The sequence below is a fragment of the Balaenoptera acutorostrata genome, chromosome 11, assembly GCF_949987535.1.
Source record: "Balaenoptera acutorostrata chromosome 11, mBalAcu1.1, whole genome shotgun sequence".
NCBI classification, from domain to species: Eukaryota; Metazoa; Chordata; class Mammalia; order Artiodactyla; family Balaenopteridae; genus Balaenoptera; species Balaenoptera acutorostrata.
In genome coordinates this window covers 36,497,634-37,458,889 of record NC_080074.1, presented here as the reverse complement: position 1 = coordinate 37,458,889, position 961,256 = coordinate 36,497,634, and the positions used below count along the sequence as shown (strand labels likewise).

Sequence of the window (961,256 nt, the reverse complement as noted above, 5' to 3'; positions counted from 1 at the left end):
ATCTTTGCATTCCTGGGATAAACCCCACTTGTTCATGGTGTATGATCCTTTTAAAGTGCTTTTGGATTCTGTTTGCTAGTATTTTGTTGATGATTTTTGCATCTATGTTCATTAGTGATATTGGCCTGTAGTTTTCTTTTTTTGTGACATCTTTGCCTGGTTTTGGTATCAGGGTGATGGTGGCCTCGTAGAATGAGTTTGGGAGTGTTCCTCCCTCTGCTATATTTTGGAAGAGTTTGAGAAGGATAGGTGTTAGCTCTTCTCTAAATGTTTGATAGAATTTGCCTGTGAAGCCGACTGGTCCTGGGCTTTTGTTTGTTGGAAGACTTTTAATCACAGTTTCAATTTCAGTGCTTGTGATTGGTCTGTTTATATTTTCTATTTCTTCCTGTTTCAATCTCAGAAGGTTGTGCTTTTCTAAGAATTTGTCCATTTCTTCCAGGTTGTCCATTTTATTGGCATATAGTTGCTTGTAGTGGTCTTTCATGATCCTTTGTATTTCTGCGGTGTCAGTTATTACTTCTCCTTTTTCATTTCTAATTCTGTTAATTTGGGTCTTCTCCCTTTTTTTCCTAAGGAGTCTGGCTAATGGTTTATCAATATTGTTTATGTTCTCAAAGAACAAGCTTCTAGTTTTATTGATCTTTGCTATTGTTTCCTTCATTTCTTTTTCATTTATTTCTAATCTGATCTTTATGATTTCTTTCCTTCTCCTCACTTTGGTCTTCTTTCTCTAATTGCTTTAGGTGTAGGGTTAAGTTGTTTATTTGAGATTTTTCTTCTTTCTTGTGGTAGGATTCTATTGCTATAAACATCCCTCTTAGAACTGCTTTTGCTGCATCCCATAGGTTTGGGGTTGTCATTTTTTCATTGTCATTTGTATCTAGGTGTTTTTTGATTTCCTCTTTGATTCTTCAGTGATCTCTTGGTTGTTTAGTAGCATATTGTTTAGCCTCCTTGTGTTTGTATTTTTCCAGTTTTTTTCCTGAAATTGATATCTAGTTTCATAGCATTGTGGTCACAAAAGATGCTTTATACGATTTCAATTTTCTTAAATTTACTGAGGCTTGATTTGTGACCCTAGATGATGTGATCTATCCTGGAGAATGTGCCATGAGCAATTGAGAAGAAAGTGTATTCTGTTGTTTTCAGATGGAATGTCCTACAAATATCAATTATGTCCACCTGGTCTAATGTGTTATTTAAAGCTTGTGTTTCCTTATTTATTTTCTGTTTGGATGATCTCTCCATTGGTGTAAGTGGGGTGTTAAAGTCACCCACTATTATTGTGTTACTGTTGATTTCCCCGTTTATGGCTGTTAGCATTTGCTTTATGTATTGAGGTGCTCCTATGTTGGGTGCATAGATATTTACAATTGTTACATCTTCTTCTTGGATTGATCTCTTGATCATTGTATAGTGTCCTTCCTTGTCTCTTATAATAGTCTTTATTTTAAAGTCTGTTTTGTCTCATATGAGAATTGCTACTCCAACTTTCTTTTGATTTCCAATTGCATAGAATATCTTTTTCCATCCCCTCACTTCCAGTCATTATGTGTCCCTAGGTCTGAAGTGGGTCTCTTGTAGACAGCATGTACGGGTCTTGTTTTTCTATCCATTCAGCCAGTCTGTGTCTTTTGGTTAGGGCATTTAATCCGTTTACACTTAAGGTAATTATTGATAAGTATGTTCCTATTACCATTTTCTTAATTGTTTTGGGTTTGTTTTTGTAAGTCTTTTCCTTCTCTTGTGTTTCCTGCCAAGAGAAGTTCCTTTAGCATTTGTTGTAAAGCTGGTTTGGTGGTGCTGAATTCTCTTAATTTTTGCTTGTCTGTAAAGCTGTTGATTTCTCCGTTGAATCTGAATGAGATCCTTGCTGGGTAGTGTAATATTGGTTGTAGGTTTTTCCCTTTCATCACTTTAAATATATCTTGCCACTCCCTTCTGGCCTGTAGATTTTCTGATGAAAGACCAGCTGTTAACCTTATAGGGATTCCCTTGTATGTTATTTGTTGCTTTTCCCTTGTTGCTTTTAATATTTTTTCTTTGTATTTAATTTTTGATAGTTTGATTAATATGTGTCTTGGCCTGTTTCTCTTTGGGTTTATCCTGTATGGGACTCTCTGTGCTTCCTGGACTTGATTGACTATTTCCTTTACCATGTTAGGGAAGTTTTTGACTATAATCTCTTCAAATATTTTCTCAGACCCTTTCTTTTTTTCTTCCTCTTCTGGGATGCCTATGATTCGAATGGTGGTGCATCTAATGTTGTCCCAGATGTCCCTGAGACTGTCCTCCATTCCTTTCATTCTTTTTTCTTTATTCTGCTCCCTGGCAGTTATTTCCACCATTTTATCCTCACTTATCCGTTCTTCTGTCTCAGTTATTCTGCTATTGATGCCTTCTAGAGTATTTTTAGTTTCAGTTATTGTGTTGTTCATCACTGTTTGTTGGCTCTTTAGTTCTTCTAGATCTTTGTTAAATGTTTCTTGTATTTTCTCCATTCTGTTTCCGAGATTTTGGATCATCTTTACTATCATTACTCTGAATTCTTTTTCAGGTAGCTTGCCTATTTCATCTTCATTTTTTTGGTCTTGTAGGTTTTTACTTTGCTCCTTCATCAACATATTTTTTTGTCATTTCATTTTTTATTCTTTTGATGGGTTGTGCTATATCCCTGTCTTACTAGTTGTTTGGCCTGAGGCGTCCAGCACTGGAGTTTGCAGACAGTTGGATAGAGCTGGGTCTTGGTGCTGAGTTTAGGACCACTGGGAAGCATCACTCCAATTAATATTCCCTGTGGTGTGAGGTTCTCTGTTAGTCCAGTGGTTTAGACTCAGAGCTCCCACCACAGGAGCTCGGGCCTGACCTCCAGCCTGGGAACCAAGATCCCGCAAGCTGCATGGTGCAACAAAAAAAAAAAAATAAAGAAAGAAAGAAAAAAAGGAGCAGTACAATATCAAAGAATAAAAAACAAAATAAAATTAGAAAGATAAAAAATATATTAGGAAAAATAAAAATATAATTGAAACAACTGCAACAAGGTAAAATAAAACCACAACAGAAAAAAGAAAAAAAAGGGGGAGAGGTGTGGGGGGAACAAGCCAAAAGGAGAGAACAATAACAAAGTATAAAGAATAAAATAAAATTAGAAAAATAAAAGATTTATTAGGAAAAATAAAAATATAAATGAATCAACAACAATGAATCAACAAGGTAAAACAGAATCCCAATCTAAAAGAGGAAAAAAGAAAAAAAAAAAAAGCCTTGGTTATGGGGCCGGAGTTTAGGGGGGGTTGGAACTTAGGCAGGGGCAGGCTTTAGGGTGTTGCATGACCTAGGTGGGTGGGGGGGTGACGTTAGAGCGTGGGGCAGGGCCACGGCTCAGGACCCACACAGCCAGAAAAGGCCTTGGGGTCAGGGCCTAGGCAGGGCAATGTTAAAGTGTGGAGTTGGGCCTCTGCTTAGGACCTGCCCAGGAGGGGAGAGGCAACACATCCAAAGATGGGCCTCTGGAGTGTGGAGTTCTGGAGTTTGGAGGTAAGGCCCTGGGTGAGGGTGTGTGGGTGGGGTTTAGGCCCAGCGCATTGGAGGGGGTCTCCGAGTGTAGAGGTAGGGCCCTGGGTGGTGGTGTAGGGGTGGGGCTTGGGCTCTGCGTGGCAGGAGGGAGGCTCTGAGGGCAGAGGATTAGGCCTGGGAGCCCAACTGGCTCCCTGATGCCTAAGTGGACAGGGAAAACACTGGCTGTGTTCCCTTCCGTTCCTCTGCACCCCTTCCCCACCATCTCCCTCAGGGTCTCCCCCATCCCTGCTGGACCCCTAACCGTGGGTAGGTTCTGCTGGGTGTAGGAACTCCTCCCCTCCCCCAGCCAACCCTCAGGGGTGCTGGTCCTGGAGGTCCGGCCTTTACTTTTGCTCTCCCTTCCCTCCCTCCCACTCCCTCAGGACACACACAGCTGGAGGGGGCCTCAGTGGGCAGAGGATCAGGCCCAGGATTTCAGCAGGCTCCTGGGGACCCAAGAGGGCAGGGGAAAACCTGGCCACACTCCCTTTTGATCCTCTGTCCTCCCAGTGGTCCCCCAATTCCCCCTTCAGTCGTGAGATCCCTTCCCCTTTGCCAGCTGCTGAGAGGGTGTGCAGAAAAGGGAAGCCTCTTGCCCTATTGGTGGGAATGTAAATTGATACAGCCACTATGGAGAACAGTATGGAGGTTCCTTAAAAAACTAAAAATTGAATTACCATATGACCCAGCAATCCCACTCCTGGGCATATACCCTCAGAAAACCTTAATTCAAAAAGAGACATGTACCACAATGTTCATTGCAGCACTATTTATAATAGCCAGGACATGGAAGCAACCTAAATGTCCATCAACAGATGAATGGATAAAGAAGATGTGGCACATATATACAATGGAATATTACTCAGCCATAAAAAGAAACAAAATTGAGTTATTTGTAGTGAGGTGGATGGACCTAGAGTCTGTCATACAGAGTGAAGTAAGTCAGAAAGAGAAAAACAAATACCATATGCTAACACATATATATGGAATCTTAAAAAAAAAATTGGTTCTGATGAACCTAGGGGCAGGACAGGAATAAAGACGGAGATGTAGAGAATTGACTTGAGGACACGGGGAGGTGGAAGGTTAAGGTGGGACAAAGTGAGAGGGTAGCATTGACATATATACACTACCAAATGTAAAATAGATAGCTAGTGGGAAGCAGCTGCATAGCACAGGGAGATCAGCTCTGTACTTTGTGACCCCCTAGAGGGGTGGGATAGGGAGTGTGGGAGAGAGTCACAAGAGGGAGGGCATATGGAGATATATGTATGCATATAGCTGATTCACTTTGTTATACAGCAGAAACTAACACACCATTGTAAAGCAATTATACTCCAATAAAGATGTTTAAAAAACCCCAAGAAACCAAAGCAGTGTGCCAATTGAAGAATAAAGCAAGGAAAGAGAAGAAACCAATAAAAATGGTTTAAAAAATAATAATAATAAAATAAAATAAAAAGGGAAAAAACATAGGACAACAGAAAAGCAAAGTAGAAATGGAAATATAGTAAAAAAAAAAAAAAAAAGAAGAGAAAAGAAAAATATATTATTGAAAAAGAGGAATAAAATATAAGGGAAAAGAATGCAGAACAACAGAAAAGTAAAGTAAAAGTAAAAATGTATAAAAAATAAAATAAAAAATAAAAATATGTTATAAAACATGGAGATCCCAAAATACTAAATAAAGAAAAAAGACTAAAATGACAACAAACAAACAAAAGAAAAAAAGAAAGAAAAAAGAACAAACTAAAGCTCGAACCAACAACAGAATGAATCAAAACATAATAAAATTAATTATAATAATTATGTTTCCCTGGGGTCTCTGCTGTGAGTGTCCTTGCACATGCTGTGAGCCACAGCCCACCTCTGCCTCCGCAAGAGGCTCTCCTCTGCCTCTGCGCTGGTCTCTAGACCTGCTGTGGGCCCTGTGGGGACCACTCACTCTGATCTGGCCCAATTCCTGCGTGTGCTGCCCCCAAGTCCACAGCTGCCAGAGCTAGACCTTTTTCATTTGTGGGAACACTCATTGTCTACTCCGATATTCCGTAGATGCAGGGTCTACCTCGCTGATTGCGGGGACTTAATCTGCAGCTTGTACAGCTGATGGAAAGATTTTAGATCTTCTTCCTTGGTCACCCCATCTCTGGCGTTCAGCTTTGGTTTTATCTCCACCTCTGCATGTGATCCACCCACAGAAGCCTGGTCCTGAGGCTGCCTTGGAGGTCTTGGGTCGCTCCCGTGAGGTCCGGGCGCAGAGGTGGTATGACTGCTTGGTTCACGGGAGTCCCGGTGGTGCCAAATGCAGGGAAGCTGGTGGTCATGGGCACAAGAGGTATGGCCCTAGTGAGGGCCTTTTCTGAGGGGGCTTCTTTTATTGTCGTCAGCACGCGCCAGCATGTGAGGAGAGAGAGGCCACAAGAGTGGCTCCTCTCCCTGCGTGTGACTCAGCAGTAGCGCCCTGCTCGCATGGCAATCCAGTCTCCCTCCACAGGCACTCCCAGCTGCAGATTTCCTCCCTCCTGTTACCCCAGCCCATCTCCCTACACCCAACAGCAGCCCCCGCTCCGGGCCTCTTCTTCAAGCCCCACGCACTAGCTCCCAGCCCTCTTGCACACCTGAGAACACACGTCCCAGTCCAGGGCACGTAGGGCCAAGGTATGGACCATCTGTGTATTTCCCACTCTGTCCCATCTGCCACAGATCGGCTGCTTCACCCTCTTCCAATGGCCTCAAATGCTTCCCTTCTGTCCTAATCGATTTCCCTGTGGAGAGGGTGTTTCCCCAAATTAGGGAATCTCTCCTCTGCTTCAGCTCCCCCACCCCCAGTGTGCAGGTCCTGTCTGGTCCTTATTGATTTTCTGTCATTCTGCCTGGATGATCTGTCCATTGATGTAAGTGGGCTGTTAAACTCCTCTACTATTATTGTGTTATTGCTTTTGATCTCAATTTATCAGTTTTATTCCCTTTTCTATCACAAATTACATAATGACAATTTTAACTGTGGCAATAATTTCAGTAATATATTAGATCTAACTTATTGGAATGTTTACTGTGTGCCAAGCTTTATGATAAGTGACATGTATATAACCACTTTTAATCCTCAAAGACTATGAGACGGGCCTTAGAGAGAAACTGGAAAGCAACCAGTTTCCACTGATAATTGATAGTCAAACAATGGCTTTACTACTGAAACCTCAACTAACTATTGTTGAAGTCTCAGAGCTGAACCAATGATCGCATGATTTTTTTTATATAGACAGTGCCAGATTTTTAGCTTCTGTTTCATTATGCATGAGGTAAAGACTACGGGCTATTCATAAATTTCCATCTCTCTTCTTTGTGGACTCACATGCAGCTAGACTACATTTCTAAGCATTCTTGTGAAGTGTAGCTAAGTGATTAAGTTTTAATACATGGTAAGGGATAGGTGCATCTTCTAGACCCTACCCACAAGCCTCCCCCATGTGCATGCTGCTCCAAGCTCTTTCCTCTTCCACTAGCTGGATGGACACAGTGACAAGGCATAGAAGAAGGTGGACCAGAGAAGGACAGAGCCCAGAGGAGAGTTATTCTGGCTACTTGAGTAGCTGCCCTGGACTGTAACATGAGATTTCAAAACCTATTTGGTACTACAGGCTACTCTACCCTAACTAATTGAACACATTAGAGATTTTACTTTGTATTTTATAATTAATTTTATAAACATATGCAGTTTTTTTCTTGTCCCTAACAATAAATAAGTAATAATACATACTTAATTAATTAAAAGAAATAGGATCATGTCTGGCTGACTGATTTAGAGCAGTTGTGCTCCACAAGCAAGGAAAAAATCTTTTCAACAGACTTCTCTGTAATTCAGCCAGCTATGCGTTTAGAGGAATTCTCTGCTCTAGAAATGAAGACATGTCTTTATGAAGCCACCCATCTTTTCATAAGCCTCAATTCTTACCATTAAAATATTTGTTTTGAGGAGGAGCTGAGTCATATTTTAAATTTCTTCTCAAGAGCAGTATTATTAGCCCCCATTCCACAAATGAGGACACTGTATTCACTTTCTGTTTGTGCTATAAAAAAATTGCCACACACTTAGTGGCTTAAAACAGCAAAAATTTATGATGTTACAGTTCTATGGGTCATACTTCTGATGGGTTTCATCAGGCTATATCAAGGTGTCTCCAGGCTGGCATTCCTTTCTAAAGGCTCCAGGAGAGAATCCATTTCCTTTCCTTTTCCACCTTCTAGAGGCTGCTCACATTCCTTGTCTTGTCAATCTCTTCCTCCATTTTCAAAGCCAGTAATAGCAGCTTTGAAGTCCTTCTTATACAGCATCATCCTGACCTCCTTTCCTGCCTCCCCCTTCCACTTTTAAGAAACCTTGCAATTACATTGGGCCCACATTGATAATCCAAGACAATCTCCCTATTTTAAGGTCAACTGATTAGCAAATTTAATTCCATCTGCAAACTTAATTCCCCTTTGCCATGTAACCTAACATATTTACACGTTGCAAGGATTTGAACTTGGACATCTTTGAGGGGCCACTTCTCTGCGTACCACAGAAACTGAGGCTTACGAATGTCAAGTTGGCACTACCAGTGTTTAGATTCATTCCATAACTATATTTGTATCTTTGCTACCTATCCTTTAGCTCTTCATTGCTGATTAAATTAAATTCATTCTTCTATCTCTTTTCACTAAGATAAATCTTTCGGTTTTGGTGAAGAATGCTTTGTTTTAAAAGAATTTGAATTTTTATTAAAGTCTTCCTATGTGGCTAACCCACCTTTGTGACACAGATTTGATTAGTACACAGATACTGTGAAGCACATTTCTCTAGGCTTTCAGAACTTTTGACCTTTTATTTATTTATTTGTTTGTTTGTTTAATTTTTTGGCTGCACAGCATAAGGGATCCTAGTTCCCCCACCAGGGATCAAACCCATGCCCCCTGCAATGGAAGCCCACAGCCCTAATCACTGGACCACCAGGGAATTCCCATAACTTTTGACATTTTAAACACCTCTTTCCTGAAGTAAAATGAAAGTCTCCATTCCTAATGGGGACACTTTCTCCCCAGTGGCAGAAATAGAAAATATGTACCTATGTCCACTCTCGGCCCCAGATCCAATCTCTGCTCTTGTTTGTCATGCATTGTTTGCACAAGAAGCCAGCCCCTGGGGACTATAAATCCCTGGCTTGCTTACATTTGGCTTCTAAATGTGTTCAACCAATGGGAGGTAAGGGTGGAAAGAGAGAGAGCATAGAGTACTTTTTCCCCTGCACTTTCCCTGCTTTGGCGCTATATTTACATAGGGCTGATTCCACATTCCTCTTTAACCATAGCTTTCACTGGGAGGCCCCTGGTCCATATTTCCTCCTCTTTTCTCTTTGGTACTAAGGGTAATGGTCTCCAGCTGATGTTGGTCTCTGGAGCATCACCGTCCCTTGTTTGTTTCCTTCATTTGCCCATACGTACTTCTATGAGAAGTTTTTCAACAAATCTCTCCATTGGAAATGAATCCTGTTTTCTGCTGGAACTCTGACACAGTATCCCCAGGCAAATGTTTTTAAAGGGCAATTTTATCTTTTGTTAATGGTAAAACAAATAGATCTGTTCAATGGAGCTGAAAGTTCTACTTTGATGATACATAAAAATAGCCATGAAGAAAGGAAAGGAGGTAGCCAGTAGGGTTTTCTGCACTCTCCCTCTTTATGCATTTTGGCTCTCACCCTCATAGTATAAAGTTTCCTCATAGAGATCAGAACCACCCATTCATTCATTATTCAATATTTATTTGGAATAAAACAGTGATTTTATTATACTGGTGTGCAAAACAGACAATGTTGGATCTTATAGCTGAGTAGGAGGAGGTGGAGGGAGACAGTCCTCAAATAATCAAACAAATGTACAACTACAAACTGTCTTACCTGTTTTAAAAGAAAAATAGAGGACACTTTGAGCATGGAAGTAGGGGTGCTACTGACCTTGGAAGGGGCCAGTGGAAGCTTCCTCATGAAGTGATGTATGTGCCAAGGTTTGAAGGAAGGGAATGGTAACTCAGAGCAGAAGTGGGAATAGGTAAAGCATGTAGTGTGGTTGTAGGAAAGTCTCAAGCAAAGCACAAAATGTACAAAGGCCTAGAGGAGACATAGAACTTAACAGTTTTGAGAAATCTAGAAACCATTGAAACTGGATTGTAGAGAGCAAGGAGAATGGTAAAAGATATATGAGGAACACTGGCCAGGATTTTGCATCCAGGGTAAACATTTTGGTCATCATCTCAAGAACCGTTGGAGGCTACTGAATGGTTTTAAACAGATATGTGATGACGAGATGTATGTTTCTGAAAAACTCTGGCTGCCACAGAAAGAAAGAAAGGTTTGTAAGAAAGCAACAGGCATGAAGCTAGCAGGATAGACTGTTTCTCATCTAGGCAAGTGATAATGGTAGCCTGAACCAGGATGGAGATAGTAGAGATAGAGAAAGGGGGACAAATTTGAGAGATGTTTGAAATTGGCAGGAATTTGTGAAAAATAGAATATGAGGATAAGGGAGAGGGAAGTGTCCAGAATGGATCCTCAATTTCCAGATTATGCAACTGTATGAGGCTTTTAATGAGACAGGAACAATTGGAGGAAGTCCAGATTTAGAAAGGGGAACAGCATATGTTTCCTTTAGGACATGCTCCTTCAATATGACCTTTATCATACTGTATTTTTTTCTGTGTGGTAAGAATACTTAAAATGAGGCCTACCCTTTTTATATGTTTTTAAGTGTATATACGCTATATATTCTCTGTTGTGCAGAAAAAGAAAAAAAAAATCCTGAAATTCATATGGAGCCATGAAAGACTGTGAATAGCGAAAGTAATCCTCAGAAAGAAAAACAAAGTTGGGAGTATCACATCCTGATTTCAAGATACGTTACAAAGCTGCAGTAATTGAAAATAGTATGGTATTGACATAAAAACAGCTATACAGGCCCATGGAACAGAATAGAGAGCCCAGAAATAAACCCATGTATATACAGTCAGCTGATATTCAACAAGGGAGCCAAGAATATACATGGGGAAATGGTGTTGAATAGTACACATTGAACAAATGGTATTGGGAAAGCTGGTTATCCACATGCAAAAGAATGGTAAGACTTTTAGACGAGACACCCAACTAGTTGAATCACAAAGTAGAGGTGCACAAAATTCTGCCTCTTTGAAGTGAGATCTAAGCATGAGAAATATAAGGATCTTTAGAGAACAGATAGTGGTGTACATTCTGAGTATGGAGGAGAGAGAATAGAATGAGAATTGAAGATGATTTTTAAGAAGTTTAGAGTTTAGCAAAAGTGGGTATTGTGTTTAATCTGGGAGATACTGGATGAAAGATATCATATGCTTTAGGAAAATTTATTGAAGGTTTTAGTATTCCTTGACTCTCTGTCTCTCAATCTTTCACCTAAGTTGTAGCTATACTACCCTTTTCTAAAAAGAAAATATTCTACTTCTCTTTTTCTGTTCTTTACCTGGTTGAAAGAAAATTAGTCAATATCTGTAATTTTTTCCTCATATTCCAAAGAAAATAAGTATTTCAATTTTCTAGCATTTAATTATTACTTTAGTAATAATAATCCAAATTTTTATTTTCAAGCTTTCAAATGGAGTTTCCTTTGCAGTGGATCTTAATTTTGAGATGTCATGGACCTTTGAGAATCTGATGAAATAGTAAACCCTTGTCTCAAAAGAAAGTGAATATGCCCACCTCTAAAATTTTGTAATCAAATTCATGAGGCTCAGGGATCCCCTGAAGTCCATCATCCAACATAGATTCCCTAGAGATAGAAGATTAAATCCTCCTGCCCTAAGAAACATAGAAAGAGTGTTTTGCTCTTTTTGCCTTAATTTTAATGATACAACAGACTGCTTTGATTTTGGATACATTAGGTATTTTTTTAAGTACTTGAATTCCTGATATTTTACATATGTTTTGTTTCAGAACCCATGGCTTTTAATGATTATATATTCTTTTTTTTTTTTTTTTTTTTTTTTTTTTTTTTTTTTTTTTTTTTTTTTTTTTTTTTTTTTTTTTGAATTATTTCTTTTTTTTTTTTTTTTTCCACACACACACACTGTATTTTATTTTTACAAGAGATAGATAGACTGACACCAAGCATTGTACATGGATGACCACAACAAAAGCAACAATGATTGCAATTACCAAACATGAAACACACTTATACTATGTCATAACATTGACATTCAGTCCAGTAATCCTCCACTGTAACAGCTCCTTTACTTTGCAGTGAAAATTGATTTGTATATTCTTTTCCTCTGAGTCCTTGTGGGATTTTTTTTTTTTTTTAATTCAGACAGAAAGTCACAAAAATTATACTCATCCTCATCAGTTCACTCAGTCCCATGTAATTAATTTCTTTTTTTTCATCTTGATCTTTTGTTAGCACTTTTATGAGTTCATCAGTTTTTCATTAGAGTTCTGAAAATGCTTATTCATTCAGTTCAGCAGTACAGTCAGTTACCAGAAACCTGTACTTGTCAGAGTCTTTTCCATGAATTTCTTGAAGATGAAACTCTTTTATAGGAACATATTTGCAAAATCATCAGAGTACACCCAGAACTGTCTGTAAATGACAAAAGACTTAAAAATGACCATGGTTAAAGATTTGATGAAAGTTCATAATAATGCAGTTGACAATAAAATTAGTTATTTCTGAGATATACATTTTAAAGTAATAACTAGGATTATTACTTATAACATTATACCAGAACATATAAGATTTTTAGACGTTTCCTGTAATGTCTGAAACATTTATATTAACATATTTCCATACATATTTCCATACAAATACAAATATAAGATTTTTAGAAATTTCATGTAATGTCTGAAACATTTATATTAACATATTTCCATACATATTTCCATACAAATACAAATATAAGATTTTTAGAAATTTCATGTAATGTCTGAAACATTTATATTAACATATTTCCATACATATTTCCATACAAATACAAATATAAGATTTTTAGAAATTTCATGTAATGTCTGAAACATTTATATTAACATATTTCCATACATATTTCCATACAAATACAAATATAAGATTTTTAGAAATTTCATGTAATGTCTGAAACATTTATATTAACATATTTCCATACATATTTCCATACAAATACAAATATAAGATTTTTAGAAATTTCATGTAATGTCTGAAACATTTATATTAACATATTTCCATACATATTTCCATACAAATACAAATATAAGATTTTTAGAAATTTCATGTAATGTCTGAAACATTTATATTAACATATCTCCATACATATTTCCATACAAATACAAATATAAGATTTTTAGAAATTTCATGTAATGTCTGAAACATTTATATTAACATATTTCCATACAAATAACCCAATGAAAGTTTAGTATTAGTTGTTTTGTTTGTTTTTTTATACTGCAGGTTCTTATTAGGCATCAGTTTTATACACATCAGTGTATACATGTCAATCCCAATCGCCCAATTCAGCACATCACCATCCCCACCTCATCGCAGTTTTCCCCCCTTGGTGTCCATATGTCCATTCTCTACATCTGTGTCTCAACTTCTGCCCTGCAAACTGGCTCATCTGTACCATTTTTCTACGTTCCACATACATGCATTAACATACGATATTTGTTTTTCTCTTTCTGACTTACTTCACTCTGTATGACAGTCTCTAGATCCATCCACTTCTCAACAAATGACTCAATTTCGTTCCTTTTTATGGCTGAATAATATTCCATCGTATATATGTACCACAACTTCTTTATCCATTCGTCTGTTGATGGGCATTTAGGTTGCTTCCATGACCTGGCTATTGTAAATAGTGCTGCAATGAACATTCGGGTGCACGTGTCTTTTTGAATTACGGTTTTCTCTGGGTATATGCCCAGTAGTGGGATTGCTGGGTCATATGGTAATTCTATTTTTAGTTTTTGAAGGAACCTCCATATTGTTCTCCATAGTGGCTGTATCAATTTACATTCCCACCAACAGTGCAAGAGGGTTCCCTTTTCTCCACACCCTCTCCAGCATTTGTTGTTTGTAGATTTTCTGATGATGCCCATTCTAACAGGAGTGAGGTGATACCTCATTGTAGTTTTGATTTGCATTTCTCTAATAATTAGTGATGTTGAGCATCTTTTCATGTGCTTCGTGGCCGTCTGTATGTCTTCTTTGGAGAAATGTCTATTTAGGTCTTCTGCCCATTTTTGGATTGGGGTGTTTGTTTCTTTGATATTGAGCTGAATGAGCTGTTTATATATTTTGGAGATTAATCCTTTGTCCGTTGATTCATTTGCAAATATTTTCTCCCATTCTGAGGGTTGTCTTTTCGTCTTGTTTATGGTTTCCTTTGCTGTGCAAAAGCTTTGAAGTTTCATTAGGTCCCACTTGTTTATTTTTGTTTTTATTTCCATTACTCTAGGAGGTGGATCGAAAAAGATCTTGCTGTGATTTATGTCAAAGAGTGTTCTTCCTATGTTTTCCTCTAAGAGTTTTATAGTGTCCAGTCTTATATTTAGGTCTCTAATCCATTTTGAGTTTATTTTTGTGTATGGTGTTAGGGAGTATTCTAATTTCATTCTTTTACATGTGGCTGTCCAGTTTTCCCAGCACCACTTATTGAAGAGACTGTCTTTTCTCCATTGTATATCTTTGCCTCCTTTGTCATAGATTAGTTGACCATAGGTGCGTGGGTTAATCTCTGGGCTTTCTATCTTGTTCCATTGATCTATGTTTCTGTTTTTGTGCCAGTACCATATTGTCTTGATTACTGTAGCTTTGTAGTATAGTCTGAAGTCAGGGAGTCTGATTCCTCCAGCTCCATTTTTTTGCCTCAAGACTGCTTTGGCTATTCGGGGTCTTTTGTGTCTCCATACAAATTTTAAGATGATTTGTTCTAGCTCCGTAAAAAATGCCATTGGTAATTTGATAGGGATTGCATTGAATCTGTAGATTGCTTTGGGTAGTATACTCATTTTCACAATGTTGATTCTTCCAATCCAAGAACATGGTATATCTCTCCATCTGTTGGTATCATCTTTAATTTCTTTCATCAGTGTCTTATAGTTTTCTGCATACAGGTCTTTTGTCTCCCTAGGTAGGTTTATTCCTAGGTATTTTATTCTTTTTGTTGCAATGGTAAATGGGAGTGTTTCCATAATTTCTCTTTCAGATTTTTCATCATTAGTGTATAGGAATGCAAGAGATTTCTGTGCATTAATTTTGTAGCCTGCAACTTTACCATATTCATTAATTAGCTCTAGCAGTTTTCTGGTGGCAGTTTTAGGATTCTCTATGTATAGTATCATGTCATCCGCAAACAGTGACAGTTTTACTTCTTCTTTTCCAATTTGTATTCCTTTTATTTCTTTTTCTTCTCTGATTGCCGTGGCTAGGACTTCCAGAACTATGTTGAATAATAGTGGTGAGAGTGGACATCCTTGTCTCGTTCCTGATCTTAGAGGAAATGCTTTCAGTTTTTCACCATTGAGAATGATGTTTGCTGTGGGTTTGTCATATATGGCCTTTATTATGTTGAGGTAGGTTCCCTCTATGCCCACTTTCTGGAGAGTTTTTATCATAAATGGGTGTTGAATTTTGTCAAAAGCTTTTTCTGCATCTATTGAGATGATCATATGGTTTTTATTCTTCAATTTGTTAATATGGTGTATCACATTGATTGATTTGCGTATATTGAAGAATCCTTGCATCCCTGGGATAAATCCCACTTGATCGTGGTGTATGATCCTTTTAATGTGTTGTTGGATTCTGTTTGCTAGTATTTTGTTGAGGATTTTTGCATCTATATTCATCAGTGATATTGGTCTGTAATTTTCTTTTTTTGTAGTGTCTTTGTCTGGTTTTGGTATCAGGGTGATGGTGGCCTCATAGAATGAGTTTGGGAGTGTTCCTTCCTCTGCAATTTTTTGGAAGAGTTTGAGAAGGATGGGTGTTAGCTCTTCTCTAAATGTTTGATAGAATTCACCTGTGAAGCCATCTGGTCCTGGACTTTTGTTTGTTGGAAGATTTTTAATCACAGTTTCAATTTCATTACTTGTGATTGGTCTGTTGATATTTTCTGTTTCTTCCTGGTTCAGTCTTGGAAGGTTATACCTTTCTAAGAATTTGTCCATTTCTTCCAGGTTGTCCATTTTATTGGCATAAAGTTGCTTGTAGTAGTCTCTTAGGATGTTTTGTATTTCTGCGGTGTCTGTTGTAACTTCTCCTTTTTCATTTCTGATTTTATTGATTTGAGTCCTCTCCCTCTTTTTCTTGATGAGTCTGGCTAATGGCTTATCAATTTTGTTTATCTTCTCAAAGAACCAACTTTTAGTTTTATTGATCTTTGCTATTGTTTTCTTTGTTTCTATTTCATTTATTTCTGCTCTGATCTTTATGATTTCTTTCCTTCTGCTAACTTTGGGTTTTGTTTGTTCTTCTTTCTCTAGTTTCTTTAGGTGTAAAGTTGGATTGTTTACTTGAGATTTTTCTTGTTTCTTTAGGTAGGCTTGTATAGCTATAAACTTCCCTCTTAGAACCACTTTTGCTGCATCCCATAGGTTTTGGGTCGTCGTGTTTTCATTGTCATTTGTCTCTAGGTATTTTTTTATTTCCTGTTTGATTTCTTCAGTGATCTCTTGGTTATTTAGTAACGTATTGTTTAGCCTCCATGTGTTTGTCTTTTTTACGTTTTTTTCCCTGTAATTCATTTCTAATCTCATAGCGTTGTGGTCAGAAAAGATGCTTGATATGATTTCAATTTTCTTAAATTTACTGAGGCTTGATTTGTGACCCAAGATGTGATCTATCCTGGAGAATGTTCCGTGTGCACTTGAGAAGAACGTGTAATCTGCCGTTTTTGGATGGAATGTCCTATATATATCAATTAAATCTATCTGGTCTATTGTGTCATTTAAAGCTTCTGTTTCCTTATTTATTTTCATTTTGGATGATCTGTCCATTGGTGTAAGTGAGGTGTTAAAGTCCCCCACTATTATTGTGTTACTGTCGATTTCCTCTTTTATAGCTGTTAGCAGTTGCCTTATGTATTGAGGTGCTCCTATGTTGGGTGCATATATATTTATAATTGTTATATCTTCTTCTTGGATTGATCCCTGGATCATTATGTAGTGTCCTTCCTTGTCTCTTGTAACATTCTTTATTTTAAAGTCTATTTTATCTGATATGAGTATAGCTACTCCAGCTTTCTTTTGATTTCCATTTGCATGGAATATCTTTTTCCATCCCCTCACTTTCAGTCTGTATGTGTCCCTAGGTCTGAAGTGGGTCTCTTGTAGACAGCATATATATGGGTCTTGTTTTTGTATCCATTCAGCCAGTCTATGTCTTTTGGTTGGGGCATTTAATCCATTCACGTTTAAGGTAATTATCGATATGTATGTTCCTATGACCATTTTCTTAATTGTTTTGGGTTTGTTTTTGTAGGTCCTTTTCTTCTCTTGTGTTTCCCACTTAGAGAAGTTCCTTTAGCATTTGTTGTAGAGCTGGTTTGGTGGTGCTGAATTCTCTTAGCTTTTGCTTGTCTGTAAAGCTTTTGATTTCTCCATCAAATCTAAATGAGATCCTTGCTGGGTAGAGTAATCTTGGTTGTAGGTTCTTCCCTTTCATCACTTTAAGTATTTCATGCCACTCCCTTCTGGCTTGCAGAGTTTCTGCTGAGAAATCAGCTGTTAACCTTATGGGGGTTCCCTTGTATGTTATTTGTCGTTTTTCCCTTGCTGCTTTCAATAATTTTTCTTTGTCTTTAATTTTTGCCACTTTGATTACTATGTGTCTCGGCGTGTTTCTCCTTGGGTTTATTCTGTATGGGACTCTCTGCGCTTCCTGGACTTGGGTGGCTATTTCCTTTCCCATGTTAGGGAAGTTTTCGATTATAATCTCTTCAAATATTTTCTCTGGTCCTTTCTCTCTCTCTTCTCCTTCTGGGACCCCTATAATGCGAATGTTGTTGCGTTTAATGTTGTCCCAGAGGTCTCTTAGGCTGTCTTCATTTCTTTTTATTCTTTTTTCTTTAGTCTGTTCCGCAGCAGTGAATTCCACCATTCTGTCTTCCAGGTCACTTATCCGTTCTTCTGCCTCAGTTATTCTGCTATTGATTCCTTCTAGTGTAGTTTTCATTTCAGTTATTGTATTGGTCATCTCTGTTTGTTTGTTCTTTAATTCTTCTAGGTCTTTGTTAATCATTTCTTGCATCTTCTCAATCTTTGCCTCCATTCTTATTCCGAGGTCCTGGATCATCTTCACTATCATTATTCTGAATTCTTTTTCTGGAAGGTTGCCTATCTCCACTTCATTTAGTTGTTTTTCTGGGGTTTTTTCTTGTTCCTTCATCTGGTACATAGCCCTCTGCCTTTTCATCTTCTCTGTCTTTCTGTAACTGTGGTTTTTGGTCCACAGGCTGCAGGATTGTAGTTTTTCTTGCTTCTGTTGTCTGCCCTCTGGTGGTTGAGGCTATCTAAGAGGCTTGATGGGAGGCTCTGGTGGTGGGTAGAGCTGACTGTTGCTGTGGCGGTCAGAGCTCAGTAAAACCTTAATCCACTTGACTGTTGATGGGTGGGGCTGGGTTCCCTCCCTGTTGCTGTGGCGATCAGAGCCCAGTAAAACCTTAATCCACTTGACTGTTGATGGGTGGGGCTGGGTTCCCTCCCTGTTGGTTGTTTTGCCTGAGGCAACCCAACACTGGAGCCTACCCGTGCTCTTTGGTGGGGTTAATGGCAGACTCTGGGAGGGCTCACGCCAAGGAGAACTTCCCAGGACCTCTGCTGCCAGTGTCCTTATCCCCACGGTGAAACAGAGCCACCACTCGCCTCTGCAGGAGACCCCCCAACACCAGCAGGTACGTCTGGTTCAGTCTCCCCCAGGGTCACTGCTCCTTCCCCTGGGTCCCGATGCACACATTACTTTGTGTGTGCCCTCCAAGAGTGGGGTCTCTGTTTCCCCCAGTCCTGTCACAGTCCTGCAATCAATTCCCACTAGACTTCAAAGTCTGATTCTCTAGGAATTCCTCCTCCCTTTGCCGGACCCCCAGGTTGGGAAGCCTGAGGTGGGGCTCAGAACCTTCACTCCAGTGGGTGGACTTCTGTGGTATAAGTGTTCGCCAGTCTGTGAGTCACCCACCCAGCAGTTATGGGATTTGATTTTACTCTGATTGAGCCCCTCCTACCGTCTCACTGTGGCTTCTCCTCTGTCCTTGGACGTGGGGTGTCCTCCTTGGTGAAGTCCAGGGTCTTCCTGTCAATGATTGTCCAGCAGCCAGTTGTGATTCTGGTGCTCTCGCAAGAGGGAGTGAGAGCACGTCCTTCTACTCCGCCATCTTGGTTAATCCAGCAATGATTATATATTCTGATACTTTTCATGACATTGAACTTCTCCACAAATGACAAAATGGAAGATCAAAGAAGTTTTGAAGGAGAAAAAAAGCAAACCTTGATTTCACAAAAACTATCTCTAGAGAATAACTTTCAACCTGATAAATTTTCCCTTTGGCAAGCAAATTATTTGTTCCTTATGCACAAACATATTTATTTGATTTTTTCTTATTCTTTTTCCATGGAGGAGTACACTGAAACTAAGCTGCACACACAGTATGAGAAATATTTTCTAGACCTTTATCTGAAACATAACAGATTGTAAGCACAGTAATGTAAGACATGCAAAATTAATGTCTCTGCTTTTCCCATAATTTTTTAATAGCAACAATTCTTCCTTCTGACAGTCCCTTAACTGAGACTGCAAAGCCACTGGTTTTTATTGTGGTTTTTACTTTTTGGCATCCCATTTTATAGCAATATATTGATGTCTGTTGGCTCTCTAGCTGCAACGTTACTATAGATGTAGAAGATTCTTCAAGATATGCGTGTAGTCAGAAATGTTTTATTCAGGTCTGGACCTGTTCTGACCACTGTTCCCCGGCCCCTGAATAAAGGAGAATTCTATTACCATGACCCATGCCTGGAGCACAGCAAGCTCTCAAGAATTAATTGCTGCCACTAACCAAGCCAAGTGTGGCTTGGTGATGGTCGGAAGTCTGACTCAGGATCACAGCAGCAACCCTGCCCTCTCACAGTTGAAAGGGGTGGGGGGGGCACTCTGAGAAGCATCAGGTTGGTGAGACTGGCATGCTTTATTAAATCATTTCCTTAGAGAGATAGCCTTGTAATTGAAATGAAAATGAAGACCACAAGATTTCCCAGGCTCAGCCTGTACAAAAGGGAGTGGAGGGGCTACCAGAGTTGGCAAGCAGAGAGCTCGCGAGAACAGCAATGGAGGTAGAGATTCATGGGGCTAAAGAGAAAGCAGAACAAGCTGAATGTTGTACTCTTGACCGCCTGCAAAGAATATGCCAACATTTAATTTTCCCACCTAAATATGATAATCCAAATGGAGGTGCAGGCAGAGGACTGCCAAATCTGTCCATATTTTCAATTTTGCTTAAATATGTGTTTTGGGAATCATATAAGAGGAGCATAAACAAACTTCTTTCATTTTTTGAAAACCTTTAGATTCTTCAAGTGCAGCATTAATGCAAATGCCTGTGGTAAGAATTAAATACAGATCCAGCAACATTTTTTTTTTTTTTTTTTTTTTGTGGTTAGCTCTGAGGGCTATGACAAGGTGGTCCCAAGAATTTGAATACTGGGGAATTTCGAGACCAACAGATAGTAGATCCAAGCATAGATATGCAAAGTCACCTAAAGTGGTCCATAAAGTGGTCCATTGTTTCAAGGTACATGTGGAGTGGTGGGGTGGAGGTAGGGGGGAAGATACCTACAGGAAATACTGACTTTATTTTTTTATTTAAAAAAATTTTTGAAGCTTAAAACAGAAATTTATTTTCTCACCATTCTGTAGGCTAGACGTTCAAATTCAAAGTGTTAGCAGGATTGGCTCCTTTTGAGGGGTTGAGAGGGAAAATCTGTTCCATGCCTCTCTCCCAGCTTGGGGTGGTTGCTGGCAATCCTTGGCATTCCTGCATAATTCCAATCTCCTTCTGTCATGGTCATCTTTCTTTTGTGCATCTGTGTCTTCACATGGTATTCTCCTATCTAAATCTCTCTCTCTTTCTCTTTTATAAGGACAGCAGTTATATTGGATAAAGTGTCCATTCTACTCCAGTATGACCTCGTCTTAACTAATTACATCTGCAATGACCTATTTCCAAATAAGTTCACACTCTAAGGTTATGGGAAGGACATGAATTGAGGGGGCAGGAGACACTATTCAATCCAATACACATTCCCTGACTCTCGATTTGAAATAAGGTGCACTATATATATAGTTATGGAGCTGTATCTATAAACATAGTCACGAGTTACTTATTACTGGCCAGTGGTGAGCAAGGCACTTCATTAGACCACGTTTCAAGCATTGTACTCAGTTCCGGGCACATCATCCCTGAGAGGGAATGTAATTGAACCAGGTTGTGAACATGGTTATGAAGATTTTAGAAGTAGTGTTATATGGGAAATAACTGCGGTTGCTCTGTTGGAGAAGAGGTTTGGGAAGTCATCATATCCCTCTGCAGTAGGACCAGCCCTTCAGAGGAGAGGTCGTAAGGAAGATCAGATTGTAAATTACACAGATCACAAGTCCGTTCTCCTGTGTGTGGGAAGCATGGTGCTGCCTTTTGGGCGAGTGGGGCTGGGGGTTATCCTTTTACATTAAACCAGATCCAGCTTCCATCTCTCAAAGGACAGGGGATACTGACTTTAAATAGTAATGTAATTACCGAAAGACTAAGTCAGTCAGGCTATGAAGCCACTGATCAAACTTAGAAGTACAGAAAAAGTAATGAAAAAAGAAGTACAGAAAAAGAGAGAAACTGATCATGTTAATAACAGCTAAAGTGTTGGGAACTGAGTGTGTGCAGCTGCAGTCCTATTTAGTTCTCATAGTCATCCAGTTATTTAAGTACCAAATTATTCCTATTTTATGGATAAGAAGACAGAGGTTTAGTTGCAGCTAAATAACTTGCCCTGGCCACACAACTAAGTGATGGAGTATGAGTTCTAATCCAGACAGTCTGGCTCCAGGATCCATTAGCAGGGCATTCTCAGATAAGGAACAAAGATACCTGCCTTCAAGTGTTCTGTTTTAATGCGTGCCTGCGGTTAGAGTGAGAGAGGTGTTTATTGGGCAATCTCATCCTGGTGCCTCCAGCACATATTTCATTCATCATTTTTTTCCCCCAGTTTTGCCAACTTTATTATTATTTTTTAATTTAAAAAATTCTATAGTGCTTTACAATTTGCAAAAGTTTCACACACATAATTTCATATAATCCCATAATAACTTTTTTCCCCGCTACTGCTACGTTGCCCCTCTCCCCTTCCGTGTCCCCACTGGTAACTGCCAGTTTGTTCTCTGTATCTGTGAGTCTGCTGCTTTTTTGTTTTATTCACTAGTTTGTTGTAGTTTTTAGATTCCACATGTAAGTGATATCATACAGCATTTGTCTTTCTGACCTATTCCACTTAGCATAATGCCCTCCAAATCCATCCATGTGGCTGCACATGGCAAAATTTCATTCTTTTTATGGCTGAGTAGTCTTTCATCGTCTATATATACCACATCTTCTTTATCCATTCATCTGTCGATGGATACTTGGGATGCTTCCATGTCTTGGCAATTGTAAATAATACTGCTATGAACATTGGGGTGCATGCATCTTTTCAAATTAGTGTTTTTGTTTTTTCGAGTATATACTCAGGTGTGAAATTGCTGGGTCGTATGGTAGTTCTATTTCCACTCATCATTTTTTATCTACTAATTGACAAACACTATTGAATAACTTTTATGGGCAAAACTGTGCAAATGATTGGGATACAAAATCATGAGTAAAAACAGATACAATTCTTTCTATCATGGAGCTTACAGATGTAACACGGCAATGGTGACAAACGCTAATGGTGAAAAGGTAAAGGCAAAGGTAAATGGGGCCAGGAGAGCCTAGACCAGGGCAATTTGTCCAAGTCAGTGAGGCCAGTGAAGCATTCCTTGGGGATGCTCTATGTGAACCAAGATCTGAAAAAAACTGTGAAGCAGTGACTCCGTGAAGAAGGGATGGTTGCATGAGGGTGCTAGAGAGGAGGAACCGTGCGTGCCGTGTTGCTGGGGCTTGGGAAGCTACAGCAAATAAGAAACCCAGAAACACCGGGTGGTAGGAGCTGTGGGGCTGGGGCATGTGGAGGAAGATGAAGTTGGAGAGGGGCACTGAGACCAGGTAGAGCCTCAAATGGCATTTAGGAGATTTGTATTATGTGTCCCAATAGCAGTGGGAAATCATTGCTGGAAGGGGCTTGGGGTAGTGATAAATGTTCTAATAAACCATTATAATTATAATATGAAGGATCAATTGGAGAATGGAAACATGGAGATCAGGGAGGCTATTGTAATTGCCCAGGTGAGAGATGAGGGTAATTGAAACACCATTTTGTTGACGGTGATACATTGATGTATAGACGTCGGTGAGATTTTTTTAGAAGCTGGAATCAACAGGACTTCGAAAAGAATAAATTATGAAGGTTGTAAGGGAGAGAATCTTATCCAGCGTGACTCCTGCGATTCTACCTTGTGCAGCCAGATAAAGGCAGTGCCATTCGCTGAGACAGAACCCTAGGAGAGATGGCTTTGAGGGGGAACTTCATGAGTTGGTTTGGGAGATGTGCATATTTTGAGATGCCTTTGAGACATTTAAGGGGAAATGTCAAGCAGGCAGGCAGATAGAGAGGTTGCAACTCGGAGAAGAGGTTGAGGCCAAGATACAAATTTGTGAGTCATCTGCCTCTATTCTGTGATATAAGTTATGTGTGTGGGTGAGATAGCCTGGAGAAAGATACAGAATAAGAAGAGGGCCAGGGAGGAAAGCTGGAGAATGTTCAGCATTTATTCCAACCCCACATCCCTGGTTCCTGCCTTCCAAGCAAACTTCAGATTCAAGGTGAGCTAACTCCAGGGAGAGAAAGCCCTCATCCTGGGGAGATCAAGTGGCTTCAGTCCTGTGCCAGCATTTCCACAACATAAATTCAAATGTTGTTCCTGAGAATGATGTAGATTCTCATGTAAATTTGCACACGAGGGGAGAATGTACAGATTGTGTGAATGAGATGGTTATATTTTGTATTTTAAATTAGTAAATTGGCACTCTGCTGCTGTCTCACTTTTGTGCATTTCAGATACGGTGAGTCAGTCTCTCAGAACCCACAGGAGAGAGTCTCAGAGCCTTGGTCACTTTCAGAGGGACACATCTGACCAAACTCTCCCTCCTATAGACCCCACTTTCAGCTCCCATAATACTTATTTTCACATCCCAACTTTCAGTATCCATGGAGCTGAAAGCAAGATCCTGCTCTCTAGAGATTCTGGAGAGACCCAGACCTTGAGTAAGATGGAAATGCTTGGTTAATAAGCATTATATGAAGTTCTAGGGAATCAACACGAAGTATGAATTAGTAATTGCCTGGCAGTAAAGACCCAGTTTAAGGTACAGATTCTGAATTTGTGGAAAACCTGGATTGCACTATTACATGCGTTTCTTCCAAACCAAGGAAGCAAGCCTTAATTTCTTTATTGTGTTCTCTAGATGTTCTTATTGAGAGAAAAGCAGCTCATTGTTAAATATTTAACAGGGATTAATGTTTATAGTAGGGAAGTATAATGGACAAATCTACAGTATTTTGGTTTATTCTTTTCTTGTCAAAGGCATTTTGTTTAAAAAAGCTCTTCCCTAATTTTGGTCTTTAGAACATGAATGTATGTTCATATCTCCATAATTATGTTCACATTTGACATATTTTGCTTTTAGGCCTTTTGTTTTGGGCCATGCAATCAAATTATGTCTTACAAATAAAAGTATAAATAGAAGCAAATGTAGACAAGGTACTTAATCTCTTTGTACCTCAATTTTCTCATCTCAAACAAGGACAATAATACCTACAGAAAGGGGAAAACAATTTTCTCACTGTCCTCACGTTTCTGCCTAAAATAAAAAATAGAAACTTCTCTGTCTTAGAGATATTGGCTTAAGGCTTTCTGCTCTTCCTTTCACCTTTCTCATTAGCTTGTCCCCACAGGATGAGAAGGAATTTATATAACTGGGGAAATGAAGAGCGTCTGGCATCCACTAGTCAATCCATTGTGCTCTATTGGGCAGGGATAATGTGTTAAAGCTTGGTGTACACATATGGCCTTTCTCTCTCTGCTCCTCTATTTTGGTTAGGGTAAAGCTAGCTGCAGTAACAAACAGACCCCTAATGTGTGCTGTGGCTCAGTTACAATAAAGGTTTATTTCTCTTTCTATAACAGTCCAAGGCAGGTGTTCCTGGTTGCCGGGGTTAGAGGGGAGTGCATTTCCAGCACATCGTGATTCAGAGGTTGAGAATCCTTTCATCTGTGGTCCTGCTGTTCTCTAGCCGTGTTGTTATCTGCATCCCACTGGAAGAAAGTGAAAGACAGTGAGGAGGGACAAAAACCCCTTCTTAGAAGCCTTGGTTCAGAATGGCACACCTCAGAGATTTAGGTACAAATCCAGTAGTTTCTCAGGTTTTCGGCCTTTTGGCCTCTCTGAGCTTGGTGGGCTTTGAGGCAGGTAGTAATTCCCCGGGATGCTCTGGAAGCCCAAATTCATAAAGTGTGAGCCCAAAGATCTACATCTGGACTGTTATATGAGGAGGCCTCTTCTGGATTCAGTGTTAAATTCTCCAGTCCATCTTCACAACATACTGGTTAAGCGCCCTCTCCTGAAGCCAGAGTTTTGGGGTTCAAATACTGGTCTGCTACTTACTATATGTCCCTGTTTCATTCCTTTGTAAAGTCAGTCTCTCTCTCTCTCTCTTTCTCCATTTCCTCCTCTGTGAAATGAGGATAAAAATAGAATATACCTCAAAGCATTATTAGGAGATTAGTTTAATTAATCCCTATAAATCACTAAGTAAATGCTCAATAAAAATGAACACTTGTTATTACTAGTAAAAAGATCTTGTTTCTCTCTGACTTCTGTCTATAATTTCTCATTTGGACTGAATGCAAAAAGAACAGAGTCACATCACTGATCATCTAAAACTTACCTTCAAGTATACCTGGCACTGTGCCTGGTACATGCTAGATATGATAAAAATAGAAAATATTACAGATTTTCTGGTTTTTATCCTCCTCAATTTGGGGCCTTAATTTTTTGTTTGTGTTTCATTCTGTCCTTAGTCATAACACATGGTGTCATTCTACTATCATTTGTAGTCTGTAACTTCCTCTGTCAGAATGCTTAGATTTTTAAATTTGAACTTAATGTGCATAGATTCTTCACAGATGGCTCTTCACTTGGTTTCTGCATATTTCTTAATTGATTTTCAGCCATGCTTGTAGACTATCTCTTGTATCTTTAGTAGTCGGGGATCACTAAACATGATTTCTTTTTTCTTTTTTTTTCCTTGAAGTATAGTTGATTTACAACGTTGTTTTAGTTTCTGGTGTACAGCAAAGTGATTCAGTTATAGATACATATATATATTTAGTTATATATACATATATTTTTCTTTTTCATATTCTTTTCTATTATGGTTCATTACAGGATATTGAATATAATTCCTGTGCTATACAATAGGACCTTGTTGTTTACCCATTCTATATATAATAGTTTGCATCTGTAAACATTATTTTTAATGCTCTTCTTTCTCTGCTGAGTTAACATCTCCTCCACACTTAAGAATCAGACTCCTCTTATTCTGTACACAGACTCTCTTTTGCTGATTTCCTGGGAATAGCCCAATCAGCTCATTGGCTAACTACCAAATATTGATCACCTTGAATGTATAACTTGTGGAGCCGTAATGTTATAGAATGACCTCAGTTTCTTACATTTGTACAGTGCCTCCAACTTCACAAAGTAGTTTATCATCTATGATCTCATTTAATAACCAGACAAACTCTGTGAGAAAGTACCTCAATTTCTGGATAAGCACACTAGGGATCTAGGAGGTTAAGCAACTTTGTCAAGATCACCCACTCTGCAGGAGCTTGGGCGTGATGCAGGAGTCCTAACCCCATGTTAGACGTTTCTTTCCATTTAAATACTCTTCCTTTGAAATTGGTAAGCAGACACAATGTCAGATTTCAGCTCTGCTATTTTATTTATCTTTTCCCTCCAGTTTCTTCAACTCTCAGACAGGATTAATAATATTGATCTCTAAAGATTTCTGTGAGGTTGACCCCTAGCAAGCATTCAATCACTGCATTAAAAGAAAGAAAAAGAAAACAGAAACAGCAGACAGGTTAAGTCCTCAGAGAGAGAGAGAGAAACATAATGATTATGAGAGATTGTGTTTTGTTCTTTATAATTTTCTACCCTTCCCTAGATCTAAGAAGTTATCCAGGGCCTTTGGGCTCCCCTGTCTTAAGGGGAGTTTGTGGGACTAAAAGAAAAGTATCTGAAGACAACTCCCACTTCCTGTCTAAGTAGTAAATTAAAATATGTTGGGACTTCCTTGGTGGTCCAGTGGTAAAGAATCTGCCTTAAAATGCAGGGGATGTGGGTTCAATCCCTGGTCAGGGAACTGAGATCCCACATGTTGTGGGGCAACTAAGCCTGAGAGCCACAACTACTGAGGTTGCGTGCCTCAACTAGAGCCTGTGTGCCGCAAACTACAGAGCCCACGCGCTCTGGACCCTGTGCACCACAGCTACAGAGCCCATGCACCCTGGAGCCTGAGCGCTACAACTAGTGAAGAGATAACCCACATGCCACAACTAGAGAGAAGCCCGCACGCCGCAACAAAAGATCCCGCATGCCTCAATGAAGATCCCGTGTGCCACAACTAAGACTCGATGCAACCAAAAAAATAGAATAAATTAATAATAAATGAATCTTTAAAAAAATAAAAAATTATTTTAAAAATGTTTGCTAAGATTAAAGTCTTATGGGATTAGTGGGGATTCTCAGCCATTTTCAACCCACTCCCTTGCAGTACCTGAAGGAAGTGACAAAATCTTAAAAAAAAAAAAGCATTGTGGATTCTGAAGGTTTGAACATTTGGCTCTGAGATTTGGGCACCAATGAGATTCTTAGGCCCCAAGCATGGCAGAAAGGCTGCTGACCTTCAAGGGCTCACATGGGCTTCAGCAATAAGAATTACCTGCAGCAACCATGACAGGTTGAACATGAAGAGTTCCCCTTCCATTTCAGTCAAACAAATGAGCCACGGGATTCCTCAGAGAGCCCAGGGAAAAGAAGCAGTTGTCCACCAAATGATTGTGTTTTAATCTCCAAACAACCCAGTGCGGTAGGACTCCAGTTAGGTTTCTTTTTTATTTGAATTATTTAAACAAGGTGATGTTCCTTACATACCTTGTTTGGGGAACTAAGATTCTCATCCACCAAAATAGCATTAGAGGGAGAGGTGGGAGGGAAGAGAGATTTATGCCAAATGTGATAGACCACTGGAAGAGGAGCAAAGTCTTCACCTGAGAGAAGGAGAGAATGCCAAAATATGTCTGAAGAGCAGGAGGACTGAGGGGTTAAATGCCAAAGGGCAAAAGTCATGAATTCCCATTAATCCTTTTAACCCTCCTGAGGGGAGTTACCATAACTTCTTCATAATAGTCACCTACTGGACAACAATTGAGCAAGTGTCTATGTTCTTAGAAGACTGGCTTAAGCAGTGGCATCCGTGGCAAACTACCAGAAGGGCAATGATGGCCACCTCATTTTTGCATTCCTTGATGATAGGAACTGTGTTACATCATACTCATCTTTATACCGCTAGCATCATGTGGAAGAATGTACTCAAAACTTCCCTAAGCACACAGTGGGTTGAATTATCTAATGAATCCCACTTTACACAAGAACTTTGGGACATCTCCTACAGATACTTCACTATACATTAAACAATGGTCCAGGATTTGTGTAGCAGAACTAAATGGGCCGAAACTCCCACTATCATTTTATATCCTTGATAATCTGAAGTTGTGTCTTGCTCAGCCTAAGTGATCACTGTTTACAAATCCAAACTCAGAGAATACAGATTAATGTTTATTTGCTTTAAAACAGTCAGCAGGACATAGAACACATAATCACTCTCCATCTGTTTCTTGATGATCACACAAAAAATAACAAGCGTCCTCCTTTTGAGCCATAGTTCTTTTATGTGCATCTGGTGGTAGAGAAAAGGAATGTGTTGCCCTCTGGTTTATGATTCCATTTTAGTAACTGAAAAAAAAATAGGAAGACTGTGTATAAATAAGTAACTACAGCATGTTTCTCTCCACTGTTGGTACTCATCACTTTCTAATAGAGTTAATGATTTAACATATGCTATTATTAGCATATGGACTTTTTCATAGAAGCCAAGTGTTTTAGAAAAAAAATCAATGCTTAAATTGATACTTTATTTTAAACTACCCCTTGTAGAGATAAATGCAGGGAAAGGGTGCAATAATTCAGTCCAGTGAACACTTACTATGTAACCACTGGGTGCCAGCACTATTTTGGGAATTTGCCTTTAACCATAATAAGAGAAGAAAATGTCTGTGTTTTTTTCAGTCTGCTTGGATATTTGCAGGCCGTTTGAATTTTTAAAAACCTTTATGCTCAATGTAGAGGTGGAGGAAAAGGTCAAAAAATATGCATACTTAACTGTGGTCAGAACATGGTTCTTATTTCTTCTCTGTCTGGAAATGGAAAGATAGACAGATTATTTTATTATTTAACGAAAAAAAACCCATAAAGATTATTTTGTGATCAAAATACCTATTTGGCCACAAATTTTTTGGTATTCCTAAAGGCAGGAACCATATATTAGGTAAAACAGCATCATGCTAACAAAAAGTGTTTAATGTACAGCTTTTGTAGTGCTATTTTTATATACACAACACAACTGACCAAAGCGATCAGACGATAGTGTAATCATCAAGAGGAGCCAGTCTGATGACTCTGATTAAAATGTCTGGGAAATCTGGAAAGCTCAAAATAAGTATAACCAGGATGTCTTTTGAAAATTAATAAACAAGTTGTGGTAGCGTGAAGGAATATGTTTAAATAAATGAAGAGCAGTTGGGAATACTTCAAAAGAATTGTTTTATATATATTTATTTATTTGGCAAATCCCTAACTTCTGCACTGGCATTGTAGAGGAGAGTCTCTTTGCTCTCCTGATCACAGCTTCTCACACATCAGACGCAACAGCTGTTTTAACTGTCACGTCAACACAGCCATTCCTGACAGAAAGTGCATTAGGACAGTGAATGTAACTGAAGCTGCAGAATTTAGAGAGACAGCACACCGTTGACCAACTGGGAATGTGGCCAGAATATTGCAGGTAACATTTTTCTTTAGAAAAAGGGGTATATCGCTGCACAAAGCCACCATCAACTCAGCTGAAGTCCTTCTCTCCCAGGCAGTCCTCTGTCTCTCCTCATAATGCCTTGTCATGGCCTAGGATTGTTCAAAAGTGCCCTGCATGATCTATGAATGCCATCTTCTGAAAATGTACGTTTTGCATACAGCCATTTTCATAGTTTATAAAACCAGATGTGTACAGGATACACAGGGAAAGATAAATAACAGAACAGATCAAATAGTTGGGTTATAGTATGCTGAAAGGATTAAATAAAATATTTTTATTTTACAAATTAAAAGTTTAAAACAGATCACTTGATAATTGGACGACTTACAACCTTACTCAAGTGATGAGCATTTATGGAGCAGGTGTTATGCAAAGGACCGGAGCAGGAAAGGAATGAAGCTGTCTTTCAACATTTTTACCTCAAGGGAAATCTTACAGAACAAACAGCAGAGACGGATACTGAGCCAACAGATGACAAGAGGACTTGCTCCATTCTCTGGAAAATATGATGATAAGAAACAGATTTCAGCTGTTCCTGAAGTTTTCCCTCTATTGGACAACAAAGCTGCCAAGAAATGAGGATACACAGATTATGACACACACAAAAACCCTCCACCTGCATCACATCCTGACAAGTCACAGTATGTCTTTGATTCAAGTACGGGAGACCTACCCATGAAGAGAAATCATCTTCTCCTGTGAAATACTGTATTCCGTAGACGAATCAAGCAAAACAAATGAGTCTTTCTGTGGCATTCTTTAGAAAGCAGCTCAAAATGCCTCTTAACATCGGTAATCAGAGGCTCACATAAACACTACTCTAGAAAGTAGCATCCCACTTTCACCTCCACCAACAAAAACAGACAAATAACAACAACCACCAAAGCTAAGAGAAGTTAGGGACAAAGTTCTGTTACTCTATTTTAAGTACATATTATTTTTCAGTTCTTCTGATATAAAATGGAACTTAGGCCTGCCCCTAACATTCGCAGAGCCCAAGGCAAGAGTATAAATGGAGAATAAACAAATACCATCTACCTCTTAAATCAAGCAAACAGTTTTCCTTTTGCGACAAATATACCTTCATATCAACAAAACTGAAAAATATGTGTAAAGTTCTGTTTTTCCATATGACTGAAATTTGGCAAAATACCAAAGCTGAATGAATTTAATTACTATTGTTCACATTGGGCGTTCACAGTGATGTTTTGGTAAGTCATAAAATAAACAATCATAATATACACATTATTATATGTTTTCTATAATATTATTTCCTTGTATTCATGTTTCATCCCAGCAAACTCATTAATTATGTTTTTGAAATCAAGATTTTCATATAATTTGTTTCCTAATAACAGTAATGATCTAAGGAACTAAATATGCAATTATTTTTAAAGTGTACAAAATTTGAATGTATTTTCATCAAAACTATAAATTTATGTAAAAAAATAAATACAAATTATTTTGTTTTCAAAGTAAATGATATTTCTTCTAAAATACTTATAAGGAAAAATACAAATTATAATTAGTAAATATAAATACTTTAAATCAAAATGATTTAAATAAATCTCATTAAATAATTTTATAAAAATCAATCAATTAATAATCCCACCATTCAAGGTTCCTGTGGCTGCCAGTGTAAAGAGTCAGTATCACATTTTATTACTAGACTTCAAATATAAATATAAAAGAAATGAATTGTTTAATATTCCACAACATTCTTTAGCTGCCATGTGCAAGAGTTGAGACAATCACACTAAATTTGTGAGAATGGACAGAATGGCAAATGGAAATATATAAAGAAGCGAGGCGCACTGGGACCTAATCAGCACAGCAAGATTGAAGGTGGTGAAAAAACTGTTACCATGAAACAAAAGTTTCCCCCAGCTGTTGGGTGACTTCATAAGGGGACTCTCTTGTCCAATATACAGAGTCCGAAGATGTTTGATGAACTTGGGCTTGATTCCAGCAGGTACGGTTGTGCGAGGAGACCCAGTCTGCTGAGTGGGAATACAGCCAAAGGAGTCCATAGGCATCAGGCTCTACTAGAAGTCAAGAGAGGGATGGAACTGCGGTTTCACATGATATATAGCAGAACCTCCTTGAGTAGCGGGAGGGTCCAGGTAACAGAGCTCAGTCTCCAAAGACAATCCTGTCAAACCTAGGCAGGATGTCAGGGCTCCAGCCAAGTGGGCTTGGGTGCAGGGAAAAGCTCTACATCCAGATGGGTTTTGAAATGATGAGAGAAAACCGAAACAGATGTCTGGATATATGCATAGATTCAACCAACACAACCAGGGTGAGGGTGAAAGCACTGATTCAGTAGGCAAATAGAAGGGGTGAAATAGGAAGCATGTGGACCCCAGGTCCCCTCCACTTGCTGATGGTGCAGATGTATTTTCTGCCATGGTGAGAATTGTTCCTGGTTTTGGTTGAGGTCGAATCTGAATGGAAAGGGTATTTGTGATTATCATTGAGTGGAGCTCAAGAAGACATTGGCTGAATAATTTTAAAGTAGTGCCACGGCATGGCATACTTTTTTTAAGTGCATATATGTGATTGTTCGGGAAATTATTTATTCTGGTTTTAATATATAGGTCTAATATATTGGTGAAATTTAGTTTATTTTTTATTTTTTTAATTAATTAATTTATTTTTGGCTTCGTTGGGTCTTCATTGCTGCCTGCATACGGGCTTTCTCTAGCTGTGGTGAGCAGGGGCTACTCTTCATTGTGGTGCACAGGCTCCTCGTTGCAGTGGTTTCTCTTGTTGCAGAACATGGGCTCTAGGCACGCAGGCTTCAGTAGTTGTGGCACATGGGTTCAGTAGTTGTGGCGTGCGGGCTCTAGGGTGCGTGGGCTTCGGTAGTTGTGGTTCACAGGCTCTAGAGCGCAGGCTCAGTAGTTGTGGCGCATGGGCTTAGTTGCTCTACAGCATGTGGGATCTTCCCGGACCAGGGATCAAACCCGTGTCCCCTGCATAGGCAGGTGGACGCTTAACCACTGCACCACCAGGGAAGTCCCTGGTGAAGTGTAACTATGATGACAGTTTGACCTGATATTTATGAGTAAATTTCGTATTAAAATATTATACAAGTTTTCATTAATTTAAGTGAATGTATATTATAAAATCAATTTTGTAAAATCTTTATTATACATCTTAAGACTCTTGAAACTGCTTTTCCCTGTGAGTCAATCTGGGGTCTCGTGAGTTTGCAATTTCCTTAACATGGATGGCTTTTTTGACAACGTTGAATGGCTGAAATTGTGTGCTGTGTTTTTAGTACCAACTATAAAAACATATCTCTATTATGAAACTAAGCTGACCCATGGATCAGCTCTGTCCATGAAAATGCAAATTTCTGAATACAAGGTCTTTAAAGAAAGACAAGGTATATCCTTTCATGTCCTGAAAAGTAATTCTAGGTTACATTCTAAAGATGGCTTTCAATTCTGTCAGTAATACTGATGTTATATGAGGTTTCGAAAAGATCTTTGGATTTGGAATTTGGACTTCAAGGGACTGGCAAGGAGAGTGGAGTATTTGCCTGTTCTTACTGACTTTTACATTCCAAAGGCTTTTTTGTTTTTATATGACACAGGAGAAGCATAATCAAGGAGCCAAGTAGCCACTTAGATCTGGAGGCTCGGCACTCTAATAACAAGTGGCAATTAGTGAATCATAGGAAATGGAAGCTACTTTTATTGATGTTTTTCCTGAAAAGGTCCTATCTTAAATAATATTTTAGCTCCACTGACTGATCTGAGATAGGAAATGACCTCTCCTAAAAAACCACTTTGGTGATAGCTCTATCTGATATTCAGGCAAACACTTTGATTTTAACTGTAGTTTCATATTATTTCCTGCTAAATGCATTAGAAGAATAGTAAACAGATTAATCTTCCTCTAAATACATGATCTATTTTGCTGAAATAATTCTGCCAACAGTCAGCTTATTGAAATAAGTGTTGGTATTACAGAGATATGCTGTAATGTGTATTTTAAAAATATATTTAGTAGGGTAACATTAAAAAACATATACAGTGAATAGTAATTCTTAATTCCAATAATATCTGACAACTTGAAATGGCATTAAAAGAGGTACTCTGCAAGTATTCATTAATTATCACTTAAAGTTGATTTCCCAACATCTCTTTTTTTTTTTTTTTTTTTTAAGAAATTCACGTTCTTTTATTTATTTATTTATTTATTTATGACTGTGTTGGGTCTTCGTTTCTGTGCGAGGGCTTTCTCTAGTTGTGGCAAGTGGGGACCACTCTTCATCGCGGTGCGCAGGCCTCTCACCATCGCGGCCTCTCTTGTTGCAGAGCACAGGCTCCAGACGCGCAGGCTCAGTAATTGTGGCTCACGGGCCCAGCTGCTCCGTGGCATGTGGGATCTTCCCAGACCAGGGCTCGAACCCGTGTCCCCTGCACTGGCAGGCAGATTCTCAACCACTGCGCCACCAGGGAAGCCCCATCTCTTTCTTTTTTAAATGTGGTAAAAAACACATAACATGAAATTTACCCTCTTAATAATCTTTAAGTGTAGAGTACAGTATTGTTGATTATATGCACATTGTAAGACAGCAGATCTTCAGAATGTTTTCACCTTGCATAACAAACTATACCCATTGAAAAGGAACTTCCCATTGCCCCCTCCCCCCAGCCCCTGGCAACCACTCTCAGCATCACTTTTCATGAATGATCCTTTATTTAATATTATACAGTTCTAGAATTTTCCAAAAGTATCTATACATATTATTAAGAATTTTTTTTGTTGTTTTGAGTCACTTTTACTGAGTAATTGTTTCCAGAACCTTGAACGCTTTCCAAGGATGGATAGCCAAGTTTTACTTCTTTGTTACCTGGTGTTTCTGTTATAAAAAATATTTTTAAGAGGTGATTTTAATAAGATGAAGAGATAGGGAATGTAATTAGTACATCTTTGTGTATATGTTGTATTCTGTAATGTCTGTATTGGGCCTCAAGGTAAAAGGCTAATTTTTCTCTATCTATGAAAGAGTTTAAATAGGTATTTCTTGATGTCTATCTGTGCAGAGTGACATCCCCTCACTTGGCTCTCAATACTAGATTGAGAGATAAAACTTCCAACAGTGAGAGTTGGTCCATTCTCTGCCTGAAATGGCTTCTTTAAAAAATATCTTGGGAATCCCCTGGCGGTCCAGTGGTTAGGACTGGGCACTTTCTCTGCCATGGCCCAGGTTCAATCCCTGGTCAAGGAACTAAGATCCCGCAAGTGACTCAGCGTGGCCAAAAAAATAAAATTTTTTTTCTCCTAGTTTTTTTGAGACATAAATGACATACAGCACTGTATAAGATTAAGGTGTACAGCATAATGATTTGTCTTACATACATTGTGAGATGATGATCACAATAAGTTTAGTGAACTTCCATCATCTCATATAGATACAAAATTAAAGAAATAGAATTCTCCTTGTGATAAGAACTCTTAGGATTTACTCTCTTAACAGCTTTCATAGATAATATACAGCAGCGTGACTTATATTTATCATGTTGTACACTACATCCCTAGTGCTAATTTATCTTATAACTGGAAGTTTGAACCTTTTGTCTGCCTTCATCCAGTCCCCACTTCCCCAACCATTTGCTTCTGGTAACCACAAATCTGATCTCTTTTTCTATGAGTTGTTTGTTTGGTTTTGAAGTATAATTGATCTACAACACTATGTTAGTTCCTGTTATATAACTTAGTGATTAGATATTTCTATACATTTCAAAATGATCACCACAATAAGTCTAGTTATCATCTGTCACTATACAAAGATATTAGTTACTGACTATATTCCCCACATTGTACATTTTATACCCATGACTCATTTATTTTGCAACTGGAAGTTTGTGCCTCTTAATCTCCCTCACCTATTTTTCTCCTCCCCCCACCGCTCTTCCCTCTGGCAACTACCTGTTTGTTCTCTGAATCTATGACTCTGTTTCTGTTTTGTTATGTTTGTTCATTTGTTTTATTTTTTAGATTCCATGTAAAAGTGAAATTATACTGTACCTGTCTTTCCCTGTCTGACTTATTTCACTTAGCATAATACCCTCTAGGTCCATTCATATTGTCACAAATGGCAAGATTTTATTCTTTTTTTTAATGGCTGAGTAATAGTCCATTCTGTGTGTGTGTGTGTATGTGCACATGTATATACATTCCACTGTGTATATATATACACACAATGTAATATTATTATATTACATTATTATATTATTTATTACATTATTATATTACATTATCACATTGTTATTACATATTTGTGTAATATATGTAATATTCCATCATATGTATAATATATATCTCATTATATTATTACATATATGTGTACATATATACACAATGGAATATGTATATATATAAATATATCTCACATCTTCTTTATCTACTTATCTGTTGATGAGCACTTAGGTTGCTTCCATATCTTGGCTATTGTAAATAATGCTGCAGTGAACAACATAGTGGTACATTTATCTTTTCTAATTAGTGTTTTTGTTTTCTTTGGATAAATACCCAGGAGTGGAATTGCTGGATAGTATGATAGTTCTATTTTTAATTTTTGAGGAATATCCTTACTGTTTTCCATAGTGGCTGTACCAGTTTACATTACCACCAACAGTGCAGACGGTTCCCTTTTCTCCACATCCTTGTCTTTTTGATAATGCCATTCTGACAGGTATGAGGTGATATCTCATTGTGGTTTGATTTGCATTTCCCTAATGATTAATGATGTTGAACATCTTTTCACATGCCTGTTGGCCATCTGTATGTCTTCTTTGGAAAAATGTCTATTCAGATCCTCTGCCCATTTTTAATTGGGTTATTTGGATTTTTGGATGTTGAGTTGTATGAGTTCTTTGTATTTTTGGACATTAGCCCCTTATTGGATATAGCATTTTCAAGAATGAATCTTAGCTTCTTGGTGTTCTCTGTAGGAATTCACTCCCACTAGTGTTTCTATCTTTTATATTCCAAATTCTTCATATCCTGCCCCAAATTCAGTAGCCATCTGGACTTGCCTTCATTTTTTATTTGTGCAAAACCTAAACGTGGTTGTGTTTGCATGGCCCATGAGTCTATCTCCTTTGATTCCATTATTTCACAAAAATCTCAGCAGAGCAAAGAAAACACTTTGAAGTCCTCCCCAAAGATGTTCTTCATCATCTTACAAGGGGCTTAAAGAAAGAGAGAATCTGAAAAAGTCACTTCATTCTGAAGATGGTTTTCAATATTGTTAATAAAATGGACATCGTATACAATTTTAAAAAAATAAAGGCTCTTGGAACAAGACAGACATGGTATAGAATCCTGGGTCGTCATCTACTATTTGTGCCATCATCTAGCGTAAGTTATTTGATATCTTTGACCCTCGGTTTTGTCATTTGTGAAAAGACAATAACAATACCTATCTGGTGAGACAGAGAATTAAGCTACCTGGTATATTTAAAATAGCTGGCATAGTGCCGGTGGACAGTAGATGCTCAACAAATATAAGCACTTTTTTTTTTTCTCTGTCCCTACATCAGAAACCCAGTTTAATTTGGCAGTATGTAAGAGAGACAGTAAGGGAGACGGGGAGGAGGGATAAAGAAAAACAACGTATTCAAGTAAGGTAGAAGCATATGTGCGGGCAGCCGCAGCGCTTGGCTTTTAGTAGTGTTACTTGGGCAGCGGAATTGTCACATGTACCCAGAGCCAGGTTAAAAGATGGGTCAGCCAGGCGGTTGCCCAGTGCTCTGATCCATTAGGGATACAAAATCACAACTGAAATAAATTGGAATGTAATGCATATTTGATTCCTTTCATAACTGGCAAGCTGTAAAGATGATTGATCCCTTGAGTTGCAACTCAAAAATCCCTTTGGGTCAGAATCAGCCTGTCTCGAAATGTGTATTTTTGTAGCCTGCTTCTGTAAGTAGGGGGCCTGGTGCAATAACCCTGAGACTGAGGTCTGTAGATCCTGTCAGCCGAAAGGGTAAAACTGAGTACAAAACATGATATATGCTGTTTGTTCGCAGAGAACCAGTGATTTACAACTAAAGTTTAGACACTGTAAGATGTTTCCAAAGATGTTGTCTTGTTCTGAAACCTCACAAAAGTAAAACTGATGACAGAACAGGAACCACAGAAAAATGGGAAATGTTTTGTTGGCATGAATGCGTGAGGGGGGCAGGGAATTTAAATACTAGGAAAAAAAAACTTGTAACTATATCCATTAAATCACTTATCTCTTGTGAAAGCTGGTGATTAGTGCAATCCAATGACAGTACAGATATGAGTGATAATCCCAGCTACGTTAAAGTGTTGTATCACTTTCAAAGTGCACAATAATTTTTTCATTTGGAACACAGAGAAAAATACATGTTGAACAAATATTTTAAGGATGTTGGTTAGAAGGAGTGATAGCATATCTTTTTTTTTTTTAAGTTTTTAAAAAATTATTTATTTTTATAAATTTATTTATTTTATTTGTTTTTTGGCTGCATTGGGTCTTCATTGCTGCTCACGGGCTTTCTCTAGTTGTGGTGAGCGGGGGCTACTCTTCGTTGCAGTGCGCAGGCTTCTCATTGCGGTGGCTTCTCTTGTTGCGGAGCATGGGCTGTAGGCACGCAGGCTTCAGTAGCTGCAGCACGCGGGCTCAGTAGTTGTGGCATGCAGGCTCCAGAGAGCAGGCTCAGTAGTTGTGGCGCACGGGCTTAGTTGCTCTGTGGCATGTGGGATCTTCCTGGACCAGGGATTGAACCCATGTCCCCTGCATTGGCAGGCAGATTCTCAACCACTGCGCCACCAGGGAAGCCCGATACCTGCATATCTTAATCATGCGCTGCCCATTTTACTAACTGGTATCATAGACCATAAATATTCACTCTACTTCTCATTCAAAGAAACTCACTCAGGAAACAGATACATTTACATACCTAAATGCCCACATATACATAATCACGTATTAACATATAAATATAATTAATAAATAAATCAAGAAGAAGCGAAAGAAAACAAGATCCAAATTATAAGCGTTCATAATAACAAAGGGAAATACAATTAAAAATTTCGTAATTAAATAGAGGTAAGGAACAACTTTGAAAAAGAACAGTTGTAAGAACTACACTACCCAATTTCAAGACTTATATAAAGCTTCAGTACTCAAGACTGTTTGATATTGGAATAAAAATAGACAGAAGGATTGATGGACAGATTATATGTTCAGAAAGAGACCTACATATATGTCAGTTAACAAAGATACAAAGGCAATTCAGTGAGGAAAACAGAATTTTTAACAAACTGTGCTGGAACAATTGGATATCCAAGGACCAAACCAAAAACAAAACCCCAAAACAAAAAAACCCAAAAAACCACCACCAACAAACCAACAAACTTTGAGCCATACCTCACCCCATATATAAAAACTAAGTCAAAATGGATCATTGATCTAATTCTAAAACCACAAATTACAATACTTCTAGAGGAAAACAGGAGAAAATCTTTGTGACCTTGAAATAGGCAAACATTTTTTGGATCCAACACCAAAAACAGGATCTAAAAAAAGAAAAGAAAAGATAAATTCAACTTAATCAAAATTAAGAATTTCTGCTCTTTGAAAGACACTGTTAAGAAAATGAAAAGACAAGCCACAGGCTGAGGGAAAATGTTTGCAAATTACTTACCTTACAAAGAACTTATATTTTGAATAAAGAACTCTCAAAATCCAATAAGAAGAAAACAATGTAATTGTTTTAATGGGGAAAAAAAAAAAAAAAAGCAGAGAGATTTGAAGGATATAAAGGACCCCAAGCACCACTGCTGTTCTCGTGAGAAGGAAGGGGACAGTCTCTAAAAGCTAAGAGGCAGGGAATTCCCTGGCAGTCCAGTGGTTGGGACTCCCTGCTTCCACTGCAGGGGTCATGGGTTCGAACCCTGGTCAGGGAACTAAGATCCCACATGACACGCGGTGAGGCCAAAAAATAAATAAATAAATAAAAATAAAAGCTAAGAGGCAAAGAAATGGGGACCTCAGTCCTACAACTGCAAAGAACTGAATTCTTCCAACAACTGAATGAGTTTGGAAGTGGGTTCTTCTCCAGTGCCTCCAGATGAGAGCTCAGCTGTCTAAACCACTTAATTCCCATCAAATGAGACCTTAAACTGAGAACACAGTTGAGTCATGCTGGACTTCTGACCAGAAAACTGTGAGCTAATAAATTTGTGTTGCTCAAGCAGCTAACAACAATGAAGAAGAAGAGGAGGTGGAGGAGGGGAAGAAGAGGAAATGACTTGAACAGACATATCACCAAAGATGTATGGGTTGAAAATAAGCATATGAAAAGATGCTCAACATCATTAGTATTAGGGAAATACAAATTAAAACTTTAATGAGATACTACTACACACTTAGTTGGATGTCTAAAATTAAAAAGACTGATCCCATCAAGTGTTGTCAAGGATGTGGAATAAATGGAACTCTCTTAAGCTGCTTGTGGGAATGTAAAATGTTATAACTATCTTGGAAAAAGTCTGGCAGTTTCTTAAAATATTAAACACTACCAATCAAAAGACTCAGCCATCCCACTCCTAGGTATTTATCCAAGAGATATGAAAGTATATGTCCAAACAAAGGCTTCTCATAAATGTTCGGTGCAGCTTTGTTTGTAGTAGCCAAAAGCTGGAAACAATTCAAATGTTCATCAACAGATCTATGGATAAACAAATTATGGTATAGCTATACAAATAGAATATTACTCAGAGAAAGAGATGAAAAGAAATGAACTACTAATATGCACAAAACATGGAAGAATTTCAAAATAATTACGCTTAGTGGAAGATAGCAACCCTCACCCCTGAAAAAGTACATAGTGTTATTTCCATTTATGTAAAATTCTAGAAAACGAAAATCCATCTCTCCTGACAGAAAGCAGATCAGTAATTGCCTGTGTCACACGTTTGCAGTATAAATCGGGGGAGACACTTGGCCAATATTATCAGAGGTAGTGGATCATAACCTTCCAGCCTAGCACTGGCATGTGATTAACTTCAGGCAGGAGGTATAGAGAGGAATGAGAAGCTCCTGACCCAGGTTCCCATTGGTGCTCAGCTTGGAAATGATTCATTCAGTGTTGTCATCATTTGTTCATTTCAATGCAAGGACTGCCTCTCTGGAACTGACTACCAAGAAAATAAATGTCTTAACTTCGAATCTACCATTGCAGACAACCTGTTTTCTTATTAGTTTATATATCTCAGGGCAAGATCTTCACATGTGGGAGGGTGACTGTTGTTTTGTGCACTGAGATTTAAATTCTTTCTTTGGAGCAAAATATGCAAAAATGAAAGAATAGAATGAAAAGGACAAAAAGAAAGATGAAAGAGATAAAGAACATTTGGAAAGAAAAATACAGGATGGTGGAAGGCTATATGTAAGGCCATAAATATATTATTTACTTGTAATTATTATTATTATTTTATAATCCCATAATCTTTTTTTTTTAACGTCTTTATTGGAATATAATTGTTTTATAATGGTGTGTTAGTTTCTGCTTTATAACAAAGTGACTCAGTTATACATATACATATGTTCCCATATATCTTCCCTCTTGCATCTCCCTCCCTCCCACCCTCCCTATCCCACCCTCTAGATGGTCACAAAGCACAGAGCTGATCTCCCTGTGCTATGCGGTTGCTTCCCACTAGCTATCGATTTTACGTTTGGTAGTGTATATATGTCCATGCCACTCTCTCACTTTGTCACATCTTACCCTTCCCCCTCCCCATATCCTCAAGTCCATTCTCTAGTAGGTCTGTGTCTTTATTCCCGTCTTGCCACTAGGTTCTTCATGACCTTTTTTTTTTTTTTTTTTGCACATATATACAATGGAATATTACTCAGCCATAAAAAGAAACGAAATTGAGTTATTTGTAGTGAGGTGGATGGAGTTAGAGTCTGTCATACAGAGTGAAGTAAATCAGAAAGAGAAAAACAAATACAGTATGCTAACACATATGTATGGAATCTACTTGTGATTATTAAATAAAGTATTATAAATGTTAAGCTATTTATTCATTCAAATGGGCAAATTAATTAAATCTATTGCAGAAGTTTTAAATGCATTGATTTTCAGTCATTTATTTTTAGATGTATAGGCCAAACTGCAAATAGACTTTCTAATCATTTAATAGGAATAATAAGTGGATTAAACATGCTTTATGATGTGCAAATTTGTAGTGGTGTTTTTAAAATAATAATATTAAGTCACTTTTATAAATGCTTTACTTGGTTTTCCAAATTTTAATTTACATTAATACTTTCATTATTGTGTCGGAGTTTGGGTTATGCTTATCCCAATTATTTTTCTCATAGATGGTGTGGATTATGTTAGGAAAAAGTCTATGCATGCTATGAATACATTTATTCTTAAAAATGTATTGTGTGTGTGTATATTTTATGGGGGAGGGTTTCTATCACAGGTTAGAGTGTAGTGTTTGCAGGTATCTATATCAGATTTGGGGAAAATCAGGCAAAAGTGTAGACAAAGAAAGACTTCCACGGTATTTTATCCTGAATCTTCTGAGGGACAGTAGAGCAGGAAGAATATGAATTTAATCAAAGCACCTTGGTTCTAGCCAGGAATTCCCTTTCCTGAAATAGATCCTAATGGCGATGTGGCCTTTTGAATGGGAGACGACACTGAGTAACAGTTGAAGCATAGACTTTGGAGTTAAAAGACATATATTCAGGGCTTCCCTGGTGGCGCAGTGGTTGAGAATCTGCCTGCCAGTGCAGGGGACATGGGTTCGAGCCCTGGTCTGGGAAGATCCCACATGCCGCGGAGCGACTGGGCCCGTGAGCCACAACTACTGAGCCTGCGCGTCTGGAGCCTGTGCTACGCAACAAGAGAGGCCGCGATACTGAGAGGCCCGCGCACTGCAATGAAGAGTGGTCCCCGCTTGCCGCAACTAGAGAAAGCCCTCGCACAGAAACGAAGACCCAACACAGCCAAAAATAAATAAATAAATATTTAAAAAAAAAAAAGAGAGAGATTATATTAACTCTAATATTAAAAAAAAAAAGACATATATTCAAATGTCAGGTCCATCACTTAGAGACTGTAAGACTACAGACAATTTATCAACCTCTCTGAGCCTCCATTTCCTTATCTGTAAAATATGGTGGTAAAGGTGCCTATCTCCCAGGGCTATTGAGAGGATTAAATGAGATCATGAACATACATTGTGCTCCAAAAAATGCCTAATACCTAAAGAGTGTATTTTATGAAATAGCTGGTAGCTATTTCATAAAAGCACGTCACATGTGGGTGTGGAGGAGAACAGAACAAGAAGTTCCAGGCTAAAGCTTTGACCACTGGGAGGAGTAGGCAACTGGCTTTTAAGTGAACTCATTGTGTTGTCCAATGTAGTAGCCACTAGCCAATGTCGCTATTTACATTTAAATTAATTAAAATTAAACAAAATTTAAAATTCAGTTCCTCAGTCACAGTAGCCGTACTTTACGTGCTCAGTAGCCGCATGTAGCTGATGGCTACCACACTGGGGAGCACAGGTATAAAATCACTTTTGCAGAAAGTTCTACTGGACGATGCTGGCTCTGAAGAGTCCATGTTGGGCTAAGCATTGAGGCAATGTTCATGAATAACTGGTTAAGTTACCTAAGGTCCACCTCAAAACTAGTCTTCTACCTACTCTTTGATTTATCTTTTAGTTTACAGAATCTGAGACTTATCAAAACTCTGTTACCCAAATTCTGTGCCATTTTCAAGCCGTTAGAATATTTTTGATCACTGTTTATACCAGTGCATGTGAATGCATTCAGAGAGATTCTATGAAGGAGGCTGTCCTTGCTTTTCTTGATTGAGTTTCTGAATTCTATCATTAGTCTCATCATCTCTGCAATTATCCATATCTGGTTATCAACATGTTATTTCTACACTCTTCTTCCGCCTCCTCTCCTCCTCCACCTGGACACCCTGTGAATTGGAAGCTGGGAGACTGGGAGATTCTTAAAGTGATCTTTATTTTTGTAGCAGCTGTTTCTTAACAGCCCTGGGTTTGTGGCAGAGGCGACAGGATCTCTTTCCATGGTTGCATCGTCCTAATTATAATCGTTATGGATCGCAAGTTTTGGGATAAAGCGATATTACATTTGTAATGTCTACAGGGTAGCATTTTAAGGTATGCTGGGAAACATCGAAAGGTAACATGTGTAGCCGATGCATTTACTGTCATTAGTTAACCAAGCAGCCCTGGTGCCTCTTTCAGCTCCCTGACCCACATTTCATCCACGCTCTGCTGTTTTTCTCCTGCAGGGTTATTTCCTGAGTAAAGCCCAGAGCTTACAAGTCCCCCAGCAGAGAGCTCTGTTCTGACCTCCCTAAACAGGCAGTTTCACCTGCTGGGCTAGTGCTGTTCTGTTTCCTAGTCAATCTGTTAAGATTTTAGCAGGAGATTCTTGGATACCTTTTCACAAAACATATGGGAGATTGTAATTACTTTGGCCTGGTACATTTTTAGAATTGAGAGAGCAAGGAAGAGGTGCAAATCTTCTGTTCATAAATAACCAAATCTGTGGGCACTTTAAAAGGCATTCTAGGCAGCAGGAGAATTTATGTACCACATTTCACCCTTGGCACACTTTACAAATGAATTGTTCAAAGAGAAATTATATTAGGACAAATAGAAATGACAACCAAGACCAGATGTGGATTTTTAGTTAATATTTATGCAACACCCAAAGGGAAGATAGTATTGCACAATAAACTAAAAATGTCTTAGGCAAATAAGGAAATCTTTACCCCAAGGAACTGGCACTGCAAAGGTATGAACTGTACAACAAAGGGCTGGAAATGCAGAACAAATGCAGGGTAGGTCGGGGCAACTATAAAAAATAATTCACTGAGGAAGTGGTGAGGTAGCAGATGTGTGGAACCTACTTGGGGAAAATAAAGGCTTAGCACTTTTTTGGACAGTCTGGCGTCTAAGGTAGAAAACTCAACTCAGTCAGCCTAATTTCCTTCATCTGTGGAGAGAAACAGTAGCTTTAAATAGAATATATATGCGTGTGTGTGTGTATATATATATATTTTTTTTTAATTAAAAAAAAATATATATATATATTTTCAAAACCCAGGCAGCAATCTCACAATGGGTAAGTATACCTTAATAAATTAAATAGCAATGTCCTCAGGTTTGAAATGATCTGCCAGGAGAGTGATGACATCCTTACATCTTTAATCTGATTCCCCCCCCCCAAAGTTGTTCAAGGAAGGTCAAAAAGGCAGGCATTGGCTGCTTCTCAGCCCTTGGAGAGCAGTGTGAAAGAGACCAAGGCTTAATGCCCTGGAAGAATATTGAGACCCACGTTAAATTATAGTAGGAAAATTTGTTGAAAGCAACTGGATTTCTCAAATACAGCTGGATTTTCAGCCTTCCAGTCATCAGGGATGGCAAGACGTGCCACTTTGCGGCATTTCTCAGTCTCCTGTGCTTCTAGTTCAGAGGAGTTGGGGGGTGGGGGGAGCAGAAAAGGAGGAGGTGAGGGAGCAGTGTAGAAAATATTTCTTGAAATCTGTTGGCTCCTTGAGAAAGAAGACAGCTCCGGAAAATGCTTACAAGCTTGCAGCAGGCTGAACCCACATCTCTCTCAAGCTTTCTTGCCTCTGGGTCCTTCCTCTTAATTACTGAAGGGAGCCGCCTGTGACTTCCCACCGCTCCCACTTTCCTGAAGAGTCAATGCGTTCTTAAGAAGTTTTAACCTACTTCCTCCCTCGCTCCTTTGTTAATACTTTACTATCTTTAACATTGACAGTTAATCCGTTTACCCTATTCTCTCATGATGAAAATTCGTGGATTTTCAGTGGTTCTACAGTTTCTGCTGAGCACATTTACTTGTACATTAACTGTGAACTTTTTTTCCTTCTACCTGTCCAGATGTTTATAGGTGCTGGGCATTACATGGAAAACAAGACTGATAAGGTCCCTGGCCTCTTGGAGCCACAATTCTGGTGGTGATTCCAGATACTAATGTGTACTATGAAGAAAATAATGCAGACTGATGGGATAGAGATTGCTGGGGGAGAGGCTACTTCCTAAAGTGTGGGCTGGGAAAGCCTTCCTGGGATGACCTTTGAACTAAGACTTGAATGCTGAGAAGGAGCTGGAGAAGGTCTGGCTAGAAGGCATTCCACGTTAGGGGGGAAGAAAAGTGTAGATTCCGGAGGAGCAGGACGTCTCTGTGGCTGGAACACAGGAGCACAGTGAGACGGGCGAGAGTCATTGGGCCAGACGAAGGGCTGGCTAGCTGTGGTAAGGATTCGAGTTTTATTTTATGTATAACAGGAAATCATTGAACATTTTCTTTTAGCAGGGAGATCATAGGGTTTCAAAAGAATCCTCTGTCTAATACCTGAAGTTATGACTGGCGAGGGGTGAGAATTGCAGGAGTAGAAGTAAGGAGAGCACTTAGAAAGCTTCTGCATTTGTCTGTGTAGGGAACATGGGTAGCTTGGATTAGGACTGGAGCAGTGTGGATGTGATGGGAGTATGTTTAGGAGGTAAACACCTAGGTGTTAGTTGACAACCTAAAGGATAAGAGGGAGTTGGAGAGAATAATAATAATAGTAGTAGTAGTAGTAATAAATAACAGCTACCACTTCTATTGCATTTAGGACGCTTCTAGGTGCTTTACACATGTTAACTACTTTCATCTTCATAATAATAGTGCCCATAGATAGGTATTATTATCGTCACTGTTTTATAGGTGAGAAAACTGAGGCACAAAGAGGTTAGGTGACTGGCCAAAGGTCACCCAGATGGTAAGCAGCAGAGTGGGGGCGCAAACTCAAGCATCTGATTCTAGAGGAGGGTGCCCTTCTTCCAGTGTCCTAGGATCCAGTATCAACATGTAAGTGCAGTGGAGGGACACAGAGAACCTTGATGGGCCAATTGATATGATCTTAAAAACTTTTTGACAGTGAGCAGAGGTTATGCGGTTAAAAAAAAAAGGTAAAAGATCAGTCCCTGCCTTTAAAGATACAGTTCCCTCTTATGTGCGTTTACTTATGTCTTTCCCAGGGCACAAAAATGGGCCCTTCGTGCATGGCATAATAGGTATAATAAATATTCATCATTTCACCAGTGAATACATAGGTTTCCTTGTGAAATCAGGAAAAGATGTTGCTTTGTTTTGCAGACACCCAAACCACAGTGTTTGCTTTTCAGGCCACTGCCAGACATCCGGGGGGCTCAATTTCTTGCCGCCGTTTTGGAGAGCTTGCTGGTTAGGTGCTGCCTTTGGAGCTATGGCCGAGGTATGGGGGGGAGGGAGGGAGTCAGCCCTCTACAGGTCTGTTTTCCATGCATTGTGGCTGCCATGCAGCAGGGGGCGCTGCAGTAGTGTTCATCGCGGTCCCGGGAGCCACTCGTCCAGCCAGAAAGGGGCCAAGCCGGGAGGAGATGTGGCAGGCAGCCCACGGTCCTCTTTGGTCTTGCAACTTTAGGAACCAGAGCTCGTTCTACACAGACCATTCTTCTACACCATATTTCATCATGTTGGACGTCTTCCATCCAGTCCTGCATCCGGGCGGAAAGGAAAGGGCATTAGCTTCCCGCTTTCCTAGGTGTAAGGATAGCGCTGTACTCGGTTGTACAGGCGTCTCTTCTCCGTGTTCTTGGGGTCAGCCTGACAGCTCCCTTGAAATCACGAAAAGCTCCCGCAGCTGCGGGGTATGGATGTGTGTGCGCTAGTCTTTCTTCCCTCTTCGGGGGTCCTTTTTTTTAATCTGACCGCGGGAATATTTCCCTCCCCACACGTCTCTCCATTGACATTCGGGACAACGGTCGGCTCGGAGCTGAAATCTCTCCCTCCTAATATACCCGTCAAGCTCTCCAACGCCCCCCCCGCCCCCCGCACCGTTTCGGCTCACGCACAGTGAGGGTGTGTGACAGGTCGCGTGTGTGTTTGTGGCAACCAAGTCTGCAGCACTCGCCAAACCTGTTCTTCCTCTCCCGGTCCCCAGAAGTCTCTCCAGCTGACCGGACCTACGCCTGGCAGCGCTTGGCACACGCAGCGCTGGGGTTGAGAGCCAGTCGGTGCTAGGCGCCGCCAGGCAACAGCGGGGCGAGCGACTGCGTCCTCCTCGGTCTCGTTCCTCCTCTAGCTGCCCCGCCCAGGGCGCACTCCAGCTACCTCTTTGGGCTGTCTTCCAGCCGTCGCCCCTGGGTTCCCTGGGCTTTCCAGAGTGAAATCGAAGGTGAAAGAAACAAGAGGAGGGCGGGAGGTGGGGAGGAGGAGCCTCCGGCCGGGGGAGAGAGTGGGAGTGAGCCTTCAGCCCAGGGGGTAGCGTGGGCGGAACCTTAGGGGCGGATCTGGGTGGGGAAAGGGGCTGGGCAAACCCGGTGGAGGGTTGGCCACGCAGGCGCGGGGGGCAGCTCCGAGAACCCCACGCGGGAGCTTCTGGAGTCTCCAGCCACCGCTTCTCACTTCATTGGAGAAGGGGCTGGGGCCGGGAGGGGAGCTAATAAAGAGTGAATGAGCTGCAGCCGCTGTGGCGGCCGGAGAGTGCCCGAGCGGCACCGGAGCGGTGCGACCGGGAGGCGGCGAGGGGAGGCGGTTCGCCTTGTCCCTCCCACCCGCCTTTCTCTCTCTCTCTTCCTCCAGCTGGTCTCAGAGCCCGGCTCGGTCCGGTCCCTCTGTCCCCACCCCGCACTCCTCCACCTCCTCCGAGTCCCACTCCTCACCTAGGGCGCCCTGCACTGCCATGGGTTAGGGTGGGGGCGCGAGCCGCGCGAAGGACTAGCCCTGTGCATCCGCCGGGGGGCGCGGAGCCCGAACGCCGCTCGCCGCTCGTCGGCTCAGGGCATGGGGAGCGCGGTGTGAGCCCGCACCCGGGGAGGACGCAGGAGCTGCGGAGACGGGCGCGAGGAGGAGGAGGAGAACGGTGGATTGGAAGGACCCGAGGGAGGAAGGGAGGGTGGGGAAGCGAGGGAAAAGTGAAGCTGGGAGGAGAAAGCGGCGGAAGGTGGGGATTGATGCTTCTGTTTTTTGTTGCCGCTGTTGCCCTCGCGCTGGTAGCCGAGCCGGAGGGAAGGCGGTGGAGAGATGATTGCAGAGTTGGTGAGCAGCGCTCTGGGGCTCGCTTTGTATCTCAACACCCTGAGTGCGGATTTCTGCTACGATGACAGGTAAGGGGGTGAGAGGAAGGGGTGGCGGGCTGCTTGGGGACTCCGCGATAGCTCTGAAGCTTCCTGCTTTAAGGTTCGAAGTGCGTCTTGGGGGGGACTGGTCCAGCACCTGAAGGTTTAGGAGACGCGTAAACATCAACACCTAAAGCAAACGCCGGGGACGCGGGCGCACTGGACGGGCTGAGGGAGTTTGGGTTCCTAGTCTGCAGCAGGTTCCTCTCCCTTGCTTCTAGGCTGTTGGCAGACGCTTAAGTTTCTTAGCGGAAATCACAGCAATTTGGGAAACTCTTTAATGAACGTATTAAAAAATAATCTTAGGTATTCCATGGTGCAACAAAAGCACATTGAGCGATTTTACGTCTGGTCTGGAAGGAAGCTGCTCCCCGTCCCCTAATAGATCTTCCCTGTAATGTTTCCTTTTATTGATGGGACACTTATTTCCCGAGGTTAAAACATACGTTTGACAGTTGCCAAAATAGTGGAGAAATCGCACTCTGTTTCAACTTTCCCTTTTGACGTATGGTGTACTTTACTTTGAGCCAGGATAATGCTCCTGGTCATCTCTTACGCTCCCCCGCCTCCCTCACCGATCGATGGAGTAGCACTTTATAAAAGCCTGGGTTTTCGTTTCTGTTTGGGAGTTTTACATTAGACGTTAGCGATTCTTTTGTGCTAATTGGGGAAGAAGACGCCCCTAGAGACTGAAGTTGTCTTCTGCGTTTGGGTTAGTTTGGGTGGCTAATGAGACCTGAACTGTGTTGTCAAAGAAACTGCATCGATTTCTGGGAAATGTCACAGTTGTGCTCGTGTCTCTATCTATTTTTTAGACGTTGTTAGTGTTTAGAAACTGATGAAAAGCTCTAATAGCCATTAGGGAAAATTCCAATTTATGCCTTTCCGGTGACTTAATCTGATTACAATTAAAACAGATGCATAATTAAAATATATTAGGGAGAACAGCACGCCTGGCTAAACTTATTAACCGTCCTGGGGTGTTTTCATGCTCCATTGAAATTAAACCATCCAAAAAGTGAGCACAGATTTACTTTGACAGCTTTTCAGCAGCCTCTCTGGGTTATGGAAAGTGAATGGATCCTCAGGGTCAGGGCGAGGCAGTGAGTGAACTTAAGCAAAGTGGTTGATAGTGAGGGGAGAGGAAGGCAAAATTTTCTCCCGGTGGTGCTTAGCCATATTCTGTATCCTCTCGTGTGCCCACTCTACAGCTAAAAGCATGTTCATGGATGTATGCCTTCAGTCAGCGAATCTTGGTTCACACCCACATGTCTGTTATGAAATACCCTGATAATAGGTACAAGAACATCCAGCAAACCCTTCTTAATTCATTTTATGTAGTGTCTATCAGAGACTAGTTGATAGGAAGCCACTGTTACACATAAACTTTTCCTCAACTTTTAAGCAGTGTACACATTTCAGCAGTTTTGCTACGTGCTTCGAGAAGTAAATGCGTCTGTGTGTAAGAGTGAGGTCAGCTGCTTCTGTACCCTCCAATTTTGTGTTACTCTGCACCTGCTATTTCTAGAATATTGGCAGGAAAAGCTCTTGCTTCCAAAGTTGGGTGACTTTTCACTAAAGCGAGCTCAGGGAAGAATCTGGGCAGTTACTGGCACTGTTGGGGACAGTTTGAAGAGTAAGCATTTAAACCAATAATTTAGGGCTTATATAAAAAAGTAACTTACTGTAATACTGTAACTATTGTAGAACACTGTGATAAGTCAAGCAAATAGCATGGTGTGGCTATTCTTTATTGCTGTCCAGTTCTTTAAAAAGTACATGTCAGAACAAACTATCCTAATAAAGATTAAGGCTGGAACTAAACTACATTTGCATGTACATTTCTCTGTAGACTTAATGCTTCTTTTGTGTTCTTTAATCATCAGTCAGAAGTGTTAGTGTTGTAACTCGGCAGAATGGTGTGAGTGTGATGATAAGTTAGTTGTGCTTTGATAGTTGGCAATTGTTATAAGTTCTTTACCTGCTATAGATTGAATGGAGCGTCAAAATTCCTGAGTTATACCTAGCTGCATAGATGAATTTAATGTGATGATTTGCCCGTATCATCTAATTGATAGCATGCCCAATGTATGGCATATAGACAATATATACCATTATGATGTTGAAGACCTGTAAATATACATTACAGTTAGTTACAATTTGAAAAGTGTATTTTACTCTAATTTTCTTGGTAGCAGAACTGCATATGCAATCACATACTCTTGAGAGTATGAAATCTTACAAGTGTCACACTTGGTTTTTATGAATCCTAGAAATTATGAAATATGTATTAGTAGAAGCATGGCACATATTTGGTGTCTGCATAGCATGTTCAGGTGATTCAGTGCCAAGGTTTCTTCTGTCTCACTGCTCTAACTCGCTTGTGTGAGAAGCAGGGAAAATAGCTGGGGAGTCAAGTGTAAACTGTAGGATGATGATAATGTGTTTATTTCCACCACTCCATTTCATACTACAAAGACTCAAGTGTAAAACTTTGTTTAAACTACATCTGTGGCTTCTGCCGAAATACCGCCTACTCCCCTTCACCCCCCTCCCCCCACCCTAGGAACTTTTGTGAAATATGGTTCTTCAAGGAGAGGGCAGTGCTGGGAGTGGAGGAGCAGCTCAAGGAAGGGAGGTGGCTCTTACGCTCGACTTGCTTAACTAAAGCAAGACTCTGCATTTTAGCTGAAGAATCTGCCATTTACTGTAGGAGGGCTTTCTATTGCTTCAGCTTAAACATTACTGCTGTGGTACTTCTCCAAGTTATCATTTCTTTTAAATGTAGTGCTCAGGTTTACTTTATAAACTATATATGTAATTATATTCAGTGTTTGATGTAGCTTGGTTGAGATTAAGTGGTAATCTGAAACCTTCTTCTAGCAAAATCAATTTCCCTATGGTAAAATTGAATATTTTACAAGTGTTTCTGTGCTAAATGTAAGACTATGGCTCTGATGTGATGAAACAAACAGTAGAAGAGTAGAATTCATCGTATCTGATGAAAAAGCATATACAGTTTCAGCTTCTTCCCCTCTCCCCTTGCCTTCAATCTAGTAAAGACTGTATTGAATCTTAAATTGTGGTTAGAGTAAAATTGGAATTATAAACATGCAGTCTTTGCCAAAGTTGAAGTCATGCTGCGTGTGACTTCGTGGACTGTCTCCCTTTCTGGAGAAATTTGATGTTAGGTCAGTGGGAAAAACTTGCTGACCCCGAATTCTCTGCTCTCTTACATATTTGTCGAGGATAACATTGCATCACTTCCCCTGCATCCTCTTTAGAAGTCCTGCTATATTTTGCATAAAGATAGCACTAAAAGAAGAGTCAGTTTACTTCAAAGCAACAAAAGTAAAATATAACTGCTGTTTCGTAGTGTGATTTCATTTGGCACATATCATCTAATTGACGGCATGCCCTTTGTGATAGATAAGTAAGAACATAATGCACCGAATACATCTTTTTAGTCTCATGTGAGTAAAATAATGCATTAGTTTTTTAAAAAAAAGACAATTTGAGTTTTTGAAAGTGGGAAATGCGTTTGTGGCTGCTTTGAAAATTTTTTTCCTTATTGCCCATTCTGCAACTTTTAAACTCACCCATGATCATTAGCATTACCTTTAGGTTCCTTAGTTATTGGTGTGCAGTAATTTTGTGAAACTCGGAGAAGCAACTCCACAGCAGGAATTTCTACTCTTGAAATCAAACCTACTCCAAACTTTCAGTAGCACATCCCTAATTTAGTTATTCATTCAGGTGTAAATGTAAATCTCAGTTTTATAGAAGCATTTGTTAAGGTTTTTTTTCCTTAATGTTATAAAGAGTTTGGTTAACAGTATTTAAAATGAAGGAATAGAGGATTTAAGGTATATTGACAAGCTTTTTAGAAAAAACTTTTTTTTTTTTTCCCTGAAGATATTCAACTATACTTTCTACTTGGTCTTTTAGTGTTATTATCTGTTTGGTTTTTGACCTGGTATAAGAATAGCTTGTGAAATGATCAGTCCCTCTAACGTCTCTCTGAAAAGTTTTCTCTAATAAATTTGCCTTGGACCAATCTGGGTTTGTTATCTTAAAATTCTAGTATGTTCAACCACAGAAGGCATATCTGGTATTTAGTAAAACCATGTTTAGAAAGAATTACTATAAAATTAAAGTAAATAAGGGAGAAGTTTGCTTTGCATCAAAGGTTGTCTATTCAGGTCTTTATTGGAAGAAGCTAATGTGTACAAGAGTGTTATTGTACTCTCATTTCCTTCCCAGTTGATAATGTACTAAAAAAAAGGCCAGTGGGTACAGTTCATAGTTTATGAAATATTATGAAATATTTTATGTGACATTTTATTTTCTAGCTAAGTTTTGATTGTTTAATCAGATCTATGTGGAAAAGGTTCATTCTGCTGTTTGAATAAGTACATCTCTTAACAGTAAATTAAAATTAAAATTCGGTGAAGCAGGTATGGACCACTTTGCCTTACCTCCATCGAGCTTGTCACATGGGGTTTATCCTAGCAAATGACCCAGATAGAAGCACTGAACGGACATGTGCAAATGCCATAGGGGAAATTGCTTGCCAGCCATCTGTCTCTTAGTTTTTCTCATTTATAAATACACTATATTTGGGGGAGGGACTGCATTTATTGCACATTATTAGTTTACATCATCTCATCATCTGCACTTAGTTTTTCAGAGCTAACGTGTCCCTACAGTAACACTGAATTCCCTGCTGCTATAATTCTGAAATAGCTACAACCTTTTGGATTCCAACATGAGTTAAGAGCAGTTTGTCTTCCTAATCTCTTTGTTGCTGTTCAGCGCGCTAAAAGCACTTGTTTAAAATGCCCTTGATGGTGCAGCTGTTTATCATAGGCGAAGGGTACGTTTTCTCTAAAACAGGCACCTTCATAACATTAGGAAAGGACAAAGTTTACCCTTAAGGCACTCCAATAAATCTGTGGCTGACAGACCTACTTTCTTATAACTTCATTATTCTCACCCAACATGCTTTCAACACTAACATTCATCTCTTAAATTTTTTGGTCCTCTCTTGGAAGCTAAGTCTTACATGAGCTTTGGGTCCTTCCTTTAATGGCTTCACAAAAGTGACAAGTGTGGCAGCCTTGATGGAAAGGACAAGTGGGTTGCTGAACGTAAGGACCTTCCCTCTATGAATAGCTGTCCTCATTAAGAGCCTAGTTGAAAAAAGTGGAGAGGCCTATCACCAGGAGCTACATCCTATTTTTCACGGGATGAAAAAGGCATAATGTTTTGAATCATTACAGGTGTAATTATGCACAACGCTAGATGGTTTCTTTGAAGATTTGATTTGTATGTGTTTTTGAGGAATAAAGGACTACATTCATTAATTCACTAATTATGAACACCACTAGACATGGGCTTCCCTTATATATGGTGCATAATACAAACAGCAGCTGTTCCCCATCGTCAGTAAGCATCCCTGTCCGTCCTTTTCTACCTGTACTTTACCAGGTACTACATAGTGTTTGAATCTGGGAATCTGGTGATAGACATAAAAAATGCTGATAGCTTGTCCTTTAGCAGAATTTCACTTGCATTGACTCATATTAATTTTGATTGATACTCGTATTTTTAAACTTTTATTGGGATTCTGTTGGCTTCTTTCCCAGAGCATCTCTGCTGAGGAGCCATGGTCGATGGTTTGAACTGGACTTCTTCTTGATCTGGTGCTCATTGGCACTTTATTCATATCTGTGGAAGCTTTAGAATACCTTTCCCAAATGGCTCCTTCCTAATTGTTCAGGTCAGTTGTTTTCCTTGGAGGTCTGCAGTGGCTGAACTCTTTGAGTTAACTAGATTTGCCTTGACTGGTCATAGAGATTGAAGACTTTTGCCTAGAGATTATTTTGGTTGTATTTTCTAGGCAGTTAATTCCAACAAGATGCAGCACTATCAAATTTCTATTGATCTCTTCTCCTCCACTCTGACCGTTTAGTTTTTCAGTTACATTTGTCAGTTTCTCTGGTACTCAAGGTTTCTTAGAATAAAAGTTATAGATGTTTGTTTCAGTCTTTTAGAAACTTTTGGGAATTACAATTTTGGGTTCAACCGTGAGCTTTTTTCTTTACAGGTAAGTAGGAAAGAATTGAGTAAGCCTATCTATTCAGGAGAAATTTGAAGAAGGCGGGAACACTGAAATGATTTGTTTTCAAGATTCTACATTAAAAGTTTCTGTTGTGTTTTTAAAGTAATTTATTTTATTTAAGGGCACTTCATAAGATACAGTTAGTTTGAGTAACTAGAAATGATTGTTTTAAAGATGAGATGGAGAGAGATTTTGACTTGCTGATGTCTAAAAAATTAATTTGGAAAAGAGATTAGAATTCAAAACCCTAACTCCACCTTTAGATTCCATTTTATCATGGAAATAAGTGAAATTATATATACATTTACTTATTCCAAGGCTATAAACATACCGCGTTGCTTGAGGGCAGTGCTACTGTATCTGTTTTAAAAGTACCTTAGTACGTGGCAGAGGAGATGCTGTTTGCTTATGATAAATTGGTGTAAGCTTTTGTTTCTTGATTTCTTTGCTGGGGCATTTTGTGATATCAGGGTGAGGCAGGGTCTGAAGCGTGGCACGGCATATAGTTATTGTCAAGGAGACTGACTAAATTATGTGATTTGTCAAATGAAACACACATCAGTGCCCTTGGAATAGCAGCTATGTGGTAGGTGCTGTGTCCAAATAAAATGTGTCTTTCCCTTTGTCTTTGATGACTACTCTTTATTTCTGTGGAATTTATTATAATAAATGTGTGATTATTCCTCAGGAGCATGAAGTTAAAAAAAAAACAAAGCAAGTTCACTATAGTCTTAAGATTATGGTTTAACTAGGAAACAATTGTATATTGTCATTATAGAGCCATTTGGGAAAAGATGGGTAAGGCTGGCAGCTGTGTTGTTCCCCTGGGGACCATTCTCCTTGTTTTATAAACTATCTTTTGTGTACCTCTGCCCTCCTATCTTCAGGTTTTTAAAGGTATTATAAATACTGAGCCTGCTGCTTTGGGTTGTAAAAGATGTCTTAAGGTAGCATACTTGGGTCCGAATAGTTTGTCAGGTGTACTTTTAGAATAGGATGTTTCTCTCCTCCTCCAAATAATTAACTACAGGACTGCTATCCCAAAGAAATTGAAAAGAGCTCATTTTGACAAAGCAAGCTTCTAATGGCAAATTTTCCAACTACAAGTTTGCAGAAGAAAAGTTCTCCGATGATGAAGAAGTTTAATCAGGCAAAAAGACATTTTTATTTGCAGAAATAGGCCCTTTAGTGGGAGGCAATTACTTCTAACTGATGTGAAAAACTAGTATACCTGAATTCATTTGGTAAACCTTATTTAAAATAGGAAGGTTATTCTTGTTATTCTATTGAAAGAAAAAAAATGGAGCTGAGTTGTGTCACTGAATTTATATTAAAGAAATAAGGTTTTACAATTTAACCCACTCTTATAGGGATATGTACTGACTTAACCAAAGAAAATGAATTTGAGATTTGAACAAAAATCTATTATAAAGACACCAGTGTCCAGCCTGAAATTACCAACTGTAGTTTGCCACAGATATCTAGTCTTCTATTTAAAATATCCTATTGAAATGATCTCTTTTGGTTTCCTCCACCTTTATATTTTTAAGCGTCTTTGTATTTTTTCTTTTAGAAACAGTGGTGTTTTTGGCTTTCGTTCCATGTTGAACAGAAAATGAAATTTCACTGTTTTAAAACCTCTTGTATGTCATTAACATAAAGTAAACCATTTCTGTGAGAGAGTATTTAGTAGCTTCTTTTAAATTCAGGCCTGATACGATACTGAGGATGCCTGTGGTAGGCCAGGGGGCTTTAGACCTGGTCCTCTCTCATAACCCCCCACCTCCACACCCTACCTTCATCCTTTGATATGGATGATTACCTTTTAGAAAATCTTTTAAAATGCAGTTCAAATTCTCAGTTTCTTTGAACCAGATGGATACTTTGGTACCTCTCCTAAAAGGACATTTTTGAGCTGGGCCTCTTGTTGGATCTCTTTCCATCTATGTATATGTATATATATTTCTAGATCAGCGCTTCCCAAACTTCAATCTGCCTGCCCATCACCCGGGCTTGTTAAAATGCAGATTCTGCCTGGAGTGGGTCTGAGAGTCTGCATTTCTGTCATTCCCAGGTGTGATAGATACGGCTGGTTCATGTAATGTACACATTAGTTCAGTGTGTTTTACAGATATTCGGAAAAGACTGCCTAAATTCCTGTATTAAAAAAGATTTAGGATAATCTTTTATATCTCAAAAGCGTATGAGTTTAGCCATTTTATTTAATCTCTCTGTTTTGTTTTATATTTGTTCAATCATGACATCTTTAAATTGATCTTAAGAGTTTAAGATATTGTGTACATTTTGAAAAGGTAGAGAGCCTGCTAAAATCTAGGAGATGATCTCTATTGAAATATCTTGTCACCAACTTGTATTTACAGTATCATCTTCTTTGTAGTTACTGTGGAGACAGATGTTGGATTCTGAGTTTTACAAATAAACTGATAGGCGGTTGCCTTAGGCTTATGACTTGAATAGATGCTGATGCCTAAACTGAGTCTATAGTCAGTGCCTTGATGAGTTTGTACTTTTGTTGAACAATCCCTTGTAAGGAAACTTGGCTTACACCGAATGAAGATTATAGATGTCAGGCAGGTGGCAAAGTATAGGCATTCGGCAGCTGAGAGTAGGAAAGATAAAGATTTATTAATGATATTCAGGCACTGGGTGATGCTATTGGGTAAAGGTATATCTACATAGTATTAGAAATACTTGGGCCCCTTTGATTTTTTTTTAACCTGGTACACTATACCTCAGCCTTTGGGCGCTTTGGTGGATTTCTGAATAGGTGAATACCATATATATGTGAAGTTTTCCATTCCTACTTAGTAGAAATCTTTTTAAAGAACTTATTCTAAAATAAGTTATAATTCTTTCTTTCTTTTTAAAACACTGTACTCTGTACTACAAGCAGTATTGTGAAAGAACACTGGGCCAAGATAAAAGAGGAGAGGTCTTTAGTCTCGGAAATAACACTTAATTAACTAGTACTTGAGCTACTAAGCCTCTAAAACTTGGTCTTGTAATTGGTCAGGAAGTGCAAATGATGATAACAGCTGCCAACCACCGAGTGAGGACCGAATGGAATAGTCTGATGAATGTTTTCTGTGTGTTTAAAAAGCTGCATGATGTTGCAATTAGATGTAGACAGTGTTGGACCAGAGGATGAATGACTCAGTTATCCCCGTACGTTAGCATCTCACTCTCTTCTCCCCTGAGAACAGAGCTGTGTTCTACTCCATGTCCTGGCTCACTTTTTCACTCAGAGTCAATGGTTGAGTTCCTGTGGTCTCAGCTTCTATTGCCTGCCCCATCTCTGCTTCTAATCTCTGGCCACCCTTTTGGTCAGCTGTCCCTGGTCTCACTGTAGAAGCAGGTTTCCCTCTCCTGTATTTCTTTTCTGCTGCTTTCCCTTTGTTTCTGGTCTCTGTGCTTATTTTGAATAGATATTCTGGCCAATCTGAGCACTTCTTTCCTTCTGCAGGGTGAAAGGACCAATTGCAGTGCATCGGGTGTGAATAATCTTTGGTACTCTGGTTCTGCTTGGCAGGGTATATTGTTACTGGGTACTCATGATCTCTCTCGTCAATGAAACCCCTTTTCTTTTGGGAGTATGTTCAGATTTAGAGCAGTTCTGGCAACCCAGTGACTAGGAAAGATAGATGTCAGATAAGCTGAAGTTTTTCTGCATTGAAGTGTTTGTGTTAATCAGTGGTGTACTGAGAATCTGTAGTAAGTGTGCTTAGCGCATGTACTAGATGGTGACATCTAATATCTAAACCTGGTGATAAATTTTTGTAACTAATTAGAAAATGTTTTTTTTTCCTTTAGACCTTTCTAAGCAACAAGGTGGCAAAAAGTACAAAGACCACAAGAGTTTTGGAACCAGATAAACTAGGGATCTAATCCCAGAACTGTTACTTGCTAATTGTGTAATTTTGATTGTGTTACTAAAACTCTTCTAGCCTCTGTTCCTGTTCTACAGAATGAGGATAGTAATACCTAGAGTTCTTGGGAGAATTTAATAAGTTTTATAAAATGCCTGGTACAGTGGTATCTGAGATACTTATTAAGTATTTCTCTTAATCAAGAAATTATTCATTAACTTTATAGCTGATATTTTAAAATCGTTATAACATCTAAAAATATTGTAGAGCACTTAGGGAATTTTCTTTAAAGCCAATATTCAAAATTTAAACTTATTTCCAATAATATTTAACTTGGTATTGCAGATAGATTTAGTGTCACTGAAAAGTTCGGTGAAGTATATTAAATAATTACTAATTTAAAATTTTAATTTTCATCTTGGGTTATAGGTTTGGAGAAATGATGTTGAAATTTAACCATTATATACACACATATGCGTGCATACACACACACAAATTTTGGCAATAAAATGTTTGTGGTATATACTTGATTAAATGTATAACTGAATCACTTTGCTGTATACCTGAAACTAACACAACATTGTAAGTCAACTATACTCCAATAAAATGAAAACATTAAAAAAAAATTAATTGAACAACCAATTAAAAAAAAAGTACATGCGAAAACCAGAACTCATATCTCCCATCTTCTTCGCTTCAAGTGACTTTCTTCTTTAGATTAGATAATACTTACTGTGTGTAGGAGCATAGGCAAAATTATGATTTCTTAGCATCTTATAAGAATTGCTTCACTCTCTGATGTGTAGCTTAGATTTTTAAGGAAAATCATTGTTTAAGGACATATCTTAAGTTATTCCTTATTAATATTAATAAGAAAAATCTTAATGAAAATATGGAGTTGTTTTCGGTTATGTTGCGAAAGATAATGTTGAGTAGAGAGTTAGCCCAAATCCCAGGAATACTTTTTATACATCTTTTGTTTTACAGTGAGTAAATTGGATAGAAAAGCTCTGTTCTTTGAAGCCTTTTCTGGGAAGCTTTTTACTCTCTAACTTGCTCTCTCACCAGGACCTACATCTCACATTAATTTATTTACAAGTAGTTCTGCCTTTAAGAATATTGATCTCTTTCTTGATTAAAACAGATCTTTCACATGTTTACTTACCATTTGACACTAACATTTCTGGCTTTCTCCCCCACTCCCCCCCCCAAAAAAAAAAGAAAATACTTTCCCCCTCAAAGTCCAAGTAAGCTTAGCATGTTGAAGGTTTACTGTATTGATAACACAGTTTCCTCTTTAAAGTCAGGTGAGGCTCTAATGATCCTCCAGGGTTCTTCCAGCTTAAAGCAGGTCACAGTTACAGGGTTTAGGGTTTGGGCTCATTTGCCTAAGAACTATATATGATATTGGCCATTTGGAGGCAATTGATAATGTTTTCAGTAAAACATTGGGCATTTTGCTACACATGCCAGATCAACTAGGGATCTAATGTTTTACAGTGAAAATGAAAATGAGGCATTAATACAACAAACCATATCAACCACAGATGTTTTTACCTCAGCCATGATCATCATTTTATTTCTCATGTGTTACCTTCTTATTGGTTGGAATGTTTATTATTCTGTTCCTATTAATAACTAAATTCTAACAGCAAGTGGCAAGCTCCTAAAAAGGAGAGCACTTTTGGTTCTTGTTGGATAGCAGCCTAGTTTTCTCTAGTGCACATCTGTTCCTTGGAACATTTTTAGAATGTTCAGGTGAAAATTTCATCCAGTATTTTAATAAACCAGATTCTGTTACTGATGGGTTAAAAAAAGATCCGTCATACTGTTTTAATTTATTAAAGGGAAACGACAAATGGTTTCTGTACGATGGCTCTCAACTCTCTGGGATTAATTTAAATGAGTACAAGAAACCAATAATTCAGTACCTTATTAAACATGCCTCAGCAGTTGATTTTTAAGACTAAAGAAAAGACCAACAGCTGGATTTCTCCAGGGTGAGGAGTTGGATGGAAAGGAGGGGTTATATCTACTATGAAGGAGAAGGTTAAGTTTGACATCCCTATAAATGAACTTGGGTGAAATTGAGAGGAGTTGACTTGAAGAGTATTTTGCCCCTTTCTTGTTTATGATACAGTGCTTTCCTTTTATGGTATAGAGGAGGGATCATTACAGAGAAATTGGGATGACCTTTCTTTGTGAGGGGAAAACAGAGGCACTGCAATGGAAGATGGGTCATTTTGATTGGTACCTCTGTGGATTGGAACAAGAACAGCAACTGATTGACAGCTTCTTGAGGTTAAATCAAGGCAGTTTGTTAGAATGGAAATCCTCTGAATTCAACTGTATTTGTGGAAAGTAGGTCTTTGGTGTTTCAAAAAATTCTGTGGTAGATTTTGTTTGCATGCTGAATTTGGGGTGTGTGTTATAAAATAGCAGCTTGTTTGTATTTTTTTTTTTTTAAAGGCAGTTATCATAATAAATACCCAGATGTTCATCTTTGTGTACTTAGAATTTGCATTCTGAGAATTTATTATTTTGGGGAGGGGATTGGGTTTATTTTTCAAACTAAAGCCTGAGAGAATTAGCAAATTTTATGTTAAATTGGACACTTTATTCATGTACACAAACCTTGTAGATTTAAGGTAGACCATATATGATATTTAAAAGTTAATATTGTTTTCAATACTAAGAATAATCTTAAGTTTAGATTTTCACTTTTATTTCTTTTTATGTCATCATTATTTATGAAAACTGGTTGAAAATGAAGATCAAAGATTTCCTGTAAAACCTAATATATGACAGGAACGTTATTTACTTTAAAGTTTTCTCTAAACCGGAATAAAAACTTACCAGAACTTATCCCGAATGTTTTTTCTTTGAGCATCACTGGGAATCTATATAAAAATAGAGTAAATGCTTTGCATGCAGCTTACCTACTGCATTTGAAGAAAATCTTTTGTGTATGTCTGCAGGCTATTTGTGTGTTCGGAAAGAGTTTACCAGAGTCAACTGAAATTGGTAGAAAGTGGCCAAAGTAACATTGTAGCTATAACTTTATTGAAAACCAGAATGGTATTCTCTGTCATAATCTTGAGTAAATGGAAGCTAATGAGTGATTTCTTTTGTGAAATATTATCAGTTTTCCTTCACTTAAAGGAGATTAATTTTATTTTAAGGATTTTTTTTCCCAAGAAAAATCATATCAGTTCCTGCTAACTTCTATCAACATTGATTTTAGAAAAAAGGAGATGAATAGAAATTAAGAAAGCAGCAAAACTGGTAAAGAGATAATTTCCTTATACACATACCAACCGAAAGATTTAAGGATACTTAGTAATAACATTGTAAATTGTTTTGTGTATTCTGGTCACTTACCTCAGAGACCAGAAACAGCTGTTGTTACTAGAAGTGATGGAGAGAAAGAAAAGGTAAGGGTATGTTTACCATTTAAGTAACCTGATTTCTGCAAATTACAGTATAAAAATACGATAATTCTATTCAAAGTTTGGGAGAAAGATTTGATGTGGTTTATTTTAAATTCAGGAAATCCACTCAAATAGACATGCGCCTTTGATTTAAAAGTGTAAAGTCATTCTTATCTAGAAGTGCGTTATCTCCCAAGAAAGCATCAGTGTGGGATGCTGCTGTCATTCCTGTGTTCCTTTAGCAAGCATTTGTAAATGCTTAGCTGTGTCAGGAACCATGTTTAATATGGGGGGCACTGACCCTGAAGAAGATGTAGTCCATAATCTCAAGGATCTTAGAGTCTGGTGGGGAGACCAAGTAAACAGACAGTTTCCCTAACAGGGAGACATGCTTATGATTGTGAGTACGTGAGAGGGGCACTTGACCCCAGACTGGGAGGGAGGATGAGGGAGGCACTTGTGAGAACTGATTCCTGAAGAACAAATAAGAAATAGCTTAATAAAATGAGAGAGAGGGAGAATTATTTGGGGGAAAAAATGTGCAGAAAGAGAAAGGCATGGTGTCCAAAGAGCAGGGCATAAAGCTAGAGTAAAGGGTAGGGAGCGGGAGGGAAAAGAGATGAATTGGCAAGGTAGGTGAGAGCCAGATCACCGAGGGTCTTGTGTTCCCTGATAAAATTTGGAGAACTGTCTGAAGAAGGGTGAAATCCAAAGCAGAGAGACCAGAAAGGGGTCCATTATAGGATTATATTGGAGGATTTGTATTCCTGTTCGCGATGAGGGCTAAAATAAGGTAGAAACAGAGGTGAAAAAAATTGGGGTGAAATAGAAAGGAAAAGGTGAAGAAAAGTTGACGTCACTTGGTAACAAGCTGAATGTGGAGGGTTGTAGGAGAGGGACTATTCTCAGGTTTCTGTCTGGAGCAAGTGGGTGAAAAAGGAAGCAGACATGTAGATCAGTTTGGGGTGAAAGATGGTGGAGGGATGTGCTTATTTTCCTCAGTGAGTAAGAAGAAGCAGTGAGCTGTCCAGGCATGGAGATGCTGTGGGTGCTTTGGAGTTTGGCATGCCTGTATTGCTGCTTTGAATTGCTGCTAAAACATTGTCATCCGCCCTTTAGTTTTGCTTGCATGGTTTATTTTGATAATAAGGTTTCAAGTGCCCAAAGCCCAGTTCAGAAAAGGCAGAACCTCTTGCTTGTCTGAACCTAAGAGCCCTGATGAGGCCTGAAGACTTCATTTCTTTCTCCATCTCTTGGTCTGGCCATCTTGGTGGTCACTGTGGCCAGTGGCAACCTAAGATCTCTTCCCTAGCTCTCCCAGAATGCTCCAGAGGGGATCTTAGTTATCCTGACTTAGGTTTCAAGCTCATCCATGAAATGTACCTCTGGTCTGGCATCGGAGTGAAGAGGAAGCAGGTTTGCCTAGCCCATGCCATATGCAGTATAGGAAAGAGGGCGTTCATTAGAAGGAAGGAAAAGGGATTCTGCGGAGAGGGGGAGACCACACATGTCCATGGAACCCATGATGTCCACTTCCAGTCTGTTAATACCCTTAACCATTTGAGTAGTACTCTTTGGTGCCAACTCGATCATAAATGCAATCTCAGAAGTCACGTGGCCTTACTTAGTTATGAGGTGGTCACACATATGAGGTAGAACATGCATTCATATGGGTGTGTGTGTGTGTGTGTGTGTGTGTGTATTCTGGACTATCATCTAAATTGGGAGTAGGCACTACAGCCTGTGGGCCAGTGTACCCTGTAGCCTGTTTTTTAAACAGCCACACCCATTTGTGGATTTGTTGTCTCTGACTGCTTTCTCTCTACAATGGCAGAGTTGAGTAGTTCCAACGGGGACCTTGGGGCTCGCAAAGCCTGAAATATTTACTGTCTGGCCCTTAACCAAAAAGGTTGCCACCTCCTGATCTAAATGGATACACATACTTATAAAACTCTTCCAGCAATGATCTTACTGGTCCCTGAGAGCAGGGGACGATCTTACTGGTCCCTGGGCCCTCTCAGGGGTTCCCTGACATTTGATGGGAAACACAGGTCTAAGATACACTTGTTAGGAGTTAAAACTCAAGGTCAGTCTTACAGATGTAAAATGTTACTGACTCCCCTTTCTCTTGGATGACACTATAGTGAGTCCTCACCGGTGATTTTTGGTAGAACTTGGCCAACTGCGGCCTGTTTGTCTAGAATAGCAGTAAGTGACTAGATGGCATGGACGCCACATGTCTGCAGTCGTTTATGGGTTTTGTCCTAACTGGTCCCTGGATCCTGAGTGTGTTCGTTCGTGAGCAGTGGGTTTTCAGGCAACAATATGTCTTTGTGAGCTGGTGCCCCAGCCCCTGCCACGCAGCCTGGCAGTCCCGTTGGGCCTCAAGGAAGCGCCCACTGCTTTCATCTCAGAGCGGCCGCCTGGGGAACGCCGCCGGAGCTATTTGTGAACCTGGCTTCCCTGCCTCTGGAGCGCAAGCCTGCGTTTCCCAGCAGTTGTTGCCCAGCTGTCTGCTGCTTTGTTACATTGTTTCAGGCTTTGCTTCAACCTGTTCTCCAAGTGTTTTGCTTGACCTCCCCCACCGGATGGGGGTCTGGGCCTGGCTTTAGCTCAGCCCTAAGCAGCTGTTTGGTATTCTTCTGGTATCTAGTTCTCATGGGGTCGGCCCACTGGTCCTGATTTTCTGTGATTGAGGTTTTGACACCTACAAAGTGACTGCGTCACTGCTTGGTTGTTGACAGCCTCGTCTTGATGCTTTTTCATTCTCTGGGCTCCCCAAGAGGCACCCTTGATAAAATGTGTTCAGTAATGCGCTGGTTTTTTTCTTATTGGCAAGGAAAAAGGCCGTATGTTTCTGCTTTGAACTGGATTGCCATTTTACACGTTCTTTTAGAGTCTCCACTTGTCAAATGGTTGCGGTTTGGATGTGGTTGTCTTCAGGTAGAAAAATCGGTGTCAGGACCAGGATTGCCTACTGCAGGATTATATCTGATTCTTAAACTTTTCAGGAGTCTTGTTAACTTGTGAGGCTAGAAGTGTAAGATTTACAAAGCAGTCGTACCTGGCTTTTCAAAATTTGTACTTCGAAGGTTGGTTTGCAAACTTAAAATAATAGACAGATTAATCCTTACTGAGTGGAAAATGCTGCCTTTGGTATTATTTTCAATAGTTAATTTGAAGAATAACTAATTATGTTTGCATGTGAAATGAACTTGGGAGACCTGATAAGTAAGTAGAATACATTTTAGCCAGTAGCCACATGTTCTGCTTAAAAACAACACCAAATAACCTGTTCATTTGATTTTCAATAAGGGCCTATTAAAAATTCTTAATTCATAAGCCAGGTAATAAACAGTTTCTGTGAAAGCAGACGTTTAGGTAGAAAGGTTTTGACCTGGAGCTAGTGAAATCAATTAAAAAACATTAAGCTAGAAGAGACACATTAAATCAAACATGTATTGTAATACTTGTTTAATATATTGTATTACTTGTGATACCCTTGTTTAAAGGGTATCACAATATTCTGAGTTTGGGGAAAGTTCAATCCTAATGTTAAATTTTATGAGTAGATATGTAATATATATGCGTTTATATGCAATTCTCTACTTGCCATAAGCCAAAGAAGAAACAATCAATTTACAAATAGCACAGAGGCAGTAAATTTGTTGGCAGCCATTCTAGGCCTGTTGTAATTCTGTAGTTTTTTCAATATGCAAGTGGTGAATTGCTAATGCTGCTCTGAGCCAAAGATATGGTGATATGTGAACGTGTCCAAGCACTTACATTATGTAAAGCTTGGAGGTATTTATATATCAGTGAAATACTTTATGGGAGTAATAGGAAAATGTGTACTGTTGAAATCATATCCATAAAATCAGTGTTTATATTGAAGTTACCCTCCCAACTCACATTTCAGATTTAAGGGTTTGGCTTGGTGCTGTGTGATCAATTGAGACACAGTTCCCTGCTGGCAGGGGTTCATGTCTGAATCTAGACATCTTATTGGCTCTGCTCTAATCACATTGATCATTTTGAGCTACATCAAGGAGAATGTGGCTTCCAGCATGGGTACCCTGTTTTCTTCCACAAAGTTCAAAGTACACTACAGTCTCCCTTTTAGTTGTTCCTCTTTTGATCCGGCTGTCGTAGCTTGGGTTCTTTCTTCTTTTGCTTGGATTCTTGCTTTTGCCAGCATGCTTCTTTCTTTTCTAGGCAGTCCAGTATTTCCATCTCAAGTCATTTCCAGCTCGCCTATTGTGTACTTAACTCAGGATCTGAACGAATCACGATCATTATGAACATAATACCTGAATAATGCATTAAAAAGAGAAATATTTTGAAGTTGTGTATTTAATTCTCCAGGGGAATAAGAAATTGAGAAAATGGGCTAAATATTTCTCTTAATAACGGGAAGAAAAATCAAGTATGATGGATCATTGACTAGTGGGAGTCCTTGAGTTTATTCTTCAATTTTTTACTCTCTGGCAGTGTTACAGGGGGCAAGTCAGTGACTTGTCTGAACCTGGGCTTGCTCATTTATGAAGAAGACAGTAATTCCTGATCTCATAGGCTTGTTATGAGCACGAAATCCAATTCAGCTTCATACACTTTAATTTTCTGTCTAATCCGTCAGGTGCTCTGTTAGTGGAATGGCATGCAAATGGTGAATCAAATGGATTCATGGAGGAAATGTCAGGTTGTTAGAATGATGGAAACTTCAAAACTGTTACTGCAGAGTTTTGCATGTGTCTTCTGCATGGATAATGGTAGATGAAAAACATCAAGCTGCCCAGGATGATGATCAGGAGAGAGTAGGCAGGAGGAAGTAGTGTGACTTCATGTGGGGTTCAAAGATGGACTTATTAGTAGTCTGAAGATGGAAACTAGGGTCAGGGCCATGGTGCTGTAGCTGTTAGCTTCAGATCTTCTGGGGCCATGAGTTCTTTTGAGAAGAAAGTAGGCTCTGATTTTGAGGGTTATGTGGAGAGTGGCATCATACTGGCAGTAAAGTTTTAGAGAATGGTAAAGCTTTGTGGGATATAAATAGTATTTTGAAAAACTCCATAAAGATATTTAGGCATGAAGTAGATTATTATATCTTTTATTTTTAAAATTTTTATTTTTGGCTGTGTTGGGTTTTCGTTGCTGCGCATGGGCTTTCTCTATTTGCGGTGAGCAGGGGCTACTCTTCCTTGTGTTGTGCAGTCTTCTCATTGCAGTGGCTTCTCGTTGTGGAGCACGGGCTCTACACGGGCTCTACGTGCACAGGCTTCAGTAGTTGTGGCAGGCGAGTTCAGTAGTTGTGGCTCACAGGCTCTAGAGCGCAGGCTCAGTAGTTGTGGCACATGGGCTTAATTGCTCCGCGGCATGTGGGATCTTCATGGACCAGGATTGAACCCATGTCCCCTGCATTGGCAGGCGGATTCTTAACTGCTGCACCACCAGGGAAGTCCCTATTATATCTTCTTAATAATTAAATTATGTGCAAAATATCATAGTGAGTTCTTTACATATTTCATTGCAGTTCATCCTCTCAATCCAATAAGGCAGTTATTATAAACATGGACACAGGCTCTGTGAGGTTAAGTAACTTGCCTGAGGTCATTGGCCATTAAATGATGAATCAGATTTGAAACCACACATGTCTGTCTCTGAAGCTCAGGCTCCTGACCCCCTCTATGAAAGCATCGGAATACACAAGAGTTCGGGAGATCTGAAATTGAATCCTGTTTTTCCCCACTAACTGTGTTAGATTGCACTCAAAGAAGTACTTACTTTTTATTACCCCATCTTGTTATTGCAGGGTACACAGATGCATTTGAGTGAATTTTGCTTTCAAAGCAGCTTTTATTTGTGTCGTGGATCCCTTTGTCCATCTGTTGAAACCTATGGACTTCTTCCTAAAAAATTGTATTACTTGCATAAAACAAAACATATAGAAGCCCCCAAATTGAAATATATTTATCAAGATACTAAAATACCAAGTTATTGTATAGTGAAATATATCCTTCTTTATTAATCTATTTAATAACAAAACCAGGTGGTAGATCCATTAACTGCAATAATATCGAAGTGGTGATGAGGGTAAATGATTTTTTGAGAAATTTGCAACAATTGTACTGTGATAGAAAAGCATCTGTGATTCCTACTGGTGATGAAATCACTGCCATGGTTAGTTGCCTTTATTCAGAATTAAAGGCATTGCTAAGTTTCTTTATGACTAGTGAAAGCTAAGATGTACTTTTTTTTACATCCAAGTTCATGGACTCCTTAAATTCTCTTTGTGCATTCCAAGATGAGAACAGGATAAGAAGACACGTATTAAGGTCCTGTGAAGAAACAGTGCAGAAAAGAAGGATCATCAGCAGTATTGAGAGCTCTAAGATTTCTTGGGCTTTCACCTCTCTAACCTTGGAAGAGTTTGGCTGGAGTCAGTAGCTTGAAGCCTGGGAAGGGACATGGAAATTCACAATCAGAATCCACCATCAACTTCCATTAAAACCCCTAAGCTTGTAGTTATCCAATACGGGATCATATAGGCTAACAAAATGTTGAGATTTTGTTTTGTCTTGGGTTTTGATCAATTATATAAATTCAGGGGTCTTAGCACTGAGTAGCTTATGTTTGTTAGAAAATCTGATTGTTAGCTTTGATTTTTGGTTACTAAAATTGAAAGCTGCATTGTGAAAAGACAAAGTTAGGTGTAGAAACTATTTGAAAGCCAGGCCTTGGGTTGAGTGCAGGTGGATATACTTAAAGGGGCCTGTGGAGAAAGTACTGGAAACTGCTGATTTGGATAACCTCTAATACCTCTTTTAACTCTGATTCTTTCACCCAAATATCCTTGATATTTATGGCGTATTGAAATAAGTCTAGTTTTCCATGGATTCTGATGAAAGAAATGAAAAAAATGAAAACAGATGGAGAACCTGAAAAGTAACTCTTGGTTGATTGACAGTTAATGTGGAGAATGCTTTAGAAAGGAAATGAAATGTTGTCTCCAGCAGATGGAAGTGTGTAAATTTTTCCTCCACTTTAGGGCTAGAATCACTGTGAGTGGTAGTGTTTCAGAATCAGAAAAATAGAAAGAAAAATGGTATGGTTATCATCACAGGAAGGGGGAACAGAAAGCGTTCACATTGTTACTAAAGGCTCACGCCCAAAAGAAAAGCCCCCCCTCGGAGATGTGGGTCTTACCCCTTCTTCCTCTTTCTCCTCCAACATCCTTTGTCCTCAGGGAGCATGCTTTACCTTTATCATCTTCCATTTTCCCTCCTCCCTTCCTGTCCTTTCATACCCTATTTCTCTTTCCTCTCCCCATTTCCTCTCTCTGCTTCTCCTCCCTTTCCCACACACCTCCCTCCCTCCTCCATACTTTCCCCACCCCTACCCTTCACCAAAGTCAAGTGATGCTGAACTTGGGCTCAAGAAGAGCCACTTCACTGAGTTGATGGCACTGTGAGAGCTTCTTTTTGAGTATTACCTCATTCAACTCTGGACAGAGAAGGTACCTCCAAATCATGCTTGGTGATTCATGACCGGGAATCTGATTAACAAAGTGATACTTGAGCTGAGCTTTGGGAAAGGCAGATGGCCATCTCGAGGGTGCTGTGAACTGACTAGCTTGCCTGAAGCCCTAAGACTGGCTCACACATTGAGAAAACTGCAGGTTGTTCAGAACGACCAGTACCAAGGGCATATTTAGGAGACTGGCCAGGGATGGAAATACAGAAGTAGGTAGAAATCAGTTTGTGATGGGCCCTGGGTATCACGTTAAGGAGCTCAACTGAAAGCTAGGGGGGCCCTTGAAGGAGAGAGAGATGATCAGACTTGCATATTAAGAAAGAATCCTCTGACAGAAGCAGGATGGATTGGAGGAAAACACCACTGAAGGTAGAGAGAACAGGTAGGAAGCTTTTGCACTAAATCAGGAAAAAAAAAATTGAGAACTGTGACTAAAGCTCAGGGAATGAAGATAAAGAGGCAAATTCAAGGGAGGAAAGAGGACTCTAGAACTTGCTGACTGGATGTGAGAATGGGTAGGAAAGAATGAAAGAATTTGTGGAAGTTTCTGATAACTGTCTGGGTACTCAGAGTGTTCTCTGTGTGAAGAGACTTAGGAGGAAAGCAGTTTTGAAGGGAGAGTTCATTTTTGGACATGTTGAATTTGAGGCTCTGCTGACATAGAATCTGTAGTAGACAGCAAACCGTAGTAGGGTATTAACTACTTTAAGTTAGTGTATTGTGCCTTTGACATGTGCCAGCCAGGGTTCTAAGCACTTTACATGGATTATCTCATTTATTCCTTATAATAGCTCTGTGAGATATAGGTACGATCATTGTGAGGAAAATGAGGCATAGCAAAGTTAAGTGATTTTACATATTTAGAGAGTGATAGAATATTGTGTGATTCCATTCATGTGAAATGCCCAGAAAAGGCAAATGTCTATAGAAAAGAGAAAGTAGATTAGTGGCTTCTTGGGAGTGGGAATGGGATTAATGCAAATAAACATCAGGGATCTTAATAAGATTGTGAAAATATTCTAAAACTGATTTATCATGATGGCTGCCCCACACAGTAAGTTTAATAAAAATCACTGAATTGTACACTTGAAATAGGTGAATATTATGATATAAAGTAAAACTCAATAAAGTTGTAAAAAAAAGTGCTTGGAGTTGGGATCATTATAAATATTTTATTTTAGCTGTTGTTTTCACTGGACTGTAAGAGAAAAGAGCTCTAAGAGGTACCAAGGCACGTCAGAGTGCTTCAGAAACGGCGCCCTGAAAATTGTGCCTGGACTTTAAAAAAAAAAAAAAAAAAAAAGATGTTTTTGTCTTCTTTTTTTTTTAATGCCAGTCTTTCAGCTATTTGCTTGTTTAGGATCTGTGAAGCATTTTCCTGTTGCCTCTTGTAACTTGCTGTTTCTGGTCTCCTTTGGGATAATGTGCAAGATGGCTAAGCTGGCTTCTGCCTCCCCCAGATTCGCCTTTACTCGCTCCCTTCCTTCTATATTCAGGATCTGTGTTAAGGACTAGGAATTAAAAAAAACAAAAAAACAAAAAAAACAGAAAAAGAAAAAGATAATTAAAATATTCTCATAACTGGCATTCTAAAATTAAATATTAAAAATGACTCAGTGGGACTCTGAGTCTTCCCGTAGAGAAACCAGGAAGGATCTTTACAGGATTGCTCCTCTGTTTATTGGTCTTGGTTTGTTTCTTGGCTCATGGGACTTGAACATGAGTAGGACACAACCTTGTTTAGAAAGTTCACATTTTGTTACCATCAATGCAAAGGGTGCCTCGTGACTGTATTAGTGAAGATACCTCTAAAAGATAATGACAACAAAAGCAATTACTTCCTCCTCTCCCCCTCCCCACCCCCTCCCAAATCCGATCACATTAGTATCATATAGTTCTATTTTTGTCATTATGAAAATTAAATTATCCAATATTATGTAAAATTGAATAGAAGAAGGGTAATAGGTGTTTTGGTTCTTTTGCTTTATTTCTTTTGGAAAACTCGGTGTGTAAATCATTTTTCTTTCTTTTTTTTTTTTTTGGTCAAATGAATCCAGTTTTGAATGCAATAGACTTTTCTGGTAAATCTTTGGCAAACCTGGTACATCTTTGGGCAAAATGTCAACTTTTCATTATATTTTATTACACAAAACGTAAATATTGTGTTCTAAGGAACAAGCTTTTACTTTGTAATCATCTATTCTTATTTGCGCCATCAGAGAATGGCACAAATTGCTGGTGGTAGAATTAAAAATGATAATGGTGCTACTATCAGAATTAGTGGACGCTTGTCAAGTTTTAATGGTGCATTCATATTTGGATGCTTTGGAATATTTGGTAAATTGTTTCTGCAAGTGCCAGTTAACTGTGGGGACAGACATATGTCAGGTGCCTGGATTTATCATTGAATCAAGTAGAGTGGTCTTTAAGGCTGTGCAGCACAGTACCCTGTGTTGCATCATTCATTATGTAGAAAATGAGGAGGTTTATATGTAAGACCAAGACTTAGTTATTGAAATGCCCATGAGCCTTTTCTGCTTCTCATATACAAGCATTGTTCTTTACACAATCTGTTGAGAAATTAACATATTCATATTTAATGCATCACAAATGTAAGGGTGGAAGATGAGAGGGTGATTTAGAATGCTGGGGTGTTTGTATCCATGAGGAATTTATCACCCCTACCCTGGTATGTCTGGAAGTTGAGGACCTTAAAGCAATTCAGTGATAAAATTCTTTACCACCTTGTGAACCTGCTCCCAAGGCAAATTTATTATCTGCTGATTTTACTCCTAAGAGTAATAGGTGAAGGGTAATTTTATATTGTGTACTTTAAAAGACTTATTTTAGGCACCTAAATTGAGCAAATAAAAATCGGCTCTTTAAAAAATTAGAAACAATTGGAAAATCCATAGCAGGAAATGAACAACACAAAACACCTTGAAATCTTCAAGGGACCTCGTTTAATTATCCAGAGGGCATTCATTCAGTAAATTGTTTAGCACTGACAATATATCAGGCATTTTGTACATTTCTGAAGTTGTAAATTGGCAGCCTAGTTTTTTGGTTATTCTGAATTGTGTTACAAAAAAATAAAAAGCAAAGGAAAACAGAACAAAACAATAAAAACAGTAAGTAGCCAACATCAAAAAATTAGGACACTTTACTTCCCCGGTGCATATTTACACCTTTCTTAATTTAAAAAAAAATTAAAAAGAATTTGACAACCGTGGGCTCATATTCCTGCATGGAACCAATTATCAGGAGCAAAAGAGTGGCTGTCCCCTCATTACCAGTTTTATAGATGAGACAATTTAAGGAACACTGTTAGGCAGCATACCCAAGACACAAAATGAGCTGTTGTGGAGTTAGATTTCAAACTTCATCTAATCCAGTTAAAAACCAAAAAAGCTCCTCTACTCTTTCATGTTGCAGAGTATTGTGGAAGTTGCAAAGCAAAGCAAGATAGAAACTAATATTCCCTACATGTGGCAGTGCTTTAAATCTATGAAATTTGAGCTTTCCTAGTATATCCCAACAATAAACCTGTAAATCCAGGCCGATGTTTTAATTCCCAGGTTTCAGAATGGGGAACTCTGGAGGCTCAGGGCATAATTTACTTATGGTCACAAGTCTGCTAAGTGACCGTGTTGGATTAGAATCCTGGTCCCCTGGACGCTGGTGCTGGACCTCTTGGTACACAATGAAGGTCAAGAGTTGGCCAACAGTTTGAATATAAAGCCTGAACTCAGAAAATGTGTAATTCTTAAGTGTAGTATGAACCATATGGTAGTGCCATTTTGTCTGTCAAGAATGGTCAAAGATCAGCAATTTCATGTGGTTTAGTGAGTACTTCTAAAGAGATCCACCTATTTACTGTGATTCTTTTTTTTTTTTTTTTTTTTTTGGCTGCGTTCAGTCTTTGTTGCTGCGCGTGGGCTTTCTCTAGTTGCGGCGAGCGGGGGCTACTCTTCGTTGCAGTGAGTGGGTTTCTCACTGCGGTGGCTTCTCTTGTTGTGGAGTACTGGCTCTAGGCGCGTGGGCTTCAGTAGTTGCAGCATGCGGGCTCAGCAGTTGTGGTGCATGTGGCTTAGTTGCTTTGCGGCATGTGGGATCTTCCTGGACCAGGGATTGAACCTGTGCCCCCTGCATTGGCAGGCGGATTCTTTTTTTTTTTTTTTTAACATCTTTATTGGAGTATAATTGCTTTACAATGGTGTGTTAGTTTCTGCTTTATAACAAAGTGAATCAGTTATACATATACATATGTTCCCATATCTCTTCCCTCTTGCATCACCCTCCCTCCCACCCTCCCTATCCCACCCCTCTAGGTGGTCACAAACCACCCAGCTGATCTCCCTGTGCTATGCGGCTGCTTCCCACTAGCTATCTATTTTACGTTTGGTAGTGTATATATGTCCATGCCACTCTCTCACTTTGTCACAGCTTACCCTTCCCCCTCCCCATATCCTCAAGTCCATTCTCTAGTAAGTCTGTGTCTTTATTCCCATCTTACCCCTAGGTTCTTCATGACCTCTTTTTTTTCTTATATTCCATATATATGTGTTAGCATACGGTATTTGTTTTTCTCTTTCTGACTTACTTCACTCTGTATGACAGACTCTAGGTCCACCCACCTCACTACAAATAACTCAATTTCATTTCTTTTTATGGCTGAGTAATATTCCATTGTATATATGTGCCACATCTTCTTTATCCATTCATCTGTTGATGGACACTTAGGTTGCTTCCATGTCCTGGCTATTGTAGATAGAGCTGCAATGAACATTTTGGTACGTGACTCCTTTTGAATTATGGTTTTCTCAGGGTATATGCCCAGTAGTGGGATTGCTGGGTCGTATGGTAGTTCTGTTTTTAGTTTTTTAAGGAACCTCCATACTGTTCTCCATAGTGGCTGTATCAGTTTACATTCCCACCAACAGTGCAAGAGTGCTCCCTTTTCTCCACACCCTCTCCAGCATTTATTGTTTGTAGATTTTTTGATGATGGCCATTCTGACCGGTGTGAGATGATATCTCATTGTAGTTTTGATTTGCAGTTCTTTAATGATTAATGATGTTGAGGATTCTTTCATGTGTTTGTTGGCAATCTGTATATCTTCTTTGGAGAAATGTCTATTTAGGTCTTCTGCCCATTTTTGGATGGGGTTGTTTGTTTTTTTATTATTGAGCTGCATGAGCTGCTTGTAAATTTTGGAGATTAATCCTTTGTCAGTTGCTTCATTTGCAAATATTTTCTTCCATTCTGAGGGTTGTCTTTTGGTCTTGTTTATGGTTTCCTTTGCTGTGCAAAAACTTTTAAGTTTCATTAGGTCCCATTTGTTTATTTTTGTTTTTATTTCCATTTCTCTAGGAGGTGGGTCAAAAAGGATCTTGCTGTGATTTATGTCGTAGAGTGTTCTGCCTATGTTTTCCTCTAAGAGTTTGATATGTCTGGCCTTACATTTAGGTCTTTAATCCATTTTGAGTTTATTTTTGTGTATGGTGTTAGGCAGTGTTCTAATTTCATTCTTTTACATGTACCTGTCCAGTTTTCCCAGCACCACTTATTGAAGAGGCTGTCTTTTCTCCACTGTATATTCTTGCCTCCTTTATCAAAGATAAGGTGGCCATATGTGTGTGGGTTTATCTCTGGGCTTTCTATCCTGTTCCATTGATCTATATTTCTGTTTTTGTGCCAGTGCCATACTGTCTTGATTACTGTAGCTTTGTAGTATAGTCTTAAGTCAGGGAGCCTGATTCCTCCAGCTCCATTTTTCGTTCTCAAGATTGCTTTGGCTATTCGGGGTCTTTTGTGTTTCCATACAAATTGTGAAATATTTTGTTCTAGTTCTGTGAAAAATGCCAGTGGTAGTTTGATAAGGATTGCATTGAATCTGTAGATTGGCAGGCAGATTCTTAACCACTGCACCACGAGGGAAGTCCCTACCATGATTTTTGATATGTTTTCCTTTATGTTTATAGAGATTTAACCTTTCATAGGAAAATGGAAGTAGGAAGTTTGGGGCAAGTTTATTAAGATCCAGTTCGAAGTTGTGGATCCAAATAAGCATACAGACTTAGGATTTAGACCTGCAAATACCACATTCATACCCCTTCTGGATTCTGAAGAGTTTAATCCTGTTGATTACAAATAGGAAGCATCACTTTTCTATTTTGGCATATATATTCAGAATATTGAGTGCTTACTACATCTGTGGCTTTTTGATGATTATATTTGAAATAAGCCTGAATCATAAGATACATTAACAAGATAAATAAACAAAGACTGCAAATGAATAAAATATTCATTTAAGAAGGTTTTACAACCATCTCTCTATTTTGCAGATAGTAGACTCTCAGGAAATATATTTAAAGAATGAATGAATATATCATGTAATACAGATACAATTAACACTGGGTGAATGCTTTTTCCCTTCTTTATACCTAAATTACTCATGTAGTAATTTTCTTTGGGCCTGATAGAGAAAACATGACTCTGTCTCTTTTAATTATGATGTCATAATGTAGGAGAAAGAGCACAGCTTTGGTGTCAGGTAACGCTGGGTACGTGTTCTGGTGCCATTGGTTTTCTAACTGTGTGACCACAGCAACGTATGCTTTCTCTTAGATTCTCATTTAACTGCATCATGGAAATAAAAACATCTGAATGTTAAGAAAGTTTGAGATGAAGTGTGTAAGGTTCCCAGCAAATGGTACATGCTAGATAAATGGTAGTTTTTATTATTATTTTTGTTGTTTGTTCAAAAGATTTTTATAATGAAATTTCTACAATTAAAGTGATTTGAATTTTGAATTACAATAATTAGTTTACCTGATCTCTAAAATTGCATACTTTCTGCTCTTTTTCTTGTTTTTTTTTTTTTTGGCAATAGCTTTATTGAAATTTAATTCACATATCATACAATTCACCCATTTAAATTGTACAAGTCAGTGTTTTTCCCATCTCTGTATTTTTAATAAAAATTGTGTATATTTTAGGTGTATAATATGATGACTTGATACATACATACATAGTGAAATGATTACTATAGTCAAGCCCACTAACATATCTCTTCACATATTACCATTTTTGTGTGTGATGAGTGCACTTGAAATCTACTCTCAACGGTTTTCCAGTGTTCAATACAGTATTAAGTATAGTCATCATGCCTGTACATTTGATATCTACACTTATTTGTTCTACGTAACTGCAACTTTGTACCCTTTGACCAATAAATCCCCATTCTCCCCACTACCGCAGCCCCTGGTAACCACTAATCTACTTTCTGTGTCTGTGGTTGGATTTTTTTCTTTTTTTTTGGATTCCACATAAAAGCAAGATCATACAGTATTTGTCTTTCTCTCTCTAGCTTATTTCACTTAGCATATATTCTCAAGGTCCATCCATGCTGTCACAAAAGGCAGGGTTTCCTTCTTTCTCATGGCTGAATAATATTTCATTTTATACAGATACATATATTTTTCTCTATCCATTCATCTGTTGAAGGGCATTTGGGTTGTTTCCATATCTTGGTTACTGTGAATAATGCTACAATGAACATGGGAGTGCAGATATCTCTTTGAGATCCTGATTTTATTTTCCTTGGGTATATACCCAGAAGAGGGTTTTTTAATATATTCACAGATCTGTGCAACTGTCACCACAATGATTAGAACACTTTAATCACTTCAAAAAGAAACTCCATATCCTTTAGCTATCACCCCCTATGCCCTCATCCCCCTGTCCTATGCAACCATTAATCTTTTTATATAGATTTGCCAGTTCTAGACTAGACATATAAATGGAATTATATAATATGTAATCTTTTGTGGCTGACTTCTTTCACTTAGCAAAATGTTTTCAAGGTTTAACATGTTGTAGCATACACCAGTACTTCATTCCTTTTTTATGGCCAACTAATATTTCACTGTGGATTCCATTGTATGGATACACCAAATTTGTTTAGCCATGCATCAATTGATGGACATTTGGATTGTTTCCACCTTTTGGTGATCGTGAATAGTGCTGCTATGAACATTCCTTTACAAGTTTTTGTTTGAGTACCTATTTTCAGTTCTTTTGGGTATATTCTTAGGAGTGGAGTTGCTGGTAATGTGATAACTCTATGTTTAACCAGTTAAGGAACTGCCAGACTATTTTCCTAAGTGGCTGCACTATTTTACATTCCCACTAGCAGTCTGTGAGTGTTCCATTTTCTCCACACCTCATCAGTACTTGTTATTATCTGTCTTTGTCATTCTTGTCATTGTCGTGAATGTGAAATGATTATCTTGTTGTGGCCTCTTTTTGTATGTCTCCTTATCATTTGATTATGACTTGTGAAGAGAGCAAAAACCTAATTTTTGTCTTGTCTTGTCCACCTCCTAATGGCTGAGGTGAGGGTTGGAGGGGGAGAAGGATTTGTTTGGATCTAGAAAGCTCAGCAAAAGATAATTTAATAAATGTTTCTTACCTCTGCTGTATTTTAGCTGTAAGTAGATCAGGAAAGGAAAGCAAGAATAAAACTAATTGCTCATCAAGAGAGGAGTTAAATATAAGTGGTTCCCATATGCATTTAAATTAGATTACATTTAATGAGAGGTTTTCTAAATGGAGTTAATTTGAAAGGACACACAAGTCATTGGGTTTAATCTGTGTACCTTCCAGCAAAATAGCTAAAATCCCTCCTCTCCCCTCCAGTTTCTGGTGAGTAAAAGTTACTCTTCAGAAGAGCATTTTACTTCCTTGTTTCCCATGCTTTCTGTGAGTGGCAGTGCTGGGTGGGTTCACTAGTATGCCACCCAGTGAGAGAAGAAACTCATGCTTGTTTAGTTTTCATCTGGACCAGAAAACATGGGCATTTTGACTAAGGAGCAGAGAAAGTTAAAAAAAAAAAAAAAAAAGATTTCTGCTTACTTCAGTCTTCATAATAGCTTCAATTATGTTTTTTATTTTCTGTTTTTTATTTTCTGAATTCCACAAATTCTCTTTTGGTACTTTGAGTATTAACATTTAAAGAACTGAGAAATGACTTCTTTATTATAGTTTCCTACTGAATAGAAACTATGTCTACAATTACGCAATGAACCCATTGTCTGAAAAAGACTATGCATCCAACAGTTGACTAGGAGGTAACTTCTAAAAATTGTGAAGAGGACAATTGATTGATTTTAGCAAACTCCTTGGAAAAAAAATTCCAAGTTAATTTTGGTGAGAGTGACAGAAATAGAGATTAAAATATGCAAGCTATTTAAAGATTTATTGAAAAGTCATTGCCTTGCTCTGACTAAATTTCTGAGATTTCTGTGATGATATGTGTGACCATTTATGTAGGATGTAATATTTTTTTCAAAGTGCTTTCCCATCCTCTATAGTGTTTGACTCCTCATGAGAACTGTGTGGTGTAAATAGGCCAGGCAGTTTTTTTTTTTTTTTAAACATCTTTATTGGAGTATAATTGCTTTACAATGGTGTGCTAGTTTCTGCTTTAAAACAAAATGAATCAGCTATACCTGTATCCCCATATCGCCTCCCTCTTGCATCTCCCTCCCACCCTCCCTATCCCACCCCTCTAGGTGGTCACAAAACACCGAGCTGATCTCCCTGTGCTATGCGGCTGCTTCCTGATAGCTATCTATTTTACATTTAGGCCAAGCAGTTTTATCCTCACTTTGGAGATGAAGAAATTGAGGTCTCAAGATGGTAATGACCTACCCAAATCTGTCTTCTGACCTACCCAAATCTGTCTTCTGACCTACCCAAATCTGTCTTCTGACCTACCCAAATCTGTCTTCTGGTTACAGCAAGGATTAGAATCTGGGTCCTCTGACATCATCAGTGCTTCTTCTCACACATTCTGTGGCTGTTTTCACTTCTGCTGGATTGCTGCTGGAAGAACTACAAGGTTTTTTCCTTTGTATATTTTGCAAATTGGTCACCAGCTCTCCCAACTCCTGCCATTATAAAGACTCTCCTAATGAATTATGCATCAGCATTTGACTTAAGAAAGAAAAATCAAAGGACTTGGATTTAAGTAGTATTCTCACATGGAAACATACTACTTCTTACATGTTTTTCTTTTCCCCTAAAATTGTTTGTGAAAGAATGATTTAAATACTAATGTGAAACCTCATATAATGTTGCCACCTCGAGAGGATGTGATTTACTAAGCTGTGGAATAGAGATAGTTTCAAGAAAAATTAACTTCAGTGGCATTAAAAAAGTCTATTCTAGTTCTTTCACCCTGACTTTATCAAGTGTCAATAAAATCCATCCTAAGAAACAAAGCACATTTTGACAAGCATCCCTCACTTTCTGCCTCTTGTTATAATCCTTTGAATTTAACATGTTCCATCTAGCTCATCTATAAGACTGTAGGTTTTTCATGGCATGTGTTTGTTCATTGCATCTTCATAGCACCTACCACAGAGCCTGATACATCGTAGGCAGTCATTAAATACAGGCTGCATGAGTGAATTAGGATTTATAGCCATAGAATTGAAGAGAAATATATAACTGTAGCAATTATGACACCTCAAGTCTTATAATTTGGTGCAAGAGTGGGTTTGAAGCTGAGAGTTAACTGGTACAGTTAACTTACTCAGAAGCGGGATCCTGCTTGTGAGGGGAAAGCTTGTGGCATGGAGGTTTCCATTTGTTTCAATGTAGGAACTCCCACTGCAGTTTTCTGCTCCCTATTAGCTGTGGTTGTGCAAGGCCTTCTGGGAGATAGGATCTAATATGGCCTTTTGTGCCTTACCAAACCAAAGCACAGGCTGGAGTACATTACAAAGCATCCTAGGACTTTTGAAAACACACCTAGCCTGCTCAGTGCACTGAAAGGCAGAGTATAGGCTTTCTTGCCAAGTAACCATTTGAGTGCCAGCCTTTGTTACTTACAGCCCGAGATATTTCAGTTAATTTCTCTGTGGTCTGATTTCCTCATCAGGAAAATGAAGACACAAAGAGCTTCTGGATTTGTTATAAGAATCAATTATTCTTATAATTTGTTAGGAGAATTAGTGATAATCAAGATTAATTGCCCTGGGGAAGGAAAATCTTGTCCAGTTTCCTTCTGATGTAGCTCAGTTTTGAGCATTGAGACATGCAAGCTAGACTGGAAATTCAGAAACAATCATTTATTAATTTTGGAGTCATATGAAAGTGCCATGGTGTGCATTAAGAGTCTATCATTACCTTAATGAGGAGTGAAGGGAGATTGGCTATTTAGTCAGAGCCTCTCATCTGGCAGTCTTAAATAGGAAGGACATAACAATTATGTTACTTGTTAGACTTGAAGGAAATAAAATTGTTGGATGGAGACTTGGAAAGAGACTGATAATCAGTTGTCAGGCTTATATTCCATCATAAATCTTTTAGAGGTAGAACTGTTATGACTCTCTGAGAACATACGGCTATTATTGAGTGACGTTATTGTCTCATATTTTGTTTCTTGTAGATAGCAGTATCCATTTATACTTCCCTAGGAAAAATATTGAGTGACTTCATGACCTTTGATGGTATTATGCTTGTGCAGTAAACATCTCTCTGCTCTTGTTGTTGAGGAGATGATACCTGTGAACCATAGGGAATCAGGAAAGGCAAAGGTCATTATAAGCTAATCGCCTTGAATTTTTGAGAGCTCTTCCTATTAATTATCCAAAATTTCAGAATGTTCTCTTCTAGTGTAGGAGAGCAGGAAGGGAGATTATAAACGAGATTTAGAGCAAGAAGCCTTTTTCTTTTTAAAAATAAATGTTAATAAAATGTCTTTTTTAAAAAACCATCAGTAGAAAATATTTTTGGAATACATCCAGATTTAGAAATGGAGTTAGGGGGAATTATTTTTTCATAAGATCTTGCTAATCTGTGTATTCAAAGTAAGTTTTCTTTTTACCAGTCACTTTTCTAGACTTTTTAATTTTCTGTCAGCTTCCTAATAGCTGGAGGTGTTTTCATTAAGTGTGAATTTATTTGTTCTGAACATTAATTTTCCTTTGATCAGGTTGCTTTAGAAAACTGAAATTATGATTTATGGATTTCATTTTTTCGATGAGTAGTTCACAAGATTTGTCAAGAAAAATAGTTCTGGGTCTCTTTGCCCTTGACTGGAGGTGGTCCCCAGTTGTTTATAGTGCACACAGATTGAGATTAAAAACACAGGGAAAGCCATAGATGACTGAATAGTATGTGTGAAACCTACCTCCCAGATGATGATAATGAGAGGGTAATGACAGTGTGATTCTTTTTCCTAGCAAAAAGCATTGTTTGAGTTTTTCACATGTGCCAGGTATTGGCCCAGGCACTTTACCTAGACTTCCTAATGACCCTGGCGGGAAGGTTGTGTTGTTACCTGTATTTTACAGATAAAGAAACTGAGGCCACCAGATGTAATGTAATTTGCCCAAGGTCACATAGCTAGAAAGTTGCAAAGGCAGGATTTGGGCTCAGATAGTCTACTTTTAACCAATTATACCATACAACCTTTGAATTGCTCTGTATCCTTAGGAAAGTCCCTTTTCTTGACTGATACACAGTTGAGTGACCTGTTAAATAAGGAAAGTCTGATGTTTTCTTTGTTTGCCCTCTAATTCTGATCTTTTATGTTGGCTTTCTTAAGACAATTAAAAAAAAAAAACACTTGTAACATTTATTTTTCCCCAGTCATAATGCTCATTATAAAAAACAAACAAAAAAAGAGGAGTTAAACTGTAATTCTACCACCTCAAGCCTATCATCATTCTTAACCCTCTGTTATATTTTCTTCTAATCCTTTTTATATATGTGTTGGTTTATCTCTTGTACTGAGATTAAACTACACTACTTATTCAGAGCCATTTGCATTCTGTTTGTTGGGCCTTTGAATTTTCCAATTTGATTCTCTTTTATTGGTGTGAATGAATCTTCTCCAGAAATGACTGTCTCATTCTCAACACAGGGGATAATACACAACTTAAAAAAAAATCTAGTTTTAATTCAAGACTTTACCCAGAAATCTGAGGGGTGGGGGAAAAGATCACTCCATAACACAGCTCCACTTGAAAGCACACCAGTGACAGGATAGTCCAACAAGTTAAAAAAAAGAAAAGAAAAGTAAAAAGAGAGAAAGGGAGAGAGGGAGAGAAAAAACAAAGTGGCAGAACAGAATATTAAATTGCCATACAAGTTATAGCTGTTAAACACTTTTATGTTTGTTATTTTGGCGTCTCCTTTTAACACTTGAGGTCGAGTTTTGAGAGCCTAAATCAGGAATGTAGAATACCTCACATAGTGGCAGAGCCACAACTAAGGATGTGGTCTTCGATTTCTTTTGATTCCTGGTGGTACCAGGAAGTCTCCAGCATTTGGAACACACATATCAGAATAACTGGAAATACCAGGCCCTCTTGCCCCCTCGCGGCCACCATTATCACGTAGCTAACTGGAGTGCCTGCTTCTGTGCTGGCCCGCTGGTTGTGAGAACTTTGGTAATAGAGATGGAGTTCCTGCTCAGTTTCCTATTTTGTGTACCCCGGAGCCTCTTAAGCAGTAGGAACATTATTACTTAAAACTGGTTTTGAGATTATTTAACTTTCTTAATTTTTATAACAAGTTTGTTTTTATTAAAGTAATCCTTCTAATTTGAAAAGTCAAAGATACTGTAAGACTTTTAATGAAAAACAGACCCTGCCTCATCCACTCCAGAGCTGGGTTTCCCCCAACCAGCTACTTTCATCTCTTCGAGTTCTTCTCCTGGATGATTATCTGTGTTGGAAAAATAAGAGGGTGGCCCCAGGGCCACTTCTCAGTTATGTGCCCTAGGAAAGAAGTAGTGGTGGGTCCCCAGCCCACAGCTCTGTCCACTTAAACAACATTGTTTCACCAGCGACAGATTTTCGGGTCTCCAGTAAATGCTCTTGACTATTGCCCGTTCTCTTCAACTCATGTCCACTACAGAGATTAACAATCTTAGCCTGTTAATTGTATGGTTTTATATATATCACATAAATATTCTTCAGTGAAACCATTAGTTTAAGAGTGAACTGGTTAAGTAATCTCAGAATCAGAGACAACGGGATGAGAAAAATTTACGGGAGACATCCTGAAAAGGAAGCTGTGACCATACCTCAGTGCCCTTTACATTATTGTAGCCACCCTATCCTGTAGAATTCGAATGGGCACACTTGCAAAGTGAGATCTGCTTGGAAACAGTGGAATAAAATTTTCTAGGGAGGTAAAAAAATGAAGAAGTGTGTTATACAGATATCTATATTGCCTTTCCAAGTATATAAGTTGTTCTGATTAATGTGTTTGCACATGGAAAGCTATTGCATTCAGAGTAGCTCTGCAGCTATTTCTAGTAGCTTGTGGAGAAGCAGACATCTTCAATAAGGTAATTATTTTAAGTGCATCCGTAGCTATGTAATGCGCACATGTGTTTGTAATTACAGTTGGCGAATTTAGAATCAAGTGCCAGAGTTATCACTGTTTATATATTCAACAAATGAAAAAAAAATCTATTGAATATTGGCTGCTACCTTTACAAATGTGCATTGTTTCAGAGTTTGCAAAGCACAGTACTTGATAGTTGTCACCACTTAAATTTGCTGTGTAATGTGTAGCACAGAAGATTGTGTAGGGCAACCTAACAGGCTTATCGCTGAACTGAGCGAATGTGACTTTGTAGGTTGCCAATGTGGGGCTCCAGAGTGTCTGGCCGTGTGGTGGGGAGGCTTGGCATGTAGGAGTTCAGGGTTTTTCCTCATCTTTTTAAGAAAGAAAATTATATGTTAGTGAGTACAGTAATATTTTCAGTAAGGAGAAATAACATGCTGTCAGGATATAATTTGTGAGAAGTATTTAGTAGGTCATATACAAATTTTAGAACAGTGGGGATTTGGGGCTAAAAATTTATAGCTGTGTGTTCTTAAAACTGTAGGCATCAGAAGCCTCTATTTAAATACTTGGTATATGTATTAATTTGTTTACTTATCAATTTGTTGAAAGTTTCAGGCTTGAACTATAAATAATAGGCTTTATTTTTGGCCAAGTCAAGAAAAAGAACAAATGTGGGATTTGGCGAAAGTAATATCTTAGCTATACAGTTTAGTTATGCATGTGTACTGCATTTAGACTGCTGTGTATTCAGGAACTAGTAAACCAAGTTAAGTGTTTAGCTGGCAAGGTTCTATTTTATGAGGAATAGTATGTGTAATAAATGACTAAATGGCTCAGCTTTAGTTCTTGGATCATGCTAATATATGCAAAAACAACATAGAGCCAATTCCTGATTAATAGGAAGTTTAATTTGTAAGTCATGAGGGCTTTCTCTTTTTCTTCCTTGTTCATTGCCTCGCCCCCTTCCCCTCTTATCTTCATGTCAACTGGGAGGTAATGCTTAGAAATGTTTGGGTGGGAGAGCAATGGAAATTTATTTGGTAGCGATTGTGGCTGGTATTTTTGGAAGCTAAGAATTGTTAAAATGTTTTGCTGGTGTTAAATTTCAGGATTTGTTTTTTATGTATTTGAAGGATTATTCAGCCTTCTTTACCAAAGGAAATTTCAAGTTGACTCTGGCTGTGTAATACTGGTTCTGGAAGTTTAAAAATCTCTATCATGCTTTACTATCGATTTTTATACAGATTTTTGTCAGACTAAATGTCTCATTGGGGCTTTAAAAAAAAATTTATTCTGGCTACTGTTTTATTGAAGGGCAGCTATACCCTCTTTGCATGTTGGTTCTCTTGAGCTTAAAGTCTCAGTGAACAATTGAACGTGGTAGTTATTCACAGATAGACGAGCACTAATTTAGGTTTTCAGCTGTGTGGAAGCACAGTTTATCTGTATTTTTGTAGGTCACACAATTAAGTAATTTTATAGTTCTAATTCAGAATATTCCAGCACCTACCTAAAACAGTGTTAGCTGGAGCTTAGGATATGCTAAAACATAGATTCCTCTTGGGTGCCATCCAAAAAAGGTTAATTGCCCTAAGAGGACCTTGTAAGGGAATTTCAAAGCATGGATACTAATACCAGAATCATGATAGTGGGCTGTATTTACATAATTATAGCAATTAAAGGCTTTGACTAATATATTAAAAAAATCTTAAAAACATTTTTTTTTTTTTTTTGGAAAATCACTTTTAAGATAGAATTTATAGTAATGGTCCCTTATATTAAGGAGCTTTGAGCACACTGTTGGTGGGAATGTGAATGGGAACAATGTATTTTCTTTTTTCCTTTTTTTTAAAAAATTTATTTATTTTATTTATTTTATTTTTGGCTGCGTTGGGTCCCCGTCGCTGCACGCGGGGTCCCCCCAGCCGCGGCGAGCGGGGGCCACTCTCCGCTGCTGCGCCCGGGCCTCCCATCGCGGTGGCCTCTCCGGCTGCAGAGCACGGGCTCCAGGTGCGCGGGCTCCAGAGCGCAGGCTCAGCAGTTGCGACGCACAGGGCCCAGCTGCTCCACGGCGTGTGGGATCTTCCCGGACCAGGGCTCAAACCCATGTCCCCTGCATTGGCAGGCAGTCTCCCAACCATCGTGCCACCAGGGAAGCCCCCAGAAGTTTTTGATTTTAATTTTTCTTAGCATCTGTTTAGTTGCTTCACAATACTTTCTACTGGTGAAGCCCTTTCCCTATTCATTATGTTTACGTAAATGCAGTTAAGAAAGCAAGTTGAATAATAGAAATGCAGTTAAGAAAGAGTGAATATTGGAAAATATTTTAAGCCTGCTGAATTATAAATAGTGAATTCATTGCTGTAAGGTGACGGTAGCATATATGTTTAAGGATACCAAAAATCATCACAGAGTTTAGTGCTATTTGAGTTCAATAAACATGTATTGACAACAATTTCACTTCTGGGTATATATTCGAAAACAAAAACAAAAAAACACTAATTTGAAAAGATACATGCACCCTAATGTTCACAGCAGCATTATTTACAATTGCTAAGCTATGGAAGCAACCTAAATGTTCATCAACGGATGGATAAAGCAGATGTGGTATATATATCTATATGTAGATACACACACACACACACACACACACACAATGGAATACTACGCAGCCATAAAAGAAGAATGAAATTTTGCCATTTGCAGCAACATGAATCGACTTGGAGGGCATTATGCTAAGTGAAATAAGTCAGACAGAGAAAGAGAGATACGGTATGATATCACTTATATGTGGAATCTAAACAACATAACAAGAAAGAATCAGACTCACAGATAGAGAGAACAAACTAGTGGTTACCAGTGGGGAGACGGAGGAGGGTTCATAATGGGGTAGGGGAGTGGGAGGTACAAACTATCGAGTGTAAGATAGACTACAAGGATGTATTTTACAACACGGGGAATATAGCCAGTATTTTATAATAACTGTAAATATAGTGTAACCTTTAAAAATTGTATAAAAATAAATGAGATTACACACATTTAAAAAAAACATGTATTGAGTACCTACCATGTTACTAGGTATCATGATAAGTATTTGGGATTAAAAGATGAATACATACACAGTGTTCATGCCAGCTCCCTCCTTTGTGTAGAATTTAGGGTTATGGATGGAAGTCAACATTAAGCAGCTAATTCAGTGATTTGAGTTTTTCTTTTTGTGTGTGTGTGGCTTTACCTTTCTAAGAACTGCTTATGGACAGTCAGTCTAAGTGATTAGGTTTACTTCTTACTTTTTTCTTCTTGTAAATGACATGCCTTTGAACATACTTCTCTTAGAAAATAGAAGTTTTTCTTTTTCTTAATTGAAGTAAACATACAATATTGTGTTAGTTTCAGGTGTACAGTATAGTTATTCAACATTTAAATACAAAATGATCACCACAATAAGTCCAGTAACCCTCTGTCACCATACAAAGTTATTACAATATTATTGACAATATTCCTTATGTTGTATCTTAAATCCCCATGACTTGCGTATTTTATAACTGGATGTTTGTACCTGTTAATCCCCTTCACCTATCTTGCCTCCCACTCCCTCCTCTCCCCTCTGGCAACCACCAGTTTGCTCTCTGTATCTATGAGTCTTTTTGTTTTGTCTGTTTGTTTGGGTTTTTTAGGTTCTACATATAAGTGAGATCATATGGTATTTGTCTTTCTCTGACTTATTTCACTTAGGATAATACCCTCTAGGTCCATCCATGTTGTCAAAAATGGCACGATTTCATTCTTTTTTATGGCTGACTAATATTCCATTGTGTGTGTGTGTGTGTGTGTGTGTGTATGTGTATAAAACATCTTCTTTATTCATTCGTCTATAGATGGACACTTAGGTTGTTTCCATATCTTGGCTATTGTAAATAATGCTGTGATGAATATAGGGGTGACTACATCTTTTTGAATTAGTGTTTTTGTGTTTTTCAGGTGAATACCCAGAAGTGGAATTGCTGGATCATATGGTAGTTCTATTTTTATAGTGGCTGCACCAATTTTTACTCTCGCGAGCAGAGCACAAGGGGAAGGTAGAAGTAGTTTTGAGGGAAGTTTTTTCAGGGATTATGATTTTGGGTGTCACCCTGATGGCAGTGATGAAGCTGGAAGGCAGGGCAATTGGAGTGAAGAGAAATAAGGAACGTGGTGACATTAAGGATATTTTGTCTATCTTCTTTGTGGGAGATACAGTGTAAAAGTCCTTCTATATCTAACCTTGTGTAGTTCTTTATAGATTAAAAAATGAAGGTGAGATTATATCCAAGTAAGTATCCCAAGTTTGCATAGTTGTGGAACTGGTCTTTGAAATGTGTGTTCCTTCAATTACATAACACAGTATAGAATGGCAAAGTTTAGCCCACGAATATGGATTGAGGGCCCATGTTAGATGTAAGTTGCTTCTTTTTCATCATTACTGTCAATACCTTAAATCTTTATTGAAGAACTAGTGTGCGAATTTATTCATCTCTTCAACATCAGCTGTGTGCCTCTAACGTGTCTGGCCTTGAGCAAGTCACACCAGGGTGTGTGGGTTAATCCCTAGGCCTTGATAATGAGGAGCTCAGATGAACAATTATCTAATTGCCATGCTTTGTAATATTATGATGAAGTTGTGCAGGGGTTGATATATAAGTTTTCTATTGCTGCATAAACAATTACTGTAAGTCTTAGCAGTCTCGGCTGTGTTCTCTGCTCACAGTCTAACAAGGGTAGAGCATAGGAATCAACTGGATTTTTATCTGGAGGCTCTGGGGAAGATCTGCTTCCAAGCTCATTCTAGTAGTTGACTGAGTCCAGTTTCTTGTGGTTGTGGGTCTGAGGTTCCTATTTCCTTGCTGGCTGTCAGCTGGGGGCAACGCTCTTCAAAGCCAGCAATGGTGTGTTTAGTCGTTGTGTTTCAAATCTCTCTGACATCCTGTGTCACCAGCTAGAGACACTCATTGCTTCTGAAGGAAGGGCTCATGTGATTATATTAGTCCCACCCATATAATCACCCTTTTGCCGTGATCACGGCAGTGACACCAGGGGGCAAAGATTGTGAGGGTCATCTTAATATTCTGCCTACCACCCTTGTTACTGGAAACAGAAGACGAACACCAAAATCCAATGAGAGAGGTTTAAGAATGGCTGTATGGGGTTGATAATTGCTGAGCCAGAGGAACATGTACTTGGGTTAAAGTCTAGGTCTCTGCTTATTGCCTTTGTCATTATTATCCCACCAATATTTACTGAGGGCCTGTGTTAGGAGAAAGTCACTGTCAGAGACTCGTTTTCCTCAGTCATAAAATGGGAAGAGTTATATTTACCTTGAAGGGTTCTTGTGAGAATTAGAGGTAATGTAAATAAAGTACCTGACAAAGAGGGGTGCTTATAAGCGGAGCTATCAAGAGAGTATATTGGAAAGAGTCTGAGATTTGTTGCAGGTGGCAAGGAAATATTGACATAAGTTAATTCACACATTCTGTCCTTCATTCAACAGTTATTTATTGAATCCTAAACAGCAGGCTGGAACTAGGAGGAAGTGAGGGAGATATTTGCCTCAAGCACAAAATTTTAGGGGCAAGGGGTAGTGCCAAAAGCTCAGTAATAAGGTAAATTATATGCTAATGTAATATTTAAAAAATCAAATTAATGCCAAATCAAAATAATGAACCAAATATCCAAATAAAGGCAGAATCAGTAACCACTTGTGCTGAGCCATATTTCAGTCTGAGGCAAAAGGAGAAGTCAGCAGTGTAATACTGTTACTGAACCAAACTTAGGTCTGCTCACCCATGTGCAGTAAAGCCAATCTACTGACACCAGGTTGTGGTGAAGGAAAGAGCAGCGTTTATCTTAAGGCACCAAACAAGGAGTCTAGGCAGCTGATGCTCAAAAATCCTGAACTCCTGGATGTGTTTCGGGGAAGCATTTTTAAAGGCAAGGTGAGGGAGGGGTGTCACAGGGTGTGTGATCATCTCATGCACAGTTCTCTGCTTGGCTGATGGTGGGGTAATAGCGTGGTGTCATAGGGGTTAACATTATCAATTCTTGGGCTCTAGCAGGTCTGTGGGCTACATGCTCATGGTCATCATGTAGTTAACTTCTTCCATTCGGTAGGAGTTTCAGTATCTGTAAAACAACTCAGGAATGTGTATCAGATACTGTTATCTATGTACTTCAGGGAGGAACTAAAGATTCTGTGATTGCCATATGGAGGATTTACTATTTAAATTGTTACCAGTTCTCCTGGCCCAACTGCTACTTTTGTTACTACCTGTTCATATCCTTTCAGTCATTAATTCTTGAACCAGGCTTTTGTGACTCAGGGAAGGCCTGGGCGACTAGCTTTTCTGCAAAAAGAGACAGGCAGAGGACATAGAGGGGGTCTGTCCTGGGAGGGTCCCATAGGGTCCTGCTCAGTTACAATATTGATCTTGTGTTTATTTAAACTTTTTTTTTTGCATTAACTTGATTTTAAAAATATTGCATTAATTCCTTTATCTTGATTACTGAATTTTAAGTTTTGCACCTGAGATGAAAGCCTTTCTCACCTAACCCTAGCCCAGGCCCTGCTCACTCAGTATAAGTCTTTTCTTTTCCATTAAGTTACCTCGGAAGTGAGTGATAGAACATAAATGGTGAATAAATGGTACTGAAAATTTAATCAAAGTTAAACTTAACTTTAAATATTATTTTGACTACATTTAAATATTATTTTAGGTTAGCATTCTGGCATTCTCAATATTCTTCCATTTCCTCATTTATTAAAATAATTATCAACAATTGTCAAGGTGATTAACTTATTTTTTGGCAAACATGTCCTATGTATACAAACAGAATTTCTTTTGTCTTGGAGTTGCTTTAAACATCTTCCAGTATCAATAAAGTACCATGAGAATGTTCATATAATAAAAAGTCTGCTAGTTTTGACTTTTTTAATTCCTCTTTGATTTCAGTGGCTTTATAATCATCATTGTTTTTAGCTGTTACATTCTATTATGCATGCTTTCCAGTAATATAAATGATGAGGGCAACTGCAACATAATATCAGAATAACTTTTTTATTACAAACCTTTAATCCATTGCGCTTTTCTTCCTTGGCCTTGTCTGAAAAGGCTAACATTTTCTATGGTCTGGGCATTATTCCCATGATGGATATTTAGTCCCATGATTGCTATATTACAGCTAGCATTTTAACATTTCTGAGAAGTACAAACCAAGATTGCCACTTGCTGTTTTGAATGTATTCCAAACAATAGACTTTACCTAAGAATAGACAGTTGGAAAAGGAAAATATTGGTTGCTTTCAGCTAGTCCAAGATGAAATGAAGTCTTTAACTTTAAGGAACGTTCCAGCTACACAGCTTTTAAGATCTAGTAGGGAGATGTATTAATCTCCCTTTTACCTTACAGATGAACAAATGCTCCACTTTTATACACTAATGTATCCGTGATTTGAGACATTCTTAAATCATATGAAATGCAAGCAACTAAAGATTGGTTAGAATTTACGACCATTAAAAGAAAACGTCCAAGGGGAGGTAATATTGATTGATCCATTTAGAAATTGTGCTGAATGGTGATAAGCTTTGAATGACGAATGCCGTGAGTCTTTTCCCTAATAAAATTTTGACTAGAGTTATAAAATTATGGTATTGTTTAATCTCCATCCTTTTGAGAAACTTAAAATCACATTGATGTAATGATAAAGTTGAATAACGGTAAATATAACACTAATTTATCCAAATAATTTCTTCCTATGTTATGTCCAACTGAACAGTCTAACGTGTGTTTTTTTAAAATGTCAGGTCTGAAATGACACTACAGGGAGAGTCAAGTTAATAATTAAAATTGTTATGTGCAGCTCTGTTTAGAAATGAATTTGAACCTACACTCAAAGCATCCACACTGGGAGACTAGACAGTTCTGTTTACTGCTTTAGAGCAACCACTCTGTGGGAAACTTTTAAAAATAGCCATGTGATTAGTATATTTATTTAAAATGGCAGGCAGCTCTGCCTACCCCAGGAAGGGAACAGGAAGTATATGCCACTGTATGCAACATAATAGGCTTGCCTCTAGGCTTTGTTTATATACATATTGCAAATAGTTCAGGAAATAAAAATGGATAAATAGTCAGAAGTTAAAGATTAAAAAAACACAGAACTTTCCAACTACAGATTTGATTGATTGTGAAGAAATTTGAGGTTGATTTAAATCTGTGATGCTCAAGCTTCCTGCGAGTAAGCCACAAGCACCCTATTGAGCTTTTCTGTATGCATTTTAAAGAGGGAATATATTACTCTAAATACCAGCGCCCAAAGGAAGACAATTCCCTGATGTCCTTCAAAGGATCACATTCAAAAGAAAGCCTTTTAGGCAATGGTGTGGAATAATAAATATATGTTGGGAGAAGGGAAGAAAGTGCATTGGTGTGGAAAGCAAGCTTTCAATTCTCAACTTTCCTAATAGTAATTTACAGGAGACATTGAGTTGCTCTGGTATTTTTCTTTTTGCCTCTCTTAGAAGTTTCTAATAGTTCCAAGTTAAATAAAATACTCTAAGTCATTTGATCTAATATAATTTAGTACTTTTTTTTTCTTTTCTATCCATTTGCAAGTTTGCAAAGGACAAATGGCAAAAATGATTGTATTCCCTTAAATTAGTACGCCAGGGACGAACCTATGTCATCTTTAGTGGATAAAGGGGAGTGTCTTCTTTATTCATAAAACTACATCTTTCCCCAGGGTGAGTTGTTGGCCTGGATGTCATGGAGGAACTGATTTTTATCCTATGGTTTTAGCTGCTTTATCAGACTTTCTACCTTTCAGTTAGTTTATGAGAGTATTTCTTGTGACTTTGATTAAGAAGAGTGATCTTTTAAATTTTGTGATCACTTGCTGAATACAGAGACATTTGCATTCCAAATCAACACACTAAGAATTGTTAATAGTTACTTATGTTCTCTCCTAAATAGATATAAGCAACGGGTTGGCTCTTGTGTTCATTTTAGTTTCATAGTATTTTTCAAGTTTTAATGCTGTATGATGAGTTTTATTTAAGACTTGGGAACATTTTCCTCTGACTCACTTGGAATAAATTGTCTTTTGACCTAGTAGGAAAATGTAGGAGTTGAATATGTTCTCATTCATATGGAGTGAGAATTCCAGATCACTCACCACCAAATATTTAAACATTTTGAGGCTATTGTGGCAGAGCAGAACCAACTATTATTGTTAGTTATTTTAATGTCAGTGATAGCTGTTTTGATCAGTGATGAAAAAAATTAGTAAAATGATCCTTAGTAAGTCTTCACTTTAGTTAATTAAAAATGATACATAGAAAGTTGTTTAATAAATGCTTGTTGTGTGAATGACTGTGGCAGTGATTGTAAAAATCATAGTGGCCAGTGTCTTAAACAGTGTCAGTTACGTGTTGAACACTTAAATAAGACACATCTCTGCTCTGTAAGAGCTCAGATTCTCCAGCCTCTTTGTGGGTAGATGTGGCCATATGATTTTGTTCTGGCCAATGGGATGTAAGTAGAAGAGATGTGTGTAACTTGATAGGCCTCATTTTCTTTCCTTTTTCCTGCTGGCTGGAGTGTAGGTGTGGTGGTAGGACCAAGATGGGCCAAAAAGCAGATGTTTTGAGTTGAATATAGCAGAGCAACAAGATAGGATTCTGTACCGGTCCTGTATTATCAGGAATCTGCCGTTTCTAGCACTGGACCATATATTTATGTAGATGGAATGAAATCCCATCTTGTGTGTGTCACTATTATTTTGGAATTTCTATTTATTTTTGCTGAACTTAATCCTATGTTAAATATAATGAGACAAGTTTCTTAAACTATGTATTTTTTAAAATTAATTAATTAATTTATTCTTGGCTGTGTTGGGTCTTCGTTTCTGTGCGAGGGCTTTCTCTAGTTGCGGCAAGCGGGGGCCACTCTTCATCGCGGTATGCGGGCCTCTCACTGTCGCGGCCTCTCTTGTTGCGGAGCACAAGCTCCAGACGCGCAGGCTCAGTAGTTGTGGCTCACGGGCCTAGTTGCTCCGCGGCATGTGGGATCTTCCCAGACCAGGGCTCGAACCCGTGTCCCCTGCATTGGCAGGCGGATTCTCAAACACTGTACCACCAGGGAAGCCCCAGATTTCTTAATCATTAGTCAGGAAGCCACAAAGCCTAAGTCAACTGAATAATGGATGAAAGGGCCATCTGTTAGGAATAACTGGGGTGTAATTAAGGCAAGTGTCCAAGGTTATCTATCTTTAGGAGAGGCTAGATAGGGATCCAGGAGGAATGACTCAGAAAAACTTAAAGGAAAACAGGAGGTGTACTGGAAAGAGTACAAGAGGTGGCTTTTCAAAATGTGTATCATAGAACCAGTATTGCTGCTTACTATTCATTGAGCCCTAGTTCCTTAAACTATGAAAGTGTGATGGATTGATATAAAGATGAAATGGAATATGTGTGGCAACTTGCTTTGTAAATCATTTCCTGGCTAATTAGTATTCTGAACACATATAAGTCATGGGATGAAATCCTAAGGCAAATTTAAGTTGTGCTTCCTACTATCCATTTAAAATGTATTCATGGGACTTCCCTGGTGGTCTAGTGGTTAAGACTTCGCCTTCCAATGCAGGGGGTGCGGGTTCGATCCCTGGTCGGGGAGCTAAGATCCTACATGCCTTGCGGCCAAAAAACCAAAACATAAAACAGAAGCAGTATTGTAACAAATTCAATAAAGACTTCAAAAATGGTCCAGATTCAAGAAGAAAAAAAAATCTTTAAAATGTATTCAAAGGACGAAGTTTATCCCCTGTTATTAATCAAAATTCTAGCAAGTCCTCTGACTTTTCTGGTACTAGAAAGCCTTATAACCCCTTTGACTTGCAATGATAGTCTCGTTTGGGAAATAAATCCTCTGCCTTTGGTGGACTTTGCTATGGAAGGGAATCTGCATTCTGGACAGGGGGAGTGTGATGGGCATTTATTCATTGCACCTACTAGTTCTAGGCTGAGGATGCAGTAAGTAACAAAACAGAGAGGACCCCCTGCTTCTTGGAGCATACTTCTCTCCTTTCTGTTTCTTCTCCTGTCTTCTGTCAAAGACTGTTCTGAAATATAAGAATCGTGTAAAGTGTCCACGGGAAAGTTCTTTCTGTGTGTGTTGTGGATTCACACTGGCTTTGCATACTTGAGACCTAGCAGATACTCAGAGCTGAATCATTTTTTTACGGGTGTGTCTCTGAGTCCATCGGAGCCTTCCCTGCTGGGATCTGCTGACCACAGCTCCCCTGGAGTGTTTTGTGTTTCCCTCTGGCTGACACTTTCCCCTCAGCCTTTGTGTTTTGATGGTCTGTGTCACAGTCTCTACTGGTGACCCTACCATGTGGACTTCTTAAGAAAATTCAAAACCGCTCCAAGCTGCCAGACCTGCTGCTGACCCACAGGGAACGCTTGCCCATCTTTGACCTCCCTTTGGAAAGGGAAACCATCGGTGCTTCCCAGGTACAGCATTGTGGTGCCGCCCCAGGCCACCCGATATTTCTCAGGTTAGGGACACCACTAAATGGTGACTTCCAACCCTGAGACAACATAACAAGCTTTGAATGTGCCCTTGAGGTTCCTCTTTTCTTGAGGTGAAGGAGGTATCACTTTCCCCCTTTTTCTCCTCTCTATTACCCGACACTTTTGTGCCCACTACATCAGGGATGGGTCAGGTACTTCTGTGATGCATACTTTGAAATTTGCATTTTAGTTTGCACCTCCCTGTGTATCTCATATTTATCATCTGGGGCCTCGACTAAAACTTATTTTAATATCCAGTTACACAAGCTTTTCAAAAGTTATTTATTTGTGTTCCCTCAAGAGGGCTTTCCTAGGGGTAGCTTTGATTGTTTTTTTTTTTTTTTTTGAATTTCAATGCATGGTTAAATGACTCAAACTCAGTCCAGATGTGCAGAGAAAATGAGAGCTTTTTTATTACCCTGTTAACTGATCTGGCCTTCCTTGCTTCCTGGATAGTAGGGAAGGGAACCACTACATAGTCAGGTAGAAGAAACTTAGTCCAATGCAATTAAGTCATATCTTTAGGTAAAATGGGAGGCTCTAGGTTTTGCCTTCCTATCTCTCTTCTCGTCTTCAAGAAGTCATTTGGGGGGACTTCCCTGGTGGTCCAGGGGTTAAGAATCCACCTTCCAATGCAGGGGACTCAGGTTTAATCCCTGGTCGGGGAACTAAGATCCCACATGCTGCAGGGCAACTAAGCCCCCGTGCTCTAGAGCCCATGTGCCACAACTAGAGAGAAGCCCGTGCCACAACTAGGGAAGCCCGTGTGCCACAACGAAGAGCCTGCAGGCTGCAACAAAAGATCCCGCATGCTGCAACAAAGATCTCACGTGCCGCATCTAAGACCCAAGGCAGCCAAATAAATAAGTAAATATTAAAAAAAAAAAAAAAAAGTCGTGTGGGTATATGGGAGAGAAAGTGAGACATTGGATAGAGGGAGAGATGCGGTCCTTAGATCTGTATGGAGCCCTTGGAATTCTCATCTGTTTCTGTGATCAGGAAAAGTGATTGCTAAGATGAAAGTGGTTCTGTCTTTCTATTGAGAGAATCTGGACAGATCCCTTTGTTTGGATCCTAGTATTGTTCTTCTAGTCTACATATATTTCTTAGCATTTGCATTTCCCTTCCTGGGTCACATAAAATTCTGGGTCCACTGCATACCACGGGGAGGTCATCATGAGCCTAGTATGGCCAAAGGGGATTGTCATTCCCCCAAATGTTTTGACGCTCCTCCTAAAGCACATCCCTTTCCCACTGAGTGCAGGACCACTGTACTTGACTTTCATGAACTCTTCTGTGCTCTGCATCCTTATGACCCAAATCCTTTAAGATAGAAGCATGCTTTCATTTATTTCCTTCTGGACACTTCACCTATGTCATGTCAGCTTCCTTTATGTCTTCAGCCTCATGACTGAGCCTAAATGACACAAGGCTAAGCTTAAATGAGACAAAGATGTCTTTCAAAAATACTGTGATATCAAATATTTACATTGTATGCCATCACTACATGGTAGATTGGAACATGAAGCAACGGGATAGTCCAAATGAGAAAAAATTAGTTTAGAAATAGACTTCTAAAGAGGATGACTTTCCACTATATCCTGTACGTTCTTCATTCCCTAGATCCAGTCTATTTTTATTACCACCCACTCATCATCCATACCCCGACCATGTGACCACCTTGCCTCTAGTATTTACCCATTCTAGTGTATTGTGCTTGCTTCATATGTAGACAGTTACCTTTCTATGACTATTTTGACTGTCTATACCTTTTCACCATCTTTATTATGAAATCTGGTTTGCAGCTACAATAGTTGCTATGTGGCATTTGGCTGGTTAATTCTTTCTGAGCCTTGGTTTACCCATTGGTGAATAAGGATAATAATACCTGCTTCATACAGTTATTGTGAGGATGAAATGAAAGAGCAGATATATAGCCTTTAGCACCATGCCAGGGAAGGACTACCAGACACTCAGTTAGTGGTAGTTTTTATTATTCCTTTTCATTACTTCCCAACACAAGCCTTCCCTTTCAGCCGGAGTGGTGGTGTTAGTCTCTTAAACATTCCGTGTCCCACTTTGCCTTTAGAATTCATTGCAAGTCTTATTTATTTTACTGGTGCCTTTCTGATAGTTTTATTTCCCAATAATCTGCCCTTTCTTTTAACTACCTTAACACTATAGAAAACATAACTCTCATAGCACCATAGAAGATAGGACTCAGTCACAATGCATTGTGACTTATGTATTTCAAGTATATACTTTGTATTTTTTCTCATTGTTTCCAATTATTTTCCTGTTTTCCATGGTTTTCCTTAGCTGTTTCAACTAGATAGTATGCTCCTGGAGAGAAAAGTTTTGTTGTCTTTTTGCCCTTTTTTTGTAATTAAGCAAGCATATATTAAGTGCTTGGTAACCAATTGTTCCATAATATTTTTTGGAGATTTTGACTTTGACTACTGTTGACCAGCAATAACTATTAAATGACACATGGTAGACTTCCATAACCTTCTTTATGGAATATCTATCAAAAGTAGTATTTGTGTGTTTGAGAGAAATATTAGCAAATATTATGACAACCTTCTGAAGTGTGAACTTTTAGTACTCTCATCAAAGGGAATAAGAGTCAAGTACGGTTTCAGTTTGAAATGCTTTTCTTTGCAAATAATAGGAAACCTGCCTCTGGAGACTTTAAACACATAAGGGGTTTATTTTCCCCAAATAACAAGAGATTCGGAGGCCGGTGTCGGGGTTTGCTCCACACTACATACCAGGGCCAGCCTCTCTCCTCCAGCATCCTTGGCATGTTGCCTTAGATCCTCACCATGTCACTTCATTCTTGCCTGCTGGTTGTTACACTTCTAAGGGTCAGGTTCATATTGTGGGCAGAGAGAAGTGGAGGGAGCAAAGTGCAGGAAAGGACACATCTGCCAGGTATTTAAAATTTTTTTTAGTTTATAGAGGCGTCATAAACTTTTATGGAACTTCCACCTGCAAACCTCTACTTACATTTCCTTGCATGGAATTGTGCCACATGGTGACCCGTCACTGTGGAGGGTGGCTGGGAGCAGGGGGCTGACGGGGTTTGGGGCAGACACCAACAGCACCCCACCCAAATATTAAGCAACAGCTTACGTAGGTATCTTCCCAACTAAAGCCCCATTTTGAAAGTGCCCTCTACTAGGTATCTCTCAGAAAAAATAACTTCAGGCTAATGAAACTATTAATTTAACTTTCTGAAGGGGCGTTTATACCTTTTTTTGGGGGGGGATTCTGATGCTTGTTGGCTTTCTTTTTATTGTCCAAGACTGTCTGCAAAAGATATTGCAGTCTCAGGTTTGGATTGGAGAAATGCTTAGAATATAAATCCAGTTTTATTTCTGGAAGGAAAAAAAAAAACAAACAGTGAGGCATCAGTGAGCATCTTGAAAGACACGACAGGGATTTATTTTCCCTTCTGTTCATGTGTGTGCCCTTTAATTTTTTCATTCCTCAAGCAGAGCTCAGGCAACCCCAAATTAAAGCAGTTCATGCCCTGCCGCACATGATGATTAAATCTGATCTGGCTGTTCTGGAGATGGACAGATAACAGTTGTTGCAGAAAAACCTTTTGTAGAATCTGAAAAGGCGACTGTCACAAAGAATGCTCTAACTCCCCTGTGTTACAAGATAAAGTTAAATTAGATCAGCTGAGGTCCTTTGCAGGTAGCGATCCCTTTAATAGTATTTGATATGTGTCGACTGAACAGAAATCGTGTCCTAAGTGAAGTTTCATTATCCATGGGAGCCTGTTGTAAATACCAAAGTGTTGTGATGTGTGTTTAGCTAATTTCATGTCCTTTTGAAGCCGCTCTTCAATAGCTCGAAATGCTTATTACCAGTAAACATTGTGCATTAGCACACAAGAACCTAGGGAAAACACCACTTGCCCTTTGGTAATGGACAAATAGATAATAGCGGAAGATGGGAATTAATTATCTTTATGCAGATGTCACATCAGCCTGCAAAAGAACAGGATTATTTATGCTTTGGAAAAAATACCATTTTGTTTTCATGAAGATGCAAAGCAGGCAAGTAGGGGCTCAAGAATAAATTATTTGAGTTGATATGAATTCCGTGGCTTATTCAGAGCATCTTGGAATATAGTGCATACTTTTTAACTTTCCCCCTTTTTAAATTTAAGAAATACCGCAAAATGCTTCAGCCTTCTGAACTAGGAACTGTGGCTGAATGACTTGTTTCTTTTGTCCTGCTCTTTCCATGGGCCGTCTGTTTGCTTGTTGGCACTATTCAAGGTGTTGATCCTAAATTGTATTACTTATTGGCCCTGGCTGGAGAGGGCACTACGCTGCTACTGAAAGCATTATGAATCTTTGTAGAGAGGTCTTGCTTTTACATTAGAAGTTTCTTCTGGTGAAACAAAGAGTTTTTATTATAATGTTAGAAAAAGGTATGGGACACTGGAGTTTTGGAAATAACCAGGAATTGTATGTTCATTTTTTTTTAACATCTTTATTGGAGTATACTTGCTTTCCAATGGTGTGTTAGTTTCTGCTTTATAACAGAGTGAATCAGCTATATGTATACATATATCCCCATGTCCCTTCCCCCTTGCGTCTCCCTCCCACCCTCCCTATCCCACCCCTCTAGGTGGTCACAAAGCACCAAGCTGATCTCCCTGTGCTATGCGGCTGCTTCCCACTAGCTATCTGTTTTACATTTGGTAGTGTATATAAGTCCATGCCACTCTCTCACTTCGTCTCAGCTTACCCTTCCCCCTCCCCGTGTCCTCAAGTCCATTCTCTGCGTCTGTGTTTTTATTCCTGTCCTGCCCCTACGTTCTTCAGAACCATTTTTTTTAGATTCCATATATATGTGTTAGCATACCGTATTTGTTTTTCTCTTTCTGACTTACTTCACTCTGTATGACAGACTCTAGGTCCGTCCACCTCACTACAAATAACTCAATTTTATTTCTTTTTATGGCTGAGTAATATTCCATTGTATATATGTGCCACATCTTCTTTATGCATTCATCTGTCGATGGAACTTAGGTTGCTTCCATGTCCAGGCTATTGTAAATAGAGCTGCAATGAACATTGTGGTACATGACTCTTTTTGAATTATGGTTTTCTCAGGGTATATGCGAGGTAGTGGGATTGCTGGGTCATATGGTACTTCTATTTTTAGTTTTTTAAGAAACCTCCATACTGTTCTCCATAGTGGCTGTATCAATTTACATTCCCACCAATAGTGCAAGAGTGTTCCCTTTTCTCCACACCCTCTCTAGCATTTATAGATTGTAGATTTTTTGATGATGGCCATTCTGACTGGTGTGAGGTGATACCTCATTGTAGTTTGGATTTGCATTTCTCTAATGATTAGTGATGTTGAGCATCCTTTCATGAGTTTGTTGGCAATCTGTTTATTTTCTTTGGAGAAATGTCTATTCAGGTCTTCTGCCCATTTTTGGATGGGGTTGTTTGTTTTTTTAATGTTGAGCTGCATGAGCTGCTTGTAAATTTTGGAGATTAATCCTTTGTCAGTTGCTTCATTTGCAAATATTTTCTCCCATTTGAAGGGTTGTCCTTTCGTCTTGTTTATGGTTTCCTTTGCTGTGCAAAAGCTTTTAAGTTTCATTAGGTCCCATTTGTTTATTTTTATTTTTATTTCCGTTTCCCTAGGATGTGGGTCAAAAAGGATCTTGCTGTGATTTATGTCATAGAGTGTTCTGCCTATGTTTTCCTCTAAGAGTTTGATAGTGTCTGGCCTTACATTTAGGGCTTTAATCCATTTTGAGTTTATTTTTGTGTATGGTGCTAGGGAGTGTTCTAATTTCATTCTTTTCCATGTAGCTCTCCAGTTTTCCCAGCACCACTTATTGAAGAGGCAGTCTTTTCTCCATTGTATATTCTTGCCTCCTTTATCAAAAGTAAGGTGACCATATGTGCGTGGGTTTATCTCTGGGCTTTCTATCCTGTTCCATTGATCTATATTTCTGTTTTTGTGCCAGTACCATACTGTCTTGATTACTGTAGCTTTGTAGTGTAGTCTGAAGTCCGGGAGTCTGATTCCTCCAGCTCCATTTTTCTTTCTCAAGATTGCTTTGGCTATTTGGGGTCTTTTGTGTTTCCATACAAATTGTGAAATTTTGTGTTCTAGTTCTGTGAAAAACGCCATTGGTAGTTTGATAGGAATTGCACTGAATCTGTAGATTGCTTTGGGTAGTACAGTCATTTTCACAATGTTGATTCTTCCAATCAAACAACATGGTATATCTCTCCATCTGTTCGTATCATCTTTAATTTCTTTCATCAGTGTCTGATAGTTTTCTGTATACAGGTCCTTTGTCTCCTTAGGTAGGTTTATTCTTCTAGGTATTTTATTCTTTTTGTTGCAATGGTAAATGGGAGTGTTTCCTGAATTTCTCTTTCAGATTTTTCATCATTAGTATGTAGGAATGCAAGAGATTTCTGTGCATTAATTTTGTATCCTGTTACTTTACCAAATTCATTGATTAGCTCTAGTAGTTTTCTGGTAAAATCTTTAGGATTCTCTATGTATAGTATCATGTCATCTGCAAACAGTGACAGCTTTACGTCTTGTTTTTCGATTTGGATTCCTTTTTCTTCTCTGATTGCTGTGGCTAAAATTTCCAAAACTGTGTTGAATAATAGTGTTGAGAGTGGGCTACCTTGTCTTGTTCCCAATCTTAGAAGAAATGGTTTCAGTTTTTCACCATTGAGAACGATGCTGCCTGTGAGTTTGTCATATATGGCCTTTATTATGTTGAGGTAAGTTCCCTCTGTGCCTACTTTCTGGAGGATTTTTATGATAAATGTGTGTTGAATTTTGTTGAAAGCTTTTTCTGCATCTATTGAGATGATCATATGGTTTTTCTCCAGTTTTTTAATATGGTGTATCACATTGGTTGATGTGCATATATTGAAGAATCCTTGCATTCTTGGGATAAACCCCACTTGATCATGGTATATGATCCTTTTAATGTGCTGTTGGATTCTGTTTGCTAGTATTTTGTTGAGGATTTTTACATCTATGTTCATCAGTGATATTGGCCTCTAGTTTTCTTTCTTTGTGACATCTTTGTCTGGTTTTGGTATCAGGGTGATGGTGGCCTCGTAGAATGAGTTTGGGAGTGTCCCTCCCTCTGCTATATTTTGGAAGAGTTTGAGAAGGATAGGTGTTAGCTCTTCTCTAAGTGTCTGATAGAATTTGCTTGTGAATCCATCTGGTCCTGAGCTTTTGTTTGTTGGAAGATTTTTAATCACAGTCTCAATTTCAGTGCTTGTGATTGGTCTGTTTATATTTTCGATTTCTTCCTGGTTCAGTCTCAAAAGCTTGTGCTTTTCTAAGAATTTGTCCATTCCTTCCAGGTTGTCCCTTTATTGGCATATAGTTTCTTGTAGTAATCTCTCATGATCCTTTGTATTTCTGCAGTGTCAGTTGTTACTTCTCCTTTTTCATTTCTACTTCTGTTGATTTAAGTCTTCTCCCTTTCTTTCTTGATGAGTCTGGCTAATGGTTTATCTATTTTGTTTATCTTCTCAAAGAACCAACTTTTAGTTTTATTGATCTTTGTTATTGTTTCCTTCATTTCTTTTTCATTTATTTCTGATCTGATCTTTATGATTTTTTTCCTTCTGGTAACTTTAGTGTTTCTTTGTTCTTCTTTCTCTAAAAGCTTTAGGTGTAAGGTTAGGTTGTTTATTTGAGATTTTTCTTGTTTCTTGAGGTAGGATTGTATTGCTATAAACGTCCCTCTTAGAACTGCTTTTGCTGCATTCCATAGGTTTTGGGTCCTCGTGTTTTCATTGTCATTTGTTTCTAGGTATTTTTTGATATCCTCTTTGATTTCTTCAGTGATCTCTTGGTTATTAAGTAGTGTATTGTTTAGCATCCATGTGTTTGTATTTTTTACAGATTTTTTCCTGTAATTGATATCTAGTCTCATAGCATTGTGGTCAGAAAAGATACTTGATACGATTTCAGTTTTGCTAAATTTACCAAGGCTTGGTTTGTGACCCAATGTATGATCTACCCTGGAGAATGTTCCATGAGCACTTGAGAAGAAAGTGTATTCTGTTGTTTTTGGATGGAATTTCCTATAAATATCAATTAAGTCCATCTTGTTTAATGTATCATATAAAGCTTGTGTTTCCTTATTTATTTTCATTTTGGATGATCTGTCCATTGGTGAAAGTTGGGTGTTAAAATCCCCTACTATGATTGTGTTACTGTCGATTTCCTCTTTTATGGCTGTTAGTATTTGCCTTACATATTGAGGTGCTCCTATGTTGGGTGCATAAATATTTACAATTGTTATATCTTCTTCTTGGATTGATCCCTTGATCATTATGTAGTGTTCTTCTTTGTCTCTTGTGATAGTCTTTATTTTAAAGTCTATTTTGTCTGATATGAGAATTGCTACTTCAGCTTTCTTTTGATTTCCATTTGCATGGAATATCTTTTTCCATCCCCTCACTTTCAGTCTGTATGTGTCCCTAGGTCTGAAGTGGGTCTCTTGTGGACAATATATATATGGGTCTTTTTTTGGTATCCATTCAGCCAGTCTCTGTCTTTTGGTTGGAGCATTTAATCCATTTACATTTAAGGTAATTATCGATATGTATGTTCCTTTTACCATTTTCTTAATTGTTTTGGGTTTGTTATTGTAGGTCTTTTCCTTCTCTTGTGTTTCCCGCCTAGATAAGTTCCTTTAGCATTTGTTGTAAAGGTGTTTTGGTGGTGCTGAATTCTCTTAGCTTTTGCTTGTCTGTTAAGGTTTTAATTTCTCCACTGAATCTGAATGAGATCCTTGCTGGGTAGAGTAATCTTGGGTGTATGCTTTTCCCTTTCATCACTTTAAATATGTCCAGCCACTCCCTTCTGGCTTGTAGAGTTTCTGCTGAAAGATCAGCTGTTAACCTTATGGGGATTCCCTTGTATGTTATTTGTTGTTTTTCCCTTGCTGCTTTTAATATTTTTTCTTTGTGTTTAATTTTTTTTTTGGAATCAAACATGTTCACATGTATATATTCCACACCATCCCTGAAACCATTTGTTTGGAGTTGGGTAGGACCCCTGCCCTTGCTGTGAGGCTGCAGAGGAGTTATTGGGTAGTTTCTTTCAGATTTGACAATGGCAGGGCAGCAGAAACATGTCTTGGAAGTACAGGGTTTTTCAGTCTCCTCAACTTCTGATATTTCTGACCTTTGCACTCTTGAATAACCAGTGGGCAGCATCGTTTACTTTCCCTCCCTCCCTCCCTCCGTCCCTCTGTCCCTCTTTCCCCTGCCTCCTTCCCTCCGTCCCTTTTCTTTTTTTCTTTTGAAGGCCTGCTCTCCTCTTTCCTGTAACCCTCGCCATCTGCACTCTTCCCACAGTAACTGCAGTATGTTTCAGTATTGCACTATGGTCCCTCACTCTCATTGATTCTCATCCTGGCCCTCTGAACTGAATCCCCAGAACTGTTTTTGATAGTTTGATTAATATGTGTCTTGGTGTGTTTCTCCTTGGTTTTATCCTGTGTGGGACTCTCTGTGCTTCCTGGACTTGATTGACTATTTCGTTTCCCATATTAGGGAAGTTTTCAACTATAATCTCTTCAAATATTTTCTCAGTCCCTTTCTTTTTCTCTTCTTCTTCTGGGACCCCTATAATTCGAATATTGGTGCGTTTAATGTTGTCCCAGAGGTGTCTAAGACTGTCCTCAATTCTTTTTATTCCTTTTTCTTTATTCTGCTCTGTGGTAGATATTTCCACTATTTTATCTTTCAGGTCACTTATCCATTCTTCTGCCTCAGTTGTTCTGCTATTGTTTCCTTCTAGAGAATTTTTAATTTCATTTATTGTGTGGTTCGTCATTGTTTGTTTGCTCTTTAGTTCTTCTAGGTCCTTGTTAAATGTTTCTTGTATTTTCTCCATTCTATTTCCAAGATTTTGGATCATCTTTACTATCATTACTCTGAATTCTTTTTCAGGTAGACTGCTTATTTCCTATCATTTGTTTCATCTTGGGTTTTTACCTTGCTCCTTCATCTGTTGTATATTTTTCTGTCTTCTGATTTTGCTTAACTTACTGTGTTTGGGATCTCCTTTTCGCAGGCTTCAGGTTCGTAGTTCCCGTTGTTTTTGGTGTCTACCCTCAGTGGCTAAGGTTGGTTCAGTGGGTTGTGCAGGCTTCCTGGTAGAGGGGACTGGTGCCTGTGTTCTGGTGGATAAGGCTAGATCTTGTCTTTCTGTTGGGCAGGACCACATCCGGTGGTGTGTTTTGGGGTGTCTGTGATCTTATTATGAGTTTAGGCAGTCTCTCTGCTAATGGGTGGGGTTGTGTTCTTGTCTTGCTAGTTGTTTGGCATGGGGTGTCCAGCACTGGAGCTTGCTGGTCATTGAGTGGATCTGGGTCTTAGCGTTGAGATGGACATCTCTGGGAGAGCTTTCGCCGTTTGATATTACATGGAGCTGGGAGGTCTCTGGTGGACCAATGTCCTGAACTCGGGTCTCCCACCTCAGAGGCACAGGCCTGACGCCCGGCCCGAGCACCGAGTCCCTGTCAGCCGCATGGCTCAGAATAAAAGGGAGAAAAAAAGAATGAAAGAAAGAAAAAAATAAAATAAAATAAAATTATTAGAATAAAAAAATTATTAAAAATAAAAAACTTAAAAAGTAATTAAAAAAAGAAAAAAAAAGAAAGAAAGAAGAGAGCAACCAAACCAAAAAACAAATCCACCAATGATCACAAGTGCTAAAAACTATACTAAAAAAAGAAAAAAAAAAAGAAAAGAAAAAACGGACAGACAGAATCCTAGGACAAATGGGAAAAGCAAAGCTATACAGACAAAATCACACAAAGAAGCATACACATACACACTCAAAAAGAGAAAAAGGAAAAAAATTATATATCTTTTGGGAAGGCTGAGGTCTTCTGCCAGTGTTCAGTAAGTGTTCTGTACGAGTTGTTCCACATGTAGATATATTTCTGATGTGTTTGTGGAGAGGAAGGTGATCTCCACATTGTTGTTTCCATTATATCTCCTCCGCCATCTTGAAGGTCTCTGTATGTGCATTTTTAAAATTCTCTTTCCTCATTTGCTCAGTCATTTAGCTTTTTATTCGTATCTGGCATTTTCCTATTGAAACAACTAATACATAATCAACATTTTATCCATCTGGCTAATAAAGTATCTGCTTTGAGGTAGGTACATCACATTTCTGTTTCATCTGAGTGCTAGGGCTCAATTAATGGCAGCATTTAGCACCATGTGTGTTTTTGTCTACAGGGTAGTATTTTGCTGAATTGAACAGATATTTATGGTATGCATCATATTTCAGCACTTATGTGTATAATGGAGATACAAAAAATGACTGTGGCTTCCAGCTTTGTGAAGAGACACACACATGTACATATCAACACACACACATTGTAGTTGGAATTCTAAAGATGGCCCTCCTAGGTTCCCATCCCTTGGCTATTTCTGTAAACCGTGAATCCAGGCACTAGTGTGAAGGGATTTTGCAGATGGAATTAAAGTCCTAAATCAGTTGACCTTAAGATATGGAGATTATCCAGATGGGCCTGACCCTAGAAGGTGAGCCCTTTAAAAGCAGAGAGGGACTTCCCTGGTGGCGCAGTGGTTTAGAATCCGCCTGCCAATGCAGGGGACACAGGTTAGGTCCCTGGTCTGGGAAGATCCCACTTGCTGCGGAGCAGCTAAGCCTGTGTGCCACAACTGCTGAGCCTGCACTCTAGAGCCCGTGAGCCACAACTACTGAGCCCGTGTGCCACAACTAGTGAAGCCCGTGCACCTAGAGCCCGTGCTCTGCAACAAGAGAAGCCACCGCAATGAGAAACCTGCACACCGCAGCAAAGAGTATCCCCCATTCGCTGCAACTGGAGAAAAGCCCACATGCAGCAACAAAGACCCAACGCCGCCAGAAACAAATTAATTAATTAATTAAAAAAAAAAAAAAAAAGCAGAGTGTTTCCTCTGGGAGTGGCAAAGGAGGAAGTCAGAGAGATTCAAAGCCTGAGATAGACTTTACTCACCTGGCCGTTGCTGGTTCGAAGGTGGAAGAGCCATGTGGAAAGAGGTGTGGACAGCCTCTAGAGGCTGAGAGCAGTTCCCAGCTGACAACCAGCAAGGAACTGGTCAGTCTTAGAATAGCCAGGAAACAGAATTTGTCTAACAATCTGAATGAGCACAGAAGTGAATTCTTGCTTAGAACTTCCAGATAAGAGGCCAGTGTAGCCATCACCTTGGTTTTGGCTTTGTGTGAGACTCTAAGCAGAGAACCTAGCTGAGTCATCCTGAACTGCTGACCTACAAAACTGTGAGCTAATATATTGGCTCATTATGAGCCTCTGCATTTGTGGTAATTTATGCAACAATAGAAAACTAATACACATGCAGATAGACAGGGTGGTCCTCTCCTCTGTGCTAGGAGATGTTAGAGATACCGAATTAATTTCAGTTTTCAGGACACCAAAAAAAAAATAGAGTTGGATAACATTATCAGAGTTTTAGATTTACCATCAATATTCTAATTGTACACATGAGAAAATAGAAGTCCAGAGAAGTTATGAGTTTGTCTAAGGTTTTAGAGCTAGCTAGAGGCAGAGCTGGGACAGGCACTCATATCCTGATTCAAGGTTCAATGTTGTTTCCATTATATCTCACTATGGTGCGTAATGAATTCTAGCTTTAAATTGGAACCAAAGTGCAAAGCCAGATAATGGCAATTACTCTGTCATAATGCCAAATGTAAGGAAGGAAAGGAATAGGACAAAAAGGTAATTTCAGGAGACCACTGTTATTTTTTTCCCTAAAGATTCTAAAGCATGGAAAGAAGTATGGTGTACATGCTTGTGACTCGTTTGTAAGCCAGCATGAGAACATTGGCTCATTCAGTGGAGTAGCGTTCCCTTCCAAACTGAGCCATGGCTGAGCTCTCCCAGTGATTCTGCAGTTATTTGATGTATTTTTTTGCTTTAAACACATTTAGCACTTTCTTTTGAACATTCTCAGTGATGGCAGCTGCTTTACCCTTGAGGGTTTATTTGATATTGTTTCCAAATAGCTTTTGGATTGGTTCTAATATGACAAATCAGATTTGGTAATCAGTATGAATAATCTAATGAAAATCAATCTGGGTAATACGTAAGAAAATTGGTCTGGGTAATATAAAAAAGAAAACACTGCTATCGTGTATTAAGATGGGCTTTCCTATTTGTTTCTTAAATCTAACGGACCATGGTTTTAAAGAAAGTTTAAAAGTCGTTTGCAACAATGTTCACATGACTGGGATAAGTACCCAGTTGCTTCTGATAAGTAGTTAAACAGAACATGTGCTTTGGAGAGAGTTGAATCCTGACTTGACAACTTTCTATCTGTAGGATCCTGGGAGAGTTAACCTCTTCAGACCCTGATTTTTTAATATGTAAAATGGAGACAGGAGCATTAACTTTATGTCCATCACATAGGAGATATTCAATAAATGAATGAAATGAGTGGATTAAGTATTAGTTATGTAAAGCTCTTACATAGAAACCTTATGCATAGTTTGTGCTTAAGCATAGTTTGTTTTTCAAAATGTTATTTTTACTGAAAGTTAAATTATATGTTCAGGTTTGATGAGTAAGAGTAGCTTCTTGTTTTACTTGAACCCAAGAAATAGAATTCCCCACTGAATTCCTTTCTTTGTTGATTTGGTGCTGAAGCTGTGTAGAACCTCTTTGGTGGTGGCCTGAGGTGTGTCTGCTCATTATAGGAGGTAGACTGGGCTGTTCTCTGTTTTTGTAACCATGTTTTCCCTCTTTTCCAGTGGACGCATGTTAGTGTGGGATCATTCTGGCTTCTCTTGAGTGTGCCAAACCCGTTTTTTTTTTTTTAAATTGAACTATATTTAACATGCTACATTGTGTAAGTTTAAGATGTACAACATACTGATTTGATGTAGTCATAGTGCAATATGATGGCCATTGTAGCGTTAGCTAACGCCTCTATCACATCACATCATTATCATTTCTTCTAGTGTTGGGAACAATTAAGATTTGCCAAACTCTTTCAACTTGGACTTGCTTCCACTTTAGACACAAATATTCATTCATTTATATTACACAGTGAGAAAATAACATCTTTGTTTTCCTCCTCAACTTACATTCTAGTGAGAGAGACAGATGAAAAACTATTTTTTCTTATCACAATCTACCTGCTCAGCCTTTCTCACCTGAGTCTGAAATGTGGGCACAGCTCCACCTTGTACACCTGGTGCTTTTTTTGTGTATGTATAGCTGCTGAATTCCTGACTTTGAGGCCCGGCCTCAGCACAGAGAACTCAGTGTCTCCGTTCCTTTTGGCCCGTTCTGATGCTTGTGTGGTGTCACACCATGCACTTATTTGAACTTTTGTTTTCCTTCCCTTTAATCATATTTGGTTCAAGTTATGAAGTGCCTCCGAAGTTTTATATCATTGAGCTCTAAAAGTTAAAACCATTTTTTAAACAAAGAATGATGGATGTTAAGTACTTCCTGTAATGCTGACCCAATCAGGCAGGCTTCTGTTAGGGACCAACATGCATGATTGAGATGAAGGAAGGAGACGGCCCTTGACATCCTTTCCTCATGTTTTTGAGAGGTGACCTGACACAGCATGGGGTTTGCCATTTCTTAAAGCACTTAAAAGACCCTCCTGGCAATCATCACCCCATTCTCCCCACCTACCACCCCCAGTGAATAGAGATTATATTAGAAATAATCATGATGTTAATTATTTTATAATAATAGCTGGTATGTATAGAGATTTTTCTTTTTTTAACCTAAGGCTAACTACTTTGTATGAATTAGCTCATTTAATTTTCACAAAAATCCCGTGAGGTAATTATAGCTATCATCAGCCCTGTGAGATAATAATAACTATTATCAATCCTATGACTTTAGAGCCCTCATCTTTTGAGTGTATGCTTGTTTCTGACACCACACAAAGTGCTTTATCTGTATTATTTTTCTAGTTCCTCACCACAGCCCTCTGAGTTATTATTATCCCACCAGTGTATAAGCTCTATGAGGTCAGTGACTTTGTTTTCTTCTTCTGGGCTAAATCCTAGGACAGCAGCTATGATAGTGCCTGGTGTACTTAGTAAGTAGTTATTGAATGAACAAATTTGTAGTTTTTGGACGAGGAAACTGTTAAAGAGAAGTTAAATAACTTGCCCAAGGTCAAGTGGTGAATCTGGGGTTTGCACCCAGGCAAGTATGACTTCAGAGCTGTGATCTTTACCTGTGTTCTATGAGAGTTATTTTTTTGTTGACAGATTTCTGGGATAATGTTAAATTCTGAGGCACAATGTTGCATAATTCCAGGTTTCTGAAATAAAAAGTATAATGTTGTTTTGGAAACTGTGCAAAAATTTATTTTGTAATTGTTGTAAATCATCTCTTAATGGAAAAGCTATGGGTTTAGAAGGACTGATCTGGAAGAAATCATGAAAAATGTGTGTATTGCTTATTTATGGGAAAATAGGAATGTATAGGCATATATTAATATTTATTTGAATGTATATGACTATATCAAGATTCTGTGACACAATAATGTTTTTAGTCCGTTTAAAGAAGGAAAAATTGAAAGTATAGTTTTAGCAAATTTGCCAGTGTTTTGCATAATTAAATATGGATTTTCAAAATTTATTGATTTTAGCACCTACCATTATTCCTAATGCTTTTTTTTTCCTTTTTAGAAAAAATATCTGGAATTATGAACACTTACATTGTATGGAGTGTGAAATATGTTTCTGATACTTACATATTTAGGGCGTCTCCAGACAAGTAGTTTTGTGTTAAAGGGTGAACAGAATTCCAAGGTATTTCAAAAAAAGATTGCGCCAATTTCCACTGCTTCTAGAATATTGTGAACATATACTTTATTCTAACCAATATTATTGGCTATTGGTTTTCAGAATTATTGCAGTTTTTACAGGGGAAAAATGGTATTCCGTTTTAACTTGCAGTCTGTATTTTTGATGAAGTTAAGTATTTTTCCAAATTGTTAACTAAATACACTTCTCCGTAGACTGTCAATTTTTTCATTTATTGGGAGTTCCTTTTTTTTTTTAAACTCTAGTTGGTTATCTTAGTCGACATGAGTAAACATCTAGTATGTAGAACTTTAAAGAAACTAAGCACTACAATAGGGCTTTGCTTTAAATAGGAGCAACGAACTTCATAAATAATAATCTAAGACTTTGGGGAGTAGGTTTAGCAATATATTAAGGTTTATCCCTCTGTCTTCTCTTTATCCCTGTTTGTAGCCGTGCTGTGGGGTAGCACAGCTGGCTCTGAAATCTCCCACATCAGGTGCTACTACTGTCTTGTTGTCATTAGACACCCAGGTTCCAGGCACCTGGATCATTTGTTCCTGCTGTCCTTGAGGGCTGCGATAGTGAGGGTTTCTATCTCCAGGTATTTCCTTCACCTTTCTGAATGAGCTCTGTTCTCTTAAGCCAACAAGTTAGAGCCCTATACCTGGTTGGCCCCCTGGCTTTTCTATTCCAGTAGCCCGCAGCTACCAGATATACAGTTGGCCCTGTAGGCAGCTTATCTTTTCTACTCATTACTCTTGCCCTCCTACCCTCAGGAGCCAAGTAACTCCACAGATTAACTGTGTAGAGTTTTTTTTTTTTAAACAAAATGTACAAGGAGGAAATCACTTATTGGTGCAGTCTTGATATTGTCATGCCAGTTTGCTCACTGAAAACAGAATAGCTCTTTTTTTTTTTTAAAATGAAGGAAAGAGGGGAATTCCCTGGCAGTCCAGTGGTTAGGACTTGGTGCTTTCACTGCTGTGGACGTGTGTTCAATCCCTGGTTGGGGAACTAAGATCCCACAAGCCGAGTGGAGTGGCCAAAAAAAAAAAAAAAAAAAAATTAAAAAAAGAATAAAGGAAAGAAGAAGTTTTGTAAAAGCAAAAAGACCAACCATGTGTAAACATTCTTTAAATGATTTCCTCATTTGTGGCTTTACTGAGTGTAGGGTTAAAGTTTAAAAGTAAATACGATGTTATTATAACAAGTGTTTACGACTAGTTTTATGTATTGGCTACTGTTTTATATATTGAGTGGCTTAGTAATTTTAACTGGAGGAAACTGACTAGGAAAGTAGTCGTTCATTTCTGTTTGCTGAATTGAGAAGAATCTATAAAAAACAGAAACTTCAAGAGCTCATTTCTTTTAAAGAAGGTTTGAAAACTTTACATATAACTTCTGAAATTTAGGTCTCTCACGTGAGACAGCCAAAGGCATAATACATTATCTGTGAGACCCAATTGATTGTGTGTAAAGCTGTTCAAATTTTCAAAGGTCTTCTAAAACGCATTTCTAGTTTTTAGATGCAAAAGTTAATTGATTTCAAATGTCAGCCTGTGTCTTGTGTCGATGAAACTGTTTGGCCCTCCTAGGAAAATATAGGTAAAAATAAATTGTACTACATTAATTAGAAAAGCTTGATGGAATTAGAGCCATCATTGAGCAGATTCTCTCAGGAGTCTTAGTAGGTCATGTTTTTCCGGGCATTGGGACATGCTGGAATCCTACAGTCACGTCTGTGAAAGGGACAAATGGAGATGTCACTAGAATGAGGAGATTGAGATTTATGCCTGGAGTCCACCTGTTTTTCCAGGAGATACCCCGAGAGAATGACATCTGCTCATATTTCCATTATTCTGCCTTTTGTTTATCAGATAAATGGAGAGATGATTGAGAAACTAAGGCATTTCTTTGACAATAATAATCAAGAGTAATTGCATTGTTTTAAATGCACTCCTTTCTTAGTGGCTTCTAGAAACAAATATTCTGTTATTGATTTTCTCACCAGTAGTTTAATTCACTGAGTTCAGAAAACTGTTATAAAACAAAAAACAACCCATGGGGCATTAGGCTTAGCAACTTTGTACTATAAGAAATGGACGGCCTTCAGTTAAAACAATAGATAGGCTTTGCTAATTTATTTGTAGAACAAAGCTTTGTAAATTAAGTATTTGGATTGTACTAGAGATACTTTTAAAAAGTACTTCAGCTGAGTCAGTTCCTGCAATGCTGTATCATTTTGGAATGTAAAAAAGCACTCCTGAATTTATGTGGCCTGGAAGTTGGATTTTCTTGTATTTGATTTTCTCAAAGTACAGTACAATTGCCCTCATCTCCTTGTGAACAGGAATGTTTGAGGATGGGTTAAATGAGCTATAGAAAGCATCCCAGAAAAAAATGTCATGCGAGGCATAATTATTTTCCAAGTACTATCTGTAAGCAGCTTTCACAAATCAAAGCTTCCTCGAAATAAGAGATTACAATCAAAGTTCATCTGTATACTATTGTATTTGGAGTGCCTACCAACATTCCAACTTGCAGTCACTTTGAGGGGAAAATTCTTCAGATTCATCAGTGTTGTAAGCAAATGTAATTGAAATTCTGATTACAGAGGCGTCCTTAGGCAGGTAAGTTGAGCTGCTCAGTGCCTCTGTTTTTCCTTTGTTCTTTTAAGGTTGGAGCAGTGGTTGATTATGGTGGGTATCTATTGTTTGTGCTTCTCCAGCATCAACATCAGTTTCCCTTTCTTCTCCTTATAGTATCTGGAATTTCATTTGGGAAACCTCTCCTCGTATATTCTTTGTAGTTCAAGAGGGGCTACCTGCACCCCTCCCCTTGCTATGATGGACAAGGGACCCATCCACCGCCCACAGAGACTAACTGATGGCTAAGTAACCAATACTGGTCAAGTGAGACTCAATTCTTGGACTTTCTGTTGCAGTTTTTGGAAAGGAGACTTTAACTTTTTCCCCTGGAATTTCTTAGCATGTAGTAAGCAAGATGGTCTGGTGTTGGTGGGAGCTCCCATCATTTCTGAGGGGAAGGCAGAGCTTGAGCTGGAAATACAGACACCTGACAGCCTAGTATGAATATCTTATCAGTTATGTGAGCCAATGAATTCTCTCTCTCTTTTTTTTTTTTTTTGTAAACCAGTTTGAGTTGGGTTTCTGTCACTTGTACCCCAAATAGACCTAATTGATTCACTCTTATTAATTTAATGTTGGATCCACCTTCATCCTCAAAACTAACTTGGTGTATGTATTGTCAACGGAAGAAAAATGCACAACCTTAAAGTTGCAAATTGTGTTTTATTCAGTACCTTACTGAAGACTATAGCCTGGGAGATTGCCTCTTAGATAGCTCTGAGGAACTGTTCCAAAGAGGTAAGGGAGAAGCCAGGATATACAGGAGTTTTTGCTGGGAAAAAAACCCCAAAAAAGCAAAAAACCAAAACAACAAGAAGAACAGAAAAATGTAGTTGAACATCAAAAGATTACTGCTAGTCACAAAAACAGACATCTCAAGTTAATGATTTTATTGCTTTTCTATGTATGCAAGAGTCTGGACTCATTGAAATTATTCCTTAGATATGCATCTTAACTCTCTAGGGCCAGTATACTGGGTTTTTTTTTTTTGGTCAGTAATTTAATTTTTCTTAAAAAATAAAAACGTGTTTTTTTTTATTACAATACAAAAAGTAAATTACTAAAGGTAAAATGGCATAATAGAAAAAACCAAAACTCTTACATTCTTGCTCACAAGTGACATAGGTGGCCTTTGTCTAGTTCGGGAGACAGGGTTACAGTAGCTCATAAAATGAGTGGAGGAAGCATTTCCTCTTCTTCTATTCTGCAAAACAAGTTGTGTAAGAGTGGAATTACCTGTTCTTTGAATGTGTGGTAAAGTTATCTCTAAAACTACCTAGTCACAGCTTTATCATTTCCTTATATTTTCTTTGTTTTTTTTGTCTTATCTTTCTAACTTCTTAGGTTGGGTGCTTGGTATATTTTCTCTATGTACTAATAAAAGTATGTAAGATTGTAAAAAAATTGAACAACCCAGCCCTCTATGTCCCTCCCATCTATAATGATTTACAATTCCAGGACTTTGAGGTATATGAAACACTTCCGAGGACAGAGTAGTCCTTGATTAACAAGAGTAGCTGGGTTGTTCGTCTGTGTCAAAAAGTTAAGGGGAAACCCTGTATTTTCTTTATAGAAGAATAGGTTGGGTGTGCTTGGGAGCAATCATCCTGCGGGTAAAGCTGTGGGAGGATTTCACCTTACTGTTGTGGCCTTGCTGTTTCTGGCAGGTATTACTGCTTCCAGATTTGGTCACAGCATGGGACAAAGGAATATACAGACCTCCTTCCTGCCTTTGAATAATTAGCTCCAGCATAGTAGTATCCTGAACAGTGATGGGATATAAACAAAGCAAGCAGATAGAGAACCTGGAGAGATTTGCCTTTGGAAAATTATTTAGCAATCATCCCCAGCTCCATTGAATGTGGAAGCATTTGTGGATTTTGATAGCATTTTCCTTTGGCCTAACAGCATTTGGTTTATTTGTTGAAGGGAATCAACCACATAGCAGAAGTGATAGCCCTACTGCTTGTACACACAGATGGGCAACTACCAATCCAAATATCACACTGTTACAGGAGGATTCATGCAAATGGCTCTAACTGAGCCCTTTGCCTTCAAGGGCCTTTTCCTTCCTGTGAAGAAAATTTGAATCCTTGTGTTAGCAGTGGTAATAAAAACATTGCTATTTTAGAAGCTTTATTTTACTTAAAACCTCTTGTGTTTTTTAGTCCAGGTTCTTTTCCTAAAACAAACCCTGATTTCCAGGGATAAAAAGAAAATGCATGACAAACCCTAAATATTCGCAGTTTTGTCCTGGCTTACAGTATGTAGATGACCTTAACTTTATCTAATATAGGTATGTTCCTGCAAAGTTGAAAATAAGTCGATCCCATTTTCCACATAGTTGAAGAGCTTGCAGTTTCAATAATTTTACTGGGACTCTATTAGGAAGCCAGTGAGAGCCTCCTCTAGTGAAAGTTGGGACATGCTTAGCAGTCGTTGTCTCTGGGTATCCACTTTGGATTGGTTCTAGGACCCCAGATGCTCAAATCTCTTATATAAAATGATGTAATATTTGCATATAAACTACACACATCTTCCCTTATACTGTATGTTAAATCATCTCTAGATTACTTATAATACCTAATATGATGTAAATGCTATGTCAGTAGTTGCCATTGTGGGGCAAAATCAAGTTTTGCTTTTTAGAACTTTCTGGAATTTTTTTTTTTTTAATATTTTCAATGCACAGTTGGTTGAATCCACAGATGCAGAACCTGCAGATATGGAGGGCTGATTTTATTCCTCTATTATTTGTTATGATGTACTTTGTTCATTTGCTTCCAAGTTGAAATAAACATTGCTTCATTTGTGTAATTGCCTTCTCTGGCAATTTGCTCATGAATACAAATCTCTTTAAAATATTAATATTTGATTAAATGTGCTTGAATGTTTACAGAGTTTTTCATATAAATTGCCTCACCTTCTTTATAGCAACGTTGAGGGGCCAGCGGTTTATTAATGTTTCCATCAGTCAGTTCACTGAAGAGCAATTTGAGGCTCTACAAAGGTTAGGAAATGTACTCAGTGCTAGGAATCCAACTTGTCCGGTGCTTATTATCATAGTTCCTGCAGGAATGAGGTTGCTCTCCAAACCAAGAAAATATTTATTAATGATTTGTTGTTAATAAATGACTCCTTATTCATGGATCCCTCTCTGCTTAATCCTACCAGCATCTCTGCTCTTTGGCGTCAAGTCGATAAGTCTTCTGCTGTCTTCTGTGAACATCTCAAAATCGCATGCAAATGCAATGCAAAATGCACACAAATTAGACATCTTGCAAAGTATTTGGGATTCCATGAAGTCAGTGGAAGTGGCTCAGTAAGATCTGAGTTAACACGTAAACCCGTAGATAAATGGGGGTATAACAGGATTGGATCAGGCAATTATCACTACGGATATGACAAGAGAGACCCCTCAAAAGAGTATGATTGAAATATCAAAGGATTAGTCAGGAGTCTCTAGAAGATCCAAATTCTTGATTATTTTGGCAGAAATAGTGTTTTCTAAGATTTTTCTGTAATGTAAAGTAAGACTTGTATGGTACTGTTGTCACTTTAAAAAATACAAATTTTAATAGGTAAGCAACAAGGATATACTATGTAGCACAGGGAATTATAGCCATTATCTTGTAATAAACCATAATGGAATATAATCTACAAAAACACTGAATCAATATGCTGTATACTTGAAACTAACACAATATTATAAATCAACTATATTTCAATAAAAATACAAATTTTACATCATTTTATACTTACAAAAGAATATAGTAAAATATATTTAATTACTGCACCCAAATCCCATATTTGCCTGGGCTTCTTATTGTGGCGGCTTCTCTTGTTGCAGAGCATGGGCTCTAGGCACGTGGGCTTTCACCAGGAAGAAAACCCCATCCAGAATTTTGTGTTTATTCTTCTGCTGTTTTTTAAAAAGTAGTTTTATTATGTATGTGTATATCTCTCTATTTACATTTTTCTGGTTTTGAGCTTTATAAAAATGATATTGAGCTCTATAAAGCCTTTTGTCATTTGCTTTTTAAAAACTCAATGTAATATTTAAAAAATTCATCCTTGTTGTGATACGTGACTCTCTTAACTGATTTATACTACTGTATAATATTCTGCAATATTACTGACAGTACTAAGATTTGGTATGGATCCGTGGGAATTCATATATTTACAAGTGTGAGTATAAATTGGTATAAAACTTTGAAAAACAATTTAGCATTAACTTATTAAACTATTTGTATAGTTTCCTTCCTAGGTATAGATCCTAGATCTAGAATGATAAATTTGAATTATAAATTTTATAAAATTATCCATGACAGTGTTAATAAGTGTTGTAAGTGTAGTACAGAAGGTTAGATGTGTGACTTATAACTAATATTGTTAATGTGAAAATAAAACTGTGGAATAATTATTTTCTATTCAAACACCAATTTAAACTCAAAGCATATTATCCCTTATAGTAAAAATAGATTTTAACAATAATAAAACACTGAAGATTAAGGTAATTTTGGTTAATTTAGCATTATTTGCTGTAAATATATATCCAGTAGAGCTTCCCATCTGCTAAATATTTACCATGAACTTGACTTGAGAAATGCAAACCGTTGTATAAGATGTCACTGTAGGAGATAGCGTAGCCATAAGGGATGAATCCTGGATTGGGTGTCAAGAATTGGAATCTATACAAGTGCTTCACCTCTGAAGCCGCATCTGATCTTAACCTCTTAACATCAGTTTCATCATTGGTAAAACAAGCATGATGATATCAGACTTGCTTCCATGGCTGTATGTCAATTAAGTGAAATAGAATATGGGAAGATTCCTTTAGTGATAAAGTACTGTGTAAACCACTTACTAGTATTGTTACCATCACTGTTGTTTGAAGAACCCTGCTTTAGGAGGCAAATCCAGATCACGTATTTTGAACATTTATATCAAGAGAATATGTCTCAGTGGCCCGGTGTATATTGAAACAGGCTTGTTTAAAGAATGCCTTGAACCCTGCTTAATACCTAATCTTGCTTTTATTTTGTTACATAAAATGAGCAAGAAGCTGTCTTAAGAATTTAAAGTAACTTTTCCTCCAAATGGATTTTTTAAAACTTATCTTAAAAGAGAGATAAGATTCCACTGTAAAGTTTGAATAATTCTTGCTCTTTAGGGAAAAAAGTCCCAAGGATTATACAAAAACACTTTTATGTAATGAGAATGCACTGTAATATTGAAATCTTGATCCTATGTGTCAGTAGCTATCTCATGTGATTAGTATATAAGCACTGAGTTCTACTAAAGTACTGGGAAAATTTCAGTACTTGATTGATATATTATAAACTCTGTTAATAATAATTTTAAAATCTTGCTGTGTGAAAAGCTGGAAATATAAAAAGTTAAAAAAATTGACAAATTTTCCAAGCTCTGATAACAAATGAGAACCATGCCCTTTTATAGATGACAACCCCAAAACTAGTTTGTAAATTCTAAATGACTTGTAAATGTCAACTCCAGTTAATGCTTGGGTGAATGAATGCCTGTGGGTTGGAAACCTGGGAGTTGATAGATAAAGTGATTTAGATAAATGTGAGGGTGTTTAAACTTTTGGTGCTCCTCTAAGCTAAATGCAAACAGTATTATTTTAACAGATTTTGGGGGTACTTCACTAACCTAATTTTTAGAGAAGTATATCTAAAATAACTATATGGTGAATGGTGATGCCACTGGATTATTTCTTGTGTTTTGTTCTTTCCTAACTCTAATTTCTTCATTATTCAAGTCATTCTATCACTTCTGTCCAAAGTTGGGTCTCAGAATTAGAAAAACAAATTATTAACCAAGTAAATTTGGGACATAACTAATTTATATTTAAAAACCCCCCAAAAAAACCTAGGTTTTCTAGTTATGCTAAAATGTGTAGTCAGCATTTTTGAGGTGTTCTCATTTAGTTGAATCTCTACACAGATATTTGTAGCATCTTCCTAGCAAGATTTCTGACATCATTTGGCATTATCTTTTCATTTGCAGCCAGTGTAAAAAAACACACAAATGCATATTCTCAGATTTTCATTCAATAACTATATTTTCTTAGCTTTAGGAGAATATTAAATCATCTACTAAAATTATTCCACACTGAGCTTTAGCTTGCACTGTGCCCCAGGTTTCTTTGGAGAGCCCTCAATGGCAAATTGGTCGTTTGAAGTCCAGTATTCACCTATAAAAGGGACATCTTAGTTTGAGGATATAGTACAGGGAGCAGTAAGGAACATGGGTTTTTGTCTCAGGAAGATGAGACAACTTGCCACTTAAGCAGCAATGTGATCTTGATCAAGTTTGGTAACTTCTCTGAGTCTCCATTTTCTAACCTCTGACAGAAGGGAATGTATTTTTCACTGTACTAAACGTTAAAGGAGATGCTGATACAAAGTGCTTACCTGTCTGCCTGGCATGTCATGATGCTCGGTAATGGTTCATGAGGCATGCACCTGATCAGGTAGGAGAAATTGCAGAGCAGTGAAGGGTGGGACAGTTATTGTGTTGGCTGAAATGGAGATGGCTCAACAGGGAGAAACGTGCAGTCCAATCTGTGGCCACCCCATTCTCAGATTCAAATAAGTATTAACTTGAATCCCTGTCCAACATAGGTTGGAATTCCCTGTGTACTTACTGTCTGTAGGGATTCATAGAAGGCTCACATTTTCCTAGTTGCTGCCAACTCTAAGTTTCTGCTTTTGCTGCAATCTGGGTCGCATTACACATTGTGTCTCCTACTTGTGTCTCTTTTCCACCCCCTGGCAACCCGCTTAGCTGAAGTGTTCTCTTTATTTCCCAGAGCCCTGCTGATGTTAGTGCTTTGGACCTAGACTTAAATGAAGGTTTGATGTGAGCGAGGGGGTTTACAGTACAACGCAGCAACAACTTAAAACGGACCCTTAGAAATATCAGTCTTTTAAAGCCCCTCAGTGATTACTGCTCTGGGAAGTGTTCATTCATTGCTTCTTTTGGCTGTGTACTCAGGGACTGGCCATCTACCAGATTGCTGACCATCTTCTCTCTCCTGGTGACCTCACTCATCCTCATTCTCCCAAATGCTTGTGCAGGGCTGCTGCAGAGCTCTTCAAGTGTTTTGTCCCAAAGCATCCTGGTCTTCACCCCATACATAACACCAGCCTTATTCCCCAAACACTTACCTTCCCGAGGGGAATGCTGTGGCCGCTTAACCTCTTTATTTCCTTTGATGAGACTTGAGAGATTGAATATAAGGGACAAAGAAGAAAGAGTCAACAGTGAGTACAGAATTTCTAGACTGGGGCACGAGAAGAATAGTATTGCCTGCAATGCAAAGGGATAACTGGTAAAGGAAACTGACATGGTATCTGAATATTCAGGAACTCTTTGCCGTATTTGACATTTTCATCAGGCTAGATTTAGAATACATAATTATCTTTATAAGAAGTAGGCGAAAAATGCAACTTTGGAATGGCAGATAGCTGCAAAACCTATTTGCTGTTCATTGTGGTTCCTCTAGGACGGAAATGAAGTGCAGGAACTAAGTCAAAACAGTATAACGAGAGTGATCAGTCACCGGGCAGATGTCTGTCGGCTCTTCCCGGCTTAAATAAGGATCATCACAGGAATTGGCACTGAGTCGACACCATCTTTTTTCTTTGGGGCTTTTATTTGTTGAAAAACAGGAAGCTGGGAGAGACATAGTAACTTGGTTGGGATTCTTCCCAGCAATAGGAGTGTGTAGTCACAGATAAGAATACACGTTTGTCCGGATGTTCCAGGAAGCCTACAGTGTAAAGTGTGCAGCCCGAAGGCAGAAGGAGGGGGTCGGAGAACATCTGAAGACTCCTCAGCCCTGTGATGTTGGAAACTAGTGGAAGGCTGGAGCATTTTCTGCATCAGCACTGAAAGCCCAGACACAGAGAAACTTCTAAGCCTTCATGATCCAAAGCAGCAAGAGGCTTTTAACTCTAAAGCTGTCACAGAGTCCTGGGCCACCAGAACCCGGGCCAGGACCTGAAGCTCTTTTAGCTTGGCTTCAGTGCTAGTCTGCATCCAAAGGAAACCTCACCCCAAAGAATCCCTGTCTAGTGAGAGCTCAGTGATATTGAGACCCACTGAGTTCGTGAACATTTTACAGTGTTTGCAATTAAAAATCTGAAAAATCTTGTTTGATAATCTCTTTTTTGAGTGCTTTCTTTTTCTAGTTAGATTCTTACTAACTTTTCTTCCATTCTTTTTTTTTTTTTTTTTTGGACAAATACTTTTTGAGCCCCACTGATATGACCAGGATGAGAAAATAGTGACTATGCTGACAGGGTACCTGCTTTAGGAAGCTAATAATCTACCCGGAGGAAGGAGAGAACACCTAACATGCTATCTGACACAGACTAAATTTTAATACATATTTATTGAATGAATGATTAAATACCATGATACAGGAAGGTGCTGTGAGTATGTGGGCGAAGTGTGGTCTTTCAACAGTGTCCTTGAGCATTTATGCCTCTTTACTGTTGTTTCACTGGGGTTTTGTGAGAGAGCAGAGGTAAATAATGTGTTTTCACTTTGCTGTCTTTAACAGCCTCCATTAAAAAAAAAAAATACGTACACACACATCTATTTTTCTACCTTCACGTGTTGATGTAAAAACTATGCTAATAATTTTCCTATAACTAAATGAATATTGCACCTGACACTAAAACCAACAGAAGTACAGGGTGATGTATTAATACATTGCTAGAGTCTGTATGCAAGTGGTTTTTGTATTTGTTTTCATGAGTGAGATCGGACTGTGGTTTTCTTTTTTTAAGCCGTATTTGTCAGGATTATGCTAGCATCATAAAACCATTTGGGAAGTTTTTATGTTCTCTGAAACGTTTAATATGACACGAGTATGTGTCCCTTGGGTTTGTATGCATTTATCTATGTAACCATCTTGGCTTGGTGCTCTTCAGAAGGTATTTCATTGACAGCTTTTTACTGCTTTTGTGGCTATTGATCTGTTCAGTTTTATTTTTCTTCTTTAATCATTCATTTTTTTCTTTTTTTCCTGGAGAGTAATTTATGTCTTTGAGTGTTTAAAATTTATTAGGCTAAAATGGTGAATAGTGTTTTCTTATACCTTGAGATATCCTTGCTGTATTTTTGTCTGTCTCCTTCTTTTTATTGAGTTGTTTTATTATTTTATTTATCTTTAACAAACATGAGCTCTGGGTATAAAACATTTTCTTAATTCTCAAAGGGGTGTCCTCAGACCACAGGTATCAGGACCACTGGAATGCTAGTTTAAAGTGGACAGTCCTGAACACTATCCCTTGCAGGTGAGTCTATATACTTTTAATAATTTCTCCAAGTGATCTGTAGGTGCAGTAAATTTTGAGAACTACTGATTTAGAGGGTTTTCTTTTTCATACTTTTGCTTCATAACACTTACTCGTGGATGTACTAATCAGTTCTACAGTGTTTTTTCTATATTCTAATGAATGTCTGACTTGATTTTTATATGTTAGTTTTTTTCTTGTTATATTTCTAATTTCTGTAGTTGAATGCTTATTTACCTTTTTCTACTTTAAAGTGCTTAGAAATGAAAGTTTTTTTGTTATAAATTTGCCTCTCACTACTACTTGGCAACAAAGCATAGGTGTTAATTTTATCATTATTTTTTAATGTTTTTTATTTTTATTATTTAATAAAGTAATATTTAATTTACAGATTTTTAATTTATACATCTTAAGGCAATTTATAGTTTCAATTCATTGTGATAAAGGAAAGACTTCCTTTTTCAAATGTGCTGATTTTTCTTCTGTTATAATACAAGATTAGTTTTAGAAGTACTCCGTAACAATCAAAGGTGTACCTTTTATAGCATATAGAACTTAATATATATTTGTTAAAGCAACCTTATCAGTTCTAATATTCAGATTATCTGTATATCCATTTCTTTTGCCTGTGTAAATGGAAAAAGAAAGAGGTCCCTTAATATTTCCTTCCCTCCTATGTTTCTATGTTTATTCTCTTTTATTATGTATTTTTTTTTTAAAGTTTAATTTTTATTTATTTATTTATTTATGGCTGTGTTGGGTCTTCGTTTCTGTGCGAGGGCTTTCTCCAGTGTGGCAAGTGGGGGCCACTCTTCATCGCGGTGCGCGGGCCTCTCACTATCACGGAGCACAGGCTCCAGACGCGCAGGCTCAGTAGTTGTGGCTCACGGGCCTAGTTGCTCCGCGGCATGTGGGATCTTCCCAGACCAGGGCTCGAACCCGTGTGCCCTGCATTGGTAGGCAGACTCAACCACTGTGCCACCAGGGAAGCCCTATGTATTTTTTTATACTTTAGTTTTTGCTACGTGAAACCTCTCTCATTTGCAAATTTTTCATTTACATTTACCTACCTTTAGTAGGTAATGCCTACTGCACAGATTTTAGTCATGCTCAGATGTCCTATGTAAACATTCTTGTCAGTCTTTACATTTGTTCAATAGGATAGATTATACATATTTATGTGTCTCCCTTCCTCCTTCTCGTCTTCCTCCGTCTGTACACACACACCCTTATTTACCCATCTGTGTGTATGTGTATCTTCATTTGTATTTTATCTTTTCATTCTAAGAAACTGTCTTTAAATATAGGAGTATAAGTCACATATATTGCCTTGACTAAATCTGTGTCTTTTTTTCTCATGTAGTTCAATGCTCTTGATGGATTATTTTTTAAGTTATTTGAGAGGAATGCTCATCTTTTTTAGTTTCCATAATACCTACCTTAAGTTTTTAAAGCACAGGAACATATATTTTTGTATTCATTATTAATATAAGAAAAGATACATTGGTATCCTCTTTTAAAACTGGCAATATTTACACAAATTTACTCTCTTTTACCACTCTTCTCCCTCTATTTCTTTTTGGCATTTTATTATTCTTTTTATGTTTTCATGTATTTATATTTTTTCTTTAAAATTTTTTGTGTCTTTGCATTCTCTTTTTTTTTTAAATATATTTATTTTATTTATTTTGGCTGCGTTGGGTCTTTGTTGCTGTGCACGGGCTTTCTCTAGTTGCTGTGAGTGGGGGCTACTCTTCGTTGCAGTGCGTAGGCTTCTTATTGTGGAGGCTTCTCTTGTTGCAGAGCATGGGCTCTAGGCACGTGGGCTTCAGTAGTTGCAGCACACAGGCTCAGTAGTTGTGGCTTGCGGGCTCTAGAGCACAGGCTCAGTAGTTGTAGTGCATGGGGCTTAGTTGCTCTGCGGCATGTAGGATCTTCCCAGACCAGGGATCAAACCTGTGTCCCCTGCATTGGCAGGCGGATTCTCAACCACTGTGCCACCAGGGAAGCCCTGCACTCTCTTTCATGACCACATTTACAATAGCTATTTTTTCATCTCTCTCTTGACTCTGTATGTGTATGAATACCACCTTTGTATACAAATATATAAGGGCCTTTGCATATCTGTCACTTTTTTTTTTTTTCCTCATCATGAATGAACAACTTGTGTATGCTAATCTTGAGTTACATACAGTGTTGCTTCCTTGGCTTCTGGGAAAGTTTGAAGCCAGTCTATTTGTAGTTTAAACATTTTTCTGTCTTGATGCTTTTAGGATTCTTTTTTAATTCTTACACCTCAAAGATGAACTAGGATATAGCTAGACCTTGGTTAGTTTTCATTAATCTTGCTGGTGTCGATCATTTCCTTGTCCTGAGTCCTCAGCTTTGTATCAGCCTCTGGAAGTTTCTTCCTCCCAAATGTTTGATATTTTCTTCCTTTTCCTTGGTCTGTCCCTTCAAGGTTACCGGTAGGTTGGTTTCTGGTTTTTTATGCCTTACCCAGCTTTCCCTTCTTCTTCATCTGATTTTTCTTTCTCTTTTCCTTGGGATGGAGAAAGTTTGTTTTCTACTGTTTGATTCTGTTTATTTCATCCTGTGAGGAGTTAAATGCTGGTATGGAATTTTCAGTTTCAGTAAACTGCTTCCTAAAGAAACCCAACCACCTTTAAATCCTGCTGCTTTCCCAGCCGGTCCTATGTAAACTCTCATTCTAGACTCTCAGATCTGGTTCATAGAGACCATGTTTTCTCAAGTGGTATTGAAAATCCAAAGGTGAGTTTAAGAATTTGTTACCTGAAGTAATTCTGTTTCAGAAATAAGTTTTTTTTACATTTTAAAGTTACTTTGTATATATATTTTTCCTGCTACGTTGTCTTTGCAAATGGAGAGGTCTGTTCAGAACCATAGTTTACCTTACTGTCCTGTCCTGTAGGATTTCCATGAGGCTCCTTCTCTGAGAACTTGTGCTGGGGAGCGAGGGGATAAAAATCAACACTGTAGAATGAAGGTTTCAGAAGTTAAAGAAGCAGAGAGGAAGGTGGAGCTCTACATAGTCCAGCAGAGGAATGTTGTGTCTGCTTCTTTCCCTCTGCTGTTTGCTGTGTCTGTAGTGTCCGAAGGCACACTTAGTATCTGTGATTTTGCTTTGACCTCAGAGCCAGGTTTGAACTATGGCTGTGTCTAACCCCCTTTCTGGTACTTCAGCTCTTTATAGAAGGAAAGGCCCTAGGACACTTGTTTGGCTGTGTGAACAGTGGGCCTCCCAGCGCAGCTGCTCTGCGTTACACTGAACAGTGCATGCCCCATCTCCCAGGGCCTGTCCACACTTCCAGCTCCCAACCCTGCAACTTAAGATGCGTCAGTGGAATTCTGCAAAACCTGCTTTGTGTACTTCCTACAGTACTGGCTGGTTTTCTGGTGGTGTGGCCAGTTTTTTAGGTCTTTAATGTCTTTTTAATTAGGTTCCTTATGTGATATTTCCAGAAGAAATTCCTGAAAGTTTCTGGCATCTTGATAGGGGTGCTTCCTTAATTTATAGTGTGGATGCAGGATTTTCTACAGTGGTATATTTATTGGTCATTATGGTTGAGGCTCTGAGAGCCTAAAGTTTTGGGGTTTTTTTAACATCTTTATTGTAGTATAATTGCTTTACAATGTTGTGTTAGTTTCTGCTTTATAACAAAGTGAATCCGCTATACGTATACATATATCCCCATATCTGTTCCCTCTTGCATCTCCCTCCGTCCCACCCTCCCTATCCCACCCCTCTAGGTGGTCACTAAAGTTTTTTGTTTTTGTCTAGAATCAGAACCAATCGAGAGAGAGAGTATGGGAATCAGGTGGGGATCACACTCTGCTTAATTACCGATAAAGCTGTTTGAATGCGGCATAGACTGTGACAATCTGAAGAACTAATACTTTTTCCTTAACAAGGCTTCCACACCCAGCCACAAGCTACATGGGCAATCAGAGACCTTCTTTTCCAAGGACAGATTCTGCCTGGCTGCTGGGTGGCCTAGAGAACATACCAAAATATACAATCTCTGCAGGCAAGTAGATCCCAAAGCAGACCAAGGAAGGACTGACCCACCCATGCCCAGCTCCATCCACAGTTCACCCATCCATCAAAGTCTCTCCATTTCTCTAAGGAGGACCAGTTGAGGGGCCACGAGAGTCTGGCAGTATTACTCCAGTAGCAGCGAGATGTAGCTGTTAAGTAGTTAAGAGCAACTACTGAACAATTATGGTGATGACCTAGAAGTTATATATGTTCAAGCCATCGTCTTCCCTAGATGTTTCTGGAGCGTAAAAGTGAGAAGTGATGTAAGAATATTTATTTTTCATGGGCTAAGTTTTGTTTTCTTTTAACGCAGTCCTTCCAAAATCTGAAGAACCAAGATGCCTATATTCTGATTTTTTATTGAAAATTATCTATGTCACCCCAAGTATAAAATTCTACTACTAGAGTTTAATTTTGTGTGTGGATGTGAATTCCGTTAGCATTTAAGTATCTTTGAGTAATTTATTATCATACCCTTTATAAAATGCATAACTGCAAGCCAGATTGTGACTTTTACTTCAGTTTGCCTGGGAAATAAACCTTCCAGTCTGTGAAATTTAGTATCCCATTTAATACATTATGACTGTAGTAAATGGTTGGGCAATTAAATTTCTTAAAGATATGCATTTGATGAGTTGATTTGCTTCTAGTAGCTCTTGGTCCATTGTTTATAAGGGTATCTGAAAGATTTAGGGTTTCAGATTTTCAGATACCTGTTATGTTTTACTCTGTTATAGGATGTTGGAAGAACTGAGTGCTCTGTTTTAGTTCAGCAGGATTTTTCTGTCCGTTTGAGGGTTCAATAACTTTCCTCCATAGAGTATAGCTTACAAAAGAGGATATGTTATTCCTCAAAGCAAGGTAAATAATCACAACCACTGACCTTTAGAATAGCTACCCCTGAGCCTTCCCTTGAGATAATTTTTTCATTTGTACAAGAAAGGCCAAGGGGGGAGATTGATTTGCCCTAAGCACTTAATCTAAATGGGCCCATCACTCTTTTAATCACTCTGCCCTACTTTAGGTGGAACCTTTATGGTTATCTAAAATTGCCTTATTAATTTGTTTTCTTGTTTATTATCTCTCTGCTCTATCAAAACCTAAATTGTCCTGTTCACCAAACTATTCCTGGCTGGGTGCGCAGTAAAGGGTCTGTTGAATGCAAGAAAGTGAATTTGCCTAGAGCTTATCCCGTAGGGCAGAGATCAGAAATCCATGGCAGGATCTTGCCAGAGGATATTTGTTTGATACATTCAGTATCTTTTTTGTTTTATTTTGTTTCTTCCCCTTTTAATTGAATAAGTTAAACATTTATAAATTTGGTTTTAAATAAACACCTGAGTTTCTGGCTTCCCTTGCAAACTTGAAAGAGCTGGCAAGCCTGGCCTTACATCACCACGTGGCATCACCAGCAGGACTGGGTAATGGCTGTCACATGTTAGACAGAACACCTTTCTTTTTTTCTTAAACCTGCTTGGCCACTGAAGCCTTAGGAGTTCAATACCCTTGCTTTCAAACCAGTCCTTAATTTCATTATAAATAAGAACAAATAATGGTTTGGCTTAAATGCAGCACCTTTGCATTTGACAATACGAATTATATTGACATGGGTAAGACAAAGATAAATAATTGAGTAGGACAGAGAGGTTATAAATAAATAATGAACAATAGAAAGTGATAAGCACTATTTTAGTGGAACTCCATTACCTGCATTTAATTTGCATGAATTCAAATACCTAGAATGGTTGCAGAATAGAGAGAGGGAGGCTGGAAAGGAAGTAGGTAGTTAAGGAAGAAAGGTAGGTAAGCTTAAAAAGGGGAGTAGCAGTAGATAAGGAAAGAGGACGAGCTGCTGTTACATGGGTTCCTCTGTACTGCATTCATGTTTGCACCAGAATACCTGTGATTCTCACATTAGTTTCATTCACATTGTGTCTCTCCCTCTGCTGCTGTCAACTGGATATCTAAATGTGCATTGTTCTTACACTGCGGCCCTTAAATGTAAATCTGCTACTGCATTTGGTGTTTAACAAATCAGGAATGGTGTTGAACAATTGGGAATGTGTTTCCAACTTGGGAGAAAAACTGGCTTAGGAATTACTGGTCTTCTTTGTATATGGGATTCTTAGTCATTTTGATTAAACTAAATTTTTGCCTTATTTGCTGACCTAACCCCATGCAACTTCTCTCTGTATATTTAAATTGTTGTGGCATACCAGAGGAAAGAGGTCTAAGTTCTAGGCTGCAGGATCTGGAAATATTTCATAGAGAAGATAGTGTTTGAGTGGAGACTTGAAAGATGGTGGAAATGGAACTCCATCTGGACTTGTGTTTCCAATATGGTAGCCACTGGCCGAATGTTCCAATTAATTCAAGAAATAAGGAATTCAGTCCTCATTGCACTAGCCACATTTCCAGAGCTCCTTAAACTCACTTGACTAGTGGCTTATACAGTGCAGAACATTTCCATTATTGCAGAACGTTCTACTGATGGTTCTGCTGTCTACTGATGGTAGACATAGGAAGTAGTTTACATCATTGCAGGAGGTAGAAAATTTTGACTTCTGTTAAGGTGAACAGTGAATAATTAATTTGGAGTATTTCCTGTCCCCACCCTCCCTACCCTCAAATAAATTGAATTCTTTTTCCCCTGGAATCAAAAGCTAAGCCAAATAATGCTAATTCCCCAAGAAATTGTGGAATTTTATAAGTATTGAAATTCTCTGCTGGGTCTTTGTTTTCATTAATCATCTGTTGAATTATTCAGCTGTTGAAAGTGATGCTGGGCTAGGTGAGGATATTTCTTTCCTAGGTGTAAAACAAAGAGGCGGGGTAATTACTGATTACTTTAGAAAATTGTCCTTATATTTCTTTATTGACATAGGTTTGAAAGAAGGTGGTTTTTTGTTTTGTTTTGTTTAGTTTTAAATGTAGTTTGGTATGTTGATGTACATGTAGATTATAGTTTTTCTTCATATCATTTATATGCCACGTTGTTTTTTTTTTTTGCTGGAAAAATTGAGCCCAAGTGAAAATGTTAAATGTTGCTTGGTTGTTTCTAAACTCTCTCCCACACGCTTCTCTTCACAGTTATTCCTGAGTTAGTTATATTGGTTGTCACCAGGGACTACCAGCTTCTATGTCTTTTTGGCAGTTTTAGAGTCTTGTTTCAAATTATATACAGTCCAAAGCTTGGCAGTGATCTGTTACTGCTCGACCTAACGTTCTTTTGATTGTATTGCAGTTTGTGATAAAAAATCTGTTGATTTGTGATAAATAATGAATATTGTTTGGACTGTTGGAGTTTCCTAGGTAGTGGTTTATGTGCGGAGGACGAAAGAAGACTTTTCTAGCATGTAATTTATCCACAGCAAAATGAGAAGGGATATTTCTTTAGCTAGAACATTAATGCTTGAGCCCTGAAGTGGCCCCTGGAGACCTTTTTTTTTTCTTTTTCCATTTTCTTAAAGTAGATGTTACCGTTTCTTTTTCCCAGGCAATTTCGGAGATGAGAATTTTAGGGAAGATGTTTCTTGTCAGAATGAAGAGTAATCCCTTGTTGTGCTGTTATACGTAAATGTATTTTTTAAGTGTGAGAATTGCATTTTTTTAGAATTGGTATTGCCCTGCCAATGGTTAGGAAGAATATTTCTTTCATCCAGGATATCTTTACCTTTTTCCTCTCTTATTTTACCTAGAAATGAAGAGACATGAAGAGAACAGTTGATACAGTCATCAGTTTATAGATTGGAGGTGCTATTTTATTTTATTTTAATTTTTTTTAAAAGATCAATTTATTTTTTTTTAATACATTTATTTATTTATTTAATTTTGGCTGTGTTGGGTCTTCATCGCTGCGCGCAGACTTTCTCTAGTTGTGGCGAGCGGGGACTACTCTTCGTTGTGGTGCGTGGGCTTCTCATTGCGGTGGCTTCTCTTGTTGCGGAGCACGGGCTCTAGGCATGCGGGCTCAGTAGTTGTGACATGCCGGCTCAGTAGTTGTGGCTCACGGGCTCTAGAGCACAGGCTCAGTAGTTGTGGCGCACGGGCTTAGTTGCTCCACAGCATGTGGGGTCTTCCCTGACCAGGGCTCGAACCCGTGTCCCCTGCATTGGCAGGTGGATTCTTAACCACTGTGCCACCAGGGAAGTCCCAAAGCTGCTGTTTTTAAAATAAGCTGAAGTAACAGTGACTTCAGGGTGATAGAAGTTTATTTTGCTCTCATATAAAAATTCCTATCGAAGGCTGATAGAACTCCTTCCATCCATCCTCAAGACTGGGCTTTTATCTCATTTCTTAGATGGCTGCCGTGCCCTCCAGCACTGTGTCTCCACTCAAGGCAGTACTGGGGAAGAGGAAGTGGGTGGGACCACTTTCCTCCAAAGGCAGGACCTGGAAATTGTCCTTATCAAGTCTACTGGGTCCCCTTTGCTAGAAATTGATCACATGGGCACAGCTAGCTACCAGGGAGGTTGAGGAATAGTCTTTGAGTCTTCATGTCCTTGGCCCAAACTGGGTGTTCTGTTGTAAAGCAGTAAGGGGAAATATATCAGCAACAGCATGGTGCTTCTGCCACAAACCCCACTACTTGATTTCCATTCAACTTCCAAATAAACTGTGAATATTGCAACTGGTAAGATTGACCCCAGAATGCCATTAATAAATAGGATTTTATTTTAGGGTTGATTTTGCTAGTAATGAAAATATTAATTTAACCATAAGGAAAAAAATTAAAGCGGGGCTGCCTATTTTTTAGGGCCTGAATCGAATAGTTAGAGACAGGATTCCCATACTCAGGAGCCATGGGTGAGGGCCTAGAAGAGTAAACCTTGTGAGAGGTGCAAATGAAGGGAAACTTAAGAGAGAACTTGAGCTGTGATTATAGCTGATTTTAGGTCTCATGAAGTACATGGAGTTCTAGGTAACTAATAATGGTCACTGAACTCTTTTGCAATCTCAAAAAGAAAAATATTTGTACTGGAGAATAAAAATGTTCTGCTTGAGGCCAGCCTTAGTCTCTAGTAGCAGTAAAAGCCTGTGATGTATAATGATGCTCATATTTCTTCCTTTTTTAATAGCACTGTGGTAGGGAATGTAAATGTACCAAGTCATATCTAGTAGAAGGAGACAAAACTCAGCCCTTTTTGCTTTTATGCTTGATTTGATTTTTCTCTGACATATTTATAATCTTTCAGTTTCTTTAGTCTCAAGTTGAGGGCTTGGCAGATTTTTCTTTGAGAGGATCGTGTTCTTTCCTTTTAAGAGGAAACATAATTTAGGAAAAAACTGGAAATGGGTTGTCTGTATGTGTGTGCTTTAAACCCTGTTTCTGGTTTTACCAAGAAAATTAAGTATGTGTATGTATAGAGTATCCCATTGAATTGAACCAGCTTTTATTGAGTTTCCAGTGATACGTACATAAATATCAATATTAGTTAATGTATGTTAGGAATGTCTTGGCTTATTCATGTTAGCCTTTCCTATAGTACCTGTTTTATGTTTAGATTTTTTTTTTTTAAACATATATATGCTGGGGCTTCCCTGGTGGCGCAGTGGTTGAGAATCTGCCTGCCAATGCAGGGGACACCGGTTCGAGCCCTGGTCTGGGAAGATCCCACATGCCATGGAGCAACTAGGCCCGTGAGCCACAATTACTGAGCCTGTGCGTCTGGAGCCTGTGCTCCGCAACAAGGGAGGCCGCGATAATGAGAGGCCCGCGCACCACAATGAAGAGTGGCCCCCACTTGCCGCAACTAGAGAAAGCCCTTGCACAGAAACGAAGACCCAACACAGCCATAAAAAACAAAACAAAAACAAACAAAAACAAACAAAAAAAACCCTGACTCAGTAGAGTCTTTGTAAATTTAACATTAAAAAAAAAAAAAATATATATATATATATATATATGCTAAACATAACATAGCATGGAGCAAAGAGAGGAAAGGGCCAGTGTAGGCCTTCCTGATGGTTCCTGGGCGTTACCAGGTGTGGTTGCTACAAGTCCCCAGGGAATGCTAGCACCGCGTCCTGTTTCCACTCTGGGTGTATCCTAGTTTTGAGGTCACCTGCACATTTTATTTTTGTTTCCTGCTGGGGATTTAGTTTAGATACTAAAATCTGTGGGACAAAGGTGTGTCATGTAAAATAAGCTTTGCAAAGTATACCTTAAACTGTTCTGAAAGTAGGAGCCAGCCAGCATGCTTTGATCTCTTGGTTCCCTCTTCCTCTGTGTGACACAGCTCCAGGGGTGCCACATTCATAGATTTCAGTGTGAATGGTGCCCCATAGGGTTGTGTAACAGGAAGTCTCCCGTCACAGCCTTGAAATTGCTGTGTTCACTGTAGTATCTTCTAGCTAGAAAGACTTTCTCGTTTATTGTCTAAGCTAGATTTTGAGAGTGAAAGGGGACATAATTAATAACTACAGCAGAATAGCAAACACGGACTCAGATTTTTCTAGAAAACCAGGCACTCACGGTTCTCCTGCTTGTAGCAATCAGTATATACCACTTGGTTGGTGATTAAAATAGGTTAAATAAGTTGTTCTGTTTGAAACATTTCTGTTGATAGAATAAGGCAGTGAAACAAAGGAGTCAAAGTGAAATATCCTAAGAATGGGTTCCTCTTTCCATACTATGTAATGTCTAAAAGAAATCTTTAGAGTGTGCATTTATTTTTTTGTTTTGTGGCCATCTTTACAAAGGATGCAGGATGTTCCACTCCTTTATGTGTTTAAGTCCAAGTTTCTCCAGCTGCTAAACTGTTAAATTCATAGTGAATCCTGGTGAGATTTTCCCAATAAAATGTACTGGAGGCTATTATTAAAACGTCTTTCTCAAATTCTTTAAATCTGATGTTGACTTGCTCACAAACTGCCAGTTGCAGACTTATATACTATCTCATTCCAAATGCTTTTTCTTGGCTTTGCATCTCTTTAGGTACTGGTTCCCCAGCTGAATGTTTCGCTCTTGCAGATTCCTCTCTTCACAGTCTCCAAAATTGTTGATGTTCATTCTATTTTCATTGTTTTTCAATGGAAAAGCTTAGCTATTTTCTCCCTTTCCAGATCCTTCCCATTCTCCAAATGGTCCCTTATATCAGGGTCCCTTTCCTCTGTCTGCTTTCTCTATGGGGTTGTACCATGTTGAGAAAGTGAAGTGAGAATGAGTTATATTAGTGTCCTAGAATCATGTCCCAGATCCATCCTAAAAAGAGTTGTATAACCTTTTGACTCATTTTTACTTTCAGTAAGTTGGGTGTACTATAAAATCACTCCTTCATTCAGTTACAAGGATTAAATTTGGTAATATATGGAAATTAACTGTATACATTGTAACATAGTATATACATTTTCATCGTTCTTATTCCCATCCCTTGTTTTTTGGTCAAATTTGTTAGTGTCTACTAATTATTTTATGTACAAGAATCTTACTGCCCCGATGATATTTTACATTGTTTAAAAGCGGAGATGGTATCTTACAATGTTTCATTAGCTCTCAGCCATGCCTAGAGAGCTGTGATAGGCACGTTATTAAATATTGAACATTCTAGGTCTGTCCAAAGTCTTCTCTCTTCTTCAGCTTCATCTTTCTGAAGAAGTTTGAAATAAGGCTTGCTAAGTATTAAACTGGAGAGTTCCTTTTATTGCGGTTGTCGGTCACTTAAGAATTCTTACACTTCAAGGCTGAGTAGCTCTCCGGGCAAGCAGTGTGGCTGAGGACATTCCAGACAGAGAACATAACACGATCAGGCAAAGAATCCTAACATCGTGGCAAAGTGGAAAGTGTAAGGAAGTTGGAAATGGTTGCAGTGCTGCATAATTATGTTGGTAGTGATGGGGGCGAGGTGGGAAAGGTTGGCAAAAACCAGATGCTGATGGGTTTATGGTAACCTTGCCCATGGGGAGATGCTGAAAGATTTAGGCAGGGGATGTAAAATATCAAATAGGATCTATTAAATAGATTATTCTAATGTAATCACTCATAGAAGATAGCAAATAAGAATATTTCACATGATAAGCCTTTCAGTTGTAACTCACATTTATTATAATTGAGAAACAATATTCAGGGCATAGCTGTACATTGTAAAACCTGCCAGGATGAGCTTATGAATATCTCTGTTATTCAGAAAGTATATACTAGCAAGTATAGGTTGTACTGTAATCAAGAATAGTGAAGATGTGACAATAGATGGGATCTTTTAGCAATTTCACTTAGCATAGCAATGAAACAAAATAGCCACATTCTTAGGATGTTACATGCAGTGGTTCTAGCATTAATGGGGTCTCACTGATCACATTTCTCCTCTAGAGTAGGGGTTGTTCCTTCAAAGATGGATGTTTTGTAAGTTCCTTTCTGAACCATTTATCTGTAAATATTTAATGACAGGAAAGATTATTTTGACTAATTATCTGCTCTCCGTCTTTTCTGTTTCCCTTTTAGCACATCCACACCCACTGTAAGATCATTAATGAATCGAGCAAAGCACAATATGAGCATTTGCCAGTATCTGCTTTTTAAACCTTTAAGTGTTTAATGCAAAACTGCTGTTTACTTGTCTGCCTTGAATAATCTTAGAGTGAAGGAGAATATCTTGCTCATTTTCATTAATCTAATGAGTTTAACTGATCATTCTAACATCTAAGAAAAGTAGTTTTCTCTAGCTTCAAAGAGCAATAAAATGACTTTATTTCATTTTTCCCTTTTGTGAAAAATATAGAGTAGATGGCTTTGAGATAAGTCCCCTAAAATATCAGACTCAGTGCTGTTTTTTGACAGCAATCCCTACCTCTTTTATTGAAAGTTCGTATAATGCAGATACTATTGAATACATGGTATAAATTCTATGTATTATACTGATACCTTGTGATATGAATATATAAAAAGCATAAGTAGCATATAAGGGAAGTTCGTAAAGTTAGTTTGCACATTCTTTCACATTCAAATGGAATGACTGAGAACAATTAGGAAATGTACTTTTTAAAAACTATCTTAGAAATGTAAACCAAAAAAATAGTGTTTTCCCCAAGAGAAATTTGAACTAACACTTTTCAGTTTTGTGATAAGAATATATCTGTGTTCTCAGAGAATGCATGGGACACAAAATGTACTTACGTATTTGAATAAAAATGTTCTATCTCATCTTCCTTTTTTGTTGTTGATTTTTCAACATATCAGAAGTTTTTTTTTTTTAAGTAGAATTAATGCACTTCCTGGCTGCAAACACTTGTTCTTAAGTTGCTGTCTAGTTGGAGGAAAAAGTTTCTTAGTAGGGTTGTCTCTCATTTGTTTTTGTTATAAAAACAACTTTCTGTTTTAGAAAGTAGGGCTAGAATAATGAATGACTAATGAATGTTACATTTTATTTTGAGTTTTCTGAACTTCTGTTTCTTTTTGTGTTATCTTGGAAAAATTTTGACTTTGCAGTTATAAATATTTTCTGACCTTAAGTAACTTGATGGCTGATATAAAGTCTATTCTCATTCAGGGCAGCTAAAACTTTCCCCAAGTTGGCTATGAACAAAAGTAGGATTAAAAGAAAAAAAAAAAAAACCCAACAAATCAAAACAGGGCAGGGGATTATGGTTGATGATCAGATCAAAGTTAACAGGGTTCCAAATGCTGAAAATATCTCTCTCAAACTTTCCAAATCAAATTTCTGTAGTTATCTTGCAGTAATTTGAAGAAGGAAGGGTTTTTACTGCTTGGAGAATGAAAAAACCAACAGTCCCATAGTACATTTTGAAAAAGGGGTTCTTTGTCACTTTTGAATAGAGGATGTGTGTGGAGTTTGTTCTTTATTATTTTCTTCAACGGAAAAAAAAAAATCAACAAGTTGGCAGTTAGTTGCACCGATTTCCTCTTTGTGGTAGAAATACTGGGATGTCGTGGGAGAAAACCGCTGCCCATCTTAACACGGATGCTTAATTGTACTCTTTAATTCTTCTTAGTTACCATTGCGATGTTCTTAGCTGCCTTTTTTTTGTTGTTTCTCCCGGACAGAAGTGATTACTAATTATTGCTGCACCGAAGAAGTGGGCCATTTGGTTTTCTTTTCTTTTCTTTCTTTCTTTTTTTCTTTTTTTTTTCTTTTATTTTTTAGGAGACAAAGTGAAAGGAGGATTGGAGATTTTCTGTCCAACTGCTCATCCCCTACATGCCTGGGCTGCTTCCCTAATTTGCATGGGTACCTTGGGCATTGTCCTGTGGGACTGGGGTACCTTGACCTCTTCTTTAGTTTAGTGACCCTTGTCATCTTGCTGTTCATTCGTGGGGCCTGTTTAATGCTAATTAGTCCTTCAACCAGTTGCTGTTTACAACTGTGTGCTTTAGAAAGCAGGGCCCTCTCCAAAGACCACATTGGTGGTCTTAAACTGAACTACTAGGATTGAAGACCACCCGCCCCCACCCCCAGAAGAGCCTCTTAACATTTCTATTTATTTTGAAATACGTAGCAATCACATCATTAACATAAATAAACAAACAGTGAAGAACTGAATTTTTGGCCTCAATGCTTCTTAATTTTGGACAGATGCTCCTTAGGAAGCTGCTTTAATCCTTAATCTTTAACTCTGGGTTCCTAAAAAATATATGATCTCAGCCTTCACATTAACACTGCGGACCATGAATATTGGATAAAGGTATGATAAGAGTGCTGAAAAAGAGAGAGCAGTTCAATGACCTCAGGTTTAGGAAATATTTACAATATGGTTATCTACTGTTTGATGAAACTGATTGAACAAAAAGAAAAAACTCTGTGGACCTCATGCTTGGTGTGTGTTTGACCTTGGTAAATGTAGGCCCCAGAATTTATTACTGGCTTTATTTGAAAGACACTGAATCTGCATTTCAGCTGAGAGTTCTGTGCGCCTTCCTGGTGCTTGGCTAATGGAAGGATCAGGAAAGCGTTACAGACCTCTTTTACCAACACTGCCATTCTCGTCTTACGGACGTGTTGACTGAAGCCAGTGCAAGTCAAAGGCCTCTCCTGCCACCACTTTGGGGTGCTGGTTACAAAGCCACATTTTGAAACAGAACCTCTGAGATCAGTGTTTGGCATAGTCACTGAAGCACACTGTCTCTGAAAAGAGGACAATGGAAAGAAATCTGTGTCCTGTGGCCATTGATATTCTTTATCCTTTCCTGACGAAGTTTAATGTAGATGGCTGTTTAAAGGGTTGGGATTCAAGGCTTGTGTGAAACACAGTACCTTTGAGTTACTTCTGAGTAGCCTCTTTATTCCTAATTTTGATAGTGTGACATATTTATTGCAATGAAATTAACAAAAAATATTGAATGCCCCTTTATGTACATAAAGAGTATGTGGAGTTTAGGGCGGGGGGGGGGATGCTTGCACTTCTTCTTTCATGAGCGCAATAAATCTCATGTTGACAGGCTAGTTGGCTTGATAAGCTTGTTTATGCAATTTCTTTTACAGTGAAGATTGGGTAATGCTTAATTGAGGCATTTTTGATTAGAAATGCTTCAATTAAGGGCAAATGAGATTGGATGCTAAATGGATTTGAGTAACTTCCTGGATTTGGGGGAAACTTAATACACCCTAAAAAGTAAGTGAGGCAGGTCATGTATTAAATAAAAGTCCTTACTTAGTTCATGGCATGAGAAGACAAACCTATTTTCTAGTTGTAGGCCAGGTTTTTGGCTTTTAAGTAATATTTTGGTAGCTCTTTCTACAAGAAGTTGGATGTGTGAGTGTGTGTGTGTGTGTGTGTGTGTGTGTGAGAGAGAGAGAGAGAGAGAGACAGAGAGAGAGAGACAGACACACAGAGACAGAGAAAGAGAAGGAAAGAGGGAGAAAGGGACAGACGGACACTGAGTGGTCCTAAGGCCAATTTAAAGATCCTCCCTTTCCTCTTGCCCCTCGGCTTTGTCTCCTTTTCAAATACAAACATGAAGCGGGTGGATGGAGACAGACCTTCTTTTTCGTTGGCCGTGACCTGACACTAGGATATTTGTAGCTCAGAGAGTAGAAGTGTGTCCCATCTGTGGAATTTTTTTTTTTTTTTCCATCTGTGGAATTCTGATTGTGCACTTCCTTTAGTAGGTCACTGATTTTTTTCTCTACCTAAATTCACATTCTTCTCAGTGACGGACTGACACTCATGATTTTTAATCTGGCTGGAAAAATGGTTATGTTGTTGTGAAAATCTGGGGGCGGAAGGCTCACTACCAAGTTATCATTTCAGGAGGAGTATATTTTACTGTTGTTTTTCCAGCACTTGAAGGATCCTCAAGGAGGTGATTTTTTGTACAAGGGGTACAAACCTCTAGCAGAGGAGTGGAGGAGGAGGCTGGGGAAGAGGACCGAGTTAATCTCACATTGTCCTTCCCATTTCTTGGTTTTCTCAGCTGTTAAAAACTGGGACTGCACCCCATCTACCTGCTACGTCACAGAGCTGAGAGAAGTTGTAATGAGATAACGTTTATAACAGTCCTCTGGAGACTTTAGAATGGAATACACAAGGATGAGGAGAATTCTGACTACAGCCATTTTTGACATTAGTTACCCTCAGCCAACAGGAACATATAGAGTAGGCCTGCCTGTATGCTAGTAGTTATTCTTCCCTTGTTTTGACCAATTTGCTCTACCATTCCAAAAATATTTTGGAACACATGTACACTATAAATATTTGGAAAATACATTATATACATATAATACTGTAGTAATATATCTTGTATATATATGACAAGCCTATAAAAATGGAAACTAAAATAAAGAGATACAGATAGAACCCTCAGTATCTTTCTCCCATACCCCAGTTGATTATCTTGTACCAACTTTCCTCCTTGGGAGTATGAAAACCCCCTTTAAAGGCATTGGTTAGGGCATTGTACCCAGGAGAAGACGGGCTGTGTTGCAGAAGGACTGCATATTTAGAAAGTAGAATGAAGTTGACATGGTACGTTATTGGTAAGTATACCCCCTAGGTGGAGTTGGGTGTTAGGTCTGATGTAATTGCTATGCTCCTGTGGCTTGATAAAATTCATGTTTCCTTCTACCCTGTCAGAAATTAATAGAGGGCCACAATTTGTTCATGTGCCATGGTGTCCTGCTTCACTACCAATGGCCTGGCTGATTTGGTGCACATTAAAAGGAAGCAACACTCTAGCCTTTCCCTCTCTCTCAAGTATCTTAAGGCCACCTCACTTCTTTCTCCCTCCAGCTGTAGACCAAGGCTGACTTCCTTTTGGATTCTATCTGGAAGTTTGAAAGTGGTTAGGAAATGTGAGGTTAGCGTTTTGTCAGGGTAATTCCATGCTTCATTTATTGGTTTTTGGTCTTTAATTTTCCCAGCACATATTCAGCTAGAGTTAACAGCATATTAATTTCCTTAGTGGAGAACATCGGCTTTATTGCAGAATTCTGCCCTGGAGCTTTCTGTGGGTCATCGATTTATCTTGTGTGTGTGTGTGTGTGTGTGTGTGTGTGTGTGTGTGTGTGTTTTGTTCCAGTCACATTAGATTTTTCAGAAAATAACCTAGGTTATAATTTTTATGTCTTCTTTATTTTCCATTTCCATTTGGGAATAAGAGTGAGTAGTCGAAGGCTCTTACCTGGCACAGAAGGGAAGAAATTTACCATACCTTCCTTGTGGTTTTTGTTTCTCTTAAACCTACAGCGATGGAAGATTCATCAAGATACAGGTCAATGGGAAAGGACTTAGTTTTACTTTGCAAGCTCTCCTTAGGGCCTGAAGCTGCTGGAGAATTTCTTGACCACCAAAACATTAGATTGGGAAGGTGTAGAGAACAAATTACATTTTGCTTTGATTTTTGTCAGAATTGGGAAATCTATTGGAAAAGAAATTCCCCTGTCCTGTGCTTAATCCTGAGCCCTCTTCTTCTTTCTCTTTGTATCAGCTATTTTAATTTTTAATCTAAAAGAAAAAATCTAAAAACAAAACAAAACAGAACAAATCAGAGCATGTTCTTCTGCACTGGGATGTGAGAATTTAACTTTTCTTTTCTTTGTGTCTTGTGAATATTAGTTGGTTTACCAAGTCACTGGCAGTAAAGCTCTTTGCTTTCAAACAGGAAAATACATGTTGCAAAAAAAAAAAAAGACTATTTGGTTGAGAGGTGTTTTTTTTTTTCCCCACATGATTGAATTATATGAAAAATATTGTGAAGTGAAGAAATCGTTCCAATATTTTGAAATGTTACTACTTATATTTTATTAATCCTTTTATTAAGAAAAGCTATTGAGTTTGTTCTTATCAGTATCATTTCGAACATGATTTGTCCTTTGATGGAATTTTAAAAACCAATTATTAACTTTGCCAATAAATTTAAACCCATAGAAAACTTATTATTTTCTTGATGGATAGAACTGCCACAGACACTGTTCCTTCTATCTCCCCCATCCCCCTTACTTTTTTCAGGTGGGGGGAGTTGGTTCTTGGATGCAGAATTTAAGTTTTTATAAGAGATATACTTGCAGTTGTTTACATATATGTATGTATGTATATATATGTGTGTGTGTATTTTTTATGTGTATTTGCATACTTACATATAACTATATCTGTTTATTACTAGAGTGCATAGTGTAAGCAGACTTCACAAGATAGAGCAGCAACGGAAGAATGTTTATTACCACATTCATTGTAATATCCCAAATGCCCTAAAGAAAATTGAAGTGACACTGAAGGAAAAAATGACAGTCTCTCACCACTGAATCTGACTTGCAAGCCTAAAGCTTGGTTCTCTTTTTTTTAAAAGAATTATTTAATTTATTTATTTTTGGCTGTGTTGGGTCTTCGTTGCTGCATGCGGGCTTTCTCTAGTTGCGGCAAGTGGGGGCTACTCTTCGTTGCGGTGCGCAGGCTTCTCATTGCAATGACTTCTCTAGAGCATGGGCTCTAGGCGAGCAGGCTTCAGTAGTTGTGGCACATGGGTTCAGTAGTTGTGGATCTCGGGCTCTAGAGCACAGGCTCAGTACTTGTGGCACACGGACTTAGTTGCTCCGTGGCATGTGGAATCTTCCCGGACCAGGGATCAAACCCGTGTCCCCTGCATTGGCAGGCAGATTCTTAACCACTGCACCACCAGGGAAGTCCCGATTGGTTCTCTTTGTTACTTTAAGATTCTCTGGTCTTCAGGATTCTAGAGACTAGGACTCAGAGCTGACCCTTGGCCCTTGAAGGAGCTGGTTCATTTCTGCAGATGTTTGTTCACTCTCTGATAGGTGGAAGGCCCTGGGTAGGAGTTTATGTCTGTGTTTCAATTTGAGATTTAAGTAAATACTAAAATTCTGAGAGAAGGCAAGACTGCTTTTTATTGTATCCTCTATGATTTTTAGATTTCTTTCCAAGTTTTGGTCACTGCAGAGACAGTCTTTAAGGTGTTTCTAAATTTTTTGCCTGTAGAACAATATAGACAATTAAGCTGCCCTGATAACCTGACTGTTGTTTGGCTGATAGCTTCTTCTGATTTCCTTGTGTTCTGTTTGCTGAGGTTTCCTTTCTATTAAGAAGCAATAGATCAGATGGTTCTATATGTTTCTATCTCTATGTGTGCAGAGTGTTAGGAAAAAAAAAATAAGCATCTAAACTTCTACTTTCCTTCTTCAAAGGAATTATGATCTAGTTGAGAAATTATGACATATACACCTGGAAAGGTAATTATCTCCCCCTCCCCAATTTCAATTACAGTATAAGGCAATAATAGAAAGATGTCACAAGGTGTAGTACGCTAGATATTGCCCAATAAATTGTAGTTGTTCTCACAGTTCAGAAGTGAGAATTATTTTATTTCTTTCATTGCCATCATTTTATTCATGTTAACACTGAGATCAGTGGCACTGAATTAATTTCCTTCAATTTGTATTTTGAGAGTCATTTTCACCAGCTGGTATTTCTGATAGGGAAACAGATTTTGGTTACATTTTTGGGGAAAAATGAGCCTCTGTCATTATTTTGAAGTAGTGCCGATGATGAGTGTTGAAATGTGGACTTTTCTGACTCTCATTTACTGGGGATTCCTTGATTAGAATATTGCTTGCTGCATCTCTTCCTTTTGTCTCCAGCAGTGACTTATTCCATCACATTTGAATAAGATGTCTCAGGCCCCTTAGAGCTCTTCCTGAGAGATTTTCCTCTGTCTCTGTGAGGACCTTGGAGAGGGAACAACACCAACTCCAAGGGATCCTGTAGATTTTTTTTATTTCTAAGAACATTTTTACTCTTCAGTTATGCTATAGTTGATTTATGTCTATGGCATTTAAAAATGAATTCCTTGTGCAGTTTTCTTATCCCAAGATGGAGAAAATGGAAAGTGCTTCATTTTTTAATTTGTCTTTATTGTGCTGTAGAAGACTATATAACAATACAGTTTGTGTTTAGCTCTGATGCTGTTTTGTTTGCCCAGTGGTCTTCATCGGGCTGTTTCTTTCTAACATGTGTTACGTCTTGGTTGGATGGTGGGTTTGTACATTTTAATGATTATACCCAATGAAAACCGGTAAAAATGTTTTTCCTTTTTATATTTTCACTATACCAGGAGAAGCAGTTTTTATCATTTTCTTTATCCCTGTGTTTTTTCCTCCCAGAGTTAATTTTAGGTGGTCTGAGTTGGATGGGATGACTAACGGGTATTATTTATGAAATGTCATTGGACTTATCTTCTGAACTGAATTTCCACTTTACGTGTAATACCTTTTTTGCTATTTAACTGTTTCTGAATTGGAAAGGAGATACTATTAAGGAATTGTTTATAATGATGTTTAGACTTTCACTCTAAAAGGGTTCGAATAATACAGAGCTCATCTGTAAATATAAATGAATTTATATTTTTCCCTGTAGTGTTAGGATTTGCTAAACCTTCCAAGACTGCTCTTTGCTAGATTTGCTTCTTAAGGTCTTTATCTTTTACAGTTATCTTTGAGCTAATTTATTTTATCATATCGGTACAGGTTTGTGTGTATATAATTCTCTTAGCTGATTAAAAACAGGCATTGAACATTACATGTTCTTAGAGCAACAGTGGGCTGAACTTGTCTTTCCTCGCTCCCTTCTGATAAAGTATGTTTCCTTTTTTAAGAGAGTAATATGTGCTTTCCCAAAATGGCATTTTGGTGTGAGATAGGAATAGACTTGCCAGTGTCCCAGTAGTGTTCCAGTGATTTCTATACAAAAAGTCTGTCATGGGTTTCCTTAAAAAAAAAAAAAAAAAAGTCAGGTCTGCTTCTGTATTTCAAATATGACTTGATAAAAAAAAAAAACTTCTATTATTATATTATTATGTAACATTTTAGAAACATCTTTTGGGTAAAGTGCTTTTTATTTTGGGAAAGAATAGTTTATAGCAATATTATTCTGGTACAGAGATGACATGACAGGACTTCTTCTGACCCTTTATATAGATATTTGGAATAAGAAAAATAAGTATTTTCCCACAAATTCAATGGAAATATTCAACATTCTTACATCATTGCAGGTACCTGTAGCTACTAGCAAACTTGAGGTTAGATGGCATATATTTACTGAGGACACAATTCTCGGGGTTACGGGGTTTGTTTTTAATAGCAATGTTTGGTAGGCTGGGAACTGCAGGAATGTGCATAGCGGGGTTGCCAGGGTGCAGGATTGGCAATGCTGGGATGGTAAATATGTCCCCTTTCCCCTTTGCAGTCTACCCCCACCCCTCCCACCAGCAGTTCCCCTTCTTACGTGCTCCTTTGTGTTTTGCATATGTCTTTTTACCTTTTTACAGTTTGTTGAATTGCAATCTCCCTAGCATGATGAGAAAAAAAATTACTAGCTTAGCTTGCTTTCCTTTCTTTCCTTCACATCTCTCCCAGAGCCTTTTCATGTTCAAGAACTAATGTCTCCATCTTTTCCAGCCGGCATTTTAGGGACTCTGGAAAATGTATGTTACAATTATGTCCTTAACATCTCACACTGCACTAACCGTGAGCACTTAACTGCTCTTGGGTTCTTGGCCTATTCTGTGTCTCCTTTGCCTAGAATTCTGAAGTTCTAAACCCCTGCAGCTTTTCCCTCTCTTCACTTTCAGAACCAAGGAGCTCTGAATTAACTTTTAAAGGAAAGCCTGTTTCCTATTTCTGTCTGTCACCAGATGTTCCTAACTCACTGAGGGATGCTCTTTTCAGGTGATGAAGCGTTTCCTTGTGCCAAATGGCTTCCTAAAATCTCTAGATTCATTCCTTTTGTCTTTTTGAAACCAGCCACTGAAACATGGGATAAACAAAGTTAAGCGTTTTTTGTTTTTAATCTTCTGAATGGCAGGTGTAGGAAGTAGGGCTTTGCCAAATGATCAAGAGCATCCAAAACAATCTGGGGAGAAGAAGAATTGCATCCTGTAGGCTCTAAATATGCATATGCTGAATTCCAGATGTTGTTATTAAAGAGGGAAGATCCAGTAGGTTTACGTATACTATTTTGGTCAAGAAACATTTGAAATAAGAAATAAACACATGTGGACTCTATAAATAAATATTACTATGGTATATTAATGGCATTAGCAACATCAGCAATGAACAGATTCGTTAAACAAAGTTTGTCTTTCCATCTAATATGAACAGTATTGACTTGAAGTGCAATGCCATACCTGATTCAAAATTATGTAGAAATATTGACTGAGTCAGTCTCTCTACTAAGATATGCAAACAGCTCTGGTTCTTGATCACCTCTGACGAAACAGCAGTGATGAAAGAAGCCAAGGAATCTAAAGAAATTTGTGCTGTTAATACTATAGAAAGAATTCTGACTGGTGGGCATTTGATTCATCTTCCCTTCTTTGAGTGTAACCTTGAGTCTTTTGTGAGATCATGATAGGAATGCATAAGAGTTTGTGATAGATTATGCTTTCTATGTTGCATTGTATTTGCTTTTCACATTTAACCTGTGGAGTAGGCAAGGCAAGTATTATTAGTATTATCCTTTATTTTACAGAGGAGGAAACTGCTCAGAAAAATGAGTGAACTACCCAAGGTCATGCTGTCAGGGCCAGAGTACTGTGCTTATTGACGTTGAGCCCAAGACTTTATCACATTTGTGGAGGGACGGGTTGGGCTGGTAGGAGTTAGTTTTCTCTCTGGCTGTAGTTTCCTGTTCCTGTTTGAAAGATTCAAGATTTGAAATTTCTCTAATATTAGTAGTTTGTTTTGCTTTGGTTTGGAATTGTCATTTGATAACACTTTATTTTTCCCCCTCTCATGGATTCTCTTTAGAAGAAGGGGATGCTGTGTGACTACAGGTAGGTAGTTCTGTTTCCTTTTTCTCTTGCATTTTTCCCCTCTTTCTTGAACCTTCCTTCTTAAGACATTGAAAATTGAAAAAGAAAGGAGAGAAAAAAATCTCAACAAGAATAATTTCGGTAACAAAATGATGTGAGTCACTGGGTGTGGCAGTCCTTTGTACAAATATGAGTAAAGTAAGGAAGTGGAAATTAAGTAAATACCATCCTGTTATCATTTGCTTTATGCTTATTTTTTCTTGAGGCTGTCAGGAAGGGTGAGCATATCATTACGTACATTCTTACGTAGAATGTAATTTATCTTCCTCTCCAAATGGTAGGGGCTCAAGAGAGAGAGATTAGTCTATTCATCCATCTGGCACTCCAGTGAAACAACACCAGAAATTCTACCTTTCAAATGGCGTTGGAGTTTTCAAGTTTTTTTTTTAATAAAATGATAAAATACTAAATGATAAAATACTAAAAAAAAAGAAAAAAAGAAAAAAGAAGAAGGGGATGCTGACATTTGCTGAGGAGAAGTAAATTACTGGACCAGGTTCAGGGTGTTTGAAAAAATTCCTTCTTTTCCTTCCCTCCCTTCCTTCTTTCCTTCTTTAGACAGACAAGTCAGGGGAGGAATATTATCGTATTCATCTTTGATTTTCTAAAGATACAGAGTGCTTGCCATGTAGTATATGTACAATTCATCTTTAAATTATGATAAATTAAAATGGGCTGAGTATCTGAATCAGACCACAAAGCATGGTCTATTTTTTGTCAAGTGAAATTAGTGTATGTTGTGCAGTCCTTGTAATCCTTTTGTGATTTCTGCAAGTGTGCTGTATGTTTATCTTTCCTTTAGCAGGGCGCCTTTTGACTGAACAGATACACACATACATAAATTCACACAACCATTTCACTGTTTAGTTACAGGATAGCTGCATGGGTTAATAATTCTGAACAGTTTCCACGATGTCCTCACTACTTGGTATTTACACAAATCTGACTAATGGTATGTAAAGGATAAAATACTATTTTCTTTTTTAGGATCCCCTCTCTTTCACCTTCTAGGTCTTGGGTTCTTAAGCTCTCAAAATAATATTTAACATTTGTAAAGGACTTTGTATTTTGTGTAGTTCTTTCATTTACATGTCTCACTAATCTTTATCCCAGGATAATAAAGTGATTGACTCAGTCTTTTTTTTTTTTTTTTAATTAAAACACAGCTTCAGTTCTAAATTTAGGCACATATTTACTTTGAAGATAATAACATCTAAGAAGCATTATTTAATTAACGGTGATGGAGTTTTCCAATGAAATGATACAAATTCAATTTATCCTTAATATTTTAGATGCAGAGGAACATGCTTTCATTCTAAATGACTAAATTAGTATCACTGCCTCAAATGACACTTGATTTCCCTTTAAACGTATTCATTGTAATAAGGAATTAACAGCATGAGGATTTGAATTTTTACACGCCTTCTTCCTGCTCCCCTTAGAAATGACTTAGGAGTTAGTAATATGGTGTCGGGGGTGGGCATGGGAGGTTTTCAAGTTGGAACACTGGAGCTCATTAGCATCTTCCAAACCCCAGTGCTGTTTTGTTTCAGATAGATTTATTACACTGTCTTTCTCCCCAATTCACTGCAGTGTGTGAAGGCTCAATGGGAACAAACAAAAGCGATATGTAACCCCTGAACCAATTAGCATCGCTTACGATGTTCTTAATAGGCTTATCTACTGTATATGAGACTTGGGAAAATGACTTGACTTTTATGCTTGCTTGATCTCGCGGGAAGTTTTTCAGCGTTAGCTGCTTTGTAGCCACAATGTAAATTTCACGTGTTTGATTTCCAGCTTTCTGATAGAAAACCTTCTTTACAATTCGATGGCTCCAGGGTGCCATAGTCACTCACCTGCAGCTGTTCACTTATTTGCACAGGGTCTGTTGATGCGTGAGAAGAAGGGACATGTGACTTGGTCCTGGGGCAACTGTCTGCCCTCCGCCGGCCGGCGTGTGGGACAGGGCACAGCCCTGCAATTTGTTCAGCTAGTGCCGACGCCTGGGGCGCACGCCTTCTTTCTAGCTCCTCCCTTTAGCCTTTGTCCTCTCGCTTTTGACTGCTTGTCATGGAGCTGGGGTTCCCCTTTTGTTCCCGAAAGGTATAAATGATTCACGTTTCCCCTCTTCCACTACATCTATCCACTGACACACAAAAAGGGGAAATAAATTGAGGTATATCGTTAGTGACATTTCAGGGAACAGGCCAAGCCCTGCCTTGCCTACCTAGAGAATGTTGATTCCACAGACAAATGGAGGACTGTACCTCCTGTGAATTCAGCTGTTTTACATTTTAAGTAAAAGCGTCTACAGTTTTATTTTGTGTTATGTCAAAAGAGTTACTTGTATTCCTACTTTATATAAAGGATTCTATTATAAACATACGAAGATGATCCTTCAATTACCGTAATATATGATATTCCAATTTGAGAAGGTGAATCTAACCACCTCTTGACAGTATATTTGTTACAAGATTAGAGTTGGAAGACAGACTTGCCTTAGTTACTGACTGGTTGACTTTAGACACACTACTTAACTACTCTTAAGTTTTAGTTTCTCCATCTGCAAAAAAAAAAAAAAAAAAAGACAGTAATCATGGGATTCTTGTGAATATTCATATAAAGCTACTGGTAAGTCTCTGACTTGTAGTAAGCATGCCAGAGAAGGTAACAATAATGCCAATAGAAATCTTTTGGAAAAATAAAGAAAAGGAGCCTAGGGTCCTAAGAAATGTAAGGCAACTTGGAATAGTTCATTAATGAATCTCTTGAAATGGAAGAAGTTGAGAAAATTATACGGTATGGCAGCCTGTTCATTCCATAAATTCTCTCTACAACTCACCCGCATCTTGATATCCTGGTCCCGTATTCAGCCTAGTGTTTGTATCTGTAGGGTCGAGATTGGGTTGCCTTACATGAATGTTGGCTTCTGCAGGTTTATAGCTGGGGAGCATGATTAAATAATTTCCCCTGCTTTCTCCTCTTATGTAGTATCCGTAGATACAGGTTTATGTCAGCGATTTTGTCCTTTCGGAGGTAATAAGATGTGCTAGAATACCAGAGTGTTCTGAGCACCAGAGCAGTGCCAGCCACACAGAAGACACCGAGTGTGTGTATCTGAGATGAGTATGAGAGGCCCCCTATAAGCCTTTTAAGTTGTTGGATTTTAATAAGATAGGGCGGAGAGGGTGGTTGTTGGAAGGAGAGGGTGTCTGTAGCCAAGGTGACCTGGCCAGATTCTTTGCCAGTATTTTCGTGAAAGCATTGAGCATTAGAGAGGGGTAATGCTTACTGAATAGAGCTGGTTACTAAGGTATCTTGAAACAAGGCTGAAGAATGATTTTATTTGCTATTAAAAAAAAGGACTTTTATAATAGACCGATACCAGCTGAAGGGGCTGGTGGTAAATTGAACTCTTTGGCTTCTGGTTTTACTAGGGAAAAAACTTCAGGGAAAGCTAGTGGGATTTACTTTAATACATATAACGACCACTTATTTCCAGTCCTTTACATATATTTTAACTTACTCAATGGCCTCCTTTAACTTTTGGTGAAAAAAATTGATAAAATTAACTTCAGCCTCTTCTAGCAATTTAAGTAGTTGGTCTAAGAATAACTTTGTTGGGATGGTTAGTTTAGGGGGAAAAAATGTATTCTGCATAGCACATTTAATAAAGTTGTATTAAGTGACAGATGTGTTCAATTTAATGTGTCTTTCTGAAGTTAGGCATAATTCTATATATCCTAAAAAACAGTATTTTAAGAAGTGATATTTGTAATCTATGTAACCTCTGGAGAATAGACTTTAAAATAGTAGCTGGCAAAACATCAAGGTCCTAGTGTATAGCACAGGGAACTATATTCAATATCCTGTGATAAATCATGATGGAAAATAATATAAAAAAGAATGCATATATATATACTTACGTTTGTATAACTGAACCACTTTGCTGTACAGCAGAAATTAACACAACATTGTAAATCAACTATACTTCACTTAAAAAAAAGTAGGTGGCAAAGAATTGTAGAAGAGTAGTATACATTTAGTTGATAAGGCAAACTTAATTTTGTGAGGGAAAAGTGGCGAATCTATTTGTGTTTAATTTTGAGTATACATTAGATGCGTGGTTTAGCTTTCATTCTTTATCTTTCTTTACTAGGACCATGTTAATGTAGTATATTTGAATAATACAGTATTATTTGAAAAATATGGCGATTTTATGAGTTAGAGCCAAGGTGATGGGGTGTGCAGGGGTTAATTGAAATCTCACAGCAGTCCAGAGCCATTTCACGTCCCGGGTAATCATTGTGTTCTCTTGGGGTGTGGCACAGTGGTGTAATGAAGTCCAGGTCTGGGTTTAGAGCCTGTGCTTCTTAGTAGCCCTGTGACTCTGAGGAATATGATTAACCTCTGAGAACCTCAGTATACTTATTTGTTAACTGTTCATCATAGTACCTGGCACAAAGACATCACTGGGGGAAAAAAAGTTCCCTCTATTTCTACTGTATTAGATAGTGTATTTGAAAGTGCTTTGCTCAGTATTTAGCATCTAGCCTAACAGATGTAGATACATAGATGTACGTTGAATTCATTTAGTCTCTTACCTTTGCCTGTCATCACTGCCCTCACACACCCTTAATATAGCTAAATACCTATATTAACCAAGAATATGCATTCCACTAGATTGTCAGAGATTTTGTTACCAGAAATAGAAAAACAGCTTTGGAGTCACGGGAGGACTCCTGCCCTGCAGTCCTCTCTTCTGCTCTGTAGTTGGGGTGTCCCTGGCTGACCTCAGGATGATTCCTGTACCTACTGAGGATATGGATACATTTGGGGGTGCCCCACTGTTCAAAGCCATGCTAAGCCCAGAAAGGCCACCCAGGATCAGTCTCAGTATTTTCTTCAGAGACCTTATCTGAGGTTGTAAGTATCATCCTCATCATCCTCTTTGGTGAAACCTTGGTTGAAACTTCTGCCCAAGCCCCTTTCTTTCTAGGCTATGTCTGTTAAGAAGCAATGTGGCCTAAAAATCCAGAGCAAGTTATCTTGGGAGCCTGGGATGTAAGTGCAGGTTCTGCAACTTGCCAGCTACTAGTTATGACCTTGGGCAGGTTACTCTACTCCTCTAGGCCTCAGTTTCCACACCTGTAAAATGGGAATATAAAAGTTTCTGCTTCACAATTCTGTGAAATTCTATTTAAATCATCATCTGGTTAGCTATAATCAGATCACAATAAAAGTTAGCTTTAATAATAAAAAATTATTATTTAAGATATGTCTGTGTAATAGAAGGCTACATGCTGGTTCATGCTGTGATTTAGATCAAAAGAGTATCTGAAACAATCGATTTAGTTGCCTTTCAAACTCAAACTGTTTACACTATACTGTTCATATATTATATTGTTTATTATCTTCCCTGCCTTGTTTTCTGCAATACTGATTGCCGTTTTTCATAACATTAAAGATGTTCTGCAAGTGATTATGGAGTTTTTATTTTTACCGTTGGAAAATGATTTGATGAAATATTACTTCCTGTAAAGCCAAGGTGCTACTGTGAAGTTATGTGTTGCTAAGTATAATTTCAATAAAAGGGGTGGAGGCTGTCTTCTCATTCGTTGCTCTATTCACGAAGGCAATCCTTACACTTCTGTAGCATAATGAAGGAGACAGTCACTCTTATGGACTTAAGAGAAATAGGCCTCCTTAACCAGATAGGTTAACCATCCTAACCGACCTCCTTAATAGGTTGTTAAAGTGAATAGGCTGGCCGAATTTCTTGTAGAAATGACCATGCGGTAGGCTGATACGTGGTTGTTTCAGTATCACTAACTATTTTCTTCAAGCGCCATCATATATATTGGTTGCTGTGTGAAATAAGGTGTACGGAGACAAAAAAAAAAAATGTCATGTCAGAAACTTATGTGAAAACATACCTCAGTACCTTTGTTGTCCACTTCTGTGCATTGGACAGTAAATCCACTTTCTAAGATAATAGGCTGTAGTTCATCAGCCTTTGAAGTATCTGACCATGGCTCGCTGGCTTATTCATATATTTAGTACACGTTTTTGAAGGGTTTTACATAGAACCAGGACAATATTGAGTCATTTTAGGCTCGGTGGGAAGATTGGATCATGTGATTTATATGAAATGCTATGACACTTATAGTTCCTAGGTACTGTGGATATCTCTAAATTTTTGTTGGCAAAGCATTTTTTTCAAGAGTAATTCTTCTTCATATAACCAATCTAATTTTTATTATAAAAGATGTAAAGGTTTTCTACTTAGAGAAACTGTGACTAGTGAACAGCTAGAGGTAAAGAAAATATACATTTGAAACAAATCCAAGCAATGATGATATTTGCAGGCAAAATTTTGTTTTCAAGAGCAATGATCTCTGGTTGAGGCACTCAGAAAAGCCCACATTGCATTCGTAACTCCAGCAAAAAATATCATTCCTCCCCGATATACAACATGAGGTCACTCCCTTCTGCCAGCCTGTGCATCAGTCTAGCTGAAATTCGAGCTTATAAAATATTTCCATGGGAGAATTACTACCAGGTAATTAACTTATCTGTAGTAGCTATCTGTAATTTTGAAACTTACCTAGACTTACTACACTCTTGATAACACTGATGAGAAATACACTCGGTGGTGAAAAATGAACTCAGTCCTGCAAACCAGAGTGCAGATTGGTGCAGGCTGATGATGCAAAGCCTTCCTTGTTCGGGAATCACTTGGCTCTCCCTTCCAGGGTGCCTATTGCAGGAAGAGAGGCTGTGTCCTGCTGTTTCCCAGAGGTGAGAAGTGAATTTAATATACTAAGAGGCATTTCCTAGGGAATACATGCACAGGTAGAATGGAAATATGCCCTCTTATTTGCTACTGTGGCCACATGTCTTTTAAATTTTTGGAAGCGGGGTGGGGGTGTGTATTAGTTTCTTAGGGCTGCCATAACACAGTACCACAAGCTGCGTAATACAGGAAAAAGACACCTAGTTCTAGAAGACTGAAATCAGGCTGTCAGTGTCTAGCATTCCTTGGCTTGTAGAAACATTACTCTGATCTCTGTCTTCATCTTCACATGGCATTCTGTGTGTGTGTGTCTGTGTCCTGATTTTCTTTTTATATAAGAACACCAGTCATATTGGATTAGGGCCTACCCGAATGACTTCATTCGGGTTGTACTTGATTACCCCTGTAAAGACCCTATCTATCTTCAGACTGGGTTGCATTATGAGGCACTAGGGGTTTGAACTCCCCCATATTTTTTGCGGAAGAAAACAGCTCAACCCATAACAGGGGTCTTGCTGGTGAAGCCCTCAGTGTTACTTACTGGGGCGTTGTATCACCGAGGAGCATGAAGGAGCATCATGGCGAAGCTTTAACCAGCACACGTGCCTGCAGTCAGGCTTGTTTTATTGTCAAGAGTCTCAGGTCAAGTCAAGTTCTCTGGCCTTTTATGAGACACACATAGGAATAAGTAATAACATAATAATGATAAAGCAAATAAATATAAACATAAAAACTAATATAATCTGTTTGTAGGTATGAAGCAGAGAGGTTAAGAATTTAACGTGGCAACTACTAGCTGTGTGTCATCTCAGGCAAGCAGTTAACTTCTTGAGCATCAATTTCTTCATCTGTAAACCAAAGGTAGTAATAGTATCTTCCTCACTGTGGATTGCTTGCGGATTGGATCAGATAATACTCTTAAACTCTAGGTACAGTGCCTGGCCTGTAGTATGAGCACACTAAAGGACAGTTCATAAGAAGGCAAACAAAAAGACCCGCGGCCCCTGAGGATGCTGGGAAACAGGCATTTCCCAGAGTGGCAGGAAACATCTGGCTTCTTACCTCGCAGCGCTGCTCACCTGCGTCTACTACAACTCCGACTCTGCCACGGTCTCTGTTCTCTTCAACTGTGTGTCTGGGCACTTGATCTTAGCACTTGGCACCCAGCTGGACAGCAGGCTTCCTTCTTCTCTTTCAAGTTGTTTTCTTTGTTGTGTTTTCAGAGCTCATATTTTTGTCATTAAAGCAGTTTATTGGAGGAAAAGGGGAAAAAAGTATAAACGTCAGAATTCACTTAAGCTCTGAAAATAGTCAAAACTAGTTAACGCTCCCGTCCCCCAAATTTTAGTAGTTTTAGAGTTCCCACACTCGAGGACTTGGAAATGTATGATTCTCATTGATGAAATAATAAAGATGTCATGTCCACACTTTTTGCAGGGGTAAGGAGAAAACAGGGTTTGTCCTTGTTGAATTTTGATTGGTAGAGTCAAATCGTATACAAACACATTTTTCCTGTTAGCATTTACTGGGAAATATGGAATGTGTTTGTGTGTAGCTTAGAGCTGTTCCAGTTGGTTGTAGATCATTTTTAAACAACAAAGAGGGGGTTAAATCATAAACACACGTTGGCATGCTTAGAAAGCAAGTGCACGGAAGTGCTGGGTACCAGGCTATATTTTTGTAAATTTTGTGTATTTTTGTATCACTATATTTATTTTTAAACCTTTTAAAGGGGAAGCAAGGGTTTTGACAACTTTCAAAATATTTGGCCATCATTTTTAAGAATCTCTTATATGCAAGGCTCTATGTGCAGGGCGGGGATGAGGACAGCTTCCAGTGTAATAAAGGACATAAGGCAGTAGGCTGAAGGCACTTGAAGGAGAAGAACTGATTCCCAAGTGGGGAATTCAAAGAAACTTTTAAAGTTTTTCTCCTTGAAGGATGAAACTGATTTTGACGAAGAAAATAGGATGAAAAGGAGGGAATTCCAAGTAAAGTGCATGATGTACAGAAAAGTGAATTGCTTGGTTTGATGAATAAAGGTTAGAGATAATGTTGGAAAGGCAGAATGAGAATGGATTATGGAAGCTTAGAGTGGCAGGTAAGTGGGTTAGACCTTGTGGTAAGGAAATAAGGAGCAACCTCTTTAAGGAGGCCCTGCAGTAGGAAGGCTAGTCTGACAGTGTAGGGTACTTAGAGAAGATCGTCTGGTGATGCGGAAAGCCTTTAAGGAGCTTCTGTAGTATTCCTGGCTTATAGCCATGAGGGCCTGAATGTTGTTAATGGAAGCTGGAACGTAGAGAGAATGGCAAGGTGTGAAATACTGTAGAAGTATTATCAGCAGGACTTGATGCAGGTTAGAATATGAGAGAGAGTGAAAGGTAGCCCCAGTGTTTTGATCCAGGGTGTCTGGGAAGACTGGGTACCATTAGCAAGTGTCAGGAATACAGGAAAAAGATGTTAAATTTTGGATATGTTGAGTTTGAGTGGCCATGATGACATCATGACATCCAGATGCATACACCTAACAGGTTGGAATTGGAAATATGAAAGACACTCTTTTGGTGGAAAAAATATTGGACTCATTCTCATTGACAAGATAAGACCGTTGAGTTCTGTGGGGTGGTAAATCGGAGAAAACAATATAGTTAAAAGCTTTCTGGTTTAAAGGAGGAAGTGGAAACAGAAGAGAAAAGAAAATGAGCTTCTGAGAGCAGAAAGAGGAGTACAGCTTCACAGAATAGTAGAGGAGAGGGTTTTAAAACAAATATGGTAGACAATAGCATTAAATGTTTTTGTGAGATTAAGGAGGTTGGCCACCTTTTAGAAAACAGTTTTGGCCCAGATGAGGGGGGTCCAAGTCGAAGTACATGGAGTTAAGGAGTCTGTAAATGTTAAAAAAAATAAAAACTGCTTATACTGACTTTTTTTCCCTAAAATTTTCAGGAATTTCTTTGGTTGAAAAATCAACCCCTTTCAGTTCAAAACAGAGCCTTAATACATAGGACTGATTGAGAGGTTGTTTGAAGCAAACAGGAATGTGAAGGTAGATCTTCAAATTCTAAATAATTAATAGAAATATTCTAAGATACAAATGTGCTGCCTCACTCAACATACAGTTCTTAAACCTATGAAATATCATGTAAGGAGGTGATTGTGTTCATTGCCAAATGATTTTTCTTTGTATAAAAGGATTCACCCAGGGTTCCTTTAATTAGGTATTTTACCCAGTTCATTTAAGTGTTAGTTTCCAGACCATTAACTCCTTGACAGAAGACTGGAGGGGCAGAGAAGCTTAAACCAGAGTGTTAGGAACAAGCCTCTCAATTGTATTATTCATATGGAGCAAAACAGAGGGATAACTAGTTCCCTTTGGCTCAGTGTCGATTGGTGGGAAAATCTTTCCTTTTCTTATCATGTGTGAGGGCTACCTCTATGAGATAAAGTAGACATAGTTCAGTCTCAGTTTCATCTGTGACATACGCACCAAATGTAGACTTAGATGTGCCAGAAGGGTAATGTGAGGCAAAGCATATTTCTGTGACTCCGTGTAAATAATATTCCATAAATCTGTTCTTGGACCTTAGATAAATAATATATGACTTCTGAATGTGTGGCCAAATTGAATGAGGGTACAGAAGCAGCATCATATGAGGCAAAATCCACCTTCCCTGGAATAACTAACAAACACAAAATATCCAGACTAATTTACTCTAGGAGATCATAAATAGACCAACGACAGAATATTGGTATACTAGGTGTTGGAGTCACCCTAATACACAGACTTATATAGAGATTTAGGCTACAAAGGAATTGTATGAATTGATGTGACTATATGAGTGAGTAAAAGGAAAACTATTTAAAATATAGATGGATGATTAAAAGCAGAATTATCCAGTTTATATGTGTAGCTATCTGAAAGTGAGTAGCCCATTCTTAACTTGTAATGGGCTCTAAGAAATGTCAAGTTTTATTTGATAAAGACTTGGATAAAATTTAATTAGATGTAGAAATTGCCATCTCTAGAGTCAGTCTTCAAGAAATGGTTTGTGGCTTCTTCTCTGGGGATTAAAAGGCAATAGAAATTATTGATATAAATTGAACTAAAATTTTGTTAAAATTCTAGATACCTCAGAGATGATTAACTAAATTACCTAAAACAACATGAACTTTTTTGAAACGCTTCAGAAAAAGAAGTGGATGGTAATATAAGTAGAGTACATATATCCTTTAAATTTTTTTTCCAGAATTTTTGATATTATGCTTGCTTGAAAAATAGTTGGCAATATAATTTTATTTCTACATATAGTAAAATAAGTTAATTACAATAAAGTGACTTTTATTTGTACATTGCTTTGTAGTGTTAAAAGCTCTTTTATGTTTATAATCTTATTTAATCTCTAAAATTCCTAGATAAGGAAGGAATTATTGCTGTTGGTTTGTAGATATGGAAACTGAACTGGAAGATCAAATACATTAATCATCAAGCATTATACACTCTCATTCCTTTCTTTGTTTACTTATTTATTGCTCAGATACTCACTGATCACCCTCTGTGTGCCATGAGGTCCTTTTTAAGTACTGGTGGCAAAGCTTGTACTGAGTCTTTTATCTGGTCCAGTGTTCTTTTCTGCTGCTATTTGCTGCATCTCAAAGGTATTAATAGTTCAATATTATAATTTAAGTAATCCCTTCTTGTCTATTTTGTTCAGATAGTATAACAAACCTTTTTACTAAACAGAGTTTCTAATTAGTTTTATTTTATAATAGATATATTTTTTTCTTTTCTGTTAACACTTTTGCATATAGGTGTTCTATAATCAACTTTTTTTCAAATGTAAATTTGTATAAGTCAAAAGTTTTGTCCATTACAATATCAAATTGTACTTAAGCTTTTATATAATCTCTCTCTCCATTCGGTATTAGCCACCACTTTCAAGATATTTTACTCTCTTTAATCCATTACTCACTGATTTATTTTAATGAAAAAAGAAAGATATCTCGATTGACTTTCTACCCTGAATGAGAGAAAATGATTGACTCCGAAATTATTCATTTATAAATCTGCCAGTATTTAGAAATAGTAAATGAAAGCATCCATGGTGAGAAATAAAGAATATTAACAGCTAGTTATCAGTAATATACAGTGGCATAAATAATATACATTGGAAGAAAATTCCAAATCTGGTTCGATAGATTTTTCTTGAATGTCTACTCTGTATCATGCTAGGGACTTTATAAGATAAATGAAAAGAAAAAGCCTCAGATCTTTCTTTTAATGTCATTATACCCTAGCTGGGAAGAGATTCATTGTATATTATACAGCTAATATTGCAAAGGAGAGTAAAACAAGCGCAGCAAGCTTTTTGACTGCACAGAAGAAGGAATGCTTCAATCCTCTGGGTGCAGTTTTGGTAGGTTTAAGGAGCACGTTGCATTGGAACTCGTTTTCACGGAGGAGATTTTCTGTGGGGGAAATGGACACCTTGAGGTGGTGCCACAGAATGAAAAAAAGCCCAGAAATAGTATAAAGATATAGGCTATAAATGGAAATAGAAATGATTTAAAAATCAGTTTTGTTTTTTTTTTAAGAATTTCACTTATTTATTTATTTATTTATTTATTTATTTATGGCTGTGTTGGGTCTTCGTTTCTGTGCGAGGGCTTTCTCTAGTTGCGGCGAGCGGGGGCCACTCTTCATCGCGGTGCGCGGGCCTCTCACTGTCGCGGCCCCCCTCGTTGCGGAGCACAGGCTCCAGACGCGCAGGCTCGGTAGTTGTGGCTCACGGGCCTAGTTGCTCCGCGGCATGTGGGATCCTCCCAGACCAGGGCTCGAACCCGTGTCCCCTGCATCGGCAGGCAGACTCTCAACCACTGCGCCACCAGGGAAGCCCTAAAAATCAGTTTTATGGGCTTCCCTGGTGGCGCAGTGGTTGAGAGTCTGCCTGCTAATGCAGGAGACACGGGTTCGAGCCCTGATCTGGGAGGATCCCACATGCCGCGGAGCAACTAGGCCCGTGAGCCACAACTACCGAGCCTGCGCGTCTGGAGCCTGTGCTCCGCAACGAGGGGGGCCGCGATAGTGAGAGGCCCGCGCACCGCGATGAAGAGTGGTCCCCGCTCGCCGCAACTGGAGAAAGCCTTCACACAGAAACGGGGACCCAGCACAGCCAAAAATAAATAAATAAATAAAATTAAAGCATGGGAAATTTTATATTTTCCAACAAGACTTTTATAGAATGGAAATCAAATGTTTTTCATTCATTTTATGTAGGGAATATTTATTGAGCACCGACTGAGTACTTCTACACATTGTGGTACAGAAAAATCTGCCCTCATGGAAATTATATTCTAATGAATTAGTGAGGCTTAGTCAATTTCTTTTATATTTATATTTCATAAGAGTGATTTTTTTTTTTTTTTCTTTTGGCCGTGCCATGCGGTATGTGGGATCTTAGTTCCCCTACCAGGGATCAAACCCATACCCCCTACAGTGGAAGCACGGAGTCTTAACCACTGGACCACCAAGGAAAGCCAATATTTCATAAGAATGATATTAATTTGGCTGCTTACTATACATATGTCTTAAGCTAATATTATGTGTAAATTATAATCAGTGTTAGAAACAATACAAATAGGAAAAATCAGTGTAAATGGATATGTTGTAAGGAATACTCAGGGAAAAAATTGTTTAAATTATTATTTTCGAACAAAGGACAGGTCAGGAGTTTCATATGTTTGCAAATTATTTTAGAAACTCAAAATACAGTTTTTAAAATTGCAGTGGTAAGAGCTCATGTACATTTATCTGAATGAAGGAACCATTTATACAATGATATTAGATCCTTGCTATAGGAGAATTACTGAATGTGTTTTTTTTTACTTTTATTTTTATTTATTTATTTTTGGCTGCATTGGGTCTTCGTTGCTGCGCTTGAGCTTTCTCTAGTTGACGCGAGCGGGGTCTACTCTTCGTTGCGGTGCGTGGACTTCTCATTGCGGTGGCTTCTCTTGTTGCGGGGCACGGGCTTCAGTAGTTGTGGCTCGCGGGCTCTAGAGCGCAGGCTCAGTAGTTGTGGTGCATGGGCTTAGTTGCTCCGCAGCATGTGGGATCTTCCTGGACCTGGGATTGAACCCGTGTCCCCTGCATTGGCAGGCAGATTCTTAACCACTGTGCCACCAGGGAAGTCCCACTGAATGGGTTTTGTCGAGGTCTATTTGAAGTTTTCTGTAGCATGCTCTGCTTCCTAAGCTATTTAAACATATCTGAAATTTTAGGAGATTGTTGATGCCTTAATTTTTCTTCCTCAGTGGCTACTATATCTCACTGAAACATACTAGAAACAAAATCAGTTATTGTAGTTGTCTTAGACTCTCTGTTATTGGATGTTATTTTAGCTGCATCTCTCTCATAGTGATTATATGGAGAAAATTGATTCATGAATCCTTAAGTTCCTTGAGAATTAAAGAGAAACTCCATAGGAGGTAAGGAATTACTTTAAAATAATGGCAAAACTGGAAATCTGCATGTATTACAGCTAGTCTGTTTTATGGAAAATGTCAACAGACAACTAATTCTTTTGAATGGAAGGGGCATTTAAAGTGACATCAAATCGATGTGAAATGTAGACAGAACTAAAATCAAGTGGAGTTTTATTAACTTTATTGGATATTTTTCTGTATCATGTGGAATAGCTTTGTCAAAGACAGTTATGGTAAAATTTTTGAGGCTGTCCTTTATATGTGATAAAAAGTCATCTCTAGGCTCATTGAAATCAATGAACACATTAGATTATAAATCCTTCACTGGCTTGGTCTGTTTCCCTCCCTCCCTTTTTTGCTTTCTTTTATTCTTCCTTATTTCTTTTATAAATATCTTGTAAGCCTGTAGAAAAATATTGAGAATTAGGTGTTTCTTTTATGCAAGAAATGTGACTGATTTAGAGCATGATTTTTTATAATTAAAGACAAATTTTAAGAAACAGTGAAATTGCTTATAGCCTCTATCCCTAGAAAAACAGTTTTCATTTTTTATTATTAGATTTAACTGGTATATATAATTTACTTGATTGCAATCGTACTGTATACCCAGTTTTATCATTCTGTGGAAACTCAAAGTTTAACAGACATATCAGACCAGTACATTCATTTATTCTCTAGCCTCAATGTAATAATATTTACTAGTATCTTTTCCTTAAAATGTGTAGGAACTCAACTACATAGTACTTAGGACAATATATATATTTTAAAATTTCCTAGCATTTCTGGCAGATGCTATCTAGTTTCTGCTTGAATGCTTATGTTTATGGAGGACTCACTACTTTGTAATAGTAAGCTGATATATTCCTGGGCATCTTTAATAGTTCTATTTTTATTAAGTCAAAAGATTCTTTCCACTACATTTTTCCTTATTAAGCTTTTCCCTGTGAAGCCACACAGAGGTCAGCTATTCCCTTTTACAAGTGACAGTCTTTCAAATATTTCAAGGCAATGGTCCTATCTGCACTTGAGCTTTTCAATTTCAATTTAAATATTCCATTTCCTTTGTTCAGAAGTTTCTTATTTGGCTTTATTTTTATATCCTTAACCATTCTGATCACCTTTCTCTTGATATATTCCATTTAATCAGTACCACATTTAATTAATATGTGGCCCTAGACTGAGCACTATACCATGAAACTACTACTTCCCTTGATCGATCAACTATGTTTTTGCAGTTTCATAAGTTTTTCTGGCAGCCAGTTTACACTACTGGGCTTGGTAAAATTTTTTCCTACCAGCCCTGCTCTTTTAAGCTATATTTCCTTCTGTTGTCTTATCTATGTGCAGTTGTGTTTTTAACCATCATTTATTGCACTCCTATGTGCCAGGTATTCTAGTAGGTGCTAGGAGGTCATGATGATCAAGATGTAGTACCAACTGTATTTCCTCTGGTGTCACAGTGCACTGATTACACTACCAGAGGGAATGGGGAATGGTGATGATGAGGATGATGATGATGGTTGGCAATTATGGCTACTTCCCAGGTGCTGGTACATTTAGCTCTCACAACAATCCTTAAAATACAGGTATTATTATTATTCCCATTTTACAGATGAAGATACTACGGCTTATAGAGATAAAGTAACTTGCTGATGGTCAGCTAGTGATTGGCAGAGCTAGCTTTAGAATCCAGATGATTCGCCTGCCAAATCCATTGTCTTAACCACTCTTCTATAACTCCTTGTTTCTGTCTTAGCAATTTAAGTAAGGGGAAGATTTTGTTTTTCAGCATGAATGACCAAGGCTTCTTTGAGGAAATTAGCTTTTGAGGGAGATGTTTCTAGCTTAGAAAGTTATCACCAGGTAGAGCTACTAAGATGGGAGAGTACAAAGCATCGAAGGGGATATCCTGTTTATCTAGTTTGGCTATAATGTGACATACGCATAGGCATGTTGAGGACAATAAGATAGAAAAAAGACTAGAGATAGATTGTTGAGGACCCTTCATGTCAAGCCAAAATACGTGTGTTTTGTTGGCAAGTAAAAGGAAATTATGGATGGTTTTTGAACAGGTATGTTCCATAGTCATCTCATACCTTGACAATATAATCTTGATGTAGTATTTAGGGAGGAGTAGAAAGGAAGCATGTAGAAAACAATCAGATGGGAAACAAATTAGGGCTATTTCAGTAATCAGACTAAGAGGTAATGAGAGCCAGAATTACCAGTTATTACTGAAAGGAACAGAAAGTAAAGAACAGATACAGAAGACAGGGCATTGCTTGAATTGTTTGATTTTGAAACCAAATCAAATTGGAGTCAGCAAGAACTGAAAATGAAGATGCTGCTCACAGAACTAGTCATATGTGGTTGAGGAGTATGAGGAGTATTTAAAAATGTTGAGTTTGAAGTACTGCTTGAAATCCAGATGGAAAGATCTAATAGGAAATTTGAGAATCAGTGATATGGAAGAAAAGATAAAAGCGGAGATGTTGTTAATGAAAAAAATTCAATTGAATAAATTTACCGATCCAATTGGCTTTATTCAATGATTCATGAGTTGGGCAGCAGCCCATCTAGAAAGTAGAAAGGTGGTCCTAGGAACTATACAAAATGGAAGGCTTTTAGGGATAGAAGACAGAAGGAGGCTGAAAAAGGAAGTTTCTAACAAAAAGTGGATTGTTTCAGACAAGGTCACTTTCCTTTGGGGGAAGGGCTGGGGTCTGTCATGCAGATTACTTCACTAGTGCTAATCACTTAATTCCAGATTACCTGGTTATAGGTCACATTTCTGGGATGGGCTGAAACTATAATTAGATTAGATATTGTCTTGGTTTGTTGACCTGGGGCTCAGCACAAGTGACTCCATTCGGGACCTGTTATTTCTTTCTTTTTTTTAAACATGTAAACCACTTTTAGATGTAAAGGGGTAGGTGTGAAACAATGTTTGAGGGCATGAAGGAGGGAGGGGACATGGCAGGTGCTCCTAAACTTGAGATGACCAATGGGATTTTCTGAGAGTAGTATGTGACAGGTAACAGCGTGGCCAATTTCTTAAGGACTTTGTATGTAATTTCAATTAAAGCTCTTCGTTCATGCATTTCCTGATTTTTATGCTTCGTTCCATGAGTGGGTCAACCTCAAACACTTCATTACGAAGACCAGATGCTAATTCCATTATCTTTGCCAACGTTTCAGATTTTAGTTTAAATTTAACAACCAGATCCTTGTCTTATTATCATTCCTTTCATCACTTGGCTGAAATTTGTCATGGTTATTTCTCTGAACTCTTAACTTTTGTAACCTGTAAATTCTATCCTCTCTTCTGATTCCATATTCCTAATGTTTCCTTTCTGGTTAGCATCTTGTAGCCCACAGTCCGATGTTTGCTTTACCATCAGGTAGGCTGCGTCTACTGATTTCATTGAGGTTGCTGTACATGTAAAGCATTGTAGGATATCCATATGGCAAAATGTAGCTTGATTTATATTGTTTGGAAATGATTTCTTTGGGGTTTCTTGTGTGATTTTCAGAGTCTTAGAAACCCATGGCCTAACGTGCCTCTGGCAACCAATCAGATTTATACTGATTAGTGGTAAGGTTATTGTATTGGAAAATATTTAAAACCATACTCTTTTAAATACTATGTTTTTACTTTTCCAGTTTTTAAAGACACAATTAAGAATTCCCTTGAGGCTTGATCCAACCTTACATTTAACATTGGAGGGAAAAATGTAGCTCCTCTGACATTTAGGGTCAGGAATTGAATTCTCTATTATCCTTGAATTTTAAAGGGATCATAACAGTCAATCCCCATTGTGGGAAATCTCTCTTTCAAGTTGTATTGATGTTGGCAAGTGTTCTGCTGAAGATAAATACATTGTTGCTTAGTCTAGTCCAGGAAGAAGCAGGAGTGAAAGTCTGGAGGTTAAAACATTTAATTCATTGCACAGTGAAGGTGTGACCCAGCAAATTTGAAGAGCCCCATATGCTTCAGAGTGACATGTTGAATCAATCTGAAGGATAATACTACCCATTCCCAGGAGAGAATATGGGCTCCATTAGCTTCCATTATTCAGGATGATTCTTCTCAGGTGCCTGGGTTGAGGTTGGAGTGGGAGTGGTTTAATTTGAGCAAGTCTTTACCTCCCTTTACTTCCTTTAGGGTCCTAATAGACCTATATTAACTTCATCTCTCTTCCCTCTATAAGGAGATGGTGCTCATCTTTATTTCCATAACTGAGCATAATACTTGATATAGTAGGTATGTATTAAATAATTGTATATATGAATGAACAAATTTTGTCTAAAAGGAAGTTTACCCCTTTAAAAAATTTTGTTGAGTTGAATGTGCTGGTTATGCTTCCTCTAATTCTTCATTTTAGAAGTGAACATGGAAATTTTCCATTCTAGTTGCTAAAAAATGTATAAACCTTAAGACATTAAAACGTTAGGATATCAAGAAAACCTAAATCATTCCAGAATGACCAAACATAGTAGCTTAAATTCTTTTAGTGAAATTAAGCTTTACTCGTGAAGAATTTATTTAAAATTGACAGGCATTTATTTGATGCACATATGCAATCCACATACTCTATTCCCATCACCCTAGAATCAGGGGCTCCTTTAATACTCATTGACTCCTTGAGGGCCACAGAGTTTTTAAGAGTCCACCAGGAAACCTCCAAAAACCTCTTGATTAGATAGTGCCCTGGTGATGGTTTTAAAATGTTGTGACCTCTGAGACCCAGTATGAGTTCGTAATAAGTTAGAGTGTATGTCCGGTACAATAGACTTTCATCTTCCTGCATGTGTGTAGAGAGTGGCTCTGTTACCTCAGGACCACTAAGAATCTGCTGGCTTTACTTCAAATAACATTAGGCTGAGGTTAAGACATGTTTAAAAAATGATTAAAGAAGACCATTTAGGGCTTCCCTGGTGGCGCAGTGGTTGAGAATCTGCCTGCCAATGCAGGGGACAGGGGTTCAAGCCCTGGTCCGGGAAGATCCCACATGCCACGGAGCAACTGAGCCCGTGCGCCACAACTACTGAGCCTGCACTCTAGAACCCACACTCCGCAACAAGAGAAGCCACCGCAATGAGAAGCCTGCACGCTGCAACGAAGAGTAGCCCCCGCTCACCACAACTAGAGAAAGCCCGCATACAGTAACGAAGACCCAATGCAGCCAAAAATAAAATAAATAAAATAAATTTATAAAAAAAAAAAAAGAAGACCATTTAGGTGATACAAACTTTAACACTTCCTGAAGTGGACAGTCTCCTTTCATAGAACTGTAAAATGGGGCAGAAAGTTGGTAGCTTTTATATGGGATAAAGAGCAAAAAAGCAGGAAAACATAGAAAATATCTGATTGGCTGAGGTCACATAGTCAGGCTAGTTTGGGGTGAGAAGGCCCAGAATTGGCCTGGCATTTGGGGATTGGCTGACTGGATATAGCGAATTTCTGGTCAAGCAGAGCATTTACAGGAACACGGAAGTTATCTAAGTTTGGGTTTGCTGATACGGCGCCCTGGGCAGGAGTGGTTCCATCGTGGGCCTAGAAATTGATTTCTACAGATGAGAGGACTGTTTTGCCTGTTTGTTGTTTCTAAGAATGGAAACGGCAGGCTTGCAAGTTAGTAAATTTCCAAGTACTGGAAGTATTTAGTAGAGGTAGGAAACATTAGAGAAGATTCTAATTGGAATCTTCTCTTGGAAGAAAGATTGGATAAGATCTGTCTAGGCAAATAAAACTTGTCTTCTGCTTATTCCAATCCACACTCTAGAAATAGTTTAGGTTGAGTTGTTGAAGTGGACAGAGAACAGTGTATGAACATAGGAACACAAGTTAGAAGAAATAAGAATTTTTCTTTCTTCTATAAAAATCAATTTCCTCCATTTTACCTGGTATCTAAGAAGTTTTCTCCTTTCCCTAAAACCGTCTTGTATTTATTTCACTGTTATATAATATTCTTTTGGGAATTGAGCCTGTAGTTCAATAATTCTGTGTAATATAATTTGGCCTATGTCATGTAATAATTCTTGAATGTGGGTCTCTGTACATGGAATGACAAAAGGCCATTTGTGCTGTTAAAATCTATTTCCCTTGGCAAAGGAAAAAAGAATCACTGTGTGTTTGTGTGTGTGTGTGTGTGTGTGTGTGTGTGTGTGTGTGTGTGTGTGAGTGAGTGTTTACTACCAGTGACTTGTTTCAATCAAATTCTTCACCCTTATTCATTAGGTCATCTGTGTCTTTAGTCATTAAACTTTGTCTTAGTCCTCAATGAGCGTGCACACAGTGAGGTAATAAAAGAAGAAATTGGCACTTCAGTTACTCCATAATAAGGACTCCCTTATTTCCAAATGAACTGAGTCGATTAGATGACTGTGATACTGTTAACTTTTTAAACTCCCGATCAGATAGTTGCCTTTTGCCTTTCTGCAGTAGAGAAGATAGAAATTCGAGTCTAAAATTTTTCAGTATCACAAAGATCAACGTATACATCCAAGAACCACTGGCATGTGCCACCGGGCTTGAGCCTACCAGTGAGAAAATGCAGAGAGGCAAAAGGCAACTGATTCTGGTATTTAAAAAAGTAACAATTACTAGGGTCAACTAATCAATTCAGGCTCATTTGGTAGTAGGGGAGTCCATATTATAGAGAACTGAAGTGTCAGTTTCTTCACTGGTAGGTTCAAGTTTGGTGGCACCTGCCAGCCATTCATGGGTGTGTAGGTTGACCTTTGTGATAATAGAAAATTTTAAGACTCTAATTTCTATCTTCTCTGTCTTTGGTAGCATTTTCTGTATTGTATCAAGCAGCACATTTTACTTACATTTACACTTTAAAGGAAGAAATGAACTGGAGCTTGATTTTAAGATGCAAGTAAAATTGCTAATTTTTCCTTGTGTCTCATCATTCACTACTTGTATCTCATCTTTTCTTCTATTTTCTTCTGAAAATAATTTAGCATTTCTTACAGAGTCTTAAGTTTTGGACTTCCTGGACCTAAGTTTTAATTTTTTACTTTATTCTAGTAATTTTCATAGACCTGCTAACTGGCTCTTTTTTATATTTTAAGTTAATCAATGAAGGAAAGTAGAACTCCAAATACTTCCAGATGATGAATATTATAGAAGAATAATTTCTTTTGTCCGTGTTCATGTTGTGGTCTTTTCTTCTCAATATAAGTTTTCCATAGTAAATCTTTGCAAAATTAAAACTGTTTCTTATTTATGGGAGGTCTAAAAAAATGATGGATGGCTTAACTTTAACGCTTCCATTGTTTTCAAACATGTAACAATATTTTGCCTAACTCTTCCCATGTGCTTGGCCAGATGCCGTAGACCGTGATACAATAGAAAGGTTAATTGCAGGGTTCTCTAGATCACTGGTAACAATGATCACAGATGTAGGTGAGGTATTTCATGTGTAAGTGTATCGAGAGAAGGGCATCCCCTGGTTTGATTGTCAGCATTTTTAGGGTTCTTTGAATCTCTGTAATTCTTAGTATGGCAGTGCTCACTAATATCTGCTTAATGACTATGGTGTTAAATAGTGTTCTAGTATTTTCAGCCATCATTTATTTGCTCTCTCGTGTTCAGCCTCTTAGAATTTTATGATGACAGATCCTGAAAAGAGATCTGTTTTGAACCACATGAACTGCAAGCTAATTTAATTTAATTTAATATGAAAATAAAAAGTGGATCATTTGTTGGCTAAATGTGCAGCCATAGACTTCATCTCAAATCTGAAATAGTTACAGTGGATAAGCTTTCTTACCACTATCATGCATTTTTATTATTTTTCATTGTGCTGTATAAAAATAAACTTACAGACCAAAGTCACAGTAAGCGTAAAAAGTTAAGATCTAACTTTTTCTAAATAATTCATAAGAATTAGTCTAGTGGGCATCCCATAGTGTTTAAGGAGTGTTTTACATAGTTTTTAGGATTACTTATATTTCATTGTAAATGTGAGGAAAATGCTAGAGTTACAGCATCTTCAGTATGACTTAGAGATGGTCACCTAGCCCCTGTTTGAATGCTTTCTTTGAAAGGAAAAAAGGAAGATTACTACTTTAGGATACAATTTTTTCCATTCTTGAACAACTCTAATTATTAAAAAAATTTATTTCAATTCAAAGTTAATTTTCTTCCTCATTACTTTCAACATTAATTTCTCATATGACATGGTGGCTCTTTTATCAGACTTATCTCTCATTTTCTAACCATTTAGATAACATGGTTCCTAGATCCTTTATTCTTCTGTTATTCTTTTAGATAATCTCCAATTTATCATGGTTCCCTTTTTTTCCCTTGTATTTATTAAATGAACTGATTAAAAGTGGGTATATGAGTGTGTATGTGTGCTTACTTATTCATTTATTTATATTTAACTTATATTGTTTCTAGGGATGTAAAAAACACTGGATAACCTCAGTTCTTTTTTCTATTCTGTATTTTTCTCTTTTTTTTTCTTTGCTAACTTTTTTTAGTTCTTTTTTTTTGTCCTTTTAGTAACATTATTGGCTTTTAAGATACTTTTAGTTTTTCTTTTTTCTCTTTAGTATTTGAATTTTTCCTTTATAAACATTCTTACGATATACTATTCTTAAGAGTGGCTAAAATTTAACTAGTTTTCTTCACTCCTTTGTCTCTAGTTTCCTAAATGAATTTAGTAGCGGCTATAGAAGATGAAATTTACCCTGCTTAGCACCCTTCAGAAAAGTAGATATTGCAACCCCCTTTAATAATTCATATCTTTGTTTAACAGTTCTCTCAGTAAAGTTTTCCTCATTTCTTTTTTTTTTCTTCTAGTTTTATTGAGATATAATTGACATACAGCACAGGTTAAGTTTAAGGTGTATAGCATAATGATGTGACTTACATACATCATGAAGTAATGACCACAATAAGTTTGTGAGCATCCATCATCTCATATAGATGTAAAATTGAAGAAATAGAAAAAAATTGTTTCCTTGTGATGAGAACTCTTAGGATTTACTTAACTACTTTCATATGTGACATAGAGCTGTGTTAATTATATTTATCATGTTGTACATTACACCCCTCGTACTTATTATCTTATAACTGGAAGATTGTACCTTTTGACTGCCTTCATCTAATTCTCCCTCTTCCCCATCACCCCCCACCTCTGGTAACTACAAATCTAATCTCTTTTTCTATGAGTTTGGTTTTTTTTAAAGTATAATTGATCTACAACACTGTGTTAGCTCCTGGTACACAAGAAAGTGATTTGATATTATGAAAATCTCCATTTATCATCATTCGTTTTGAAATGTAGTATTCAGAACTAGACACTGCTGATGACCTATTACTAAGAAATATTATTTTTTATATTACATATGTTTTATATTATATTTATTACTATTATATTATATTATTATATTTATATTATATATTACTATTTATTTTTAGTAATTCACCTTATGTATGTAAACAGATTATTTTTGCAAACAGATTATAATATTCTTAATAACCTTGTGAATAATTAAAATACTCATGTTTTCTGCTATTAAACCAGAGCTCCCTTGTCCTTTACTGGTGCATTTGATTTGTGGATCTGGATTCTAGGTTTTTATATTCAAGGACATTAAATATCATTTTGCTTGTTTTGGTCCTTTTTACTAGTCTGTTGAAAACGTTTTGGATCTTGACACAGCAAACAGGAGAGTGAGAGCCTCCTTAAATTTTGTGCCTTAGGTGTCTCACCCTAGTTCTGGCCTTGATTTCCTCTTTCCTTCACTATTTTATTTTCCTGGAACTAAAAGATTCATGACCCCAAATTGAAAATATTGTTTTAGTTAAGTCAATTCATGATAATAGTTGCTATTGCTAATAACTCTTTTAAAGGTATTCTTCTAGTTTTCATATAGCGTTATGAGAGACAGTATTAGCCTCTTTTTACAGGAAATGAAAATGAGGCTTAGCAAGAGTAAGTAACTTCATATGCACATTCATCTAATCAATAATATATTCATTCAGCAATTCATTTACTGGATACCTGTTATGTGATAGGAACATGGAAGTTTTTAAAAAAAGTAGATGTGGACTCTGCCTTGTACCTCTTGCAAGGTGCTATAAAATTTTCATCAGAAGTGCTCTAATACAATGGAATGTTATTCAGTGCTAAAAAGAAATGTGCTATCAGGCCATAAAAAGATATGGAAAAACCTTAAATGCGTAAGTGAAAGAATTTAATCTGAAAAGGCTGTGTGATTCCAAGAATATAACATTCTGGAAACAGCAAAACTCTGGAGGCCATAAAAAGATCAGAGGTTGACAGCGGTTAGGGAGGAAAGAGAGATGAATAGGCACAGCAGAAAGGATTTTTAAGGTAGTGAAACTATTTTATATACTCTAATGGTGGATACATGTCATTTTACATTTGTCAAAACCCATAGAATGTACAACACCAAGAGTGAACCTTGATGTAAACTATGGACTTTAGGCGATAGTGATGTGTCAGTGTAGGTTCATTGACTGTAACAAATGTACCACTCTGGTGCATGATGCTGATGTGGGGGGACAGTAGGTATATGGGAACACTGTACTTTCTGCTCAGTTTTGCTGTGAACTTGAAACTACTGTAAAAAGTAGTATATAGCCTATATTTCTCCCTTTTTTGGGGGGAGGGTCTACAAAGATCATGAAGGATTTATGAAAGACTAAACTAAAGCTCAAATGCCCCCCTGACAATGTATTCCCTGTGTATACAGATCTAACCTTATCAACCTGTAATACCAAGGAAAATGTTCCTGGATTATTTTGTGACAAACTTGATTTCCAGTGAACATCTCCTTCAAATTCCCAGTAGCAAATGGAAAATTTGACAGTGTTACTAAAAATAGGTAACATCTGAAATAGTTTTATTAAAATGCATGTGGCTCTCCTACTGTGGTGTCGCTATTTTGTCCTTTGTATAGCAGAGCACGTTACAGAGTGGGGTGTTTTCATTTTCCATGTGGCGGTCTAGCCGTGACCAAACAAATTAGCCTCATAATCCTTACACAGCCTGAGAGCGAGCCAAAGTCTAGAGGTAGGTGTGGGAGAAAATGCTAGAAAAAGACAAAAAAGAAGGAGGAATGGAGGGAGCATCCTAAAAGCCTTCTTTGAAATGATGTTAAAAGAAAGCCTAGAGTATTCTGAGCATTTTTAACTTTTACTTCAGTGTCCTTTTATGGAACTGAAATTAACCTGTTCATCTACCACGTTGTTGATTTTGGGAAATGATATATTCCATAAATTAATTCTCTTATTAATGTTAGCTTTTTAAATTCTGAAACATTAGCAAATTGGTGGGAAATCCTTACAAAATATATTCCATACTTACCATCATAATTGAAGTATATTGGATTTATTCTTTCACATGACTCAATACCATCATTGTGATCATTGCATATTGTTTTTTGTTTTAATATGTAGACACATTCAGAAACTCGTTATATGTATAGGAAAACTTTTCACTACACAAAGTGACCCCAGACTGTTAGTTTGATTTTGGTATTTAATAGAAAAATCCTTAATATTTTTTCCTTCATAATTATGCTGCCAGCTGTTACTTCTTGCTCTTCGTATGAGTACTATACCAGGCTTTCCACACTTCCTGATTTGTTAAAACCAATTTGCTGTGGAATGAAAAATAAAAGTATTTAGTTAGTATTTTTAAGAGTGAGTGGATAATCAGTAGCATAGATATTTTCCTTGGCTCAAAGAAGGATGGGTAAAAATCTGCAGTGGGAGAATATACAATTATTTGAGGATTTGGACCTTTGATAGTTCTAATGTTGGCTCCCCTTCATTATTTCCACAGAGAAGACCCACGTAGCCCTGGCGCTGAGAAGGGGAATGGGTAGCTATTTCTTCTTTTTCTCTGATGTTCTAGTCCTGAGTATCTTCTTGTACCAAAGAAGATGGGTAGATGTTTCTTATCTTTGCCTGTGTTCCAATCTTGAGTCTCTTCTTCTAATTTCCTTGTTCCTCCACTCTGTTTCTCTCTTCCCCCTGTCCTCCCCCAAAAAAAGAGAGAGAGGAAGAGTAACGTGTAAATATTAAGTGCTGGTCTAGGTACTGGTTGTCATTCCATTTCTTAAATAACGGGTATTCTGTCTGGATCTTACAATTTCTGTTGCAGAGGCTTGACCTTTAAAGAGAGAATACATAATAATTATGCAACAGGCTGAGTACATTAGCAGAGCCCAAGACGTTTTGCTAGTGAGTTTGGTGGCCAGACTAGGTCAGAGTGTTACCTTGATACACTAAAAGTGTACATTATTAATTATAATAATTTGGTTCAAGATTGTTCTATAACTCACCTGTTAAAAGTGTCTAGCACATAGCAAGCACTCAATAAAAATGTATGAATGAATAGCAGTGAAATGCTAGTTAGGTATTTGGGTGAAAATCAACTTCTATCACATCTATCAGTGTCTGCAGAAAAGGAATGCTGCCAGTATTTGATAAAATGAAAAGATACAGAACGGATTACAAAGAAATTCATAGGAATTTCATGCCTGTAAAAATTTGGTAAAATTAAATGGCCTGAGAAATCACTTTTCACTAGGATGTTAGAAATGAATGGCGTAGATCCTATGTTTTGTGATCGTTGAAATTTGCATATGAATTTTAAGTTTTCTAGTTAAGTGAGGGGGAAGCTAATTATTGATGAGATTGTTTTCAGGAAATCTATTAATAATAGATGGGTAATTTAGAAGCCACTGTATGTGTTTCATTATGATTCAACCCTTCCTTTGACAGAAGAGATAGGAAACTAGGAAAACTTTATTTCTTACATTGAGTCAGAGTTGTTTTCTGAAGTTGTTTTATTTGAAAAAATTTTGGATTTATTAATAGCACTGGAAACGGAAGATATTTATAATGGGACAAAGACAGTTGGAAATGTGAGGTGGGTTGTCCTCTTATTTTCCAGCTGAACCTGAATGGGGAGGGCAGGCAGAACTCCCAGATACAGTCAGCCATGGGAGTAGAGACTTGCAGTCAGTGAAGAACCAAGACACATGGGGGAACAATGCTGCTGTTTTTAAAGTAATTTCAATTTCTCAATTCAACTAAGTGTTTTCAATGCTTCACTGTTAGTTTCTCTTGTCACTGGTGCTTCCTTTTCTGCTTTTCACGCATTTTATACATAATTGCTTCCTTTTCTAACCCCGTCTCTTCTGAGAGTCTATCTCTCCAACCTGGTAGGATGAAAAAAACCCTATTATGTATTTTAAAAAGAGCCACCACCACAACAAAAGAACTCTACCAAATAGATGTGTATATTTACATATGCTATGAACACATAGTTATCCAAATCATCAGGATACTCTGAGAAAGACTTAACTTGAAGAAATGGAAGTTTTCCTATAATAAGAAATTTTGTTTATTTTGAGTTTTTATATTTAACTTTCCTTAATAAGTCTTCCAGTTTGTTCACTCTGTAATTAAAAAACCAAGCCGAACCAAACCAAACAAAAAACCCCACCAGGTTGCTGGAGATAACCAGGTTTCTTCAATATTTAGTGAGAGAGTACACATAAATAGATAATAACTAATTGAAAATTTCACCACAGGTTCAAAAAACTTATTTCAGATTGATGTTTGTAGTAAGTTGAAAGGAAGCGGCAGATGATTCTGGTTTGGGGTACATTTACATATATCAAGTTGATCTTCAAACTTCATTTAAAAAAAGATGTTTAAGCAAATTCATTAATCTACCCTGAAATATAATTTGAATGTCTTTTCATCCCGTGAAGGAAATTGGTAAATGAGTACATGTTTCATTGTGGTTTGAGCTTTCATTACAGTACTGTATATCTTATACTCATCCTGGTGTAGCCTTCCTTCTTATGAAAATTATAGATTAAGAGGATAATTATGAAGGAAGGGAGTATACTGACATGCTCTCTGCTTCCGTAGTTAGACCCCTAGAAGACCGTGCTAATGTTGTCCCAATAATGGCTTTACTAAGTATGTAATCTTCTGCTTTTTAACTTTGTACTACCTTTTTATCTTTTTACTCCACGTCTCTAAAGATTTTTCTTGTTCACTGCTAAGTTTTAGAGCACAGAGTATAATTTTAATGGTCTGCTTTAAAAAGGTATTTTAAATTTTGCATTCCATTTCAAATCACTTACTCACATAAAAAGACTTGCAGAAATGGAGAGCCTCAATTATGTTCATATGTAATTATACAACAACATTTGCTTCAAATCATTGCACATCTTTGGTGGGAGTAGAAAGTATTTCTTAATTACTGGATGGACTGATTTTTTTTCCTCTGGTTGAATATACGTGGCCTTCCTGATGAGCTATTTGAAATTCTCTCTTACATGGCCATCTAACATGCAGTCTTGTTTACTGGGGTTTTGAATATCTTTTTGGTGACCAAACCTGTAAGAAGCTTTCAAGCCTAATGCCTAAAGCCCTGTCTGTATTTGTGAAGTATTAGTGCCTGCAATTTGGCCTACTTTTTTCTGAAAATTTACTTATTAGATCAACATATTTCATCTTAAATCTTATGTATCCATGTTAGAGCTAAAGAAGAGTTTAGGGATTCCCAATTCCCTTATTTTACTGATGCAAAGATTCGAGTGTAATGATGCTAAATGATTTGCATAAAGCAATTCTTAAAATTGCTGACATTATGACTTGAATCCAACACTGAAATTTTATTATGTGAAATTATAAAATAGCTAGGTCTAGTAATATATCAATTAATAAATGGTCAAAAGGAATATGAGGAGTGAGATGTAAAATATCAAAGACAGTGGAAGTTAGCTAACCATGATGTCTTAATTAAGGAACAATATTAAGCTGGTTTGTTTTGTATAGAGTTAAAATCTGTAAAGGTGTAATACCTACTTCTTTTCTCTCTTCTGTAGGGAGGAGGGCAAGAAGAAGGTAAGTCCTATTAACTAACCACTTACCCTTTGTCAAGCAGTTGAGGAAATGGTTCTCAGTGAGTTAAGGAAATGGCCCAAGTTCACTCAGTTAGTAAGGGACCAAGCTGAGAGAGATCTCGTGCTTGCTGGCATTCAAACTTTTATTGTTCCTTGCATCAAATGGTATGGCCTTTAAATATAAGAGGGAAATATGTATGCAACTTTTGTGAATTTTGGAGGTATGATTTAGTTTGAATAACCCAGGTTAAATTTTATCCTGTTGTATTATAGGAGAATAGATCAGAGATATAGAGTTTTATGAGAAGGTGAGGAAGTTTCTTATGGGGGCAAGGTCCACTAGTAACCATGCCTATGCCTGATATAGCACAAGGATGAACATCTTAAATGCTTTCAATTTTGAAGGGCCTTGATATACTCCAGGGAAAAATATTCTTTGTAAAATAGGCAAATATTTAAGCATTTATCAATATTATGAGTGATAGACTTTACTAGGTTGTTTAGAGAAAAAAAACATTATAAAGGGTTTTTTCTGTCCTCAAAATGTTTGCAATTTATTTGGGGTACACTATCAGCACCCATAGAACCCTTGGACCATACATGTAGCTCCCAAACAATGCTAAATTAGCTAATGCACATCATGATAGGTGTTTCAACTTGAAAAAAAAATTAGATGTTAAGATAAAACAATCAAGAGACTGAAATTCAGAAAGTTGCTATTTTCAGGGGCAGTCATTTGGGAAGTTGTGTACTGCTTAATATAGTGATGAAAATACATGCAGAAGTATTATCATTTATTGAAAAGCAGTAGTGTTCTCAGTAATCTTCAGGAAAACAAAAATGGGAAAAGTAATCAGAACTTGTTATAGAACCAAATTATAGTCATGTGAGTACTTTGATGAATAAAGTGTTTAATGTGCAGTCCAAGGGTTTATGTTATTTTGACAGTAATATTTTTTAGGTGGCATCAGGATTCTCCAGATAAGGCAGTACTTCTGAAACACTTCATTTCCTGGCTGCGCTATGGTTTCATCAACCTTCTTTAGTTTTTGTTCACAATTGAGAAATCAGAGACCTGATTCAGATAGCCTTTCAGGATCCTCACATAAATCCACAGTCAGAACCAAACCTACTTCCTAGTGTCTGGCTTATTTTCATGATAATATTGTAGAAACATAGAGTGCTAGAATTCGAAGGAGACTCAAAATCAGTTGTCTTGATCCCTTATTTATATAAAGATAAGAAAAGGCCTTTTCCTACACAGCTCGTGAGTAACAGACCAGGGATTATCTGCTGAAGTTTTGTTTATTTGAATTTTGTTTAATGAGTGGCATTTAAAAGAGAATTTACGCCATCCAAGTTTTTGGTTTTTGTGAATATTTTAAAAAGTATTTTACAAGTGAAGAGATCATTCACTTTAAGAAAAGAGGCATCAAAGCAATCCTAGCTTGGTGATAGAAATCAGTACTAATAAGCATGCCATTAGCTAATTATGGCAAATATCACCCCTAATTGATCCATATTAGTTTAAAAAAGTTATACATAGACAACTTAGTGCTGTTTATATATAATTATTATTATTATTTGTTATTCAACCTCTTAAACCTTAAGATTACATGAGTTCTTATTTGTAAAGGTAGAACAGTGCCTGGCACATACCAAGGGATATAAAGGCTTTGTTAAATAAATAAGTAATTCTGGATGTTAACTAGACTTATTGTGGTGATCATTTTGCAGTATATACAAATATAGACTCATTATGTTGTACATCTGAAATTAATATCATGTTATATGTCAATTATACCTCTAAGTAAAAAAATAAATAAATATTAAGTATATAATAGATGGTGTTACGTGATCTATGCTTTCTAGTTCTTTAGGGAGAGGAGATAGGAGAAAAAAATTTAAATCCCAATGTTCTGAAGTGCCAAATTAAAAAGTATAATTTAGAAATAGTAAAGGGTTGATCTTTTATAATGTACATAGTTACCCTTAACCTTTATTCTGCCCTAATTTATTTAAATTCAGTTTATGTCATTTGCAAATAGAATAAGATTAACTGTCAGTAGAAATACAGACTGTGCACATATCAGGACAGAATAATTATAGAGCATTCACGTCTGTGAATGAGAGTATTTGTAAGAGTCATTTTATTTAATGATGATGATTGTCATAATGTTATATTCATGTTTCTGAGAAAGAAAAGACCAGAATGTGTCCTGCAGAATTTGTACTCTATAGAGGTGCCAACGCTGCATTTGAATTTAAAATTGTGTCTTACTTGGCACTTGGTATTGTTTGAGATTTGTTTACTCAGCCAGCATTTACAGAGTGTCTACCGTGTCAAAACCTATGACAGTTTCCCTTGCAGTATTTTTATTGGTTTTGAGAAGTTATTTGAGCACTTAATATGTTTCAAGCACTCTTCCAGGATATAAGAATGTACTGGTGGAAAAACAAAGCATAGTCTCTGCCCTTCCAGCCCGTTTGGTCTAGTGGAGGAGAGAATCATTAAGCAAATAATTATCATTGTGATGGGTGTTATAAATGTAAAACAAAGAGACTTCATCTACTCAGAAATGTTAGGAAGGTTTCTGAAATCAACTTTGAAGCTGAACTTTGAAGGAGGAGAGGGAGTTTGCAAGGTAAAGGTGGATGGGGTTAAGATAGGAGGAAAAGCTTTAGAGGGTCTTTAGAAAGATACCTAGGGCATTATGAACTCTGTAAGAGAAGCGATAAAAGTCTGATGTGACTGAAGGTTTGATATTAAGGGAGAACTGGCCTCAGATGTAGCCGAAAAGGTGAGCAGAGGCCATGTAATCCTGAACTATGTAGACAATGTTAAAGGTTTTCTTTTTTATCCCAAGAGCAATGGGATGCACTTAAAAATATTTTAAAGCATGGAGTTACAGATGAGGTTTGCAGATCTGCTGCAAAAGCAACCTGACAGCTTTTTCTTTTTTCTTTTTTTTCCCCTAAGGGGAATCTGTTTGTTTCCTAAATGTTGAATGCAAGATTGGAAGGTTTGAAACAGCATTTTCACAAGCTAAACTGTATGGTCTCAAATTGAATTCTATTGTGTTTTTATAATTGCACCTTTGTGTCTCTGCCTAGCACAGTGGCCTTAATGTGTTTATCGATCTAGACTTCCCTTAGCCAATATAAATGTCTGCAGCATAGGTGAACTAGCTGTTTAGGGCCTCATTGAGGCACATTATATCTTGTCCTTCAGTGTTGCGAACAGTGTTTTGGTGATACTGACACTAATTTATAAAATAGCTTAGAGATAATGTTAGTAGAACATCAGATAACAGTGGTGCTTTCCTAAAGAACAGTATGTCCAGTAGCCTTTTTTTCTTACCATGCCATTTTACCATGCCCTAATAGTCTCCCAGGATATGTACAGTGTGTTTTCAGGTTTATTTTTTCCCTATCTAGTGCATAATTGGAAGGCTAAGCAATAGCTTTGAGTTTTATGTGTTAAAAAACCATGTCAAGCAAAAAAACTGGAAATTATCTAAATGTCTACCAGTACTCTAGAGTTGTAGAATCTTCATTCACTGAAATACTGTACGTAGTTACAATGAAGAAGTTGTATAGATATGGGGCAAATCTCAGACACCTGTTGGTTGAAAATGTATGTTGCAGAATGAAGCTTAGTTTATAATATATTTCAGTAAGTTTTAAGTGTACACAGAACACCATCTATTTTGCATGGAAAATATTTAAGTGGTAAAAATATAAAAACACAGAAACATGGAGTAAAGAATCATACTGACTTCAAGATGGTGGTAACTTCTGAAAGGGAAGGTAAGGAATAGGCTAGGGATAGGTTAAAAAGTAAACCGTAATTATATCTTTTTGTTCTAAAAGAAAGCCTAATTGAAATAAATAATACAAAAATTGAATGTTAGTTCTAGATGGTGAGAGATATATATGAAATATCGAATAGATAAATAAGGCTATTGTCAGTTGCTTTGACTTTGGTAACCAATAACAGCTGATTAAAAGTGGATTAAACTATAATAAGTTTATTTCTTTCTTTATTAAGAAGTCTGGAGGAAGGTGGTCTCAGGGTTGGCTTGGTGACTTAACCATGATATCAAGGATTCATGGTCTGTCTATCCTCATAGCTCAGCAGTTCCTCTCCTGTTTTTTTTTTTTTAATAAATTTATTTATTTATTTTTGGCTGCATTGGGTCTTCGTTGGTACACGTGGGCTTTCTCTAGTTGCAGCAAGTGGGGGCTACTCTTCATTGCGGTGCGTGGGCTCTAGGTGTCCGGGCTTCAGTAGTTGTGGCTCACGGGCCCAGTAGTTGCAGCACGCGAGCTCTAGAGTGCAGGCTCAGTAGTTGTGGGGCATGGGCTTAGTTGCTCCATGGCATGTGGGATCTTCCCGGACCAGGGCACGAACCTGTGTCCTCTGCATTGGCAGGTGGATTCTTAAACACTGCGCCACCAGGGACGTCCCTCCTCTCCTGTTTTTAAGGTGGTTGCAGCTCCACACATCACGTTCTCATAAGAAGTCACGAACCTGGGAGGGGGAAGGGATGAGGAGTGCTTTTCTCTCTTATCAATGAGAAAATATTTTCCAGAATAGTTTATTATGTCTCGTTGACCAGAGCCTGGGCTAAGTCCTCTCATAGTACAAGGCCTGGTAGATTGTAGGTCCTTAATAAATATTGGTTGAATGGATTTATCTTTAGTAAAGGGCAATGGGATTGTCACAGTAATTCTGTGAGGTGTGGGTTTGTTTCTTATCTTTATCTTCAGGCCAAAGTCTTTATCGATGATGTACTTTTTTTCTGAAATGCTTAGTGTAGAAATGTTCATAGTTTTTTTGTTTGTTTAAATGAGCCAAAAGGGAGTTGAGAGATCACTGGTCTCAAAATTTTTTTTTCCTAGATGAGGGAGTAGATGTTCAAACAGGTTATGGTGGTACTAACACTGAAACTCCTAGCCCTCGATTTCTGCTCCAGTGTGCTCTCTCTATGTCTCCTTCCCTCCCTCTCTGTCTGTCTGTCTGTTTTTCTGTCTCTCTGTCTCTGTCTCTCTCTGTGGACACTCAAAGAATGTAACTGGCACCGTGAATCTCCTAAAGGATCGTACTGAGAACTTTCGGTGAGGCTGAAAGATGTGTTAAGAAAAGTTTTGAGATGTACAGAAGTCCTCTTGGCTCCTTACTATTATTGTGTCATCACTTGCCTAAAATTGAGCTCGTAGCTCAGTGTCGCCTTTATCATTGATAGGAAATGGCTTGTATAGAATATTTTATGTGTGCAGTACCCAACCATTACCATTTTGAAGTGACCTAAAGATACGGGTGAGCTTCTCAGGCTGAATAAGCACGTTAATAACCACTTCTCTTCATGGAATCAAGCTTGCTTGGTGTCTTAATTTTTTTTTTGTACTGGACATCTAGCCAAATTCATTTCAAGTGTGACGTTACAAAGAAAAAAAATCCTAAAATGTAACTTTGCAAGCTGAGTTGTCGCACAGCAAAATTTCTTGCCAAACTTGCTCCATCATTCCTTCTTTTTCACCCTAGCCAGACGTGATGTACGTTTTATTTGAGATAGAGTTGCTGTTTTTAATTATGTGTGCAATTATTTTATAAGTGGAACTTGTGTTACACATTTTCAGGCTGAATAAATAATATACCACTGTGGACTGTTTTAACAGTTATTTTTATTGCAAATGTTATCTTTGTAAGTGGCTTAAAGTACCTCTATGTTTTGTCCTGAGTGATAATTTGTCCTACATTATTGCCTGGGGTATATCGTCTATAATCCCAACAGCATTTCTTTTGCAAAGCAGTGGTGAAGTTTTATTAAACTCTTATTAATTTATGAGGCTTAGACCAAAAAAAAAAAAAAATCTACTGAAAGGCACAAGTCTTCACTACAAATAAATTGCATGCCAGTGGCAGCTACTAATTCAAAGCAGCTTTTGAAGCCTAGCAGAAAGTTTTAAAATTCTCTGAATTATAGCTTTAACTTAATTTGTCATTCAAAGAAATGAAAAAACTTCTTTAAAAGGAGGAAAGAGGGATGGAGGACAGAAAGAGATGTAAAAGGTCTGTCTTAGGAAGCAAATGTTTTAGTTCCAGATTTGCAGTCCCAGTTCCCTGCTGTTTCCACCCCCAGTAGAAATTGAATATAAAGTTTGGGTCATGGTCAAGGAAGGCGCTGTCCAAGAGATTTAATGCCATCCAAGGACTATCCAAGATGGCTTCAGTCTAGCACCAAATTCTGTCTAATTGTAGTTAGACCTGGCTGCTTTCTCTTAGTGGAGGTTTTCCTCTTCCCTTTTTGTCTTCTTTTCCAAAATGTCAATAAACTTTATGGAGTAGAACATATAATGCTGCCATATTTTCTAAAGTGTTTTTTAATGACCAAGTTGTTTATTTTTTAAGGTAGCAAGGTGGAAAATGTTTTGTTCCGCCACAGCATAATAAACCAGGAAAACCAGCTGGACAAACATTTGTCAACTAAAGTAGGTGCTAAAGCTGGGTGAGAATCCCCATTCAAACCTTGATCATGTGTGAAGAGCCTTTTTTTCAGTTTATGGCAGATATTTTCAAAATTGCTAGTGAGGCTACAAAGCAGTGTTAACAAAAAGTAAGTCTACTAAAAGCTTCTGTGTTTTAAAATGTAGGTAGTTTGGGCTCTGAGAAGTGTCTGCTCTTTGTTGAGAGTCTCTCAAGGTAGTTGTGGAAGAAAAGCAGTTAGACACATCTTATTTCTTTTTCTCAAAATGCTTCTTTATTCATTGAGCTGTTTCACTCTCACTAAATGTATGGGATATTGCCAAATAAGTCTGTAAGGAAAGCAAAAATCCCAAACACATATGCCAAATATACAGCTGTTAATCTGTTAGCTAATTGGGATATTGATAAGTTCAATAATGTATTCAAGACTTTTGAGCTCAACTTTAAGAAAAGTTAATGGTGACCAGAGCTCTGTCTTGACACTTAAGGCTGTTGTCCATTATATGAATAACTGGTTTCCAAAATGTGAGGCAAATACAGCCAAGTAAGTAGGAAGCCTGGGAAATGTTTTTCCATTGTCCACTCTTAAACAAAGCAAACAAACACAGTAACAATACCACAACTGTACCAAAATATGATAATTACCCACCAGGTATTTAAAGGGGATTTTCAAGGCTTAGAGATAGGGGGAAAAGTCTCTAAGTAGAAAAATGTATGCACTTTTGTAACTGAGAACTTACAACAGTGTGTTTAAGTCTGGTATGTGTGCTTCTGATTTTAGGAGGTATTCACCTAAACATTTGATTTTAATGTTTATTTTAAGGGTTTTTATTAAAAATATGATTAGCATGTCAGATAGTCCATGGATATTATTGCTAAGAACAATAATATTACTATTCTAATATTAGCCCTCATCTAATATTATTCTATCTTGACCATCTCACCTCTGTTTTTAGACTTCTGTTGATGGAGAACTCACTAACCCCTAAGGTGGAGTGTTCTATCACTAGAGATATATCTAACCGTTCAAGTTCTTCCATGTAGCTCAACATCAAGCTGTTTGTAATTCCATGATCTCTGTCTGTCTTCATAGTAAGTATAGATCAAGTCTAAATTCTTCTTTGGTGTGATGATAATTTGAAGAAATTTATTCTCTCTCTTCTAAGTTGGATAAATAAGCCTTTTCCAAAGGCCTTTTTACTTGGATAAGTGAGTCTTTTCTAAAGTTCTCAAAGTGACATGGTTCCAAGATGCACATGTCATTTTGTTTGCGTCTTTGAATGTTTTCTGGTTTTAAGGTCTCTTCCCAAATTGTTCCCTAAAGTTAGGTAACCTTGGGTAATTGACTTAATCATTCTGAAGATGAGGATATTAATTTCAATCTTACAACATCCTATAAAGTAGATGGTGAATTTGAATACTTCTGTTATAAAGTCTGTCACAAAAACTAATTAGTAAATATCTCTCATCACTAATTTTTTTTCATTTTTTCTTTTAAAAAGCATTTTATTGAGATATAGTTCACACACCATATGACTCACCCATTAAAGTATGCAGTTTAGTGATTTTTAGTTCATCGTTCTTATTTTTATTGTTAGTGTGTATAATAGCAATAGTTAGTAGTAATAGTGATAATAGCTCTCTGTAATATATAATAATACTGAGGTGTTTTGAGTTTATTTTATCCTTATTGTAGGTACCGTAGCTTTTGATTATGTATTGTATTTGTTTTTACTGCCGTCTGAATTTGCATTTGATTTCTTTTTTCTTTGGTGGCCACATTACACTGACTCATTGAGTTTTCCTTTTTTCTAAAATCTCCAACTATTTTTCCATGCATATGTAGCTGACTCACGTCTTTCTATCCTGTAGCTCCTGGCTTTGAGCCCAACTTTAGATCTTAGGATCTAATCCTTATCCCTATTAAACTTCACTTCGTTTATTTCAGTTGGTCATCCATTCTATCAGGATCTGTTTGGATACTACAATCTGTTAATCTAATCATCCCCCTGCTTAAAATAGTATCAACACATTCTTTTTTTTTTAGAATTAGGCAATCTTTTCCATCTGACTTTACTTCCCTCATTAGGAATGGGATGCATACTCATTGTGGCAGTCATTGGCCAACTAAATCAGTTCTGTTGGGACACTAATATTTAGCCAGTTCTCACTGGTTTGACAGTTGCAGTTGGTAAATAGCTATCGCCTCCTGCCCCCCTGAGGCTCTTCTCTTCCTTGACCATCTTGTGCCCTCACCCGAGAGCACCTGGACCTCCCCGAGGACCAACTACTTAAAGTTTAATGGTGAACATAGCAGAGGCCCTATAAAACCCAGTTGCAGTACTGCCCATTCTCTAGTAGTTGATAATATTTTGAATATCATCCCTGGGTATAACATAACATATGTGAAATCCACAGCCATGAACTGACCTTAATTACCTTAATTACAAAGTCTAGTTCTCCAGATTGTATTTGAGGCCCAGGAGGGATTTTAGAGGGAGTTTTGAGTGATGAAAGCTCTGTGGAGCTTTGCTATGAAAATTGTTCCTCTCCTTCAAATCAGGGAAAGCTTTGGGATTTTCTCTGTTCTAACCTATCAACTTATTTTCCACTTTACTTTGTCTTATCAGAGTGTTGCTCCAGCCATCTGTATCATGTTTTCCTTTGGTTAGTATAGAAAGTAAGAAATGATGGTAATTTTTGTTGGTTTGTGTGCACGTATAGACTGTTGACTCTTGCTCCTGTGTGCCTACGGAGACGGGCCTATGGAGATGGAGTACCATGTGTACTTTAGTCAGGAAATAATTTTCGTCACCTTGTTAATATGCTGGGTTAAGCCTAGCTAAGTGGGACACCATGGTAGGCAGAATAAAGGCCTCCCCAACATAGCCACGTCCTCATCCTCAGAACCAGTGAATATGCTGGCAAAAGAGACTGTAAAGATTTTAAAATGGGAGATTATCCTGTGTCATCTGGGTGGGCCTGGTGCGGTCATGAGGGTTCTTGTATTGGAAAGAGGGAGGCAGGAGAGTCAGAGTCAGAGAAGAAAGGATGGAAGCAGAGGTTGTGTGATGGAATTAATTGCTGGCTTTGAGGATGGAGAAAGAGCCCATGAGTCCAGGAATGGCTTCTGTCAGCTGGAAAAGGAACTGGATTCTCTTCTAGAGCCTCTAGAAGGAACACAGTCCTGATGTTGATTTCAGTCAAGGCAACCCCTTTTGGACTTAAGTCCTCTGGAACTGGAAGATGATAAATTTGTGATTTTTTTTGCCCCTAAGTATGTAGTAACAGTAGGAAACTCATGATCACATTACATTACAGTAACAATAGGAACATAATACAGACACCGATACCACCTTTTTTGCCTATCATTAAGGTTATCTAGCTTCAGTTCTTATACTGATAAGTACAAGCCAGAGGACAGAAGAAACAAAACCGTTTGACCTGACTACCTTCCTCCATCATTGTTGAGACGGGAATGCTTGAGATTTTGTGTGGCTGGTGTTCTCTCTCGCAAATCTACTCAAAATTTTCTTCTACTCTGCCATCTTTTTTTTTTTTTTTCTTTTTCTTTTTCCTCCTCTGATTACTTAGTTTCTAATGTGTGTGATATATACATTAGTCAAAAGGGACAACAAATAAGACCCTGTTAGATTAAAAATAAAAATAGAAGTCAGTTTTCAGAAGGATCTTTTCACGAAAACTCTAATACCTATTCTTGAAGCACCCCCCGAGATGTGATTTAGATACTGTCTCCTTGTCACAAAAGCAGCTTTTATTCTTCATGTGAGTTATACTTGGAAGCTAGCTTGCCTTGGGGTAAACCGTCTACAGAGGTCTGCTTGGTGCAAAATAAGTACTAAGGCTGAAGCTCAGGAAATAGGAGGGATTTAAAAATTAAATGACTTGATTCAAGAAATGTACAATAGTGACTTCTCAGAAGAGTTTAAAAATTCAATTAATTTTCATCAAAGTTGAACTCTAGAAGTGGAAAAACTATAAAGAATAGTTTGGCATGATTTTAATAGTCTGTTTTTGAAGTTGTTATTTAAAGACTGGAAGGCTTTTTGGTCGATAGAAAAAATAAATGCAGGACGCTCCATGGTGAAATCCTTTCTGTTCCAGACAGCTTTCTAGTATGTTACACTAATTCAGCATCATTTAGACCTTTTCGTCAGTGCCGTGAGTTGCAAAATAAATGGTGCTGGCCAAAGGGAATTGACTGAAACGCAGTTGTGCTGCTTTATTGTACATTATTATTCTTCAAGTATAACACAAGTTTTTAAAAAATTTTGATTGGTTTTGTGTGTGTGTGTGTGTGTGTGTGTGTGTGTGTGTGTGTGTGTGTGTTTAATTGTAAGTGAAATGGGGGCAAGGGCCTCCCCAGTGCAGAAATTTCATGACTGGAGACATTGGAGTTGCAGAAGTAGCACTTGAACACTAGTCCAAAGATCTGATTTTTTTTCCTAATTCTGCTTCTTCCTCACTATGTGATCTTGGATGAGAGTCTTTATTTTCTTCACTAAAAAGATGGGAAAAGCATTTGTGACATCATGTGATGTATATAAAAATACATTGAAAACTAGAAAGCTCTATACATATGTTAAGTCATGTTGGTTCTTATGTAAACTTCCTCATCATTCGTCTCACCTCCTTTAGCCACTTTGGGGATCCAAAGAGAGTCACAAGCTAAGACAGGCTGGTGCGACCAGTATTGACTTTATTGTGGTGGCAGCATGGATGTCACGATGTCCACACACTTTTGACAACCATGGCTTTGTTTCTCTGTTATTGCATCACTCTCCTAATATCATTTCCACCCTCAAAACTACTAATGCACTGTAATCAATGTAAAAACAGCGTTAGTCCCAGAGTAGTTGTGTATGAGCATAATGTAGATAATGAAACTCTTGTTTGGTTTGAAAATTAGGCTTTTGGTGGAGTGTACTTCCTACCATGATGATCATTTTCAGCATGTGGAGCCCATTAAGCGGTGTTGGAGCTAGATTCACAGTTTAACGTGCTAACACTGCATCTGTTTCTACCCTGATGATAACACCTGGATCAGTTTAAAACTGATGTAGAAGTTTAAGATGTGGTGTAGTTAATTTCTAAAACAACTGTTGATCTTTATACGTGTGAACCCCATGGTCTTTTACATTCCAGACGAATTCACTGCCATTTGAGTTGATACCTGTGTGCGCTTTCAGAATGGGAAATAAAAAACACATGCCTTCCCCTCTAGGAGCTTTATTCTCACTTAAATTCTGAGAGGTGACAATGATGAGATTATTATTTTTTTCCTTTTTTGAGGGGGACGGAGAGGAAGATGCCTTTATGTTGTCCTCTTGTAACCTATTTCAAATGTTCATCCAAAATTAATAGGTGGTGGATGATTTTCCTTTCTGCTTTGTCAAAATGCATGCATACAGATAGTCTAAGACATTGATGATACCATGAGTAAGTCATTGATTCCTCTTGAGAGCCCTGAAATGCACAGGTATTAAAAATTAAAGTAAGGTGATTCTGTTGCTGAGACTGCATGCCTTATCTCTGTGACTGGCTAAAAGCAGAGTGGCAGTTCACTGGAGCTTTGAAAAATGACTTTTCCCAATGACCTATTGCCTTTTAAAGACAGCAGAGTTTGGAGTTCCTTTTTAAAGTGGTAAATGCCCTTGGAGGGTTGTAGTACAGTTATATTCCCATTCGAAAGATTGAACTTCTCTCCAGGATGCCCTCAAAAAAGAAACCATTAGAAGGCAGGACCGATATAGCATTTGGGGATGCCTATTCTATTATCCTCCCCAAGGCAACTTTTAATGTTAGTTTTTCAATGTGAAAATCCATCCGCTCTGAGTGGAGTGACCATGACAGAGTGTGTGACATTGCTTTTTTTCACAAGGTGATTACATTTCTGATCTTAAACTTTTCTAGATTGTCTTCCAGGCCATCACAAATTACAGTCAATTTACTGCCCACCTGCCTAAGATTGGCTTATATGAAGAGGATAAGGAGGACTTTTTCAAATACTATGTTGACTTTTACTTTTTGTTAGCAAAGATATAAATGGTTTAATATATATTGTCCTGCTTTTTAGAAGTTGCTGTCTTTGAAAACATAATGATGTGTGTGTGTGTGTGTGTGTGTGTGTGTGTGTGTGAGTGATTAGAAATGCCTGGAGTAATCCTTTTCTTACTTTGTGCAAGAAAAAATAGGCCTTGGGAAGCTAAAAAAAAAAAAATTCGTGGATCACATTATAGTTTTATTAGAATTGATGATCTTTCTGTCAAAAAGAAATACCCAAGCCTAGCGTCTTTGATGATATATAACTGTTGTCCTTCCTATGAGGCTGCTTCCCAGAATATCCTAATTAGGCTGTGCACTATGACATAGGTCCCCTGACTCTTTTTCTTTCTGTTACGCTTTTTGGTCCCCTCACTTAACCTCGCTGTCATCCTTTCTTCCAGACGAGTTAGACCGCTGTGACCATCATTCTTGCGCTCTTAGTTTGGCTAATTGGCTTAACTTATGATGAATACAGGCACAATTTCAGGTGGCTGTGGTGGGGAAAGAGGAACAAAGGACCTGAAGACTATGCTAAGAGAAAAGATAAACGATACTGAATGCTAGATGGAATGCTGTGTTGTGGAGTGTATGCTATGGGGTCCAGGAAGGCAAGGGAGGTGATTCATTGTGGTAACAGTCATTTGTGAATCAACTACTCTGTGTCAGGAGTTAACCTCCTTATCTTATTTAATTATTATTTTATCTTCACCAGGAACAGCAGTTTATAGATGAGAACACTGAATCATACAGTTAGTATATTCAAGAGGAAGAATTTGAATTGAGATTTGGCTGACTCAAGTGTGTGTGTGTGTGCATTTTATACTGAACATCGATTTTAGGAGTTGCTTCAGATAAAAGATGTAGATTATCTTTTTACAGACTGGAGTGAAAAATTAGATCTGTTATGCTTAGATTCCTCTGATTAAATACTGTCTCCCGTTCTTACACTTAGGTTCTGCTTGTTCGCTTCATTACTTGTGAATTTAATTAGCATGGATACTTACGAGTTGAAAAAAATTTTCTTTTATTGACAATGGACAGGGTGACAGAAACTATGTTTAGTGAAGGCATTGATGGTCAAGATTGAATACAGATTATCCTGTGGTCTGGTTTTGGGATTTCTAATCTTGTGGAGGATTTAGCAGTCTTAAATACAGAGGGCTAAAACAGACCCTTCTCATATCTAATTCTTCCAAGTTTGAGGATTTGGGTGCCAGCAAAAGGGTAAAATATAATACCATGCTTAAGAGTCTTAAAGGGACATGTCGGTGCTTCATAATTTGTCTGTTTATAACACAAGATCTGAGAGAGCTAATAGTTTCATTATTCAGCGTAAGTATTTTGAATGCCTACCATTATGATTTATTTAAAGGGCCACAGAGCAGAAAGTGTCAGGGCTTCCTGAAGTTTGATTTATTTCTTGATAATTAGTCTGGTCAATGAATGACATCTATATTAGAAAGTACTGTATTTTGGAATGCCAATAAATTTTCATGGTGGGGTTAATATCTTTCTCTCCTCCTTCTGGGATGAAATATCTCTTGCCTTCCATGTCAAATTAGAGGCTTGCTGGTGGTTTGTGGACCAAATGTTTGGGTACTTTGTGTAGGCTCATCTGTGTTAGTTTTAAATTAGAGTGTTTTCCCCCTTGCCTATCTGTTTTTCATCAGGGCTCATATATTCTTGTGTCCAAAAAGACTCTCTGATTTAGCTGTGAGGCTGATTTTATTGTAGGGATGTCTGTGTATCCTGTCATCACAGGCAACCCTGGTGAAACTTCCCATGTTGTGTGTGTGTGTTGCTGCAATATGTTTAAAGTTTGATCTTTCTCAGATGTATGTGTGTGTGTATAACTATTTTATGGCTGAAAGGGATGCAGGCAGCAAAATTTCTGCCAGAATATGTTTTCTATTATATTTTGTAATATGAAATTATAGGTTAGTTTTTGGCTTTCATAAAGCTGCCTTTTTCACCCGTCACTGGGAGACAAGTAACACCTTCCTTTGACTCACGTTTTCCAAGACTCCTTAGTGTTAAAAGAAGACTTTCTTTTTGAAATGCAGAAATTAAAAGAATGTGGCACAAAAGCATTTTTTATATTTATTGAGTCTTGAGGGCAGATATATGGATTCCAGACAAAATGCAATAATAGACTAGGATTTTACTTTCAAATCATCTTACAAACACTTCTCGTGGGAGATTTATTGTCCATGTGGAGGAACAGGGCTGCTTTGAAGGTTAAATGGAGTAGTTTGGAGAACAGTGTTCAAGGTCTTTCTCTGCCTCTTATTTTTTTTTAAATAAATTTATTTATATTTATTTATTTTTGGCTGCATTGGGTCTTCGTTGCTGCGCGTGGGCTTTCCTTAGTTGTGGCGAGTAGGGGCTGTTCTTCGTTGCGGTGCGCGGGCTTCTCATTGCGGTGGCTTCTCTTGTTGCAGAGCACAGGCTGTAGGCGCGCGGGCTTCAGTAGTTGTGGCACATGGGCTCAGTAGTTGTGGCTCACGGGCTATAGAGTGCAGGCTCAGTAGTTGTGGTGCATGGGCTTAGTTGCTCCGTGGCATGTGGGATCTTCCCGGACCAGGGATCGAACCCATGTCCCCTGCATTGGCAGGTGGATTCTTAACCACTGTGCCACCAGCGAAGTCCCTCTGCCTCTTATTAAGTATGTGCTCTTCTTTAACTAAAGCCATCCAGCGTAGTTTTCTATTTTATAGCAGTATTGTGAGGATAATATGAGATAACGTGTGTGTGCTTTGTAAGCTTTGTGATCTCAGTGTAAATATGAAGTAGCACTTGTGTTTTATTACGTGTGTATAGTTAGAGTTAATGCCCCATTGGCATGATCAGGATTTTTTTTTCCCTCTGGTAAAGCATGTAGACAAATTCTGGCAGAACTAAGAATAAGATACGTCTTAAAGTCCTATTTATACTCACAAAGCAGTTCAACCCCTGTCATCAAAAACAGAGTACCAGGGGCTTCCCTGGTGGCGCAGTGGTTGAGAATCTGCCTGCCAATGCAGGGGACACGGGTTCGAGCCCTGGTCTGGGAGGACCCCACATGCCGCGGAGCAACTAGACCCGTGAGCCACAATTACTGAGCCTGCGCGTCTGGAGCCTGTGCTCCTCAATAAGAGAGGCCGCGATAATGAGAGGCCCGCGCAGCGCGATGAAGAACGGGCCCCACTTGCCACAACTAGAGAAAGCCCTCGCACAGAAACGAAGACCCAACACAGCCATAAATAAATAAACAAACAAATAAATAAACAAACCCCCCAAAAAAAAGTTTAAAAAAAAAATGTAGTTTTGAAAAAAAAAAAAAAAAAAAAAACAGAGTACCAGACATAGCATTGGACAAATATAGCTTTTGTGTGGAATCTAGTTTCTCTGTAACTCTGAAGGATAAACAGGAGAGTGTATGTAATTATGTACGATGGTCGCTATGGTATAGTAGGGTGTATTTGTTTCTTAGGACAGCCATAACAAAATACCACAGACTAGGTGGCTTAAACAATGGAAATTTATTTTCTCAGAGTTCTGGAGGGTGAAAGTCACGGATCAAGGTGTAAGCAGGTTTGGTTTCCCCTGAGGCCTCTTCTTGGCTTGCAGATGGCCACCTTCTCATTGGTCCGCACATGGTTTTTTTCCTGTGCACGGATGCCTCTTGTGTCTCTTTGTGTGTCCAAATTTCCTCTTCTTATGAGGACACCAGTTAGATTGCATTAGGGCCCAGCCTAAAGGCCTCATTTTAACTTCATTACCTCTTGAAAGCTCCGATTTCCAAATACAGTCACATTCTGAAGCACTTAGAGATTCAACATATGGATTTTAGGGGGACACAGTTCAGCCCGTAACATAGGGAGGGCAGTAGACAAGAAACTGAAGTTTGGATTCCAGCGTGGGCGGCTCTGATCTGTACCGATGCAGATGTCTCACGCAGGACTCCTAACTTGTCACGTCCACATCTGCTTACTCACGGGGCGGTGACAAGGATTCAAGACAGTCGTGAACATGAGCACATTTGGTGAAATATAAAAGCATGATACAAATGCAAGGTGGTATTGTAACATGGATACCTGTGAGGGATACATTGGCAACATGTGGAAAATTTTAAGTAGAAAAGACAAAGGATCATTGCAAATATTTGGCTAAAGAAGCCTCTTGGCTAGTCTGTTTGGCTGAAAGAGAGGAGTGAATAAAGAAAGGTGATTTGGTTAAGACTTAATTCAGAGAAGACAGGAGTTAGGCTTACAGATAAGCCAAACATCTGGATGATGTGGGTGAATATCTTCGCATCTCCCAATGGAGCCTGTTTTCTTAAAGACTGTTAGTTTCTTGGTTTAAAAAATTTCCCCCTACCTTCCATGGTCTAGCAGTGAGAACTCTTAGTGGGTTTCCAAGCAGTATCATAGCCGGAAGGCACTTTGCCTATTTACCTTAAGTGAAGATTCTATGACACCTCCTCAAGGATGTGATTTTTTTTTTTAAGGTAATACTTGAGTAGTTGGGAAAACTTCCATGTACTTTAGGATATCTGTTCTGAAATTTGTACAGCATGTTTATATACATAGGCAAGTATTTTAATTGAAAAGTGTATTCTCAGCTTGCCATGCCTACCTATTTACAACGCATTTGGATTCTTAAGCACAAAGCACATCATCTTCTTTTATTCTGTAAAAACACATAGAACAAGACCATGCACAAAATAGGTGTTCTTGGAATCTCATGGTTACACCTGTGTTCTCTTTCTTGGACTCTGGTGTCCAATAGAGCCCAGTCACTTTTGAAAACTATAATCTCATATTCATTTCTCATCTTAAAAAAAATCAAACATTTGTAGTATTTTAAAAATAGAATTATAAGGAACCAGTCATACTTTAAAACATATCACTAGTGCTCAAGACCCCATCGTAAGGGAAACATAGTATGAAATGTAAGAAAACCAAAATTTTTTAATCACCTTTTTATAGAACTATGAATTTTTGAAAACCTATGAAACTGACTGAAATTCATAAATTATATACAGCAGTGTACTAAAGTGGTTCATAAACTTGGAGTTTATGGAGTGAAAAACTTTTGGGAGTGAAAAAGCTTCATAGTACCTCTTGCAGTGGTTACTAATTTCAAGTCTGGAAAACTAGGAATAAAGATATTTTCATTAAGCTTTTAAGTTGAGACTGATTCCATTTAGTACAGCTGGAAGGAGGTGAATTGTAAGTATAATATTTTATGTTAGGGTGGCATGATATGGACATAGCGAACAAATACTTGTGTGGAAAACATTAATATTGTTTTTCATCATGCAGATTGCAAGGCAATGAAAAATATTTCAAGTTGTTAAGAAGCTAATATTAAGGTAGAGGATTATTTTAATCAGTGAAATTAAATGCTTGGAGTATGGTTTTCATGATTATCTCATGCTGTTAGTTTTTGCTTTAATCTTGTCAAATGCATTTCATATTAATACTTAAAAAAACATTTTTAGTAACAGAAGTTTTAATTGTATAATTTTTTTTAAAAAGTTTTTTGTTTTTTTTGGCCACACCGTGTGGCATGCGGGACCTTAATTCCCCCGCCGGGTACCGAACCCATGCCCCCTGCAGTGGAAGTGTGGAGTCCTAACTACTGGATCGCCAGGGAATTCCCAGACGTTTTAATTTTAAATCATCAGCTTTCTTTTAAATGGATTATTAATTTATTTTCAGGGTTACTTAAAGTTTTTTCTTGACCATTTCCTGTAGAAACTCTGAAAATGGCAGCATTGATTTATTTGGGGAACTAAAGACACTTATTTAGCTAAGGTTCATCCTTTTCATTTTCTCCCACTAAGACAAGAAGAGTATCTGGGCAAACTCTAGACTTGGGAAGCTCTAGAGAGTGAATCCGAATCTCCAGCAGCTTAGTTCAGCTTAGTTCAGCTGCAGCTGGGGCCACGTTTAATCAGAAGGCTTAGTTTTCTTTGTTTGGGGGTGGGGGGGACTGGAGAGAGTTGCTGTGTCAGATGTAGCTCATAAAATTCCTTTATTGGGCTTCCCTGGTGGCGCAGTGGTTGAGAATCTGCCTGCTAATGCAGGAGACACGGGTTCGAGCCCTGGTCTGGGGAGATCCCACATGCCACGGAGCGGCTGGGCCCGTGAGCCACAGCTGCTGAGCCTGCGCGTCTGGAGCCTGTGCCCCGCAACGGGAGGGGCCGCGATGGAGAAAGGCCCGCGCACCGCGATGAAGAGCGGTCCCCGCACCGCGATGAAGAGCGGCCCCCGCTCGCCGCAACTAGAGAAAGCCCTCGCACGAACCGAAGACCCAGCACAGCCAAAAATAAATAAATAAATAAATAAATAAATAATAAATAAAAATTAAAAAAAAAAATTCCTTTATTGCTTACAGGAAAAACTCCTAAAGAGATGGAAGAGGAGTCCGCTAAGAATATTCCTTTAGTTACAAGGCTGAGCATTCTCAGACTTACCTTCTCACAAAGCGAGCAGTTACTCGGGGGCCCTGTTCCTTGGATGTCTGACAGCAGGCTCTTTGTTACTCCTGTGGCCTCTTTTCATTCAACATCTAGACAGTGACAATTCGCATTTTTTAAAAAGTGCCAGTTGCTTAGGAAGTCATCATCTCTACTGTTGAAGGGTTTACAATTTAGTAGGAGGAGATCAAGATGGAAATAAGTTTAGGAATGTGTTACATGTGTAATGATAATTTCATGCGTAAAGCATAGTGCCTTCCATTTCTGCAGGGACCAAGAGAGCTAACACCGAAATTTGCCCTACCTGACATTCCTCTATGAATCTGAAATGCATTGCTTCTCGCCAGACTAAGACAGGCTGTAAGATGTTACAATATATCTCTCATTTCCCTACCCTGGTAGCTAAGTATTTGCATATTTACTGGAGCTTTCTAAATATAATGGCTTATCCCTAAAGAGAGACTCTAATGAAGGGATTACAGGTTAAGTGGGAAATGCGTGCCAAAGACATTTGGGTAAGCCAATTAACCTGATGGTTTTTCTCAGTTAATTATCATTAAGTGAACAGAGTTTAGTGCCCAGAGTGAGTGAACTACTTTTAGATGCAAGTGATAATTCCCTATATACTTAAAACAATGTAGAATTTTTCTAAAAGGTGAGTGCAGCTTATCAATACCAATCATTTCTACTTAGAATTCAGTTCATCAAATATATATTGAATGCCTACTGTGTGCAAGGCTCCAAAAGATAAATAAGATACTGTTCTGTTTCTTAGGAGTTAACAGTGCATTGGGGAGATAAAGCAAGTCCTAACAAGCTGAATCGGACCTGAAGACCATTGCAGAGCTTGATGTCTAGCCACATTGCTCTCCATCCCATGAAGGACAATAGTACAAGACAGAGTAATGCCAGTGATTCCTGCCACTCCATCCCTCAAACTTCACTCCAGCCAAACCAATCTATTGCATTTTTTTCAGGTCCCAAGTTCACCACCTTCTTCTCTCCTGCCTCATGGTCCTTGAAAATATTGCCCATCAGTCTGGCAACATCCCAACTCCCTTACTCCTTTGCTTAACCCCTTCCGTATATGTAGACATGCTTTTCTCCAGGAAGCTCCTGACCCGCTGACTGTCGGGAGTTGTTCTGTTCTCCCAAGGCAATCAGGATTTCGTGTTAGAGTGGTATTTATCATACTGCAGTGAAATTGCCTCTACACATCTTTGCCTCTTCTACTAGGCTGTTTCTCAAAGTCAGTGCATCTGTTTTACTCCCCATTCTATCTGCAGTGCCCTTTATAGTGTCTAGCCCATCACAGAATGAATGAATAAATGAGTGAGTGAATAATTTTCTTAAGACAGAATCAATCCATTTTGTTGAGTTGTGATTTTCAATAGGGTAGAGAAGAGGGACTGTTAAAATGCCCTTATTTCAATGCATATATTTCCTCCTACTCCTTCTGAAATGTCTTCCACATCTCATCCCATTTAAGATCCCTGATGATGGTAGTAAGAAGTCAGTGTTATTAATGGGAATGTGTCAATGAGCAATGTTAAAATCGAGCCGATTTGCAAGAATAACTAGGAGAGACTGGGCCATCACAAACGAGCATTGGCAATTGAAATATATCTGGACAGATGTAAACTGGTCGAAGAACAGCAATCCAGGCAGAGGAAGGGAAAAAAATGATCTGAGCGAAGGCCTAGAAGCTGGGAAGTTCGGTTGACATTAGGATGCATATAGAGAAGTAATGGGAGATTGGCCTAGAAGTCGTAATGGGGTTGGCTCTGAATGCTGGGCTGGGAAGGGTGTTTATTTTGGTAAGAAATAGGATGTGATGAGGGATTCTTGGGAAGCAGAGTGATGGTGTTAGGGTTATACTTCAGGAGTTATATTTCAGGAAGTTTCTCTATCCACAGCATGTATAATAGATCAAAAGGGGAATGAAAGCAGGCAGGGATGACTATTAGTTCAGTTTTACAAATATTTGTTATGTGCCTAATATGTATTGGGCTTTGAAGAAAATATACTCTTTCCATGAGGGGACTTTGAGCCTAATGAAAGAAACAGAATAATAAACAGGCGCTTTTAGTAAGCCTGCTAAGCAATAGAGGTAGGAAATGATGGAAGCCTGAATAGGGGCGGGGGAAGGAGAAAAGAGGAGTTAGAGGTGAATTTAAGGGAAACTTGCGAGTTGGATTTTTCTCTGAGATCCTGACTGGCGTCAACATATCCTTAACCAATTTAAAAGTAGATGTAGGAGCAAAGAGAGAAGGACCCCTCATGCACAACCTCGGTGTCAGTGGTGCAAGAATGATGGTGCTTTATGAGGGGCTTGTATGAAAAAGGAGGTGGTGTGTAAGGAAAATTATTTGGATTCAGTCTTATTCAGCTGAAGATACTGAAAGGGCAACTAACAATATTACTTGATAGTTACACAGTGCTATTTTATTTAACACTCTTCTGGTTGCACATGTCAGAATAACAGTTCAAACTAGTGTACTGGCTTATTGGCTTATTTAGTTATTGGCTTATTTAGCAGTGTTAGCTTCAGGCATGACGGGATCCAGCTGCACTAAGAATTGCCTCTGTCTCCTTGGTCTGGGTTTTTTGTGTTGGCTTCATTCTTAGGCTCTGTCTTCAGGGAATCCTTTAGTAGCCCTAGGATTTCATCTCATTCTTAAAAGAAGATGTCCTTTCCCAGTAGATTGTTGGAGCTGTTTTGACTCCGACCGACCTGGCTGGCTAAGTCAGTTCTTGTGGCCGGAAATGAGGATGGGGGGATATAGTACGCTAACTGGCCAAATCAAATGATAACCTTTCATCAGGAGGTGGGGATAACAGCTTCACTCTATGCACATGGACTGAGGGTGGATGTGGCCTGTTCTCAGAAGGAAGATCAGGACACTGTTAACTAAGAAGAAGGGGTCTGGAAAAACCAGTCCGTGACACCAGGCTAAGTAATTTTTCAAACATTTTAAGTTAACATTGCCTCATTTGATCTTCAACACAACAATTTGTGAGAAGCGTTGTTATCTACCAACTGTAGGCAAAGAAGCTGTGCTTTAGAGAGGTTAACTGGTCAAAGGTAAGACTCTGGTGTTAGTAGAGGAGCCGGGAGTGCATTATTCAGGTGTGGCTGTCACCTGGGGCAGTACAAGTGTAGGCTTGTGAGCCACACCCAGACTGGAGGCGTAGGTGGAGGAAGCATCTCTTGAGTTGCAGGTGTCAAAGATGATGACCACAGAGGTGGAAAGTGTAGAGAGAGGGGAGGTCAGGAGACAGAACCGAGAGAGAAACATCCACATTTGGGAGAAAAATCTGAAAGAGATGCTAGCCAAGGAGAGTTGCAAAGAAGTCAAAAAAGATAGGAGGGGAATGGGAAGAGTAATGTGTTAAAGACCCAAGGTAAGACTTCATAAATGTTTATTATTTTGTGCTGAGAGTGTCATAAAAGCTTAAAGGAATTTTAAGTGAAATAGGACCATGGTACATAGATTTTTGAAGGCTATAAATATGAAGAAAGAGCACTGATTTTGCATTGATGGCTAGCACTAGTTGTTTGGTGTTAATGGTGATAATACTAATAATGACAGCAGCTAACATGTGTTACGTATATTACATATAACAAGGTGCTTTTTGCTTACTAGCTCCTTTACTCCTCAAAATGGTCCTATAAGGCAAGTACAGTTATTATCCTTATTTTGCAGATGAAAAAACTGAGGTACAGAGAGGTGGAGTAACTCCGGTCCAGTTGGCTCCAGACTCAGTTTTCTTAACCACTGCATTTCACTGCCCTTTCTGGGCATAGATAGGTGTGCTTGGGTAGCACTGAAGCAGGGCAGGTTAACAAAGGCCACGCTCTTTCTTCTTTCTCCTGTAGAACAAATTTCAACCCATCACCTAAAAGAAAAAAAAAAAATTTTTTTTTTTAAATATAGAGTTTGGCCTTTACTTACTTTTTAGTAGAACAGTTTGAAAGTACTTGGGAAGAGTGTGCCGTTTGATGTTTGGAGAATCTAAGCATCATTCCTCCTCTGAAGGACTGATGGCCATCATTTTTGTGGGTGCTCATGATTGAAAAGGTCAATGGACAGAAAAAATAGTAGTGAGAGAAACCCACATGAGGACAGTTGGGATGGCGGTGTCATATCATTCAGCCGTTTTATGTTTTACAATAGCGTTGGCCTTTGTCAACATTTTTTAAAGGAAAAATCATAATGCAGCAAAAAACAAAGAGCCACAAATGAACAAAACTGAAAACAGATTAAAACCTCCTTGAAAGCTTGAGGGACTGGATCTTTTTGCTTCAAAAGAGTATCTTGGGCCTGTGTTCTCTGGAGAATTCTGCCTACAATTGTTTCTTTTCCACACCTGCTGCTTCAATGTTCTTCACCTTTCCTGGAGTGGAAAATTTCCCAATTCCTTAGTGTCTTTCTGAATTTTCAATACCCACTCACAGAAGTAACATCAGAAATTATATCAGCATGACATTTTGTTTTGAGTTAAGCCTTTTCATTGACTGAGAAATAGGTTTCCCCTCTTTCAGTTTTGGACTTGCATAAGAAAATGCAAATAGATGAGAATCTATTATGTTGAGTGTTGAGCGACTACCTTTACTTCTCATTTTGCTGGCAGATTATTCAGATTCCATTAAATCCCTTTTGGTCTGTATCTTTCTTAATATGATGTGAGGGATGCATAATGCATCCCTTATCACTGACTTGCATGTGTGACGTGACTTATGTACTAAAGCCCAGTACAATTTAGTCTTATTTCATGTTCTTTTGCCGTAACATTTATCGAGTAAATAAAAACCTGGCTAATAATAAGATAACGCCCGTCAGAGAATTTTATCAGACCGAAGTCTCCCTTAGTGCAGTGTATTTTGAACATGGGTGGGATGTTCCTTTGCTCTTCTATTATTGTTTTATTGACACTGTTTGCCTTTAATTCTTTTTCTACAGTGTAAATTTAGGGCTGTGCCGCATCAAAGGTTTTTCTCACAATGAAATTATGAGATTTGTTAGTTTCGTTCTTTGTTTTGAAATACTTGTTTCATGAGAGTTAGACATAGTATATCTTGTTGGCTGCTGCAGATTACTAGATTTATGGCTACGGATATAAGAAATTCTGGCAGCTTTGAACAGATTTTTAAACGTGTGTTTCTTTTTTTTTTTCCTTTCCCTCAAAAAGTCTTTACAGAGTTAGTTATGGAGCTGAACTAATAGCATGTAGAAAACCTGGTTTAGGGAACATGCGTCTCCATTATATAAGGATCTGCCACTGAAAGGGTGAAGTATTGTCCTAAACAAAATGTGCTTTTCAGCTTTTCTCGCTAAATTAGCCAAGCCTTATCCCACAGTGCTTTGCTGTTGAACTTTCTGCTGCCCCGACTTTGATAGTATGAACGTTTCTGCATTGATATTAGAGAAATTCTCATCAATATCTAGGTTAATGTTTAGTGGAGGCCAGTTGGCTTTTCATTCTCAATGGCTTGAAATCAGCTCTCTCTAACAACACTGGCAGTTTGGCAGTTTTTCATATTTCTTTAAAATTTTAATTATAACCCATCAAGTCTTAAGCAATTACTTCTGGGATAGACTCTTGATGAATGTCATAACAGGGTGTTTTAGTTTAATGGATCCAGAATAACATCTGTTTCTAATATTTTAAAAGCCAATTTATATGGAAATTCATTTATACACAGTCAATACACGGAGCCTTGTAAAAATCAAAATCAAAATGGAAAATCAAACCACTGTGATATAGTAGGTCTTCTGTTAACAAAGGATTTCACTGATGAGTAGATTCAGCTGTGCTAACACCCAAAATATTGCAGCTTAAACAAGATAGCAATTTATTTCTCATACTCAGGTAGTTTGCCAAGGGCTGGTATGGTCTACCATGACAGGGACTCGGTTTCCTTCAGTCTTATTGCTCTGTTGGCATGACTTCTATTCCTAAGGACACCTTATGAGTCACGATGGCCGCTGGAACTCCAGCTATTACATCTGTGCTCCAGCAGGAAGGGGGTAGGGTAGAAGAGAGAAGAATACTAAGCTTTTTCCTTTTAAGGATACTTTTTTCTAGAAGTAGTGCATAGCACTCTGCTTATGTTCCACTGACCAAATATTAGTCACTGGCCAAATACTAGTCACATGACCATATTTAGCAGCAAGGGAAGATAGGAAATGATAACTTTTTGTCCAGAAGACATGTACCCAGCTAAAAACTAAAGGTGTTTTGAGTATGGGAAAATGGAGACTATAGACACTGGAGAACTGTCTGTAACATTGAGTACTTTTTAAAACCTGATTTTAACAGACTTTCTGCCTTTTATTGAGCATCTAGAAAAGTCAGCTCGTTTTCATAAGTAGATAATATACGCAGAAGGACTCGCATAGTGTTTGGCAGAGTAGATAACCAACTACTATTAATATATGTTGATGTCTGTTTTCATTCCAGCCCCCAGGTGCACCTAATTTCAGAGGTTGTGGGTCAAACTGAATTTTATAAGGGACTTTTTGTAGATTAGAATACAGTCTTTGTAGAATAATAATAGCAGCAGCTCACAGGGCCAAGATGCTCTTTGCCCTAGGTCTCCAGAACAGTCATGTATCTGCAAAGCAGTGTTCTTTGCTTTTTTACACAGTAGATAAATGAACAATTACAAGGGTCAGAAATGTGGAATCTCGGCCTCCTCCCCAGGCCTACTGAATTAGAACCTTTACGTGCCTGTTAACGAGATCCCCAGGTGATCTGCGTGTATGGGAAGCATTGCTCTGGGCACAGATGTTCTACCTAAAATTTATTTCTGCTAGCGGGGGGCTAGTCCTTGCTCCAAGTGTATCCCCTGCACCAGTATCACCTGAGACTTTGCTTTCTTAAGAAATGCAGATTCTCAGGCCTCATATCAACCTGGCACCTGAAATCTGGATTTCTAGCCAACATGCCACACACGGGCAGTTGTTTGGCAACTGCTTTATTGAACCTTAAGCGTTAAGCCTTTAACTCTGCATTTATTCTTTAAAGGTATTTGCATTCAAACAAGGAAGAAAGCTTTTGAGGGAGAGAAATACAACCCTAATTGCGGATCTAGTAAGCATTAAGGGGAGGATCTGAATTCAGTCTACCTGTAAAGCCGGCTCCAAGGCTCATTTGCATTAATCATGTATACCTGGAATCCCATCATAAAGCCACGTGATGACAAAGCCACGTGATGACAAAGCTAGGAAGGAAGGCCGTGTTTCAGCAGTATATTTTAACAGTGTACTTTCTTCTTTCTTTCTGTATTTTACATTAGATTTCTGTTTCGACATTTTATTTTTTAGCCGTGCTATCAAGACTAATCAGGACCTTCTCCCAGAAACCCCATGGACCCACATTTTCTACAATGATTTTTGGGGAACGCTGCTAACCCACAGCGGCAGCCACAAGTCCTACCGGCCACTCTGCACTCTTTCCTTCCGCCTGAACCATGCCATCGGAGGGCTGAATCCCTGGAGCTACCATCTCGTCAACGTGCTCCTGCATGCGGCGGTCACTGGCCTCTTCACGAGCTTCTCCAAGATCCTGCTTGGGGATGGGTACTGGACCTTCATGGCTGGCTTGATGTTCGCCTCTCACCCCATCCACACGGAGGCGGTGGCAGGAATCGTGGGCCGGGCCGACGTGGGGGCCAGTCTCTTCTTCCTCCTCTCCTTGCTCTGCTACATGAAACACTGTTCTACAAGAGGCGCCTCGGCCAGGACCTGGGGCTGGTTCCTGGGGACAGGACTGTGTGCTGGATGCAGCATGCTGTGGAAGGAACAAGGAGTGACGGTCCTGGCAGTTTCAGCCGTTTATGACGTCTTTGTCTTTCACAGGCTGAAAATGAAACAGATCTTACCCACCATTTACAAAGTAAGTGATTGTTGGTGCTTGAGCATTGGATTACTGAGTCCTCTCCTTGCTTGGTCCCTTTTCCCCATTTCAAAAGCAAATGTGTTCCTCTTCAAAGAGAATTTAAAGTAAGTTACTTTTTGATCTTCGGGAGGTGGAAGTGTCCTCTCTGACCTTTCCCTACTGACTGGGTGTCGGTCACGGATTATTTTATTTCTCAGGTTTCTTAACTTATTTTCATGATTTCCAAGGGGGTAGAAGGACAATTCTGCCTTGTAAAGAATATGCATCTTTATTATTTACTTACTTTTACTCCTCGATTTCAGCCCTAATTCCCTGTAATCCAATAAATTGCCTCTAAGAGATGTTTGAAAAAAATAACACAGCTGATCGTAGAGCTAGATGCTCGAATCTGTCAAGAGGAAATTCTCTGCTATTTGTTAATACTACTTTTCCTGAGCTGACTTTGGAAAACAACCCTCTCTGCAGTGCACTGGGAACTCACATTCTTAAATCATGAGTCATATTCACCTTTTCCTGATGTAGTGTATAAGAATAGAAGAGTCAAAACAGAAAGTGGTTATTGTAAGTTTTGCCCTGAGGCCAATTAAGACCTTTGCTTCAGGGCTTAATATGTGTTCTTCTGTATTCCCTTAGTGGTTTCAAATGCAATGTCGTCTGAAGGTCACGGAAGCACTTTCGGATCCCACGTACTTAAAGGGAACTGAGCAGTTTTCTGCTGGTGTGTTTGGGTGGACCAACACCTCTTAAGAAACTGCCTCCTTCCCATCTCCCCATCATCCCTCCCAGACAATAAGCTCACCCTTGCTTTAACTTAAGTATAAAGACAACTTCGCCAGTGTTTGCAGACCTCAGCCATTTTCTAAATCATGGACCTCTGCCAGCTCCTCCATCCTTTTGGACACTCTTAAGCAAGGAATTATGGTTTAGGATACTGACCCTGAGAAAGCTGTCAAGTTTTCTAGTTTTTACCACTTTTTTCCTCTCAGTTCTTAATTTTACTTAGGATTCAATTGGGAAGAAATTGAAATAAAGAACAAAATTGAGGGAAATGGAAACATTTATTTATTTTTATTTTATTTTATTTTTAAAATATATTTATTTATTTTTGGCTGCGTTGGGTCTTCGTTGCTGCGCACAGGCTTTCTCTAGTTGCAGCGAGCGGGGGCTACTCTTTGTTCTGGTGCATGGGCTTCTCATTGAGGTGGCTTCTCTTTGTTGGGGAGCATGGGCTCTAGGCGCCCGGGCTTCCGTCGTTATGGCGCACAGGCTCAGTAGTTGTGTCTCGCCGGCTCTAGAGCGCAGACTTAGTAGCTGTGGCACACGGGCTTCGTTGCTCCGCGGCATTTGGGATCTTCCCAGACCAGGGCTTGAACCCATGTCTCCTGCACTGGCAGGTGGATTCTTAACCACTGCGCCACCAGGGAAGTCCTCAGAAACATTTATTTATTTTTAAATGACTTTTTTTTTTTTTTTTTTACGCAGGAGGCAGAGTAATTACTGCTGTGCCTCTGCTCTGCAGGGAACTCCAGTATCAAGTGCTTAATGAAGTTCTTTTATGATTTCAGTTAAACGCTGAAACTTTAAAAGGAAACTCTGATTAGAGTTTGATGCTTTGCAAACAACATATGGTTTGAAAGTCAAGCTTTTAATTTCAAATCGATTTTAATTAGTCTCTCAAGGAAATTTAGGGAAAATAATCTTTTTCTTTCCTTTGAAAACCATGCCATCAACAATAGCCAGTTTTCTTGTTTTACTGGAAATACAAATAGAGTAAGTGTAAGTCATGGTCCTTGTCCTATGCAGGGTGAGAACTATTTGGGGATGCAGACAGGGTGTTTTAAGACCTTGCATTGATAGCCTGTGAAACACCGTGGTTTCTCCTACAGAATTTTCATGTTACCATCTCATGAATTAGGAAATTACCTTGGTATGTCAATTCAGGACTTGCTTTTAGGACCTTTGAGGTTCTCTTTGGAGAAATTTTCAGGTCTGTAAGCCTGTTTTCAAGGATTAAGTTGCTGATTGATCTCCTTACTATAAATGTCCCATGCAGTATTTGGGACATACTTATAATAGATGATTATTCTTTGTTCATCTGAAATTAAAATATAACTGGGCATCTCGTATTTTATTTGGCAGCCTTACTCCTGCAACTGCTGCTTCAGAAAACGAGAAGTGCCACTAGTGCAGGGGACAAAAACTTTTCTCTCCATCTAAGTTCTTTGGCTGGCCTAATAATCAAATTGCCCGAAGACAGATTAACAGGAGAAAAACAAATTTTTAGTTTTGTACATACAGGACCCCCGCAAAGACAGGAGAAGCTCCTCAACAGTTAGGCAGTTGAGGTTTCTATGCCATCCTGAGCTAAGGAAAAGGGGGAGGGGTCTGGAACTTCAGAGGGAGGAAGACGATTCACAGGAAGACAGGACGAGCAAATGTTTGCCACGCCAGACCAAAGAGTCTTCCTTATGTAAAAAAGTTATCTTTGGTAATAACTCTCTTCCTGACACAGGCTAACTAACTAAATTCTTTCAGGCATTTAAGAGGGAAGTAAAAACTTCTTCTTGAGTCTGTTGGGCCTTAATTGTCTTCAGCTCCATATAATCCACATGCCAAAGTGGCACATTCTGCAGCAGCCTGCCCCGAACCCCATCACTGTGAAGGAATTCATAGGAGTAGAGAGTGTGAAGTCTCCCGCACTATGGGAAAGGACTTAATGCTTTGAATGTTCAGTGTCTTGAGAAGTTTTCAAATGGAAACTTGCCCAGGCTGTCTGGCAGCCACTGCTTGCGGGCAAGGGAAGTGGTCAGGGCGGCAAAACCCTTCATCTGATAGTTGCTATCTCAACTTAGCTTTTTCTTTCATTCTTAGGTTTTGGGCCAGTGAGCTTAATGAGGACATTGGGATAACAGACTTTACAGATTTGTAAGGAACCTTGAGACCATCTATGCCAGTCCCCTTGTTTCCAGCTGAGGTGTAGAGAACCAGAGATGTGAAAGTCACCCGGAAAATGGTGGAATCACTAGGACTAGAAGACATATTTGTGACTGTCTAGTGATCTTACACTGTGAAGGTGTGAAGATGGATAAAGAAAGCAGTCAGATGACTCCACAGTAGAGAAGAAAGTTATAGGCATTGACTCTTAACGTGCACTGGCTGAGTCACCTTGGACTAGTTCAATGACCTGTTTCTTCATGTAGAAATAGAGATAATTAATGTTCTCTGCTAGAGATGTTAGGAAGATCATGTGAAACTGTAGAGTGTTTGTTGTGAACTGGGTGCCCAATATTTGGAAGTCACTTAATGCACATTAGTTGAAGGGGGAGAAGAAATATCAGTGGAAATTGTAATTCTTTATCTCAAGAAAGAGAAGGCCAAAAGATAAATTTCTACTAGTCTTTATTAAACATGCAGTGGTTTGAAAGCATATGAATTCGGAATCAACTAAAGCTGAAGCATGAATATTTAAGCAAAAACTTTCATTTAGAATTTCATGACTATGGGACTTATAAACACTGGCATAGATTACATATGGAAGTTATAGAAAAATTCCATATTCTGTCTTTAAAATAAATAGATTTCTATGCCTGGGGTGAGTTAGAAGAGACTCTGAAGGAAGTGGATTAAAAGACTTTTCAACCTTAAATGAATAATCGTCTTAAGTATCTTACTAATTAACTCTGCATCAGAGTTATCATAGTTGGCCAGATGAAATAAACTTCCCTGCCTTATTAAAACATAACTTATATATAAACAGAAAAATCCAGTGCACAAATGTTTACCCCTATTAGGCAAACTAGAGAACCAGCCAAATACTCAAAAATCTAAAGATGGTGGTCCTCCTCAAGCTGGAAATTATTAAAACCAGAGGGGCAAGGCTCTCCATTTTTATAGTTTTGTCCGTAATGTTTTTCTCATAGCAGTCACACTCAGCTTCTCCCTTCACATTTCTTCAGAAATGTCAGAAGTTAGAGGCCTATCAGATCCAGGCCCCAAAGTCAAATGCACACCAGGACCAGGCAGAAGGGACTCTGCTGAACTAGAGGTTATGCTCTCCCACTCGTACTTCTCTCCATCCCATTATTGCAATAAGCAAATACAGGTTTCAGTTTCGTAGAGGTTAATATTTTTCTAAGACAGACAGACAGACACCTGGATTTTCTATGACATCTCCTGTTATTTAATATTGGTTACTAATTTAAGAACAAGTATGCTCTGTTTGGGCCAGACAATATCCTTGGGATGACCGAATTTGGCCAGAAGTCTTGGCTGCCATTTTTTGACTTCTAAGATTCATGCAAGGGATGCCCGTGTCCATATGACACGTAAATTTTTTGTAGTTCTGCAAAAGAAATACGAAAGTTTTTTCTTCGGTGAAGTGTTTGAAAAACAGTAAGTACCCAGAAAATCATAGATATTTTATTTAGTATTTGGTAACCATGCGTAGTGTTTATATCTGCCAGGCACTGTTCTGAATATGTCAAAAATATTAACACATTTAACTTATTTAGTAAATGCTTATCAAGAGAGTAATATGACTTATGAAATAATGTGGTTGAATATAACATGAAATAATATAGTTTTCAATAGTTAGGAAGATTTCTAAGCAAACAATATAAAATCTTCAGGAATGTGTACGAACAAAATTAGAGTTCGTAACTATTTTTTTGAAAATTGTTAAATGTGCTAGATCTTCACTTCAGCATCTATTTAATATGTTTCCTACATTATTCTTGGCATCTAGTGCACCATTTGGCACATAGTAGGTACCCGGTAAATTATTGAATTCACCCCTGTTTAAGCTTGACTTTTGAAAAGGATGTGCCTGCAATGGTAAAGTGAAATCCTATACTCTCCCCTTTGTACAGTGAGGATTTCATGACTGGTTAGTGAGGTCTGGAAGGTGGGATTGGAAGAAATGCGTGTCAGAAAAATGTTGAAAAATGAGTTTTCTTGACCTCTCACCAAATGATTATTTTAGCCTTTCTTAGATGATTTTCACTTACTTTTTGACAACATAAAACTAAGTAAGGGGAGTGGGGAACCCTTGAAACACACTTACACTAGCCTTGCAAATAAATGCTAGACTTTTATCTGCCCACAAAATATTTTACAAGTCTCCCATGACCCCAGGAGGTACATGGGTAATAAAATCAGTAAAGGCAACATTTTTCTTACTTACCCAACATCAGTCATTGCTTACCTAGTGGCCATTTTCTGTGCTTATTTAACATCTGTTAACTGTTTTAGTGTGGAAACATCTTTTTCCCCCCACTTTATTAGCCTCATAATGACTTACTCAGTTACAGGTGGGGAAAAAAAAATTTAAAAAGGAAGGAAATCTGCAAGTGGGTGTAACAATTCTAATTATATCCCAAAATAATTTGGAAAAATGAAGCCCTTTGAGTTTGATCTTTTTTAAGACTTTCTCTAAAGATGACTGCATTAATTTTGCTGTAGTTGCTTCCAAGATGTGCATTATCTGGACAGCCTCCTTCAAATAAAATCTTGAGCTCTATTTCATGTAAACAAGATAAAGAGACTATATTATTAGAGAGGGAAATGGGAGGCATTGCCACTTTCAAAACACAAGTCATCTCTGTCTAGAAATAACTTTATTTTAATGCTAAGCAGGATGTGTTTGATGGAGGTTGCCTTTGTTGAGCAAGTTTACCTTTATCTTGGGTATTATGTAAGCTGGGCTCTACAGCGGGGTGCAGTGATCAGACCCACAGGAACAAACAGTCCCATGTTTCCAAACCATTCACAGGGTTTATCTTGAGAATGGTTTCCGAGGTTTGGGGCTTATGTTCTGTTGAAGGTTTGGGTTTGTCGCAGTCGGAACACTGAAGACATTAAACTCGGTGCTTCTGTATATCAGACTATTTTGTGTGACTCCCTGTGTACAGAAGAGCCAGCGCATAGCCCGCAGGTATTTGCACATTGAATCCACATGTGCTTTTTTTATTTGATTAGCTGCTCGGATGACATTGGTGGAATCTGTTATCATTTATGTCTCTGTCCCTTTTCTTTCTAGACCAGGTTGTGGTTTTACGCAAGATGTGACCCTCCTATCCATTGCCTTGAATGAAATAGGATATGTTTGCTCTTTCTGATTGTCTTTAATCACCATCTGTGCCACTCCAAGTAGTGTCCCTGCTTTCTGAGGATTGTCTTTTCCCGCATTTGCCTTACACTTGACTTTGTGAGAATCCAGATATAGCAAGATGCTCTGATTCCGATCACAGTATTTCCTCGCATTATTGAAACTGGAGGACTGTTTGTCATGCAGTTACAAATGAATCTGGATTTCCTCCAAGTAAACTTGTTGTAGCATTTGATATTCATGACCTGTAGTACTTTAAAACTTCGAACTGCTGCCAAGACCGCTAACCAGATAATACCGCAAATAAAGTCGAGGTTCAGAAATATTTTACAATTCAAAAAGTCTAAGATTAATAGGGTATTTTATTCCTGCAGGTTGGCTTCCTCGCTCAGCTGACTTAAGATGATTCTGTATTCTAGTTGTGGTTTAGGTTCCAGTTACTTAAATTTGGGGAGCTGACTACCCTTGCAGGTTTCTGTGATGCCTGCATTAGAGTGTCAATACCTGGGACAGTGATCTATTCACAAATTATGATTATTTTTTTAAAGATTCATCTTTGTGCAAGGCATTGTGTTAGGTGATGTGGGGAATCAAAGAGGAATCGAAAAAATTCTGCCCTGAAGGACATTTGAGAGTAGTAGGAAGTAGAGAATAGTGCCTGCCAGTGTAGAACTGAAATTCAAGCTGGAGAGTGGTGAGGGCTGGAGGGGAGGCCCTGGGAGCACTAGGGCAGTTTAGAGGAAGGGGAGGTGACTTTCAGCTGAAGTACCTTCAGGAGCAAAGGTGTGTGAGGCGGACCCCGAAGGATTCTTGGGATATGGGCATTTATAATTGGACAGACGAGGAAGAGTGGAGAGTGGAGCCTGAGCCTTACGCAGAGGGCCGCTCAGAGGAATTTACTGCGGAGCACTGAGCAGTCCTTTTGGCAGATACACAGAGCACCGGAACTTAGAGAGGAAAATGGATCAGGAAAGGTAGACTGAGACAGCTACTGTGTCTAATGATGTCGGGGCCTTTTAAGATAGGTTGTCACCCCGACAATGATGGGAAATGATGCATGGCTTTCAAATGTGCTAGCCCTTGGACTGGTCCATGGGAGAAGCCCAAGAATGTATAGGCCAGCTCTTCTTGCCTCTTGGAGAACTTTCGTTTCTGTTCTTCCCCTAAACCTGAGAGAGGGTCCCTTGGGTGATGAGACTAAGGATCAGCCTCAGGAGTAGAAGTTGTATCTCATTCAGTGAGTGTGTCTCCTATCAGTGTTTATCTCGTTCTTTAGCATTTAAAAGAAAAGCAGTTATTTTCTGAAGGCTAATATTGTCGTACTTCTTACTTTGTAATATTTGGCATATTATTATATACTCCTAATGAGAAAAGCAGGGAGTCCTTAAGGGCTCTCTCCTATGTCCGTTTTTCCAGTATTCCTGAAACGTGTTCAGATATTACTGTGAATGGCCACAAATACAAAATCCCTCTTTGTTTTGTACTCTTTCACAAAGGAAGACAGAAAAAACATTTTTTTACAGGACGGAATAAAACACCCTATCAGCACTAAATTTCAACCAGTTAACTGAGTACACTGTCAGTGAAAATGACACGCAAATTGGACCTTGTGATGAATAAATAATGAGTCTCATTGAAATCATCTCTGCTGTTCTCATAACACTGTCTGGGATGCATATTACATCACTTGGCTCAATTTTCGATAACCTGCTGCCTCAGAGGAATCAAATTGACTGACGGGATCTCATGACTATCGGGTTACTCATATTCAGCTGGGTTCTGTCAATTTCACAGAAAATGATGTGGTTTGCACAAATTTGAAATCCATTGTCATTGCCTAGAAGTCAGATTCCTGTCTTAAATGTCTGGAACAATGGAAATGCTAATTTAGTGTTGATTTCTCAAATGAAACTTAAGCTATAGAAAGCCGGATTTCCAGAGTACATTAGAGATTCCTTAAAAGGTGTGAGCAGGGTGTGGGAGGTGGGTTGGATAAAACTGAATATTAAATCAAATTCATTGATCATTAGAATATCTGTGATATATGATACTATGGTAAAGATTGCATGGTGTGATGTTTTATTTTTTATATCCAGTTTCATACCTATTGATCACAGTATTCCTTTCTTCAAAAAGGAAAATAAGAAATCAAAAGGGAAGAACAGCACTTTCTAATAACAAAAGTCTGCAGTGATTTGGTGCTAGGAAGGTCGATGTGCCCTTGCTCTCAGGGTTTGTCTTTACAGCTCTGCAGCACCCAGATGGCTCCTGTATGCTCTGTTGGTCTGATTACAACTCTTGCATCAAGTGAAATAGCATGAATTCAGAATTTAATACATGTTTCCTCAGTAATTATGCCCTGATTAGTGAAGTCAGTGTTTCTGTTCCAGAGGACACTTTCTTTCTTTCTCCACATGTTTATTCATTTCATTTCAGGAAATCAAATAAAATGCAAAGATCATAATGCTTCTCTTTGGCATAATAGGGGAATCTGCAATACCTGCCTTTGGGTATGTGGTTGTCGTTTGCTTATAATTGATATAAGAATCAAAGAAAACAGCAGGGACAACATGAGAAAAATGAAGGACATGTAAAAACAAATAAATGACTCAGCTTTTAGTATATGAAGAAATGGAAGATATATCTAGAATTTCCATTAATGTATTGCTGAAGATAACTACATACCAAGTACATTTAATAGTCTTTGATTATATGCAACATCATTTGTGACTGCTTAAAAATAATTAAATTTTATGTATTTAAAAACAGCAAAAAAGAAAAAACCTTAATATTTTAATTTTATGAATTTTGAGTCATTATACCTGTTAGCAGTACCAGCCCAACCTTTTGAGGGCATTGTCTTAGTTTTTAACATATAAGACACTGAGTCCCTTCCCCCTATAAAAGGGTGTGTGTGTGTGTTTTGTGTGTTCTATCAGAATACATGTTTATGTAATGTAGTCGGATTTTACCTAAGTTATACATGAATGATTTGAGTGTATTTCCATAACTTTTATGAAATGGAAAGCTCCAAATTACATAGGATTATTTTTTCTAATTTGAAGATTCAGGCAAAAATTTGCCAGTTTACGTGTTCCATCGAGTGAAGTTTCATTCTTAAAATCTCATGACATAGTGTGATAAAAAGTTAAACAGAAAACATAAAAACAAGTGATGTTCACTTTGAAGAACGACTTGGTGATTGGCTAGTCTTCTCACGTATAGGTGCAAGTAAGGCTATTTTGGAAAGGCTGTAGGACTGGAACATGCAGATTTAGATTTAAATGGTATGATTTTAGATAAAGTACTAAATGTATTGAACATCAGTTACAGGGTCTGTGAACTAGGAATATAATATTTGCCTTGCCAAGTTATTGCCAGATATGAATATAGTAAGTGTACACTCTTCAGCCAAGTTCCTTTTCTATAGGACGGATCATGATCGTCAGCATTTTACTGCATTTCCACAGCATTTCAATAGTAGTGAACTTTTCATCTGTTGTTTTACAGAGCACTCAGTTAGCATAACTCTGGCTTTTCTAGTGGGATGCAGGGTGAAATATCAATCAACTTGTTTGCTATCCTATTTACCAATGCTGACCATTTAAAGAATATTGAGAAGAAGACCTTTTTTAAGGATAATTTTTCTGAACAGCACGATTTGATCATTTATCTTTTGTTTAATTGAAAATAAGTACACATACTCATTCCTTAATTTTTCTCCGTTGATAATATCTTGCCATCATCTCATACTTTTATAGCCTGATTTTTCCCCTTCAGGCTCAGGATGGTGCTGTTGCTTATATATATGAAAGTGGAGGGGAGCCGGGCCTTTTCTGGTCTGCTCCCCCCCACTACCCTGCTTCCTGTATATTTCCTTTTGGTAAGGTTTATAGTAAGGAAGATTAGTTCAGTAGCTGCAATAGCTTGCAGCGTTCAAGTCTCATTCTTTGGAGAAAGAGGAAGCAGTTATCACCTAAGGGTGAATGTGCATCTCTTTCCTCCTCCTATTCTTCCCCAGCCTGGCAGCCAATATTGTGGCAGCTGATTCCAGAATCTTTTATAACAAACCTTTTCAGGGAAACATTGAGGCTGCTTTTTGCTGTTGTTATTGCTGCTGTTACACAGTTTAGTTTATTTCCCTACCTCCTAGGGAGAGCAGAGAAAGCAAAAAGTTTTATTTTTAAAGCATTACTATTTTCTGGCTGCCAAAAATTTTATGAAATATTTCAGGCGTCTTAATAACATTCAGACCAAATTATTTTTACAGAAACTTAAATCTGGTAACTTGGGCTTGCTGAGAAAAGTCTATAGGTAAAATTAGTTTTTGATTTCAGAAAATTCAGTATTTAAAAATCTGGGTTAATTAACAGGTAATAACAGGGGCGGGTGGGGGATGGTGACTGTTTAAAGATGAGGATACATTATGGGCTTCCAAACTGGGATGATCATCAGCCTCTCCTGGGGAAACTGTTTTAAACCAGAGATTATAGCCCCAAACTGGAAGCTACTGAGTAAGAATATTTTGTTCTGCTTATTTTTAGTTTGTTTTTGAGGTGTTGAGGGGGAGCTGGTGGAGAGGTTGCAGGAAAGAAACTACTATTTCTTATTTATTTATGGCCGCACCTCACGGTTTGCGGTGCACGACCTTCAAGATCTTAGTTCCCCGACCAGGGATTGAACCCAGGCCCATAGCAGTGAAAGCATCGAGTCCTAACTACTGGACCACCAGGAAATTCCCAAGAAACTCCTTTTAAAAAGTTCCTGCTGTTGTTAGCAAACCCAGGTTTGTTTACTTGCCGCTCATAAGCCAATAATTCAAGAGGCAGGTGTCAGTACAAGGCGAAGGTGCTCTAATCAGAAAAACTGGCAATCTGGGGAGAAGGTCGACTCGTGTCCAGAGACCAACTCTGAAGATCCTGCTCAGCCATGGCAGTTTTAATTTATTTATTTATTTTTATTTTTAATTTTTAATTTTTTTAATTTTTTATTTTTTTAATTGTTTTTTAAATTAATTTATTTTTGGCTGCATTGGGTCTCCGTTGCTGCGCACGGGCTTTCTCTAGTTGTGGCTAGTGGGGGCTACTCTTTGTTGTGGTGCGTGGGCTTCTCAATGCAGTGGCTTCTCTTGTTGTGGAGCACAGGCTCTAGGTGCATGGGCTTCAGTAGTTGTGGCACGCGGGCTCAGTAGTTGTGGCTCACGGGCTCTAGAGCGCAGGCTCAGTAGTTGTGGTGCACAGGCTTAGTTGCTCCGCGGCATGTGGGATTTTCCCAGACAAGGGCTCGAACCCGTGTTCCCTGCATTGGCAGGCGGATTCTTAACCACTGTGCCACCAGGGAAGCCCAATGGCAGTTTTTAAAGGGAAAAAATGGGGGAGTGGGGGAGAATCTCAGTGAATCATCAAGGCAGGAGGTTGGGTTCTGCATCATTCTTCATCGCGTGCAGACTGGGTGGCTGTGTCTTCAGATGTTACCTTGCCCGTGTGATCTGTCTGCAGGATTGCTAAGGGGGCTATTACGGGTAGAGAGCTAGTCATTTTTTAACAGCTTACTTCTTCATTCTTCTTCTTAACTAGGAAAAGAATCAACAGGTTAGACAGGGCATGGTGTGCATTCAGGAGAGCGTAAGTCAGGGGTTAGTTTCAATTGCTTACTGATCTCATTCCTATAATTAGATTCTTTTACTGTTAAGAGGGGAACAGAAATGGGCAAACAGGAAAAGGGCAAAAGAGCTGATTTCACTGTGATTTTGATGAATAGCTGGGTTTGGGACCCACTGGTGCACATCGAGAATCTGATACCCCATACAATATTATGAAACATTATAAGATATTCATAAAGACACAAGATTTTGTGGCTGGAGAAGGATATTAGAAATTATCTATCCATATGCTACCCCATCTCTTTTCACAGAGTTTGGGGCCCACAGACATTAGTCACAGGATAAGTCGAGCATAGAGTTGGCACGGTACCTTGTCCTCCAGGTCCAGTGCTCTTACCACTGTGCACATTGCTTCCCTGCCTTTAATTTATAAAAAACTTGTTACTATGGAAATACTTTTCTATTGGCCACTTTAGACTAGAGACTTGTAGTGGACTGCTATGTACCATCCCTCAAGTACGTCATTAATTAAGACTCTGCCCTTCTTATTTCACCCTAGGTTCTTTCTCTTTTGCTGTGCTAATAATTCCAGGGCACCTTTTGAAATTGAGTTGGTTTGTGTTTTGTTATTGTTTGCCAGGCCCATCTTTTTCCTATCCCTGCCCCTTCCTCCCCCACCCCCTGAAGTAGCTTCGCTTAAGGGCTCAAATATTGTGCTGTTGCCATTTTAGGGCTCCAGCTTGATTTAAGCTTGCTTTCAATAGGAACATATACTTTTGTAGCTACCAGAAGCTGAACACGAAGTGACTAAAATCAGAGTATTTTTCTTCCTGATTTGGTGAATTTCCTTTACTAACAGGATATTATGTTTGGAATACGTTACCCCTCAATAGAGGGATCTTCTCTTTGAGGATGCCGAGTCTGAGATTGGTCTCGAGGTGGAGAAGTAATAAATACCGGGGCACCTCTTTTTTGACACCCTCTTCCAACTCTCCAAGGTACCACGGCTCAAACTTGGAGAAGAAAAATTTTAGGCATTAGCAGTAGACTCATCAGCTTGGTGTATCATCATTCACCCTGGCGCTTGCAATTCCAGGAGCGTGGTGGACACCACTCGTGTCTTTAAGATGCTTAAAGTTTCTTCTGACCATATGATATGACTTTAGTTTCTCACTGTTGGGTGGATATTCGAATGAGTGACAACCCTAATGTCAAAGTGAGGATGGTTCCAAAAATGAAGGTAAAATTGCCAGAAAGGAGAAAATGCAGAGGTGCCAATTGAAAAATGGGCAGGCTGAGTGAGAAAAGGGCTGAATTTAAGCTGTCAAAGCAACAGCCGAAAGTTTCTGGTTCTTGGATAGGGTAATTTGTAGTTTGATTCTTTTGCATTCTGCAGTATAATCTTCTCCATGGCTCTGCTGACTTCCATATTCTTTAAAGAGGAAGAGAAATACCCAATTTGAATTCATTAGCCTTCATTTGCATATACACACACAGAGCTGGTGGTAATTACGATAACAACCACCATTGATCAAGGCTTACCGTGGTGTGCTAGCAAAGTGTCCTCTGTGCATTTCTTTGTTCGATTCTATGAGAGTAGGTATTATTAACCTCATTTACAGATAAAGAAACTAAGGTTTATAGGAGTGAAATAATTTGTCCAAGGATTCAGAGAGTGCTTAGGGGAGAAGGAATCTCCTTCCAAAGTTTTGACACCGAAGCTCATGGTCTTTCCATTATACTGTTTTTGTACAAGTTTGGTTAAAATGGAAGATGCAAATAGGATGATGAAAGAATCAACCGCTTTCATATTACTTGGTCTTGGGACCAATGCTGTTTACCTGGAACAGCTTTAAATACAAATAACCTGCACTTCCACATGCAATAGCTGATTTTATGTGTGCTAAAAATACAAAGATGGATAATGTATTATCCCAGTCTCTAGGAAGTATAAGACGTGTACAAATTATATCACTCTGCCTTAATGCTAATAGAATTTCATATAAAGTGCACACGTGTCTGACAAATTTATTTAGTCTGGTGAGGGAAGAGTCTTGAGTGACAGAAAAGCCGTGGCATCTCAGTAGCTCTGCTCATCCAAGATTTTGTTCTGTTTTTAACTATTTTTAGAAACATTTCATGTGGGTGCATTTAACTTGGGTTCAGAGTCAACTTCCATTTTTTTCTCCCTCAATACCTGTCATGTGACTAGAAGTTTGCTAGATGCTTTCTTATTTTTTCATTTTTTGAAAAATAGATACTGAGTGTCTTCTAGGTATGAGGCACCTTTCTAGATGTCGAGGATAAAGCAGTTAAGAAAACAGACAAAATTTCTGTTCTCTTGGAATTTACATTTGTTTTCTAATTTAACTGTCACAGTAACCCTGTGGGGTCATTATTTGTACCCATTTTACAAGAGATGGGAGTGAATTCCCCTGAATTGATTAGCATGCAGTGAAGCTGGATTTCAAAGACAGTGCTAATGGTAAATCCAGTGATCATTTCCAGTGTAGCTCATTATCTTTCAGTTGAGTTCCTTCAAGTAAAATGTGGCCTGATGATTTAAGGTATTATATGAGTAATACTGATTGTGTGTGTGTGTGTGTGTGTGTGTAGTTGGTTTAGAAGCCTCCTTTAGAACAAGGACTGGATACTCTTTTTCTTTTGCATCTTCCTGTCCCAGAAGAGAAATAGTCATTGAGTATTCTGAGCTTGATCATCAACATCCCATTGGCTTGCAAGGGCATAGCATGTCCACCATGGCTTTGTCCTACACTGAACAGATTTAAAAGAGAGGCCTTGTACATACCTTCTTTGAGGTTGGACTGGGTTAGATTTGCTTCTGAAGCTCCTTACAACTCCTCTCCCTCCTCTGAAATGCATGGTGTTTCTCAAAAGCATGCAAAAAAGAATTATCTGGAGTCAGTTCACAGTGAAACATTTGGTTTGGCTCCGAATTTCATATTGCCGCATCACTGCTAATCAACCTTATTAACTTATTTACGTGTATAGGCAATGCATTCCTAATGGCTTTATTAAAAGAAGAGTCTGTGATACAGAGGTTGTTTTATAATTCAGGTTAAAAATTCTTTCCTGTAAATTTCATTAAAATTATAAAACAGCTTAGAATAACTAGCAATGTTGTGATGCCAACAAGTGCCTATGTGTCTTAGTGGGTCCTACCCTGCACAGGATGTCGGGTCTTGTTGGACGGGGATTGTAAAGAGTGTTTTTGGAATCTGAGCTTTCCTCTATTTCTATAAAAAAGGGCTCTAAGTTCCCTGATGCAATACCCATAACCTTTGAGGCCAGATGTAATTCTGTTTTTTAAAAAATTATTTGGAAGTAATGGTGCATAAACTCTGTATTAGATAACACCCCCAACGTGGCAGCATTTCAGAGTAAGAAACTTTTAGTATTTCTGAAGGGAAATATGTGAATATTTACAATAAATGGCATAAAGACTGTAAATAGCCTCATGTCAGTTCAGGTTGGGCTTTTTTTTGTATTTTTTTGACAGTTTTATTGAGATACAATTCGCATATCATAAAATTGGTCTATTTAAAGTGTATAGTTTATGTTGGTTTTGAGCGTATTTACCAAGTTTTTGCAACTATCACCATAATCTTAATTCCATATTTTGAAATTAAGAATGAGGGAGTTTGGAGCTGTAGTTACTGTTTTTAAAAGATGTAGGGTTGTTGTTGTTTTCCCTTTTTTTAAAAAAATTTTTCAAGTTTAATAAGATCTGTAGAAAAAAGTTCTGACCTCAATCCATGTAGTTGGTTCAAGTCTTACTGAGACTCCTGCATGTTTTCACTGGTGTCTTTAATATGCTTGCCTGTCTTATTTACTGTTTAACAAATTGGTTACGGAGTTTGGGTAATCAAGGTATCTTCCTTGGGGTTATATTTAGGTCAGAATGCTTGGATCCTTATTTTGTTTTTTTCAAAATTATGATAAATTGTAGGCCCCTACATAAATGCAATTTTCTGCAGTAAGAATCTGACATCAGTATTTGATTGCTTTCTTGACTGTGTGTTTTGTACATGCAGCCCTTGGTTCTTGAATGAGTAACAACGGCTTATAGTGTAAATAGGAATCTAGGTACTTCTAAGTCTTTTCCATATATTTGCCTCTCAGTGTGTATTACATATGTCTTACACATGCAGAAGTAATTGTGTCCTATTTAAGTGCATGTTATTGACTTTTTTAGCTGTGACCAGGGGTTTTATCAAAGTGTAAAGGTGCTTTTAAAATCTAAGATAGACCCAATTTCCATACCTTTACTTTTTTTAAAAGAGGTAGCATATTTTTAGACAAACTAAACATATTTAAAGATGGAACAGAATTTGGAGTATTTCTTTACCCCTTTAAAGAAATGGCCATCCTAAAATATGTCCCAGCTTATTTCCTAGAGGTAGATTTACTTTTGAGCAGCTTTAAAAGAGAAACAACATCAAGTTAATTATGGGAGAACGATTCTATAAAAATTTAATATGCCATTAAGACATTTGCTGATTTACATCAGACTTACATAAAGGTTGTTTGAAGCTACACCTTTGCATCCTGCTGGGGGCCTTTTTCTGGGTTAATTACACGCGAGCCACTGAAAAATGTTACACATTTGAGAGAAGTTGTGATTTCAGAGAAAAGGGAGCGTGCTGTGAAAAGTATGGCCATGTAGCATAATGACATAAATCCTGCAGTTCTAATCAGGAGGCCTGGGTTCTCACAGTTTCTGCCACTACCTGCTTGTGTAATTGTGGACAAGTCATTTAACCTCTCCAGGGGTTATTTTCCTAATATGGGAGTTTCTGGGGATGCTTCAGGAACCAAATTATATCATACTATTTTTAATCATAATTTAAAACATAATTTTATTGCTAATCTTTTTTTAGTAAAATCATAACTTTCTCTGTCTTTGAAATAATCTGATTGGAAAAATGGAATTATTATGCAGATATTAAGTTCTTCATTCATTGCCAGAACAGAAGATTAGATCCCCAAGTACTTATAATAATATTTTTTGAGGACCAAGCATTTATTGCAAACTGAAGTGGGCTCTATGTTTTGTTTCACCTTTCAGAGGAATCTGTTTGTATTAAAATATCTTCGTATCTCCCTTTTATCATGATGATTTGAAGTTATTTTTTTCATTATCTTCTAAACTCAAATACAGTTAACACTTGGTTTTCTGAAATGGATTCTCCTAGAAGTCCATCATACTTTCTAATTCTTAATTCCCTATTCTCGTCCCCATAATTGTTTCCTTATGTCATTTCACATGAGCAGTACTGTCATTTTAGGCCCGTAATTAGAAATTGGCTTTGATCCTTTTTTCCATGCAAGAAAAAGAGCATGTTTTCTTGAAATACCAAATTGAATTTGCTATTCTCTATAGGGAAATTTTAAAAGAAAAAAAAAAAAAAAACTAAAAAATAATATTGTCAAGTGTCAAACGGTGATCTAGACTGAGAGCTTGCCATATTGTATTCTGTGTCTCAGAGGTCAGCAAACATTCAGTGTCAAGGGCCAGACAGTAAATATTTTCTGTCATTTGGACTCCATGACAACAGTTCAGCTCTGCTGGATTACCGCAAACAACTGGATGTTCTGTGTTTTAGTAAAACTTCATTTGAAAAACAGGTGTGCACTAGATTTGGCCAGTAGGCTCTAGTTTGCTGACTTTATCTAGAACCTTAGCTGATACACACACCCATGTGAGTTAAATCATACAGGCTCTCCAGAGAGACTATTATCCAATTTCAGGATAATATCTTTATAGTAGTATCATTCATTCAATTTCCTACAAGTCACATGCGTTTTAGAAAGGAATTTCACATTCATTTTTATTTTTATCTGGATCTTTAATACTTCTGTCAAGAGGATATTAATCTTCTTCCTTTATAGTGGAGGAAATCTAGAGTGGTGAAGTTTGCCTGAGGTGACCCTGAGAAGACAAATCCTCTCTTTTCCTGTTCTGTATTTTATCCAAGTACCAGAGAGCTCACGGAGCAGATATCTCCTATGCTGCTTTGTGTTAGTGGGCTCTCCTTTACCCTATATTTTGAAAGTAAATTCAAGTCCAAATTTAGCACTCTGGCTATTCTCTGGATACTAAATTCATTCAAAATAATCATGCAAAGTAAACTTTGGTAACAATTCTCCCCTAAAGGAAGCCCAAGTAAGCAGAAGGTGGTTTCCAAGAATAACCAGCTCTAGAAGTTCATAGCAGCTGTAAAAATATATCTTCAGTAGAAATTTAGCTTGTAATATAAGGGTACTTGAATTTTTCTTTTTCTGCATCTTCCTTGATTTTTTTTTTTTTTTTTTTTTTGCAAATTATTTAGAAAGAGATGTTGAGGATATTTATTTATTGCTCTTAATACAAAGGCCAAGCACTTTTATCGTGAAGGGGAGCTGTCACTGGAAAAAAATTGAGAAGTAAATACAGGTTTCATAATCTTTTTTTCTTGGCTGGTGTTGTTACTGGTGGTAGTGGAGTGATGGTGTACGTCTTACTGTGTTTACGTCCCTAGTAGATAAGAAGTTATTTGCTTTGGCAGTGATTTTTTTTTTTTTTAATATCTTGGTGATCGATGTGTTGGTGGCTGTGACATAGTTCAGTTGGGCGGTAGCGGAAAGTTTGACAATGTTATATTTACTGTGTTATAATTCTCCCATCCTGTCTTTTTGAAAACTGGCCATTTCCTTCTGTCTGAATGAGGAACACTTGGGGCAATCAAACATCATTAGAAGTATTGGTTGAGAATTTTAAAAATCCAAGATAACTAAATCTGTAAGGATCCATGTGAATTTGGCATCTCTTTTCTTTTCTTTCAAACTCATCAAGCCAAAATCTCCAGTTCTGAATGTTCTGTAAATACATTCTAATAAGTAACGTTTAATTGTTCTTTTTGAGTGCAACGTTACATTTGGCCCTTTTCAAAGTTATTTCAGATTTTTTAGCGATGATTTGTAATATTTTCGTCCCTATCTTAATGAGGCGGCTGGTTGCATGAGGGAATGAATAAATAAAGCCTGCTGTTTTAATAGTGCCCTGACCGGGACATTATGATTCTGCCTCTTTGTGTCTCAGTACACCTCAAATCTAGGGTTTTTTTGATGATTAAATGAGTTACTATGTAGACATCTCTGAATGCCTAGCACACACTAAGTGCTCCATTAATGTGAGCTGGTTTTATTTTTCTCTGTTTTAAGACGGTTACTCTTCTCTGCAAATTGGCTAATTTTAAAGTATGTGCCATAAGAATGGGTTTTCCTGTTATTTTTTTTAATATATTTTTTTAGAGGTCAGAGTTCATTAGAGAATTGCAGTAAATGTGAATATTCTGATACTATTATCTAACATTGCAAAGATGTTAGTCCATTTTTATATTTATCATTTGCTAAATTTTGTTATTCTCTATGTATGACACTAAACTAGGAAGTGACTGCATTTTCAACAGGAATGTTTAGAAATGAGATTAAAAATAGCTTCCTCCCTAGGACCATAGTCTCCCGTCACTGGGAGGTATGCAGTTACCTAGAAGTTTCTCACATCCCACAATAGCATCCTTTTGAAGGAACTAACATTGCTGTTTCAAGAATATCCATCCCTCATACCTGTAATGTCTTACGTTTGTCCAGTGTTATATTTTTTTTTACAAGCCTTCCTAATACTACAGATCACTTCCTGAAGACCTCAGGAAGGGAAGTGGATATTTTAAGGCTCTTCATTTAGAGGTGATGATGCCCAGAGGTTTTTTTGTAATTTGAATACTGTCATCTTGTTCAGGTGAACTTACAAATCTAATGATTAAAAGTCTTGTCTTCCTGACTCCTTTTCTCCCTGCCTCCTTCTCTCTGTCTCTCCCTCTCCTTTTTTCTTTTCTTTAAGACAGTATATTCTTCTCCTATTCTTCATTGATTAAAAAGAGCCCTAAAGATTTGGAACTTGACCTGGCTTCATGTTTCAAATATATTTAAAAAACAGTTGAACCTTTTTCTACAGTAAGGAAGACAGACCTTATTAGCTACCGGGACCTTTAAATGCTTTACCATTGTTCTGACTCCTGAGTTAATAGAGTACCCACCAGGAAAAATAAACGATTTGTTAAAGAAGGTATGGACAGCGATATAAAATATGTAAGTTAAAGAAATGAGGAGCTGCATTATCACCTAGCCATGTAGACTTCAAAAAATCCCAGGGTAAAGAATCCCCTCTCTGTATTGTCCTTTATAGGTATGTAGACTAGAGAGATCAGATTGGACAGTTCGATCATTGTATCAACATTCTGGTGTATCTAATACTGCGCTCATATCTGCCCTGCAGCTCCCTTCTAGACTGCTGTCTTGGTTCATTGTTCTTTTGTTCATTCAATCAGTCATTTACTCAATCACTCATGTGCCCATTCATCCATCTAGTGTTGAGTGCCTGCCCTGTGCCAGGTGCTGGTCCAGTTGCTATGGAGAGTTTACTTCAGTGAAGAAAACAGACAAATCCCTGTCCTCTAGGAGCCTGTATTCCTGTGGGAGCAGTGAGACTTATTTCTGAAGAGTGTGATAATCATTAAGATTATATATGCTTAGTGTCACTTTGGGCCTTAACAACTTAGACTTGACCTTTACAATATATCTTTCATATATGGTACAAATTTGTAAGAGTAGAGAACTTTGAGAAGTCAGGGATTAATGTAGGCAGGAGAACTTGGGGATGTCTTGTGGAAGAACTGGAATTTAAACTGGAGGTGACAGAGACCATTTAAGATAGTGTAGACATTTAAGACATTAGGTAGATAGATGCAAGTTTGTTTAATGAGACTGATACCTGGGGGAATTTTGAAGTTTTGAACAAGCAAAAAAAGAGATCAGTATTACCTAGGGAGGGAGGAGTCAAGATGGTGGTGTGGGAAGAAGCAGAGTTAGTGTCTCCCCACAACTAGGGCACCTGCCGGCCACTGATGGGGAACTCTGACCCCCAAGGAGACGGGAGGAACCCCAGAGTGAACTGGTAGGACGTAGGGGGACTGAGGGGGGAGGGGAAGTGGAGGCCAGACAAGATCGGTGACCCTGAGGCGGGGGAGATCAGGAGAGGTAGGTGGGAGGGACTCTCCGGGAAGAGTGGGAGAGGGGCGGAGGGCGATTGCCTTGGCCCACTTAGGCCCAGGGAGTGGGAGAGGGGAGGAGGGCGATTGCCTTGGCCCACTTAGGCCCAGGGAGTGGGAGAGGGGCAGAGGGCAATTGCCTTGGCCCACTTAGGCCCAGGGAGGCTGCTGAGCTCCCAGACTGATCCCCTGCCCTTCAAACCCCCCTCTAGGCCACATGGGTCCTTGAGGGCATAGGAGGGAGGCCGGGGAGATCAGGAGGGACAGGCAGGAGGGGCCCTCTGGGAGGAGTGGGAGAGGAACAAAGGGCGATTGCCCCGCTCACTCGGGCACAGGGAGACTGCTGAGCTCCCAGGCCAGTCCCCTGCCCTCCAAGTCCCCTTCTTCCCCGACCCCCCAGCTGCATTGGTCCTGGGAGCATAGGAGGGAGGCCAGGAAGATCAGGAGAGGCAGGCCGGAGGGGCTTTCCCAGACACCAGACTGGAGGAGCAGGAGAGGAGAGGAGGACGTTTGCCTTGCCCACGTGAGCCCAGGAAGCCTGCTGGGCTCCCAGGTGAGGTCCCCTGCCCTCTGAGACCAGGGGTGGGGGGCATGCCGGGGTCCCTTCTGTTCCTTGAGGCTAAGCCGCAACTCCAAAGCCCGCAGGGCCTTTTCCAGCCCTGTGGGTCCTGAGCATTGGCCCCGCCCACCACCCAAACCTCGCCCTTGCTTAGGCCCCGCTCTCCACAGCCAAGGCCTCCCCCCAACCCCCGGCATGCTCTTTTTTTTTTTTTTTCCCCCCACTCCTCTTTTTTTTTTTTTTTAACAAAGGATTTGGGACCAGCTTTTTCTTTTCTTTTTTTTTTTTTTTTTTTTAGAAATTCACGTTCTTTTCCCACTCCTCTTTTTAACTATCGTGCTACTGATGTATCTTCCGGTTGTTGATTCATCTATATTTTTATTTTTACATTCTTTCTAACATATCGGTTAGTTTCCTAGTCTAATTTTATTTTTTACTTTGTTATTATTCTCCCTTTTTTTTTTTGGCCACCCCATGCGGCTTGTGGGATATTGATTTGCTAGCCTAGGGTCGGGCGGAAGCTCCTGCCATGGGATCTCTGAGTCCGAAACACTGGACTAACAGAGAACCTCAGACCCTAGGGAATATTCATCGGAGTGAGGTCTCACAGAGTTCCTCATCTCAGCACCAAGACCCAGCTCTACCCAGTAGCCTACAGACTCCAGTGTTGGAAGCCTCAGGCCACACAACCAGTAAAACAGCAACACAATCCCAATCATTAAGAAAAATAAAAAAATAAAAATGAGATGGCCAAAAAATATGTCACAGATGAAGGAGCAAGGTAAAAACCTACAAGACCAAATAAATGAAGAGAAAATAGGCAATCGACCTGAAAAAGAATTCAGAGTAATGATAGTAAAGATGATCCAAAATCTCAGAAATAGAATGGAAGCACGGATTGAGAAAATACAAGAAATGTTTAACAAAGATCTAGAAGAACTGAAGAACAAACAAACAGAGATGAACAACACAATAACTGAAATGAAAAATACACTAGAAGGAATCAGTAACAGAATAATGGAGGCAGAAGAACGAATAAGTGAGCTGGAAGACAAAATGGTGGAAATAAATGCCGAGGAGCAGAATAAAGAAAAAAGAATGAAGAGAATTGAAGACAATCTCAGAGACCGCTGGGACGACACTAAATGCACCAACATTCGAATTATAGGGATCCCAGAAGAAGAAGAGATAAAGAAAGGGTCTGAGAAAATATTTGAAGAGATTATAGTGGAAAACTTCCCTAACATAGGAAAGGAAATAGTCACCCAAGTCCAGGAAGAACACAGAGTCCCATACAGGATAAATCCTAGGAAAAACACACCAAGACACATATTAATCAAACTAACAAAAATGAAATTCAAAGAAAAAGTATTAAAAGCAGCAAGGGAAAATCAAAAAATAACATACAAAGGAATCCCCATAAGATTATCAGCTGATTTTTTCAGTGGAAACTCTGCAGTCCAGAAGGGAGTGGCAGGATATACTTAAAGTGGTGAAAGGGAAAAACCTACAACCAAGATTCCTCTACCCAGCAAGTATCTCATTCAGATTCGATGGAGAAGTCAAAAGCTTTTCAGACAAACAAAAGCTAAGAGAATTCAGCACCACCAAACCAGGTTTAAACAAATGCCAAAGAAACTTCTCTAAGCAGGAAACACAAGAGAAGAAAAAGACTGACAAAAACAAACCCAAAACAATTAAGAAAATGGTAATAGGAACATACATATCGATAATAACCTTGAATGTAAATGGATTAAATGCCCCAACCAGAAGACACAGACTGGCTGAATGCATTGAAAAACAAGACCCACATATATGCTGTCTACAAGAGACCCACTTCAGACCTAGGAACACATGTAGACTGAAAGTGAAGGGATGGAAAAAGATATTCCATGCAAATGGAAATCAAAAGAAAGCTGGAGTAGCAATACTCATATCAGATAAAATAGACTTTCAAATAAAGACTGTTACAAGAGATAAGGAGGGACACTACGTAATGATCAAAGGATCGATCCAAGAAGAAGATATAACAATTATAAATGTTTATGCACCCAACATAGGAGCACCTCAATACATAAGGCAAATGCTAACAACCATGAAAGGAGAAATCGACAGTAACACAATCATAGTGGGGGATTTTAACACCTCACTTACACCAATGGACAGATCATCCAAACAGAAAATAAATAAGGAAACAGGCTTTAAATGACACAAGAAACCAGGTAGATCTAATTGATATTTATAGAACATTCCACCTGAAAGTGACAGAATACACTTTTTTCTCAAGTGCACATGGAACATTCTCCAGGATGGATCACATCTTGGGTCACAAATCAAGCCTCGAAAAATTTAAGAAACTTGAAATCATATCAAGCATCTTTTCTGACCACAATGCTATGAGACTGGAAATCAATTACAGGAACAAAACTGTAAAAAAACACAAATACATGGAGGCTAAACAGTGCGCTACTAAATACCCAAGAGATCACTGAAAAAATCAAAGAAGAAATACAAAAAATACATAGAAACAAATGACAACAAAAACACGATGACCCAAAACCTATGGGATGCAGCAAAAGCAGTTCTAAGAGGGAAGTTTATAACAATTCCATCTCACCTCAAGAAACAAGAAAAATCTCAAGTAAACAATCTAACCCTACACTTAAAACAACTAGAGAAAGAAGAACAAAGAAAACCCAAAGTCAGTAGAAGGAAAGAAATCATAAAATCAGAGCCAAAATAAATGAAATAGAAATGTAGAAAACAATAGCAAAGATAAACAAAACTAAAAGCTGGTTCTTTGAGAAGATAAAGAAAATTGATAAACCCTTAGCCAGACTCATCAAGAAAAAAAGGGAGAGGACACAAATCAATAAAATTAGAAATGAAAAAGGAGAAATCACAAATGACACTGCAGAAATACAAAGGATTATATGAGACTACTACAGACAACTATATGCCAATAAAATGGACAACCATGAAGAAATGGACAAATTCTTGGAAAGGTACAATTTTCCAAGACTGAACCAAGAAGAGTTAGAAAATATAAACAGACCTATCACAAGGTATGAAATAGAAACCGTAATTAAAAATCTTCCAACAAACAAAAGTCCAGGCAGATGGCTTCACAGGCGAATTCTATCAAACATTTAGAGAAGAGCTAACACCGATCCTTCTCAAACTCTTCCAAAAAATTGCAGAGGGAGAAACACTCCCAAATTCATTTTACAAAGCCACCATCACCCTGATACAAAAACCAGAAAAAAGTATCACAAAAAGAAATTATAGACCAATAATCACTGATGAACATAGATGCAAAAATCCTGAACAAGATACTAGCAAACAGAATCCAACAACACATTAAAAGGATCATACACCATGATCAAGTGGGATTTATCCCAGGGATGCAAGGGTTCTTCAATATACACAAATCAAATCAATGTGATACACCACGTTAACAAATTAAGGAATAAAAACCATATGATCATCTCAATAGATGCAGAAAAAGCTTTTGAGAAAATTCAACACCCATTTATGATAAAAACTCTCCAGAAAATAGGCATAGAGGGAATCTACTTCAACATAATAAAGGCCATATATGACAAACCCACAGCAAGCATCATCCTCAGTGGTGAAAAACTGAAAGCATTTCCACTAGGATCAGGAACAAGGCAAGGATGTCCACTCTCGCCACTCTTATTCAACATAGTTTTGGAAGTCCTAGCCACAGCAGTCAGAGAAGAAAAAGAAACAAAAGGAATCCAAATTGGAAAAGAAGAAGTAAAACTGTCACTATTTGCCAGTGACATGATACTATACATAGAAAATCCTAAAGATGCCACCAGAAAACTACTAGAACTAATCAATGAATTTGGTATGGTTGCAGGATACAAAATTAATGCACAGAAATCTGTGGCGTTCCTATATGCCAACAATGAAAAATCAGAAAGAGAAATTAAGGAAACACTCCTATTTACCATTGCAACAAAAAGAATAAAATACCTAGGAATATACCTGCCTAAGGAAGCGAAAGACTTGTACTCAGAAAACTATAAAACACTGGTGACAGAAATCAAAGATGACATAAACAGATGGAGAAATATACCATGTTCTTGGATTGGAAGAATCAGTATTGTGAAAATGACTATACTACCCAAAGCAATTCAGATTCAGTGCAATCCCTATCAGGCTACCAGTGGCATTCTTCACAGAATTAGAACAAAAAATCTTAAAATTCGTATGGAAACACAAAAGACCCCAAATAGCCAAAGCAATCTTGAGAAAGAAAAACAGAGTTGGCGGAATCAGGCTCCCTGACTTCAGTGTATCCCACAAAGCTACAGTAATCAAGATAGTATGGTACTGGCACAAAAACAGAAATATAGATCAATGTTACAGGATAGAATGCCCAGAGACAAACCCATGCACATATGGGCACCTAATTTATGACAAAGGAGGCAAGAACATACAATGGAGAAAAGACAGCCTCTTCAATAAGTGGTGCTGGGAAAACTGGACAGCTACATGGAAAAGAATGAAATTAGAACACTCCCTAACACCATACACAAAGATACACTCCAAATGGATTAAAGACTTACATGTAAGACCAGCCACTATAAAACTTTTAGAGGAGGGGCTTCCCTGGTGGCGCAGTGGTTGAGAATCTGCCTGCTAATGCAGGAGACACGGGTTCGAGCCCTGGTCTGGGAGGATCCCACATGCCGCGGAGCGGCTGGGCCCGTGAGCCACGGCTGCTGAGCCTGCGCTTCTGGAGCCTGTGCCCCGCGACGGGAGGGGCCGCGATAGTGAAAGGCCCGCGCACCGCGATGAAGAGCGGTCCCCGCACCGCGATGAAGAGTGGCCCCCACTTGCCGCAACTGGAGAAAGCCCTCGCACGAACCAAAGACCCAGCACAGCCAAAAATAAATAAATAAATAAATAAATAAATAAATAAAATTAAAAAAAAAAAAATCTGAGACTCAAATTTAAAAAAAAAAAAAAAAAAAAAAACTTTTAGAGGAAAACATAGGAGAAACACTCTTTGACATAAACCACAGCAGCATCTTTTTTGACCCACCTCCTAGAGTAACAGAAATAAAAACAAAAATAAACAAATGGGACCTAATGAAACTTAAAAGCTTTTGCACAGCAAAGGAAACCATAAACAAGATGAAAAGACAGCCCTCAGAATGGGAGAAAATATTTGCAAATGAAACAACAGACAAAGGATTAATCTGCAAAATATACAAACAGCTCATGGAGCTCAATATCAAAAAAACAAACAATCAAGTTAAAAAATGGGCAGAAGACCTAAATGGACATTTCACCATGGAAGACATACAGATGGCCAAGAGGCACATGAAAAGATGCTCAACATCACTAATTATTAGAGAAGTGGAAATCAAAACTACAATGAGCTATCACCCCAGGCCAGTCAGAATGGCCATTATCAAAAAACCTAGAAACAATAAATGCTGGAAAGGGTGTGGAGAAAAGGGAACCCTCCTGCACTGTTGGTGGGAATGTAAATTGATACAACCACTATGGAAAACAGTATGAAGATTCCTTAAAAAACTAAAAATAGAACTACCATAAGACCCAGTTATCCCACTACTGGGCATATACCCTGAGAAAACCATAATTCAAAAAGAGACATTCACCAGAATGTTTACTGCAGCACTATTTACAATAGCCAGGACATGGAACCAACCTTGATGTCCATCGACACATGAATGGATAAAGAAGATGTGGCACATATATACAATGGAATATTACTCAGCCATAAAAAGAAACGAAATTGAGTTATTTGTAGTGAGGTGGATAGACCTAGCGTCTGTCATACAGAGTGAAGTAAGTCAGAAAGAGAAAAACAAATACCGTATGCTAACACATATATATGGAATCTAAAAAAAAAAAAAAATGGTACTGATGAACCTAGTTGCAAAGCAGGAATAAAGAGGTAGACATAGAAAATGGACTTGAGGACATGGGGTGGGAGGGCGAAGCTGGGGCAAAGTGAGAGAAGCATCGACGTATATACACTACTGAATGTGGAATAGTTGGCTGGTGGGAAGCAGCAGCATAGCACAGGGAGATCGGTTAGGTGCTTTGCAATGACCTAGAGGGGTGGCATAGGGAGGATGGGAGGGAAGCTCAAGAGGGAGGGGATGTGGGGACATGTGTCTGCATATGGCTGATTTCCTTTGTTGTGCAACAGAAAGTAACATGGTATTGTGAAGCAATTATACTCCAGTAGAGATCTATTTAAAAATATATATATTTTACTTAGGTAATTTTGAAGTTTACGTAGTAAAGATGGGCCAAATTTTGGACAGCTTTGAATACTAGGTCCACAACGTTGGAATCTAATTATTCCTGAATTATTATAGTTTCTTGTTACAGAGTAGTGATTAAAAATAGAAACAAAGGGATCAAGTTCCTTGCCACAAACACAAAGGCAGATGAAATTTGTGGTCCTGACCTCAACCAAATAGCTCTCTGTGATTGGGGAACACATTTAAACTCTATGGACGTCCATTTCCTCACTGCAAAAATAAACATCGAGGAGATAATTTCCAAAGTTCTGGGATTTTACAAATAGAGATTTCTGATCTCTAGACCTCTTCTAGCATTTACCCATCTGTGGTTTTATGAGCCTCTCCTGTGGAAGTGATGGTCTTTTATGTTGTATAACACCTGGAGGTTGGAGAGCGTGAGAGCAGGTTAAGGAACCTGGCTGGTGAAGGACTGGAGACGGTGGTTGAAGAGTGGGAACCGTGCGGTTTGGTTGGGGGGAGGGTTAGGCCATAGCACCCTGGACTTTTAAAGGACATAACTTTGAGTCCTAGTTCTTCTACCCATTAGCTCTGGGATTCTGACCAACCCATTTCGTCTCTCGGAGTTCCACCTACCCTTTTTAAAAAAATTTTTATTATTATTATGTTTTTATTTATTTTTGGCTGCGTTGGGTCTTTGTTGCTGTGCGCGGACTTTCTGTAGTTGTGGCGAGTGGCTGCTACTCTTCGTTGTGGTGCGCGGGCTTCTCATTGCGATGGCTTCTCTCGTTGTGGAGCACAAGGCTTCAGGAGTTTTGGCACGTGGGCTCCTAAGCGCAGGCTCAGTAGTTGTGGCGCACGGGCTTAGTTGCTCCACGGCATGTGGGATCTCCCCGGACCAGGGCTCGAACCCGTGTCCCCTGCATTGGCAGGCGGATTCTTAACCACTGCGCCACCAGAGAAGCCCCCACCTACCATTTTGTAAAATACAAATTCACAAAGTTTACAAACAAGGTTTTAGAAAGAATCCCTTGAGATAATATATGTAAAAACATTCTGTAAAATGTTTACTAAACCTTCATAATTAGTGTTACTCCTACTAATAAATGATTTCGCCCCGCATTTCACAGTGAAATATAATGACAAAATAGAATGTTGTTTTCTAGACACTGCTCTCTTCACTAGATGCCGGGGCCTCTTCTGGGAGGGATAAAATAACTTAACAGGTGTTTGAATTCATTAGGCAGTTACCCACAATTCTTTCTTTCCTCATAATATCTGGTCTCTCATGGAAAAATAGAATGGAGCTTAATTTGTACTCACCTTAGCATATCATTTGGATGACCTTCATTTGTTTAGATTATTGAAGGAACAAGATAACGTGGGTTGATTTGATGGTCCAGAATAGAAGAAAAATGGATTTATTGAGAAATATGATCCTCATTGTAAAATTTTTGGGGTGTTTAGGAGTTGTTACGGAACCTGTTCGAGAATGGAATTTCCTGATACTCCTTAAAAGGGAATGCTTGAGTCATAGAGGCTAAGTAAAGACTCAAGCATATCCTGTAATTTTTATTATTTTCTGGCTACCAAAAGTTATAGCACAGTGTTACCATACACTGTGGGTTTTATTAATGTTTTATTTGCCCGTGGCGTGGGTTGCATGAGTTTGTACACTTCTAAGTGTTGCTGGTTCGTTGCTGTATTGAAGGTGCCGAACTGGTCACATTATGCGGGGACAGGGATAAGTAACGTGTTTGAACAAGGGCATGTTAAGTATGGCGCCGGATCAGGTATTTTAACCAGTCCTTTCCACTTCCCCTTTGCTTCGTCCACACTTACTGAGTACCAGTCACACACCTGGAAAAAAGCTTCTTGCTTGTCTCCCAGCAGGGTTCTTGGGGCCAGGAGCCAATCAAAATGATTGACAGTTTAGTCCGGGAGCATCCACTAAACCACAACTATTAAAGCAAGACAGAATTCCCATAAGACGAATTCTTTTTGGATCTAATCCAATGATAATAATCTATTAAACCAAGTTGTCTAATCTTATGAGTTAACTTGAAAAGAGAAGTGGATGCAGGGTGAATTGCAAAATGTTTGCACGTGGAAGTTCAATTTATTTAATTTTAAATAATTAGGGCATGGCAATGATTAGTGCTAATTGGAGCTGTGTTGGGCTGAAAGAATTATCCAAATATGTTTTGAAGACTCATTGAGAGATTTTTGCAGTAAATCTTAACTCTAGGATTTTTTAAAATTGATATTGCTAAAAATCAAAGATCTACATCTTAATAAAAAAAATACCAGATTTTAACCAGATTTGAAATCTAATACTTTAATGATAGCTACAAAGGCTGGATGTGCTTAAAAAGGAAGATTAATGGGGAGAGTTTTAATGGCCCTCAAAATAGGTATTTAATAAATGCAGAATTCTTTTTTTTTTTTAACTAATTTGAAGTAAGATCAAACTTTTGGGTTGTATTGAAATCTTATTCAAGTGGAAGACGAATACTGCAATAGTTACATGGGTTTCACAGTTGTCAAATTCCTTTCTGTTTCAAAATCTTCTTGTGAAGCTGCCTATGAACTTTCTGAAACACCTTAGATCACTTATATAATCTTTAAAAGTTAGTATATGATTAAAATTTAATTTCAAATCTCACAATAAAAGAGGGGAAAAAAAGAAATTAGGTAGATAATATTTACACAAAAATCCTATCTGTTTAGATTGGTAGTCACCACCAATGGGCTCCCAAAATTGCATTTTGCCAAGTTGCTTCTGGCAAGAATACACACTTGGAGAGGCCATCAGAACAGAATCTGAACTGAAAACTTTCTAGTATTTTCGTGTGTTCTCAAACATCTGGCTCATGGCCACTTGGCAGCTATATGAATCATTTCTGTGTCTGCATAACATGAAACATGCAACTAGTTTATTATTCATGGAGTCAGTATAATCGAGGGTCACCCTTTTGATGATTAATTTCAGCTAATAAGAGCATGCATTTAAAAATGCTTCTTTGATGGTACAGATATTACTTGGTGCTCTTAGAAAAGATATCCCACTTCTTTATAATAAGTATTGCCATCTAGGTTTACTGTTTACTTTCCAGAAGAACTTCATTTTCAGAGTAGTAAGATGTATAGACGTTGAGCGATGACTCTTCGTTTCATGAGAACTCAAATTATATTTTTCGTCTTTTCTCACATCACCCATCCCTAGACTCAAATTTTGTTTTTAAGGTATTTTCAAATAACTAGCCTTAGGTTACCACTGATATCACTACTTTGCTACTCCTCACATCTCTTCCTGTATTCAAGGGAACAAACCAAATAGTCCACCCAAAAAAGATTTGAAAGTAGAGGGTTTTTTGGGTTTTTTTTTTTCTGTAGTAGATTCTAGTAACCATAACTTCCCTTCCTACTCTGATCACTTGAAAATCTGGCATGGGCACTTGTTTATTCTGTTTTCAGTTAGGCAAGGATAAAGGGGAGGAGAGGTGATGACCCCCGTTCTCCTTGCTTAGTAAACCCAGAATGTTCTACTCAGGTGTTCTTATTGAGAATTCCAGTTCTGTTTAATTCTGCTCTGAATGACTAATAATTGTAATGCCTAAGTATGTGCCAGAGTGTTGTCTGGGACTTTCTGAATGGTTGTAATCACCAGATATTGAGAGACGAAGTTTAAAAATTGATGGATGTTTTCCCAAGTGAACATTTTCTTTCAAAGACTCTAATTACTCTACCTCAGTTTCCCAATCAAAAAGAAGTGTTATTTTATACATCAGTGGGTATTTTGCAAATATAGACAAAATCCACATGAGAATTATATAGATAAAAGGCTACATTTTTAACCCTGAGAGAAAGTGAATAATCATTCATCCATTTTGACATTGAATTTACTCTTCATATTTAGCAGAAGACAAGTGTAATTATAGAATGGGAACACATTTATTTCTATGTAAAGACATTAAGCATTAAATTTATGCTTATTAACGAACACCTACCTATTAGGTACATATGTTGTTTTATATATATATATATGTGTATATATACATATATATATATATAAAATCTTCCTTTTCTTATTGGTGTCTTTTGTGTCTTCACAGGAAAACTCTCACACTCATTAAATAGCTGTCTATTCTCTTTGAGAGAAGATGGATGTCTCTTGGCCTCCCCACTGAGTGAAGTCTCATTATAATTTGTCTCTTTATGTTTCCAAAATGCTGGACTCACATGCTTACCTCATTAATGAGACTGGAACGCATCTCATAATGGCTGGTTTGTCTCACTAAAGCCACACAGAGTTAAAAGAATGTTGCCGTTTAATCCATTGGTGCAGGAAATGCATTTGCAATGCAGTTGCCCATTTGAGGAGAAATGGATAGAAAAAGAGGTCCTTTTCCAAATTCAATTAATTTTGAGCTCTTTTATTTTGATTTCTCCCCCTATTAGGTGTCATCTTAAAGTATAGGCAAAGGAGCTTATTAATAAGAACCAAAAGTGTTTTGATAAAGAGGTGTCTTCTTTGGTTTAAAGCTTTTTTTGTTTCTTAGGTCACGAAGGCTATTTTCTTCACATATTTTCTTCATAAAGGCTGGATTGTTTCACGGCTAACCTGATTTGACCGTAGCGCACTGCCTGGTGGGAAGTGTTAAACCCCTTATTTTAAGCTAAACAAGATTACTCTGAAGGCTGGCATTCAGAGGCTAGCTTTTAGTACAATGGGGTAGGGGCTGTGGCACACCCCTTGCAGTTTCAGTAATTGAACTCTTTGGGTACTTCAGTTTCTAATAGTTAGCTCTGGAAGCAGCTTGCCATGGGTACACAAGGAATTGCTAACTGCTTGATTTCCCCATGTTAGCTTAATGAGGAAGACTGGGTCACCATGCCAACCAAAACACCCTAGCTATGTGTTTAGAAGCGTGCTTTCCTTGATATTTGCTTCTTGTTTGGGGGTTTCTAGTAAACTACAGAAGCTGTAGAGTGTCAGACAAAACCCAAACAGGATTTGAAATCGGCATATCATCTCTCATACAATCCATATAAACAACTGTGGTCATTTAACCTGAATTAAATGGTCATTTACTTCATTTTGTTGTTCTATGCTTTTAATTTTGAAGACATGTGAAATGTTAATAGGCACTTATGTTGGTGTTAATTGTCAGTTATTAATATTTCTTGGCTTGTAGCTTTCAGATATTGATCTATCAAAGGCCATCTATTTAATTTTGTTTGGTTTCTAGCAACTTTTATTCTAGTAACAACCGTTCTTTAAAATAGACTTTATTTTTTAGAACAGTTTTAGGCTTACAGAAAAATTGAGTAGAACAGAGTTCCCGTATATTTCACATACAGTTTTGCCTATTATTGACAGCTCACACTAGTATAGTATCTGCATTACAATTAATTAACCAATGCTGATATGTTGTTATTAAATAAAGTTCATAGTTATTTCAGATTTCCTTCATTTTTACCTCATGCACTTTTTCTCTTCCAGGATGCCATCTAGGATAGCGTATTACATTTATTTGTCATGTCTCCTTAGGCTCCTCTTAGTTGTGATGGCTTCTCAAACTTTATTTTTGATAACCTTAACAGTTTCGAGGATTCCTAGTCAGATGTTTTGTAAAATGTTCTCTATTAGAATTGGCTTGATGTTTTTTGCATCATTAGACTGGGTTTATGGGTTTTGAGAGGAAGCACACAGATAAAGTGACATTTGCATCATGTAATATCAAGGATGAAAGGTACATGCTATCAACATGACTTATCACTGTTCAGGCTGACCTTGATCATTTGGCTGAGATAGTATTTTTCAGGTTTCTCTACTGTAAAGTTATTCCCTCCTGCTCCCCTTTTTTCATATCGTTTTATTATATCATTTTTTTATCAGTATGGACTCATGGATATTTTATACTTCAGGTTATAACCCAATACTACTTATTTTATTGCTCAAATTGTTCTGGCTTCGGCCAGGGGAGCTCTTTAAGTAAGCGCCTGTGTCCCTTTGGCACTTTGCCATATCCCATGGGTGGGTGCGTGAGTGTGTGGGTGGGTGCGTGAGTGTGTGTGTGTGTGCGCGTGTGTGTGTGTTTTGAGCACTTTCTTACTTTCTAGCACTACAAGATGCTCCAGGATCATCTTGTATATTTCCTGCCCCAGTCCTAAAATCAGTACATTTCTCCAAGGAACCTTGGTTCCTTTTATTGGAAAATGGTATTTGAAATCAAGATGTGAACACTAGGTAACACCTTTTAAGGAATAAATAAAACAAAATTTTAAGTAAAATTAAGGAGGTGTTTCAAGTATGCTTAAATGAAAGAAGAATAGATGGTTGTCTTAGGTTTTGTCTCTTTACATCACATTTAAAAACTATTCTAAATGTCCATTTTTACCAATGTTAGCTAGTATCATATATATGAAGAAATATGAGAAGATTTCAAATAGGCTAATTGTTGTGGTTATAATTGAAATAAGAAAAAAAATCCTGTTGTTTCTGGTGGCTTTTTACTACCAAATGGATCCAAATGTATTTGATTTTAAACTTCAGATAAATATCCTGTGTCATTCCTTATATCAGATACATGAAATACGCTTCAACACTCTTTGGATTTTTATATAACTATACTCTCCCTTGATGAAAACCTTGTTGGGTAAGTTATAATCTGGTCTAAAAAAATCTGTACGTTTTCATCAGTGAATTTCAATCTATAACTGATTTTATTGAGATGCTAAATATTTTTCTGGATATGTGAAATACTTCCTGATAGATGGCCAAACTTAACAAAGTATTATGGTGTATTGTAGAGTCAGCTTGAATAAATGAAAAAATTCCTTATAATCTAAAGTGTTAAGTATCTCCCCAACATACTTTTTTTTTTTTTTTAATAAATTTATTTATTTATTTATTTATTTTTGGATGTGTTGGGTCTTAGCCTCTGTGCAAGGGCTTTCTCCAGTTGCGGAGAGCGGGGGCCACTCTTCATCGCGGTGCGCGGGCCCCTCACCGTCGCGGCCTCTCTTGTTGCGGAGCACAAGCTCCAGACGCACAGGCTCAGCAGTTGTGGCTCACGGGCCCAGCCACTCCGCGGCACGTGGGATCTTCCCGGACCGGGGCACGAACCCGTGTCCCCTGCATTGGCAGGCAGATAGATTCTCAACCACTGTGCCACCACGGAAGCCCCAACATACTTTTTTTAAAATGCCCTTAGTTTTTAAATTCTTTCCTCACCAAGACTGGATATGCCCACCCATTGAACCTCTTTATAGCTTTTGAAATACCAAACATTAAAATTCTTTTATCTTGTCTGTTAGTTGGTATGGAAAAAAGTTTCTGATGTTGTATAGAGGGTAATTATTAACAAGGAAACCCATTTTTCCTTTGAAGGGAAACAGAACTACTTGACAACTTGGTTATGGCAAAACTTTGATTAATCACATGAATATATTCTAGAAAAAATATTTCTAATTATACTTTTAGCCATGCATTCCTTCTTGTCACATATTCAGAAAAATCTGCTTTTTGTATTCATGTTTTAGAGTGAGTCTCCAGTGAGAACTATTTCAGAAAGGAGGACAGCGAGGAGAAATCCTATATTGTTGATAAAGTGAAAGCTTATGACTTCAGTGATGAATGGTGGATACAAAATAGGGAATGCTCGATTTTTGTTATGTCTGGATAGCCTTTTCTCTCAGTTATTCTTATAACTTTCAGATACTGATTTTTATCTACGTTATTATTACAACTCTACTATCATTGCCAAGGGCTTAATTTGGAATTAAATGGGACTTATGCTTAAGTAATTTATTTTCATTAGTTTGCCAAAAAGTGAGTCTCATGATGGTTTTAATACTCTAAGGCAGAATGTTTACATTTTTCTTTCATTGAGTCTAAAATAATCCTTTTCAGTTTCCTTTATGTCTCACAAATTGTGAGAGCAGAAGACAGTATTGAAGTTGCCATCATGAGTGGCAGTTTTCCTTGAATAATAGAGAGGGGAGCTGTTGTAGTTGATTTTTGCTTTTCTCTTGTATTATTTCTTTAGTCAAAGACTCCCCATAGGAGAAAATCACCACAGGGCTTCTATAAAGACATCACCACTAATTAATATGGCAGGGTCTTCTCATCAGCTTTGCCTTCATATTTCAGGTGATGTGTGGGAAAGACTTTTATGTTCTATGATAAATTTCTCATTATTTGCTTAAGCTGTAGCTACATTCTTGTATTTGACTACTGTGTCCAAAGACTAGAGATAAAATTGTCAACCATGAACTTTATATTCTTAGCTGATTTCCATTCTATGATTTACTATGTTTGACAGTTCCATAAAAATCCCTCTAAGATTTTGTGATTAGCAATGTATAATTCTTTAAAATGAAATGGAGATTAGATCTGATTTCCCTTTTTATGTTAAAGAAGAATTTTTAAAAAGATGAATGTATTTGAACTTTTAGAGAAATTAGACTTTCATAAAGCAGATTTATATCATTTTGTAAGTAAATAGTGAATTAAACCATGAAGGAACCCTGTCCATTCAATAATTGACATAGGGGCTTCCCTGGTGGCACAGTGGTTGAGAATCCGCCTGCCAATGCAGGGGACACGGGTTCGAGCCCTGGTCCGGGAAGATCCCACATGCCACGGAGCAACTGGGCCCGTGAGCCACAATTACTGAGCCTGCGCATCTGGAGCCTGTGCTCCGCAACAAGAGAGGCCGCGATAGTGAGAGGTCCGCGCACCGCGGTGAAGAGTGGCCCCCGCTTGCCACAACTAGAGAAAGCCCTCGCACAGAAACGAAGACCCAACACAGCCATAAATAAATAAAATTAAAAAAAAAAAAAAGAACCGTGTGCTCTGACATATCTCAAAATGGTTCCTTTAAAAAAAAAAAATTGACATAAAATGTGTCTGATAAGAATTTTTTTAGGGATGCAATCAATTTCCCATTTCTAATGCTACTTTTGGAATGAAGTTGTAGTCAGAAAAATGTTCCTCCAGAACATATGTCATTGCTTTTGTGTGTACTTTTCATGGAGAAAGATTGAAACAAGCAAAAAGTGTTATGATATAAAGGTGACAAGGCCAAGTTTCTGTATATGATGACAACAAGCTATTTTTAAATAGCCTTGGAGTTGTGCAATATTGTTTAATTTATGAGGCTTCATAAGGGATTAGGAGTGAGGATTTATCATAACAGGATTCAAAATGTGTGAGATGATAGGTATAAACAGACTTTTGGTTTGAGGGTCAGAGTTAGTTTAAGAATAATTTATTTGAATACCTACAAATGTCAGAGTGTGTATTACCTTCTGGGGATTCAAAGATGTGTGATTATACCACAGATATAAAAGAGTGCTTTGGGGTAATATTATCATAATTTTGTACCCCAACTAGGGTGCATTGTGAGCTTAAGAGATTTTCTAGCAAAATTAAGGTAAGGGTCACAAAATAATTATAGATAGATTGAATAGGGACATGGAAAAGTATTTTTTAATTAAGAAACAATTATAAAATTATAGGTACAGTAAATACTAAATATAGAAAATTATAGGAACTAACACATCAGATACTTAAGTGCCTATGACCAGAATTTAGATTTGTTAACATTATTTGCATATTTCAAAAAAAAATTTTTTTTTAAACCCAAGAAATATAAGTTTAAGCACATCAAATTGTCAAACCTTGTTTTTTACAATAAATTTTGGGAGGCTGTGAATAAATACCAACTACTCAGAAATTTGAAGCCCCCTTTGTCTGTTATCCATCAGTCCATCTCCCTGCCCTATCCTGTCCCAGAGATTTCATCATCTCATGTTTGGTGTAATTATTTCTAGACTTGGAAAAAAACAAAAGCTAATGAAAAACCTTTACATATATATGTATGCATTTGTGAAAAATAGATGGTATTTTTTCCTGAATAGCCAATATGGTTTTATGATACGAATATTTTACACAATGATTATTCACTAGTCATGTTACCTTAAAATGATTTGGTTTGTTTGTCTTAATTGCTATATAGCATTTTTCATGTTGGTATATATGTATGCATATATATAAATATTTGTATCTATATATATTATATATAGTTTATATATATGGTCTTCCTTTTAATTACCTTATAGATTAGATTATATGGTTATACCATAATTTATTTTCATATTGCTCTATTGAAATTTTTAGGTATTTCCTTATTTTTGCTTTTATAAATAGTGCTGCATTAGATGACATTGTATTTAGATCTAAGAGGTTTTGGTAGAGAGTATGTAACTAAATCCAGATTACCAAATGATAAGGAATACAAATTATTAATTTTCCTAAACACTTTCAAATTTCCCACCCAAATTGTACAATTTATGTTTTTCACAATGTGTGATAGTTGTCATTTCAACACAATTTCAGGGACTTTAATATCCAATTCTTTTTTTTTTTGTTTTTTCACTTAGGTTCATTTGAAATATATTCTTTTCTCTTCAACTTTCATTTTATTAATCAATGAGATTGAGCATCTTTTCAAATGTTTATTGTTGTCTTTTCTCTGAATTTCCTGTCTGTAGTTTCACATCTGTATTTACTATTGGATTATTTGCTTTTTGTGGTTCATACTTAGAAGTCTCACTTATTTTGTTTCTGAGAACAAACCCTCTGTCTTCTGAATGTCGCAACAAGACTTGAGTATTTCAACTCTGAATTCTACTTATTCCAAAGACCTCAATTCCTTTATAGCCTGACTTTCATTTATTATGCTGAGTTCAATTTGTCCCAGAGACTGAAAGAAAGCATTATTTATGTTTCATTATGGTTTCTTCATTTAGAATGGGGAAAATATGCCTTAGACTGTGAAATGAAAGCCAGAGTCCAACAGTATTTTTAGTGGTAGTAATAAGAATTAGACTTGTGCAAATATGTGATGATTCTCAGCCTTGCCTATGTTACAGTCTCCTATGGAGATTTTAGTCAGACTAGGGTATCAGTATTTTTAAAAGCTCACAATTGATATTGATGGTCCTTTAGGTTTGAAAACTATCATTGAAAACACTAAGATTTTTCTCCTTCCAAAGTATTTTTCTAGGCAGGGTAGAACACGCAAAGCTCCAAGAGCACATGGGCTCTCATTTCTTTTTACAGGTGTATGTCCAACACATAGAAGAAGAGTGTCTGCCACATAAAGCAGCCTTAATGATGTGTTGAATGAACTGATTATGTTTTTGCTATTAAATTTCAATCATTTTCTAATGCTCCCAATCAAAGGTTATACTTAGATCATGTTTAAATTTCCCAGACTTTGGAATTCATCTTCTATATGTGGTTTTTACTAGTTTTGACTTTCAAGTCTGTGGTGGCAGGTCATCAGAACTCTCATGCCTTATCTTGGAAATAACTGTGTTGAATCAATTTGACACACCAAGCCAAGAACAAAACAATGCAGAAATGCTGAGGCTAATTGTATGGTCACTTGGCTTCTAGTTGTAGCTCAATAAAAAATTGTTAATTTGATTTAATCCATAAATCAGAACGTAGGGATTAAAATTAATAAATAAAATCTTTTCATGCTTTTTTTTTTCCACCTTTTAAGGCCATCTCCACAGGAATAGTGAATGTGAGGTTAGAAGAGAGATTTGGTTTTATCAGAATCCCATTTTTATAGGTGATAATTTTAAACAAAATTCTACGAGAAGGCATTAAAGAGACTTGAAAGTTGCAATTTCAAGCTTTGGCTACCACTTTTTTAAAGTATCAACCTATCACAAGGCTTTAGAAACTCTTCTACTTTAAACATTTAAACATCAATTTTCTTTTACCTGTTAGCTCAGTTTTCCTTTAATAGTGTAATTTATTTAGCCCTTGTAGACTTCACCATTGTGGCAGAATGAGTGTACGGAGCATCTCACTTCACAACCTTTATGTCTCTTGATCTTAGTTATTATGTCAGTTGTTTAAATCAGAGACTGTATGTGAAAATGTTTTAAAATGTAAAGTACTTCATGCTAGTATTTTATTTTTATGCTTTTTCATTTTTCTCATTTTCTCAGCACTTAGCCTTCTTATATAGTATTTATCGTTGAATAGTTTTCATTACTCACATTTTTATTCTGTAGTTTAGTATATTTAAATATTCTTCCAGCATTATTAAACTAGAATCATGTTATCATATCTTAAATCTTGTTTTATTTTGATAGTAATATATTAAAATTTAATATAATGATGCTTTTATTAAAAATTAATGAATAAGGTAGTTTTGCCTTATGACATTTCTATCTTTAGGAATCAGATAGAATTATGTAATTATTAAGGCTAACTTCTTCTGGAGTTTCACGCCAGCAAAGAAACCTGATTAATTTCCCTCCCCAAGGTTCTCTTACTCCCTTGCTTTTCTTGCCTGATTACAGCTTGTTTTTGTAATGCCTTCTTCTTTCTGCTCATCTTCTCTGCTTACCCCCACCAGAAGATTCTGTAATAGAATGGCCCTAATTGCACTTAGAACACTTGGTTAATACTTAGTTACAAAATGGACTTTTGGTACAAATTCAAAGTTGAATTGTTTTCCAAGATCTGTCTCCTTTATGATACCTTGATACCTGGCCTCATTTGTCTTTGTCAAATGATGTGTTTCTCTCTTGCATAATCTAAGAATACTCAGTTTCGTGACTGATCCAACAAGTTATGACAACTTTTAACATATGGTTTTATGCGGGGTTTTTTCCCTAAAATCAAGAAATTTTAGGACTTTTGCTAGGTAGAATTTCAGGGGAGCAAAAGAATAGTTTGCAAAAGATATTCTTAGATGAAAATGAGTCTTCAAACATTGCATTTTGATAGGGCAGACCTGAAATTGAAAGCTTGGTGATGAATGAACATATTATTCCCCCAACCATTAAAAATTCCATATAACATTACATGAATTAATTTTGATCAGCAGTCTGCCACAGATGTTTTTAAAACACTGAGGCAGTTAATTCTGTGAATTTAGTGATACTGTGATACTATATTAATTAACAATTTCTATTTCGGGCATCTTGAGTCTGAGGTACCTAAGGTGTCTGTGACTGTGCCCAACAGGCAATTGGATAAATGACCATGGAGATGAAGGAAAGTTAAGGTGGTGTCATTAGTATTTACTAATAAATTTTAAAATCACGATCCTTGCTGAGATTATTCGGTTCAGAGTAGAGATGGAGCAGATGATCCGTGATGAGTTCTGTGGCTTCCAGCAATTAGAGTTGGGGTGAACAAGAGAGAGTCAGAGGAGGAGAGGCCAGTGACAGTTTAATACAGACACTGTTTTAATAGAACTTGTACATGCTCAAAATATATTGTTTTGTGGACTAAGGTTTTTTTTCTTTTTGGGGGGTATAATTGACATTTAACATTGTATTAGATTTAGGTATACTACATGATGATTTGATACATGTATATATTGCAAAATGAGTACCACAGTAAGTTTACTTAACATCCATCTCCACAGACACACAAATTTCTGTTTTTTTTCTTGTGACAACAACATTTAAGATCTATTCTCTTAGCAACTTTCAAATTTGCAATACAGTGTTGTTAACTATAGTCACCGTGCTATACATTACATCCCCACGACTTATTTATCTTATAACTGGATGTTTTTACCTTTTGACCACCTTTATCCCTTCAACCATTTTGCCCATCCCCCCAACCCCTGCCTCTGGCAACCACCAATCTGTTTTTTTTAATCTATGAGCTCAGTTTTTTGCTTTTTAAAAAATATTCCACCATAAATGAGATCATACAATATTTGCCCTTCTCTGTCTGATTTATTTCACTTAGCATAATGCCTTCAGGGTCTATCTGTGTTGTTGCAATTGGCAGGCTTTTCTTTTTTATGGTTGAATAATATTCCATTGTATATATGTGCCACATTTTCTTTATCCATTCATCCATTGATGGACATTTGGGTTGTTTCTATGTCTTGGCTATTGTAAATAATGCTGCAGTGAACAGTGATCATGGGTGTGCAGGTATCTTTTCAAGATAGTGATTTAGTTTTCTTTGGATAAATACCCAGAAATGGAATTACTGAATCATATGGTAGTTCTATTTTTAATTCTTTGAAGAGCCTCAAAAATGTTCTCCATAGTGGCTGCACCACTTTACATTCCCACCAACAGTGCAAAAGTGTTCCTTTTTCATCACTTCCTTGCCAGCACTTGCTATTTCTTGTCTTGTTGACGATAGCCATTCTAACAGGTGTGAGGTGATATCTCATTGTGGTTTTGATTTGCATTTCCCTGAGGATTTGTGATGTTGAGTACCTTTTCCTTTACCTATTGGTCATCTGTATATCTTCCCTGGAAAAATGTCTGTTCAAATCCGCTGTCCATGTTTTAAACAGATTGTTGTTTTTTTCTATTAAGTTGTATGAGTTCTTTATATATTTTGTATATTAACCCCTTACCAGACACATGACCTGCAAGTATTATCTTCCATTCCGTAGGTGGCCTTTTTATTTTGTTTGATGGTTTCCTTTGCTGTGCAGAAGCTTTTTGGTTTGATGTAGTCCCACTTGTTTATTTTTGCTTTTGTTGCCTTTTATAGATTGTTTTTTAAACTAAATATTTGGCATATTCTTTGCATGGTTCCAAGCACATTTCTGAATGTCTTTGAGGAAGATAGTTTTATATAGTGCCAGAATGTGTGCAGTAAGAGATCACATTAGCAGTGGATCGTTAAAGTTGGGATATGGTGTCCATCCTTCCCCCTTCCCCACTGCTTCTTCAGGACTTAAATTATTTGAGGTCACTAAATTCTTATTCAGGTTGAAAGAGTTTGCCAGAAATTTCTCATTAACAGGGATGCCCTTTGGCCTTCCTCTCACAATTTTCTGTCTTTCTCTTGAAATAAGTCCATTATTAAAGTCATCTTATTTTTAAAAAGTTATCATCGAGGGCCTCCCTCATGGTGCAGTGGTTGGGAATCCGCCTGCCAATGCAGGGAACACGGGTTCGATCCCTGGTCCGGGAAGATCCCACATGCCACGGAGCAACTAAGTCCGTGCGCCACAACTACTGAGCCTGCGCTCTAGAGCCCACGAGCCACAACTACGGAGCCCGTGTGCCACAACTACTGAAGCCTGCGTGCCTAGAGCCTGCGCTCTGCAACAAAAGCCACCGCGCACCGCAACGAAGTGTAGCCCCCAGTCGCTGCAACTAGAGAAAGCCCGCGCACAGCAACAAAGACCCAACACTGTCAAAAATAAATAAATTAAATAAATAAATTAAAAAAAAAAAAAGTTATCATCGACATGAAAATTTTAGAATTCACGAGGAGTCTTATTAGATGTTTACTGTCACTGATGTCACTGAGAGCACAGGGTAGCAGATGATAACCCAGTTTATAAATTCTGCAAGGAGATTCAAGACTGTTAAATGGGGACTGGCACAGACACACCATGGTTTTTACTATCCGAAAGTAGATTGTTCCTGTGAAACCTTTTGCAAGCCGAAATGGCTTAAAGCAAATAAGCTATTACCTGAGGGCACATCTTGCTAACGGATGTACCAGATAAATCAAGATAAAGTGCAAATGCTCACAGAAACAGTTTAAAGCTATGGCAGCTTGATGCTGAGTATAGCTCCTGGGGAAGGAGCTTGGAGGTGCCGCTCACTGGGGTACGCACTGCCTCTGTAGATGGCTCCCTGCCAAAACAAATGCTGAACCTATTTTCACTTTTCACCTTTTTTGTAAAAGTGAAAATCCTCTTTGCATGTTTGTCGTTGTTAATGAAAATAGGTGCTAATTTAGGTCTTTTGTAAAAGCAAGGTGGCGTAAAGTGAACTTTTGAAAAGCGGGGATACCTGTAGCTAAATGCGATTGAGCCATGCAGAATCCTGTCATACTCCATATTTTTTGGCATGTCTGCTCTTTGTTTTCGCCAGAATCTAAACTATAAAATGAAAGAAGACATTTATTAGATGTCTACTATATCCCGTATACAGTGCTAAGTACTTCCACTTTGTAGTCTGATTTTGACCTGACACCAGTTTCGGGAGGGAAATGTATTCAACCCGTTTTATAGAGGTCAAGAAATTGAAGCTTTGGTTATTGGTATTTAGAGAGGAACAAGAAGAAAAGATACTCATCAAAAGTTATATGCAGAGTAGAATTCCATAGTCCATTTTTTTTAAGCTTACAGTATCTGTAAGCATGTTTAAAGGAGATGGAAACGAAGTCACGTATTTGAAACTTAATGCTCCGTTTTTAGTTGCCCATTTAAAGTATTTTTCATCTCTAAGTGTTGTATTCCTATGTTGTCTTGATGATGTTCTTAATTTTTTTCCCCCTCTCTTTTGGTTTCAGAGGAAGAACTTGTCTCTTTTTCTCAGCATTAGTTTGTTAACTTTCTGGGGAACTTCCCTTTTGGGTGCCCGTTTATACTGGATGGGAAACAAACCACCAAGCTTTTCCAACTCTGACAACCCAGCTGCTGATTCGGATAGCCTCCTGGCTCGGACACTCACCTTCTTCTACTTGCCAACCAAGAACCTTTGGCTGTTGCTCTGCCCAGATACCCTCAGTTTTGATTGGTCAATGGATGCCGTGCCTCTGCTCAAAACAATTTGTGATTGGAGAAACCTACACACTGTGGCCTTCTATACTGGACTCCTCCTTCTTGCCTACTATGGTTTGAAGAGCCCAAGCGTAGAAGGAGAATGCAACGGGAAATTTGTAACAAATGGCAAGCAGAATGCAAATGGACATAGCTGCCATTCGGAGGTGGAGTACCGGAACTCAGAGATTAAGCCCAGCTTTCCATCCAAAGTAGAAAATGGCATTAAAAATAATGTGTCAGAGAGAACACGGCTTCCTTCTACAGAGAACATTGTTGTTTTGTCTTTATCTTTGTTAATAATACCCTTCGTTCCTGCCACGAACCTGTTTTTCTATGTTGGCTTTGTAATTGCAGAGCGAGTATTGTATATCCCTAGTATGGGCTTCTGCCTCCTCATTACAGTGGGTGCGAGAGCCCTGTATGTCAAAGTCCAAAAGCGGTTTCTCAAGAGCCTGATTTTTTACGCTACAGCTACGTTAATTGTTTTCTATGGACTGAAGACGGCGATCAGGAACGGAGACTGGCAGAATGAGGAAATGCTGTATAGGTCAGGGATAAAAGTAAACCCAGCTAAAGGTAATATTTTATTTTATGCTTTTGCCTGGATGGTGTACATTTTCTGCCTTTTTATATCTTTGCTTCTTGCCTTAAAACACACAGTATTAAGGAAGAAGAGGTTCTTTTACTCAATACTGATAATTTTTGTTCTTTTTAAGCAAGGGAGCAGTACCATTATTTTAGAAACATCCAGCATTCCATATTTGGAACAGGGAAGTGTTTTCCTGTGTTTCTGACTATACTTGTCCAGAGGAATTAGAGCTCCTATTGTGTAAAAATATTGACTATCCTAAGAATTTAGAAAAAGGCTTGGTTTCCACATTCTAAAATACTGATACGGACATCATCTCTTTTCATCATGCAATGAAAGTCACGTTATCCCACGTAAGTATAGTTTAGCTCTTCTGTTTTCCAAGCACCGCCTGAGGAAATACCATGAGACCCACACTGATATCTTTAAAAGATTTGGAGGTAAGGCCACCTCTGAACCTTGACATGGTGTCTATAGGTATCATCAGTGTGTGTGCGTGCAAGTGTGAGTCACCCTTAGCTTTGCAGAGACTAAATAATCTGGGTATTGCCAAGCAGTTCGCATATTCTTATTTGAAAGTCCTTAAGTCACTTAAGGAAATAAACTTTTCACTATACAAGGAGAAGATGGAGCATATTTTTCATTACTGCGTTTTTTTTTTTTAAATGTCAATTTCTTATTAATTTATTTATTTTTATATTAATTTTTGGCTGTGTTGGGTCTTCGTTTCTGTGCGAGGGCTTTCTCTAGTTGTGGCAAGCGGGGGCCACTCTTCATCGCGGTGCGCAGGCCTCTCACTGTCGCGGCCTCTCTTGTTGCGGAGCACGGGCTCCAGACGCGCAGGCTCAGCGGTTGTGGCTCACGGGCCTAGTTGCTCCGCGGCACGTGGGATCTTCCCAGACCAGGGCTTGAACCCGTGTCCCCTGCATTGGCAGGCAGATTCTCAACCACTGCGCCACCAGGGAAGCCCTCATTACTGCTTTTGATTTAAATTATTTTAGTAAATCTCAGAATCTATTGCTTGAGTAGAAAGTAGCCTTTAAAGCACAAATGAATAGTCAAAAGCTGTTAATTCAGTGATCTCTCTGGTTTAGGCAATGAATGATGAGAGAAGCTAGAGAGCAGTTGAATGAAAATAAGTGTACATTTTAAGTGTAGAAATATACCATAGTAAATAGTGCCAAAGAGTCTTGTTCTTCATAAGGCATTTTTTAGTGTTTTATCCTTTAAATTATGGTTGCTTGCATAGCATTTGAACTGGGCTTTTTCCAATTTTTCCAACACATTTCTGTACCAGTTATTCAAATACTGAATGTGTGAAACTGTTCCTAATGAATGGAATGGCCTGCTGATATGTATCAGGATATATATATACCCAAAGATCTAGATGCCCCAGAAACAACTCTGGCATCCCTATCGATTACCAATTAAGTCAAGAGTTCAGTGAACCACTATTCATTTCTTTCAGCCGAGGGACTAATTGTTGGTACTTATAATGCTTAATAGATTGCAGAGATTTTAATGGGAGTAGAAACATTAAAATTGAGCTAATACAGAGCATAGAATTTCTCAGTTCTCTTGGAAAAATCTTTACCATGTGGCGTTTTAGGTAGTGAGTGCTGCACAGTTTATTGAATGCCTGAACCCCAATCTTGCTGTAAAAATTGTTGCAATCAGTTCTCACAGAATGCTTTTCAGCTAGTTTTTCTTCACTGGTACATGTAAATATATAAAACAAGGCTATGTTGCTAGTTTATTTTCCTGCTGTTTGAAAGAGATACATGGTAAGGAATTAAAAGAAAAACCCCAGCATATTAATTTCATCACAGGGTTGTTCTAAGGATTTGTTAAATGTATTGCTTAAGTTTCAGGTTAAGCTACTGTAACAAAGAGCCAAGATAACAGTGGCTTAAATAAGATAGAAGCTTTATTCTTTCATGTAACAATCTAAGCCTGTGCGGTCCAGCGCTGATAAGATGGCGCCGTGGGTTTTCTGGATCCGATCCGTGCTCCTTTGCTTTTGTTCCCTTGCCATCTCAGTAGTGTCACCCTGTCCGAGTGGTCCAAGATGCCTCAGCATCACATCAGCACTTCAGCTAACAGGAAGAGGGAGAGAAAGGGCAAATGGTGGGTGTTCCCATTCTCTTTAAGAGCATATCACAGAAATTGCCACACCATGCTTGCTCCCAGACTGTTGGCCACACCTAGCTACAAGGAAGGCTGAGAAATGTTATCTTTATTTTGGGAAGCTAAGCACCCAGCCAAATTTTATTACTCTTGAAGAAGGGGAGGGCAGATACTGAGATGCTAGTGTAAGTAGCAGTCTCTGTCCCAGAGTAAGCGAAAGCATTTTGTAAACTCCTAGATATTTTCCAGCATTAGCTACTGTCCTGCTGACACTTATGATTCTGATTTTGCTGAAGTTATTTTGGTGACATGGTTAAGATGACTGATCATTTCTTCATTCATCCATTCACTCAGTAAAACAATTATTAAGCATGTCTTTGGTTTCTGATATATTTCCATGTCTCCTTCTTAGTACTTAAGAAGTGCTATAGTATTTAGGTACTCCAAATTTTATTAGTTAAATGAGTACACAGCTGACCAATAGTATAAATCTTTTGAGACATCAGAAATTGAATTCCTGAATAATGCCCCCTCCCCAACCTGCGCTCCAGCCAGCTGCTTTACTTACAGCATTTACCGTCTCAGTTGGTGGCAACTCCATTTTCTCAAAAGCTCTGACCAACACTTAGGAGTCATCCATACCTCCTCTTTTTCTTTTGCACCCTACCTCCATTTCATCAGCAAATCCTCTCTGCTCTGTCTTCAAAAGTACATCCAGAACTTGACCACATTTTACCACCTCCACTGCTAACATCATGGCTAAAGTCACCATCATCTTTCATCAGATTGTTACTAAAAGCCTCTAAAGTAATCTCCTTGCTTCTATCTTCTTGCCTTTTAGCATGCTTTTGTGAAAGTCAGACGTGATGTATCTGGTAGTAGGAACTTAGGTAAATAGGCTTAATGTGAGTTTTAATGTTAATCTGGCTCTGAGTTGGGCGTGGGTTTAATGTTTGCTGTAGCTATAGGTACCAGAGGCATTGTATTTCCCTGGTGTCCTTGTTCTTGTCTTCCCTGTTGTTTTTGGGCTTCCCCAAGAAGTCGGAGTCTGTATTTTGCATCTCTTTCCGCTGTAAATTCACCATTTTTATAATGGAGCCCTGTAAGTGTGTTGGTTAAATGTAGGAGAAGGGAAGTGTCCTCCTATTTGGTGATTAAATCCTAGTGCCTCTGGGCTGTAAGCTTTGTGAGAGTTTCTTGGCTTTCCCTGTGTCTCCTAGTTGGGGCAGGAAGGCCAGAGGGGATGGGGGTGATAGGGAGGACTGTCCCCCACAGCTCTGGGTAAGGCCACCCCCCTGGAGAGTAGACCTTTGCTATGAAGGATCATCAGGGCTTATTTCATAAAATTTATATTTCTCCTCCTCTTGTAGAGCCAGGAAGGCCTGTTTCTTGGCTCTTCAATGTGAGAACGGGGGGTCCCTGGAGGTAAAACCCACAAAAGAGTAGAGGCCCCTAAGTCCGTGGCTTCCAGGAGTTTCTCCCTCTTATTGAAGCTCTTCCACAACTCAGCTTCCAGCAGCTCCTCTCAAAATCGCCAGTTACTTGTTCCTATCAGTTTCTGCTCCAGGTAATCTCATCTCTGCATGACTGGATTTTCCAGTCTCTCTAGATTTCCTGGTGATGGTTTGCCCAGTAACCTCAATTCACTGATGGTTCCAAGAAAAGCCATTGGTTTTGCAGTTCCTTTAGCGTATTCTTTTTTTTTTTTTTAATTTTTATTTTATTTATTTATTTTTTGGCCGTGTTGGGTCTTTGTTGTTGCACGCGGGGTTTCTCTAGTTGCAGCGAACGGGGGCTACTCTTCGTTGTGGTGCATGGGCTTCTCATTGCGGTGGCTTCTCTTGTTGCGGAGCACAGGCTCTAGGCGCGCAGGCTTCAGTAGTTGTGGCACATGGGTTCAGTAGTTGTGGCTTGCAGGCTCTAGAGCACAGGCTCAGTAGTTGTGGCACACAGGCTTAGTTGCTCCGCGGCATGTGTAATCTTCCCGGACCGGGGATCGAACCCGTGTCCCCTGCATTGGCAGGCAGATTCTTAACCACTGCGCCACCAGGGAAGTCCCCAAGAAAAGCCATTGGTTTTGCAGTTCCTTTAGTGTATTCTTGTTGTAAGAATGGGAGTGATGAGTTCCAAGCTTTTTACATGTCTGAGCTGAACTCCTGCTTCCAGTTTTCCATCCTTAGCATCTGCCTGTCATCAGCAGCCCTAATGATTCCTTTGAAACGTAAACCAGAGTATGGTGTTCACTGCCCCCAGTCCTCTACTGGCACCCATTTCTCCCAAAGTCAAAGCACACAATCAGAGACTTGACACTATACATCTCCCAGCCTTGCCTTCACTTGCTTCACTCCAGCCCTACTGGCCCCCTTTGATGTGCCTTCTCTATTCCAGATAAGCCCGTGCCTCAGGGCTTTGGCACTTGTCATTGCTTCTTCTTGGAATGTGTTTCCCAGGAGAGTCTCACCTCTATCTCCCTCACCTCCTCTAGATCTCCAGTCCAGTGTTGCATTATCAGTAAGGTGCTTTATGTAAAACTGTCTACCTTTTGAAAAATTGCAACTACCCCTCTGCTTCTGCCTTGTCTAGCACTCCCTATCCTCTTTCCATACTTTGTTTTTCCCATAACACTTAGGACCATTTGACATACTATATTTTCCACGTTTCTGTGTTTATTGTTTGAATGCATTGTCAGTGTCCATTAAAATGCACGACCCAAGAAGGCAGGGAGTTTCGCATTTTTTTTAATGCTATATATGTAACGACTAGGACAGTGCCTGGTAGAGAGAGGGCATTCAGTAATGAATACACTGACGAATAAACGTTAGTCATAATCCTTCTCCTTAAAGAGTTTAGAGAACCTGTTGAGAGATAAAATGTGCATGCATTAAAGGAAGTGAAAGTGTAAAATATGCTGTTGATATACCAGGTGCTGAGGCATGCTCCATAATAAGAGGGATAGAATTGGGAGTGGAGTTAGTTTTGGACTCCACGAGTGCCTTCTGTGACATATGCTTCCATTTTGATACAAGGCAAAACTTTTAAAATCCAGGTTCCTGATTTTTTTCTGTTTATAACATGCTAATAAATATAGTTCTGACTACAGTGACTTCTTTAGCAATTATGAGACTGGTAGTAATCTTCCTTAAGGTAGATTTTTCTAAGTCGGTGATGTTATTTGAGCCTAGCCAAAGATTAGAAACTCTTTTCTTTCCCTCCTTTGAAAGCCTTTGCAAATTTTGGAGTACTTCAGTCTTCCGTGTACTTTAACAGAATATGATTTTAAGCCTCATGAAGCATTTATACATGAAAGCTGCTGCCTTCAGTAATTGGTCCTGCAGACAGCTGCCAGTCATTAACTGATTGGATGCAAATGATGATGGGTAGAGCCTGTCATAGTGGCTGTGTTGCTAATTTATGGTTTAAATCTGGATAGTGGAGAAAGGATAGCTGATTTGGACTATGTAAACCACAAGTCCTATCTCATTATGTGGTTGATAATGTCAGGAAAATACTAGACATAGTTGATTACCACAGTTTGCTGATTTCACAATAACTCTTTGCATTTTTGTGCTTAGGAAAAAGGAAATTTTCTTTGATGACTGTTTTAATGAGCAAGCCACATAATATTTAAAAGGTTTTTTTTTTGGAGCGTGTGTTTAAAGCACCGTTTTTTATAAACTGTATTGATTAGCATTTGCTTGAAACAAGCATTTCTTAATTCATTACAAGGAGGTTAAATGTATGATCACTTTCCTTCTTGGCCTCTGGCCTTATCTAAATCCCTGTGTGTCTTTGGCTGTTACAGAATTTGGCACCACTGATTTCTGCTCTCTGGCTTTCAAGGCCACTACACAATTTTGACTGTCTCTCATTTTCCACAGCTGTCTCTTGTATGGTTTTGCCTCCTCCCCAAACTGATTCATTCTGCAAGGTTCTGTCCAAAGACTGCCTTCATTTTCCTTTCTGTATAGAATCTAGACCACTACTTGGGTTATAGTACGGGGTCAATATATGTGTCATTGAATTTCTAAGTTACCTTCCCCGTGACTTCCTATCTATGTGGGACTTCTCCACCTGGGTGATTTGTCCACATCTCTAACTCTTCACCAGGCTTTCCTAAAACCATCTACTCACTGACTTCCTTAGTGATTAAGGTCATAAGCAGAGACTAACAAAGTTATTATAGATAAACAGATCAGTAGGCACATATAGATAAAAAAGAATGATAACATATAGGCAGCATAGCTGGTGTGCTAAAAGGCATTTACATTTTTTCAAGTTATAGATGAAAAATCAAATCAGCTCTTTAGAATGGTTGGTTTATTAACTCTATATCAATTTGCTTTAGAGAACATACGACTATGCTTTTTAATTGTTTGGAAACAATTTCTTAAAATAATTAGGAAGCAGCGTTCATCCAAGGAAAACTTAACAAGAAAACATTTATTTTAATGCCTTTTTCTAATGTAAATACGTGAAATGATAGATACAAAAGGTGTGTATATCATGATGCACGTATTTGAAACTCTAAGGGTGATTACTCACACATCCTATATTTGACGCCTCCTTATGCAAATGACAAATATTGCCCATTTAGATATAGAAAAACAGAAACTAAATAGTTGTTTCAGCCATGCAACATTTGACAATTTTTCTTTTTTCCTGGATTTCTGTAAAATTGACACTTCAATTTCAACTTCACATGGTTGCAGATTTCAAGAAACAAGTATGTGGAAGGAATATCATTTTATGAAGGAAAAAATTCATAATTTAAGTGAAATCTAAACCTCTAAGTCATGTGAAACTTGACTAATTCCGTGTGGATTTTATGGTCTAACTTTTTGATTACCTCTAATTGACTGTCTTCTTTAACTGTGGTAAATTGCAATTAACCAGCTAGCTTTGAGATTGTGTAATAAATCTTATTATATTTCTTAGCTAATTTGTCACGTTACTTCTGAAGTAAGATGAAAAATTTTCAAAAGAGGTACAGATTTTTATGAAAAATAACATGAAGCAGTTAAGTCAGGAAGGAAAACCTGTATAATATCTTATCAGATTGGCTGGCCTGAGTTAAAAAGCTGTAAAATGCAGATTTTAATTTTTAACAGATATGGTAGGAGATAGCTAGCAAAAAGCCCCCTAAAAGGCTGATTGAGAGAAAAACAATGCAAAGTGGAATCAGGTTTCCAGAGGGTAAAGAAATTCGGTGTTTCTTCTCAATTAGTCTCTTCTGAGTAGAAAAAAGAAATATAAAATAATGGGACTGACAAGAGTAAAATGAAAATGTCTCATTGGCTCAACCAAAGGATTTAAACAAGTAAATCTGCTAAATTGTTAAGGCCCCTTTTAAGCATTTGATTCTTGAGGAAATCAACTACGGTCATTTCTCAGCTGAGATAGAGTAAGTCACAGTAGTTCAAAAGCATGTGGTTTCCTTGCCTCTAAGAATGGAGTAACACATAAATCTTTTCTTTGGTTCCAGCTCTAATGGCTGCAAGTACAGTTGTGTAGGGAAGAAGAAAACAAACAAACAAAAAAAACAGACCACAACAGACTCAGTGAAAATGGTCCTATGGTGTATTACCAGTGAAGTAGGTGACATACTGCTGTTTCTTTGGGATTATCCGTAACAGAACTTTTAGAATCTTTTTGGGTTTTTGAAAACCCTCAAACCTAAAATTAGTGTTGCCTTAGATTGAATATATTTACCAGTGGTTATATTTCAAAGGAACTGAAACTCACATATAATTAAAATAAGTATAAAGTTACTTTATTCTGATTTCCGTATTAGTTTTGTATTTGATTCTTAAAATGCTCTAACATTTCTTTGCTTTTCTTTTATTAAACATATATGAAATATTTCATTCATTGAGAAATATATACACATACCTCATATTTGAACCACTTAAAGGATACTACTAAAACATGCATTTTACAGATTAAGAGAAAGCTATTACCAGAACAGTTGATGACCTCCCCATACCTCTTCTTATTTCACAGTTTTGTTTCTTTGATTTGTGTTCTCTTATTTTATGCTAGAACCCCCATTACAGTCTCAAACAAGAGTGATGACAGCAGGATTTTTGTCTTATTCTTGTTTAAGAAAGAATGTTTTAAATATTTCACCATTAATTATGTGTATTTTATAGGTTTTTCAGTAGACAGCTTTTATCACTAGAGTTTTCCTCTTATTTCTAGTCTAAAATTTCTTTTTAGGAATTAATGTTGATAATGATAGTGATTTTCTCCACTCAATCTATTTATGTTAATGATTTATATTAATAGATTTTCTAATGTTGAACCTACTTTGCATTCCTGGAATAAGCCCAAAAATTACTTATAATGTTTTATCAAATTTATATTCTTCTAAATTTGTTTTTCACCCATGTCTCTGAGTGAGATTGGCACCTCCCTTCAGGGGGTTTGAGTTTGTTTGGCTTCTCCAATCTGACCTCCCTTTTGAAGCCAACTAAACCCCAAGCCCTGTTCCTCTTAGTTTCACAGGTATACGCAAGGTGAATACCATCTTCAGAACCGTTTAACCTTCTGGATTCCTGCTTTCAAGCAGTTTCTAGGCTTAGGGATTCCCCTTACTTTCCCATCAATTAATGCATTCATTAACAAATATTTGTAATTTCTGTCTAGCATGTGTTCTGTACTAGGAGGCAATCTCTGAACATCGAGTTTCACTGTACTGTCGGAAAGAGAAACACCTAAGAAATATCCTTCAATCTAGCATCTATTAAGGAATGGGTTAGCTACGTTAGAAGTTAGAGTTTGAGAATAGAGTTGTTTGTTTATGACATAGAAGATATTTTTGAAATTTTAAATTCTCCTTCAACAAAAGAGAACCAAATTGCCTAAGTAAGCTAAAAAGTGTATTAGAGCACTGTCTTAAGCAAAATTAAATTACAGGTATTTGACCCTTATAAAACACAGAAGGGTAATGTATATTTGTTTTCTGCTGTAATATAAACTTGCAGATAATGTCACAGATATAGCAGATTTTCAAGAAGACAAACACATGTTTTTTAGTTTTACCCTTATTACACATGCACACCTATTACTGGTGATGGTGGAAGTAAAAGAAAATTCCAATTAAGTCTCAAGGGATTATGGAAAAATCTGAGATGTTCCAAGTTGTATAATTATTGAAAAAGACTTGGATGTAGAAGACAGTTTATATATAACTCTATGGGAGAAACAAAGTGTGAGCCCTATTTTTATGCATATGGGTGTTAAATTAGAAATCTCTCCTCTGTTTAGTTTTAGTTTTTAGTTTAGTGTTAAATTTATTTCTAATTTAATAATAGAAATATTACCATCCAGGGGGATCTAGTGGAAACATGTATGTGCTTACTAAAAAATAAGGACCAAACACTAAAAGATATGGTTTAAAAATGATAATATTATTTACCAAGTAAGACACTACAATCCAACTTGATTAAATAGTAGAGAGAAACAAGCACAAACAAACAAACAAAAAACCTTGCTCGAGGGCTGGATTCTATTAGGGGCTTTGTTGTGCCTTGTATTTAGGAGTCTAAATCCCAATGATGTTAGCTGCCACTCTGAGCATTTATTCAGTCACCTTAAACAGCATAATTCAGTTTCTCTATGTAAAACACCATGGGGTATTATATTAAAATATCAACATGGGGCTTCCCTGGTGGCGCAGTGGTTGAGAATCTGCCTGCTAATGCAGGGGACACGGGTTCGAGCCCTGGTCTGGGAAGATCCCACATGCCGCGGAGCGGCTGGGCCCGTGAGCCACAATTGCTGAGCCTGCGCGTCTGGAGCCTGTGCCCCGCGACGGGAGGGGCCGCGATAGAGAAAGGCCCGCGCACCGCGATGAAGAGCGGTCCCCGCTTGCCGCAACTGGAGAAAGCCCTCGCACGAACCGAAGACCCAACACAGCCAAAAATAAAAATAAATAAATAAATAAATAAATAAGAAAATCCTTAAAAAAAAAAAAAATATCAACATGAACATCTTTTTTGGGGAGTAGTGTAGACATACATTTTAATTAGGAGAACTTTCTCTCTAGGAATTGGAAGTTTAGAAAGAAGGAACTGGATTAGATATGCAATACAATAGCTGAGTCAAATTTTGACAAGAACAGATAACTGAGGTGTCAACGAACTTTTTTTTCAGCTCTTTCCCTGGATGGCAGAGGAAACTTACAGTCTTATAATGTTTGGGGCTCTGCATATTACAACTGGGAGTTTGTATAATAAAGAAATGCGATAAACTTTCTTTCTTCTCTTCCTCTATTTTCTTTCCTTGGGAAAAGAGAGTAAATTTCTCAAATTATATATCACGAGACTACCAGGAAGGACCAGGAGGTCTGAGATATGTTGAGATAATATCTGGTTTTACTTTATCAGTTGGCTTATTCTTTTTGAGTTTTACAAGTAAGCTTTGGTGGTTTGCAAAACTGGTATAAAACACCTCATTTCTCTACTTAGTCTGTTTTCATATTATCTGAATATTTCCCAAGGACAGCTTCAAGTTGTGTTCACTCTAGTGGTTAAAACTGAATGCTGTTGTCCATATTCATGTGAGTGTTGAAAACAATTTTCAAGTAGAGATAAGTTTCTGGGTTTACATAAAGAAAACATGAGCATATTAATTAATGATATTGTACAAATCCATGTGTTGTGCGTTTTTCTTAGCTCCAATCACTATTTGAAATTACTTTTGCTCTTGCAATTCTATTATTAGGAAGCAGTGGCACAAGATTTAAAAAATCTCTTTTGCTCTTACAGTTTAGGACAATGATTTTGAGAAAGTTTTTTCGGGCAGGTGATACAGTCACTAAAGTTCTTTCTGTGCCTGCCATACCTTTGGGCTCTGTGGTGTGATTCTAGAACCAAGAGTCTTAAGTGGTACTTTGATCAGAGGCCTGCCTTGCTTTGATCATGGCTGTTGGTTCCCAGCTCATGTCCAAATTGAGCCTGGAGTAGATATTTACTTTTGAGGTTTTTAAGTTAAAAGTTTAAAGAAGTATATCCTAACCCCGATCCTGATGATTTCATAGGGAAATACAGCTTCTCTGTGGATTTTAATCAACCTAAAATGTAAATCCTCTGAACGTCAACACCACTTAGGACTCCTGGATGGAATATAGGGGTTTATGCCTCTAAAACCACATATCTAGTCATAATTTCTAGTTGGTAATATTTATTAAACACTAATATGTATCCAGTAGATGTGTTTGGTGTAAAAGAGCCTTTAATGGCCTCTGAAAATTCCCTGTTGGGATCCAGTCCAGTTAAGATTAGAGCTTCAGGAAAATGGGCCAGCCTTCCTCTTTCTCATAGTGCTCAACTGATGTGAGAATATCATTTTAGTGCATTCACCCTTCTGGTTCTTCCTATTTATTTTACCCCTCTGTGTACTAGCTTCCTTTCGCTGTTTGGAAGTAGACTTTCTGAGTTGTACGTTTAAGGCTGTTAAATGAATAACATCATCCTTCGTTTCAATATTGTTTCTCAAGTGCTGCAAAAATGCCTCATACAAGTACTGGCTGCACAGCCTTTGAAGAACCCTTATCAATTTGTCCTGTAGCAGCAAAAAAGGCAAAGAAAATTAAGCTCCCTCTTTTTTTCTGTTGTTCGTGGTTAGCTGAAAGTGCAGAAGAAAATACATTAAAATAATAGTTGCCCAAGATTTGTGCATATAGAAAGGTAATAGATATTTTTAGATATGTATTTATTTAATAACTAATTTTCTTCTCATTAGCATTCATAAGTAAATATTTTTCTACTCACATAAATATTTTATTCTTGATATTTGTTTTTACTGATCATTTTTCACTTTTTAAAATGCTGTTTTCTCTAGTTATTGACTCTACTTTTTCCATGTTCAGCACTAGGTGCTGAGTTAAGAGTGACTGTCAAAAATTAATATATTGGACTTCCCTGGTGGCGCAGTGGTTAAGAATTTGCCTGCCACACGGACCAGTACCAGTCAGTGGCCCGGGGGTTGGGGACCCCTGCTATAGTGGACTTTTTGTTTATAACAGCCCCTCCCAACTTTCCCTTCTCCTCAACAAAAAGTTTCCTCTCCTTTCTTTGCTGGACTTGCATGTGGTTTGCTATAGTTGCGTGTCTCGAATTGCAGTTGTTTTCTGCTCCCAAATAAACTTGCTTTTGCTTTGCTGGTATAAAAAAAAAAAAAAGAAAAAAAAAGAATCTGCCCGCCAATGCAGGGGACACAGGTTCGATCCCTGGTGGTCTGGGAAGATCCCACATGCCGAGGAGCAACTAAGTCCGTGTGCCACAACTACTGAGCCCACGTGCTGCAACTACTGAAGCCCGTATGCCTAGAGCCTGTGCTCCGTAACAAGAGAAGCCACTGCAATGAGAAGCCCATGCACCGCAACAAAGAGTAGCCCCCGCTCGCCATAACTAGAGAAAGCCCGCGAGCAGCAATGAAGACCCAACACAGCCAAAAAATAAATTAAAAAAAATTAATATATTGAATATATTAATGTAAAATAGAGTATAACATGGTATCCTGATGGATATTTGAGATACACTGCATGTTTATCTTAGGAACTGATTTTTTTAAAAGAAAATGTAATCTTTGATTTTTATTTTCTCTTAAAACTGGCTTTGAGAGTATTTAATGTTGCTTTGAGATTTGTTTTTCTTGGCCTGGATTTGCTTGGCAATGAAATCCTCAATAGCATGACCATAGATTCTGAATACGGGAGGTATACTGTTAAAGTGTGTATCTAACTGGTTATGCTTTTTATGGATGATGATCTACTAATGACATATTATTCCTTTTCCATAGTAATGTACTTTGCAGAGTTCTATTTTCTTATTTAATTATCTCAGTGATGCTGGAGTTTAACTTGGGCAAGCATTGTTACCCCTGTTTTACAGATGAGAAACTAAAAGAGAGGTAGAATGCTTAGGGAGAAAAGGCATGGTAAGTAGGGCAGATTTTGCAGTAAGGTAGATAGGGGTCCTAATCCTAACCCAGACCATGAATAGCTGTTATCATCGTCCTTAGAGTGTCAGGTGGTTGATCTGTATAGTGGGTATAGCAATACCACTGTGTGGGACAGAGTGTGTGTAGCACCCTAGCCCAGGGTTTGGCCCATGTTACATGTTTACTTACTACTGCTAATAAGAAATAGGAGAGTCCAGTAATTTACTTCAGTGTACCCAGATCGAATTGTTAACAGAACTAGAACTAAAACCTTAGGTTTGGGATATTTTGGTTTATGTTTCCACATCAAATTTCCTTTTAGTGACACATAATAGGAAACTAACCTGGGGCCATTTGATGGCAGGGACCCATCCAAATGATGACAGGATTCGCTGTGAGATAAAGTAGGTTATGAGATTGGATGGTAAAGGAACAAAAGAGAGAACTAAAAAAAAAAAAAAAAAAAAAAATCACTGCTCTGTTTTCCCCCTGGAGTTGTTTAGAATTCCTGAACTCTTGCCTTTTCTAAAGGTTGTTCATCTTTTAGAGCTGAGCCAGACTCAAATGATACCAAATATGTCGGAGACAAACTCTAAGAGATTCTTTGGGTCTATTATGTTCCTTATATGAAATCAGAAGCAACTCAAGTACTTTGTAGAATTTACAGTCAACCTATGGTACTGGTTGAACAGCCTCATAGGCTAAGAGATCAGCCAGATGTGAGGAATTTCTGATGAGTCTTTGCTGAATTGGTATGTCTTTTGTATAAATAGGGTCACTATATACCAGTTTTATATTCACCAAGTGTTTTAGATTGACAGTGTAATAGGCAAAAAAAAAAAAGGGTCTGTTGCTAAGATTTGAGGAGAGCCTCAAAGCTCAGATGCTTCTAAATTCTTCCTCTTTGTCCAGTCATTATATTTGCAAATGCAATTGTATTTACTGTCTTCATGTATAATGCTGTGGGTTAGTTAATCAGAAACTTCACAGAGAGCACATTGCTATCAGAAAGGAACATAAAGAGATTTGTTTTGTTTTGATGGAGAGGCAATGGGAAAAATTTTGAGCACAGATGGGAAATTAAAGAGTGAAGGCTTCCACAGGTGAGACCCAGCTTCACAGACCATGCGTGGTACTGATAGCAGGCACTGAACTGTGGACCTGGGGGTGGCTCATAGTTAGTCAGAATACAGTAGAGATTGCAGATGGTGAAACACTAAGGAATAACCCTAGATATGTTAAAACCAAAAGACCACTGAACTGTATATGTGGATATTATAATATGCACATAGCTAACGTAGTGACTAACAATGCTGTCAAGACAATGTTAACATATCAGTGGAATACTAAATTTTTATTTTTTGTGGAATACTAAATTTTATCTTTTCATTTTTAATACTTTTTTCCCTTATTAGGAATAAACTTATTTTCAGGTCTGTGTGAAGTAACCAAAGGTAGGGAAAAGAGAAATAATTGCATATTATAAAATTGCTCTAATTAGAGTGTAAAAGTGTATAGTATATGTATTCCGGTATCATATGAATCATAATCTTTAAATTATGTGTACTTTTTCCACTTAACATTTTAGCCAGGCAGTTTTTTTTTTTTTACCCACTTAACATTATGTTCGTTTCTGTAATAATCCAAGGTATAATTACTAGGAAAAATAAATTCTTGTAGGCTTATAAGGGCTCTTATTTCCCTGCAGTCACTATCATACAATTAGTAAAAAGCCCAGGCTACAAATGTTGACTCCCTTACACTGTTTGTTAATGGATAGAATGAGAAATCATTCTGGTTAACAAGAAAAAAAACCACATTCACATTAATCTTAGGTTTCATGCAGTTGAGTGGCTCTTTTTTCCCCTCCTTCTACTTTCTTTCTCTTTTTTCCCTTTTCATTGAGATTAGAAATTTTAACATAATTATCCTTTATATTTTAAAATGACATTTATTTAACTTATATCTTTAGTAACACCATTTTTGGAACACATCTGAAGTCCGAGTGTTCCACAGTGATTAAAACAAGGGCTTTGGAACCAAGCAGACATAACTTTTAGCTCTGTTAGCTTTTGAGTGTCACTTTCTCTGAGGCACAGTTTCCTCATCCAGTACAGGTACGTTAGGCACTCCTGTATTTATTTTCTTTTGCTGCTGGCCTGGCTTAGATAACTGGCAAATTTCAATGTTTAACCCTTTTTGGGGGGTAGCATTCTGATTTCAAACAAGTAACTTAGAATTAGAGGAAGCAAAATTTAGGATTTATCACCTTACTTAAAACAGTATTAAATGTTTCAGTTTTGCCAGATCTTTACATAGAACTTGGTGTTGATAGAGGGACTAAAGACATATATTAAAGTTCTAAAATAAAAATAAATTACAGCTGAAGGCAGAAGTCAAAAATCGAGTCCTTGCTGATTTTGGTGGCTGTGTTCGCTGCACCAAAGAAATGGAAATGCTGGTATGATAACCCTGAGGCATGATTGCATTCCTGAATGTTAAGTAGCTAAAATTTGAATATTAAGAGATTCATTCATCTTTTTTTTTAACATCTTTATTGGAGTATAATTGCTTTACAATGGTGTGTTAGTTTCTGCTTTATAATAAAGTGAATCAGCTCTACATATACATATATCCCCATATCTCCTCCCTCTTCCGTCTGCCTCCAACCCTCAATTCATCTTATTAGCTAATTTTTCAAAGAGTAATGCATGCCGTAATCATAAGAAAATTATTTAAACTTTTTTTTATAATCAATGAATATAAATATCTCCAAACTTTTAGTGTAAAGTAAAAATATCCTTGGATGGCTTCCCTGGTGACGCATTGGTTGAGAGTCCGCCTGCCAATGCAGGGGAAAAGGGTTTGAGCCCTGGTCCGGGAAGATCCCACCTGCCGCGGAGCAACTAAGCCCGTGCGCCACAACTACTGAGCCTGCGCTCTAGAGCCCGTGCTCCGCAACAAGAGAGGCCACCGCAGTGAGAAGCCTGCGCATGGCAACAAAGAGTAGCACCCCCCGCCCCAACCAGAGAAAAGCCCGCGTGCAGCAACAAAGACCCAATGCAGCCAAAAATAAAATAAGTAAAATTAAATTAATTAAAAAAATATATATCCTTGAAAAAATTGCTCAAATCTCCCTGCATTGATTTTGTGAACTATATCAAGTGCTATGAAATTGCAGTAGTTACTTTACAGTATGTTTGAATTACTTTATGAACTTAGAACTGCTGTATTTGAATGAGGGCTTTGAAAAAAATTTGGAGAGATTCATAGCTGTAGATCACTTAACATTTCCAGAAGGGGCTCACATTTGATTTTCTCTTTAGAAGAACTTTTGCAAGACGGGAATATTTAATTGTTTTTCTGCCTTTCAAGGAACATAAGATGAACTGTGTCAGATTGTGGACGAAGTACAAGAGAAGCTTTCCTTGTGAATTAAGGTCAAGTTTCTTAGTAAGTGGATACCTTTTAGATGCAGTTAAATACCAGTGTGAAGGGCCCTTGAGATATGAGTTATTCTTGCTTCTTTGCTTCCTGATTTTGTTTAAAAGAAAAATTTCGTTTTCTTTTTGAAAATAAAATAACTTTACAGATGAGATTTCCTAAAGCTTATCCAGTGATACCTAGAAGCATCTGTGCTTTTCCTTAATATAATCATTATATATGCTTAGTCCTAAGAACTAAGTCATGTACTTGTTAATGCTTTTTAAATCTCTGTCACATGTAAGGCATCTTCAGGGCACTTAGGAGTCCTTGATAAATGTACCTAAATCCCCAGTATCTTTGAGCAACAACCATTTATTTACATAGGTAGACTCTGTTCTCTTTCCATTGCATTAACTAGAAAATGTGACATTTAAAATTCCATTCCCAAAGAAATGTAAAACACTTAATATATTGTTTGGCATTAATTTTTCTGTGGTATAGAAAATACATTATGAATTATGGGTACTAGATAGCTTTAGTTTGTTGTTTCTGGAGTATTTTGCCCCTACCAGTTCTGAGGGGATGACTCATTTGGATAATTTATCTTGGTTCTGTATTATACTCTAGTCCCTCAATTAAATATGTGTAAATATTGAGTACTCTAATATGTGATCTACTTTGTATTCCGACTCAGTATTGAGAGGGTGAGATTTTGATGCCTGGAAACAGATCTGGTTCTCTATTGTCATTAACTTTGCAATTTAAAAAGTTAACTGCAGTTTATACATCAATGAAATGGGTATAGTAATGGACCTCAAAGGTTATTTTTGTGTTAAATAAATTCTGGACACTGTCAAGCATATAGTAAACTTTATAAATGAAAGCACTGTTATTTTTATTATCCCAATATACATATATTTTTATTCCTTCTCCACCTCCCCTTCTCCCTTCACCTTTTCCTTCTCTTTTTCTCTACCTAGGCTTGTAGTGGTACACGTTAAGCCCATGAAATGGGACAGTAGTCCCCCAACAAGAGCAGCTTCTTATAGTATAAACTGTGTCAAAAATAGGAATAAAATGAGTACTCTGAATATTTTGAAATGCTGTTTGTTGGGAAAAACTTTCAAAAATTACATTGAGATTTTAGGATAAACTGATTACGTTTTTTTAAAACTTCAAATAATTGCTTTATTATCTCCAGTGCTTTAATTTGTGAATTGGATTCATCTGGGCACACTGTCTATTAAAATACAGACTTTAAAAAACTAGATAGGTTTTTATTAGGCTTCACCCACAATTTCTTGGAAGAATTTCAGGGATTTTATTCCAATCAAACTGTAGTTTTAAAGGTCACTGCAGTGAAATAAATGCATCAATAAAATATATGAGATTAAAAATGTAAAAAGTGTAAATGACATTAAATATTAATGAAAATACAAGATCTTTAAGTCATGTTGGTCCAAAGTATAATTACCAAGTGAAAATTTGAAGATAATCTCAAACATCTGTTTCGAATTGTCTTAGTACAAGAAAAAGTTTAGTGAATGTTAAAACCCTTTATTCCTGAAGTAGGATATAGAATAACCCTATCTCTATTTTAAAAGAATGTGAAGTGTGACCCTCATTTTCCTTTTGTCTCTTCTTTCCTATCCTCCCCTCCCCTCCATTCTCCTTTTCATCCCCTGCTACCCAGCTGCAGAAGTTAATTATATTCCTCAGTTTAAGCCAGTTTTCAGGGTGATCCCTACAAATTTCCTCTCTTTTATTTATGTATTTATTCCCTTTTATCTCTATTCCTAACTTGAATTTCCCTTTGCATCATAGGTAACTGCTCTAATGTACTTGATTTGCATCCTTAGATTTATAATGTACCCTTGTAAAATATGTAGTGATATTTTGGGTGGGAATGAATTTTTAATATTTTTAAAAGAATGCATTAGATATTTTGAATCTTTGTAGGCTTTTCAAGGTCCATTCATGTTACAGTATTTACACAGAATTTGCTGGTCCTCACTGCTGTACAGTAATCCATGAAGTTTATGTCTCACATGATACTCCCATGATGGGCAGGTTGATTATTTCCTACTATCAGCCAACACTAAGAGGCTTGCATTAAACATCCTCTTAATGTTCTCTTAGAATTTCTCTGAGAGTGGGATTGCTCGTCAGGGATTATTCATGACGTAGTCAGTAACATTTGCTGATTTGACAGAGTACTGTCAGATGGCAGAACGCCATGGTTTCCCCAGGCTACAAGGCCCCCCACAGTGCCCAGGGTCCATTCCCACATCCCCACCAGTATTTGGCCTTATCCAGTTTTCTAATTTTTGCCAATCTCAAGTCTCATTGTTATAATTTGCATTTCTCTGGGTTACTAAGGAATTTGAGTATTAGTTCAAATTATTTATTGTATTCTAGAATTTATTTTGGTTTCCCTTTTTGTAGGTTCCTGTTCATATCCTTCGCCCATTTTTTTCCCCTGCTGTTGGATTTCTTATTTTCTTATTGCTTTGTTTGGAGTTCTTTTTATTTCTAAGTACAGTTCCTTATTTGTTTAGATGTTTGAAATATCTTCTGGTGTATTAATGCATGTCCATAGTGTCCTTCGATAAGTAGAAGTCCTTCATTTTGAGATACTCAAATTCATCAATTTTTTTTACTTTTTGAGTTCTATTTGGAGGTCTTTTTTTTTTTTTTTTTTAAACGGCTCTGATGTCCTGCTAGCCATCTTTTTTTTTTTTTTTAATTAATTTATTTATTTTATTTATGGCTGTGTTGGGTCTTCGTTTTCTGTGCGAGGGCTTTCTCCAGTTGCGGCAAGCGGGGGCCACTCTTCATCGCAGTGCGCGGGCCTCTCACTATCGCGGCCTCTCTTGTTGCGGAGCACAGGCTCCAGACGCGCAGGCTCAGCAACTGTGGCTCTGCAGCATGTGGGATCTTCCCAGACCAGGGCTCGAACCCGTGTTCCCTGCATTGGCAGGCGGATTCTCAACCACTGCGCCACCAGGGAAGGCCTGGAGGTCTTTTTAAGAAGCCACTTTCCCTTCCACAGAGATAATCTATATATTCTTCTGTTAGCTTTACTTTTTCACATTTATCTTTTAAAACCATCTGGAGTTTACCTTCGTATATGGTGAATATGCTATAAAGACCCAGTTTCATTTTTCTCTTCTATTATGGTTATTAGAATACATTTTTTTGGAGTTTGTTAATAAATTATGCTAAAATATTGATTGGAATTATATAGAATTTATAGATTAATTTTGGGAGAATTGACATCTTTTTAATGTTAAATTGTCCCATCCGTGAGCCTTGGAATATTTCTCCGTATTTTTTGAGTTTTGGTTTGGATACTTTCAAGTCATCAGACCAGCTAGGTGTAAAAATTGATCTAAAACAGTTGACTTGGTTGATATGATCAAATTTGTCAAGTAATAGAAAAGAAAACCCTAAAGCTACACTGATTAATTCTATAGGTTAATTATATAGATTTGAAATAATCACATTAGCCCTTTTAAGATGTACTTTTTATAGTTTATTTTAATGTATTTTCCTTTAAACTATTAATATATCTGTAAAAGCTAGATTTTAACTGGTTTATATGTCAACAATGTTTTTTTTTTCCTACTTTTTGTTTTATCACTGAAACATGAACAACTTTTGTGAAAAGATTACTATTTAGTTGACTACTAATAGGATTTTTAATTTTAGGTTATATTCTATAGGGTAGCTTTATATTTTTAGAAGTAATCTTTAGGTTAGCATTGGTTTCTGGTAGCACTGAAGCAAAAATCAATAGTATTTAAATTTGAAAGTATGGAATAGTAACAATAAAAAAAAAAGCAGGCAAAAATTTTAGGCTTAGTCTTGTCAGCTCTTACTTAAAAACCTAAGCTCTCTTTTGGTAAACACAGTACTAAAGAGTAATTATCTAAGGAAGAAGGGATTTTGAAGAAGAATTGTTTTCATATTTGAATGTGATGAAATCCTCTATGTCGGTGCCTTTCAGGCAGAGACCAGCAGGAACACACGGGTAGTAAGGAAGTTGGCTTAATTACTCCTTGCACTGAAGGAACACTGCACCATTGGGGTCCTGGGGAATCTCATTATATGTCCTGTCATTGGATTTGGATTTTGGTTGGGTGATTTGGGAAAGGGTCTAAGGAAACAGGGGAGTCCTCTAGATCGGATGCTGGGACAGTTCTATCTATGCCTGGTTAAAGAAGTCATTCGTTTAGCAAGAGAGGGGCTTGTTTGGTATTTTGTGGGTTGTACAATGGCCTTTTTCTTTTTTGTGTTTAGTAAAATTATGAAGTGATCTTGCTTGGTATCATTTACCATGGTCTCAAAGTAACCTTGTCTCCAGCTGGTTTCCTGTTGTGTATGTACAACAGGAGAACAGAATGGCCTGTTGGTGAGTGTCAGATGAGTTCAGGACATCAAAGTCTACCCTTTGTTTCCTCTCTCCCCTACTCCCTCTTTTATCCATAAGCAATTAAAATTGTTTAAAAACTACATACTTAATTTGGGGATTTTCTTCTTTTTGTAGTCACCTAGGGCAATGACTTAATCATAAATATGTGAGTGATTTCTGTTTGGACAAAAGAAACTTAGTAACACGCTGTGGCTTTGCCACAGATAACTTTGCTGATGATTTTTAATTTATAAGCTGTAGTCTTACTGTGAAATAACCATCTCCTCTACTGCCTTTCCCTGCGGAAGGCATCTTAGATTCTTTGCTCTTACTTTTCCCCCTACCTGGAATCGCTGGTCTTTGCAAGACTGCTTCCTTATCCTCAGTTTTTAGAGATCACACCCATTTCCCTATTTCTAAGATATCCCTGTTTAAATTAGCCTCATTCCCTCCATCTTACTTTGTTTTATATTGTTTGTAGCACTTATCACCTGAAGTTAATTCATTTCTTCTATTGTGTGGTCCTCCCATCCCCACTTCACTCCCCACTTCAAACATAAGCTGCGAGTGGGTGAGAACTTGTATGTATGTACAGTTGTGCCAGCCCCCAGTAATGTTTCTGGCACAAAATAGGTGCTTAATAAACCAATACATTTATGAATTAACAAATGAACCACTAACCAAATGAGTAAATGTATATTCTAGACATAATTATGTATTTGTTGACTATTAACTATTAATTGGACTATAAGTACTTGAAAAAATGTCAATCAGTTTCTCTGGAAATATGCCTTAATATTCAAAGTAATTTCCTACTATAATTTTTTTTCATCATCTGTGTTCAAAGACTATGGGTAAGATGGGATAACATTATAATGATGTTTTCCTGGTGCTTAAATTACTAGTTGGATGCATTTCTCTGGAGTGATTCCAGTGTAAATATATTTTCATTTACTAATGCCACAATCAAAGCAAAACTTTGGGAGAGGTGAGGTGGGTTGAAAAACAGCCTGGCTATTAGAAGTTTCCATTGAGCCATACTTTGTTATATTGGTGGTGGGATGGGGGGTTGGATATAAAATACATATGGTGTTTTGCCTATTAAATTTGAAGATAATCATAATTTATTTTACTATATGTTTTTCATACTTTGTATTTTTTTAACTTTTATGTTTCAAAAAGATAAGGATTCAATTTTCTATGGACTCATAGTGCCAAGGCCTAATTCGTAGCGTGTGAATGTTGGTTTGCAGTGAAAGGTGAAACTTGGTGTGAAAATATTTATTGAGTATTTGCCACATGGCGGGCACTGTCTTAAACACCCTACGTATACAAACTCATTTAATCCTTGTCAACAAATCCAGGAGATATTATTCTCCCCCATATTACAGATGAGTAAACAAAGGCACAGAGTTTTAAATTACAGGGCACATAAGCAAATTTGGGATTGAAAGAGACTACACATTTTTATGCATTAAAAAGTGATATCTCAAAACCCCTTTCATTCTTCATATACAGCTATTAATTACCCAAATAAATAGATGTTGGTACCCATGAGCCTTCTCATCCTCATCTTCTAGTTGGGAGGGACTCTGATTTCAGGACCTGACACCCCATCTCCTTATGGGAAAGAAAGAAGACAAGAGAAGCATCCAAGTTTGAGGGATAGGTCTGTTTGAGAGCCATGCTGTGTGGGCAGCTATTAATGGGGTGTCTTATAATATTGAGAAATCATGATTATTTGGAGTGAAACATAAATGGTATACAGAAAATGTAGATTTTTAAGTGTGACTATTTGTGAAAACACTGTTACTGATTTTCCCATGTATGAATTTATTAACAGGAAGGGTATAAAAGAACATTATATGTGAATAAACCATATATACTTAACTGTTTTAAGAAGCAGAGTGTTTACTGATACATTCTGATGACTATTAAGCCTTTTTATAGCTTGGATCTACTTATCTTCTTTTTTATTTCCAGTTCTTCTGTGTCATTTATCAGTGTTTTTGTATTTGAATGAAGTCTTTATTTTAAGATGATTTCTTACAGTTTCTGGTTTAGTAAGTATACAATAATTTCAGTCCACGAAGACCCCTACCAAGATTTGAAAGAGCTTCAAGTCTTTGTAGGTGATCTTAAGATAACATAGTTCTTGGCCTTATGATGGACTGTATGTGTATATCAGCTTTGAGACATATTTTTGTTTTAGGCTTTCATTGTATTAAATCCCCTAGTTTGATGAAATGTTGGAGTATAAAGGAAATAAATTTGCTTTCTTAAAAATGTTTTATGAGAGTTTTTTCTCTCATTGTGGTACTTCCTGACGGCCTGATATTATGTCATATATAATTGGAATGACACTCAGCCTAAATACTTCTTTCTCTTTTGGCAGCATGGGGTAACCTTGGAAATGTTCTCAAGAGTCAGAGCAAAATTTCTGAAGCTGAAAGCGCCTATAGAAACGCTTTGTATTACCGAAGCAACATGGCTGACATGCTTTATAATTTGTGAGTATGCGTTGCTTTCTCTGGTTTGGTTCATCTTTGAAACATGTGGCGAGAGGGGCTATTGATTTAACTGCTGGAAATGGAGATGATGGTAGCTGATACTCTGAAATAGTCTTTTCATGAATCATGCCTCTGAGATTAGTAAATGGATGGCATTTGTGATCTCTCTTTTGGGCCACATCATTGATATTCATGTGTATTGATATAATATGGCTGAGGTTTTTTTTTTGAAGTACTGTGCCATATAACATAAAAATTGGTTTAAATGCTTTTAGCTTTTTTTTTTTTTTTTCACTGTAACAGCTCCTTTACTTTGCAGTGAAAATTGATTTGTATATTCTTTTCCTCTGAGTCCTTGTGGGATTTTTTTTTTTTAATTCAGACAGAAAGTCACAAAAATTATACTCATCCTCATCAGTTCACTCAGTCCCATGTAATTAATTTCTTTTTTTCCATCTTGATCTTTTGTTAGCACTTTTATGAGTTCATCAGTTTTTCATTAGAGTTCTGAAAATGCTTATTCATTCAGTTCAGCAGTACAGTCAGTTACCAGAAACCTGTACTTGTCAGAGTCTTTTCCATGAATTTCTTGAAGATGAAACCCTTTTATAGGAACATATTTGCAAAATCATCAGAGTACACCCAGAACTGTCTGTAAATGACAAAAGACTTAAAAATGACCATGGTTAAAGATTTGATGAAAGTTCATAATAATGCAGTTGACAAGAAAATTAGTTATTTCTGAGATATACATTTTAAAGTAATAACTAGGATTATTACTTATAACATTATACCAGAACATATAAGATTTTTAGACGTTTCCTGTAATGTCTGAAACATTTATATTAACATATTTCCATACAAATACAAATATAAGATTTTTAGAAATTTCATGTAATGTCTGAAACATTTATATTAACATATTTCCATACATATTTCCATACAAATACAAATATAAGATTTTTAGAAATTTCATGTAATGTCTGAAACATTTATATTAACATATTTCCATACAAATACAAATATAAGATTTTTAGAAATTTCATGTAATGTCTGAAACATTTATATTAACATATTTCCATACATATTTCCATACAAATACAAATATAAGATTTTTAGAAATTTCATGTAATGTCTGAAACATTTATATTAACATATTTCCATACAAATACAAATATAAGATTTTTAGAAATTTCATGTAATGTCTGAAACATTTATATTAACATATTTCCATACAAATAACCCAATGAAAGTTTAGTATTAGTTGTTTTGTTTGTTTTTTTATACTGCAGGTTCTTATTAGGCGTCAGTTTTATACACATCAGTGTATACATGTCAATCACAATCGCCCAATTCAGCACACCACCATCCCCACCTCATCGCAGTTTTCCCCCCTTGGTGTCCATATGTCCATTCTCTACATCTGTGTCTCAACTTCTGCCCTGCAAACTGGCTCATCTGTACCATTTTTCTAGGTTCCACATACATGCATTAATATACGATATTTGTTTTTCTCTTTCTGACTTACTTCACTCTGTATGACAGTCTCTAGATCCATCCACTTCTCAACAAATGACTCAATTTCGTTCCTTTTTATGGCTGAGTAATATTCCATTGTATATATGTACCGCCACTTCTTTATCCATTCGTCTGTTGATGGGCATTTAGGTTGCTTCCATGACCTGGCTATTGTAAATAGTGCTGCAATGAACATTCGGGTTCATGTGTCTTTTTGAATTACGGTTTTCTCTGGGTATATGCCCAGTAGTGGGATTGCTGGGTCATATGGTAATTCTATTTTTAGTTTTTTAAGGAACCTCCATATTGTTCTCCATAGTGGCTGTATCAATTTACATTCCCACCAACAGTGCAAGAGGGTTCCCTTTTCTCCACACCCTCTCCAGCATTTGTTGTTTGTAGATTTTCTGATGATGCCCATTCTAACAGGAGTGAGGTGATACCTCATTGTAGTTTTGATTTGCATTTCTCTAATAATTAGTGATGTTGAGCATCTTTTCATGTGCTTCGTGGCCGTCTGTATGTCTTCTTTGGAGAAATGTCTATTTAGGTCTTCTGCCCATTTTTGGATTGGGGTGTTTGTTTCTTTGATATTGAGCTGAATGAGCTGTTTATATATTTTGGAGATTAATCCTTTGTCCGTTGATTCATTTGCAAATATTTTCTCCCATTCTGAGGGTTGTCTTTTCGTCTTGTTTATGGTTTCCTTTGCTGTGCAAAAGCTTTGAAGTTTCATTAGGTCCCACTTGTTTATTTTTGTTTTTATTTCCATTACTCTAGGAGGTGGATCGAAAAAGATCTTGCTGTGATTTATGTCAAAGAGTGTTCTTCCTATGTTTTCCTCTAAGAGTTTTATAGTGGCCAGTCTTATATTTAGGTCTCTAATCCATTTTGAGTTTATTTTTGTGTATGGTGTTAGGGAGTATTCTAATTTCATTCTTTTACATGTGGCTGTCCAGTTTTCCCAGCACCACTTATTGAAGAGACTGTCTTTTCTCCATTGTATATCTTTGCCTCCTTTGTCATAGATTAGTTGACCCTAGGTGCGTGGGTTAATCTCTGGGCTTTCTCTCTTGTTCCATTGATCTATGTTTCTGTTTTTGTGCCAGTACCATATTGTCTTGATTACTGTAGCTTTGTAGTATAGTCTGAAGTCAGGGAGTCTGATTCCTCCAGCTCCATTTTTTTGCCTCAAGACTGCTTTGGCTATTCGGGGTCTTTTGTGTTTCTGTACAAATTTTAAGATGATTTGTTCTAGCTCCATAAAAAATGCCATTGGTAATTTGATAGGGATTGCATTGAATCTGTAGATTGCTTTGGGTAGTATACTCATTTTCACAATGTTGATTCTTCCAATCCAAGAACATGATATATCTCTCCATCTGTTGGTATCATCTTTAATTTCTTTCAGCAGTGTCTTATAGTTTTCTGCATGCAGGTCTTTTGTCTCCCTAGGTAGGTTTATTCCTAGGTATTTTATTCTTTTTGTTGCAATGGTAAATGGGAGTGTTTCCATAATTTCTCTTTCAGATTTTTCATCATTAGTGTATAGGAATGCAAGAGATTTCTGTGCATTAATTTTGTAACCTGCAACTTTACCATATTCATTAATTAGCTCTAGCAGTTTTCTGGTGGCAGTTTTAGGATTCTCTATGTATAGTATCATGTCATCCGCAAACAGCGACAGTTTTACTTCTTCTTTTCCAATTTGTATTCCTTTTATTTCTTTTTCTTCTTTGATTGCCGTGGCTAGGACTTCCAGAACTATGTTGAATAATAGTGGTGAGAGTGGACATCCTTGTCTCGTTCCTGATCTTAGAGGAAATGCTTTCAGTTTTTCACCATTGAGAATGATGTTTGCTGTGGGTTTGTCATATATGGCCTTTATTATGTTGAGGTAGGTTCCCTCTATGCCCACTTTCTGGAGAGTTTTTATCATAACTGGGTGTTGAATTTTGTCAAAAGCTTTTTCTGCATCTATTGAGATGATCATATGGTTTTTCTTCTTCAATTTGTTAATATGGTGTATCACATTGATTGATTTGCGTATATTGAAGAATCCTTGCATCCCTGGGATAAATCCCACTTGATCGTGGTGTATGATCCTTTTAATGTGTTGTTGGATTCTGTTTGCTAGTATTTTGTTGAGGATTTTTGCATCTATATTCATCAGTGATATTGGTCTGTAATTTTCTTTTTTTGTAGTGTCTTTGTCTGGTTTTGGTATCAGGGTGATGGTGGCCTCATAGAATGAGTTTGGGAGAGTTCCTTCCTCTGCAATTTTTTGGAAGAGTTTGAGAAGGATGGGTGTTAGCTCTTCTCTAAATGTTTGATAGAATTCACCTGTGAAGCCATCTGGTCCTGGACTTTTGTTTGTTGGAAGATTTTTAATCACAGTTTCAATTTCATTACTTGTGATTGGTCTGTTGATATTTTCTGTTTCTTCCTGATTCAGTCTTGGAAGGTTATACCTTTCTAAGAATTTGTCCATTTCTTCCAGGTTGTCCATTTTATTGGCATAAAGTTGCTTGTAGTAGTCTCTTAGGATGTTTTGTATTTCTGCGGTGTCTGTTGTAACTTCTCCTTTTTCATTTCTGATTTTATTGATTTGAGTCCTCTCCCTCTTTTTCTTGATGAGTCTGGCTAATGGCTTATCAATTTTGTTTATCTTCTCAAAGAACCAGCTTTTAGTTTTATTGATCTTTGCTATTGTTTTCTTTGTTTCTATTTCATTTATTTCTGCTCTGATCTTTATGATTTCTTTCCTTCTGCTAACTTTGGGTTTTGTTTGTTCTTCTTTCTCTAGTTTCTTTAGGTGTAATGTTAGATTGTTTACTTGAGATTTTTCTTGTTTCTTTAGGTAGGCTTGTATAGCTATAAACTTCCCTCTTAGAACCGCTTTTGCTGCATCCCATAGGTTTTGGGTCGTCGTGTTTTCATTGTCATTTGTCTCTAGGTATTTTTTTATTTCCTGTTTGATTTCTTCAGTGATCTCTTGGTTATTTAGTAACGTATTGTTTAGCCTCCATGTGTTTGTCTTTTTTACGTTTTTTTCCCTGTAATTCATTTCTAATCTCATAGTGTTGTGGTCAGAAAAGATGCTTGATATGATTTCAATTTTCTTAAATTTACTGAGGCTTGATTTGTGACCCAAGATGTGATCTATCCTGGAGAATGTTCCGTGTGCACTTGAGAAGAACGTGTAATCTGCCGTTTTTGGATGGAATGTCCTATATATATCAATTAAATCTATCTGGTCTATTGTGTCATTTAAAGCTTCTGTTTCCTTATTTATTTTCATTTTGGATGATCTGTCCATTGGTGTAAGTGAGGTGTTAAAGTCCCCCACTATTATTGTGTTACTGTCGATTTCCTCTTTTATAGCTGTTAGCAGTTGCCTTATGTATTGAGGTGCTCCTATGTTGGGTGCATATATATTTATAATTGTTATATCTTCTTCTTGGATTGATCCCTGGATCATTATGTAGTGTCCTTCCTTGTCTCTTGTAACATTCTTTATTTTAAAGTCTATTTTATCTGATATGAGTATAGCTACTCCAGCTTTCTTTTGATTTCCATTTGCATGGAATGTCTTTTTCCATCCCCTCACTTTCAGTCTGTATGTGTCCCTAGGTCTGAAGTGGGTCTCTTGTAGACAGCATATATATGGGTCTTGTTTTTGTATCCATTCAGCCAGTCTATGTCTTTTGGTTGGGGCATTTAATCCATTCACGTTTAAGGTAATTATCGATATGTATGTTCCTATGACCATTTTCTTAATTGTTTTGGGTTTGTTTTTGTAGGTCCTTTTCTTCTCTTGTGTTTCCCACTTAGAGAAGTTCCTTTAGCATTTGTTGTAGAGCTGGTTTGGTGGTGCTGGTGCTGAATTCTCTTAGCTTTTGCTTGTCTGTAAAGCTTTTGATTTCTCCATCAAATCTAAATGAGATCCTTGCTGGGTAGAGTAATCTTGGTTGTAGGTTCTTCCCTTTCATCACTTTAAGTATTTCATGCCACTCCCTTCTGGCTTGCAGAGTTTCTGCTGAGAAATCAGCTGTTAACCTTATGGGAGTTCCCTTGTATGTTATTTGTCGTTTTTCCCTTGCTGCTTTCAGTAATTTTTCTTTGTCTTTAATTTTTGCCACTTTGATTACTATGTGTCTCGGCGTGTTTCTCCTTGGGTTTATTCTGTATGGGACTCTCTGCGCTTCCTGGACTTGGGTGGCTATTTCCTTTCCCATGTTAGGGAAGTTTTCGACTATAATCTCTTCAAATATTTTCTCTGGTCCTTTCTCTCTCTCTTCTCCTTCTGGGACCCCTATAATGCGAATGTTGTTGCGTTTAATGTTGTCCCAGAGGTCTCTTAGGCTGTCTTCATTTCTTTTTGTTCTTTTTTCTTTAGTCTGTTCCGCAGCAGTGAATTCCACCATTCTGTCTTCCAGGTCACTTATCCGTTCTTCTGCCTCAGTTATTCTGCTATTGATTCCTTCTAGTGTAGTTTTCATTTCAGTTATTGTATTGGTCATCTCTGTTTGTTTGTTCTTTAATTCTTCTAGGTCTTTGTTAATCATTTCTTGCATCTTCTCAATCTTTGCCTCCATTCTTATTCCGAGGTCCTGGATCATCTTCACTATCATTATTCTGAATTCTTTTTCTGGAAGGTTGCCTATCTCCACTTCATTTAGTTGTTTTTCTGGGGTTTTTTCTTGTTCCTTCATCTGGTACATAGCCCTCTGCCTTTTCATCTTCTCTGTCTTTCTGTAACTGTGGTTTTTGGTCCACAGGCTGCAGGATTGTAGTTTTTCTTGCTTCTGTTGCCTGCCCTCTGGTGGTTGAGGCTATCTAAGAGGCTTGATGGGAGGCTCTGGTGGTGGGTAGAGCTGACTGTTGCTGTGTCGGTCAGAGCTCAGTAAAACCTTAATCCACTTGACTGTTGATGGGTGGGGCTTGGTTCCCTCCCTGTTGCTGTGGCGATCAGAGCTCAGTAAAACCTTAATCCACTTGACTGTTGATGGGTGGGGCTGGGTTCCCTCCCTGTTGGTTGTTTTGCCTGAGGCAACCCAACACTGGAGCCTACCCGTGCTCTTTGGTGGGGTTAATGGCAGACTCTGGGAGGGCTCACGCCAAGGAGAACTTCCCAGGACCTCTGCTGCCAGTGTCCTTATCCCCACGGTGAAACAGAGCCACCACTCGCCTCTGCAGGAGACCCCCCAACACCAGCAGGTACGTCTGGTTCAGTCTCCCCCAGGGTCACTGCTCCTTCCCCTGGGTCCCGATGCACACATTACTTTGTGTGTGCCCTCCAAGAGTGGGGTCTCTGTTTCCCCCAGTCCTGTCACAGTCCTGCAATCAATTCCCACTAGACTTCAAAGTCTGATTCTCTAGGAATTCCTCCTCCCGTTGCTGGACCCCCAGGTTGGGAAGCCTGACGTGGGGCTCAGAACCTTCACTCCAGTGGGTGGACTTCTGTGGTATAAGTGTTCGCCAGTCTGTGAGTCACCCACCCAGCAGTTATGGGATTTGATTTTACTCTGATTGCGCCCCTCCTACCGTCTCACTGTGGCTTCTCCTCTGTCCTTGGACGTGGGGTATCCTCCTTGGTGAAGTCCAGGGTCTTCCTGTCAATGATTGTCCAGCAGCCAGTTGTGATTCTGGTGCTCTCGCAAGAGGGAGTGAGAGCACGTCCTTCTACTCCGCCATCTTGGTTAATCTCCTACCAGCTTTTTTTTTTTTTTAAAGTTCACATCATTAGTACTTGGTTGGGCTCGTAAAATAAGGCTGCTATGTATGATACTCTACGTAATTGATATCTTGATTTTTAATAATAGATTTTATCCTTTGTTAAAGAATTGCTGGTGTCAAAGTATATATAGAACATGTACTAAACCTGGGGAGTTATCAAATAAGATAATGTTTTTCTTTTCTTTTTCCACCCCCTCCTCCAATGGTAGTGACAATTAGGTTGGGATAATGGGATAATTTAGAATGTCTGTGTATGTTGGGTTAGAAAAATCCCAGGGGAAAAATCTGTTCTGTTATTTGAATGGAAAGGCCCAGGGGGTGCAGTTAGATGTGAGTGGATAAATGCAAATTAAACTGAAATCCTTTTTCTGTCTCTTGTATTTATGACACTCTTTTATTTATAAGTAATAGAAACTTAGTCTAAACTTGCTTAAACACAAAAGAGAATTTATTAGCCCCCATAACTGAAAATTCCTGGGGTTGACTAGATGAAGGCACAGTTAGATCCAGGTGTTTTATTATGTTTCGGGTGTTTGTCTCCATTTTGTGTCTTTGGTTTCTTTTGGGTTCACTCCTTTCTCTGTGGGACTCTAAGTTAATGAAATGACTCCTGCACTTTTATGCATATAGACTCTTCTCAGTCTCTGAAGGAGTTGTCTTGGTGTCTCTATTAATCCTGGAAAAAGATCTCTGACTGACCTTTCTGGGATCATGGATCGTTTCTTAAATGAAACTTCGGGCCGTGTGTCCGGGGCTATAAGAGCCCTCCATTGACAGTGCCTCTGGGGTTGGAATGGAAAGGAGGAGGACCAGTTCCCTGTAGGAGGGGACCAGGCATATAAGATGTCTACTGCTTGTGTTTAACGACTGCTATGTAATATTGACAACATTAATTTGTCAGCTTCATTTTTAATGTGCATTTGTGTTCTGGTTATGTCTAATCTTTTGTACTGGCTAAATCTAAAAGAACAGATGTAAAAAATTTTTGTAAAAAAACACCAAAATATCTAGATTTTTAAGGGAAAGCAGACAAGATGAGCTCAGTTTAACTTCCTGTTTGTACATTTACCTTTCTTTAACTTCCTAGACTTTAACCCTGGGGTCTCAGTCTCCTGGCCTATAGTCTAAATTAGGTCAGCATGTGTTTTGTGTTGACCTGCACAGTGTTCAATTTTCTCTTTTTTACCTGGGATGCCTTCAGGGGGAGCACTCCCTCTCCAGTTTACACACCCCTGATAGTCACTCTCTGTTGTGTTTCATACTTCGTCATTTTCCCCGAAGTAATTTGAGATTGCATCTTTTTCTTTATTTGAATGGATATATCTAGATACAACTACAAAGGCTTTCCCCCCATGTCTTCTTCATCTAAATAATGTGATGTTCCTATATTATTGATTAGTATTGATTATTGAATAGTATTTTTATTTCATGAAAAAGAACCTTATCAGTTTGATAAATTTACACAAACATTCTTTTTTTTTTTTTTTTCTTTTTTTTTGCCTCTGAAAATAATGTTGTCAAAGGGACCTCTTGTCTTGCAATGTGGGAATCCAGTTTGCTTCTGGTGCCCATTCTTCATACATTGTCAGGGGAGAAAGTAGCTGAACAACCAGCATCCCTTCTTTGAACTTGTTTTTCTCTCTCTCATCTATAGCCACTGGTTGAAAAGTTACTACCTTCTGGTGTTACTTGTTGGGCAAGGGTTGAAAGAAAAAGGAAATGTGTCCAACCAGGCTTATTCTTTGCTGAGAAGAGAAATGTATTCAATTAGATGAATATACTTTACATGTAATTTAAAAGCTGCATCTTATAACTTACTCTGTGGATGCATATGTAAACTGTGAAAGCATATAGATACATCTCCCTAAACCCCAATGAAAAATTCTTGCTGAAGAAGTGGTTATTAACAAGATTTGGTTTCTTCCCCCCTATTTGTAGGAAAAGGGATATGGCATAATGCCATTTATAGTTTCAAAATAATTTTACTACTGTGACAGGTTTTTTTAACTATACTTAACTGTTAGCTCAAATGGAGAGGCCTAAATTCCACAAGAAATGTCGGCAATAATTTTGAAGGATTACATAACCCATGTGGTTGACAGAATTCTGATACATAACTAATTATGTTTCAAAATAGGTATTATTCAATGATTTTTAATCAAATATTAATAAGACACACCAAGATAGATACTTTACAACCTGTAATATCATAAATATGTCTGGCATCATATGTCCCTAGGAGCAATCTTATTTTTTTTTTCTGTTTATTTACATAGTTAGGAAAAAAGCCAGGTTTTCTCATGAACAGTTAGAGACTATGTGACAAAGTTTTTTTGAGATATATATATGCTATTTTCATCACAATTTTTAAAAATTTATTTATTTTTATTTTTGGCTGCATTGGGTCTTCATTGCTGGGCACGGGCTTTCTCTAGTTGTGGCGAGTGGGGGCTACTCTTCGTTGCGGTGCATGGGCTTCAGTAGTTGTGGCTCGTGGGCTCTAGAGTGCATGCTCAGTAGTTGTGGCACACAGGCTTAGTTGCTCCGCGGCATGTGGGATCTTCCAGGACCAGGGATCGAACCCGTGTCCCCTGCATTGCTGGGCGGATTCTTAACCACTGTGCCAGGGAAGTCCTCATCACATAATTTTTTCTGACATACAGAAATTGCTCCTTGTTCTATTTCAAATCCTGAAAGAAAAGGAGTTTGCTTTGCTCAGTTTTACCAGTAAACTTAACCAAACAACATTCCTTTGTGGTAGCAGCAGGTGTTAATCACATTTCATATTATCAGTTAAAGTTAAAGATGTTTTATAACCAAAACCTGAAACTAATGAAGCTATTGTGTTAGTTAGCATGAAATACCCATATTTATTCATGAGTTTTAGAAGCTGTTGAGAATCATAAACTCCTGTTAGTTCCTCTACTTAACTTTAAATCAGTAACCTAGATTTTTTTGAACACATTCAGTGTTCATAGATCTACGTGCTTTGTAAATTATTGAAAAAAATTCCTATTGCTAGAAAATTTTATTAGCAATATAACTTGGAGACATGCATCATTATGTAACTTCAAAACAATAATTACTAAAGAGAGGTACACTACCACTGGCCAGACACAGGATGATTCTAAGAGGCCAGAGATAATCTTTAAATTAATCCTTGTAATTTTATATTTATGTTTATATTTTAAAAATATAACTAGCACGTCTAAATATTGTTCTAGGAGAGAATAGAGAAAAAAGGAATGATTTGGAAAAATATTAAATAAGTAATAGTACAAATAATATATGGTTATATCTGAAGTTTAGGAAACATTGCATTAAAAGATTTTAAAACTGAGGACATTTTTTTTGCAGCATTAATACCAAGTTATATCCAAGAGGTACATATAAATGGTTATATTTCTTATTTATAAAATGATGGAATAATTTTAACTTTTTTTCTTTGGGAGCAATTACTTGAATTACTTTTATGTGCCAACCACTTTTCTTAGTTCCTTACATATGTTATGACAGTTTATCTTCACATGAAGCCTACAAAATGAGGAAAATGCAGAGGTAATTTGTGTAAGATCACCCAAACAGTAGAGGAGCCAATATTTGAGCTTAAGATGTTCTGACTCTATAACCCTGCAACAATTGTATTTTTGCTCAAGCTGGCAGAAGTAAACCAAGGGTATGGGGACAAAAAATCACAGTATACAGCTGTCAAATTCAGAAAAAAAATTAATTCAAATCACTTTTCATATAGAAATAAAATACTTGGAATTACATCTAACAGAAAATGTAAGTTAATTTTTTTTTTTTATGATAGTTTACTGAACTCATGCTGTAGAATTTTGTTAAAAAGATCATGGGTTTGCACAACTGAGCTAATAGTTGCTTTCAAGAAGAAGATACTGCAGAAATTGTTTTTAATTATCACATTGTTTTGATATCACTTCAATCCATAGTTACAGGTTATAGACATATAATGTGAAATTTAAAACAGTGCTTAGGTTCTACTTTTCTGTGTTGAGGTATAATTGACATACAAGATTTTATTAGTTTCAGATATACAACATAATGATTTGATATTTGTATATATTGCAAAATGATTACTACAGGAAATCTAGTTAACATCTGTCACCATACATTGTTACAAATTTTTTTTCTTGTGATGAGAACTTTTATTTAGCAACTCTCTTTTAGGAACTTTTAAATATGCGGTATGGTGTTATTAACTAGTCACTATGCTGTATGTACGTTACATCTTCAGGACTTATTTATTTTATAACTGAAGTTTCTACCTTTTGACCCCCTTCACCCATTTTGCCTACCTCCCCCCAATTCTACTCTTAATAGCAATAGATGTAGTACATTTATTGCATAGCCTTATATTTAGCCTTTTATTCATATTATCAAATTTATTAAAATTCAGTAGTTCCCACAAGTAATTTTAAGACCAGGTTTAACAGATCTGCCTTATGATGTTGGTTTCTCTTTTCAGGTATAATAAATTTTCAGGGACAAAGCAGACGGACCACCAGTCAATGATTTACACTGTCAAATCTTATAAATACGTAGTCGACTTTCAACCTTTTAACTGCACCACTCACTGCCATTTGAAATACAATTGATTTCTCCTCTGAAAAATGCTCTGTTCTTTCACTGTTATAGATTTGCCCCAGTCAGTCTGTTCCAATTGCCACCGAAACAGGGAGTTCAATAGAGCATTGAATATTTCATTAGGCATTAGATTTCAGAATGCAGATGATAAATGTAATGTGGTTTAATCAATTCTTGATTATCTTATATAATAGAGGGGATTATTTCTGTGGATAATAGAGATTTTGCCACCATAAGTTAGTTGTCATTTTTCTTCTGTAAGCATCTAAGTAATCATCTAATCTGAGAAACTAGGAAAGGAGCAATACAGTAAACTAATAAATTTAAGGCAAGTAAAAAGAAAATGTTAATGAAGTAGAATATGGAGAAACAATGGGAAGTAATGAATAAATGTAAGAGCTTGTTCTGTAAAAGATCAACAATATATGGCAAAGGTAATGGACAAAATAGAAAATCTCAAATATACAATACAATACTGAGAATGAGAAAGGGCCTGCATCCAGATGTATGGAAGCTTAAAATAACAAAATGTTAGTTATGTATATGAAAATCTTAGTAATATGAATGCTTTTCTGGGAAAATATAAATGATTAACATTAGCCCAAGAAGAAGCAGGCAATCTGAGTCAAAAACCTTGGAAAAATTTGAAAACCATATTAAAGAAGTTTCTCTCCAAGGAACCAAGTTAAGGCATTTCACAAGTAAGTTCTATCAAATCATTAATCAAATGGTATTTCTTGCATTAGTTACACTTCTCACTTATTTTTGTGAAGCTAGATAAAACTGATGGCAAAAGGTCTGATGAATACTTAAAACCAAAACACAAAAGAGAATAACAAAAACAAAACTCGAAAAACAAAACAAAAAGCAAACAAGCAAGAACAAATAACAGAACCAAAACAGGCCAATAGACTTATGAATATAAATGTAGACATAGCTTAAAATTAATATACTGGATGCAGCAGCATATTAAAGATTAAAACACCACTATCAGATGGGATTTATTCTAAGTTTTATAGTGGAGTATTCAATACCACAATTCAATTGCTATACTCTTTCAATTTAAAAAGTCAGAAGAGGAAAAAATTTATGATCATTTCTAGAAGTGCCAGGAAGGCTTTCGATCAACATCTGCCTCAGAGAACAAGACATAAATAAACTAGGAATAAATAAATACTTCTATAACATAAAGATTGTCTGTCTAAAGTTATAGAAATACCATATTTAATATTGAAGTACAAAGGTCATTACCATTCATATTCAGCTTCATGAAGTAGTGGCGATTTCTTATTGGTCATTATATCTCTCCATATCTACAGGAGTTCTGACTATATTTGTTGCTTTTATAAATGAATTATGAAATTCATATCAGCAGAGGAGATTCCATATGTCACTGTAAGTGGTAAGATTAGTAATGGGTATTAGCCACATTCTTTGAATTGTGTAAGTATATGTTGATCATTGTCATTAAACAATTCTGGGTTATGACAGCCTTCTTGAATTAGGTGTCTAGAGTTGTTATCTGGAAGGTTCAGAAACAAAGACATGTATGTTAGCGTTGGTTTGTGTATTAGTTTCTGTAACAAAGTACTGCAAATTAGGTGGTTTAAAATAATAGAAATTTATCATGGCACAGTTCTGGAGGCTAGCAGTTCACAATGAAGGTGTCCACAGGGCAAGCTCCCTCTGAAACCTTTAGGGGAATCCTTCCTTGCCTCTTTCCTGTGGTTTGCTGGCATTCTTTGGAGTTCCTTGGCTTGCAGCTGCATGACCCCAGTCTCTGCCTTTGTCATCACATGACGATCTCCCTGTGTAACTTTGCCTTCACATCCTCTTATCTGGATACCAGTCATATTAGATTAGGGGCCCACCCTTGTTATCACATTACATCTGCAGTGATCCTTTTTCCAAGAAAGGACATATTCTAAGGTATTGGGGGTTACAACTTCAACGTACCTTTTTTGGGAGAGACATAATTCAACCAATAGTTGCCTATTGGGAGCTTCATTTTAAGAGGCAGAGTGACACATAGTGGTACCATTCTACCTATCCCCAGTACCAAGCACAATGCCAAGCACATGAGTTTTTAACGGGGGGTAGGGGTTGAGGAAGCTAAAAATTTGCATAGAATTTCAACAAGTTTATATATCTCATGATGCCGAGAACTCTGTCTTCAAAGGAAGTAATTTAGGAGGATAGAGCAGTGAGGGAATGTGGGGTGCAGAGTTGTCACCATAGATCTAGTTCTAATGAGAGATTTTTTTGTTTGTTCAGGACCAGCTTTTGAGGACCCTTGAGAGGTTAGAGGGATCAGAGATTACAGAATGGAAGTGGTGGGACTATCTGATAATGGGGCTGAGCCATTCCTTGAATCCCTGTTGAAAACAAGGCATGAGAAGCCTGTGGAAGTGAGGTCTGTAGAAATGAGGGGGAAAGTAACCCTTGGCCAAAAGGCTAGAGTCCAGGGCAGGGTTTCCTGCCAAGTTCCATGGATGTGTGTATGTGTGTGTATGTGTATAAAGGATGGAGGGAGGTGTTCAAAGGATACCAGGTAAGCAGACTGGTCTCCCAAAGTAGACAATTCAGGAGAGGCTATCAAACAGGAGGGCCAGGAGGTGCTTGCCATGTCTGATATCAAGTGAATGGGACTGAGAGATTTTGGTGAAATTCCATTGGCCTGGGGTCACCAGAGATGTGGATACACAACTCATCTGGCCCTTTAGTGATTCCTGGAAGGAGATGAGACAGCTTGCAGGTACCTACCTACCTGTTCACATGGCAAGAGCAAAGCCTAACACGTATTACACACTTTCATTTTGTTTTAAATGATCATTTTTACCACTTAATTTATACTCAAATAGAATCTTGTGGAAAACATTGAAGCAGTACTGAAGAATAAGGAGTAAAGCATAAAAGTTATTATTGCATTCCTTACACATCTTTTTCCCTCCTCTAGTATATATCTTTTCACTTTTTTCATAAGCATTTCTATATGTGGTTACAACATGTAGTTATACAAGCATACTTTTAACTTTTTCTGCTGTGTATGTGCATCACCAGTGATTTTTTTACTTCTGGATGTATATACAAAGGTGTCATAATTTTCATGACTGTCTCTGCTTTCATTAACATTACATTGTTTCAGTTGGGGCTGTTACATAGACAGCATTAATAAATGTCCAATGAAATGGTTTCAAAACTCTGTTGCTTCAAAACCATGTTTCCGTAATTACCAGTGGAGTTTATTTTGTTTATTAGCTCTTTGTAATTTTCCTGGGAATTAATTGTTCAGGTTTCTTGCCTACTTCTTTATTGAGAAGTTTTTCTTGTTGATTTGTGGTGTTTAAGGTGAAAATGGGTCCCTCTGCCGCACTTACATGTATAACACAAACATCTTTTCTGCAGGTATTTTCTCCTAGTTTTTGCTTGTATTTTTACTTTTCTTATGATAATCGTTATTGTATATAACTTGAATCTCTCTCTCTATATATAAAAAAAAAATCCACAGACCCTTTCCTTTAAAACCTCTGTATTTTGTGTCTCTATGAAAACCATTCATAGGCTAATATTTTTAAAAGTTATTGTCCATTTTTTGAATAGTTTTAGAATTATTTTTGGATTTTTTCTTTAGGTACTTAGCCCACCCTGGATATATTATTTTTTGTATTAAGGTTTGTTTTTTTTTTTCCAAAATGAAAACTAATGTCCCCATGATAATTTATTGAATGCTTCTCACCTAGGCTGTTGGTATGTAACCCTGGAGTCATTGTTACGGGCTTTATTTTGGTCTTTTGGTAACCCACACCAAGAACAATTTGTTTTATTTACTGTAACTTCTAGTATATTTTATATTTTAAGGCAAGTTTCCCATTCTTTTTATTTATTTTCAAGCAATTCTCGATTATTCCTCTGTGTTTTGTCTTTAATATGAACATGATCATAGCCTTGTTAAATTGCATTAGAAGTCTGTTTGGGCTTTTAATTGGTTTTCCAGTGACTATATGTTCAAGGGAGGTAAACTGACATTGTTATAGTCTACAAGTTTCCCTTCTAGATATGTGTATTTCTATATTTATTTCAATTTTTAAATTTCCCATATTGAAAATACTGTATTTTGGTTCAAAAAGGCCTCACATATTTGAGGTTGATTTATTCTTTTTTTTTTTTAACATCTTTATTGGAGTATAATTGCTTTACAGTGTTCTGTTAGTTTCTGCTGTATAACAAAGTGAATCAGCTATGTGCATATGTATATCCCCATATCCCCTCCCTCTTGCGTCTCCCTCCCACCCTCCTTATCCCACCCCTCTAGGTGGTCTCAAAGCACCGAGCTGATCTCCCTGTGCTATGCAGCTGCTTCCCAGTAGCTATCTGTTTTACATTTGGTAGTGTATATATGCCAATGCTACTCTCTCACTTCGTCCCAGCTTACCATTCCCCCACCCCATGTCCTCAAGTCCATTCTCTACGTCTGTGTCTTTATTCCTGTCCTGCCCTTAGGTTTAGCAGAACCATTTAAAAAAATTTTTTTTCAGATTCCATATATATGTGTTAGCATATGGTATTTGTTTTTCTCTTTCTGACTTACTTCACTCTGTATGATGGACTCTAGGTCCATCCACCTCACTACAAATAACTCAATTTTGTTTCTTTTTATGGCTGAGTAATATTCCATTGTATATATGTGCCACATCTTCTTTATCCATTCATCCGTTGATGGACACTTAGGTTGCTTCCATGTCCTGGCTATTGTAGATAGAGCTGCAATGAACATTTTGGTACGTGACTCTTTTTGAATTATGGTTTTCTCAGGGTATATGCCCAGTAGTGGGATTGCTGGGTCGTATGGTAGTTCTATTTTTAGTTTTTTAAGGAACCTCCATACTGTTCTCCATAGTGGCTGTATCAATTTACAATCCCACCAACAGTGCAAGAGTGCTCCCTTTTCTCCACACCCTCTCCAGCATTTATTGTTTGTAGATTTTTTGATGATGGCCATTCTGACCGGTGTGAGATGATATCTCATTGTAGTTTTGATTTGCAGTTCTTTAATGATTAATGATGTTGAGGATTCTTTCATGTGTTTGTTGGCAATCTGTTTATCTTCTTTGGAGAAATGTCTATTTAGGTCTTCTGCCCATTTTTGGATTGGGTTGTTTGTTTTTTTATTATTGTGCTGCATGAGCTGCTTGTAAATTTTCGAGATTAATCCTTTGTCAGTTGCTTCATTTGCAAATATTTTCTCCCATTCTGAGGGTTGTCTTTTGGTCTTGTTTATGGTTTCCTTTGCTGTGCAAAAGCTTTTAAGTTTCATTAGGTCCCATTTGTTTATTTTTGGGTTTTTTTCCATTTCTCTAGGAGGTGGGTCAAAAAGGATCTTGCTGTGATTTATGTATTAGAGTGTTCTGCCTATGTTTTCCTCTGAGAGTTTTACAGTGTCTGGCCTTACATTTAGGTCTTTAATCCATTTCGAGTTTATTTTTGTATATGGTGTTAGGAAGTGTTCTAATTTCATTCTTCTACATGTAGCTGTCTGGTTTTCTCAGCACCACTTATTAAAGAGGCTGTCTTTTCTCCACTGTATTCTCTTGCCTCCTTTATCAAAGATAAGGTGACCATTTGTGTGTGGGTTTATCTCTGGGCTTTCTATCCTGTTCCATTGATCTATATTTCTGTTTTTGTGCCAGTACCATACTGTCTTGATTACTGTAGCTTTGTGGTATAGTTTGAAGTCCAGGAGCCTGATTCTTCCAGCTCCATTTTTCTTTCTCAAGACTGCTTTGGCTATTCGGGGTCTTTTGTGTTTCTGTACAAATTGTGCAATTTTGTTTTCTAGTTCTATGAAAAATGCCATTGGTAGTTTGATAGGGATTGCATTGAATCTGTAGATTCCTTTGGGTAGTATAGTCATTTTCACAATATTTATTCTTCCAACGCAAGAACATGATATATCTCTCCATCTGTTTGTATCATCTTTAATTTCTTTCAGCAGTGTCTTATAGTTTTCTGCATACAGGTCTTTTGTCTCCTTAGGTAGGTTTATTCCTAGGTATTTTATTCTTTTTGTTGCAGTGGTAAATGGGAGTGTTTCCTTAATTTCTCTTTCAGATTTTTCATCATTAGTGTATAGGAATGCAAGAGATTTCTGTGCATTAATTTTGTATCCTGCTACTTTAGCAAATTCATTGATTAGCTCTAGTAGTTTTCTCGTAGCATCTTTAGGATTCTCTATAGATAGTATCATGTCATCTGCAACAGTGACAATTTTACTTCTTCTTTTCCAATTTGCATTCCGTTTATTTCTTTTTCTTCTTTGGTTGCTGTGGCTAAAAATTCCAAAACTGTGTTGAATAATAGTGGTGAGAGTGGGCAACCTTGTCTTGTTCCTGATCTTAGAGGAAATAATTTCAGTTTTTCACCATTGAGAATGATGTTGGCTGTGGCTTTGTCATACATGGCCTTTATTAATGTTGAGGTAGGTTCCCTCTATGCCTACTTTCTGGAGAGTTTTTATCATAAATGGGTGTTGAATTTCTCAAAATTTTTCTGCATCTCTTGAGATGATCATATGCTTTTTATTCTTCAGTTTGTTAATATGGTGTATCACATTGATTTGTGTATTTTGAAGAATCCTTGCATTCCTGGGATAAACCCCACTTGATCATGGTGTATGATCCTTTTAATGTGTTGTTGGATTCTGCTTGCTAGTATTTTGTTGAGGATTTTTGCATCTATATTCATCAGTGATATTGGGCTGTAATTTTCTTTTTTTTTAGTATCTCTGTCTGGTTTTGGTATCAGGATGATGGTGGCTCGTAGAATGAGTTTGGGAGTGTTCCTCCCTCTGCTATATTTTGGAAGAGTTTGAGAAGCATAGGTGTTAGCTCTTCTCTAAATGTTTGATAGAATTCACCTGTGAAGCCATCTGGTCCTGGGCTTTTGTTTGTAGGAAAATTTTTAATCACAGTTTCAATTTCAGTGCTTGTGATTGGTCTGTTTATATTTTCTATTTATTCCTGGTTCAGTCTCTGAAGGTTGTGCATTTCTAAGAATTTGTCCATTTCATCCAGGGATTTCATCCATTGTATTCGCTTATAGTTGCTTGTAGTAGTCTCTCATGATCCTTTGTATTTCTGCTGTATCAGTTGTTACTTCTCCTTTTTCATTTCTAATTCTGTTGATTTGAGTCTTCTCCATTTTTTTCTTGGTGAGTCTGGCTAATGGTTTATCAATTTTGTTTATCTTCTCAAAGAACCAGCTTTTAGTTTTATTGATCTTTGCTATTGTTTCCTTCTTTTTTTATTTCATTTATTTCTGATCTGATCTTTATGATTTCTTTCCTTCTGCTAACTTTGGGGCTTTTTTGTTCTTCTTTCTCTAATTGCTTTAGGTGCAAGGTTAGGTTGTTTATTCGAGATGTTTCCTGTTTCTTCATGTAGGCTTGTATTGCTATAAACTTCTTTCTATAACTGCTTTTGCTGCATTCCGTAGGTTTTGGGTTGTTGTGTTTTCATTGGCATTTGTTTCTAGGTAGTTTTTTATTTCCTCTTTGATTTCTTCAGTGATCTTTTGGTTATTTAGTAGCATATTGTTTAGCCTCCATATATTTGTATTTTTTTTACAGTTTTTTTCCTGTAATTGATATCTAGTCTCATAGCGTTGTGGTCGGAAAAGATACGTGATACGATTTCAATTTTCTTAAATTTACCAAGGCTTGATTTGTGACCCAAGGTATGGTCTATCCTGGAGAATGTTCCATGAGCACTTGAGAAGAAAGTATATTCTGTTGTTTTTGGATGGAATGTCCGATAAATATCAATTAAGTCCATCTTGTTTAATGTGTCATTTAAAGCTTGTGTTTCCTTATTATTTTCATTTTGGATGATTTGTCCATTTGTGAAAGTGGGGTGTTAATGTCCCCTATTATTATTCTGTTACTGACGATTTCCCCTTTTATGGCTGTTAGCCTTTACCTTATGTATTGAGGTGCTCCTATGTTGGGTGCATAAATATTTACAATTGTTATATCTTCCTCTTGGATTGATCCCTTGATCATTATGTAGTGTCCTTCTTTGTCTCTTGTAATAGTCTTTATTTTAAAGTCTATTTTGTCTGTTATGAGAATTGCTACTCCATCTTTCTTTTGATTTCCATTAGCGTGGAATATCTTTCTCCATCCCCTCACTTTCAGTCTGTATGTGTCCCTAGTTCTGAAGTGGGTCTCTTGTGGACAGTATATATACAGGTCTTTTTTTTGTATCCATTCGACCTGTCTATGTCTTTTGGTAGGAGCATTTAATCCATTTACATTTAAGGAAATTATCAATATGTATGTTCCTATTACAATTTTCTTAATTGTTTTGGGTTTGTTTTTGTTGGTCTTCTCCTTCTCTTGTGTTTCCTGCCTAGAGAAGTTCCTTTAGCAATTTGTTGTAAAGGTGGTTTGGTGGTGCTGAATTCTAACTTTTGCTTATCTGTAAAGGTTTTAATTTCTCCATCGAATATGAATGAGATCCTTGCTGGGTAGAGTAATCTTGGTTGTAGGTTTTTCCCTTTCATCACTTTAAATATGTCCTGCCACTCCCTTCTGGCTTGCAGATTTTCTGCTGAAAAATCAGCTGTGACCCTTATGGGGATTCCCTTGTATGTTATTTGTTGCTTTTCCCTTGCTGCTTTTAATATGTTTTCATTGTCTTTATTTTTTGATAGTTTGATTAATATGTGTCTCGATGTGTTTCTGTTTGGGTTTTTCCTGTATGGTACTCTCTGTGCTTCCTGGACTTGATTGACTATTTCCTTTCCCATGTTAGGGAAGTTTTTAACTATAATTTCCTCAAGTATTTTCTCAGACCCTTTCTTTTTCTCTTCTTCTTTTGGGACCCCTATAATTCAAATGTTGGTGTGTTTAATGTTGCCCCAGAGGTCTCTGAGACTGTCCTCAATTCTTTTCATTCTTTTTTCTTTATTCTGCTCTCTGGCAGTTATTTCCACCATTTTATCTTCCAGCTCACTTCTCTGTTCTTCTGCCTCAGTTATTCTTTTATTGACTCCTTCTAGAGTATTTTTAATTTCATTTATTGTGCTGTTCATCATTGTTTGTTTGCTCTTTAGTTCTTCTAGATCCTTGTTTAATGTTTCTTGTAATTTCTCCATTCTGTTTCCGAGATTTTGGATCATCTTTACTATCATTAATCTGAATTCTTTTTCAGGTACGTTGCCTATTTCGTCTTCATTTATTTGGTCTTGTATGTTTTTACCTTGCTCCTTCGTCTGTAACATATTTTTTTTTAATTTATTTTATTTATTTATTTTTGGCTGCACTGGGTCTTTGTTGCTGCGCACGGGTTTTCTCTAGTTGCGGTGGGCGGGGGCTACTGTTCGTTGCGGTGCGCGGGCTTCTCATTGCGGTGGCTTCTCTTGTTACGGGGCACGGGCTCTAGGCACGTGGGCTTCAGTAGTTATGACACGTGAGCTCAGTAGTTGTGGCTCGCGGGCTCTAGAGCGCAGTCTCAGTAGTTGTGGTGCACGGGCTTAGTTGCTCCGCGGTATGTGGGATCTTCCTGGACCAGGGCTTGAACCCATGTCCCCTGCATTGGCAGGCAGATTCTTAACCACTGCGCCACCAAAGAAGCCCTGTAACATATTTTTTTGTCGTTTCTGTTTTTTTTTTTTTAATTGTTGGGGCTGTATTCCTGTCTTACTGGTTGTTTGGCCTGAGACTTCCAGCACTGGAGTTTACAGGCAGTTGGATAGAGCTGGGTCTTGTTGGTGAGATGAGGCCCTCCAGGAGGCCTCACTCTGATTAATATTCCCTGGGGTCTGAGGTTCTCTGTTAATCCAGCAGTTTGGACTCAGAGTCCCCACCACAGGAGCTTGTGCCTGACCTCCAGCCTTGGAGCCAAGATCCCGCAAGATTCGTGGTGCGGTTAAAAAAAAAAAGGAAGAAAGAAATAAAGGAGCAGTACAATATGAAAGAGGAAAAAACAAAATAGAATTAGAAAGATAAAAATTATATTAGGAAAAACAAAAGTATAATTGAAACAACTGCAACAAGGTAAAATAAAACCACAACAGAAAAAAGAAAAAAAAAGTGGTGGTGGGGGGGAACAAGCCATACGCAGAGAACAATATTGAAGTGTAAAGAATAAAATAAAATTAGAAAAATAAAAGATTTATTAGGAAAAATAAAAATATAAAAGGATCCACAAGAAGGAATCAACAAGGTAAAACAGAACCCCAATCTAAAAGTGGAAAAAAGAAGGAAAAAATAAAAAATAAGCCTTGGCTATGGGGGCGGAGTTTAGGCGGGGTGGAATTTAGGCAGGGGCAGGGTTTAGGGAGGGGTGGGACCTAGGCAGGTGTGGGGGTGAGCATGGGGCAGGGCCTTGCCTCAGGACCCAGTAGACAGGAAAAGTCCCTGGGGGCAGGGCCTAGGCTGGGTGACATTCAAGCCTGGGGTGGGCCCTCTGCTTAGGATCTTCGAGGAAGGGGAGAGGCAGCACTTGGAAAGGAGGGCCTCTGGAGTGTAGAGTTCCAGAGTTTGGAGGTAGGGCCTTGAGTGTGTGTGGGTGGGGTTTGGGCCCTGCTTGTTGGAGGGGGTCTCTGAGTGTGTGCGGGTGGGGCCCTGGGTGGGGGTATAAGGGCGGGGCTTGGGTTCTGCATGGCAGGAAGGAGGCTCTGAGGGCAGAGGATTAGGCCTGGGAGCCCAACAGGCTTCCTGGTGCCTAAATGGACAGGGAAAGCCCTGGCCCAGTTCCCTTTGCTCCCCTCCCCCACCATCTCCCCCAGGGTCTCCCCTGGCGCCACTGGACCCCTAACCATGGGTGGGTCCTGCTGGGTGTAGGAACTCCTCCCTTACCCCAGCCACCCCTCAGGTGTGCAGGTCCCTGAGGTCTGGCCTTTACTTTTGCTCCGCCTTCCCTCCCTCCCACTCCCTCAGGACCCACGTGGCTGGAGGGGGCCTTGGTGGGTGGGGGAAACCTGGCCACACTCCCTTTTGATCCTCTGCCCTCCCAATGGTTCCCCAATTTCCCACTGCAGGTGTGGGATCCCTTCCCCTCCCCCAGCCATCCCTCAGGGGCGCCAGTCTCATCCCACCTCCACTTCTCCTCCCCCTTCACTCCCCCCATGCCCCACGTCCTACCTGGTCACTGGGGGTTTCTCCCATCCCTTTAGGCGTCCGCGGTCCCCCTCTGGTGCCTGGTAGGTGCCCTAGTTGTGAGGAGACGCGAATTCTGTGTCCTCCTTGTATGCCAACTTGACTCCTCCCCAAGGTTGATTTATTCTTAATTTTTTCAAAAAAGTATTTTTGCTAATGTGAATTAGATCCTTTTTTTCCCTCATTACACTTTAAACTGGTTGAACCTGATTATTTAGATTTTATTTTTTCTAAAGATGCTTGATTCCAAATTTTGTTGTTGCTCTATCATATATCTGATGTTTAGTCTAAGGTTCTTTCTTGGAATTTTCCTAAATATGTTATATTCTTATTTGCTGGGAGGCCTCTGCACATGCTATTTGTTTTGCCTGCAACATTCTCTACTGTTTTCTCCTCTTATGACCTCTTTATACCCTACTCCCTGTCCTTTTTGCCTAGCCTGATACTTATACATACCTATACACTTCTCTGGGAGGATTTCTCGATACCTTTCCTATTTTCAGAGTTGGAAGAAAAATAGTTGCTCCCAAATGTCACCGTAATACTAATACTAATGTCACCATAAAACTAATACTTGGCTCTTTTTAGTGTGGATCATATTTACATATGTGATCCCCTTAATCACAATGTAATCTCTTTAAGGCCAGGGAATGTTTAGGTACCATTCCATCCCTAGTGCCAAGCACATGAGCTTTAAATTATATATATGATGATTAAGAAAGTAGTAAGTCAGTTAAACTATGATTAATAAATTAATGAATGAGTTAATAAACTATTAAATGAGTTGATTAATGAATTCACTAATGAATGAAAATAAATCAACAAAGTTCAAGTTTGCTGGACAGCATTTCCTGCCCATTATATGTAGCCAATCCACTTCTTTCTCAGCTCATGTTACTGGCCATGTTCACATGTTTGACTCTTCATATTGATTTATTCCACAACTTTTTCCATTATACATATCTATGAAAAAAGTCACTGTCCAAAAAACGTAAGAATAGTAAAATTCCCTCACATCGAACATGGTTATTGTATACATACTGATGTGGGATAAGGATTCTGGAATATATGATCTGGTATCAAGACTTGGGTTCTCCAGTAAGTTTTGAACTCTTGCAGGTCTGATGCCCAAATCAAGCGTGGGAACGTGAACAGTGAGACTGAGTGAAAACACAGCAGTTCTTTGTGTTTCTGTTAGAGAAACACTGGTGGGAGACAGAGGACAAAGGAAGGAGACACAGGACTGGAGTGACCTCAGCTGGGGGCGGGGTTTCACAGAGTTGGGTGCTGCAGAGAGGTAGTCAGCAGGAGCAGGGGCTGTGTACGTCATCAGAGGCATTTTTTTATTTTATTTTATTGTTTTTATTGACGTATAGTTGATTTACAATCTTGTGCCAATCTGCTGTATGGCAAAGTGACTCAGTTATACACATATAGACATTCTTTTTTTATATTCTTTTCCATTACAGTTTATCACAGGATATTGACTCTAGTTCCCTGTGCTGTAGAGTAGGACCTTGTTGTTTATCCCTCCTATATATAATAGTTTACATCTACTAATGCCACACTCCCAGCCCTTCCCTCTCCCACCCCCCTCCTCCTTGGCAACCACAAGTCTGTTCTCTATGTCTGTGAGTCTGTTGCTGTTTCATAAATAGGTTCATTTGTGCCATACTTTAGATTCCACATGTAAGTGGTATCACATGGTATTTGTCTTTCTCTTTCTGACTTACTTCACTTAATAATCTCTAGTTGCATCCATGTTGCTGCAGTCATCAAAGGCATTTTAGAAGAGGCTCTGCTTGCCATAGCTTCTGGCAGCGTTGCTTCCTACAGTGGAAAGAAGAATGTTGTTGATGGGAATTCCCAAAGTTAGGCTAAAGTGGGGGTGAAGTAACTTTCCTAGGTGAAGAGGTGATCTTTTTTTTTTTTTTTGATTTGTATGTGTGTGTTTTATTATATATTAGTCTCTTAAATCAAATAGAAGACAAAAAGTGGAGCTACAAACCAAAGTTACAACAGTACTAGCTTTTCTCGTCGCCCGTCTGTCTACTTTTACCAGAGGTCTTTATTTCTTCATAAGGCTTTGAGCTACTGTCCAGGGTCCTTGACTGCAACCTGAAGAACTCCCTGTGGCAGGCGGGTCTGGTGGTTAAGAACTCTCTCAACTCTTGATTAACTGGGAATGTCTTGATTTCTCCCTCATTTTCAAAGGAAAGTTTTGCTAGATATAGGATTCTTGGTTGACGGTTTCTTTCCTTCAACACTTCAAGTACATTGAGTCATGCCATCTGGCCTCCGAGGCTCCTGATGAGAAATCTGCTCAATGACCTTCCTGGCAAACCTTCTCTCAGCTTCATAGACTTTCATAATGTACCGTATCATGTCTTATGCAACAGAACATTTTGTATAGTATCGTGAAGTCAGTTAAGTTGTAACGTTATTTTGAGACCAGAATTTAAGGAAAAGGAATTGAACATTTCAAGTGTAGACATTATGAGGTCTCTAAAATTATTACACATTTTCAAACTAGAAATAAAAAGGCCACTGAAGTATCCTGCAGATGTTTATTTATAACAAAGTGAATACCAATATCTAATAACACACGTAAAGAAAAATTTCTTTGGGATCCTTTTTCCTAAGTGTAAAGGGGCCTTGAACTCAAAAAGTGAGAAAACCACTGTGGTGTATCCCCAGCGGTGATGGGTCCATTTCTTGCTCTGACCTCAGAGTGCACCATTGTGATGTACTTCACAAAGCCCTATGAAAGAGAAAGGTGGGCCCAGGTTTTTGGTCCTTAGAGCCCAGGAAGCTGCTTTTGGTGACCTGACGGCCTTGGACCTACAGTTAGCTTGTGTTTTCCTTGTTTCTGCCATTTTGTTGATTTTCGTTTGTCTTTTCTCTACTCTTTTTTATTTGTGTCATTGTTCTTTCTACAGTTAGCATAGTGAGTATTGTTGGTATAGTTAATACCTGATTAGCATAGTTAGTGTAGTTAGTACTAGTTAGCGCTGTTGGTACAGTTAGTGTAGTTAGCGTTGTTAGTAGAGACAGCATACTTAGCCCTGTTAGTACAGTTAGCATTGTTAGTTAGGGTAGTTAGCGTTGCTAGGTAGTGCTGTCAGTCAGTGTAGTTAGCAGATCACCATGATGTAGGGCCTCACAGCCAAATCTGCTGGCAAGGAGGCTCATATTGATGACTTCGAGATCCTCCACACCGTTGGTGAAGGCACCTTCGGTAAAGTGAAATTGGCCCGGCACATTCTGACCGGGACACAGGTGGCTGTGAAGGTCATAAAGAAAAGGCGTCAGAGCTTCTCAAGTGTCCAGGCACTTTTCGGGGAAGTGTGCAGTCTGAAGGCTCTGAATCACCCCAATATTGTAAAACTGCTGGGGGTGATTGACACAGAGGAGACATTTTTCGTGGTGATGGAGTACCTCAGTGGGGGGGACATGTACCACTATTTGAAGACCCATGGCCGTATGACAGAGGCGGAGGCCCGAGGCCCGTTCCAGCAGCTGGTCTCCGCCCTGCAGCACTGCCACCAGAGGGGTATCGTGCACCGGGACCTGAAGCCACTGAGCCTCCTCTTTGATTCCAACATGAATATCAAACTTACAGACTTTGGCCTCAGCAACAAGTGTGATGACATTGTCCAACTGGACACGATCTGCGGCACACGCCCTTATGCTGCCCCGGAACTCTTCCTGGGGCAGAGCTACAGCGGCCCTGCGGTGGACGTGTGGAGCTTGGGAGTAGTGCTGTACACCATGGTAACTGGGTCCCAGCCCTTTGTGGGAAAAGACTTCCAGGAGCTGCGGAAGCAAATCCTACAAGGGCAATACCCCATCCCACCTTATCTGTCTTTGAAGATAAGGGATCTGTTACAAAAAATGATTGCCCTCAACCCCAGTGACAGAGGCACCTTACCTGACCTCATGACGCATCCATGGGTCAACGTGGGCCAGAAGGAGCCACTCCAGCCACCCTGTGAAGAGGACCTGGAGGTGACAATGGTGAGGACTCCGGGCTTGACTTGCGACCAGATCCAGGACACTGGGACAGGCAGTGTGAGCTCCAAGAAACCCAAGGTGGAGGTCTCCATCATAACTCTGAAGCCCTTCTCTTGCGGGGACCTCTGTGGCAGTGAGCTTGAGCCTTCTCCAAGCCCTGTGGTGTCCTCCCTGCAAACCAGGTGGCTCTACCACAGAAAAAATGTGCAGCTGCAGGAAGACCAGCAGGCAGGGCAGAAGACCGGTGAGTCTGCCTGTCCCCCACCCAGCCTGGAGGCGAGGACTGCCACCCCCAGCCCAGCCCCCCAGCGTGGCACTGGGACATCCACCTCCAGCAGCAGCAGCAGGATTGGAGCCCCAGAGGGAAGCAGCTGCCCCCTGGGTGTGTCCAACACTGGAAGGTCCTCCCACGCTGGGCAGCCTGAGAGTGTGTCCTCATCCTCTGTCTCTGGCCAGAGCCAGAAAAAGCAAGGGGTGGCTGGGAGAATCTGGAACTTTGTTTTGAAACATCTTTGTTGCAAGCTGCCCAGCATGAGGCGTCATAATAAAGTGAGCCCATGTGAACCCCATGGATGACCGAGGCAGGAAGGTCAGGCCGCCGTGCTCCCTGGGGCCCGGTGCAGGGGAAGAGGAGTGTGTTCTCTGCACGGCCTTCAGAAGCATCGTATCCAAGACCCTGGCCAGCTCAGAGGATGGTCCGGAGCACCCTGGGCAACCGAAAGCGAGGCCACCGTGGCTGCAGGTCTGCCCCTCAACCCCCACCTGGGTGAAACTTGAGAGACTGGACTGTCATTCCTGGGGCACGTCTCCCCTCCCCCACTCTTCTGTCTTCCGTGTTGGTGGGGGAGGGGGATAGTTCTTGTTCCAAGAACTCCTGGGTTCTTCCAATTCTAGTTAATAAACTTGATGCTCCAGAAAAAAAAAAAAAAAGACTTGGGTTCTCTTTCCCTTCTTCCCACCAAACCCAAAATATTTTCTTTGTTACAGACATATTGAAAATTGTTTTTCAGAATGGGTAAGAGAAGATAATGGATGTTACATAATTAGATAACCAGCCAAGGAATGTTTCAGCACAACAAATTCTGATATTTTCATTTGTTAATCAGAAAAAAATTAAATAGTAAATAATGAAGCCTATACTTCTATTCTGATTTATTAAAACTGTGATGTTTCATGTTTCTTAAAATAGTAGTAGTCCCTTTAAAATCCTACTTGAGATGTATAAGTGGCTATGCAACTGATTTCTCTTTATAGAAACACATTACTTAAATGTGTCTTTTACTAATTTTCAATTCTAATTTGTAGACTTCCTGTAACATTAACCATGTCTACAGGAAAAGTGGATGAACTAAGTATATAAGTGTAGCCTTTATTGAGAATATTTTCAAAAGTAAAAATTAGTGATTATTTGAAACTAGGGCAAATTAACCATGCTTAATGATTTCATCAACCATGTATATGCATTTGTACATGTAAATTCTTGAGTATATTTTAGCATTAAATTATCCATCCTTGAGTTTTGGCCATGCTACACTCTATTCAAGAAATTTGGCCAAGCCTGTCTTGTCAAGATGCCAAGATAGATTAAGGCAAGAGAATTAATATATGATGACCTGGACATCTGTAGGATGGTAAAGAGGAAGTCAGAAATAATTTAATTTAATAACACATTCAGGTCAATTAAAAAAGAAAAAAGCACAAGATGAAAGATTTTTTATTGCAGGTTTTATAGTGTAAAGCATCATATGTAATTATTAGTTCAAATTACAAATTATAGGTAACATGAAGGCTCATTTTACAGCATTCAAGTATCTAGTGAGTTTTTGCAAGTAGTTTGAGGGAAGAAACAATCAGTTTAGGTGTGTGGGGTGCTTAGTTGCCTGGGGTGATCAGTCCCAGAGCAACCTACTTATATAATAAAAACACACGGAAGAGTGACAGAGTTCCCCTGTGGTAGTAGTGTTTTCATGGGATTTCCCCCACTGTACTGTCACAGGTACTAGAAGGAATCAGAGTCCAGTCAAATCTGCATGAGAATCATAAGTTTGTTCAGTAAGTATATGTATCCATGTGTTAAAAACATTGTTTATAAGAACATCAGGCTAAAGAGTATTGGATGGATTAATTTATAATGGCATTAGTCTAAGACAGCCTGATGCTATGAAACTTCTTGGCTGAAGCTCTTCCTTCCTTTGAAAGTGCTGGAATAAGTGCTATTGGCATTTGCCTCCGTAAATCCCCATTTACAGACCTTTCTTCCAAGTCACACCACCTCTCTTTCATGCAGACTTTTACATTTTGTACTCAGTAGTTGTGTTAATATAGTTAAACAAGTAAGTGCTTCATACCTGCTAGCTTCATAGCCATCTTCTTTCCACAGTTCATTTTTTGAACACTGGTTCTCTGATTCATTGTGAGTTGATTTTACAGTTTAGCTTTCAAGATGAAATCTGTTTTCTTGCCACTCTAGAATCCCCAATGCTTATAACACCTATGTCAAACATCACTAATTTTCACGCATTTATGAGATGTAATGACCAATTATAAAGTTTGATTAATACTGATTATATTTTCTGAGTACATTTGTATATATGAACACATTTGTAAGTTCGTGTATTGGAAATAAGGATTCATTAATTCATTCAACAAATATTAGTGCCTTCTGAGTGACAGATATTCTATTAGATGGTAGGAATAAGCTGACAAAGAAAGTATAGTTTCTGCCCTCAAGTAGCTTGAAGTTTGGGTTTAAAAATATGTTAAGTAATAAAGTAATATCTCTTCTAAGAGAGAGATGCTTGTATTATTATGAGAAGGCAGGGACTTAACTCAGGCTGGAGAAAAAGGAAGAATAATAAAGAGAAAGACAAGAGGAATCGCACTTGAAAGACAAATGAACAAGGTTGTTTAGGGGGAAAATTGCACAGTTTTGGCTACATAAGTTTCAGATGACTATTGGGCATCCACTAGGCAACTAGAACGTGTTTCTACCACTCATGAGAGCATTCTGAGGTAGAGGATGTGGATTTTAGAGTAATTATCTAAGTGTGTAAATTGAAACTGACTGTCAATAATGTGTGTGTGTGTGTGTGTGTGTGTGTGTGTGTGTGTGTGTATGTAATATGTATAAGGATAAAGGAAAGAAGGACCATGGATGGAATCCTGGGAAATACCAGTATTGAAGGAGCTTGTTAGAGAAAGTGGAACCATAAAGTGTGCTCAAGGAGAAGGAAAGAAGCCCAGAGTACTTTGATGCCATTGAAGCTGATGGATAGGACAGTAAGAAGGGAGAAAATGGCCAAAGATCATGTACTATAGAGAAGTTAAGTATTTCTAGGAGGTTTTTGTGTCCCTGTGGGGGAAAAAAAATAGTGGCATCAATCATGGGTCTAGAAACTTGGAAATATTATTCACTTCTCCTGAATGTAGTAGAGAATAACATTTTGCCATCACAAAGCTACAAGGTATCCTAGAGAATAATTTTATCCTATAAATTCCATGGACACAATGACCAAGGAATTGAAATTCACACTAGGAGCTCCTTAGGGACTGGGGATGTAATTTATTTATGTCTTTATTTCTAGCACATAGTGAAGTCCTTGACACCTTCTTGGTACTAACAAGTGCTTTTGGATAGAATTGAATTAAACCACTTATTATTTCACACTCATTTCTTTTATAGCAATGGAAACTACACATTGTGGTACTGGTGTCTAGGATTGCTTGCTGGAACTAACTGTTAAACTTTGCCCTCCCCATTGCAACCCAAAGTAAAATTGAGGGAAATCAGAATCCTTTTAGAAATTGGAGGCTGGCAAAGAGAAAGAAGGAGATTAAATCATTCCTATGCTTGTTTGTGTTACAGGTTTTCTATTACAAATGTAGTTTTAAAATGGCATTGTATGGGTCATGCTTTTCCATATAGAAATACTCATTCAAAATTAACTGTATAGAGAGAGTTAAACTATTTTCCATGTTGGAAAAGCGATGAAAAGCATTTTTCTGAAATCTCATTAAAATGGCCTTTAATTTTATAGTCATTTTTATCCAGAGCACTGCAGGTAAATTTGAAGACATGTATTAGAAAGCCTATAAAGAGGTTTATAAAGAAATTCATAATTGCATCCTGTTTTAATGCCTTTTGTTTGGTTTAACTTTAAAACTGATTGAAAGTTGCTCAAATGGCCAGAAGCATTTTTGTTGTTGTTCCTAAAATTATGTTCATATGGAAAGTGCAGGCTGATAGGCAGCAGAATTTCAAATAAATTAATTTCAGTTTTCTCAGAAGGAGGTTTTGCACTATGAAGAAAAAAAAAAGTGTCTTTTTTCCTCTACTCCTGAAAAAAATGAACAGATGTAAATTTGTTATTTGAGTAGTTCCAATCAGTCCTCTGCAGATTTCCAATTACTATGACTTAAGAATTATTTCCTAGATACACCAGGAAACACAGTAATATTGTCTTCCATTTAATTTATTTTTTCTCTTACACAAAACCTAACTGATTTTGCCTGTGTTTTGGAGAAGTTGCTTAAAGTATAATTGAAGTTGGAGGCCATCTGGGTATTCAGATGATGATGAATTTTAAAAATTAATATCTTGTCATCTGCTGCTTATTTTTCTCATATATGTTATTCATATAAATATGTACTAAATTATTACTGTGGCTAAATTATATCTCATATCATTCCTTTCAATTCTTTACTCCAAACAATTGCATTGGGTTCCCCAGATGCGCTATTTAAACTGCAGCCCCTCCACTTCTCTCACACTCCTGTTCTCCTTTACTTAATTCCTTTTTTTTACATTACATTTGTCACCTTCTAGTGAACTTTATAATTTCCTATTTAGCTCTATATAATGGTATTAAAATAAATACAATGTCTAGTTTATTTTGTATATTGCTAACATGTAAGCTCCCTGAAGACAGGGTTTATATATATATATATGTCTCCTAAGTGCCTAGCACAGTGCTTAGCTCACAGAAACAAGCTCGATAAATATATGTTGTATGTATATTTATATGTGCTTTCCATGATTTAGGTACATCCATTTTCCTTAAGCTCTTTGTGTGTGAAGAGTGCATCAAGGGTTATTTCAGAGACTTCCCTCCCTGCTTTTTCTTTCTTCCTCTGTCCCTGTTTACCTCTGTAGAATCAGAGACCGAAGGATGCCCTTTCTCTTTACTCCTCCATTGCTTGCAATTACAGTGCCCCTAAGTTGACTTTGCCCCAGGCACCCTTGTAGTTGGAAATGACTAGATAGGGGTTGGATGAATGGCAAGAGGGAGGAGTGATCCCATCTTGCAGTTCTGATAATAAGGAGAACACTGTGAGGAAATGCTCGCCAATCATCTAGAGAAGAACAGCCAGATCCAACCTGGTCAGTGTAACCACATCTCATCATCAGACTCAGAAAATGACAGGCAGACACTTTCTTAGAGAATAGAAATTTCAGGTTAGGGGATTAATCTGAGCTGTCCTGAAGTATAAAGGTAGTCCAGTTTTGAACGCCATTTATATTCTGTGAATAGCCTTTGGTTTTTCATTTTAATGACTCTGTGTGTGTGTGTGTGTGCGTGCATGTGTATCCCCTGTATCTTTGCCTAATTCGTGTAAAATTCTCAGAAAATTCTCTAACTCCTCAAAGACCAGATTTCGGGGTGGGTGCAGACCTGGGCTGCCAAATGAGTACTCAGTCTCCTAAAACTTAGGGTTGAAGAAGAGAGTGGAACTGTAATCAAAAGCAACAACCGACATCGAGGAAAGATGAGCAAGCTGGCCAATTTCTAGACTCTGTTCTAAAAAAAGTAATGGGAAGCATTCAGAGGTGAGAAGTTTCTCTGGGAAGGGCCAGTACCTTTATAAAATATGAAGGTGGAGTCAACAGAAAAGATAAGAAAATAAAAAGCAAGTGGTGCTGAAAGTATTCACCCATTTTTCTCTTCATTGCACACCTCAATCCCCAACTTTCCGTCATTCCGTTCAAATCTTCTGGCGCTCCGCCAGCTCTTTTTCCTTGTCTCCAGCCACTAATTTGCCTCTGGTTCCCACTGCTAGGACCTGTAAATGATGACTCCTGTCACGAATAGATCCTTGCTCTCTTGACCCTTGAGTTGGGTGAAGGGGCATCTCTTCTCAGCACCAAAATTAAACCTGCAAGGGCAGTTTTAGGAACATTGTTATAAATGGTGTTTTCTTTCAATTCTTCAAGTACTGCAGGATAAGCCCGTGAGTGAATTGTTTCTAGGTTGTAAAATCTATTCCAGGCCAAAAGAGATAGGCTAAGACTTTCATTTTTGGAACTGCTCATGCCTGTTCTTAAGTTAGAAACTGCTGGTTTGACCTAACACCTATTCCTGCTGGTCTGTGAGATACATGATACCTTTTCCTCTTTCATAATTTATTGCTTCAACAGCAGACTTTTGTTAGAGCCCCGCTGTTAAGGGACAAAGAAAACACCCACTTTGTTGAACATTTATGTTTAAAGTGAGTTCATTGCACTAAATCACTGTGTGCCTATGGGAACATCTCTAACCCAAATTATAACCATATCTGTGATGGAATCAGGCCCTGATTTTTTTTTCTTTTTTGGTAATATTTTTTTGAGTGTGTTGATTCCTGTGGAATTCACAAATGTTCATTATTTTTTTTTTCCCAGTGCCTGAACAAACTAGTTTTAAGTTAGGTTTCCTTGCTGTGGACTTCCACAGTGCATCAGACTGTATCATGGTACCCTGTACACAACTTTGTTACTTCTTTTTAAATTATCTCTCTTTTCTGCCAGTCATTAAAATCTCTATAATGGCACTTTCAAAATATATTTTGAATGAATGAATGAGCAAATCAAGAGTCTAATTACATTGATTTTTACTGAGCAGGTCAAGCTTTGGCCTACTCCTCTATCCCAGCTTGGGGTTCCTCCACAGTGATTGTACACCATCCAACTGATAAATGTCTCTCCTTCAAAAAATGACATAATAATTAGTCATCAATTTTGGATAGCCCCTGTAAATAGCAAAGAATAAAAGCAAGTGTGTATATAGGTTTAAAGTTCCATCACTGGTGGTCAATGCCTTTAATTTGTGTTAGGTATGCCTTAGTTCTTAATTTTGCTTGTTTTAAATCACAATTCTCTTAGAGAATGAGGAAATATTTGAAAGAGATTTGACTATGGTCCCAGAAAATATATATAGACCTACCTGAATAATATTTGTTTTTGTGGGGAGAAAAGGAGTGGGGAAAAGGGAAAAGTTTCGGTTTTTAAAAAATTTAACTCTCACCTTTGCACCGTGGAGGCAGCTTTGTGAAATATTAAGGGCATGGGTTTTGGCATTAAACAGACTTGGATTCAGATCTCCCACTTATTGGTCCTGCGCTTGGTCAAATTGCTTAATCCTTATTCTTCATCTGCAAAATTGGGCTCTGATATCACCTAGTGTTGTAGCAAGGATTAAATAAAGTTCCTGGAAACTTGATATAATTGTATAATAATAAAAGCTAGAGTTTGTTAGCTGTTAATTTCATTCCGTGTCTAACTGCTCATAGCTCTCTTTTGTGAGGATATTGCTTACACTCACTGGTAAACATTTCCATTAAGAGAAGTGGGTCTTGAGCACAAGAATAACTCAAGGAAACCCCTTTATAAGCTGTATTAATCAGAGTCTCCAGAGAAACAGAACCGATAGTGTGTATATGTGTGTGTGTGTGTGTGTGTGTGTGTATATATATATCTATATATATAATATAGATATATAATATATGTATATAGTAAAGAGATTTATTGTAAGGCATTGATTTATGAAATTACGAAGGTTGAAAAGTCTCATGATCTGCCCTCTGCAAGCTGGAGACCCAGGAAGGATGGTGGTGTGACTCAAAGACCAAGAGCCTGGTGTAAATTCCAGTCTGAGTCTGTAAGCCTGAGAACTAGGATTACTGAGGGCAGATCAGTGTCCCAGCTGAGACAGAGAGAAATCTTCCTATTCTCTTTTTTGTTCTACTCAGACCCTCAACAGATTGGATGATGCCCACGTACAATAGGAAAGGCAATATGCTTTACTCCATCTGCTGAATACAATGCTAATCTTCCTGAAACATCCCCACAGACATACTCAGAAATAATGTTTAACTAGTGTTCTGGGTATCCTATGATCCAATGAAATTGACACATAAAATTAACTATCACACCAAGTATATTGGTTATGATGCATTTCTTGGTGAAGTTGACTTGGCATTGGAGGCTGTAGTTTACCCACCTTTGAAGCAAATCCAGGATGTTTACATATTGGGATGGGCATGTATAAATACAGAAAGAGAGAAGAGAAATTTGTTGATACAGAAATGGAAAAGCACTGGGTATATGAGCAGGAAAGAGAGGCCAATTATAAATGCTTAAACTAAGAACAGGTACATATTCCCAGTGGACCAATATGGGAAAAGACATGGAAAGACATGTGACTTGAAGCCTGGCAGCTCTGAATTTGAGTCTCATCTTAAGACTTTCCAGTTGTGTTATCATGGGCAAGTTGTTTAATTTCTATCTCTGATGTTTTCATATCTCTAAAGTAAAAAGAGTAATAGTATTTTAAATTGCTAATTTTAATTATGAAAAGAAATAATATGGAAAACAGACATCGAGTGTTAATTCTCTTTCTTACTTCCTATTAAGTACTGTTTTTTAACTAGGAAAGTATATTCACACCTATTATTATTGTATGACATGTAGAGGAAAATATAGCCTTAATTATATATTCGGAAGACAGGTATAAAGTGAATTATGCATATATTAATATACATTGTAGTCTGTGTATCCCAGATCCAACAAAAATTAGCTACGTGGATCTGAGTAGCCATTCTAATTTTGGGTCTCCTTATTTGTAAAATGGGGATTATACCTTTATAGGTTTATTGAGAGAATTACATAAGATAATAATTGTGAAGCATTTTGTTCAGGACCTGTGACAGAGTAGAAGTGGACTTACACGGGATAAAGGCTTATTTAGATGTCATAGTCCAGGTTCTAACTCAGAAGAAGTATCTTCGTATTGAATGCTCCATTTAACTGAGTCTTCATCTATTTTTCAGACATGGTACTATAGTGAGGATACATTTCCCTTTCTTTAGACCCTAAGCAAAAACTAATTTTAAAATAAAAAAGTTAATAAAAGCTACAACGTGTTCATTTTCCCCCTAATATGAATTGATGAGGTTTTTAGTAATGTGTTGGAAATATAAAAACAGTTTTTTGATTGGATGTCTACTGCCCCATATTTGATAGGTTAGAATAAAAAATAATCATCTTTATGAAATAGGATGTCATTACTGTACTTTATTCAATTGTCAAAGTCTAAACAAAATCCAATTTAGAACAAATAAACAGTTCTGTGTCAAAAGAAAGATACCAGAGAGGAGGCTTAACTGTATTTTCTGAAACTGTATTACTTGGCAGTTCTGTGACACTTAGAAGTGATACCCAGTGAAACGGGTTTCAGCTTTGGGGAGCTATGTAATAGAATCATGTGTGCGCATCTGTCTAGTTCACGTCACGTGGTTGTTGTCTTTTTCTCCATCTCCATTTCCATTCTTCTTCAGGCAATAAAAGTATGGAGCAGGGAAACAACTTGCTCATTACTCTGCTCAGTGGGATTTAACCTTTTCAAGAAGTGACATCTTCTTATTTTGCTCAGAGTACATACAGTATATAATTATCATGTATAATAACTTAGCAGTAGTTTAAAATTAGTATCCAATTAAATTATGCTTTTTGTAACACACACATTATTATTCTAATAAATTGAAATTGTGTGTTTTAAGTAAAAAGTTAACTGTTTATATTCCCTTTCTCTCTTAGTGCTTTTCTAGTTTAATTAAAAGAAAAGGAGAGAAGGAAAGTTGAGTTTATGATTTGAGAAAAAAAAATATGAGTAGAGAGAATTCTTTTGCATGGTCCTCAAATACAAAATCTATTATCCTAGGGTGACCTGAAAGCCATACATGTGCCGTGTGAGACCAGAAAATTTATATAACTTTGTCTCTGGAATCTCCCATGGAACTCAAATTCAATCACTTATATCTCACTTATATCTTTTTTCTGAGATGAAAATCCTACCTATTTCTATTTCACATGATAATTCCTATGAGTCTGCTTCTTTCTAGTTATTTGAGGATTGAGAAGATTAACTAAAATGCTTTTATATTAAAAAATGCTACTAATGTCATCACTCTTTTGGGCAAAGAGTGATAATTCTGACCACTCTGATGTCTAGACATTTAATTTAAGAGTTCCAATTTCATGCCCCTATTACACTCTAAAATTATATAAGTTTAATTGAATATTTTAATTGCAAATTTCATACTTGACAAATTGCCTCATCTGGTTATCACTCAAAAGTAGACAACGCATACTTTGTATTCATTCAAATATAATTAATAGAAGTTTTCCTTAAAATTCTCTATAAGAGCCATACTTGATATTCCATATTTTAGTTTTTAAAAAAACAAAAGAAAAACTAAAAAAAACAATGCATGTGCTTTTATATATATTTTTTTTTAATTTTTAAATTTTATTTTATTTATTTTTTTATACGGCAGCTTCTTCATAGTTATCCATTTTATACACATCAGTGTATACATGACAATCCCAATCTCCCAATTCATCACACCACCACCCCCCACCACTTTCCACCCCCTTGGTATCCATACGTTTGTTCTCTACATCTGTGTCTCTATTTCTGCCCTGCAAACCGGTTCATCTGTACCATTTTTCTAGGTTCCACATATATGCATTAATATATGATATTTGTTTTTCTCTTTCTGACCTACTTCACTCTGTATGACAGTCTCTAGATCCATGCACATCTCTACAAATGACCCAATGGAATATTACTCAGCCATAAAAAGGAACGAAATTGGGTCATTTACATGTGCTTTTTTATCAGTAGAGAAGAGATAAGAAAGTAAGTGATAAGAAATCCCAAATAACATTAGCTTAAACTAGTTAAAATTGTATTCTCTGTACAGATAAGTCAGAGGTGTGCAGTCCCAGGGTCATGGGAAATTTTTATAAAGGGCTCAGTTTCCTGGCCTCCTTTCAGTTTGCTCTCTACCATCTTCAGAACAGGGCTTTTCTCTACCATCCTCAGAACTGGGCCTCCACCTGTAGTCAGCGGGACAGAGGAAGGGTAAGGGAGGACATGCTCTGTCCTCTTTGAGGACTTTTCCTAGAGGTGCTCTGGCTACTGTGCTTTCATTTCATTGGATAGAATTTAGTCACATGACTGAGACTCCTGTACTGATTGATTCTGGTTCTTTGTACGTATTCAGTAGCTTGTGCATATTAGATACTTAATTTCTAAGCTCTTGTGTCACCCTAAACCTTGGCATTACTGCAGTTGATTCAAGTAGTAGTAATTTATTCATTTTACTTACAGCTTCTGTTTTTAAAAAGGACTTTGAGTTTCATTCCATTTACTGCTGGGATAGTCACTTGAGATTTTTGCCTGATACCTATTTTATCAAGCGAGATTTGGGGGCATTTTTGTGTTATGAGTTTGACATGCTATTAATTATCACTTCTGTCCAATAATAGAGATTAACGATTTATGTTTCCAAATATCCTATTATGAACATAGACTAAAACTAGGCATTAATCTTGGAAAAACAGAAGAAATGCAACTGTAATGCCATTTCACAATTAAATTACATAAAATCTCATTATTAGAGTCATTAGCTAAATTAGCAAAATCAATTATTAAATTTGAATTAATGCAAAGTTTGAATATGATGCCAAGCCAATGCCAATTAATTTCAGTTAGGAAATTTCAGAGGCATGAATACCTTAGGAAAACATTGAACATCTAAAACATATAATGTCTTATCTCTGAGGAAAGAAATCTTAGTTTCAGAGTACCTACATGTGTTAAAGGATAATCAAACAAAATAAAATTTAGAAAAAAAGTCTCAATTTAACATGAACATGATGTTTTTGTTAGTATTTGGACCTTAGGGATTATCAATTATTTTGTGAACCACTGCCTGTAAACATTAAGCTATCTGATTTATTTTGATGACTAAGAATTTTTGCCCAGGGAATAACCAAACAACTTATTACTGAAATATTCTCAATAATATAATCTTAATTTTAAGTTGTTTTAGCTTTTCAGTTTCCAGAAGGCTTCTAACATAGATCGTCATTTAATTTCCATGAAGCTTGTCGTTACTGCTACTGGTAGATTAAAATGCTATCCTCTGTAACTTTGAGTTTTCATAAGCATGGCGGCCTGATCTGCCTGGAACTCCGTTCCCTGCATGCTTACCTTCTCTACAAACCTCACCTGACCTGTCATTGTGGAAAAGTATCCCTTTTGTGGGTTCCCAGAACACTTTATGCTTCATTTACACTGTATTGTGAGTGTTTGATCGTCTGTCTTCACCATGAGATAGTTCATTCAAAAAATATTTACCTATTGTTTGCTAATCTTATTCTCAATGTTTAATATGGTATAGGAGTGCCACAAATGATGCTTTAATGAAATTGAAAAAAGAAAGAAAGCTACTATCCTTTAGAATTTCCCTAGTCTTAACAGCTCGTGGCTCTGTAAACCACATCCTGTCTCATCCATGTTCTGAGTAAATGTCCACTTAGTTTACTGCAATTCATATTCTTGAAAACTATACTTTTCTTCTGTTTACTGCAATACATATTCTTGAAAAGTATACTTCTGCTGATGTGCTTTATTAATACCAATTTTCGAACATGTCGGATTTCAACGATTTTTAAAGACCTTTGTTTGAACCTGAGGCAAAAGGTAGCTTTACTTGAAGATTTGTATGTTTTGACAGTTCTGTATTGAGGGCAACCTTCTACAGAGAGTCACTGACATTTTGTTTGGATGTACTGACAGCAGTGGGGAAGGGCATGCTTTTTAAAATAATTTAGAAAATTTATTTTTTTGCCTTTTTAAATGAAAAGTCAGTAGAAATGATGATAGATTAGATTTTTATTGAAAAAAATAATTTATTCCCTGTAGTTTGCTTTTTTACATTCTATATTCTTTACATAGTTCATGTATGTGGTTGGCAAGGACATGAGGACCTTATGTTCTGAACAAATGTGTTGCAGTTAGTATGTATGAAATGCTAAATGTGGTTTCTTAACCTCAGCGCTATTGACATTGGGGGCCAGATAAATCTTTGCTTTGGGGGGCTGTCTTGTGTCTTCTAACATGTTTACATATTTAATGGCATACCTGGCCTCTACCCACTAGATGCCAATAGCATCCATCCAGTTGTGACAAACATAAATGTCTCCAAACATTGCCCAGTGTCCCCTGGGAGACAAAGTCACCCCTGGTTGAGAAACATTGTACTAAAAAATGCTCCCCTTCTGTCTCTGTCAATATTTAGAATCAGCTAGGGATTTGTATGCCTATTTACACTTAATGTTTGCATTTAACTCTGTCCAATCCACTGTTACCATGGGTTTGACTGGTTTTCATTTATCAAGTATTTGGAGTATTGTGATTTTTTTTTTTTTAAATGGTATTTTAGAGAAAGGGTTGTTAGAGGAGACTGGAGTAAAGATGGGCAAAACTTTTACAAGAAAAAATTCTACACACTTAATGGTAATTCCTAGAAAATGGTCAAAATCAGGTTAAAAAAAAAAAGCTGAAAGGATTTAAGGGAGGGCATTTTGTTGTTTTTTTCTTGAAATAAAGTGGTCTTCTGGAATTTAAGTGTTACAGTGAATAGTACTTTTTGTATCCAGATGTGTTTTCTTCCTTTGACTATAACAAGTATTTATTCTTTCTGGTTCTCCAATTTGTAGTCTTCACTGGCTGCTTTAATTTCAGTGACTGTGGTTCTGAAAGATAAATCACTGGGGGAGAAATATGAGAAGTAAAAGATTTGAATCCATTAAAATACACTATAATATATCCACTTACACACAGATACATAAACGTGACCCAACCATTTATTATTTAGAGGTCAATAACATTTTTTCAATTTCTCCCCCAAAAGACACTTTGAATTCACATTAATGTATAGCATGGGCCAGTTTCCTTAATTGTAAAGCAACTTCACATAATAGGAATAAAACTATTTCTTATTAGATTCTAGCTTGATGGTGTATTAAAATGTGTTGTTGTTTTTAATATACATAGAAACCAGAAGATTTTATTGACATGATCAGCATGTAAACAAACTGTGTCATCAATTTTAAACAGCTGTGGAAAAGCCTTTGGTATGAATGCTCTATTAAAATACAGATCCTCCTTTACAAACGGGTTGCTGGGCTTGAACTGTGGCACACTTCTTGCTAGCTGTGTACCCTCTGGTATGTTGCAGAACTTTTTCTTGCCCCAGATTCATCATCTGTAAAATGAGACTTGTAATAATAACCTACCTCATAAGATTATTGATGAGTCATAAGTTAATATATGTAAATTAAGTTAATATATGTAAACACTGTAAGTGCCAAACAGGTTTAGCTGTTGTTGTTGTTCTTATTATTACAACCACAACTATTACAATGTGAAGGGTTTCTATCCTTCTATCCAGTCTTCAGTAAAATAAAGATTGGGTTCTATAAATGTGGAAAACAGCAGTCGTAGAAGCTTCGTTGTTACAGTGCTAGAATTGACCCAAATTCATCCTGAACTGTCAAAATGGCATTTGGATTCCTTTTCAGAGCATGAATTCAAATTCGTATTATCCAAAATCTGAAGAATTTTAGAGCAAAAGGAAACATAACCTAGTGCATATGCATCTAGACTTGAATTATCTTCTCTCTCCTCTTCTTTTTTTTCTTTTAGAAAGAGCATGGGATTTAGTGTCAGAGAAACTGTGTTGCAGTCCTGGCTTTGCCTCTTATTAACCATAAAACCTAGGGTTAGTTGGTAAATTCTCCGTGGACCTCGCTTTCTTCCTCTGTAACGCGGGGCTGATGATGACACTCTTTACTGCTGGCTAACTGCTGCTTACTTTCAAGCCTCTGCCCAGTGGCACTTGGACTCCGTGAACCTTCCTGTGTCCATTCCTGAGCTAGAGTGGTGTTGCTCCTCTGTGCCCTATCATCGTAATTTTCCACACCATTTATTTTCTTATTTGTCTCCCTCAGTAGATCGTGCATCCACAGGAGAGTGCATCTGTCTTGTTCACATTTGCAGTGTGCGTACTAGAGCATAGTTGATGCTCAGTTAAGTTCTTAGCCATGAGAAATTGGTCACAATAGCCGTCTAACTTGGACTCACTCCATTGCTAACTTTATTCAGATGATACAGGGGATGATGCTGTCTAATTCAAAGAGCCACTTTATATATAATCCTGGAGACTTGGCTGCTCCACCTCTCTGTGTGACTAGTTTCTTCCAAAGAATGAGGCAGGCTGGACAGGATTGTCTAGGTGTGGTTATCATGCTGTATTTTATGAGGTGGAAAATGACAGGACTGTAATACATCAGTATTGGGGAGCCCTTGAGGCTGAATACATCATTTTCAAGGTTTATGGGCTTTAGGTACAGTTTCAAAGATATGCATTCATCTCCTCATGTTCTTTTTGTCTAGCCTAACAGCATATTTGTCCTTTAGAAATGTAATTATGTGCAGACTAATTAGTGGGCGATTGCGGTTATTTAGGTGACAGGAAAGGTAAAAAGGGCTCTGCCAGATCTGTAAAAGTGAACCTTGAGGGACCAGACTAAAGAGCCTTAGAAAATAAAATAAGAATTGGTAGGCTTTGGAGACTTTTTAAACCTGGGATTTTGAGGGTAAGTGAAAAGTCACGAGTGATAACCAGGTTTCTGATTTTAGCAACTGATGTAAAGGATGGTTCTAATTGTTGAGGAAAGATTTTTTTCTTCTTTTATCTCTTTCATTTATCTCTTTATTTTTGAGTGGGAAATATTGCTTTCAATGTTTGGATGTGTTGGTTTTGAAATTCCAGCTAATAAGCACCTAGATTGATGTGGTTGGGTAAGCTGTTGAATTTTCAACAGATCTGGATGTCAGGAGAGGGATTGCTATTTTAGAATTGAGAACAGTCAGCATATGAGCTGCATGTATGCATGTTGTCATGCAGAGACAGTACTTACCAAGAAAAGGAGAAAAAGACAAAGACCTGGGAAATACCAACTTCTTTTAAAGGAATATATGAATAAAGATACACTTTTCTTCATTCTTGGAAGGATAGTCTCAGGGATAGAGAATAAGGAAGACTGGTTTTCCAGAAGCCAAGGAAACACAAGAGTTTCAGGAAGGAAAATGGGTTTAATAATCACAGATGCTACAGTTGAGTAGGTGATTCATATTAGCAAACTATTTGGGGACTTTGATAATTAGTGGAAATTCGATTATGACATTTCAGCAGAATTCTGGGAAAGAGCCTAATCTGGATTTAGGGGTAAATGGGATTTGAGTCACTGGACATGTGCACCACAGACTGTCCTTAAAGGAAATCTGACTTTGAGGGGAAGAACGACAGTAAGAGGTAGTTAAGAGGTGGATGCAGGAATGATAAGGTGGTAGGGTTTTATCTTCCGCTCTCTGCTAAGAGGCACACAAACATTTTTGTAGTCTTAAGGGAAAGGAAATTGCAATGGGGAAAAAGATGGAAGATATTGGATAAAAAGGGGCTCATGGAAGGACTTTAGTTCCTAAGGAAAGTAGAAAGACTCGGATTAAGATGGATTTCTCCTCTGATGACATTGGCCTTGTATCAAAGAAGAAACACCTCTTTATCTGAACCTCAAAGGAAAGTGACAAAGACAATTAAGGTTGTAGATATGTTTCTGAAATGAGATAATGTGTATGAGCTTAGTTAACTGGAAAGCATTTTGTCAAAATTGTTTTTATAAAGAATATTATTCCTTTTTGGAAAGTATGTGAGTGTTCTTTCTCTTTATCAGTTTTGCTTGCTTTTAAAGACAACTGAACTTTTTCACAGACCCTTGAATACCGCAGGAAGCTTTGTTTTTCCTTGTTCCTAGCAACTGAAAAGTACACTTAATAGCAAAGCATATCAATTTCATTATCAAATTGTTGCTCTAAATTTTCTACAGATATGTACATTTCTGTGAATATGTAACTGTTAATGTGGTTTGGAACAGTTTCATTTATTCAAATAGCTCTTTTCACAAATAATAGAAATAACGAGGTTAATATATGCTAATGATACAAGTGAGCAAACTTTAATTTCAAAATGATTTACTTCATTATTTTTCAAGCATGCCCATTAAGTAAAAAAGCTGAGTATTTTAAAATACTCTACAAAATGATAAGTTTTTGTCAGTGGCCTTCTCATTTTGCAAACCTCCATTTTACCGCCTTTTGGAGGCCTCAGGAACTGGCAAATGGAATCTGCAATTTGAGGTTGATGACAGTAGTACCCAGGTCCAAGAGAGGTGCCAAATGTCTGTAAGACACTTGCTGATTATAAGAGAACAGGGATAGGCCAGAAAGCCCTCTGTGAGAACTTTCAGAACTTAGTCCAGTTCCTTGACACTGTGTTTTCACAGACATGATTATAATTGATTCTCACTTGTCATGAGGGCAGGGCCTGGAAATGCTGGGATAATCCATGTGACCACGCACTGCCAAAGGAGCCTCCTAGGGAGGCCCAGAGCCTGAGGGTCTGTAGACAAATGCATGTCTCACAACAGTGAACTGAAATTTGCCCAGTGTTCTGAAATGTAAGCTTATTTGACCAAATCCAAATAATAAGGAAATAACAATGTGGTTGGTCTTCAGTCTTTGATGGAATCTGATAAGATTCTGACTCTATACTATTGATCCAGATTACCTTTTGCCTTTCAAGCAGTCATGGGCCAATATTTCCCAAGCAATATGGCCAGTGGGAGAGGCGTCTCAGGTCTAAATGTACATATGTGTATCAGGGCCTTATACAGGTTTCCTTTCTGAAGTGATGAAAAACTGTGCATGCTACAAGGAGAAATCCAGGTGGTTTGTAATTCTAGTGGGAGAGAAAAGATTGCTGGAAAGGGGAAATTTCAGTCAGGGGTAAAGAGCTTTTTGAAAATACTTCTTAATACTTTCTAATGCAACGTAAATGCAGTTGATCCCTCTCTAGTATTTTCTCTCCTGAGTAATCATTTCCGTCTATTTAGAATTTATTTTTATAGTACCTCATCCTTTTTATGGCCCCATTAACCATTTTTATTTTTGAAATATAAAATGAAAATTTGATTTTATGTATAGTAATACAGTCTTGTCTCCAAATTTCTATTTTGCTCATGCAGAGGGTTACTTCTACAAGAGAACAGCAGGTTTGCAGAAGCACTACATTATTATAAATTGGCAATCGGGAGCAGGCCTACGCTGGCTTGTAAGTAATATTCAAGTCCTTTTAAAGTATCTCTCCCTCCCTCCCTCCCTCCCTCCCTCCCTCCCTTCATGAAAATGGTGACTTAAAGCCTCACAGATTAAAAAACATGGTAACTCTATTTCTGAATACTTGCCAATCAAATTATGAGACTTTTAACAATTACATCTCTCTCAATTTTAATATTTTGGTGCCTGTTTATCATGTTAATATATTAAGATAAATATAACTTTTATTCATCTAGATATCAAGTTCAAAATATTCTGACTCCTTGAAGGCAGAGACTAATATATATATTTTTTTCAGTGATACCTGTACTTCTTACTACACTGTTGTTCTTCTGTATATTTGTTCCCTGGGTATTTATTTCTTGGTTTTCTTTTAAAATCATAAATAATACATACAAACAAAACTGAAATAAAGATAACTTTATTGTTTCCATAGTGTACATCATCTTCTCACATTTGTATTTCCACTTGTCTCCCCTCAGCTGCATATTTAAACACCGGGATTATTCTAATGAACCAAGGAAAGACAGAAGAAGCTCGACGCACGTTCCTGAAGTGTTCTGAGATCCCTGACGAAAACCTAAAGGACCCTCATGCCCATAAGAGCTCGGTCACCAGCTGTCTGTACAACCTGGGGAAACTCTATCATGAGCAGGGACACTATGAGGTCAGGCCAAAACCTCTGTCTTATTCCTCCCCCTTGTTCTGATCTAGTCTCAATGTTTTCTACCTACGATCTCATTGTAGGGACACTGATCATTTAAGAAGCTAATAAGTGTTTTTATTAAAAGAGTTTTATGGTGAAATTCTTTAGGAAAAAAACTCTGCTTAAGCAAAACTTAATGGATTTCTTCACTGTGAATTTCTCAGCGTAATTATGACTCCTCAGGAAAAGGAAATAACATGCATTGCAGCTCAAGCTTATTTGCTCACCATCTCTTTGATTTTAAAATTCAAGACACATTATTTATCTATATCCATTTTTTGATGTTAAAAAATACATTTTTGTACTCTGCGTATTGAGTAAATGATTTGATATAAATCCTACTCGTTTCTTTTCATTCTTTTTAAAACAATAACCCAATGAAAACTGATTTTATTGTGTTTTTGAACTGGGGAGAGGGGAAAGGTGATGGAGACAGGGTCTTGTATGGGAAGTTGGGAGGTTGGCCCAGTCCTGTGTTCCCTGTCTCTCACACGAAGCCTGCCTGCATGGGTTTCTTCTCTTCCATTCAGTATGGCTCCTCCCTCTCTCAAATGACACCCACACACACTCTTACACGATGTATTAAGACTGCAACGTGAGGGTGAAAATAGAATTTTAAAAATAATTGCATTTAATGATCTCAGTAGGTCTGAGTAGCTAGAAGATTCATTAGTTGATATTTTATTTAGATCCTACTTGATCACCTGACTTGAAGTACCTACAGATTTTAGATGACTGTGGGTGACTTCTGGTTATTTTATTGCATAATCTATGGGAACTGAAAAATTTATATTGAGAGAACAATGGTAACATTTGACTGCTTGTTAAACTAATTTTTATATGACCTTCTTCATGGACTGGGTTGAATATTTTTATTCATGAAATGGAGGCAGTATGATATCAAAGGACGGCTTAATTATTTTCCTCTAAATACCATTTAGAAAGAGCAATGGAAGATTTTAATTTTGGAAGGATGTTGTTATTTTATTTTCAGTGCATAGTCCTGTACTTTAGCTCTTTTTCTGTTTCTTAAATTAGGATGCACTTAGTGTATACAAGGAAGCAATTCAGAAAATGCCAAGGCAGTTTGCCCCACAGAGCTTGTACAACATGATGGGTAAGTAAAATAGTAATATTTTAATTGATATTTCAGGGACCTGTGGAAAAATTGAAACCTGTAGTTCTGTTAAATGGAATTCTAATAAATCATATTGTTAATCCTCACTTTAAAAACCCTGTTCACAATTGAGTGTCACATTCAAATTTTTACAAAGCATACTTATTCTAAGAGAAATAAATGTGTTAACATAGTGATTTTCAACAATTGGCTGGATCCCAGAGTTTTTCAAAAGGGGCTCAAAAACTGAAGTGGGTATTGAGTGTTAGCTAGACCCTAGAGATTGAAAATGATGAATAAAGTACATGTAGATTTTAATGAATTTATCAAATTTGTGATAATTTTTGATCATGTTATTTTCTTAATCATAATGTCCTTCTCAAAAATAAACATGCTATGATGTAGAGATTCATGGTTTTGATGCTTATAAAAAAATGTGAGCAGCTGAGCCAACTTGTATGGTTTTCACTGATAAAGGCTTGGATCTCAAGAGGTTTCTTTCAGGGTATTATTTTAGGGTAAAAACAATACTGTGAAGAGTGTAAATATCCTACTACAGTTATTCCTTTTTCTACATTGAATAATTAGCTTAATTTTCTTATTAATCAGAAAGTATGTAAGCTAGGGCATTGATTTTTCTAGGTACAAGAGGTCAAGAACTAGAATTCCTAATAAAATAATCTGCCTATTACCTGCAATTGATCCGTGGCAGCCTTATAGGAAATTGTTACCACAGCTATTTGATGGTGGACACACCTGAAAATTGCCTATTTGGTATGTGATTCTTGAAAAGAATCCCTAAAGTTTAAGATGTTCTGCTGATTGGTTAACTTTGCTGTTTCCTGATAAGGGGTTACTTTTGTCGTCAAATCAAATATTTCTTTTTCTCCGAACAACAAATCGCAAACTCAGATTTTCCTTTTTCATTAAACTTAGTTAACTTGCTTAGTATTTCTAGGCCTTCCTCATGCATATAAACTAAATGTGACTACATGATCTCTAGGATTATTTTATGCTTTTATATTCTGTGATTTGAGACATTTGATAGTAGCTGTACGGCTCTGAGTACACATGTAAAATCCCAAGCCCTCCCAAACTAGAAAATATATGCCTGGCAAGGACACTCACTTCTACTTTTTTTTATTTTTTTTATAAATTTTATTTTAATTTATTTATTTAGTTTTGGCTGTGTTGGGTCTTCATTTCTGTGCGAGGGCTTTCTCTAGTTGCGGCAAGCCGGGGGCCACTCTGCATCGCGGTGCGCGGGCCTCTCACTGTCGCGGCCTCTCTTGTTGTGGAGCACAGGCTCCAGACGCGCAGGCTCAGTAGTTGTGGCTCACAGGCCTAGTTGCTCCGTGGCATGTGGGATCTTCCCAGACCAGGGCTCGAACCCGTGTCCCCTGCATTGGCAGGCAGATTCTCAACCACTGCGCCACCAGGGAAGCCCTACTTTTTTTTAAATAACAGAAAATTCAGAAACAGTTTAGAGCTAGAACAAGGCACAGGTCAGTAAATAGAAAAAAAAAAAAAAAAAGATTTGGGAGAGGTTTATATATTCATTCCCTGTCTCTGGGAATCCTGACAGTTGGCCTGGACAGCAGTAGGGTGATTTAATGCTCATGTTAAAGAGGACACTGGAGTAGTTTTAGTTACTGTTTCTTTTTCTCTTTGGTATAATTACTGAAAGGTAAAATCTCACTTCCTTAAATGTACTTTTGTCTTTATCCTCTTATGAATTAAAACCACGCCTTTTACTATTTAACATTTTACCATCAATCTATCCACTCAGGTGAAATGTACGTGTCCGTAAAGTGTGTACCTAGAGTATGTAGATTTATCAGTTGAATTAACTTTCTGTGTTAGTGCTGGATGGTTCTTCATTTCAAAATGAATACTGAAAGAACTGTGTTCTCTAATTTTCTCTGAGGAGGCACAGTAGTTTTAGTTTATAATTTTATTTTTAACGCTAATGCTTGGGAAGGGCTTTTTCCCAATTTTCCTCAATGATCAGAGAAGATATCTTTCTTTAAATTAGGAAAGGACTCAGATCCATGGCAACAGACTGCATATGGCATCTTTATTGTTAATAGGAAGTGTGGTATTCACTATAGTTAATGATTCGAGAAAATTCATTCAATTATTTTAAGTAAATACATTTGATTGAAAATTCAGCTGGTACCTTGAGATCTGTGTCTCATGTGGTGACACAGATGCTGAGCACACACAGGCAGCAAAAGATAAGTGTATCCCTGGGGTGATTGCTTAGTCCTTTGTCTTATTTTCCATTACAGAAGGAGGGAGCCGCTTTGCCCAGACTCTGCAAAGCCCTCTAACAATTTGCAAGGGGAGAATCCCAATATAATTTATCATTCCAGATTTCTGCCCTAATTATAGTGGCTGCCTTCTGTTTAATTTTATGTGACGGTCTGTCAGCTGACTAGGTTTTGTAGTTTCAGTTGTTCACGAAACTATAATTTTCTCTGAGAATGAGTTCACCTCCTAATCAAATGGGTGAAATCCTCTGAGTGTTGGCTTTAACTCCTAATACATTTTGATTAGCCTCCATTTGACAAGAAAAAAAAATGGCCCAGGAGATAAGCTGCCCTATCAGTTCATCATTTTCATTAGTCTGTCAGCATGTGCTGATTATCCTATCAAGTTTATCAACAGCCTTGAATGTGTTTTCTAATTCTCACATTTGCATATTATTGGTGCCCTTTAGGGATGAGTGATGGATTATAACGTCTGGCTAGATTTAGCCTGCAAGTATTCATTTTTCTCACGGCTCATTCATTTACCCCTTCAAGACCACTACCCCCAAGCACTTGCATGTAATAGTATAAATAATGCAAACATTATTTATTTTCTTTTATTTGGAGGTTAGGAGACATAAAGGAATATGTATGAAAAAATACAATTATATTTGAATGTTATTATTATTTTAATAACTCAATTCATTGCAGCTGCTTAAAAAAAAAACAAAAAAAAAACCCAATACTCCAGCCCTTTGCATTTTCCCTTCCCTTGAACATTTTATGAAAAACATATCACTGTATGCTGCATGCCAGTAGTTGACTTATCCTGAACATCGAATGAGCCTATTTTTCGCATTTGTGTATTAACAGAAAATAACAAGTTTGACTATCGATTATTACGTGCTTCCCAACTTAATTTTTTCTATATTTTATCATAAGACTTAGTTTTTATTGTGACAATTTATAAGTAAACTTAAAAATCTATTTAAAAATACATTCTCATTATTCTCTTTGATTTCATAGGATCAAGGTGATTGAGTAACAATAATTGAGGAGTATCATCCCATCCAAAATTAAGTGAATTTACGAGCATGTACAAATCATATTTTAAAAGACACTATATATCATTTTTATAAACAAAAATTAAAGTTTCACCTAGGTGGCAGTTATAATTAGTAAGGTATGAAAATACATGAAATGTTAAGAGGCCAAATCATACAATAACTGTTAAAATTACTCCTAGCCAGTTGTGGACCTCAGTTTCCTCTTGAGATAATGGGTTGGATTCAGTGGAGATTCAGTATAGTGTGAAGTCAGATAGCCCAGGTTCAAATTATGGCTCTGACACTTAACATCTGAGTGACGTTGGGCAAATTACTTAACTGAAGCCTCAGTTTCCCCATTCATAAGATGCTTGTAATGGTAGTGTCAGTTTGAGGACTGACTGAGATAATGAAGGTAAAGCATATTGGACCAAATGCCCAACCTAGTAAGTGTTTCATAACATTACCTTCCGTTGTAATCATTATCCTTTCTGTGGGCTTTAAACTCCAGAAGTCACTGATTGTATTCTCTCTGGCAGTTCTTTTTGTATTTACCATTGTAAATCTGATTTCTCTATAGATACAGTTTTGACGTACTTGGATGGCCTTGGAGTCACCAACGAGGATTCTGTTTAGTTCTGTCCTGTCTAGAATTGCTGCATTTTCTCTCGAAGTCCATTTCCCCTTATCTCTCAACAACCACAGTCAAAATCCATCTTTTATCATTAACTGCATTAACCAAAAGTGAAACAGCATACTTAGTTAATGCCCAATTAATAATTCCATTAATAGAGTGTTCCCTTTAAATTGAAATCATCATATTTAGTTTAGAGTTTCTTCTCCTTTTCCTGTCATGACATACTTTTCTGCTAGACTTAGTCAAAATTATTCTTTATTCTGACACCTATTATAGGCCTTTATTGAATCTCAATTTCTCCTCTTTTCTTCTCAAATTGTAGGTGATTTTTAGAATCATAGAATGTTAGAGATGGAAGATTCATATCTTTAAAATCCTCCTAACATAATCTTTTATTTTACAAGCTAGAAATTAACACTCAAATAGTTAGGTTGATCTGAGCCTGAACCAAGATGGCGGAGTAGAAGGGCGTGCTTTCACTCCCTCTTGTGAGAACACCAGAATCACAACTAGCTGGTGGACAGTCATCGACAGGAAGACACTGGAACTCACCAAAAAAGATACCCCACATCCAAAGACAAAGGAGAAGCCACAATGAGATGGTAGGAGGGGCGCAATCACAGCAAAATCAAATCCCATAACTGCTGGGTGGGTGACTCACAGACCGGAGAACACTTATACCACAGAAGTCCACCCACTGGAGTGAAGGTTCTGAGCCCCACGTCAGGCTTCCCAACCTGGGGGTCTGGCAATGGGAGGAGGAATTCCTAGAGAATCAGACTTTGAAGGCTAGTGGGATTTGATTGCAGGACTTTGACAGGACTGGGGGAAACAGAGACTCCACTCTTAGAGGGCACACACAAAGTAGTGTGCACATCGGGACCCAGGGGAAGGAGCAGTGACCCCAGGGGAGACTGAACCAGACCTACCTGCTAGTGTTGGAGGGCCTCTTGCGGAGGCGGGGGGTGGCTGTGGCTCACCACGGGGACAAGGACACTGGCAGCAGAAGTTCTGGGAAGTACTGCTTGGCGTGAGCCCTCCCAGAGTCTGTCATTAGCCCCACCAAAGAGCCCAGGTAGGCTCCAGTGTTGGGTCACCTCAGGCCAAAAAACCAACAGGGAGGGAACCCAGCCCCACCCATCAGCAGACAAGCGGATTAAAGTTTTACTGAGCTCTGCTCACCAGAGCAACAGTCAGCTCTACCCACCACCAGAGCCTCCCATCAGGAAACTTGCACAAGCCTCTTAGATAGCCTCATCCACCAGAAGGCAGACAGCAGAAGCAAGAAGAAGAACTACAATCCTGTATGAACCACATTCACAGAAAGATAGACAAGATGAAAAGGCAGAGGGCTATGTACCAGATGAAGGAACAAGATAAAACCCCAGAAAAACAACTAAATAAAGTGGAGATAGGCAACCTTCCAGAACAAGAATTCAGAATAATGATGGTGAAGATGATCCAGGACCTCGGAAAAACAATGGAGGCAAAGATGGAGAAGATGCAAGAAATGTTTAACAAAGACCTAGAAGAATTAAAGAACAAACAAACAGAGATGAACAATACAATAACTGAAATGAAAACTACACTAGAAGGAATCAGTAGCAGAATAACTGAAGCAGAAGAACAGATATGTGACCTGGAAGACAGAATGATGGAATTCACTGCTGCTGAACAGACTAAAGAAAAAAGAATGAAAAGAAATGAAGACAGCCTAAGAGACCTCTGGGACAACATTAAACACAACATTCACATCATAGGGGTCCCAGAAGCAGAAGAGAGAGAGAAAGGACCTGAGAAAATATTTGAAGAGATTATAGTCGAAAACTGCCCTAACATGGGAAAGGAAATAGCCACCCAAGTCCAGGAAGTGCAGGGAGTCCCAGGCAGGATAAACCCAAGGAGAAACACACCGAGACACATAGTAATCAAATTGGCAAAAATTAAAGACAAAGAAAAATTATTGAAAGCAGCAAGGGAAAAACAACAAATAACATACAAGGGAACTCCCAAAAGGTTAACAGCTGATTTCTCAGCAGAAACTCTACAAGCCAGAAGGGAGTGGCATGATATACTTAAAGTGATGAAAGGGAAGAAACTTCAACCAAGATTACTCTACCTAGCAAGGATCTCATTCAGATTCGATGGAGGAATCAAAAGCTTTACAGACAAGCAAAAGCTAAGAGAATTCAGCACCACCAAACCAGCTCTACAACAAATGCTAAAGGAACTTCTCTAAGTGGGAAACTCAAGAGAAGAAAAGGACCTACAAAGAGTTAGGTTGATCTGTTTAGGATTACACAGTTTGTGTTAGAACCAGAAGTGTAGTTTACTGATTTAAATTTAAATGCTTTTTCTATTCAGTCCTTCTGTATTGCCAAAACTGGCACATTCTTCACTATGTCAATATAGCTTATCTTTACCCATTTAAAAACCAGCATATATATCTATATGTAGATATAGATATATAGATATATGGATATAGATATCATTCCTTGTACAAATATATATTAAAAACCTTTTCATTTTAAAAGAATGAAACACCTACAAAATTGTGGTTTCATTACAGAATGCATGAAATGCAGGATATTAAAATTCTTTTAATGTAGGATAATTTTTAACCACCCTCATTTTTTCTCTTCTTTCTCTATAATTGTTTATTTCCCTTACTATGTCTACTTAAGCATTGCTTTTGAATAATCCTAAGAGATTATGGGAAACTAAGATAGGCGGTAACTTTCAGTTTTATCAGTTTGAGCCCTTCCAATCCCAAAGGTCATTTTAAGCCTATTTACTATTTAATATAAAATTACTTGGCTTTCTCAATGCAAAGTGATTGGTTTAATTACAATATATAAGCAATTTAGGCCATTTCATCTTGGTAATATATCTTGAGAACAAAAAGCCACAATGTATTCATGGAGTAAGAGTCTAGAGTTAAGCCTTGTTGCAGTCTGCAATCGCTATGTTTCGAATAACCTCTGTGTGCAAAAAAAAAAAAAATCTTTAAGTCACAGGTCCTGAGTTGGGGGGGTGTATAGTGGTGGTAGGATGAAATGGAAGTAGTCCATATGGTTTCTGCTCTCATAGAACTTTCTAAGGAATTTCACAGTTGGTCTAGTGCTCTTTAGTATCTTTCCTTAATAAGTAAATGCCTATAAATAAAATGGATAATTGTATTACTCTAGCCTCGAGAATATTTTGTTTATAACTAGGTAGGCCTACTATGTTGACTGGACCAAACAAACCAAAACAAACAAAACAAACAAAAATCTCAAGGTTTTTTTTTTTTTTTGATGTGACACTAGTGTCACAATTTGCATATATATTTATATATCCTTGTTCTTTAAAAAATATGTCTATGGGTAACATGCTTTTATCTTAGGGAGAGATTACATTCTTCCAGGGGAATTCCATGATAATGATCATTGATATTTATTACCTCATTTGCCTTTATTTTGATCTTACCATTTTGATTCTCTTATTTCTGATAATTCCTAGATCTTTTTTTATACACATCCCTGTTACTTATGAAATCCTAGCTCAGTATTAGAAAATATATTTTTCCTCCATCAGCCTGCAACTAACAAGTCTTTTACTTACATAGGTTTCAAATTGACAAGATGCTTTTTCCTCACATTCTCTCATAAAAAAGAAGGAATCTTTTGACTTAATTTTCAGTTTTGTGAAAACGGCTCTTCAATTATGAGAGATTTCCCCAATTTCATTGAGCTAGTTAGAGAGAACGGTGAAAGAACCAGTAAATAGGAGACACAGTGAATTTATTATAACAATTTTTGGAGTAAAGAGCTTGTCCAAATTTTAGAATTTGTATTTTTGAGAAAGAAACTTGTGAAATGAAAAAGTTTTGTCATAAATTGTTACCAGGAACCTTTAGATTCCTTACTCTCATTTAGGTAAGAACTGACAAAGAAGATGTCAAATGTACCTCCTGACAACAAAACACAAAAATTCTCACTTGTAAATTTATCCTAACTCTACTCGAAGGGTGTATACTCTATGCTGAATTCAGTTAGTAGGTTGGATGTCAGAGAAGTCTGTTTTTCTCTCAGCCTCTGTATGGTTGGTTTTTTAGATGCATAATTTCTTTTTGTTGGATTTGTCTAGTGTGCACATTTGCGTGTGTGTGTATGTGTTGACCTCACTTTGTTCCAGAATATATTTAGAATAGAAATATTCAGAGTAAATTTTTGACAGGACGGTTCACATGCGTAATGTTTTCTTCTGTGACTGGTGGTTCTTAAGTGGATTGCTGAAGGCATTTAGCATGCTGACTGTGAAAGAAATGGTTTTTAACTGTGTGAGATTTGAACTTCACATCTTTCAAGTGTGGAAGCATTAACACTCCAGTAGTGTTAAGCTTTTTATACCACCTGCTTCCCCTATTTTGAGTTCTGGTGATTTTCCTATGATTGCTTCCATTGGCACTCTTGAAAATCTGTGAGTCAACCCTTCAAATATGATACAACTGTATAACTGGATTAGCCATTGATCTGTGTACCTCTACAAGAATATTAACTTCTAACTTTTAAGATAAATCTTTTCATCGCATTTTCATTTTTCATTCGTCAGAAAGGACAAGACCAGGAGAAAGGATAAGACCAGGGCCAGGAGATTTTAGAAATTCACTCTGTAAGATATGGAGCCAATAAGATAAGGAAATATGAGCTTTGGGCTGTGTATCAAAAAGAATAAATATATGAAATGTATGTACACAATTTGCTCCTAAAAGTTCATTTCTCATTATAAAACTGTAGTGGTTTATTTTTTTTTCTTTTTACCATTCACGCTTGATATAAATTCTACATTATGTACTATGGTTACAGACATTAATTTGCTCGGCATTAGTCTATACACTACAAAGGCCAGCCTCCAGTTCAGCTGCATTAAATAGGTAATATATTTTGTTTAAAGTTTCAATTAAACTCAGGACCAGAAGATATATGGTCCCTATGGGGAGTTTGAACATTTTCATGCCAGTGCTGGGATTGCCTAAGGATCATGCTTAGGTCTAGATGTTGCTTGCTTTCCTGGAAATATGATATGAGACAGTTGATTATATTTCACTGCTATTAAAACCACACGAGCCCACCTGTTACATTAATTCATACTTTTGCCAGTTTAGTGGTAAAGGAGAAGACTGAGGCTTAAAAACTTTATTTTTAAATTGAGTTATAAGGAAATGAATATATTCAAATTAATACCTAATTATATCCTTATTCTCTGATTCCCAAAGAATTTCAATATGTTCTGCTTGAAAAATATGTTTTCTGAGGCTTCAATAGAAATAAATGAGAAAAAAAAGTGTATATTTTACTCTCTTATTGGGCACTATCCACGGAGTGAATCTTTTACTCAGTAATAAATATGGGTTGGATTGTTCTCAGAAAATTAAAGTGATGCTATGTTATACTTGGAAAATTAACTAAATTTCGAATTCTGACATTCTTAAAAGATGCCAATTTTGATGACATTGAGATGAAATGAACATAATCATGGGAAGAAGAAAATCTTGTATGAAGGGTACAATCTTGAAAATCAATGTCAAGAAAATGATAAATTGTTGCACATATTTAGAATAGGCCAGTAATACAAATGAAGTTAAAAATTAAATACATTACTCATTGTACATACTTTGCTTGTGTGTATTTATATTGGCTTTTCCTAATAGGTAGGGAAAAGTTGTTTCCTACATGAAAATCTTATTTAACACCCCTATGAACTGTTACTTAGTTGTGATTTTATTTACACTGAGTGAAGCTATTGTCATATTCAAACTGAATAAAGCATTAAAATAGAACATGCAAAGTTTTGTTCCAGATGACAAGTCTTTTTTTTTGCCAACACGTAACTTATGAGTATGGGGTTCTGTGAGCTGTTGTAGAATCTTATTTTTAAGTATTCATTAAAAATAGAATGAATTTAAAAACTTTTGATATATCTTAGTAATTAACATTAATATAAAAATTTATAGTATAAAATAAATTATTCATTACAAATTATAGAGACATATTGCTTGATCCAGGAATACATATGAAATGTAATCCTAAGAAGATGTGTATAAAACTGAAAATGCTTTTATTATTCTCTTCTGAGGTCTTCCTGCAAATATATATATCCTATTTCTCTGAATACTATTATTTTCATCAATTCTTTCCAAGCTAGTACAACATTTACTCATTCTTTTTTCTTTTTTCTGGTGTAAACTTTGGGTTTTTCTAAACACAATTTAGAAATTCCTTGCATATATTTTTAGTATTCCCTAAATATTTCAGTTGTATTAAGCCGTTTTATTTTATTCCACTGTAATTCTCTTGACGACAGTATTATATTTTTTGGGAGTGGATCATCACCTCCAACATATACAGGGACACACACACACACAGTCTCACTTTCTCTTTTTTTGGAAAATCTGACCATTTTATGGGACGTCTCCAACATTCGTTGATTGATTGCTCTTAGTGATTTATTTCCTTGAAAACATAAAGGAAATTGATTAGCCTAGAGAACTTCAGGATCCCCAATTGCAAAAAGAGACATAATAACATAGGCTCCTGGCTATTTTCCAAGTTAAATTTTGATGGCATGTCAGATGTTTCCGGTATATAACACTAGGTAGTAGGAACCTTTTTAACTTTCACTGAAGTTTAACCTCTTTCTTCATGATTTGTGTTTTTACTTAATGAAACACGTTTTCATTTTTTTCCCCTGCATTTCCTCGCTTTGCTTTACAACTACCCTTTCTGGCTTCAAGGGTTTCCCCTTAAGTTTGGTGCTGTAAGGACTTGCTAAAGGATTACGTACTGAACCTTTTCATAACCTTCAGTTTAAGACTTGGATTATATTTCATTTACTTCCAATCACTCCGCCCCAAAGGAAGAAGTTATAGCTGTTAAAGTCTGTTGTCAGATACTAAGTAGCCCTCCTAATTTCTGTAATCATTTTAATTTTTGTCTTTGTCTTTGCCTGCTCTGTTCACTACCTCTTAAGGATTTCCAATCAGGACTAATATATCCAAGGTAACTGGACTCTGTCATCTTTATGATACCATGAGGCTGAGGAAAATATTAGGATGGAAATACAAAAGATTCACAAAATTTGACAGCCAATAGTTACAGCAAGTTTATGACATAAATAAATAAAGGCCAGACTCCCTAATGTTTCTATGTTAATGCTAATACTGTGAAGTAAAAAGTGAGAATTAAAATCACAGCAAGTTAAACTCTTGACATAATAGGCTCCTGATACCATGTGGTTCTGTCTGACCTATAGATTCTAGAAAAAGAAGTTACTTGGAAATTTTTCTTCAGTGACATACTGGGCAAAAATGTAACATCTAAATCCACGTTGATACATAATGTGATCAATTATTTCTCAGATATTTATCAAGACTCTGTGGAGCCACTTCTGAACTTAGGTTGGAGGACAGATAAAGATGAAATGTTTTCTGTCTGGCTCTACACATCTCATAGTCTAATTTAAGATCAGGAAGATTATAATTGGTGAGGTAAGTCCTATAGATACATTAAAAAGATGGGGGACAGATAGGAGTTGGAATAAATGAAGAATTGAGTATAATCTTAAATAGGAAAAGTCAACTTTGTAAATATTGCCATCTTTAATTGATCCCTGGATTATAATTCAATAGCAATAAACATCTCAAAAATTTATCAAAAATTTGACAAAATGATTCTAAAGGTTATCTGGTAGACTTAACAGGAAAATAGAACCAAGAAGGTTTAGAGAAGAATAATGGGTGAGACTTGCTCTACTTGATATTAAAATATTAGTATCAATAGAAGCTACAGTAATTAGAGCAGTGTTGCCCTGGCATAAAAACAGAAAATCTGACTAGTAGGACAGAATGGAGACCCCAGAAACAGATCAAAATTTACTAAATCTTTATAGATAATAGATGTGGAATTAAATATGATTGAGAGAAGGGAGTTTTTATAAAAACTGATCTGGGAGAATTGATTAACTGTTTGGAAACAATAAAATTAGATATCTGCCTCACACCATATGGTAAAATGTATTTCATGTGGAATAAGTAGCTAATTTTAATAATGAAACTATATAAGTAGAAGAGAATATATGTCCCTCTGATGGAGAATAATTTTGTGCAAAATAGATAGTGATTAAACTACAAAGGAAAAGTCAACTTGATTTGCATATGTAAAAATTAAAATAGTCTGAAATGAAAAGCTATTACCATCTTTTGCCTATTATAAGGAAAAGATAAATGTCTTAATTAAAAAATGGTTTAAAACCATTAAACAGTGACCCACAATTTTAAAAAACTGATGGTTAAAATTTTATTTAAAAAATTTGTGAAAATATATGCATTTTCATTAGTTCAAGAATTCTACTGCTATATATGTATTCTTAGATAATAAGATAAAATTTTTTTAAAAAAGGTAATTACAAAGAAGGATGATAATTGCTGAAGTAGGTGTAGTACCTGCAAAAAAATTGGGAGGGAAATTTGAATACACAAAAAATTGATCTTGAATGAGAAAATATAATTTTGGAAAATTTATCGTATTTTTTAATATAGTTTTAAAATGCTAGAAGGAACCCAAATATTTAAAACTAGCAAAATATTTTACTTATAATTGATTTTTTTCAAAATATAAAATAAATTCTGGAAAAACACCAAAATTTTACCAGTCAGTATCTATGAGTGATGGGATTCATCTGATTTAATAAAATTATCATCTTTCAGATTTTCTACAATGAGTAGATATAATGTTTGTAATTAGATAATAAATATAAATATTAAAAAAATTTTTTAAAGGATTAATCAGGACTTGGGCTAGTCAATCTTGAATCTGATTTAATAAAATTATCATCTTCCAGATTTTCTACAATGAGTAGATATAATGTTTGTAATTAGATAATAAATATAAATATTAAAAAATTTTTTAAAAGATTAATCAGGACTTGGGCTAGTCAATCTTGAGTAGATCATCTAGAAAATCCACGAATATGACAGTTCCTTTTTAAACTAACTAGGATATTGTCAATGGTTTATGAAATGACTATGTAAATTACTGGACAGTGATGAATCTACAAATGATTATATAATTTAGGGGATTAAGGAGTTATTTAGTCTTAGCCCCTCATTTTGTGGATGATAAACTAAGGTCTTGTCAAATAACCTGTTTGTCTATAACCATACAAAGTTTTAATGGAAAAGTAAGAATTAGAAACCCAGCCATCTAATTACTCTTTTGGTATATAATTCATAATTCTGTGCTGCATCATAATTATAAATAATTTCGACAGGTAGATGGACAAACGAAGTTAATCAGTCAATTAATTAAAATGTGTTTATTTCATTTTAAAATTATGTGGCAAAATTAGTTCCTAAGGAAAGAATTAAAAGTAACATATAAAAAAAAAATCGTAAACTTGAAGATGGGTAAAGTGCTCATTAAAAGAAAAATGACCAGCACAGAAAAACACTTCTTATAAAAACCATCAATATAGGACTTCCCTGGTGGCACATTGGTTAAGAATCCGCCTGCCAATGCAGGGGACACGGCTTCAAGCCCTGGTCCAGGAAGATCCCATATGCCGCGGAGCAGCTAAGCCTGTGCGCCACAACTACTGAAGCCCGCGCACCTAGAGCCCGTGCTCTGCAATAAGAGAAGCCACCGCAATGAGAAGACCGCGCACCACAGCGAAGGGTAGACCCCATTCACCGCAACTAGAGAAAGCCGGCGCACAGCAACGAAGACCCATTGCAGCCAAAAAAAAGAAAGAAAACAGAATAAACCTGCTATCTTAAATGTAATAGAAGCATTTCTTAAAAATGAAATGATTACGTTAGTGACCAGCCAAGTCCTTAAGCTGGGAGAGCTTAGAAATTAGACAGATTACCATAGAACGCCTGACCTTCAGGCAAAGTATCCTAAAACACTTGCAATATTGACAATCAGATGCGTTCACCATATCAGCAACAGAAAGCCTGCTAGAAATCATGTAGGGCTATTTTCTGAATGCTCCTATTCTTTACAAACCAGAAAAACGCTATAACCTACGTGAGCCCTTTTACAAAGGTAGCATTTCTCCCCAGTGTGCTGGTGTCGCTGTATTTTACAAACATTCTTCTGAAACTTTTAGAACTTCTCAACTTATAGCTAGGCACATGCAATTCAGTGTTGTTCACACCTTTTGCACTCATGTTCCATTGTTCACTGTGATTTTGCTCATAACCACTTACCATCTGTTTTATTATTTACTTGATATTTTTCTTCATTCTAAAACATATCTATGAAATTACATTTTTAAACACAGATTAAATGAAATTTATAAGTACTAAATTTAAAAAAGTTTTTGTGTTGTTTCATGTGCATCTAAAAATCAAACTTTGGAAAATACTGGTAAATATATTTCTCTCGCAAGATTGTAAGTACCATGAAGGTGGGAATGACTGATACCTCATTAGCCTTTAGGTTTACCATCATATGCACTATCCATGTTGGCTAACCTAAATTGATATGCAAGATATGTATTTAAGATTTTTTTTTTTTTTTGGCTGAGCTGTGTGGCATGCGGGATCTTAGTTCCCTGACCAGGGATCGAACTTGTGCCCCCTGCATTGGGAGCGTGGAGTCTTAACCACTGGACCACCAGAGAAGTCCCTATTTAAGAACTTTTTTTAAAGAGATTTAACAATTACCGTAATAATTGAGAAAGTGGTGGGAATGTAAATTGATACAGCCACTATGGAGAACACTATGGAGGTTCCTTAAAAAACTAAAAATAGAACTACTGTACGACCCAGCAATCCCACTACTGGGCATATACCCTGAGAAAACCATAATTCAAAAAGAGGGCTTCCCTGGTGGCGCAGTGGTTGAGAGTCTGCCTGCCAGTGCAGGGGACACGGGTTCGAGCCCTGGTCTGGGAGGATCCCACATGCCGCGGAGCAACTGGGCCCGTGAGCCACAGTTACTGAGCATGCGCGTCTGGAGCCTGTGCTCCGCAACAAGAGAGGCTGCGATACTTAGAGGCCCGCACACCGCGATGAAGAGTGGCCCCCGCTTGCCGCAACTAGAGAAAGCCCTCGCACAGAAACGAAGACCCAACACAGCTATAAATAATAAAATAAATAAATAAATAAATAGCATTCCCTTTAAAAAAAAAATTAAAAAAAAAAAAAAAAAAAGAGTCATGCACCAAAATGTTCATTGCAGCTCTGTTTACAATAGCCAGGACATGGAAGCAACCTAAGTGTCCATCAACAGATGAATGGATAAAGAAGATGTGGCACATATTTACAATGGAATATTATTCAGCCATAAAAAGAAACAAAATTGAGTTATTTGTAGTGAGGTGGATGGACCTAGAGTCTGTCATACAGAGTGAAGTAAGTCAGAAAGAGAAAAACAAATACCGTATGCTAACACATATATATGGAATCTAAGGGAAAAAAAAAAAAAAGGTCATGAAGAACCTAGTGGCAAGACGGGAATAAAGACACAGACCTACTAGAGAATGGACTTGAGGATATGGGGAGGGGAAGGGTAAGCTGTGACAAAGTGAGAGAATGGCATGGACATATATACACTACCAAACGTAAGATAGATAGCTAGAGGGAAGCAGCTGCATAGCACAGGGAGATCAGCTCGGTGCTTTGTGACCACCTAGAGGGGTGGGATAGGGAGGGTGGGAGGGAGGGAGATGCAAGAGGGAAGAGATATGGGAACATAGGTATATGTATAACTGATTCACTTTGTTATAAAGCAGAAACGAACACACCATTGTAAAGCAATTATACTCCAATAAAGATGTTTAAAAAAAAAAAGAATTGAGAAAGGGGTGATTACTTTTGGTACCTGTGGTCAAAAAAAATTTTTTAAGTTGGGAAGGAGGGATAGATTGGGAGTTTGGGATTGACATGTACACATTGCTTTATTTAAAATAGATAACCAACAAGGACCTACTGTATAGCACAGGGAACTCTGCTCAGTTTTCTGTAATAATCTAAATGGGAAAAGAATTTGAAAAAGAATAGATATATGTATATGTATAGCTGAATCACTTTGCTGTACACCTGAAACTAACACAACATTGTTAATCAACTATACTCCAATATAAAATAAAAAATTTTTAAAAAGGGAATTTGGAGGGTGGAAGAATTGCATAAGTTGGTCAAAAGATACAAACTTCCACTTATAAGACAAAGACGTACTAGGGCTGTAATGTACAACATGATGACTGTAGTTTACACTGCTATATGGTGTATTTGCTTAGGGAGTAGATCCTCAAAGTTCTCATAACAGGGAAAAAAGCATTATTTTGTATCCATATGACATGATGGGTATTAACTAACCTTACTGTGGTAATCATTTCACAATATATATGTCAAGTCATAATGCTGTACACCTTAAACTTTTACAGTGCTGTATGCCACTTATATCTAAATAAAGCTGAAAAAAAAATAGGGAATCTAAACTGAATCTTAACATAGAAATATATTCTCTTGAGCAAGGGCAGGAGAAACAAAAGGTAACACTAGCAGATAGGGGTAATATGTACCCCTACATGCTCTATTCTTTATCTGGTAGCTGGAGCTGTCCAGTAACTTGAAACATGAAAATTAGTGAGATCTGGACTCTTACATCATCAATAATCCAGCATTCTTTCCTTTAAGGAGTTAGTCTTTGCCTGGATTATTTAGATTCAGGGCTTTTTAGGGAGGAAGAGTGACATTATTTGTTCTACATCTGAAACTGGTTTATATCTGCCTGAAGCCAGCCTGGAGACATCGAAATCCCTTTTGTCTGTGAGTGAATTGGAAATAAATCTGGGTGATGAACCTGATCACTACATCATCACACTACAAATCTTGGAATTCTTACGAAAGTACCTCTATTATGTCATTTTTGTGTGTGTGTATGTAGGGTGAGAAAAAAAAATAGTCATCATTGCTTCTTTCCTCCTGGGTAGTATAAACATTTTTTTTCTATTATTGTAAGTTAAGAAGAATTATAGTGCCAGAGAAGATGACTTAACCCTCCTCCCTCCACCCCATTCCCAATCAAGTATCTTCATTCCCTTCCTTATTGAATTTACTGAACTTTCTTTTCCTGTGGCCATTTCCTTTATGGAATTTTTATGATTTTAATATTTTAATCAAGCTTGAAGGATTACATGTATACCATTCTCTCCTAATACTGAATCCACTGATGGCACTTTTTGCAGTTATTTTATCCCTTCTCTAATTATTTTTGTATAGTATTTGGACAGAGTGGAATAGTAGAAAAAAAAAAGAGAGAATCTAATATGAATCCTGAATCTGTCGTTTGCTTGTTTTTGAACACTGAGCAGGTTGGTTAAGCTCAATGACCCATAGTCACTTTGTTTGTAAAATGAGACCAATACTAATTAGAGTGTGGGAATAATGTAAAAAGTATAAAGATAATGGGGGGGGGAGTGGGAGGGAGGCCCAAGAGAGAGGGGATATATGCATACATAGAGCTGATTCACTTCATTGTACAGCAGAAACTAACACAACATTGTAAAGCAACTATACTCCAAAAAAATATATATATATAATACTTTAGTAGGTATTCAATAAGTAATAAACTTTATATAGTAGGTAACTTGATGCATTGGCAAAAAGTATGGGCTTTCGAGGCATTCACACCTTTTAAGATAGGATTATTAACTGTTTAAGTCACTTACTATTCCTGTACCTTCCTCCACATTCACAAATGAGTGTTCTAACCCCTTGTATGAATTAGAAATGAGAAATATGAGGCTCCTACCTTGGCAGTGCCAGGGATATAGCAAGTACTTGGGCTTGTATTGTTTGTTGCCTGAATCTTTATTGAGTTGCCTTTTAAACACATTTAAATTCATCCATGATCATTTTCTTGCATTTTAGGTTTTGCATCTTGATTTTATTACCACTTTTATGGGCTGTTTTGTGTTAAGGTTAACCTTAGAACTTTTTTTTTTTAAATTAATTAATTTATTTATTTTTAATGGCTGTGTTGGGTCTTCGTTTCTGTGCGAGGGCTTTCTCTAGTTGCGGCAAGCGGGGGCCACTCTTCATCGTGGTGCACGGGCCTCTCACTGTCGCAGCCTCTCTTGTTGCGGAGCACAGGCTCCAGACGCGCAGGCTCAGTAATTGTGGCTCACGGGCCTAGTCGCTCCGCGGCATGTGGGATCTTCCCAGACCAGAGCTTGAACCCGTGTCCCCTGCATTGGCAGGCAGATTCTCAACCACTGCGCCACCAGGGAAGCCCTAAAGTACATCTTATATGCTACATATTTCCCTCTTAATAATTGAATAAAGTATGAGGCAGAAACGTTTTTAAAGGTCAACCGTGGATTATTATTGCTCTTCCTTATTCCTTTAATTCAATAGAGAAGCCCAAGGCAAAGTGAAATGAACTTGATGGCCAGTGTATCATAAGCTAGAAAACAATTTTCCGTGAGTGAGGCAGAGTATAATTTTCACCTGAGCTGGAGACTTGGAAAGTTTGTGATTGTTCACTACCAACAGGTTAGCAATGCACTGAGGCCTGGTCATCCTGGGTTTGAATTGCAGTTTTACCACTTTCTACATTTATGGTTTTGTGTGTTTGATTTAGCCACTGTGCTTTTCAATTTTCTTATCTGTGAAATCCAGGTAATTAAGGATGTTCCTTAATTTAAAAAATGAGATACATAAGCAACTAATGTAGAGATTGAAAATATGTTTCATCTCACAAACCTAATTTGAAAAGTTAGTTGGTACTGGCTGAATGAGGATGGTGCATTAAGGCCCCTTGTGGGGCTAAGTGAGAAAACATTCTGTGTGCCCAAAGGTATAGAATGGGAGGAGTGGCTGCATGTAAGTCAGACATTTGCTCCCTATAGCTCGCTACCCTATTTTGTAATAAACATTCAGTGAATGTTATAGTCGTTGTTACTGAGATGCAATGAATGGTTACATGAAGTTTTTCTAAGTTGTAATGAATAGTACCTAAGTAAGCTGGTTATTTACATTTTTCATATACTTGCCAAGATGCATTATGGCATTATATTTCTTATTTGTGGTCCTTTGGTATTTCCCCACCTCACAAGCTTTATAACTTAATAAGTTGCTTATGAGTTCTTCCTGAACAAAATAGTTCAACCTAAGTAGTTAGCAAATTAATAATATTTCATTTCAAAATGGGTTTTAATAATGATAGATTTCTGACTTGGAAAAAAAATAGTGCACTTTCTGAAATGATTTTTTAAAAATCAGACACTTAAATATAAAGATTTGAATCTCAAAAGCACCCTGGAATTGCACTCTCTTTCTGTACAGGTAACTTACCTGTTACTATTCTACAAGTTAGTTGAATTTTTAATAAATAAAAAGTAGAAGCCATATTAAATATAATGATTGTAGAACTTCTAAAAAGTGATCTATGAGCACTTGAAGACCCAAAGTAGAATTTCAGGTCAATTCCAAACAGAACCTATAATGCAGACCCATCTTTCAGCTCTAACTCTGAAATTTTTTTTTTTTTTAGCATCTTTATTGGAGTATAATTGCTTTACAACGGTGTGTGAATTTCTGCTTTATAACAAAGTGAATCAGTTATACATATACATATGTTCCCATATCTCTTCCCTCTTGCATCTCCCTCCCTCCCACCCTCCCTATCCCACCCTTCTAGGTGGTCACAAACCACCCAGCTGATCTCCCTGTGCTATGCAGCTGCTTCCCCCTAGCTATCTATCTTACGTTTGGTAGTGTATATATGTCCATGCCATTCTCTCACTTTGTCACAGCTTACCCTTCCCCCTTCCCATATCCTCAAGTCCATTCTCTAGTAGGTCTGTGTCTTTATTCCCATCTTACCCCTAGGTTCTTCATGACCTTTTTTTTTTTTTCCCCTTAGATTCCATATATATGTGTTAGCATACTGTATTTGCTTTTCTCTTTCTGACTTACTTCACTCTGTATGACAGAATCTAACTCCATCACCTCACTACAAATACCTTCATTTCGTTTCTTTTTAAGGCTGAGTAATATTCCATTGTATATATGTGCCACATCTTCTTTATCCATTCATCCAATGATGGACACTTAGGTTGCTTCCATGTCCTGGCTATTGTAAATAGAGCTGCAATGAACATTTTGGTGCATGACTCTTTTTGAATTATGGTTTTCTCAGGGTATATGCCCAGTAGTGGGATTGCTGGGTCGTATGGTAGTTCTATTTGTAGTTTTTAAGGAACCTCCATACTGTTCTCCATAGTGGCTGTATCAGTTTCCATTCCCAACAACAGTGCAAGAGGGTTCCCTTTTTTCCACACCCTCTCCAGCATTTATTGTTTCTAGATTTTTTGATGATGGCCATTCTGACCGGTGTGAGATGATATCTCATTGTAGTTTTGATTTGCATTTCTCTAATGATTAATGATGTTGAGCATTCTTTCATGTCTCTGTTGGCAATCTGTATATCTTCTTTGGAGAAATGTCTATTTAGGTCTTCTGCCCAGTTTTGGATTGGGTTGTTTGTTTTTTTGTTATTGAGCTGCATGAGCTGCTTGTAAATCTTGGAGATTAATCCTTTGTCAGTTGCTTCATTTTCTCCCATTCTGAGGGTTGCCTTTTGGTCTTGTTTATGGTTTCCTTTGTTGTGCAAAAGCTTTTAAGTTTCATTAGGTCCCATTTGTTTATTTGTGTTTTTATTTCCATTTCTCTAGGAGTTGAGTCAAAAAGGATCTTGCTGTGATTTATGTCATAGAGTGTTCTGCCTATGTTTTCCTCTAAGAGTTTGATAGTGTCTGGCCTTACATTTAGGTCTTTAATCCATTTTGAGTTTATTTTTGTGTATGGTGTTAGGGAGTGTTCTAATTCCATACTTTTACATGTAGCTGTCCAGTTTTCCCAGCACCACTTATTGAAGAGGCTGTCTTTTCTCCACTGTATATGCTTGCCTCCTTTATCAAAGATAAGGTGACCATATGTGCGTGGGTTTATCTCTGGGCTTTCTATCCTGTTCCATTGACCTATGTTTCTGTTTTTGTGCCAGTACCAAACTGTCTTAATTACTGTAGCTTTGTAATATAGTCTGAAGTCAGGGAGCCTGATTCCCCCAGCTCCATTTTTCGTTCTCAAGATTGCTTTGGCTATTCGGGGTCTTTTGTGTTTCCATACAAATTGTGAAATTTTTTGTTCTAGTTCTGTGAAAAATGCCAGTGGTAGTTTGATAGGGATTGCATTGAATCTGTAGATTGCTTTGGGTAGTAGTGTCATTTTCACAATGTTGATTCTTCCAATCCAAGAACATGGTATATCTCTCCATCTATTTGTATCATCTTTAATTTCTTTCATCAGTGTCTTATAATTTTCTGCATACAGGTCGTTTGTCTCCTTAGGTAGGTTTATTCCTAGATATTTTATTCTTTTTGTTGCAGTGGTAAATGGGAGTGTTTCCTTAATTTCACTTTCAGATTTTTCATCATTAGTGTATAGGAATGCAAGAGATTTCTGTGCATTAATTTTGTATCCTGCTACTTTACCAAATTCATTGATTAGCTCTAGGAGTTTTCTGGTAGCATCTTTAGGATTCTCTATGTATAGTATCATGTCATCTGCAAACAGTGACAGCTTTACGTCTTCTTTTCTGATTTGGATTCCTTTTATTTCTTTTTCTTCTCTGATTGCTGTGGCTAACACTTCCAAAACTATGTTGAATAATAGTGGTGAGGGTGGGCAACCTTGTCTTGTTCCTGATCTTAGTGGAAATGGTTTCAGTTTTTCACCATTGAGAACAATGTTGGCTGTGGGTTTGTTGTATATGGCCTTTATTATGTTGAGGAAAGTTCCCTCTATGCCTACTTTCTGCAGGGCTTTTATCATAAATGGGTGTTGAATTTTGTCGAAAGCTTTCTCTGCATCTATTGAGATGATCATATGATTTTTATCCTTCAATTTGTTAATATGATGTATCACGTTGATTGATTTGCGTATATTGAAGAATCCTTGCATTCCTGGAATAAACCCCACTTGATCATGGTGTATGATCCTTTTAATGTGCTGTTGGACTCTGTTTGGTAGTATTTTGTTGAGGATTTTTGCATCTATGTTCATCAGTGATATTGGCCTGTAGTTTTCTTTCTTTGTGACATCTTTGTCTGGTTTTGGTATCAGGGTGATGGTGGCCTCGTAGAATGAGTTGGGGAGTGTTCCTTCTTCTGCAATATTTTGGAAGACTTTGAGAAGGATAGGTGTTAGCTTTTCTCTAAATGTTTGATAGAATTCACCTGTGAAGCCATCTGGTCCTGGGCTTTTGTTTGTTGGAAGATTTTTAATCACAGTTTCAATTTCAGTGCTTGTGATTGGTCTGTTCATATTTTCTATTTCTTCCTGGTTCAGTCTCGGCAGGTTGTGCATTTCTAAGAATTTGTCCATTTCTTCCAGGTTGTCCATTTTATTGGCATAGAGTTGCTTGTAGTAATCTCTCATGATCTTTTGTATTTCTGCAGTTTCAGTTGTTACTTCTCCTTTTTCATTTCTAGTTCTATTGATTTGAATCTTCTCCCTTTTTCTCGTGATGAGTCTGGCTAATGGTTTATCAATTTTGTTTATCCTCTCAAAGAACCAGCTTTTAGTTTTATTGATCTTTGCTATTGTCTCCTTCATTTCTTTTTCATTTATTTCTGCTCTGATCTTTATGATTTCTTTCCTTCTGCTAGCTTTGGGGTTTTTTTGTTCTTCCCTCTCTAATTGCTTTAGGTGCAAGGTTAGGTTGTTTTTTCGAGATGTTTCCTGTTTCTTCATGTAGGCTTCTATTGCTATAAACTTCCCTCTTAGAACTGCTTTTGCTGCATCCCATAGGTTTTGGGTCGTCGTGTCTCCATTGTCATTTGTTTCTAGGTAGTTTTTGATTTCCCCTTTGATTTCTTCAGTGATCACTTCGTTATTAAGTAGTGTATTGTGTAGCCTCCATGTGTTTGTATTTTTTACAGATCTTTTCCTGTAATTGATATCTAGTCTCATAGTGTTGTGGTCAGAAAAGATACTTGATACGATTTCAATTTTCTTAAATTTACCAAAGCTTGATTTGTGACCCAAGATATGATCTATCCTGGAGAATGTTCCATGAGCACTTGAGAAAAATGTGTATTCTGTTGTTTTTGGGTGGAATGTCCTATAAATATCAATTAAGTCAATCTTGTTTAATGTATCATTTAAAGCATGTGTTTCCTTATTTATTTTCATTTTGGATGATCTGTCCATTGGTGAAGGTGGGGTGTTAAAGTCCCCTACTATGATTGTGTTACTGTCGATTTCCCCTTTTATGGCTGTTAGTATTTGCCTGATGTTTTGAGGTGCTCCTATGTTGGGTGCATAAATATTTACAATTGTTATACCTTCTTCTTGGATTGATCGCTTGATCATTATGTAGTGTCCTTCTTTGTCTCTTGTAATACTCTTTATTTTAAAGTCTATTTTGTCTGATATGAGAATTGCTACTCCAGCTTTCTTTTGATTTCCATTTGCATGGAATATCTTTTTCCATCCCCTCACTTTCAGTCTGTATGTGTCCCTAGGTCTGAAGTAGGTGTCTTGTAGACAGTATATATACGGATCTTGTTTTTGTATCCATTCAGCCAGTCTCTGTCTTTTGGTGGGAGCATTTAATCCATTTACATTTAAGGTAATTATTGACATGTATGTTCCTATTACCATTTTCTTAATTATTTTGGGTTTGTTTTTGTAGGTCTTTTCCTTCTCTTGTGTTTCTTGCCTAGAGAAGTTCCTTTAGCATTTGTTGTAAAGCTGGTTTGGTGGTGCTGAACTCTCTCAGCTTTGCTTGTCTGTAAAGGTTTTAATTTCTCCATCAAATCTGAATGAGATCCTTGCTGGGTAGAGTAATCTTGGTTGTAGGTTTTTCTCCTTCATCACTTTAAGTATATCCTGCCACTGCCTTCTGGCTTGCCGAGTTTCTGCTGAAAGATCAGCTGTTAACCGTATGGGGATTCCCTTGTGTGTTATTTGTTGTTCTTCCCTTGCTGCTTTTAATATATTTTCTTTATATTTAATTTTTGATAGTTTGATTGATATGTGTCTTGGTGTGTTTCTCCTTGGATTTATCCTGTATGGGACTCTCTGTGCTTCCAGGACTTGATTAACTATTTCCTTTCCCATATTAGGGAAGTTTTCAACTATAATCTCTTCAAAAATTTTCTCAGTCCCTTTCTTTTTCTCTTCTTCTTCTGGGACCCCTATAATTCGAATGTTGGTGCGTTTAATGTTGTCCCAGAGGTCTCTGAGACTGTCCTCAGTTCTTTTCATTCTTTTTTCTTTATTCTGCTCTGCAGTAGTTATTTCCACCATTTTATCTTCCAGGTCACTTATTCGTTCTTCTGCCTCAGTTATTCTGCTATTGATCCCTTCTAGAGTATTTTTAATTTCATTTATTGTGTTTTTCATCATTGCTTGGTTCCTCTTTAGTTCTTCTACGTCCTTGTTAAATGTTTCTTGCATTTTGTCTATTCTATTTCCAAGATTTTGGATCATCTTTACTATCATTATTCTGACTTCTTTTTCAGGTAGACTGCCTATTTCCTCTTCATTTGTTAGGTCTGGTGTGTTTTGACCCTGCTCCTTCATCTGCTGTGTGTTTTTCTGTGTTCTCATTTTGCTTATCTTACTGTGTTTGGGGTCTCCTTTTCACAGGCTGCAGGTTCATAGTTCCCGTTGTTTTGTTATCTGTCCCCAGTGGCTAAGGTTGGTTCAGTGGGTTGTGTAGGCTTCCTGGTGGAGGGGACTAGTGCCTGTGTTCTGGTGGATGAGGCTGTATCTTGTCTTTCTGGTGGGCACGTCCACGTCTGGTGGTGTGTTTTCGGGTGTCTATGGCCTTATTATGATTTTAGGCAGCCTCTCTACTAATGGATGGGGCTGTGTTTCTGTCTTGCTAGTTGTTTGGCATAGGGTGTCCAGCACTATAGCTTGCTGGTCGTTGAGTGAAGCTGGGTTTTGATGTTGAGATGGATATCTCTGAGAGATTTTTGCCGTTTGGTATTATGTGGAGCTGGGAGTTCTCTTGTGGACCAGTGTCCTGAAGTTGGCTCTCCCACCTCAGAGGCACAGCCCTGATGCCTGGCTGGAGCACCAAGAGCCTTTCATCCACACGGCTCAGAATAAAAGGGAGAAAAAATAGAAAGAGAGAAAGAAAGGCGATAAAATAAAATATAGCTATTATAATAAAATATAAGAAAAAAAATTATTGAGGAAAAAAATTTAATTTAATGAAATATATTTATTAATTTTTTATAATAAAAAATAGAAAAAAATTATTAAGAAAAAATGTATTAAGAAAAAAAATTTAATTTTTTAAAAATAAAAATTAAGAAAAATTTATTGAGAAAAATTTTTAAATTTTTTAAAATAAAAAGTAAGGAAAACAATTATTAAGAAAAAAAAAATTTTTTTAAGTATAAAAAAAACAAAAAAATACGGACGGTCTGAACCCTAGGACAAATGGTGAAAGGAAAGCTATACAGACAAAATCTCACCCAGAAGCATACACATATACACTCACAAAAAAAGGAAAAGGGGAAAAATTAATATATCCTGCTCCCAAAGTCCACCTCCTGAATTTGGGATGATTCGTTGTCTATTCAGGTATTCCACAGATACAGGTACATCAGGTTGTTTGTGGAGCTTTAATCCACTGCTTCTGAGGCTGCTGGGAGAGAGTTCCCTTTCTCTTCTTTCTTTGTACAGCTCCCGGGGTTCAGCTTTGGATTTGGACCCGCCTTTGCGTGTAGGCCGTGTAGGTCACCGGAGGGTGTCTGTTCTTCGCTCACACAGGGCGGGGTTAAAGAGCAGCTGTTTCAGGGGCTCTGGCTCACTCAGGCCGGGGGAGGGAGGGGTATGGAGGAGGCGGGGCGAGCCTGCGGCGGCAGAGGCCGGCGTGACGTTCACCAGCCTGAGGCACGCCGTGCGTTCTCCTGGGAAAGTTGTCCGTGGATCACGGGAGCCTGGCAGTGGCGGGCTGCACAGGCTACCGGGAGGGGCGGTGTGGAGAGTGACCTGTGCTTGCACACAGGCTTCTTGGTGGCAGCAGCAGAAGCCTTAGCGTCTCATGCCTGTCTCTGGGGTCTGCGCTGATAGCCGCGGCTCGCTCCCGTCTCTGGAGCTCCTTTAAGCGGCGCTCTGAATCCCCTCTCCTCGTGCACCAGGAAACACAGAGGCAAGAAAAAGTCTCTTGCCTCTTTGGCAGCTGCAGACTTTTTCCCGCACTCCCTCCCGGCTAGCTGTGGTGCACTAACCCCTTCAGGCTGTGTTTACGCAGCCGACCCCAGTCCTCTCCCTGCGATCCGACCGAAGCCCGAGCCTCAGCTCCCAGCCCCCTCGGCGGGTGAGCAGACAAGCCTCTCGGGCTGGTGAGTGCTGGTCGGCACCGATCCTCTGTGCGGGAGTCTCTCCGCTTTGCCCTCCGCACCCCTGTGGCTGCGCTCTCCTCCGCTGCTCCGAAGCTTCCCCCCTCCGCCACCCGCAGTCTCCACCCGCGAAGGGGCTTCCTAGTGTGTGGAAACCTTTCCTCCTTCACAGCTCCCTCCCACTGGTGCAGGTTCCGTCCCTATTCTTTTGTCTCTGTTATTTCTTTTTTCTTTTGCCCTACCCAGGTACGTGGGGAGTTTCTTGCCTTTTGGGAGGTCTGACGTCTTCTGCCAGCGTTCAGTGGGTGTTCTGTAGGAGCAGTTCCGCGTGTAGATGTATTTCTAATGTATCTGTGGGAAGGAAGTTGATCTCCGCGTCTTACTCTTCCGCCATCTTGCCCAGACCCCCTAACTCTGAAATTAGTATGTGTTTTCTTCTGGCTTTAGAATCCCTTTTAGAGATAAATAGTTGGATTTGGTTTATCATTAATTGCTTTACAATTTTTAATATCCAGGATTGTGCATCTTTTCTGTTATATAAATCATATCTAGTATCGTTTTAGTATGAAGAAGTGGTTCACTCTCCCTAAGGAAAATTACTATTTGTTTTGTTTGGAAATATTTATTAGTTCAACATAGCAAATAGAAAATTGTATGACATGGTTTCACTTATTAGGAGATATTATAATTAAAAAATATAATTATCACAGAAACATGTAAAAAAATTTTTAAATCCATGCCTAATCCTACCACCCTAACAACTATGAATGTTTTATATATTTTATTCTAGTTTTTGGTCTTTGCTTCAGGATTTCTTGCATCTCACCCTGAACATTTGATTAAATCTAACCAAATTCTTCTTAAATACAAACACATTTTAAGCTTTAGGAAAAACATTTTTTTTCGAGCTGTCATTTTTATGATAATATAGTTTATTGACTTTTCTCAGAACTAGAAACACATAGATGTGTGTGAGTGGTACCTACATGTTTATGCATGTTACATATAATTTGTCACCAATATTTTTACTAACCGATCAAGCAAAGGGCACTCAAAAGGTCAGGAGACGCAAATCAATTCAATTCATCAGACATATTTCTATTGACAATGCTGTGCTAATGCAAAAAGAATTTGATTAAAATAAAAGGAAGCTAGCTCTTCCTTTGAAGCAAAGATGTACAACCAGTGTGGGTAACACATTTAGGAAAAGCCTCTGATTATTCCTCTAAATGGAAAAAGCCATCATAATTATGATTAGTTAAGCTATAAAAGTCTGCTTGAAAAATAATGCAGGTCACCAGTCTGTTGCCTGGTCTCAGAAATTAAGTAGCTTCAACATTTGCAGTGTTTATTATAACTATAATATTTAACTTAAATACACACATCATCTTAAAATACACTTTTACCATCAGGGGAATATTCTACCATACTATGAGCATAGAAGGGAGAGGGGGGTGATAATAAGCAGGCAACTGATACACTTTTGGCTTTATTTCCAATTTTTTTCTCTTGCTTGGCTGTTAGTGAAATGCTATTTGGTGGGCAAAATTTGTGTAATTTGAAAGTAACAGCTGATGGGTGAAAGGCCTTAGACTAGCTTTGCACATGGTGATGGGCATGCTAAGTAACTGTCATATATTCACTGGATCTTCCAAAGGAAACAGGTAAATTTTATTTACTTATTAAAATATAAAATGCAAATAATTTCTGAAAAAACTGAAATCTAGCACCAATGCTTAAACCCAAATATTTTTAACTCCTTCATTTAATCTTACTTTCTCAACAAGGTTGTCAACCTTAGAGGGCAGGACCTTGAACTTCTGTTGTCTAGGTGCTGCATAATACTCTCCAATTAGTAGTTATTCTATAAATACTTGCGTGTCTGAAGGAATGAATGAATGTGAATAAAAAAGAACAAATGATTGTACATAAGAAAGACCCAACCTTAAAAAAAAAAAAAAGAAATGATGACAAAGCACATATTCTTGGGAGTTAGATGTTTCTAAGTTAAAAAAAAAATCAAAGCTTTATCATGTACTACATTTTTGACTTTTAGGCATTTCACTTAATTTCTCCAAACACAAGTTTTCTCATCTGTGAAATAGACATGATGGTGAATTTTGGGGAATCAAATGAGGTAACGGATGAGAGTACTTGCCACAGAATCTGAAAATGTGTGGAATATAAACATGATGATGTGATCTGTTGCAAATGTTCTTGGAAAACTGTATCCTCATACTGATTTTCATGATTCTCTTGCCAGGTGAAGCGTACATGCGACTAAGCAAGCTCCCTGAAGCAGAACATTGGTATATGGAATCACTGAGATCCAAGACAGACCACATCCCTGCTCATCTCACCTATGGGAAACTGCTTGCTCTAACAGTGAGTAACTCCCTTTCTCACCCTTTAGAAACTGGTTCTGCCTGTGCAGACTGAGGCAGATAGGGTTTGAGGTACTGGTTCCTGGCCAGTTAACCCAGATTGTTAGGATTTAATGATGATAATACTAAGTTAGAACTCTGTACAGAAAAATATAGAAAAATGCATTCCTTTGGCTATGGGGTTTGCCATAGATAAAATATGATATGTATCCTTGATGTAACTTAATTGAAATGTATAAATGGAGAACTCCAAATGTGTGATTATATAATGAACTTGTCAGAATAACAATATTTGTATAAAGACTATGTTCTCCAAGCCAGTGTTAACCCCAGATTGGCTATAATGTGGAAGTAAGTCTGATTCTTTCCAAAAAGCCAGCGTTATATAAGATACTGCACGTGTGTCCATCACTGTCACCTAGAATTCCTACTAATTGGAAATCATTCTGTAAGAGAAGTGGAGCCATCATTTGGCCACCCACTATGTGACAAGCTCTCTTGGCCACATTTCTGTGAAAGTGGTATTATTTGAAGCATAAGAAATTGTTGATATTCTACCTTTGTGACTTAAAAAAACTGTAATTTTATGTGCCTCAAAGTAGTATTAATGTTTTTATTTTATACAATCGGGGATTGTTCAAAATATTTAAGTAACTTTTCACCCAGCTGATAAATGGTACAACTAGCCTCAATCCTAATCTGAATCTATTATCTGTGTTATTTTAGTTATATCCCTTAATCTCTCTCCAATATTACTAAAGATAAATGAACACTAGCAAAACGTAGAGCAAATGGTCAGGAAAGTGATTGCTAAGTGAATTTGTAGAAGGGTGTCTTATAATTATTTGAAAATAATAACATTTTTATTTCCCACAGAAGATGATAAGCTAAACACTTAAAAGTATTATGTATCCATTCTAAGATATCACTAAAATGTTACTAAAGAGATTATATAGGCAGACTAAGTAACCAGAAAACATCCCACTAAAAAACATCTAGATATGCCTAATAAACTACAACAGATATGCTCTTAATGCATGGCTGAGCTCAAGGTGTAGAAAGAGAATTTCCCAGGGATGGAAATGAAGCAATAACTGAACAACAGAACAGTAAACAGTAGGCTGTTCCTACAGCTGATTTGGGATAGTTTACCAGTTGCAACAACCCATGGGAAGGAGCTTATTGTTTGTTTTCCTTCTTGTTGGAATAATAGACAAAACCTTGGACCAACAGAAGGCCAGGAATTAGATGCCTAAATAAAGCAGGAAAGTTCATATCCTCAGTGAAAGAATAATGTAGAAAAAGTTCACATAGTGATACGAGAGGGCAGCATGAAAGTTTGTCTATCTCAGCATGGAATCTGAAATCTTTGCAGAGAATTTGTCACTATCATCCTCCCTTTACCAGGCTTTGGGTTTTGAATTTACTTTACTTGAATGATCAGGGAATTCCTAGGCCAAGAAATTAAAAGTCAGTCCACTAAAACCTCTAGCTGAAGACGTTACTGAAGGTGTCCTTCGAAAGAACACAGTTAAATCTAGAAGGAGTTACTAAGTGGGGAGCAAAAAGACTGGTGAACAAAGAAATGGTGATTATGTGGGTAAATCAGAATAAACTTTTACTGAATAAAACTATTGAGAAGGAATAACCTCACAGGAACAATCAGAATGGGAGGGGAGATGAAATTTAAGCTGATTTTTTGGAAGCCAGAAAGCAGAAAGAGGTATTACAACTGATTTGTTAGAACAGAGTAAACAACCATCTAAAGGGAGTTTGGAACGGGGTAACAATGAGAAGAAAGCTGGAGAGACTCAAGACGTGGCGGCAGCTGGCATAGAAGAGAGTGAGTTAAGGAGTATGAAATAGGGTAATCAGTTGTAACTTACATATGCGGCAGTCAGGTTTCTCCCCATGTGCACAGCGCTAGCAAGCCGGCACTCACCTCCAAGTGGGGAACGGATGCTCACAGTGGCGGAGCATTTGGGTGAGAGAGCTCCGTGACTCAGGAACAGCTTGCGCAGTCAAAGGTGGAATGCAGAGGGGACTGAAAAGAGGATTGATTGAATGTCTTCCGGTGGAGTACTCAGATTGTCAGTACCGCTCCCCTGCCACACGCAGAACACAAGCTACACAAAGTTCATACCCCCTCAGCAACACATATACACACACCTCACCTCCCAAGAAATGGTTGCATTCTTATCTGGAGAAACTGAATCACTGTAGGGGAAAGATTTCCATATACCTACCTTTGGAGGTCCCTGAAAATGACTAGCTCCCAAACCAGACAAACAAAAGTGACTCCAGTCTAGAAAGCATACTTATGCCTAAGGAGTTCATTCAGCTTTTATTAACTTTTAAATAAAAAGTTTATTTTTTAATGGGCAACCAAGGATCATCAGTCATATTAGGGAAGCCTCAAATGTAAACGATTGGAACTGAAACAAATGATTAGCAAAAGGAAACTGAAGGAAACAAAAGAAAAAAAAATCCTTAGAGATGGTAATATAGCATTTTGTGAAGTGCAGGATGCCATAAAAAATAAATAATGAAAAAACAAGAAAGAGCTTTTAGAAGTTAAAAAAAAAATGATGGTAAAACAATTTTCATTTGAAGGATAAGAAAATAAAGGTGAGTAAATGTTTTCATACATAAACATAAAGATGAAGAAAAAAATATATGAAAGAAGAAATTATGAAATAATATGGGGGCCCAAAAAAAGAAGGAACAGAGAAAGGGAAAGAACATTACTTAGAATTGGAGGGTATAAGTTGCCATTTTGGCCATCTATAAGATCATAATATGTCTAGTTTAATCAGTTAGAAAAAAATTATTTTACCTTATGAAAACCTGTTCCATTTCCTATTCTGATAGGCTGATAATTCACACAGCTCCATATAAAAATAGAATGCATGTATAACTTTGGCCTCAACTACTGTCTTTGAGATGTCCTTATGGAATTCAAATGGAAACATTTTTAATTAGATTGGGAAGTGGCCACCTTCAAAGAATCTAAAAGTTTCAAATGCCTGATTTACCTCCCTGCCAAAAAAAATCATTTAGAAAAAAAAACCTGAATGCTTAAATGTACTTAATTCTGAATATACCTAGATTGTGACACTAGTTTGGATATAGAAACTACGTGTCTTTTAAATTTTTTTTTCCTTCTTCTTTTCACGCCTGAATAATTTGTTTCCTGTACCAAAAATATGATTTTACAGGCTGCTTTATTTTTCAGAAGGTATTTTTAAAAACAAGATTTAGCAGTTTTAATTTACTGAAACATATGGAAGGAAGGGAAGGAAAGACATGTATTACAATCAAATTTTAATCCCCACCCCCACCATCAAGAGAACTTTCGTAGTTTCCAACTTGCTGATTAGATGAAATACAAATCCTATTATGGAATGGCTTAAACTCAAAGTGCCAAAAACTCCACAACCATCCTTAACAGTCTCTTTTTGAATTATGAGATTTGGCAAATTTCTGATCCCAGTGGATTGCTTTTGTCTAATTTTGGGTTTCTTGGCCTGGTAATATGCCATTGACTTAACATGGAATTGGCAAGGTAGAAAATACCACACATTTGACTTCTGAATGCTTTAAATATAAAATATTATAAAATGGAATTGGCTATTACTCTCAAGGGAAGAAGAATAGAAATGGAATTGTGTTTTTACTGTTCCATCAAAACTGACCAAAGGCAAAATATGTAAAACTGACGTGCAACAAAATTAGACTTAGACTATGGAGTAGGACTTCATATAAAGAATTATATTTTTCTGAGACAAATTAGACAAAAAATTGATTATTGGTGCTTTTATTATAGCCAGTGGAATGATTCACTCGAGCATTTTTGTACAAAATTTTCTTTAAGAATTTGTAGTACTTATAGTATTTAGAAAAGTTCAAAAAGATTTGGAATTTCCCAGAATGCTCTGACAAATTCCATAGATCAAATACTTTTTTATTTCTCTGACAAAAATGTCCCTTTCCTCTCTCTACCTGTTCAAATTTTATTTCCTCTGTGAAGTCTTGCCTGAGTCTTTCAAGCAATGATTTTTCCTTTCTCTGTACTTCCATGGCACTGGTTTCAGTATCTCTATAATAGCACATTTTAGATTTAATGGCAGACATAAATCTATCTTTTGACCCTGGACATGGGACAGGGACTAAGTCTTAACTTATCTTTTTATATCTTTAGTATATGGCATTTCAGTATCTTGATAACTATCCCTGTACCCTCCTTTTGCATCTCCCTTGTTAAGTTACATAAGGGCTGGGCATAGGTCATTTATTTCCCCCCAGTTTTATTTAGATATAATGACATATAGTACTGTATAAGTGAAAGGTATACAGGGTGCCTGACTTTTTAATATTTCTGTTTCCCTAGCCTGATTCTCATGTCCTCATTAGTCCCTTCATTTTGCCAACACATGTATTGAGATTTGTTAATCCATGCTAGGGATCACTCTAATTCCCAATGATATATACTGAATAAATGAATAAGAGTGGCATGATTGTAGAGTGGATAGAGTGTAATCTTCCAAGACCCTGGAAGGGGAGGTGGTCACAAGAGGATTGTACATCTCTTGAGTGCCTGTGATTGATATATGTTATTTCATGAAGCTTTACAACGAGTACTGTCCTCTTTTTATAAATGAGAAAACTGAGCTTCAAAGATTTAAGGAATGTCCCCAAGAATAAATAAGCCACTAAATAGTAGAATTGGATACATCCTCAAGGATTTCTGAATTAAACATCATTAATTTTCATTCTATATTAAATAATTTTGTGTGGAGCTTTTTCCCTCCTTTTATACTTGATCAGAGATTCTAAAAGGAAGTTAGTGCTCCTGCCTCCCCATTTTTTTTTTTTTTTAATTAAACTTATTTTTTATTTTTTGACTGCGTTGGGTCTTTGTTGCTGCACGCGGGCTTTCTCTAGTTGTGGCGAGCGGGGGCTACTCCTCATTGCAGTGTGTGGGCTTCTCACTGCCGTGCATGGCCTTCTTATTGCGGTGGCTTCTCTTGTTGCAGAGCACGGGCTCTAGGCACGTGGGCTTCAGTAGTTGTGGTGCGCAGGCTCGGTAGTTGTGGCGCACGGGCTTAGTCGCTCCACGGCATGTGGGATCTTCCCAGGCCAGGGATTGACCCTGTGTCCCCTGTATTGGCAGGCGGATTCTTAACCACTGTGCCACCAGGGAAGTCCCATCCCCGTTTTTTATAACTTATTTTTAGACATTACCTCTAAATGCTAGTTTAGTTTGAATGGGTAAACGCATTTTTATTATTAGGCGTTATAGGTCATTAACTAAGGGTTTTGGCTATTGGCAAAACTTTTAACTTTTAACATTAACTTTTGGCTATTGGCACTTTTGGGTCCTACATTACAACTCAAATACAAATGTTCCAGGGTACCCTAGAGAATAGTTAGTTCTGCTTTAGGGTCACTGGTAACCTCCATGGTTACATATAGTTGGACCTGGGTGACATCTCTTTAGAATATATGGAACTTTCATACCAATGTCATATCCAATTAAAATACTAAACACAAGCTGTCTTTAAAATTGATTTATTCCTTGTTTGAACTTTGTTACCTAGGGCTAATGCCATGAATTTAAAATTGGGCATGCATTAAGAGAGAAAAGAAGGAATAACATTTTCATTATTACGGTGTTTCAGATGGTTTTATAGTTGTTTCTAAACCCGTGTGTGTTCTCTAGTTGTGTGTACATCCTTACTTTGATTTTTTTTTTTCGTCCTGCTTCCTTTTGTCTTTGTTCAATTTATTTCAGCCGAATATTTTGCAGTTTTTGTGAGCCAGTAAAATTAATATTGACTTAAATTGTAGTAAAAGCAACTTGGCTGTTAGCTTATTTTCCAGATTTAGGTTAGTACGAGAGAAGGAAGGATATGGGAGACTCTGACAGTAATTCTTGATACAGCAAACCTTTATTTTGGCTACTGTATGGAAATACTGAGCCAGATTTCTGTGTCTAGCCAAAGTTAATTGGGCTACATAAAACTCCAGTTGTGAAAGTACTTGAAGTTCCATGGAAAAGTTCCATACCCCAGGCTAAAATGGTGTCAGTGTAGTCTATCTGGAGCGCAGCGCTGTGTGTTTCCTTGGGCCTTTTGTTATAATCATTACTGTTTAGAGCTGAGATTATTTTTCCATTTGCTCCTCTTTAAAGCAAAGCTCTTCCCATTTTGCACGTTGACTAACATTTAGGTTCCTTTGTTTTATTATAATCACTGCACAGTCATGTTTAGATTGGAGGGAGCAGGGAACAAAAAATTTTCCTGTGACTCTCACTGAATGATTATTATGGATATATACCATTGAAGTTGCAAATTTATTCTGTGAAAAGAGAAGGCATATATCATATATATCATGCTACTGAAATATTGGATAACATATAGAAGAAAATTTAATTTAATATAGTGCTCAGCTAAACATTTTATATGAAATTGCCTCATCTAAACTTTATGATTTAGCATTCTGGAAGTTACCATTGTATTATTTTTACTCTGAAGCATAATGAATCTGATAGTTCTTTTTTATGCATTTTGATATACAGAATCAATCTTTTTTTTTTAATTGAGGTATCTTTATAGGATCAATCTTGTAATTACGCTATTTGTTGCCACTGAGTGACCTAGGAATCCAAGTATCTCCAAAGTATTCCAGAGTTTTATTCTGCTTTCTTATGTCAGTTACTAAAAGGCATTGTTACAGATATTTTCTTTTGCCAAAAGTAACATTATTCTCAGAAATAATATTCTCAGAATAATAATATTCTCAGAAATAATAAAATCAAAATACTCAAATTCTCAGGCATTGAAGGTCATGTGGAATAATTCTACCTGCTTTATATCTACATATCATGATGCTATGTTTGAAAAGAAATGTTAGCTTTTTACTTAGGGGTAAATAGGATGCTGCTGCTTTGAAACTAACTTAAATTTCATTGTTATTTTGTTTGATTTCTGTGTTTGGTCTGTAGTTAACATTTAGTGCAATTTAAATAGCCCAGCAAAAATAAATAAATAAATAAATAGCCCAGCAGCCTCAGGCCTCAAAATCCCCCAGGACTCTGCTATCCCATGTTATTGGAGGGATGCAGATGGAGAAGCCGTATGCCCTTAAATATAGCTTGGCTTTCTTGCAGGACTCTGAAAAGGCAATCCTTTATAAAAACCTGAATTCAATATACATTTTCTGAACCTGAACGTTGTGTCATGTTCTGTAATAAACAGTGGCGATACAAAGACCAGCAGGGCGTTTCTTTGGTCTCAAGAAGACCTCAGTGTATTCTCTTTAGGGGAAATTATAACAACTGTCTATAGTAGCTTCAGTGGTGGGCTACCATGCTTAAGACTGGTGGAAATGGTTTTTATTTCAGAAAGGACAATTATGTAGGTACCTTAATCTTACTTTCTTTTTAATTTTTATTAGAGGCATGGGATTCCACACCACTTAGTAGATATTTTTCTCCCACTTTGCAGTCCTTTAATTTGTTACATGAGCCCGTTGATACACGAAATGACTTGGCATCACAATTTCCAGCTTGTTATCCTTTCTGCTACATCATGTTGACTCTCCTGTCATGTAATCAAGCATGAACACATTTTAATGTGAGTTAAACTCTGTTTGTAATTTATGTTTTATATTTTCCTAGTTTGATCATTGTTTAATAGAAGGAATTTTGAGTATATTTCCTTGTTAAAACAGCATCCTTGTCTAAGCCCCTGTTTACCTTTGAAAAAGGTGGTACTGACCGCATACATTTTCAAAAGCAAGTATCTTTCCTCCCAAGGGGTTGGATCAACACTTCACAAAAAAAAGTTGCCTATTTTTTCCTGTAGCCTCTGGATGTGTATACATATACTCATACACACACATATACACACACACACAGAGGCATATATATAAAGGAAGCCACGTCTGTTCTAAAATGTGAACGTTTTCATTTTTGCAGCCTCGTAAATAGGTTTATCAGCCCATCCATGAACATGGTTACAAACCCATGACATTTTGGGCATTCCCCCTTATATTCATCTACATTGCACATGAGGCCGTTTGAGCCTCAGCAGCCTGAAGCATGACATCTGCAGACTTGTAGATTTTATCCTTAGTTGTTTATTAAAATTATACTTCTTCCAAACAATAGTTAATTCTGAGTTCAACTTTTTTTTTTTCCCCAAGTCCTGAGCTTCTAGGACCCTCTGAACTTCTCATTCATTTCCTATCTCCCTTGACATCAATCCTCATCTCTTGCTTTCCTACCTAAAAAGAATTAAATACTACCTACAGGGTGGCCCCTGACCCTGCCGCTTCTGTGATCAGATTAATCACAGTACTTCCTGTAGTTAGCTCGTACTCTTTATCATGCTGTAAACTAGACATTGTGAATATGCTATTCTAATATTTCTCACATAACCCCACGATCTAGGTACCTACTCTAGAGATGAGGAAACTGTGGTTCACAGAGGTTCAGACCTGTGTCCAAAGCCTCTTGCATTATACTTGGTTTTTCTGAAGGCTGTACTTAAGTTTCTCTTTAACCTTTTGTTAATTATGATCAAATATGGATATATGGTGCCTTGTGTGCATAATGCCTAAATTCAAAATATGTAAAAATTGATTTTTAAAGAAAATCTTTATTCAGTTTTTAGATTTTCTTATGCAGTTCTGAAGTGAAAAGACAACTTCTATGTATATCATTAAATTAAAGAAGAATTTTAACATGGGTAATTCAAAAAAGGATTTAGGTATCTATATATGTGAAGTAACAAGAAAATAGTAATAGTGAAGTTGAAAGTTGAATTTTTAATTTAAATATGGTTTACATGGTGTACCTTATATGGTGTATAGTTTCTCTTGTATTTTAAGTCTTGAAGGAAACATTATGATATTCCAAACTGAAGGGGAGCACAAGGTCAGATGCCTGAGGGAAGTGACTGCTGACCTTTACCTGGTTAACTTTTAACTGGTAGATAGTGAGTTGAAGCCAGAGCACCTGAGCACATACCGGCCTACAAATTTATTTAATAAATGTATTTATTTCTTCTCACAGTGAAAAGCATAATTCCTTTAAAAGACTTAAAATTGCAGGACTCTTATTTCTGAGGTGTAATTGAGGCTCTTTGTCAAAAGTGACAGGATGGCGTACGTTCTTGAGCTGACACTGTAATTCAGTGTGCATTGTAGTAACAATACTTTAGGTGGAAGATGTTAACATGCAGGAGGATTGACACTTAATATGACCCTTTGGTCCCTTTGACATTAACCATGTGGCACTGGGTTTATGATGGGCACTGGCCATTAAATAATGCCATGTATTATAATGCCATATAATGGAAAAGTAGGTAGTGTAATTGGTAGATGTAATGGTCAGTCTGGGAAATTTTTGTCCCTGAGCAATGGAACTTAAAGATATTATCCACTGTAAAGTTTGTTCTATTTCTCATTTTTGGGGATGAAACAACACTAGCTAGAAGAAGAACAGAATTTCCATCTGCTTGAATCAGAAATTTACTCATTTTAAGCAGAAAATTACTGATCTGGAGTATTTTATTTTAAGGTATCTTTGCATGTCTCAAAGAGATTACCTCAGTAGAGGTAAAGGATTAAGTTGAAATCTATTGCTTTGGCTAAAGGTAGTTTTCCTGAAAGTGTCTGTTTTTCCTCTTTCCACCCAGGATGCGCATTTGCCACAAGTGGTAATTACCTTCTCCACTCTGTTTCCACTTGTGTGGAAGAGGGGTCCTCCATCCTCTCCCCCTCACCACTTCAACAGTTTTCAACCTATTTATATAAATAACTGTGTATACATGGCACTTATTAAATTTGATACCCTTTAATTATAACAAAGCTGATTCAGATAGTAATGCTACATGACAAGGATTGCTTTTACTTGATTATAAGATGGGGAATTTCAAATACGGTGAAGTTTAAGGGTACCAAGAAGATTTTACCACTGCCATTATTGCTTTGATAGTTTCTATTAAAGCAGTATTCCCAGAAGGTACAAAATACATTCCCCAAGTGTATTCCATAGACATTGTTCCTTAGAAAAAATTAAGTAAGCAAATAGTGTGGGAGAAACTGTAATAATTTTCCTAGCTCTGAAGTCTTCTTTGTCTGAAATTAATACTCTAGCTTTCTTTTGATTAGTGTTAGCCTGGTTTATCTATATCTGTCCCTTTGCCTTACCTATCAGAGTCTTTATATTTAAAGTAGATTTCTTGTAGACAACATATAGTTGGGCCCTTTATTATTATCATTATTCACTCTGACAGTCTCTATCTTTTAATTGGTACATTTAGACCATTCATATTTAGAGTGATAATTGATATATTTGAATTAATATCAGCCAGGTTTGTAACTGTTTTCTATTTGTTACCAGAGGCTTCTTCCTTCTCTGGTTTTTTTTTCCACCTTATTTTTTTTATTGTAGTAAAAAAAGAAAACAAAAATTTCTATCATAACCATTTCTAAGTATATAATACAGTAGTGTTAACTATGTGCACATTGTTTTGCAACAGATCTTGCAAAACAACTTTTCGTCTTGTAAAACTGAAACTCATTACCCATCGAACAAGTTTTCAGTTTTTCACTGTTGAATATGATGTTAGCTATAGGTTTTTCACATATGGCCTTTATTATGTTGACATAATTTCCTTCTATTACTAGTTTCTTGAGTGTTTTTTATCATGAAAGTTTATTGAATTTTGTCAAATGCTTTTCCTGTATCAATTGAGATGATCATGTGAATTCCCTCAGTCTTTATTTGTCCAAAAAGTCTTTATTTCTACTTCACTTTCTAAGGAAAATTTTTCTGGATATAAAATTCTAGTTTTGTAGTTTCTTCTCTCAATATTTTCAGTGTTTTACTCTACTGTCTTCTTGCTTGATGGTTTCTGATTAGAAGTCCAATGAAATTCTTAACCTTGTTGCTCCATTGGTAAGGTGTTTTTTTTTCCCCTCTGACTTTAAGATTTTCTCTTTGCCTTTAGTTTTCTACAGTTTTTACATACTCTGCCTAGGCTTATTATTTTTGGAATTTATTTGGCTTAGTGTTCTCTGAGTTTTCTGAATCTATGGTTTGGCGTCTATTGTTAATTTTGGAAAGTTCAACATCATTATTACTTTAAATATTTCTTCTGCCCTCTTCTCTTTCTTCCCCTTCTGATATTCTAGTTACTCATGTTACATGTTTTGAAATTTTCCTATGGTTCTGGGATGTTCTGTACGTTTCATTCATTTTTCTCATTACGTTTCAGTTTGGGAAGTTTATATTGACCTATCTTCAAATTCATTGATTCTTTCCTTGGTCATGCTGAGTCTTCTGATGATCCCATCAAATGCATTCTTCATGTCTGTTATGATTTCTAGCATTTCCTTTTAATTTTTTCTTAGAATTTCTCTCTGCTTACATTACACATCTGTTCTTGAATGTTGTCTACTTTTTCCATTAGAGTCCTTAACATATTAATCATAGGTATTTTAAGTTCCCTGTCAGACAATTCCAACATCTGTTTCATATTCCAACATCTTATTATGGTTCCAATGCTAGCTTTGTCTTTTCAGACTATGTTTTTCTTTCCTTTGGTCATGCCTTGTAATTTTTTTGTTGAATGTTGGATATGTTGAATTCGTAACAGGAATTCAAATTATTAGGCCTCTAATATGAAGATTTATGTTAATCTGGCTGGGATTTCAGCATTGTTTAGTGTTTGTTGTAGCTATTGGTGCTAGCAGCTTCAAATTTCTCTAGTGTCCTTGTTTTTATCTCCATCTTGGTGTTAGGCTTTCCTTAATACTCTTTCTCAGAGAGACTGTGTGTCTTGAAGCTGTTTCAGGTATACTTCAGTATTATCATACTGGAGCCCTGTCATGGGGGTGTTAGGTATGGTGGGGGGGGAGTGTTCTATAATCGTTCAGTTAAATCTCAGTCTTTGATTCAGCCTATGTCTTGTCCCATGACCTTCACACGTTTTTCTGCTTGTAGAGCTACCCCCCCTCACCACCTTAGATGAGACAAGAAGGCTAGAGGAGGACGAAGTCAGAGAGTGCGTTTTTGCCACTGCTCTTTAAAAGGCTCTAGTAAAGTCTTTTTCCTTGGAGAGTCAGGCCTTTGTTATTGAGAAGGCTCTGGATATATTTCACAAGGATTACTCTTCTTCCCTTGCCCTCACCAGGAGGGGATCTTTTTTGGTTCTCCACTATGAGAACCTGGTCGGGTTCTTGGAAATAAAGACCATGGAAGAGTGGGACCCCACCCCCACCCCCTCAAGACTGGCCTTCAGGAATTTCTCACTCTCAAGCTAGTCCACAGTCCGCCTCCAGCAAGTCATCAAAAGTACCAATTAAAGTATGCCTACCTGTTCATGGCTCCATTGGTTTCTGCATTAGATAAGCAGATCTTGACTGTGACTGTCTCTCTATTTCTGTTTCTTTATCTCAATCAACGTCTGAATATACTGGGAATTGCAGGTATTCATGGGACGTGTTGTATATTTTTGTTTTCCTGTGGCTCGAAGAATAATGTATGTAGTAAATGCTCAGTAGTTGTTTTCTTAGTATTTCAAAGGTATAGAAACAGATGTTTAGAAAAATATATTTGATCACATAGCTTGCCTCCCTTCTCCATTAGCACTCCATCACCTTAGAGGGGATGCATCCATAATATATGAACACTGGCTCCAGATTGCCTGGCATGTTCTACCACTTATTAGCTCAGTGATCTTGGTTATGTTATTTAACTTCTATCTTATTCTGCCTGTTTGTATAATGAGGGCAAAAGTATTTCCTTCTTGAGAGGGTCCAGAAGTTAAGTGAGTCTAAATGTATTATAAAAGCATTTAGAATACTGCCAGGTATGTATGTTGTAAGGACTCAATAACTGTTAGCAATTAACAGTAAGAACAAAATTATGATTCTTATTCAGTAAAATCTTTATGTCTTTGTGTGACATGGAACATTGTTTATTATTTGGCCACAGCCTTTCTCATTAAACCTCATCAGCCATTATCCCCCCACAATAGTAAACTTCTAATGGCTCCCTAAGTATGATAAGAAAGAATCTATTCATTCTTTGTCTTTTCCAAGCATGCTGCTTGCTGCCTTGGCCTAGAATATCTTTTTCCTTTATCTCCACTTGGCAAAGCCCTATCCATCCATCCAGTTTCATCTTTAACAATACGTTCCATAAAACAGTGACTGATTCTTCCAGGCAGCCTTCATGCTTCTCTTCCAGGGTTCTTATTGCACGTGAATATCTGTGATAGCTGAATACTAATGTATTACTATTGGTTGCTTTTTTTAGGCAGTGAGAGTAGAGACCCTGTCTCTTCATTACTATTACTAGCTTGGTGCTTGGCACATAGTTATTCAATAAATATTTATTGAATGAATGTAAATGAAATGACTCTGAAGCAGAGATTGGCCCAATTCACATAAAAGTTTTCTGTCAGAGCATAGCACTGATACATCACTACCCTTCCCCACTGACTTGATTCTTCTGTTATCTGTGCTCTCATGGAAGTGACTCCATCACCTTCTGTTACAGTTAGTCATTTTCATGTCTGTCTTCCCCACTAGACTGAGAGCAGCTCGGTCTTACTCATTTTTTTCAGATGCCAAGGGAGGGTCTCGTACAGCAATAACTATTTGCTGGACACATTATTTCAGTGTTGCATGGTGGAAGGAGAGGGTGAGAGAAAGGAACAATAAAAGTTTGAAGGAATAAACGGCAAGGGGGTTATACAAGTAATTAGGAAGGAGAAAAAAAGTGATGTTTTAAGTAAGTTCAAGTAAATAAAAAATATGAGAACTTATTTTTTGTTCTGTTGGTTAAAAATGTCAAAGTCCTCAGCATTAAAAAGGGATTGAAGAGTGAATTTAAAGGGTCAAATAATTGGATAACAACATTTTGGGGAGTGAAATTTCTTTCTTTTTTTTTTGTCTCAGTAAAAATGATATGGTAATCCTACGAATATAGAAATCCTGATTACTATTGAAAGATAGAAATGAAAAAACACAAAATTGAATATATTCCTTTATTTTTTTCTGTTTGGTGACATAGCGAAGCATGATCTTCTGGCTATCTGTTTTGCTCTGATAGCCTTGGAATGTAATCTCAGTAGAGTGCATAATATAAATCATTCATTTCAGGGGACTTTGTAGAATTTCATGAACAGCAATAGTGATGATAATGAATATGTGCTCTTCTGACAGGTACAATAAAATACAGATAATCTTTTGGTTTTGGGGTTTTTTTTTTAACTACTGAGTATCATGTATGGCAGGCAGCAATAATAATATCTTTTATATAAACTCTCATAATATCTATAATTTTACTTGAAGAGTCAGCTTGATACATGAATTTGATTGGGCTGGAGAGCAACATGAAATATTTTCACTGAGAAGTGATTAGGTTGAATTTACACTGATGATGACTATAAAAGAAGCAAGCTTTTCTTTTCGTGGTTTTGCTATAGTTTTGCTGAACTTCATTTGTGATGTTAGAAAGTATTAACACAATCTCACTTACTCAATTTGAAACAAATAGTAAAATAGCTACTGTACTAAAAGACATTTAAGAAATCTTTATTTGGAACTCTGAGGAATTTTTCTTTTCATCATGACATCTCAGATATCCAAATATTTGTGAAATGAATGGATTACTATTATTCTTGTAAGCCGCCCAAACCTAAAACAGTCACTATCCCAGAAAGACTGAATATTTCCTGTTGTATAAAATCTTTCTTAAAGGTAATATGATTTATTTTAAGTGACCCTTGTTTAGGCACTTAGCTTAGTCTCCTTATGCTTTTCTAACTTTATTTGATCATTAATCTAGTAAGTCCAGCAACACCAAAAACTGTCTTTTCTACTCTGTTTCTTGCTTATCCTTCAGTACAAAAGCTATTTGCTGAAAATAATGTCTTCTCTGGGTGTTGTCTGTACCTCCTTTTATTTTCCCTCCATTGCCTATCCAGTACTTCTTATTTCATTATTATGTTTTTAGAAACAAAATAAAAAATATTAATATGATAATATTTGGCATTTACTTTGAAAAAGAAGTGTGAAGAAGGACAGATCTGAATAAAATGATATTTTGATTAACTCAAGTTTTGCTTCCATGAAATACGAGGTATCTGAATATTGCAATAGTGAAGAGTCAGCTATAATTCTTCTACTTTCTTATTGTTCTAAGATTGGTAACAGCTTAAGCCACACTAACTAGTTCAACATGAGCTTGCCAAATCATGTCAAGATTTCAAAGTGAAAATGGACCTTTTGGAAAGTACATATTTCTGAATAAGGGGAAATATATCCTTAAACTGTCACCAGTATTTATATGGGTTTTCCAGTTTGATCAGAAGTGGTCATAAGTACTTTTTACTGTAACTTCAGTTTCGAGCTTTGGTATTTTCCCTGTTTTCTCTTTTCTTCAAATTCTCTGAACTCAAAGGCAATTTTTGCCTGTGATATTCTAAGACATTCAAGAACAAGAGACAATTTGGTTGATAGCAAAGTATTTGGGATCACAAAGTTCTTAACGTGGGTGTGTTACAAGAGTGCTGCTTAAAATACATGAAAAATAGTCATCTACTTCCATGAGCCACCTTTGAGTAAATGGATTTAGGTATAAGAGGTCTAGTTAGGAGGAGAACTTTTTCTTTGCGTGCTAACAATGTGTTGCTGTGCTATGCTTTTAAAAATGTATTTTACTTCATTTAATCCTTTTAAGATATTGCATGAGAGCTACTGCTGCTCCTATTGCACAGTCATCATGACAGTTAACATTTGTTGAGCACTTATTATATGCCATGCGCTGTTGTAAAAGCTTGACATGTACTGTCTCAGTTATAAACCTTATCAGGAGGTATCATCTTATCTGTATAAGGTGCTGAATTTCTGGAGACATTAAACAATTTGCCCAAGTAGCCCGGCTATTTTAGGGATCGTTCTTGAGGAGATGATCAAACTCAGGCCTATCTGCTTCCTAAGCCTGCAATCTTTCCTCTATGCTGTTGCTTCTCTTTTTATAACGTATCTATGCTTATTTAAAAATTAATACCGCTTTAAATGATTTAGTAATTTAATAGCTTATATTTTTCCCCAAGTCTTCAAAGTACCGTGTTTGTGTTTTTCATGGCATGGCACTGTATACCCCAACGTGCACATGTATTCCATTTTTAGAAGTTGAATAGGTCAATATGTTTCTTCCAAAGGCCACTTTGTATTTATAGCAGTCATGCAAGGAGTGTTCCACCACCCTCCCGTAGACCTCCGCATGGCTTTTAAAGATGCTCTTGTGATTGGGAGTGTCAATTCAGCCCCTCTTGAATCTCACAGATAAACCTCTCGACTCAGGTGTCAATTACACAGCAGACTGTGATGAAGACAATTTGGGAGGTTGATGTCTAATGAGTTCTATGCAGCCTTCGTGGCACATTTTTGCTACCAAGGTCAAGAGGGTCTGAGATGTTGACAGTGATAATTTAGCCCTGAGCGGAACCACTATTAAATTTTCTATCTAGAGGCAGAGAAGTTCAGACTTTCTATTTTCCATCTCCATGTCACCTCTGTACTCGATTTTTTCCTGTTAGTGACCCACATCTTCTTGTGACATTATGCATTTTCCCTTACTGTAAGAAAGAGAAAGAGAGAATCTTATTCTGTGATAATGCCAAAACCCAAGTGTGTATGCTTCTTACTTGCACACTATTCTGCTAGGACTTGGGAAAGATCCAGTTCGGCGATATGCTTGTCATATGTATTTATACATACAAACTTGTTCTGCTGGTAATGTGCCAGCCTCTGACCATTTGCTGTGTGTGTTTGTGTGTGTGTGTGCATTTTTCCCATTTTTGCCTAGATTAAAGTTTCCTGTAATTGTATATGTACTACCTCTGGTCACTTCACACTCTAGAAATTAAAGTGAATGAGCATTGCATACTAAACAATGCTGTTTTCAATAGATCTTTCTTTCTTTGTAAGTCACAGATAATTATTATTCACAGAAGGTGGCTCAAGAATCATTATACTGACAGAAAGTAGAAATTTGGTAACTGGAGTTGTTAAATAACCTTATTTTCTCAAATAGATGTGTTTTGAGTTGGTTGATATCAAATGAACCTTTGTAAGCTACAGGGACTTCTAATGTTGTTAAAACAAGGAACATTTTCTCCATTAGACTGACTTTCTAAACAATATTCTTATTTTGGATCTTGTAAAGAGAACTTGTAAGTCACCAGCACTTGGACTTAGCAGGTAGTCTGTTGTCTTGATGCTTGGCCAACTTTTCCTCCATCTGTGAGCCAGCTGAAGTATGCCACCTCTTTTATGAGACCTCCCCGAACTCACTCAGGCACAATAGATGCGTTGGTCTCTGTTTTCTCCTTATGTAGGATGCATATGTCTAACGAGAGCCCTTTCGAGTATGATCTTGCAATTGGTAAACGCCCACTTCCAGAGTTATCGTATTATTCAGTCTAAAGAGCAGCAGTCCTTTCATTATCCAGTGCCTGACACGATGCTAGGCATATGGTAGATGCCCTCTGAATATGTGATGAGGGATGGATGGGTGGGTGCATGAACGTATGGGTGGACCTACTCCATAAAGCTCGTCTTTAAATAACGTAATGATTCCTGGTAGTAAACTTCTGAACCAAGTCGATAAGGCAATACCACAAACTGTGAAGCCAGATTGTCTCTGTTTGAACCCCAGCTCTGCCAAATCAAGCTTCTGTACCTTGGGCAAGGTACTTAACCCCTCTGTCACTCAGTTGCTTATTCTGTAAAATGGATAATAATAATATCTCAGGTGTAATATGAGGATTTAATGTGACCATACGGAGAAAGCTCTTGGAACAGCACCTGGCACATAGTAAGCTGCTTTTATAATGTTTCTGTTCTTATCATATAACCTGTAAAGACAAAGTAAAATTGCAACGTGCTAGGACAACAGACACCCAGAAAAATCTGTTTTGGGGAAGCAGAGATGAATGGAAATTTCATTACTCTTGACAAAGATCACATGGTCTTGTGCTGTGAAAGGATGTCTTTGTTCATGCCTTCTTTGTTAGGAGTGGGGCGGGAATAGAAAGCTGAGATCTCACCGATGCTGCTAATGGAGCCTCCTGGTTTCATCTGCTGGGACATCTCAGCGTCATAAAGCCATTGTTGGACTCATCTGATTTAGGTGAATACTTGTGAGAGGGAAACAAGAATTAGGGTAACTATAGAATATTTGTTCAAACCAGGAAGGGGGTGCTGTTATTTTTCCACTGGAACAGTGGACATAGAATAGTTTCAGGCAAACCAGAATTACTTCCAAGAATTACTTACAAAACCAGAAGCACGGTATACACTTTCAACATGTATGTGGTCTAATTGGCGTAAGAACCTTTCTAGGACATTCTGCCTTTGATAGGCATCTTTACTTTGAAAGCCCTTTCAGAAGAAGATAAATGGATCATTTATTCCAACTTCATTTCGTTTCATTTGTTGGTACATTAAACTACAATTGATTTTAGGTCTCAGCTACTATCCCCAATCTCAGTGTCGGCTGGCTGGATCTGGGGGAAGGCCAATTCCTTTTCTCTGTCGTGAATTGGGAAGGCAATGGAAGCAAAGGAGTATGACATGAATTAAGAGCTTAACTTGCCTTTAATCTGAATTTTTAACCAATGATGACTTCCCTGAATTGAATTCCATTTTTTAAACAGAGAATTGTAACCAGTAGAGTTCAGTTAACCCAGGTCCTTTGATTGGCAAAGGAGAAAAATGAAACCTTTCCAAATTAGGGGTTTTCTTTGGTGGTTCACCTTCTTGGTATCAGAACCAGATTAGAACTCAGGTTTCTGTGACTGAATCCAGTGCTTTATTCAGCACCCTGGTTCAATCATCAAAGAATTTTGCGTCTAAATAAATTAAATAACCCTCTATGTCCTTTACTGCTGAAGATTTCTACCAAAAAAAAGTATAAAATTAGGGAATTATTTACATCTGGCTTTATCCTCTTGTGAGAGCATTTGGATTTGAGAGCCAGTGGCACCCTGCCAGTGACAAATGGAGGCCCGGAGGTTGCCTTCCCATCATCCGCTACCTTGTATGGTGTCGAGGGATTGCTTGCTCTCCTTTGTGACCCAGCTGCAAAGCAGCTGTTGCTGGGGCTCCTGCTTTTCCACTCTCACAGCGCAGCTTTCCTGACTATCCCCATGGGGTTTAAACTTCTGCAGCACGAGTGTCAGCCCTGAGCTCTGTGAGCCAAGGCCAGCTCTGTGGGGACCAATCAGCATAGCCACTTTCCAGGCTGTTGCTAAGCAGTTTGGGCTGGAGTGATCCAGCAAATTCTCATGACAAGCAAGAAGCACCCATTTGCACAAACAGCGCAAGAAAATGGTTGGAGTTGTTGCTAATAGCTAAGATGCAGGGGCTTTCCAATGGCACTGATTCCCTAAATGGTGATCACGTGGACCACTTTATCCATCTAAAGTTTCCTGTTGGAAACTATTTTCTACGAACTTGTGGTGCCGTCTCATGGACCACAGAAGGATGATAAAAATTGTGCCTTCTTCTTTTCCCCTTGTATAGAGGAGGTGTTGACAACAGTGCCAGGGGTGACATTCTGGGTATCACTCGGGCCTCATGATGTAATCAGATTTACCCACTGAAACCTACGCCCTCATTAAGGCAACAGGACTTCCCAATGAGAGCATGCGTTTATGAAGTGCGTTTTGAGTGTTTGCTTTTCCAAGATACTTAACGTTTTCATGCATTTATGACCACCTACTATGCATCTGGCCCTTAGCAAATTGTTGACTAAACAATTCCCATAAAGTGGTTTACAATTAGAAGAGATTACAAGTGGTAATTAGAGTACATATGGTAAGTGTCACAACAAAAGCAGGAATCAAGTGCTGTTAGGGCACCCAGGAGGAAAAGACACAGTTTAAAGAATTCTGGACTGGTTTAAATTTGGCCATGACCATAATTGGAAAGTTACCTAAGAACTCTAGAAATGGAATTTTGAGGTTTTCTCTTCTAATTTTCAATTAAACTAAGGGGAGAAAAAAGCCCTACGCATTAATTTTTATGCCCAGTTGTGATTTATGTTTTGACTTTCTGTTTTCTTTTTCAAAACACTCAATATGTCTCATTCCCTTCTGCTGACATGGTCACTTTCCCTCCCCTTCAGAGCCAGACTATTGACTGAGGGTATCCATTTCCTCGCTCCACTCCCCAAATTCCCCCCCACTTCTTCTGGCTTTAAGACCTATTATGCCATAGAAATACACCTTACTGAACTTACCAGTGATCTCTGTGTCATTAAATCCACTGGATATTTTCAACAATTGACATAATTGACTACTTCTATCTTCTTGAAATACTCTTTTACCTTACCTCAGGCCTCTTGAGTCAACCTAACAAACCACATCTTTGACAGCTCAGATGTCTCAAAGGTACCTCAGTCTCAAAACTGAGCTCATGATCTTCCCCCCTTAATCTGGTCTTTCTTGTTCTATTATTTACCAGCTTTGTCTCAGTTTCAGAATCAGAAACCTAGAGGTCACCTTTGTGACCTCTGTCTCACACCCCATCCCTCTCCTATCCATCATGTAATCCTATCTGTATTACCTAAATATCCCTTCTGTCAGTCCACTAATCTTCATCTCCATTATCAGCCCCATCACTCTCTTTTAAAAGCCTGGATTAATCTGCCTGCATCCCTTCTGTTGCCATTACAACCGTTATCCACACAACCCTCAGAGCGATATTGACAAAGCAGATAAGGACAAATTCCTTCATGTAATCTATTCGCCAGGCGGGCTCTACCCCTCCGACCTTTTCACATGGCCCACCTCTATTCCTTCTCTCTGTCTCCCTCACCCTGGGCTCATGCAGTGTTTTTGCTACAGAGATTTTACCTTTGCTGTGTCTCTACTTCAGATACTTTTTGTCTACCCTCCAACTAGATCATACAACTAGTTAATCATACACAGCTCTCAGATTGTTAGAGCAAGCAGGAGTTCTTTTGGAAACCTTTCCTGAATACTTCAACTAGTTCTAAGTGAAATATACAGTCCTTATTTGTGTTGTACTCCTAACAGCTACAGTTTTGGACTCTTCAGGAGGGCAAGGGTTCTGTCCTTATTCACCATTTTCATCCTAGCGCTTAACACAGTTCCCAATAAATATTTGTTGGATTAAGGAAATCAACGAATAAATTTAATGAACTGCTAAAAATTCATTGTTTTAATTACAAACAGATATTTTTCTATTTAATTTGCGAGTCAAAGATAAATTCTGTGTATTATTCTGAAGTCTAAAAATAGCTGATTTTGATATTTAAAAATGATTTACATAATTTTAAAGTAAATTTTAGGATACATTTATCTGCAATTTAATTATACATTTGATCCAAACAAAATTTCTGCTTACTTCACCGCACCTTCCTTAGACATTTTAATAAAATATCTGAATTCTCTTCTCATAAATTGATACTATAGATGGAGAAGAGTTGTAGTAAGATGTTGGCTTTAACTTGACTTTGACTTTAGTACAGCAATGCAATGTAACAGCCTAAGCAATTTGCCCAGATGGAGCTTAAGATGTGGTTGTAGCCTATCAAATTAATTACCTTCCACTGAAATGTTATTATAGTGTGTGTGGATGACCTCTTTAAGCTTGAAGGGAAAATATACAAGTGAACAGATGTAGAAAGGAAGTAAAAACTTGTTATATAACAAGAAATCTGAATAAGTTAAACACCTTCAGTTATAGAATGTTTCAGAAATTAGCTATTTGTATTTATACCTTAAAATCTAACTTTTAACTCCTAATGTCAAAGCTGTGTAGAAAGCAACATAGAATTTAATTTTTATTAATCAAATATTTTAAATATTTATGGAAAGCAAGCTACTTATTTTAAATAGTTATTTAAAATCTTTTTCTTCTCTTTTATTGAAAACATGAATGAAATAGAAGAGTTTTTTGGTTTTGTTTTTGCCCTTTTTTTGCTTTCCTCTTGGCATTCTTCCAAGTTTCTTTTACTTTCTTCTCAGGGAAGGTACTAGATATCTGGTGTTCTTGCCAAGGCTTGGTCTGTGACCTCCTTTCTGACCAGTCTTTCTAAATTAGTCCTCCATACTCTCCTGCCCTAGCATTTCAATCAAACAGAACATACCCAATCCATCAGTCACCTATCTGCGAGATATTCCGAATCTAACCACATCTCACTGTTTCCGCTTCTTTCACCCTAGTCTTAGCCATGGAGTATTAATAACCTTCTACGTGGTCTCCCTGTTTTCTGTGCCCCCTACAGTCAGTTTTCCAGCCAAGATCTCCAGTGTTTTTGTAAAAATATGTGAGATCATGTTGTACCTCTATTTAAAATCCTCTGTCGTGTTCCTTCCTAGTCAAAAGAAATTCCAGGGCTTGCCTCAGCAGCATGTACACTAAAATTGAAATGACACAGAGAGGATTAGCATGGCCCCCACGCAAGGATGACACACGTTGATGAGGTGTTCCATATTTTGTGCAGTTCCCAGAGGCTGTTTGATGCTTTGCTGGTTAACACCAAGGAAATGATATGAGTCAAAGCAACATGTGGCATCCGATGTTGAAACTGTGATTTTTTTTTTGCTACCAAAAAAGAAAAATTAATTCCCAACTCCTTACCATGCCTACTTTGCTCTACACAGTCTGGTCGCTCCTGTCTCTCACACTCATTTCCTGTGATTCTTTGCGGCATTTACTCCCCTGCTGCCATATTGGTTTTCTTGTTAGTCCCTAAAATTCCAAACATGCCAGATCTTTGCATAGTTCACTCACTCCCTTTACTTAGGTCACTTCTCCAGTGTTACCAGAGGCCTTTCTTGACCACTTTATCAGACATCATCCCACCCCAGTGTGTGTTGCTCTCTTCCCTTAGCCTGTGTTATTTTTTTTTGTACCAACTACTTCAGACAGACAGTCACCTGCTCATGTGTGAACTATCATTTCACCACCAGAATGTGAACTGCAAAAGGGCAGGAACTTCGCCTTGATTACCAGGATCTGGAATACAGCCTGTTACATAGCAGGAGCTTAATCCATTTCTGTGGAGTGAAAGTCACATCTCTGAAGCGTTCTCTTTCCCTTTTCAGTGGACTAAGTTGTTCTGTGTTCTCAGGACACTTAGTTTGACACTAACACAGCACTATTTTTTAACAGTCTAATCTAGAAGTGTACTTCCCTCCCTGTCAGTCTTGAAATACCAAAGGACCAACCCTCTCATTCACCTTTGAAATCCTGCAGTAAAATGAGCCAGTGATACAGGTAGTGCTAGCCTCCTTTTTAAAATATCCTTTTTGTTTTTTAAATGTAATTAGGACATAAACAGAAACTTACAACCTGCTTGTTTCATTTAGCAACAGATCATGGAAATCTCTTGTAGTTTCAATGATTTCTACAAAATCATTTTAGTAGATACATAATATTTCACTGAAATGACATTTGGTTAACCAGGTCTATGCTGGTAGACACTGAATTTGTATAAACAATACTGCAGTGAAAATAAATAGCTACCTCTCGGTATTTACAGATATTTCCTTAGGACAAATGCCTAGAGATAGAACTGTTTGGCCAAGATATACCTATGACTTAAGAGCTTTGATACATATCAGATTGCTCCCAGGAAGATCTTATTATCTTTTACTATATTTTAGCTATGTGTTAGCTGAGTGCTGGTTTTTATGAACCCTCAGGAATACTGAGTTCTATAATATTGGGGCAACTTCACTGATAGATGATTAATAACATCTCAATGTATTAATTTACATTTTAGGTAAACTGAATATTGAGTAAGTTTAATATGTTTTTACAGGGATATCGAACATTATTTTTTGGTATTTGCAAACTGCTTACTTGTGCCTATTGCTCGTGTAACATGTCTGACATTCGAGCCAGAGCCCCAGCTGCATGCGGATGATCCACTTTAACTTCTTTGAGGGAAATTCAGTCTACTGCAGTCTTTCATCCCACTTGGTCCGCCTTTTTATTTCAGCCAGTTTTGTGGCCTCCTCCCCTTCCAAAAGTTCACCTAAATCTGGGAGGCTTAACGGTGTTCAAAAAGCTGGGAAGGAGGCTGCCCTGGGCAGCTTGGTCTGAGCAGATTTCTTCACCTTGAAGTCTGATGGCTCTGCAGTAGGACGCAGGACGGGTTTCAGAGAAGCTTTGCTCAGGTTGGGAGTTGTGGTTCTGGGGTCCAGCCTTGCTCTAGGTGTACCCCAGAGCCATGCCTCCCTGCTGAGGTCTCAACGCCTACTCTGGATGCAGCCCCTGGACACTGAGAGGGCACTCCCTGTCACCACTAGCTGCCCTCAATGTCATTTGACATGCCTTTTCCGTGAGCTTAGGCTTATGACAGTATACTCCAGGTATCTTTCAGGCAGCTTCTGCTTTGGGACGTTTAGGAGAAGAGATCAGGAAAAGACCTGACATTTATAGAAAGTGAAACTTGAGGGACATTTCAGGGAGAAGAAACACAAACTATTATGAGTAAGCTATTTAGCCACATTCATTTTTGTTTATGGTAGCCTTATTCTGTTATATTTTAAAGCTTTCCAGAAGAAATGCTATTCTGTCCCTAAAAAAAAGAATGTCATGGTCAAGTTTTAGGCCCCTGATAATTTGATGGGAAATATTTTAGTAGTATGGAGGTAAAGTATTTCATCATGAAAGTTACCACTGCCCCTGTCCCTTCACTTTGCCTCTAAGGTTATCTCTGGCTGATTATAGCTACTTTATTTATTTATTTATTTTTTTTTTTTTGGCTGTGTTGGGTCTTCGGTTCGTGCGAGGGCTTTCTCTGGTTACGGCAAGTGGGGGCCACTCCTCATCGCGGTGCGGGGACCGCTCTTCATCGCGGTGCGCGGGCCTTTCACCATCGCGGCCCCTCCCGTTGCGGGGCACAGGCTCCAGACGCGCAGGCTCAGCAGTTGTGGCTCACGGGCCCAGCCGCTCCGCGGCATGTGGGATCCTCCCAGACCAGGGCTCGAACCCGTGTCCCCTGCATTAGCAGGCAGATTCTCAACCACTGCGCCACCAGGGAAGCCCTCTGGCTGATTATATATAATGACTTGGAGGGACTTTAGAACTAAATGGTTTGATGTAAATCATCTTGGTTAGTAAGAATTAGTTCAACTGTTAGATTTTTTTTTTAATGATATTTTTCTTGTGATGAGGAAAACCTTTTTTATCCTGAAGACACTTCGCATACAAACACTGTGATGTTAAGATAGACCATGAAACAACACTTCTTCTATTTGTAAATGGTGGCCTTCACAAATTAATTTTTCAAGGCTATTTGATTGCTTTTCCTTTTGCACTCATTAAACTATAATGCAGCTGTAAACAACACATTTACCAAACTACATATAAGCTTTTGGACCCGTTTTATTGGCTGCTTCCCTTTCTTGTTTCTTATCTGTGTAGATACACTCTTGAATGTGAAATGAAGATGTGATTTTCATTTGTTGTGAAAAATGACTGACATTCACCATTGTCAGACTTTCCCCCAAAGTAGACACTACGTATGAGAGTGACTGCTGGATACACAATTGCAGAAGGAGACTCTTTACACTAAACTTACAGCAGCCTCTAAATATGAGTAGGGCCACCTAAGGGAAATCCTCTGGTTTGTTCTTTATATTATTCTAACTGGTGTTCCTACCAATGCTGAAGACACAGGTAGTCCCTTATTAGGATATAAATATTTGGTTGAGAATCAGGCTAGTTCTGAGGAACACTTTTAATAGTTTTATAGACCTTGGTTCATGTGACAGTTTCCAGAAGTAAAGTGTAGAAATCACTGCTTTATTCATAGCTCTGTAGTTTACTGAAAACATGTAACCATGTGAACTAAATAACTAAGGAGTAACTATATGCTATTAAGTTGTATACAAGAAAATAGTGGTAGCCTGTTCATTTGTTGACTGGTAATTATATTTATAGAACACTTGGATGGCTATAGATGAAAAAGTAAAGTCTTATGGGAGTAATCTAGTTTAGAGGACAAGATTAATACACTAATTATATTATATATTTATATATATATTTACAATGCAATGCAACAATGCAAAGTCTTGATGTTTTCAGGTCATTCAATAAAATAGCAGTTCTGAGCTGTGGCATCAAAACACACTGTGTGTAGGGTGGTAGATATAATGAGTGATTTGTTACCAAAAATAGGTACAAAATTTGGTATATGGTTAACTTTTAAAAATAAGACAATTCAAGCTGAAGCCATTAGTAGTATAAAATTTTCTCATGTTTAATATTACCAAGTGCTTCCTTGAGTAGGAGCTCCAGGTTTGGGGTGTGTGTGTGTGTGTAAATATATAAGTATCTGTTTTTATATTTCTTCACTTTGTAGTTGGAAAAAACGTTGATCATCCCTCAGAAGAGAAACTGTTTGCCTTGTATACCCGCTCAGGTGGGCACCTCTTTCTGAACAGGTGCAGTAGCATACAGTTTAATTAGAAAACAAAATAAATGTGCTGAAAACTAATCTTATGCTGTGGAACAGGCTATCTAAACTTTACTGAATATTTATCTTACATGTGTATGTTTTAGTGCTGCCAGTCAGAAGAGGACCTGACCAAGCCTAGTCCTGATTGAGGATGCCTTTTTTCATGAGTTTAAATGATATTAATCTTGAATCTGTTTTTAATATTCAGTAGAGTGCTACAAATATTATACGAATATAAGGATAAGTATACTGATAATCTCAAATCCCTAACCCCTAGTTACTCATGCAGCCCTTGCCAGGAATATGTCTCTGCACTGGTTCCATTCAGTTCTCCTCTTTTCTCATCTTTCTAGCTCTTTCCCTTCATCCCATAGTCATTTATGCTTCTTCAGATCCAACCAGTTAATTCTTCATATCAGCACTAATATGCTAACTGCAGACAATGCCTAATCTAGAATTGTTCAAAGTTCTGATGGTAAAATTTCTAAAGTATTTGCCAAGTATTCCTATAGGTCTGTTTGATATTGACTTTCTAATCTTTTGCACTGTCAGTTGGTCTTTGCTTCCGCATACTGGGTTTTTGCTGGTTTAACTGACTCCTGCGTGAATACACCAAATTGTTATATACAAACTGTAAATACTTTCCGAGAATTACAGTTTGCAAATTTGAAATTCTACTTGCCAACCACCTTAGTTTATAATGAAAGCCCTTGGTCTAGTATTGTAGGGTTCAAGTTGTGTGACTCCAGTGTGATAGGAATGACTCTAAAAAAATAATCATATAAGCACAATTAAAAGAAAAGGGAAATTACTGGGAGTTGGAGCCATCACAGAGGGCTTTATAAAAACGTGGGCTTTCAACCAAGCCTTGAAGCATAAAATATATATGAATGAATGAAAAAAAAAAAAAGAATAACATTACAGACCAGAAGAAATAATTAAGGAAGAACATAGGAGCTACAGTTAAGGTACATAAGGAAATTGGCCTGATATGGTACAGAAATTTATCCAAGAAGATTTGAACTAGATTGTGAAATATTTTGAAAATTAGACTGGTTATTAACTAAAATGAGTGGAAACAGGGTGCTATTAAAATATTTTTGAGCAATGGCATAACATGAAAACAGTTCTGTTTAAGTATTATTAAGCTGGTAAAATGAAGTTCAGTGAGTCAGGAAATCTGAAATCTATTGTAACATTCAAGATGTGAGCCAGAGGCTTCCCTGGTGGTGCAGTGGTTAAGAATCCGCCTGCCAATGCTGGGGACACGGGTTCGAGCCCTGGTCCAGGAAGATCCCACACGCCGCGGAGCAACTAAGCCCGTGCGCCACAGCTACTGAGCCTGCACTCTAGAGCCTGCGTGCCACAACTACTGAAGCCCGTGCGCCTAGAGCCAGTGCTCCGCAACAAGAGAAGCCACCTTGATGAGAAGCCCCCGCACCGCAAAAGAGTAGCCCCCGTTCACCGCAACTAAAGAAAGCCTGCGTGCAGCCACGAAGACCCAAAAATAAAATAAATAAATTTATTTTTTTAAAAAAAGAATATTTAAAAAAAAGATGTGAGCCGGAAGAGCCTTTTATTTGGGGGAGGTGGAAGTATTGCGAATGAGAGACATTTTATAGGAAAATCGTGAAATTTAGTTTCTACCATGGCATAAAATTCTGCAAAGGATTTTTGAATTTTGGTAATTAGGAACCAGACAGTGGCATTCAAGGTGGAAAGAATAAAATTTTTTTGAGGAGATAGATGGAAGAAAAATCAAAGAATGTCAGAGCTCTCTATGCCAGGTCGGAAGCTAGTTATTTCCCTTTGACTTATGATTTTAGCAACCCCTCAAAATTGGTATTATGTTCATTTTTCCAAATGAGGAAGAAGAGACTAAGAGTCACACAGCTAAATAAGTAGAGGCAGCAAGATTCAAACACAGGCTAGTCTGGCTCTGGGCCGGTTCTCTCAATGAGAATTGAAGAAATTCATTGTTAGCCCTCAGTGCTCTATGACTGATCCCCTTGCTTATTGGGTTATTTGTTTGCTATGTGCCTCCTGCAACTAGCACTTGCAAGCGAGCAGTCTGTGTTGTTCAGTTATATGGTTATATCCCCAGTACTTAGAACAGCACAAGGCGTTCGATACAAGTTTTTTAACCTACAAAAACAAGTGAACACGCAAATAAGTCATAGCCCTGGCAGCGGAAACCCAACTTCTCCACTCACATTTCCCTTATTTGTCACAGCTGACCACAGCCCCTTTTTCTTGGTTTTCTCAACCACCACCTGTGTCCAAACATCCCAACCAATATACAAAATGAGTAACGATGCTTGATGTGAGAAGTTCATATAACCAGAGGCTACTCCGTAACACTTGCTTGTAGAAAATGCTGACATAATCTAAAAGACTCCAAGAAAAACCTGCTGAGCCATGATGTTTTTCTTCTCCACTTTCTTAACTGCTACCCCTCTATAACAATAATAGTGAAAAGAGCCTGATTAAACATAGTGTGACCTCCTTACCACCCTTCCTAGGACCCAGTGATGTGTGTGTTTGGTTGGCTTATGCATCTGCTTGAATTAATTTTTTTTTAATGCATTTTTAAATTTTATTTATTTATTTATTTTTGGCTGTGTTGGGTCTTCGTTTCTGTGCGAGGGCTTTCTCCAGTTACGGTGAGTGGGGGCCACTCTTCATCGCGGTGCTCGGGCCTCTCACTGTCGCGGCCTCCCTTGTTGCGGAGCACGGGCTCCAGACGCGCAGGCTCAGTAGTTGTGGCTCATGGGCCTAGTTGTTCCGTGGCATGTGGGATCTTCCCAGACCAGGGCTCGAACCCGTGTCCCCTGCATTGGCAGGCAGGCTCTCAACCACTTTGCCACCAGGGAAGCCCCTTGAATTAATTTTATATAGTGTCCTGAGAATTTTATTTTCCTCATAATTTGGCACTTGACCAAATAGTGGTCAAAGTAGAAAAATGGGTCTTTGCATGATGGTTTGATACTTCCCCCAAAAAAGAATGTTCTGACCTTTGATGTATTTGTTTTGTATCTAGGAGGTGGTGGGACTCACTGTCTTTAATAACCTGGTTCATTTGAGTAACCTGAGACTACTGGCCTTTGAGTTCTGATTTATTTTTTAAAGCTATATACTATTGCTTTGCCAGTGGACTACACATAAGAATTTTACTATGCTGTTTACTGTGACATTGATAAATGAGCCACTTTCTTCTCTTCTGTCCTTAAAACTTAAGTGGAAGAAAGTTCACAGACCCTTTTATATTTTTGCATATAACATTTGTACAGACTCTTTACCAATGATAGTTTTCATTATACATCTTTCTTTTATCATCTTCTGCAAGTTCTTTGTACATTATTTTCCAGTGGTGATTTAAAGGCTAAGCATGTGTTTTGAGGCTGTGTATATAATAAAACATATTCTTTGTCATTCAGAACTCTGCATTCTATTGCATACTATATATGTATATATATGTATATATATATATATATACATATAAATAATAGTTAACATTTATTATAAACTCAGAATATGCCTATGTACTGTAATAGCTACTTCATGTGTATCCTTTCAGATAATTCAGTAATCTTATGAAATAGATTTTATTATCCTCATTAAAAAATAATAGACTTTATTTTTAGAGCAGTTTTAGGTTTACAAAAAATATATTGAGCAGAATGTACAGAAATGGCATATACTCTCCCACCCTCTTATACAGCTTCTCTGGTTGTATCAACTTGAGCTCATGTTGTACATGTTGCAATTAATAAGCCAATACTGATACATTATTATTAATTAAAGGCCATAGTTTACATAGGGGTTCACTCTTTGTGTTGTATATTCTATGGGTTTTGAAAAATGTATAATGACATGTATCTGCCATTACAGTATCATGCAGAATAGTTTCATTGCCCTAAAAATCCTCTGTTCTCCACCTGCCCTCTTTTCTGTAACAGAGAAAATTATAACTAGGAGATGAAATTATTTTCCAAGGTTCACGTAGCTACATAAGTGTGAGAGCTGCTCGGCCTCCTGGCATCTGTGCTCTTAACTGCATGATCATTTAGTGAATCCTAACTGGGTAAGATTCTTGCTAATTCTTACTAACTTCATCAAAGTGTGATATGTGTAGCAAGTATTTTGCCTGTGCTTTCCTTTGAACTTAAAATGCTGTGAGAAATATCGCAGGAGATTTTTAATTTTTAATTATTGGAAATTTGACAAGCCTTGTGAATTAAAGAGGAGTTATTGACTGGAGTAGCATTAGTAAAAGGAAAGAGGGCAACAGAGTGAATTTTTTAAGTGAACGAATAAAAAGGAGAAGTCATATGGAGAAATGAGTCAAAGTTGCATGAAATTTAGAATATTAGCTTAACTATACACCTCTATCTTTGGAAGAATTGTCTCCTTAAAAGTGATTTTAAAAAATATATGTGAAGGGGAAAGAAAAACATCACCTGAAGTTTATGTGGTAGATAGCATTTAAATTAGAAGGAACAGACAGATAAGATTGTTTCTCTTGACTCTAGACCCACAGCTTCTGGATACCACCCCGTGCCTTGCTTCTACCCAGTTAGCATAGATCTTCATTTTAACCTTGCAGGACGAGACAGAACTGTTTTAGGAAAGGTCTTCTTTGGGCTGTTCTCCTACCTTGAGTCACCCCTTTTTGTTACTCTAGAGTCAATTTTGGTGCAGAAGCTATAGCACAGCAAAGAATGTCTAGTTTTAGAATCTGCCTGGATTATGATATTATTTCATGAAAAATCAGTTTATTGCATATAAGCCTTTGCCCCTACTTTTTGCTTATTTTTTTTTTTCTGAGGATTACGGTAATGTTTACTTAAAACTGTGGCTAGGGAGAATATCTAGCTTTAGACTAAATCCTGATTTAGCAGTATTGTAGTCCTCAATGACAGCAGCAAGGATAAGCAGTAGTTGCTTGAGAGTCAACAAATTGTGACTTAGTTTCTTCCTATATAAAGTGAACGTTGAAAATAAATAAATAAATAGAATAAAGTGAACATTAAGACAAAATCATCTCAAAGCTAAAATAGTCGTCATTCCTTATAAGGAAGAATGAATAAATGAATGAAGAGAAACAGATCAAAGGGAGAAAATAAAATAGAAAATGAAAATATGTTTCCCACCATTCCTGAAAACTCTCTTATCCTTTTGGTTTCCGTGAAACCATTTTTTCCCTTTTTTCTCTTGCTTTCCTGGTCTCTTCTCTTTGACGTCTTTAATGAACTCACTCTCACTGTCTCTTCTAATCTTGATGTTTCCCAGGATTCTGACCTCAGTCTTCTCTCTCAACATATTCTCTTTGATCATCCTCGTTTAGATAAAAACAAAACACTGTTTTTTGATGATGATTACTAAGTAGACATTAGTCTACTTCATTTGGGCCCAGGAGGTGAAGAATCCCTCATGATCCGCTGCTGAATCATCCATTTTCTCTGTTTTTCAAGGGTCGTAAGAGTGAGGCTGAAAAATTCTTCTTGAAGGCTATTGAGCTGGACCCCACCAAAGGAAACTGTTACATGCATTATGGTGAGTGGTTGATAGTTTTTTTTCCATGTCCCCCACATTTACAGTGAATGTTGATATGAGATTTAGGTTGTGCTGGCAAAGAACATTTTGAGAGGACATTGACTTTTCTGTTGTAGATGTAGCCTCATGCTATAGTCTTGCCTTCTTGTTCAAAGCAGTCACGTTAACAAGGGCTATGCCTTATGTTTACTTTTAGTAATTTTCATAGGACTTCAGTGGGGCAAGGTATTTTCACAGTTGTTGTTTTTTTTTTTTCAAGTTCAGTTTGGAGTTTAAATGAGGTCTCGTCAGAAAATCATCTTGCTTCTTGCCTGGTGCATGGTATATAATTAAAATATTAGCTCGCTTTTCATTCTAAATGATAATGTATTGCTCACTGAATGTATCATTTTGAAGTTTTAGAGGCTTACATTTTGGCCTCAGAGTCTTGCTTTCTGGAAGGTAAGGAGTTACCCCAGCCTGTACTCTAAATGCCTGAGATTGGGGTCAAGGAAAAACTGTAAAGGCTGTAAAGGATGTGTCTCTCATTTGGTTTATCTTAATCAGTCTGGAATGAAGTTACATAACAACTCTGTCACACTCCATGCTGTCATTAGTAGTGAGTCATGTGTTCAGTGAGGCGAAGTATATAGCTGGTTTGGTGTCGGGTAAGATGTGCTGATTTCTACCATATTTGCATTTGGACTGGCTTTCAAGGAGCCTAAAAGCATTTAGTTTTGCTGATCCCTTGGAAAATAAAAACAAATTTTTGACCACTGTTGGCTTTGATGTGTTTGTTTTATCAAGTAGTAAACTTAAAGATGGATGGAAATGAAAAATCTTGGGAAAATAAAGCTAATATGCTCGTATAATATTAAATTTCTTCTTCCATTACCCAACTAGTAAAAACAGATCAGTGACAGGCTATGATTGTGGAAAATGGAAATAAAAAAATGGAGGATACACTTAACCAACCACCGGTCCATTTGTTTATATTGTGTGTATATGTTTATAAACCTAGGGTTATGATACTTTATCTTTCCAGCATAACATAGCATGTAATTTCACACAACTTATTGCATCACCACTCCTGATTTTGTTTCACAATGCAGTTTTATTGCCATGTTAAAATAGTAGTCAACTAATTTAAGTTTGCTGCAGAATTTAGTTTACTTCTTCAGATTTTCTTATATGAAGTATTTTAAATTAGGATTTTCTCATGCATATTATTTTGGGTGCCCCTACTGAGCTAAAGTAATTCCCTGATTATTTTCTATGAGTGCTAAAGGACCTCTGGTCATTTTATGAAATAGGATTTTTTTATCCTGTCTTGGTGCTTGCATTTTCTGTACCTCAAACTAATCCTACTTACTGCATCCTCTAAGCTTGTTTCCCATAATTTTATTATATGCTTTAGATTTTTCACATTCAATTCCTTTAAACGTCATCATTGCTTCATCTGAAATGCCACTGAAAAAAGTCACTATTTATTAATTTTAAGAGATAGCCCCCTTATTTATTATTCTGACTTGTCTGTCTTTACCCACTTCTATCTTTTTATTTATTATTGTTTTTTATATTACAGTATTCTCCTGAAAATAAATTTTTTTCCAGTGGTAGTAATAGGGAGTATTACTCCAATGAGAAATTTTGGGATTTAGTTTTAACAGAAAGTGAAACAAATTCTTTATTGTGTATGTTATTTGGAAAACAGTGATAGATGTTCTGTAAATGCATGTGTAAAACTGATTCTTCTTAGTACTCTTGGGTTATTTTAATTTTTTGGCATATACCTATTATTAGAAGTACACTTATTTTCTAAGGGAGGAATGAGTGCATAATTCAATATATTTTTATGAAATAGTTTCAATATTTTTTCCCCACTCTGGAATAGGAAATGGAAAGGACTGAAGATGAGGCATCAAAAACTAGTAGTTAAGGCAAAATAACCTACAAACAGACAGGAAGCCCATAGCTGAGGGCCTCATATTCCTATTTCACTGTGCTCAGGTTATTTAAAAATGTACATTTAAAGGAATATTAATGATTTTTATTTGGAAAAATTCTGCTTCAAATGACTAAAATTTAGAACTGAAAAGTTCTTTTAAAAGTATCTAATATAACCCCTGTTGTACAAATAAGTAGATTGAAACCAGGAGAGATAAAGTTGATTAGCCCAAGTTAGCTGTAAGTAACTAAATTTTGGGTCCCTTGATAACCATCATTGCTTTTTCTTCTATAATATGTATTCCATTTCTTTCACAACATTGTAGATAGAGAGACAGACAAGTAGGTAGATAGGTGGCTGGGTAGGTAGATAGATATTTTTGATTAGTCAGCACTTCTGTGCAGTTTTAGAATGTCAAATTCTATAAATCATGACTTAGCTTAAAATTATTAAGGAAGGGTTTTTATTAATTTTAATATGTATAAGATGCAAAGCACTGTTGTATTTTCAGAAAGTGAGTCTGTGCTATGTAGGCAATAAATAGGATGATGTCATTTTTAGAAGGTGATGTGGTGGGCAGTAGAGTACTTCTTGAAACCAAATAGTCAGGTTAAACATCTTTGAGGAGGTGATATATGATAGCTTATGCCAACTCTTTGAAGAGCCAGATAAGAGCATTTCAGACAAAAGAAACAAAGTTCGAAGGTCGCAGGCAAGAACAAGCTTGTGTTCACAACAAAGAAAGAGGCTAATGTGACTGGAGCATATTAAATTAACCTGACAGGAAAGTGGGAGGAGATGAGCTTGGAGAGGAGGCAGGGCTAGAGCCCAGGGGCCTTTGTAACCAAGCTAAGGAGTTCACATTTTATTTTAAGAGCAATGGAAGGGACCATGTGGCAAGACAGGATCAGAGAAAGGTCAGAGTAGAGCAAGGGGAACTCTATTGCTGTCTCACAGGCAAGAAATGGTGGTGGCTTAGGCTAGGGAGTGTTGTGGGAATGCAAATATTTAAAATGAAATTATACACTTACCTTCCTTAGAAAATTCTAAGGTAATTAATAGGGAAGACCTATTTTCCATTTTTACACCCTCAATATCTAGCATATTGTCATGTCACAGTAATGTGCAATAAATGTTGAGCTCAGATATATTCTTAATTTTAGAATTGGATGGAGGTTCCAAAACTGACTAAAAGTTTCTTCCGTTAGAATTTGTTTTGCTCTTTGTCCAAGAAGATGCATACTATGATTTTTATATCAGTTCTTCTCCAACTTACTGGTTATGGATATTCTTAGGGTATTTATGCCCATGGATTGAATGAATAATAACACTTCTTCAGCTTAAAAATAAATGTTTGAATGAAATGTTAATGTTAAATGAATGTTTATGTAATGTAAATGAAATGGTAAATGTTGTTTTGAGTCTTTTTTTTTTTTTAATGCTTTTGCAAATGCCAATGAAAATGCCCGAGTTGGTGAGTTTTGTTCTATTGGAAATTCACTCTGCTGGGTGATTGTGTGCTTTTCATTTGCTTGTTAATGATACAGGTGACTTGGAATATGCCATTCAGTTGGGAATAGACAGGAAATTACAGGAATTTATACTGGCTGCAATGGCAATTAGAAGGCAGTATTTAAAAGTACTCTTAGTTACTTGTGTTTTGAATCCACTAGTTTTATGTCTTGGGAGAAGGGATTGCATTAGAGATTGCCTTTTTTTTCTTCATGTTGGCTTGCAAGAAGGAAAGTGAGGCAGGTTTTTAAAACTGGTTTAATAAGTTGGTTAAATGTAGGCCTCTGTGGTACCTATAGTCTCTGGGATTAAGATTCCCCATCTATAAAGTGAAAGGATTGATGTGGGCTTCCATAATGTTTTCCAACTCATATTTCATGTTGTGTCTAATATATACTTAATTTCTCACTGGTCTTTCATCAAAAATTTTAAGGAATGTATAAAAAATAGGTTTCAAACTATGCTATAATAGTATAATGTTGTATTCATATCTCATCAAGCTTACAGTGTACTCCCATGTCCATAAAAAACAAATCATGTCTATTCTTTACAGAATTTAATTTATAAATGTCAAAGGTGAACATTTGGTGCCCTGATGTCTCATGTGGGCCTGTTATTCAAGGGATTCTCCATGAATTTCCTTTTGGCTCCAGTAGAAAGCTTCTGCCAAAAGAATGAAAGTCAAGACAAGTCCCTCCTTGTCTCTTTGTCTTCTTTTGTTTTTTTTAAAGAATTACTGGAAAAACCATTTTTTCAGAAAGAATATATTATAAATCTTTTCTTTATATGCATAGTAGTAAATTTGATATAGACTGAAACAACTAAAACCAATACATATTTGTTATAAGGTACCTACTATGCATAAATCTGAGCCAGATGGAAAGTCATTAGATATTAACCACCAAAGCATAAAAAGTTAAAAAGGAGCAGGTTGTGACAAATGATAATGAGAAGAAGTACTCTTTTATGTAGACATTGGACTGTTCTTCTTTTCCCATCTACCTCTTAACCATATGCTTCTAAGAGCAAAGACTTTAGTGTCTTTTTCTTCATTATTGATCCTTTCTCTGGGTGATGTTCATTTCCAACAATAGTGACAAGTTCTGATCTTCTTCCTCCAGTTCAATATTTAGCAAGCACTATACTAGATGTAAGTGTTACCAAACTCAGGTCTAGCTGCTCACTGCTCGAAAGCCAATACTCAAGAGGCAAGTATTGGTAGAAAGGAAAAGTTGCTTTAATCAGAAGGCCGGCAATCTGGGGAGAAGGTGGACTCATGTCCCAAAACTAACTCTGAAGATTCTGCTCAGCCTTGCCAGTTTTTAAAGGGAAAAACCTCAGCGAATCATCAAGACAGGAGGTCAAGCTCTGCATCGTTTTCCATTGCGCGCAGGCTGGCTGACCCCTCATGATCTTTCTTCAGATGTTATCTTGCCCATGTGGACTGCCTGCAGGATCACTAAGGGAGCTGCTGGGGTGGAAAGCTAGTCATTCTTTAACTACTTAATTGTTCATTCCTACTTCTTTTAATTTAGGGAAAGAATCAACAGGTTAGGCAAGGTATTGTACGCATTCAGTAGAGCATAAGTCAGGAGTTAGGTTAAATGTTACCTAGTGATCTCGTTTCTATAATTAAGGTTTAAGGGGAACAGAAATAGACAAACAGGAAAGGGGCAAAAGAGCTCTTACAAATCCCCATTTGTCAGACATCATTCCATTTCTATGGGATTAGGGACGAAGGTCCATCTTCTACAACTTCTTCATGCTGACATAGGGCACCATATTCTCAGAGTAGAAGACATGGCTAGTAGAATTAGTTGACATGGCTCTGTAGCATCTCTTTGCTGACAATTTTAGTTGCCTGCTTACATATATGGGCACAGCAAGCTACAATTATTTTGATGCCCACAAAGATATAGATTATTATGAGCAACAGTGTTAATCCCATTCTCTTGAGGCCAGTTCTTGGAATTGTGCTACCCATAGATTCAGTACTGCTCAAGATGGAGCAGCTTATGTCATGGCTACAATCTGGTCATCATGCAGTTAGCTTTTTCCCCTCTGGTAGTAATTATAGTATCTGTAAAACAACTCAAGAATGTGCATCAGACACTGAAAGACTCTGTGACGCTATTGTCCTTATAATTAACTACTTGAGCCTGCTCTTTTGTGACTCAGGGAGGCTTGGGAAGCTTCAGCTTTTCTACAAACAAGAGGCAGGGGACATGGAGGGACCTTTGTACTTGGGTGGGAATTGGGGTGGGGAGCCACAGGATTCTGCTCAGTTTCATAGGGATACCACAGGGAACAAGACAGGCTCCAATGTAGACTGCAAACTGAAGAGGGAGGCACAAATTATAAAAATAATGATTTAATTACAATTACAATTAGTTTTTAAAAGGAGACACAGTATCAACTAAGGGGCCTTGACCCGGGTGGCTGGGGTGCAGGAGAGCTGTGCCTGGTGCATGTAAGCTTTATTTAAATGATGAGTAGGAGTTCTCCAAACAAAAGTGTAGAACTGAGGGGATGCAATAAAGAACACTAAAGCAGAGAAAATGCTTGAGGCAGAAGGCATGGCATGTGTCTGGGGAATAGTTCAAGGACAGAACTAGGACCATAGTTAGATGCTAAGAGAAGATACATAGAATGTACATCCAAATTGAGGAAATCCAAATTATGAGAGCTGATCATTTTTCATCTTGGGCCCACAGAGAAGTGTGGACTGTTTTAAACTATAATTATCTTTATTATTTTTTAGAGGTATTACTATCAACAAGATTAGAATCCTGAAAGCTTCTTACTACGTTTATCAAACAATTTATGATCTAACCCAATGTTTTCAGACCCTGATCTTCTTTGGTCATTATCTAACCCCTGTGAGGTAGGAATGGATCCCAGTACATTTGACTAAGATAATAGAAGTTCAGAATTTTCAAGTGACTTTCCAGATCAGAAATTTTCAACATATATCTGTAGTGGGAGAAGAACTTGAAAATCCAGCTCTTTCAACTTTTTAAGTCCAGAACTTTCTGTTAATGTTGTAGTCTGTTTTTCTCCAGCATGGTTTATATATATTAAATTTCATTTTAAAAAGTAGTTACTGGAGGAAATTGTTAAAATATTGGGTTTGACTTTTCATCAGTGAACACTAAAAGAAGAAGCTTGAAAACTATGTAATGGGTTGAATTGGTGAGAGGCCTATGGTTTTTATTATTTGTAATTAAAATAGAATATGGCAGTGAACTGAGGTTGGTTGTAACATTTCATTTTTAATCACTTCAGAAATTGTAAGAGTAATTTTAAAAAATTAAATAATGACCTTAATTAGTGGTATTTCCTTGATTAAAAATGAAAATATATTTTTGGCCTTTGCAAAAATTATATTGAGATTCCAGTTATATTCAATGCTTAGGATGAAAACATTTTGCTAAAGTATCAGTGCTTTGTGTGCTTTTACTGCTCCAAGGACAGTAGAGGCAGTTTACAGGTGTATAATTAGAACTGGATTTTTCTAAATGTTGTTCCAAACTATTTCACGTCTTGCCTAGGATTTTTTTATTTTTAAATTTTCTCCTATAACAATGTGTTTAGTAATTTAATTTAATCTTCCTACCTGTGTGTATTTTATATGAGATACTTTCCAGAGACTTTTAGAGTTAAAACTTTCCCATGAGTAAAATGGGAAGAAATAGGGAAGGGATTAGCTAAGCTTACAAGCCAAAAATGAAGGGAAAATTAAATGATTAATTTGTTTCAAAAAAGGGATATAGTTAAAGGACAAACAGTAAAGTGATAGGAAATAATTTCCTTAAAAGCAAAAGGTAAAAGATCAGGCTACTTAAGATATGAGAAACTCTATAAAACTACGAGGAAAATAGAATACAAAGACCAAGGGTTACGAACAAACAATTCTCAAAAGAAAAAATATAATAGGTTTTAAACGATAGGTAAACATACAATTTCATTAGAAATCAAAGAAATTCAAATTCAAGTAAAGAATTCAGTGAATTCTTTTCAGCTGCTCTAGCATTTATTCTCAGTAATTCTTCTCTTGGTAATATATCTTAAGAAAATATAATTTTTTTCTATGTTTATCAACAAAGATAGTAATCAGACCACAGCACTGCTATTTATTAGCGGCAAAAATTAAAAAAGCATTTAAATGCCCCAAAAAGGAAAACAATTAAATAAATTATGGTTATCCCCTTTTGAGGAAATATTATAAACCCTAGGTTAAATTTATAAAGAATAATAATAACAGAGGCAACTATCTATGTTATGGTACATGAATAATGATTAAATTATACAAAATAGCTATATCATTAAAAAAGCAAAGTAAAACAAACAAACAGTGTTAAGATGGGATATTTTAGTTTTTTGGACTTTTACAGTCAATTTTTTTTGGGGGGGAACAGGCTTAATGTTTTCTATTTTATGTTTTCTTTAATGAGCACATTAGTTTTGGAAGGACTAAATTCTTTAGCAAAATGTGAAAGTACAAGCATCTTAATCTATTGCTCAGATAGTCTGTAGAAAAGATAGGAAAATTATTATAGTAACCAAATAATTATCCAAAAATTATTTAACAGAACTCAACATGTAAAACTTAAGACAAAAATTAAGTGAGAAAGGAATAAAAAGTAGAGCAAGGCATCTTGTCTGAATTCTCTTTAAATACTGTATTTCCATGATGAATTCATCAAATATAATAACAGTACAAACATTTACTAAGTGCTTTTGTGTCCTGAGAAATTCGCATTTAATCCCCACAAAAGCCAGGTGATGAGGTTACCTGTCTCCATTTTACAATGAGGAAGGTGAGGTCATCAAGCTGTAAGGTAGATTACCTAATATTTCAGTGCCATTTAGTATAGAGGCAGCATTTGAACCAGAACACTCCTGACTGCTGTGTTGCACTGTCATCAACTCTATGTCAGTGTAAGAGATGAACACAGATATTTTACATCCATGGATGCTTTATTGGTGGATGATACAATATGTATCAGATACACTGAAAGTTGGGAATCGCTCACCTTTTATTATCATTCGGGACATTTAGAAGTAGAAGACTATTTCTATTTACCTTGTCAAACATGGACAACTCATTTAAGGTCCAAGCTTCAGTGAATGATGAGGTGGTCTTTGTTCTTCTGTTGTTTTTTACCTTTTTATTCTGAAGCCATAAAAGACTTGAAAATAAGAAGGAGAAGTCTTTATGGAATTCATGCATTTATGATGAATATTCCATTCTTGGTTCTATCTGAATTTTCTTTTGAGGAAGGAGAATAAGTAAGAATTTTGTATACATATAATATTTATTATTTTGAATCTACTACTTATTGGCCTTTTAAATTTCATTTCCAATAACCTTTTATAGAAAGTATAATATAAAATGCTACTTAAAATATGAACACTTTGGGGCTTCCCTGGTGGCGCAGTGGTTGAGAATCTGCCTGCCAATGCAGGGGACACGGGTTCGAGCCCTGGTCTGGGAAGATCCCACATGCCGCAGAGCAACTGGGCCCGTGAGCCACAACTACTGAACCTGCGCGTCTGGAGCCTGTGCTCCGCAACAAGAGAGGCCGCGATAGTGAGAGGCCTGCGCACAGCGATGAAGAGTGGCCCCCGCTTACCACAACTAGAGAAAGCCCTCGCACAGAAATGAAGACCCGACACAGCCATAAATAAATTAATTAATTAATTTAAAAAAAAAGAAAATATGAACACTTTGTATAAAATTTTAGTTTTCATAGTACAACTAAAACTCTTAATATATTAAGTACATAGTATATCAATCTATAACCCCTATGCAGTGTATACTTGAGCTTTATAAGCATTTTTCATAAAACACATTTAAAATACAACTCATTGTGGTGATAGCAATCAGGCATCCCGCAGCCTGGCACCATTGTCATACAAATGGCCCCTTGTTAGTAGTACAGCTGTAAGCAAATGTCTTTACCTCTCAGCGCTCCCATTTCCCCGTATGGAAGATGCTCATAATACCATGCTTCTGAGATTCCAAAATGACAGAGGTCTGGCTCACTGTCTTAGTCCATTCAGGCTGCTGTAACAAAATACCACAGACTGAGTGGCTTATACACAACAGAAATTTATTTCTCACAGTTCTGGAAGCTGGAATTCTGAGATCAGGCTGCCAACATGGTCTGGTGAGGGCCCTCTTCTGGGTTGCAGATTTCCCCTTGTATACTTGCACGGTGGAAGAAATGAGGGAGCTCTCTGAGGCCTCTTTTATGAGAACACAAATCTCAGAGCCCTCATGACCTAATCACCATCCAAAGGCCCTACCTACTAATGCCCTCACCTTGGGAGTTAAGATTTCAACATTTAGACCATAGCGCCCACCAAGTTTTATTATATTTATTATATTTCAAAAAAGAAATGCATACTATTGTTATAAAATATACAAGGATTATAAGATGCTTCACAGTACTAGAATGATTAAATCAATTCAAGTAATATGGCGTGGCCTGACTCCAGAGTTTTCAGAATTTACATAAAGGAAAGTGCTTGGTGTCATGCCAGGCACATATGTATCCATTAATGCTAGTACTCTTATTATGGAATCTCAGTGTCAAACAGTTACATTTCTGACCCAGTGCTGGATGCTTTTATGCACGGTTTGTCACTCCAGTAATCTAACCCTGTTAGATTAAAATAACATTATCCCTGTTTTACAGATGCAAGATTTAAGGTATCAAGAGTGTAAGTGACATATCGAAGGCCCTTACGCAGAGTAACTTGGAAGAGCAAGGATTTGAACCTAGTCTGATCTCCAGCCCATGATATTTTTATGGTTTGCCTGGTGCTTTCAAAGATTCACTCTTAGGAAATATGAGCCTGGTGGGTCTTCAAAGGTGACACAGATCCAGAATGCTGAGATTTTGGAGGACTGCTGGTGGAGAAACCCACGGAGCTCTCATAATCATGTACTTGAAAGCCTCAGGAAGGAAGGGCAGCTTGAGGTCATCAAGGCAGGGAAAGAGCCTGAAAGGGGCAGATGGAGGGAAGGAGCTTAAGTAGAGGGGAGTGAAAAGAAAAGACAGGAGGCAAGGCACCAACCCCCACCCTGGGCAGTTTTGTTCATGCTGCCTTGTTTATTCCTTCTGATAACACAGTGAGGTTATCCTTGTTTAAAAAGTGAGGAACCTGAGGCTCAAAACCAGAGAATCTTGAAAATAACCAGGTGGCCTTTCTCCAGCACTGAACACAATACCTCACATGAAGAAGGTGATCAGTCAATATTTTGTTCAATAAAAGAATGACTAAGGGAGGATAGACTGGCTTTCAGTTGGTTTTACTCTTTCCTTTTCTTATCTCTGCTTCCATTTTTTTGCATGGGAATAGAATCTACCTTGTTTAAATCATTTGTGACTAAATCTTATTTTGCTAAGAAAAAGGTACAGTTAAGTTCTTGTCTTTTTTTTTTTAAATATAAATTTATTTATTTATTTATTTATGGCTGTGTTGGGTCTTCGTTTCTGTGCGAGGGCTTTCTCTAGTTGCGGCAAGCGGGGACCACTCTTCATCGCGGTGCACGGGCCTCTCACTATCGCGGCCTCTCTTGTTGCGGAGCACAGGCTCCAGACGCGCAGGCTCAGTAGTTGTGGCTCACGGGCCTAGTTGCTGCACGGCATGTGGGATCTTCCCAGACCAGGGCTCGAACCCATGTCCCCTGCATTGGCAGGCAGATTCTCAACCACTGCGCCACCAGAGAAGCCCCTAAGTTCTTGTCTTAGTCCACTAGGGCTGCTATAACAAAATACCATAAACTGCATGGCTTATGAACAACAGAAATTTATTCCTCACGGTTCTAGAGGCTGAAAGACCCAAGATCATGCTCAGGTCGATTTGGTGCTGGTGAGGCCCCCTTCCTCATTTACAGCCATCTTCTCTCTGTGTTCTCCTGTGGTGGAAGGGAAAAGGGAGCTCTCTGAGGTCTCTTTTATGTGGGCACTGATCCCATTCATGAGGGTCCCACCCTCACGAGCTAAGCACCTGTCAAAGGCCGCACTTCCACATACCATCACTTTGGGGGTTAGGATTTCAGCATATGAATGGGAGGAAGGCACAGACATTCAGACCATAGCAACAATTTACATATATTCTTTTGAAGATTTTGTGTAGGACTCAAAAAGCTATAAAAGCAAGATGACGAGAACTGAATTAAGTTTTGGATTAGGGCACAGAAAATGCACTGGATTTTGGACGGCAGATCATGGATTTTGGAATGAGGCACACCCAGCCCTACTGCTGAGTATCTCCTTGAGCATGTTCCACCTTCCGCTAGCCTCTCTGCTGCTCAGTTTCTCAATCTGGAGATGATTGCTACTGCCTCAAGTTGTGAGGATTCACTTACAATTTCATAAAATAACTAGCATGTAATAAATGCTCAGTAAGTTGTAATAATGGCCATTTATTCTTTTAAAATTATAGTGGAAACCATACTAATGTCCTGGAATGAATGAATTGTATAGAAAAATTTTTGAATAAGATATATATAAATAAGGGACAGAAATTAGGGGAAGAGGAGACAGAATAAAAACCTAGGAATTAAGAAAAAGAATAAATCCTTACCTGTCAACGTGCAGACAGGACCAGAGAGAAAGGGAATAATTGCTTATAAGAAGAAAGAAGATTATAAGTTACAAGTAATTGGGAACAGGGAAAGAAAGGGTGGGGAGGAAAGAGACAGAGACAGAGACTGTTTTTCCAGTCTTAGCTATTTGATTTAGTGACCGAATGCACTTGGGAGATTCTTGTTTGCATTCTGCCTCTGCTTAATTAAAACAGTTGTTCCCAAAGGTACGTTCGTGTACCCTGCCATTGACTCCTCCATGCCTTCGTGGATGCATCTGTAAGTGAATACCTCCACAAAGCCCTTAGAGATGGTGTGGAGCACAGTGAGAAGACTCTGAGCTCTTCTTAGGAAGAGGATGTAAGCTCTTTGACCACCTCTCTCCATTCTCATTACCGCCTGCCTTAACTTAGTCTCAGAGGCATGTTCCTTTCTGTAGTGACTTCGGTGTCTGCGTTTGAGTCCTCTGTCCGCCCCATCTCTTTCCTTACAGCTGCTTTGTCTCAGGTTACACAATATCCCAGAACAAAGTGAAGCTGCTTACCTCTGTCTTTGATTAGGTTGTACCCCTCATTTAGTTATGTCTTTCTCTTCATCTTTAGGTGATGAAACTCAGATTGTTTCAAGTCTTAGCATGAACGTCTCATTCTTGATGAAGCACACTTGATCTCTATTGAATCTGTGTATTACTTAAACTTATAATGGGATTGGGTTGCTTCCCCCTCCGTGCCCCTTCCCCCGCTCCTCCGCTCTCTCTGAGCTCTTCAACTCCTCCCCAGTCTCCTCTCTTCTCTTCCTTGCTCCCCGCTAATTCCCATTCCCCGTCTGACAGTCTTCATAACTCCATCAGTTTCATAACCCTTCTGGAAAGAGTCAGGGGAGAAATAAATGCAATAAAGCAATGCTAACCTTCCTGACCTCCTTTTCAGGTGAGTACAGAGCCCTGGCCTGCTGTTCTTCTACTCTCCTTTGCACTGGACACCTTTCATGCCACCTGTCCAATTCAGGGCAAATTCTTGGCCTCATCCATGTCCCTGGATCTTACGGACAGATCCAGGGCCTTCCAGCCTCAAAGTGAGCAGTCCAGATTGAGCCACTGGGCGTCCTTTTCCTTGTTTCCCCGGCCCACCTGTTTTTTAGCCAGTAACTGGCACATTTATCACACTGAGTCTGTCTCAGTAAACCAGAGCTTTTATTAACTCAGGCGGCCAACGCACAAAAACATAAAGCTACAAAACTCATAGAAGGGCACGGGGGAGAGATTGGTTTGAAGAGTGAGAGCGTGCCTCACTCAGACATTCAGCAAGCTTCCCTTCCGAGAAGCAAGAGAGAAGATTCTCCTCCATAATTTTACTTCTCCCAGGCATAATGAGCACACATTAACAAGTAGCCTGTCTTCAGCAGACTCTCTTTTCAACAGCTCATCTGAATCCTGACCATTGGGTTATCACCCACGCTGTCTTACCAGGAATGCATTACTCACCTCCCCTAATAGAAACAGCCCATGAAGGGCTCACCTCAGCTCCACTTTACCCACTCTTCTTGTTATCATTAGATGTCACCAAAAGCATCTGCCCAAATCCTTCCACTATGGCTTTTTCCTTGTTCCAGTCATCTGAATCTTTGGGAAAAGCCCTCAGGTATAGATAATTGCTTCTGGATACGACTAATGTTCTTTTTCCTGATCTGGCTTCTGAATATATGACCATAGTCACTTTGTAAAAATTCACTTACTTGTGCCCTTTATGTATATTTAAATTTGATTATAAGTTGAACAAAGCCAAACAATCCACCTCCATCCAGAAATGATGCACTTAGCTTGATACCTTGCACACCTCCCTTTTCAAATTTATATCCGTTTTATAGTTAAACTAATTAAACTATCTCCATAATCTCCTCTTTCCTCTGCTAGATGGGAACTACTCCAAGGATAAATGTTGCATTTATCTTCATATCCCCCATATCTTGTTTATACAAGACACAATGTACATATCTTGGGTTGGATACTTTAACCTACAGTTTCTTCTTTTCCCAAACCGTTCAAGTGATTCCATAGTACAATGGAATATAATAAATTTTAGCCACCTTAGGTAGTTTGAACTGTTCTGGAATTAAGATATCTCTGAAGGTATAATTGATGTCTGGATCATTTGTTGTATTCCGAGGAAAATTCAAAGCTCTAAAACCACGGCCACGGCCACCATGTTGCGCAAGTCCAAGAGACACATTCATAGAGACATCATTGTGAATGGCACCCTTGAGAATTGTGCAGTGCCCAGCATGTGTGGCCATTCACTGCAGCCCTGCCTAAAAATCACTGTGAGATGAGAGGCTATGAATAGGCAAGTGCCTGGTGACCTGGGCTAACTAGGTTCTAGCTTGCTCTGGAAGATGAAGCAATATGATTAGTTAATTCAGTCCTGCTATTGAATATGTATTTATTAAATCCCCACCATGTGCCAGGAAGTAAGAGAGTGAGCCACTGTGATATCTGGGGGAAGAGCATTCCAGGTAGAGGGAATGGCAAGACTGTGGAGCATGGGTCTTTGTTACTCTGGTGTGTTAGATGAACAGCAAGAGGCTAATATAATTAAGTAACCAAGGGGGAGAGTAGTAGAAGGCAAAGGAGATGAGGTCAGAGAACCTCATAGTAGTAGAGACTGGGGGGGAGAGCCCCGTGCTGGTCATATCAGGCAACGTAGTCCAGTGTAATGACTTTCACTTTCCCTGAGTCAACTGTAGAATGACGGGATCTGACAGGATCTCTTTGGCTGCTGTGCTGAGAATACCCTGTAGAACCAAGGGCAGAAGTGTGGAGACCCATTAGGAAGTTATTGCTGTAATCCCGGGGGAGAAGACGGTTTGAGACAGGGTGGTATCAGTAGAAGTAAGACAATTCTGGATACATTTTGCTTTTTTTTTTTTTTTAAAGAAATTCACGTTCTTTTGTTTATTTATTTATGACTGTGTTGAGTCTTCGTTTCTGTGCGAGGGCTTTCTCCAGTTGCGGCGAGTGGGGACCACTCTTCATCGTGGTGCGCGGGCCTCTCACTGTCGCGGCCTCTCTTGTTGCGGAGCACAGGCTCCAGACGAGCAGGCTCAGTAATTGTGGCTCACGGGCCCAGTTGCTCCGTGGCATGTGGGATCTTCCCAGACCGGGGCTCGAACCCGTGTCCCCTGCATTGGCAGGCAGATTCTCAACCACTGCGCCACCAGGGAAGCCCCCATTTTGCTAATCTGATGTCCTCTCTAAGGGGAACTATTTTAATGCAAATGCTATATGTTCTAGCTGTTATTTTATAAACAAGATTTTCATTTGCCTTTGACCATTTTTAAAGCTATATATGAATGATTTTTTACTAAAGAGTATTGGATCATTATGACACTTATTACAGATCATTTTATCTCCTTAATTTAGTAGCATTGATCATAAGAGTGAATTTTTCATAGTATTTTAGTAAGAAATGACAGTTCCACTAAGCTAGGGAGTTTTTATGCAGAACTTTTAAGCAGTATTTGAGCCTACGGCTTAAGGCCAGCTTACAATTTTATGGATTTCTACCTTTCAGACAGCTTTTTAAATCCAGGAATTAATGAAAGATTGATCTTCACAGGCTTGTCATATTGATATGTTGGTAAAAATCTACCAAGTAATTCAAATTGTTCAGTTAGAGAATTGTCCAGAGAAGAAGTGGTATCCCTTTAATGCTGAAACAGTTGAATCCAAAACTGTTGACTGCTTTTCCCCTTTTCCCATGTTAGCCTGTGAGGAGACTTACACTCTTTGTATCTGGACCTCTAGAGAATGCTTTCTCTTTTTATATCCTCTTCTGTTTTTTCCTATTCAAACGTCTTTTTTCTTTCTTTCTTTCTTTACAGTTTCTCATCTTGTTTTTTTCTCCCTTTGATTGGAGAAATGAAATAAGATGATAATAATTAACTTGGGTAAGACAAATTACAAACCAAAGAAATAATGATAAAGTGTGGTAGCACAATACACCCCGGAGAACAAAATGTGTTTTACTTAAATTTTTGTGGTTTCTTTATTTGAAAGTCTACTCAAGTATCAAACACAAAGAATGTGTTTGTCTACTATATCTGAAAGAAAAGTGATGTCTCAGAGATCTAGTCTGCAAATGAGGGATAAAACTCTTAAATCTCCTTATTTCGAGTTTGAGAGAGTAAACGTGTATGTAATGAGTATATCTTATTCATACACATATATATTTCTAGCTACACATGTATGTGTAACCTGGTCATTATGCCTGTAATATGAGGAAGGGCATGCCGCATGCAGTTGATTTCCAGAAAAGTTCAGTCTAACTGGTAGCCAATCCCAGACATGGAGTCCCGAGCATGGTGCAAAACATTTATTTTCTTGTTCCATAAGACAACTGGTTCTCAAACTGTGGGCACTGGCAGCATCCGCTTTAGTTGGAAACTTCTTAAAATTGCAAATTTTAAGGCTCTGCCCCAGACCCGCCGCATCTGAAATTCTAGGGATGGGACCTAGCTCTCTGTTTTATCAAGTCCTCCAGGTGATTGTGATGTGCTCTAAAGCTGGGGAACCACAGGCAAAGGCAACCCTTCAGGTCTTACAGGATCCACCAGTGTGGATGGACTCTCCAAAGTGCCTGCCCTTCTCAAGTTTTCTTGCTTTCCTTTTCTAACACCTTTCACGCCTCGCAGTGTCCTAGCTCCATTGTGTCTCAGACTGAGGTACCCTCAATCTCAGAGCCCCAGTAGCAGCTCCTACCCACAGAACTTCAGGATCTGGCTCTGTCTTGGTGGGTGCAACTGTCGGCCTTTATATTCTTCAGTGAAGAGCGCCTCTGGCTCACTTGCTGGTATTGATCACTTCTCCTAAAACTGATTCAGTGCCTTATTGTGTAAAACAGTTCACTTCACAATAGTGATCAAGACAAGAGGATTGAGATCAACAGCCTGTCACATATGCTGTAAGTGGGGCAGCGGTACTGGGACAATTCTGGTTTATTCCCCCTCGTTCCAGCACAGTTGACAATACCATTCTCTTTCACTCTTTTAAGTACTCTAGTTTAGATGGTAAATCATAGTACAGTGAACTTAAATCATAAGCAGTTCTACCACTATTGGATAGTGGTCAAAGAAGGATTCACCAAGAAGGAACTGTTTTAGGGCATAAAAATGAAAGATGTCCAAGAGGTAGGCAAGACAGGCCTGGAGCTTGGGGTGGGACAAGGCAGAGAAACCTTAGAGGCTGAGGGTTCAGGACAAATAAGGATGTGAAGCAGCAGCTTACACTAAGGGAAGCGGAAGTAGTTCAGAGTCTGGAGCCAGGGTCTGGTGGGAGCAATAATAGAAGAAGCTGGTGGAAGAGGAGCAGTTAAGGTCATCTTTTTGTTTGTTTGTTTGTTTGTTTGTTTCTTATTCCCCCAACAACGTATAGATTTAGGCTCTTTGGATAATTATTTAGAAGAAACCTAGTATGTCTTCGTTTCCTTATTTATGTTGGTTCTATGTATTTGAAATGCTTATTGCCCTATTTTCCATCAATTTTGGGCCCTCTTTCAAACAAATGATTACTATATAAATAGCATAATAATAACGTACTTTCAACTTTGGTTCAGATTTTCAAATTCACTTTAAAAAGAGATACGAAATGATTCGCATTCCATAATGTTTTAGGCTTTATCACAGCAAAACAGTAACCCTGGACTATGGAGATCTATGGCCTGTCGAGAACAGAGTGCAGGGAATTATGCAAATACCTTACTAATATGCTGTGTTATTGTTTTTCTGAATGTTAATATGATTGAATCCTCCTGTTAGAAAATGATCGTTTAGGAATTCTTTCCGTCACCATTTGCAATACTAGAAATTATGTGTTCCGTGTAGTTTTGTGATCTTGGAAGCTGCTTACAAAGTCTGTGTTCTGTGGCAAAGCTTACCTAAAGCATAAGGAAATGTTTTTAAATATTTGAAAAATTGTATATTTGATTTTACACAGTTAGTTAATGTTACTCTTTTTTTTGTTGTTGATGAACACAGAGATGTGTTCGGCATTAATAGACCTTGGAAGGCTTTGCCCTGGACATTGCACGTCAACTGTCCTCTTAGGCCATTGAGTATCATTGTCTTCATCACGTAGACTTCTTGTCAGTGTCCGTCTGTGTTTCTGTGTGGACAGCATAGATTTCATTCCCTTCCTTCTTTCTTTTTTACCAGAGCTAATATTATGTCCTTTTCCCTCTACCATCTGGAGTAATAAATTTTAAGAAAATAACCTTCATTATTCCATTAATTGTTGCATTTTCCTACTATTAATACAGAATACATTTCAGGATTAATAGCTGTCTAGAAAAGGAAAAAGAACAATTATTAAATTCCTACATTATCCTTTGTTTAAATATCACATAAGTAGTATATTTATTAATACATTTAGTTAGGTAGGTAGGCCTTGAGGACAGGTAGCAATTAATATTACGGTTTTTTAAATTCAATTTATTTATTTTTGGCTACGTTGGGTCTCCGTTGCTGCGCACAGGCTTTTCTCTAGTTGTGGCGAGCAGGGGCTACTCTTTGTTGCAGCACACGGTCTTCTCATTGCGGTGTCTTGTTGCAGAGCATGGGCTCTAGGCACGTGGCTGCAGTAGTTGTGGCACTCAGGCTCAGTAGTTGTGGCACACGGGCTTAGTTGCTCCGTGGCATGTGGGATCTTCCCGGACCAGGGATGGAACCCATGTCCCCTGCATTGGCAGGCAGATTCTTAACCACCGTGCCACCAGGGAAGTCCTAATATTATGTTTTAATTTTTTTTTTTAATCTGTAGTAAGTATAGCTAACTGAAATATGGGTTTAGCCTGGTATCCTATACTAAGATATATGTGAGGAGATATTAATTATTCAGTACGCCACAGATTGTCTAATTTTTGTTTTACTTTTTTAAAACCTCGTATACTTTAAATTGTATCTCATATCAACATGTCTGTAGGGTTAGGGTCTACATGAATTTCATAAATAATGTGTGTTTCTGTTTATCAACATAACCATTTACAACTCTGTTTTCTTAATAATTTTCTGACCCAACAATTATGTTTGTTTTGGGAGCTGAGAAAGGCGCCAAATGTTAGGTGAGAAACTAAGAAAGTGATGTAAAACTTTTTGTAGAAAGAACTGAAGGATCTCCAACTCCCGGTCTGAAAGTAGGATTAAAATCCTAGGCCTATCTTTACACACCACTCTTTACCGATTGAAGTTTAGAAACGGTTAAGCAGTGGCTGTGGTTTATTATAAATCCTTAAAACAGAAAACTTCCCCTGTGTTTTAAGAACTGGTCCTTTTAGGTCAGAAGACAATTTGTAATATTTAGTAGATAAACGGTAAGCGAGGGACCCACCATTTTTAAAGTTTTTCAGTTTCCATGTATGCCTTAGGATTTGCAATCATTTTTGTAACTATTTTTCATGTTGTTAAAGTCTTGAACTTTAAGCAAACAGGAATCTGAAAGCAAAGAGAAATAATAAATAGAAAACAATTCTATACGCCTATCAATTGCATGGGTGGTTTCTGCATATCTCTGTCCTCCCTTGATTTGGTTTTCATTTGATTATCTGTATCAGACAAGGCTTAACATCATTACTTTTACTGCTAATAAATCCTTAGCTATGAAAAAGCAGCCTGCTCTCTCTGGTTGCATGTTTACAGCCTTAAAATTGGGCCCCACTTTTATTTTGTTTTCTTTGCCTTTACAGTATGATTCTGGGATAGCATCATATAACAATTCTCGAGATACAGTTTTGAAGAATTGTGTGGCTCTATCTGCAATAATTCTAACCTTGCAAAGCTGACCTGAAAGTAATCTCAGAAATCTGTATTTGTTAATATTCTTCCGTGTTTATTAGTCAATCTATAAGTTAATGCTAAACCAACCTTTCTATGTTCTTCCAATAATTTTAGTGTTACTTAAATATAAGAAATAAATATATCTTAATACGGGTAGCCCTGTTTGTGAATGTGCATCAGAGACAAAAACTGTTTTAAAGGACCAATAATTAAAATCAGTTCAAGTTATATTTGTCATATATCTTTTTTTCCTACAAAGCAACTCTCATCTTAGGATCTCAGAGGTTTATAGCTAATAATTAAATTTTATACTAGTGATGCAACATAATGATTATAGTGACTTATATAGGTGAAACAACTAATGTTTAAACCAGTTGATGGGTGACTTACTGAAATATATTGCACCCGAGCTGTAGATTCAACAGAACTAATATAGGGCCTTAATCCCCAAACTCTTTGACCATCAGAAAGCTAAAATCTCCCCAGTAGTCTTTTTTATATTGCTTTACTTTTTAAAAACATTTTTACATATCTGTAGTATATCTTTAAATTTGTTCATTTTATTCTTACTTCAATAGTCTTTGGAGCATTTTTAAGAAAAAAATTTGTTAGTGTACCAGATTAGGTACATTGCGATGCCCTGCAATTAAGGGAAAGGTATATAAAATATGACTAAATAATGAGCATGTAGATGCACGGTACACATAAATCTTAGCTTTGTATCACCCTTACCACTGTTCTTACGTTTTTCTCTATAGCAGCTTTAGTTGTTTCACAGGATTATTATTTTCCAATTTTCAGCTCACTTGACTTCATGCTTTGCAGGTCAATTTCTTCTGGAAGAAGCTCGCCTCATAGAAGCAGCTGAGATGGCAAAAAAAGCAGCTGAACTGGATAGCACGGAGTTTGATGTGGTCTTCAATGCTGCCCACATGCTCAGGTTAGTTTTTGCTACTGTGCCTGAGAAGACCAACACTGTAGCTTTATTCTTATTAAATTAATATAATATAATTAAATCAATTATACTAATTCCCCTTATATGTCACCTTATTCCATATTCTAAAAGTGAATTATGCTGCTTAACCATGTTAAAATCAGTCAGGACTATTTAATTCATTATAGTTTATGTGCATAGTATATAGGGTATATGAACTTTTAGGACTCTCTGAAAATTATTCAGGCCCCTTTTCTCTTTCCTTCAAAAATTATTGGCCATAAAATACAAAAGGAAAATTGCAAAATTGAAATTTGTAACTGTCTAATTAAATGTTTCCAAGACAAAACATTATGTCAGTTAGTCAACTGCATCTCAATATTTGTGTTTTTGTATTAATTATATTGAATGGGTCATGTGGATACATTTTATTATGCTTGGTAGTAGAGAGGATTATCAAATACAAATATAATTAAGGCCTATCAAATTCTCAAAATGGCCCTATAATTAGCACTGTTGCTGTGTGTTAAAACAATATATGTTTTTAGACCATTAGTGCCTCTGTTTTCAGAAAGACTATTTTGAAGCCTAATTACAATAATAGCAAAACAAAAGGCAGATGAACAGGTTTTTGTGTGAACATAAAATGAAAGCCAATGCATTAAAGGAGGATGTTTTTAAGAAACTCGAATGATTTATACAGTTGTTTAAAAAACATTGTTTGTTCTGTTAGCCATACGTATACCCCTTCGCACATGCTGTTACCTGAATTTCACTCTATTAAATCTCCACGTAAATGCATCCTTGGGTGACATTCACACTATGGGCTCTGAACTTGGCTTCTAGGGGCAAGTTTCTAATTATGTAGATTACTCTTACATGGGAAGAAAAATAGCAGAGAATTGGTCCACATTTGGATGGTTTTAAAGCATGGACTTTTTGAGAAAAGTAGAGGAACATTTAAAAAAAATTTTTTTTGAGATCATTGTACATTTGCATGCAGTTAAGAAATAATACAGAGAGATCCCTGTACCATTTATCCAGTTTCCCAAGTGGTGATATCTTGTAGAACTACCATACAGTATCAAAACCAGTATTTTGACATTGATGCAGTCCACTGGTTTTATTGGGTTTCCCCAGTTTTATTTGTACCCCTGTGTGTGTCTGTGTTTTTAGTTTTGTGCACTTTTATTACATGTATAGGTTTGTGTATCCATCACTCAGTCAGAATACAGACTATTTCCATCACCACAAGCATCCTTCATATTCTCCTTTTATAATCACATACCCTCACCTACCCCTGTCCCCCAGGAACCAATATTTAAAGCAAGTTTTGTAAATTACCTTGGATTTATAATTTGAGATTATTACTGTATCTGTATCTTAGTGGTTTCCTCCTTGGCTTTTAATAAGTTTTAAATAAGAAATTCGAAGTCTGTTTGAGAGGAAAGAGTGTACTGTGAGGTTTCAGTTGAATACCCTCATTCCATATCAATGCTTAGCGTTCCTAAAGCAGGTACCTACAAAGAGAAATCAGGATTCAATAGACTATTGGTATATTTTAAAAATAAACTGTAGCCAGTTCGCAGGAACCTTCAATAGAAGGATAATTTTTTAAAGATACTTTAATTTGCATGACAAGGTTAGGTGCTGTGTTGGGAAGAGGACTTTTTTGTTCTTCAGGAATAAAACACTGTGCTTTTAGTTACAATAAACCATTTAGAATGTGAATGCACAAGTTTCTAGAAACTAATTTATCTTAATCATAATAGATACTTTCATCAACAAGGCATTTTGCTATATATTAAATCAGTATCTGAAATTCAAGGTCTACCAACGGAAACTCGTTATAAGAACATTACAAAAAACGTCCTTGTTAAATATATAGCTTGTAACTTTTCCTTAGTAACCATAGTGCTAGAAACCAGTGGAAAGTTTTTGTTATACATTGGCGACGTGGAAATCTTTAGGATTTATTTTTCAGAACGTTCTCTCTAGTTTTCTAAAGTCTGCATTCCTCATTAAGTTGCATTCAGTCAGCGCCTTCCTATCTTGATTGCGAGTATGACCACAGCAACCTGGTCATATCCTTATTCAACTTGGTGGCAGTCCGTATGAATGTTTTTACTTATTTTTTTAGCTCTGTCAAATTCAACAATTTCTTGAATGCCTATTGTGCAAGCTGAACACCAGCCTCTTTCCTTACTAATCAAGAACATGTAGGACTTTGTTTGCTAAAAAGAATAAAAAAGGTTATTGGTTTTCCCTTGAATGCAGCCTTATCAAAATGGTTAGCTGGCAAGATTTTGCTTATTCAGCGTTACATCTAACATTTCCCTTGGGGCTTCCAAATTGTTGTAAATTGAGTTTGATATTGATTTTTTTCCTTCAAGAGCTCTGTTCTTTCCTAAGATATTTAGGAGACAGAATTGGCAAGGTTTGGTGAGCAGTTCGATGGGAGGGAAAGGGCAGATGTCTCCCTGGCTGTGTCTTGGTTAGCTGGATCAATGGTTGACCTAATATACAAAATCAGCAATTTAGGAAATGTTATGGTTCAAGATATACTTTGAAGCATACTTATTTAACTTCCCTTTCCTTGGGTAATTCCCAACGAATTGACACAAAGAATCTATTAATAAGAAAAAAACTGCTTATCACAAAAGCCAAAAAGAAAAAGGAAAAAAAAAAACCATTCCTCCAGAAGAGACTAGTTTGGAAGAGCCCATCAAGGGGCAAATCTTTAACTTATTAGGACCTTCAAGAGGCTTGAAATTGGAGAAATGTCTAACAGACCCATTTTAATTCTCAGTAATGGATAAAGATCTTTTTCTATAGAATTAGAACATTTCTAATTCCTGTTGTCAAGGTGATTCACAAGAACACTGTGTGGGGTGGAAGTATTAACTCTGTTCACCAAATATATTTGGCCTTCCCACTTCAAGAAACATAATAGGATTGCACTTTCCTGCCTTCTTCCAAGTTGAAGACCTTCCTGGGTCTTATTGGGTCGTTGAATGTGTGTGAACGTGATGTATGTTATTTCTGAGCCCAAATTGTAAGAGTCAGTGCTTTTCCCTTTTTCTGACTTGGAAATTGTGGAAATAGATCCAGAAATAAGCAAAGGGAGACAAACCTCCCTTCTCACCTGCATTGGATAGGATGAATGAATGCAAAATAAATTTTGTCTTAATTCACTGAGATTTAGGATGTGTCTATTATCGCAGTGTAATCTAACCTATCCTAACTGATCAGAATATATCTGTGAAAATAAAATACATAGTTGGAAAGAGGAGCCATATAACATCAGAAAAGATTAAGCAATTAATAGGATCTCTGAGTTTATAACTACAATGGAGGCAATGTAAAATTGATAGATTGAAATTTAAATAGAAATTATAGATATTTCCCAGAACTTAATGAAAAATACTAAAGACATGAAAATGATGACTGAAAGGATAAAAGATTGACAAATAGATTGAGAATAGTACATATACACTAGTAATTTTATTTATATATATATATGTTTGTATAATTATAGTATACAACTATGTATATATAGTTATATATACATGTATAGTATATAGGTATTGTTTATATAATATGTGATACTTTTGTCTCTGTATATATAAATATGTATATATAATTATGCTGTATGTATGTGTATGTAGTTAGATATGGCATATATACATATATAATTTTATTTGTTGTATAAATGTTAATATAAATAGAAAATTTCTGAAGGAGAACATAGCGCAGGTGAGCAATTATCAACAAATAGAAAAAATTTCCAAGATAGGATGGAGGTCTTTAATCATCATATTAAAACCAAAATTAATGAAAATAGATCTACTCCTAAACTTGTGTTCTTGCATGGGTCACCATTTTTAGTTGCAAACTAAAGAATCCACTCTTGCCAGTTTAAGCAGAAACAGGATTTATTGTAGAGAATTCTATAGCCCACAGACTCTCCCATAGGCTTGAGAGTGCTCTACATAGGCAGAAATAATTTCCACCACCTAGCTTTCCTTGGGGCTCAGCAGCTTTTAGAATCCAAAGCTCTGCCACCATCACCCACAAGGAACCAAGAAGAGCAAGCACCACATTCATTAGAAGATGAGTCTTCTGAGTGCAGCTGCCTACCCATTATACTTACTTTTGATTTTGATTCTCTTGAGGTTGCATCTGATTGATGGAACCTGAGTCATGTACTGATACCTTGGCTGGAAGATGAGGGAATTTTTGGCTTCTGCCTTGTTTGGGAAGAGAGGATGCACACTGTGGCTAATTACTAAATATATTTCCAGGGAGGGTGATCACAGATGTTGAAGGCCTCACATAATGAACGGTTGACTACACGTGTTGACATTTTTAGTACTTCAAATAAAATGGAAAAAGTACTGGATGTTTCCAGATGAGAGCATTAAAAAAAAGCAGATTGGTTATCATCAAAGGAAAATATCAAAGGAATTTAAAATACTAAAACTCAGTAGAGTTATGTCTATAGAGTTATAAGAGGAAAGTATTGAATCAATTATTCTGTTAGAAACACTTTGTATGATTGGATTTATTCAGTGTTCTCCCAGACCTGGAAGCTAGAAAGTGCACAAAGGTATTTGACACCTGAGAGGAAGTCTTGAGGCACTGAAAACAAATTTAACTCATTCACAGCATTCATGGGCTCTGGTGGAAAGTTGCTTTTTTCTTTTATTTTCTTTTTTTAAATCCATTTACAGGATAATGAAGGAAAAAAAGTAGCATTTATTCAAATATCTCCTGTCTACCTAGCACCGTATTTTGCATTGTATATGTCACCCTCTTAATTATAATTTCACATATATGAAATAGACACTAATATTCCCGTTTTACAGATGAAGATGCTGAGGCTCAAAGAGAGTCGGTATTTCCCATACTTGGTAAAGCTGGGATTTAAACTTATCATATTCTTGCCAAGTTTAATACTGTTTTCACTGTGTCACATTGGCTCCCTCATACCTTTATAACTGGGTGATTACCTAGAAGCTGTGATTCCTGAATTTATTGATGGAAAAAGGATTTATAGAGAGTAACAGGTTTTCAAATGTGTAAATCCTAAATAGTAAGATCCTTCCAGTATTATTAGATTATCCCTTTGTGGTAAATTTTAGAAAGTAGGTATATAGTCATAGGAGAGAGAGCTCCAAGTTTGTACTCTCAAAGGAACATTAAGTCTTTAGACATACCATCATGGTATATTGTCTGACGAAGGACACACTGCTGAGATAAGTGTGCAGTTTCTTTTTATCTAGGCCTAAGGGCCCAAGTGCTTCCTAAGGTAGTAAGAAAAGCAAAACTGTACTGTACCAACTGGTTCCCATTGCTTCCCTAATTTCTAGAGAGCAGAGTGAATATGTGAGAAAAAATTATCTTTCAATTTTCATTCTCAAATAATTTCACTGGAAATGACATAAAATAGACGTTAAGGAATAAAGGGAAAAAATCAGATTATTTTCTCAAAGCAGATTGTGAATGTACACCCACACACACACAAGCACACATACGTTGGATGTTGGAGATATATATACATATATCCAAGACCTTGTGAGTAATATGCTTTCTTCTTTAACACTTCCCAAATTACCAAAGACCGTTCAAAAAGGTATTGGGTTTTTTACTTATAAATTGTACATTACTGCCAACTTTTGGTCAAGAGGGGCCTATTTCAACTAGGTTATAGTGGGATGTAAGGTCTTTAAAGCAAAGAGGTGTGGCAGATGAGGTTAAAGGTAGGTACCTTCCTACTCTGTACCTTTCCAACATTAATGTTCATGTGAATCACTCAGGGATCTTGTTACATCACATGTTCTGATTTAGAGTGTGTGGGTGGTACCTGAGGTTTTATTCTTCTAACAAGTCACAGGTGTTGCTTATGATGTTGGTTCTTGGACCACTCCTGCAAGGAAGTTCTAGTTTGCCTTTCCTCTTGTCATCCCTCTCAACCCCTGCTCCCCAGCCAAGCATTACAACTTGAACATAAGTAGTAATTTACTATATAGGAATATTATAGTGGACATTACCGATACACATTTCCTTCCTTTTAATTTTTCCAGTACATTTCATTATGTAATCTTTCCAGATATAAGCTTAACCTGTCCTTAGCAGCCCTCAAAGATTTGAGGCCATGAAACGATGGGCTCAAATTCCTACGGGACATCAAGAAATATCTAACTTCAAGGAATCATTTTGTAAAACTTACACCGTCAGCATAGTCTTTTCCTCTGTTATTGCTACATTTCCACTATGCCTCTCTATCCTTTATATTTAGTATTGAGACAGATGCCTACAGGTCATGAAGCCATTTTTTGATGTCTTGGTTGAGAAGTTTTCATTTAAGAAGCCTTGATGATCATAAATAATTTATTCTAGGAGTTTCATTACAAGGTTTTTTTTTCTACTCCATTATTTTTACATATATGTGACTCTCGTTTTGCTATTTTAAGATTTTCCATACATTTTTATGTCCTTGTTTATTTCAGTTCTACTTCTATTACTACTGTACAGTTTATCAACTAGAATTAAAATTTACCTCTGCTTTGAGTAACTTAAAGCTAAGTGTAAGTTTAGCAAGTTGGCAAGAACACAGGAACATCAGCTACTGTTTCACCTTACTTTCATGATACAGGAACAAACAACTCTCTAGTTTAAAAAAAAATCCTCATAAGTTATCCTTGAAAATGATCACCAAGACTTAAATAAAATATTGTCTTTCGTATGAGTCAAACAGTGGTTATCGTCCATATTAAATAATTTTAATTCAAAACGGACAATTCACAACCATTAATAATTGTAGTTAAAGAGAGTCTTCTAAATGCTACTTGAGTTTTTATTTTCTACATTTTTTCAAGGAAGTAATTTATAATTTACCAACCTTTAATTTTATAATTCTCACAGAATACATAAAAATGTAGGTAATTACAAATGATTCTTTTAATCAGAATCTCCTCAAACATTTTATGGGGTATATTAAGTTGTTTCATAACATAATTGATTCCCAAATTTCTTTTATATATCTTTTCTTGTAAGAATATTGGGCCCTAAACCTGTGTTCCAAAAGACACTTTTGTGTCATAAAATAATACCAGAGAGAAGAATTAGCTGTATGAAATATATTTCTGTATTTTTTAACAGATGTAAGTTTCATAGTCCCATGTGCAAAAATGGAATTCTGTAGTAATCAAATGATGACATTTGTTTGTGACTTTTGTTACTATTTGTTTTCGCTCTGAACCTACTTTTTCACTGATGGCAGAAAAACTGAATCTAAAGACTTTAAAAATATAATCAGCGCAACCCAGTGATTTCTTCAGAAGTCAAGGAAGACTTGACTTCATAGTCTAGTTTACAAATACCATCTGGCTTCATAGTCTAGTTTACAAATACCATCTGGCTTTTTCTACCTCCTTACCTTTCGTGGCCCTGAGAGGCCACAGATAATATGCAGAGGGAGAGGGCCTTACATATGTGATGGACAGGAGTTAATAAGAAAGGAGCCACTGTATCAGTCTCCAATTAATGTCTATTGTTGGCATGGTGATTTAATCTTTATTCTCTAGATAAGGGACATAATGTTGACTCAGGGTGACATGTTAGATGAGGGTAGTCACCCATCTGGACCCAGTGTAGTTTCCTGGTAAGAGTAATTTTTCTTACCATCTCATTCCTGGCTTTTGTAAAGTATATTGTGGCCAGAACACAAGGTTGTCCACATACGGCCTGGGAGATCTCTTGGCAGAGCCAACTACTTTCCCCTTTACTCACCTTCTGGGTCTTCTACTTGGACACGTGGGAAACTTACAGTCCCCTTCTCTGTCTAATTGTGACCACTGCCCCCCAAAATAGGAGATTTGGGGGGTAAGAAAGTAAGTATCCAAATACTCTTCTTGCTTTTTCTCATTCCCTATTTCCTTGCCTTTCCCCTGAATTCCTACTCTTCCCCTCCTTTATGGGAGAGGGTGAAGTACATGCGGCAAAATACTATAGTGCATTTCACTATTTGTTCTTAAAACTATCCTCTGCTCAGCTGGGTCTGGTGAAGTTCACTTCTATCAGTTTGGGAGTTAGAATTGGAAGGAAGTAAAACCTGTCATTGCAAATATTCTCCATATTCTCCCCTTTTCTTTTCTTTTTTTTTTCATATTCTCCCCTTTTCAAATCTCATTCCTTACTTTAAATCATCGCTTTTAAGCATAATAATCAAAAAGCATGTTTTATTGCTTTCTTAGTATTTGATGTAAGAATTGTTGTGGTCATCTGCCGCAGAACAATGTACCATATGTCATTCTGATACATCTGGCTCTCACAAAGATAGCAGCTTGATCCTGTGATTCAGATATTTTATTTTAGAGCCCTTGATTCTGAGCTCAACCACTTACCAGCTGCGTTGCCTTGGGGGACTGTCAGCTTCTCTAAGCCTCATTTTAACCATCTTTGAAATGTGGTTAATAATAGCAATAATAGCAATAGATTCATAATATTGTTGAAACTGGAAAATAGCGTAATCAATCCATGGAATTTTGTAAGTGATACATAGAGAATTTACTATCTCAGAAAAGAAATAGTGAACAAAGAAAAGAAATATGGGTATTCAGGAAAAGTATATTTTATCAGCTTCTTTAAATAGTTTGATCCCAATAGTCTTTGGAACCTGAGTCCTGTAATCAATCTCTAACAATCCAGTGGTTGAGGTTCTAGGGTGTTTACTAGAATCCCCTAAGCAACTGGCAGGATATTGCTAATTTCCTCAGTTTTCAAATGTTGACTAATGATTCAATCATTTTTGCATTAAGATTTATTAAGTACTCCCAGGATGCTTCTTGCAGAGGGGGGAGTATGCAGTACAGCTTACACCATAAAGTAGACATTGGACAGCTCCTCATGAGTTTTCTCTATAGAGAGTAAAACAAGGATATACAGGAAGATTCAGTGGGTAGAACTGACATACTCTTTTCCCTACAGTTTTCCATGTGTTGCCATAAGTGCCTAGTAGTCAGTAAAATCCGTTTAATATTAGAAGAAAAGTCCTAGAGGCAAAATTAATTTTCACAGTTATATGACAAATATAATAAATTCTATTTGTATTTTCTTATTTCATTAGAATATCATCAATTCTACTTTTAGCTTAAGAAACTATGTCTTCTAAACTAGATATTTCCTTTGGGAATTAAAAAAGACTGAAGACAGTGAAGACTTGAAAAACTAATAACCTTTTTAGGGGGAAAAAACCTTTTTTCAATTGCACTGATTATTATTTTAAAGGTATTTTACTTAGTGAATTCCTGAGTTTCTCTTCTGATCCTTATCTACCTCATGAATCTGAATGTCCATAAAGATGAATATTAATGGTCACCATACTTTCTATGTTAGACATCTATTGGTTGATCTTGCTTCAAAGTAACTTACTTCTTTGTAGAATTAAGTTACTCTAATTTCCTACTCCATGCCTTTTATTTTCCTCTGGAGAAAACCTTTCCAGGGCATGATCTAATGAATTCTGGTTCAAATTTCCAAATGAATCTGAACCAAAGTGATTCTATAGTTTGGTTTAGGGAACCTTCATTAAATACCCTAGCGAGAGAATTTTTACTGTTTCATACCAGACTGAAGTACTTTTCTTGACATATTGAAATTGAACTTCAACATTTATGAGAATATAAATTGCAACAGCACTTTGTAACATGTCGTAAGTCCAGTAGAGTCTTAAGTCAAGGACTTTTACTTTCTCTATAACCCCATTAAAAATAGCAGTGTTTCTAATTATCTTTCCTTTAAAAATTAGAAAAATATGTCCTGCTCTCCAGAGAAATGTTATCTTCACTTATTCCTGTAGTTTATATGGTTGCATGCCATATGTCTTTATAGTTTTTATGTGGCTTGACCAAAGTGCAAATTCAGTTTTATAGGTATGGCTAGTTTGCCTTCTCTTTTAAAGAGAGAAGTGGTTTTCTAATTGAGAAAGTTAATTTTTGTTTCTCCTCTTTATTCCTGACCTCTTTGCAATCTTCTTGTCTCAAAAGGTTCTTCACATCACAGTTTCAAGAGAAGACTCCATTTTAACTGCAGGACCGCACGGCTTTAACTACTATTGTTCACACTATAGTTGTGCTATACACATCATCTGAAGTTGAATTTGTCCTTTTTCTATAGCATTTCTTTTCTACACAAATATGGTCACCAGAGTACAGTGTAACCTGCAAGAGCTTCTGGCTTTTATTATCTACCATCTTGGAAGGTTTTCAGAAAGCAGCATGGCATGATCAAACAGCATAATGTTTTGATGGCTAATTGGCTGGGCTTCTTCGGGACTCAAGAGATTTGATTTCTTCTGCTAACCAATTGGCTGAACCAAGGAGTTTGCTGTGAACTGCAAGAATAGACAGTGCACAAACTTATCTATAAAGTTTAGTCTGCATCTTATTTGTATAAGTCACCTGTGCCACTCATGGTATTTGGTAGTAATTAAGAAAAACTGACTGTAGTTATTTGAAGGCTGTGGGAACTACAGAATTCACTATAGACTGGAAGACATAGCTTGAACTGGCAGGAAATAAAGTAGCCCCAGACTCTTCCTGCAAAGAAACAGGACATCCAATAGCAGTTCTTTACAGGAAGACTCTGACCAGGATATAGCCCTGTTCCCTCTACCACTGTCACTGTGAGCAAATTCTAGCCATCCTCTCATCTTTCTGTCATTTGCTCAGGAATGAAAGTCCTAAGCAAGAACATCCCATTAGCTGAGGCTACTTCATGTACCCACCCTGGTGGCAAGAGAGCAAAGAGAGGGAGAGGCTGGCCTTTTTTTTTTTTTCCGGGTAAACTACACACAATGGAAAGTTCCCCTCCTGAACTGTAAAGAAAGTAGCTTTCTAGATAGATTTTTTTTTTTCTAAAACCTGAAAATGTTTACTATTTTCATAAAACAAAAGCAACTAAATAGTAATCTTGACAATTTATTTTTAAGAGTTAAGATTTTTCTAGGACATCATATTGAAGCAGGAGAATCCCAACCCTGTGACATACTATCTACATTAGCTTGGAAAAGGAAAATAACATTTCTAATTCCTAATGTGTAAATTTAAAATAATGCCTACTGAGTTGGATTAGGTTGAGATATTATTTACAATGCCTTAAAGATCATGACAAATACATTGTGTGCATTCAATTTTTACTGATCTTTTTCTGCTTAGTCACCTTATTATTTGATTGGCATGATTGTAATTTTTTAAAAGTTAATATTATTTTGCTACATAATGATTCTGTTCACCTATCTGAAATTTTAAAATAAATGATATAGTTTTTGTTTTTGTTTTTGTTTTCTTTAACAGGCAGGCTAGCCTCAATGAAGCAGCCGAGAAGTATTATGATCTGGCAGCCAAGCTGAGGCCTAATGTAAGTACCTTCCTAATGAGAAGCATTATTCAAAGGGATGGACTCACAGCGTGTGAGAGTTTTAGACATAGAAGCCTTGTGATACTGGTATTTTTCTCTCTGATCTCTTGTTTTGAATACGTGTTAAATGGCTCATTCAACCATAAAATATGCCTGTCTCAAGCTTCTTTCTTTTTCCAGAGGTACAAATTGCTATTTATTACCCTGTGTGAAGCACCATACATTTTTATCATTTGAACACAGGTTTTAGCATTATTAGATATTTTGCATTTGGATGACTTTTAAAATGAGTTCTTTGAAAGTATTTTTGCTGTGGTGTTACATACCTTTGGACTTCCTAACAACTCATTGATTCTTACGTGTTGTCAAACCTCAAGCTGTGTGCCTCTTCCCTATTCCACAGTCCTCATTTCTAGTAACTATGCTTTTCAGCTTTATCAAGTATTTTTTATTAGAATTTTTCCTTGGGTAGTCACACTTCCGTAAATTAAATCATTGCTATTGAAATAGAGTAACCATTTACGAGAGAATAAGAACTGGTTTTGTATCGGTCTTCTCAGCACTTTTTTATTCACAGTACATCATTGAATTCCAGGGCATTGCTTTTATTCTCATCCACACTGCTCTGCATCACTCTGCAACACTAAAACCTCTACCCTGCTCTCTAGATCTACGCCGTCTATTGAGAAATGTAATTTTCAAACAGTAATGAAAGTGCACGTGTGATGGGACTACAAATAATGGAATCAGTCCCATTTCTTTACAGTAACTCATCTATTGGACAGATGTCTATAGAGTACCTGCTTTGTGATAGGATACAGAGATTTCATACCCTAAAAGACCACACAATGTAGCAGACAAGACTGAACATAATCAACTAATTGAAATACAGTGTGGAACAAGGGGAGGATTAATGCTTCCTGAAAGCAACCCACACAGGAAGTAGCTTTTTGATCAAGAGACTCAACCACATGTAACCTTAGCCCTTGAATCTAAATGTCCCAGTTTCATTAATTATGAGGTACTTTAAGAATCGGTAAGCTGTTTGCAACAGAAGAAAATAATTTAATAGTTGTAAGAATGATAAGCGCTAAAATTTATTAAACACTTGCTATGTGTCAAGCATCATGCTAAGTACCTCAAGTGAATTCTTGAGAAATGAATTCAGAGAAATGAATAACTCACCCAGTATCACAGCTAATAAGTGGAATCACATTGTAACCCAGGCTGCTGTGTGTATAAGAGAAAGCTTGATGGAAAAAATGCAGTTGTATCTTAGAGAGAAAATGCAAGCCAGAAGTCTAGAAAAACAAAATGATAATGGTCCTCTCATTTATTCATTAAATATTTACTGAGCATCTATTAAGTGCCGGACACTATTCCAGGCACTGGATACACGGCAGTGAACAAAATTGACAAGAGTCTCTGCCCCTTAGGAGCATATAGTCTAGTGGTAAGGAGACAGAGCAGAAGCAGATAAATAAAATATATAGTATGTCTGACAGCAATAAGTGCTTTGGAGAAAAATGGAGCAGGAAGAGGAAATTAGGAGGTGCAGGGGGAGGTATGCAGGAGGCAGAGCTTTGTAAATGCCCGAGTTGGGCATCTTGTGTAGCATTTCTAAGAAAAGGGTTGGACTTGAGACTTTAAACTTATAAGTTCACTGAAGACAGGAATCAGGATTTTTTGTCTGACTGACTGACTTCCTTCCTTTTCCTCCTTTCCTTTCCTTTCCTTACCTTTCCTTTCCTTTCCTTCCTTCCCTTCTTTGATTAATAGAATTGATTGATAGAATCAATAATAGAATGATTAATAGAATGATATAATGCTCTTACTATATATACTAAATGATGGTAAGTTCAACCTTCATTCATCGAGTAGCAGTCCCTTGAGTGTCACTTTTATTTTTGTTAAGTGGTTGATCAGATGGCCGTCTTCAGCACATTGTAATGGATTAGGGAGAAAAGGGCTATCTGAACTCTCTGACCTGACCTCAAAAATGAAAAAGAAAATGAGGCACCGCAAGATTTAAACCTGACTTATAAGATTATTTATTTTAAAGACTGGCCAAATCATAAAATCAATATTTAATCTCCAACTCGAAGCCACTTTTTCTGAAACCCCAAAAAGTTTCTTCATAAACATGCCACAGATTGCTTTTGAAAAATGCATTTATTCAAATGATATTTCTCTTATCTCGTAACAATAAATTAAGTATTTTATAGACTTGGACAAGATATGAAGTCTGTATTTAACAATAAGTAAATGATGTTACAGTTGATAATCAACAGATGTGATCTTTCCCTAATCTGTTTTATGAATTGTGTTTGGTTTTCTGTACATAATTTGGCAAGTAAGATGCCACCAAGACAAGACTGATAAAATATAAACCTTAACAATAACACAGGTTTCTATTCTGAAATGAAGAGACCTATTTAAACAATAGCCCCATGTCATGAATTATTAGCAGTTAGCATGTGATCTAAATTAAAACATCCATCTGACATTTATCTTGCTCATAGCTGTTTATTCCCTTTGTCATAAAAACATTCTTTGTTATTTCTGTACTTAATAAATTTCAGTTACCTGTTTATATGAGAACTTGGGAAACAGACCTCAACTCTTATTCCCTGTTTAAGTAGTTTCACTATCTTTTCTATTTTTCTTGTCTACGTGGTAATCTAATCTTATTCTTATTTTTCATAAAGCATTTTCTTGTGTTGTTTAGTTTCAACTACAACAGTCTGTAGCTGTATGTCGGGGTCCTCTGTGGATTTTTCAGCAGTGCTCATGTCAGATCATGACTATGCGAAGTAAAATTTTTTATTGCAACCCTGTGTACTACCCACTTAGTGTACTAAGAAGATTGCTGATTATCTGTGAGATGAATTCCTCTCTTAGTAAAATACCTATTCCATTTCTTCCGTATGTCCCATGATGAATTGCTTTATATTTTTTTCTTCTACGAAAGTCTTATTTTTCCATACAACTTACTTGAAAATTATTAATTGACTTTTAGGGTTATTCATATTCAAAGAATTCCAGTGACCAAATGATAAAATAAAGAAATCTAAATTAGCAGGCACATATAACTTTATTTTTTTAACATCTTTATTGGAGTATAATTGCTCCACAAGGGTGTTTTAGTTTCTGCTGTATAACAAAGTGAATCAACTATACATATACATATATCCCCATATCTCCTCCCTCTTGCATCTCCCTCCCATCCTCCCTATCCCACCCCTCTAGGGGGTCACAAAGCACCAAGCTGATCTCCCTGTGCTATGTAGCTGCTTCCCACTAGCTATCTATTTTACATTTGGTAGTGTATATATGTCAATGCTAATCTCTCACTTCATCCCAGTTTACCCTTCCCCGTCCCCATGTCCTCAAGTCCATTCTCTACATCTGCGTCTTTATTCCTGTCCTGCCCCTAGGTTCATCAGAACCTTTTTTTTTTTCAGATTCCATAAATATGTGTTAGCATACGATATTTGTTTTTCTCTTTCTGACTTACTTCATTCTGTATGACAGACTCTAGGTCCATCCACCTCACTACAAATAACTCAGTTTCATTTCTTTTTATGGCTGAGTAACATTCCATTGTATATATGTGCCACATCTTCTTCATCCATTCATCTGTCGATGGGCACCTAGGTTGCTTCCATGTCCTGGCTATTGTAAATAGAGCTGCAATGAACATTTTGGTCCATGACTCTTTTTGAATTATGGTTTTCTCAGAGTATATGCCCAGTGGTGGGATTGCTGGGTCATATGGTAGTTCTATTTTTAGTTTTTTAAGGAACCTCCATACTGTTCTCCATAGTGGCTGTATCAATTTACATTCCCACCGACAGTGCAAGAGGGTTCCCTTTTCTCCACACCCTCTCCAGCATTTATTGTTTGTAGATTTTTTGATGATGGCAATTCTGACTGGTGTGAGGTGATACCTCATTGTAGTTTTGATTTACATTTCTCTGATGATTAGTGATGTTGAGCATCCTTTCATGTGTTTGTTGGCAATCTGTATATCTTCTTTGGAGAAATGTCTATTTAGATCTTCTGCCCATATTTGGATTGGGTTGTTTGTTTTTTTGATATTAAGCTGCATGAGATGCTTGTATATTTTGGAGATTAATCCTTTGTCAGTTAGCAGGCACATATAACTTGAAATGTTAGACTCTGATATTGTTTCTTGATCAGGGATATTGAATACATCGTCATTTACTGAAGTGCACATTTAGAGAAACATATTTATTTAAGTGCACATTTAGAGAAACATTTTTGTAGTGGGAAAACTCTTTACCAAAATTGCCATTTTAAGTTTTTCCACTTTCAGTTTTCCATTTTTATAAATAAAATTGATCTTTCTGTGGAGGTTGCTTTAAAAAGACAACACTTTTCTCTGTCTTCTCTTCCATTTATGCACATAAAAAACTGCTGACTCTTGAGGACTAGAGAGAACATTAAAATGAAACGGTTTTGTTCCTCCTGTGGGAAGTGAGCCAAATTCTGCATTAATTTATAGGTTTTTAAATTTTCCGTAAAATGTGAAGAATGGGGAATTTGCATAGTACAAAGTCACCCAGTTCTACTTGGCTTTTAGTAAATTCCAGAGTTAGAAGAGGGTAATTCCTAATAATGAGGAATTATATGTCTTTATATTTTGTATTTTTCTGCATATAATTGTTTTTGGTCTGAATTCATTCAACTTTTTTTTTATTATTATTAACTTCTAACATTGTGTAAAATTCTACGCCAAGTGCAGTAGGATTTCCAAGTTGTGAAAAATTAACCCTGACCTTGAGAAATGTACTGTCTAATGCGGGGGCAAAGTGAGGGAGAGAACCAGAGATCCAAATCCTCATACTTCAAGGCAGTAAAAGATGCTGTATAATAAGTGCTCTGTGAGTGACAGAAGCTAGGTGCTGGAAAAGTGCACAGGAGAAAAAAAATACTTTCAGCTGGACTGATCCTAGAAGACATTGAGTCAGAGTTGACAAACTTAGAGAATCTTGAAATGATTGGAGGTTTATAGGTGAAGTTTTTAGCAGGAAGAGGAGAAAAGAGAGAATTCTGGCAGGTAGAGGCATATGCATGAACAAAGACATGAGCTCAGAAAGCATGTACTATACCCAAGGAACAGTAAGCAGATGTGGTTAATATTGCCCACGGTTGGGGGAAGAGAGGAAGAGTGGGAGAAGATAGAACTGAAAAATAATATAAAACCAGATGAAGGGCATTGAATACCATACGGAGAATGAGGAGTTTGTATTCCAGGATTGTGTTCAGCAGGATGATGTAATGAAAGTTGAAATTTAGGATGGCCATTTATCTGATGTGATGAAGAATGTGTGTTTCATTTGGGAAAGTAGAAATGACAGATGCAGCTTTGAGAAAACCAAATAAAAGGTCATTGAAATAGTATAGGCAGGACTTCCCTGGTGGCGGAGTGGTTAAGAATCCACCTGCCAATGCAGGGGACACAGGTTCGAGCCTTCGTCCAGGAAGATCCCATATGCCGCGGAGCAACTAAGCCCATGCGCCACAACTACCGAGCCTGCGCTCTAGAGCCCACGAGCCACAACTACTGAAGCCCACGCACCTAGAGCCTGTGCTCCATAACAAGAGAAGCCACCACAGTGAGAAGTCCGCTCGCTGCAACTAGAGAAAGCCCACACGCAGCAACAAAGACCCAACGCAGCCAAAAATAAATAAATAAAATTTATTTAAAAAGAACAACAACAACAACTTGCCTTTTCTCTGTAAAAAGAAAAAAAATAGTATAGGGACAAGGCATAACATAGATCCTAAAGTACAGAAACACAGTAGAATGGAAAAGAACATGCAGGGAAAGTAAGCATATTATTTGATAGAATATGACTAGGAAAATTAATTGGCCCAATGAGTGTTACAAAATTTTAAATTTAGGTAACTTGGAAAAAAAGAAATCCCCTAAACAGAAAATAGGGCAGAAAAATGTGTTTATTTCAAGAAGAAAGTGTTAACTTTGAACCGAGCAAATTCTAAGCGAGAGGGAAGATATTCTAATTTTCTACGGGACATTCCTATCAAATGGGCAGTTGGGGGAAAGGCCACCGTTAGGCATAGAGATGCAGGAGTCATTTGCAGAAACGGCATCGTACCAAAGGAGAGGATAAGATCACCGAGGGAGGGAAAATACAAAAGGAGAGAAGAGAGCCCATTTCACAGCCATAGTGGGAAAACTCACTGTATTGGGAATATAGGGTAAGGAAGGCATAAGACAACAATAGGATGTAGAAATCAACATTGGTGAGCAATTTCCACTGCTGTTAAACAGTAAAGAAAAACAAGGACTGAGAAAGTCCTTTGATTTCAAAGGCTAAGATGACGGGCTACCTTCATGAGTTCAGTTTCATGCAAGTGATATGGGTTAAGTATGTGTTTATTAAATATTAAAAATAGGTGTTAAAGGGTATGTGTATGTGTGTGTGTTTAAATATGAGATTTAAAATGTGTCCAAGTAGAGGGGAAAGCAAAGGAAACATGGAAGATCTTAAAGGATTATTTCCTCCTCACGGACTGAAAAAGAAAAAGTAGACTATGAAGATATAAGGAGAAAAAAAAAAATTAGAAATAGAGCATGCGTAGGTAGTAATTTACTACTGTCATCTTTATTTGGCTGTCCGTTGGTCCTGTGGCAAAAAGGGCAGAATTTGAAGCCAAAGGCCTGTGGATAGAGCTGAACATGCCAGGCCAGGCAGTAGATAATATTTGCCATAGGTCTGTACCATCTATATATGATCAGTAAGTGCCAGGAGAAATTCTGGCCTTAAGCCCTTTGTCATCTTGTGATAATTCTCAGTGAAGTTCTGAAATCACTGGTCGATTGCTTCTAGTTTTGATTCAGTTCTCTGACTTTTACACTGATTGTTGTATTCACCCTTTATATTTCTAGTATGTATAATATTTTATAAATGTTTTCCAGTGCACATTCATTGCATATGAATTCAAGGGGAATGTGTTCCAAGGATTGGACTGTCCAATAGAAAATTACATACATGCATTATACCTTTCCTGGGCACGTAGAACATAAATTATTTCAGAGTATTATTATAAAATCAAAGCTGATGTTATGCATTTGGGGCTCTTTGGCAATGATTATATGTCAAAGAGCAAATGAGAAATATGAGATTCAAAGAAATGAGCTTACTGTAAGAGAGTGCCGTTGTGTTATGAGCTAGTACATAGATTCTACAATATATTCCTTTCAACTTGGACTACCCTTTTTATGGTAAATATGGTTGTGGGATAGGGTAGGGAGAGATGGCTATGCAGTAGAAATAACCACTAAGACTAGAATCCGGGGGGAAAGGGTAAGAATTAACTTCTGATGGAAGAATTACCTTCTGATGGAAGAGAGAGAAAATATTCTGAATTATAGTTATTTTCTGATGGGGAAGATATTCCTCAACCCTAATTAGAACAAGAGACCATGAAATTCAGTTAAACAGGACAGATTCAGATTTGACCATATAGGGGATTTTGGTGGGGGAAATTGCTGAGATTGCCATCTCACTGGGGGAAAAAAAAAAAATGGCAGGGTAAATAATAATTTGTCTGGGAAGCAGTTAAACCACATTTCTGCTTGTAAATGGAGGAAAAAACATATGGCCTTTTCCAAAACTTTCCACAGGCTTCTGTGATGTGGGAAAATTACATACTATGTGTCTCTTGACTCTCAGGCATTAATAATATATGGATCCCAGAATCACCAGATTGACTTTATGAGTAAAATGCATTTTAATATTGTAAATATATTTCCCACTCTCACTAGTCATTTCAGTTTCAAATACCTCTATATATTTTACAGTCAAAAATAGAGTAGGTTGACAAACCCAGAATAAATAGGTTTCCATCAAGAGAGAAATTGCCATTAGTTTCCCTCTATATTTTATCTGGTTTTATTAAAAGGTCCCAGATATATCATTGAAACAAAAACTGTTGGTTATTCACACATACCCAATTAAGTCAACAAACCCTAATTCTACTTCAGTTCATAAATAAGCTCAATCCTTTTGATGTTATGGACATTTATGCACACAGCCGTAGAAATCAAGTATCTAATCCTTCATGTCTGAGTTCAGCAAAGTAGATGCTCACTTCTCTGAGAGCTTCAGTTATGCCAGGATCGATTTTAGCCCCAATTTTATTTTATTTTATTTTATTTTATTTTTTTTTTAACATCTATAATTTATAATTATTATAATAAAATATAAAGTTATTCAATATTGCTAGCTATTCTCCTTCCTAAAATATAGCTTTTTAGAGTTTACTTTATTTAACTCTGCCATATTGTTTTCTATAGTGATTCATTTTTTAAGTTTATGTGTGTAGCTTACTATTTTCTGTGTTCCCCATTGTTTCTCCTATCCCATGCCTTCCTTCTTGGCCTACTTTCCTTCTCTATTTAAAGTGCCCCTCTTAAGATTTTTGTGTGTTTATTTGCCTATTTTTCACTAGTAGTGAAATGTGATAGGCAAACTGTCTTCATTTTTTGATGTCTCAAAACGTCTTCATTTTGCCTTTTCTCTTGAGTGAAAGTTTGCCTTGGTATACAATAAAAGTTTGCCACTTCAGTACTGTAAGTATATAATTTCATTCCAGCATCTCTTTCTGCTGAGAAGAAATCAGTTGTCAATCTGATTGCTGTCTACTCTTGCTCTCTCTTTTCTCTCTGTTGACTTCTGAGTTTCTCTCCTACTCTGCGTGTTCCACAGTTGCCTCAGAGTGGACTCTACTTTGAAGCACCCTATTGGTTAGCTCTTATGACTCATGTCTTTCTTTGAGTCTGAAGATGTCTTAGCTCTTTTCAATGATTGTTTCTCTGCTATGACTTCTATTTTCTCTTGAAATCCCTACGAAATGTTTGTTGGATAATACTAACCTATTCTCTATGTCTTTTTTTTTTTTTCCACACACACACACTGTATTTTATTTTTACAAGAGATAGATAGACTGACACCAAGCATTGTACATGGATGACCACAACAAAAGCAACAATGATTGCAATTACCAAACATGAAACACACTTATACTATGTCATAATATTGACATTCAGTCCAGTAATCCTCCACTGTAACAGCTCCTTTACTTTGCAGTGAAAATTGATTTGTATATTCTTTTCCTCTGAGTCCTTGTGGGATTTTTTTTTTTTTTAATTCAGACAGAAAGTCACAAAAATTATACTCATCCTCATCAGTTCACTCAGTCCCATGTAATTAATTTCTTTTTTTTCATCTTGATCTTTTGTTAGCAGTTTTATGAGTTCATCAGTTTTTCATTAGAGTTCTGAAAATGCTTATTCATTCAGTTCAGCAGTACAGTCAGTTACCAGAAACCTGTACTTGTCAGAGTCTTTTCCATGAATTTCTTGAAGATGAAACTCTTTTATAGGAACATATTTGCAAAATCATCAGAGTACACCCAGAACTGTCTGTAAATGACAAAAGACTTAAAAATGACCATGGTTAAAGATTTGATGAAAGTTCATAATAATGCAGTTGACAAGAAAATTAGTTATTTCTGAGATATACATTTTAAAGTAATAACTAGGATTATTACTTATAACATTATACCAGAACATATAAGATTTTTAGACGTTTCCTGTAATGTCTGAAACATTTATATTAACATATTTCCATACATATTTCCATACAAATACAAATATAAGATTTTTAGAAATTTCATGTAATGTCTGAAACATTTATATTAACATATTTCCATACATATTTCCATACAAATACAAGATTTTTAGAAATTTCATGTAATGTCTGAAACATTTATATTAACATATTTCCATACATATTTCCATACAAATACAAATATAAGATTTTTAGAAATTTCATGTAATGTCTGAAACATTTATATTAACATATTTCCATACAAATAACCCAATGAAAGTTTAGTATTAGTTGTTTTGTTTGTTTTTTTATACTGCAGGTTCTTATTAGGCATCAGTTTTATACACATCAGTGTATACATGTCAATCCCAATCGCCCAATTCAGCACATCACCATCCCCACCTCATCGCAGTTTTCCCCCCTTGGTGTCCATATGTCCATTCTCTACATCTGTGTCTCAACTTCTGCCCTGCAAACTGGCTCATCTGTACCATTTTTCTACGTTCCACATACATGCATTAACATACGATATTTGTTTTTCTCTTTCTGACTTACTTCACTCTGTATGACAGTCTCTAGATCCATCCACGTCTCAACAAATGACTCAATTTCGTTCCTTTTTATGGCTGAATAATATTCCATCGTATATATGTACCACAACTTCTTTATCCATTCGTCTGTTGATGGGCATTTAGGTTGCTTCCATGACCTGGCTATTGTAAATAGTGCTGCAATGAACATTCGGGTGCACGTGTCTTTTTGAATTACGGTTTTCTCTGGGTATATGCCCAGTAGTGGGATTGCTGGGTCATATGGTAATTCTATTTTTAGTTTTTTAAGGAACCTCCATATTGTTCTCCATAGTGGCTGTATCAATTTACATTCCCACCAACAGTGCAAGAGGGTTCCCTTTTCTCCACACCCTCTCCAGCATTTGTTGTTTGTAGATTTTCTGATGATGCCCATTCTAACAGGAGTGAGGTGATACCTCATTGTAGTTTTGATTTGCATTTCTCTAATAATTAGTGATGTTGAGCATCTTTTCATGTGCTTCGTGGCCGTCTGTATGTCTTCTTTGGAGAAATGTCTGTTTAGGTCTTCTGCCCATTTTTGGATTGGGGTGTTTGTTTCTTTGATATTGAGCTGCATGAGCTGTTTATATATTTTGGAGATTAATCCTTTGTCCGTTGATTCATTTGCAAATATTTTCTCCCATTCTGAGGGTTGTCTTTTCGTCTTGTTTATGGTTTCCTTTGCTGTGCAAAAGCTTTGAAGTTTCATTAGGTCCCACTTGTTTATTTTTGTTTTTATTTCCATTACTCTAGGAGGTGGATCAAAAAAGATCTTGCTGTGATTTATGTCAAAGAGTGTTCTTCCTATGTTTTCCTCTAAGAGTTTTATAGTGGCCAGTCTTATATTTAGGTCTCTAATCCATTTTGAGTTTATTTTTGTGTATGGTGTTAGGGAGTATTCTAATTTCATTCTTTTACATGTGGCTGTCCAGTTTTCCCAGCACCACTTATTGAAGAGACTGTCTTTTCTCCATTGTATATCTTTGCCTCCTTTGTCATAGATTAGTTGACCATAGGTGCGTGGGTTAATCTCTGGGCTTTCTATCTTGTTCCATTGATCTATGTTTCTGTTTTTGTGCCAGTACCATATTGTCTTGATTACTGTAGCTTTGTAGTATAGTCTGAAGTCAGGGAGTCTGATTCCTCCAGCTCCATTTTTTTGCCTCAAGACTGCTTTGGCTATTCGGGGTCTTTTGTGTCTCCATACAAATTTTAAGATGATTTGTTCTAGCTCCGTAAAAAATGCCATTGGTAATTTGATAGGGATTGCATTGAATCTGTAGATTGCTTTGGGTAGTATACTCATTTTCACAATGTTGATTCTTCCAATCCAAGAACATGGTATATCTCTCCATCTGTTGGTATCATCTTTAATTTCTTTCATCAGTGTCTTATAGTTTTCTGCATACAGGTCTTTTGTCTCCCTAGGTAGGTTTATTCCTAGGTATTTTATTCTTTTTGTTGCAATGGTAAATGGGAGTGTTTCCATAATTTCTCTTTCAGATTTTTCATCATTAGTGTATAGGAATGCAAGAGATTTCTGTGCATTAATTTTGTAACCTGCAACTTTACCATATTCATTAATTAGCTCTAGCAGTTTTCTGGTGGCAGTTTTAGGATTCTCTATGTATAGTATCATGTCATCCGCAAACAGTGACAGTTTTACTTCTTCTTTTCCAATTTGTATTCCTTTTATTTCTTTTTCTTCTCTGATTGCCGTGGCTAGGACTTCCAGGACTATGTTGAATAATAGTGGTGAGAGTGGACATCCTTGTCTCGTTCCTGATCTTAGAGGAAATGCTTTCAGTTTTTCACCATTGAGAATGATGTTTGCTGTGGGTTTGTCATATATGGCCTTTATTATGTTGAGGTAGGTTCCTTCTATGCCCACTTTCTGGAGAGTTTTTATCATAAATGGGTGTTGAATTTTGTCAAAAGCTTTTTCTGCATCTATTGAGATGATCATATGGTTTTTATTCTTCAATTTGTTAATATGGTGTATCACATTGATTGATTTGCGTATATTGAAGAATCCTTGCATCCCTGGGATAAATCCCACTTGATCGTGGTGTATGATCCTTTTAATGTGTTGTTGGATTCTGTTTGCTAGTATTTTGTTGAGGATTTTTGCATCTATATTCATCAGTGATATTGGTCTGTAATTTTCTTTTTTTGTAGTGTCTTTGTCTGGTTTTGGTATCAGGGTGATTGTGGCCTCATAGAATGAGTTTGGGAGAGTTCCTTCCTCTGCAATTTTTTGGAAGAGTTTGAGAAGGATGGGTGTTAGCTCTTCTCTAAATGTTTGATAGAATTCACCTGTGAAGCCATCTGGTCCTGGACTTTTGTTTGTTGGAAGATTTTTAATCACAGTTTCAATTTCATTACTTGTGATTGGTCTGTTGATATTTTCTGTTTCTTCCTGATTCAGTCTTGGAAGGTTATACCTTTCTAAGAATTTGTCCATTTCTTCCAGGTTGTCCATTTTATTGGCATAAAGTTGCTTGTAGTAGTCTCTTAGGATGTTTTGTATTTCTGCGGTGTCTGTTGTAACTTCTCCTTTTTCATTTCTGATTTTATTGATTTGAGTCCTCTCCCTCTTTTTCTTGATGAGTCTGGCTAATGGCTTATCAATTTTGTTTATCTTCTCAAAGAACCAACTTTTAGTTTTATTGATCTTTAGATTTTAGCCCCAATTTTAGATATGAGAAGACACTCATATCTGTCTTCAAACTCCTTTCTACTGTAGATCTTCTTTCCAAATTATTTAGATGTTGCTTTTCTTCTAACAAGTTACAAAGTCGAGTTTTTGGTGCATTCATTTCTCTCTGCTTACATTGTTGTTGCTTTGTGTTATACTTCTGTTTCAAAAATGTTAGATAAACCAGAAAACATGTATTTCTGAAGTGGTTACTGTTTTTGTTTATCATCTGTATAATTCTTCGTGCTTAGAAGACAAAGATCGTTAGTATAATCCACTTGTTTACTAGCTGTTGATGTGGGCTAGTTGTCGCCTAGACTGGGATCAGATATTTGGGCTCAACTGAATTTACAGTTTTTCCATCCTTGGGGTATTGTTATTCATCACAATCCACATGCAATCACGTTTGAGCACTATTTTTTGAAAACGTATGTATGTGTTGTGTGTGTGTTTTAGATTCACAACCAGAAAAGGATAAAGGGGTGTGACATGGGCAGGAACTTACGTGGCTCTTGGCTATAAAGAAAATCAGCCTGAATACTTTAGGGTTGAGAAACATCAAAAACTTTGGGGAATTCCACTTAATTATGTTCTCTGATTCCAAACGTGTTTGTTTTTACTCACATTTCTTTGTGAGGGTATCCTTTGCATCGATTTATAGCTATAATTGTTTGAACTGTGGGACCACACACTAAAATTACTTTTAGTCCCTTTTCTTCCGGAGAAACTAGATTCCTGTTTTGTTTTGTTTTGTTTTGTTTTGAACTCAGCTAATCTAACCACACTGGCCCATGTTCCTACCTGGGAATAGCAACTAGGGTGGACCAGTGGCTGCTACCATGAGAAGGATATGACCTTCCCTCACCCCCAGTCACCACATTCTTCATAATCCCCTTTGGTTATTTCCACAGCTGGCCTGTCTCATTTCTTTTTTTTTTTTTTAATTTTTTTTATTGAAGTATAGTTGATTTACAATGTGTTAATTTCTGCTGTACAGCAAAGTGATTCAGTTCTACACATATAGACTTTCTTTTTTATATTCTTTTCCATTATAGTTTATCACAGGAGTATAGTTTCCTGTGCTATACAGTAGGACCTTGTTGTTTATCCATTCTAAATATAATAGTTTGCATCTGCTAGTCTCAAACTCCCAATTCATCCCTCCTCCGACCCCATCTCCCCTTTGGCAGCCACAAGTCTGTTCTCTATGTCTGGGGGTCTGTTTCTGTTTTGAAGATAAGTTCATTTGTGTCATATTTTAGATTCCACATATGAGTGATATCACATGATATTTGTCTTTCTCTTTCTGACTTACTTCACTTAGTAGGATAATCTCTAGGTCCATCTATGTTGCTTCAAATGGCATTATTTCATTCTTTTTTATGGCTGAGTAGTATTCCATTGTATATAAAATTTCTCCCCCGTTTCTATTTCAGACATTTATGTTTCTCATCCTTGATTGGTCTCATGGGGCCATGTTTTTTGTAAATATAACTGAAACATTAACAAAAAGCCGTGTTTGTGTATGATTCTTTATCCCCTCCCTCTTCTGATTTTCCTGTAACATTCCACTCCTCTTTCTTCTATTTTCTTACCTTTCTTCTACTCCTAACTCTTTGTTATCTACCTGAACTCTCATTTACATCTACAGATAAAATTATATTTTACTTTACCCTAAAGACAAGTAAAAGTTGGGCAGATCCTGAAAAATTAGAAGATTGATAGATTAATTTCTTCTTGAAAGTCCTGTGTCTTTGTTAAAGAAAAAAAAAATTATTCCAATGCTTTTTTAAAAAAATTATTTATTTATTTGGCCACACCACACGGCACGCAAAACTTCCCCACCCAAGGATCGAACCTGTGCCCCCTGCAGTGGAAGCGCAGAGTCTTAACCACTGGACCACCAGGGAAGTCCCCAATGCTTTTAAAAATAGTAATGAATACTTTATTCAGGACTATTGTGATAAGTGTCATGACTATGGAAATAAGGGAGAGAGATCAGGTTCAACCTTGCATACAGCAGAGACAGCAGGGGGTGGCCAGTGGATGGAAAATTACTAAGAAGAGACCTCAAGGGTAGGAGGATTCTTGGTAAACCAACTTACAGAATTCTTGCTGAAGGCAAGCCAGTATGATCAGATAGCGAGGGTGGGGGGATTCTCGCTAAATTAACTTAGCAGAATTCTTGCTACAGCTGGCCTAGGCAGGCCTAAGAAAAGACCCAAGGATGAGGCCTAGTCAAAAAGAGGACTCAGAGGAATGTCTTCTTTTGTCAAGGAGAGTCTGTGTCATTCTGGATGACGTTATTTTCCCAGACTGAGTTGTTATAATGTTAAACTTCTTGTCACTAGATAATGTCAGAATCAGGAGTTTCCCTTTATCAACCTGAGAAGAATTTGCTTAAATATATTGCCATAACATCTTTGCTAACAAACCCTAGAAGAGAGCTGAAAAGAATGACATCTTTAAGAGAGGGAAAAAAATGTGTATGCTACAGAATGTCTCAGTCTTTGTCTTATTATCAACTGTTACTTCCTTAGATACCAAGTGCCAACAAATGACCGCTGTGGTATGGTATTCAGAGTTTTATCAGTTGTCTGAACCTGCGTTGTGATTACAGCAAAAAATAGAACTATAGAGAACTCAATTTTTTGAGACTAGGACCTTTATATTTTACTTACTCTCATTATTTCTGTGTGGTTTTCATCTCCGTTTTGTTGTTCTTGTTGTTGTTTTTGTCACTTTCTTAAATGAGATCTGTAGCGAAATAACTCGCAGAAAGGCAGCTTTACCACATACTATGACCGACTGAGACACTGCCCTTTTGAAGAGTAAATGGCAACTTAAAGAGGGCAAATATGGTGCCATTAAAGGTCTTGTGACAAGAGTTTGAAATGGTCAATTCACTGAACTGGTTTCATCTTAAAAGTAACTTCTTCAGATTAGGAATACTGAATTTTAAAGAGAGAAGCAATTTTGAAAAGATTTGTTAGAATGATTTATGAAATATATATTTATATATTTACATATATGTATATATGCATATACAGTTTATACTAAAGGAAATAATTGCTTAAATTACATGTGGAAATAATCAACTATGTTTTTGATAGTATCATATGATAGAGCTCAACAAGCTCAAGAATGGACAGATGTAGAACATTTACTGCTACTGCTTTCAAACACTTTTTTTCCTTATTCTCCAATCTAAGTTACTGGTATCCTTAACTGTTCTACTTAACGGTTTAATCCTATAAAAGATAGCTGGATCTTCCCCATGGAATCTATATTTGTACTACAGTTTATTTCTTGATTCCACCTGTAATTTTTACTGGTTGTTTATATACAAATCCTAATAAAACTACTAAAACAAATGAATAAAAATCCTCAATATGTATTAATTTAGTTTTCCTACAAGACAAATTATTTTTCTTAAGTATATAGTGCATTTTCCACTATTGGTTTACAGAAACCAATGGTAGTTTTCCCTTTTTCTTAACAAGGTTCAACTATCTTTTCCCAAAGAGTCATACTATTTGTTAAATTTTTATAATCATAGCTTTCATCTGTTTCAACTAGCTGAGCTTTTATTTGTAACCACAAGTATGCTAATGTACATATCTATCAGCAAATCAAAGCTACTATAATAAATAAATCCTTACTATGCACTGATACTTTTCTTCATCCATGATTACATGCATTATTAAAATGATACCAGAGGGCTTCCCTGGTGGCGCAGTGGTTGAGAATCTGCCTGCTAATGCAGGGGACACGGGTTCGAGCCCTGGCCTGGGAAGATCCCACATGCCGCAGAGCGGCTGGGCCCGTGAGCCACAACTGCTGAGCCTGCGCGTCTGGAGCCTGTGCTCCGCAACGAGAGAGGCCCGCGCATCGCGATGAAGAGTGGCCCCCGCTTGCCACAACTGGAGAAAGCCCTCGCACAGAAACGAAGACCCAACACAGCCAAAATCAATCAATCAATCAATCAAACATACGCATCTGATTCAAGATCCTCATTAAAAAAAAAAAAAAAAAAAAAAAAAAAAAAAAAAATGATACCAGAAATTGTGAAAAACTGTATTTGAAAAAGTGTCAATATGAAAATATTGAAAGAACAAAGGATTTTAAAAATGCATTTCTGTAGGTCACTCTACTTAAATGACACACCCCAAACACATGGATATCTGTGCTTATTTTTGAATTTTCTTATGGAGAAAGAGATTCCTATATAGAATTTATAATTTCTCACTTACGTTTAGTTGCTTTTCTCCACTTTAATATCTTCTTTTGATATAGTTTTCTTAGGCTAGCTTTGAGAGCAATAGATTCCATAAATCTGGAAGATGGAATTATTTTGCTGCCGAAGGAAGATTATGTACTTTGATTAGCCTTGGAAATCTTTACTGGATACATGCACATATGCTTATTTTTCCTTTCATTGAGTAATATAACATCATTTTCTTTTCTAGTATGCTGATTGACACAGTAACTCCTAAACATTTCCTACTTGTAGGGAACTTTTATGGTGAACAGATGATGGATTATACCATAAGCACTGTAGTACCATATGATTGCTTTAAATCTGTTATTTACATTTGAATTTGTATAAACTGTGTCTCCATGTTTGGAAGTTAGGAACCTTTTTTATACACACTTAATGATCTAAAAAAGAGAACATTCACCTAAATGGAGGTGATAATATTGAGTGGGTTAAAAGTTGATAAACAACTATTATAGGTCTATATTTCTGCTTGTATCTATTATGAATTATTACCAAAAAAATTTTGTCTCTGTAACTTGTAGAAGAATAAACATGATAATGTTGAGACCAGAAAAACGTCTTTTTTAAAAAATTAGGAAGCGTCAACCTAACAACATCTACACTAGTTAAACATTAAAAGTTAAATTCTACCCCATTTTTACAGATGGAGAAACAGAGTCAGGGTAGTTTGTCTGGGATCTCACAGGTAGTGGTAGAGTCAGAATACAAACCCAGGCAAGCAGAATGCCTATTATATGTCAGTATCTAAAATAAATACCAGGGATATAATGAGAAACAAGGAAGTTGTGATTCCTACTCTCTCAGAGATGTCGCTGATGCAGGCTTAGCATTTAATTGTTTCTTAATTTTTTTCATGAGTGGTTTATATAGTTTATGAGTCTTGAAAGTTTGCATCTTCCATACCTTATACAACAATTCTTAAAAATTCATGAACTCACTGTGTTATCTTCAGAGAATATTCAGGGACTTCAAGAAACGTAGCAAACAAATTACTGTTTTTGTATTGCTTGAAATGTGTTGATTACTTTGTCTTGGGCTGACTCATACAACCGCAGTAAATCTGCTTCTCATTTTTTCATAAAGGTAATTTATTTCCTTTCCTTTAATAAGCTGAAGCAAGCAAAATGATTTAGTGAAATGTTGGTTTAGGATTTGGAAGGCCAGATACTTTGGACAGTAGACTCTTACTTACCTGGCAGTTTCTTTGTGAAGTTTTGCTGTTAACTGAATTTGTGTTCTTTAAATGAGAGTTATGGTAGAATGACGTGCAGGTATCATATCAGCTTTTATTTTATTCCTACTATATGTTTATTACGGTCTAGAGATGTATTTGACAAAAGTTCGTATGTTAAGGTTATTGTGATTTCCAGTCCAATAATGTTTAAATACACAGGAATCTAAAATTCCCCCACATATAAATAAAGTAATATTAACATTCTCCTTTAAAAAAATCCCTAGAAAAGAAAAGAAGAAAAAACTACTTAGAAATATGCTAAATTGATTGTAGGTTTTTAATCTGTTTAATGACGTGTTATGAATAGAGTATTACAGCAAAAAGCTTTTTTTGAGTAATTCGGAATTGATCTTTTAGTCCTTAATTTATCCAATCCTAGTACTTCTCTTACATGTCTAAACTGAAGCTGCTGGATATGGTGAAGATGTTTATGTGAAAGGAACTACAGCATGAAGATATTATATGACTCAATTCTTTTTAAAACTTGGTTTGAATTTTCAACTCTGCTTTAATGGAAATTTATTACCTCCTCAAATATGTGCGTGCTATAGCACTTAAAGTGTGCTAGAATATGCTAGGCTCTGGGAATAACCAAAGTTCTGCCAGATGCGTGTTGGCAATAGCCTCAGAACAAGTCAAGATCCCTAGTGAAGGCAGGAATGGTGACAAAACATGATACACACCATCAATAAAGTTGATAGTCAAAGGGCAATTCATGACTGCAGGTTTTGAAAGCCTATTTTGAACTAAATGTTTTCATAAAATTACAGTGTATAGTGCTAAATGATCCTTGATATAGTGTAGCACCTTCAAATATATATCTAGTTTTTATTTTAACATGTTTTCCAGAACCTATATCTATTCCCACACCACCTGGTCTGGCTTATATATGCTATATCTCAAAAAATGTAGCACTTAATCATGAATATATATTTTGTGTACCTTAATGGCATCAAAACATTTTTAATGTTTAGGGATAAAGTGTATTCCATTCATATGGCAGCAGTGAAAAAAAAGATACCTACTTCCAACATGATATTTCACAAAGAAACTTTGGGTTTTGCTTTCCTGAATGTACAGAGACATGGGTAGCACATAGGGTTTGTCTATTTACTAGATGTTGCTGTAAATAGCATGCTTCAGTGACTTCACTGGTTTGGGAAGAGCAGTCTCTGCAGTGAATTTCCAGTGGAATCATGCCATTTTCACAAGCCCTGGTAGGCAACATAGCTTAGCAGTGTAGGCTCTGGAATTACATGGCTTGGGTGTACTAAACAGGGCTTCACCTGCCTCTGGCTCTGAGATCTTGGGTGTGATCCCTAAGCCTCATTTGCTCACTCTGTAAACGGAGGTAATGATAACTACCTCAGAGGGTTTGTTATGGGAATTCAACAATACATACAGAGCACTTAGAATACTGCTTGGTCCAGAGCTAGTGCTAAATTATTTACATTGCAGGAATTTGTCTATATATTCTTTACACAGAGAGAATAATTTTTAAATAAGTCCATTCCACTTGCCAGGTTACATAAACAACAAACAAATTGGTGTCGCCTGTCACAGACTCAAGCAGGCTCCTTCCTCCGGGCTTTATAATCATACTTTTTCCTCCAGCTGCCGTGCTTTTCCTCCGGATAGCAGCATGGCTAGCTCTGGCACTTTCTTAAATATCTGCTCAAATAGCAACTTGTATCAGTAAGATTTCCCATCCTGCTTCATAGGAAACACCTCTGTACCAGTAACATACCCTACCTCTTTTATCCTGTCCTGCTGTACGTTTTCTCCTTGGTTTTTATCACCATCTACAGCCTATGTATTTTCTTACCTACGTGCATTATCTGTGTCCGCTCTCCAGACCAGGAGCTCTGTGGTGGCAAGGACTTTATTTTCTGTACTTCCGCTTTCCCCAGCACACGCGGCGGTGCCTGGAAGACAGTAGGTGCTCGGTCAGTGTTGTGAAGGGATTCACTGGAAGCTTCTGTCCTCAGGCTGTGTTGGCTTCCTGTCCTTTCCTAGCGTGGACATCTTGCAGCACTGAGTATGGTTCTCGTGTTTGAAACATGTTGTGTTCAACGTGTCCCCTCCCCCAATGAAATTCAGCCTCTAAATGCAAGCCAACCACAACATGGGCTGCTCAGCACAAAACACGTTGATCTTTTACAGTGTTGGAAATAAAACCAAAAGCAACGAGACTGGCTGCCAGGAACACGCTGAGAGGCTGTACTGTAGTTTACTTCAAGAGCCATCCAAGTGATTTTTTAAGAAAGATGTTTAAGAATAATGTTTTTTTTTTTTTTTAACTCTCACTGAATGGAGAACCTTGAAATCTTCTCTGTCTACCGGCAACCTGCACCCACCCTGGGTCTTTTGGTTCTCTCTACCTGAGTCTTAGGAGACGGTGATCACAATGAACTGTGGAACTCTGTCGAATTTTAAATGACTTCGTACTCACAGGAAATGCAGAATCACTCTTTTTTTTTTTTTTTTTTTAAAGAAATTCACGTTCTTTTATTTATTTATTTATTTATGACTGTGTTGAGTCTTCGTTTCTGTGCGAGGGCTTTCTCTAGTTGCGGCAAGTGGGGACCACTCTTCATCGCGGTGCGCGGGCCTCTCACTATCGCGGCCTCTCTTGTTGCGGAGCACAGGCTCCAGACGAGCAGGCTCAGTAATTGTGGCTCACGGGCCCAGTTGCTCCGTGGCATGTGGGATCTTCCCAGACCAGGGCTCGAACCCGTGTCCCCTGCATTGGCAGGCAGATTCTCAACCACTGCGCCACCAGGGAAGCCCCAGAATCACTCTTGATAAGTGTTCATACATTCAGATTCTGAAACTCAGCCTGTGGTAGAAGTGACAGCAGATCTCATAGAATGAATAGCTATAAACCTTTGGAGCAGCTTCTATAGCACTATAATCCAAATAAAGTACATTTATTATTACCTAGAAAAGCAGTATAACCCTTAAACTTCTTTGTTTGACCTAATGGTATGCCTACCTCCTTTACAGGCCTCGCTTTCCTCTGCAAAACACAAAGTAAACCATAAGGTAGAAGCTGATTTTATAAATCCATTCAGACCTTACTGAAAACTGGCCAGTGATTTTCCAAAAAGTAGCCCCTTAAAGGGCATATCTCCCTCTCCACAGGTAATTTACCTTATATAAGATTACCTTTTTAAAAAAACAATGACAAATATTTCGATGCTAAAAATAAGAAGGGTAGGTGAGAAAACTTAGAATAAGAATAATAAGCCAAAAATTTTCCTCCCCATTAGTCAATTTTATGAAGAAAAAAAAAAAAAGACTAGATTTTGTGGTTTATTTCCCTGTGCTGTTGTCTATGGATGACCTATTTTGATATTGGGAGCCACAATAGGAGGAAAATACCAGTGAAAGGGGAAATGACAAGCAAACAAAAAAAAAATGGTGAGGCACCTATACAGAGAGGGCAACAGTGCCAAAACCTAATATGACAAGCCGCAGCCCTGGGAATCAGTGGTTTGTGTCAACCATAAGAATGAGCGAAAGGCCAATTTTTCTCCAAAAGAAAAATTGCCTGCATTTCAAGAAACCTGACTGTGGTTAAGAAATAATTTTAAAGACAAAAATAACAAATTGGCTAAACTAGTATGTGTGCTTTCCAGGGAGAGTATTTTTTTTTTTTCCCCAGACTCTTCCTGCCATCACTGTGTCTAGCCTGGTTGTGAGTCTCTTGGGTCAGGAAGCAAGGGCCAGAGTGTTGACCACATGTCCTATGTCGGGATTTGGTGGTGATATTCTGTTTTTAATAAGGTTATTGAATCAACACTTCATCACTGGAAAAGAGCACTCAGTTTGAGCCCCCTCCACAGTTTACATTTGCTATTAATTCTTCTGTGAGTTCCATCAGTTGAGGAAAAGTCAAATAAGAGTGGAAAACCAAGGAGTACACTTACATTTTTTTTTAACTATGCCTTTGAGTAAAGGTCTTGGTGGGGCCAGTATTTGTCCTCACTTCCCTCAACAGGTAAGGTTTACCAAGCATTATCCTTTTTCTACCTTACCTTTTTCTCATAGCCTTTCTGTTTGCCCTGGAGAGAGGGCATAGTTTGTTTTATTTATTTTTTTAATGGCTGTCCAGAGACAGTTTCCATCATGCTACAAAAACTTTTGCATCCCAGATTTCTTTTTGGGACTTCATTTGTTGTTTGAAATCCCATTCATAAAACAGTAGTAAGATAGTGGTATGTATTCACTTGGATTGAGAGGAATATTTCTTATACCTTGAAAATATTGCCCTCTGTGTCTATCAGAAATAAGTGCCATGAAAAATGGAACCCACAGAATGAAATTAACACTTTAGAAATTAGCCATCTATTTGAGCCCAATTGAAAAAAGATCCTGCAAGGCCTCTCCTAACATGGTATTCCTGGACTGTTTCTGGAAACAATAGAGTGAATTTACTATCCAATTAAAACTGATAAGAGTCAGCTTTGACATCCGTTAAATAAACCCAAGATTCTATATTCACTCTGGGACTCTGTTTTAGGTTATCTATAATGTTTTTGCTTACGATCAGTGTTAATAATTTTCTAACACAGCAAAGGCAATAGTTCTATTATTTATTACTGAGTTTTTAATCTACCTCCTGCCATTGACCTTGAGCCCAAATGTTATTTTCTGAGAATAGAAATAGTAGTCTTGACTTTATGTTGTACAGTGGTTCTCAGCCCTAGCTGCATTAGAATCACCTAAGGAGCTTTTACAACATCCTGAGCCCTGCGTCTCACCAGACACTCTGATTTTAATTGGTCAAAGACAGAACCCCATCATCCTAGTTTTTAAAGCTACCCAGTTGATTCTAATGTGCCATGAGACTGTGGACCCCTAGTTTAAAAGCTAGCATTCTTTTCTCGATTGGCTTTACTCCCATCAGCCAGTTCCAGCTAAACCATTTACTTTGTGACCTCGAGTATGTTACTTAACCTCTCTGTCTTTCAATTTCCTCTTCTGTCAAATGGGGTATTAGTAGCACTTAAATCATAAAATCATCTTGAGAATCCAAGGAGTTAATAGATTTTAAGCATTTAAAATAGTGCCTGAAACATAAGTTCAGCAAAGGTTAGCTGTCATCAGCATTATCATCTGTTTTTAAAAGTAAAATGATAATAATGAGGCTTTGAATTACTTCCTTCTGTATACTTCCTAACTTGGGCTCTTCTGGAACATCTGCTCATTTGTGCTTTCACTATATTATAAAACTGAGTGAAACCTTTGTTTTTATTCTGGTTCAGCCACTTATATGTTGCATTGCCTTATACAGATTAACTCGAATTCCTCATTTTATTTTTTGCATCGAGTTGCTGTGAGAATTAATTTTAAAAAATTGGAGGGTACATCACAAGCATTCAATGAATGCCACTTACTATTATTGTTTTTATTAACTTTATGGTACTGTTGCTATTATTAGCTGTGGTGTTTCAGAAGATAACTAATTCACAATACAGCAGACACATTTTTGTATTTTTTATGTGCTTTTAGCCAAACCAAGTAATCACTTGGGCCCAGTAAGCACTCTGAAACTAAATCAGACAAATAACTATAGCCTGCTCTGTAGCCAGCATGATCCCTATGTCAGAAGTATAAGAACAAACACATAAGCCATAAAATCCTTAAATTTTAAATTCTTAAAATCTTTACAGGCTCGTCGTGAGAATGTCAGTTTGAAGTATGGCATGGTAGTGAGCAAAAGAAGCTCCATTCAACTCCAAATGCTGACCTCTCCTAAGTCATGACCTTTCTGTAACCCCACTCTGGGGGTTTTCAGTGATGCATCTTGACTTGATAAAGGCAGAGCAAGGGGTTGGCTCGATAGTGTAAAAACCACAGGACAGATTTTTATGTTCTTTTTTGTGCTTCTGTGCATGTGCTTTCTGCTTCCTATAGTTTGCAGAATTCAATGCATATACCCTAGGATTACAGTCAACATGGGCTCATGGGCTCAAATTTGAGTTGTGATAGAGGACATGAGAGAAAAAAGCATCTTCCTGTCCCCATGTTTAGCGTTTTTTATGCCTTCCTTTTCACATCAAATCCCTAATAAGTTGGAAAGACTAGGCATAGTCATAATATACTGTAAGATTGTTACCGTGGTTTAGATGTTTTAAGTGCGGCATTAAAATATCTAATTTTCAGAAGCATTAGAAGAGAAAGGTTAGATGTAGATATATTTTCCTGGATTTAGTCTGTGTCTTGAAAATAATTACTTAAATCCACATGCTGAGTGAAGGAGAAAAGAAATGAATTACAGTTGGAGAAATCAAATGAAATATAATCACTAAAGTACTTTATTCTAACATCATATCCTGCTACGAGTGTCATGTCCGTGGCCTTTAGCGAGAAAACTCATTTGCACTAATTTAATATTGAAGGTTCTATTTCCATTGTTATGCATTAAGAGTCATGCAGCTGACATATCACAAGTGTCTGCAAAAAGTTAACTTCTTTGGATAAGATAGTTTTCTGAGATCAGCTTTTACCCCTGAGTTCCCAGAGTATGTGAATGGTGCCCTCATCTGTGCCGACACTGAGCGAGAGGCATAGACAGCAGCAACAAGTCTGCCCTTTTGCTAGGCATTGCATCTCTCATTTCTCAAATCTGTCTTCCCCCCTTTCCATCTCTTCCCAACATTGCCCTTGTACAGGCCCTCAGGATGATCCTACCATTGCATGAGTTGTCTGCTTCCTTCTTAGATCCATTTCCTGGGTTGCTGCCGAGTGATATTTCTAAAATGTAGATCTGTTCCTATTACTCTCCTGAATGAAGTTCACACGTGTTAGGTTCCTCTTACACCCAGCACTCCAAGAGTTCTCCCAGAACTCCAAGAGTTCCTCTTGTGCTCTACTCCATTGAAACATTGGTAGATCAACTAATACATTCAGTCATATCAAGTATAACCCAGATACCCCCAAACCTCAACATAATGTGACTGCCAAATAAAGTCACATTTCCTTTAATATACAGATTTCAATGCTGAACTTAACCATTCATATTATTTTCAGGTTTTCCCCAAAGAACGGCTACATGTTCTATAGAAGTGTCTGGGTGGTTTCCTAGTCACCACAGTAAGCCTTTCTCTGTCCAAACCCACTTTGTTCTAAAGCTCAGCACATCATCTTTGCCCTCCCTTCACTGCTCTTCTCCCAGCATACTTTGCCTCAAATTCCCTTTTTAAACTACCCTTTGGGGGCTTCCCTGGTGGCGCAGTGGTTAAGAATCCGCCTGCTAATACAGGGGACACGGGTTCGAGCCCTGGTCAGGGAAGATCCCACATGCCGCGGAGCAGCTAAGCCCGTGTGCCGCAACTACTGAGCCTGCGCTCTAGAGCCCGCATGCTACAACTACTGAAGCCCGCATGCCTAGAGCCCGTGCTCTGCAACAAGAGAAGCCACTGCAATGAGAAACCTGCGCACCACAACGAAGAGTAGCCCCCACTCGCCGCAACTAGAGAAAGCCGGCGCACAGCAATGAAGACCCAATGTAGCCAAAAATAAATAAATAAAATAAATTTTAAAAACAAACAAACAAAAAACTACCCTTTGCACAGGTGACACTAGTATGTGGCTTTAAACATTTTAAGATGCTAGAGTATAACTGAAGGTCATTTTAAAGAAGAGTAAAACTTCACTAAGGTATTACCATCAGCTTGTCAAATTTTACCCTATTGATGAACGTTTCATTTGCTTCTTTTTTCTCCCTTTCTCTAAATGCTCTTATAAGCAGTGCTGCAATGCTTCTTTTACATAGCTCCTTAAACATTTTGTTTTTACTTCTCTAAGATAAATTCCTAAGAGTATGGTTGCTGAGTCAAAGAAGATGAACATTTTAAATGTTGATAGTTGCTATGCTGCCAGATTATTTTCCAAAAAAGTTACAGTAATTCACATTCCTACGAGCCCAGTGGCCAGATTGGAGTAATAGCCATCTTTTATAATTATTAACAACCTGGAGACTAAAAATTGCTTTTTTCTTGTTTCAAGTTGCATCTTTCTGCCTACTCTTGTGGTAACACAGCTTTTCAAATGTTTTATATATTAATTATTTGTTAAGCATCTTCTGTGAGACTTGCCTATAATATATCTTTTGCCCACTTTTCTACTAGGTTTTCTTGTTACCGAGATGTCTATCTTCTCCACTATGGCATGTGAGTTTACACACACATAGAGGAAGGGGGATGAAAGAATATGTGTGAGAGAATAAGTACCAACATGTATATGTTGGTTTGGATGGAAAGGAAGAAATGGACATTATGAACCTCCTTTGGAAAAGTACATTTGTGTGCCTTTGAGAGCCATGCTTCTGCTCATGGGGCATCCCTAACTGGCCTACTGCCTTCGTGGTTGCCACTGTGTTTTAGAGATGATCTTGCTTTCTCCCGAAGGGTATACTTTTGCAGTATTCTCACCTAGACAGAAGCCAGGCCCAACTCCTCCCAGCCTCCAAGAGAGTCTAAGGGACTCCTCCTTCCATTCTGTTCTGCCATCCCAGAGGGCATTAGCCTCTTCTACATGGTCGCAACTGATTATAGGCATGGCTCTGTCCTCATGTGTTGGAGAACAAAAGAAAGGAACTTCAGGGTAAGGATTTCCTTTTACACAAGTTACACACATCCATTCTGCTTGCATTTCATTGGTGAGAATTTAATTGCATGACCAAGCATGGCCACAAGACAAAGTGGGGAATATTGTTTCTAGCGGGTAGCCCTGTACCCAGAAAGAAGAGAAAACAAGATTGTACTGGGGGAGCAATCAGCAGTCTTCATCATATTATTTATATTGTTTTCATCATGTACTCTTACCTTTCTAAATACACGTCTCTATTTATAATAGGTTGTTTTGCATAGTTCAGTTAAATAAAAATAGCATCCATGTTCTTGCTATCCCCATGATTAAAAATGAACCTTTATCATAGGTCCCCTATCAGGCATCCTCTATCAAGCAGTATCAAGTTGTATTTACTACAACTATAAAGAGACAAGCAAAGCTTGGATGTCCCTTGTCTTGAGAAATAGACAAGTGGCAAAGTTAAATAAAAGCATACTGTGTTCTTCCCCCTACGGTTATGCAAACAGCTATTTGCACATGGGTTTGAAATTTAATGGTGGGAATGTGGAACATTTTTAAGATACGATGTGTTCAGTATTGAAGTACTGTTATGCTTCAGAGATCCCCATACTATCTCTTGGGAGGCATGCAAGGAACTCTGTTGCCTATTCAGGATGTCACTCTGTGTGTGTGTGTGTGTGTGTGTGTGTGTGTGTACACACATTCCTCTATCAGAGTCTATATTACTTTAGCACGTGGAATAGCTCAACAAGATAATGAGTAACAACATTAGAGAGGAAAATCCTTGCAAAGGTAAGATACACAGCTAAATTTCTTGTGATCAAGTCTGTAAGTGATATTTTACATATTTTTATATTTTCTGCCCTGGCTGAACTTCACCAAAAAAAGAAGGAAAGAAAAGGAAAAAGACAGACATCTGCAGACTTTTCCTTTTTCTTTGTGTCTGCGAGTTACAACTGCCAAGTTCAGTGAATGAGACAGGAACTCCAATGAATTCCCAAAGGTATCATATAAAACAGGGAAGAAGAGGCACCAAAATATTTTTTATAACTCTTGCTTCAGACTTTTTTCTGTGTATTAAATAAGTTGTCAGCTTTTTGGGTTTGTTTTTGTGAGAGTCTAGAAGGTAGCGAGGGATTGCAGTAGGTGAGTTTATACTAAGCTTGTACCTGCTCCATCTCTACAGAGGAACCGCCTCTCCTGCCCTTCTTGCCTGAACAAAGGAGGTAAATTGAGGTCTAGGAAGCGAAGAGAACACTAATAAGCTCCCTTAAACTAGGGCAGTGGTAAGTAGGAGAGGGAGAAGAGGCATATTTGAGAAATATTTAGGCGATCAAATGGGCAGCATTTGATGATTCCTTAACAGGGACAAGGAAGTAGGGAGGAGGCAGGAGGCTGTAGCTTGGGTGATCACGTGGATTCTGCCACTTGTTATTTAAATAGGGGATCCTGAAAGATGAGCATTCTGATAGGCAAGACAATGCGTTGACGTTGACTGCTGGATGTCCTTGATGACTATCAGGCAACTGAATGCAAGCCTGAAAATTAGGGGAGAGATCAGGGCTAGAGATACAGGTGTTGAAGTTATTTTAAAAACCCAGAGAGAACAAGTAGAATAAGTGTTTTAAACTTAGAGTCCATGGAAAGATATCAGGAGGTTTTGTGATTCCCAAACTTGACATATTAGTGCCAATTAAAAGTGAAGTTTACAGAGGTGACTAAGAACAAATTCTTGAAGCGGTGGGATGATCGTGGGTGTGTGTATGAGTGTCTGTGTCTGCGTGTACATATGTTTAAGCAGAGCCTACAGTATTGGCTGATGGATTTGATGTACGGTGTGAGAGAGAAAAGTCGAGAAGATTCCATGGTTTTTGGCTTGAGCAACTTTCATAAGGATGGAGTTGCCATATCCTGAGATGGGGAAGACTCCCCAAGGAGCAGGTTGAGTGAGTGAGTGAGTGAGTGAGTGAGTGAAAGAAATAGAGAATGAATGAATTTTAATAGAAAATGCAGCTTTATAACTTTATCACAGTGACTTAACTAATGATAGTGCATTTCTAAGCCTTACTAGACCATTGTAACGAACAAACTAATTTACATTTTGTAGCTTCTCATTTGCATGTAAGCCATGTATTATAAAGTAGTTGGCCTTGCAGGTAGGTTAAATATGCCTCCAGGAAACCCTCTCCACAATATTAATTTGCTTAACAAGCTCTTTCTTCTTAAATATTAGAAATGGAAATTTACACTCAGATGAGGAAGACTGCTCTAGATCTGAAGTCATGACTGATGATTTCTTACTATTATAAAAATTTGACATCATGAGCATGTATGTTATTGAGAGAAAAATCTTACAAATGTCACAGATGCATCCCTTTTAACCAACACAAACCAAGTTGCTTTTATTCAATTCACTTTACAGATACTTTACACATTTTTCAAGTATGCCTTACTGTATATGTGGAAGAGTTAATGGTTTTTAGAGACACTGTTTGGGATAATAAGTTTTCTGCCGCATTCAGGAAGTTTACTATACCTACACCAAAGTATGCACGTTGTTATCAGTGGGAGAAGCTACCACGGAAAGGCAGCATGTGGGAGCCCTTCATTCACTAAGCCCTTAAGGTGGCCTTTAGCCCCTCATGATACGGTCTTGAGTGATCTTTTTAGTCACATCTCACATTTCTCTCTCCTTTGCTCTCTGAGCACTCATCAGCCTGGTTTTCTATCAGGTTCTTACACATGCCGTGCTTCATCCCAACTCAGGAATTTGAACTTCTACCCGTACCTCCCTCATCTGTGAATTTCTGCTCATTCATCTGATCTCAACTTGGCAATCATCATCTAGGGAAACCTCCTCTGAACTGCATTTGCTCCCTACAATTTGCTTCATATTTATAGTTTGTATCATAGTTGATCTTCATTTAGTTGTGTGACGAGTTGGTTGGTCATTCCCCTCACAAGAGTATAGGCTCCATGAGGGCAGAGTCCCACAGTATCTTTCCACGGCGAACACTTAGTAAATAGCTATCAAATAAATAGATGAAGATGGGTGATCTGCCTGAAGTCATACACCTAACTAGTGGTGGAGCCAAGGTTCCAATTCAAGCTACTAGTCATTGAAAGAGAAATCAAGGAGAGGTGAGTTTTAGTTTGTTTCCGTGTCCTGGAAAGGATATAATGAAGTTACTTAAAAGTAATTATTATGGGGATGTCATTCTTTTCAAACACGCACACACACACTCTCTCTCTCTCTCTCTCAATCTCTCTCTCTCTCATACATGCAAACACAAGTAGTAGCTTAGCCTACAAGATATAAATCAATCATTGTACAACTGTTTGTAATCCCTCTAACTGTTTCTCCAGGCTTTCTCTTTCCTCTGGGCTCAAAACTACTTCCGAGCTATTTGCACATAGCTGTGCCACGGGGCACTTCAAGCACACCACTTATTCTTTCATTTACCAAATATGTATTGAATATCTATTCACAATCAGCACTGCCCTAGGCCTTAAGAATGAACAATAACAAGGGAAATACAGTCCCTTTTATTTACAAAAAAGGATTTTTATTCTGGTCGTGGAAAGGACATAAAAACATAAAATATTATTGAATGATGCATGTTATGGAAAAAAAAAGCATAAGCCATAAAAAATATAAGAGTAATTGGCGGGCCACATACTGTAGTTTGGATAATCACTGTTTAGCATATCTAAAAAGTGAGATATAATCTGGGACTGAAATACCAAGGAGCTAGTCATGCAAAAAAGTGGAGACGAACAGCTTGTGTAAAGGCCTGAAGACGAGATGGGAGGAAGCTTGGAGCAGAAGGAAAATCCGTGTGGGCAAGAAGCATATGAGAGAGAGAGAGAGAGAGAGAGAGAGAGAGAGAGAGGGAGGGGCAGGAGCTGAGGTTGGAGAGATAAGTAGGGGTAGGCAGGAATGACTTTGGTTTTAAGTACAGAGGGAAATCTCTTGGGTAATTTAAGCGTGAGGAAAATAATTTTATTTATATGTTACAAAGATGTCTGGCGTTACTGCGTGGAGAATGAATTATAGAGACCAGCTGGAAGCAGAGAGACAGTTAATCAGCCATTGGAAGAGTCTACGCCGTAGATGGTGATGGCTTAGTCCTAGGTAGAGATGGGAAAAATGGACATATTGAGAACAACTGATTCCATCCTTCCATCCCAGCACATCTCTTCCTCATGGATTCTTCACATCAGTTATTACATTTACCCCCACTCAAGTGGCCAAGCTAATAATTTCCAAGTTAGCTTCACCTTTCTTTTCTTTTTCCGCCCCCCTCCCCCAGGAGATCACCAAATTCTATCAGATAACAACCAAAATGGCTCGCTGTAATATCTCTTCTTCATCTCTCTTTTCACTGCCTTAGCTTAGGGTTCCACAATTCCTGGCATGACATTTTCAAGAGGTCTCTAACTGCTCTCTCTCTCTGCCTCAAATCTCAGGTTCCTCAAACTGATCCTCTAATTTAGCCACGAGAACTGCATCTAAAACACATTTCTTTCCAATTACAAATATAAATACTCTCTGACTTCTCATTGCTGATAATAATCTTTTCCCACACTTTTTGGGCAGAAACAAAATCCTTTTTCTAACAAAAGTTTTATCAGAAACCAAAGATGTAAAAGATGAGCTCACCTTAGCAAGTGTGCCCCTACCCAATGCCGGCAACCCCGGTACTACAAGGCACTTCATTTTACTACCTCCCAATCTCCCAGTACCACCACCATCCAAGAACGCAACATGCTGTGAAATTCCATGCACTTTACCCTTTCATTCCCCTGAAGTTCTTCTCCTGCCCATAGGTCCTGCCCTGTTCTTCTCCCTGGCCCCAGGAATTCATCCTTGAAAATCTATATCAAATGCCATCCCTGGGTACTGCAGCATTGTTTCGAAACAGCAAAGAAAGTAGAAACAACCTAAATACCCACTGAGAAGACTTGTTAGATAGATTAGGCTATGTTATACCCTTTTAAGGAATTTAGAGTAAATTAGAGTATGTCATATCTTTTTAAGGAATTCTTTTAATGAATATGCTATACTAAGAGAGAAATCTATCTCTGTTCCTGGAAGAGAGTGATTTTTCTCCATAATCATCAGATTCTCTTAATGCCAGTATCCTCCTATAAAGGTCCAATATTTTTTTCAGGCTCTCCTACTTTGCAAAAGAATGAAATATGATGCCTCCTCCTTCCCCAGCTGTTTCCCAGGGAGCTCCTAATTTCTTGATTAAAAGCTTAATTTCGTTCTTTTTTCTTACACCATAGGTGTTATTCTTTAGCATTTATGGTAAAGATTTATAGCAGGAATGAAATTTTCCAAACTAAATAAAAACAACCCCATAGGCAACCAGATGAGTTCAATTTAATTTTTTTTCTCTAATAAGATTCTTACTGTGCACAACATCCACAGTCCCCTCACACTGGATTTTAAATGTACACTTGTGATTTAGAGCCGAAGTTTAACCATATGCTGCTTTGAATTTCCTTGTGCTACCATTAGTATAGTTTGCTTTTTTCCCAGAGTCCAAATTCCTCCAGCATTAGGAAGGAAATGAAATATACTTGTATATATGCTCTATGCACATACATTTACATCTCCTCAGACGCCTCTTGGGAATAAGCGAGATTAAGAGATTCTCCGAGGCTTATTATTGTTCTTCTTCAACCAAAGAATTTACAAAACAGAATTTTCCTCCACAAATTAAAAGAAGAAAAATGTTGATTTTCTTTCAGTTTGGGGTTGGTTACCTTATCCTTATAACTAATGTATTTTCACCCTTGATCTATTTTTTTTTTTTCTACTAAGACAGTACCATCTGGAAGTTTGCGCATTACCACTGAAATATTACAGCTTTTCTTTTGGTAACATGCTGTAAAATAATATCTAACATTTCTGTAGGGTTTTATAAATTGTTTGTGTACTTACTTTATTATTTGTACCTACTTTATTATTCCTCATAATATCTAATGAGAAAAACAACAGCTATTTTTGCAGGGGGTGTTTTGTTTGTTTTTCATTTAGGAAACTGACTTAGCAATGTTGGGTAATTTTTCCAAAGTCATATAGGTAGAAAATGCTAAAGTACAAATTAAAATTTGGATTTTCCTACTATTAATCCAGAACTGTTCCTACTTGCCATTTTGGAGATATACATACATATATATTGTTTTGGTATATTTGTCTTAAAACATTTCTTTATCATTGGGAAATAAATTTATCAGCACCTTTATAATCTGAGGTCTGTTTGTTATTTTCAGTGAGAATGATCTGTCTGAACAAAATATAATTATGTAGATCAGGCAGCTTGGGAAAAAACCCCATTGTAATGCATCTTAACCTAGATATATACATGGAGCTAATTCTATATTTTACCTATCTAGAACACTATTTTTTTTTCCACTAACAAATACTAGCAAGAATGGCTGCAGTTAAGATGATCTTTCTACTTCTAATACCTAATAAACCCTGAAGTAAGTATTACAAAATCTCTGGAACTTTCTTCCAGAAAGTAAGTATGGCACTACCAGCACATCCTAGATGCTTCTAATTGATTAATAGTTATTTTATTATTGAATTGCTTTGCAGTTTGTGTTTTATAACTAGTTTTCCCTGTACTTTGGTGGCTAGCTAAAAACAATATTGATCATATTTTTAATCAGTCTTCATTGAATAGAACTTGATAAATGAAAATTAAACTTATAAATCAAGTAAATTAAAACAGGCATTTAGCATGATTGCTCGTGACACGATTTTGCATTCAAAGATAAAACTTCAATAGCATATTTGGTGTGATTAAATAATCTTGGACAGCAGTGTTTTGTTTTTAAATATCAAAGCATTATAATTTTAACCCTACTGTTTGTGAGCAGTGGGCCAATTATAAAGATATAAATTTGTCTTTCTTCAAGTAGATAGTGATTTATTTTCACTCTTAGAGTACATGAAGCAAGAAGTAAAGGCTAAATTAAGAATAATTTCATTGACCCCAAATACTGTTTAGTGTGTTTCAGAAAAATCATAGAAAATTCGTGCTGGTGCAGATAGATTCGCTGTCTCTGTCAATACCTGTCTCATTCTCTCCATCTTCCAGTTAGCCTTATGCCCTTAAATTATAGTTACAGGATATTGTCAGTGCAGTCTATCCGAATGTTTGTGACAGACATTGTGAATCACTGCCAGTGTTTACCAAAATGAAAACAATCCCCATATCACCATCACAATAAGTTGGAATAGTAGAGTGGAAATAGAGTGGAGAGAATTGGGTTTTGGACCCAGTAGTACTGATCACTGGCTGTGTTACTTTGAACAACTGAATCCTTCAGGATGAAACCATGTAAGTATATGTGCTTTGAAAAATTTAAAAATAGCAACAAAAAAAAAAAAAAGTAAAGTACCTGTAGTATAAATAATGGAAGACAGACTTTCAGACCCATTAAGACACTAAGACTAAAAAAAAGATCTGGGAGCTTTATATATACAATACCTTTGAACAAAAAATTGCACTGAGGATGAAGATGATTTGTCATGCTTAAAGTGAACAGTGGGCTAATGCTGTTTTCACTAGGGAAATTGTACTAGAAAGCAGGTAACAAATTCATATTACAAAGGTAATTCAAAAACTTGCAGTTGACAGCAAAGCGTATGTGACTAGCTTACGTATTGACATTAGCTCCTTGCAACTGGGTAGACCTTTGCGACTTTCAGGCCGTTAGGGTGCAGATATTCCTGTAAGTGAGTTTGTACCCACATGAGAAAAAGCTTGATTTTGGATAGACAGCAAGAAGAGCAGATACATGAGTCCTTCATCCATCCCGTGAACATCAATCCTAGCAGCATGGAAAGTATGCCACGTCTTACTTTTTCTATAAGTGAAGAAAGGAACAAAATATATTTGGTCACTAGTCTAATTTGCTACTTAATGATGAAAGGAGAGAATAGAGGAAGGAAAGCAAATTTCTTCTCATTTTGTGGGGATGAAATTAGACTTTATCTTGGCAAGAAGTCAAATTGCTCTGCTGACAACACGATATCAAACTGAAATATAAAAGGGTTGTGTCAAAGTGCAGATCAGTCAGTGTTCTTTATAGGAAAAGCATTACATACTTCTGATAAACTGTGGGTTGTGTAGTGGTTCTCAGTAGTAAGCTGAACAAAGTGAAGTACTGCCAAAAGTGGATAACATTCCAGGAGGATGTCAAAGTGTTTAATTAGATGTCTGTGTGCTTTTATTTGTTTATGTTGCTTATCTGTATTTGCCACTTCCTCCCTTCCCTTGAGTTTGAAAACATTTTGAGAGCAAGATCCACTTTCCTTTTTACTCCCCGTTACTTTGAATGGTCTTCACAAGATGCAGACTCCGTAGTTGTTGTTAACTAACTTCATTAATATGACACCTTTGAATTTTGAAGCCAACTCTTAAAATTTCAATGACTTTTATAATCACAAAGACTTCTACTTCAGTCAGTGTAGCAGAGCATAGAGATTCTCTCTGCTGGTAGAGGATAGAATAATGTTCTCCTTCTGAAATGCTGTTGGGCTTTTAAGAGGGAGATGAGAACCACTCTTCCGAAGTGGGGAGGGGTAAAGGAAATAACTGTAAACTGGAGTTGGAGATTAGAGAACTGTGGTTACCAGGAGGGAAGGGTTGGGGGGAGGGATAGTTAGGGAGTTTGGGATTGACATGAACACACTGCTATATTTTTTTTTTATTTTTATTTTTTAGAAAGTTATTCTTTTTTTTAAGTTTGCTGTTTTTTATTTATTTATTTATTTATTTATTTATATTTATGGGTGTGTTGGGTCTTCGTTTCTGTGAGAGGGCTTTCTCTAGTTGTGGCAAGTGGGGGCCACTCTTCATCGCGGTACGCAGGCCTCTCACTATCGCGGCCTCTCTTGTTGCGGAGCATAGGCTCCAGACGCGCAGGCTCAGTAATTGTGGCTCACAGGCCTAGCCGCTCCGTGTCATGTGGGATCTTCCCAGACCAGGGCTCGAACCCGTGTCCCCTGCATTGGCGGGCAGATTCTCAACCACTGCGCCAACAGGGAAGCCCCACACTGCTATATTTAAAATGGATAACCAACAAGGACCTACTGCATAGCACAGGGAACTCTTGCTCAATATTATGTAACAACCTAAATGGGAAGAGAATTCAAAAAAGAATGGATACATGCATATGTATAACTGAATCACTTTAGCTGTACACCTGAAACTAACACAATATTGCTAATCAACTATACTCCAGTATAAAATAAAAAGTTTAAATGAAATAAAATAAAATTTTTAAAAAGGAAAAAAAAAGTTATCCTAACTAATTAATGCCCCTCCTTGCTAGTTATTTGTTAACAAAATTGTTGTGTCATTTTTTTTCCTTGGTACCATGAGGACTAATCTCAGTCATGTTTTCTATCCCTGTTCACAGAAGTCACCCCAAAAGGCCCCGTCCTCACAAGTCATCCCTCTTCCCCAGAATCTAATTCCCATAAGATTCTATTTCCCTCATTTGCCTGCATCACCCATCAATCACTCCCCAACTCTTAAAATACTGTATTAACTTTGGTCTGTCAAGAGAGCCCTCTTAACTAGTTGCTCTTTTCTCTACCTCCACGATCTCATTTCACACAGCCTAGTACCTGCCTACCATCTCTAACTCTGGCACCAATTTCCCAAATGCTTCGGCCACACCCAGGACCTACAGTCCATTGAAATCACAAGTGTTTCAATGTTCTTGACCATTATACCTCACATTCCTCTTTGTTGAGATTACATTTCAACGTCAATCATTATCACTACCTTGCATTGCAACCTCAGCTCCTTTGCTTCTTTTTGCCCATCATACTTTTCGGGCGCAATCAACACCTGGTTAAGTCCATCTCTGCCTGTTCCATATCTGCATCTTGAAGCTAAACGTAGCTCGAGAAGAAGACAACACACTTTAAGCTCAATATCACTACTTCAAGTGAGACCACAGTGCTGGGTGGCAAACCTACTATAATTTTCTAGTCTGTTCTGTGTGACATTTTTCTAGATTACTGTTCACACTTTACTGTCTCACCTGAAATTTCCAGCAGCTCTTCTTGCATCATCACACTCAACTGATGGCCTTGCTTCCTCTTTCACTGAGAATATAGAAGTAATCAGAGAGGACTTCCACAGGATCCCATCACAAAATCTAACCATCTGTTTGCATCTGTGCCTTTAAATGCTACCTTTCCTCCCGTTATTATGGATAAACTGTCCATACGTGTAGCTCAAACCAACCTCTGCTTTTCTTCACTGAATGCCTCTGTTCTTGACTGAAGGATGTGCCCCATCCCTCTTCCTCTGTCTCTCCTCCCTCTCTCTGTTTTTCTGTTTCTGTAGCTCTGACTCTCTCTTATATTAACAAATTTTTTTCTCTCTACCAGGTTTTCTCCATCAGCATTTAAACATGATATTATGTCTCCCAAATTTGAAAAACAAAAAGCCTGTCAAGCCCATTTCTGCCTCTAACTACCACTCAATGTCCCTCCTTCTGTTTATAGCAAAACTTTCTATTTTCATTTGGACCTACTCCATACAGGCTTTTTCCCCAATGATGTCACCAAAACTGCTCCTGTCAAAGTTACTAGAACAGCACAGAACATCATTAAATCTGTTTGTTCTCAGTTTAACGTTATTTGTCGTATTAATCGCGTTTGACACAGATAATTACTCGTTCCTCCTGGAAGCACTTTCTTCACTTGGTTACCAGCACACCCTCTCTCTGCTACCTCCTAAATCTGGTCCGTCTTATCACTCATTCCCTTGGCTGATTCCTTCCCAACCTTCCAGTCTCTTAACCTTGAAGTTCTTCTCTCTTGTTGAACAGCTTCACTCTTCTTTGTATACTCAGTCTGTCAGAGATCCCAACCTCTCTCGTAGCTTTAAATACAGTGACGACTCCCAAATTTATATCTCAGGCTGAGATCACTTCTTTGGACTCCAGACTAATCTATTCAATGTGTACTTAGTATCTCCACTTGCAGGGACCCCCCTCAAGCAACTAGTCCGAAACTGAGCTCCTGATCTTCTTCCCACACCTTCTTCTCACATGGTCTTTCCCACTGCAGTAAATCATCTCATTCTTCTAGTCGCATAAACCAACTTCCACTGCAACTACCCTTGTCAAAGGCAACAACGTCACTACTGACCTATAATACTAAACTTGAGTCCTTCATTAGTCTACTTTCAGCACAACATTCAAAGCATAAGTGAGATCATGTCACTCCTTGAGAAGCTTACACCTTCACCTCCTTCAATTCTTCAGTCAAGTGCCATCTTCTCTTAAGACGTTTCCTGATCTCCCTATTTAATATTGGCAAACTTTGGTTGTAGCAGACCAGATGGTAAATATTTTAGGCTTTGCAGTCATAATGTCTCTGTTTCAACTATTCAGCTCTTTGCCTGCCTTTGCAGCATGGAAGCAGCCATAGACAATACAAAGATGATTGAATGTGGCTATGTTCCAGAAACATTTTATTTATGGGCATTGAAATTTGAATTTTATGTAATTTTCATGTATCATAATATATTATTCTTTCTTTTGAGTGTTTTCAGCCATTTAAAACATGTAAGTTTTTAAATGGGCCAGCAGTGTGCTGGAGATGACCCACAGACTGTAGTTTGTTGACCTCTCTCCTTACATACATTCCTTAAACCCTTTCTTTGTTATATTTTTTTTACCCTATCGTATTTCAATATAACATGCTATATATTTTACTTATTTTTTTGTGTATGTCTTAGAAGTAGCATTTAAGCTTCATGAGGCCTGAGATTTTTGAACTGTTTTGTGAACTGCTGACTCCCCAACATAGGTGCTCAATAATTAGATGAATGAATTAGTGAATGAACAAATTTCATTAAAAAAGAAAGTAAAGAAATTTGGCTATAATGGATGAGATCAATGAAGAACTCAAACGTATTTTAGAAATGATAGTCATAGAACTACGGGAGAGATATTTTAACCATTTGCAGCTTACAAGTCTCCTTCAGTGACTTTCTTCTTGAAATTTTAATTATTTCATTGTTATAAATTTTTTTTTTTTCAACCTCCCTAAACCCCCATTTATTTAGTAAGAGATACTTAATGTAGTGATCTACTTACATTTGGGATGGCCATGCTTCCTGTCCTGCTATGGTTTGTCGACTGAAAAAAATTACACAACCTGAAAGTAGAGAGTTATGTTTTATTCAATGGACGCTCTGAGGACTTCAAGCCTGGGACACAGCATCTCAGATAACAGTGAAAAACCGTTCCCAAAGAGGCAAGGGGGGATCCAGAATATATCAATATATGAGATTTTGCAACAAAAGACCAGGTAGTCTAAACATTTCTTTTATTAACATTAGTGTTAATAAAAGAGAACCAGATATCTCAAGTTAAAAATTCAGCACTTTTCTATGTATAGGAAGATGCAAGAGTCAGGGCTGACTGAAATCATTCCTTTGATATGCACTTCAGCTATCTGGGGCCAGTATCCTGTGTTTTCTCATCCTGAGTTGCCTCGGGGTGCATCGTCAGAGGTGGTTGCAGCAGCTGATTTCTAGATGGGCTTGGCAGTGGGCAGCCCATTTGTCTCCATCCTGAGTTCCCTCAGGGCTCACTCTCCGGGCAGCTGTAATGTGATGGCTTGATGGCTGCAACATTCTTTATTTACTGATATGGCAGGCAATACTTTAGTTCACAGGTTCTTCAAGTTCTGGCATTAAAAAGACCTGTAGATTCACCACATGCCCTCCTGCTTCTCTGCTGGAGGCTGCCCTTTCACGTGGCCGTCATGTTCACTTAGCATCCAGGACTTAATTTTCTAAGAATATTGCCTTCATAATTACCACTTAATTTCTTCTTCTCTTGGATGAACCAAAGAAGGTCACAAAGTTCTAAAACTTCTGTCTTTGACTGAAGTAAATAAAAGTGTTAAATTATAGGCATTAGAGCATAGCTTAATTTCTATGAGCCATTTCAAGATACTGAAATTGGACTTAGTTATTATATGTAATGGACATTAAGCATTTATGAGACAAATGGCCTATAATTTAATTAGATACTTAGTGAAGTATTCATAAGATACTTTAAGACTAGCTAATATGTAATAGCAGAAAAGGATCTTGCCTCTAATTTCTTACATGAAATAATTGAGATGTGCCTCTCTTATACTTCTAGAGAAGTTCTTTTTGTTTTCTTGTTCAGATACAAATCATAGGTAGAGATGAAATGTAGCCAAGTTTTTTCTGTAGTCAAATATCAAATCACTATTCAAGGTTGTTGCATTATCAATACAAAATTATGTTTTTTGAGTAAGTAAAAATGTATTACTTTGTGATTTTGTAGACATATTTGACATGTATCACATATTCATTACAGTTCCCTAACTCAGTATTGAAGATGAGTTTAAAAGAAATCAAAGTTGGCATATGAGAATTAATCACTGGAATAATTTATTTTGTCCTACCTTCCTTTTCAAGTATTTTGGTTGTTATTTGTGAGTATGGGTGAATAAGTATTCAATAAATATATTTGAGATTCTCAGTTGCTTGGACTCTTGGTCTGTGTGGTTGCTTTATTGATTGCTTATTATTTGCTTGCTTGCTCACTTGTTTTATATTAATAGTTTAGACCAAGGAAGGGAGTCAAGAAAATAAGTGATGTAGCATTTTCGAAAATAGAGTTGCTCAGAGAAGAGATAAGATTAGGTCAAGGTGATACAAAATCTGTTTTATTTACAATTTTGGAAGCTATTATGCAGAAAAGTGTCATCAAGCCAGTCTTTAATGCCTTCCTATAATGTGCTGACTATACAGGCTTTAAGTTAGGAGGTTCAGTCTGAATGTGACAATTTCAGGTAACGAACGTTTCAGAAACAAAGGCCAAGTGTGCAATTGAATGCAGAGATCTTGAGGGGGAGATGTGAGCTTAGACTACGTGAGCGGCAGAAGTTCTGCCATTTAGCCTCCCTTGATTTGCCATGAGTGTAGATACACACAAGCCATGTTTATTTTTACATTTTCAGCAGGTGTGACACTTTGGCCAGTATAATGGCTTGGAGTACAGCATGGCTTCACCTTGATTGGTGTGTCCTGATGGAATATTTTCTGAAATGATGTGTGAAGAGCTTGCATCATTATTTTTACAAGCATGTATCAACAAAGTCTAGGCCCTAGGAAAGTGCAAATAGAATGCCATGCAGCAGACAGTGTGTTTACATTTTATTTTTAGTCCCTGGAAAGATTTATAGTTTCGGGAGGAATTGCTTTGCTTCTGCTTGTTACATTTGATCTGGTCATCCTAACTTAGAGCATTCACAAAACTTTCCACTTGCTGTGTGCCGGAATTCTCCCAGGGAAATGTATTTCTTCCTATTCATTCTGCGGATGTACAGTTGCTGCCTTCTAATGTCATGCTGAAATGTGATTGCTGTGAATGACACTGTCGACCTTGCATTAATCCTGCTTGTTCACACCAGGGTCCCCATCTGCTTTGTGAAAGGGAAAAAAAAATGTGTTATCCATCTTTAGAGAGTGTATGCCTAACCTAAATTTCATCTTAATCCACTGTTTTAAGGTCTCTGACATGCTTATTTCCATAATAAAAAAATTAATATTTTCAATTAGTCCCATTCAGGAACAAATCTGTCATTTCCACGACATGCAAACTACTGTCTCTCAGTTGACCTCCATCAGATCAAAGCTATTTATTGCAAACATAGAAGTTAATTATGAGAAGTGATGTACATAGGTTAAAAATAATCTCCTGGATCTGATTGTTGTGGCATCTGTCAAGTCTTTACTCCAGTATAACTTTGATTCTGTCAATGTGGTATGTCCATACCTCTTGCTATATTGTATTTTTTTTGCTCAGATCAATTTACACAGCAAAAAAAAAAAAAAGGCCAGCCGCCGGCACCCCCCCCGCCCGGCAAAAAAAAAGAATTAGCTCTCTGCTTCCATCTTCCATGGCAGTTGAGTTCTTAAATATTATAAGTCTAAATCTCAACTTCCAACATGTCTCTGAAAATACATTTTAATAACAACGTGATTATTCCAGTGACATGTTTCAACTCCTTGGGAGCAGTCATTGTATTAGATATATTCAAACTCATGCTTCACACATACACACTAGGATGGCCTGTACAGCTGGAAATCCTTCTGTGTAATATGACTATGATTGAGGAAGCATGCCCGTGTTCCTGCCTCCCCTTCATGCTAAAAAGAAACAAAGTGTAAAGTGAATTATGTCGCTTAACTCATATTTGGACTAGAAACAGGCAAGGACTTTGGTTCAAAGAAAAGGAGAAGAAGATGCTATGGGCTTTTGTAGCAGCTCTCTAGATTAGTAAGAGAAGACAGCTCTTGGTGTTTGAGAGAAATAATGTTTGCCTACCGTGCAGATCTTTTTCTAAACTTCTTTCCTTCATTGTTTTTAACCTTCAATAAATTCTTCTTACTTTCATCTTTCTAATCTTCATGCACTTTAAGTCATAGTATATTTTCTCACATAGGTAGAAATTTATTTAGTCATTTTCCTTCAAATGATGAACTACGTGCTTGTTGCAAATCAAGATAAAGTGTGCCAATTGCATTTTTTAAATTTATTTATTCATTTATTTAATTTTTGGCTGCATTGGGTCTTCGCTGCTGCACGCGGGCTTTCTCTAGTTGCAGTGGGCGGGGGCTACTCTTTGTTGCGGGGCGCAGGCTTCTCATTGTGGTGGCTTCTCTTGTTGCAGAGCACAGGCTTTAGGCGTGCGGGCTTCAGTAGTTGTGGCACACGGGCTTCAGTAGTTGTGGCTCGCGGGCTCTAGAGCGCAGGCTCAGTAGTTGTGGCGCATGGGCTTAGTTGCTCCGCGGCATGTGGTATCTTCCCAGACCAGGGCTCGAACCCGTGTCCCCTGCATTGGCAGGCAGATTCTTAACCCCTGTGCCACCAGGGAAGCCCCCCAGTTGCATTTTATAAAAGCTGTGAGTGAGGGATAGGGGGAGAAGAGGGTTATTATGGGACTGTATGAAATCATGTGTGTGTGAAACTTTTGAAAACTGTAAAGCACTATAGAATTTAAAGAATTTTTCATTCAATTAAAAAACGTTAAAAAAAAAAAAAAAGCTGTGAGTGAAACTTAGGTGGCCTGGGATCAAGGTTTTCCATTTGGATCATGTGAGAGACTTCCTGTGAAATTAAGGACATAAGGAAAACCTATCTTTGAAATAGGATCATCCTCAGTGAAGAATAATCTCTGAGGTCATATCCTTAATTTAGTAGATGTACTTTAAAATCTGTTAGAAATTGCCACCACCTTTGAAATGACTTTGTTACAGTCACTGTTTGCTATCCCCCAAACCACAGCTGTTGGCATTTTGATTGCTATAGAAATGAATAGCACTCCATATTGTGGCAATCACACCCATCATAAAAGTTAAATGAACATTCTTGTAATACCCGCTGGGATGGGACAGAGGTAGGAGATAAGGATTGAGCACACAGGATAAAATTTGTCACTGACAAATCGAAACTACTGCGTCGTGTCTTGCTTGTCACCTATATCGTTTTGTTTTATTCAAAGCTATTTCAAAAACACAAATACTGTGTTGAAACTGAGGATCAGAATGAATCATTTCTATTATCTGTCAGAATTTGCCTTGCCATTGCTAGACTTCCTGTGTTGCTTTCCCTTGCTGGATGTACAGTTTGATAAATCTTTTTGCAGAGATGCTTTATTCAAAATATGACTGTAGTCAGAATATGACTACAAAGAACTATCATTTCTGAATTGGGAACATTGCACTGGTTGTGGGGTTTTTTTGTCATAAAATTTTGTGAAAGACCTTTCATTTGTTGTATTAATATTTCATTTTTTAATAAATTTTTTTCCATTTTGGTTTGGTCTCAGAAGGGTTAACATCATGGCTGTCACTACTAACATCTGAATCTCCAGACTAATTGAAATGCAGACCCTGCTCTATGAGGGCTTCTCTCCACTGCTGGCTCTGCTCTCCGCAGTTTGCTTTAAAAAGTAACAAACTGATTTTGATATGACACATTCATTTCAAAAGTTTCTGTATCATTCTTGTTTCGGAAGAATAAAAGATTTGAAGCAAACTGATCATTTATCTTGTCTAAAACTTCACACCCATAAGGAAGGAATCTCCCTTTAACCCTTAGCTCGGTCTTCGTATGTCCTTTGTAGACATGTCTGATTCTTCTTTGGCGTAGAAGAATTTGTCATGCCCTGGACTATAAACTCCTTGAGGGCGGTGAAACCTTCTGTACAGTCCCCTATAGTTCTTAAAACAGGGCATGGATATCAGTTTTGCCTACCTCACAAATTTCAGGAGCATAAATGATATATAATAGAATGTACACCTCCTGATAGTTTGTGATAAATGCCAAGTGTGCAATTAAAGTTAGCTCAAGACACATACAGACCAAAAATATATATTGTTCTTTTTCACCACTTATATAGCGTATCTGGCAGCAACCTTGACATATAGTAAGTGCTTAATAAATGTTTGTTAAATTACGCTAAGATTGGACTAGAATTTACCTCTCCTAGGTCACCTCTTTTTGCTAAACCATACAAATTTTCCTTCTTTCAGAAAGCATTCACTGAGAGTTTCTTTCACATGCCAGAGCCTGGCACTAGCACTATAAAAACAAAGTAAATTCACTATCTTACCTTCCAGCATAGAAGGCAGACACAACAAGTAGATATAATTCATTGTGGTAAGTGTTGCAATTAATGTACATATACAGTACTATGGCAACATAGAAAGTAAGCTATGAATAAGAGATTGTTCAGTTCGTTTTTGAAATGAACAGAAGTTTGTAAAAAAGAGAGTGGAAGAAGAGCGTTGTCAGAATAGTAGTCTGATAAGAAATGGATGCTCAAAATAGCACATGGCAGAAAGAGAAGTTTCACGTGGCTCATAAAGAATGTATGTGGAGGGCTTATTTGGGGTGCCAAGTTGTAAAGGGTTTCTTAGTACTGGGATGAAGAGTGGATTCTTTTCTGTCGGCACAGGTTGACACTCTAAAACCCCATTGCGCTTAAGAAAGACAGATGGTCAGGTGGAAGGTATTGGAGTAAGGAAGAAACTGAAAGTGGGGAGAATAGGAGGCTGATACCATCTCATCCCATCCCTAAATGCTATCCCAGGCAGTGCCAGTAGAAATGGAGGGTAGTAAAGAGAGGAAGAATATGAAACATACTGTTCATCTTAAATTTGCATGTTGCCCCTGGGAAAAGGAACTAAGAAGCCAGAAAGCAAGGAATCTGAATAGAGACAGAGAAGCAGGACATAAAGAAAAGTCTGTCCTGCATGCAAGGAGCACCAGCAGAAAGCCATCCTTCTCCCACATACAGTGGTCCAGGCTCCCCGTAGTCACTGGGACACATTTTGGTGACTCCTGCTGTCCCTCTCGCTGCCCAGACTTCTGTTATCCTCCTCTCACCGCATGGAAAGTGCACCTATATCAAGGATTCTCCATTTTGTGTATAACAGATTTTTCACCTTAGAAACAGTGGTTATCTAGTTGTTAGTCTTGAGAAAGTGACTCTGACCAGGAAAACACCAGGCCAGACAGTCTTATTTACCAGCTGTTCTGAGGTGATGGGAGCCCTGAGTAATTACCTTTCAAATATCACCATGTAGTTGACAATCCCTACAGAATGTATTCTGTCCAAATGTTAAAGAACAGGTGGATCGGGCTTCCCTGGTGGCGCAGTGGTTAAAAATCTGCCTGCCAATGCAGGGGACACGGGTTTGAGCCCTGGTCTGGGAAGATCCCACATGCCGTGGAGCAACTGGGCCCGTGAGCCACAACTACTGAGCCTGCGCTCTAGAGCCCACGAGCCACAACTACTGAAGCCCGCGCGCCTAGAGCCTGTGCTCCACAACAACAGAAGCCACCGCAGTGAGAAACCAGCGCCCCGCAACAAAGAGTAGCCCCCACTCGTCGCAACCAGAGAAAGCCCGCGTGCAGCAACAAAGACCCAACACAGCCAAAAATAAATAAATTTTAAAAAAAACAAAAAAAAAAACAGGTGGATCACTGAAGAGGAAATGTGAAAAGCTAGTAAGCTTCTGAAAATATTAATCTCTCTAGTAATCAGGAAAAAAAACTAAGCACAGAATAAGATACTATTTTCCAACTGTCAATTTGCAAAACTTAAAAAGCCAGAGAACACTAAGTGGTATTAAGGATAGGAAACAGAGAGACCCCTGTTACATGTTGATGCTAATGCATTTTGCTACAACCACACAGAAGAGCAATTTGGTGATGTCTGGCAAAGTTGAAGATCCCGCATGTCTAGCAACTCCACTCTTAGAAACTCTCCCATAAGTACATGTGGAGATATTCACAAGAATATTGATGGCAGGGCTTCCCTGGTGGCGCAGTGGTTGAGAATCTGCCTGCTAATGCAGGGGACACGGGTTCGAGCCCTGGTCTGGGAAGATCCCACATGCCGTGGAGCAACTGGGCCCGTGAGCCACAGCTACTGAGCCTGCGCGTCTGGAGCCTGTGCTCCGCAACAAAAGAGGCCGTGATAGTGAGAGGCCCGCGCACCGCGATGAAGAGTGGCCCCCGCTTGCCACAACTAGAGAAAGCCCTCGCACAGAAACGAAGACCCAGCACAGCCAAAAATAAATAAATTAAAAAAAAAAAAAAAAGAATATTGATGGCAACCTCCTTTTTTTTAAGATGAGAGTTTTTTTTTTAATTGAAGTGTAGTTGATTTACAATGTTGTGTTAATTTCTGCTGTACAGCAAAGTGATTCAGTTATACATATATATATATACCCACACACACACACATTCTTTTTTATATTCTTTTTCCTTTATGGTTTATCACAGGATATTGAATATAGTTCCCTGTGCTAGATGGTAGGACCTTGTTGCTTATCCATTCTGTATCTAATAGTTTGCATCTGCTAACCCCAACCTCCCAATTCATTCCTCCCCCATCCTCCTTCTCCTTAGCAACCACAAGTCTGTTCTTTATGTCTGTGAGTCTGTTTCTGTTTCGTAGGTAGGTTCATCTGTGTCATATTTTAGACTCCACATATAAGTGATGTCATATGGTATTTGTCTTTCTCTTTCTGGCTTACTTCACCTAGTATAATAATCTCTAGTTGCATCCATGTTGCTGCAAATGGCATTATCTCATTCTTTTTTATGGCTGAGTAGCATTCCATTGTTTATATGTTCCACATCTTTTTTATCGATTCATCTGTCAATGGACATTTAGGTTGTTTCCATGTCTTGGCTATTATGAATAGTGCTGCTATGAACATAGGATGGCATGTAGCTTTTTGAATTATAGTGTCAGCCTCTTTTAAATAGTCTGTAAGCCCATCCTTCAGAAAATGGGTAGTCATTCAACAGAATTTATGTGAAACAACAAAACCTTACATATATCGACAAGGATAAATCTGAAAAACAAAAAGATGAGCAGAAATTTCAAGTTCCAAGTAAGTGCTTGTCAGGATGGCATCCCATGATGGATAATGACATATGTATAAAATTAAAACTTATAAATGTATAAGATCATACATTTGCTATGGGTACACAAAAAATAAAAGTGTGAAACGTACATGGGAATGATAAATACCAACTTCAGGATAGTGGCTTTCTTGGAAGGAAGGGGGGTTGTTTCACTGAAAGATATTTGGGGGCTTCAATTGTCTTTATAAAGTTTTATTTGTTAGGCAGGTACACAGTTTTTATTGTATTCTCTGAAATTCTTGTGTGACTAAAATATTTACAATAAAGAAAAAACCCTGCATATGGCTTTACTTGTGTGTTCATTCATTTAACCTGTCACCCATCAGTCTTTTCAGCTACCCATTCATTTATTATTCTTTTCTGTCAAAATAATTTTATTTAAACAATCTCAGAAGTTGATCACGGCTTAAACCAAGTTGGGAGAAAGGAGCATAATTATAATTGAAAGACAGATTTAAGGGAGATTTGAGGGTGAAGTTGCCAAGACTAAACAATTGGATGAATGTATATGTGTGCATGTGGGGAAATGTATTCATTCCCCAGGAATCAAGGGTAATGTATTGAGGTTTCTAGCTTGGTATCGGCCCACTGCGCATGCCAGTGGGACCAAAGAGAAGGAGTGATATTGGAACCAAGGGGAATAGGGTATCTAATTTTGTCTCAGTCCATGTCACACTTTTTTTCCATAAACCTGATAATCTTAAAAACTTTAATTTGGTAATTATTTATTAAATATTTGCCATGTACAAGGCACAGTAAATATAAAGAGATCCCTTAAATGTATGCATAAATACTCTTTTTCATGAATATGTTTCTTTAAAGTTTATACCATTCATTTTTAAGCATCATGGTACAGTTACTGCTCCAGTAAATTAAATTGGGTAAGCAATTTCAACTGAATCCAGTTGAATGGCAGTAGGCAGCCTTCATTAAGTTATTGGGTAACTATTTTAAAAAGAGTGAGAATCCATTAAAAACTTCACACTGTGCAAACTCATTTAAGTTTGCAAATTCAGAAGGGAAGTTAAAGGTGGTTATCTTGAAAACATCCCCCAAATGTATAGTGTATTAACTGAATAACAGCTGGGTAGGGCTAACTTTAGACATTCTTTCTTAAAAGTTATTTAGTTCTTACAACAGTAAATGTACAACTATATGGATAATTTCAGCAACACTTTGAGTGAAAATTGATATATTTATAAAACTAGAACTATTGGTCTGTTATCTCTGTCTTCATCTTTTTCATAGCTTCTCTTGCCTGTTGATTTATTTTCAGAAAAGGGAAGTGGTCTCAGGGACTAATGGGATACAGAGAGGCCAGTTACTGTGTGGGTTTACAACTCCAGAACATTTCAACCAAGTCCTTCTTTTCCTTTTCCTAGGCCTCACCCATGTCCTCTGTTCAAAGTTCTATATTTTAGTCCTGTTCCCAGTAGAAACATGGATTCCCAATCTTAAATCCCCTTAAGATCTCACTATTCCTCCTCCATAGATATCTTTCCAAGACTATGTAATAGGCAAAGGCTAGGAAGATGATTTTGTGTTCCAATGCTGTGTGATCAGCTGGGTTCCTTGGGAGCCTCAAGGGCATTAGATTAGAATAAGACCATCATAATCTTACCTTTGCTCTACCCCGCCCCAACATACATCTACATATATATTAATTTTAATTTTGCTTATTTCCTCCAATTTTAGAGAAGTAAGCCAAAGACCACAGTAAAGTAACAATGAAGGCATAATTCCCTAGAGACTTGGAAAAGACATCATTCATAGCCTCATTATGGCTGCTAGTCAGACCCTTTGATGTAAAGCATCTGTCCTCTTCAAGGAAACGAGAAAGGTCTGGTTTTCCTTTCTAGTCTGTGAAGTAGGAGGCGGTGTCATTTGCTGTGAGGAGCCACAAGCCCCATGTTACTGGGTTGCAAGCTGCTTGACTGCCTTTGTTAACATGCTGAAAATTTCATCGGCTGTCTTTAATAAAAGAGGATGTGTGTGAGGGAAGACATCAGCAGATGTGGTCAGGTTTCTGCTCCCCAGTCCATGAGTCATAGCTGGCAGAGAGCAATGACACTACTATGTAATCAGACAGCCAGTCAGTCAGTCACCTGGACTTCTTGCATTTCAGTTATATAGTGAGGTAGTCTTTAAATCTGTTTAGAAACCTTTACATGCTCTTCTTTGGTTATGAGAAGGCTTTTCATTCCCTCTCCTTCTGTCTAACAATATTTAGTCATTTATGGCTTCTGTTAATAAAGTTTCATTTGAACATTTATTACCTTAAATAATTACATGGCCAAGAGAAGAATTCTACTTTATGGAAGGATAGACGTGTGATCTGATACACTTTTGTTCTGTAGGAACTTCATCTTCTTATAGGAAACTTCATCTCAAAAACCCTAAAAGGACGTAATCTAGAATCTGGAAATAACCTCTAGAACCATGCTTCTCCAATTTTAATAAGCATACAAAGCATTGGGAGATCTTGTTGAAATTCAGATTCTGGGTCAGTAGGTGGCAACTGAAATTCTGCATTTCTGTCAAGCTCCCAGGTGATGCCAGTGCTACTCCTTGCAATTTTTGTAGCAAGGCTAGAAGACCTGAAGGCATTCAGTCCAGTGGGCATCCACTAAGCTACCCTAGTCATTGCTGTGGAGGAGAGACATGACAGGCTTAAAAGATAAGGAAGCCCTTGTCTTTGAAGAGAGAAAATAACCATATAAGAAGAAAGTCTTCTATGTCTAGTTTTATTCATAAATGTTTAACAAACACATGAAATTTTTTATCAAAATAATGGTTGATACTATCAAAGCAGTTACCTAAGGCAGTGATACTCTTATGTCACATTTGAGCACACCAGTATGTACATTTCATCAGTTTCTATTTATTCAAATAAGAAGCTATAGTGATCCTTTAAGCATTACATAATGTATGTCCATAGGCTTTTAAAATTTTTTTTAAAAACTTCTTTTTACTCTATTAAAATAGACATATCTAAACCAAAATGTTTCATCTGAATGTAGAAATCTATAGCTGCTTAAAAATATTGAATGATGTTCTTAAATATGCACATTTTTAGTTTATTTGGATTTTGACTCTTTAGGAGACACAGTTAATGAGTATATGTGAGCTTTCAGGAGATCGGTTATCCCACATTAACTTCATAATGTCAATTTTTGATTATTTTTGTTTAATGAGTAACACTAACATGGATAATGCAAAACTAGAATCATTCCAAACACCATTATAATTAGCATTCTGAACTCATTTTGTTAACAGATATAACTTCCTAATTGTGTTTTCTTTGAATAATATTAACTTTTTTTCATCACTTGATAGCAGAAAAGTGACTTCAAAGTAATCTAAGGACAGATGGACCCCAGGCTGCAATTTAGTAACAATAGTAAAGCCTATTTATGTGGCTTGGTATGTACTTCACCACCTGGTTTCACAGCTGTCTTTTCCAGGTTTAACCTAAGAAAGGCTACAAACCTAGTATAGGCAGAGCCAGTTCACAAATCCTCAGCATCTGGACTCAGTGGTCATTCAGGCATATTGACAAGAAGATCCTACTTTGTGTGTTTGAGATGATGAGGAGACAGAAAAGAAGAGGGAAAAGACAGTAATTCTGCATCCTCATGTAATCTCATCAACAACCCTGTGAAGCAAGTACTATTCTCATCCCGTTTCCAGAAGAAGCTGTGGTCTCAGTGCTTCCTAAGTGCACATGTCACTGGAGCAGAAATGGCATTGGAACCTAGGCAGTGTGATTCTGTAACCTCTGAGTGTTTTTAATAATCCCCTTGAGTTGCAATTATAGTTAGGTACAGACTCTGATAATAAAGTGGTTCAAGAAATAACCACTACCCCACAGAGCCATCTGGTTTCTCTCAGCCCCATCACTGGCCCTTTTCTATTTCTGGTTAGTAGGGAATGGTCTCCAGCCGTGGTTCTCCCTCCCCATTTCCTCTCTTCCCACTCAGGATAGCAGGAAGTCTGAACATTTTATCTACTTAGCATCTCCAGTAAGTCAGGCTGTGAACACACTTCGCCTTCAATTTAGTAGCTGTTTTTTGACAGTCATGCTAAGCTCTGGGAGTGGACATAATTCAGAAATGTGTCCTAGCATCAAGAAACTCAGTATAACAATGGGTGGTATGATAACAAAGTTCTTTTAGGAAGACAGAGTAGGTGGTGTTATTTTAGGTTTCCAATGTGGAGTTAGTCACTGCTCATGTAATTTAGAGCTATGTTTATTTGGATTGGTGTTTAAAATTAGAAGTTGACCATCTGTATTTTTCTTGATAAGTATGGAGTCATCCTGACCAAAAGGTTTTCGAAGGTCAGGAATAGCTTATATTTGCAACATTATTTTTGGAAAAGAAAAAAGGATACAGAAGAGTCGGAAAATAATACCCAGCAGTTGAAGACTTAAGACAACTTTGGTATACATCCAAAGAGACATGTTATGTAGCCATTGAAATAAAAATTATAAAGTACGTATAACAACATAAAAATCATAAACATGCATGTGCTAGACCTCAAGCAAAATGAGACAAGAAAAAGTGAACTTGACATTTGTAGAGTGTTTATTATGTGCATGTATCAATACTATGCTACATTTATTTTCTCATTTTATCTTTCTAACAACATGCAAAAAAGTTGATGTTTATTCAGTATTTCATAAATGAAAGAATTGGGACACAGATATGTTAGGGGACCTCACCAAGGTCACAGCCGGTGGTTGAGCAAGAACTCAAATCCAGATCTCTTCAAATCCAAATCTGATCATCTTTTCCCAGCTGATTTACTCTGAGCTATTCAACCCTCCCCCCAACATTGTTTTTGATTCAGAAATAATTGTATTTACAGTAAAGAGTGGAGTCATATGAATTCAGCTGAAAAAAATGCTTGCATTGTGAAAACACTAAACGGTAAAAATAATTGTGAATTATTTTAGGCTGTATCATAGTTGCCAAGATAATTAATAGTTGACACCATCTGTAAAATGAAAACATAATCTTAGCATAAACAATTTTAGTTTTATCTGATGTTTGAAATATACATTTATGTAACTGCCAAGGTATCAGCTGCCCTTTGTTAGCCAGAAAGTTCCAGGGACAAGACAAGAACGGAACAGCCCTTATTCGTAGATAACAAGCAAAGTGGTTTTTCCTTTGGGAAGGCCTTGTTGTTGTTAACTAATGTTTGAGAATTTGGGGATGGAAACCCTTGTATTAAACTAGTGCTACATACTATATTGCTATATTGATTGTAAACATCGACCATTAGAAGTTTAAAAGCTGTTTGACTTAAAAATTAGAACTTTATCTCGTTAAACTACATGAGTTAAATTTGGAAAGCATTTTTAGTGATTGCATTTGAATTTTTTTCAGGGTTTTCACCATGAAAACATCAGTAAAATTTTACAATATATTTTACTTATTTATATATGTTTGCAGAAATGGCCTAGAATATTGCTAAGGAGAGAAAGCAAAGAATGGATAGACATAGATTTGTCAACTTTTCCCACTTAATTTTTTATTTCTTGGCATTGAGTTGAAAGAAAGTTCAATTCTTTCCATCTAAAATTGTATCCCGTTTAACTTTTTTCTCAAGAAAGTACAGTGTGACTAGGTTACTAGGTCTCCATAGGTAACCTATACTTTCTCATTAAAGAAAAAGCTACTTCCCTAACTGCCTGCCCTCTTTAAAGCACAAAGTACACAGCAGCTGTTTGAAAACCTTTTTTTCCCTTCCTGTTTTATCTATTTGTATAAATTGCTACATTGCTTCCATAAAATGCCTCCAGACATAAGGGGATCATTTGCATAAATGGATGAAGATTTTTGTCTTCCATGAAGGAAAGCTTGCCATGGCCTCTTAATCGTTTTCCTTCCTCTCTCTGGTTCCAGTATCCGGCTGCTCTGATGAACTTGGGAGCCATCCTGCACCTCAATGGACGACTCCAGAAGGCCGAGGCCAACTACCTGCGGGCGCTGCAGCTCAAGCCGGATGACATCATCACGCAGTCCAATCTCCGCAAACTCTGGAACATCATGGAAAAGCAAGGCTTGAAGACTTCCAAGACTTGACACAGGAGGGCCATACCTCATCCTCCTCCATATTTGAAAGCAGGCTTCATTAACGAACAGAACTTCCCAGCAGTGCTATGACAAGAGCTAGTTTGGACTTCAAGACCGGGGGGCAGAAGTCACTGAGGTCACTGCCACTTCTGGAAGTATCCACTTTGCTGTGGGCACAGCCGTTAACACCAAAAAGAGAAACATTGGAAACCTCCTGCAGGATGTAATTGTTACCCATAGAACTGTAAACCAGAGCACTTAAAACAGGATCTTTTGGCATTCTTAAAGGGGGGAGGGGAGTCTGAGTTTCAAATTTTGTTCAATTTTGAAAGCTAATTTAGAAATGATACTGTTCCTTAAACACTGTGAGAGGAAGTCAGAATTTCTGTTCAGCCAAGGTAAACTATTACGGTCAAGTGTTCACACGCAGTGATTCAAGTGTCGTGTGAATCCTGGTGAGCTGGCCGGTTGTCCTGACGCTGCTGTCTTCCCTCTTTGGGACAGCCTGCTTATCAATGTCTAAAACTTAGAAAACTTTCTTTTTTTTTTTTTTAATACTGTGTCACGATCTGTCAGAGTCTACATTTGTTTCCTGACTAGTGCACATAACGTTTTATGATTTAGATGTCACCGTCATTTGGGCATCCTTTGCTTTTCATGTTCTGAAAAGGGTTTACAGAACAGAGCAAACCATGTTTCTCACTGGTGTTGTAGGAGGGACTGGGGAGGCCTTATGCGTTCCAGGCAGGCATTTTTTACTTTGACGTCACCGACGTTTTCCCAAAACTGCCTAGGAGGATTCATTGTATTAATTCTTAGGCTTTTGAAATTGCCTTTTAAAATGGCTATTCCTGGTTAACGCTCATGCTAAGGCAGTAAATCAAAAGGAAGCTTAACAAATGGTCTAGTTCCAATAACTAACCAGCAGCTATTAGACAAAAGGGAAGATGCTTTGTGCCTTCCAGATGTTGCTGGGTTAAAAATCAAGTCTGCGTGAGGGTGTATAATGATGGTTGCCAACGATTTTATATTTTGGAAAGAGTTGGTATGAAATGCTAATCACTTTCGAATAGGTACCTAAACAGCAGTGCTGATAAGTTTTTGAGGAATTATTTTTAATCATACTTTGTTCTTCCCAAAAGACATAAAAAATGACTTATTTTAAGCTGCAGTAGACTATAGCATTAGCCCACGTGTTTCTAGGTCTCCTGCCAAGTGCTTTTCACAGTTGAAAACTATTTTTCACTAGCAAATTTGGCATTTTATTTCATTACCTATTAGTAACCACTTCAGTGATAATTTCACAAGTAAAAGACTATAAGGGAAGTAGAGAGAAACATTTACTGAACATTTTTTGACTTGCAGTCAAACTTTGCTACTAAAAATTAACTGTAAAAACAACAATCCACTCTCAACTTCTTCCTAGAGAAAGTAGCTATACAATACCCAACATATTTATTTATTTATTATTCTACCATAGCGAAATAACAAAATTTGATTCATTAAACCAGTTCTTTGCAACTTAAAATTAGCTTTTTTTCTTGTCCTTTCACATTCCGTGTATATATGGTCAGCGTCCCCATTTAAGGGAAGCTGGACATGCAAATAGATCATATTATGTTTTCTTCGTATTTTATATATGTTTTGCTGCATATCCGAATAAGGTGGGATAAAGAATTAAAGTAGTGTTCCTATGGCATTAGTGTTTTGGTGAGAAGGGCAACATAGTGAGAGAGATTTGTTGATGGCATTAAAAGAAGGCCCTCCTAATATGTATATTATTTGGTAAACATTTCATTGAAGGGCCACAAGTTAAATTATAATTAAATCACTGTGTTTTCAGAATGATATTTAATGTTTAACAACAACAAACACGTGGTCAAACCAAAAGCGTGGGTTGAAGTATATTTTTCATCTTCTAGTGCATTGGCAACTGCAAAAAAAAAAAAAATTAATAAAGGAAAAAAGGAATTTAATATAAGGATATAGAGGTGAATTCAGTGTCTAACATTTTTATTTATTTAAATAGTTATTGACCTATGATGACTTCCTCGTCTTAACATTTTGTGTCTTTTTATTGTTATTGTTCTTCTTTTCACACACTCGGTTCTTGGTAGGTTCGCTGATGGCACGGCAGAGGCACTTCATGTTGACCCAATTCCCAAGTAGCATTAATAATTGGGCCTGTGTCATAAAATGCATGGATCGTTAACAACTAAATGTCCCTGACACCTTTCACTACAGGGCTGGGCTTAGTAACTGACCACCTTGGGGGGAGGGTTAAGGGGGTCTATAGAACATGGTCAAAAAATGTCTCCGCTCAGGGATTTATGGTGGATTATTGCAGACAGTGCTAAAAATATAGAGCACAAGTTTACTAAATTAAAATTTTATTTTTTGAGAAACTGTTATTTGTATAAATTATCAAGATTTGTAGGCTTTCCTTTTGTAGAAATAATTGTTTTATGTGCCAGAGAATTTCGATTTTGTTTTCAACAATAAAGCATTGATAACAAATACGTTTATAAGCCTTTTTTTTTTTTTAATTTATTTATTTATGGCTGTGTTAGGTCTTCGTTTCTGTGCGAGGACTTTCTAGTTGCGGCAAGCGGGGGCCACTCTTCATCGCGGTGCGCGGTCCTCTCACTATCGCGGCCTCTCTTGCTGCGGAGCACAGGCTCCAGACGCGCAGGCTCAGTAATTGTGGCTCATGGGCCCAGTTGCTCCGCGGCATGTGGGATCTTCCCAGACCAGGGCTCGAACCCGTGTTCCCTGCATTGGCAGGCAGATTCTCAACCATTGCGCCACCAGGGAAGCCCTATAAGCCTTTTTAAAATCGTCTACAGCAACAACACTTATACTGTCTTGGATTTTAACAGACCGATGAGAAAGCTGGAAATCTCCAGAAACTTTTCCCAAACACCATTTTAGATATTAACTTTGTAGAGTCCTTTAGGTTTTTCTTAATGACCTCATCAAGTTGTCTCACATATTTGGAACTTTCTCATTTGATCCACGATTTACTTGCTAAACAAAAGCTCTTCACTCCACTCTTTGGAAGTAGACAATGAACTAACACAATAACATCAGAGAGCAGTTGTAAGAAGTTGGGGGAATGTTTTGGAAAATTTAGGAGAAAAACTTCACAGAAATTTCAAGTGAACAAGAAGCTTCAAATTCCTGCAGTACCCCAGGGGGCAAAATACATCTCAAATCTCTATGGAATAACAACAACAAGAGGTCAATATGTGGTGAAGTGGCAGAGGGAATGAAAGCCAATTCAAAGTCTTCTCTGATTGCATTCTGCAGGAAGACCACCCAAAATCACACAGGAAGAAGGTTAAAATCCTGGTATGCACCTTTCTCTACTACAAAACTAAGTATAACAGAGTCACCCTGGTTGCATTGCCATTTCAGCTTGTGGCAGTTCCAATGCTTAAGCCAAGTTTTCTAGCAATACCCCTTCATTAAACTGAGTTGAGTGTTAAATAGTAGGAAGCAAATTCTATGGTATTGGAAATAATATTTAAATTAAGTGAAAAATCATATTCCAAAGGTACATAGAAATGAATTGGAATGATTGCAATTCTTAAATTATCCACAGAAACCCAGTTTTTCCCTTGTAAGAGAATAACCAAGCCTTAGATGCATTTCCTTTCTTTGTACTGGAAGTGTATACTATGTGAAAACTGTCATCACTTTCATTTGTGAAAACATCAAATGAAAAGTCATTGCATCCCCAAATCTCAACTTTTTAGAAAGTAATTTTCAAAAATATCATGTTGATCATGAGCAAATAGTAGATGTAATTTTCATTTATGGTCTATTTTATGTTTTTCTACTCCACAGTGTGCCAGACTAGAAAAACAATGTGAGAAAAGAAAGACATGGCCCCTGCCTTCACTGGTTTCAGAGCGTAGTGCCTCAATCCAAGTTAAAACTCTACCCTGATTTTAGAATAGAATCAATTATGCAATTATTTCATATACTAAGACGACTTAATATCTAACATTTCTGTAGCCTGTTGTATAACTGCCACTAACTAGTTTTGGGAACTTGGTTAAAATCACTTACCTTGGGGGCCTTATACTCCGCAGGTGGAAAGTAAATGGCTTTAGTTACATGTTCACTGAAGTCTTGTTTGGCTCTCACAGTCTAAATTGTTCAGATGTTTTTCATGCCTTACCTGTCTTAGTCTGTTTGGACAGCTATAACAAAACACCACAAGCTGGGTAGTTTATAAATAACAGAAATTTGTTTCTTACAGTTCTGAAGGCTGGAAGTCTAAGATTAGGGTACCAGCATAGTCGGGTGAGGGCCCTCTTCTGGGTAGCAGATTTCCTGTGCCCCCCCACATGATGGAAGGGCTGAGAGTTCTCTGGAGCCTCTCTTATAAGGGCATTAGTTCCATTCATGAGGGCTCTGCCCTCATGACCTAATCACCTCCTAATACCATCACCTATGGGCGTTACGTATTCAACATATGAGTTTTGGTGGAATGTAAATATCCAGACCATAGCAACCTCCTTTCATCTTCATGATCAATCTGTAGTAAGAGAGGCAGAGAATGTGATTTGTGGAAGATGGAATAGCTAGAGAAATACCAAAGGGGGCGGGGAAACCACCTCTGGACTCAGGTTCACTGCCTGAGTGCTCTCATGACACAGGACATGTGAGCATAGGGCAGCATGGGGACAGGCTTGCTGCTTGCTAGCTTTGGGACATGGACAGGTTATTTCATACCTCTGAGCCCTGGTTTCCTTAACTGTAAAGCTGGAACATAACCTCACACATCCACAGGGTGTTTGGCATAAAATAAAATCCTTATAGCTAAATTTTATCCTATAATCAAGGAATTAGGCAATATATAATTTTGTTATTATATAAAAATTTTAACAAGATAATCGAATTCTCTGTCAGTTTTTACCTTGTCTATTGTATTTTATGTTCTACTCAACAACAACTCAAGCTTTCCTTATAACTGACTCCTGAATGTGCTGTACCCATGTCTCTCAGCAGAATAGAGTTGTGCTTTCCTCCAGGATCAGAACTAGAGAATCGGGGTCTTCTAAATATGGCCATTTTTACCAGAACGGTGTTTGAAGTAGGGAATTTGGCCCTGCTTGGGATATTAACACTTTTCTATAGTTCACCAATAAAATGAAACTATGTCATCTTTTCTGAACACAGAAAATCTGTTGATATCAGCAACCCTTATTATAACTACTACAAATTAATGATTATTATTGATTATACATTAGCCACATGTACCTACCTCTCTCTCCTACCTCCTTTGGATTTGACAGGAATATCCCTCATTCAAGACAAAGCTATCAGCCATTCTCAAGTCAGATGGAGAGAATAGAGTTCTATATTTCAGTAATAGCTCAAGACTCCTAGAAGCACTTTTTCTAATAATTTTCTATCATGTATCTTTCTTTTCCATCCCAGAAGACTCAAAATAACTCCTCTGAGAACTTTCTCTTGGCAACATCATTGAGCAGCTAGAGACTATAATGAAAGTTTAAAAAACATATTGAGAGAGAAATCAAGCAAAGTAATTTCTTTCCAAAAATACTAAAAATGTCATAAAAGAATTAAAATGCCTTTTGTTTTTTCAGCTGGACACTCCTCTAGTATTGTGTAAAAGATCATTTGTTACCAGAGAATCAGAATTGGTGAGGGAGGAGAGGGGTGAGTTTGTGTGTGAGGAATAGAAACAAGTGATTACCTTTGATTTTTTTTTAATTAATTTATTTATTTTATTTATTTATTTTTGGCTGCGTTGGGTCTTTGTTGCAGCGTGCAGGCTTTCTCTAGTTGTGGAGAGCGGGGGCTACTCTTTGTTGTGGTGCACGTGCTTCTCATTGCGGTGGTTTCTCTTGTTGCAGAGCACAGGCTCTACGCACATGGGCTTCAGTAGTTGCGGCGCACGGGCTCTAGAGCGCAGGCTCAGTAGTTGTGGTGCACGGGCTTAGTTGCTCCACAGCATGTGGGATCTTCCCAGACTAGGGATCGAACCCCTGTCCCCTGCATTGGCAGGCAGATTCTTAACCACTGTGCCACCAGGGAAGTCCCTACCTTTGATTTTAATGTAGGCCCTTTTCTAATCTCATTTAGCAAGTAATGGCCATATTGACTCTGGCGATAATTAGCTTTTTAATTCTGCCGACATCAATTTATTAAATTACATAAAGCCAATTAATAATCTCAGTATGTTTTCATTTTTAGTTCTTTTTGTGTTATTTTTAAAATGTTGTTATGCTTAATGTCTGGATATTTTATGTTTCCTTTGCAATAGACTATTATTCTGTAAATGTTCCTTTGCCTATACTTTGTGATGATGGCTGTTTGGGAAATTTCACTGGAATTATGATATTTTAAAGTATCTTTTTAGAAATCTGTCCTATACCACCAAGTATTTAGCTGTTACTACGTAGTATTCTATTAGATTTCAATTGAATAATTTTGCATTAAATGATATAGAAGGGTACATCAATATTGTTTTATTATATCCCATTGGGTCTATTCTCCCAATTCCCTACTGATGATATTAATAAAATGTGATTATACTGGCAAAGCATATCTCTCTATAATGTGAGTCAAGGAACTTTATCAGTTAATTTTTTGTCACTTCTGTTTATAGAACTAATTTTTGCTTGGACTTGTATTCATTCCAAAATTTTGCTCTGTGAATGATGCTAAACATAAGTTAGTTTGCTACTATTTCTCAAGTGGCCACAAAGTGATATTCATGGAAATCATAACAGCAACCTGAACCCACATGCCACAGAGCAACTAAGCCCACGCGCCACAACTACCGAACCTGTGCTCTAGAGCTCGTGAGCCACAACTACTGAGCCCTCATGCCACAGCTACTGAAGCCCGCGCACCTAGAGCCCATGCTCCGCAACAAGAGAAGCCACCGCAATGAGAAGCCCACCCACTGCAATGAAGAGTAGCCCCCGCTTGCCACAACTAGAGAAAGCCCGCACGCAGCAACAAAGACCCAACGCAGGCAAAAATAAATAAACAAATAAAACAAATAAATTTTTTAAAAAATTCTAATATTCTCTCCTGCTCACTAGCAGGAGAGAATATTAGGTTTGACCTCTGCACTTTGAAATGAAGAAACTGTAGTTTATAGCAGTCAAATGACATAGCTTAGCTTACACATTCACAGGGATCAAACATAGCAGGTAAAGTGTCAAGTCCTAGCTACAGGTTACATCCTACATGGCTCAATGCCAGCCATCTAGAGTTTGTGAAACATCTCTTCTTTGGAGGAGAGGGTAGACACAAAGCTCACCAGCAAAGATTTGCTCATGGATTCTTTATGGATTGCATACGTGGAAGATATTACTAACTGAAACTCCTAATCACTAAACTCAGTGTGGGTCCCTGATTTAAGACATGAACTCTTCATTTTAGGATAAATTTATGAACCATGCCTAACAAAACACAGCTGGTCTAAGTAAAAGTGGTACAGAGAAGCATTAGGGTCGATGAAACCATTTCTAAAGATCCATTCCTGTCATCTGATGACACTGCTTGGTTATTTCTTCTGACCTGGCCATGATGGATCAGTGATCCAAAGTTCATTAGCGATTTCAACAGGCACAATGTGCAAGATTTCAGTAGACATAACCAAACTGGATGTGATCCTTCATGATGAAATTGACTAGGGTTTTTTTTTTTAATTTATTTATTTATTTTTATTTTTGGCTGTGTTGGGTCTTTCTTGCTGCACGCGGGCTTTTCTCTAGTTGTGGCGAGCAGGGGCTACTCTTCGTTGTGGTGCATGGGCTTCTCATTGGGTGGCTTGTTGCAGAGCACGGGCTCTAGGCGTGCGGGCTTCAGTAGTTGTGGCACTCAGGCTCCGTAATTGTGGCTCGCAGGCTCAGTAGTTGTGGCGCACGGGCTTAGTTGCTCCACGGCATGTGGGATCTTCCCAGACCAGGGCTCGAACCCGTGTCCCCTGCATTGGCAGGAGGATTCTTAACCACTGCACCACCAGGGAAGCCCCTGGCTAGCATGTTATCCTTTATTTTACTTGAGGCTCTTCTATTTGGAGTGCACTAGCTAGATGAAAGCTTTTTATAGGCCAGAGAATAATTGTAAAATATGAATAACATGCCATTTCCCTGTTGCAGTGTAACAACAGTAAATACATTTGCTACAAGTTTTTATGATCATTGACTAATCTGTGTGATTCCCTTTCACCAAACTTGTCCACCTTCTCTCTGTTATACACACACACGTGCTTGCACACACGTCCATGTACACACACACACACAGAGTCTCACTCTAACTCACTCACTATGTGGCTGGAAAGTCTACAACTAAACTTGAGTTCAAACATAAGTGTCTGTTCATTTGATCCTCCAGGAGAGGAAGTCATGAGGATTGAGACATACTTTGAAATGTTTTGATTAGCAGAGGAAATACAGTGAGATCAAAGCTTTTGTCCTTCAGTGAGCGATTTAAATCCAGACAAGCAAGCGTCCAAAGGAGATGAGGGCAGGCACTTCTTAAGCTACTGTTGTAAACACCTTGGCATATCTCTTCACACTCTCCTCTGTGCCTGTCAACAACCAAGCTGAATCACTCCTTTATCTAGGGCACTTTCCTGTCCTCATTCTGGAAAAGAAATACCACCCAGATCATGAGAAGACATGGCAAATGTAGATTTGTTGCTCTCCATTTTCAGGATAAGAGAAATTGCCAAAATGACCTTTAAATATCTTAGTTTTAAACGTATTTCATCTTGGAGACATTAACCAAATGATTAAGCAATACGAATTCTCTAATACAGGAAGCAACACACTCAGTAATTCTAAGCACTGCTGAAAATGAGGTGACCACTGGAGCACCCCAATTATATCACCTTTCTCCATTGGCTTTAGCTCCCTGGGTGATGTTATATGCCATACATGGCATTCAACTTGCTCCTTGGAATTGCAGGGCAGTGGGGTCCTTCCCATAGATATAAATCTGAATGAAGAGAGTTAATTATTTCATTTTTTCACTCTCAAGTTTGTGTTCCTGTTGTAATTATCTTTTTTGCATGCAGAGCGTTTTGCAGTTTTCAAAAGGCTTCATATCATTTTTATACTTAGCTCTTGAAAACAATTTAACAAAGTAGACGAGAGAATCATAATTACCCTCAAATCCAAACTCCAGATGAGGATTCAGAAGCTTAGAATGGCCATACGACTCATTCAAGATCACGTTCAGTACAAAAGCAGGTCTTTCTCCTAATTTTATGACTTTAGTCTAAATCCTGGGCAGGCGTTGATGGGTATGGACGCAATCAATACACCATTATTCCCTTAGTCTCTGAGGATCAGATGTGATTGAGGAGTGTTTCCGTCGGAAAGACTTTCACTGAAAACTAGAGACCAATTCCACCTGCATCCCTACACGGTGAGAGGGTAGAAAGAGGAGGAGAGGATCATTCAATTGTACGATGAGAATACATGGGTCACAAAAATAATTTAGCTTTTTTCCAGTCACTTTGTTCTCTTTCTTTACTTGTCAGTAGTGGGGGGTTGGCATGAATTGCTTCTAATCAAAGTGTACCAATTGCAGCTTTCTCCTGCAATTCAGGTGTCAGCTGAGCTCAGCCGATGTTTGGCCTCCCCATCTTCTATGGGATGTTTGGTGCAGTTCCCTAGTTCTTGTGAATACCTGCCTCTCACATCCTGAGGCTCTGAGCCTCGGCTTCCACTCTTCTCTCTTGGCTTTTTCTTCTTACTGCTCTGCCATTCAGAGCAGACTCTTTTCTGATTTCCCCTAAAACCATTTGCATTTGTGTATGTGGCCAGCTTTAAAGGTTTTGGTGGCACAGAGGTTTTAATCAAATAACTTAAAATTGAATATGAACGAACATCCTTGTTTTCTGTATTTCTCTAGCCTCTCCCGGCAAGTGGGATTTCTCACTGGTTACGTCTCTCCGCGGGTTCCACTCCCCTCTCAGGGGGTCCTCTCTCCTGTGCTCATCCTAATCTCAAAACTCCCGTTACCTGCTTATGCAAAGGCCTCCAGACCTGTCCTCCTATAAGGAAAGCTGATTATCTAGGAGTTTTTCGTAAAACAGAGTTTGAAAACTGGCAGCCTATAGGCTGAATTTAGCCTCCACACATGTTTTTTAAAGTGTGAACAAATATTTAGGAATCTAGAGTTTTAAAAAAAACAAAAATAAAAACAAACTTGGGTTTCTGGTTTTCCTTGAAATACAAAATATCTGGTAACTGGGACCACATCTCTGTGGCCTGTTCCATTCAGATAGGACTTTACTCGCAGGTGAGTCACGGTCCCCACCCCACCCCACCCCACCCCCGTTTCTGCTCAGCCTCTAGAGGCATTTGAGTTCAAAACTCCTGCTCTAATCAAAGTCAGTTCCTCCCTTACCAGGTGACTCTGACATCTGCTGTTAATATATTTTTTTCTCCACTACATGATCTTATAAAAGTGTACTCGAAATGGGAGAAGGGGGTGGTGGTGGTGGTGTGATGAATTGGGAGATTGGGACTGACATATATACACTAATATGTATAAAATAGATAACTAATAAGAACCTGCTGTATAACAAATAAGTAAATAAATAAAATTTTTTTTAAAGTGTACTCAAAATGTTCAAAGATGATGGTTTACCTAGAATTTTTTAAATATTTGAAAATTTCTTTAGGACTAGGTTCTATCACACCATTTTTAAAAAACTGAGTTGTTTCCACTTTTTGGATATTATGATTAGTGCTGCTATGAACATTTATGTACAAGCTTTCATGTGAACACGTGTTTTCAATTCTTGTGGATAGATACATAGGAGTAAAACTGTAGGGTCACAGGACCATTCTACATTTAGTTTTTTGAGCAACTGCCAAACTGTCTTCCACAGTGGCTGCCCCACTTTACACTCCCATCAGCAATATATGAGAGTCTAACGTCTCCATGTCCTCATCAATGCTTGATATGTTCTTGTTTTTTCATTATAACATCCTACTGGGTGGGAAGTGATATCTCATTGTGGTATTTATTTGCATTTCCCTGATGGCTAACATCATAGCATTTAAAAAAAATTTTAATTTTAGTAACAATGAAGTTTGCAAACGAATTGAGGAAATAATTGACAATATTATGGAAACTTTTTCCTCTTTTCTCTCAATTCGCTTTAATGTTATTAACTAATTCAGATAATGCCTGGCTTATAAAACTTAACTCTTTGTTGGTGTTTGACTAATGGATTGTTGAAATTCATCATGCCAGAAAAGGACCCCTCCTAATGTACCATATTGCCTCAGAACAGAGTTATTTTTCATATCCCTTATCTTGCAACCTTATCTATTCAGCTACAGTTATTCAAATAGTTTTAAATGCTTCCTACTGCAGAATTTAATTTTGATGGATGGAGACCCAGTCTCAAACCTACAAAGAGTGTGATGCTGAGGGAACCAAAAAAATGAGACAGATGTTTAAGGACAGTCATATTCTGTTTCACCTTTTAACTTTAACTGGAGATAATAAATGAACACCAACAAAAAAGTCCATAGGCAAGAATTTTGCTCTTGAATTTGGCATATTCATTGGGGTTTTTTCGGTTAATATCAAGCGGTAACTTTTGAATCCATAAATACCTGATATATCGAATTTGTAAGTTGATTAAAGTTAGTTTACTTCATCACTTTCTATGCAGAAGTCTCTGCCAAACCCTATTAAAAGTTTCATCAGTTTAGGAATTTCTTATCTGAAGGGTCTGTTTGCCCTCTGTCTCTCCATAATTGTCTTCAATAGAGTGAACATGATTAATGGGCTGTTTCATTTTTCAGGATAAAGCTTTTTCCTTTTCCCAGCAATGCTAGCAAATTACTTGATTAATATCAAAAAGCTCTCATTCACACATAACCTTTGAATAAACAAGTTGTGATACTTTTGGCAACATGTGAAGAGGTATTCCTGTAAGTAGGCTATAAAGGAAATTGCCTTTGTAATTAAATATATAAAGAGGGAGCCTATTTTTTGCTTGTTACAAATCTTTTTTTTTTCTTCTCTCTTATAAGTGGAGAATGTATAATGAGATTGGGCAAAAGCAGAACGCAGGATATCTTTCTCTATGCTAGGTTTCCATTTGTATTTCCCTCACCACTGGAAGCCAGGAAGAAAACTGTGAAACATTTATGAAACTTAAATAGAGTTTCTAGTTCATAAATTTTAGGGCTCTTTAGCTTTCCATTAAAGTGCAGCAACAGGAAGTAATCGATCCCTTGTTGACTGAAAGATAGATACACCCCCCCCCCCAAAAAAAATTTTCCTGATATTAATTCTTTAAAAATCAGAGTCTGGATAACAGCTGTTTTCATGGAGCAGAGAAAAGGCCTTTATGAATAAGAAAGAATTTTAAATGAAAATGGAGGAAAGTGAAAGGAACTAAAATATGTCCTCATCATACAGTAAATACTTTATATACATCCTATTTCATATAGAAAATTAAAGCTACCCTTTATTGCTGCATTGTTAGTTCCCTATCCAGTAGTCATTTCTCTAATAGTTCAACTATGAGAACACCAACTTTGTCATAGATTTTTGCCCAGATCCGGTTGATGGGTTATCATTGGTCCAAGCCAGAGGTCAGCAAACTATGGTCTCCTGGGCCAAATCAGGCCCGCCATCTGTTTTTATATAGCCTGTGAGCTCAGATTGTTTTGTACATTTTTGAATGGTTTACAAAAATCAAAAGAATAATATTTCATCATATGTGAGAGTTATGTCAAATTTCCGTGTCCATAAATAAAGTGCTACTGGAATACAGCAGCACTCAGTCATTTATAGATTGTCTATGGTGGCTAGAATGGCAGGATTGAGTGATTACAGCAGAGACTGTATGGGCTACAAAGCCTAAAATATTTACTATCTGGCCTGTTACAGAAAAAGTTTACCAACCCCTCGTCTAAGCGAATTGTGATAGTACTGTCTCTGGCTTTTCCAGGCTCCAGTCCAGCTGGCAGTGCCCATGTGACAATGAAATGCAAGCAGAGGTCTGCTAGGCAGAATTCTGGAAAGGCTTTGCTTTCTTCATAAAAGGCTGGCATATTAACTGCCCCTTCAGGTCTTGAATAGGAAAGTGAAATCTGAAGGTGAGAGCAGCCGTCTTGCAACCATGGGGTGATGAATATAAAAGCCAAAGCTAGCACCTTAGAGGAAAGGAAAAGACCTGAGTTCCTGATAAAATTGTGAAGCAGCTGAATCAAGGCCAATACCTGCTTATTGCCAGACTTCCTGTTACATGAGAAAAATCACCCGTCTGTAAGGCGGTCTTCACTGGGCATTTAGTCACTAGCAGGCAAATGCCGTTCTGACTGACGTGGCCTCTTTCTTTCCTTTAGGCCTAGAACCTATTTAGTCTCAGTTGTATAAGAAGAGTTGTGGGGGCCAGGAGACCCTTCCTGGCATCCGTTCAATAGGCAGGAAGTAGGTAGCCATCTAATCTTTCCTGAATTCGCTCATCCTAACAAACCAGTGTCCTCAGCAGCATTATCTTGATATTTGGGGAAATGGTTATGAGAACAGTCTACTTCCCTTAGTACAAGTAGCTCACAGCAGAAGGTCGTTTACATTGCTGCTGGTGGTGGCCCCCCCCTCCCTCCCAGTTAGATAGATGTTCCACCCTCTGTCCTCCCATAAGGTTCAGGTTAGAATGTTATTCCACTCATGACACCATATTCTGTGTATTATGTCAGTTTATGTACTCAGCTCCAGGTGCCTCAAGGGCAACATCGTGTCTTATTCGCTCTGTCACCCTAGCCTCTAGCACAGTGCCTCATACATTATATGAAGGGGTGAATGGAAGGAAAGTGGGCAGTACTGTTGCCAGATAAAAGAATGCAATGTGGAATAAAACAAATATATTCTTCAATTTATCAGATATTTATTGAGTCTCTATTATATGCCTTTTTCTGGGTGATGGGAATGGATAAATTGATGAATAAAACCAGCATCATTAGAAAAGCTTAACATTTACAGAGTACTTACTAAACGCCAGATACTGTTCTAAGCACTTTATAAGTGTTGGTTTATTTAATTGTAACAAAAATCCTGGTGAAAAACCTGAGGCACAGAAAGGTTAAGTAACTTGCCTCCAGTCACACAGTTAAAAGTGATTGAGTTAGGACTGGGATTCATGTCCAGTAGGTCTAGTTCCAGGATACTACTTACTTACTTACTACTATACTTTCAAGCTACTTTTCTGATATATTAGGTGTGGAGAATATAGTGTGAAGACTACTGCCCTCCGTTATGGAATTCCAAAACAAAATAATATAAGCTACAGTTTGCATGATAGAGATCTAGGTCCAGCCTGCTGGGTTTCAAGTCCTGGCTGCAGCATGAATTTGGCTGGCCAAAATGTTCGTTCAGGTTTTTCTGTAAGATGTTACAGAGATACCCGAACGAACATTTTGGCCAACCCAATATTTGAGTATGTTAATTAATCTCTCTGTGCCTCGGTTTCCTTATTTGTAAATTCGAATCATAATGATATCTAACTCACAGGTTCGTTGTAGGGATTGCATGAATTAATACATATAAAGTGCTAAAAACAGTGCCTGACATTTTTTTAGGTGTAAAACAACGGTTGGATGTCATTACTGTTGCTGTAGTGGGTACTTTGGTAATTACTACATTGTAATAATACTAACAATAGCTATTGCTATTGTAATACACTCAGGGGACATGTAGTCAGACCGTAAATGATCTCACAAATAATTTTATATAAAGTGACAAGTAGTGATTAAATGTTGAACAGGTATATTAGAGTTCTCCCAAGAAACAGAACTAGAATGAACAGGATATATTGGCTCATGAGGAGAATTGGCTCACAAGATTGTGGAAGCTGAGAAGTCCCAAGATCTTCTGGAGACTTAGGGGAGCTGATAATACCATCAGCTGGAACAATACCGTTCCAGTCCAAGTCCGAGTTCAAGTCCAAGAACCAGGAGTGTGGAAGGTATAAGTTCCAGTCTGAGTCTGGGTCCGAAGGCAGCAGAATAGTTATGTCCCAGCTTGAAGACAGTCAGGCAGAGAAAGCAAATTCTCCCTTACTCAACCTTTTGTTCTATTCAGACACTCAGTGGATTGGATGAAGTTCACCCATGGGAGGGCACTGTGTTTTACTCAGTCTATAATTCAAATGTTAATCTCATGCAGAAACACCCTCAGAGACACATCCAGGGTAATGTTTGTCCAAATGTCTGAACACCCCGTAGCCCAGTCAAGCTGACATGTAAAATTAGCCATCACAAGTTGTACACACACACACACACACACACACACACACAAATATCCATACCAAAATAAGGAGGAAATATTCATGACAGTACAGTCCATGTTTCTGTAACTGGTCACATGGTTGTAGCTGATATTTATGCCTATCTTCTTCTACTACCGATTCTGTATTTTCTTTGCCTTCAGCAAGTACCTCAGCTGGTTGTGATTCTTTACCTGGTGGAGTGACCCAAACCTTCACTCCTGAAGCTTCTGAGCCATTAGTAGTGCTGCCTGGATTAGGTTGTTGACGTTTTCCATTGATCTTAATCACAGAGCATGGTAATAGTAAGAGACGCCCTACAGGGTCTCCTGTATTTTAGACATGCTCTTCCTTACCTCCATTATGGAATAATAATCCAATTTCCCTTGATAGTCAGGGTCAATCACCCCAGCCAACACCATAATTCCCTTCTTTGCCTGTTGATTCAGAGGCATGAGGAGTATAAAGTGGCCAGGTGGCAGTCTTAACTTCCAGTTCAATGGAATTATTGTGTCTCCTGGTAAAAACATTCTTCTCTCTGGATAAGACTTCTAGGCTGGTAGGGCATAGGGTCAAGAGAACAGGAACCAAAAATTTTGCCAGTGGGTCACTAGGAGTAATGATGAGTAGTGAATTTTCCATTTTTACCCTTTGATTCCTGGGCTCATGAATCCTGGCTATTGGAGAGACAGCACCATGTATTGGATGCTGATTCTGAGCATATACAGCCTTCTGGAGAACCTAGCTGCAGTCCTGCAAGGTATTGCCATCTAGCTGTCACTGTAACTCAGTCTTCAAAAGGCCATTCCACCAGTTATTAAACCAGCTGATTCAGGATGACCAGTGAATTACATGAGCATGGGCCCATTGCCAATCTTCACTTGCTGTGAATTGAGTTCCTTGATAAGAAGCAATGTAAAACATGACAGTAGATAAGGCATTCTATAAGTCCACGGATGGTGGTTTTGCAGAAGCATTTCAGGGAAAGTAAATCCATATCCAAAGTAAGTGTGTATTCCAATAAGAAAAAAACGCTGCCCTTATTATGATGCAAGCCATCCAATACGGTCAACCTGCTACAGGCAGCTGGCTGATCACCCTGAGGAATGGTGCCACATGGGGGACTCAGTGTTGGTCTTTTGCGGCTGGCAGATTGGGCACTCAGCAAGGCCACAGCCAGATTGGCTTTGGTGAGTGCAAGTCCATATTGCTTACACCATGCATGACTTTTATCCTTGCCACCATGGCCACTTTGTTCATGAGCCCATTAGGTGATGACAGGGGTGGCTGGGGAAAGAGGGTGACTGGTACCCACAGAATAGGTCATTTTTTTCCACTTAATTATCAAAGTGTTCCTTTGCTAAGTCACCTTTTGGTGAGCATTCACATGGGACACAAATATCTTCACATTTTTGCCCACTCAGAGAGGTCTATCCAAATATTTGTCATCAATTTTCCCCAAATTTCCTTGTCATCAGTTTTCCAATCATATTCCTTCCTGACCATCCAGCCAAACCATTGGCCATAGTCCATGAATTGGTATATAACTGCATGTCTGGCTAATTATCTTTCCAAGCCAAGTGAACATCCGGGTACACTGCCTGAAGCCCTGCCCTCAGCGAGGATTTCCCTTCACCACTGTCCTTCAGGGATGTCCCAGCGAGGAACTGTGATCCTGCAGCGTCCACTTCTAGGAGGTTCCTGCATATTGTGCAGAACCATCTGTAAACCAGGATTCTCTTCCTCTGTCAACTGACTATAGGGAACTCCCCGTGAGGCCATAGATACAGGCTGAGAGAGGAAAGGTTGTATAGCAGGAGTGGGCACCATGAGCATTTGGGAGGTAAGATAGGTGGCACAATACACTTCTACTTCTTTTCCCCTTGAATTGAAGATGATCCCTGGTGCTGTGTGATCAAGTGGTTAGCTATGTCTATTACACCCACATCAAAGTTACTGCTCATATAAAGACTTTCATTTTACTTTATGGCCGCATTCTTTACCAACCTCCTGGATTTTTAAAAATTGTGCTTTGCATTGTGTTAATGTTTACTATGCTGAGGAGACCATATAATGTTGGAAAGACATGGATAAATTCATCACTGCCTTGGGGAAATATGTCTGATGAACAGGGACGAACAGTCTTGGCTTGAACACATTTCCATTGAGCAGAGAGCAGGATTTTGAGACCTGGGGGCTAGGCCAGGAGAGGAATGGATCCTGAAGGAGAAAGGAGAAGAAGGCTCTAGTAGTATGCTTCAGCCAAGGCCTGGGAAAGCTGGGAAGACCCAAGCCTGGACAGTCAGACTTACTCAGCCATCAAGTCCAAGCACTGGAGGTAGAATCGAAAGTCAGCGTAAAGAGCCCTAAATCGGAACCTGGATCCAACCAAGCGGTGGGTGAAAAGTCCTGAGCAAATCAAGGTTGTTCACGCAATTGCTGTAAAAATTCCCAAAGTGTTCCTGGTTACTTCTTGTGGACCTCAGCCTGGCTCTACTTCTCCAGGACATGCAGTAGACTATGATGCTTTAACATATAGAGGAGAGTGAAGTATAGGGCAGAGAGGAGAAGAAGCATCATTTATATTCAAAACATCACATTTTTTAGAGCCCTAAACTATTTCATTTGCTCCTGCATTTTTTTAAAATTTATTTATATTTTTGCCTGTGTTGGGTCTTCGTTTCTGTGCGAGGGCTTTCTCTAGTTATGGCAAGCGGGGGCCACTCTTCATCGCGGTGCACGGACCTCTCACTATCGTGGCCTGTCTTGTTGCGGAGCACAGGCTCCAGACGCGCAGGCTCAGTAGTTGTGGCTCACAGGCCTAGTTGCTCCACGGCATGTGGGATCTTCCCAGACCAGGGCTCGAACCCGTGTCCCCTGCATTGGCAGGCAGATTCTCAACCACTGTGCCACCAGGGAAGCCCTGCTCATGCATTTTTCACTTCTCTATAGGGCTATTTATACTTCATTCATTCATTCCTTACCTATCCCTTAAGTTATGGAGAAGATTTAAAAGGCCCTATGTAACGAAAAGAAATAATACAATGGAATTAGAAGTGGAGAATTATAAAAAAGAAAACATGAACACAAATGGAAAACTGAGACAAAGTAGAAAGACAGGGAACCATGTTTGTGTTTAATTCCTCAATATAGATGAAAACCCTCAAGAAAAATATGATGGAAGCCCATCTCGTAATATCTTAATGGGTGATAAGGTCAAAATGCAGACTAAATTGGGTTTTCAAGAGCCGAGATGTCTCATCCCAGCTCCATCACCCCCTTCCAATCAATGACGAGCCCTAGGTTTCAGTTTCCTCTCACATAAAACAATAATCATTGCTTAGTGAAAAGAGCCAAGGTTAAGAATCAGCAGTGTCTAGATCTTTCTCTGCCACCTGACCTTGGAAAATTTATTAAACCTTTCAGATCCTCAACTTTTTCATCTGTTAAATGGAAATCATGTGGAATTTAGACAATATGTGATGCATTTAGTAGAACATACCATGACATTTGCAAATGTTCTATCACGGTAGCTGTTTAAAAATAAGGTATCGAAGCAAGTGATCTTGAAGGTCTCATATAGTTTCAAATTCAGATTCTTTGAATTAACTCTTTATCATATGAAATTTTAATAACCATTACTCTTTTATCAGTGTTTGCTAGAAAAATTTATCTGTGAATCACATAACCGATTATATTCTTGGCATAACCACTAGGGAACTCAAGAAAAATAAATGCAAACTGACAGCAAAACTGACTATAAACGTTTGTAAATCCTTATAAAAGAACAGGCTGCAGATGAAAAGCTTTCCTTGGTTTCAAATGAAACTAAGTTTGAGACAAAAATTTATAAACCAAAATGCTGCAGTGTAAAGGAAAAGCACATAAGAGCTCTTTAGCTCTTATGGGAGATGATTTCTTCCATCATCTGTTTTGCAAAATACAATAATAATCCTAATAAAGAATTAATTGGAAAGCTACTTTGGATCACAAGAAATTATGACAAAAGGATAACTTTTCCAATGAATGTCATTGAAGTTTATAGGAAGAAAAACCAAACACTTTTTCTAGGGGAGATGCTGGTTTGTGGGGGGATGGGCTGAGGAATACTGGTTCAGAGAGAAGGAGTCTGCAATGAATGGTCCTGATAGCTTCTTGGATGCTGCCAGAAGAATAGAAAAAGAATTGAAGATGGAATAAAGACAGGATATACCATGTATTAAAGACCTATTTAGTGATCAAAACTGCATCAGAAGCTTCACTTTGATTTCTTACTTAAGCCTTACAATATCCTAAAAGGGTAGTTCAGTTCTTTTTAATCTAGTAGGAGGGAATCAAGATTAGAAGAATTACAAGGATTGAGTAACTGCCCAGGATTCAACTGCTGGTAGATAAGCGATAAACCATGATTAGAAAATGAGCTTGTCTGACTATAAAACTTATGCCGTTTCCCCTCTGCCAGGCTGAGAGACGGTTTCTCTTGGGAAGTCAGCTGCAAACCTATTTCAGCCGGGCTGGATTACTATTTATCACCACGACAGTAGCTGCCATCCTCATGATTGGGATACAAAGCATGTAGCTGACCAAGCACAGGGAAGAGTGTACATCTGTTCCTTTATCTCCTTGGGAGGTGCTGAGGAGGGAAGCAGCAGTGGTGAAAACCATCTGAGGCAGGGCACAAGGATGCCCGTGGATGGCATCTTACCATTCCTTTCTCTCAACTTCTCTGCAGAGAGGGGAGAGGTTACTGACAACAATAATGTTAAAAATATCTTTACAAAAACAGTATTTTTATCATTCATAGAGAACGTCTGAATATATATGGAATGTATCCACATTATTATATATATATTTATATATATTATTTATGTACACATTATTTTATTTATATGATATACCTTATTTTATATATGAATATATATAATATATAAATGTTCATATATAAAATAATGTGTATATATTATTCATACACATTATATACACATACGCTATTCTATTCCTCTTCATGGCCATAATTTGTGGTTATGAAGAGGATATGAAAACAGAGAAATCTGAAGTCTAAAGTGCTAGCAAGTGACAGACACAAACACAAACCCAGGTCACCTAACTACCTTCTGTTACAATCCCAGCACTCGCTAGAAGATGTCTGCCTGTTTTAATATAATTTGCCAGTTTCACAGGGCAATTGCAAAGCTGACTTCCTATTTGAAATTAAGATTCTTTACTTCCTCAGAAGAAAGCTTCTATATACAAAATATAATGGCATAGTAATGAGCTCCCCTGAGTGTATCAACCCTCTATGCCCACCCTCAAATATTACCCCTCTTTTGCCTCCTGTAGTGTCCAAAGTAAAAATCAACAGGAACAGTAGGTGGCTGGGAGAGCATAGAAATTGGAAGTTCAAAACAGTTGAATAACATTTAAGAATAAGTCCTTATGAATGGTGGAATCTTGGTTTAGAAATACTTCCTTTTTGGAAGAGATGCTAGGGTGGGGAGAAGGACCCTGTTATTTAGAGACAAACTGGGGACTAGGAACAACCTCTCCTTTTCAGTTTCTTGTCTTTGAAAATGTGTGATCCTGCTAAAATAATTCTCAGCCAATTGAATATCCATTGAACAAAAAACATAGATGACATTTTTTTAGATGAAGCCTCTCTATTTCGTGCTAATTATATCTGACCACCGATATCTTGAGAGCAGTGCAAGGTATTCATGGGAGGTGGATCAGAAGTTTGCTGTAAGAAATAATTTCTATCCACCTTGTATTTGCTGACAACAGATGAGAACGCAAACACAATAGGAAAATTCCTTTGGGGACTCCTGACCAATCATGTAGTAAAATGTGGAATTTGGGTACAATAATTTATTCATCTTTATTTCTTTGTTGAAGAACATTAAACATAAAAAATTGGAACATCAACGCAGTTCATCTTAGATATACAAAATTATAGAAGTGGAGAAAAGAAAACATCTATGGCAATGATTCTGAACTAGTACGGAAACTGAAACATTGCTTGATCTCAAATTACTTCTTTTAAATCAACTTGGGAAATGACATAACCATACTTAATTCCTCCGAGAAGAATTGTTTAGTTCCAACCATCTGCTAAATTAAGCAGCAGTGATTATAATGAACATTTACAACAGACCTGATACAAAAGGGGATAATAACTTTATGCATAAGACAAAGTCCTGGGAGGCTACTGCAATCTCAAAGATGAAGATGGAAATTAGGAGAACAGATTTTACAGTGTACTGGAACTCTAGGAGTGGTGACGGTCAAAGTGCAATATCACATTTCCTTAAATTTTGATTTCATTTTAGGAAAAATGGTCACCAAATTCTATCAAACTACCAGTTTTCCAGATTTTTCTTTTACCACGTCTCATCAGATCACTAGTTTTTCTTTTTCCTGGTGGTAACGGAGATTTTGTTTTCTTGTTTATTGTCCCTTCCTCTGGGCAGGTACAAAAGTTTTCAGCATAACTTCTAACAAATGTAAGAAGACCAAAAAGTTAAAATAGCTGGTCTCCTAAGGACCAATAACCCTGAAAGATGTGTCATTAATGAGTCTAGCAGTTTTCTTCTTTGGTCCTTGAGTGGATGTTCAATGTTTCTGCAATTTTCTGGCAGTGTTTATTTATGCGTGCGGGTCCACACACATTTTCCATGAAACTAGTTGCCTCAGACTAGTATTATTCAGGTGAAATAGTAATAATAATAATAAGTTTTTCGGCCTTGCCTGCCCTAGAATGTTGCCTATGTTTATTCTTCAACCAGAGAAACTGTTTTCATAGCACAGGATCACATTATTAAATATTAGTAGGGACTCCTCATCAAAAAAGAAAAAAAAAATTTGTATTTGCACGTGGCTCCAAGTTCACAGAAAATAAAATGCCTTAGAAGTTCTTTTCCTTCCAAATGCCAACAGAGCTAATATGATAGGGGCACTAAGGCATCTGGGAGAGAGCTAAGTGATGTTTTAGATTTTCAAAGACATAGTTCTGATTGTGTTGCTGCTTCCACCACCGACAGGATTTGAAAGCTTGAGAACAGGGGAACCTCCCTCTCCTTCCTCACGCACACGCCCACTGCCGTGGAAGATATTATTTATGAGTCTTCACACTAGTCTCACTCATGAAATGCCTTCCCTGAACTTTACAGTCTATGGAACAAAGAGGTCTGGAAATTGATTAAAGGCACTAATTATTGTAGTTGCATTTAGAGGTGTGATTGACAGGGCAGATCCCAGGGAAAACACAAATAGTCTCTCCTACTCTAGCAACTGCTCATATGTTAATTTACTAGAATTAAACATGTTCAGATTACATAATGCGAATAATATTCAGTTTAGGAATACTAGTGAGGTTAATAAACACAGAGGTCTTAAAGGGCCTTTCTTTTTTTTATATCACTAATTGTACCTAGCGGAGTCTTTAACAAGGCTTTCTTCTTCTTTCTTAATGCCATTTTGTAGGGATATTGGGATGATTCATTTCAAATAATATTGAACTCTGTGAAACCCAAAGACCCATGAGAAAATGTTTGCCCATCACCCATTCATTTATCCATCCATCCATCCATCCATCCATCCATCCATTTATCCATCCATCTCCTAAACATTTATTCACTCACCATATATTTCTTAAATCACTACCATGTTTCAGGCACATAGTGAGCAAGAAAGATATAGTTTCTGCCCTCATGTGGCTTATATTCAAAATAGAAAAGACAGAATATTGAAAAGAATGATTGATCAGGTATTTTTGACAGACACTGTGTTAGGTTCGGCAAAGAGGCAAAGATTTCCCTCGGATGTCACTCCCAAGGATTTAATATCCTAGGCACATGGCCTCCTAGCCTTTCTAAAGTTTCCCACATTCCAGTAGTGACTCTGAGGCAGAAGTCTCCAGACCCGAGAGACCACATGGGCTAGTCCAGCTTATGTCTCTGTGGTAACCAGGGAGGACAGATGCCCGACTTAATGATGAGCAGGAGTGGCAAGAAGAGGGCAGTGCCCAGTGAAAATGCTGGCAGTGTGCCAAAGCCACACAGATGATCATTATTTTTACAGAAAGATACAGTATGCCTCACGTGAGAAATGTTAAACTGAATACAATTCCACTTGCTTCAATGGCAGGTGACAAGGATTTTTACCTGCTCTTTCAGTGAGGCTAACTAGAGAAGCAGTGAATGCACATCAGCCAAAGAGGAGGAAATAGGTGACACAGTGATTCTGGATCACCCTCACCTCTAGAGGCCACAGCCATCTGGGGGTTTGGCTTCCTCCCTGGGCCGTCACAAGGAAGTGCTTGTAGGATCCACAAACCTTCTATTCATTTCCCAGGCTGTGGGTTCTCTCCCTGCCTCTCCCTGTGGTTGCAAATGCTGCTCTGGAAGACAGCAATACAATTGCAAGTTAACAGGCATGTACAATCTACTTTACTGTTTGTAGACTAAAATTTGTCTTTCTACCTCAGCCTTCCCAATAGGTGTTCCATGTTGAACTAGCTCTTCAATTTTGAGGCAGTATTTGCACTGTCTTGAAGAAGAACCAGGTTCATAGCCGAGTGCATCTTCTGGAAATGAATGCATTCAATGAATTATTTATCGAGACTCTTGGGTATATTACTGCTGCCTTGACAATAGCTTTAGCTTTTGAGTGAATTATGGGGTCTAGGGTACTGGCCCCAGAGAATGTCTTAGGAGGTCAGGAAAGTAATATGTTTTATAACATCACTAGGGTAACTGCAAGAGGTGTGAGAGAACTGGTGGATTTAAAGAGTTGCTTCTTCAGACAGCTTAAGTTTTCATTTTCTATGCCAGGTTTATGTCAAAAATGATATTTTGGCAGTGAAATAACAGAATAACTAAAGCAACTAGCTAAAATGTGGGAATTCAGTCAATTCAGTGACTTAGGATCAGGTAGACAAAATAACTCATTTTTAAAAAATAATATTTGAAGGGAAAGATATTTCTGGATGTTTTATTCAACTCTGCATGTATACATAGCATAAATAAGTATTTTATTAGGATGTAGATAACTTGCAGCAACTGATCAGGTACATACAAAGTTAAAAACAGATGTTTTATTGAAAGCCATAGATTGTTTGCAAACTTGAACTCTCTTTACCTTAGATCTGCCCTTACTTAAAGATCTAACACACTTTATATTTCTGTATTTTAGATAAAACTAAGAGCATAGACCTATGACTTCCAGCTCTGCCACGTCACATAGAATTATGAAAATATTTCACTTATCTAGTCTTCATTTTGTGATCCAGTGACAAAATAATCAGGTGTTTGTGTGATAGAGCAGCAATAATAAGAGTTCTTTGTTTCTATGATTCTGCCCCTACTCACTCTGTGATAAATTGATACCTTCTCACAAGGGCTTGTAAATGTAGAGCTCCTGACTAAGACAGGACATTCTGCCATTCTGGTCACTTCTCTGATCATCCCAATGATGTCTCCTGTCCCTCAAAAGTCTAGTGTTTGGTCCCACATCTGGTTGGTCTTGCTTGTGGCTCAGACCATTGTGTGTCCCATTCTTGTTCCATCCTGCACCAGCTCTCACACCAGATGTGGAAAGTTGACTTAACATCAACCTGAACCACATGTATTCATATGGGCCCCAAGGTCTTGCTGCTTTATGCTGTCAGTATCTCACAGATCTGTGGCAATGTGATTCTCATTTTATTATTATTTTTTAAAATTCCATGCCCCTTGCCCTAGATCTCCACAGCTCTATTGAGGGCTGGGAGCTGATCTGGAGGATTCAGCACACCCTGCCTAACACTGTTTCTCTGACACTTTCATTCTCCAGTGACTATTGCTTGAACATGTATGTGCTTAGCATTGTGCTGGGTGCTGGAAATAGAGTTTTGAGCAAGACAGACACAGTTTCTGTCCTAAGGGGGCTTAGAGTCTAATGGGGGTGACAGGTGCAAACAAGTAAATCAATCAATAAATTATTGTTTAAAGATAGATATTGAAGAAATAATTACAAATGTAAGGGATGTTGCAAAATGGGAAGTAAAGAGTGGTATGAAAGGTTATATTGACGGGAAACTAAACAACCTCAGAGGGTCAGGAAAGGATTCCTGAGGAAGTAACATTTAGGCTGAGATCTGAGAGCAGAGAAGGAATTAAATAAGTAAGTGGCCGTGGGAAAAATTGGAGGAAAAGCAAGGGTGCCTCAGCCATGTTCAAAAATGATATTCTGGCAGTGAAATAATTAACAGAATAACTAAAACAACTAGCTAAAACGTGAGAATTCAGTATATTCAGTGATTTAGGATCAGGAAAATGTGTGAAGACCCTGCATTCCCAGAGATCAAACCCCATTTGAAGAGGTCAAATGAGAGCACTGTGTTTTCTTTAATGAGGCTGGAAAGACCAATGAAAACCAGATCAAGGGGGGCCTTGTAAGTCACAGGAAAAGGCTTGACTTTTATTCTAAGATAATGAGAAACACTGAAAGCTTGATTAAAAATATTTTAAATTATTAAATATTCTAAAAGGACAAAATAATGTAAAAAAAAAAATACATTAGATACCTCTGTAGTCATCATCGAGCCTAGTATTTTGCATTTGCCTCACAGGGTTTGAAGAAATAAAATATTTCACTTCAGCTAAAATCCCGGACTCATGTCACTTCTTCCTCCCTATCTTTCTAGATAACCACTATCCTGAAGTTGGAGTATATCAGTCCTATGTAATGATGTAGTATCTAGTGAAGCTCAAAAAGTGCAATCCCCATGACCTTGCGATTTGTCTTTTAGGTATCTATTTTAGAGACCTCACATATATGCACAAGAGACATTTTCAAGAAACTTAATCACAGCATTTTTTATTGCAATGAAAAAGTGGGACTAACATAATAGTCCTCAGTAGAGGGGTAAATAAAGAAACCCTGGTTTAGTCATACAGTGGAACCCTGTTCATGAGTTGAATAAAAGTGCCTTGGAGCTTATGAATTGTTGAGGATAACATTTAAAAAATAAGATGTTTAGTTAGAAAGGCAAGTTCCAAAGGAATATCTAGTATATAGTTCATGTATAAAAAATTTAAATACATAAATAAAATGGTATCTATTATTTATGGAAGCAAATATATATAGTGAAAATATAAAAAACATTCAAGCTTCTAAGCAGAGAGATATACAGTAGAAATTGCATTTTATAAGCTCAGTCTGGCTACAGTTTTAAGAATGCAATCACAAGGGTATACCAGTAGAGTATATTGCAATATATTACTATATTATAGTCAAGTAGTTGAACAATAACTGGAACTTTGATTAGGGAGCAATGTAGACAGATTCTAGAGCTATTAGAAGGTAGAATTTTTAGGATACGTGTTTGGCTATGAGGGTGTGAAGGGTGGAAAGGAGGCAAGTGACTTATAAGTTTCTGGCTTGAGTAACTTGGTCACTTGTGCTTCTATTTACTGATGCAGGGAACAAGGATTGCATTGACAGCTCTGGGAATGAGCGGAGGTCATAAATCCAGTGTTTGAAAATTGAATTGGGGTTGCTTTCTTCAACTAGAGAAGTCAGGGATAGATGGGAAATGGACCTGATGGTCAATAGAGAATTCCGAAATGGAGATAAAGTTTGAGCATCCTCAGCATATACAATGGGAGGTCATTCAATTTGTAAGAGTAGGTAGAATTGATTAGACACACGGGATGAGAAGAAAAGATGGCCTAGGACTGAGCCCTGAGAGACATTAAAATGTAGTGCTGTCAATGGAGGCTGAGAGGAAGAGGCCATAGAAATACGGGGGGAAAAGAGATGGGAGAGAATATGGAATCAGAGAAGCCAAGGAAGCAAATTATTTCCAGAAAAAGGGAGCAGCTAACAATTTTGAATGCTGATGATACTTCAAGCAAGAGAAGGGATGAAAAGTTGGATTTGGGGATTTGCTCTGTTGGATTTTGCTCTATAGAAGTCATTAGTGATATAAAAGTGAGCATATTCAGGAGAATGGTTGTGCTGAAAGCCATTTGGGGTGGGTTGAGAAGTAAATGGAGGAGTAGAAGTGGAGATAAGCAAGAGGAAGCGACATCTTATATGAGTAGTTTGGGAAGGAAAGGACAACCATGGGTAAGAACTGGGGGACTAGGAAGCTAGGGTGAAAGGAATAATTGTTTTGTTTTTGTACATTTGTTTCTTTAAGATGAGGCAAATTTGAACGTGTTTAAATGCTGCTGGGAAAGATTCAGTAAGGAGGAAGAGACTGAAGATATAGAAAAAGGAGAAGATAACCAATGGGTGAGTTTCCCCAAAGAAGGTGAAATTCAAAGCATTCTACAATGATTTATTGTTGAATTAATTGATGCATGAATAGGAAGAAGGATGTCATTTCTCCAGAAACAGCAGTAAAGCATTAAAAAAATGGCCGTGGTCATCAATAGGTTTACTGATTTGGGTAGCAGTGAGCTGAGGGTTTTGATACCTGATCACTTCTGTTATCTCTCTGAGGTAGGAAGTGAAACCATCTGCCGAGAGAAAGGAGAGGGAGGGGTAGGACTTAGAGGTTTTAGGTGAGCAGAGTTTGCAAAAGTTGTGGAGTGTTGGAATGAATTCTGGATCAGGAAACAACATAGGATTTCTGTCACTTTTTAGTTCCAAGTTGAGGTTGGAAATTGTGAATTCATGGTGGTGCATTGTCCTTGGACCACACTTGTGTATCTACGCTCTATTCCCTTTGGATTAATTCTTTCACAAGAGTCTCCTCATTTCTTCCTACAGACTCCCCTTCCAGGTGTGCCACACATGTCTGAATTTACAGTCAATATAAGGCATAGGTCAGTTTCAAGGAGCCAATGCTGTTTTCTTAAACTATGTCCAGCATATTTGAAAGAACCTTATACAATGGCAATATTCTAAGGCTTAGCTATCTGTAACTGTGTCAGAAGCATTCATGGACTCCCAGATTTGTTGGGTTTTTAAGCCCTGAAGGAAGAATTGGGTATTTAACATTTTAGCTCTCTATAAATGACAATGTGAGAATAAAGAGTTCCATTTTTCACGGACAATTTATATAGTCTGTGACACAGGTTTCATCAACCCTGGACTGGAAATACAGAACCTGTGGTGTGCCTTCTTAAGTGTGGCAATGTTTATGTTATGCAAATTTTTATTGTTGTTGTCATTTGGTCATAGTCTTAGTTTGGGAAAATGTCATAAGTATTCAGAAGTCTGGGAACACTGCAGAATATTCTCATATGGTTACTGTGGTCCGATTGAGTCAGCAGCATATTGACACACATTCGCTTTTCCATAGATTCAAAAGAACCAATGTTTTCTTTTTAAAAGTGACCTCATTTTCCATCGTAAACGTCTCTACTCTAAGGCCTGGTGAGAGAATTCCTTGGAAACCAAAGAACATTTAGTCATTTAATGTGTATATGGGTGTTTTTCTCTTTAATTTATGGAGTCCTTTGAGCGAGTAAATTAAAAAGTGGTGTGTTGGTATTCCACAGTTTGTCATTTTTGAGGCGAGTTTATTTCATAAGCAAGTCTATAATTTAAACAGTGTTCATGATCTTCTATGAAACTTTTAGTTATATCTATGCCATGCAAACTGGTTGAACCGTTTTCACACGATTTTGATCAGAAGGGTATAGAGCAGTAGAATGATCACCAGTTGTGGAATAAGAACTCTTGGGTTCCACTTCTAACTCTGCTACTAACAAATATAATCTCGAGTAACTCTTTATCTGAGCTCCAGTTTCCTGACCTGTGAAAAGAGGAGTTTTATTAGGTGATTCTTAAAATATTTTCTAGATCTTAATCTCAGTTTTAGAAGTTGACACAGCTGTTTGGCAGCATGAAAAAAAAAAGGCTAAACATTGTTAATTCTTATATGGTGCAATTAAAAATGTGCATGTTCAAGCCTGGGGTTTAAGTTCATAGGATTTATTCATTCATGCATATTTTTTTTAAAACATCTTTATTGGAGTATAATTGCTTCACAATGGTGTGTTAGTTTGTGCTTTATAACAAAGTGAATCAGCTATACATATACATATATCCCCATATCTCCTCCCTCTTGCGTCTCCCTCCCTCCCACCCCTCTAGGTGGTCACAAAGCACCGAGCTGATCTCCCTGTGCTATGCGGCTGCGTCCCACTAGCTATTTATTTTACATTTGGTAGTGTATATATGTCCATGCCACTCTCTCACTTCGTCCCAGCTTACCCTTCCCCCTCCCCGTGTCCTCAAGTCCATTCTCTACATCTGCATCTTTATTCCTGTCCTATCCCTAGGTTCTTCATAAACTTTTTTTTTTTTTAGATTCCATATATATGTGCTAACATACAGTATTTGTTTTTCTCTTTCTGACTTACTTCACTCTGTATGACAGACTCTAGGTCCATCCACCTCACTACAAATAACTCAATTTCATTTCTTTTTATGGCTGAGTAATATTCCATTGTATATATGTGCCACATCTTTATCCATTCATCTGTCAATGGATACTTAGGTTGCTTCCGTGTCCTGGCTATTGTAAATAGAGCTGCAATGAACATTGTGGTACATGTCTCTTTTTGCATTACGATTTTCTCAGGGTATATGCCCAGTAGTGGGATTGCTGGGTCGTATGGTAGTTCTATTTTTAGTTTTTTAAGGAACCTCCATACTGTTCTCCATAGTGGCTGTATCAATTTACATTCCCACCAACAGTGCAAGAGAGTTCGCTTTTCTCCACACCCTCTCCAGCATTTAATGTTTGTAGATTTTTTGATGATGACCATTCTGACAGTGTGAGGTGATACCTCATTGTAGTTTTGATTTGCATTTCTCTGATGATTAGTGATGTTGAGCATTCTTTCATTCATGCGTATTTTTATTCAATAATGAGCATCAGAAATTTGCTGGACAATGATGAATAAGAAACGTACCCGTCCGCAGGTGGTTCACATTGATGCATGGTACAGATATGTCAGCAGGTTATTGGAACAAATATGATAAGTGATCCTGCTATAATGTCTACATAATGTTCAGAACTTTCAATTCCCATGGATACCACTCTGGTCCAAGCTACCATTATGTCAATACCTCATCTAGACTGTTGTAAGAACCTCCTTATTGCTCTCCTTACTTCCATTCCTGTCCCATTCCAACTTATTCTCAAAAGGCAGCAAAAAGCAACATATTAAAAATATAAATTTAGTCATGGCACTTCCATTCTTGGATCCTCCACTGACTTCCCATTGTATCTCAAATGAAATACAAGAATTGGCATGATCTGCCCCTCCCTACATCTCCAACCTCATCATGGTGCTTTACCTCTTGGTCCTAAAGTCAGCCATGCTGGGTCAAGTTCTCATTCTTCAGGTTTCAATTCGGAGATCTTCATCTCAGAATGATTTCTGTTACCATCTAAATAGATTGTACATCCTCACTTCTTTTTCTGTTTCACTACCACTTGCTCTTATTTTTCACAGCACTTACAGCAATATTTAACTTGATAATATTTTATTCCCTTATTTATTGTTTAACTCGCCCACTAGAATGACATCTCCATACGGGCAAGGAATTTGTCAGTTTTACTCACTTAGCATCTAGCATAGTCCTTATTGTATAGCTCATTAAATATTACTTGAAAAAAAAACCAGTCCAATTATTATGACTTTTTCTGTTTTGCAACCTGAAAATATCAAGGAAATGGAAACAGAAGACATTCTTTGACATTTGTTATCAATGATGTGTCTAACAGTTACCAATTATGCGAAGATTGGCATGATTACAATAATATTTTGCAATTTGTAGTATTATCACATTCTTTGTTTTTTTAAAACAAGGCATCTATGAAGAACCATGAAAAGAGAAATTCTTTTTTTTTTTAATTTTACACATGTGTGCATGTGTGTGTGTGTGTGTGTGTGTGTGTGTGTTTACATAGTGAATTTTGGGGTGGGGTGATGCTCCGTGGTTTTTGTTTTTTGTTTTTTGTTTTTTAAAGACAGTGAAATAGAGAGAAAGTCTTTTTTATTTATTTATGGCTGTGTTGGGTCTCCGTTTCTGTGCGAGGGCTTTCTCTAGTTGCGGCAAGTGGGGGCCACTCTTCATTGCGGTGCACGGGCTTCTCACCATCGCGGCCTCTCTTGTTGTGGAGCACAGGCTCCAGATGCGCAGGCTCAGCAGTTGTGGCTCACGGGCCCAGTTGCTCCGTGGCATGTGGGATCTTCCCAGACCAGGGCTCAAACCTGTGTCCCCTGCATTGGCAGGCAGACTCTCAACCACTGCGCCACCAGGGAAGCCCCAGAGAAATTCTTAATCGAACTAAGTCAAGTTCTATTTAAGTACTTATTCATACAGCAAGTTTTGGAAGAGTTTTAATTAGTAATGGGCTTAACGACTGTCTAACAATGTTTCACACCATTCAGCGTTCACTCTTATACTGTTAACAAGATAAACAATAATTGTATTATTCCTTCTTATTAATTTTTCACTCATAAAAGCCTAAGTACTAATATGCTGGTAAATAGCATCAATTCTCGTGTGCAATAATTTACTTACTTTTTGGTCTTTCCTATTACATTGTGATCTTATTTATTTTTACATAAGATTGAATATCAGGTCATGATGATAAATCTTATGTTTATAATTAATTAATAAAGGGAAGGAAGGAAATATAAAAATAATAAAGTAATTTTTCACTTATATAGCCATTTGAAATTAATAAAAACTTGTGAGTGATACAAATGAAATTATTATGAAATATGGCTATAGATAGTTCAAATTTTATAGCAAAGTATTTATTTTCCATAGTAGATAATACAATAGGCTACTTAGACTCTATTAATACAGAGCTGTCTCTTTTTTTGTGTTATTCTCACTTCCTGGAATATTCGTAGTTCTCCTTTGAAGACCCACTACGTCTCTAGAATTCTTAGTATATAAGAATCTATCACAAAACAGGTAGCTAATAAAATTTTGTTGACATGAAGTGAAATATTTCTCCAAATTATTAAGTCCTACAGTGCTTATACTCTATGCCATATGAATTATCAAAACAGATCTGAATTCTATTTTGTGTTTTAAAAATAGGATAATCACTAACATTTTGTTATTTACAGTTAAATTTTATTTAGTTTTTGGATAGGTAATATGCACACACAGGTTATGCTTTAAGGGAAATGGAACCACTATTAATAATCTTGACATGCTCTCTTTCTTTTTAGTCTTTTTTCTAGGTATATTTAATTTGTTAAGGTCATACCATAATATAAGGTTTTGTTGTTTGTACTTAATGTGTTGTAAATATTTTCACAGTGCTTTTTAATAGCTACAAAATATTCTGTCTACAGTTATATCTTATTTACTGTTATGCTATTTTAAAGTACCTGGATTATTTCCACTCTATGTTAATATAAACCACGCTGTGACTAATATCTTGTGGTGTATATCTTTGTCTGCATTTTCTTCCCATTGCACCTCATGATAGGGATATTTTTATGCATTTTGAGATGTGTTGAAATAGCATTTAAAAAATTAGACAACTTTTAATAATAGCTAAATTTACTATGAATACTTCAGGCATATTTTCTCATAACTCCCTTTGGGTAGATACTATTATTATTCATCACTTAAAACCATTGGAGAGCTCAAGTAATGCAGCCAAGGCCACATAGCTAGTTTGTGTTAGAACCAGGTCTTCAGCATAGTTTTTTCTGACTATAAGGATATACAATCTGAGTTGGCTTGCTTGGCTACCATAACAAAATACCAGAGACCAGGTGAGTGAACAACAGAAATTTATTTTCTCCCATTTCCGGAGGCTGGAAGCTCAAGGTCAAGGTTTGGTGTTCCAAGTTCTCTCTCCTTGGCTTGCAGCTGGCTGCCTTCTCACTGTGTCCTCACATGGTCTTTCCTCTGTGCATACATGCTGTGTTCTAATCTCTTTTTCTCTTAAGGATACCAGTCGTACTGGATTAGGGCCTTCCCAATAAAACCTCATTTTACCGTAATTACCTCTTTAAAGGCCCTATTTCCAAACACAGTTATATTCTGAGCTACTTGGGATTAGGACTTCAACATACAAGTTTTGGAGGGACACATTTCAGCTCATAACATCATCCTGTATAATAAATAACATTTTCCTAAAGCAACAATCTACCTTACACTCAGTAGTGAAATGTCATTTCTTTTACAGTGTAGAATAAAAGAAAATATTTTATTTTTTAATTAAAAAATGTCTTTTGTTTTTAATTTTTCTGGAACTTCTAGATTAAACAATTTGACATAAAACAACAACAGCAAAAAGAACTATAGCAAACAGGAGGAAACAAAATTACTGTTATATGCAGATGATATGACTATACAACTAGAACTACACCCCACCCAAAATTAACAATAAAGCTCTTCAAATATTGAGGTATTCTTTAAAGTCTTAGGTATACAATATTCAAAACCAATAATTCTTCTATTGTTAATTAAAAGAATGTTGTTCTAACAACAGTAATTGCACTGTAGAAATTTTTTTAATAAAATATACATACAAAAGAGTACATATAACCTGTATATATTGTTTAAAGTATAACAAAACACATACACTCCACATCAGCTTAAGAAATGGAAACAACACACTTCCCTAAATGTCTGTCTGTCCTTTCAGGCTCCAAGATGTAATCAGACTTCTGATGTATTTACCACCTCTTTCCTTTTTAAAAAAAAAAAAGTTTTCTCATATCAGTGTATATCACTAAGCCATATATTTTCTATTTTGACTATTTTAGCACTTTATGTAAGTGGAGTAAGTCTGTGTATCCTCTTCTGTGAGAAGTTTTTTCATTTGACATGTTTTTGAGATTTATCTGTGCTGTTTTCTAAAGCTGTAGTGTATTCATTTTTATTGCAGTCTAGTATTCCATGATATAAAAATACTACCGTTTATTTATCCATTTTCCTATCTAAGGATGTTCAGAGTTGCCACTTTTTTAAGATATAAATAATGCTGCTATGAAGGTTTGTGTTTCTTAGGATACATGTTTAAGAATATTCTAGGGCAGTGGCTTTTAAACTGTTTTGACTCCCAACCTCAGTAAAGAATTCATTTGACATTGTAGTGCAGTACACAGACAAGCACATACAAACACCCACACATGTATATGCACATATAACTAAAACAATATTTTTACAAAATAATAATACATGCAGTGCTCACTGACATTTTCTATTCTATTCTATTTTTAAAATGCTGGTGGTGGACCAAAAAATTGATTTTATGGTACCAAAATATCTCTTTTAAAAGCAGTAAAGAATAATATGGAATTTTACTCCATATTAATAATGTGGAATGCTTCATATTATTCTCCAGGAGAAGGATGGCTTTAAAATTCTACTAATATGGTAAAACTTTCTTTAAATCCATTTTAATCATATCTGTTCTTTTCTCAAAGTCCCTCTTTTTTTAAAAAATTTATTTATTTATTTATTTATTTTTTGCTGCGTTGGGTCTGTTGCTGCGTGCGGGCTTTCTCTGGTTGCAGCGAGGGGGGGCTACTCTTCGTTGCGGTGCGCGGGCTTCTCACTGTGGTGGCTTCTCTTGTTGCGGAGCACGGGCTCTAGGCGTGCGGGATTCAGTAGTGTGGCTCATGGGCTCTCTTAGAGCACAGGCTCAGTACTTGTGGCGCATGGGCTTAGTTGCTCCATGGCATGTGGGATCTTCCCAGACCAGGGCTTGAACCCGTATCCCCTGCATTCGCAGGCGGATTCTTAATGACTGTGCCACCAGGGAAGTCCTCAGTGCCTCTTAATCTCGAAAATATTACATCATCCACTTCCCTCCTCTTGCTCTAATCAGTTTTTCCTGCCTCTTTCTATTTCTAGTGTTGATCCACCAGTCTCCTTGCCCTTTCAAAATCTTTCTCTTTGTGTGTCTCTAATCTTTTTTTTTTAAACATCTTTATTAGAGTATAATTGCCTTACAATGGTGTGTTAGTTTCTGCTTTATAACAAAGTGAATCAGTTATACATATACATATGTCCCCATATCTCTTCCCTCTTGCGTCTCCCTCCCTTCCACCCTCTCTATCCCACCCCTCTAGGTGGTCACAAAGCACTGAGCTGATCTCCTTGTGCTATGCGGCTGCTTCCCACTAGCTATCTATTTTACGTTTGGTAGTGTATATATGTCCGTGCCACTCTCTCACTTTGTCCCAGCTTCCCCCTCCCCATATCCTCAAGTCCATTCTCTAGTAGGTCTGCGTCTTTATTCCCATCTTGCCCCTAGGTTCTTCATGACCATTTTCTTTTTCTTTTTTTTTTTTTTTAGATTCCATATACATGTGTTAGAATACGGTTTTTGTTTTTCTCTTTCTGACTTACTTCACTCTGTATGACAGACTCTAGGTCCATCCACCTCACTACAAATAACTCAATTTCGTTTCTTTTTTTGACTGAGTAATATTCCATTGTATATATGTGCCACATCTTCTTTATCCATTCATCTGTTGATGGACACGTAGGTTGCTTCCATGTCCTGGCTATTGTAAATAGAGCTGCAATGAACATTGTGGTACATGACTCTTTTTGAATTATGGTTTTCTCAGGGTATATGCCCAGTAGTGGGTTGCTGGGTCGTATGGTTGTTCTATTTTTAGTTTTTTAAGGAACCTCCATACTGTTCTCCATAGTGGCTGTATCAATTTACATTCCCACCAACAGTGCAAGAGGGTTCCCTTTTCTCCACACCCTCTCCAGCATTTATTGTTTGTAGATTTTTTGATGATGGCCATTCTGACCGGTGTGAGATGATATCTCATTGTAGTTTTGATTTGCATTTCTCTAATGATTAATGATGTTGAGCATTCTTTCATGTGTTTGTTGGCAATGTGTATATCATCTTTGGAGAAATGTCTATTTAGGTCTTCTGCCCATTTTTGGACTGGGTTGTTTGTTTTTTTGACATTTAGTTGCATGAGCTGATTGTAAATTTTGGAGATTAACCCTTTGTCAGTTGCTTCATTTGCAAATATTTTCTCCCATTCTGAGGGTTGTCTTTTCCTCTTGTTTATGGTTTCCTTTGCTGTGCAAAAGCTTTTAAGTTTCATTACGTCCCATTTGTTTATTTTTGTTTTTATTTCCATTTCTCTAGGAGGTGGGTCAAAAAGGATCTTGCTGTGATTTATGTCATAGAGTGTTCTGCCTATGTTTTCCTCTAAGTGTTTGATAGTGTCTGGCCTTACATTTACGTCTTTAATTCATTTTGAGTTTATTTTTGTGTATGGTGTTAGGGAGTGTTCTAATTTCATTCTTTTACATATAGCTGTCCAGTTTTCCCAGCGCCGCTTATTGAAGAGACTGTTTTTTCTCCATTGTATATTCTTGCCTCCTTTATCAAAGATAAGGTGACCATATGTGCGTTGGTTTATATCTGGGCTTTCTATCCTGTTCCATTCATCTATATTTCTGTTTTTGTGCCAGTACCATACTGTCTTGATTACTGTAGCTTTGTAGTATAGTCTGAAGTCAGGGAGCCTGATTCCTCCAGCTCCGTTTTTCTTTCTCAAGATTGCTTTGGCTATTCAGGGTCTTTTGTGTTTCCATACAAATTGTGAAATTTTTTGTTCTAGTTCTGTGAAAAATGCCAGTGGTAGTTTGATAGGGATTGCACTGAATCTATAGATTGCTTTGGGTAGTATAGTCATTTTCACAATGTTGATTCTTCGCATCCAAGAACCTGGTATATCTCTCCATCTGTTTGTATCATCTTTAATTTCTTTCATCAGTGTCTTATAATTTTCTGCATACAGGTCTTTTGTCTCCTTAGGTAGGTTTATTCCTAGATATTTTTTTCTTTTTGTTGCAGTGGTAAATGGGAGTGTTTTCTTAATTTCACTTTCAGATGTTTCATCATTAGTGTATAGGAATGCAAGAGATTTCTGAGCATTAATTTTGTATCCTGCTACTTTACCAAATTCATTGATTAGCTCTAGTTTTCCGGTATCATCTTTAGGATTCTCTATGTATAGTGTCATGTCATCTGCAAACAGTGACAGCTTTACTTCTTCTTTTCCGATTTGGATTCCTTTTATTTCTTTTTTTCTCTGATTTCTGTGGCTAAAACTTCCAAAACTATGTTGAATAATAGTGGTGAGAGAGGGCAACCTTGTCTTGTTCTTGATCTTAGTGGAAATGGTTTCAGTTTTTTACCATTGAGGATGATGTTGGCTGTGGGTTTGTCAGATATGGCCTTTATTATGTTGAGGAAAATTCCTTCTATGCCTACTCTCTGGAGGGTTTTTATCATAAATGGGTGTTTAATTTTGTCAAAAGCTTTCTCTGCATCTACTGAGATGATTATATGGATTTTCTCCTTCAGTTTGTTAATATGGTATATCACAATGATTGATTTGTGTATATTGAAGAATCCTTGCATTCCTGGAATAAACCCCACTTGATCATGGTGTATGATCCTTTTAATGTGCTGTTGGATTCTGTTTGCTAGTATTTTGTTGAGGATTTTTTTTTTTTTTTTTTTTTTTTTTTGTGTTGAGGATTTTTGCATCTATGTTCATCAGTGATATTGGCCTGTAGTTTTCTTTCTTTGTGACATCTTTGTCTGGTTTTGGTATCAGGGTGATGTTGGCCTTGTAGAATGAGTTTGGGAGTTTTCCTCCCTCTGCTATACTTTGGAAGAGTTTGAGAAGGATAGGTGTTAGCTGTTCTCTAAATGTTTGATAGAATTCGCCTGTGAAGCCATCTGGTCCTGGCCTTTTGTTTGTTGGATGATTTTTTTTTCCCTAATTGTTTATTTATTTATTTATTTTTGGCTGTGTTGGGTCTTCATTTCTGTGCGAGGGCTTTCTCCAGTTGCGGCAAGCAGGCACTGCTCTTCATCGCAGTGTGCGGGCCTCTCACTGTCGTGGCCTCTCTTGTTGCGGAGCACAGGCTCAGTAGTTGTGGCTCACGGGCCTAGTTGCTCCGCGGCATGTGGGATCCTCCCAGACCAGGGCTCGAACCCGCGTCCCCTGCATCGGCAGGCAGATTCTCAACCGCTGCGCCACCAGGGAAGCCCCTGTTGGATGATTTTTAATCACAGTTTCAATTTCAGCACTTGTGATTGGTCTGTTCTTTTTTTCTATTTCTTCCTGGTTCAGTCTCGGCAGGTTGTGCATTTCTAAGTATTTGTCCACCTCTTCCAGGTTGTTCATTTTATTGGCATATAGTTGCTTATAGTAATCTCTCATGATCCTTTGTATGTCTGCAGTGTCAGTTGTTTCTTCTCCTTTTTCATTTCTAATTCTGTTGATTTGAGTCTTCTTCCCTTTTTTCTTGATGAGTCTGGCTAATGGTTTATCAATTTTGTTTATCTTCTCAAAGAGCCAGCTTTTAGTTTTATTGATCTTTGTTATTGTTTCCTTCATTTCTTTTTCATTTATTTCTCATCTGATCTTTATGATTTCTTTCCTTCTGGTAACTATGGGGTTTTTTTGTTCTTCTTTCTCTAATTGCTTTAGGTGTAAGGTTAGGTTGTTTATGTGAGATGTTTCTTGTTTCTTAAGGTAGGATTGTACTGCTATAAACTTTCCTCTTAGAACTGCTTTTGCTGCATCTCATAGGTTTTGGGTTATCTTGTTTTCATTGTCATTTGTTTCTAGCTATTTTTTGGTTTCCTCTTTGATTTCTTCAGTGTTCTCTTGGTTATTAAGTAGTGTATTGTTTACCCTCCATGTGTTTGCTTTTTTTACAGATTTTTCCTGTAACTGATATCTATTCTCATAGCGTTGTGGTCACAAAAGATACTTGATACGATTTCAATTTTCTTAAATTTACCAAGGTTTGATTTGTGACCCAAGATATGATCTATCCTGGAGAATGTTCCATGAGCACTTGAGAAGAATGTGTATTCTGTTATTTTTGGATGGAATGTCCTATAAATATCAATTAAGTCCATCTTGTTTAATGTATCATTTAAAGCTTGTGTTTCCTTATTTATTTTCATTTTGGATGATCTGTCCATTGGTGAAAGTGGGGTGTTAAAGTCCCCTACTATGATTGTGTTACTGTCGATTTCCCATTTTATGGCTGTTAGCATTTGCCTTATGTATTGAGGTGCTCCTACCTTGGGTGCATAAATATTTACAATTTTTATATATTCTTCTTGGATTGATCCCTTGATCATTATATAGTGTCCTTCTTTGTCTCTTGTAATAGTCTTTGTTTTAAAGTCTATTTTGTCTGATATGAGAATTGCTACTCCAGCTTTCTTTTGATTTCCATTTGCATGGAATATCTTTTTCTGTCCCCTCACTTTCAGTCTGTATGTGTCCCTAGGTCTGAAGTGGGTGTCTTGTAGACAGCATATATACGGGTCTTGTTTTTGTATCCATTCAGCCAGTCTATGTCTTTTGGTTGGAGCATTTAATCCATTTACATTTAAGGTAATTATCGATATGTATGTTCCTATGCCCATTTCCTTAATTGTTTTGGGTTTGTTATTGTCGGTCTTTTCCTTTTCTTGTGTTTCCTGCCTAGAGAAGTTCCTTTAGCATTTGTTGTAGAGCTGGTTTGGTGGTGCTGAACTCTCTCAGCTTTTGCTTGCCTGTAAAGGTTTTAATTTCTCCATCAAATCTGAATGAGATCCTTGCTGGGTAGAGTAATCTTGGTTGTAGGTTTTTCTCCTTCATCACTTTAAATATTTCCTGCCACTGCCTTCTGGCTTGCAGGGTTTCTGCTGAAAGATCAGCTGTTAACCTTATGGGGACTCCCTTGTGTGTTATTTGTTGTTTTTCCCTTGCTGCTTTTAATATGTTTTCTTTGTATTTAATTTTTGATAGTTTGATTAATATGTGTCTTGGCGAGTTTCTCTTTGGATTTATCCTGTATGGGACTCTCTGTGCTTCCTGGACTTGATTAACTATTTCCTTTCCTGTATTAGGGAAGTTTTCAACTATAATCTCTTCAAATATTTTCTCAGTCCCTCTCTTTTTCTCTTCTTCTTTGGGACCCCTATAATTTGAATATTGGTGCGTTTAATATTGTTCCAGAGGTCTCTGAGACTCCTCAGTTCTTTTCATTCTTTTTTCTTTATTCTGCTCTGCAGTAGTTATTTCCACTATTTTATCTTCCAGGTCACGTATCCATTCTTCTGCTTCAGTTATTCTGCTACTGATCCCTTCTAGAGAATTTTTAATTTCATTTATTGTGTTGTTCATCATTGTTTGTTTGCTCTTTAGTTCCTCTAGGTCCCTGTTAAACGTTTCTTGTATTTTGTCTATTCTATTTCCAAGATTTTGGATCATCTTTACTATCATTATTCTGCATTCTTTTTCAGTTAGACTGCCCATTTCCTATTCATTTATTAGGTCTGGTGGGTTTTTACCTTGCTCCTTCATCTGCTGTGTGTTTTTTTGTCTTCTCATTTTGCTTATCTTACTGTGTTTGGTGTCTCCTTTTTGCAGGCTGCAGGTTCATAGTTCCCGTTGTTTTTGGTGTCTGTCCCCAGTGGCTAAGATTGGTTCAGTGGGTTGTGTAGGCTTCCTGGTGGAGGGGACTAGTGCCTGTGTCCTGGTGGATGAGGCTGGATCTTGTCTTTCTGTTGGGCAGGTCCACGTCTGGTGGTATGTTTTGGGGTGTCTGTGGCCTTATTATGATTTTAGGCAGCCTCTCTGCTAATGGATGGGTCTGTGTTCCTGTCTTGCTAGTTGTTTGGCATAGGGTGTCCAGCACTGTAGCTTGCTGGTCATTGAGTGAAGCTGGGCCTTGGCGTTGAGATGGAGATCTCTGGGAGATTTTTGCCATTTGATATTATGTGGAGCTGGGAGGTCTCTTGTGGACCAGTGTCCTGAAGTTGGCTCTCCCACCTCAGAGGCACAGCCCTGATGCCTGGCTGGAGCACCAAGGGCCTATCATCCACATGGCTCAGAATAAAAGGGAGAAAAAAAAGAGAGAAGGAAAGAAGAAGATAAAATAAAATAAAATAAGATAAAATAAAATAAAATAAAGTTATTAAAATAAAAAATGAAAAATAATTATTAAATAAAATTTTTTTAAGGAATAAAAAAAAAGAAAGAAGAGAGCAACCAAACCAAAAAACAAATCCACCAATGATAACAAGCACCAAAAATTATACTAAAAAAAAAAACCCCAAAAAACGGACAGACAGAACCCTAGGACAAACGGTAAAAGCAAAGCTATACAGACAAAATGACACACAGAAGCATAGACATACACACTCACAAAAAGAGAAAAAGGGGGAAAAATATATATATCATTGCTCCCAAAGGCCACCTCCTCAATTTGGGATGATTTGTTGTCTATTCAGGTATTCCACAGTTGCAGGGTACATCAAGTTGATTGTGGAGATTTAATCTGCTGCTCCTGAGGCTGCTGGGAGAGATTTATTTCCCTTTCTCTTCTTTGTTTGCACAGCCCCTGGGGTTTAGCTTTGGATTTGGACCCGCCTCTGCCTGAGGGCATCCGTTCTTTGCTCAGACAGGACGGGGGTTAAAGAAGCAGCTGATTAGGGGGCTCTGGCTCACTCAGACCCGGGGTGGGGGGGAGGGGGAAGGGAGGGGCACAGATGCGGGGTGAACCTGCGGCGGCAGAGGCCGGCGTGACGTTGCACCAGCCTGAGGTGTGCAGTGTGTTCTCCCAGGGAAGTTGTCCCTGGATCATGGCAGTGGCGGGCTGCATAGGCTCCCAGGAGGGACGGTGTGGATAGTGACCTGTGCTGCACACAGGCTTCTTGGTGGCTGCAGCAGCCTTAGCGTTTCATGCCCGTCTCTGGGGTCCGTGCTGATCACTGTGGCTCGCGCCCATCTCTGGAGCTCCTTTAAGCGGCGCTCTTAATCCCCTCTCCTCGCGCACCAGGAAACAAAGAGGCAAGAAAAAGTCTCTTGTCTCTTCGGCAGCTCCAGACTTTTTCCTGGACTCCCTCCCGTCTAGCTGTGGCACACTAGCCCCCTTCAGGCTGTATTCACGCCACCAACCCCAGTCCTCTCCCTGCTATCTGACCGAAGCCCGAGCCTCAGCTCCCAGCCCCCACCCGCCCGTGCAGGTGAGCAGACAAGCCTCCCCGGGCTGGTGAGTGCTGCTCGGCGCCGAGCCTCTGTGCGGGAATCTCTCTGCTTTGCCCTCCGCACCCCTGTGGCTGCGCTCTCCTCCGTGGCTCCGAAGCTCCCCCCTCCGACCCCCACAGTCTCTGCCCGCGAAGGGGCTTCCTAGTGTGTGGAAACCTTTCCTCCTTCACAGCTCCCTCCCACTGGTGCAGGTCCCATCCCTATTCTTTTGTCTCCGTTTTTCTTTTTTCTTTTGCCCTACCCAGGTATGTGGGGAGTTTCTTGCCTTTTGGGAGGTCTGAGGTCTTCTGCCAGCGTTCAGTAGGTGTTCTGTAGGGGTTGTTCCACATGTAGATGTATTTCTGATGTTTTTGTGGGGAGGAAGGTGATCTCCAAGTCTTACTCTTCTGCTATCTTGAAGCTCCTCTCTAATCTTTTATTATGTAGAAAAATTTAACTTTAGGATCAATGCACCTTGAAACAGGACGTCTTATGTAACATAGTTTCCAAAAGATAGGTATTTATCAATTAATGAATCCCAAAACCAAGGTGGGTAAGACCACTGTTTTTTCTCTGAACTATAATAGATCAGAAAATAAGTAGGTTTTGTTTTGCAAGACCTTTGCTACAATTGTGTGTGTGTGTGTGTGGACTAGGTTGCAATAATATGTATTTCTTATTTTAGGTATGTAACAAAATATTTTTTCCATCATATTCTTCTTAGTCAACAAAACAAAACACAGTACAATAACAAACAAAAAACAATAACAACAAAAAACAAAACAACTTCTTAATCTTCTTTACACTAAGCTACACTATTTACTGACAACCTCTCCCCCCCTTATCTTTGAAACCTCCAGAGATGTTATAGCAGAAACTGACCCTGTGATTCAGGCAAATCCATTGGTATAAGAATTTCAATGGGTCTGCATGTAATAACTGCCCAGTTTATCTCTTAGCTCTACCTGTGTCTTCAATAGGAATCAGATAGTATTTTTCAGAGTTACTTTCTGACAATGAAATCTGGGAGGATTTCCATCTCCCAAGAGTTGAGCAATATTGGGTTACTTCTTAAACTTTTCCCATCAGCCTTGTGGTCTAGTTCTAAGCGAACAGTACCTGAGCGATCATGATGATCTTGCTTTCATCATACTTCACCACATTTAATGCAGATTCCAGGGCCCAGCCTGGCTCTGAGGAGCCTTTGGAATCGGGTTGGAAATTGACCCTCCTGCCTGGGGGCCTCAGTGGTCAGGAAGCCCACCTCAGGTCTCCAAGGCAGGCCTACAACAGCTTACTGCACTGGTGCTTCACATGATTTTCTTATTCTTTCAGAGTAAACACCTTCTGTTTTTCTCCCTCTTCTTTCTGATTTGGTTTCACTCATCCGTAAGAGCGGTACAGGCTCTGGGGAATCCTAAGCTTTTTCAGTCCCTTGTGCCAATGTGCTGATACATTGTTGATTCTGCCTTGTTCCAGTCATTTCCAGTTCTTTAAACTACAATCCACATAACCTTCAAATCTTGCTACCAGAATCTTTTGATTCTGCATAAACATTCAGGGCAAATCTCTCTCTAAAGTTTACATATGCTTATAAATATAAGAATCTGCACATCTCTCCATCTTTTCTTAAGCTCTTTTGAATGAAATGCAATGTTCTTCTATAGACCTAGAGCTTTGGGGTATTAAGTTCTCATATAATTACAGCACTGAAATCCTCTAAACTCCTAGGTCATCTCTGTTACTTGCCTACCTGTGAGGCTTGATATACTATATAATAACCAGAAGTATGTTCTAATCATGACTCGGAAGGCAACATCCCAAGCATGTGTGTATTTTCACATTTCAGTGTTTTAGGTGTGTAGCATACTAACTATAAATATGTTACATACCTAAAATAAATTTTTGCCTGAGCCCCAGCGTTTCTAGTTAGTCTATACCAGATAATAACATCCCCAGAGATTTCAGTGTTAAAGATCCCTAAATTATTCTACAAAATGAAAGATAAGAGACACCAAAGGGGAAGATTTTTAAATGGCAAAGAGGCTAGTGGATCAGTGTTTTTAAAACTTACTTCATAATATACCCCACAGCTTCTCTTTCCAAGGGATCACTTTTGAGCAGGTGAAGCATAGCAAGGCTGTGAACCAGCGCAAACATGCCTGCCTCAGATCTACTAGTGTGTTAGCACCTGCACCTGTTGACTCAGGAGAGACAATGGTGTGCAATTATTTGTAACCCTGCCTTCAGTGACATCATGTTAGTGACAATATCAATGTTGAACTTGGCCATGGTGGTAGTATTTACACTGCAGAAATTGGCAAATGTATGTTACAAGTGAGTGCTTTTTTTTTTTTTTTAATATACTTTGTTAGCACATTTGCCGGCATACATCAGCTTATACCTGATCTTTCTTTGATTTTCTTTTCCAGGAAATAATATAACTTATTAAGACACATCATGTATGGAAAGGTTGGGTTAAACTGCAATTTTCAGTCTAGAATTTCACATGGATTCCCTTGGATTATTTTATTAGAGTAAGATTTTATAGCATTGTGTTCATTTGCTTTTTCAATGGAAACGGCCAGTCCTGAATACTTCCTTAACTCTCTAACCTGTGAAAAACTGAAAGCATGATTGATGGGTGTTTTCCACTCTCTTAATTTACATTTGATGTGGTCTGTCATCACATCTCTTGTCAGTTCAATATCCACTGACTTGCCCTTCACAGTCATTACAGGGATGCAATGTTGCCTCAATTCTAAGTTGATAATTCAAATTGAGTTGTGGCTGTACTTTCATTTTAGGGTAAATATTCTAGACAGAAACCCTCAAGGGTTAATCTGAATGTAATTGGACTGACTTGGAAACTTCTGCTCTTGTCCTGGGCTGCACTGAGACCAACTTGCTCATCCAAGGAAACAAACAAAGGAGAACATTAACATAAATTAAAACATTACACACATATACCTACTAAACCCTGAAAGCACAGATAACCAGTGTAGACCTTTATCAAAAGGTTTGAGGGCTTCCCTGGTGGCGCAGTGGTTGAGAATCTGCCTGCCAATGCAGGGGACACGGGTTCGAGCCCTGGTCTGGGAAGATCCCACATGCTGTGGAGCAGCTGGGCCCGTGAGCCACAATTGCTGAGGCTGCGCGTCTGGAGCCTGTGCTCCGCAACAAGAGAGGCCGCGATGGTGAGAGGCCCGCGCACCGCAATGAAGAGTGGCCCCCGCTTGCCACAACTAGAGAAAGCCCTCGCACAGAAACGAAGACCCAACACAGCCAAAAATAAATAAATAAATTAATTAATTTAAGAAAAAAAAAAAAAGGTTTGAGATTAGATCAGTGGTTCTCAAGGGAGGGTGATTTTGCCCCCCAGGAGACATTTAGCAATGTCTAGAGACACTTTGGTTGTCACGATTAGGGGAAGAGTGCTACTATCTCTAGGGGTGAGCCCCTGCTGCTCAAGTTAGTAGAATGCATAGGAATGTCCCCACAATGAGGAGCCATCCCGCCCAAATGTCAATATGCTCAGGCCAAGAAACCCTAGGTTGGAGGGATATGGACCTTATAAAATCTATCACTTTATAAAACTTCCTTAAAAATCCATTTTGGAAATTCCCTGGCGGTCCAGTGGTTAGGACTCGGTGCTTTCACTGCCAGAGTCTGGGTTTGATCCCTGGTCGGGGAACTAAGATCCTGCAAGCCATACGGCGTGGCCGGAAAAAAAAAAAAAAATCCATTTTAATTACCTCTGCTCTCTGTCCTTGGCAGCTGTCACATCTATTTCCACAGCTCCAATCTTCTGGCTGACCCACCCTTCCTCTCATAAAATTCACACTTCCATTTCTTTGGAACAATTTAGCAATGGTTTATTTCTCTTCTTGCCTCCTGTCTCCCCTTCATTTTCCAAAATTATCGTTACTTGTCACTCTACTCAGGAGGGCAAATGAGTTTCCCTAAGATCTATTCTCCTTAGAGAGGAAAAGAATTAGGAAGAGTTGTGAATAATAAACGTCGTTTTCCTCTCGCATACACGGGAGAGCTAAGTTAACCTTAGAACGCATGAGTAATATCTCTCTTAACTTTAAATTCACTTTTTCTATTGAAGTTTGACATGCTTTCTACTTTGTTCTTTATTTGGGTAATTAAAAAGTAGTAACTCAGCAGGTGGATTTTTCCCAGCTGTCAGAATTCCTGCTAAAATATGGTTTAGAACACCTTGAATCAAAAACGACCTGACAATTAAAGTGGTCTTTTAAAGAACAGCACAATGAATGTGCGTCTTTGGAAAGTTTATTTTCCATCCATTACTATACTTTGAAGTAGAATTACTGATTGTTATTTAACAATATTTCATTACAGTTAATTGGCTTCCAACATTTGAAAATGATTTTCTCCCACTGTTCCAGAAGTTACTACTAGTAGCCCCTAAATCACAACCTTGATGGGAGAGCTTCATGTTCTTTCCTGATAACATTGTTTTTGCAATTCCAAATTTAACAAGGTGATTATATCCTTGAATTTTTGTACTTTGTGAATTTTTTTAGGAGGAGTGACAGGGTCATGCTAAATGAATCCTATTTTTTTAATTGGAATCTTAAATATTCCTCCCTCCTAAAAGATATTCCCAAATTTTACCATTCAAATGGTCTCTGGGAAAATCCATGCAGAGCTTTACAAGGGCTTTTATACATGACCACATGAGTGGATATAAAAGCACTTCAGAGATAAATTAGCTTCCTCCTAGACGACTTCATCTGCAACTCATGGAAATCAAATGCAGAGTTACGTACTCCAAAATCACTGGAAACTCTGGCGTCTTCTAAGGAAAAATTAAGTAAGCAGACAGTGGAAAACGGAGCAGTTACTATCCTTTGTTAACAGCACAATCAGATTAAGCTATGGTTCTGCTACTGTGTAATCTACAGACAGATCACTTTGCTTTTTGGAACTTCTGTAAAGTTGGAACATAGTGTTTGCCATTACTCTCTCCCAGTGCTGCGTAGATCATTTGGGGAGCTCATTATTCTCTTAATAAATATTTATTTAAAACCAAGCATGTAATAGGCCCTACAGTAGATAAAACAGATGTGGTGATGAGCAAAGATGTCAAGGTCTTTGCTCTTTTGTAGCTTTTACTATCTAGCACTCTGCCATTGAAAGAGCAGTGCATACTATAACATTGGCATGCTCCAGAAGCTTGTTAAAAATCCAGAATCTCAGGCCCTCCTCAAGCCTACTGAATCAGAATGTATATTTCAACAAGATCCCTAGGTGATTCATAGGTACATTAAAGTTTGATGAACATTGATCTGGCAGATATTACAAAAACTAATTCTAAAGTTAGGAAAGTGCTATGCAAATATTTTTAAAAGGCCAGTTACTCCTAAAACTAAATACAAACTATTAAAATTTCAAAGAAATATATGCACATGTGCTTACTTGTCAGATACTTTCTGTTAAAATTATAGATGAAAGATAAATTGTAATTATTATTTATATTATTATTAGACCTTTTAGCACCAAAGCAGTTCAAGAAAAATGTCAGAAAAAATAAATGAGATTTCCGGAGGAAACTATCCATTGAAGTTCACATATAAGAAAATAAGAAGGATGGAACTTCTGGTTCAAATCAGTTGAGCCATGGAATCATCCTTATGTTATTCTTGGAAAACAGTATTTCATAGTACGTGCTCTTTGTGGAATCACAAGGAAAAAACATAAAAGAAAAAATGTCTTTTCTTTTGGGAAAGAAAGTACATTTAAGGCAGAGAGTAAGAAACAGAGAGATGAGTAAGGAAATAACAGAGTTGGCTTGAGACAAGAAATGAGTCTGAAAGGGAAAGAATCAGTTAGAAAGTAATTAGTGTGTCTCCAGACATTAAAAAGAAGAGTAGAATATATTTCAGGGCTTGATATTCCTGAACAATCAGAACAGCCACAAAACTACTGTCAGTAATTTAGCAGAGACGTTATGTCAAGAACAAAATCCACACCCACAACCTCATACTCAACCAAATTGCATGCAATTGCTTATGACAAGTCCTTGCTGGACTCCTCTTATCATGGCAAACATCCTCAGTGTTCTAAACAGTGTCATGAAGGAAGAAAAAAGAAAAAAGTCCGAGACTGGGGCACAGATTTTCTGTGGAAACAAGAAAAAAAATTGAGTGGCTCTACAAGAAACTGTTGTCCATGTGCAAAGATGGTTGTAAATTTTATAGATACTATGCATACAAAATACACGCATTCAAGCATTGTTTCCTAAAAGGTATATAAATAAGTAGACAAAGGTGACTTTTTTTTATTACAGAGCAGTCAATTTCAGTTTAAGGATTGAGAAGATTCCATAACTAACCCTCCTATTACTGATTTTAAGCTTGCTAGAAGAACACAGTACTGGAACACAGCCAAAGGATTGTGCCAACAATGTAGGATTAAACACTTGCCAAATTCTGCTACTCAGGCAGTACACTATTCATTGATGGAGTGCTTAATAACAGAAGAGAATTCAATCCAGTTCACCTGTCCTTGGGAGGTATTTACAGTGTGATACCAATAGAGCTTCAGTCCATTTATTCACCAAATATTAATTAGGCCACTAATATATACCAGTCACAGTGATTTGAGGAAGTTTATAATCAAATTGAAGATATGAAAATGATAGTAGCAACTGAATGAATGTGAATCATCCATGTAGAAACTAACCCCAGACTTATTTTAGTTCTATAACTGGCCTCTGTAATATCTCCATCAATAATGTTATTGCCTAGACGTCACCAGTGGAGAGACCAGTCAATTGTAAGTCTATTGCATGGCTGGAGTATTGTATATACAACACTGATATGGAGTGTGGAGGTGAGAACAATCTCAAATAGGGAAGGCAACAAGTGATTTAATAATATGGACCTTCAAACATTTGGGGGTCAACTGTAACAATAGTCATTACCGTTAATTCATAGAATGATGCAAACTGCAAACTCTTTGACCCCAGAAAAAAGTGATAAGGTAAAAAAAAAAAAAAAAAAAAAGCATTGCACACTATATTCCCTTTAACATACAGCTTGCCACACTTATTGTAGGGTAACTTCCTATTTTATTATTCATCTTCTCAATCGTAAGCTCCCTGAAAGCAGGGATTGTATTTATATTGGTTGCCATTCTATTTGTAGCAAGTAGCATAATGCTTGACATTTATTCATTCTAAACCTTTAGTAAGCATATGTTATGCGACATCATTGTCCTAGCTGTTACCAGAAAACTGGGCTTGGTTCTTGATGAGTGTCAAACCAGTAGGCACAACCAAACCAAAGATAGGGAGAAGGAAGGATTTATTATTACTTGCAGCAAGTAAGGAGAACACTTCCCAAAGCAGTGTCTCCCCAAACAGTGAAATTGGGGAAGTTTTAAGCTAAGGCTACATGCATATTCATGAAGGGGCCTGAGCAGAGGAAAATTCAGCATAGAATTGAGGCAAAGGTTGACAGTGTCCAAGCTTTAGTTGACTGAAGTCAGGGGGGGTCAGAAAATAGACTTTATTTTTTAGAGCAGGTTTAAGTTCACAGAAAAATTGGGCAGAGAGTACCGAGTTCCCATGTACCCACTGCCCCAACATATGCACAACATCCCTCACTATCAACATCTTGAACCAGAGTGGTACATTTCTTACAATCCATGAACAATCTATATTGTTCATACTCACCCAAAGTTCATAGTTTACATTACGGTTTACTCTTGGTGGCATTCATTCTATGTGTTTTGGCAAATGTATAATGACAGGTATCCAGCCTAATATCATACAGAAAAAAGTAGTCTCACTACCTTAAAAATCTTCTGTGCTCTGACTATTCATTCCTCCCTCTCTCACAACCCCTAGAACCACTTGGTTTTTTTTTTAACTGTATCCATAGTTTTGCCTTTTTCAGATGTCATATGGTTGAAATCGTACAGCATATAGCCTTTTCAGATTGGCTTCTTTCACTTAGTAATTGGCATGTGAGATTTCTCCATGTCTTTTCATGGTTTGATAGCTCATTTCTTTTTAGTGCTGAATAATATTCTATTGTCCAGATGTCCTGGGGTCTTTTTATCCATTCACCTACTGAAGGACATCTTGGTTACTTCCAAGTTTTGGCAATTATGAATAAAGCTGCTATAAATATCAGTGCAAGTTTTTGTGTGGACATAGTTTTCAACTCTTTTGGCTAAATACCAAAGAGACTAATTGCTGGATTGTATGGTAAGATGTTTAACTTTTGTAAGAAAGTGCCAAACCCTCTTCTAAAGTGGCTGTATCATTTTACATTCCAGTTCCTGTTGATCCACATCCTCATCAGTTGTTAGTGTTTTGGATTTTGGCCATTCTAATACATATATAATGGTATCTAATTGCTTTAATTTTAACTTCCCTGATGACATATGATGTGGAGCATCTTTTCAAATGCTTATTTGCCTCTATATATCTTCTTTGGTGAGGTGTCTGCTAGTCTTTGGCCCATTTTTTAGACAGGATGTTTGTTTTCTTATTCTTGAGTTTAGGGATCCTTTATATATTTTGCATAACAGTCCTTTATCAGATATATCTTTTGCAAGTTTTTTTTTCCAGTCTATGGCTCATCTGCTCATTACGTTGACAGTGTCTTTTGGAGAGAAGTTTTTAATTGTAATGAAGTCCAGCTTATCAATTATTTCTTCCATTGATCACAACTTTGGTGTTGTATCTAAAAGTCATTGTCATACTCAAGGTCATCTAGATTTTCTCCTACATTATCTTCTAGGGGGTCTTATAGTTTTGTGTTTTACATTAGGTCAGTGGCCCATTTTCAGTTAATTTTTGAGAAGGGTATAAGGTCTGTGTCTGAATTCACTTTTTTGCAATATGGATGTCCAGTTGTTCTAGCACTATTTGTTGAAGATACTATCTTTGCTCCATTATATTGCCTTTGCTTCTTTGTCAGAGATCAGTTAACTATATGTGGATCTATTTCTGAGATTTCTATTCTGTTCCATTGATCTATTTGTCTGTTCTTTCACAAATACCACACTGTCTTGATTACTATAGATTTATTGTAAGTCTTGAAGTCTGGTAGTGTCAGTGCTCGAGTTTATTCTCCATTCATATTGTGTTGGCTACTTAGGTCTTTTACTCTCCATATAAACTTTAAAATCAGTTTGTCAATATCCACAAAATAACTTACTGAGATTTTGATTGGGATTACATTGAATTTATAGATCAAGTTGGGAAGAACTGACATCTTAACAGTACTGAGTTTGCTATACATGAGCATGGAATATCTCTCCATTTATTTAATTCTTTGAGTTTTGTTTTGTTTTGTTTTTTAGCAGAGCTTGATTGTTTTTCACATATAGATCTTATCCATATTTTGTTAGATCCAACAGTATTTTAAAAAATTTAGTCATTCAATTATTTCTAAAAATTTAAAAACTATCTACCTTTCCAGCTAGACTGTTAACTGCATGAGATCAAACCAATGACTGCATTGTTTAATACTATATCTCTAGTGACACACAATAGACACCTAAGATAAGAAGTATTTATTAAATAAATGAAATAATGAATACCATATGTGCTGAAATATGTAGTAAATACTAGAGTTTTCTCCCCAACATCCCTACCCCAAATGAATAGGCTAGCCACATGGTATTAAATTACCCCTTGTCAGTGACTTGTTCCAAAAAGAATATGGCCATTCTGTCTCATGAAATGTTAGAAGTTCTGGAGGATTCTAGGGAAAATATTTCTTACTCTTAAAAGAGGCTTCTTTGTAGGCATGTTGCTGGATCTGGATCCAGCACCTGGAAATTATGCAGCCACCTTACTATAAGCCCTAACACGAAGACAACATGAAGGATGGAACTACAGAAAGGTTGAGAAAAAGATAAATCCCAAACTGAGCCTTGAAAAATGTAATTGTGCTGTTGAGTCAACCAGTCTGGAGTCTGCTTCTCCTCTGGATGCCATGTTATGTGAGATAGTCAATATTCTAGCTGTTTAAGCTAATTTTAGTCTCTAGATTATCAGAAAAAGTTGGACATTTAAAAGTTGTTTTAGTTTGAAATGTACCTATTTGAGGTCTACTTAAGCTAAAAGCAAATATCCCCAATTGGATAGAAGCATAAAGATTCTGACACTTCCTTGTTGACACTATTTGATATATTCACCTTCTTCTCACATCCACTTCCAAGAATACACTATGTGCTTTAGTTCTGCCCTAGGTCATCTTTGTATGTATCTCACTGGATTCTACTAGGTAATTAAGTAGGTATTTTTGTTTATCCAAGTGTAATGTTTATATATATATATATATATATATATATATATATATATATTTTAAATCCAGGATATGATACTCATCACCACCTTAAATTATTGAGGCATAAAAATAATGACCTCAAATTCAACCTTCATAAAAAACATCTTTATAGGGTAAACATCTCCTCACATAGCCTTGTCTTTTTTACTTTTAATTACCAAATCCTCTGCACACACACACACACACACACACACACACACACACACCCCACCATAATCTCTCTCTTTCATAAAAACTCTTTTAAACTCCAACAATTATCTTTGTGCTGCCTGTATAACTTTAAAATGAAGGGTATTTGAACTGGTAAGTGGATTAAAAGGTTAATTGCCTAATCTTAGTTTTCATTCCTGAAAAGACTATTTTGACCTATACAAGTTTCCTGTCTGGAAGCTAGGAATCTTTTGAAACATACTTAAATGAATCAGTCTTATCTCAAAGGTTAACTACTTTTACGTAATTATTCTAGTTTCTTGGCAACTGGTATTTTTCTTGTTATGCTATTATGTTTGGAAAACTAAGATCTCTAACCTTTGTTTCTATTAAATATTTTGAGAAAATATTTTGGAAAATGTCATAAATATTTGAATAAACCTTGTATATTTCCTTCTTTTCAAGATGCTTGCACTCTGAAAATAAATTATCTGAAAAATTAGAGCCATTTCAGAAATTATTCTATTTCTATTTTTATTAAATATTTAGGATGACAAATTGGCCCTTCAAAGGTGTTAGAAAAATATTTCATTTGGAATAGCTTGCATAAGCCATGAAATGTCCCAGTATAGTTCTCAAAAATGCTGGTGAAAAATCGCAGTTATTCTCAGCATACCGTTAACATTTAAGCATCTCACATTCAGTAGTGGGAATTTGAAATGTTTCATGTCTTAAATTTCCCCAATGTGTTATTAGCTTGAATGTTCACACTTTGCTTACATGATAAAAATAAAGCTAGTATTGATTTTATTGGGCTCAGTTCCTTGAGTTTCATCTTAAATGATCATACTTTCATTTTTACACATTTGATATCTTTGATTTGGATTCAAGGATATTTAAAATATACTGTTTCTTAGTGATATTAAAGTACCATGCTGAAGAAGTGACATTTAAGATTTTGGCTATTGATTACACTCCTGTATAATTTTTAGGAACTTATAAAAGTAGAGAAAAACCTGAGGCAGGGCTGTCAGAGTTAATATCCTCATTAAATTATTTTTTTCTTTTACCAGTTCAAAAGACAAGGTCCTTATTAGTTAATGCATTTTAACTCTTCTTTTCTTTCTAAAATAATCTTCATTTAGAAAGAGACCTAAGTCAATGTTTAGACATTTCCATGAAGGAAAAGTAATGGAAAAAGCACTAAATGGGATTGTCAGCAAGGGAAGAAGAAAGCCACAGTGATACAGCCTGAAGGCATAAAGGCAGGGAAAAGTGAAATAATAAGAGAGAAAAGAGAAACATACAAAATCAGAGAATACCTAGATAGCACAAAGAAAAATGCCTGTGTTTTTGATGTAGGAAGTTTGCTAAGCCAGAGGAGCAAATGGGGTTGACTGAGTTAGGCTGGGAATAGTCATTACCTCATGAGAACATTTATGTGGCTTGTCTCTAAAGGCCAATAAACTAACACATGACCTGCCTGCCATGGAGCATGGAGCATAATGGGTCAATACATCACAACAAGTCTAAGTAGAGAATTGTTTCATTTCCAGTATCTTTGGTCTTCTAAAAAAATATGAAATATATAAAAATACAAAAGAGTATATTAAGAGTGCACAGCAATGTTTCTCAAACCTAGTTATGTATTAGAATCACTTGGAAAGCATTTGAACCCAAATACCTCAGGATAAATCAGTCGGTGCCAGGGCATCCGTTTTTGGGTTTTGTTCTTGGTTTTTTAACCTCTTTAGATGAGTCCGAAGTGCAGCCTGGATTGAGAGCCACTAGCAAAAAGAATGACAATAAGATTAATACTCATATATGCATCATAAGCTTAAGAAATATAACATCACCAATTCCTTTGAAGGCCTCTGTGTTTCTCTAACAGAATTACCACCACTGCTCACCCCACATGTACAAAAGCGTACATATCCTACACTTTGTATTAATCATGTCTTGCTTTTCTCTCATGTATCTCCAAATATTTTAATTTTTAGCTTTCTGGCCTTAGAAGTTTTTATAAATGGAGTTATATAAATATACTCTTCTACATAAAGTATTTCAATGATTTAAATTTTCTAGTTGAATCTATTTGATGCATGTAGTTACCGTTCATTCATTTTCACTATTGAATAGTATTCTGTTGTATCAACATAAACCATTTTACTGTAATATCTTGTGGTATCTTCTTAATATTGTCTGTAAACCTGGCCTATGCTTTTTCTTGTCAATTGAACATTAAGGAAATCTTATAAGGCTGTAAGTGTGGGTTAAGGCAGAAGGGGCAATGCAACAGGATTAGTTGCTGCAGACATCTGAGCCATCTGGTCATTCAACTTACTTGTGCCTTTGAAGACTTGCTTTAGCTTGACATCTTTTATACCATTTCCACTTGGTTTTGAGTTGCTGCTTTGCATGACTGAACTAACACTTGCTAAATCAGTTAAAAAAACAGTCCATGACATGTTTCAAGGTCTCTGGATGCTCTCTGGTGGGATATTCAGTCTTTTCCAGGACCTAGTAGCAAGCAGAGTTGTTGTTTGCAGAAGAGGATATGGTTTTACTTCTATTGCTTGGGGGTTTGCAATGTGATTCTCCTATTTGGGTTGGCTAAAGGCTCTGTACAGAGCCCTCCTTGCCCTGGACAGTTTAAATATCATTGGACTTGCTGGGTCATAAAATCCAATTGATAAACACATTTCACTATGGTCAGACTTAATGTAGAGTCTTCTTTTGCTTTAAGCCCCGTAACTCTCAGACTTATGGTTACTTGTTTAATGGATCAGAGAAGAACACTCAAATGTGACTTTTGCCTTCAAAATCCAAAAATGCCTAGTAAACATTATGACTCTTCTTCAGTGCTAAGTGGAGCTGGGTATAACAATTTTTCTTAAAGGGAATTTCCTAGCACTGTGTAGATCATTGAACCTCTAGAAAGTTGACTAAGATGCTGGGCCTCAGAAATGGTATAGAGTTTATTTCCGTCTGGTACTGATAATCTCCCAAGGTGCTAGCTATATCCTACTCAGCAGATCCAATTGGCCTGATGGCCACAACATAGTGAACCAGGGTGGGATGAGAAAGTGAACAAGTTCGCTGTGGGTTGATTATGGTAGAGAATATGAAAATTGAAATAGCTTTGAGGCAATGCAGTGAAGATGCACTAGGCCTAGGACTGGGGTAGGCTATTTGGACGTCCTCCCCTCCACACTGCTGACCCCCAGCCCACACTGAATATTCCAGGAATTCTCTTCTTCCTGTAAGATTTCTCTAGCACCCTGTACCAAGAAAGCTTAAAATCAAGCTCATTTTAAAGGAGAAAATCTTAAAGGAATCTGTTATTGGTTACAATGCATATATTGAAAGGGACATTCAGAGCTAAGAGCTAAGAGGCCATACATGGAAAACTGACACAGTAGGCATTAAACAGCAAAATAGACAAAAAAACTTGATGCCAGCCAACCTCTGTCACCCACCATTCTGCTACTAGCACAGTGGGCTCAGACATGAAATAGCAATGGTGGCCAGGATGGGGTTTGCATGGGCTCCCATTCACCAAGGGTGCCACTGGTGAATGAATGTTTTACCTGCCAGCAAGAGACCATTGTTGTACCTCAGTCTGGCCCCATCCCTGGAGGAGACCAAAGAGTTAATTGGTAGGAAATTGAGTACACCAGATTCCTTACATCGTGGAAGTCAGTGATTTGTCTTGACAGTGATTTGTCTGGAACTGACATGTATTCCATACTCCTGTTTGTTTAACTTGCCTGCAGAGAGCCTTAGGCAGCACCCCTCTATGAGGGTTTATAGTTGTTTGATTCACTAAGAAGATATGTGATATAACGTGCCTCATACTAAGAACCCCTCTAAAGCAGAGGAGTTGTAGCTGTGAGCACATGACTTGATATCCACTGGTCCGATCACCTACCAAACCACCCAGAAATTTTTGGCCTGCTATAGCAATGGAATGGATTTTAAGGGTACGACCTGAGTATTGCCTGGAAGATGGTATTCTACAAGGATAGGGCCCCATCCTCCAGAACACAGCATACACCCTAACTAGCAACCATGAAAAGGTGCTCTGTCCTGAGTAGTTAGAATGCAAGGAACTAGAACCAAGAACTGGAAACAGGAGTGGCCTCAATTACCATCACTCTCGATGATCTTCTTGGGGATTTTATATTAACTGAACCCCCAGTTCTAAGTTTATAGAGAGCCTGGTTCCCAGGGAAGGAATGCTTCCATCAGGGGACACAGATTCCTAAGAACTTTTATTCCATGGTTGCCATCTAATCACTTTGTGTTCCTCATTCCAAGAGACCAGCAGACAAGAAGTCGCTATATTGGCAAGGGTAATTGACTCTAATCCTTAGGCGAAGTTAGAGCTTCTGTTACACGATGAAGGTGGAAGAGACTATATTTACCACCCAAATGATCTAGGTGTGTGTCCTTTGTCATTTCTTTGCCCAGTGTTGATGGTGAATGGATGAGGGCAGCAGCCACGGCTAGAGAAAGGCTTAGTGAACAGATGCTCAGAATAAGTGTTTGTCACCCCACGCATAAAGCACCTAAACCAGTAGATGGGGTAGCCAAGGGCGAATCTGGAATGGTCAGTAGAGTAGAGAGACAATGAAGGTCAATTATATCTCCAGGAACTGTTGCAATCGTGAGGGCTGTAATATGTCCACTAACTTTGTCCTTGCAAATTTACACAGGAATAGAGATAAACAAGAATCCTGGAGTTGTTTCCAGGGAGGTGAACTTATATGAAGCAGGTAGCTCCAAGTGTGGGCAATCGTGGAGGCTATGGGGAACCAGCTTGTGGTGAATCCAGATGCCTCGCTCATTCCCCCAACCACTAGGAATGTTGACTTCTGACAACTCACAGCTGAGGCCCCGCTTGGCGTGGCTGGCAGCCAAAGAGAGCAGCTTTGCCCAAGTTTATGGCTCCTTCGCAGAGGATACTGCATTCAGTGACAGGTGCAACATGGAGGTTAAAATGCCCAGCTTCCTTGCCTCAATTTGGGACATCTTTGAAGAGCCATCCCAGTTCCAAAACTTCTACGGGATTGACTAAGGCCTCTCTTGCAATTGAATTTCAGTTCAATTTCTCCCTCTGTTCAATCATGCTTTGCTTCCTAACAATGTTTTTCTGGAGAGCTCTCACTATTAAATGTCCTGAATGCAAATCTTTTCATCAAAGTCCTTTCTCTGGGGTACCTGAACAAAGACAATGTCCCACAATCTTTTACATTTTTGTATGTGTGTGCTTTCTCATACCTTTTCTTTTTTTTTCTGCTTTGGTTTTTTAAAAACTAATTTCTAGTTCACTAGCACCTAGTTCTAGTCACTGTTTTCAGCTGCGTTCAGTCGGCTGTTCAACTCATTAATTACTTAGCTTCAGATATTTTCTTTTTTCATTTATGGAATGTTCATTTCATTCTCTTTTATAGATTTTAATTCTCTTTTAAATTCTCCACCCTTTGATCTGCTTTGCCTCTCTTTTTCTCTATTGTTTTTTTAACATTAACCACAGGTTTTTGAAAGGCCTTGTTTGCTAACTCCAGTATCTGGCTCATCTCTCCTCTCCTTTGCTCATGAGAGTTGGTCATAGTTTCTCATCTCCACACTTGTAGTAATTTCTTGTTGCATGTTGGACATTGTGCTCTAACTCTTGAGGTTCTACATTATGTTATCTTCCTTTCTTGGTAAATAGAGTGAGGGTTGGAGCACCTGAATCCAATCACACGTTAATTAAAGTTGGGGCTGGGCTTCTGTTTTATGTAAACCCAGCCTGATTCTGCTTTACGCCTGCGCCTGCTTTATGCCTGCTCATCATGTTTGCTCTGCTCCCTCTCTGCCTGCACAGGGTTTTGATTCTAAGTCGGTAAGTCTCTGTCTCCTCCAGTTTGGAAGACTGCAGAAAATTCAACTATATGTCCTTCAGAGATCTCAACCCAGCTCTTCAGTCTTCCAGCTTACCTTGCTTCAAAATACGGCCAATTCCTTGAAGGTAAGACTAGTAGTATATTTGAGTTAGGTTATTTCCACGAGACTTCTGGAGATTTCACTTTGCCTTCAGGAAGCTTTTGGCCTAGTTCTCAGCCTGCTGTATAGCACTAAAACTTAGCAAATGTTCTGTGAGGAGGAGCAGTTGTGAGTTTGAAAACCCCCAGGTTTCTAATTTGTTCCACTACTCCTGCAGAATCACTAAAATTTTTGCTAGTTTCTCTTTTCTGTAGCCAAGGGCCTGACTGATCAAGCCAGAGCCTCCACAAGCACCCAGAGTTAGAAAACGCCTGCAGGAGAAAGAAAGAGAAAAATCCTTGCTCACAAAAAAGAGTTTTTCTTCTTTCTGGAATTTTAGTTTGTTGCTTCTAAAGTTCTCTGATGCTTTTAAAATATGATATTTATAACTTATCTGGTTTTGTGCAGTTTTGCAGCAAAAGTGCTTTCTTGTCCTGACCTATTTTAAAACAGAACGCTTGTCATTAGTTTTTAACTACATCAGTTATACATTGTTAATATTATGGTTTGGTAAAATCAAGCTTTCAATGATTTATTTGAATTGAATTTATTTATTACAACTTAGCTTTTCTTTTGGGTCAATTTCTTTCTTCTTGAAGTACTTTCTTTAGAAGTTCCTTTAAGGAGTGTTTGTTGGTGGTAATATTCTTAGTAAATGTTTGCATAGAAATGTCTTTAATTCACCCTAATTCTTGAAATATGGTTAAATTGGGTATACACTGAATTTTCTCTCTTGAAGATTTAATCCAACTCTTGCCTTCCATTGTTGAGAAATATATTGTTGGTGTAAATGTAAGCTCTTTGTAAGTTGTTCTGTTTTTCTGATGGGCTTTTAAAATCTTCTTTTTACGTTTGGTGTTTTTCAGTTTCCTTGGATGGCTCTGACTATAGATTTGTTTATTTTATTGTGCTTAGGATGTATTTTGCTTCCTGAATCTAGAATAGGAGTCTTTTATCAATTCTGGAAAATTTTATTATGTCTGAATATTCCTTCTGCCCTTTCTCGCTAGGTTTCCTAGAAGTCCAATGAAATGTTTATTATATTGCTTCACTACATGTTCTAAATCTTTTACTCTCATCTGTATTTTGCATCTTTTCCCCCAAGTTTCATTAGGAATAATTTCTTCTGACCTACCCACCAGCTTACTAGTTCTTTGTATAACTATGTCTATTCTGATGTTAAATTGATTCAAAGAGATTTAAATCTTCAGAGTTTCTGTTTGATTCTATTTCCAATCACTAGGGTCAACTTTTATAAACATATTTTAGAACACATGACTATCTTATTTTCTTAACCCTTCTTTTATATTTTATATATTTTTTTCTGTGCTACATTCTAAATATTATTTTTATATCTTTTCAATTCATTTATTCTCTTTTCAGAATTTAATTAGTGTCTAATCTGGAGTTTCTAAATTCAATTATTACATTTTTATTTCTAGAAATCACATTTGGTTCTTTCCAAATCTGCATGGTAAATCTCGAAACTCTGTTACTGTTTAATTACAATTTTAATGTAACAATTAATATAGTATTTTATTAATAGAAACATTTTTATTATCCCTGTGATAATTCTAATAATTGTTGCTTTTGCATTTCTACTTCTGCAGTTTATTTTTTCTGCTCTCTTGTGCATGGTGGCTTGTCTGCTTCTGTGTTTTATTATTTTTATTTGTAAAATAATCCTGGAACTGTATCTTTGAGAATATTTGATCCTAGATTTAAAGTCTGTTTGCAGAGAGAGAATTTGTATTTCATCTGCAACGTACCTGGGGGGCTCTAACAGTTTGAGGCCACTCTGAACTAATTTTTGTTTGGAATCTTTTTATTTTTCCCCCAACACAGCTGTGAGTATTAATTTCAGCATCGTATTCCTATTGAGGGCAGGTATTCCAATTATTTCTCTCTGTGGAGCAAGTTTTTTTTTTTTTCCTGGTTCAGTTATTTTAATAATCAAAATTATTAGACTAAATGTAGTTGGAAGTAAACCCCCAAATTTCAATGGCTTAAGAGAATGAAGGTTTATTTTCCTCATGCCAAGTCTGATGTGGAGTGGGTTGTCCTCTCACATTTTTAAACTGTACTGTGTGGAATACATTACCTCTAGAGGGCCACGTCTGGAAATAGAGAACATCATTTCCACCCGCATCCTACTGGCCAGAATGCTGTCACACAGTCCCCAAAAAACTGCAGGGGAGGGTGGGAAATGGGCCTTCCTCTGTGCCCAGGAAGAGAAAGGATTATGATCAACATATAATACTGTTTCTGTCACATCCAGCAAAGTTGAATGCTTTTCTGGTGTCCAGCATTATGTGGAGGTCTCCATTCTGACTTCCCAACTTTCAGGGGACCTAAACTTTTTTATTAATGCTCCCCTAAGTCAGGCTTATGGTTAATTAAAATCAAATCCTTGGGAATGTCATTTCTAGTGCTTCAGGGCTTTATGGGTTTGTACTTTGTTGACAATTCTGGCTTCAGAGCATTTCCCTTATTTTTCTGCCAGCTCATCAGTGAATATTTTTAAGGGTTTTTGGTTTGTTTGCTTCTTTAATTGGGGTAGAGTTGCTTTACAATGTTGTGTTAGTTTCTGCTGTACAACGAAGTGAATCAGCTATATGTATACGTATATCCCATCCCTCTGACACCTCCCTTCCCAACCCCCCATCCCACCCATCTAGGTCACCACATGTGCACTCTTCTTAGGTATTGTGTACCAGAAGATTTCTTAGGACTAGTCTGACATATTGCTAAAAATGGAAGTCAACCTCAGTCTTTTTGAGAGGTTATTCTGGGCCCAACTGATAGCCATACACTGTGATTTCTCATATGGAAGAAGAAACTGGGTGATTTCTTCATTTTGAAAGTGTATGAAATGTTAGGGCTGCCAGATAGCTGCTTCCTAGTCATACCGCCTCTCTCAATTTTATACTTTATGTGAGAATCCAAGTTATTCCCAGACCAAGTTATTTGAATTGTTTCCAAGGGGCTGCTGTTATCTAGCTTTCATTTAAATCAGTACTGTGTCATCTTTCTCATTATTTTTCTTTCAAGATGTCCTTCAGGGACATTTAATCTGTGGGGAAGAAGAACTAATTTGATAACACAAGATACAGTTGACACTTGAACAACACGGGTTTCAACTGCATAGGTCCACCTATACACTGATTTTTTTTCCATAGTAAATATGACCCAAGTTGGTTGAATCTGAAGATAAGGAGGAACCCTGGATACCAAGAGCTGACCATAATAAGTTATACGAGATTTTCGATTGTTCAGAGGGTCGGCATCCCTAACCCCCAAATTGTTCAAGGGTCAGCTGTAAATTCATAATTACCCACATTCCAATTACAACTAAGTAATATAAATGACATCAAATATTGAATTTATAGTTAGAGTATTAGCATTTCCTTTTTAAAAAAACTTTAAATAAAGCTCCCTTGTAGTAAAAACACACTGAAAACTCAAGAATTAAGATAAGTGGTCCAATCCAAGATTATTTTATTGTGAGTTGTCAGTTATAGATCATGAACTAATTTAAATGTCATGTTTAATTACCTGTAAAGATTATTTTGTATTTTCTTCAAAAAAATGATTACTGTGGCATAGTTGATTTTATTTATGTTAAGTTGTTATTAATCAGGACTATATATTCTCATATAGTGTTAAACAAATTTCTATTGCAAAACATGCTTTAAAATTACTTTTGAAAATTTTTGCAAACCTTAAGAGGCAACATTGGATGAGCTCGATTTAGGATTTTAGATCGAAATTAGCTTTAATTAATTCAGTGTCTTGATAAAGTCTCTTCTGTTTTTGTTATAATATTTCTAAAAGAATTTCAAATCGAAAAAATTACTTTAGCCCCAATTTTCTTTTTTGTTTTTGTAAACTGACTTCAGGAAATCCACCATAAATGTTTGCTAAACAGTAGAATCAGTACTACATAAGGCAAACTTAAAACTTTTTCAAACTCTTTTTCTCAAATTATATCTTTCAGCTTTTCAAATGATATTCCCTGTTAAAAATTGTTTTTCTATATTGCTCCCTTTAAATGTTTTACTTTTCTTTCAATTATCAAGAAAAGTTGATTTTATGAACCTAATTGATTTGAACTTACCTTATTATATTCTCAAATTGTCAAATTCATGACATGTACTCTAATACCATTGTCAGTTTGGTTATAGAAGGTAATTGTTGCTTTTTAAATATTATTCTTGAAACTTTTTCTTGTCTTTAAATTTGATAGATAATATTCCCTTGTTTCACTCATTTCTTTCCATGACAGTATAGATTGTTGCATGAATAAGACACTGCAGCTTATAAACAGTACCTTTAAGTCCAATGAAAAGAGAACATGTATTAGTTAAACAAAATTCAGCTGAGTAAATTTGAAAATCTAATTGGCTTTCTCCAGTGATTCATGAATCTGGCAGCAACCCACCTAGTAAACAGGTGCTCCAAGGAGTTTTGCAAATTGGAAGGCTTTTCTAGATATAGGGTGGGACAAGGAGGTTATTAGCAAAAAACAAAACCAAACCAAAAAAGAATTGTTTCAGGCTGGGTAACCTTTCCTTAGAGGGAAGGGCGGGGAGTCTTATCAAGCAGATTACCTCATTAGTGCTGACAAGGAAATTCCACACTGATTGGTTTAAAATTCCATTCCTGGGAGAGGCTGAAACTGCAGTTGGGTTAGAAACTAAGTCTAGATGAGGTTTAGCAGAAGTGACTCCAGGCTTGTTTCTTTTTAATGTAGTGTTTGCATTAAAAAAAGAAATCCTGTTCTGTAGCCCTTGTGCAGGTTTTCTCTCAAACATTGTTTTGACTTTATTCACGATTCCAGCAAGGTTTCCAACCTGCATCTTATAAGTATTGCAAAGGTGAAGGGATATCTGCTAATGAAAGCTAAACTGGCAATAGCTGGATATGGAGTATAAGCATCAATTGGGCAGCACAAACAGAAGAAAATATATTTGAGGAACGGATGGTCACACTTGAATTGGAGAGTTCAGGAAAGATCCAAGGAGGCGACAGAACTTGAAATAGTCTATTACACTTATTCTTTTTCCTTCTCTATGTTAAGCCCCAAGCTTCTAAACATTTTATGGGTGACTTTTTTCTTTTGTCATGGGACTATTTTACCAGGTTAAGTTGAAAATGGAAACATTTATTCATATATCTAACACCTGGAAAAACACATTCTTCAAGTAGGTAGATTTTTATACCTTAAGGGAAGTCTTGTCAGTAGATCCCATTGAGATTCTTTCACCAGAGAAATTTCTATGTACCCAACATTTTACAAACAATATTTGAGTGTTCTTGGAATTTATGCATTGATCCCAGGCTAAGAATATAATATTTCAGTACCAAATGAATCAAATTTGAAAGTCTTAAGAAGGAAAAAGTAGACTACAATGATAGTGAATGATTCAGCCACTTGACTAGTTTCTACCACTTTTTCTGTGTATTTCTATAGCTTTGTGTCTTTTTGTTATGCAGATTTGAAGTGTTGAAAACTGTACTCCATGTATTACATACCCTAGATGAAATAAAGTATTTAGGGAACCAGGTAGGTTAATGAGTTCATTGAAGAATAGTAAGCCTGGTCTGAAGGGATTAGTTGTCTAAGGAGAGGAACAAGGAGGAGGAGGCTGGAGAAGTTTCCAGGGATCCAGAATAAACAACTTCTGATGAGAACTGTGTATATTAGTCTGTTTGGACTGCCACAATAAAATACCACAAATTGGTTGGTGTCAACTGAAAAAAAAAAAGCAGTGTGCGAGTTGTGAGTTAAGTTTTATTGGGGGCAAAATGAGGACTACAGCCCAGGAGACAGTATTTTAGGTAGCTCTGAGAAACTGCTCCAAAGATGTGGGGGGCGGGGGGGAAGGTCAATATATATGTGATTTTGGTGAAGGGGGAGTACATGCAATCAAGCACGTATTTTTTGCAGAAGTTTTCTGCTAGTCTCATGAAGGTTATTGCTAGTCACAAGGAGCAGATATCACCATGAAGGATTTTAGTGCTTTTCTAGATATGAGGAGATGCAAGAATTGGGCTCATAGAATCTTCTTCTGAAAATATCTATCTGAAAGACCTGTTCTGCCAGTTTTTCCCAGAGCACAGAGTGCCTCATTCCTGATCTCCACCCTGAACTCCTTTCAGGGGGTGTTGGTCAGTAGCTGCAGTGGTTCATAATTTGGTCCTTGTAGAGGTAGATGGCAAGCGCCAATTTGTAGGTGACAGTGGCTTCAAAAAAAGAAATGTATTTTCTCACCGTTCTGGAGGCTAGAAGACCAAGATCTAGGTTCCAGCTGATTCAGTTTCTGGTGAGGACTTTCTTCCTAGCTTACAGACAACCTCCTTTTTGCCATATCCCAAAATGGCCTTTCCTAGGTGCATGTGTGGAGAGAGAGTATGTTTCCTGGTGTCTCTTCTTATAAAGACATTAATCCTATCAGAGCAGGACCCTACACTTATGACCTCATTTAACCTTAATTGCTTCCTTAGAGGCCCCATTTCCAAAGACAGCCACACTGAGAGTTAGGACCTCAACATATAAATTTGGAGGGGAGGGAAACAATTCATTTCATAACCCTGTGTGTCTCATAGTAGGCCGTAAGCCAATAAGGAGTAGCCGAGGACGTTTCTCAAGTTCAGTTTCTGAGCCGTCTCTGTTCAACTCTTCTGACCAAATGCAGATTCAGGGGTTTCTGAATTCACATATTTACTGAAATAAAATCTCTAGGATTGGGGCAAAAATATCAATTTTAAATAAGACCAGGTAATTAATTTGTACATCAAATATTAAGATTCATAGCCTAAAATACTTAAAAAGAGTTGATACTAGGAGAAATCAGTAGTTTCCATCAGAGAGGCTATTTTATTGAGCACTTGTTAGACTTCTACTGTGTATAAATGGAAGTGTTGATGAGGACGACATTTTTTTCTTCCCTTTTAAGTTCTTCTGGCTGGTCTAAGAATTAAATTTACATGAGACAGATTAACAGGCGAAAAAAAATTTAATAATATGTATACATGGGAGAGACCCAGGAAAACTGAGTAACCCCTGAAAATGGCCAAAACCCTCACCTTAAATACCGCCTTCAGTTAAAGACTAAAGAGGATGTTGGGGGTAGGGGTTTGGGACTTCAGAGGGGAGGAAGGCAGATCACACTGAGATGGAAAAGCAAATTTTAGGTAAATGTTTGTTGGGCCCTGCAGAGGCAATAGGACAGAGTGGACTTTGATCTTAGGCCATATTGAATTTCCCTACCATACCTGGATCATATTCTCTATAGAGAGCTCTCTGATAGCTCTTATCTGGAACAGGCCCTTTATCTAAATTCTTTGAGGTAGTTAAGAAGGATATAACAAGAAAAACTTTCTGAGTCATTGTTATGTATTTATTTATTGAAAATTTATTTTTATCTAATTTTTAAAAATTGAAGTATAGTTGACTTATGTTAGTTTCCGATGTACAACATAGTGATTTGATAATTTTATAGATTACACTCCAGAAAAATATAATATTACTGACTCTATTCTCTTTGATGTACATTACATCCTGTGAATTATTTATTTTATAACTAGTAATTTGTACCTCTTAATCCCTTTTACCCATCCCCCAACCCACTTCCCCTTGGCAACCAACTGTTCATTCTCTATACCTATGAGTCTGTTTCTGATTTTTTTTTTTAATTTATTTATTTATTTTTGGCTGTGTTGGGTCTTCGTTTCTATGCGAGGGCTTTCTCTAGTTGTGGCAAGCGGGGGCCACTCTTCATCGCGGTGCACGGGCCTCTCACTATCGTGCCCTCTCTTGTTGCGGAGCACAGGCTCCAGATAAGCAGGCTCAGTAATTGTGGCTCACAGGCCTAGTTGCTCTGCGGCATGTGGGATCTTCCCAGATCAGGGCTCGAACCCGTGTCCCCTGAATTGGCAGGCAGATTCTCAACCACTGCGCCACCAGGGAAGCCCTCTGTTTCTGTTTTATTTGTTCATTTGTTTTGTTTTTTAGATTCCACATATAAGTGAAAACATATAGTATTTGTCTTTCTCTGACTTATTTCACTTAGCATAATGCACTCTAGGTCCATCCATATTATTGCAAATTGCAAAATTTCATTTTTTTTTAATAAAGGGGTTTTTTTTTTAGAAATTCACGTTCTTTTATTTATTTATTTATTTATTTATGACTGTGTTGGGTCTTCGTTTCTGTGTGAGGGCTTTCTCCAGTTGTGGCAAGCGGGGGCCACTCTTCATCACGGTGCGCAGGCCTCTCACCACCGCGGCCTCTCCCGTTGCGGAGCACAGGCTCCAGACGCGCAGGCTCAGTAGTTGTGGCTCACGGGCCCAGCCGCTCCGTGGCATGTGGGATCTTCCCAGACCAGGGCTCGAACCCGTGTCCCCTGCATTGGCAGGCAGACGCTCAACCACTGCGCCACCAGGGAAGCCCCTAGTTTGTGTTTTTAAAAGGTCTCTTTCCCCCTCTTTTTTTATTTGGTTTTAGGTTCTACTGCTTGAGTTAACTGGGCTCAGTCTTAGGAGATTGTGGGCTGTGTTTACATTTCTGATTTTGTATAGATTTGCCAGAGGAAGGTAGTTGCTTCCGTTAACCCTTGAACATTGGCCCCAAGCTTCTACCTTACACTATGTGAGCTCAGGCAAGCCCACTGGTTCCCTTGAGCATTTGTTTAACTAACAAAGATGGAAGGGGGGGATTTACATACTCTTTTTTATAATACCAGGGAGGGGAAATGTTCCCCAGTGAGACATGACACCCATCCTGATAATACAATCATGCAAAAAATAGGCAACCACGTTACATAAAGCCCATTCAAATACTTTCACCTCACTTCCATCAATTCTTATACTTTTAACCATTGGCTTCACTAGGACCCCATCAACAAGTCTTGGTCTTACAACACTAGATAGGGGAAGTGTTACCGGCCAGACAGAACATCCATTCCCATAAAACAGGAAGGCAATGTTGACATAACCTCCTCGAATAACACCCACTTAAATATTCCAACCTTTATAATATTATCAACCCTAATTGTAGCCAGGCCCCACCAATAGATTTTGGTACCAAAGCTCATGGGGTTACTGCATCAAGGAATCCTGGAAACTTCTTTCTATCCCCAGGCCCTTTTACCTACTTTTGTGTAAAAGGCCTTAGGTCCCCAGTGAGGGGTCAAGCCAAGGGACCCAGGTTCTTTTGCCAATCTTTAATTAGATTAATCAGCCTAACTGCTGCCCCAAGCCATTGCTGGTTAGGTTTCTCATTGTAAATTCTGCCTCTTGGATTTTGAAGTTTCTCCAAACTGGGGTAAATAGAGTGCATTTGTTTGGGACCCGTTAGTGTTAGGCGACCAGCAAGGTGTCCCTTTGACCCACCCAACCTTCAGTAGTGCTGTGTTAAAACTTTTGTTTTAACCCCATCAATATCTGTTTTATTCATCCCATTTCTTTTTTTTTTTTTTTTTAATTTATTTTATTTATTTATTTTTGGCTGTGTTGGGTCTTCGTTTCTGTATGAGGGCTTTCTCTAGTTGTGGCAAGCGGGGGCCACTCTTCATCGCGGTGCGTGGGCCTCTCATTATCGCGGCCTCTCTTGTTGCGGAGCACAGGCTCCAGACGCGCAGGCTTAGTAATTGTGGCTCACAGGCCCAGCCGCTCTGCGGCATGTGGGATCTTCCCAGACCAGGGCTCGAACCCGTGTGCCCTGCATTGGCAGGCAGACTCTCAACCACTGCGCCACCAAGGAAGCCCTCATCCCATTTCTTAATAACCATCTAAAAATTTTTACCCTGCTGGGGTGAGTCCCATGATTCTTCCCTTTCTGATTCCTTTTTGTTCTGCCTCTTTGAGTATTTACTTTATTTACCTTATTTCTTAATAACCCTTCAAAAATTTCCAACTTGTTGGGAAGAGTCCCTTGGTTTCCCCTTGGCCTCGTCCCATTCCTTTGTTAATTAACCTGATTAGCATCTGTAAGGCCCATGAGGAGAAGCTGAGAGGCAAATTTGATGAGATTTCCTGAACTGTTTTTTTTTTTTAATCAAGAGAGTTCTTAAGACTAGCTATTCTATTTCTTTGTATCCACCTTTTAATTTGATCTTTTCCTAGGTACCAAGAAAATCAGCTGTTTGTAATGAGAGCTCTCTGAAAAATTTACCAATTTAGAAGTTTTTCCAATTTAAGGGACTCATTGGCCATTGATGAGTAGACTTTTTTTTTTTTAATTAATTAATTAATTTATTTATTTTTGGCTGTGTTGGGTCTTCGTTTCTGTGCGAGGGCTTTCTCTAGTTGCCGCGAGCGGGGGCCACTCTTCATCGCGGTGCGCGAGCCTCTCACTATCGCGGCCCCTCTTGTTGCGGAGCACAGGCTCCAGATGCGCAGGCTCAGTAGTTGTGGCTCACGGGCCTAGTTGCTCCGCGGCATGTGGGATTCTCCCAGACCAGGGCTCGAACCCCTGTCCCCTGCGTTGGCAGGCAGATTCTCAACCACTGCGCCACCAGGGAAGCCCCTAGACTCTTAATAGTGACTCAAATGATAAGCTTTTTTATGGCTTAATCATGGTCACAAGAAGCATCCCCAAAGGAGAGTGCAAAAAGATGCAGCCCTCAGATGGTCCAGAAAGTCCGCTCCCAAGAATAGTTTAACAAAGTTGCACAAGTGTACTCACAAAGCAACAAAGGTTGAGATGACAAAGATCCCTTATGGACTGGGACCCCTTATGACAAACTCCCCTGAGAGTGGGCATGGGTAGACAAACATGCCAGTCGCTTTGTTACCTACTTCTGATCAACTGGCTACAGCAGCTTAGATCCCAGTCTATTCAATTGACCACCAAATGCACGTCAGTACGTGCACCTTCCAGATGGCAGAGACCAGAAAGTATATTCTCACTGGTCATAAAAGTCAAACTCTCAGGATATAGAACAAGACAAAAAACACAACAGAGACAAAGAAAAACAGTGACCATCTCCAGGAGGGAAACGATCAATAAAGCCATAAATTACTCTATGAAATTTACCAGAGTTGCTAAGTCCAAGGAACTAGTTCCACAAATATTTTCTCCTGCTAATCTAATTTTAGAAGAAGAAAAAAGAGTCTTACCACTCATTCTCCTTTCCAACAGGACCTGCAGGCAGAGATCAGGGAGACTGACATGGTAAGAATTCTTACTTTCTGCTGTCCTTTGTCATTTGTCTCAGGATCTCCTCCTGGCTGCAGCAGCCTCAGGGAGAAAAGCTGAACCCTGCCGACTACACCACCTGTTTGCAAGGAAGAAATTTTCCTCTGCTTTGTTAGGTCCTTCTGGCTGATCTAAGAATTAAATTGACATGAGAGAGATTAACAGGAGAAAATTTTAAAAGTTTAAATACGTGTATACGTGGGAGAGACCCAGGAAGACTGGGTAACTTGCCAAAATGGCTGAAAACCTCACTTTAATTACCACCTTCAGGTAAAGGCAAAGGAGGATGCTGTGGGTTGTGGCTTGGGACTTCAAAAGAGAGGAAGAAAATTCACATGGAGGTAATAAAGCAAATGTTTGGTAAACAAATGTATGCTGGGCCATGCAGAGACACAGAGTAGACTCTGATCTCTAGTGCCCGCCACCACACCTAGCCCCATATTCTTGGCAGATAACTCTGGTGATAGCTCTATTCTGGGAACAGGCCTTTTACCTCAATTCTTTTAGGCAGTTAAGAGGGAATTAACAAGAAAAATTCCTGAGTTTTCTGTTTCTTAAAAATAATCAGCCTAAATTAATCCTCATGCCAAAGAGACACATTTTCTGGGTGGTAAATTTTGCTTCCATAGACAAACTTAGTAAGTACTCATTTTAATAAATAATTTTGTTGCACCAAAATAACAAGAATGGTTTTCTTGTCCTTTGATAGTTTGCTATGTTTAGCAACATAGTTAATTTGATGAAGAATCTTGTCATTTGGACCCATTAAAAAAAAAAAAAAAAAAGGCCTTGTTCTTAGGTGTTGTGGTTGGAATAAATTCCAAAGAGTGACTTATTCAAATTCAGTTAAAAAAATTGAGGAAGGTAACAGATTTTCTTATTGTGTAAAAGAATGCCAATGCATGGTTACAAAACAAAATTTTTCTTTGAATTGTAAATATCCATCTGAAATTGCCAAATTTACGGGTGGGGAAGATGAAAGGGAAACCTGTCTTTTATTCGTGGATTGATTATTGCTCTGTCGGATGTCCAGGGGCAAAAATCAAGCAGAAGAAACAAGTTGCTATTTGCAAAGTGTTAAAACAACAGCCAGATTGTTTCTTCTTCACTTACTGTGCACAGTATGCGCTGGCACCCGTGCGGTAGCTTAGAAATCTCAAATGCTGTCAGGAAAAAACAAACGCAGCCCTCCAGGTAGAATAAAAGGGTGGAAAAAACAAGCAAGGAGGAAGACCAAGAATTTATCTGCAGTTAACAAAAGAATGATATATTTGCTAACAGAGTGGTGGAAACTGCTCAGAGAGGAGGGCGTGATCTCAGGAAATGTCTTTCTCCCGTTTTGCTGTCTTTGTTCCTGCGTGTAGCATAGATATTGATTTAATTACCAGTGCATTCTTTTAAGATGTAAAATTTCCTTTATGACCCTAAAGCCTGTATAGCCTGCATGATGGTGTTGACTTGAAGAGTTCATATATTACTTAGATACTTACTGAAAGAGTGTCTTAGGAAGCTTTTTCAGTGAAAACTGAGTGGTAGAAAAGAAAATGAAAAAAAAAAATTTCTTTTGTTACACTAAACTAGTTTTAAGCTATTTACCTGGATTATGTACAAGGCAAACACTTGTGGTAAACAGTCTGTTTCTCTCTCTCTCTCTCCCCATAAGAAATATTAAATTTCTGGAATTTTGGAGTAATTGTAATATCAATCACCGATATTGTATAGACAATTTTAGCATAAACACGGGTTTAAATTGTTAATGATACTCTGGTCACAGTGACTGAAAAGATAAAACTAATTCACTCCAAAAAATGGAGTCCATTAGCCAGTTTTACTGACACTTTGTGTTGTTTGACTGAAATGACCAACTGACCAATTTTATCTTTTCTGTTGTTTGATTGGTTTTCTGCATTTCCTTGTTGTCTTTTCTTACTCAGTATAAATCAGATTTTATCCTGATCATTTTCATAGCGTTTTTAGGGAGGTGGATTGGTGGTAAGAATCTGTCTATTCCTCTAAGAGTGCTCCAAACTGATTTTCACTTGTAGTTTAGCGTGTCATGTGTTTTAACTTAATAACTGGAGGTGGGGAAAGGATTGCTACTACTAAAACACATTAACTATAAATACTAACCTAGACATTTCTTGGTAATGGACTCTTTTGCTAAATAATAAATTCCTCAGGAAGTAAAAGGTACCATGTTAAAAAGTTTTAGCCACAGGATGACTCATCTGGACTATGGGATAATCATTTATACTTGTATATCATTTAGACATTTAGAAAGAGTTCTTTCTAAATCAACTCATAAAAGATGATAGAAAAAATGGGAAAATGATTGTAAAGTTAATGAACTGGTTAACAATACATGTTCATATGCCACTTCGGTTTGTGTTACCACAAGTGTAAGATTCTCAACTTAAGGACTTAGTGAAAGTTGTAATAGATTTCTGTGAATAAATGCACACCCTTTAATCCTTTTCAACCACTAAATCAGGTATCAATAAAGGGAACCAGATCAGAGAAGGGAAGTAACTCAAATTATTTTATTATTTTACCGTGTATGCTTACTTCATTGTTTTAGCACGGTGGTCTTGAAACCTGAGGTTATCAAATGTTTCTGTGTTCATGTTCAACAGACTTTTCCTGATTATGCTTTTGACTAGTAAGTAGATGCTCAAAAAATTGTTCTTGAAATAATGAGTGAATGAATAAATGAAGCCTCTTAAACATCTTATGAAGAAAAAAGTATACATATCATTACATATGTCTGATATGTATTACATTTTATATTATATATGTTTGCTAGTGTCTAGTAATTTGAATTGACTTTATATTTTTGTATCTCTTTACTCATTTACATTCCTGTCATTTATGGACATAAGTCCCTCTGATTACTTATCCCCTTCAGAACTTAAATTCTTATTTGCTTTCCTCTATCCAAGATTCATGCTTCCATTTCTAATTTTTCACACAACTCTTTCTATTGTTCCCATACATGTTTTACCTCTTCACAGAATGCTTCTCGCATCCTTTCTCCTAGTTGACTTAATTTCCTTTGTGCATTGAAGACACTTGGTCTATACAGTCATTTAAACTAAATGCTGCTCGTTCTCCTACATGCCCATGTGTTTTTAGATTTACTATATTTTTTTAGATCAATTAAGCATTCTTTAAATATTTTTTGAGTAATTATAGAGATTATCATTCTTCCATCTCTCTGTAAAAACCCATTCATTATTCCAGACTAATGGAGTCCGGTTATCTCTCCTACTTTTAAACATGGCTCTTTTCTAACATCAATTATCTCCCCCATGTATATTAAGAATTTTGGCGATTTGCCTTAATCTCTCTTGTCATTCCTTCCCCTGGTTCAATATTCCTGTTGCTGGCCCAACTGATGCCTTCAGAGTTTGCTATTCCATTCCAATCCATGTAAGCTATATGCTTCTACTCATTACATGGTCAGACCATAGATTTTTATATCATCTGAAATTCTACAACATCTGAAATTCCAAACTTCTCCAATCTCTTCCATAACTAAATCTTCCAAACACCTCATCAGAATCCTACCTTTCTCATTATATTTTAGCCACTCTTCCTCTTAAAAACTAGCTATATTTTTCCTTAGAACACTTATCACTATGAAGAATTATACTATTTATTTGTTTGCTAAATAACTTTATTTCTCTCTTGAGAATGGAAACTCTTGGAGGATAGGAGTTTTGTCTTGTTCATAATACATGCCCCAGGTTTACAACAATGTACACTGTAGAGTGAGTGTTAGATAATATCTGTTGAATTGATGAGTGAATAAAATAATTCTAATGAATTAGGGAGTCATTTTTTTTTCCTTAAAATATTATTGTATATCAGATTAACTATGTCTTTCAATCATATCTACAAGATGGTTTCCCTGAAACCATCTCAGAAGCATGCACATTTTGGGGTAAATATTTCCTTTAGAGTAAGTTTACAAATAATGAACTATAGTAAATTAGGCACATTATCTTTTATGGTGGAGTGACACTTTTGTAGACCTGCCTACTTACTTTGATCACCCTCTGTAGGAAGACTGCAAACATTAAAGTGCCAAAAGAACAACACATTTAGTTCTTTGTGACCAAAAGTAGGATTTGGGAAGATGTATGTATATATATATATATACACATATATATACATATATATATATATGTGTGTGTATATATATGTATATATATATGTATATATATATATATATATATGAGAAAATTTTGAAACAAAGCCTACATCAATAATATATGAAAACTTCTTTTACATTTTACCCAGAAACAAGAACTCCCTCTAATGCATTTTATTTGGGGCCATCTATATAGGTTGCTTTATTTCCTTCCTTTTGCATGTTAGGATGTAACTCTACTTAAAAGAAAAGAAAGCACAATTGTAAACTGAGAATTAAGCAATGATACAAGCTTTCTATCAGTGCTGCTATTACTTATTTACAAAGTATTATGTAGAATGTAATTGAGAGGGATAACATTGTATTAATCTTTGCATACCTCCAAAAGCAAAACACTGTGTCTAACATTTGGCAGGAAACAGTGCTTGTAAAATGATCAATCAGATTGATTATACTCTTGAAAGCTGGTATTTAATATGAATTTTTATTCATTTTCTGAAAATTAATTTTTGCTTTTTTGTTTGTCTTTTGTCATCATTAAAGCCTATGATAAATTATTATGTAATTATGATCAAATAATACATAGCTGTAAATTCATAGTCTCATACGAAGAACATCTTGAAACCAGAATTTTAGGGCTAGATGGGCCATTAGAGATCAGCCAGTCCAACCATTTTATTTTACAGATGGGCAAAAATGTTCCTGAGAGGTGAGTTGACTTGCCTGGGATTTTACAACTTTTTAAATTGGATTAGAATCTAGGTCACTCAGTGCTGGGCTATTTCCATTTTATTAGATGATTGTGCACCATAAAGCATATTCAGAGAGTAATAAACCTATGTTGTGCAACATTCTCTGTGGCAGTGATTCCCAAACTTTTTTTTTTTTTTTAATTTTACTTATTTATCTATTTATTTTTGGCTGTGTTGGGTCTCCGTTTCTGTGCAAGGGCTTTCTCTAGTTGCCGTGAGCGGGGGCCACTCTTCATCGCGGTGCGCGGGCCTCTCATTATCGCGGCCTCTCTTGTTGCAGAGCACAGGCTCCAGACGCGCAGGCTCAGTAGTTGTGGCTCACGGGCCCAGTTGCTCCACGGCATGTGGGATCTTCCCAGACCAGGACTCGAACCCGTGTCCCCTGCATTGGCAGGCAGATTCTCAACTACTGCACCACCAGGGAAGCCCCCCAAACTTTTTTGATAACACACACTAATGAGCAATTCTGAGAATACTCTTAGTATACCTAAAATTGTTTAATAATAAATTACTTACTAAAGTACAAAATATATAATTTTCATAATAGAAATTTAAAAGAATAATATAGAGTTATAACATTTTAAAATAATTTCATTCATTTTTATTATTAACACAAACATCCTTTTTTGTTTTCATCCAACATTATTATTAAGAACATTGCACAGAATATACTAAGTTTTAATATGCTTTATTATTTTTGAAAATCTTTGTTTAAATATCATTTAAAGTGATTTAAGAGTCAGGTTTTGAATTCAGTTTGATTCTTGGTTTTAATGGCTGTCATAGAAGTTAGACATTTAAATGGAAGAAATAGTGTACAAACTTCCAGTTTTAAAATGAATAAGTTCTGGCAATCTAAACTACAGCATGGTGACTATAGTTAATAATACTGTATTATCTGTTTGAAAGTCTCTAAGAGAATAGATTTAAATGTTTTCATCATACACATACATACACAAAATGGTAATTATGTGAGGTGATGGAGCTGTTAACTAACCCTATTGTGGTAATCATTTTGCAGTATATACATGTATCAAATCATCATGTTGTACACCTTTAACTTACACAATAATATATGCCAATTATATCTCAATAAAGCTCGAAAAAAATTTAAAAACACGTGTAAAGAAAAGGAAGAAATAATTCATTGGCTGCAGCTAATACAACGTGATATTCACTTTTAAACTGCTTTCACTAATTATGCAAAGATTCCTAGATTGAATTCATTTTATAAATTCTAATCTCTCCCGGGAGTCAATAATTCATTCTTGCGAACAAAATATAGATTTCGAACAAATGGCGTAAATATCTAAAACCATTTCTTTGAATGAAAGTGTACAGACATAAACTTTTCTTTTAACATATTGATATGCACACATTTTCACAGTAACTGCACATCAGGAGAGATATTTCCAAAATTTTCTCCAAAACGTTCTCTTCATAACATGAAGTTATTTTGGAAAGTAATTGCTTTCTCACTCATTGTTAAAGTCACAAACACTCTATAAAAATGTTCATTGTAAATAATATATGAATTCACATTTCAAAAGCCTTCTAGATAATTTCAACATTTTGGGCAGCTTCTTGTGTGATTTGATTAGATTATCATTATTTATCTTTCAATGTGGCTGATGAGGAGCTGGTACTAGAGATTAGAAGAAGATTTAGTCTGCCATTCTTTATTCAGTTTTACCTCTTCCCCATATTACCAATCCATGATTTTTTACAAAAATAGTCTGTAGTTTTGTACCCATTTAATGAGGATTAGTTTACTTACAACTGGATAATATAATACACAAATCTCCTTCTTGGTTACCTGGCCACTGAAATATGATACTCTCTGTTGAAAGCAAAAGGATGAGTGGGAACCACTATGTCAAACTCTCCATTGTGGAGCTTCTACTCTTTCTTTGGGATAGAAATCCCACATGACATGAACTTATCTGAATTACGTATCTGATATAGACTGAGTGAGGACATTAATATGAAATCATATTAATAGCTAAGTACCAGTAAATATTGGTTTTTCTCATTCTTTAAATTGAAAGTGTTAAGTAGAGATTCCAATGTTTTTTTTCTGTCATTCTAATAGATCATTTTGCATACACAGATGGGTGCCTTCACCCCTCTTTACAGATAACTATCTTTTGTGAGGCTGTTTACCTGGTTTGCCTAATATTAAAACTGGAATCAAGACTGTAGCAGTCTAGAGAGAATTTACTCTGAGTAGGTACCTATCCAGTTATAACTATGATTATCTCTATTGAAGTTCAGTCTTGAATTCTCTTTGGGAGTTGCCTCTTTTGCTGATGCTTTGAGTGTCTTGCTTTGATTTGTGCTAGGATACTACTTTCTTGAATTGAGATTAAGTTACTATTTACAAAATAATTAAGCTTTTGACATTTGTAATTGCTCAAAGTTTGTTTCATTGATACTTAGAGGCACTTTACACAATATGGTCAGCAAAATACCCATTTCTAGTTGTTTCTTAAGGGATTGCTTTCTTTCTTTGCCATTATTTTGTAGCTAGTCTCTCTGCTGTGAATACTTTGTGAGCTGCTTGAGATTATGTGATCTGAAAGGTGATTAACTCAGATTGAATGAAATGCTAATAATATGACACTCCCTCTGTAGCTCTACTATGTACATGTCATTTAGGATAATTTAAAAAAAATTTAACACTTAAAAATTGCAATATACATATTTTCCATTTTCCCATATGTAAAACTGAAAGTTATTATACCAAACCTTTGGTTAGAAGAGATTTTATGTATAATAATGTAGATCATTTGGGTATCGGCTTCAACTGTCTCATAGTGTATTGCATTAGTATTCCAGAGGGTATATTCCTACCTTGCGACATATACGTACAAATAAATTTAAAACAGGGCACAGACTCAAATGTAAGAGCAAAAACTATAAAATTCTTGGAAAAACAACAGGTGTGAATCTTCATGACCTTGGATTAGGTAATGGTTTTTAAAATATGCAGCTAAATCACTTCTCAGCCTTTTGGTTAAGATCAAGTGTAAAATATGACAGCTAAAACATAAACAATTGAAAAATAGATAAATTGGATTTCCTAAAAATTAAAAACTTTTGTGCTTCAAAGGACATCATTAAGAAAGTGAAAAGAAAACCCACAGAGCGGGAGAAAATAATTTCATATCACATTTCTGACAAGGGTCTTTTACTCAGAATATATGAAAACTTTTACTACTAAATCAAAAAAGCTTAATAAAAATGGACAAACAATCTAAATAGACCTTTTTTCCCCAAATAAGATATACAAATGGCCAATAAGCACATGAAAGGATTCTCAATATCATTATTCATCAGGGACGTGTCTATCAAAACCACCATAAAATATCACTTCACACCCACTAAGATGGCTATAGTTAAAGAAAAAAAAGAAAGGAAATAACAAATATTGGCAAAGGTGTATAGAAATGGGAACTCTTATACATTGCTAGTGAGCATGTAAAATAGTGTAGCACCTTTGGAAAACAGTTTGGCAAATCCTCAGAAAGTTAAGCATAGAGTTATCATTTGACTAAGCAGTTCTCCAAAAGAATCGCCAATAAATGTTCACAGAAATACTAAGACACAAATATTCGTAGTATTATATATGAGAGCCAAAACGTGGAAACAACCCAAATGTTCAACTGATGAATGAATGAACATAATGTGATCTATCCATATACAGTTGACCTGAACAACACAAGGTCAATCCGTGTATTGCTTACAGTTGGCCCTCCATACCACTGTTCCTCTGCATCCGCAGATTCAACCCACCATGGACTGTGTAGTACTATAGTCTTTACTCTCGACAAATACCTGCATATGAGTGGGCCCACACAGTTCAAAGTTCCTGTAATGGAATATTATTCAGCAATAAAAAGGAATGAAATACTGAGACATTCAACAACATGGATAAACCTTGAGAATTGATGAAAACTATCTCTTCTCTCCCCAGAAAAAAAAATTTCCAAATATACAGACACAAAAATTTTACCATACATTTCTGGGCATTTATGAGCCTCCTTAAACACTTCATGAAATCTTAAGGCTCATTGACCCTAAGCTAAGAATCCCTGATTGGCAAGATGCTGGCTGAAACGATATGATCATAAATAATTCTGGCACCTATCTTTATAGTAGTTACAACATTTGAGTGATAATAACAATCAAAACAGCTACAACAATAGCAACCACAAAAGTTGGCATTTATTGATTATTATATTTTGGGCACTGTACTTTATAAGCATTTTCTCATTTAATAATCCCTACTCTCTATCCCACAAGTTAATTGTAAAATATATAATGTGAACAAGGCATTGGAGTAGAAGTGAGGAGTTCCTGGTATCAGTTCAAACTGATTCTGCTATCAATTAACTTATATAACTTGGAGTAGTTACCGAGTTTCTGGATATCAGTCGCTTTATCTATAAAATGAAAGCATGGTTAGCATATTATTCTTTTAATTTCCTTGCAAGCTATTGTACGTTATTCTAATTTAACTTAAATTTGTGTTTGTGTGTGTATATAGTACAAACACACATGATATTTAAAGCAAGGGATTATTATTGTTAAAATACACTTAACAAATATATTATTTTCCAAATCAAATAAGCTGCTTTTCAGAGGATATTTTAGGGGGGGATACTAAAAATACCACACCTGTATGGGCTCCAGGGTCAGAACACTGTGGGGATTAGAGATGGTAGGAGTCCAAGATAAGAAAGTAGCTGCTTTGTAGATCTAGTTTATTCTTCTACGAAAAATGTTTTCCCCAAGGTGGGAAAAAATTAGTGCTAACCCTTTGCTTAAGCACCAGAGGGACTCTACAAAAGGATTAGCTCTAGAAAGTTTCAAAGGAAGCTTAAGTGACTTTTGAATATATTTATAGAATAAAAGCAAAATTTAAACTGGGCTATTCCCATAAAATCTTATTTTGTGAGTGAAAATTTGCCTTGACTAAGACTTTTGTGTCTTCCTTCTCTCTGAAAGCTTCCTAAGTCACATGTTGAGGCAGAGACAAAATATCCAGCTGGAAAACTGGGTCCTCTCTATGGGCCCAGTTGGAGTAAAAGGAGAGTAGAATTCATGCCTAAAGAATAAAAGTCTCCCCGAACTAAATTTATTTCTTCTGACAATTGGACAGAAGTGCTCTGGAGGTCAAGTTGCACCCAATCAGACATTTTGCTACTGAGATAGCAGTTACATGATTAGAAATGGAGAAAGATGTGTCTGGATAATTGAAGAGTAGTTGTCAAGAAAGGGTCCAGAGAAAATTTAATTGAGGAAATGGTGAAGAATATAAAGAGCTGAAGGAAAAAGGAAGAGAGATCAGAGACACTGGTAGTTTTTATTTAGGGAGTAAATTGCATCTTACACAGAGATTGAGGGAATAATATAGTATTATAGAACATTTTAAATAGAAGATCTAATGAGCATAGTCTTTTTCTCTTTTGTTTGCAAAAAAAGTTTTCCAGTTTTAAAGTATTCTTGTTTTTGAAATAAGAAAGTGTAAATGGAAGACCTCTTCCCTCTGCTTGATAAACTACTACTTCAAGTATTTCAAGACCCAACTTGTTTCCCTTTCCCCCGACTTTCCCCTCTCCTACTCCTGTAGGACTGACTGCTGTCCCCTTATGCTTCTATTACAGGTGTATATTTCAACATTCTTGTATATCTCTAGTATGCCATATGTCACATTGTATTAGCAGTCATTTCCTTAACTATAGGTTTCGTCTAACAGAATATGAGCCCCGTGAGAGAGGATCATGCTTGTTTTATGAGCACCTAGCCTGGGTCCTGGTGGAACTGCACAGCTCAGATTGGGATTCAAACCCAATCACACCTCAGTTGGGACTCAAACCCACAATCTCAGGCTTAGGAGGGGACTCGAACCCGCAATCTCCCAGCAGAAACTGCACACCTGGTCACAGGACTTAATGAAGCTCAGGTTCTTTATGTCTCAGTACAGAAGGAGTTCAGCAAAAGGCAAAGTGATAGGTAAGAAGCAGATTTATTAAAAAAGGATGCTTGTGAAGGATACAGGCGGGCAGGCAAGAGGGCTCTGCCCCAAGAGCTGAGTGGGAAAGTAGGTTTATTTAGGGAGATACAAACTCCATAGACAGAGTGTGGGCCATCTCAGAAGGTGAGAGGCCCTGAAATATGGGGTGGTTTGTTTTTATGGGCTGGGTAATTTCATAGGCTAATGAGTGGGAGGGTGACTCCAACTATTTCGGAGAAGGGGTCGGAGATTTCCAGGAATTGGGCCACCGGCCACTTTTTGGCCTTTCATAGTCAGCCTCAGAACTGTCATGGCACCTGTGGTTGTATCACTTAGCATATGCTAATGTATTACAATGAGTGTATAATAAGGCTCAAGGCCAACTGGAAGTCGAATCTTCTGCCATCTTGGGCCTAATCGATTCTAACCAGTTTTTGTCATATCCTCAACAGCTGTGTCATTCTTTTAAAGGTTGTGCACTGCCCCCTTCCCTCCTGTCTCACTGGCACATTACAGTCAGCTAGTTGGTTAGATGGTTTAATGAAAATTCATAACCCATGGTCTTTAAATTTTAGGAACCACAATCTTGATAGTGACCATGATGTGATTTTTGTCATCTCTTTAAAAAAATATCTTTATGTTAATGCTGAGCCTCCCAAAATTGCAGGTCTTCTAGAATTTCATCTTCTTTGGAGGCTGAGGTGGCTATTCTGCTCTTCTAAGAGGCAGCAGAAGCTTATATAGTCTAGAGAATAGAATGTCAAAGAGAAAAAAAAGTATGTATTTCAGAATTTTACAAAAAGATGATTCACACAAAGTAAAGAAACTTAGCGAAGTCTCAGCAAGAGTAGGATGAGGATAGGCTGTGGGGATGAAAGGATATCACACAGATTCTAACTTGGAAATAGCATAACTCTGCTGGACTTGTGTGTTAAAAATGGGTCACCAACTGTCCTTTCCATTCTCACTTTCTTTGCCTGCCTTATGTATCAAGACAAGTGAAGATGCAAGGAAACTTTATAAATAGTCAGAGAAAGATCTGTTGTTGACCTAGGTCATTGTGGTTCTTGTAGATGAGAAATAATAAAATCAAACCATAGGAGAACAGAGGAGAGTTTTCACTTGAAAACTTTAGTGAAAGGGAGAGAGACATAGGAGAGCAGAATGGTTGGGTCAGGAAAACGATTTTCTTACTCATAACTGAGAAAATGCTTTCAAGTTTGAAAGTCCCATGAAGAGACCCATACAGGTAGTAAAAAGTGAGCAGGGAGATAATCAAAACTGAAACTACAGGTTATAAACTACTATGTGAAACTATCATGAAATTCAAAATAGAAATAAAAAGTTTGGAAATTAATTTTTTTTCAGAAAAAATATTATTTATCTTTCTTGTAAGATGAAATAGTCTTTAGTGATAACTAAGACCTATGTCAGTGGTTATCGACTTTACCAGTAGTCATTATGGCTTCCACTTGTTCTTTCCTCCATTGACCTTATATTTTGGGGAAAAAAAAATTGCTAGTTCAATTACATTTATTAATAATCGTTTCTCATTATATATTATAATAAAAGACAGTTGCCAATCAGAGCTTCTCATGAGCAGGAAAAGCAACATCACACCAATTTATTAAGAATTCAACTGAAAACAAAATAAATTTAAATTCTGGTTAGCTTGTGCATTGTGATCTTAGATAACACATATTTTGTTCAACTTTTAAATGTTACTGAAACGTACAGCAGAAACTAACAAAACATTGTAAAGCAATTATACTCCAATAAAGATACAAAAAATAATAATAAATAAATAAATGTTACTGAAAACAGATTACATAGAGGAGCAAAATTTGCCACTCCAAAATGTGTCTCTTTGACATGAGGATTAGTTTAGGCTGATTATTTCTAAGAAACAGAGGACTCAGGAAGTTTTTCTTGATACCTCCCCCTTAACTGCTTAAAAGAATTTTTATAAGGGATCTGTCCCCAGAATAGAGCTATCACAGAGGTATCTACAAAGAATATGGGCAAGATGTGGTAGGGGAAACTGCCAGGACCTAGGGATCAGAGTTCATGCTATGTCCCATTGTCTCTGCATGGTGCAGCAAACATTTGTTTACCAAATACTTGCTTTTCCGTCACCCTGTGAATTGTCTTCCTCCTTTTTAAAGTCCCAAACCACTACCCCTCACATCCTCTTTTGTCTTTAGCCGAAGATGGTATTTAAAGTGAGGGTCTTGGCCCTTTGGTGAGTTACTCAGTTTTCCTGGGCCTCTCTCATGTATACATATTGTTAAACTTTTTTTGATTTTCTCCTGTTAATCTATCTCATGTCAAATTAATTCATAGACAAGATAGAAGAACTTAAAAGGGTAGAGGAAAATTTCTTTCTTTCTTTCTTTCTGACACTTAAAATATCCATTGCTTCCTTTTTGTGAAGTTTCTCAACAATGGAACTATTGATATTCGTGGTCTCAGAATTACTTATCATGGGGGACTGTGCTGTGCATTGTAGGATGTTAAGTGGCATCGCTGGGCTCTACTCAGTAGATGCCAGTAGCGCCCTCTAGTGGTGACAATCAAAAATAACTCCAGGCATTGCCAAATAATCCCTAGGGAGCAAAACTGGCCCCAGTTGAGATTTGACAGAGAGAGGTCTGGGGTCCTGGTTTGAGAACCAGAAACAAATAGCACATAGAACCAAATAGTGCAGCTAAAGGAGGAATAGAGGAGATTGCCAGAGGGAACTGTCCATTTTCTTTCACAGAAAGCCAACCCTGGCTATAAGAAGATTCCCAAGCTGGGCTGTTATCTTTCTGGTATCTGAACTGGAGTGTACTCTGCATAGCATCAATTCACATAAATTCAAAGTAAGATCACACACACTGGAAAGTACGGAGGATACCTCTTTGAGATCCTCCAAACTGATGGCTTAATTCAGAAAGAAGCGATTACAAAGAAAAAAGTAGGCGACTATGGATTCATCAGTTCGGATTGTTTCTAATTTAGTGGAAAGTGCTATCACAGTTTTGCAAAGGCAGAGGACTACTAAGAGTTCCCAAGCTTTACAGTCCTGTTAGGAACAAACTTTAAATTGCTTGATGTGCTGTCCAAATGTAAAAAAAAATAAAAATAAAATAAAGGCTTTTTACAATAATGTGTGTTGGGAATTTTCTTTCATTCTATCACTTTCTGAATTTGAGGGTTGAATTCTAATCAAAATCTTTCTTCCCACATGGTTCTGTTATACAATATAGATATTGTTTAGCAGTTTTTAAGTCTTTAGCTACAATTATGGTGACTGGGCAGACTTAATAGTGGTTGTCAAGGCCCAATTGTATTTTTTCCTACAATTTTCTGCAGAATTAAATATTGAGGCTTGGTCTAAGAAAAGCTATAAGTTAAAACTGAATTTGAAATTTTGTTCATAATCACTATCATTCTATCAGCTGAGGAGTGAATTACTGGGGAGTGTGACCCTAGCTAGGTTTGGACTTGGAGCAGCCCATCTGTCACAAATGGGAAAACTGGCTTAAGCACCACATTACCTGAGACAAAGTAACTAGAAGTGGTCTCAGATTATGTGATTAGGCCATTAGTTTTAAGGTACATTGAGGGAACCTGAATTGTCTAAGAAGAATGAACTCGAGGCTCTGACACCATAATTTCCATATACAAGAATGGGGAAGAGAAGGACGTGGTTAGCTCAGCACCACTGAAGTCCCTTTTTACAGAATAAAGGGAGAGTGCATTCTAGTGTTACTAGCTAAGTAGTTTACTACTAATGCTACTACTATTAACTACTATTGCTACTATTACTGCTACCACTATTATTACTACTAATAACAAGAACAGCAGTAGTTTTAATCAATTTAGAAGCATCTACTCTATGCCAGTGCTTGACATTCAAAATCATTATTTCAGATCCTCCCAAAAAAACTGTAAACTTGCACTATTTCCAATCTCAAGAGGAAGATATTGAATTTTGGAGAAATTACTGTCCTCAAGTCAAATTATGTGGTAGAGCCTGGATTGACCAAGTTTGATTACCTCCAAACTCCATGTTTTTTTTTGTTTTTGTTTCTTTGGTTGCTTTAAATACATTGCACAGAATCTATAACAAAGTTCCTGTGATGAAGACAAGAAAGGAAGCAAGAAGAATGCCAAAGAACTAGCCTGCACCCCTGGCATTTCACAGAGGATCACAAATCTGCTGCTGCTGCAGTCCACCTACCCAGCTGAATACTTGGGTGGAGGAGTTTTTTCTTTCCTTTACTTGTCTCTACTTGTTATATGCCCTTTTTCCTAAGCCCATTCATTCCTGGCAATGAGGTCATACAGATAATTCAACTTTGTGATATTTTGTTTAGGTTTGAGAGACCAACTATTTGCTAGTCCATTGTTCAGTTCCTGTTTACACTTAGAGACTGATATTACTGCATACATTAATGAGAAAGCTTGGAATTTTGAACCTGTTCTATTCAGTTCTAAAAATGAAATTTGGAGTCCCAATGGAAAAATGACAATCATCCTCAACCTCAGTAGGTGCAAATTTCTATTTTTAAATATAATCTTTGCCCCATTACAGCATAGTGAGGGAATAATCATTTTTAAAGAGAATGCGAATCATAAGCACAGTTTTTCTAATAAATGTATTTCTCTCTAAAGCAGAAAGATCATCTAAATGATAAATCCAACTGGTACATGATTTTGGTGAAATTAGCCAAGAATAAAGTCTTCTGAGATAATTGACAATAACTCTTTGTTCTTTTTGCTGCTTTGTATATTTATGCATTATCCTTCTCTGACAATTTTGAAGCCAAGGCCAATTAATATTCATTTAAAAATGTTCAAGCTCATATTTTCTTTAAAAAAAATTTTTTTTTCTATTTCTTTATTTAATTAATTTATTACTTTTTTGGGCTGTGTTGGGTCCTCGTTGCTGCACACGGGCTTTCTCTAGTTGTGGTGGGCGAGCGGGGGGCTACTCTTCATTGCGGTGCGCGGGCTTTCATTGCAATGGCTTCTCTTGTTGTAGGAGCACAGGCTCTAGGGGCGCAGGCTTCAGTAGTTGCAGCACGCAGGCTCAGTAGTTGTGGCTTGTGGGCTCTAGAGCAGAGGCTCAGTAGTTGTGGCACCCAGGCTTAGTTGCTCCGCAGCACGTGGGATCTTCCCGGACCAGGGCACGAACCCGTGTCCCCTGCACTGGCAGGCGGATTCTTAACCAGTGCGCCACCAGGGAAGCCCCAAGCTCATATTTTCTTATATCTACTTTTGTAATATTCAACATTTCTTATTGTGATAAATGTACAACCCTGCATATACATGTATAATTTTATATTTATTTTACTTGTTGATTTTTGTCCATGATAAACATAAAAGGCACTATGTAAAGGTGGAAGGAAGAATATACCAGTAAACTGTCATTTATGTAGCAGTGTCTAGGAGGTGGCTACAATGTCCCCAGCGAGGTGCTGTGAATAGCAACAGCAATCCGATTCCTGCTTTCATGGGACATTGGTTGGGGGAGCAGCATATATGTACATTTCTTTGGATTTGTTTCTTTTACCTCTCTTTCCTGGTCTATCTATGCTTCTGGAATATTCTGAAAGAGCAGAAGTCTCAGAGTCAGATGGAATAGTATTCACCCTAGCTAGTTCTGAGCTTACTCTGAATCTCACTTTTCCCATTTGTAAAATGGGCGTGATGATACCTTCTAATTGTCAGATTACATGCAATACTATATATAAAGAATGCAGCATAGTGCCAGACAGGGAGGCACTTAATATTAGCTTTTATTACCACCATCTCTGTTTCTTTCTAACATCTACCTCCCTGCCATTGCGCGCTATCCTCTGTGGAACTCTTGTCTATGAAGTCTTAAGAGATAAGTACCTGTGGATTCTAGGACTACTGATCCTAGCACTGAGATCCAAGGACTTTGAATTAGGAAACCGAGTGGCTTGGCTCAAAGATCAGAAACAGGGAGATCAGAAGATCATACCTGGGGACTGAGGGTCCTCAGCACGATGAAGCATTTAGGTTTACTACTTTATGGAGGTATAGTTTTCCATCTATGTTTTAAAGATACAGGCATATCTTATGTTAATGCACTTTGCTTTATTGTGCTTCATAGGTCCTGTATGGTTTTTACAAATTGAAGGTTTGTGGCAACGCTGCATCCAGCAAGTGTTAATTTTCCAACAGCATTTGCTCATTTCATGTCTCTGTTTCACATTTTGGTGATTCTTGCAATATTTCAAACTTTTTCATTATTATGATATTTGTTATGGTGATCTGTGATCAGTGATTCTGATGTTATTGTAATTGTTCTGGGGCACCACTAACTGTGCTATATATTGACAAACTTAATTGATAAATGTGTATGTTCCAGTGCTCCACTGACCAGCCCTTCCCAGTCTCTCTCCCTCTCTTCACGCCTCTCTATTCCCTGAGATGCAATAATATTGAAATTAGGTCAGTTGATAATCCTACAATGGCTTCTAAGCGTTCAAGTGAAAGGAAGAGTCGTACATCTCTCACTTTAAATCAAAAGTTAGGAATGATTACGCTTAATGAGGAAGGCATGTCAAAAGCTGAGGTAGGCCAAAAGCTGGACCTCTTGCACCAAACAGTTAGTCAAGTTTGAATGCAAAGGAAAAGTTCTTGAAGGAAATTAAAAGTGCTACTCCAGTGAACACACAAATGATAAGAAAACAAAACAGCATTACTGTGGATGTGGAGAAAGTTGTAGTCATCTGGATAGAAGATCAAACTAACCACAATATTCTCTTAAGGTAAAGCCTAATCCAGAGCAAGGCCCTAACTCTCTTCAATTCCATGAAGGCCAAGAGAAGTGAGGAAGCTGCAGAAGAAGAGTTCGAAGCCTGCAGAGGTTGGCTCATGAGGTTTAAGGAAAGAAGCTGTTTCCATAACATCAAAGTGCAAGGTGAAGTAGCAAGTGCTGGTGTGGAAGCTGCAGCAAGTTATCCAAAAGATCTACCTAAGATCATTAATGAAGGTGGCTGCACTAAACAACAGATTTTCAATGTAGATGAAATGCCTTATATTGGAAGAAGATGCCATCTAGGACTTTCATAGCTAAAGAGAAGTCAATGCCTGGCTTCAAAGCTTCAAAAGACAGGTTAACTCTCTTGTTAGGGCCTAATGCAGCTGGTGACTTTAAGTTGAAACCAGTGCTTATTTACCATTACCCAAACCTAGAGCCTTTAAGAATTTTGCTAAATCTGCTCTGTCTGTGCTCTCTAAATGGAATAATAAAGTCTGAATGACAGCACATCTGTTTACAGCATGGTTTACTGAATATTTTAAACCCACTGTTGAGACCTACTGTTCAGAAAAAAACATTTCTTTCAAAATATTACTGCTCATTGACAATGCACCTGGTCACTTAAGAGCTCTGATAGAAACATATGATGAAATTCATGTTGTTTTCATGCCTGCATTCTGCAGTCCATGGATCAAGGAATAATTTTGACTTTCAAGTCTTGTTATTTAAGGCTAACATTTTCTAAGGCTATAGCTGTTACAGATAGTGACTCCTCTGATGGATCTGACAAAGTAAATTGAAAACCTTCTGGAAAGTAGTCACTGTTCTAGATGCCATTAAGAACTTTTATGATTTATGGAAAGAGGTCAAATATCAACATTAACAGGAATTTGAAAGAAGTTGATTCCAACTCTCATGAGTGACTGAGGGATTCAAGACTTCCATGGAGGAAGGAACTACAGATGTGATAGAAATAGCAGGAGAAGTAGAATTAGAAGTGGAGCCTGAAGATGTGACTGAATTGCTGCAACCTCACGATAAAGCTTTCACAGGTGAGGAGCTGCTTCTTACGGAGGAGCAAAGAAAGTGGTTTCTCGAGATGGGATCTACTCCTGGTGAAGATGCTGTGAAGACTGTTGAGATGACAGCAAAGGATTTAGAATATGACATAAACTTGGTTTATAAAGTAGCAGCAGAGTTTGAGAGGATTGACTCCAATTTTGAAAGATGTTCTGCTGTGGGTAAAATGCTATCCAACAGCATTGCCTGCTACAGGGAAAATGTGAAAGGTCAATCTGTGGGTCAAACTTCATTGTTACCGTATTTTAAGGAATGGCCACTGCCACCCCAGCCTTCAGCAGTCACCACCCTGCTCAGTCAGCACCACCTACATAGAGGCAAGACTCTGCACCAGCAAAAAGACTAGGACTTGCTGAAGGCTCAGATGATGGTCAGCAGTTTTCAGCAATAAAGTATTTTTTTTAGTTAAGGTATGAACATATTTTTCTTTTTACGTAATGCTATTACACACTTAATAAACTAGAGTATAGTGTAAGCATTTCTAAGTACTGGGAAACCAAGAAATTCAAGTGACTCATTTTATTGTGATATTTGCTTTGTTGTGGTAGTCTGGACTCAAACCCACAATATCTGAGGTATGCCTGTATTAGTAAATTGAAGTCATTATTAAGCAAAACATACATAGCTAATGGTAAAAGAAGAACCATTAATCAAAAAAGAAAAAAAAAATTATGTGACTAAATACCTAGCTCTAATAGGACCAAAAGTATTTTTTCCCCCTCAGTTAGTTTTTTGGGTGTTGTAGTAGACATCAGAAAGCCATATATACTTGGCAAACAGTTTATGCTCAATATATATTTACTAAACAAGCAAATGAACAACCAAAAAAAGGAGTGAATGAATAACTCTGCCTTTGATTAAATAAAATTATGAAAGATGCCCTTAGAACAAGTGATTTACAAGAAGTAGGCAAATCAGTTAACAGTTTTGAAGTTTATTGATACTGGTGAAGATTAGAAACGTGTACTAGTTCTGCTTAAGTTAAACCTTTTGAAACATACATGTTGGTTTCCAGAGCTTTCAACCCAAGAGCACAGAGGCAGTAACCCTTCTGTAGAGAAAAAATTTAACTACCTTACTCAGTTAAAATTTTTCAGAGATATACTGTACCAAATACCATATTCTAATCTACAATGACACTGTAATACCTGAATGAACTAACAGGATTTCCTTCTATTAACATGCAGTCCTTGTTGTTTGACAACATTAATCAGAAAAACGTGCTACCTTATAAAAAGAAGCATTATCCTTTGGTTTAGGAAGTTCTCCAAACATGATTAATTCATTAAATCTTTTAAAATGTTATGTTGCTTTGTCATTCAGTTTGTGATATAAAGGTTCTTGTTGAAATTTATTCTGGTTAAAAGTCATTTTCTCATGAAAGATAAATGAGAAATGGCCAATATCCCCTCATTCCATGATCTCATCGAAGTTCAGATTATGTTCAGGTAGTGTTTCGTTTAGTTGGATAATGATTTAGGAAAAAAAAAAAAGCATTTGTGCAAACACATATAAAATTAGAGACTTCTGGGGAACCTACAGAACATCTAGTCCAAACCTGCATTTCAGGAACTAGAATATTGAAAAAGAGGAAGAGTAAGTGCTTGGCTCCAGGTTGTTCACTTTGATTGGCAAAGCAGTGTTTTTAATGGAATCATGATGCTTTATCCTGAGGGTAACTTCTCTTTCAGGTAAACAAGTTTATGTAAGTTTACACATGTTCTTAACCTTGAGGTTGGCATATTTCGTTGTTTTTTTTAAGTGTATTTACTTTCTCTTAATTAATTGGCCTGCCTGTTTTCCCGTGACCTATGAACATCCTTACAAGAAATGTTTTAAAGAAGAAACTGTGAAATAGAGATAGGTATCAAATGTTGGCTCTTCTCCCAAATAACTATCAGTTGATTGTTTTTTTTAGCACTGACCTATGCTTTATTCTACCCCTAGTAACTATTCCTAAGACCCTCCTCTGTTCTTCCCTAAAATACCATGAAAAACTAATGCAATGACAAGATAGCATTGGGTTTTTGTTTTGTTTTGGTTTTTTGGTGCATTTATCCTTTAAAATTCTCCCAATATTTCATCTATACCCAAGGTTTTTTACTTTCCTTAATGGCCGTTGAATAGAAGTATAAATACCTTTTTTTCCTATTGATCCATCAATATAGATATGTGTATAATCTTTCCATATGCAGACCCTCCCTTTAGAGAAACAGCAACATATAGTAGATAAAATAATTTATGTGCCTGATAACCAAAGAAGTCATACAGTGGGAAATTGGGTGATAAACATTAGTAGATACTACCTTACTCAGATAATTGAGCCTCTTTGCCTGTTGCAGTACCTGACAATTTTGTTCACAATGATAATAGATGGAAACTTAGTTTATTTTTGTTAGAAAAAGTCACTTCTCTCAGTAATGTCATTTATGGCAAGTTGTGGTAGAGCAATAAAACAAAATAACAGAAACATTAAATTGTTGCTTGTCTTTATCACAAACAATAAAATCCCATGACAATAATGTTTCTCTTATTCCTTATCACTGCATCTAGAGAGGTCCTATTTTGGCATTTATTTCTTAGGTTTTACTTATGATTTTTTTTTGGAACATTCTTCCTGTTAAAAAAAACTCTATGTAGCATAGTACCTGCCATCTGAATGTTCTTGGCTCCAGGGTCCTCATCTATAAAATTAATGAGATGATATTAAGACTTTTTAAAGGCCATTTCCAATACTAAAAATCAGATTCTATTATTTAGTTACACCACATGAAACAGTTCCTCCCTGTTGAAACATGTATTTGTATGTAAGTGATCAAAAGTCCTATCCACAACGTACCTATTTATTCATTCAAATTTTAGCCAGTGTGTACTACTTGCCTGACAACTTGCGCTCACTGATATAAATCAAGGATTGCAAACCATGGTCCCCAGACTACACGTGACCTGCCACCAATTTTTGTGAATAAATCTTTTTAGAACATAGCCACACCGTATTGGTTGCCTCTGTCTATGGCTGCTTTCATTTTACAGTGCAGAGTTGACTATGAAAGAGTATATTGCCCACAAAACCCCAAATATTTACTAGTAGGCCTTTTACAGAAAAAGTCTGCAAAACAAAACTATTCTTTTATGTATATACTCATTTTATTAACTCTGTTACAGATTTTTACTGATTGAGCTAAAATAAGGATTTTTGTTGTTGGTACTGTTTTCGGGTTTGTGTCTGTATCTGTGTGTGTATTTGGTCTTCCTGACAGTAAATTGCACCTTTGTTTTGTTCATTTTTCAATCTATTACTCCGTTCCATGGGAATATTTCTATCGATTTTACACTAAGTAAACAAATGGTGACTTGTCATTTCACTTAAAGGCTAGTAAAGGATAATGGTCCCTATGCTATTTAAAGGTGACAGAAATAGCTTAAATAGAAATTGTATTTTTGTTCATGAAAACACTGTCAATGAATTGAAGAGCCATTTCCAAGTTCTATGTCACTATAGTCGGTTGCATTGGAATATTTCCTTTTTGTGACGATCAGAAAAGAATATGCAAGTTATAATCTGTCACAGATTACTTTAAATTTGATATTTATAGAATTTTGGGTAGATTGAAAAGTAAATCCCATTTGACAAAATAGAGGATTTTTCAGACTGCTCTTTTCTCTCTAAAATGACCTTTTTATTTAAGGGTCATTTTCGGTTTTCTCCTTGATTTTGTTCTTCCATAAAGCATGGTGGGGAGAGGGGAAGATGGGGAAAAAGAGACAACTGCAGAAGCCATAACAGTCAGAGGCACGTGAAGAAAGGGCCTTGTTTCAGTTAACATTTAGGCCTGATAGTTGTTTAAGCTTCATGGTTCCTCATCATCTCTTCAGGAAATTAGCCTTAATACAATTTTTTACAGTTGACTCTATTGACTCTATTACATGAGAGGATGATTAATGAAGATGACCTTTACCCTGATTGTTGTGCTCTTTAGAAAGATATTCTCCATGAAGAGCTCGCGTTTCTAGGCTCCAGATGGAGAGGACATTCTTTGGGGAAAAAATAGAGTTGAACTCTGTTTCACTAACCACATTTTCACGTACAGATTCCTATCATGGCCTTCTTGTCAGACTCACAGAAGAGAGAGATTTTCTTTGAAGTACAGTACTCATCAGTTTCTGAGCCTTGAATTACATGACCTCCTTCTCTTTTGCTTAAAGTTCATTGAAGATGCTAACATTCTGCCTTAAATTAAACTGAATTGTTTGAAAAATTCCAGGAAACTTTTGTTGGAAAAGCTTCAAAGCTTCCAATTGTGGCTTAAATTGGTGATTCAGAACATGAATATCTAAAAGCAGACAGGGTTTACATCCCATAAATTTACCTTTTGGGTCTCACAAGCAGGAGGACTGTGCAATCTTTCAGGAATTCTGAGATCCTTGTCCTTTGGAAGTGACATTCAGCCATTTTTGCTCATCAGTATCTGCATCAAAAACCTTAGATCTGTTCTGGAGTTATTGGAAGCTAAATGGACAGGAAATAGTGCTAACCTAATTGCTGTATAATTCTGTAGATTCAGAAGGCAACATTGATTTTGTACCAGGGGACAAGGAAAGGGGGAACTTGTCTGAATTTCTTCCCTGGAGAAGCAGATACTCTGGTTGCTGGGCATGGACTAGATTTATTTGTTATTTACTTATTAATTGAGTTTCTCATACACATCAGCCACTGTATTTGTTCTCATGGAACTCAGAGTCTAAGTGAGCCCCAGAGGCATTGTCTGAGCCACTATGTAGGCAGGAGAGATCCACAGGACTGACTTGGAGGCCCTAGACTATGATAGCCAGTAGAATCTAAAAGGTAGTTTTGAGGGAGCAAATCTGAAAATGAAATTTGACGCAGATAGTCCAATGAGGCATCATTCCAAAAGGACAAGGCAGAATCTAGGTATAAGCTCACAGATCTAGACCAGAGTTATCAGGCAGACATGAGAGGCTTTGTGTTGGATGATTTGATGGAGAGCTGGGACAGGGGCTGGGCAGAGGGGCAGGGGGTTTACTCAGAACACTGAGCTATCTAGGCAGAACTCACCTTCTAATTAATGCAGAATAATCCTGGGGAAGAGCCTCTGAAATAAAGAGCAGACACAATCACAGAAAACTTGAAGGAAATGGTTTTATTACTTTTAAGTATGTCTTTGTTGTAGTATCTAGGACATCAAAGTTATTGCCCAACAGTAAACCCTTAGGAGTGGTCTTAAGAATAGATGCCATGGATTTGTAATTAGAACATAATGTGATTTCATATTCTTTATTGCGTCTAACGTACTTTAAAATAGTTTTTCCCTAGTCAGGTAAAATGTTTTTCCTTGCAATTGCATTTAGGCTGTGCTTAGTTAAGCCTTTCTCTATGCGTTGTGAAAAATCAACTTTCTTTCTGTTAGTGCTGTGATTACATGGTCACAAATCTCAGATTTCTAGAGTCCAAAATGAACCTTTCTTAGAAACATTCGTTTGTCACTCTACATTAGGAGAAATGACAACTTTTCCTTTTTCATTCTACTCATTGTTAGTTACATCTGGGAGTTTATCTCACTGGAATGAAAAATTATAAATCAGCAAGAGCCAACGTGTCAAAATAAATTTAGGAAGACCCTACGCTGAGTGTTGCAGGTCTGCTGAGAATATAAAGGGATTCAAAGAAAAGACCTGTCTTCTTAAGGAGGTGAATGAATTTCCTCAAACATATTTTAATATTTCTAGCACCTGGATGAGCCTTTGATTACAGGAGAATGTTGCCAGTCACAATTAAATTTTTTTTTAATCCTTTAAATTTGTCAGTTAATTGATGATGTGCCTTACAGCTGCGGGTGTTTGGGAAATAAGAAAACATGGCTTTTAAGATTCTCTGACGTTCTCATATTTCAGAGGTATCTGCTCTTTTGGATCTATCTAATTTCAGCCATATGTCTGATAAGCTTTCCCTTCTAACCCTAGTAAAATAATACGCTTCTATTCACTTCTTCTTTTGCCCTTTTTAAAAACACTTTTGCTTGGCAACTTTCTCCTTTTACAGTTCCGTTTCCTGTTTCTGACATAAACCATTACCATTTTCCTTAAGCTCTTCAATCCCTCCTTGAGCCTTCACTGTCAAAAGATGACCTTTTGGTCTTGATAGAATAAAATGGGCTTGCTCAAATCTTCTCCAAACTATACCTTTACCAACTTTTACTTCTATTAGTCCTGTCTAAGAAAATGCTCTTTTCATCCGCTCCCATCTCTTTTGTGGCTTTGCCCCATTATTGACTCCCTCTTTCTATAACATCTTCCATTTTCTTCGTATTGATTCCTTCTCTTCAGATTCTTACCATAACTGACTCTCTCATATAACACAAAATTATGCAAAATAAATTTTTTAAAAAAGAAAAAAAAAAACCCTTGACCTACATTTGTTCACAAGTTTACTTTCCTTCTTCTTACCTCTTAAAAATATCAAATTCACCATCACTGTTGCCCACCTCAGTCCCTTAGTCATTCCTCAACGTACAGTAATCTGAATATACCTTTCTGTTGAAATTGCCCTCAGTGGTCAACAACTCTGCTCTGGTTACAACATCTAATGATCTTTTCTTAAAATTTATCCTTTTGACATGTATAGAATTTATAATGATGACTCCCCTCAGGCGACTGCTACTCCTATTTCTCATATTACTTTATTCTCAGCATCCTCAACATACTATTTTGAATCTGTTCTTAATTGTTGGTATTTCCCAGGTTTCCACATCATTCTTCATCTCATTTTGCTTTCTAATTTCCTTCCCACCCAGTACTAACTCAATATATCAAATCAACAGCGAGCCCTCCTAATTCTACCTTAGAATGTCTTTTCCCGATCTATCCTCTTCTTTCCATTCTTATTACCAAATCTTCAGTTCAGTTTCTCATTGCCATAAAAAACATATTTGAATTCCTTAACCTATCCTGTTTCTAACCTGTCCTATTTCAAATCCTATTACAAACTGATCTTTTCAGTGTATTCTCTTGATGCTTTCCCACCATTCTTGCCACTGTGGGTCATATATCATCTTCTGAATAATAATTTAAGGAATAAGATGTTGAAAAGCTTACTACTTGTATGTTTTGATCATTTTCTTTCTTCTGCTTTCAGTGCCTGTCTTTCCTTTATGGCCTGGTAAAATTCTACTCAGTTATAAATCCCTATACATGTGTCCTCTTCTTTGTGAAAACTTCCCTACTTTTGTACTCAGGGAGAAATAATCCCTCCCTTTTCCATATCTCAGCTGTGGCTATTTAGCTTTTAAGTAACAGAAACATAGTCACATTAGATTAAATGGAGACAGATTCCTGGGGAAAGAAAGATAAAATGTTCTTCACATACATTAACCATTTGTATTAGTAATCTATTGCTGTGTAACAAATTAGCCCCAAATATAGTGACTGAAAACAATACATATTTACTATATCACAATTTCTGTGAGAAAAGAAACCTGGGCATGGCCTACCTGGGTCTTCTGCTTCATGGCTTAACGATTAATCTCCAAAATATACAAAGAGCTCATGCAGCTCAATATCAAAGAAAACAAACAACCCAATCAAAAATGGGCAGAAGACCTAAATAGACATTTCTCCAAAGAAGACATACAGATGGCCAATAAACACATGAAAGGATGCTCAACATCACTAATCATTAGAGAAATGCAAATCAAAGCTACAATAAGGTATCCCCTCACACTAGTCAGAATGGCCTTCATCACAAAATCTACAAACAATAAATGCTGCAGAGGCTGTGGAAAAAGGGAACCCTCTTGCACTGTTTGTGGGAATGTAAATTGATACAGCCACTATAGAGAACAGTATGGATGTTCCTTAAAAAACCAAAAACAGAACTACCATATGACCCAGCAATCCCACTCCTGAGCATATACCCAGAGAAAACCATAATTCAAAAAGACACACGCACCCCGATATTCACTATAGCACTATTTACAATAGCCAGGTCATGGAAACAACCTAAATGTCCATCAACAGAGGAATGGATAAAGAAGATGTGGTACATATATACAACGGAATATTACTCAGCTATAAAAAGGAACGAAATTGGGTCATTTGCAGAGATGTGGATGGACCTAGAGATTGTCAAACAGAGTGAAGTAAGTCAGAAAGAGAAAAACAAACCTACCTCCTCCTTGAAGCCTGCAGTTGTCATTCAACATAGATTTATAAAAAGTGTGTTGTATATGAGCCAAAGGGATGGATATTGATGGCACGAAGAATATGGTGGTTTCTGCTCCCCACGAATTCTGTCCACTGGGAAAGACATGTTGGTAAAGAGGTATAAAACATTGGTAGATGTATGGCATATTTATAGGAGAGATAATCAGAAATTATCTCTTTCCTTGAAGGTCTACAGTATATGTTTTTATTAGTTATAGAAATATTTGCCTTAAATTACTTGTTTTAGTTGTTTTTGTATTTGCCTCATTTCTTATATTAAATAAATTCCTAAAGAGCATGTAACTGAATGAGATTGTTTCCTTCAACTCTCAGCTCAAGGATCTTTTTCTAGTATGCTTTCTCACACTTCCCCCTTCATATGCCTCATGTTCCCAAAGCATCTGGCTATATCTCCATTTGCTTCTCTATACTGTAAATATTTTATTGAGCTAAAATTGACATATAACATTATATTAGTTTCAGGTGTACAACAGAAGGATTTAATATTTGTATATATTTCAAAACGATCACCGCAGTAAGTCTAGTGAACATCTGTCACTATACATAGATACAATTTTTTTCTTGTAATGAGAACATTTAAGGTTTATTCTCTTAGCAACTTTCAAATATGCAATATAGCATAATTAACTATCGTCATGATACTGTATATTACATCCCCATGACTTATTTATTTTATAACTGGAAGTTTGAACCCCCCTTTCAACAATTTTGTCCATCCTCTAGTCCCTGTGTCTGGACCACCAATCTGTTCTCTGTATCTATGAGCTTAGTGTTTTTGTTTTTTCACTCCACATATAAATGAGATCATACAGTATTTGTCTTTCTCTGTCTGACTTAATTTCACTTAGCATAATACCCTCTAGGTCCATGCATGTTGTTGCAAATTACAAGATTTTATTTTTTTTTATAGCTGGGTAATGTTCCTGTGTGTGTGTGTGTGTGTGTGTGTGTGTGTGTGTGTGTGTATTTATCCAGTCACCTAATTGATGGATACACTTAGGTTGCTTCCGTATCTTAGCTATTGAAAATAATTTTGAAAGGAACATTGGTGTGCATATCTTGTCTAATTAGTGTTTTTTTCCTTCAGATAAATAGCCAGGAGTGGAATTTCTGGATATGATAGTTCTATTTTTAATCTTTTGAGAAACATCCATACTGTTTTCCATAGTGGCTGCACCAGTTTAAATTCCTACTGACAGTGCACAGGTTCTCCCTTCTCTACATCCTCACCAACACTTGTTATTTCTTGTCTTTTTTTTTTTAGTAGATCTTTATTGAAGTATAATTGCTTCACAATACCATGTTAGTTTCTGTTGCACAGCAAAGCAAATCAGCCATATGCATACACATGACCCCATATCTCCTCCCTCTTGAGCCTCCCTCCCATCCTCCCTATCCCATCCCTCTAGGTCATTGCAAAGCACTGAGCCGATCTACCTGTGTTATGCTGCTGCTTCCCATCAGCCAACTATTTTACATTCGCTAGTGTATATATGTCGATGCTACTCTCACTTCACCCCAGCTTTGCCCTCCCACTCCATGTCATCAAGTCCATTCTCTATGTCTACCTCTTTATTCCTGCCCTGCAACTAGGTTCATCAGTACCATCTTTTTTTCCCCCTGGATTCCATATATATGCGTTAGCATGCGGGATTTGTTTTTCTCTTTCTGACTTACTTCACTCTGTATGACAGACTCTAGGTCCATCCACCTCACTACAAATAACTCAATTTCATTTCTTTTTATGGCTGAGTAATATTCCATTGTATATATTGCCACATCTTCTTTATCCATTCATCTGTTGGTGGACATTTAGGTTGGTTCCATGTCCTGCTATTGTAAATGGTGCTTCAATGAACATTGTGGTGCATGTCTCTTTTTTTTTTTTTTTTTTAATTGAAACACCTGATCCTTGGGTCATTTGCATTCTTAATTTATTTATTTATTTATTTTTGGCTGTGTTGGGTCCCCGTTTCTGTGCTAGGGCTTTCTCTAGTTGCGGCAAGCGGGGGCCACTCTTCATCGCAGTGCGTGGGCCTCTCACTATCGCGTCCTCTCCTGTTGCGGAGCACAGGCTCCAGATGCGCAGGCTCAGTAGTTGTGGCTCACGGGCCCAGTTGCTCCGCGGCATGTGGGATCCTCCCAGACCAGGGCTCGAACCTGCGTCCCCCGCATTGGCAGGGGGATTCTCAACCACTGCGCCACCAGGGAAGCCCGCATGTCTCTTTTTGAATTATGGTTTTCTCAGGGTATATGCCCAGTAGTGGGGTTGCTGGGTCGTATAGTAGTTCTATTTTTAGTTTTTTAAGGAACCTCCATACTGTTTTCCATAGTGGTTGTATCAATTTACATTCCCACCAACAGTGTAGGAGACTTCCCTTTTCACCACACCCCTTCCAGCAATTATTGTTTCTAGCTGTTTTGATAATGGCCGTTCTGACTGGCATGAGGTGATAGCTCATTGTAGTTTTGATTTGCATTTCTCTAATAATTAGTGATGTTGAGCATCTTTTCATGTGCCTCTTGGCCATCTGTATGTCTTCCTTGGTGAAATGTCTAAGTCTTCTGCCCATTTTTTAACTTGATTGTTTGTTTTTTTGATATTGAGCTCCATGAGCTGTTTGTATAGTTTTTAGATTAATCCTTTGTTGTTTCATTTGCAAATATTTTCTCCCACTCTGAGTGTTGTCTTTTTGTCTTGTTTATGGTTTCCTTTGCTGTGCAAAAGCTTTTAAGTTTAATTAAGTCCCATTTGTTTATTTTTGTTTTCATTTCTGTTACTCTAGGAGGTGGGTCAAAAAAGATCTTGCTGTGGTTTATGTCAAAGAGTGCTTTTCCTATGTTTTCCTCTAAAAGTTTTATAGTGTCTGGTCTTACATGTAAGTCTTTAATCCATTTGGAGTTTATTTTTGTGTATGGTGTTAGGTAGTGTTCTAATTTCATTCTTTTACATGTAGCTGTCCAGTTTTCCCACCACCAATTACTGAAGAGGCTGTCCTTTCTCCATTGTATGTTCTTGCCTCCTTTGCCATAAATTAGGTGCCCATATGGGCGTGGGTTTATCTCTGGGCATTCTATCCTGTACCATTGATCTATATTTCTTTTCTTGTGCCAGTACCATACTGTCCTGATTACTGTAACTTTGTGGTATAATTTGAAGTCGGAGAGCCTGATTCCTCCAACTCCTTTTTCTTTCTCAAGATTGCTTTGGCTATTTGGGTTCTGTGTTTCCATATGAATTGTAAGATTTTTTTGTTCTAATTCTGTGAAGAATGCCATTGGTAGTTTGATAGGGGTTGCATTGAATCTGTAGATTGCTTTGAGTAGTATAGTCATTTTAACAATATTGATTCTTCCAATCCAAGAACATGGTATATTTCTCCCTCTCTTTATGTCATCTTTGATTTCTTTCATCAGTGTTTTATAGTTTTCTGAGTACAAGCCTTTCGCCTCCTTAGGCAGGTTTATTCCTAGGTATTTTATTCTTTTTGTTGTAGTGGTAAATGGGAGTGTTTCCTTAATTTCTCTTTCTGATTTTTCGTTGTTGGTGTATAGAAACGCCAGAGATTTCTGTGCATTAATTTTTTTTTTAATTTAAACATCTTTATTGGACTATAATTGCTTTACAATGGTGTGTTAGTCTCTGCTTTAGAACAAAGTGAATCAGCTATACATATCCATATATCCCCATATCTCCTCCCTGTTGCGTCTCCCTCCCGCCCTCCCTATCCCACCCCTCTAAGTGGTCATAAAGCACTGAGCTGATCTCCCTCTTCTATGCAGCTGTTTCCTACTAGCTAGCTATTTTACATTTGGTAGTATATATAAGTCCATGCCACTCTCTCACTTCGTCCCAGCTTACCCTTCCCCCTCCCCATGTCCTCAAGTCCATTCTCTATGTGCATTAATTTTGTATCCTGCAACCTTATGAAATTCATTGATTAGTTCTAGTAGTTTTCTGGTGGCATCTTTAGAATTTTCTATGTATAGTATCATGTCATTGGCAAACAGTGACAGTTTTACTTCTTCTTTTCCAGTTTGTATTCCTTTTATTTCTTTTTCTTCTCTGACTGCTGTGGCTAGAACTTCCAAAACTATGTTGAATAAGAGTGGCAAGAGTGGACATCCTTGTCTTGTTCCTGATCTTCGTGGAAATACTTTCAGTTTTTCCACTGAGTATGATGCTTGCTGTGGGTTTGTCATATATGGCCTTTATTATATTGAGGTAGGTTCCCTCTATGCCCATTTTCTGGAGAGTTTTTATCGTAAATGGGTGTTGAATTTTGTCAAAAGCTTTCTTTGCATCTCCTGAGATGATCATATGGTTTTTATTCCTTAATTTGTTAAAGTGGTGTATCACATTGATCAATTTGCATATATTGAGGAATCCTTGCATCCCTGGGATAAATCCCACTTGATCATGGTGTATGATCCTTTTAATGTGCTGTTGGATTCCGTTTGCTAGTATTTTGTTGAGGATTTTTGCATCTATGTTCATCAGTGATATTGGTCTGTAATTTTCTTTTTTTGTGATATCTTTTTGTGGTTTTGGTATCAGGGTGATGGTGGCTTCATAGAATGAATTTGGGAGTGTTTCTCTCTCTGCAGTTTTTTGGAAGAGTTTGAGAAGGATCAGTGTTAGGTCTTCTCTAAATGTTTGATAGAATTCACCAGTGAAGCCATCTGGTCCTGGACTTCTGTTTGTTGGAAGGTTTTTAATTACGGTTTCTATTTCATAACTTGTGATAGGTCTGTTTATATTTTCTAATTCTTCCTGGTTCAGTCTTGGAAAATTGTACCTTTCCAAGAATTTGTCCATTTCTTCCAGGTTGTCCATTTTATTGGCATATAGTTGTTTGTACTAGTCTCTTATAATCCTTTGTATTTCTGCAGTGTCAGTTGTGATTTCTCCTCTTTCATTTCTAATTTTATTGATTTGCATCCTCTCCCTTTTTTTCTTGATGAGTCTGGCTAAGGGTTTATCAATTTTGTTTATCTTCTCAAAGAACCAGCTTCTAGTTTTATTGATCTTTGCTATTGTTTCTTCGTTTCTGTTTCATTTATTTCTGCTCTGATCTTTATGATTTCTTTCCTTCTACTGACTTTGGGTTTTCTTTGTTCTTCTTTCTCTAGTTGTTTTCATTGTAGGGTTAGATTGTTTATTTGAGATATTTCTTGTTTCTTGGAGTGAGATTGAATTGCTGTAAACTTTCCTCTTAGAACTGCTTTTGCTGGATCCCATAGGTTTTGGGTTGTCGTGTTTTTGTTGTCATTTGTTTCTATGTATTTTTAAATTTCTTCTTTGATTTCTTCAGTGATTTCTTGGTTATTTAGTAGCGCACTGTTTAGCCTCCATGTTTTTGTGTTGTTTACAATTTTTTTACTGTAATGGATTTCCAGTCCCATAGAGTTGTGGTCAGAAAAGATGCTTGATACGACCTCAAATTTTTTAAATTTTCCGAGGCTTCATTTGTGACCCAAGAGGTGATCTATCCTGGAGAATGTTCTGTGTGCACTTGAGAAGAAAGTGTATTCTGCCACTTTTGGGTGGAATGTTCTATAAATATCAGTTAGATCTATCTGATCTGTTGTGTCATTTAAAGCTTGTGTTTCCTTATTTATTTTTTGTTTGGATGATCTGTCCATTGGTATAAGTGGGGTGTTAATGTCGCCTACTATTATTGTGTTACTGTCAATTTCTCCTTTCATGGTTGTTAACATTTTGCCTTATGTATTGAGGTGCTCCTATGTGGGTGCATAAACATTCATAATTGTTATATCTTCTTCTTGTATTGATCCTTTGATCATTATGTAGTGTCCCTCCTTATCTCTTGTAACATTCTTTACTTGAAAGTCTATTTTATCTTATATGAGCATTGCTCCTCCAGCTTTCTTTTGATTTCCATTTGCATGGAATATCTTTTTCCATCTCGTCACTTTCAGTCTGTATGTGTCCCTAGGTCTGAAGTGCATGTCTTGTAGACAGCATATATATGGGTCTTGTTTTTGGATCCTTTCGGCCAGTATGTGTCTTTTGGTTGGGGCATTTAATCCATTTACATTCAAGGTTATTATCGATATGTATGTTCCTATTATCATTTTCTTAATAGTTTCAGGTTTGTTTTTGTGGGTCTTTTTCTTCTTTTGTGTTTCCCACTTAGAGAAGTTTGTTTAGCATTTGTTGCAAAGCTGGTTTTTGTGGTGCTGAATTCTCTTAGCTTTTGCTTGTCTGAAAAGCTTTTGACTTCTCCATAGAATTTGAGTGAGATCCTTGCTGGGTAGAGGAATCTTGGTTGTAGATTTTTCTCTTTCATCACTTTAAGTATATCCTGCCATTCCCTTCTGGCCTGCAGAGTTTCCACTGAAAAATCAGCTGATAACCTTATGGGGATTCCTTTGTATGTTATTTTTTGTTTTTCCCTTGCTGCTTTTAATATTTTTTCTCTGATTTCAATTTTTGTTAGTTTGATTAATATGTGCCTTTGTGTGTTTTTCCTAGGGTTTATCCTGTATGGGACTCTCTGTGCTTCCTGGACTTGACTGTTTCCTTTCCCATGTTAGGGAAGTTTTCCACTATAATCTCTTCAAATATTTTCTTAGTCCCTTTCTTTTTCTCTTCTTCTTCTGGGACCCCTATAATTCGAATGTTGGTACGTTTAGTGTTGTCCCAGAGGTCTCTGGGATTGTCTTCCATTCTTTTCATTCTTTTTTCTTTATTCTGCTCCTCAGCAGTTATTTACACCATTTTGTCTTCCAGCTCACTTATTCGTTCCTCTGCTTCCATTATTCTGTTATTGATTCCTTCTAGTGTATTTTTCATTTCAGTTATTGTGTTGTTCATTTTTGTTTGTTCTTTAGTTCTTCTAGATCCTTGTTAAACATTTCTTATATTTTCTCAATCCGTGCTTCCATTCTATTTCCGAGATTCTGGATCATCTTTGTTATCATTACTCTGAATTCTTTTTCAGGTAGATTGCCTCTCTCCTCTTCATTTATTTGGTCTTGTAGGTTTTTACCTTGCTGCTTCATCATCTGTGACATTTTTTTTTAATATTTGTTTATTTATTTATTTATTTATGACTGTGTTGGGTCTTCGCCTCTGTGTGAGGGCTCTCTCCAGCTGCAGTAAGTGGGAGCCACTCTTCATCGCGGTGCGCGGGCCTCTCATTATCGCGGCCTCTCTTGTTGCGGAGCACAGGCTCCAGACGCGCAGGCTCAGTGATTGTGGCTCATGGGCCTAGTTGCTTCGCGGCATGTGGGATCCTCCCAGACCAGGGCTCGAACCCGTGTCCCCTGCATTGGCAGGCAGACTCTCAACCACTGTGCCACCAGGGAAGCCCCATGACATATTTTCTTGCCATCTCATTTTTTTTTTTTTTTTAATGAGTGGGATTGTGTTTCTGTTTTACTGGTTGTTTGGCCTGAGGCTTCCAACACTGGAGTTTTTAGGCTATTGCGTAGAGCTGGGTCTTGGTGCTTAGATGAGGACCTCTGTGAGACCTCACTCCGATGAATATTCCCTGGGGTCTGAGGTTCTCTGTTAGTCCAGTGGTTTGGACTTAGAGCTCCCACCGCAGGAGCTTCTGCCCGACCCCGGGCTCGCCAACCAGGTTCTTGCAAGCCACCTGGGGTGGCAAAAAAAGAAAAAAAGAACAATAACAAAGTAAAAAATAAAATTAGATTAGGAAACTAACAGGTATGTTAGAAAGAATGTAAAAATAGAAATATAGATGAGTCAACAGTGGAAGATACATCAGTACCACAATAGTAAAAAAGAGGAGGAGGGAAAAGAAAAATAAAAGAAAAAGGGTGGGGGGAAAGGCCTTGGCTGTGGAGAGCGGGGGCCTAAGCAAGGGCAAGGTTTGGGTGGTGGGTGGGGCCTATGCTCAGGACCCACAAGGCTGGAAAAGACCCTTGGGGCTGTGTGGGGTGGGGTTTAGTCTCAAGGAACAGAAGGGGCCCAGCCATGCACCCACGCCTGGTCTCAGAGGGCAGGGGACCTCACCTGGGTGCCCAGCAGCCTTCCTGGGCTCGAGTGGGCAGGGCAAACTCTCTCCTCTCCTCTACTGCTGCTCTGGTCTGGGGTCTGGGAGGGTCCCTCCCACCTGCCTCTCTTGATCTCCCCAGCCTCCCTCCTATGCCCCTAGGAACCACGTGGTTTGGAGGGGGCCTTGAGGGCAGGGGATCGGCCTGGGAGCTCAGCAGATTCCCCAGCCCCAGTGGGCCAGGTGATCGCCCTCCGCCCCTCTCCCACTCTTCCGGGAGAGTCCCTCCAACCTGCCTCTCCTGATCTCCCTGACCTTATGGGCGCTGATCTTGTCAGCCTCCACTTCTCCTCCCCCTCAGTCCCTCTATGTCCTACTGGTTCGCTCTGGGTGCCTCCTGTCTCCTTGGGCGTCAGAGTTCCCTTCTTGTCTTTTTGATAATAGCCATTCTATCAGGTGCGAGGTGATATCACATTGTGGTTTTGATTTGCATTTCCCTGATGATTAGTGATGCTGAGCATGTTTTCATGTACCTATTGGCCATCTGTATGTCTTCTTTGGAAAAATATCTATTCAGGTCCTCTGCCCATTTTATAGTCAGATTGTTTTTTTCACTATTGGTAGTTTTATGAGTTCTTTTATGTATTTTGGATATTAGCCCCTTACCAGATATATTATTTGCAAATATTTTCTCCCATTCAGGAGGTTAACTTTTCATTTTGTTGATGGAGACTATAAATTCTTTATGGAAAAGAATTACATTTCTTATATTTAACCTTAAATCTTTTGGTACTGTACTAGGTCTTGGCTACTGAAAATGTGAGTCTTAGACTGACCACATTGGCATCACCTCTAAGTTTGTTAGGAATACAGGATCTCAGGGCTCACCTTAGATCTATTGAATCAGAATATTTTATCATTTTCTCCTGACGAATGTGTGCACCTAAAATTTAATTAACACATGCTGGGGGATACAGTGTACCATAGCACAAGGTTTCTCAAATGTAATTAAAGGATCATCAGTAGTAGAATCACTGAATTTGGGTTAGGGTGATTGGTAGTGGTGGCAGTAATGGTTGGTGGTGGCTTATGAGTTTGGAAAAATTCACTTTCTTTGGCCTCATCTCAGAATCTGCTAAAAATGATAGCATTCATGTTTCTGTATTTTTAACAAGTTCTTCAAGTGATTCTTTTTTTTAAATTAATTAATTAATTAATTAATTTTTGGCTATGTTGGGTTTTCGTTTCTGTGCGAGGGCTTTCTCTAGTTGCGGCGAGCGGGGGCCACTCTTCATCGCGGTGCGTGTGCCTCTCACTCTCACGGCCTCTCTTGTTGCAGAGCACAGTCTCCAGATGCGCAGGCTCAGTAATTGTGGCTCACGGGCCTAGTTGCTCCGTGGCATGTGGGATCTTCCCAGACCAGGGCTCGAACCCGTGTCCCCTGCATTGGCAGGCAGATTCGCAACCACTGCACCACCAGGGAAGCCCAGTGATTCTTATTCTAATAGAAGTTTGAGAAGAGTCTGGGTGAAGTGTCCAACCTCCTTTATAATATGGGATAATGATAGTACCCATCTATTTGACTTACAGAGCTGCTAGAAGGGTTGCATGAGATCATGTATGCACAGTGCTTAGCACACTCCTTGATGCCTAGTAATCATCTGGTGCTATTAGCTGGTAATAGCTGGAACACATACTTGTTGTTCAATAAATGCATGTCTGCCTTATAAAGTTGCTGGCAATGCAAAGATTATTTTCACTTTCTTTATCATCTTCTTATTTACTCCTTTGCCCAAAATATATTTTGTTATTTTTTCTTCCTCTTTTTCTTCCCTAAGACGTTTCTTTTTCTGTATCCTTTGTAATATCCTCCATAGTGTTTAGTATGAAGAAGTTTCTTGATAAACTTGGTCGCATGATACATTTGCTGACTTTAGTAATAAGAGATACGAAGGAGCAGCAGGGCAGAGAAAGAAAATACTGTGAGCCTGAGAGCAGAAGTGTAAGGAAGACAATATGTAGATAATCAAGAAGCATGCTTTTGTAGCCAGTTTGAAGAGGTAGCCACAAATCAGTAGGCTCTTAGAGTCAAGGTAAAGTGGATGCAGCATTTTTGTAGTCACCTAGTCATGGAAACTAACAGTCTGGACTGAACTTAAAATCTTCTGACTCGAGTGTGCCTCCAACTATATTTTTTCTAAATTATTTTCAAAGGTCATGTATTTTAGGTCCTCAAACTTTCATATCATTAAATGTTTAATTGGTATAAAAGTCAAGGTTTCCACATGGAAAGAAGTTGTGTGCCACAGAGAAGGAAAAGTGCAAGGTATGTTTTAGTAGAAATTGTAAAGTAATTTTATTAGAGCAGAAGGTTCAAAGTTAAGAGTAGTTTGATTTAAAACAGGTTTGTTTGTATCACGTCCTTATCTAAATACATTTGAATAGGTTAATCTTGCGTTTGTAAGAAAATCTGAACTCTCTTCTATCCCAGCAAGGCCTTCTGGATGGGCTTCTGCCTACATTTCCAACCTCATGTCTTAGCACCAATTCCCTAGTTCACTGCTCTAGCCAGATCTCCTTTCCAAGCCTTGGGCAGACCATGTGGAAGTTACTAAATAGATACTTATTAAATTAACTGATTGGATGGATAATAAATGCATGATAAATGGATGAATGTTATGTAAAATGAATGAAGAGTGTTTGCTTTATTTTTTAAATATTTATTTATTTATTTATTGCTGCACCTTGCAGCATGTGAGATCTTAGTTCCCCAACCAGTGATTGAACCCATGCCCCCTGTAGTGGAAGTGTGGAATCCTAACCACTGGACCTCAAGGAAATTCCCTGTTTTGCTTTATTTTTCCTTTAACTAAATCTGTGCCTACAGAATTGAATTTGAATAAAATTGAAAACAAAAGTATTTGCTAGTATAAATAGTGATACTGATAGAATTGGAAAGCTTTGTCTGTACGACTATATCATTTTCCCTGTAACCAAGTCCCCTTTTATGAATCTGAGCTTCGGTTTCTCATTCTATAAAAATAAATCTACTTTATTTAGTTAATCAGTTTCCTTCCAAAAGAAACATTTGCTTGCTTCAGTTATTCCTTGTTATTTTTGATTGAAATTCAGCTAATTTTCAAGAGTATCTTGATCTATACCTAAATGCATTTCAATTGGATATTTTTTATTAATTTGTGTAAAAAGGGGGGAGAAACTTTTTTTCTAACTAAATTCATGGAAGGTTTGAATTGACAATTAGAAAGTTATTTTACCGTTCTTCAGTTATTTTTTTAATTAGCAGCCTCTACACTGGCAACCTCAAAATGTTAAACATGGAGATTTAAGGTGCAAAAAAAGGTCTCGGTTTAGGTTTGAATGAATCCAGAAATATCAACAAAGTATTTTTTTTTTTTTTTACCACAAGCAGATACTTTATCAGAGCCAATTCTATTGGACTGTCCTTTCTTCTTACCTTATAAATTAATTCTTCTGGTAGATGACCTGGTTTGGAAACAAGGTAAATAAAAATAACCTTTATGCTTGTTGGATCAGCTCTTTATAAACAGATGATTATGTAAGCACAACAGGGCATGCATTGCTAAACTTTAAGCTAACTGTGGTAAGTCTCTAGAACTTACTTTGTGCCAAAGGCAGCTGGCCCATGGCAAGGGTATTTTTATCCACAGAGAAGTATATCTACAGAAAATGTTCATGTGTCACTGAAAACTTTTTTTGTGCTGCTGTCCTACAGTTGGACACCACAAATACAAATTAGGAGACTCTGTAAACCAGATGTTCTGACTCTGTGGTAGTATTTAGTGGTCTGTGGATGAATGTTTGAGGGTCCTGGAAACCTCTGCAATTGTATACTAAACTTTGGTATAATTAGAATATGCATTTTCTTGGAAGGGAGTCTATAATTATTATCAGATTCTCCAGTATCTTCAATATCTCTGCAATTGCTTCTGCATCAAATGTGTTTTACTTGACTATGCTCCTCACTAGACTCTAATCACCATCAAACACAAGGCTTATTCATTGTTAAGACCCTGGTGCCAAGCTTAGTACTTAGTACTGAAAAAGGCACTCAGTGTTAATGAATAAGTGAATAAATGACTGTATGGTTGAGAGAACAAACAAACGGACTGTATCATCTGTTGCTAGCATCTAGTGTCTTGTTATGATGGTATGACCTTTCATTCCATTTTTTCCTTGGCTTGGGGAGTGATTATCTTCAGATTGGTTTTACTGTAAGTGTTCCATGCCAGACCATTTAATAGGGTGTTTATGCTCCTAAAATTTCTATAACAGAGCTAAGAATAACTTTTAGCATATTGTATAACAAAACCATTTAAATTTTGTTCTTATGAGAATTAACAAAGCTGATAAAGTTTTCCAAAGATATCTTCCCCCCAAAATTGTTATTATATTTTTTACCATGCAACCCATCATTAAGTTGATATCTGATTTGTTGTTTATTATATCAGTTAAGGTAGTTTACATGTGGGCTATCTTTCAGACTTCTGGGATCTGGTCCTCTCCTCCTCTATGACACATTTGTAAAATACATGATGAAAACGTGTAATATAATTAAAGCAAAATATTCCCAACATTCATTATTTAATTGATACCCCATAAATTTAATGAGGACTTGATAAGGGGACTAACTGGGAACCAAAGTGCATTCTTGTGTTTATCTCTATATTCAACTCAATAAGTATTTGTAAAACAATATTTGATACCAAACTGTTTTGCCAGTTCAACAAAAACTTTGTGAGTCTGATGGGAGAAGGGTATGTGTGTGCAGGGGAAAGGAAGGTGGTTCAGAGTGAATACTTCTGATTAGAACCAGACTCATATCCGGTCTTGGAGGATTTCAGTGGTATATCAATTTCTTTATGGTGAGAAAAGGGAGAACTCATCATCTTTCAAACCTAATTTTGCTGTGTTCTCTTTAGTAGAGACAAGTCACTAGGTTCAGCTCATGCATCAGGATGTGAATACCAGAAGATAGGGATCACTGGGGGCCATTTTAGATGCTGCCTGCCACATTGACCAAATTCCCTTGCTCTCTGCTCTTGTAGATCAGTATAACTCCCCTTGTAGGACTTCAGTGATTGCAATATTACATGAATGGAAAGATGGATTGAGGGAGAGGCACTAGGTTGGGGTCTTGTTCCTGGTGTCCTCCCTTGTATAGTTTTTCATAATGGCTATCTCCTCCCTTGATTATGAGTTCCATGAAGACTAATTTCCAGAACCTCTCAGAGTTAATGGTGCTCACAGGAATATAATATTTAATGAATAAATGATTGTATTGTCCCCAGAAAATATTAGCCTTGAATACAGATCTCTGCTGGAGGCAGAAATCTGTACTAAATCAAAAGCCAAGATAAAGAAAGTTCCATAACCCGTTAGAATTCTTTGGTGCCTTACTTCTTTACACATCAGACAACCCCATGTAGCATATATTTACATACCAAACATTATTATAAGCATGAAATTTATGCTTAAAAAGCAAGCAGACTCTTGGGAGCAAGGATAGACTGCTATTTAATCATTCACCCACTCATCAATCAGTGTAGAAATTTTGAAGATGTTATGTGTTTTGAGGCTTAGTCAACGCTTATGTAGTCTGCAGTTAAATGTGCAAAATGTTCCCTGATGCAAAAGAACTTATCATCTGATCATTGAATTAAGACTAATGTATGAAAAGACAATTAATGTTGGTATACATTTCAAGTGTCAAGTGAATAGGAAGGACAGAAAGGTGAAAGATAAAAGGGAATTTTCCATTGAACTGATTGAGGAAGGCTTTACAGTGGTTCTGGTAGCTTATCCATATCTTTAAGGATGGTGAAGATTTAGATGGCTAAGGAGGGCAGGGGAGCAAGAGCCTTTTTTAAAGAAAATACTGTGAACAGCAAAGGAGCTGACGTAGGAAAGCTTGCTAAATTTTAGAGGAATAATGAGAAAAAGAATGCTTAAAGTACATGCAGTAGCATTAAGGTTCTTCTTACTGGTTCTATTTTGAAAGGCAGAAACTTAATCGTCACGAAAAAAAAAATTTTTTAAAGATCTTTAACTCTGGCCTGTCTCTAAGGTGCAGGGGATAATAAGGCCAACCCTAGGTAAATTTTGGAAGAAGTCCCTATATCCCTAGTATGTTTCTTTCTTTCTTTTTTTTTTTTAAATTAATTTATTTATTTTTGGCTGCGTTGGGTCCTCGTTGCGCACGGGCTTTCTCTAGTTGCGGCAAGGGGGGGCTGCTCTTCGTTGTGCTGAGCAGGCTTCTCATTGCAGTGGCTTCTCTTGCTGCCGAGCACGGGCTCTAGGAGCACGGGCTTCAGTAGTTGCAGCACGCGCACTCAGTAGTTGTGGCGCACGGGCTTAGTTGCTCCGCGGCATGTGGGATCTTCCCGGACCAGGGATCGAACCTGTGTCCCCTGCATTGGCAGGCAGATTCTCAACCACTGCGCCACCAGGGAAGCCCCCTAGTATGTTTCTGAATTAAGATCATGTTAAATTATTCTCCGTATCACCCTACTAAAGATCTTTTGATTCAAAATTATTTTTTTCTCCCTCTTTTCCTCAGATTTCAGTTATTTGAGAAAGCAGATCACAACAAATTCAGACTGAGGTGTGAATGACTGATATTCCTAAAACTTTTCTGAGGTATTTAAATTTTCAAAAAAACAACAAAACATCCCAAGAAGGGGATTATGCCATTTATTGCTTTGGGAAAATGAAAGTTTACCTTGTATTCTGCAGGTTTGGAAAGGAAGCCAATGTGCATGTATCCACCTCTTTTAGATTTTTATTTAGTTTCCTCAAAGGGACCTCATTGCAATTTCTGCCCGGTCCACATATCATACCAGCTCCATTCAGTTGAAACCAACTGTGCTTCCTTCATTGCAACTTTTACAGGCCCCTATCCTGACCCAGAGCCAGGACTGGACTGGTTTGTTTGTTAATGAATTGGGGAACAGCGTCTTGGAGGGTATATTAGTCTGCCAGGACTGCCACAAAAGAAAACACCACAGACTGGGTGACTTAATTTTTTTTCTTAGCGTTCTGGAGGCTGAAAGTCCAAGATCACATTACCAGCAGGATTGGTTTCTCCTGAGGCCTCTCTCCTTGGCTGGCAGACAAGTCCCTTTTCACTCTGTCCTCATGTGGCTTTTTTTCTGTGTGTTTGTATTTTTGGTGTTTCTTCATCTTCTCATGAGGACACCAGTCATATTAGATTAGGGTCCCACCCTCGTGACCTCGCTTAACCTCTATTACCTCTTTAAAGGCCCTACCTCCAAATACAGTCACATTGGGGGTTAGAGTTTCAACATATGAATTTTGGGGAGACACAATTCAGTCCATAGCAGATGGATACCTTTCACTAGGTAACTTCACAAGGAAGAACCTAAAGGTTATACTGTGTAGTAGCGTAAAGAAGTACTGAGACAAGACACAACGTTTTTCAGTTTAATAAATATTTATTGCACACTTTTTGGGGACTGAGTACTAGGCTAGGCCTTAAATATTCAAAGGCAGTGAATACACTCTCATACCCCTTGCTTCCTCAATGTAACAGATGAAATGGAGCTGTAAGTACATAATTACAAGGTGTGATGATTAATTTTATGTGTTAATTTGGCTGGGCCACAGTGCCTAGCTATTTGGTCAGCCATGACTCTGGATGTTTCTGGGAAGGTGTTTTTGTGTGGGTGAGGTTAACACTTAAATCCACAGACTTTGAGTAAAGCAGATTGCCCTCCATAATGTGGGTATGTCTCATCCAGTTAGTTGAGGTCTTAATAGAAGAAAGACTGACCTCCTGAGCAAGAAGGAATTCTGCCAGCAGACAGCCTTCTGACTTGAACTACAACACTGGCTCCTATCCGGGTCTCCAGCCTGCTGCCCCACCTTGTAGATTTTGGACTTGCAGCTTTCATTGGTTGCATAAGCCAATTCCTTAAAGTAAGTCTCTCTCTCTCTCTCTCTCTCTCTCTCTCTCTCTCTCTCTCTCTCTCTCTCTCTCTCCCTCCCTCTCCCTCTCCCTCTCCCTCTCCCTCTCTCCCTCTTTCTCCCTCTCCCTCTCTCTCTCTCCCTCTCCCTCTCTCTCTCTCCCTCTCCCTCCCCCTCCCCACACACACATACACACACAGACACATACACATTCTATTGGTTCTCTTTCTCTGGAAATCCCTGACTAATACACCAGGTAACCTTTAAGAGCAGAGTGTACTCTGTTCCTTCAGTCACCTGCCCTCCCCTCTATGGGCTTCACCTGTTCAGAGTGTGTCTCCTGCGGGATGTTGGCACACAGGCAAGGAGCTAGAATGTCAGTTTAATTGAACTCTCTTCAGACCACTAGCCAGAATGAGCCCATGAGGCCTGGTTTTCATACTGTGTAGTTTGATTTTATGGTTAGGAATTTACAACTTTACAAAAAAACAGAATGAATAGATGATCAAACTATTCTTCTTTCCGATCTAATTGGGCTGGTTGTAGGGCAGAGCTTCTCTGTGTGAGGGGCTAATGAGAATTGTGCACATGGGTATGGTACAGCACCATTGGGAGGGGGCTTGTATGTTATACAGTACAGGGCTGGGCCAGGGGTATGCACTAGGCTCTGTGTAATTTTATTTCTAAAAGTAGCAGGTTTGTTTGTAGTCGGAGGCTCTGTATCTCCAGAGCACCTTTTTTGGTAACTCACTGATTTATAGTCTTTTCTCGTTAGCCTCCTAGCCTTGCCTGAAGGGGATCAGTGATAAGCATTATTAACTCCTTAGTAGCATCTAGGGGTACTAAAATGCAAGGAAGAAGGTGACCTGCCATATATCACGCTGCAGACCTGGGGGGGGATGCTGCTGCATACAGCTTTCTTCTCATGTGTTCATTCTTTGAAGTCACTGCTGGGGTCTGAAAGGTTTTTCTTTTGTTCTGTGGGAAATCTCATTGTTGTCATTTGTGGTATGTAAGTCGAGGGCGAAAAAGCTTCTTAATGAGTATATAAATGGATGTTCCATTTTTCATTCCTGAAATGGCAAGTCAACCAGTGGAGAACTGTATTGACTTGAAACAAAATAAAAAAGGGTGCTTGAACATCGTGGTACATGACTCTTTTTGAATTTTGCTTTTCTCTGGGTATATGCCCAGTAGAGGGATTGCTGGGTCGTATGGTAGTTCTATTTTTAGTTGTTTAAGGAACCTCCATACTGTTCTCCATGGTGGCTGTATCAATTTACATTCCGACCAACAGTGCAAGAGGGTTCCCTTTTCTCCACACCCTCTCCAGCATTTATTGTTTGCAGGTTTTTTGATGATGGCCATTCTGACTAGTGTGAGGTGATATCTCATTGTAGTTTTGATTTGCATTTCTCTAATACTTAGCAATGTTGAGTCATCTTTTCATGTGTGTCTTGGCCATCTGTATGTCTTCTGCCCATTTTTGGATTGTGTTGTTTGGTTTTTTTGATATTGAGCTTCATGAGCTGTATGTAAATTTTGGAGACTTATCCCTTGTCGGTTGCATTGTTTGCAAATATTTTCTCTCATTCTGTGGGTTGTCTTTACGTTTTCTTTATAGTTTCCTTTGCTGTGCAAAAGCTTCTGAGTTTAATTAGGTCCCATTTATTTTTGTTTATATTTCCATTACTCTGGGAGACAGATTGAAAAAGATATTGCTGTGATTTATGTCAAAGAGTGTTCCGCCTATGTTTTCCTCTAAGAGTTTTGTAGTATCCGATCTTATATTTAGGTCTTTAATGCATTTTGAGTTTATCTTTGGATGTGGTGTTAAAGAATGTTCTAATTTCATTCTTTTACATGTAGCTGTCCCGTTTTCCCAGCACCATTTATTGAAGAGACTGTCTTTCCTCCATTTTATAGTCTTGTTCCCTTTGTTGTAGATTAATTGGCCATAGGTGTGTGGGTCATTTCTTGGTTTTCTATTCTGTTCCATTGATATATATTTCTGTTTTTGTGCCAGTACCATACTATCTTGGTTACCATAGCTTTGTAATATAGTCTGAAGTCAGGGAGCCTGATTCCTCCAGCTCTGTTTTTCTTTCTCAAGATTGCTTTGGCTATTTGGGGTCTTTTGTGTCTCCATACAAATTTTAAGATTTTTTTGTGCTAGTTCTGTGAAAAATGTCATTGGTAATTTCATAGAGATTGCATTGAATCTGTAGATTTCCTTGGGTAGTATAGTCATTTTGACAGTATTGATTCTTCCAATCCAAGAACATGGTATATCCATCCATCTGTTCGTGTTGTCTTCAATTTCTTTCATCAGTGTTTTATAGTTTTCAGAATACAGGTCTTTTGCCTCCTGAGGTAGATTTATTCTTAAGTATTTAATTCTTTTTGATGTGATGGCAACTGGTATTGTTTTTTAAATTTCTCTTTCTGATCTTTCATTGTTAGTGTGTAGAAATGCAACAGATTTCTGTGTATTAATTTTGTATCATACAACTTTATGGAATTCATTGATGGGCTCTATTAGTTTTCTGGTAACATCTTTAGGATTTTCTCTGTATGGTATCATGTCATCTGCAAACAGTGACAGTTCTACTTCTTCTTTTCCAATTTGGATTCCTTTTATTTCTTTTTCTTCTCTGATTGTCGTGGCTAGGACTTCCAAAACTATGTTGAATAAGAGTGGCAAGAGTGGACATCCTTGTCTCATTCCTGATCTTAGAGGAAATGCTTTCAGTTTTTCACCATTGAGAATGATGTTTGCTGTGGGTTTGTTGTATATGGCCTTTATTATGTTGAGGTAGGTTCCCTCTATGCCCACTTTCTGGAGAGTTTTTATCAGAAATGGGTGTTGAATTTTGTCAAAAGCTTTTTCTGCATCTATTGAGATGATCACATGGTTTTTATTTTTCAATTTGTTAATGTGGTATATCATGCTGATTGATTTGTGGATATTGAAAAATCTTGCATCCCTGGGATAAAGCCCACTTGATCATGGTGTATGATCCTTTTAATGTATTGTTGGATTCGGATTGCTAGTATTTTGTTGAGGATTTTTGCATCTATGTTCATCAGTGATATTGGTCTGTAATTTTCTTTTTTTGTAGTATCTTTGTCTGGTTTTGGTATCAGGGTGATGGTGGCCTCATAGAATGAGTTTGGTAGTATTCCTTTCTCTGCTATATTTTGGAAGAGTTTGAGAAGGATGGGTGTTAGCTCTTCTCTTAATGTTTGATAGAATTCACCTGTGAAGCCAGCAGGTCCTGCTTTTGTTTGTTGGGAGTTTTTTAATCACAATTTCAATTTCAGTACTTGTGATTGGTCTGTTCATATTTTCTATTTCTTCCTGGGTCAGTCTTTGAAGATTGTACCTTTCTAAGAATTTGTCCATTTCTTCCAGGTTGTCCATTTTATTGGCATAGAGTTGCTTGTAGTAGTCTCGTATGATCTTTTGTATTTCTGTGGTGTCCGTTGTAACTTCTTTTTTTTCATTTCTAATTTTATTGATTTGAGCCCTCCCCCTTTTTTTCTGATGAGTCTGGCTAAAGGTTTGTTAATTTTGTTTATCTTTTCAAAGAACCAGCTTTTAGTTCCATTGATCTTTGCTATAGTTTTCTTTGTTTCTATTTCATTTATTTCTGCTCTGATCTTTATGTTTTATTTCCTTTTGCTAACTTTGGGTTTTGTTTGTTCTTCTTTCTCTAGTTGCTTTTGGTGTAAGGTTAGGTTGTTTATTTGTGATTTTTCTTGTTTTTTTGAGGTAAGATTGTATTGCTATAAACTTTCCTCTTAGAAATATTCTTGCTCCATCCCATAGGTTTTGGATCATTGTACTTTCATTTTCATTAGTCTCTAGGTATTTTTTGATTTCATCTTTGATTTTCTTCAGTGATACGTTAGTTGTTTAGTAGCATATTGTTTAGCCTCCACGTGTTTGTGTTTTTTACAGTTTTTTTCTTGTAGTTGATTTCTAATCTCAGAGTGTTGTGGTCAGAAAAGATGCTTGATATGATTTCAATTTTCTTAAATTTACTGAGGCTCACTCTGTGGCCTAGCATATGATCAATCCTGGAGAATGTTCCATGTGCACTTGAGAAGAATGTGTATTCTGCTTCCTTTGGATGTAATGTTCTATAAATATCAATTAAGTCCATCGAGTCTACTGTGTCATTTAAAGCCTATGTTTCCTTGTTGATTTTCTGTCTGGACGATTTGTCCATTGATGAAAGTGGGGTGTTAAAGTCCCCCACTATTATTGTGTTACTGTCAGTTGCTCTGTTTATGGCTGTTAGCATTTGCCTTATATATTGAGGTGCTTCTGTGTTGGTGCATATATATTTACAATTTTTATAGCTTCTTTTTCGGTTGATCCCTTGATCATTATGTAGTGTCCTTCTGAAGACAACTTCTATTATTTTGTGATTATTGTTATTTATTGTTATTATTGATTATTATGAGCTTTTGTCCTTTGATCTCTTTTCAAATAATTTTTCATCCCCTCTGTCTTTTTTTGGCAAAACCTAAAATGTAGACTGGAGGCGGGAAATGTTATGGTCAATATAAAAGCTGGGCTGGGGTGTATCCCAGGGGTCAGAATTGATGTACCCAAACGAGAATCATCTCTGCTTACTCTCCCACAGATAAATGAAACAATAGCACCAAAAATAATGGAAGCTACCAGTTATTAAGTGCTTATTCTGTGCACTTCAATTTTACTTACAACATTTTATTTCTTAAGCTGGTAGGTGAGACTTCATTTTATTTTCCTTATACTTTTTTTTTTAAAGATTTTTTTTGATGTGGACCATTTTTTAACGTCTTTACTGAATTTGTTATAACATGGCTTCTGTTTTATGTTTTGGTGTTTTGGCTGTGAGGCATGTGGGATCTTACCTCCCCAACCAGGGATTGAACCCACATCCCCTGTGTTAGAAGGCAAAGTCTTAACCACTGGACCACCAGGGAAGTCCCCCATTTTCCTTATACTTTTGAGTTACTTAACTATTTCATAATATTAAAAAGAGTTAAAAAGAGGGGCAGGTAACTTCAGGACGATCATTAGGAGGATGAGATATACGAAGAAGAGGAAAGGAATGACCCGACTATCTAACTACCAGCACATCTACTCAGAAGAAACCATGGGATCATTGAAGAGGTGAGCTCAGGGAGAAGATAGTTTCTTCTATCTGTTTCTCTTTTCCTGTTTGAGAGTCATAGATTCTTCTATCTGTTTCTCTTTTCCTGTTTGAGAGTCATAGATTCTCACTTCTGCTTGTCCTTAAAGTACTCAGCAAAGGGGCAATTATAACAGCTAACGCCATATAGGAGATTTTTAACATACTGTGTTCCACCAGACAGTATCCAATAGTTAATAACTTGGCTACTGTGCATGACAGCTGCTCTCCCTTCTTGGGGAGGGTGTTGGTTTTAAATGTGTAGGGTTGTTTTTTGGTTGTTGTATTGAGAGGGGAGCAATACTGTCATTTAGTGGGTAAGGACCAGGGAAACTCTATGTCCTACTGTTCAGCACTGCACAAAATGCCAAAGAGCTCTTCGGGTGGGGGTGAGGTGAGGGCAGGGGTGGAGATACTGGTAGAACTACCCTTCATCTGATACAAGAGGTGTGTGTGTGTGTCTGTGTATGAATCACAAGGATTTTATCACCTTAGAACTTTATTTTCTATCAGAATGACAGGAATATAAAGGAATAAAGGAAAAACTCAGTAAAGTCAAGGAAATTATTACACTCCCTTCTACACTAAAGATGTGTACAACTAAATTTTATAGACTGGTTTCACATAGATTTTGTTCACCCTGACTTCTTGGTCTATCCCATAAGCTTGTAGTTTCTAGAGACCTAAATTTCACTCTTCCTTGTTCAAAAGAAAAGATAAAAAACAGAAAAAACAAATCAAAGAAGACTATCCACATAAACCATAATTTTATTGAAACCATGTAGATTTGATTTTATTAACCCCTCAATGACACTTTAAATTTTCTGCCATGCTAGCTTTTTATGTAACAAATGATCTTATAGTACTAACATTTAGAGCAAGTGTTTAAAAACCACTCTTTGAAATAAACAAGATATTTGAATTGGAAACTTTATCTCTTAAGTGTTGCCTGAAAGTGAGAGCTGTATGGTCGAAGAGTCTATTATTGTTACCAGAGAACTTTAAATCTGCAGAAAGAGCAATTTACATTCACTGTGGCTGCTACCATAGTGGCTGATTCTTAAATTATTTATGCAAGGAAGCAAATTGTTTTGTTCTTTATCTGAAATTATGCCAATTGCATGCTTAACAAGGCTAAACTTTTTACTAAAAATTCAGCTTCATTTTCAAGCTCATATTTTTTATCTTGTCACTAACTGTTCACACTGAGAAAGATGAATCATGAACACATAGCACAGCGCTCTACCCAGACTCTTGAGAGAGTAATAACCAGAAGCTGTAATAGCAGATTCCATAAGCAAAATCCAACAGGTTCATACTTGGCTCGTAGGGCTATTAATGTGTCTTGAAGTTATACTGCTGAATAAACAAGCTTGGGACATTATTATTTTTGCTCGGCAGAATGTATTCTCAGTCAAAAAAAAATTGGAGGTTAAAAGACTGTCACCCAAAATCCATTTGCTACAAAACTAATGAACTTTATGTGCCAAAGAAAACTCAGACATATCAGAGTTGGGATTTGGTTTACTAAGGAAATAGAAAGGAACGTAGCCCAAGTGGTTTATAAGAAACATAAAATTTAGAAAATTAAAATTATTTTGGACATTTATCACCAAGCCCAAAGCAAACCAATACATTGACAATTTTATATATGCTAGGTATTATGCTCAGGACTTTTCACATAAATTGTCTCATTTATTATTATCAACCCTCTTTGTGGTAGGTATGACTGTCCAGACTCAGACAGGAGTGATGGCTCAGTCATAACCAACAGTTAATTGATCATGGAGCAGAAATGGATCTCTGAAGTTTTGGTACAGTGGGCCTCTGACACCTAGCTTGAGAAATTTTCATTTCCACTGTTTTCTGCAGTACAAGAAAAAAGTTTAATATCTTTTTTATTTTTGGTATTTCTTAGTATCATTAACAGGATATTAATTGGTACCAACAGGTACTTTCTTTGGTTACTCAAGCTGCAAGTGTGGTTAGCTCTTTACCATAAACTGTGTAATCTCTTGACAATGTTATTTTGGCTAAGCTCACATCAGGAAACAAAATTCTCTTCAGAAAAAATAAAACAGAATTAGTCTCCCTGGGTATGATTGGGCAGGCCTTGCTTCATTTTTTCCTCTTATTTGCTTTCTATGCCAGCACCAAACAGTTTTTATTTCAGTGGCTTTCAAGTACACTTAAGTTGTATCTAAAGTAAAGCTACCTACTTTCATCCTTCTTTTGATTTTCTTTGCTTCCCTCTGAATATTCTAAACCATTTTTGCTAAATTTATTCTTCTATGTTAAATTGAATTTGTCAAGTTTTAAAAACAAGGAAGTAAACAAATACACCTTAAGTTTATAACTGACGTTACATTAAATTAATTTGGGGGAGAATTGGCTTTTTCATTACAGACCGTCTCACCCAAGGACATGATATTTCCAATTGTTCAACTATTATCTCATCTTTCAATAAGAGTTTATAGATTTTTTTCACTCTTGCAAATTGAATATTTAATATCATTTCCATTTCTAACTAGCTATTGCCATTAGGAATATATTTTATTAATGTATCTACCATCATCTCTATTATCTTATTAAATATAGTACTTTTGCTAGAGACTCAGGAATATAGAAGAAGGAAGGATTTACTGAGGGAACTAACCTAAGCTTTGAGATATCATATATGAAAGAGGAGGAATCTACTTTCAAAAAGTAGATTTTGGTCAAGAGTATTACATGTTTTTAAGAAGTAAAGGAAATTGAAGACTTAAAAATGGTACAGATGAGCTGGTTTGCAGGGCGGAAGTTGAGACACAGATGTAGAGAACAGACATATGGACACCAAGGGGGGAAAACTGCGGTGGGGTGGGGATGGTGGTGTGCTGAATTGGGCGAATGGGATTGACATGTATACACTGATGTGTATAGAATTGGTGACTAATAAGAACCTGCAGTATAAAAACACAAACAAACAAAACAACTAATACTAAACTTTCATTGGGTTATTTGTATGGAAATATGTTAATATAAATGTTTCAGACATTACATGAAATTTCTAAAAATCTTATATGTTCTGGTATAATGTTATAAGTCATAATTCTAGTTATTACTTTAAAATGTATATCTCAGAAATAACTAAATTTCCTTGTCAATTTCATTATTATGAACTTTCATCAAATCTTTAACCGTGGTCATTTTTAAGTCTTTTGTCATTTACAGACAGTTCTGGGTGTACTCTGATGCTTTTGCAAATATGTTCCTATAAAAGGGTTTTATCTTGAAGGAATTCATGGAAAAGACTCTGACAAGTACAGGTTTCTGGTAACTGACTGTACTGCTGAACTGAATGAATAAGCATTTTCAGAACTCTAATGAAAAACTGATGAAATCATAAAAGTGCTAACAAAAGATCAAGATAAAAAAAAATTAATTACATGGGACTGAGTGAACTGATGAGGATGATTATAATTTTTGTGACTTTCTGTTTGAATTAAAAAAAAAACTAAAAAAATAAAAAATAAAAAATTGAAAACTTTAAAAAAAAAAAAAAGAAAAGAAAGAAAATAGGAATATGATTAGACAACCAGAGTGAAGTCTCCATAATATGTCAAATGCATGTGTTAAAGAGTTAATTGTTTTAAGGAATTCTATAAGAATTCTTAAAGTGGGATGTGAAGATATGGAATGGCTGCTGGACAGTGAGCTGTATCAAATGAAGGTTTTTCTTTTGGGGACGTGTTCTTAGATAGAAGGGTATGAATCTGTGGAGAGATAAGATTGAAGGTAGGAATGAGAGGAAATAACTGGGCAAGCAAATGCTTGAAGGACAAATTGTTGTCAAAATTTCTGTAGTTATGCTTCATAAGTGTAAAATAATTTATGTTAGGTGTATCTTGTGATACCACCCTCTCAGTCCAACCTGTGTATGATCTGAACTCAATTTTAAACTTGATTCTTCCTGTTGGAAAATTCATCAGACATACTCGTATTAGATTCTTATATTAGTTCATTGATTATCTCTTGACCTATTCAAATCGACTTCAGTGGTGGTTTTTTTTTTTTTTTCCAGTGGTGTTTTGCAAGAAAAAAATTTCATGCAGGTAATTATTTCTCACAGGATGCCAAGTAATGCTTTGATCATATTTGAATTTTCTAATAAGTTGTTTTAATGTCACCTGGGAGATTTCATTTCAACTTCAGACCATCATCTTCACTTACATGGGGCTTCTTAGGTTCCAGGATGTATTCTAGTGCATTTCTGTGTACTATCTCATTTAAATTTCATAGCAATACTGTGAGAAAGATAATATTACTATCCTTGTTTGATGGGAAAACTAAACTACAGAAAAGTTAAGTCAGGTGGTCAAGGTTTCATAGCTAGTAAGTAGCAGAGCAGGTATCTGAACTGCTGAAGTCTGGTTCCAGCCAATCTGCTTTTCCTTTTTTTTTTTTTTTAATTAATTTTATTTATTTTTTTTATACAGCAGGTTCTTATTAGTCATCCATTTTATACACATCAGTGTATACATGTCAATCCCAATTGCCCAATTCATCACACACCCACCCCCTCCGCCGCTTTCCCCCCTTGGTGTCCATACGTTTTTTCTCTTCTTCTGTGTCTCAATTTCTGCTCTGCAAATGGGTTCATCTGTACCATTTTCTAGGTTCCACATATATGTGTTAATATAAGATATTTGTTTTTCTCTTTCTGACTTACTTCACTCTGTATGACAGTCTCTAGATGCATCCACGTCTCTAAAAATGACCCAATTTCGTTCCTTTTTATGGCTGAGTAATATTCCATTGTATATATGTACCACATCTTCTTTATCCATTCATCTGTCGATGGGCATTTAGGTTGCTTCCATGACCTGGCTATTGTAAATAGTGCTGCAATGAACATTGGGGTGTGTGTGTCTGTTTGAATTATGGTTTTCTCTGGGTATATGCCCAGTAGTGGGATTGCTGGGTCATATGGTAATTCTATTTTTAGTTTTTGTTTTTGTTTTTTTTTTTAGTTTTTTAAGGAACCTCCATACTGTTCTCCATAGTGGCTGTATCAATTTACATTCCCACCAACCGTGCAAGAGGGTTCCCTTTTCTCCACACCCTCTCCAGCCTTTGTTGTTTGTAGATTTTCTGGTGATACCCATTCTAACTGGTGTGAGGTGATACCTCATTGTAGTTTTGATTTGCATTTCTCTAACAATTAGTGATGTTGAGCAGGTTTTCATGTGCCTCTTGGCCATCTGTATGTCTTCTTTGGAGAAATGTCTATTTGGGTCTTCTCCCCATTTTTGGATTGGGTTGTTTATTTTTTAAATATTGAGCTGCATGAGCTGTTTATATGTTTTGGAGATTAATCCTTTGTCCATTGATTTGTTTGCAACTATTTTCTCCCATTCTGAGGGTTGTCTTTTTCTCTTGTTTATGGTGTCCTTTGCTGTGCAAAAGCTTTTAAGTTTCATTAGGTCCCATTTGTTTATTTATTTATTTATTTTTTTTTTTTAAAGATTTATTTTTTTATTGATTAATTGATTGATTGATTGATTGCTATGTTGGGTCTTCGTTTCTGTGCTAGCGCTTTCTCTAGTTGTGGCAAGCGGGGGCCACTCTTCATCACGGTGCGCGGGCCTCTCACTGTCACGGCCTCTCTTGTTGCGGAGCACAGGCTCCAGACGCGCAGGCTCAGTAATTGTGGCTCACGGGCCCAGCCGCTCTGCGGCATGTGGGATCCTCCCAGACCAGGGCTCGAACCCGTGTCCCCTGCATTAGCAGGCAGACTCTCAACCACTGCGCCACCAGGGAAGCCCCCATTTGTTTATTTTTGTTTTTGTTTCCATTACTCCAGAAGGTGGATCAAAAAGGATTTTGCTGTGATTTATGTCAAGGAGTTCTTCCTATGTTTTCCTCTAAGAGTTTTATAGTGTCCAGTCTTACATTTAGGTCTCTAATCCATTTTGAGTTTATTTTTGTGTATGGTGTTAAGGAGTGTTCTAATTTCATTCTTTTACATGTAGCTCTTCAGTTTTCCCAGCACCACTTATTGAAGAGACTGTCTTTTCTCCATTGTATATCCTTGCCTCCTTTGTCATAGATTAGTTGACCATAGGTGCATGGGTTTATCTCTGGGCTTTCTATTCCTGTTCCATTGATCTGTATTTCTGTTTTTGTGCCAGTACCCTATTGTCTTGATTACTGTAGCTTTGTAGTATAGTCTGAAGTCAGGGAATCTGATTCCTCCAGCTCCATTTTTTCCCCTCAAGACTGCTTTGGCTATTCAGGGTTTTTTGTGTCTCCATACAAATTTTAAGATTTTTTTGTTCTGGTTCTGTAAAAAATGCCATTGGTAATTTGATAGGGATTGCATGGAATCTGTAGATTGCTTTGGGTAGTATAGTCATTTTCACAATATTGATGCTTCCAATCCAAGAACATGGTATATCTCTCCATCTATTTGTATCATCTTTAATTTCTTTCATCAGTGTCTTATAGTTTTCTGCATACAGGTCTTTTGTCTCCCTACGTAGGTTTATTCCTAGGTGTTTTATTCTTTTTGTTGCAGTGGTAAATGGAAGTGTTTCCTTAATTTCTCTTTCAGGTTTTTCCTCATTAGTGTATAGGAATGCAAGAGATTTCTGTGCATTAATTTTGTATCCTGCAACTTTACCAAATTCATTGATTAGCTCTAGTAGTTTTCTGGTGGCATCTTTAGGATTCTCTATGTATAGTATCATGTCATCTGCCAACAGTGACAGTGTTACTTCTTCTTTTCCAATCTGTATTCCTTTTATTTCTTTTTCTTTTCTGATTGCCGTGGCTAGGGCTTCCAGAACTATGTTGAATAATAGTGGTGAGAGTGGACATCCATGTCTTGTTCCTGATCTTAGAGGAAATGCTTTCAGTTTTTCACCATTGAGAATGATGTTTGCTGTGGGTTTGTCATATATGGCCTTTATTATGTTGAGGTAGGTTCCCTCTATGCCCACTTTCTGGAGAGTTGTTATCATAAATGGGTGTTGAATTTTGTCAAAAGCTTTTTCTGCATCTATTGAGATGATCATATGGTTTTTATTCTTCAATTTGTTAATATGGTGTATCACATTGATTGATTTGCATATATTGAAGAATACTTGCATCCCTGGGATAAATCCCACTTGATCATGGTGTATGATCCTTTTAATGTGTTGTTGGATTCTGTTTGCTAGTATTTTGTTGAGGATTTTTGCATCTATATTCAGTGATATTGGTCTCTAATTTTCTTTTTTTGTAGTATCTTTGTCTGGTTTTGGTATCAGTTTGATGGTGGCCTCATAGAATGAGTTTGGGAGTGTTCCCTCCTCTGCAATTTTTTGGAAGAGTTTGAGAAGGATGGGTGTTAGCTCTTCTCTAAATGTTTGATAGAATTCACCTGTGAAGCCTTCTGGTCCTGGACTTTTGTTTGTTGGAAGATTTTTAATCACAGTTTCAATTTCATTACTTGTGATTGGTCTGTTGATATTTTCTGTTTCTTCCTGGTTCAGTCTTGGAAGGTTATACCTTTCTAAGAATTTGTCCATTTCTTCCAGATTGTCCATTTTATTGGCATAGAGTTGCTTGTAGTAGTCTCTTAGGCTGCTTAGGATGTGGTGTCTGTTGTAACTTCTCCTTTTTCATTTCTAATTTTATTGATTTGAGTCCTTTCCCTCTTTTTCTTGATGAGTCTGGCTAATGGTTTATTAATTTTGTTTATCTTCTCAAAGAACCAGCTTTTAGTTTTATTGATCTTTGCTATTGTTTTCTTTGTTTCTATTTCATTTATTTCTGCTCTGATCTTGATGATTTCTGTCCTTCTAACTTTGGGTTTTGTTTCTTCTTCTTCCTCTAGTTCCTTTAGGTGTAAGGTTAGATTGTTTATTTGAGATTTTTCTTGTTTCTTGAGGTAGGAGTGTATAGCTATAAACTTCCCTCTTAGAACTGCTTTTGCTGCATCCCATAAGTTTTGGATCGTCATGTTTTCATTGTCATTTGTCTCTAGGTAGTTTTTGTTTTCCTCTTTGAGTTCTTCAGTTATCTCTTGGTTATTTAGTAATGTATTGTTTAACCTCCATGTGTTTGTGTTTTTTACGTTTTTTTCCCTGTAATTGATTTCTAATCTCATAGCATTGTGGTCAGAAAAGATGCTTGATATGATTTCAATTTTCTTAAATTTACTGAGGCTTGATTTGTGACCCAAGATGTGATCTATCCTGGAGAATGTTCTGTGCACACTTGAGAAGAAGGTATAATCTGCTGTTTTTGGATGGAATGTCCTATAAATATCAATTAAATCTATCTGGTCTATTGTGTCATTTAAAGCTTGTATTTCCTTATTAATTTTCTGTTTGGATGATCTGTCCATTGGTGTAAGTGAGGTGTTAAAGTCCCCCACTATTATTGTGTTACTGTTGACTTCCTCTTTTAGAGCTGTTAGCAGTTCCCTTATGTATTGAGGTGCTCCTATGTTGGGTGCATATATATTTATAATTGTTTTATCTTCTTTTTGGATTGATCCCTTGATCATTATGTAGTGTCCTTCCTTGTCTCTTGTAACACTCTTTATTTTAATGTCTGTTTTATCTGATATGAGTATTGCTACTTCAACTTTCTTTTGATTTCCATTTGCATGGAATATCTTTTTCCACCCCCTCACTTTCAGTCTGTATGTGTCCCCAAGTCTGAAGTGGGTCTCTTGTAGACAGCATATATATGGGTCTTGTTTTTGTATCCATTCAGCAAGCCTGTGTCTTTTGGTTGGAGCATTTAATCCATTCACGTTTAAGGTAATTATCGATATGTATGTTCCTATGACCATTTTCTTAATTGTTTTTGGTTTGTTTTTGTAGGTCCTTTTCTTCTCTTGTGTTTCCCACTTAGAGAAGTTCATTTAGCATTTGTTGTAGAGCTGGTTTGGTGGTGCTGAATTCTCTTAGCTTTTGCTTGTCTGTAAAGCTTTTGATTTCTCCACTGAATCTGAATGAGCTCCTTGCTGGGTAGAGTAATCTTGGTTGTCGTTTCTTCCGTTTCATCACTTTAAGTATATCATGCCACTCCCTTCTGGCTTGTAGAGTTTCTGCTGAGAAATCAACTATTAACCTTTTGGGAGTTCCCTTGATGTTATTTGTCCTTTTTCCCTTGTTGCTTTCAATAATTTTTCTTTGTCTTTAATTTTTGCCAATTTGATTACTATGTGTCTCGGCGTGTTTCTCCTTGGGTTTATCCTGTATGGGACTCTCTGTGCTTCCTGGACTTGGGTGGCTATTTCCTTTCCCATGTTAGGGAAGTTTTCGACTATAATCTCTTCAAATATTTTCTCTGGTCCTTTCTCTCTCTCTTCTCCTTCTGGGACCCCTATAATGCGAATGTTGTTGCATTTAATGTTGTCCCAGAGGTCTGTTAGGTTGTCTTCATTTCTTTTCATTCTTTTTTCTTTATTCTGTTCCACAGCAGTGAATTCCACCATTCTGTCTTCCAGGTCAGTTATCTGTTCTTCTGCCTCAGTTATTCTTCAATTGATTCCTTCTAGTGTAGTTTTCTTTTCAGTTATTGTGTTGTTCATCTCTGTTTGTTTGTTCTTTAATTCTTCTAGGTGTTTGTTAAACATTTCTTGCATCTTCTCGATCTCTGCCTCCATTCTTATTCCGAGGTCCTGGATCATCTTCAGTATCATCATTCTGAATTCTCTTTCTGGAAGATTGTCTCTCTCCATTTCATTTAGTTGTTTTTCTGGGGTTTTATCTTGTTCCTTCATCTGGTACATAGCCCTCTGCCTTTTCATCTTGTCTATCTTTCTGTGAATGTGGTTTTTGTTCCACAGGCTGCAGAATTGTAGTTCTTCTTGCTTCTGCTGTCTGCCCTCTCTGCTTTTTTTTCCTTTTATTTTTATTGGAGTATAGTTGATATACAGTGTTGTATTAGTTTCAGGTGTACAGCAAAGTGAATCAGTTATACATATACATATATCCACTCTTCTTTTAGATTTTTTCCCAAATAGGTCATTACAGAGTATTGAGTAGAGTTCCCAGTCAATCTGCTTGTAAACAATAGAATTATTGCCTTATTTTAACTTCTAAAATGTAACAAAATATAAAATTTAAATCTAAAATATAAAAGTAACGAAAGAATGTGCATGGTAAAATGGGGCTAACATATTTAGAATTCTGGGTTAAATTAGAATATTGTTCAGTAAATACAGACATAGTAAGTACATAGATAGCTCCCCTGTTCATGTTTTTCTTGTGGAAAGCCTTTTGATTTGGATCGATCAACTTCATAGAGTGTACAGTGTATTCTGGCCAATGGAAAACTTATGTTTGCATATCCAAAACTCAACACTAACACAACAGTGTGTGGGCATTGAATAGGATGTTCCTGTATTCCAATTTTTCTTCTTGTAGAATTTCCACTCTGTGGTGTCCCCATCCTGTGGGAAAATATTCTGTCCCACTCCTTCTGAATACAGGAATGGTCTTGCAACTTTCTCTAGCCAATGAAATATGGGTGAAAATGACTGTGTTAATTCCAGGCAGAAGTTTTAAGGGCCTGTGTGTAGTTTTCCATATTTTGTTTTTCTCTGCCAAAGATCATCAGTATTCCAGATAGAGACGTGAGTTCTGGAAAGAGACAACATGCTGCTGAGCTTTAAAATTCTTGACAGATACATAGCTTGGGTGAAAATTGACCTTTGTTGTCATAACTCACTGAGTATTTGGGTCACTTGTTATCTAACTTATTCTAGCTGATTCTGATTAATAAAAAGTTATAATTCATTGATGTAATTGTTTTAAATTTAAATTACTTTTTATGTCATTACTGAGAATATTTCTGAGATGACTCTAACTTAGGTGACCCAGTTTCTGAGTGTATTTCAGATTTTGCTCAGACCATTAAACAGGTTTTAAACCCGCAACCAATATTGTGAAGATGATGAAATATCCTGAAGGGACATGTTTATATTGTTTTTCATTTCTAGTGTCTTATAGTCTTAGTTTACCAAAGAGACTTTAGATTGATCTACTTCATTTTCATGTTTGTTTATGGTATGAGATAAAATTCATGGTTGATAAAGTTTTGTATAAAAATGTAAGTGCATTCACACATCTTGTTTTTCTTTCTAACCTAATTTGTCTCACTTAATTCCCAGAAACAAATTTTTTTGGTGAATGAATAAGCTAGAACTAGTGTGTTTAGACATGAACTTTATGTCATCTCTGGGCAGTTAATAAATACTTTGATCACCAGCTCTCTCTCCATTGTTTAGAGGAATCATCATAAACTGGGTGTAGCAAATTCTGTTGCTGTTAACTTTTGAGCAATACCAAGAGTTCCCCATTTGAAAAAGACTCTAATAGCAAGTTATTGCCAATTCTAAATGTCTGCCCTTATAATTTTGACCTGATGCTCAAATTTAAAACTATCTTGTTTTCTCTGACTTAAAATGTTTGGATGGTACATATTGATTGATAGTTCACATGCCCCACCCTTGACACCCTGCAGGATTGCCTATCTTTGGGGTGCCTAACATGGGCATCCCAAGAGACTTTTCTGCATATGCTAAAGAGATTATACTTCAGACTTCAAAAACCTCAACTTGGGTGAAAATCTACCCAACCTTTTTTGTTGTCATGCAGTAAAAGAACAACAATCAAGACATGACTTTTATTGATTAAGGATGTAAATATAGAGATAGATAGATTATTGATAGTTGATGATGTTGTTTATTTCAAATAGATGTATATTGCCTTGTTAAAAATTTCCATTTAGGACCATCAGTTTAAAGCTACTTAGGATATGTGTTTTGATTTATACTTTAGGTTTGATAAGAAATGGAAAATTTGGTTTTTATACTTTAGGTTTGATAAGTGATGGAAACTTCTGATTGATAAATGGAGTGGCAGAAACAGACTTTCAATCTGAGGGTCATATTCTTACTAACACCCTACACGCTGTGCTACTTCTCATCCTTATTTTTGCACGTTGTAAATAAATAACACATATTCTGTAAGCAATTTCTTTTCATTTTGAACAACCATAAAATGTTAGAGCTAGAAGGGTTAGTGTTTATCTGGCTGAATCCCCTCTGAAACTGAGACACTGAAGGACTTGTCAAGTATCTCATAACTAATTAGGGGCCTGATTCTTAGTCTAGTGTTCTTTCTCCTCTGCTACTAACCCACGCCCCTGTATAGGTTGAGAAATTTAAGAATAATGAATTATTGTTTGCATTTGGATGGTACTAGAGGAGTATTTTTGAAGGAAAGTAAAATATACAAGAACATAGTGAGGAAATTTATTATTGCATTTGAGTTTCAATGAGAAAAGCAACTTGCCAAAGGTATATAAGAAAACATCTCATATGTATGCAAATATGGCATGGGAGGAACAGAAGGGACAGGGTCGGGAGGGACAGGGCTTGTCTCTTAGTTACAAAACCACAGTGACTCTTTGAGAGATAACATAAACTGCCCTGCAAATATCTGTATTTAAGGCTGCTTTTCCCAAAATATTAGGATGTAACAGATTAGAAAGAAGCAATTCAGTCTAGATATGTCATATATGACCAGAAAGAGTAAAAGACTAGAAACATTTAAAAATAACTCCAGACCCTTAATATATATTATATTTTTAAAGTGAGGATACAAAATTATAGGAATTCTTGAATTTGGAATGGATCTAGACATACAGTGGAGTGCTATTATCCTCATGTGAACAGATGACTAACTGGCCCCACCTAGACAGTTATTATAAGTTGGTTTATTTCCTAACCTCTAATATTGAAGTAAAAATATACACTTGATGTACTTTCCAGGGCCCTTGGGAGGTCAGGATGAGCTAATATCTGAGGTGGTTATGAAAAAGGTGTAAATACCTGTAAATTTTAAGTAGGTGTTTTGTAAATAACAATACGAAGGAGTTTATTGCTTCTCTAAGAACTCACAGTGGCTCTACCAGGGGTAGAAAGTGAAGCTGGCAGGTTGTTTATAGTTTATCTCTTTAAAGGCAATTTTTTTACATTGCATAGCCCTTGTCAAGAAAGCTCAAAGCTATCTCTGATATATGCTATGAGTTTTTCATTACATATTTTACATAAATTTATAAATATTTCTTTTTTTTAAATAAATATTTCTTATAAAATATTTCAATATGGTAAGACAAAAACCTAAAGTCTCATTAGTTAAATTTAATAAACAGACACTTCATATTAATCTGTAGGCTCATTATTATCCCCTGCAAACTGAAAAGATTTAAAATAATTGGTGCCCAGTTAAGGGTGGAAGTTGGGGAAAACATTTGTAGCCAGTTTTTATAAGATTATGGTGATGAATATTGCTGTTGGATGTGAACCTGTTTCCAGGTTCAAATGATGCTTTAATAATTTGTTTTTGATTGTTTTTTTCTTTGATTATTAATAACCTCATTCATTTGGGAATATTTGTATTTTATAACCCAGTGTATCAACACCATCTATAATATTAAATAAGAAAAATGTTTGGATAAGATCTTATAAACTTTTATGATGCTTTTTTGAGATATGTTTGAGACAAAAACAATTTGATAGCAAGCCTGGTGATATGAAAAACATAAATTCTTCCAGTTGCTATATGGCTATAAAACAAGCACTAACACATTATAATTTTTTTCTATTTCTACTAGAGACTGATTTATATGGGTAGAAACTTCTATGTATATTGGTCATAGCATTTTGAACAGGCATTTAAAAATTAAAATTGGTATTTTCTGTCTAGAACACCACTCATAATAAAGTTTTCAACTCTGCAAAAAGTGACTTACTAAACCATGCTGGTTTTCATAAAGTAGATGAATATATAATATATATGATGGGCCTATGTAATAAACGTGGATACCATTTTTATTAGGACATTCCAATTTACTTTTCTGTAATTAGAGCTACCAATAAAATATGCATTATATATATTTCTTTCTCTACACCCACATACACGCAACGTTGTAAGAAAAAAATTCTTCAGCTTTTAGCAATTTGTTATTGAATTATGTTTGTTTATTTATTCCTCAATCCATGTATCTATTCAAACATTAATTCATTTATTCATTCAATATATATTTATTAAACATGGATATTTGCTCTAAAATTTCTAAATTTTACTTGTTTTTATTTTACTGAATTTTTGAGTTACAAATTTTTGTTCTCTCCTTATCTATTCATGTCTGTATCATGTCTATTCACGTCTATATCATTTTCCAAATTATTTGTACATATGAATTCTAATACATGTGAATTTTCATTAAGATAACATTGAATCTTGATATATTTATTCTCTGCTGGATTCTGGCAAATGAGAGCTTTTTATGGATGGTGGGTTGGGGGAATCAAACTCAAAAAAATTTTGGATATTTTTCTGGAGAGAAAAACAAAACCTCAAGATACATAACATGCATCCACTGTGCTATATGGCAGTTTCCTATCGGATCTTACTATCAAACTGTCATTTCACAATTTAATCTAGTATTAAGGTCTTTCATAAAAATATACACTTTAAAATTACATTCGTATATGTAATAGTCCCCAAAAGACATTATAGGTATATTTAATTTTCTCTTCCAGATTTTGGTTTGAAACTTGATGCTTTGTAATTCCGTGAAAGCTTTTACTGACAATTTGTTTGCTGTCAAGGTCATTCCCCCTGCAGGCCACTCCCAACCCCCTTTTTTTATAGATTTGTTATATATCACTTTTTTTATAATTAATGCTTATAGAATGGATTCTTCTTTCAATAGGCAGTAAATTCCAGACACATTTCTATTTTGAAAATAGTAGACAGGCTTATTGAGATGACTGTGAAAATATGCATGAAAAATTCAGCTTTTAAACATTATCGAGGTGTCTCAAATTTCCTTGGAGACAGAGTGAGAAAGGACTGAGAATCATAGAATTTAAAAGTTATGATTAATTGAAATTCTAGTAAGAGCAGGGCTGGGTGTCATTTATCACGCTGATTTGATATGAGGGATGTGAGACTTCAAGGTCAGGCAAGGTGAGGTTGGAATTTCAAGGGAGCAGTGCTTTTCTTTATTCTCTTCTGAATGCAGGTTGACAACCCATAATAGTCAAAAGAAAAGAAAGCCAGTCTTTAAAGAGGCTATACTCTATGATACCAAAGCCTGTCTTTCGTTCATCTTCTAAATTCATTTTTATTCTTATTACTTTATTAAAATGTCTTTGAACCTTTATAGGAAGAAAAAAACAGGACATGAGAAAAAATGTTACTTAAATATCTTAAAGTCACAGTGCTTTGATAAGAAGATACTTGCACATTTTAAAAAATTAAACTGCCATATTATTTATCAAATTGAAAAGAAGATTGATGTGGTCGTTGGTGCCTTGGTAGGTCAAGGCATAACACAACTCCCTCTGCTTGTATTTAGAAGCACCTGAGAAACAGATATAAGAATTATGTCTGGAAATCATATTTGGAGAAATGTGGCTTGACCTGTACCAAAGAAGCCCTGCTATTACTTCATGTGTGAATTTAACCTACCTACAAAGTCATGGGCATTGATCAAAAGCCTCTGACGTCCTGTCTGGGCACCTGACTGTGTAAAATTCAGGGCAAGGAAAAGCAGTGATGATGTGCTTCCTGCAGACAGCTGCCTCTCAGGAAGAGAAGGGAGAGATGAAGGAGCATGCTGGGCTCCTCCTTCCAAACCTACCAAGCAGATGAGGTTTCCTTCTTCCTGCAGGAAAGTGAGTAAAGGGTAAGGCTACAGGCCAGAAATTTTTTCCAGCAAAGCCCCTCCACATAGAAACCTGGGGGGTGAAGAATGTATGTATGCCTTTAATATTTTAACATTTTGGAGGTCTGAAATGCATTCAAATTCATTAGCCATTAAATCATGTGTTATATTGTGGAAGGTAATTAAAGTCACAAGGAATATTAATTTGTATCACATTAGATCTAGAAATAACTTCCTTCAGTTAATATAAAAGATACAGCAACGTTTCAAAAAGATGGAATTTTTGAGCTTGTTTCTCTTTGTTTTATTTTTTGGGTGAGAATAAAATATTATAATAATTATTAACGTGGAGGGAAAATTAACCAAAAGAGAAAAAATCCAAACATTTCAGGTGCTATAATTCTACCAGAAGTAGTCTAAGTCTTGCCATTAGACTTTATTTCCAAAACAATTGGGCTGATTTTTCAAGTGTGTGTTTGTTGTGAGGGTAGATATACAAATAAATGTCCTTGCTTTGTTTATCATTAAATACCAGAAAAAGTCTCTGCCCTCAAGGAACTTATATTTTGGTAGGAGGGGCACATATAAACATACATACATGTATCAAGTAGTGATAAGTGTGTAAGGACCAGAAGATGGCAGGAGGTGATGCTATTATAGGTAGTCGGATTGACAAGTCTTCTTCAAGGTAGAGCTTTAGGGCAAAGTCCTGAGGAAAACCATGTAAATGTTTTTGTGGAAGAGAATTCTAGGATAAGAGAAGAGGAAGTGCAAAGGCACTCAATGGCTGTCAAACATGGTGGGTGTGCTCAAAAAGCAGCAAAAAGCCCGTGTGGCTGGTGTGGAATGAGAAAGAGGAAAAGCAGAAGGTAATTATATTAGATGGTGTCCAAGGGCCAGGTCACCTAGAGCATTGTAAGAACTTTGGACTTTATTAGAACTGCAGGAAGAAGCTATTAGAATGCTTTGAGCCCTAATGACCTGATTTACATTTAGAGTTATCTCCTAGCTGCTGTACTGAGATGAGCTTTTTGGAAGATATGGGAGGAAGCAGGGAGAAAATTCATTCATTCAGAATATTTGTTTAGAGTCTATTATATGCCTACTCTAGGAACTGAAGATACATTAGTGAATAAAAAAGAAAAATCCCTGCACTCATGAAGTTTATGTAAAAAATAAATGTGATCTATTACATGTCAGTATGTAGAAAACTAACATAAAGTGTAGGGATGGAGAATGGTGGGGGAGGTGTACGGCCTATTTTATATAAAGAGCCAGGGAGAATGATCCAAGTAAAGTAACATTTAAGCAAAGGCCAGAAGAAAATAAAGATATTTGGGGAAGAAAGCTTGAGAATGAGGAAACATCAAGTGCCAAGATCCTGGTGGAAGTGTCCCTGAGATGGGGCTGGATTGGAGGGAATGAAAAGGAAGTGGTTGGATGAGGTCACAGGGAGAGTGAAGGGAGAGGTGGTAGGGGCTTCTAGACCATGGAGTTGTATGTCGAGTGACATGAGAAAGTATTGGAACAGAGGAATGACATGGACTGCCTGACATTTTATTTATTTATATTTTTTTATTTATTTATGGCTGCATTGGGTATTTGTTGCTGCATGCAGGCTTTCTCTAGTTTCTACTTTTCGTTGCCGTGCACGGGCTTCTCACTGTGATGGCTTCTCTTGTTGCGGAGCATGGACTGTAGGCGCAAAGGCTTCAGTGGTTGTGGCACGTGGGCTCAGTTGTTGTGGCTCGCAGGCTCTAGAGCGCAGGCTCAGTAGTTGTGGCGCACGGGCTTAGTTGTTCCGTGGCATGTGGGATCTTCCCAGACCAGGGATCGAACCCGTGTCCCCTGCATTGGCAGGCGGATTCTTAACCACTGTGCCACCAGGGAAGTCCCTGCCTCACATTTTAAATATAACACCAGCTGCTGTGTGCAGAATAAATGGTAGAGGAGTAACACTAGATGGTGAGGAGCACAGATGCTCTGGAAGATGGAGATTTATGCTACTCTAAATCCCTTTTAGAAGGGACGCACTGCCCAGCTTGAAGTGTGTGGTTGGCTGATAAGCTCTAGTTGTGAGCTTCATCCAGGTTCTGCCTCAGTTTTAAGTGGGGTCACACTCTTCTTGGAGTGACCCCAGCCAATTACTAAGCAAGGTGGTGGTACAAGGGTCTTGCCATTTCTGCTCAGTGTGGGACACCTCTAGTGGGCAACCTTTGCTTCAGACCCCCATCGTGGGCTGGCAGAGACTTTATCAGGTCATCAGGTGGGCATCACTGTACAGCAACAACTTCTGCCCAAGGCACTTTTTGCATTCCTGATTCCATCTCAGTGTCTGCTTGCTGGAGAACCCAACCTGCAACAGGTGGGAAAAGGGAGATGAATTAAGAGACTATTGTGGTAATTCAGGTAAGAGATCATGGTACTTTAGATTAGGTTAGTGAGAGAAGAGATCTTGAGAAAAAATTGTGGATGTACTTTGAAGGTGAAATGAACAGTAATTGTTAATGGGTTGAATGTGGGATGTGATAGAAACTTTGGAGTCAAGGTCGACTTCAAGCTTTTGCCTTGAAAAACTGGAAACATGGAGTTGCTTCTCTGTCAAAATGGAGAAAATGACAAAAGAGCAGTCCTGGGGGAGCTTAGAAAAGAAAATCAAGAGTTCAATTGTAGCATGTTCCTTTGGCCAAATTGGATTTACAAGTCTGGATTTTGGTGAATAGACAGTAAGGGAGGTATGCATTTGGACATTATCAGCCTATTGCAGTATTTAAGCCATAGGAGTGGATGAGCTCACTTAGGTAATGAGAGTAGATAGAGAAGTACCACATTTTTGAGCACTGCACAGTGTAGAGGTCAGAAAAACTAGAAAAAGCCAGTTAAGAAGTCTGAGAAGACATAACCACTGAGTTAGTAAAAGAGGCAAGAGAGCATGTACCAGGGGCCAACTGAAGAAAGTATTTCAAAAAAAAGAAAGATCATCTCATCTGATTCAAATGCTGCTGAAAGTTACAGTATAATGAAGACAGATGTCACTACTGGATTTCGAAACATGGAGCAGTTGATCACCTTGGTAAGGGTGGTTTTAGTGTGGTGGTGAAGACCGAAGCCTGGGTGGTGGGAGTTCAAGAGAAAATGCTGGGTATGAAAGTAAGGGCAGTGCAAACATAGCACAGCTCTTTAGATAAATTGATCAATACCCAGAGGCGGGTGTATTGCTAAAGGGATTTATTTACATGATTACTATTATTTTAATAAACCCACATATCAGTTACAATGTGCCAGACATTTTTCTATGTGTTCTACAGACATCTAATTTAATACTCTTAACAACTGTAGGATGGAGACACTATTGTTATTTCTGTTTTAGTGGAAATTTGAGGACAGAGATATTAAGTATGTTGCCTAAGGTCACACAGCTAGTAAGGTGTGCAGGTGGTAATTCAACCCAGGTAATTAGAAACAATAGCATTCTCCAGGATCAATCCTTCCAACCCTGTTGCTATGGTAGAGGATGTTTGTATGTTGGAGTTCACAAACTGATGGGAATGTTAGTATGAGGAAAATTTGAGGATGTAAGAGGGGGAAGGAAAATCCTAGAAGCAAATTCCATGAGTATGCAAGAAGGGATCTAAGTGCAGTACATAAATAGAGAGTTTGTCCTTAGATAGGAGCAGGGATAGTTCATCCATTGTGATAGGACAGAAGGCTAAATATTTGCATGCAAATGCAGGTAAGTGTTAGTTTGGTGCTAGGAGAATGAGGAAGTTCTCATCTAGTTATTTCTATTTTCTAGTGAAACATGAAGCCAAGCCTTCAGTTGAGAGTGAGAAAGGGGTAAAAGTAATGGAGGATTGAAGAAAAAACAGATGGTGTGAAATAGTGCTTGTGTGTGTGTGTTGTGGATGGGGGAATTAAATAACTAGGAAAATGGGAAAGGATGCCTTGGAGTGGTGAGAGCCTACCTGATACTTCATGTCATAAAAATAAAGTGAGTCCAATCAGCACAGTCTTCCGAGGTGTTTTCCTATAGCCAGTTCAGCTACTTATTCATGCATACAGATAAAATAGGTGAAGAATTATATGGGGTTGGCCAAAAAGTTCGTTTGGGTTTTTTCCTTAATATGTTACAGAAAAACCTGAACAAACTTTTTGGCCAACCCTATATTTAGCCAGGTTTGAGGTTTTGCCAGGTGAGTGTTACAACAGGAGAAAAGGATGAGGGACTTGAGTTTTAACAGAAGGGACGTTAGGAATTTCACTGGTTAAGGAAGGAAGTGAGGAAGTGAGGGAGCTGGTAGATAGTGATAAGTGTGTAAGTCACTGGACCAGAGGTCCTAGTGTTGGCAAGTAATTGATGGAAATGGGCGTATTAGAAGAGTGAGTGGACTTGAAGGCAATAGTAGTAAGTCCGGCAAAGAGCAGACAAGATCCACTCATAAAATTAAAAGTAACTTCCAGAGTCATTAGAAACTATTTCTTTAATTTCTGAGAAATGCAGTTATTTAATCTCAATAAATAGCAATTCTACTGGAGTCAATTACTGTGTTTTACATTTGGTGAAATTGTGGGACTGCACCTCTGTGTGTTCAAAATATGAAGTGATTCTACTATGTGAATACTTAGTACTCACTAGTGCTGATGGTGTCACAGGTAAAGCCATCATTTGTCTATTTTGGTGTATAAAATTTAAATATTTTAAAAATAACTATCATAATTACATGTAATACTAATAAGCACTTCCTATATGCAAGCAGTGGACTGAAGCCTTAAATGTATTAATTCATTTACTCCTTTCAGTAGAACTATTATATCAGTTTTGCAGATAAGAAAACAAAGACATAGTAAGCCATAGAGCAGTTTATTGGTTAGGATTCTGTCAACAGGCACAGAAACCAAAAACACAAGCTTTTTGGCTCATGTAGTAGGAGTGTCCAGGGGAGTGTTGTCTAGCACAGCTGAGTTCAGGCTCTTCAAAGAGGTTATATAACACTTACTTTCTTCTCTTTGCTTCCCTCTGAGTTGGATTTATTCTTAGCGTGGCCCTTTCCCAACTCTCCCACCTCCCAAGCCTATCCCATGGTGGCTTCTGGTAGCTTCAGACTCATACTCTTATAGCTTGTTAACCTTGCTGGAAAGAAACATTCTCTTTCCCAGTAGATGCTACACAAGTCTTAGGATGACATGGGAAAAATGTTGTCCGTGAACTGATTGCTGGAACCAGTGGGATGGAATTCACTTATTCGTCAAACCTACATCAAGAAGGGGGTAGTATTGGTTCAACCTGAATTTCATGGACTAAAAGTTGGGGAGGGTTTGCATCTTAAAGGAAATTTGAGATGCTTTTATTACTTGAAGGGGGATTGGAGGCAAGGCAATGTGAAGGTCCATTGTTTTTTTTAAATTTTTGATTAATTAATTTATTTTTGGCTGTGTTGTGTCTTCATTGCTGCAGGTGGGCTTTCTCTAGTTGTGGCGAGTGGGGGCTACTCTTCATTGCAGTGCGCAGGCTTCTCGTTGCGGTGGCTTCTTTTGCTGCAGAGCATGGGCTGCAGGCGCGCGGGCTTCAGTAGTTGTGGTGTACGGGCTTAGTTGCTCTGCGGCATGTGGGATATTCCCAAACCAGGGCTCGAACCTGTGTCCCCTGCATTAGCAAGCAGATTCTTAACCACTGCACCACCAGGGAATCCCAGGTCCATTGTTTTTATTGACTGTCTTCAGTAATCTCACAAGGTCATTTATCAGTTCTAAGGTCATCAGAACCAGCCTAATGAAGGATCATAGAAGGTTTGTCAAGACTAAGAGCAATATTTATGTTCTTGTAGGTAGATGACTGGTGCTATCTGAGCAAAATTATCAAAATTTTTACTTGTTCTTCCTAATACTTTTTTTTTTTTTTTTATAAATTTATTTATTTATTTACTTATTTCTGGCTGTGTTGGGTCTTTGTTGCTGCGCGCGGGCTCTCTCTAGTTGCGGCGAGCAGGGGGTTACTCTTTGTTGCGGTTGTTACGGAGCTCGGGTTCTAGGTGTGCGGGCTCAGTAGTTGTGACGCACGGGCTTAGTTGCTCCGCGGCATGTGGGATCTTCCCGGACCAGGGCTCGAACCCGTGTCCCCTGCCTTGGCAGGCAGATTCTTAACCACTGTGCCACCAGGAAGCCCTGTTCTTCCTAATACTTTTTAGCCATCTTCTGAACATGTGCCAATTTGCAAAGTTTTGCTCAGTTTGTTTTACAAAATTGTGTTCCACTTTTATTTAACTACAACTTGCACTTACATAATGACACCACTGTAGGAAGCATTTTCAGTGGTGTTTAGAATAAATAATAACTATAATTTGATGCACAGGGAGACTGTTCTCAAAGGTTAAATAATTCATTTCAAGATTCACATGGGCTGCGATAGAAATAGAAACTCTGTTTTGGTTTCTTTTTTTTTTTTTTTTTTTTAATTTTATTTATTTATTTATTTATTTATTTATGGCTGTGTTGGGTCTTCGTTTCTGTGCGAGGGCTTTCTCCAGCCGTGGCAAGCGGAGACCACTCTTCATCGCGGTGCGCGGGCCTCTCACTATCGCGGCCTCTCTTGTTGCGGAGCACAGGCTCCAGACGCGCAGGCTCAGTAATTGTGGCTCACGGGCCGAGCTGCTCCGCGGCATGTGGGATCTTCCCAGACCAGGGCTCGAACCCGTGTCCCCTGCATTGGCAGGCGGATTCTCAACCACTGCGCCACCAGGGAAGCCCCTGTTTTGGTTTCTTATTTTGCTTGTTCTTCCTTATTCCTATTTTCCCTTCGTGGTTAATTTTTCTCTAGGGAAAAGTTGAAATTTGATTTATTAATATGAATGATCAGGATGCCATTAGAAATCTAAACTAGGGTATAAAATACATGATTCTTTTTGATTCTAGGCAAAGCTTTTAATATCAATATGTATCTGAAAAAAAACGTTTGTGAGATGGAATTGTCTCATCCGACAGTTATCACCACCTAAGGTGGTTTTGTAATTATTTTTATGAAAAGTTTCATATACACAAATCCTAATTATATTATAATGAACTTCCATTTCCATATTACTCAGCTTCAAAAATTGTCAGCTCATGGCCATTTCTTTCTTCTATGTTATGGTCAAATTTGCACTTTATAGAAGTAACACTTTTTAGTGGTATAACTCTAGTAGAAATGGTTTGAGATACAGTCAGAAGCCATTTAGGTTAGCTGTTGTGTTGATCTAGGCAAGAACCTGAATTTAAGTAAATGAGAAATTGGATTTAAAAAATACATATGGAGAATATACAGAATCTACCTAATCTGGCCATGGATTGAATGAACAGTATTCTGAAATATTCTGATAAGGGAAATGTTGGTGTCATTTGATTCTTTAATCAAATGATACCAGTTTAAACATTACCAGTATGCTACTAAACTATCTTGTAGTAATGTATAACTCTCTCTTGTGGTAGTGAAAATCATGATTATATATTAATGTAATTTTCTGATTAAAATTTATATTCAGATTAAAATTTTTATAAAATTTCCTATTTTTTGAGAGAGGAAGCAGAAATGCAGGAATGTACCTGACACAAAATAGAAGCTTAATAAATGTGCTTTTGGAAACAAGTAAATACATTGCACAAAAAATAGTTTAAAAGTGATACTTTATTTTTCATTTTTATTTTTTACATCTCACCTACTTCTAGAAATTGCTTGGGGTATGTTTGTGTGAGAATACAATAGAATATTTTACTTGTCAGTTATACCTCAATAAAGCTTAAGAAAAGAGAATACAATAGAATAAGACTGTAAAAGTACAAATTAAAGAGGAAGAAGCCCAACAGAGAGAAGGAAGCAAATGGATAACCCTTTGCCTTGGTTGGTTTAGTTAAGCTCCTGTGACAAGTCAGAGGGCTGGGCTGATTCTATTATTCTATCATCCTGTGAGTAAAACAAAAAACCAAAAAAAACCTTTTAATTAAATGCAGTATATATATAATCAGTATTCAGTGACTCAGGAGGTTAAGTTGCAACAATACTTTGTTTAACACTTAGATATCACAAAGAGAAAAGAGAAACATGCCTTTGATTTCTAAAATTTTTATTGGCATCTGTATTGGCATTTCAAATACAACAAACCATGAAAAGTGACTCCTCTCCTACTCTGACTTCACCACTTGTAACAATATCAGGGAGGAAAAGAGAAATCCTGTGCGTTGATCATCAAAATATAGTGTCTACATAAATTGAGCTCTTACAGGATGGCATTATGGGAGTTGATGCTTACAAAAACACATTGAGATAGATAAAGTGCAAGCTTATCTTTTCACTTTGGAAGTTGCTTAGTTCCCACTGTAAGAAAAACTCTCCCCATCACCTTCCCCTGTCCCCACCCCAATACTCTGAAGAAATGTAGAACCTCCGGTAACATGTTTGGTTACCAAACTGCCAGGAATTGGAGTGCAGCTCTTTTTGTATACAAATCTGATTAGTATTCTTTGAAGAGTTATCTACTTCATTGGTTCTACTCTGTCTGAGAACAGATGGAGTCCTAAAGTGAGACTATTCTTACTTTTTCTTTTTTTTATAGAAGTATAGTTGATTTACAGTGTTTCTTAATTTCTGCTGTACAGCAAAGTGATTCAGTTATACATATGTATATTCATTTTTAATATTCTTTTCCATTATGGTTAATCATAGAATATTGAATGTAGTTCTCTGTGCTATACAGTAGAACCTTGTTGTTTAGAGACTATTCTTATTTTTTAAAAGCATAACTTCTTCTGGAAGCTGTTTTCCTTTTAATGAAGTGAGTCATCAGGATGTAAAAGAATCTTTTACTTGTCTTATGATGAGTATACATGGATAATTGATTTCCTCATGTGAAATACATGATAATACTTCTGAAATCATGTTTTTCTTCAAACTGTGTGCAACGATTTATTTTAGACTTTAAAATATCATCTGCTATTGTTTTCCTTTTAATTTAAATTGTGTTAAGATTTTATGAGTCCTTTTACTCTGAACATGCTGCTCCCTCTGAGTTGATTGTTTTGCGTGCTTTTTGGCATCCAGGGAAAGGCAAGTTAGATAAATCATGGAAGGGATCCTTTTAAAGTAGAAATCCGATCCAATGCAAAATCCCCCTCCAATTCCAATAAATTAGCAAAACTTTAAGATTTCCTGTATCCTTAAACACTTTTTTAAAAGTCATAAGAGTAGTGGGCACATAGCCATGTGACTCTTCATTTATATTTGCAAACATTAACAAAAATAGCCATATGATGGCAGCCTTTCAGTTTGGTTAAATATACTATTTCAATTAAGAAATTAGAGCTCCAGAAGAGACACAAACATTTATTTATTCACTCCATTATTTAACTCAATAAGTGTTTATTATCAATAATATGTTATGCCCTGTGTTAAGATGCTAAAACTTAAAGTATAGATAAGATACATTCATAAATTATACCATACATATGCCATAATTAAGTCTAAAATATAACTGAGTGTCATGGCAAATAAGGATTTCATTTGTGTTGGGACTTAAAATAGACTTCCCTTAAAAGGAAATGAATTGACTTTAGGAAGCATCGTGTCAATAAAGTTTCTACAATAATTTGATAAAAGTAGTGAGTGCTATAAGCACACTACTCAAAAAGAACCTGTGACAGTAGCCTACTCAGCTTTTCAGCAGCTGTCTTACCATATTCCATTTCTGTTTGTACTTCTTCTTGGCAATAGTTTCATTAACTAAAAGAGTGACCGACACACAATAAATATTTGTTAAATGAGTGAATGAAGCAGTAAATTACCACCATCAGCTATAAATACTCATCCGAAAAATTTTCATTAGGCAGCATTTGTATTTTGGATAGATGGTTTCTCTTGCCCAAAATTAAAGAATCAAGTTGACAGGTGACCAATTAAACTCATAAATATACCTTTCTACTTTAAAATTCAAAACTGGTGATGTAGTGTCAGGAATACAACATGATCTATGACATTAAATGATATTATCAACTGAATTTTAATGGTTATGTGGTCTTTTCCATGCCTAATTTATGAGTTTGTTTTGGTTTTATAGTTATATGAGTTAGCATAAAGCATTTATAAGTATCTGTGATTGTTCAATATTATTCTCCTAGAAGGAATGAGGAAACTAACCTGTCTAGACTCACTCTTGGAGGCCACAGCAGATCATAAAGGGCAAAGAGTGACATTTATAGTGAGTGCATGAATGGACTGGAACAACCTTTAGAGGTGTGGGTGAGGATAGAGAAAACTCAATAGGTTATTTTACTGTTTACATGATCTACTTCTGCATCCTGAAAAACACTGGAAAATTCCTTTTTTCCTTCTTAGTTTTCAGAGGTTGCATAGACTGAGAGCAGCAGTGAACATTTTTCCTTATTGTTTGATTATGATCAGAAATATCCATTTGGAAATGGAGATTAAAAGCATTGCTTATAGTCGAAAGTACTCCAAACTAAAGTACAGTAATCCAAAGAGTATTTTTCGTCACCAAATAGGAGCCTGCCACAGTTGTAGGCACTTGGATTCAGCAGTGTAGACAGCAAAGCCCCTGACCTTATGGGATGATAGTCCTTTTTACTTGAGGACAAAAGAGTGGAAAGAAGACTGGAATGGTAAGTTGGAATTGTAGTGCCTGCTCAGATGTTAATTAGCTTTTTGACATGGCAGACATTTTGCGTTTGCTTCCTTGTCCATAAAACGTTATGAAGTTGGACTTTGTATTTTGAAATAATTTCCAACTTATAGGAAAGTTCTAAGAACACTATAGAAAACTCCCATAAAATGCTTTTTCATAAAAACAATTTCACCCACTGTTACAATACGGTCCTTTACAGTAAAAGGATCCAATCCAGGATCCCATGTTGGATGTAGTTGTCTTATCTGGAACTGTTCCTCATTCATTCCTTGATCTTCATGACCTTAAGATATTTGAATATTACAGGGCAGTTATTTTGTAGAATTTGACAAGGTCTGGTGTTTCCTCTTACTAGAGTCAGGTTATGAATGAAATAGTAGCGATTCTGTGCCCTTTTCACTGCAAGACATCAGATGGCTCTTTGGGTTGCTTTGTCTCATCACTGGTAGCCTTAACCTTGATCACTTGAGTAAGGTGATGTCTTCCCCTGTAAAGCTATTCTTTTCTCATTTATAATTAGTATATATTTTGTGGGGAGATACTTTACATAAATATCCTATTCTTCATTCAAATTTCACACACTAGTTTTGTTGATGTTTCTTGCCTGAATTAATTATTATGATTATGGTTGACAAATGGTAATTTTCAAATTTCATTATTTCTTCTACATTTATTTGTTGTCAGTTTACTATATGGTAGACTTTGCTATCTATCTATTTATTTATTTCAGTGTGGACTTACGGATTCCTATATTATTCAGTCGGATATGATTTGTTACTATCACTAAGTCTTTTGATACAAAATTGTCCCAGATTATGCCAGTGGGGACAAGCTAGCTTCTGTGTCTGTCTGACAGGATACTATCATTCTTTGTGCATTTCCATAATTGCTGGCATAACATTTTCCAGGTTTATTCTGTGATTTTCTTGCCCTAGCTCTAGAATTAGTTCTTTAATCCAAGGAGCCCTAGTAGGTCTTAGTGAGTGTGTGCTGATTGCTATTGGGGTATCACTGTTCCCAGACCCTCTCACTCTCCAGAGCTAGTGGAGATATATATCTTATAAATAGATAAATATATATCTATTTATCATCTAGGTTTCCCTTTTTTCATGTTTACAATTTTTTTTTCTTTCAGTGAGAAAGCTCAATTTATTTATTTGTTCAATTTCCCAGTCCCATTGGGCTGCTATCCCACTTGGAAGTTTCCATGACCTCAACCCCTGCCAGGCTTTTCTCCTTCCTTGATTGGGACTGTCTAATGGCTCTTTGTCTGATTTACTAAGGAAAGAAAGAAAGAAGGAGGGAAGAAAAGAACTATTAATTTTGCACAAGGAAAATAGTGGCTATATAGATTATTTTAAAGCTAGGGTAATACGATACTTTATCAGGGTAATGTAGTGATTGGATTGGATTAATAAAGTAAAATACAGGATATATTTTTAGTTTCCATATGTGTACCTTCACCTGGCTTGTCCCTTAAAATCTAACATTCTTCTCTAATGGCAGTAGTAATGTCTTTGGACTCCACATTTGCTCTTTACACCGTTTTTCAGTGTAATCTTTGAGGGGGAAATCTTTGAAGGGGAAAGGAATGATTACATGGATTTCTTGATTTCATTTGGCTAACTACCGAGAGATATGCTGTCCAATATTTTTTTTTCAATGAGCATTTTTAATTAAAACAGTATGAGTAAATTAAAAAGAAACTCTCTAAGGACAAAAGAATCCAGAAACTCCCAATAGTTTGTGAGCCTTGAAAAAAGTTAAAAATGGAAATGCCCTGACATTCTTATTTTGAAAGGTTGAGCTTAAAAATAAAAGTGACCTGACAAACACAAACCTTGATTAGACATTGGACCATAACATTACAAAAACAAATAGGCTGAGAATAGATATATCTGAAAAAGATAGAGCAGTGCGGAGAGTCAGGCAAGATCCTCCTAAGGAAAAAATAATGAATGGGGGATAACTGTATTTCAGTGGACATTTATGAGGAGATAATACTCTGGGGAGGTGGGAGGCATATGTAGTGAGTGTTCTAACTAACCATAGAACCACAACTTGAAAAACTTGCTGCTTTGATTTTCTCAGCTATTATTTATTCCCACAATCTTTCTAACACCTGGAAACACACAACTTTTTTACTTATGGGGCATTTTGTTTTCATGGTTTTTCCATGGTCATTCCTAAATCTTCAAATTCTCGTTCTTAGTTTTTTTTAAACCCTCATTTTTAAATACATAGTGAGTTTCTCCAGCTGTTTCCAGCTTCTCTGTTCCTGATTTTTCCCTCTGCCGTGATTATAAGATTTATCACAGACTTGTTCGTGTACTAGCTAGTGGGTATCAAGTTTCTCGAATGAGAAAATGTATTTAGTCATTGAACAGCTGCTTTTTTAGCACCTACTGTGTGCAATGACCCCATTTGACATCACTGCCTCAGAAAACATACTGGCAGTCATGGAAAAGATTTGAAAATGCATTGTAACTATAATATCTCAGAATTCTCCTTGTTGATTTGGCTATTTTAATCAGATTTGTAGTTGTAAGTAACATTAATGAATTCAACTTAATTTAGAAAAGGAAGAATCATGGGAAGAATCATTGGAAAGTCTAGAAAATCCAGTTGAGGAAATCAGAAGGGAACAAATGTGGCTCAGCTGTAGGATACACAGCTAGGATCTGGATAGAGCTGATCTGGATAATGGGTAGCTTATACAGAGAGAACTGGATTAGGCAAGGAGGCAATAGTGTGATTATAAGCATCTAGAATACCAGCCCCAGTTGGCTTGAGATAATTGTGGTTTTAGCAGTGAAAGTCCCATGTTCTAGGTAACTCCCTAAATCCTTAGGGTGGGTTGATATAAAAAGAAAGATTTATATCACTCTTTCAGTACCATTTGGCTGAAATTCTATCCTTGTACTAGAATGAGGTTTAAATATCTCAATTAAAGTCATAGAAAAGGTTACTTCATAGTCAATATATAAAACCCTGAATCAGGAGGGTAAATTCTGTTAAAAGAACAATTTAGCAGGTGCTTTAACTTAATTGGTCACTGTAGTTAACCTTATTGATCCATAATTCTGTATAGGCACAGCTACAGTTAAATTTATATAACATTTCTCCACATATTTCCTGATCCATGTTAAGCTCCCCATTCACCTAACAGTCTTCGCTGGAATCTTTTACTACAACTATTTGTTAAATCACAATATAGACATTACACGGTCTCTAATTTGCTGGTTAATACCTTCTGAAATTTAATTCTCACAACAACTTTTTGAGGTATTGTGGTGTCAACATTTTGCAGATGGAACAATTGACTCTGAGATGTTTACCTACTTGCTCTTGGTCACATATCTAGTGAGCAGCAGAGCCCAAAATTAAATGCATATTTATTTGACTCCAGAGTGCATGCTATATCAAAATTATCTCCCAGTGGTCACTGACATTTTTTTAACTGTATTATCTTTTCAGGGAGATGATAACACCCTGGAGGGCAGGTCATATTTGCTGCAAGAGCTGTATATTGAATAGAGCAGCAGTTCTCAAGCTTAAGGAGCCTTTAACAGTATTGATATCTAGATTTTCCCCACAGAAATTCTGATTTTGCTCATTTGGTGTGATACTGACCATTTAATATATTTTTAAAAAATCTCCACCAGGTGGTTTTTATGTACAGTCAGACTTCAGAAACCACTGTTACAGTGTAGTAACTAATATCTTTCTCACCATGAGACTAGGAACCATTGAGGTCAAGGAACTGATCCTAGGGAAGTTTAAGCTGGCTTGAAAGATCAGGTAAGTATCTGAATAAACTTGTTTAATTTTAATTTTGATATTTAAGCTAAATCAAGGTATACATAGACATATGTATACATAGGCTTAGATCACTTCCTTGCCCAAAGCCACATGGACAGGCAAAACTCAAGCTTATCAAGCTCCTCATCTCAATAGATAGATTTATAATTTTTTAAATGCTTTAGGCAGAAAAAGATGTTAACTTGAAAATTTTAGGCTCAAATCATAGTTTAAACATATATATGTATTATGGAAGATTTAAATATCATCGAACAAATAGCATTTGGTTACATCAAGGTTTTTCTGAAAAATAATCGTCTTTCTTTTTATATCAACACCGGACTGTATTTATTTCAACTGCTTTTACATTTTTCCACATCCATTCCCTTCGTCATCCACTGTTTAAATAAAAATGCATAGACCCATTGAAGCAAAGCAACTTATTAACAAACTACCATGTTGCTCCCTTAAATTAGATATCTTCCCTAAATGAAATTGCATTGTATCTGATAATGATTGAACATAGTGAAAACCACATCCCTAACTTTGATTTCTAAAAATCCAATTCCAGTTTTGAACTTTTCCCAGGTAAGAGAAAAGTAATTACCAAGAAACAGAACAAGGAGAGGATTCTAAGTCTAGACAGCTGGGAACTGAGAGAGAAATCAAAATTCCAGGCAGATAAGAAGGTGATATATAGTCACTGAAATAGAAAGCAAGATAAATAGCTAGAAAGGCAGCAACAGTCACTTGAAGATTTTTCGTAACTGGTACCCTCTGTCCTAGGACAATAACATGTCTGCAATCCGCTTAAGGCAGGACCTGATTCTTAATTTAACTAATTTGATTGTCAGGTTGAGCACTTGAGTGCTGTGGTCTGAGAGGCAGTAGGAGGGAAGTGATTTTTGACACCATAATGGATGACCCCAAATCCTTTTTGATTGAATTATGTCAAAGTTAAAGATAAGGGCATTATATTCTCTTGAAACAATTAACCAACTTACACTAAATTATCTGTGTAACTGTTGATGCGTCAGAGCTCTTAGTGGTGGAAAAAAAAAAAAAAAAGAAAAGCACATTGAATTTTTGAATGTTTTCCTTCTAGATTTGAAATGACCACATTGAAATCTGAGTTGAAAATACTTTCTAGTATAGGACTATATATATATATATATATCACTTTACAGGAAAAACACAAACTCAGTGTGAAAGCAGATGTGGTACTTCAGAATAGCACCAACAGGGTAATATAGTTGTTAAATTGGCCCCAAACACCAGCGCATACACTAAAAAAAAAAAAAGCTTGACAGGGAAGACATATCTCTCGGGAATGCAGACTAGACCATCTGTCAAAGGGAGAATTGAAACCATATTTCCGTTAGAGGTGGTCATTGATCATTTGGTGAAGATTTCTGTAGACAAATTGCATATACTATGTCATCTTCCACTATCTTATCTTACATGTACAGCCCTCAGACATTTTTCAAGGAAAGACAATTTGGTGTTCAGAATTTGATCAGGATTGTTAAAAATGTGATTCCAGGAAAGGCTCTCTGTAAACATTAGTTGGAGAAAAAATAGTTGGAGAAAACAGAGGCTGTGTGTTGGATCTGGGAACCAGTAAATCAGCTACAGTACTCTCTAAGGATGAAGACCAGGAAGTAGCTTCAATTTTAAAAATGAAGAATTTGATTTATTTAGTTGGTAGATAAGGGGATAAGAAAAAATCCTGTAAATGAATTAACTTGAAAATCGATAAGGAAGAAATCAGTAATGTTTTTGATGGGAAGTCCTAGAGATAAACATTGCTATATTAAAAGAAATACCTTGAATTATCCAATGACTTTTTTCAAATATAAATATGCATACAGGTAATATATTACAGCATTATTATCCTTGAACATTGATAGTGAGCAACAGAAAAAATATATATCCCTTCTCAGAAAATGGAATTACCTGCAAATTCCTACAATAAGTTTGGGGCAATTTTTTGGAAAAAATCATATAAGTCCTAGCACTTTCTGCATGTTAAATCTCCCATAGGTATGATATTAATATCTCCCTTAGTATCTGCATAGTATTCACATCTTAAGTTTGTGTACAGGCCAAATAAGAAATAATGTTTATACTCATCATTATTAACATATGATTACCATTTAACTTTCCCCATGGGTATATTTTGTTGTCTCTCTAAGAAGATGCAGACTCCTTGAAGGTGTAGACTGTATGATATACTTCCATATATTCTCTATTTTATTTAACACAGTGTTATGCATCTAGTTAATGTACACAGTTATTTGTTAATAATCTATAATATGCAAGAGGAAAATATGTATGAAAAAGCCTAAAGGAGTTTGAAGTACTCAATAAATATAAATTATTGAAGTAATTGTTAGTTAATCCCATTAATTCACCTCTTTTGCTGTAGCAAATACCCTGAGTTAGTAAACTAGAGAGACCGTGCCATTATTTGGGAGTAGTACCCAAACATTTTTATTTCTTTCTCTTGCTATTGAGCTTTAAAGATAACATAAACTAACATTTGCTAAGCGCTTTTTGTTTGTCTTGATTAGTTGTCTCAAAAAATATTTACACAGCATTTAATGTCTATATCCTACTGTCAGTGGACTTGTAGCACAACACATATGAGGAAGAACACCTTTTTACCTGTGAACACTATAACTTGCTAACCTCATTGATTCCCACTGAGAGTGGACACAAGTCTGTTCTTTTGTGGATCTTCAGCTTGAACAATTTACATTACCCATGTCTCTATGTACAAGAGTAGCCAGGGCTGTGTGTATTGAATAAAGTAGGAGCTAAAGGTCAGGGGTGGGATGAGGTCAGAAGAGGATAAAAAGGGAAGAGTTACAGCATCTTCCTATGATTGCTGACCATGTACCCTCTTCCTCTGTCTACCCCTCTGGGTTGTGACTGACAGGGTTTAAACTGCATTACAAATGTTTTTAATCTTTGCCATATTAAGAAGCATCTTGGAGATAAATGTTTCCCAGTTGGCTTTCTGTGATCAGTCTTGCTTGCATATATTCATCATGTCTTCATGCCTTGGTAAGTCCCAGTGTATTAGCTTAGGAAAAAAGATAAGGAAAATGCATTTAGGGTCAAATACAATGGTAATGTAGAAACACTTGCCTGATCATAACTTTGACCTGGAGTGTCAGTGTAGGAGGTTTCAAATTACTCAAAGTCAAATATTTTAACTGATTTTCACAAATCCTATAATATGGACTGCTTCCTCATTTCATTCTGCATAACTTTTTACCCATCTGCATACACATAAAAGACATGAATTTTCAAAATGTTTATATTTTACAGAGTATGAAAATCTGGACAATCGCAGTGTCAAGAACTCTTGTCACTGGCATTTTCTATTTAATTATTAAGTGGGTCTTTTTTTCTTCATATTTGAGCATTTATGAAATGAGCAACCTGATCTTAAAACACTGAAAAAAAAAAAGATTCCAGCGCGTATCCACCTTTCCTATGCTGACTTTAGCACAAGCTTTTCTAATTCTAAAAAAACTTTTGACAATATGTAATTTCCATTGTCTCCCAATTTTATAATTAACTATAGACCTTAGTGATTAACTGGAGTATTTTTAAAGGTTGTTCTGATTATAAGATTACCTCTTTCTGTGAAATAAACTAAAAAGTGGTTAAACCTCCTCCCCAAAATGTTTAATTTTTTTCCCATCTTATTATGAAGAACACATTTCTAATTAACTTTAAAAATTCCTTTTAGCTCATTAACTCCTGTTTCTTAACTCCTACCACTGGCTTTTAGAGAAAATCTTATTTTCTAACACATCTTTCTAACATATAATAATGCTAGAATATCAGGCTTAATGTCTGTTTTAAGCTCAAGGATGTATTTTACATGGAAATCGTTCTTTAGTCCTTCCTGAGAATGATTCTGTACAGTTTTAATCAGATCTGACTCAAAGAATAGAATCTCCCTGATGATTACTTAATACAGTTAAGGTGAGTGAGAGTCCAACTGTAGGAAATGTAATATGAATTTCATTTACATTTTCATACAGCTGCTCCGACTATAAAGAGTGATTCTAAGATAATGTAAAAAGCCAAGGATTTAAAAGTTTTCAAAAATAACCTAACTGAAGACAGTCATTCACTTAGATATTTAAAACGAAAATCATTTAATTTATATTTTATAGCTCTCCTGAGTATGGTTAGTTGTAAAGAAAGGAGATTTAGGAAAACAAAGCATTATTATTATTATTATTATTATTTCCATTATAGAAATGCCAAATCTAAAGATACATTCACACGGTCAGTCCAAACAGCATTTCACTGAATGAACAAAGACAAGGCTGTCATGGCTTTTCTCTTTGGGGAAAGGCCTTTCCACTGCTCAGGCGAATACATCACATTTTGAAAGGCTAGATCCTGAAGATAGAATAAAGCAATAAAACATGACTGGGAAGAGCCTTTTTCTCATGCTGTTATTAACATCCATCAAAAACCCAGAGTCTTTTTTAATACTACTTTCAAATGGAATTCTTCCCATCAAACAGAATTACGTATGACTTCATTCACGAAAACAGGCTTTTGGTTTCCTGTCAATAAATGGCAACATGTTTTTGCCAACCCATCCAACAAGTCAGTTTATTTTCCATTTGATATAAAATGCAGTTTCAGTCAGTGAAATCATTTATAGGTATAAGGCAAGGGAAGAAAGCTTAAAGTAGACAGGGGCTAATTATATTTAATCCACCATGTATACTGGGCCCTCCCAATGGAATCAGATGGAAGTATTTCCCTCACTAAGCCTTCCTTCACCATTTTGAACGGAGCTATGAAGTATGTTTATTATGAACTTTTGAACTGTCTGAACTTATTCTATCCACTGAAATATTGCCTTGAAAATGCCTTTTTCAACTAGTGACATGACAGCTAAAGCTGTTGTGCTCTGTATCATTCAGCTGGAAGATATTACCCCGAGAACTACATTTCCTAGCATTAGCCCAGGTTCCCTGAAAATGGTAAGCTGCATGGTGAGTAATTAATATTGGCAGAGTCATTATAAACCTCTGTAGATAGACTCTATCGTACGTATCCCGAGTACAAAGCAGCTTTGATTTAATTCATTGTCCATTCCACATTTGTTTTTCTTTTACTAGCCTGCCCTCCATTCTATGCAAGACATCATATAAATAAAATTACTGTTTCTGGCTTGAATCATCACTAGACTTGAGTTAGTGGTTGCATGAAAGGCTAATTTAAACAACAGTCAGGGCCACTGCCTTACATAGAATACAGGAAGGAGCTCTATCCACGACCATCCTTGGCAGTAATGCTATGTCCAATTAGAATGAATCATATTCACATTATATGTAAAATATATCATACTAGGGTAAACGAAAAATTTGCTGTTACCAAGTCAAGAATGAAAGAAATCTTCAAAGGTCATTAGCCTGTCCTCTGGCTCTCTGAGGGCTACAATTAAAAAGTCCTCGAGAATTATCTGCCAAGTCCTTAAAATTATTCAGACAAGTAGGCACCACAGTCTCCTTCTGTAAATCATTACCAGGTCTGCCAGCCTTTATAGTCGGTAAGATCTGCTTGCTATTTAACCCAGCCATGAAAATAGTCTCTGGATGAAATACACTGGTCCCAGAAAGAGATAGGCAGTGGATTTAATTTTAAAAATGGGATGGGAATAAAAAAATTAATTTTTTCTTGCTCTACTTTCCAGAACTTTTACTTTTGGTTTTCTTGGTTATCAGCCTTTTTGAAAAGTCTTAACCTATTAAACTGGTGAGGCAGTTTCTTATTACAATGTGGAACTTTTGCCGGACCGAACTGTGCCCCAAATCAAAATATCTTCCTTGAAGAAGAGCACAGAGTGATGAACAGCAAGCCTGTAACACAAACCCCTGTCCTATTCCCCAGATACAGCAAAGTAATGATAATTTACATTTATTGAGAGCTTACTATGTATTAGGCGCCGATTTAAGACCCTCCAATGTATTAAATCTGCAATATCCTATGAGATGATGCTTCCCATTTGACAAGCGAGACCATGAGGTTTCGAAGAGGTAACTTGCCTACATCGTCCAGTAGTCAATGGCAGAACTTGGGCCTGAACTCAGGCATTTTGGAGTCAAAAATCTGTATCTAACCTTAACAAAGTAAATACCATTTGGTATTTAAGAGTTTATATATTTCCAAGCTTTTGGAGTGAAAAACCGAGATAAGAAGTATAGAAGAAAGTGTAGAGGGTCGTAGGAAATATTAGGAATTTATGAAGGAAGACAATATTTACATTTCTGATAGAATTATTCAATATGATGGGAAGCCACTTGTCCTGTCTAGGTGGGAGAATTCTAAGGAGTATTTCTGGCAAACTGTAGCTTGCCATTTATTTTTACTATCACAATTCCTGAGCTATATAATTGATTGAAATGGGCTGTTCTAAGGTAAGGTTTAAAATAGGATGATGAAACTTTTTGTGGTTTCAAGGAGGAATATCCCAACAGGGAGTGATTCATTCTTTTTTTTTTTTTTTTTTAATTTTTATTGGAGTATAGTTGATTTACAATGTTCTGTTAGTTTTTGCTGTATAGCAAAGTGAATCAGTTATACGTATACATATGTCCACTCTTTTTTAGATTCTTTTCCCATATAGGTCATTACAGAGTATTGAGTAGAGTTCCCTGTGCTATACAGAAGGTCCTCATTAGTTATCTATTTTATATACAGTAGTATGTATATGTCAATCCCAATCTCCCAATTTATCCCTCCCCCCCTTCCCTTTTGGTAACCATAATTTTGTTTTCTACATCTGTGACTCTATTTCTGTTCTGTATTTCTGTTTAGTTCATTTGTACCATATTTTTAGATTCCACATATAAGCGATATCATATGATATTTGTCTTTCTCTGTCTGACTTACTTCACTCAGTATGACAATATCTAGGTCCATCCGTGTTGCTGCAAATGACATTATTCTGTTCTTTTTTATGGCTGACTCATTCTTGAATTAGAAATCCCTCTACCCGCTAATCCCATCAGTGGGTTACTTTACAATGTCTTCAAATAATGTCTCCAAAAGTTTGTTTGTTTCTCAAGTCAGCAGTTTTGTACTTAATTTCCACAAAACATGATTTTAAACCTTCTCCATTCTCTTCAAACTCCTGAGCCCCCTTCAGTTTTGGCAATGGCTGTATATCCTATTTTAATGAGAACATGATGCTGTAAAATAGCAATTTTCTCTTCCCTATCATTAAATGACAAAGACACTCATCTCTGATTTTCACTCCTCCTTTCCAAGACTAATCCTTCCACTTGTTTTCCTAGGAACCATATTCTGTGGAGTTCTCCCTCTCTTTTTCCTTTCCTTCCTCTGCTTCCCTTTTTCCTTTGCATCAATCTGTAAATAGGACTGTCTCTCTTATTATAAAACTAAATAAGCGAAATAAAATAACATTCTTTGACCTACTGCATACCTCCTGTTACCTCCCTAATTCTCTCTTTGCATGCAACTGTCTTGAAAGAGTTGTCTACTTACTTTTTTTAAAAAAATTATTTCTTTCTTGGTTTATTCTACTTGCCTTCTTGGCTTGTTAACCTTCTCATGCATTTCTCTTTTAATGCCATCTGATTTCTGTCCCCCAGTGTTCCCATTACTATATCTGTTGTCAAAGTTACCGCATTTGTTTTAGAAGCTGCAACGGGTATTTCTCAGTTGCCTTTGGCATCATGTACTACTCTTGAGTTTGCCCTTCTTGAAGAAGCCCTTCTATTTTCTGGGCTTCTATGACACCATACTAGTTTGTTTCTTTCTTATTTCTTTGCTCTTAGACAATTTCCTTACATGTTCTTCTTCCACTGGTACTGCAATTTTTATGTTCCATTCTCATCTCTCTTGAGGGAAAATTCCCCTGAAAAGTTGCATCCAACTTCATGACTCTAATTCCCAGCTCCATGCTAATGATTTCCAAATAAATAATTTTAACCAGATACTTCTCATTAGCATCAGATCTACTCATCCAACTTCCTGTAGGATACTTCATGAAGTTATTCTGTCTGACTTTTCAAGTTTAACATACAACAAAATAAGCTCATAGTTTCCCTGCAATTCTCTCTTCTTCCCGTGTTTTGTACCTCAATCAATGATCAATGGCAAATCATTTACTCAGTTGCCCAACCATAAGCTTTGGTGTTATTCTTGACTTCTGTCTTCTTCATTCCTTATGTTCATTCAATCTCTGTGTTCTGGCCGTTTAGTCTCCTACAAATCTTTCAACCCAGTCAGTTTTTCCCCATAGCTACAACTCATACTTGGGCTACTACCGTCTCTCACCTGGATTCCTCCAACAGTATCCCCATTTGTTTTCCTTTAATGTTGTCCCATCCCGTTTTCTGGATTGCACATTTCCCAAAGGCATCATGCCATGCTTCTGATTAACATTCTTCAGTGGGAATCCATTGTACTTACACTGAAGTTCAAATGTATTAACAGAACTTCCTGATCAAGCCCTTGCTCAGTTCTCCAGCTTTGCCTTATGCCAAACTGAAGTGCTTTCAATTTCTCAAATGCATCGTGTTTCTTTGAACACAGGGCTTTTCATTCATTGTTTTCTTGAACTTGAACAATAATTTCTCTAACCTTATCTGGCCTTATTATTTTTATTTTTTAATCAGTCATCAATTTTATACACATCACTGTATACATGTCAATCCCAATCGCCCAATTCAGCGCACCACCATCCCCACCCCACTGCAGTTTTCCCCCCTTGGTGTCCATACTTTGTTCTCTACATCTGTGTCTCAACTTCTGCCCTGCAAACCGGTTCATCTGTACCATTTTTCTAGGTTCCACATACATGCATTAATATACGATATTTGTTTTTCTCTTTCTGACTTCACTCTGTATGACAGTCTCTAGATCCATCCACCTCTCAACAAATGACTCAACTTCGTTCCTTTTTATGGCTGAGTAATATTCCATTGTATATATGTACCACATCTTCTTTAACCATTCGTCTGTCGATGGGCATTTAGGTTGCTTCCATGTCCTGGCTATTGTAAATAGTGCTGCAATGAACATTCGGGTGCATGTGTCTTTTTGAATTACGGTTTTCTCTGGGTATATGCCCAGTAGTGGGATTGCTGGGTCATATGGTAATTCTATTTTTAGTTTTTGTTTTTTGTTTTTTTTTTTTAGTTTTTTAAGGAACCTCCATACTGTTCTCCATAGTGGCTGTATCAATTTACATCCCCACCAACAGTGCAAGAGGGTTCCCTTTTCTCCACACCCTCTCCAGCATTTGTTGTTTGTAGATTTTCTGATGATGCCCATTCTAACTGGTGTGAGGTGATACCTCATTGTAGTTTTGATTTGCATTTCTCTGATAATTAGTGATGTTGAGCATCTTTTCATATGCTTCTTGGCCATCTGCATGTCTTCTTTGGAGAAATGTCTATTTAGGTCTTCTGCCCATTTTTGGATTGGGTTGTTTGTTTCTTTAATATTGAGCTGAATGAGCTGTTTAGGTATTTTGGAGACTAATCCTTTGTCTGTTGATTCGTTTGCAAATATTTTCTCCCATTCTGAGGGTTGTCTTTTCGTCTTGTTTATGGTGTCCTTTGCTGTGCAAAAGCTTTGAAGTTTCATTAGGTCCCATTTGTTTATTTTTGTTTTTATTTCCATTACTCTAGGAGGTGGATCAAAAAAGATCTTGCTGTGATTTGTGTCAAAAAGTGTTCTTCCTATGTTTTCCTCTAAGAGTTTTATAGTGTCCAGTCTTACATTTAGGTCTCTAATCCATTTTGAGTTTATTTTTGTGTATGGTGTTAAGGAGTATGCTAATTTCATTCTTTTACATGTAGCTCTCCAGTTTTCCCAGCACCACTTATTGAAGAGACTGTCTTTTCTCCATTGTATATCTTTACCTTCTTTGTCATAGATTAGTTGACCATTGGTGCGTGGGTTTATCTCTGGGCTTTCTATGTTGTTCCATTTATCTATGTTTCTGTTTTTGTGCCAGTACCATATTGTCTTAATTACTGTAGCTTTGTAGTATAGTCTGAAGTCAGGGAGTCAGATTCCTCCAGCTCCGTTTTTTTCCCTCAAGACTGCTTTGGCTATTCGGGGTCTTTTGTGTCTCCATACAAATTTTAAGATGATTTGTTCTAGTTCTGTAAAAAATGCCATTGGTAATTTGATAGGGATTGCATTGAATCTTTAGATTGCTTTGGGTAGTATAGTCATTTTCACAGTATTGATTCTTCCAATCCAAGAGCATGGTATATCTCTCCATCTGTTGGTATCATGTTTAATTTCTTTCATCAGTGTCTTATAGTTTTCTGCATGCAGGTCTTTTGTCTTCCTAGGTAGGTTTCTTCCTAGGTATTTTATTCTTTTTGTTGCAATGGTAAATGGGAGTGTTTCCATAATTTCTCTTTCAGGTTTTTCATCATTAGTGTATAGGAATGCAAGAGATTTCTGTGCATTAATTTTGTATCCTGCAACTTTACCAAATTCATTGATTAGCTCTAGTAGTTTTCTGGTGGCATTTTAAGGATCCTCTATGTATAATATCATGTCATCTGCAAACAGTGACAGTTTTACTTCTTCTTTTCCAATCTGTATTCCTTTTATTTCTTTTTCTTCTCTGATTGCCATGGCTAGGACTTCCAAAACTATGTTGAATAATAGTGGTGAGAGTGGACATCCTTGTCTCGTTCCTGATCTTAGAGGAAATGCTTCCAGTTTTTCACCATTGAGGATGATGTTTGCTGTGGGTTTGTCGTATATGGCCTTGATTATGTTGAGGTAGTTTCCCTCTATGCCCACTTTCTGGAGAGTTGTTATCATAAATGGCTGTTGAATTTTGTCAAAAGCTTTTTCTGCATCTATTGAGATGATCATATGGTTTTTATTCTTCAATTTGTTAATATGGTGTATCACATTGATTGATTTGCGTATATTGAAGAATCCTTGCATCCCTGGGATAAATCCCACTTGATCATGGTGTATGATCCTTTTAATGTGTTGTTGGATTCTGTTTGCTAGTATTTTGTTGAGGATTTTTGCATCTATGTTCATCAGTGATATTGGTCTGTAATTTTCTTTTTTTGTAGTATCTTTGTCTGGTTTTGGTGTCAGGGTGATGGAGGCCTCATAGAATGAGTTTGGGAGTGTTCCTTCCTCTGCAATTTTTTGGAAGAGTTTGAGAAGGATGGGTGTTAGCTCTTCTCTAAATGTTTGACAGAATTCACCTGTGAAGCCATCTGGTCCTGGACTTTTGTTTGTTGGAAGATTTTTAATCACAGTTTCAATTTCATTACTTGTGATTGGTCTCTTCATACTTTCTCTTTCTTCCTGGTTCAGTCTTGGAAGGTTATACCTTTCTAAGAATTTGTCCATTTCTTCCAGGTTGTCCATTTTATTGGCATAGAGTTGCTTGTAGTAGTCTCTTAGGATGCTTATTATTTCTGTGTTGTCTGTTGTAACTTCTCCTTTTTCATTACTAATTTTATTGATTTGAGTCCTCTCCCTCTTTTTCTTGATGAGTCTGGCTAATGGTTTATCAATATTGTTTATCTTCTCAAAGAACCAGCTTTTAGTTTTATTGATCTTTGCTATTGTTTTCTTTGTTTCTATTTCATTTATTTCTGCTCTGATCTTGATGATTTCTTTCCTTCTGCTCACCTTGGGTTTTGTTTGTTCTTCTTTCTCTAGTTCCTTTAGGTGTAAGGTTAGATTGTTTACTTGAGATTTTTCTTGTTTCTTTAGGTAGGCTTGTATAGCTATAAACCTCCCTCTTAGAACTGCTTTTGCTGCATCCCATAGGTTTTGGATCATCGTGTTTTCATTGTCATTTGTCCCTAGGTATTTTTTTATTTCCTCTTTGATTTCTTCTGTGATCTCTTGGTTATTTAGTAACGTATTGTTTAGCCTCCATGTGTTTGTGTTTTTTACGTTTTTTTCCCTGTAATTGATTTCTAATCTCATAGCGTTGTGGTCAGAAAAGATGCTTGATATGATTTCAATTTTCTTAAATTTACTGAGGCTTGATTTGTGACCCAAGATGTGATCTATCCTGGAGAATGTTCCATGTGCACTTGAGAAGAATGTGTAATCTGTTGTTTTTGGATGGAATGTCCTATAAATATCAATTAAATCTATCTGGTCTATTGTGTCATTTAAAGCTTGTGTTTCCTTATTAATTTTCATTTTGGATCATCTGTCCATTTGTGTAAGTGAGGTGTTAAAGTCCCCCACTATTATTGTGTTACTGTTGACTTCCTCTTTTAGAGCTGTTAGCAGTTGCCTTATATTTTGAGGTGCTCCTATGTTGGGTGCATATATATTTATAACTGTTATATCTTCTTCTTGGATTGATCCCATGATCATTATGTAGTGTCCTTCCTTGTCTCTTGTAACATTATTTATTTTAAAGTCTATTTTATCTGATATGAGTATAGCTACTCTAGCTTTCTTTTGATTTCGATTTGCATGGAATATCTTTTTCCATCCCCTCACTTTCAGTCTGTATGTGTCCCTAGGTCTGAAGTGGGTCTCTTGTAGAGAGCATATATATGGGTCTTGTCTTTGTATCCATTTAGCAAGCCTGTGTCTTTTGGTTGGAGCATTTAATCCATTCACGTTTAAGGTAATTATCAATATGTATGTTCCTATGACCATTTTCTTAGTTGTTTTGGGGTTGTTTTTGTAGGTCCTTTTCTTCTCTTGTGTTTCCCAGTTAGAGAAGTTCCTTTAGCATTTGTTGTAGAGCTGGTTTGGTGGTGCTGAATTCTCTTAGCTTTTGCTTGTCTGTAAAGCTTTTGATTTCTCCATCAAATCTAAATGACATCCTTGCTGGGTAGAGTAATCTTGGTTGTCGTTTCTTCCATTTCATCACTTTAAGTATATCATGCCGCTCCCTTCTGGCTTGTAGCTGTTAACCTTATGGGAGTTCCCTTGTATGTTATTTGTCATTTTTACTTTGCTGCTTTCAATAATTTTTCTTTGTCTTTAATTTTTCCCAATTTGATTAATATGTGTCTCGGTGTGGTTCTCCTTGGGTTTATCCTGTATGGGACTCTCTGTGCTTCCTGAACTTGGGTGGCTATTTCCTTTCCCATGTTAGGGAAGTTTTTGACTAAAATCTCTTCAAATATTTTCTCTGGTCCTTTCTCTCTCTCTTCTCCTTCTGGGACCCCTATAATGCGAATGTTGTTGTGCTTAATATTGTCCCAGAGGTCTCTTATGCTGTCTTCATTTCTTTTCATTCTTTTTTCTTTAGTCTGTTCCACAGCAGTGAATTCCACCATTCTGTCTTCCATGTCACTTATCTGTTCTTCTGCCTCAGTTATTCTGCTATTGATTCCTTCTAGTGTAGTTTTCATTTCAGTTATTGTATTGTTCATCTCTGTTTGTTTGTTCTTTAATTCTTCTAGGTCTTTGTTAAACATTTCTTGCATCTTCTCGATCTTTGCCTCCATTCTTATTCTGAGGTCCTGGGTCATCTTCACTATCATTATTCTGAATTCTTTTTCTGGAAGGTTGCCTATCTCCACTTCATTTAGTTGTTTTTCTGGGGTTTTATCTTGTTCCGTCATCTGATATATAGCCCTCTGCCTTTTCATCTTGTCTATCTTTCTGTAAATGTGGTTTTTGTTCCACAGGCTGCAGGATTGTAGTTTTTCTTGCTTCTGCTGTCTGCCCTCTGGTGGTTGAGGCTATCTAAGAGGCTTGATGGGAGGCTCTGGTGGTGGGTAGAGCTGACTGTTGCTGTCTTGTCTGGCCTTCCTTAAAAAATTCCTTAGAGAAGCTTTTCCTCATGAAACTTTGTCTCAGTTATTAAATCTGCATTAAACATTGTTGCCATGGGTTTTCAACAGCATCCAAGCCTTCCCTCATAAGAGATATTTTTTCCCTTCACATTTTTTTATTTATAATTATGCTATTTTAAATTATAAGCTAAATGAAGGCAGGAAACTCATTTTGGTTTTTTGTTATAAATTCAGGATATTATACATTTTCAGGCAATCTGTGATTGCATTTACTTGTTCAGTACAAAACTAAGAAAAGCAACTCCATCTTTGGACAGTGATGTTTATTATTATAGGGAACATGTATATGCTTTATTATATTTGTATTTTGAATTTATTGATTATTTGCTATATGATACGTGGATTTGGAATGCAATCATTTGAAACTTTACATGATGTACCATCATAATTTATATGATCCTGTGATTCTAAAGTTTAAATCTCACCAGGTTGAGATGGGAATTTTCAGAAGTCATTTAATTTTGGGTATTTGGGTTCTCTGAAATATGTGGCTGGATCCCTGAGAGAAGGGCTTTAAGACAGTTGGACTGCTATCCATTCATTTCTTTTCCCCAGAGGAAGAAAAAAGGAGTCTTATGGTTTTGTCAGCTGGCCCTCTGGGTAAACAGACTAATGATATTTGTTAGGAAGAAGAAACCTCATATCAGAAATGCCTTTTGCAGGATATCTCTGGCAAAGAATTACCTGTAGGAAATCGAACCCATGTTCTAGAGACAAGGCTCCTTCGAGAATGCCATGTAAGCCATGCACTTCTCTGGGGTATTAGATGAAGATGTGTCATAATTGAAACCTAACTGAAACACCTCTAGTTGTGTGAAGAACGCAAGAACCTTATTTAGAGACCACATCTATTCTGGGCCAAAATACCCACATATGATATGAGAGAGAAGGACCTGAGGAACTGCTATCAGTGTCCTAAACCTCTCGCTGCTGCTTCTGAGCCTTTCGATATTATTTTGTATGGGTAAGAGGTCTGATTGTTCACAAGTGATTTGACAATATGATCCAATGTGGTAGTGATCCTATGCAGATTCAGTCCTCCTTTAGATGAATTTAACAGTCTTCTGTTGATATTTATAATACAGTATACGTTGTAGCTGGATTCATAGTTCTTCTGTCTCCCTCTAAATTCCCTTGAGCAGAGCACTTTAAAACACTTTAGTTTCCCACCTGATTATAACATATTTGAAGGAAAATTCAAGGCCAGTTTTACAATCCACTGGTAACCCTAACAGTTTGTGCATTTTAAACAGATTTAAATTGCATTCATAAGTTTTATTTCAAAAACCATATATCCTCTTTCAGAGAACAATGCTAAGGATATTAGGTAATTGCTGAACTGAGTATTAGAGTTGGGTAATTTCATTAGATATTTTAATTGGATATCTGTGAATAAAGACTCCATCATACATTGTACTTAGCCTTATAGCATCAGAAAGCTAAGTATCCATTTATTACAAGTGGACTGTGGTGACATTAGCTGTTCTGGGAGTTCCTGGAAATATGGTTATTCTATCTACCTCTTAAAGGGAACAATTGATATTTACTGCCTCAGAGGCTCTGATGAGTGGGTGGAAGAAGAGATGGAAGAGGGGGAGCAGGAGCAAGTTATGAGAACAAGATATATTGCCATGTTTGCAGCAAAGGCAGATTGAGCACAGTGAGTCTCAGAAGATAACATATAAATCAGGATATTCTGACATAATATAGGAAAGGTCTTTAAATGGAACTGATTTCATAGTCTTGGTGAGTCATAAAAAGTCTATTTGAAAAACTGCAATAATAATTAGACATCTGCCAAGTTTTCAGTTTTGACACTTGCTGGAGGATTGAAAACTTTCCTGAAATCTATTTTTTTAAGACATTTTCTCAGCTCATCACAAAAGTTTTTTTTATCAGAGTATTCTGTATGAACCCTTTAAACAAAAAAATATGAACACTCTGAGAAGGAAGGGGAAATGTGACACAGTTCCCTCTTAGAATTTCTGCCCCCCTAAAGAAGCCAGGAGAGATTTCAACTCTATCAAAATGCAGTTGTAATTTTAAAACAGCCAAATTGTTATAAGCACTTTAAAAGTTCTTGTGACAGTCTCTAAAATTTTGCTTTGTAACAATCAAATTGGAATTGAATCTCACAGAAATAACTTCTAAGAAATTAGCAAGCAAGAGTGGAAAGAAACATATTCGTGCAATTCAACACAACAGAAAAACTTATGCTAAAGGCATCAAGTTTTGAGAAGTGTGAAAATTCCATTTTTGACATCCCATCAGCAGAATTTTTTCATTCATTGCTTTTTAAAAAATGAATAGATTGGACTTTTCTGAATTGTATTCAAGGAAAGATCTTGAATTGGAGTCTTGTGAAATAATTTTTTTTTCTCTGCCCGATCACAAGCAATTACCATTTTATTTTAGCAGCATGTTTTGATTTGTACATATGTGTGTATACCACATAGTCAGAGATGGTGACAAATACGCCTTATAGTAGTTTAAGAAAATTCTGTGAATTTAAGAATATTTCTTTGCCTCCAACAAAAATGCTGGAGAAGTAAATGTGTAAAACTGGTGTGTTTTGGACTACAAGTGAATCTTGAAATGCATCTTGAGCACAGGATAGCTGTTCAGTTCACACTCTTTCTTTCTATGACTTTAGTCTAAAAGGCCTGAGCAGGTAATTAAAATGAGTGAAGGGGGTCAGGTGACAGACAAAGGAACAGCTTCACGTGGTATCTAAAGGGTGCAGTCCTTACTCAGCTCCAGCAGATGGTGGACATACAGGAGTGCAAGCCCAGTGGGGGAGAATCTTCTGTTTCAAGAGCATTTGTGAATCACTACTGATGTGTGAATTCTTTCAATTTTAAATGTTGGCCAGACACATCATGAATGTAGATTATTTGTGTCCCAAGATCTGCTAGTTTCCATATCTAATACAGGAAGTCTATATGCTATATGTCCCTACCAAGCTAATAAAACCTGAAATGTCTAACCCAAAACTTAATTAGCTTATCTTCTTGAAGTAAAATCTTCACTAAATTGTGTTTAACGTTGTATATTCAGTTCTCATTGAGAATTGATACATAAAACAACACTATGAAGAATATACCTGAATAAGCTATAAAACTTGTCAGGAGATGTGGTATATTAGGTGTTAAATGTCTGTCACTTGTGTAAGGATTTATAAGACAAATTTATCTTAGAAGTTAATACCAGTAGAACATTTTTTAAAGATAATGAGCATCGCATAACACATACTGTACTTTAAGCATAAGCAAATAAACGAGGAAGTGAACTCAAAATTCAGTCTCAATCATGGTAATTATATGCATTCAGAGAGTGATCATTTGTATCTTTCTCAGTGTATAGAATTTTGGATTTCTTGTTCTCTCTTATTTTTTATTTTATTTCATTTATTTTTTTATATAGCAGGTTCTTATTAGTTATCCATTTTATACATATTAGTGTATATATGTCAATGCCAATCTCCCAATTCATCACACTACCCCCACCCCACCACTTTCCCCCATTGGTGTCCCTACGTTTGTTCTCTACATCTGTGTCTCTATTTCTGCCCTGCAAAACGGTTCCTCTGTACTATTTTTCTAGGTCCCACATATATGCGTTAGTATATGATATTTGTTTTTCTCTTTCTGACTTACTTCACTCTGTATGACAGTCTCTAGATCCATCCATGTCTCTACAAATGACCCAATTTCATTCCTTTTTATGGCTGAGTAATAGTCCATTGTATATATGTACCACAACTTCTTTATCCATTCATCTGTTGATGGGCATTTAGTTTGATACCATGACCTGGCTATTGTAAATAGTGCTGCAATGAACATTGGGGTGCATGTGTCCTTTTGAATTATGGTTTTCTCTGGGTATATGCCCAGTAGTGGGATTGCTGGGTCATATGGTAATTCTATTTTTCGTTTTTTAAGGAACCTCCATACTGTTCTCCATAGTGGCTGTATCAATTTACATTCCCACCAACCGTGCAAGAGGGTTCCTTTTTCCACACTGTCTCCAGTATTTATTGTGTTTAGATTTTTTGATGATGGCCATTCTGACTGGTGTGAGGTGATACCTCATTGCAGTTTTGATTTATATTTCTCTAATGATTAGTGATGTTGAGCATACTTTCATGTGTTTGTTGGCAATCTGTATATCCTCTTTGGAGAAATGTCTGTTTAGCTCTTCTGCCCATTTTTGGATTGGGTTGTTTGTTTTTCTAATATTGAGTTGCATGAGCTGCTTGTAAATTTTGGAGATTAATCCTTTGTCCGTTGATTTGTTTGCAAATATTTTCTCCCATTCTGAGGGTTGTCTTTTTGTCTCGTTTATGGTTTCCTTTGCTGTGAAAAAGCTTTGAAGTTTCATTAGGTCCCATTTGTTTATTTTTGTTTTTATTTCCATTACTCTAGGAGGTGGATCAAAAAAGATCTTGCTGTGATTTATGTCAAGGAGTGTTCTTCCTATGTTTTCCTCTAAGAGTTTTATAGTGTCCAGTCTTACATTTAGGTCTCTAATCCATTTTGAGTTTATTTTTGTGTATGGTGTTAGGGAGTGTTCTAATTTCATTATTTTACATGTAGCTCTCCAGTTTTTGCAGCACCACTTATTGAAGAGACTGTCTTTTCTCCATTGTATACCTTTGCCTCCTTTGTCATAGATTAGTTGACCATTGGTGCGTGGGTTTATCTCTGGGTTTTCTATCCTGTTCCATTGATCTGTATTTCTGTTTTTGTGCCAGTACCATATTGCCTTGATTACTGTAGCTTTGTAGTATAGTCTGAAGTCAGGGAGTCTGAGTCCTCCAACTCTGTCTTTTTCCCTTAAGACTGCTTTGGCTATTTGGAGTCTTTTGTGTCTCTCTACAAATTTTAAGATTTTTTGTTCTAGTTCCGTAAAAAATGCCATTGGTAATTTGATAGGGATTGCATGGAATCTGTAGATTGCTTTGGGTAGTATAGTCATTTTCACAATATTGATGCTTCCAACCCAAGAGCATGGTATATCTCTCCATCTGTTGGTATCATCTTTAATTTCTTTCATCAGTGTCTTATAGTTTTCTGCATACAGGTCTTTTGTCTCCCTACGTAGGTTTCTTCCTAGGTATTTTATTCTTTTTGTTGCAGTGGTAAATGGGAGTGTTTCCTTCATTTCTCTTTCAGATTTTTAATCATTTGTGTATAGGAATGCAAGAGATTTCTGTGCATTAATTTTGTATCCTGCAGCTTTACCAAATTCATTGATTAGCTCTAGTAGTTTTCCGGTGGCATCTTTAGGATTTTCTATGTATACTATCATGTCATCTGCAAACAATGACAGTTTTACTTCTTCTTTTCCAATTTGTATTCCTTTTATTTCTTTTTCTTCTCTGATTGCTGTGGCTAGGACTTCCAAAAATATGTTTAATAATAGTGGCAAGGGTGGACATCTTTGTCTCGTTCCTGATCTTAGAGGAAAGGCTTTCCATTTTTCACCAGTGAGAATGATGTTTGCTGTGGGTTTGTCGTATATGGCCTTTATTATGTTGAGGTAGGTTCCCTCTATGCCCACTTTCTGGAGAGTTGTTATCATAAATGGGTGTTGAATTTTGTCAAAAGCTTTTTCTGCATCTGTTGAGATGATCACATGGTTTTTATTCTTTAATTTGTTAATAAGGTGTATCACATTGATTGATTTGCATATATTGAAGAATCCTTGCATCCCTGGGATAAATCCCACTTGATCATGGTGTATGATCCTTTTAATGTGTTGTTGGATTCTGTTTGCTAGTATTTTGTTGAGGATTTTTGCATTTATATTCATCAGTGATATTGGTTTGTAATTTTGTTCTTTTGTAGTATCTTTGTCTGGTTTTGGTATCAGGGTGATGGTGGCCTCATAGAATGAGTTTGGGAGTGTTCCTTCCTCTGCAATTTTTTGGAAGAGTTTGAGAAAGATGAGTGTTAGCTCTTCTCTAAATGTTTGATAGAATTCACCTGTGAAGCCATCTGGTCCTGGACTTTTGTTTGTTGGAAGATTTTTAATCACAGTTTCAATTTCATTACTTGTGATTGGTCTGTTCATATTTTCTCTTTCTTCCTGGTTCAGTCTTGGAAGGTTATACCTTTCTAAGAATTTGTCCATTTCTTCCAGGTTTTCCATTTTATTGGCATAGAGTTGCTTGTAGTAGTCTCTTAGGATGCTTTGTATTTCTGCGGTGTCTGTTATAACTTCTCCTTTTTCATTTCTAATTTTATTGATTTGAGTCCCCTTCCTCTTTTTCCTGATGAGTCTGGCTAATGGTTTATCAATTTTGTTTATCTTCTCAAAGAACCAGCTTTTAGTTTCATTGATCTTTGCTATTGTTTTCTTAGTTTCTATTTCATTTATTTCTGCTCTGATCCTTATGATTTCTTTCCTTCTACTAACTTTGAGTTTTGTTTGTTCTTCTTTCTCTAGTTCCTTTAGGTGTAAGGTTAGGTTGTTTATTTGAGATTTTTCTTGTTTCTTGAGGTAGGCTTGTATTGGAAAAGCCATATATTTTAATAAGAATATTTATTTTACATCCTGAAGGAATATGAAACAGAGGTAACAGTATACAGTATCAGAGAATATACATGAAGTGTTTATAGACATATAAACACTGGTTTACTTTGTGTTGTTACCTACATAGCTTTAGAAAGGTCAGCATGTTGAGGAAAATTATATTTACTGTTGAAGATAATTATGTGGGGCAACCTTAGCCAGAAAATAAATCTCCCAAGAAAATTTTGGAATTTTACGATTGCATTTGCTTTAAAATGAACTATTTTTATTTGTTTAAATTCACCAGGTAAAACTTTTTCATCAGGATCGTATTTTGGGAGGGGGCAATTTTATGTATGATTACAGGTGGGCTTATATTTTGTCTTTGGGGACAGCTTCAGGATCTTTTTCATCTTTGTATCTTAAGAACAATAGCAGACATGTTGTCTGTTTTCTATAAAGGCTTGTTGAACTCTATTTAAGATACACTGTTAAAAAATTTTGAAAAAATAGTGACATCAGAAAAATATTTTGTGCATTGCTGTATACTTTTGATTTAAGGCTGACATAATTTTTGTTGATAAACTTTATTATTAATATTTCATGTAGAAACAAAGTTTCTGGATGGTTATTGAGTAATTGCCTCTTTTTTACATTTTGATCATAACCAATGGAATTAGATAAATATTGTGTTAAATTTTTATATTTAATATGACCAATAAAGGTTAATTACTGAAACATTCATAAAATATAATAAGAATTCTATATATTGGTCTTGAACAATATTAAGAAATAGCACATTTCCAAACTTGGATCTAAATGTGTACATTTAAAGCACTTTTATTTATTTTATTTAGTTTTGCACATGTTTCTGCTGGAATCACACTGATCCTCTGGGTTTTCAATGATTCCAGAAGGAATGTTTTCTTTCAGTGATTCAGAGAAAGTACTTTCCCTACTAATGCTAGTCTAGCACATAAGATAGGTTTTTTTTATTTTGCCTAAAAGAATCCGAATTCTCTAAGGTTTTATTCCTGTCCTGAGTGAAAAATGGATTAAAAGGTGGACTTGCCAGCCTCCCTCCTCAGTCCCCTTCCACAGTTCTTACTCTTCACAGTAGGAAGATATATACTTAGGAAAAAAGCTCAGTAGTCATAAGTTTGTGTTACTTTTTAGAAAGTTAAAGTACATTACATTTTTAGATTTCCAAATGGCATCAAATTTGAGTATTCCAAGGGAAAATTTGGAGTGAGTGTTAATGAATTTATCCCAAATGCTACCTGTCATTGAGACCTGTTGAGATGAAGACCTGACCCTCTCTTCATAGAATAATTTGCAGTGTTCTTTGATTAGTTCGCATTGCTGCTGAGCCGTTTACTTATATTCACACATTATTTGAAGAATACTGCACTTTCAGTTCTCTATTCAATTCCACGTTTCTCTGCCAAGTCTCATCTAGGCATCTGACGTACAATGAGCAGCTACATAATTGTGCAGACTAATAGCTAATGAATAATTACTTTTTCTCTTCATTCAGTGTAAGGAACATTTCTATGGCAGAAAACATGCTACTGTTGTCAGAACGTAATAACATATTGTGTGGGGGAAGGGAAGCAAATGCATGGATTTGTCATGAATATCTAGGAGTGTTTGCCAGTTAAGCTGAATTAAGAGGTGAATGGTGAGTTTCTAATTTATTGTTCATTTAGGATTCTGGCTGTGCAGAACTACCATCTTTGTGTACAAAATGTTCACCTTTCCATGTGTTACAGTGAAAGAGTCAGATTGTCCACTGAAGATCTATAGTTTCATTTCAGCTTTGCCTTTTTTTACATACTGTCTTTGAGAGCTTAAAGAAGTCACTTGACCTCCACAAGCTCTTGTTTCCTCAGTCGTGCCAGCCTTCCTTCACAGAATAGGACAGGAGATTCAAATGAGATGATATATATCAAATTTTTTTTAGTCTGAAAAATAGTATATAAAAATGTCAGGGCTTTTGCTACTGTGATTAATTGTTATTTGTTTGACTCTCTAAACATTGTGTGAGATAATCAAGGCAGATTAATTCATTTATTCAACAAATAATTATTTATCACCCACAGTGTTTTCAGTGCTGATCATTCAGCTGTGATTAAATTAAACAGGGACTGCTGCCTTCCTAGAGCTCCTATCCTAGTACTAGAAATAGATACCATCTGGTTAAACCAATCTGAAGTGAAGATCATTTTAATCACGTATACATGTAATGATTAGAATAAAACAGGGTGATGTGTTAGTGATTGCTTAAGATATAGTCTCAGCATGTTCACTCTGAAGAGTGGACATTAAGTGAGGTTTGAATGCTCATTGGGAACCAGTTACTTGAAGAATTGGAATAAGAACATTTCAATAAAGGAAGGGCCCTGAGTGATCAAGGAATAAGAAAAAAAAGGCCTGTGGAGCAGAACATAGTGAGCTAGCGGGAGGATGGAAGGAAATCTTCCTGGCACCCCAGCTTCTAGATCTTCTTGAGCATCCCTGTATGCATTCCCACTAGAGCTCCTATTTCTCCTATGATATCACACGTAACTGTAGTTACTGGTTTAGTTGTCTGTTATTCTCATTTGACTCTGAGCTGGGAGAAAGGCAGGAATACTTTTTCTTGCTCATTATTGTATCCCCAGCACCCTAGTGGACGCAGAAAATTATTTGGTGAAATGGAAAAATTATGCAATCAGTTAATAAAGTATTGTCAACATCAGCTAGGTTTATCATCTTCAGAATATTTAGGCCAGTATTCTTTCCACTACTTCTTACTACCTTCATTAGGAGGAAGTGATCTCTATCTTAAAGGTCTGACAAATATTTTCTATTTTCTAACCTAATATAGACTAATGAGGCTGTAAAAATATTTGTTAGTGAAATGCTTGAAGTAAAGGTAAAGGCTTGTTTCAGTTAGGGTGGCACTTGTGGAGAACTTCTGTGAGATGAGATAAGAGATTTGTAGAGTTTGTGTGAATTAACAATTATTATTAAGATGGGGTTTCTTTTATATGTTACAAATTAATTTACATAGCATCCTTTCATGGCATTTTTAAAACAAGGAGCAGAGTGGTTGAGTCACTCCTTTGAGTGCATAAAGCTGCCAGTTGTCCATGTACGTTTCACACCTAGGTTTGCTGACTTTAGTAACATTACTGTTTTCACCCCACTTGCTTATGCTGTCCTTTGTATTTGCTGCTACTGAACCATCATCAAAAGGCCACATGTTTTGTGTCTTTGTTTAGGATTACAGATATGTAGATGTTGATTTAGTTACTTCCACTCTCTTGCTGGTTTCTCTACTTAATTTTTAAGATGCAAGATGACTGGGCCCAGAGAACTTGGGAGGATTTTAGCCACAAATGCAAACAAACTTCAGTGGAAATTGACCCTTACTAACATTAAGTTCTCATTAAAGAAAATGTGGAAGACAAAAAAATTTAAGTGCATATAAATGGAGACAAAATTTTGACTTATTCTTCCAACAAATAGGACATGGTGCTAAGATTTTGAAAGAAACGCAGAAAGAAATATGTTACTAATTTGTTTTGTTTTCTGGTTGCTACCAGGCCATCAATTTAATGTTACTCCTTTGCTAATACACTATAAAAATAATTATTTATATAATAAAGTTATTGTTTTTAACAATCACGTCTCAATTCCTTTTTTTGTGAGTGTTCATTGTAACAAATTTGAATAAGTCAGAGAGATACAGCAATAAAAAAAATTTTCCTTGTTCCATTAGCTCCTACTGTTTAATTACAAACGTTTTTCACTTTTTCATTGTCTTTATTTATAGAAAATTCTTTCTCTATATGTAGTCAACTAGAAGAAGGAAAATTGATTTTAGAGGACACGTCTTGAAATTTGGAAAACATTAATATGGAATTCAGAGCTATGAAATATTAATATTATAACTTACTCTTATTAGGTTTTAGAAAGTAAAATGGAGAAAGGCATACGTAGTAGCTAACAATAATAATATGTATGAAACATTTTTAAATTTTATTTATTTATTTATTTTTGGCTGTGTTGGGTCTTAGTTTCTGTGCGTGGGCTTTCTCTAGTTGCGGCGAGTGGGGGCCACTCTTCATCGCGGTGCGCGGGCCTCTCTTGTTGCAGAGCACAAGCTCCAGATGCGCAGGCTCAGTAGTTGTGGCTCACGGGCCTAGTTGCTCCGCGGCACGTGGGATCTTCCCAGACCAGGGCTCGAACCCATGTGCCCTGCGTTGGCAAGCAGATTCTCAACCACTGCGCCACCAGGGAAGCCCTGTATGAAACATTTTTAATGAGACATTTAAATTAACTGTTGCCTTTTTTGATATAGTGGCTTATCAAAGTAGTTATCATAAAATAATAATGAATTTGATCTTTATAGTTTTTAGGAAAGCAATTTTATTTAGGAAAATTTAGTGTAACATAATATATAAAATATAATGACAATTCAGACTATTGAAATTATTTTGGATGATAAAATTACTGTCAAGTAACTGGTATTATATAATACAATATAAAGCATTTTCCTAAAAAGTTCTGCTAAAAATGCTTTCAACCAAAACCGATGATTCACAAATACTAAGTAAGAAAGGACGAAGGATGAAAGTCCTAACCATCTTGCATGTGAGACAGAGAAATTATACAGTAAACATCAAAGAGATTGAAGCACACATATTGAATGGGAATTTTCCAATTCGTAATTGCTGATTATACTTCAAGATACAGCCACAAAGTCTTCTAATTTAAATTATAGTCACAACTTATAAGCTATCTTTCTCATACTTAACAACCTTATACCATGTTCTGTTCCATCTTGTCCCTTGTCTCTGTGTCTCTGTCTTACCTGAAACTATAGTTACAGGCCAGACATACCTCTCTACTGGTATTGGACCTGCAGCTCTTCAATAAGTGACTGGCCAAATGCACCTGTGAGGGTTAATTTTATGTGTCAACTTGACTCCACTAAGGGATGCCCAGATAGCTGGTAAAACATTATTTCTGGGTGTGTCTGTGAGGGTGTTTCCAGAAGAGATTAGCATTTGAATCAGTAGACTGAGTACAGAAGGTTGCCCTCCCTACTGCACATAGGCAATCATCCAATCCACTGAGGGCTCCAATTGAACAAAAAAGTAGAAGAAGGATGAATTTGCCCTCTGCTTGAGCTGGAACATCCATCTTCTCCTGCCTTTGGACAACAGCACTCTTGGTTCTCAGGCCTTTGGACTTGGATTGGGACTTATGGTGGAGCTTCCCTGGCTCTCGGACGTTTGGACATGGAATGAATGACATTACCAGCTTTCCTAGTTCTCCAGCTTGCAGACTTCAGATCCTGGGACTTCTCAGACTCATTATTGTGTAAGCCAATTCCTATAATAAATCTCCTGTTACATATATTTATATCGCTATATATCCATATTTATAGCTACGTCTGTATATCTATATCTCTATATAGATATACCGTGTATGGATATATCTTATCTATCTATGTTATCTATTTTATCTATATCTATCTATCTATCCATCCATCCATCCATCCTATCTATCTATCTATAGATCCCATTGGTTCTGTTTCTCTAGAGAACCTTAACTAATACAGCACCCATATCCAGTCATGAGCTCCTTGCCAAGGAAAAGATGAAGCAGAGGAGGCTGATGTGTCACGGTGCAATGACAGTGATAGGTGGCAAATGTTCAAAAACATTCACTCTAAAAATCCATGTCCTGATTTGTAGGATTTACCAGTTTCTCCCACCATGGTCAATTTCAGACATCACTTAATGAAAAATTGGGGAGAGGTATACAGTAGTCTTTCATTATATATCTGTTTCCGTGCTTACAGATATAATAGTTATAGATAAACTGAAGACCACAGAAAATAGTAAAATGTAGCAAAGTGGGAAGTGGTGAGATATATGTATTTATTACCTTTATTTTAAATATAATTTATTTCAGTGTAAGTTTATATATGTTAATTTTTAATACTTTGTTAAAAACCAGCTGGCACAATTCCTGAAAACTTAACAAACCACTCTCATAAACTGTTACAAACTGACTCCAGCACACAACTGGTGGGAGGGGCAAATGGCAGGGATATCATCGAGGAGGGTGTTGCCTTAATCTAGACACAGAGTAATGAGAGCTTGGACCATAATGGTGACTGAAACATGGAAATGTAGAAAAGCTCAGGAGATAATGCAAGAGAAGATCAAGAAATGACTCAAAGGAAGGGTGGTCTGTTTGAGAGAAATTAGCACATTTTAAGATTTGGTAAAGTGTAATCAAATGCAAAGAAGAGATCTGGAATTGGGAGCAAAGTCAGAAAGTCCACCTGGTTTGGATCAAAGTGCTGTTAAATTTCTGAGTTTTGGCAGAATGATAACATAAGATTGAAGATGGTGGTTTAAGGAGGGAGTCAAGGCTAATCATTTAACCATATTGGGAGTCAAGACTATGAGAGGGAAGTTAGTGAATATAAATCTGACTTTCAGAATAATGCATGTATTGAAATGGAGGAGAGATTTGAATTTAAGAGAAAAAAAAGGAAGAAACCAATATAGGAAGTGATGTTAAGGTACCAGTCTCATAGAGTGGTACAGTTTGCTGTGTTTTGAATCTAATTTTTCTATTAAGAACTCAGGAGATAAAAATCAGTGCTAAAATGAGCTCTTTTGAATGTGATGTTTTATCATTTGAAAATGCAGTAGCTAATAGGAACTCCTTATTAAAAAGGACAAAATTAATGCCCAGAGCGATTGGAAAAGCTGGCCTAGTGAGCACACTTTTTCCTTCTTCTTTTTTCTTTATACTTAAAAAATATCTCTTTAGGCTCACCAGGTTAAAGTGGGCTCAATTAAATTTGCTGGCTGTTAATTTATAATCTGTTCAGTATTATACTATTTCTTAAGAGAGTTCTGATATTTTAGCTGGTTTTGAGATTTAAGAGAATTAGAAAAGGACTCAGAGCGGCAGAGTCATTTATTGGCTAGCACTTCAAACACAAAATGCAATTTCTTCTGATACCCTATTGTTGAGGAGCCCTGGAGACCTGGTGTGTTGTGAGGTCGTCTGTCTTCTTTCAAAGACTGATGCTGCACATCTCTCATGATTGAGCAAGAAAGCGACAGCAGGCCTGTTGTAAATTTACAGGTCAAAAGAAGCTCAGTGGTGTAAATTACATTACTTTGAAGTCTACCTCTATTGCTGATCCCTTTGAAAATCTAATTTTACTCAATAAATCCCTTCCACCATACAAATATTATTTTCAAGGAAAAGATGGCATGGCTTTAGAAAATAGACGTGACTATAGTAGGCTATAACAAAGGGGAAAAAAAGTAACTTTATTCTAACTTTGTGTTTATCCAGTGGTTCCCAACAGAGAGTTAATCTATACCCAAATGAGTATATAGATATTTTTGCCCACCCTGAATAAGGAGATGAAGACCAGAGCAAGGAACTGTATACAATTAGATTCCATTAGAATGTCGAATAGGATTGGTTACTTAGCAATTAATGTCAAGAAATTGCTGATTGAGAGTTTTGTATAGACCCAGATTCTATCTTTTTCCTTTCTTTATGCAATGATTTTCATTTAAAAGTGGTGCAGTGCAGTTCTAATTGATATATATATATATATATCTTTGCAGTGAGGGTGTTAGCTGTGTTGACTTCTGATGATGGGCAGTTAGCTATGTTGACTTCTGATGTGGAAAGGGAGAGGTAGAAGTGTTTGTAGGCCATACTCTCAAAAGCCCCTACTGGTAGTTCTTGCAAACTGCAGGGAGGGACCCAGCAAGAATGTTGGGCAGGTTAGGGAATATAGTAGGCAGCTTCTGAGATGTGTCCCAATGAGGCCTGCCTCCTGATTTTCCTGTCCATATATAATCCCCTTGCCTTGACTGTGGGCTGGACCTAGTAACTTGCTTTTGATGAGTAAAATATGGCAAAAACAATGAGAAGTCACTTTAGAGACTGGGTTACAGAAAGATTCTGTCTCTGTCTTATTTGTCCTTTCTTATTCTCTCATTTGCTTCCTCTGAACGTTGCCAGCTGCTATGTATGAGCTGCCCTATGGAAAAGTCCATATGACAAGAAGTGACATATAAGTGAGCTTGGAAGGAGATCCTCTTTTAGTCAAGTCTTAAGATGACTGCACCCTTGTTGCCAGCTGGATGGTAACCTGTGAGGGACCCTGAGCCAAAGGACCCACCTAAGCTGTACCCAGATACGTTACCCAAAGAAACTGAGAAATATTAAATTTTTTTTAGCTGCTAAATTTTGGTATAATTTATTGCACACAATAGATGACTAAAACTGAGATGATCCCTTTTTATTTCTATTTTATGTACCCCATATTTGCACAAATAGGCACCTCATAATTATATATTGAATCAAATTAAGTCCACCGAATGATTGTATCGATCAAGGGCAAGATGGGAAGTAGACGACATCTCAAAGAGTTTAACTAACAACCATTTAATGAAGGAACTATTTAGAGAGGGGTGGGAAAGGTTATGACAACCAACAAAAAAATAGAGAAATACTAAGAAACTAGCCTTAGTGGGAAGCTGTTGACACCAAAGACCTAAAGGGGCCAGACAAGGGAATGGTGTTATTGGATTCCACAAGAGACTGGAGTTATGGAAAACTGGCCACCCTTTAGAAGCTCCAGCCTTAGGATGAAGCTGCTGCTAGAGCAACAGCAAAGCTGCAAGAGAATAGGGGAAGGGAATCAATACATTGACCTCTTTCCTCCTATCTTTAGATCTTCTCTCTCCGTCTCCCACTGGACAAACCCAACCAGAAGCCAGAGGGCAAGCGAGCCTAGGGGATGAAGCCCTAAGATCAGTCTCTCAGGGCACAGCTCAGGACAGAGAAGGGTGCATTGTGGATCTCCAAGGGGTGTGAAGAGAGACTAAACTACACAAATGATAGTCAAAGTTGGAGATTTGCTGTACCCTAACAATAGGAAGATAGTGGTTGCTAAAGAGTTGGTGGAGTGTATTTGGGGGAAGTTGAATGCTACTTTTCAAGAAAATATATGGCCTCTTCATCATGGGAACAAACTATGCTACTATTCCTATCCTTTTTTGCAATTAGGTATGCCATATTACAGAGTTCTGGCAATGGAAACTGAGTAAACTCAGACCACTTCTAGATCTGGCCTATATAAACCTTGTAAGTACTTTGTTTTCTACTTCCCTTTCTACTTCTTGCTGTGTTGCATGGTGACCCTGCAAGAATAATTTGGAATTCAGCTACTGAGGATGGTAGACTGTTCCTAAAGACATGGATCCCTAAATGACTACATGGAACAGAGCTAACTATCAACCGGAACACTCAGAAGAAAGCATGGAATAGATGATTAGTTTTTAGAGACATTATATTTTTGAGACTTTTTTCCTCTTTCATCCTAGCCTATCTTTACTAACACAAGGGAAAAAGGGGTAAATTTTTTTGAATAGGGCTTCCTATTACATATAGGAAGTCGTTGGCCACTTTACCTCCATGTAAGACTGTCTCTACACCTATATATACTCAGTATTAGCTAAGCTGGATTAAGATTCCGAAGATTGAGTCAAAACCCTTCAGTTTAAAATGACCAAACAAACAGAATCCCCAGTATGGCTGATCATATTTTCCAAAAGTGCCTTAAACATTTTGTACAATCCCACAAGCTAATCTCAAAATTTATCTTTAACACAGATGTAGGGGCTATGGTGTTCCCTATTCTAAAATCTGGAGAGCTTGTGACTATAGCACAAATGATGCTATGTGGTTTCCAAGGCTAGGTTATAAAAGGCAACACAGTTTTTTCTTGGTTCTCTTGGGACACTCACTCTTGAAACCCAGTCACTGGGCTATAAGGAAGCAGGCTGAGAGAACTACTCAGCTGCCAACATGGGCTGTTTCTTATAGAAAAGGAAGACTTGGAAGGCAAAGTCAAAAGCCCAGAAGGTAGAACCAGGAACTTAGAGGGAAGAGCCAAGAGCCATAGAGAACATCTCTCAGGCAGTAGGACTTAATTTAATCAAGAAATGTGCTAGATTTCAAAATAGCTGTAGGACAGAGCTTGCTCTGTGTCTTCTGTTTTCACCGCTTTTAAATGGGAGTGTCTATAGCAGTTATCCTACGAATGTCCCACCACCGTATGTTGGGTGTGTTTAGGGCAGATAACTTTAGTTCGCAGTTTTTCAGATTGACAGAAATGGTACTGAAGGAGCTGTATCCAAGTAGTCACATTTAAAGAGCCCCATATGTATTTGGACCTGATTTAGATAGTAAGACCCTTAACTTTGAGGCTCATGCTATAATTGGATTAGATTTGGGGATTTTAGAGGGAATTAAGAGCACATTTTCCACATGAATATATGAATTTGGGGGCCTAATGGGCAGACAGTGGGAAATGGTGTTTCTCAAAATTAGTTGCAAATATATTTACCTCCCACATGCTCTTCTTAAAATGTGTCCTTGACACTCCTCCCATTGAGAAGGTGGGGATCTATTTTCTTTCCCCATTGAATGTGTGTGCACTTGTGATTGCAGTAGAAGTCACATGCATGTCACTTCTGAGTGTAGGTTATAAAAGGCAGGAAAGCCTGGTCCTCTTGGGGTTGATGCTCTTAGAACTCAAATAAAATTGCCCTAGCCAAGGTTGGAGCCTGCTGCCTGTATTTCCTATCAGAGTTCCTATATGAGTTAACAAGCGTTCAGATGATTTCAGCTTCCAGACATTTTGTTACCTCTAGCCTTTGAGTTTTCCTAGCTAAAGCACTAGACATTGTGTGTGTGTGGAAACAGAAAAAGAAAGAAGCTCTCCTGGCTCTGAATGCCTAACCAAACAGAATCTGTAAGCATAGTACAATGGTTATTTATACCACTAAGTCTGGGGAGGTTTATTTTGCAGCTATAGTAATTAAAATACCCTGTTTCTGTTCACAGACCCATAGCCCAATTCTATAATAGGTTGACTTCTGAGTTATCCAAAAGTAAAGACCTTAGAAGTTTCAGCAACTTCCCAATCCTTTGGTCATTCTTAGCCATCTGTCTACTACTGCTGGATTGCAAGGTGACTAGAAACCAAGACCATCATCTTAATTACTTTACTTTTACCTCTTCATCAATTAATTTTGTGGGACTGCTTGACTCTCACGAGCATGTTCATCTTGAGTATACAAGCTAAGTAGTGTAGCCTTGATGAACTCCACATACCTAGGGCTTTATAGATACCACCCATATAACCATACCATTATTAATCATATCTGTATGTATGTATCTATCTATGTGTATGAGAGAGAAAGAGAGACTCCATTAAGAAGTGAAGGACACAGAGATGAATACCTGTAATAAAAAAAATGGTGAGAAACCAGAAGACTTGCATTTAGTTTGTAGTTTGAAGATGTTCAAAGGTACACAGAAATACTACACAGGTAGTACAAACATTAGATGAGGGTGGTAAGTTAAATTTCCTTTTAATGACTTTCCCAGCCTGGAGGCTTGTTGTATAGCATTCTGCTTGAAAAAACTAGGATTCACCCCAAACAAGAAATCAGTTTATAAAAATAATGCTGTGTCTTCTCTGAGATCCTGCAAATAGGCCTCTCTGTGCAAAACTCACTGAAGTATTATAGCCTCCATCAGCATAGCAATGCTGAGGGAGGGCAAGAGGAGCCACGACTCCACATGATTGGCTTATTGCCTGTTGTCCCAGAGTGAAAGAAAGATTTTTGTGACTCTCAGAAATGTGAGAGTTAAATCATTAAATCAGCTATATAAATTACGAGTCATCTCATTTTTCTCCTTGTTCTGTGACAGTGTAAAAATCACAAGATTTTTCTCTAGGTAGCAAATAAAAATAAAGAATGATGAATGCCATTTCATGAAGTGACTCTCACTATTGTATCATTTTTCTGCATCCTGAGCGATAATTTATGGTTTGTATTTGCTCCTCTTTGTAGAAGGGGGACATTCTCTTCCTTCTTTAAGGATGCCCTCTGTTGGTTAGAGCAACTCTGCATTTTCTTGCCTTGCTGTGAGCTCTGTGCATTTCAAGATGATGATTTATGGGGCAAAGCCTAGTTAGATAATATTGTCTCAGGGACAAAACTGAAGTTGCTAATTCAAAACCTGCACATGAGTATAGGTTATTAATTATGATTCTCTGGACCAAGGGATAGCCTTTAGTTTGTTCAAAGTATAGGTAGGTAACGAGATGTGAGAAGCTCAGTTGTGTCTGTTGCACCTAGATTCAGACTTTTTTTCTTCCAAATTCTAGTCAGTGTGCAATGGCTGAACATAATAAGCCATGCCTCATTTCATCTTGTTCTCTAGTGGGAGATCTGCTTGAGTTTACAGTATTTAAAAGGCACGTTGAAATTGTACATGAGGGGCATATTTGCAGGAATGCTGAAGGAACCTCCCAGGAAAGTATCTCATGCTCAAGAAAGACAGAGTCAAGGTGCCCAAGCTTGTTCAGGGCACAGAGAGGGACCACTGTGGAGTATAGTATCAACTGTGACTCTTTCAGTCTCAAATATCAGAAACTCATTTTCAACTAGTCTTCATCTCTCAGCTAAACTCAGTACCAGCACATGAGAACTAACTGTTAAATTTTTAGGAATTTGGTCAACTAGTCGCTAAACTATTGGTAGCTTGAAATTGACCATGGTGGGAGGTTTTATACCACAGAACTTGCTGAACATACAAATACGCCTTTCCTCCTCCCGTAGCAGGTTGCTAACCTTTACTGGAATACCACTGGTTAGACTTGACTCCTTTCCCAACTTAATTACCACCACAGTGGTCATGATGATGATTTTTAAAAATTAGATGATGTAATTCCACTGCTTAATACTATCCAATGACTTCCCATTATACTCTTGTAGTAGTGTTGCACTGTGTCCACTAAGTTGGGACTGTGTCCCCCAGAATTCCTTTCCCTATATGGCTCTGGGCTAGCATTGGCCACAAAAGAGTTTGTTTGAGACTTGGAAGAGAGAAGTGAAGCAGCAGCTGTTTTTATGATCCAGAGGTCAATGTAGAGAGAGGTATTGTTGCGACAGCCTGCTCAGTTTGCCCTTGCGGTGTCCAGCTCAATCTTGGTCATCATCATTAAATCCAATTTGTCCTTATACACCCTTACTTTATGCCTGTCTTTTCCTGTCAAATATTTCTTCTAATGAGCTCAAGCTCAGCCAGACAGAGAAGCAACAACAGGACAAACTGTTTAACAAGCTCCCACAAATGCACTAAGATCCCTTGTATTGTATCATTCCTAGTGGTTCTGCTTCTCTGATTGGCCCAAACTGATGCAACTTAGAATGGAACCAAACTTCTCACTCTAGCTTAAAAACTGTACTTCAACATACCTCTGCAACCATCTCTGACCTTGTGATGGACCACTTTTTCCTTTACCCCCTATTTTGCCATACTGGCCTTCTTTCTGTTCTTAGAACTCATAGTGATTCTTACAACTTTAGGGCTTTGTATTAGCTTTTGCCTTTGCCTGATCTGGCTGACTCCTTTTCTTGAGCTCTCACTTCAGATGTCATCTTCCAAGACAGGCTTTACTTGTCCATCCAATTTACAGTCTGAGTCGAAGCCTACTGTAATTTTTTTTGTTTTTTTTTGCAAAGCCCTTGTCATTCTATAATATTTTTCTTTTATTTATGTGTTATTATCTTTCTTCTCCCAGCAAAATCTAAATGCCCTGGAGGCAAAGATCTTTCTGGCCTGGCCAATAGTACATGTTCAATGCATGTTAATAAGTTTTATATTTTTGTTTTACATTGTGTGGAAAACATAGTGAAGGTAATTTTTGATGAGCAGAAGTCTTCTTGGAAAACAGTATTTCTTAGTAAAAATGGCTTGATGGCTGTTTTGGGTGAAGGAAGTAAAGAGAGAGATGAGTGAGGGGAGTTGAAAGAAAAGGGAAATAGTGTTATGTTATACATACAGTGTTATGTTATAGGTAGGAATCTCTCAGATTCCTACCTATGTCTTCATTAAAGATTAACTCATTAAAATTGATTGAAGAAGATTTTTCTTCCTAACTTGAGTTTGAGCTCAGTTTTACATACATGATAACAAAGAAGCAAAACAAGATTTAGAGATAGTAGAGCCCAGAATCAGAGGGAACCACAGGAACCCAAGCCTCTGGGAAATTAAAATTATCTGCAACAGTTGTTTCTAGACCTACAGGGGCACAGCTGGGGATATCGAGGGAATCCTAGTGTACTCTCCTGGGGCAGGGAGACTTCAACTAACAACTATATCTCAGAAATCAGGAGGAACTTTAGCTTAATAATTAAGAGTGTTGTCTTCAGATCCAAATTTGGATCCATATTTTCTCTACCATTTACTGATTCTGTGACCTTAACTATCAAGTTATTTGTACCCTCTATGCCTTCATTTCCCCATCTGGACTTTAGGACTAATAAAAGTACCTACCTCTTAGGTTTATTGTAATGATTAAGTAGATGAAAATATTTCAAGCACTTGTAATAGTGCCCAACACATAATGATCAATCATTTTGTTAGTACATTTTAAAATCTGGATTAACAGGCATGTCTTTTTCTCTAATCAGAATACATTTCTTGAAGGTGGATGTATTGTAAGTCTGTGTTCTCCATATCTAACCCAGTTCTGTTTCCATATTGGCCAGGCAGATGTTTATTAAATTGTATGTTTTAAAATCAACTTTACTGGTTTTAGTATGTAATCACTATATCATAGTTTATAATTAGCTATTATGTCAACAAACTATTTTCACATGTATCATGAAGAAATATTTTGTGCATTTGATAAAAGTAAATGGTAATGATTTTGTACCATAAAAAACTCTTTGCTGGTATGATCTAGACAATAATTTTTTTCCCAAATTTTAAACATTTTAATTATTATCATTTTAAACAAGATAGATAATACCTGTGTGTGTTATAAAATTCAGAAGATAAAAAAGGTCTTACAGTGAAACATCAACTTTCCTCCCATACTGGTTTTCTATGTCTTGATTTCTTTCTTCTGACTGTACAACCAAAGTTACCTTCTGGAGATAATCTGTGCCTCACAGGAGTATAAAGGCAATGACTGCAAGACTCAGGCTTTTGCTTCCCTGACATAAACAATGACCAGCTGACTTTAGATGTACAACCACATGTTCACACATCCCATCGAAGGCTCCTTAAAAGGAGGAGTAGCCAGATAAAAGCATCTGGGGTCTTGTTCTGCTTTAAACACGTGGAAAATTGAAAACTAAAAATATCAACAACAAAAACAACAAACAAAAACTGCTCAACATTAAATCCAGCTGTTTTCTACGTGAGCTTTTCAGTTAAATGATAGAGAAGAATTTCTATAAGCTCTCAAAGAAGGAACAGAGAAACTTGAGGTTTATCCATTTCAAATTTTAATAATTATACATTATCATTCAATTATTTCTATGCAATATAAATTACGATATGTGAAATGGAAATAAAAATACATTAAAATAAAAGCTAATTATGATGTGTTAGATCAAATTTTTCTGTGAGCACTTCTTTTTTTTTTTTTTTTTTTTTTATTTATTTATTTTTGGCTGTGCTGGGTCTTCGGTTCGTGCGAGGGCTTTCTCTAGTTGCGGCAAGTGGGGGCCACTCTTCATCGCGGTGCGGGGACCGCTCTTCATCGCGGTGCGCGGGTCTTTCACTATCGCGGCCCCTCCCGCTGCGGGGCACAGGCTCCAGACGCGCAGGCTCAGTAGTTGTGGCTCACGGGCCCAGCTGCTCCGCGGCATGTGGGATCTTCCCAGACCAGGGCTCGAACCCGTGTCCCCTGCATTAGCAGGCAGATTCTCAACCACTGCGCCACCAGGGAAGCCCCTGTGAGCACTTCTATATAATGTGGTAGGGTAGCTTTATCATACCATCTGAACTGTTTTCTATAGAAACTTTTATATTTCATAAATGTATTTTTATTGAAAAATTATTCACCTGAAAATTTTAATTCCTCTATTTTTTCAATAGATGTGTGACTATGTAACAGGAATATATATGAGTGATGCACACACATATACACACTCCTGTTACACATTTTTTAAAACATCATTTTTTAAATTTTTATTTATTATTTATTTATTATGTTTATTTTTGGCTGTGTTGGGTCTTCATTTCTGTGTGAGGGCTCTCTCCAGTTGCGGCGAGTGGGGGCCACTCTTCATCGCGGTGCGCGGGCCTGTCACTATCGCGGCCTCTCTTGTTGCGGGGCACAGGCTCCAGACGCGCAGGCTCAGTAGTTGTGGCTCACGGGCCCAGTTGCTCCGCGGCATGTGGGATCTTCCCAGACCAGGGCTCGAACCCGTGTCCCCTGCATTGGCAGGCAGACTCTCAACCACTGCGCCACCAGGGAAGCCCCTAAAACATCATTTTAATGACTACATTCACCTGAGATGTTGTTTCACTTGATGTTTAATAGCTTGGCTTTTAAAATCCAGTACATCTGCATTCATACTGTGGTTCCACAATCCTCTAGCTGTCCGATTTTGGACAAGTTATCTAATTCCTGGAGATAATAATGGTTCACGTTTATTGAATGTTATTTGCCTCCCTGTTCTAAGTGCTTCACATGCATGAAATCAATTTTTCTCTTTTGACAAATGAAGAATTTGAGGCACAGATAAGTTAGTAATTGCTTAGTGATACAGAGTTAGAAAATGGTGAAACCAGGCTCACACTTCAGGTAGTTGGCCTCCACAGCATGTGCTCTTAACGACTGCATTATACGGTCTCCTTGTATTAAAACAGATGAACCTAGGGGCAGGGCAGGAATAAAGACGTAGACATAGAGAATAGCCTTGAGGACACAGAGGGGTAGGGGGAAGCTGGGGCGAGTGAGAGTAGCATTGACATATATATATACTACGAATGTAGAATAGATAGCTAGTGGGAAGCAGCCGCATAGCACAGGGAGATCAGCTCGGTGATTTTTGTCCACCTATAGGGGTGGGATAGGGAGGATGGGAGGGAGGCTGAAGAGGGAGGGGATATAGGGATGCACATGGCTGATTCACTTTGGTGTACAACAGAAACTAACACAGTATTGTGAAGCAATTATACTCCAGTAAAGATCTATTAAAAAACAAAAACAAAAAACAAAGAAAACCCAGCATACCTCCCAGAGTGAGTATAAGGATTCTAAATGGGAAAATGCACAGAGTAAACACACCTTAGATAATACTTCATGGTTTACTTGTTTAAAAATTTTTAATTGTAAAATTCACATTACATAAAATTTACCGTCTTAATCATTTTTAAGTGTGTAGTTTAATGGTATTAAGTATGTACACATTGTTGTGCAATCATCACCACCATCCATCTCTAGAACTCTTTTCATCTTCCAAAACTTAAACTCTATACCCATTTAACAATAACTTCCCATTCCCCTCTCACCTCAGCCCCTGGCAACTACTATTATATTTTCTGTCTCTATTAATTTGACTACTCTAGAGACCTCATATATGTGGAATCATATTGTATAGATCTTTTTATGACTGGCTTATTTCATTTAGCATAATGTCCTGTAACATGTGTTAGAATTCCCTTCTTTTTAAGACTGAATAATAGTCTATTTTATGTATACGCTACACTTTTTAAATTCATCTGTCCATTGAGGAACACTTGGGTTGCTTCCTCCTTTTGGCTATTGTGAATATGAGTGTACAACTATCTCTTCAAGACCCTGGAATTTCTGGATTACATGGTAATTTAATTTTTAAGTTTTTGAAGGAACCACCATACTGTTTTCCACAGTGGCTGTACCATTTGACAGTTCCACCATCAATGCACAAGTGTTCCAATCTCTCCAGATCCTCACCAACATTATACTTTTCTTTTTTTTTTTTAATAGCCATCCTAATGGGTATGAAGTGGTGTCTCATTGTGGTTTTGCTTTGCATTTCCCTAATGATTAGCAATGTCAAGCGTCTTTTCATGAGCTTTTTCACAATTTGTATATCTTCTTTGGAGAAATGACTATTCACGCCCTTGACCTACTTGTTAATTGGATTATTTTTTGTTGTTGTTGTTGTTGAGTTATAGGATTTCTTTATATGATATAGATATAAATGCTTATCATATATACAACTTGCAAATATTTTCTCCCATTTTATGATTTATCTTTTCGTTCTGTTAATTGTGTCTTTTGATGCACAGAAGTTTAAAATTTTGATGTAGTCCAATTATCTATTTTTCTCTTTTGTTGCTTGTGCTTTTGGTGTCCTATCTAAGAAATTATTGCCAAATTCAGTGTTATGAATTTCTTCCGCTTATGTTTTCGTCTAAGAGTTTTGTAGTTTTAGCTCTTACATTTAGGTCTTTTATCCGTTTGAGCTAAATTTTGTATATGGTTTAAGGTAAGGGTCTAACTTCATTTTTTTGCATGTGGATATCCATTTCTCTCACATTGTTTCTTCAAAAGCTGTCCTTTCCTTACTGAATGGTCTTGGCACCCTTGTTGAAAATCATTTGAATATGTATGTTTATGTGTGTGTGTATATATTTTATATGTATATATATTTATTTCTAGACTCTCTATTGTGTTCTGTTGGTCTATATGTTTGTCTTTATGCCTGTCTTTATGCTAGTATCACACTGTCTTGATGACTGTAGCTTTGTAATAAGTTTTGATATCAGAAAGTGTGAGACCTCCAAATTTGCTCTTCTTTTTCTAGATTGCTTTGGCTATTCAGGGTTCCTTTAGAATCCATATAAATTTTAGGATGGATTTTTTTTTTTACATTTCTGCTGAACATGCTGCTGGGATTTTAATAGGGGTTGTGTTAAATCTGTAGATCACTTTGGGTACTGTTGACGTCTAGAATTTTAAGTCTTCCAACCTATGAACATGAATATCTTTCCATTTATTTGTATCTTTAAATTCTTTCAACAATGTTCTGTAGTTTTCAGTGTACAAGTCTTTCATCTCCTTGGTTAATTTTATTCCCAACTATTTTATTCTTTCTGATAGTATTGGAAATGTATCTTCTTATCTTCTCAATTTCTTTTTTGGTTCATTGTTAGTGTATAGAAATGCACTTAATTTTTGTATGTTGATCTTGTATCCTTCAAATTTGCCAAATTTATTTATTAATAGTTCACAACTTCTATTTTTATGCACAACCAAAATTTATTTAATAGTTTTTCTAATTTTTAAATAAATATTTCCAAAATAAACATTTTGTTATCGTAAATAATGTTGAAACAAACATCATTGAAAATATATCTCTCACTACATCTTTAGGACAAATTCCTAGACGTGAAGTTATTTGGGCACATAGTCTGAAAATTTTTATGACTGTTGGTAACTGTAGTCAGCCCTCCGTATCTTCCTGGGATTGGTTCCAGTCCCTCCGCAGATACCAACTTCTGTTGGTGCTCAATTCCCTTAAAATGGTCCATAATTAGCCCTCCATATCCCCAGGTTGGGCATCCATTGATACAGAAGGCCAGCTGTACTGCCAAATAATTGTCCAGAAAGGTTTATTAATAAATTTTCAGGAAAAGGTAAAATCACAACTTTCGTACAGATGTAAAATGAATACGTATTAAATAATTTATTTATAAGAAGTGAGGGAACCAGGCAAATGTTATAACTATTTCAAAGGAAATGTCAAAATAACACAAATGTATATGAAGAAGTAAATGAATCCCTAACTGAACAGCAAATTGAGACAACACTGATTTTTTTTTTTTTCACAGAGAGGGGGTAAGGCAATTAAAATCACTAGCAGGATAGCATTTATATATCTATATTAGTTATCTACAACTTACATAGAGTTGCAAAATAACTTCAAGACAACAGACAGGGCTAGAAAATGATAATCCATAAGAATGTGCTATAACAGATACAGTTTTCCACTGAAACATAAATTTTCTTAAAGGTTATACCAGTTTACACTTCCAATAGCAGTTTATATTAGGTCCTGGCTCACCTTCTTATCTTGGCATTAAATATTATCATTTAAAAAATCTGCTCAATTAATAGCAGAAAAGGTGTTATATAATTTTTGATTTAATTTATATTTATTTGATGACTGCTAGGAGAGCCATTGAAGACTTACATAGGAAAGAACCTTAAAATAGAAATTAAATTCTGAAACTGCTATTCCAAGCTCCTGTATCTCACTTTCTAAAAGAAAGATAATAAGGTAAATAAATTTAGAAAATAATTTTTTGAACATCTTTATTGGAGTATAATTCCTTTACATTGTTGTGTTAGTTTCTGCTGTATAACAATGTGAATCAGCTATACGTATACATATATCCCCATATCCCCTCCCTCTTGCATCTCCCTCCCACCCTCCCTATCCCACCCCTCTAGATGGTCACAAAGCACTGAGCTGATCTCCCTGTGCTATGCAGCTGCTTCCCACTAGCTATCTATTTTACATTTGGTAGTGTATATATGTCAGGGCTACTCTCTCACTTCATCTCAGCTTACCCTTCCCCCACCCCATGTCCTCAAGTCCATCCTCTACGTGTGCATCTTTATTCCTGTCCTGCTCCTAGGTTCTTCAGAACCTTTTTTTTTTTTTTTTTTTTTTTAGATTCCATATATATGTGTTAGCATGTGGTATTTGTTTTTCTCTTTCTGACTTACTTCATTCTGTATGACAGAATCTAGGTCCATCCACCTCACTACAAATAACTCAATTTCGTTTCTTTTAATGGCTGAGTAATATTCCATTGTAGATATGTGCCACATCTTCTTTATCCATTCATCGGTCAATGGACACTTAAGTTGCTTCCATGTCCTGGCGATTGTATATAGGGCTGCAATGAACATTGTGGTACATGACTCTTTTTGAATTATGATTTAGAAAAGAATTTCTTTTAACACCTTTATTGGAGTATAATTGCTTTACAATGGTGTGTTAGTTTCTGCTTTATAACAAAGTGAATCAGTTATACATATACATATGTTCCCATATCTCTACCCTCTTGCATCTCCCTCCCTCCCACCCTTCCTATCCCACCCCTCTAGGTGGTAACAAAGCACAGAGCTGATCTCCCTGTGCTATGCGGTTGCTTCCCACTAGCTATCTATTTTACGTTTGGTAGTGTATATATGTCCATGCCACTCTCTCACTTTGTCACATCTTACCCTTCCCTCTCCCCATATCCTCAAGTCCATTCTCTAGTAGGTCTGTGTCTTTATTCCCGTCTTGCCACTAGGTTCTTCATGACCTTTTTTTTTTTTTCCCCTTAGATTCCATATATATGTGTTAGCATACTGTATTTGTTTTTCTCTTTCTGACTTACTTCACTCTGTATGACAGACTCTAACTCCATCCACCTCACTACAAATAACTCCATTTCGTTTCTAGAAAAGAATTTTTTTGAAGAGTATGAAACACTTGTTTATAGTTAAGTGGCTGAGAAATTTTTAAAGGTAAAATTAAATATTATAAATCGTAAATGTAAGATATTTATTTGCAACCAGAGTTTTTAAAAAACAGTGCAATGCCAATTTGATTATCCTTGATATTCTCTCTTGATAATTAGGATCAGTTTCCCTTTCAGATACTACTTTATCCTGGAAAGTGTGCTCCCTCCAAATAAGGCAAAGAATATTGAATGTTTAATGAAAGAAAAGCTTTCTAAATGCATTATTAAGAAATGGCTGTAACAAAAGCCACCTTCAATACTGTGTACACCTATTTTATATATTCTAAGTTTGTTAAAGGAGAAGTGCTTTCTCTGGAATTTTAATTTTTTTTTTAATAGTAACTCTTACTATTATTATTATTATTATCATCTTATTTATTTATTTATTTATTTATTTATTTATTTATTTAGGCTGTGTTGGGTCTTCGTTTCTGTGCGAGGGCTTTCTCTAGTTGCGGCGAGCGGGGGCCACTCTTCATCGCGGTGCGCGGGCCTGTCACCGTCGCGGCCTCTCTTGTTGCGGAGCACAGGCTCCAGACGCGCAGGCTCAGTAGTTGTGGCTCACGGGCCTAGTTGCTCTGCGGCATGTGGGATCTTCCCAGACCAGGGCTCGAACCCGTGTCCCCTGCATTGGCAGGCAGATTCTCAACCACTCGCCACCAGGGAAGCCCCTGGAATTTTAATCTTTTCTCTGCTATTTTTAAATTATGTGACCTTTGGTGTAGTCATTGGACCTCTCTCTTTATTAGTACAAGTGGTTGCTCTATCTCTATGCAGGACTGTTTGAGAATCAAATTAATCACATTGATTAAATATGAAAGCACATTAAAAATGGTGCTTAAAAGAGATATGAGGAAAGATTTTAATATATTTTTTCAATTCTTTTTATTAACCTCTTCTCTTTTCCATGTGCAGTCACCTATCTGGCCTGCCCTTCTCTCCCCAATGCCATTCTAGCAGTAATGTGGAAATGATGGCTTTCTTTTCACTGCTGTCACATAGGAACACTAGAGAACCAACAATGAATTAAATTCTTGACTTTTGATCCCTTAAGATGATTACAGGAAAGATCTAGAAAAGGACTTGCACCAAGAGCCCTGGTGTTCAATTTTATAGGGATGCCACTATCTGCTGGGAGAAGATATGGTTTTTACCCGGGTTTTAATTCCAGAATTTTTGCTTTAAACTTCCAGCACCAAACCCTAAAGAACCCAGAGCTTAGAATAGACTCCATAAACTGTAGAATGAGAAACACTTTTGATTCAAAAGCCCCCTTTTTTTCATTAAAAAGTGGTAAAAGAATCAGAGGGAAAGTAATTGGGGTTTATTGGTTTAAGAAAAGATCTAGGGCTTCCCTGGTGGCGCAGTGGTTGAGAATCTGCCTGCTAATGCAGGGGACACGGGTTCGAGCCCTGGTCTGGGAAGATCCCACATGCCACGGAGCAGCTGGGCCCGTGAGCCACAACTACTGAGCCTGCGCGTCTGGAGCCTGTGCCCCGCAACGGGAGGGGCCGCGATAGTGAAAGGCCCGCGCACCGCGATGAAGAGCGGTCCCCGCACCGCGATGAAGAGTGGCCCCCACTTGCCGCAACTAGAGAAAGCCCTCGCACGAACCGAAGACCCAACACAGCCAAAAATAAATAAATAAATAAATAAAGTAGCTATACAATTAAAAAAAAAAAAAAATTAAAAAAAAAAAAAAAGAAAAGATCTAGTGTTCTATTTGCTATGGTAAATTCTGAAGAAAAGCAGAATGACAGAAAGTTCAAAGGAAACACCGGAGAAGTTAGGGGAGCCAACTTCTTTAGCACACAGACCTGTTGTCTGGATAAACTTGGTGTAACCTGGTCATGTGGAGATGATGTTGGGATGGCCAGAATCCAGCGTGTCTGAGAGCAGCATCCCAGAGCCCACTCCACATCCCATTGCTGTCCCTAGGCGGGGTCTAGAAATGGCTAGGAGGGTGGGATGCCTGGAAGGAACCTCACAATGTGCTTGTTCCTGATGACTGGAGCTTATGGGCTACAGCAAACATAACTTTTTTAGTTGGGGCCGATGACTTAGTCCAACACTTCGGGTAACAAAGAGCAACTCAGCAGAGGCCAGAAATGGCAGAAAACCATCCTGGGCTAAATGTAGAGATAGTGCATATACAAATGGACAGTGGCCAAACCATATATAAAAATGGAACTCTGGCCCACAATCCCTGAGACAACCAGTCCAGGAAGCCAAACCACATTCTCCGTAGCAATCCGCCCCCAAAGTTTAATACTTGGGTTAATAACTGCCAGCTTCCCAAGTTTTTACACCCCTGGGTTCCCCTAACCAATCACATTGGATGCCCTGCTTCTAGTTAGCCCACCTCTACCTTCCCTATGCCAACAATTCCCAATCACAGCACACCTGAAGCCTCCCTTTTTTCTTCTCTAAAGCTTTCCAATTCCCTGTCTGCCTTTGAGTCTCTGCCAAATGTGAGTGATGATGGTTAACTCCCGTGCTATAGCAAGCCCTGAATAAATAGCCTTTGCTTGCTCTTATTTGGGTGGTCTTTATTGATTTCCACAATCTACGTCCCCCCTCCTTGGTGCATGAAATTATATATAAACTTATTCTAAATCTAGATGCCATCTAGGGAAAAGGCAAGAAGCAGCAGCAGTGGGAGAATCCTAAATTGACTAAAAATTAATTTAGGAAAACTGAGTTTTAAACCAAATGAGACTGATTTTTTTGGTATTTGTAAGACATTTTCTAAAACCAGGCATAAATGGGAGAATATGAGATAAGTTTAGGTAAAAAGATATAAATTTTATATATTTTTGGAATGTTCTGGTGGTATAACATGTAGTATGTTGGAGAAAAATTAATTATGTTGGGCATTATTGCCTTATTTATATGAAACAATAAAGGTGTAATATTCATTCTTCATTCATTCATTATTCAGTCATCAAAATTTTTAAAAAAATTTTACTGTTTTCTGGATACCATTGATACAAAGAAGGACAGTGTTTAATAGGGTCACTAGTATACATGTAACACAGGAGTAAACAAATGATATATGTTAATAGTATTATTTATGTCATAAGGTGCTTACCCCATACCTCAGAGCTATTAGGAGATGTGGGGAGGTCCCCCTGTCCAAAGGGACCACACCAACTCTGATCTTAAATTCCTTAGCAGCTCCAATATTTAAAACTTCTAGGAAACCAAGTTTTTTCATGAAACCATCTCAATAGGTACTAGTGCAACAGAATATATGAAATTTTGGGTTCCAAACATCTAATTGGAATAACAACACTTAAGTTGTCAGTTCAGCTGGCAAGCTTTTTGACAGTAAATTTAAGATGAAAAGCAATTTAAGGAGTTATATTATTTCCCTGCTGTATTTAATCAAAGGTAGCAGTCTAAAATAATTAGGGAACAGAGATGCAATTTACATAAAACCTGCATGTTTTTTAAAAAAGCAGATTTTTTTAATGTGCAATTTATTTCCTACAGAGCAATGAGATATTTAAATTTAAGATTTGGAGATTATACTCCTTCTTACCCCTAACCCAGTCTCATTTCACCAGGTGCTATGGGTTGCCTTTCTCTTAAAACTTTTATTTTCTCCTTGACTAGCCCCATGTCTTTCCCCATGATGTCATTCTTTAGAATAGAAAATTGTGAAAAGATAGGAGATGGCAGATTTCAATATAAGTATCATATCCTATAGGGATTGAGAAATAATGGTTAAAATAATATAAAATTCTGTATGTTTAAGTGTATTTCAACTGTTCAAGCACTTAATATATACCAGGCAGTGTGCCAGATCCTGAAGGAATACAAGTACAAACGACCTAGCCCCTATTCTCAAGGAACTCATAGATGTATAGGAGAGAAAAAAGAACAGTGGTTCTATTTCATCATCTTTAATTTCCTTTAAAGTTTTGCACATATTTCATTAGGTAGTCTTAGGGTCTTGGTGACTTTTGATGCTATGGTTCAAGGTATTATTAAAAATTCCGTTTTCCATTTGTTTACTGTCAGAATATAGAAATATAATTGATTATTGTATACTGACACTGTATACAAAGACCTTGATAAATTCACTTATTCTATAAACTTTTGAAATATAGTAGATGTCTGTAGAATCTTTTGAATCATGTTATCCGTGAATAATGACATTTTATTTCTTTCTTACTGATCCTATGCCTTTTATTTCTTTTTATTGTCTTATTACACTGGTTAAGAATTTAGTTTATATCAAATATAAAATTGATAGTGGTTGGCATCTTTACTAGTTCCCACTCTCAAGGGAAAGTTTGCAATATTTTACCATTGAGCATATGTTTCTTATAGTTGTTTTTTTCTTTTTGTAAGCATTATTTATCCTATTAAGAACAATTGTTCTTTTCCTAAGCTTGGAGCAATCTAGATATTTTAAGCAGAAAGGACTGTAATAATGTGCTTACAAAATACTGTGCTTAAGTAATGCTGTGTGTTATGAAATTTTTGAAACTACTGGAGGAGCTGGATTCAGTGGGCTGACACTGGAGGTATTGATTTCCATAACTAATACAATGTATATATATGTGAAAGAACATTTCATACGAAGGAAAATGTAGGGAGTTACTTCCATCCTCATTTTTATAACTGGTCATGAGCCCATAGTTGAGTTCTGTAACTTTCTTCTCCCTGACTCATTCCACGCACTCTTTGTCATTAGCTAATACCTTAGACAGTTTGGTTGTTTTCCTGGTGTGGGGACACATGTCTTTGTTCCTCAGGGAGCTGAGTGATTTTGGATCTGTATTGGATTGCTGTAGTCTCCTGTTAACATTTAATACTGGTCATGGCAAATGTAGGAAATGTCAGATATAAACTGCTCTCCCTTCATCCCTCATTTGTGGCAATAATGATATTTATTTATGATATTCAGAATCAAGTTCACCAGATACTAGAGTCCTCTCCTCGTTTTGCTTGTTGGTTTATTGGCATGTGGATCCAAAAATGACCAGGTGGCAGCCTCGAATTCCAGTTCAGTGGAATAATTGCTGTGTCTCCAGGAGGTAGTCAGGTTTCTAAAACCTAAAAATCAACCAGGCAGAGTCCTGTGGGCAGGAAGCAGAATTGTGTGCTGGCCTTATTGGGTGCAATAGTGAGAGGTAGTGTTGTTATTTCTACCTCTTAATTCCAAGTTCTGTGTATTCTTGTTATGTCCCTAACTCCACCATAAGTTGATAACTGATGCAGAGCAAATTGCAGTATGTAGGAAAGCACACAGCCACACAAGGTGCTGTCCCCCAGTTGTTGTAACTGATTCATCAACAAGACCTTGAACTCCAGCTGTTTTGGGGTGTTGAGGTATATGCTAACATCATGAGTCTTCAGGGCATCATACTATTGACATACTTATGCTGTCTAATAAGTCTCAAAGTCAGAATGCCATGAAGATGAATAAGGGATTCATAAAGTTCTCAGTTGTTGATGGTGGCAAAGGCATGTCAGGCCTGTTAGGCAAATGCATACCTAGAATATTTCTATTTAAATGAGCACAAGTTGCTATGTTCTCTGTGAGTTTTTCCCAAGCCTGGGATATGTCAGCTTTGCCATGATACCTAGGGTACTTTCTGATCATTAGCTCCAATGAGCATGATATTATCAATGTAGCCAATCAGGAAAACGGTATTAGTCTCTGAGAAGTAAATTATGACAAAGTGTAAGAGAGTAGATATAGTCCTGAAATAAGACAGTGGAAGTGACCTGTGGTTCTTGTCAGGTGAAAGTAAACTGATTTTGGTATTCTAGGTTTGTTTTTTATTTTTTTATTTTATTTTATTTTTAAAATTTATTATTTATTTTTGGCTGCTTTGGGTCTTCGTTGCTATGCGCGTTCTTTCTCTAGTTGCGGCGAGCAGGGGCTACTCTTCGCTGTGGTGCATGAGCTTCTCATTGCAGTGGCTTCTCGTTGCAGAGCATGGGCTCTAGGCACGTAGGCTTCAGTAGTTCTGGCATGTGGGCTCAGTAGTTGTGGCACACAGGCTTAATTGCTCCGCGGCATATGGGATCTTCCCGGACCAGGGATCCAACCCCTGTCCCCTGCATTGGCAGGCGGATTCTTAACCACTGTGCCACCAGGAAAGTCCCTCTACGTTTATTGAGGTAGGAAAAAAACAAGTTTTTTTTCTGATCTGTAGTTGCATACCAGGTTCCAAGGAAAGATTTGAGTAAAGAGACTATACCTAGAATAGCAGCAAGTGAAATTGGAGTCACTAAATAGTTAAGTTTTTGAAAACTGATTGTAATTCTCAAAGATCCATTCATCCTCTGATAGGACAAACAAGTGAGTTAAAAAAGGTTATGCTAGAAATCATCTGCATCTTTGAAGTCATTCCTAGTGACACTGTATTTGATTTCCATTGAAGATTATATACATATATATTATATATATGTGTGTGTATTGATATACACACATATTTATATACATACATATATTTTGTTAGAAGGGGCACTTTCAAAGGGACTTACATATGGCTCTTCTAATTTTCTGATCACTGCAGCTCTCACTTTCACGGATCAGAGAGTCAATATGGTAGACCTTCCAATTGCTGAGCAAGCCCATCCCAACCATACCCTCAGGTATTGGGGAAAAATTATAGGGTAGTTTTTTAAAGTCAGTTAACCTATTATGAAGATAAATTAATTTCAAAACTGCATCAGTCACCTGACCCACATAATTTGCTAGTCTTAGCAACCCATGAATGCCACATTATTTGTGGTAGAGTTACCAAATTCTTTTTTCTGGTTCTGGAATCACTTTCATTTAAGGGAAATATGCAATAACATGGAAAAAAGAGTTGGATAAAGGGCTATGATTTTTCATTGTGTGAAATCAAACAAGGCCTCATTTTCTTAAACCTAGACTTTTTGTCTTTGTGTTTGTTTGTTCAGATCCTACAGCCCTCCCTTCCTCCCCGCCTTAAATGCTATCCATCTATTTCAGCGTTAGGAATTCTGTTTTAGTTTTCCTTTATTGCATAACAGATTGCCACATACTTAGCCATTTAAAACAACGCACATCTATTATCTTACAGTTTCCATGGGTTAGGGATCTGGGCATGGTTTTGTTGTGTGTTCTGCTCAGGGACTCACAGGGCTGCAGTAAAGAAATCAAAAAAGCTGTACTCACATCTGGAGGGTCAACCAGGAGAGAATTCACTTCCAAGCTCATTCAAATTGTTGGAATTCATTTCCTTGTAGCTCTGTGATTGAGGGCCCCAGATTTTTTTTCTGGCTATCAACTGGAGCTGCCCTTGGTTCCTAGAGGAATTCTGTAGTTTCTTGATTTGTGGACTTCTCCAACCTGACCATTTGCTTCATCAAAGACCATATAGTGAGTCCGTAGCCTGTCTTCTAGCAAGATGCAATATATATATATATATATATATATATATATATATATTTATTTATTTATTTATATTTATATTTATATATTTATATAATGGGAGTGGCTGCCCATAACCTTAGCCATATAATGTATAACCACCAAAGAGACATCCATTACCTTACCTATATTGTATCTGTTGGAAGCAAGTCATAGACACCATCCATACTCATGGGGAAGGTATTACACAAAGAGATGAACACCAGGAGGTGGGACTCATTAGGGTTACCCCAGAGTCTGTCTGAAACAGATCCCATGTTGAATTAGCCATCACCAAAGACAGTGCAGATAGTATCCATTTTGTGATCCATAAAGGCAGAATGGATCCCTTCTCAATAGGTAGGATGTTGAGTCTGATGACATGAAGGTCTGTTCTACAGAGGACAGTGAACTTCTCAAGGCATGTTGGTGCTTCCCTCCCCTATTAGCTCTCAATGCTTTGATAAGGAAAGTGTTCTGAGCCATCTAGGGGATGCATGACTAGGTCTTATATGGTAAATCCATGTCAACAATCCTATCTTCCTAAGTCTTTGAATTCTTTTTTTTTTTTTTTAATTATTTATTTGTTTATTTATTTATTTATGGATGTGTTGGGTCTTCATTTCTGTGCGAGGGCTTTCTCTAGCTGCGGCAAGCGGGGGCCACTCTTCATCGCGGTGCGCAGGCCTCTCACTATCGCGGCCTCTCTTGTTGCGGAGCACAGGCTCCAGACGCGCAGGCTCAGTATTTGTGGCTCACGGGCCTAGTTGCTCCGCGGCATGTGGGATCTTCCCAGACCAGGGCTCGAACCCGTGTCCCCTGCATTGGCAGGCAGATTCTCAACCACTGCGCCACCAGGGAAGCCCAGTCTTTGAATTCTTTCATCTACATTTTACCAAATAAGTTCTAGAACCTCAATTATTAAGCTTAGGCCTTGGGTGAGTTCATTTCATGCAGTCAGTTGAACAAATATCAGAAGTGTGCTCAGTTGCTCTAACACGTTCAATCCAGAATTCCTGATAAGTATAACTGTATAGATAACTTTGGCCTAAATTTATGTTCTTCATTCCCTGGACTGGCACTTTTTAAAATCCGTTTCCAGGTATTTTATCTCCATTTCTATGATTAATTTTAGTAAAATAGTATAGCTGTTTTGGTTTATAAATTTTAGGACAAAATTTGGCTATAGGCTGAGGCAAATAATCTAAGGATTGCATAGTAAATGTAATAATATATTAAATAGCAATATATGTAGGCACAGTGACAATGTGTAGCAGAGGAAGAGTGAGGCCATTGACTTGAACAAAACCAAGTAAGTGAAATTTTTCTTTCGCTAAAGAGCTTAGTGAAGTTCTGAGAAGAGGAATAAATATGCAGTGTTTTCCATACTTTTCAGACATTGGCACCTATTTCTCCCTTACCAATTTATAAAACCTTGGCAATAACAAAACAGTGAAAAGAGAAGAGCTTTAGGTGTAAGGAGACCCTAATTTAGCCTTGCTTGATCACTAAATATCTGATTTTGGATAAGTCACTTTACCTCAATGTGCTTTGTTTCTTTCATCTATAAATTGAAGAGTGCAGATACATGGATTCTAAAGTGTCCCCTCACCTAAAGTTACATAATTAGAATGTTCCTTAAAGCAGTCAAAAATTATTCATGAGACTTTTTGATTTTCATCTATATTAAGTCTTTTTTCAGTTAAAGGTTTTAATAATAATAAGTGAAGAAGGACAGAAAAATCTGACATTTTGTTAAGTTTTGTAGTATATGTAAGGGACAGGAAAACCTTTCCACATTTGTAGATAATTCAATTACAGACAACTGGGGGCAAGCAAAAACCTAAATTATTTTTTCTCAAGGCTTTACTAGCTTAATATTTGACCTGTTTATACTCTTATACAATTTAACCTACATGCTGGAATCAAATACTTAAAATCAGTGTAACGATTTGTAAGAACTGTTTGAAGTCCTAAAGCTCTTTGAACACTCTTTAATCAGCTAAATTTTCTTTCCATTAGATGCTGAAGAGTATGATTTTTATCAAAATTAAATCAACGTAACATATTTCCAGTCACTTGGCTTAAGAAGTAAGATTCTGAAGTGATTCTGAGTAGTCTCTTGGAAGTTATTTTCTTTTCCTTGTTTGCTAACCAGAGCAGGCATTTCTTTTTATAAACTGCTCAATGAAAGCAGTAAAAACCCTTCTCTGATTAATCTAGAATGAGTGCCTTCAACTTGTTAAAGTACCTAGAGATTGCTGACAGTAATAAACTTATCACTAAAGATAAGGAATGTGAGGTCTAAAGAAAGTAAATGAGGTTCCAGGTCATGTACCTAGTTAGTCAAAAACTTAAAACTAGAATCTAAGTCTCTTTACCATGGTTTTATAAATGCTGCCTATGACGAACAAATAATCCCCTGGCTGTTAAAATATCCTGCTTCTACCTATAATCTCTTTTTCATGTTTAATCAAAAACTAGAGATTTCAACCCAGAAGTTTTTTTTCTTAAGTTTATTTAAAGTTCTATGTTAATGTTTAATAGGAGCTTTTCATTTTTTACGTTAGATTGAGTCATGTATTCATAAATTTTAAAGGACAAATCTAATTTCTATAGTTGCCTCCTTCCAGACACTTAAACTTCGCATTTTCTGCATTATGACAGGAATGGTGAAGATATATTTACTATACCTGATGAAATCCTTGATTCCTATTACCAGCTTTGGTTTATATCTAGTATGATCTGAGGGAAAAGAAAAATCATTATGAGTGCCCTGAATTCTGACAAAGCTTGACCTCTTCTGAGAAGCACGGTTGTGAAAAGGAAAGGCATGGTAGGTGGGAGTGTTTGTTACCACCTCCCTTGATGTTTGTAAAACACCTATCTTAAGAACTAGGGTTTATTCAGTAAAGGAAGTGGCTCTAACTGGTTTCATAAGTATAAATAAAAGAGTAAACTGAAAGAAATTGCTTAACCTCCAAAGGAGGAGCTTGGAGGGACTTTCTCATAAAACTTTTCTTAAAGTAACTCCATATTTGGTTACTATTCATAATACATTCTTTTTTGTAGCATCTTGTAAATGAGCAAATTGGACCTAGGAGGCATACGATGGTTTGCACTCGGTCCAGTGTGTTCAACAAACAAGCCATCTGATATGGAAATGAGCATTTTAAGAGATAAGCTTTCTGATTTTATTGGGAGTCAGAATTGGATGATCCAGAGAAAACATTACTCTAAAGATCTTTGTTTGAAACTGCGTTTTCTGATCTAGTGAGAAGAGGTGTCAGCCCAGGCCAAATGTTACTTTGTTAGTATTAGGACCAAGAACAGAACATGGATAGTTATATTTTCCATTTATCTTTGGGAGTGAATTCGGGCAGTAAAGAGTGTTTGTGGCACTGAGGCACCTAGTTGGGAACATGGTGTACCCAAGTACACCACTGTTTTCTTAAGTCTGCTGTGTAATTTTCAAAAGTGATATTGTTTGAATTAAATAAGCTAAATTATAGTTTGAAATATCCAAACTTTTAGTCCCAACACTACCTAAGGTATTTGTTAGAATGCAGATTCCTGAGTTACATGACCAATGTATTTAATCAGAATCTATGGAGTCCAAACCCTAAAATATGTATATGTAGAGAAGACTGTTGTTTTTATTGTACAAATCTTCCTTGACTTACGATAGGGTTATGTCTTGATAAACCCATCTTAAGTTGAAAATATTGTAAGTCAAAAATGCATTTAAGGGCTTCCCTGGTGGCGCAGTGGTTGAGAGTCTGCCTGCCAATGCAGGGGACACGGGTTCGAGCCCTGGTCTGGGAAGATCCCACATGCCGCGGAGCAACTAGGTCCGTGAGCCACAATTACTGAGCCTGCGCGTCTGGAGCCTGTGCTCCGCAACAAGAGAGGCCACGATAGTGAGAGGCCCACGCACCGCGATGAAGAGTGGCCCCCGCTTGCTGCAACTAGAGAAAGCCCTCGCACAGAAACGAAGACCCAACACAGCCAAAAATAAATAAATAAATTAATTAAAAAAAAAATGCATTTAATACACCTACCCTGCCGAACATCATAGCTTAGCCTTGCCTACTTAAATGTACTCAGAACACTTAAATTAGCCTATAGTTGGGCAAAATTATCTAAAACAAAACCTATTTTATAATAAGGTGTTGAATGTCTCATGTAATTTATTGAATACTGTACTGGAAGTGAAAAGCAGAATGGTTGTATGGGTACAGAATGGTTGTGAATGCACTGGTTGTTTACCCACATGGTCACGTGGCTGACTGGGAGCTGTCAGTCACTGCCTCTGTCTAGCATCACAAGGGAGTATGGTACCATATTTTGCTAGCCTGGGAAAAGGTTGAAATTCAAAATTCAAGTACAGTTGCTACTGAATGAACGCATATCGATTTTGCACCACCATAAAGTTAGAAAATTGTAAGTTGAACCATCGTAAATCGGGGACTGTCTGTACTTCCTAAAGTTTGTGAACACTTGCCTAAAGGCCTATTCTGGCATGCTTTTCAGAAAAGCCTTTCAAAAATCCCTCCCTTTCTTTAAGAAATTACTACTTTTTTTAGTTCATATTTTTTTTCCTGAATATGTCATGTTCTCCTTCTATACTGTGATCATCCTTGCATCATGGAAAATTAATTCTAACTTCTCACTTGATGTGTTGAACAGTGATAATGCTATTGATGATGACTATGAATATTTTATGTAAAATTTTACCTGACACTTTTTTCCTTCTTTTCTGGAGTTTTTGTCTATAGGAAAGTAGAGATAAAGACCAAGTATGATAATTTGACAAACCAATAGTGCTTTTGAAAATTATGTTTCAAATAAAAATAAACAGGGAAATAATCATCATGAGAAACAGTTCATAAGACAACATTTTAAAAAATTATATTTAGAACTAGTTCATTTTTTAATAGGTCTTTATCTTTTTTTTTCTTTGAATTAAGGTAGACAAACTCCACAAAACTAAAACTTGTGTCTAAAGTTAGCATGGCTCTATGGATATATGAACATCTGTTGAGAAGTATGCAACATTTGAGAAAGTACACATTATATTTGAATTTTGGCAAATTAACATGAATTCCTAATACTCTCAAGCTTAACTACAGATAGCTGAGATTTTTTGAGATTAAACTTTGCTTCTATCTATAGATTCTGAGGACTTTCTTTGAACTAAGAAACTCAGAAAAAGAAAGCTAGAGAGAAGGGGGTTGGGGAGAAACAAAGACATATCCTCTGTGGCTTGAGTACAAAATATTGAAGCATTAATGATAAGTCATTTATCTTACGGCTGGTGGGTGAGGATTCATCCCGAAGTAAATTGTGCAATTTTTGGTTCTTCACTCTTCATAACAGATCTGTTAGCAAAAATAGTCTTTTTAATTGTTGTCATTGATTGGTTGTGGGATCAAAAGAAATGGAATTACCTGGCCATTGTCTATTGTTTCCCAATATTGTCTCCCAATCTAGGTTAAGTTCAATCACTGGGGGTACATGTTGAAAAGACATATTTCTAGGTTGCTCCCCTTCAGACTCTGATTTGCCTTGTCCATGATGGGACTTTAGGGAATATGGATTTTTTTTTTAATTATATAAGTTTGGAAACATTGTTCTAGTCTATTTTCGTCTTTGTCAGAATTGTCCCTTTTTTTTTTTAAAAAAAAAGGAAGATTATACTTCAGAATTAACTAATTCTTATAATTCTCATTTCAGCTTTCTACTTCTTCAAGTTATTGCTGTGAGTAAAAAATCAGGAGGTCTGGTTCTATTCCTGCTTCTGCCACTTAATATGAATTAAGACAAATCATATAATTGTTTTCAATTTCCTTAATTTTATTCCTCAAACATTTCCTTACTGTCTCTTATATGCTGGACATTTATGGAAGGAAGGAATTAGGGAAAATGATCTCCTTGGTTCTTTCCAGGTCCAAGATTATATTTATAGAACTTATTTTTTTCTATCCTCGTATCAGTTCCTAAGATAGAATGAGCTTCACCTTTCCTTTTCAATTGGCAGGGAATGCCATAACACACTCTTGGCTTTTGATTTGCAGTTTATAATATTTCAGTGATCTTATGTGTAAATATTCCAGTAACCTTGAATGGAAGTACTCCTATAAGTAGGTTATCTTTTGGACTGTAAACATGTTGTATATCACAAAATCCCTGGCTGCATACAACAGCTTTAAGAAATCAGTATTTTGGTAGAGTGTTCTTTAGCGGTTGGAAGGATGCTCAGGTATAATCCAGTTTCTGCCAGTGACAGAATAAAAGGTAAAACCTGGAGTCAGAGAATTTTACAGCCCAGACTTTGTTGTACAGTATTTTCATCATTTAAAATAAAGCAACTTGGTCTCAAGCTTTGGCCATCTTGGAAGTGACCAAAAAGGAATAATCAGTATACTGCATTTTCAGAAGTTTGCTTCATAAGAAGCAATCCTCTGGTGTGTTTATTAGCAAGAAAATGAAATACTTTTTGATTCTTAAATTTGATTTTTATTCCACAATCTTCCCAATTCAACATACTACCAGATATTTTGAGTGTCTTCTCTGTGCCCAATGTGCTGGGGGTATAAGAAAGTAAAACACAGATGTCCTCCACCTCAAATCCCCATTCTTAAAGGGCTTACATTCTGGTGGGGAAATCAGGCAATACATTAAAAACTAAGGAAACTATATAATAAGTTATAAGGTATACTGTCTATTAAAGAGAAATAAACAGAAGGGGAGGGTAGGGAGTGCTCAGGGGTAGTTAGGTAAGTTGCTAGTGGCACTGGATGTTTTCACTGAAAAAATCTACTCAGCAAAGACTTGAAGAAGGTGAGGGTTTGAGCTACAGTGATATACCTGTGGCACGAATGTTCCAGGCAGAGGGAAGAACAAGTGCAAAGTCCTGAGTGGGAGTATACTTGGCAAGTTCTTAGAGCTTCTAGCATTGCAGTGGGACTGGAGATGGAAAAGCAAGGGGTGTGTAGAGGGTACAAGGTCACAGAACTCATGGGGTCATATCATGTAGGATATTGTAGGTTATTGTAAGAATTTCGACATTGACTCTGAGGGACATGGAAACCCACTGGAGGGTTTCGTGCAGCTCTCTCTCAAGCTTGCTAGTCAGTTAACAAGATTGAGAGGGCGATTGTTTGCCCTGGTTCCTCCGGTGTTTCTTTGCCCCAGTCTCTGTTCTCCATGACCCTGTTGTTCCTTGGATAAAATGTAGAGCTGGCTGGGCTTCCCTGGTGGCGCAGTGGTTGAGAATCTGCCTGCCAATACAGGGGACATGGGTTCGAGCCCTGGTCTGGGAAGATCCCACATGCCGCGGAGCAACTAGGCCCGTGAGCCACAACTACTGAGCCTGCGCGTCTGGAGCCTGTGCTCCGCAACAAGAGAGGCCAAGATAGTGAGAGGCCCGCACACCGTGACGAAGAGTGGCCCCCGCTTGCCGCAACTAGAGAAAGCCCTCGCACAGAAACGAAGACCCAACATAGCTAAAAATAAATAATAAATAAATAATAATAAATAAAAAATTTAAAAAAAATGTGAAGCTGGCTACTGACAAAACTTTACAGGATGGTTCTAGTCATGTCATAATGATAAAGTCGTGTGATAGTGGTGAAACTGGTGACATTAATAAATCAGAAATTTTCCCTTTGCACAAATAAACACTAATGCATTATACAAATATGTATATTTATATACATTTGAATTTATTTTTATTTTAATGACTCTATTAGGTTGTCACTAATAAAGATATATATATATATATATATATATAAAATTTATTTATTTATTTATTTATTTATTTATTTATGGCTGTGTTGGGTCTTCATTTCTGTGCGAGGGCTTTCTCAAGTTTCGGCAAGCGGGGGCCACTCTTCATCGCGGTGCGCGGGCCTCTCACTATCTTGGCCTCTCTTGTTGTGGAGCACAGGCTCCAGACATGCAGGCTCAGTAATTGTGGCTCACGGGCCCAGCTGCTCCGCGGCATGTGAGTTCTTCCCAGACCAGGGCTCGAACCCATGTTCCCTGTATTGGCAGGCAGATTCTCAACCACTGCGCCACCAGGGAAGCCCAAGATGTATATTTTTATACTTATATTTTGCTGTATTTGGTTACATTTGGGATTAGGAAATGAGAAGATAAAACAAAAAATGAAAACCTCTAAAATTTATTTTGAAAATAAAAACACTTCTACTGTATAATGTTTTAAATGTTAAATATTTGAATATTTTACTAACTGTTAGGTTCAGTTTTGAAAGTTTTTAATACAAGATGTTACTAATAGTAGGAAATTCAGCCAGATTAATTTAGAGAATTTTTCATCTTAAATACTAGCAGAAATTTAAGAAGATATTTCATTGCATCCGTGGTATTCAAAGTAAGGATAAAAATTTAACATTCATTTAACATTGAAGTTTTTTCTTTTATTTGAAAAATACCCTAACCACTACTTTCTTCATTTCTTAGTAAGCATTTGCAAAGTCATATTAAATCTAACATAAGCTACTGGATATATTTTTAAATCGGTAGAACAATAAAACTTTAATATATTTTCCAACATGAAAAGCAAAATCTTATTTCTATATAAAATTTAATACAAAGGGTTGTTATATTGCATAGAATGGAATCATTTCATTACCATGTTTCTTTCATTTTTACTAGGAAAATCTTATATAGGTTTGAATAATGACTTATTTAATTACGAAAAAAAAATCTTTGTGAAACCATGTCTTTATTTATGAACCATCCTAAGTACTAAAACGTATAATAAGGTATATGATACTATTTTTAAATTAAAGCAAACATTCAGGGAAACCTAGAAAGTTTATAGGCTTCATTTCTGTTGTTTAGTTTTAAAGAATAGCTTTTCTTTCATCTATTTGTTTCCTATTGATATTAATCCCTCTTGTTTTCAGCTTAATCTTTTTCATCCACTTGGATGCCAAAAATGGATATAGGGCATTTAAATTAGTAGAGCCTGTCAGTAAGGTAAACTGATTAAACTATATATACAAAGATATAGTCATTTTCTAGGAATACATCTTGTTGGCACAAATATTGTCTGATTCCACCATATGTTTGTTTTAAATGCAAAGCACATTTTCCTGTCTGATATTTCCTAATCTTACTACAACAAAGTCGAATGCTTCCAATTTTTATAGACTTCAGAGAATATTGTTCAGAAACACCCAGTCATTTATTTTTACATTATTTTGCAGTACAGCAAGATTACCTCACAGATGACTTCGTCTCCACACAGTTTGCTGTTATGTCATCAAACACAAAAATACAAAGAAATGCAATAAGCAATGTATATTCTTTTCTCTCATAACATTTATCACAATCAGGATAGTATTGGAGTAATGCTAATACAGCCGTGGTCCTTTGAGGCTGAGAGTGTTTGTAGTATAGCAGTGGTGCTATGAGCTGGTGCCAGGACATATTCATGGAAACACTTAATGATAGTACTGCTTCAGTAGAGGCAGTAATGGTATAAACAGGGCAAAGGAAATACCAAGATTGCAACAGATGCAATTGATTATACGCCTTGGGGAATATTCCACTCATTTATTTTAAGTCCTGTCCATGTAAATCAAAAGACTGTGATGTTGTCAGGAAGACAAATCACAGACGTCATAATGTGCTATGACAGTGCTCCTGCTTTATTGACACAGCGGATCAGGCCTTTGGACACGAGAAGCTGTCTGAAGCCTAGCTCCTGCACTGTCAACCGTAGAAAATAACGTGACTTAAGCATCTGAATCACTGTGAACTGTGATACAGCTTATTCCAAAAGTAAAAGGTGATATGAGTGCTTTAGGTAAAGTTAACTTATGTATTTGAACCCAGTCTTAACTCTCTCACAAAAAACCCAATAATTTTCAGTAATACTCCTTGTTGTCAATCTACACTAGAGCAGTAAACTTTAGGCATCAAAATAGTCGACTATGGAAAATAACTCTAGAATCAGGATTTCAAAAGACATGTTCTCTTGAAGAGATGCTTTCAGTACAGGAGAAGTTGCTTCATGAAGACTAAGCGACTTTTCCGTACTCTTTTCCAATCATTAAGTGGGTACTTTTGGAGTGAAAAAATTTCTCTTCCTCTGTCAGAGATATAGGTTGTGCCAGACTAAGAAAGTTATGCAACATTTCTCTAATATGATGCTGGGAGAGCACAGAGATTAGGAAAAACAATTTGCATTTCCTTTTCTCTCTTACTGATTGAAAGATCTATCATACCCCAGATTCACCTTGAAAGTAAGAGAATGGCCAAGTGGTTCTTTGAAAGCTGGGACTTAAAGGGAATTGCTGGGCATTTTAATAGATGAAGGAATTGAAAATCTTGTAATTAATGCTTAATGTATGGCCTCACATCTATGAAATTACAGATTACATGCACATTAATTATGATTATCATTCCTTCAATGAATAGCAAAGGAAATCATAATGATTTGTTACTTATTCTTCAATGCTGTCACACAGTCTTTTGTAAAGAATGGGCTTGACTTGCTCAATAGATAATAAAGGATGCTAAATTTCAGTATTATGACTCCTTTTACTAGATAGTTCATAAAATACACAAGTAGTGTATCATTTAGCTTCAACTCTGCTCCTTTAAAAAAAAATCAATGTGGCAATTTAACTTGTGACTTTGAAAAGAAACCTATCATTTTCTTTAAAGTGGAAAATAGAATGCAATCATATTTTTATTATTACCCTTCTACATTTGATCCAAAGACACAACATAAGCTCTCATTCAGTCTTGCAACAACTTGGGAATCATGGAGATAAAAGTTTGGAACTTTTCATATGTGTTATGAGTATGCTTCTCATATGCAGTCATATTGATATTTATATTACATTTTTATAAGTTATGAGTCATTGTCTATAAATTCAGATGGGCAAGAAATGTCATACACGCATATACACATATGAGTAAGTCAGACTTGGAACTTATAGGAAGTCAGACTTGTAAAATTACAGTCGTTTGATTATTGGGGGCATGCTCTCTTCTTGGTGTTGTACAAAAACCTGGCAAATAGAAGATGGTACTCAGTCTGTCTGTGTAGCTGCTGATACACTGCTTGTTGAAGCTTGGGGATAATCATATCTGTTGCTTTTATTTCAAATGTGGGGACGGGTATCTTTTCCAAGACTATAATCCATGTGGTAGGTCCAACTTCCCTAATGCAGTCTCCAGCTGAAGTCCTGCCACATAATGGGGTGCTGCCAGAGATAGGAAATGTGTTCCCAACTATTCTCAGGATACAGCAACCTCCATTACCCTTAGTTGTGATGACTCTCAGCATTTTCCCTCTTATTTTTGCTTTTTGCTTTTTCCTACATTTGTCAAAAATATTCTTCCTCTTTACCCTATCATTACCTTCTCATCCTTGAAATCTAATTTTCAAAACACGAAAGCTGAGAAGGGAATCTGCAGGCAATTAATGCTTTGAGCCCTGTAACCACAAACCTCTTTTGTGATAAAGGGGCAAAAAAATCTGGATACCTGACGGGAATGTGGGGATGGAAAAGTTCAGTGAGAACAGAATACAAATTAATAGCTCAATAAATTACCTTGCCTCATTGCTTGAAAATTCCACACGGAATTTTTAACGTCTCTGTACCCATAGTTCGGTTTGGAATTATACATTGAAAAGAGAACATGGAACACACACAAAGGGAAAAATGTGCATTGGTTCAATCATTTCCAATCCAGAGGTTTTGTGTCTGATTCATAGAGAAATGTCAGCAGGCAAGTGAACCACGTAGGAGGTGTACGTTGTGCTGTTTCTAGTACATGCGTATTTCTAAATGAGCTGTACCTTTCAACAATCCTGATTTTATCAGCAAGTTTGTGGCTATTGAGCCACATATTATTAAATCTAGTAAATAGTAGTCCACCATCCACCTTCCATGTTACTCAGACATCTGTTAAAAAAAATTCTTCCTTTGAGACAAATTTGGTTTCACAGAGCATATAAAACTTAGTTGCCAGCTTGATCTGACTTGACTTAACACTGCCATCCATCACTGTGGCATGATGTTCCTAATACATTTTCACTCCTTAAAATAATATTCAAAGCACAAGATTGAGACTAGACATTGGGGATTGGAATAAATGACTGCCTGAGGGTTCTGTCAGTTCAGTAGAGTTGTGCTAACAATGATAATAATTGCTAACACTTAACGTGGTGCTTGCTATGTCCTAAGATGGTTTTAAGAGCTTTATAGGCATTAACTATTTCAGTGCTCCCACAAGTCAATGAGGCCACTATTATTATTATTCCCACTTTACAGGTAAGAGAACTGAGGCAGAGACTCTCAGTGATTGTCTGAATTCACACAGCTGATAGGAAGCTGGTTGGGATGGGAGCCCGTAGTATGACTCCTGAATCACTCATCTTACCCACTCCACTTAACACCATAATTTCTTAGGATGGAAAGAGGACACAATCACCTTTATTCCCATCTTTCCCCAACCCAACCGATGTAAAATATATTCATAAACTTCTGTTTCAAAACCAAAGTAAATTAGTAAGCTTATGCTTATCAAGAAAAATAGCACGCAAAAGCTTTTAAAAACAATAATTTCTATTTGGTGCTTATATATTAGGTACATCTAATAGCTAATATATATTCGTATTGTGTAAAATTAAGATCATCAGTAAGTACATTGCTGAGGTCCACTTTTTCATTTAACTTTACATCATGAGAATTTTCCTCTTGCAAAGTCCTTAAAATATAAGCTTATATATTATATTATTTATATAAAGTTTTAGATTGTTTCCAACTTTTCACAGTTCTAGATAAAAATAGTAAAAAATATTCTTAAATTCTTTTTTTTTTTAATTAATTATTTATTTTTGGCTGTGTTGGGTCTTCGTTTCTGTGCGAGGGCTTTCTCTAGTTGCGGCAAGCGGGGGCCACTCTTCATTGCGGTGCATGGGCCTCTCACTATCGCGGCCTCTCTTGTTGCGGAGCACGGGCTCCAGACGCGCAGGCTCAGTAGTTGTGGCTCACGAGCCTAGTTGCTCCGCGGCATGTGGGATCTTCCCAGACCAGGGCTTGAACCCGTGTCCCCTGCATTGGCAGGCAGATTCTCAACCACTGCGCCACCAGGGAAGCCCTTTTTATATTCTTATGATCATTTTCCTGAAGCACACTTTCCAAAGTGAATCAATGGGATAAATCATAGAAACACTTATAAGGTCTTGAAACACTTTGCCAGATTGTCTCCCCAAAGTAGTCTTGCTTTATAGTCCCACAAATAGTACGCAGGTGCCCTTTGTAATGTAAGCTCAGCAGCACTAGGTATTCCATTCACATATCTTTGTTCCTTGTAAGGGAAAAAGGTTTGTAATATGTTACAGGGTTGTGTTAATTTATTCTGTGAATATCTATTTTCCTTGACATAGGAGGTAAACATATTTTTCTTATTTTTTTCCAAGTACAATTTCCATAGTGAGAATAAGCAACCTTTGGCTTTCCCATATGTTACAAATAATTCTTCCTGGTTTGTTGTCTGTATATATTTTGCTTAACATGATTTTTAAATAGGAGTTTTAAAATATAGTTTAAATACATCAAAATTTGCCTTTGTGATTTTGGTTTCTTTACTTTCATGTTGAGGGTAGCTACCCTAACTTTAATATTGGAGAAATAATTTTCTATCTTTCTACTTATTTTTGGTTTAATCTTTTAATTTTTCATGGTGTAATTGATCTGGAATTTACTCTGGCCAAAATTAATATGGAATTAATTTGCATATAGTGACATCTTAATAATATTGTATTTTCTCATCAGTTTATTAATGCTTTCTTTTGTTTCTCACTGAGTTTTCATAGTTTTATTCATATGAAGTCTATAATTTCTTTTAAATTTTATCTTAAGATATGTATCTTGGATGCTATTGTGATAAGGTCTACTGGTTTTCCAACTTTTTATTTTATTCTAAAATATAAGCAAGATATGAATTATTACATATACTTGGTCAGCTTATTGAAATCCCTAACGAATATTAATTTTTTTTATTCTACTTTTGTATGTTGTATGAAAGCTGTAGGTTATAATACAAAAAAGATGGTCATAACCATCTTAAAACAGATTTTATTTTCTTCTTTCTAATTGTTAGATGTCATTGTTTTGTTTTATAGCATATATAGAACTCCTGGAACAATATTACATAGTGATAAAATAGGTATAATTTTCTTGTTTTTTATTTTAATTGTTCACTTTTAAGCAGAATATTGGCTTCTGTTGACGTAGTTTACTCAAAAATATTTATTAAGCACCTAATATGGGCCATGTAAACTTGGAGATAGTAGAGGAAGAGGCAGAGGATAAATAAGATAAATAAGTAGATTTATTAAGTTAGTCAATGGTAAACATTAAGGATAAAAAGTACCCAGGCAATGGATTGAGATGTTTGGATGGGTTGATTTTAGACAGGGTAGCCAGGGATGAACTCACTGAGAGTAAAGACCTTGAGGATGTGAAAGAGTAAGTCCTGGGCAAAGGTTGTTTCTGGAAGAGGAAACAGCAAATGTAAAGGCCCAGAGATAATAGTTTATCTGGCATATTTAAAGAAGAACATGATCTTCAAAGATCTGAAAGCTAATGAGGCTTCAGACCATCTAGACTTAGACTTCGTAATAAGCACTTTAGTTTTTATTTTGAGTGAGGCAGGAAGTTGTTAAGAAGGGGTTTCTTGAAAGAACCTTGATTAAGAGTTTTGTTTTTTTTTTTTAATTAGGAAGAGGTATTGAATCAACCTTAAAATGAAAGATTTTATTAAGAGGGTTTGCACGAAAGGCTCAAGTATTTTCTGTATCTGTCTTAGAGTAAAAAGAAAAATGGAAGTCAATTTTAAGTGGGTTATTTGACCACAACAAAGGGCAGTGTCCTTTAGGGAAAACAGCAATATACTCACCTTAAGGATTATTATGAGATTTAAATGAAATAACATGTACAATATTCAGCTGACTCTTTGGCAAATAAATAGTAAATATCCAAGCATGTTAGCATAATATTATTAAAGTTATTTGAATATGTTATTATATGGCAAGAGCATTGACATAAGAATATATACAATATGTATAATAAACTTAAATTTGACTTTTATAATGGAATTAAATTTTATTAATCAAGTCATATACATTATTCCTTTAAATTTCCAATCATGTAATTTTAAGATTTTTCTCAGTAAGCTTACTTTAGCCTCACAGAAAACCTGGGTCTGCCTGGGGATAAATCCCAAGTACTTTTTATTTTTTAATACAAATTTTTAGAGCAATTTTAGATTCATAACAAAATTGAGTGAAAGGTAGAGAGATTTCCTCTATACCACCTATCCCCACACATACATAGCCTCTCCCATTACCAGCATCCCTCACCAGAGTGGTATATTTCTTATAACTGATGAACCTACAATGACACATCATTATCACTCAAAATCCATAGTTTACATTAGGATTCACCTTTAGTGGTACCTTTTATGGGTTTGGATAAATGTGTAATGGCATCTATTCATCATTATAGTATCATACAGAGTTAGTTTCACTGCCTCCCAAATCCTCTGTTCTCCACCTCTTCATCTCTCCTTCTTTCTTAACCCCTGGCAATCACAATTTTTTACTGTCTCCATAGTTTTGCCTTTTCCAGAATGTCACATAGTTGAAACCATACAGCATGTAGCCTTCTCAGACTGATTTCTTTCAGTTAGTAATATGTAAGTAAATAGGTCCCTCCATGTATTTTCATGGCTTGATAGCTCATTTTTGTGTGTGTATGTTTTTTTGTTTTGTTTTGTTTTAGTTTAGCATTAAGGAGTATTTCATTTTCTGGATATACCACAGTTTAGCCATTCACCTGTTGAAGAACATCTTGGTTGCTTCCAAGTTTTAGCAATTACAAATAAAGCTGCTGTAAACATTTGTGTGCAGGTTTTTGTATGGACATAAGTTTTCAACTCCTTTGGTTAAATTCTAAGAAGCACTATTGCCGGACTATATGGTAAGAGTCAATTCAGTTTTGAAAGAAACCACCAACTGTCTTTCAAAGTGTTTATGCCATTTTGCATCCCCACCAGCAATGAATGAGAGTTTCAGTTGTTCCACATCCTCTTCAGCATTTGGTGTTGTCAGTGTTTTGGATTTTGGTTATTCTAATAGGTATGTAGCGATATCTCATTGTTGTTTTAATTCTCATTTCCCTTATGACATATGACATAGAACATCTTTTCATATGCTTATTTACCATCTGTCTTTCTTCTTTGGTGAGGTGTCTCTTAAGGTCTTTGACCCACTTTTTAACCAGTTGTTTTTCTTATTGTTGAGTTTTAAGAATTCTTTGTATATTTTAAATAAGTCCTTTATCAGATATGTCTTTGGCAAATATTTTCTCACAGTCTTTGGCTTACCTTTTCATTATTTTCACAGTGTCTTTCACTAAGCAGAAATTTTTAATTTTAATTAAGTCCAGCTTATTAATTCTTTCTTTCATAGATCATGTCTTTGGTATTGTATCTTAAAAGTCATTGCTGAACCCAAGGTGATCTAGATTTTCTCTTACTTTAACTTCTAGAAGTTTTATAATTTTTCATCTTACAAATGGTCTACCATCCATTTCAGATTAAGTTTTGTGAAGGATGTAGGTTTGTGCCCACATTCTTTTTTTTTCTTTTTCTTTTTTGTTTTTGCATGTGGATGTCTAGTTGTCCAGCACTGTTTATTGAAAAGACTATCTTTTCTTCATCATATTGTCTTTGCTCCTTTCTCAAAGATCAGTTGACTATATTTATGGGGTCTATTTCTGGGTTCTCTATTTTATACCATTAATCTGTCTTCCCCCCCCCCCCCCCGCCCCCCCAATACTACACTGTCTTGATTACTGTAGCTTTATGGTAAGTCTTGAAGTCAGACAGTGCCAGAACTCCAACTTTGTTCTTCTATTTCAATATTGTGTTGGCCATGCTGGGTAATCCTAGTAGGTACTTTTAAATATTAAAATATGGGTAGGGACACTAGTCTTTTTTTTTTTTTCTGGGCATTCTTTTTTTTTTAATTAATTTTTATTGGAGTATAGGTGATTCGCAATGTTGTGTTAGCATCTGCTGTACAACAAAGTGAATCAGTTATACACATAGCCACTCTTTTTTAGATCCCATATAGGTCATTATGGAGTATTGAGTAGAGTTCTCTGTGTTATACAGTTGGTTCTTACTAGTTATCTATTTTATATATAGTAGTGTATGTATTCAATCCCAATCTCCCAATTTATCCCTCCCCACCCCTTTCCCCCTTGGTAACTATAAGTTTATTTTGTACATCTGTGACTCTATTTCTGTTTTGTAAATAAGTTCATTTGTACCATTTTTTTAGATTCCACATATAAGCAATGTCATATGATATTTGTCTTTCTCTGCCTGACTTTAGTCTTTAGCAATAAAAACTGTGCATGATAAATCAGAGATGCACTACCTCATTGTTTTTGAAATCTGCCCTTACATTGTATTGGGTTGGCCCATAAGTTTCTTTGTTTTTTTCCGTAAGATGGCTCTAGTAGTGCTAGTTGTCTTTAACTACATTAGAAACAATTTTGTTAGATTGTATTGTGACAGCGTCATATCAGCATGAATTAAAAAAAAAAACTTATCAAAATTGGTGAATTTTTGTGTAGCCATTTTAATATTGAAAATGGCATAAAACAACATTTTTGGCATATTATGCTTTATTATTTCAAGAAAGGTAAAAACGCAACTGAAATGCAAAAAAAGATTTGTGTAGTATATGCAGAAGGTGCTATGACTGATTGAACATGTTAAAAGTGGCTAGCGAAGTTTTGTGCTGGAGATTTCACACTGGACAATGCTCCACTGTTGGGTAGACCAGTTGAAGTTGATAGAGATCAAATTGAGACATTAATTAAGAACAGTCAGCATTATGCCACGCGGGAGATATCCAACATACTCAAAATATCCAAATCAAGATTTGAGAATCATTTGCACCAGCTTGGTTATGCTCATCACTTTGATGTTTGGTTTCCACCTAAGTTAAGAGAAAAAAGCCTTTTTGACCGTATTTCCCCATGTGATTCTCTACTTAAACGTAATGAAAATGTTCAATTTTTAAAACAAATTTTGACGGGCGATGAAAAGTGGATACTGTACCATAATGTGGAATGGAAGAGATCGTGGGGCAAGTGAAATGAACCACCACCAACCACACCAAAGTCTGATCTCATCCAAAGAAGGTGATGTTGTGTATGTGGTGGGATTGGAAGGGAGTCCTCTATTATGAGCTCCTTCCAGAAAACCAAACGATTAATTCCAACAAGTACTGCTCCCAATTAGACCAACTGAAAGCAACACTCAATGAAAAGCGTCTGGAATTAGTCAACAGAAAAGGCATAATCTTCCATCAGGATAATGCAAGACCGCATGGTTATTTGATGACAAAGCAAAAACTGTTACAGCTTGTCTGGGAAGTTCTGATTCATCTGCTGTGCTCATCAGACATTACACCTTCATATTTCCATTTATTTTGGTCTTTACAAAATTCTCTTAATGGAAAAAATTTCAATTCTCTGGAAGACTGTAAAAGACACCTGGATCAGTTCTTTGCTCAAAAAGATAAAAAGCTTTGGGAAGATGGAGTTATGAAGTTGCCTGAAAAATGGCAGTAGGTAGTGGATCAAAACGGTGAATATGTTGCTCAATAAAGCTCTTGGTGAAAATGAAAAATGCGTCTTTTATTTTTACTTAAAAATCAAAGGAAAGTTTTGGCCAACCCAATAATATATGGATTCAAAAGAGAGAATATAGCAAGCTTTTACAGGGAAAGTAAGAGATGTTTGTTTTTATTAGCATTTATGCAACATAAAATGTGATAAGGGCTACTTGCATTATCTGCTCTCTAATGTGGAAGGGCTTTTGCTGAAAGCTAGTTTAAGCTGAAAGTGACAAGAGGCTTGATCTCTTGATCTCTTATCTTATCCCAGATAAGAAATATCTTTAGTTATGCAGGTGTCCAGAAGTTTCTCACAGTGTTCCCCCAAAGGAAGAAGATCTGAGATAAACAGTGGTCTCTTGATATAAGCCTGAAAGGATAAAGAAGTAGTCATTTTTCCATTTGTAAAAATACTAAGAAGAAAATAAGGGATTATCAGAAACAAAAGAACACTCAGTAAACTTATTTTCATTAATAGTTTCAAGCATTTCAAATATTAATTGTGTGTGTTCTTGTTAATGCAAGGTGACCAGCCCCATATATGAAAGCCAGGCTCTTGTATCCATAGAACTTGTTCACTGAGCTGTGTTTTAATGTTAATGAAAGTTGGCATCTTGTGAAATTCTGTTGCTCTCTTTGCTTTTTGAATAATTTAAGGTTATTTCCATATGACCACTTAAGGTCGTGGAGTTTAAAGCAGCATGTAAAACATTTTCTTTACACTTTAATCCTATCAACAAAAAAGACTTTCTGAGATATATAGTAAATGACCACATTATTCTCCTTTCACTTTAATTATCAAGGAGCTTAAATACAAAAATGAAGCTCAGTTTTATATACCCTGTTATGACTTATATATTGGAATTCTTTTTGAAACTTGACTTTCTCTTCTAATAGTTTTTTTTTTTAAACATCTTTATTGGAGTATAATTGCTTTGCAATGGTGTGTTAGTTTCTGCTTTATAACAAAGTGAATCAGTTATACATATACATATGTCCCCATATCTCTTCCTGCTTGCATCTGCCTCCCTCCCACCCTCTGTATCCCACCCCTCTAGGTGGTCACAAAGCACCAAGCTGATCTCCCTGTGCTATGCGGCTGCTTCCCACTAGCTATCTATTTTACGTTTGGTAGTGTATATATGTCCATGCCACTCTCTCACTTTGTCCCAGCTTACCCTTCCCCCTCCCTGTATCCTCAAGTCCATTCTCTAGTAGGTCTGTGTCTTTATTCTCATCTTGCCCCTAGGTTCTTCATGACCTTTTTTTTTGTTTGTTGTTTTAGATTCCATATATATATATGTTAGCATACGGTATTTGTTTTTCTCCTTCTGACTTACTTCACTCTGTATGACAGACTCTAGGTCCATCCACCTCACTACAAATAACTCAATTTCGTTTCTTTTTATGGCTGAGTAATATTCCATTGTATATATGTGCCACATCTTCTTTATCCATTCATCTGTCGATGGACACTTAGGTTGCTTCCATGTCCTGGCTATTGTAAATAGAGCTGCAATGAACATTTTGGTACATGGCTCTTTTTGAATTATGGTTTTCTCAGAGTATATGCCCAGTAGTGGGATTGCTGGGTCATATGGTAGTTCTATTTTTAGTTTTTTAAGGAACCTCCATAGTGTTCTCTATAGTGGCTGTATCAACTAGAACAAAAAATTACACAATTTGTATGGAAACACAAAAGACCCCGAATAGCCAAAGCAATCCTGAGAAAGAAAAATGGAGCTGGAGGAATCAGGCTCCCTGACTTCAGACTGTACTACAAAGCTACAGTAATCAAGACAGTATGGTACTGGCACAAAAACAGAAATATAGATCAATGGAACAGGATAGAAAGCCCAGAGATAAACCCATGCACGTATGGTCACCTTATCTTTGATAAAGGAGGCAAGAATATACAGTGGAGAAAAGAAACCCTCTTCAATAAGTGGTGCTGGGAAAACTGGACAGCTACATGTAAAAGAATGAAATTAGTTTTTTGGTTTTGATTCTTTAATTTTATTTCTATATCCTTGTGTGTTAGGTATCTCAAATTTGTGAGTGTGAGTAAAGGTTGTACATAAGTGAATGGATGAATAAATGTTGTGTGTCAAAACTTTCTAACTTCTTTAGAAACTTTTCAAAGCTTTTGTGCTCTTAGTCAATAAGTCTATCGCAGAAAATTAAACTCGCTGGAGATAGACTAACGATTAGTCAGAATTCTGAACAAGAAATTAAGTTAGGGTAGTTTGTCTGCCAAGTCAAAGCTGAAGTGTATCAACATTCAAAATCAGTTCACAAAGCAGTTATAACTTGACCAATCATTTGAAAGTTTTTTTTTGAAAATTATATTTCCAGTAAGCTAGTGTATGATAAGGAACATAATAATGATTTCCCACAGATTGACACTTGGAAATGCAAAATAACCTCTCATATAGCCTTTGATTTTTTTTTTTATGTTAAAGGAATACCTTTATACATGGTTTTCTATCTTTGGTTTTAAAATAATATTATTTTAACATCAAAAACTTGTATATATTTTAATAATTTCCAAAAGAATATAATTCTATTTTCCCTTCTAAAAACCATTTATTACAAGATCTTTGAAAGAGAACTTTACCTAAATATTGTGTCAATTTAAAATCATACATTTCAGGAAATGAGGAAACAGGCTAGAGAGCACTTAACGTGATTAGAGGGGTGGGGAAATTGTTTTTAGGCTAATAATGTAAAGAAGTTGTCATTATTTATTCTGGAAAGATAAATCAAAAGGGGTAAATGAATAACTGTCTTTGAATACAAAAAAAAAAGCTATTTATAAGGTGACATTCTTTTGCTCATTTGTTCTTCATCTTCCCAGGTGTGGACTGAAAAAAAAAAAGGACTTTATTTGTTGTGAAGGAGGAATTCACACATAGGGAAGATGTCTTTGCTGGTACGGTAGATCAAATGCTGACCTAGGTTACCAAGGGTTGTTAGGTTGCTGTGAGTTCTTAATCCCTAGAGAATCACTAAATTTGATAGACAACTATATGATTTGAATGATTTAGGTAGTGGTGCCTGGTATTGAATCCCTTGAAGAGATGAAAGTTGTGGTGTTTTTCTCATTTATGGTTCAATGATTTTATTGAATCAGATATTGCGTATTCAAATAGATAGGGGGAAGTTACTTCTCCCTAAATTAAGCACAGAGACAGATAACACATTTCTAAGAGTTTTATTTATTACACGGTCATCTGATATCTTCTTAAAAAATTATATTTGCCTTCCAGTGGGCTCCTATACCATGCTGCACATTTATCCATTGAAGTATTCAATATGTTGCATTGGGGTATATATTTATTTCTTTCACTAGATAGTAATTTTCTGACAGTTAAGATCATGGTGAAAATTGTTTGCATTCCTGGAACCTAGCACAATGTTGCACATGATGCCTGCAATTACAATGTGGCAGATGAAGGGAAAAAGGAAGAAAGCAAATAGGAGAGAAGAAATTTCTGGCTCGTGTCTTAAAAAGCTGATCCTGTAATTTTGACTTGTAGCCATAAAGTGACAGAAGTATGCCACCATGAAGAAATTCACTTATTCACTATTTCATCCATTTAATCATGTTACACACTATTAGGAGATGTCCTTTTCTTTTCCTCCAGGGCCATAATCTATCTGGAGTCTTGATGACTAGAGAAAACAGTGAATAATCTGAAAAGCATCTCATACAATACGTATTTGTCAGTTGAACAGCTGAAATCTTAGCAAGGTGAAAGTATATTGATGCTAAAATGGAACGTTCTCTGACAAATTTTCTCTCACATTCTTGCTTTTTAGTTTCTATATACACTTTTCTTACTCTGAGAGCCCTAATTTTAAGTTAATCTAATAAGAACATTTCAATTTAGCTGAAAGTATTTCTGCACTTTCAATGTTTCTCTGCTTTAAAATTTATACATATTTTCTCTTGATGGGGAGGCAAAAAAAACCCTTCCCTTATTACAAAACTAGCTATCATTCATTGTGGTCCTGTAAGATATCACTACATGTACATTATTTTTTCTCTTGCTTTTAAATTTGATTTAATACATTCATTCACTTTTTAAAGATGAGGAAACTGAATTACCAAACATTTAAAGAATTTGCTTAATGTTACACATGAAGTTATGGGAAGAACTTGGGATTTGAACCTAGTTTGGCGTTCTCATAACTTTGGGCCCACCCATCAGAATTTATTCGTGTAGGATATTTTTTAAATTCATGTTTGCTGATGTCACAGATTTCATTTTTGTTTCAATTCACAGTCAATGTAGAGATGACCCAGCTGAGGAATATCTACTAGAATTATTATCACAGTGTATTGTAATTGTTCATTTACTTGTCTGCTTAATAAAAACAATTGAATTCTCTGAGGGCAAAGTTTGGTCTTCTATCTGTGCATTCCCAGCATCTGGTAAAAAGTATAATAGGTAGAAATACTCCATGTGTACATTAAATAATTTAATAAATAAGGGTTCTTTTACCAAAGCTTAGGTTTCTTTTTCCCCTCCTCCTTTCCTCCATCCAAAGGCTCAGAAATAGTTTTCTTAAAGTGAGAATATTCTTGCAGCAGACACTGTTGCTTACAAACCTCACTTTCTCCTATAACTTCAATTTTGTTCAGGTGTCAGGATGCTTTATGTTTCAGGGGAGTATGACACAGAGAGGGAATCAGTCAAGGTAACTTAATCCCCTTGTCAGCGGTTGAGTTTGGAGTGTGTAAGTGATACAGCACAAAATGCGAGAAAGTCTGTTGGGAGCCTACTGCAAGAGTTTTTCTTGCCTTTAAAAAGCAAAGTAAGGAAAAGATTTTTGTTCTTTAGTTGCATGTTTCAGTGTGAGGATATGATGGTTGGGAGCTGCTTCAACCATTTGAAAGACAAAAACCAAAATAATTAGAATGGCAGAAAAGAAAGATGGAAGAACGTGACTACATTGTAATTTTCTGAATTAATAACCTTTGAAATTTCCTAATCCCTTCTGTTGGGATAGGTGATTCAGTCAGAGCAATTACCATATCTACCATTTGTTCACCTCAGTTTATTATAAACTTTCCTGTACAGTCAAATGTGGGCACAGCTGTGATAGGGAAGATTCCTTCCCTTAACTGGCAAACATCCAGGGACTTTCGTAGCAGTTAGGAAAGATCTAGATGACACTCATCTGGAGGGGGTGACTTAGCTGCTCCATACAAGTGCAGAACACACTTTAAAAAGCTACTCACCAGCTATGTTAGGCCAAGATAGGGACACAGAATCTTTGGTGTACTGGTAAAAATTTAACAACTGGTTTCCCTACGATAAAACAAAATGGTGCATATTTATATATTTATTATAAATTTTACAGATATAAAGAATGTATAGCATATGTTTTTTTTTACATGGATGACCACAACAAAAGTAACAATGATTGCAATTACCAAACATGAAACACACTCATACTATGTCATAATATTGACATTCAGTCCAGTAATCCTCCACTATAACAGCTCCTTTACTTTGCAGTGAAAATTGATTTGTATATTCTTTGCCTCTGAGTCCTTGTGGGATTTTTTTTTTTTAATTCAGACAAAGTCACAAAAATTATACTCATCCTCATCAGTTCACTCAGTTCCATGTAATTAATTTTTTTTTCATCTAGATCTTTTGTTAGCACTTTTATGAGTTCATCAGTTTTTCATTAGAGTTCTGAAAATGCTTATTCATTCAGTTCAGCAGTACAGTCAGTTACCAGAAACCTGTACTTGTCAGAGTCTTTTCCATGAATTTCTTGAAGATGAAACCCTTTTATAAGAACATATTTGCAAAAGCATCAGAGTACACGCAGAACTGTCTGTAAATGACAAAAGACTTAAAAATGACCACAGTTAAAGATTTGATGAAAGTTCATAATAATGCAGTTGACAAGAAAATTAGTTATTTCTGAGATATACATTTTAAAGTAATAACTAGGATTATTACTTATAACATTATACTAGAACATATAAGATTTTTAGAAATTTCATGTAATGTCTGAAACATTTATATTAACATATTTCCATACAAATAACCCAATGAAAGTTTAGTATTAGTTGTTTTGTTTGTTTGTTTTCTTTATACTGCAGGTTCTTATTAGTCATCAATTTTATACACATCAGTGTATACATGTCAATCCCAATCACCCAATTCAGCACACCACCATCCCCACCCCACCGCAGTTTTCCCCCCTTGGTGTCCATATGTCCATTCTCTACATCTGTGTCTCAACTTCTGCCCTGCAAACCGGCTCATCTGTACCATTTTTCTAGGTTCCACATACATGCATTAATATACGATATTTGTTTTTCTCTTTCTGACTTACTTCACTCTGTATGACAGTCTCTAGATCCATCCACGTCTCAACAAATGACTCAATTTCGTTCCTTTTTATGGCTGAGTAATATTCCATTGTATATATGTACCACAACTTCTTTAACCATTCGTCTGTTGATGGGCATTTAGGTTGCTTCCATGACCTGGCTATTGTAAATAGTGCTGCAATGAACATTAGGGTGCATGTGTCTTTTTGAATTACGGTTTTCTCTGGGTATATGCCCAGTAGTGGGGTTGCTGGGTCATATGGTAATTCTATTTTTAGTTTTTTAAGGAACCTCCATATTGTTCTCCATAGTGGCTGTATCAATTTACATTCCCACCAACAGTGCAAGAGGGTTCCCTTTTCTCCACACCCTCTCCAGCATTTGTTGTTTGTAGATTTTCTGATGATGCCCATTCTAACAGGAGTGAGGTGATACCTCATTGTAGTTTTCATTTGCATTTCTCTAATAATTAGTGATGTTGAGCACCTTTTCATGTGCTTCGTGGCCGTCTGTATGTCTTCTTTGGAGAAATGTCTATTTAGGTCTTCTGCCCATTTTTGGATTGGGTTGTTTGTTTCTTTAATATTGAGCTGAATGAGCTGTTTATATATTTTGGAGATTAATCCTTTGTCCGTGGATTCGTTTGCAAATATTTTCTCCCATTCTGAGGGTTGTCTTTTCGTCTTGTTTATGGTTTCCTTTGCTGTGCAAAAGCTTTGAAGTTTCATTAGGTCCCATTTGTTTATTTTTGTTTTTATTTCCATTACTCTAGGAGGTGGATCAAAAAAGATCTTGCTGTGATTTATGTCAAAGAGTGTTCTTCCTATGTTTTCCTCTAAGAGTTTTATAGTGTCCAGTCTTATATTTAGGTCTCTAATCCATTTTGCGTTTGTTTTTGTGTATGGTGTTAGGGAGTGTTCTAATTTTATTCTTTTACATGTAGCTGTCCAGTTTTCCCAGCACCACTTATTGAAGAGACTGTGTTTTCTCCATTGTATATCTTTGCCTCCTTTGTCATAGATTAGTTGACCATAGGTGCGTGGGTTAATCTCTGGGCTTTCTATCTTGTTTCATTGATCTATGTTTCTGTTTTTGTTTCAGTACCATATTGTCTTGATTACTGTAGCTTTGTAGTATAGTCTGAAGTCAGGGAGTCTGATTCCTCCAGCTCCATTTTTTCCCCTCAAGACTGCTTTGGCTATTCGGGGTCTTTTGTGTCTCCATACAAATTTTAAGATGATTTGTTCTAGCTCCATAAAAAATGCCATTGGTAATTTGATAGGGATTGCATTGAATCTGTAGATTGCTTTGGGTAGTATACTCATTTTCACAATGTTGATTCTTCCAATCCAAGAACATGGTATATCTCTCCATCTGTTGGTATCATCTTTAATTTCTTTCATCAGTGTCTTATAGTTTTCTGCATGCAGGTCTTTTGTCTCCCTAGGTAGGTTTATTCCTAGGTATTTTATTCTTTTTGTTGCAATGGTAAATGGGAGTGTTTCCATAATTTCTCTTTCAGATTTTTCATCATTCGTGTGTAGGAATGCAAGAGATTTCTGTGCATTAATTTTGTATCCTGCAACTTTACCATATTCATTAATTAGCTCTAACAGTTTTCTGGTGGCAGTTTTAGGGTTCTCTATGTATAGTATCATGTCATCTGCAAACAGTGACAGTTTTACTTCTTCTTTTCCAATTTGTATTCCTTTTATTTCTTTTTCTTCTCTGATTGCCATGGCTAGGACTTCCAGAAATATGTTGAATAATAGTGGTGAGAGTGGACATCCTTGTCTCGTTCCTCATCTTAGAGGAAATGCTTTCAGTTTTTCACCATTGAGAATGATGTTTGCTGTGGGTTTGTCATATATGGCCTTTATTATGTTGCGGTAGGTTCCCTCTATGCCCACTTTCTGGAGAGTTGTTATGATAAATGGGTGTTGAATTTTGTCAAAAGCTTTTTCTGCATCTATTGAGATGATCATATGGTTTTTCTTCTTCAATTTGTTAATATGGTGTATCACATTGATTGATTTGCGTATATTGAAGAATCCTTGCATCCCTGGGATAAATCCCACTTGATCGTGGTGTATGATCCTTTTAATGTGTTGTTGGATTCTGTTTGCTAGTATTTTGTTGAGGATTTTTGCATCTATATTCATCAGTGATATTGGTCTGTAATTTTCTTTTTTTGTAGTGTCTTTGTCTGGTTTTGGTATCAGGGTGATGGTGGCCTCATAGAATGAGTTTGGGAGTGTTCCTTCCTCTGCAATATTTTGGAAGAGTTTGAGAAGGATAGGTGTTAGCTCTTCTCTAAATGTTTGATAGAATTCACCTGTGAAGCCATCTGGTCCTGGACTTTTGTTTGTTGGAAGATTTTTAATCACAGTTTCAATTTCATTACTTGTGATTGGTCTGTTCATATTTTCTCTTTCTTCCTGGTTCAGTCTTGGAAGGTTATACCTTTCTAAAAATTTGTCCATTTCTTCCAGGTTGTCCATTTTTTTGGCATAGAGTTGCTTGTAGTAATCTCTCATGATCTTTTGTATTTCTGCAGTTTCAGTTGTTACTTCTCCTTTTTCATTTCTAATTCTATTGATTTGAATCTTCTCCCTTTTTCTCTTGATGAGTCTGGCTAATGGTTTATCAATTTTGTTTATCCTCTCAAAGAACCAGCTTTTAGTTTTATTGATCTTTGCTATTGTCTCCTTCATTTCTTTTTCATTTATTTCTGCTCTGATCTTTATGATTTCTTTCCTTCTGCTAACTTTGTGTTTTGTTTGTTCTTCTTTCTCTAGTTTCTTTAGGTGTAAGGTTAGATTGTTTACTTGAGATTTTTCTTGCTTCTTTAGGTAGGCTTGTATAGCTATAAACTTCCCTCTTAGAACTGCTTTTGCTGCATCCCATAGGTTTTGGGTCATCGTGTTTTCATTGTCATTTGTCTCTAGGTATTTTTTTATTTCCTCTTTGATTTCTTCAGTGATGTGTTGGTTATTTAGTAACGTATTGTTTAGCCTCCATGTGTTTGTCTTTTTTACGTTTTTTTCCCCTGTAATTGATTTCTAATCTCATAGCGTTGTGGTCAGAAAAGATGCTTGATATGATTTCAGTTTTCTTAAATTTACTGAGGTTTGATTTGTGACCCAAGATGTGATCTATCCTGGAGAATGTTCCGTGCGCACTTGAGAAGAACGTGTAATCTGCTGTTTTTGGATGGAATGTCCTATAAATATCAATTGTATCTGTCTGATCTATTGTGTCATTTAAAGCTTCTGTTTCCTTATTTATTTTCATTTTGGATGATCTGTCAGTTGGTGTAAGTGAGATGTTAAAGTCCCCCACTATTATTGTGTTACTGTTGATTTCCTCTTTTATAGCTGTTAGCAGTTGCCTTATGTATTGAGGTGCTCCTATGTTGGGTGCATATATGTTTATAATTGTTATATCTTCTTGGATTGATCCCTTGATCATTATGTAGTGTCCCTCCTTGTCTCTTGTAACATTCTTTATTTTAAAGTCTATTTTATCTAATATGAGTATAGCTACTCCAGCTTTCTTTTTATTTCCATCTGCATGGAATATCTTTTTCCATCCCCTCACTTTCAGTCTGTATGTGTCCCTAGGTCTAAAGTGGGTCTCTTGTAGACAGCATATATATGGGTCTTGTTTTTGTATCCATTCAGCCAGTCTATGTCTTTTGGTTGGAGCATTTAATCCATTCACGTTTAAGGTAATTATCGATATGTATGTTCCTATGACCATTTTCTTAATTGTTTTGGGTTTGTTTTTGTAGGTCCTTTTCTTCTCTTGTGTTTCCCACTTAGAGAAGTTCCTTTAGCATTTGTTGTAGGGCTGGTCTGGTGGTGCTGAATTCTGTTAGCTTTTGCTTGTCTGTAAAGCTTTTGATTTCTCCATCAAATCTAAATGAGATCCTTGCCGGGTAGAGTAATCTTGGTTGTAGGTTCTTCCCTTTCATCACTTTAAATATATCATGCCACTCCCTTCTGGCTTGCAGAGTTTCTGCTGAGAAATCAGCTGTTAACCTTATGGGAGTTCCCTTGTACGTTATTTGTCGTTTTTCCCTTGCTGCTTTCAATAATTTTTCTTTGTCTTTAATTTTTGCCACTTTGATTACTATGTGTCTCGGCGTGTTTCTCCTTGGGTTTATCCTGTATGGGACTCTCTGTGCTTCCTGGACTTGGATGGCTATTTCCTTTCCCATGTTATGGAAGTTTTCGACTATAATCTCTTCAAATATTTTCTCTGGTCCTTTCTCTCTCTCTTCCCCTTCTGGGACCCCTATAATGTGAATGTTGTTGCGTTTAATGTTGTCCCAGAGGTTTCTTAGGCTGTCTTCATTTCTTTTCATTCTTTTTTCTTTAGTCTGTTCCACAGCAGTGAATTCCACCATTCTGTCTTCCAGGTCACTTATCCGTTCTTCTGCCTCAGTTAGTCTGCTATTGATTCCTTCTAGTGTAGTTTTCATTTCAGTTATTGTATTGGTCATCTCTGTTTGTTTGTTCTTTAATTCTTCTAGGTCTTTGTGAATCATTTCTTGCATCTTCTCAATCTTTGCCTCCATTCTTATTCCGAGGTCCTTCATCATCTTCACTATCATTATTGTGAATTCTTTTTCTGGAAGGTTGCCTATCTCCACTTCATTTAGTTGTTTTTCTGGGGATTTTTCTTGTTCCTTCATCTGGTACATAGCCCTCTGCCTTTTCATCTTGTCTATCTTTCTGTAACTGTGGTTTTTGGTCCACAGGCTGCAGGATTGTAGTTTTTCTTGCTTCTGCTGTCTGCCCTCTGGTGGTTGAGGCTATCTAAGAGGCTTGATGGGAGGCTCTGGTGGTGGGTAGAGCTGAGTGTTGCTGTGGCGGTCAGAGCTCAGTAACTAGCATATGTTTTACAAATAATAATAAAGTATACAATACTCTTTATTGTAAGTACAATATAGCCAATTGATTCTCACATAGTGCTCTGTGGTTTTTGCCCAATTTTTATATCCACAGACAAGGTATAGTTGCAACCAATGAAAGTCTTTCCAACATGACTGTTGGTTGATATTTTCATCTGCATTAAGAATAAGACAAAGTGAAACTACAAAGACGTATGTTGGAATTTCACTCATTTGCTAATGACATTACTAACTTCTTTGCTGAATCAGATAATGGTTTTCAAATACTGGAAGAATATTTCCTCAGTATTGTGTGCTATTCACAATGGAACAGATACAGCCATAGTATACTTTAAGTTTACCCTGCAATATTAACATTTTCTCTATTACTTAAGTCTGGGCCATTAATAAATCAATTAATCAAGCCTTAGTTTATAGGGTTTGCCAGTTACTCTGGTGTAAATATTCTTGCAATGGCTGACTTCAGGGTACCAACATGATGACAAAGCATGAAATTGGGAAGAGGTGTGTAGTGGCACACTATATTTTTCTGATATATAGAAATAAGAGAGGTAAATAATATCAAAATCAAAGATAATTGTAAGATACAGTAAGATAATTAGGAAGTGATGAGGTTTGAGCATTTAATACCTGTAAAATTTACTGAATTGTAAATTTATATGATGTAATTTTTAGTAATAGCTGTGTTTAACAACCAGCTTGCAAAATTCCTGAGAATTAATCAGTTTTTGTGAGTTGGTATGGGCCAGCTCAAGCACACTGCTGCACCATATGTTTCATCACAGAAATAAGTGATTCATTTTCCTGGTTCAGTTTAGCTAAATTTGAGTAACAAATTATTTAGAACTCCCTGTTGCTATCAGATGTATTTGTTTTTAGGCAAATAATTCTACTCACCAGCGTTTTTTCCCTTTCGAGAGTTAATGCCAGTATAGACCGAATAAAGTAGTTGAGGACCAAAATCTAATTATTTTAATATGCTCATGAGTGCCATTTTGCCCACATTTTCCAAAATTTGGTAAAATTTACCCAAATTTACCATAATTTAAACTATTATGACTGCTATTATAACTAATAATTGAAATCCCCTTCAAGAAATATATGTCAATCAAAACCTTGGAATTGGGAAATTGTTGTTTTGAGGGTTAAAATTTGGCAGATTATTTTTTGTGATAGTGGAATAAATATGTCTTACTTAAATTATGTTATTGTGAGCCTGAAACGTCATATAATTTTACAATTTTTGTTTACAGATCAATTCAGGACTTCTTGTTAAATCTGATGAATATGTGTGAGTGATTTTCTTTTTATTCAGTCCATTAAATTTAGTGATTAAAGATGAGTATAGCATCGACTTTTCAGGTTTATTTAAGTCAGACAGGGAACAAAATAAAGGGGCTGGAAAATGATATGAACAGTTTTACAATATTGTCCTATAATTTGTCTTCTTCCAATTTAGGTTCAGAAATAACATCTCATTATGTTCCTATTCCTGTAGAGAATTCCTGATATTTATAAAACTTTCCTTATTGGGGATGTTTTTCAAAGTCTTGATTGTATGCACCATTTCATTTGTTTTGTTCTAAAATACATCAATGGAAAGAAAAGAAACTACAGAAATAATCTTTCCCTCTTTAAATTTCATATTAAATAAAAGAGGATTTATTTTTGAACCTGATCAACCAGCTGGTGTAGAAGAAAGGATACATAAATTTGGCATTAGATAAAACAATAATTCTGCTCCAAGCTTTTGAGAAACACATGGGAATTAATTGTCACTGAAACTGAGCCCTCTCTTATCTCAGTAGGGTCAGGAAACAGAGAAATAATTCTTTTTTCCATAGCTCCAGACTGGGATCTAGCTGAATTTGCCCATTCTGGCTTACTGACTTGTGTTTACAGATACATCACAGTTGAATGCATGAGCAACTACCTACATGGATTTTTAAATAGGAGAAAAATAGTTTGGCTGTACTGTAATGAATGTATTCCAATTGCTATAGACATAATACTGTTAATCTTGGCCAGTTTGACACAAGTGTCTGGGCAATTCAAGAACAATCTTTTCTATTACCTAATTATTCACATAATTGAGGAAAATGGGGTTATTATGCTGACCTCTGTATTTAAACCCACCCTTTCATTTTGTTGGTGTTTGCAGAGACTTAACTTGAGAAATTATTCTTAATATTAATTTTATACATGTTTTCTCAACTTATGGTCTTTATAAATACATAAAACAGATCTTTTTTCCTAAGAATTTTTCTGCTTCTAATATCTCTGTACTGAAATCATTATGAAATGGTTAGGTATTTCCTCAGTAATAATTTATAAATATCTCAATTTGAGAAACTTTTAAATACAAACTGTAAGATTCAGAAGTTCTATCTTTAAGTATTTCTACTGATTATTAATGCTTAATGAATATGCTTATTTTTTCCAAAAAATATATTAATAATTTTAAAGCCTTTCTCCCCAAAAATGATTCCTCTAGAATATGTCTTGATTAAAAGAATATACATCCTGGACCTATTTTCACTTGTCCGACCAATGAAATGTCATGTGCATATAATTTTTGATAATTTCTGAGGCATTTAAAAAGAGAATTTTATTTACCAATACAGATTAGTTGCCACATAATGAAACAGTAGAATCTGGTACACTGGAGAATCCTCCACACACCAAACATCAAGGAGAAAAAGACTTTTTTTTTCTTTTTTAAAGGAATTCCTTTATTTATTTATTTATTTTTATTTATTTATTTATTTTATTATTTTTAGCTGTGTTGGGTCTTCGTTTCTGTGCAAGGGCTTTCTCTAGTTGTGGCAAGTGGGGGCCACTCTTCATCGCGGTGTGCGGGCCTCTCACTATCGCGGCCTCTCTTGTTGCGGAGCACAGGCTCCAGACACGCAGGCTCAGTAGTTGTGGCTCATGGGCCCAGTTGCTCCGCGGCATGTGGGATCTTCCCAGACCAGGGCTCGAACCCATGTCCCCTGTATTGGCAGGCAGATTCTCAAACACTGCGCCACCAGGGAAGCCCAGAAAAAGACATTTTTAGGACTAAATGCTGGAAAGTTTTTTTCTTACTGATGGGTTGATGCAAAATAAGCCAAAAGCAGAGCTGATGGCTGAGGGAAACACTCCAATATATTAGGTTACAGAATCTGCCAAACTGCCTTTCTCCTTTCCTCTCATTAAAAAGCCAGAAGACTGTATAAATGGCTAGATTTAATTTAACACCTTGGTTGTTATTTTTTGTACCCTCAAGATAGCTGCTGTCAATTTTTCCTCTCACTCTGCAACACAGCCATAGTGACTAAGAGCATAGATATGGAATCTGTGATGATGAATTTCATGTGTCAACTTGACTGGGCTAAGGGATGCCCAGATAGCTGGTAAAACATCATTTCTGCAGGTGTCTGTGAGGGTGTTTCCAGAAGAGATTAACGTTTGAATCAGTAGACTGAGTAAAGAAGATCTGCCCTCTCCAATGTGGGATCGCATCATTCACTTTGTTGAGGGCCCAAATAGAACAAAAAAGGTGGAGAAAGGGTAAATTCTCTCTCTCTCCTTGAGCTGGGTCATCCATCTTCTCCTGCCCTTGCACATCAGAGCTCTCGGTTCTTGGGCCATCAAACTCTGGTACTTTCACCAGCAGCCCTTCTGGTTCTCACGCCTTTAGTCTTAGACTGAGAGTTACACCATAAACTCCCCTGGTTCTTCAGATTCAAAACGAATTGTATCACCAGCTCTCCTGTTTCTCCAGGAGATTGTGGAACCTCTCAGCCTGCATAACCATGTGAGCAAGTTCCTATAATATATTCCTCTTTATAGAGATCTCTATATATCCTGTTGGTTCTGTTTCTCTGGAAACCTCTGACTAATATAGACTTGGACTGCGTGGCTTCATATTTTTACATATTTGCTTTTGTATTTGTAATTGTTCTTTATTTATATAGTGATTACTATGTGCCAGGCAATATATTAAGCACATTTACAAATATTAACTCATTTGGTCATAGCAGCAGAGCCAGTATTCGAAGCTAGGCAGTCTATCTCAGAACCACATGCTCAACCTGTTCTCAGCTCTAAGATGTTGGACAGGTGCTGCAATTTCTGTAAAATACGGATAAAAGTAGTATCTTTCTAATATGTTTTGGGTTTTATTTATTCATTTTATTTATTTATTTTCCTTATTTTTTTTGGCTGCGTTGGGTCTTAGTTGCGGCACACTGGGATCTTTGTTGAGGATCTTTTGGTTTCGGCACGCAGTCTGCTTGGGTTTCTCTCTAGTTGTGGCATGTGGGTTTTGTCTCTCTAGCTGTGGCATGCGGGCTCCAGGGCACACGGGCTCTGTAGTTGTGGTGCGTGGGCTTAGTTGCCCCATGGCATGTGGGATCTTAGTCCCTTGACCAGGGATCAAACCCGCATCTCCTGTATTGGAAGGCAGATTCTTCACCACTGGACCACCAGGGAAGTCCCTCTAATATGTTTTTGAAGGACAAATGAATTACTACATGTTAAGCACATATAGGGTGGTGGCCGGCCCTTAGTAAGTAATGTGTCACCATTCCTACCCTTCCCCACCTTCCATCCTTCCTCCAGGTCAGCATCAGAATGGTGACTTGATTACTCTCTGGCCATTATTAACAATTCCATTTCTTTTTTTTATATGATTTTTTTGTTTCTGTCGTTTTGCCTTTTCTAAAACCTATTGGCTCTCTCTCTAAGTCATACATTCAAACTCCCTGAGAAAGAGAATCCCATTGATTTCATTAATCCATCAATCTATATAAGATTGCTAGCTTTTGAGTCAGCTTTTGAGTGATCTACATAGATTGCTAGCTTTTTAGTCTGATACCCAACCCTGGACCCGTGATCTGTGGCGAGGGTGGCAGAGTCATGAAACAGCTTTTCTTTAATAGGAACAAATGCATAATATATTCTATCATTCTTCACTATGAAGATACGTTGCGTGCTACATTTTTAACTATGCCTGACTTATACTCCTTTCATGATAAATATGCTTTATTCATCAACTTAACTAATTGTGTTGCTTTCTTGAGATCTGGCCAAAGCATGCTCAGCCAGTAACACTCTGATCTACCTCAACGTGTAATTTCCTCATTGCTGCTGATTGCTTTGGCCTGTTTGCAAGGTAGCAAGCCTGATATTATCTTAGATTAGATTCTTATTTTTTTTAATCAAACAATTTTATTTATTATTTGTATTAGGCAGGTAGAAGGTAAATTTTTATACAATCAAATATTATTTACTATTTATATGCATTAGTCTTGTCACTTAAAGTGATATATAAGTTTACAAGTACAGCAGAGTCCTCTCTGAGGCAAAACTGTCATTCGCAGTTGGGAATGGGTGATAAAGTGGCAGGACAAATGGTTTCCAGGCTTTTATTTGGATGTATTGATTTGAATTAGAGAAAGAAAACTGGAAAAGGTAAGCTCCTGAAGACAGAGACTGAAGGAGGGTGGGTATTTTCTATCCCAACTCTCAGGTGTGCGTATGAGCCTTATTAAAACAGAGATGGCAAGCAGAAGCTGAAGATTCTAATTTTTATAAGGGATCTGAGGCAGACACACAAACTGTATGGCCTTAATGGACAGATAATGAGAGATGACACAGGGTATTTTCCCCATATCTGTAGAGGACAAGACAGCTCGGCCCAGTGAGGATGAAGTGCACTCAGTTCCATTTTCGTCACCTCTTTCTTTGGAACCTCTGGGGACAAATGGGAGACATGAATAAATAATCAGAGTTATTTCAGAATAGATCAGTGGAAGGAGTTTATGGGAGTCAACATCCTCAAGGGGTAAATATTAATGAAGGGATTTACTTCGTACATGCAAGGTACACAAACATATGTCTGGAATGAATGATGAACTGAGGCAAAATAGTGTCAATGAACACATTTGAAATACCCCTAAGGATGAGGGGTATGATAATGTAGGGATGGGAGTAGAGATCAGGGACTAGACAGGTAGTAGCAACATATGACTGAAATTTGAATTCTTATTGTTTATGTGACTTATTTTGAATCCACAGTTTGGTCGAACCTGAGAAAATATTAGTTACTTATTGATTTTAAATAGGGTATTTCTTAATCACACTGAGAAAAATGTGTAATTCTACAAAAATGAGAGATTATAATCTCAGAGAGCATAAATGGAAACAGTGAAGTAACTTCTGAGGCTGGGTAATTTGTAAGGCAACTAGTTATTTTTCATTTTACTGTATGCCCCTGTTGGATTTTTCTTTCCTCAATATTGGATGGATTTATAAATCATATAATCAACTTTTTAAGCTTCCTATCGATATTGTTTGTTCATAACACGTACAGAGTAAAAAGTTAATTCACATATTTAACATTTATTAAATATCTAAATACCTGGTAAAAAAGAGTTTAAGTATAAACTTTTGTATCATGAGGATTATGATTGAAGCTGTTTTGCACATTTGGACTTAGACCCTTCTGATATAGAAAAAAAGAGACAATATTTGATGAGTATCTCTATTTTTGGTATTTTCCAAGATTCACTCTACTTAATGAGTTAAGATGTCCAGGAGTTATTCTCATTCTCCCTGTAGCTATGACTCCTGGAGTTTTAATTTAGTGTAAATTAAAGCAGAAACCAGGTGGGTGGAGGAAAGTTTGATGACGATGACGATAATGAAGCTGACCACGATGATGATGATTTAGCCACATATTATATGACGCCCTAGAGAAGTTAAGCAGAGTTTCATTTAACAAATTACCATAATTTTTTCAGTCTCCTCCTTCCATAGTAGCCACTAGATTCATAAGAAAGGGTGAGGGTAGAGGAAACATCTTAGGAATTTGTTGTTTCAAATTTCACCTTGTATCTTAATAGGTTTCAGATCCTTTCTTTTCCAGTTACCGTGTTCACTTTTTTCATTTTCCAAACACAACATGACTTGGTATCCTATGCCATACCTCTATAATATGAAACACATAGGGAAAAGCATTCTTTACCTCTCCCAGTAACCTATGGGTTTATCCCTACAATATGCAGGCAAGTCAGATCACAGCTTGGAGATAAGATAGCAGTTCTGGGGAGCTTTAAACAAACAAACAAACAAACAAACAACAAAAACAGTGTCCTAGGCACAACCCAGATTAATTAAAATTAGCTAATTAGCTAATCTAAAATTAGTTTTAGATCAATGAGCAGCAAGTTAGAGACCCACTCAGCTATGGTCTGAGTAGTCCTTGAAGGTACCACTTTGCTTTTTGATTTATCTATGATTCCATAGCTGACCAACTCTTCTTCTAATTCAGGCAGACTATGTTTAGATATGTTAATAGACTTCCTGACTTGGAAGTCATTCAGAATTCTTAAGGTGACTTTGTATATGTCTGTCCGGATTTATTATGAGTTGATTTATAGACTTATCTTAAGGAGGAAACCTTGTTTTCTTTGGGGATAATTGTTGGGGGGACAAGGGGTGTATTTATGTCATCAGTTGTAGAAAGATAATAGCAAAAGTGTACCACCACAGGAATTATTTTCAAGTAATATGAAAATGAATGGTACCTAGAACATAGTAGGCTCTCATTAAATTTAATTCCTTTACCTCCTAGCAGTAGAATTGGCTGAGTAGATTTTAGGGAGAAACAAATTTGCCTGATATTTGTCTTAATAGAACTCTTTACATTGCTATAAAAATACTTGACATTTGCAATTTCACAGGGAAATATTAGGGGTTTCTAGACCTTTCAAAAATTGTATGGTTTGTACAAATAGGACAGAACATTTGGGTCAGATTATTTATGATCTCTTTAGCTGGCCATCCTAAAAGACTTAGACCTGTGGAAAGAGCTCTGCTACTTGGGTGGGTGGCTATGCAGACATTATTTCCCATCACAGAGGGGAAACGCTGATCCATTTTCTCACTAATGAGGGCTTGAATATCCTTTCTTTGTTCTTGTAACTTTCAGGATTTATTTTTCTTTTCATTCTTTTGGATAATGTAGTCTAATAGAAATTTTTATTAATAAGCTGGGGAATTAGGAGGAAAAAAGTATAATATTGAATTGTTTGAAAATTCTCTGAAGTTATGGAAAATCCCCCCCCCCCCCCCCAGTTTAGACAGTTCAAAAGCTATTTAAGCTTCCATTCAATTTCCAAACCTTCTACACAGGGAGCATTTTTATTTTTCTGTGTAAGAGACTTCATAGCTTATCTTCAAAGAAAGTTGGCTTTGAGGCACTTTATGTGGCTGCTTCAGAAGTATCCTTTTTGCTTTGTGACCACCTAGAGGGGTGGGATGGGGAGGGTAGGAGGGAGGGAGATGCAAGAGGGAAGAGAAATGGGAACATATTGTATATGTATAACTGATTCACTTTGTTATAAAGCAGAAGCTAACACACTATTGTAAGGCAATTATACTTCAATAAAGATGTTTAAAAAAAAACTATCCTTTTATATGTGTTGACTTTGATGTTTAATTATTACAAAGCAATTAAACACAATTAAATTGAGTGACATGGACATATATACACTACCAAATGTAAAATAGGTGGCTAATGGGAAGCAGCCACATAGCACAGGGAGATCAGCTCGGTGCTTTGTGTCCACCTAGAGGGGTGGGATAGGGAGGGTGGGAGAGAGATGCAAGAGGGAGGAGAAATGGGGATATATGTATATGTATAGCTGATTCATTTTGTTATACAGCAGAAACTAACACACCATTGTAAAGCAATTATACTCCAGTAAAGATGTTAAAAAAAAGCTATTATAAAAAAAAAAATTGTGTTGGTGTTTTCTTGAATTGTTTACCTGCTACTTTCATTGACGTTTATTCTAGTTCAATTATCATATATCAATATTTAGTTGTATTATATGCTTTTTATGTCTGCTACTGTTATGGGAGGTATATTTTATCACTTAATTGGAAAAGTTTCCAGGTACTCTTTAAGGCCTTTTAAAATTCTTAGTTTTAATTAGTCAAATGTGTGAAGAATGCAAGAGTTATGTTATTTGGGGTAATATTAATGGGGCAAATTATCAGTCAACTAATTTCATCCTAGGTTAAATAACAATTAATTTAACTGAAAAACCCAGAGCTTCACTCACTTCAAGCAAGGCTTGATCTGGTGTCTGGTAATGTCATTGGGGACCAAATTTCTTTCTGTCACTCTGTCTGTTTGGGATTCAAATTCATTGTAAGATTGCCTCCCTTTGTGGCTCCAAGAGGGTTACCAGCTACTCCCAGGGCTGCATGATTCCTTAAGTATGTCCATCAGCATTCTCTACGATGGCTTAAGATTCACTACGAATGTCCAGTTTAGGTCACATGTCTAATCTAAGCCAGTCACCGTGCATCTAGATATGAAATATACTGATTGCTTTGCCAAGGTTGTGAGCCATTGATCTACCCCTGGTTCCAATGATGGTATCAGCTTCCTGGGAACATTACTGTACATGGTATTAGTGATCTATTGCTGTATTAAAAAACAATTCAAACACTGTTTTGAAACAACCACATTTATAATTTCACAGTTTCTGTGAGTCAGGAATATGGGCATGTCTTGACTGGGTTCTCTGTTTCAGGGTCTCTCACAAGCTGGAATTCAGGTGTCAGTGGGGACTATCTATAGTCATCTCAAAGCCCAACTGGGAAAATATCTGCTTCCAAGCTCACCTGGATGGCTGTTGGCAGAAGTCAGTTCCTCATGCATTGTTGGCTTGGTGGATCCTTGTTAGCTATTGGATGTATGCAACTCTCAGCTCCTTGTTACATGGGCCTCTGTAGCATGACAGCTTGTTTCATCAAAGCTGCAAATCAAGAAGGCAATAAAGAATACCAGCAAGAGGGAAGTCATAGGATTTTTACAACCTAATAACAGAAGTGTCATTCCAGCATTTTGGTCATATTCCATTTACTAGAAGAAAATTACTAGGTCCAGCACCCAAGCACAGGGAGGGTATTACCCAAAGGGATGAATATCAAGAGTCAGGGATCCTTGTGAACCATGTCAAAAGCTGCATACTATACTGCCTAGATTCACCTTGTCTAGACCTTGGCTCTTTTACATATGATTGACTGATTGACAAATAATGTTGAAGTTATGTCCACTCATAAACTCAGTTTATACATACTTGAGTTAAAAGTCTCAGCTATGTGATTCCTTTTAAAGTAAAAGTATTTATCTCTTTTTCTATCAGGCATGCATAGGTTAAACAGAGATCAATTGCAACAAGAAGAAAAGTAATCATCAAATTACTGAGGGCAGTAGGCTTGGAAGATGGATTTTATTTCATTCAGTAGTGTCTAAGTTTTAAATTGCTAATTGTAAGTACCTAGAGGCCTTTCAACTTATCCTAGGCAAATATTCTAAAAATTGGACATGTTCTTTTAATTACTTTAGGGTACCCAAATTATAGCAAAATAAGTGATTGATCTATGAAGAGCAGTAACCCTGACATCTATCAGTCATCTCTGATCTGGAGCCAATTCTGGCAATAGAGATATGAAAATGTTTCTTCCTTAGCATTTACTTATTACCAGTAGTTGAGGTTTGAGGTCTGCATGTCTGTTAGAGAAGTGAGGTAGAATATTTGAATTCTATAGACCTCCCAGCCCATATCAGAGGAAATATTTTAATGATTTCATAAATAAATAAAACCACATGCCAATACTAGCTTCCTGACTCCCCGTGTTCTCTGACTTTTCCTGGGACTGATTTTCAGTGGGTATATTGAGGTATGTGAACTACTCAAATTAAAAACAAAACAACACACTATCTTGGGAGAGTCCAGAACCACTCTGTTGGAGGGTTAGAAATGGCTTCTTAGAAGTATGGCTGGGTGGATGACGCCATTGGCCTGAATGTGTAGCTCTGATTTCCACTGTGACCGGGTAAACCATATAGCCTCTCTGCATATACATTTTCTCATTCATAAAAGAAAGATGCTAAAACATCCACCCTCTTCACCATGACTTATCAAAACTTTTCTGAATCAAATATGAGTGTTTCAGGACTGAAAAGGACTTTTCAGTCCTTTCAATGCAGCACTGAGATTTACAAGAACCTTTTTTTTTCCAGTTTAATTTCTACCTGAATTTGATACATTTATATTAAATTTTTATGTAGATGAAAATTTCAGCATCTTAATTGCTGGTTACTTTTAGTAATATTTACTAAAGATTTATTATGTATATAAGTGTTTTTTGAATTCAGTACATTGGCTTACAGTCTAGTGATGAAGGAAAAAAAATGTCTAAGAAAGAAAGGCAGTTCAAAGCAGTGAGTCTTAGGTTTATGAAAATAGAAGTCACATTTGATGTATGACTTGAAGTATAGGTGGATTTTAAAATGTAGAGATGATGGGATGATAGGTCAGAACTTTTACTTCAGAGGGAAAAATAAGAGCTAAATATGGATGGCAGAAATGCACAAGAAGTGAGGACAGCCAACCCTCTCAATCTGACTTGACTTGCACAGAAGGTACATACAATAAAGTCCTAAAAGTTGAAGTTATTAAGTGGGCTTGGAGTCAGACTCTGGGTAAGCTTGAAGGCCAGATGATGGAATTTCCATGTTATTTTGTGAGATGAGGAGAGTGATTAGGGGTTCTGAGTGACACGGTTGAAAGGAGAGAGGCAGAGTTAAGAGGCTGGTGTCACAGTCCATAAGTGGGCTGCTGTACTAAGTATGGTTTTCCATACAAGCAGCTGCTCAGTTAAAAATAAATAAATAAATAAATAAATGGAATGACTAGCCCTGAAAATAACTTCCAGCCTTAAGTAGCTGACATCACTTGAAATTATTTTCTCATTCAATTTGTATCTAATAGGTCAACTGCAGCTTTCAAGCTATAGTCTTTCCTTTTGGAAAAACTCAATATTTTGAAAGAAAAGGTCATTTTTTGGTTGTTTCCTATGTCTTCCTTGTTCCTGCTACAGGATTTTTTTTTTTGTTTAAATAGAGCTCTATTCTTTCAGCCAAAGAAGATTTTCTTTTCTTTCTTTCTTTTTTCTTTTTTTGTTTCCACCATCAGACAGTGAATTTATAATCCTGTATTTGTGACATTGTGTCTGTTTCCATGGGAATGAATGTAATAGAGCATATTTAGCACTATGGACTTGATCCAGCTAAAAATATCTGTTAGAGCCTGAAATATGAGGCAGTATAAAGCCATGGGTGTTGGCTCTGCCTGGGTGTTGATGTCTTCATTGAAAATGCCAGTTTTCTGTGAAAGTCAGAAAGCAATTAAAATGGCATAGAAGGGGACAACCCTACAGAGGTGGCTGTAGGGCCACCTGAACTAGGTTGTTCGGTTTGTTCCTAAGGATGCTTAGGAAGGTATGTATGTTACTAACTATACCCAAGTGAGAAGATCCTTCAAGCTCCCTGTTTCAGAAGTATGATTTTAACTGCAGTAGAAAAAGAAGTAAGGAATACTAGCATGGAGAAGATGTAGCATTCACCTTCTGCTAAGAACCTATTGCCTTTAAATTCTTGTTCAAGCACACACAAAAGTTACAGAGAGACAGCGTTGCACTGTTTACCAAGAATAACATTCTCTAACATTAAGTGCAAACTAGCCCCAAACTAGGGGGCCAAACTAAACCCCCAAAACTAATTTTTTGGTGATATGGAATATTTACATGGTATACCAATCTTTGAACAAGAATAGTATTTCAGTACTTTTATATTTAGTTCAAGTAATTACCCTTGAGAATACCTTTAATGATTTTTTAATAAAATTTTTTTCCAGATTTATTGAAATATAATTGACATATAACATTGTGTAGGTTTAAGGTGTGCAATGTGATAATTTGATACACTTATTATTGAGAAATTGTTACCATAGTAGGGTTGGTTAGCACCTCCATCACCTCATGTAATTATCGTTTCTTTTTTCTTTTTTTTGTTAAGAACATTAAAGATCTATTCTCTTAGTAATTTTCAAGTATATAATACAGCATGGTAACTATAGTTACCATGCTGTACATTAGATTCCCCAGAACATATTCACATTCTTCTTATAACTGGAAATTTGTACCCTTTGACTGACATCTCCTCATTTTCCCTCCTCCCTGCCCCTGGCACCCACCATTCTAATCTCTGTTTCTCTGAGTTTGTTTTTTATTTTTTTTACAAACACTTATATAGTGATATCATATCATGTTGGTGATATCATATAGTATTGGTTTTCCTCTGCCTGTCTTATTTCACTGCATAATGCCCTCAAAGTCCATCCATGTTATTGCAAATGGCAGTATTTCCTTCTTTTTTGTGGCTGAATAATACTCCATTATATCCGTCTGTCTGCCTATCTATCTATCTACCTGTCTGTCTATCTATCTATCATCTGTCTCCCATCTTCTTTATCTGTTCACCTGCAGAGGGACACTTAGGTTGTATCCATGTCCTGGCTATTGCAAATAATGCTGCAGTGAACATGGAAAGGCAGATATCTCTTCAGGTTTCTGATTTCAGTTATTTTTGCTAAATATCCAAAAGTAGATTGCTGGATCGTATGGTAGCTCTACTTTTAATTTTTTTAGGAACGTCCACACCATTTTCCATAGTGACTATACCAATTTACATTCCCATCAAGAGTGCACACGGGTTTCCTTTTATCCATATCCTCTCTGATACTTTTCTATCCCTTTTTGATAATAATCACCTAACAAGTGTGAGGTAGTATCTCATTGTGATTTTGAGTTGCACTTCTCTCATGATAATTAACGTTGAGCATCTTTCCATGTACCTGTTGACCATTTGTATGTCTTCTTTGGGAAAATGTCTATATAGTTCTTCTGTCCATTTTTAAATCAGATTGTGTGTGTGTGTGTGTGTGTGTGTGTGTGTTTTCTTTGTATATTTTGAGCATTAACCCCTTATCAGAAATGTGATATGCAAATATTTTCTCCCATTCTGTAGATTGCATTTTTTATTTTGTAATTTGTTTCTTTTGCTGTGCAGAAACTTTTTAGTTTGATGTAGTCCCATTTGTTGATTTTTGCTTTAGTTGTTTGTGCTTTTGGTGTCATATCCAAAACATTATAGCCAAAATCTATATCAATAAATTTTTCCCTATGTTTTCTCCTAGGAGTTTTATGCATCTGAGTTTTCTGTTTAAGTCTTTAATACATTTTGAGTTAATTTTTGTGTATGCTGTAAGGTAGGGGTCCAATTCATTCTTCTGCATGTGATTATCCAATTTTCCCAGTAGAATTTTTTTTAAATTTTCTAATGGAGTGTAGTTGATTTACAATGTTGTGTTAGTTTCTGCTGTACAGCAAAGTGAATCAGTTGTACATATACATATATCCACTCTTTTTTCAGATTCTCTTCCCATTTAGGTCATTACAGAGTCTTGAGTAGAGTTCCCTATGCTATACACTAGGTCCTTATTAGTTATTTGTTTTATTTATATTTTTTGTATTTAAACAAAATTTTTTTCCCTTATTTTTACAGTAGGTCCTTGTTGGTTATCTATTTTAAATACAGCAGTGTGTACATACAAATCCCAAACTCCCAATCTATCCCTCCCTCCCCACCCTTCCCCCTATAAGTTCATTCTCTAAGTCTGTGAGTCTGTTTCTGTTTTGTAAATAAGTTCATTTGTATCATTTTTTTTAAGATTCTACATATAAGTGATATCATATGATATTTGTCTTTCTCTGTCTGACTTAACTTCACTTAGTGTGATAATCTCCAGGTCCACCCATATTGCTGCAAATGGCATTATTTCATTCTTTTTAATGGCTGAGTAATATTCCATTGCATATATGTACCACATCTTCTTTATCCATTCATCTGTCAGTGGACATTTAGGTTGCTTCCGTGTGTTGGCTGTTGTAAACAGTGCTGCAGTGAACATTGGGGTGCATGTATATTTTCAAACATGTTTTTCTCTGGATAAATGCCCAGGAGTGGGATTGCTGGATTATATGGTAACTCTATTTTTAGTTCTTTAAGGAAACTCCATACTGTTCTCCATAGTGGCTGTACCAATTTACATTCCCACCAACAGTGTAGGAGGGTTCTCTTTCCTCCACAACCTCTCCAGCATTTGTTTATAGATTTTTTTTTTTTTTTTTTTTTGGCTGCACCGTGTGTCTTGCAGGATCTTCATTCCCCTACCCGGGATCAAATCCATGCCCCCTGCAGTGGAAGTGTGGAGACCTAACCACTGGACTGCCAGGGAATTCCCTATTGTTTATATATTTTTTGATGATCGCCATTCTGACTGGTAGGAGGTGATATCTTATTGTAGTTTTGATTTGCATTTCCCTAATAATTAGTGATGTTGAGCATCTTTTCATGTGCCTCTTGGCCATCTGTATGTCTTCTTTGGAGAAATGTCTATTTGGGTCTTCTGCCCATTTTTTGATTGGGTTGTTTGTTTTTTGGCTATTGAGCTGCATGCACTGTTTGTAAATTTTGGAGACTAATCCAATTTTCCCAACAGAATTTATTGAAGAGATATGCCTTCCCCATTGAGAATTCTTGGCTCCCTTGTCAAAGTAAGTTGACTGTATATGGGAGAACTTACTTCTGGGCTGTTGATCCTGTTCCGTTGGTTTATGTTTTTATTTTTATGCTAATATCATACTGTTTTTATTTGTAGTATAGTTTGAAATTAGGAATTGTGATGCCTCCAACTTTTTTCTTTCTCAGGATCGCTTTGGCTATTTGGGGTCTTTCGTGGTTCTATATAAAGTGTAGGATTGTTTTTTCTATTTCTGTGGAAAAACACCGTTGGGATTTTGATAGGGATTGCATTGAATCTATAGATGACTTTGTGTATTGTAGGTATTTTAGCAATATTAATTTTTCTGATATATTAACATGGGATATCTTTTCATTTATTTGTATCTTCTTCAGTTTCTTTCATCAACACCTTGTATTGTAGTTTTTAGTGTACAAAGCTTTCACCTTCTTGGTTAAATTTATTTCTAAGTAATTTATTGTTCTTAATGCTATTGTGAATGGGATTATTTTCTTTTTTTTTTTCATATATTTTGTTGTTATTGTATAGAAATGAATTTGATTTCTGTATGTTGATTTTGTATCCTGCAACTTTACTGAATTTTTCATTAATTCTAACAGTTCTTTTCGTGGAGTCTTTAAGATTTTCTATATATAATGTCATATCATATGCAGACATATAATTTCACTTCTTCATTTCTAATTTAGATGCATTTTATATCTTTTTCTTGCCTAATTGCTCTGGCTAGGACTTCCAGTATTATGATGAACAGTAGAGGTGAGAATGGGTACTCTTGTCTTGTTCCTAATCTTATAGGATAAACTTTAAACCTTTCACTGTGGACTTGCCATGTATGGCTTTTATAATGTTGAGGTACCAAATTTGCTGAGAGTTCTTAATCAACAAAGGATGTACTTTTTCTGCATCTTTTGAGATGATCATATGATTTTAATCTTTCATTCTATTAATGTGGTGCATCACACTTATTGATTTATGTATGTTGAAACATCCTTATATACCAGGGATAAATCCTGCTTGATCATGGTCTGTAACCCTTTTAATATGCTGTCGAATTTTTTTTTTTTTTTTTGCTACTATTTTGTTGAAAAATTTTACATCTATATTCATTAGGGACTTTGGCCCATAGTTCTTTTCTTATAGTGTCCTGTCTGTCTTTGGTATCAGGGTAATGCTGGGCTCATAAAATGAGTTTAGAAGTATTCCCTCCTCTTCTGTTTTTTGGAAGAGTTGGAGAAGGATTGGCAGTATTTTTTAAATGTTTGGTAGAATTCACCAAGGTAACTATCTGGTCCTGGGCTTTTCTTTGTTGGGAGATTTTTGATTACAGATCAACCTTCTTACTTGTTAATGGTCTCTTCAGATTTTCTATTTCTTCATGGTTAAGTCTTGGTAGGTTGTATGTTTCTAGAAATTTATCCATTTCTTCTAGGTTATCCAATTTGTTGGCTTTAATTGTTCACTGTTGTCTCTTATGATTCTTTGTATTTCTTTGGTATGTCATAATGCCTTTTCTTTCATTTCTGATTTCATTTATTTGAGTCTTCTTTCTTTTTTTCTCAGTAAAAGTATCTAGCTAAAGGTTTGTCAAATCCGTTTATCTTTAAAAAATTAACTTTTAGTGTAATTAATCTTCTATTGCTTTTTTATTCTTGATTTCATTTATTTCTGCTCTGATATTTGCAGTTTCCTTCCTTCTACTGACTTTGGGCTTAGTTTGTTCTTCATTTTCTAGTTCCTAGAGGTAAAGTTAGATTGTTTATTTAAAATCTTTTTTTGGTCTTAATGTAGACATTTTCCCCTGTAAGCTGTCTTCTTAGAACTGCTGTTGCTACAACCCACAAGTTTTGGTATGTTATGTTTTCATTTTCATTTTTTCCCAGATATTAAAAATTTTTCTTTTTTATTCTTTGACCCACTGGTTGTTCAGAAGTGTATGTTTGATTTCCACATATTTGTGAATTTTCCAGTTTTCTCCTGTTATAGATTTCTAGTTTCATACGATTGTGGTCAGAAAAGATACTTGGTATGATTCTAGTCTTCTTAAATTTACTAAGACTTGTTTTGTGACCTATCACATGATCTATCCTGGAGAATGTTTAGTGTGCACTTGAGAAGAATGTGTATTCTACTGCTATAGGTTGGAATGTTCTATATATGTCTATTAGGTTTATTTGGTCTAAAGTGTAGTTCTAGTCCAACATTTCCTTATTAAGTTTTTTGTCTGTATGATGTATCCATTGTTGAAAGTGGAGTATTAGAGTCCCCTAATACTGTTGTATTGTCTATTTCTCCCATCACATCTGTTAGTATTTGCTTAATATTTGTAGGTACTCTGATGTTTGCTGCATATATATTTACATTTGTTATATTCTCTTTATGAATTGATGCCTTTATTATTATGTAATGACCTTCTTTGATTCTTGTTACAGTTTTTGGCTTAAAGTGTATTTTGTCTGCTATAAGTATAGGCACCCTCACTGTCTTTGTTTCCACTTGCATAGCATGTCTTTTTACTTCCCTAAACTTTGAGCCTATGTGCATTTTTAAAGTTAAAGTGAGTGTCTTGTAGGCAGCCCATAGTTGGGTCTTTAGAAAATCTTTATCTAGCCACTCTTTGCCTTTTGATTGCAGAATTTAATCCATATACATTTAGAGTAATTTTGTTAAGTAAGGACTTACTAATGTCATCTCAATGTTTTCTTGCTGTTTTGTAGTTCATTTGTTCCATCCTTCCTCTCTTGCTGCTTTCCTTTGTGAATTGCTGATTTTCTGTAGTGATAAACTTGATTTCCTTCTCTTTATCATTTGTGTATTTACTGTAGGTTTTTGCTTTGTGGTTACCATGAGGCTTACATAAAACATTTTATAGTTATAACAGTCTTTTTATGCTGATAACAACTTAACTTTGATTACATGCAAATGTTTATCCTTTTATTCCTCCCACATATATTTTTGATGTCTCAGTTTTCTTCTTCTTTATATTGTGTATTTATTAACAAATTATTGTAGCTATAGTTATTTTTAATACTTTTGTCCTTGAGCTTTTATGCTGGAGTATATGTGTTTAATATACCACTATATTACATTATTAGAGTATTCTGAATTTGACTATATATTTACCTTTACTGGTTTGCCATATATTTTAATGGTTTTTTGTTAATTTCTTATTCAATAAATTTAACATGTAACATTGTGTAAGTTTAAGGTGTACAGTGTGTTACTTTGATACATTTATATATTGTAATATAATTGCCAGTGTAGCAATAGTTATCACATTACATAATTATACCATAATATTATTGTCTATATTCATTATGCTGCTCATTAGAGCTCTATGGCTTAGTTACTCCTCATTACAAAGTTGTATCCTTAAACACCATCAATCTTATCCCCCCATGGTAACCACCATTTCCTCTCTGTTTTTTACAGGTTTGGCTCTTTTAGATTTCACATATAAGTTATATCATACTGTACTTGCTTAAAATAATGTGCTCAAGGTCCATCCATGTTGTTGCAAATGGCAGGATATCCTCCTTTCTCATGGCTGAATAATATTCCAAATAATGGTATTTGTTATTGTTAATAACTCAAAAGCCTGATTACGATGAACATATTAATAAGTGTACTGAGTATTGACTACTTAGTATATATCTGACTCTGTTCTAAGTTCTTGATGTAAACCAACTCTAACTCTCATGATAATCTTCTGAAGAAGTGAGTGTTATAAACCCTACTTTTCAGATGAGGAAATGGAAATTCAGTGAGTTTAAACAGGTTGTCCAAAGTAATACAACTACTAAATTGCAAAACCAGCACTGCCCAGGTCATGCCGAAATCAGTGTTACATGCTGAACCATTTGTATGGTTAAAGCTTAGAGAGTACTTGAGGGATAGTAGACTAGTACTAGGATATGAACTGGAAGGGTAGGACCCTATGTTGTCAGTTATGTAAGTAAGAGACAGCCTGTCATTCACCCCTTTACTTCTGATACAATCCTCACACAGGTTCCAGAGAGGAGGAGCTCAGTAATCATCTGCTGAATAAGGAAAAGGAACTGGACCACAGACTGGCAGCTCAGTGCTGTTCCATCACCCTAAACCTTGGAGTTGGCCCCTCATTACTAACCTTACCTCTCACTTTGCTGCCAGCATTCCAACAGGAGTTTTTTTCTTTTTAAAAAATATTTTCATATATTTTATGTTACTGATTGGTGTCCTTTATTTTCAGCTTGAAGAATTCCTTTCAGTATTTCCTATAAAGCAGGTCTAGTGGTGATGAACTCCACCAGCTTTTATTTATCTGGGAAGTCTTTATCTCTCCTTTGTTTCCAAAGAAAAACTTTGCTGGTATTCTGGTTGGTAGTTTTTTTTTTTTTTTCTTTCTTTCAGCACATTAAATTTAGCAACCCACTCTCTCCTGGACTGTAAGGTTTCTGTTGAGAAATATGCTTATAGCTATATGGGAGTGCCCTTGTTAGGTACAAGCTACTTTTGTTGCTTTTAAGATACTTTCTTTGTCTTTGATTTATAGTAACATGTCTTGGAGAAGATCTCTTTAAATTGAGTTTGTTTGGTGACCTATGAGCTTCATGAATTGTGGATACCAAATCTCTCCCCAATTTGGAAAGTTCTCAGCCATTATTTTTTTTAAATAAGTTTTCTTCCCCCTTCTCCCTCTCTTCTCCTTCCTAGGACTACAATAATTTGAAGATTATTACTTTTGATGGTATCCTATAGACCATGTAGTGTTTCTTCACTCTTTTTTATTCTTTTATCTTTGTTCTCATCTGATTAGACAACTTCAAAGATCCTGAACTCTAATTCACAGATTCTTTCTTCTGCTTGATTCTTCTGTTGATGCTCTCTATTACATTTTTTTCCTACTTCATTCATTGTATTCTTCAGCTCCAGAATTTGTGTTTGGTTCTTTTTCATGATTTCTATCTCTTAATTAAACTTTTCATTTTTTTCATGTATAATTTTCATTATTTTATTGAATTGTCTCTTTGTGTTTTCTTGTAGCTCATTGACTTTCCTTAAAGCAGATATTTTGAATTCTTTATTGGGTAAACTGCACATCTCCATGTCTTTGTGGTCAATTATTGGAAGATTATTGTGATCTTTTGGTGGTGTGTTCTTTCCCTGATTTTTCACTTTTCTTGAAGTCTTGTATTGCTGTCTTCACATTTGAAGTAGTGATTATCTCTTCTAGTCTCTATTAACTGTCTTTGGGAAAGAAATACCTTCTATCAGCTGCTAGAAATTCTGAGGCTTTCTCAGACCTCCTATGGATATGCGTGCTTGATGTTTCTTTCTCACTCTTGTGACAGAATGCTTAAGCCTGTATACCTTTTCTCAATTCTGCAAAGCACCAGCCGGGGTGCTGACAGCCTCCCTTTTACTTTCCCAAGGGCAGAGGTAAAGCTCAAGCTTGTTGTTTCCTCCCTGGCCCACAGATTCTGGCTGGATTTCTGCAAATGCTCACTAGGTGTCTGTCAAACCTTGCTGTCATTGCTGTTGGGAGCATGCATAAGGAGCTGGCTACAGGATGGCGGTATATATGAGTAAAATGTGTAGAGCACTGGGGGTGCCCATTGCCTGGTTGGGGGATCTATGCACCAGGCATCCCCAGTGGCTCATGGGCAAGCTTATTAATAGAGTCTGCAATGTAGTTTGTAGGATCCATGTCCCTTTAACACCTTCTGAAGGTCCTATCTGCTGCTTTCTCAGTCTCTTCTCACTTCCCGGACTCATGGATGGGGTGAGAGAGAAATGGGCCTCTTTGGCAAGATCCTGTACAGCTGGGGAAGCCAGGTACTCACTCACACACTTTTACTTTTCCTTGCAGGAGAAATCACAGGCTGAGATGATCTCTCTTGGCACTGAGCAGTGCCATGTCGGGGGAGAGGATAATGCAGATAAAGTCAAACTGTTCCTCTTACTCTCTCTAATGTGTCCAAACTTCTATTTTTTTTTCTCCAATGGTTTTCTGAAACTTCTACACTGGAAAGCTATACTTCCACAAAAGCTCTTTGTCTGTGAGTGATTGTCTAAGACAGTGTTCTCCAAAGACTCCTGGACTGTGGTGAAGAGGGGCTGGAGCCAGTTCATAAGACACTGCAGGGTCCACAGCTGGGACTGATGTCTATGTGCCTGTTATCCAGTGCATGGATGGGCAAGGCTCCTTCTGGGTCCTGTGGCATATTGTGTTGAATCCTGTAGCTCCCACAAAGGTACTTTTATCTGTGGATGAATGCCAAATTATTGTTGGGGAAGGGATACAAGAGGGTGTTTTGTTCAGCTCTGTTGCTGACATCACTCCAATGAGCTCTTTGATTCTGAATTTTTTTTTTTTTTTTTTTTTTTTTTTTAAGGATTTTCTTATTTATTTATTTATTTATTTATTTTTGGCTGTGTTGGGTCTTCGGTTCGTGCGAGGGCTTTCTCCAGTTGCGGCAAGCGGGGGCCACTCCTCATCGCGGTGCGGGGACCGCTCTTCATCGCGGTGCGCGGGCCTTTCTCTATCGCGGCCCCCCCCGTCGCGGGGCACAGGCTCCAGACACGCAGGCTCAGCAATTGTGGCTCACGGGCCCAGCCGCTCCGCGGCATGTGGGATCCTCCCAGACCAGGGCTCGAACCCGTGTCCCCTGCATTAGCAGGCAGACTCTCAACCACTGCGCCACCAGGGAAGCCCCTGAATTTTTAAAAAGGAATGTGGAAAGATTATTTAAGGACAGTTGAAACTTTACTATGAAATGAACAACTATTTTATTTGTTACCAATTAATCATGGTGAACACCTGTGAGTCACTGCTTCTTATAGATTTTCCTTGTTTTCTTGTAGCCATATCTTGAATTCACTCTGGAAAATATCCTTCCCATCTAGTCAGTCATGTAACTTGAGTAAGATTGTGTCCATCCTCAAACCTTTCTGAGGGTTGTCAATAGTTAATCCAAACATATAACCTAGTGATTGCTTCAGGGACAGTTAAGGATGGTAGATTATATTATTTTGACAAGTATTCACACCCTCATACCCACATGCAAGGATTCTTCTGCATATCAGTGATGTTCAGCTTGGTCATGTAATATGTTTTGGCCAATGCCAATGGTATGTGAAGAGTGATGATCTACGCCACATCCAAACGATTACTTTAAATGTCCTGTCTGTTAGAGAATGGGTGTTATCAGTCAGGATTTAAAAGGGGAACAGTTACTATGAGTTTTATAAAATGAGGAATTTATTTTAAGAATTAGAACTTACATAGTGGAAAGAGATGAAGAATCGAAGATATAGACATAGATTTTGAGTATCAGAGAAGTCATTAATGAAGCTCAGAAGTTAAGTACATCTGGCCATAGAAGGGGAAGTTTGTGGGGAGGTCTTTTGCCATGTGTATCTACAACCAAACGTTTACTGGTGAGTTTGACACCACTATTGCGCAACAAGATGACATTCAGAAAGGATACTTAAATGCAGAGCAAAACAGAGCAAGAGTAAATTAGAGTACACCCAGTTTATCCATAACTAGTCTATCTGTATTGAGTACATAAAGTTTTGACTCCCTCATCTATCCATCATGGTATCTTACTTTGATGTTCTTCAGAGAGTAATGGCCACAGTTTCACTTCTGCTTTGCAGATATAAAGCAAAATCTTCTTCTGGCCAACTCTAGTATGGAGCTTTAGAGGGAAGTAGATTCTGGAAAACAGTTCTCAGCTTAACAGATGGATAGTACAAGGCACTACAATGGGTATTTGCCAAAATGGGACTACTCCTTCAACCTGGATCAGAATAAAGAATACATGGAGTGGAACTACAGCTAAATAGAGCTTCAGACAACCAGCAGCTCTTATATAACATGAACAAGAGAAATATTAAGTCATTGAGATGTTGAAGTTGTTTGTAATTACAGCACACTTGACTCATAGGGAAATTGATACTGGAAGTGAGGGGCTGCCCAAACCCAAAGCCAAAAATATATATCATTTCTTCTATTGTTAGCTAGGGAAGAAACATGAATCTGGAAAAGAGTGACCTGTGTTTTCAATATTTCATAAAATGCACAATGGATAACTTGGGAGACAAATAATGACATAATAAATTGTCCTAGTCACTCCAGGAATGCATGGGAAAAAAGAGACATAATTAGAGACTGTCATACAGAGTGAAGTAAGACAGAAAGAGAAAAACAAATACCATATGCTAACACATATATATGGAATCTAAAAAAAAAAAGAAGAAAATGGTCAGAAGAACCTAGGGGCAAGATGGGAATAAAGATGCAGACCTACTAGAGAATGGACTTGAGGATACGGAGAGGGGGAAGGGTAAGCTGGGACAAAGTGAGAGAGTGGCATTGACATATATACACTACCAAATGTAAAATAGATAGCTAGTGGGAAGCAGCCGCATAGCACAGGGAGATCAGCTCGGTGCTTTGTGACCACCTAGAGGGGTGGGATAGGGAGAGTGGGAGGGAGGCAGATGCAAGAGGGAAGAGATATGGGGACATATGTATATGTATAACTGATTCACTTTGTTATAAAGCAGAAACTAACACACCATTGTAAAGCAATTATACTCCAATAAAGATGTTTAAAAAAAAACGATTGGAATGGAAGAATTAAAACTCTCTATATGTAGAACATCACAAGACATTTCTAAAATACTATTGGAATTAGGTCAAATTAGCAAACCCACAGGGTAGAAGGCCAATATGAAAATAATAGTATTTTTAAATACTGCAACTAAGAAATAGAAAATGAAATAAAAATATAGAAGCATTTCCAATAAAATGAAAAGATATAAAATGTGTAAGATTAAACAAAAGATATTCAAGACCTGTGAACTGAAAACTTCTAATCATTGCTGAGAGAAGTGAAAGAAAACACAAACAAAGGAAGAGATATACCAAATTCATAGATTGGAAACCTCAGCATTATCAAGATGTCCATTCTCTCTCAATTCATCTGAAGAGTCAAGGGAATAGCAATCAAAATTCTAGCAGATCCTTTTTGTTCTTTTGGTAAAAATTTGAATGATAGTTTTAAATTTACATGAAAGTGCCAAGGACCTAGAATAGCTAAAACAATCTTTACAAAGAAAAAAAAAATGGAGTAGTATTTCTGCTTGACCTATAAGTTGATGGAATAGAAGAGCAATTCCAGAATTAGACCCACACATGGTATATTAACTGATTTTCAACAAAGTTACCAAGGTAGGTCTTTGTAAGAAACGATAATTTTCAACAAGTGATGCTGAGACAACTGAATAGCTGAATTAAAAAAAAAACAAAAACAAAACCTTGACTTAGTGCTTTACACAGAATACATTCGCTATGGGCTATAGAAATAAATGAAAAAGCAAAATAAATATAGTTCTAAAAAAAATAGTAGAGATTCTTTATAACCTTGGAGTAGGCAGATTCCTTTGGTCACATAAAGCACTAAACATTAAAAACTGATAAATTGGGCTTTGGTAGAATTAAACCGATATAGCCTTTAAAAAATACCATTCTATTTATATTATAGCACTCTATATTATTTGTAATATATATGTTACATTCTACCTATTATTTTTAGTAGCCAAAACTTAAAAAAATACAAATTTTAATCCATAAAGGAGTTGATAAACAAATTGTTATATTCATACAGTGGAATACTACTCAGCAATAATAAGGGGTGAATAATTGAAACATCATAAAGATATGTAACAACACAGATGAATCTTTAAAACAAGCTTAGGGGCAGAAGCCAGACACAAAAAGTTGATGCTGTATGATGAGGATTGGCAAAATTTTTCTGTAAAGATTGTAAATTCTTTAGGTTTTTTGAGTCACATGGTCTCTATGGAAAGAGTTGCTAGAATGCTGTTGACCCCTTCTTCCACCTTGAAGAGGCTGTTTCCTCCTTATGTAAGCCCTAGAGGGGCTTCAGAGAGACAAATTGAAGAATTTCACCTGTGTCTCCAGTTGGCTGAATGAATATAGTTTCATATCTGCACCTGAGAAGGCCCAGAGATAAGAGACTGTGGCCGGGGAGCAGCTCTCATAATAGAACAATGAGACATAGTAGCTTTGGGAACACTTTGTATGCCCAGAGTTATTCCAGGCCAAGGATGATCCAGGAAAAATGTAAGCTTTTGTTCAAGAGGAATGAGGTGACCCCCAAATAAAATCTTTTTTATAAAATCTTGAACAAAGGGCATTCACCCACAGGATGAAGAGCCTCGGCGAAGGCAACTGCTAATGAGAGTCCCCAGCAATGGAAGTGCTTTGAAGAACCCATAAGTAAGCTCCTGTAGAAAGAATTTTTTTTTTTTTTTTTTGCATTGGCAAGCCTAAGGGAAACCAACACCAAATTGTATCTGCGTCAGTCAAGGGAGGTTTTTTTTTTCCCTTTGCCTCTTTTTCTTCCCCTGTTTCAATCCTGAAGACCTAGATACAGCCTATGGAGTGGGAACACAGAAATGAGAGCCTCAGATGGAAAAAAATAAGAAACTGACCACATCACCTTTTCTACTGTGACATCCAGCCTGATAGCAGGCCCACTTTGAAAATTCAAGATAATTAGACTGTAGATATTTTTTTTAAGTTATTGAGTTTGTGGATTTGTGAACCTCTTGCAAAAACCTTGCCCAGTTCCAAAGATCTGTGGCCTATAGGTTGGGAATCACCTCTTTGAAGAATCTGTATTTTAGTTTAATCCAAAGGGCTGACTTTCTAGTCATTTTTTAAGTAAATCAAAATGCTTTAAGCCCTCTTGCTTCTTCAGCCTTATCTCCTACTCTACCTTGTCATTTCTTGGACATATCAGAACCATTTAAGCCCTCCTATAGCTCTATTCTTCTCTCTCTTGCTATTCTGTTAAATACTTCTTCAGATCCCCTTAAGCAGTTCTTTGCTGTTCCCTGTATTCATCTTGTACTTACTTTTTTGCCCTTTTGTCATTCCTTTTGATGGTCTGTTGAAGTACTCTCTACCTTTTGAAACCCTACCCATCTTTCATGGCCTATTTCAAATGTTACTTCCTTCATAAATGATTTTTATTATTCAGTCAGAATTCTGAATTCTCTCTTCTTTGAAACCTATTACCACATTATGGCTTGTAGTATTTAACATGTTCTGTGTTGTAGTAGAACTAGTTTGGTTTTTTATTTTTAATTAATAAACTAACATATGCATGCTTTCTTTAAAATTCCAACAATATAATAGTAAAAAGTATAAATAAATCTACCTTACTTGGGTACTCACCCTCATCCCTATTTCCACTCCACAGTGTAATATTGTGGAAACTTGGATGTTTATTCAGGTTCCATATTTATTAAATAGTCCCACATAGTCACAAGGTTGATAGGAGGATTAATTGAGATAATCTATTAAAAAAATACATAACACAGTACCTGAAATATAGTGATTACTCGATCTTAGTTATTTTTATTATTATGCTTATGTTATTGTTAACATCCTTTCAGATTGTTCCCTATACATTTATAAATTTTTTAATAGCATGCATATCTTTATGTATATGCACATAATGTTTCTTTTTGAAAATATAACAATACAAACAACCTATATATCATGGGCACATTGCCATCCCTTTGTCATCCATTGTCAGACATGGAACTTTACTGTTCTGATGCTTTCCTGTAAAAATGTTGTGTTGAATCTACTTTTATATTTTTCTTTCTGTTTAAATATTTCTGAAGGATAGATTCTGAGTAAGAATTTGTTATTTCAAAACATGTAATTATTTTAGATTTTGATAGGTACTGTGAAACGTTACCTGTTGATGCCTATTTCACTATACCTCTACCAGCATTGGGTATTGGGTATTTTATTTATTTTTTGGATGAATTGCGTGGAAAAATGATATCCCATTACTATTTTAATTTGCAATTCTCTGATCACTGGCAAGTCTAAGGATCTTCTATATATTTCTTTTTCTGCAAATTACCTCTCTGTTTAATTTTCCCAGTTTTAAATAGGGTTGTTTTCTTTTCCCTGTATCTGGAGTATAGTCCCACATCATCTAGTACAGCTGTGTATCAGCACCATCTTATTAAGTTTTATAAGAAAATCTCCTATGGATTTTAATTATAATTAGGTGGATTTATAAAATATATAAAGTATAATGGGGAGAATTAACTTTTTGGTAATACTGAGTCTTGCTATCCAGATTCAGAGATTCTCTATTACTCATCTATTACTTAACACCATGCCATTGAATATTGCCTAGCATTCTTGATTACCTGAATTGTATGAAGTGCTATATGTCCTGGCTTCTATATGTGTATGTCTGCGTGTGTGTGTGTGTGTGTGTGTGTGTGTGTGTGTTTCTAATTTGGAAAATTCAGTTATTTGAGCTCTCCTCTTCTTTTGTTTGAAGAGAAGGAGGATAAGAAGATATTAAATTTTAAATGTTGGAAACAATGCTTTTTTAAGGCTTCTAACTTTCCCTCCAAAATTAGAATGGGGGAAAAGATAAATTTGGTGAGTATGAGTGTGAGAGAACATTATTGGTGTAACAATTTTAACTTTGGCATGATTTTAAATGAAAATATGGCTGTTCCTTTGGCGTCTACATCACTTGTATAATAAAGGTTCAGCGACTCAATATGGCTGTGTACTATGGAAATATGAAGTTCTGAAATCTCATTTCTCCTTTCCATTGTTTATGTGTGTAAAAAACTTATAATAAAATTGAATAAATGTGATAATGTTCTATATATAAAAACCATTTCAATAACCCTGTTACATTACGAAAGCACAAATATCATTTTAGTGACATCTAAATATTTTGAAGCCTCCTCTCCTTAAGTTTTGATGGCTACTTGAGGAAACAATTGTAATAGTAATAGTTAGATGTTTTCCATCTTTTTTGTAGAAGGTGAAAGATCTAATCTCAAGATACAGCATAAATGACTTCGAATTGACAACAGGAGGAATTTCCTTGCCAATGAAAGGATGATTCTCATGAAGGGGTTTCTGAGCACCTCTGCTCCTGGCAGAAGAGCTTGCAAATATACTATTTGGAAGCACAAGTTTTCTTTGACTAATTTTATGGGGATCCCCATAAACCAAACAACTAGATCAGAGCAGAAGGATGAATCTTTTCATAAAAACCTTCACAATTTGGGTATGTTTGATAACTGGCTCTTCTTTATCAGATCACCAACTTTAACAAAACTTGGATAGTTACAGGTTGGGAAATTTCATAAATAAATAAAAGCTGCATCACACTAACCTAGAGTCTGGAATGGTTTAAAATATTTCCTTTGATATGATTCCCAAATTCTATATAAAAGTAAAGTAATAGTGCAGAAATAAAACATAATGTGGCATGTCTAGAACTTTTATAACTAGCCTGACTTTGAAACTGAGTGAAATGAGTAAGAGATCAAAACTTTAATGATTTTAGTTTTTCTCTTATTTTTTTTTCTTTTGAGAAGTCTGATGTTCTGTGGGGAAATTAGAACAATCTACACTTTAAAATAAAATCATATCTTTACTCAAGTATATAATATTGATCCATCTCATAGTAAGGTTCATAGGTACTATGAGATGGATTTTTATTTTTATTTTTTATAACATTAGTCAAAGTAGTTTAGAAACAGTTGGCTAGGACTGTGCCGAAAAATTAGGAGAGGAGCAATTCTGAATATAATAATAATAAAAGATATATTTTTTAACCTCTTTATTGGAGTATAATTGCTTTACAATGGTATGTTAGTTTCTGCTTTAAAACAAAGTGAATCAGCTATACATATACATATATCCCCATATCTCCTCCCTCTTGCATCTCCCTCCCACTCTCCCTATCCTACCCCTCTAAGTCACAGAGCACCAAGCTGATCTCCCTGTGCTGTGTGGCTGCTTCCCACTAGCTATATGTTTTACATTTGATAGTGTATATATGTCCATGCCACTCTCTCACTTCGTCCCAGCTTACCCTTCCCCCTCCCCGTGTCCTCAAGTCCATTCTCTACATCTGTGTCTTTATTCCAGGCCTTCCCCTAGGTTCTTCAAAACCTTTTTTTTTTAAAGATTCCATATACATGTGTTAGCATACGGTATTTGTTTTTCTGTTTCTGACTGACTTCACTCTGTATGACAGACTCTAGGTCCATCCACCTCACTACAAATAACTCAGTTTCATTTCTTTTTATGGCTGATTATTATTCCATTGTATATATGTGCCACATCTCCTTGATCCATTCATATGTCAGTGAACACTTAGGTTGCTTCCATGTCCTGGCGACTGTAAATAATGCAGCAATGAACATTGTGGTACATGACTCTTTTTGAATTATGGCTTTCTCAGGGTATGTGCCCAGGAGTGATATTGCTGGGTCGTATGGTAGTTCTATTTTTAGTTTATTAAGGAACCTCCATACTGTTCTCCATAGTGGCTGTATCAATTTACATTCACACCAACAGTGCAAGAGGGTTCCCTTTTCTCCACACCCTCTCCAGCCATTTATTGTTTGTAGATTTTTTGATGATGGCCATTCTGACGGGTGTGAGGTGATACCTCATTGTAGTTTTGATTTGCATTTCTCTAATGATTAGTTTTGTTGAGCATCCTAACATGGGTTTGTTGGCAATCTGTATATCTTCTTTGGAGAAATGTCTATTTAGGTCTTCTGCCCATTTTTGGATTGGGTTGCTTGTTCATTTGATATTGCAGTGCATGAGCTGCTTGTATATTTTGGAGATTAATCCTTTGTCAGTTGCTTCATTTGCAAATATCTTCTCCCATTCTGAGGGCTGTCTTTTTGTCTTGTTTATGTTTTCCTTTGCTGTACAAAAGCTTTTAAGTTTCATTAGGTCCCATTTGTTTATTTTTGTTTTTATTTCCATTTCTCTAGGAGGTGGGTCGAAAAGGATCTTGCTGTGATTTATGTCATAAAGTGTTCTGCCTATGTTTTCCTCTAAGAGCTTTATAGTGTCTGGCCTTACATTTAGGTCTTTAATCCATTTTGAGTCTATTTTTGTGTATGGTGTTAGGGAGTGTTCTAATTTCATTCTTTTACATGTAGCTGTCCAGTTTTCCCAGCACCACTTATTGAAGAGGCTGTCTATTCTCCATTGTATACTCTTGCCTCCTTTATCAAAGATAAGGTGACCATATGTGCATGGGTTTATCTCTGGGCTTCCTATTCTGTTCCATTGATCTATATTTCTGTTTTTGTGCCAGTACCATACTGTCTTATTTACTGTAGCTTTGTAGTATAGTCTGAAGTCAGGGAGCCTGATTCCTCCAGCTCCGTTTTTCTTTCTCCAGATTGCTTTGGCTATTCAGGGTCTTTTGTGTTTGTATACAAATTGTGAAATTTTTTGTTCTAGTTCTGTGAAAAATGCCATTGGTAGTTTGATAGGGATTGCATTGAATATGTAGATTGCTTTGAGTAGTATAGTCATTTTCACAATGTTGATTTTTCCAAGCCAAGAACATGGTATATCTCTCCATCTATTTGTATCATCTTTAATTTCTTTCATCAGTGTCTTATAATTTTCTGCATACAGGTCTTTTGTCTCCTTAGGTAGGTTTATTCCTAGATATTTTATTCTTTTTGTTGCAATGGTAAATGGGAGTGTTTTCTTAATTTCACTTTCAGATGTTTCATCATTAGTGTATAGGAATGCAAGAGATTTCTGTGCATTAATTTTGTATCCTGCTACTTTACCAAATTCACTGATTAGCTCTAGTAGTTTTCTGGTAGCATCTTTAGGATTCTCTACGTATAGTATCATGTCACCTGGAAACTGTGACAGCTTTACTTCTTTTCCAATTTGGATTCCTTTTATATCTTTTTGTTCTCTGATTGCTGTGGCTAAAACTTCCAAAACTATGTTAAATAATAGTGGTGAGAGTGGACAACCTTGTCTTGTTCCTGATCTTAGAGGAAATGGTTACAGTTTTTCACCATTGAGAACGATGTTGGCTGTTGGTTTGTCATGTCTGGCCTTTATTATGTTGAGGTAAGTTCCCTCTATGCCTACTTTCTAGAGTGTTTTTTTTTTATCATAAATGGGTGTTGAATTTTGTTGAAAGCTTTTTCTGCATCTATTGAGATGATCATATGGTTTTTATTCTTCAATTTGTTAATATGGTGTATCACATTGATTGATATGTGTATATTGAAGAATCCTTGCATACCTGGGATAAACCCCTGTTGACCATGGTGTATGATCCTTTTAATGTGCTGTGGGATTCTGTTTGCTAGGATTTTGTTGAGGATTTTTGCATCTAGGTTCATCACTGATATTGGCCTGTAGTTTTCTTTTTTTGTGACATCTTTGTCTGGTTTTGGTATCAGGGTGATGGTGGCCTCATAGAATGAGTTTGGGAGTGTTCCTTGCTCTGCTACATTTTGGAAGAGTTTGAGAAGGATAGGTGTTAGCTCTTCTCTAAATGTTTGATCGAATTCGCCTGTGAAGCCATCTGGTCCTGGGCTTTAGTTTGTTGGAAGATTTTTAATCACAGTTTCAACTTCAGTGCTTGTGATTGGTCTGTTTATATTTTCTGTTTCTTCCTGGTTCAGTCTAAGAAAGTTGTGGTTTTCTAAGAATTTGTTCATTTCTTCCAGGTTGTCCATTTTTTTGGCATATAGTTGCTTGGAGTAATCTCTCATGATCCTTTGTATTTCTGCAGTGTTGCTTGTTACTTATTTTTCATTTCAAATTCTATTGATTTGAGTCTTCTCCCTTTTTTTCTTGATGAGTCTCACTAATGGTTTATCAATTTTGTTTATCTTCTCAAAGAACCAGCTTTTAGTTTTATTGATCTTTGCTATTGTTTCCTTCTTTTTTTATTTCTGATCTGATCTTTATGATTTCTTTCATTTTGCTATCTTTGGGGTTTTTTGGTTCTAATAAAAGATATTATTAAATGAAATATTATAGAGTATATTCTTCAGTTCAGTATGAATCTGCAGTAAAGTATTGCTACATGTTATGATAGAACAAAACTTTATCAAATACCTTCCTTTCCCCGGGCATAAATGTTCTTTCTTTTAATATAGCAGACTGTGTGTTTAGGAGGTGGAGCTGGCAGTGGGTAATTCCAAAGAGAGGGAAATAAAAAATCAAATTGATTTGGTGTTATAAAATACTGATGATATTGAATTTTGTATTAAATTTCTCTTCCTATGCCTTTTCAGGAGGGTCATTTCTAAGAAGATTGCATTGTTTGGGCATGGGCAAACTGAAGTATCTAATTACCCTCTGGAATGATCCAATTAGAATTTTTGACTGGGTCTCTTTTCTCAAGAAGCTACTCTCTCAGATCTTGAACTAAAATCAATGATTTCCCTTGCTTGTATAACACTAGCTATACCAGTGGCTCTTAAACTTGAGCATACATCAGAATCACCGGGACAGCTTGTTAAACTACAGACTCAGGGGCTCTACAGCAGGAGTAAGTGATTTAGTAGATGAGGGGGAGAGCCCAGTGACTTGAATATCTATCAGTTCTCAGGTGATGCTGATAGAGTAGCTTTGCAAACCGTTGGTTTATATACCTTGTTTGGCTTGTAGCATTTGCTTTCTCCTCTTCTTCAAACCTCAAGGTACCTGCTTCTGAACCTAATGGTTTGGAATTTCTTTGTATTTTCATCTTCAGGACCAATGGAAAGCTAAGCAGGAGGTGTATACTAATCCTGTCCTCAAAAAGTCGATGTTAAGTCCACTACGATTCTCAATTTGGCTGACTTGTGCTCCGGTTCCAAAGGTAGCTTTAAAATTCTTTATTTCTCTGAAGTGTACCAGGTCTCTTCCTCCACAGTCTTCTTAATGTTTTTTTTTTTGTTGTTATTATTTTGTTCTAAGTGATAGACTCCTAGTGTATCTCCTGCTTCTTCTAATAGATTTTATAAGTTTTACCCAGATGAATTTTCCACAACACTGCTTTGCCTATACCACTCTTTCCTGAGTGATTAAATGAAATAACATAGATGAATGTTTAAGAATTTGAATGCCTCATTTAAATTGTCATTATGCTTAAAATCCTGCAATTGCTCCCAATGCTTAGAAACATTCCCCAGCTATTGACCTATGAGCTAGGAAGGTGATAAAATTTTCCAGAGTGAACCCACTCTTTTACCTATCTCTTAGGTCTTGTTGTAGTTGTTGTTCAGATTATTTCCTCCACCCAAGGAATTTAGATTATTTCCTTGTTCATATTGGAACTAAGGTTTGGAAATGTGGGTTAAAAACAAATGTCTAAATACTGAACGTGAAATCTGTCTCCCTCTACTTTGCCTTTTACCTAATTCTCTCTTTCTATTCTCTTCTCTGGAGAGGCTGGGTTTTGTTCTCTTCCGGACACATTTCTAAATCATTGTACACCACCTTCATGCTGCATGAGGTTCACTCTTGAATTTCATTCTTTAATTTACCCAGCTTCTAATCTTTCTTTAAACTACTGCACAATCCTCTACCCTGTAGCCCCTGTGGAGTTTTTCCTGAGCTTCCCCAAACTCCAAAAACGTCTTCCTCCACAACTGTGCCATGTTCTTCTCATGCAGTCCTTCAGGACTTAGCATCTTAAATGTTTCTTTATATTCTCTGTATCCAGTAGAGTGAAACTTTGTGTCCTTTACAAGTTAGAGCTTCTGTGACTGCTATTGTAGTTGATGTGTCTTTATAAATAATGTTTGGTAGTGATTTAAATAAATATTCTAAGTAAACAAAGCAACAGTGAGGTGGCATCCTATTGAAATAGAAAATGAGAGCCAAAATTTGGGGCTTTTGTATGCAAAGTTCTCAGTTGGTGCTGTAGTAAGTTTGAAATGGAAGAAGACTAAGAGAATAGCTTATGTTAATATTCTTTTTATTGTCTCAGGAGATTGGGTTAGTGTTGATGTGGTGTGACCACCCTGACATCTAGATATCAAGCTGGTGATAAGTGAAGCAGGCATGATGTCTTACACAACCTTCCTCATGACTTTCTCAGGCTAATATTACAGGAGTTACAAGTTATGTACATTTCCTTTGAAATTTCCTGTAATACAAGAAACAGTTTTACTTGATATGCACCTATGATTTCTCTTTCTTATTTTATCTCATCACTTCTGGTTGGGGATCTGCTAACTGTGGTACTCCAAGGACAGTGGTGCTTCAAGGACAAAGGACGACCCTGCCTGAAAAAGTTTCAGCCTTACACCCCCTACTGGACTCTTAATAGCCCTCCCCACCATGTTACGATGGTTAAGAAATTCCTGAGCCCACCTGGGAGACGCCCACCTGGGCAACAGGACCTGTCCCAAATAAGGAAAGGCATACGCCCTGTCCCACTCCCACCCTATAGAAGGAAGGTATATGTGCCTTGACCAGTCAGTAAACGAAAATTTCACCTAGGACCATTCTTTTGTTTTCTGCCTATAAAAACTGATCAATAGCACATGTTCGGGCTCTACTCTCCCAGACTACTAGGAAGTCGGCCCGCTTTTCTGGCAACGACCCTTCCCTCTAATAAATTCTATCTTCTTTACATTCTGCCTTGTGTCTGGAAATTCATTTCCAACCTGCATTTGGACCACGACACTAACTATATTATTTTAATGGTTATGACTCATTTTTATTATTTACATTCTTAAATATTCATATATCATTAGAACACTAAAAAAAAAAAACCCTAATTTATATTTAGTTAAAATTTACTCTTGAGTTTAAATTAAGATCTTAATAAAAACTGCTTTTCTCTGTCTCAATTTTGCATCTTTTTTTTCAACTTAGGGTTGATTCCTATTATTCATTAGTGTTTTCACTATAAAATTTCTCTATTGCCTTTTTCTTTTGAATGGTAAGAATGAGCTGGTTGTATTAAGTGTGGATGATTATTTTTCTACTTTTACGTCATTAAAATGTAATGAGAATCAAGAGGAGAAGTGAATGAGAGACAAGTTGGGCAGTGCTCTAATAGTGTAGATTGGGGGGCATCCATATTGACAGATGGTTTAACTAGTTAGACTGACTTGACTTGTCAAATTAGGTGGTAAAGAAAGAAGCAAATTTCAGAAAGGGTTAGTGTAGTTTTTCTTGGTGGTCAAACCTAACTACGAGGCCACAAAGTTCAATCACTATGAATGTAACACTTTCAGGAATAGGTGAACAACTGCATTTAGGGATTTCCTTTTGTTTGTCAAGGGGAGTAAAAAAATCAATTGTTAGCTTTCCCTTCCTCCCCTCTTCCCCTCTCCCATGTTTAGTGTTGTATGTGAAAAGGCTGCAATTTTGGCAGTAATATGTATGATCAGTCTCAATTACTGGTCTGAATCTTACTCTGTCCAAATCTTGAACATTCTGAAGGAATATGTGTCACTCTTAATCAAAGCTCTTAGTCCCAAAAAGGAATAAGATAATGATAAGAAAAGTACTGCTAAATTTATCTCACAACCTAGCATTTTAGAATCTCTTCTTAAAGTCAGCCATAAGCAGAGAATATCTCAGCAGTAAGATATTCTATAATAATGCATTTCCTTACATATAAATAGAAATATGTAAAGGTTTTATGATTTCATTGTTTCAGATGTGTTTGAATATCTAAGTAGACTATTAGAAGTCAATGTTACTTTTTTAATCAGTGTTTCCCTTGAACACAGCATATCCCATTCACTATGGCTGTAACTTCTTGGTAAAAGTCGCTAGACACTGTGTAAAAGGAATACCAACAAATGGCCAGTGTTCATGGACTTAACTTTTATGCAGCATATTTTATGTAGTTCTGACATGTTCAGGCTCAGCTTACTAAATTCATTGATACCTGCAAGGTGGTATTTGTTCAAGTTCAAATAAGGTTCCAGTTAGCCTATTTCCCATAAACCTTTTCTAAATAATTCCCTACCCAAGCTATCCTGGTGTGCTTTTGACATGGCTGTATACTTTCCAGCCTGAAACAAAATTATAAGGAAGGGGAAAACCAGAGGGTTATAAGGGTTATAAGACTATTTTTGTCTGTTTTATGAATGCTTATTTCTTTAGTAATAAGTAGAATGATTTGGAAAATACAATATCTTGTTATTTTCAGATTCTAAAGCTCTATGATTCTTTGACCTCGTATATTGTGAAAGGTGTTATGCATATTAAACACTTAGTTTTGAAAACAAATTTATTCAAGCAAAGAAAATAATTGACTCATGAATATAAAAAGAGTGACCTGTGAAGACAAATGGAATTTTTTATTTTTCAGTGAGGCTTCAATTTTTAATTTGAAAATTGAAGTAATTTTTGATCTTATTGAATAAAATGCATTTCAATGAACTGTAAAGTGAATGCATCTAAATATATTGATTTATCCACATTTATATATTTTATACATTAGTAACCTGTAAGGATAAACACAATAAATATTCCAAAATACTTGGTTTTTTCTTAAAATGAGTTTTATTACAAGAATGAGAAGGTATTAATCTTAATATTATTATAGAAAATGTTTCCCAAGGGATATTTCTAAACATGTATTTTAAAAAGAATAAATTGACTATTGACCTGGCATAAGGTTTGGCTTAGTAGCTTAATTGTGGGAATGTATTTTCCAAACTTTGAGATCTATAAGATAGCCACATGAATCTGTATTGCTTGGACTCATAGTTCTTTACCTCTATCTTTGTTCCTTTTCCCTCTGTATTAGTCTACTCAAGCTGTCATAAAATATCACAGACTGGGTGATGTGAAAAAAAACCCCAGATACTTATTTGCTCACAGTTTCAGAGGCTAGAAGTCCAAGATAAAGTTCTGGCACCTTTGGTTTCTGGTGAAGGATCTCTTCCTGACTTGCAGAGGGCCAGCTTCCTTCTGTGTCCTCACATGGCCCTTCCTTGGTGTGTTTGCATGGGGATGGAGAGAAAGATCTCTGCTGTCTCCTCTCAAAAGGACACTAATCCTATTGGATCAGGGCCCCACCTTTATGACCTCATTTAACCTTAATTATTTCCTTAGAGGTACCATCTCTAAATACAGCCACACAGGGTTAGGGCTTCAATACATGACTACTGGGGAGATACAAACCTTCAGTCTATAACACCCTTTTATTTCTCTTTCTCAGACAATAGGTCTTTCATTTCATGCTCTGTGACCATATAATTTCCCTTTGCAGCTTCATGTGGTGTGTTGCTTCCTTCCTTCTGGGTTTTCCACTGCTGAATTGTACTGGGCTGCAACTCACACTCTAAAGGTATAGGTGCTGCTTTACAGGGCACCTTCAATACACTTAACATTTTTAGGAGCCTACTCTCACGTTCTCATAGAATCTCTTTTCTTTTTCCTACTCTCTATTTTCTTGTGGTTGGAGAGAAAGCTTCTCTCTGGGTATGGTAGCAAGAATGATGGGTACTTCCTCCTCTCCATGGTGTCTGGGTCTTAATCCCAAGAACCTGTGAATATGTTGCTACATGGCAATAGGGAATTAAATTACAGGCGAAATAAAGCTCGCTCACCAGTTGATTTTGAAAGTAGATTATCCTGAATATTTGTCTAGGCCTAATGTAATTACAAGATCCATTTAGAATTCAGAAGAGAAAGTCAGAGTCAGAGATGTGAAGATGCTGTGATGCTTGATCTGAAGATTGCTGAAGGGGTCACAGAAGTGTAGGTGACCTCCGGCAGCTAAAATAGGCAAGGAAATTGATTGTCTTTAATACCTCCAGAAGGAATGCAACCCCATCAAGACCTTAGTTCTAGCCCAGTGAAACCCATATCAGACTTTGAACCTCTAGATCTGCAAGATTATAAAGCGTTTTGGATTTTAAGCCAGTAAGTTTGTTGTAATTTTTTACAGAAGCAGTAGGAAATAAACACATTGGGGAACCCAGAAGGCCAATAGATATGGTTGCTAAATGATCAGGTCCCTGGTTTACTATCAATCTGGATGGGAGCAGCTTCTTAATCTCCAATTCCTAAACACAAAACTTTTTAGAAATATCTCTCTCGAGAACCACATCCCATCTTAGAAGGTAACCAGTGTTATTTTCAAGTCTTATTCCTGGTTGTTTACTATCCCTAGTGGCCAGCAGAATCTACTTTCTGCTTCCCAGAAGCTCCTGGCTGTTTAGTATAATACATGCCATACATGGAATTGTTGCTTTAGTTAAGAATTTCTCGTGTGTGGTCTGGATCATCCTCATGAGAATAACTTGGGGTCCTCTACCCAAGACTTGCTGAATCAGTATCTCTGGGGTTGGGGCTCTGGAGTCGACATGTTTAATGAACATTTCAAGTGATTTTAATATTCACTAACATTTGAGATAAATTTTTCTCACTTATAATGATATTTATGAGAATAGTTTTCACAAATGTCTTAGTTTTCACAAATGTCAATCTAAAAGATTGTTTCACAGTAAAATAATTCTACATGGATATATATACCTAGAAACAAAATATTTGGTTCTGACTTCTAAATGATTATAAACTAGTGACCACATGTTTCTGAGAAACTCTTTCCATCAAGCTTATATCTTTATACAATATCTTACACATTAACTACCCAATGGCAGTTTTTGTTTTTGGCATTTTCAGGAAAGCCAACGGTTTTCACATTTGCCTTGAGGTTTACTTGCAAGTAAACCTTGTTTTTTTATCATGTCATTCCTATACTACTTCCTACTGCTCTTTTGGAGTATAGGCGTTGAAGTACAATGTGAGTCTCAATAGCTTTCAATATTTTTTATGATTAAAAATATCCAGTTCCTTAGTCCAGGGGACCACAAACTATGGTCCACTACCTACTTTTATAAATAAAATTTTATTGAAACACAGCCACACTAATTCATTTAAGTATTGCCTTTGGTTGCTTTTTGCTATAACCATAGAATTAAAGAGTTGTGACAGGGACATTATGGCTCACAAAGCCTAAAATATTTACTAACTGGCCTTTTTCAGAAAAGGTCTACCAAACCCTGCCTTAGCCTGTCAATAATTCCTCTTTTTAAAATGTATTTCCTGTCTAATTTTTTTGCACTCAAATCTGTGTTATGTTTTGTCTTCTGGGATACAAAGGATGGCTGTATTTTATATTTTGAAAGTTATAGGATTGCAAGGTGGTTCAGCAAAATAAACTTTGAATTAGATAGAACAGAGAATCTTGAGCCCTGCCATTTACTGGCTGTGTGGCATTCAAATTCTCTGAACATCAGGTCTCTCATCTATGACTCATTAAATGAGTTCTTGCATATAAAATGTTTAGCACATTCCCTTTGCATGTGGTCTACCTTTGTGACCTTATTAAATTATCATTTTTAAAGTAGAGCCCTGGGGTCTTGGATGGTGAGCCTTGGTTTAACAGAAGATCACAAGGGAATTGAATAGAGAAGTTTATTACTTCCTGGAGAAGGTACATGGCATGCCTTAAGGGGCCGCATGGAGAGGTCAAGGCAGGATGCAGGCAGAGAGATGGCAGGACCTGGGGCACATGCCTTTAATAAAGTCCATAGCTGGAGTGCTTTGGGCTAAGTCCAGATTAATCAATTCAAACCAAAAGGAGTAGGGGCTTGATATGCTTCTTGAGTGTCCTATCTAAGGAGCACACCAAGGGAAGGCTTTGGGAGGCAGGGAAACTGTTTATCACAAGGGCCATTAGAGGATTCTTATTATGAACTTTCATTTACTTGTGACTCTGCAGGCTGTTTTCTAGGACATGTGCTCCAGGGAGGGGCTAGTGTCCATTCAAATCCTCTGTAGGCTACTTGGTCACTTACAATGGAGCCAAGGAAGCAGTATTATAGAGTAACTTAGCTACACCCTCAACATTTACTTTTATTATTTTTAATGATTTATTGTGTCCAAGTAAAACTGAGGTGTATAATAAAGCCTGTTTTAAAATGAGAGTTTTCTTTATATTTACCTTGGTATTCATGTATAACATATTTTCTGCATTATAGATATATCAATAGCTTCGGCTCTGATGTCAGTTCTACTAGATGCTGCAAACTTATACAAATTAGTGACTCTTCTGAGCCTCATTTTTCTTATTTATAGGATAGAGATCTTCTAGACTGATCATAACAGGGTTTTATGTTGTTTCTTTTGTATGAAAAATTGATAGTGCTTTAGCACAGTACTGAGTAATTAGTAGTTAATATGTGATCAATAATTATTGATTATTATAACCATTATAAGGATTTTTTATTAAGCAAATATTTATTGAAGATGTATTATTGGTGAGACTGAACTATTGGCCAGAAAATATCTTGGGGATATCAAAATGAACAAGATGTACTTTTTATCTTCAATGAGCTCACAATCTAGTGAGGCAAGTGTGTGTGTGTGTGTATGTGTATGTGGATAATTAGTTGCCATATGTTGTGACAAGTGTTATACATAATTAAGGCACCTAAGAATCACAGTCACGGCCCAATGAATGGAAGAGTTAACTCTATTTGTTTTGGAGATGGTTAAGGGAGGTTTCCAGAGGACATGAACTTAACTCCGAATCTTGAAGTGTAAGTAAAGGTTTAACATAGTTGGATATTTAGGAACAGAACAGTTTCAGTTGGGGCAATAGTATGTGCAAAGCACAGAAAGAGAACAACATACTAAAGTCAAGGAAATGCAAGGCTGTTAAGTTGGCTGAGGTGTAAGTGACATTGGGGAGAGTTGGGATGTGAGGCTGGAGATGTGAGCTGAGGCCAGCTCATGGAAAATCTCTTAAAATAACACAGAAGAGTTTAGATTTTATACTGTAGATATATGAGATATATTGAAAGATTTTAAATTTTTTATTGTATTTCACATTAAGGTGTTTTGAGCAGGAGTTTCAGAATCATGTTAGAATTTTTCACGATAATTATAACTGCCAGAACAGCTACAATTATGTTCTCGGCATTCTGCATATTCAATCTGAAACTTTACAGTGCGTCTTCTAAATAAGCATTATTTCCCTATTTGAAACCGAGGCTCCGATAAGTCAAAGGTCCATAGTAACAATAAGTAAGTGAAAGAGTAAGAAGACATAATCGGAATGTTTATTTTCAACTTCCTATTTTCATCACTACACATCGTACTCTTTCTAAGAATACTCTGTCTGCAGTTTGTAGGATAGGAAAGAGATGAGATAGGGGATGAATCAGGAAAAGGAGAACTGTTAAGAATGTATTCAGTGTCACAAGAGGGAACAAGGGCATCTCCTCACTTCCCATTTCCCCTTTTTTACTGTCTTCTACTTCCTTCCTGGCACAGTCAGTACCGCAGCCAAAGACATGGAGCAAGGGGGGAGGACTGTGGAGCTAGATGAAGAATCAGTCCAGAGTTGAGGAGCTCCATGGATGCATGAGATGGCAGGCCTGGAAAAAGAGGACATGGGACCATGTGGGGCTGCTGCAGGGGTAGCAATGGGAGGAGATGGTTTATGTGTTGGAAGATGGGATACATCAGACAAATAAGTAAATTGAGCAAATGAATAAATATACTGAGTCAAGTTTCTCAATCCTGGAGGAGATATAATACAATCATGCATATGGGGAAGACTTGGAAGAACTTTTGGTTGTTAGATGATAGTATGGGGCATCAGGTAAACTCCTAGTATGCACATGTATTACATATGTGATATTATATAGTTGTAATTATATAGATGCAATACAAATGTTTTCTCGTTCTGAGAGGGCTCAGAAACAATGATGTCTTAGGAGCAATGAGTGTCCCAAGTGGCCAGAATTTGCTTTCTAAGTATCATCCTCCCTTAAAGGAGAAATGGCTGATGACAAGTTGGGGCAGAGAAGGTCCAAGATGTGCCTTAAACATGTTATTCAAAAAAAGTAAGTCCTCAAAAATAAAATGTCTCAAAATGATAAAATAAACAGTTTGAAGGCACTCTCAATAGATGAATAGGAGGGGACTTGAGTATCAAAACAATGATAGTCATTAATTATTTTAATAAAACAAAACCTATTAATGTATGCTAATATATATTAATTAAGCAAGCAAGTAGGTAAATGGCAGAGCAATGGAAAGCTATTCCTCAGAGTTCAAGTAAGTGTTGGAAATAGAGAATCACCATTTGACAGCCATCAGATGAGATTGATTCAGTTGGAAATTGTCCATGGATGCTAAGGCTGGTAGGTAGAATTTGAGGAACAGGGTATTAATGTAATCTTGGAATACCTAATCCATTACAATACTAATACTAATCCATTACAATCAGGAAAATTGTGAATTTAAGGTGGAGAAAGATGTTAGACACCACTAAGACCAGGTCATCTGCATTGATATCATTTGGGACAGGTTGACATTGTGTGCTTCCTGATGTGATGTACCACAAAGAGCACAGCATCATTTCTGTGGTTTCCCTCCCAGTGCATGGTCTGAGTCTGGTCATGAAGACTCTGTAGATGGGCCCAGGCTAAAAACCATCCTACAGGCTATAAGATCTATTCTCTTCAAAACTGTAAGAATATGAAAGACTGAGAAGGACTCAGGAATTGTTCCAGATTGAAGGAGTCTATAATACACAATACCTAAGTATAAGCATATTTCTAGGATCTTAGACTAGCAAGAAAAGGGACATTGTGAGGTGTTTTATCTATTTCTGGGGGAAAATGTTCCCCGTAACTTAGTGATATAAAGCAAAAGCCATTGTATTATATCTCATGATTTTTTTTAGGTCAGGAATTTGGCCAGGCTTACCTGAACAATTCTTCTGTGCAATGTGGTATTGAACGTTGGCAGGTGGGCAGAAATGGAGGGCCCAGTACAGCCTCAATCATACTTCTAAAGACTTGGCAGGGATGGTTGGAAGACTGGGCTCAGCTGGGGATTTCAGAGGGACAGCTTACCTGTGGCAGCTCCAGCATAGTGGTCTCAGGAAATCAGACTTCTTTATATGGCAGCTCAGGACACCACACACAGTACTGATGAGCAATCATTAATGTCAACTGATTCAAGGGTAGAGGAATTAGACAACACATCTTGATGGGAGAAATAGCAAAGTCATTGCGGTCATCTTTGGTCTACCACAGTGGTACAGTAAGCAAATTTGGAATGGGGTCTGAAAAGGTGGCAGTGTTATCAATGTTGAATAACTGATTAGGAGGGTTATATGGTAGTTCATATAGATGTGTGTTCTAGTTTTAAAGAAATACACACTGGAGTGTTTGAAATATTTAAGGATAATGTGGTATTTCATCTGCAGCTTACTCTCAAAAGGTTCTGGAAAGGACTTAGACATATTTGTGTGTATCTATGTACATGTATATATACATATTGTCTATGTGTATATACATATATGTATATATGTATATAGAGGGGGGCACAATGGGGCAAATGTGGTAAAATGTTAACAATTGGATATTACGGTTGAAGGTGATATGGGAATTCTGGCTACTTTTCTATATGTTTGAAATTATTTCAAAATATAAAACATTTACATTTAAGAGAAAGGAAAAAAATGATTAGAGTCTGAAGTAAGGTAGCTGCAATGGACATGAAGAGAAGAGGATGAATTGATGATAAATAAGACTTTAATAGATAAATGGATGTTAGATTGAGCAAGATGGCTTGGAACACTGTCATAAGCACAGAAGTTCCATTGGCTGCTCATTTACAGAGAGAAGCAAACTAGCAAAGCTTGCCAATAACACTTTGCGCTGACATTTTGCTTTGTCCTTTAATGATCACCCTGGAAAACAAACAATCAGCCAAGTTTAATTTTAAAAAGCATTGAGACTGTTTAAACAGAGTCAGATTTACTTAAATGTATAATGCATTCCTTCGTTCGGAATAAAATCTGTGGCTCTTATTTGATGGAAAAATTCTTCTACATAAGCATATTCCAAATGGATGAACAGACTAAGTGTGAGTAATGTGGTTTAGTTTGTGCATAGTACACACTTCCACAAGAGAAGAAATTCTTTCATAATAAACATATATCTTAAAATATATTTTAGGATTAAAACAATCTTATTTATTGTATGAAATGCGGTGTGGAATGAGTGTGTGATGGATTCCATATGAATTACTCAAAGGTCAAAAAGAAAAGGTATAAAGCAATGAGATTTAGAGCAAGGAATCTGAGGACAGTGTTATAAAGAAGTTTATATGAATAAATAAAACCATTCGTAAGGTATGACATGTGGAATGAATGTTACCTCACAGTATTTTGAAGCCTTAAAATAAATAACCCAATCGTTTTCAGTATCTCTGCTCAGGATGTAAAGTTGACAACCATCTCCATGGGAGGTGCTGACATTTTGCTGGAACATTATGAAAAGAGAGCTCCTGCTGTGGATAGGAAACATTATTTCATCAAAACTAAGAAATCAGAAGTCAAATATACTATAAAGGGACGTTCTTATCAGCTTTATTAAATGTAGTCATTTTTTTCCTCTGAATTCTTTGATGACAGGTATGTAATTTCGTTTCATAGGTTAAAAAATAGGTGGAATTGTGGCAGGAATTATTTAGATTAATTTTCATGGGTCAGGATGGTTGTAGAAAACAACAAAAAATGGCAAATTTTTTCTAAATTTGAATTATGATGTGAATCATCTCAGGTGCTTCATAAAGCACTTAACCTATATCCAACAGCAACAGTAAATCTAGCTAGTGATATAGCATGCTTCTCCAGTGTGTGTGCCTACGTATGCACTGTGTCTGCATTGCAGGAAATGAAAGTGGACATGTAGAAGGGAATGAACTGAAGATGAAGAAAGGTGATTTTAACTGAGAATTAGAAAGCCTTATAGATGAGAATTAGAAAGCCTTATCAGAGACTTTAGCTCTCAGAATTCACTTTATTTTGCATATGTATGTGTACATCTGTGTATTTTTGTTAAAAATCATAAGATTTCTGATATTGATTCTTAAGAATTCTATACTAGTCTTTTGTTTCTTACTTGATAGTTGAAGTAAGCACTTAAATATAGCATATTAGATAATCATGTCTGTATTAGTTATCCATCACTGTATACCAAATTACCTCAAAACCTAACAGCTTCAAACAACATTTATTGTCTCACAGTTTTAGGGGTCAAGAATCTATGCACAGCTTAGCTATATGCCTTTGACTCCAAGAGTCTCACATACTTGCAATGTAAGGGACAGGCTGGGGCTATAGATATTTCAGTAGGGGAGCCTCAAGCTCATGCACATGGCTGTTGGCAGGCCTCAGGTCTGGCTGTTTGTTGGTGGGAAACCTCAGTTGTTTGCCATGAAGACCTCTGTGTGGAGTTACTAACAACATGGCAGTTTGTTTCCCCCCACAGTGAGGTGTACATGTGTGAGAGGGAGAGACAGGGACTGAAGTCAAAGTCTTTTTGTATCTAATCTTGGAATTGACATCTAATCGCTTTTGAAGTATTATTTGTTAGCAGCAACTCCCTAGGTCCAGTATTCACTCAAAAAATGATGTTACACAAGGATATGAATACCAGGAGGTAAGAATCCCTGGGAACCAACCACCATGATGTTAAAAGTTCTTGGTCACTCCTGGATCATGAATTTCTCCCTTTGCAGCTTTCTGCTGGACTCTGACCTATTGCCAAGTTAAGCCATTGCTTCTTTCCTTCCTGCTTCTCTTCTATTCCCTCTTTTATCAGCTTTCTCCCATTCCCAAAATTTATGTTTTAAATCAGTTGTCATCAAACTGAGAATTCCAAAGAATTCCATAGGCAATTTCTACATCAACTTTATGTTCTCTTTCCTAATATTGTTCTGCCTGAGATATTCCTGGACTCACAATGGCACTTTTCCTTTACAGATGTAAGATAATCCTCAAACCTCTGACCATCCCTTTTATTGCTCCCCAATCTTGCTATGGAGCATTGCTCCTGTATATAAAAACCTCTGGGATACAAACAAATGAGAGATATCCTTTAATGGTTAATTAAGGTAGCCTAAAGTCTGAGTGCTTCCCCATTTTTCCTTTCCTTGTGTATTTATCTTTTTCAGAATGAAGCATGATTTTTACAAATTGGATATTTTGGTCTTTTGAGATATTCTCTATTCAGGTATATGGTCGTATATGGTCTTGAATATAAGGGCAACTCTCTTTTTAATAATTTGCCTCCTTATCCTTACCTCCATCCCCATTCCCACCATTTTAAAAAATACTTTTTTTTTTCTTCCTGGATGGAAGAGTCCTTGGGAGCAAAAATTACTAACTGCTAAAAGTGGCATTTTCAAGTATCTAAACATAAGCAATTCTTAACTATTCTAGACCCTAATCTCTGGGGTGTATAATTAGTTAGAAATAAAAACAGCCACAAAAGTTGAAGCAGAATAGGTTAGTTTTAAAAAAAATCACTAAAGTATTTTCTGGGGTTACAAAAATGATCTAGGTATGCTGGATAAAATCCAAAGATAAAACTTGTATTTTTTTTTCAAGACTTAATATGTATATTTTTAAAAGATAGCAAAAACGGATCTTTATCAAATCATGTGTAATATGTCCCAATCACAGTCAAACTTCACGTTATTTCCTTCTACAAAATGCTTAATATTTTATGCTTTTTTTCCCCATAAATTTATTTATTTATTTGTTTTTGGCTGCATTGGGTCTTCACTGCTGTGTGCATGCTTTCTTTAGTTGTGGCAAGCAGGGGCTACTCTTCGTTGCGGTGCATGGGCTTCTCATTGCAGTGGCTTCTCTTGTTGTGGAGCATGGGCTTTAGGCACATGGGCTTCAGTAGTTGTGGCTCGCAGGCTCTAGAGCACAGTCTCAGTAGTTGTGGCGCACTGGCTTAGTTGCTCCGCGGCATGTGGGATCTTCCTGGACCAGGGATCGAACCCATGTCCTCTGCACTGGCAGGTGGATTCCCTGCACCACAAGGGAAGCCCAATATTTTATGCTTTTATTTTGACAAATATCTTTTACCCAAAACTTTTTAGCTAGTAGACACAATATTCAGCACATTATGCTGTTTTCTTTGGTTAAAAACAGAAAACTAGAATATCTAGACAGATCAATAGGGAAACAACATACTTAAATGATAATATAGAAAAATTGGACCTAATAGATATATACAGACCATTTCACCCAACAGCAGAAGAATACACATTCTTAAACACTTATGCAACTTTCTCCAGGATAAATTAAATATTAGCTCACAAAACAAATCTTAACAAAGTTAAGATTTTAAGAAGATTGAAATCATACCAAGTGTCTTTTCTGGCCACAGTGGAGTGAAACTAGATATCAATAGCAAAAGGAAACTGGAAAATTCACAAATATGTGAAAATGTAACAACACACTCTTGAACAACCGTTGGGCCAAAGAAGACATCAAAAAGGAAGTTAGAAAATACCCTGAGGCAAACACAAATGAAAATACAACATAAAAATCATAAAAGATACAGCAAAAGTAGTACTAAGAGAGAAGTTTGTAATATGTGCTTACTTAAAAAAAAAAAAAACCTCAGACAACCTAACTTTATATGCCAAGGAACTAGAAAAAGAACAAACTGAATCCAAATTTATCAGAAGGAAGGCAATAACAAAGATTAGGGCAAAAATAAACAAAATAGAAAAATAATAGGAAAAAATCAGGAAAACTAAAAGTTACCTTTTCAAAATGAAACAAAATTGACAAACCATTAGCTAAATTAAGGAAAAAAGAACACTTAAAATCAGAAATGAAAGAGGAGACATTACAACTAATACTACGGAAATAGAAAAGATCATGAGAGACTACTATGAACAATTATATGTTAACAAATTAGATTTCCTAGAAGAAATGGATAAAATCCTAGAAATATACAATTTGCAAAGATTAAGTGATGAAGAAGTAGAAAGTATGAATAGACCTATAGCTGATATAGATAATAAATCAGTTATCAAAGCTGACCAACAAAGAAAAGCCTAGGCTGTTTGTTTCACTTATGAATTCTATCAAACATTTAAAGAGTAATTGATGCCAACCCTCTTCAAACTCTTCCAAAAAACTGAAGAGGAAGGAATTGTTCCAAACTCATTTTATGAGGCCAGCATTACCCTAATACCAAAGTCAGACAAAGATGCCACAAGAAAATAAAATTACAGGTCAGTATCCCCGAGGAACATAGATGTAAAAGTTGATCACACACCATAGCCTAGTGGAATTTATCCCTGGGATGCAAAATTGGTTCAACATATTAAGATCAATTAATATGATGTACCATCCTAACAGAATAAGGAATTAAAACACATTTCAGTAGATGCAGAAAAAGCATTTGACAAAACTCAACACTTTTCACAATAAAAACTCTCAAACTAGGATTACAAGGAAACTACCTCAACATAATATAGGCCATATATGAAAATCCCCCTGCTAACATCATACTCAATGGTGAAAAGCTGTATGCTTATCTTCTAAAATCAGCAACAAGATAAGAATGCCTACTCTCACCTCTTCTATTCAACATAGGACTAGAAGTCATAGCTGGAGCAGTTAGACAAGAAAAGGAAAAGACATCCCAATTGGAAAGGAAGAAGTAAAATTGTCCCTGTTTGCAGATAACATGCTTTTATATACAGAAACCACTAAAAACTCCATAAAGAAACAAACTCTTAGAACTAATAACAAATTGAGTAAAGTTGCAGGACACAAAATCAAAATACAAAAATCAGTTGCATTTCTATACACTAACAACAAACTACCTGAAAAGAAATTAAGAAAATAATTTTATTTTCACTAGCATAGAAAAGACTAAAATACTTAGGAATAAACTTAACCAAGGAGGTGAAAGACATTTATATCAAAAACTATAAAACATTGATGAAAGAAATTAAACACAAACAAATGGAAAGACAACCTGTGCTCATGAATTGGAAAACAATATTGTTAAAATGTGCACTACCCAAAGTGATATATCAAAATTCCAATGGCATTTTTTTAAAGATAAATAATTCTTTAATTTATATAGAATCATAAAAATTCACAAATAGACAAATCAGTCTTAAAAAAGAACAGAGCTGGAGGCATCATGCTGCCTGACTTTAAACTATATTACAAAACTATAGTAATCAAAACAGTACAAGACTGGAATAAAAAGAGACATATAGACCAAAGGAACAGAATAGAGAGCCGCAAAATAAACACAAACATATAAGGTCAACTGATCTTCAACAAGAGTGCCAAGAAAACACAATGGGGAAATGATAGTCTCTTCAATAACTGGTTGAAAAAAACTGAAAAGTCATATGTAGAGGAATGAAATTGGGCTCTTAACACTATACACAACTCAGAATGGATTAAAGACTTAAATGCAAGACCTGAAACTGTACAACTTCTAGAAGAAAACAGGGGACAAGCTTACAGATTTTGGTCTTGGGAATGATTTCATGGTTATGAAACCAAAAGCACAGCAACAAAAACACAAGTAAGCAAGCAGGACCATATCAAACTAAAATACTTCTTCACAGCAAAGGAAACAGCAGAGTGAAAAGACAACTTAGGGAGTGGGAGAAAATATTTGCAAACATATATAAGGGGTTAATACCCAAAACATACAAGGAAATCTGACAACTCGATAGGGAAAAATTTAAAAACCAGATTAAATAATGGCTTATGGATCTGACCATACATTTCTCCAGAGAATATATACAAATGGCCAAAAGGTACATAAAAAATGCTCAATGTCAGTAGTCATCAAGGAAATGCAAATTCATACCACCATGAGATATCCATTCATCCCTATCAGGTTGGCTATTAGAAAAGGAAAAAGTGATGACCAGGATGTGGAAAACTGGAACCCATGCACATTGTTGGTGGTAATTCAAAATGGTGCAGTTGCTATTGAAAATAGTGTGGAGTTTCCTCAAAAAGTTAAAAATAGAACTGTCGCATAGAACCAGAAATCCCTCTCTGGGTATTTATCCAAGAGAATTGAAATCAGAATCGCAAAAAGATATCAGTACTTCCATGTTCATTGCAGCACTATTCACAACAGCCAAGAGGTGGAAACAACCTAGATGTCCATGAACAGATTAATAGATAAGGAAAATGTGGTATGTGCATATAATGGAATATCATTTTGCCTTAAAGAAGGAATTCTGACATATGGTACAACATTTGTGAACATTATGCTAAGTGATATAAACAAGTCACAGAAAGACAAATACTTCATAATTCTATTTATATGAGGAATGTAAAATAGTCAAATTTATAGCACCAGAGTGAAATGGTGGTTGCCAGGGGCTGGGTGAAGGGGGAAATGAGGAGTTACTTGTCAAGGGACAAGTTAAGTTAAGTAAGTTTCAGTTAAGTAAGATAAACTCTAGAGATCTGTGTACACAGTATGTATAGTCAAAAATAATGCATTGTACACAACAGTTTTAAGAGAGTAAATCTCATGTGAAGTGTTCTTACTACAATAAAATAATGAAACTAGGAAAGTAGAGTCATCATGTAGAATGAAATTGATAGTTAAGTTAATTTTTGTTCTTGTTTCTTATTTAATCATTCATAAAAGCTCAACTCCAGTTTTGAGGAATTTATGCATGTGCAAACAAATACATTCCCCAAAGGAATTCCTCACCTCATAAATAATTTTTAATAGTAGCTACTCATTGCATTGGTTTATTATAAAGTAATAAGAAACAAGATATTGATATATTAGTTTTCTAAATTGTAAAAATTTAACTGTATTAGATCTGTAATACTACTTTAACATAATGCCTTTTACTACTATATTTTATCTATCTGACTACATCTAATTATTTTGGTGTATTTTGTAAAATTCATTAAACTTGAATTGAAAAATAAAGTTAGCATAATTTTTTCCTGACATAAAGTAAGATTGACTGATTTTACTATGTGAACTGGTTTTGCCAACTAGATTATACAGTAAATATTTTTAAATGTACTAAATCTGCAGAGGCAAGATTTTGATTAAAATGTATTTAAGTTTTATTAAACATAAGAGATACAATGTCTGTTTCCTCCCTCAGTTGTAGGTTTATCAAGGGTAAGTTGCATTCATCATGTTGTTATATTCAATGCTTAGTGTGGTATCTAGTACAGATTTTCTTCTGTTGTTGATTTGTAATTTAATTGCATTGTGGTTGCAGAACATAAATGGTGTGAGGTCAATACTTTTAAATTTATTAAGGCTTGTTTTCTGACCCAGCGTATGATCTCTCCTGGAGAATATTCAATATGGTCTTTTTATTTTATTTTTTTTGAATTTTTGAATTTTATTTAATTTTTTTTTAAACACCAGGTTCTTCTTAGTCATCAGTTTTATACACATCAGTGTGTACATGTCAATCCCAATCTCCCAATTCATCACACACCCACCCCCCGCGGCTTTCCCCCCTCGGTGTCCATACATTTGTTCTCTACATCTGTGTCTCAATTTCTGCCCTGCAACCCGGTTCATCTGTACCATTTTTCTAGGTTCCACATATAAGTGTTAATATACGATATTTGTTTTTCTCTTTCTGACTTACTTCACTCTGTATGACAGTCTTTAGATCCATCCAAGTCTCAACAAATGACTCAATTTCGTTCCTTTTTATGGCTGAGTAATATTCCATTGTATATATGTACCACAACTTCTTTATCCATTCATGTCGATGGGCATTTAGGTTGCTACCATGACCTGGCTATTGTAAATAGTGCTGCAATGAACATTGGGGTGCATGTGTCTTTTTGAATTACGGTTTTCTCTGGGTATATGCCCAGTAGTGGGACTGCTGGATCATATGGTAATTCTATTTTTAGTTTTTTTAAGGAACCTCCATACTGTTCTCCATAGTGGCTGTATCAATTTACATTCCCACCAACAGTGCAAGAGGGTTCCCTTATCTCCACACTGTCTCCAGTATTTATTGTTTATAGATTTTTTGATGATGGCCATTCTGACTGCTGTGAGGTGATACATCATTATAGTTTTGATTTCTATTTCTCTAATGATTAGTGATGTTGAGCATCCTTTCATGGGTTTTTTGGCAAGCTGTATATCTTCTTTGGAGAAATGTCTGTTTAGGTCTTCTGCCCTTTTTTGGTTGGGTTGTTTGTTTTTTTGATATTGAGCTGAATGGGCTGTTTGTAAATTTTGCAGATTAATCCTTTGTCAGTTGCTTCATTTGCAAATATCTTCTCCCATTCTGAGGGCTGTCTTTTTGTCTCGTTTATGGTTTCCTTTGCTGTGCAAAAGCTTTTAAGTTTCATTAGGTCCCATTTGTTTATTTTTGTTTTTATTTCCATTATTCTAGGAGGTGGATCAAGAAAGATCTTGCTGTGATTTATGTCAAAGAGTGTTCTTCCTATGTTTTCCTCTAAGAGTTTTATAGTGTCCAGGCTTACATTTAGGTCTCTAATCCATTTTGAGTTTATTTTTGTGTATGGTGTTAGGGAGTGTTCTAATTTCATTCTTTTACATGTAACTGTCCAGTTTTCCTAGCACCACTTATTGAAGAGACTGTCTTTTCTCCATTGTATATCCTTGCCTCCTTTGTCATAGATTAGTTGACCATAGGTGCGTGAGTTTATCTCTGGGCTTCCTATCTTGTTCCATTGATCTGTGTTTCTGTTTTTGTTTCAGTACCATATTGTCTTGATTACTGTAGCTTTGTAGTATAGTCTGAAGTCAGGGAGTCTGATTCCTCCAGCTCCGTTTTTTTCCCTCAAGACTGCTTTGGCTATTTGGGGTCTTTTGTGTCTCCATACAAATTTTAAGATTTTTTGTTCTAGTTCTGTAAAAAATGCCATTGGTAATTTGATAGGGGTTGCATTGAATCTGTAGATTGCTTTGGGTAGTAGAGTAATTTTCACAATATTGATTCTTCCAATCCAAGAACATGGTATATCTCTCCATCTGTTGGAATCATCTTTAATTTCTTTCATAAGTGTCTTATAGTTTTCTGCATACAGGTCTTTTGTCTTCCTTGGTAGGTTTCTTCCTAGGTATTTTATTCTTTTTGTTGCAGTGGTAAATGGGAGTGTTTCCTTAAATTCTCTTTCAGATTTTTCATCATTAGTGTGTAGGAATGCAAGAGATTTCTGTGCATTGATTTTGTATCTTGCAACTTTACCAAATTCATTGATTAGCTCTAGTAGTTTTCTGGTGACATTTTTTAGAATTCTGTCTATATAGTATCATGTCATCTGCAAACAGTGACAGTTTTACTTCTTCTTTTCCAATTTGTATTCCTTTTATTTCTTTTTCTTCTTGATTGCCGTGGCTAGTACTTCCAAAACTATGTTGAGTAATAGTGGTGAGAGTGGACATCCTTGTCTTGTTTCTGATCTCAGAGGAAATGTTTTCAGTTTTTCACCATTGAGAATGATGTTTGCTGTGGGCTTGTCATATATGGCCTTTATTATGTTGAGGTAGGTTCCCTCTATGCCTAATTTCTGAAGAGTTTTTATCATAAATGGGTGTTGAATTTTGTCAAAAGCTTTTTCTGCATCTATTGAGATGATCATATGGTTTTTATTCTTCAATTTGTTAATATGGTGTATCACATTGATTTGTGTATATTGAAGAATCCTTGCATTCCTGGGATAAATCCCACTTGATCATGGTGTATTATCCTTTTAATGTGTTGTTGGATTCTGTTTGCTAGTATTTTGTTGAGGAGTTTTGCATCTATATTCATGAGTGATACTGGTCTGTAATTTTTCTTTTTTGTAGTATCTTTGTCTGGTTTTGGTATCAGGGTGATGGAGGCCTCATAGAACGAGTTTGGGACTGTTCCTTTCTCCGCAATTTTTTGGAAAAGTTTGAGGAGGGTGGATGTTAGGTCTTCTCTAAATGTTTGATAGAATTCACCTGTGAAGCCATCTGGTCCTGGACTTTTATTTCTTGGAAGATTTTTAATCACAGTTTCAATTTCATTACTTGTGATTGGTCTGTTCATATTTTCTATTTGTTCCTGGTTCAGTCTTGATAGGTTATACCTTTCTATGAATGTGTCCATTTCTTCCAGGTTGTCCATTTTATTGGCATAGAGTTGCTTGTAGTCGTCTCTTAGGCTGCTTTGTATTTCTGCGGTGTCTCTTGTAACTTCTCCTTTTTCATTTCTAATTTTATTGATTTCAGTCCTCTCCCTCTTTTTCTTGATGAGTCTGGCTAATGGTTTATCAATATTGTTTATCTTCTCAAAGAACCAGCTTTTAGTTTTATTGATCTTTGCTATTGTTTTCTTTGTTTCTATTTCATTTATTCCTGCTCTGATCTTTATGATTTCTTTCCTTCTGCCAACTTTGGGTTTTGTTTGTTCCTTCTCTAGTTCCTTTAGTTGTAAGGTTAGATTGTTTATTTGAGATTTTTCTTGTTTCTTTAGGTAGGCTCGTGTAGCTATAAACTTCCCTCTTAGAACTGCTTTTGCTGCATCCCATAGGTTTTGGATCATCATGTTTTCATTGTCATTTGTCCCTAGCTATTTTTTGATTTCCTCTTTGCTTTCTTCAGTGATCTCTTGGTTATTTAGTAACGTATTGTTTGGCCTCCATCTGTTTGTGCTTTTTACGTTTTTTTCCCCTGTAATTCATTTCTAATCTCATAGCATTGTGGTCAGAAAAGATGCTTGATATGATTTCAGTTTTCTTAAGTTTACTGAGGCCTGATTTGTGACCAAAGATGTCATCTATCCTGGAGAATGTTCTGTGCGCACTTGAGAAGAAAGTGTAATGTGCTGTTCTGGATGGAATGTCCTATAAATATCAATTAAATCTATGTAGTCTATTTTGTCATTTAAAGCTTCTATTTCCTTATTTATTTTCATTTTAGATGATCTGTCCCTTGGTGTAAGTGAGGTGTTAAAATCCCCCACTATTCTTGTGTTACTGTCGATTTCCTCTTTTATAGCTGTTAGCAGTTGCTTTATGTATTGAGGTGCTCCTATGTTGGGTGCATATATATTTATAATTGTTATATCTTCTTCTTGGATTGATCCCTGATCATTATGTAGTGTCCTTCTTTGTCTCTTGTAATAGTCTGTGTTCTAAAGTCTATTTTGTCTGATATGAAAATTGCTACTCCAGCTTTCTTTTGATTTCCATTTGCATGGAATATCTTTTTCCATCCCCTCAGTTTCAGTCTGTGTGTGTCCCTAGGTCTGAAGTGGGTCTCTTGTAGACAGCTTATATATGGGTCTTGTTTTTGTATCCATTCAGCAAGTCTGTGTTTTTTGGTTGGAGCATTTAATCCATTCACGTTTAAGGTAATTATCGATATGTATGTTCCTATGACCATTTTCTTAATTGTTTTTGGTTTGTTTCTGTAGGTCCTTTTCTTCTCTTGTGTTTCCCACTTAGAGAAGTTCCTTTAGTATTTGTTGTAGAGCTGGTTTCGTGCTGCTGAATTCTCTTAGCTTTTTGCTTGTCTGTAATGCTTTTGATTTCTCACTGAATCTGAATGAGATCCTTGCTGGGTAGAGTAATCTTGGTTGTAGGTTCTTCCCTTTCATCACTTTAAGTATATCACGCCACTCACTTCTGGCTTGTAGAGTTTCTGCTGAGAAATCAGCTGTTAACCTTATGGGAGTTCCCTTGTACGTTATTTGTTGTTTTTCCCTTGCTGCTTTCAATAATTTTTCTTTGTCTTTAATTTTTGCCAGTTTGATTACTATGTGTCTCGGCGTGTTTCTCCTTGGCTTTATACTGTATGGGACTCTCTGCCCTTCCTGGGCTTGGGTGGCTATTTCCTTTCCCATGTTAGGGACTTTTTCGACTATAATCTCTTCAAATATTTTCTCTGGTCCTTTCTCTCTCTCTTCTCCTTCTGGGACCCCTATAATGCCAATTTTATTGCGTTTAAAGTTGTCCCAGAAGTCTCTTAGGCTGTCTTCATTTCTTTTCATTCTGTTTTGTTTATTCTGTTCCGCTGCAGTGAATTACATCATTCTGTCTTCCACGTCACTCTTATCCATTCTTCTGCCTCAGTTATTCTGCTATTGATTCCTTCTTGTGTAGTTTTCATTCCAGTTATTGTATTATTCATCTCTGTTTGTTCTTTAATTTTTCTAGGTCTTTGTCAAACATTTCTTGCATCATCTCGACCTTTGCCTCCATTTTTTTCCCGAGGTCCTGTATCATCTTTACTGTCATTATTCTGAATTCTTTTTCTGGAAGGTTGCCTATCTCCACTTCATTTAGTTGTTTTTCTGGGGTTTTATCTTGTTCCTTCATCTGCCTTTTCCTTTTCCTTCATCTGCCTCTGCCTTTTCATCTTGTCTATCTTTCTGTGAATGTGGTTTTTGTTCCACAGGCTGCAGGATTGAACTTCTTTTTGCTTCTGCTGTCTGCCCTCTGGTGGATGAGGCTATATAAGAGGCTTGTGCAAGTTTCCTGATGGGAGTGACTGGTGGTGGGTAGAGCTGCTCCATATGGTCTTGAAGAATGTGTATTCTGATATTCTTGGGTGGAGCATAAGTAGTCTGTTAGGGTTAGTTGATTTATAATGTTCAAGTTTTCATTTATTTCTTAACTGTCTATTTTTATAAAATACTGAAAGTGAGGCTTTGAAGTTTTTATTGTTTAATTGTCCATTTTTCACATCAATTATATTGGTTTTGCTTTGTATTTTGGGGTGCCCTGTTGTTAGATACATATATGTTTTTAACAGAATATTTTCCTGATTTAAAGACCCTATGATCATTATAAAATGTCCCTCTTTTCATGCAAAAATTTTTGTCTTAATGGCTATTTTGCCTGATACTAGTATAGCCACTGACATTTGATATTTATTTTCTGCATGTCTTCTGTGTTTTCCCCTCTCTATTTCTCAATTCTTGCTTTGTTTGTATTAAATAGATGTTTTCCAGTGTATCTTTGAAATGTATTAGGTGTTTCTTTTTTAACTTTTGTTTTGTTTTGTTTTGTTTTTTTTTTTGGTGTCTTGTTGCCTTGGGGAAGGTAATTAGCATCTTAATCTAGTTTGGATTAATACTAACGTATACTCAATACTGCAGAAAAATTAAGCTCTAATTCGTCCTTCCCACATTGTACAATGTTCAAATGAATTGCATCATTAAAAGTTATAAATCCATCAAAAAAATTTTTAGTGAGACCTTCAAGATGGTGGAGGAGTAAGACGTGGAGATCACCTTCCTCCACTTCCTGTGTATCAGAAATACATCTACATGTGGAACAACTCCCACAGAATACATACTGAATGCTGGCAGAGGACCTCAGACTTCCCAAAAGAGATACATATTTTTTTCCTTTCTCTCTTTTTCTGCATGTGTATGTGTATGCTTCCTTGTGTGATTTTTGTCTGTATAGCTTTGCTTTTACTATTTGTCCTAGGGTTCTGTCTGTCCTTTTTTTTTTTTTTTAGCATAGTTTTTAGCACTTGTTATCATTGATGGATTTGCTTTTTGGTTTGGTTGCTCTCTTCTTTCTTCCTTGCTTTTTTTAATTACTTTTAAATTTTTTAATTTTTAATAATTTTTTTATTTTTTATTTTAATAACTTTTATTTTATTTTATTTTTTGTTTCTTTCTTTCTGTTTTTCTCCCTTTTCTTCTGAGCCATGTGGCTGACAGGGTCTTGGTGATCCGGCTGGGTGTCAGGCCTGCGCCTGAGGTGGGAGAGCCAAGTCCAGGACTTTGGTCCACCAGACACTTCCCGGCTCCATGTAATATCAAACAGCGAAAGCTGTCCCAGAGATCTCCATCTCAATGCTAAAACCCAGCTCCACTCAATGACCAGCAAGCTACAGTGAGGGATACCCCATGCCAAGCAACTAGCAAAAAAGGAACACAACACCACCCATTAGCAGAGAGGCTGCCTAAAATCATAAAAAGGCCACAGACACCCCAAAACACACCTCCGGATGTGGTCCTGCCCACCAGAAAGAGAAGATCCAGCCTCACCCACCAGAACACAGGTACCAGTCCCCTCCACCAGGAAGCCTGCACAACCCACTGAACCAACCTTAGCCACTGGGGGCAGACAACAAAAACAACAGCAACTATGAACCTGCAGCCTGTGAAAAGGAGACACCAAACACAGTAAATTAAGCAAAATGAGAAGACACAGAAACACACAACAGATGAAAGAGCAAGGTAAAAACCCATCAGACCAAACAAATGAAGAGGAAATAGACAGTCTACCTGAAAAAGAAATCAGAGTAACGATAGTAAAGATGATCCAAAATCTTGGAAATAGAATGGAGAAAATACAAGAAACGTTTAACAAGGGCCTAGAAGAACTAAAGAGCAAACAAACAATGATGAACGACACAATAAATAAAATTAAAAATTCTCTAGAAGGAATCAATAGCAGAATAACTGAGGCAGAAGAACAGATAAGTGACCTGGAAGATAAAATAGTGGAAATAACTATCTCAGAGTGGAGAAAAGAAAAAAAATTTTAAAGAATTGAGGACAGTTTCAGAGACCTCTGGGACAACATTAAACACACGAACATTCGAATTATAGGGGTCACAGAAGAAGAAGAGAAAAAGAAGGGGACTGAGAAAATATTTGAAGAGCTTATAGTTGAAAACTTCCCTAATATGGGAAAGGAAATAGTCAATCAAGTCCAGGAAGCACAGAGAGTCCCATACAGGATAAATCCAAGGAGAAACACGTGAAGACACATATTAATCAAACTATCAAAATTTAAATACAAAGAAAAAGTATTAATAGCAACAAGGGAAAAAGAACAAATAGCATACAAGGGAATCCCCATAAGGTTAACAGATGATCTTTCAGCAGAAACTCGGCAAGCCAGAAGGGAGTGGCAGGACATATTTAAAGTGATGAAAGGGAAAAATCTAGAACAAAGATTACTCTACCCAGCAAAGATCTCATTCAGATTTGACAGAGAAATTAAAAACTTTACAGACAAGCAGAAGCTAAGAAAATTCAGCACCACCAAACCAGCTTTACAACAAATGCTAAAGGCACTTCTCTAGACAGGAAACACAAGAGAGGGAAAAGACCTACAATAACAAACCCAAAACAATTAAGAAATTGGTAATAGGAACATACATATTGATAATTAACTTAAATGTAAATGGATTAAATGCTCCCACCAAAAGACACAGACTGACTGAATGGATACAAAAACACGACCCGTATATATGCTGCCTACAAGAGACCCACTTCAGACCTAGGGACACATACAGACTGAAAGTGAGGATACAGAAAAAGATACTCCATGCAAATGTAAATCAAAAGAAAGCTGGAGTAGCAATACTCATATCAGATAAAGTAGACTTTAAAATAAAGACTATTACAAGAGACAAAGAAGGACACTACATAAAGATCAAGGGATCAATCCAAGAAGAAGATATAACAATTTTAAATATTATGCACCCAACATAGGAGCACCTCAATACCTAAGGCAAATCTGAACAGCCATAAAAGGGGAAATTGACAGTAACACAATCATAGTAGGAGACTTTAACATCCCACTTTTACCAGTAGACAGAAATGAAAATAAATAAGGAAACACAGACTTTAAATGACACATAAAACAAGATGGACTAAATATTTATAGGACATTGCATCCAAAAACACCAGAATACACTTTCTTCTCAAGTGCTCATGGAACATTCTCCAGGATAGACCATATCTTGGGTCACAAATCAAGCCTTGGTAAATTTAAGAAAATTGAAATCATATCAAGTATCTTTTCTGACCACAAGCTATGAGACTAGATATCAATTAGAGGAAAAAAATCTGTAAAAAATAAAAACACAAAGAGGCTAAAAAATACAGTATTAAATAAGCAAGAAATCACTGAAGAATTCATAGAGGAAATCAAAAAATACCTAGAAACAAATGACAATGAAAACACGATGACCAAAACCTGTGGGGTTCAGCAAAAGCAGTTCTAATAGGGAAGTTTGTAGCAATACCATCCTACCTCAAGAAACAAGAAACATTTCAAATAAACAACCTAATCTTATGCCTACAGCAATTAGAGAAAGAAGAACAAAAAACCCCCAAAGTTAGCAGAAGGAAAGAAATCATAAAGATCAGATCAGAAATAAATGAAAAAGAAATGAAGGAAGCACAATAGCAAAGATCAGTAAAACTAAAAGCTGGTTCTTTGAGAAGATAAACAAAATTGATAAACCAGTAGCCAGATTCATCAAGAAAAAAAGGGAGAAGACTCAAATGAATAGAATTAGAAATGAAAATTGAGAAGTAACAACTGACACTGCAGAAATACAAACGATCATGAGAGATTACTGCAAGCAACTATATGCCAATAAAATGGACAACCTAGAAGAAATGGACAAATATTTAGAAAAGCACAACCTTCTGACACCAAACCAGGAAGAAATAGATAATATAAACAGACCAATCACAAGCACTGAAATTGAGACTGTGATTAAAAATCTTCCAACCAACAAAAGCCCAGGACCAGATGGCTTCACAGGCGAAGTTTATCAAACATTTAGAGCAGAGCTAACACCTATCCTTCTCAAACTCTTCCCAAAATATAGCAGAGGGCGGAACACTCCCAAACTCATTCTATGAGGCCACCTTCACCCTGATACCAAAATGAAACAAAGGTGTCACAAAGAAAGAAAACTACAGGCCAATATCCCTGATGAACATAGATGCAAAAATCCTCAACAAAATACTAGCAAACAGAATCCAACAGCACATTAAAAAGATCATACACCATGATCAAGTGGGGTTTATCCCAGGAATGCAAGGATTCTTCAATATACACAAATCAATCAACGTGATACACCATATTAACAAATTGAAGAAGAAAAACCATATGATCATCTCAATAGATGCAGAAAAAGCTTTCGACAACATTCAACACCCATTTATGGTAAAAACCCTCCAGAAAGTAGGCATAGAGGGAACTTATCTCAACATAATAAAGGCCATATATGACAAACCCACAACCAACATCTTTCTCAATGGTGAAGTACTGAAGCCATTTCCTCTAAGATCAGGAACAAGACAAGGTTGTCCACTCTCACCACTATTATTCAACACAGTTTTGGAAGTTTTAGCCACAGTAATCAGAGAAGAAAAAGATATAAAAAGAATCCAAATCGGAAAAGAAGAAGTAAAGCTGTCACTGTTTGCAGATGATATTATACTATACATAGAGAATATTAAATATGCTACCAGAAAACTACTAGAGGTAATGAATGAATTTGGTAAAGTAGCAGGATACAAATTTAATGCACAGAAGTCTCTTCCATTCCTATACACTAATGATGACAAATCTGAAAGAGAAATTAAGGAAACACTCCCATTTACCATTGTAACAAAAAGAATAAAATACCTAGGAATAAACCAACCGAAGGAGACAAAAGGCCTGTATGCACAAAACTAAGACACTGATGAAAGAAATTAAAGATAATATAAACAGATGGAGAGATATATCATGTTCTTGGTTTGGAAAAATCAATATTGTGAAAATGACTCTACTAGCCAAAGCAATCTACAGATTCAGTGCAATCCCTATCAAACTACCATTGGCATTTTTCACAGAACTAGAACAAAAAATTTCACAATTTGTATGGAAACACAAAAGACCCCAAATAGCCAAAGCAATCTTGAGAAAGAAAAACGGAGCTGGAGGAATCAGGCTCCCTGACTTCAGACTATACTACAAAGCTACAGTAATCAAGACAGTATGGTACTGGCACAAAAACAGAAATATAGGGCTTCCCTGGTGGCGCAGTGGTTGGGAATCTGCCTGCCAATGCAGAGAACGCGGGTTCGAGCCCTGGTCTGGGAAGATCCCACATGCCGCGGAGCAACTCGGCCCGTGAGCCACAATTACTGAGCCTGCGCGTCTGGAGCCTGTGCGCGGCAACGAGAGGCCGCGATAGTGAGAGGCCCACGCACCGCGATGAAGAGTGGCCCCCACTTGCCACAACTAGAGAGAGCCCTCGCACAGAAACGAAGACCCAACACAGCCATACATACATACATACATACATACATACATAAAAAGAATGTAAGCAGACAAGAATATCATTAAAAAAAAAAAACAGAAATATAATTCAATGGAACAGGATAGAAAGCCCAGAGATAAACCCACGCACATATGGTCACCTTATTTTTGATAAAGGAGGCAAGAATATACAATGGAGAAAAGACAGTCTCTTCAATAAGTGGTGCTGAGAAAACAGGACAGCTTTATGTAGAAGAATGAAATTAGAACACTCCCTAACGCCATACACAGAAAAAACCTCCAAATGGATTAAAGACCTAAATGTAAAGCCAGACAGTATAAAACTCTTAGAGGAAAACATAGGCAGAGCACTCTTTGACATATATCACAGCAAGATCCTTTTTGACCCACCTCTTAGAGAAATGGAAATAAAAACAAAAATAAACAAATGGGACTTAATGAAACTTAAAAGCTTTTGTACAGCAAAGGAACACATAAACAAGACAAAAAGACAGCCCTCAGAATGGGAGAAAATATGTGCAAATGAAGCAACTGACAAAGGATTAATCTCCAAGATTTACAAGCAGCTCGTGCAGCTCAATAGCAAAAAAACAAACAACCCAATCCAAAAATGGGCAGAGGACCTAAATAGACAATTCTCCAAAGAAGACATACAGATGGCCAAAAAGCACATGAAAAGATGCCCAACGTCACTAATCATTAGAGAAATGAAAATCAAAACTATAATGAGGTATCACCTCACAGTGGTCATAGTAGCCATCATCAAAAAATCTGCAAACAATAAATGCTGGAGAGGGTGTGGAGAAAAGGGAACGCTCTTGCATTGTTGGTGGGAATGTAAATTGATACAGCCACTATGGAGAACAGTATGGAGGTTCCTTAAAAAACTAAAAATAGAACTACCATCTGACCCAGCAATCCCACTCCTGGGCATATACTCTGAGAAAACCATCATTCGAAAAGAGTCATGTACCACAGTGTTCATTGCAGCTCTCTTTACAATAGCCAGGACATGCAAGCAACCTAAATGTCCATTGACAGATGAATGGATAAAGAAGATGTGGCACATATATGCAATGGAATATTACTCAGGCAAAAAAAGAAATGAAATTGAGTTATTTGAGGTGGATGGACCTAGAGTCTGTCATACAGAGGGAAGTAAGTGAGAAAGAGAAAAATACCGTATGCTACCACATATATGTGGAATATTAAAAAGAAAAAAAATGTTTCTGAAGAACCTAGGGGCAGGACAGGAATAAAGATTCAGACGTAGACAATGGACCTGAGGACATGGGGAGTGGGATGGGTAAGCTGGGACGAAGTGAGAAAGTGGCATGGACATATATACACTACCAAACATAAACTAGATAGTGGGGAGCTGCCAGCACAGGGAGATCAGCTTGGTGCTTTGTTATCACCTAGAAGGGTGGGATATGGAGGATGGGAGGGAGACATAAGATGGAGGAGATATGGGTGTATATGTATATGTATAGCTGATTCACTTTGTTATAAAGCAGAAACTAACACACCATTGTAAAGCAATTATACTCCAATAAAGATGTTAAAAAAATGTTTTACAACTATTTATGCAGTTATCTTTTAAAATAGATAGAAGGGAATAGACACAATGAAAAATATATTATCCTGATTCTTATAATACCTATGCAGTTACTCTTACAGGTACTCTATTTGTTTGTCTGAATTTGAATTACCATCAAATGCCCTTTTGTTTCAGCCTGAAGGACTCCCTTTAATATTTCTTATAGGGCCCATTTGCTAGCAGTGAATACTCTGTTTTTGTTTATCTGCGAGTGATTTAATTTCTGCTTCATTTTTGAAGAAGAATTTGTCTGCATATTGAATTATTGGTTGACAGTTTTTCTTTCAAAACTATGAAGATGTTATCCCATTTTCCTCTTGGTTCAATGGTTTCTGATGAGGAGTGAGCTATTAATCTTACTGAGGGTACATTGTATGTGATAATTCATTATTTTCTTGCTGCTTTCAAGATTCTCCCTCGGTCTTTGACTTTTGCCAATTTGCCTAAGATGTGTGTAAGTGTGTATCTCTTTTATTTTTTCACACTTATTGAATGAGTAGACTAATATTTTTCACCAAGTTTGTGAGGTCTTTAGCTATTATTTCTTCAAATGTTTTTTCTACTTTTTTTTGTCTTCACTTGGGATTCTCATCAGGTGTATATTTGTATATTTGGTGGTAACCCATAGATTGCTGAGGATTGGTACATTTTTACTGATTATTCTTTGATTCTGTTCCTCAGATAAAAGTCTAAATTGTCATCTCTTCAGATTCAAAGATTCTTTTTCTACAAGTTTGAATCTTTTGTTGAGCCTCTCCAGTGAACTTTTCAGTTATTGTACTTGCTACTGTGGAATTTCTATTTGGTCTTTTTTATAATTTTTAGGACTATTTTTTGATATTGATATTCTCTATTTTGACAAAATGTCATGATCCTACGTTCCTTTCATGCTTTAGGCATTTCTTTAAAAAAAAATCTAAAACATGGTTATAATAGCTGATAATAGTCTTTGTCTACTAATTCCGATATCTGAGCTTGCCTCTGGGACATTTTCTTTTGGCTGCTTCCCCCAATTGCTGTGGCATACTTTACTTTTTTTTGCATGTCTCATAAGTTTTGATTGAAACTGGGCATTTTAGAAACGTATCAGCTCTGGTATGAAATTTCTCCACTCTCTAGCACTTCTTATTGTTGCTTTTTTTTTTTTTTTTCTTGTTGCTTCCTATTGTTTAGCAACCTTTCTGGACTAATTCTTTTGCTTCTGTATTCCCTGTGGTATGTAGACACTGAGTTTTCTACTAGCTTTTTGTTTTTAAATTCTTGTTTTTATTTTTAAACCTGCTTTCTAGAGGTCACACCTAGGTCAGTATAATTTAATGTTCTGTCAGTCATCAGTCAGTTTTCCTTAAATGCCTTACCTGTATGTTTTCCACCCTTTCCCAAAGGGTTCTGTGTAAGAAGGTTCACCTCAAACTTCTCACATTTTACAGGACAGGGTTAGCTTTTCACAACGATTGTGCGGCCTCAATATCAACCATAGGTGAGCAATTGCTGCCTTCTTCTGTCCTAGGTCTCTCCTAGACATGTGTACATCCTTTCAGTACTCCAGAATATGTCCTGTTGGAGATTTTCAAAGTTCCTTAGTCATGTAGTTCTCTAGGATTTCCTTTAAAATTCCCAGCAAGACTACTTCTGCCCCCACTTAAGTAGCAGCCTTAGACATCTAAGTAGTTGCCAGCAGTTCTATACTGTTTTGGTAGTGCCCTGAGGGTTACCTTACCTCTCCCCCAAGAAATGGATGAGTGAATGGTATGAATGGAATCTCCACTATTTCTTTAGAATTACCTATGCTACTATTGATGCCTATGAGCATTGGTAATTCATGGTTTACATGTTCCTTTCCACATACATTATATTCATGTGATTCTAACTCTGTCATTGATGCAAACCAACACCTAGTTTGCTAGGTACTATTCTTAGGGACTTGATGGGTGAATGAAAAATGAAATTTATTCACGAACACTGAGTATGTATTTTATGTTCAACATAGTGGTTGACAAAGATACAGAAATTACATATATATATATATATAAATTTTAGTAAATGTGTTTTTATTGAAAATTTATACTATTTTTTTTTTCATATTAAACAGCTCCACATTAGTCTTTGTTCATCTAGCTCACAACCTGATAATCAGTAAGGGATAGATAGGGAATGGGCAGAGTTGACAGGAAATGTCAAGGTTTTAACTAATATTTACTACTCTTAGGAAGGCTGACATTTAGATCCATGAATTACTTTATTTCCTATGCTAAAAAAACCTCTAGCTTTATATAGTCTTTGTCTAGAATACAGGCTTCAGTAGTCCAGGGACCATGTTTATCTTTGACACAAGTGCCTCCCATATGCTTTAGCAGAGTGAATTCTGTCTTAGAGCTGTATGCCTTAAGCAGGCACAGTAATTTTTTTCCTCATATGAGAACCTCTAAAATACAGAGTAAATCAGAATAATGCAGATGTCTACTGAAGGCTACTGAAGGCTTCTTCCTTAGAATACTTGTCACAACTTATTGTGAACATCTTCTTTCTTTTCCATCCTGTATTTTGCAGTGATTATTAATCTTTTTTAATACAAAACCATTTAAGAATTCAATGAGATATATGTGGACCCTCTCCCTAGAGTGGGAGGAGGAATACATTTCTTTATCCGTCCATCCACACACAAAATCTTTTTTTATAAAGTTTTTTGGTGATGGGTGAGGGCATTAGTTCAAGAATCCACTGAGACAGTACAGTTGACCCTTGAACAGCATGAGTTTGAACTGCAAGGGTCTACTTTTACACAGATGTTTTTCAATAGTAAATATGATAATACTATACAATTCATGTTTGGCTGAATACATGGATGTGGAACTGCAGATATGAAGGAAGCACATATATGGAGGGCTGATTATAAATTATATGGGGATTTTTGACTCTTCAAAGGGTTGGCACACCTAACCACCTCATTGCTCAAGGGTCACCTGTACTAGTCCATTAAGGCTACTTTTTCTATAATAATGGAAGTTGCAAAATCATTAAAACAAGCAAGGCCTATCTCTTGTTAACATTTATGTTCAGCACTTATAAATTAGTCACAGCTCTAGTTTCTAGGCCTTTTCACTCTGGGGTTCAGTATGAAGGAGCAGTCTTCTTTCTGTGACGTGCTGCTTGTGTGGCAGAGGGAAAATAGCATATACTTGCAAATGGCATAGATGATACTCATTTGTTGGCCAAAGTGAGTGACATGGGCAAGCTTTATTTTGTTAAAAGAGTGGGGAAGTACAATTTTCCCATGGGAAGGGTTCCTACTAAGTACATAGTCAAGTCTGATTTTGGCCATCCTCAGAAAGGGAGGGGCAGCAATAATAGAGGTTACTATCAATAAAAAGCCTCTCCATGGTCCCAGAGTAAGAGCTAAACTATTTCACTATTTTCCCTCTGTGTATTAGTTAGGGTTCTCCAGAGAAACAGAAACAATAGGGTGTGTGTGTGTGTGTGTGTGCGCACACGTGTGCATGCATGCACACATGGGTGTTTGTTTTAGGAATTGACTTATGTTATTATGTAGGCTGGCATGTCCAAAATCTATTCAAGCCCAAAGTTCATTAGTCTGAAGACTTAGGGAAGAAGACCTACTGCAGTTCAAGTTCAAAGGACATTTACTGGCAGAATCTTCTCTTGCTTGGGGGATGTCAGGCTTTTTGTTCTATTCAGGTCTTCAACTGATTGGGTGATGTGCACCCATATTATGGAGGGCAATCTGCTTTATTCAAAATCCAGTGATTTAAATGTTAATCTCTTCTAAAAACATCCATACTGAAACATCCAGAATAATGTTTGACCACAAAGCTGGGCACCATGGCCCAAGCAAGTTGACACATAAAATTAACTATCACACTATGTATATAGTTATCTTAGCTCATTTATTTATATCATATCATGAGCATAAGTCAGCCTTACCAAAGATTTATTGGACGTTAATATCAATTATGACATTATGCTCAGCACTAGAAGAGAATCAAGATATAGGATATGGTCCTTTTTTTTTCATATGGGAGAGCCTATATTGTTTTGTTTCTTGCTGCATTCCTAGTACTTAAAACAGTTCTTTGTGACATAGAACATGCTTATAAAGATTTCATTAATGGATGAAATTTAAGAAAATTATCTGGAGATCCCAAGAAGTAGAAGAATATCCACAATTATCTGGATATTTTACAAATAACTGTAAAAGAAACTAGGCTACATTAAGTGTCAAACTGAAAAGTCAACCATATTCTAAGGAGAGTCAAAAAAAAAATACTATTATACAGAGTTCCGGAGATCAGTAATATTTGAGATACCCTGAAAGACATTTAATAGAACATCAGGTAAAGAAGAGAAGGGAGGGAATATTAAATGCTATGTGCTTAAGAAAGCAGGTATAAGGATATTCACCATAGCACTATTGATACACATTTTGAATTGACTAAATGCTCACCAGTAAGAGAATAGATAAACAATAATATGTCCATTGTATGGATTATGATGTAAGAGTTGAAAAGAAAGAGGTATTGTGATAGATCTCTAAGACTTTGTTTTGTTTTGTTTTTTAAACCCACATAACCATACTATGTATTTTCTATGGGTGCATATATGAGTGTAAATGCACAGAAATACAATAGAGTATCTATGTAAAAAATGATGGTTACATCTGAGGAGTGGTATGGACGATGATATGAAGGGGATTTTAGTTTTTCTGTAACATTTCAGTTTTTTATGAGAATGACATTCATGTATTGTATAATTAAAAGAATAATTATGCAGAAGGAAAACCAGTGACTGGAATAGTAAAAAAAATATGTTAATCTAGTATGGGCCTTATAAAGAGGAAAAGAAACTGAATTTAAATCTCTCAGGCAGTTATTAGAGATAGTCTCTATTATCACTTTGTATCGAGTGTTGTTAAAAAAAAATGCCACGTGAAAGGACAATCATGGAATCAAAATCAAAGAAATAAAAGCAGATTTCAAGTAGTAGAAAGAGTTGGAAGGAAAGAAATGGTAAATTATTGGCAAATGCAAATGTGAATTTCTGAATTCTAATTGGACAGAGTAATTGACTAGTTCAGTTAGTTGTCAAGGTGGTTTGGAAAGAGGAATAATATTTTAGAGTATTGATGCTAAGTGAAAAAACTACAGATGCCCTTTCTGGGGCACATATCTTTGACAAATCACACAAAAAAGATTTAATTATGAGAGCACAAAGAGATATTTGTTCCATTGTTTGCCAGTTTTGACCTAGAAGGAATTGCTATGATTCATGAAACAATTTCAACTCTTGGGAATATGTTAGTGCAATGGTTTTAAAATAGAGAACATTATTCTTAAACATAATGTAGGGTAGTAATAGTATTTTCAAAGCTACTAGATAAGAAAACACATATAGTAAAATCTAGTTTCCTAGAAAAGAGTTAAGCATTTATTACACGACATACGTAATATAACAAAATAAAATAACATTGTTTTTTAAGGGGGGAGTTATGCTCTTGTGAAATAAGCAGGAGTCTATAGAGATAATATGGAATAATTTAATAGAATCACAAAATCTCAGAATCGTAAAGGTGATCTAACATACTTTGCTACTCTTTTGCTTTCACTTTCATCCTCAGTTTCTTCATCTTCTAGGACACTTTGTTTATCTGCACTATATGCTTGAATATCTCTAGTCTTGGGGAAATTTATCTTTAATAGTGATAATTCTGTCTTTCAATTCTGTCTTTGAATAATCTATGTTGTCATGAACGTTTTACTTATTTAGTTTGCTCATGCCTTGGTTTTGACTGAAGAAACTGGGGTGATTTTACTTTTCTTTCTTGAAATATCTTTTTATAAGGTTTATGTGAATAATATGTAGTGATGTATAAATATAATTTAAACTCTATTGACATTTTAAATGTAAATAATTCTCTAGGACTATTTATGTTTTATCTAGTGTAAAGTTTGGAGCCAATAAGCCAGTAGAATCTATGATAAAAAGTAAGAATGCTGAAAGCATAAATAAATATGACCTTCTAGTAGGAAATGAATCTGGTTTTAGTAAAATGAAATCATGCTTGACTACTATAGATCTTTGAGTGGGTTACTAAAATAATGAATTAGTGAGGGTTAGGGAATATGTGTTATTTAGACTTCATTTAGATTTTGGCAAAGTTCCTCATCAATGGCTATTTTCTAAGAATGTGAGTTACTATGAAATTGAGGTGGGTCCAGGGAGAAATTGTTTAGTCATGGATAGGCAATTAGCTTAGTGACAGAAAACAAGGATGAACAGGCACTTTCCTACAAGGATAAGAATAAATAGTAGAGTCCTCCTCTGAAGCTGCTGGGCCCAGATTTACTTAACCTAATCTGGGAAAAGGGCAAGACTACAAACACTCCCAATCTCCATGTGTTCTGGACTTCCTCTATATAACAAAATGCCCTTTTAATCAGTGTACAGCTGCAGAAAGAGCTCCCAAGGCAGGGGGACTAGAGAGAAGTTTCATAAGGCTTTACGTATGAGCAAGGTTAAGGAAAAATAATCTGGATTCTGTATATATTTACAAGAGAGTGGGCCACAAACTAGCTTTATGACAAGGAGTTTTGCAATATCCTCCATGTGAAAAAATTATGGAATTTCCACATATGTTATCACCTGCATATAATATTAGACTTTCAGGGTAAGAAGATACTATCCTCATTTTGAATTCAGAAAAATTAATGCTGTGATTTTAAAGCTTCTGCAGATTTCTGTTACAGACTATTCTCGTAGTGGTTCCTTTTGCTATTACAGATAGGTACCAGAGCCTTAGCACAGCTTAGAAAGAGGTTTATTCAAAATGGTATACTAGGTTGAATAGCACCCTCCTCACCACCAAATTCATATCTTTTCCAGAATTTCAGAATGTCACCTTATTTGGAAATAGAGTTGTTGTAGACATAGTTTTCTTTTCTTTTTTTTTTTTTTTTTAACAGGCAGGTCAGTTTTATTTATTTATTTATTTATTTTTATTTTTGGCTGTGTTGGGTCTTCGGTTCGTGCGAGGGCTTTCTCTAGTTGCGGCAAGTGGGGGCCACTCTTCATCGCGGTGCGGGGACCGCTCTTCATCGCGGTGCGCGGGCCTTTCACTATCGCGGCCCCTCCCATTGCGGGGCACAGGCTCCAGACGCGCAGGCTCAGTAGTTGTGGCTCACGGGCCCAGCTGCTCCGTGGCATGTGGGATCTTCCCAGACCAGGGCTCGAACCCGCGTCCCCTGCATTAGCAGGCAGACTCTCAACCACTGCGCCACCAGGGAAGCCCGATATAGTTTTCTAAGATGAATTCACACTGGATTAGGATGAGCCCTTTATCCAATATGATTAGTGTCCTTATAAGAAGAAAGGAAGAGACACAAAGACAAATACACACAGAGGGAAGTACACCCTATGACAAAGGAGGCAGAGATCTGAGTGATGAATTTACAAACTAGGAAATGCCAAAGATTGCCAACAATGAACAGAATCTAGGAAGAGGCAAGAAAGGATCTTCCTCTAGAACCTTCAGAGAGCATGGCCTTGCTTGACATCTTTCAGCTTCTAGAACTTTGAGAGAATAAATCCTATTGTTTTAAACTACCCAATTAGTGGTAATTTGTTACAGCGGCCCCAGGAAACTAATACAGATGGGTAGTGATGGAGTCTAACGTCCCTCTGCATAACATTGTAGTGATATTGTTATTGTTGCCTCGGTTGTTCAGGTATGTGTTCCTCTCTAATACAGACCTTAACTGTTTAGCCTCTGAACATTGAAAATAAATACTTTTCTTTCAGAGATGAATGGCGGGTGTGTGTGCACACGTGAGAGAGACAGACAGACAGACAGACAGACATTGTTTTAGGCCCAGCGGATGCAGTGTGAACAACACAGACAAGATATCTTCCTTAAGCAACTTAAATTATAGTGCTGTTGATGTAGCTCAATAGTATTTACCAAAATGGCATTTTCAAAATGTCTTTTTAAGAGTGGTCTTTAGTGAGGGTATGGAAAATAGTAACAAACTAATTGTTTCTGATGTCAATCAGAATTTTCTTGATAAGCACAGGTCCAGACGTTGTGTTAGATCCTGGAAACAGAAAATAAGTGTCATTAAGAACTTATTGAGTAGGAGAAGGACAAATTTAAGTATACAACTCAATGGTTTATGTAAGAGGGTAGAAACATATCCTGAGTTTAATGGGGAACAAAAGCAGGAATGGTTGACTTTACAGAACAGGTTGGAATTTTATGAATTTGTTCCATAAAAAGGATGACACTTGAACTGAAAATGTGAACAAAGAGAAAAGGAAGCAGAGACAATAAGTTGAAGTACAGAAGAGTGAAACAAGTAGCACATTCATATTCTCTTACTTTGGCATCTATATTATTGCCCTTCCACCTCTGTTCTGACAAGTTCTCTATATTATAGCCAGAGTGCATTTTTCCAAATGCAAATATGATATATGGATGTCTTCCCTTAGCCTTAGGATAAAGCCCCAATTCCTTATAATGCTTTCAGAGGCCTCTGAAGTTGCGTGAAGTATGAAGTTTAAGACATTTATGTGTCTATGTTGAGTTCTCTTTAATTACTCTCAACCCTTGAGTTTTTACTCATCTTCTTTGGAGAAATACTAATTCATGAAATACAGCAGTATAGTCACATAACGTGAAAATTCCAGGTAAAAATTTTCCTGAAATACCTAAACAATGGGACAGAAAGATTTACATTTTTGAGCTTTAATTATCCAGATAATTACTTCAATTCTCCACTTTATTCTGGAAACTTTTATACACAACATTAGTTTGAACTTTTATACACAACATTAGTTTGATTTTTTTTGTTTTAATTTAGTTGTCAATTATTCCACTTGATTGGTTTTCGTTTCCTAAATTAAACTGGCCACTATCTGTTCCTCCATTATTATCATTCTGAACAGGGCATTAAATTTTTTCTTGGCCTGATACTGTTCATTCTATAGATATGGCTATTTTTGTTTTTTAAATAAAATTTTTAAGTCAGTTTATGTGATTATTACATACTTCTTGATAGGCTTTTTTTGGACAAACACAAGGTTTATTTTCTTAAGGCAGTTTTCTGGTATGTTTTGCTTTTATGAGATCAATAACATTTCTGTATATTTTTGCATACATCTTGATATTTTTCTTGCCATTTAGGTTTAGTCCATGCTTGGAAACTTTTGACCTCTGACTCTGTTACCATTGTGGAAAGAATTGTTCAAATCCCCCACTACCAGGGCAGACAATCCAAGAAAAAGAAAACATATACAAGCTGTAAGAAAAATAAATTCCCAATCATAATTTTTTTTTTTTTGCCACAGTTACTAAAAAGTCTGAGAGACTATATTTATGTGAGCTCTACGGAAGAAAATATTTCATGTAAAAATACGTCTTTATGTGGGACTTTGTGTGTCGGTTGACTTGATTAAAATCCATTCAAAATTGGAAAGGATCTTATTTTATATTTTAAAATCAGTGTTTAAGTATGTGTGTAGTTTACTAAATATTAGAGAAAACAACACATTCTAAATATATCTATAAATATAGACATGATTTTGTTGTTGCTTTTTAGAGAGAAAATTTAGACAGTACATATGCAAGCACAATTCCCTTTGAAAATTTTTTTTTTTGACTTACAAGAGGATTAAAGTTTTATTGTTATTGAAGATCATCTAGTCTGAAATTTAAGTTTCTACAACTTATCTGTCAATTATATATCACTACATTATAATAACTTGTAAGAATGAGTATAATATCCTGACACTGTCACTTCTTTTTTTTTTTTTTTTTTTTTTAATATATGTCAGGACATTTATTGCAATTTGTTTGAAATACAGAACAAGTTCAAGGTTAGCTAACATAGATACAGATATACTGTGAGATATAGATATATATATATATACATACACACTACAGAATACTATACACTACAGAATACTATGTCATAATTTTTTTTAACATCTTTATTGGAGTATAATTGCTTTACAATGGTGTGTTAGCTTCCGCTTTACAACAAAGTGAATCAGTTATACATATACATATGTTCCCATAACTCTTCCCTCTTGCGTCTCCCTCCCTCCCACCCTCCCTATCCCACCCCTCTAGGTGGTCACAAAGCACCGAGCTGATCTTCCTGTGCTATGCAGCTGCTTCCCACTAGCTATTTTACGTTTGGTAGTGTATATATGTCCATGCCACTCTCTCACTTTGTCCCAGCTTACCCTTCCCCCTCCCCATATCCTCAAGTCCATTCTCTAGTAGGTCTGTGTCTTTATTCCCGTCTTGCCACTAGGCTCTTCATGGCCTTTTTTTTTTTTTTCTTATATTCCATATATATGTGTTAGCATATGGTATTTGTTTTTCTCTTTCTGACTTACTTCACTCTGTATGACAGAGTCTAGGTCCATCCACCTCACTACAAATATCTCAATTTCGTTTCCTTTTATGGCTGAGTAATATTCCATTGTATATATGTGCCACATCTTCTTTATCCATTCATCTGTCAATGGACACTTAGGTTGCTTCCATGTCCTGGCTATTGTAAATAGAGCTGCAATGAACATTTTCGTACATGACTCTTTATAAATTATGGTTTTCTCAGGGTATATGCCCAGTAGTGGGATTGCTGGGTCGTATGGTAGTTCTATTTTTAGTTTTTTAAGGAACCTCCATACTGTTCTCCACAGTGGCTGTATCAATTTACATTCCCACCAACAGTGGGAATCTCTCCAGCATTTATTGTTTGCAGATTTTTTGATGATAACCATTATGACCACTGTGAGGTGATACCTCATTGTAGCTTTGATTTTCATTTCTCTAACGATTAGTGACGTTGGGCATCTTTTCATGTGCTTTTTGGCCATCTGTATGTCTTCTTTGGAGAACTGTCTATTTAGGTCTTCTGCCCATTTTTGGATTGGGTTGTTTGTTTTTTTTGTTATTGAGCTGCATGAGCTGCTTGTAAATCTTGGAGATTAATCCTTTGTCAGTTGCTTCATTTGCAAATATTTTCTCCCATTCTGAGGGTTGTCCTTTGAAATTACTGAGAGCTTTACCTGTGCATCTTAGGATAGACTATTTTACTAAATTTGCATTATTTATAAGACAAGAATTTAAATTATATTAAATGATTTTTATGTAAGCCAAACCTTTCTTACATCTCCCTTTGGTGTGTACACATTTATTTTATCCTCTCCCATCATTCCATTTTTTTTTAATGGGTGTAAGTGCCTTTTTTGGTAGAAAGCACCAGAATTTTATGTTTTAGGTTTTGGAATTACTAAAAAAATAGTTAGTGTTGAATTTCATTTTATGCCAGGAACTAGTATAGCAAAGTTGGGTTTTATAAATTCCCAAAAGAAAATATAATTTGTCCCTGGTGTCATCTCTTTTCTTTGCTATTTATGTCCCCTTTTAATTAATATACAACTTAAAAATACTTAGCTTTCTTACTGATATGTTTTTGAACAGGTATGTAATGAATATTTTTATCTTAAAATAGAGAGAAGAGTCACAAAATTTTGCATGGAATTTAGAATTCAAGTCTGTCTCATCTATATTACCTTTCTATGCTGTGTAACAAATTACCACAAATGTGATGACTTAAGACAACACATGTTTATTATCTCACAATTTCTATGGGTCAGAAGCTTGGGCATAGCTTAGCTGGTTCTCGTTTTGAAGGTCTACTAAGAAAGGATCAGCTTCCAAGATCCTTTTAGTTGTTGGCAATATTCATTTCCTTGTGAGTATAGGATTCATGTTAGCTTGTTTTTTCAAAACCAGTGACAGAGACAGAGAGGGAGCTCCTGAGTCTTGAGAGTGAGTTGACTAGTAAGACTGAGTCTTATATAATCACGGAAGTGCCATTCCATCCCCTTTCCTGTATAAGGCAACATTATCATGGGAGTGACATTATATCACATTTGCCACATTCTGTTGGTTAAAAGCAAGTCATACTCAAGGGAAAGAACACCAGGGATGGAAGCAAGGGGACCATCTTAAAGTCTGTGTTCTCTACACCACATCAGTTATGTTGACTACAGTAAGAAAAATAAAAATATTTTGGCTTGATACATTGACATCTTTCCTTATTTTCTGTTTCAGTTTGTCACAGTTGTATGATATATACACCATTAATTCCTGAGCAGAGAAAGAAATAGTAAATGGTATTAGATCTTACTCCCTCTTCTATAGTAGATTGATTTCACCTTGACTTAGGCTAGAAAAAAAATAGTACTTCCATGTTTTGTTGCTTCTATGTCTTTATTTTTTTTAAATATACCTTTATTATAAAGTTAAGTACATGTTCATGGTAAAATATTTAAACAGTACAGATGAATATAAAATAAAAAGTATGCCATTAAATGAGAAATCGTGAAAGTAACCACTACTCACTATTTCAGCAATTTTCTATACAAGTCTATGTAAATATATATGTATAGATTTTAACATTTTTTAAGTGGCACAATAATATACTTTTGTTTCCAGAACTTTATTATATCCTGGATGTGTGTCTGTCTATAGAAATATCTATAGCTGTATCTTATTATCTTCAATAGCTGTTTTGTATTTCATTTAAGTATGTCATAATTAAAATTCTCTACAGAGATGATTTTTTTCCATTTGTGTGCTAAAATACGATATTTTTATTGGGCTTTTTGTTGTAAAGTGTTATAAAAACCCAATTAAAATTGGCTTAAACAAAAAAGGAAATTTTTGCCATCAGAGCTCAAAAAGATCAGAAGTACAACTGACTTTGAGTGTGTTTGGGTCTACAGCTTCAATTAATATCATCTGTAACTGGTTTCTCTCCATCCTTTGGCTTGCCTCCCCTCTGGGCTGATTCTCTCATTAGGCTGGCTCCCCTTTCAAGATGGCAGAATGGCTGCCAGCAGTTTCAGACTCAGAGCCTTGTCCCAGGAAACCAGCAGAAAAGAGAGACACTCTCTTCTGTTTCCTCAAGCAAAAGTGATAGAAATTACTCTGTTTGGGTATGACTCATTCATAAGCCTTTCTCTTAACCAATTGCTGGGGTTATGGAAAGTGATTCTCTGATTATTCAATTTTGGGGTATGGGATGTCAACACTACTGAAAGAACATGAACTAAGATGGTAGATGGAACAGGAAAAAAATGCTTACCAGTTCCTTGTAAGAAACTGGTAAGTCTTGTAAATTTGTGTAGGTTGTACACAAATCTTTGTAAATTTTTAAATTTGTGTATTTTGCTGTTTGCTAGGTATATTATTAGAAGTACTAATGCTAGGTAAATGTATATATACATTTTAACTTTTCCTGGATATTTCCAAATTTTTCTCCCCAATGAGTGCTTCAATTTATACTTCAGCCAATAATGCACACTTGTGTCCATTGTAGGTTTCATCAAACTTAATGTTTTCTAATCAAATATGTGAAAAATTGGAATCTCATTGTTGTTTCAAGAGATATTTCCTTAATAATGACTACAGGCTAGCAAATTTTTTTCTATTTATCATGTGTGTTTCCTTTACTGTAATCTCCCTTCATATATGGTTATATAATTGCGCTAAAACAAGTGACATGATGGAAGTGCTAAAAAATAAACTTAGATATATCTAAATTTTATTTAACTTGAAGATAACTTTGCCAATGCAAGGGTGAGATTAAGTCTTTGTAACCAGATGAGATGGAGGGGCTATAGGAAGGAAGCAAGTTATTTCCAGGGCCACTTTTTTTTTTTTTAATGACATCTCACTAGTATATTACTTTATCAAGTAAGGAAAACTAAAGGTTAAAATGGAGCGATGCAGTGTTACAGTCCGAGCAGACTTGATCAGTCACTAAGAAGCTTGATGTAGACTTTTCACGGCATGGCAAGGGGTGAGTATAGCCAATGTTTTCAGGAAGCCCAGAGGAAGACAGGTCATGCAATGGACATAAGGCTAAGGGTTCAGTCCTTTTGAAGACTGGAAACCTTGAGATCTATCTCAGGATAAGAGATGGTCAAAGACAAACTTCAAAGTAAATATAGTAAAAAACAAAGAGCAAAAAAAAAAAAAAGAAAAGAAAAGAAAACCCTGTGATCTAAAGACTAAAACATCCTTCTGCAGAGCTCAAGTATGCAGAGGTCAAGAGAAAGTGTTTCAATTTCAACAGTAACAACAGTAACATAGAACTTTTGCCTAAATTTTAGAGGCCTTTAAAGTATAACCCTGGTATCTCTGAAAGATCAGATGTGGTCTGAAACCCTACAATGAAAGCCCCTGATGCTACATAAAATACAGAAGCCCCATGTTTAAGGATAAAATTTATTAAAAGTAGAGAATAAAGAAAAAATGAAGTGTAAATGGATCTGGTGACTCATGGCTAAAACATTTTAAGTTTAGTAAGAGTGAATTTAGGATTAAAAACAAGAGCATAGTTACATAATAAAATATAATTCTTTACATGTATATCTATGTTAATCATCAGTGAATGATTAATACCTGGTTAAAGCAACCGCACATTTTTTTTCCCATAGTCAAAGGAAAAACAAAACCAGATGTATGTATCTTTAAGTGTGAGTTTGTAAACCCAATTCAAAAATAATTTCTTTTTTTTTTTTTTTTTTAATGAGGATCTTGAATCAGATGCGTATGTTTGATTGATTGATTGATTGATTGATTTTGGCTGTGTTGGGTCTTCGTTTCTGTGCGAGGGCTTTCTCCAGTTGTGGCAAGCGGGGGCCACTCTTCATCGCGATGCGCGGGCCTCTCTCGTTGCGGAGCACAGGCTCCAGACGCACAGGCTCAGCAGTTGTGGCTCACGGGCCCAGCCGCTCTGCGGCATGTGGGATCTTCCCAGGCCAGGGCTCGAACCCGTGTCCCCTGCATTAGCAGGCAGATTCTCAACCACTGCGCCACCAGGGAAGCCCCAAAAATAATTTCTTGATTCAATAATTGTTTATTACACATCTACTGTGTCCTGGATATTACATTTGCCACTGAGTTTACAATGATATAAAAAAGAACACACATAAATATACCCTGCTTAATAGAGTTCTTAGTCCTCTGGAGGACACAGACTATAAACTAAAACAAAATCAAGCAAACCAAAAAATGAGTAATTGCAAATTGTGAAGTGCTGTGAAGAAAACTAACGTGAATTGAACGTTGACACAACAGTGCCAGAACCAGTTTTCATTAATCTTCTCAGTAATCTAGGAGGTAGGTGCTATTGTCATTTGTGCTCTAAAAATGAGGAAACAGAGGTACAAAGAGGTCAAGTGAGTTGTCCAGCATTCTACAGTATGAAGAGGTAAAGCTGGGATGTGAGCTTGGGTAGAGCGTGTCATCTTCATGCTTCAGCTTATCTTACTAGAGAACTTTGGTAGAGCATAATGGCATGGGCAGGGTGGTGAGGAAAGGTCTCATTGATGAGGTGACGTTTAAATTGAGACTTGAAGGGTGGGACAGAGCCAACCATGTTCAGATCCTGGAGAACAATAGCATTTCAGGTACCATGAAAAATAAGTACTATGTCCCTAGGTAGGGAAGAAAAGTGATCACGTGACTATTCTAGGAGATGAAGTGATGCTAATAGTAATGAAGAAGATATGTAAAATTGGAGACATAATCAAGAGTCAGACTTTTCAAAAACTTGTAGGCCAACATTGGAACATTTGATTTGAAACGCAACGGGGAAATGTTAAAGGATTTTACAAAGAGGCCTGACCTGATCTGGTTCATGTTTAATTGGCTGCTGTGTAACAATAGGATGGAGGAAGACCATGGGAAAAGCAGAGACACCAGTAAGGAGGCTATTTTAGTAGCCCTGGAAGGGATTTTAACAAAGGTGGTAGGAGATTAGCTGAAGAAAAGCAGACCTAATCAAGATATATTTTTGAGGCAGAAATCATGAGATATGCTGATAGATTGAATGTGAGTGGTGAGGAAGAGGAAAGAATTTAGGATTACTCCCAGTTTTCTAGTATCACCTACATGATAATCACTTTCAGCAATTTGGGCATGTGATGGTACCCTATATACCTAGAAAAAACTGGGAGAGAACAATTTGCTGAAGGCTGGGAGATAAGAGTTTTGTTTGGGACTTATTTGAGATGGCTGTGAAACATTCAGTTAAAAATACTGTATAGAAAATTGGATATGGGTGCCTGGAATCCAAGGAGAAGTCTTAATAGGAGATACGGTTTTGGAGTTGTCAGCATAGAGATAATATTTAACACTATGGGAACAGGTACAACTACCAGGTATAGGGCTCAATACCAAACACAGGGAAACTCAGCAGTAGAACACGGTAGAGAAGGAATAACTGGTAAAGTATTTAGAAACCTCCCTAAAAAAATTAACATATCACAGAAGAGAAAAGAGTATTTCAGGGAGTAGGGATTTGCCTTTAGGACCAAACAGTTTTGAGATATCACATAAGCTGAGGACACAATAATCTATATACGTACTTGATATCTAAGCAGCAGCTATCTTATATTGACCCTTTCAGGCCATAAATTACAAAACAATAAGCAGCAAATTAGGGCATACCCTTGAGTGCTAATGCTTCAGTTTGTTTAATTGCCAGTCAGTTACTATCTGATATATTTCATTTCTTTCTCCTGTAATTCACTGCAATGTTTCCCTCTCAAAAAAAGTCAACACACAAGCAGAAACACAAAAGCTATGAAATATTTGTGATCAATGTAAGCTAATGCTATCAAAATATCTGTCAGTGAATAATGAGTCCAAGAGAGCAAATATTTGGAGCCCTTTTAAGAAGTCGCCAAGGAATTGCCTTAGAGACTTAGGATTCACATTCAAGAATGATACTGATGGAATCAAACAAAAAGTGGTCAGCACTTTCTGAGCTAATTGTTTAGAACTAGATTTTTGCTCCAGCTGCTATAAATTGAAAGATGGATGATGTGAGAATTTGTGTTTGTAACTTAAAACTTCATGAACCATGAAACTTTCTGGAGACTTTGGTCAGTCAGTTGATTTACTAGAAATGATGAGACCACCATAATCCATAAACTGTCTATTTTCCCACCACTATGGCAATGAAATAGAGGAGAAAAACATGCAAATTGCTCATTTATGTTTTTTTAAATTTTGCTTTCCAAAATTACTTCTAAGCTTGCTGAGTCGGATTTCTATAACATCTTTAATTATGATGAAGTCTTGGCTTAAAAAAAGAAAAATTGTTTAGTTAGAACTTCATAATTGGCAATGAAACATTTAAGCAAAGTGCCGGCTCTCAAATATTTTATATGTTGTTTTTTATTTGGACTATGGGAACAGCATCATGGAGACTTGTAGAATTTGATATTGAGACCTTAAAATGTTAGTATGGAGATTTGTAAAATAATTCCAAACAAAACTGAGCATTATGCATATATAACAGTTAAAATTGCAAAACATGGACAAAATTCTGAATGTATTTAAATAATACAATAAATTGTAATATAATAAATCATAAAATATCAGAACAACAATGGATTATATAGGTTCTGCTCTCTTTTAATGGGAGAGACAATGTGATTTGTGCTGCAAAATCAGCCATTTATGAAGTATCCAGCTGTTCAATTAAGAGCTTTCATGTCTATAAAGTGAGGAAAACCAAAGGGGATTCTTTTGAAAAACTATGAATTGACTAACACATGACACATGTGGCCTTAAAACATTTTCAATAATGAATTATTTTATAGTAGTCTCACAAATATTAATGAGGAATTAGCGTTCCAGACAATGTTCTCACACTAGTATTTAAAATAACTGATTTTCCTTCATTTTTAATAAATTATTAAACATTAAGAAATAAGGACTTATATTCTGAGAAGAAACAATTCTGATGATAAGTCCTATTGTTTCAAGAGGGGCTGTAGTAAAATTAAAGGAACAACTGTTCTTGTCCAAAATTTGTCTTCCAAAGATGAAGCAAAACTAAGGTTTCAAAGGCTGTGGGTAAAAATTACACTTTGATCTTTCTCTTTGTTCAAACATTTGAGATTAAAGATGCTATAAATTCCTTATAATTCCTCCTATTTGAGTAGAATGCTTTTTCTCAATCCAAGATGATTCATACCATGCTGATTTCTGAAACCTTTATCCTGTTTCTGAGAGTCACAATGTCCTGATGACTTATTCTAATTTGCTACAGATGATTAAGGCACAATTAAAGGCTCAGAGTAACTTGCTAGACTTATTTTTCTCTTCCTCTCTCCTGTCCTCTTTCTCTTCTTCCCTCCTTCTTTCTCTTCCTTCCTCTTTTTGTGGGTTAAACAGAGAACAGAACCCAGAGCTGACATAGGAACCATCTTATGAGAAGGTACTTTAGTGTTTCTAATTACATATTGATAATAAAGGCAAATTAGATTTTTTTTTAAAAAAGAAATTAAGCATTAAGACACATTAATTGTGTTAGAGGGTGGACAGAATTGGCTTGTGTTTACTCTTGTTTTAAAAAAAACAGTCTTGAATTAGTGTTTTTTTCTCTAAAAGATAAACTGGTCTCTTTGATTCCTGGCATTTCTTAAGTACATTTCTCCTGTAAGTGCTCTCCTAAGTTGCTGACATGGGGGACCTTTCACAAGAGGTGATCTCCTCGGTCTTGTATTTACCAAAGTACGAAACTCTGGGTGGATCATCGTATCCTCTTTGTGAATGGCCTATGTATGGTTCAGAGCAGAAGAGCTGTTCAGGAAGTAATTTGATTGTAAAGATAAGTCCAAATACAGTCAAGAGTAACAGTATCTCAAGTTTACACCTAATAAGGGTCTGTAATCTTAGTTTCTTTTTAGAAAATCCAGGGGTTTTGTTTTTGAAAATTGTGCATGTTCAATGCTTATTTTTAAGAGAGATTGTTTCCTTCTTCTTTTTGTCTCTCATATGAAAGTTCTCGACGATTCTCAGAGCTTGTTGATAAATGATAAGTCTTGAGTATGTTTAATTCCTTCACTTCATACTGAATTTCTAATCTATTTTTTATTATACTATCTGAATTGATCATTAGTATTCCCTGATTTAATTTATTCACCTTTTAATCTATATGGCCTCTTATATAATGATAATATAAAGCTATCTTGTCATTTATTTGACCTTTATGATTATCATAAAAATTAAATAGCATCTTATATATATACAACAGATACATTTAAAACCTAATATTATGAGTTACAACAAACAAATAACATGATTTTATCTTAAAGAAAATTGATGGCTTTTTACATATGCCATTTTCTGCCATATCCTTATTTAGAAAAGACAGAAAATGATTCCTAGTTGTCTATAGTTCAAAACCAATAATTAAGAATCATTTAAAGTTTACCTGATCTTGAAAAAAATCATGACTGTAGAGCACAGTAAATTACTTTATTTTGGATATCAAAAGCTTCTGAAATATATGGATTTAATAGTTTTATTTTATTATTTTTTTCTTGTTATTTTTTTTAACATCTTTATTGGAGTATAATTGCTTTACAATGTTGTGTTAGTTTCTGCTGTATAACAAAGTGAATCAGCTATACGTGTACATAAATCCCCATATCCCCTCCCTCTTGCGTCTCCCTCCCACCCTCCCTATCCAACCCCCCTAAGTGGTCACAAAGCACAGAGCTGATCTCCCTGTGCTATGCGGCTGCTTCCCACTAGCTATTTTACATTTGGTAGTGTACATATGTCAATGCCACTCTCTCACTTCGTCCCAGCTTACCCTTCCCCCTCCCGTGTCCTCAAGTCCATTCTCTACATCTGCGTCCTTATTCCTGTCCTGCCCCTAGGTTCTTCAGAACCTTTTATTTTTTTTTAATTTTTAGATTCCATATATATGCGTTAGCATGTGGTATTTGTTTTTCTCTTTCTGACTTACTTCACTCTGTATGACAAGCTCTAGGTCCATGCACCTCATTAAAAATAACTCAATTTCGTTTCTTTTTATGGCTGAATAATATTCCATTTTATATATGTGCCACATCTTCTTTATCCATTCATCTGTTGATGGACACTTAGCTTGCTTCCGTGTCCTGGCTATTGTAAATAGAGCTGCAGTGAACATTCTGGTACATGACTCGTTTTGAATTATGCTTTTCTCAGGGTATATGCCCAGCAGTGGGATTGCTGGGTCATATGGTAGTTCTATTTTTAGTTTCTTAAGAAACCTCCATACTGTTCTCCATAGTGGCCGTATCAGTTTACATTCCCAGCAACAGTGCAAGAGGGTTCTCTTTTCTCCACACTCACTCCAGCATTTATTGTTTGTAGATTTTTTGATGATGGTCATTCTGACGGGTGTGAGGTGATACCTCATTGTAGTTTTGATTTGCATTTCTGTAATGACTAGTGATATTGGGCATCCTTTCATGTGTTTGTTGGAAATCTGTATATCTTCTTTGGAGAGATGTCTATTTAGAACTTCTGCCCATTTTTGGATTCAGTTGTTTGTTTTCTTGTTATTGAGCTGCATGAGCTGCTTGTAAATTTTGGAGATTAATCCTTTGTCAGTTGCCTCATTTGCACATATTTTCTCCCATTCTGAGGGTTGTCTTTTCATCTTGTTTATGTTTTCCTTTGCTGTATAAAAGCTTTTAAGTTTCATTAAGTCCCATTTGTTTCTTTTTGTTTTTATTTCCATTTCTCTAGGAGGTGGGTCAAAAAGGATCTTGCTATGATTTATGTCAAAGAGTGTTCTGCCTATGTTTTCCTCTAAGAGTTTTATACTGTCTGGCCTTACATTTAGGTCTTTAATCCATTTGAAATTTATTTTTGTGTATGGTGTTAGGGAGTGTTCTAATTTCATTCTTTTACATGTAGCTATCCAGTTTTCCCAGTACCATTTTTTGAGGAGGCTGTCTTTTGTCCACTGTATATTCTTGCCTCCTTTATCAAAGATAAGGTGACCATATGTGTGTGGGTTTATCTCTGGGCTTTCTATCCTGTTCTAATGATCTATATTTCTGTTTTTGTGCCAGTACCATACTGTCTTGATTACTGTAGCTTTGTAGTACAGTCTGAAGCCCAGGAGCCTGATTCCTCCAGCTCCATTTCTCATTCTCAAGATTACTTTGGCTATTAGGGGTCTTTTGTGTTTCCATACAAATTGTGAAATTTTTTGTTCTAGTTCTGTGAAAAATGACATTGGTAGCTTGATAGGGAATGAATTGAATCTGTAGATTGCTTTGTTTAGTATACTCATTTTCACAATGTTGATTCTTCCAATCCAAGAACATGGTATATTTCTCCATCTGTTTGTATCATCTTTAATGTCTTTCATCAGTGTCTTATAGTTTTCTGCATACAGGTCTTTTGTCTACCTAGGTAGGTTTATTCCTAGGTATTTTATTCTTTTTGTTGTAGTGGTAAATGGGAGTGTTTCCTTAATTTCTCTTTCAGATTTTTCATCATTAGCGTATAGGAATGCAAGAGATTTCTGAGCATTAATTTTGTATCCTGCTACTTTACCAAATTCATTGATTAGCTCTAATAGTTTTCTGGTAGTATCTTTACTATTCTCTATGTATAGTATCATGTCATCTGCAAACAGTGACAGTTTTACTTCTTTTCCAATTTGGATTCCTTTCATTTCCTTTTCTTCTCTGATTGCCATGGCTAAAACTTTGAAAACTATGTTGATTAATAGTGGTGAGAGTGGGCAATGATGTCTTGTTCCTGATCTTAGTGGAAATGGTTTCAGTTTTTCACCTTTGAAAATGATGTTGGTTGTGGGTTTGTCATATATGGCCTTTATTGTTTTGAGGTAAGTACCCCCTATGCCTGCTTTCTGGAGGGTTTTTATCATAAATTGGTGTTGAATTCTGTCAAAAGCTTTTTCTGCATCTATTGAGATTATCATATGGTTTTTATCCTTCAATTTGTTAATGTAGTGTATCACATTGATTGTTTTGCGTATACTGAACAATCCCCACATTCCTGGGATAAAACCCACTTGATCAGGATATCTGATCCTTTTAAGGTGGTGTTGGATTATGTTTGCTAGTATTTTGTTGAGGATTTTTGCATCTAGGTTCATCACTGATACTGGTCTGTACTTTTCTTTTTTTGTGACATCTTTTCTGGTTTTTGTATCAGGGTCCTGGTGGCCTCGTAGAATGAGTTTGGGAGTGTTCCTGCCTCTGCTATATTTTGGAAGAGTTTGAGAAGGATAGGTGTTAGCTCTTCTCTAAATATTTGATAGAATGCACCTGTGAAGCCATCTGGTCCTGGGCTTTTGTTTGTTGGAAGATTTTTAATCACAGTGTCATTTTCAGTGCTTGTGATTGGTCTGTTTATATTTTCTATTTCTTCCTGGTTCAGTCTCGGAAGGTTGTGCTTTTCTAAGAATTTGTCCATTTCTTCCAGGTTGTCCGTTTTATTGGCATATTGTTGCTTGATGTAATCTTTCATGATCCTTTGTATTTCTGCTGTGTCAGTTATTACTTCTTTTTCATTTCTAATTCTGTTGATTTGAGTCTTTTCCTTTTTTTTCTTGATGAGTCTGACTAATGGTTTATCAATTTTGTTTATCTTCTCAAAGAAACAGCTTTTACTTTTATTGAACTTTGCTATTGTTTCCTTCATTTCTTTTTCATTTATTTCTGACCTGATTTTTATGATTTCTTTCCTCCTGCTAACTTTGGGGTTTTTTTGTTCTCATTTCTCTAGTTCCTTTAGTTGTAAGTTTAGGTAGTTTTTTGAGAGTTTTCTTGTTTCTTGTGGTAGGATTGTATTGCTATAATCTTTCCTCATTGAACTGCTTTTGCTGCATCCCATAGGTTTTGGGTCATCGTGTTTTCATTGTCATTTGTTTCTAGGTATTTTTTTATTTCCTCTTTGATTTCTTCAGTGATCTCTTAGTTATTTAGTAGTGTATTGTTTAGCCTCCATGTTTTTGTATTTTTTACAGACTTTTATTCCTGTAATTGATATCTAGTCTCATAGTGTTGTGGTCGGAAAAGATACTTGATACGATTTCAATTTTCTTAAATTTACCAAGGCTTGATTTGTGACCCAAGATATGGTCTATCCTGGAGAATGTTCCATGAGCACTTGAGAAGAAAGTGTATTCCGGTGTGTTTGGATGGAATGTTATATAAATATCAATTAATTCCATCGTGTTTAATGTGTCATTTAAATCTTGTGTTTCCTTATTTATTTTCATTTTGGATGATCTGTCCATTGGTGAAAGTGGAGTGTTAAAGTCCCCTACTGTGATTGTGTTACTCTTGATTTCCCCTTTTATGGCTGTTAGCATTTGCCTTATGTACTGAGGTGCTCCTATGTTGGGTGCCTAAATATTTACAATTCTTATATCTTCTCCTTGGATTGATCCCTTGATCATTATGTAATGTCCTTCTTTGTCTCTTGTAATAGTCTTTATTTTAAAGTCTATTTTGTCTGATATGAGAATTGCTACTCCCGCTTTCTTTTCATTTCCATTTGCATGGAATATCTTTTTCCATCCCCTCACTTTCAGTGTGTATGTGTCCCTAGGTCTGAAATGGGTCTCTTGTAGGCAGCATATATACGGGTCTTGTTTTTGTATCCATTTAGGCAGTCTATGTCTTTTGTTTGAAGCATTTAATCCATTTACATTTAAGGTAATTATTGATATGTATGTTCTTATTCCCATTTTCTTAATTGTTTTGGGTTTGTTATTATAGGTTTTTTCCTTCTCTTGTGTTTCCTGTCTAGAGAAGTTCCTTTAGCATTTGTTGTAAAGCTGGTTTGGTGGTGCTGAATTTTCTTAGCTTTTGCTTGTCTGTAAATGTTTTAATTTCTCTGTCAAATCTGAATGAGATCTTTGCTGGGTAAAGTAATCTTTGTTCTAGATTTTCCCCTTTCATCACTTTAAATATGTCCTGCCACTCCCTTCTGGCTTGCCGAGTTTCTGCTGAAAGATCAGCTGTTAACCTTATGGGGATTCCCTTGTATGTTATCTGTTCTTTTTCCCTTGTTGCTATTAATATTTCTTCTTTGTATTTAATTTTTGATAGTTTGATTAATATGTGTCTTGGCGTGTTTCTCCTTAGATTTATCCTGTATGGGACTCTCTGTGCTTCCTGGACTTGATTGACTATTTCCTTTCCCATATTAGCGAAGTTTTCAACTATAATCTCTTTAAATGTTTTCTCAGTCCCTTTCTTTTTCTCTTCTTCTTCTGGGACCCCTATAATTCGAATGTTGGTGCATTAAATGTTATCCCAGAGGTCTCTGAGACTGTCCTCAATTCTCTTCATTCTTTTTTCTTTATTCCGCTCTGAGGTAGTTATTTCCACTATTTTATCTTCCAGGTCACTTATCCATTCTTCTGCCTCAGTTATTCTGCTATCGATTCCTTCTAGAGAATTTTTAGTTTTATTTGTTGTGTTGTGCATGTTTGTTTGTTTGCTCTTTAGTTCTTCTAGGTCCTTTTTAAACATTTTTTGTATTTTCTCCATTCCATTTCCAAGACTTTGGATCATCTTTACTATCATTACCTGCATCTTTTTCAGGTAGACTGCCTATTTCCTCTTCAGTTTTTTGGTCTGGTGAGTTTTTCCTTTGGTCTTTCATCTGTTGTGTATTTCTGTGTCTTCTCGTTTTGCTTAACTAACTGTGTTTGGGGTGTCCTTTTCACAGGCTGCAGGTTCTTAGTTCCCGTTGTTTTTGGTGTCTGTCCCCAGTGGGTAAGGTTGGTTCCATGGGTTGTGTAGGTTTCCTGGTGGAGAGGACTGGTGCCTGTGTTCTGGTGGATGAGGCTGGATCTTGTCTTTCTGATGGGTAGGACTGCATCTGGTGCTGAGTTTTGAGGTGTCTGTGAGCTTATTATGATTTTAGGCAACCTCTCTGCTAATGGATGGGGTTGTGTTCCTGTCTTGCTAGTTTTTTGGCATAGGGTGTCCAGCACTGGTGCTTCCTGGTCGTTGAGTGGAGCTAGGTCTTAGCGTTGAGATGGAGATCTCTGGGAGATCTCTCGTCAGTTGATATCATGTGGAGCCGGGAGGTCTCTGGTGGTCCAGTGTCCTGAACTCGGCTCTCCCACCTCAGAGGCTCAGGCCTGACAGCCAGCTGGTGCATCAAGACCCTGTCAGTCACACTGCTCAGAAGAAAAGGGAGAAAAAAAAGAAAGAAAAATAAATAAATAAATAAAATAAAATCAAAAAGTAAAAAAATTATTAAATTAAAAAAAGTAATAAAAAAAGAGAGCAACCAAACCAATAAACAAATCCACCAGTGATAACAAGCCCTAAAATCTTTACTAAGATACACATAAAAATAAGAAAGTAGTCAGTCACATATAGCAAACCCTGAGTCTACAGTTGCTCCCAAAGTCCACTGCCTCTATTTTGGGATGATTCATTGTCTATTCAGATATTCCACAGATGCAGGGTACATCAAGTTGATTGTGGAGATTTAATCCACTGCTCCTGAGGCTGCTGGGAGAAATTTCCCTTTCTCTTCTTTGTTCGCACAGATCCAGGGGTTCAGCTTTGGATTTGGACCCGCCTCTGCATGTAGGTCACCTGAGGGCATCTGTTCTTCACTCACACAGGACGGGGTTAAAGGAGCAGCTGATTAGGTGCTCTGGCTCACTCAGGCCGGGGGGAGGGAGGGTACATAATGCGGGGTGAGCCTGTGGCGGCAGAGGCCAGCGTGACGTTGCACCGGGCTGAGGCGTGCCATGTGTTCTCCCAGGGAAGTTGTCCCTGGATCACGTGACCCTGGCAGTGGTGGACTTCACAGGCTCCTGGGAGGGGAGGTGAGGATAGTGACCTGTGCTTGCACACAGGATTCTTGGTGGCTGCATCAGCAGCCTTGGCGTTTCATGCCCGTCTCTGTTGTCTGTGTTGATAGCTGTGGCTCGAGCCCATCTCTGGAGCTCGTTTAGGCAGTGTTCTGAATCTCCTCTTCTCGCGCACCCCGAAACAATGTTCTCTTGACTCTTAGTCAGGCCTAGAGTTTTTCCCGGACTCCCTCCCAGCTAGGTGTCGCGCACTAGCCCCCTTCAGGCTGTGTTCACGCAGCCAACCCCAGTCCTTTCCTTGGGATCCGACCTCCGAAGCCTGAGCCTCAGCTCCCAGCCCCCAGCCCCCACCAGCCCCGGCAGGTGAGCAGACAAGCCTCTCGGGCTGGTGAGGGCTGGTTGGCACCAATCCTCTGTGCGGGAATATCTCTGCTTTGCCCTCTGCACCCCTGTTGCTGCGCTCTCCTCCATGGCTCCAAAGCTTTCCCTCACCCCCTCACCCCCCCATTTCCACCAGTGAAGGGGCTTCCTAGTGCCTGGAAACTTTTCCTCCTTCACAGCTCCCTCCCAGAGTTGCAGGTCCTGTCCCTATTCTTTTGTCTCTGTTTTTTCTTTTGCCCTACCCAGGTACGTGAGGAGTTTCTTGTCTTTTGGGAAGTCTGAGGTCTTCTGCCAGTGTTCAGTAGGTGTTCTGTAGGAGTTGTTCCACATGTAGATGTATTTTTGATGTATTTGTAGGGAGGAAGGTGATCTCCACGTCTTACTCCTCTGCCATCCTGAAGGTCCTCTCCGATTTAATAGTTTTAAATTCATGTTTCTTTTAATCCAAAATGCCATTAAAGTATAACTTCATAATAAAAACAAAAATAATTGTAAAAGACACAAACACATGTTCAATTCTCAGAGATTCAGTACTTAATAATTTGCACAAATATGTATCTATAATTTGGTAAAAGGCAGTCATACATTAGATATCTTGCTAATGCTGTTTTTTTAAAGGATTCTGAGGTAGTTACCTTGAAAAAATGATATATTTCTAAAAACAGTGATTATTTGGATAGAAACCAAAATGAATGAAAAAATTCTATAAATAATAGTACAGATATTAAATTATATAAAACCTGGTTCTTTTAAAAGATGCATAACCTAAACAAACTACTTGTTCATTTGATTAATCAAATATGAAAGGAATGAGAAACCTTAGGAATGAGAAGAAAAACATAACTCCCAAATACAGAGAAGATGAAAAGAGTTAGAAGAGGCTACTACAGTCAAATCTATTTTGTAACCTAGAAGAAATGGATGATAGCCCAGCAAACTAAAAAATGCCCAAAATTGCCCAAGAAGTTGTAGAATACTTCAGTAAAAAATCAACCTGGAAGATAATGGAAAGGTGATTCAGGATCAATTAACAAAATGACTAAGTAGGTTCACTGCTGAGTTTACCTAACTTTAAATGACAGAGAAATGCATACATGCTTACACACACCCATGTTCATTTTTTGTGTTCACGTTGTGTGTGGTTATTCCAACACGCAAAAAATATGGAATGATTCATACCACTACACTCTTTGGAGGGGGATTATGTGACAAGAAGAGAGAAACAAGAAGAAAATATAAACATCATAACACATAAAAGATCAAGGTAATTTCAGATGGTGATAAAACAAGTGTCAAAACCAAAAAGGGAGGCAAAGGTAGCACAACATTTAAAAGTAATGTAACTTTTAATGTTGTGTTTGTTTAAATTTTATATCTTTATCTATCTATGCCTATATATCTTTATATCTATATGTATATGAACAAAAGAAAGAGGAAAGAAGGAAGGCAAGAAGGGAGGAAGAAAGGGAATGAAAACAAGACTGCAGCAACACTTCTTTTCCCAGGATAAGGCCCACATAAGATTTTCTCTTTTATGGGGGCAAGAGAGAATAGTAAAATATCTCTTGTGTTGTAAAGTGAATTTCAGATGTAAAAAGTCTGAACCCTTTTTATACTTGAACTACTCACATTTTCTGTTTGAACCAGGGGGATCCTCACCTGTGCAAAAAAGTATCAGAGTTGATCTAAGTCTTCTCCTGTTCTTAACATTCCCTGAATTTTGTTCCTGTGTCATGCTTTGCTGGGGGTGGGCAGTGGGCAGGAGATGTATGATTGGTTTGTGTCGCCATGACTCTTAACCTTATAGCTTTAGTGACATGGCCACTTATCTCATTTTATGGCTTTCTTCCTTTTAAAATTTTGATATCTATAAATCTTCACTGACAATCATGGATAATCTAAGAAAAAGGCCAGTGTACATTTAAAAATTAAAATGCTCGAATCCACCATCAGAATTTCTTAAATTGTAGTTTACCTTTAAAACAGAGTTGTATTATAGACTATAACTTGTGAAAGGCAAAGTCACTTGTAAGTAAAGATAATGAAATTTGTTTTACCCCTGAAGAAAAAAAAATGTATCAGTGACTTGGGAATCTCTGGAGGAGAAAAAAAATCTCTAGAGGCCTAAAAATTGTGAATTACATGTATATCTTGCTAATGCATTTAGATTTGAGCCTGCAAAAAAGTCTTCATTTTATTTTAGAGAATATATTGATGATGAAATAAACATAGGGAAAAAAGTGAACTAAGAAGAAAGTAAGTAACAAATTCTTTTTTATGTACTATTAAGAGATTTATATGATATGAGTGGTGGTTTGATTCTGTCTGCTGAGAGCTGACAGTATTATAATTTAGACACAATAAACTTTTCCCAACACTTCGTACAACTTTTTTCTTCATAATTTGATCATTCACTTGTGAAGATTAGTCTAGCTGGCACTTGATTAAGGGCAAAGTTTTGGATAACCTACTCGATTTAATGTTTTCTCAGTAGAAACAATACTTTCATTTCCCCATTTCTGTGAAGTTTAATATAATAATTTAATATCTTCATATAGTTTCATATCTTATATAGTTTCATATCTCATATAGTTTCATAGCTAATCCTTTTAAAATACCATTGCATGCCAGGCATTGATCTAAGAACTTCTTTACTTGTATTAACTCATTGAATTCTAACACAACTGTGTGAAATATTGCCCATTTAACAAAAGAGGAGATGGAAGCACAAAAAGTGAAGTAACCTACTAGTAAATGACAGAACTGGAATTAATACCCAGACAGAGCTGGGCCTTAATCTTATATGTCCCTTGTCAAAACGATGATGAGATTTCATAAATTATTTAAATACACATTTCTCTGAAAAATAGTCACAGCATTTATATTAAGATGTTGATTAACAGACAGAATCGTCATTTAACAACTTGTGGTATTTATCATTTGATTTATAAGAGTCAGAATTCTGGGGTTTTCTCCAAGGTATTTAAGGCATTAAACTATGTAATGTTAAAAAGTGGGAGTCTGAACAAGAGACATATGGTTCGAATGTACAAAAATGTCAAGGGCTGCTTACAGACCATATTTTAGGACTCTGTAAGAAAGATAAAATGTTCTAAAAGTTCTCAAGCCAACAGATTAATTAAATTTAGATCTCTATTCACTGCAAATTTGAATAGAGCTTTTTAACAATGCCATTTTTAAGTTGGGGTGCTGAATAAAATAAGACTTTTACACATTTCAACTAGATCTTTTTTTCCTTCTAAGGTTTTAAATACCTCTCATTCTGTCCATCTCTCAGAAACAGATCATTTTACAGATGAATTCTAGCATATATCACGAGAAACTATGAATAATAATTATCATTATCCTTTTTGCATTTATAGAGCATGTTTCCTCTGAAAGTCTGTGTGTGTGTGTGTGTGTGTGTGTGTGTGTGTGTGTGATGTATGGCATAATGAAGAAAGTTAGTGCCTAAAGGAAAAATAAATTATCTATGTCTTTCAAAAAAGTCTTCATAGTTTATAAGGCCAGGAGAAAAAAACAGTCCAACAGCAGAATTCCTGTTAAAGACAGAAGTATCATTTAAGGGAAAACTTTGAGGTACTCTTATGACGTGGCACCTATGGGGATAACTGATTCCGATTTCCTCTGACAATCCTGAGAAAGGGGCTAAGGTGATAGAAGAGGAATAAAGAAATCAGAGTGCAACATTTTTGAAGGCTAAGAGAACAGTATGAACACTCCCACCTCCCAGCTGGGAATGGCCAATGTCATTTGGAACAGGGATGACCATTATTAAGTTTGAAGTAGCTGCAATATTACTCCTGTTTCTTTCCTATAAATAACCAGTCTGTTACAATTACATATAACTGTTGGGGGGGAGGAATTTGAGAGTGCATTTGAAGAAAATTAAGGAAAATGTGTTCTTTTCCTAATTGAGGGAGAAGTAAAAAACAGAAGACAGATATAAGTGAAACTAAAATTTAGCAGAAGCAATAAATTAGGGCAAACTGACTTGAAGAAACATGAACTCTAAAGATTCGTGGGAAAGGGCATGAGGAAAAAGAAGGATTCTTAGTTCTCCCATTACAGATGGGACATGGACATCTTTTCCATGAAGGAATATGTGTTCTATTTACACTTGAAGGAGAAGAATGATTTTATAGGACTAGGTGGACTTGGGAACATTGGGGTGAAATTAATCATTATAACTTTCTCTTTCAACTATAAGTTTATATTTGATTGAAATACTGTATCCAAGCAGACAAGTTTGGTGAAGTTTAGTTTGAACTGATTATTTGTATGTTTTATGGCTTTAAAATCAGATTGTAATTTTTAAGTACCTATATTGACAATGAGAATTTAAAAGTGTTAGGCAAGTGATCTGGCCTCTGTCCCCCTCTCTGAATTCATCTAGTACCTTTCTCCCATTGGTCACTTTTTCCCAAGCTTGTTGCCACGTCACTTCAAACTGGTTCCCTTCCCTGTGGATACATTCTTCTACTGTACCTTTACCTGTAATGTTCAAATCCTACCTCCTTTAGGGAGATGTGCCCTGACCAGCCAATCTAAAAGAGAGCTGCCTTTTGCCTACCTAGCTCTCTGGGCCTCTCCAAAACATAACTCTTGTTTTATCACCATCTGAAATTACCTTGATTTTTAAGTTAACTTGCTTATTGCTTGTCTGTCGGTACTAGCGTGTAGGCTCCTGCATGGCACAGGACTCTAAACTGTGCTGGCCAGGACTGTATCTCTAGCACCTGAAATTGTGAGCATGTAAAAAAAAAAATATGTGAAATGAATATATAAATCAGAGGATGTGTTACTTAACAAAGAGAATAATTATAAATTTTAAAATACATGTATAGAAATTAATTTACATATAAAGGCAAACACAAATTGCATGCTTACATAATATTTAAAAATCATTACAGTCATGTTTCTACCATGACTTGCTTCAAAATTTCTTCAGAACTCTTCAGAAGTAAATGCAAAGTTCCTTTTAACATGAAAACATAACATTCATAGGCTCCAGTGATAAGGGCATGGACATTTTTAGGGGGCAATTCTACCTACCACAGAAAGACATTAAATATTACTACTCCAGACTTCTCTAATTTAGAATTTATGATAGACATATATGACCCAACTACCATTTACTTTTGAATAGTTCTGAAGAAATTTTGAAGCAGGTCATGGTATAAACACGACTGTAATGATTTTTAAATATTATGTAAGCATACAATTTGTGTTTGCCTTTATGTGTAAATTACTTTCCATACATATATTTTAAAATTTATAAGTGGTATGAATACTTGACTTCGATAAACCTGTAAGAGCAATACTTAGGAGGCTAACTTCTTTCAATTAAAAAAATGTATGCAACTCCAACAAAAAAAAGGAACTTTGCAAATGTAATTAAGGTGTAATTAAGGTTATGAACCTTAAAGTGAGAAGATTATTCTGGATAATTTGGGTGGGTCCAACTTAATCACATAAGCCTTAAAAGCAGATAATTTTCTCTGGCTGGAGTCAGAGAGATGTGGTGGAAGAGAAGGCAGGAAAGATGCTGCAGAAGGGGAAAGCAAAGATTCCGAGTGAGGATTCAAAGCACCATTGCTGGTCCTGAGCTATCGGGGGCCAACTGCAAGGGCCAGAGAGAGGCTTCTGGGAGATAAAGTCAGCCCATAGTTGGCAGTCTTCAAGGAAACAGGGACCTATTTCCTATAAGTACAAGGAACTGAATTCTGCCAACAAACTAAAAGAGCTTTGAAGTGCCTCCAAAAATCTGCGTCTAGAAAGGAACACAGTCCTGCCAACATCTTGATTTGGTTCTTGTGAGACCTGGACCAGAGGAACCAGCTAGGCCACGCTGTGCCCAGACTTCTGACCCATGGAAACTGTGAGATAAATGGATGTTGTTTAATGAATGTTGTTGAAGTTGCTATGTTTTTGATAATTTGTTATGGCAACAGAAAACTGGTACAATGTCTAATAATAATAATCATAAGAATAACAAGTTCCTTACTGTGTGTAAGGAACTTTGCTAAGGATTTCAGGAGCATTTCATTTAATTTTTATGATAATTCATGAGATAGTGTACTTGACCCATTTTGAGTCTATTTACCGCAAACCTTTTTACATTGAGAATCGCCCCTCTTGACTCACACATAGGAGTGGGCCTTTGGCAATGATGTTAGTATTTTGTGATCTCATTGCTTTGTTCTAAAGTGGACAAATGGTGAACATTTAGCCTAAGATGGGTCAAATAGATTCTATTCCCTTGAGTTTGAAATTGCAATTGAGAGATATTATTTTCTTGAACATGGGTGTGTAAAATCAACCTGTGGAGTGGCATTTACATGGAAAGATAGAATAATGAACATATACAGAGATAAGAGATATTTTAAAAGTGGCTTCTTAGATTTTAAATGACTTTTCTGATTGTTTCTATTGCCGCTAGAGAGACAGGTATTTTCCTGGACTACCACTTCATTACCGAAAATTTCTCTATTTAACTTGGTGTAGCTTCAGTGAAGTTTTGCTACTCCCAGCCAAGACAATGTTAATTAAGGCAGGTAGTGGTAGTATACTTTCATTCAAACAGATGTTGTATTCATTTGGGTAGGCTGAACTGATGTAACAGATACGTTGAAGTTCAAAGACAGTGCACTCAAGGAAAAGTCAAAGTGATGGCCTTGGTCTGCAGGTGACTGTTCTCCTTGTGGTGATTCAAGGAACCAGGCTTGTTCCATTTTGTTTCACCATCCCTCGGAGTCTTTATTGTCATCTGAATCTGTATTTCAGTCTGTACTGAAAAAGGAGAATGGAGGATGAATACTGGCTTCTTAACGTTCTTAGCCCCAAAGTAGCATCTGTTGCTTTTCTGTTCCATTGCCAATATTGGTCAGATGAGAGATATAGTCTAGCCAGAAACCGAGAAGAAGTGAAAGTCATTATGGTGATCAGCTGGCAGCCTCTGCCAACAGATGTTCAGTAACTTGTTCAATATCATACAGCTGATATTGGCAGATGTGGGAATTGAAACACATCTCTGGCTCAGGAAGTCTAGATCTTAACCATTTTCCTCTACTACATTTTTTGTTTTACCAGATGTCTTCCATTTGATTAATTAGTTGATTTAAAATTCTACTCACCCTGTTAGCTAGCCAGCTCGTGTGTTCTATCTTTGTTGATTTACTTTTAATTTAGATAATATCAGAGAAAAGAAACTCAGTACTCAGTATGGTCGGAGAGAGACAGTGACAAATTACACAAGAACAGCTGTGCCCTCAATTAGGCTACTCACTGCGAAGCTCAGAAATAGGACAGCCTGCTAGACTATTTAATGACAAATGGTAGCCAAAAAATTTGAAACCCGTAACCTTTCATATGAGTGCTTCTGATAGTTTAATAACATGGAGTCATTTGTTTCCACACTATTGGTATGAAACAATTTATTGGTAGTCGGTAATCAACTTAATTTGATGTTAATTGACCTAAAATACAAAGACTGTAAATATATTCTAGCATTCTTGATTTTGTCCTGTTATTTTTTAGAGTTCTTTAATGATGTATTGGTGAAATATCCAGGATCAGGGTCTGGCACTAAACCTGTACGTTTGGGTCTTGTGTTGAGCACATAGTGAGAATAGGTATGGCAATGTTGATGGCCTACTTGAACAGGGAAGTTTACTTACACACACAGACATTCTGTTGGGGGTGGGCTGGGTGGATTCCACAATGTACAAGTCATTCACTTCTATAGTTCAGGTAAAATAATTGACAAAGAGGTTCCAAGATGAAGAAGTGGAGTATGAAGAAAGGAATCATGGGTAATCTAGATAGGTGTGCTGGAGCTAGTTTTATCTGCTCATGCCAGCCACCAGTGCACAACTCTGCATTCAGTAATGATACAGTGATAGATTTAAACTGGCCAGGGTAGGAATATTTACAGAAGTTGGTTTATACTACAAATCATGATGTGATTATGGAGGCTGAGATGTTCCACAATCTGCCCTCTGCCTGCTGGAGGCCTGTGAAAGTCTGTGGTAAAATTCTAGTCAAAACTCAAAGCACCGAGAACAAGGAGAGCCAAGTCTAAAGGCAGGAAATGATGATGTCCCAGTTTGAGCAGGGAGCAAATTCACCCTTCCTCTGCTTTTTTGTCCTATTCAGGCCCTCCACAAATTGAATGATACCCACCCAAACTGGTGAGGGTGATCTTTTTTATTCAGTTGACCAATTCAAATGCTAATCTCTTCTGAAAACACCCTGACAGACACACCCCAAAATAATATGTTACCAGTTATCTGGGCATACCTTAGCCCAGTTGACACATAAAATTAACCATCACACCTGCATATCACTGGTGATACCTATAATCCAGGTAGACTAACAGAGCTCATCTGAGAAGGTTTTCTTCATGTGACATTGTTATTGCCCTGGGTCAGGGTTCAGAGGCAGACTTGCTGACATTAGAGTAGGGGCCTGATGAAAGCAGGTAAGTCTCAGTTAGTGGGCTACTAGAATCAGAGTTGACAATCAGTATGGCATTAGAAATTCTCCTGTAACAACTGGGTAAGGTTGATTTGCACCCATTGTCAGAATGGATTACCACCATGTAGGTGGTAGAGTAGAAGGTAATGCATATGGGCAGTCTCTACAGAGGTCTCAGAGCTTGTGATAATCCATTATCCCAGGGGAATGATGGTTTGATACTAAATTCTACCTTATGTACTACTTAGAAAGCATGGGGAGAAAGTAAATCCACCTGCAATAGTGGCCTGAAATGAAAGCCTTGTCCTAACTACAGAGTTGGCTGGGAAGTCTTTGAGCCGAGTCAGCACCATCCCCATTAATCTGGGGGGCCCTTCCATGATACACAGATATAACCTTGCCATGTGCCAGGTAAAAGCTGTAGGCCCTGTCTCTTTTGGTCTATCTTTCCATCTTCTTCTTAGGTGATTTACACATCTGCTCACCTTTCAATGTAGAAAGTCCTGAGTAAAACCTGAATTACTTCACAGTAACATTATCTCTAAGCTGGAATTAAATATATTTCTCCTTCTTTAGCACCAGGTTCATACAGGGATAATGCATAGGGATAAAGGTCAACTTTGATATTCACATTTCTGGTGACAGGAATAATGACCAACTGTGAATAGGATCTATGGAATATTGCAAGCATCATTAAAATCATATTAGACATGGGTACTTAGGAAGGCTGTACCAAAGGGAGTAGTTTCTATGCAATTAATTATCTACCTTGTGTGCTGGCCTATTGAAATAAAGAGAGTTTGTTGGAAGCTAGTCTGGGGTCCAATAAAAAGTGATCAGATTTTCCTCATGCATCCTTTAAAAAAGGAGAGAGCCTCAGGCAGGTAATCTGGAGGAGTCGGAAAATACTTTGCCAAACTGATGAATGCATCTTGGCTTCAGGATACTTATTTCCTCTTTTACTGGAAGAAACCATAACCAAAAGCTGGGATTGGTTTCAGGAAATCCTACCCCAGTATCAGGTCAGGGACCTTTTGAACTGTGACCCAGCATGTTTTCCTGAGTTGTTGCTAGATACAGAAGTAGCAGAGTTAGAAAACTCTGTACTTGACTGCTAGGCCAAATCAAAACAAATCAAAAAAGCAAGAAAGTCAGTAAATGTGGCAGAATGTGTAAATGCCTTTAAGTGGGCATTTTGGTGTGTAGAGAGCTGGAGGGCAGTTCTAGCTAATTTCTTAATAACTTCCCAGAATGCTAGGAGAAAATATGTCTTTGCAACCTAAAAATGCTATGGAATCTGGATATGAGTTCAAATATTTTTTTGGATCAGTTCCTAGCTCATGCTTTTCCAAGTAAATTGCTCTATCTAAAAAGCAGAGTATGATTGCTCCCCCTCACCCTACAACTTCTTTTAGTTGTTAAAGCTGATCAAGGAGGGAAAGGAGGCAGAAGTTGAAGGCAAGCTGAGAGAGGGTATAAAAATATTCCCTAGAAGGCCATGTGGAAATGACACTGGCCAAGATCTAAACCTACTACTGCCAATGAGAATATATCAAAACAAATATAAGTTCCAATAGTGGTGTTACATGTCTTAAGATAGCCCAGGAGAGATACTTGAGGTATACCACCTTGATCCATGATCATGGACCCAAGTAGTGAAGCAGTATGGTGACAGGGAAGAAACTCTGTGGTCCCAGAGAGCAGTATTAGTTCTTTCAAAAACATGAGAGACATCTCCAGATTTAGACTTTGGCTTTATTTTGTTTTTCTTTCTTTCTCTCTCTTTCTCTCTTTGTGCTGAGATTCTGGAACCCATCCATATCTAGGTAATGGTATCATTTAATTGGAATTTCCTTACCAGATAATAGCAGCGTTCAGTAGGTAGATACTGCCACACTTATATTCCTAGACTTGGAAAGAGTTCAGAAGCGTAGACACTTCTGACTGCAATGAATTCCAACGTTATTTTTTAAGTTCAACTCTGTCAGCAGCAGGAAGGCATCCAATAACTGGATGCCCTTTCTTTCCACATTCTGTGTACTAATGCAAGAGAGGCAGAACAGATAGACTAGTCATCATGTCCTAATTCACTCTCATCCTGGGTGGTACCTAGAGTATTCCCCATACAAAAGCCTAAAAACTGATTTTGGAAGGCTCCTCAATATGTTCAGAGTGGAAAGAAAATCTATGGAAGACACTCCAAGACAGAAGAAATGACTTCTCTTTCCATGGGGATATATAGGATGAAGTTGAATAAACTTAGGAAATTTGGGGAGAACTTTAGGGATATTGCGTTGTCTGAAACCAAGAAGGTGGAGAAGCACGTTGAAAATTTGCAGTTTAGCAGTAAAATCTCCATTGATGGTGATAGAGGAAAAAGAATCAGGCAAAACAGAGTTGCATTAAAGTGAGTGAACACATCACACCCTAAATTTAAGATGCTTTGAACTCTTTACTTGGGAACCAGTAGCCAATGTTGGACTTAAGTAATTTTTAGCAGATACCCAATGGCTAGTAAGTACAAACAAACAAACAAAAACTTCCACTACCACCACCAAAAGAACTTCTTCTTATAATTTATTAATCTAAATTTTATTAATTTTAATTTTGAGATATGAATTTTTTGAAGTATTATTCATTTAAATAACGTATTTGGTGAGATACTAAAACACAGCAAAGATGTTATAGGTGCTAGCTTACACGTGGCATATAGGTTTATGATGTCTGTAGATTTAGGCATGGATTATTCCATAGTTCCATGAAAGATAGGGTTGATAGTATCTAAACACTCATTGAGCAAAACCCTTAAAAATATACACCATCACTAATTGATATTGACCTACTAATTACAGATATTTCAAACATTTGGGGGATTAGTGGCTACTAAGGGAGCTTTGGGGAATATAACTTGAACACTAAGTGATTCAATGACTTACCTCAGAACTATGCAAAGAAGGCCCAGTGCCATCTAAGAAAGAAAATACTGTGTTCAAGACCTGCAGATCTTTTTGAAACTTGGGAATGAATGGAAGAAGATGCTGACAGGCATTTAAAGTATGGGAAAATTGTGTTTTAAATGCTCTGGTTTTGGCTTCCATGGATCTTACTAACTCACCATTATTACAGGTGGCAATTTTGAGAATGTAGAGAAGTTGACGTCCATTAAGATGAGGCTGGGAAATGGGTTCTATTAGATTTTGCTAATTATGATCAGTCTGAAATTAAGACTCAGTTCTTTACTTGCAAGTTGGAATTATTTACCATAACATGGACCATTACAGACAGATTTTAGAAATTTGTAAATTGAATTGCTTTTTGAAAAATAAACTACAATAATTCACTTACAAATAATCATTGTCCATTCAGATGCTAAGGTTCAGTGATGAATGGCCATAAAAGCAACTTTAATTTCAATATTCATCACAGGTCATGTCTTTTTTTTTTTTTTATTTCTGAGATATACATTTTAAAGTAATAACTACAATTATGACTTATAACATTATACCAGAACATATAAGATTTTTAGAAATTTCATGTAATGTCTGAAACATTTATATTAACATATTTCCATACAAATAACCCAATGAAAGTTTAGTATTAGTTGTTTTGTTTGTTTGTTTGTTTTTATACTGTAGGTTCTTGTTAGTCATCAGTTTTATACACATCATTGTATACATGTCAATCCCAATTGCCCAATTCAGCACACCACCATCCCCACCCCACCGCAGTTTTCCCCCCTTGGTGTCCATATGTCTGTTCTCTACATCTGTGTCTCAACTTCTGCCCTGCAAACCGGCTCATCTGTACCATTTTTCTAGGTTCCACATACATGCGTTAATATACGATATTTGTTTTTCTCTTTCTGACTTACTTCACTCTGTATGACAGTCTCTAGATTTATCCACGTCTCAGCAAATGACTCAGTTTCGTTCCTTTTTATGGCTGAGTAATATTCCATTGTATATATATACCACAACTTCTTTAACCATTCATCTGTTGATGGGCATTTAGGTTGCTTCCATGACCTGGCTATTGTAAATAGTGCTGCAATGAACATTGGGGTGCATGTGTCTTTTTGAATTATGTTTTTCTCTGGGTATACGCCCAGTAGTGGGATTGCTGGATCATACGGTAAATCTATTTTTAGTTTTTTAAGGAACCTCCATACTGTTCTCCATAGTGGCTGTATCAATTTACATTCCCACCAACAGTGCAAGAGGTTTCCCTTTTCTCCACACCCTCTCCAGCATTTGTTGTTTGTAGATTTTCTGATGATGCCCATTCTAACTGCTGTGAGGTGATACCTCATTGTAGTTTTGATTTGCATTTCTCTAATAATTAGTGATGTTGAGCAGCTTTTCACGTGCTTCTTGGCCATCTGTATGTCTTCTTTGGAGAAATGTCTATTTAGGTCTTCTGCCCATTTTTGGATTGGGTTGTTTGTTTCTTTAATATTGAGCTGAATGAGCTGTTTATATATTTTGGAGATTAATCCTTTGTCCGTTGATTCATTTGCAAATATTTTCTCCCATTCTGAGGGTTGTCTTTTCGTCTTGTTTATGGTTTCCTTTGCTGTGCAAAAGCTTTGAAGTTTCATTAGGTCCCATTTGTTTATTTTTGTTTTTATTTCCATTAGTCTAGGAGGTGGATCAAAAAAGATCTTGCTATGATTGACGTCAAAGAGCGTTCTTCCTATGTTTTCCTCTAAGAGTTTTATAGTGTCCGGTCTTACGTTTTGGTCTCTAATCCATTTTGAGTTTATTTTTGTGTATGGTGTTAGGGAGTGTTCTAATTTCATTCTTTTCCATGTAGCTGTCCAGTTTTCCCAGCACCACTTATTGAAGAGACTGTGTTTTCTCCATTGTATATCTTTGCCTCCTTTGTCATAGATTAGTTGACCATAGGTGCGTGGGTTTATCTCTGGGCTTTCTATCCTGTTCCATTGATCTATGTTTCTGTTTTTGTGCCAGTACCATATTGTCTTGATTACTGTAGCTTTGTAGTATAGTCTGAAGTCAGGGAGTCTGATTCCTCCAGCTCCATTTTTTTCCCTCAAGACTGCTTTGGCTATTCGGGGTCTTTTGTGTCTCCACACAAATTTTAAGATGATTAGTTCTAGTTCCGTAAAAAATGCCATTGGTAATTTGATAGGGATTGCATTGAATCTGTAAATTGCTTTGGGTAGTATAGTCATTTTCACAATATTGATTCTTCCAATCCAAGAACATGGTATATCTCTCCATCTGTTGGTATCATCTTTCATTTCTTTCATCAGTGTCTTATAGTTTTCTGCATACAGGTCTTTTGTCTCCCATGGTAGGTTTATTCCTAGATATTTTATTCTTTTTGTTGCAGTGGTAAATGGGAGTGTTTCCATAATTTCTCTTTCAGATTTGTCATCATTGGTGTATAGGAATGCAAGAGATTTCTGTGCATTAATTTTGTATCCTGCAACTTTACCAAATTTATTGATTAGCTCTAGTAGTTTTCTGATGGCATTTTTAGGATTCTCTATGTATAGTATCATGTCATCTGCAAACAGTGACAGTTTTACTTCTTCTTTTCCAATTTGTATTCCTTTTATTTCTTTTTCTTCTCTGATTGCCATGGCTAGGACTTCCAAAACTATGTTGAATAATAGTGGTGAGAGTGGACATCCTTGTCTCGTTCCTGATCTTAGAGGAAATGCTTCCAGTTTTTCACCATTGAGAATGATGTTTGCTGTGGGTTTGTCATATATGGCCTTTATTATGTTAAGGAAAATTCCCTCTATGCCCACTTTCTGGAGAGTTTTTGTCATAAATGGGTGTTGAATTTTGTCAAAAGCTTTTTTTGCATCTATTGAGATGATCATATGATTTTTATTCTTCAATTTGTTAATATGGTGTATCACATTGATTGATTTGCGTATATTGAAGAATCCTTGCATCACTGGGATAAATCCCACTTGATCGTGGTGTATGATCCTTTTAATGTGTTGTTGGATTCTGTTTGCTCGTATTTTGTTGAGGATTTTTGCATCTATATTCATCAGTGATATTGGTCTGTAATTTTCTCTTTTTTGTAGTATCTTTGTCTGGTTTTGGTATCAGGGTGATGGTGGCCTCATAGAATGAGTTTGGGAGTGTTCCTTCCTCTGCAATGTTTTGGAAGAGTTTGAGAAGGATGGGTGTTAGCTCTTCTCTAAATGTTTGATAGAATTCACCTGTGAAGCCATCTGGTCCTGGGCTTTTGTTTGTTGGAAGATTTTTAATCACAGTTTCAATTTCATTACTTGTGATTGGTCTGTTCATATTTTCTGTTTCTTCCTGGTTCAGTCTTGGAAGCTTATACCTTTCTAAGAATTTGTCCATTTCTTCCAGGTTGTCCATTTTTTTGGCATTGAGTTGCTTGTAGTAGTCTCTTAGACTGCTTTGTATTTCTGCGGTGTCTGTTGTAACTTCTCCTTTTTCATTTCTAATTTTATTGATTTGAGTCCTCTCCCTCTTTTTCTTGATGAGTCTGGCTAATGGCTTATCAATTTTGTTTATCTTCTCAAAGAACCAGCTTTTAGTTTTATTGATCTTTGCTATTGTTTTCTTAGTTTCTATTTCATTTATTTCTGCTTTGATCTTTATGATTTCTTTCCTTCTGCTAACTTTGGGTTTTGTTTGTTCTTCTTTCTCTAGTTCCTTTATGTGTAAGGTTAGATTGTTTACTTGAGATTTTTCTTGTTTCTTTAGGTAGGCTTGTATAGCTATAAACTTCCCTCTTAGAACTGCTTTTGCTGCATCCATAGGTTTTGGATCATCGTGTTTTCATTGTCATTTGTCCCTAGGTATTTTTTTATTTCCTCTTTGATTTCTTCTGTGATCTCTTGGTTATTTAGTAACGTATTGTTTAGCCTCCATGTGTTTGTGTTTTTTACGTTTTTTTCCCTGTAATTGATTTCTAATCTCATAGCGTTGTGGTCAGAGAAGATGCTTGATATGATTTCAATTTTCTTAAATTTACTGAGGCTTGATTTGTGACCCAAGATGTGATCTATCCTGGAGAATGTTCCGTGCGCACTTGAGAAGAACGTGTAATCTGCTGTTTTTGGATGGAATGTCCTATAAATATCAATTAAATCTTTCTGGTCTATTGTGTCATTTAAAGCTTCTGTTTCCTTATGTATTTTCATTTTGGATGATCTGTCCATTGGTGTAAGTGAGGTGTTAAAATCCCCCACTATAATTGTGTTACTGTCGATTTCCTCTTTTCTAGCTGTTAGCAGTTGCCTTATATATTGAGGTGCTCCTATGTTGGGTGCATATATATTTATAATTGTTATAGCTTCTTCTTGGATTGATCCCTCGATCATTATGTAGTGTCCTTTCTTGTCTCTTGTAACATTCTTTATTTTAAAGTCTATTTTATCTGATATGAGTGTAGCTACTCCAGGTTTCTTTTGATTTCCATTTGCATGGAATATCTTTTTCCATCCCCTCACTTTCAGTCTGTGTGTGTCCCTAGGTCTGAAGTGGGTCTCTTGTAGACAGCATATATATGGGTCTTGTTTTTGTATCCATTCAGCAAGCCTGTGTCTTTTGGTTGAAGCATTTAATCCATTCACGTTTAAGGTAATTATCAATATGTATGTTCCTATGACCATTTTCTTAATTGTTTTGGGTTTGTTTTTGTAGGTCCTTTTCTTCTCTTGTGTTTCCCACTTAGAGAAGTTCCCTTAGCATTTGTTGTAGAGGTGGTTTGGTGGTGCTGAATTCTCTTAGCTTTTACTTGTCTATAAAGCTTTTGTTTTCTCCATCAAATCTGAATGAGATCCTTGCCAGGTAGGGTAATCTTGGTTGTAGGTTCTTCCCTTTCATCACTTTAAGTATATCATGCCACTCCCTTCTGGCTTGTAGAGTTTCTGCTGAGAAATCAGCTGTTAACCTTATGGGAGTTCCCTTGTATGTTATTTGTCATTTTTCCCTTGCTGCTTTCAATAATTTTTCTTTGTCTTTAATTTTTGCCAATTTGATTACTATGTGTCTCTGTGTGTTTCTCCTTGGGTTTATCCTGTATGGGACTCGCTGCGCTTCCTGACTTGGGTGGCTATTTCCTTTCCCATGTTAGGGAAGTTTTCGATTATAATCTCATCAGATATTTTCTCGGGTCCTTTCTCTCTCTCTTCTCCTTCTGGGACCCCTATAATGCGAATGTTGTTGTGTTTAATGTTGTCCCAGAGGTCTCTTAGGCTGTCTTCATTTCTTTTCATTCTTTTTTCTTTAGTCTGTTCCACAGCAGTGAATTCCACCATTCTGTCTTCCAGGGCACTTATCCGTTCTTCTGCCTCAGTTATTCTGCTATTGATTCCTTCTAGTGTAGTTTTCATTTCAGTTATTGTATTGTTCATCTCTGTTTGTTTGTTCTTTAATTCTTCTAGGTCTTTGTTAAACATTTCTTGCATCTTCTCGATCTTTGCCTCCATTCTTATTCCGAGGTCCTGGATCATCTTCACTATCATTATTCTGAATTCTTTTTCTGGAAGGTTGCCTATCTCCACTTCATTTAGTTGTTTTTCTGGGGTTTTATCTTGTTCCGTCATCTGATATATAGCCCTCTGCCTTTTCATCTTGTCTATCTTTCTGTAAATGTGGTTTTTGTTCCACAGGCTGCAGGATTGTAGTTTTTCTTGCTTCTGCTGTCTGCCCTCTGGTGGTTGAGGCTATCTAAGAGGCTTGATGGGAGGCTCTGGTGGTGGGTAGAGCTGACTCAGGTCATGTCTTAACAAACAAAGTTTCTATACCATTTTATTTGTCTCATTAGTTGGAAAGGAGTATCAGGTCATATGATATGCAAAGAAAATTAAAAAGGTACTCATGGTAAAAGAGACATGGCCAGAAGCTGTCCCCAAATAGATGTCAATTAAATGGAGCATGGAAAGATGGACCTTTTATTTCTAGGATCAGAGAGATAGTAAATGCTGCTTCAGCACTGAGCTATCAATGAATGAAGACTACCAACCACCAATGGCTATGCAGTGTCTGCCTAGTCTTTGTCTGCCATTCCTGATTGACATATGATTTGTGGACCACATCTTATCCAATTGTCTGAACACAAGCAAGCTCCATGAACACAGTATGTTTTGGTGAGATTGGAAAGACTCAGCACTACTGACAATGGGATTGGACAGAATAAGGTAGAGGTAGGTACTCTACGAGTTAACGCAGCAGTGTATATGCAGCTCATACTATCCTCCTTATTACAAGAAATTGTTTTCAAACAAGTGAGCCATCCAATTGTAAAACATTATTCCATGGTTCAATTTTATATAACAATTTCCAGTATCAATTTTCTTAGGCTGGGTCCTCTGGAAAGTTGTGTCTAAAGTAAGGATTAAAGGACTGATAGGTATCTGGGAAGTGCAAACCCAGAGTACTGACAAGGAAAAAGGAAAGCCAAGTCCATAAAGGGAAGATGTTATGCATTGACTTTAGGCTCCTGTCTCACAATAAGCAGGCCACTCACTATGCTTATTTGCTTGGCAGTCAGAACTTCATCAGAGTGCAAGGAGAAACTGTCACTGGGAGTAGTCATCAGGAAAGTAAATCTCTCGTTTCCTGTGGTCAACATTTACTCTTTTCTACTCCCAGAGAGAAAGTGCCTTGCTAGTTAAATCAGAAAACCAGATCCTATAACCCATGGTGTGATGTTTCATCTGAGTCCAGTGTGGTTTGTAGGAGAGGAAGAATGAGGCAATTGAGGGAATCTGAGAGTATTAAACAGTGTTTGTGTCCCAATACAGGGTCATAGACAAATTGAGTTATCTGAATGCTCCTAGATTCCAGGCTCGTTTGACAACTTTGCATCCACTTGTTCTAGGTTGTTTTCAGACTGATCCAGGAATCTTTTCATTGTAATGGCTTCTGCCTGGAGAAGATCAATTATTCCTTAGAATGAGTATAATGATTTGATGGTTGTGTATCAATTTAAGTATAAATATATACATACAACAGACATAAGCAGTGTACTTAGAGTTCTTGTTTCAGTATTCTGTTCCTTGACATGAAGGGAAGAGAAAGGTAGTACAGTGAAGTGGGCAAGAACAAGAGCTCTGGGATCATACGGATTTGAATTTGCACATTGGAACAGGTATTTCCTTACCCTTTTGTGCCTCAGTTTCTTCATATGAATAATGAAGAAATTGTACCTAAGAGAGTTTCTGTGAGGATTAGCATAGTTCCTAGCTCATATAAATGTTAGACTTATTTTTAAGGAAGGATTCAAATGCCACTCTGATCAAGGGTCCTCTTACTGCTTTCCAGTCTCAATTATTTTTCAAAGCACTGATATTTAAAAATAACTCTCAAACTTATAGTTGTCCCATCAGGAGCCAAATTATATTTCACAGTAAGCATTTATTATTGTTTTTGCCAGTGTTTAAAGTCTAACTTGCTTTGACTATTTTTTGTTTTCTATGAAAGACTTTCTTCCCTCTAATATGTCTTATAAAATACTGACTTCCTGTTCTTTACTTGTTAACCACAATTTCTCTCTGCTAACTCCATTCTCTATCACAGAGGGGCAAAGGGAAAGCTTTTATTTTTGCTCCATTTGTCAAGGAAGAGATGCTTCTTTTGAGCCCCCAAACCGAATACAGGTCTCCTATGCAGCAACATCAGTATACTTCCAAGGGTACCAGTTTGCATGTTTCCTACTTGGCAATGTTACTGTTAAAGTATACAGTTGTCCCTCAGTATACAAGGGGGATGAGTTCCAGGACCTTCCTTGGATACCAAAATCCACAGATGCTCAAGTCCCTTATATAAAAAGATGCATTTGCATGTAAGCTATGCTTATCCTCCCGTATACTTTAAATCATCTCTAGGTTACTTATAATACCTAAAAATGTAAATGCTACGTAACTATTTACAGGTGCATGGCAAATTCAAGTTTTGATTTTTGGAAATTTCTGGAATTTGTTTTCAGAACATTTTTGTTCTGTGTTTTGTTTTTGTCCACAGATGTCGAGCCCAGGGGTACAGAGGTACCCATGGGTACAGAGCTTGCCATTGGGTGTATTACCCTAAGAAGACCAAGAAAAATCAAAGTTTTAATCAGTTAAGATCTTAATAACAGTCTATATAGCAGGCATTGAAAGTGCCCCAGGACCAAAGCAGGGAATGTTAGTGAATGAAGCTCACGAGAAACATTTTTTTTTCCTCTTTACTGTAAGGAAAATAACACTGTGACTATGATGGTAGATGGCAATTAATACTCAATGAACAAAGTCGAGCAGCTACTGTAGAACTGGCCAGTGTAACTGCCTTAGTTGGAAAAGTGACAAAGGTGTTTCCTTGGGGGAAAATGTGCCTAGCATTGCCAGATGTTCACAGTTTTCAGAACAAAGCAAACAAGCAAAAACAAAAAAGAGTATTTGTCTTTCTCTGTCTGACTTATTTCACTAATCACAATACTCTCTAGATCCATCCACACTATTGCAAATGGCAGAATTTCACTCTTTTTTGTGGCTGAGTAATACTCCATTGTGTATATATACCACATTTTTATCTATTCATCTGTTAATGAACACTGTGTATATATATATCTATATATATATATATAGATATATATATGATTAAGTTGCTGATATATGAAAAAAAATGTTTAATGTCACTAGTCATCCGGGAAATTCATATGATTAAGTTGCTGATCTCTTAGTTTCAAATGCATTTTAAAAACCCAAATATTTTATGTTCTTACAGATATTTTGTCCATTTGTTCCATAATTTATGAGAGAGCATTATTGAATTATCCAGCTGTAATTCAGATTTGTTTTTGTCTCTTTGCTGTTCTAGTTTTTGCTTCATGCATTTCAAAGCTCTGTTAGTGGATGCATAAAGAACACTGTATGTTCTTTTGATGAATTGACTCCTTTATTATTATGAAATGACTTTCTTTATCCCTGATGATATTCTTAGCTCTGATCTACTTGACTGATATTAATGTTGAGACTCTACTTGATTATTGCTGTCATGTTATATCTTTATCCATTCTTAAACCTGTTACCTATATGTCTTTATTTTAAAAGAAAATTTCTCGTGGTTGGTGCTTTCTCTTTTATTCAATTTGACAATTTCTGCCTTTTATTTGAAGGGTTTTAAACCACTTACATTATATGCTAATATTATTGTTATTTTTTAATAACATTTTTAGTTAACCCAGAAAATCCAAAATATTATCCATTTAAAATATAATCCACATCAGAATCATGAATAAGGTGTGTTAGATTTTTCTTCACAATGACCTTCAAAATCCAGTATTTCACAGTTGCAACATGTGCGATTAGGAATTTTAGTTAAATTTAATCAGATATATCAGATTTCATAGGTTTTTATAAAAGTTTCAGAAAATCAATTTGCCAAAACATACTTTGAAAAATTTTCCAATAACTTAGTCAAGTATTATGTTTATAATTTGTTTTAATTTTTTGATAAAAACTGTATATATTTAAGGTTTACAGCATAATTTGATATATATATATAAACATACACATTGTGAAATTATCACTACAGTCAAGCTAATTAATATATCTTCTAACATAGTTACCATTTGTGTGTGTGTGTGTGTGTGTGTGTAATGAGAGCACCTGAAATCAACTCTCAGCAGATTTCCATTATTCAGCACAGTATTGTTAACTATAGTCATCACGTTGTGCATTAGACATCTAGAATCATTCCTTCTACATAACTGCAGTTTTGTACCGTTTGAGCAACATCTCCCTGTTTCCCTCACCTCCTTGTTCCTTGTAACCACCATTCTACTCTTTGCTTCTATGTATTTGACTGTTTTAGATTTCACATGTAAGTGTGATCATGCATTTTTTTTCCCCTGTGTCTGACTTATTTCACTTAGGATAATGTCTTCCATGTTCATTCATGTTGTTGCAAATAGCAGGATTTTCTTTTTTAAGTTTGAATATATATATATATACCATTTCTTTATCCATGCATCTACCAGTGGATACTTAGGTTGTTCTCATATCTTGGCTATAGTAAATAATGCTGCACTGAACATGGGAATGCACATATCTCTTCAAGTTACTGATTTCATTTCCTTTGGGTATATACCCAGAAGAGAGATTGCTTGATCATACAGTCATTCTATTTTTTCTATTTGAAGAACCTCTATACTCTTTTTCACAATATCTGTACCAATTTACATTCCCAGTGACAGTGCATGAGGCTTCCCTTTTCTCCACGTCCTTGCCAACACTTGAATTTTTTTTTTTTTTTAATAATAGCAATTCTGACAGGCATGAGGTTATATCACTTCACTGTGTTTTTGACTTGCATTTCCCGGATGACTAGTGACGTTAAACATTTTTTTTCATATACCTGTTGACCATTTATATGTTTTCTTTGGAGAAATGTTTTGCAGATCCTTTGCTCATTTTTAAATTGGATTAGTTGTGGGGTTTGTTTTTTGTTTTTTGTTTGATACTGAGTTGTATCAGTTCTTTGTATATATTTTGTATATTAATCCATTAGCAACTAAATTGCTTGCAAATATTTTCTCCCATATTGTAGGTTGCCTTTTCACTCTGTTGATTATTTCCTTTGCTGTGCAGAAGCTTTTTAGTTTGATGTAATCCCATTTGTTTATTTTTGCTTTTTTGCCTTTTTCTTTTCTTTTCTTTTCTTTCTTTTTTTTTTTTTTTTTTTTTTTTTTGGTGTCATATCTAAAAAATTATTGCCAAAACCAAAGTCTAAGAGATTTTCCCTATTTCTTTTCTAGGATTTTTATGGCTTCAAGTCTTATGTTTAATTCTTTAATTCATTATGAGTTGATTTTTTAGTATGATTTAAAATAGAGGTCCAAGTTTATTCTTTTGTATGTGGTTATCCAGTTTTCCCAACACTATTTATTAAGTGACTCTCCTATCCCCATTGTGTATTCTTGGCACCCCTGTCAGAAATTAGTTGACTGAATATGCTTGGGTTTATTTCTGGGCTCTCTATTCTGTTCCATTTGTTAACATGTCTGTATTTATGCCAGTACCATACTATTTTGATTACTATTGCTTTGTAATCTAACTTGAAATCAGGAATTTGATGCCTCAGGATTGCTTTGACTATTTAGGGTCTTTTGTGGTTCCATACATATTTTAGAATTTTTTAAAAAAATTTCTGTGAAAATGCCATTGGAATTTTGATAGGAATTGTGTTGAATCCTGTATCATGTTGGGTAGTATGGACATTTTAATACTATTAATTTTTCTGATCCATGAACATGGGATATCTTTCCATTTATTTGCATTCTTCTTCAATTTTTTTCATCAGTGTTTTAGTTTTCAGTGGATATTTTTCACCTCTTTGGTCGAATTTGTTCCTAAGTATTTTATTCTATTTTATACCAACATAAAATGGGATAGTTTTCTTGATTTCTTTTTTGGGTAATTATTGTTGGTGTAAAAAAATACAACTGATTTTTGTACATCGATTTTTTATTCTGCAACTTTACTGAATTTGTTTATTCTAACAGACTTTTTTGGAGGCTTTAGGGTTTTCTACATATAGAATCATGTCATTTGTAAACAGAGATTTTGCTTTCTTTCTAATTTGGATGCATTCTATTTCTTGTTTGGACTTTCAGTACTCTTGAATAGAAGTGGCAAGAGCCGGCATCCTTGCCTTATATGAGATCTTAGAGGAAAAAGCTTTCCGTTTTCCCCACTGATTATCATGTTAGCTGTGAGATTTTCATAACATGGCCTTTATTGTGTTGAGTTAGTTTCCTTCATCCCTATTTTTTGAGAGTTTATCATGAATGGATGTTGAACTTTATCAGATTCTTTTTCCTGCATCTATTGAGATGACCATGTAGTTTTTATGTTTTAATTCTGTTAATGTGTTGCATCACATTGATCAATGTTTGCCTATGTTAGACTAACCTTGCATCCCAAGGGGTAAATCCCACTTAATCATGGTTTTATGTGTTGTTGAATTCAGCTTGCTAGTATTTTTTTGAGGATTTTTGCATCTATGTTCATCAGACATATTACCTTGTAATTTTCTTGTGGTGTTTTTGTTTGGCTCGGGTGTCAGGGTGATGCTGGCCTCATAAAGTGAGTTTGGGAGTATTCCCTCTCCTTCTCATTTCTCTCTCACTGCCTTAAAGTTTTTTCTCTGTCCTTATTTTTCAGAAGTTTGATTAAAATGTGTCTTGGTGTGGATTTCTTTTGGTTTATCCTGCTTGGGGTTTGTTCAGGTTTATGAATCTCTAGGCTTATGTTTTTTGCCAAATGTGCAGTTTTGTCATTATTTCTTTGAATATTTTTCTCATCCTGCCCCCTTTTACTCTCTATTACCCAAATATCACAAATGTAAGATCTCTTGTTCTAATTCCACAGGTCACTGATGTTCTGTATCTGTATTATTTTCTCTGTTGTTCATGTTAGAAAATTTCTATTCTATCTTCAACATCACTGATTCTTTATCCTGTCTATTCTATTGTTAATCCCCTCCACTGGGTTTTTGTTTTTGTATTTTTCAGTTGTAAAATTTCTATTTATTTCTTTTTATTATCTACTATTTTCTCTATTTTTTGGTAATACTTTTAATTTTTTTATTGAGAATTTCTATCTTTTTCATTTGCTCTTAAGCGTGTTTTTGTTTGCTCATTGAAGCATTTGTATGATGGCTGCTTTATATCTTTGTTAGATAATTCTAAATTATCTGTCATGTAGTCTTGGCATCTATTGATTTGTGTTTTTTTCCTTCAAGTAGAAATTTTACTGGGTTTTGGTATGACAAATGATTTTCAATTGGAATCTGAATGTTTTGTATGTTATGAGTATCTGGATCTTGTTTAAACTTTCCATTTTAGGTGGCTTTCTCTGACCTTAACTTTAGCAAGCAAGAGGGCATCACTGCATTATGCAAGGTGAGACTTACAGTGAAGGTTCCCCACACAGCCTCTTGACATAAAAGAAAATGTTTCCTAATTATTGCTGCATGGAAATGGGAGTTCTAGCTCCCCTCTGGGCCCCCACTTGTATCAACCTGGCTGGAGAGACAGGGGTTTCTTGTTACTGCTCCTCCGGTGGTTTTCATTGATACCTCTTTGGGTAGAGGCTTTTTACCACCTAGAAAGGATAAAAGTCCTGGCTTCCTACTTGTGCTTCTCTGACACCACCCTGGCAGTGGGGAGGGGCTGGGATGACTCATTACATCCTGGCTAGGTTAGAAGTCTAGATTCTGCAATCAGCCTTTCCTGGAGTCAGTGATATGTGACCACAGGTTTGTTTTTTGTTTTTTTTTCTGTCATGTTTGGCTGGAGTAGAACAGTTATTGTGTAAAACTTTTCTGTCTTACTAGGCTGCCCCTTTTCTCTGCCTTATCATTAGAACACACAGACTTTCTTTGAAGCTGTGTGTGTGTGTGTGTGTGTGTGTGTGTGTATGCAGGTATGTGTGTTATCACACTTAAACATCTTTGCCACTTGATGTCCACTGTTCTTAAAATCACTGTTTCCTATATTTTGACTGTTTTTCATGTGCTTTTAGGTAGGCGGATAAATCCAATCCCTGATACCCCACATTGGCCACAGACATAAATCCCATCTTACTTTTTCAAAAATAATAACTTTCTACATAAATATCCTTTCTGTGGGTTGCTGGCTTCTGTAGCTCCAAGTTTGTAATGTTATAAGGCAAAAAGAGAACCCAGGGAACTCACCACCATGTCATTCCTTGGGTCCCTATTTCCCTACCCAGTCTGACTTTTCTCTACCTTTCAAAGTCTTTTTATATTTGTTTTTTATATAACATTCAGAGTTTTTAGTTGTACTTAGCAAAGGAATAAAGAAAAGTGCTTCTACTGCATCTTCCTGGAAGCAGAAGTCCAGTTTTCTCTTTTAAGTAAATTTACAAAATGAAAAAAAATCATATGTATTTACCAACATAGTATTTCTAGTGCTCTTCAATATATTGTTTAGATACAGACATTGTGAATTTCACCTTGTTGGATGTTGGTATTTTTTTTATATTCCTAGACGTATTCTTGAGCTTTGTTCCTGGGATATAGTTGAGTTACTTGGAAAACTGATACTTTTAGGTCTTGCCTCTAAGATTTATTAGGTAGAACCAGAGCAGTGTTTAGTCTATGGCTAATTATTTATTCCCCACTACCGAGGCAAGATCTTTCCGAGTGTAATCTCCAATGTCCTATGAGTTAACAGGTTTTCATTCTGGCAAAAGGATACACATTATTCCTGTTCCTGTGTCTGCTCTGAGTAGTATTTCCTTTAATCTTTTTGAGTGGTTCTTTCCTGGCTTTGAGTAATTTCGCACACATGTGCCGCTCAATACTCTGTGGAATATTCAAAGTGGGGGGGCCTCTGCAGATCTCTGGGGTATTTATTCTGTGCAACTCTCCCCTCACCAGGAGTCTGCCCTGTGAATTCTAGCCACTTTGGTCCCCCTGGCTCTCAGCTCCATTTCCTCAATTTAAGAAGACTGTTGGGCTCCATCTGGATTACTGTCTCTGTGTCATGGTCTGGAATGACTCTGAATATAGTATGTGGGTGCAATCCTGGGGCTCACCTCATTTGTTGCTCTCAGAGATCACATTGTCCTTTGTCACTTGATGGCCAGTGTTTTAAAAATACTGTTTCCTATATTTTGCTTATTTTTCATGTGGTTTTAGACAGGAGGATAAATCTAGCCCCCAATACTCCAAATTGGTCAGAAGCATAAATCCCACCTTATTTTTAAAAAAATCTTTCTACATAAATGTTCTTTCTTCTCAACTTGATTCTATACACTTTGTGCGGCAGTGACTTTTTGTTTTATAAATTGTCTTGTATATAGTTTATATAGATCATTAGCTATTTGTTGTTGAACCTGAGTATAGGAAATGTTTACTGACCATTTGAATAAATAACTTTTAAATAATGCTATATCAAAATGCTGAAGTCCACTTTTCAACACTTTTCTGTTGGTTCATGTTTTTGTTAACCTTCCCTCTAGCTAAGACAGCTTTATGTTATTTGACTACAAACATGTTTTGAGAGCTTATTATGCTCAAAGTGTAAAATATGATGCTAAATTTCAAATGTAGTGAAGGAACAGTACTGATTGATCCTCGAGGAAGTTATGTATCTGTCATCCTTCATAAATCTTTGAGAATTTATCCTAATGTGACTTTTTCAAGTTTATTTTTAGTTTTCATGTGAAAAGTAATAATGTGGCTTTATCTTATATAAGCTTTTATCATTCAATTATTAGGATTTCAGCTTGAGATTTATTCCTATTATTTTTCTAGGTATGATAGTTCTTTATATGTTTCTTTTCCTCTTATTTCCTTTTGTCTTTCCTTCCTCCTTTCCCTTCCCTTTTCTTCCCTTCATTCCACCCACTTCTAATTTTTAGGGTCCCTTCCAGTGCTTATACTCTGTACTTCTCAGAAATCTGAAAAACTTGTAAAACTAACAGTTTACTTACCATAATTCTGAAAAAGAACTTAAAATTTGTTAACTTCCAGAAAATTAGTGCTGGAAAAATACTTTTTACTCCTAAATTAAGTTAGCTTTAATTTGTAACATAAATCAGAGTATATGCATTTTCATATTTTAGTTTTAAAACAATTTTATGACATATTCTTACCACTTCCTTATGAGACAGTTTACTATTTTCCTTTACAGGTGAGGAAACTGAGTCTTAAGAAAGTTCAGGCAAGGTTGGCTCCAACTCAAGAGCTCATCCTCACCTGCCTGCTAAATAATACTGTTTCTGTTACAATTCAAGTGGCTAAGAAGCCAAGGATACAGCTGGCCTTTCCTTGAAAGATAAATAAATAAGGGAGGGATGGACTGGATTAAGTAATGGGTTGAGAGAAAAGGAAGAAGGGAGAGGTAGAGGAAAATCACAGGACTACTGACCTACTCTCCTCCTTCTGACTGAAGAGAATTTCTGAAAGGAGACATATATTCATGAGAGATGGAGTCCCAGGGAAAAAGCTATTCTTTGGTTGACCTTCTATGCTATTATCCAAACTTGAACACTTTTGATAATGAAAGGGGGGGTGGTTAATATTTATTCTGCTACAAGAGGCATAAATTATGCTTCTCTCAGTTGACTCAAGATGTATAGTCACCACTGATAACAGCCATGGAGAGTCTGATCTAAGTGAATGAAAGAAGTAGATTTTGCTGTCACTTTGGTGTTCTCTCACAATCTTTGAAAGGGGAGTCACCTGTTGGTAGGAGATTTAGGTGTGAATAATCTTGGAAAGTAAAGATAAAAGTTCTTCTTTTCTTTCAATAAATTAATAAATAAATATGGAGCGCTTACCATTGGAAAGTCAGTAGAAAGACATGGGCTTGGTTGCTACAGTGTGCTCCAGTTATATGAAGATTAAAGAGTGATCAAGGATTTTTAAAATTATGGGGGAGTAGTGACATATGATTTTGTAAATCATTCATGAGAAAAGCTGTATTTGGCTCCTGATTTTTATTCCTTGACTTTCTGTGTCAGTTGCATTAATTGGAAATTTGTCATTTTTTTCTCTCACTTTTCACATTATATACAATCTCTTTCAGGGGAAAGAAAAATCTACTTCCTATGAATGTTACAAGAGTTAATGAGTTAGTTAATAAGTTTATCTCCAAAGAATTAATGGCAAAGCCAATATCGTGCTAAAAGAATAGAACAACAGGTAATTAATCAATGCTATAACCATTATTTTTCCTCTCTTAGAAGATAACTCACAGGTTAGAGGTTGGTCATGTTCAAATATACGGTATCTAGTATTCTCCAGTGTCATCTAGTTCCTATATCATCATTCATAAAAGATCCTTTACCCCTTCAAATGTTTGTTTTTAAATTGAATTTATATAATACCGCACTAAGGTGGCATCTTTTCAAAGTAAAGCCCCAAATGGAGCAATTTCCTTACATATTTTAAAAATAAATACACAATTGCTGATATGAGACTAAGTTAAATAGATAACTACTTCACTCCATTTTGTTATATGGATATAGATATACCTAAAGGTATTCTGTATCAAAAAGACTTGAATCATGTTTGCAAAAAAGGATAATGGAAAGCTGGATGACTCAATCAATGTAGACAGCCAATCTGAAAATGTTAAACTTCAAACCTCTGCTTTTTCTTAATAATAGGGTTTGGGAATTGATTAGCCAGATAATTGTCTCAACTCTGTGCTTAATTTAGACCTGTTCTTACAAAGCCTCAGTGTCAAAGAATCTGTACATTTCACTTAAAACTAGAACACATCAAAAAATGTATTAATATAATAATTAAGGATCCTGGGCACCATTATACTAACTCTTGCTACATATACAAAAGGGACATTAAAATGTTTCAACTATTCAAATAATCAGCAGAAGTTGCCAAAAATTTGAATATTAAGCACACATGTATGCATGTGCGTGTGCACGCACACACACATCTCTTGAAGGAATAGCTGAAGAGTCTTGGGAAATTTTTTATACCCTCCCAAAAGCTATTGTGTAAATAAAGCTAGTTCTTTTGTTTGTTTGTTTGATTAGTTAATTAATTTAATCTATTTTTATTTGAAGTATAGTTGATTTACAATGTCATGTTAGTTCCAGGTTTACAGCACAGTGATTTAGTTTATACACACACACACACACACACACACACACACTTTTTCAGGTTGTTTTAGTTATCTATTTTATATTTAGTAGTGTGTATATGTTAATCCCAACCTTCTATTTATCCCTGCCCCCTCGTCTTTCCCTTTGGTAACCATAAATTTGTTTTCTATGTCTGTGGGTCTATTTCTGTTTTACAAATAAGTTCATTTGTATCTTTCTTCCGGATATAACTGATATCATATGATATTTGTCTTTTTCTGTCTGGCTTTCTTCACCTAGTATGGTAATCTCCAAGTCCATCCATGTTGCTGCACATGGCATTACTTCATTTTTTTTTTTATGGCTGAGTGATATTCCATTGTATATATATATACCACATCTTCTTTATCCATTCATCTGTTGATGGACATTTAGGTTGCTTCCATGTCTTTGCTATTGTAAACAGTGCTGCAATGAACATTGGTATGCATGTATCTTTCCAAAGTATAGTTTTCTCCAGATATATGCCCAGGAGTGGGATTGCAGGATCATATGGTAGTTCTATTTTAAGTTTTTTTAGGAATATCCATAGTGTTCTCCATAGTGGCTGTACCAATTTACATTCCCACTAACAGTGTAGGAGAGTCACTTTTTTTCCCATACCCTCTCCAGCATTTATTATCTGTAGACTTTTTGATGATAGCCATTCTGACTGGAGTGAGCTGATACCTCATTGTAGTTTTGATTTGCATTTCTCTAATAATTAGTGATGTTGAGCATCTTTTCATGTGCCTGTTGGCCATCTGTATGTCTTCTTTGGAGAAATGTCTACTTAGATATTCTGCCCATTTTTTGATTGGGTTGTTTGTTTTTTTGATATTGTGCTCTATGAGCTGTTTGTATATTTTGGAAATTAATCCCTTGTTGGTTGTGTTTGCAAATATTTTCTCCCAGTCTGTAAGCTGTCTTTTCAAATCAAGCTAGTTCTTGTTTTCAGAAAATCAGAAGAGCAAAAGTTTCAGGAAAAAAATGGAAATAAGCTGAAAAAAGCACTTTGGGTGAATTATATTTAAAGTAGCATTATATTTTTTTCATTAACTAGAATCTATTTTCTTTGTGTTTCAAATTTTTAGGAACCCAAAACTACTCTAAGACTGCATAAGATTTCCATAACAGTTGTCTATTTCTGTGTAAAAACTCACCCCAAACTTAATGGTTTAAAACAACAGTGACATTATTTCTCCATATTATTTAGGATGAATGAGAGTTTCCTCTCTTGGTTTCCTCTAAGCTCAATAATGAGGCTGCAGTCAGCTGAGGATTGGCTGGGCTACAAAGTACAGGATGTCCTGACTCATAAGTCTGTTAGTTGGTGCTACCTGTAAGCTGGGGCATCTAAGTTCTCCTCCACAGGCCTCTAATCTCATAGACTAGGTGTGGTTTCTTCAGGGCATGGTGGTTTTGGAATTCTAACAGAGCAAAAGCAGAAGCTACATATTGTCTTAAGACCTAGTCTCGGGGGCTTCCCTGGTGGCGCAGTGGTTGAGAATCTGCCTGCTAATGCAGGGGACACGGGTTCGAGCCCTGGTCTGGGAGGATCCCACATGCCACGGAGCAGCTGGGCCCGTGAGCCACAATTGCTGAGCCTGCGCGTCTGGAGCCTGTGCCCCGCGACGGGAGGGGCCGCGACAGTGAAAGGCCCGCGCACCGCGATGAAGAGCGGTCCCCGCACCGCGATGAAGAGTGGCCCCCGCTTGCCGCAACTGGAGAAAGCCCTCGCACGAACCGAAGACCCAATACAGACAAAAATAAATAAATTAATTAATTAAAAAGAAAATCCTTAAAAAAAAAAAAAAAAAAAAAAAAAAGACCTAGTCTCGGAAGTCATAGAATGTCACTTCTGCTGCATTATTCTGGCCAAAGCAAGTCAAAAGGCTAGCAAATATTCAAAGTTCTGACATAGACTCTATTGTTTGAAGGAACTGCAAAGAATTTGTGGTTCTATTTAAGATATTATACTTTTAAAATATCGAATATGGTAAATATACACAGACATAAACTCATAACTCACAGGTTAAAGTTCTTTGAGGTCTTCAGTAATTTTTAAGGGGGTCAGGGGTCCTAGGACGAAAAAGTTAGTGAATTTTTACTCTAGACCAGATGATACCAGATACACAGATACCAGCTTTATCTGTTGCTGGGCTAAGATATTTCCAGGCAGGTTTAGAACTTATATCTATTTATATAAGATGTTTAGGCATCTTATGCATCTGAGCATTTATACATAACACTATATTTTAATTTTGTTTATATGCAATTTGTTTTACATTTTACTGCTAACAGTTAATGTAAATAATGCTGAACATTTATGTTGTAATTGCATTGTTTTGGTTGCCAGCATCTAGCCCTGTATTGAGCAAAGTAACTCAATCTTGGGAAGAAACTTGTTCCAAAGAGAAAATCAGATACAACAGGCTTAGCTCTTTAACACAGTATCAGGATTGTGGGGTAGAAAGATTTTGCATAGAACATAGTGCTTTTCATTTGGATTTCTCACAGCACAGCAGCTCATAGACTCACTTAGAGGCTAAGAAAGGGCTTTAAATAAAAGCTGAAAGAATGTTTCATGAAACCTCTGTAAATATTTAGAAGCATGGTTCAGAAGCTGAGTTTTGGAGTCAAACATAGGTGGGGAAATCAGCACTGCTGCTTACTGAGTGATCCTGAACAATTTACTCAATAATTTTAGCTTCAGATTTTAATTTTTAAATAATGAACATTGGATGAGATGATTTAGCAGAGTGCCTAGCACATTGTGAGTGCTGAAATAGTGATACCTGTTATTAAGCATTGCTCTAGAACTTGGCTCAGAATGTAACACTAATGGACATTCTCTAATTTTGCCTTTTTGTCACAATACCTGGAACAGATAGTGCCTGATAGGTTTGATACTGCCCATGGGGAGTCATAGCTGTGTCTAAGGGTAACTGGAAGTAGAGCCAGCAGTCGAGCTGGCTTTGATGACCACTGGACTTTAAGGCATACAAAGGAAATAGTGGTGTCCAGAACAGGTTAACAGCGTGTGGTGAGAACAGCGCCACCTGAAGGATTTACAGTGTAGCCACAGAAATTATGGGTAGAAAGTTCCCTAAATTTGTTTGAGAGATGGCCTCAGCTACCTCTTGGGAATTCTCCCTAATTCTGCATGGAGAGGAAGCCTGAGGGGACCAGGGGACTGCACCTTGGTATATGGTGGTAGCAAACAATGAATGGAGCTTTTTACTGGTAATAAATCCCCGTATCAATTCTTGGGCTGGTGTGGCTTGAGGCGACAGTTAAATTATTGGTACATGGTTGGTCATTATGTACTTACAAAAAATTATCTTCTTAATTAAACTTTAGGAAAGAGTTAGCCCATGAAACACTCCTAGGTGAAAGGTAAACTGAGGAAATGCAGAGAACATCTGAAAATATAGACTTAGGTTTTGTATATGTTCAAACACATCACAACTTCCTACTCATATAATTGAGATGCACAGAGTCCTTCTTTTCAGTAATATTGAGCTATGGAAAATTTTTCTTGTTTCATTGACTGGAAGGCAAGGTTCTTCACCTTCACTCCGCCCAGCTAATGTAGAAAATCACAATATTGCCAGAGTAATTACTTCTAGTACAATTGCTTCTCCGAGGTGATAATCTCTGGAGAGAAATTATAAAAGTAGATTACTTATAAAAGCACCATGCTAAATATACACCTTGGTAGAAGAAATGTATATCAATAGTAAAAGATAATTTTTTTTGTTTTCCTTTTATTGAGTTATCACTTTGAGTTATCTATATACGATATGTGTATTCATTTATGCTGGTATTCTACAAATGCAAATGCCAATATGATCCAGAATATCAAAATGATGAGTGGCATTATTATTAACAAAAATAATAACCCCAAAGCATATTGTTTTGAAAATAGTACTTAGGCAAGATTAGCAGAATTCTTTCAAAGTGAATATAGATTGTGACCATTTAAATTTTGAACAATTAGCAACAAATTATGAGTCATGATTTTCATGTCAAGGTAAGCCCTTGTTACTTTAAAGATATTTAGTATTTTAATTTCAGAATAATCCTTTAAGAAAATAATTATGAATCTTATTTTGCAGTGAAAAAAGAGAGAAATAAAATGATCACATTCACTTGTGTGAGCAAATATATACATAACACTATATTTTAATTTTGTTTATAGGCAATTTGTTTTACATTTTTATTGCTAATAGTTAATGTAAATAATGCTGGACATTTATGTTGTGATTGCATTGTTTTGATTGCCAGCATCTCCTCCTCTATTGAGCAAAGTAACTCCATCTTTTTTTTTTTTTTTTTTTTATAATTTTCCTTTAATTTTTTTTTTTTTTTATAGCTACTTTATTTATTTATTTATTTATTTTTGGCTGTGTTGGGTCTTCGGTTCGTGCGAGGGCTTTCTCTGGTTACGGCAAGTGGGGGCCACTCTTCATCGCGGTGCGGGGACCGCTCTTCATCGCGGTGCGCGGGCCTTTCACTATCGCGGCCCCTCCCGTTGCGGGGCACAGGCTCCAGACGCGCAGGCTCAGTAATTGTGGCTCACAGGCCCAGCCGCTCCGTGGCATGTGGGATCTTCCCAGACCAGGGCTCGAACCCGTGTCCCCTGCACTAGCAGGCAGATTCTCAACCACTGCGCCACCAGGGAAGCCCCAGTAACTCCATCTTAACTGTAACTTGTGGTCCAAATGAGAACTAATATATTTTCTATGGAATTTGCCCCCTGGCCATGGCAGTGGTTTGAGAGGTGGCCACGAACCTAAGCCCAGCCAGTCATACCCCTTCACTGGGGTATTTCCAACTTTTGATGGAGGAAGAGCTGTTTCAGTTCTGTCACTAAGATGTGAAAATTTGAGCCCAGTATTTGTTAATGCCATGCCCCTGAGTGGCAGAAGGTTTATCTTAGCAGCAAGAGAGAATTAAGCCAACATGCAAAGGAATGCAGAGACAAGAATGAAGGAGACAACCCTGATGGTTCCAATACCTGAGGCCTACAAAATTGTCCTAGCCCTCCTGACTTGCCAAGAATCCAAATATTACTGACATCACAACCAAATCATTTACATACTACATACAATTTTATTTTGACATAACAACATACAAAAATTTAAAATACATATGTAAATATATAAAATATATATGTAAATTCTCAGTCAATTTTTCCTGCATAGTTTGTGGAGTGATTCTTCTTTTTATGACGATGATTTGCAATCTTTTTTTTTTTTTCATGTATTCACTCCATAAATATAAATACTCCAGACTTTCCATTCAGGCACCAAGTGAACACTTTAACACGTTGTTTATACTGGAAGGAAAGACAAGTGATAAAGTATCATCCCAAGGCACAGACTGAATCACATCATTCTCTTCCACTAGAAAATGATTATAGTGGAAATAGCCCCCATATAAAGTGTATAAGGACGTTAAAATACTAATTTTGAAAGAAAACATCAGAATTAGGTACCAGGTATTTGAGGAAGTCAAGAAATGGAAATAAATCAAAGCTGATGTATTATGTGCAGATCTCAGGCTTTGGAAATCAGAGCAAAACACATCTCATTCTCTGTATATTTTCAGGCCTGGGGTTTTACTGTATTTTTCAAAGACAGTCTACTGACATTTTGCTTTATCTTCTTTGACAAAGAACTTCCATGTGGTTTAACATTGATGGTTGATGCATTTGTCTCTCTCTTGAATTTTCCAAGAATTAAAATCCAAAATTTTTTAAATTCCAAAATCAAGAATTAAAAAAACTACTTTGTGATCTGTTATTTCACAGTAGCATTGATGACTATAAGAATAGTTAACACCTTTGCATCACACTGTATGATTTTATTGCATAAAATCATTTTATTGCATGATTTTCTATTTACTTGATTTAAACCCTTTTGCAAGTCATGTAACTATCTCATCTCCCATTTTCCAATTTTAAAAGTGAGTATAGTGATTAACAAAGACCCTTATGGGGATTTAGAAAAACACATTTAAAAGAAATTGGGAATTCTGATATACACGTACATGTTCTACAAACAAATACTTTTCATACTATTTATATAGGTTGGTAAATAAACCCATGATTAGAAACATCTGTGATAGTATGGTAGCCTCTTATTTGATTTAGATATTAAGAACTGAGGGGTGAATCATGCATCACCAAGAATTGCTATACAGCACAATGTTTTGTTCTCCTAATCCCAATGTCTGTGTTGTTATTTTAACAATATGTTAAAGGCAAAAAAGTACTATGTTAGACACCTCTTCTTTTTCTCCTAGTAAATTTTGTAGTTTCAGAGAGGTCAGGATCTATCCCTGTAAAATTCTCTCACTAATTTACACATTCACTCATTTATTTGTTAATGCCTTCATTTATTTTTTTATTCAAGAGATATTTATTTTGTTCCTTTATGCATCAACTACTGGACTGGTCTCCAAATCAATATGTTAGATTCAACATCTTAATAAAATATGTATATATATATATATATATATATATATATATATATATATACACACACACATATATTATATATATATATATTGTTGAATGATGCTCAGGTAAATTTAAAATACAGTCATTCTGGAATTTTTTAATTGTTCTAAACTTATTAGCATATGAATGAAAAATGATTCATGTAAAAACCACTTTATTTGTTCCTTAGGATAGCAGAAGACCCTTTTCTTGCCTTTATAAATATCTCAAATTGTTTCAGTATGCTAACATTTTTGTGAAATCTATGGTTAAAGTCAAGGAGAAAAATCCTATAGGAAGATACAGCTTTAGTCAACTTAAAATGAAATCTATAATTTATAATTAGTTTTCCTTGTCCATAAATGTTCTAAATGTCTTTAGCAAGATATTATTTTGTGGCCCTTTATATATGATGAGTACAAAAGATTCTGCATCAGATTAGGTGGAAAATTGTACATAACAGTATTCCATTCCACAGGGTTACATATGTCAGCCCAATACAAGTTGAAGTTGACCAGTAATTTTGAGGATTCAGACAAAATTATGATCACATAGACTTTGTTGGTACCAGATGTCTAGGTATTCAAAGTGTTCTAATTCAGAAAAAAATGATAATGAAATGATTTTTAGCACATGTATATCAGAGGCCATTCTAAGTTAATGTTTTTAAAGTTAACCCTCTCTGGATGACCAAAGGCTGTGGGAAATCATGTTAGCTGCAAAGTAAAGCAATTTACCTACATTATGATAAATCAACATTTTAACAGTTGTTCTTGGTTTTCATAATAGTTTCTAAATGGAGTCATTTACTTGTCTAAATGGCAAAGCCCTTCAAACTATCATAGAAGGATCATAGCTTCCTGGGGTATTTAGTTTTCATAGTTCAGGTTTTATATCAGTACAACAAATTGAAGTGAATCTGTTGACCAGTTAAGAAGAATGATGGCTTTGGGGAATGTCAGATTTGTTTTGGAGCAGGAACACCCCTGTGATTTTCTCTGCCTTAGAGGACTTTAGTGATCCAGAATAAAAACCATAAAACCTGAAATAGTCAGGCAGCCAATAAAATAAAAACACAGTACTTTGCTTTATGTTGAGAATAAACTACTGACATAGTAAGTTGATAGTGAAAAACTGGAAACATAGTGTGTTTTCTTTTGTTAAAAATATTTATAGGCAAACTGGATTTACCTGTACATGTCATTTACATTTCCTTTATTTATAAATATCTTAGTGCCTCTTTTACCTTGCTTAAAATATAATTCAGTCAAATATTTAAACAGTTAAATAATTCTTTAATAAATATTCCCTGATAGCTTATTATGTGTAGGGCACAGTGTTATGTTCTGTGGGGGAAAATAAGTCTGTTAAGCTTAGATCTTGCCTTAAGGAGAGCTTTATATCCTTGGAGGATTAACCAATACTATCTCCTCATCTCTCTGAAAATATGCTGATCTATGTCTGAGATGTACTAATTGCCTTTGGTGACTCTTGAGATCCATGCACTTTTGCTCTTGTTAATTGGGATGTATGCTCACTAAAAATCAGTTTTGTGTGTTCCAAAATCAGCTGTATTTATTTTAGTAATATGGTAATTTAATTTAGAATTACTTTGTGTTTTGAGTCCCTAAGATTGTTCCCAACTCGGGTGATTTGCTAGAAGGACTCAGTATATAGTTGTAATCACAGCTAAGATTTATTACAGGGAAGGACACAAGGCAGAGTAGCAAACAGAAAAGGTGAATGGTACAGAGTTAGGAGACCTGGCACAAATTTCCAAGAGTCCTCTCCCAGTGGAATCACACAGGATACACTTAATTTCTCTTGAAACCAGTTGTGACAACCCATGTAAAGTGTTATCTACGAGGGAAACCTATATGAACCTAGGAGTCCAGGGTTTTTGAAAGTCAGTCACATAGGCATCCTCTACCTAGCATACACCACAATTGCAGACTCTCAGAAGGAGAGCAAGTGTTCACCATAAACTACATCATTGGCACAGTTTAAGCACAGAGAGCCACTTTTACTATTTCGAGACAACTTTATACCAATGTAGAGAATTGTTTCCCTGTCAAGCACCCTAACACCAGCCAAGGTCCAGCTTTGCAAGCAGGACTTTCTAAGGAGAACAGTCTCAGGCCTGCTATGTTATTAAGTCTTTTTTGCAGATTCATATACAAATGAAATATGAGTGCAGAAAAAATAGAGATCAAGAGAGAAAGTAGTTGTGTCTATGAAAACTAAGCTCAATATTTTGAAGAGATTTAGTAAAGGTAGTTTTTTAAAAATTGCAGTTGAATTGGATAAGTGCTAGACCATTATTTAGCCAACTTTTATGTTTAAAAGAATCACTTGGAGATTTTTTTAAAGTATGGATTCACATTAAATTAATTCTGGTAAAGATCCAGAGATTCTGTGTTTCTAATGAGTTCCAAGGTATGATGATGAGGGTGTTGGTTCATAAACTATATTTTGAGCAGCAAGATTCTGGAAAATACTAAAAGACAGAAAACTGATAAACTTTCAAAGATTTTCCCTTAAGATTTATATACAGGTTTCTTTAAGTTACCGCTCAATATTAAGTAAAATTGAGACGAGTAGGCAAAGCATTATGAGCATGGTTTAGGAGAGAGCATTATGCAAAACTTTAATCAATAGATCCACACTTAAAGAAAAGGTCTTGGCCCTACACTAAAATATTCATGAATGTGTAATTACATATTTTAATTTACTTTAAAATATGATGTGAATGTCTCAATGTTAAAAATTCCACATTTTTATAGACCTTTTCAATTATTTGACTGATTACTGGACAGTTGTGTTGAATAACAGGACCTCTAGGGAATAACATAGAAATAAAAACGCATGGAGAGATCAAAAAGATAAAAAGTGGAAGATGGAGAGCTTATTCCAATCAGAAATGTTCCTTTGTAAAGGAGGTGGCATTTATCCTTAGAGGCCTTGAAAGATGAGAAGATTTTGATAAGCAATGACAGAAGTAATGGGAAATGATGACAGGATCTTTTCCTAGAGAATTAGGATTTATGGAATAATGTTGTTAAGATAAGTCTGGAAGGTAGATTGATTGGTTCCAGGTTGTAGAGCTTGGATGGACAGAGTAAAAGCATTCTTTAATAACAAGAATAATGACTCACTATCCTTCTACAACCACTATTCAAAACCATCCAATGACTTTTCCTAACACTTAGGAGGAAATTCCAAATCTTGACAAGGCCTCTAATGGATCCCCTACCTGATCTGGATGCTGGCTCCCTCTCTGGTAGCCACTCTGGCCTTCTTCTTTATATTCTTAAATATGTCAAACATAATACCACTACAAGGCTTTTGTATCTGCTGTTATCTTTGTCTGGTAGAGTCTTTTCTCAGGTATTCTCTTGGCTTTCTCTCTCCCTATGTAATTTTTACTTTGTTCAGGTGTCCCGTGGTCTATCATCTTGGATAGATCCATATATAATAGCACCTACCCATCACAGTCTACACTTTAACTCTGCTTTAGCTTTTCTGCATAGCACGTATAGTAACCTGGCATTATTTTTATATTTATTTGGGTTTTGTCTATAACTACCACTGAAACGTTAAGCTGAGATGACTGGAATATCTCCGGAGCCTAGAATAATGAATGAAACATAATAGGCACTCAATACATATTAGATGAATCAACAAATATCAAATGTATTATGTATTGAATTTTTTCTTATGTCAGAGCTGATTTAATGTGATATGATAAAAAGTCCTATGAAATAGATGGTTTTAGTGATATAAGGTTTCTTCCCAGAGCTAGAACAATTCTTGATGTACAGTAGGTGTTCAATAAATATTAGATGAATGCATAGTTATCCTAATTTGTTATGCATTGAATTTTCCATTGCCATGTCATAGCTAATTTTATGCAAGTAAAACACAGCCATGTGTTCAGAAGGGTTGTATAGCTCTTCAATGATATTCTCAGGTTTTATATATCAGGCCATTGAACTATTTCTTGGAGTACTGCATATCAGAATATATGGTCCAACAGGAAGAGGTGAAAGACACTGGCTGTACTAAAAACTAAGAAGGTAGACTTAGGGAATAAAGAGGGAGGTTACATTGTAGAGGCCAAAGTTTTAGTCTATCAGTGTGCAAAACAAATACGTGTGTTGAGTGTTTGTGTGTATGTATATATATATATATATATATATGTATATATTATACCTATATATACTGCAGCTCAGTACCCATTTACATACACTTTATTTATATCACTGTTAAACATGAACATATGCACCAGATATTCCCTTGCGTAGCCTTTAGATTTCCTAGGTACTGGCTTTACGAAAGCCCAAAATTGCTACTGGAAGGAGGCACTCCAGGTTGAAGAGATAAATTAAAAATGTAAAGATCCTGCAGTTGATGCATCTGTGGGTGGTAGGTTAGGTCTAATTAGCTTCCTTTGGCCTCTAGCTTTCGGGTGGGATGTCAGATGTGAAGATGAATGACCTCTCATTCTGATTCTGGGCTCAGTGATATGATTCACTTTGGCTAATAGAATGAGGCAGAAGCAGAGTTGTGCCTTTCCAAGCCCAGGCCTCAAGAGGCCTTAGATATTTCCACTTGCTCTCTTTACCTCAACCATTGAACAAAGAGGACATGTTGGCTAACCTACTAATCCCAGGAGGAGGCTGAGAGACACATAGAACAAAGCCAACCCACAGATGCATGAGGGAATAAGCAGGGATCAGCCAAATTCAGCATAGAGAGCAGCTGAATTCCACACACATGAGAAATACATGTTTACTGTTTTAAGCCATTGTGATCTGGGGTGATCTGTTATGTGGCAAAAGCCAGTTGATACAGGCAAGATACCAACTGTATATCCTCTTTGTGTTGATATCTCTCCTTCCCTTCATATTCATTGCACTTCTGTCTTTCTACTTCTGTAGCAATTATTTACACAGCTTCCTTCTCAAATTCCATTTTCCATTCACACTACCACCACCTTAACTTCAGGTGCTGTCTACATTTTGCGCCTTAATTTTTCCCTTTTGCCTCTTTCTTATACTGTTTTATAAGATGCTAACAGGAACATAGTAGTGAAGTGTTCTATTCTAAAATAAATAAATAAAAGGAATTCTTAAATAAAACCAAAATTAAATGCTATTCTTTAGTGGTATTCCAAAAGATTTTAATATGCTGTAATGGGTTGAATTGTGTTCCCTAAAAATTTATTTGTTGATATCCTAATCCCTAGGACCTCAGAATATGAACTTATTTGGAAATAGGGTTATTGCAGATGTAATTAATTACATTGAAGAAGGTCATCCTAGAGTAGGAAGGACCCCTAATCCAACATGACTGTGTCCTTATAAAAGGGAAATTTGGACACAGACATGCACACAGGGATAACACCATGTGAGGATTGGAGTGATGGTGCCACAAGCCAAGGAACTCCCTCCCAGAAGCTAGGAGAGAGGCCTGGAACAGATCCTACCCTACACCCTCAGAGGGATCATGGCCTCCCTGATACCTTAATTTTAGACTTCTGGCCTTCAGAGCTGTGAGACAATGAATTTCTATTGTTTTAAGACAGCCAGCTTGTGGTACTGTTACAGCAGCTCTAGTGAAGTAACATATTTGCTAATATGCATATTAACCTTTAGGAAAGAAGTGTAGAACTTTCCGTGATTTCATTAGCTACTGCACCCCTCACATGTATTCTCTTATCATTGTCTTCAGGAGGAATCTTAAGTAGAATTCCAAGTTCATCAAATTATGGACAGGAAACATAGATTTCTTTTCCAAGACTGCCTATCAAATATTTGCTTGATGATGTATGTAATACTTGGGTGATATTTGACAAAACCCATGATTCTAAAATCAAGATTAAAGAGTGGTTAAGAGTGAACGTTTCTCCCAAAACCCTTTTAGTACTAAGTATGTGTCATCCTTCTACCTTTTATAAAAATATAACATTATTCATATTCAATGTCTTTAAAATATAAATCACAAAGGCTGAAGTCTTTCACATAGTTTTTTCTCACAGAGCTCTCAGAAAAAAAATCATCTTTTATTTGAGTAAAATCTCCCACCATAATTTCCCATTGATGCTTTTGTTCACGTAGCCTATTAGGAAAGAGAAAATAGATGTGACTCTTGGCCTTTCCATAAAGGGAGAATTTTGTTAGCTTTACCACTGCTTGGCTGGAAATGAATTTTAGAGAAAGAGTGGGATGAAGTCCCCTGCAGTGCATTTTATATAACTTTTCTTTTTTATCATCAAACATGAAGCCTACACTGATAGATCACCCAGAATTTATAGTGTCCTTTGTGTTTAATAGGATCCAACCTAGGTAGGACTAGCAACTGACAATCGTTTTAAGTTATTAAACAGAAATTGTTGGTATAACACTAATATATTCTTCTTGAGCAAGCATTGTTTGAAGATGATTGTAATTTACAATACCTGCTATTCAATTGACCATGACACCGTGATTCTCAAGGAGGCAGCTTCTTACACATTCTCATATATCCTGTAACCCCACTACAGAGGAGGTGTCCAATGATATCTTTTTAAGCTTGTTTCAAGGTCTTGCATATTTTTATTTTGAAGATTTCACATATGTTACTTAGGAAGAATAATGTCTGGAGGCAAGGTGAAAGAATTTTTAAACTATTTAAAGTAGTTGGTAGCTAAATGGATAAATGGATTCCAAGTTGGGAGTACATAGGCTCCAATCCTGACATGGGAGTAAACTTTGAACATCTTACCTAACCTCTGAGGCTTCACTTTTCTTATCTGTAAAAGGAGAGGATTGGATGAGATAATTTCCAGCTGTAAAATGTTGTTACAGCTTGAGCCAAAGTAGAGCTTGTGGTTAAGTCTGAGGTATGTCTGAATATATCTAGTGAAGAGGTCACACAGACCCATCAAGAATATATCCCATGAGCTGGGGATAAGATCCACCCATGGGGGTGGATCTTTATGGGAATGTTTGACTAAAGAACCTTAGAGGAAAGACAGTCGTTGGTCAGAGTGCTATCTATTTCTCAGCTTGATTGAATGAATTGGTTTTCAGTGCTCCATGAGAGCTGTAGCAGGCAGAACTTAAAAGTGGTGTCTTCAGAAGAGATTGCAATATTTCCTTCATCTTAAGAAGCCATTCTTGGGGCTTCCCTGGTGGCGCAGTGGTTGAGAGTCCGCCTGCCAATGCAGGGGACACGGGTTCGAGCCCTGGTCCCGGAAGATCCCACATGCCGTGGAGCAGCTGGGCCCGTGAGCCACAATTACTGAGCCTGCGCGTCTGGAGCCTGTTCTCCGCAACAAGAGAGGCCGCGACAGTGAGAGACCCGCGCACTGCGATGAAGAGTGGCCCCCACTTTCCACAACTGGAGAAAGCCCTCGCACAGAAACGAAGACCCAACACAGCCATAAATAAATAAATAAATAAATAAATAATTAAAAAAAAAAGAAGCCATTCTTCATCACAAACACTATCAATAAAAAGTTTTCACAGAAAACAACTTAAAAGGATGCACTGCATTAAATTTACATATCAATGTAATAGACATCCTGATTTAAGAGCCATAAAATATGAAGGCAACTTGTGACTCAGATTGAAAGAAATGAGGCATTTGAGATATGGAGCACAGGCTGTGCTATATCACTATCTAAAATCATAGATTTGTCAAGTATTATCATCTCTTGTCTTACTTATATTTAAATGCCATGAGAACAGTTACCTTTGCTATCTTGTGCATTATTTTACCTTTACTATTTTGTACATTGTTTGATCTCCAGTGCCTTGAGCAGTGTTTAGCACATAGAAGACATTCAACACAGCTTTGTTAATTGAGTACATGAATTAATGATGACAATGTCTGTCATTTATTTGGAGAGAACAGAGTTCCATTTTTATATGGAAAACAGTAGAGCACCTGAACAGTATTGACTGAAGGGAACCCAGTACTGCTTTGGTAGCTTCAGGGTTTAGCTTTGGGAAATTAATGCCCTAAGCAAGAAGACTGTCATTGTGAATGGTAGCCATAACGTTCCAACAACATACAGCTTCCATCTCAAGTAATTTTTTTTTTTTTAAGAAGGGCACCATGCTAGATTTAAATATTTATTTATATTTATTTATATTTTATTTATTTATTTATATTTTTATTTATTTTATTTTAATTTATTTATTTACTTATATTTATTTATTTATATTTATTTATATTTACTTATTTATATTTATTTATTTATTTTTATTTATTTATTTATGGCTGTGTTGGATCTTCGTTTCTGTGCGAGGGCTTTCTCCAGTTGCGGCAAGTGGGGGCCACTCTTCATCGCGGTGCGCGGGCCTCTCACTATCGCAGCCTCTCTTGTTGTGGAGCACAAGCTCCAGACACGCAGGCTCAGTAGTTGTGGCTCATGGGCCTAGTTGCTCTGCGGCATGTGGGATCTTCCCAAACCAGGGCTCGAACCCGTGTCCCCTGCATTGGCAGGCAGATTCTCAACTACTGCGCCACCAGGGAAGCCCTCAAGTAATTTTTATATGAAGGCAACAGCAACACTGTTTATGAGCCCATGTGAGTCATCACCATATATAACCACACACCACAGTAAGAAGCTGAAATTCCTGCAGTAGCTAAGTAAATAGAGCAGACCAGTGACATGTGGATTATAACTCTGAATATGATCTCCCTGGGGAAATCTACGTTTAAATTCAACCATTTCATTTATTCAACAAACATTTCTTCAGTGCTTAGTGTGTAAATTAACTTGCTAAGTACTGAGACTACAAAATGAACAAGAAATAATTTCTGTTTATCCTACCCTACCGGATCCTGCCAAAAGCTCACAGTTTTGAGGGAGGACAAAGAGTTTTTTATGATAATATTTAAAATAAATATGATAAATATATTACAAACAATGTTTTATAGAACCATAGAAAGATGAGGGCTTTATCTTATATCTTTTAGGAAACAAAAGGCAAAGAAAAACTGGCCAACGTGTTTCTCAAAGAATGTTTACTCTATCACCTTCCAAAAGTTAAGTCTGAGTCCATTATCTATAAGAAAACTGACTAGTGATGCTGAAGATCTCCTAGGAAAGCAAAGTATTGATAATACATGTAACTATAAACAAAGTCAGTGTTTTTTGTTTTTCTTTTTCCTGTAAAGAGTAAGACCTTGACATGATTATAAAAAAACCTGCAACTTCAGAGGCAAACACTCTTCCACAGGGCACCTATGAACCAAAGCTTCTGTGCAATCATGAGAAGCAAGGAGGTGCATACTGAAATACTACAGTATTTGAAGGATTCCCTAGGTGCACAGTTACTGAGCATCACCTGATATGTGTGAGAAAAAACAAGAGAAATTTGAGAGGGCAAGGTACATGCAAATGTTAATCATTTCCACTGATAATTACCTTATTCTGATAGACAAATACTGCATACTTGCTTTTAGGAACTACTAAATTTGAAAAGAAGAAGGTAGTTTTTGCCTGTTTCTAAATGTGGTAGAAATGGCAATGTTTTGTATTTTTTCCTTAGTTGATAGGAATTAAAGGTTTTTCCAGGTTCTAAAAGCACTTATTTCCATCTGCACTGAGTAAAGGAAAGAGATGTCAAAACAAATAAATCAAGATTAGCTTAAATGTTGAGCAATGGTGATGGGATGAATGAAGGACAACATAACTGACTAAACTCTGGAAAATTTCTGTATTATTAGAGCACTTGTTATAGAAAGCCATTAAGTGGCATGGCAATCATTTATAAGTATCCATACCTGGGAAAATCTGAAAAACCCAATCGTCATGTTGAAGAGGAATGAAATACAGAGAATTACCTGCTGTTTTGTATAATCCACCTACCCCTGTCATTGTATTTCTCCTATAGATGAGCATAATGTTAACCAGCAGATTTTTTACAAAAGGTTAGATTTTCAATAATATAATTAATCATCTCTTAAAATTTCCACAAATTGTAATAAATACTCATTTTACTCTCAAAAGCGGGAGGAGGGGAAATTGGATAGGGAACAGAAGAAAACTATTACTTCATCCCACAGCTTTCATCTCTCTAAATGGGAAACTTTCTGGGCACGTATATTAAAATGTTGTGACTACCTAAGCATATTTTGTTCATCCTACCTTCCTATGTCCAAATATGTAATCAAGCAAGGTTAACCCCAAGGATAAGCCTAGCCATATTCTTTTCCTTTCTTCTCTTTCACACACAATTAAACATGCTCCACCCTCTCTATTTGTAAACTGGTTCAAGGGTTGGCTACATAATTTGTGGAGTCCAGTGCAAAATTAAAATGCAGGACCCCCTGTTCAGAAAGGAGCAAAAATACAATTAAAGGTAACAGAACATGAAGCTTTTTCTTTTCTTCCATAGTCTCTGTCTTGACTTGACATTGTGTTTTGTATTGGTTATTTAATGTTATTTTAAGTAAAAAAAAAATTAAATTTTTAATTATTAGTTTGAATTTTACTGCTCATATTTATATTACACAATGCCACTTTATAACATAGAAATAGCAACATATTTAATTTGTTAGAAACACCAAAAGTATACAATTCATACTTCATACATATGGAAATGCTGCACAAAATTTGTTCTTATGTTACGTTTTGATATGCACACATTCTATTAATCTATTGCCTTCAGCTCTCTGGTAAGGAAGTGAAAAGGAACTACAGGTTGCTCTATCTTTCCCTTTTTTTCCATATGTCATCATTTTCAGTGTAAATGTGTAGCTCATACATGGAAGTAACACATATATGAAAAGATACTGTAGGAGTTCTTGGTTTTTCGTGTTTTTTTAGAATACCATTGCCTTCTGTCTGCATTTGAACAAAGTTCTTGTTCTAATAGTTAAGTGTGACCTCTCAGGTCTGGCATGCTCTGCTTATTCAGTTGTAGATGTAACACAGGTATCTTGTGCTAACTTTGAGTCTTATGGAACTCGCATGCGTTGTGTGTCCACCAGAATTCTGTGTCATGAAGTATTGCAAATGGCGTGAGCAGGAAAAGAGATGCACATGTACAGTGTGCATGTCTTTTCTGGTAACATGCGTGCTCCATTGTCTCATCAGTTTTCACTAGCAAAACACAAGTTCAAAGACAAAATTATTAGGAATTTGAAGAAGGCAACAACAGAGCATTAAAGCATGCTGGGTCCCTTCAGAGCATGACGCTCTTTGTGATTGCCCAGGTCACACACTATGAGGCTAGCCCTGACTGGTTGTGTGTGTGTGTGTGTGTGTGTGTGTGTATTTATATATGTATATTTATATATTTTAACATGTCTTTATTTTTATTATCATTATTATTTTTTGGCTGCGCCACGCCCCATTCAGGGATCTTATTTCTCCAACCAGGGATCGAACTCGCGCCCCCTGCAGTGGAAGCACGGAGTCCTAACCACTGGACCGCCAGGGAAATCCCATGTATATTATTTTTACTTAGGGAAAATTAGAGGCTCTGTTTATGTCTTGAGCCCACATCAGTCATATCTTGTCTTGTTACTGTAACATATATAATCTCAACATTGTACTGTGTGTATCTTTAAGGAAGAGGGGCGGCTACACAGCTATTGTTCCCTGAACCATATACCAAATAATAAGATCCAATCTTCCACCATTAATACCATCTGATAACTAAATATTTATAACTACTGGAGTTATAAATAAATAACTCCAATGACTTGTGAGATAAGACATAAGCCTCAGAATAATGATCACAAGAGATCACAGCCCATCTGACAAATGAGCCAGACTGTGCCAAAGCTTTCCAACAGGTGAACTCAAGGGCATAGAAAGGGGCCCAGTGTGGGTAATTGCATCTATTCTATCCTTGGCTATTTGAATATAGCCAGCTTTCACATATATGCCACAGAGATCTTATATTCACCCAGATCTCTCTCCTGTTGAACTGCTTTTTCTGATCTTTTTTGGTCGTGTTGTCCTGGTTCTTTTCTACCCCAGTATTTCGTTTTGCCTTGCTGCTGTTATTTGTGTCCATCTCTCCTTGTTTTATAATCACAGTGACCTTTTGCCAGTTACCTCGGCCCTATCCACTGAGGCTCTGAATGTTCTCTCTGCATGTTGTAGCAGACTCTCAAGAGAGAGATGGTGAGAATTTGATTGAAGTGTATGTCTATGGTAGAGAGGTTGAAGAAATAGAGTTAAGTGAAATAAAGAGTTGAGGATAGCAAAAATAAGTAGAGGGATGAGGGATCATGATGAGGATGATCAGATTCTGTAATATTAAATAATAGGTAAAGGGGAAAGACATGAAGTTGTGCTCAAAGGGGGAAAATAAGTTTGAGATTATAGAGCTTGTAATGAAGATGAGGTTGAAGATGTGACAACGTGGGTGGGTTGACTGACCTGGATTGAAAGGGTAAAGCTAAGTAGGGCAAAGAACTTTTATTTTGTTTGATTATTAGAGCATAGAGAATGCTTGTCAGAGGTTTTAATAATCACTGCAAGGTTCTTTAAATCTTGAAATGTTTTTCTTCAAGCATTCAAAAGGTAATTTTGTGCTTAAAAGCCACCCCATCAAGAGAGCTATTATCTTACCTTCTCAATGCCCTAATCACTCATAAATTGAATTAAAAGCACTGGATGCCAGATTTTCTTTTGGATTAATCATAAGTACCCAGCAAGTAGTTTTCAAAAATCATTAGGCTGCAAAAACAGTATTTGGTTTGTACAGTTTGCTTTAATCTCATCCACATTTATTAGTCAGCTGTGTCCCCTGCTGACCCCCTTTTGTATTTTAGAGCAAGCTTGTGTAATTAGACTTACAGAGCAAGAACATCTTGCAGCATCCACTGTGTCCATGTCTTTGTGTCATCAGAATAACTGTTTGAAAGTATAAAAAATTCATTCAACTCCTGTTTGAACTTTAAGGTTTTAAAAAGTATCAATTTTCTTGATTGTTCTAATAAATGAATTCTTTTAGTTATGGTTTTCCCTAGAAGTTTTCTGCAAAGACTAATCAGAAAGTAAATATTATGAATGGAGTAATTTGTCTTAACTGGGTTGATCTGGTGCTGTTTCATTAGTAACATTAATTTCTTTGAGGGACACATTTTTTTCCCTGAAGGATCAGTTCAGAGAAAATAAAGATGTTTGCCAGATACATGTTAAAAGTTAACATACAATTTTACTCTAATGAGTTCCATAGAAAATGCATGTTCTTACAAGATATATTCATTATATATTGAATAGAGGAATGCCATTTTGAAAAGTAGCACTATATTTGTACCACTAAAATTTTTAATATCTGGGCGTATTTGAGAAGTAACATTAAAGATATTTTCTAATTTTTAATCCTTTATATTTTTTAGCACTTTAAAATAAAAATATGTCCACTTAAGGTATTTCATTTCAACTTTGTGACAACCCTAAAATATAGATATTGTTTTCAATCATAGGTGAATAAACTGCTTAGAGTAGAGAAATAACTTCACTTAAAATAGTTTAAAACAGGTTTAAAATATTTTATTTCATGAAGTGAATTTGTGGGGGAGGGATACTGGACTGTAGATATAAATTTAGGAATTAGCAGGATATAGATGATATAAAATCATGAGACAAGAGGCAGAGCCCAAAAATTATACCCAGGAGAACTCCAAAAATTAGAATTTGAGAAGATGAGAATCTGGCAGAGTAAAATGCTAAGTCAAGGAACTGTTATGAGAAAGAGACCATGATCAACTGTGTCAAATGCTGCTGCTAAAACAAATAAGATGACCCAAAGAACAACCACAGTATTTAGCAACAATGGAGATAACTGCCAAATTTGTCAACTATTGTTTCAATGGAAAACAAAGATGAAAGCCTGATTGGATTCAAGAGAGAATGAGAGAAGTAGAACAGAGATGATAAGAACTTTTAAAATATTTTTTTGCTAAATGAGGAGCACAGACACTGGATGTTATCTGAAGGAGAATATGAATATCACAGGAGGGTTTTTGTTTTGTGTTGATATGGGAGATATTTCAGAATGTTTATCTGGTGGAAATGATCCCAGACAGAGGGAAACATTTATGATTAAGAAGAGAAAGAGGATGGGTAGAATGAAGGAAGATGTGGAAGTAAAATGTAGCATAATGGTGTGTCAGAGGTACTGAAGTGTTTGTAGAGTCTAGTAGTTCCCTTGGTCACCTGGGCTTACGCTTCAACTGATGAAGTAATGGCACACAGGAAAGTGTATTATGAAAAGCAGGAACAACACAATTCCCAGTAGACTATATTCAATAGACCACAATCATATTCTGAAGTGACATTGACATTTTGCCACAGATAAGCATGAGAAAGCAGCACGACCTGGTATATTAAGTCATCTATATCTGAAGTACTCTTCCTCCCAGACCGCTCCTGGGTGACAGTGGAGCTGAGGAGACTTTATATCTAGCCATTATTCTCTGGCTAGAAGTGAGGTGATATATTTTCATATTATTCGAAGACAAGTGATGTAGGAGCTGGCTATACACCTTATCCTTTACTTTCTCTTAGAATGGGTTTAGTTTTTCTAAGGCGGTTAAGGCAGAAATAAAACACACAGAGTTAAATTCCATTTATCCAACCTGGCTGAATATTTATACCTTGCCCTATTTTTATGTCATCCATGCAGAACAGGAGATTTTAGATGCTCTGCTGGGTGATTGACAGAGTATTGCTCAAGCCAGATGCACTTTGATGTACTCAGACATGCTTAGGATCATCTGAAAAAAACATTAGGCATCCAGGTATAATGATGAGGAAGAGGGAGAATGGGGAGAAAAAGAAGAGGAGGAGTGGAGGACAAGAGGGAGGGAAGAGGGAGAGGAGGCAGAGAGAGGAGGGAAAGGGAAAGAAAGGAAGGGAAAAAACCCAAAGCTCAACATGACCTCTTGTCCTCCAAGGAGCCTGTGGTAAGGAACCAAAGGGAACACTTACAGCATACGTGTTGAGACTGTAATATCTATGGAAAAAGAGAAACTCCCTTTTTCTCTGCTCAGGTTTTCTTCTTTACAATGAGTACCAGGGCTTCTATGAGTGGAGGTCTGGTGAACTCCTGATGAAAGGTACTGACAGAGGTTAAATGCCTTATGTCAGAGAGTAATCTTGTTCAGAAAGAGCAAGACTCTACTTACCAGATAGGATAGGTAGTAATTCTAGGCTTCCCCATCCAAAAACATTTTAGGCTGGATAGCCTATTAGCCTGTGATTTCATGCAGATGGGGTGTCACATTTGAGCAGGCTTCGCAAGGGGAAGGAAGGGACAGGTTGTATTTGTAGCAGAAACCAGGTGTACAGCAGAGGAATATTCTTTCTGTTTTGGTTTTGTTTATGAAGAGGGTAGAAGAACACTGGGAGATGGAGATAGAGACAGTAGGAAGTGAGGGTCAGAGGCTCGGTGACAGAATGAAGATGAATAGGAAAGGAGAAGGAAGGATAAATATCATAGTGTTGCTAAGGAAGGGTGGATAATCATGGTGATAGTGATACTAGCTCATGTAATGAATGCTTCCTATATTGGTTTGCATGTATTATTGTGATCTTTACAAAAACGGAGTGAGCAAGATATTGTGATCTCTGTTGTGTAAAGAAATGGGGCTGAGAGAGGTTAAGTAATTTGCTCAAGGTTAAGTAACTAGCCCAGCTAGTGACATAGCTGGGCCTCGGGTGGTTGTCTAATTCCAAACCTGTGATCTAAACAGCTGCTTTCAAGGTTGTAAGGCAGGAAAATAGTGATACCATTAGCAGAAACAGGAAAACGAATAACTACTGTGTGAGTGGAGGGTAAGAAGGGATGAGAAGAGAGACTGAGGTTGATTGTTTTTATTACCATAGTGATGCATGCACCTTTTACAGATCATTACTGCCTTCATATCACAAATAAGATTACTTCAAGTGTGTGTTTGCAAGTATTCTTTAATTAATTAATTAATTTTTGCCTAGAATACATATTTTATTTTTAACTTTTTATTTTATATTGGAGTATAGGTGATTAACAGTGTCGTGTTGGTTTCCGGTGTACAGCAAAGTGATTCAGTTATACATATGCATGTATCTATTCTTTTTCAAATTCTTTTCCATTTAGGTTGTTACATAATATTGAGCAGAGTTCCCTGTGCTATATAATAGGTCCTTGTTGGTTGCAAGTATTCTTTATGCATAACAAATAACCAGTGATACTTCCAAGAAAACTTAAGCATCAAACCTAAAAATTCTTCAACTAAACCTATTCTTATTTATTTCTCTAAACATAAATTAGTGGCCTGCCACAGCTGACATCTGTAGAAAATCACTAGGACAAAATGTCTCTTCCTCAGTATGATTTAGCAGTATTTGCTACTTTTCACAACACATTGGGGAAATATGTGTTTCCACATGACATATTTTTACTTTTCTCTTTGATGCTTATTTTTACAGTAGGTTGTTTTGCTCTCCACCTAACCCATTGTTCTTTTCCTTCAATTTTTCTTCCAAATAAACAATATTGCTTTTCTGAAGTAGTATTTTCAAATCCAAAATTAACTTCCCGTGTGCCTTGGGGTACCTTTTAAAATATGCCTCCTTTGAGATACTTTCAGTGGATGCATGTTTGGTCATTCGTATCTTTATTTATCTTCTGACTGTGTCACTGAGATGGACAGAAAAAACTGTGCTGATCGTAGCCATATGTTTAGGGAATTTAAGAAAAAGTAAAACAAAAATAATACAGAAGCGTGTCGAAAAGTTGAATCAGCAATGAGGATAATAGTCTGAGTGAACTGTTGTGAGATAAAGGCGTACATTTCTCCAAGTAAAATTTCTGTGACATCACACAGAATGAAAAATAAAATACAGTTGACCCTTGAACAAAGTAGGTGTCAGGGACTCTGACGCTCCCTGCAGTTGAAAATCCAAGTACAACCTATAGTTGGCCCTCCTTATACACATTTTTTTCCATATCCATGGTTCCACATCCATGGATTCAAACAACTGTGGATCATGTGGTAGTGTAGTATTTACTATTGAAAAAGATTCACTTCTGAGTAGACTCGAGTATTTATACAACCCGTGTTGTTGAAGGGTCAACTGTATTTCTTTTGAACTTTCGGATTAAAATATAGCAGAGCCACCTTTGAAAATATTGTTTGAAAATAATGCCAAAAAAAGACTTGAAATCATTCATTTAGTCCCATATATACATTATTTTTTTTAATCAGTACCACAATTATGTTTTGATTGTCATTTTAAGAGCATAGTGAATCTATTGCAGTGACCACATTTCTGATTGTGCACAAAAATAATGAGCGACATTTTACCCTCCTTTGCTCCCCGATAGAACTATGCATCACTCCTTGAAGCATTCTTATGCTTTCTACCATTTTGTGACATGTGTCATACTTGTTATTAATTGTGCAATGCTTCCTGAGAGCAGTCTACACATTCATGTCTAGTTCACTATTATATATCTACCTATTGGCTAGAACATCTGAAATGTAAGTAGGTATTCAGAATATGTGTAGAATGAATTAATGAATGTGAGGCATTAGTTGAGAAGATTATATACATAAACACAGTAGCTCTGAGTGCAGATAAATATAAGATAAAAATCTTCAAGCTGTGGGCTTGAAATATGTGGTTATGTTTCTCATAGAAGTTTAAACCTTAACAGGAAATGAAGTTTCCAGTCTGAATTACCTTGTGTTTATTTTCTGATGCAAAGCCTTACTAAATCTTTAGATACATTTAAAACATTTGACTCATGACCAATATTTTATGATCATTTCATATTGAAGATAGTTAATGGAATTAAAGTTGATATTTACTAATTGCATGCAATTACTAATTGCATGTATTTCTACTCCTAATAATTATAATTTAACAATAATTTATTTATTTATTTTTTATTGGAGTATAGTTGCTTTACAATGTTGTATTAGTTTCTGCTGTACAGCAAAGTGAATCAGCCACACTTATATGTTTATCTTCTTCTTTGGATTTCCTTCCCATTTAGGTCACCACAGAGCATTGAGTACAGTTCCCTGTGCTATACAGTCTGTTTTCAGTAGTTATCTATTTTATACATAGTAGTGTATATATGTCAATCCTAATCTTCCAATCCATCCCCCGCCCTTGGTATCCATATGTTTGTTCTCTACGTCTGTGTCTCTATTTCTGTGTTGCAAATCAGTTCATCTATACCATTTTTCTGGATTCCACATATATGAGTTAATATACGATATTTGTTGTTCTGTTTCTGACTTACTTCACTCTGTATGACGTCTCTAGGTCCATCCACATCTTTGCAAATGACCCAACCTCGTTCCTTTTCAATGGCTGAGTAATATTCCATTGTATATATGTACCATGTCTCCTTTATCCATTCCTCTGTTCATGGGCATTTAGGTTGCTTCCATGACCTGGCTATTGTAAATAGTGATGCAGTGAACATTGGGGTGCATGACTCTTTTTGAATTACGGTTTCTCTGGGTATATGCCCAGTAGTGGGATTGCTGGGTCATATGGTAATTCTATTTTTAGTTTTTTAAGGAACCTCCATACTGTAATTAAAAAATAATCTTAATGCAGCATTTCTGGGAGTTTCTCTTGCATTCACAGAAATTGTACTGTATGTCCTTCTTGTTCTTTTTGCACAGGAAAAAGTTATTTAGGAAAAATCAAATTTTGTCTACATATTCATGTGATTAGTCCATGATTGAGTTATTATTATTCATTTTATATCTTGTTTAATAAATATAAACAAGTATGCTTAAGAAACACACCTCATGTGTTTTCTGCATAGACCTTAGTCCCTCTAAATTGCATATAATCTCAACCCAGGTTAGAATGTTCAATACCTGTAATTAAACACTGAATTTGCATGTATTAAATCTTTTCTCCTACCCCACTTCCCTGTTGCAAAGGTCTGTTTCAGACTGGAAATTATCAGGAAAAAGGGAGCAGGGATGAATAGTGAGACAGGTTTCTCCTTCTAACAATTGCTGTTTTGACCTCAATAAGGGGAAGGAAGATTTGATCAGGGACTAGGACAAGAACAACTTTCGGTTGGTGTGATCTGGTAATAAGCTCTGTCCTGCACCATGGCTTGCACAGTGGGGTATGCTTTTGGGTTCCTCCCAGGTTCGTTTCTGGTCCCCCTTTTCTGTGGAGAAAACCTCTCTATTGAGAAAGGTCCCTTAGATGACTTCTTTGGCCTCTGAGCATCCACTGCTACAACTCTGGCCTCTTTCTCCAGAGGTCTCTGGCCCCTCCAGACAGCCTTATAGGGACAGACCCAAGATGGCTCCTTGCCTGCTCTTTTCCTGGTATGGCCTTCGCTTGTCTGTAGGTAACACTTTGTTTTGGATCTCGTGACCTACCACACTCTGAAGTGCAAGCTGATCCTTCTAAAGTCTCACTCTCCTGGCTTCATCCTTTAAGCAAAGATGGAGCACATCTCTTATAGGGAGGAGCTACATCCCATTTATAGTTTAGACTTCTCAAGCTTGAGCCAAGTACCAGCCCTCTCTGTATCCAACAATTTCAGCAAACATATTTCAAAAACAATTTTCCTAGGTAGGGGACTTGAAGCCCTATCTCCTCTTACTAGTGCTAAGAGTTAGAAGTAGGATTTCATGACTTTTAAGCAGCCTTCCCTTCTCTCCTCTTTAATAAGTATCTTTGATCTGGATCAGGGGTCCCAAGGACCACAGAATAGGTTCTCTTGCATTCCTATTTTAAAATCCCTTTGGGTGGGCGGTAAGGTGAGTCTGACCCATACTGATTATTGGAGCCTCAGTTGAAACTGAGAACCAGGTACATTCTAATATCTTGTTACACCAATAATTGAAAGTATGAGGAATGAGGAACAACTAGTTTGAACCATATAAAAGTGTTGATATTGGATTATTTTGATCTACACAAAGAATAATTTCATCAATCTAATATTATACTCTTTTAAATCTGCAGTTATATAATTTACTAAATTATAAGGGTCTATCATTCCTTATCTGAAATCTTTGGGCTCAGATGGGTTTCAGAATTCAGAAGATTTTTAGGTCTGTGACTTAGATTTTTTAATGTAATCCGGCACATATTCTATATATTACATATCTTCCCAGTGGGTCTAGATTACGAAGCTCTCTGATTTATGTATTGGGAGTGTTTGGTTGTGGAAAAATCTCTTTTATTTATAATGGCAACTGTGGTTTCAGGCTTACAATTTGCATTTCCTATAGACATTTCAGTCATCTCATGAGAAGTCTAGGGAATATGTGAACTGTAGGCAGAGGATACACCATATTCTGCTCAAGGTATTTTTAAAGCTCAATACTATGATGACATCATCATAAGACCTCTGTCATGAATTCATTTCATTTCACACTGTCTTAACAACCGATTTCACCCTCCAATGTGTGAACACACTAGTTTATAAAATCATAACAAACAAATTGATTACATTTTAGAGGTTTAATATTGAAAATAAAATGAAACAAGCAGGGATATTTCATAGTTCTCAATTTGCCCCTCATTCATTTGCTACTAGGAATATGATCAATATATAATAGTTAAAACTATTTGAGTTTCTGGCTGCTATATCTAGATTTTCTTCTTATGCTAGTTTAGACTTTATCTTATGCTAGTTTAGACTTTAATTCTTTATCAAGAATTATTCTATAAGAGCACACACAGAGAATATGTATATTGTTAAGTCGTGGGTGATAAGAATTTTTTTCCGAGGTAATGTTTACCTACATGTGGCTTTCACTTAAGACTTTGATTTTAGAAAATGACCCTTGCCTCTACCTAAGAGGCGGCATCACCCTGACAGGCCCCCTAAGTGCAATGATATAATCAATGATCAGTGTGGACTTGAATGGCAATTCCTCTTTGTTAAGTGTACATAAGCAGCTGCTGCTCACAGGCATGTGACTTCTCCTTCTAGGTGTGCTGTAAGCAGGGACATCCATTCGGCTCTATGTCATTACACTTGGCATTGTAGGACCTCATTTATCCTGCTTTCTGTAAATGGAAACTGTATAAACTTTGGGAACTGCTTAATAGGAGAGGTGTGATATGAACAAAAGAAAACTGTCACCAGGCATTCAGGAAGCCTATTCCATGTGCCTGCCACTATTAGTAATGCCATCTTAGGCAAATCACTTCAAGCCTGTCTTTTTTCCTGAAAAGGCATAATGCCATGTATGTGATTCACAATAAATATTACATGAAAACTAATGAACATATTGTGCTGCTTCCATTTTGTTTTTTGGTCATGTCTGCATTAGGATGGCTATATGGATTCCTTTAATCTTTTCTATTTTTGTTCTATAATTTATGTCACCATTATTTCCTTTATGTAATTTTATGTAGATATACAGTGATACACACACTCACACTGAAAAATGCTCCAATCATAAAGGTACACAGGTGGATAGAATTTTACTAACTGAATACAGCATTTAGAAGCATCTGGATCAAGAAACAGACCATCAGTAGCACCCTAGAAACTTCCTCCTGTCCCCTCTAGTTCCTGCCTTCCCTGAGAGTAACTCATATGTTGACTTCTAACATCTCAGGTTAGTTTTGCCTGTTTTTAATTTGATAACAGAAGAATGCATCAGATAACGCACCAGGTTCTGTTTAGTACTGGCTTGTTCCCCTCGACAGAATACTTGTGAGGTTCACCTTGTTATGCATGTAGTGTTTACCCTTTTTACTGTTAATGGACATTTGAATAATTTTCAATTTTTTGCCCGCTACCAAGAATATTGCTCTGAATTTTCTTGTACATACTTTTTGTGAACATATGTATGCATTTCTTTTTTGGTGAATGTCTAGGAGTGCTATTGTTGGGTCAAAGGGGATGCATATATTCTACAGTTTAGGGGAAAAATTGTTTTATTTAGTTTTCTTGTCTTCTGCCAATCAACAGTGATTTGTCATTTTAACTGCATTCTGATTTCCTTTTGGAGAAAGATCCACCATCAGTATGTAGTTTTTTTTAATGCAATAAATCAAGTTTTCCTACTCCAGAAACAGAAGGGGCCTTTGGGGGCTTTTTTACTAGGACTTAACTAGAATTCTCCTTTCTCTAGGAAAAAGATAGAGGTCTATAATCTAAGCTTATTCAGCCAGATTCTCTCTTTTGGGGGGTGGGGTGGATTTGAAACTTGAGCAGAGTAATTCAAAACAGAACAAATGATTGGCATTTGATCCTAGTAGCAGCAGTGGTGACTTGGAAGGTCTGGTAGGATTTGTAGTTGCCTGTTTCTTGTCAGTTTTAAATCTGGTTGTTTACCTTCCCCGGATCTTGTGAGCTCTTGTATCTTCTTCCAACACATTCCTTTTTTCATTAGAATGTCCACGTTGGTTTCTGTTGCTTGCAACCAAAGAAACCTATGTCATATATAAACTCATATACCACACATTAGTAACAACTTTTACAGTGCTATAAATAATGTTTCATCTTACTATGTTGAGTGTGGTAGGTTTCAAAGTAAACTTGGCAGCTTCATACAGATGAAGACATCCATAAAAAATATGCATTTATGGTTTCTGGACATAGTGGAAGTGCTTCCTACAAATGAGGCCTAGGGGAAAATGGTAAAGATTAAATCCCTATTCTTAGCCTTATGGGAGAGGTGGATAATCAAAGAGAGGGAATTTGGTGGTATGGGAAATTTTGTCTTCTATAGTTGGTGTTTACTGACTATATTCATAATTACGTTATTTTTAATGTTATATTTCAGAGTAAGTGCATTAAATGGTAGTGTTCACAGTATCACTTCTTTATCAGGAGTGATGAGAAGAGGTAAATAAGGGTCATTTGCCATGAAATTTAATAGAAAAATTCCTGTCAAGTATTCTGAGATGTCTTTCACTTGTCCAAATTATGTTAAATTTGCTTAAGGATTTAACATTGTGTATTTCACCTAATTCTTAAGTTTTAACCCTGTCTGCTAAAATTTGAAGCTGATGTTCTTTTTTTTTTTTTTTTTTCCATTTCAATGCTACACAAAGAGGCATTGTGAGACTCTGAGGATTTTATGTTACAGTTGTTTGTAAACTTTAGCATCTTTGGAGTATGCATTTTTGGATTTGAGTAAAGGTTGCTTCAATTCATAACTGTTGAATATCAGGTATCAGTCCTAAACTAAAAGGGAATTTCAGATCACATTTCATAGGATTATGTGAACAGAGATGATGACTGCTTGAGACACCTTAGTTTCAGTCGTTTCTCAGCTGACTGACCATGACATCAACTGTCACCCTTCTCCTGCCCTGTGTTTCCCAATTACATCTCAGCACACAAAGAAAAGGGCTTAGTTGAAAAATCCTAGGGATATTTTCTAGAAAAGTTGTGTCCTGGGGCTGTTATATTAGCCCTGGAGTTCCAGGCCAGACAGGATAAATCAGAGTTGAGCTATAGGAGGCAACATAAGCAAAGGCTGAAAACAGAGATAATGGAGAGAAAGCCTGCTAGAGTCCAAATTCTGAGATCATTCATTAGCTTTGTGCTCTTAGGCAAATTACTTAACCCGTTAAGATTTGTTTCCTGATCAGTAAAATGGGGACTGGAATTGTGTCTGCTTTGCTGTGACAATTAAATGAGAAAACATCTGTAAAGCACTTAACCCAAGTTACATTGGCTATTAAGCATTATTACAGGTTCCCCCCTTGCAGTTTTGAGATGTCTCAAAGAATGTGGACTACTGATTACAAAATGTGAAACCTCAAAAATCAGACAAGATTTTCCTGGTTACTCTTTTCATAAAGCCACTTATACATATGTTTTAATATACTTATCACAATGTTTATATTCATAATGTTGTGAGGGTTGTTTGTTTTGATGTCTGTTTTCCTAAGATTTAAGTTTCATTAGGGCAGAGATTATGTGTGGGTTTTTTTTTTTTTTTTGATAATGAATGTGTGCTTAATACCTAGACAAATACCTGGCATGTATCAAGTGCCAAATAAACATTGGTAGAATGAATGCATGGATGAACCAATGGATGGATGGACTGAAAACAGTCATCCATGAGAGATATAGACATACTAAAAGGCCATGGAAACTGAAGAAGATTAATTTATTTACACATCAGACTCTAATTTTGCTCACATTGTATCTTCAGTGCCTGTAACTGATCCTCAAAAACAAATGTGATTGAATAAATGTTAAATTTAACAATATGAAATCGCCAATATTCAACTACTTCTGCACTACAAAAATGACAATTTCATATATTTCAACATATTTGTAGAAGATGTTAGGAAATAAATGTTTCAATCCTTGAGTAATTCTCCTTTATGGCTTTAATTTTAAATACATATTTACTTGTATTTGTGTATCTTAATTGTGTATCGCAAACAATTGGGAGCCATACAGTAAACATTAAAGAGTGCCATCCCATATTTTTAATCTTAAAATTTCTAGTACTAAATACTGAAACTTGGTATTTTAAATAAAACTTTATAGTTCTTTCTAAATTCTTCAGATACTTACTAAATACGAGAACTACTAATCTTAATTTTGTCATTTGTGGATCATCCAAACAAAGTTAAGCCGGCTTAAGATTAGGATTTATTGAAGATGACAAAAAGATTTGTTGGCAATGACTGAACCCATTAAGGAATAAGAAATAAGCATATTTTCTACTCAGGTATCATGATGAATAACTAGGTGTCTATAGATTGGGATTTTGAAATCAACTTCTAGTTTCCTCCCACCTGGAAAGTACTTATAATTATTAACCTCAGAACCAAGGGACTGGTCCCAATTCTGGTATGTTTGAGATTATTCTTCTGAATTCTACTTTTTCCTCTTCTGAATCTCACAACTATGATTCTCTGGACTGGGATATCTGCTTTTGAATTTGGTCCATTATTAATAATCATGTTTAAATTTTGTATTCTTATGTATTTAATAAATAAATATACATTAATAAAATAATGAGACATTATTTGTGATTTATATAGAAGACTTTGTGTCCCTCCTATCAATATGCATATCACAAAGGCTGGTAGCTTATTTTTTTAAATGTTTACATTTATATGTGTTTATATATGTATTTTTTAATGAATGGTAATGGCTGTGGCTTCCTGGATGTGTATGTCTGTGTCTGTCTCTCTCCGTGACATAAGTGTGCATGTCTGTGTTCTTTCTTCTCACTAACAAACTTTACTTCTTTATACTTCGGCCATGATGAGTGAGAAGAAACACTGGTTCAGCTGGAATTCAGAATCAGGTTCACTGACGCTGAATTCCAAGTTTTATTTTTTGGAATTGCAAACATATTCTAAGCAGTCTGGTGAACACTTTAGCATTTTTGAAAGAACTATGTTCCAGCTATGTCATCTATGAAGACCTAGTCCATGCTAAAATCTCTCTAAGCAAATGACTCCACAACTTAAAGTTAGTCTTGTGTTTAACTATCCTTATTGTCAAAATATTTCACTATATGACCATCTTGTGCTATTCCTTTATCTTATATCTTGTTCATTCTGCAATCTACTTTAGGAACAATTTTTCATGATTCTCTGATGTATTATGAAGTCTTTCTAATGTCTCAAACTCTTATTCTAGATCTTTCCTCTGACTCCTTACTAACCCTTGTATGTTTTTCTTTGCTTAGGTAATTTAGAAAGCTTCACTTTACATCTGCGCTGCTATTCTAAATACTATAAAAGCACCTCCATAACTCATTAGCTTTAAATGCTGAATCACACTATTGATTTATATTTATTTAGCATGTAAATCAGCATGACCTTTCATACATCAGTTTCATTTGGGGAGATTTACAACACACTGTTCTTCTTATTTATTTGCTTGGGTATTGTATTTGATATACATTCAGTTTCATTTCTGCTGTCTACTTGTATGTTGTTTGCTAATCCAGTTACAGTACCAAATGCCTGCATTTTCACACTGTAATTTAGCACTATGAAGGTATTAAATCTTAGTGTAAAATATAAGGTGAATTTTATTCTTGCTTTTCACTCTTAAAGCTTCCATTACTTTTTTGACCTTCAAATTTATAAATATGTAAAGAGTTTTAAAATTTAGAGACAAGCATCAGCGGGTAGTGTATACATTGAAATAGTTATGCTAAAGTCTTTTTTTTCAAATTTTCAAGTAATATGCTCACTTAAACATGAAAACTAATGCCCCTTTATTACCTTGTTCTGACTGAATGTTTCAAATCTATCCAATAAGACAGGGTTGTTGAACTTTAAGAGTGGCAATAGAAATATATTTTGGAAGACTGCATTTTTAATTTAGTAAATAACCTATAACTATTTTATTTGTTTCACTTCTAGTTTAGAGTTTAAATCAAGGAGTATAACACAACATAATAGCACATACTAGATTTTAGGAGGAACTAGCTAGTTGCTTGAGAATAACTGCCCTCTCATAAAATATTTTGAAAATAACAAATGAAATCCATTTTAATAGAAAAATCCTCTTGATTTTTAATCATGTAAATTATTTACTGTATTCAATAAAGAGCATTCGTTTCAGAGATATGTAGAGGGATAAAATTTATGTAAAGGAGAAAAGAATCCTCTGAAAAATAAAAATACAATAGATGAAGAAACATTAACATAGATGCTGACATTAGTTTGAATTTAGTTGTTTTTCTATCTCTGACTAAATTTTCCAAAAGCATAATATAAAATTATGCTAAGAAGTATGTCATATTGACCTATCAGAATAAATACACAAACTTGTAATGAAACATAGTCAGAAACAGAGCCAGAAATATGATTTACAAAGTTTGTGGCAGAGAGATAAAGGTGCTAGATTTAAGATGTACAAAGATCTGGCAAATGGCAGGCAGTGGTGTTTGACTATCAAGTAAGTAAGTATTCGGTAGATAAAGGAAAGTAGGCAAGTCCTGGGAGGGCTCCTGAATAGAGAGAAGTTGGCAGATCTCTGAAGTAGAAAGGTAAGCAGAATTCAGAATCTGAGGATCAGATATTCAGAACCTAATATCATAACCAAGTAACACTGGCAAGTTTTAATCCTAGAACTCCTGATTTTTTTTCAATCCTTGTCTACCACCCATGTTCACAAAATAATTTATAGTGAGAAGGAAGCCAGTGTCCCCAGAAATATTTTACCTTAAGTCAGGGACAAAGCAGTCAAGACCTTCTGAAATATATGTGTAATAATACCTGACATTTTTTGAGTGCAAGCTGGGGACCAGGTACTATATGTAGGTACCTTATATGCATTATATCTCTTAATCCTTTATTTATATTATGGGAATTTTCTCCATTGTACAGAGGAAGAAACAGGCACAGAGAGGTTAAATCATTTGTTTAAGGTCACACAACTAATAATGAGCTAAGTCTGTATTGGAGGTCAGGTATTTTGACACAAAACTACAATGAAATACTATTCTAGAACAAGGGCAGGTGAGACCCTAGGGTGAATGTCATTATATTTGAATGGGATTCATCTTTGAATATCATGCTAAAGTAGCGAGACTAAAGAAACTCTAGATAACTCCTATATTTGAAATTCATAGTTAATGATAAAAATACTAAAGAACATTTTACTTAAGCCACCAAGGATGCACTACTTATGACACATGAGAATAGGTAATAGAATCTTAAATAGAATAAGTTTGAATTGTTGAATTTTGTAATGGATTTATCTAAATTCGTTTGTTTTATCATCATTTGTTCATTCAATACATGATTATTTTGCTCTCACTGTGTGCCAAGTACTGTGTTAGGGACAGGGGAATTAGCAAGACAGAGAGTAAGTCCTTAAGAGTCTATAGTCCATTGGAGGAGTTAGTCAATAAATAAGCAAATATGTAAATATGTATACTATTATAATATTTCTTGGAAATAAGTGTTATGAAGAAAAATAAAGCAGATTAAAGGTAGAGAATAAAACGGGAAGATTATTTTAGAAAGGATGTTCATGAAAGGATTCTCTGGGGAGGTAAATTTGACAAAAGACCTGAATAAAGTGAATGAACAAGTCTTCTCAATATAAGGAAGAAAGGAATTAAGGAAGAGGAAATAAGTGTAAATATGTTGAGTTCAGAAAATAGGGGAGGGGCATTAGGAGATAAGGTTAAAGGGACAGGTAAGAGAGAGGTCATAGAGAATATACTAGACCATGATGTAAGGTCCCCAAGGTGAACCAGATGGGAAGCCATTGGGAGTTTTTGACATAAGAAGTGTCATAATCAGATTTTTAAAAGATCCCTCCAGCTACTGTGGAAGGTAATATCTTAGATTAAGGTGCTAGCAGTGGAGGTTAAAAAAAAAAAAGTACATTCAGGTATATTCTAAAGACTGAGCACAATGTAATTGTTCATGATTTAGGATTTGAATTTTAGATGTAAAAAAAAAAAATGCTCCAAAGTTTTTGGCCACAGCAACTTGTGGTGCCAGGTTTGAAGGGATAGAAATAATCAAATGTCTATTTTAGAAACATTAAGTGTGAGATGTCTATTAAAGATCCAAGTGAGGAGAGAGATTTGGCAGTTAGATGAACAGTCAAGAGATAGTGGGGGCATTCTAAGATGAGGATATAAATTTAGGAGTTATCAAATTATATAGATGGTTTCCAAAGCCCTCAGACTGGATGACATTACCTAAGAAGTGAGGGTGGATAGAGAAAGCAGAGGCAAAGATTGAGTTCTAGGTCATTCCAGTACTTAATAGTCAGGAAGAGGAAGAAAATACAGAGAATGAGTCTGAACAGAAACAGTAAAATAAAAACCAAGATTATGTAGTGTCTTGTAATTGAAGACAAGAAAATGTTTCAAGAAGGAGGAAATATCTAGTCAAAAGCTGCTGAAACATTGAGTAAAATTAAAACTACATATAGACCATATAACCATGGAATTTACCAACATGGAGATTGTCATTATCCTTGAATAAAACAATTTCAGTGGAATGGTTGTGATCAAAGCCCTAAGAGATCAAAAGGAGGCAGCAAACATAAATAAACCCTTTGAGAAAGTTTGCCAAGATGGAAGCAGAGAATTTAAGCAGTGACTAAATGGCACATAGGTATAGTTTTCTTTTTTCTTTAGTGAAAGTTATTATAGAACATTGGTGTGCAAATAGAAACCATCCAGTAATCTGAGAAAAAATAAAATTTATGTTTGAGAGAGAAGTGATAACTAAAGGAACAAAGTCCTTGAGATGGAGACAAGTTTGAAATGCATATAAGTGAATGGGTTGACCTTAGATAGATGCAGAGATTTGTCATCCAGTGTAACAAAAAGGATCTTCAGGATTCATCAATAGAGACATAGGCATGGGAGGAGGAGATGGTCTGTTTTGGTTGCTTCAGTTTGTTCAGTGAACTAAGAATGTGGTTATCACCTGAGAGTGGGGAGAAGAAGTGGGTGCTGAAAATTTGAGAAGATGAAAAGTGGTATGAGATAATCTTTGTAATTAGGAGAGTGGACTCACTGGGGATGTATATTAGAATTCCAGAGCACTGCTGAGGTCCAGAGTGAGACTAGCCCATGTGATTGTGTGCACTTTCTAAAGTCATGTTGAGCAGGGTGGGTACAGGCATGGTATGATAAGAAAGTTGGATTTAATTAGGATTGAGGGTTGGTTTTTTTCTTTTTCTTCAAGTAAGTACCAGTGACGGCTTAAGTACAGGAGCTCAGGTTTTTGTTTTTTTTTTTTATTCTTGTAATATTCTTTTTTTTTTTTTAACATCTTTATTGGAGTATAATTGCTTTACAATGGTGTGTTAGTTTCTGCTTTATAACAAAGTGAATCAATTATCCATATACATATGTTCCCATATGTCCTCCCTCTTGCGTCTCCCACCCTCCCTATCCCACCCCTCTAGGTGGTCACAAAGCACCGAGCTGATCTCCCTGTGCTATGCGGCTGCTTCCCACTAGCTATCTATTTTACGTTTGGTAGTGTATATATGTCCATGCCACTCTCTCACTTTGTCACATCTTACCCTTCCCCCTCCCCATATCCTCAAGTCCATTCTCTAGTAGGTCTGTGTCTTTATTCCTGTCTTGCCCCTAGGTTCTTCATGACCTTTTTTTCTTCTTCCCTAGATTCCATATATATGTGTTAGCATACAGTATTTGTTTTTCTCTTTCTGACTTACTTCACTCTGTATGACAGACTCTAGGTCCATCCACCTCACTACAGATAACTCAATTTCGTATCTTTTTATGGCTGAGTAATATTCCATTGTATATATGTGCCACATCTTCTTTATCCATTCATCTGTTGATGGACATTTAGGTTGCTTCCCTGTCCTGGCTATTGTAAATAGAGCTGCAATGAACATTTTGGTACATGACTCTTTTTGAATTATGGTTTTCTAAGGGTATATGCCCAGTAGTGGGATCGCTGGATCATATGGTAGTTCTATTTTTAGTTTTTTAAGGAGCCTCCATACTGTTCTCCATAGTGGCTGTATCAATTTACATTCCCACCAACAGTGCAAGAGGGTTCCCTTTTCTCCACACCCTCTCCAGCATTTATTGTTTCTAGATTTTTTGATAATGGCCATTCTGACCAGTGTGAGATGATATCTCATTGTAGTTTTGATTTGCATTTCTCTAATGATTAATGATGTTGAGCATTCTTTCATGTGTCTGTTGGCAATCTGTACATCTTCTTTGGAGAAATGTCTATGTAGGTCTTCTGCCCATTTTTGGATTGGGTTGTTTGTTTTTTTGATATTGAGCTGCATGAGCTGCTTGTAAATTTTGGAGATTAATCCTTTGTCAGTTGCTTCATTTGCAAATGTTTTCTCCCATTCTGAGGGTTGTCTTTTGTTCTTGTTTATGGTTTCCTTTGCTGTGCAAAAGCTTTTAAGTTTCATTAGGTCCCATTTGTTTATTTGTGTTCTTATTTCCATTTCTCTAGGAGCTGGGTCAAAAAGAATCTTGCTGTGATGTATGTCATAGAGTGTTCTGCCTATGTTTTCCTCTAAGAGTTTGATAGTGTCTGGCCTTACATTTAGGTCTTTAATCCATTTTGAGTTTATTTTTGTGTATGGTGTTAGGTAGTGTTCTAATTTCATACTTTTACATGTACCTGTCCAGTTTTCCCAGCACCACTTATTGAAGAGGCTGTCTTTTCTCCACTATATATTCTTTCCTCCTTTATCAAATATAATGTGACCATATGTGCGTGGGTTTCTCTCTGGGCTTTCTATCCTGTTCCATTGATCTATGTTTCTGTTTTTGTGCCAGTACCATACTGTCTTGATTACTGTAGCTTTGTAATATAGTCTGAAGTCAGGGAGCCTGATTCCTCCAGCTCCATTTCTCATTCTCAAGATTACTTTGGCTATTCGGGGTCTTTTGTGTTTCCATACAAATTGTGAAATTTTTTTTTCTAGTTCTGTGAAAAATGCCAGTGGTAGTTTGATAGGGCTTGCATTAAATCTGTAGATTGCTTTGGGTAGTAGAGTCGTTTTCACAATGTTGATTTTTCCAATCCAAGAACATGGTATATCTCTCCATCTATTTGTATCATCTTTAATTTCTTTCATCAGTGTCTTATAATTTTCTGCATACAGGTCTTTTGTCTCCTTAGGTAGGTTTATTCCTAGATATTTTATTCTTTTTGTTGCAGTGGTAAATGGGAGTGTTTTCTTAATTTCACTTTCAGATTTTTCATCATTAGTGTATAGGAATGCGAGAGATTTCTGTGCATTAATTTTGTATCCTGCTACTTTACCAAATTCATTGATTAGCTCAAGTAGTTTTCCGTTAGTATCTTTAGGATTCTCTATGTATAGTATCATGTCGTCTGCAAACAGTGACAGCTTTACTTCTTCTTTTCTGATTTGGATTTCTTTTATTTCTTTTTCTTCTCTGATTGCTGTGGCTAAAACTTCCAAAACTGTGTTGAATAATAGTGGTGAGAGTGGGCAACCTTGTCTTGTTCCTGATCTTAGTGGAAATGGTTTCAGTTTTTCACCATTGAGGACGATGTTGGCTGTGGGTTTGTCATATATGGCCTTTATTATGTTGAGGAAAGTTCCCTCTGTGCCTACTTTGTGCAGGGTTTTTATCATAAATGGGTGTTAAATTCTGTCGAAAGCTTTCTCTGCATCTATTGAGATGATCATATGGTTTTTCTCCTTCAATTTGTTAATATGGTGTATCACATTGATTGATTTGCGTATATTGAAGAATCCTTGCGTTCCTGGAATAAACCCCACTTGATCATGGTGTATGATCCTTTTAATGTGCTGTTCGATTCTGTTTGCTAGTATTTTGTTGAGGATTTTTGCATCTATGTTCATCAGTGAATTTGGCCTCTAGTGTTTTTCGCTGTGACATCTTTGTCTGGTTTTGGTATCAGCGTGATGTTGGCCTCGTAGAATGAGTTTGGGAGTGTTCCTCCCTCTGCTATATTTTGGAAGAGTTTGAGAAGGATAGGTGTTAGCTCTTCTCTAAATGTTTGATAGAATTCACCTGTGAAGCCATCTGGTCCTGGGCTTTTGTTCGTTGAAAGATTTTTAATCACAGTTTCAACTTCAGTGCTTGTGATTGGTCTGTTTATATTTTCTATTTCTTCCTGGTTCAGTCTCGGAAGGTTGTGCTTTTCTAAGAATTTGTCCATTTCTTCCAGGTTGTCCATTTTTTTGGCATACAGTTGCTTAGAGTAATCTCTCATGATCCTTTGTATTTCTGCAGTGTCAGTTGTTACTTCTTTTTTGTTACTAATGCTATTGATTTGAGTCTTCTCCCTTTTTTTCTTGATGAGTCTGGCTAATGGTTTATCAATTTTGTTTATCTTCTCAAAGAACCAGCTTTTAGTTTTATTGATCTTTTCTATCGTTTCCTTCATTTCTTTTTCATTTATTTCTGACCTGATCTTTATGATTTCTTTCCTTCGGCTAACTTTGGGGTTTTTTTGTTCTTCTTTTTCTAATTGCTTTAGATGCAAGGTTAGCTTGTTTATTTGAGATGTTTCCTGTGTCTTAAGGTAGGATTGTATTGCTATAAACTTCCCTCTTAGAACTGCTTTTGTTGCATCCCGTAGGTTTTGGGTCGTCGTGTCTTCATTGTCATTTGTTCTAGGTATTTTTTGATTTCCTCTTTGATTTCTTCAGTGATCACTTGGTTATTAAGTAGTGTATTGTTTAGCCTCCATGTGTTTGTATTTTTTTACAGATCTTTTCCTGTAATTGATATCTAGTCTCATAGCGTTGTGGTCAGAAAAGATACTTGATATGATTTCAATTTTCTTAAATTTAACAAGGCTTGATTTGTGACCCAAGATATGATCTATCCTGGAGAATGTTCCATGAGCACTTGAGAAAAATGTGTATTCTGTTGTTTTTGGATGGAATGTCCTATAAATATCAGTTAAGTCCATCTTGTTTAATGTATCATTTAAAGCTTGTGTTTCCTTATTTATTTTCATTTTGGATGATCTGTCCATTGGTGAAAGCGGGGTGTTAAAGTCCCCTACTATGATTGTGTTACTGTCGACTTCCCCTTTTCTGGCTGTTAGTATTTGCCTTATGTATTGAGGTGCTCCTACGTTGGGTGCATAAATATTTACAATTGTTATATCTTCTTGGATTGATCCCTTAATCATTATGTAGTGTCCTTCTTTGTCTCTTGTAATAGTCTTTATTTTAAAGTCTATTTTGTCTGATATGAGAATTGCTACTCCAGCTTTCTTTTGATTTCCATTTGCATGGAATATCTTTTTCCGTCCCCTCACTTTCAGTCTGTATGTGTCCCTAGGTCTGAAGTGGGTCTCTTATAGACAGCATATCTATAGGTCTTGTTTTTGTATCCATTCAGCCAGTCTGTGTCTTTTGGTGGGAGCATTTAATCCATTTACATTTAAGGTAATTATCGATATGTATGTTCCTATGCCCATTTTCTTAATTGTTTTGGGTTTGTTATTGTCAGTCTTTTCCTTTTCTTGTGTTTCCTGCCTAGAGAAGTTCCTTTAGCATTTGTTGCAAAGCTGGTTTGGTGGTGCTGAACTCTCTCAGCTTTTGCTTGTCTGTAAAGGTTTTAATTTCTCCATCAGATCTGAATGAGATCCTTGCTGGGTAGAGTAATCTTGGTTGTAGGTTTTTCTCCTTCATCACTTTAAATATGTCCTGCCACTGCCTTCTGGCTTGCAGAGTTTCTGCTGAAAGATCAGCTGTTAACCTTATGGGGACTCCCTTGTGTGTTATTTGTTGTTTTTCCCTTGCTGCTTTTAATATGCTTTCTTTGTATTTAATTTTTGATAGTTTGATTAATATGTGTCTTGGCGAGTTTCTCCTTGGATTTATCCTGTATGGGACTCTCTGTGCTTCCAGGACTTGATTAACTATTTCCTTTCCTGTATTAGGGAAGTTTTCAACTATAATCTCTTCAAATATTTTCTCAGTCCCTTTCTTTTTCTCTTCTTCTTTGGGACCCCTATAATTCGAATGTTGGTGCGTTTAATGTTGTTCCAGAGGTCTCTGAGACTCCTCAGTTCTTTTCATTCTTTTTTCTTTATTCTGCTCTGCAGTAGTTATTTCCACTATTTTATCTTCCAGGTCACTTATCCATTCTTCTGCTTCAGTTATTCTGCTACTGATCCCTTCTAGAGAATTTTTAATTTCATTTATTGTGTTGTTCATCATTGTTTGTTTGCTCTTTAGTTCTTCTAGGTCCTTGTTAAACGTTTCTTGTATTTTCTCTATTCTATTTCCAAGATTTTGGATCATCTTTACTATCATTATTCTGAATTCTTTTTCAGGTAGACTGCCCATTTCCTATTCATTTATTAGGTCTGGTGGGTTTTTACCTTGCTCCTTCATCTGCTGTGTGTTTTTTTGTCTTCTCATTTTGCTTATCTTACTGTGTTTGGTGTCTCCTTTTTGCAGGCTGCAGGTTCATAGTTCCCATTGCTTTTGGTGTCTGTCCCCAGTGGCTAAGATTGGTTCAGTGGGTTGTGTAGGCTTCCTGGTGGAGAAGACTAGTGCCTGTGTTCTGGTGCATGAGGCTGGATCTTGTCTTTCTGGTGGGCAGGTCCACGTCTGGTGGTATGTTTTGGGGTGTCTGTGGCCTTATTATGATTTTAGGCAGCCTCTCTGCTAATGGATGGGTCTGTGTTCCTGTCTTGCTAGTTGTTTGGCATAGGGTGTCCAGCACTGTAGCTTGCTGGTCATTGAGTGAAGCTGGGCCTTGGCGTTGAGATGGAGATCTCTGGGAGATTTTTGCCATTTGATATTACATGGAGCTGGGAGGTCTCTTGTGGACCAGTGTCCTGAAGTTGGCTCTCCCACCTCAGAGGCACAGCACTGACTCCTGCCTGTAGCACCAAGAGCGTTTCATCTACACAGCTCAGAATAAAAGGGAGGAAAAGAAAGAAAGAAAGAAAGAGGATAAAATAAAATAAAGTAAAATAAAATAAAATAAAGTTATTAAAATAAAAAATAATGATTAAGAAAAAAATTTTAAAGAGTAAAAAAAAAAAAAAAAACGGACGGACAGAACTCTAGGACAAGTGGTGAAAGCAAAGCTATACAGACAAAATAACACACAGAAGCATACACATATACACTCACTATAAGAGAAAAAGGGGAATAAATAATATATCTTTGCTCCCAAAGTCCACCTTCTCAATTTGGGATGATTTGTTGTCTATTCAGGTATTCCACAGATGCAGGGTACATCAAGTTGATTGTGGAGATTTAATCCGCTGCTCCTGAGGCTGCTGGGAGAGATTTCCCTTTCTCTTCTTTGTTCACACAGCTCCCAGGGTTTAGCTTTGGATTTGGACCCGCTTCTGCGTGTAGGTAGCCTGAGGGCTTCTGTTCCTGCCCAGACAGGATGGGGTTAAAGGAGCAGCTGATTCAGGGGCTCTGGCTCACTCAGGCCGGGGGGAAGTAGGGGTACAGATGCAGGGCGAGCCTGCAGCGGCAGAGGCCGGCGTGATGTTGCACCAGCCTGAGGCGCGCTGTGCGTTCTCCCAGGGATGTTGTCCGTGGATCACGGGAGCCTGGCAGTGGCCGGCTGCACAGGCTTCCGGGAGGGGAGGTGTGGATTGTGACCTGTGCTTGCACACAGGCTTTTTGGTGGCGGCAGCAGCAGCCTTAGCATCTCATGCCCGTCTCTGGAGTCCACGCTGATAGCCGCGGCTCGCGCCCGTCTCTGGAGCTCATTTAAGTGGCGCTCTTAATCCCCTCTCCTCGGGCACCAGGAAACAAAGGGGAAAGAAAAAGTCTCTCGCCTCTTCGGCAGCTCCAGCCTTTTTCCTGGACTCCCTCCTGGCTACCTGTGGCGCACTAGCCCCTTCAGGCTGTGTTCACGCCTCCAACCCCAGTCCTCTCCCTGGGATCCGACCTCCGAAGCCTGAGCCTCAGCTCCCAGCCCCCGCCCGCCCCGGCGGGGGAGCAGACAAGCCTCTCGGGCTGGTGAGTGCTGCTCGGCACTGATCCTCTGTGTGGGAATCTCTCCACTTTGCCCTCCACATCCCTGTTGCTGCACTCTCCTCCGTGGCTCCGAAGCTCCCCCCCTCCACCACCCGCAGTCTCCGCCTGCGAAGGGGCTTCCTAGTATGTGGAAACCTTTCCTCCTTCACAGCTCCCTCCCACTGGTGCAGGTCCCGTCCCTATTCTTTGTCTCTGTTTTTTCTTTTTTCTTTTGCCGTACCCAGGTACATGGGGAGTTTCTTGCCTTCTGAGAGGTCTGAGGTCTTCTGCCAGCGTTCAGTAGGTGTTCTGTAGGAGCTGTTCCACACGTAGAGGTATTTCTGATGTATCTGTGGGGAAGAAGGTGATCTCCCCCTCTTACTCTTCTGCCATCTTGAAGCTCCAGCTCAGGAGCTCAGCTTTTGTTCAAAGACTAGATGAGAGTTGTGGACCAGGAATCTAAATTGGATATTTTAAAAAATAAGAAAATGAGGGGCTGGTTGCCAATGAAAGAGTGATAGATAAATAAATTAGTGTTCCCAATGGGTTGAAGAGTTATTGGAGTGGGACTAATGATTAGAGTTAAGTGAGCTGGAAAGATAAGAATTTGTGTTGAGAGGTATGAACCCATCTAAGACATAAGCGCTTTGAAATAGAAGAATACTGTAAATTAGCTATTACAGGATTCTAAGTCATAAGCTGCTGGACTTGCCACTGCAGCGGCCTGCACTGAGAGGTAACATTCTTCCTTCTCATATGAATAATTTAAAAAGATGAATGTGCAATTCACATGTCGTATGAACCTTGTTTTTGAGATGGCATTTGTATACTCTAAAATAATGATAAAGGTAAAAGTGTATACTCTTGTGTAAATGGCTCTTCATTGAGATATTCCGTATTAATGTGATTTTTAAAAATCTAGTCCATAACTCAATTTTGAATAATTTTTTACTGAAGCCATAAAGGCTTGGAGGATTAATGTGCAAAGTTGTCTTTATATATAGGACCCCGCAAAACATTGACACACATGAAGACAATACAGTAAGAGATGATTTAACGAGTTTTGATAATTTTGAGACAGTGGTTAAACCAATATCTTATCAGTGCAAAATGATTCTTAGAATTGATCTGATTTCTCCTGCTTAATTTTATTTTGGTGATCTTTATAAATTAGCCCTTGGCCTTGCCTATAGCTTTTATGCATTTATAAGCTTCAAAAGTGCATTTAAAAATTTTTGCTGTGACTCTTGATTTTTGCTCTAAAATGCATTCTCAGTACATGGAAATGATTGATGAAATATTAAGAAGTTATGGGAGTTTGATGAATATGTTATGGTGTTATCACTTATTTTACCTACATGTGTATACGTATATGAGCATATAAATGGTACTTTTTGCAGAAACTAAATGGCAAATTCATTGAACTTAGTTATTTTGGAAAAATACTCTGTAAACATTCCTTCTTGATACTAAACAAAATTGCTTAGTTTTATTTCAGAGATTTAAAAAAAATAACGTAAATGCACATTTATTGTAATTTCCTAAATGGCATACACTTACATGAAAATAATTTTAAATATTTAGGAATCATAACAAGTTCTTGGCACTAGTTTGTTCTTATGATTCAAAGCATATTTTTTTATACAAATAACATACCCGATGTTTTTATATGACTGCTTTCCTAGCAATCATATGGTTGGATATGGTTTATCAAGTAAGCAAATCTTAACATTGCCAACCAGTACTTTGTGAATGCCTTTTGACTTCAGTGAATTGTAAGATGGTTTCTAGAATATATATATATATATATATATATATATATATATATATATATACACACACACACATATATATGTAATATATACATACACATATATACACATACACATATATATATATACAAATTAATCTTTTTTTTCCTGACACTATCAATGATAGTCTCACTCATGTGAAAGTTTAAACCCAAAAGGGGAAATCTGGGGAATTTGGTAGAAAAATATTGGTGTAGAAGCCCAGGTTTCCCTTCTATGACAGTTTTGGCATGCTTTTTGATCCTAATTTGGTTGTATATTGCTGCTTCTCTGAGCTTCTTAGTATTAATGGGTTATGTATTTGAATCACAGACTGTTAAAGGTTGAAGGATGAGACTCAGAATCCTTTCATTTTACAGAGGAGGAAACTGTAGTCCAGAGTGAGACTTGCTCAAGGGCCACATAACTAGCAAAGGCTGCATTCTGAACTCAACTTTTCTGACTTTAAAAGTTGTGCCTTTTCATGTTGAGCTGGAGTGGGCCTTGAAGGATTGGATGGATTTATTGAAGGAGACTGTTCCAGAAGAAGTTCATCTAGGAGAGGAAAGCAAGAGTTTTATGGCATGCTGCTAGGGAAAAAGCAAAATAAAATGCAGTGTCACTTGAAGTTTGGAGGCAAAAAGAGTGAATAAAGTATGGATAACATTAAAAGAACATCATATAAGGCTGCTAATACATCATCCATAGTGTTTATTTTGAACAGTTGGTGACATTTAGAAATAAGTGAGGATTCCAGCCATTTTCAGTAGGTGGTCATTTTGACATTTCTGTATGATGCCTCTCTGGGCTAATAAAACTTGTCTATTACTGCTGGTTCCCTTTTCATTTTATTATTTCTGTTCTTTTAAAGTAACAATTTAGTAAATCACAGTATATAGGCAAATGCTGCAAGTCAAGTGTTTATATATACTAACATTTTTTAAGCCTGGACTTTTTTTGCATAACAGATGGGAGAAGTGTGAGTAATTTCACTGGAATTCTGTAGCCTTCGTTTTCAAAAATTTTTTTACTTTGTGACATTTAAATATTCAGTTTATGTCTAATAACACAAATCATATTTTTAAATAAGCACCAGAGTTATTATCAAAACAGAATCATGTGGTTTGGCAACTAGCACATAACATGGACATCTGTTACTAGGGAAATAAATTAAACCAAAATAAATTGAACCATGGTGAATGTTGCTATAATTTGGTAATTAATGATTTTTAAACTACAAATTTATGCTACCTAATTTCAGCTGGACCTTTGTAATATGTCTTATTTAAAGCATGTCACATTATCCAAGATTCCCTAAATTTCTCAAACCCCAAAACATAGACCAGCCATCCTCCCAGCACCATCTTCTCAAAAATTATCTAGTCTCCTATATTTATGTGAATATATTGATAGTTCCCTCACTTTCCTTATTTGCTCCTCTGTATTTTAATTCCCCTTGATTCCTTCCCACCTGAGAAGAAGCATGTTCCTGCTTCCTTATATGTGACTTGACATATACCTTTGCTCTTGATTAGATTGTCCCTCCTAAGTTCTTTTTACATCAATTGTCCTCTTTTTAAAAAGTGTAACTGGAATAGACTTCAACACTGCCCCTGTTGGGGAATGTGGGGACTCTGGAACTGGCTCTGCTTATCCCCCTCCAAGCCCAGGGGCATACGGAGCTTTGTCCTTCCCTCTACTTTCCAGTGCCTCTCTGGTTATCCAGGACCTTATCCTATTTGGAGAGCATGTCAGTGCTGTAGGACATTGAAGAACAGCTTGTCTAATGGGAATAGTTGGGGTGGGAATTTATCCTGCTGAAGATTGGCCAGCATCACGCTGGTATCTATAAAGGCTATCTTCCCCTTACTTACTACCTGCAGTATGAAGGACTGCTTACATAGCTTCTCAGCAAGGCAATGTCTCCCTCTTACCGGGTCTGGTATAAATAGTACTTGCTCTTGGAAGAAGTGGGGATTCCCTAACAAGAATGGTCCACTTTGGTTGGGGAGACTCTCCCTTTTCTGCCTTATGGGTTTTCCTGGCCTTTCAGTCAGAACTAACACTATCAAAGAATAACTACAAAATATTGCTCTTCATCTACCTCTTAAAACTATGTTTATGAATCAAGTTAATGCTATGTTCCTTCAGGGCTTTGATTTTTGATGCTCGATCCTCATCCTGTTTTTCCTTCTTGACGATCTCTGCTGTTGCAAAATAAAAGTTTTTTTTGCTGTTACTTGTCCCTCAATGAAATGAGCTTCATAAGACAATTTTTTTTTAATTTATGTATTTTTAGCTGCGTTGGGTCTTCGTTTCTGTGTGAGGGCTTTCTCCAGTTGTGGCAAGCGGGGGCCACTCTTCATCGCGGTGCGCGGGCGTCTCACTATCGCGGCCTCTCTTGTTGCGGGGCACAGGCTCCAGATGCGCAGGCTCAGTAGTTGTGGCTCACGGGCCTAGTTGCTCCGCGGCATGTGGGATCTTCCCAGACCAGGGCTCGAACCCGTGTCCCCTGCATTAGCAGGCAGACTCTCAACCACCGCGCCACCAGGGAAGCCCCACAGGAGAATTTGAAAGGCAAAGCTGTTAATTAACTTTTTCCTTTCGTTTTCAATTTTAATTCTCTCCAAGATACTTGTGGTTGAATGGGGGAAGGTCAAGCACAAGGATTTACACATGAGAAAAGCAAGCTAACCTATTTAAAAATCCCATGTATCTAAAATTGCACCACTACTATTTTTATTGCATTCTTCATCTTTTCATGCTCTAACTGTTCCCTCTGAAATGCCCCAACAGCAGAACAACAATGATGATGACAAACAACAAAGAAAAGTCTTTGAACTTCTTAATCAGTAAAAAACATCAATCTGTTTCTCCATCACAGATATCTTGAAAAGTGAAGTCTATTTATGGCTACAGTCTTCCACACTCATATTCATCCACATGCTCCTAGAAAACTCCCATTTTTTTTCTTACTATAGATATTTTAAAGTAGATAATGATTTAACTATCACCAACATGACAATGTGTGTGACTTTTTTTTTTCTGAATTCTTCTACTGCCATTCCTGCAATGCAACATCTACATCCAAATCCATCCATGCTTAAATGTTTTCTATGCAGATGAGGTATTTCTCCTGCTAGTCAAGGTTAATTTCTATACTTTATCCTCTGGCTTCCATGACTAAACCCCTTTCCTTTCCATCTCCAAAACACTCCTGAATCAATCGATTCCTTTTTTTCTCTGTATCTTCAAACTCGCTGGCCCTCTCTACTGGCTCATTAGCTTTGTATCCTTTTCTGTTTGTTGTTTTGTTTGACCCCTAAAAATAGTTTTCCCCAAATTTCTCCTTTCACCTCTTTTCTCACTATGCTTTTTTCAGTTTGTCTAAGGGTTTGCATTTACTTTGAAGGTTTTAATGACTATGTACTGAGTTGGTCACTCCCAAATCTAAATCTAGAGTAATAATACTTTAGTAGTATTATTTAAACATTACTTTAGTAGTAATATTAAAGTTGTAATGATACTAAAGTAGCTTCAAATGTTAAGAAGAGGTCTAAAAGAAAGCACACACAAAACTCACACATTTTATTTTCTACCTTGGAGCAAAACAATTTGCTAACTGAGGCAGCCAGTAAAACAATATTTTAATTTTGCGTTTATGTTTTTGTATCTTCTAGTTTGAAAACAAAGCACATGTTAACTCTGGATTTCAGTCTGACTTACAGCAATATGTTGTATAAAATGCTTTTTGAGCTGTTCTTGAGCACAGCATGGGAGTTTGTTATTAACATTTGCTTACTATGGATTTAGACCTTCATAAATTATTAAAGTACAAGTGATTTCTCCAAGGTACCATTTTAGGATGTCGCTAGAATTTGGGCTATTTTTTGACCTTCTCTTTCTTTTCACTCAATGTTAAATATTCTGTTAGATTCTAGAAGTTTTCTTACTTGTAGAATCATCTTAAGGAATTCATTAGCATTTTTGATTCAGGTATTGAAATATGAAAAATGAGCTTCATATCTTTACTTATAAAGAAGAAATAAATTCCACCTTTGCTACTGCTGAATAAATGTTAAGTCTTTTTCAAGCAATGAGTAAAGCAGACATATTTCTGATTTCCATAAAGTTATCCATGGCCTAAATTAATTATGATTTTAGCAATATTAAAACTATGAAGTTAATCCTTTCATTAGGTAAAGATAGTGAAATTAATGGAGATAAATAGATATGAACTGACACACCTTAATCTTAGTGGAATTTGTATGCACATGAAAGAATATGAGTAGGAATGTAAAATGAGAAGATGAGAGAATATTAGTTAATGCTTGACTTTGAAAAGCCTACCAACTTGCCCAAAGTCACACATTAAAATATATCCATTTTTCTTAAAAAAACAATAATTTGGCGAGTATTTCAAGAAAGAATAATTAATAAGCAATATGAAGTAGATAAGGCATTGTAGAACCTCATCTTTAGACTGGACTCAATTTGCTTAAATTCCACTATAGGAAAGGAAAGTTACTAAAAGTTATATCCATAGACATGTAAGGAGTTAATTAATGTCGAGTTTTACCACATGGAGAGAATATTCTCAATAGAATTACATATTGTACTATATGTATTTCAAAATAGGAGGGATGGTAAGAATTAAAATGTTTCAGAGTTCATGTTTCTTAGCCTTCTAAATTCCTAGCAATATTTACTTAATTGTAAAACATATAGCTTTTTTAACCTTGTTTTTTCCATGTATTATTCCTAGAAGGAACAAGTGAAACCTTAGATATAAATAAAATTATAAAACTATATTTGCATTTGGGGGAAGTGGGGAGGTAAAATCAAAACAATGAAATGAACACTGACTTCACAGGAAAACTTTTTGGTCCCGTTAGAGAAGACAGCATTCATTTCTCAAAGAACAAACAAAAGAACATTTGGCAGCACTTGAACGGCAGGAACACTGAGACAGTGCTCATAAATTGATTAAGAGTTTGAATGCTTGAAAGTGCACGTTTTAAACGTAGTAATTTTTTTAAAATAAAAATTCAGAATTCTTTTTTAAAAAACACTATTGAAATAAAACAAAAAAGGATTTTAAAAGTATTATCAGGCCATCGTTTCATAGCCTAGAAATAAATTATTTAAATTGATGGAGAAATTGGAATTTCAGATCTCAGTAATAACAGATGATGTATTCTGATTCCACAGACTTAGTGAGGAAGTTACTGTTTACACTAGGGGGTGCTCAAAAATTATACCACATTATTTGGTGCTTGGCTACCTCAGTATCTGCAGATCAAGGATTTTTGTATATCGATGGGGTGATATTTCAGAAGAGTGCGTCTGTAATATCCTATCTTTTGTTAAATCATAGGTTCTGATTCAGTAGCAGCAGTGCACACACACAGATTCCTCAGGAAAGACTATTCTGCAGTTAATAAATAGTTTCCCATGGAACTAGTGAGGGCATTACTATATCCATTCACTATGAATTTAGCTTGCAAGATTTGAACACATAGTTTTGCTTTTATTCAGTATAAATTCACTTAGCAATTAAAAAGGGGACTTATGTTTTAGATGAATTATTAGGTATTATAGGTGATACAACGTTGAGTAGGCCATAAGAATTTTTTTAATATAGAAGAATTAGACAGGAACAGTATTTCTATAAATAGAACACAAAGTAGAATCATTTTGTCCAACACTTTTACACTATTGCCTGAAATAGTGTTTATCACATAGTCATAATATATATATATTTGTTGGAGAATGGATATGATAAATATTATAAGAGAATAAAAGTGTTCCAAGTGTTCGAAGGGTGGTTGGAAGTATACAATATTTGTGGAAAGTTTTGGAAGTCACATTCCTGGCCATTGCTCAGTGTTGTGTTCAGCGGTGCTGAATTTAAAACCCTGTGTCGTATAGTAAGCAGGATGTGAGACATTGCATTTCTTCCCTCCCCCACTGATTTGTTCATTCATCATTCTGTGGTTTATGGAACACTTCCAAGGTGAAAAGACCAGAACACAGAAGTAAAAGATAAGATCTGCCAGTAGTGAGGTCTCTATGTTTTGGAGGAGACAGGCAAATAAATAAGCACTTAAATGATTATGATAAATGCTAAATGCTCTGATAAGTTATGAGAGAGACAAACAGACAGAGACAGAGACGAGGAACAGGCAGTGTGTCAGGGTTTGGTGCATCTGATTGTCTCCTGACTTTTGAATTGAATTAGGATAAATGGGAATTAGTCTGTTAAATTTCTCTCTCAGAGTGACATTGAACCTCAGTTTAGTCCCAGTTCCCCTCTTACCTTCTCAAACCACACAGTTAACATAACTATTACACATTTTACATTGAACGGATACAGTTATCCACAACACACTCCACTTTTTGATTTCTGATTGGGTGAACCACAATTAACACTGCATTCCATACTTTGTAAGCTCTTTGATTGGACCTGTAATGCCTTTACATTATGATGTATCTATCTTAATAGCAAATATGGAACTTGTCTTGCACATTGATCCTGTGTATCTTTGTAAACCACATTATAAATGTTCTTTGCTTTGGGCTTTTGCTTTGACACAAGGTAAGACATTGACTCAGTTTTCCTTTCGCTTGGCATTTCTGTCAGTTGTTCCCTTTTCCCTTGTCAGGCGCACCTTAAAGTTTTCCTTTATGTGTTATGTGAGCTGCCTCAACAGTATATGGCAGACTCCCATACTGACCCCATAGACCCACCTATCTTTCATTTCAAGCAAGCAGTTTTCCACAATTTTCATCAGCTACCACATTCCCTATTCAGTTATTTGAAATAAATATTTGATGGTTCCTCAAACTGGGGTAAAGGGCTATGCATTTTCAGCTTCAAGAATAATCTAAGAGGCTGAACTTTATAGAGATCCCTAACATGCCCTTTAGAGTCTGGCTGCCTGTGTTCACATCATATCTGCCATTTACTTGCTTTGTGAGTTAAGGTCATTGACCTCTGTGGGTCTCACCTTCTTCATCTGAGAGCTGGTGATCATAATATTACTTACACAAAGTTCCTGTGAGGCTTACACGCATTAATATCTGTGAAATGTTTAGAATGGCATTTACTAATATTAGTTTTTATCTACATGTTCTAACCAGATTATTACCCTCTATTGAAATGATGGAGATGCTATTGACAGTAATAGTGGCTAATATTTAGAGATGGATTTGCCATGAATATCATAAAGCTAAATTGTCAGGATCCCTCACTCAGACAGGTCCCTTAAGGGTCATGAATTTTTGGTAAGATTTTCAAAAGTAGTATAATAACTACAATCATTTGAGACCATTGTCTCTTCACTACATGACTTTCCCCTCCATTACATTTCCCCGAGTATAGTACCTGTGGATTAGGCACAGGCTTATTGGGATCTAGTTAAGGGAAAGTTGAGTTGGGGATAAATGTACTTTGGGTTTAGCAGGATGTACTTGAACAGTTCATGGTATCTTTGGTGTATAGCTAAATAATGGCTAGCTGTGCCAGGTATGAATAGCTTTCAGGAATACTACTACTGCCCATTATACAAATCTGCCAGAGCATCCTGACAGGGCTAGAGGTGGTACTGAAATGTGAACTCATACTATGGCTCTCAGTGCCCCCCAAAGAATGTGTATAGTAGAGGAAATACAAGTTTGAAATGTGTGAAGGCAGAAGCTAGTTTGTGGAAAATCTAATCATAGAACATATAAAATATATGGGGAGATTTTATGTCTTTTGTCTTGTTAAACCTATCAATAATAAAAAAATATGTGTTAACTATCTTTCTAATCTTTATAGAAATACTACAAAATAATTTTCCTGTAAAATTGAATTTGTAATTTTTATTATTTTATTTTTCACTATAGTTCTCCAAGTTATATAAACTTAGTCCCTTAATTTATATCTCTGATCCCTATTTTAAGCACCACCCACGAAGTTATTTATATCTTAGTTCTTTGGTTATCAACCTTCAAAATATGTTAAAATCGCTCAAGGGACTTTAAAAAATTCAATATCCAGGCAATATCTTAGACCAATTAAATCTGGTGGTAGGAACAATATATCAGTATTTTTTAAGAGTTAATCCAATGTGCAGGGAGGTTTGAAAACCAATAGCTTGGTTAAAAAATTTGCATTTTGATTTGGGGTGAAAATAGAAAATGGTTCCCTGAGGGGGAAGAAAGCACTCAGCATAAACAAAACAAGACAAAACAAAACACACACACACAAAACAAAACAAAACAATAAAACTGTGCAGAGTACAGAGTCTAGGGATTTCTAAGAAGAGACCTCTGCTTTATAATAGATAGTGCAGTGAATGAGGGCAGAGACGTGAATTCTGGCCCTGTCATTTTACTAGTTGCATGAGCTCAGAGAAGCCATTAAATTCTGTGCGATCTCAAGATCCTTATTTATAATATGGGTGTAATAGGTACCCTATGGTTGTTGTAAAGTTAGAGATATAAATGTAAAATAACTGTTGATTAAAATTAACACAGTATTGCTATGTTTATTAATTATAAAGACATAGCACATAGTGGTTGCTTCAAGGCAGTTGTAACTCTTAATTGCATACAATTGTATAATACTCTCTAGTGGTGGAATTCTCTGAGTTGTCTGAGGGCCAGGCCACTTCTGTCTTGTTCATTGCTAGAATCGAAGCTCCTAATAAATAGCCTGATACAGGCTATGACTAAAAAGTATTAAATGGCAGACAGAGAAAGACAAATACTGCCTGATATCACTTACATGTGGAATCTAAAAAATACAGCAAACTAGTGAAGATAATAGAAAAGAAACAGACTTACAGATATAGAGAACAAACTAGTGGTTACCAGTAGGGAAAGGGAAGGGGGGAGGGACTTGAAAGGGGTAGGGGTTTAAGAGGTACAAACTACTATGTAAAATAAATAAGCTACAAGGATATATAGTACAACACAAGGAATATGGCCAATATTTTTATAATAACTATGAAAGGAATATAACCTTTAAAAATTGTGAATCACTGTGTTGTACATCTGAAACATATAATATTGCACATCAACTATACCTCAATTAAAAAAGAATCAAAAAATTTATTAAATAGGTGAGTAAATTCATGTGTAATGTAATTTAATCTCATTGATCTAAAATAGAAGACTAACACCAGGTTATATATTTCTTTTGTGCTCTCCTACAATCTCTCTTACTTGAACAGAAAATTAATAACAATAATAGCTTACTATATGTTATGTACTGTTGTAAGGACTTTGCAAAATTAGTACTTACAATACCGCAAATTAGGTATTATCATTATTTCCATTTTACAGATAAGTAAGGTGAAGAATAGAGAGGTTAAGTCATTTGCCTAAGTCACAGAGCTAGACAGCTGTTGAATTGGGATTTGAATTTCTGTAAGTAAACTTGAGAACAAATTCTCTTGTTAAACTTCCTGCTGCAATCATCACTTTTCCTATGTCAAAGCAGCCATTTCTATGAACTACTTGAATTTCTTGAACCAATTGTTAATTCCTTTTCTCAACGTTACACACAAGTCTTACCCTCTAGGCTTCTTGGGGACTAGTCGTAACTCTGAGGGGAAAGAATACATTGTGTAAAGAGATATAATCATCATATTTACTTGGGTTGGAAAAACAATTTTTACTTTGCAAAAATGATGTTATTAATTTTTATTTGGCTTAGACAAAAACACATGGACTCAAATCAATACAGCTATTACTTCTGTTATGTTCAGATATTCTACTGCTGGAAGCGATGATAAATGTAAACTTTTCCTCTTTAGTATTATGTCACAGTTCATTAGAGAGTTAGCAGTCATATTTAAGAGTCTTTATATTGGAACATTAGGTTTTACTTATTAAAAAATGATCATTACTTGTAAGGTATTTACTAAATAAAAGCTTACCAAGTTTGATTTTCTCCTAAAAAGTAGTGATAGGAAGGTGTATGCCATGGGTTATGCAATTCCGTTTCCTTTTAAAACTCTTTACAAAATAAAAATCAGGTCAAGATAAAACTTCTCTCTACAACCACAGAACTCAAGAAAACACCAGATGTATTTCTAACCTTTAATTTATAATGAGAAAAACCTCTTCCAAGTCTGAAGTTATTTTCAGATGGATAAGTATCAATAAAAAGGTCGATTGCCTTTTATATTGTAGGTATTCTCTTTCCATTACTCTATTTGTAATGGTTTTTAACTGAGTTATAAGTCTATCTTACCCCTGTTAGTTTTGGGTTGTATGAATATAGGCAAATAAAAAGATTATAGAATTGCAAAAATCATTTTTATGTATCTCAGCAGAACACAATTGGAGTTCCAGGAAATATTAAGGAAATTGTTGCTCACTGCTAATAATATAAATATGTTTGTTTAAGATGGATGGTAGACGGTTTTGGTGATGAGCCACTGGCCTTTGTAAGATTTGGAGAAATAAAATGGCATTCTTTCTCCTTCCAACAGCAGATGTTTCTCTGCTAATATTGAAATAAACATTTCCCTTGGAAACATCTGTCAGAGTAATATGTCTATAATTGAAATGAACATTGAGCATATTAGAATGTGCCAGTTAAAAAACCCACTCATATACTGGAAAATATGTCATTTAAAAAAACAGACTTTGAGATAAATTTCCACTGTAAATCTCAGTTAACAATCTTTACCATGAAATGTGTAGAGTATTGCACCACACGGTGGGCGCAAAGCTACTTTTATGTGATATTTAACTTGAAATGCTGAATATATCTATTTATGGATTCTGTTTGTTTGCCTTGCCAAACAATATCACTAGTCTCTTATTTTGCATAGTTTTGACTTAACACAACAAGGAACTACAACATTATCTATGAAAAAAGTGTAGGAGAGGTATTTAATATAGCGGAAAGTAGAATTTAAAATAAAGAGTCCTCCTTTGCAGGTCTAACATGAAGCTATAGCTCCACAGAGGCTCAAACTAGAAAAAAATAAATTTAATTTCCAGAAAAAAAGAATGTTTTCCCAGAAGTCACATTAAATGATGAACAAAACTAAAGAAAAGAACTTGGATCCCTTCAACCAGTTCAATGTGTTGATCTCATTTATCTTACTGGCAGAAATGCTTAGTTAATATGATTCATATTTACAAAGATTAGTTTAATACTAATATACTTTAAAAATTATATCTACTCTTTCCCCATATGTATCAAAGAATTATAAGATGCTGTTTAAACTTTGGCTTTTTCATGTACACACACTTTTTCAAAATCCCTACCTATCATCAAGTTTTCACGGTCACTTCCATTCTGCGGCTCAGGTTCACATCACAATTCCTCACCTCTTAAGCAAACAAAATGTGGCAGAGATTCTGTGTGTTCACCTTTTACTCCTAGGCACACAAGTAGACTATATCTTCCAACCTCCTTACAGTTTTACACAGTGGTGGACAAGGGTGATTCATGTATGTCATTTCAAAACCCAGCTTCTAAAAATCTTTCATACACAATACTTGACTTTCCTAATCTTTATTCAGCAAATAAATGGAGATACTGGACGTGGTCTTCGCAAGAAGATATAAAGTGCCTGCCCCTGAATAATCACCTGAAGTGCTTGCCAACAGGAATATCTGCATTGGAGCAAGGAATACATGCACTGTATGAAGCTGCTAAGATTTTCAGATTTGTTATTACAGCAGCTAGAATCATTTACTTTATTTCAGGCACACCAGTAAGATAATTACAAATTATCTCCTCAATCTTTATCTGTATAATATAATGTTAATTAAAATTCTAAAGTCTCAAAACAGAATCTTAACATTCCCCTCAAATCAGTTCTCCTTTGCAACACTTCTGTTTTTCTGTTAACAACATCATTCCAGAAGTTAGTTGTCAAAAAAGAAAATATGATGTAACCTCTCTAGTTTGGGATTTTGGTGAGACTGAGAACAGGGGCATTTCAAAATCTGACCATAGGAGAATTAACTCTTTTACAGGTATTTGATACATTCAGTTGTTAAATTTTAGCAGATATGATTTGGCAGCAAAATCAAATTCCTTATTATAATATTTATACTATAATACATCACTTTAGAACTTGGAAAGGCAGCTGGCTAAGGCTACAGCAAGCTACTCTATGGTCCAGCATAATATGATTTGAAATTTGTGAGATTATTGTGTTAGTTCCTGATCATCAGAATTCATTAGAATAATTTATTAGTATCATCATGAAAACTATCCAGATATTCATTTCCTGAGTTCACGGCAGTGATCACTCATACGGATATCATTGGGTAGTAAGATATGTAAGAAAGCCTCCAGTCACAAATGAGTCATGCCACCGCTGCACATGTAGGAGATATACATAATTCTTTCTCTCTCTCTCTCTTGAAAATAATCAAAGGAATAGCTCCAGACAAGCTTATTACAAAGGACTGGTAAGTTTCTACCACTGTGGCAGGGCTGGCAGCTGGGCTACAGTGCCAAATTCTACAGTTAGAATGCCAAATCCCAGATGTGGCATGATTAAATCCAGTGTCTAGTCATTTTGTTATAGTAAATTCACAAATCAGCCTGATTACAGCATGCCCTGTCTTCATGGTGGTTCACGTGTTATAGAATTGCTATGAAATTACTAGTGTGAATTTGTAACCAAAAAGTATTGTTTATGAAAGAATTTTTTCCCCTTCAATATTTTAAAAACTGATTTACATATTCCAATATACCTGTTGGAAAAAGCCATGATGTTAATTGGACTTTTCACTATTTTACTATTAGTTTTTTGCTTTCTTATTTAGCTATAATTTTATATTTTCTGGGGTTTTCTTTATGGTTACTATAAATTTCTTCTACCTTAGAAGCAAAAGTCAGCTGTTTGAAATTACAATGCTCAAATACCATTTAGGACAAATATTCATTAATTAATTTTCTCAAATACAAATATTAGAGTCATTTAATATGTACATTTCAACAAGTTTACAAAAATAGATTCTGTGGCTTTAGGCTATAATGGAAGAAATATTTAGAGTTGTTTTTTTTTTTAAACATCTTTATTGAAGTATAATTGCCTTACAATGGTGTGTTAACTTCTGCTTTATAACAAAGTGAATCAGTTATACACATACAATATGTTCCCATATCTCTTCCCTCTTGCATATCCCTCCCTCCCACCCTCCCCATCCCACCCCTCTAGGTGGTCACAAAGCACCGAGCTGATCTCCCTGTGTTATGTGGCTGCTTCCCACTAGCTATCTATTTTACATTTGGTAGTGTATATATGTCCATGACACTCTCTTACCCTGTCACATCTCACCCCACCCCCTCCCCATATCCTCAAGTCCATTCACTAGTAGGTCTGTGTCTTTATTCCCGTCTTGCCACTAGGTTCTTCATGGCCTTTTTTTTTTTTCCTTAGATTCCGTATATATGTGTTAGCATACTGTATTTGTTTTTCTCTTTCTGACTTACTTCACTCTGTATGACAGACTCTAACTCCATCCACCTCATTACAAATACCTCCATTTCATTTCTTTTTATGGCTGAGTAATATTCCATTGTATATATGTGCCACATCTTCTTTATCCATTCATCTGTCGATGGACATTTAGGTTGCTTCCATGTCCTGGCTATTGTAAATAGAGCTGCAATGAGCATTTTGGTACATGACTCTTTTTGAACTATGGTTTTCTCAGGGTATATGCCCAGTAGTGGGATTGCTGGGTCGTATGGTAGTTCTATTTGTAGTTTTTTAAGGAACCTCCATACTGTTCTCCATAGTGGCTGTATCAATTTACATTCCCACCAACAGTGCAAGAGTGTTCCCTTTCCTCCACACCCTCTCCAGCATTTATTGTTTCTAGATTTTTTGATGATGGCCATTCTGATCAGTGTGAGATGATACCGCATTGTAGTTTTGATTTGCATTTCTCTAATGATTAATGGTGTTGAGCATTCTTTCATGTGTCTGTTGGCAATCTGTACATCTTCTTTGGAGAAATGTCTATTTCGGTCTTCTGCCCATTTTTGGATTGGGTTGTTCATTTTTTTGTTATTGAGCTGCATGAGCTGCTTGTAAATCTTGGAGATTAATCCTTTGTCAGTTGCTTCATTTGCAAATATTTTCTCCCATTCTGAGGGTTGTCTTTTGGTCTTGTTTATGGTTTCCTTTGCTGTGCAAAAGCTTTTAAGTTTCATTAGGTCCCATTTGTTTATTTGTGTTCTTATTTCCATTTCTCTGGGAGCTGGGTCAAAAAGAATCTTGCTGTGATGTATGTCATAGAGTGTTCTGCCTATGTTTTCCTCTAAGAGTTTGATAGTGTCTGGCCTTACACTTAGGTCTTTAATCCATTTTGAGTTTATTTTTGTGCATGGTGTTAGGGAGTGTTCTAATTTCATACTTTTACATGTACCTGTCCAATTTTCCCAGCACCACTTATTGAAGAGGCTGTCTTTTCTCCACTGTATATGCTTGCCTCCTTTATCAAAGATAAGGTAACCATATGTGTGTGGGTTTATCTCTGGGCTTTCTATCCTGTTCCATTGATCTATATTTCTGTTTTTGTGCCAGTACCGCACTGTCTTGATTACTGTAGCTTTGTAATATAGTCTGAAGTCAGGGAGCCTGATTCCCCCAGCTCCATTTTTCGTTCTCAAGATTGCTTTGGCTATTCGGGGTCTTTTGTGTCTTCATACAAATTGTGAAATTTTTTGTTCTAGTTCTGTGAAAAATGCCAGTGGTAGTTTGATAGGGATTGCATTGAATCTGTAGATTGCTTTGGGTAGTAGAGTCATTTTCACAATGTTGATTCTTCCAATCCAAGAACATGGTATATCTCTCCATCTATTTGTATCATCTTTAATTTCTTTCATCAGTGTCTTATAATTTTCTGCATACAGGTCTTTTGTCTCCTTAGGTAGGTTTATTCCTAGATATTTTATTCTTTTTGTTGCAATGGTAAATGGGAGTGTTTTCTTAATTTCACTTTCAGATTTTTCGTCATTAGTGTATAGAAATGCAAGAGATTTCTGTGCATTAATTTTGTATCCTGCTACTTTACCAAATTCATTGATTAGCTCTAGGAGTTTTCTGGTAGCATCTTTAGGATTCTCTATGTATAGTATCATGTCATCTGCAAATAGTGACAGCTTTACTTCTTCTTTTCCGATTTGGATTCCTTTTATTTCTTTGTCTTCTCTGATTGCTGTGGCTAACACTTCCAAAACTATGTTGAATAATAGTGGTGAGAGTGGGCAACCTTGTCTTGTTCCTGATCTTAGTGGAAATGGTTTCAGTTTTTCACCATTGAGGACAATGTTGGCTGTGGGTTTGTCATATATGGCCTTTATTATGTTGAGGAAAGTTCCCTCTATGCCTACTTTCTGCAGGGCTTTTATCATAAATGGGTGTTGAATTTTGTCAAAAGCTTTCTCTGCATCTATTGAGATGATCATATGGTTTTTCTCCTTCAATTTGTTAATATGGTGTATCACATTGATTGATTTGCGTATATTGAAGAATCCTTGCATTCCTGGGATAAACCCCACTTGATCATGGTGTATGATCCTTTTAATGTGCTGTTGGATTCTGTTTGCTAGTATTTTATTGAGGATTTTTGCATCTATGTTCATCAGTGATATTGGCCTGTAGTTTTCTTTCTTTGTGACATCTTTGTCTGGTTTTGGTATCAGGGTGATGGTGGCCTCGTAGAATGAGTTTGGGAGTGTTCCTCCCTCTGCAATATTTTGGAAGAGTTTGAGAAGGATAGGTGTTAGCTCTTCTCTAAATGTTTGATAGAATTCACCTGTGAAGCCATCTGGTCCTGGGCTTTTGTTTGTTGGAAGATTTTTAATCACAGTTTCAATTTCAGTGCTTGTGATTGGTCTGTTCATATTTTCTATTTCTTCCTGGTTCAGTCTCGGCAGGTTGTGCATTTCTAAGAATCTGTCCATTTCTTCCAGGTTGTCCATTTTATTGGCATAGAGTTGCTTGTAGTAATCTCTCATGATCTTTTGTATTTCTGCAGTGTCAGTGGTTACTTCTTTTTCATTTCTAATTCTATTGATTTGAGTCTTCTCCCTTTTTCTCTTGATGAGTCTGGCTAATGGTTTATCAATTTTGTTTATCTTCTCAAAGAACCAGCTTTTAGTTTCATTGATTTTTGCTATTGTTTCCTTCATTTCTTTTTCATTTATTTCTGATCTGATCTTTATAATTTCTTTCCTTCTGCTGGCTTTGGGGTTTTTTTGTTCTTCTTTCTCTAATTGCTTTAGGTGCAAGGTTAGGTTGTTTATTCGAGATGTTTCCTGTTTCTTGAGGTAGGCTTGTATTGCTATAAACTTCCCTCTTAGCACTGCTTTTGCTGCGTCCCATAGGTTTTGGGTCGTCGTATCTCCATTGTCATTTGTTTCTAGGTACTTTTTGATTTCCCCTTTGATTTCTTCAGTGATCACTTCGTTATTAAGTAGTGTATTGTGTAGCCTCCATGTGTTTGTATTTTTTACAGATCTTTTCCTGTAATTGATATCTAGTCTCATAGCGTTGTGGTCGGAAAAGATACTTGATACGATTTCAATTTTCTTAAATTTACCAAGGCTTGATTTGTGACCCAAGATATGATCTATCCTGGAGAATGTTCCATGAGCACTTGAGAAAAATGTGTATTCTGTTGTTTTTGGGTGGAATGTCCTATAAATATCAATTAAGTCCATCTTGTTTAATGTATCATTTAAAGCTTGTGTTTCCTAATTTATTTTCATTTTGGATGATCTGTCCATTGGTGAAAGCGGGGTGTTAAAGTCCCCTACTATGATTGTGTTGCTGTCGATTTCCCCTTTTCTGGCTGTTAGTATTTGCCTTATGTATTGAGGTGCTCCTATGTTGGGTGCATAAATATTTACAATTGTTATATCTTCCTCTTGGGTTGATCCCTTGATCATTATTTAGTGTCCTTCTTTGTCTCTTGTAATACTCTTTATTTTAAAGTCTATTTTGTCTGATATGAGAATTGCTACTCCAGCTTTCTTTTGATTTCCATTTGCATGGAATATCTTTTTCCATCCCCTCACTTTCAGTCTGTATGTGTCTCTAGGTCTGAAGTGGGTCTCTTGTAGACAGCATATATATGGGTCTTGTTTTTGTATCCATTCAGACAGCCTGTATCCATTCATTCAGTCTTTTGGTGGGAGCATTTAATCCATTTACATTCAAGGTAATTATCGATATGTATGTTCCTATTCCCATTTTCTTAAATGTTTTGGGTTTGTTATTGTAGGTGTTTTCCTTCTCTTGTGTTTCTTGCCTAGAGAAGTTCCTTTAGCATTTGTTGTAAAGCTGGTTTGGTGGTGCTGAACTCTCTCAGCTTTTGCTTGTCTGTAAAGGTTTTAATTTCTCCATCGAATCTGAATGAGATCCTTGCTGGGTAGAGTAATCTTGGTTGTAGGTTTTTCTCCTTCATCACTTTAAGTATATCCTGCCACTCCCTTCTGGCTTGCAGAGTTTCTGCTGAAAGATCAGATGTTAACCTTATGGGGATTCCCTTGTGTGTTATTTGTTGTTTTTCCCTTGCTGCCTTTAATATGTTTTCCTTATATTTAATTTTTGACAGTTTGATTAATATGTGTCTTGGCGTGTTTCTCCTTGGGTTTATCCTGTATGGGACTCTCTGTGCTTCCAGGACTTGATTAACTATTTCCTTTCCCATATTAGGGAAGTTTTCAACTATAATCTCTTTAAATATTTTCTCAGTCCCTTTCTTTTTCTCTTCTTCTTCTGGGACCCCTATAATTCGAATGTTGGTGCGTTTAATGTTGTCCCAGAGGTCTCTGAGACTGTCCTCAGTTCTTTTCATTCTTTTTTCTTTATCCTGCTCTGCAGTAGTTATTTCCACCATTTTATCTTCCAGGTCACTTATCCTTTCTTCTGCCTCAGTTATTCTGCTATTGATCCCATCTAGAGTATTTTTAATTTCATTTATTGTGTTTTTCATCATTGCTTGGTTCCTCTTTAGTTCTTCTACGTCCTTGTTAAATGTTTCTTGCGTTTTGTCTATTCTATTTCCAAGATTTTGGATCATCCTTACTATCATTATTCTGAATTCTTTTTCAGGTAGACTACCTATTTCCTCTTCATTTGTTAAGTCTGGTGTGTTTTGACCCTGCTCCTTCATCTGCTGTGTGTTTTTCTGTCGTCTCATTTTGCTTATCTTACTGTGTTTGGGGTCTCCTTTTCATAGGCTGCAGGTTCGTAGTTCCCGTTGTTTTTGGTATCTGTCCCCAGTGGCTAAGGTTGGTTCAGTGGGTTGTGTAGGCTTCCTGGTGGAGGGAACTAGTGCCTCAGCTCTGGTGGATGAGGCTGGATCTTGTCTTTCTGGTGGGCACGTCCACGTCTGGTGGTGTATTTTGGGGTGTCTGTGGCCTTATTATGATTTTAGGCAGCCTCTCTGCTAATGGATGGGTCTGTGTTCGTGTCTTGCTAGTTGTTTGGCATAGGGTGTCCAGCACTGTAGCTTGCTGGTCGTTGAGTGAAGCTGGGTCTTGATGTTGAGATGGAGATCTCTGGGAGATTTTTGCCATTTGGTATTACGTGGAGCTGGGAGGTCTCTTGTGGCCCAGTGTCCTGAAGTTGGCTCTCCCACCTCAGAGGCACAGCCCTGATGCCTGCCTGTAGCACCAAGAGCCTTTCATCCACATGGCTCAGAGTAAAAGGGAGAAAAAATAGAAAGAAAGAAAGAAAGAGGCTATAATATAGTGAAGTAAAATAAAGCTATGATAAAGCAAAGCTATACAGACAAAATCTCACCCAGAAGCATATACATATACACTCACAAAAAAAAGGAAAAGGGGAAAAATTAATATATCCTGCTTCCAAAGTCCACCTCCTGAATTTGGGATGATTCGTTGTCTATTCAGGTATTCCACAGATGCAGGCACATCAAGTTGTTTGTGGGGTTTTAATCCGCTGCTTCTGAGGCTGCTGGGAGAGATTTCCCCTTCTCTTCTTCGTACAGCTCCCAGGGTTCAGCTTTGGATTTGGACCTGCCTCTGCATGTACGTCGCCTGAGGGCGTCCGTTCCCCGCCCAGACAGAACAGGGTTAAAGGAGCAGCTGCTTCGGGGGCTCTGACTCACTCAGGCCGGGGGAGGGAGCGGTTCGGAGGAGGCGGGGCGCGCCTGCAGCGGCAGAGGCCGGCGTGACCTTGCAGCAGCCCGAGGCGCGCCGTGCGTTCTCCCGGGGAAGTTGTCCCCGGATCACGGATCACGGGACCCTGGCAGTGGCGGGCTGCACAGGCTACCGGGAGGGGCGGTGTGGAGAGTGACCTGTGCTCGCACACAGGCTTTTTGGAGGCAGCACCAGCAGCCCCAGCATCTCACGCCCGTCTCTGGGGTCCGCGCTGATCGCCGCGGCTCGCGCCCTTCTCTGGATTTCATTTAGGCGGAGCTCTGAATCCCCTTTCCTTGCACGCCGTGAAACAAAGAGGCAAGAAAAAGTCTCTTGCCTGTTCAGCAGCTCCAGACTTTTTCCCGGTCTCCCTCCCAGCCAGCTGTGGTGTGCTAACCCCTTCAGGCTGTGTTCACGCTGCCAACCCCAGTCCTCTCCCTGCGATCCGACTGAAGCTGAGCCTCAGCTCCCAGCCCCTGCCCGCCCCGGCGGGTGAGCAGACCAGCCTCTCGGGCTGGTGAGTGCTGGTCGGCGCCGAGCCTCTGTGTGAGAATCTCTCCGCTTTGCCCTCCGCACCCCTGTGGCTGTGCTCTCCTCCGTGGCTCCGAAGCTTCCCCCCTCCGCCACCCGCAGTCTCTGTCTGCGAAGGGGCTTCCTAGTGCGTGGAAACCTTTCCTCCTTCACAGCTCCCTCCCACTGGTGCAGGTGCCGTCCCTATTCTTTTGTCTCTGTTATTTCTTTTTTCTTTTGCCCTACCCAAGTACGGGGGGAGTTTCTTGCCTTTTGGGAGGTCTGACGTTTTCTGCCAGCGTTCAGTGGGTGTTCTGTAGGAGCAGTTCCACGTGTAGATGTATTTCTACTGTATCTGTGGGACGGAAGGTGATCTCTGCATCTTACTCTTCCGCCATCTTCTCCTCCCACAAGTTATTTTAATAACTTGGCCAGGAAGATATATAGAAATATTTTAAGAAAATATATTAAATCATTTTATTTTTTTCTGCATACTCTATTAATGGGCAATAGAACATATTTATTAAACTCTCTTGACAGTATGTAATACATTAAATAAATCATTAAAGCTTGGCTGTAGATCTATGGGTTTTTGTAAGTGTTTTTTAATTAATAATAGTATATTTGCTATAAATATTCTCTTCTAGCCCTTTTCCGCATAAAAAAACACACATCTAAAATTTGACTATTTTTCCTTTGAGGCAGTTTTCCTTCCCTATTTTGTCTTTGAATTAAAATGTTACCAACCCTAATTAATTGGTAGAAAATCTCTGTGAATTTTTGCAGTTCACTGAAAGGTGATCATGGAAAGAAAATCTGAGGTCCTATTGGTCTAGTAATTTATCAAACTAGGCAGACACACATTTGTGAACAGAGTCACACATGTGAACAGATGTCAACAAATATTATTGGGTGCTTACCTGAAATCCTGCTCTCAGTTTCTTGGTGAACATTTACTTTCACACCAAAAAAGTTCAGTATCTCCCTAATTACCTACAAACTCTTTCCCTCCTTTCCTCCTATGGATTGTGTTGTCTTCAAAACTATTCTCTCTTAAATCATGAATTCCTCCCAGTTTTTCTCATTAGTCTTGTCTTTCCCCTCAGCACCAGCATGATATATCCAACTCTCTACTCGACATCTCTACTTGGATGGACAAATTTAACATGCCAAAATTGAACTCAATATCCCCCTCCAAGCCTGCTGCTGCCATACTGGTTCCCAGTTCAATAAAAGGCACTATCAGGTTTGCAGTTCTTCAGCCCCCAAACCTATAAGTAATCCTTATATCCTTGTTCTATCACACTTCACACCCAATCCATCCATAAATTGTTAGTTTCACCTTTGAAGTACACCTATAATCTGACCGTTCCTTTTATCTCATCTGCTGCCACTCTCATCCAAATTACCACCTACTCTTGTTTTGACCTCTACACTAGACTTCTAAATGGTCTTACCTTTTTTCTACTTTTGTTACACTTAGAGCTTCTTCACACAGCAGTTGAGTAAATCATGTCAATTCTCCCATTGAAAAATTTCCAATGAGTTCACAACAAATTTGGAATAAAATATGACATCCTGGTGATGTCCTCAAAGCCTTACATGATTCGGCCCTTCCCTCTACTTCTGTCTCCTACCTTCTCCCCTTTTGCTAATTTGCTGCAGCCACACTGGCCTTCTTGCTGTTCTTTGAAATGTATAAGTTCAGTCCAGTCCAAGGTATTTGCATTTTTCTGTTTTCTCTGCCAGAATCTATTATCCCCAAACTGAAGTCTACATCCCAAACTTCATTCCTTTTTCTGTTTAAATATTCGTCTTTTCTGCTCATCCATCATTTAGTTCCAGTCATCACTAATCCCTTACAAAGTTTCCTTTATCTCTCTTACCACTCCCTAAAATTATACAATATTTAGTTTTTCTTTCTTTGCTATGAAGGAATTCCGAGCATATCACCCCAAAATATGCTGCTTTGGCATAGTGATTAAGTTAAAGGCACTTGAGAAACAGCAGGTACAGGAAAGGTACTCTGACCCTCCTTTCCTCTTCCTGAAAGCCAGAAATAAAACTCCCATGTGAAAGGTACCCTTCCTGTACCACAAGGAAGGAAGACATTTTTATCACCAGAGATGGGGAATTGAGGCTGAAAAATCTGTACAAACCAGCCTTGTTAAATTAACCCTTACTTTCTGATCACTTCTCTACAGTTTATTGTTGTAGCCCAAACTCCTTTGTCTTGTCAATTTTTCACAAATTTATTTTCTTTGTCTATAAGGTATAAAAGCTTTCTGTTCTGGTCACTTCTTCAGGTCTTCATTCTCTTGTAAAGGCTTCCATGTGTACATAAAACTTTGGTTAAACTTGTATGCTTTTCTCCTGTTAATCCATCTTATGTCAGTTTAATTCTTAGGCCTAGCCAGACACTCGAAGAGGATGGAAGAGATGTTCTTTCCTTATACCTACTAGGATTTAACTTTATGAAGTAAGGTCTCTGTCTTCTTGACTGCAGTATTCTCATTGTCTAGAAAAAGTTTCAAGAAATATTTGCTGAGTAAATAAATGACTATATCAAACCATAAATAGAAATTTATATCTTTTCATCATAACTAGTTGATAATGATCCTTTACTTATTCTAATTAAAGTACAATTTCTCCTTCTACCTCTGTGAGCCATTTGAATAAACATCAGGAAAGGAACTACAGTACATAGGTCTAGCTTTTTCACTGTTTCTCTCTTAATTAACCGTGTTGATTTATTTCTAGATCATTCCTCTGACTCATCTACTAACTAGCTTTTATACATGGAGAGTTACTTTGCTGAACATCATCTACAGCAGTAATTCTTAAACTTTAACATGCACCAGAATCACCTGGAGGCTTATTAAAACAAAAATGGCAGGACCTCAACCCCAGAGTTTCTAATTTAGCAGGTCTGGAATGTGGTTAGAAATTTTGCACTCCTCACTTACCCCCAAGTATTACTTTTTCTGCTAGTCTGGGGCACAATTTGTGAACCACATATCTATAGAATGTCTGGATGATGGCCATCCCCTTTGTTGTTTGACTTTCTTCCAGAGAGACCTTGGGAAACTGGGGTGACAGTTTTCTATAGAACAGGTTAAGGGGTGAGACCTGGGCCCTCCTAGCTGTATATACTAGCTGGAGAAGTGGGCAGTTGTCAGAGAAACTGTCCTGAAGTGTTTTCTGGGCAATATTTCATACTTAAAATTTGACAAACTAAGAAAGGAGTGGCAACAATAAAAGAGGTAGAGATAGAGACAAAGATAAAAGAATAGGGAGAAGGACAGGGAGGAGGAGGAAGAAGGGGGAGAGGATTTGGAACAACTAGGGTGCTGACATTTGTAGAGATTCTAAAAGTATACAGAATGCCTGAAATGCCTGAAGGAACTAGCTGAAGCTGATTTGGAAAAATTGGTGTTTACAGTAAATTTTTCTATTGTATTTATGGATTCAGATTTAGAGAGGATTACAGTTGATCCTTGAACAGTGAGAGTGTTAGGGGTGCTGACCCACCCACCTCATGTGTGGTCGAAAATCCACATATAACTTTACAGTAGGCCCTCTGTATCCGTGCTTCGGCATTTGCTAATTCAACCAACCCTGGATCATGTAGTACTATAGTTATGTATTTAGTGAAAAAAGATCCACATATAAGTGGACCTGCACAGTTCAAACCTGTGTTGTTCAAGGATCAACTGTATTGGGGGCATGAGAAGGACCCAAAGAAACTAACACAAAGCAGAGATCTTCCATCTCCATTGTGATTAGAGGTCTTTATATAACAGGCAGATTCTTATAACCAAAATATGTATTAGTTTTCTAGGGTCATCTTAATAAAGTGCCATGAACTTGGTGGCTAATACAACAGAAATCTATTCTATTATAGTTCTAGAGGGTAGAAACCCCAAATCAACATGGGGGAAAGGCAGGCTCCTTCTTCGCCTTGTCCTAGCTTCTAGATTGCCTGCAATCCTTGGCATTTCTTGGTTTGCAGTTGCATCACTCTAATCTCTGCCTCTGCCATCACATGGCATTCTCCCTGTATCATTCATTTTTCATGTTGTTTCTGTGTCTTCTATTGGTGTTATTATGAAAGTTAAGTTGAAAACAAAACTCTTTTGGTAAAAATCTCTTAAGTGGTGAAGGAACTAGTTGGGTCTTCCTTTCCTTTGGGTGTGATTCCCCCAAAGACTAGCTTTTTGCAGAGGATCATTTGTGATCTATTTCTTAATATCCTCATGTTGTCTCATGTGTCTGCTCTATGTTCTTTACTCTTTCATTAATCTAAAATTGAGAGTTTTCAATTCTCTGTCACAATTCTTCAGTAAAGCAAAAGTCTCAACCATCAAAATTAATAAATTAATGGACTTTGATGGAAATATGTAAGCTCCCCCACATCCCCGCCATTAACCATAGTAGCCAAAATTTTACATATATTTAATGCTTGGTACATATATTTAATGTTTGTTACACTACTAAGTGTTTTATATGTTAACAACCTGATTTAATTTGTCTTTTTGAAATAATGCCTCCCCCACCCCAGCTTTATTATTCTAATCCCAGAGTGGTGTTAATAACAATGCTGAAAGATGAGAAAATCAATTTATTATTCAATAAATGGAATAGGAAAAATATAATTCTGCATCTGTAGAAGTTTTGACATTTTTCAAACAGCACTGTGGAGGTGGTTTTCCACCCTTTTTTTATTGCCTACCTTTTATTTTTATCACTTTTATTTGTATCCTCCTTATATAACGTAATTCATATGAAACAATGAATGAAGAGGGGAATATTTAAGAACATAATTTTTATTTTGCTAAAAATATGACTTAGTTTCCAAATTTGGACTACGTTTGTGTATGACTGTGTGTGTGTTAAGACATATCTTTAGAAATTCCTGAGTTTAATGAAACTATGTTGGGCAAAAGAGTCATTTTTAATAGCAGACTTTTTTGTTACAGCAATAAAATCAGTTATAGCATAAGCCATTTTAAGTGACTCCTGGTTTCTGTCAAATGTTATTGATTTTTTTTTGACTTGATGAAAATATTTTAAATTTTGCAGTTTATCCACCCAGAGCCATTTGAGTGCCACAGCCTGCCTCTCATATGTCAAAGCTCTTTATAGCTGTGTATAGTATAACAGGTTTATTGGAGAGTTTGAGCTTTATAGGGTACACACTTGAAAAGGATTTATATTTTCTCTAGTCATTGCTCCCAACTGTGTGATGTCAAATCTTCCTTCTCTGCTGGGTAGCAGATTTCTTAATGATGTCTTGGGCAGATTCTAGAACTTCTCTCTACTTTAAGTTATTAAAAAGTCTAGTTTACAACTCTAATCTCATATCCTCTCCCCATCACAATGCAGCCCTGGTTTGGGGCCAAAGGACTTGGAGTGGGGAGGAAGTGTGGTCTGCTCTCTCATTTTCTTACTCTCACCAGGAGTCAAATGGAAGGTGATAGTATGTCTCTTAGGACACCTCCCCACCTTCTATCTTATGCTTTTATGTCTCTAGCTGCTCTAGGAACAGATAATAAAGAGACAAGTCTCTTTATAGGGCTTGCATGAGCAGTACTCTTTCTTTTACTGTCACCTTCCTTAAGGCTGATGGGTCAACAAAGTCCTGGGTGACAGATATCTACCTGTTGGCTTTCTTTTTTTTTTTTTTTTTTAACTGTTGGCTTTCTAATGAAGCACATGGATCAGTTCCTTGGAGGTGCCCATTGTAAATTTCCCTTATTTATTATTTATATTTATTTAATGCTTAAATAGCTCTTACTCTGTCTTATAACCTGTTATACATGGTTTATAAATATTAAATGATTTAACTATCTGGAGAAACTGAACCTCAGTGAAACTGAGCAACTTGTGCAGGATCACATATTTAGTAATTGGCTGACTTGGGATTTAACCCAGGCAGTCTGGCTCCAAAACTCTTAACTACTATGTTAAACTGCCTTCATGTGGTTGTCTCTGACTTGAGACAACAATTTACAGGAAATTGGTAATAACGGTTTGGAGCTAAAAGTTTTCTAGACTAAAGATATAATTACAGCTTTTGGAGTCACCAATTTATATTTTTTTATTTTTGAATTATGAGAGTAGATGAGATCTCTGAAGGGGGGGACCCAACTGGGGAAAACAGTAATATTTAAAAACATTGAAGACCCCAGGGAAGAAGACTTTAAAGGACCAGGGAGATCTGAAGATTTAGTGTCTACAATACAAGACAATAGCTGGATGTCTATTCCAATGTCACTCTGTAAGTGGCTGTTTCTTATTTATTCAGAGAAGAGGCTAAATCCTTGAATGGGAGGATGATGGAAAAGACATGCCTCAGTTTGCTTAATCCTCAGCAAAACAAACCTTGGAGTTTAAAAACCTACCTCTGTAAAACATTGTTTATGAAAGGTGAGTCAAGGAAGAATTTCCCTCAGACTCAAGCAGTTTAATCAATAATATACCTAGGAAATATCTTGGGAATTAATTTTTCTTCTCATCACTTATTCAGTGATATTTTAGTTTCTTTATGTACTGGCATCTTGAACAAGTAACTGTCTGCCTGGCCTGAGTCTGCATTGAACTATGAAGTCACTGAAGGCAAAGATTAGAGTGTTTCAAATGGAAATGAATAGCTGCAAAATGTTCAAATATGTCCAGTGGTTCAAGAATAAGAAAATGGGATTCTGTAATTAGGTTATTCTGGTTTTGCAAGACCAAATTAGGGGCATTCATTTCACAGCTGTACTACATGCCATTGTTAAAATTTGATATTTCAGTATTTGATTCATTTTGAATTTTTTTCTAATGTATGATATGAAATACATTTCCAAATTTATTTTTGTATTGATGGTTACCCAGTTTTCCTAAAACCTTTTATAGAATGAGCTATTTTTTCTTCACTAACTTGAGATCCAACTTTTTTCATATATTAAAATATCATGTTCATGTTAGTGTGTGTGTATTTCTGTATGTTTTCATCTACTCCAACAGTCTATTAATGTACTGTCTTGTTTTAATTATGAAAGCTTTATATTATATTTTATATTAGTGGGCTAATGGCCCTCATTGGCTTTCTTTTAAAGAATTTTCCTGGTTATCCATATTTATTATATTTTCCATCTGAGCTTTAAAACAGCCTGCTTAGTTTGTTTTTTTTTTTTAAATATAATCAATCAATGTGATGCACCATATTAACCAATTGAAGGGTATACACCATATGATAATCCCAATAGATGCAGAAAAATCTTTCGACAAATTTCAACACCCATTTATGATAAAAACTCTCCGGAAAGTAGTAATAGAGGGAACTTACCTCAACATGATAAAGGCCATATATGACAAACCCAGAGCCAACATTGTTCTCAATGGTGAAAAACTGAAAACATTTCCTCTAAAATCAGGAAAAAGAAGGATGCCCACTCTCACCGTTATTATTCAACACAGTTTTGGAAGTTTTAGCCACAGCAATCAGAGAAAAAAAATAAATAAAAGGAATCCAAATCAGAAAAGAAGTAAAACTGTCACTGTTTGCAGATGACATGATGCTATACATAGAGAATCCTAAATATGCTAGTAGAAAACAACTAGAGCTAATCAATGAATTTGGTAAAGTAGCAGGATACTAAATTAATGCACAGAAATCTCTTGCATTCCTATACACTAATGATGAAAAATCTGAAAGAGAAATTGAGGAAACACTCCCATTTACCATTGCAACAAAAAGAATAAAATACCTAGGAATAAACCTACTTAAGGAGACAAAAACCTGTATGCAGAAAACTATAAGACACTGATGAAAGACATTAAAGATGATACAAACAGATGGAGAGATATACCATGTTCTTGGATTGGAAGAATCAACATTGCGAAAATGACTCTACTACCCAAAGCAATCTACAGATTCAATGCAATCCCTATCAAACTACCAATGGCATTTTTCACAGAACAAGAACAAAAAATTTCACAATTTGTATGGAGACACAAAAGACCCCGAATAGCCAAAGCAATCTTGAGAGGGAAAAACGGAGCTGGAGGAATCAGGCTCCCTGACTTCGGACTATACTACAAAGCTACAGTAATCAAGACAGTATGGTACTGGCACAAAAAGAGAAATATAGATCAATGGAACAGGATAGAAACCCCAGAGAGAAACCCACGCACATATGGTCACCTTATCGTTGATAAAGGAGGCAAAAATATACAATGGAGAAAAGACAGCCTCTTCAAAAAATGGTAGTGGGAAAACTGGATAGCTACATGTAAAAGAAAGAAATTAGAACACTCCCTAACACCATACACAAAAATAAACTCCAAATGGATTAAAGACCTAAATGTAAGGCCAGACACTATAAAACTCTTAGAGGAATACATAGGCAGAACACTCTTTGACATACATCACAGCAAGATCCTTTTTGACCCACCTCCTAGAGAAATGGAAATAAAAACAAAAATAAACAAATGGGACCTAGTGAAACTTAGAAGCTTTTGAACAGCAAAGGGACCATAAACAAGAAGAAAAGACAGCCCTCAGAATGGGAGAAAGTATTTGCAAGTGAAGCAACTGACAAAGGATTAATCTCCAAAATATACATGCAGCTCATGAAGCTCAATATCAAAAAAACAAACAACCCAATCCAAAAGTGGGCAGAACATCTAAATAGACATTTTTCCAAAGAAGATCTACAGATTGCCAACAAACACATGAAAGGATGCTCAACATCACTAATCATTAGAGAAATGCAAATCAAAACTACAATGAGATATCACCTCACACCCGTCAGAATGGCCATCATCAAAAAATCTACAAACAATAAATGCTGGAGGGGGTGTGGAGAAAAGGGAACCCTCTTGCCCTGTTGGAGGAAATGTAAATTGATACAGCCACTATGGAGAACAGTATGGTGGTTCCTTAAAAAACTAAAAATAGAACTACCATATGACCCAGCAATCCCACTACTGGGCATATACCCTGAGAAAACCATAATTGAAAAAGAGTCATATACCACAATGTTCATTGCAGCACCATTTACAATAGCCAGGACTTGGAAGCAACCTAGGTGTCCATCAAGAGATGAATGGATAAAGAAGATGTAGCACATATATAAAATGAAATATTCCTCAGCCATAAAAAGAAACAAAATTGAGTTACTTGTAGTGGGGTGGATGGACCTAGAGTCTGTCATACAGAGTGAAGTCAGTCAGAAAGAGAAAAATAAATACTGTATGGTAACACATATATTTGGAATCTAAAAAAGAAAAATGATTCTGACGAACCTAGGGGCAGGACAGGAATAAAGATGCAGATGTAGAGAATGGACTTGAGGGCACGGTGGGGGGAAGGGTAAGCTGGGACGATGTAAGAGAGTAGCATTGACATATATACACTACCAAATGTAAAATAGAAAGCTAGTGGGAAGCAGCTGCATAGCACAGGGAGATTAGCTCGGTGCTTTGTGATCACCTAGAGGCGTGGGGTAGGGAGGGTGGGAGGAAGATGCAGGAGGGAGGGGATATGGGGATATATGTATACGTATAGCTGATTCACTTTGTTATACAGCAGGAACTAACACAACATTGTAAAGAAATTATACTCCAATAAAGATGTTAAAAAAAAAACCTAAAAAAAAAAAAAAGAGATTTCGGTTGTTTTTGTCATCAAATTTTATAATGGTGAATAACAATACATACTTTGTGAAATGAAATGAGATATTTAGAAACATGTAGTCATTTATTTTGTATTGTATGAAAAAGTTCAGTTGTGAAATGTATTTATGACTAATTCTTCCTTTTTTACTCTTTACCAGTATATTTTCTCACTAAGGTATAGAATTAATATGAATATTCAAGTCACTTTATTTGTGGTTCTTTAAGAGTTATATTACACTTGCAGGTGGAAATGCTTTCGAAATTATTTATATCAAACATTATCTCTGCTACTTTCTCATGCGTTGCTATGTTGTAAATGCCATATGGATCTCCTGCCATGGCTATAAAGCATTTTTTTTTTATTAGAGTATAGTTGCTTTACAGTGTTGTGTTAGTTTCTGCTGTACAGAAAGGGAATCAGCCACATGTATACATACATCCCCTCTTCCTTCGACTTCCTTCCCATTTGGGTCACCACAGAGCATTGAGTAGAGTTCCCTGTGCTATACAGTCTGTTCTCATTAGTTATCTATTTTATACACAGTAGTGTATATATGTCAGTCCCAATCTCCCAATCCATCCCACTCCCTATTTCCCACTTTGGTATCCATATGTTTGTTCTCTACATCTGTGTCTCTATTTCTGCATTGCAAATAAGTTCATCTATACCATTTTTCCAGATTCCACATATATGTGCTAATGTATGGTATTTGTTTTTTTCTTTCTGATTTACTTCACTCTGTATGACAGTCTCTATGTCCATCCACCTCTCTATAAATGACCCAATTTCATTCCTTTTAATGGCTGAATAATATTCCATTGTATATGTGTGCCACATCTTCTTTATTTATTCCTCTGTTGATGGACTTTTAGGTTGCTTCCATGTCCTGGCTATTGTAAATAGAGCTGCAGTGAATGTTGCTGCATGTAATTTTTTGAATTATGGTTTTCTTTGGGAATATGCTCAGGAGTAGGATTGTTGAGTCAATGGTAGTTCCATTTTCAGTTTTTTAAGGAACCTCCATACTGTTTCCATAGTGGCCATATCACTTTACATTCCCACCAACAGTGCAAGAACATTCCCTTTTCTCCACACCCTCTCCAGCATTTATTGTTTGTAGATTTTTTGATGATGACCATTCTGACCGGTGTGAGGTGATACCTCATTGTAGTTTTAATTTGCATTTCTCTAATGATTAGTGATGTTGAGCATCTTTTCATGTGCTTTTTGCCCATCTGTATGTCCTCTTCGGAGAAATGTCTGTTTAGGTCTTCTGCCCGTTTTTGGATTGGGTTGTTTGTTTTTTTTGTTATTGAGCTTCATGAGCTGTTTGAGATTAATCCCTTGTCAGTTCCTTCGTTTGCAAATATTTTCTCCCATTTTGAGGGTTGTCTTTTGGTCTTGTTTATGGTTTCCTTTGCTGTGCAAAAGCTTTTAAGTTTCATTAGGTCCCATTTGTTTATTTTTGTTTTTATTTTCATTACTCTAGGCAGTGGGTCAAAAAAGATCTTACTGCGATTTATGTCAAAGAGTGTTCTGCCTATGTTTTCCTCCAAGAGCTTTATATTGTCTGGCCTTACATTTAGGTCTTTAATCCATTTTGAGTTTATTTTTGTGTATGGTGTTAGGGAGTGTTCTAATTTCATTCTTTCACATGTAGCTGTTCAGTTTTCCCAGCACCTAAATTATTTTGAATGGTATTTTAAAATAATGCCAAATATAAGTGATACAACTGGAAAGAACTTAATATTGTGGGAATTTAGTACTTTGCAGTAGGAATGTGATAATATTTAATCATTCACTCTTTTGTTTTAAGCAATTTTAATTGAGATCACCACTCAGATATCATTTCATCCACAATATTAATTACTCACCCTTGAATTTTTATATCTTATCAGTAAACACAAATACCATTTATGTGGTGCAGTGCTATTCAGTTTTCACAGCTAGGTTTTTAATATTTTTATGTCAGTACAGTGGTGTATCACAGAGATGCTTCAACAACTATCTAGACAAAATATAAGGCTGATAAATATCCATTATCTTCAGTCATTTGCAGTGAAATTGAACAGCTGAACCAAGGGCTTGGGTTAAGAGAGGCAAGTGAATATATTGTACAGCATCATTTTTTATTTCTTTTCAGTTTGATTTTTCTCTGTGATGTGTAATGAAATAGATTAATGGGCCCAATTCCATTACTGATTAAATGGATTTGATTTGGACCTTTAACAGGAAATTCACAATAGCAGTCAGTTTCAGATCAGAAGCTTTAAAATAAAAATGGGGGCTTCCCTGGTGGCGCAGTGGTTGAGAATCTGCCTGCTAATGCAGGGGACACGGGTTCGAGCCCTGGTCTGGGAAGATCCCACATGCCACGGAGCAGCTGGGCCCGTGAGCCACAACTACTGAGCCTGCGCGTCTGGAGCCTGTGCCCCGCAATGGGAGGGGCCGCGATAGTGAAAGGCCCGCGCACCGCGATGAAGAGCGGTCCCCGCACCGCGATGAAGAGTGGCCCCCACTTGCCGTAACCAGAGAAAGCCCTCGCACGAACCGAAGACCCAACACAGCCAAAAATAAATATAAATAAATAAATAAAGTAGCTATAAAAAAAAAAAAAAAAAAAAAGATTTATAAAATAAAAATGAAGGACGTTTTTAGGGAGAAAGTGAACTACTAGGCAGTAATATAGAGGGAGACTTGTTTAAATTCAAATGGACCATTTGATTAATGCAAGGATCATGCTGCTATATGTTGCTGATAAGCTGGCATATATAAAGTAGGTACTGTTAAATTATGAAAACGCCTCATTTTTAAACCAACTTTTTTTTATTCTTCAAATATATTTTAAATATTTACTATGTGTCAAACATCACCAGCTGTTCTTATGGGTTGAATTGTATCTCCCCATAAAGATATGTTGAAGTCCAAATCCATGGTTTCTATGGAATGTGGACTTATTTAAAATAGGGTCTTTGCAGATATAATCAAATTAAGATAAGGTCATTAGGGTGGGCCCTAATTCAGATGACTGGTGTCCTTAAGAGGGAAATTTGGACAAAGACACACACAAAAAGGAGGATAGCCATGTGAAGACAGAAACAGACAAGGAGAAAGCCATGTGACAACAGAGGCAGAGATTGAAGTAATGCAGTTGGAAGCCCAGAAACACTATGGATTAACGGCCACCACCAGAAACTAGGAGGCAAGGAAGGATTTCACCCTTACAGGTGTCAGAGGAAGCATGGCCTTGTTGACACCTTGATTTTGGCCTTCTTTGTCTCCAGAACTATTGAGAGAACAAATTTCTGTTCTTTTAAGCCATGTAGTTTATGATACTTTGTTACAGCAGCCCTAGGAAACTAACATATAATTATGTATTTTAATATTAGAATACATACTGTATATTTTAATAGGCCCTGGAGAAAGCTAAATGGTTTGATCAATTTATGAAGTAAACTGATATAATATCTCATTCAGATACAATCATGGCTAGTGATACAGGACTCAGACACAATTACTACATTTCGGGAACTTAAAATATTACTAAAGAAATATATAAGAAAAAAACATAACAAGAGTATTCCAATATAAGTGAGAAGTTTTCTACTTCATAACAGTGGTACAGATATGACACCATAATAATTTCTAGTGAAGAAGAGACCATCTTGACTCTTTCTATTGACTAGAGATGCTTCATGGAAGAGGCAGCATTTGACTTGAGCTTAGAATAGCTTGGATTTGAATATACAAACCTGGAGGGAAGAACTTGAGGGAACCCTGTGAACAACTACAGAGGCAAAAAGCACACGTGAGTGGGCCGTTAAATACCCATGCTTTCAAGTCTAGTCTAAATTACTTAGACAGTGGCAAGTGCACTGGGCAGAGTTTTGATATTGAAACCAAGTTTTTCCATTCCTTTCTCATGGGCTCAGCCTCTGAGGCAGCAGGAAGTGTTTCTATAAACTGTATCTTCAGGGCAGAGATGATAAGAATAAAACAAAAGGGAAAAAAAACAGGAGTCAAATTCTTCATCTCTCAATGTCTGAAAACCTATGGTGGAGACAATGTTTTGAAAAGACTGGATTTTAATTGCAAGAAATTTGTGCTTGAGGTAGAAATGTGTATTTTTCTTTCACTGCCAGAAGCTTCCATTTAAGTATGAAGAGCCAGTTCCTGATGGAATTTGAGCCAAGAATTGATATCTTAGGGTAGGAAAGGGAGGTTTAGACTGATTAGCTTATGGCAAGAGAGATCACAAAGGAATGTGACTAGACCTTAGAAACAATGGTTCTCTGGGAAATGCCCATCCCCTGAGTTTTGGACCAAGCCCCAGAGAGTGGAGGAGATGATGTAAACCCCCAGAAAAGACTAATTACTTGGCTTCCCACAGTATAATAAAGAAATCAGCAAGTTTTATGGGAAAACCCACTATCCAAATGGCACCCAGGATTAGTGTAGCAGTGATTGAAGGAGATTATTAGTCACATCAGTATGAGTTCAACTATAGAAAGTCATGAACTCCCAGAGTAGTGTGGGACGATAACCAATGTTCCTGAGCAACCAATCCCCACCAAAGGTTCAGAATTGTTGGGAGGATCAAGGTACCAGAATAAGACTTATGTTTGTGGCAAAGAGGATGTGCATTATATGGTTCTGACAATTAAAACAGTGTTATGGAGACATGAACTGGGTCAGTGAAGGTAATAGAGTAGTGAGGGCCAGATGAATGTAAACTACATTTCCGTGTAGACCAGAGAAGCCAGAAACTGGCATGAGGACCAGATGCCTCGATTCTAATGCTGGGATGATATATAGCTCCACCCTAGGCATTCCATGACTCAGTGAGAAATTAAGGCGAACCACACCTCTGTATGTTTGTGTGTGCTTGGTGATGGTGGTGGTGTGTGTGGGTGGTAGAATTCCGAGAGACTCATTTTTATTTTTATTTTTTAAATGAATGAATGAATTTATTTATTTATTTATTTATTTATTTATTTATTTATTTATTTATGGCTGTGTTGGGTCTTCGTTTCTGTGCAAGGGCTTTCTCTAGTCATGGCAAGCGGGGGCCACTCCTCATCGCCGTGCACGGGCGTCTCACCATCGTGGCCTCTCTTGTTGTGGAGCACAGGCTCCAGACGCGCAGGCTCAATAATTGTGGCTCACGGGCCTAGTTGCTCCGCGGCATGCGGGATCTTCCCCGACCAGGGCTCGAACCCGCGTCCCCTGCATTGGCAAGCAGACTCCCAACCACTGCGCCACCAGGGAAGCCCGAGACTCATTTTTAAAACAGAGATAATTTAATTACCATGAATTGGTAGAATTAAACATTTTTGACATCCATGGAATTGGGATCTCAATAACAGTAACTGCAGTTATAAACAAAGTTGTATTTTACGTATCTGATTTTGTGAACTTTTGACTGTATTCGCTATCTACTATGAAAGAAGTTGACACAGAAAGTGCAATAAATGAAAATATACCCAAGGTCCCTTAAATATATTCCAGTACCCAAATTTAAAGAACACATTGTTTCTGAAATGGAATCTGGCTCTGCCTGTAAAAATGATCAAGTAATCAATCCATTTTGGTTGCTATGGTCTTGATACTACTGATGTCAAAATCTACCTAATTCAGGAAAACAACCAAAAGGTTTTGATGATTCTGTCAAAATCATAAGGTGATTTTGAGTAAGAAACAATGATCATGCTTAATATTAATAATTATGATTATAGCTCAAACAAAATCCATTAGTATTAATTGAAAGAATGGCTGAAATATCACACTCCTTTGATAAGAACTTTGAGTTCTTATCATTTTTTGACTATAGACAGTTATATGTGTCCCTGGCATATTTAGACCATATTTTCCAAATTCAACAGATGCTTGAGAAATTTCAAAATATTAAAATAAGATACTGTAGCATTTTCTTGGGAGAAAAATACAAGATAGAATTGTGTAGTTAATGTTTTTATTACTAATAAAATCATTTTAGAGATTGATATTGTGAAAAATGGAGTCAGGATAAATTTTCTCACATTATACCTATTATGATAAAATATGGGTAATTTTATATTTTAGAGCAGAATTATTTATATTGTTGATATCCATACTTCTACTTTAAACAGCTTCTGTTTCTGGTTAGTAAAGAACACATATTTTAAAGTGACTTGTGTGATTATTTATTTTTTCCTATTCAGGAATATAAAACATTTGGTGATAATTATGGAATATAATTTGAAAACAAGTACCCATAAAAGGCTAGGTCTAGCTTGCTCAGCTCAACATAGCTGAAACGTTGATTTGAATGCTTTTTTTAAAACTTTTTTGATCTAATTTTTCAGTCTTAATATTTACTTTGCTCAAGTTCTGCATTTAATGGATAAATATGTGGAATACCTTTTTTCATATTTATGTAGTCTTAGATCATATCTATTAGAATAATTCTCAATTTTTCAAACTCCTGCAAAGTTATTTTTTAAAACATGCATTTTACTACTTAAGGTGAATATTAAAATCTAAACTTGCCTTTCAGTATCAATGCTTAAATCAGTATGTTTCAAACTTGGAGAAAAGTAATTTAATATACTTTATGTCTAGAAATGTATGCATACTCAAAACTCTCTATTCCCTGTCTTTAAAAATTATCTTATCTTTATTCCCAGGGATGGAGTTCTGCTAGGCTTCTTGCTGGATAAATGACCACAGCAGGCACAGTTCCAAGGAGCAAGGTAAATCAGATTTGGGAATTTCGGTCATTACAAGGGGGAGTAATGTTTAATGTCAGATATGAAAGTTGAGTATAGAGCAACCAATAGTACGTGAAGCAAGTGATAAAATATCAAATTGACTAGAAGTTTCAAGAACTCAAGGGAAGAATATGGAAAACACCAGGACTTGGCCATGAGCAAGGTAAAGAGGTCAAAACTCTTCTCAGTGGATTATGATTTTGAAGCAAGGGTCCATGTCAACCAGGTCATAGGTAGGTTTAGAATAGAAAAGTTATTTGGAGAAAAAGAATCTTCAAAAGGTTATGTACGGCCTTAGATTCTATACTGATAAGTGACCATTAAAAAAAAAGTTTGTGTTGCTATTTTGGCTTTGTGGATCATGATTCTGTTTTCTTAAATTAAAAACTTTGGAACTGCATTTTTCCTTTGCAAAATTTTCTAGTATATGACAAAAGACAGTTATAAAATAGGAACTGAGAAGTATTTACTATGCTTCACACAGGTAAGTTAGCTCATGGTCACTTATCAGTTTGTGTTGTTTGGTGAGAGCAAAATCTTCTAAGATGGTCACTCATAAATTATTCTTGTAATTTGTAAAACAAATAATTCTGATTCCTGAGAATTGACCTTACTGTGAAGAATGACAGATTGTTGAAATTGATTCACTAGAAATTAGAGAATATGCTCTGAACTGCTGGGCTCAGTTCCGATTATATAAAATAAATTAGGAAACCAAACCATTTTTTATTCCATTTATTCTTATATAAGAAAGTACACTGATATTTTTAGTGACCACAATGTATACCACATTTTGGTCCATTCATAATATGCTTAATTAACACCTGAATATTTCATGTGAACACACAAGAAAATTTAATAATAATAATACAATATATAATACATATTAACAAACTATATATATATATAAAATAATAGAATATCTTTTAAAAATGGAAACTAGATTTTTTTATTGAAAATATATCTAATTTATATGAATAATGATGCTTTAAGAATGATTATTTATTCTGTTAATAACAGTAAATTTACAATTAAGACATATTCAAATTCCCATAAAGCGTAATTTATGTCTCTTCAAGGAATGTTTATTTCTGGTATTTACAATAGTTCATTTCTTCTGAAAACAGTAAATAATGGGATGTAAGCATACAGCCATGTTAGAAAGGCACTTTTCCTTAATTTATTAATACAAAGGAAGAGATTTTTCTCAGTGTCCATATTAGTCCTTGTTTCATATAGGTGCTTTCAGATCTCAGATGAAATGTACTGAAATTTATTCTTTATTACATCTACTTATTTCATTATTCAGTATTACTTGAGCAGCAATAGACATTAGAGCAACTGTGACATATTGGTATTATAAAAGCAAACAAGAGAAGGCCTTTGATCCAAGGAGCTCATCGTATAGTAGGCTATCAAGACCTCTGTGTTAACAGCTAACAGCTGTCATGCTACCTCCATATTAACATCTAACAGTTGAGTGTTAAATGCTTTACATGTATTTATTCCTTATTACAATCCAAAAAGGTGACCTTTTTAATATGTCCCTAATTTTACAGATGAGAAAAGTGGGTCACAGAGAGAGTAAAATAATTAGCTTACAGGCACACAACTAATATCAGAGCCAATATGTGAACCCAGGCAATCTACCCAATGTCTGTGCTTTAACCCATATACAAGAGAGGAAAATGCACAGGATGCTATTGGATCATAGAGAAAATCCATACCAATCAGATCAAGAAAATCTTTACAGTGGAGACTCAGTTTAGTTTTGAAGAAGGAATAGGAAGAAGAGCTCTCTGAACAGTGGGAACTACCTGTGTGCTAATGTGAGGAATACAGTCTATTTGTTTGAGAATGGCAAGAAGTTCTGTGGGGTTGATTGGAAGTGTTCACATGGGCAAATGGCAGGAAACAGAGCTAGGATTTTAGGGCAAGCATCACAACATGATGGACCCTGGATGATAATCTGATAAATTTGAACTTTATTCTGGAAGCTAGGGGCAACTATTGAAGGGCTTTGAGCCAGGCAGCAATATGATAATGCTTGCCTTTTAGAAAGTTCATCCTGGCAACAGTCTGGAAGAGAATTGAAGAGAGGCTAGTTAGGAGAAAAGTAAAGTAAACCAGGCAAAAGTTGATGAAAACCCGAACATAAGTATTGATAGGGGAAGGAAAAGGAGACAAGGGTAAAAGATGTCTAATTTTAGTATTTAAAATGACTATCATTTTAATAAGCACTTTACAGTAATCTCTCTAATTTGTAAGAAGTTCTATGAGAGAGATTTTATTAGTTATGTTTTATGATGAGGTAATAAGGTCTTAGAGAGGTTAAGTAGCTTACTCAGGGTTTACAGCTAGTCATTAATAGATTTGGGATTCAAATCCATGGCTAACATTCCTTCTAGTCTAAGATGCTGCTTGCCATGAAAGTCTTTAAGGACAAAACTTTGCAGATTTCAAAGCAAACTGAGAGTAGAATAGTAAATTAGAAATATGAATCTTGATTAACACTCATGTTTCTAACATGGGTATGAGTTTTGGTGTCATTTCACCAAAATGTAGAGCAAGAAAATCCTAATACAGTGTTCTCAAACGAGGTGTGTATGATTGCTGCATTCATTTATTATCTTACTCCTCAAACTGATCTGGCATCAGGCACCTCATCTCTACCAAAACAGTTACTGAGAAGATCAGTAATCACATTCCTGTCTCTAAATCCAAAGAATATTTTTAATACCCTTCTTAGTCTGCTTTCAATAACATTCAGCTCTATCTTCTACTTTCTTGCATTGTGAAATTCTCATCTTTTGAATTTCTTGCAACAGTACCCTTTGATTTTCTTCCTACCTCACTGTATTTGTTGTAAGGCTCATCACTATATGCCATTAAATATTGAAGTTCCTTAAGCTTAATGGTAGAATCTCTCCTGTTTTCACCTCTTATGTTTTCATTCAACTTTATGACTTCAATTATTATTAGCTATACAGAGAGAACAGATGCACTTACCCAGGCCCCTTCTCTGATATCCCTTTTTGGCAATCTCAAAATCACCTCAGATATAGGATATAAAAAATAATAAACTCACAATATTCTCCCTCAGTTCTATTCCTTTCTCAGCTTTCCTAATCTCCATGAATGGCACTGCAATCCTTTTATTTTTACAAGCAAATAACAGCTGTCATCTTGGACACAGCATTCTTCCTCACCTTCCATATCTAAAGCATCACTAGGTCCTGTCAGTCACATTTCCTAAATATATCTCAGATTTTTTTTTTTTTTCGTGTGCATGGCCAACACAACATTCCCTTCTGTACTTATTGCAATCTTGGGATTCTCAATAGCCCACAAACTGATTTCCCCAAACTTCTCTAAACTTTCCTTTAATCCATTCTCCATACTGTATTGCAGAGTGATCTGTCCAAATATGTTTCTGATCGTGTTCCCCCCTCTGCTTGCTACCCTTTAATGATACATACTGCTTTCAGGATAAAGGGTAGAATTCTTACCATGGCCGTCAGCACCCTGTGTCATGCAACCTCTACCTCCTGCTCTAGCTTCATCTTGTACCAGTCTTCCTCTACTTCCTCTCAGCCCAACTGTCTTTCTTCCCATCCTTCATACTCACTATTCGCATATATTGCTCCTTTTAGTTTGAACACTCCTTTTTCCACTCTTTTTTTAAAATATTTATTTTTTTATTTATGGCTGTGTTGGGTCTTCGTTTCTGTGCGAGGGCTTTCTCTAGTTGTGGCAAGCGGGGGCCACTCTTCATCGCGGTGCGCGGGCCTCTCACTATCGCGGCCTCTCTTGTTGCGGAGCACAGGCTCCAGACGCGCAGGTTCAGTAGTTGTGGCTCACGGGCCTAGTTGCTCCGCGGCATGTGGGATCTTCCCAGACCAGGGCTCGAACCCGTGTCCCCTGCATTGGCAGGCAGGTTCTCAACCACTGTGCCACCAGGGAAGCCCTCCTTTTTCCACTCTTAACTAGATATTTTCTATTCATCCTACAACTTTGAGTTTACATATCACTTCCTCTAGGAACTTTTCTCTGACCTCTTTATGTCAAATCCCTCTATGAAGGGCCTTAGAACCTGAAGAGAAGGTCAAAAGAAGTTCTTTATCTGTTATCATTTTCATTGTGCAATTTGACACATTTAATATAAAATGCCAGTGGATTAGGTTTACAGAACACAGATTTACAGATTAAGTTTTCTTGAACACATTATCTTTTAAAGCTAAAAAATATGTTGTTTTTCTGCCTGCTTTTTTTGGTTGGAATTCTGTGTCAAATTTACCAACACAAAGGTGTGGGGTGTTGTGTATATGACAATGTGTACATATCATTTTTTGAGTTAAATCAGTGGCAAAAAAATATCAGAAGGCAGAGAGGTAGTAGAGGTGAGAAGGAAGATACTTGGAGAAGGATACATTTATGTACAAGGGACTTGGAAAAGATCAACTAGGGCAACGAGGGAGGAAAAAGACACAAAGAGAAATGACGTTGAAGTAATGAAAAGGACAATAACTCGAACCCCAGCCAACGTGAAATAAAATATTTTAAGCTTATTGTATTGGATATACAGTTTATTCCAAATATATTTAATCTTGATTTGGTGGAGAGAGGCCTTTCTAGGCAGTGGTTCTTTGATGCCCTACCCTGTGACTTTGAATTGCCTAGCCAGCTTCAAAGGAATGGCCTAAACTTGCTCTCATTCTCTTTTTATTAATTTAAATTTCCCCTATGGTTTTTATAAGCAAAAATGTTTTTCTTTGTCCTGCCAAAAATTTTAGAAACAACAAACACCACTAGACATCTCCCTCAAAACTCAGACAGAAACAAAATAAACTCCTTTTGGCTGAGAACTTTTTTTTTTTCCATTTAGGATGAGAGTTTTTTTAAAGGAGTGTTAAGAGAGGATAAAATACAAGTATGTGATGTTTCCTGCCCCACACAGAAAGAGATCAAAATATCACAGATAAACGTTTCATTCACACTTCAACTCAGTTTTTATAATTCATATTATCTAAATTGCATGGATAATTTTCTGAGGAAACTTTGTTCACTTCCCAATTAAAATAATTTTAATTATTAATACAGCCTAAACTCAGACGATAACAATGGACTCTTGGTCACTCACAGATAAGCGCATTTGAACTGGAATCGAATTCTAATACCTTGAACTTTGCAAGGCTCTCTGACTGGTAACCCAACTGAGTTTTCTTCCAATTATGGAAAATCTAACTCTTGGATTAAGAGGGAGCTAGCAAGGCATATGAGACACCAAGGTGAAGCATAATGCTGGATATATGTTTATGTTTTTTTTTTTTTTTTTTTTTTTTTTTTTAAAGGATTTTCTTATTTATTTATTTATTTATTTATTTATTTTTGGCTGTGTTGGGTCTTCGGTTCGTGCGAGGGCTTTCTCCAGTTGCGGCAAGCGGGGGCCACTCTTCATCGCGGTGCGGGGACCGCTCTTCATCGCGGTGCGCGGGCCTTTCTCTATCGCGGCCCCTCCCGTCGCGGGGCACAGGCTCCAGACGCGCAGGCTCAGCAATTGTGGCTCACGGGCCCAGCTGCTCCGTGGCATGTGGGATCTTCCCAGACCAGGGCTCGAACCCGTGTCCCCTGCATTAGCAGGCAGATTCTCAACCACTGCGCCACCAGGGAAGCCCCTATGTTTATGTTTTGAAATCAAAATTCTGTACTTATAGAAATAGTCATATTATGGAGTAAAATGAAAGATTATATACAGTTTTAAGACCAAAGATTGACTTGAAAAAAGTTTGATACTTGTGGTGGGTCCTGGGTTTACCTTCTCACAATCCTTTGATGTCCCAATGTCTTGATAGAAAATTTTAAGTAGCCACAAGTAGTCAATCTCCAAAGTTTCTTTAAAATTTAGTATATGGATTGTTTAAATATTTTAAATAGAATAATACAAAGGCAAGCGTAAATATGGCTGTGGTAACTCACAAATATTTTCTTAATAATTCCTGACTCCTTCCTGACACATCCAACTGAATACCATCTCTTCCTCTGGAAAATACACAGATTCACATTGTGACTAAAAGGGATATGGCATAGTGAAAGAATGTGGGTTGAGCTCCGATATCTCTGGCTCCAAATCTTCATACCATTTCTCAACATCTTGGATAGTTAATTCTAGCCCTGTTTCTTTGTCCATTAAATGGAGATAGAAATCCTATATTTCACATTGCAAGAACAGAGACTAAATGTGTACATTGTAAAGCAAATGGCTGTTGCTACACATACGGTGGCCATCATCATAAATACACATTATCCCTTTTTTAAGTGGATTGAAATTCTATTGATAGTAGTTGACTGTGTAACTTATTCATCTTGGTATCCTTAGGACATGATAAAATGGTATACAAATTGTTCATGTTCAACACAGTCTTTGAATTTGTCTCTGTTAAGCCATCTGTTTTATTCTTTCACTGAAGATTTTTTACATAATACATACATGCCCTTGACTTGATATGATCTTCATGGGAAGAAAAGTTAGGTCTTAATTGTCTTTATGTGTTCTTGTGCTTAACACACTGTTTTGGTCATCCTGGGTACGTGATGAATACTTGTTGAATCTCTCTCTTCAAGCAGTTCTACCTCCAATTCTCCCATTTTGGTTAATGAGGGTTAGTGACAAAGAAATCATTAACCAAAATGGGAAAATTAGAGGTGGAGCTGCTTGAAGAGAGAGATTCAACAAGTATTCATCACCTACCCAGGATGACCAAAACAGTGTGCAGAGCGTGAGGACAGATAAAAACAATTAAGGCATAACTCTTATTTCTCACCCTCTTATCCAAAATTCAATCCAAATATAAGCGGCATCAATTTATTTCTCCCAGTGTTTCTCACGACTTTCCAGTTCCACTTACTCTCTCCTTTCTCTAACTGCTTACTGCCAGAGAATAAGAATTTTGTGATTATTTTTAATCCATTTTACCTCCTCACTCTTTTTCCATTACACTGTTTTGTATTCCACTCACCTATCAGTCTAAATTGCCTTCTGGATCAATACTCTCTCGGTTCTCTTTCTATTTTACTAGTCACTCCTTCTGAGGCTCTTTTGCTGATTCTTCATCTCCCTATTCTCTGTAGATGGTGATGGCCCAAGACTCAATCAGATCTCTACTAATATTTACTCTTTTGATTTTAAATACCGTCTGTGTGCTGCTGACTCTCAAATACACATCTTCAATAAAGATCTCACCCTGAACTCCAGATTTCTTTATCCAACTGCCTATACAACTTTTATAGTTGGATGCCTAATAGGTATCTCAATTCATGGTAGTGGCACCCACAGGACTTCTCATTATCTGACAATCTAGACAGACAGTACAACTACATTTTATTTACTTATTATCTATATTCCTCTACTAAAGCATAAGCATCACAAGGTAGAGATGTCATTTGTTTTATTCTTTCCTTATTGCAAAAGAATTTTGCCTGACAGACAATAGTGCTTCACACATATATGTATTGGATGAAAGAAGAAAGAAAGGAATCAATCAGAGACCAGTATATATTTTTAAAGTCAATGAAATACTTATGAGTTCCCCTGGATGCAGAATCTGAGATGAAGACTAATGGTTAGGAAGTTTATTGGAGAGTAATCTCAAGGTAAACTCCTGGGAGTCAAGTGAAGAAAGCAGCATTAGGTCAAGGGAGAAGTCAGTCTGTGATTGTAAGAAGAGCTCTGGAGCTAAGTTGGCAGTGTAGAGTTGTCTAGAATTGGGATCAGAAAAGGGGGAATATTTATAACCCACATCAAGCACTGAAAGCAAGCTTCCTTGGTGGAGGTGGCACTTTTCAGATAAACGTAATGTCTGCCTTGGTCTCAGTTACCTGCTCAGCATCAGGACGAACACGTGTTTTAGTTCCGAGAGGCCCCACAATCTCCAATATGCTATTATGTTCAAGGTCAGATGATACAAATAAATTATCAAAGTGTTTCAAAAGAAGCGATTATAGGGACCCACATGATTAAATATATTTAGTTCACTAAGACATTAGAGAAGTAAAGATCATCATAGAAGACAGAGAAAGAAGTAGAGCAGAACCTGGAAAATATGCAGGATTTCAAAAGATAGAGGTAAAAGAGCAGTTTTTCAAAGTGAAGGACAGTTCATGTGCAAATTAAATAGAGCAATCAAGACAACAAGTTACTCTTTTCAGAGCATTTTCAACATACGTTTTCATCAGTTCTCTTGTACATGAACTCCACACACATATATACTGCTGCTCACTTCCTATTTGTTTGAATTATATGTCATAATTCTAAGATTCTCATGGTCTTTTGGGCTACTCCTTTTCAATATACTTCACAAGGGCTGCCTCTTCTGGTAATTGTTGGAACAAATTTCTTTTACTTTTTTTGGAGACTATGAATTGCCTACCATTAGCACTGCCTACTCTTTTCCTTAATAATGGAAGTGGCTTTTAGTAGCAATGTGCTGAGATCAAAATACAGTGCTTTCCTTTCTTTCAGGTATAGTCATATGACGATTTTGGTTAATGAAGTGTATCTTAGACTTTTTGAAAAACATATTTTCCTTTTCTTATATTGAAAGTGCCTCTTTCTCTTTTGTTCTGTGTAGAATGTGGATATGAGACAGGGTCAGTGCCATCTTACAACCATCAAGAAGCAAGTGTGAACATGAAAGCCAACACACTGGTAGATTCAGAGTAGAAACACAGAAACAAGCCAGGTTCTTGAAGGTGGTGTTAAACCATTGCAAAACCCCTGGAGTGGTTGTCTCTGGATTTCTAGTTATGTGAGAGGAATAAGCCTTTTTATTTTATTTTTTAATTTTATTGAAGGATACTTGATTTACAATGTTGTGTTAATTTTTGCTGTACAGCAAAATGACTCGGTTATACATATATATATATTCTTTTTCATATTCTTTTCCCTTACGGTTTATCGTAGGATAGTGAATATAGTTCCCTGCGCTATACAGTAGAACCTTGTTGTTTATCCATCCTATATATAATATTTTGCATCTGCTAATCCCAAACTCCCAATCCATCCCTCCCCCACCCCCACCCTTGGCAACCACAAGTCTGTTCTCTATTTCTGTGAGTCTGTTTTTGTTTCATAGATATGTTCATTTGTGTCGTATTTTAGATTCTACTTATAAGTGATATCATATGGTATTTGTCTTTCTCTTTCTGACTTATTTCGCTTAATATGATGATCTCTAGGTCCATCCATGTTGCTGCAAATGGCATTATTTCATTATTTTTAATGGCTGAGTAATATTCCATTGTACATATATACCACATCTTCTTTATACATTCATCTGCCAATGGACATTTAGGTTGCTTCCATGCCTTGGCTACTGTAAATAGTGCTGCTGTGAACATAGGGGTGCATGTATCTTTTCAAATTACAGTTTTGTCTGGGTGTGTGCCCGGATCAGAATGGCCATCATCAAAAACTCTATGAATAGTAAATGTTGGAGAGGGTGTGGAGAAAAGGGAGCCCTCCTACATTGTTGGTGGGAATGTAAATTGGTACAACCATTATGGAGAACAATATGGAGGTTCCTTAAAAATCTAAAAATAGAGCTATCATATGATCCTGCAGTCCCACTCCTGGGCATATATCTGAAGAAAAACATAATTCAAAAAGATACATGCACCCCAGTGTTCACTGCAGCACTATTTACAATAGCCAGAACATGGAAGCAACCTAAATGTCCATCAACAGAGGAACGGGTGTATGCCCAGGAGTGGGATTGCTGGATCATATAGCAACTCTATTTTTAGTTTTTTGAGGAACCTCCATACTGTTTTCCATAGTGGTTGCACCAATTTACATTCCCACCAACAGTGTAAGAGAGTTTCCTTTTCTCCACACCCTCGCCAGCATTTATTATTTGGATACTTTTTAATGATGGCCATGCTGACCAGTGTGAGGTGGTACCTAATTGCAGTTTTGGTTTGCATTTCTCTAATAATTAGTGATGATGAGCATATTTTCATGTGCCTATTGGCCATCTGTATGTCTTCTTTGGAGAAATGTCTATTTAGGTCTTTTCCCCTTTTTCAATTGGGTTGTTTGGGTTTTTGTTGTTGTTGTTGAATTGTATGAGCTGTTTGCATATTTTGGAAGCCTTTTTAAAGGTTACTATTTATTGGGTATCCTATTATGTTATTTGTTGCTAACCACATTCTTAAATGATAACATTTTCTTGGTTATGTTCTCTTTTCATGCTGTTTTCTCCAAATTACCTTTCATAAACCCCATATGCTAATAACCCCATATGCTAATAATCTATATTGCCACCTGGGTCCCATCTTCCAAGATCCAAAATGATCGTACTGAATAGCTTTTCTTGCATTTACTTAAGCATTTGAAAGTCAATAGCTTTATTCACAAATTCATTGTATTTTCCCCACATTTTTCCATTTCTCCTTATTATGCCCATAGGCATTGACATTCAATCAATCATAAATAATGAAATCTAGAAGTAAGCCAAGACTCCTTCCTCTGATCAAGTCTTATGTCACCTCCTAAACAGCTCTTAAAATTTAACTCCTTATCAACACTGACTTGTCTAGACTCTCATCATTTCTCCTTTGGGCCTGGGAGTAGTCTTCTAATTTTCATTACTACACTCTCAGTCCCCCAAACCTTCTATCCCTCATTCATAAAGGAATTAAAATGATCTAATATTGAAATCTGATTTTCAAGCCAGCTTAAAAACTGTAATTTTCCCCTATGGCCTTTGCAATAATGCTCAAACTCTTTAGCTGGCATGTAAGGCCTTAACTGAACTGTCCTCTTCCTGCTTATTTTAGTGCATTTCTGCCAAATCTTTCCGCCAACTGTGTTTTTAGTTCAGCAGTCATGCCAAATTACTTACAGTGCCCCATGCACACACTGCTATTTTATGCTTCCATGCTTTGCCCATGTCAGTTTCTTTCTGTGAAGGACTCTTCTGCATGGGCCACCTGATGGACTTCTAATAGTATTTAGAATTCTGAAATTTATGCAACCTCCTCTAGCATGCTTTCCTTCAAGAAAAATCGATCATTTGCAACTTTATTTCAGCTTTGCAATAAGCATTGGTGTTCTACAGCTTTTAAGGTAGAAAGGCTTGTCATACATGCAAAGGCTCCGCACCAGAACAACACTCAGGACCTCTTGCTCCACTTTTACTCCTCCTCATGAAGGAGTGACTTTCTTAGTTGTGGAATGACAAGCATCAGTACATATTTTTCACTTAGGTAGAGCTAACGTGTGTAAAAGATATGAGCATTATGGATTTGGTCTCTGACTTCTCTTTCCACCTCCGATTAGTGTGAGCAGCCACTCTGGCTATGTGCATTTGCTCTACGGAGCCAAAATTTCCTGTGGCTATTTTTAAATTGATGAGCGTTTCAAGAAGAGCCAGCTAACCCACATGAGTCTCACTGTTCATGTTCTCCAACAACTTAATAGGAAAAAAGAATATATGTTGATTTTTACTGTATTTCTCTCCCAATTGGTTCTGAAAAAAGATATTATTTATTTCCAACATTTGGTATATTCACTATAACATTTGAGAAATAGACACAGAATAGACATTTTTGAATTGAGTTGTTTGTATTTTGTTGTTGAGTTTTAAGTGTTCTTTATATATTCTGGATATTAATCCCTTATATTATCTGCAAACATTTTATCCCATTCTGGAGATTGCCTTTTATTCTGTGGATAAATTATTTTTAATATTCATAAAGTCCATTTTGTTATTTTTTCTTTTGTCACCTGTACCTTTGGTGTCATATCCAAGAAATCATTGCCAAATCAGTATCATGAAGCTTTTTCCTATGTATTTTTTTAAGTGCTATATAGTTTTAGTCTTACATTTTGAGTTAATTTTTATATATGGTGGTAAGTAAGGGTCCATCTTCATTATTCTGCATGTGGGTATCCAATTTTCCCAGCACTATCTGTTGAAAGACTGCTCTTTCCTCATTGAATGGTCTTGGCACCCTTGCCAACAATCATTTGACCACTGGTTTGTAGTTTTTCTTTCTTTCTTTCTTCCTTCCTTCCTTTCTTTCTTTTCTTTTTCTTTCTTTCTTTTTCTTCCCTCCTTCCTTCCTTCCTTTTTCTTTCTTTCTCCCTCCCTTCCTTCCTTTCTTTTTCTCTCTTTCTCTCTCTCTCTCTTTCTTTCTTTCTTTTTCTTCTCTTCTTTCCTTCTTTCTTTCTCCCTTCTTTCATCAATAGTATCTTTCTCTGGCTTTGGTATTGGGGTAATGCTGGCTTCACAGAATCAGTTATGATTTGTTTCCTCCTCTTCAATATTAGAAATGTTTGATAAGGATTGGCATTAGTTCTTTAAGTACATTGTAGAATTCTCCAGTGAAGCCAGTGGCTTTGTTGGGAGATTTTTGATTACTGATTCAATCTTCTTACTACATATGCATCTATTTAGATTTCCTATTTCATCATGATTTAATCTTACAGGTTTTGTTTTTCTATGAATTTGTCTATTCCATCTAGGTTATTCAATTTGTGGGCATACAAATGTTCATAATACTTTCTTATAATCTTTTTTTATTTCTGTAGAAATGATAGTAACGACTGCAGTTTCATTTCTAATTTTAGTAATTTGAATCTTCTCTATCATTTTAGTCCATCTGGCTAAAGGTCTGTCAATTCTGTTGATCTTTTTGAAAACCAACTTTTGATTTCAATGATTTTCTCTACTTTTTTCTATTATTTTCTTCCTTCTGCCACTTTTGGGTTTTGTTTGTTCTTGTTCTAATTCCTTATGTTGTAAAGTTAGGTTGTTGATTTTCAATCTTTCTTATTTTTTAATATAAGCACTTACAGCTATAAATTCCCCCCTTAGTGCAACTTTTACTGTGTCCCATAAGTTTTGGTATATTTTGTTCTCAATTTCATTTCCATCTCTTTGATCCATAGATTGTTTAAAAGTATGTCATTTAACTTCTACAATTTTCCACTTTTCATTGTTATTGATTTCTAACTTTATTGCACTGTGATTGGAAAAGATACTTTGCATGATATCTATCTTTTTTAATTTATTGAGACTTACATCTCAATATTTATTTATATTTATTTTAATATTTTAAATGTTTCAGATATATTGAGGGCTATCATGAAAGTGTCCCATGTACACTTGAGAAGAATGTGTATTCTGTTGTTGTAGTGTAGAGTTTTCTCTATATGTCAGCTAGTTATATTTGGTGTATTGTGTTAAGTCCTCTATTTTATTATTAATCTTCTGTCTGGTTCTTCTATCCATTATTGTGAGTGAGATATTGAAGTCTCCATCAATTATTATAGCAGTATCTATTTCTGTCTTCAAATCTGTCAGTTTTGCTTCATATATTATGATGGTCTGTTATTAGGTTCATACATGTTCATAGTTGTTATATCTACCAAACTCTGTCTTTTGATAGGAGGGTTTAGTCTATTTATATTTATAGTAGTTTCTGATAATAAGTGATTTATTTCTGTCATTGTGAAATTTATTTTCTATATACTTTATAGCACTTTTGTCCCATTTTCTGCATTACTGTGCTGCATTTGTGTTTGGTTAATTTTTTGTAGTAAAATATTTAAATTGATTTCTCACATCCTTTTGTGTACATTTCATAGCTATTTTTTTGTGGTTTCCATGGGGATTACAATTAACATCCTAAAATTATAATACTCTAATTTGAATTTATACCAGTTTAACTTCAATTACATACAAAAATTCTGCTCCTTTATAGCTCCTTTCCCACCCCTTTTGGTTATTGATGACACAAAATTACATCTTTATACATTATGTGCCCCCAAACATAAACTAATAATTCTCTTAAATGCACCAGTCTCTTAAATTATGTAGAAAACAAGGTTTGGAGTTATAAACCAAAGTTACAGTAATACTAGCTTTCAAACTAATACTTGTTTTGTTTTTTTTTTTTTTTCCATGTAACGTATCAGTCTCTTAAATCATGTAGAAAACAAAAGGCACAAGTTACAAACCATGGTTACAACAATACTAACTTTTATAGTTGTCCACATATTTACTAAGATAGCTATTTTTCCATATGGCTTCAGACTACTGTGCTTTCATTTCATCTTGCAAGACTTCCTTGAGCATTTCTTTCAGGGCAGGTCTAGCAGCTTTCCTCAGCTTTTGTTAATCTGAGACTGTCATAATTTCTCCATCACTCTTGAAGGACAATTTGGCTGTATATAGGATTTTGGGTTTATATATTCAAAGTGCTAAAATAAAAATCTGTTGGCTTACTGTCTTCTGACCCCCAGAGATTATGATGAGAAATCTGATAATTATATTGAAGATCCCTTGTATATGATGATTTGCTTCTCTTTGGTTGGTGCTTTCAAGATTCTCCCTTTGGCTTTTGAAAGTTTGATTATAGTGTGCCTCAGTGTGGGTTTCTTTGAGTTCATCTTAGAGTTTGCTGAGCTTCATTCATATCTTTTCTCACATTTGGTAACTTTTCAGCCATTATTTCTTCAAAAATTCTCTCTGCCCCTTTTTCTCTCTTCTCCTTCTGAGACTCTCAGATGAGTATGTGGTCTGCTTAATCGTATCCTACAGGTCCCTTAGGCTCTATTTACTTTTCTTTCTGTTCCTCAGGCTCAATAATTTCCATATTTCTACAAGTTTTCTGCTGCCTGCTCAAATTTCCTTTGAATCCTTGTAGTGTATATTTTATTTCAGTTATTGTACTGTTAAATTCCAGAATTTCTTTTTCATTCCGTTTTAGGTTTTCTATCTCTTATTGATATTTCCACTATGTCCACATGTCATTTTCTTGACTTTATGTCTTTAGTTTGAGTATTTTAAAGGTAGTCGTTGTAAGGTCTTTATTTTTAACGTCTTTAACATCTTTATTGAACTATAATTGCTTTACAATGCTGTGTTAGTTTCTTCTGTATAAAAAAGTTAATCAGCTATATGTATACATATATCCGCATATCTCCTCTCTCTTGCACCTCCCTCCCACCCTCCCTATCCCACCCCTCTAGGTGATCACAAAGCACTGAGCTGATCTCCCTGTGCTATGCAGCTTCTTCCCACTAGCTATCTATTTTACATTTGGTAGTGTATATATGTCAGTGCTACTCTCTCACTTCGACTCAGCTTACCCTTCCCCATCCCCATGTCCTCCAGTCCATTCTCTACATCTGCGTCTTTATTCCTGTCCTGACCCTAGGTTCATCAGAACCACTGTTTTTAGATTCCATATATAGGTGTTAGCATATGGTATTTGTTTTTCTCTTTCTGACTTACTTTACACTGTATGACAGACTCTGGGTCCATCCACCTCACTACAAATAACTCAATTTTATTTCTTTTTATGGCTGAGTAATATTCCATTGTATATATGTGCCACATCTTCTTTATCCATTCATCTGTCGATGGACACTTAGGTTGCTTCCGTGTCCTGGCTATTGTAAATAATGCTGCAATGAACATTGTGGTACATAACTCTTTCTGAATTATGGTTTTCTCAGGGTATATGCCCAGTAGAGGGATTGCTGGGTAATATGGTAGTTCCATTTTTAGTTTTTTAAGGAAACTCCATACTGTTCTCCATAGTGGCTGTATCAATTTACATTCCCACCAACAGTGCAAGAGGGTTCCCTTTTTCCCACAACCTCTCCAGCATGTATTGTTTGTAGATTTTTTGATGATGCCATTATGACCACTGTGAGGTGATACCTCACTGTAGTTTTGATTTTCATTTCTCTAATGATTAGTGATGTTGGGCATCTTTTCATGTGCTTTTTGGCCATCTGTATACCTTCTTTGGAGAAATGTCTATTTAGGTCTTCTACCCATTTTTGGATTGGATTGTTTGTTTTTCTGATATTGAGCTGCATGAACTGGTTGCATATTTTGGAGATTAATCCTTTGTCAGTTGCTTTGTTTGCAAACATTTTCTTCCATTCTGAGGGTTGTCTTTTTGTCTTGTTTATGGTTCCCTTTGCTGTGCAAAAGCTTTTAAGTTTCATTAGGTCCCATTTGTTTGTTTTTGTTTTTGTTTTTATTTCCATTTCTCTAGGAGGTGGGTCAAAAAGGATATTGCTGGGATTTATATCATAGAGTGTTCTGCCTATGTTTTCCTCTAAGAGTTTTATAGTGTCTGGCCTTAAATCCATTTGGAGTTTATTTTTGTGTATGGTGTTAGGAAGTGTTCTAATTTCATTTTTTTACATGTAGCTGTCCAGTTTTCCCAGCATCACTTATGAAGAGGCTGTCTTTTCTCCATGTACACTCTTGCCTCCTTTAACAAAGATAAGGTGACCATATGTGCGTGGGTTTATCTCTGGGCTTTCTATTCTGTTCCATTGATCTATATTTCTACTTTTGTGCCAGTACCATACTGTCTCGATTACTGTAGCCCTACAGTATAGTCTGAAGTCTGGGAGCCTGATTGCTCCAGCTCCATTTTTCTTTCTCAAGATTGCTTTGGCTACTCGGGGTCTTTTGTGTTTCCATACAAATTATGAAATTCTTTGCTCTAGTTTTATGAAAAATGCCATTGGTAGTTTGAGAAGAATTGCATTGAATCTGTAGATTGCTTTGGGTTATATAGTCATTTCACAAGGTTGATTCTTCCAATCCAAGAACATGGTATATCTCTCCATCTGTTTGTATCACCTTTATTTCTTTCATCAGTGTCTTATAGTTTTCTGCATACAGGTCTTTTGTCTCCTTAGGTAGGTTTATTCCTAGGTATTTTATTCTTTTTGTTGTAGTGGTAAATGTGAGTGTTTCCTTAATTTCTCTTTCAGATTTTTCATCATTAGTGTATAGGAATGCAAGAGATTTCTGTGCATTAATTTTGTATCCTGCTACTTTACCAAATGCATTGATGGGCTCTAGTAGTTTTCTGGTAGCATCTTTAGGGTTCTCTATGTATAGTATCATGTAATCTGAAAACAGTGACAGTTTTACTTCTTTTCCAATTTGGGTTCCTTCCTTCTATTTCTTTCTCTTTGATTGCTGTGGCTAAAACTTTGAAAACTATGTTGAATAATAGTGGTGAGAGTGGGCAACCTTGTCTTGTTCCTGATCTTAGTGGAAATGGTTTCAGTTTTTCTCCATTGAGAACGATGTTGGCTGTGGGTTTGTCATATATGGCCTTTATTATGTTGAGGTAAGTTCCTTCTATGCCTACTTTCTGGAGAGTTTTTATCACAAATGGGTGTCAAATTTTGTCACAGCTTTTTCTGCATCTATTGAGATGATCATATGGTTTTTATCCTTCAATTTGTTAATATGGTGTATCACATTGATTGATTTGCGTATATTGAAGAATCCTTGCATTCCTGGGGTAAACCCCACTTGATCATGGTGTATGATCCTTTTAATGTGCTGTTGGATTCTGTTTGCTAGTATTTTGTTGAGGATTTTTGCATCTATGTTCATCAGTGATATCGGCCTGTAGTTTTCTTTTTTGTGACATCTTTGTCTGGTTTTGGTATCAGGGTGATGGTGGCCTCATAGAATGAGTTTGGGAGTGTTCCTTGCTCTACTACATTTTGGAAGAGTTTGAGAAGGAAAAGTGTTAGGTCTTCTCTAAATGTTTGATAGAATTCGCCTGTGAAGCCATCTGGTCCTGGTCTTTTGTTTGTTGGAAGATTTTTAATCACAGTTTCAATTTCAGTGCTTGTGATTGGTCTGTTTATATTTTCTTTTTCCTCCTGGTTCAGTCTTGGAAGGTTGTGCGTTTCTAAGAATTTGTCAATTTCTTCCAGGTGGTCTGTTTTATTGGCATATAGTTGCTTGTAGTAATCTCTCATGATCCTTTGTATTTCTGCAGGGTCAGTTGTTACTTCTCCTTTTTCATTTCTAATTCTGTTGATTTGAGTCTTCTCCCTTTTTTTTTTGATGAGTCTGACTAATGGTTCATCAATTTTGTTTATCTTCTCAAAGAACCAGATTTTATTGAACTTTGCTATTGTTTCCTTCATTTCTTTTTCATTTATTTCTGATCTGATCTTTATGATTTCTTTCCTTCTGCTAGCTTTGGGGTTTTTTTTGTTCTTCTTTCTCTAATTGCTTTAGGTGTAAGGTTAGGTTGTTTATTTGAGCGTTTCTTGTTTCTTGAGTTAGGATTGTATTGCTATAAACTTCCCTCTTAGAACTGCTTTTGCTGCATCCCATAGGTTTTGGGTCATCGTGTTTTCATTGTCATTTGTTTCTAGGTATTATTTAATTTCCTATTTGATTTCTTCAGTGATCTCTTGGTTATTTAGTAGTGCATTGTTTAGGCTCCATGTGTTTGTATTTTTTACAGTTTTTTTTTCCTTTAATTGATATCTAGTCTCATAGCATTATGGTCAGAAACAATACTTGATACTTAAAGTCTTTTTCTAGTACATCTGCCATTACTACCATTTCATGGATAGTTTTGTTGATTTGTTTTCCTTTAATTGGGCCATACTCATTTTTTTTTTTTTTTGCATGCCTTGTGATTTTTTTTTTTTTTCTTGAAAACTGGACATTCGACTCTAACATTGTGGTAACTCTGGACATCAGATTATCTACCCTCCCCAGGTTTTACTTTTTTTGTTGTTGTTATTGATTTTGTTATTTTGATTATTTTAGACTGTCTCTGTGCTGTGGATCAGCTGCAGATGTTAACTTAAGGTCTCATCGTGTATTTTTTCATTCTTTTTTTGGGCATGCACAAGTACTTTCTGATTTTCTCTGTATATGCTCTTGCTTTTGAATGTCCATGTTTTTAATATCTGGCTCCTGAAAGAGGAAAAAGGGGTGCTGTAACTTTAAATCCCCTGGCAGTCCTTCAGCTGGAGGGAGATGGGCTTGCATCAGTGTGGGTGGTGAAACAACAATGATGCCACCCACTTTTTGTCTGTACCTCTGTGATCTGTAGCAGGGATCCCCAGTATTTGGAGACCAGGTTCCTTTCTTTGCCCATCCTGGCTCCAACAAGCTGTGTACAGCTTTTCTAGTAATGTGGTGCACAGCTGCCTGCCACATGGCTGGGGGTGGAGGAAAGGTAGCTGCTACTTTGCTAGGAGCTGAAATTGAACTCAATTAATTGCAATTTTCCATCCAAGTCTTCCCCTGGAAGTGCAAGCCTTCAACAGCCCCCAGAGTTTACATAATTACATTAGATACATCCTTCTGGTGGAATTGTCCAGATGTGGAGACAGATTCTTGGTGCTACCTACTCTGCCATCTTCCTAGAATCCTCTTCTGGATTATTTCTTTGACTTGGACAGTCATTTTTAGTTGGTAAGACTCATTTAAAATTAGCTTCTGAGTATCTAAAAATCTGTTGTTAGAATCATTTTGTTTCTGTGGTTGTGTTTTTCAGCCACGTCTCTTGTACTATGAGATATATTTTTCATTAAATGATGATTTTCTGGTTTTAAATTTTTTTATTGAGATATAGTTGATTTACTATGTTTCAGGTGTACAGCAAAGTGATTGTTATACATACATATATTAATATATCTATATATATTCTTTTTCAGATTCTTTTCTATTATAGGTTATTACATGATATTGAGTATAGTTCCCTGTGCTATACAGTACGTCTTTGTTGTTAATCTGTTTTATATATAGTAGTGTGTATGTGTTAATCCCAAATTCCTAATTTATCCTCCCCCCGCCTTTCCCCTTTGATAACTGTAAGTTTGTTTTCATGTCTGTGAGTTTATTATTGTTTTGGAAACACATTTTTTTTGTATCACATTTTAGATTCCACACATAATTGATATCATATGGTATTTGTCTTTCTCTGTCTGATTTACTTCACTTAGTATGCTAATCTCTAGGTCCAGGCATATTGCTGCCAATGGCATTATTTCTTTCTTTTTTATGGCCAAGTAATGTTCCATTGTGTGTGATATATATATACCACAACTTCTTTATCCATTCCTCTGTAGATGGACATTTATGTTGCTTCTATATCTATCTTCACTCTTGTAAATAGTGCCACTGGGAACATTGGGGTGCATGTATCTTTTCAGCTTAGAATTTTTGTCTTTTCCAGATATATGCCCAGGAGTGGAATTGCTGGATAACATAGTAACTCTATTTGTAGCTTTTTAAGGAACCTCCATACAGTTCTCCATAGTGGCTGCAACAATTTACATTCCCACCAACAGTGTAGGAGTGTTCCCTTTTCTCTACACCCTCTCCAGCATTTATTATTTGTACTTTGATGATAGCCATTTGACCCGTAGTTTTGATTTGCATTTCTGTAATAATTAGCAATGTTGAGCATCTTTTCATGTGCCTGTTGGCCATCTGTATGTCATCTTTGAAGAAATGTCCATTTAGGTCTTCTGCCCATTTTTTGATTCGGTTGTTTGGTTTTTTTCATATTGAGCTGTATGAGCTGTTTTTATATTTTAGAAATTAATCCCTTGTCAGTCTCATTATTTAAAAATATTTTCTCCCATTCACTATGTTGTCTTTTCATTTTGTTTATGGTTTTCTTTGCTGTCCAAAAGCTTTTAAGTTTACTTAAGTCCCATTTGTTTATTTTTGCTTTTGTTTCCTTCGCTCTAGGAGACAAAGCCAAAAAAATATTGCTATGATTTATGTGAGTGTTCTGCTTATGTTTTCCTCTAGGAATTTTATAGTATCTGATCTTATGTTTAGGTCTTTAATCGATTTTGAGTTTATTTTTGTATATGGTGTTAGAGAATGTTCTAATTTCATTCTTTTACATGTAACTCTCCAGTTTTCCCAGCACCACTTATTGATGAGACTGTCTTTTCTCCATTGTATATTCCTTCCTCCTTTGTCATAGACTGACCATAGGTGCATGTGTTTGTTTCTGGGCATGTCTGTTTTTGTGCCAGTGCCATATTGTTTTGATTACTGTAGCTTTGTAGCATAGTCTGAAGTCAGGGAGCAGGGTTCCTCCAGGCCCATTTTTCTTTCTCAAGATTGTTTTGGCTATTTGGGGTCTTTTGTGTTTTCATACAAATTAAAAAATTTTTGGTTCCAGTTCTGTGAAAAATGCCATTGGTAGTTTGATAGGGATTTAGCTGTACCTGTAGATTGCCTTGGGTAGTATTGTCATTTTGACAATATTGATTCTTCTAGTCCAAGAACACAGTATGTCTTTCCATTTGTTTGTGTCATCATCAGTTTCTTTCATCAGCATCTTATAGTTTTCAGAGTATAGGTTTTTCACCTCCTGAGGTAAGTTTATTCCTACGTATTTTATTCTTTTTGATTTGATGGTAAATGGGATTGTTTTCTTAATTTCTTTTTCTGATATTTTGTTGTTAGTGTATAGAAATGCAACAGATTTCTGTGTATTAATTTTATATCCTTCAACTTTACCAAATTCATTGATGAGCTCTAGTAGTTTCCTGGTATCATCTTTGGGATTTTCTATGTATATTATCATATCATCTGCAGTGACAGTTTTATTCCTTCCTTTCCAATTTGGATTCTTTTTATTTGTTTTTCTTCTTTGATTTCTGTGGCTAGGACTTCCAAAACTATGTTGAATAAGTGGCGAGAGTGGGCATCCTTATCTTGTCCTACCTACTCTGCCATCTTTCCAGAATCCCCTTCTGGATATATTTGACAGTCATTATGAGTTGGTAAGACTCATTTAGAATTTGCTTCTGAGTATCTAAAAATTCATTGATAGAATCATTTGGTTTCTGTGGTTGTGTTTTTCAGCCATGTCTCTTGTACTACAAAATATTTTTTTCATTAGAAGATCATTTTCTTTTAAGACCAATAGATTTATGTAGAAATTACAGACTAAGCCACGTATTCTTTGAGACTTTACTCTTCTCTGTAAATAGTGGTTGTGAAACTTGAAAACTAGATTGTGACTTTTACCCACATAAATATAGAGGGCTATAACCACAAATAAAACTACCTTGGACCCCTATATCATTGGGAATATTTTCTTATTAGAACAATGGTAGAAAGAAAGCTAAATCATTACAAACCAAAATACAAAACGAATAAGTAAAATGTATCTGTATCTGGGATATCACAGTTTGGGAATTCAGATTGTCCTACAAGGAATGAATATACTTAGATGATTAAAAACCTGATTATTTTCAGATTAGTGTTCTTCCATGGGCGTGTACTTGGTACCTGCATTTAGTCAGGAAACTGTCCCAATATGAGAGATAATCCTATTTATGATAATGTATTTGACATTCTACCCCAACTCTGCAAATGTCAAATATTCCCTCGGTCAGTGTGACAATCAAAAGTGTTTCCCACATTTCTAGTCACCTCTCTAGGTCGAGGACCACTATTTTTAATGAAATAGATGGCTGTTGGGATAAATTTTTTTAATGCTTTTGTTCTGGAAATAGTAAAGAATACATTTGGGAGGAGTTGAGGAATATAGAAAAAATTGATAAACTTCATAGGAGACTTCAGATTTTAAAGCCAATCAATCCTATGTTTAAAAAAGAAATAAAAGATACATGCTTTAAAAATATACCTAGATGTAATTTTAGAAATAATGCTAGAAAGAAGTAAATATTATTTTTGAGATTCATTTTTATGGTGCTTTTTTATTGAGATATAGTTGATTTACAATATTGTATCAGTTTCAGGTGTACAACAAAGTGATTCAAATTTTTTATAGATTATACTGCATTTAAAGTTATTATACAATATTGGCCATATTCCCTGTGCTGTGTAATATCTTCATAGTTCATATATTTTACACACAGTAGTTTGTACCTCTTAAGCCCTTACTCCTATCTTGCCCACCCCCCAACTGGTAATTTCTGATTTGCTCTCTATATCTGTGATTCTGTTTCTTTTTTGTTATATGTAGAATCTAAAAATAAGGCAAAAGAATGAATATAAGTGATAACATATAATATTTGTCTTTATCTGTCTGACTTATTTCACTAAGTATAATACTCTCCAGATCCATCCATGTTGTTGCAAATGGCGAAATTTAATTCTTTGGTATGGCTGAGGAGAATTGCATTGTATATACACAATCTTCTTTATCCATTCATCTATTGATAGACACTTAGGTTGCGTCCTTATTTTGTCTTTTGTAAATAATGCTGCTATGAACATTGAAGTGCATGTATCTTTTTAAATTACTGTTTTTGTATTCTTCAGATATGTACCCACAAGTAGGATTGCTGTATCATATGGTAACTCTATTTTTAGTTTTTGAAGAATTCTCGATACTGTTTTCCATAGTGGCTGCACCAATTTACATTCCCACCAACAGTGCACAAAGGATATCTTTTCTCCACATCATTGCCAACATTTGTGTTCTTTTTGATGATAGCCATTCTGACTGGTGTGAGGTTGTATCTCATTGTGGTTTGTTTTTGGTTTTTTTTGGAATAGGTTGTTTACACATAGTTTTGTTTATTTACTTATTTAAAATAAATTCTTTATCTTTATATAATTTTTAAAGGTTTATTTTTATACACTTTTAAAAGGTTACTTTCTATTTACAGTTATTACAAGTATTGGCTATATTCCCCATGTTGTACAATACATCCTTAAGACTATCTTACACCCAATAGTTTGTACCTCCCACTCCCCCATCCCTATATTGCCCCTCTCCCCTTCCCTCTCCCCACTGGTAACCACTAGTTTGCTCTCTATGAGTCTGTTTCTTTTTTGTTATCTTCACTAGTGTGCTGTAGTTTTTAGATTCCACATATAAGTGATATTCTACAGTATTTCTCTTCCTCTGTGTGACTTATTTCACCTGGCATAAAGGATTCAAAGTCCATACATGTTGCTGCAAATGGCAAAATTTCATTCTTTTTTATGGCTGAGTAATATTAATTTGTGTATATGTGTGTGTGTGTATATGTGTGTGTATATATATATATATACATATATATATATACACCACAACTTCATTCATCTGTTGATGAACACTTAGGTTGTTTCCATATCTGAGGTGCATATATATATTTTTTAACATCTTTATTGGAGTATAATTGCTTTACAGTGTTGTGTTAATTTCTGCTGTATAACAAAGTGAATAGGCTATATGCATATGTATATCCTATCTCTCGGTGGCTCCCTCTCACCCTCCTTACCCACCCATCTAGGTGGTCACAAAGCGCCTAGCTGATCTCCCTGTGCCATGCAGCTGCTTCCCACTAGCTATCTATTTTACATTTGGTAGTGTATATATGTCCATGCCACTCTCTCACTTCATCCCAGCTTATCCTTCCCCCTCCCCATGTCCTCAAGTCCATTCTCTATGTCTGCGTCTTTATTCCTCTCCTGCCACTAGGTTCTTCAGAACCTTTTTTTTTTTTTAGATTCCATATATATGTGTTAGCATACGGTATTTGTTTTTCTATTTCTGACGTACTTCACTCTGTATGACAGACTCTAGGTACATCCATTTCACTACAAATAACTCAATTTCGTTTTTTATAGCTGAGTAATATTCCACTGTATATATGTGCCAAATCTTCTTTATCCATTCATCTGTCAATGGAAAATTAGGTTGCTTCCATGTCCTGCCTATTGTAAATAGTGCTGGAATGAACATTGTGGTATGACTCTTTTTAAATTACGGTTTTCTCAGGGTATATGCCCAGTAGTGGGATTGCTGGGTCATGTGGTAATTCTATTTTAAGTTTTTTAAGGAAGCTCCATACTGTTCTGCATAGTGGCTGTACCAAATTATATTCCCACCAACAGTGCAAGAGGGTTCCACTTTCTCCACATTCTCTCCAGCATTTATTCTTTGTAGACTTTGATGATGACCATTCTGACCAGTGTGAGGTGATAACTCACTGCAGTTCTGATTTGCATTTCTCTAATGATTAGTGATGTTGAGCATCTTTTCATGTGTTTGTTGGCAATCTGTATATCTTCTTTGGAGAAATGTCTGTTTAGGTCTCCTGCCCATTTTTGGATTGGGTTGTTTGTTTTTTTGATATTGGGCTTCATGAGCTGCTTGTATATTTAGGAGATTAATCCTTTGTCAGTTGCTTCATTTGCAAATATTTTCTCCCATTCTAAGGGTTGTCTTTTCGTCTTGTTTGTGGTTCCCATTGCTGTGCAAAAGCTTTTAAATTTCATTAGGCCCCCTTTGTTTGTTTTTGTTTTTATTTCCATTTCTCTAAGATGTGGGTCAAAAAGGATCTTGCTGTGATTTATGTCAAAGAGTGTTCTTCCTAAGTTTTCCTCTAAGAGTTTTATAGTGTCTGTCCTTACATTTAGGTCTTTAATCCATTTTGAGTTTATTTTTGTGTATGGTGTTAGGAAATGTTCTAATTTCATTCTTTTACATGTAGCTACCCAGTTTTCCCAGCACCACTTATTGAAGAGACTCTCTTTTCTCTATTGTATACTCTTGCCTCCTTTAACAAAGGTAAGGTGACCATATGTGCTTGGGTTTATCTCTGGGCTTTCTATACTGTTCCATTGCTCTATGTTTCTGTTTTTGTGCCAGTACCATACTGTCTTGATTACTATAGCTTTGTAGTTTAGTCTGAAGTCCGGGAGACTGATTCCTCTGACTCTGTTTTTCTTTCTCAAGATTGCTTTGGCTATTTGGGGTCTTTTGTGTTTCCATACAAATTATGAAATTCTTTGTTCTAGTTTTATGAAAAATGCCATTGGTAGTTTGAAAGGGCATTGAATCTGTTGGTTGGTTTGGTTAGTATAGTCATTTTCACAATATTGATTCTTCCAATCCAAGAACATGGTATATCTCTCCATCTGTTTGTATCACCTTTATTTCTTTCATCAGTGTCTTGTAGTTTTCTGCATACAGGTCTTTTGCCTCCTTAGGTAGGTTTATTCCTAGGTATTTTATTCTTTTTGTTGTAGTGGTAAATGTGAGTGTTTCCTTAATTTCTCTTTCAGATTTTTCATCATTAGTATATACGAATGCAAGAGATTTCTGTGCATTAATTTCGTATCCTGCTACTTTACCAGATTCATTGATTAGCTCTAGTGGTTTTCTGGTAGCATCTTTAGGGATCTCTATGTATAATATCATGTCATCTGCAAACAGTGACAGCTTTACTTCTTTTTTGATTTGGATTCCTTTTATTTCTTTTTCTTCTCTGATTGCTATGACTAAAACTTCCAAAATTGTATTGAATAATAGTGGTGGGAGTGGGCAACTTTGTCTTGCTCTTGATCTTAGAGGAAATGGTTTCAGTTTTTCACCATTGAGAACGATGTTGGCTGTGGGTTTGTCATATATGGCCTTTATTATGTTGAGGTAAGTTCCCCCTATGCTTACGTTCTGGAGCTATTTATTATAAATCGGTGTTGAATTTTGTCAAAAGCTTTTTCTGCATCTATTGAGATTATCATATGGTTTTTATCCTTCAATTTGTTAATATGGTGTATCACATTATTTTGCGTATATTGAAGAATCCTTGCATTCCTGGGATAAACCCCATTTGATCACGGTGTATGATCATTTTAATGTGCTGTTCGATTCTGTTTGCTAGTATTTTGTTGAGGATTTTTGCATCTATGTTCATCAGTGATATTGGCCTGTAGTTTTCTTTGTGACATCTTTGTCTGGTTTGGTATCAGGGTGATGGTGGCCTTGTAGAATGAGTTGGGGAGTGTTCCTCCCTCTGCTATATTTTGGAAGAGTTTGAGAAGGATGGGTGTTGGCTCTTCTCTAAGTGTTTGATAGAATTCGCCTGTAAAGCCATCTAGTCCTGGGCTTTTGTTTGTTGGAATATTTTAAATAACAGTTTCAATTTCAGTGCTTGTGATTGGTCTGTTCATATTTTCTGTGGTTCAGTCTCTGAAGGTTGTGCTTTTCTAAGAATTTGTCCATTTCTTCCAGGTTGTCTGTTTTTTTGGCATATAATTGCTTGTACTAAAATCTCATGATCCTTTGTATTTCTGCAGGGTCAGTTGTTATTTCTCCTTTTCCATTTCTAATTCTGTTGATTTGAGTCTTCTCCCTTTTTTTCTTGATGAGTCTGACTAATGGTTTATCAATTTTGTTTATCTTCTCAGAGAACCAGCTTTTAGTTTTATTGATTTTTGCTATTGTTTTCTTTGTTTCTATTTCATTTATTTCTGATCTGATCTTTATGATTTCTTTCCTTCTGCTAACTTTGGGGGGGTTTTGTTCTTCTTTCTCTAATTGCTTTAGGTGTAAGTTAGGTTGTTTATTTGAGCTGTTTCTTGTTTCTTGAGGTAGGATTGTATAGTTATAAACTTCCCTCTTAGAACTGCTTTTGCTGCATCCCATAGATTTTGGTTGTTGTGTTTTCATTGTCATTTGTTTGTTTGTAGGTGTTTTTTGATTTCCTCTTTGATTTCTTCAGTGACCTCTTGGTTATTTAGTAGTGTATTCTTTAGCCTCCATGTGTTTGTATTTTTTACAGTTTGTTTCCTGTAATTGATATCTAGTCTCATAGCGTTTGATCAGAAAAGATACTTAATACGATTCCAATTTTTCAAGGCTCGTTTGTGACCCAAGATATGCTCTATCCTGAAGAATGTTCCATGGGAACTTGAAAAGAAAGTGTATTCTGTTGTTTTGGGATGGAATGTCATATTAATATCAATTAAGTCCATCTTGTTTAATGTATCATTTAAAGCTTCTGTTTCCTTATTATATTCATTTTGGATGATCTGTCCATTGGTGAAAGTGGGGTGTTAAAGTCCCCTACTATGATTGTGTTACTGTTGATTTCCCCTTTTATGGCTGTTAGCATTTGCCTTATGTATTGAGGTGCTCCTATGTTGGGTGCATAAATATTTACAATTGTTATATCTTCTTCTTGGATTGATCCCTTGATCATTATATAGTGTCCTTCTTTGTCTCTTGTAATAGTCTTTATTTTAAAATCTATTTTGTCTGATATGAGAATTGCTACTCCAGCTTTCTTTTGATTTCCATTTGCATGGAATATCTTTATCCATCCCCTCACTTTCAGTCTGTATGTGTCCCTAGGTCTGAAGTGTGTCTCTTGTAGACAGCATATGTACAGGTCTTGTTTTTGTAACCACTCATCCTATGTCTTTTGGTTGGAGCACTTAATCCATTTACTTTTAAGGTAATTATTGATATGTATGTTCCTATTACCATTTTCTTAATTGTTTTGGGTTTGTTGTTGTAGGTCTTTTCCTTCTCCTGTGTTTCCTGCCTAGAGAAGTTCGTTTAGCATTTGTTGTAAAGCTGGTTTGGTGGTGCTGAATTCTCTTACCTTTTGCTTATCTGTTGTTAAGGTTTTAATTTCTCTGTCGAATCTGAATGGGATCCTTGCTGGTTAGAATAATCTTTGTTGTAGGTTTTTCCCTTTCTTCACTTTAAATATGTCCTGCCGCACCCTTCTGGCTTGCCAAGTTTCTGCTGAAAAATCAGTTGTTAACCTTTTGGGGATTACCTTGTATGTTAGTTTCTTTCCCCTTGCTGCTTTTAATGTTTTTTCTTTGTATTTAATTTTTGATAGTTTGATTAATATGTGTCTTGGCATGTTTTTCTTAGTGTTTATCCTGTTTGGTACTCTCTGTGCTTCCCAGACTTTGACTATTTCTTTTCCCATGGTATGGAAGTTTTCGACTATAATCTCTTCAAATATTTTCTGAGACCCTTTCTTCTTTTCCCTTCTTCTTCTGGGACCCCTATAATTCGAATATTGGTGCATTTAATGTCCCAGAGGTCTCTGAGACTGTCCTCAATTCTTTTCATTCTTTTTTCTTTATTCTGCTCTGCAGTAGTTATTTCCACTATTTTATCTTCCAGGCCACTTATCCATTCTTCTTCCTCAGTTATTTTGCTAATGATTCCTGCTAGAGAATTTTTATTTCATTTATTGTGTTGTTCAACACTGTTTGCTCTTTAGTTCTTCTAGATTCTTGTTAAATGTTTCTTGTATTTTCTCCATTTTGTTTATGAGATTTTGGATCATCTTTATTATCATTACTCTGAATTCTTTTTCAGGTAGGTTGCATATTTCATTTATTTGGTCTTGCAGGTTTTTACCTTGCTCCTTTGTGTGTAAGAGTTTGTTTTGTCATTTCATTTTTTATTCTTTTGATGGGTGGTGCTGTATTCCTATCTTTTTGTTTGTTTGGCCTGAGACGTCCAGCACTGGAGTTTGCAGACAGTTGGATTGAGCTGGGTCTTGGTGCTGAAATGAGGACCTCCAGGAGGCCTCACTCTGATTGATATTCCCCAGGGTCTGAGGTTCTCTGTTAGTCCAGCAGTTTGGACTCTGAGCTCCCACTGCAGTAGCTCGGGCCCTACTTCTGGCCTGGGAACCAAGATCCTGAAAAGTTTGTAGCACAGTTAAAAAATTTAAAAAAAGGAAGAAAAAAAGAGTAGTACAATATCAAAGAATAAAAAACAAAATAAAATTAGAAAAATAGAAAATATATTAGGAAAAATAAAACTACATTTGTAACAATTGCAACAGGTAAAATAAAACCACAAAGAAAAAAAAAGGGCAGGGGGAAACAAGCCAAAAAAGAGATCACAAACAAAGTATAATGGATAAAATAAAATTAGAAAAATAAAAGATTAGGAAAATTAAATTATAAAAGAATCAACAACAATGAATCAACAAGGTAAAACAGGACCTCCAATCTAAAAGAGGAAAACAGAAGAGAAAAAAGCCTTGGCTGTGAGGGTGGAGTTTAGGTGGGGGTGGGTGGAACCTGGGCACAGTTTTGGGTGGGGCGGGACTTAGGCAGGTTGGGGGGCAACGTTCAAGCATGGGGTGGGGCCTCTGCTTAGGACCTGCACAGAAGGGGAGAGGCAGCACATCAAAAGGAGGGCCTCTGGAGAGTGGAGCTCCCGAGTTTGGAGGTAGGGCCCTGAGTGAGGGTGTGTGGGTGGGGTTCAGGCCCAGCTCGTTGGGGGGGGGGGGTCTCTGAGTGTAGGGGTGGGGCTTGGGTTCTGTGAAGGAGGGAGGCTCTGAGTGTAGAGGATTAGGCCCAGAGCTGAACAGGCTCCCCAGTGCCTAAGTGGACAGGGAAAGTGCTGGCCCTGTTCCCTTCCCTTCTTTCATGCCCCTCCCCCACCCTCTCCCCCAGGGACTCCCCCATCACTGCTGGACCCCTAACTGTGGGTGGCTCCCACTGGGTGTAGGAACTCCTCCCCTCCCCAGCCACCCCTCAGCGGTGCCAGTCCCCAAGGTCCAGCCTTTACTTTTGCAGCCCCTTCCCTCTCACTCCCTCAGGACCTGTGCAGCTGGAGGGGGTCTCAGTGGGCAGAGGATCAGGCCTGGGATCTCAACAGGTTCCTGGGGGTCCAAGGGGGCAGGGGAAACTTGGCCACACTCCCTTTTGATCTTCTGCCCTCCCAATGGTTCCCCTATTTCCTCCTTTGGGCTTGGGATCCCTTCCCCTCAGGGGCGCCAGTCCCATCTCACCTCCACTTCTCCTCCCCCTTCACTCTGCCCACGCCCCACATCCTACCCAGTTGCTGCAGGTTCCTCCCATCCCCTTAGTTCTTCGTGGTCCCCCACCAGTCCCTTGTAGGTGCCCTAGTTGTGAGGAGACGCAAATTCTGCATCCTCCTATACACCATCTTGACTCTGCCTGCCCTCACTGTGGTTTTGATTTTCATTTCTCTGATGATTAGCAACGATGAGCATATTTTCATGTGCCCATTGAACATCGGTATGTCTTCTTTGGAAAAATATCTGTTCAGGTCTTCTGCCCATTTTTTAATTGGATTGTTTGCTTTTTTGATATTGAGTTGTATGAGCTGTTTGTTTATACATTTTGGATATTAACCCCTTAATGGTCTTATCATTAGAAAGAAGTAATTTTAATGGTTGCTCAGTTAGGGCAGTCAATGATAACTCAAAGAGATCCAACAAAAGAAAGGGGAGAGCTCATGGGAAACCTGGAATAAATAACCCAGAAAAAACTAATGTCCCCCCAAATTGACATTTATTGAAACTCAGATGTTGCTTGTGCCCTGAGGAAAAATGTTCAAGACATTTATGGAATTAGAAATCTAAAAGAAGTTATAGGAGCATGATGTAAAAGTAAAGGGCAAACAGGGAAGGCTACAATTAGTAGAAATAAATCCTGGGGTAGATTTTGGAATGAGGGGATTTCCTCTAGCTCGAACTACCCAGAAGAGGTAAGTAAGATGTTTCTGAACTATGAGTGGTAGTTCATGACCAGACCAGGTGTTAACCTCATAATGCATTAGAAGTAAAACACAGAAACTGTAACTGAGATGCAAAAAAGAACCCTTAAATGATGAAATGACCCATCACCTAGTCTACTGGTGCAAGAAATTGTGACCTGTGTTCTTCATACTTCTGATCTGGCTGTTTACTCAGAGCCAGATCATTTATCATTAAACTTTGTGCACATCTCTCTAAGTAGAGAGCAGGAATGTAGATCAGAGGGACCCAAAAGATGAACACTCTTTCCAAGGGAGAAGAATAAATACAATAAAATTGATGGAATTCAGAGGCCTTGGGAAACTGAAGATAACCATGAATGCTTGGGTGAGGTCAGAGCACTATTTAGGCAATAAATGATGGGGGTTGTCCAAGTTTTAGAGCTATAAATGTTGTCAATGTAATTATCTGCTATACAGCTGACCCTTGAATAATGTGGGGTTTGAGGCACTTACCCTCAACACAATGGAAAATACGTGTATAAATTTAGTTTTTTCTCTATATCTGGAGTTCTGCATATGTGGATTCAAACAACTAGAGATCCTGTAGTACTGAAGTAAATACTGAAAAAAATCCACTTATAAGTGACCTGTGTTGTTCAAGTATCCACTGTAATTATAAATTACCCCACTCAGGTGAAATCGGTGTTTTTAAGAACTGGTAAGAGTCCAACTGGGATAACATAAACCCAATGAGAGAGGAAGCAGACCAGATCTATGGTCCTTGCACTTTGCTAGGCCTGGGGTGTCTACCTTAAACTCAGTGAAATCTATGGGACTTTAGTGTTGATACTGAGTTTTTACTTTCCACAGTTAAATCTTTTAATTTTAGAAAGATACCTTTAAGACAGGATGAGAATTCACAATATTTAGTTCAAAGAGGCAAATTTAAACCTGAATGTAGAAGATGTAGGCTTGTGAGGGCCTCTTAGCCTAATAATTGTTAGGGGTCTAGTTGAATTAAAAATCATCATAGATTTGTGCAACAGACAAATTGATAGAGGTTGAATAATGTCATACCCATTTCTTGTGCATCCATGATTATTAAATCCTGGGAAGTTGAGAGAGATTTCAGATGAATACCATGTAAAGAAATAGATGTCTGGGTCCAGTAGTGGTCATCTCCTTTATATAGGTGGAAGTTCTAGGAGGCCGTCCAATGAACCATGAACAGTATATCATAAGAATCAATAATTGAAATGGATATACAAAAAAAGGACAGATATCTCTTGCTCCTGCACCATATATTGACTCGATTGTCTGTACAGAAGCCAAATGGGACTTTAGAGACTTATGTTCAATTTTTAGGGAGGGTAATCTTGTACCCAGTTTGGGACTGTCTTGTCTTACTCTTGTTTCTGTGTGACTATTAATACAGCCATGTTTTACTCTTAGAAGGGTCCCTCTTTAGAAGACAAGTCATTTGGTTATCACGCAGTTATAGAGGACTTAAAGCAAATACCAAATCCAACTGCTTCCATGGTAGCCAGAAATTGAAATGGGAAATTTTTATAAATGGGAAAGTCCTGGGGAAATGAATTAGATTTAGCAAATAAATGTTTGTTAGTCTATACACCTGAAACATATGGCAGTGCAAAACTGCATTTGGGAGCAACTTATACAGTTGATATGATTGTTATCCGTTACATTTTCTGGTGTATGTCAGGAAATTTCAATAGATGTATGAAGGAGGCCATCAAAGATAAAGCAAATGATGATAGAATTATTCTATTAATGTCCACATCAGAGGATAAAGATCAGGAAATAAACGGACTATCATCTTAGGGAATTAAAGATAGTTGTTTGTTTGGAAGTAAATAGGGAAGTGGCAAGTAATACTTGGGAATTAACTCCCTCCTAGAGAGAAGAGGATAGAAAAGTTAATTAGATTACTACTTAGGCCACCAGTGAAATATCTACCACTGTTAATACTTTTACTGGATTCTGCCAGGAATTTAAACACAATATAGTGAAATATTCCTGCCTAAATACATAGGTTGAATGTAATACCCACTAGGACTGGATAGTCTATCACATATTAATGGAAGGCAGCTTTCTTGGGCAAATATGTCTGTTTCTAGAAGCAAAATACCTCTCAGATGGGACAGGCATCTGATGTATATTCCTATAGGTGCAGAGAATGGTAGGACTGGTCTTTGGACTTTAAGACTAAGTTACCTTCTCACAATTTTATTAGTAACAAAATTGATATTTTGGCCTCTTTATGTCTGCATTGGTTCTGAGATTAGAAGGGGAAAATGGGTATAATTATTATATCCTCTCAAATTCTAACATTAGTCCGTGTTCTTTTATATACCAGTCTCTAGAACACTGTCATTGCAGCCACAGTGCCTATTCCAAATCCTGGAACACAGTAATGTTGTTTGTTGGAAAAATGCATGTATTTTAGTACATTTTAATTTAATAATTTAAATTTATTTTAATCCTTATAACTTGTTGAGTGAAGTATGAAAAACCTGTTTTAATAAAATGGCAAACTGTGGCTCAAGAGGGTAAATGACTGAGAATCAAACTCATTTCTGTTCCCAAATTTTATCCTTCTTTTCTTTCTGTGGAGAGAAAGCAAGATAACCATCTTATAGAATAACCTGGCAATGACATAGTAATTTGAGATAAACTAAACAGACAGGTTGAGGGACACTTTGGAAATCTTAAATGCCAGATTAAGAAGTTTGAAATTACACTGGTAAGGTATTGAGAGTCAAAAATTTTTGAGGAGAATCATGGGATTTTAGTTGTACAGATAAATAGTAAATTAGAAGGTGATAGATTGAAACTTAGACACTGTTAGGGAGGCTGATGCACTGTTTTGGTGCATGAGGTTGTAGCAGCCTGAATTAGGTTAGTGATAATAGAAATGGAAAATGATGGGAATTATAGGATATTTAATTTTTTAATTAATAAATTTTAAATGTTATCAGTATATTATTAATATTAGTTTGGATTTACATTATGTATCTGTTACCCAAGAAGTCCATCCAAGTAATTTATCCAGTTGCAGATTATTCATAAGATAAGATACCTAACAGGTGCCAAAATGTGCTTCATTATTCATTATAAATCTGAGTGGAACCATGAAGTAATGCTATTTCTCAAAAGCATACTCAATACTCTCACATCTTATGTGATTCCAAGGTTATAGTTTAACAGCAGTTTAATCGTTGACATTAATTTAAATTTTAGTCTTCTTTCTCCTTAAGGCACCACTTTGATTTTACTGTTCCTCTGCTGGAAAGCTTTCCCTGGTCCCTATTATTTTCCAGAGTCCATAATTGGTTCATCATAATGTCAGCTCAACCAAACTTTTATCCTGTATCTTCAACTCCCCTATATAAAATTCATATAATTGAAAAAAAGCATAAAGAATCAAAATATCTTATTCTACACCTAAGTCTTATAATCCTATTTTTGTAGCTTTGCTTATAGGCTGCCCATTTTCAGTTCCAGCTCTGGAGTGAATCTGTTTACGTTCAAAACCATGTGACCTGGGATAAGTTCTGACTTCCCTCTGACTTCCCTGTACTTGTCCCTTGATTTCTTCTTCTTGTTTCTGGTTTTTTTTTTTTTTTTTTTTTTTTTGATAAGGATAAGGATTAAATAGGTAATATTGTAGTAAGAGATAATTATGTCTACAGGTAGTAGGCACTCAAATATTAGCTATAATAAATATTGTTATTTTTGACTAGCAGGTCTGATCTACTCCAAAATAAGTAATATTCCTTGAAGTACAGAATCTACAGATTTTTCCATTGAAGTTTTTCCAATTGATTTAACTAAAATATTACCAGTGTCATATCTTTGGGTGTGAGGTGTTTGTTAGAAAGAAAAGGACATGACTCATTCATTTAGTTTTTGATGACATCAGATCTTTTTCTCTAAGCAACCACTCAGTGTGTCAAAGGGAACTCTAATAGCATTCTTTTCTCTTTCACGGAGCTAACTCTTGATGTCTTTATTTCTGTTCCCTGAGGAAGCATAAATGCACATCCAGTTAACATAAATTTACTCCTGCTGACTTAACAATTTTATATCAGAAATGGAATTCAGAGGCTCACCCTGATTTTCTTATTAATGGCTAAATACTCTAAAGGTATTCTATGAGCAATTCCTCAGATGAGTATAGTAACAAAATAGATAAGGATTTTACCTAAAGAATAATTGGAGATGCTGAGGTATCTTAAGCAGGAAACATTAACTGTGAAAATAAGTTATTTTATACATTAACTACTAGAATGCAACCTTTTCATTTCAAGTAAAAAAGGCTGTTGTTTTGTGATGTTGATTTTGAAATGTTTTCATTCTTATAAATATTTATAATGTTATATCTTTTTAGTATCTTCTGGTATGAACTAGTTTGTCCTTTTTTGTTGTTGATTTTGTTCCATAGACAAAATTATGTTAATCAAAGAAGTCAGGTGCCATGCAGTCATTTATAATAGACCTGTGTTTGAGTCAATAAATTATCTCTATATTAAACAGATATGACTGTTCTCAGTCTGAGATGATTAAGATGACAGAAAATGTATGTGAATATCTTTTGAGTTTTAGCAAAAATAGATGGATGTTTTATTTGGTGTATAGGAAGAACATTTTTAAAAGAGTGAATACTTTTTACAAAAAATAAAACTAATATTTGTTGATAGTAAGGAGTTTAAAAATGTAGAAAGATAATCTAGGTGCCAACTGAGATCTTCCCCTTTGGGACACTGACATGTCTTGGCACACCCTCGTCTACTGGGAATCACTGTAAATAAAATAGGCTGCTTGGAGGGTCACAGAGGTTTAAGAGACAACCAAGAGCTAGGGCAGTACTGAATGGTAAGGTTTATATCTTACATCAGATCACTCCTTCCTGACAGGGAGAGGTGGCTGTTTTATCTAATGCATAAGAGCCACACAAAGTCAAGAAAAATATAAATAGAGGAATATGTTCCAAACTAAAGAACAAAATAACACTTTACAGAAAAAAACCCTTAATAAAACAGAAATAAGTAATTTACCAGATGAAGAGTTCAAAATAATGGTCATTAAGATGCTAACCAAACTCTGCAGAGGAATGGATGAACAGAGAAAATCTAAGAAAGTACCAAATAGAAGTCACAGAGCTAAAGAATACAATAGACGAAGGGAGACAAGATGGCGGAGTAGAAGGATTTGAGCTCACTTCCACTCATGAAAACACCAAAAATCACAACTAACTACTGAGCAACCATCAACAAAAAAGACAGACTGGAAACTACCAAAAAAGATATTCTACATCCAAAGACAAAGAAGAAGCTACAATGAGATGGTAGGAGGGGCACTTTCGTGATGGTCAGTGGGTGGGTGACCCACAAACTGGAAAATAATTATATCAAACAGGTTCTTCCACAGGAGTGAGAGTTCTGAGCCCCATGGCAGGCTCCCCAGCCTGGGGGTCTGGCAATGGGAGAAGGAGCCCTCAGAGCATTTGGTTTTGAAGACCAGCAGGGCATGAGTGCAGGAGCTCAACAGGACTGGGGGAAACAGAGTTTCCACTCTTGGAGGATGCACACAAGTTTTCACATGCACTGGGACCCATGGCAAAGCAGTGGCCCCATAGGAGCCTGGGCCAGACCTACCTGTGAGCCTTAGAGGGATCTCCTAGTGAGGTGCAGGTTGGCTGTGACCCACTGTGGGGGCGAGGACACTGATGGCAGAGGCCCCAAGGAATATTCCTCAGTGTGAGCTCTCCCAGAAGTTGCCATTTTGGCACTGAGGCCTGGCCCCACCCAACAGCCTGCAGGTTCCAGTACTGGGATGCCTCCGCAAACAACCAACTGGTAGGGAACACAGCACCACCCATCAACAGACAGACTGCCTAAAGTCGTCCTGAGCCCACAGCCACCTCTATACACACCCCTGCCCACCAGATAGACAAGACCAAGCTCCACCCACAGTGGGCAGACACCAGAAGCAAGAAGAACTATGATCCTGCAGCCTGTGGAATGAAGACCACAAACACAGAGTTAAACAAAATGAGATGGCAGAGCAATATGTTTCAGATGAAGGAACAAGATAAAAACCTCAGAAGAACAATTAAGTGAAGTGGAGATAGGCAATCGGCCTGAAAAAGAATTCAGAATAATGATAGTAAAGATGATCCAAGATCTCAGAAAAAGAATGGAGGCACAGACTGAGAAGATACAAGAAATCCTTAACAAAGAGCTAGAAGATTTAAAGAATAAACCAGAGATGAACAATACAATAAGTGAAATGAAAAATACACTAAAAGGAATCAATAGCAGAATAAATGAGGCAGGAGAATAAATAAGTGAGCTGGAAGACAGATTGGTAGAAATAACTAACTGCTGCAGAACAGAATAAAGAAAGATGAAAAAAAATGAACACAGTCTGAGAGACCTCTGGACAACATGAAACACACCATGGGGGGTGTGTAGGGGGTCCCAGAAGGAGAACAAAGAGAGAAAGGACCTGAGAAAATATTTGAAGAGATGATAATAGCCAAAACCTTCCCTAACATGGGAAAGGAAACACTTGCTCAAGTCCAGGAAGCACAGAGAGTCCCAGGCAGGATTAACCCAAGAGGAACATGCCAAGACACATATTAATCAAATTGACAAAAATTACAAACAAAGGGAAAATATGAAAAGCAACAAATAACATACAAGGGAATTCCTATAACGTTATCAGCTGATTTTTCAACAGAAACTCTGCAGGCCACAAGGGAATGGCATGATATATTTCAAGTTATGAAAGGGAAAAACCTACAACCAAGAATACTCTACCCAGCAAGGCTCTCATTCAGATTCGACAGATAAATCAAAAGCTTTACAGACAAGTAAAAGCTAAAAGTATTCAGCACCAACAAACCAACTTTACAACAAATGCTAAAGGCCCTTCTCTAGGTGGAAAAGAAAAGGCCACAACTAGAAATAAGAAAATTATTAATGTAAAAATACACCAGTAAAGGCAAACATACAGGAAAGGTAGGAAATCATCCACATGCAAATATGATATCAAAACCAGCAACTGTGAGAAGAGGAGAGTAAAAATTCAGGAAATTGGAAATGCATTTGAAATTAAGAAACCAGCAACTTAAAACAATCTTGTACTGCTTTATCAAAACCTCATGGGAAATGCAAACTAAAAAACTACAACAGATACACAAAAACGAAAAAGCAAACCAAACACACTAAAGATAGTTATCAAATCACAAAAGAGGAAGGGAAGAAAAACAACCTACAAAAACAAATCCAAAACAATTAACAAAATGGCAATAAGAACACATATCAATAATTACATTAAATGTAAATGGATAAATGCTCCAACCAAAAGACATACACTGGCTGAATGGATACAAAAACAAGACCTGTATATATGCTGTCTACAAGAGACCCATTCAGATCTAGGGACACATACAGACTGAAAGTGAGGGGATGGAAAAAGGTATTGCATACAAATGAAAATCAAAAGAAAGCTGGAGTAGCAATACTCATATCAGACAAAATAGATGTTGAAATAAAGAGACAAAGGACACTACATAATGATCAAGGGATCAATCCAAGAAGAAGATATACCAATGGTAAATATATATGCACCCAACATAGGAGCACCTCAGAACATAAGGCATATGCTAACAGCCATAAAAGGAGAAATCAACAGTAACACAATAATAGTGTGAGACTTTAACACCACACTTACATCAATGGACATAATGTAATGTAAGATCATTCAGACAGAAAATTAATAAGGGAACACAGGCCTTAAATGACACATTAGAGCAGATGGACTTAACTGATATTTATAGAGCATTCCATCTGAAAGCAACAGAATATATTAATACATTCTTCTCAAGTGTACATGGGACATTCTCCAGGATAGATCACACGCTGAGCCAAAAATCAAGCCTCGATAAATTTAAGAAAATTGAAATCACATCAAACATCCTTCCAGACCAAAACACTATGAGATTAGAAATCAACTACAAAAAAACAAAAAACAAAAACAAAAACACTGTAGAAAACACAAACCCATGGAGGCTAAACAACATATTACTAAACAACCAGTGGATCACTGGAGAACTCAAAGAGGAAATCAAAAACATACCTAGAGACAAATGAAAATGAAAACATGACCATCCAAAACCTATGGGAACAAAGCAAAGCAGTTCTAAGAGGGAAGTTTATAGAAATATGATCTTACCTCAGGAAACAAGAAAAATCTCAAATAAACAACTTAACCTTACACCTAACACAACTAGAGAAAGAAGAACAAACAAAACCCAAAGTTAGTAGAAGGAAGGACATCATAAAGATCAGAGCAGAAATAAATACAACAGAGATGAAGAAAACATTAGAAAAGATCAATGAAACTAAAAGCTGGTTCTTTGAAAAGATAAACAAAATTGATAAACCTTTAGCCAGACTCATCAAGAAAAAGAGGGAGAGGGCTCAAATCAGTACAATTAGAAATGAAAAAGGAGAAGTTACAATGGACACCATAGAAATACAAAGAATCATAAGGGACTATTACAAGCAATTTTATGCCAATAAAATGGACAACCTGGAACAAATGGACAAATTCTTAGAAAGGTACAATCTTCCAGGACTGAACCAGGAAGATATAGAAAATATGGACAGACCAATCACAAGTACTGAAATTGAAACTGTGATTTAAAAATTTTCCATCAAACAAAAGTCCAGGAACAGATGTCTTCACAGGTGAATTCTTTCAAACATTTAGAGAAGAGTTAATACCTATTCTTCTGAAACCATCCCAAAAAATTGCAAAGGAAAGAACACTCCCAAACTCATTCTATGAGGCCACCATCACCCTGATACCAAAACCAGAAAAAGATACCACAAAAAATGAAAATTACAGGCCAATATCACTGATGAACATAGACACAAAAATCCTCATCAAAACTAGTAAACCAAATCAACAACACATTAAAAGGATCATACACCATGATCAAGTGAGATTTATTTTAGGGATGCAAGGATTTTTCAATATCCACAAATCAATCAGTGTGATACACCACATCAACAAATTGAATAAAAACCTTATGATCATCTCAATGGATGCAGAAAAAGCTTTTGACATAATTCAACACCCATTTATGATAAAAACCCTCCAAAAAGTGGGCATAGAGGGAACATAATCAAAGCCATATATTACAAACCTACAGCTAACATCATATTCAATGGTGAAGATATGAAAGCATTTCCTCTAAAATCAGGAACAAGAAAAGGATGTCCACACTCTAGACACCTTGATTAAACATAGTTTTGGAAGTCCTAGCCATGGCAATCAGAGAAGAAAATGAAATAAAAGGAATCCAAATTGGAAAAGAAAAAGTAAGACTGTCACTGTTTGCAGATGACATGTTAACTATACATAGAAAATCCTAAAGATGCTACCAGAAAACTACTAGAGCTCATCAATGAATCTGGTAAAGTTGCAGGATACAAAATTAATACACAGAAATTTCTTGCATTTCTATACACTAACAACAAAAGTTCAGAAAGAGAAATTAAGGAAACAATCCCATTTACCATCCATTCACCATCCATGACCAATCCATTTACCACTGCATTAAAAAGAATAAAATACCTAGGAATAAACCTACCTAAGGAGACAAGAGACCTGTACTCTGAAAACTATAAGATGCTGATGAAAGCAATTGAAGGTGACACAAGTACATGGAAAGATATAGCATGTTCTTGGATTGGAAGAACCACTATCTTCAAAATGACTATACTACCCAAGGCAATCTACAGAGTCAATGCAATCCCTATCAAATTACCAATAGTATTTTTCATAGAAATAGAACAAAAAATTTTTTTTTAATTTTTATGGAAACACAAAAGACCCGAAATAGCCAGTGTAATCCTGAGAAAGAAAAATGGAGCTGGAGGAATTAGGCACCCTGACTTCAGACTATAATACAAAGCGACAGTAACCAAAACAGTATGGTACTGGCACAAAAATAGAAATATAGATTAATGGAACAGGATAGGAAGTCCAGAAATAAACCCACACACCTTTGGTCAATTAATCTATGACAAAGGAGGCAAGAATATACAATGAAGAAAAGACAGTCCCTTCAATAAGTGGTGCTGGGAAAACTGGACAGCTACAGGTAAAAGAATGAAATTAGAACATTTTCTAACACCATACACAAAATAACCTCAAAACTGATTAAAGATCTAAATGTAATACTGGACACTATAAAACTCTTAGAGGAAAACATAGGCAGAACACACTCTGACATAAATTGCAGCAATATCCTTTTTGATCCACCTTCCAGAGTAATGAAAATAAAAACAAAAATAAACAAATGGGACTTAAGTAAACTTAAAAGCTTTTGCACAGCAAAGAAAACCAAAACAAAATGAAAAGACAACCCACAGAATGGGAGAAAATATTTGCAAATGATGCTATGAAAAGGGATTAATCTCCAAAATATACAAACAGCTCATGCAGCTCAATATCAAAAAAACACACAACCCAAACAAAAAATGGGCAGAAGATCTAAATAGACATTTCTCTAAAGAAACATACAGATGGCCATAAAGAAAAGATGCTCAACATCACTAATTATTAGAGAAATTCAAATCAAAACTACAATGAGGTATCACCTCACAGGAGTCAGAATGGCCATTATCAAAAAATCTACCAAGAACAAATGCTGGAGAGGGTGTGTTGAAAAGGGAACCCTCCTACACTGTTGGTGGGAATGTAAATTGGTGCAGCCACTATCGAGAACAGTATGGAGGTTCCTTAAAAAACTAAAAATAGAGTTACCATGTGATCCAGCAATCCCACTCCCAGCCATATATCCAGAGAAAACCATATTGAAAAGATACATGCACCCCAATATTCATTGCAGCACTATTTACTATAGCCAGGATATGGAAGCAACCTAAATGTCCATCAATAGAGGAATGAATAAAGAAGATGTTGTACAAATATACAATGGGATATTTCTCAGCCATAAAAAAGAATGAAGTAATGCCATTTGCAGCAACATGGATGGATCTAGAGATTATCATACTAAGCGAAGTAAGTCAGACAGAGACAAATATCATATGACATTACTTATATGTGAAATCTAAAAAAACGATACAAATGAACTTATTTAGAAAGCAGAAATAGAGTCACAGATGTAGAAAACAAACTTATGGTTACCAGAGGGGAAAGGACAGGGGGAGGGATAAACTGGGAGATTGGGATTGACATATACACACTACTATATATAAAATAGATAACTAATAAGGACCTACTGTATAGTACAGGGAACTCTTCTCAATACTCTGTAATAACCTGTATAGGAAAAGAATCTGAAAAAGAAGGGATATATGTATATATGTAACTGAATCATGTTGCTGTACACCGGAAACTAACAGAACACTGTAAATCAACTATACTCCAATAGAAGATAAAAATTAAAATATATAAATAAGGAATACAATAGAGGGGCTCAACAGCAGACCAGTTGAAGCAGAAGAACGAATCACTGAACTGGAAGAGAGGGCAGTAGAACTTACCTAATCAAAGAAGCAAAAATAAAAAATAAATAAGTAAATAAATAAGAGTGAAATAGCTTAAGGGATTTAGGGGCCAACATCAAATGGAACAACATTTGAACTATAGGGGTCCTAGAGGGAGAAGAGAGAGAGATGGGGCAGAAAACTTATATTAAAAATAAAAACTGTAAACTTCACTAACCAGATCAAGGAAATAGACATCCAGATCTAGCAAACCCCAAAGACTTACAAGGATACATGTAATATTAAAGCAACAAGGGAAAACAACTTGTTATGTATAAGGGAACCCCATTAGACTATCAGCACAATTTCCAGCAGAAACTTTGCATGTCTTAAGGGAGTAATACAATATATTCCAAGTGCTGAAAGAAAAGAAGTGCCAGCCAGGAATAATATATCCAGCAAGGTCGTCCTGCAGAATTGAGGGAGAGGTAAAGCGTTTTCTAAATAGGCAAAAGTTAAAGGAGTTCATCACCACTGGACTGGTCTTGAAAGAAATACTAAAGGGACTACTTTAAGCTAAAACTAAATTGGCTTTATTCTTTGTGTACTCTTAGTTGTCATGTTTTGAAACTGTTGCTATTATGTTTTGAAGTTATCTGGTGTCATAAAAGATAAATATTCATGGTAGTTCATACTTTTAGCAGTAAAAATAAACTACATATAATTTTTGTCTGGATTTCTGTTTCATATGAAGTCAATGTTTTTGTTCTCTCATTTCTGTAAAAATACACATGCATAACTATTTTAGATAGGTTTTTAGAAACATTTTGAAATATACCATATTGGAGTTTGTTCAGTCTCATTGCACTGTAGTATGCCATTGTGTGGGTCTGCCATAATTTAGCCATTCTGTTGTTTATAAGAATTTTGGTAGGCTTCAACTTAAAGCTATGTTATCAGGTACATAAAGATTTAGCATTATAATATCCTCCTGAGAGGAAATTCCTATATCATTATGAAATATCCCTCTCTGTTCAAGCAAATATACTATAGCTAGTATAACAGTGGCTATGATTAAGAAAGTTAAGAAGTCCACTCTACTGAACACTAAGGTAACTCCCAATGATTCCTGCTTACTGCTATTCATGATCTTATATAAGCTCTTCCTTTTACTTGTTGCTAAACAATGAAACATGGCAAAGATACTGGGATGTCACTACTGTAATTATGGTATATTTGAACTTCATCTTACTAACCAATGTACTAGAGATACCCCCTTGTTGGCTTGAAGAAGCAAGCTGCCATGGAGTAAAGGCCATGTTAGAAATCCCACATCCAAGGAACTGTGTGTAGCCCCTTTGTGGAATAGCATTCTCCAGCAAGAAACTGAAACCTCAGTCATGCAAACACTTGAAATGAATTTTGCCAATAACCTGAAGGGGCTGTGAAGCAGATATTTCCACAGCTGACCCTCTAGCCTACACATGTATTATAGCCTCCTATGACCCAGAAACCAAAGGCCGAGTTAAACTGTGCCCAGACTTCTGACTTACAGAAATTGTGGATAATAAATGTGTGTTGTTTTTAGCCACTAGGTTTGTGGTGATTCATCTTGCAGCAATAAATATCTAATACATTCACCATTACCACCATTATTCTTCTGGATTTTGCAGGGTTTATACTAGTAAATTAAGAACATTATGATAGGGACAATTATTCATGCACACTTTAGTGACACTTTACAGGGTGATAAAATTAATCTCTGCCATTACACCTGGAATACGATATCACAGTTGATCCTTGAATGTAGGTATGAACTGTGCAGGTCCACTTATACACAGATATTTTTCAGTAGTAAATATTACAGAACAACACAGTCCATAGTTGGTTGAATTGGCACATGTGAGAAACTGCAGATATGGAGGACCAACTATAAATTACATGTGGATTAACCCTTGTGGTGTTTAAGGGTCAACTGTACTTCTTACTATTTGGCAAGGGAAATGTGTGCATTTTAAGGCTTTCCACTTGGACTTTGTATCACAATAGCTCTTAATCCACAGTTCAGGGAATTGAGACAGTTCACCAAAGGAAATAAACAACAAAATGAAAAGATGACCTATTGAATGGGAGAAAATAATGATAAGGAGTTAATATCCAAAGAATTCATACAACTCAATAGCAATAACAGCAACAATATAATTAAAAAATAGGCAGAAGATCTGAATAGACATTTTCCAAAGAAGAAATACAGATGGCCAACAGGTACATAAAAAGATGCTCAACATCAATAATTCTCAGAGACATGCAAATCAAAACCACAATGAGATATTACCTCACACCTGTAAGAATGGCTATTATCAAAGACAAGAAATAACAGATATTGGTGACGACGTGGAGAAAAGGGAACCCTTGTGCACTTTTGGTGGGAATTTAAATTGGTGCAGCCACTATGGAAAACAGTATGAAGATTCTTCAATAAAAGTAAAAAATAGAAGCAGCAATTATACTTCTGGGTACGTAGCCAATGAAAATGAAAAAAACTAACTCAAGACATACGCACCCTCACAGTCTTGCAGGATTATTTACAATAGCCAAGATACAGGAATAACCTAAGTGTCTATCAGTTAACAAATGGATAAAGAAACTGTGGCATGTATATATACAATAAAATATTATTCAGTCATAACAAAGAAGGAAATCTTGCCATTTGTGACAACATGGATAGACCTTGAGAGTGTTATGCCAAGTGAAATAAGTCAAAGACATAAAAATGTCTTATGATCTCACATATGGAATCTAAAAAAACCAACAACCTCACAGATACAGAGGTGGGGGCATGGGGGTTAAGTAAAATAGGGGAAGGGGGTCAAATTGTACAAACTTCCAGTTATGAAATAAATAAATCATGGGGATGTAATGCATAGCATGCTGACTATACAGTTGATTCTTGAACAATGTGGGGGTTACGGGTACCAAGACCGCATGAAGTTGAAAATCCACATTATAACTTATAGTCACCTCTTCATATCTGTAGTTTCTCATATCCGCAACTCTGCATTTTTTGATTCAACCAACCACAGATGGCATAGTACTGTCAAATTTACTACTGAAAAAAACCATGGATAATTGCACCTACATAGTTCAAAACTGTGTTCTTCAAGGGTCAACTGCAGTTAATATAATATACTGTATTGCACATTCAAATATTGCTAAGAGAGTAGATCTTAAAAGTCTTTATCCAGATGCAGAAAAAAGCTTTGGACAAAATTCAACATCCATTTATGATAAAAAAAAAAAAACTCTCCAGAAGGTGGGCATAGAGGGAACATACCTCAACATAATAAAGACCATATATGACAAACTCACAACAAATACCATTCTCAATGGTGAAAAACTGAATGCATTTCTCTAAGATCAGGAACAAGACAAGGATGTCCACTCTCTCCACTTTTATTCAACATAATTTTGGAAGTCCTAGCCACGACAGTCAGAGAAGAAAAAGAAATAAAAGGAATCCAAATTGGAAAAGAAGTAAAACTGTCACTGTTTGCAGATGACATGATACTACACATAGAAAATCCTAAAGATGCTGCCAAAAAACTACTAGAGCTCATGAACTTGGTAAAGTTGCAGGATACAAAATTAATACACAGAAATCTCCTGCATTCCTATACACTAATAATGAAAGATGAGAAAGAAATTAAGGAAACAATCCCAATTACCATTACATCAAAAAGAATAAAATACCTAGGAATGAACCTACCAAAGGAGGCAAAAGACCTGTACCAGAAAACTATAAGATACTGATGAAAGAAATCAAAGATGACACAAACAGATGGAGAGATGTACCATGTTTTTGGATTGGAAGAATCAATATTGTCAAAATGACTGTACTGCCCAAAGTAATCTACAGATTCAGTGCAATCCCTATTAAATTACCAACAGCGTTTTCCATAGAATTAGAACAAAAATTTTTACAATTTGTATGGAAACAGAAAAGACCCCGAATAGCCAAAGCAATCTTGAGAAAGAAAAACGGAGCTGGTGGAATCATGCTCCCTGACTGCAGACTATACTACAAAGCTACAGTAATCAAAACAGTATGGTACTGGCACAAAAATAGAAATATAGATCAATGGACCAGGATAGAAAGTCCAGAGATAAACCCATGCACCTATAGTCACCTAATCTATGACAGAGGAAGCACGAAAATAAATGGAGAAAAGACAGTCTCTTCAATAAGTGGTGCTGGGAAAAATGGACAGCTGCATGTAGAAGAATGAAATTAGAACACTCCCTAACACCATACACAAAAATAATCTGAAAATGGATTAAAGACCTAAATGTAAGGCTGGATACTATAAAACTCCTAGAGGAAAATATAGGCAGAACACTCTCTGTCATCACAGAAAGATCTTTTTCAATCCACCTCCTAGAGTAATGAAAGTAAAAAACAAAAATAAACAAATGGGACCTAATTAAACTTAAAAGCTTTTGCATAGCAAAGGAAAACATAAAGAAAAGGAAAAGACAACGCACAGAATGGGAGAAAATATTTGCAAATGAAGTGACCAACAAGGGATTAATCTCCAAAATATTCAAACAGCTCATGCAGCTCAATATCAAAAAAACAAACAATCCAGTCAAAAAATGGGTGGAAGATCTAAATAAGCATTTCTCCAAAGAAGACATACAGATGGCCAAAAAGCACATGAAAAGATGCTCAACATCACTAATTATTAGAGAAATGCAAATCGAAACTATAATGAGGTATAACCTCACACTGGTCAGAATGGCCATCAACAAAAAATCTAGACAATAAAAGCTGGAGAGGGTGTGGAGAAAAGGAAACCCTCCTACACTATTGGTGGGAATGTAAATTGGTGCAGCCACTATGGAGAACAACATGGAGGTTCCTTAAAAAACTATAAATAGAGCTCCATATGATCCAGCAATCCCACTCCTCCATATATATATGGAGAAAAACATAATTCGAAAAGATACATGTACCCCAATGTTCAATGCAGCACTATTTACAATAGCCAGGACATGGAAGCAACCTAAATGTCCATCGACAGAGAAATGGATAAAGATGTAGTACATATATGCAATGGAATATTACTCAGCCATAAAGAAGAATGAAATAATGCCATTTGAAGTGACATGGATGGACCTAAAGATTGTCATACTGAGTGAAGTTAGTCAGACAGAGAAAGACAAGTATCATATGATATCGCTTATATGGGGAATCTAAAAATATGAACCTATTGACAAAACAGCAGTTGAGTCACAGATGTAGAAAACAAACTTATGGTTACCAAAGGGGAAGTGGGGGGAGGGATAAATTGGGAGATTGGGATTGACATATACATACTACTATATATAAAATAGATCACTAATAAGAGCCTACTGTATAGCACAGGGAACTCTACTCAATACTCTGTAATGACCTATAATGGGAATAGAATCTAAAAAAGAGTGGATATATGTATATGTATAACTGATTCACTTTGCTGTGTAGCAGAAACTAATACAACACTGTAAATCAACTCTACTTCAATAAAAATTAATTTAAAAGTATCTTTATCACAAGAAAAAAATTGTAACTATGTATGGGGACAAATGTCAACTAGATTTATTGTGGGGATCATTTTGCAGTTTATACAAATATCAAATCCTTATGTCATACACCCAAAACTAATATAATGGTTTATGTCAATTATACCTCAATAATAAAAATATTTGAAAAGTTAAAAATTAGAAAAAATTTTTTAAAATTTATAAGCCAGTTGTTAACTGTTGGTAGCTTGAAATTAGCCATGGTGGGAGGATTTATGCCTCAAAAATCAACAAACACTATAAATTAGGAATTTTTTTCCCCCAGAAAGCTAGCCTACCAGTACACCATGACCCATTCTCTTCCTTTTAAATATACATACAGACATATATGTATGTATACATATATATGTGCGTGTGTGTGTATATCACCTTATTTCTTGTAAGCAACAGCCATTGAATAATCTGATCATTCTCCTTTCCACAGAGACAGTTATTCTGGTAAATTGCCATAGGTCTCTCTGGGAAAATGTGAAAGTGATCAGTATTGCCTAAACTTGCTGGGCATTGTAGGATTCTTCCTCGAGAGAACACAGCCACCCCTTTGATTGGCTCTAAGATTGAGAACTGAGACAACTGTAAAGACTAGGGGAGGGTTTCATTATTTTCCATTGTAGTAAACTATATCATCTCTCTGTTGCTACATTGTTGACATTTTTTGTATTTTAAAAATTATTACATACCTTTAAAAATTAAGAAAAAGTTGCAAGGATAGTACAAAGCTCTCTTATTTGCCTCTTACTCATATTCACCAATTGTTTATATTTTGCTCTCACTGCATTTTTATTCTTTCTCTCTCCATGTGTGTGTGAAATTTTGTCTGAATTATTTGAGTAAGTTGGAGATAATGCACCCACTTTAATGTAAATGTTTTAAGTGTTTATTTCTTAAGAACAAGGACATTCTCTTAATAACCATAGCAACAACTATCAAAATAAAAATTGACAGTAATATAATTCTGATATTAAATTGACACCATATGCAGATTCCATCTCCATAATGTGGTCTCAATAATGTTTTTCATATATAGCTGTTATATCTTCCAGTCCAGGATCTAATGCAAGAACATACACTGCATTTAGTATCCTTTCTCCTTAGTCTCCATTACTGTGAAAGAGTTCCACAGGCTTTGTCATTTTTGAATTTGACTTTTGTGAAAAGTAGAGGGCAATTATTTTGTAGAATGTCCTTCAATTTGGATTTTTCTAATATTTCCTCATGATTAGACTTAGATTATGTATTGGGGACATGAATATGACAGAAGAGGGGTGGAATATTTCTCATGGCTTTATATCAGGAAATGCATGGTATTAATTTGCTCCAGTATAGTAAATTTGATCATGTGGTTAAGGTGGCATCTGCCTATAAGCGTTTCTCCACTATAAAATTCCATTTTCCTCCTTTGTTCTTAGGTAATGTGGGAGAGATATAGACTTTGATTTTATGCAATTATTCTGTCCTTCATTTAACTTTTACCCTCTTGTTTAAGTATCCACTGATGATTTTCTCACAGAATCAACTTTTTCTATACTTTTTATTTGGCATTCAACCTCAGTAAAAAAACACATCCATGCATGCATGTAAGTCACTATGGATTTACGGACCACTGTTTCTTGAATGAGTTAAAATCTATTGTTATTATTGTTTGTTGTTCTTAGAGTGACCAGTATGAGTCCCTCAAGATAATCCCTGTGTCCTTTTGACATGTCCCATCATTCTTAGAGCATTTTCTTATTTTCTAGCATGAGAAAATGTTCCAGTCTCATGTACCTTCCCTTCCTCAGCCCTAAAATCAGTCTTTTCTTCTAAGGAGCCTAGGGTTCCTTTTAGTGGAGAATTGTATTTAGAAAAATATATTTGACCTGTAGATGTTCTTATTATTATATAATAATAATAGACCTTTTCAACAGATGGAGCAAAGAAAAAAAAATTACCCACCCCCCCGCCCTAGGCATGGTATTTCCTTAGTTAGGCCATGCTGAGACTTGCCCCCAGTTATTGCTCTAGAAACAAGGAAAGGTAAGGTTTTAAGAATGGCAAGCATCATCTTTCAAGGTGCCTGCCTTAGTTGAGGACCTTGCATATTCTTAATTTTGAAGAAATCACCTTCTTTGTTGTAGTAGGCTAATTTAAAAAAAGCTGCAATGGGTTCATAATGACCTAAAGAATTTAAAATTGACTATTTTTCTCTCTGGAATAAGAGGCTCTAAAAGGTATTTTCTACCAGTATTTGAAATCAGAATTTCACAATTGTTAGAAATGACAAAAATGACCCTGAAATTATCTTATTTTACAAATAAGTATACTAAGACAAAAAAGTTATTTGTTTACAGTCTTGGGACTATGAGTAGTAGAATCCAAAGCAGATTACTTTGCTTGGCTTAATGGTTATTTGTTTAGTATATTTTCTCTTCATAGCGGCCGTTGTATGTTACATACTGAATGACTGCATGACTGTTTCAGAGAAACATTATTTTCTTTGTACAGAAGACAAACATAACCTTTTCTGCTCCAAATATTAAGTGTTTGATTGTAGAGTCACATATCCTAATTCTGGGTGGAATTTGATGTCTATATGACACACATCATCTGGTTACGAAAGGAAAGTGCAGTTGGCAAGTAGATTGCTGGTTCACGGCTATATAGATATAAATATTATGAATGAGGTAAAGTTTTATTTTGGGGTTATTTTGGTCTCCTACATGTTTGCTGCTTTCAATCTGCACTGCATTTTAATGTCATCAGGCAATCTTCTACCTCCTCTCCAGAAAAATTGGTGGCAATATATTTGTAGTGAAACCTCCAGAGCCAATTTTATTCTTCACACCCACATGTTCTCTTTCCACAGTTACTCTATAAATCTTTGTTTTCCTTGTTTATTTAGAGCTCTCTGACACCACGCTTCAGTGACTTCTTTAGCTTTCTTTCTACTTGGTAATAGTTTTTGCCAGTGGCTCTCAAAGGACCATGAGAGTATCTGGGAAATGTAACGTCTATGGAGCAGCACAAACTTTGCTTTATAAATAAAGATTTCTAGTAGCAGTGTTAATTGACTCAAATATCAGACCTGGGCTGTATATTTAAAAATAAAGCCTATATATATATATATATATATATATATATATATATATATAGGCTTTATTTTTAAATATACATATATATGTATACATACATATTCATATATATATATATATATATATATATATATATATATATATAAATGTGGAATGATGTTTAGGTTAGGGTCAGTGTATGTAGTGAGTTCAACCTTGTAAAGAATCTGTATTTTACACACACTATATAAGGATGTAATTACTTCACCCAGACTTGGAATGTTAGACATGTAAGCTGATATCACAGAATGATAAATGGGATATTTCTTGTTCCTTCTTAATAGACAGATGGGGCCCCAGCTGAAAACAGAGGCTTTCTAAAGAGACCAACAAACAATTGGAGACATAACTACTTTTTAGGATTTGTTAAGAGGCTGTACAATGAACCCTGCCACACTCAACTATTAGCCAAACACTATCCCCTCCCTTATTCTGACCATTCCTTGCCAGTTGCAGAAAGAAGGAGGAATGAGAGTATAGACTGTGTTCCTGCTCCTACTTCAAACTCCTTAAGCCATGAGTCTTGCCTAAGGTGGAGAACAGAATAAATTGTGTGTATTTGTGCGTGTGTAAATTGGAAACATGTTCTTTTTTTATTGAAATATAGTTGATTTACAATGTTGTGTTAATTTCTGCTGTATAGTGAAGTGACTCAGTTATACATATTCATACATTCTTTTTCATTCTTTTCCATTATGGTTTATCACAGGATATTGAATATAGTTCCCTGTGCTATACAGTAGGACCTTGCTGTATATCCACATGTTCTTTTACCACTAAATCCTTCCACTTTTATGCCTTAAGAATAAAAACACTCCCTACATAATGATTGAATAATTATCAATATCAGGATATTTAACATTTTACATAATTCTCTAATACACAGTGTGTATGCATGCGTGTGTGTATACACACATATATATGTCACTATCTTGAGAAATACCTCAACATGAATTTGTCTGATGTTTATGATCAGTTTCAGCTATTACATTTTTGTCAGGAATATCACAGAAGGGATATTGTGTCCTACTCAAGGCATAATGTAAAAGGCATGTGATATTAATTTGATCATATGGTTAAAGGTTATCAGCAAAGCTTATCTACTATGAAGTCACTATATTTCCTTTTCCCCTTCATAATTATTAAATACTTTGTGAGGAGATATTTTGAAATTATGTAAATACCATTTTTCTTAGCAAAATTATACTCAATCATTTTAGCATTCATTGATTTTCTAATTCCATCATTTCTATTTTTTTTAATTTGTAGGAATGAATTTATTTACTTCAAGCATACTAGTTAACAACTGTTTACAAATTTGGGAAAGAAAATCAGTTCTAATCTTCCATTTAACAAACAACTCTTACTTACTGAGCCCTACTGTATACAGAGTGCTGAAATGAACCAACTAACTGCTGATGAGACCATTTTTAATTCATGTATCTATTTAACAAATTTTATTTTATGTGTCAGGCACTGTACTTTAGGCACTGGAAATCCAATGGTGAATAAAAACAGACATGATTCTGTCCTTTGGAGTTTACTGTCTACTGAAGGAAACGGTTACTAAATGAACGGTCATAGACATAAATATATAGCTACTTTTTTTTTTTTTTTTAATATAGAGCTACTTTTAAGTGAGAATGATACAGTACAGATGCCTGGTGCTAGGAGGGTAAAATAGTAGAGGGACTGACTTTGTATTGGCAAGAATCCTTCCCTGCTGAAAGGATGACTGACCTGAAATGTGAAGGATAAGGGGCATTAACTTTGGGTAGAAGGGGAAAGAGTATTTCAGGCAGGTGCAAAGGCCCTGCAGTTGGAGTTAGTGTAGTGCTTTCGGAGAATTGAAAGGACAATGTTTTTTGACCTAGAGGACAAAGGCAAGCGGATGTGTGTGATAAACCTCTAAATTCCTTCTCTTGTAATACTTCAAGCTGCCTTTTTTTTAGTTTTGCTTTCATTTGTCCATTTGTTCATTCTTGGATTCATTCAGGCATTCAACAAATGATTATTCCATGTCATTATTCTGTGGCAGGTACTGTGTTAGGTACAGATACAACAGTGAGTAAGTCCACAGACCCTGGTCCCAAAGATCTCACAGGAAAAGAGAAAAGGATGCCCAGGTGCTATGGGATCACAGAGGAAGAACATTCATCTTGGTTTCCCATCACTCATCCCTCCATTTATGCCCTGGTGATTTGTTACTCATAATTTAAGGCCCAGCTCAATAACCCTGCAATGCCTTCTCTGACATGCTTGGTAACCACTTTGTCTCCCGCTGCCAATGGCTAACTGCTTCTATGCAACTTTGTACATAAAAATAATTGCTGCTGTTTATTGAACATCTCTGTGCCAGGGATTTAGTTCTTAGTGTAGTATAGGCAACCCTACAAGATAATTAAAATAATGCCAACCTCACAGATAAAGAAACACACAGATTAAGAAACTCACTCCTTTTTCTGTGTTTTCTACCTTTTGAGTAGTACTCACTGTCAATCTAGCTGTCCAAACCAGAAAACCTTTCCCTCTACCCTACATCTAGTCAGATGCCAAGTCCTATAAATTCCAGCTGCCTAACAGCCATAAATCTGTCCCCACCTACCCATTCACACTGCCACTAGTTCAACTTGGGCCATTATCATCTCTCAGCAATGTTCCTGCAGTAGCTTCTTTGCGAATCTTCTGTGCTTCACATTGACATGAATATGATCATTCTAAAGTACAGATCTGATCATGCCAATGCCCTGCTTAAAGTCCTTGAGTGGGTCTCCATGACTCTTAAAGGAAAAAAAAAATCCAAGACCCTTAACTCAGCCTATAGGACCCTTTAGGCTACTACCTACTTCTTTACCTTCATTTCATCCAGTCAGACTTCACAGTCTACACTGGAAGCCTCAATGAGCTTCTCAATGTTTCCCGCATTGCCAAGTATTCTTTTGCCTCTAGCCCATCACTTCTTCTGTTATTATTTGTGAACAGTCTACTTCAAGGAATGACCCTTCCTTCCTTCCTGTCTGCATGGCTTCATGGATTCTTGTTTTATTCAATGGGTTTTAGTTCCTTATTGTTATTTACATATTTTGATGTTCAAGATATCCTAGATTGTCCAGTTTAAATGCCTTAAAGCTAGCATTTATATACTTTTCATATGTTCCCATCATTATTTGGACATTTTATTCACTTATGGCATAACAAAATGTTCCAGGAAAGATTCACTTTTCCTGTACTTAGATTGAGTCTATTTTCCAAGAGCCCTGTTTCCCTTTATTGGAAAATGACTGTTGGAAACCAAGATCTGGGTTCTGAATATGCCCATTGTTATTGGTATGTCACTGTTTTATACCCTCTCAGTGGACAAGCTGAGGAAAATTCTTCAATAATGTTCTCCCTGACTCCTCTTATTTTTAATGGATTTACTTATTTGTTCAAACCTATATGATATACAAAAAGTAGTTTGAGAATTGATAACCCATGCCATTGTTAAAAACAAACTTACTAATTAAAAAATTGTTTGTAGTTCTTTTTTTATAATAAAATTTACATATAGTGAAATGTTCCAATTTTAAATGTACACTTTTATTTTTGACAAACGCATACACCAATGTAACCCACATCTCTATCAAGACATAGAATATTTCCATACCCTATAAGGTTCCCTCCAGCCTCTTCCCAGAGGAGATAAATCAGAAATAATATTAGAATTTTAATTTTAATTAGAATTTTAATTTTAATGCATTTTAATAACTAGAGTAATTGAACAATTATGAGATTTTTTCCAAAGATATAATTTACAGATAAGAAAGTGTTATATTTGTTCATTTGTTTGATAGCACATGATTAACAATTTATTGGAAAATATTTGTTTACTACATTACTGAAGAATATGCCATTACACAAGTTTTAAATTCAATAACTCTAATTTTCTTTCTTTACAGATGAAACTACTGAAGCTAAGAGAGAATCTAGGCTTATCCCAGTTTACAAAGTTGCTTTGTACTATCTATAGGATTAAAAGTTATATATTTCCACATATAACTTGAAAATTGTTTTTGTATCCTTCTTAAACAGAAGTCTAGTTCAACTCCAGTTTTAAAAAACAAAACAGAATGCAGGTCATCAGTTCAACCTTATGACTTTCTAACAAGGTCCAACGAGATCTCATTCATTTTCTCAGTAACATACCATTGGACACACAGAGTAAGATAAAAACTTGCAGCACAAAAAGCCCAGATTGACAGATAATTTAATGAGAGAATCTGAAAGAAATTGACATACATTATAAAGCAGATTAGATTTATTAACAATAAAATCTGCTTATGCTACAACACAAGATGAAGCTTGGGTTTGCTTCATGAAACAGAATGTGGTAGGTGTTGCCAATTGATTACAAATTCTTCACTCCCTCTCTATAATAGAATTAATTGATGCATGCTCCTATTTGACTTTGCAGTAGGTTGCTCTCACTAGAATGGGCAAAGTATCTTTTTCTGCCCCATTTATTTTGAACTTGACCATGTAACGTGCCTTGGCCAATGAAATGTGGACAGTTATGACAATGTGCCACTTCTAAACCAAGATATTACGAAGTATACTGTTTCTACTTGTTCTTTTTACACTTCTATCAGTCCCCATGAGAAAGACATGTCCTAGATACAAGGATGGTGGGAGACACATGGAACAGGCCTGAAGCAGCACCACCCAGCTGACCAATGAACCAAGAAGCAAGCAAATTACATGTTACTTTAAGCCACTGAGATACTGAGGTTGTTTGTTTCATAGCAAAAACAGATTAATGTACAGAGATAGCCTGGAAAAAACGCACACGGTTGGGAGTCAATTTCTAACTCAGGAACACAAAGTATTTCTTTCTATTCCTCAACAACTGTTTGGTGATGGTGGTGCACCCTCTACACTGTTATTTTCAGCTCTCATGGAAATGATTGCTGCACACATGCAGAGTCTTCAAATTTAAAAAAATAACAATAAAACAAAGAACAGAAAAACTTCTTGGTTTGAAGTGGCAATTGCTAAGTGATAGGATGGACCCCTGGGTAGTTCAATTGTAGATCTGAAAAAGGACCACCATACAAATGTAGACTGAGATCAAGAAAAATTTCTCCATTCTTTCTGTTGGCAAACACTGAGTCTTGACTGATGATGAGTAAGAAGAAAAGTAACACAAAACAACATAGGGCCCATGAGCAAAAAGTGCCATGGGTATAAGGAAAGATATTGGACAAAGCACTCAGTAATCTAAAAGGAAAAAAATCCTCAGAATATAATCTACTGCTGAATAGAAAATAAGTTCTATTTGATGAACTGCATAGTATAAAAAAATGCAGAAAAAATAGGAAAGGAGAAGAAGAAATTCACAAGCAGGAAGGAGAGTAATAAAAGAAATAACACTACAGAATTAGATAAAAAGACAACAAAAAGATACCTGTATCTATATATTTAGATCAATGGCAAAATAAAAATTAGAATAAATAATATTTAGTGCTATGACAGTATTGATATTTTTTGAAAGCCTGTGCCACAATTTAAAGTTTTCATATTATTGAATATTTTGTTTCCAATTTTTGAAATTATAAGGATTTTATTTAAAGTATATTAATATTTATATTTTAGATGATCATTTATTCTTTATGAAGTTAAAAATATTTTGGATATTTTTAGATGGCTATAACCTTTTATATGTATAACTCTAGAAAACAGTATTATAATAGCACCCTTGAAGCTCTTTCATCTAATGATAAATAAGGTTTTGATTAACTTTTTGATGAATAAATATTTTTATTCTGATTATTTCTTAAGATTATATTCCAGAAATTGGATATTTTGGCCAAAGTTTCTTAAGTTTAAAGATGCTATTTGACTTCAAGAAGTTTACTCATGTTCCTCATAATATCCTGCCTCCCTCTCAGATACTGAAAAATTACTCTTTGCAATGGTTCTGCTAATTTCCATTCCCATAAACAATGCAATTTGTTAGGCTTTAGCCAGCACTGAGAATTTTAACTGTTTAAACTCTAGGAATCTGATAGGATTATAGTAACGCAGGGACCTTTTCTGGAACTCCTGAGAATGAGAAGCTCTCTTTCTTATACTGTGGAGCAAGGAGGCCATATAAGCCTATAGTAGCCACGGTTCCCTATGGGGGGCAAAATAAATCTAACACAGAGAAGAGACATGTTTGAGGAAAATCTAAATTCTGATGACGTCACCTGAATTCAAGTATTTTCATATTACTTTGAACAGTATCTTGGATTACTTTATATGTCAGTGAATTCCTTTTTTTTTTTTTTTAGTGCTTAAAATAGCTTGAGTTGGACTTCTGTAGTGTACAACAGAATAATGTATCCTAACACATAGGCAAATTGTTATTATTTTTGTATATTCAATTTGAATATTTTTTCAACTTGTGATAACACTGTCAGTTATGCTAAATATGCTCAACTATACACTTGCAGTGTAAGCTTTTCAGAGTTTTGATCACAGATAGCCTTTTAAAACCTCTTGAATGTGATTGGTTCAAGATGGTGGAGTAGAAGGACGTGCTCTCACTCCCTCTTGCTAGAACACTGGAATCACAACTAACTGCTAAACAATCATCAACGGGGACACTGGAACTCACCAAAAAAGATACCCCACATCCAAAGACAAAGGAGAAGCCACAATGAGATGGTACGAGGGGCACAATCACAATAAAATCAAATCCCATAATTGCTGGGTGGGTGACTCAAAAACTGGAGAACATTTATACCACAGAAGTCCACCCACTGGAGTGAAGGTTCTGAACCCCACGTCAGGCTTCTGAACCTGGGAGTCTGGCAACGGGAGAAGGAATTCCTAGAGAATCAGACTTTGAAGGCTAACGGGATTTGATTGCAGGACTTCGACAGGACTGGGGGAAAAAGAGACTCCCCTCGTGGAGGGCACACACAAAGTACTGTGCACATCGGGACCCAGGGGAAGGAGCAGTGACCCCATAGAGACTGAACCAGACCTACCTGCTAGTGTTGGAGGGTCTCCTGCAGAGATGGGGGGTGGCTCTGTCTCACCGTGAGGACAAGGACACTGGCAGCAGAAGTGCTGGGAAGTACTCCTTGGCATGAGCCCTCCCAGCGTCCGCCATTAGCCCCACCAAAGAGCCCGGGTAGGCTCCAGTGTTGGGTCACCTCAGGCCAAACAACCAACGGGGAGGGGACACAGCCCCACCCATCAGCAGGCAAGCTGATTAAAGTTTTACTGAGCTCTGCCCACCAGAGCAACATCCAGCACTACCCACCATCAGTCCCTCCCATCAGGAAACTTCCACAAGCCTCTTAGATAGCCGCATCCACCAGAGGGCAGACAGCAGAAGCAAGGAGAACTACAGTCCTGAAGCCTGTGGAACAAAAACCACATTCACAGAAAGATAGACAGATGAAAAGGCAGAAGGCTATGTTCCAGATGAAGGAGCAAGATAAAATCCCAGAAAAACAACTAAATGAAGTGGAGATAGGCAACCTTCCAGAAAAAGAATTCAGAATAATGATAGTGAAGATGATCCAGGACCTTGGAAAAACAATGGAGGCAAAGATCGAGAAGATGCAAGAAATGTTTAACAAAGATCTAGAAGAATTAAAGAACAAATAAACAGAGGTGAACAATACAATAACTGAAATGAAAAATACACTAGAAGGAATCTATAGCAGAATAACTGAGGCAGAAGAACGGATAAGTAACCTGGAAGACAAAATGGTGGAATTCACTGCCATGGAACAGAATAAAAAAAAAAAAGAATGAAAAGAAATGAAGACAGCCTAAGAGACCACTGGGACAACATTAAACACAACAACATTCGCATTATAGGGGTCGCAGAAGGAGAAGAGAGAAAGGACCCAAGAAAATATTTGAAGAGTTATAGTCGAAAACTTCCCTAAGATGGGAACGGAAATAGCCACCCAAGTCCAGGAAGCACAGAGCGTCCCATACAGGATAAACCCAAGGAGAAACACGCTGAGACACATAGTAATCAAATTGGCAAAAATTAAAGACAAAGAAAAATTATTGAAAGCAGCAAGGGAAAAATGACAAATAACATACAAGGGAACTCCCATAAGGTTAACAGCTGATTTCTCAGCAGAAACTCTACAAGCCAGAAGGGAGTGGCATGATATACTTAAAGTGATGAAAGGGAAGAACCTACAACCAAGATTACTCTACCTGGCAAGGATCTCATTCAGATTTGATGGAGAAATCAAAAGCTTTACAGACAAGCAAAAGCTAAGAGAATTCAGCACCACCAAACCAGCTCTACAACAAATGCTAAAGGAACTTCTCTAAGAGGGAAACACAAGAGAAGAAAAGGACCTACAAAAACAAACCCAAAACAACTAGGAAAATGGTAATAGGAACACACATATTGATAATTACCTTAAACGTGAATGGATTAAATGCTCCAACCAAAAGACACAGGCTTGCTGAATGGATACAAAAACAAGACTCATATATATGCTGTCTACAAGAGACCCACTTCAGACCTAGGGACACATACAGACTGAAAGTGAGGGGATGGAAAAAGATATTCCATGCAACTGGAAATCAAAAGAAAGCTGGAGTAGCAATAGTCATATCAGATAAAATAGACTTTAAAATAAAGAATGTTACAAGAGACAAGACACTACATAATGATCAATCAATCCAAGGGATCAATCCAAGAAGATATAACAATTATAAATATATATGCACCCAACATAGGAGCACTGCAATACATAAGGCAACTGCTAAGAGCTATAAAAGGGGAAATTGAAAGTAACACGATAATAGTGGGGGACTTTAACACCTCACTTACACCAATGGACAGAACATCCAAACAGAAAGTTAATAAGGAAACACAAGCTGTAAATGACACAATAGACCACATAGATTTAACTGATATTTATAGGACATTCCATCCAAAAACAGCAGATTACACTTTTTTCTCTAGTATGCACAGAACATTCTCCAGGATAGATCACATCTTGGGTCACAAATCAAGCCTCAGTAAATTTAAGGAAATTGAAATCATATCAAGCATCTTTTCTGACCACAGCGCTATGAGATTAGAAATCAATTACAGGGAAAAAAACGTAAAAAACACAAACATATGGAGGCTAAACAATACGTTACTAACTAACCAAGAGATCACTGAAGAAATCAAAGAGGAAATCAAAAAATACCTAGAGACAAATGACAATGAAAACACGATGATCCAAAACCTATGAGATGCAGCAAAAGCAGTTCTAAGAGGGAAGTTTATAGCTATACACGCCTACCTCAAGAAACAAGAAAAATCTCAAATAAACAATCTAACCTTACACCTAAAGGAACTAGAGAAAGAAGAAGAAACAAAACCCAAAGTTAGCAGAAGGAAAGTAATCATCAAGATCAGAGCAGAAATAAATGAAATAGAAACAAAGAGAACAATAGCAAGGATTAATAAAACTAAAAGCTGGTTCTTTGAGAAGATAAACAAAATTGACAAACCGTTAGCCAGACTCATCAAGAAAAAGAGGGAGAGGACTCAAATCAATAAAATTAGAAATGAAAAAGGAGAAGTTACAAGAGACACCGCAGAAATACAAAGCATCATAAAATGGACAACCTGGAAGAAATGGATAAATTCTTAGAAAGGTATAACCTTCCAAGATTGAACCAGGAAGAAACAGAAAATATGAACAGACCAATCACAAGTAATGAAATTGAAACTGTGGTTAAAAATCTTCCAACAAACAAAAGTTCAGGACCAGATGGCTTCAAAGGTCAATTCTATCAAACATTTAGAGAAGAGCTAACACTCATCTTTCTAAAACTCTTCCAAAAAATTGCAGAGGAAGGAACACTCCCAAACTCATTCTATGAGGCCTCCATCACCCTGACACCAAAACCAGACAAAGATACTATAAAAAAGAGAAAATTACAGACCAATATCCCTGATGAATATAGATGCAAAAACCTCAACAAAATACTAGCAAACAGGATCCAACAACATATTAAAAGGATCATACACCACAATCAAGTGGGATTTATCCCAGGGATTCAAGGATTCTTCAATATATGCAAATCAATCAATGATACATCATATTAACAAATTGAAGAATAAAAACCATATGATCATCTCAAGAGCTGCAGAAAAAGCTTTTGACAAAATTCAACACCCATTTATGATAAAAACTCTCCAGAAAGTGGGCATAGAAGGAACCTACCTCAACATAATAAAGGCCATATACAACAAACCCGCAGCAAACATCATTCACAATGGTGAAAAACTGAAAGCATTTCCTCTAAGATCAGGAACAAGACAACAATGTCCACTCTCACCACTATTATTCAACATACTTTTGGAAGTCCTAGTCATGGCAATCAGAGAAGAAAAAGAAATAAAAGGAATACAAATTGGAAAAGAAGAATTAAACTGTCACTGTTTGCAGATGACATGATACTATACATAGAGAATCCTAAAGATGCCATCAGAAAACTACTAGAGCTAATCAATGAATTTGGTAAAGTACAGGATACAAAGTTAATGCACAGAAATCTCTTGCATTCCTATACACTAATGATGAAAAATCTGAAAGAGAAATTATGGAAACACTCCCATTTACCATTGCAACAAAAAGAATAAAATACCTAGGAAGAAACCTACCTAGGGAGACAAAAGACCTGTATGCAGAAAACTATAAGACACTGATGAAAGAAATTAAAGATGATACCAACAGATGGAGAGATATACCATGTTCTTGGATTGGAAGACTCAATACTGTGCAAATGACTATACTACCCAAAGCAACCTACAGATTCCATGCAATCCCTATCAAATTACCAATGGCATTTTTTACGGAACTAGAACAAAAAATCTTAAAAGTTGTATGGAGACACAAAAGACCCCGAATAGCCAGAGCAGTCTTGAGGGAAAAAACCGGAGCTGGAGGAATCAGACTCCTTGACTTCAGACTATACTACAAAGCTACAGTAATCAAAACAATATGGTACTGGCACAAAAACAGAAATATAGATCAATGGAACAAGATAGAAAGCCCAGAGATAAACCCACGCACCTATGGTCAACTAATCTATGATAAAAGAGGCAAGGATATACAATGGAGAAAAGACAGTCTCTTCAATAAGTGGTGCTGGGAAAACTGCACAGCTATATGTAAATGAATGTAATTAGAACACTCCCTAACACCATACACAAAAATAAACTCAAAATGGATCGAGACCTAAATGTAAGACCGGACAGTATAAAACTCTTAGAGGAAAACATAGGAAGACCACTCTTTGACATAAATCACAGCAAGATCTTTTTTGATCCACCTCCTAGAGAAATGGAAATAAGAACAAAAATAAACAAATGGGACCTAATGAAACTTCAAAGCTTTTGCAAAGCAAAGGAAACCATAACAAGACAAAAAGACAACCCTCAAAATGGGAGAAAATATTTGCAAACGAATCAACGGAGAAAGGATTAATCTCCAAAATATATAAACATCTCATGCAGCTCAAAATTAAAAATACAAACAACCGAATCCCAAAGTGTGCAGAAGACCTAAATAGAGATTTCTCCAAAGAAGACATACAGATGGCCGAGAGGCACATGAAAACCTGCTCAACATCACTAATTATTAGAGAAATGCAAATCAAAACTACAATGAGGTATCACCTCACACCAGTTAGAATGGGCATCATCAGAAAATCTACAAACAACAAATGCTGGAGAGGGTGTGGAGAATAGGGAACTGTCTTGCACTGTTGGTGGGAATGTAAATTGATACAGCCATTATGGAGAGCAGTATGGAGGTTCCTTAAAAAACTAAAAATAGAATTACTTTATGACCCAGCAATCCCACTACTGGGCGTATACCCTGAGAAAACCATAATTCAAAAAGACACATGCACCCCTATGTTCATTGCAGCACTATTTACAATAGCCAGGTCATGGAAGCAACCTAAGTGTCCACTGACAGATGAATGGATAAAGAAGACATGGTACATATATACAATGGAATATTACTCAGCCATAAAAAGGAACGAAATTTGGTCATTTGTAGAGACGTGGATAGATCTAGAGACTGTCATACAGAGTGAAGTAAATCAGAAAGAGAAAAACAAATATCGTATATTTGTTCCACACATATATGTGGAACCTAGAAAAATAGTACAGATGAACTGGTTTGCAGGGCAGGAATTGAGACACAGATGTAGAGTACAAACGTATGGACACCAAGGGGGGAAAGCGGCGGGGGGTGGGGGTGGGTGGGTGTGTGATGAATTGGGAGATTGGGATTGACATGTATACACTGATGTGTATAAAATGGATGACTAATAAGAACCTGCTGTATAAAAATAAATAAAATAAACTTTAAAAATTCAGAAAAATAAATAAAACCTCTTGAATGAACTTGAAATTGCCTTTTGTTTTCAACATTAGAAGCTTAAATCTAATACCCATATATTGGGATTTAAAAATATATTTTGCTGTTTTGTTCTTGTAAATTATGCATATAGTTCATGGCTGTCTAGTAATAAAGTATATGTGCATTTTACTTTATCTTTTTCTGCTTTTTACATGCAGGAAAATAAATTATAAACTTGGTCTCTAAGGAGAGCAGAAGTAAATGTTCTGCTTCCTTAAACAGTAAGCTTATTTTGTCATTTCCATTGAATTCCTTTTTTGTTGTAAACAATCCTATTATTTATTTCAGGAAAATACTGTTTTCCATCTGAAATAGGATTTGCTTTTGTTTGTTAAAAAGACATTGGAGACTTAAGGAAAGGCTTAGAAACATCATCCTATATGTGAGATGTGCCTTTTATTTAGCTATTTCTGTTTCTTGTACAGAAAATTATTTTGTGATTGATGTTTCAGAGCTTGCCAATTCCATTTTGACCTTGGCTATATTTGCACATTTCAGTTATTTTTATTTATACTATATTTTTGCACAAAAATTCTTTCAAATTGAATGCCAATATATATGTGTCTCCCCTAGCATGCTTAGAATCTTTGCCTATAACGATCTACTAGTTTTTCCTTTTTTTTTTTTTTTTTTAATTAATTAATTTTATTTAGTTATTTATGGCTGTGTTGGGTCTTCGTTTCTGTGCGAGGGCTTCCTCTAGTTGTGGCAAGCGGGGGCTACTCTTCATCGCGGTGCGCGGGCCTCTCACTCTCACGGCCTCTCTTGTTGCGGAGCACAGGCTCCAGACGCGCAGGCTCAGTAATTATGGCTCACGGGCCCAGCTGCTCTGTGGCATGTGGGATCTTCCCAGACCAGGGCTCGAACCCGTGTCCCCTGCATTGGCAGGCAGATTCTCAACCACTGCGCCACCAGGGAAGCCCCAGTTTTTCCTTTTTTAATAAAGTTTTCCTGAAATCTTGAGCTCTCCTCTTTCTTAGATATACAAAATTTTTGAGCTCAGTTGAGCAGGAGAAGAATCTTCATGTGATTTCAATAACTTTTCATTTTACCTTCTTCTTATAGATCAGGGGTCAGCAATTATTTTCTGTTAAGGGACAAATGATACTATAGGTTTTGCTGGCCATGGGTCTGTCACAATTACTAATTTCTGCTGTTGTAAAAGAAAAGCAGCCATAGATGACATGTAAATAAATGTGTTGCTGTGTACCAATAAATCTTTATCTATTAAAAAGAGCCATGATCAGGATTTGGCCCATGAGCTGTAGTTTTCTAACCCCTGTTTCAGATGGCTACTTTTCTCATTGCTAATGAACTTAGGAAACATATTATATTACGAGGATAATACTATGCTTCAATAATTGCAATATTTGTAGACTTCAAGTGTCCATAGCCACAATTCTTACCCTCAAGACATATGCAGTATTGCTAGACAATTTTTGCAAAAACAAAAACATGCAGTGTATTCAATCTTATCAATATAAAAAAATAATACAGTTCACTTTGATCTCTAGCAGGATAAAAATTTTTATAAAACTAATCAAGTTCTGAAAGATGTAAAGAATCTTTTAAGTTTAGTTATAAGGAGTAGGGATATGGGAGAGAAGCTATAGGAGAAACAACTAAATTCACTGCAAAGTTGAGAATTGGAACTGCTATAGATACACTATTTTTTCCCCTCTTCAAACTATTATTCATGAGAAGCAGGCTGAAGATAAAAAAGTACAGAACAGAAAGAAACTTGTAGTCAGCCTCTCACCTGCTAACCCAAGTCAGCTGATCAGATAAATATAAGCACTAAATCATTGAACAGAAATGGCCAGACAGGGTATCCTTTTTTTAGTTTTTCACTGTTGAGGAAAATGTTAGCTGTGGGCTTCTTGTATATAGCCTTTTTTTATGTTGAGGTACACAATACAGTGAAATATAATAATATTAATCATGATAATAACGAAGAGGAGGAGAAGAAAATGAAATATTATTCAACATTTAAAAGGAAGGGAATACTGCCATTTGCAACAACATGGATGGACCTGGAGGACATTATGCTAAGTGATATAATCAGACACAGAAAAACACTATAATCTTACTTATATGTAGAATCTAGAATAGTCAAGTTCCTAGAAGCACAGAATAGAATGATGGCTGTCAGGGGCTGTGGGGAGGCGGGTATGGGGAGGTGATGGTCAAAGGGTACAAAGTTTCAGTTATGCAAGATAAATAGGTTCTGGAGAGCTACTATAAAACATTGTGCCCATAGGTAATAATAATAATAATACTATTGTACACTTAAAATGTTCTAAAAGGATAAATCTTACATTAAGTGTTATTACCACACAGAAACAATAATGATGATGATGATGATAAAGGGAGTAGGAGAAATTTTTGGCAGGTGATGGATATGTTTATGGTCTTGATGGTGGTGGTGATTTTCTGGGTGTATACTTATATCCAAACTCATTGAGTTGTATATATTAAATATATACAGCTTTTTACCTGTCAATAATACCTCAATAAAGTGGTTAAAAACCCCTTCCATTTGTATATGAATAATAAGCATAAGGATTCAACATGATATCTACTTCTATATACTAACAGAAAAAGGAGGTATCGTAAATGACAGAACACTAAAAAAAAAAAGAAAGTTGTTCCAGGAAAAGATGACATTTTAGAAGCAAATAATACCCTAAATTCTTAAAACTATTGAAAATAAGCTATCCCTTGATTCCATAAGATATTGCTCAGAGAACAACTAATAAGATAAAAGAATAACATCAAAAGTGAGAACAGAGAGCAGCGCTCATCAAACTGTAGATTACAACATTGTCATTACCAAAAATGAGTACACACTAGAAGCAAGGAGAAATGGGTTGCCTGCAAAGTCAATTATGGATGACAGACTTGCAGAATATATCACCATAAAAAATTTAAAAGATCAACAGAAATTCTTAAGTAACTATGACATACAGAGAAGGTCTGACATAAACATAAAGGAATAGGTGTCTTGTATGAAAGAGGGCCTTCAATTGTTGTCTAAAAGGTCAGAGCTTAGTCATGATAAACTGATAAAGAACAAAAAATAACAAAGCATATCTTGGTGAAGTTAATAAAATTCAAGTACAAAGAAAGAATCTTATACACATTTAGCTATGTAAAAGAACTCAGATATAGGAAGAAAAACATATTTTGGCTACAGCCTCCTCCACAAGCAATAGAAAAGTGCCAGAATGTTATTTTAAATATCTGCTACAGAAGTAGTTCTCAAAGTGAGGTCTGAGTTCCTTTGGGGGCCTCTAAAAACTTTTTATAAATCAAAACTAATTTCACAAAAATACTAAGATGTCATTTGCTCTTTTATCTTTCATTTTCTATGAATGTATAATGGAGTTTTCTAGAGACTATATGATGTGTCTTATTGCAAGAGATGGAAGGAAGCAGATACGAGATTCCACTCATTTTCTATTAAGCTGAACATTGAAGAGATTTGCAAGAATGTAAAACGATGAGGTCGGAAAAGATGATTGATATGATTTCAATCTTCTTAAATTTATTAAGACTTGTTTTGTGGTCTAACATAAGATCTATTAACTTAATAACCTTGAGCTAGATATTTGAACTTTCTAAATGGTTGTAAAGTAAGCAGTGTGCTGTGATTTTATAATTCCCAACACCACCTTCTCTGTGACTCTACATGGGGTTCCCTTTCTTGGCAGCACTATCAAAATTTCCCTTCCTCTTCTGTACCTCGTTCTTTTCTAGAGCCTTCTAAGTGAGGGCTTCAGCAAATCCATTCATTTCCTCTTTTAGTTATATTTGCATTTCAAATCAGAAGTACTGTAGAGATTTATGCTTACCCCTCCTCCATACTATAATCTAGAAATATGGAAAATAGTTTAAAAAGTAGAGGACATACTCTGTATATTTTTAGTATTTACTATATGGCAAGTATTCTGCTAGATACTAGGAATATAAACAAGGAGATGGCAAAAGTATAACATAGAAGGAAAAGGCACCTAACAGAGTAGGCTAAGATAAATGTTATTAGAAGAATATATAGAAATAAGTGAAGCTTATCATTGGGGATTTGTGAGGTTTCTCAGAGAACCAAACCATGAAAGAACATGTTCTGACCTCTAACAATAATAAGAGTATATTTTATCCCAAGGAAGGGAAACATTAAAATTCTTTTTCCAATATCTAGCTGCTCCAAATAGAGCTTTTTAAATATATGCCTGATATTCCAATAAAATACTCATAGCCTGTTGATTCATTCCACAAGAATATGAAATATCCAAAGAGTACCA

At 37.0% G+C, this 961,256-nt stretch overlaps 1 protein-coding gene and 1 pseudogene across 4 annotated transcripts; both read left to right on the top strand.

The window, feature by feature from the left end:
• The first annotated feature begins 48,450 nt into the window (after positions 1-48,450).
• On the top strand, positions 48,451-948,524 carry TMTC2 (transmembrane O-mannosyltransferase targeting cadherins 2). Of its 4 annotated transcripts, XM_057556839.1 has the most exons (14): positions 48,451-49,196; positions 202,908-203,478; positions 247,467-248,295; positions 271,615-271,729; positions 317,020-317,105; positions 317,593-317,777; positions 318,855-318,933; positions 347,551-347,672; positions 379,679-379,760; positions 400,451-400,565; positions 411,917-411,980; positions 726,435-726,542; positions 893,071-893,136; positions 948,448-948,524. In XM_057556839.1, exons 1-13 carry the CDS (start codon positions 49,114-49,116, stop codon positions 893,101-893,103), a joined length of 2,472 nt encoding a protein of 823 aa, XP_057412822.1. In that variant the 5' UTR covers positions 48,451-49,113; the 3' UTR covers positions 893,104-893,136; positions 948,448-948,524. The 4 variants fall into 4 exon arrangements, with proteins under 4 accessions (XP_057412822.1, XP_057412823.1, XP_057412824.1 ...); XM_057556840.1 differs by lacking the exon at positions 726,435-726,542 and having other exon boundaries at positions 48,452-49,196; positions 948,448-948,517; XM_057556841.1 differs by lacking the exons at positions 726,435-726,542; positions 893,071-893,136; positions 948,448-948,524 and adding an exon at positions 493,145-493,236 and having other exon boundaries at positions 48,452-49,196.
• On the top strand, positions 370,130-370,230 carry LOC114235614 (U6 spliceosomal RNA; annotated as a pseudogene).
• Positions 948,525-961,256: the final 12,732 nt, after the last annotated feature.

What these genes read in the sequence shown, in the direction of transcription:
- TMTC2 (XM_007194947.2), top strand. Translation starts at nt 49,114, where the DNA reads ATGATTGCAGAGTTGGTGAGCAGCGCTCTGGGGCTCGCTTTGTATCTC. An exon ending in GGAAACTGCTTGCTCTAACA is followed by an intron (nt 347,673 to 379,678) that starts GTGAGTAACTCC and finishes CTGTTTTTCAAG; the next exon opens with GGTCGTAAGAGTGAGGCTGA. An exon ending in CAGCCAAGCTGAGGCCTAAT is followed by an intron (nt 411,981 to 465,491) that starts GTAAGTACCTTC and finishes CTCTGGTTCCAG; the next exon opens with TATCCGGCTGCTCTGATGAA.